Consider the following 978,865-nt stretch of genomic DNA (forward strand, 5'->3'; position numbering starts at 1 on the left):
AACGTCGCGGCGCGGGCCAAATCCGGTTCGCGCCGATCGCACCAAACCTCCGCGTACTATTTATAGAGGAGCGCCTTGTATAGCAACCCACATCACACTCGTATAATATAACATTAGATCAAATTACTTCAAAATGCAAACAATCTTGGAAAACTCTCTTTTTATTTTCTCAATTCTGATTTAAAAATCGAAAAAAAAAACTTTCGGTTTTAACTTCTATTTAAAAAGAGAATATTTATGGATTTTTTTAAAGATTACATCTACACTAACCTAAGTAGATCAATTGAGATTATTACTTAATATTAACGAGAGCAAAATACCGATACTATTTAAAAATTTAACAATATTGAAAGCGCAGTTGGCGTACTTCTTTAATTAATATCACATTTGTTGATTTACGTTTTAAAATTAATTGAATCGGTTGACGATGGAAGCCACCTTGAACCACACCCAAGAATTTCAGATGATTAGAAATCAATTATTATTCTGTTCATAGACGCAAAAGCGACGCTTGCCAAAAGTTTTATTTTTAAATATTTGCGCTGCTGGTAAAATCTTCGATCAATCTTCTCTGGCAGGTGCCAACCAATAGTTTTCTTTATTATCAAACCTAAATTCAAGAATATCCATGAACTTTTGGTATATTGGCTGAATTATTGGTAAAGTTATTAAAAGCAATATAGGCGATTTCATTTATAGCTTTTGAAAGGGACTTTCAAATGGTTTTTGGGAAAAAATGTAACGGTACAGTTTATTCCTGATTTACTTTTAAAATGGACAAAATATAATAATATCATCCCTAATAATTAGTTTAATTGTTTAGGAAACTGATAAAAACGATTGATTTAAGAAAGATCATAGTATTGTCAGTACTTTTGAGATTTTCAGTTATTTTTATATCTTGTGTGAGTTCAAATATCTCTGTGAACCCGTCAAATTTGAACGGAACATTTAGTACCCAACAACTACATACTGCATTTCTAATATTAGATATCTTAAAATAGACTTTAGATTAACGTAACACGATAACAACGACGTGATTTCAACGGTGAATTGGAAATCACGTATTTCGGTAGTCACAAAGTAAATAAATATTAAGAATTACTTATAGGTAGAACTACAATTATTATTAATTCTAATCATTCAAATTGTCACTTCAACACTAAAGCGTAGAAAGTTAAACGTACATACTTGCGAAATTGACACGCATAAATAAATAAATTTACTAAAACTTAGGACTCTCGGTGTTAGTCTAAATCAGTGCTTTTAATAATAAAATTTCAGTTACCTCTGCAGAATACAGCAAGCATTTAAATTTAAATTATAATTAGTTTTTTTTTCTTTTTCAGATATAACCAGCCGCCACCATGTCTGACGATGAAGAGTATTCGTAAGTACCAAACTATGTGCCTAATTAATATGAAATGATAAAAAATAAGGTAACGTAAAGTGATTAAGCACTAAGTACCACCAGTACCTCCCGTTACATGTTATCTGTGGATCATTGTAGTAATATTACTATTATTCTTATTACCTTCATTCATAAATATTTAATTAATTATATGTCAATGTAAAATCCGACTCTGTATGTAACTAACTGCTCTAAGAATGTTGATTTTTTATGTAATTCCTAGCATGTTGTATCCCCCTTAGTTGTGTCAGATAATTCATCTTCTGTTTTTGTTCCTTAGTGGCTCCGAGGAAGAAGTCGAAGAAGTCGTTGAAACGTAAGTATTTTATAACATTTAAAAAAATATCGTGGGAAACTCATAGTAACCCACTAAAGCTATGAATTATTTACCCAAAATAAGAAAAAGATAAACACATATATGTTACGTAAGTGATGATTTTTTTAAAACATCATATTATTTTATAAGTTTTAAATGCTCTGGATCTTAGCAATAATAATATTAACTCGTTGACTAGAAGATGGTTTACATTTTTCCAACATTCTCTTCTCTTGTTCAATTCCACTTCGCTCCTGTTATTTACTTTAGTGAAAAAAGAGAGATTACGTAATATTTGACATCTGTTACTGGATCAACTTATATATTGAAGATGGTTTTACTTTTTGTATGTATTACTAAGTGTGTGATTTCTTTTTTGCAGGAAGTAAGTGTCGCATTTCCTGATACGGTAATCTTTGGAAAAAATCCTAACATGACTGAAGTTGATTAAGAAATTCTAGCGCTATTAAAACCGCAACAAACTCTTGCTTATTAATATAGATTTACTTTATTGCAGCTGGTATATTGGATAATCTGAATACGAAGAATGAAACATTTCACGTTTTTTATTAAAAAAAAACTATTTAATAAGTTATATTATTGGAAATACTTCCAAGAAGATAGTGTTTCATTGATGCTGAAAAGCTAGTGTTTAAGTTTTTTTTTGAGTTTTGAGAAGTTGAAAAAATAACAAATAAAACAATAATTGATGTATTGAATGGATGCGATTATGTGAAAAAAAATGTTTGGAAATATTAAACCACTAAAATATGAGATTTTTCTAGTTTTACTGAATCTATGCATTTTTGTGTGAAAATTTTATCTCATCTTCAGAATGCAGATAGTATAATATGTCTAGCAACCTTTACTTTATGACGGGATTTGCACTGTAAATAAGCATCTTTGCGATATCCACATACATTTACAGAACACCCAACAAAAATAAAATAATTGGACACCCCAAACCCTATGACAACGATCATAATACTCTCTTAGTTACATCCATATTTGTGTCACAAAGATTGGGAAACAATAACAATTTATAAACGGATCATTCTTAGTTTAATGGACATATTACGAATGCATTGAAGATGCGGTAGCCATGATTGAAAAAGCCCTTGCAAATTTAACAGTTTTATGATAATTCGATTCGGAAAATCCTCCGCCAAAATTTAAGATCAAAACTTATTTAAAAGGGTTTTATACTTGTTAAAATATGTAATATTTTAGCAACAATAATTGAATGATAAGGACAAATAATAGCAGAAAGATTGCCCACAAAGCGCAGTCGAAGGATAATGTTATATTTGTTTGTTGTAACCCCTTGTTGTAATACTCAATAGTAAATGAGGAAAGTTGATAATAATGCAATGTTTTTCTGTCCCTTTTGCCAATTTTCCATTGGCCCCCTTCCGTTTGGCGTGCTTCTGATGCAGGCCTGCCCCAAAACAAGAGTAAGTCTCTGTCGTACAAAGTCCTTCTGCTAATCAAATAAATAAAAAGCTGGTCAGTGGAGAAATTCACCTAACGATGTTTTATTAACAGGGCAACACTGTAACATAACAACATTTCAGAGTCACACCTACTGAAGCTTTAACCCTTGGCTGAAATTACTCACACATTTGCACACTATTTGGATTTTTGGAATGTTTGATTTTTTAGAAAACTTTGGCATTGAAATTGCTTTAAAATTGCTCGCAACACTAGCTATAATAGTTTGTACATATTTACAATGAATCTTATCATTAAATTATGTATGATTTAGATATTTGTAAATTTTACAGTGGAATACATTTCTATGTATTTTATCACAGATTAATCAAAAAGAGGCATAAGAATTTCACTAAAGTCAACATATTATATAAAATATGACAGCAGTAAGGTACCCATAACAATTACCTTTCTTCTTTAAAACACACAACTTACAACCATTTTAATTCCTCTATTGAAATTCTTTCCTACAACAAGTTAACACGTTTTGTTTCTCTTTTTTTTAGGAGTAGACCATCTATCGTGTAAGTCTGCTCACCTGATGTTGCGTTCACATTGTTTGTTTTACTTCTTAATCTATTAATTACTGATTTTATTTAATTCACACGTTAATCAGGATGGTGTATATACATGCATTTAATTCATAATAATACTTTAATTTCTTCACATTTCATGGAACAATACATGAAGCATGAAATCATCGATATATCAATAAGTATATATATATTTGATTATTTGGAGTTTGTGTTCTTTACCCTAAATACAATAAAATACATGTGTTGAGTTCGGGGCACTATTGCAGAATATGATTGTGTATAACACAGAACCATGATTTCATTCATGCTGTCACCCGAACAAGTTTAATCAATTATTATATGTTTCCCTACATGTGTTTGCATGAATAATATCACAAATTACCCCTTTGTATTAAATGTTTTACGTGCTATAAATGTTTAAAAAATATTTTTCAGTTAATCTTTTTTCACGAAGTCAATGTGCATATTATATTATATAATTTTTAACATTATGTGAGTCCATGATTGATTTTTTCTAATCGATGACTTCTGAGTAACTAATAACAAAACTACCAATGTGTTATTAAGGACTTCATATTAATATAAGTATTTGTTTTACAGAGGAGATGCGGCAGCAGGAGACCCAGAATTCATCAAGGTAAATTTCTGATTCATTTCATATAATATGTATATCTAAACAAACTTCACAACATATGTTTTTATAGTGTAAAAGTAATATTAATACTTTTTTTATCGCCCCTAAAAAAAACACAGGGCTGTTTTATTTTACCGTAAAATCATTTGTTACCAAAAAGTTAGGTACATGAAAATCATGGTTGCGAGTGTTCTTATTTTTATGTTTTAGAAATGTTTTTTTTTTCAACTCATTTTTTTATTTAAAATTTTATAATATTTTGTTGTCTAGTTCGCTTTTAACTGCTCCACGATGTTTGATATTGTATGTTTTTGTTTAGCGTCAAGACCAGAAGAGGTCTGACTTGGATGAACAGCTGAAGGAGTACATCAATGAATGGCGCAAACAGCGCGCAAAAGAGGAGGATGACCTCAAGCGCTTGAAGGAGAAGCAAGCCAAGCGCAAGGTACTTATTAAATACCTACATATTTGATTTTTTTAGAAATTCTATCAGAATCTAATCAGGAAAACAAAAGCTCTTTGGTTACTTTTGAATGATTAGAATAGTAACATAACTTGTTGCCAATTTTTTAAATCAACAAATGAATATCGCTGGTGTGCCAAGCACAGTGTTTTCAACAGTTTGTCTTGTCATTTTTGTTGGGATGCGGACAACATAACTTGCGTCTAATGCGGCGATTCACGGAATTCGAACTACGCTAAATCAAATCCTCTGGAATTCTCTTTTATTTTTTATTTATTTATTTATTAATCTTAAGTTAGCTCACATCTTCGTGTGTGCTAATAGTTTTATAAACATATAAACATGTACATTGTTTGGCAAACATAATCTTTCTTTAAATATTTCAATAAAGTCACAAAAAAAGAAACATTAATAATTGAGATAGACATATTTTCTTAATTCATTTTTGAACGTATTAATATTTTCTATCACAGCAATTTCCTTCGGGATTTTGTTATAGAGTTGAACGGCCTGGTACATGAAGCATTATTGGCAGTCAAAAAGTAGTGAAGCAGTAGGTTTTGGGTTCGATCCCCCAGCCCTCCAAGCAAAAAATGTATTGAAATCGATGGTTGAACTGGGTGGTTTTCTATCCACAATGTGGATTCAACCTGTCTGTATATTACGAAGCTTTGCAGCCATCTGAAGAACAAGTCAACTGTGGAATTGTAGCAGAAGTTGTAATTGCAAACTTCTTAATTCTAACTCTCGCGAACATAATTGTATAGGTGTCTCGCGCTGAGGAGGAGAAGCGCATGGCCCAGAGGAAGAAGGAGGAAGAGGAGAGGAGACAGCGCGAGGTTGAGGAGAAGAAACAGCGTGAGATTGAGGAGAAGAGAATGCGCCTGGAAGAGGCAGAGAAGAAGCGTCAAGCCATGCTCGCAGCCATGAAGGATGCCAACAAGACTGGACCTAACTTCACTATCACAAAGAAGGACAACAACGTAAGTATACCAAAAATAATTCACTTATAAAATCGGACAATAATTATGGCTTAATTCCCAACCAAAGAAGTGTTGAATCCTGAAATCGCAGGAATAAACTTGAATTATCATTAATATTTTCACTCCGAAATTAAAAATTTTATCTTTTCAACTATATGCTTTATAAAAATCAAAAAACGAAAATTAATACGATCAGTAAGAATCACTTTGAAAATGAAAATTTTCGTAGTCAATAGAAAAGTACCTACCTTTCTTAACATGGTTTGATTTCTTTCAAATCTTAATCATTTTTCAAATCTAAATCTATCTCTTCTGGTCACTGGGAATAGCGTTCGGAATACTACATACAATAAATTGAATTCAGAAGCATAACAGTCAGTAAAAACCCGCAATATTTAAAAAAAAATTTTGGAAAGGCAGTATGTTAATTTAAAAAAGTTGCATTGTTTCCATGTATATTTCTAACAGTTGTGTAATTTTGTTCCAGTTCAACCTCTCCTCCGCCCAGATCGAGAGAAATAAGACCAAGGAACAACTTGAAGAAGAAAAGAAGATCTCCCTCTCTTTCCGCATCAAACCCCTGGACATTGAACACATGGACATCAACAAGCTCCGTTACAAGGCTCAGGAACTGTGGGACTGCATTGTGAAACTCGAGACCGAGAAATACGATCTTGAGGAACGTCAGAAGAGACAGGACTACGACGTAAGTCAATACTTAATACTCCAAAGCACTTCATTCATCCAGCGGGGCTTTTTAGGATATCCAACCCATGATTCACTTGATATACATATTTGCTTCTAGCAGAACATAAACAAACTTTCGAAAATGTTTACAAGAATTTAAAAATAACCACACACTGATAATTCCGTCATTTTTAACACAAATATCAAAGCACTCTGTCCTATATTTTCGCAAGAGTTAATATATTTTGTTCCTTGTGTTCCAGTTGAAAGAGTTGAAGGAAAGACAAAAACAACAGTTGAGGCACAAAGCCCAGAAGAAGGGTTTGGACCCTGAAGCCCTCACTGGCAAGCACCCCGTAAGTTTACCAACCAACCAATGATGCTTAATATCTTTCACATGAAACAGCTAAAGGACCCTATCAAAACAAATAATAGAACAAATATTTAGATCAAAGAGTGCACTATGTTTCCGTAAATCACAGAATGGAACATCATCATTTGAACGAGCTTCTCAGATAATCTATCCATTTCGGAGTCAAAAGCTTTTAGCATAAATTGAGAGATAATGACGCATTTTGAAAACTTTTTCGCCAGTTTATTTACAAAAAAAAAGTTTAACTTGCGTTTTTTTTTCAGCCTAAAATCCAAGTCGCCTCCAAATATGAAAGGCGTGTGGACACCAGATCGTACGATGACAAAAAGAAATTGTTTGAAGGCGTAAGTATAATAAATTGTATAAATGTTACAATGTAGCCAAATCTGTGTTTCGAAGACACACGGAAGGAAATTTTTCCTCTTTATTACTTATTTGCCAAAAATTTACTGGCCACCTTACGTAAGTGACACTTTCTAGATAATATAATGATCACATGTTACAAATCTTTTTTTAATGGCTTATTTAAAAGTTTATTCAGATTTTTTTAAACTTATAAAAATCTTAATTTAGAAATTATTTTTATGAAAAAAAAAATAGAATCTTTCATCTAGCCAGCCTTATGAAATCTTTGATCTATCTGAAACAGGGTTACGACACAACATACGCAGAGTCTAGTGACAAAATTTGGAAAGATCGTATGGAGGCATTCATGAAACGCAACAAAAGTAAGCTGAATTGTGGCGGAGACCGTGAATGCCCCGTGTTAAACGTTTATTTGTTTATCATATTGTGTTAATGGCCCATTATCATATGTATATAAGTAATATCTACACACGCTATTTGAATGCATTTCAAATACCTCAAAACCGCCAGTATTATAAAATATACTCAATCCAATATTGACCGCCCCTACCCCATAAACCATTCACATTCAGTACTATGTATGTATAATATCTTTTACTGTATGCATACGTTTTTGGTTTATCACTGCATCACCCTGTTATAATCCCGCCTGTTGTGACACTTGAGACCGTCCAGCAGTTCATAAGAGACAGATCCTTTTTAAGAAAAATGCCTTCGTCTTGAATGAAGTGTGTGTTAATTTGTTATTTTACTTGTCATTAACATGCTCCATAGGGTCTTGAAACCTTCAACAAGGACATAATGGAACGCCTTTGGCAAGACAAGACTGACCAATTTGGTGGCCGCCAAAAGAGTAAGTACATCAAAGTCGAGGGTTAACAAGGCGTGATATTAACTAACAAATTATGTTTGCTGACAACATTTGCATGAGTTGTATACTACCACAAATTTGTACATATAATGTAAATAAATGATGACGTGGAAGGGTGTTCACTGTTAATCATATACTTCAAGGCTTCTGCAGGAACTAAGGTCATAGACCCATCGCACTTGATATATTAATGAAAGATACACACGAGAGAAATTATAAACTTGCATAAGACATTGCGACATAATAATTATAGTATCAGACTCATTAAAAAACTAATGCCTATTTAACAAAAAGAACAGCAAATTATTACTTCAAAGAAAATATAGAATCAAACTCTCCATTCAGCACATTTGACACCTTTTAGCACTGCTCAAATTATGCTGCTTTTAGTCTGACAAATCTAATAATCGTAATTAATCTGCTTTTATACAGCCAAGCAAAATGGATTTTGATCTACGACAAGGTAACGCTTTTGGACTATTTCAGCCAATTCAATATTCATTGTGATTCAATTCCTTTATGAGTTCGAGAGACAAAATGCGATTCTTAGTTACAGGACAATGGAATGATCGAATAAATACTCCTAAAAATGTATACAGGGATGACAATTCACGTTGTGCAGTCATCCAGATATACTATTAAGAATATAGTATTTTATAATATTTGTGTTTGAATTTGACTCAATTATTCAATGGAAGAAATAACAAATAAATTCAGGATTTGTTTAATCCTTAAATAGTTATGAAGCGCAGTAATTAATTATGGCTCTGTCTTTGAGCCCGTTATAACCTTACATTCTGATGAGAGAGATAGATAACGGAGACGACATGTTTAATTAAAAAAATAGACATTGTAATACACTACTTTTATTGAATTAATCAATGACAGCCAACCAGGTTTCGCTTATCTCATGTTGATTATATTAATCAATTATAATTATATATAGACACAAATATAAAAGAATATAACGAAATGAGAGAAAGAGATACAAAAAGAAAATTAATAGTCACCTTAATGGCGATAGAAAGAGACAACTAGAAAATGAGGAAACAAATTATCAGAGGAAGCGTAGGTAACGGGAGGAGGAAACGGTTTCAGCGGGGGTTAACGGAAAAAAATAAAAATAGCACTTGATTTGTGTCCTTTTTTACCTTCTAATTAAAATGTTGGATTTAATAGTTTTTTTAAATAATTATAACAATTATTAAAGTTCAATCCCACTCAGTTCGGTGTGAAAACAAAAAACCCAAGTTATGTTATGCAAAATTGCAACTATGCAAAATTTCCAAAAAACATGAATTATTTTGAAATAATTTGTAAATCGCAATAGTGACCCGTGTCTGCGCAGCGCAACTTGGCACACAATTGTTCACGTCTAACCCATGAGGTAGCAACTGAAGTGCTTTTAGACCCCACCGACCATTCACAGGACGTTTCAGTGTCTTACGGTGTTAATCGTTTTTAAATGACGATATTAATTGTACGTTTAATTATATATGATAAAACTTACATATTTAGAATCAGCGTTTGTTGATCTATATGATTAAAAAAATTATGCCATAATATCAAAATATAAGCCCTGATGAAGCTTGAGATAAGCGAAACCTGGTTGGCAGTCATATTCAATAAAAATGGTGTTTTACAACGAGCATATTTTAAAAATGAATATATATATATATTATAATGTCACTCCCCAAAGTATTTTATTCCTTCAAAAAACAAATACAAAAAACAGGCTAATATTTTGTTGTGATGTGTGTTCAGCCAAGCTGCCCAAGTGGTTCGGAGAGCGACCGGGCAAGAAGTCGGGTGAGACCGATTCCCCCGAGGGTGAGGAAGATGTCAAGGCCGTCGAGGAAGATGACGAACCCGCCTTCGAACCCGAACCCGTGGAGGAGGAGGAAGAAGAGGTGGAAGAAGAAGTGGAAGAGGAAGAAGAGGAGGAAGAAGAAGAGGAGGAAGAAGAGGAAGAGGAATAAACACAACACAAACCATGGTAATTATTACTCATCTCTCATAGACTTTTTATTTAAAAAATTTAAAAATTATCTTTTTGTTATTTTCTCAACTTAGACTCTTCGCATATGTTTCATCTTAGGACGTAATTTTTACAACTGTTTTATTATTTATTCATGTAATTGATGAATAAATTATAGAATAGGGATAAAAAATTAAATCACAAAAAGATTAATCTGGTAATGGAACATTCATGCACCACAAGACTCCTTCCTAAATTCCAAAGGTGTCCACATTTATCTTCTCGATATGCAAATTCCAATGCGCCAGTGGCCTGAAAATAGCCCTTATATGAACCCTACAGACAATCTATGGTCGATTGTGAAGAAAGAATTAAAGAAAAAAAGATAACCACTTAGCAAAATCTCATAGGAACTCATTCAAGTAGGACATAACCAAGATAAAATACAGCTGCAAAAATTTGGAGCACGCTGACTAGGATTAAATTGCTTCGAACAATGGAATGTTCACCACTTACTAGATATAAACCATTCATCTAATTAAAGTAATTATACTATATTACATTTTGAAAACTAAGTAAAAATTCGTTTGTGTCTAATAATCTTCACACGTCCGTAATATTTCTACTTCTACATAATTCTTAAGAGGAACGGCTGCGCGGCGAAATTTTGTATGAAAAAGGCCGAGGCCAAGTTAGATAAAAAAATCATTCAATTGGTAAAGTTTTATGAGAATATTGGTGGTATAGAGCTGAAATACATGCGTTTAAGTTTATTGTCTATGTAATCTTGAGCTGTTTAGTTAAATAGCTTTCATAGTAATAATTGTGACTTTTATGGTTTACTTTTGGGTGGACCGTCTCTGGGAGTCAAAAAATTATTTTTTATCATTTTTTAACAATTTTATTTGAAATAAGTGTAGCACGAGCCGGCCATGTTGAAACCGTCAATGCATCACTTTTAACGTAAATAGTGTTATTATTTTCTTTATGTTGACTTGCATTCTGTTATAAATGTACTCACAGTGTCCATTTCTTGTTTTTACAGAAATCTACCGCATAATCATCTTTTTACAACGCGTGGAACAGAAACTGTGTTGGGGAATTTCTTCGTCCGATCTGTGTAAACTAGTTCCAATACACAAAAAGCTATTGTTAAAGAAATTCACATAACATGTATTTATTAATAATTTATTTGTAACGTTTAATTTTGAATCATTTGTAATACAATCTATGACTTTTGTTACTAGTTTGGTAACACGAGTTGGCAAGGAACAATAAAACATTTTCACCACAACCTTTGTCTCTTAATTTAATTATTTTTACTAAAATGCTGAAGTTGTTTTGAATGATTACTTAACTATCTTATAAGATTACTTTAAAATTCAAATTGAGAAATATATTTAGCCTTTTCTTGTTAAAATTTTTAATCCTTTTTGGAAATTAAAAATTTATTGTTTTTTTATTATATTAATTAATTTGTATGGCTCATTTCGATAGGTCTTTTCATCAATCAATATCAACTAGTATTGAAAGGAAAATGTTTTCCCAAACCAAAATTCTACTCTATTGGCTATTTTTATACTTTTGTAATATGAAAATTTTCAATATAATTTATAAGCCAACCCAAATCAGCATCTGAATATTTTTCTTTTAATAATCATGTCTATTTTTAAGTATTTTTTTCCGTTTATTTTTTGTTGTAAAATATTTTAAGATGAGTAAATTCTAGTCTGTAAAGAGTTGAATGTCGAATAAATAATATTTCATACTATCAGCAAATTTTGAGTCTAATTATTAATATGATCACAGACACGCCATCATACCTAATTCTGCGGGTATATTTGCGAACCGAGCCTCGAATTTTGGGAAAGGAACAAAGCAGCGGCAAATGGCGCGAAACGGCGCGGTTGCTTCGTTCATTCCCAATAATTCGATCCTCAGATTGCGTTTCAGTTCGCAAATGTATACGCAGCATAAGACACCGCAAAAACCATACCTCGTACTTTGAAAAAAAAATACTATAGAAAGGATGTTAAAGTTATCATTCTTGTATGTCGGTACACTTTAAGAAACGAGAATGATTGCAAGATAGGTCCCCTGAGGTGATATTTCGCAAAAGCGGCGCTATAAAAATCATCCAATAAATAAATAAATAAATAAATAGGTAAGTATTACACCATTTAGTTTGTTCCGTAAAATTATTGATTCCACAAGGTAAGTAGGAAAAATATATAAGACAGTTGATTTGTTTTTTCTTTAATGTAGACTTTCGGCTACATTCTGTGAGGTGTTACAAATCGTGGCTACTTGAATTATACCCGAAATCAATATAATACATGCAACATCAATATATTAAGAAAGCAGATAAATATTACAAAAAACACTTTATTTTGACAGCAATAAGAAATACATTAATAATGAACACTTTATCATTTTTATCATGCAAACTTATAGACAGTTATTACAATATTTTCTTTATATATGGAATATTTACAAAATATTATAAAGAAACTTTCGATTCTATCGTACCATAAATATGTATAAATATAGATAAATATATATGAATATAGATAAATATGTATGAATATACATAAATAATACATTATGTTATTTCTAGTACCACAAAGACGAATATATCCCTCGTTCGAAATTCAGAATACTATTTCGCCTCACTTCTCTTTTCACCCGAATGCAATATAATATTACAGAGGAACTTTACATAATATTCACATTGAAACGATCATAATTTTTATTAATATTCATTTAAAAATACAAGACAAACATTGTGTATAAGAATAGCAAGCAATTAACATTAGTTTATTCATACGTACATACAATATTATGTACATATTAGCGGTGATAATATATGTAAATTAAACCTCTATCGAAGTGAACAAAATACTTAATGAAAATCTAGCTTCGTAGATAAATATATATTATAGTAAACAAATTAAGGGAATGTAATCTTTTCATAGTGTAAAGCTTTCTTTGGATATAATGTGCATTTATGTATTATTGTACTTCTTTATTGGTGCTATTACATCAATATGCCACATACTTCTTCACATAATCTTTTACACTCATTATTTTATAATAATTTCATATGGATAATTGCATTTCAAATTTATTCATTGCGAAAAATATTTGTTCAACGCACATATATAAATGTCAATATATTATATATGATCCACAAGAGAATTATTTTAACAACACATCTACAATATCAACCTCCAAAGCTTTTGACCCAAAATCAAATTAATCGTTATAAAATATTGTTTTTCTCAGTTCAACATAAAATATTGTTTTTTTCAGTTTAATATTGTTTTTCTCAGTTCAACATAAAATATTTTTTTTCCTCAGTTCAACATAAAATATTATTTTTTCTCAGTTTAACATAAAATATTGTGTTTTCTGAGTTCAACATAAAATATTTTAGATGCGCCCTTTCCAATTGAAATATTGTTAACGAACATGAAGATAATATTTAAAATATTAAGTTGTATTTGTTGTCAGGGTTTTTCTTTGGGTTACAGCCTAATACTTAAAAATATAAAATTAACAACAGCAATGCAGTGTTTTATAAAAGATGTTCACACTTTTTCTGCAAAATACTTAAATGAATAGATTAAAGCCAATATTGCAAGCAACATTAAAAAAACCTTATTATCTTCTTATATAAATACAATTATTTTAATTAATAATCACATGAAAACGTTCAATCGATAATTATTTTACTTGCGTTACATATTAATCTGTTTTTCACAAAATCTTATCATTCCTACAATAGAATACAGGATAATGAGGTAAATAAAATTAAAGGATTTGGTATGAAACTATACAAGTACTAGTGAGGGTCTGTAACTTTTTAATGAGCTTTTAGTTGTTGTAGCTGAAAAAGCACAGCGTCCCCAATCTGAAAATCTTCATGCAAAAAATGAAATTTCAGCATGAAAAACATCATTTATGTCGTATTTTTCAATCTTACCACTAGCTCACTGAAAAGACATGGACCGCCACTGACAAGTACTTGTTTTTTAAAGTAAATTTTCAAAGATATTTATGTTTTTATTTTTTTATTATGTGAGTTGCGCTACATCGTTTCGGACAGCATCAAAGCGTCCCAAAAATAAATCACTTTCAAAAATAATACTTCTGGCCGTGAATGCCACAAAAAGAAAAATTTAAACTCAATTTTGAATTATTATCAATTAATTGGTGATTGATAAAAAGATCGAAGGAAATATAAAATACTTCCTCAGTTCAAGATTTAGTGGTAGAAGATAGAAGGTACAGGAATTCAACTCGTATCCTCCCCACACAAAATTTAATGCATAGACTTCTACGTACCACAGCATATGACATGAAAAAAGGATTTAACATAATTTATAGATAGGTTTTATAAAAAATCTCAAAAAGTCCACTTTTATTGTGCTTTCTCTTTTCTTTGTGTCACTTGCAAGGATTTATTTTTTTACAATAAAAGTCAATAATTTTTATTAAATGTGTAGGTACTTTCAGTAGGTTCTATAATTTAAAAACAATTAAATATTTTTTTAAATTAATTTCATGAAAGTTTTACAGTGGATACATATTTGAGTTTTTTCACCCGCCATGCTAGGGATGCTCTGTGATGTATGTACAGCGGGTGAAAGTTAATTTGTCTTTGTCATTGTCAACATTTGTCATAAACAACAACTTTGGTTAAAATGTATTTAATACTATGTACATAATAATATATATGCATATACATTGTTCTTATCTAAAACATTTTTTAACACATTTTTATAAAATCATATTAATTAATTAATTAATATTTTTATAAAATCAAATTAATTAAGATACAAATAATAGATCTTAATTAATTAACTTGTCCAATAAAAGCACTTCGTTCTTTATATACATCCATCAAGCTATCATTTTGATTTTACATAATTTTCATTTATAGATACCCTGCCATGCTCAAGGGAAGAAAACTTGTGTTTATTTATTACGTCTCCTACTTAATTTTCATGAATTATCCTAAGGCCACGGTGAATCCGCAATGCCATGTCATATTTTAAAATTACTTTTGTAGGAATTATTAAGTGTCTAGTATTTTTGGCGTCCAACTGAACAAAATTGACCGCTTTTTCGAAATATCGTTACGTCATGACATGATATTTTATGACCATGAAAAAGGTATTTAAAATTTTTTTCCTCGACAAAAATTAAGAAAACATTGATGGGGTTCCTCCAATGAAAAGCGTCATTGATTAAAAATACATATATTCGGATAGTGGAAGAGACCTTCATATAATACGTAGAATTAATAAATAATTATTTAAATATGAATAAAATGCTATAAAACGCATTGCTTGGTTGGTATCAGTGCATCGGCATTTTTTAGTGTCATGCTACGAATCTTCGCAGGTTTTAAATTTTGGTATATAATGAAGAATTTTAAGTTTTGCTATCAGAAATTTGTGAATAGATGAATATGTAGATTTTGTGTGTTCGAATGTATCCCAAAATTAATAAATGTTTCTTAAAGCAGATGAAAGACTCTATCTGATTTCAATATTGCGAATGAACATAACTAAATAAAAATATGCAAATTCTGATTTCAAAAATGTCGAAATTCTTATTTCAAAATTTTCACTTACCGATTGTTTTTTCTAGTAAAATGTAGAAATACCACGCTATGAGAAACAAAAAATATTTATAATTACATAGACGTATTATAAGACGCATACAGAAAGCGTAGTGTTATCTCTTTTTAACACTGCTCACATCATATCTCATTATACCTCATCGTAATACAAAGGGAAACAGTATTATGAGTTCAACTCAGTTTAGTATTTAGTTGACACTGTTGATACAAAATTAAGCGTCTTGTGACGTCACGGGCATTTTTGCAGGAATTAAAAAAATTTAAAAAACCTTTCAACTATTAAAACTTACTAAAAAATAAAAATAAACGACGTGTTCGTTTTTGTTCTTGAATGTGGCGTTGTTGACGTCACGCCGGCCAACGTCTGTGACAGCCGTTTTACCAGCCAGTAGCGTTTTCTACGTAATGACGTTGTAGGTGGTTGGAACCGTTTCAAAAATCAATAATTATGAATGAAAAAATACACATTTGTAGTACAATTCATAGTTTGTGAAAATACCTCAATGTTGATTTATTTTCCTCTTTGCATTACTCATGCCTACAATATTGATATCGCGTGAATTCGCGTGAATAATTGACGAGAATCTGCGCTTTATAATAGATAATATATTAAGGAAGGTACGTTAAGAGCCTATTATGGGCTATATTACAGGCTGTGTTGTGATATAACCGTCGTTATACGCTAAAAGCCTGCATTAGGTGCAAAACCACCAGTTATTTTGTAATTTTGTTCATACACAGACCACATGGTTCTAAATTTGAATAATTTCCATAAATTTGAAAATAGAATATCACGCAGTTGTTTCCTAGGAATATGTATGGCGTGTTATTTTATAGTTAAAAAGGGTTTTTAGCAACTCTAATCGGAAAAGCCATCGGAAAAAAAAAAAAAACCTAATCCGCGTATTTGAAGGTTCACTTTAAATTGCGATAAATATTTGAGTTTGACATTTTTATCAAAAGATGGTTGACGTAGGTTCACAGTAAACTTTTGTTTGGCACTTAAGCTTGTCACGTCACATTTTTTTTAAATTTGCTTTTAATTAATAATTTTTAAATTATTTTCGGAAAATAATTTTTAATTTAATTAATCACAAAGAAAATTATTTCCATTCATTTTCAATTACAGTCCTCCTCAATAGGTATTCGAAGCGGCCTGTAGGTTGCTGTGTGGGTGTTACATATTTTTTTCCTCATCTTCATGTATTTTGATTTCCTAAAAAAAATAAAATTAAAAATCTTCGTGTTTGTTAAATAAGTTGTGTTAATGTTAACTCATAATTTTATTGATTTCCTCATCTTCATGTTTATTTTTTTTTATCTCCGTGGTGTTTTTAATTTCATTTGGAGGGGTATAATATAGTTTTGAAGCATGGAAATCATGAGTTTTCTGTTAAAAGATGTGTTGTTCGGTAGATTTTCAGTGTGTTGGTCCCTTGACAGTCATGTAATTTGATAACATAATCATTAACTGATTTCGAATTTTGTAGAAGCACTTTGACTTTCGTAAAAGCAATTTGGGAGGCGGGTTTAGGTACCGCCGCCACGGGAACCATTAATTGGATAACCAAAACCTCTGCCACAAGTCACCTCAAGTGGATTGCTACGTTTGGTGATTTAGTTGGGGTTCATCGGGTGAGGTGTGTTCAGGATCCGTCTGCCCCCCAGCTTCGTGCTTAATCGGGAGAGGTTGATTTGGGGAGGGGTAGATAATTATTCCGTCCACACAGCATTCCCAAAGATGAGATAGGCCCTAAGGAAAATAATTTCTTTCCTGTGTAGGATTAATGTAAAAAATCACCTTCAGTAGTTGACGGTGAATCAATAAACTTATGCTTGGGCTGAAATAAAAATATTATTTGCCTCTTTTCCATTACCTACTTCGTAGAGAATTTAGAACTGGAGGAATCACAACTGAGTAGAAAACATCTAGATGTGTTCATTAACGACAAAATTTACTATTATAGTACACTCAGTACCCTCAAATGAAAATGACGCCTCGCGGATGGTATGCATTTTCTCAACTAGGAACTTGAGTGAAAAATATTATGGCACAAACAGTGTGATGTTTTGAATACCCACATAAATAAACGATAAATAATAAACGAACGTGCTCCAAAAATTTTTGTCTAGACTAGCAACATGGGATAGATTACAGGCCTTAAATAAACACATTCCCACAGGAAGGGATAAAATACGGGCAGTCGAGTCTTGAACTTGGGTACGTTGACAGCTCCGAGAAATCGATACAAATCAGAAGTGATGTGTGAGATTACAGTTAATTAGTGAATTCAGATGGTGTTAGAAAGCTTTGTTGGTTTTTGAATTAAAGTGAAATATTATTGAACCGGTGTTTGTGTGAAGTGAAAGTGGTTGGACTCAGTGAGAATACAATTAATAATAATGACAATAATAATAATTGGATAATTTGTAGAGCGCCGTTTTGTGAAAAATCACCCCAGGGGCGCTAAGGGCTGGGCGATCGCGATTATAATATAAAATGTGTTAAATTAAACGTGATTTCGTAAATGTGTAGTTCAAACTAAATTACTTGTCTTAAGAACATGAAAATAATAATAATAATGATTGCGTTTTAAAACAGAGTGAACTTATATAAAGGCAGGAAGTTTTTTAATCGGGCTAGGGAGGAATTGATTTGGCGAGATCTATCCACGGAGACCGAAAACCAGAGAATCAAACAAATCATAAACTCGGGTTCGAATCCTAACAGAGATTAGGGAGGTACAATTGTATTTACAGAATTATTTAATCACCCTTTTATAGGCGTAGGGAGGGGACCAAAATTTGAACAAATTGCAAGAATTTCGCTAAAAAGAGGAAAGAAGCCGATAGGGAGGAGATCGAAAATTAAACTGATTTAGCTATATAGTGTAACCAGGTAAGCTTCACGCTGAGAATGAGAGATGACTAACTGGGTGAGTTTTTTTAATATTATTTATTAAATTCCAGAGGACCCTTTTAAAAGACGGATACAACCGAGGTACAGGAACTAAGTTTACGACACCTGCCGCCCAAAAAATGTTGTCATTGAAAGGAATGATGCTAGTCGAACTGTCAAACAGCTGTGAGCGAGAGACGGGCCAATGACCTTTTTCATATATAGGACGAGACGCAGGTACAGTCAGTCAAAGGGGAAGTTTTGCTAGCGTATGACCGCCCGAATAGAAAGCGATCGGATGCAACCAGACAGAACAAAAATGAATACTTTTCTTCTGTTATTTGACTTTCTAATTTAATACTTTTCATCTATTGTTTGACTTTCTAAGCTACGAATTGGGATGCACAAAACAAATCTAGAGTCAAAAGAGGGAGATGGTAATCTCCGAAATAAAACTTCCAACCGAACAACTTTTCTCAACAGGTACCTTTCGAGAGGTAGGCAGCCTCTATAAATTAAATGCAAAAATCAAACCAATTATCCGTTTATACCTACCTGAGAGGATAAGTATTCAATAGAAGTTACCCATACCTAATACACGAGGGTGCTAGTAACCTCATAAAATAAATACTGGAACCAAATATTAAAATACAGACAGTCCTCATCCTAAATTTGGCATTTCGAGTAGACCTTACATATATCTCACATGATAATTGGCTGAATGGGTAGGCACACAACCTATCGCTAAAAACAGGCTAAATGTCGACAAGATCGTCGTGTGTTATCTATGTTATTGACCTAGAAAGGGATGTAAATCCCCGACGACGAGGGAGTTACAACGTTTTCTAGAGGTGGCACGTAACTTAGGACCTTACGTGTCACATTTTCGCGACTAGATTCGTGACAAGGGATGTCATGGTTTTCCCCTTCTACACTCAGTAAAGTAGATTTTCCTGGAGGTGTATGAGGTTGGGGCAATTCTGAAATTGGTGATGAGACCTGGTTTTCTTTATTCTGGCGTGACGGTTGCCGATTTGGAACAAGGGGAGACCCGGCCGGTTGTGATATCCAGACACGCAGATATCAATCGCCTTGCTCAAATTATCATCCATCGGTTTTGTTTGGTAAAGAGGAGGAGCCAATCTTAGCTTGAAAAATTCATTTTCTTTCCTCTCCTTCCCCTCCCAAAATATATACATGGATGGCGCCGACAACTAACACCATAAATTTATCGTATGTTCATCACACATATAAAATCTAACACTTTATTATACTCACATACCCCTATGACAGGTTGAATCACGTAGCTAGTTTGAAGAGCAGGCGACTCAGAAAAATAAGGTTTATGAGATAGCTTTAAAACACAGCGGTAATGGATTCAACTCACTCTATCTCAAAAGAACCAAGGGATACCACACATACATAGATAACTAGGTTTCTAAACCGAGAAACAAAAAACCAACACAACGTTCGGTGAAGCCTTTTTATACTGAACCGTCACGTGAAATGAGTACGTTCAAGGTCGTACGTCACGTAGACAAACTAGGATGTACACACTTGAAGGGGTGTGTAATAAAGAGAGAGGCAAGGGCTTGAAAGACGGCAGGGAGGACCTTCCTACACCGGATATATACATAACCAAAGCCTTATGGAAAAGTTACCTATGGGACTTAAAGAAAATTTATCGTAGAAAGAAGAGAAGGAAAAAGTTTGAAGTAGAAAGGGCAGATCATTACAACAATGAGTCGTCATTAAAAAAAAAAGAAATTGTGATGCAGTCAAACACCTTGTGATTGGTGGGAGGGTTCTGAAAGCACTTAAGCCGCTACCTCACGGGTCGGCCGTGGGCATGCTTTAGGAAAGCGAACAAAGTTGCGCTGCCGCACACGGGTCACAACGACGCCGACGGTTTACAAATTATTTAAAAGGAATTCAAGTGTTTTGGAAATCTTGTTACATATTGAAATGGGTTTTTTTTGTATAACGTCACGCGTATCCCGCCAGATTTCGATGGTTTGAAAATTTCAAACTTTGATCGGACTTTGAAAAATGCAAACCTTCATAATTATTTTTACCATGATATCATGTTAAACACTCGGCATTTGAAAAAAAAAAATTTGTATTTAAGTTACATGGTGAAATTGAAAAAGAAATTGACTGGATTTTCTTACTCCAAACCAGCGCTTGATGCTTGTGTAAATGTGAGATGTCAGTATCAGTATGATTATTTTTTACGCGGCAGCGTACATATACTAGTATTTCATATAAGTGTTTTACAGTGCACAAATGTGTCGAGTTGGAAAACACATTTTTTTTGTACGACTTTATGTCCGGGTTAAATCTTCCCCAAAGGAAAAACTAAACCCTTCCACACACTTTTCCACAAATGATCATCTAGTCAATCCAGACTATGCAAATGCATCATATAAGTAGAATAAATACAAAATAATACAAGAACAACACGTCAAATTACCAGAGATCAAATGGGAAAATAATTCACCGACTCCAAATATTTTCATATCAGAGGGTTCGGCTCAGTAGAACTTCTAATTGGACCTATAAATCCTACTGATCCCTCAATATAAATATTTTTAAAATCTTTCGTAATCCTACATGTATATAAAATGACTGATTTTTGCATTTTTCAAATATACATTTTTTGACAGATCTAATACGCCTAAATTTTGAATGAGAGAGCTAGGTATAATGCGAGTAGCCAAAATAACAAATGGTAATATTTTTATAGTCTGAGAATGCTAAATTCTTTTAATCTCATTTCCTAAATCTGTGTATTTTCTTATTTTTTCAGAAACAGATTTTTGAATATTATTAAAATATTTACAGTGAATATTTTATTATTTTGATATTTAATATTATTTCTTTGATATGAATATTTACGTGAAAATAAAAACACGATTGTTCCATTTTTTTTTGATAATCAAAATCGTTATAATTTTTCTGGTCAAAATAAAAATATATTTTTACAAGTAAAAAATTTAAAACGCAAAATAAATTATGTTTACATATAGTAAAACTTATTTCACAAAAAATTTGCAAGACTTTAATTGAGTTTTTGCGTGAATTAAAATGTCATTGATTGATATTAATTATAAAGAGATCTTTTTATTTACCCTACCTTTTTTATTACCTACAACCAGTCGTTATTCAATTGTATACAACAGCATTCAATTTCGTCCAGTCTTCTTTTTTAATGAATTGAAGGTTAGGTTGGTATGTACTGTACATAGTGCCTTCATACACAGAACAGATATATAGGTACACGGAGAAAACTATAAAAGGCATTTAAAGAATGATTTGACAAATTTAATAGGAAACTATCAGTAAAGCGTGAATACGTTACGAGGAACTCGGAAGTTCTTCGTACACAGGACTTACATCAAATTTTAAAAATTGTTTGTAGGTCTTCCCGAATTATTGATCATATTTCCTTTTTGTTCATTTCTCTGGAGTTTTTTTCTAGATATATCCACTTCCATAGTATTTAATTTCTCGTACTAGTATATGTTATTTGTAAAAAAATCTAATTATATCGTCCTTTAGAGTTCGAACCATCAAATCCAACAAAATAATGATTCTATGAGATCACATCTTATTTACAACAAATATATAAATATACAATTATAGATAAAACATGAAATGAAATTTTGCTTTAATAATCGTAAAGCAAAATCTAAGTTTTAAAAAGATCCGCTGTCGGGTGTACTCTTGCTAATATTCATCCAGTGGGGCAATTTGTATGCCATTACTCCACTAGCTCCCACCATTCGTAATCGAACAGTTTCAGGCTAAATGGCTTTAGTTGTGTTTAGTGACCAAATAAGATAACAAACCACTTTCATAGAGCCACATAACTCTCTGCAGGTATCACATTAAAAACACAGCAAAAAAGCACAGATGCATATAAATCAGCGGCGATCTCCGGGACAATAAATAATAATACCCTCGAGACACCACGTATTTTTCAGACAGATTTCATGACAGGAAAATAGATCATCGCTTCATCACACAAATGATTATGTGGAGTCATCTCAGGTACATCCGAAATGATCACCGTGCACAATGAATAAAAAACGTACTTGCAATACATTACTTACAAATATAATTTAAAAAAACCCTCCATATCCTAGCAGATTTAAACCTAATAGCTAGCATTGTTCCCTCTCATACTGATGCTCATCCTGCGGTCCGCATTAGGCGGGTAGGAAGGGGCTGAAGGCGGCGGATAGCGCCAGCGCCGAGGGCGGGACAGGAGGTGTCCGTCAGTGGACGCGCGGCCCCTGAAGGGCGTGCCTGCTTCTGCGGACCCGCTGCCACCCCCGCCAAGGCTCTCGCAAGCACTGGTGGCGCTACCTTCCGAGGTCTCTTCTTCGTCTACTTCCACTTCGGTCCAACGACGACCTGAAAATTCATAAGGTGACATGTTATGACAGTACATTTTATAAAATAGGTAACTACCTACATACATAGCAGTTGGTAGAATAATACAAAACAATTTTTTTTGCAGGGTGATAACATTGTTCAGAACTGACACACAGTGGTTGCAAGAGAGTCATGGGGTAATTCTTTACGGCACTTTACTTTCTTCAAGGCAATTTATGCATTTACTATTTATGATGATTAAAATGATTAAACTAGATTTTTATTCCAGAGTGGATGCGCAGATCTAAGGCTGGAAATAATGTCGAGCAACGACGTAGCGCTGATGAGCTGGATCGATCGTAATCGCATGTCTATAAGTCACCTATATATTACCGCAGGTGACCTATGCGACTACATATGCGACCTAAGTACCCAACAGACGTACGATACCGACGCAACGTACGCTTGGCACTATTTTCAGCTTTAAAAAAATAATGAATCGAAATACATTTCCTCAAGGTACATTTGCATTTTTAAAACAAATAAAAATTTGTGCGAAATCAAAAAAACCTAAAGTAACGGCATTATACATCTTCTGGATGTGACTCAATAATTAAAGTATCGAAAATCCTTTTGGTTGGAAGGAGAGAGGCTTCTCCGATTATTATCTGATTATCCAGAAGATGGGTGGAAACTTGAGTCGCAATCGGTTGACGTGGAAAATGCCCATCTCGTACATGACCCCACTGAGAGACTGCCTGGGGTTGCCAGATGGTCCAGATAAAAAAATAGAACATCTTTTCTCAAAGGGATTACAATTTGTCGAAAATCAAAGGGTCCTTTTATAGTCATAAACCTTTTTGATTTTGGCCAAAACAAACACAGAAAATTTCTGAGGGTGAACACAATGAAACACTTATTAAACATAAAAACTTATATTTATTATTACTATTGGTAAGCAAAAGAATCACCTTTTAACATATTTGGAACTAGATGATACTGGTTTAAATAATCGTTTATTTAAATCCAGTGCAACTGACATCTAAATTGAAGAAAACAAATAATTCGCTTTTTTACTGTATTCACGCCTAGTAGTTTTCTTTCGTCAGTCCATACATTACCCTTTACACTAAAAACTCTTTTTACGAAAGCATTCGAGACGAGAACACTGCACACATATTGTACCATTTTCAACAGATTTGAGAAAGTGTTGCTACCACCCGCCAGAATCGCTCACGGCTTTTGCTCTGTAAATTTTCACGTAATTTGAAAAAAACGGACATTCTAATGTCCGGTTTTCCAAAATTTTGAAGACCGTACAGCCGTTCAAAAAACCGTACTGTCCGGTCCAAAACCGGACATCTGGCAACCCTAGTTCTCACTAAGAATGAGAAACTGAAAAGTTGGGGCCGCCCTAGCAAGACGTGGCAAGATCAAGTGAAACAAAAAGTTAGTCCAACTAATAAAAAACATTACTCCAAGCCATTCATAACCCCGAGCAACGCCGGGTCAGCTAGTGAATTATAAAAGATAAATGGTTCCACGACTACTCAGGACAGTGGCAATTCAACACACCTTTGCAAAGTTTTATAAATCCATATAAATCAAATCCAACTTAATCCTTAACCTAGTTTTTAATTTATCGCTTTTCTTGACTTTACACCACTTTTCAAAAGTGTATTGAATTGTCACTGTCCTTGAGTTATCCGGTTACCGAGAGGAAGGTATCAAATATTTATTCTGGGCGCAAGCTTTAACCTCTTAAAAATTACTTATTTTACCATAATTATCTATATATTAACATATTTATTATAATTATTGTACCACACATAAATTACTGTAGCAGCATTCCATTCTTATCCAACGACGGTTTAATGAAACAAATGACAATTCTACAAAATAGAGCAATGAGAACCATATTGAAGAAAAATAGATACACAAAAATTAAGAACATGTTGAAGGAGTTAAATATCTTGTCATTTAAACAAATTATTTACTTTAATACCATATTTTTAATCTACATGATAATCAATGGCCATACGTCTAGTGAATTCCTAAGAAAAATTGATAAACTACAGAACAAACACACACATGAGACAAGGAAAAGAAATGAATTGAGACTCCCCTTCAGGAAAAAAACACAGAGTCAAAAGTCATTGATGTACGGAGCGTTGAAGATATTTGGAGAGCTACCAGAAGAAATAAAATCAGAAGAAAACATTTAAAATCAAATTAAGAAAATATGTGATTGATTCATTTTAAATTTGTTACCATAATTATATGTATATGTATATAAGGATTGTATTAGGACATAGATAACTATGTACCTACTTAAAATACCACAATAAACAATATTATCTGGTAAGACGAAACAATTTACAAAAAAATTATTTTACAAAAAAACAAGTTATGACGAAATGGAACCAGGTGGCTTATGCCGAAAATTTTGCGGCGGCACACCAAAAATTAACTAACCATCACGCGGTTTTCCGCAGGGGTAGGACCAACCGCCAAACAACTCGGTCTTGACACACACTCCTTGACTCATTCACATTCATACATTGTCTCATATATACTTCTATTATTAATCTTCTCTTATTCTGACTCTTGACATGGCCCGACTCAAGTATCGGATTCACTTGATCGTGCCATGTCATCCTTGGGCGTCTCCGACTTCTGCTATCTTTTACAGAGTAGGTACCAGCACTCCATTGGGGACTGCTTGCTTCGCTTCTGAATTAGGGCCTAATAATTAACGGGCGGGAATTCAGATTTCATCAAAATACGATCCTGTCGGCCTTCTAAAAAGAAAACGAAATAGATTCCGTGTTAGTACTACTTTAAGCAACTGTAGTGTGCAACTGGAGATGTCTGCTGTGTAATTCCGTTGAATTTATTAATGAATTCTCGGTTCCAGCATTTTTATTGAATAATTTACTATGTGTCTTGGGCATCGAAGTGCGTAAATATAAAAAGAAAAGAAAATCAATTAATAAACAATTGCTTGTTAGGGTAAATACAGAAGAGACACCACGGTGGAGAGCGTAGATGAAAATGTCACCCGAAAATTATCGCCGAAGTAAAACTCCGTTGTTATTATGGTGCCGATTACATTTTTACGAATATTTGGAGACAATAAAGAAAACGACCGCTTTTGCTTTGAATATAATTTATTTCTAACGAATATATAATTTTTTATTTATTTATTTATATAATAATAAATAAATAACTAATTTTGGCGATTCAAATTTCCGCCAGAAAATGTAAAAAATTGAAGAAAAAACCTGACTTAACATTACTAAGGCTTGGCATTTCACCTACACATTGAAGGAGAGACGCCATCGAAAAGAAAAAACCTGACTTAACATTACTAAGGCCTGGCATTTTACTTACACATTGGAGGAGAGACGCCATCGAGAAGAAAAGACCTGACTTAAAGTTACAAAGGCCTGACATTTTACCTACACATTTCAGGAAAGACGCCATTGAGAAGAAAAATACCTGACATAACATTACTAAGGCTTGGCATTTCACCTACACATTGACGCCATTTTTCTGTCATGTCTTTTAATATGTTTGTTACTTAAACTCTACATAATAGAATTTGTATTTTTGTTTTTTGGGATTAGTGCAGATTTATAAGGAAAAAATAATTCATTTCATTGATTCCAAACCGATTGGTTATTGTCTTTCTTCCAAAATGGGTGGCGCCACTCCTGCTTTTATCCTATACCAGAATGCTCTGCTTTCTCTAAATAATACTTGAACCTTGACATTTGAACAAATAATATAAATATATTACGTATTTTTAGTTACTCTTTAGAACTCTCCCCAAAACATTGGCAATATCGGAATTCTCGTTCCATCTCCTATCCGAGATATAAATTTCTATTACATTGAATGGCATCTCTTCAAAACATTACTCGAGCATCGCACTCTAGGACTCCTAGAAAAAAAATGTTACATTGCTTTGGCCACCCCACTCGAAATAAACATATTTTATATTTACTTCCATCCTTTTCAAATATTACCTTCCCCCTAACTGAATCGATTTTTATTTTACACCAAAACATTCAAAAACGAAACTGCCCAAAACAGAGGTTTATCGAAAGTTTTCATTCTTGAATTTTCTAGAATGTTCTATTTAAAATTTTAATTTGAACTAATTAATGATTGCCAAGAAATTTGAAACCCGATCAGCGCCGGACTAGCGGTTTAGTGGGCCTAATTCACGGGGTCTTAACACGGGTAAGCACTCGTTGAGGCACATATTATCAAAAAAATATCGAAAAGTAAAGTAATGGTATCAATTTTTATATATATATATATATATATATATATATATATATATATATGAATAATTGCAAACACCATAATAAAAGCATACCTATTTCAAATTCCAACTATGAGTATGTACTACCAGTGGCGGACTAAGGGGGGGCGGGGCGGGGCGGCCTTTTGGCCCCTGGTCCCGGGGGGCCAAACGCCACCATGGCAATGCACTTCTTGGGGTTCCTTTGGCCTAGGGGCCCCTACCCGATGGGGGGTTGTTGTCATGGCAGTTGCTAATTAAATGATTGTTGTTTAATGGCAGTTGCCCACACTGCCTTACGCATAATACGGCCCTGGCCATAGTGATTGAATTTTCAAACAGTTCTTAAACCATTCGAAAATCCAGTGTCTACGACACCATATAGGGGAAATTTTGATATATATATATATATATATATAATAAAATATATGATCGAACCACGATTATAGACAATGCTGTAACTTTTTGCACTACAAAATGCAATGATATGGACATTAATATCGAGAGACGAGGAAGAAGGAAGGTAAAACAAATGATGCCGGGTGAATCAGCTCATGATGCTTTATTATCGATTCAAGAAGAAACACGTCAATGTTTGAATGCATTGACCAATTTAAACAAGAATTGTCGCAACGATACACGGCCATGAAGCATATCAACGATATCCATGCTAGAAGCTTTATATGGCGCTAAGGCTATGGCAGTGGACAATCTGATACAAATTTACGATGAACGATAAAAGGAGCAGGTTTTCCAAGAAATAAAAAGGTTCCGCAGGCATGTACGGCTGTACACGCGACCGATTCGAGTGTAGACGTTGCTGCCAAATGGACAGCCCAAGAAATCCTCCAATTTATAATAAAATGGGACTTTTTTGAATCGTTACACTGTACATCTCTCATACTTCAATACTTCTTGACCATTTGCATCACGGTTGTATCATGCGAGAGAAGTTTTCAAATTTATTAAAAATTATCTTCGATCTACAATGAATCAAGAGCGACTCGTTAATTTATCCGTGCTTTCAATTTGAAATAAAAGTTTCAAAATAAATTGATTTCACTGAAGTTATTGACGAGTTCGGTAAAATGAAGGCACGAAAACACTTTTAATAAGCTAAAACAGCTACATACTTACTGAAAATAAAAACTTCCTATTACTTTATTTTTAGCAGTTGTTTTTTTTGCGGATCGATTTGTATTTTATTTTCCTCGTCCATATCCATATTTAAATTTCGCTTGCTAGATTTTAACTAAATAAACAAACACTTATACATACAAACGTGAACTGAATAAAAATCTTGTAAAATTAAATCAACTTCTTCAACTAGGGGGAGGGGGCTCCTTCATATTTGCCGTCCCGGGCCTCTGACGGGCTTAGTCCGCCTCTGAGTACTACGTAAAAAATTCAAAACCTACCTAATTTTCATTTACCATTTTTTTAAATGAAATTCTCTTTAAGCCAGGATCACACCTAATCTATTTTTTGATTTATTTTATAGAATCTGTGAAGTAGATCTGTGAGAAAATGTTTTATCATAAGAGTTTGTGTAATATAATTTAAATCAATTTTACTTTGATGTTATAAAATTTGTTTCAGTTTTATAAAAAAAATATGGAAAATAAAAGAGGTACAGAATAAAACTTTGTTATGCTGAATTTATAAATCATTTTTGGGAGAATTGAACGGGCAACACAGAAAAAAACACGTTAACACAATAAATAAAATAGTATTTTATTTTCAGTATCTTCATGAGAAGTACACATTCGTTGGATATAGGGATATTTTTAACGAAGATTTAAATATGATATCATCATTTACGTGTTTTAGTTACATGGTAGGCTATTTTTTTAGGACCTTACAGTTTATAAATAATATAATATTTTTTTAAAGCTTTAGTAAATTTTGTGAAAATCTTGTTTTATGTTTGCGTAATGAGTATTTTACTGATAGGGATGGACACAACCGTAATAACAATGTTAGACACTAAAGTAGGGACATTCAAATGAACCATTTATCAAACACAATAAGACATGCGTTTTCATAAGTTCATGCATATGTATTATTTTTGGGTATATACGCCGCTCTCAGGATAGAATATTCCTGAAAGATAATTCCAATTCGTTGGGACAAATACATCTGGCATCTCTAGCCACACAATTGTAACGAGACATATTCAATCAATTTGTGAAATCGGCAAATTAATATTCGGCTTCAATTTCAAACTACGTGGAAAACGGTGGGATTGCTACAAACGATGGAATTTAATTTCGTTCGTTAAAAATATTTAAAAGCGAAAGTTCACGGTATAAAAATACCTACAAGTTTCAATGAGGATATTCTACGTGTATATTTACTTCTGTGGCAGAGCGGTAGGTTCCTCGACACCGGACTCAGATCTCACGTGTTCGAAACCAAGTAAGGCAAATTAAATTTTACTTAATATATTGCAAGAATTATTTCTTTTTACTTTCATTGGACCCTAGTCAAAGACCACCTTTCAGAATTGAAACGTTAGTTGCTTGAAATAGCTTCACCTCACAATATTCCCAAAGTTAGGATTGCCATAGTATCACTAGCTCCGGGCAGTTTTGGCTCTTGTGGAGAATTAAAAAAATTAAATATTCCATAATATTGAAACGAGAGGTTGTTAATTTCAAGATACAATACTTTATATTTAAATTCAATTATTTTGTTTGAAATCTTCAAGAACAAAATATATGTACTTATTGAGTGTGCAGTGTTTTATGACATTCATAATACGTGGCTCCTTGCCAAAATGGTAATATGCGGCAGATGGCGTAGGGATAAATCTTCTCTCTCACTTTCCCTTCACTTAAGATTCTAATATATTATCATGTTAGGTAAGGAAAGAGGATATAAAAAAGGGATCGTTTCCTATTTAGAAAAGGAAAATGTGGGGGGGGGAGGCGTAGAGAATTTTAAACATTTATCCATGAGATATTTTAAAAGGCATTAGAAAGTTTGAATGGCTATATGGGCTTTGTTATATTGTTTTAGAAAGATGAATATGACGTAGGTAAACTATAAAAGTAATGGCATTTTAATACGATATTATTTTATTTCCGAGATTAAGATAGAGAGGAGTTAAGTAAACAAGCCGCTTGAAACAAGTGTGCCGTTTATAGGAAGAGAGCCATCGAATTGCTAACATACAGGAGCTGGTATTAAAGATCTCTTTGAGGTTATTCTATATCCGCCATATTCTCCTGATCTTGTTCAATCAGATTTTCATTCATTCCACCTTAATTCGTGAATTCGGGGAATCTCCTTTTAGGTCGCTGCTCTTCAAAAGTGGCTTGACATATCTTAACTAAAGGATTCAGGATTTCTTCAGGTGTGGAATCGAAAACTTCCGGAGCTTTGGGATTAAATCGTGAACAATACAGAAGAATAATGCTTATGTATTTTATTCGTAGAGAAGTACAACGTTTGACAGAATGATTATGGGAATTTTTGTTCGCTGATTGTAAAGAGATGAATTAAATTATTTAAATCAACTATTATGAAATATGCAGTCTCGCAAAATGTGATAATTTAGAAAAAATATTACTTTCATGTTTATATTTTAGTATACGAATATGAAATGATTTAAAAAAAATCCCAATGACTTAAATAATCAGGAAACTCCATTATTGTAGGAAATACAAATTTTTTAAATAGTCACATTTCTCTGAAATAAAAAGAGGAAGCTAGGCATTAATTAAAATTTCTAATTTTGGTTGTGTGTCTGTAACCCGGTTTTAATGAACTCTAGACAGAACTCGGATTTGCTTTGAATTTAAGTGCCATTTTTAAAATTGCAACTGATTTTTAAACCAGTGAGCGATAAAGTACGATATTTACTTCCTGTAACACAATATTTCAACAGACAATTATTATAATTATTATCGTTTGCAAATTTGGAATTATGAAATCCTGTGATTTTCCAAGAGACTACGCTACTATTTATATAAATTCGTTAGGTTAGAAAATTTTGAAATTAGATGATACTATTTAAAGATTATCGTTGTTTATTTTCGTCCTTCACCGTTCCTCCTTTACTGAGTTTTCTTGGGGGATAATTGTTTTGAAATGATCCTTACGAAATAAGGAAGTTGAGTGAAAAATATTTTGACTTATAAAAAATATGTTCATGTAGATCAAAAAATATCGATTCTAAATATATAAATATATTTCTATATTATTATTCTTAGAATTAGCTTAACGTTCTTGAAATAGCATTAAATAGCAATAAACTGAATACGCTCCACGATTGGTCGAAAAAATTCTGACGTCACATGTATTGTATCGTGGCTTGTACGTAGAACGCGTCACCGCAATGTCTATGGTGCATATCTTTCTATTACATGAGAGATGGTCGGTTTAGATGAGAGAGGTGTATAGGCCAAACGTTTATTTGGGTCAAATCACAGCCGGTCGTGGAGTTAAAGCTTCCAAGTAAGTATATCAAATTATTAATTGTGTTCATTTGTACGTTACTATAAATATAATACATTTTTACAGTACAATAATCATTGCGTATTCTACCCATTTGACATTTTGCCATAACCTCACTAGTTTTGTGCAGGTATATTTATTGATTTCGCATGACATGATAATTATTCTCTACTCATTATAATATATATTATAATGTGGTGATGGCTTTTAAATGTTTCATCTTTTGTTTACCATATAATAAGGCACTGCTGAAAACCAGCTGCATTCCCGGAGAAACCCCTTTGTCAATAGGATCTATGTGAAAAAAATAGCTCACTTCTATTGTCAAATATATATAGTATTTGTTGTTATTATTATATGAAATGGATTTCTAAAGATACATATTCGTATAGTGCTTTATAATAATATTTTGTTTATTGCATCGCTTAGAAGTTTGAATTATTTTACATGTCACATTACATGTGATTACACTTCAGGCCGCCGCGCAGAAAAGTCTCACAGTAAACTGGGCTGTAAACCGTTATTTTACTTTTGGCCTTTACTTTTCTGCGCGGTGGTCAACAAATAGCGTCTTCAATACCGTGCCGGGCAGGAGAAGCAAATATTCTAACTTAAAATATTAATTTAACTATGAAATCTTAATCAATTTTCTTTTTTTTTAATAACATCAATTCTAATAGACGGTTAACATTGGTAAAAAAATTACTGGAATTCCTTATTGAAGAATTAAATTTTTTTCCATACAAAATGTTTAAGCGACATGGTTCTCACAGTTTGAATGACGTCACACCCACACCCCGCCTCTTACCGCTTGGATTCCGCTCGTTTTGGCGGGCTTGATAAAATTTAAACTTTGAGAATTAATTTAATTATGAAAACAAACTTTAAAAAAAAAATACCAGTATTTAAGTTTGAATGCGAAAATTGGTAAAAAAAATGGACTCAACTTCCTTATAACGACTAAGTAAATAAAATGGTATAAATATAAATATATACCTATGTTGCATTTAAAACCTTTTTTCTCTTGGTAAAACTAGTGTATACTTAATGCCTTTATAAACTTGTTTGGGGGAAATAATTCAATCATAAGCTATAAAGTGTTGATTGGGATTAAAAAAAATTGTATTGTTTAATACAATATTTTTATTGAGATCATTGGTCGAATTGCGGAGATCTGATTGTGCTCTGTCGACATCGGAATCAGAATAATTATATTATCACAGATTTCTGCCGAGCAGAATTAAATCCAAAGCCAATTGCATTCTCTTGGCCTGTTTCGTCGAATTTTTATGAGCTTTTTGTCTAGCTGCTGTTATCTGGGATTGTCGATTCGCATTGACTACAACTTCTGGTTCTTTGTAAATTGCTGGAATTATTTGAGGCACTCGTACTAGCTACAGCTTCTGAGAATCTTAATTGGCTGCTGCTGTAATTGGAGACTATTCACTTGTAATACTGCAATTTCTGCGTGTACTTGTCTGGCTGAAACAGTAATCTGAGACTCTCCACTGGTACTAACTAGTGATAAATCCATATAATACGTCACGTGGAAGCTAAATGAATCTTGATCTTGATCGAAACAGTTTTAACCGAGTCATTTTGACAAAACGCGTTTTAAAAGCAGCTAGACATTTATTTTTGACCAGAAATAAATTCCAGTTCTAATAAAGGTATTCAGTATAATCTATATTTTTGATATAAGTATTTTTGTTATTTGTTTTTGGGGTATTATGCCATGTTGCGCTAACTCCTTCTTTAGCCAACGTTTTGGACAGCATTGCAGTGTCCATCATCAGGGCAGATGTCTTATTTGAGGTTGTGTTAAAATGTGAGCTTAAGTATGAGGTTGTGATACCGTGTTGCCAGCTCCAACCCTCTGAGCTAACATTAACGAATCATTTTTTTTTTTATTTAAAGTGGTTTTCTTCGTTTAGCTCTGGTGTATCCGTCAATTACCGGATACCAAGAACTATTAAGCTTAGCTCCATCGTCTCTATTAATGTTTACGGGATTTTTATGAATTTCAATGGCCTCCGTAATCAGCCGTGCTCTATAAGTTTTCGGTCTCCCCAGGATTTCAGGAACAAATCCAAAGTAATGCCCGGTGTCAATCAAATGCTCGGCAATTGCCGATTTGTCAGGGTGGCCGAGTTTACAAGCTCTGAAGTGTTCCGAAATTCTTTTGGAGATAGTCCGCTCTGTCTGGCCTACATAGACCTTGTCACATCCGGAACAGCTGAGTTTATACACTCCATCTGTTTCCAGAGGAAACTTAGTCTTTGCAGACCTCAGTAAGTCCTGTATCTTTGTTGTTGTTCCGAAGACAGTCTTGATATTTTCCTTTCTCAAAAGCTTGGCAATTTTGTCTGTCACATTGTGCACATAAGGCAGGAAGGCACAGCCTTTCGACTCTTGTTCAACTCTGTCTTCGTTTGGTGCAGATTTGGCTCTTATGATTTGCCTTGTCTGACTTGCTGGGTAGCCGTTACGCTCCAGTGCATCGGTCAGCTTCGTAAGTTCCGTTCCGATTTTATGTTCTTCGCATATTCTGGTCGCTCGGGTCACCAATGTATGGATAAGTCCTCTCTTCTGCGCTGGGTGGTGGTGCGAATCAGCGTGTAAGTACCGATTTGTATGGGTTGGTTTTCTATATACAGTATGCCCTAGGCTACCATCGTGTTTCCGCATCACCTCCACATCTAGAAAGGGCAGGATTTTATCTTCGTTTTCCAGTTCCATTGTGAATTTAATTTTGCTGTGGAGAGAATTAAGATGGTCCAGGAATTCGTTTAGTTTCTCCGTTCCATGAGGCCAAATGGCGAAGACATCGTCGACGTAGCGCCACCATACTTTAGGGACAGCCGAAGCTGTGTCGAGTGCCACTTCTTCAAACTTCTCCATAAAAAAGTTGGCTAGTACTGGCGATAACGGACTGCCCATCGCAACTCCCTCCAATTGCTCAAATAGTTCACCCTGAAATGCAAAGTATCCCGTTTTGAGGCAGTGTTCAAAAAGTTTGCAAATGTCTTCCTCATATATCTCCCTGAGCATTGTCATGGAGTCTTCTAGAGGCACATTTGTGAAAAGTGACACGACGTCAAAGCTGACCAGAATATCTCCTTCCTCAGTCTTAACTTTCTTGAGCTTACTTATCAGATCTGTTGAATCCTTAATCCACGATTCAGTTTTACCAGTTTGCATCTGCAGTAATCTTGAGAGGTATTGGGAAAGTTTGTATGTAGGAGCGCCAATAGCGCTGACAATCGGTCTCATTGGGATTTCCTTTTTATGTATTTTTGGGAGACCATACAGGGCAGGAGTTCTAGAGGCTTTTACAAAAAGCTTAGACCAATCCTCTTTCCTGATGCTAGAAGCTTTCACTAGTTCCCTTGTCTTTATGTCAATCTTGTTGGTGGGGTTGTTTTTAATCTTCTTATAGGTGCCTGAATCGCACAAGAGGTCTTCCATCTTCTTTGTGTAGTCTGCCGTATTAATCACGACAGTGGCATTTCCTTTATCGGCTGGCAGAACCAAGATTTCCTCATTGGCGCGTAATTCTTTTAAAGGAGAGTTTATGGCCCTAAAAGAATTACGCGCCAATGAGGAAATCTTGGTTCTGCCAGCCGATAAAGGAAATGCCACTGTCGTGATTAATACGGCAGACTACACAAAGAAGATGGAAGACCTCTTGTGCGATTCAGGCACCTATAAGAAGATTAAAAACAATGTGATGACAAGGTGATGCGGAAACACGATGGTAGCCTAGGGCATACTGTATATAGGAAACCAACCCATACAAATCGGTACTTACACGCTGATTCGCACCACCACCCAGCGCAGAAGAGAGGACTTATCCATACATTGGTGACCCGAGCGACCAGAATATGCGAAGAACATAAAATCGGAACGGAACTTACGAAGCTGACCGATGCACTGGAGCGTAACGGCTACCCAGCAAGTCAGACAAGGCAAATCATAAGAGCCAAATCTGCACCAAACGAAGACAGAGTTGAACAAGAGTCGAAAGGCTGTGCCTTCCTGCCTTATGTGCACAATGTGACAGACAAAATTGCCAAGCTTTTGAGAAAGGAAAATATCAAGACTGTCTTCGGAACAACAACAAAGATACAGGACTTACTGAGGTCTGCAAAGACTAAGTTTCCTCTGGAAACAGATGGAGTGTATAAACTCAGCTGTTCCGGATGTGACAAGGTCTATGTAGGCCAGACAGAGCGGACTATCTCCAAAAGAATTTCGGAACACTTCAGAGCTTGTAAACTCGGCCACCCTGACAAATCGGCAATTGCCGAGCATTTGATTGACACCGGGCATTACTTTGGATTTGTTCCTGAAATCCTGGGGAGACCGAAAACTTATAGAGCACGGCTGATTACGGAGGCCATTGAAATTCATAAAAATCCCGTAAACATTAATAGAGACGATGGAGCTAAGCTTAATAGTTCTTGGTATCCGGTAATTGACGGATACACCAGAGCTAAACGAAGAAAACCACTTTAAATAAAAATAAAAAATGATTCGTTAATGTTAGCTCAGAGGGTTGGAGCTGGCAACACGGTATCACAACCTCATACTTAAGCTCACATTTTAACACAACCTCAAATAAGACATCTGCCCTGATGATGGACACTGCAATGCTGTCCGAAACGTTGGCTAAAGAAGGAGTTAGCGCAACATGGCATAATACCCCAAAAACAAATAACAAAAACAGTATAATCTAGTTTAAACTAGTAAGAACGTGTTCTAACTAAATACGGGTTTTCACTGTAACATTAATAATTAATTAACCTTTCCCGCGTTAATTTCGAAGTTGTAACTTTATTAGTTTCGACGATTTTTGTCATTAAAAGACAGATTGGACCACTTTAACGGTGTGTAAATATTTTATTTATTTCAGGGTGAACTATTTGAGCAATTGGAGGGAGTTGCGATGGGCAGTCCGTTATCGCCAGTACTAGCCAACTTTTTTATGGAGAAGTTTGAAGAAGTGGCACTCGACACAGCTTCGGCTGTCCCTAAAGTATGGTGGCGCTACGTCGACGATGTCTTCGCCATTTGGCCTCATGGAACGGAGAAACTAAACGAATTCCTGGACCATCTTAATTCTCTCCACAGCAAAATTAAATTCACAATGGAACTGGAAAACGAAGATAAAATCCTGCCCTTTCTAGATGTGGAGGTGATGCGGAAACACGATGGTAGCCTAGGGCATACTGTATATAGGAAACCAACCCATACAAATCGGTACTTACACGCTGATTCGCACCACCACCCAGCGCAGAAGAGAGGACTTATCCATACATTGGTGACCCGAGCGACCAGAATATGCGAAGAACATAAAATCGGAACGGAACTTACGAAGCTGACCGATGCACTGGAGCGTAACGGCTACCCAGCAAGTCAGACAAGGCAAATCATAAGAGCCAAATCTGCACCAAACGAAGACAGAGTTGAACAAGAGTCGAAAGGCTGTGCCTTCCTGCCTTATGTGCACAATGTGACAGACAAAATTGCCAAGCTTTTGAGAAAGGAAAATATCAAGACTGTCTTCGGAACAACAACAAAGATACAGGACTTACTGAGGTCTGCAAAGACTAAGTTTCCTCTGGAAACAGATGGAGTGTATAAACTCAGCTGTTCCGGATGTGACAAGGTCTATGTAGGCCAGACAGAGCGGACTATCTCCAAAAGAATTTCGGAACACTTCAGAGCTTGTAAACTCGGCCACCCTGACAAATCGGCAATTGCCGAGCATTTGATTGACACCGGGCATTACTTTGGATTTGTTCCTGAAATCCTGGGGAGACCGAAAACTTATAGAGCACGGCTGATTACGGAGGCCATTGAAATTCATAAAAATCCCGTAAACATTAATAGAGACGATGGAGCTAAGCTTAATAGTTCTTGGTATCCGGTAATTGACGGATACACCAGAGCTAAACGAAGAAAACCACTTTAAATAAAAAAAAAAAATGATTCGTTAATGTTAGCTCAGAGGGTTGGAGCTGGCAACACGGTATCACAACCTCATACTTAAGCTCACATTTTAACACAACCTCAAATAAGACATCTGCCCTGATGATGGACACTGCAATGCTGTCCGAAACGTTGGCTAAAGAAGGAGTTAGCGCAACATGGCATAATACCCCAAAAACAAATAACAAAAACAGTATAATCTAGTTTAAACTAGTAAGAACGTGTTCTAACTAAATACGGGTTTTCACTGTAACATTAATAATTAATTAACCTTTCCCGCGTTAATTTCGAAGTTGTAACTTTATTAGTTTCGACGATTTTTGTCATTAAAAGACAGATTGGACCACTTTAACGGTGTGTAAATATTTTATTTTCAGAAATTCTGAAAATTGTAAACACGATCAAATTCTTTTGTATAACACTTCGTCTGAATTTTCAGGTATGTTGACGCTCGAAAGTTCGGAGTTCAGACATTATAGGTAGGTACTACACTGACTTTTCACAAGTTGGCAAACCGAGGGGTTAGTAAACTGTTAGGCTTAAAATATTTATTTTTATCTCCTCATCGTACTCGCATATTTAAAAAACATTCTCACGTTCTTTCGAAGATCTTTCAAATCGTATTAATCGTTTATGTCTTTATATAGAAAAATATGTTTTCTCTAAGTTCTGCTAGTTAACTAAACAGCTGTCATACAAAAGCGTTATGAATACTTACTAGCAAAACCTAATAATATATTCCATTTTTTTCAAAACGCATTAGTATAATAATTATGCTCACATGGATTTCTGTAAAGTGAACACAAATACCATAAATACCTATAACACTACTTCTAAATCTTGTTTTATATGGTTATTAAGTGGGTACCTATTTTGAAAATTAGTCTCAACGATTAAATGTATGACCAGTTTGTCACCTCGTCAGATACGACCTCTTCTACGACCATAATTAAAAAAGAAGATGATGGTTTTGTAATGATGAAGGACTTAAGATGCTTTGGTTTGGAACCCGACGCATTAGTCAACTCAGCCACAAACCGGTTAACTTTAATTAAGTTTGTGTTTTCATTGATTCAAATCATAATCGTAAGTTAAAAAATCCACAGCGTCACGTTATAACAAGAAGAATTAAAAAGGAAGTCCTGAAATCAGATTCAAAAGTTCGAGAAACAAATAATAAAAGTTTCAGCTCTAAGAGAATTTCAGATGCACTGTAGCACTGTATAACTCAGCATATTTACGAGAACTCTCATGTTCTACTTGGATGTTAGCTACAGGTACGGACTATCTGTAGGTATTCAACAACTTTGATTGCTTTTTCCTCCGACGTCTGACTCAATTTACATACTGTTACGTCACACTATAAAATAAAACATCGTTAAGATAGCGTATTTGGGTCGAAATTTTAATTCATGTACGACAAAATTCTGTTCCATCGTAAATTGGTCGTTAGTAACTTAAATTTAAGCCTTAATGGTCTATGTTTTATATTTTAAAACACAGATAAATCAAATAGCTCACATCAGGGTATTTCGGCCTCAAATCTTAAATTATATTTTGGATGGAAAAGGCGGCGTAACCGTTCCCCGATATATAGATATATTTTTTTATCACCAGTGAATGAACAAGGTTTGTACAGCTTGGGTCTACAGTGATTTTTATACACCGTGGATAGCGCAGTAAAATAAATATTATACATTTGATTTTTTTTTTAGAACACCGCATAAGAGTCCGAATTTCCCAGGGCAGTGGGACTTTAGTGCTGTTAGGCTGATTGGAGTGAGGAAGGAAAGGAGAGGAAAGTTGAAAGTACCCGGTTATTCAAATCTTGGTATGGGTACCGCCGCCCCGGGAACCATTTATTGGATAAACAACACCCCTGCCATAGGTCAGTTCAAGTGGTTCGCTACGTTTGGTGACTTAGCAGGGTGCCCGGGTTCATGGGGTGAGGTTTGTCTAGGTCTTGGCGGCGGATGCGTTAACCCACCTACTGCGTGGCGGGTGGAATCGGGAGAGTTGTGGGAGACCCTTTGATCACTCCAGCCAGACTGTCTATAGTGTCTATCGACCCATCGCCTTGCACCGCAGTGGGAGGGATTGATTCATACGTCCGTCACTCCTAGAAACATTGAGATCAAATTCCTACTCACCCCTCATACTTTTTTCCTTACCAAAATTTTCTATATTTCCTTTTCCTAAAAATACCCCTACACAGCATCCCCAAATATGACATGCGCCCTGAGTGTTTTTTTCCTAGGGGCCTCCTGTGTGGAGGTATTCCATTTCAAGCAGCGTTTGGACATGTAATGGTGGTATTTTAGCTGGGAAATATTTACGACTCTGCTATCAGAGTCGTGAATATACCTGGAGTATCTATATACTCCAGGTATATTCACAACACTCTCAGTGTCCATTGAAAATAATAAGTTGAACATCCCTATTCTAAAATTCAATTTACTTCCAAAACTTGTAAGGAACAAATCTTTTGTTCGTCTTTGATAGGGGTATATACATTTTTCGATAGCTCTTACGATGGGGCATAAAAATTGAGAAGCAATTTAATGTTTACCGCTCAAAGTTGCGGAATGAAAACATTTTTTCCAGCCCCATGAAACCTCATAAGCCTTTCTTAGGAATTTTCATATTAGGTCCTAAGTGCCAAAGATAATACTTTAGATCATGCCGAAAAATTCAAATTCTTTCTTCTTAGACTTTTTTAAATCTTATAAAATTATAATAACAAGCAATAAAATTAATTACAAGCATTAGTGGGAATGAAATTCAATGCATCTTCTTACGTTTTTAGTAAGGCAAAAAAAAATATTTTGTCAGTCAAACACTTTTTTGATTTTTTATTTTGTTTTTACACTTTTCAAAATCTAATTTTTACTTTGGAAATAGTTTGCATTGATATGAAACGGACTAAGACAATAATGAAATAAAAATCATAAAAGACATTTTTATGCGTTAAAAATAGTTAAATGAATCTGAATTACAAAAAAATATTGGAAAAATGTATCAGATGTACTAATTTGTTCCTAAAAAATAATAGAAAAATTAAGCAGATGTACTCACTTTTTGATAAAAATAATGACAAATTCATTGCATAAAACGTCACTTATTTTCCACAATTTATTTAGAGGATACACAATTAAAAAATAACGTTTTCTTAAATACATCTACGGGTTTTCCAAAAAGAGGTGTTATTTTGATATTCAATCGTAAAAGATCAATGGTTTCGTTGCTTGTGTGGCACGTAGCGCCGTCTTGTTGAAAGTAAACGTCGTTCAAATCAATAACATCTTATTCCGGCCATAAAAAATCATTAATCATCTCTCGATAGCGCAATCTATTCACCGTAACTGTTGCTCCAGCCTCATTTTCAAAAAAGTAAGGTCCAATGACTCCGCCGGACCATAAACCGCACCAAACAGTCACACGTTGAGAATAGAAAGGCTTTTTAACAATAACTCTTGGGTTTTCCGAGCCCCAGATGTGACAATTTTGCTTGTTGACGAAGCCACCGAGGTGGAAATGGGCCTCATCACTAAAGATGATTTGCATTTGATTCACTCAAGTGAATTTTAATAATTTCAATGCGTTGTTGAAGCGTGTATCGTTCCATTTTATTAATGGCGTTGTTTCTACTTGTCAAATGTCAAAAAATGACTATTCAAAATAACACCTCTTAAAGCGTGTATCTTTGTATTTTTATTAATGGCTTAGTTTTTACTTGTCAAATATCAAAACATGACAGCTTCAAAAGTAACATCTACCGAAATAGCGGGCTATTCAAAATAACACCTCTTATTGGAAAACCCTGTATTGGAATTTCACTTTTGTTTTCGGGAATGAATGAATATAAATCTTGGAAGCGGAAACTAACCTACTTTTGACATCCGCTCGAGCTGAAACACAGCAGATAGACTTGTTGTCGATGAAAATGCATTCTATCAGCTTTTATCTGGCAATTTTGTACACGCAAGCGGACATACTCGCATTACTCTGAAATCTGCGGTTAATTTACGAAATAAATGTCTAGCTACCCTAAATACCAACCCAATCGGCATTTGGCGAGTTTATGACACTAGTTCCTGGTTGGGAAGTTTCATTACTTTTTTTTTAAAACTTCTTTTTTTTTAAATACATTTTAGAAAAGATTAAATAAGGTAGCAAAGCTTTGTTTTTTTTCAATTTTTAATTGAATAATGATATTATTTAATACATTAACGAAAAAATACAAATTAAAATGAAGTTATGCAAGTTAAACTTTGAAACAATAAATGAATTTGAATAACTTTTAATTACGGTTGTTACAATTTTGAATCCAATACACCGACTACGCTCTATTACAATAAAATTCTACAGACGAAAAATGGGTTGTCGAAAATTTAAAGATAAATTTTTGAATTTAAGCACTCTGGTTTAGTGGAGCTCAACAATATTCGTGAGCTTTCAGGGCAAACTATCGAAAATCCACTAAACCAAATTAATTATATTTTCCTGTTACACACTTCACTGACCACGGACTAATGAATTGAAATTGAAAAATGATTTTGGAATTTATTTTTACTTTTTAGTATGGCAAGTAAAAACATTTTAATTTTAGCTTTCAGTAGCATTTGTTAAATATAGAATGTACATTATTTTCATCATAATTTCATGTACTTATACCGTCTTTAGGTTCTTACACGCCGGTTTAGCAATGGTACAGCTAAGCGTGATTTGAGACCCCAAATTTTCTACCAATTTATAAACTTAACGTACTTTCCTTTGACCCTTTAAGTTTTTTAGATTATACAGTGGCTGAGCTGAAAAAGTAACCACATGCTCCAATAATTAAAAAAAAATTTGGTCCGTTTTCATGTTACATGTATGAGAGATTTTTGAATATTTTAAATAAGTCCTGCTTTATTAAATATTTTCGTTGACGACTCTTAGATTATATTTGTTCTTTTTTTACAGAAACGCGCTCCCTCTAAAATTCGTATTTACATACCTGCCTTTCAAACCATCTTCTTCTTCTTTTTAAACGCTTCTACGGAGCCTTATAACTATTTTAACTATACCTAAGCCGTGGTAAAAAGCTAATTTATTTAAAAGTTTATTCACTATTCAAAACTTTCGCGCCGCGAATATTTAAACCGTGATTATAAGGGGTCAGAGTAATAAATAAGGTTTTTCCTTTGTTATGAATGATGAGCACTAAATAACTATTGGAATTCTAGAAAAATTAATCAATAATTTTGGCCCTTGGCGTTTCCTTTTCCCAGTACGGTTTGTCTTGTCTGTATAATATGAGTAGGTTTAATTTCATTGCGTGTATTTCCGTGGAATTATATCAACTGGAACAAGGCAAAGGGAAAAGTACCAGCAGTCGGGTATTTCCTGTTTTTAATTAAAAATATTATTTCTCGTTACGATTTTAATTCAATTTATTGTGAAAACGTTCATTCAATATTGACCATCAAAAATCTTGTATAAGTTAATATTCAATAAGATTCTGAAAGCATTTATTAATTTATTCGTCTGAATTTGAACTTCCCTTTTCTTGTTAAATTAATTAAAAATATGTTATGAATTTTTCTATTTCTCATCTAATTCTTTCCCAATACTTGCAGCCCATGGGCATAGCCAGATTCTTGTTTTAGGGTGTGGGGTTTCAAGAAAATAAAATACAAGAAAGAGGGGTGGGGGGTGGAAGATGGTCGATACTAAGTTCAACACGACTACGGTGATACGAGGCATGAAACAGTGCGTAATTGAATTATCCTGGCATCGAGCAGTTGGTACTCATGCGCGATGTTCACATAAAATAAAATATGATAATCTATCAAACAACATGGCGTCACTTCTACTGTTTTGCAGTTAGCTCATCATCGAAATCTAATTGATAGGGCAAGTTTTATGACGCCTGAGTTCAAGAGTTTTTTCCGACTCTCTAGCCGGATATACGAATCGACATTTACCCCTATACATCTCCAGTTACAAAACTAAACTTCGGAAAAGGGATGAATGATCCCGGAACGGTTGTAATAAATTAAACTTTAGAGCAGTCATACTCAACCTGCGGCCCGCCGAGCTATTTTGTGCGGCCCTCCATACATTTAATATCAGGAACATGATTTACAAAATCTGGCATTCTATATCACGTTAATTTGAGATTAATTGCGACTTTGACGTACAGACGTTGAAACTCGAAGAGGATAGTATAAGTATAATATACTATCTATATAATATAATATTCTATAAGAGTGTTGCTACTGCACACCATAACTGCACACGCTAGATCTATCTCTAAAAAACAAAAATTTGACAGACAAACATGCGCGCAAATAATTTTGCCCGTGGCAACGAATAAAATTTTGACAGTTCTAAAGTTAAATGGTTACCAGTGTTACTACCAACGAAGGCTATAATATAATATGATATAAAATTTTTCGCGGCCGGAAAATGGAATTCCGTAGCTACCCCCCCCCCCATGGATTTCGAAAAATTGTTGTTGGGAATTACATATGATGTTTTTGGCTGTGCGGATTTTTTTTTCAGCGAAGTTCTGTAACAACCCCCCCCCATGGATTTCAAACATTTTGTGGGGAGCACTCATTTTGAATTTTTGTGTGGGGAATTATTATGTTTTACAGAAATTCTTTAACAACCCCCCCCCCCCCATGGATTTCGAATAATAAAAGGGGGAATCAAGCTCACACCGTTGGCAACACTGACCAGTATAGTGTTGCGGCCCGCGTAGCTTTACAAACATATGAATGTGGCCCGCAGAAGAAAAAGGTTGAGTATCACTGCTTTAGAGCCTAGTTAATAATAAGAGAAAAAACATATGATAACGAGCGAGTCGGTGACCGGCATATTCCTAGCTACTCGTGAAGAACCTGGGAATCGATTCTCTAATCCAGGCCGCTCGCAATTGCCGTCAAAAGTACATACATTGCTCGACATTTTTTATTAAGTCTCGTCGAAAGTACATACTTTGTCATGAAAGTAATTCCTATTGTCGAAAATAATTACTTTTGTTGACTTTACCTGGCCAGTGAATACATTCACAAGCTTGAATTTGACTGGAAACATCTTTCCTGAATTTTGTACCGTTTTCGCCAGTAAAGCCACTTCTTGCTTCTTGCTGGCTTGCGACGACGCGACGCGTCGCGACGGTTCGATTATGTCACACAATCAAAGTTATTGACTTGCTTTTTAATATTCGGGAAATCCTGGTTGTTAAGGATGATTGTGCCACGTGCCGTCGTGATATTTTGAGGTTTCAAAATGAGTACTTTCTTTTCGTTTTTAATTTAAAGTGTGCTGACTGACACCGAGGAGTTTTTGCTTATCCCTTGCGAATCGAAAGCCATCTCCGCTGGAGATGATGAAGTACCTATTTAATTGTCACGCAGATGCGCCCCGAAACTGAGTCCTTCACGAAAATGCCTTACTTTTGGGGGCCCCCTCGATGCAAAAGGCCTCGACGTGTCCCATCTACCAGCACTTTGGCAGCTACCCTCGCCTTATGGAGGAAGCTCGCCTTTGAATGAATCAGAACCGCGGGATGCTGTGGATGGATGCTGTGGTTGGATTCAGGGTCGCGACGTACAAGAGATCCTGCTTCTACCTTCTGCCCATCCGAGTAGTTCCACGTACTTTCTACGTAATTTTTCTAGATTAGCCCAGTTTTACGCCACGGGTATGATGATTGTTTGATATTTGTTTTTGCAAATGCTGACTACTAATACTTTTTTTTAGATTTAAATATACATTATATGATTGCTCCTAGCAATTTTTTTTAAATTTCAGAACAAAAGATAGAACCTTTTCCCAATAACAGCATAATCTTTGCCTTACCCCACTTTAATCTCAGAGGGTCTCAACAGTCCGGCAATAATTTATACATGACATTTAATACCCCAACGCTTTCACATGTTATAACTTACAAATGCCAAACGTCAAAAGTCATTCCACTCGAACAACGAGTGGGCCCAACCACGAGTGGAATGACTTCGTCGAGAATCGAGGCCCTGGAACTTAACACCAACAGCTCAGTTTCAAGGTGACAGGCAGTGATAGGAGAGTGCTTTGGACGTGTGACGAAGCGAGTACATCTCACGAGATGGCGAGCAGATTTGTTCCACAATTTAAAAAAAATAATAACCAGGCTATATTTTGGTTTACCTTTTCTTTTAATTTCGTTCCGTACCATTTGTTGTAAGGACTGGCGCCCATTTTATATCTTGAATTGACCAAAACATTTAGTCTTTTCCTAGAGTCAACAACTAACTCAAAATGGTAAATTAAGTCTTTTCTTAAAGTCGAAAACTATAAATGTTAAATTTAGTCTTTTCTTAAAGTCGAAAACTATAAATGTTAAATTTAGTCTTTTCTTAAAGTCGAAAACTATAAATGTTACATTTTCGTAGTTATAAATTACTTCAAACTGATCTTTTCCTTAGTTTGTAATAATGAATTGTTTTACAATGGGGTAAGTTTAAAACAAGCATTACACGGTTTAACAGAAAAATCCTTGGTATTCTGGAAAATATCTATTGTTGTTCACAAACGACTGGAATAGCTGTTGTTCTATCCTTTTTTTCTTTGTTACCTATGAGTTACGAGTGGGTATTGATTGTCATGTAGTTTATGAAGTGTTAAATAAAAATAATGTCGACAGCGACCTGTCAACTTTGGTAAACCATCAAACTGACAGTTGGATTTCATTTGTGTGCCATCAATAAACTATCCTGAATTTCGTTAATTTACAACCTATCTACCATCTGTATTCAGAATCAGATCTAAGGATATGTTTCATTGTTACAAACCTACCACGTAAACCCGTTACCATTATTACTTCTGCTGTAATAGTATTTTGTTTTTTTTTTTAAATATATTTACCGCTCATATTATTTGACGAAAGTGAATTTTTGAACTGTATCTGAAATGTACATCAGTGGCCAACTTTATGTTTTAACCGTTTTACTAACCCGTATTATTGAAAAAAAATCCCAACTGAATATTTTAAATTGTTTGTTTTTCTAAATCACACTACTAAATTTCAAGAGACAAAGACTTAACTGCAGTTTATATGTTATAAGTAACCCTCCAAACTTCAAATTCTCCCTACCCCCGTAATAAAACTGTACGGAGGTGTTTATACTTTTTACGTCAGTAAAATTAATTATCAGAATTTTTAAATTTGGAAGGTTACGTTTAATGCGTGTTTCACAGCCTAAGATCAAATTTTGATCAGGAACACTTGTTACTTATACTTTGAAGTATAAATTGCAAACGACTAAAATCATAACTTGCTAATTGGCCACAAACCACGATGGCACGTGTATTTATTTGTAAGCCTGAAAATGACATCAATATTCAGTATAATTTGAATATACCTAACAGACAATTACCTAGCAGCAGTATCGGGGAGATGGCGGGGCGCGTTATGGGGGGGCAGGGCAGGCTGAGGGGCCCGTTGGGGACCAGCTCCGGGGACACGCCGGCCTCCCCTGGCGTATCGCTGCCGGAGCGCTTGAGGCGGGGGCATTTGGCGTGCACGCGCCAGAACCGACACACGTCTCGAAAGACTGACCATACCTGAAAACAAAACAAACAATTAATACATTTATTTATTTTTATAAATTTATCTATTAACATTCAAACCCGCAACTACAATCATTTGTCAGCAATAGTTTATGTCATTACATGGTATATTTTCAAACGGTATATACGTATAACAATGATGACTATTAAGAATGGATTAAATTCAAACAAAATTATAAATATATAACAAACCAGTAGAAATGAACAGTCACATCAATATTTTCATCGATATACGAGTAATATAAGGTATTCCAAAATGATAAGTCGTAATGTTAATTCCAATTAGTAATACAAGGGCTTCAGTAGGAATCAATATAAATCAACTCTATCTAATAGCAATTTTCTTAGATATTATTTGACTTCAGCAGTTGTACTGCTATCATTTTTAATTGTCATTGGTAGTTTATTAAATATTTTGGGTACAAATAGTTCAGGGTTATTTCACCGAATTTATTTGTACATTTCGGAACAATCAATCCTTTATTTTGAGTAATAATCTTACATTATGTTTATGAGAACTCTTTCTTTATATTAGTCTAACAAAAGGGTGGGGGATCTATCGCCCGCGAGCACTTTTGATGCGGCCTGCTAATCACAAAAAAGAGGATTTTTTTCAGTACTTGAGAACGGTTTTCTTTCGCGATGTTTCAGATTTATTGCTTATTATTAAGATATTATTACAAAACCCAGAAAAAGGTGAAACATATGTGACAGGTGCTTACGTATGCACCAAAGTTACTAAAAAGCAGTTAAGACACAAATAAATAGGCGATAAAATGTGCATTATGAAATCAAGGGTGTAATTAATGCTAATTAAACTGGGGACTCGTTTACAAATAAAATTACAGTTGTGGATTCATCTGCAGACGCATTTAAGAAGGAAACCATTCTCGTGCGCGGTTTTGAAATTGCCAGCCAGTTGCTCAGTTCTTTCAACTGAGGTCACATTTGCGTCTCCCGATTCCACAATGTGGTTTCACAGGTATCTGAGTCTTCTTCTATTTAAGCCAGGACAATAACACCAAATATTCATCTGTGTTTCTTCATCCCTTTCGCAATTTTTCAAAAGTTGCATGTGGCCTATTAGGAGGCCTTGTTAAGGCGGCACAGCGGGAGTTTGCTCGAGGTTCACATTTCAATTAATTCCGACTAATTCGTTTCTATAATACCTTTTTTCAGACCGATAACCACGAATGTAAGATATTTATATTTTAGATTAAAAAAAACAGTATCCCAAACACAAAATATTTTAGGAAATATCTATTCGGACACTGCAAATGTCCTTTTGGACAAAGTAAATGTCTAATGGGACGCTGCAAATGTCCTATTGGACAAAGGAAATGTCCAATCAGACACTTCAAATGTCCTATTTGACAAAGGAAATGTCTAATAGGACACAGCAAATGTCCTATTGGACAAAGGAAATGTCTAATAGGACGCTAGTCGCAAGTCCCAAATTGCAGCCGGAAGGCCCGCTGGGGGGCGAAGTAAGAAGAACGACCATTTTTTAAAAAACTTGCGGACGGTGGAGCCCCGGTGTTGTCCGAACCAAACCATGGTAACGACTGAAAACGGCACGACCCCCTCGACACAAAAAGACTTCTCCCAGATTCATCCTGTATAAAAACAAAATGTTTCTTATACGAAACATTAAATATGTGAACTAAAGATTCAAAATTTGATATGATACCATATTTAATATTGTAATTTCTACATAAATAACGAAACCAAACGGAAGTCAATTAATCACGATCATCTAGAAAAATATGTAGAATCTGTAGGATATAAACAAAATACGCTGAATAATTCAAAATCGCATACAAAATTCTTCCACAATATTGCCTCTGAAATTCTTTACCCTACTCTCATTATTTAACGCCTCTGTAGAATATGTAAGCAAAACAGCATTCTCATATCGTGTTGAATTTTGCCAAGCATTTCGACTTCTGCGACATTTTGCTTTGTATTTACCAGCTGCGTAAGATTCTGCATAGCTAAAGAAAGAAGAGATGTTTGTAACCCAATTGTAATTCCTCAAAGGATATATCACCAAAATAACCACCCACAATCCCTTTCTTCCTTCCCCATTGTGTTTCTACCACCTATCGCTGTTGTTTAAGCTGTATTAGAGTTTAGGAAAATTTAGAGTAAAACAAATTATCGAGTTGGAATAATTAGATAATCAATATGACACTTTTTTTTCAGCTTTCAGCTAAAAGGTAAAACGTAAAATTTTTTTCTATAAATGATTTAATTATTACTACGAACTTTAATTTGTTCAAATTAATCGCAACAATTCAGGAAACATTCAAATAATTTAGACTTTCCCGTGGTTTAAGAATAACATCTAAGAATTTTTGGGTTAAAATAAAATTTATATGGATCGTTAAACATGCCGGCAACTTGGAAAATAAAACATAGACTTGACAAGGCGAATCCAGCCGACTCTTACCAAATTACAGTCGCCTAAAACATTCTGTTCCCACCATAAAATAGTTATGGTAAACTACGATACATTTCTGTTGTACGAATTACCTAATTTATTTTTTACTTTATATAGAATAGACTTTTGTGCGCTGCTCCGTTTCTCCCCACATCGGTTTGAAATACAGGTACATATTTAAATACTTAGGTAATTACCTAGATTGTAATTACGGTATCTAGATTCTAAATCCCAAGACAGAAATCTAGATTAAGATTGATAAGGTGATACTACTCAAATTAATATTTTTAGCATGGTCTTCAAAATTGAGCCTCTCCCTAGTCTTAACTCGATACCAAATTAACATTTCACGTTTAGATAAAATTTTCACTTACACGCCTCTTTGACTCTTTCACTTATATAGGGAGCTAAAAATAAACTAAGAAAAGCACAAAATAAACGTTGTCGTGTCATGCATATGGAAAAGTTTTTTTTATTTTTCTTTTATATATTCTTGAGTATTATTGTAATTATTTATAAAACGGCAACTTACTTTTGTAAAACACACGTACCTACGAAATATTTTTTGAAAATACACTTACATTGTTTCTCATTTTATCAGACATATAAGAAACGAGAGAAAAAATGTAATACCGTGGCTAAAAATATAAAAGCTCCATATTTTTTTATCTACGTTATACAACGTTTTTGGATATTGTAAATTGTTTTACGCGGCAGACTGTGTAAAGGTAAATCTAATTATCTGACTTTCAAAAAAGAGTGGCACGAACTAAAGTGACACAAAGCGAGAAACTTACGAAGGGTGATATTGTAAATTCTCCGCGTATAGGGTTCATAAACAATAATTATGATTTGATGAAATATGACGACTCTTTAGGTGAAGTCCTTGTACCTGGAGCTACGTGCTTTGTCAAAGGTTAGTTCAATAAAAATAATATAAGTTACGAATAAAGCAGTCACTTTATATTAATATATGTAGGTATCTGCTCGAATTAGTTACAAAACCGTGTAAATTCATTATGCGAGAGCTTACCGGTCGAGAGCTTTTCGCTTCTTCAGATAACAGATTTTCTGGTTTGTGACGTGTTATAGTTCACCCACTGTTGAATTTGATAGCCATCTCTTGTATGGAGCCCGAAAATACTTGGAAATCCCTCGACTGCAGAAACGGTCGGTCCATCTTCACGGATTGTGAGCTTTGGACCACAGCCAGGCAGAAATGCTGTCCTTTTTAGCGGTATTTCAATGGAAGATGCTCTAAGGAATATCAGAAGGCGAAATTGATCCCTTCGGCACCGGTGCAGTCGAGAAACAAGCCAAATGCGCGCCAAACATTTTTGTACCGGGCACTTCTCACATGGGGACATGTCGCTTCCACGCCTCGTTCTTATGTACAACAGATTGGCGGTGAAACGATTTTCCTACCTCTGCAATTCCTCCTTCCTAGAACTTGAGTCCCTTCAAGACCTAGGATCAGTCCTTCTTTTTCATAAAGCAACCCCAAAGGTGACACAGGCCCTGGTGAAAAGTATTTCCTTTGGAGGTGCCTGTCTGTAGTTATTGTTTAGAAAAATGTTGGCGTTTTAACTCCCTGTTCTGGCAGAAATAACCTTATCTAACATCTTCTGCCGGAATATATTATAATTAAGGTTTAAAAAAATAAGAATTCCATCTCTACTAACGTGCTAAGATATCTTAGACTGCCTATTGTTGACAGGACTAAAATAAATAATTGTTGAGTTACCTTTTTTTCTTCAGATCATTGTCTTGTATCTAGCAGTATATACGTGTGGATGTATGTGTGTATATGTGCTCTTTGAATTGGAAAGAATCTTGTTTCCAATTTTACCGAAAGCCTTACATCATTAATTTTATTTTTTTCTTCTGTCTACAGTTTTTGGAAGCAAATAACAAAAAGATTTTGAACACTGGTTACCAGATAGAAATTGGGTACTTTGAAGGTTTGTTTTTTAACATTATTCTGTCTATTATTAAGTCTTTGATGGTTTCCCTTCACAGAAAATATTATTGTTAAAAAAAGAATTGAGGTATAAATATTTCAATTAACTGTTAACAGTGTATTCTTTATAATGTTTTGTTTAATTTGCTTTGAATCGCTCGAAGAATTTATATTATTAGGTTATCAATATACGGTATACTAAAACTTTGAAGAAATTAGAGATAAATATGATATATTGTACTAAAAATAAATATGAAAAATACTTTTTGATACCTTTTCCACAACAAATGAACAGATATTTCTACTTCGTGACGCTTAGCGAATTGCTAATTAATGAACAAATTTTTCTTTTATAAAACATAAACAATTTAATTGAATTTCACAAATGATTATTTTTTGACAAAACTATTCGAGGTTTATTGAGGCGTTGTCGTTAAATCAACACGAGCGGGGACCTGTGAAAAATCCGGGATATTATAATTGTAGGATTTATGATGCTGAAAGTACGTACACTAAAAAAATATTTGTGTCTGGATCTCTGAATTTTACTTTCGAATGAACATATCAATAAATTTTGAAAACTTAACACATCTGTCAAAAATTTAAGCAAAAGGAATACACATTCCAAATTCGGCATTATTAATTAATTTACTAAAACAAAATAATTTTGGTACCTACTTTATCGCTTATCTGAACCGTTATAACGACAAATCTAATTTTGAAAATCAATAGAAATTCCATTTCTAGAGTTATTGATCCCGAGTTATACATAGACCTACCACCAAAATAATCATGTTTTAAATTTTCTACTGCTGATATTTTACTTACTTTTTGTTGCTGTATACCACAATATAAATAAGGGACATATATACAAAAATATTCATGTATTTTCCACGAATCATAATTTATTATTTGCATTAAGAGGAACTATGACTATAATCAGGGCCGTACAAGAAAACCAAACGGTGCCTGGGGCTAGTAAAAACCTCAAGGGCGCTGTATTGAGTGTCAGATATTATCAGCGTTTTGGCCAATTGCGCCTGCAGAGGGCTGGCCCTGGCCATAATCAATACTTTCTGCATAGGTTTCCAATATTCACTCCATGAACAAATTAATAATGCATCACTGTTTCACTCTTCGTGGTTAGTAATTTATGCGCCTTCTAAGTGCGTAAGGTCACACTTAATAATACAAATGGGGTAGCCAAACAGGAAAAAAGCGTTAGATGGAAAACAAAAATATGTCCGTATTTTGTTAACATTACTTTTTAAGAATTTTATCAGCAAATATTCCAAGTAGAACTTTTGTTTGTTCCCATGTGTATATAAATATAAATAATCACACAGGTTTGCTCTCGGTGGAAACTTTAGCAAAAATAGTGATGGGGAAGCAATCGTACGATGTTAGCCGATTAAATTATCGATTAAATTCGTGTGCTTTGCGTCTGTGGGCTCCGAACCTGGGCACTTCCTCAGATTATTCACCTTTTCTATGATATTACGTGCATCACAATATTTGCTTTATTTTTTGTGTTTAAGTGTATTCATGATTTATTTGTTTCTCCAAGTCAACAATTATTTGGTGTTTGGCAGCACTTACAAATTTTCTGTAATGAATAAAGTGACTTTTTCGTATTTTAAATTACTTTATTCAATGCCATTAACTTGTCGTATGTAACAATTGTAGTGGGCACTTATTTATATTGTTTACGTTTATTTTTAAATTCCATTAATAAATTATTGTGCTAATTCTTTTCCAAGGGGTCTAATGGAACGGAAAGTATTTTAAAATGATGTGATTACAAATATTGGATAACGATGAAAAGCTGTACACAAAAATCCGGTTTTCTTTCCTTTTTTGAATCTGATAGTATTATTATGCGATCGTCTGGACGATGTAGGCTCTCTGATTGGTCAAATTCAAATTGTGTGTTTCGGATAAATTCTGCGTAGGGGGTCTGCAGGCAAAAAAATACCACTCTGCCCCTCAATTTTAAGCAACCGTAAGGTTCATTTCGGTTTGCAGGCGACCGGATACAAAAAAAACAAGACATTAAAAATTAAGACACGATTTCATACTGAAATAGAATCGCCACATGTAATACGATATGTCTTCAAAAATATCGTTTCTGCTCATACAATTTTTGGATAATATCGAAGAAAATATGTTTTAGAAAGTTCATAATCCATTGGATTAATTACATTACAACGAAAATTATCCACAATTACGTGATTATGTTTGACGTTTATAAAAAAGCACACGTTCCTTCAATATGGCCGATACGCACGGCGGCAATAGATGGCCGACAGAGCGCACCTCTGGAGGTGTAAGAACGAACCAAATGACACATGCAAAATTACTTGACCATGAACAAGCGTTTAATAAGAAGATTTCTTCTGGAAGCTTATTTCAAACTTTGCAATGGCATTTTTCATTATTATTTATAATTTTTTTTTGCTTATTAGTTATATCTGATTTTATATTGACATGTTTTCTAATTTCTAAAATTTCTAAATTATTTATTTGCGATGCTTTATATCCTGTGTGAAGTATTTTAAGACCCGAAAAAAACAAATAGCATATAACCATAAAACAATATATTCATAAGACAAATAGCATTTAATAACGGTTATTCTAATAAATTGATAGTTGAAATACTAAATAAAAAATTAAACATATTCTCTTCCAACGGTATTTTTACCCTATTTCTTAAGATAGAAATAAACAATGGCATATAATTCTGTTTGTGGATAACGAAACTCCTAAAATTATATATAAAAACATTCCTGGTACTATTCAACCGGCGTTTTACACTAATAACAAAATGAAGAAATATATTTTTAGTAATAAAGATGGCTAAAATCAAACAAAAAAATCAGGAGTTTATAAACTCAATTGGGATGATTGTAATTTCTTTTACAAATGTAGAACCAATAGAAACTTTGTTATAACTATCTTTAATTGTTGTGACAAACTATACGATATTGATTCAACTTATAGACATTGACGGTTATAACACATATTTAAGCACTGCAAGTCTCCTATGAGCAAATTATATTAGGTACCATAACAGTTAATATCAGTTGTAGACATGTTGTCAATAATAGTGTTTCATTTGAAATAATCCATCACAAATACGTACAATTTCATTTATTCAAACAACTGTCATTCTTATAATGCCTAAATTGAGCATGTTATTATTAATTAACTCCTTCCTGTTCCGTGTTTTAACAATATATACTCACCCTCTGTCTGTGAATGGCCTAATATCTATCTATTATATGTAACTGTTGTTATTATCACTTAAACTGGGCGCAGCCCAACCAAGTGCCGCCCGAAGGGCCTAGCATCAAAAACCCGCTGAGCGAGTTTTTAACTGCTAGTCTCTATTAATTTGGAACTCCCAATGATTTAGACCACCGCTGTGAGATATCTTATTGACTAACAACTCGGGAAATGTGAGGAATACCTCAGAAGAGTGTGATTACTGATTACATTAAATGTAATACATTTATTTTAAGTCTGAGATAGACGACATTGCAACCACCAATATGGTGTGTAGGTGATATAATTTATTTATAAAAATCTCAATTGCCTTCCTTTTTCGCTAAAACATGTTTGCAACTATTATCCAATTTATTACCGACACTTTGATTTCGAAAAACAATTTCCAATGGTGTAAGGTGCCAATGTTGACAAAACACGAACCAAGTGCGAAAACAGTACGTGCGGCATTCCCGCCTTATCAGCTGACACACACGCGTGGTTTCCACAGGCCAACCACTATTATTATCGGGAGTATTCTTGGAATATTTCTAGAGACATTACAATATTAGTATTATACTGTTTTCCAGGGTGGATCGAACGGATTATAGTGTTCACTATATGGAAACAATAGCTTAAATACTAAACCAACATGGAAACCAAAGTTTCCCCTAAGTCTTCAGCTTACCTACTTAAAATTCCGAAATGATCCGGTATGAAAGGCACGGAATTCCAATAAGTCGACCGAAAAATATATCGCCAAACGTTCAAAATGAGGCCTGTTTATTATTTTTATTCCGATTCATTCGGAAAAAAAACCCAGTCTGGTTAAGTCAAGCTCTGTTTACATAAAATGTTTCTGTATCTCCGACCTCTTTGAAGTTTCTTTTTTATACTAGTTAAATCACAAACCACACACCCTACTATAAAGTTTTGTGAAACTTTGATTGGCAGAACAATCAGATATTAATCTATTTTAACTTGATTTAGATAATTGACGTGCACAAATTTGCCGCAAGGGGATTATGTTGCGTTAGTCGTGTGTGCATGGAGCAATAACAATAATTATTGTTAGATAATCAACAAAGGTTGCGTAATTATTATGTTTATCGCATTAACTAATGAGGTTTAGTACATTGTTATTTGATTACCGGATAGTAGATAGTCAATACTGTATTAAATACATAGAGTGATAGAATATTATGATCGGAGGTAATAATATTATTGTTAACTGTTCCTTTAACAGTATCTCAATGGCGAGAAACCTATCTAGTCTCTAACATTTAAGCTCTTTGTTCCATGCGTAGGGGTTTGAAATTCATATTAATTTTAAGTACAATGTAAACACTCGAAAACTAGTAAAACCATACAAATGTCTTACCTTTCTTATTGTATTTCTTCAAAAAGGGAATATGTTAAGAAAACAACAAACTTTAACTTAGATTGTTGTTTTCTTTACATATTCCTTCAAAAAGGATAATCAATATTAAACTTTAAAGTTTTTCAATCAAAGTTTACATTGTTTATCGAGTCTGAACTTATTTCTTAACATTGAAACGGAAATATATAAAATCAAGGAGAGAGTCTTAAGGCCCTGCAATAAGCGTTTAAAGAAGTTTTTAAAATGAGATATGTAAATACGAATGTTAGAGGGAGAGCAATTATATTAAAAAACGATAATAATTAACCGAAAATGGGGAAAATATTTAATAAAACATGACGCGTTTGAAATAGAGCAAAAATCTCTCCACAAATTGTTGCGTTTAAAGATACACTGTGATTTTTTCATGCATATAACATATTAAATTACAGAACAAAACGTGTTTTAACTCTTAAACCCTACCACTCTGGGAATGTAATTATTCCTACCACGGGGTACTGAAGTACCCCGGGCAGAAAAAAATAATAAAATAAAAGTATTTGATATTTTTTTAAATATTATTTGTATTATGGCAAAGTAATAAGAAAAGACAATAAAATTTATTAATAAAAACTAATAGACATGTTTGTCGTCACATGAAGGACAGATTTTGTATTGATGGTCAACACAAATATGGCGGCGACAAGTGTTACAGACAGATCGAGATTTTCTGTCCTTTGTGCGCGGACAAAAACAGCAGCGATCAGGTTTGAGATTATCAGGGATCGGCCTATGATCTTCACTATGAATATTTAAGACTGCACGTATAGTTTCTCTGATATCCCGGGCTAAACTTGGCCATTGAAATTTTGCTCTCATATGAGACTTTTTGAGTGCCATTGACAAACTCTTAAGAAATTCAAGCCGCTTAGTTATTTTCTCTTTATCAATGTTAGTTGACAGCTTGAATAAGACCCAATAGTTGACACCAACGGCATTTAGCAACCCGTAGAAGAGACACATGGGCCACCTTTTGGTCTTCCTGGACGTTGAGTACTTCTTACAAAGTTGGTCGAACACATCCACCAGGCATTTGGTTTTATTATAGAAATGTATTATTTCTGGAAGGTACACTTCATTATCCTTGTCAGGGCTGTCATGCATGGTGGACAGCATGATAACAGCTTTCTTCTTAGCTGACTTCAGAGGACAATACGACAAAAGTGGGAGAGGTCCGTCGTAGGCAAACATTGATGTGTATCTTTCTCAATTTTTAGTGTCCAAGTAAACAGGAGGAATTTCTCGTTTATTCTTCTTTACAGTTCCAACTAATGTTATCCCTTTTTACAGTAACTTCTTGGCCGTAGGTATAGACGTGAACCAATTGGTACATGTCAGGTTTCTGTTAAGACCTTGTACGGGAGCATTCAGTTCCATAACATTATTATGACATTTTCTGTACAGAACTAATGGAGCATCTAGCATACGAACCAAGCGCTTATCTTCTTCATTTATATCAGCCCCATCATTGTCAGGCACTAATAACTCTTCATCTCCTTCCACTTGATCACCGTCTTCATGAGATGCGACTTCAGAATGGTCCCAGAAATCCTCGATAACACCTTCGCGTCGGGCTCATCTTCTGAATCTTCTCCTAGGTTTAGCTTTTCGTCGTCAGAAACCAACAAAGCAGCTGCAATTTCACCCCCCCCCCAAGATTTTGAGTCTGGGATGCCATACCTGAAAACAATTTAGATACCTCATTACACTGCATACACTGTCATTATATTCATAACACATTATAAGTCCATTAATGTTGGGTTACTGGGCGCAGGCCCTCTCTATCAACACTGTACTCTAGCCATTATCACAAAGTAAAGTAAATCATAAATAATGTGTAAACTTACCAGAGAGATGTCGAAAAACAACTACAGTAATTCAAGTATAACTGGAAGGAAGAACTAACACTATTCCTACCACGGGGTACTGGGGTACCCCGGAACACCTGTGGACGCGACTGCACTTGCCGGGAGGTCACGGCTTACCGACGTATTTACGCGCCAATTATCGAGAGTAGATTAGCTAGAGCGATTTTTGCAACAGTGCAATATTTTCAAAATTGTGGATATTTTAAACACCAGGGGGGTACTCCAGTACCCCAGGTAGGGTTTAAGAGTTAAATATATTTCAGTGCTTACTGTGCGATTTTTTTCTATCGAGGGAATTTCATATAATTAACGTTTCGGCATAAAAAATGTAGTTTAACATGTTTTTGGAACTTAAAATCGCAAAGATTTTCATTCAAAAGTTGGGTATTTTAAATATTATAAAAACCTTTATTTTTATTAAATTAATTCAATTAATAAGTGTTTGATCAAATTCATTCTTCAAATCACAACCATAAAGAGCAGAGAAAGGACACGATTATGAATTTACAACCCGAACAAACGATTTTCATAAATTATAAATTTTAAAATGCGTTTTAAAAACGTATTTGATTATATTTCCGAAAAGTGTGCTTTTAAATTTCATATAATGTACATTTTATTTGATAAAAATAAAACAATTACTTTGTTTATAAAGACGAAATTAAATGTATATAATTTTCTATATCCGAACGGTTTCGCTTAGTACGGGCATCTTCAGGGCATAAAATTGCTCTATACATACTATAATACTAGATTCTAAAATGTTATTTAGGGATCATATTGAAAATATTCTAAAAAAAGCTTATACTCAATTGGGTTTCATTATTCGCATTACAAAGCCTTTTACGGTAGCACACACCCTAATTCTGTTATATTATGTCATATGTACAGTCACAACTAGAATTCACCTCAGTAATTTGGAATCCTCAATATCAAACATATATTGATCGCATTGAAAATATTCAGAACAAATTTATGAAACACCTATCGCATCGTTTTAGTGACCATCGATTTGTCCCTGTCACTTTATATAAACGCAGAAAAATCTCTGATGCATTATTTTTACACAAAATCGTGAACTGTCTTGTTGATTCATCATATCTGTTAGAAAGGATTGCATTTCGTTGCCCCAAGCAAAACACCAGATCGAACGATTTATTTAGAATACCACATTGTAAATCCAAATACGCGCAAAACTCTGTAATAGTACGTATCTGTGAAACTCACAATGCCTCTAGAGATGTAGACATTTTCAACCATAACTTGATATCATATAAAATTCAGCTTAATAAATTAATAAATTAAAATACTTTTATTTTATTCGATTTTTTTGTTGTGAAAATTACATTATTATCACCCGTAGTGAATAGTATAGCTATGCGAAAAGTTGTATTTTTTCTATTTGTTTTTAATTTTATGTATTTCTTTATTATGTTTATTTTTTTGCCATTTAATATGTTGTATGGGTAAAAAATACTAAATCAACATTTAACTCATTGGAACTTAATTGGTCTAGAATATATGAATGTTTATTGTTATATTTTTTTACTGTACGACTGTTTGCTTCCTAAATAAAAAGAAATAAAAAACTTTAATAAAATTTAAAATATATAAAGTGAGACAGAATATAACGTTAGATACCACATGAACATAAAATCTATTAGTGATTTCGTCCGAACCGACTGCGACTGATGAATATTATGAATCAGTGTAAAACGCTTTAATAATGCTTTGAAATTCAACACGCGGAAATGTTGCCGCTTTTGGAGAGTGAAAAAGCTTTACATACAAATCAAACATTACTAAATTGGGATAATTATTTAGTGGCGCGCATAGCTGGTAATTGAAAGTAATCAATGGTCTTCGGAAAATAAACAAGTTTTCGGGTTTGATTTCAGACAATGCCAACATGATGTAACTTAATTTATGTGTGCTTTTTCTCGTATAGATGATGATTTTGGTTAGATTTCATTCCAAAATATTTCAAGGTTTCAAAATGTTAACAGAAGTTTTGAAAGGGTTTTGTGACCTATGGTCCAAGCGTTTAAACAACAATCATTTTTCCAATTAGCTTAAAATTTGGTGAATATAATATAAGATTAACTTCAATAAACTTCACTCAATGGAAAATATATGAGACAAAAAGTACAAACATCGTTGATGAAGATAGTAGATATAAGTCAATATCTGGAGAAATTATTCATCCAAATAAACATTGTATTCGAAGCCCTGAACTAATTTTAAAACATTTACAAAACTGTCATTGAATCATTAATGAGTAATTTCCAGTTTGGTTAATGGAAAATAATATCACAAAACAATTTTCAAGTAGGATTTTTCCGGATAAGTTTTCTATTTAACTTAATTGGAGTTGGTAAAGTCCTTAAGTCTAGTGTTTATCTAGAATCTAGACAAATGACTTAAGACGAATTGCCATTGGTGAATAAAACATTAGGTTGCTGTTTTTTCAAACCAGACTTCACTAAATCAGAATTATTGATATCAACAAAAAAATCTATAGAGTCATAAATCAGTTTTTATTGTGGATGGTTAAAATAAATTGAACCAAGAAAATATGGTTGGTTGGTCTTGAAATGAGAATGTCCTTAGTTCTTTCCGAAATGGCATTTATCCAGTTCCTACCTCTCCGTAACATCGACCTTGCTGTAAAACTATTTGAATTATGGAACATGACAAGTGCAAATAAATAGTACGAGTCTTTTTGAAAATTGAATGATTGGAACCATATTGGAACTGCCTTGGAAGCAAGTTGTTGCAGTTTTTTCGTGTACATAAAAAGTTCATATTATAGTTTGAAAGTTGAAAAGTGCATATTATAGTTTGGTAATTATTCGGAATCGCTGGACAAGGATTATATGAAATATTTTTAAATAAAACCTTCTGATTTACCTTAATTACTATAAAAGGAATCTGACTGCATTAGGGATATTTTTAATTTTAGCATTTTAATTTTTAATTGCGTAAATCGAAAATTCACTTTCGTTGTATGGGATGACAGCTGGAATGGTGTCTGTTGATAACATTTTCTTTTGTTGGTATTCCTGATACGAGTAGCTAGATTTTTTACCATATGCAAATACTAGGTAGGTACTATTTTAGCCAAACACGAAAAATAAAATAAAGATATTTAGGTATGTAGTAGGTATATTAGGTATGTTTTATAAAATAGAAAAATTAAAAAAGGTGAGGTTATTAAAGGTTAGGTTGGATTATTATAGGTTAGGTTGGTTTATTATTAGGAATCAGGTTAGGTTAGGTTAGATTGGATATTATAGGTTAGGTTAGGTTGGATTATTATAGGTTAAGTTCGATTATTATAGGTTAGGTTGGATTATTATTAGAATATAGGTTAGGATAGGTTAGGTTGGATTATCATAGGTTAGGTTAGGTTAGGTTGGATTATTGAAGGTTATGTTCGATTATTATAGGTTAGGTTGGATTATTATTAGAATATAGGTAAGGTTATGTTCGGTTGGATTATTATCGGTTAGCTTAGGTTAGGTTGGATTATTATCGGTTAGGTTAGGTTGTTATGATGCAGGGCTAGACTCCTTTTGTTTTAATATTTTATTTATTAATTTATTCTGCATCATCACATTTATCCTCGCCGATTCTCTAACCTAGTTAGGAACTGGGCGATTGTCGCGGGTATTGGTTTTGGTAAAATTTCGAATCATAATTTAAAATTTAAAATCTGTACCGGGCGGAAACAGAAAAAAAACAAAAACACTTGCTTGCCTGCAGAGAAACCACAGAGTGGGCCTGATCTCTCGGCAGACGACAGTCACAGTTTTCCGGAGTGAAATTGTTTGGGAATGGTTTCCCTTTAATCGGAGTGGCGAAGTCTAGTTTTATAGAGTCGTATAAATGGAGTAAAATACGAGGTTCCATAGTGGAATTGGTTCCGTGGCTCGTTCGAATATTGTAACCACGCGGCATCATGAATCGCAAACGGAGTCAGACGTGTGATCTGCTTGAATCCGACCCATCCTTTATGGGATGAAGAAGCCAGTGGCTTGAAATGTTGTGCCCGGTTACCGGAAGCCTAAGGATGGTATTCTTTCTCGCGGTTTGGCACTACGCCGACCGCATTTTCACCAGGGCCGTAGGGAGGCCTATTTTTCCTTGCATAAAGGGAATCCTCGCCAGGATACACGGATGCGACCGCGGGCACCAGATTCCTCTTCCTCAGTCGCCAGATTGCCAGTTTCCTGCCACGGACAGTCGCCAGGAGGCGGAACTGACTCTTCCTCTTGCTCCGTCTGGAGCCCCCTGGAGCTCAGCCTGATGAGGTGCTGCTCCAGCTCGAGTGGGATGTTACTTAATTAGCTAGATAGATAAAGCGTGGTCGGAACCTTGGGGGTAAGCTTGTATCTGGCTTTTATTATATTGTTTTCGTTATAACTCACACGGTAGAGTGTATAGACTTGTATTGTATTCGAAATAATATACATCAATGTTACTCTAAACCTTCTTTCCTTGACTCTAAATTACACATTGTAACCTGACACATTTCTGGTTTCGAACCCAACCCCCTGAGAACCCTGGGATCACAAACATTCTTGTGGGTATCTGACCCTCAAGAATTGGCGCTTCCAGTACTGGATAAAGTTTGTGATTCCACATTCATTATTATAACCTGAAATGTCTGGTGAGTATTGTAGGTTGCACGTAGCAGGTAACCATAGCAACTACTCTACGTAGCAAGGTATGTTGGGTTAGGTTAGGTTGGATAATTATAGGTTAGGTTAGGATATAGGTTAGGTTAGGATTTAGGTTAGGTTAGTTTAGGTTTGATTATTATAGGTTAGGTTACTATAGTTTAGGTTAAATAAAACAATAATTATAATAATACCTAAATATAAATAATTTAAGTTTTTTAAGTAACTTAAAAATATTTTATTTTTCGAGTTTGGCCAAAACAGTACTTAACTAGAATTTGCATTCAGAAATGATTCAAATTCTAGCCACTCGTATCAAGAATAACAACAAGAGAAAATTTCATCAACAGAAATCATTCCAGCTGTCATCCCATACAACGAAAGTGAATTTTCGATTTACGTAATTAAAAATTAAAATGCTAAAATTAAAAATATCCCAAATGCAGTCAGATTCATTTTATAGTAATTAAGGTAAATCAGAAGGTTTTATTTAAAAATATTTCGTATAATCCGTGTCCAGCGATTCCGAATATTTACCCAAATAAAAGTTAGGGAACGGACACCAAATATAAAAATAAGTCAACCAATCAATCATCTCAATAAATAACTTAGAAAGCAATATATTTTAAAGTTAATGGAAATTCAATATAGAGAAAATAAGTTTATGCAAAAAAAAATCATGAAGGAGAAAAAAACCAAATTCATATTAGATTTTTCCACACCGCAATACTTGGAAATCCACTTGTTGACAGTAGGACATGTCGCAAATAACAATATTTTGTTCGGTACTATTAAATAAAAAAATTCTACAAGGTTAGTAACGCGGGTTAACAACCAAGCAATATAAATAGTTTCTCTATAGGTAAATAGTCACCAATCACCTATTAACACTTCTCAAAACATTTTTAAGGCGATGCCATATGTCGTGTGACATTTTGAATCACGCCGCTAACAATAAAACCCCTTATGTAGATGGCGATAGGGTTTAAATTCCCGTTCAACACCATTCGTTTTTATTGATAAAAACAAGAAAAAAACATCGCCAAAAAGTGGCTTTTATTTTATTTTGCGGACGTTCAGGCACAAATATTTAATTTTTTTACGATCATTTTATAAAAAACTTAATTTGCCACATTATACAATAAAACCGTAACCGAAAATGCATTCGTAAGTACGAGATTTTGAACTTTAAAGCAGTTTTTATAGGCCTGATACATTATTTTTTCTAGGCTTATTAAAAGACTTATCTAAAAACACTAGATCATCTAGTAGGCCAAGATGTGTTCCACTCGCAGTATTTAATTAAAGCAGTTAAAACATTTCTAATTGATCAAATTTTTAAACCAAAAAAAAACATGAATTTGCATTGCTACGCAGTGCATTGCCTTAAGGAGCAATGATTATATCTTGTCATTTTTGTCTTTATTTATGTGTATATGGCATGCTTATATTTTTTACCCCTAAGGCATCTACAAGTTAATGGTAAATCACTAAACTAGTAAATTTTTGCCATTAAAAAAAACGGTAATACATTATTACGGCGCATATACACTTTAAAATCCCTTGTTCAGTCCCTTCTGGATTTTTAAAATATTTATTTTCCCGGAGAGTAAAATATAGAGATTCCGTAGCAACGTTCTATAAATAATGTGTTTTGTCGAGCGATGCTTCGACTCGAAGTTGTACCTACGGTAAACATAATTCGTTGAATATAATATATTTATTAGCACAATTAACTATTTATATCCTAATATGGATTATGGATAGCCCTTAGCAACCATAAAATCTAACGGTACCTAATAAATTCAGTAGTATTAGAGGCAGCGAATTATTGGAGGCCGCCAATATAAAGTAATTTGGCGGAGCAAGCTAATTGAAAATAATGCGAATCGCGTATTGCTTGATTACTTTGTTATAAATAGTAGCATACCCTTAACACATCATCTTTTTTAATAACAAATGGCCAAAATAATAACATAAATTAAAAAATCATATCTACTTTAGAACACTTACCGTTTATGGACCGCTTTCATATAACATAACAATTACATTTTACAACTTCGAGTAAATCCTTCAGAACCAAAATCTACAATGTTACTTCGGGCGTTTCCCATCTCCCGTCACACAAAGTCCTCTTGTATAATAAATAGGCATGGTGGGCGAGAACAAATTCTTAAAACTTTTGGGTTTTATTGAGATTATCGTTAATATCTCGAAGCTCGAAGGGATACGTGGAATCATTGGCTAGTTAACCCTATTATTCAAGTTAAGTGGTCAAGCAATTAGAAAAGCTACTTGAAACTGTTTGGGGGAAAGGAACACAAGACTTAGCCCTATTTTAATGAAAATAAACCAAGTGTTCAAAATAAATTGTTAACCATTTATAAAGATATCTTAATATATAAAAATCACGTGTACCCGAACAGCCAAAATGATTTCATTGAAATTTTGTGAATATATATGGTTGGTTTCGGCTTGGAATATAGGATAGTTTTGGACCCGATAGGTGGCAATCTTGCCGAGATTTTTTTTTCTCATGTAGGAATACATAAAACCACAAAATTTAACTTTCCTGCATGGAAGGCGGTCTGTAGCAGAATAACGTATGCCCGGGTCCACTAGTCTTACTATAAAAAGAACACTCACGGTTTGTGGATTTAGAGCTTCTGGAAAAGGATCTGGTAAAATGGTTTATTTTGTTTCACACCTCACAAGGACTCTCCTCGTGTATAGAATGTTGTATAACTAAAGCTACGATATTATCACCATTCGAATGGGAGACATTGTTGAATGGGTCAAGAAGAATTTCATATAAAAAGCGGAAGAATATACAGAATACTGCTAAATATAATTGCGAGCAGCGGCGGCTAGCGCTAAAAACCGTTGGAGCTAGGCACTTCCTAAATATCTGTCAATTTAAAATAATAACTACCAACCAACAATAATATCACCAAAAATCAAAGCAAATGACAGTAATAAAAGTAATACTATAAAAATATTATATTAAATCCAACTCGTTCGAATTTTCGTCATTTGTATCACGTGTCATAAGTCATGTAGTGCAAGCGGGTTCCATGTCGCTGACCGAGAAATCGCTCCTGGTAACATCACTTATCTTTATGCACAGAGCGTGGATGTTGACCATTGTATTGAAACTTGTCCGAAACATGAGCGACGATCACCAATGCTTCGGAACTCTTCGGCGGGGCGGAAATAACCGAAAACACAATAAATTTATTTGTCGCGCCGAGATGGCACCACTTTAGTTCATAGTACGCGTACGTATAATCCCAGTAGCTTGGTAAAGGCTTCAAAATTGCTAGAATTCTGGTTCTGGCATACTGGATAGACTGACTTGTTTTTAGCGCACCACCGGCACCATCTATTTGTGTACTAGTACTAGACAAGCCTACACTGATAGCGAGTGAATCCAATGAACTCAATTTAATACAAGGTTGCTTATAGTAAGAGGTCGGAAATTATATTAAGGTTATGCTAATGAATGCTATGCTTAATGAATGAAAATAATATTTCCATACCTGGTCGATACTCTCCCGAACAGAGATCTCGTGAAAGCAAACACAGCCTATCTCTTTACTCCTCCTCTGCCCTTCCTCAGCGGTTACCATCCTGTCTCCTCCTTGGTCCGTCTTGTTCCCCACGAGCACTACAGGGACGTCCAAAGCGCTTTCCTAAACAGAAACATATTTGTACTCCAAAAGGCGGGTCTCCAGCGACAATATTACCACAAACATTGTACCAACTTTTTTTGCAATTTTTTTGTGGGGCAGGGATACAATGTTTTTGTTTACCGTGACCGATTGAAAACAGAAATGTTGTGGTCCCCACCCAATGTTTTGAACATATATGGTCGGTGGAGACCCTTTAAGTAAAATGAACACATTTATTATAAATAATTTAGTACTAAGTAAGTTACTAATAATATTAAATTAAATGTAAATAACCCAACTTCGTTTGCACCACTAATTTAATTAAAAAATAACATTTTTAAAAACAAAGTTATCTTTATCACGACACGAATTATACTGAAAATTAAGACACAAAATAAACAAATAAGTACGTATAGACAAAAATATAACAATGAGGGATAAGAGAAGGCAAATGAATAGTTATAATTGTAATAATTTTAAATATGAAATAAATGAAATTATTATAAAATTATTTAGGCAACAAAAACTTTTATAAATTAAAACATTAGAGTCATGTTAAAAATTACGAGTACATATTACTAAGATATCTAAATAATAAATATTATTATGAACGTATGAATTTGCAAAAATAAATTTAGGAGATCGCTATTAAAAATGGTTGCTAACAATATTTAATTGAATATTAACGCTCAATTTCTAAAATTTCAAATTTGTTTGTTTGCAACCCAATTATTTTTTTACGAAATATATTTAAGCTGACATGTAAAACTGATTTGTTTGCAAACGGTTGTTGGGAAATTCAGAATAATTGTTATTACTCCAACATCTAATGATACGTATACATTTGTGAACGTGAACGCGAACCGAGCCAGGAACGAAGCAACTGCAAGCGGCGTTTCGCGTCCTTTGCGGTTGCTTTGTTCCTTTCCCATAAGTTGAGGTTCAGTTCGGCAGTTCGGCTCCCGTATGTATACGTAGGATTAGACGCTCCTTAATTCTAGTATGTATTTAAATTTATAATAATATCGATTTTGGCTCATCGACGAAAAGCTTCAAAAATCACTTATGGAATTTTTTCGAAAGTGTTTCAAGCGAATTTCCTTGACGTTTAAACACTTCAAATACTTGTTAATTTAGGTTTGGTTTGTCAGAAATTTTATGTGATGGTATAGCATTAGGTACGAGGGTGAAATAATAATGTGTTTATGAGAGTATTTTTTTGGAAAGTCGTTGACACAAAAATTCGATTGCAAAATTAATTAGTCACATTTTTTAAATTTACACAGCAAAGGACGCAGATCAAATAAGGAAAGATCAAATATTAAATCACTAGGCCCTATATTGGAGCTTCGAAAAGGTGAACTGTTTTGCGTGGGGAAAAGTTCTCTAGAAATACTATCAAGAGAGCATCATATCATCGAAATAATATTGCAAACAGCACGATCATCAAAAATCATCACCACAGTGGTTACTTCAATTGGAAATATTCCTGTGTTATTGACTACTACTTTTGACGAAAGCAATTCTGGTGGCATTATAAATTATTGTGTTGTAGTTTACGCAATACTCCAGGTTAGCTCATTTCTGAATTAATTTAAATGCGAAGCTACTTTACAGAAATTCACGAGAGACAGCCATTTTCAAAGTCATTTTTTGTTTAATATTCTTCAAAAAAGTGCGGAAGCCTCCAAAGTGATACATTTTTGTCAGTTGATATTTCAGTTGTTGACCCTTGACTCTGTGCAGAAACGGGCGGTCCGTTTGATAGATTCCCCAATCTTAACAAACGGACTGCAATCTTTAGAGCACAGGCGTCAGGTAGGTATGCTGTCCTTGTTCTATCGGTATTACAATGGAAGATGCTCTGAGGAACTAGCGTCATTGATCCCTTCGGCACCGGTGCGTAGTCGGGATACACGCCAAACGCGCGCCCAACATTTGTACACAGTTGACACTTGTCACATGAGAACGGGTCGCTTCTATGATTCGTTCTTAAGTTCAACAGCTCGGCTGTGGAACGAACTGCCGGCCTCTGTGTTTCCTCCCTCCTACAACATGGGACTCTTCAAGACCCATGTTCACTCCTTCCTCTCCACAAAAAGACCCTCCACACAGCATCCCCAAAGATGACATAGGCCCTGAGGGAAATTATTTTCTTCAGGGCCTCCTGTGTGGAGTAAATATAAAAAAAAAAAATTAAAAAAAAGCTGATATTTTTATGAGCACCAGTTTTTATTAGCCAACCTAAATTGATAAGTGCTTTTCATGTTTTTTTTATTATTATTAAAAATCAAATTTAGCTGTATTTATACGTGTATTATAAAATCCCCGAACACAAAAAGCCATGTTTATTTTCCGACCGATTTCCACTCGGAAAACATCTCATACTCGAGCGGCAAATCTAATCTACCCAGTGACCAAATGAACCTTAAGGCCCACCGCGATACATTTACCGTTTAGATATGCAGGGGCGTAAAAGATTGCATAGTAATAAAATAAGATAGCATACAGAAAGTTAAGAAATCTTTGTTATATTTATAAAACGTAACTACCACATTACCAGTCGATGTATCATAATTTTAAATTAATTGAAAAATAGTTCTCTAGAAAACTTTTATGAAATTTCAGATATAATTCATAATTTAGAAACATTATCGCAATAATGTACCGTAAAATGGGGTGAATAAGAACGTTTTAAGATTCAATTTAAACCATGTTTTTATATTTACAAATGTTGTAAGATCTTCGGCAATGGTGGGGATGCTTTTAAATATATTGTTTTTAATATGGTTCTATGTGACTTAAACAAAGTTTTATCAGACATGAAAAACACGCCGAAAACACGTTTGATAAATAGCAGACGATCAAGGTTTCTATCCTGTCATGGTTCCCATTAGATAGACAAATAAATAACATTTATAACAAATTATTATAAGCAGTAATTACTCGCCTGAAATATCCATACAAATTGAAAATATCTCCCGAGTAAAAATAAATGCTGCCGACGGGACCTATGCATAAAAACCTTGTCTTATAAACATTAGTTTATCATTAAAAAATAAATAGCATGTACATTAAAATACCAATGGTAGCATTACGACAAAGGTAACACGTTAAATCTTTTTGCTGGGAACATTGTTCCTATTCATCCGTTTTACGGTAGCTAAATATCTTTTCAAAAGTTCGTATAAAAAACAAAAACATTATATTCACATAATCACATATGAATAATACGTGTAAATGTGCTCTAGTATTCATCCTAATATGCATGAATGACATTGCAATATCAAAGGAGATGCAAGTAAACGGAACATTGTGCACTTTGCAAAATTGCTTTTCAGTAGAAATCCTTTTATTACTTACTTTACCGCTATTTGATCCCAGCCGACGCCTTCTTTTATTGTAGTTAATGAGAAACTTCAGTCTGTTGCACTCGTCAAATGAACACTTGTCTGTGACAGAGTAGACAAGAATGAACGCCTCCGCCCATCTGATGTTTGCTTCCAGCGTTAGGCACTCGCTTTCCTGTGAAAAACAAGTATAAGTGATTTAGTTCCAGAAGTGCTTCACAATTGAAAAGGACACGGCCAGAAAGTGATCACCGACAGATTAAAAAACAAATGGTGTTGTTATTCGATCGTTCTTGTGTGTGGGGAGATTTATAAGGTCAATTTAAAAACAAAATTACTTCGTTTCACCATAGAAAGAAATTCTGCTGCCATTGTCATTACCTACGAACAATATTGATAAAGATCGGTTCACTTTTTTGATATAGAACAGTGTAGCGCTCTTTGATATAGAACAGTGCAGCGCTTTTTCATATAGATCAGTGCAGAGCTTTATGATATAGAACAGTGCAGCGCTTTTTCATATCGAACAGTGCAGAGCTTTATGATATAGAACAGTGCAGCGCTTTTTGATATAGAACAGTGTAGCGCTTTTTCTTCTTTCATGAGCCAACATTTTTTTAACAAAGAAAGACAAACATTTCCGGGTCAAGAATATTTCAATATTTTAACTTTTACTGCCGTGATTATACGCAGAAGATGTTGCTTGTGCGATGAGGGCTGCGATATTTAACTGCGCTCTGCATTCTGCACATCTGCATTGATCTTTTGATCTGGACTCTGGAAGGTCTGTGACTCTTAAATATTGATATTAACTCTTTGTGAACTGTACTTCAAGGTAGTTTTTTCTACTTAGATAGTATCTGGATTACTTGGCCCTACATGTATGATTTTAAAACATATTATGTTATAAAATATATTGTTTATTTAACTTTTATTTAACTGTCCAAAATAATGCAATCGTAAAAAGCAAGGAGTGCATTCCTTAATCTATTTATCTTAGTAAAAATGTCAATGTTCGCTTGTTTAAAATCATAAATTTCCGATAGTTCTTCACCGATTGCTTTGAAATTTTGACACAACATTTCATTTGAAAACGCGTGTGTTTTTATATACCTTTTTAATAAAGATGTCACCTATGACAGGTAAAAGTATGTTTTTTTTTAATAACGGCATCTGTTGGACGATCAACCTTTATTTTTGTAAAAACAGCACCATCTGTTGGACATAAAAGCAACACACGATATTGTTTATCTATCTGCACAGACAGACTGAGACACAGCAATGCGTGGCGGATACATCTAGTAATAATAATAATAATGATAGGATAATTTGTATAGCGCCGTTTTCGTGAGAAAATTACCTCAGAGGCGTGCCGTGTGGCGTTCTATCCTATCTGTATTGATGGTTATTTAGTTGGTTAGTACAAATGAACCTCGTATTTGCAAAAAGACCTGATAATTTTTTTATGATATTCAAAACACATTTAAATAATAAAGGCAATCTAATAAAAACGGTCACTGCGAGGTAATTTTCATATAATAATTTTATAAAATTTTCATAATGTCTCATATTAAACATTTTGATAGATCATCATTCATCGAAATGATATCTCAAACGTGAGAACTATGCAAGGATTTATAAATAAGTACTAACAATGTAGTACTGCTAGCGAACTCCTAATTCGCTAGAACTGCTAGCGAAAGATTTCGTTATATTCATCACTAAACTAAAAATTCAACCAAGTGAATGAAAAGAAATATATTATTTTCACAAGCAGCAACATACAATAAATAATATAATACTTGAAGTGCCTCCATACAAATTTGAATGGATAAAAATCCATTTAACCTAACCGCCTAGTCTCATTTACACTCCCCTGAAATCATAGATCTCCATCCCATGTCGAAAACACGGTTTCGTGTGGAAATATAGGCCCAAATTGGGTAAATACCTGGATCACATATATAAAACGCCCTTAAAGCACTTCTTGTGTTATTCTTTATTAATTTTGACAGTACTCGGTAAAGTGGTTTTCAGTCAAGTATTTTTACACTAAACATATTATCAATATTATTACATGTTTTTTTTAAATAATTTTTTTATCGTTTTCGTTTTTCCTGATCTTTAACCCGCAAATAGCGTCACACGAATGCTTTGCTGGTTATACTAAAGTAACCAGCTAGAGGCTTCTAAATTAGGAATCATCCAAAAGCTGCCTAAAGAAAACCTTTTTTTGAAAAACTTAATAAGCTTCGCAACTGCTCCTAACTAATCATACAAGTTTTATTTGGAAGAATTTATTCTGGTACCTTTTTACAAAATGTTGTCGGAAGATACACAAGCACATATATATAATGTAGATACACGGTGTCTGGAAACTTGTAGTACAAACGGCAAACTGGTAAATTTAAATCACATTTGGAGTCAATTTTGAGTTACAACTATTTTTTTTAGCTTTCGTTTTCGAGTAAATCAACTTGGAAGTTGAAGTTTTCACTAGGTGTTTAATGTGAGCTTTTTAATGTTTTTTTTTTTAAATCCATTGAAGCGTAGACCCAGTTTCAAAAGTTTTTTAACCCTTTAGTTACCGAAAAAAAATAAAAAAATAACGAAATTAAAGAATAAGTTTTTTTATAACCACGAAATTTATTTATTTTATTACGACCGACATGTTTTGCTTAACTCCAGCAATATCAGTGTACAAATTAAACTTGTAAAAAACATTGTGTTTGTTTTATATATTTTTTTTATTAGTTTATACTTATGTATGCTTGTGTTAAGCGAAACCGATTGGTCGCTATAAATTAAATTAATAGGGAAAGTTGAAAACAAAATAATGCTCAGAAGAAAAATAAAGTTTTTTGTGTTCTCTACGTGATATAGATTAACCAGTTTCCCGATTGTACTGAGAATTTTCGGACCCCCAACTCAGTTGACCTTTGCTTTTAAAATATGTACACCAAAATAGGTGTGAGACGTGACTAGAAACATTTTAGCCCGAAGCCTACTTGGTTTAGTTTTTTCTTTCTTGTGTTTAATGTATTAGGGTTGCCGGAACAATTTTACGACATAATATTCTCCCAACGTGTTGGAATTACATTAGATAATAACATCAAGGAATTTTAATAAAATGAAAACCTTTATAGTACATATAGCGTACAATATAATGAAAAGTAAGTTTCCAAGTAAAATAACAAATATATAAAGAGACAAATGAAGAAAAAGATTCACATTTAGATGGTATTCAGACCATTGAGAATGAATCCAAAAGTAATCATACATGTGCCATTTATATTTCTGGGTAGTATTATTTGAATGTGTGCTATTCTAATAATGATTTATCTGCCATTCTAATACATTGATTATCTTATTTTATTTTCAATTTATTATTTCATTGTATATAATCCATTTAATAATTATTTTACATTCGTGAAACATTTTTGATTCATTGAATAATTTACCAATTATTTCTTCTATAATTGCAAAATCTTCAGAGTGGAAGATACTTTCAGTATTGCCCTGGCGTAAGACCAGAATTGAAACATTGCTTTAAATGGCTTTAGCCGTGTTTGATGACTAGAATTGAATAGCCAGGCACTTCTTAGCCTTCGTCTTCCCCGTTATTTTCATATCAAAATTACCTTCGTGGCATCATTTCAATTAAATGAAAAAGACAAATTTTGTTTGGGCCACTTTTTAATAAAAATTATCAACATGTTACAAAACCAAAATGTTTCAATACATCTAACGCCTTGTTTAATAAAAATTTTAAAAAAAATAATTCCAACCAATGGTTCTTCATCGGAATATATAAGTGTGCGTTGTATCCCGATGAAGAAACCCATTGACTATATTTTTTTAAAAATTTCGTTATTTTTCTTTGTCATAATAATTGTTCCACGTTAACTAAGAGTTCAGTCAATATCTCAAAAACTCATTTCTTCAAACCATTCATATTTTGCTAATTTCTTTATTCCCGTAAAATCTCTCGCTTTTAAACTGCGTTCTCCTTCCAATCATCCAACTGTCAAAACCACATCGTTTGGTTTTGTTTGGTTTACTTTGAAAGTGAACCACGTTATTGGAGAAAATGTACCAATAAATTACCTACCCACGTAAGCGACGTTAGAATATTATATACAAAGAATGCGAAATTAGTGACAGCAGATATTATCGAAAAATTAATACATTTTCGCTGGGGATTATGGCATTCTGAGATTACTATTTATAACACATCTTGTCTTATCAGGATATTTATTCGTGCTAACCGATTAATCGCCATAAACATTTTTGTCTTAAAAGATTTCCACTTTATTTTATTTCTTACGACTTTCAGAACTTTCTTGAATTTTATGTGTTTATTTTTTAGGTTATTATTACGTGTTGCGCTTCGTTCTTTTTTAGCCAACATTTCGGACAGCGTTACAGTGTCTATCATAAGGGTATATTTGAACACTGAATATGGCATGATAACCTAAAAATAAAATAAAAAAGTGAAAACCTTTAACAGTTACACATTCAGAATTTCATTAGTCAAATCCACCATCCATATGAATACATCGTAAATCTCTTCTTGTTTGTAATAAAGCTAAAGAAATAGGAACACAATTATTCTACATCAACGAATGTAATATATTTCAACCGAATGAACCCAATTTACTTTGATCAAAGTAATCGAGTTATTATTAAGGTACCCATTAGTAATAAATCCAAGGCTTTTATCAAAGGGCGATGTTCGTATAAGTACCAGTAGTATCTACCTTTAAATAAGATGAAAGAAATCACTCGTGTTTTCTCACTATCATTAAAAATCTAATCATTCAAAATAACACAAGCTATACAAACAACGCTAACTTCGGGGGGTCATTCTATATGATTTTAGAAGTAAAAAAGACTTATAACTTTTTCAAAATTTTAACATTTTAAGGTAGTTTCTAGGTTAAAACTTTTGTATGAGATAATAAATTTTCAACTATAGAAAAATATTTGTGTTTTGGACAAAAAATGGAATTTCTAAAAAAGTTATTCATCTTTTTTACTTCTCACATCATGTAGAAGCATCTCCCAGACACCCTGTAATTGCGACAAGTTCTAGAGTGGAAGATACTCTCAGTCTTAGAGTAATAATATACCTCAGTTTACCCCTGGTGCAAGACCACATTTCACAATTGATACGTTCATTGAAATGGCTTTCGCTGTGCTTGGTAACCAGATCTAAATAGCCAGGTTTATCCCTACATTCCTTTTACCCATCTCCTTCTCCTCCTCACTACCTTTGAATTGGGGATGTCAGTCTCTCTGGGTCCTAGCGGTTAAGAGCAGTTAAGACTATTGTGCTTCTAAAATAAAATTACCGTATAATAATATGTTTATGAGACAAATAAAGTGATTTTGTTGACAACTAAATACTCCGGTGTAAAGAAGCTTCGTCACTAATGTTAAATTCCATGTATTATCACTGTTTTTATCGAGCACCGTGCGCAAAGAGTATCTTCTTTAGTCAAAAATAATTTAGGCCAACTGACACTATTTGCAGAATGTCCAACAATGATAGACACACGCTTTCTACCTTCAGCATCGCGACAAATCCTGATTGTCGTCTATTCAACGTCTTGCGGAGTGCTGCCGTGTTCACAGAAAGAAGACCGATAAACACTTAAGCAATTACAAACAACTGTATGTCAAATCAGTCATCAAGTGAGGTCGAGGTTGTGGATTTTTGTGACATTAATATTCTCAAAATAAATTCGTAACAATATTTTAAAATAGAACTTTGTTATGTGATATATTGGCGGTGACGCGAAAAATATCGAGCGTACACCGAAACCACTTATCACTACCTGTATATGGGAAGTACGTAGCTTCGACCCCCTTTAACGGCTCTCGGTATACCTTTTTCCTTACAGCACTCGGTTTTTGCCGATTCCTTACCGACCCGTGCGACGACGGCCTTACTCAGTGATATTTTTATTTTAATTGGAAACAATCTTTCAAATATATAAACACATATTCTTTAGAAAGGCGCCGCAGGCGGTTAATCCTTGGAAGATGAAAGCAAAATACACACACTATTTTTATATCACAAGAAAAATTTCCATCAAAGCTCGTGTTTTGTGAAAAAGTTAATCATATTTTGTACCAACATTATAAAATAATATTATGTTTCAATAGTTGAACTGCGATACAATAAAATATTTTTTATAACACACGGGTGGGGAACCTGCAGCGCGCGGGCCGCATGAGGCCCGCGAAGCTTTTTGGTGCGGCTTGCTGACAACAAAAAAGAGTATAAAAAATAACTTTCATTACGCAAGTTTTCTTCCACGGTGTTTCAGGTAGGTACATTTTTGAGGCATTATTACAAAACACAGAGAAAATTATTACACAGCTGACCGGTAATTACGAATGCACCTACGTTACTGGAAAACAGTTTTTACACAAATAAATTGGCTATTAAACACCACTTTTTAATTTTTAATTTAAAAAAGACTGTTGAAATAAAAATTCAACTTATAAAAATAAATTATGAGCGCAACGCAAATAAAACTGGGGCTGGCTTACAGATAAAATTACAGTTATGGATTCATCTGTAAGCGCATTTAAGAAGAAACCATGCTCGTGTTTAAAGTGCAGTTTTAAAATTCTAGTTACAGGAGGATATGTGATGCAAAAATCGGAAAAAACCATGTTCGTGTTTTGAGTGTAGTTTTAATTAAAGTTTGGTACTCGGACAGTAATTAACTGGTAAGTTAAAACCAGTTTTGTGTTTGGAATGTAACGATAAAACTCCAGTTGTGGATTCATCTGCTGACGAATTGTGAATGAAAACATTCTCTATTTGTTAAAACTTATAAAAAAACAAAAGATTTTCATTCAGTAAAAAAATTACAATCAGCAGATTTTCATCTGCTAAGTGAAGTTTTAATCAAAGCTGGAGACTTGAACAAAGATTAAATCTTAATTTGAAAGCAGTTTTGTCTTCCAAATGCTGTATTGAAATTGGGGAAAAAGTTCGCGTTTTTTATTTGATACCGCACAAGAGTCCCAACTGCTTCCAACCGTCTGGAGCCAGTGAGAGTGTGGAATTTCCAATATGGGTATGTTGTGAGGCTGAAGGTAGTGGGGGGAAGGATATGGGGAAGAAAAATGTGGTGGAGTACCTGGCTATGACTGACGTGATCTGGTCACTAAACACGTCCAAAGCCATTTAAAGCAACGTTTCAATCCTAATGCTGGTCTTCCAGCAGGGTGATACTGCGAGTATCATCTACTCTGGAACGCGCCACAAATATTCTATATATTATTTTATTGACCTCTAGCTAGTCGAGAGCCTTACCCCTTGAGTGGGAGTTTATATTCTAGTCTCAAATAAAATTTGATTCACGGGCTCATCTGTAACCGCAGCTCAAGGGAAACCATTCTCGCGTGTCGTGTCAGTTATATATTTCTTGTAGTAGAAATGAGTCTACGTGACACTTTACAATATTTTGTTCAGGTTTTAGGTTTTTTTCAGGTGTGATATTAAAATGAAATCGGAACTTAATAAAGGATTTAATAAAATATAGAAGATTCCGACACCCCCCCCCCAACCCCCCAAAATTTAAATTCGGTCCTCGAGTGACACTACCCATTTCAAAATGGCCCCGACGGCGTAAAGGATTCCCACCCCCGATCTAATACAAATAAACAACAGATTCTAGTAATAATCTTTGTAGTCTATACTCGACTTTTGTAATAGCCTTTTTGTCAGTCTTACAAATGTTAATTTGAACAAGCTGCGAGGAGTGTTCAACACAACAGCAATTTACTCCAGAAGACGTCACGGAAAAAGTATTGCGTCGCAAAAGACGGTGAAAGGTTCGGTATAATAAAGTATAATGCTTGACTGATCTCTACGTGAGGGACTGTCTTTTCTTGAGGGTTATTAATGCTCAAGTTGGTCGAGGCCATTGATGTATTGTTTTTAGATGAGACATGAAGCGACAAAAGAGGTTCCGCTTTTTTACCTCCATCCGACCTACAACTCTCCCAACGCTTTAACTTAAAAACTCCCGAATCTGATCAACATGCACCGCGTATCGCGTTCGGATAGTGGAACAAGTTTGGACGACATATTAGTAAGCAGTAGCGCCTCTAATTGTACTTCCATGGTCAAGGCTGATACTTATTAAAACAAGTTGAACCTTATCGAATTGTTTCAAAATTGGGATTAGAACAATCAACGTATATGAAACACATTTTTGGGATAGCTAATGCGATAATATAACGTTTTTTTGTAAAAAAATTAATAAAGTTCCCATTTTGTCATTTTCATAATAAGTAGCACCAACGAACTTTCTCCAATAATATATTTTTTTACTGATACTCCTTAGACTAAACTCTAAAATTGCCAGGAACTAATATGTTTTAATACTGTTTGAGAATAATAATTTTACTATTTGAAATACCTACACCAATATTGTTATTTCAGCTATGACTATTATAAATTGCACAGTCGTCTCTTCACCATTCACCGCTTAGCGTACCTGCTTTATTCACGTAATGTTAAGTGTAAATATTTTATTAAATTGTTGTATACTCGTATGTTGCTCTTAAATAAAACATTAGTTCTTACAACAAAAAACCTGGTCTATTTTATTCATGTACCTAAAAAGCCCTGGACAGAGTAATAGTGCGATTTTGTATGAATGGCATTGAAGCCAAATCTAGGATGAGGGGAAATTGCCTGGCAGCCATCTTTTATGACTACTTTTGAACTGATTTGTATACAAAGTGGTACATATTCAACTATCATTATTTTATTTTTTGTTGTTAATGCAGTCTTCTTTCGTATGGTGGGGGGTCAGAGGGGGACATCTAGATCTGCGAGCCATTTTAGGGCCTCAGGCGTCGCCATGTGGACCTCATCAATCCCGCCGGGGAATGAATGGAGCGGGCATTCGTTGACCACATGTTCGGTAGTCTGCACCGCACCACATTCACACATCGCCGACTCTTTAAGGCCCCATCTGTGCATCATGTGGGCACAGCGGCTATGGGAGCACCTTAACCTATTGATGGCGGACCAGGTTTTGCGAGGCAGTGAGAACCCAGGCTGTCTCTCGGTGGGGTCCTGTATGAGATGGGCATTTCCCACGTTGGCCGTTTGCCACTCAAGTTTCCACCTATCTTCTGGGGTGAGAGGTAGTCGGAGGAGCCTCTCTCCTTCCGCCCAGAAGGGCTTTCGGGACTTCAAGCGGCATGCCGGGTGGGAGACGACATCTTCGTGTAGAGGTATTGCGCTTTTTTGCAGCGCCTTCTTGTATTCCCTCAGTGTTGCAATTTCTCGCCTGATGTTTGGCGGGGTTATGTTTGCAAGTACGGGGAGCCAAGGGAGAGGAGTAGATTTTAAAGTCCCGCTGATGGTTCGCATTGTGGCATTAAGCTGAACGTCTACCATGGAAGTGTGGGCGCTTCTAGCCCATACTGGAGCACAGTATTCAGCCGTTGAGAAAACCAGGGCAATGGATGCTGTTCTGAGCGTGTTGGCGTCGCATCCCCAGCTAGTTAGTGAGTGAAGCGGATACCAAATTAAGTGGGCCTCCAACTACAAACTATGCCGCTATTTAAGGGGCCGAAGACCGATAGGTCTCCCGGCCAAGGGGAGTCAAAAAATATCGGGGAACAATTAAAAAATATTGTCCCTGAATATTGAGGGAACCTCTCGATCAAAGGTTAATGCAGTTATGTCGGCTTATGATTTTTTTGAGTATTTGATGACACAAGGAATGGGATACGCCCATAGACATATGAATATTAGTAGACCTGCCCTAAGTGATTAAAAGCGTATTATCCCCACTCCCCATACCGGTTCCATTGGAACCGGCTGTGCGGGCGTATGGCCTCAAGTGAAATTTGAAAACGTGACGTCATCATTCTTGTGCGAACTATGGTCGAGGCATCATCGGTTCATTTTACGAAATAACACGGCAAAATGTTGACTTGTACTATGAAAACTTGTAAAAATAGACGTGAAAAAGAGAATAAACCCAATTGTCGTATTACATTCCATATATAAGCATTATTTTACTTTATTTTAAGCATATTCACATCGTATAATATAGATCAGTTTTAGAAACATATTATACTATCACATCGAGAAACGTCTGGACGCGAAACACAAAGCTGGTTGGTTGCTGGGAAGTAAATTATGAACATTTATAAAAGTGTCTTAACTAAATACTTAAACGAAATATTCGACTCTGAAAATACAACCGAATTTTTTTGCCGAATTTGGACTTCGCAAATTTGTTCATAACGTGGCGAGTAATTTGCGCTCCCATGTAAAAATGTCTATTCATTCAAAAGCACGTTTTACTTTTAAGAAGTAAATGGTGATATTATAATGCGAGATGCCTATTTACTGTCAGATTGATTTATTGACGAATCACAGTCAGCCTTACGCCCTTCGTTCTTCAACAGTTGATTTTACCCCTCGCCATTATCTTCTCGTCTATTAATTCCTATGTCTGTGGATACGCCGTTAAAAAAATAGTAGATTTTGGCATTCTCATACATCTTCCTTTTACCCCGCGGGTTCAAATTGTTGCCGAATTGCTTCGTCCAGGACTTTTTAGGTCCATGATTTTATTAGACGACTGCCGCAGACCCGTGGGATATCTCGAGGTATTTTTTTATTTATTTTCATATTGCATTTAATTACAGTAATGACGTATTGCCCATATCACTAGGTGTGAAACGCATGTGTTGAGATGGCAGTTTACAGAGTGGTTGTTAGCTAGGGTTTTGTTTACAAAATATTATGAAAATCAGTATTTGTTTTCTTTTTTAATTATACAATTCAAGTATGAATGTAGGAGATTAAGGACGGGTTGTAATTTCAAAGTTAATTTCCATGTCTTGTGAGAGATTTTTTCAAGTCCTGTTATTATTTCAGTTCTGTCAAGTTACTATCCCATAATTATGTAACAACAAAACTTTCACAGAACCGAAAATTAACATTTAAATTTGATGAACTGTTCATATTCTCCGAAACAACCATCCTAAGACAAAACGATAATAATTTAGAAATAAGTAATCGAATTTCAGTTTGACTAAACGGCGTAGTGATAACTGATAAGAAAAAAGCTAATTAAATAAATATTTTATAATTCATTTTTCGAAAAACACAATTAAAATAATTTTCTTTTAAAATATTACATTATATGAATCTACCTATATTATCGCTTGTCTGAATTATTATTAACATAAGCAGTTCCAATTTTGAAAATGACGCTTAAATTCAAAAGCAAATACGAATTCATTGAACGTGAATAATTTCACACAGGAATAATGCATATCATAGACCTAAGTTAGTATGTTTTATTGACAAAACTTTTTACTATCGAAACGAGAGAGGACAGCCTGGGAGACCTTGAATATAGCTGGTATGCTATTTTCTCACCCAGTTTATACCTTACCAACAACTGTCGATAACTCCGTCACTAGAACTATGCTCAGTGACTGAAACTCACACCTTATATGACAAAAATCACGTTTAGCCGAAATGGTCACACGATTTTGTGCTTTAACAAAATGTTAAAGGTTACTCAATGTCATTGGTAAAAAGTCAATTGTAAAACAATAATCATTGGTGTAAAAACTTACGTGAGGTTGACCCGCTGTGTCCAGTATGTCAAAGTAGACCATTTCGTTATCCATGACTGTGTGGAATGCATACACCTTCTCCAGACTGGGGTCATACTCCCCTATGAAACGGCGTGTGATAAATCTCACAACCATTGCTGAAAAAATAAACAGACATTTTAATTAACAAATAGATTTATTTATTGTTTCACCAATCAATTAATTAAACCATTTACATTACACATTATAACATATTCAGTACCCAACAGACAGATTTCTGGCTTATTTGGAGTAAAAATGAAAAATTTTTTTTGTTCACCTAAAACATTTTTTAAATCATTAGGTATTGGAAAATTAGGGTCAGGGCGGTGGATTGGGCGTTTATTGGGCTAAATGACTAGTGCTCCATATTAAAGCATTATTTTGTTTGAAAAATAAATTTAATGTGACCAAAATTTCATTCACATCTTTTACTCGGGAATCACCCAGTGAAGTTTGTCGGGTACGTCTTGTACATACACATCCATATATTAAAATATTGTGTAGGTGGAGTAATTAAACAAAAATGCGAGAAAAATCGATGATCCAAGTCATTCTTCTATATTAAAACCTTGTCAATGATGTATTAACATAATTTTAAAAAAAATCACTTATTTTTTTTTTTAAATTATGATAATTCATCATTTACAAATCATCAAAATTATCAAAAATAATTAATTATAATAATTAATTTAATTATAAAAATCACTTTTTTTACCAGATTATTATAGCTTTCAGACTGCTATATAATACGCTAAAACCTGTAAAGGCCAAAATATAAAATAAACGGAAAAAAGTTTTAAACCTTCTTGTTAGTGCTCTATCAGAAACTGAAAATATGTGAGAAAAACCCTACATTTTTTATTTACTTATTTTAGTTATTTACTTTTTCCTACATCATCAAATGTCTCAATGAAAAAACCGAATGAACGAAAAGATAGTCCAGAATGTTTCTGCCAACCTTATGAATTCCACAGGGAACATTGCTTTGACTCTTTGTAGATTTACCATATTCAAAGAAACGTAGAATACAAATAATCATGTTAAAAAAAAAATGAGCATCTTAACTCTTACGTAAGATTTTTTTACAAAGTTATATTTATTTTATATTAGATATAGATTTTAATGTGTCTTACATTTTTCAACACGATAGTATCAAGATAAAATGAAAAATAAAATAAAACAAATAATATTCACTGAAAGCGAACATAAAATTAATAGAATGAAATTAATGAATTTTGAATAATTTTTTGTTCAAAGCGTTTCTTTTCAACTTTTCACAAGTATGCCATGTATCATTGTTACATAAACTAGTTAAGTTAAGTACGTACTGCTTGTTTCCATCGTGGATAAATTGTTTGGTGTCCATTCTATAAAATCCACATAAACAAAATCGAAGCAATTCAAAACAAATTCCTAAAATATCTCTGTTACAGGTCATTTGTAAGATTTAATAATTATGCAGAGGCAGCTTCGTACTTTAAAATTGATTCATTAAGTGTACGAAGGCATCATGCAGATGCTCTATTCCTATATAAATTAATTAATAATAATATTCAATGCCCAGAGTTGCTAAATAATATTAAATTTAATGTGCCTGCACGTTTAACACGGTCTTCTATCCTGTTTAAAATCGATCAAAGCAAAACGAACTGTAGACAAAATTCTTGCCTGAACAGAATATGTAATAATTACAATAACATATTATTCAATATCGACATCTTCAATTGCGAATTTACTAAATATAAAATGACCTTAAAAGAGCATTTCACTGATATTTCTTGAATTGATGTTTCTGATGTTTATATTTCTAGTATTTATATATTTATAATCCTGTTATGGTATGATTTATATGCACAACATTGTCTTCTTATGGTTATGATATGATTTATATGCACAATATTGTTTGTATTCTTATGATTACCAATGTATCGATAATCTTTTATTTTATATAAATTTTAGTTTTTTTTTTCCCTTTATTTTTGTTATTTTTGTTGTATTATTTTGTTCTATTATTTTATACAATTCTTTTATTTTATATAATTATAACTTCACATTTCTCATAAATTTAATTATTTCTTCTAATGCTGTCTTACGTAAAGTCACAAGGAGGAAATCCGTAATTGGTTTTATTTTGGCTATTTTACTTATGTACAATCTGTAAAAATGTAAACTGTTGATTTCCCAAAAATGAATAAATAAATAAATAAATAAAAGTCTTTAAAATATAAAGCCTACCCTAAATCCTGAAAAACACAAGGCGTTGGACAAAAATAATTATTTATAAAACCTGCATACGAGCTTTACCTGACACTTTGTCAGTACTATAAACTAGGAACACCAAATTTAAATCATTTGGATTACGATTATTATTTTTTCTCGTTTATTGTTTACATTCGTTCCACACCTGATGAAACTATTTGTTTTATATTGAAACACTTTTATGGTTACTCCAATCCGGTTCCTACCTAAATTATCCTTTCCATTGTTTTATTCCATTTCCAAATGGTCTTTCCTTCGAAAAAAGAAGCATGAAAATTTGAAAAATAGAAGGCAGAATTGACGTTATTTTCGTCGTTGTGTATCGTTGCATATTTGCCTCCCCCTCTTAATAATTGCTGGAAACCAGTATAATTTATCAGCCCTAATCATCACATAGAATAAGTATTGTATGTTATCGATAGTGATCAAGGAACCGTTCATGTTGTGAAACAATAACTATTTGTGAGACAAAAACCGTTCATGTGGTGAAACAATAATAGATGTAAATCTATAGACTATAGTGCCCACATCAAGACCAACATTCAAGACCAACATCAGAACTTCCAATTGAAGACACAAAATTCACAAGGTAAAGACCTCCTTCCAACTCCTATGTGTTCCTTGTGATAAACACGATCGTTCATTCTAATTTTCTCGCTAAGAATTACAGTCCATTCGTCGAGTACCAATCGATTTGTTACGCAACTCTATTTATGTTGTATATTAATACGAAGAAATGCTCCTATATAACTTTGACGATGGTTCAGTATTTGTCTTCATTTTGCTAAACAATTTGATCGAATGAAAAACGTAGATATTTTCCTAGCAGCCGGGAATAGAGTGACATGCTGTGATGTCATAAATTATCTTTGAGTTTTTTCGCTATAACAAAAATGTATCACCGAGAACCTTTGACATGTAGGTACCCTTTTAACATTTAATATTTGAACAAACCTCTCAAAAGTATAAAAGCAGTGAGAAGTAGCTGTGAATAAAATATTGTAAGGTTTTCTGCAATTTTAGATACAATGGATTATTTTGTTTTGTTGGGCGGCTGGGTATAAATGTGTGTTAGAAGTCAGGGGAATATAACACGTGAAGCGCAAATGGAAGTAGAAGAATAAAATGTTGTAGGAAAACATAGCACCAACCAAATCATATATTCGAGGTGGGTTAGCCAAAAAGACGGAACGATAGAAGATTTTTTTAAGTTTAATAAAATAATTTTAAACAGATTTAGTGCTTATCCGTAAACCTGCAAATGAGGAAAGTACGTATTGATTAGTTTTTCTTTGAATTACTTAAAACCACGCCGGTCTTCTCACACATGACGTACTACCTATTGGTATTCGTCACGATGTCACGCGCACGACCTCTACCTGGGAGTGCAAAAATGTTTATTCTATTCCTAAACGAAGCTTAACTCAGTATCACCCAGGTGAAAGACCACCAATCGGAATCGAAAAGGTACTTGAAAAGGATTTAGCTTGGTGACCAAATCTGAATAGCCAAGTAGGGACTTCTTCTTCCCGTTTTCTTCAGTTTCTTAGAATACACCCAAACGTTTAATACATGTTTAAGAATGTAAATTTTAATTTTGATATACACGGCTACTCGACGAAAAACTGTAGAGATTTTAGACTTCCGAAAACAAATTTGTCGGGAAACCAAAATAATCTCTACTTTAAAGGATTTAAGATTTTCAACGAACTACTGACAGATTTTAAAGAAGCTAAAAGCCTGGCTGCTTTTGATATGGGTTAAGTGTAAATGCTATAAAGAAAAAGTTTTAGATGTAGTGTAAAGTATGCCTAAATGTCATAGAAATAAGTTGTTAGTTGTTAGTAAAGGTTTATACTTAATGAAAACATACAAAAAAACGTTAGGATGTGGTCTGTATACATCCTGTAATCAGTCTGATTTCAATCCATGAATTTTAAGGGCAAAAAAAAATCTTAAATATAATTTTTTATACATTTCACACTTTGAATCATATTTTGAGCAGAATTTAAAAGCATTTAATTAAATATTATTGAAAATGTGGATTTAAATCCATACTCGTTGAATCTGGGACATGGGAATTGATTGCTTCGTGATATTTTATTTTAGAAAATATAAATGAGAAAGAGACAAAAGTTTTATTTTATTTATTTTTTCGATATTAAATTTCGTATTGCACTTCTTTTTTCAACTCCCCACTCTAAGGAGACTTATTTATAGCCAATATATTGTTGGAGAACTTGTTGCCCAAGTCACGATTCGTGAACTTCGTGGTATTTTATTTAAAGAATATAAATGAGAAAGAGACAAAAGTTTTATTTTATTTATTTTTTCGATATTAAATTTCGTATTGCACTTCTTTTTTCAACTCCCCACTCTAAGGAGACTTATTTATAGCCAATATATTGTTGGAGAACTTGTTGCCCAAGTCACGATTTCCAACTTTAACGTCACGAAAGAGAGTTTGTAAAGAAATATCATAAGCGCAAAGAATAGAAAACCTAAAAATAACCGCTGGAAGGCAGAATTGGTTGAATTTTGTTCATCGATTCAGTGACAATACAGAAAAAATATATAAATAAACAAAAAAACGTTCCGTGCACTTTTTTATACAAAAGTGATTTCTACTGTAAAAGTTTCTTGATTAATATATATACATCGTAGAATTCTCGTCATAAAACGTCGAATTTAAAAAAATACATTTTCAACATACCTACACATTATATCTCTGACACATCTTATGGAATGTTGTGAAGATTGTTATTATTATCAATACTTCTTCAAAATAACTGACAACTGTGGTAGTGGTAGAATGATACAAATTACGATAATATAATAACAATAAAACGATGACAGCAAAATTAGTAATAATATAAACTATCTCTGGAATCTATCTGAATACTTGCTAAGTTCAGGCATGACTATTTTTTTATACTCAAGCTATAGGTACACAGTAGGCCCTGAGAAAAATAATTTTCATTAGGGTCTATGTCATCTTAGGGGATGCTGTGAGGAGAGTCTTTTTAAAAAAGGAAGTAGGAGAAGTTCCGAGAAGGAAAAGATATGAGTGGTGAGAAGGAATCTGTCGTCAGTGTGTCCAGGATTCACGGACGTATGAATCCATCCCTCCAACTGCGGTGTAAGGCATTGGGTCGAAGTTCTGCTGGAGAGGTCAAAAGGCCTCCCTCAACCATTTTTTTGTCGATGGCCGCCATGACCTGGACAAATCTCACCCCATGAACCCGGTACCCCTTCTAAGTCACCAAACGTAGATAGTTATCAGTTGTAAAGATGTTCTTACAAAATTATACTGTTATGAACAGGCCATTTGTATAATTTGCCAAATCACTGGACCTCGAAAAACATGAACGAGTACCCCAATGGAAATGAGCCACAGACAGAGGAATAGGTATCACCCTGGTGAAAGACCACCATTTAGAATTCGAAATTTGATTTAAATAGTTTTAGCCATGGTTGGTGACCAGATCTGAATAGCCAGGTATTTCCCCACCTTCTGATTTTCTATCTCCTTATATAGTAAATTCATAAAATCTTTTATTTCTTTAGGATTCCAGTAATCTGAAAATTCGTTAAACTGAACTGGTTCTGTTTTTATAGAGACTAAACTGGTCCTGCACATCGGAACACAAATAAATACAAGATAGTACAAAATATCCAAGGCTTATCAGATTCGTTAGATATACAAAAAAATAGTGCAAGAGAAAATGAGTATTCTTACCCTGAGTTCTGTTTGACCAAACCAAACAGAAAGGTTATAATATTTTTTGGAATAACTTTATTAGTAAAGCTTAAAATTTATAATCATCGAAGAAAATGTTAGCGATTCTCAAACGAAAGTTTGAAACAGAAAAGATACGTATCTAGAAATTGATCTCAGAACGTTAGCTTTGCCGGGGCGCTGCTATACCACTGAGCTAATCAGACCTTATATTATCTCCGGTCATATTTAACTGTATTACACTTCTACAAAGAACTTCCAACATTATTTTCACTTTCTTAACACAGAATGGTTATTAGTCCAGGGTCAGCTGTTGACCGTGTTGAGTGAAGTGTGTTGACTGACTGATGATGTTATTAAGTGATAATAATTACCCGTCTTGCCCACACCGCCCTGACCCAACACCATGACCTTGATGGTCTTGGGCCGCGCGCCCAAGCCGAGTTTCGCCAGTGATGACTTCGGCGACGTTGTGTTCATAGCACGTGCTTGCGCTGCCAACTCAGCCTATGTGACCTGCCAACAAAATAGAACACATTTTAATTGTAATATATAGATCAAAGGTTCCGAACTAATGGGTCGCGATCCCAAAATGGTTCGCGAGGGGTTTTAATGAAAAAAAAAATTAATTTCACATTTTATTCCTTAGTTTTTACTTTTGATGAAAATAAATAAATATAATCAATAATAATTCATGTGTTCAAACAAGTAGGTCGAAATATTTAATTTTAATTATTATGTTTCTAATTTTTATTTAAATATGTACCCCAAATGAAAAGCTATGGTTGTGTGTATGGGTGAGTGTTATTTCTTTAGGTAAAAGAATTTGTTTGCTCTTGTTGTTAATTTTCTGTATTAGGTACAATACTTGTATTTTGAAACATTATTTGATCATGTGGGCTTCAATGGGTGCTTTACCCGTGCTGAGGACCCCGTTTAACAATTTAATAAAAGGATAATGTGAAATTAAATAAACAAATTTAAAGTAAATTAAAACACTGAACTGAAATAAAATAAAATACAAGAAATAAAATAATCCATGCAGTAATGAAGAAAAAAAAACTGTAGAAAATTATGGTACCTTCTATGAGGTAAGGTTATAAATAATGATGGGTTTATTGTATTAGTGTGGTGTGTATTACGTATATATGTTTAATTATTTTACGTTATTAAATTTTTTGTAATATTACCTTTTTTTCTTATACCATTTTTTTGGTTTGTCTCTGCAATGTTTCCCTCGCTTTTTTATTGAGTATAATATGGTTTAATGCTTTTATTGCCTGGTATTTTAGTCCTAGTATTCCTAGTCCAAAGCTTGTGTATACCGTCGGTATTTTTTATGTTTATTTTGTAAGTTTGTCTAATCGGTCTATTTGCGATATTTTAAATTTGTATTTTTTTTCAAAATGATATTTTTTCGTTTTAATTTTTAATATTTTTTCCAGTTTTCACAAAAAAAAATTGTTGTGTTTTGCATTCTCTAAAGTTATAATTAAGGGATATAATATACGCGTATTGTTCACCCGCTAATCTCCGGTCACGTACAACTAACGACTTGCGCTAGCATAGACAAGCATAATAATGTGTGTGCTACAGTTAAGTGCAGATGTCCCCAGACGAAGAATGAAATTCTCCAGTAGTCTCATGCCCGTGGAACAACAAGATTCCCTTCTATCTGCTATTTATTTAAATGAGATATCGAGGTTCCTAGTTCGAATTCATATTCAAAAAAACTTATTTCGGTTGTCTGTGATGCGTTATTTCTGCGTGAAATTTTTCACGTTCAATGAACTCAAATTTGAATTGAAGTATCGTTCGTCATAATAATGCGGGTAGGTACCTACAATTTAATTTGTCTTTTTTTAAATTTGGAGAAAAGGATTTGGGCTAGAAAAATTAACATTGATGATAAAGTAAATATGAAGATTTCTACATATTCAAGAAAATGGCATATGAACCCTCTATCCCAAAAGTATGACATCCTATATCATCAATCATTATGAAATTCGGCTACATGTGTAAGTTACCGTTTTTAGGTTGTTAGGTATATGTTCTATTAAAATTGTTAATGTTGATTCCACCCCTATGAACACTGTATGAATGCCGTTTTTGCCATTGCCTCATTTTTTGTTCACCTTTTTACGGAGAAAATAGCAGAGTAGAACCAGAAATAGATTGCAAAGCCTTATTTATAGGGAAGTGAAAAGTTCGGCTCTTTGGTAAGTATTCGGCTATTTACGCCGATCGCTGGGCGTCATTTTACTACTTACACTTTGAGAACAGATGAAACTAAAGCGTACGCTTTTATCTTGGTCTTCGGAAATAAAGAGTGTGAATTCTGAGTTGATAAAATTTCATATCGGTTTCTTTTCAAAACGAATGTAATTTTATTGCGTCACCACTTATTAAATATTAAAACTGTAAGGGCGGAAGTATGTATTCAATTATCTATGATTATACATGTATATTAGTTGAAACCTTGAAAGATTCAAAGTAATACCTGTGTTACAATGAGGATTTTTTTGTAAAAAAGATCATTTTCATGCATTGAAACAAATTATTTATATTGCAGATTTCTCGAATACGATTAACATGTTGAAACTAAATCATATCTATTTATGTAGTTTTTAAAATCATATTTAATGCTTATAAACTCATCTTATGTAGATTTAAATACCACGTACAAAATAAACGGTAGTAAGAACCGAAAGAACGAATCGCGTGCACTATCCTCCCAGCTTTCAGGTTTTATTAAAAATAAGGAGGTCATAAATTACATCACGCTGTACTTAATGGTTTTTAAAAATTATAATGTTGATTCCACCCCTATGTACACTGCATTAATGCCGTTTTTTGAAAAAATTAAATCACAAAAGAAAGTCTTAATTAAAGGGTAGAATTTAAAAGATTTTTTTGGGGTTTCATTTTGGAAAAACAGTTTATATCATTAAATTCTAAGGCAAAATTACTATTTTTGTGAAATTTTTGGGAATATTGAAAAAGTTTTACGCTTTTTATTTTATTCCCGAGAAGTTTTCCAATGTCAAGTTTTGTGAAATGGCAATAAACGTATTACGACAATGAAATATGAAATGACAGGACACTAGAATTAATATCTTACTTCATAGCCGTCTGTTTGACGTGTCTATTATACTCGAGTAAATAAATACAACTTCCTGGAGTTTCTCGTCATCTGTAACTCATTTCTATGCGGATTCGCATTACTCCAACATGTTATTCTGTTTCTATATAAACACCGTTCATTTGAACTTCCTGAATATTCCAGTACATAGGTACTATAATATACAGTGTCCGGAAACTTGTAGTACAAGCGGGAACTGGGGTATCTACAACACACAGAAACCAAATAAACCTTTTTTATACATTGTTACTTTTTTTGGGCAACTAAAAGGTTAAAAAAAACTTTTGGAGCCGGTCTACCCTTCTGTGTCTTTGAAAAAACATTAAACAGCTGATTTGTTTTACAAATTTGACCTAAGAAATTCCAACGTCGAACCCGATTTATTTGATAACGAAAACTCAAATCAAAAACGTAATACCACAAAATCGACTCCAAATGTGATTGAAATTCACCGGTTTCCTGAATGTGCTACTAGTCTCCGGGCACCATGTATACTAGACGTTACAAAGAAAAATTAAATAAAGTGATGAAATATATCGTAAACAAAGCGTCTTACTGACCGAGGAAATATTATCGACTTTGATATTTCGGTTTTTTTTCTACACGTGTTCGCTAATTCACCGTCCATAAAATAATACGAATCCATAAAACATCAAAAGTTATTTTAAAAATACCTCTAATACGTACATACTTGATTGTAAATGAGTGTCAATATGCAAAGTGAAGAAACAATAAGCTTAAACCGTTGTGGTAATGCCCTTTATATATTTCGATGATTTCTGCTTCAAAATTCTGATCAATGTTTCAATATTTGTATGACTTCGTTTAGGCATTTGTATGTAAAATTAATTTATGCGTTTGGCTGAAAAGCTAATAAAACTCCATGAGATATCCGTCCCAACCTAATTCAAAATAAACGACTTTAATACCGGAATAATAAGTAACAAAATGTAGAATATACGAGATTTATTGTTCAAAAAGTTTAAGCCCTGGTATACACTTTTTGTACACACGGAAACAGCTGTTCTCGGTTAAACTTTTTTGTAGTTCAATCAAAATCAGTCAGCTGAAATTAACTCGTGCCAAAAAACAAACAAAAAAGTACAAATAATTTCTTAGATTTATAAAACTGTTTCAGATGTAATGTTCAGAGAGTTTGATGTTTTTTTTGTAGTTACATGGTACCGCACATACCTATTTTATCTTAAGTTTATTATGTTTAGGAATTAAACAGTTAAATATAAGATAATTTTTATTATAAAATCAATATATTATAAACCAGTCAGGTTCTATTAATGTTCCGTGATATTTCATCAAAATGACAGTTAAACACACCTTTAAATGTGATATAGAGTCATTAAAAGTGATAAAACAAAAACTAGGTTCAACAGTTACCTATGTAACCTATTTTCTAGGTAGGAAGAAATGTAATGCATGGTAGGATGATGAGATTAAAGTGCTGGTCTGAGAGAAGAAGGAAGCATGGTTATGTCTGATAGCGGCTGGCAGTGATTACAGCGAACAGAGGGATCGAGCGAAAGAAGTGAATAAGTGATGCAAGAAAAGAGTAAAAGTTGGTGTGAAAGAACGAAAGAAATGCCTGGCAGAGGAAAGGAAAATCAAAATGACCGACCACTTCCAAGAAAACATGAAAACTGTTTTGGAAAGAACTCAAAAGGTCCCGGAGTAGTCCAGAAAACGGAAGCATGAAATTGATAAAATCGGAAGACGGAAATATGTTAAGTCTTCGAAAGCGACCTGAGTGACATTGATTCCAGCGGTGAATCTGATATGAATGATAATGGGGTGAGTGTTACAGAAGTTAGCATGGATGAGATAAAAAGATTGATTAAATGTTTGAAGAATGGTAAGGCTGTCGGTTTCGGCATTATGGTTGCTAAATATTTTAAAGGAAATAAATAAAGTATTATAAATCCGAATAATTCTCACATAGTTGTGCAATCTTTTTAACCGATTTTCAAAAGAGGAGTACACACCTTTAGATTGGAGAAGGGCTGTGATCATGCGGTTATACAAAGGTAAAGGGTCACTTATGGAATGTTGGAATCACAGATATATTAGCTTTTTAAGCTCAGTTGGTAGACTGTATGGTAGAATTTTGATTGGAATGGTATTAAAGAAAAAACAAACGAAAAATATGAGATGTACAAGATGTTTTTACGAGTGAAAGGGGTTTATGGACTAGATCTTCTCATTGCGTATATTTACTGAGAAGTTTATGGCAAAAAAACAGAAAGTTTTTTGTTCCTTTGTAGATCTAAAAAAAGCATACGACCTAGTTGACAGCAAAAAGCTATGGAAGGTGTTGTACAAGTATGGAGTGAAAACGAATCTCGCACACGCAATTTCGTTAACGCTGGTTTTACGGGGTGGTTTGATATCACAAAAGGTGTTGAACAAGGCTGCTTGGCTGATGAAAGCGTAATGAGTAAGATCAAGAACGATACGCTAAGATGGTTAGGACATTTGGAGCAATTGAACGAAGAAAGGAGTCAAGTGTCAGAATAATAAAAAAGTATGTTTGAGACGATGTATGAATGTGAATGAGGCAAGGAGTGTTTGCCAAGACCGAGATGTTATGGGAGTCCATTCTGTCTGCCTACCCCTGCGGAGAAATGGCGTGAAGGTTAGTTAGTTAGTTTCCAATAAAACCATAACAGAAAAGGGGTTCGTGAATAGGTGTTTTGAAACTTAAAAGCAATTATTTTTGTTATTTGTTTTTGAGGTGTTATGCCGTGTTGCGCTAACTCCTTCTTTAGCCATTTGCATGATCATGTGCATCATCACACATCTGCCTTAATGTTGGACACTGTAACGTTGTCCGAAACGTTCGCTAAAGAAGGAGTTAGCGCAACACGGCATAACACCCCAAAAACAAATAACAAAAATACTTTTAGCCGTGAAAGTCTTAAATCATATTTAAAGCAGTTATTTTTGTTATGGGCCTGTTTTCATATCTTATATTTTTCTGGTATTATTTCAAATGCCAGGGTGTTTTTAATTAAATCATTTAAAAAATATTCCTTAGTGATCTAATATTCAAATATAAAAAAATGTGATTTTGTATTTCTTCGTGGGGCTTCGCCTTAGTAAAATAATAAATATTGGACAATTTTTATAGCGCCGCTTTTGTGAGTTATCACCTCAGGGGCGCTTTACAGTTGACGCAGGTATTAAAATATATATATAAATATTACCAAAATAAAGTGAAGTTAAGTAAAATTAAATGAAGAACAGGAACAGGTGACATGAAGATAGAAGATGGAGACTCTGCAGTAAGAATCCTAGGTGGTGAAGAAACTGGACCAGCTGCTGCAGCGAAAGAGTCCACCAACAGTGCCAAGCGGGAATTTCAAACTTAGCGCCATCTGCGTAAGTAGTGCATAATTCACTGATTACGAATGGTAAAGTTGAGGTGAATTGCCTTAATGTATATCACTAAAAAAAACTGTTTTTTTTTAATACTATTAAAACAATAATTTTTTTTTAAATGTTCACCTGCTCGCACACAGTTCAGACATCTTGTGTAATGATGATAACCCACTTCAATTTTTTGAAATCTTTACATAAAATTGTTTTAAATACATTTTAAGTGTTGCTTTTATTTATTTACTTTTTTAATCGTTGATTTAATTTAATGACGTTTTTAATTCTTGCTTTTATTTAATGACGTTATAAATTGTTGTTTTATTTAGATTGAAACAATAAAAATAATACCTTTCGTCATAAATTTTAAACAGGAATAAGTTATTTAAAAAATGAGACGTAAACGAAAGTAGACAAATATTTGTATCACAAAACATGACATTATAAATATTAAAAAAATGATTCAGGTAACCGGAATAGTTCCGAAGCAACCAAAGAATTTAATTTCAGGAATTTAACATCAAAACATATAAAAGTAAAAATACGTTTCACATGTGTTGAAAAATAAAAGAAACTATTATACATAATGACACATACTTGTTTGGATTATTATTTTTTTAATTTTCCGTGCAGTTTACTTTATGGGACGTAGTAATGTTCCCGACGAGTGAAATGATAAATAAATCAATGTTTTTTTTCTGAACAGTAGCCGTATTTTTTCCACAGAAATTAGCGCTACTAAATAATCTCTTTCGCGTTGGTGTTTCTTAATAGGCCTAGGTTGGGGGAATATTTTTTTATCATTTTGCGTAACGCGTACTAATATCATTGGGCTTTGTATAACGGAGAAAAGATGAGTTGAAAATAGCAGGGGTATAAATAAAATATAAATTTTTGAGGTAAGCGTGAAGAAATTTTCCAGTCCACCTATGGCCTCCGTGGTTGGTGGGTAAAGCTCTCGACTAGCAAGCTGGAGGTCACGGTTTATTCAATTTATAAATTTATAGATTAAAATAATCATCATCTAAAATAATATACAGTAGTTATATTTGCGACGCGTTCCAGAGTGGAAAATACTCTTAGTACCCTGAATAAATTAATAGCATTGAAAAATTGCAAGAAATGGCTTTGGCTATAATTGGTGACAAGATCTTAATAGCCAGGTACTCCCCCAGCTTCCTCTTCGCCATCTCCTTCCCCTCCCCACTACCCTTCAGCCTCATGAAATACCTCATTTCCGGATGCCATAGTTTAACTGGCTCCAGACGGCTTGGAGCAGTTGGGATTCTTGTGCGGTTTGACCATAAAAAAAATAAAATTACAAAAAACATTTTATCAGCAGCTAAAACAATTTTTTTTAAATGGCATTCCAATTACACCTATTTTTACCGTTGACGCGCAATGTATTTTATACGTAAGGTATATTTATAAAACATATATTTTTCCAAAAAACTTATACGCAATGTGTTAGTTTTTCGGAGAAATTCGATGGTTTGAGAAAGAAATTCGGTTGTAGGCGAAAAAGTCGTTAAGTAAAAAAGTGGAACGACGCCATTAAAAGATATTCCACAAAGATTATTGGGAAGAAAACAGAAATGTGGAAATCTGATGGAGAGTATGGCGGATGTTCAATAACCTTTCAAACTCAAACTTTCAAACTCAAACATGAAGAGATGGTTTTTTTCTCTTGACACCCTTTCTTCAGTCAACATTTTAAATACATTGACATCAAAAACAAAAGAAAAACTTTTAAATAATAATATTATAAACTTTTGAATAAGTACGGTAATTTAATAAAATATCATGCGGAAACCGCTCTCCAGAATTTCTTGTTAATTTTCTGACTTGTGTCCCTGTCATTCCGAGTGTGACATAAAAGTTTGCGAACCTTTCTTAATTGATATTTAATTGGCATTATTTTACGATTAAAACAGCGTAAGCGATTAAATAATGGGAGTTAATTTTTACGGCGTATTGATTATCTTTAAAACCTGAATCCAGAGTAAGCACATTTGCTCAGTCATTGCCTAACGAACTACCGAAAGTTTTATTTTTATTTTTTTTATTTCGGTATTTCGTATTGACGGTTGTACAAAAGATATTTAATTCGATTAATATGAACAAATGATTGATTTCGGAAAAATCCTCTTTTAATCAGTTTATCGTTTATCAGTAATTAAAATAAAACTATTTGTAAAGAAAAGTATTATTTGCTTTGAACCAACACGCGATATCAAACAAATTTCCTACAGTGCCAGAAATATCATTCGCTGTCTTAAAATTTCCCATATTTTTTAAAATCCTCCAAGTATCTCAAAATTCCCCACGTTTCTTATAATTTCTCACATGTCTTAAAATTCATCACATGTCTTAAAATTCCCCACATGTCTTTAAATTCCCCACATGTCTTAAAATATGACAAGAAAACAGTAAACATAAAATCTTGATGATTTCGTATTTATTCAAGTATCTTGGGGCAGGAAGCTATTATATTATGTAAAGATAAGAAAAGAGTGATAAAATTACTCTTCTCTTTTTTGTGCGACTCAAATATTTTATACGGTTTTATTTCCAAATTAAATTTGGTAGAAATTGCCACCTAGCAATAAGCACGCATTCATTTACACTTCTATTAAAAGTTATTTGCTTTTAACGTTTAACCCTTCCCAAGCGCAATTAAATGACTTACTCATTCTCGGTTCCCAGACTTTAATTGACCGAGTCATCCCCTATAATTCCTTATTCATCTCATCAGAAATCACTGAAGCTTTCGAGAATTTGAATGTGTATTAAACTTCTGTTTTTAAGAACCAATTTGTTTCCTTGTTGCGGGAAAGCCAAATAAAAGTTATTTCTCATTGAACCCGGGGCTGCAGATAACATTTGGACTTTATGAGGGCAATCGAGCAAGCAAGAAATTATCATTTTCAGCGACATTAGATAAGCTATATAAAAATAATTCTTCCGGAAAAGTACCCATCTCGGCAAAACTTTGTTCCTCCTCATTTTGTCAAGTAATTGTGAGGGATGGAGACACTTAATTTCACACTGATGGCGTAATAAAACTGCCAACGGAACCGTTTAATCATCATTATTCAATTATTGCAATGATGAAGCAGGATTCCGATGGCAATTTCATCTTAATCAACAATAAAAAATATATTTTCAACGATTCACTTGTTATTAAAAAACATAATAGTGATTACAAAAAAGTTTTTGAACTGTTTGGTATATTAGGCACGATGTTCACATCTGTAACCATCAGAACACAAAGACTAATAGCCCTATAAAATAATGCATTTATTCAAAAATGCGATGTGTTTTAATTTATGTTGGTTCTGCAACTTCTTACGGGGGTAATTTCAGTGGATCCATTTTAAACTTACGCAAAGATACAAATTTTATAACAGAAAATTCTTGGGTAAAATCATTGACTGTTTAATAATTTTGAATAGCTTTTACTTAATTTCCACAATGTCTACCTTTAAGTGTCATAAAACGCCTATTCTCTACAACAAAGCATTCGCATAATTTTAGCCAATATTGCCCGAACCTTTAAAGCTGTGGTCATCAGTAAAATTTTAATTGTGTTTTGTTACTTTCATTATTATTAACGACCATTTTGGGGGCCAGAAGTGATATTGGTTAAACGCTTGTGGAAAATATAAAAAAAAATGTTGTTCTTAAAATTCAAATTGTTTCCTCGTTATGTGATTTTTAACAATTACTATCGGTCAGTGAGCAATAAATGTTTAAATTGAAAGATAATAAATTAGAAATATCTGACATATCACTGTGCTCTTGGTATTTTGTTCTTGACAAATCAGTTCCAATTTTGAAAATGGTAATTAAAATAATTTTCCGTTAAAACGTTATATTATACAAATATTAATTACTTTATATATATTTTACAAAGCCTCCAAACAAACACTCTCAATTTTGAAGTTAAGTTAAGTTCGAGAATTCATTGAAGCGGAGTCACGGACGGGCAGATGGAATCACAACCGAAATTATTTTTTTTTATTATAGTTAGATCACCGCAGTAGGAATGCAAATCTAATTTTTGTGAATGAACTCACTTTCTTCTCGCGAGACTAATAGTTATTTACATTCTATAACTGTGTATTGTTATTGTTTTTCTGTCTTCTTTTTTATTACACCTCTTTTTACCTTAGGCTCTCCAAAATATATTTCAACACGCTATAGTAGTGGACTTAAGTGTGGACAATTTTTAAATTCCTCGAACTTGTTGCTTGACTTATAAAAAAACCCTTCCAAGTTTTTTCATGTTCCTTGTGGTATATTTTATTAATAAACATGCGATGCAACATGCCATATGATGATTCAAAAACATTTGCCTTGCCTTGAAAACAACAAATTTCGTCGATAATGTTTTTTGAGTTCAAAATTTCCGTCATCAGTCTAAACCAATCACAGAGAGCTTAGAATCGTCACATGTTATAATCAGGAAATTTTAACACAAGTGCCAAACTTATCACGACGGAGACCAAAAATACAAAAACTCCATCAAATTCTGGCCGAAAGCTGAAGGTAACGCGATAAGATGTAAGAGAATTTGTAGACTTGCCCTTCAGGACCGCCGTCAAACATTCAAATATATTAACAAGATCCTTAAAGCTACTGGACTTGATGTTACTAATAGAACAGCTAGAAAAAAAAATGCAACATTGGATTACAAGCAGAATACCTCGAAAACAATTATCTGAACGTGGAGTAGAGGTAAAAATGGCAGAAATGGACTGCAACACATAAGTTTTAGACGTCAGAAGACTAGGAAAACGAGATATGGAGTGATGAGATCAAATTTTCCATTTATAAGAGTGATGGAATCAGATTTGTTCGCTATCGTCAAGGCTATCATGCTACCAGAATGCATCATTGCGACAATGAATTGTCTTGTGAGTGTAATGGTGAGTTTGCATGAGAAGAGATGGTGTTGCATGACTAGGAGTGGTAAAATACTTAATTGCAGCTAAAGAGTAACATGATGTGATTCTGGAACCAGTATTATTGACCAGCATCAATGGTTTGCTCGAAGGTAAATGTGGTAGTGCATCTTTCAGCAGGATGGAGCACCATACTACACAGCCAAACGAGCATAAAATGGTTACAGAACCACCATATTGATTTTTTTCCTTGGCCAGGCAACAGTCTGGACTTGAATCACATCGAAAATCTCTTTTCCATGCTGAAAATACAGGTTTCTAGTCGAAACCACAGTAATAGAGAGAATAAATTGAATCAAGCGCGGTTCTATGACATCACACCTGAAAATTTGCGACGTTTGGTGGACTCCGCGCTTCGAAAGATTGAGCAAGTTATTGAACTAAAAGTATTTCCAACGAAATACTAAAGTTAAACGACAATTTCAAATATTTTGCAAAATCTTTTAATAAACAAGTTTGGGTTTTGCCGTGTCGCTGTTTTATTCGGCATTTTGGTTATAAGTTTCATTAAAAATATATTTATAATTACTTAATTCAACAGTTTAATGGGTTGTTGATTTAATTAGCATAATATACAGTTAAACACAAACATGGTTTAAAAAAGGTTGAGTGAATATCGAGTGCAAACAATTTTAAAAATATTTCCACACTTAAGTCCACTCTAGCCAGAACAATATCCCATAACATTAATTTATCTCACGAAATTATCTTTGATATTTTGCCGATATACCAAATTTCAGAAAGTAAGACGAAATTAACACAAACTTTTATTGTTCGCGATTGAATTTTACCTGATTTCCCAGTAAGAATTCCCGGCGGAATATAAATGCGCAAATTTATGTAAGATAATTTCAAGACGAAATATATTAATAGAATTTTGAGTGAACTTGCGAACGGATATGTGAGCGAAATAATAATAATACATGAAGGTAGATTATCCAAGTGAATAAATATCGTTGCCTGTTTACGAACTTGGAATAAATGTTTCAGTCAATATTGTATGGATATTGGATGGATTTTATATGATTTAAAAGTCCAATACTTATCGTAAGGAGGAAAACATATTTTTTATAGCAAAGTAGATAAAATGTATTTTAAAATCCTGTAACGTGTTCTATTACACGTAAATGAACCGTAAATCAAATCCACAATACTAAACTGAAGAGCTCATTAATTGGTTTTAAATAAATCACGGGAAAAAGTGGAATGAAGGAACAGCCTACCCAGAATTCCGACAATAGGGCTGTCGACGCTCTTGCACAATTCACGGGGTGAAATTTCCTCCGAAACGAGATAAACGAGATGTGATTTTGATATTTAGCACAAAGCATGTGAATAATACAACGAGGACACTACGATTGCATCTTTTTGCTATACCAGACGAATTCGACTGCTGACTTGCGACAATTTACAATTCAAACAAAAATCTTCTTATTTTCAAGTTTGGGTAAGGCTGTTCTTAAGGAAGGAAATGGATAGTAGGTATGACAGTTGGTATATGATGGGAAAAATGGTAGATATTATCCAAAACTGTTTCAATACTAAACGATACCTAAGATGGTTACAATACTCCACAATATCCCTTCCAGACCATGTACTCTGATGAGATTTTTTTGTAATTATTTGAAAATACCTTATCAGTTTCACGTAGTAAAGAAATTAGCTTACGATTATAGGATTAAGAAAGATGACAACAGATTTTAGCCAATATATACGATGCATAAAATCAATTCAAATGCACCAAGGACAAACATGTCTGCAAAAAATCCGTACACTGACTTACGAGTAGAAACGATAAGTACCTAACTAAGGGTACGATATTGGTAAATAAAAAAACTTTTAATTTTTAATGTCGACAAATTTTAACGGTACGATAAAAAAATCTCCTATCTCTCTCTAGAAAACTCTAGTGTCAAGAAATAGGTTATGGTCGTCATGAGTCTGCCTGATTTTTTCTTTCTTCAGTGTAGTGGCGAAAGATAATACGTAATTTTCGACAGCCAGTTAAGTTTTTTTTAAACTATTATTATTTATGGATCTAGGAAAATTTTGTGTTGAGAGCATACGCAATCAAAATAAAAAAGTCATTCAACATTGCAGTTTACAACACAACAATATGCAATATGCGGACCGGTCGGTGGCCGAGTTGACATCGCGTTCGGGTCCCACCCAGGCGTAGGGTGTTCAATTCCTCGGCTGGCTAAGTCCTCCATCACAACACAAGCAACATTTTCAGCTTACTGTGGTGGTAGTAGAATATTTTCAAATTTTGTCAGGTTATTTGTAACCCGGAAATGTTTGTCTTTCTTTAAAAAAAATATATATATATATATATGAAAATGCCGGAGACTGAAACGGATATAGAAAAAACCGTGGACCTCTTCGACACGCACGCCAAAATGAAATGTAAAAAACAGTGAACCGACAGTAAATCTTTTTAATACATAGATTGAGAAGGTGGAATGCTCCAGACGAATTATGTTAAAACTCAACGGATTACCAACACCGAAAATTAGAAACACTTCAAAAATATTGTCAAAATTGTCAAACCGGAAAATGTATGTGACTCGCGTGCTGTATAGATATTGATAATTTACATAAGGTTTTAAGGAAAGTACTTGACTTACTTTGATCGGTGATTCCAGACATTGTTTTGAGAAAAAAATATTATGAAATTTTGGTCTTCAGTGACCTTTTTAATGTTTTTTTCAGAAAAAATTTCTTCAAAACCATATACAATTTTTTTCCACATTTCATCACTAGTTACTCAGTCGATTAACCGCTCAACCACCGCACACAACCCTAACTCTCCAATTCTAACTGATTTTTTAGGTTTTAAGTTGAAAAAAAACATCAACAATGTAACCAAGGACTAATTCATTTTTTTCCTCCAAATAATATCAGGAATCGATGGTTAAATTAAGTCAAGTACGTCCTTTAACACTATGTATAAAGGTATGTTATATCTGTGGAAGTATTAGGTAGGTGACACATTACGCTATTCGCATCATTGCTTATATAGCGTGCTTATAGCGTGGTCTGTCACAAGCTTAAATTTACTGAAGAAATTTTTGCCCCGTCTAACCACTTCCGTTCCCCTCTCTCACCCATCTCTCAGATGCTCTGTCCGCATCTATCATTCATTCTCTCCCTTTTTTAAACTTATATTTATATACTGTAAATGTCTGTACTATTAGTTGTTAGTCTATAAAAACACTGTCCTCAAGAAGAAGGTTAGGATATATCCGAAACTAGTAATGTATACATTCTAATAAAGTGGTTAGACAAAGCAATTTTTTTATGAAAGAAGTCAATGTTACCTGGAAATATATTTAAGGAACGTAGTTAAAGTTTCCAACCTTAATTAAATCGCTGTCTGCTCTTTTGAAGGCACGTCCTTCAACTTTAGGACAAAGTGAGCATGTTCATGAGACGTAAATAGGAACTATAAGTGGGAATAAATTCCTATTATATTTGAGTTGGAGAAACTCTGAAATTGAGTGTTTCATATGTCATAAATAATATTAACTGCTAACCATTTAAGAAGGATTCAATGTAAATATTGAAATCATTGCATGGCCAGAAATTCATACACACTATGATCCGAATTTATCTATATCTATATGATCCGAAATAAATAAATTAAAAGTCTTAAAGACAACAACTAAAAAGTCATGAGGACACATTGCCATTTTACTAAGATACACATACTACATAGATACTACTTATAATTGTGAAACCTTTATTGAAATTCACTGTGAATTTCCAATAGAATAAGACTTTTTTATGGATTAAAAAACTTTCATAACTTTCTCACGTTTTTTTAAATTTATCACTTATTATTCACATGTAATAATTCCCTGAAATATTATTAATTATTGGCCCGCCTACAAATGGTATACATGCATAGAATGTACGTACCTATTACACACACCAATATTTTGAAATCTTTATAAAGAGTACTCACTATTTCATAAGAAAGCCCCCAACCCCATTTCTTCCAACGGACTAGGACCAACTGAAGATCTCGCCTCGAAAACTCGTTCTTCAAAAGCGATACGGTTAGATCATTTCGTTAAATAGTCGAATCTGAAGTTTTAATAAACGTATTTTTCTTTTTCACTTTTTAGCTCCTGCTTCGTAGCTAGTACCACGGTTAGTACCACGAATTTCTGCAGATTCTTATGGCGAGAGAAGATTTCAAAGTAACAATTAAGTTCAGGCTTGACAATTTGTTTTGCATTTAAACTTTTAATCCAAGAATGCTGTCGGTCATGGACACGTGTAGTCAACATTATAATAATATACATGTACGCCACTTGCATTTATTAACTATTACTAAAGTGGGATAAGATGTTTCAAATTCGTGAAAAATTCCTTTGACACAATAAATATATCCTAAATGCGAAAAAGGGATAAGGGTATAGGTTTAAGAAGGTAATGAAAAATATATACAAATAAATCCGTGTCTTTTATTTTAAATTCTGATTTATTCAGGAACCCAGTGCGTATAATACTCCTGAAAATTCGTACTATGATTTGATGCGATGTCATCTACGAAATAGAAATGGGGTGAATATAAAATGGCAAATAATGTTGGCTTAATAAAATCTTTCGAAATAGTTGAATGTTTCTAGAGGTAGGTACTAACAGAGTCGACATTTTAAAGATTTGTGTTAATTTGCATGTTTTACGATACGATTAAACGACATGAACTAGGAGAACTCTCAGAGGGGATGGTTACGTGATCAAATTACAATGAAGGGATAACGCCAAGAGGGTGTTTATGAACGGCTGTTCTGTGTGATGTCTATGAGTTTTGACAAAATTTTTCATTTTCCTCTTCTTAAATTAGTACACGGAGAAAAATGAGTTTTGTTAATTTACTAAGAATCTCTTCAAATTATTGGTAATCCGATTAAATATGGTATTGCAGGCCGTTTCCTGATAAACTTTTAGTAAATTCCTAATATATCGGAATACGTGTTCATGCACCTGCTTGATAATATATAATGACGAAATGCGAAAATATTAAGATTTTTATACACACATGTTCCGAAATCGTGATAACATATTCGTAAGTATTTTACTTTAAGTTTATTAGGAAACCTATCAATTCATTCTGCACGCAATTGGATTGGCAAAAATTTTAAAAGATTCTTAATTAGTAATTCTTATTTTTCTCCATGTTCAGAATTGTGATGTTTTTTTAGGATATTTTCACATTATTGGTGAAATTTATCAATATACTAATAACTGAATTTCTATAATGCCGAACTCGATTTCTCGTTTCTTAAAAGATTGGTTGTGTTTTCATTGGAAAGCTCCCGAAAATCAATTTGTCGTATTATCTGCGCTAGCTTGAATATTTTCCTGTCTGAAACAATTTATTTTTCTAATTAATTTAATAACATTTTACGAACAGATAAATTTACTCTGTCGAATATATTCGTTAAAGGGAATATTTAAAAAAAAATACACTTTACCTATCATAATAAGATACTATTTAGATACAATATGTAAGTTTCTTCATATAAAAAATATTAAGAGCAACAACAGCTCGAGTAAAAACAAACAGTATATTTAAGATGTCAAATATTTAAAGAACATAATATAAATGAGGATTAGAAGAGAAATAGAATGCTTTGAATGGTTGGCAGAAGAAACATGCGTAGTCATAATTTAAAAAAAATGTTTTGTAGGTATTAGCGATTTATTTATACAAATTCGTATTATTTATACAAATGTAAGTAACCAGGTATTATTTATAAAAAATCGATAAAACACACGCAATCTGAAGAGAAATTAACATAAAATTTTTTTTCAAGTGGAATAAAAGTGAAATGTCAATTTGGTAATAGAAAGAAACATTCAGAGTTCGTGAGTTGCAGAAAGAAACATGTGTAGAGCGGATCTCAGTATTACAAAATTTTCAATGAAAATTTCAAAATTTCTTTTGGATATCCGCTTACGGACATGTGCGGGATATGAGAAGAATTTTGAAATTAAAAGATCTCCACAGAATGAACAAACAAGCAGTCAATTAAATTAGGATAATTTTGTTCATTGAAAACAAGCGGAAGTTTTTAATGATCGAAAGAGAAAATTGTCTTGGAAATCTGACACATTTGAAGCGATTTGTATGAATTACCAAAATAACATACATTTACCAAAGACATGTACTAATGAAGCATACATACTATATTCGGAAACTTTGATATATTATATTAATATGCATGTTTTGTTTATCAAGATTCCATATACTAAACTTATTCATAAACCAATGGTAAAAAGAGTCCTAATGAAGTTGCCACATTATTTCTGTTGGACTATTTAACTAAATTACAAGCTATCTACTATTCGTGAATTACATCCACTCTGTGACTCAGTCGGAGGAGTTGCTATTATACGTTCATTTTGTCCAGTCACTCGACAAGACAACAACAAAATGTCCAGTTAGAGAGCATTCTTATTTAGAGAACGTTACAAATTTTGTAGGCCACATGGAACGACCTGGTTATAACTGTTATGTTCTAAAAAAAAGTGTAGAAGTAACGTGTGGCCGCACGCCAAATCAATGAGATCACACTTAAAAGGCAAATGATCAAACGATGGTCCAATTCCCTACATCCATACTTCATTAAAATATTTAATTTTGCTGTACAACCCATAAAATAAATACTAGTAAATATATCGGAACCTCGTCAGATCATTCACAGATTATTTTATAATGAAGTATGGAAAAAATCCACAGTAACTAATCAAATCATGGGAATACGAACTACCATTACCAATTTACAAAAGTCTCATCAATTTGCAAAACCTTATAAAAATAATCATGCTTTTTCTTTTCCAGAACCATTAAAAAAAACAAGCATAAATACATTTTTATGTCGTTTTACAAGTCCTTGGGAAATTTTGTAAAGAAAAGGCCAGAAAACATGCCGAACTACCCCACGATTAAACATTCAATTTTTAACTTACAATACCTTATGGTATCACTGGGAATACAAACAACTAAGATTACAAAAAAAATCATTTCATTGGTATCTTTTTTACTCAATAAATGTAAAAATCTGATCAAAATAAATATTAATTATTTATCATGCTTTTTTCCAGAACCATTCGAAATAACCAAGGATAAAACTATAAGTCTTAGGTAATTTTGAAAAGAGGCCACAAAATATTTTGCCAAACTACTTCATGATTACATCTTTTTTGAATTCTTACATTCCTGTTCTAATATTTTTGTTAATTTTTCACGCATATCACATTATTTCTTAACTATTGTATTTTTAAATAGTTATGTTATGTCCCTTTTAAACATAAAAAAAATGTTACGCAACTGATAGACAACCATTTACCATACACTTATTGCATTTTGTTTATCAGTCGCGTAATTTTTTAAACGCGTTTATTAGTAAGGACATTAGTGTTTACTTTACTAAAATGAATTAACCTTCATTGGAATAATATTATATAATTAATATAATTTGTACATCTTTGTTTTAAATAACACTGACTTGGCAGGTTTCTTTCGTAAATAAATTAAATATAAAATTTGTTCCTCCAACAATCTGGCAAATATTTATTTATTCAAAATTCAAAAAAAAAAACTTTTTTTAAATATTTAAAGAGGTTTTGAAATTAAAAAAATCGTTTTTGTCCAAACTCCAAACAATCACTGATCACGAATATTTCTTCCGTCAACCCTTTTTATCATTAATCTATATTGAGAAATATTATCGATTATACTTTTGATTTTGAATAATTGTTTTGTAATTTGTTAAACCTATATGTACCTACATCCTACATATTGGTCACATGCTACTGAAATAGTTTGGAAAGTATTGGTATTGATTAGAAATGGTAACATAAAAAATGTGAATTTTTCTAAACGCGCCTATATTTGTTTTGATTTCAAACAGAATGGTTTTACTACTGCTGTGGATGAGTAGATAAAATATTAAAGAAGGTCAAAAAAATAAACCATGATTAGTTCTAATCCGAAAATGTTCATCGTTCCGACACCTTTCTGTTATCGTTTTTTCCCAGTTCATCAAATGTTATCTTTTTTATCAATACAACTATGTGATGTCCATTATATTGAACAGAGGCTATCCACAATGTGTCAAATAAAATAGAATTTATTTGGAATTTTCTTTAAAAGAAAGACAAGTAATATTCCAGGGTTAAGAATAAACTGACAATATTTGAAAATATACTACAACCGCAGTAAGAGTAAAATATTTCTTTTGTCATAATGGAGGACTTAGCCAGTCGAGGAATTGAACTCACGACGCCTGGGTGGGATCCAGTCGCAATGGAAATTCAGCCACTGACCGATCAAAAAAATGATTTTACCTGGAACTTCGAAAACATTATAGAAATAAGAATATGTAGTCATTATCATAGAAAAAAATCCCAATAAACTACTTTTATTAGTAATGGGTGCTTTTAACGTAGAAAATTATATTTAGTTAATTTAAGGGAGACATGTACTTATATAGATGTATATATAACTTATATGTGGTTTTACCTACGTGCAAATATGGTGCAGATCATTCATATACATAAAGACATTTAATTATTTTATTAAACTTTTTATCTCGTTCATAATTTTTTTTTAATTTTAGAAATTGCTTGTATTTTCCTGGAACCAATTTGCACACCTTAAAACGTTTATTTTTTCAATACATGGTTACCAACACGTGCATTAGGAATTTTTGTATTGAAAATATATGTTTTGTTTGAAATATAGACCATAAAATTCAATTTGAACAATATCATATTTAATAACATCAATATTTTTCTTTAATCTATCAAGCTCATCCATTTTTAACACAATTAGTGAGTTTATATTATGTAATCCCATTCTTACAGAAAAACTATATCTAACCAATATAAAACATATTTTCATCCAGCTTACTTATGTTGTAATTAGTATATATAACATCACTAGTGCTCTACTTATCACCAACAAAATTTTTTTTTTTTTTTTTGTAACTTTTAACAAAACGAAATTGAAGTATATTTACTTTAAATATTTCCATCAATATACTAACTATTCTAATTATTGCTCTCCTAGCTCTATCATAAAAACAACTAAAATATGTATTAAATATCTTATCTAACAGCTAAACCATTCTGAAACACACACAATTACTACCATCCTTATTCCAATCTCAAGTCTTTTAATATCTTTTGAGAATCAAGTATATAATCTAATTATCACTACTTTCCTGGCAACTTTTTATATGAGTCATAGCAATAATAATTATATGTGTACTCAATATAAATTCTTACACTCCGAACTAGATTCCTCTGCTTCTATCATAATAACCTTAAAAAATGTCTTATTTCATATTGTATTGCTCAATATTATCACCATACAAAAAAATAAGAAAACAATTTTTGTCATAAAAAATGAGTGATATAGTGAATAAACAACTATGTACAAGTAGGCATGTGTATATGTGTGTATGTATGTATGCATACATATATATATATATGTGTATGTATGTATATATACATATATATTTGTATATCTTTGTATGAATATGTATGCATCTATAAATATGAATAAGTGTGTGTGTGGATGTATGCGTGTACACGCGTATTTACGCGCTCATACATGCATGTACACTTACACAACCAGAAAAGAGAGTTATGTATTTGATCTTTTCCTGCATAATAGCATGTCTTAGACTTCTAAATTTTTTATTTTTTTGTTTTTCTTTTATTTTTATTTCTTCTTTATTCTTTTTATTTTCCTTTTTTTGTCTTCTGCTTTCTACTTTAACATTTTTATGTTTTCTATTTCCATTATAATTCATTCTAATATAATCTTTCATACTTTAAACATGTATAAATATTTAATTCATATGTTAACACTAGACCTCACATACTAACTATATACCATTGGTCGCCACGAGACAGGCAGTCGCCTAGTGTGGTGATTTAATGTATCACATGTAAGAAAATGTATTATTGTATTATCATGTATTCTATAAATAAATAAATAAATAAATCATAACCGTTTTAACCTAACTTTACGACATAACATAAAAGTAGATTTACCAAATGCTATTACAACTGACAATGTCTAAAACTTGTCTAAAAATAACACAAATAAGTTGTAAATGTGTTTAATACCACATAACAATATAATAGTAAATTGATAATTTTACGAACAAAATACGACCTGTGGAAATATTTTAATAGACATAAAAACAGCTGTCAACCGAGGCTTTCGCGCCTGAAGAATATTTTATGCATGAAACAGAGTTAAATATATATTTTTTTATTGGTACCAACTCGAATCTTAACTTTCATATTCTTTATACACTGTGTAACAAAAACACAGTTTAACTAGTGCGAAGTGATTTATTTAGTAAACCTTTAAGAAAAAACGTGTAAGTTACTACAAAAATAGAAACAGCTGGCGTACGGCGAGCCGCGCGAAAATTTAGCGTTGGCACAGATGGAGATTTTAGGTCGCTGGAGCTCGGCGAACCAAAGGTTAAAAAAACAATGCTTTATGAATTTTTTTGCTAAAAATAATAATCTTGAGTATGATCTCTTTTTATCTCCCCTAGGAGAAACGAAATCTCATCAATTTGATATTCTTTTAATTAGAATTTTTATGGAATCAGCTTTTCAATTGAATATTTTTTTCTAAAACACAAAAAGAGCATAATAGTAAGAACAGTTTTTGTTTTCACGTCAACTGACGAGTGTCATGACGTTCATATTTGATAAAACTGACTAATATGAATATTAGTTTCGCCCACATGACAGGTGATCAAAAATAACCACAAAGAAATAGCAGCATAAGAAAGTCTTGTGTCCTTGCCTCGAAATAAGCTCATCCACCGTTGATTCCTAGTTGTAGAGTGTAGAGTGAGGATAAGAAATGTATTTATTCCGAGTAATGAAGAATACTTACTATTTCACGAGTATTTGCGAGGTGAGTGGTATAACCTCGCTCCGTTTGACATACCTAGATCTGTGTACCTACATACTTCAGTACTACGCAACTAGTAAAACGTACTAGTGCCTCAATATTTTTTTTCTTTTTTAGTAAGCACATAAACCATATGTTCTACCTGAAGTTTTATGCGGCATTAAAAGATCTAACAATGAAAATTTTCCAAAATGTACCTTTGTTAAAATATGTACATTTCAGTTAGGACGTTGTACGCGATATAGTAAAATAACATTATCCATTTTACGAGTACTGAGCACGAGCGAGGGTTGGTATATTTTTTCCAAAGTTAGTGCGCTATGAGTAAGCGAAGGGGCAAAATATAGTTCTTCCAAGATAATTTCTCATACAACTTGTTAACTTTTATATATATTTTTTTTAATATAGTACCTACTGGGGATACTGACCGATTTGTGAACTGAACGTTATTTATATGTGCATCACTTATGCTCGTGTTAAGCGACTCTTAGTTTGTTTTAAGGCGAAGCTTAATGCTGAATCACTATTTTGATTAATCTTTATAACGAATTGGTGTACATTATGAATACCAAAAAATATGCTTTAGATAAATGGAAGGTTTTCCGTTTCGCTTGAGTGGAATATAAATAAAAAAATATAAATGTGAACTATTAAAAAAATTATTTTTCAACAGAAATGTATGAACGCGTAAAGGAAACAACTTAAAAAAATACATTATTATAGCTAAGAATATCTGTTACAGTTTCACTTAAATAACTTTTTTGCTTTCTTATAAAACTATTTACAAAATAAATAAAAACCATTTTTTACTTGAAATCGAACGTTTCTAGACTCCGTTTGTCCATATTTTAATGCCTATTACCTACAATATAAGGTATACCAAGAATGTACACATTTTTGACTTGTAGTTTCCTATAAATTAAAATAATAGCCTAATTAGAAAAGTTTTACAATTGCATGAACCACGTAGTCTTCATATTTTTTAAAGCTTTTTGAAATGATTAAAATGTGTGTCCGTAGTTTAAGCAAATATATTTATTTCCAATTTGCTGGTTAGTAAAATTAACTAGGCAATTAAAAATTGCCTCCGTATAAGCGCTTTCAATGGTTTAATTTAATAAGCACTTAATATACGCTTATTTCCACTATACTTCACAGGTTGGTGATTTTACTAAATACGGAAATCGCGTTTTCCTTTCTTATCTGGCTAGCGCGAATTCGCTACAATACGCCTGAAACGAATGGTTGAAAACAACTGTTTCTTTGTTTCAATTTCGGTCCGCGAACAATTATTGTACTAGCTTCAGATTATACAATAGCAAGAAAATAAAAATAAATAATTGCAAAGTTCCGTCGTACCAAAATTATAAGGTGAATATAAACGATTCGCTTTAATTTTTTTGAAAGAAGATTTTTAATTTCGTCGAAATATGTCCCCTAATTTTGAGGGTGAAATTCTGATAAACGCCATTGTTTCTACAGAAGGCGGGTTTTATTGATCACTCAACATAGTCACTGTGACTTTTTTTCTCTATCGGAAGACTTTAATATAAAATAAATTACCTAATCGACACTAACGTTCTCTTTAAGTATGTACTTATATCCAAAATCTATAATATCTTATGTCTAAGAAAGTTCGAAAAAACAGCGAAAAATAATACAATCAAAAACAAGAAATTTTCGAAAATGTCGCTTTTATGGTATTATAAAAGTCAACTTGTGTGTTTTTCTATGGAGTACAGAAATTTATGGATAATAAAAAAAATAAGCAACAAATAAAGTATTATGTAGGAACATGAATGCATAAATTGTAATCCTAATATTTTTTGTTCAAGAGAGATGAGACGCATTTTTTTATTAATGTTATTATTTATTAACGCAGACCCGTGAAAAATCGCGGGATAGTCTCAATTCTTGACAAATCAGTTCCAATTTTTAAAATGAAAATAATTTTCTGCAAAAATATTATATCCAGGTATGCCGAATACCTATCTATCAACTTTATTGCTTTTCTGATATTTTCTCACAATCAGTTCCAATTTCAAGACTAACGCACAGTACAGACAAGCAAAATTATTATTGATAATAAAATCATTTTGAAATTAAGGGGTTTAAGACGTACTATGTGTATATTGACGTACGTATATTGAAAAAAAATGTTTAGCTATTTTTAAAATTTAAAAAAAACTTTATTTAATCTAAACAATCCACAATATGTAAGACAGGAAAAAAACAATGAACTAAAAAAAATATACATACTTTACTTAATATAATTATAACAAGCTACAATATATAACACACAAACATAACAATAACATAAAATTAAAAATATACTTCACTTAATCTAATTTAACAAGCCACAATACATAATACACGAACATAACAATGGTTATAACACGGTCGGTGGCTGAGTTGACATCACGTTTGGGTCCCACCCAGGCATAGTGTACTCAATTCCTCGGCTGGCTAAGTCTTCCATCACAACACAAGCAACATTTTCCACTAACTGTGGTGGTAGTAGGAGATTTTCAAATATTGTCAGGTCATTCATTAGTATCACAGACATTCCAAAGCTGGCAATTTTATGTATTAGTTCTATTTTTGTAGAATAAAACCGCAAATATTTTATCACTGCGCAATGGAAAATAATTACCAATTACCAACACAAAAGATATTTTTTTCTACGCGTTTTTCATAAACCACATCAAAAACGATTTATACACTCAAACCAAATACAACAACATTCAACTTTTCATGTTTTCATGCGGGGCCTCGATTCTCGACGAAGATTCTCGATTGAAGTCGTGGAATGACTTTTAACGTTTGGTATACGTAAGTATGTACCTTTGACGGACTAAAAAATAAGAACCTCGACCAACGTATGTACTTTCGACGGTGATTGCGAGCGGCCTGAATTGAAAAACCAATACCTTGTTATTCGTATTTCTAAATTAGTGCGGTCAACATATTTTCAGAAATTTCAGCTGATGATACGTAATGAGGAACTCCAATCAACTTTATTTAATTTTTATTTTACAATATTCACTGTCAAACGACAAAAAACGTTTCCATAACATAAAAAGTGTAACAAGTAAGTGCAAGTTTTAACACAAGTTTTAAAAGTGGATAACTTAAAAAGTGTAGGTGTGTAAAAGTGTAAAAGTGTAAGTGAAGTGCACTTCTTTTGTTGTCTCCTGAAACGGTCTGATTTGGAGTGTTAAAAAATTCATAAGGTTTTGAATTATATGACTTCATAATATTTGTAAAACTCATAACATTACTTCGTAATAGTGCTGCGCACAGGACAGATTTAAGTTAGGTGTGTTTTGATCTATTTTAAGGTCATTTTTCAAAATCGCATTTTAAGTATTATCAGTATTAATCTTACGCTCGTAACGGCAGCCCGCACGGTACTGTCTTCGCGCTCCCGTTACACCGCAACGTAACACTTTCATGACGGTAGAAGAGTTGTTAAATACGCTAAAAAATGAAGTTAAAAAAATACAAACCGTTAAAGACTCGAAAACTAAAACAAATATCGAAAAAATTATTATTGATCTTGACAATGAAGTGAAATCTGAAATATTAAAAATGCAACAACAAATAATTCAACTACAAGACAAACTTATCGAAAAAAACGACCAACTGGTGGGAAACTTTGAAAAAATAATGAAAAGCGCATCAACACCATCCTATGCACAGGTATTATCAACAACCAAAGTCACTCCTCGAGAAGAAGAGAGATTCTCAATCATCATTTCGTCGACCAAAAATAATGCTAAAGCAGAAGAAATTGAAAAGATAATAAAAAAGAAATAAATTTAAGCAACATAAAGATAGGAATAAATGGTTTGAGAAAAACAAAAGAAGAAAAAATAATAATATCATGCCCAAAAAAGGAATATGCAAATACCTTAACCGCCGAAATAAAAAAACTGAATACCGATTTGGTGGTAAATGAAATTCAAAAGAAAAGACCAAAAATAATAATAAAAGGATTAAAATCCAATCTTACTGAAGACGAAATAGTTTGCGGAATAATTACCCAGAACGAAGGAATTGAAGATGTTTACAAGGAAAGTGAAGACAACAAAATCACACTTATAACGGAGATAAAAAACACAAACATAAACGAAAAGCAGCGCCAGTTCACTAGCTACATCATGGAAACTAGTGGCAAAATGCGAAAAAGTCTCCTTGCACTCGGTAAACTAAATATACAGTTTCAACGAGTAAAAATTGAAGATTGCGATCCACTGACTCAATGTTTTCATTGCTGTATGTTCATGCATACGGCTAAAAGATGCCTACACCGAACCAGCCCTCCAATTTGCCCACACTGCATGGGCGATCACATCCTTTCAAAATGTCCGGGAAGAGAAAAAACAGTACCAGCATGTGTAAACTGCACCAGACAAAATTCTAAATATGGAGAAAAAAACACCACGGACCACGCAGCCAACAGTATTAGGTGCAACTATAGAAACAAAATGCTGAAAATTGCGAGGGATCGCATCGATTACGACTAATGATGCATATTATTAATTACAAGTGTAACGAAAACCTAAATAATATGCACAATATTTCAAAAAAATATTACGAAAAGCCCGCCCGCAAAGTGTTAACACGCAGTGATAATGTACAAGCAAACACATATAATATTATAATTGCAAATGTGAAGTGTATTCCCAGCGCCAACATTATTGTTAATTTTATTACTACCTCAAAATGAACGACTTTATAATAAACGCAATAGATAATTCATATAAAATAGACGAAAGGATTTTTGACACGGTAAATAATACAAACGATTTTATAGATATAAAACCTACAGCCAGCCTAATAATAATACACATGAACGTTAGATCTTTGGAAAAAAATTTCGAAGAATTTCTAATAACTATTAAACAATTAAATAGACTTGACTGTATAATACTATCAGAAACGCATTCATCGAGTGAAATTAATTATAATATACCGGGTTACTCGTACTATGCAACAAAATATAAAATTAACAGAAATAGCGGCGTCGCCATATTTGTATCAAATATTTACGCTGTCACAAGTGTAAATGAAATAATGGTGAATAATGTCAATTTATTAAACTTGGAGATAAATTTTATGAATTATTCATTTAATATCATTGCTATTTATCGGACACACTCTTCTGCTATAACCACATACATAGAAGAATTAAAAAAAATATTACAACATCATAGAAACAAAAAAACAATACTCATCGGAGATATTAACTTAAATATCGCTAATGACTACTCCTCTAACGATAAAGATAACTATTTAAATATGTTAGCAGAATTAAATTACATTTCATGTATAAATTCATACACCAGAAACATTATCGGACAACGACCATCTTGTATCGATCACATATTCACAAACACCAAAGATATACAAAATATATCATCTGCGGTAATTAAAACATCTGTAACGGATCATTTTGCATGTATATTTAAATATGACTACAAACATCAAAACCTCTCATTACCAACCACAACGGCCGTTAATAATACTGATAAATACAACTATAGTATTAATATAAATTCTCTCACTAAAATATTAAGTAACGAAAAAGAATGGCAAGAAATATATCAATGTAACGATGTAGAAGAATGCTGCAAAATATTTGATAAAAAACTGAGTTTTCACATAAATGCTTGTAGAAATATTAAATCTAACAAAACATCTTCAAAACTAAAGCCAATCAAACCATGGATAACTCACGGATTAATCATCTCAATTAGACACAAAGAAACACTCTACAAACAATATACAAAACAACCGGAAAATATAACATTACAAAAACATTTCAAAGCTTATAAAAAAAAACTTACATATCTAATAAAAAACACAAAGGATGACTACTACAAACAAAAACTTGAATTATCTGGAAATGACAGTAAAAGGATTTGGTCCATCATAAATGAAATTGTCGATAAAAAACATTTAAAAAATAAAACAATCAACAATGTAAATCATAATGATTCAAAAATCTGCTGTAAAGATAAACCTCTAGAAGCCGCAAATGTATTTAACAATTTTTTTGTTAATGTAGGAAAAAACCTCGCTAAAAAAATCCAACAAGGCCTTACCCCAAATGACCTAAATACTACAGTAAATAATGAGCATAAATTTGAATTAATTCAACCAACAACACCAGAAGAAATTGAACAAATTATTACAGGTATGAAAGGAGGTTCTGCCCCTGGTTTTGATGGGGTCACAATACAAACACTGAAATGTATAAAATCACAAGTATCAAAACCATTAACTCATATAATCAATACAAGTTTTCAAAGCGGAGTTTTTCCATCCATGTACAAACAATCTGTAATTATACCAATATTTAAAACCGGCAATCCGGAAGAACCAACCAATTACCGCCCTATTTCTTTACTATCAAACATTGCAAAAATATTTGAAAAAATTGCCAAAAAAAGAATAACTCAGTTCATAAAGATTAATAATATAATTCACGAAAATCAGTTTGGATTCATGGAAAACAAAAGCACAAAAGACGCCATTGCTAAATTATCTAGTACCATACAAGACGCTTTAGACAAATCATTAAAATGTGTTGGTATTTTTGTTGATCTCCAAAAAGCCTTCGACAGCATATCTCATGTCAAACTAATACAAAAATTAAAGATCGTAGGTTTTAATGACACAGCATTAAGTTGGCTAAAAAGTTATCTTCACCAAAGAACACAAGTTGTAAAAATTAATCACGCATCTAGTCTACCACTCACAAGTGATTTTGGGATACCACAAGGTACTGTTTTGGGTCCTTTACTTTTTATCATGTACGTAAACGATATTTTCAAACAAAACCTCAGTGGAACAGTTATATCTTACGCAGATGATACAATTATCATAATTAAGGGTAATGACTGGAAAATTGTAAATGAAAATGCAAATAATGACATCCAAATCCTAAAAAACTGGTTCGATACAAATCTACTTACAATTAACGCAAAAAAAACAGTTTATATACCATTCACAATAAATAAATTCAAAACTAACCCCAACATTCATATAATAATACACAACAAAAAATGTAACAAAGATGTTTGTAATGAATCATGTACCATACTAAACCAAACAACTGAAATAAAATACCTCGGTGTAATTGTAGACCAACATATGAAATGGAACAGACACATATGTGAACTTGTTAAACGCATTAGAAAATGTATCTATATATTCATTAGATTAAGAAATGTTCTCAAGATAAACAACCTGAAAAAAGTCTATTACGCACTAGTCCAATCATTACTTCAGTATGGAATCATTGGGTGGGGAGGTGCATATGAAAAATTTTTAAGCTCTGTTAAAGTGGTACAAAAACTAATTATCAAAGTAATTTTGAAAAAAAAACCAACTTTCTCTTCAGCATCATTGTTCAAAATTTTCGAAGTACCAAAAATTGAAGACCTCTATAAAAAAGATGCAATATTACAAATATATAAAGAAACTGTAGTAAAAAAACTTAAATTTAACTCATCCTTAAGGCATAATTTTAACATCCAAATTCCTCTATTTTCAACACAACAAATGCACAATAACTACATTTACAAAGGCATAATATATTTTAATAGTCTTCCCGAAGAAGTGAAAAAAATACCAGATTTTATTTTATTCAAAAAGAAGGTCAAATTTATCTTTAAAAAAAATTAATATCACCTATCAAATGTTATAACTTCAATTCATGTTTCAACCAAAATTAACGTCACAATCCTCTTTTAAGTTTATATTTATTGTACTGTAATAATGTTAATTACTGATATAAACATGAAATAATTGTCAAATAACTCCTACGCCAAGCTCAAGAGCTAGCACTCTTCATTGGAGTAGAAATTCAACAACATATGTTTTACACTATTACTTATTTTTAACTTATTTTATGTACAATGTAACAATGTTATAAGTTAAACAATAAAAAAAAAAAAAAAAAAAAAAAGTATATTTATATGAAACAACCTCATCGGGGTACGTGTGAGGCTGAATATAGTTAGGAGGGTAAGGAGAGGGGGAGATAAGAAGTTGAGGGAGTACCTGGCTATTCAGAAATGGTCACCAAACACAGCCTAAACTATTCCAAGCATTCGACGGCCTTCGTGGTTGAGGGGTACAGCTCTAGACTTGCCATCCGAAGGTCGCGGTTTTGCAATTTGATAAAATTATGTTATTTCACAATTTATTCATTTAAAATAATAGATAGTATACCTGCGGCACGTTTGAGAGTAGAATATACTCTCAGTATCGCCTGGTATAAGACCACCACTCAGAATTGAAACATTGCTTGAAATGGCTTTGGCCTTATTTGGTGACAATATCTGAATAGCTTTCTCTTCTCGGTCGCCCTCCCCTCCCCACTATCTTCAGCATCACAAAATACCCCAATCGGGGATGCCATAGTCTCACGGGCTCCAGATGGTTAGGAGCAGTTGGGACTCTTGTGCGGTTATCACATAAAAAATTAAAAAGCAATTTTTTTCATTCAGAATGGAGGACTTTCACTGAAAGTGACGGAAATATACTACAATATTATGTTTTACAGAGAAAAGTGCTTATTGTTTTTAGTCAGTAGTTTTATGATTTTTTTGTTTGTTTATATAGTTTGATAGCATTTACAATGACCCACTTGCTCATACATAATATGTAGTTTTGTCATTAGTTTGAGGTCAATAGTTATGTCTTAAATGTTAATCACTTATGTAGGCTCAGTAATTAGTTGCTAGCCATATATTTTAGTAGTTTTAATTCACTAGTTATAATTCTTAGCTGTAAGCCATTACTAATCAATATTTGTCATGAATTATCAGTCTTAATAATAATTCATAGGTTAGATCAATTAAGTTGTATTGCGCAATTCAGGTGATTTTTTTGAAATTATTTATTATGAGTTAACTTTAGTAATTTTCAGTATAATATATTAATAAATGTAATGAATGCTAAAACATTATTCGTTACTTAAATTGTCTAAAGTTTCTCTCCTTTACATAGAAATATTTTCATAAAATAAACAAAAAAAATCAGTTTTCTAACCTCATAATGCGGTTTAAAAGCAATTTATGCACAATATAAAATAAGTACTTCACTTTAATTAAAACTTAAGTACACGTTTACGTAATCCCTGACATTATTAAAGTGTTTCCAAAAAATTATGATTTATATTTTAATTTATTCAAGCTCTTGTTCTTTCTCATTTTACATTTATTAAATCATAATCTTAGAAGTAAGCAGGTAATAAAATCAATCAGAGCAGAAATTATCTTTAAATTGTTAAATGAAACACAATAATTTTGTGAACTATTGTGAATTATTTTTTTACCAACCGGTTTTTACATCACCATTCTTCCGTCCTTCTTCCACCTTAAATTAATGGGAATACCGCCCAATAGTCCTAACTGCTCTCAACCATCTGGGGCCAGTGAGACTATTACATCCCAAAGTGGGGTATGTTCTGTGGATGAAGGTAGTGGGGAGGTAAAGGAGATGGGGAATAGGAAGTACCTAGCTATTCAGATTTAGTCACCGCTTGGTTATATTTTTTATGATGTAACGCTTTTCTTTTTTAAAATAATCAGGTTCTGCAGAAATCCTCAATATTTGTGAAAAACTAAAACCAAATACAAAGTTCTGGATGCATTTGGAATGTAAACTTTTTCCTTCATTTTTCCCATTCACTTATTACGTAAACGTTCCTACAGTTTTACGTTCGAAATTTGTGGTGTATTCCAATCAACTTTGAAAAAGCTTTTTGAATGCTTGTGTGATTAAAAAATATTTCCTAGTTTGCAGTGAATTTAGCTTCCAATCAGAAATGGCTTTGCTTCCGGTTATTAAACTAAACTGTTTTAAAACTGTTTTTAATTATTAAACTGTTTACACTACGAAGTGTGTGCATGCCAAAAAATTGCTCCACTAAAATCTTTTAAATTCATAGTTTATAAATCGAAATAATCACAAAGATATCGATTAATATAAAAATGTAAAAGACTAGTGTACTTTCTACTACTTTAATTAATCTAAAACGCCCTCGAATTACTCTTTTTAAGTGATTTTAAAATCTGTGCAGTGATCAATGCTAGTTATTGTCGCAAAATAACTAACAGAATACCATACCTGTCAGTTTAAAAGCTGGTAGCACTTAATATACGAACATTATCACGCTCGCTGATAAGTGGGCCGTGGCCTGGAGAATAACGTCGATAGCGTCGCCCGTTCCGAGCGGTCAGAGTTCTCAAGGAGCTGAGTTCGCTTCTCAGTGAAAGCAATTGTTATTATTTTTTATTAAATTATAATAAGACGACCAACTCGCTAACTTTCAACGTATAACGCCATCTAGTGAGAAATGTGCACAGTACGTCCGATTTAATTCTACAAAACCGTGCAAACAAAAATACTACGATGACGGTAGCAAACTATCTAGATGAACTTAAAAATGAAGTTTCAAAAATTCAAACAGTCAAGGATCAAAAAACAAAAAATACTATAGAACTCATAATAACGAAGTTAGAAGATGCAATTAAATCAGAAAATCTTTCATTACAAGACAAAATCATCAGATTACAAGAAAATATAATCAACAGTGACAGAAAATATATCAGTAATTTAGAAAACATTAAACATGATATTAAAAAAATAATCTTACCTGAAACCTATGCAGAAAAGGTAAAAAAACACGAACCAGTTGTTATCATAAAACCAAAAAAGAAGGATCAGGAAAATAATGAAACAAAGAGTGAAATAAAAGACGATATTGACCCAGCAAATTTTGGAGTTACCGGCATGAGAAATTTTAAGGATGGAGGGGTTATAGTAGAATTTAAAAATGCCACAGATATTAATAAGGTTCATGATGAGGTGATAGCCAAACTGGGAGATAAATTTGAGGTAAAGATTCCTCAAACAAAAAACCCATCCGTCAAAATTATTGGTTTATCTGAAAAATACAGTTTTGAAGAAATAGAGAGAAAAATAAAAACTCAAAATGAGACCATCTGTGAACAAAACTCAAAAATAAAAGTGACATTTATGAAAGAACTAAAAAACCAAAGAAATCAAACAACTTTTACTATATATGCCGACGTCGACGGAAAGACTTACGACAGAATGTTAAATGCAGAAAAAATAAATATTGGATGGGACAGATGCAGGGTCTTTGACAATTTAAATATCATGAGATGTTTTAAATGTAATGGGTTCAACCACAAGGCTATAGATTGCAGAAACCTAAAATCTTGTCCAAAATGCGCAAAAAATCATGGCGTAAAAGATTGCATGGATGAGGATATTCAGTGCATCAATTGTATAATGACGAGTAAAAGATTAGGACTGAAACTAAATTGTAGTCACTCAGCCATGAGTAAGGAATGCCCAATTTATAAAAGAAAACTAGAAGCAAAAATGAGCAGAATTTCTTTTTTATAAACAAAAGTTACGAGAAATATGAAATTATATACTTGAACATACAAAGCATCATAGCACATTACGAAGAGGTCAAAATACTTTTAGAAGAGAAGAAACCTTTTATGCTTATGATGAGTGAAACACATGTGACTGAAGATATCCAAGATAGTGAAATTATATTTGATCATTATAATACCATCCGTTGTGACTCGCATAGCAGACATACAGGAGGAGTGATGATTCTCTTAAGTAATAAAGTTCCATATGAAGTGATATCAAATCACCAATATGAAAAAAATTGTTGGATTTTAGCCATCAGCATTAAATCAGGAATCAAGAAAGGTGTATATACTGTTATTTATAGATCACCAAACACAAGTAAATGCGACTTCTTAACATATTTTCAAAGATGGAGCATGGAAAATTTGCAAGATGAAAATATTAATATCATAGTTGGAGATTTTAATATAAATGTTAAAGCAAATGCAGACATATATACACAAATAAACTGAAATCTATTATTCAAACTGCAGGTATGAAAAAATTAGTTAAAGATTTCACACGAATAACTAATACCTCTAAAACATTGATTGATCTGGTTATCTCAAATAAATTTAACCTATGTGTTAATGTATTAGATAAACCTAAAATTACCGACCATAATATGATTCAAATTCTATTAAATGACAGAGAAAACTACAACTCCATTAAAGAAACACAAGTAATAACATTTAAAAATTACAAAAGATACAATAAAGAACTCTTCATTCAGACCTTAGAGACTATTGATTGGAATTAAATAAATCAAATGGAATATAACAAAAAAGCTGACCAGATGATATTAAACATTAAAAAATCCATTGATGAAGTAGTTCCAGAACAGAAGATACGTAAAGGAAACAATAATAAATGGTTCACAAAAGAACTACGCACAATGCAGCACGATAGAGATACATTTTACAAGAGAGCACTCCTTACTAATAGTACTATGGATTGGAATAACTACAAAAAAATGAGAAATAAATACTCTAAAGAAATAAAAAGAACGCATAATGAGTACATAAAAAATAAAATAAACTCGGAAGAAGGGGATCCCAAAAAAATTTGGAAAAGCATTAAAGAATTAGTACATGGCGATAACAAAAACGACATAAAAATAGTAAACTTCCCAAAAGATATAAACGAAGAAAACATGGCTAATAGCTTTAATAAATATTTTATAGAAAGCATCACTCAAATTAACAAATTAATACCCAACATTGTTTTCAACCCCACAAATGATAATAACAACTCAAACAAAGAATTATTGGTCTTCAGAAAAATAACTGCAGAATATTTATTTAACATTTTAAACAAAATTAAATCAAAAAATAGTTCAGATGGATTAACTATTAGTCTGATAAAAGATGCTTTTCCAGTAATTGGATCTACTCTATTAAATATTATTAATCAGACAATTGAAGAGGGAAAATTTCCACAGTCATGGAAACTATCTACCATTATACCGGTCCCAAAGGTTAAAAATACCAGAAAATGTGAAGAATTTCGACCAATAAACACCTTACCGAAATACGAACAGATACTTGAAGTAATAATAAAAGAACAAATATTGCAATACTTAGATGAACACAATATTTTATACCAAGAACAATCGGGATTCAGATGTAATAATTCTTGTGAAACAGCGTTAAATGTAATCGTTGAAGAATGGAAAGAAGGAATTTTTTTTTTTTTTTTTTTTTTTAAATAGTTAATACCTCACAAGAGTCCCAACTGCTCCCGTCTGGAGCCAGTGAGACTATGGCATCCCCAATTGGGGGATGTTGTGAGGCTGAAGGTAAGTGGGGAAGGGAAAGATGAAGGTGGGGAAGTACCTGGCTATTCAGATCTAGTCACTAAACACGGCTAAAGCCATTTGGAGCAACGTTTCAATTCTGAATGGTGGTCTTACACCAGGGCGATACTGGTAGTATCTTCCACTCTGGAACGTGCCGCAAATATACTATATATTATTTTAATTAATTAATTGTGAAATAACACAAATTAATCAAATAAAATTTAGTTGCGCACGCCGGGTTCGAACCCGCGACCTTCGGAATGGCAGTCCAATGCGTTACCACTGGACTATGCCGGCCGTCAATAGTAATAAATTTATCTTAGCAATATTCTTGGATTTTCAAAGGGCATTCGAAACCATAGATCGAGAAATATTGATAAGAAAGCTTAAAGAAATTGGTTTCTCAACTCTAGCCATTAAATTAATAAAAGAGTATTTGAAAGACCGAATACAGGTAACAAAAATTAACAATCTATTTTCAAAACCAATGGAAAATAAATTAGGAGTACCACAGGGATCAGTCATTGGACCTCTATTGTTCATACTCTATATTAATGACATGGTGAAAATATTTTCAAAATGCAAAGTACGACTATTTGCCGATGATACACTTATATATATAATTGGAGAAAACTATGAAGAACTAATACATATTTTAAATAATGAACTAGATAATGTATCAAGATGGCTAAAAATAAATAAGCTTAAATTAAATACAAAAAAAACAAAATGTATGGTAATTGGTTATAAGAAGACATCCAGTGAAAGCAAAATCAAAATTGATGGTGAAATTATTGAAAATGTTACCAATATAAAATACTTGGGAGTTATAATAGATTCCAAACTGAACTTTAACAAACATGCGGAATATACCCAAAAGAAAATTGGTAAAAAAATATCTTTTTTGGGAAGAATTCGCCAAAAACTGTCCGAAAAAACTGCAATCACCATTTATAACTCCATTATTGCACCACATTTTAATTACTGCTCAACTATCCTTTTCCTGTGTAACGACCGAGAGCAAAATAAATTTCAAATTCTCCAAAATAGGGCAATGAGAATAATACTCAGACGAAATAGGTATTCAAAAGTAAATAAAATGTTAAACGAACTAAATTGGCTAACGGTGAAACAGATGTTGACCTTGAACACGATGATATTTTTACACAAAATTGTAAACAACCTGCTACCCAAATATTTTTCGAATAAAATTGTATACAACAAGGACATACACAAACATAAAACTAGGACGTACAATCAAATTAGACTACCGAAGAAGGACAAAGCGAATACCCAGAATAGTATATTATATAAAGGGATGAAATACTATAACGCGCTGCCGGAAAACCTTAAGTCTGCCCCAATTGAAAAGTTCAAGATGTTGTGTAGGAGCCACATCAAGCAAGAAAAAAAAACATAGTATATTTGTATGTAATAATTAATTAGTCATTCGTAAACTTAAATGTACAAATTACTAAAATAAAAACAATAAATAAAAAATAAAATGATAAATACAAAAAAAAAGTCCGTACTTTATTCTTCGATAGGTTTGCGTTGAAAATCAAACTTTAGGAAAAACTCAAATACCTATCTGTCAGCCCGTTCTAAAATCTTTTCAGTATATCAGGATAAGTTTATTACGGTCAATAATTGACTATTTTTATGACTACTTTTCATTTTTAATTGCGTAGAATTCTGTTACATTATAAAGCTTTAAACTAAACTACACCCTTATCTAAAATCCTAATAATTATTATTATTATCCTTATTTAAACACGTACAATAGAAACACTAGATCTCATGGTCAAAAACTTATCCAATTTATAAATACTAATACAACTTTTGGGAAAAAAAGCTTCTTATATCATAGTATAATATAAGAAGCTCTTCAATAAAATACCACTATCACTCAAAAACCTCAACATTATAACATTTAAATCTCAAATAAAAAGCTGGATACTTAATATAGGGAGATCTGAAATAGAAAATATACTGATATAACACAGACTGAAACCGAATCTACTAAACTGAACTATACAAAAAAAACACTATCTTACTTATTTTAAAAATAAATTATACCACATGATATATGTTTATAATTAAATTCAAATGTTACTTTGTTGTAATATTAATTTCTTATAATTAAATTATAATATGTAAATGAAATCCTCAGCACGGGAGATCCCAGTGAGGATATCATTATTATTATTATCCAAGTCTCAAAGCAACCAGAATGTGTCTATGTTTTAAACCAAATGCTTGTTTTGTAATGTTTGTGAAGAGATTGATATCATCCAAAAACAACAACAAAAAATGCATGAAGATGTATTAGCTTTTTTTAATTTTAAGGTATTCAGTTAGTAACATCTGAGATTTTAGTGATACGTTCATCATAATTAATTAAAATAAACCCAACAAAAAGTTTAATTTTCTAGGTATGCAAGGGCAAACTCGACCTTAGTTCCGTCCGATATGCCAGGATGAGTCTTCTTCACTTACGTATTTGCTTCCGACCGCAAGTCCAGGAAAGCCTTCTTCACTGATTCCGACTTTATTTTAGGTTATTCTTAAGAAAACGATTTGTGCTTACGCTATAATTTCGCGGTATCGAAAATATATTCATCATAAAAAAATTTAATCGCTTATCTTCAACCGCAATAGAAAACAAAAACCTTAAAATGAAACTGACAAAACAACACATTCCTTATGGAAAAAACCCGGAGGTAGGAATGTTTGATGAAAACTTTAAGAATTATTCTAAAATCATAGTTATCTTTAAATTTTAATAATATTATTGTATCTAATGTTAAATATTTTTCTAACGATAGACTTTTTTAAATATTTTCTTTTGTACATTAATAATCGCTAAATAACAAAGTTATATTAATTTGGGCCATTCTTTTAGTGGGACCACGGGCCTGATAAGGTTAAATAGTTTGTAGAATGATTAACGTTTACCGCAGTATTGCGAGTTATTAAATTCTCATAATTGAGTGGGCGGAGGGGTGAAATTAATTTCATACAAGATCTCACACGTCATTTTGAGGTATGTACTTTAACATCCTAATCAGTCGTAAGCTGTTATACTGACCTAGATGATAATATTCCTAGATATTTCTCTTAAGTTTAGTGAATTTACTGCAAAAAGGGAATCATCTTGTTTAGCAAAAAAAAAATTACATTCTGGTAAAGGGAAATAATGCTCGCAGCGAAGTATTTAAAGCTGTTAGAGAACAACTCTTTCATTTAATTGTTCGTAATTAATTTGTCGGTTTAAAAATAAAATCGTCTATTGCTGCTTACGGAAAGCGGGTACAGTAAAATATGTTCAGTTTTTTTTACTTTAAAAAAATATGAATCCACATCAATTCATGGATTCTGCGAAGGAGGCAATTGATGATTTATTGAATTGTGTTCAAGATAAAGTGAATAAATTTAATAAAGAACAAATTAACTTAATTACAACAAAAACAAGTGCTATATTTAACTGGATGGGACATCTAACTCTTCAGTTATCTGAAGCAAAGGGAAAAATAGTCGAACCAACATTTGGATACGGCAAAGTAGCTGAAAACCAAAATAAAACATTGGAAAGTGATTACAAATTAATAGTTTCATCGAACAATGCTGACGAATCTTCAGAAAATATACAAAATAAAATCAGGAAGAAAATTAACTTATGTAAGATTGGTGCAAAAGTGATTGGTGTTAATGCGATATCTAAAAATAGAATACTTATAAAATGTTCGACAAAGTACGATACGGAAAAAATGAGTAAAGCTATTGGAGACGAGTTCAAAGACATCAGCGCTACAGAAATTAAAAAGAAAAGACCAACTATAATACTTAAGGGCATTGCTAATGACTATAATAAGGATGATATAATACAAGATATAATCGAACAGAATGAAGATATCAAGGATGTGATGATAGATAAACCAGAAATCGAGATGACGTTAAAAAAGATCTTGAAAAACAAATATAATAACACATCTAATTACATAATAGAAGTTAGTACTGAAATAAGAAGAAGGCTAGTATATACCGGTAAAATCTATGTGGGATACCAGAGAATACAAGTAGAGGATGCCCATCCTCTAGTGCAATGCTATCACTGCCTGGGCTTTGGACATACTTCTGTCAGGTGTCTTCATAAAGAAAAGGACAAACCATTGTGTACACACTGTGCTGGTGATCATTCCTACAAAGATTGTGCTAACAAAGATAAAGAACCTAAATGTAAAAATTGTGATAAAAAAAATAAAAAAATGAACTGGAATATTGACATCAGGCATTCTGCAAACGATAAAACGAAATGTATTGTGTATAAAAAAATGAGCTTTTTAGCAAAAGAAAAAATAGAATATTGACTAGAAATAAGATTAAACCTGTCTCAAAATAGATTTAGTGTTATTACATTTTATTACATTAATATCGTTATAAAAATTATAAAAAATCACAAATTAACTAACAAAAATAACATTATTATATTACATTATTTTTTTAATAGTAATATCATAACGTCACCTTCAAAAACATTTTTTTGTTTACTTAAACATGCATTTTTTCACTGTGTACTATATTTCACATTCATAATTATAAAAACAGCTTTTAAATTTTTTTTTAAATATGAAAAATATTCTGAAATAACACTAGATGTGAACATACAGTTTATTTTATATTTATTAAGCCTTTATCAAAAATTACTTGTACCAATTAGCTTCAAATACAATCACTTTTATTTTGTTAAATATTTAACATTAAATTCTTCAATTTATACTCAAAATATGTATGTTAAACAAAACAAGAAAACAATTAATTACCATCACGAATTAAATGGCGCAGAATAATTTTTCTTATATAGATAATGATAATGAAATAGAAAGTAGTACAGTAAATAATTTAGAAGATTGGATAAAAAAACAAAACATAAATTCGTCTGATAATCTTGTTTGTATTCAATTAAATATTAGATCTATACAAAAATATTGGGATGTATTGCATATATATTTAATTAATTGTTTGAAGCATATTGACATTCTGATGCTATGTGAAACATCTGTACAAACTGAAAGTATGTGTATTTACAATATTCCTGGATATAATGCATATAACTACTGCAGAACTGATAAGTCAGGAGGAGGAATTATATTGTATATAAGAAACAAATTTGAATTTAGACTAAAAACATTAAAATCAATACATTTTGAAAATATATCAGGAAAGCTCATACTCCAGGACAAAACTAAAGTCAATATAATAGCTATCTATAGACCTCCTAATTTCAGTAAATCTTCATTTCTGACGGAATTATCATCATATCTTGAGACAATTAATAGTAAGGAAAATATTATCTTACTTGGAGATATAAATCTTAATTTGCTTGATGAACAAGATAATATTGTAACTTCGTATGAAAACTTACTTACTAACCATTATTTAACTAAATGCATCAATGTAGTAACCAGAGAAGCTGTATCAAATGGACAAATTACTCGCACGTGTATTGACCATATATTTGCCAAATTTAGAGGCAAGAAAATAACAGCTTGCGTCTGTGAAAATAATATTGCCGATCATTTTATCACTGCTATTAATATAAAATGTCATAAACGTCAGGTAGACTTTGCAAATAAGTATATTCAAATCATCTCACAAAAGGATATTGATAGACATATCAGAGATTATAACTGGAGTAAACTTATAGAGGATAAGGATTGTATTTCATTATATGAAAAAATAAAATCTTTATTTAATAAATTTTACAAGAGTAGTTCTAAAACGATAGTGCAAAACCCGAAAACACGACCTTATGCAATAAATGAATGGGTAAGCAGTGAATTATTATGTCAAATAAATAAAAGGGATAAACAATATAAAAAATGGAAAAGTACACCAACAAACAAAACATATGAAACAGAATACAAAAAATCACGAAACCTTGTCAATAAACTTATAAATAAAGATAAAACTAACTACTATAATAATAAATTTAAAAACTGTTTTAATGATACAAAAAAAACCTGGGATGTGATAAATAATATTTTAGGACGTAAACCCAAAAACGATTGTGATGAAACAATAACACGATATATGTTAAAAGATAGAACTGAGGATTCTGTGTCAAATGATTTTGTGAATTACTTCTCGGATAGCATCAGCAACATGTTACATAAATGCAATCACAAAGCTACTAATATTGTACTGGAAGAACTGCCTCACAGTTTATTTATACCAAGAGCTACTATAACTGATATTGAAAACATTGTTAAAAAAATGAAAAACTCTAAAAGCACAGGTATTGACAATATAAGAATGTTTGATTTAAAAAGAAATATAAAAACTCTTGGGCCAATAATTACTCATTTAATCAATACGATAATAAAGCAAGCAAAAATTCCACAAGAATTTAAATGTAGCATTACTAGACCAATATTTAAAGGCGGAAAACACATTGAACTGGGAAATTATAGGCCTATTAGTATACTACCTGCGTTAGAAAAAATTCTCGAAAAATTTTTATCAAATAAATTAAATAATTACATTGAAAAATTCGCTATCATAGATCCAAATCAATATGGCTTTCAAAGAAAAAAAAATACTGAAAAATTACTGCAAGATTTTTCCAATTACATAAATAATCAATTAAATAATAAATTACATGTTATTGTGTTATTTATCGATAAATCTAAAGCTTTTGACACAATTAACTCTAAAAAACTGCTAGAAACCTTAGAAAAAATTGGAATAAGAGGAAATGTGTTAAATTTATTTAAGGATTATCTTAGAAATAGAAAAATATGTACCAAAATAAATAATACTTTTAGTAAAACAAAGAATGTATCTGCAGGAGTTCCACAAGGTTCCATATTGGGACCTACACTATATATAATTTATGTAACTATAATGAAAAAACTTTTCTCTTTTGTTAAACATTTTGTATTTGCAGATGATACGGCATTGGTCATATCACATAAAGATCTAAAAATTGCAATTGAACTCATGCAAATTGACTTTAATCAACTTTGTAAATGGTCACATGATGCAGGACTATTAATAAATGCTAAAAAAACCAAAGTTATGCATATAAGATCACCTAATGCCAGATTTCAATTTAATCCTAATATTATTTCTCATAGTTTTAATTGCATCCATAAAAATATCCCGACTAATTGTAAATGTGAAAGCTTAGAATTAGTTACAGAATATGTCTATCTTGGTGTTACAGTAGATTGCTTTTTCAAATGGGACAAACATATTAAAAAAACCTGTAAAAGACTCAGATCAATTGCTGGCAGAATGTACACATTAAATTTTTTCCTATCAATTGAAACACTTAAAATAATTTATATGTCAATGGCAGAATCTATTATAAGATATGGATTAACCATATGGGGAAATACTAGTACAACCAATCTGAAACAAGTCCAAGTTGTACAAAACGCAATTGTAAAATTACTAGTCGTCCCTAATATTTTTAAACAGAGACATAATACACCGTTGCTGTTTCAGAGTGCCATTTTTTACCTGTTGAGGCTATACTATGGCAAAAAATCATAATTCAGTATATATTTACCCCGCAGCATAAAGAAAAATTAGAACATAAATACAGTACTAGATTCACGTGCAATGACGTGTTAATAGTTCCGAAATTTAATAATAAATACGGACAGAGAACGTTTCAACATACCGAAGATATTTAATTTATTACCTGACACTATAAAGCAATGTAAATCTATGAATAAGGTTAAATATATGGTGAAAAATTGGCTATCGGAAAAAAAATATTTATTTTAATATGTATGAAATATTGTATGAAAAAATTGTTAATTCTGTAGATATAAGATGTAAATTATAACTTTAAAAAATGTATTTGAAACTAACTTTAAGCACCTGTTGACAAGCCAATTCAATCGGCTTAGCAGGACTTGTTTTTTTGATATTATGTATTAACTATTTATTCAATAAAAAAATAAAAAAATAAAAAAAGTATTTTAAGGTTAGCATGTAAATGAATTACAAAAAATTTGCATACTAATTTTTTGTAATATTTCATGAACACCTCACTGGGATAACATGTTTTCATTGAAAACTTTGGTAATATGAAGACAGTTTATGATAGCAAGCGTGATGGCAAGCCATTTCCTAGTAAAAAAATATTTCATTCAGAATATGTCGGAACACGTGTTCATGCATCGAAATGCTACAGTATTATGCATAACATCCTCATTGTTGTTTTACTGATAGTTTGTTAGGAAATATCTCAATCCATTCGTTAATGGCCTGCAATCCCGTTTTTAACAGGAATACTAATATTTTGACAAGATTATTAATAAATAAGAAATATTTTACATCAGTAATTTTTCTCCAGTCGTGGGTTAGATTCCCCTGAAAAGGGTTCCTGGTTTTTTCGGGCCTTTTGTACTACCGATGCCGGTCTACTTAGGTTTATTACTCATCGTCAAGACCAAGCGCTCTGATAAAGTGGTTGTTCATTAGAGATAATATACAAGGTTTCAGTGACATTCCGCTATTTTGGTACCTACTTCAAGTAATGCATGAAGCAGAGAACTGAAATAGACTGCAAAGTTTTAGATAAATTTGCAGAATACAAATAGCAACAGCAATGTACGGCCACCGAGTTTTCTTTTTCGAGTACTGAAAAGTACTTTTGTTTATAAAATCACGCAACGTGTAAACGTTATTATATTAATAAAAGGCGCTTATGTGGGTTAGGCATTTTGATAGACGTAGAAGAGAATGTCAGGATGGTTAAAGAAGAATTAAATCAAATACTTGAATCGGATCACGTAATGATTCGGTAAAACAGTCGATAAATGAATGTTAATGAAGAAAAGTGCCTACCTTCTTTGCCTACCTCTTACGAAGAAATTACGTGATGTTAGATCATTACAATTTATCTCAGCAAGATCATAAAATAAAATAGATTTTCCCGATTTACAAAAAAAACTTATTTTGTTAAGTTATTACATTTTGAAATGCACGAATGGGAACCAACAATATTCTATTTGATGATATCGAAACCACCGACCTCCGAATTGATGATATCGAAACCACCGACCTCCGAATTGATGATATCAAAACCACCGACCTCCGATTTGATTATATCGAAACTACCGACCTCCGATGTGATGATATCGAAACCACAGACCTCCGATGTGATGATATCGAAACCACCGACCTCCGATGTAATAATATCGAAACCACCGACCTCCGACGTGATGATATCGAAACCACCAACCTCCTGTGTAATGATATCGAAACCACCGACCTCCGATTTGATGATATCGAAATCACCGACCTCCGATGTAATAATATCGAAACAACCGACCTCCGACGTGATGATATCGAAACCACCGACCTCCGATTTGATGATATCGAAACCACCAACCTCCTGTGTAATGATATCGAAACCACCGACCTCCGATTTGATGATATCGAAACCACCAACCTCCTATGTGATGATATCGAAACCACCTGGATCTTCGAGAATGCGACGTTTACATATTGCTCAATAAAATTTAGCCTTCAAGCTACTTCCCATAGTTCGTATTTTCAAAGATAGTGTAGTTTCCCACATTTGCAGATTCGACCCTACAGTAAAACAATTCATTGGCCTGGTATTTTTATAAAGATATTGTCTTGTTTGTGTATAATTTATGATTTAAGAATTAGTGACATTTTACTCCAAGCGGCGGCAGCTTTCAAATAGAGCTGTTCGCTCTCTATTTTATGATGACCCTAGTTAAACCATTATGCCTAAAAATATTTTCCAATACCTTTCCCACCCCTGTCCCATAGTAATAAAAGCCCCAAATAAAGTTTCATCTCCCTTAAAATAATTCCTTTAAAATATTTGTATTATTTAAATCACGTCTGTATCATTAAGAATAGTTAAGTGCATTTTATTTTATGTTAAGAATGTTTTTTGCCAACGAGCGGGTGGAACATCTTTATTTTGGTAAAATGTCCTTCAGAATTTAGTTTAAATACAGATACCTCCCAGAAAAAGGACAGTATTGCAGTATTGCTATAACGGGTAGGTACAGACGTACCTACGCAGGAGGGAGTGTTGCTATAACTGGTAGGTACAGGCGTACCTAGGCAGGAGCTAGTATTGATATAACTGGTAGGTACATGCGTACCTACGCAGTCGGTCGTGAGATAATTACTAGGTTTATGTAAACCTAGGGAAAACTGAAGAATAAAGGAAACTAGACCTTTATTTCTTTCAGTTTAAGTTTGAGCAGAGGAAAATAAGATCCTCTGCAATTATATTGTGAATTAATAAATTTATATTTCAAGAAGAAGAAGTGTTTTCCTGCATTCCATCTGACGGCGTGTTCTCGTACCACGATATCAGAAACACCACCGACCTCCGACGTAATGATATCGAAACCACCGACCTCCGATTTGATGATATCGCAACCACCAACCTCTTGTGTAATGATATCGAAACCACCGACCTCCGATTTGATGATATCGAAACCACCAACCTCCTATGTGATGATATCGAAACCACCGACCTCCGACGTAATGATATCGAAACCACCGACCTCCGATTTGATGATATCGAAACCACCAACCTCCTGTGTAATGATATCGAAACCACCGACCTCCGATTTGATGATATCGAAACCACCAACCTCCTATGTGATGATATCGAAACCACCGACTTCCGATTCGCCTGTAGAAAGAGCATTCTTCTTTGTCGAAGGATATTTTCAAGTACCTCATTCAGTTTAAACAAACATGATAAAACTCTGTAAAGATCTAACCAACAGCTTTTAATTAAAATTTTTACATTTCATTTTATATATAACGCTTTTACATTTACGTGATAAAATAATCTACGTAGTTCGCCGTTTCAGAAATTACGCCGTAGTGGAAAAACTCAATATTTACTCTATGCTCTCTACTGACTATGAAAATACTGAGAGAAATCTGGAACATTTATTGCAAGCAAATATTTGTATGTAGGTCTATACACTGTATACGTATGAAATTAATGTAAACAGAACTAGCGAAGGAACGGGAAATAGGTATTTGATTGAATGAACTATTTAGAAGCAAAGTTGAAAAAATAAATCTTCGTGTAAAAATTCCGATCATTTAGGTTTTATTTTTTGCTGACATTATTTTGAGGTTTTATTATTCTGAACCTGGCCTCCTACGGGTTTAAAACTGAGGAATAAGATTTTACTCCTGACTGGGTTGGTGCAATCGCACTACCGAACACAAACTTACGGATAGCGGTATACAATATCAGGCAAGTGTAAAAGAGATACACCACGTGCTAAATGATCTAGAATCAAGAGGTGCAAAGTCAATGGAACATTTGTATCCATTAAAAAAAACGGAAGAAGGCACTTCTAGTTTTCTTCTTTATTCTTTGACTCTACAAAAAACCTTGTCTCATTGCGAACAATTCTAGATAAACTTAGTTTTCTGAAAACTATTATTTGCTTTGTACATTGTACTGCAATATTATACCTCTATAATATCTAATATCTCATCTTGTAAATAGCGAAGTCAATTGAAACTTAGACAAGAAATTGAATTATTTATGTTTGCTTTACGAACTGTATTCGACAGAACGTTAAACTTTATTGCTGTCCTTTGCTCAAACTTCAAACAATAATCGTAGTACCAACACAGAACTCTGAGAAATACTATTTGGATACCGTAAAAAGCAAACAGACATTCGACAATCCAAGACTCGCGTAAAGTTATTTCAATATCCTGCTAACCGACTTCCTGCAACATAATAACAATCGAAACATGGATTGAGTTGATTTATCCGAAGAGAATAGTTAATAAGATGGTAACTATTGAATTCAATAAATAATAACAATCGAAACATGGAGTGAATAGATTTATCCGGATAGAATAGTTTATGAGATGGTTGCTTCTAAAAGTAACTATTGAATTCAATAAATATTTGTAATATTCCAAATTTCTAATATTCAAATGAAACCACTGTAGAAAATTATTGTATCATGATGAAACGTGTATTACGTACAAGTGACAGATAAATTTTAAATTGGAAACCAAATTTTGAGAAGGATCTAATTAACTAGTACTTGTACCTTAACAATTATTTGTTTATTCTATTAAAAATTCCAGAGTTAATTAATAGTTTTAAGGGCTTAACCATACAATATTTGATATAATATAAAATATTCTCAAAGTGTGTTCAGGAATTGGGTTTGAAATTACAATACATTATGAATATTTCCAGTCGACAAAACTCTAAATAATTTAAAACCCCTATTGAGGTATTTCATAGAAAAGAGTAAGGGTCACCTTCATTATAAACGGAAACTCAATATTAAGGCATTCTGAAATATACGTAATTAGCAAGCATTACTTAAAAATCGACATACATACATATTTTCATTTAACGGTATTGTACAGTACCAATATATTATAGTTCTGTATTGATTTATGGTGAAAATTTTCGTCATCAAAAATACTTTAGTTGTTCAAAATAATATTGGTTATCTGTCAGACTGTAACTCTGGTTCAATGGACTATCAACTTGGAATAAAAAAAATGTAAACGTCTTTTTCAAAATTGGAACCGATTGTTCAGACAAGCGATAGAGCAGTTACCTAACTGTAATCGGAAAATTGTTTTATTTTTATTCATCACTAGCTGTACCACATCACGCGTTGCTATGGCTCAGTCTGTCTGTGCAGATAGAGAAACAATAACGCGTTTTGCCTTTACGTCCAACAGATGGTTCTGTTTATTATGTCACAAGTGACATAATACACCGTTGCTGTTTCAGAGTGCCAAAATTTTACCTGTTAAGGCTATACTATGGCAAAAAATCATAATTCAGTATATATTTACCCCGCAGCATAAAGAAAAATTAGAACATAAATACAGTACTAGATTCACGCGCAATGACGGGTTAATAGTTCCGAAATTTAATAATAAATACGGACAGAGAACGTTTGAATACAACATACCGAAGATATTTAATTTATTACCTGACACTATAAAGCAATGTAAATCTATGAATAAGGTTAAATATATGGTGAAAAATTGGCCATCGGAAAAAAAAAAATTATTTTAATATGTATGAAATATTGTATGAAAAAATTGTTAATTCTGTAGATATAAGATGTAAATTATAACTTTAAAAAATGTATTTGAAACTAACTTTAAGCACCTGTTGACAAGCCAATTCAATCGGCTTAGCAGGAATTGTTTTTTGATATTATGTATTAACTATTTATTCAATAAAAAAAAAAATAAAAAAAAAAATAAAAAAATAAAAAAAAACATAATATTGAACTTTCGGAGATTTGGGGTATTTGTTATATACAGACTTGGTGGTACTATTGGATCTCAATAATAGAACGCGTGTTCGGATATAAGGTTTATTAACAATTTAGTACGGATTGACTACTTCTATCTTCTGAGCTGTCGGTTGGGAAAAGAGAGCGAGCAGATGCATCCGTCATCTTTTATACCTCGATCTGTCATCTCGCTCTTACACATTCAAAAAGCAGGCGTACCACCTAAAACCTTTCTTACAGTATTGAACAAACGAAATATTTTATTAATATAGATTATAATTCTGTTGTACATTCGAAATGTGTATTTTTTGGTTTTTAATAGTCTTAGTAGTTCTAGCATTCTCCGGTAGAGATGTGAAGATAGTGAATTCAATTACCAGTGTCCAAGATTGGTCAATGCCACCAGTGGCGTAGCTAGGTAACCAAGGGCCCTGGGGCAAATTAAAAAATGGGGCCCCACTGCTATGTACACTGATTAGGTTTTATCAAATAAAAATATGAAATATACAAACACTTTAAAAATGCTAAGCTACTTAAGCTCTTTTTTGTTCACTGCAGACTGCAGGGCGGGTAATAAAAATATTAAACAGTAACAAAATAAATTACAATTAATACTTGGTGTAGGTTTGGCTAATAAAACGAAATAGAGAAGATTCAAGGGTTTATTATATAAAGGTCGGGCCTACCAACTGACTAAATAACAATTATATTTACAATTATTTTTATAAGCAATAATTGTTCGCCTGAAACACTCATCCACATTGAAAAAATCTCCTGATAAAAATACATGACGCCAACGGGACTCGAACCCGTGTCCATTCGATTTCCGGTCGAAAGCTCTGACCACTGAGCTATGGGGGCTTATTTCTTACCCGAGAAAATATTCAGTATATGCTAGTGTTTCATTCAACAATTACTGCTTTTTACATTTTTTCACCTGAGAACAACCAACTTTATTTTTATATGAGAAAGGCATTGTAAGTGCTAAATCTAATAAGCCCCCATAATCGGTGATCAGCAGCTAATTCATCAAAATGTTTTTTTTAACTTTTCTTTGCCTTTTTTCTTGAAAATGGGTATCAATACCATATTTTCTTGCAGTTTCACTGGCTTTGCACTTGAATAATTCCAAATCATTTCTATAAATTTGCAACTTTGCTTTGGTCTCTGCTAAAACTTTACTCGCCTCGCCCAAATTGATGTCGCATTTTTGTAAAGTTTTGGATGCATAATTGATGTCGTTCAATACACTGTGCATGAATTCGCAAAGCAACACGAACTCGAAATTTAGCATTTTTGTTTTAATACTCTCTGCTTCACTACGCTCATCTTTATTAGGACTCTTTAGAACTATTTCTGATAATGCTTTGATAATATCAAAATAACGAAGTTTTATTGCAGATATCGTATTGACCCTACTGGACCATCTAGTCGGATTTAGTTTTTAAATGTAGAGGTCTGTGGTTCCTCCAAACCCTCTGCTCTTATGTGTGTCATGCAAACATCATCCACGTTCACATGATCGGCGGCGGAGGAATCTCCAACTGCAATAATTGTCGAATCTTCTTCAGCAGGCTTCTCAACCAACACTGTAGTTACCACATTATTTGAGTCACTATCAATAGAAATATTTTGGCCAGATGTACTTGCAGAAGGCTGACTAAAAACTTGTCAATTTTGGGCATTTTTTTTTTTTACTATATTCTCTTTCTTGGCGTTGTTTGCGTTTAAATGCACCACTGGGTTTCTTCTTTTTATCCATATTTTAATACGCTACAAGTGTCGTTGGGGAAGGACGCACATATCACTATTCGTCAAATTGACAACACTGCCAACCTACAGAAAGAATTTAGGAGAATTCCCTAGGCATTACTTTTGAATTTCTCTCAACTGAGTTGTCATGATTAAAGTGGGGTTGCAAGTTGCAAGATGCAACCTGTCATATTTATTTTAAAAATGGGAGAAATTTCCAAAAGTTCAGTTCGATCGAGATTTCTGGTAAGGTTTCGAGGGCCCTTTGAGAGTGAGGGCCCCGGGGCACTGCCCCGCGTAGCCCCTAGGTAGCTACGCCGCTGAATGCCACACTACTGAGTTGTCTTCTCTGTGAAGAATTTTCTCGTTCAGGATCGAAGGAGATATTCCTTTTGCTCTGAGCTCGCTGCCAAATTTCTATGAGTCTATTGATTCTATTGTTCTATTGGTGCTAGGAAATTCACTCTTTGGCAGTATGCCCATATTTTTCACGTTCCATTTGATTATCGCCAAGAGATTTTATGGGTCCATCCTGTATTGTGCATTCAGGTATACAATATTTTACACTTGCATCTCTAAAATTTCATACCTCAGATACGGCTTTATGAAAAAATATTTAGTAAATACTTTCAGCTTCATAAATCCTACAATTCTAATATCCCGTGGCGTTTCACGGGTCTGCGCTAGTAAATATACAGGGTGTCCGGGGGTGAAGTGCGCTAACTTAGTCTTGCAATTTTTTTTTTCTAAAATAGAAAAAAACAATATAAATAAATAAATATATGTAAAGTTTATTAGCGTTTTTTCGTAATGCCGCTTTTGAAATGGGCTTAATTGTAATACCAGTGCATTTATTCATTTATTTATTGATTTTTAGGAAATCGGCAGTTTACATTTATTTCAATTTGGACATAAGTATTATACAGCCAAAATAAAACCAATTATGGATATCCTCCTTGTGACTTTACCTCTACTGAGACAGCATAATAAGGAATAAATAATTAAATTTGTAAGAAAGGAATATGAATTTACAAATTTATACAAAACCAAAGATTATATAAAACGAAAAATTACGAAACAAAACATTTATAGCCATGGAGAGATGTTGTAGATATAAATCAAATCATAATAGAAATATAAACAATAGAGACATAACGTTATTCACAAACCATCATAGAAATATTATTTTATGGACCTCTTCGCAACTGAGAATATCCACCTTGGATAATAAGCATTAAAATGAATCATAAACATAAAAAAGTTTTATTTTTCAACTTTGAGGATGTAAAAAAAAATCCCAAGTTGCGCCCTCAATACGAAGTATGTCAAAAAAATACAAATAAATAGTAGTATATATGTGTTTAAGGATATAATGGCCAACCTTATGATTCCAGAGATAGCCTCATTTTTAATGTCAGTGCCGTAAAAATTTTTCATAAAAAATTATAACTCCTTCATTTGTACACGCAATTAAAAAATGAAAAAAGTATTGGTACATTTAAAAAAAAATTGTTCAGTTTTATGCTCAATCAACAAAATAATATCAGTGTGTAATATATTTATCTGTAATATATATGTTATTTCTAGTTAAATGAGTGAAAAATGTAATTTTCTTTTATCTAGAATAAAAATATTTAAAAAAAAAAAAAATGCTTCATACGAAATTTTATAGCATAGTAATTAATGATCAGCAGAATCCATTTCTAGCCAAAAAAAAGACCCTTTAAAATTCAAGTCTCTATTCTATGAAAGGCGATTTTCAGCCCACTGTGCGGCGGATCCGGCGAACCATTGGCGCGGTGATTTGCCACATACGACTGGTCACGGCTGAATAGCTAGGCTCGGTAAATTTTGCCGAAAATCAAGCAAGGCCTGCAGTTTTGGCTGGGCGCGAGGTCATTTCGCCTGAGTCGCCACGTGTCCGACTTTAGCGTTCATATGCTGATAAAATCGACTACACGAGCCCATTGTAAGGTTTCATTAAGATGTGTGATTTAATTTACAGACATTCCAATGAAATCAACTATTTAAGACGGCATTTCCATGTTTGTAAATTTTTAACCAACTTCAACAAACTTTTGACAAAAATATATTAAAAACTGACGTCGCCGCTTTTTTTAAATTTTTTTCAACCGCCGTGCTAGGGATGCCCAGTTTCCATTAGCCTTTTTGACTCATATCCCCCAGACAGGCTAGTGAAATTGAAAATCTGTTTAAGAAACAATTCAATTTTTTCATTCCTTTAAAAACATTACAAAATTACATTTTATTTCGTTTTTAAGTACATTTGTGAAATGGTATTACATAATAGTTAGCGGTGTATAAACTATACCAGCATCAATAGAGCTTGCCTTTTAAAGGCAGCTTCACCGATGCTAAATATGTCGATATCCGAATTAATTCTGTTCAACAGCAAGACTGCTCTCCCCACCGGCATGACCATTGGCAAGTTGGTCCTGCAGGCCGGGAGATAAAACAGTCCATGCTGTCGGTGACGGAGATAACCACCAGGAACATAGAGACTAATACTCTCCATGATAGTCGGATTTTCAAACCATCCACGAATCAGTTTAAAGAAGTGTGATACAATATGCACATCTCTTCTGACCCGTAGATGGTTCATACCGAGCATGCCCAAGAGAAATTCAGTAGGATAGAGCCACGGGTAGTAGCCATACTCCCTCAGGTAGAGGAATCTCAGAAATTTCTTCTGCACTCTCTCCAACATAAGGGAATACTTCACCTGATGTGGGCTCCAAACCACCGACCCACTCTCAAGCCTACTCCTAACCAACGCAATGTATAGCACTTGGAGAACTCGGGCGTCTTTAAAATTTATCGCATTGCGTAGGAAGAAGCCCAGCATTTTCAGTGAAGCACTACACGTCATTTCGATATGAGTATGAAATGTCAGCCTACTATCAAACATGATGCCAAGATCTTTCATAGTGGAGACACGTTTTAAACTTCGGGAATTCATGGTATACCGGTAAAACCAAGTATGACGTGCCCGTGTGAAAGAAAGAATGAAACATTTAGAAACATTGAATTCGATCCGATTCCGTTTACTCCAGTCAACAATTCTATTAATGTCCGATTGGAGTCAAATGCAGTCTTCTAAAGTTTTAATTTCCAAGAATAGTTTTAGGTCATCAGCAAAAAGAAGTGACCTGGAATGCAGAATATTTTCTGTAATATCGTTAATAAAAATCAGAAAGAGGAGCGGTCCTAAATTAGAGCCCTGTGGAACGCCTGAGAGCACAAGGAATAATTTTGACAAGAATATTCCATGAGATACAAATTGCTTTCTTCCAGTAAAATAGCTTGCAAAGAATATGAGAAACCGTAAAGAAAAACCTATAGTTGACAATTTATTTAATAATACGTCATGGTTTACGGTATCAAATGCCTTCGAGAAATCATTATATGAGCAATCAACTTGGTAGCCCTTATCTAAAGATTTGGAAATATAATCTGTGAGTACCAGTAGGTTAGTATCTGTTGATCGACCTTTTCTAAACCCATGCTGTTTCGATATTAAGAAAGGCTCTACTTGAAACAGCACATGTTTATGAATTATCGATTAGAATAACTTAGCCGGGGCGGAAAGTATTGCCACTGGCCTGAAATTTTCGACAGATGTCTTTGATCCACTTTTGAAAATAGGACAAATTTCTGAGACTTTCCAGGAATCAGGAAATATACCAGTATCTAAAGATAGGTTGAATATAAAACTTAGTGGCATTTTTAAAAATTGAACACATCCTTTTAAAAAAAATACTGGAAAAAAGTCTGGCCCAAGTGAATGTGTATGTTTCATGTTATTAATTGAAGATTTAACATCTGATTCGTCTATATGACTTATATCAATGTTTTGGGCTCCCTTCACATTCATCTTGGAAGCAGAAATGGGATTTAGTAATGGAGGCTCATTACTGTACACTGATTGGAAATGAGTTGCAAATGCATTGGCTACATCCGCTCCTCTAACTTCCCGATCACCATGCATCATGATGTCTGCTATACCACCATCCTTGCGCAGTGATTTTACGTAGTCCCAAAATGCCTTGGGATCATGCTTGATATCACTCTCTATTGAGTCGACATACGTTCGGAATGCTATATGAACATTTCTTCTAACAACTGCTCTGAGATTACTGAACATTTCATACTCATTTTGGTCACCAGTAGCTTTCCATTTTTTATGGTGAGCATGTTTTTTCTCAATGCTCCTGATGGTATCTCTAGTGAACCACTTCGGATATCTGCGTCCACCTCTGTTGGGAGGTTTCCTAGGGAAGCAAGCGTCAAATACATTATATATACATGAATAAAAATGATGTAGCGCCTCATTAACGGTATCGAATTTAGAAAGTTCATGCCAATTCAATTGGCTCATCATCTGATAAAGTTTGACAAAATCACCCCTACCAAAAATCCATCCCCGCAAAGTGCCGTCTGTAGTTTTAGGTAATTTGGTAGTCTTCGGAGGCTTTTTACAAGAATACCGGAACTCTAATGCGGGGTGATATTTGTCCTCATATACGAGGGGAGAATCGCTATGTATGAATTTTAATTCAATGTTACACAAAACGAGATCCAACATCCTCAACTCAGAATTGGGAATACTATTATTCTGGGTGAGCCCAAACACTTCGCATAAAAAATTGAGGTCATTTTCAACATATTTGCCGCTACGCGCTGATGGATTTTGAAATCTCCCAAAACAATAATATTCCTTCCTCCGAGAAGATCCACGTTTTCGTGAAACTTATCAAAGAATAGTTTATATGTTTCCAGAGTTGATGCCGGTGGAAAATATATTACACATATAAAAGTAACAAACAAATCGATTGTAATTTTTATCCACAAGTCTTCGATGTCAGCTTCCAGATCAGGCATGTGTTCGGCCTTAAACTTAGTTTCGATAGCCAAAAGGCAGCCTCCGCCTTGTCTGTGGCCACTACCACTATCTCTGTCTTTTCTGAACACTTGAAAACTGTCATCGAATAACTCCTGGTTGCACACACTGGAGTTCAGCCAAGTCTCAGTGAGCCCTATTACATCATAATTGTTTACTAAAACGTTAGAATAAAATAGAGAACATTTAATTTTCAGTCCTCTAACGTTTTGGTAAAAGAAATGAAAACTATTGTACTGTCAACTAGGTTTAATATTTGGTAGCCGTGGTGTAATTACCTTATTGACCCATTCTTTTAAGAACGAATGCTTAGGCCAATGCTTAGATTGCAGTAATTCTGCCACCGCTGACCCAGGTACACCGATTTTAAATGATGCATATTCTCCCCTCGTTTTGATTTTTGTTATCTTAAATGAGGAGATACTGACAGATTTACTTATTGTTTTGAGGTGCGATGTTAAGTCATTTACTGTAGTCTGACGGCCGGCATAGTCCAGTGGTAACGCATTGGACTACCATTCCGAAGGTCGCGGGTTCGAACCCGGCGTGCGCAAATAAATTTTATTTGATTAATTTGTGTTATTTCACAATTAATTAATTAAAATTAATTAATTAAAATAATGTATAGTATATTTGCGGCACGTTCCAGAGTGGAAGATACTACCAGTATCGCCCTGGTGTAAGACCACCATTCAGAATTGAAACGTTGCTCCAAATGGCTTTAGCCGTGTTTAGTGACTAGATCTGAATAGCCAGGTACTTCCCCACCTTCCTCTTTCCCTTCTCCACTTACCTTCAGCCTCACAACATCCCCCAATTGGGGATGCCATAGTCTCACTGGCTCCAGACGGGAGCAGTTGGGACTCTTGTGAGGTATTCACTATAAAAAAAAAATAAAAAAAAAAAAAGTCTTTGGATGCAAGGGGTAAAGATGGAAGTATTTCACTTCCTCCTGGTCCTTTTGACTACCTCGTACGGTGATGGGACGCCGTTTACGATTACGATTAATCAAAGTCCAAGGTTGACTTCCTGGAGTTTGACGTAAGGGCGGTGCATCTGCTTTAGCTCCATCGAAATTCGACAAGTAGAGGAGACCGAGCGGATTTGAAACAAAGGTGAGTTGAAACAGTACCGATTTCTCCAAACTTAAAACCATTGGCGAATTGGCAACGTCGCTTTTCAACCGTTTACCTCCGCCTGCTGGCTCGTCAGTTCACTTCGGTGCCGCGAGTCGAGCGGTTGTGTACTTGTGCGTGCTGTGTCTCAAAAATCGTCAAAAGTAAGTTTTCAACGTTTTTTTACGATGCCTATATTTTGATAAGGGTTTTGTATTTTGGTTTAAGTTATATGTGTTTCCCTAACCTAACCTAACCTAACCTAACCTAACCATTTATTACATATGTTTGGTACAATTGATTTTTGTGTATTTGCTTCTTGATTGTGGATTAAATAAAAAAATGGGAGGTTTTTTCGTACTGAGGAGATTTGAAACAGACTGTTTCAACTCTCCTCGTTTTCAATTTTATTTGTTTATTATTTTACTGGCACAAAATAAAAAAAAAAATTTGTTGATTTAATTTGTTTATTTTGTTTCAGAATACCTACTTTGTATAAAAGAAAGACTGACAGAGGTATGACGAGTCTTGAAATATATGATCTCGCAGCAGAAGAAGAAAAGTTTTGCGACAGAAAAGTCTCCGTGACGCGGCTTCGAGTTAGTTCCTGTAAAGGATGAACTAGCTGCAATCGAAGCAGCTAGAACGGCTAAGAAAAAGGTGAAAAAACCTAGCTTTAAAGAAACAAAAACAACAAAAAGATCAAAACCAGGCACTAAAATAAAAAGGTCAAGGTTGTCAAGAAACGAAGAGGAAACGAAGACAGTGCAGAAGAGGAAGAATCCCTTTGCATTTGTTGTTTAGAGCCATATTCAAATAGCAGAGCCAAAGAAAAGTGGGTGCAATGTCTGGAATGCAGCAACTGGGCTCATGAAGCTTGCACTAGTGGGGAACTTTTTAATGTTTGCCACAACTGCTTTTCAGACTGACGTTTTTTATTTTCATAATATTTTTATTACTGTTAGTTTGTTTTGTACTTGAAAAGTTTAATTTTTATTAGTAGGAATGAGGAACTTTCTTATGTTTGCCACAACTGCTTTTCAGATTGACGTTTTTTTATTTTCATAATATTTTTATTTTTGTCAGTTTGTTTTGTACTTTAAAAGTTTATTTTTTATTAGTAGGAATGAGGAACTTTCTTATATTTGCCAAAACTGCTTTTCAGATTGATGTTTTTTTTCATTTTTTATAATATTTTTATTTTTGTCAGTTTGTTTTGTACCTTCTTGAAAAGTTTAATTTTTAATAAATACCTTTAAATTATATCATCATTTTTATTTCACAGCCCGTAATACTTTTTTAAAATCATATGTTTCAACTCTCCTCGACCCCTGTTTCATCTTACCTCGGTATGAGGGGAGTTGAAACAAGTTGACTTGTTACGGTTAAGTCGATTTTTAACCACAATATTTAACACTTTCAATTTCTTTGTTAGTCATTCGCAAGTGTAAAGAATGACCTATCGATTGGTACTAATATCATACGATTTCTGTCTATAATATTTGATGTATGAAAAAAAATGTGAAAATTGTTTCAACTCCCCTCGGTCTCCCCTACTTGAAAATATTTTTATCAATTTCATCAGAAATAAAGAAAAATTGTGCTTACTTTTGGCATGCGAACACAGCCATAACATACTTCTAGAGGTTCATCTCTTCAGTGGGTGTAATAATTATCATTTTATGATAATTTTACCTGCGATATATTGTACCACTTTGTATGAGCAGAGCACCCATTACCAAGAGAACATACTAATACCGCAGTGACGTGACCATAAAAGAGAACATACTATACCAGTGGCGTACCACTCACGTAGGCTGAAAATTTGTGACTATTCTAAGTAAAACGAACCTTAAAGAGATAATAATAATATCTATATAATAATATTCAGTTGCCAAAACACAACGTTCCTAAAACTTGCAACATATAAACAAACAATTTTTTTTTTAAATTTTTTTTTTGTTTGCACCTCAGTATTATTTGCTTTATTCTTTTAATCCATATGACTGATTGAAAATAATTTTGTTAAATAATAATATACGTATAGATCCTAGATATAGTATAAAAATGTAAATTGATAAGAACCTGTTGGCACACTGTTATCTAGCAGTTTAAAGGGATTTTATTGAAATTATGCAATATTTAAATAAGTTAATATAAAAAAAACTATAAAATCAGCGGATTGTGAAAACATGATGGCCATTTTCAAATATGCAATGTATATTTCTTATCCGAACTTGAAAATTACACACAGCATACTTGTGTGCATAGAGCAATGCACGCCACTGACTTGTATACCTAAAGTTACTATAAATAGCATAATATATGCATATATGTGGTATGGTATATATTTTGATAGCATTGGTAAGTTAGTATCTGATGTGTAGAGTATCAATTTCTCGGTAAAGTGCGTACAGCAGTAATTCTAATAAATCTAATGCCAGCGTACCAGGGCCTCGATTCTCGACAAAGTCATTCCACACGAACAACGAGTGGGTCGAACCACTCGTTGTTCGAGTGGAATGACTTTTGACATTTGGCGTATGTCAGTGTGTACCTTCGACGAGACTCAAGAATAAGAATGTCTAACCAATGTATGTACTTTCGACGGCGATTGCGAGCGGTTTGGATTGGAGAATCGATACACTGGAGCTTAAACGCTTATTAGTTAGGAGCTATTAATGTCACTAACGTAATATAATTTGTGATTAGAGAGCTCACTCAGCTTATTTTTGCTGTGCGCACTTACACCCCTTAAATATTACAAAGCTACAACATTCTGCTTTATTCTATGGGTACAACACTTGATTAAGTGAGGTAAGGTAAGTAAAATAATCATTGTGAAAGAATTATTTATTGACTCAATACCTATTTAGATACATTTTTTGAAGAAAAACCATCGTGCAAGTTTCCGACTAGTAAGTGGTTATTAGTCTCACGGCCGCCAGCTGACAGCTGTGGTTATTAAATCATCCTCCATGCTAAGCGTAACGTGGTGATCTCCCCGATATGATACCTAACGACCGCCATTTCATCATTCTCCCTGCTAAGCGTGACGTGGTGTCTCCCTGATACGATACCTCTCGGCCATTTCACCATTCTCCGCGCTAAGCGTAACGTGGTGCTCTCCCCGTAACGATACCTGACGACCGCCAGCTGACAACTGAGGGCATTTCATCATGATCAGTGCTACGCTTAACTGAGTGCCCTCTCCGATACGATACCTCACAGCCACCATTTTATCACTCTTCGGGATACGAATATCGTGGTGCTCTCAGTATACGCGTTCGAGTGAATAGTTTTTAATATATTGATTCTGTATGAAAGCGTCGTGATTGTTAGTAAACCTTATTTGTTTACATTTGTTGAAACTTGTAATTGCAAATAATTATCTAAAATCTTAACAGTGGCAAATATTTTCAGAGTATAAGAGAAACAAACAGTGCATGAAACATTTAGTAATTGCGTATTTATTAATTTAATAATTAAGAGCGGACACAGGGTTGATCCCTGTAGAATGCCAGAGCTAACTGGTTCCCAAATAGAAGTACGTCGTCGTAATGATACAGCTTGCTGTCTTTTATTTAAGTACGATAGAAACCAACGTAATAAGTTTCCCCTAATTCCTTTATTCCTTAATGAGAATTAGGTGGTCAACCTTGTAAAAAGCTTTTTTTTAAATCGCAGTAAATCGCCTCCACCTGGTGGCCTCGATCCGTGCTAGTAAATAAGAATTTTTAATAAATAAGTGAATTGCTTAAGGTAAGGTATGGGCGGGCATCGAGGTAAGCCTATCTTCCGAAACATTATGCATCTTCACCTTGTACATGCCGACTTGCGCAGTAGATCACTTCGAAGAGTACGAAAACTGTCTTGCCACCTTGCAAGCAACTATTAACGAAAAGGATTACACCAACTCCATAATTATCGGAAATTTCAACGCAAATCCAGATTCACTTTTCGGAATAGAACTTAAATCTTTCTGTCAAGAATATGATCTTATATGTGCTGACACCGAAATGTTACCAGCAAATTCATATACATATATTAGTGACGCACATCACACCACCAGGTGGCTGAACCACTGCTTAGTGACGAAAAATATCTGCAAGCAGATTCTAGACATGAAAATATATTACGACGTGGACTGGACAGACCGTAGGCCTGTCGAACTTACCCTACAAACGGAAGGAATACCAACTACCGAAATATATACATGTATGAAAACCGACCGAGCAACTTGGAATCCAAAAAATGAATTACTCAATTCAGAGTTATAATTCACATGTTTTTCTTCAAAACATACAAGATTAATATAATTGCGAACATCGAGGCACTATACACCCACATAGTGGACAATATACCCAACATAGTGGACGCACTGCGACACACTGCGATTGAAATATTTGATTGAAGTATTTTAATATGTGGTTGGAATGACTTCGTCGCGCAAAAATACGCAGAATCGAGACGCGCTGGATTGAAAATGGTAGGCCCCATGAAGGCTCCATCGTGGTTGAAAGAAAGTTAAGGCGTGCAGCGTTCAAACTAGCATTGAAAAAACGACTCCGAACAAATTCAATTGGATAAAATAGCTGGAACTTTACATAGCCGTGACTTCAAAGAGTTTTGGAATAAGACAAATAAACACTGCAACATGCGATGTAAAATTCCGTGCAATGTAAATGGAGAAACGAATACAGTTTTAAATATTCTCCTGACGAAGGAAGGGATCTTCCGAAACCGGTAGAGTGAAAATAAAACTATCGTGGTCAAAAACAAATTTATGTGTTTTTATTATAAATTATGATGTGCCACAAAGTGAATGCTTTTTACAATTACGGAATACTAAAGCAATTGCAAACATTTTTGCAGAACACTTCGCCACCTCTTCTCCAACCTCTCCGATCCCCACAAGCGAACCACCACTGAGTCGATAACAAATGAAGACAGCGGCCTCTTGATCACAGCAGACATAGTCATTACCGCCCTGAGACAAATGAAAACTGTGAAATCAGCGGGTCATGACGGACTGAGTATCGAACACATCAAACATGCTCTAGGATTTTTCTACTGCTGTCGAGTTTGTTTACCAGCATCTTGAAGAACGGATACTTACCGACTAATATGACAAGAACTATAATAACACCCATTCTCAAATCTAAATCGTTGGACTCTACCTCCCAGGACAGCTAAAGACCGATATCAATTGCCACCACCATCGCACGATTATTCGAACGTCTATTACTAAACAGGATCGGACCCAGATTGGAAACTTATGACAACTTATGTAGATATTACTTTGACAAACCCGTGTTGTTTGTCTATAATTTTGAGATATATGTTGTCATGTCCAAGTCTTTCCAAGAGTTTAGGGATCGCCGAGAGAATGAATATCGGTCAATAGTTTTCCACTCTTTGACGCAAATCATCCCAGTGGACCGGTATGATATAGGCTTACTTCCACCAGTCAGAGAAAACTCTTTCACTCAGTCATTTATTAAATATTTTGGTTAGCGGCATACACGGTGACGACGTAGCAGATCTTAAGAAAATCGCCAGTATTCTATCGTGACCCGCATCAAGACTAAGGCTCTAAATTTAGTGACAACTTTTAAATCTCTAAATTTAGTGACTTTATACATGATTGCACTTTTTCCGTTAGTTGAATGGTGTAAATGTACGCAAGTCCTAAGTCATGAACCGATTCAAGTTGGTCGATTTCGACTGTGGCATTGATGGAAGGGGGTTCAAATGATAAATTAAAGAATTCAGAGAACAGGTTACAAATTTCTTGGAGATTGTTAGATTTACGTCCATCGAAGGACATCGAAGCAGCAGCATATCCGTCAGACGTTTTGATGAGGATATATATATATATAACCAAAAACTTTTTACACTTGTGTAGCATTACATAGATGGAAGCAGTGAAATACGGTTTTTTCCCATAAAAATATTAATTTCGTTATAAGTTTCCCCAATTCGCAATTCACAATTATCATTTTTTTTCTTTTCAATTGAAGTTGTATTTTATATCACATAGGAGATTCTCTTCATCATATTATACACACATTGTTTCAATGTAAATAATAGGCCGATTTGTATTCCTTCGTTATTGTGAAAAACATCTCAAGGTTACTTTGAGAGATGAAAGTTTGCAATATGAAGTAGGATAATATTGGAGATTTTTCAAAGTATTATGGTGTTAGGTATTAAGTATTTTAAGTGTTACGCTTCCACCTTCATTAACCAACGTTACAGTGTCTATCATCAGTACAGATCATAATTTTTAAGTAATTTTGCCGTATTGTTTCCAAGTTTTGCGATATTAATGTGAAAGACGGCAGATTTATGGGTACGCAATATACGTATAACACATCACTTTTCTAACAACACAGGTAAAACATTTCATCCTTTTAGTTTAGATCAATGGAGGGCTTAACTGGGAAGGTTTCTTCCTTCGTTACTTTCTGCTTACTTAATTCGTGTAAAGCCTTGAAACGAAAATACTAGAAAAGCTTAGGTAGGATTAACCGATTTCTAATAAACTTTCTATAGCTAAAACCCTGGATAAATAGTGTAAAAAAAAACTGTAAGTTCCGCTTTCAGTATAACGTTATAATATGACGTCATGGAATGATCTCATGTACGATATTTAGTGTATAGTAATACTTACCAGGTAAGTATTATTTAGAGGTTATAAGATTAAATAGAATTTCATTTGATTTTTACTCTTCCTACGCGTTTCCCTTGTTTATAAATTTGTTTGTAAATTACGCACAATTTTGTTTTAACCTTTAGCAAGTGGGTATATTCTGAAAATAAATTATTTCCCCTTTACAGCCGCTAACTCTTGATATGTGCGTTGATAAAATTACATGATTGCGTATATTTTTAATTAACCCATATTTGATTAAATAATGCGGGGAAGAATTACTTTGTAATGTGAGAATACCTACTCTTTGGGATGTTATTATTAATAAATCAATATTTATTAATAACCTAGTCTACCTGGTGCGTAGTTCTATTTGTGTTGTATTACAAACGTATGCAATGGGGATAACTCATTAAATTCAGATTTAAAACTTCTAGTAGTGTTGACAAAGCATTTACAAAGAACAACTCTCACCACTAAAAATAATTAAGCTTATCAGATCTTTGAGGTTTTCTTGTGTTTTGAATAATATCTAATATTTCCTTTTAAAATTATTAAAATTGGATTATTTTGTTTAAATAGTGATGTAAACAACGTATCCTATTTTCATTAAGCCTAATATATATATTTTTTAAATGTATTTTCGAACGTTGCCAATTATTTAAACATCTCTTCCGTTTTTATTGGTTTGATCAATAACGTTGTTTGATATAGCAATTAGAACTATCAAAACAGCAGTTATTTCAATAAAAAAATTGTGTTGGTAATAAATTTTCACAGTTATACCAGAATGTAATTATTTTATCGTAGACCGGAATGAATTTACCTGCTTCAGTCACTATAAGGTCATTTTATTAAAGTACGATATTTTTATATTTGTTTATTTATTGTGTGCTTGGTGTATAAAATTATATGTTACAGTAACTAGGCCAAATAGCGTATGGATGGTTTAAATCCCTTTTCAGATTACCAAAATAAATGGAAGCGATAATATTTCATCCTTTTCCCAATGCAGTGGCATAGCGACCGCTTGGGCGGACTCAAGGGGGTTGAAGCCCATTTACATGCACAAAAAGATTAAGGACCGGTTGTTTCACGGAATTTGAAGAATTTGTCAAATTTCAATGTTAGTATTCAAGTTCTGTTATTATATCAATGTGGGTCAGTTGCTTTACAGAACTGAAATAATAACAGAACTTGAAAATTGATTAATTGTTCAAATTTTGTGAAACAACCCGTCCTAATACTACTATCTTGCAAAATTATTGTGCAAGCAGTTTACAATCTGCATTCCTTTACAGGGCGTAAATTTTGCTTAGATCCTTGAACATAAATATTATTTGTCTGCATAGTAAATATTATGAACAAACCAAACAAACAATAAACTTTAGAAGTTTGTATTGTGTATCTAACATATGTAACCATGTTGATACCAGACCTATAATTAGTCTCAGGTTTTAAATACAACAAGAGATAAATCAAAATGTATGCTGGTTTTTTTCAAATTGATTATTTATACAGAGCCGTTTTCGTGAAAAAATCACCTCAAGGGCGCTTATGATACATACTCACCTCGTTCTATGGTAAAAGATACTCTTACTATCCCCCTGGCACAGCGATAAGGCAACATTCAAATTGTAACGTTGCTTGAAATGTCTAATGTTTTATGCAAGATTCCACTTGCCCTTCTATCACGATCTTCATGAAAGAGTTCAAAAATAGTTTTTTTGCGTTTATCAACTTCGCTGTATCTTTGTTTTCTCCTCAATAAAAAACTTCATATTTCGGGACATCTTTTTCTTCCTCAGATGTTTACCAGTTATAATAAAAAGATCACAAAAATGTATCCGTAACATTATGTAACCTAACATTGTTCACGTCTATTCAAATTCTGCAAAGAGTGGTGAAAAATCATGTCACGGAAATAGCGGAGAGTTGCAAAAATGCGGAATGAAAAATGGTGCACTCGACAGAACCATTTTCTTTGACTACTTGTCACAGTTAACGTCTACCAACTATATATACTAAGTAAACACAATGCAAAAGAATGGAGGATATGTCAGTCTTTTTTGCACTTAAGTTTTCTCACTCGGTCACGAGTAATCGCCAATTGTTCTATGAAACTGCAAAGTTATTATCGAGTAAAATATTTAAAAAATACATCATGTTTAAAAATACATAAAAAAGAGCGAACGAATAAAACGCCGCAAAGTTATAAATTTCTGCGCATCCATATTCATGTATTATACATACTCTGATTTTTTTTCGTAAATTGACCCGGAACATATCTACATAAAGAGTGAGATCGCATTAGGAAAGTATGTAATTGAAAAGGGCTAGGAAACATATTTCTGAGTAATTAATAAATAATTAATTGAATTACATCATAAATATTTTTCGTACTAAAAGGTAACAGAGGAAAACGATTCTTAAGGAATTAGAGAACTTGAATACGATCATTAGTAAACAGTAAAACATGGCGCAGCCTTATATACTTCACAGGCCCTCTCCCTTTACTATGAAAATCCCCTTGGTTATATTATCAATCCCCTCTCCCTATACTTTTATCATTTTTTTGTCTAAGCTACCAGCAAGTTCCAATTAGGTACGTTAATATTATATGAGTATTTCTCAAAAAAAGTGTACATTTTGGAAAAATAAAGTGTGCCTAGAAACAGTTTAAAAATTACACATGTTTTTAATTAATCATACAAAAAAAATATGCACCATTTTGTAGAATAAATATTACACTTTAACATATCGAAGAATAAACATTACAATCGTATTAATTCGCAAATATTTTAATTTTTTAAAAAATATCGATTTTTACCTTCCATACAAAATAAAATTGCCACCCTACCCACCTCATTTGTTTATACTTCATAAAATGCGATAATAACGTTATAATTTGTGATTTTTTGTAAGTTTTAGGGTCTTAATTAAATGTAGTTTCTGTACAAAGTAATTTTCTATGGGGTTTCATAATAAATTAATAATTTATGCACAAAAAACAAAATGAGACATAGTCATTTACTTTTTAGTAACTACTCTTTAGTTACGTTTTATTAGTACTTCCACCGTAATTTTTGAACCCATTTGTAAAATTTAACATGGGCAACACTAGCCTCTTTCTGATTAGTTGTTGGTCTGACTTCTCCGCCATAACATTAATTGTTAAAATCAGTAACAACGTGTTTCTTTAGTGGGACCACTATTTCGTAACAGGAAATATTATAGCCTTTTTTCACAAAACGGTAAGTCTTTTTCTACTCATCTTTTTGTAATATGTGCGGAACGAACATTGCTAAGCTTACATATTAACACTTTTAAATTTTATCAAACCATTGACTTTTTATAACATAAATTCTTATTACAATTTCGTAACGTTTGTTATGAATTTCGTAACGTAACGAAAAAGTTCAATGTAAAGCTGAGTGTACACAGTTACAACGTGATTAAGAAAACGTAAGTATATTGTTAGTGTGTCTAGCATTTTTATGAAAGTCTTATCTAAGTTTGGTAATAATGTAATATATTATGCACAATGCACAAATATACATATGTATTTAGATATAATAGGAAAAAAATAAAATTTATTATACCATAGAGCAGATCTGTTGATGGCGCTGGAAAGTAGGTAGGTTGTAATACATAGGATGCGCTGGAAATTCCTGATGGTCAATGGCAGAGCAGGTTTCGTCGGACTTGTATGTTTTATCATCGCGATTATATGGCATTATACATAATGACAAGTACTTGAAGATCAAGCTGAGCCGTCCAATACTGGTTTTATTTTAAATAAGCTTTAGGCACTCATACACACTATCCGTTCTACAGGCGCTCTATACAATATTTATAAGTGCCTTAAGTTTTTTATAAAAGCTTATTTAAATATAAATTTATTTTTATTTACTCTGATAAAACCATAACTACAGCATAACTTTTTTTTAGGAATGCCCCCAAAAACGAATGCCGAAAGGCAAAAAGCTTACAGAGAAAGACTGAAAAAGGAAAAGCCAAATAAATATGAGGAAATCCGAATTAAGCATTTAACAAAAGTTAAAGAAAATATCAAAAAGAAAAAAGAAATTCTTACAGAAGAAGAAAAAGAAGAGCTACGAGCAAAGTGGAGACAAGCCAATGATAAAAGAGCTGAAAGAAAGAAAATGGCTAATCCTATGACACAAGACAATAATACATTTGAAGATAGAAAAAATGATAAAAAAATCCTAAAGGAAAGACTACAAAAGCTGACTGAAGAAAATACTCGATTAAAAAGTCGAAATAAGAATTTAAGACAGTGCTGTAATCGGATGAAAAGGCAAGTGAACATTCTGAAAATATTATTGCATAAACAAACTAAAACTAATAATGATGCTATTTCCATTGAAACTACCGAAACTCCACGGTGTGACGATACACCATTAACGAAATCAAATAGTTTTTTAGAAGAAACTTTACCAAATGTGTCCACGCCAGAAAAAGATAAGGTGAAAAGAAAGCTAATTTTGCTAAATACAATTACAGATTCTTTAAAGACAGAGTTCAATAAAGCAGATCCCAGAGAAAAGAAAGTACTAAAAAAAGTAGCTACAAACCAAATAGTAAATAAACACAAATTAAAAACAGCTATTTCTAATGTTCTTGGGCTGAAAGGAAGAATTAGAATGACGAAATCAAGTAACCAAATTAAAAAGAAATACCAGAAAGAAATCAAAGATTTCTTTGAAAGAGAAGATGTAAGTAGATCTAGCGCGGGAAAAAACGAGTGCATAACGAGAAACAAAGAAAAAGTACAAAAGCGATATTTAATTGAACCAATATACAAGCTCTACAGAAAATACAGGACAGAAGGTGGTAAAGCATCTATACAAACTTTTTATCGGTTCCGACCGTTCTCCGTTGTGAAACCAAGACTTCAAGATAGGAATACTTGTGCTTGCATAAAGCATTGCAATTTATCTTTCAAAGCAAAATCGTTGAAGAAGCTAGGTTTGCTTCAAACATCTGACATTGATGAACTTATGAAAAATGTCACTTGCAGCAAATGTTTCAAATGCATGTACTCCGAGTGTTCTGAATGCAAAGATAAGAAACCAGATATTGATTTGACCATAAATGAAGATAGTCCCGTGCAGTGGCTTCAATGGAAAATGGGAATACATATCTATACTAAAATTGGAATAAAGAAATCTGAAGAAAAGCAGACAAAGAAGTATTCAAAACAAGTAGTGAAAGGAACTGTGATTACATTAGTTAAAGAATTTCAAGATGATGTACAAAAATTTAAAACTCATTACTTCAATGTTTTGCATCAGTACCTAGCATGGAAAAAGTGTATTGAAAACCTTGATGAAGACGAAGCTGCATTGATTTGTGATTTTTCAGAAAACTTTTCATGCAAGCAGTCGGAAGAAATTCAGGCTGTACACTTCGGAGGATCCAGGAATCAGGTCACATTGCACACTTGCGTACTTTACAGAAAAAATGTGAATCCCAAATCCATATGCTCCATATCCCCAAATAATGAACATGGTCCTGGAGCAATCTGGGCTCATTTGGATCCAATAATGAAACTATGCAAATACTTTAACATTAAAAAGATTCATATCTTTTCTGATAGTCCTGCAACTCAGTACCGCCAAAAACATAATTTCTTTTTGTTCCAAAAAAATATAAAAGATTACGGATTTAAATATGCATCTTGGAATTTCTTTGAAGCCTCTCATGGAAAAGGCCCAGCTGATGGGGTTGGTGGAGCATTGAAACGACAACTTGACAATCATATTTCACACGGCAATGATATAACCAACGCAAAAGAAGCATATGACTATTTAATGGTTAATAGCAAAGTAAAAATGTTTTATATAAATGAAAACGACATTCAAAAGATGACCAAAATGATACCTGAAAACATTGTTCCTATAAAAGGTACAATGAAGCTGCATCAAATTTCAACGGATGGCAACACGTCAATTAAATATAAATTGCTGAGCTGCTTTGATTGCAATAAAAATATCTGTTGCAATTGTTACTACACAAAAGAACACGAACTTCTATCCAACACCCTATCAGAACCAAAAGCACAATGTAGTTACATACGTCAAGCCTTGAAAAAACAATACCCACCAGCTAAAAGATTCAAAAGAACAAATAGTTCTACTACGACCGAAAGTGATATCAGTTTAATTTTACGTAGTGATTCAAATCTAATAGATATGGAATTTGAGAATGAAGGTCATTTAAAGATAACAGATGACGGAGAGAGTTTTAAAAACATAGGAGTGAAAGTTGATTTGAGATTAGATATTAAAGAGAAAACGCATTTTAGGATCAAAGACAAGGAAACGCAGGTAAAAATCTAATAATACCCCTTAGAATTCTGAAATTTCGAATAGTATCAATGGGATTATTAATAAAATACACTTCAATGATTATTTTTTTAATTTTTAGGACTCATCAAATAAGGAAAAAGGCAAGAAACGAAAACCCACAGAAAAAGAAAAAGCAACAATGTCATCTTCATCAAAACTTATATCTGCAAACCGTACTTTCTATGATACTGAAATAAAATGCCTCAAAGAAGAAGGATTAATAACTGAAGACGAAACATATTCTACACAACACGATGAAGAAAAAATAAAAAATAAAGGAAAAGGAAAAGGAAAAACAACAGTAAAACACCAACAAGTTATAGAAGAACAAAAATATCCCATTGATATAATACAAACAGATGACACAGAAAAACAAAGTAAAGAAATAAAAAGTCATATGATAGAAGGGTTAACCACTGATTTAAATTCAATGCCAATAATTTTTTTCGACGATTTAGTAACTGACGAAGTTATAATTACAGTTGATAAATATTTGTCGGATGCAATAACATTTAATGAAGCAGAATTTAATTTCAATAATTTTGATGACAACATCGGAGATGTTATAATAGGAAATAATAATGCCATAGAAAATAACACTGATATTGAAAATATGAATAATGAAAATGAAATTGAAGATTCTCACAAAATCAAAGATAAACCATGTGGAGTGACTATTCTTAAAAACGAAAAACTGGAAAATATCCATACAAAAAAGAAAGTGGTTCGTAAGGGCCTTATCTCTAAATCTCTATCACTAAATGACTATATTCATGCGCCAAAGCGGAGTGATAAACCAAAGACTGAAAAACTGACTGTGAAACCAAATGTGTCTTGGAAAGATTTCAATTATTATAAAGATGAGGAAGAAATTTATAAAACGCTAATGGATAGTGATTCAAACTAAATAATTGTATGTTATTAAATTTTTAATAGTTTAAACAGTGCCTGTTCTTTAACTTCTTAAGATTTGTTGAATATCGTGTTAGGTACTTAAATTTGGGAGCTGATAATTTGATTAAAAAAAAAATATTTGTACTCCCTTGTTTTTTTTAAGCCCCTTACAACGGGTATAACAAAATACAAGTATTTGGGTCGTGAGTTTATGTATGTTTGTAGTATGTACAATAAATAAAAAAGTAAAGGATAATTACTTACATTTAAAAAAGACGACAACAAATTAAATTTAATAAATAATAAAAAAAGTAAAATAAAATTTGCCATTGTGTAAACAAGCCTTATGTTTACTATTTAGTTACGTCTTATGACTATTTCGTAACACTATTTCGTAACTACATTTTCGTTACGTACATTTATTTTGAGAAATACTCATATAATGAAATACTTATTTATCATTAAATTTAAAACACTTTATTTATCAAATTTAAATGTTTTAAATTTTACTTATTTTAACTGATAAGCAACCGTTTACTATACATAAATAATTGTTTATCAGTTGTGTAAAATTTAAAACACATTTATTAGTAATGGGGTTCGTTTAATATTCTTTACTGATATGACGAAGGGCAGGTTGTGCAAAATCGGTTGGCTTGTTGTTAAAAGTCAAAATTTTGCCCAGAAGGCAACAACATTTCATATAATAATGTTCCATCACAACGTAACTAATTATATTACAAACATTCTGCTTACATATATTCATTGCAAGGCTACATGTCCTACATGTAGCCTTGCAATGAATATATGTAAGCAGAATGGCTACATCCCCATAGCATCTACATTTATGAAATCTAGAATAAGCGACCATGCTTGTTGTTACTATTGCTCTGTAGGTAGGTAGATACCTTTCAAGTGTAATTTGTAAATTGTATGGCGACCTTGCGCGTGTCGCTCGTGGTTCACATTAATTACAATAATTACACTACTTCTTGTGACAGCGACTGTGACATTTCACACTTAAGAGTGTCACTCTTTAGACCGGGTAAAGGCCACTCCCGTCGCGGCATAGGGTAATATTTTTTTAATAGGTGACTTGACAAAACCATAAACATACAACATTATTATGATGTCATGTTGGTCACAAAAGCTTGCGAACGATAAGTGTTCATTGATTTTACGTAAACTTCGCTGGTGACCCTTTGATTTGAATACACAGGCAATTTAATATACCTTTATTTTTGTCATTATATATATAGTAAATTGTATTTCTTAGTCATCCTCACTAGGATGACCTGTGCTGAGGCGAGCTAAAGTTATTCATTTCTGTTTTATTAGTTTACTATGTCGTTTTTAATGTTTTTATTTATATTATAAATTGAATAATACTATTATATAAGCACTGATGCTTATGCTTATGTACTGCAGTGAGAAGTAGTTAGATGTCAATACTCATTTGCAAACTGACGAGTAGGGTTGCGATACATACATTCTTAAATACCCACATACCATAGGTGCTCATAATCACCAAATTGGGGAGAACAACATAACGATTCCCCACAATTTCCCAATGAAGTTCCATTATACCTCCAAAATGAAACAAAACAAGCATTTATTATGAAATTTGAATTTTATTATCGTTCAGGCTTTAAAATAGAAATATTGTTCAAAAATTTGCTGCTAAAAAATGAAATTATATTACATTCTTAAAATTACTGTATTTTCAATATGGTAAGATAATCAAGAACTGTCCAGAATTCCGCATTTTCTACACAAAAAGGTTCTCCCTGCAAAATACCCAATCCTTGAAAAATCTTAGAAATTCCCAGCAATTTGAATGATTCATCACGTATTGGCAACCCTGCTGACGAGTCGGAAATAAATATATTGTGTAAATGTGTATGTCAGTTCTATACAAAATTAGCTACCACTCGCCTTCAGACAATCGGATCGGTAACAAAATAGGCCACGCCCTTCCGATTCGGCAATCCGATCCGATAGTCGGATCAGATCTCCGATATATGGACTGTTTCAGTAGATGTATGGCGTGAAATCTGTTCTGATAGTCTGATCAGACTATCGGATGGAAAAATCGAACCGGATGCATTCCTGACCTAAGTGTATACTTAAAAGAATTCATTATCTGCTCTTATATGGCGCTAATTTTATTACTTTAAGAACAAACACTTTTGCAAGTTATATTTTAAAATATTAAGATGAATTATTTACGTAGATACGCGATATGAATACATACTTTCTTAATTCTTTAAGAAAGGTGTACAATTTACAATGTAGGATTGAATCACCAGCGGAGGGTGTTACAGAGAGCTTTCGGAGATCGTTACAGTGTTCATCATCAGACCGGATGTGTAGATTATGTTGAAGTGTGGGTTTTACACATGTAGAAATGATAAAGCGTTAATAGGCCACAAAGCGAATCAATAATAAATATTGACGAAGGACATCAAATATTTTTTGGAAAACAGCTTAATGCCAAAAATGTTGTAGGTATGGCGTATTATCTTTTGATCTACTAGTTTGTTGGCTATTCTGTGCACCGAACACATGGAGATACATTTCTAAGTACCTGCGGTTTCGGACTCGGGGTGTGAACATTGTATTTCCAAAATAGTGCGACAATGTGTTCCCAAACTATGACAAGATTTTCAACATGAAGTGGTAAAGCAGCAGTAAGGTAGCATTAAGGTAGCTGACATAACAGAGCTATGCTGACATTCATTTTCTTTTGATTGGTGATTTTCATCGTGATGGTCATAAAATAAGTTTGTGATGAAAGGCTTTAAATCACAGTGAAAAAACAGATAAACCTTAGCTGCATTAAAATATACAAATTACTTATAAAAACGGACATGCTAACGACATCTGGCGGAGAAAGAATTGATTCAGTTTGCTTGCAGTAGACGCCTGTAATAGTTGGAATTAAATCAAGATTCCGGGACGAAAGCAGAGAGGTCGTAAAATCGTCTAGGACGACTGGTACTTCCCCTTTCTAGGCCTAAAAATAAATATTGAAGGTTGTCGACCAATTAGATCTGAACAAAGAGCTATAAAATTTTGAGTAACCAATCAGTGAACGGGGGGGCGTATGTCTACGAAAGACAAAGGAATGAACTATGGACCCGACATTAAAATAGATAATTAACGACATTTCGATTCTCACAGAAATTAGAGGTGAACGCACTTTAGGGTCAACATCGACTTTCAAGGTGACAAACTCCTGGGAATGTTTACAATAACTGAGACATTTATGGGGTATCGAACCATTGAAATCGAGGGCTTTGGAAGTTTTACAAGTTGTAAAGCGCACACACAAAAATGCAATGAAAAAATTATAAACGTGATAGTATAAAAAAGGACGGGAAAAGCGAAGGAAAGTTACTGGCGGAATTTTCAACTGTAGTGCAATTATTTATGATAGAAGTAGGGTGTCGAGTTCGAAAAAATCGTACTAAAGAGAGGAGTGAGTTTTGGAAACAATGGAAATAAATCGTTATCAATTTAAGATGAAGCGGACATATTGGTAAATCAATTTTGAATGAAAATCTCGCAAAAAAAAAATAGACATTTTAGAAAAGTGCGGCGACCGAATGGAAGGATAATACAGAGATTTTAGCTGCTACAAAGGTCCTAGGGACATGAAAATTGAGTATCAGAAGAAGACAGTAAAACTAAACATATAGCGATAGATTAAATTCAGGAAACGTAGGCATTTTACATGATTATCAGGGTAGATAGACATTAAAGTTACACAAGATTACAGAGGGATCGAAACAAGATAAAAGGTTGACAGTCTCATGTGTATTTTGGAATATAAACAATCGAAATCCGAACATGATTTTTATTTACGTTAAGGTAATAAACGATTGGAGAGACGATTAACTTTAACGTGGAGCTTATGAAGTATTTAGATTAGGCAAAAGAGATTAAAATTAATAGGTTTGAAATTAAATAAAATTTACGACCATAGTACATAAAATCTGAGACGTAAACATATGTCCAGACGTATAATTTATGTGAAATCTTGTAAGTGAGGGATGGAAAATGGGCAGAGATTGGATCAGGCAATAAAAGAGACAGATATCCCAGAGTCAAATTAGGTATATCTTCCATAGAAGTGTGGAAAACTATATATTAATTAATAATAAATGAAGTATGAAATTTTCCTGGAGACCACACACATCGGGAAAAGTGAGAGAAAGATAAAAGGAAGGGTAAAGAACGGAGATAAAGAATAATCCAAGTGGAGAAAAGTGATACAATTCAAATTTATCCGTGAAATAAATAAATACGACTTGGAAAATAATTAGTTATAGAGTTATGAGAAATAACAAAAAAATAAAGAAGAAAATTGTGCAAGAAAACGTCGCGGATAAAAGAAAATCCAAAAGATAAGGAAAAACTCAAATCTGCGACATAAAGATAGAAAGTACGGGTGGAAATGGAAAAGCTCATATAAGTGACAATAAAATTAAGTAGAATTTAAACAAATCGAAATTCAAAAATGCGTAGTAAAGATTTCGACATGGATTTAAACAATTTTCGCACGAGATGCATAAAATTGAGATCTGTATATATGTTATTGAGGATGGACCTATCGCGAATTGAGAAAAAAAAGGAACGCAAAATCATGAGATTTTAACTACATTTTGTATGAACAGAGGACAAAGGGAGCTTGGGCGATTAACACAGACTTACCCGATTCGGACCCTATCGATTTAGAGTTGTGAGATGGAAATTGACCACCGCCCAGAGCCGGAAAGCAGAACATCTTATGGAAGCACAATCGATATTGATGGCAGGGATGTTCGGATTTGCGAGTTGGTAAAAGATGGAATCGATCATCAGAGGAAATTCAGATACGTCTTTTGGAACCTGAAAAGGGTATAAAATGGCGGTGCAGACCAGTTTTCGGACAGTCGCGCCGAGGATTTGAAAAGTTGTTACGTGGCAGTACTACGTCTATTGGTAAAATTCTAGTGAAATAATCTAAGTGTTAAATTTTGAACAAGTCTAGGTTTGCAATGGAAAGACCAATTAAATTGTGAAACTCGACACCTCGATCAGAACCAAGGGGGTTACCACAAAAATGAAGGTAATTAAAATCCTATATCATAAATCAAAAAATTACACAACGTTTGATGGAATTTAATTACGATATAAATACGGAAATATTTGCGTTCAAGTTCGTAAATAACGTATTAATTAGTTGAGTACATATGTCTATAAAGATATATAGTACAAGAGAGCTTTAAGTAGCTTTCTGTAGATATCAAGGAAAAGGGTCCAATTTTCATGGAGGCTTATGTGTTGTAGGGGAGGAATTTTCCATCCCTGCGAACACATATGCAAAGCCTTAGAAAAAAAAAAATTAAATATCGGTCATAGCCAAGAGAGAAGAAAATTTTATATTGTTTTAAACAAAGTAAAAGAAAATGGTGAAAAGAGGCAAAATATTACAAGTTTGATCAAGTCAATAGATTGTGTTTAGGTTTTCTATAAATTTTAGACGTCTCTTCTTTAGCAGAAATCTGCAGCAAGATGCAACAGCAGAGATCAAGCGGTGAGCTCCGGCGTCATGAAACTTGAAGTGCAATTTTTTCCGTTGCTATTTTTAGGACGAAACATTACTTCCATCGTGGGCCTTGGGATATAAAATTGAGTACTTTCCATAGCTTGTTCCAAAGTTAGCCAAGTATAAAATGATTTCAAGCTCAAATTCCTAACTGGAAATAAATAAAAGTGAGCCCAGATGACACAAGGAGAAAAATTGTGATTGCTGATTTATTAAAAATCTCTTCAATTTATTGGTTATCCGGTTAAAAAGGGGAATGCAGGCCGCTTCCAAATAAACTTTTAGTAAATTCGTAATAATATGGAAATTGCTTCTAGGTTAGGGCTAGAAAGACGCGATTACTCATATGATGAACATGAAGAAAAATTAAACATTTCTTCTTTAGAAAAACGTAGGAAAGGCTTCGATTTATCTTCATTTCTTCAAATTATTAACATTATGATTGACTCACCTACTTTGTTGAAACTCATCCCTTTCAATATCCCTTCCCGTACACTCATAAATAATGATTTGATTTTCCTCAATAAACACTCCATAAATGATGGCAAGACTTGTCAATTCAAGTAAGGACCTTGATTTTTTTCGTAAGCCTTAATGATTTTTGCCAGTCATTACGCAAGAAATATTTTGTATTGACGTGGCAAAAGTCGTGAACTCCATCAAAAATTTGTTCCTGTCTTGACTTAACATTATCCTTGTTGTTTTTGTGTCCTATTGTTGTCATAGTTTTTATTTTTATTTATCCTGTATGGTAACCTTTCTCCTTGTATTAACTTTGTGTAATGTGTAGTGTTTTGTTATTGAACTATGTCCGTTAAAAAATGAATAAATAAAATCTGAACACGTATTCATGCACCTGCGTTTGTCTTAATAATATATAACGACGAAATGAAAAGTCACAATTCATTGGTGTTTTACAAATAGTTTATCAGGTAACCTATTAATTCATTCATTTAGGACCTGCAATCCCGATAACGAATAATTTGAAGAGATTCTTACAAATATTTTTATCAGTGCGTTTTATCCGTCTAAGTGGGTATATAGGTACATATATATCTGGTATTACATTCAAAATATTGAAAAATATATTACTTTTAAAAATTATTACGATTTTTACAGTCAATACTATGATTTTGCCTTTTGAAATGACAAGACTCTTCACTCAAATGACTACTGATAATATAGTCCGAATATTAACGAGAAAAAAAATCAAGATTTTCGTCAGCACTTTGAGCGAGGTACCTAAAAAGCTCTCTGAGGGCTTTGAAAGAAAAGTTTCACTAAGAAAGTGATAAATTCTACTAATCCGATGGCATAGGCTTTGAATCTCCTCTTTGCCAATACAGAAAGGACATTTACAGGTCCAACAACATAATATACGCGTAAATAAGTTCGTTCAGTTACTTGCTACAGAGAGGCATCACTAGTGGCCATTCCGATGAAGCACTGCGAAGGCTTAAGGTAATGCACTACGTAGTAATGCAAAATCATGTGTTTTTCGTTAGAAAATATAATCGTTTAGTAATTTAGTAGATGCTTTAATTAAAAATTAAAAATTCAAAAATTGACACATTGCGAGTAGAACACATATTGGCATTAAGGCGATCGATTTTTTTTTAGATAAGTTTTTTTATAAGATCAGAAAAAAATTATGTATCAGACCTATAAAAACTGCTTTAAAGTTCAAAATCTCCTACTTACGAATCCATTTTCGGTTATATGCATATTGTGGCAAATTAAATTTAACATTTAAATATTTGTTATATTAAAACTCAAATAACTTTGTTTACAACACTTTAATATATAAATAACCTCTACATGTTTCATGAAGAATGTTCACCTCATCAGGAGCAAGTATATACATTAGAATAGCAAGTATAACATTTTTCATGAAACATGTAGGGGTTATATATATATTAAAGTGATGTAAACAAAGTTATTTGTGTTTTAATGTAATAAATAATGACATCACAAAGTGATAAGCTTTCAGAAGAAATTTTCTTTGAAAAAATAATTATATATTTGTGCCTGAACGTCCGCAAAATAAAATGAAATCCTTTTTGGCGATGTGTTTTTCTTTCATAAATCAAAACAGGCGGATGCTATTAAGCAGGAATTTAAATTATTATTTTTTTTATTAGGAATTCAAAGGAATGTTAGCGGCTATATTAAAAATGTTACACGACTTAGTGCATCGCCTTAACACTTGCCAAGCTCGTCTAATTTCAGAGCTTGTTAAATTTTATGAGGACCCAAAAAAATGTGGAAAAAACTTTTTTCAATTTTGTAACCCTTTAATTACTTTTATGTAATTATCTTTATATAAATACACACAATATTGTTCCCCATTTCAAACGCTTTAAATTGCCGTCAGAAATAAGCCCACGCATAATATTTATTTATATAGTCATTTAAATCATTAACGCTTTTTGGCTTTTACAAAATATAAGACAAACTATAATGTGAGAAATTAGAATCGCGTTATGAGAGCGTAAAATAGCTAGAAAAGAGAAAATAGAAATTGAGAGCATGTGTAAATAACAAAGAGAACAATGAGATTTTATGTAGGTAACGCAATATTGGAATTATTAAAAATACACGTCAATAATACATATATTATGTACCTACATTAAGATAAAGATGAGGTACATAACTTACTTACCCTCACGTTGGTTTCTGCAGAGGTAGACAGAGAGAAAAGACCACCCAAACAACTCGGTCTTGGCATACACTCCTTGCCTCATTCTTGACATGGCCCGACTCAAGTATCTGATTCACTTGATCGTGCCATGTCTTCAATTGCCAGAAATTTAACAATACCTTTCCTTCAAACATAAAAATTGGTTGTTTTCAGGTGAGAAAAAAAAATTTAAAAATAATAATTTTTTAATGAAATTCTAGCATTTATCGAATTATTTGGGGGTTAAAAATAATCCGACGTGGCACAGTGATTCCGTGCACCTGACCGGCAATCAGAAAGTGCGGGTTCAATCCCTGTCAGCGGCATTTATTTTTTCTCTGAAATTTTTTAAAATTTATATTAGCGTTTCAGGCTAATAATTATCGCTTATATTGATTTGTAAGCCTAATTTCTGTCCTCTCTGTCCTCCTGCGGGGAAACGACGCGATGTTAGTTTGTTTGTGTAGAACCACTGGCTTATATGAAACGCATTCCGTTCAATTCGTGCTGAATTGAATTTCTATAAGACCTTGAACTACCACAAGTGCTTGGGCAACTCAATATACTGTGTGAAAATGATCAGGTGTTCACGACATATTATGCTAGTGCCCAGGTCTGTCTGTTGTGATGGCAGGTAAGGATTGATTTCCATTTTAATGAGTTATTGCCTATCCTTTGTACAGTATTGAGTGTGCAAATGATGATCGCGCTATCAACCGACATCATAAACGTCCAGGCTTTATCGTAATATAAACCTGACAGGTATGTAGGTAACGATGCGCACTAATTACAATCACGGGACACGATTTGTAATAGACTTGCGCAGACCTGTGCACAGGATATTGTAATTGTAGGCTTTGTGACGCTGAAATTATTCATAAAATTAAATATTTGACCCAGGATTTTGACACGACGATCTTGACTTTTCAAATGATAGTAAACCTCAAAAGTTTACGAGTCAAAGATTTAAACAAAATAAATTTGGTACGGAAATTAGGACTTGTTCTGTTTTTGATACCGATTTGAATGTAGTTTACATAAAAAGCATTATAAAGTAGGCACCATTCTTGGAATAACTTAAAGTAAATACTTCCAATAGAAAATATACTGGTAAATGTATTGTAATGTGATATACCACACTCACAGCGAAATTTCACAAAACTGCTGTACAAACAATGAAATAAGAACGATAATATTTCCAAAATTATATAAAAGGAGGTAACTTATCTAAATACCTTAAAAAATAATTTATTGAAAATACCACTCAAATAAACACTTTGTTATATTTTAGCAAACCATTGTATACATTTTTTTTATTGTGAATTCCGCACAAGAGTCCCAACTGCTCACGTCTGGAGCCACTGAGACTATGTTTTCCCCAATCGGAGTATGTTGCGAGGTTGAAGGTACTGTGGAGGGAAAGGAAAATATGAAGAGAAAGGTGGGGAAGTACACAGATATTCAAATCTGGTCAAACACGGCCAAAACCATTTCAAGCAATGTTTCGATTCTAAATGGTGCTCTTACAGCAGGGTGATACTGAGATTATCTTCCACTGTGGAACGTGCCGCAAACATGCTATATATTATTCTAAATGAATAAATTATGAAATAATACAATTTATTTGAGCCCGCAAACTCCGGAGCGCTAGTCGAGAGCTTTACCGATCGACCACGGAGGCCATCATACAATAGGTAAACCGATTAGAGTAATTACTAAATTACTGGAAATTGAGCGACAAAAAATACCCTAGCAATTAGAGTGAAATTCCGTCAATAACACATAATATATCAGTGTTCTCCGCCTATGAAATTGGATAAATTATTGTCAAATAAATCATAGTCTAGCAACTACGGTCGGAAAGTCAAGTAAATAAATAATAGAAAATAAACAACAGAATAGAAAGGTAAAAGCTATTATCTTGTGGGCCAACGTGGAAAGTAGCGATATGTAGCAGTGTCCGGGGGTAAAGTGTGCTAAATTTGGGAGGCAATTCTATGTCGGTACATGATACATGTTTGAAAAAAAAATCCATCCAAAACTACCTTAAAACATTGTATTTTCAAAAAAAAAAAACTTTTTTTACCTGTATTATCGTGTGGTCACCTCCCAAAGTTAGTGCACTTTAATCCAGGAAACCTTTAGTAATGGTCTACTTTGATTAGCGCCATAAGAAAAAATAGAAAAAAAACTGCGATAAATTTATTACTATTTATGGTCAACCCTGTGTCAACAACAGAAGACCTCGCGTCCAAAAAGTGTGTTATTATTTTTTTCTTCTCTAAATAGTAAAAAACAATGTTGCTATCCGCGTCTGTCTGCTTGTTCGCTTAATTCTTCTAAAGTACGCAATAGATTTTGATAGGGTTTTCATTGTCATTTAGAAAATTTCTTCCGAAAGGTTAGTTATATAATACATTTATATTTTATTTATATAAAGTATAGAAAAGTCGATGTTTTGTAACCAAATCGAAAAAAATATTTTCAGGCGCTTACATTACTAATCCTGGCTAAACCTTATGAGATACATCAAAATAATGTACTATATACGGAATTGTACATCTTAAAAAAGCCTAGAGAATTTTTTTTGATGGGATATGTCTATCTCCTTAGCATAACCCCACGCAAAGCCGGGTACACGTCAGCTCGTATTTAATAAATCAGAACTAAAATTTCATCCTAAGATTCTTAAGATTTACAAGTAGGTACTTAAATACCTGCCCACATATTTAATAAGTAGATACTTAAATAACTGCCTTCATATCCTTTTTCAAATCGTCCATTGTCCTTGTAACGATACACCGATTATATTCGGCAAAAACAGATACTAAACAATTATTTTTATCTTTCACATTAGTTAGTATAAGGTACAATCTATAGTATTATTTTTTTATGGACGGCAGTATGCTTTGTGCTTTCCCGTCGCTAGTTACCTGATTCTTCGTTGAAATCCCATTATCAGATTGAAACAATGTTAACGCGTCTTGAACGGTGAGTTGAGGCATTTATTTTTTCACCAAGCTTTGAAATATGCACGTGACAATAAAAAAAATAAGGCAGGTTCTTTTTTTAAATCGCTGGCAAAGCTGGGTAAGAAAGCTTGAGCACATCAATGTTTTAAACAATGGATTTATTTTAATACTACATCTAAATTGAGTAATTTATTCATGAACGTGTAGCCTAAATAAGTGTTGTATTGAAAATCTTACTAAACATAAATAAGCTCCGTAATAATTCAAATCCCACCTACGAGGTCTTGCCACAGCTTTTACTGAAATTCAGTCGGTGTAAAGTATAAGCTTTTGCTCCTAAGATTTCAGGAGCAAAATATACTTCCACCTCTGCTAGGATCCTACTTTTTAATGATACCGAGAAATCAGCGAACTTTAACTTCGTAGAAACAGCGTTCAAAGGAGTTTGTTTACTCATAATATAGGATTTCCTCATTCGGATGAAATCAGGAGGATTTTCTTTCGATGCAACATTTACTTCTCAAATAAATTACGAGTGTGTTCGGAAATTTTTTTTTAATTTTCTTCGATATTCTTGAAATTAATTTATTGTAACAGAGCATTTCAAGTCATTTTTGAAAATTCGTGTTGCTAAGTTCGCCATTTATAAAGTATAATAAAACTACTGCATAATATTTAAAAATGGGTTAGGGGGTTTCGGGATAAAGTGACGCGCTAATCATTTTCATGAAACTACAATAAAATTCCTCCACAGTAAGCAAAATAAAATGTATTGTTTTAATCAATTCTAAGAAACTGAAAGGTGTTGGGTGTAGCATAACATTATCTGACAGAAATAATCTATTAAAGTATGAAATAGAAAATGGAGTATCGATGACAGGGACTGAAAATTGCGTTACCTGAGTAATACATGGACGAAAAAGTCATATCAGGTTTTGTTTCCATCGTAGATAGAAATGCGTGATGTATATATAACAAGTTTGGGGGTACTATTGATACTCGTATATTTAATGACACCATTTATAGAATCAAGCGTAATCTATACTAGCACTTTGTTGAATCCTACAAATTATAGTAGCGTTGGTAATGTAGTTTTAGTGAATTGTCTTATATGTTGTATTGTTCTAGTTTCTATTTTATTTTATGTTACTGTTACGTTTTACTATTATTGTTTTATATTTATTTGTTTTTGTTTTGTTTTTACTTATTTTTCATAATGCTTGTAATCACGTTTTGTAGTTGTGTATTCATAGATCTATTTTGTACCTGTGTAAATGGATTACATCTACATAAAGTTGTTAATTCGAGTGATTTTCGGCATATTATGCCGAGTTTGCAAAATGTCTTGAGTGATCGCACGCCATAGAATGCCATTTTAGACTCGCGGAACCGCGAATGTACTATTTTTTTATAAATCCCTGGCTTTATAGCACTATAATCAGTATGTTAACTTATATTCCAGTTACTGACGCGAGCAGTCGAGTAGACAATGCAGACATATGTACATTCAACACTGCATCATGTACCACTTTTATGTACGATGCGTATCCAGAAAGTAAGTGTACTGAATTTTTGTAGGTTACAAATTTTTTTATTGAAACAAAAAAATTACGTGGTTACCGTAGTACATATGTAAGCTATTTTTAGACATAGTCGCCATTCCTCTCAATGCAGGTGGTGAAGCGGGGTATCAACTTTTTGATGCCTTCCTCGAAGAAGTTTTCCGCCAACCCCTTCGTCCACTTCTCCACCTCCTCCTTTACCTCCTCGTCGGTTGTAAACCTTTTTCCACCCATGTACAGCTTCAGGGAGGTAAAGAGATAATAATCTGAAGGATCTAGGTCAGGGGAATGCGCGGGGTGGTTCAGGACATCCCATTTAAACGAGGCAATCAGTTCCTCCGTGGCGTTGGCCGTGTGTGGTCTGGCATTGTCGTGCAGCAGGCTGACTCCCTTTGTCAGCATGCCTCTCCTCTTGTTTTGAATCGCCTTCCGCAATTTTTTTAGGGTCTCACAGTATTTTGCAGAGTTGATGGTTTCCCCTTGAGGCAGATATTCATTTAAAATTATGCATTGACTGTCCCAAAACACGGATGCCATGATTTTCTTGGCTGAAATTGTGGTTTTGAACTTTTTGGCGGGAGGTGAAGAGGTGATAACCGATTTTAAACTCGCGATACCACTTGTACACACTCGTACAATTTATAGCTTTATCACCATATGCAGTTTTCACCTCATTATAAACCTCGAACTGAGGTTTTCCCTTCCAAACGTGATAAAGGATGATGCCGCGTATTTCGCACTTGGCGGGAGATTGGATTGACATTTTTCGCAAAACGTGTTGTCGGGTCGACACTTCTGAACGTACTGACCTTTAACCGGTCTCGTTGCGGAGGGGAAGAGTCAGGCTACACGTAAGTGTAGTCAACATATCGAAAATAAAATTCATTTGGTCCTGAGAGCCTCAGTACACTTACTTTCTGGATACGCCTCGTATATATACGTATAATTATTACATTCGCATATTCTTTTTACAAAGCTAATAATATTTTAGAGCATTGTTATCAAAAAAATACAATTTTTTTTAATTTAATTTTTATTTACTAAATAATATTTTACCTCCTTAGTTTTGGACAAAGGCGTTTTAATGAAAAAATTACAACGTTAATTTAAAACTACATATATTCCGTGTACAGGGTAATTTTTTATTGTTTTTTTCCTTCATTTTTTCCCAATTTTTACATTTATTACATAAAATATTATTTAAATCAATATGAATAATGGGAACCCACTAAAACGCAGCCTGTGCGTGGGTAATATATATAAGTTATTTTATTATTTTACCTAGAAATAAACAAACTACGGCCATATAAATAAAAAATAACATTTTGTGTAAGCGGTTTGTATGAAAAGTGTTTACAATAGTTTATAGTTAAGTAATAAGTGTTTAGTGTAATATATGGTGATTATTTTATGAGAAACGTAAATTGATACAAATTTTTAAAAAAAGTTTCAACTGCTGTATCGAAAATCCATAATTTTAACTCTTTTAAATATTGAGGAAGTTTAGTAATCACTTGAATATTTTTTTGGTAAAAGATTGAAAGTACGAGGTCCAATAAAACTGTAGTGTGTTTGCTTTTGTTTTGTGTTCGTTTGGGGAGTATAAAATACATTATTATTTCTAATGTTTAAACCTGGAATAAAAAAATTATTATTATTAATGTTCATTCTGTTTTCAATTATTTCGAATTTATTTTTGTTTGTAAAGATGTAGTGTTATGTAATGGGCGTAATGTTTAAGCAGCTGATAAACAACCATTTACTCCGCATTAAGGGTTGGTTATCAATTGTGTAGGGTTTGGAACACGTTTATTGGTAAGACCCAAAACTTAACTTCATATTGTTTACCCTTTTTTTATAATAACTATAGTGAATTTTACACCATAAAACAGACAGTTGCCTAGTACGGCGATTCAATGTGTCGACGCCTTATAAATGTAAAATAAAAAATCACGTATTTTATAAATTAAAAATTAAAACTTACATTAACTTATACCTTTCTAAATGAATATCCAATTTATGTAAAGATGATATAAAACCATTTCCCATTCTTAAGAAATCAACAGTTCAATTATGGGAAGAAATAATTTCGGAAAAAAAATTATAATCTTGGAAAAGGTAGGAACTAGGTAAATGTATTGATTAATCAATTAATAGCAACGTGAGTTGGCGACAAATGCGGTGGATTAATCATCCATTATCTCGTCCTGTGACCTGATACAGCAGCCTTCTAATCCTTAAGGAAAGTAACAAGTGATCGGGTGACAGATAAAAGGAGGTAAAATATTGTCTTAGGGCTCGTAAGTGGCTTCCACTCCAATTTTCCCTCGGGCCAATGATTTATGACATAGAAAGATACTGAGCATCGTATTTTTATTGTTTTTATAAGTAAATGCTGTGTGGGTATTGGAGCAGAGTTAAACTGTACGGTTTATATGGGGTTATAACCTAACCTTAGGGGAATGCAACAAAAAAGTATTTTAATATATTTTATATTATTATATTTTACACCGTGTTCCAACAAGAGCGCCGGGTTAAAATTTCGATAATTTTTCATTTTTTCACTTTATACATGTGTAGTATATAGTCAAAAAGAAACCAATTATGGATTTTCTCCTTGTGACTGTACCTCTAATACGACAAAACATATTTTTTAAATTAAATTTATGAGAAAATTATAAAAACAAATTTATAAAACAAAAAATCTCTCATAATATGCATATAAGAAAAATGTTTATTTTATGGAGCTTATTCAGGTGGCATTAACCCTAAATTGATCTCGTAGTTCGTGAGGATTCCCTCAAAATTTTTGAATTGTTGTGGAATCTTGTTTTACTCGCATACGGTTTCGGGCGCCTTGGTACCTTCCTCCGGTGACATATTGTTATCTTTGGTTTCGAATAACCTGACAATATAAATCTCCTACCATCACCACAGTAAGCGGAAAATCTTGCTTGTGTCATGAAGTACTTAGCCAGCCGAGAAATTGAACTCAAGACTACTGGGTGAGACTAGTGGTGACTGGTGGTGACCCAGACGCGATACCAACTCAGCCATGATAACGCTCAGCGGTTAAAATGAATGTCGAACAGTAAGGACGTGTGTTTGTGTTTCAGGTATTTAGGCGTGTGCGTGGAGTCCGTGGGACTCCGAGTAGTTGCATGACAGCTTCCGGCCGCCGCGGCCTTACACCTAATAATCTATGTCAATTTTCCTTAGAATTCTATCCGCATGGAATAGTTTTCTTTTATTATGTGTGTGTTTGAAATAGCTACGATATTCATCAAAGCCAAAGAGATAAGAGAATATATTTTAGTAAAATAGAATATACAAGAGCACCAAGTTATTAGACAATTTGAAAGGATTTTAGCAAAATTTGGTAGGTAAGTGGTAACTATGTAATTTCCCTACCCATATAAGCACTAATCAGCACGGCTATGGTATGGAAAAAGCGTAAAAAGTCAACAGTGAAAACTTTATCAATGGATTGAAAACAAACACTGTGAAAACCACCACTTGTTGTGGAAATCTAATTATTTTCCTTGCTAACGTAATCGAAAATATTAATTAATTTTAACACAAAAAAATAAATATTCCACGGATTGGAATCGTTACCTTAAAAGCTTTATTTTTTTTTTTTAAATTACAACACTTTGCTTTTCTATTGTTTATTTTTGCCTTTATCGACGACATTCAAAATTGAAAAAGTACACCCATTTTTTATATACATAATCATTTTGTCATTTATCTATATTATTCTCAATTCCAGTAAGACAATGGCACCCCTGACTTCTGGGGACGTTGTAGGGAGAAATAAACGGGGGGAGGAAAAAATTGGATTTGGGAAAGATCGCAAGAACCTCATTTATCAATGAAACCAATTTTCAATTCATCCAAGTTTTTGCATGCCAATTAAATTATTTTAATTGAATTGATGTAACGCTAGTAAACCTCAGATAAAGGAGCAACAAAAGGATTGTGTCCCATATTGTGAAACTTGGGAAGGATATAGTTTTTATTTGTTCGTGAACTTGACTCAAACCGGATTTTTTCGTAATTTTGTTTGAACAAGAAAAAATATTAATACGAATGCAGTGTAAGACTGAAGGGGTAATTCACTATTCTCTCGATTACTATCCATTATAATAAATAAATACAATAGATAGAAAACTTGGCCACTATCAGCCACTATATTGAATAACTATAATATATAATATGCTTGTGTTATTTGGTCTCCTTTTTATTCTGTCCACATTCGACGCATTGAATCTGTTCAACATCGGTTCTTCAGAGGGATTGCTAGGAGGCTAGGTTTAGAAAAAGACAAATACTCATATGATGAAATTGAACTAACTCTAAACCTCTCTCCTTTGGAAGTCCGTCGGGAAAGAAATGACCTCATTTGCTTCTTCAAAATAATAAATGGTATTATTGATTCACCTACTCTACTGCAACTCATTCCCTTCAATATCCCCTCGCAAAGACTCAGAAATAATGAACTGCTCTTCCTCAAACATCATTCGACAAATTATGGATATTATTCACCACTGTCCAGAATGTGTAGACTGGTCAACTCAAGTCAAAACCTTAACTTTTTTGGGATAAGTCTAAATGATTTTTGCCAGTCGCTAAACAAGTGACGGAATATTATAAGTGTCCTGTGGTCCTGACCCACGGCGTATTCTTGACTTGATTCGACTTGTCACTTTATTTTCTTATATTATATCTACCATATTTCTTTGCTTTCATGTACCTTTGTCTACTCCTATATTTTTCATTTTACTTTATTCGTGTTATTATTTTGTAATTTGGACGATGTCCGTTAATAAATAAATAAATAACTAAATATCTTGCCTGTACAGACCTACTATGGAACAAAATATTGATTCGGCATATATCTGACTCTCAGTCAATCAATCAGTAGGTTTGATATTTTCTACGCGCCGGACCAGATAAAGTATTTAAATGTCAATTTAGTTAGGTAATAAAAAAATGCTAATATCGTACTTCAAAATTACCGCCAATCTCTCTTCAGAATCATCAATAAATAAATCGTTGAATTTGAACAGATTTCATTGAAATACTTTCGCTTTTTTGTAATTTATCTTTCGCTTCGGGAGAGAAGTAAACGGCGGAAGCATCGTTATTGGGTACATCCATAGAATGAAGAACAACACAAGTGCCTTCCATACAAATTTGAATGGAAACAAATGTTCAATTTAGCCCAATAGCTTGGAGTTCTGGTTCACTTATACTCGCCTGACATAGTCGATCGCCATCCCATTTGAATTTCGTAAACACAGTTTTGTATTAGGCAAATATTTGGATCACAAAACAGGTCCACAAGGCACTTCTTGTGTTATTCTTTATTCTACAGGTACATCTAATAACTATTCAAAGATTATTTAAGGAGGATTTACAAGTTATTTGAAGATTTATGTAAGCACCCTGCAGAGTTTTACAGTATTACCGACGAGACTATCAATATCAATTGTCAATAGTATCGTTAATACTATTTATCACTATAAAGAGTTGCACATTAATGAAATCGTCCTAAAATATTATGAATAGTACCAAATGATTTAATACACTTTTCTTTGCCGTTTTGATGGCATAGTGGTTTATTTTGGTGACCAAATTAATCATCACCATGATAATTCATCACATCTTTAAAAAGTTATATAAAGTCATGGAAAGTGATGGAACAAAAACTTTATTAACTGGGTTAATAATAATAATAATAATATTTGCCTCATTTATATAGCGCCGTTTTCGTGAGAAATCACCTCAAGTAGGTTAGGATAGGTTAGATTAGGTTAAATATTAATTTTTTTCATCGTTTTCAATGACTTTATATCACTTTTTAAAAGTGTGTTGAATTGTCACTGTGTTGAGTTATCATGGAACCGTTTATTTTCTTGTGTGTTTTGCGTTTTTGGACTGTCTGGACGACATATTGACAAAAATATTGATCGTCTCGTGGGCACTTACGACGAAGGGCGCTTATGAGCAAAAAGTTCGGCTAATTTGTTGGCATATACATCAATCCACGGCATCGAAGAGAGTTGATGTATTAGAACGATAAAGTAGAGCCTTGCTCTCCTGTCACTGAAGTACGCGTACAGCATAATTAAACCTGAAACACTAACGAGTTTTGGAGCAGCAAAACTAAAACTTTCAGGAATATGAAACGTTATAAAACTAAAAGTTTATGCAGTTTCTATGTAACCCAAGTAATTTCGATCAGATTATTGTAGATAATTTATGCTTAGCTGCCTTACACAAGTAACATGATATGCACCTGTATTTATAATCAATCTTCCCCAGCTCCGCTCGCGATTTGACTTTTATAAAGGATAATATTATTATTCATGGAACCACCAGGACTAGAGTGATCTATTTTGCTCATTACACATGGGTAATTGGATCGAAACCGGCTCGGGCATGTTAAATTGTAATTAATCACGGTGAGATACCACTAGTTAGAAGTTAGACTAGAACTAGAATCGTGAATCGTAACAATATTAGTCTTTAAAAGGCGCCAAATGTGTATCTGAATATCCAGATACTCTCGTAACATTGCTTAAAATGGCGCCAGATATGTATCTGAATGGCCAGATACTCTCGTAACATTACTTAAAATGGCGCCAGATATGTATCTGAATGGCCAGATACTCTCGTAACATTGCTTAAAATGGCGCCAGATATGTATCTGAATGGCCAGATACTCTCCAACCACACATTTATTTTCCCGCTTATTTCAGCCTTACAATACTCTTAACACAAACAGCCTTACTAAAAATAAATCACTTCACAAGGAGAAAACTTACTGCATTTATGTTTTATATTATTTATTAATTTAAAGTTAGGTCACATCGTTGTGTGTGATAATAATTTTACAAACATGTTTATAAAAATTTACTTTATTGGCCAAACATAATATATCTTATATCTTCTTATGGGCAATCTAATTTGCTTTTCATTTCTCGTCCCGTATACATGTTAAAAAAAATATAAAAAATGTCTTCAATTTTTCATAATCCGGTTGAATACAGGATTGCAGGCCATTTTTTTATTTTTTTTTTTATTTATTCACATTTAAACCTAATGTGAATAAATAAAAACTAAACTACTTATGTAGTTTGTCAGCAGGGACATAGAGACAACATTTATACACTCATAAGATACAATTTGAATGGTACATAATTACATAAATTGGTTACATTGCAGAAAAGTTTAAATAGCAGCATAAAAGCCTTACATAATAAGCAAGTAAAAATAAATGTATGAACAAATTAGTATTATCAACTTTTTTTGTTTTTAATGAGTTTTTATTATTCACAATGTACATTTGTTATGTCTAGAAATTGTTACATAGTGAATGCCAAAGAAATACAAAAAATAGTATTATCAACATAAAACATAAAAGCCTTATAAAATAAGCATTAATTAGAATAGTTGTATCCAATTTTTGAATAGCATTATTAAGAGAAGTTAAGTGAGGTAATTGATTTAAGTAAGATAATTTTATTTGATGATATGATAGGATTAGGATTATCATGGAAATATAAGGAGTTAATTTAGTTGAAATTATTTTATAATTTAAAACAATTGAATGTATCATACGACATAAAGTAATTGAGAAATTAAAAATATTTAAGTAAATTAAGTTTGGTATAATAATTCGATAAATTAGCACAGTGGAAATAAATGGATGAATTGGAATAATTGTAGAATAGAATATAGAATAGAACATAGAATATATATAGAAAAGAATATTTGAGTGATTTAAAATGATCAGATAAAGGGGAATTATGGAGCAAGTTACGATAAATATTTGAAGCAAGTTGATAAGTTTAGTAAGATTATTAATAATTATAGATAGATTTGTGATGTGAGCAAAGTTGACTGAGAAAAGAAAATAAATAAAAATTATTGAATTATTACAGATAAGCAGATTAGTTAATGGATTTTTTTTGTTGACTTCCAGTCACATTTTTTTAATGTCCGATTCATACGAGATTCTAAGGATTTTAGAGTCCTCAGACTTACGAACATACACCTGACCATTTTTTGTCCATGTGAATTTATAGTTTTTTATTTTTGCCTGTTGTTTTGTTTGAGCCAGGAGGAATTTTTTTCTTGAAGTTAGGTGGTCGGATATATAGATGGGTGTACTGTGACCCACCTGAGTATGTGGTAGTCCTATGGATGAAGCAGTAATTCGGCCTTTGGTTTTAATGTGTTCTTTTAGTTTAGCCAGGAATAAATCTCGCATTAGTTTAGAGCTGAGGGTGATTATTATATCTCTTGGTTTTGAACGAGAATCATCGGAGCGGTTTCTGCCTCCCACCCGCACCACAGAGGTCGCGTCTTCGGGCTGTACTACCGATTTTATGACGTTTGTGGATAGGTTGTGAAATATAGTAACTAGATTTTCATGTGGATTTTCCGGGAAGTTGCGCAATTCTAGGTTGTTCGACTGAGACTCGTATTCCTGATTATCAATTTTATTCTCCAGGTACTCCACTGTTTTTTTGAGGTCTTCTTGTTCTTTTTTGAATGTTACGAATTCATTTTCAATTTTTTGGTTTTGGATTATGGTTAGATCGATTTTTTTTATTAGGTCATCGTATTTTTTGCTGATGAATTCAATACTTTTTTGCGTTTCTCCCTTGAATAATTCGATTTGTGTTAAGATTTCTTTTTTAATGTTATCCATTTTTTTATCGATGTGTTGGGTTATTTTTTCAATTTTTATTTCATCGAGTTCAAGCGCACTTTTACCTCTAGTTGTCATTGTTATATTAGGTAATGTGAAGTTGATTTAAATTTTAAGTGAGTTATTTATTGGAATAGGTTATTTATAATTTTTATTTGAATAATTTATGCTTTTGTTGATTTATTTATTAACTTGTAGTGACATCTGTGGCCAAGACTTTGCAGTAGTGCTTTTGATTATAAATAAAATAAAAATAAAAATCCTGTTGGTTTGGTTGGGTTTCGAACGTCCGCCCTCCCCGTCGATATTAATTTCAACTGGTGTGACCGATTTATCCACAGGACTACTCCCGAGTTAAGAGTTAGCGACAGTATAGTTCTTTATATATTATAAATCGCCTTTGGAAGATGACAATGTTATTTTAGATTTTTAGTTTTCACTGTTCAACTGTTTTTCATAAACAATTAACTATTGTTTTTTGTTTGTTTTATATGATATTCACTTTCACTGTATTCTTCACATCCACGAATTTCTTTGACTAATCGAGGTTACGACAGTTTATTAGTAAAACTTTAGTGTTGGGAATAAAAACAAAGATTTTAAATTATTAAACTAAACAACTGAGTCTAAAAACATCAATTTCAAACTGAAATAACACTTCCACAGAATAAATCGTGGACGATTAATCCAAAAGTATCACTTTTCACTTGTTAATTTGCGTTTTTTGTTGTTTTTTTTAGATATTTTAAACAGGAGTTTTGACAGATTACGTCGTGATTGTTATTGTTGTAGAATGTATAGATCATTATTATCCAATAACCATTTCCTTAGATTATATTTAACATTAGCAGTATACATGTTATTATTTTTAATTGTCATTGGTAATAAGTTAAACATTTTGGGTACTATATAGTTTAAAGTTCTTTCACCATATTTATTAGTACATTTCGGAACTACCAGTCCTTCATTTTGAGTGAATCTTGTGTTATGTTTATGGCAAACTCTTTCCCTATACAATGAATCAGACAATATAACATGTTGACTTACAATATTATAAAACAATAATCCTCTGACAGGTAAAATATTCAGAGACTTATATATTAATTTAATGTTACTTCTGTGTTGATTGTCATATTTATGGATTAACAATTTTATAATGGAGTTTTGTAATGTTTGTATATAGCTTATATTAGTTTTACAAGAATGTCCCCAAAAAGTAATTCCATAACGTATAGTGGATTCAGCCAGAGATAAGTAGATTAACTTTAAAGTACTTATGGGCACGAAATATTTTATTTTATAAATCCTACCCACAATAGCTCGTAGACGTTTACAAACATTAGCAATTTGTACATCCCATTTCATGTAGCAGTCAATAGTAACACCCAAATATACATAACTTTTGATAAAATCAATGGTTTCACATGAACAGGGCTGTGCAACATTTTTATGTATGCAGTCAAATGTGTGTGTATATAATGAAGGAATTACATTACATCTGGCGTGTGGAGATCTGATGTGCATAATTTTAGTTTTTTTGGCGTTTATAAAGAGGCCTGCATCATGCGACCATTTCAGTAGGGCAATAAAATCATGTTGCATAAGGTTCATTGCAGTAACCAGATCTTCGTGCGATATTACGAGCGCCGTATCGTCTGCATATACAAAATGTTTAACAAATGAAAACAATTTTCTCATAATTGAGACATAAATAATATAAAGGGTTGGCCCTAGAATTGACCCCTGTGCAACACCTGTTGAGATATATTTTCTTTTGCTAAATTTTTTAAGAATTTTTACTCTTATTTGTCGATCAGTTAGTAAATTTTTTAATAAAACTAGCAGCTTTCCTCTAATTCCTATTGCCTCCAGTGTTTCTAATAGTTTATTTGTATCAATGGTATCAAATGCCTTAGAGTTATCTATGAATAAAAACAAAACTTGTTTTTTTTAGATTTAATTCATAATTTATGTGATTTGAAAATTCCTGAAGCAGCATTTCCGTACTTTTTTTCTTTTGAAATCCATATTGGTTGGGATCCAACAAAGAGAAAGATTCTAGATATTTATTAAATTTTATGGAAATGTATTTTTCAAGTATTTTTTCTAGGGCTGGCAATATGCTTATTGGCCTATAATTTTGAATATCTGTATGTTTGCCCCCTTTGTAAATTGGCCTAATGATGCTACTTTTTAGTTCATCTGGTATTACTGCTTGCGATAAAATTAAATTGATAAAGTGTGTTATAACAGGCCCTAAAATATTAATATGTGTCTTAATGTCAAACATTCGAATGTTGTCAATCACTGGTGACTTTGAATTGTTTAATTTGCTAACAATAATATTGATTTCTTGGCAGGTAGCTCTGGGTAGGTACATACTATGTTGCACTTCATTCGGCCTGACGGTCGATGCTAAATAATCACATTTATGTATCATAGAGCTAACACTATTGGTAAAATATTCAACAAACTTATCTGCTACGGTTTCTTCATTATTCGTATTTAACATATATTTCGAGATTATTTCGTCACAACTACTTTTGGACTTGCGTACTAATAATTTATTTATTTCATCCCAAGTTTTTTTGTATTTCCAAAATAATTTTTGAATTTATTGTTAAAAAAGGTAGACTTACATTTAATAATTTCTTTTGTCACCTTATTTCGGAAAGTTTTATATTCCAATTCAAAGAATTGATTGCTAGGAAAATTCTTCCACCTTCTGTACAATGAATCTTTTTTTTTAATGTTTTCTAAGATATTAGAAGTTATCCAAGGTTTTATTGACAGAGGTTTTTTTTGGGTTTATAATTCATAATGATTTTACTCTGTTCATACAAATTCTTAAAGTTGTTTTTAATTTTACTATATAGTATATTGCAATCTTGTTCCTCAAGCAAGGAGTGCCACTTAAAATTATGAATGTTTTTGTCGATTTTGTTTTGCGATAAAAACGAAATTCTTTCCCCGTGTTCTGGGGCTTCTTTCCTTGCACTATATTTAATATTAACTGCAGTTAAAAAGTGATCCGCTATAGTAATATTATTACATACACATGAGGAAAGAGAATCGCTTTGTTTACATCCACTGTTTAAATCGGACAAATATGTGGTCTAAACAAGTACGAGTAACTTTTCCTGCTAAAACTGCTTCTCTAGTTACGTCACAAATACATTTGATTAAATAATTATCCGACATTATATTTTCATATGCCATAATAATAGGGTTTTGACAATTTAACAAGTCTAGATTAATATCTCCTATAAGTAAAACATTTTCTTTGGGGCTTATAGTATGCAGAATGGCAGATATTTCATTAAGAAATTGTGGTTGGCTAGAGTTGGGGGGGCGGTATATTGCTATGATGTTTAAAATACTCTTGTTTGGAAGTGTCATAGAGCCAAGCACACATTCAAAATGATTTGTTTCTATTGTTTTCTGTTGAAATGTGAATTCATTAGAACATATAGCAATATACCTCCTCCAGATTTTTTAGTTCGGCAATAGTTGTAACAATTAAATCCAGGAATATTATACAGACAGACAAGATTCGGTGTTATAGCCGTTTCACATAACATTAACACATGAATATGCTTCCAACAAGTATTTAAGTAGACATTCAAAGTATCCCAGTATTTATAAATCGATCTAACATTCAACTGAACAATATTAATATTTTCCATATTGTAGTTGCTATGAAACTTTAGCCAATCACAGAAATTATGAGTATTTTCGTAATCTACCTCGTCATCTTCTTCAATGTAATTAGACGCCATAATCAATAGTTGCAAAGTCCTTGGCAAGGGCAGCCTTGTAGGCCGGGCAGGAGTCCTTGTCTCCAGTCGGATGTGCAGCGGGCTTCCCAAATCTTGTACAGGTGGCGCAGACAGGCTCGGCGGCGGCTTTTGGGCAGTTTATCCGGGCGTGACCTTCGCCTGCGCAGTGTCCACATCTTTGCTGGTCCTTGCAAAACTTGAAGGAATGTCCGATCATTTGGCACTTGGAGCACACTGTAAGTCCAATGAAGTCACGAACACGGCACACATTCCAGTCCACAAAGACTTTCCCCTGCTCCACCAGCACGTGACGAATGTGGGCAGGAACCTCGAAGACCCGGTGGCAAGTTGCAAGTTAACGGCTGAATTGTTAGGTATCCTGATAAACTTTTTGTAAAATTCAAATGTTTTGTCACGGTGTCATAAAAATACTTGCATTTTCGCAATTCATCATTATATATTATTGATAAAAATGCATGTGCATGAAAACATGTTCCGATATTAATACGAATTTTAATTTAACCGGATTACCAATAATTCAAAAATTTTTGAAATAAATCAGCAATACTCATTTTTCTTTGTGCACCACCGTTAAACGGTATTTTTGTGACACATTGTATAAAGACTGTAAAAATTTAGATTCAAGTTAGTATACCAATAAAAAATATCTTGGACTGGGCTCCGAGAGAATTGGCATCGTCGCATTTCAACAGACTAACACGTGAAATTCCCGCCTTGAAAACGTGAGGTTATTTCATATTATTTTTTAATTGCCGTGCGAATTTAATAAGATTTCTAATATATGAAACTTTCACAGAAACATAACTTTCATATCAATGTTTAATGTCTGTGTAGGTATATGTAAATCAAAGTTTGTATTGCGCTAAAAATGAATTCAAAATCTCATTATTTGTTGTTGCTCTCTGAGAATTATTAGAATAATTATATATTTATATATTTCTTACTGTATAAACGTAATAAAAAGTGAGATGATAGTTGTCTTGCAGATTTCCTAAATCAAATGAATTAAAAATGCCTTGAAGATATTCCGAAATTCAATAATACAACAGATAATCAATTCACTTTAGCTGTGTATACAATGTATATATATTTCCATGAACTATGTCAGTTTCTATATTAGTAATGTTTTTACATACACAGTCGTTTAACTTTTGAATAAAACTATCACTATGTTTTTTAGTGAGGCTTAAATAGTATAATTCCACTGGCTCTGGACAGGTTGAACTCGTGTACGTTATCAGTCATTATTTTTTTAAATTGAAATAATTTTTTATTTCATATGTATTTTAAAATACAAAACAAGAGTAATAAATACGTATAGGAAAATCATTATAAGGAAGAACACGTTTGAATGTATTTGTGCACACCGATAGTATCGAAAGTTTCAAAAAAGGTTTGGAATACCGCCCGCAGTCATCTAAAAAGGCGGTATCAAACGCTTCACTCGGGTGAATGTTCACTCGAGTGAACGTTCATTTTTGTTTCGTTCTGCTTTCACACGACACGTATAGAATGATATAGAAATGAACATTCATCCGTCTTTTCCCACTATGATGTCGTCAAATGGAAGTCGAGCGCCTTGGAATTCGTTTGATTTGTAACCATTTGACCGAAAAAATTTTGTAAAAAGAAGCAAAGAAAACGTCGACGGTGGTGGGTGCGAGGAGAACTGAGTTCGGATCTTCAAATACATGCTTGAGAGAATCAACTGGAAAAGATCCTGAATCATACTTTAATAACCTTCAAATTAATACAAGTAAATTTGAAGAACCGCTACTGCTTGTTGCTCTCTCAATAAAGAAAAAGATACGGTAAAATCGTCGAATTCAGCTTCATGCCAAATATATTTTTAAAAAACCATACTTGATTTCAACTTTAATATATCTAATTTTAATAATTTCTTAACCTTCAAATTTAACTATGATGGAGAAAAATGGAACTTTAATGCCTATTTTTATATCTCCCCCGGCATAAATAGTAATATATTAAGCGTGACAAGTTCTTCGAAGATACTCTCTCATCATTTTAAGATGATGAGAGAGAGTATACCTGCAGGATTAAAACTTCAAATTGTACTGAGAGAATTTAAAAAAAAAAAAATTTCGAATGCTCGTTCATTTCGAGCATTCATTTTTCTTTCATTCCGAGCGCGAGTAAAAGATGCCGAATGTCAAAATCCAACATCGACGGATCGGTTCACTAATAATTCATTCAGCACTTTGTGTTTAGACGTTTCACTTCGAGTGAAAGACGCAAAATAAAAGACAGAAATGTACGAAAAGTGAACCGTCTGATTCCTGCTTTACCCCTCAAATTCCTAAAGATGCTGGGAGCGAAGCGATCAATATAAGCTCATTTATTAATTCTGTTTTAATTTAACAATTCTTCCTGTTTTGTTATTTCTTCAGCTTTTTGATCCATGGAATAGGTACATTCACTAAGCAAGCAAAAGTATCTTTAAAATGATTCACGTATACCTGTGTCAGAGTTGGTACAAACAAAATCACACTAAGGTAAAATCTACGCGTGGGTATTAGCGAATTTATGACTGTATCCCTATGGTTTACGTTGGTGAATTATCTTTGTGCTGCTGAACTTTTATTACTCAGTTACTCGTGGCGAATCGTAAGCTCGACCTCCTTCCCTTCCTTCTACGTGACCTTGACCTCTTCCTGGCCAGCACGGTTGCTTGCTCTTCATTAACTTACTTCGGAGATCTTTTTGGCAATAGAATTTTGAACTGAATCATGCGTTACAACAAGTAGCAGAAATATTCTTCCAGAGTCATTGTGTGCGCGATTGAGATTGTATTCAGAAGACATGATTCAGAAGATGGATGTAGTATATAGTTCTACGCGAAAAAATAAACTTTTAATGTTCAAAAACTTTTTTATGTTCTTTTGGGTGGATACATGACGTGAATTATAAGGGCGTGAATTTCACGATCTAATTCCATATTCCACTGCCAGAATTACACACGGGCAAAAATACCTACAAATGAACGAAATAACTCATGGAGAAAATTAGAGGTACTACTTAAATTGCACTAGAATTACACACGTCAAACACCGAACCTATATTTTGTTTCGTTGTTTTTTTAGTATGAAATAGTTAGCAAACACTTTAAAATCCTCTCAAATTTTAATATAATTTAAGTAGATGTGTAATTTCGTCCACGTGTATTTCCATTCGTGTGGAATTGGGTAATTCCGCGTGTAATATCGGTTAATTCTGACATAGTTTTGGTGAAACATTGTTTCAAATTACCATTTCTTATTTTTACCGGCTTAACTGTTCGCATTATTTATGTTGTGTAATTATTCTCCAAGATTAAGCTTTCCCGAAAACTAAGGAGGTCTCAATGAACCTTCAAAGGCTGCTTGAACGGCTGACTTCGAAATAGAATATTTACTAGTCGAGAACTCTCTAATTAGAAATATAATCAAGATCTTACCCGAACTAAATGTATTGAAACCAAAAAATACGTACAGGAATTGAAGATACTAAACCGACGGACAACTCAAGATGGAATTGATTCATCTGTGTAGTTCATTAAATATCACTTCACAAATTAAACAAATTATCTTGGAAATAAGTAAACAACTTATACAATTACTTCGGGAAAGTAATTGAGACGCAAGCGTTCAACAAAACTGTGTTCATCCAAATAAATTGACAATTCAATACATGCAAAATTTCGTGCTATTTATAATTTTTACATTTCAAGTAAATCAGATGTAAATCTACTTCTAAAAATGGACTACATTCAGAGATCTGAGAAGGAAATTGAAAAGAGATTTAAAATATGATTTATACGGATTTATATTTAAATGTCATATGTGCCCAACTGATGAATACTTGTTCCTTTAAGTATTTCAGAAAATATCATAGTACATTGTAGCATTATGGACACATTTTCAATTTTAGGGGCGGGTATGGGTACCGCTGCCCCGGGAACCATTTATTGGAAAACCAAAACCTTTGCCATAGGTCACCCCAAGTGATTCACTATGTTTGGTGACTTAGCAGGGGTGCCCGGATTCATGAGTGAGGTTTGTCCGGGTCTTATCGGCGAAGGCATCTGCCCATCAACGACTTGGATGGCCGGATTAGGAGAGACTGATTGAGGGAGAGTTCTTGATCGCTCCAGCAGGATTCTCTCCGAAAATCGCCTTGCACCGCAGTATGAGGGATGGATTCATACGTCCGTCACTTTTGGGCACAGTGACCCATGGATTCCGATCCACCTCTCCTTCCTTTCCTGAAAAGACCTTCCATAGAACATACTCAAAGATAACATAAGCCCTCAGGGCCTCCTGCGTAGAGCTAATGAAAATTACCTTAAATGATCTATTGCGATAAAGTACTTTTTCAAAACCCAAATGCTTAGATAGGACCAAACAAAATTAAAACAAAAAAGAGAAGAATTTTCGTTATTTGCTTTAGTAAATATATAAGTCTAATACTTCAGTTCGAGGATATTTGAACCACTTTTGTTAATTTAAATGAAAGAACACAACTGGAAATTGGTTTCTTAAAAAATAATATCAACCATCGCACAGCTGGCATTCATTGAATCTTGAATTTTGACAAACTCTGAAACAAAGCCAGATATATTTACTATGGTTGCTGTTTTTTACAAGTATACCCGACTTTCGAGACAACTACATTTAAAAGAAAAATCAGATGGCGTGAAGTCTGGGCTGAGGGAGGACCATGTTTGTCAGGGAACACGTCTTTCTCCTCTATATTGGTATTACTGGTATAGTGACATCGGATGTATGGAAAGTTGCCCCACTTTGCTGTATCCAAGTCCTGTCGTAAATCCAGTTTAATTTTCAACACAAATTTGATCTGGGTATAGTCAAAGTCGTCAAATATTCTCGAACAGACATTAACTTGCTTAAATTTTTAACATTAAAAAATAAAAATAAATTATTTCAGTTTTTTGTCCATTAAAGTTTACAAATTACTCATTATAACTTTAATACATTGCATCTTGTATTAATGTAGTTCTTAAAATCTATTTTGAATTCGGTGCTGCCAAGGTCTGGTATCTATGTGAGGATATTGTGTCAGCGCTTTATTAGCAGCAGACACATACCTGGACCGATGACGAACCTCGTGCTGGCACTGTTGGTGGACGCGGTGCACTCTCTCGCTGCAGCAGCTGGTCCAGTTTCTTCACCACCTAGGATTCTTTCTGCAGAGTCTCCATCTTCTATATTCGTGTCACTTGTTCTTGTTCTTCATTTTACTTAACTTAACATCACTTAATTTTTGTAATCTTAATATTTTTCTGTAATACCTGCATCAACTAAAGCGCCCCTTAGGTGATATCTCACAAATTGTCCAATTAATTAATAAGTGTTACAATTCTTATGATTTCCGGCAGCTCATTATAATATTTTGACACATTTGTAGAATAAACTCTTTTGCGTATTGGCTATGTATTTTTGTGTTTGTATTGTGTTCTTCTTCAATAAAGGATCTTTTTGTTCGATGTTAGCATCTACTTCACAGTCTGCCAGGTTAGCTCATTTAACATATTAGCTATTTTAAAACATGTTTAGGCAATTACTTCATATTTTGAATTTAATTTATGCTACATAATTATGTAGCATATTATTCGTTATAATGTAAATAAAATTATTAAACTTTTAGTCATATGTAATATCAAGTTATGACATAAATAAATATAATTCATATCACTAAAATACAGCGAAAATTGCAAATTTTAAATCGTGTTTTTCTAAAGTTTTTTTCAAACGTTAACACAAAAAAGAACGCAAGCAATTTACAACATAATTGTAAAGTTTTGTGGCCTTGAAATCTTTCACAGGCTTAAAACGACGCGACGGCATTAATAAATAATATTGCAAAACTTTCTTCATGTTTTCCACTTTCCCTATGGTTTCACTTCTATAATATTTTATTATTAAAAACATGAAAATAATTTATTTCGACTTAACTTTTTGATACATTTTTTTCTCACAAAAAATATTTTCTTTTACATAAAGGTAAATATTTAATATGGTTAGGTATAATAAATATATATTTACAGAATAAAAAAATAGTTTTTATCTGGCACTAAATCGAGGACGCCTGCTCTTTATGTTTAAATTTAATTTTAATTTTAATAAACTGAACTAATTCCTATTCTTTTTGCAATTTCCTTGACGATTGAACCTTAATGTTTTAGATTTCCCTTAGGGGCTATGAACTTTGAACAGGTCATGACATCTTAATGCAGGTGGAAGATATTACCCTAAATTCGATTACTGTACGCATCGCCCTAGCAAAGTTTCGTCCTAATAATATTCTTACTTAAAGTAATTTACGCTTGGAAAGGTTGTTCCGTTTTCATTATATAACTCAGAAAGACAAGGTTTTGAAATATTAATAAATTCACGTTACCGATCATTTCATTTCTTTATTTTATTCTAGCGTTTGAAGATACTAATAATTAATTACATTCGAGGTTTAAATATTATTGTTAATCTGGGGGGTAGGTAATTAATTTAAGTCTGGATTTTCTTTCATATTTGAATGATATAAGCAGTGAGGGTTGAAGAAAAGTTGTACTTTAGAGTAACATGTCGTAGAAAAGATGGAATTTGTGGAAAATATACAGGAAAAGTTATTACAATTAAAATTAAAGTATAGGTTAAACATAGTTTGAACGTACCATAAATACTATTCGGATTTGGTGGGTTTTAAGTGTGTGGGTCACTGGATCGTAACGTGGCCGGACATCCTCGATGTGTAAGTAAAATCTTGCAGAAAATTCTCTGCGAATCAGCAATTTGATTTGACGCGTGTTTAGGATTACTACGTGTGCAAAGTATTTTATGTAAATACATAACAAAAACTATAACGGAGAAGATCTTTGAGTGTGTGTTAAACTAAGGAAAATTCTCAAACGCTTAGCTCTCATTCCGTAACTTTATATCCATTGTTTCGACTTACACATTCGATATTTTTCAGAAGATAGTAGTTTTTCAGCTACTCGGACTAGTATAAACCAAAATATTTGCATAAAGGGATCTAAATTTTGAGTAACTACTTCTAAAAAACATTATAAATCTTTGGTTCCTTCCGGATGACGCATGAATAATTTTTCTTGATCCAAATGTGTCCATTCTATATTGTGGTCCAGTCAAATTAAAATAACCATGGACACCTCGACAGGTCAGACCCCAAATCATTATTTTCTTAATTTATTGAAAATAAATAGCTTTATGTACACACAACACGTTTCGGAACAAATAGATTCTTTATCAGGATAAACGTGTAATCAATATGTAGGTAAAATTAAGTGTACCATGTGCGTCGCGCTAAAACTCAGAAACTTGTCCCGGTACGATCAAGGGAGTAACATGTATACCATTATATGGTATGGTAGCCCTCTATCCCCCATCCATGAAGAAGGTGCCTGTTTTTACCTGAAAGGCGTGGTTTTGAAGATATAAAGACTGAAAGTTTCGCCCTGTTGAAATTCGAGAACATTGCACAACATTCCAAAACATCCCGGAACATTCTGGAATGTTTGGGAATAGTCTGGAACGTTTCAGAATATCTAAATAACTAAATAGTATAAAACAATGTCGCCATCCGCATCCGTCTGTTTGTGCGCTTAGTTCTTCTAAACTATGCAACGGAGAGATTTTTTAGAGTTTTCAATTTTTAAATGTTTATAGAATTTAATGAACATAATCTAAAAAACTTGATTTAAAATCAAAAGCGTGGGTACATTAGACGTCGCGCCGTTTAATGTGCTGATTGTTTCATCACTTTTTTTAACAAATTCAGCCAGAAATTATTCCGAAAAGTAGTAAAAATGGGCATACTTCGCTTTTCAGAGGGGTTTAACCCAATCGAAAACTTTTGTATTGTACGAATAAAATCAATAATTTCTTCTTGGTATAAAGCGTTTATATTATGGCTTGCCATAATTACAATAAACACATGTACATTTATTCCTCAAAGAAGGAGGAAGCGCGACACAGCATCGATAATAACCGAAAAAATAATCTCATATAATGTTTTGTTTTGGACCACCTTATTTTTACATACTGGTTGACCGGTTTCTGAAATACCTCTACATCATCAGGAAAATAATAAAACTAATATAAAAAAACCCTAATATAATAATCCCTTCCCCTTTATTCACTCACACTCGAAAACCGAAGTATGTATTTTGTATCTTATGTTCGTTTTAATATTGTCATGATGATGTAAGGGTGCTTCCGAAACCGGTCGATAAATATGTTACAATAAAGTGGTTCGAAACAAATGCATGTATTTATATTATCAATAAATTCTATTCCAAGAAACACATTTACGAATTTTAGCATGTAGACGTATTATTTTGAACAGAATAAAATATCATTATTGTAAGTCTCATGTTTCATGTTTCGTTCAAATTTACTAGAATATTCTTCTGTAATGATTAAATCTTATAGGATTAGTCAACCTATCTCGAGGGGTTTATTTAACAAAAGATTCGTTTTCCTTTTCAAAAACTGCAAAACGTATTTCTATACTCAAAAGATAAAAGTTTACTCCGGTGATGAAATTTCTAAGACTAATACCATTATTGTATAATTTTCTCCTACAAAAGCTTACGGAACCATCACGCTTTAGATGGAATTTCCAGACATTTCTATTGCTAACTGAAATTTTCTTCAACAAAGGTCAGATTATTAGTCCTCATTTTTGGTACTATAGACATTTTTAAGATTGTTCGACCTAAGAAACTCTAAAGGGAATTCTCAAGTTTCTGAAAAGGACATTTCCAAACACAGTAGGGGTTGTTTAATGTAATCACCACTGTTCCGGCAGTTATTGAACAAATTAACCGGCGACATTAAATCCGAAAATTTCATGCAAAGTTAAAGAAATTATTATTTTTTATATAAATTCTTCATATCGATATCACCGAGGCACAAAATTTCTCAACCACCACAATCATTTCAGGTGTAAACTGGTTTCGGAAACACCCTGTTTTTATCAAGTTATTGTTCAAATTTATTAATTCTATTGATGAGTTCGCGTCTTCATTTTTTTTAATTTCAAGAAGATATTTGTCACTTCCACACGTTTAATAAATACTCTACTTAGCCAATAAAAAAAATAAAAAAAGTATATCGGTCTTGGGTAAATATGAGAATTAGAATAAAAATATTTTATTCTGTACAAATCAATACGTCTACATGCTAAAATTCGTTAATGTGTTTCTTGGAATAGAATTTATTGACAATATAAACACATGCATTTGTTTCAAACCACTTTATTTTAACATATTTATCGACCGATTTCGGAACCACCCTTGCATCATCAGGACAATATTAAAACTAACATAAGATACAAAATACATACTAAGGTTTTGGGGTGTGAGTGAACAAAGAGGAAGGGGTTATTATATTAGGGGGGTTTCTTATATTAGTTTTAATATTGTACTGATGATGTAGGGGTACTTTAGAAACCGATCGACCAGTATGTAAAAATAAGGTGGTTCAAAACAAAAAATGATTTGAGATTAGCGTGTCGCGCTTCCTCCTGCTTTAAAACGAAATATGTACGTGTGCGTATTTTAATTATGGTAAGCCACAAAATAAACGCTTTTTACCAATAAAAAATTATTGATTTTAGTAATAACATACAAAACTTTCCAATTGGGTTAAACCCCTCTGAAAAGCAAAGTGTGCCCATTTTTATTACTTTTCTGAATAATTTCTGGCGGAATTCGTTAAAAAAAATGTCATAAACCAATCAACACTTTAAACGGCGCGACGTCTAATGTACCCACGCTTTTGATTTTAAATCTAATTTTCTAGATTATTTTCATTAAATTCTATTCACATTTTTAAAACTCGTTATTTTTGACAGTAAAATGTAATCAAAAGCTTTAATTAAACCATTTTGTACAAAATCGTAAAATCTGAAATGATTCAATGCGATAAGCGTTTCGTCAATTTCTTACTATCGAGTTCATGAATATGAAAAAAGAAATGAATATTATTTAATAAGAAAATATTCTACAAAAGCAATAATAATGAAGAATTCACAACTTTCATTTGAATTTTGCGTAGGTACGTACACAAAATCCCCCTCAGGGTCGAATGAATTTTTAAAAGAATTTAAAAAAAATTCATTGCTTTCGTATAAATTTTTAACATTTCGATTAGATACTCGTACCAATATTTAAAAAATTTCCTTTTTGCCAGTTTATATTTTGTCCGATTCTGGCAAATTGAAACATAACATATAAACTATCTGTTTTATCCAGTTTTGAAAGCCGACAGTGATGAGGTCATAGAAAACCAAAAAAAAAGGAAAATGTGCCATGGAAGTGTACCAATTGTCGCCGATCTACGTCCAAAATGCACGGACTGTCCTTTGACATGTATTTACGGAGCCAATATAACCGCTGTTCGTAAATGAGATTTGCGTTAGTATGGGTAAACGATGTCGGCGACTATTTTGTGCGCGAGGTTTCATACTAAAAATGGTTCATGACCACTGCAGTCAGAAGAGATAGACTTGCTCTAACATTCCAGGTAACATTTCGAGGAGCTGGAAAAAAATCACGTGATCATATTTTTGCTACCGTAAGGGTTCGAGAATATTTTGAATAATCTATGATATCAGTCGTACGTTGAACGCCAAAGAGCAAACATTAAAATGATCATACCCTTGGAAAAAATTCGCTGAAGGCAACGGTATGCACTGATGCAGCGCAGTTCTTTGGGGGACTTTTCTACACAGGATCTGAATGTATGTTCTTGAACGCCTGGCATAGCAACGCTAAAATTTAGTGCGATGGGTAAAATACATAACACATTTATAAAAGTGTATCTAAATAGTGTAACAAAATATTAAATTTTCTAAACAAGCCCTAAGTTTTTTTTACCCTGTTTGGAATGTTTTCTTAATTTTTTTACACAGCAAGCAATTTGCGCGTCATTTAAAAAAAAACTAGTAATTCGTAAGCACATTTTATTTTCTCTCAATAAATGGTGATATAACAAATCCCACGCCACTCTCCCCTGCTCCGAGCAACTTGGTTTGTTCCCCCTTGCCACTATGGGCAGCTCCGTCTAATCCTTACTCTGTGTTCATGAACTGTCTCCACCACCATTCGACCATTTGCAGTTTCCGATTTAGCAATGTACTTTATAGATTTATTCTTTGTTGCTCTATTCTACGTCGATTCATTATCACTTCGTCGTACGTGCCTGAACCAGCGGAATCGTACTTTACTTTCAGTTATGTACGATGCTTTAATTGATCCTGCAATGTTTCATCTTGATTGTATCTATATTAGAGACGTCTGGTGACCACCAAATCATCTGTATCTTTAATATGGGAATACCAAGATTCTACAATAGATTTTATTTACCAGAATATTCCGCAGAATCGTGGTATTTCTAACATCTCCTTTGCACGTCTTTCTATTAAGTTTTGTATTGCCTCCTTTCACAAATTTCGTTTAATTTTAGGTCTTTCCTTCAAGAAAGGTACGGGATAATTTAACGAGGAAAGACGCCAGCAGATCATTCTACATACATTCGGTTTACAAAATAGTTCAAAAACCGACTCATGTTGCCGAATTCAACTGTGAACGGTGTTTCGCCTTTTTTGACGAAATAATGCTTTCTTTACTGGTACAAAGGAGATCAATACAGTACTATGCACATTACTTCACTTTTTCAACTCCAGCTTTTTGGCAAAAAAAAAATTAATAGCGAACCGTAAATGTAAATCTACAAGTGGCATGAAATGGGAGACAAAAACCAGAAAGTCTCGGGCAGAATTTCTCTGGAAAGTAAAAATATATTTTCCGAACTGAGTGTTTATGTGACGCTGTAAGGACGTAGGATTATTTATTATTATTATGCTTATTATAAAGCCACGAATAATTCATCATAATTTGTTTTTGCCCCAGAGCTTAGATGAAAAATAATATTTACCTAGTTTTAATAATATTTATTTAGTTTTATGAAAGTACTTATTTTGTTATTCTTTAGGTAGGTAATTAGATTTGAAGAAATATAGCATTTTTTTAATAATGTCTCACAAATCTTCAGGTCATAAAATACATTTATGATTTTTCTACGCAGCATTATATTATTATTTAGGAGCACCGCATGTACATCTGGAATATTATTTTTATGCAATCTACAATTTAAAAACTGGGTTTTGATTTTTTTTCTCTTTCTTTTCTCTCTCTTCTTGTACATCATATACATTTAAATATCTACCATGCACTACGTTCACTTTTAAAGTTTTGTTTTGTTAGCTAAACATCAAAAAACTCTTGTTGTCTCTGCATCTTGCAGTAAATCATATAATATATGAAACCATGTAAAAACCATAAGATGTATTAATAAATCAATAAATTATCTCACAGGGGTAGGCAGTCAGAATAGGATGCCTGCCATGTCTTGGCATTAACTCTATACGTTATTTCCATTTACGCACGGCGGCGCATTGTTTCTAACATGCTCGTCTGAAATTCAAAGTAAAGTATTTGTTTCACTTAACGATGTAATCATTTTCTGGGGTATCCCCGACTTCTTCGTCTATTCACTTCCTAACCACACATTCTCTAAAACTCCTTTCTCAGCCCATCCACTATTTGCTTAGGCCGTATTAAATCCCTCACATATAATATCACGTTTTTACAGGCATTGTTTTCGAATCTCCTCTAAAGAAACGTACCTTTATTAACGTTAATATCATGTGTCTCGTAGTAATACAAAGTCTTTCCGGATCGATCGATATTACAACGGTTTTATTATATATTATGTCCAAACCACCATATAGATCAACCGGAAATCCCAAATAAATTGCTTTTATACTCTAGGCACTCGTAGATATTTGGACAGCGTAAGTAGTTAAATTATACGGTTTACCAAGGACCACATACAAAAGACAGGCAGTGCTGAGACAGAAAATTAATTGGATCTACAGATCTTGGATCTATTGGGACAACAAACAGGAAAGACACGTTACAGGCAGAAATATCGGCGTTTGATATTACATTTTGTAATATTGTATAATTGGATAGTTTAAACCCAAGGCCTTGATACACTGGGAATAAATTGATTCCGTAATACACACTATTGACCCAACTGTAACTGTTGGAATTGAGTGTCGTGTACTGAACGCGTTCGCTGGGTACAAGTACTACGATATCATTATTTATTGTGGCCAAACACATGGTCGCGAATGAATTAATTGTCCGCTCTAATAAGTGACTGGCTGCCAAGACAAAGAGGGCAGATATTATAAGAACTGCATACGATATAAAACTGAAATTAATCTCCTTGCGAAATTCACAAAGCTAATGATTCAATTTGAAAACTCTAAAAATTTGTAATTTACAACAAAATTCAAATATTGAATTGGAATTTTTTGGTGTTCGTACCTCAAATCGGAAGATATTGGGAAGGATCTGTTATAGAAGCAAATTAAAACATTGATGCATATGTAAGTAAATAAATGCTTTTAAATATTCATGATTTAAACTCTCAATTGCATAGAATAAATTCTGTTCGCGTGAAGCGATAAATTCACAAATTTAGCTCATGTGCCCAAAAGTTTTCCTGCTATTATGTTTTATTTTACTTAATATAAATACATAAAATAGGCAGATGCCCAGTAATTTACATACATAGGTAATAGGATAAATGTGAATGATAACAAAAATATTAACAAACGTAATTAGCTAAATATGTGAAACTAAATTTCAAACAAAAATGGATAGAAGGTAGAATACAAATATGTCTTTAAATAATTTATTATTGTCGCCTGATGAGACACTGATTTGGTAGGTACAATATTAAAGTTATTTTAAAAATTATTATTACATTATTTTGGAAATGGTGTAAAATTCGTCAAAACATTTTGTTAATAAAGACAAGTTAGTGTGTTGTTAAGGATAATAAAGATTTGTGGGATAGGTCACTTATGTATTCTTCTGCCCAGGCGGATTATGTAATATACCGAGCAGGGGCAAATATGGATTAAACCCAAATGGTGATTTATTTCTATAAGTTTTTTTCTTATTCGACTTAAAATTCGATAAAAAAATTCTACACCATATGGCACAACTTTGTGGTTCAAATAATTTTAAATAAAAGTTAGTAGTTAGGTTCCTTAATTCACTCCTTAGTTACATAATATGAAGATATACGAGGAATTACTCGTACTTTTATTGATCGAAACCACAAATACGTATGACACGTACCATCAATTTCAATTGGGAGGCGGGTTTAGGAACCGACGCTCCGGGAACGATTTATTGGATAACCAACACCTCTGCCATGGGTCACCTAAAGTATTTCCATACGTTTGGTGACTTAGCAGGGGTGCCCGGGTTCATCAGGTGAGGTGTGTTCAGGATGCGCATGCCCACCATCTGCGTGGGGTGCCAGATCGGTAGAAGCTGGTTTATGGAGACCAATCGACCTCTCCAACTGTTCTATTGACACATCGCCTTGCGCCGCAGTGGGAGGGATTTATTCAAATGTCCGTCACTCCCGGATACACTGATCCCTAAATTCCTACCCAACCATCATAAATTTCACCTTCTCAGAACTTCCTCTCCTTTCTTTCCTTAAAATGACCATCCACACAGCATCCCAAAAGATGACACCGGCAATGAGTGAAATCATTTTTTTAGTGCCTCCTGTGTGCGGTTAAATATAATTATTTTTTTTTTTAATTGATAAACATAGCAAGGACGAAAGGTCGAGTGTACTCATTTCGTTAGAGTATTTTGACTCATCATCTTCATCCCTTTGTACGCATAATGAATTAACTTTTCCCTGTTTCCTTCACAAAAAAAAAAAACTCAAAATCGTTATCCAGACGGTGTTTCGAACATCAACTATTACACATACGAACGTTAAATTACTTTGCTTTGTAAAAAAAAAATTTTGAGAAAGGTCCGGGCTGTTGAAGTTATTCCGGTGTTACTTTATTGCGAAAGTTTTGTTTTTTAGTGTAAATTCAGTTGATTCTATTTAAAAGCACACTTTTCCTATGTATGTATGAATGTATTCAAGCTTAGAATTAGTAAAACTTAACTTGTGATACGGCGGCAAAATGTTCTTCCTTGTTTATTTTTTAAGCTAGGAAGATCGCTCATTAAAATGTTTTCAACCGTAGACTAAACGTAAATTTTCGGACAAAATATCAAAATTTCCTCAAGATTATAGCCGAAAATAGTCTGTGACAGACAGCGTATCAGAATATTTTGCGATGTGCGACGTCGAAATATTTTTTAAGCGCGTATTTATATTTTAATTAGGCTTAGATATTTCTTTAATAGAAACAAAAAAAATTCAGACAAACTAAATACAATGTAATTTACTGAGAAAATTCGTTCGCAGAAAGGAGACAGCTGGAACTGATGATCACCCTTAATTATTTATCAATACAATTTACATTAAGATATACTTCGACATACTAAAATAGATACACTAAGGACGGGTTGTTTCGGAGAATTTGAACAATTCATCAAATTCCAACGTTCATTTTCGGGTTCTGTGAAAGTTCTATTCAAGTTCTGTTATTATATCATTGTAGGCTAGTTGCTTGACACAACTGAAATAAAAACTTGAAAAAATCTTTCACAGAACTTGAAAATGAACGTTGAAATTTGATGAATTGTTCAAATTCTCCGAAACAACCCGTCCTTAAACAATTATTTGTGGGAAGTTCTCGCTCTGTCTCTGACAGTTAAATTGAATTACGTGGTAATATTTAAGGTTTTATTAAATTAAAAACCTATTGAAATAACCTAAACACGCAAACAAAATAAAAATATTTTCCTGCATAATCAACATAATCAACGAAGAAAAATTAAAAAATAAACAATATAGTTAGTGGCTGAGTTAGCGAATGCGTCGGGTTCCCATCCATGATTATTGAGTTCAGTTCCTCAGCTACCAAGTCCTCCATACGTTACAAGGGAACATATTGCTTAGTGTGATGGTAGTAGGAGTTTTTCAAATATGAATATTAATCGTAACTAATTATTTATATAAAATAAAATCAGTATTGGAGCAAGACCTGGAGAAAATAGTGGATATGAAATCCATATAATACATCTTCTTAAAAGCCGTTTTGGTAGTCAGATGGCGTTCCCTCCGTAAACGCACACATGATTGGAGCGGTCAAACTTAAAAACGATATGAAATTTTTGTTGTTTTTTTGTCACTAAATACCATTTAACAGTACATTTTGTGGCTTGAGATTTTGAAACATGACAAATGACCAAAAGAGGAATTATTGAAAGACCTGACTATGTTTGTATAGGCATTACAAATTTCTACAACACTAACGACCCCTACAGCACAGTTAATAATAACGCATAATAGGCCAAAACTATAGCAAATTATCTTAAATCAAATTTTCCGATTCTAGCAAATTGCCTATTTCAATTTTACATTAAAATATTATGACATTTGCTTCAACGCTTCAACCAAATGCTTTGTTTTGAAACAACTTACTGATTCCAGATAGAACTATTCAGAGGTCTGAAAGCATTTAAAGACAGACGCACTAAAATTATCACGTTAGCAAACAAAACAAGAAGTAAATTTTAATATAACCAAAACCAGTCTCATGTATTTAAAATCGCAAGTAGCCAATAAATTAATAACTTTCAAGGTACGAGTAAAAGCAGGAAAACGGAAATAATTTTTGATGACAAAGCACTATTAATATTCAAATTTACACATTGGAGAACAATATTCGTTGTGTATTCAACCCCATTTAAGCTGTGGCAACGTTTGTTTATGAAGGTAATGCGTGATGGACAAATTCGTGTTGACACAATTTATTTTCAACACTACATCATACTTGATACTGCATTAGTACACGTAAAAATGATTCTGTTAAAAGAGTGATAGCGTGCCAATTTACTGATAAAATATTACTCGTTCAAAATATATCGAGAACACGTGTTCTTTTCCTGACGGAATGCGACAATATCAGTATCTCAATATGAATATGAATATTTGTATGAACACATGTTCATACAAATACGCCATCCCCATAAAACATTCGCTTTGATACTGTGTTAGGAACTTTGTCAATTCTTTTGTTAAAGGTCTGCAGTCCCGTTTTTAATAAAAAAAAATGTTTTGACCAGATTTTTAATCAAATAACAGTATTTTAAGCCAGTAAGTTTTCTTCGTCCAGAAGGTCATGTGCGAAACACTTCCTACGAATATTTTTTCGATTTACTCTTGGATGAAAAAGGCAATCATTTTTTATAGGTACATAACTTTTAAAATATTTTATTTGCCAGTTGAAGAGCGGCATCCCCAATTGGGATTTGTTGGGGGCAAAAGAGTATGGACAAGGAAAGAAGATGGGCACAGGAAGGTTGAGAAGTTCGTACCATTAGAAAGTTATTTAGATCCCATTAATGCTATTGCAAGGTTCACCAGGGGGATGCTAAGAGTATGTGCCAATTTTTAAAATTAATTAAACTAGAACTAACACAAATTAATTTGCTCACGTGGGGATTCAAACCCCTGACTTCCAGATTCGTAGTGGAGGATCTTAATCGCTTAACCACCGAGGTGGTCATTTTGCAATCAAACGCCCAAATATGGGAAAACCATAGTCCAACTGGCTCCTTGCATTTATGAATCCTGCGCGATATCACATTAAAGAATACTAACAGAATGAAAACATAAATTGAATTGAAAATGTTTTATCTCCTCTGAACAATTTGATTTATGTCCCCTAAGCGGTGCTGCATGCCAAAAAACGATTGCGGTTTGGTCCATTACAACGTGTTGAGCTCTGCTAGAGAATTCATATCAGGTACCGTATACCTATAATAATATAACCGTAATGTGTCTCATGTGCGTATGTCCAAAGCACTTATAAATCAATGACCGCCTGTGGCCTCTACATGTTCGTAAATAATACGGGATGTTAAAGACCGATCCACACACTTGATTCAGATATTAATTACATCTTATCCAAATTACTAATTTCTGATCCTTGTTCGTCCTACGTAACTCTGGTCCAATTAACTTTGAGTTGAATTTAAGTGTCATTTTCAAAGTTTGAAATTATTGTGTGAAGAATTCAGAGAAGCAATAATGTACCAACCCATTGACATAACTATTTAAAAGAAAATTATTTGTGTTATGTTCAAAATTGCAACTGATTTGTTAAAAATATACACAATGTGTACGAACACTATGGATGCGGGTTTCGGCTTTCTGATTAGTCGGTGCGTAGGTGACCGACTTGCGTATGCGCGCCAGCGAGAAATTTTATATGCAAACGTATGAGACCGCACATAGTGAAAAGGCCGGTTCAGATTTGTGTACCTGCGTAGCGGCGCGGATAAGCTGTACTGGAATGTATTCTTAATTCTTAATTCGCCGGTGACGCCGGTTAGTGACGCTTATTTTGTTGAGCAGGAAGATAGTGTCGTGATAGTGTAGTAATGAGCGACATGTTAATTGCCACTGTTTCAAACAAACAAATCCGCCAGTCTGAGATAAAAGAAACACTCTACACACTGTCCACATTTTCCATTTCTTAATTTCAAGAAAGAATTCTCCAAGAGTAAAAAAATCTTACCGCGCATGTGGCGCAGATTTTACCCGCGTTGTACGTGTTCACAACTCGGTGCCAACTGCCGCCGATGAACTCAGGCACTGAGCATCGATAATCTGAAAGCCGAAACCCGCATCCTTTGTGTTCGTACATTATCCCGAGATTTTCACAGGTCTGCGCTAGTAATAACTAAAAATAGTTACCTTCTACACGGATTGACCAAATATTTTATGTTCTCATAATATGTAGCAAGTGATTGTACTTAACCTGTGTTTTCATTTAATAATTAAAATAACAGATGATTTGTATAGCGCCGTTTTTGTGTAAAATCGCCTCAAGGGTACTGTACAAACATGTAATACAATTATACAATGATATATGTTATTACTAACTATAGACTAGTCAAACTATTATCAATGTGGGTCTAACTACCACTAATCCAAAGCTTTATGTACAATCCATTTGATTGATGGACGTGGATGCTAGAATGTACGTATGTTATTATTCTTATTAATTTATATATACTACAGGCAGATAGTATACAGTACCATACTTACCTGGTAGGTCAATTGAGATTAACACTGTTTATTGTTTATTAGAGAAATTTAGATACGGTTCGCACGCACAGGACATAATTGAAAAATTGAACATAATTGGACTTTCCGGTATTTATTTTAATAATATACATTTATATTCTTTAATGAGCGTGCTTAGGAAAGGAAAGGCAAATTTTATGTTGGGCGGTACTACAGTACGAGGTTTTTTATCAGAATTCTACTAATCTTCACTGAAACTGAAAACTGAAAGCATTTGAAAACTGTGAATCAAACAATATGGTTGCTATTTTTATACAGTTAAGATATTTAATTTTGGAATATACTATCTTTACAATCTTATCGGAAAAATCTATCGCCAGTAAAAGTTCTGGCGTCGTGAGCCAAAATTCAAAGTGAACCTTGCGAGAGCTTTTGTAGGTCAGCAAACAAAATTTTCGCTTTAAAGTTCTGTCATACTTGCAAATTCCAATGCATGTGACAGTTTACAAGTATTATATTTAATGCTGAACAGTTGGTCAGATTGTCGCTTTATTGACCAGTAGAAATTCAAATGCACGCCGCTTCGCAAATCTCTTGAGTGTGAATTGAATCAAAAAAATAACCGGTTGAGTTGAGCATCGATGAGGTATTAAATACAATTAAAGTACTTTTTACTTATTTATTTATAATATCATACGCCCATATGGGCTTTTACAAAGATGTACATAATAATTCAATGGAACAGTAATCAAAAGTAAAATTTTGTTTTTTAATTATATAGAACGAATACAAAAGAAAAGTATTATGCTAACCTTAATTGTAATCATAACTGAGATATGTCATTATAGCCTTCATTTAACTATATTACGTGCATTTGAATACATCCACAATTTCTGCGATAGTATAATAAGCTAAAAAGAAAAAAGATTTTTTTTTTAAATGAGTCGTGAAAATGCAAGTCCGCAACACGGTATTACCAAAACCAAAGGACTACCACCAAATTTCCTGGAAATCTATACCCAAACCAATCCAAATTTTACAAACTCTATTTGACTGCATTGCTAATAATACCAGATATGAATTCATTCTATTCGTTGTTGTGTGTGATGGGAGTTACTCGAGTTGTAGCTGATGTTTCTGATTTGATAAGCAGATTGCCTCTAGAAATCGCATCTATTATCTTCAGAAAACTTGATGACAATTCTTTGCTATCAGCATCCAAGGTTGATCCTGTGTGGTCTTCAGTCATCAAGGGAGATAAAGTTCTGAGGACCCGACATCGCAGATATGTGCGTTCGTCAAGGATCTGTGATCCTCTTAATCTTCGGCGTTTCAATACCGATGAGCATTTGGCTAAGAAAACTTCCAAGTCGATGTTTGTCGCTGGCGCTTCCCTTGGTTTCAACGCTGTAAAATATTTTGGGCCCGGGGCCAGTAGGCTTCCGAAACGTAAGATGGCTGATGATTGTTCCATGATTATACAAAAGAAGAAAATTATGAGATTTTAAATTCTCTGTTGTTGCTTGTATACTATGTTTAACTGGTTTATTAAAAAAATACTTGTAAATAACAAAACAATTTTTTCTTTGACACTATTATAAATTATTATATATATTTAAACTTCATTTTTAAACAGAACATAATCGTACACTACCAAACTTCCAAATTGAAAATCAGCATAAAAAGAAAATGTTGTTTTTGTAAACGTTTAAAAAATACAAATTGTAGTATTTTTATACGGTGGATTTTTTATTGCACGCATTATACAACCATGCAAACGTAAAACGTATTACCACTTAATAAATATTACTTTCTAGGGATTACCGTGTATTATGAGTATATCACCCCAGGGATTTAACCTCACGGTAGATACTTCATTTACAAAACATGCACTCTTATCCTTCTGTTGCGCAGCTTATACAATTATTTAGAAAGGTCTATAAACCCTGCCAATGTGGTATTAAAAAAAATTCGGTAGTAACACACCCAACGATTCCGAAGTGAATAATTAAACCCGGTTATTTGAATTACCAGTACTCGGATAAGGCTGTAATAATCCTCGCATGAGGCTGTGGATGTTGACGGCCTCCGTGACTGAGGGGTAAGCCTCTCGAATAGCAGGCTGAAGGCAGAAATTTCATTAATTAATTTGTGTGATTTCACAAATTACTGATTTAAAATAACATGTTGTACAGGGTGGGGCAAAAGTAATCACCCTATTAGAAAACGCTATAACTTTTGCAATTGGCGCCAAAATTTGGCCAAATTTGGAACAAAAACGAACTAAAGCAATGAAATGTCAATTCAGTTTTAACATTTTGTGAAGTAAACAAACGCAGAATACAAATCGACAAGACATGAATTGATTGTGGATTAAATAAACAAATTTCATAAGCACTACCAAAGTTTAACATTAAAAAAAATTTTAGCAAAAGAACATCGGGTGATTACTTTTGCCCCACCCTGTATATTTGCGGAACACTCCAGATTGGAAGATACTCTAAGTATCGCCCTGGCTTAAGACCACCATTTAGAATTGAAACGTTGCTTGAAATAGCTTTGATCATGTTTTGTGACCAGATCTGAACTTCTGGTACTTCTTCACCTTCCTCCTCCCATTTCGTTTCTCTCCCCTTTACTTTCAGACTCACAACATACTTCAACTGGGAATGCCATAGTCTCATTGGCTCCAAATTGTTGGGAGCAGCTGAAACTCTTATGCGTTTTCACAATTAAGAAATTACAAAAAAAGATGAGAAAATTTCCTTCAGTCTTCTAAAATAGGTTTTTCATGAAGTATATAACTAAGTACTCAAAGTTATAACCGTATTTAATTTTTTCTGCCCTATAATCTAAGCTGAAGAACTTCTCCACATGAGGGAGCTAGTTGTAACATAATGTCTCCCGAATAGTGATATCTGGATTTTTCTAGAAAAACAATAGGAACAAATAAAGTATTGCAGGGTCCACTAATATAAAAATAATAAAATTACCTTACCTACAAGGTAAATATGCACAGTGAAAAATTATTTTTAATTAACTTTTTGGTTGACTTCAATTTATATTAAAAGCGATAAATAAATTTTAAAATATTTTTTTAAACACCCGCTAAACTGCCAAAGCAGTTCGTCAGTGTCGTATTACATATTGAGGTTTTACTCATTAAGTTATTCGAAAAATAAAAATATTAAATTATACTTGTGGGCGTGGTCTAGAATCTAGGCCCCAGATGATGTACCGTGAAGTGCAAGCCTAAAGATATTTTAAAATGATGCTACCCCCTATGTATGTGATACTACAATGTATATGTATATAGGCCACGCCAAAAAAAAGTTTTGAGCGTATAGCGTCGTCTGACACAAGCATTATTCCCCGGCGGGACTGGTGAGGTCCAAGGGGCGATTACTGTAGCCCTAGACTGGTCGCGGATCTAGACGTCTTTCTCTCATACAAAAGTAGAAGAAGAACATTCTTGTATCGTAACCTTTTTTCTATGAAACATATGAAAAAAATCGGACATATAGTATTTCAAAAAAATCCAGAGTGCAATAAGCGAAATTGCTGTTTCATACAATCAGCTTTATACAAATATTTAAATTATAATTTATTACTCATATTTTTTTCACTTTTCGTATTCTGGTCGGAGACCCGTCGATTTGTAAAAGCGTTTCCAGGCGTCCCTGTCCCGGGCTACTTCAGCGGCCTCCCTCCATTGCAGCCCCAGTCTCTACTCACAAAGCCTATGTAGTTGCTTTCCCAACCTTTGCCCGTGAAGAACCACGGAAGTCTATCTTCAGAACTTCTGAATATATATTCCATTAACAGTATCTTCGACCTCTCCAACTCTGAAATTAAGAATAGTAAGGGTTCGACTTTGAGCGTATCTCGGAACGTTGATCTGCTCAATCATTCCAATTTTGTGAAGCCTTTGAACAATCTCTTTTCGGTAATTTGGCAGGGTCCTTACTCTCTAGTTTATCTCCCAAATTTGGTTACAATATATAAGGGTGGAACGTGGAACGATACACTAATAGCTTCGGCTTATATTATGAAATAATATATTTTCACGAGGACAGGTTGTTTGTTAATAAAGGTTCAAGGACAATAGAACAAAAACTATCGTTAACCTGGAAAATCTAATAACTGTTTTGAGTACTTACTTCAATCGAAATTGCCGTTCTTATTAATTATGTTATTGTAGCATTTGCACCCATGACGAAATATTGAGCACGACTAAAGCATTAATCTCTCAAATCCGACAATGAGTGACTGTCCTTGTTCTATTGTCAGAAAATCAGTATTTCAATTTATTTAGTAATAAAAATAAGTTTGGAAAGGAAATGAATTTGCATAATTGAGACTACTTAAATAAGAACTTTTTTTCACCACAGTGTTTCAAATTTTTTTACCTTCCTTAGGTAACTTAACTTTTTGCAAAATTATTTTTTTTTATCAATAAATATTGACTAATTTATTTTCACAAAGTGATCAAATTTAAGTGATTTATTAAAATTAATGAAATATCGTTTCAGATTCTTCATTAACTTCTTTGTAAGCGAACTTTACTAAAAAGAACTAAATAGTTTTAGGAAATCAATGTTCCGAACAATACTAAAATCTCCATGCTTAACTCTACATAATAGTTAAGGGTTATTAATTGTCTATTCACGTCACATTCGTGCAATTTCAATGTTTGCTATCGTCTACTTAAGGTACCTGTAATAGTGTAATGTTTTTAAAATACATGAGGAACTGCAGTCCATTTTTAAATCAATAATTATATTTTAAGTTAACTACCCATATATTTTATAGTGTTTAAATAATTATTAAAAGTTTTAGTTTTCCAATATCCGCTAAAACTCCGGTGACGACACAAGGAGCCATGTGACGTCGCAAGCAAGCTTATTTTTGTATCAACAGGGTCAACTCAGTACTAAACTGAGAGGGAATCATAATATATCCTTCTATATTACGGTGAGATATGATTTAAGTCAGAAAGAAATTACGCCATGCTTTGTATTTGCATCTAAAATCATACCACACACACATATTCCAATAAAGTCATCGACTGTAAAACTTTACATTTTTGCGAAAGATTTGTCAAGGTTTATGTGTTTTGTATTGATTAATTTTATACGAAACGAAAAAAAGTGATTTGACAATGTGTAAAAAGATTGTTTTTCTCTTTCAGACAAATTGGAATTTCTATATTCTACAAGAAAAAACAGTAGGTAAGTGAAAAACAGTCGAAAAACATCCTCTATATTTTAAAACAGAATTTTTAAATAAATTGAAAAATTGTATTTGTCCGTTTGTAATATTAAATCTGATTCTTTCAAAACCAGTAATTCATTTTGGTATACATTAAAAACAGCGAATCAATTAGATTCACTAATTTCTGATAACACACTTAAATTTTCGTAGACTAAAAACTCGCGTAGATCTGCAGCGTGACTCTAGAAACAGCCGATGGAGGGATGCCAACCAAGCAGGGCGTTTTGAAGAGATAGTGTTTTTTCATTATATAATTATTTATTAATTTCAAACTTATATATTCAGGATCGGCGTTTGTTGACCTATATGAATAAATATTTTTTAAGCCGTAATATTTTTCACCGGTGTTCTCCATTGTACCCCATGAAATGTAGGTCATCGGCCGCCACTGATCGTGGTTCTACTGCAGGGTAAGATTATGGGAGGATGTGCAAAACTATTTAGAACCATTTTGACCACTATGGTGGGCGCAATTCTTTCAAATACATTCGAAAGTCAGCTCTCTGAAATTATTTGCCTTTACCAACTTGCTTAATTCAATTAAAACTTCGGAAAATTATAAATCGGAATGGAAATGGCGTTTTACCGAAAACGGTTAAATTAACCCAGAAATCCATAATAAAACTATCTGAAACATCGTAATAGAAGTCAATAAGAAAAAAAAACATTTTGCCAGCAGAAAAGTCACAAGGATTCAAATCGAGAAATTCTATTCTAGTCTACTCTAGTCAGGGAAATATATTTGGCGAAAAGTTTGGCGATGAATCTTCACTCACTTTCATGTACGTCTGTGTCAACAGTTGAACATTTACAAAATAATTTGTGCTTGCAGACAAAAATAATTCAACGTAAAACGTTGTATAAGGTCATGAAAGGACGCAATCATTGAACAGAAAATGCAAAATACTAGATGTTCTTTCCAGTTCGAAAGAAACCCACCACGGTCACTGACTTAGTACTTTTTGGCATTAGCCCATTTAACACGCACTTTGTCTCTCTTACACTGCCTGACGTCATATATCGCCTATTTGATCGAAATGAAAATTTCATAATGATGATAAAACGAATTTCGGTGCGGTTCTTTCGCGGTTCGATCGGTTAAACTTTTTATCACGAAACACTGTTACAAAGAATGTTATTGTGATATTCTTCCTTCTACGCATACAATCACAACTGGTGTTCGAGAAATTTTCAACGACTTTCAATGACTGAATAAAGAAATAAAAAAATAGAGAAATTTATTTTACAATAAAGCACTCGCGGAGGTTAGAGGGTAAATACAATTTAAAAGTTATACAGTGCGTACACAATCTTTCCTTTGAAAATATTGTCCGTTTCTCTTGAGCTAGACAAGTGCGCAACCAAATATAACACTGAAACAAATCGGTTTGTTTGAAGGGAAAGCTTTTAAGTAAATATTTTTTTTATTTTATTTATAAACATACGCAACATATGTTAACATAAAAAATACAACGAAATAAAAATGTTTGTTTTAACTTTGATAACGTTAACGATCGGCATATTGTAAAAGATTTTCAATTTAAAACAATTTAAATCTAGAAAAGAGTAACCAAATACGTTGCACACCTTTGATTCTTGAACGCCGCAGAGAAAATAATCTTCCTTGAAGAACAAATAAGTGTGAATAATAAAGGTTAGGGAGGTGGGATAATAGGGGAGCATTGATGGGGTGGAAAACCAGGCGGTCAATGGTGGAAAATAACATTCAATAGTCCAGACTCTAGAGACGCATTTGTACAGTAAAAAGTACTTACTTTTTGTAAATGAAATCTCCTTGTAAACATGACGGACTCTCATTGTGCACGGATTATTTGTTGTTGTTTTTTTTCCTTTTGTCTAAAAATGTCAAATCCGAAAAATTTAAAAAAACTTCAACCTTACGATAATGTCTGACTTTTTAACAAAAACGTGAATATGTTGAGTATTTATTTAATTTCCCCTGTATGCAATTGTTTCATACAAATTTTCTGCAATACATTAAATTGGCAATTAATAAATTCCTTTTCATCGTAATTTACTGAATTGTCATGAATGTTCGAATCTTTTAAATGCGGAATAACTTTATACATCTGTTGCGTTGAAAAACGGATATATATTCAGCATTACGGAGTTAAAAACGTCCCAAAATACATATCATAAAGGATAATCGCACTGAGTAAACATCGAATAAATGTTGTATAAATAAACTACATTATGTAAATAAGACTGGTTATAAACAAAAATCATAGGTAGTTATATTTATAATTCAAATCAACGTATTTTTATGGTTTCTCAATGTGTGAATGAAAAATATTTACGATTCGTACGTATTTTAAAGATTTGTTTATATAAAGCAACAATATTTAATTACCTCGGTTCTTCTCATTATGTTCAACAATTCTTTCTTACAACATTTAATAAAATAAGAATACATTACTTACAGAATAGCAGATCTTCACCGATCCCTCCCATCAACCACAATAATTTGTATTTTGCACATAAATATTAATAATAGCACATTTACATGAAACTTGTTTTTTTGCCGACCACATAAGTGTGAAATATTTCTGAAAAACACCGTAATTATATATTTGAATCTTAACCGATTAAGCGCAATACTTTCCCCTAAAACGTCAACTCATATGAACAAGAAAACAACGTAACTGCAATATAATAACAACAAATACGTACAAAGCCTTCCAGAGTAACACTAAATATTTAATGTTTTGTTTGCATTAGCTATCTAAAATATTTTATAAAGGGCTTCAGCATAAGTCCTTAAGAACTTTATACGAATTTCATATGAGTAAGTTAGGTTTAGCGTGTTTGGACGAGTTTCTTGTTTGCGCGGCGTACACCGCGTCGCTCGACGTTTATTTCTGCACTGACGCTCCGAGAGCGCCACGACGGCCGACAATTCGCGGCGTGGATTTTACATCAGAGTTTATGCCTATTTCGCACGAGGAGACTATATTGTTTTGTCCCAGCTCCGGACCTATTGTCGTAATATGAACGAAAATTTGGAAGACAGGGCAATTGGTCAAGACTATCCTAGAGAGAGACGGGCAGGCTATCTGCACAGAATATCAGAACCCGGAAGAAATTACTACATTGATAACCATACATAGATAACATGATTACGAATAATATTTAATAGACTTGTAACGCGCATCGTTGTGTATCCAACTTTGCAGCGTTGCGCGTTGGAACTATAGTCGAATTTTACACGGAGAAAAATGAGTACGGATTTTTTATTAAGATACTTTTAAAATGTGATAATTTCTTAATAAATAACAATATACGTGAATACGTGATCACGCAGGCGTCCTTGTCCGAATAAATAAAATGGATTAGATCAATATTATATTTTTTTTTAAATACGTGTTCCGACTTCCTCATAACATTTTCGTGCTTTACTAATAGTTTATTATGAAATTTTTCAAATCATGCGTTATAGGCCTCCAGTTCTGCTTTTAACAGAAAAACGAATAATTAGATAACATTTTTTTTTTAATTTGTAGTATTTTAGATCAGTAAGCTTACTCTACATAATGTTGTCCTATTATCTTGTCCTGTGCAGTCGATGCTGTTCACCGAGTTGGGAGAGGACAATATTGTATGGTCTTTTGTAATGTCCTTGTTTGAACTCTGATAACAATGGTTATTCGGTAAAAATAATGTAATACGTGGTTAACTTCACATGGCGCCGTTTAGTGGTTCAATTACCTCAACATAGAAGTAAAGTTATTTTATCCGAGATTACAAAAGCTGGAGTTCGATCAGTATAAAACTGAAAAAATTTACTTGTGGCTACAGTTCTTTATAATTTCAAAGAAAACAGATAGGTGAGAAATGATTTTTTTTCATTAATAATGTATAATAAAATCAATAAACATTATAGTTTTCCTCAAAAAATGCTTGTTTTTGCCAGAATCTACACCAGTAGATCAATCTATATGCTAGGACAACTGTTTTGTATGTGTGATAATGAACTCAATAGATTAAAAAAAAATTATTTGAAAGGAAACTTAGTTTGGAAAACCCGACCCTCGAGAATCGGGGCGCATGTTCCGGCGCTTAAGGCTGCAGGATATTAAGTGACTTTTCCATGAACGAGAAAATGTTTAAATAAATGGGGCAGAAATTAATTCCAGGTGACGCGTTTTCATTTATTTTATTTTTTATTTCAAACCGCACAAAAGTCCTAACTGCTTCCAACCGTCTTGAGCCAGTGAGATTATGGCACCCGATTGGGGTATGTTGTGAGACTGAATGTGAGGAGAGGAAGGAGATCGGTAATTGAACGTATGGAAGAACCTAGCCATTCTGATCTGGTCACCAAACACATCCAAAGTCATTTCAAGCAACGTTTCAATTCTGAATGGTGGTCTTACACCAAGGCTATACTGAGAGTATCTTCCACTCTGGGGCGTGCCGAAAATATACTACATATTATTTGTAGTAAGTAAATTGTGAAAAAACCCAAATTACTCGATTACAATTTACTTGCGCGCGCCGGGATTTGAACCCGTGAACCACTCGAGAGCCTTGCCCTTCGACCTCGGAGACAGTCAATCGGGGCGCTATCGACATTTTCATTTTCAAGCGAGTATTTCAAAGCGAAGAAATCAAAATAATTAATAACACCCGGCTTTGCACGGTTCAATCATGGACTCCATCGGGATAATCAAGCGCCCTGGCCCCAGCCACCGTCCCTGGCCAGCGCTACACCGGATCACGGCGCCCTGGTTCCAGCACATCTGACCAGCGCTACATCCACGCACCTAGACCACGCGGCATCCTCGCTAGTCTATGCATCTCCCGTACAACCGCCGACCGGTCCACAGCACCTTCGGCTTCCCTGTCAGTACTTGAGCACCCGGAAAACCCACGCTCTTCACCAGTACCTGATACGTCCAGGAGTCCGGTCACCAGCAGCGGCGTCGACTCACTGACCCGCACATTGACCAGCACTTCACCGCCTGCATCCGGAGTCTTCATCATCGGTCCTCAAGTCATCTCATATACGGCAACCTGACATTGTGATAAACATTGTGACCTACACAACATCCTTCATTTCGTGCCTTCTCACCAGATCCCCAAAAATATTTAAAAAATATCAAAGATAGTTTTAAAACTCGGGTGATGACGGGTACCATTTAACTATGTTCTAGTATTATTATGAAAATCCCTTTCAAATAGCTACTTTGCCATTTGTTTTTTGGCCCGATGCCGTAAATATTGTTCCACGATGCTCACCACTGGGAGTTAACACACATGCTCGATCGAAAATTAATATTTGCCTATTAAATTGCCAATGTGTATCGTACGTGCTTAAGACCCTGAATTCCCATTTTTAATTATCACATAATTCCCTTGGACCCTTTGAATTTTTAAGCTCCTAAAAAGATGTATGTTATTTTTTAAGATAATCTCTGTACATTTGTCAAGTTGAAAATGGCAAGGTATGCTCCGAAAGTTGTTTAAAAAACACATTTGGTTCTGTTATTTAACATAATTAGAACACTTGGCAATAAGCGGCAACTTTCTCGAATGGCTTAGAAGTTACTTATCATACAGAAAATTATCTGTAAAAATTACCTCCACAACTTCTTACACTTTTTTTGCCTTAAGTGGGGTCCCCCAAGGTTCCCACCTAGGACCAATTCTTTCTTCTATTCGCCGACGATCTAAAGATGTTTAAATCTATCGGTAATTCTTCTGATTGTTTAACTCTACAAATGAACTTAAATAAACTTTATGAATGGTGCATCGTAAACAAATTACATCTTAATATCAACAAATGCCAAACGATCAGTTTCCATAGATCTAAAACCCCTTTATTATTCGACTACTCAATTAACAATGTCAATCTCAAAAGAGTTTTTGAATTCAATGACCTTGGAGTTATCTTTGACTCCAAATTACGCTTCTTGAATCACATTAATAGCATTACCAGTAAGTGATTACAAATGCTTGGATTTATTCTCAGAATCGCTAAAAACTTTAATAACATAAAAACTATAAAATTACTATACACGTCTCTGGTTAGAAGTCAGGTTGAATACAATGCAACCATTTGGTGTCCTCATTTCAACTCTCATTGTTTACAAATTGAAAAAATTCAAAATAAATTTTTACGTTTTATTAATTTCAAAATTGGTATTCCTATTATTGAAATCAATTATGTCAATTTACGCAGTAAACTTAACTTATCGAAATTATCTGAAAGGCGAAAAATATTTGATCTTCTTTTATTATATAAAATTGTTCATTCAAGGTTAGACTGCCCTGATACTATAAACTTGCTATCTTTACATATACCTCCAAAATATACTAGACGGAATATTTTATTCTACAACAATAACTTCGCTACGAATTCTGTGTTAGAAAGAATACATAGGTTGGGCAATGAACTAAGTGATGTCGCTGACATATTTAATTTAAACTTCAATACATTTAAAGCCAAATTAGTCCACCACTTTTTAAATGTAAATAATGTATGAGAAATCATTATATTTTATTTCGATGTTGTATTGTTTGTTTTATACTGTTGCTAAAAATGAAATTTGTAATTTTTATGTACTCAAAAGCCCAATAGGGCGTCAATAAATAAATAAATAAACATGAACAAAATTCCCAGTGTTTCTTTAAATACTACCTAAGACATTTGTCAAGTGATCTTTTTATTCGTATTTACGTATCACCCTTTCAAACCATATTCTTCTCATCAAATTATAACAATTAACAACACCAGGACACTGTCTTATTAAAATTCCCCGATTCCAAGACTTCACAGTCTCGGAAATAAATACTCTGATCTGGGAGATATATTTCATCTTAAAAATAATCAATATAAATATTGTTTATTTCAATTCTTTTAAATATCGAGACACAAGTAGACATCTATAATTTCCGCAATATATATATTTTTATTTTTATTTTGAATATCTATTTATGTGAGACTTCTTATCATTTTTACTAATGTATCTTATTTTATTATATGCTTTTGTTGTAACATTTAATATTTTTTTCATTTTTCGTTGTATTATGTTTCCTTTATTGTTTAAATTTTGTAGAATTTTTATAGAAAACTGTGATACTCTACTATTAAACTTTGAAGTGTGTAAAAGCCCATTAGGGCGTGTAATAATAAATAATAAATAATAAATAATAAATAATAAATAATAAATAATAAATAATAAATAATAAATAATAAATAATAAATAATAAATAATAAATAATAAATAATAAATAATAAATAATAAATAATAAATAATAAATAATAAATAATAAATAATAAATAATAAATAATAAATAATAAATAATAAATAATAAATAATAAATAATAAATAATAAATAATAAATAATAAATAATAAATAATAAATAATAAATAATAAATGATAAATGATAAATGATAAATAATAAATGATAAATGATAAATAATAAATAATAAATAATAAATAATAAATAATAAATAATAAATAATAAATAATAAATAATAAATAATAAATAATAAATAAAAAATAAAAAATAATAAATAATAAATAATAAATAATAAATAATAAATAATAAATAATAAATAATAAATAATAAATAATAAATAATAAATAATAAATAATAAATAATAAATAATAAATAATAAATAATAAATAATAAATAATAAATAATAAATAATAAATAATAAATAATAAATAATAAATAATAAATAATAAATAATAAATAATAAATAATAAATAATAAATAATAAATAATAAATAATAAATAATTTTAAAACGACCCGCTAAAATAAACAATAATAATAATCGAGTATCTCGATTTCATATTGGTTTTCAGTGTTCCTAATCATCGCAACTTGCAGACTGCTAGAAGTGACACCGGCTTTTGATTGTAAATATTTAATGAGCAGTTTAATTATTATCATACACTTATTTATTAATTTTTAAATACTTTATTTTGAAAATATTTTACTATGAAATCTTGATAAGTGAAGTTTAATATCCAATTAAGTTTAATAAGGATTCGAAGATAGAATGAGTGGCAGAAAATTAATGAAGATCTTTGACGATCCAGAAATGAATGTAAGTGTTTATAGTGTTGAACTATTAAAATGATTTTATTACCTCTTAAATGTACAAACTGACAACTAAATTTACATTTGAACACCTGTTTTCACCGCGAGAATATTGAACGCTGTAAATCTGTTTGTTATTGCATAATTCTCAATTGCTGTGGGTAGTCACATAAAACATTGCGCCGATCACGTTCGCATAAAATATCGTGATCAATCGTATTCATGCTTTTATATGAGGTTTTTTAATTCGAACAGTTTTTTTGGGTATTTTTTTTATTTAATATCATTTTTTTAAATAACACTACTGTGTTTAATACGCATTAAAAAAACAATCATTTTTTTCAGCTCGGTGACAATAAACAACAACTTTTTGCATTTAAGATTACGGAAAATAGTACTATTTAATATTAATTTCGTAATAGATTTGCGTAAATCTGCCAACTGCCGCACCAAAGTAAAATAAGTAAAATTTTACCATTTTTTATCTGTATCTTTTTGATCTATATTTTTATTTACTGTTTATAAAATAGCTTGTTTTTCTAAAATATATCGATAATCAAAGGTATTTGACAAAAAATATATTAGTTATCAAAAAACGAGAATATTTATATACTTTTTTTAGGATTAAGATATTCGTGAAATTACATAAATCCTATTTTATGGTGACCGGATAACTCATCAAAATGATAATTCAACACACTTTTATAAAGTTTATATCACTTTTTAAATGTGTGTTGAATTGTGATCGTGTTATACAATTTTACAGGTAAGTGGTTTAAATGTAACGGAACTCATTGTTACCGTTCATTTCAAAGATAGATGTAGGTTCTAGCAAACAATACTATTTGACAAAAACAGTTTAGGTAGTCAATAGAGTAAGTACCTACTCTTTGTCAATTTCCTCAAACCCTAATCTGGGGCTAGACTCGCAAACGTAGACAATGAAATAAGATTATCGAGCCACGCCACGTAAACGTAACAGTCCACCTCGATTTGAAATTATCATTGTTCCGCACAGGGTCGAGCTGTCCCTGAGCCAAACGGCGCCAGGCGCGACTAAAATTTTGACCTCCTTGTCAAAACCAGCAGACGCCTAGATAAGTGATCACTGTAAGCAATAATATTCGGATGATTTGTATTTTTGTGTAGCGCTGTTTTTGCAAATAATAATCTCAAAGGTGTTAGGTATTATCAGCGCCTTGGCGCGTTGACAATTCGACGCCGGGAACTGACTGCTCCAATCGCGCCCGCATAGGGCAGGCCCTGCCTTTTAAGTCTTATTCTTGGCCAAAATTATATGTTTTGGGATTAAGACGGTTTGCGTCCAGAAATTCGGGTTCTCAACATTTACGGGACTTTATTCTGCTATTGTTTTACTAATACATTATCTAGAAACTACTTATTTTACATTCTTTATATTTATCTAGGAAATCTGTTTATTTAATATTCGATTTGTATTATTTACAAATTGCAATTCTTCAAAATATCTGAATAAAATTCTTTGAAATATACTTTTTCATTTGCAATCCACATTATTGCAAGTATGAAAACATTATATATACATGTTTACATATTAATGTCACATTTAGTAAAAACTTAATAATAAGTATACTTAATTAAAAAAAAAAAAAAAATTAAATTACATTTGGCATTTCACAAACATTTGGTTCCTTAGAACAGGCAATCTGCCTAGCTATACTCGGTCCAACTTTAGAACAACCCGTGGACGCGCATGTCTCCGCCCCTTCGCCCCACTCCTAAAAGGACGAGCGTTAACACATTTAGACCCACTTTTTTAACAAATTAATTATTTAATTTATTTTCCTACCGATAAATAAAATAAAAAATTAAAACATTTTAATACATTCAAATAATGATGATGATAGTATTACAATACATATTGTACTTTATTAGGCATCAGATTTATCAAATCGGCTAAGAAATCAATCCAAAGTTGAAAATATCATCATTGCCATTAAAAAAAAAATTAATTTTCCTCAGATGATTCATTTGAAATTTCAAAAGCTAACGAATTATCATTATTGTCCTCTAGTTCATCAACAATGTGATCGATATTCCGAAATTTTTTTTCGATACATATTTATTATCATTGTCCGTTGAGGTTTGTGCACCACCTATAAACATAAAAAAAAAACCGATCAACACCAACATTCACAAATTTTATACATATATTACCTATCTATATCCTTGAATTATAAAAATGCATTGTTGTAAATCGAATAGTCATACAAATAACACATAAATAATGTTTACCTGTCCTTTTTTGTTTTTCGTAATTGGTGATAATGAATTCGGACATATCGGCTGAACATCCATTTTATAGCAGGGTCTGAATGGGTTAATTTCTCTAAGCGCAGGCACTAACGACTAACGAATTGTCAGCGAAGATTGCCGGAGATAGCCGAGCGATGGTGAAGGAAAGGAGCGGGGGGTGGTATGCGCAGAACGAACCTAATTTGGTACTCCAACAGGTCGTTCTTATCGTGGACAGAGAATAGGAACTAAATTCGACCCAACAAAACTTAATAACACTTGTACCTACTCATTTTAAATATATGCTCTCATTATGGTATATTATTACTGTTATGTCTCCTTTAAATGTATCTAATGTAAAAAAAAAAAATTATAGAATATTTTCGAAAAAAATGCTTAGACTATTATCTTTCAAATGTGGACTACATGACCATCTTAGATTATACGACGCACGTCGTGAATACTTTAAGATTAATACACTCAAAATAAGAAGGCAATTTACCGACCTAATATGTTTGCATAAAATTATCTACGGCCATCTTGATGCCTCATTATGTCTTAGCAATATTGAAATAAATGTCCCCAATTCCCATTGTTTAAGACACCATAGCATTTTTCACCTGAATATTTTCAAAAATAATATCGCCTATTTTAGCCCTCTGACGTAATGTGTTGACTGTATAATAAGATTGAGTGTGCTGAAGTAGATATCTTTGTTGATAATTTGTATGGATTCAGAAAAAAAATCTGCTTTTGTTAAATAATAAGTTGCACTGATTATATTATGTATTACTTGCGTCTCCTATTTTTCTGTAATATTTGTACATATTTCATATATATATTTTTAATTTTTAATTTTAATTTTTATTTGTTTTATATTTTAATCTTTATTTAGGTATATGAAAATTAATGTGTCCTATGGCTGAGTAGATTTTGGTAATTGTTATAACTATTTGTATGGTAACTGAGTTTGTATAACTGGATTGTTCTCACGTAAGTGAGATCGTCTGTAAAAACCCAGTATAAATAAATAAATAAATTAACAAATTGAAAAGTGGTAAATTATCGTAGAAAGATCTCGTATGGGAGATTTCGTAATCCCAATGGCTCCAGATTGTTGGGAGCAGTTGGGACTCTTAAGCGGTTTCACATAAAAAAGAGAAGAAAGTAGTCTCTCTGTGACTTGACATTATACTATTTTAGAATTTATCTAGTCTTTTTCTAGAATTATACTGTCCTGTCTTTAAGATAGATTAAACTAGTTAACAAAATGTGTAAATTCTAATAAAGTAGTAAAGAAAAATAATACATTTGTGACGACATCCAACTCCATGGTAGTCTACGCATTATACTTGTAATTAGAAGTTGCGGATTAAAAATAATTAGCTGTTTTTTTTTCCTCACCAAAATTGCATTTTAGCTGTCGTTGCAGAACATGAAAATAAAATACATCCAAATATTCGTAATAGTATTACGAGACAGCCCCGGAAAAAATCACTTATCGGCCTCCAGTTTGAAACCACTGCTCAAGAATATGGTTTATTCCCTAAAAGCCGAGACACTATTCAAGAAATCTCCATTGTTCACTCTCAGAATCACTTTCGTTAAGGATTTGCCCAAAGCCTCGAGCAATCGTAATTATTTATGCCACTCTCAAATTTATTAAGTGTAATAAATTAAGCCCGCCAATTATAAATATTTAGACAGGAAATAAATGCTACCTTTTTAGGTAGGTACCGAGACTCATTTGGTAATTTGTTTCAAACTCATTGACTTTTCTAGCTCGGGGCTTAATGAAATTAACGTGATTATTTATTTTGTTGAAGCCAACAACCTTATTACTACATTTTAAATGAAAATTTTCAGATATCTGACAAGACGCTTGAAGTATCTGAAATATTTAATCAAAAATTATTACTTTAGTATTTGCGAGTTCAGAAATAAAGGAAAACCCAATTTAAGCACAAAAAATAAGTAGTGTTATATTTGGTACCTAATCAATCGTGTATCGTTTTTTATGTGAATACTGGACAAGAGTCCCAACTGCCCTTAGCCAGTAGAAGAATGGTTTCCCATTTGGGGGTATTATCAGCAGTAAACTTAGTAAGGTTCTTTATCCATTGTTTTATTTCTTCTTCTTTCGTATGGTGGGGGGTCAGAGGGGGACATCTAGATCTGCGAGCCATATTAGGGCCTCAGGCGTCGCCATGTGAACCTCATTAATCCCGCCGGGGAATGAATGGAGCGGGCATTCGTTGACCACATGTTCGGTAGTCTGCACCGCACCACATTCACACATCGCCGACTCTTTAAGGCCCCATCTGTGCATCATGTGGGCACAGCGGCTATGGGAGCACCTTAACCTATTGATGGCAGACCAGGTTTTGCGAGGCAGTGAGAACCCAGGCTGTCTCTCGGTGGGGTCCTGTATGAGATGGGCATTTCCCACTAATACCATTGTTTTATAAAAAATAATGACAAGATTGATAGCTTCGTTTTATGTAGGTAATGTAGAGTAATAAATTAATATTGTGGTATTAAAATTAGTATGTCAAAAATACTAATTATCTATTATTGTATTTCTAATACCGGCTATCTGTGCACGATTGCGTGATTTAAAATTGTATTCCTGCGTAGTGTGTAAAATTATTCAATTTCAATTAATTAAATTTTCAAAATTGTAACTGATTAGTATAAATCTTATCAAACAAGCGATATAGTGATTCCAAAAACATTTTATTAAATATTGATTCTTTATTTAAAAATTTATATTTCTTTATTTAATTGTTTGACTGATGCTTAGATGAAATAAATGATAATTAGATGCGTAAATTTTCAAGTCTGCTGACATTCTTCTTTTAAAAAGCAGCAATCCTGATGCAATTCACAAATCCTACAAATATAATCCCGTGATTTTTCACGGTTCTTTTTATTAGTACTAATTATTACTTTAATATTTGTTAACAATTTTAAATATAGTTGTGATTATATTTTGTTAACGTATGGAAGTAAAAAGCATTTTAAATTTAATCATAGAATAATCTTTTTTTTGTTCGGTGGGTTTTCAGTTAATTTACACTAATTTAAAACCTGTCGTTGTTTTGGAACGCAGAAGTCATAGTGGCGTAACGTCGTTATTAGTTAAAATAGCTAAAAGTCAACACAATACAGATTAGATTTCGGTTGATGTGCAAACGCCAAACATACGTATTATCCCTATTTACGACCCGAATACTTAATGAAATATTGTTGCAAAGTGTTCAAGTATTGTTTTTTTTAATATATTTTAAAATTAATATTATTACAATTTTGTAAATCTCTTCCGTGTTATTAAAATGAGTTAGAAAAAATTGTGATTGTTTGATGTAAATTAACCTTTTTCTTCTCGTGAAAAAAAAAACAAAATTGTAAGGCGTGATTTTGCGGTTTTTCATTTAATATTATACAAACAAAGTAGGTAGGTCCCAGTATTTTTAATATTATAATATGGTGTTTGGCCTAAAATGATTAAGGGTAAATATAACGTAAGTTATAATCTACGCGTTCATTATAGATTGTGTTAATTTGATAATTTTATTAAAATATACTTTTTGCAAGCAATGCTTTAAAATATGAAGACGAATTATTTGTTTGCGCCGGTATATGCGCAAAATGAATACGTGTAAAAACCCAATTCTTTCAAGAAAAGTACACAAATATAATGGTTCTATGATAAATCAACACATCGAAAAATCAACACAAAAACTTAATATCACTTTAAAAAGTGGTATAAAGTCATTAGAAAACATAATATATTTTTTAAACCTAACCTAACCTAACTTACTTAACCCAGTTAATAAAGTTTTTGTTTCATCACTTTTCATGACTTTATAGAACTTTTTATAGATGTATTATCATTTTAATGATGACCCAATATTCGAATTCATCAACTCAAAATTCGAAGAAATGAAAACAATTATGTTTAAAAAAATAGAAACTGAGCTTCAAGAAATAAAAACGTTTAACAACTTTATTAACGATAAATATGATGACATCATTCTCAAACTGTCACAAATCATGGACTCACCAAAACAAATAAACAAACTTAAGGAAGAAATGGCAGAAAAGGAGAAAAGATTGGCTGCGATGGAGATTCACCTGGCAGATATTGAACAATCAGGCCTATTAAACAGTATCGAAATAAGTGGCCTTAAATTACAAGAAAACATACCCCCAGCCCATACTGTAACCCAGATTGCTGAGCTCGCAGGAGTCACCATATCACCTGAGGATTCATTTAAAATTACAACTACCAAACCAAATAACCAAAAAAAAATTACAATTAATTTTGCAGACAGCAAAAAAGTTCACATCATGTTAGCAGCGAAACATACTGACCCGATAAAAAAATTCAACGGGAAAGAAGACCAATACGTCTATCTAAATCCGGCATTAACCCAGTATTACAAAAATTTACTTTGGAACACCAAACAAAGAGCCCTAATAAAAGAATATAAATATGTTTGGGTGAAATCGGGAAAAATACTTATAAGAAAAACTAAAGATTCAAAGGTTGTCGAAATAAAACATCTTAACGATATACCTACTAAGATGATTTAAACAAATCAAAAAAAAAACCTATAGACACTTCATCTACTCTATATCTTTATAATGGCCTCTTTCACAACGGAAACACTTGAAAAACTGATACCTAACCCAATAATCACCACAAATACCTGCATGTTAAACCGTATAATCCAGGACGAGTTACCGATCCTGAACATAATTCATCAAAACATTCGAAGTATTAACAAAAACTTCGAAGATTTCACTGTGCTGATAAATGAATTATATTTAGAACCTGACTTATTAATCCTTACAGAATGTTGGATAAATTCCTCAACATATGTGCATAAAAACATCAACAACTACAAAGTCTTCAATACTAAACTTCACAAACATCAAAACGATGGAGTAATTGTATATTGTAAAAATAAGATGGAATGCAAAATAGAAGAAATCGAACTACAAGACGCAAACTGTTTGAAAGTAAAACTTGATCAAGACACATGCATCTTCGCTATCTACAGATCCCCTTCATCTACAAATTTGTCACCATTTCTTGAATCACTAGACTCCATTCTACTTCAAGAACGAAACATCAGGAACTTGTTCATCATAGGGGACATCAACATTAACATATTGGATACCGGAAGGCAACATCCACAAACACAGGAATACCAATTACTACTCCTCTCCCACGGGATGACTGCCGCTGTAAGGGAACCAACAAGAGTGGATCAGAAAATTAATAAATCAATCCCCTCGCAAACCTGCATTGACCACATAATGACAAAAACAAATAAAAAATATTCCACAATCATACATCAATCCACTATCACTGATCACTACACTTTAATTTTTAACATCCATGCAAAGGAAAATCGACCATCGACTCAAAATTTAACGGGGAATAGACATGTTATAGACTACAACGAACTAAAAAATTCACTAAAAACTGAAACCTGGGAATTAATATATAAAACTGAAGACCTTGAAGATGCTTGGAAATTATTTATTAAACTATTGCAATTAAAAATACATAACCACACCTCAATAAAAACTTACACATATTCACACAATAAGATTATCAAAAAAGCATGGATCACACCTGGCCTACTAAAATGTATAAGAAAAAGAGACAAGCTCCATCAGCAAGTAAAAAACTATCCATACGACCTTTCCTTAAAACTATTTTACAAAAATTATAGAAACATCTGCTCCAATCTTACTAAATCGGCCAAACAAAATTACTACAGATCTAAAATTCATCAATCCAATAATAATCCAAAACTTCTCTGGCAAATAATTAAAGAAATCACCTACACAAATCAAAACAAAGCAAACCCATTGGAAGAAATCAACGCAGAGAACGGCACACTCTCGCTCAACAAAAACGTACATCAACTAATTAACTACACAAACAACTTTTTTGCAAACATAGGCTCGAACTTAGCGAATAAAATAACCAAACCCCAACACTATAACCCAAAAATAAACAAACACCCAAATCCACAAAGGTTTAAATTTGCTCTAAAACAAATCACTAAACAAGAACTAATACTAATATTTTCTAAATTCAAACCAACATCTTCATCTGGTAGTGATGAAATCACAATGAAAACATTAAAATTTATACAAGATGAAATTACCGAACCGATACTCTTTCTAATAAACAAATCTATTACGGAAAGCAGATTTCCATCACAACTCAAAATAGGGACTATTACACCAATCTTTAAATCAGGAAATCGTACAGATATCAATAACTACAGACCAATCACAATCCTGAACACATTATCTAAAATCTTAGAAATAACAGTTAAAACTCAACTCATCGATTACCTAGAATCAAATAAACTATTATCACCAAAACAATTTGGTTTCAGAAAAAATCTAGGAACATCCAACGCCATAGCTTTAGTAATTGAATATATTAAAAATTCTCTAGATTCACATAAAAAATGCATTGGAGTATTTCTCGACCTTTCTAAAGCCTTCGACACAATAAATCACCAACATCTTTTTGAAAAACTAGTTAACATAGGGATCACTGATAATGAACTGATATTCTTTAAAAGCTACATGGGAAATAGAAAGCAAACTGTGAAACTTAACAACATAACCAGTGAGTGTATTGATGTCAAATGCGGGGTGCCTCAAGGAAGTATTCTGGGTCCGATTCTGTTCCTAATATACATTAATGATCTATGCCACATAGAATGTGACGGAGAAATCATAAGTTTTGCGGATGATACTGTTCTCCTTATAAATGGGAATAATTGGACAGAAACATTTAAGAAAGCAGAAGACACACTAAACAGGATTAAAAAATGGCTAGACTACTATTCACTTACACTAAATGCTAATAAAACCAAATTCATCACTTTCAAAATAAAAAATACAAAAAACCCTGAAGAAAACCATAACTTGAAAATTCATAGCCCGCATCACTTAAATGAGCATTGTAATTGTCCCTCATTAGAAAATGTTGACCATATAACGTATCTAGGTCTAAAAATAGATGGGAATTTAAAATGGACCAATCACATTAGCTATTTAGATAATAAAATTAAAAAACTTAGTTATTTTTTCAAAACTATCAGGAATGTGCTCATTAAAAAAGACTTAATCAAAATCTACATGGCTCTCTGCCAATCACTGTTAGAATACGGTATTATCGGATGGGGCAGTGCAAATAAAAACATACTAAATCCACTTATCAAATCTCAAAAAGCCATAATGAAAATTATACTGAAAGTTCCTGTAAGAACTAGCACTAACGAAATCTTCACCAATCTTAACATCATGTCTATTAAACAACTATATTCTAAAACTATACTCATTTACATTCATAAACACAAAACACAAGAAATAACAACAAACACGTACAATAGAAACACTAGATCTCATGATCAAAAACTTATCCAACAAATAATTACAAATACAACTTTTGGGCAAAAAAGCTTCTTATATCACAGTATTAAACTCTACAACAAAATACCACTCACACTCAAAAACCTCAACACTTTAACATTTAAATCTGAAATAAAAAGCTGGATACTTAACATAGGAAGATCTGAAATAGAAAATTTACTGAAATCAAACACAGACTAAAACAGAATCAACTGAACTATACCAAAAAACAGTACCTTACTTATTTTAAAATTACTTAAAAAATATATATATACTACATTATACTTTGTTGTAATATTAATTTCTTATAATTAAATTATAATATGTAAATGACATCCTCAGCACGGGAGATCCCAGTGAGGATATCATTATATCTATGTGTTAATAAGAAAAGAAGACAATAAATCATTATTATTATTATTATTATTATAATGATTTATCCAGTCACCAAATATAATATTGGATTGAATATTGTATTTGTTTGCCTTTTTTAAAAGTATTGTGTTTCTATGCGGATAAAACTATTTATTCATATTCATTGCGTATGTACGGGCGCAAAACAAATAATTCGTCTTAATTTTATTTCCAGCATAACTTGCGAAAAGTGTATGTTCATGAAATAATTAAATTTATGCCATCTATGAACGCGTAGATTATAACTCACGTTACATTTACCGTAGATCGTAAATTTGGAGGTCGAAGCATACAGCTGTTTTTTTAAACATATTTAGCTTTTGCTTAAATAGGGTTGCAGGTAAACTGCAGCCGATCCAACAATATTTATATTTTGTTAAAATAGCAGACAGCTTTTAGCGAAACACGTTCACACCAAGACTTAAAATTTCCATAGTTTAAAAGGAGGTGTGTTAGGTAGAAAAGTGTTGGAAGGGAATGAAGTACCTAATTACATAAAAGTTATGTATTAAATAAAATACGAAAAATATTTTTTTAGATAGTGAACCCCGAAAGTTGTAAGAAATTGTATGTCGTCTTGCCATTGAATAGTTTATAATATATTTCAAAGGAAACTAACGTATCTTGACTTAGGTAAAATCTCAGGAAAAATTACTTACTGCATGCAATCGATTTTACTTACGCAGTGACGTAGAAATAAAGTTCCGGGGACGCTTAGAAGCCGGCGCTGTCTCATGCCCAACAAATATGAATGCCAACAAATGTTTTTGTTGTTTAATTTATTTGAGTCATCTTGGAAGGTATGTTGACCCACACTTTGACTAAATACTTGTATTAAATAATAAATATATAATAATAACATGGCATTTAAATATTGCAGTTTAGTGTAATTTGACTTCAACTGCGCTTAAGGCGATGCAATACGTTGTGTAATACTTTGAATAGAGCCGCCATCAATAACACTCCTTATGTAGATGGCGATAAGGCTTAAATTCCAGCTTAACACCATCCAGCTGTTTTGATTTAGGCAAGAAAAAAACATGGCCAAAAAGTGCCTTTTATTTTATTTTGTGGATGTTCAGGCATAAATATTTAAATGTTTTCCGATCATTTTATAAATAACTTATTTTGCACACTATACAATAAAACTTTAACCGAAATTGGGTTCGTAAGTAGAATATTTTGAACTTTAAAGCAGTTTTCATAGGCTTTATAATTTTTTTTTTCTGAGCATAAGCCCATTATTATTTTTTTATAAAAAAAGACTTGTGTAATAAATACTCGATTATTTCAAAGGCCATTTATTATTTTAAGCATCTGAAACATTTCTAGGCGACCAAATTTTCAAACCAAAAACACATGATTTTGCATTACTATGTATTTATTTATTTATTTATTTATTATAAGAACTTTTTGAACATTTATACATATTTTTGATAATTCATCCGCCATGCTAGGGATGTCCCTGTGTTATGGCGGGTGATATTTACAGATTGGATTTATAAAATAAGTTAACTATAAGTTATAAAGTTATGCAATTTAGATTAAAATATAAGTTAATTAGATTATACAATTAGATTATACAATTAAATAATAAGTAAGTAATAAAACTATACAAATTAAATTAAATTAAAAGTTATTAAATTATACAAATTTAATTGCATTACAAATATTAAAATCATGGTTTCTAAATGTATTTATAGTAATAAAAATAGAATTAAATATTAATAATAATTGATAATTAGTTGATAAAATTATAATATAATTTAATTTATGTACCAATTATATAATTAATTTATGTAGTGCATCGCCAGCTTGCATAGCAAATTTAAAAACGGTAATTTAGTATTAGTGGTCATGTTCTTAAAATTATTCCTACAGTGTGCCTTACCCAATACAGATTTAATATTATAACACTAAATATACTGTTTACACAAAATGATGACAAAATTTAGAATAACAATAACAGCAGGACAGGACAAAACAGGAATATTAAAACTAAAAACATAAAATAAAACAGGAAGCAGTTTGTGCTCAGAAATGAAAATCTTCTGAACAGACATTTTAAAAGGAACAAGGAGGCAACGGAAACCAAACAATTACCGGAAGTTTTAGAATATGGCTTATTATAAAATATCGAAAAGAAGTTAAGATTTATGAATGGTAAGATTTTTTAAATATTTTTGTTTTAAAAGCCCGTTTAAATTCAGCCAAATTCTGGAGATTAGTAAGAGCTGAGGGATGTCTATTCCAGATGAGCGGGCCTGTTACACTAAAAGAGCGATCATATTATACGGCTCGATTTGACCTGGAAAGTTCGATTAGACGATTACTAACATCTCGGTCAATTTGGTAGGGGGATGGGAACCATTCATTGGATAACCAACACCTCTGCCATAGGTCACCCCAAGTGGTTCGCTTCGTTTAGTGACTTAGCAGGGGTACCCTGGTTCATGGGTGAGGATTGCCTAGGTCTTGGCGGCAGATGCGTCTGCCCAAATACTGTTAGTCGGGATGGATTTAGAGACAGGTCGAGGGAGATCTTTTTACCTCTCCAACAGAACTCATTTGACCCATCGCCTTACACCACAGTGGGAGGGGTGAATTCAAACATCCGTCACTTCTGGACATGCTTACCACCCAATTTAAAACAATGGTAACAATTAATAAAATAAAAAAATTAATTTAATTTAAAAAAAAAATAAAGGTAAAATGGTGGACAAATTGTGCGCTACAAATGTCGTTGTTATAATAAATAAATTTATTTTTAGGAAGCTTTTAGCAACATTTGCTTTTTACAATAATATTACATATTATTTAAAAACATTATTCTAAATTGTGGGTAAATAAAAATATAAAATGACATACATCTACAAGAGATATACACCCTTAATAATATAATCTCGTCAAACTTAACATCCACAAATATGATTATATCTTTTTTATTTCATATTTCTTTAAAAAAACACATTTTACATAAATAAACAAAAATATAAAAATTAAATTAAATTAATTAAGATGAAATTGTTCTGCAATATTGACTTTTTTTCTTTAATTGACGATTGTGTACGTACTACGGTAAGATTAATTAAGGAACACGTACAACATGAATTTTCCGGAACTACTTAAGTCCATTATTAGAATGAAATAACTTTGTTTGTTTACTACTCTATTGATTGTATAGTTGTAATTATGTAAGGTTATAGAATTCTATGTTTTTCCATTTCTTTTAACACAATGTACATATTGACAAGGTACGGGCAGTTCACACTGATTGAAAGGAGAAGGTCGGATGAAAGTTACACTCGAATGAAAATTAGAAAAACATGTGTGTTTACATTGTTATTTGAGGTAAGTACAAAAAGCCTGTTTTTTTTTTACGTCACAATTTTAGTAGGTCGTGTCGGTAGAAATAATACCTCGTGAATCCGGGTACATTATTACATTACAAACAGTTCTTGCTTACAACACGTGTCAAACGTTTGAAGTTGAAACCCTGTGTTACATTTCTTTAACAAAACCGGAAAATACTTGAAAGTGTAGCACGTTATACTAAGTCTGAGCAACAACCCCTATATATTTTCTTGGGCGTGAAAAATACCCGCTACGTTTTAACGATTTTGACGTTTTAACAATGAATGCATAACATATTTCAGTAGCAGGAAGTTTCCAAAACGAAATGACACAATAATTGGTATGTTTCCTTTGGTAATTCGTAGTACGGTTGTTGGCTAATTACACTGAACATTTTTCAGAGTGAGAATGGAAAAGTATTCTTTAAGGTTTTTTTTGTATATCCTTAAACATCTTATAAAAATCTACGGATATGGTACGTAGGTACATATTTGTTTAGTTAAAAACATGTTTATTTAAACGAAAACATCTCTTTCCTTTTGAAAAAGTGTACTACGTTGGCCACGCGGTAAAACATAATAATTCAAAATCAAAAGATATCAATACAATACCAAAATGTAATACCAAACAAATGCAAAATAACTATACCTATTTAGGATTAAAGTATTTCAACAACCTTCCGACTGAAATAAAGAAATTAAAGGATATCAAAAAACTTAAACTAAAACTAAAGTTACACTTTCAGAAAAAAATAACTAAATAATTGCCTGTTTTTTCCCTTTATTTATGTTTATTATCAGCCTATACTCATCTCCACTGTATTTAGATGTTCCCAATTACTCAATAATTAGTATGTAACACAATCCTATATATGTACAACTACACATATAGATAATCCTATATATGTACAACTACACATATAGTTTCAATTGTTCCAATTACATATATACTTACCTATTGCATTATGTTTTTCTTTTTTCCTTATAATTAGTGTAACTCGCTCACGAAGCACAAGAACCAGTTTCTTCATTGGTGAGATTGCGAATATAAATATATTTTGTAACCATATGTACTTATATAACATCACTGTACCCACTTATATATATAATTTTTTTTAAATACGTCTTTGTATATACTGCTTTATACACGGACAAAAATAAAACTACAATACGATAAAGTAAAAACAAAATTAATAATGAATACCGTTGTTAAGACACTATTAATATTTTTATTTTTGACACTGACAATTGTTGTTGGAATTCCATAACAATGATACATTAAAAGAATTTTTAACTTTTTTCGATTTTTTTTTTCCGTTACCGGTTTTAGCTTATTGTAGCCATCTTCGGACCGGACTTCAGACATTCTATAGATGGCTATATATATCACCCATTTTCTGTATAAAGAATATTACTTATGTACTTTTCTATGGAAGAGAAGTATTCAAATCTCTTAATATGTAAAAACTCAATGTAAATACGATTTTATATAAAATTATTTTTACTTTATTTCTTCAACAAAAAAAATTAAGAACAACTTTATTTTTTACAGCAGATTTAGCTATCCTGTCAGAGCTGTAGCGAGTTCGGAGTAGTAGACTCCTAAGGCTATTCCATGAATATACTATATATAAGGAATAAGTCCATTATAATGATAATCACTACTACCATTGAACCGTTGCATTCGGTACCATGAAAAATCAGAACGCTTTTTAAAACTGATTATTTTTCATTAAAAATACAAATTCTGGTTGTGTGTATGTCTGTAATTCTGGTTCAACGAACTATAGAATTCAATTTTTTCTTGAATGTAAGTATAATTTTCTAAATTGGAACTGATTGTAATAAAGTTATAAATCTATAAAGTTCCTTTAATACAATTTTTATGTTTCTTTTTCATAAATTCTTTAGTAATTTTTTACTGATGATTTTGATGGTGAACTCTGTCTAATTTTGAAACCTTGAATTCATTGCGGAATTCCATTTAATATTACTTTTTTAAGGGTAAGTTTTTAGATTCTCACGGCCAAAAGAAATTTTGATGATGGACACTGCAACGCTGTCCGAAACGTCGGCTAAAGAAGGAGTTAGCGCAACACGGCATAACACCCCAAAAAACAAACAACAAAAAATACTTTTTTAAGGATTTAAACGCCTTTGTAGTTTTGTTCCACTTATTTTAATAATAACCTGACAGGTTTCACTTTATGGCATAAACAAATGAAAGAAAATTGAGATGTTTTAATCTATAAAAAAAATATTTTTAAATGAAACCTTTAATCATATTTTATTAAATAATTTTACATTACGTAAGGAAATATTCAATACTAAACTCAGCCTTGATGAAAATTTCCTAAAATGAATAATCCTCTTCTTGTATATGTAATTCCTGCTTTTATCATTTTCTAGTATTTTCTGAATCCTTTGTTGTTTCTAGCTCGATTTATCTCACAGGTAAGTACTTAATAGTTCTTTACACGCAGCAACCATTTTAAACTGAAGGATTGATAAATGGCTAATTGCTATTTCTTAGACCCATTATTTACGGGTATTATTATATAATACAAGGTAATTCAATTAACTAAAGTTTCCTTTGTGGAAATATGTTTTCAGTGATTTTACCTGATTAATTCACATTTCTCGTTTCTGAGCAGTTACTAGAAGATTTGCAGAGAATAATATTCTCTTCTAAAAACATGACATTAATTATAAATATTATTGACTGGTTTTTCCACTAACCATTTTGTTTGTAGGTACACACGTCACCATGTCAAGAATCAGAATTATAGAAGAGTATGTATGAGACTATGTATGAATATGAATGAGGCAAGGAGTGTGTGCCAATACCGAGTTGTTTGGTTGTCCGTCCTCTCTGCCTACCTCTGCGGGGAAACGGCGTGATGGTTAGTTAGTTTTTTTTTACACACGATAAGTACAAAAAAATTGTTTACTTCCTAATGCATTTATATATGTACTCGTATATTATTATCGGTATGAATTACTACGTCGTTACAAAAGTTTTCGAATACACCCACAATTTAAGGTAAAATGTTCATAAGTTCGAACCTAAATGATATCAACTCTTTTCTCTCCAAGAGTTGTTTCAGCTTCCCAAATGTATTTTTACTCTTGACAATTAATAAATATAGTTGCTTATCTATACTCAGACGGTAATAAAAATGGCACTCGTAAATGAACACGAAAATTACTAACTGCCGTTGTTCCCAACATTTTGAACGATCAATCTCAGGGTCCGATCAGCCATTTGTAGATGATTATCTTAATTGGCCCCGCCCTCTTTCATAGACAATAAAATGACATCAAAGTAAAAACTTTCAATGATAAATTAATATTGACGATTTAATTATTGTATTTTTTTATTAATGCATATATTTTCTTAAATAATATAATACATAAACCTAGGTTTTATATTTTTTTAAACAAACGTATGAACTACCTTGGCTTGTCTTTAATGCCACCGTGTCATGGCGTCGCTAATATTTTTCACTCTGTCGACACTTTTTATAACTAGTCATTTACTGAGGCAAGCTTAATCTTGTAGTTTGGCTTCCATAAATTGGTTTATCGCTCATTTGATACCTTTCCGTTCGAAATAGCATAGTTGTGCGTTTGAGCAATGTTGAGCAAAAATTTTAGCTCAACAGTTGATCAATAGGACTGGGAACAACGGCTGTAACTAACTAAAGCAATCCCACGAATGATTTTTTTTGTTAATTCTTTAAGGCAATAGGTTTCTAATTATAAAAATCGAAGTGCAATTATTTGGATTCTATAATACAAACCAAAATGTCTGTTAAAGTGCAGTTTAAAAATAAATTAAAGTCATTTTCGAACTAAAGTAACCTAAAATTCAAGTAGGGTTTTCAGAACATAAAAGCTTACAGACTAAAAACTTTTTTCATTGGAATCACTATACATTGTCTTAACTACCGTATATAGTTTGCAGATAAATCATTCGTAGTATTTCTGTATATAACAGACTACAATGGGTGTACTTTTAGTGCTGACCGTCAAAATTAACATAACTAATGACGTGAACAACAAGAAATTCTTGATAGAAAAATCTATATATTTATATATTTTACAGTTAATTTTACCCTTGAGTTTTTTTCACAAAAACGGCGCTATACAAATCATCAAAATGTTATTATTATTAGGAGATTTTGAGTTTCTAAATATTTTTTACAGGATTGATACTTTATTTTTTTCTAGGCTTATAAAAAAAACATTTATTATTTCCAAGACCAAGATACGTTCGACTTGCAGTATTTAATTAAAGCGTCTGTAATATTTCCAAGCGATCAAATTTTCAAATCAAAAACACATAATTTTGTTTATTTTTTGGAATAACTTAGTGAGTAAAACCTCAATTTGTAATATTTAATAACTGAGCTAATGGTACCCTATCTCCTTCGGTCATATTTACTATTCGGAATATTAAATAGTAAATATGACCGATTAGCTCAGTTGGTAGAGCGGTGCCCCGGCAAGGCAAGGGTCCTGGGTTCGAGATGTGACCGTAACTTTTTCTGATTTTTCTGTTTCAGATTTTCGTTTAGGAATCGTTAATATTGTCTTCAACATAATTTTGTGTGATTTCGCACATTCGCATTGCATCACCTTAACACCATCTGCGTGTATAGTTTTGTGAAAGAAAAAGAGTGTTATAATATTTTGCAAGTTCTTGAGAACAAATGTAAAAATGTTTTACGTTCAAATCTTAACTTGGCACATTATACAATAAAACCATAACCAAAAATTGGTTCGTAAGTATGAGATTTTGAACTTTATAGCTGTTTTTATAGGCTGTGTTATACTCATATTATTTTATGTAAGTTTAAAAAATATATCAAAGCGATCAAATTTTCAAATCGAAAACACTTGATTTTGCATTACTACGTAGTATTAATACTGAAGACGCACAAGTCTAGGGAAATTATCGCCATTTTCGAGTAGGGTATGAGTACCGCCGCCTAGGCAACCATTCATTGGATAATCAACACCTCTGCCATAGATCGCCCCAAGTGTTTCACTACGTTTGGTGACATAGCAGGGGTGCCCACACTTCTCCCACTGACCCCTAGATTCCTACCCACCCTTCGTGACTTTTTCCTTCCCTGAACTTCCTTTCACACAGCATCCCCAAAGACCCCAAAGATAATACAGGTCCTGAGAGAAATTATTTTCCTCGGGTCCTCCTGTCCTCCTACTGTATAAAAAAATATATATATTTCAATAGTATTCATTCTTGCATTCCTTACAAGTATGTTTATAATTGTCCTGTTTGTGTCATAAATACCAGAAATATTTACGATCGCAGGACCAAACCACTTGTACACTTTTAATTAAATTGCTTCTGTTCCCACGACGTCTGTTTTATTTGTCCAGTCTCGCGATTCATTGCAATCGACGCAGATAACGGGGCTCATAGGAACTAGGAACTCCGTTGTAGACTGAATTACAAACAGTTCGCCAAAAGCAATTTCCTTCTAAGCCGGAAACATTGTGTAGGTACTTTACTAGACAGGGCTCAAAATAACTTTTGCGTTATTCCCAGTCGCAACTTATAGAAAGATCCCGTATTGTTTTCAATATTATTTACTAAACTTTTACGCCCACACACCGTTTTCTGTATTTCTGATATAATTTAAGAAATAGATTATTTTTCCAGCCGTTAAATGCGGTGCTGATTGAAGGATTTATTTCAATATTTTTTCGAACGATATACAGGGTGTCCGGGGGTAAAGTGCGCTAATTTTGTGTGGTGATTCTAAATGATAGTACAAGTAAAAAAATAAATAACTTTTTTCGAAATTCTAATGTCTTAAGGTAATTTTACGTAAAAAAAAGTTGAATTGTTTTTATGAAAAAATGTCTTCAATGGAAAAATATTTTTGTATGGGAAAATAATCATGGGAATTACTACAAAAGTTATTTTATACTTTTTACTTCTACCATCGTGTAGAATAGGAAGTTGGCGCACTTGACACCAGGACAGCCTGTTTACGCATAAATTTGATGAATAAGCTAAGAGGGCAGAGCGGTATTAGGATCTGGACCAAAGATTGCTGCTTAAAAGTGTGAAAAGAAATAAAATTTTCAAATTCTATTGATTTTTTTTCAAGCAAACCCTTTGGGGTCGTAATTTATTCAACATGTGTTTTAAGTTTGGTCATACTATTTTTTCCGCTACCTAAGACTTTGAAATTGTGGCGATTATCACTCTTTTCCTTTTACTTTTACGCACGACTTCTTTTTGTTCACCGTGTAGTTCGAAATACTTTTAAGGTGACCACATTATTATTATTCATAAAAGAAACGCGAAACTTTTACTAACTAACTAACTAACCATCACCCCGTTTCAACAACTCGATTTTACTCATCACGCTTAAATCAGCCTTGCACTCTTCGCGGATCTCCACATTTCTCAAACGATCATACATGATTTTACCACACATACGCCTCAGGGATCTCATTTCTACAGCATTCAGTCTACTTTCATCCTATCTCTACCAGTTCCATGTTTTACTTCCGTACATCAGGGTAGGTACGAGCACTCCATTGTGGACTGCTAGTTTCGCTTTTTTGGACAATTTTTTGTTGGCGCCAACTGCGTTCAGTCCTCCATCAATGGAGTTACCTGCATTTACAATTCGTTCAATATCTCTGTCAGCTTTCCCATATCTCGTAAACATACTCCCTAAATACACAAACTCATCCACCTGCTCCAAGTATTTCTCATTCACAACTATATTGCACACTGTTTTCGTACTCTTTTTTTCAAGCACCATGACTTTAGTCTTACTTAAATTCATCATTAACTCATTATTCATACATACTTCGTTCATCCTAGACACAAGAAACTGTAGATCTACCATTTTGTTAGCAATCAGCACCGCATCATCAGCATACAACAGGCAACATACTCTCAGATTACTGAAATTCGCGCCCAATCCTACCTCTTTCAATTGTTGCATACAATTATCCATCTATAGATTGAATAACCATGGTGACATTCCGCAGCCTTGTTTAACACCTTTTGTGATATCAAACCAACCCGTAAAACCACCGTTCACCCCAACACATGCAACACTTCCTTCATACAGAGACGAAAGAAACTTTTAAATTATTATTATTACTGTATGAAACGTAATCAATACAAAAAATATTGTTTTGTAAATTGTAATTTATACCTTAATAAATTATCAACCATCCAAATTATGAACCAATACGGATCCCTGGGGTACTCCTGAAGAAAGTGTTGGGAAGTTAGTCAATTTATTTCCAACCCTCACGTCTTTTAAGCGATTGTATAGATAGGATACTATCCAATTATTGATGTGGGAATTCAAACCAAAAGTTTTCTCTTATCTCCTAATAAAGAATTCGTGATCTATTGTGTCAAACGGTGCACTCATGTCTAGGAGTGAGATAATTAAACCTAATTAATATCGTAATAAATAATCAATCAAAATAAAACAATTTTAAACATTGTACATGAACATAAATAGAAAATAAGTTAATTGGTACCTACTAAAATATTTGCGTATTAATAAAAGCGTTTATAATATTATTTAATTCTTTCATATAAATAAAACCAACAAATTATCTAGTAATTCTGTGAACAAGACCTCGCATCCGAAACACTATGTTTCTAATTTTGTCTTATTTAATAAATATTTCCAAGGTTTCCTCTGAAATACATCTTAGTTCAAACAATGAATTATGCTACTCATCTGAACATTGTCAAGAACACGCGATTCAAATAGTGGAATCTCCTACGTTTTGCAAAATAATTTTATCTCTCTCAAAAGAGGAATTTAGGTTCGTTTTAAGGTAAACATTTTAAAAATAATCAAATTTATTTGTCTGAATTATTCATAACACACATACGCCAGCACGCGTCGACCCCACTCAAGTGATGCAAAGTGCCTTAGAGTCAAGTGTCACAGAAAAAAGGTCGTATTCAGGGCACGATACAGTATTAATTTTGCATCGAGTGCATTTCGGGGTGAGATTGAAAAAAAAAATTAAGGTTCAAAGTGTCACCGAGATAACTGGATTTAAAACACAGCTGCCCAGATCGCCCCACTTCAACGCTTGTGATTTATAGTTTACTGAATTTCGGGCGCCTAAAGGACAACGATAACGTGAGATAAGATCTTCAAATATTACATTACATTTGTTTACATTTTAGTCGGGAATTACCGTATCACAAATAGGACAGCTCTACAGAACCCTTGTTCTTATTTAACCCTTGGTTTATGATTGTTTGTTTTGTTTTCCAGTCGGTAGTTATTTTATACATTTCATAGGATAATAAATAATTACTAGCAGTTAAAAACCCGCTCCGCGGGTTTTTTTCTGCTAGGCCCTGCGGGCGGCTCTTGCTTGGGCTTTGCCCATTTTAAGTGATATTAACAACAGTTATATTTAATAGATAGATATTAGAACATTCACAGAGAGAGGGTGAGTATATATATTGTTAAAACACGGAACAGGAAGGAGTTAATTAATAATAACATTCTAAATTTACGCAAAATAAGAATGACAGTTGTTTGAATAAATGAAATTTTACGTATTTGTGATGGATTATTTCAAATGAAACACTATTATTGACTACATGTCTACAACTGATATTAACTGTTATCGTACCTAATATAATTAGCTCATAGGAGACTTGCAGTGCTTAAATATGTGTTACAACCGTCAATGTCTATAAGTTGAATCAATATCGTTTAGTTTGTCACAATTAAAGATAGTTTTAACAAAGTTGACTTAAATAATAGATTATTACATATTTATTAATTGTAACCGTGTTTATGAATAAAAGGAGGGTAATTGTGCGATGAAATTAGCAGTCGGTTTAATTAAAAGGTGTTAATTTTACTCCAACTGGTGGTAATTCTTTACCTACAACTGTTACTGTATCTAATAAAGTTTAAAGCTAGATTATATATACACCTTCATCAGGAGAGTAAAAATCTATATATAAAGGTAGATTATTACAATATAGCGCCCCTGAGGTGATATCTCACAAAAGCGGCGCTATGCGAATTGTCCAATAAATAAATAAATATAATGTTTACATTTTATTGTGTATACACCGAAGTCAAAAATTAAATATAGATTGCAATTGGGAAAGAAGAAGTGGAAGGAGGGGGGAGGGGTAAGAGTAGGCTGGGTTTATAATAATTAGGAATTACAATATCGTTAGACGGGAAAGACCAGTTGAGTGGGAAAATATTTAAAAGAGAGTTTATAAAAAAATTCTTGTTAATTATATCTGCTTTTATATTAATATGTTTCCTCATTTCTAAAATTTCAAAATTATTTATAGTGAAGTATTTTAAGACCTGAAAAAAACAAATAGCATATAACCATAAAACAATATATTCATAAGACAAATAGCATTTAATAACGGTTATTCTAATAAATTGATAGTTGAAATACTAAATAAAAAAATTTAACACATTCTCTTCAAACGGTCTTTCTAAAGATAGAAATAAACAATGGCGTAGAATTCTGTTTGTGGATAACGATACTTCTAAAATTATATATATAAACAATCCTGGTACCATTCAACTGGCGTTTTACACTAATAACAATGAAAAAATATATTCTTAATAATAATGATAGCAAAATTCAAACAAAAAAAACAGGAGTTTAAAAACTCAATTGAGATGATTGTTATTTCTTTTACAAAGGTAGAACCAATAGAAACTTTGAAGTCAGAACTAAAGAATATCGCAGGGCTATGAATGGAAATAGTGAATCTGAGTTTGCAAATAATCTTTTAAATAATGATCACACTTTCGATAAAAATTCAGGTCTTAAAATACTTCACTCAGGATATAAAGCATCGCAATTAAATAATTTTTAAATTAGAAAACATGCCAATATAAAATCAGATATAATTAATAAGAAAAAAAAAATATAAAAAAATAATGATAAATGCCATTACAAAGTGATAAGCTTCCAGAAGAAATCTTCTTATAAAACGCTTGTTAATGGTAAGTAGTCAAGTATTGTTAGCTGCATATTTAAATATTCGCGCCAGGCATTTGGTTCGTTTTTAAACCGCCAGAGGTGCGCTCTGTCGGCCATCTTGAAGAAACGCGTGAATTTTTATAAACGTCAAACATAATCACGTAACTGTGGAGAATTTTCATTGTAATGTAATTAATCCAATGGATTATGAACTTTCTAAAACATATTTTCCTCGATATTATCCAAAAATTATATGAGCAGAAACGATGCTTATGAAGAAATCTCGTATTATTATGAGGCGATCCTATTTTAGTATGGAATCGTGTCCTAATATTCAAGTTACCCGAAACAGACAATTTAAATTTGACCAATCAGAGAGCCTACACCGTCCAGACGCTGGGACAATAATACTATCAGATATTTTGGTGATTTGTATAGCGCCGTTTTTGTGCAAAATCACCTCAAGAGCGATGTACAAATATATAATACATTTCTACAATGATCTATGTTATTACTATATAATATACAGTACAATACTTAGATAGTAGGTCACTTGAGATTAACACTTAATTAACATTAATTAATTGTTTATTAGCGAAATTTAGATACAGGATTTAGGAGATAATTGGAAAATTGGATATAATTGGACTTTCTCTCAGGAATGGTATATTTAATAGGGTATTACAGCTTAAATAGGTAAGTTTTTAGTTTAGACCTGCATTCTGTTGGACTTGTTATGGATCTTAGTTTCTGAGAAAGTTTATTCCAAGCCTTCGGCCCAGATGCTCCGAAAGCTGTATCAACAAACTTAGTATTTGGTTTGCGCTTAGGTTGCATAAGTTTGGCTACAGCTGAAGATGTTGCTGATCTAAGAGTTGACTGCCTCAGACCAGTGTTTTCCTGAACGCATCGTTCAGAGATGTAGGTTGGGGCCATTTCATTGATGGATTTAAACACCATCCAGCACAATTTGTACTGGATTTTTTCAGGACACTTGAGCCAGTGAAGGTAATGAAGATGTTCTGAAATGTGCTTAAATTTTGAAACCCCGGTTATGAGCCGTTCTGCTGCATTAAACACTGATTGAAGTTTGTCAATTTGATATTTTTGAAAGCTGGCATAAATGCCGTTGCAGTAATCGAGACGTGAGACTACGTAAGAGTTGATAAGTAATTTTGTTGCTTCTGTAGGAAGGTTTCTTCCGACAGACTTGAGTTATTGAGACTGTTGTTTTTGGGATGATATCGCTGCTGGAAATAGAAATAGGTGAATCAATTTCGACCGGTCAGTGGTTGAGTGGGCATAGCGCTTGGGTCTCACCCGAGCGTCGCGTGTTCGATTCCTCGGCTGGCTAAGTCCTCCATCACAACACAAGCAACATTTTCGGCTTTCTGTGGTGGTAGTAGGAGATTTTCAAACATTGTTGGGTTATTCGTAACCTGGGAATGTTTGTCTTTCTTTAAAAAAAAAAAAAAAAAAAAAAAAAAAAAAAAAAAAAAAAAAAAAAAAAAAAAAATCTATGAAATGTTGACGTTTGTTTGTGGCTGCCCAGAGAAACTCAGTCTTAGATGGATTGAGCTTCAGCTTGTTTGAAGACATCCAACGAGTTATTGTTTCTAGACATTCAGTTATACGGATCTTGAGACTATTGATTTCATTTGGAGCGCAGTAAAAATAAACTTTCTGATCGTCAGCGTAGAGTGACAAGAGATCGAATGACTCGATTATTTGGCGACATCATTTGTAAAAAGGATGAAGAAAAGTGGATCCAAAACGGATCCCTGGGGTACTTATGAAGAAAGTGTTGGGAAGTTAGACAATTTATTTCCAACCCTCACGGCTTGTAAGCGATTGGATAGAGAGGATACCATCCATTTTTTTGATGTCGAAATTCAAACCAAAAGTTTCCTCTAATCTTCTAATGAGGAATTCGTGATCAATCGTGTTAAACGCTACACCCATGTCTAGGAGTGAGAACTTACTTGACTCTACGGCAAAAGTCATGTTTGATAGCATACGAAGTAGTCCGGTTTCGGTTGAATGGAACTTTCTGTACGCAGATTGATGATTTGCGAATAATTTATTTGAATTCAAGTGGCTGGTTATTTGTGCAGCAGCAATTTTCTCCGGGATTTTTGAAATTAATGGTATGTTTGAAACGGGTCAATAATTACCTTAGTTATCGACATCTAGTTGTGACTTTTTTAGTATTGGTGTAACTACAGCTGACTTGAGTGGTGCAGGAAAGTCACCCGTGCTGAGTGATTTACTAAAAACGTGAACTAGGAATGGAGCTAAAACAATAAAACATTTATTAATAATGTCGGTATAGAATCAAGACTGCACTGCTTACTAGGCGAGCTTGAAATTATTATTTTTATTTCTTCTAGCGTTGTGGGTTTGAAGGAAGACAAAATTCCTATAGAATTTACAGTGAATATTGGTGGAGGGGTGTAAGATGAAAGCATGAATGGATTCAATTTTTTCCCGAAAAAAATTGAGAAGGCTTCTGGGGTAATATATATTTTCGTTGAAACAGTTACTTCGGAAATTACAGTCTTTATTGAGTTTCAGAGACTTCGCGGGTTGGTTCGCTCAGAGTTAATCTTTTTTTCCAGTAATCTGATCTTTTGGAATTTATTTTACTCGTATACTGATTTTTAGCAAGGGTTCACTCATGTCTTGAGGTCACCGAAGAGTTTTTTCTATAGGACCTCTCTAATTTCCGCATAAGTCCCTTCTGATTTCGACATTTATCGTCAAACCAGACGTCAGACTGTCGAACTTTTCGTGTCTTTTTATGTTATCGGGGCATATTTATTTAACAGACGTGAAAGTGTTTTATTATATGTCTTGACAAGTTCGGTAGGGGTCTTTGTTTCCCAAACATGGGGTGTACATAATAGAAATCTTCTAACTCTTCCAGAAAATCACTAAAGCTAAATTTACGCCATTCTCTCGATACAATTGTTTTATATGGTGAGTGTCCTTTGTTTGTACACGTTAAACGTGAAAAGATGAAATATTTTTATTTTTATTTCTTGGTTATGTTTTATTTTTATTTTATAAAGGCATTTCACGGATACTCAAAGAGCCATGGAAGAAGCAAAAAGAAGAAGTCGGCTAGAAGAGACAAAAATGGACCAAAAGGGTCAGTAAGAGTTAAGAAGATACAGAAAGATCCAATAAAAGATGAGATGAGCCAATAAGATGGCAAGAAGATGCAAGAAGAGGCAAGAAGATCTATGAAGAGACTAGAAGGGCCAAAAAGAGACCACGAAATTCAAGGAGAGTCAATACTTGCCAAGAATGGATGAGAAGTTGCAAGAAGAGGCAATAAAATACTAGAAGAAACAAGAAGAGACAAGAAAGGACAAAAATAGACAAGAAAATACAAGACGTGCCTAGAAACTACGGCCGGCATAGTCCAGTGGTAACGCATTGGACTGCCATTCCGAAGGTCGCGGGTTCGAACCCGGCGTGCGCAAATAAATTTTATTTGATTAATTTGTGTTATTTCACAATTAATTAATTAAAATAATATATAGTATATTTGCGGCACGTTCCAGAGTGGAAGATACTACCAGTATCGCCCTGGTGTAAGACCACCATTCAGAATTGAAACGTTGCTCCAAATGGCTTTAGCCGTGTTTAGTGACTAGATCTGAATAGCCAGGTACTTCCCCACCTTCCCCTTTCCCTTCCCCACTTACCTTCAGCCTCAAAACATCCCCCAATTGGGGATGCCATAGTCTCACTGGCTCCAGATGGGAGCAGTTGGGACTCTTGTGAGGTATTCACTATAAAAAAAAATAAAAAAAAGAAGTATCAAGAAGATAAGAGGTATGAATAGACTACAAGAGATGAAAAGCAGCGGTGAAAAGATTCAAGACTAACCAATAAAAGGCGAGAGGTTGCAAAGAAGAGGAAAAAAGCGGGCAAGAAATGTCAAGGAGAGACAAGAAGGGGCGGTAAGATTTAAAAATATGCCAGAAGAAACAATACGAGTCAAGCAGGGGTGAGATGCAAAAATATCCAAGAAGATATTTAGCTACCCAAGGCAATACAATAAAAGGCGAGAAGAACCAGAGAAACTATAAGAAACAAGAAGAGACAAAAATAGATAATAAGAGCCAAGAAGAGATAAGAAGAGACAAGTAGAGACAAGATGAACCAGTAAGAACCAAAAAGAGTCAGCAAATCAGTTTCCCCGGTGTACCGTTCGCACCGGGACAAGAGTAATCCTTGCTGGGGTGGTACAATCGTATCTTGTCGTATTATTCAAACAATTAACTATGCAATTTTTCCAATCTAAGTCCGAGAAATGTCACTATCTCAATATTGATTATTCCGATTGGACAGCTCGTAATACGATCCACGCTCACGCAAACTCTGGCGGTATAAAAGTACCATTGTCAAATGAAATGCCAAACGGTTTATTTAAAACAGGACTTCGCTGCGCTCAATCAATAACCTATAAAACTCATCTTATCGTAGCTACTTATTTCTTGATTTTTCTTACATTTCCACAGATGTTGAAGGAAAGCATTGGTGTATTCCAGAAAATAATAATTGGCTCTTGTACGTTGACAAAAAACTAACAATAAATAATACTATTAAGAGGGTACTAAAAATAAGTAATGAAATACCAGTAATAACAAATAGCAATGGTTTCGAATCTCTAAATAGTTTAATTTATCTATTCGTGCGCTTAGTTCTTCTAAGTTTTATAACGCCTGAAATTCGACAAAAATTGATGAAATGTGTGGGAAAGAGAAAGAATGTGCGAAGCCGACAATAGCCAGCGTTTGCAAGGCGTAAAATTCCCAATTTATTTAATTTAACTACTTTAAAAAAGTGATATGGCATTCAAACCATAAAGGTCATTTTGAGTTAACCTAAGTTAAAAATGAGTAACAACTGTAGTTACATGGTATTATAAACTTTTCAAAAATAATATGAAAAGAAATTATTGCATTGTTAATGCCAAAGAAATATTTTAAAAAAACAAGTTCTTATTTGAGAAAATAATTTGAACTTATTTAATTTATTTCTCGGCACGGGTTACTTCCAGATGGCTAATATTTGAATTTCCACAAAGCACAAAGTTATGTTGATAATAGCGTTAATCTTTTCAACTAGAACTTTAACTTTTTGGATGAACAATCTGGATCTATGTAGACAATAAAATAATAAAAAAAATGAAACCAAATATTTTGTAATGTTGTCATAATTGTCTTTTGTGTAATTATTGTAAATAAATACATTGCGTTATCCCTGGCCTTAATATTTACACTTTTGCTCTGCGGTTGCTGGAATGATACCATGAAAATGATACTGTTGACTGGAAATGTATTTATAGCCGGAGTTGATCTAGTTGCAAAACTATAAACATGAAAAAAAACTAATCTCATATGTCTCTATGTACTCGTACCTACCAAATAAAATACAAAAATTCCTTCTAATTTTGCCAATAAGAAAGTTTCCATCATTATTATAATGATTTATTCCGGAAAAGAATTAGTGTTCTCACAGAATTTATTGGAGTAGGTAGGTATGCATTCGCAAACTTAATGACAGGAAGCCTCAGAATTAAATCCTGCACCTATTCTACCTACCCAATGTACCCATCCTAAAATGTCACCGTGACCGGAATAATTGTTACAATAAGAAGAAGATGTCATAAACTACCTTTTAATTAATCAGTGCAGAGGCGTATAACTCCGATCGAAATATCGTGACGTCATATGGTTGCCTAACTATATCCACCAATGAAAAACTCTGAAAGTCTATGGAATAAATTTTCAGAGTTTTACATTGGTGTATACTGTCTATATACTGGCATATGTATTGTTTATTAGGACCAATTTGTTTCATACAAAAAGCCCGAAAATATCGATCTAGTGAGTGGTTTATTTATGAATCAGAGTAAACGGTGTAAATTTATACCTCGGACGGGACGGATTGATGTGTGAAAGAAAGGAGACCGCGAAATATAATTTAGTTAATTCAGTATTTTTTTACATTCTTCATCTTAACGGTAAAGCAACTTGAAGTTGACACACTCGGTGGTCTCAACTGAAACGGATGAGTTCGCTTTCACCTGTATTCTGATCTGCGATTATCTTATGTTCCAGAAGCCCAAATTCAAGATATTGAGGAATATTGTCCATCGAGTTTAGCGGATGCGTAGTAATTATGTGTCCCACATATTATAATAGCATTTTCCGTAGTTTTGGTCCTTAACACCAAGTTATACATACAGTGGGAGCGGACAATTTCGCGACAACTTCGAAAAAGGAACATTTTACACATGTATAACCTTTTTGGGATTGAGAATTTGAAATTTGAAAATTCTTATTTATATTTTAGAAGAAAACAGTCACTTTGTGATTTGAAATAAAGCAGTGCAATCTACGAATCGTGAAGTTATTGCAACTAAACTAAACCGAAGGGTGAACAACATATTTGTTAATTAACAAAAATTAAAATATCAAACAATAAAGTGATTAATAGTGTGCTACCAAGATAAAATGACGTATCGCTTATAATTAATGCTGGTTGTAGACGACGAATATAATATAAATATTACTTATATATAAGTAGGCGTGAACAAAATATTACAATGTACGCGCTAAACACGAAAGCTATACGATTTAAGTGCAAGGAAAGGAGGGTAGAAGAGGGGTGCGGTGCGGCGGCTCCTAGCCCGGCATGGTTTGGCAGGAGAAGGGGAAAGGTAAATTACAACAATCGTTCGGCTAGCTGGCTAGCAGATCAAGGAATATAATCTAGGCCACGCCCACACACATTATATATATGTTAATCGTCTGTGACGACTGTTATATAGAGAGCGACACCGTGATATAGGCTATGCTCACTTATGTTTTCATATTATATTCGTCGTGCGTTACTAGCTTTAAGTTAAGTTTTGTAAGAATGTAAACACATGCCTGCAAAAATTTCTCTATTTTTAAGTGAAATATTTGTGTTGATGTTTTTGAATGGGTGAAATCTATGAATTATTTATAGATAGAGATGCTCGTTCATTGGAAACATTTCGGAGCTAATTCAACCGCGTAATTGCTAGAGAAATTTACCCCTTATAAAGTATAATGTGAAGTCACTTCAAATCTATTTCACAAAACTTAACTTTGCTTGACGTCAAACTTTATTTTGCGCTTGGAAAATATAGATTTATTATAGTGATTAAATATTAGCAATACAGAGGCGAACTCAAAAGTAAGCTGTCTTTTGTCTTTGAATTCGTTGTTAAGTAGTAAATAAAGCTGTTATAAATCCGTTGAAATCATTACAAAAGAAACTGTTAAAATTTATTAACTAAGTAGCGTATAGGATCTATTCAAATAATCTTTTGTATCCTATGAATAAAGCTATAGAAATCCGTAAGCCTTCAATATAGTTTAGCATATTTATGTGTTTGCTAGTGGATAAATGATACCGGTGTACAAACCTGTAAATGTGAAGGGTTTAAAAGAATCATATATTAAATTTATAAGGATATGCTTATTCGTTTTCGTGACATTGGGAAAAGTTACAGTTTTCCCTCATTATTAGATTAGACAAATATTTTCTTTACTTTTTACAATACGATACAAATATGTTTACACAATATATAATACCAGTATTTTCGAATATGAATCTGATTTCTATATTCTTTTAACAACACAAAAAAACACTACATGTACATGTTATGCAGCGTGTAGCATATTCACGTGTAGCACAAGCATCTGTTTTATCGTCTGGAGATCTGGAGGTCTGGAGATCTGGCATCTGTCTTTATCGTCTGTTTTTAATATAATATAACTCAATGTTGTTATTTTGTTATAAAATTCATGGAGAAATTAAATAAAAAATATCAATAATATTCCTTTTGATAGCTAAAGAACCCTTAAAGGTCCATGAAACTTAATAATCAACATTACAACACCTGACAGTGCCCTTATTTATATTTATATCAAATGCGTGGGATGTTGCGCTAACCTTTTCCAAATATTTAGAGCTAACGAAATGTTTAGCTGACGGAACGGATTGAATGTCTTTTATATATATATAATGTCTGTATACTATGTATGATATACACATATCCATTTTTAAAAGAAAATCAAATATTACCAGATTTCGGATAACCTGATAATAATTTCTACCAACACAGTAAGCGGAAAATGTTGCTTGCGTCATGGATGAAGGACTTAGCCAGCCGATGAATTGAACGACGCCTGGGTGACACCCAGAAGCGATGCCAACTTAGACACTGAGCAGTCAATTTCAGATACATAGGGGCGAATAACTCCGGTCTGACCTTCAAACCCTGATAAGACGTGACGTCACCAAACCGTTTTCTTATAGACAAAACTGTTGTGGCTGAAAGCTCAGAGCAAAAACTGTAGTTTGACCTCTCGCTCTCTACCATAGCGACTCGTGTAACAGAAAGTGTGGTTATGCATTGGCTATACTCCGATAAAATCAACGGAAATATCCAAGACGCCATTTGGGAGAGTGGTTTATTTATGCCATTGCAATTTTTGAAGTTTTCGGATGTTTACGTTGTAAGCGCAAATATATTTTTCTTTCACCCATGTAAAAATAATGTTGCTAGCTAGAATTCTCCGAGGTGATAAATTAATTCCGTGTTCTGTTAAAGATGTTCAGATTCGACATAAATACCGTACGTACGTACGTAAAAAATCAATCAGAATTTTTTTCTATGAATATATCGAGCACGCGTAAAAAATATCTCAAAATTACTGAAATTATGAAAAATGAAGGATTTCATTAGCTTAAAAATCACAGTTTTAGATGAACTAGATGACATGTATATACAAACCTTCCGGGAAAAAAATCTAAAATATAATGAAAACCCTATCAAAATCCGTTGGGTAGTTTAGAAGAACTAAGGGCACAAACAGACAGACGCGGATAGTGACATGATTTTAGTATAAAAGAGTGTTATGATACAGTTGCGTAAAGTGCTTAATTGATACACTGGTAATCAAGTACTTATTTATTTTTCTATTCCGCGTGATTGTCTATGGTTTTTTGGAACGAACAACACTCCCGCCAAGGGAGGAAATTCCGGTCACTCTCCCTAGAAAGCAGCAAGAAGAGATTCTTGCGTAAATAACAAACAAACGCTCGCCTTCCAAACAGTTTTTAAATTTTTCAAGCTCTTCGACAACGTACTACAAGCACCTAAAATCAGTGATAAAAACGTCATTAAATACTATGTAGTTACTTATGGGCTTTCGCAGATTATCAATGCCTAGCTGACTAGACAAATGAAATACCTCCTTCCTTCGTCGTCATTAAAACGTAATGGCGTGATAAAATGATTGGACGCGACGGGCAAGTTACATGGACAGATTTCCACCCCATCGATTATGAATGCTGACACCTAGTCCATGCCGGTAAACAACCCCGGGGATATTACACATACAGCCAGAGCCTGATATTTATTTTTTTTTATTTCGCTAAACTCTCTAGTAGGTTAGATACAATATGTATGTAAGTAACAGGGGTGCGTAATTTCTTCTCGGTCTTCGACAGGATTGACATTCGACAAGTTGAGAGTTAAACAGGACGTCACTATGTTTATCATTATAATCCGCGGGCTTATAGCCAGGTGGAAATTTCATCCATTCAACCTACACGGAGAAAAAATATACCTACTGTTAAAAAGTGATGGCATGACAATTTTCTGATAAAATATTAGTCATTCAGAATATATGGAAAACACATGTTCTTATATCATTATATCAATTATCATTGTAAAATTCTGAAGGAACTTGAAGCTCTAATGAATAAAGATCTCGCAAAGCTGGCTAAATGGCTGCGATTAAACAAATTGAGCCTCAATGTTCAAAAAACCCATTACCTTACTTTCGGAAAAAAGATCACATGGGTATGAATATTATTCTTGGAAATGAAAAGCTACAACATGTTCAAGTAACGAAATATTTGGGGTTACTCATAGACTCTAACCTCTCGTGGAACTCCCATGTTGAGAATGTAAAATCCAAAATTTCCCCGATAACCGGTGTACTTTATCGACTCCAAGGTGTGCTCCCCCCATCTCTGCTGCGTGCCACATATTATGCTATGATCCACTCCCACTTGAGTTATCTAGTTAGTATCTGGGGCACCATTACCAAAAAAAACGTTCCGAAATACAAGTAATTCAAAATAGAGCCGTACGTAATATATATAATCTGTCATGGGATACACATGTCAAAGATATATACTCACAGACACAAATACTTCCTTTTACGGTCCTGCCAAAGTATAACATCACAACTGCCATTCTACAAATAATTCAACACTCCTCACACACCAACACTAAACCAGTCTTTAATTCTGACATTCACCAGCACAAAACACGATCACAAAATCAAATACATTTATCGTCATCTACTTACACGACCAAATTTGGAATTAACTCCTTACAATGCATTGCACATAAACAATATAACGCATTACCTAGTAATTTAAAACTTCCGTCTACGAACAAATAAACATTGGCAAAAGCTCTTAAAAGCTTTTTCCTTAGCAGTTTCATTAATGACTAACACAATCTTTCTCTGGAACTCCATAATAACATCTGCGTTTATTTATTTTAATGTATTTATTTTAATGTATTTTATGTATTTGTCATGTCCTTTCTAATGTTCTCTTTCCCGAAATGAGTTTTATAAACTCACTGGGAATAATACATTATAACTTTGTTATCATTTTGTAATGGATTATCTTGTAATAAAATAAATAAATAAATAAAATATCCTAATAAATTTCAAGATGGATTTGAAAATATCAGTATGTCAATATAAATATCAATATTTGTATGAACACGTGATCCGCCGTCCTCATAAAACATTGGATTTTAACCGATACTTTGTTAAGAACTCTTTCAATTAATTCGTCAAAGACCTGCATTCCCGTTTTAACTAGAAAACAAGTAATTTGACCAGATTTTTAATAAATTTACATTTTTTTATGTCCGTATGTTTTCTCTAAATATAATATAAATATACAATAAAATAGAGTAATTTTTGGTAAAGGATATGTTCTAGGTACTATTATTTTACGTGTCATCTTCGTGCCAATTTAGCAAACAAATAACACAACAAAATAATAGTAAATAGTAATAAAATTCTAATAGCGCTATCAAATACACAAATGATTCCCGCTGTCATGAATTTATAGACAGTGAAACATTTAACCTCTAACTTAAATTTTATAAAACTAGATTATAAAAATTATATTATACTTAGTTGAATTGAATTAATACAAGGATTATTATTTATTGATAAGTTTGTTACAATAATAATATCTTAATAAAAATACGTTATGAAAATATCTTTCTGAGGAACTAACTTAATGCTACCCGTCTAATTGAAATTAATGCCATGTACGTTGAAATATAGGTTTCACAATAAGCAATAGAGAAAGCTAACGAATTCATCACTGTCTCCTCCTGTTAGTGTCTTGATAATAATTCTAGTAGAGTGCTACAAATAATGCCAAGTGAAGGGGTTGGTCACAAGTTAACTGCTTTTTCCGCCTCCGGAAAACAAACGTTGAAAACAGATAATTCTACCCTAACATATATCATATAGAGGCAATTTTACGAAACCCCTCGTATTATTTTATTTCTAACACGATAGACTACGGAACGGGATTTTTTTAGATTAACTTAAAGGAGGCTTTGAGGAAAATGTTTTCCCTCAGGGCCTGTGCCATCTTTGGGGAAGTGTGGAGGGTCTTTTTGAGAAGAAGGGGGAGTGTACATGAGTCTTAAAGACACCCATATTGTAGGAGTGAGTTGTTTAACTCGAGAACAAGTCGTAGAAACAACCCGTTCTCATGTGACACTGTCAACCGTGTACAATGTTGGGCGCTTGGCGTTTTTTTTTCAGCTATGCACCGGTGCCAAAGGGATCAATAACGCTAGTTCCTCGAAGCATCTTCCGTTATGATACCTCTATAACAAGGACAACGTTCCCACCAAATGCCTGTCCTATAAAAAATGCAATCCGTTTGTCCGATTTTCAAGTACTTTGTGGCTCCATACCAGAGGCGGTTGCTAAATTCTACAGTGGGACTAACTTAGGATATGTGCACATGTACAAAGTCAGCAGTAGTATACTGTTGAAGTGTCTGCGGGCGCTGTATAGCACACGCCAAGCTTCTAAGAGGCTAGCTCTGGCTTCGCACAGGGGCTTGTGCCTGAGCTGGTCACTTCACGCATATCAACAGAAGGCATGTTGGGAAGATCGCTTCCGTTGATGGAGACTAGATTGTCATGTCGTTCTCTTTGAGATGTAATCAGACATTATTTGAAACATTAAATTCGACGAGGTTATTCTTACCCGGAGAGGAAACCCTCTCAAGGTAACCATGTTTTATACTTACAATAGGTATGTGTGAAAAACACTTCCGTTTTCAGTTAATATCTTTATAATCTCTAAATAGAATAAAACATGTCGCTATTCGCGTATTTCTGTTTATGCGCTTAGTTATTCTAAACTATGCCACGGCTTAGTAGGGTTATGATTATCGATTAGATAATGTCTTTCGACAGGTTTGTATATATAATACATGTATTTTTTATTTATAGAAAGTAGAGAAAAGTCGAGCAACGCCGGGAAGTCGTCAGATAATACTAAAATTAAATCGCTACCGCGTATTTCTGTTTATGCGCTTAGTTATTCTAAACTACGCAACGGATTGGTAGGGTTATCATTATTAATTAGATAATGTCTTCAGAAAGAATAATACATGCATATTTTATTTATAGAATTTACAGCAAGGGTGCGCAACGCCGGATAGTTTCGCATACAACATAAACACAAAATTAATGACATTCGTAAAGACAAACATGAAAGAATAACTCTTACAACCAACCTCTTTTACAATTAGTTTTATCTTTACAAAGTCACAGCGTACCAACGTGATCGCTAAAAAAAATTACGATCTTTTGTAGGAAAAAAAATATTTCAGTGTTATTGTTAAAGGAAATTTATTTTCATAAATTGTAGTTTTTCACACCCTGATAAATTCGAGATAAATTCTAAAATGCGATGCTATAGATAATTGAGAACTGGAAAAAACAATTTGAGAATTGTTAAAGAAAATATCTAACTAGATATTTTTTTGATAAAATTTTATTTACAGCAATTTTAATCATCCTTTCGATTCGGACAGGCAACGTTAGGCCGGGCCAATTTTCATAATTTTGTATTTCGACGTTTATTGCACAGATGGCAATAGTATATTCGGAATTTTCGAATATATGCAAATGATATATGTGTTTATTTCATGTTATTCTTATTATTATAAAATTAATTATTACATGAAAAAAAATATTATTAACACTAAAATTTATTGATTATAATATATCTTCAAACCAAATATGTCATTATGTGTGTTTTTTTCTTGAGGAGGGTTCAGACGAACAACGAACTGTTATCGATAAAATATTGTAAAAATATATATTTTTGAGTAAAAAGTGCAATAAATTATTTCCTCATATTTTACATATGCGTGAAATACTTTAAAAATTCTTACAAAATTTAAAAAAAAAAAAAAAAATTGTTCTGATATGTAGAAAAAGGTGAAGTCAATATCAGCGCCCTTGAGGTGATTTTGCACAAAAATGGCGCTATACAAATCATCCAAATATTAATAATATCAAAGTATGGCTCGGTTTAATAAAGTCGATACATATTAGTAAAATAAGAACATAAATATGTCGGAAACTACTTTTTTTTGTCCTATAATATTTCTTCAGCAATATTTACTGGTCGTCGAACCGCCTCTTTACAAAGCAATATATTATAGATTTATTTACTTGCTGACACTAATTGACATTTTAAAATTACATATTAAAACGCATCTGACAGATATTAAGTCAATATTTTACTGCGTGTTTTTCGAATACATATTTTGTAATATCCGTTACAGAACAGCTTTTGAAATGACCTATCCGCTTCACCCAGTATCTACTGAATAACATAATAATTGGTAACGTGGTAAGATTCCGAAGAGTCACTAATAAATTCGAGTAGAAATTGATTTTTGGGGGTTGATTGGATTTAGTTTCTCGAAAGTGTGGGTTATCAATTTATTTATTTTTTTGCATGCAAATTCGAGTAAATTTACATCAATTCACCAACCGTTGAAGAGTATAAAATTAAACTTTTAAGAAATAGTTTCAAAAAGAAGAGTAATTAGAGAGAAAAACACAAATTTACTTCAATAATCATGTTATATGTAATCCTCGTCGACATCTGGCGAATTTCCATAATCTAAGTCTTCGTCAATGTCTCCAGGTAGCCTAAAAGTTTAAATACCAATGTAGCCGTGATTTCCGTACAGCTGTTCAAGCAGTTTCTCCTTCACAGGACCTTCGAGAACTATAATTTCCTAGGCAGGAACAATATATCAACATCAGGATGGCCTCAGGGGCAAGGCCAAGAGTTATTCTGATTGGGTGCAAGCCACTGTCTTGACGAACCGAACCCCATGTTATGGATCCATTTTATTTCATTATAATAGTTTTTTCACAACTTTTACAGCACTACGTGAGCGCCTTAGATTTAAATTGGAACAAAATGCAACATATTACACACATTTAAATTCGTCACTTGCAGGAATTGTACATGTTGAGCAAAATTCAATTAATATTTAATAAGGATCAGCAACACACAAATATTGTGTCATTGAAGAAACCATTAGAGATTCGTAAACGAAATATTGAAACCGAAAAAGATGCGGTCTCATGTTTGAATAAGGATTGATCCAGGAATCCTAGATGTGACCAAATCTTTTTCTAATTTTTCTGTTTCAAATTTTCGTTGGAGAGTCTCTTATATTGGCTTCAGTGATGAAATATTACCCATTAAGAGACGTTAATATAATTTACAAGTTTATAAACTCTTCATTTATTTAAAGTAAAGAATAAAATATACCCGTACAACACATACGTATGTGTTGCAGGGGTTTGTTATAAACGCGATAATTATACAACTATTAGCAAAAAAAAATTATGCATAGATACTTACTTTCTTAAACATATCCGAAATATGTTTACGAAAGCAAAACATCATCTTTTTCAAGAGTTTGTGGGGATTTTCTTATTGGAGTATGGTCTACGGCAAGGCTGCCCAACCTTTTTAACAGTTGGGCGAAATTGACGATTTTGAATCACTGGCGGGCCACTGAATACCTGAGGCTCCTATTGGGGGGGGGGGTTGTTAGAGAATTTCTATAAAACATAATTCCCCACAAAAAAAATTCAAAATGAGTGCTCCCCACAAAATCTTTGAAATCCATGGGGAGGGGGGGTTGTTAGAGAATTTCTAGAAAACATAATTCCCCACAAAAAAAAATCAAAATGAGTGCTCCCCACAAAATCTTTGAAATCCATTGGGTGGGGGGGTTGTTAGAGAATTTCTAGAAAACATAATTCCCCACAAAAAAAAATTCAAAATGAGTGCTCCCCACAAAATCTTTGAAATCAATGGGGGGGGGGTTGCTTCGCTGAGAAAAAATTCCACAATTCAGCAATTCAGCAAATTCGCACCCAAAAACATCATATGTGATTCCCCACAACAATTTTTCGAATTCCACGGGGGGGGGGTGGCTACAAGATTCCATTTCGGAGGCAAAAAATATTATATCACAAAACCGGTGTATTTTTGTTTAAAAAGTAAGTTCAACAGGTTAGATTTTTTCGTCGCTGATTCTCGTTCTGAGTAGCCTAAATAGCGATAAATCGCCTTCGTTGGCAACACTGGTGACCGCGCGCAGGCTGCATTGTTTGTTTTACCGCGAGCCCGCGACACTTTTTCAAATTGGCGGATTGGCGGGTTTTTTGAAAATGGTTCACGCGGGCCACTTATAATTCGTTCGCGGGCCGCATTGTGACCCGCGGGCCTGGGGTTGGGCAGCCTTGGTCTACGGTATCTACTGCTTGGTTATAGTAAAAAAATGAAAATTTCGTTATTTAATAGTTAATACCCCTTGTTCGTATGTGTACTTAATAGTGGTTGTGTTATTTAATGTTAACAAATTTGTAAGCCACCATAAATCTATTATTACTAGAATGGCCTATGAGATCTTTATGTTTATAAGTCTGTTTTTCTTGTTCTGATTACAAATAAATGCGATGATTAATTTAAACCCGCAGCGTACATAAAAAAGTTCATATTAAAACCACATAATTTTGCCTAATTAAGTTGTGTTTTTGTGGGGCCAGCCAGAGTAACATGTAACTAATGAATATAATTAAAATTCACAAATCATCCGAAAATTTAACCTGTTAAGTAAAAAAAAGGGCAGTACGTTTAAAAATTACTGCCGTTTTACTATGTAAAAAATAACGGTTTGTAAAAAATTACCCGCAGTATCTAAATATGTATCGACGTGTAAAAAATCACGCGCGTGTGGATTGTGCAACGTATGTAAGTACATCTAGAGAGAAAAAATACATTCGAGAAAAATCACACTCGTACTTAATATTCTCACACTTGAAGGAAAAAAATACATCGTACCCCAAGAACTCACACGATAAGAGGGAATCTCCTCCCGTCCGGTCTAAACAAACATGATCTCTGAACTCCTAACCCTCCGATATTAAGATCCGCCAAAGAAGGTGCTTATCAGTCGAGTTGTTGTTGACTCCAAGTCACAAGTCACATTTTGACAGAAGCTGTCAGATGTCAGACGGTGGAAGTGGCGCTCCGTCCAACGCGAGGAAAACAATGTGTCAAACTGGAGACTGCGTAATGATTGTAATGCCAACATTTGCCCCCGTTTCCTCACTCGGCCTGGCCTGGCCCAGATTAGATAATGCAAGTACAATCGTTACATTACAAATAATAATTCATAGAATATCCGATGACTAAAAATAGATGGTGCACTTTGTGGCATTGAAGAAACATGTTTAACCCTTAAATGCATATTCTGAATGAAATTTAACAAAACTAATTAACTGACCATCACGCCGTTTCTTCGCAGGAGTAGGCAGAGAGGACGGATTCCTTGCCTCATTCACATTCATACATCGTCTCATACAAACTCTGCTATTATTTTGACTCCCGGCATGGCCCGACTGAGGTATCTCATTCACGTGATCGTGTTATGTCTTCCTCGGGGGTCCCCGACCTCTTCTACCATCCACTCATTTGCATCATATAATCTCCTTCCACTTGTGTCTTCGTTCATTCGCTCTACGTGCCTAAACCATCTGAGTATCCCTTTCTAATCTTACTCATTACGCTTACATCAGCCTTGCATTCTTTGCGGATCTCCACATTCATCATACTCAGGGATCTCATTTCTTCAGCATTCAGCCTAAAACATAATAATATACAGGGTGTATCGGCACGTACCCGACAAACTTTAACCAGCTATTCCTTAGCACATTTGGAGTAAAAAATGTTATGTGCACTTTGCTGTCCGGTAACATTTTTTTTTAATAAAAAATTTAACATTCATATTTTCACCACATGTCACCAATGTTTTATCCTTTGTCAAAGTTTGAAAACCCGTCTGGCAATATTTTGTTCGAGTTTCGTTAAATAATGTACGTACATACCTACGTTGGCGCGCTTTTACAATCACAACGAAATGGCACCGCACCATTCGTCTCATTTTTAACTATTATTATTTAGTGTGTACGAAAGAGCGAGGACACTTTTTGACACACTTGCTAATAACAGCTGTTGAACACGAGAAACAATTCCAATAACATTGACGGAGTGTGGATTTTTTATATATTTTTTGTTTTTAATTGAAAAATAATGTTACCGGACAGCAAAGTGCCCATAACATTTTTTACTCCAAATGTGCTAAGGAATAGCTGGTTAAAGTTTGTCGGGTACGTACCGATACACCCTGTATATGTAAGCGGAATGTGTAGAAAATATTTTTAATTATTTTTTTGTAACGCGTTTCCACGTAATTTTAAAATAATTTACCGAATGTCACGTCACATATTAAACAATTTTCTAAATTTTTTTCCAACCGATCTTCAAATCATACCATTTATGAAAACAAATTAATTATATATATATAATTTAACTCTTCATTAAAAATATATTGTTTTTGCTAATTTAAAACATGATTTGTATGAAAAACGTGATGAAAATTTTCTTATTATTGTTCGTGTCACACGCATACATAAAATATATTTTTTCTCAAATCTCAAAAGTCGTGTATTTAAAGCAATTGTAAATATAATAGATGGTTGTTTCAGGGTTTAAGATTATTATTTTATCTCAATAAAAGGCATAAAGAACTTTTTTACCAGACTTATAGATATTTGTATTTTAGACACTTTTTATTTTGGCAGGTCAAAACCCAATTTTTCAGGCAATCTACAATTTTTTTTAAATTATCATCACTTTTTTTCATAATTTCAGGGTAAATCTTAAAAAGGCACAGTACGTCACTGCTCACAAATATTTAGAGACATTACCTAGTAAATTTTGAAAAATTAACTTTATCTGCGAAAATACTATTTTTTTTTCGTTTATAAAAGTTAAATCGTTTATAAGTAATTAATCCCATGGCTCTGAGAAATATGTGTTACTTAACTTAGCTAAAATCGTAATTCACGGAAAAAAATATTTACGAAAATTTTATTTTCAAGCATTCTAGGAAAAATATATTAACTAACGATATTTCAGGCATTCTAGGAAAAATGCGTGCATTGGGTATTTTTTTAATTTCTTAAAAACTAACAAAAGCTTGACCACAGTTGGACTCTATAAACATTAGGTTTTATATAAATATATAAATTAATTAATTTGTAAGTTGATTTTGTCCTGAAAAACTCAACTTTGAAATATCTTCATCAAACATACTAATTTCGGTTGTGAGTGATAGTAACTCTGGTTCAATGAACTCGGATTTGTTTTGAATTTAATTGTGATTATCAAAATTGGAACTAATGTGTCAAGAATTCAGACAAGATAAAATAATATTTTAACAGATAAAATTTTTGAAGTCCTTTTCAAAAAATAATTCAGGTTTAATTTAATAACTTCCATAACTGATCAAGAAAATATATGTTCACCAAAAATGTTTTTAAAGAACTGTTTGCGTAAATATTTTTCGTGATCATTCTGTAGAAATCTACATTCACTTTTAGCATTTGTTTCGCTAGTCTGCGTTAGTAATAGTACTAAATCTATCTTGTATATACTTAATAGGCCTCATAATGGCGGCTTCAGCACGGGCAAAGTACCCAATGAGGCCTACATTATCATATAATGTTAAAAACACACAATATTATTGTATCAATAAAAAATATAGTATGAATAGTGTCTGTGGCGGGCGGGCGGCGTTGGTTTCATTTTTATACAAATTTACATCTTTATTCAGAGACAGATGACATTTTAAACACATGACCATCAAAACGAGAGGAAGGTCACTGTCTGGGTCTGATTTCGAAAAAATGCCGGGGACTTCAGCAAGTTGTAAAATAAAATAATATGTATGTAGGTAGTTTTATTGCATAATTTATTTTTTTATTGTCAACTTACCTTGTATTGTACTATCATTATTCTGAAACAGGGCCGGCCCTATTATTATTCTGAAACAGTATTCTCAATTGAAGCAGTCCGAGCAGGCGCTGAAAATACTCAACACCCGAACAAATCGCTATTGAGATTATTTTTTTATTGTCAACTTACCTTGTATTGTACTATCATTATTCTGAAACAGGGCCAGCCCTATTATTATTCTGAAACAGTATTCTCAATTGAAGCAGTCCGAGCAGGCGCTGATAATACTCAACACCCGAACACATCGCTATTGAGATTATTTTTTTATTGTCAACTTACCTTGTATTGTACTATCATTATTCTGAAACAGGGCCGGCCCTATTATTATTCTGAAACAGTATTCTCAATTGGAGCAGTCCGAGCAGGCGCTGAAAATACTCAACACCCGAACACATCGCTATTGAGATTATTTTTATAAAAAACTGCGGGCACATAAAAGTACAAATCGTCCAAATATTATCGATTACAGTGATTAACTACTTTGGCGTCTACTGGTTTTGACAAGGGGCCTCAAGATTCTAGTCGCGCCAGGCGCGATTTGGCTCAGCGCCGGCCCTGTTCTCTCAGTACTACCGATGTAAAAACGAACGAATTATTGGGTATTTTCAAATAATTTTTGGGTATTTTCAAATAAAATTCATTCATGCGACACGATTCTTGATCCATATCAATACAATAACAAAAGGGGCATTTCAACTGACTTTTTTCGGTTGTGCGATGATAATGTACTATTTATAAACCTAATTAATATTATTGTGATTAATGTTATTGACTTATAATTTATTCAGAAAGACTTTATTAAATATTATTATTAATCTTATCGATATCGATTAGAACACAAACCTTTCAAATTACCAAGATTCAACAACAACAAAAAATTTGGGTGAAAATATTAAAACTTTCCATGTATAAATTGAACTTTCAAATTTTCACAAGACAAAAATATATTTTTATATATTATAAAACCTTTCATTACTTATTTGGATTCTACGCAAAAAATACCCTCGGGGTCATAATAATATATTTTTTCACCATAAAAACAAAAAGTTAATTGGTATTGCCAGGGTACTCGTGGGTCGCGTTGCTGTTGGTGAAGGATATTAAGAATAAGGAAGTTGAGTCCATTTTTTTTATTTTTTTTTATCAATGTTCGCATTCAAACTTAAATACTGGTATTTTTTTTTTTTTTTTTAAAGTTTGTTTTCATAGTTAAATTAATTCTCAAAGTTTAAATTTTATTAAGCCCGCCAAAACGAGCGGAATCCGAGCGGTAACAGGCGGGGTGTAGTGTGACGTCATTAGAACTGTGAAAACCACGTCGCTTAAGCATTATGTATGGAAAAAAAATTAATTCTTCAACAAGGAATTCCAGTAATTTTTTTACCAATGTTAACCGTCTATTATAATTGATGTTATTAAAAAAAAAAGAAAATTGATTAAGATTTCATAGTTAAATTAATATTTTAAGTTAGAATATTTGCTTTTCACGCCCGATACGGTACTTATACGGTATCGCCGTCGTTACTTGTTGACGTTCCCCGCGCGAATTCAGGACCACCGCGCAGAAAAGTAAAGACCAAAAGTAAAATAACGGTTTACAGCCCAGTTCACTGTGAGACTTTTCTGAGCGGCCGGCGGCCTGAAGTGTATCACATGCCATGTGACATGTATAATAATAAAAACATCTAAGTTATGCAATAAACAACATATTATTATAAAGCACTATACGAATATGTATCTTTAGAAATCCATTTCATATAATAATAATAACAAATACGTACATATATTTGACAAACCCAAATAAACCTTTGGCCTATACACCTCTCTCATCTAAATCGATCATCTCTCATGTAATAGAAAGAGATGCACCATAGGTGTTCCGTTGTACGTACAAGTCACGACACATGTGACGACAGAATTCTTTCGACCAATCGTGGAGCGTATACAGTATATTGCTATTGAATGCTTTTTCAAGAACGTTTAACTAATTCTAAGAATAATAATATAGAAATATATTTATATATTTAGAATCGATATTTTTTGATCTACATGAACATATTTTTTATAAGTCAAAATATTTTTCACTCAACTTCCTTATTGATATGGGAAGGGTCCTTTTTTCCACAGTTTCAAGTCCACAGTTTTTGTTTATTCCTTATTTTGAAGTGGCTTTGCTTCATCAGTTCCCCTGGTAATGATTTTATTTTAGTAAGTTTCTTTTAGAAACATTTCCAATTTTGATAAAACCTCTCAATTACTCTGTAGTTAGTTGTAAAATAGCGATTTTTTCAATGATTGCTTATTTTTTTCATAATAACTCTTCAGTTAATATATATTATTATTGTCTGTCAATCGTTTTGATGTGATATTTAACTGTTCTCAATGACTGGATGCATTGTTTAAATATAATTTCGAAAATTACGTATTTTTAATTAAGTACATATTTAGTACATATTAGACGCTTCCCTAGATAAATCAATACAAAATCACGATGTTTATTAATGCTTCTCGATGGTAAACAGAAATATGTGGAAATACATACAGTGTTCATGGACATCTGAGGTAAGAAACCATTGAAATTAATTAGATTGTTAGGAAGTAAGAACTAGCATTTTTTATAAAATCAGAATGAAAAGTGTATCAATGGTAGAAATTACTCAAAACTATATCCTGTATCCTGATTTCAGTGATCCTTAAAGTTACACTTCAATACAACGGTTCCAGAGAAAAATAATTCTATTGGGAAGAAAATTTCATCTTAAAGACTAAAAAATAAAATAAACGGCCTATAACGAAAAACTAACTCATGACAACATTGCTAGGGTTGATTTTTTTTTGGACAGAGTAAAATTAGTATTGATAATTTATTGAGAATCTCTTCAAATTATTAGTAATTGGTAAAAAAACGGGATTCCAGGCCGTTTCCTAATAAACTTTTAGTAAATTTTTAATATCTCGGAACACAAGTTCATGCATCTGCCATGATAATATATTATGACGAAATGCGATTATTTTAGGATTTTCATGAACTCGTGCTCCAATATCGTGATAAGACATTCGATTTTTACTAAAAGTTTTGTCAGGAAACTTATGAATTCATTCACTAAGGGCTTGCAATCCCGTTTTTAACCGTATTACCAATAATTTGAAAACAAATTAGCAATACTTATTTTTCTACATGTGCCAGCAAAAAAAATTCTGCTTACTTACACAGCAATAATAGTTTTGTAAATAGTCGATATAAGTTTATGTGTTTAATATATTATATACAGACTGAAAGCTGTGTAAATGAGATCCCTGAGGCGCATATGTGGTAAAACCATGTATGAGATCCGCGAATAATTCAAGGCTGATGTAAGCGTAATAAGTAAGATTAAGAAACGGACGCTTAGATGGTTTGGGCATGTAGAGCAAATGAACGAAAAAAGAGTGTGAGGAGAATATATGACGTAAATGTGAATGGTAGCAAAAGTCAGGGACGCCCGAGGAGGACATGACACGATCAAGTTTTGAAGTTTAAACGAAAACTTTAAGATTTTTGGATTATCAGTGAATCAGATAATTGAGTCAGGCCATGTCAAGGGTCAGAATAATAGAATAGTATTATGAATGTGAATAAGGCAAGGAGTGTTTGCCAAGACCGAGTAGTTTAGCGGTTCGTCCTCTCTGCCTATACCCCTGCGGGTAACGTCGTGATGGTTATATAATATTTATGTTATGTATAATATATTACATATAATACAACATATATATTATCTGTAGTCGTACATGTTATTTAACTCTTCATAGTTTCCGACCACTAGTGTTAGTAAAAACACGACCCGACCATAAAAATAAAATATTATGCTAATCAATCTTCATTACACGTGGCTGTTTACATAAACAACATAAATTATTTACGAAATTATTAACAGAAAAATATAATGTTAAATATAATAGTTTCTGGGACGTACCTAAGTGTGGCATTCATCCGTAAATGTATGATGTATAACAGCCGAATATTTGGCCATAGTTTTGTCTTTTGCAGAAACTAGTCAAAAACATAAAATATTGGTTCATAAAAGAAATTAAATAGCATGTTAGCCTCAGCCAGTCCGATCAACCCACCCAATAAACATATCAAACATTAAAATGAGACAGTTTAAAAAAATCTTATTTTCACATTAGTAACTATCATAAATAGTGTCCCTCTAACGATATAAACAAGTTATAAAAATATTTTTCTCTCCCTTGAGGAAACTAAATCTTCACCATCTCTGAAAATTTATATCACTTTTATCACTTATACATTCCAGACATCAATATAAGATCTAATTTCTAAAACTATTTGACTAATACGTTATATAATACAATACACTAAACTCGTTTTTATTACAGGTTGTTCGTGTTGGACTTTCACTAGTTAATGGCCTTGAAAATCAGAATGAAGTCGAAGAAAAGGTAAGACATTATTTTCTATATATATAATTATTATATAAAACACTATATCACGGTTTGGCACGCCACGCAGCTGTAGGGCAGGAACATTCTGAACACACCTCACCCGATGAACCCGGGTACCCCTGCTAAATCACCAAACTTCGCGAACCACTCGAGGCGACCAATGGCAGAGGTGGTAGTTATCCAATAAATGGTTTCCGGGGCAGCTGTACACAAACCCAAATCCAAAAATAAATTAATTATGTATTTTCGAGCTACATTTAATTCTAAACACCAATGTAAACTCAACACAATTCAGAAAATATCGTCCACTCAAGATCGAGTTTTTTTATGAACCAAATTTCACTTCAACTATCTTCAGCATCGCCATTTGAAAAGATATATTATTATTTATTTTAGTTACTAAGTGAGCAATTTCCTAATAATTTTAATCAGTAATTATTATACCTAACATGCTTTTGCTGATAATATGAAATCGTAAACGCTCTACTTTTTGAAATCCAATCAATTAATATAAAAACAAATTAGTTATACGAAGTTAGTTTAAACAGTAATATTTATGTATTTAGTGTCGATAAACATATTTTTCAACCTTTGTGTTAATTTGTGCCTTACCCTCCGGGAATATCCGATAGCCTAATCGAAGCGTTTTATTTTGGTACCTGCTTATCTAATATCTAAATATAGCTTTGGGCAAGTAGGTACTTTTGAAATCTCTCACGGTCCACTGTCTGGACCTCCCAGACCTTAGCATTTTTCGTTCACGTGATCAGAAAAATCAAAAACGATACCTACATAATGTCGTATCTTAGCCTGGCAGCGATATGTCATCGCATTTGTATTATTCAATCAAATTGGGACTTTAAAACTTTGAGATCAAATGTCGCTGAATGAAAATAGTAAACAATGTTGTTTAGGTTGTTTACAATATTACTATATCTGACTAATACTGGTATGTGAGAATGTATGTGTGAAATTATGCATTTGAAGTGTTGTTACGTGGTGTCCGGAGACTCAAGTAAAAAAACAAATATACATATTATATTTTTAGAGCAGAACTGTAAATTTCTGTTTAGCTTAATTCAGAAGTAGTATTTTCTACTCGATGGTTAAAATACAGACTTTTTGCGATTAAAAATACATACTTAACCTCAGCAACCAAATCTCGTCAATATTGTTTACAAACATTTGATCAAGAATACAGGAACCTTGGAAATAAACATTTTACCTTAAAGATAATCAATTTTTTTTAATGCTTTATAGAAATCTCTCAAAACCACTGATTATGTGCGTATGTTCTGTTCTAACGTTTTATTTATATGTGTGTTATTTCACTTTTATTTAAATATATAGTTGGTTTGCTTGCGGCACGTTCCAGGGTAGAAAATATTCTCTGTATCGCACCGGTGAAAGACCACCATTAAGAGCTGAAATATTGTTTGAAATAACCGTCTTTGGTGACCAGATCAGAACATCCAGGAACTTCCCCGTCTTTTTTTTCCCACATCTCCTTCCGTCCCACTACCATAAGCCTCACAACATACCCCATTTGGGGATTCCATAGTCCCAATAGACGGTTGGTAGCAGTGGAACAGCTGTGCCTATTTACATAAAATCATTCCGTAAAACGTAAAGAAAAAAGTTATAATATTCCATTAATCAAAAAATGTTTATGTTTTTAACTATTATTATATAATAATGAATGCAATCCTTTCTGAATAATGTGTACTGTGATTAATCATGTCTCTCTATGTTGAATTTATCTGATGTGTAAATATCATTATTTTTAAAATGTTCAGCTTTTATGAGAAGCGAATATTAATTAATAGCTGTAAACTTGGTCGTTTATTTCTGACCTTTTGTTTGGAAAAGGGTAGCTATACACATTTACATCTAAATTAATTAGATTTGGAGATTAAAGCAAGCTTAAAGGGTCATCGATATCATTTGGATAAGGTTAGCTCATTTAATATAAATAGAATCACAATTTATTTACACTAATATTTTGTCAACATTTCATTTTCAATATGTTTTGTTTGGGTAGGTACTTACTTCGCTATTTACAAAAATAATGTTGAATTCTATTTCCATAATTACATAGTTAATTCCCTCATGTCTAGCCATTGCATAGTGATAACTTCAACAGATCAATTATTAACGAACCAAATTATTATAGAAAATATTCACAAATATTTACTTGGATTGTATAAATATTTTTGTCAATTTCGGCCCAAAAATAATTACATAACGATACGACTTATTTACATTAATTAATAGTAAATTATTATTATACATCGAGTATTGCTAATAGAATTGATTACTTATTTACGTTAATTAATTAATAAAATAAATACATTTTTGTTTGTTAATTATTATCTATCTATTTTATTGACTGCATATTTTAAAGACAAATTATATCATCTTTAACTTAGGCTTGGCACAAATTGCTACACAATGTCCAATGTCTGCTTCATAACGCATAGTGACTACTAAATCTATCTCACTCAAAGAAATGGTTTTGTTTTTAATAGGTAATAATTAACTCATCTCATAATGTCACTCGACCGGGTAGAATATCCCGAGGAAGGGGTTTTAGGTTACAGGGCTGCATTGGGGATTTATGTTAAATAAATTTTAGTTACAGTGTAATTTTTTTATTAAGAAATGTATCATTCATATAATATGTTTACAGGCACAGAAGTGCATCCATTGTCAAATAAAAAAAATATTATTCTTTAAAATATTTATACGCCTACCTAGTATATTAATTAAAAAACATGTTTAAAGTGATAAACTTGTTTTGAAAACATATATCATACATATTATTACATCAGCCGAGAGGTCCTTCGTTAGTAACCACAAAAAAAACATTATCTATTTATTTATTTTATTAAAATCTAGAAACATGTAATACAATAATATTCCTGTTTATCAATGTGTATGTTTCTTAGTTTTTTTTATATTCTTTTTACTCGCCATTTATGCGTTAATAGTTCTCGATTATTTCATGACTTATAAACTATAATATGATGTTATACAATTTATAAAAAATAGTAATATAAATAAAATATACATAGTAAGTACATTATTAAAAGATTATTAATGTACTTGTGAAATTATACTAATAAATAGATTATTCTTATTAATAAGATGGAGTTCCACAAATCTCGACATCTTACCATAGTATTTAGTATACAGTAGTATTTGCAGTTAATAATACTTACTTATGAGTACCTATCCACGAAATTGATTAAATATTAGAAGTTATAATTTATAACATAACATTATCTAAATTCAAAAAGACTAATAAACCTGACTAACAAATTGTTCATATTTTGTATGTACTGTCAGTCTGAGTTTTTTGTTGGATAATAATTATTGTATTTATTTTGCAAAATGTTGACCAAAATTGGCGAAATCGATCTAATTTACTGGCATAAAATAATCTAGGTATTGTCTAGTAATGTATTAATAATGATTAAATACAGTTTTTTATTGATCCAATAATTTTATGTAATGTGGGCCTCACCGGTGAAAGAAAAAACTCAAACTGACAGTACATACAAAATATAAACAATTTGTTAGTTAGATTTAGTCTTTTTGAATTTGTATAATGTTATATTATAAACTACAACTTCTAATATTTAATTAATTTCGTGGGTAGGTACTCATAAGTAAGTGTTATTAACTGTAAATACGACTGTATACTAAATACTATGGTAAGATGTCGAGATTTGTGGAAATTGCATACTAATGTTTCACTTTGAGAACGCGATAATCTGTCTGCGTAGACCGGATTTGCTAGTTTCCGGTCGTTCTGCGTTAGAGCGTGGGGGACAGTTGGAGGTCAATCATAGATATACAAATGGAAACTACTTTTTCTTTACGTGTCTAATGTAAACATAATAAATCGATGGGTGTAGGTAGGTACACGGTACAAACACGTGAACTCTTGACACGAAAAATAAAAGTAAAATAATTTTACGTTGAAACTATTAATCCTAACTAGTCAGCATATTTAGGTCTTGGAAACCTGTGTCAAAATTTAATGTGCTGCCTAAAATCAAAGAGTTTGTTTTAACTGCCAAATCTAAATATTCTCGCTATCGACCGTGCTATTTCGGGTCATTAAATATTTAATTACCATCCTAACTTTATTCCAATATTGAACAACAACCTTATCGTCCTTTTAGAACGTCAAAAATATTTGTTTTGGGTTGAGTTTGTCAACTTCCTACTCGTTCTTAGGCTTCTCCAGATATTAAAACCACTGAACTCTACAGGTCAAAGTTTGCCCTTTCAGGTTTGTATCAAAATAATAAATATATTTACTTATTGACTATCTTTAACCATTAATTATACCAACTGATATTTTCTAGATGATTCACAATCATTCAAAGACAGCAGAGAGCAGAAATCACTAGTAAGGCGTTTGCATGAGAGACGGAAAAATTATTTTTAAATTTCCAATTTTTATTATATTACCTATTTTGAAACGCATATTATTTTTTATTAAAAATTCTACTCTCGATTATCTGTCGGTTACTTTAGTTCAACGAACTCTAAAACTTTTTACTTCGAAGTTAAGTTCCGTTTTCAAGATTAGAAGTGCTTTTTTTTGAGAATTCAGACAAGCGATGTAAAGTACCTACCTTTTATGAAACATTTACAGAAAATTATTTTATTTGTCATTTTCAAAATTGAAACTGATTTGTCTAGAATTCTCACCATCTTTATTGATGTATTGTATTTAGATGCATAGAATAAAGAAGAAAACTAGAAGCACTAGGAACAAATACGAGACTTTCGTTTTTTTAAGTTTACCATTTTTTAGCACATTAAGGACGGGTTGTTACAGAGAATTTGAACAATTCATCGAATTTCAAAGTTAATTTTCAAGGACTGTGATTTTTTTAGTATTATTTCAGTTCTGTGAAGCAACTGGCCCATGTTGTATAGTAACAGAACTTCAATAGAACTTCCACAGAACTTGAGAAGTAACTTTGAAATTTTCTGAAACAATTCGTCCTAAATCTACGTATTTGGAACAACCGACATGATGTTCTACCTTTTTTTAGATAAGTACCATGTATAAGTTTCAAAGCTCTATAGCATGTGACGAAAATTACTTTGTGTGCTGGTAATTAATAACACAGGTCTGCAACGTTTTTTTTTCTTTGAAATAAGAGGTAATTCCCATGTATTTTTGGTTGCTGAATTCGGGAAAATTATCAAAAAATTCCATCACGTAAGGTTTTTCCGCGAAACGCAAAATACTGTGGGATTGCCTATCTTAAGGCGCAAAACGAGGTTTATTGACGAAATACATATATTTTATTATTTACAACTTATTATAAGATAATATTTAGTTTTATAGACTGAAAAAAAACATTTAGTAACTCATGACGATAAAATTAGTCAGCTTTGAATAATATATATATTTATTTTTTTTTATTATTTTAATATAGATCATAGTTACATTAATACATACATTTTTTTGCAAAATATAATATTTAGGTACATAATTGGTCATGTATACCTTATCAGAAAAGAGGATATTGGGATTTTCCATAGTAAGTATTATGAGAGAATGCCGGGATTCCCAAGGTGCCCACTCCCTTCTACGCCCTTTCATTAATTTATTTCTGTTCCAACTTTCGTAACGTGCGTTTCAAAAATGACTTCGAGAGGTTGTGTAAATTCTTCTGAGAGTTTTTGCTATATTTGTGGTGAATTTGTAGTGAAAAAACAACAAAGAAATATTATTGATTTTATTAAAAAAGTATATTTTGCGTATTTTGGTGAGAAGATAGGGGACCAGGACAAATCTTGGGCCCCGCATGGAGTTTGTTCAGGGTGTGTTGAAGGACTTAGAATGTAGGCATGGAATTCTTTTAAAGTTAAAAGTTTCTTGGGAATCAGAAGGACCCGGACTTTGAAAATATCGTAGAAAATATGTTGTTCAATTTTAAAAATCTGGGATGCTCAATGAGTTTAAAACTCAATTTTTTGAACTCCTATTTGGATTACTTCCCGGAAAATCTTGGTGCAGTTAGTGAAGAGCAAGGTGAGAGGTTTCACCAAGATATCAAGGAAATGGAGAGAAGGTATCAAGGTCGATGGGATACAAATATGATGGGCGACTACTGCTGGATGCTGCATAGGGAAAATATAACGTCCCACAAACGAAAAAGCACAAAACGAAGCTTCCAAACTAAAAAAAGCAGATTTTATAAAGCTTTATAATTGTATATAATGTAAATTAAATATATTATGACTTAAAATTAATTAAATTTGTAAAATTTTATGATTTTTTTCTTTTGAACATTCCCTACAGAAGTAGTTTAAGGCGGGTTTTGCCTATATTTTAATTTCCACTTTGCGGAAAATCCTTACGTGATGGGTCGAAATGGGTGGCATTCTCGAATTCAGCATACCAAAATACATATAATTCAACCATTACCATTTTAAAAAAATTTAAAAATGTCAATTTGCAGACCTGTGTAATAGTTGTGCTAACCTAGGTATTTCAGATAGAAAAAACTGTTCGATTATCATGACACCGTTCCCTAGATAAGTGGTCTCCAACCTTTTTGTCGCCGCGGACCGGTCAACGTCTGAAAATTTTACCGCCGCCCGCTGAGGGTGGTTAAATTAAATGTTAATACTCTCGAACGTCATGCGTCAGCACGGGTCGTGGGGAGTTTTTTATTTCAACGGTATTGTGTCGGCGCACAGTGGGCTGAAAATCGCCTTTCATAGACATAGAGACTTGAATTTTCAAGGGTATTTTTTTTTACTAGAAATAAATTCTGCTGATCATTACTATGCTATAAAATGTCGTACGAAGAAATTGCGTGTACAAATGAAGGAGTTATAATTTTTTTAAGAAAAATTTGTATGGCGCTGACATTAAAAATGAGGCTATCTCTGGAATCATAAGGTTGGCCGTTCTATCTTTACACACAGATAATACTACTATTTATTTGTATTTTTTGACATACTTCATATTGTGGTGCAAGGTGCGATTATTTTTTTTTAATTCCTCAAAGTTGAAAAAAACCCTTTTTAATGTTGATGATTCATTTTAATGCTTAAATGCTTTTAGGCTTGCAGTGTAAATAAAATATTGTAAACTAGACAAAGCATACTCATATGTAAAGCATGTAAGCATTAAAATGAATCTTCAACATAAAAAAGTTTTTTTTTCAACTTTGAGGATTAAAAAAAAAAAATCACAAGTTTCGCCACAATACAAAGTATGTCAAAAAAATACAAATAAATAGTAGTATATTTGTATGTAAGGATATAATGGTCAACCTTATGATTCCAGAGATAGCCTCATTTTTAATGTCAGTTCCATAGAAATTTTTCTTAAAAAAATGATGACTCCTTCATTTGTACACGCAATTCCTTCATACAAAATTTTATAGCATATTAATGATCAGCAGAATCCATTTCTAGCCAAAAAAAATACACTTGAAAATTCAAGTCTCTATGTCTATGAAAGGCGATTTTCAGCCCACTGTGCACAGTGTTTTGGCTTGCAGTGTAAATAAAATATTGTAAACTAGACAAAGCATACTCATATGTAAAGCATTTAAGCATTAAAATGATTCATCAACAAAAAAAAGATTTTTTTTCAACTTTAGGATTTTTAAAAAAATAATCGCACCTTGCGCCACAATATGAAGTATGTCAAAAAATACAAATAAATAGTAGTATTATCTGTGTGTAAGGATAGAACGGCCAACCTTATGATTCCAGAGATAGCCTTTCTTTTAATGTCAGCGCCATACAAATTTTTCTTAAAAAAATTATAACTCCTTCATTTGTACACGCAATTGCTTCGTACGACATTTTATAGCATAGTAATGTTCAGCAGAATCCATTTCTAGCCAAAAAAAATACCCTTGAAAATTCAAGTCTCTATGTCTATGAAAGGCGATTTTCAGCCCACTGTGCGGCGGTTACTTAGCGTAAAGATTTTTTCAACAGAATAATGTTTTTTTTCGCGGCCCGGTACCATTAGCTCGACGGACTGGTACCGGTTCGCGGACCGGGGGTTGCGGACCACTGTCCTAGATGATTAGTGAGACAAACAACGGGCCGACTACTTTATAGTGGAGATTATATCATTTAATTATTTAAGACAATATTAACGATTTCTAAACGAAAATCTGAATCTTCGGACATATTTATTTATTAATTAACGCCCTTTTTCGGGGTTTTTACACATATTTAATTGTTTCATACTTCGAATAAGTACTATCAAGATGGCGATAGGGTCATATTAGCGCAGTTGGTAAAGCGGTGCCCCGGCAAGGCAAGGGTCCTGGGTTCAAATCCTAGATGTGACCGTATCTGTTTCTGATTTTTCTGTTTCATATTTTTGTTTAGGAATTGCTAATATTGTCTTCAAAAATTAAATATTACAATTTTAGTTATTACTCATTAAATTATTCCAAAAAATAAATTAAATCATTTTATTTTTAGTGAAACAAACAACGGGCTTGCTACTTTATAGTGGAGATTATATCATTTTATTTTTAGTGAGACAAACAACGGGCTTGCTACTTTATATAGGAGATTTTATCATTTTATTTTTAGTGAGACAAACAACGGGCTTGCTATTTTATGAAGGAGATTAGATCATTTTATTTTAATTCAAATACATCTCAATATTTTTAAATATATCTATTTGAATTTCGATTTTGTTTTCTAGAATGAATTAATGAAAAATGAATCAACGAACGAATTAAATTATTAACAATTATCCGATCTTGCTGAAATCCGGCAGACAGACTCGTTATCGACTACAATGCAATTCTTACTTTTGGTTGCATCATGCAGGCATTTTTCCGAAATTGGGAGATATTTTATTTTATTAAATTTACAGCGGTTAATATACGAAAAAAATGTCGGTACTGTCCATTTCGGATTTGGAAATCTCAATCTAAAAAAAAAAAGTAAATAAAAATTGAATACAATTTTTTTTGTTTTAATTACGGGTTTTTTTAATTAATTTATATTAACAATTTGAGCGGCTTAAATCAAAATTATTTAAATAAAAATATAGGATGTTGGATTTACCACAGTCCAAACAATTTAAATCAATGTGTCTGTTTGTGTAATGTTAAGTGATGAAGATGTTCATTAAATTTATCATTAAGTTGTGCTAGGTTGTTTTTAATTAAGGTCTAATGTTTCTTGTTGGTAATTACGAAACTGTAAATAAATAACTATTTTCATAATAAATGCTGTCGAAGGCCGAAATAGGTCACACGCAAAATTGTTAACAAAGCAGAAACAAGAACAAAAATAATTAATGAGATTATTTTTCAATTGTTAAAAGATGGTATAAAGAAAAATATTAAATGGTTTGGTTTTTTATTCTTACCCTGGGTACGTATTATTTTTATACTTACTCTGGGTAGGTATTATTTTTATAGTTACCCTGGGTATTGTCACGTAACGAATCGGACACGTTCAAAACTCCCGCGAATTCAAATTAGTCAGCGGTGAGTTGTTACCATTGTCGCTGTGCGCGCGCGCCTGCCTTGTGCACGGCCAAGTTGGTAAAACTGCTCTACGCTCGACACGCCGGCCATTCAAATCACCAACGGCCGCCCACACTCACAATCTAGCCTTGGCCCTGTCAACATGTCTGTTTTGCTATCAACCAGGACGCCATGATTGCGCGCCTAAATTAACGGCCGCTTTGTACAAGTATTTTCGAAGCCTGTACCTAATTGCTGTGCCTACTCACCATGGAGAAATGATCGCGTAATAGCGCGTACAGTACGGAAGATAACCCTCCTTTTGTGGTTCAACATGTACGCGAAACCTACTACAAATTCATGTAAGCGGATTAACTATCTTTACCTTTTATGTGCCTTTTGTGACTTGTATTATGCCTACACACACGCTTGCCAGCCAGAACCTAAATTATCAAGAGAGATTGTTCCTAACGAAACGCTAGGAATATTTAGGATGTAAATGACCCATCTCATTTGTGTGTCTGTTTGTAATTGTGCTTTGTGAATATACTATCATACCCCATTAATGCGTTTCCTTTGACGAATTCGAAGTGGTTTGTTTGGCAATCAGTTCCCCGTGTAAAATCCGTAGCTGACCTGACGCCTGATGATCATGATCTCAACCTCTACCACCTGAGCTAACGCCGATATGTACTAAGGCACCCTTTTTGCAATGGACCTCTCACAGGGAAATTGCGCCCTTTATACTGTCGCCTAACATGGGGCAAAATTTTTTTTGTCATCCCTTCATAAGCCAACAATAGACTACCTCGTGTTCGTCAATTGAAATTCTATTCATGTACATTATTCTTGTAACAACATGTGATTTCCTTAGCAAATGTCCACAAACCGTTTTTTTTGGCGCGCTCGCAAAAAACTGGGTTCACAAAATGGTGGCCACGCGTGCTCACACCTTGCCGCGTATCGTGAACACTCACGACAACTACAAACAAACACAACAGAGTTGTTTTTGTTTCTCAACAAGCAATAAACATCACGAATTCGTGTGTGTTTATTTTTTTTTCAACGCCCATTTCAAAACCGTAATGTCTCCTTTCACATAGCGAACATTACCAACAAATCACCTTCCTTCAACTAGTGTAAATAAAAACACGGGTTTGTCTCAACACTAATTATACATTTATTCCTAATAAATTATAGGTACAACTGTTTTTTCCTCTAGTGTGCAAATACGAGTGTTAACCTTCCAAGTGCCTTCGACGAGTGTTAACCTTCCAAGTGCCTTCGACAAGTTTTAACCTTACAACAAGTGACGTGAAAAGTGAAATTAAATTCATTCCTTTTCTTCAACATCCTCAATTTCAAATCAGTAAATCTGTGGTCAATTTTTTCTCAACAAGTGAAAGTGACTAGTGAAACTAAAAAACACAGTTTTACAAAGCAAAGTCCTGGCCAAATTTTCAAAATTTCAAAACACTTCAAAAATTCCGGAACACAATCATCTTCCTTTTTCAAACATCAAGCAAACCTTCAAAATGGACTCACCCACTGTACCTACAGAAATTACATTTGGTGTAATCACCAACATTTTCCAATCAAAAAGAGAAATATTACTACAAGCTCTTCGTAAAAGGGACCTGTCGCCAACTGACAAATCAAGGAAGTCGCTTATAAATTACGCCTTGTACTTCAACAAGAAATACATCAGGAATTTACGTTTTAATTACCCCAAACCAGTGGAAGCAAAAATAATTACACCAGTACCACCTGAGTCAAAAAACATACCAGCACCGGTCATTCCACAAAATAAAAGTTACGACCTATCATCCTGGAAAATTAAATTCAACGGTCGCACCGATGTGGAAAATTTTATTGACAGAATAGAAGAAACTGCCCAAGTCAGAGGAATTCCCATAGAGATCCTACATCGCACTTTATCGATCTCATTGCACCCGAATTGCTCTCGTGGCATAAATCACAGAAAAAAAGGGCAGATTCTTGGCCCAAACTAAAATCAGCCCTCATCAGCAGTTTTGGAAAAAAGGAAGCCCAACACAAAATAAAACTATCGCTGTTTGCAATCAAGCAACTTTCAAATGAATCAGCTGCCAACTACATACAAAGAACTGAATTCATAAACGCCAGGCTCTCTTCACCTGTTTCGGACAACGAACTGCTGCCGATTATAATTGATGGTCTCCTCCATAAATATGAGAACATCATTACTTCACAAAAAATCCTCAGCATAAACCAACTTAACGACGTTTGCCTTCTATTGGAAACATACCAAAACAGAAGAAAAGACTCTAACGATGCACACGAAATCACCAAACCAAGCAGATCCTCTGGTATCAAACCAGAATATAATGAAAGAAAAACCTGCTCATTCTGCAAGAAAACCGGTCATTCTCAAACTACTTGTTTTAAGCAAGTTAACCTCCAAGAACCCCGAGACACAAGAGCACCTAAGAGGCATTCTTCCCAAAACCGCTCTCCACCTCGTGACAATCTACGAGAAATTTTCAAAAAATCAAGACACAATTACGAGAGATTACACGCTCCCAATAAAGTTGTCAAACCTCCACCGGACTTTTCGAAACCCCCTCCAAATTGGGTAAACAAGAAGCAAAAAAACTAATACCCAACCTCTCGGGAATCCATTTCACTCCAAGGCCTAAGGAATGGATAGAGTGGTTGAGACACGTAAAATACTTCAACCAGGCCTTACATCTTTCAACTGTTAGTTGCAAAGAAGCTCAAGACGGAAGACCCTATGCTCAATTCTCCGTCAATAATGTCACCTTTTCGGGACTTATGGATAGTGGCGCATCTATTAGTTGCCTCGGCAATAATGCACACATACCTTTCGTCAATTGCGGATTTAGAATCAAGATGCATTCTACACACGTCACAACCGCAGACAACACAGCACAAACTGTCACAGGTTCTCTAGCACTACCTGTCAGTTGCGGAAACAAAACAATCACGATCAACTTCTTAGTGATTCCTTCAATAACCCAGAACTTTATCCTCGGTGTAGACTTCTGGAAGGCCTTTAATGTCGCCCCCCAGGTATTTAACACTTGCAACAACACCTCTCACTCCACACAAGTCAGTGAAATTCGTACAGTAATACCTTACGAAAATCTAAGTTCTGCTCAGTCACAACAATTAAAAAGGATGATCAACAAATTCGAATCAATATCCTTCGAAAAATGCGGTTTAGGACTAACTAACCTAGTCGAACACCACATCAAAACCAACGGACCACCCATCAAACAAAGGTACTATAACCTAGCTCCCCAGAAACTTAAACAATTGGAAAAAGAGTTAGACGAAATGTTGAGTTTAGGCGTTGTAGTTCCTAGTAGAAGCGCCTGGACCAACCCAACTCTACTTGTATCAAAAAAGGACGGCTCTGCACGATTCTGCATCGACAGTAGAAGGCTTAATGCTTGCACTGAGGCTGACGCCTATCCACTTCCATTTGTTCACGCCATCCTCGACAAACTACGAAACGCCAAGTTTATATCCTCAATTGATCTAAGCAAAGCTTTTTGGCAAATACCATTAGATGCTGCATCTTGTGAAAAAACTGCGTTTGTCATACCAGGTAGAGGTATGTTCCACTTCAAAAGGTTACCATTCGGCCTCAAAAACAGCCCTGCCGAACTACAAAGGTTAATGGACAAGTTATTCGGCCCAGAATCGGATAATAACTTATTCTGTTACCTAGACGATCTCATCATCATAACTGACACTTTCGAAAAACACATTGAAATGCTGGAAAAAGTCTTCCAACAACTCAAGCTCGCCGGTCTTACCATCAACTTGAAGAAATCAGAATTCTGCAAGTCCCGCTTGCGTTATTTAGGCTTTATTATCGACGAAAAAGGTCTGAGAACGGACCCAGCTAAAGTCGAAGCCATGGCAAATTTCCCCAGACCCAAAAACGCAAAAGAAGTCAAAGGTTTTCTAGGACTGGCCGGTTATTATAGAAGGTTCATCAAAGACTTCTCCAACATTGCAGCACCCCTCAACAAAATCACTGGTACACGCAAAGGCATCAGTAATTTCTTATGGTCTCCTGAAACCGAAAAAGCCTTCATCACTTTGAAATCTGCTCTACAAACAGCACCTGTGCTGAACTGCCCTGATTTCACACTTCCTTTCACGCTTCATACTGACACTTCTAATGTTGGAATCGGCGGAGTACTAACTCAGGAATTTCCCGATGGTGAACACCCTGTAGCTTACTTTTCCCGAAGTTTAAACAAACACGAAAAGAACTACGGAATAACGGAAAAAGAGTTACTGGCAGTAATGGATTCTATTCACCACTTTCGAGGATACATAGACGGTAGCAAATTCACTGTAATTACTGACCACAGCAGCCTAAAATGGCTAATCTCCTTGAACAATCCATCCGGTAGACTCGCTCGTTGGTCATCACGCTTGTCTCAATACACTTTCGATGTCATACACCGCAAAGGCGCCGACAACATTGTACTTGATGCACTCTCAAGAATCGAGCTTGCTCTCCTCATCTCTTCCACTAAGGACACCTGGTATCTAAAGATATTCAACGGTTGCATTAACTCTCCTCAACAGTTTCCCAATTTTATCATAAAAGAAGGACAATTGTACCGTAATTGCAAACCTCCTTTGTCTATTCTCGAAGACCATGCCTGGAAACTGGTTGTTCCTCCTGAAGAAAGAGAACAAATAATATTCAACAACCACAGTGCCCCGGAATCCATACACCCCGGAACCTTCAAGACATATAAGAAAATATCCTTGAAATATTATTGGCCCGGTCTTTTCAAACAAGTGCGAAATTATATTTCTAAATGCGACACTTGCAAAGCTTATAAACACAGCACTGCACCCCCTGCTGGTCTTATGGGTAAACCCAAACGCGCCGATAGACCACTGCAATCACTGTCAATGGATCTTATTGGACCTTTCCCCAGAAGTTATGCTGGACACATGCATATACTCAGTGTAGTGGACATTTTCACCAAATATTTTTAGATTTTCCCTTTAAAAAGAGCCACCGCATCTGCAGTCGTAAGCCTTTTGGAAAAACACATATTTATACCTTACGGAACCCCCCGTACAATTATTGTGGATAACGGAAAACAGTTCATCGCAACTGAATTTAAGGAGTTCCTGTCCAAATACGGCATAAAGGACATTTTTTATAATACTCTCTACACACCACAGAACAACACTGTAGAGCGTTATAACCAAAACATCAATACTGCCCTGGCTATCCTAGTTGATAAAGACCAACGCACTTGGTGTAAAAACTTGGAAAAAATTCAAGCAGCTATAAACAACACGGTAAATCTTACAACCGGTTACACCCCATTCTTCCTCAAACACGGCATGGAACAAATTGTTCACGGCTCTCTACATCGGAATATTGATTTCCCATCATCGGTCCCCTCATCTGAAGACCCTGTAGAAACATATGCCCACCGTTTAGAAGAACTCTCTGCTATCTACAGCGAAGTAACAGACGCTTTATTACTGGCCCACCAAAAAAGTGCGGACAGATACAACTTACGCAGGAAACATGTCACTTTTAATAAAGAGGATATTGTCTGGAGAAGAAATAACACATTGTCACAAGGTGCCATGTACTTCTCTGCCAAATTGGCACCCCGCTTTATCAAGGCTAAAGTACTGAGAAAAATCTCAGATTTGGTGTACACCCTGTCCGACATTTCTGGTAAACACATAGGCAACTACCACATAAAGGACATTGTCAAGGCTGGAAATATGGAAACAATAGAAACCATCACTCCCGTCCCTACGTTTGTACCTCATTGGCAGAAACAACCACTGCCATACACTACAAACTTTGCTTAAACAACTATCTATGACTTCTACTATTGATCTCACAAGCCGTCTACCATAGTGTTATTCGTTTTTTGTTGAAATCATTAGCCTTTTTAACCATAATGTTCTTGATTTTCATAAGTTAATCATCCATTATGGTTTGTTGTAAGTAAATCTTACACGACAAGGTACAATAAGTGTCAATTGTAACCTTGACCTCGGTACACTATTTCTTTGTATATAAACTTTTGTTACTATTCTTTTTCTCACGTTTCACTTTTTCTCATGTACACACCTTTTTTGAAACTGATCATTTCAGAAAAGAGACACCTCCTCAATGTCGGTTTGTATTTTTGGGTACGCGCGATACTCGAAAATGTTCTCCATTCCCTGTTCCCAACACACCAAGTTTTCTTGACATATCATTTTATTTTTTTGCTCTTGTTCTTCCTATTGTCCTTCATATTTGTTCTAATGGGTTCCATCGTATAAAAACAATGACCCTTTTTGCAACATACACCCAATTGAGGTGAATGTTCTACCCCTGTAATTTGTAATCAAAATGCGTGTGTAATTCCAGTTCGGTATCGTCATTTGATTCAAGTTACACAGGTGTATTTTTTTTTTTTTTTTTTTAAGTCGGAGGCGGTTTACTTAAGTTCCCTGCGAGCACTTAGGCCATAGGCCCATTGTACTATCTCCCATTTTACCTCATTCCCTTGCCAGTAACCCGGTCCCTTTAATGAAGTTCACCAGGGCTGTCATTGGATATGTGGCGATGTCTTCTGGTTCCACACTGTGTCTTCCCAGGTATCTGAGCCTTATTCCCAGCAGACCGGGACATTGGCACCATAGGTGAATTGGAGTCTCTTCCTCCTCTTCACATTTCCTACAGATGTTGGTGTTTTCCACTCCCAACAGTTGCATGTGTCTCCTGAGATGGCAGTGTCCCGTTAATAGTCCTACCAGTTCCCTCAGTGAGTTTCTGTCCATATCGAGTAGTTGCCTGGTTCGGTTAGGGTCCGGTCCGTTTATGAGTACTTTAGATTGCCTCATTCCGGGTGCCTTCTTCCATTCCTTCCAGTGTTGGGATTTGACCCACCTCTTGATATGTAGTTTGGTGTGGCAAGCTGCTACTCCTACGGCCGGCTCGGATCCCGCAAGTGGTGCTTTCGCCCCTTTCCTTGCTAGTTCGTCAGCCCGCTCGTTGCCCTCAATACCTTTATGTCCTGGTACCCAGAGCAGGGTTACTTTATTGATGGTCGCCAGTTCTATAAGGATAGTCCTGCATTCCATCACCAGTCTGGAGTCGCATCGGTTACTTTCCAGTGCCATTAAGGCCGCCTGGCTATCTGAACATATATTTATGTTCTTATTTCTGTACCCGATACTCATATTCTCCTGTGCGCAGGCTAAGATGGCTTTCATCTCAGCTTGAAACACAGTGCAGTGCATTCCTAGAGGTATACTGAGTTCCCTCTTAGATCCCTGTAGACAGACCCCGGCCCCTGTTCCTTCCTCCATCTTGGACCCATCTGTGAACCAGATTAGTTCCTGTTTGGAGTTTGGACCTGGGACCGAGTCCCATTCCTCCCTTGTGGGGTACGTCACTTTAAACAGCTGTCCGAAGAAGTATTCGGCTTGCTTGCCATCCTGCTTCATCCCAGCCGTCGGACTAATTGCCCTCAGTCTTATTCCTATCTCCGTGTGACTGTTTCTGGGCAACTCTCCTCTCCATTGGCCATTGCAATGTAACCTGTAGGCTGCCGCCATCGCCGCCCCCTCTATTTCTATGTTTAGTGGGGGTAGGTTCAGCAGCACTCCCATGGCTAGTATTGGAGTGGTTCTCATGGCTCCTGTGATGCTTCTGCATGCAAGTCCCTGTATGTGATTGAGTGTGACCATCACTGTTTTCAGTGTTGTTCTCCTCCACCAGACCAGGGCTGCGTGCATGATCCTTGGTTTTACAACGGCTGTGTAAAGCCATTGCATCATTTTAGGTTTGAGACCCCACGTTCTGCCGCAGATTCGCCTAGTTGCCCACATCAGAGCACAGGCCTTTCTGCCTACAGTTTCCACCTGGTTTTTCCAGCTCAGTTTGGCATCTATGATGACTCCGAGGTACTTAACCGTGTCAGAGGGTTCTAATTCCTTTCCATAGAAGGTTGGATTGCTCCATCCTTCTAGTTTCCTTTTACGCGTAAAGATTACTAGTTCTGTCTTGTCTGGGTTGACTGACAGTCCTGTTTCTTCACACCATTCTTCCACTGTTGCCAGTGTTGACTGTATAAGGCCTCGGGTTGTGTCTGCATCCCAACACCTTATTATGGTTGCAATGTCATCCGCATACCCTTGCGTATATAGGCCCCTGTTGTTGAGTTTCCGGATGAGGTTGTCCACCACCAGGCTCCACAGCAAGGGTGATAAGACCCCTCCCTGTGGACACCCTCGTGTCACCAGCACTTTGATGCTTACCTCACCCCTTGTCACCGTAAGTATCCGGCCTGAGAGCATGTTCCTCAGCCACCTTCTGGTGGTTTTGTCGAGTCCATGTCTTTCTGCCGCTTCATCAATGGATTTAATAGTGGTGCAGTTAAATGCTCCCTCTATATCCAGGAATAGCCCTACCGCCAGTTCCCCAGTCGCTTGTGCCTGCTCCAGTTTGTACACCAACCTGTGCAGTGCCGCGTCGACTGACTTACCTGCTTGGTAAGCAAATTGTAACTCGTGGAGGGGCTTCTCTTTCAGTGCCCCGTCCCTTATGTGCCTGTCCATTAGCCTCTCCATTGTCTTCAAAAGAAATGAGGTGAGGCTAATTGGGCGGAATGCACCTGGTTGGTCGTAGTCAGCTCTCCCCGGTTTGGGTATGAACACTACCCTTGTCTTCCGCCATGGTATGGGGATGTATCCGAGGGCACAGCATGCCCTCAGGATCTTCGTCACCGGAAGTAGGATTGTATCTAGGCCCCTCTGTAGAAGTGCCGGAAAGATTCCATCCTCTCCTGCGCTTTTAAAAGGGTCAAACCCTCTGATTGCCCATTTAACTCTGGAGGGAGTAACTATTTTAGCCGCAGTGTCCCAGTCCTTACCTTCCCGTGTAACTCGGGCTGGTGGTGGACCGGTGTCATCTGCTTCTAACTTTTTGTAGCCGGGAAAATGTTTCCCCAGCAGTACCTCCAACTCCTCCTCCCAACTGTTGGTAAATCCTCCATCTGATTTTTTGAATGGGCCTTTTGCTGCCCCTGGGTCTTTTGCAAGAATTTTTTGGATTCTTGCAGTCTGTGGGATGGTTTCCACCTCCCCACAGTATTTCTCCCAGGAGCATGTTTTGGCTTTCTGGATTGCCACCTTGTACTCTTTCTGGTATTGCTTGTGGGCATCCCAGTTTCCTGACTTTTTGGCCTTGTTGAAAGCTTGCCTTACTATTTTCCGTAGCTCCTGCAGTCTTCTGCTCCACCACGGTGTTTTGTCCCTGGTACTTGTCTTCAGAGGGCAGCTATTTTCGTATGCCCTTATCATTGAGTCCCTCAGTACTTCTACTGCGTCCTCAATTTCTTCGGGGCAGCCGTATTTAGCTGGGAATCTTGTCATTCCTATATTTAGTTCCTCCGAGTATCTAGTCCAGTCAGTTGCTGACACAGGTGTAACAAATATAAGTTACAATTACCATGTTAAAGTTTTTTCAGTTTTCCCAAAATTGAATGGCGCTCAACTATCCCATTTGCTCTTGTCTTTTTTCAGAATTTGATATTGACACGTCATTTCTGAAAATAGTTGTTGTAAAGAAAAACAAATTGCAATTTGTCTTCCTCATCAATAACACTGTACCATGCATAACACCTTTCGGTCACATTGAGTATGTAAAATCATAGGATCTCAACTTCCTGACCCAAATCTGTTATTTTGTCGCACTTTATTTTGTCTTGAATGACATTAATTTGCCTTGTTAAAATACACCAAGCCAGGTCACTCATATTAAGTTATACTGTGTCTCAAGGTGCCCTCCTTTTTGTATATAAAAATGTATAACATGTAAAGTTCACAACATTCGTGTTTGTGGCAATTGGTAACACCAAGCGTGTTTCCTTGCTCTTTTTGTTTGGTCATTTTAAGTAGGTAAAACCCAATCAGGTCTTAAATAAACCACTACAAACCTTTATATTATAAGCAAAGAATATGTAAAGCCAAATAGGCCTCCTTTGCTATATATATATATATTTTTTTTGTCTTGTATAAAAAATTCTTGTTGACATATGTCTTGTATTATGTCATCACTTACCGTGTAAACTCAACTTTTGGTTGTGTCATCACAGTATATTGTAAGCAAAGAGTAAGTAAAACCAATAGGTCTCTTTCGCTATATTTGTGCGCTGTGTAAGTAATTACTACCATCACATCACATGTCTTGTACAATTGTATCTGCTTGTCATGTTACTTTTGTATTATGCTGGTACCAATAACTATCGACATCACCGAGTATGTTTATTGTGTACCTTGTTCATATGCCGTCTGTATTGAAATGGAAACTTCTTTATCAACTTAAACGTAAATTTGTCTTCCACCATGATACGAGAGATCGTTATAAAATCCACCATGATACGTGCAAACGTTATAAAATCCAACGCTATACGAGAAGCTCGTCATAATCACTTAATTTTTTCGCCAATGCAGCGAATAGGTAATTTGTCTCAATGTTTTGATATAAATACCTACTGTCTTACACCCTTGCAATACTAGGCTCGACCTTTTTTTTCAAAATCTTTCAAATTCTTACATGATACGTGAAGACGTCATAATACTTACCGTGATTCGTGTGAACGATATAATATCAATTGGCCTTTCTTAATTAAGATTGCCACCTGTTTATACTTGAACTACCTGACGTAGATCATTTTACCCGGATATGTCTTGTCATTTTAAAAACATTTGACACTTTTGTTTAACTTGCCAAACAGCAGGAAATTTCCCTCTTGGAAGAATTTTTAAAAAAAAAATAACATTGAAGCTGTGCATTCAGCAAATTTTGGTTGAACTGATGCCTGTAGACTTCTTGTAACTAAACCCAAGAACTATCTACTATCCATTGACCATGGACTAATCATCGGCTTCACTTTTGATTATGAGGTATCGTGTCGTAGGAGGTCAATCGGGACATGACACAAAAACACCTAACTCGTCGGCTGGGAAACGAATAAGAAAACTCCCAGGTTTGTGAAATTTGAACAAGGGTCTGTCATTTTCTCACAAATTTGTAGAAGATTAAATCGACCCCTAGTCTTTCATCCAATACACATGAAAGACTAGAATTGTATTATGTTGTATGTTATGTTTCATCACACCTTCTTGTAAATGTAATGAGTCGGGAAACCTGCTGTCAAATATATTTCGCTCTCTCCTGAAGATCGAATCCGGACTCTAGCCAGTTTTCAGCAGATTTCTGTACTCAAACCCAAGAACTATCTACTATCCATTGACCATGGACTAATCATCGGCTTCACTTTTGATTATGAGGTATCGTGTCGTAGGAGGTCAATCGGGACATGACACAAAAACACCTAACTCGTCGGCTGGGAAACGAATAAGAAAACTCCCAGGTTTGTGAAATTTGAACAAGGGTCTGTCATTTTCTCACAAATTTGTAGAAGATTAAATCGACCCCTAGTCTTTCATCCAATACACATGAAAGACTAGAATTGTATTATGTTGTATGTTATGTTTCATCACACCTTCTTGTAAATGTAATGAGTCGGGAAACCTGCTGTCAAATATATTTCGCTCTCTCCTGAAGATCGAATCCGGACTCTAGCCAGTTTTCAGCAGATTTCTGTACTCAAACATCTTCTTTCGTCATCACTTTCACCATGTACATATTGTTAAAAATTATTCACGGATTTGGAAATAGTACGATAAGCATTGGCTTATCGTCTGTCAAATAGGACAAACCTCATCCACGAATCCTTTTTTTTCTCACCCTTTCTTCCATCATCCCTTCACCCTCCAATGAAATATATTCACTATGTTTTCTTCCTTGAAAGCCTTACGTTGTTACCGCTTTAGCGATGACATTGACCATGAAAGGTCAATTGCTTTCAAAGAAGTTATTTTTTTTGTCTCACTGCACAAACATGTTCTTGTATCAGTGGATTTGTATTCAGTACCTACTATTGCACTGAATGGACTATACAGAGTCACCTCTTGATACGAAAACATTTTTTTTTTCACATTTGTAAAATATCAACTAGTTAGGAACATCTCTATCTTTCTCTTTCTCTGGTTTCTGGCAAGCAAATCTCTTTCTTCTACCCAAGGCACATTTGTTTCTCTCCAACCATTTTTGCATCATTGGTCTACCAGGCAGGTAAACTTCAAGAATTTTGTTCTAATAATAATTCACCCCTGGACTAAAAAGAAGCCCAGCAGCTTCTCTCATCACCAGCTGAGCCCTCTTCATAGCCGCCTTCACTACCGTCACGGAGGTCCCCTCTCTTCAGCCTCGTTATATAAAAAGCACCCGACCACACTCAACTCAATCAAGTGTGAGCCGTTTGTGCAGTTGCAAACAAGTTGTCTCACAATATAATGACACTTTCCAAACAACAACCTCCGAGCATGTCAGCTCCAGGTTAGTTGTCCGTTCCTGCCAAATCAACAGTTGTCTTTTGCTCCATCAAGCACTGACACAAGCACTGTCTTGCAAATACTAAAACACGCAGACCAACCAGTCGCCGTTCATGCAGACTCACCAAATGCCGTTTGTGCATACTCACCACCAACCTCCATTTGGCACCAACCCATGTTACTCGCAGCCCTGCACGCTTTAATAACCAGTACAACCTTGCTTACTACCAGCATGGATCCACTCTGGCATCTCTACAAACCTGAAGCACCTATTTTGACCTCTGTGATAGTAGAACCCCTCCGCAACAACAAAGTTCCACACCGTGTTCTTTTCCAAGACCCTAGTGTTCATTTGAGTGTAATCTCAAAGGGTCATGTGTTAGTGAAAATAACAAGTGCTACGCAAACTCCGACCCACTACGCAAACAAACTACGCTTCGCAAATCTTAGCTTCCCGGACCAATGATAAACTTAGAGTCATTTTTTTTCTCTCTTTCAAAATGTCACTGTGTTTTGTCTTGTCTTGTCATGTCATGTCATATGTCACTGTGTTTTGTCTTGTCTTGTCATGTCATACGTTACTATGTTCTGTCTTGTCTTGTCATGTCATATGTTACTATGTTTTGTCTTGTCTTGTCATGTCATATGTTACTGTGTTCTGTCTTGTCTTGTCATGTCACTGTATTTTGTCTTGTCTTGTCATGTCACTATGTGTTTTATGTTTGTCATCAATTAGCTAGCACACCCAACAATCTCTCTCTCTCTCTCTCTCTCGCAAGCCAGTGGCATGTTTTAAGTAAAAGAGGATTCTTAAGCCTATTGCTTCATTGCCACGTCGCTTTTTCTCGGGCGGGCGGGGATGTGTCACGTAACGAATCGGACACGTTCAAAACTCCCGCGAATTCAAATTAGTCAGCGGTGAGTTGTTACCATTGTCGCTGTGCGCGCGCGCCTGCCTTGTGCACGGCCAAGTTGGTAAAACTGCTCTACGCTCGACACGCCGGCCATTCAAATCACCAACGGCCGCCCACACTCACAATCTAGCCTTGGCCCTGTCAACATGTCTGTTTTGCTATCAACTAGGACGCCATGATTGCGCGCCTAAATTAACGGCCGCTTTGTACAAGTATTTTCGAAGCCTGTACCTAATTGCTGTGCCTACTCACCATGGAGAAATGAACGCGTAATAGCGCGTACAGTACGGAAGATAACCCTCCTTTTGTGGTTCAACATGTACGCGAAACCTACTACAAATTCATGTAAGCGGATTAACTATCTTTACCTTTTATGTGCCTTTTGTGACTTGTATTATGCCTACACACACGCTTGCCAGCCAGAACCTAAATTATCAAGAGAGATTGTTCCTAACGAAACGCTAGGAATATTTAGGATGTAAATGACCCATCTCATTTGTGTGTCTGTTTGTAATTGTGCTTTGTGAATATACTATCATACCGACGAATTCGAAGTGGTTTGTTTGGCAATCAGTTCCCCGTGTAAAAGCTGTAGCTGACCTGACGCCTGATGATCATGATCTCAACCTCTACCACCTGAGCTAACGCCGATATGTACTAAGGCACCCTTTTTGCAATGGACCTCTCACAGGGAAATTGCGCCCTTTACAGTTGTGATGAAAGGCTTTAAATCACAGTGAAAAAAAACAGATAAACCATAGCTGCAAAAAAATATGAAAATTATTTATGAAAACGGACATGCTAACGACATCTGGCGGAGAAAGAATTGATCCAGCTTGCTTGCAGTAGACACCTGTAATAGTTGAAATTAAATCAAGGTTCCGGGACGAAAGCAGAGAGGTCGTAAAATCGTCTAGCACGAGAAAGAAACCCCCTTTTCTAGGCTTAAAAATAAACATTGAATTTTGTCAACCAATAGATCTGAACAAAGAGCTATAAAAATTTTGAATAACCAATCAGTGAAGGGAGAGGCGTGCATCTACTACAGACAAAGGAATAAACTTTGGATCGGGCAATAAAATAGATAATTAACGACATTTCGATTCTCACAGAAATTAGAGGTGAACGCACTTTAGGATCAACATCGACTTTCAAGGTGACAAACTCCTGGGAATGTTTACAATGACTGAGACATTCATGAGATAGCGAACCATAGAAAATCGAGTGCTTTGAAGATTTTACAAATTGAAAAACACACGCACGAAAATGCAATGGAAAATTTATAAACGTGATAGTATAAAAAAGGACGGGAAAAGCGAAGGAAAGTTACTGGCAGAATTTTCAACTGTAGTACAATTATTTATGATAGAAGTAGGGTGTCGAGTTCGAAAAAATCGTACTAAAGAGAGGAGTGAGTGTTGGAAACAATGGAAATTAATCGTTATCAATTTAAGATGAAACGGACATATTGGTAAATCAATCTTGAATGAAAATCTCGCAAAAAAAATAGACATTTTAGAAAAGTGCGGCGACCGAATGGAAGGATAATACAGAGATTTTAGCTGCTACAAAGGTCCTAGGGACATGAAAATTAATAATAATAATCAGAAGAAGACAGTAAAACTAAACATATAGCGATAGATTAGATTCAGGAAAAGTAGACATTTTACATAATTATTAGGTTAGATATATATTAGAGTTACCCAATATTACGGAGGGATCGAAACAAGATAAAAGGTTGGCGGTCTCATGTATATTTTGAAGGATAAACAATCGAAATTTGAACATGATTTTTATTTACGTTAAGGTAATAAACGATTGGAGAGACGATTAACTTTAACGTGGACCTTATGGAATATTTAGATTAGGCAAAAGAGATTAAAATGAATAGGTTTGAAATAAAATAAAATTTACGACCATAGTACATAAAATCTGAGGCGTAAACATATGTCCAGACGTATAATTTATGTGAAATCTTGTAAGTGAGGGATGGAGAATGGGCGGAGATTGGGTCAGGCAATAAAAATGACAGATATCCCAGAGTCTAATTAGGTATATCTCCCATAGAAGTGTGGAAAACTATATATTAATTAATAATAAATGAAGTATGAAATTTCCCAGGAGACCACACACATCGGGAAAAGTGAAGAAAAGATAAAAGGAAGGGTAAAGAACGGAGATAGGAAATGATCCATGTGGAGAAAAGCGATACAATTCGAATTTATCCGTGAAATTAATAAATACGACTTGGAAAATGAGTAATTATAAGAGTTATGAGAAATGACATAAGAATCAAGAAGAAATTGTGCAAGAAAACGTCGCGGATAAAAATAAAATTCAAAGATAAAGGAAAAACTCAAATCTGCGACATGGAGATAGAAAGTACGGGTGGAAATGGAAAAGCTCATATAAGTAACAATAAAATTAAGTAGAATTTAAACAAATCGAAATTCAAAAATGCGTAGTAAAGATTTCGACATGGATTTAAACAATTTTCGCACGAGATGCATAAAATTGAGATCTGTATATATGTTATTGAGGACGGATCTATCGCGAATTGAGAAAAAAAAAGGAACGCAAAATCATGAGATTTTAACTACATTTTGTATGAACAGAGGACAAAGGGAGCTTGGGCGATTAACACAGACTTACCCGATTCGGACCCTATCGATTTAGATTTGTGAGATGGAAACTGACCACCGCCTAGAGCCGGAAAGCAGAACATCTTATGGAAGCACAATCGATATTGATGGGAGGGATGTTCGGATTTGCGAGTTGGTAAAAGATAGAATTGATTACCAAAGGAAATTCAGATACGTCTTTTGGAATCTGAGAAGGGTATAAAATAAAAGAACACACCAGTTTTGGGGCGGTCGCGCCGAGGATTTGAAAAGTTGTTACGTGGCAGTACTACGTTTTTGGTAGGATTAACAGTGAAAAATCTTTAAGTGTTAAATTTTGAATAAGTCCCTGGACTTTCGGAAAGAGTACAAGTGCTAAAATCAGTGAAATTTTAATAAGTCTGTTTAATTTAATTAAACAGTGTTAATAAATAAATATAATTTAAACTCAGTGCTTAAAAAGTAAAGTGAGAAGTGCAAAAAAGTGAATTGTGAATTAATTAAATTCTAAAAATAATTATTCCAGTCAAGTGAAATTAAAAATTCGATTGAGAGTTTTGTCGTTCATCTAGAGTGGATGTGCTCGTGAATTGATATTTAAAAATAGATTATAATTTAACATCAATTTGGTTAAAAAAATTATTAATAGTAAATACTTCATCTTAGGTTAAAAGAAACACAAAAACAAAAAAAGGATTCGATAATAATAAACGTTTAAACCTTTGTTCTAAAATTAATAGTAAGAGAAAAAATTTAATTTATTAAGAGTCGAGTTAATTAAAAGTTTGCACAATTCGGAATAAATTTTCTTATCAATTTATATAAAAAGAAATTTAGAATTAATAAATTGTTCAATTAAAATCCATCGTGCGTATAGCGACAGTGTTAAAAGTGTTTGTCGTTTTAACCGGAATTTTAATCATCAGTCTATCATTTCGAAAAAGAATTTGAAACAGCTATCATTCAAAAGCCTAAACTAGAAAGGTGTTATTAAATCAACGGGTTTTCTGGATTAGGATTTCGTTCGGAAGAAAAATTAAATATCAGCTAATTTATATGATTCAAGCGAGAATAAAATATTATATAGGAATAAATAGTCGAAAAGATTTATTTTGAAATTAGTTGAAAAATACAATTAATTAGGTAGTTTTTCTTCATCAAGGTTGTTGTGTACACCCAACCGGAAATACCTTGATTGGGGTGAGTTTTCCTTTTATAAATAATTTTCAGGTCCCAGGAGACACAGAAGGGCTGTGAAGTGGAAGTATGCCAATTGAATATTAAAGTAAAAACAACAAAAAGGAATTACACATTGATATATATATATATATATTGTGTATTTATCTATATAAAAGTAAAGTAAAATATTGTATATAAAGAATATATATATGAGTAATGTAATTATATATATGTATTTTATTTATTAATCGAAGCATCGAAATGGTAGCGATTTTTAATACCTACCCGAGGACATATCTATATTATTGAAAAAGAAAATATGTATTTATTAATATTCCAGACTATGTAGAATCATATATATTATATTTATTTATAAATATATGTACTCTTATTTAACATATTTTGACAATAGAGATATGTGTACTTAAATATATATTTATATTTATTCTTCATTTAACCTAGTAAATTTACTAAATTCGGAAAATGAAAAATAGTTTAACTTCAATAAAGGAATTAAAAATATTTAAATTAACTATGCACAATAAACGGTATCATAACTGAATCACAAGGAGAGCGCGAGATGTTTTAAAATAAACAATCTCACATCTGGGTTAGTGGGTCAGATGAGATGTTTACCCTGTTCAATTTGTTGATAAAACAAGGGATCACTGGAGAATTGGGTCAACCGCATAGTTTGAAAACGACCTTGGCCATAATTAGTTAGTCACAAAGGATTTTATTAATTATCCGAAATAGCTGGAAGATGCGTGTTCTCAAATACTTATCAATCACAAACGACAATTGAAAAATCACGGGTTAGCCAGATTTATATCAAAAAATTACATGAAACATTTAAATATCATTGATTAGATAGTCGCATAGATTTTTATTAATTACCCGAAACAGCTGGAAGATGCGTGCTCTCAAATACCTATCATTCACAATCGACAATTGAAAAATCACGGGTTAGTAGGATTATATCGAATAATTGTACGAAACATTTGAATATTATTGATTGGGTGCTCATACAGAACCCCATCAGTTGCCTGAGACATTTGAGAGTCGAGTACTCTCTAATGTGGCAATCAACTACTTGAAACAATTGGAAAATCACGGGATAGGATGAACAAAAATTAATGTTGAACCCTGGAGGAAAAATTTAAAACAAATACAGTTCATCAAACAGGAGGCAGTGGTCGCTCCTACAACAAGACCATTAACCAAATCAAATAGAGATGGCGATTCTCTTAAATAAAAACGTCAAAACCAAACAAACAAAAGCCTGGAGTTCGATAGCTCTCCAAAACAAACTATCAAATAAGACCTTATTCTACTAGTATTTATTAGTATAACCTTATTCTTACGTATATATTCGGTTACCAATCCTAGAGTTTCGCAGAACTCTTCGTGCGAGATCCGAGCTCGGAATGCGAGGTAGATAGCCTCGTATTGCGAGTTATAAACCTTTCCCAAACTGTATGTATACATATATTTATTCGTATGTACTGTTTACTGGAGAATGCGGACCTGCATACAGCTTGCATTTTAGGTCTTATAGACCACTCTCGCATTTTCTTTTAAACGTGGAATGAGGATTCACGACCCGTAAGTCCACACCAACCGTGAGTATATGATTGTATATAGGACGAAACCGGTTCGCTCTAAGTAAATTGTAGTCCAAGGAGGAGTCGGAATTTGGGGGTTTCGAGACCCGAGGGGAAACTTGAAGGCAGTACATGATGACGTGGAAGGCTTTTTGGGACGCGATAACTTAGGTATCAATCAAAGAGCCGTGTCAAAGGATTGTGCAAATTTCTTGTTGACTCACGATCATCTCGTTTACTTGCAGGAGGATTTGGAGCCAAATTATGCCAGCAAATGGGCTATTCCGAGTTCGTCAAATATGCAATTAACTAATTACATTAACCTACTAAATCAATCTTTACATGTACCTTATAGCAGCAGAATCATAAAGGAGTGGCGCCACACAGACACAAGAGTTTACCAAAATCAAATTTACTAACAATTAACCATTTGAGTTATATCAAATTACCTGTCCAAATAAACATGTATAATATCTTTTATCAGCGTTTAACTACGACTTTGTTAGGGTGCAGGGAATCAGAATAATTACAATAGGAAAGTTAGCTCATCCAGAGAATTCATTTAAGTCTAGGTTTGCAATGGAAAGACCAATTAAATTGTGAAACTCAACACCTCGATCAGAACCAAGGGGGTTACCACAAAAATGAAGGTAATTAAAATCCTATATCATAAATCAAAAAATTACACAACGTTTGATGGAATTTAATTACAATATAAATACGGAAATATTTGCGTTCAAGTTCGTAAATAACGTATTAATTAGTTGAGTACATATGTCTATGAAGATATATAGTACAAGAGAGCTTTAAGTAGCTTTCTGTAGATATCAAAGAAAAGGGTCCAATTTTCATGGAGGCTTATGTGTTGTAGGGGAGGAATTTTCCATCCCTGCGAACACATATGCAAAGCCTTAGAGAAAAAATTAAATATCGGTCATAGCCAAGAGAGAAGAAAATTTTATATTGTTTTAAACAAATAAAAATAAAAGAAAATGGTGAAAAGGCGAAAATATTACACAGTATGTATTAATTTTATACTTGCCCTGGGTACGTATTATTTGTATACTTACCCTGGGTACGTATTATTTTTTATGGTATTTCGAATTTGAAGTTTCCACTTATTTACTTATTATGATTATTTATTTAAAAACATCGTAGTTTTAATTAACCGCCTAAATGATTTGATTAATTTGAAATAAATTAGATAAAGCTGGCTTGAGATTTACCTTTTATTAATTGTTATCAAGCTTAATTTTTAAAACTTCATTTTGTTTCTTTTATATATTTAATAATATTTATAAAAACAGTTTATTTATAAACACACTGGGAATATTAGTTTTACTAATTTATCAAGCTCCCGCATTCCCAACTACCGATTTTCTACAAGATTCTCTTTAATTCTTTAAGTTTCAAGTCCCAAAAAACTTTTATTTTTTACGATAATATCTATACATTTGTTGTGCCGAAACGAAAAATTATATGAAATTCACATACAAAGATTATTAAAAACTCGTTTTGTTATGTTATTTAATGTGGTATAGGCATGAAAAAATTCACCGTGTATCTTTAAATGCAACTAAAGCGTTTGTCGAGAGATTCTTGCTCTATTTCGAACGAGTCGTATTTTATTAAATATTTTCGCATAATTGTTAAATATTTTTTATATTAGCGCGCTCTCTCTAATATTCGTATTAAAATATATTTCTTTCAATCCATCTTTGAACACTTACTGCGGGGCCTTAAGAATCTCTTCAATTTTTTGTTAATCCTGTAAAAAACGGAATTGCAGGTCTTACAAACCTTTATTAAATTGCGGATATATTTTCGCGATGTCGGAACACGTTTTCATGAAAATCCGAATATTTCGCGTTTCGTCAGGATACATTATCAAGGCAGGTGCATATGCATGTTTCATCCATGCAAGTTTTGTGCGTAAACGTAATTATTAAACAGCTTTTTCGCCTTCCATTATCATTATCAAACTGCTAAAACTGTAACAGTTTGATAATGTCTTCATTGAATATAATTTTTAAAAAATATTAAAATTTAAATTTCAGATGATTCCTTTTAGATGAATTACTTGTAATGAAAAATAAATTACTGCTAGTATTATTATTTCATCCTTAAAATATGTTGTATTGACAGGTGGACAAAATCCAGCCCCACCTCTTCTGAATTAATCCGCTCTCTGAACCTCACTCAATTCTAGCACTGAACGGCTTATGGGATTATCTGATTATTTGGTGCTTTCAAAGCTGCCAGTAAATAGTTAAATAAAGTGCTTATCTACATGTTGTTTTTTTTTATCTCTATTCGCCCATGAGAGCTACGAGTATATGGTATCCTATACTAACACCAACCTGATTTAATTCTCTAAAATATGTTTGCTTGTAACTTATCGAATAATTTACCAACCAACTGTTCAAGATGAAATATTTCTGACTAGTATCTTCACAGGATATGCCTAGTGAGGACAGGCATAATAAAAATATACATCTAGAACTTACTTGTACCTAATAAATGGACACAATGTGAAATATGGTGGAATTTAAGTATTAAAGAAAAAAAACATTGGCATCTTTTTTTATCTAAAATACCTTAGCGTTTTATTGTTCAGTTCATTAACGGGTGGTCCGTTTGATAGATTCCCCTCTCTTAACAAGCGGATTGCAATCCTTAGAGCACTGGCGTCAGGTAGGTATACTGTCCTTGTTCTACCGGTATTACAATGGAAGATGCTCCAAGGAACTAGCGTCATTGATGCATATTTGGGAAACACGCCAAAGCGCGCCCAACATACGCAGTACACTGTATACATTTATCACGTGAGAACAGGTCACTTCTATGACTCATTCTTAATCCCCCCCCCCCCCCCCCCATACCAAAGTGCCCTCTAGTAAATTTATAGATGTATGTATTTAAAAATGCAAACAAAAATCTAATAACGTGATAATAAACCGTGATAGATTTTCTGTGCGTACCTACCTAGATTTCTTTATTCTTTATATCGGTAAAAAAACTGTATAAACATAAAAACTGCACAGCTTTTTTTGAAATTTTATGTTCTACATAATTGGTATCAATAAAATTTTCATGAAATTCCACTCAGATTTTACATCAGGGGATCAGTTTATATAACATATAAAAAAATTGGGACTACCGGAATTACTTCGATCGCGACCCCCTTTTTGAGGCTAATTGCACTGGCCTATAGGCCCTGAGGTAAAATATTTTCCTCAAGGCCTCTTGTGAGTGGAGTTAAAGTAATCACTGTCATACTATCCCCAAAGTATTCCTAGTTTAATTAATCACTGTTATAGTATCCCCAAAGTATTCCTAATTAAAGTAATCACTGTTATAGTATCCCCAAAGTATTCATAGTCAAAGTAATCACTGTTATAGTATCCCCAAGGTATTCCTAGCCCTTAAAATTAAGTTCATAATGTAGGTTATTTTCAACTCATAAATAGTTAAATCAAGCTGTAAGAGAAGCATTTAAAAGATTCCCATTCAGATTTATGTATTTGGTGACTAGAAATGAATAGCTAGGTATTTCTCAACCCTATTCTTTACTTCACTTTCACTGCTCTACTTTCTTTTGTCTCATTACTGGCAGACAATCACATAAAGATTAGTCCTCGCCAACCCACTTCTATATTTATATATATTTTTATATATATATATATATATATATATATATATATATATATATATATATAAAGTTAGTGAAAGAAACAGGATCTATCGCACCGAACATACTGAAGTTTTAGAATCTTGATAAGAATCACGGTCTTAAGCAAAATCAGAGAGGTTGTAGATATATACAAGTGTAAGTGGAAGTGTAAATTACGTGGTATAGTAATTTTAGTTTTTCATCAACGAAAAACGTTGCAAAACGATTTTGATAAATTTATGAGGTAACGCTTTGTTTATATATTAAACCAGGAAGTAATTTAGTAAAGAAATTTGTACACAAAGAAAATAAATTTAAATAAAAGTAAATAATGAAAAAAAAAATTGTGTTTTCCTGAAATATTCAATATGAGTACCTAGTTATTTAGTTAAATATAATTGTAACCTATCTAAAAATACCATAATAGCACAGTAGTAAGTAGCTCTTTAATGGTAAGTTTTCCCTGTAATTATTACTTTATTTTATTAGAAAACATTGTATTATGTAAATACAATTCAAAAGTGACATTACATCTCAATCTGTCCGTGATTGATCGGCATATTAGATTTTGTTTATTTTTACTAACAAGTGCTTTGATTTAATTAATTAAATCAAAGCACTTGTTAGTAAAAATAAACACAAACACATTGTTTATGTCATTGACACTGCTAGAAGGAGTGCAATGGATATAATAAGGAGTTCAGATGACATAGAAAATGTCTTATTCTATTAATACGATGTGAAGAGAAGCCCTGTCTGAGTGACTTGAACCAGAGGTGATAAGAAATAATATTGGATATTCCATAATACATATATATTCTAATTATAATTTGTTGTAGAGCGGTGGACATTTAATTACTAGCTTGTTGCTTGTTGCTGGTTATCCGTGAGTTGCCTTCAACGCGACTGAAAGATTAAATTAAATAGTAATAGATACTATTTAATCCAAGGCGTACCCACATTGCGTGTGTGCATTGGCCCGCCGACGCAGCACTGTCACTCATTGAATGCTGTAGGTAAGTAATATGTAAATTTCGTTTACATTTAATTAAAATATTTTTACATTTATGCCAGCTGAAATTCCCGGCCGGCGTTGCCCGGGCTTAACACAGAGTTTTAGAAATCTATACAGTGACCTTCCTATTTTTTTGAAGGTGATGTGAGCAAAATTTCATCAATCTCGGAATAAAACTGTAGATTTGTATGGGCCGACTGCCTGCCCGACACAGGGCACATACACTTTCCTTTATATAAATATAGTAGAAATGTGTTATTTAATATAAATGCTGCAGACGCATCGGTCGAGGAACATTTAGACTCACGTTTCGTAAATGTTCTATTTGTATCTTTTAGAAAAAAATAAATTCATGTTGTTGTTTGGTAAGTTCGTAGAAATTTTGGTTTTCAAAGGTCACACTGAAATAATATGAAAATCTAAATATATTATTTCAACTTTTCCATCCCTTCACCAATACTTTCCGAGAAATCTCCAAATATCCAAAATTGGCTTATTCACTTTCAAATTCGCAATTGCTCAGACAAGTCTAAAAACTGCGCTCAGGCTGAATGAACTGGGGAACAGTGTCGAACGCAGTATTTCTCGTCGGGCCTTCAAGGAACCAAGGAGGAGTGAAGAGGAGAGATGAGGCCACCTCCTAGAACTCTTCCCTTGTTAGGCCTTCAGGGAACCAAAGGGGAGTGGAGAGATGAGATGAGGGTCTCTTCCCTTGTCTTCAGGGAACCAAGGGGGATTGGAGAGGAGAGATGAGGCCACCTCCTAGAACTCTTCCCTTGTTAGGCCTTCAGGGAACCAAAGGGGAGTGGAGAGATGAGATGAGGGTCTCTTCCCTTGTCTTCAGGGAACCAAGGGGGATTGGAGAGGAGAGATGAGGCCACCTCCTAGAACTCTTCCCTTGTTAGGCCTTCAGGGAACCAAAAGGGAGTGGAGAGATGAGATGAGGGTCTCTTCCCTTGTCTTCAGGGAACCAAGGGGGATTGGAGAGGAGAGATGAGACCTGGGAAAACACATTGTGGAACCAGAAGAAGTTTATAAAAGGGACCGGTTGACTGACTGTTAAAGGAATGAGGTAAAACGGGAAGTAGCATAATCTGCCTATGTCCTAAGTACTCACGGGAATTATATTTAAACCGTCTCCGCTCTATAAATAAATAAAAAATAATAAACATTTGGTAGCCTTTTAATTTTTTTGAGAAATTTCCTTCAAATATTTTTTTTTTATATTTCAAGGTAAATTCCATAAGGTTTGACCTAAGTTTTTATAAAATATACATGGAGCATTCCATATATATTTACATACATATATAGTTACATAAAAACAGGAATTTCGTGGGAACTTGAAAATAACAAAATGGTAGCGTCTAAATCTCATAATAATAAATAATGATATATCAAAAAATAGTTTAAACAACAGTATTAGGTATTGATAAATTAGGCATGCGTAAAAATAAGCAGTTTTAATAAGAAAGAGTAAATCACTATAAATGTAAATAACACATGTTTGTAAATAAGGAATGAGAATTAGACTAAGAAGGGATTGCTAGAAATTTGCTGATGCATGCCCTTTTTTTATGTAGTAACCATGTGTTGAAATGTTTAAGTAAACTGTTTGGGTGTTTATGAGTGTTGAACAGAGATGTGCAAAATGGATACACAAAACCATTTGAAATTCAAAATGGAAATGGGTCAAAACTTTTCCATTTTAAAATGCAAAATGCAAAATGGTTTTTAGAAAAGCATTTCAAATGCAAAATGCAAAATACCTGTTTTCAAAATGCATTGAAAATGCAAAATGGTTTGTCAGGTCAAACAACTAAAATAATTATAGAATTTTTAATAAATTTTGTCATTTAATAATGGACATCAATGTAGAACAAACATATTAAATGATGGTAAATCCAAAAACACCAAGACTATAGATTATGAAACCACAAAAAAATTGCGCGGGACTAAAGTTGCCAACGTAAAAACATAGAAACTGCCATCTAACATTTAATATTACAGCGTCATGGCCCCATGTTCAGTATTTGAATAAGTATTTTTTTGTAATGGTATCACTCAATTACCAGGGCTCCTACCAGGGAGCAACTTGACAATTGTAAATTATCTCTCATAGCGAGGTTGAGGACCGACTGATATTTGGGGCTTATGAAAAAAAGATGAGTGGAGAGAGTAGGAAGAATGTTGCAAAAAAGCATTTAAAATGGAAAATGCACTGAGAAAAGCATTTAAAATGCAAAATGGTTTTTAGAAAAGCATTTAAAATGCAAAATGGAAAATACCCATTTTGCATTTTGCATTTCCATTTGAAATGGATTTATTTGAAATAAAGCACATCTCTGGTGTTGAAGTACCTAAGTGGTTTCTTTTAGGAAGGTGTTGAAGATGTAAGGTGCTAGGAAGGATTCGTGCTTTTTGGCAAAGGTTGAATTAATTTTTGGCACTTGAAGTTGATTCTGTGATTTTGCCCTTGTGTTATGTGGGTGAGTTACGTGGCATTGTGAGGATTTTATGCAGTTTATTTGAATGATCTTTTTAATGAATAGTTTCCTAATATCTAGTATATTATTTGTAATTAGGAGATTTTCCGTTGTATGCATATATGTTTTTTTTTTAACATAGTTGGTTAGTTAGTTTAGTTCATTATGTTTGCAGCCGACTGTCAGCCAAAACCTGATATCGCGTTTCAAAAATAAGTGCCACGCGTACGTCGATCCCCCGGCTGCTGTTCAGATTCCTTGGTAATGGGTATTCCAGTTGGGTCACAGGTCTATGAATACTTTATATTCGTCTGGTGCAAAATATGTCATTCCTTTGATGCGTTGAACACATGCCCCAGGAGCTCGATTCTACAATGACACGTGGACGAATTCGTATACGTACTAAGATTCGTGATTAGTGATTACCATAACAATTCGATCCACGAGTTTCATTATCTTGATGAAAACGGCAATTTTCGTCAAGATCTATTCGACACTATAACTAGTGGGTCTATCCAATTTGATATGTAATGTACTGTTGGTATTGTTGGCACGTCAAACAATAAATAGGAGTAGGTACATTAGTTTGTTAAACATTACAAAAACAATAAGATGATACTATCTACAAACCTATTACAAATATTGTTTACATTATTATATGGTCATTTAAACCTGTAATGTAAAAATAAACACACGGTAGATATTTGTGTGTTGCTTCTGTTACTTGTGTTGTGTTTATGGTTCGTGTATATATGTTATTATTTATTTTTCATCTTATTTTTTTACGAAATCTCTTCCTGTTGACTTGAATCATTTTGGATTCATGATATAATGGGACATTGTAAAGAACACTTGATTATTAAACTGATTCTTCAATAGTAACCATCTGCTATACACAACCCTATACAAGTCGCAAGTACTCACGAGAATGGGTCGCTTATTCGACTCGTTTACGTGTATATTAAAAAGATCTGTTAGCATTTGCCTTCCCTTTCTTTATACTTTACAGACAGAGACACTCTTCAGGGGTATCAATGAAAAAAAATTATTCAAGGCTTGATTTGGCAAAAATATTAGTAACCTACTTTATCGCTTTTAACCAACGGTATCTTGAATTTTAACTAGTTAAACAACAAAGGGGAAAAATCCAAAGAATTGGAAAAATTGAGATATTGTCAAAAAGAATTAGGTTAGTGTCGCAGACATTAACAAATTTTAAATTCAGCGAAGTATGCCAAGAATAATTTTTTTAAATGTGTGAAAACGATAAGTTTTCACACATTTAAAGCGACAGTGATTTCATAATTAAATTTCGGCTACAAGATACTGAAACTTGTGGTAGAGATTTGAGAATAGCTGTCCTGGTTCATTGCTGCAAGTAGACCGAGAATTCATCAGACAGGGCCAGATGTTGGGAACCTGCGACTTCCTCTATTTTTTCATTGGCTATCTACGGACAAACTTCGGTGCCCACTTTCTAGTTACTCATTTTTTAGTTCGCTTTAGTACTTACATTCGTCGTGTCATACAATTCTTGAAAATTCTTCAAGGGATAGGCCTCCATTCCTGATGGTGTATTTGAAGTTTATTTTTACTATAGAATGTATACTTTTGACCTCGATATCATCCAGCCTTCTTGTATATGTAACACAGTAAAAAACATTAAATCTTTTAGTAACTAGTCTGCAGTCTAAAGGTTGCTAAATTCAGCACCAGACACTTCAAGGATGCGGTTTTCCTTAAATGTTTTAAAAATAAACAAAAACCGCAGAAACATTACACTGTTTGATTAAAATCTTTCGTATCAATCTAATACAAAAGATACTAAAGTATAACAATAGATTATCTTAATATTAATGCCTAGTGGTATTTATTGATTCTTTATCGGTATATAGTTATATAAATAGTTTTTCAGTGAAAGTAAAAATGATATAAGTATATATCTAAAGAATTATTATATAAAAAAATTCAACGTACTCGATTTTTTTTCCTTGTTCATCTTAGAAAAACCACATTTGCATTTATGCATTTTTCTTCTGAGAACCCGATTCATGTTTATTCTGGAATGATCGTAAAACAAATACAAAATAAAATAACTTATTTTTGACAATTTTTATTTAAGACACCATAATAACACAAAAATTATTCTATATTTGTGTTTTGCAACTTTGATCTATATCTTGTCTATTAGTCCAGTCAAGTTAAACATGAAAAGGGGGTTGTGCTTGCAAAAGGTCCAGTCATTCTGAATTTTTTATATGTTGTTAGGACCTAAACCAGTGTAAAAAAAAAAATTTTGCAACTTCGAAAGTGCTGTGCGAGCGGCGGTGGACCTAAAAAACCAGGAAATTTTCGGATTTTTTTCAGTTTTTGCTCAATATCTCAGTAAAGGAAGGGTCTGACCGGTAAAGTCTGTATACATACTTTTAAAGAAGACTAAATTTTCTATAATTTGAGACCAAAGCAAGCTATATAAAGCCATTGGTTTTCAAGATACAGTTCTTCAAAAATAGGCAATTTTTTCCAAAAAGTGAAATTTTTTCGAAATGGTCACTTATTTTGTAAAATAATTTCTAAAATACGCATCTCACGTCAAATATTGTATGAAACAAAGTTGTTGTAAATTTAATAAGCTTTTATTTAAGTTTAGATTGATATCTGTAGACTAAACGGTTCTCTAAAAAATGGCAGATAACCAAAAACAGTCAAAAGTGGATTTTGGGTGAAATGCAAATAAACTGTTCTCACGTTTTTTAATGTTTTTATTTATCAAACAGTTAACAGATATTTGATGAAAAAAAGAAAAGATATTATATCTATCGGGAATTACGTCATCTTCAAACATTGTTTTATATACCTACATACCAAAATGCTTGTACAAACATCATGGTACCTACTATAAGGACAAATTACATGTACACAAAAAAATAAAACTAATATAAATCATGTAGGTATTGTGTCTTGGTTGCCAAATCATGTCTTTCTTTTTATCTTAGCTGGGAGAGACGCCCAGTCTGTAGTCGGGTCATCTTCATCGTCCGAGCATTTCAGCTCAACATCCGGGACGTTAATGCAAAATTTGCCACCGCATGACTGACAGAGGACTGAGCAGTGGAGCCCAGCCTTTCTACACGAGCAGCTCCCAGAGCATCCTTTATTGCATTTACACGAAATTTTTCGCAAAAGGGCAGGAGGTGCGGGATCTATCGTGGTGGGGATGGGGCTGAGTCCTTGATAAGACAGCTTCCACCCCCATTCAGTGGGATTCAAGTTGACTCCCGGCCGCTTCTGCACTTGGAGGTAGCACCTTGCTGCATGGTGGCCTGCAGCATCTTCCGTCGGTGGCAAACGGGCGAGGTTTATGTTTGTTGAAGTGACAAACGTCTTATACCTCAGGAAATCCAAAATATCCCTCGCGATGTCACCCCCATATAGAGCCATGAAGCACTTGATGCCTGCTTCACTCACGGCTTGTGAGGTAGAGTCTGGCCGAAGGAAGACCTCCACTTGCTCAGCAAGTGGTTCACTCTTGCTCAGAAGTGTGCTGATTTTGGTCTTTCCTTGGCCAAACGGTGCTGAGGTGGTATCGCACCCGGCAAACGCGTGGGTAAATAGTACCGTTCCTGGTAATTGTCGGGAGTCCTGGTTGTTGTAGGAGGTCGTAGAGTAGTGACAGCAACCAGCTTCTCCCTTCGTGCTCTTCTAAAGATAGACGTTTGTCTCTTCAGCGCCTAAACCATTGAGAAGAACGAGCAGGTCGACATCTTCTCCCACTATGACGACCCGATCGGCATCTGCTTTTTTTGATAACGCCATCATGACGATCTCTCGATCAGCATCTTCTTCGGCAACAGCCACTTCTACTCCCTCCTTCTGAAAGGCGTCACAGAGAAGAGTTATAAGGCGTCTCTTATTGTTTTCATTGCCCAAAACATGCTGTTGAGCAATTTGAATTACTGTGGATTCATCGAAAGTCAATTCGTAGCTGGAATGAGCTGCGTAGCGCCGGAGTCGTTCCGCTGTTTTGGTGTTGTTTTTGGTAGCATCTTCGGGTAGCCGTCAAAAACGATGGAGACGTTCTTCCCAAAGTGGTTTCGGACGTAGGTGGTATAACGCGCCAAAAGTGCTCGAACCGTGCTTTTCCGCCACACGACCTTGTGCAAGAGGTAGCCAACATCCAAAGTGACGTGAGTGCTGGCATCTATCGGCGTGTGGCTGGAAAGAGGAGTGAAGGCAGAGTACAGAGTAGATTTTGTGCCCTTGCGCATCCCTTGTGCATTGAACAGAGACATCGGGAACGGGGCCAACTCATATTTGAAGTCATCCTGTAAATCCTGTTCAGATTTCTTTGCAATACACACTCGCTGAAAAATTGTGAGCGGATCCACAGCCACTCTTCTGTTTTTGTCCGGCAGTTTAACGGTTGAGGTGATCGATGCCAGCGTGGTAACTTTATTTTTCCGTTATATTACTACCTTGTCGTACATTTTCCCCACAATTTTCATTACTCCTTCCGATCCAACTCTCTGGGCTGTGTGGCAATTAATTTCAGGACCTGCCAGTAAACCACTACTGATAGAAATTAAACTGTCAGTTTTGGGAAATGGAGGGTGGAGAGCAAACCAGTTTTTTAGTTTTTCCACATCTCTATTATCTCGGATGATTCGAAAAGGTCTCATGTCTACATGCTGCTCTTCAGTAGGACATGATAAGCTGCAAAAACTTTCCAGTTATTCACAAATGTTCAACATAAACACCATTCCTGTTGTCCACCTTGCCAGAACACTTTGGGAGATTCCTCTTCCTTGGGTCAACCCACCGTAGGTTTTCATGGATCGCATCAGCTTCTGCTCAATTGTTAGGTCTGACCACAACCCAGACCAAAACTTGTCAGACCGGCAAATGGTGAAGGATCCTTTTGTGAACATGTCGTATTCACTTTTATCCATCCGATCTTGTAGAGCTATCATATCCTGAAGGTAGAGGTGCGCGCTCTTAGCATACAAAAAATGTCCAGCTGCGTGGAAAAAAGGGAGCATCTTGTGGACAGTGTACAAATGAAGGTTCCAATCACAAGCACGCTCTTCCTGGATGAATAGTTTTATCAAAGTGGTCATACGAAAGTATTGGACCCACAACTGTGATGTTGGACCATTCGCTTTAATTTTCTCCAAGGCACTTTTAAATTTTGCCTTTAGTATTTGGTAGGTATCAATTTCTTCTGCTGATATAGTGAGAGACCTTTCAGTGTCTCGCAGCAATTTTTCAGTCTCGTCTCGCTCCTCAGGAGTTATGTCAATCTCATAAAAAACAATGCTGGCCAGTGTGAGGTTTGCCAAAATGTGGGCTCGAACAGCTCGTGAATATGCGTGCCCATTCATATGGGTACCCATGGGTATAGGTACTAATGGGTACTTGAAATTTGAAATAGTCGTAATTGTATTATAACCCTAGGATAAACCCACGATGATTAATGGATTTACTTCACAGCACAATATAACCATAAAAAGACGCGAGAACAGTTTATTTGCATTTCACCCAAAACCCACATGTGACTGTTTTTGGTTATCTACCATTTTTGAGATAACCGTTTAGTCTACAGATATCAATTTAGTCTCAAATAGAAGCTTATTAAATTTACAACAACTTTATTTTATACAATATTTGACGTGAGATGCGTATTTTAGAAATTATTTTACAAAATAAGTGACCATTTCGAAAAAATTTCACTTTTTGGAAAAAATTGCCTATTTTTGAAGAACTGTATCTTGAAAACCAATGGCTTTATATAGCTTGCTTTGGTCTCAAATTATAGAAAATTTAGTCTTCTTTAAAAGTATGTATACAGACTTTACCGGTCAGACCCTTCCTTTACTGAGATATTGAGCAAAAACTGAAAAAAATCCGAAAATTTCCTGGTTTTTTAGGTCCACCGCCGCTCGCACAGCACTTTCGAAGTTGCAAAATTTTTTTTTTTACACTGGTTTAGGTCCTAACAACATATAAAAAATTCAGAATGACTGGACCTTTTGCAAGCACGGATGTACATCTTGACTGGACTATATGGAGTTGAGTAAGACACGTGCATGACTATTATTAGAGTCATTTGAATCCTACCAACCAGTGCCAGTGCGATGGTAAATTATTCAATAAAAAAGTGGAGAGGTCGTGTACTCTTCATCGCCATTTATGAATTCGGACGCTTATTGATATGAATCGATAAACCACATGCAGTTTGTGCCGATTCAAAAGGTATCAGTTTTTATCGCAGTAACCTGAGAGAAAAAAAACCTTATCAAATGGACATTGACCGTTGTCACGGAATATACTAGATTCTTATTTCTTTAATTAATATTTGAAATTCAGATACTATTTTAGAATATCTTAAAGAGATAGTTGTGTTAAGGCGCGATAGTCTTTTCTTATGTAGTAATTATCAAATTGCTTTGAAGCTATTGAATATAGGTAGGTACCTACCTAATATATTTTTTAAATCTTTTTTGCCTTCCCATTTAGAAAATAAATGGCTACCTCGTAGATGAAGTAGTTTATGTACCTAATAATTTCGTACTTACGTTCTTTTCCGATGCCGGTTAATGCTTTACTGTTTTTAGTAGCCCTGCAAAGTTTCCCAATTGAGGAGCATTTTCATTAAGAGAAATATCTACCAAGAGCAAGCGGTATTTATTTATTCGCATTCTCTCTGTACTCGCAGGTCGCAAGTGTCGACGAAATTGCTAATTGACCGAAAATCTATACAAATTTTTCTGCCAAATGTGTTATAAAAAATAATAAATTGTCATTAATAAAGTGAAATATCTATGATAATATATAATGTAAAAGATCCATTATTATCTTATTTCAATGAGTCAGAGAAGTCCCCAGTTACATTATGTTATATTTCTTATTCCCTTCCAAATTTTTGCCGAGGTATTATTTATACATTTTTGTATGGCTGTACCAACGGTAGGTATCAAAAATTAATTTAAATTGAGTTTAATTAAATTATAAAAATTATTTAAGAAAATGCATAATTATTTTTCTGGACTGATAGTCTTGTACCCGGCGATGCTCGACTTTCTATAAATATTATATGCATTTGTTATATATCTATATATATATACATAAACCTTCCGAAAATAATAGTGAAAACCCTATCAAAATCCGAAGCGTATTTTAGAAGAACTAAGCGCCCAAACAGACAGACGCGGATAGCGACTTTATTTTAGTATAATAGAGATTCTAAAAACGATGAAGTTAACATTTATCTATTTTAAAAAACTATTATTTTATTTTACAAATAAAATTCAAGCGATTTTTGGCATCCTGAAAACTATTTATTTTTTTCAATTATGTAGATATTTCTCTTTTGTCATATTTCGTGGTTTTCGACTTCTTTTTAAAAAAAATGGCTTTTCAAAAATGAATTGAGTTTTCCTATACATCATGTCTAACAGTTAATTGAATGTGCATTTCAAGATTATCATAAAATATCAGCCTTGAGTGATGACTATTCACTTAAAACTGACCCCGGAATAAAACTTTTTATGGAAATATTACTCTTTGTGAAAACACTCCTCAATATATGTTTTTACTGAAAATTTACTTGAGTGTATACTATTGATTACAACGTCGTTATTTCAAAGGTATACACTCAAATCTAGTGTATACTAGATTGTAATCAATAGAATACACTCAAATCTAGTTGAGTGTATACTATTGATTACAACGTCGTTATTTCCAAACGGGAAGTCGTAGTTATTAGATAATATCAATTTTTGTTATTGTATGGATTTTGAAAACTAGTCTCTCACCAGTGATTTAGTGTAGTTTTTATCAGTGAAAATTTTGCCCAGTTATGAAAAATGATTTCTTATTTTTTATTTCTATTTTTATGGGTTTTGAATCCGAAATATTTTGAAAAAAAGCCAATTTCTTACCACTATGCTTCAGAGATCATCGATTCTGTCTGAAACAGAATATTGTAACAGGTTTTTTCTATTTTTAATACCATGTTAACAGTATCCTGTTATCAGTGTTTATGGCAAATTAGACCTTTCTAAAATTGTAAAGACAATTGAACAAGAAACAGGAAATAAAAAAAAAGATGACAAAAAAGACAAGTAAAAACAATTTAAAGTGGTAATTTATGCCATTGAAGGTTAACTAGTAAATCATTTACTCGTGTATTCATTAAAAAATACAACAACAAGATTCAAACACATGTTGCTAGATTACAAAAAAATTGCTTCCTTTTGTCCTTGATAAAATAATTGATGTAAGTACTATAGACAGTTTTCTGGGAATCACAGTATACAAATTAGTCAAGCGTTATAGGAATTATGTCATTCTACGTCAAAGATATTAGAAGAACGAGATATGCTATGTTGGCCGCCGGACCGTAGCCGGAGTACTACCTAATTAGGGTACTTTGAACGGTATCGGGACGTGTAGGCACAGAAATCTGTTCTATGTATTAGTGCGGATACCTTAGCGCAAGCGAAGGTGTGCAGTAGTATTGGTGAACAAAACCGGCGACACTCGGCAAAACAATTCCACTCAGTACGAACTGCGCACAGCACATCTCGTTCTTCTAATATCTTTGTTCTACGTATTCAATTGAAATAAAACATTCCTTACTGTTTTTATAAGCAACTCTTACAACTGAACTTTTCATGATTGATAATTAAAACTTTCGGTAATATGCATGCAAAATATGAAATCATCGCATACCTGCAGGTAATTATATCTGGGTCCGGTTAGATTCATGAAAACCCGTTAACTATTTCTTCAACAAACCATGCGTCTGATAGATGTTACGGTTTGCAATCTTTAGACCCCAGATGACAGATGCAAAGCTTGCGTTTGAGTATTTCGATGGTGCTTCGAAGATCCGGCGACATTGATCCCTTTAACACCGGTATCTCTACACACCTGTCATGTATTTTCTACTGTTACTGTTTCCTCTATTTATAAAAACCATTCGCACAGCTTACCCAAAAATAATAATGTAAAACCTAATGACCGTATGGAGTTAAGAAAGACAATAATTCAAATAACAATCACAAACTCCCCACAATGATATTAATATTAAAGCATTGAGGTGATGTATTGAACAGAGATTATTTTCAACTAATCTTTTTTAACATCTTGGAGAAATCAGAAAGAATGAAATAAAATATTCAATTTAGTCAAAAAAAAATTCTAACCCATAATAAAAACAAAAATAACCGTTACTGCTGATACGTTCATTAAACCAAATAACTAAGTTAATTAGGTACTAGTTCTTATTCAACACTTTTTTTATATTTTCAAACGTAAAACAAGACACTACATTTAAACAACTTAATTTTTTTAACTTTTTAACCTTTTGAGCAGGCAGTTCAAATCAAACTCGGAGGAATTAAAAATGTTACTTATTATTTACATTATAGGATAATCAGTAAGTTTTGATAATATTTTCAAAGAAACACACACAGTTTTTTTGTTTTTAATTATTAACCTTGAATAATCAGTTGATAGGTGTGTCCGAAAAATTGACAATATTTTCAATACAATAACAATGAAATAATATTTTATTTTGTCAAAATAGTTGGTAATCTTTGTTAGATATTTGTGTTATGTGTGATGTGCTTTGTTGTGTATAGTTCCGTCAACTACGACATATTGTTGTTGACTGTTGGGTTGTATTACGCTACATCTCGTATATCCCATTCTGGTTCACGTGTCCAATGCATGGGTGCATGCATCAATGTGTGCAACTCACGGAGGTTGGTCATATCAAAGTGCATGCGGGGGGGAAGATCAACAATCGTAATAAGTAGGTTCGATAGTTCAACTTTTACTAACAGCTGCAGGGCACCCAGGAGGCGATCCACCAATTCTGTGTGATTTTAAGATGTATCTGATGTTTTTTCTTTGTGTTTGCCTTCAATCAAAGAATATGTTTGTAGATCGCTAAATATAATATCTTTAATTGTGAGGACATCAGGATGTAAAAGAACTTTCAAAGATATAATATTAAACAATCACCGAAATTTGGTATGAAACAAAGAGCTAATTATTGGATTATTTTTGGATTGGTTCATGACCTTTTTACCATTATTATAATAATATATTATGAAACCGGCCGAATTGATAAAATATAAATAATTTACTTCACCGTATACCTACCCACCTATGGAAATGTATTTTCGCTTTCACCGGTTTCTGTACTATCGACGAGTTCAAACGTTTCGAGCGTCGCGTCGTAGACGAGGGTTTTGCTCTCATAACAAACATGGACATATCTAAGAACGCTGCAAGTTAACTGGTATTTGGCGAAAAAATCATATTTACATCTAGTATCAATAAAATTGTGGTTTTTCTAAGTAGGGCCTTATTACTCGTGCGCTCACAAACTCACGGGGCGCTTGGTAGAACTAGCGTGGCGATTCCAAAGTTTCGAACGAGCATTGTCAACCGTCTGAAGCATTTCAATTGCCCTCCGTTCCAGCTACCGCCACAGCTGACAACGTCTGACGGCAGAACAACTCGGCACCAGAACATCACTTATCAGGATAGAAAAGCGCGCCAAATTCTTTTTCCCGCTCTCTCATCATTTCGGAGTGAATTTAAACTTCGAGCGAGTGATTTCAAATTCAAACCCGGCTCGTAGGCTACAGTGAGTGCATCGTTTGTGGTCAAAATCGCTGCTGTGGTTTTCATACTAATATCATTTGTGCTCAGTACTTGCCCGTGTTTCATTACTCGTGTAGTTTAAATTGATAATTTTACAAACAAAACGTCGAGTTGTTTTACATAATAATTATCCCATTTTAAATCAATTATCGATCGTTGCTAAGTAATAATTAAACAAGTACATAAATTTGTTATTAAACGATTTTACTAATAATTATTATTAATTATTTGTGTTAGTTAAAGTTTAATAGTTCAATTTGTTCACGTTCAGGATTTAAAAACGTTTGTGAATTTCTTCCCAGGTAAGCACTTCAAAATAATTTTACTAACATAACCTTTTTTTATGTTCGGTTACTGAAATAACTATCGGAAAAATTTTATTTAACTGTGAAGAGGTTTAAAAGCATAAGTAAATATGTTTGTATTATTGTTATCGTTTCAAAACCTACGTAAATTCTAATTTTCATTACAGAAAGCAATACATTCGTTATTTAATGTTAAAGGAATATGGCTTAACCTTTCACAAAAAAATATTAACAGTCAATTACAATTATTCTTCTTCCTTTTTTGTTATTATTTCTCAAATATTAATTATTTAAGATTAAGAACCGTTCTCATCCCAGGAGAAATTACTAAGTTGTATGAATATTCGTAATAAGTATATTAACCATGTATCACTTGTACCATATTATGTATTATGTAGTTTATATTTCATATTATAAAATGAAGGCCTCAGCGCGGGCAAGCCACCCAGTGAGGCCTAAATTACTGGAAAACTTGAATTGTAAAAAATATTGTACCTAATAAAATAAATAGTATATTGTGTATGTCTAAATAAATACATATTTTTTTATGCGGTAGTTGTGTAACTATCCCGTAGAATTATGGGACATCCATGGTGTTCTAAAACTCATTAATTATTAATTATTATTTATAAAAGAAAACATTGCCTTTATTACAATAATCGTTGAGCAAAATTATACCAAATTGATAAAGTTATATTTTTATTGTTATGAATATGCACAATTATTTTCACTCTCAAATCAAATAATTATATTTATGCTCGTTATTTTCTGTGTCTATAACGGCTCATGACTACAACGATAGATTTATCTAAGACTTAAGCCCTAATTAGAATAACTAGTTGGGTTGCCCTAGAAAGACAATATATAAAATGATCAATCAAATTTTTATGCCAAGAAACATAATAATTGAAAAAGTACATATGTGAATTAGAATGGATAAAAGTGTATATCGATCAACGTCATATCATAACTCTCCATTTTTATTTGAGTACCGCACAAGAATCCCAAACTCCTGAAGCTAGTGAGATTATGGCATCCCCAATCGGGGTATATTGTGATGCTGAAGGTAGTGGAGAGGGGAAGGAAATGGGAGAAAAGAAAGGTCTAGAAGTACCTGGCTTTTCAGACTGGTCACAAACATGGCTGAAGAGTTTTGAATGGTGGTCTTTCACCGGGGTGGTATTGAAAATATACGCCCAACTAGAACGTATCCTAAATATAATATACATAATTTTAAATAACTGAAGTGTAAAATAACACAAAGTAATTAAATAAAACCCGCGACTTCCGGTTTCGTAACCTGGGTGGCCAACCAATAGCCATGTAAAATGAAATGAAATTATTTATATTCATATAAATTTCGTATAAAACCGTGTATAAAATTTATTGTCAGTAAAAAATTTCAAACAACTGAAACTTTAAAAATTGAACTCTATTTTTTTGGTTTCTTGTTCGTATTCCTTTCAGTGTGTTTAAATCTACGATTTTATTTACGTTATAGAAAATTAAAGACATAAAGATCGACTGAAAAAAACGAAATCTATCGCATATTTATTAAACACATTATATTAGGTATTGTACGTGTGTACTGTGTACTCCTAAATAAATGGATATTTTCTAATTCATTCTTGTGCTTGGATTTCTAACCTTTGAGCATCACACCAAAATGTCTTCCTACTTTTAAATTCCATTAATTCTAATATCATTCATCATCAACATAAATAGATATGGCATTGTCAAATTACGTAGACATTACCATATTTATTATGCGGTATAAAAGAATAACTAATCATTTTTCCTCTTCCTTTCGTGTCAGATTCAGGAAGCTAATGTACGCATTCTGGTATGTCAAAATAAAAATACAACAAAAAATCAGCGCCATTTCAATGACGAAATCTTGTGTTCATAGTGGTCACACGTGGTCGAAAAGGATATTATTCAAAATCTGTACTTTTGGAGTTGATTTTTTGTTAAAAATCGGTCACTAGGGGGTTAATATCAGTTGTTTTATGTGTTTTCAATTCTGTCGAAGCGTAGACCCGGCCCCAAGGGTATCTTTAACCCCTTTTCTGCCGGAAAAAAGGAAAACGTTAAAAAAATAAATCGAAATGCTCACATGAAGAAAACTTCCTGATAAAAAAATATATTTTTTTAAGAATCTCTTCAAATTAGTCGTACTCCTGTTAAAAACTAGATTGTAGGCTGTTAACGAATGAATTGATAGGTATCCTGATAAACTTCAAGTAAAACACCACGATTTCCGAACACGTGTTCATAAATATCCAAACTTTTTTGCAATTCGTCATAATATATTATTAATACGAACACAGGATCATTAACACGTGTTCCCATATTATTATAAATTTACTAACACTTTATCAGGAAGCGGCTTGCATTCCCGTTTTTAAGGTTAAACGCAACGCTCGTTGTATTCTACGTGTTCACAGATGGCGTTAATTAATTAATTTTGTTTAAATACGCTTTTGCAAGGTATTGCTTTACAATATTAAGACAAATCATTTGTTTGCGCCCGTATATACGCAATATGAATATGAATCAATAGTTTTGTTCGTTTAAAGACTTAATTCTTTCGAGAAAGGCACACAAATACAATATTTTACCGATGATTCAATCCAATATTGTATTTGTATGCCTTTCTCGATAGAATTGAGTTTTTATATGAATATAGAATATAGAATACAACGAGCGTTGCGTTTAACCTTAACAGGATTACCAATAATTTTAATAATTCAGCATTTCTCATTTTTCTCCATGCAGATCGAAATAAACGTTTTACTTTTTCCTCTGTGTGATGAAAATTCACCAGTTTCCAGCTTGTACTACAAGTTTCCGGTTACCGTGTATAGATAATAATAATATTGTAAGTAGATGTATTTATAAAGTAGAAACAAAATAGGTAGGCGTGTGAATATACAAATATAGCTGAAGTGATACAACTGAAATTACAAGTACGATGAGAATAAAGTGAGAAGTAATAAAACAAAACTCCTATAGAAATGTAATAAATGTAATGTAATGAAATAGTAAAATAACAGGTTAGGTTTATAGTTTATTAATTGCATCCTAATTTTAAAATAGCCACACGCATTATTTATTACCAAGGCTAAAAAGTCGCCTAAGAATTTTAACAATTTATCAAATTTCTATGTTGATTTTCAAGTTCTGTGAAGAGTCTATTTAAGTTCTATTATTATATCATCATTGGCCAGGGGGCTTTACAAAACTGAAATAATAACAGAACTTGTATAGAACCATCACATAACTTTTAAATCAACTTTGAAATTTGATGAATTATTCAAATTCTGTGTATTAATTTGTCATAATATTATATATAATTCTTACTTCATGTCTAATTAATTTAGTGCGAGTGGATCTTTATCTAGACTTTATTTACTTCAGAGCTGAATTTAGGTAGAAATAGTGATCCAAAAAGTTTAGGTATTTTAGATTGAATACACGTGAAAAAGGCGGATAAACGAGGGAAAATAAAGTTATATATAATTTTTCATAATTTAAGTTTTCAGAAAGAGCAAGTCAAAAGAAATTTATAAAAAAAATAATTCTAATATAATTATTGAAGATATTGTATTATTATACATTGAATATTATATTATTTTACAAGGTACAATATGTTTATAAATATCTTTTTTTTTGCTATCAAGTTTAATTTGTAGAACTCCATTTTAATTTTATTTTTTTATATTCAGTTTGATAATGCCTTCAGAGGGCGAAACAGCTGTCACGCGTAATAATAATTACACAGCAGAACTTGTTTAAAAATAAACTGTTTTTATAAACCCAATAACAATATGAATATATTAAAAAAAATGAGAAATATCATTGGAAAAGGTGAAACATATTGAAAAATTTCACCGAAAAGGGTACAATATATTGAGAAATATCATTAAAAAAGTTTTTAATTATTATCAATTTTATGATTTATTTCGTGAAAATAATTTTTTTACGGTAGTTTCAATATTTCACCCATAATTTTTTAATTTTTTTTTATTGTTGATACATTATTTTACAATATTTCATATTTTAATTCAGTAATGTTGGCCTCACTGGGTAATGCTAGGGATGTTCCTGTTTTATGGCGGGTGAAGTTCACATATTGAAAGCATACTAGACAGTAATACATAATACTCTTGAATTTTAAATAATTATTAATAATGTTTGTTATTATAATTGGCTTTATTAAAATGAAACTTGACGCCATTTCCTGGATTTTTTTCTCCTTTTACAAACAACAATAAATAGCGGTGGGTGAAATTTATCAATAGAGATACTAAATTATCACTGACAGATTCAACTTTAATGTTATTAACATTGGTCACTTCAAAATGACCTCATTCTCCTGATGAGACGTGATAAAATGGATAAGATATTTGGTTTTTGATATTATGTCAAATATGGTTCGAGGATCTCCTACATTTTTAGATTTGTCTTCGATTTCTTGTGTTGGTGAGACATGAATGGTCAGGGGACTTGTCGTTAATATTACGCCCAGCACGGCTCGAAAACCTTTTCCTTTTAAATAATAAATAATTAATGGAGAAGGAATTTTTATCTCTGATATTATGGCAAACAGAATTCCAAAAATGACCAATTTCTCTGGGTTTCTGCTGTTCTTGGCCAAAACTACCGGTATATCATTTAAGGAGAGGGAGAGGAAGGGGTATATTATATTATGAACCGAATGGTGATTTTGCTTAGGAGATACAGAATATTCAAAATAGAACAAGCCATTGAAGATAATTATTAACTTATTTATGCTAAATTACTTTTTGTAGGCATAATTTATTGTTTCAATTTTTTAACCTTGACATTTTATAAGGGCCTACCAGATCTCAATTATTATATCTTACGTAATATATATATAAAAAAATATTTCCAACAAAATAATGTTACATCATTTATAAAAAAATGGTAAAATATTCATTGAAATAATTAATAATATATATACACGCGTATATAATAAAGCTAGCTTAATTTTAAAAATAAATTTGGATTTCTGATACTTTCTGGTAATGTATTAAAAAATTACTTCCACATATTTGTAGTTGAATTGCCACATTGATTATTTTTACATTTTGGAGTTGTGAGAGTTGTCTGAGTTTTATATTATTTTTAAATTGTGCAGTTTTATTGGAATATTATTTTTGTAAATTTTTAATGTTGCATGGTAGAAGTTCAGATATACCATATGGTTTAGGTATAATTGTTATTAATATTAATGTTTGTGCTTTTAATATTAAGTTCCACTCAATCATATGATGCCATACATAGCAGAAGGTAAAGTACGTCATTCTGAGTAAATCTTTATTTAGGATATGTCTTGACATTTAAAGATATGAGTATGTTACTTTCCTCACTCTGTCTTTGAGTAGGATTATTTGTGTGGACCATTTTAGGAATTGGTCTACTGTAATGCCTTGGTATTTTAATTTGGTTTTGCTTTCTATCACTAAATATAATACATATTATGTATATATTACCATAATACAACATTTCAATTATTGGAATACATCATAAAGTTGAAAGATTTGAAGTGAAAATTTTGTTCATAAAACGATGTACTCGTACCTACTAAGTTCATGAAAATATTCATTAATTTTAGTTATTTTGTTCGAAATACATACCTTTTGCTTTAGGTAATTGTGTATGATTACAGGAATAGTATTATCATTTGATTGTGTTACAATAAAAGTGTATATTATATAATGTTATGTTATCTTAGCTCTACATGTTAAAGTGATAAAGATTAATTACATTTTGCTTATTCTGTCTGAAAGCCTAATGCGCTTACGTCAATAAAAAACTGCACGCTGTCATAAAAGTGTAAAGCTATTGGCCGTGTCGGCTAAAACGTTGTGGGGCTCTAATGTTATTCTATATTTATTATTTTCAATGGGCTCTAAGAATGAGGGTAATATAGGTACGGATATCGTAAACCACTCCAGAAGCAGGACTGTATATTCGTTTGTATGCCTTCCAAGAACCTAAATCGTTAAACCATGTCATATTATTTTATTCGTTCATTAAACTGTCTGTTGACCAGGGGCGCCGCACCCGCATGCGCATTGTGTGCATTAGGTGCGGCGCACTCGGGCGGCCGGTCTTAGGGACGGCCGTAGGCAGTTCATCAACTAAAAATAAACATTAAGTTTTTCGGAATAACTTTATTGAGTAAAACCTCAAATTGTAATATTTAAATATTGAAGACAATATTAGTGATTCTTAAACGAAAATCTGAAACAGAAAAATCAGAAAAGGAAACGGTCACATCTGGGACTCGAACCCAGGACCCTTGTCTTTCCGGGACAATGCTCTACCATAGGGTCCCATTAGCGCAGTTGGTAGAGCATTGTCCCGGAAAGACAAGGGTCCTGGGTTCGAGTCCCAGATGTGACCGTTTCCTTTTCTGATTTTTCTGTTTCAGATTTTCGTTTAAGAATCACTAATATTGTCTTCAATATTTAAAAATAAACAAACATATCCATAAAACCCAATAATATGACCTGAGTGCGATCGAATATTTATAGGAAATGATTAAATTTTGATGTACCCTTTACTGATATTGTGGTTTTTTCATTGAAAAAAACTACAATATCTGGAATGACTATTAATTTTGATCTGCCAGCTTTCATTAATTATTATGAACTAAGTTCTCCGGATCTGATTCTCAAATGCGATATTCAATACGAGATACTTTTAAAATCAACGATAGTGTAGTAATGAAGTAATGCACCGTGGAAAGAAAAAGTCCTTCAAAAAATGAGAGTGAAAATACGCTATAACCATAGGTGGAATATTGTTGTTCAGTGTTCACTCCTTTTCCAATCCATCTGTGTAATAACATTAACTACAAGTACAAGTACAGATTTCAACACAAACCGAAGCATGAGTTCCTACGAAAAAGTGATATGGGTGGAGCATTGGTTTTCGCGCACAGACGTCGCCCTTTTGCAACAGCCCTGTCGCGAGATTATGTATTTATATAAATAGCCAGGCTCTGGCACTGGCACGCTAAAACCAGCCGTATTCAGGCAATTGTGTATGGACCTCTCGTTATTTTGCGATCTTCGGGATTGAAATGATGGATGTAAAGGAATGTCCATGAAGGTTCTATAACTCCACAGGATTATTTGAGATCATAAGAATTTACAAGTTTAGTTCTGCAAATTTTTATGAGTGATTTATGAATTAAGTGGAACTAAGGGTAATGCAATATGCAGCCAAAACTTCACACATCTAAATATTACCAGTCTAAGATTGAAGAATAATAATTCGTCTGGGTTGATGAGTCTTTTGTTCAAATTTAAGTTCAGAGTTCCAGTATTAACTTGAGTAACCTTATCCCAATTTGCTCAAAGAATTTTCAAAAGATTCAACATTTTACGAATTTCTTTGGGATTTTCGTTAAGAGTATTTCATGAGTAACTAGTTGCCTGTATGCCCAAGTTGATTCTTCAGGGATATTAAGATTATTTTCCAGTGATAAGTTATCTTCAGATACCATCGCATGCTAATAAGTAAAACAACAACATAATAAGATTTTATTATCAATATCCGATGGCCCCCTGCGGATTTGAAGTCAAAAGTCGTTATCGATATCCCCTATCATTAATTAATCAATTGGTATTTTGAAAATTTTGTAAGCCTCACATTATTTATTTCCAAATTACCACCATTTTTTTGATCATGTGAAATATGCTTCAATGATCGACGATATTTTTTATTGCATTCTCTGTGTAAAGATAATAATACTAATAAGCTAATCGGTTTAGGTTTATAAAAATAATATGCGCATTCGATTGTTAGTCGTTACTAACGCCGTGTAAGGCTAGAAATAGTGTAACGCGTACATCGGTCGCTTGCGGTAATATATAGGTTGAATGAATGAAGAGCTGTAGTGCCACTCGATTCGCTACGCGCTGCTTACAAAGGCACTCGGTCCAGCTCGTCAGGCTACGTCGTCGGTCGACCGACGGTACGCATTTTCCAGCCTTAGGTAAAATACTTAACAGGTTCATAAAAGTTAAAATCTGTTTATTTAAAGCAAGGAACTCGTGCTGTAACTGCGTTTTTTCTGTTTCGAATTTTCGAATGTCAAAGCATCTACACTGTACATTTTTTTTTTTTTTTGCTGGGTCGATTTTTTTAATGATCGGAAAAAATATTTACTCTCGAATGCAAATCGAATAATACTAACCAGTATAAAAGTTAAACCTTCTATCAAATTCGTAGTAGTTAGTTACCTACAGATTTTGTTCACTAAGCGGAACTGATTCTGAAAAGGAGTGTACCGTTATCCGCTGTAAGATTTTAACCCTCTCTGTTTTTCTGATAGTCGAACTACGTACACGTATATGTGTAAGTGTCAGCTCAATGTGCACCAATCTAGATTGACCACCACCACTTAGTAAGTTATTGTGGTCACTCTTCAATTTTGATAGCCCTATAAAGACTATAACTGTTGCCATATACCTAAGGGAAGTAGGTGGAAAAATAAACATTGCAGAAACACAATCAAACCTGCAGATCAAATTTTAACATATCCGCGGCGCCAAAGGAGGCCATCAAAATAAATAAACCAATGCCAATATGGCGCCGAGTAAAGTGATAAAAACATAATTACCATCCTTTATTACTACAAGCTGCGTCCGAAAGCTTTTCGCTTGACAACTGAGATTATGGACTTCTCGAGATGAAACGTTAAAACCAAAGCGTACTGCTCGAAATACTCACAAGACATGACAAAAAATAGACATGTACACTTCAAAGCAAAATAAATATTACTGATTTTTTATAGAACTATGTGTTGTTACAAAATATCGACTGTTCGCTCTAAGATACGAGTTTAATTATCATTTTAGAATTTACAAAGGTAAACTATACAAGTATTATAGAATCTCGTACCATCTTCGTAGTATTTGGGTGGCAATTGGCAATAGATTATAAGTTAGGTACCTTCTTTCAAATGGGTTCAACAATTAAAACTATTATGTAACAATTAGCAATAACCGGTAATGTTCAAAACAATAATTTTTCTATGCATTAATAATCTAGTTTGTAAATAAGTAACAAAATTACATTCTGTCAGCTTAACTCGTACTTCCAAGGAAATCGACATTCCCCAATTGAAATGTATCAATTCAATTTGTCTGCAAAAGAAAGCGTTTACGACAAGGGTCCACGATGACAGCCGAAACTTTGGCTTAAGTAGGAAGTGCAATGCGGCTTTATCCAAAAATTAATCACGAAAATATATAGATATCTACTTTTGGACAAAATGTTAATAATATGATATTCGAGTACGATCTATACTGTACACCTGTTGGTATTAGAATATACCTACCTACTATGTAGTTTAGTAACACACTAAACAAATACTTACATTGTTCGTACATAAATATTAACATTTTCAAGCTAACTGCTTCAAAATTTTCAAATAATGTAGTTAAGTAGATAGTGAGATAAAGACAGCGCCGAGCACAAAAGTTCAAATTTGCGGATATTCGTTAGATTTTGCTCAATTGTCTCCGCTTGTGACAGGCCAAGAGAGATCTGTGTGACCTCTTTTTAATTATTTTTAAATTTATTAACAAAGATTACAAAATATCATACGCTTTACACGAATTTCGGATATTATTGGTTAGGCTTTCTGGTGAAATGCTTCACGTACCGAGGTCAAAAAACATCATAAAACTTATATTCTGAAAAAAAAATAGCAACGATAGCGGTTTATCTTAGACAATTTATCAACTTGTGTATTCTAAATGGTTAAAAATAAGACATTATATTTAACATTTTATCTGCCACCATTTTGCTATTTCAAATACTTTTAGTTCTGTAAATTATATATGTGCTTGATGAAAGCATTAAATAAATATGTTTATGCTTTTCAACGAGCAATTTTCTCTCGTGGAATTCATGTTATTTATTACCAAAAGTATCTATAAACGTGTCAGTTTTCCTTATGGTGGTTGTAAAGCTATTTATTTAACATCAACCAAACTTTATCTCAAACCTTTATTAGTTCATAATACATCAATGATACCAATGGCAACCATATTTACAAACATACAAATTATCGATGCAGAACGGGAATCGAAAATAAAAAAGACATCGAATGCTGAAACAGAAACATTATAACTTACGTTGTACTTTTTAACCTAAGTAGCTACCATATTATGTGCTATTAATCACCAAATTTTTGGAACGCGTAGTAGTGAATCAATTACACAAAACCTGCTCTATTTGCCTTGCTAAACAAGTTTGCTGCCTTTACAGGCAGTAGGTAATTAGTCCTAGAAAACACTAATAAAAATAATACCAACCGATACACCAAGAAACATACTTTGTTATAAGCTGAATAACCTCTTATGCGGCTGAAATGTCTGAGATGGAAGCCGTTGATGGTAAGAAATCTTTTGAATTTCCAACAAGTTGTGGCTTGCTGCAGGGATCTGTGTTTGGTCAACTTCTCTTTACTTTTGCGTAAACCCATGATCTTGAACCATTTAATTAACTTATACTAAACTTTCACCACATTGATCGGGATATTTTATTTTGATGCACTTTTAAGTGAATGCTTTTAGGACATCATTTGTGCATCTTTTGTGAACTGATTAGGTCTCGCTGTGGGTGTACTAAAATAGTCCCCAATTGAATTATGTGGGTTGGACAAGATTTGAAATTTTCACGGCCAATGTATTACTGTGATTTTTTTTGTTATTAGGCCTTGATTATGGACACTATAAAGCATTCCAAAACGCTGGATAAAGAATGAGGAACCGTTAGGTACATGGCATGATAACCCCTCACTATAATTCTGGCATTTTGGTTACACAATGTCACATAATCTATGTGTTTATTATTAATCACATTAGTATCGGAAAATGTGGTTGATATTTAAATCATACATGCACGGGTGCGCTCACGCAAATTTCAACCTTTGTAAGAAGTCTAGACGTATGACATAAATCCGACAGAGCTTACTATAAGCATACCCAGGTATACGTAAAACATAATCGCCGTAATAATTTCATAGAAAAAGTGTGTGTGAGTCACATATCCGTCTTAGAATATGGCGCGATGAAAAATGTCCCAAGAGATGAAAGAAATACAAAAATTTCTTTGTCTTTCGAATCAAAAATTTACATGATCGCTTCAAATAAAGAGAGCGGTAAGGGATTTCCCATCGGAAGTTCCTCTTTGTTTGGGTTTCCCGAAGTCCCCACGAGGGAAGAGAAATGTCTAGGGTCTTATAAGGTCTACCCCAACAGAGCCTCGAGTGCTGTGGTAAGGTCTAAATCAAGGCTACCCAACCCCAGGCCCGCGGGCCACATCGTGGCCCGTGAACGAATTATAAGTGGCCCGCGTGAACCATTTTCAAAAAACCCGCCAATTTGAAAAAGTGTCGCGGGCCCGCGGTAAAACAAACAATTCAGCATGCGCGGTCACCAGTGTTGCCAATGAAGGCGATTTATCGCTATTTAGGCTACTCAGAACGAGAATCAGTGACGAAAAAATCTAACCCCTTGAACTTACTTTTTAAACAAAAATACACCGGTTTTTGATATAAGGAATTTTTCTCAGCGAAGTTCCGTTACAACCCCCCCCCCCCCGGAAATAGGAACGGTCAGTATTCAGTGGCCCGCCAGTGATTTTTAAATCGTCGATTTCGCCCAACTGTTAAAAAGGTTGGGCAGCCTTGGTCTAAATAATCCGAGATTTGACCAAATATGGCACCGTTCTTGAGACTGTTTCCCATTGGTGTCATAGAGCCTGACTATGGTAGCTAACACCTTGGCTTTTGATGGTTAATTCAGGTGGTGTTTCCACTCCCTGAGCGATAGGTCCACCACACTCCTTACGCTTATTATAATGTGTATAGTAATTAACAGAGTTAATCAGTCCTCGGCTTTAAGTCTATTCGCTTAAAAATAATCTTTGGGTTAATATTTTTTTATCTTTTAGTAGGTAGCAAGGGCCTCGCCACAATATAAACCACAACATATTTGGCTTCCAATTTTATTTAGTAATGAACTTGAATGTTTCTATGTCAACTTCCGTGGAAATACCTATGTGAATGAATCATTCACATTGAAATCATAACACTTACAAATTTGACAAAATTAGGTAAATGTGGTAGATAGGAGTAGATACTTTTAGCGCAAACCATCAAAGTAAATCAACTTATTTTTAGTGAAATATTTTAAAAATATATATTAATATTGACGCATTCGAAATAAATCAAAATCCGGAACAATAATTCAGAACCTCGCGAGGTTAAACTCGCTTCACTCAACATTCCAGGGAAATTTATGGCGTACTAACTAGTGGTAAGTATCCGACTTCCTCTTGAGAGTCAACACTATTTTTTTTAGAACTAATTTTAAAATAAAACATACAATTTAGGGTCTTGTCGTATATTTTCTCATTTAAATAAAGTAAGCACTGAATTCTAAGATAATGCAACTATATGTAATTGCGTTATCCTAGAATTTCCGGACATCAAGAACATATAAAATTTATGACGCAAGTTGTAAGTGTTCGAGTGCTTTTGCTGCTTTAGAAAAAAAATATCAATTTTTCAGTCTAGATGATTTTTTATTTATTTACCCTCTCAAAAATTCTTTCCGATATTCTTCGTCTCACCTTTTCCACTTAGCTTTTCATCAAATTACCTGCGCATCAACAATACCAGGACTTCATTTAGATACCCGCTTGTACCCAGATTGAATGCACTTTGCAATACTTTCTCAGAAACAGTAAATGTATTCAACTGCACGGAATTTAGTCACAAGAAGGCTATAATAACATACCTCATAAACAAATATTAATTATAGCTTTTATTATTCTCTTGCATTTGCTCCATTTTTTAATTTCTTTAACAAACGTTACTTCATGTTTGCAAAAAGCCCATATAGTCGTGTAATATAAATAAATAAATGTAATTTGTCCTATAATTAACCTAATTGTAATTGTTTTTATACAATAATTATATAGATGGCATAAAAATATGGAGTAAATATCAGTACCAACTTATTACTAGGCATGGCAACCACAATAACTAACCCACGTGTATAGTGCAAAATATGTCCTGGCTATTTGGCCAATGCGACTTTGATTTCACCTGCAATTTTGCTGAATGCTCAGTACTTACTTACCATGAATGCCACAAATATATTAGCATAAAAATATCTTCAAGGTATCAAATATTTAATAATCTTATGTGGTTTGTTTTTGTTAATACGGTGATTATTTTGTCATCGCCCAGTGTCATTACAAAATACTTACGGACCTGTACGGACCTCACTTTGAAGGTTCAACGCTTAGCAGAGGTGATTTGGTGAAGTCGATATTTGTAATTTAAGCTAAATATTATCTTATCAGACAGAACGAAAATCTCCAAAAGGATATCAGAACACTTTCGAGCATGCAAACTCGGCCATCCTGACAAATCGGTAATTGAAGAGCATTTAATTAAAACCGGCCATTAACTTTGGATTTGTTCCCTAAGTCCTGGAAAAACCCAAAACGCATCGAGCGCGCCTAATTACGCAAGCAATTTAAAAACACAAAAATCCCAATAATATATTGATAAAGACGACGGGGCATCGAGTAGACTTAATAGTTCCTGATATTCGGTAATTACCTCCTGTTCAAGTTTAAATGATTAGATCGCTCAACTCGGTATCACGTCTACGTACATAAGCACACACTTCACCACAATCTTCTATTACACATCTGCCCGGATGATGAACACTGTTACGCTGTCCGAAACGTTGGCTAGAGAAGGTGGTAACGCAGTACAGCACATCACCCTTAAAATAAATCATGTTAAAAATAAAAAAATATCGTAAAAGAGGTATAATATCTTAAGTTATAATATCTTGAAAAAATATGAACTGAAGACCGGCCTCTAAGACCTTTGTTACGGCATAATCTTATTACCTTAGTTTACGCTTGTGACACATTGGTAAATATGGTCATGATACAGTTGAGCCGAATTTAACACCTCAACAATAAATTGGCCAAAATCAGAGCAGGCATTGTGTGTTCAATTTAAAAGTATATCAATTCAATTCAACGAGTGCACAATAAACTGCAACGATCCTTGCATACTAAATACTAAGTGACCTGAGATCCGAGATGAATCTCCTTGGTGACCTCGTTAGCGTTTAATTATGTTTATGTATTTAAGAAATCTCTGTAATATTTCACGTCAAACTTCTTAAAAATTCTAAAGTTTAGACTTGTCCAACCCACCCAAATTATCTGATGTTGAAGCAAACTGACGTACTATATACAGGATGTTCAAAAAAATGTATACAAACTTAGCGCGATTACAAAAACAGTAAGGATACGTTGATTTTTTTTTACCTATAATCATGTATTTACTTTTCGTAACATTTAGTTTTAATTTGTTTATCTATAACCACCTAGATATTTGATCCAGGTCTTACTGTATTTTGAGCATAACTTCTTCAAAATTATTTCATGTTAAATATAAAAGCGTGTCATCTGCAAAACAGTCTTTTAAGCACTGCACTATATCGTTGATAGGCTGAAGAAAAATAAACTTAAATTGAATGTAAACAAAACAAAATTCACGAACATTGGAAAACGAGTAACGCAAACAAAAAAAGACATATTGATAGACGGTGAAGTATTGAAAGAAGTATTTGAAATGAAATATTTGGGGGTAATAATTGACTCCAAATTAACTTTTGCTCAAAATACAAAACAAATTATTAAAAAGATTGCCAAAAAAATCTCACTGTTGGGAAGAATAAGAAGATTCCTTAACACAGTTTCCAGTAAAAATGTGTACAACGCAATTATTGTACCACACATAAATTACTGTAGCAGCATTCTATTCTTATCCAACGACGGTTTAATGAAACAAATGACAATTCTACAAAATAGAGCAATGAGAACCATATTGAAGAAAAATAGATACACAAAAATTAAGAACATGTTGAAGGAGTTAAATATCTTGTCATTTAAACAAATTATTTACTTTAATACCATATTTTTAATCTACAAGATAATCAATGGCCATACGTCTAGTGAATTCCTAAGAAAAATTGATAAACTGCAGAACAAACACACACATGAGACAAGGAAAAGAAATGAATTGAGACTCCCCTTCAGGAAAAAAACGAGTCAAAAGTCATCGATGTACGGAGCGTTGAAGATATTTGGAGAGCTACCAGAAGAAATAAAATCAGAAGAAAACATAAAAACATTTAAAATTAAATTAGTAAATATGTGATTGATTCATTTTAAATGTGTTACCATAATTATATGTATATAAGGATTGTATTAGGACATAGATAACTATGTACCTACTTAAAATACCACAATAAACAATAAACAATAATATAAATAGTAATGGTCCCAATACAGATCCTTGTGGGACTCCTAGGTTCACTGGCTATTTCATTCGATTGCACCTCTTTACCCAATTCATCTGTTCGGTTGATTTTCATAGAAATATCCTCTCATATCACGATGATAGTGAGGGGTATTCTTGCTGAAAATAATAGTCCTCTTCATCCTCAAACTGCTCACGAATACTAACTATGACATTTTCCTGTAACAAATTTAAATAAACCGCACCACTCACAGTGTTATCAAAGTCTAATATCAGCAATCAATAGTCTAATAAGCCATTATTTTAAACGCGTTATACCTGGAAAAAAATATTATGAAGAATGAGGTATTAAAGTTCGTATACACTTTTTAGGACACCTGTACATCGAACAAGTATTATCTAGGTGACAACTTCCCCTTACATAACATTTTTACAAAAATTAGGAGTACAACTTATTACTTTATAACATTCCCTGCCCTGAAAAAAATATTATTGATAGCTGTCAGTTTTATTTTTTCAGAAATATTGCATCTTAATTTGCAGAACGCGTAACTTATCTTACGATTAATTTATTCTATTTTATAGAAAGTTTCTTGAACCTATTAGACTAGACACGACAAGTAGTGACACATTCCTTCAAATAGACACTGCGGTTTATGTAGATGTATTAATAACAGGGCAAAAGCGCTTAATCAATATTAATTATATAGTTTTCACAGCTCAGAATAAGATAAGCCGCACCCACTTAGCATCAATATAATAACACGTCTGCAAATTAATATTACAAAAGGGATTCATTTCAATACTTTTATTATTATAATATAAGAAAATATTTCTAAAAAAACATTGGTATCAATTATTATGATATAATGGACTAAATGCATATCACCAGAATCATGCAACCTCAACAGCTAGAAATTAGAGCAAAAAATATTATGCTTTGGTAGAGCCTCTGCAAAATGATATAGATTCAAGTCCTGTCTCCGCCGCTATTTTAACTCTCAGCAAATAAAAAATAACAAATAAATATCGACTGTAGCAAGGTAAGAAAGCGTTGCTTTTTTGGAAGAGGGACACTGAAATAAACATATTGATTTCGGTTTTTCACTCCCAGCTGGGCTAGGGTTGCCATCTCTAAAATTTGGCAACCAGGACAAGAGGCGTGAAAACCCCGGATTTTAGAGCCCATAACCCGGACATGTCAGCAGGTTTTTTTAAACACAATCAGTGTAATAAAAACAGTTTAAAATGTCATAAATCACCTTTTTATTTATTTTCAGACCTTAAAATTGAATTTTGTCATCTTTTATCATCATTTTAAATGTACCTAACAAAACAGAATCTTATTACAGTTGGTTACAAATTGTTTTAATAATCAGTTAGAATTTTTTCATTCTTAAAATAAAACAAAAATTATTAATATACTGTTATGAAAACTAAGCCTTATTAAAATATTAAACTTAACAAAATTCAATTAAATTTTTAAACAAAAATTATAAAAATACTGAGACCATTTTAGTATTCAGTCTTACAATTTTTGAGGTAACTCTTTTAACTGAATAATAATTATCTTCTTTAAATTTGTATCAGCAGCCATTTACACAACAAAATACCTCTTAACATAATATGAACTAAATTCAATCTTCTTAAATCTTAAGCAACAAAACTGACCCTTTTTAAAGTTTAGACTTACTGGAATGTAAGTTACATTATTAATTTTTTAAAACATATAATATCCAAAACTATTCTCATTTATATCACCTTAAATTTTAATCAACAGCCATATTACCTTAACACGGGCATTACCCTAGTATGGATGTAAAAAAAACATAACAATTGTAATTTCAAGAAATCTATGAAATGATAAAAAATTTCAATTAAAATTCTACATTTCTTTTACGTAATAAAAACAATCATTACTTTAACTACAAAAATGAATAGAAATTATCTAGCTATTAAAGATTTTTCCTCAGCCTCTTGCCTTTTTACTTTTCAGTTTTTTTGTATTTATTACTCTTTCCGATAGCTTTTAGAATATCTTCCCTTTTTAAAAGGAATTTGTAAAAATCAATGCAGCTGTATTCTTGGAAATTGAATTTAATTTTAATTACTGGCGAGATTGTTTCTACGTTTAGTAAATTTCTTTCTTTTGTCCATTGTTGTGAAATCAATGAGAATATTCTCTCCACGTTGGCAAACCATTGGCAAACCCGGACTACAAATGAAACCCCGCCCGGACGCTCCCCGGACGCCTTCTAAACTAGGACAAATCCGGGGAAACCCGGACGGATGGCAACCCTAAGCTGGGCTATTACATGTTTCTTTAAAACAAAAAATAAAATAATAATCAATCTTTTCCCAAATCCAAAGGTCGTAGTTTCTATCAAACGCAAATTAGGAACGATAGACATAACATTTTTTTATATTATGGGGTCAACCAATAAATCATAATTGCTGTTTTTAGTTTATTCAGAATCACAGTGTTTCGCGAATCAACAATAGGTTATTACGAATATAATAAGTAATTTTAGTTCATTTTTTTTAATCAATATCCACATTCAAACTTAAACACCAGCATTTTTTTAAGTTCGTTTTTATAGATGAATTACGGGGGTTTAGGATCACAGGGGACTATCTACAAAAACATAGTTTTGAGATAAATGAAAATAAAGATTGGCATGCTCATATGCCCAACTGTATGCACAACTGATATGCCCAAGTGTATTTCTTAAGCGGCTGTATGTAAGAGATAGAGCTTAGTGTCACTTACAAATGTGATTATGGCACTCCCGAAACCCAAATTCCTTATTGGTTGACGAAACCGTCAGACTCCCTTGGTCAAGATACTTAAGTGTTTTAATACTAGCCTTACTGTTATTCTATGTGCAGGTAACGCTGCTTTTAGCTCATTCACACAAAAACATTTAAAAAATAAAAAAGATATGTTTCAGTATGTCAATTTAGATTTGCTCGTGTACCAATTGTAAATTTAATCTGTGGCTAAAATTGTAAAGTTACCGACTTACTTATTTTAAACATCACGTTCCATTTTACGAGTTGTCTTTGATTACAGACATGACGATGGGGTCACTGGTCAAACATGAAACGATTATTGCGCCCCCTATTAATTTGAGAATGCATCAATCACAACACAACGATCAAAAAATTTATGCCGCGCCCGGAACAAGCCGTTGTTATACACTGTGTCTGGAATTTCGTCGTAAGAAACGATATGAGATTTCACTTATAACCAATACTGTTGATAGTAGCTGATAAAAAATCAAGAAAATGCAGTCAGAACATGTAAATATTATATGGCATGTACGACAAGCAAAATATAATACGGAACATAAGCTTTGAAATTTTATTTATTTTATTTTATTTTATTTATTTATTTAACGCCCAGAGGGCTTTTACATGGTTGGTAGTATAATTTTAATTTGACAGATACTTTGAAACATAAAAATATGAATAAAATTACATTTGATAAAAGCTATGCAACAAGTCATACAAACACAAGAAACAAAAACAGAAAATTACAGCTATTTGTAGGTTTACATGATGTGTTTAGGAGTATTGTTGAAATAAATGTTTTAAATGATCCACAAAACTTGCCAAGTTGGTATTGAATATGTCAACATCACCCAAGTAATGATTTCCCATGGTGTGAAGTCGTTGTATCGGAGAGTGGGCAATGTAGTTACGCTTATGTGTGCTGCTGTAGAATATTGTATTTTGTCGTGTTGTTACTGTGGGTGTATGTATGTTTATAAGTTGCAAGAGTTCACAACAGTCGAATTTAGAGTTAAGTATTTAAAAAAATTGTAGCTATCTCCCATCGAACTGCTTTTGAAAGTATTTCATTCTTTTTTTTCATTCCGTATAGTTTTATTTGAAGATTATAAGTAATCGTAGAGATTAAATACAACCGTTTTTCTACTTGAATCTACCAAACATATTGGTATAGATTTTATCTAATAAAATATCTATGTACATCCAATAAAAGCAAATCATGAAAGTCAAAGGCTTTTTAAAAGTGTGTGTACTCGTATATAGGCGCAACGTTAAGTACCCTGGGAAGATATAAAAAATGTATATAAAAATCTTGTTCAATCCCTCATATTGTAGAGTGACGATTACCCCTAAGATAACTAACCACCGATATAAGAGTGTAACTACTAGGTGAAGAACACTATGAAAAAAATATTCAACAGTTTTATATTGGTTTTTTCATCTATCTATCTCGTAATGGTGTAATTTAATTTATCTATCAATATAAATGTTCGTTTGTTCAAAATCTTAAATGTCCGAAAGGCGTGTGTTTGTATTTACCTATATTATATACATGTCACTTGTGGCAAGTGAAAACCTATTGTTTCTCAATCTGCACAGTCAGGGGTACAGCTAGTATTTTTATAATTCCCACTAGGAGCACAGTGCTCTTCATTCCTGCCTGATAACAAGGTCTCTTTAAAATACTTACCTACCACAATTGATTTGATTAGTTGGCAGATCTCCACAGAAACCCCATGCGGTGTTTGGCACTTAGTAGTAGTAGTAGTTATAGCTAGTAGCAGCTTCTCGCGTACTGATTGTTTGCTCCAAGATGATAACCCACGCCACTTTGATACCCCTAATAGCGGGATTCACGATTTATTTCAATTGTAATCACCCACATTAATGAGTAAATCAACTTACACGGACACCCGGCCGCCACGTGACACGGTGAATTCGATAAGTGGAAACACATTATAATAATACTTACTGTAATAATGGGTTAAGCGTTCGTATTTCGGTCCAAGCGCGTCGTGACAGAGATACCATTATACCAATTTCATTAAAAAAATTACAGTATGTCAGAAAATGTTCCTCCTTTCTCTTCAGTCTTCTGACGAAGCAGGTACACTTCAAATGACCTAGACCTTGCAGCTTTGTCGATTCTTGGCGGTTATCTCCCATCCGAAGCCGGAAGTTAGTTTATCTCATCTGAATGTCTCACAGGGAGAAACATAGAATGGCTCTTTTTGTAATTGCCAATATTTTTAAAGTCCACGTTTGCCCTATAATTGTGAGCATCACAGTTTATATATTATTAATCAACTCATCTGGGCTGCTTCGCGTGTTAAACCCAAATCCGTCAAGACAAGGAACTGAAAAAGCATTCATCCAACAGTCAACAGCGGCACGTGTGTGAATGAGAGTATTATTTTAGCTTTTCATTGATAGCTTTTTCACAACATCAGTAAAACATCTTTTGCCACACTCACAGAAGCTTTGAAGTCAGTGTGATTCAATTAGGGTTTCAAAAGCAATGCACATCTTTTAAAATGATAATTAGATCGGTTCCTACTTCTATTTCTAAAGGTAAAATATGTTCCTACATGCTTACAATGTTAAATCAGGTTGTAAAGTGGCAATATATTCACTGTAGTTCTGTGTTTTTTTCACATAGGTGTAGCTTTAGCGCGGTTTGCGTCTCGTGCATTTTTAAATATGTATTGATAACTTTAGGTTGTTAACCACTTTAGGTTTACCCCTGTGGGGGTTTTCAAAATAAAATTTTATTTATTTAATTCCAGCAAGGAATTATCAAAAAAACTGATTATTATTTTAAAAACCATCGTCATAGAAATTACTGAAAATACCCTATACCTTGAAGTAGAACCAATGAATTCGCTAAAAAGCCTGCTCTATCCAAAACCTATTTCGCCGTAGCACATGAGATCTCATAGTGAAGAGAACAAAGAATTAATATTTTACGTATTCTTAAAATGTCAAAATAATATAGTAATTAATAAAATAATTGTAATAGGTTAAAACATACTTCAGCTTAAATATTCCTAAAATGAGCTAAGTACATAAATCGAATCTTATTTTAAATTAGATAACTAACATTAAGGAGGAGTTATTTATTTCTGAGAATTTGAGTAATTCTTAATTTTTCAAAGTTAATTTTCAAGTTCAATGAAAGATTTTTTCGTTCTGTTATTATTTCAGTTCTGTCAAGCTACCAGCCTATAATGATATAATAACAGAACTGAAATAGGACTTTTACAGAATCTGAAAAAAAACGTTGAAATTTGATGAATTGTTCAAATTCTCCGAAAAAATCTGTCTGAATACTGTCTTTCAGCAGGATGTAATACCCCGTTAACTCAAAAATTCTCATACCCCAAACAGCTTCGTATTTTTATCTACAGGTGAAAAGTGCCAATTCACGGCGGCCACTCAAAAATAATTCGACGATGAAAACGGAACATGGAAATGGGAACCCTATCGCGGCTCCTTGCTTTCATCCGAATTGAAAAACCTTATTATTTGATTGATTAAATGATTGAAATCTAGGTGTATCGGGTTACCCTGGCGGGGCCTATAAAACGAGGTAATTCGAAGACGAAGTGTCAGTAACAATTCGGGAGTATCGCTCAAGTTTTGTTTGTCAAGCTTCCTCACACGTCAACAATATATCTTATTATTAAAAAGTTGGTGGTAAGTTTTCATAGATATACATATTTTTTTAATTTACGTATTTTGGAATACGTATAGTATGTCTCTCAACTGTTAAAATAGAAGTTGAACATTTATTTAACTAGGAATCCAGTAAATAAATATTTAAGCTGTACAAGGCAACACTGTCCTTCCAAACTTAGATATTATAACCAAATAGTTTTAAAAATTATTAATAATTTAAAAACAGAAAACCTTTACTATTTTCACCAATAGTGTGCCTAATAATAATTGATAACTTATTTATTTTAAACTGATACCCCACTGTGTAGAAATGTTATTACGTTCTCGTGCACGTTTGTCCCTAATAAAAAATTGTAATTATGATATTTTTTTAATGATAAACTAATGTTTATAAGACAAGGTTTTTTATGCATATCACAAAGGATAACAAATTATTATAAGCCATAATTAGTCACCACTCACCACTAATTATTTCACCAACAAATGTAGATATAATATGTCTCGACGCCATCCAGTGGGAAATTTTGCACTATCAAAGCCTTTCCCACAAAATAAAGTTGGTTGTTTAAAGGTGAAAAAATATAATAAGCAGTAATTATTGATTGAACTACTAGTACATATTGAATTATTTGGCGTGTTTCAAATAACCCGACATAGGTCAGTGGTCTCAGAGCACCTGACCGGAAATCAAAAGGCTCGGATTCAATTCCCGTCGCCGGCAATTATTTTTACTCGGGAGATATTTTCAATTTGTATGGATATTTCAACCGACTAATTATTGCTTTTAATAATTTATTATAATTATCACTGAATGTTGTTAAAACTTTGCAAAAATTATAATTATATTACGCTCACGAATGATGTATTTTTAACCTTATCTAATTTAATTTTGACCTGAAAAACAATTTTTCAATGAATAAAATGAATTTATATTCTATATCCGGAAACAAGACATAAAATGTCATATCAAACAAACTTTTAATCCAATTGACGTTTTTAGTCAAAGTAAATGAACTTAAAAGACAAGGTAACATGAAAAATGGCTTTCTTTCGATTTTTACACTTTGGTGATATGTTCTATCGAAACATTTTAAAATGAAGTAAAATACGATAGAAACTTATTTATAACACTAAATGACTTCATGATAACAAAATAATCCTGTTTAACATATTTATGTAATAAATAAATGACGCGAAAACTCGATCACTGTAAAGTCTGAAACACATTTATAAATTGAAAAATCTTCAGAAAAAAAATACATGCCGCCGACATGGATTGAACCCGCAGCTTTCCGATTTCCAACAATAAAAATTAATTTTTCGAAGAAAACTTCTTCTAACTGTTTTCACTTTGTGACGGCATTATTTATTTTTTAATAACATTGTTTACATCACTTTATTTCGATACAAAATCTCAACATGTTTCATGAACCAAGTTCACTTCATCAGGTATACTTGTGCTCCTGATGAAGTGAACTTGGTTCATGAAACATGTTGAGATTTTGTATCGAAATAAAGTGATGTAAACAATGTTATTTGTGTTTTAATAAAAAATAAAAATTAGTTTATCATTAAGAATAATAATATAAAAGTCTATAGGTACTAAAAATTCCTCCCCTAAAACGCAACACATGAAATTCATAGTTAACAAACATTTCTGAAGGCCAGTTGAAGCATTTATCAAATTTCAAAGTAAATTTTCAAGTTTTGTTGTTATTTCAGTTCTGTGAAACAACTGAGACATTATGGTATAAAAACAAAACTTTCACAGAACTGAAAATCAACTTGAATTGTTCAAATTCTGTGAAACAACTGGCCTAAAAGTTCTACGATTCGAAATATTTTTATGTATTAGTATGACCAAGGGTTGAATTTTTGATAGGTATCAATTGGATATTAACGGTATTAATGTTTACATTTCTTTTGTTTCAGATTCAGTTCAATATTCCTTTCAGTTCATCCCTTTTTGGTGTTTTTGCTGTTTGCTGTCTTTTGTTTGAATTTCCAATCGGATTTGAAGATGGTTTATAACATGAGTGACGCCGTGAGGATTCTGATGGTAACGACGACCCTGCTCGCCGCATGCCACGCTCAGCCCAGCGGACGGTCCAGGTACTGCGGCACCCACTTAGCCGACGCGCTGAGGTTGGCGTGCGGTATAGGAGGCTACAACCCACCTGCTTGGGTCGGTAAGTTGTATTTGTCATATTCATCATCATCGCGGTATATTCCAGGGTAGGATTTGGCTTCCTCCGTTAATTTCCAGTCTCTATCCATTCGAGTCCAGTCGTCAATTCAGCCTTCCCATTCTGTTCAAATCTTATTAAATTTCTTCCTCGATATACTCTGTGTCGCTTCCACTGGGGAACATATTTGTTGTACGCAAATGTTTCGTCAGTGGTATCCATCGCAACATTTGGAACCTCACCTCATCGGGGTTTACTTAAAATTTAATTACTACAGGTGAGCATTGCTCACGATTCACGAATCATTTCGGTTGTATCTAAATGATAAAGATGGTTAAAACGAAGTGTTAACAAAACGATTATTGTGTAATGGACTGTGAAATTCTCGAACGCTTGGATCGTATAATTTCTGTATGATCCATTTCCAAAGTTTTTAAAAATTTAGACGTATTTTACGTTCAAGTACTACTAATACTATTTTGCTTCTTAATTTGCTTTAGGCAAATAAAAAAAATAAAAAATTGCAACACTCATTTTTCACAACTAGTTTATTTATGTTTCGGTAATCATTATACACTGCAGACTATATTTAAATCAGAATCTTATTTTGACTGTATTCTTCAGGGGATACCGCCAGCAGCAACCACGGCAAAGCGAATCGCCAGCAATACTACAAGAGTATTAGCGTTGGCGTCGCCACAGAATGTTGCTACTCGGGTTGTTCGTGGAGCACGATCAGGAGCTATTGTGCCGAACCACATCAACAGAAACCCAGAAAAAGGTACTGACATTAATATAAAACCACATAATATTTATTTAGTCTCCTTGGAGTGACTATTCCCGAGGCGCCTTAATTTCTGACCACGCACGGAGCACCTTTACAGTGTCAAGGGAGCGTCGCTGATATTCAAGTCACTTCCGAGGGCCGCGACACAACGCGACTCCAGACATTACGTCATCGCTGACCTAAGCGTCTTGTCTTTCTCCTATAAATTTTATTCAGTAAAACTAAAATACAACGAATCGATTCCTTTTGAAACATTTTCAATTTTACTCTTTTTTGGTGTCGATGTGTTTTGTACTTTTTTACACTTAAATCAATCAGGAAAAGATGTTCTGACACCAAATTAATAAGAAGCTTATGATTTTCCTCGGTAAAAACTTAAAAACCCTGAATTTCTTTAAAATAATAATAATAATATATTTATAATTCAATTTTCCCGACTCCAAAACGTAAAAAAAACAGAAAGGCAATTCATTGAAAAATATCGCGGAATAAAGTTTTTTGAAGTGAAACTTCTTTAGGCGCGTAATGGATTTTCGGGGACGGAGTAAAACCGAGTCAGGATCGACACGAAAATGCGGGTACCCCCACCACCGCTCACCGTTCACTGTCCCTCTCTCACCATATGCGCTTGTTGAGGTGGGGGAGCCGCTCACGAACGTTCTCTCTCTTCTCTTCTTTCCTCTCTCTCAGACACCAGCGAACTGCGCCACGCCAAGCATCAGCTGCTTGGTTAGTATACTGCGTCGTGAGTGTAATACGAGTGAAATACGTAATTGATTGTGGTTCATACGGTTTGGTACAGAATTTCAGTGTTAAAAATGAGTAGTGACGAGATAGAGGTGATGAACACATCATTGTCATTGTAATTTCTTTGTAATTTTTAATTGTAATATTGTTATTTATGTAATATTGTATACTTGTGAATAAATTGAAAATTTTTGGAACTATACATTAATCGAACGTCATTCATCTATAAGAAAATATTAGAAAAAGCAAATCCATGCTTCGTCGTTGAATTATTTAACCTCTAATTTTCAAACTAACCTAAGAGAGAAAATAGAGATGATGAAATGAAAATAGAGAGAGAGGAATACTAGAAGTTTCACTTCTGTCTTGCGTAGGCTTGACACACCCACTTTTTTTTTATCCATCACCAAAAAGTATCAAATATATAAATCACAATAAACATTTTAAATTTTATACTGAATACTTTAACTTATAAATAAAGTAACAACAAACATAATAACACATCCCCCATACACACAAGCTTAGATTTATTATGGTGGTACATCTTATTTATAACATAAAGTGAACTAATTACTATGTAGGTTGATTGTAACATATATTCTGTACACTATGTATGTTTTTTTTTAATAATTCTTTAATAAAAATAAAATAATAAAACCTATAAATCAACCACCGCAGCATTCGCAAACGCGAGTCTGTCTCCACCGCTGAGCATCAGTGACGCTGCGTCATCGACGTTTTGATGACTTTCGACGTTTGGCGTATGTAATTATGTACCTTCGACTAGTTTCAAGAATAAGAATGTAGACCATTGTATGTACTTTCGACGGCGATTGCGAGCGTCCTGGATTGGAGAATCATTACCCTGATCCAGTGAAATGGTTGATGTAAATAGTCAATTAACTTTAGAACGAGGAAATTAGAGATAATGTTATCACGATGGTCACCTCATTAAACAGATACTTAATTTAATTATTTGTGATTATTAATTAAGGCGACATAAGATTCTAATAACGGGGGTTTGCTTGACGCTCACATTTGAATTATTTAATTTATATTTTATAATTAACTAAAACCTCATTTTTTTCATGAGGGATCCGTACGGATGCAAGTTGCTTATATTTAAGATTAACAAAAACAGGGGCCTGCCATTAAAATATTTTATGCAAAATGGTAAACTTTATACAACGTTTTTCAACTACAAAATTAGCGGTAATTACCAGATTTTACTTTTCTAGAATATGAATTAGTAACTTCCCACGGGATCCCTCTAGAAATATTTGAGAATTTAGTAATACGTTCATCAAAAATAATTTAAATAAACCCCACGGAAAAATCGATTATCTAGGCCTGCCAGGATAACATCGACCTTAGGTCCGTCCATTACGCCGGGCGTGCTCCGAATATTGTTTTTACACGACTTCATCACTTGTGTCGTTGATTCCTAATTTATTTTAGAGATTTGATAGTGCAAATTCAACCGCAGGTCTGTCCAATACTAGAGTAACAATGTCCAATACACCAGAGCCGCGCGTCGCATATTTTTGTGCACGGCTGCTTCACTTACGTCGTTAAGATTCTGGCTTTATTATAGGGTATTGTCTCGTCTTAATAATATCGTAAGTTGATTTTAAACTGCTTTTCGGCTTAGGCGAAAATTTTCCAAGTAAGATTTCCACGGAAATTTTAACATTAGGCATGTAATCAGTGACACATATTTTTTTGTCTGATTTTTCAATCAAAGGTTTAAAAAGTTAGCACAATAGCTGTGAAATCACTTCACAATCAGGAATTTTAAATTCTTGGTAGGTTCTTAGCACAAGCTGCGGTTTATGAACATTGTTGTAGGTAGGTAGTAATTTTTGAAATTTCTAGAAATCAAATCATTTCCTTGCAAACTTTCTTCCTACTGCCCACTCAACTGACCACTTAATTGATCGCGCCGATTCGTTTTTTTCAATCATCATGATATGATAAGCGTATTGTGTGACGATGGCGGCTATTAGTGACAAGGAAACCATCCTGCGTATACACGTACGAACCTAAAAATTGTTCATTTCCCATAATTCACCGCACGGCTCGCGCTTCTGTTCGTAGGTGCATAAGCAAAATTACAGTAAAGGTGTTCGCAACAATAATCATGACCCTCTATGATTGGCGTCAACCCTTACTGATATATTATATTTTTTCAGTTCTGGCGATCTGAACTTCGGCTCCGTTGGCAGCGGCCTCTCCAAGGCGGCGGAGGAGTCCGGCAGGGCGGGCCTGATGTCCGCAGCACCCGAGGTGGGCGCCGAGTCCCGCAAGGGACGCATGGGGCGGGCGGGGCGGGAAGGGCGGGAGGGCGACAGGGGGCGCGGCGGGGGGCGGGGTCGGGCACGCCAGGGCCGCCAGGGCCGGACCCGACGCAAGCCCCGCTGCCGCTGCTCCGCACGCAGGCGCCCCAAGAAGGTGGCTGGTGTGGGTGGCTTGGAATCTGACACGGAAATTTGCCGTAGATGTTTTAAAAAAAGAACAAACGTAATTTAGAAATCTTTCAAAATTGATTTTCACTAAACAAATTATAACAACCCACATATTCCTCACGGGGGAAGAAAGTTGTATACTATGCTGTGGCTTAATACTAAAAGTACCAAATTCGTAATAAAAAAACGACAAACCATTTACTGAAGATTTTTTTAGTTTAATTCTTAAGTCGCGTCTAGGCAGGATTGGTAGCTCCAAAAATAATCTATGGGATGATTTACGAATCTGAACGAAACGAGGAATGTGTGCCCAGACAGAATTGTGTGGCAATGCATCCTCTCTGTCTTCCCCTGAGGGGAAGTACTGTACATTTTACCATAGTTAATATTTACCGTAATAAGATCGTGAACACACAAAGATTTTCGGGTTGTATTTCGGGTATTGTTTGGAATTCCCTTAAGAATGATACTTGAATTGACTAATTATTGAAGTAAAAAATCGAATTCTTTGACGGTACTTTTAGTACTAGGCCACATAATTGTACACTCATAGAAAAAACAAATTTACTTATCCATAATTTCTAATTATTGATTAAATATTTTATGAATTTAGACGAATTTATCTTTCCATTTACCACCAAGGGATTAAATCCGTATCACATTAGTATTCGCCGCTGTAGTAACACGTACAAAAATGTACTAGAAAAATTCTGTAATTCATTCATTCTGTAAAATTATTCTAAAATTTTACATGGAACAATCATTCTTGCTCTCTACATAATAGGTCACTCGAACAAAATAAAATTATATTTGTTTCGTTTTAGAGATAACTTTTTTATCATTCATTAAAAGAGTGATGAAACTCGAAACTGGATTGCAGTAGAATTTTTCAGAAAAATGTTTAAAGTTAAAAATTTCCAATTCGGAAAATTAAATCAATTCACCGGGAGTTAAGATTAAAAGTTCAGCATTCAGTATACAGTTATTATTCATTGCATTCGATCATACTAAGAAACGTTATTATATTGGTAATAATGACCGTCTCAGATTCCAAGTTCTACTAACCTTTAGCTTTTTGTGTATGTATTGTGAATGTCTTCTGATATTAATTATTCATGTTTATTAAGTGATCTGTGTTGTTATGTCTTAGATATAAGTGTACGTTTTGCATAGAATTAAATGTCTATTTATTTAACGTCAATTTTCCCTCTTATGAATTGAAATTTAATTTGTCAAACTAAATAGTCTTATTACTTATTCTGGGTATATCCACTGGTTTAGATGTTTTATCATGTATGTTTTGAATGATATTAGCTACATACGCTTCTAAAATGAGCTGTTTAGTTTATTATCACAGCGCAGCATATAAATTTAATGACATATTTTTGTTTCATATTTCTAATCATTTATACAAAAAAAAATTATGTAATGTGTTTTGCGGGGGTTAAAATTATATCAATTGCATGATAAATTTAATTACACTCACGTCCATGTTTTAGTATGTATTTCACTTTTATCATAAAATTGTGACTCTTGATTGTGATCATGTTTCCATCCAGTTATTAATATAGCCTGAAAAATAATTGTCTGGTAATTTATTACGAGTACCTACCCACTTTCATAAAGTATTAACCAATATATTTATTTAAAATCTAACCTATTCATAAAAAATAACACAAGCACCATAATAATCGTTTTTATACTACTCAATTTCAAACAATCATTATTTATTACGGCTTATTATTATTATCATTAATTTATTTTGAGTAGATGGTGGGTACTGGAGTAGAAAAACACTTCTTAGGCACCTTACCTATCTTCATACTCAGGGCCGGTCCTGTGCGGGATCAATTGGAGAAGTCCGCACCGGGCGACGACTTGCATAGGAGCCAAAGAGTCAAGGAGCCAGGGCGCTGATAATACCTAATACCTAACACAGCACCCTTGAGATTTTTAGTTGCGCACCGTTTGGCTTAGGGCCGGCTCTGTTCATACCACATAGATTATGTTTCAATATTTTCATCCATAACCTATTATTATTTTAGTTTTAACCGATAATTGTCTATCATGTTCTTTTTCTAACCATGTTTCACCAAGAATTTAATTCGATAGATAGAAATAAAATAAGCCAATATTAACGATCTACAAAACCTTATATTAAATTTCTGGACGTCCCAACCTTTTTAGTGTGATTTTATACAGTAGGTAATTTCTACACCTTCGAAATGTTAACACCTATAGTACCGAATCATTTTATTTTGTTCCTACGATTGCCTAAAGCCAAATGGCATGATTTACGTTGAATTGTTTTTTCAGATCGAAATCGAGAGCATCCGGAGGAGTGCTCCACTGTTTGGCACCGTGTCTCCTGAATACCTTCGGTTGCCAAGAACCCTTGACGAAGTGCCTCCCTTATACCAGGGCATGCAGGGCTACTAAACCCCTGGCCGGAGAAGGCCGCCAACTAAAACAGTGGTGACAGCCCCGACGGGGCTCGGCGCCTTTTAACCTGGCGGGCGCCGGCGCCTTACGATCTGCCGGGGCCTTCTGGACTGTCCGGTGCCTTGAGCCAGCCCTGCTGAGATCTCTATATTGACTGTGATACAAATTGCTTATTAAACGTAAGAGGAGCAATCGTGAAGAAAGTGTGTTTGTATAAGGTGAAAGTGAAGGACTTCAAGAATTGAATTGTTGACACTCCAGCTACGCAGTTTAGCCGCCAATAATATTTGTACTAAACCATTCAGCATTTGTATGCATCTCTGTATTAGTATTTATATGTGTCAGCGGTTTTCATTAACGCGATTATTTTGATAGTGGGGTGATAGATTCTGCACTCCACTGCCTCAAGGAAAAAATAAAGAAAACATAAATACCAACCACAACCACCCATTTATATTTTATTTCACGTTCTCATTCATTGTGTAGTCAAGAATTAATAGACTTTGATTTTTCATTATTTGCGCACACTGTCTCGGTGTAGTCACTATTTGGACACCCGTTTGTCTCTGGGTAGCTGGAAGCTGAGATTACCTGCGAATGTATTAGTACGGATGAAAATTGACTTGATATCTTGACTGCTAGACTAAAAAATAAGTCCACTTCCAAAATAAGAAACGACTGATGATTTCAAGTTTCAGTTATTTTTTAAGTGTGTGTTATATGTTGTAAATCTTGACGTAAATATTGAACTATTAATTTTAACTAACAATCGTGTCATTATAATAATTTGATGTAGCATATTTGTGGTCATTGATGGAATTTAATCAATGTCCGATGAAGAAACTTTGTATTATATACGAAGATAATTAACACCTATGTGTTCGAATCCCAGTAGAGGACTTTCCTATTTATAATTATAAGCATCGACAGTTAGTAGTAAAACGCCATCCTATTTTAATTACATTATGCATAAGTTACTACATCATGCTGGGGTGTGGACCACCCCAACCCATTTTATTATAATAGAGCTATTTATTAAAATAAAGAATTGTTTAAACATTAAAATAAAGGTTTTTATTTTATACCAACCTACTTATTTTGTAATATCAATAATTGCAAACACAACACCACAATGTTGTATTTTCCCAGTGAAGAAAACTTCACTTCGAGCTTTCAAATCAATGTTTAATTATTCTTTCAATTATAAGTGATCTCGTTTTATATAAACTTATAAACAGATTCTTTATAATACCTAGCTGTTTAGAGCTTAATAATAATGTTTCCGTAAAAATATGTAATTGCTTCCACAATATATAAGAAAAAGTAATCCTGCGAATCATATTTAGAAAGCCCTTCAGGCATCCAACAAAGTCGCTTTTCCAGTCTTTAAGGGAACATATAAACGGGACAAGATTTCCGCGAGCAGAACCACGAAATACGGGAAAGGAACAAAGTTGAACTGTTTGCGGTTGCTTCGTTCTTTTTTCATAATTCGTGGCTTGGCTCGCGGAAACTTTGTCCTGTTTACACGCAGCATTAGAGTTCTTAATGTCAGGCAATTATATCTTAAGGTAAGCCTAAAACTAATACATGTATCAAAACTATCAAACATGTAATACATGTATCAAAACATGTATCAAACATGTAATTACATGTTTTAACACCGCCACCGGTGGTGAATAAATAAATTAATGAATTGAACACACTTACACCCAGGCGTAATGTGTTCAATTCCTCGTCTGGCTAAGTCCTCCATCACAACCCAAGCAACATTTTTCGCTTACTGTAGTGGTAGTAGAAGATTTTCAAATATTGTCAGGTTATTCGTAACCCGGGAATGTTTGTCTTTCTTTTAAAAAAAATTATATCGCCCATAGCAAAAACACGAGAGCGAAAACACAAGGGAGACAAATAACCTTTGCTCAAACACACCATTTTGTATGTATACATCGCCTCAGGCATACAACAACCTGCCACTACAGATCACGGCAATAACTAAAATGTATTCCTTTAACAAAAACTTCACTAAATGGCTAATGAGAAAAGATCACACGGAAATTGACGACCTTATGAAATATAACTTGTTATTGTAATGTATTGCTTATTATTATATTCTTGCATTTTCACTTTATATTATTTTATTTTTTTATTTTTTTTAAAGAAAGACAAACATTCCCGGGTTACGAATAACCTGAAAATATTTGAAAATCTCCTACTACCACCACAGTAAGCTGAAAATGTTGCTTGTGTTGTGATGGAGGACTTAGCCAGCCGAGGAATTGAACACACTACGCCCGAGTGGGACCCAAGCGCGATGTCAACTCGGCCACCGACCGGTCTATTTATTTTCATAACACCTAATCGTCGTCCTTTTAAAACCACATTTAATAAAATGCACTGTTTTTCTTCTTCTTTTACACACTACATACTTTATTAATTCTTCTCCACCAATATTTATCTAAATCTAACATTTACAAAATCAGCAAAAGAAATTTTTTTTCGAAGGAAGGAAATACCTAAGGGATGTGTTTATATACCACATGAAAAAAACACACTTTGTAATACACCACTTATATTGAATTAATAAATTACAGCCAACCAAGGGTCACTTATCTCAAGCTTCATCAGGGCTTATCACATTAGTAAATTATAATTCCATGCAGACTGAATTTCTATTTGGTAGGCGGGAATGGGTACCGCCGCCCTGGGAACCATTTATTGGATGACCAACACCTCTGCCACAGGTCACCCCAAGTGGTTCGCTACGTTTGGTGACTTAGCAGGGGTGCCCGGGTTCATGGGTTAAGGTTTGCCCAGGCCTTGGTAGCGGGTGCGTCGGCCCACCTTCTGCGTGGCGGGCCGGTTGGGAGATGCTGGTTGAGGGAGACCCTTTACAACCGGTTACCGCTGTCCGGGCCGCTCGATAGTACAGGGGCCCGACCCTCAGGCTCACGACTAAGGGTGGGCTGCCCCATCAGCGAGTGAAAAAACCCCGCCACTGCTGTTGTGCCGGTTCGTGACCGGAGGGGACCCAGCAGCAGCGTTTGGAGCGCATTGGATGCCCTCTCCAGCCGGACTCTCCCAGCCTATCGCCTAGCACCGCAGTGGATGGGCTGGAACCAAACGCCCATCACTCCTGGACAGCCTGAACCCCAGATTCCTACCCACCCCTCATACCTTTCCTTTCCAGACCTTCCTTTCACCTCATACCCTTACAAAAAAAAAAAAACTTAAAATCATGAATATACATCAAAATAAATTTAACATCATTACAGCGGCGAGTAGCAGGCGTCCCCGGTGCGGGCCAAAACTGTTGGTACATTTTGCCAACATTCGCGGCCTGCACACAAATTTAAATTCTGTTCATCACCATCTTTTGTCCCAACGTCCCAACCTTCTTTTCCTATCCGAAACTCAGATAGCCGAGCCGCCAGACTTCTCCTATCTGGACTGCCCGGGCTTTACCCTTGCAAGCAAGTTCCGACTCAAAGGAGGAGTCTGCCTCTATAGTCGAGCTGACGTCAACTGTGTACGACTATTGAGTCTGGAAAACTCCAGATTCGACGTAATGTGGGTGCGCGTCAATCTTGCCAGTACGGCAAGATTCTACGCATGTCTATACCGCTCACCAAACCATAGCGAATCAGACACTTCCGAACTCTTCAAACATTTGAGCGATACTATTGATGATCTCTTTCCCCGCTACCCTTCGGCCGAGTTTATTGTTCTGGGGTACTTCAATGTTCATAACGAACCATGGTTGAAGTTCTCAGGCCCAACGGACTCGGCTGGCCGACAGGCGGAATCATTTGCCATTTGCTACGGATTAAAGCAACTGGTTCAGGAGCCTACAAGGGTTCCTGATGTCCAGACTCACCGCTCCAATCTGTTAGACCTATTCTTAACTACTGTGCCACACGGTTATAAGATTGACGTCACAGCGCCTCTGGGATCATCCAACCACTGCCTGGTGACGATATCAATCCCCGTTAACCTCAGACCAACCAATGAGAGGCTGAGGAGAAAAGTGTGGCACTATAGGTCAGCAGATTGGTTCGGTATGCGGGCCCATTTCAACGCTTTTCCGTGGTCAGCTGTTTGTTTTCGGACTTCGGACCCTTCAAGATGTGCCCAGGAGATTGGTGAAGTCATCAAATCGGCGATGGATGGCTTCATACAATCGACTACTAAAGAAACTGGTGGGGCTCAAAGCCGTGGTTCAGTCGACAATGCACCGAAGCAGTTCGACGAAAAAACGCGGCTTACCGAGCCTTCAACACATCTCGAACGCCCGAAATCAGATCAGCATACAACAAATCGGCAAAGGAATGCAAGAGAATCATTAGGTCAAAATTCGAACACGACCTGCATATCGTATGTTGCCTGTTATATGCTGATTATGCGGTGCTGATTGTTAAAAGTATGGAAGATCTAGTCTCTAGTGTCTAGGATGAATGAAGTATGTATTAATAATGAGTTAATGGGAATGTAAGTAAATCTAAAGTCATGGGGTTTGAAAGAGAGACTACGAAAACAATATGGAATATAGTTATGAATGAGGAATACTTGGAGCTGGTGGATGAGTTTGATTAATTAGTTCGTATGTTTACGAGGGATGGGAAGCCTGACAGTAATATTGAAAGAAGAGTAAATGCAGGTAACTCCATTAACAAAGGACTGAACGCAGTTGGCGCTAATAAAAAAATACCACAGCGGGGTAACGGTGTGATGGTTAGTTGGTAGATATATAAATTCGCTTTCTCTCTCCAAAATTTGAAATGATGAGTTCAAATCTCAGATCTGAATGGTTAAGCCAGTAAACACAAAGCTTCAAAGCTTAGAGCTCAAAGCTGAAGTCCAAAGTCCAAAGCTAAAAGATCAGAGCCAAAATGGAAAGCTCGAAGCTAAAATGGTTGCAGCTAGAATACAGGACACATGCTTTATTTCAGTCTTCGGAGGTGGTTTTGGCTCCACTATGTTACACGCCAGGGACTGGGTTCGACAGTTTCCGGTTTCCGTTGTTTGCCGGTCTTTCACCGTTAGAGCGTTGGAGAAAATTACCCCTTTCAGACATGGTGATTTTAGTAGATCCACTCTCTGTTGAATGACACTTGAAAGCTAATCGACAAGTTTGAACACCCTTTCAACAGAGTTTATCAAGTTTTTAGTTGAGCGACTTGAAAGCCCGTCTACTTTTACTCTTCGAGTGTGAGTCATCTAGCTTTACACCGAATCGCCACATCTGAACACACGTTTCTTTAGCGAAAGAAGACGTTTATTTAGAAAAAATGTTAACGTCTTCGTTAATATTTTGTGGTCGGATGACATAATGTTTAAGTTTTTTTTTTCATCTCTACTAAAGCGATGCCTGTCTTTGGGATCAAAAACAAGATATATTTAAAAAATTAAAACGCTTATAATATAATATCATTTCCGAAATGACATGAGAAAATAAAATTAAAACAATCAGAACCATGTATAAGAAGGATTTAGGATTAGTATGAGTATTTTCAGAGTGGAAGATACTCTTTCAGAATTTTTCTTCTTTCAGAAGACTACCATTCGGAATTCAAACCCGATCGATCGCATTCGTATGAATCATCTCTCACACCAGGTAAAAGTCGAACTTCAAAAATTTAGAGACGAACAGTGGCACGACTTCATCTCCACTCTCGACGACGACAGAACAGCCTTTTGGAAACTCTCTAAAACCCTTAGAAAACCCCCGATCAGAATAAGTCCCCTTACAATTTTCCCCGACCACGACCTACGATGACCCCCAATTCGTTTCAACCGTAGATTCAAAAGTCTCATCCGTTCTGACAGAAACCCCTTCAGACAATCCAATCCCGTTCACAACCCCTCAGGAAATTTCCAAAAATATAAAAACTCTTAAAAAAAAAATCTCCTAGTCCCGACTTAATCTCAAATAAAAAATTTAAAATGCCTCAAATCCAGTTGCGCCTTCACAGCCATCAGCGATGCATTCTTTAGACTTCGTTTATTCCCACAAGACTACAAAATTGCAGACGTTATTCTCATCCCAAAAGCTGGTAAAGACCCCCTTCAGGCCATAAACCACCGACCGATTAGCCTGCTTCCCAGTGCAGGTAAAATACTTGAAAAACTAATCCTCGCTGACTCAAAAAAATATTCGACGAATTAAAACTCATCCCTGACTTTCAACACGTCTTTCGATCGGGCCACACAACTCTCCACCAACTTCTGCGGGTGATCGAACAAATAACAAACGGTTTCAACTCTCGCCAACACACTGTAGTCCTCTCCCTAGACGTCTGCAAAGCATTCGATAAAATCTGGCACAGAGGTCTCATTTATAAAATGCACCTCCTCGGTATCCCCCTTTCAATGCTTCAACTCATAGCGAATTTTATTAAAGATCGTAAATTTAGAATCAAGTTATATGGAATTTTTTCCACAGTGAGACTGCTAAGAGCAGGTGTCCAAAGCTTCATTCTCTCGCCAGTTCACTTCAATATCTACCTAAGCGATATCCCCCGCCCCAGTATCTATAACCATCGCACCAAAAAAACTAAAATAGGCAAATTTACAGACGACACTGAAGTCATGTCGACTTCAGTAAGCGAAATGACCGCTACACGACGCGTCCATGACCACACCTCAGAACTAGAATCCTTTTTAAAACAATGGCGAATTAGCATCAATCCATCAAAAAACGCCGCTTGTGTTTTCTCCCGTAGACGCCCTAAAAGACCCCTAACATCCACTTGTTCGGCTTGGAAAAAAAACATTAAATATCTCGGAATAACTCTTGACAACAGATTAACTTGGAAAAAGCATATCACCAAAACTCTTAATTCAGCCAATAGAACTCGTGTAGCCCTTTATCCCATGATATGCAAAAAGAATAAAAAATTATCTTCAAGAAACAAACTCCCAATTTATAAATCCACTATAAGGTCTAAACTAACCTACGCTAGCCCTATCTGGACCCACGCTTCAGAGTCTCAGTTAAAAATAAAGCCATTCGCATTGCTCTGGGAGCTTCTAGTTGGGTGAGGGTTTCTCAACTACACCGGGACTCTGAAGTTCCCTTCCTTAAAAATCACATCTTAAGTCTCGCGGAATCATTTTATGTGGGCCTTCCCACCCATGAAAACGCGTCCTTTAACTACCTCCCACAGTACGATGAAAATATATTTATTTATTTATTTATTGGATGATTTGTATAGCGCCGCTTTTGTGAGATATCACCTCAGGGGCACTTTATAGTTAATGCAGATATTACAAAAAAATATAAATATTACAAATTGAAATTGAAATTAAGTTAAATAAAATGAAGTACAGAAACAGGTGACACGAAGATGGAGAATCTGCTGCAAGAATCCTAGGTGGTGAGGAAACTGGACCAGCTGCTGCAGCGAGAGAGTGCACCGCGTCCAACAACAGTGCCAGCACGAGGTTCGTCATCCGTCCAGGTATGTGTCTGCTGCTAATAGAGCGCTGACACAATGTCCTCTCATGGATTCCAGACCTTGGCAGCACCGCTGTGACATTCGATGAAGATAGAGGATGGAGACTCTGCAGCAAGAATCCTAGGTGGTGAGGAAACTGGACCAGCTGCTGCAGCGAAAGAGTGCACCGCGCCCACCAACAGTGCCAGCACGAGGTTCGTCATCCGTCCAGGTATGTGTCTGCTGCTAATTAAGCGCTGCCACAGTATCCTCACATAGATAACAAACCTTGGCAGCACCGCTGTGACGTTCGGCAAGTCCATCTCCTTGTACACTTGTTCCTGGTGATTATGTTAGTGGTGCATTGTCCCGCAATAAAAGGCGACGGACGGGATAATAAATTACCCTAGGCACTTGTTAGGGCTTTCAGAGTTTCCAAGAATTCCATTGAAAACATCTGGCGTACCTACAGTTACCGATTCTCGTCCCAAGTTCAACTTCAGCGAATTTCGAATATTTTTAGCACAATTTTCGATTATTCATTTTTAAAACACTGCACTCTAATCACATTACTATAAAGTTCTGATTACTAATTGGTAAGTTAATTTAAAATGTTGATTCACTGATTTTTAAAATAATTTTAAAGGGATTTCCCTTGAAAATACTAAAAAAAAACACAAAGCGGTTGGAAGACGGCATGACGCGTCCAGCTGCCACAAAGGGCGATAACTAACTGATAATATATGATATAATAATGACTTATAAAAAACCCAAACAAATCCTTCGTAAACTTTAAATCCCCCCATATTGCAGCCATGTTACCTAGCAAAAAAAAATTCTAAATCAACTAAAATTAAAATCCATTTATTCTACAACCAATATTTAAAATTATGATGAAAGAGATAGGGGCCTATTTGGCCAGGATCTCTGTATGGCAATATTTCAAAAGTCAAAAGACCATTCAGAATTGAAACGTCGCGGTCGCTTGAAATGGCTTTGGCCGCATTTGGTGACCAGATCTGAATAGCCAGGTACTTCTCCACGTTCTTCTTCCTCGTCTCCTTCCTCTACACACTACTTTCAGCCTCACAACATACCCCAATTGGGATTCAATAGTCTCACTGGCTCCAGACGGTTGGGAGCAATTGGGGATCTTGTGCGGTTTCTCATAAAAAGTAATGAAATCAAAAAAGAGTGGACTTTCAAGTGTTAATTATCATAACACACTATTTAAAAAAATCTTAAGAGGAAGCTACGAGCCAAAAATGTGTATGTTCTTGGTATACCTTATATTGTAGGTAATAGGCATTAAAATCGCTCGACAAACGAAGTCTAGAAACGTTCGATTTCAAGCACAAAACTGGTTTTTATTTATTTTGTAAATAATTTTATTAGAAAGCAAAAAATTTAATCACGGGAAACTGTCACAGATATTTTTAACTATAATACTGTATTTTTTAAAGTTGTTTCCTTTACGCGTTCATACATTTCTATTGAAAAATATATTTTAAGTAGTTAACAATTATATTTTTACTGAGTAATTTATTATTTTATTTGTACTCTACTCAGGCGAAACGAAAGAAAAACCTTCAATTTATCTAAGTCACCTTTTTTGGTATTCATAATGTTGACCAATTCGTTGTTGAAACGACTTGAAAATAAAACTTCCAACTTTTTTAATAAATTTTTTGATGAGGGTAAAGTTGTCTAGTTCCGCTGCACGCTTAAAGGGATGCACTACGTAGTAATGCAAAATCATGTGTTTTTGGTTTAAAAATTGTGTTTCAGATGCTTTAATTCAATACTGCCGGTAGAATACACCTTTAAAACAATCGGGTATTTTTTAGATAAGTCTTTTTATAAGCCCAGAAAAAATGTATGAGGCCTATGAAAACTGCTTTAAAGTTCAAAATCTCCTACTTACGAACCCATTTTCGATTATGATTTTAATGTATAATGTTGCAAATTAAGTTATATATAAAATGATCGGAAAAAAAAAATATTTATGCCTGAAATATACAAAATAAAATAAAAGGTACTTTTTGCCATGTTTTTTTCTTGCATAAATCAAAACAGGCAGACGGTGTTAAACGGGAATTAAAGGGGTGTTATTGATAGCGTCTCGATTTAAAATATTACACGACGTAGTGCATCGACTTAATATGCAAAAATTTAAAAAATAACACTTAAATTCTTGTTTCCAGTGTGCAACATTCCTTAATTGTTTATCCAAATTTCGTAAATGATTTCGATTCCCTTCACTATCTTTTAATATTGTAATGCTATCTCCAGAGGCGGATTTGCCCTTAGGCCTATGTAGGCCCGGGCCTAGGGCGGCCAGATATTAGGGGCGGCCAATCGTGACAAAAAGTCACAGATGATAACAAGAAATTACTTCCTAAGTACCTAAATATTCTACGTACGAAATAGCGATATGCAAGAGCGTGTTCACACACAGCACGCCCCCACGCCCCGCAGCCGCCCTCGCCACACCTATCATGCTCCGTCGCTCGCCCGCTCGCGTATTTCCAATCCCTACCGTGATTCAGTTGCGCTAGTGACTGAACCGCGTTAGGTATTGTTATGCATAATAGCTAAAAGTTGTCAATAAAGTAAATTCATTATGTAGTCTATGGTCTATATCAGGGGTCTCCAAACAACGGCCCGCCAATGTCATCAATCCGGCCTTTTTTTATATTAACTCCACACAGGAGGCCCTGAAGAAAATAATTTCCCTCAGGGCCTATGTCATCTTTGGGGATGCTGTGTGGAGGGTCTTTTTGTGGAGAGGAAGGAGTGAACATGGGTCTTGAAGAGTCCCATGTTGTAGGAGGGAGGAAACACAGAGGCCGGCAGTTCGTTCCACAGCCGAGCTGTTGAACTTAAGAACGAATCGTAGAAGCGACCCGTTCTCATGTGACAAATGTCAACTGTGTACAAATGTTGGGCGCGCGTTTGGCGTGTATCCCGACTACGCACCGGTGCCGAAGGGATCAATGACGCTAGTTCCTCAGAGCATCTTCCATTGTAATACCGATAGAACAGGGACAGCATACCTACCTGACGCCTGTGCTCTAAAGATTACAGTCCGTTTGTTAAGATTGGGGAATCTATCAAACGGACCGCCCGTTTCTGCACAGAGTCAAGGGTTTTTTTCAGGTATTTAGGGGCTCCGGACCAGAGATGGCTGCCAAATTCGACAGTAGGGCGCACTTGCGATTTGTACAGGGTCAGCAGTTGTGTACAGTTGTGTTACAGTTACAGTTGTGGCCTGCGACAATCGACAATAAGGAAGTTGAGTCCATTTTATTTTTTATTTTTTTATCAATGTTCGCATTCAAACTTAAATACTGGTATTTTTTTTAAAGTTTGTTTTCATAATTAAATTCATTCTCAAAGTTTAAATTTTATTAAGCCCGCCAAAACGAGCGGAATCCGAGCGGTAAGAGGCGGGGTGTGGTGTGACGTCATTCGAACTGTGAAAACCACGTCGCTTAAGCATTTTGTATGGAAAAATTTTTAATTCTTCAACAAGGAATTCCAGTAATTTTTTTACCAATGTTAACTGTCTATTAGAATTGATGTTATTAAAAAAAAAGAAAATTGATAAAGATTTCATAGTTAAATTAATATTTTAAGTTAGAATATTTGCTTTTCCCGCCCGGTACGGTACTTGTACGGTATTGCCGTCGCTACTTGTTGACGTTCCCCGCGCGAATTCAGGACCACCGCGCAGAAAAGTAAAGACCAACAGTAAAATAACGGTTTACAGCCCAGTTCACTGTGAGACTTTTCTGGGCGGCCGGCGGCCTGAAGTGTATCACATGCTATGTGACATGTATAATAATAAAAACTTCTAAGTTATGCAATCAACAACATATTATTATAAAGCACTATACGAATATGTATCTTTATCCATTTCATATAATAATAACAACAAATACGTACATATATTTGACAAACCCAAATAAACCTTTGGCCTATACACCTCTCTCATCTAAACCGACCATCTCTCATGTAATAGAAAGAGATGCACCATAGGTGATCCGTTGTACGTACAAGTCACGACACATGTGACGTCAGAATTCTTTCGACCAATCGTGGAGCGTATACAGTCTATTGCTATTGAATGCTTTTTTTATTTTTATTTTTATTTTTATTGTTGATACATTTTTTTTACAATATTTCATATTTCAATTAAGTAATGTTGGCCTCACTGGGTTGTTTACCCGTGCTGAGGCCCCCATTTTATAATTTAAGAATTTATACAATTAAAAGAAAATAAAAGAAAAACAACATTAAAATAAAGATAAATTTAAAATAAAAAATTAAGATTCAAAATTAAAATATAATTGTAACACTAAACGAAAAATATCAAAGGAGAATGTAAATCGGCATTTATAATGATATATGTGTTTGTGCGTGTTGCGTGTTTTATATATTTTTTTGTGTTGCGTGTATATGTTTTATTCTTTTATGTTATAGTATTTTGGTAATATTGTCTTTTTGTTCTTTAATCCATTTTTTTATTTTGTGTTTGAATTTATTTTTATTTTTCTCAATTTTTGTTTCAAGTGGAAGACTGTTGAATGCTTTAATAGCGTGGTATTTATGGTGTCTTTGTCCAAAGGTAGTGTTTACCGTCGGAGTTTTTATGTTTTCTTTGTACGCTTGTCTGACCGGTCTATTAGTGATATTTTGTGTTTGTTGGAGTTTGTTTTTTTGGTCGAAAATGTAGTTTAGTAGTGTTTTAACATATAATTGGCCTTTTTCAAGAACGTTTAACTAATTCTAAGAATAATAATATAGAAATATATTTATATATTTAGAATCGATATTTTTTGATCTACATGAACATATTTTTTATAAGTCAAAATATTTTTCACTCAACTTCCTTATTATACAGTAATTGAACTAGCGAATTTAGCAAGCGTATTTTTTACATTAATTCCACACAGGAGGCTTTGAGGAAAATATTTTCCCTCACGACCTATGTCATCTTAGGTGATGCTGTGTGGAGGGTCTTTTTAAGGAAGGGAAGGATATGAAGTTCTGAAAAGGAAAATGTATGAGGGGTGGGTAGGAATCTGGGGATTAGTGTGTCCAGGAGTGACATACGTATGAATACATCCCTCCAACTGCGATGCAAGGCGATGGGTCAAGATAGTCCGGCTGGAAAGGTCAAAAGGCCTCCCTCACCCAGTCTCTCTCGATCCGGCCCGCCACGCAGCAGGTGGGCAGACGTATCCGCCGCCAAGACCTGGACAAATCTCACCCCATGAACCATGAATGATAATGGCAGGAAAATTAAAACGGTTTTGACCCTAGGAACTTACTGAAAAGTTTGGATACTCCTGGTCAATATGATGGGTACTGAGAAAGGGGCGGCTACATGGTCTGGGGCCTAGGGCGGCCAAGACTGCAAATCCGCCTCTGGCTATCTCACTCAAAATAGTATTACATGCACCTAATTCAATTCTTCTTAGAATCCATTTTCTAACCCAAATATCACGTTTTTGTGCATTTTCAATAACATGTTCTCAAGTTTGTTTTGCAAAATGTCAGAAATTATAGAAACGCGCCACAAATAATATCAAACGACATTTTAATTATCAATATCGGTTTGAGTTAAACTGAAAAGTCTGAACAAAATCTTGTTCAATAAAAGTCATTCAACTAAAATTGCACAGTCTGATCCGCCATAAGCGTCTAATCTAAATATAATACAACGATTCTAAATTCTAACTAACTAATTGCAATCTATTAATTCAATATGGATTCAAAAATTTAGGAAAACAACAAACACTTAGAATACAAAATTAAAAGATATTACAAAAAATGTATAACATAAAATAATAAAACGTATTACACAATACCATTACAATACACACAACTCTACCTCATAATATTGCCTTTTTTCATTACCGCCTTTATTATTTTAGTCAAAAAAATTATTTTAAGTTTTCTGTTAACTGCTTCTCACTGCAACCAATGAACTTTTTTGTTTCTAAAAAAATAATTAATAAAATACAAACAAAAAAAGCCGATGGCACATTATTTGACCTAAGACTGGAGTATTTCAAAAATACTTTTGTTATCTAGATTTTAGGTAGTATTATGTTGAAATCTTAAACAATAAAAACTTAGAAATTCATATAACTTGAAATAAAGTAGGTACTTAATACTTTTATCAATTTTTACAACTATCCTCCGGATGCAGTGTTTGGTACCACTGACACTAAAGCGATATTTAAAAAATTAAGAAAAAGGTTCAGTTTTACGTATTTTCAATGTGCTTTATCTATGATGAACGAAAATATTCCCATCATAGAGATGTACTGCTCTCTTTATACACGGGATATTATATTACCCAACTAATATTGAATGTGTTGAATAGTACAGCTAAAATTCAAATTTCGCTGTTGGTAGCTCCGTATTTTGACAACCCGACACGTCCACGTAGTTCGTTTATTATCGAACTAAATTAAGTCAATTTTGCAAATATTGCACCATTTTCTACTATTTTTAATGTAAGTTTGACGCCAAATTATATTCTACCTCGAATAAAACCTCGGGTTATTCCGGCTGTTTAGGTTATATTAGTTATAAAGGCAAAGCCGGAAAGTAAAATTAAATTATATTCCGAGAAATAACACAATCGCTATCAAACTATTTGTCGACTATTGAAACATAACCACAGTGTAAAATACAATTGAGAGAAGACCGGTATAATGTTGGTTCTTGTAATCAAAACATAACACATCTTTCCATGTCAATCAACATTTCAGATTTGTCACGATTTAAATTTGACAAGTATGGTGTAAACAGGCCGATTGGCTTTTTTATGTACTGTGTTCAACCAAATATATTGTAGCTTTAAGTTACTTTGAAAGAATACAGTATTTATTAAAATAACAATTAGGTATAATGAATATGCATAAAATAATACCAAAATGTCAAAATATACAATCATAAAACAATAGGAAGGTGTAATGTCATGATGGGAGTGGCCTTGACGTATTGAATTTAGGGGCTGAAAACGTGAAAACTAATGCAATTAATAAGTGGGCTTACTTTTAAAACATTGTACTTTATTTGTCTTCCTAGTTTATTGCCAAAGTTAATAAAGAAATGAGCCAGAACTATACAGTACTAAACCGATAGTGATATTTACAAAATATTTAATGAAAATCCTATAATCAAATGATTTGTAATCATGTTCCGCCCATCGTAACAAATCGTAGTATGCTAAATAAAAAAGTGATTCATTGGATTCCAAGCTTTTTGCTTTATTGCTTAATTGGCAGTCTCCGTAGCGTAGTGGTCTTGGCTGTTGCGGGTTCAATTCCCACAGTGCAAAAATATATAAAACTGTTTTATAGTTATATTAGATATTTTGTTGCCAGGTCTGGTTGTTGTGATGTTTATTATTTAGTTTGATGATCCTTAGCAAAATAGCACTACAGCTACATTGTTTTCTTCATAATTATTTATATATTTTTAATGACATCTTTCACATGACCCCAAGCGATCTGTTATCAGCTGAATTTGGGTCATCGCAGATGTTTACGTAGCTGAAAATGTTAGGAACATTAATTAATAGCTAATATAATCTCTGAGCATAAAAATATTTAGGTATTTCTAATATATTCTGAACAGGAAGTAATTCGGTACCCTCCTGTGTATCCTACCCACCAGAATATCGCCATAGCCCACTTAGATTTGTTAATAATATGAAGGATTATTTCAATGATTTTAAACAAGTATTTTGTTTGCAGTTAAAATGGGTACAGTGGAGCAACCATGTTACACTATCATCAATGTTCCGACAGACTCGGAACCATTCAACGAGATGCAATTGAAGATAGACTTAGGTTTGCACTTCTAAACATTTACTATATACTTCTAAATATGTTTCTCATAAAGCTTCCTAAACCAATCATGCTTTGTCCTTGTGCTTTCAGAAAAGGGTGATCTGAAAACTAAAATTGAGGCACTGAAGAAAACTATCAACATGATACTTGCGGGAGATAAGTTGCCCAACATATTGATGATCATCATTCGGTTTGTGCTTCCCCACCAAGATCACACCATTAAGAAATTGCTGCTGATTTTCTGGGAAATTGTTCCCAAAACCACTGCTGATGGCAAGCTTCTGCAGGAGATGATCCTGGTGTGTGATGCCTACAGGAAGGACCTCCAACACCCGAATGAGTTCCTCCGAGGGTCCACCCTGAGGTTCCTGTGCAAGCTGAAGGAGCCTGAACTCCTGGAGCCTCTAATGCCGGCTATTCGTGCCTGCCTGGAGCACAGACATTCTTACGTACGGAGGAATGCTGTTCTGGCCATATTTACTATTTTCAAGTAAGATTCATCATTTTAGGATATTCAAGATCACCAAACTAGGCAATGGTCATCTTACTTATGTGACTTGGGCTTGTGGAGAGCACTGTGTACTGTACTACTTGTAGGGCAAGCGTTTATTAGGAGATTGAGCCTCGAAGGTATTCATGGACATTTTGTATTACTGCTAACTTTATTAGAATCCAAACAGTTAGAGATAGAGGGACCCAGTGTTGCGAAAGAGGCTTGTTAACCGTTAAATAAGAATATAAATTGAAAGATGTATTAGACCGGAGTCCTTTAAGTTAACTGTAAATGGAGGGTGCTGGGTTTCTAGTCAGTGAGCTGCTATATGTCCAGAGCCTGGTCTGGTTGCTGTGAAGTCGTATATTCAAGGAGAGTATATACTGTTTCTTCCAGCGGGAAGAAGCAGTTCGTAGTGAAGCGTTCAGAGTAGATGTCGGAAGAGAGAACCATGAGATTGCTTTTCCCGCAGTATATATACCGTGCACAGTACGGTGCGCGTGCATCAGGACCGCCCCTTGTTAATGAAGTGCATTTCTGTGCAGCTTCGTGTGTTTTTCACGTGACTTTAATATGTAGTCAATATTAAATTTATTTATTCATTATTACTTTTTACGCCGCTTCATCTCATGACTACTGTTTTTCCCTAGCATTTTTTATGTTTTTATAGTAAATTGTATAATTTGAATTAGTGGGTCCTCCGCCCGAAATTGGTGTGAGGAAATCCTTACAACTACTTAATATCAATGTTTACATATTTAAATCTTACTTTACAACATAGACGCGAGTCCAGCCTTTCAATCTGTATATTTTTATTTGGTGTAACTGCGGCTAGACTAACGCAAATCTAACATTAATTTGTGCAATTAAATGTGAGTAGAGAGATATTTCACTTGTTAGTTCGTGCTTTGCGGTGATTGGCTGGCAGTCGCCGTTCAGTGTTTTGCCTGGCCCGATGCATTGGCAAAAGAGAGGGGATGCGACATAAATACTGGGTCCACAGCACACGCTCTATTCAGTCTTCCCCGGTCGGGGCGAGGATACGATGTAAACACTAGCTTTCTTATCCTGCTGTGCTCAGAAAGCTGCTTTGTGGCTTTTGGGTTGCATTGCGTTCAATACAGAAGACTTATAATGTGTTCGTTTTCCAGAAACTTTGAATTCCTCATTCCGGATGCCCCCGAGCTGATTGCCACATTCCTGGAGAACGAGCAGGACATGTCCTGCAAACGCAACGCCTTCCTTATGCTCCTCCACACCAACCAAGAGCGTGCCCTCTCCTACCTGGCCTCTTGCCTGGACCAGGTGCACACCTTCGGAGATATCCTGCAGCTTGTCATTGTAGAGCTCATATACAAGGTAATCATTATGTCATTGTATAGTGAAATACACTAAACTCGCATATAAGGTTCACATATAGCAATAAAACACACACTCTGTATACATATAAGTGTAGAATTAAAGTTTAAGGCGGCAGCGTGACCGTCTTACTTTCGGAGATGTGTAGATAAATAAATCTGAAAATACCACTTTAACCGTTATTTAGCGCTATCGCGCTGCAAGAGTTACTCATGAAAATTGCGATGCAGCACTGCGTGCTTTAGTGTGCTTTTGTCGGTCCTCAGGAGAACTCGTGTTACATTTGAGTGCGGCGTATTGTGATTGGCGCATGTCTTGATAACTGTATTTATTGTTTATCCTGCAAAAAAAATACACACTAAAGTGAATTGATATTTTTCACCATGTCGTATGTTAGTTCTATTGCGGACGATACTTTCTAAAAAAGTTTTTACAAAATCGCAAAACCAACAGCCTATTTCAATTTAATTTTCTCAACGTTACGTCTTGAAAATATTGTCAAAGAAACCAATCGTTATGCTGCACAACCAATCGTTATGCGGTCAAAAAGTGGACACCAACTACTGTGAATGAAATAAAAACATTCATTGCCGTCTTACTGAAAATGGGGGTAACAAGACGAGCCACCATTTTTCTTATCGGAAAAGGGATTCCAATGAGATAAGCTGATCCATCGTCATATGCGCTCGCTGTAAAAAGGGACTACATAGACTTTGCACGCGAAAATATGATGAAGCGACATATTATTTAATGTGTAGTTTTTTTATTAGAAGCATAAAATATCGTTCTTTACTTGATTAATTGAAAAAAAAAAATTAAAATTTGGTTATATTTATCCAAGTTATTGCATTTTTACTAAATTGCATACTTTTTTCCTAAACACTGTAGCAATTAACATACATACTAGCAAAATAAGCATAGCATTAAAATCGTTAATTCAGTTAATTTTGAATACATTGTTGTTTTATTTTTGCATGTTCAAATGACTACTCACCAGACAAATTCCACACAGCAGACATTCAGAACTTAATACATAGTACATAACATAATATATGTACATGCATACTTCCTTTGCATTCCTGATGTTTACAGGTTAATGCAATACTTTTCATGATTTTCGTACATTTTCTATTTTTCGATGCACACATATATAGGCGTTGCGCCGAGGGCACGGTTTATTCGCACTCTTATATATATCCATAGCGGTGGAGAGGTTAATTAAAAGGTGGTTTTGTTATTATAAAGGTGTGCCACACAAATCCTCTGGAGCGATCGAGGTTCATCCGCTGCATCTACAACCTCGTGAACTCTCAGAGCGCAGCTGTCAGGTACGAGGCAGCCGGGACGCTCGTCACTCTGTCCACTGCTCCCACGGCTATCAAGGTAATTCTATTTAGTCATTCGTAAAGTTGTTATCAATTAGTGTATAAAACTGGAACCGCTTTGCTGGGCAGGATATGCAGCAAGAATGGAAATTAGCTAAACTTAGGTGATTGGATAGTGCAGATATGAATACCACTTCTTTAGGCATTAGACACTTAATGGATACAGCAGGAAACCAGCTTGAGTGAAGGCGGCCAGGATTCTTTTCTTTGAGATGAGTAAACAGTTTCCAATGATAAAGTTAATTTGTATTCAAATAATCTTTGTATACAAATTGTAAAAACTTAATGCTTTTTATTCTCAGGCTGCCGCCTCATGCTACATAGAGCTCATAGTCAAGGAAAGCGACAACAATGTGAAGCTGATAGTGCTAGACCGTCTGCAGGCGCTCAGGGGCGGCGCGATAGCCGGTGCGGGATCGGACCCCAACGCAAGCGGGGCCTCCCGGGTACTGCAGGACCTGGTCATGGATGTGCTGAGAGTCCTCGCCAGTCCCGATCTGGAAGTGCGCAAGAAGACACTGGCTCTTGGTAACTAGATTGTTATTGATAGCACCAAAGTTAATTTAAATATCTCAATGTCACCTAATTATTGATTTCCCGTAGTGTTTTACCGTTGAATCGGGGAATGAGCAACGAGTAGGCAGAGAGGATGGACCTCTAAACTGAGTCTTGAGGTCCTGCACTCCTTGCTTCAATCACATTCATACATACCTTTCTGTTATTCTGACTCTTGACATAGTCTGACTCGAGTATTTGGTTCACTTGATCGTGCCATATCTTCCTGGGGCGTCCCCGACTTATACCATTCACTTTCACAACCTAATATTTTCCTTACACCCTTTCTTCGTTCATCCGCTCTACATACCCAAACCTGTAGTCGCAAATATTGCATGCAAATCTATTTGTGGTTCTTTTCATAAAGTGAACTGTAATAAATAATTTTTCAAGTTATTCTAATCAATAACTTTTCAAATTGACACAACTATTAGGGATAGCTGGTTAACGGATAGAATTGGGAAGGGATTCCGACTTATTCTTCTGGTACACGTCTTGTTGCGAATCGATATTATGGCCCTGAGGGACACTGCGGGTGGTAATCACTGCATAAGTTTATGTAATAGATTCGATATTATACTCACTGAGGGAGCACTTAACATATTCATGACACAAGCTTTCTTAACATATGGTATGTATGGTTTGTACAATACATTGTTGCAATGTCACTGACGCACGTATATACTCCACACTGTTGGACAGGGACAGGTAATTGGATGGAGGACTACAGGAACATATGTTAAAGGAAGATGCATATATTTGCATCAACAGTCCCTTTCCTAATCTTACTCATTACGCTTACATTAGCCTTGCATTCTTTGCGAATCTCCACATTTTTCACATGGTCATACACAGGTTTACCGCACATCCATATTATGCAATGTGGTTTTTATAGTTATGTACTTACTATATACAATTGGAGAAGTAGCTATTTTTATGGTCGTTTCTCAGTCACCATGTCTCTTGAACCCTCTTGATCTCTTCTGGGTTAAAGGAGAGAAACTTCTTTATCACTCAACTTTTAACAACTGCCTCGGCGGGAAAAGAACTCTTAGAACGCGACGTTCCGTTTTGACCGCCGCGGTCTGACTGCCCGCTGTGTGCGTTGTTGTTATAGTATCAGTACATTCTAATGAACGCCGAACGCGGAACTCGGAACTCCTGTCCGCTCTCTGTGTGCTCCCGCTCTTAACTCTCACTCCAGAAGACAAGTGGAAACTGGAGTGGCAATTATCCAACTTGCTCATCTCGTACCTGTCTCTACCATAAAATTCTTTCAATCAATTAATTCCTCCATTCCTCAAATGAATAGACGAGCGATCATGGAAACAAGAACAAACCAAGTGTGCGGAGGGCGGGAGGCGGCAAAAATGCAGTGAATCAGATAGGTTACTAGAGAGACAACTAAAAGTTCAAGAATAGGGTCAGGGCAGTTATGTTATTTATGTTAGGGAAAGTCTATTAATTGGGATGTCTTTCTACTGAGTTCTGACAGCCTCACTACCTGTTGTAAATTCTGGTCTCTCATCAAAAGTTAGAATATATTTATATCATTATTTCAAACTGTTCATTAATTTATCTCCTAACCGTTTCAGCCATGGATCTTGTATCATCGCGTAACATTGAAGAGATGGTGCTTCTGCTAAAGAAGGAAGTATCCAAGACACATAACGTAGAGCACGAGGACACAGGGAAATACAGACAATTACTTGTGAGAACTTTGCACACAGCTTGCATTAAGGTTTGTTACCCATCTTTGTCTTGTCATTCCATTAAAAACGAAGTACAAATCAATGCATTTTATTTCATCCTATGTAATGTTTCATTACTTGTTTAGTTAGTTAGCTAGTGTAAAAATAATTGCACAGTGGATAAATTTATTATTTGCAGTTCCCTGATGTCGCTGGAACAGTTATTCCCGTCTTGATGGAGTTCCTCTCAGATTCCAATGAATTGGCTGCTTCTGATGTTCTGGTGTTTGTGCGGGAAGCCATTCACAAATTTGGGAACCTTAAATCACTAATTCTAGAGGTAAGCCCAGTATCCGTATTGAATGTTCCATCTAAATAATAATTGTAGTAGTTTTTAAGTCGCATTTTGTAATATGGAGTTAGAAATCTGATATCTATAATGATAATGCCACGTCTGAAGGTGCCCGTACAAGGGACAGGGTCGGTTGAAAATAATATAACAGAATTACAGTAAAACCCACACCTAAGGTACACACAAGGTGAAGTTGCTCTGATAAGGGACACAGAGAGGGTACCAGATGAAAACTGAAATTAAAAAAATGTATTTGGAAAATCGTAGTCTTGTGTAAAAAGTTGTCTCATTTAATAAAAAAATTTACCTCTATTTTTACTTAGAAACTCCTGGATTGGTTCCCCATGATGAGATCACTTCGCGTGCTCCGCTCGGCTCTCTGGCTACTCGCCGAGTTTTGTGAAGGTCTCGAGGGCGCCCAGGCTGTGCTGGAGGTCATCAAGACCTGTCTGGGGGACCTGCCCCTTGTGGCCGAGGAGACCAAGACTAAGGATAAGGAGGGGAAGGGGAATGAAGTGAAGGTCAATACGCAGGTCACCAGGCAGTTGGTGACCTCCGATGGGACATACGCAACACAGTCTGCTTTCAGTGTTGCCCAGTAAGTATTATTGACGTAAAAAAAATATTATATTCTTTGAATACAAGACTTACTTTCTCAAATGCTTGCAGAAATTAGTCATGGAAAAAGATTTTAACAAATTATTTTTATTTTCTTATACATGTATTATTTTGTATTTATTTTATTTCCGGTTTCAGGTCGGAAAGTACCATTGTGTCATCATCATCTTCCAAGCTGCTCCGTTCCGGAATCCTGGGAGGAGATATGTTTTTGGGAGCCTGCTTGGCCTCAGCCTTGGTGAAGTTGGCTTTGCGTTACCAGAATGTTGCCCTCACCAATGAGGCCATGCTCATCATGGCTGCCATTCTGAACTATGGAAAAGCTGGTTAGTTTTAAAACATGTTCCTCTTCTTCATGCATCTTCTGGTGTTCAGCTTTATGGTAATGTTGACATCCTTTGACTTGTTCCTAATCCACTCATTTTCTTTGTATCTCGTAAGGATATACATACATAGCTTGACTCTTTTCACAGCTCTGTGTAGTGGATATTTATGTCGCAACTTTCTGATAGTTCGTATTTACGTTCCAAACATGAGTATTGGTAATATGCATTTATTAAATATGTAAACATGTTGGAGGTATTATCATTATCTTCTTGTTTTTGAGGATGTGCCTAGGTTAGCTAAAGGCAGTCCATCACACATATCTGTTCATATTTTCATAGGCAGAGTCTTAGTCTTCCCTTCGTTCTTTCCCTACATGCAATTTAATTGAATATTTTTGTTCAGGAATCTCGACGAAGCCAATCACCAATGACGACACGGAGCACATCCTCCTCTGTCTGCGAGTGCTGAGCGAGAGGCCCCCTCTGCTGGTGCAAATTTACACCACTGAGTGCAGAATGGCACTATCCAACATGCTGCAAGCAAGCCAGAACGCTCTCGAATTGGCTAACAAGGTTGGCAATCAACAGCAAATTGTTGAAACCATTGTATTACGCATTTCATTTGTACAATTTTTATTTAGAAATAACCTTTTAGTAATAATATTATTTATATCTTTCAATATCTATTTTAGGAGAAGGAAAAAGCTCTGGCCGGAGTTGCTGGCATTGCAGGAGTAGAGCAGACTATCAACTTCTCGCTCTTGGCCGGATCACGAGAGGCCGGAGGTCATGATGTATTCGAAGTGTCGCTCAACAAAGCTGTAAGTCTGAAACATAACCCCTCCAGCGTTTTAGGGTCATATATGACCGGGTGTCCATATTTTATATAATTTTTTTTTTTTTTTTTGTATCATGCTGAAATACATAATTTTTTGACGTTAAAAAGAGAAATAATAATTATTATTTTTCGGAATAACTTATTGAGTAAAACCTCAAATTATAATATTTAAATATTGAAGACAATATTAGTGATTTTTAAACGCAAATCTGAAACAGAAAAATCAGAAAAGGAAACGGTCACATCTGGGACTCCTGGGTTCGAGTCCCAGATGTGACCGTTTCCTTTTCTGATTTTTCTGTTTCAGATTTGCGTTTAAAAATCACTAATATTGAAATAATAATTCTTTTCAGATTGTCTAAAATATTTATACATGGCGCCATTTAAAGCAGTTTTCATAGGCCTTTACATTATTTTTTCTGGGCTTATAAACAGACTTATCTAAAAAATACTCAATTATTTCAAAGGCCAAGATGTATTCTACTCGCAGTATTTAATTAAAGCATCTGAAACATTTCTAGGCGACTAAATTTTCAAACCAAAAACACATGATTTTGCATTACTACGTATGGCATCGCCTTTAACAAAAATTTTTTTATAATTTCAATATACTATGTAGTGCTGTGTTGACACTACCTATCTATAATTTTTTATTTATTTGTTTTCCAGGTGGTTGGCCGCCCCGGACAAGGAGACGAAGAGGACGCCCCATCCCGCCTGGCTAAGGTCACGCAGCTCACCGGCTTCTCAGATCCCGTCTATTCCGAGGCCATTGTCACAGTCAATCAGTATGACATTGTGCTCGATGTACTGATTGTCAACCAGACAGGTAACCACAAATTTCACACAGCTTTTTACGTCTGGAATATCTAGGTCAACACAGTTGCTTTTAGCAGCTTTTAAAGTCATATCCATTGAGGATTTGGAAAATATACATTTAACTGCCATATTATTTTTGATCCAAATTTTTTCAATGTGAAACTCAGATGTTACGGATAGTAACTTACATGGCTGTTTTAAGCAACTTTTAAAGTCGTATCCAACAATCCAAGACTAGTACTAGTCTTCAATCAAATAGTCTGGATTTTGTGTTCATCATATTGTATTTTACAATTGATTTGAACATTTCTACCTCTTTTGTGTCAACTATGGGTAGAGGTTGACTCGTTGACAAACTAGAACTTTAATATAAATTCGATGAATTGTTCAAATTCTGTGAAATAACCTGTCCTAAGCATCTGTCTATCATATACATAAAACAAATACCAAACACCCTATAATATTAATCCAACTCCAGTGAAATAGTGGCAATATCAACAACTCTGGCCGCTAGAGGCGTTAGTGTAGCATATTGACTTTGACCATGGAGCTAACAAGCCCTGGACGGAACTATAAATAAATTTATTGGATAAATTTGAAGCCGCTGGGTGAGGGGGAAGATGTATAAAAAATATCTATAAATAAAAATACCTACTTAATTTTTGTATTAACGTACCATTCCCTGTTTCATCAAATACCAAAAAAAAAAATTATAGGCCGTTATAATTCCATTAAAAATATGAAAATGAAATTAAAATAGTTACAATAATACAACTTTGCATACAATCATTTCAAAAGTTTGTCAAACAAGATGGCTGCCAGGCAATTTCTCCTCGCCCTTTGGCTTCAATGCCATTCATACAAAATTGTACTAATGCTCTATCCAGGGCTTTTCAAGTCCAAGACTTGACATTGCTTTCAATGGTGGCAAATTGAATTTATTTAGTAGATACTTGGTGTGGTTTTGCGCTTTCTAAATTGTATTTTGATCAATATTTATAAAATATAGTGGGCACGGGCAGACGTTGTTCTGCCACAATCCACCTTCTATGTAGGGATGTTAAAATTTGTGGTTGTCTGTATTTTTGCATGAGAAATCTGAAATAAAAAAAATATTTTTTTTAGATTTTGTCATTAACGCCATCTATCGGTCTGAAACTATCCTACATTTCAAGCTGGAACCAACCATACACTTTCACAAATGTTTATTGAAATCTGTCGGGCGGTTTCGGAGATTGTGTGAGCGTGTACAAACACAGTGGCACGTGATTTTTATATATTAAGATATGTATACCCAAAAAGTAGGTTCCATGTGTGCACTTTACGGATGTAATAATAACAATCAACAAAAACACTCGCATGTTTTCAGGATGCCAAAAAACCTTAAAACAAAGAGTGAAATCTACAAAAATTCTTATAATTGTATTCTATATTTTAAAGTATTTCATCACATTTCTAAGCCATCAAAGACAGATTTACAAAACCCGTTTAACATTTGTTATGTATGAGTAAAAAAAGCGGTAAAATTGTATGTAGGCAGTGGCGGCTCGTGACTTTTGGGTGTACTAGAGTGCTCCTGAAAATCTTCATAAAAAAATCGATTTTTCAAAAAAAAAAATTCGTTTTGAGCTACAACAATAATTGCCATTTTTGTAATATTAGCACTCTAGTACACCCAAAAGTCACGAGCCGCCACTGTATATAGGTTACCTTTTTTTTTTTCGATTCATTTAATTTTATAAATGTAAAACAAAGAATTTCTTACATACACATAAAATCCATTCAAATGTATGAAAGAAAACCAATGCGCACAACTCACGCCGCTAGGAGGCGCTAGTGTAACATGTTGCCATCAGAATGTATGGGAAATATCAAAAGTTGGAGGTATTGTTAATACTATAGGGTATTTGCAAATACACATAATGCATTTCGTATAAAGAATTACAAAATCATTTGGTACCTAATTTATCGCTTGTCTGATACGATAAGTATTTCCAATAAGTAGTTTTGAAAATGAAAAATTATTTCAAATTACTTAGTTACCTATGCACCAACAACCGTAATTAGTGTGTTTAACTAGATTCAGTAGGTTTTGTGAAATTCTTAGTGATGCATATCTCTTCTATTCCTGCATCATCTCTGAAAAAGTGATTTTATACTACCTTTCTCCAATTTGTAGGTGACACTCTTCAAAACTGCACCCTGGAGATGGCCACCCTGGGAGACCTGAGTCTGGTGGAGAGACCCCTCCCGGTGGTGCTTGCCCCTCACGACTTCTGCACCATCAAGGCCCACGTCAAGGTCGCCTCCACAGAAAACGGAATCATTTTTGGAAATATAGGTGTGTGTGCATCGATATATAATAACAGTAGATTTAGTCCTCTCATACCTAAATTCAATCTAAAAATTACACCACGTGAGATTAATTTCTTAATACAACTCCCCATCGAATTCCGATGCCTCTGTTCAAAAGCCAACATATAAATGTAATTTCCAATATAAAACATAGCACAAAGTTATCCTTAAAATTCACCTTAAAGGTCACAAGATATAGAGATGAACTTAACAACCCAACTTGATGTAAACTTGTTGTACAAGCTTCTGAAACCATTAGCGAAACCAGAGATGATCATTCATTTTGTTGCTTGATGCAGTTGTTTTGCTAGAAAGAAATTTAAGATTTTTTATCAATTCTTACTTTAATCCATACGCCGCCTCGAAGCTATCTATTAGTTTTTTTTTTCAATATTCGTATAACTGATTAAATTGTTAATGATAAAGTCCGAGAGAGCCCCTACTTAAAGTATTGCCGAAGTTCGTGTTTGAAAAATGATCTTCACAAAGCTATGTAGTCTATTGAGCGTTTGGACGAATTTGCTGCAAAACAAATTTGCTCTGTGCAGACCAACAAAAGTTATAAAACCAGTATTTTTAATTTCGGTGTTAATGTTAAAGTTCATTCGCCCTGTCTCTAGATATTACTTAGTCGATGTATGTGTGCAAATACATAAAACCATTTCCAGGCATTGCCGTCTTCTTTCACAATGTAGTATAATTGGAGAATATTTTAAAGTGGAAAATACTCTCTCAGTATCGCCCTGGTGCAAGAACACCATTCGAAATCGAAATGTTGCTTGAAATGGCTTTAGTCATGTTTGGTGACCAGATCTGAATAACCAAGTACCAAGCACAATATAACCCAATTGGGTGTGGCCGTTGAATAAAGAACAACACAAGAAGTGCCTTGTGGGCGTGTTTCGTGATCCAAATATTTGCCTAATTGGGGCTCAAATTTCCAAAACAAATGAACGAAATTCAAATGGGATAGAGATCTACGATGAAAGGTGGGTGTAGCGAGAAGGAGAGCTGGGCTGTTGGGCTAAACGGAACATTTATTTCCATTCAAATTTGTATGTAAGGCACTTCAAATGTTATTCTATGGGGGTGGCTTGGTCCCTCTTGTAACAGTTTTTGATCTATGTTGTTTATTTAAATGAAGGTGAAGTTATTAATTGTAACTCTCCCCATGACAGTTTACGATGTGACTGGTGCCGCGTCCGATCGGAACGTGGTGGTGCTGAATGACATCCATGTGGACATCATGGACTACATCGAGCCAGCCTCGTGCAGCGACACGGACTTCAGGCAGATGTGGGCCAACTTCGAGTGGGAGAACAAGGTGTCGGTCAACACCAACCTGACGGACCTGCACCAGTACCTGCAGCACCTGCTCAGCTCCACCAACATGAAATGTCTCACTCCAGACATGGTAAATAATGTCCGTCTTTTGTATGTTTTCTATGCTTTTTTTTGATTGTTTGTTGCTCTCTGATGTCTTATGTGAGGTATTCAAATTTTCTTCTTCATTCTCCACTGTAAAGCTTGTATTTTTTTTCCAGTGCTGTTTGTTTTTTAATTTGTTATTTTTAGTATATTATTATTTGTTTATTTTATGTGTGTATCACAAATTTTATTGTTCTTTAAAAGTATGTATATTTTAACCTTACAGAAGGCTCTGAGGAAAATAATTTCCCTCAGGGCCTATGTCATCTTTAGGGATGCTGTGAGGGGGGTGTGATTTACACATTATTTATATTAGATATTTATCTAGTAAAATTTTGCTTGTGTGATTTGTTTAACATTTTTTTATGATATAAATATATTTTGCTTCTATTTGGCTTTCATTAACTTTTTGGAATATTTTTTATGTTTTTGTTGATTATCAAACTTTGTCAGATAACCAACTTTGGTGCAATTTTTTTAATATTTTGTAGTTTATTCATCAGTGCAAATTCACATAAATTAGTATTAATAAATATTGGGAAAATCTTAGTAGAGGGGATTAATACGATTACTGTACAGTGGACATAATGTTTCTTTTTTAACACCTCAGGCCTCTGGCGTATTCTATCAGAATTTGCGTGTATTTCCAATTTGCAATAAAATCAGAATAAATGGAATATTTCTGAAGGTATCCGAAAATTATTTTTTTTTTATAAGGTTATGAAATATGCTTTCAAATTTTATTATTAGAAACAAACATATAAATTTTTAAATGTTTAAATTTTGGATGCAAACACAGTCCAGTCAGTAGAGGTTTTTGTCTTGCAAAATGTGGTCTAAAAAATATTTTGATTTTGAAGGTCGCAATTTTGTATGAAAGGTGCCAAAAATTGGTTTTTTCAAAATAATTCCTCAACGGTCGATTTTACATCAAAGTTGTCAAAGATAAAATTTCTATCTTATGTATCTTTTTTCTAAGTATAGTATAACGAGTTACAGCGGCGTAAAGATTTTTTTTAAATTTATAATACCCATTTTTCGAATTTTATTTTGCCTACAATAATGTACAATCTCTACAATATAAAATGAAAATATCTTTTAGACCACCTTTTGCAAGGCAAAGGCCTTTTTAATCTCTACTGACTGGACTATATTATGCCACTGCATCAATATCTTTTAAGCTATTTGGTATTGTCATTGATGACGGATACATTTCACTATTATCCGCCCCAACTTGAAGTTGTCAATAAAAACCTTGAATTATCCAGAAATTATTATACACTTTCTTGTTAACAAATTATTATAAGTAATAATTATTCGACTGAAATATCCATACAAATTGAAAATATCTCCTGACTAAAAATAAATGCCGCCGACGGGAATTGAATCTGCACCTTCTGATTGCCGGTCAGGTGCTCTGAACCACTAAGCTACGTCAGCTTATTCCCAACCCGCCAAATAATTCAATAAGTATTTTCAATTTGTATGGATATTTCAGTCGAATAATTATTGCTTATAATAATTTGTTATCCGTTGTGCCATGCATAAAAAAACCTCGTCTTATAAACGCAAGTTTATCATTAAAAAATTACACTTTATTGTTATTCTTATGTGAATTGTTTATTTCGCAGGCTTTATCTGGCCAGTGCGGCTTCATGGCAGCAAACATGTACGCCCGCTCTATATTTGGAGAAGATGCGTTAGCCAATCTCAGCATAGAAAAGCCATTCAACAAGCCCGACGCTCCCGTTGTAGGTCATATCAGAATCAGAGCCAAAAGCCAGGTTTGTCTATAATCCTCCATAATAATATTATGATCAAACAAATGTTGTTTCGTCTTTCATTTGTGGAGCTATTTATACCCGCTCTGGAAATGTCATCTAATACAAGCGCGTAATCTTCTTGTGGTTTGCTTGATTTCTAATAAACACCCATTGTTTTCCTAAGCTAATCGCGGCGCCCGTCGCTATGGATAAAAATATCATTTTAAAATAATTTTACACTAAACGTGTTTATAAATAGGATAGATATTAACAGCCACCTATTATAGCTTTTTTATTATTGCAGGTTATGTGCATAAAATCAATCTGTTTAGTAAATAAATAACTGGTGAAAATGGAAAGTTGAAGAAAAAAAACTAATATTTTACGGAAATTGTTAAAGTTGACTTATTTCAGTTTCTAAAACCGTGGTTGCAAGAGTTTGAACTTCAAAGGCCAATAAGATTGCTTCATTTCTAAGTCCTATTCCAACAATTCTATGAAAATTATTGTTCTTACATATGACTCGAATTGAATGGCACACACACAACCGGTGATTTTTGGTAATGGTTAATTTTTGAGGAATATTCCTGAAGTTGGGATAAATTATTTTACTATGCGAAAATGGTGAAATCCACAAGAGGTGGTCTCCTACAACAAAATTTCATGTTATATACAAATGTATCATATATTAATTTATTAGAGCATGCTAAGGAGAGAACTAGAATTTTCGGAAAATATGTGAAACCGCACAAGAGTCCCAACTGCTCCCAACGTCTGGAGGGAGGGGAAGGACATGGGAAAGAGGAAGGTTGGGAAGTGCCTTGCTATTCAGATCCGGTCACCAATATGGCCAAAGACATTTCAAGAAACATTTCAATTCTGAATGGTCGTCTTACCCAAGGCGATACTGAAAGTATCTTCCACTCTGGAACGTGCCGCAAATATATTATACACGGTGTCCGGAAACTCGTAGTACAAGCGGGAAACTGGAGAATCTACACCACATGGGGAACCCAAAAAAACATAAAGTTTTTTGATTTGAGCATTTTCAAAAAAAAAAAAAAAAAAAACAAAAAAAAATATTTTTCGGTAATTTTAGGGTTAAAGTTTTTTCTGGTGTTTAGGGTTGAATAACAGATGTTTTAACCCTGCAGAGCAGAAATATTTTATGATTACACCGGGTTAAATGAAGGGTGATTTCAAAATAATGCTTCAAATCCGAGTTTCTTCATTTGTTTTACTTTCAAATAGTTTTAATTAGTTGGGTACTTTGATCTTCAGTAATAATTTATAAGAATTTAATAAAAAAAAAATCAACTTCAAACTCGATTTACTCGATAACGAAAGCTCAAATAAAAAAAAAAAATACTACAAAATCGACTCCAAATAGATTCACCAGTTTCCCGCTTGTACTACGAGTTTCCGGACACCCTGTATATTATTTTAATTGAGTAATTTGTGAAATAACACAAATTAATCAAATAAATTTTACTTGCGCACGCCGGCGATTGAACCCGCGACCTCCATCTTGCTAGTCGAAAGCCTTACCCCTTGACCACAGAGGCAGTACTGAAGATATAAGCCGTCAAAATGTTGATATTCGCCAGGTCGATAAGTGTGTGATATAATAAGTAGAACAGCAGTATTGCTGCACTGCCATTCGAATTATGAATTTTGTCTCATTTGACCTCTATTGTATACGTTTTACCAACTATATTTTTGGAGATATCGTAAATCTATTGACTTTTTAAATATAATACATTTTGATCAAAAAGCCTTAAAATTTCTTAAAAAAAAAAAAAAGTTTCCGACTTTGGGGAATTTATATTAGGTCGAGGAATATTACCGGGTGCACTTCACTACACACAACGGAACAAATTTTTACGACTGATTCGATTTGCGCGCAAACCACGAGTTATCAAAAGCGCACTGCTAGTTTAACATTTATATTTTGAGTACATACATACATACAATGGTTTTTATAATGGAATTTCATGTAGATCAAGTGTTTGAGTGCCAAAATGTTAAAATTCCATATTAATTTGTCTTCTTTCATATCAATATTTGTACAATATCAAGATTTGGCCAAATTGAAATCTGGATAATGACAAATGATTGAATTTAAACTTATCAAAAGTACGCACCACCCACATGAAATTACATTCAAAATCGGGATGGCAAAAATTGCATCGCACTAATAATCCCATAATGTGAATAAGTCTTAACAATGTATTAAGTGTTAGTGCCTGTAACTTATTTTAGAATGTCTTAAATATTTTATAAAAATTCTAATTTATGTTGTTTTTATTTGTCCACAGGGAATGGCTTTGAGTTTGGGTGATAAGATAAATATTTCGCAAAAGGCCAGCAGTAAACTTGTTTGCACATCTTAAGTATTATCGCATTTGTAGTTTGTTACTATTTAATCTATCTACTACATACTGTTTTACTGTAAGTACAATAATTATTATAAATAAATAAATATTTTAGCCAATCCTTGTGTTTATTTACAACCTATTTACTAACATGAAACCGTTACTGACTTGCTGTGGTTTGATGTAACAAAATGTACGAGACAGCGTACTTATCAATTTGAAGAATGAATTAGAATCATCAGAATTTATCATTGTAGGTAACGACGGAAACCAGGAGTAGCATACTGACTGCCTTGACTAGCAGCATTTCAAAAGACCAGTTAATCGTAGATGTAAACTTTGAAGCTGCTATATGTATGTACATACTATCAATCCTAAGGCAGAGCAAAGTTTGCAAATTTTTTATAAAAATAATTATCACAAAATTTAGTACATACATTACTGCGATTCATTCTTTCCTTGAAGAGTGGACTTGCACCAAATAATGCTTCAACTTCAGTAGAATACTGACAGGATCAACAATGCTGGCTAAAGGCGCTAGTGCATAATGAAATTGACATTCCTTTCAATTATTCATCAATAGATTTTTATCTAATAAAATAATTATATTACCGCCATCTATGAACGATCAGTTGATGAACAATTTTAAGTTTACCCAAATGTATGAAAGAAAATCTACCCATATAACTCCTGCTGCTAGCCTGATGTAGCCCACTCGAGCGATTGGTTGTATATTTAAATACATTCACCATGTTATTTAATTAACATCATTCCTCAAAATATTAATATTAACGGCTTACTGCATTTTAAAGCCAACAAATCCACCTAAATTTCGACGTTTAACCCATATTTTTAGATTCTATAAATATGGCACATTATGGCAAGCGATTGCTTAAAACATTTTTGCAAACTTGCCATAATATGCCAAAAATCACTTGAGTGGATAAAGTGATGCCAACTCAGCTTCTTTAGAGCTAGATCTAGCTCAAAATTGAAAAATTCTTAGCTCGTTTTTCAGATTATCTAGCTCCTTTTTTAATACAAAACTCATAATGCAAATGATAAAATGACAATTTCTGAGTTATTTCTGTAGTTATTCCTATAATTATTATTATTAGGTTGGCATTATTTATCTCCCTAGAACGGGTCGTTTCTACGGCTTGTTCTTGAGTTCAACAGTTCGGCTGTGGGAAGATTTTCGTGTTTCCTCCCTCCTACAACATGGGTCTCTTCATGACCCATTTTCACAACCTCATCTTCTCAAGAAGACCCTTCGCAAAGTATCTCCAAAGATGACACTGGCCCTGAGTAATTTATTTTCCTCGAGGCTTCCTGTGTGGAGTTGATGTTAAAAAAATATTTGTTGAAATCCATTTTGAAATTTGGCTTTTCACTATAAATATGTTGTATTATTGCATTTAGCTGTGAAGAAGGAATTTGGGTTATTCCGGTGTGGGGAGGGGAATCAAGGCAGTGCCGAGAGTATCTACCACCATATGCGGCTCTTTGTTAAATATAATTATTCTTAACACTTTCCCTGTAATATAGTTTGCTAAATGACACTTTCAAAGTGAAAAATTTACCTCTTCAAAGGCAATATGTATGTACAAGGCGCTAATCAATAACTTCGATTCTACATTATAAATGCATAAGTAACACCAGGGGCGTCGGCAACTTCCAAGCTAGTGGGGGGGCAGTTCAAATTTTCATAGAGCTTACAGAGAAGGAACAAGGAAGTAGTTAGAATAAACTAGAAATATTTACATACAAGCTGACATGTACCCGGGGTTATGAATAGGGCTGTCATAAGCCGTGAAGGGGCCCATGGGCATGCTAGTATAACTATAAGTTTGGGGGCCGCTTTTGAAAGCCGTAAACCAACAAAAAACGGCCAACCACATTTTTTCTATAATTTTATTGGAGGGGTTCGTGAAAGACAGTGCTATGCCACCTAATCGTGAACTGAAGATATATGAGCTCATTTAAAAGTTTAAAATGATTCTAAATATCTCTATTACCATTTTGAATCGTGCATTATACAATTATTTACGTATGAAAATATTCTTTTGTGTTTGGTAAGGACAAAATAAAATGAAATGTACTTTTTTTAAATTTTCAGATTACCTACATAGATTTAAAAATACTAATAACACGAAATGAGTAGAAAATTTGTTACAACAATTAATTTTAATTTTTCAAAAGAAGCAAACACCAGTGTCAGTGAGTACAACCCAAAAGCAAAATTATATAAAATATATTCTACGAAGTACAGATGTATGTATGTATCAATATTCATTTTTACTAACATAAAGTTTAAAGTGTACGCTAATTATTTGAATGACACATTTAATTGAATATCTAATAATAACAATAAAAACGGTGTGTTTACAAATCCTATACATCAAGCTAAAATGGTGTGGTTAAAAGCAGTCTTGAAAACTGCTTACAAACAACTAAATATTAAATATCCGACAAACCGAACTAGTCTATGAACTCCACCCAGTAGAATGGGATATTTTTTATGACAAAATTAGAAGTTTTGCATCAGTGAAAGCTTATAAAAAAGGATAACCCTGGAAAATAAACTCAGAAAATTGTGCAACTTAAATATAAACATCAATAAACAGACAACAACATCATCTCATAAATTTTATGAACGAGTACAGAATCTCTCCTCTGTACAGTTTTCCCAACAAGAGATGGAGCTGCTCTTCAAAGGTTTAAAATATAACCTAAAATATACTAGTAAAACTTATAGTAGTGCTGTGGAAAATTTTGCAGTAGACATGGAAACAGCGTTATTTAAAGCTCCGAAACCTTACCTCTACAAAAGTGCCGAGGTCTAACAAGACCTTATTCCAAGAAACCAACCGAAGCAGAATCAAGAAAACATACATGCCAAGAATATCCGTGATAAACTAAAAAAAGAAAATATTAACTAAAGCTGATAAGGGTAATACAATTATCATTATAGACAAAATAGAATATAATCATAAAATCAATGACTTCCTAAAAATTGATAACTTTGAAATATTAAAAGTAGACCCAATTAATAAATATCAGAGAACCCTTAAAATACATTAAACGCCTGTAAAACCCCAATATTGAAAGATGATACTTATCACCAGGTAAAAATTTTAACAAAGAACTGAAAAATCCCCAGGCTATATATGGATTTGTCAAATTCATAAAGCAAATAGACCCATTAAACCGGTGGTGGCATGTTGTAATGCCCCTAATTATAAAATTGCTTCTTTGCTTACAAAGGTAATCAAAAATACCAATATATTATTCTCTCTAAACATGCAATTAAAAATTCCAATGAACTAATCAACTACTTAAAAGACTTAACGCTCCCTAGCAACTGTAAACTTGTTTCATTTGATGTGGTAAATTTGTTTCCCAGTACTCCGATAGTTGAATGTAAAAATATTATAAGCAATTTAGTCAATAGTTCTAATGTACACAAAGATTTTGCTGTAGACATTATCCAACTTGTTGATGTTTGCTTGAACCAAAACACTTTTAAATATAATTTTATGATAATATACGGTCAACGAGATGGACTTCCGATGGGGGCACACCCATAAGCCCGCTTATTTCAGACATTTTTATGAATAAATTAAAAAACAATATTTTTGAACTTAAATCACCATTGTTAAAAATATATTACTATGGAAAAGCTATGTAGATGATATTATTTGTATATGGACTGGCACAGAGCGCCACCTAAATTCCTCCTATTACTCTTCAACTAAATTGATAAATCAAGTACCCCGTTAATTTTATTATCTGGTGTGGTTCGGGTAGCGGCGCTTGCAGTTAGACGTACGGGGAAGAGGAACTCCGCGGGATGGAGTACGACACTGAATCGTGAAGTTTTATCAACATGTATTTATTCCTTTAGTTTCTCTTTTTATTTTAAATGGTTTACCATAATTTTAATTGTAAATTTCGTTTCATCTTCATTATATGGAACTGGCGCCCAAATTAATAATCTTGTGCAATGTGCAATTTTAAGAATTCATTGTTTTACTACCTACCATTTATAACTTTTCATGAAACCACCATGACAATTATTTAAGTAAAATAAGACTGACCTACTAATTCTTCACCGAGGTTAGTCACACCATGAGATTATTTCTATTTATTAATCTCTTGAGTCTCATGCTAACGATTGTAATTGTACAATACATTATAAAAATTAAAAAAATAAGAAAATTAACAGATTTAGGAAATGAGATAAAAAGAATTTGGCATTCTCAGAGTATAAAAATATTACCATTCGTTATTTCGGGTACTGGCATTATACCTAGCTTTCTCATTAAAAATTTAGACATATTAGATCTATCAAAAATTTTGTATTTAAAAATGCAAAAATCAGTCATTTTAAATACATGTAGGATAACGAAAGATTTTTAAATATTTATGTTGAGGCATCAGTAGGATTTATATGCCCTGTTAGGAGTTCTACCGAGCCGAACCCTCTAATATGAAAATATCTGGAGTAGGTGAATTATTTTCCCATTTGATCTCTGATAAGTTAACGTGTTTTTCTTGTATTGTTTTGTATTTATTTTGCTTATATAATGCACTTGCATAATGTTGATTGACTAGATGATCTTTTGTGGAAAAGTGTGTGGAAGGGTTTAGTTTTTCCTATGGGGAAGATTTAACCCGGACATAAAATCGGAAAATATAGGATCTTTATTTAAGAATACTTCATTATTCTTTATACCTTAGATTCCTTTTAATTATGTTACATTGGCGCCCTACACATCATGTTCATAATAACATTAAATTCTTTTATGCTACATTTGGCCATTTTTCCAATCTCCCCTAAACATTCAGCGTTCCACTTTATGATCCACCGCTTAGTCACTACTCCTTTATCAAATATTAATTATGCAAATGAATTAAGTACAATTAAACTAATGGCTCATAATAATGGATATGAAACGTGCCTTATTGATAGAATCCTAGCAAAAAAATTAAGATTGATTTCCATAAAAAATACATTTACTATCGTCCACCAAATATCAACAATAATAACCTTAACCACTAATGGTGGAGGATTTTTTTATTTATTAATAATCTTTCCTCTTCATGTACATTCGCATCAGAATTCCCATTTTTAAAACTAAATATATAAAAATTAAACCAGCCTTTTATACTAATAACAACTTAGGAAATTTTTTAATAAACCCTAAAGACTAAGATGATATTTTAAGCCACTCGGGAATTTATAAAATTAGTTTTATTGATTGTCCAGCCTTATACCGGTGTCCGGAAACTCGTAGTACAAGCGGGAAACTGGAGAATCTACACCACATGGGGAACCCAAAAAAACATAAAGTTTTTTGATTTGAGCATTTTCAAAAAAAAAAAAAAAAAAACCAAAAAAATATATTTTTCGGCTATTTTAGGGTTAAAGTTTTTTCTGGTGTTTAGGGTTGAATAACAGATGTTTTAACCCTGCAGAGCAGAAATATTTTATGATTACACCGGGTTAAATGAAGGGTGATTTCAAAATAATGCTTCAAATCCGAGTTTCTTCATTTGTTTTACTTTCAAATAGTTTTAATTAGTTGGGTACTTTGATCTTCAGTAAAAATTTATAAGAATTTGATTAAAAAAAAAAAAAAAAAAAAATCAACTTCAAACTCGATTTACTCGATAACGAAAGCTCAAATAAAAAAAATATATACTACAAAATCGACTCCAAATGTGATGTAGATTCACCAGTTTCCCGCTTGTACTACGAGTTTCCGGACACTGTATATTGGACAAACATCGCATAATGTAGAAACTAGAACAAAAGAACGCTTAAGATGAGGGAAGACTGGAGGTTTTTTTAGTAGGTATTATTTTTATTAGAACTTTTTGAACAATTTACATGGGGGTCAGGCTAGTTAAATTCATTTATTTATTCAAAACACATTTAACATAAACATGTTTCGAACATTAACATTGGTGAGTAGTTTATTTACGTTGGTGATGATTTATTTTGTATAATTATTTATTTATTTTTTATTACAAGAACATAGAATGCTACAAAGAAACAAGTATAATCCACTTTTTGTGTAATCAAGAACAGATTATTTGCTAGGTTTTAATAACTCATATTACATTTCACCAATAAAAATTTCAGGCATCCTGAAAACGATTTTGGGAGTGTTTTTGTTGCTTGACACCCGTGAACTTACTTTTTGGGGACATTTTTATCAATATTTATCAAAATACAAATCAGAATACGAAAAACACCCCCACGAAGTACTAAATAAATTTAATTTGCCGCCATTGAAAGGAATGTCAAAGTCATAAATAAACCAATCACGTCAAAGACAATATGATACACTTAAGGCGATGCACTACGTCGTGTAATATTTTTAATCGAGCCACTATCAATAACACCCCTTATGTTAATGGCGATAAGGTTTAAATTTTCATATGCAAGTAAAAAAGATGGCCAAAAAGTGCCTTTTATTTTATTTTGTGGATGTTCTGGCATAAATATTTATTTTTAGTAATTATTCGGAATCGCTGGACAAGGATTAGATGAAATATTTTTAAATAAAACCTTCTGATTTACCTTAATTACTATAAAAGGAATCTGACTGCATTTGGGATATTTTTAATTTTAACATTTTAATTTTTAATTAAGTAAATCGAAAATTCGCTTTCGTTGTATGGGATGACAGCTGGAATGATTTCTGTTGATAAAATTTTCTTTTGTTGATATTCCTGATGCCGGCGCCAGACATGTGTTCAAAGAAGTGTTCACATAAGTGTTCACATGTGCTGCACGGGCATTTGATACTGTGTTCACTTATTTGCGCACTAAAGTGCGCTTTGCCGTTCCGTGTCGGTTTCGTTCCGCACATCAAAGGGATCAAAGCATGATCAAAGTCAAAATGTTTGCAAACCTGCCACACAGGCGCGAAGGCCAGTAGCGTGAGCAGGGGGGTATAACTCCGAGAAAAAAGTGGGTCAGAAAAAAAGACACGGTAAATCTCTATGGCTGTGTATCTGTGACGTATATTTTCCACAAACCAGTGCGAACTTCATGCATGTTTATAGGCCGCTGTCAAAACATGAAAATGTCAAAACATGTTAAGTGCGATGTGAAAGGATGTACGGACAATACATCGATTCGACATCGGTTTCCGAGTTTTAAGGAGTACCCTAGTCTTTTTCGCAAATGGTCAATACGGATTGATAGATTAGAATTTATTACGAAATACAAAAATCTTCTGTGTTTTTCATTTTTCTGTTAAAAGCAGAGAAATATCAAAATTCGTTACTGTCGTAAAAAAACATTTCATATTTGATAATCTTATAAATGTTCTTCCGTTATTTAAAGGATTTTAAGTCATTTTAGTTTATTTTTACGACAGGTTGATTGTTCATCTCAGAACAAAATTTTAGGCTAGTGAATGGGATTGGCTCCGAATGAGAAATATATTGTCTATGGTTACGCCTTTTTAGAGACGGCAGTGGTATTAGTGACGTATATTTTTCAGTTACAGACTTTTATCTATGGCAAACATTAGGACCCATGGGCTCAGTCACTGCCATCAGAGACGGCAGTGGCTCAGTACTAAAAACCCGAAGATATTGATCTAGTGAGTGGTTCATTTATGAGCGTGAGCGTCACCGTGGAGAGTTGTCGTGCCGCGTGCGTACACAAACAACCCATAACCAAGCGAACTAGCGATGGAGTAGAACAATGAGGGCGTGTTTGAATTCATTGAATTATTACAAGGAGAGCCTGACATATCGAGCCTAACAATTACTAGCACATAAAGAATATAAGCAAACTGTGTCGACCAAATCGTCGTCCATGTTATGTGAGGTCTATTTGAAAACTGTGAGCTCAAAGAAGTGATCAAATCTTTGAACACATATCTGGCAGAGACACACATAAGTGACCAAATGTGTGAGCAAAGTCTTCAAATAAGTGTTCACTTATTTGAACACATGTCTGGCGCCGGCATGATACGAGTGGCTATATTTTTTACCATGTGCAAATACTAGGTAGGTACTATTTTAGCCAAACTCGAAAAATAAAATAAAGATATTTAGGTATGTTTTATAAAATAGAAAAAATAAAAAAGGTGAGGTTATTATAGGTTAGGTTGGATTATTATAGGTTAGGTTGGATTATTGTAGGTTAGGTTCGATTATTATAGGTAAGGTTGGATTATTATTAGGATATAGGTTAGGTTAGGTTAGGTTGGATTATTATAGGTTAGGTTAGGTTGGATTATTGTAGGTTAGGTTCGATTATTATAGGTTAGGTTGGATTATTATAGGTTAGGTTGGATTGTTATTAGGATATAGGTTAGGTTAGGTTGGATTATTATAAGGATATAGGTTAGGTTGGATTATTATAGGTTAGGTAGGATTATTATTAGGATATAGGTTAGGTTAGGTAAGGTTGGATTATTATAGGTTAGGTTAGGTTGGATTATTATCGGTTAAGTTAGGTGTGTTGGGTAAGGTTAGGATATAGGTTAGGTTAGGATTTAGGTTAGGTTAGTTAAGGTTTGATTATTATAGGTTAGGTTACTATAGTTTAGGTTAAATAAAACAATAATTATAATAATACCTAAATATAAGTTTTTTTAAGTAACATAAAAATATTTTATTTTTCGAGTTTGGCCAAAACAGTACCTAACTAGAATTTGCATTCTAGCTACTCGTATGTATTCTAGCTACTACCAGGGGATGCATGGCTACTACTACCAGAGAAAATGTGATCAACAGAAATCATTCCAGCTGTCATCCCATACAACGAAAGTGAATTTTCGATTTACGTATTTAAAAATTAAAATGCTAAAATTAAAAATATCCCAAATGCAGTCAGATTCCTTTTATAGTAATTAAGGTAAATCAGAAGGTTTTATTTAAAAATATTTCATATAATCCTTGTCCAGCGATTCCGAATATTTACCTTATTTTTTTTACGATCATTTTATAAATAACTTAATTTGCCACATTATACAATAAACTTATAACCAAAAATGGGTTCATAAGTAGGAGATTTTGAACTTTAAAGTAGTTTTCATAGGCCTTCTACATTATTTTTTTTTGGGCTTATAAAAAGACTTATCTAAAAAATACCCGATTGTTTCAAAGGCCAAGATGTATTCTACTCGCAGTATTTAATTAAATCATCTGAAACATTTCTAGGCAACCAAATTTTCAAACCAAAAACACATGATTTTGCATTACTACGTAGTGCATCGCCTTAATAACACTAGCGCATAAATCAACCATTCACCTCTAGCGCCATTTGCAGCTTGGGTTCATGGGTTGTTAATATTGTCACTATTTCACTAGACTTGGACGTATTACTAATATTTAGGGTATTTGCTAACTGTTCTTTGACTGAACGAACTGAGAAAAAATTGTGCTGAGGGGGAAGATGTATGGAAAATGCCAAAACTTTTTTAATGACCTATTACATTCCCTGTCTTATCAAATACCCAGAAAATCATAAGCCGTTTTAATTGTTTTAACAATACAAAAATAGAAATAAAATAATTCATAATATACCACTTAGCATACAAATCATTTCAAAGTTTGCCATAAAGATGCCAGGCAATTTCCCTTCACCCTAAATTTGACTGAATGGTTTATTTATGATTTGGCTTCAATACCGCTCATACAAAATTGGCCAGTCTTTTACTCATAAATAAACCACCAACGACGATTCCATAGACAAATTATACGGATTTAAGAAAATAGCCAATACGCCAAAAACCCTTTTTTGACGTTTCTCCACGTATAAAGCGTGTACGCTAAAAAATATGAACATGCTCATGTATCTCATTTCTATTTTATATTGTGAAGATTCACCTTTTTTACAAAGTGTTTGGTGATCCTCCAACTTTGTCCATGGGAAATTGGGAATACAGCCGTCCACGAGTGAGTGAAAGGCGAGCGCTGACATATAGCGGGTTATTTGACTGATGTCACGATTTTTCTAAAGATTGTTCGTTTGTTGGTAGGTCAGCACATCTGTAATATTTGTGCAATTATTTGCGGGGCGTACTGTAGCATATCGGTAGTCGTTTTCCTCCTAAGTTTTATACAAGAATGGCTGTCGAAGTGGATGAAACGGTCAAGTTACTCCAAAGTTTAGGGTTAAGTGAGCAGAAAGCGAAAGAAACATTGAAAAATGTCAGTGTCACGAAGTATTTGACACTAGCCGCCCAGGAGGTGAGAAGTCATTGAGATTTTTTGTGTACCGACCATATGTTAAAATTTTATGTTTAGTGTAAGCGTATTTTTATTATTTATTTTAAGGTTAAGAATGTCGTTCTTCCGAACGGTGGAGGTGTTTTAATTTATCATTTGGCTACTAAATTAAAAACACAAATTGTTCATCGTTTGTCATTTGTGTTACAATACATACTCGCTGGAAAGTTGGACACAACTAGCAGAATCGATGCCGGTCTTGACTACTTGCTGCATCATGTAAATGAAGCAGACATCAACCCTTCAGAATTTGAAAAGGCCTGTGGTGTGGGAATTAATGTAACACCAGAACAAATTGAACAAGCCGTCGAAGGACAAGTAAATATTATTTTCATTGTTTATTATTTTAACTGTTTGTTAAATTTTATATTTGGAAATATATATAGTTTTTAAATGCCACCCATTTCACGTTTGTAAATATAGATAAAATATTGGGTGCAAGCTACTATTTAGAAGTATCAATTGAGAAAAGAATCTGATGCTTTCTAAAGTTATTATTTTTTTCATTCAAACGCAAACCTACTCTCTATATTTATTGTATCATCTTGTGGTTTTGTTTGATTGCTTTCACATTTCTGATGTTACTCGGTGCAATCAACATCAATTTACACCCATTAACTTGTAATGATTTTTCCTCCTTACAACAGATAGCAACAGTTAAAAATGAGTTATTGGAAAAGAGATACAGATTCAACACAGGTTTGATAATGCAAGCCGTGAGAGTCTCTCTTCCTTGGGCCGATGGAAAAGCTATTAAGACGGAAGTTGACCTACAGGTAAACTAAACAATATACATGTATACATCGACGAAAACAACTCGGTCCACTTTTAATTATACAGGGTGTCCGGGGGTAAAGAGCACTAATTTCGGGAGGTGATACATGATGATAGGAGTAAAAAGGAGTATAAATAACTTTTTACAAAATTTCAACCTTTTTTTCCCATACAAAAAGAGACACCTACTAAAAATCCTTAGTGTGAGGACAAACTTACCTGATAAATTCGCTGTGAGCTTGCCGAGAACGAGGTGACAACATTTTGTTATGCCTGTATCCATTGAAACCGCAAGTAAACAATAACATTAGGCTGAGTGTTTGAAGTTTACAATTATGCTATGTTTTAAACTAAATTCAAAAGAGAATTGAAATTAACAAAATGTAGTAACTGTACTATCATGTAGAATCATCTCCCACTTTATACCTGGACACCCTGTATGTACTTTGTTCTACTGCTCTCAATGACTTTTTTCCATTAATACTGGGTTATCCATCAATCTCGTTTATTTGACCCTTCACATTCTTGTTTAGATTGGATAATCAGAACTACTGTATATGGATATGAGCAGAACTCTGTTGAATTTTGGGTATTTATGATTGGACAGTTTTGTTTACTCGACGATACATTTGCGCTTAGAACCTCTTATCGGCAGTACAATTTTTAATTTGTGTTTATTAGATTTTGGCTAGTAGTATTGATTTACCTCGCATTCAATTGCACATCCAAAACAATGGAATTGATATTGCAGTCTCGTACGAGTCCTTGATACCTTTCACTTGCCTCTACAATAGCATGATGCAATTTTATGAATCTAAAGTACTTTGTATGTAGGTGGTACATTATGGTTTTCCATTTATACTTAACATTGTGTACATAATTCCCAATATAATGAGAGTTTTACTAATAAATATGATATTTTAAAGTTCTTAAAGATAGTTTCACACATTATACATAACAGGTCATCTTCTCAAGACATTGTCAAACATGCTCTATTATACAGAAATTTTGGTATATTGCTTTTTAGGTCCTCTGTCTCCTTGGGCCCAAAACGGAAGCTGATTTAGCTCCTGTCCCCAAAACCGATAAGAAAACAAAGGCTGCCCCCGCTGCTGCTAGTAAAAAAGAAAAACCGGAAGTTAAGAATGGTGAGTCGTTAGTTTAATTGGTTAATGTTGTACCCATTTTCCAAAAATTCAAATTGTGTAACAATGAAATATTCACTGAGAAAATATAGTCAGTTATCCGTTTAAAATAATCGAAAAAAACTGCTCTATTGCTATATTTGGTGCATGTTCAAAGAGTCTTCTTCAATCAACAACTCGGCTCTGAAACTATTCTTTGTTTTGTGTTTCTGCTTTCTATGACATTGGTCTCTTCTCTCCTTCTTACCCCTTATAAGATTGTCTGTATTCCCATTGAGTAAACCTTAGAGCTTTCTCTATGGAGTTAACACATTGTAGTCGGGAGCTTCAAACAATAGACTCTAGCCTATAGCGGGTGTTTTTCGCGATTAGCGCAAAAATATATCGCTTCAGCTAAATCTTCACCAGAATGGGCAGACAAATTATAAGACATTTTTGAAGGGTAAAAGAAAATATCAATTAAATAAATTCCACTAAAAAAACACGTCTGTTTTGTAACTCTGTATATCATAACTAAAGCACGTGTATATTAGCGCCACTCTATCTTCACAAGTAACGAGTGCCGGGAATACATCCAATTGCTAAACAATTTTTGTATTATCTCTCATTCAGGAAATGATTATTGTAATAACATCCTCGGGATTATCTCATAAAAGTAAAGGTCCAATGAATTTATAACACGTCATAAAAATATAATAGGTACTCATATTCCCAGTACAACTAACAAACAATCTTTGAAATTTAACACAATAAAATTGCCTAGTTATTGCAAGAGTATGTGTGTACATAAAAGAAACAACGGTTTATCTTTTTTTGTTATATGTGTGTGTAGTTTGTAATGTCTTCAAGCTTTTAGATTAAATAGTCACGGGAAATAATAATAATAATTTTCCTTCCTCGCCTTTGAAGTGGAGCCGGCGTAAAGGGTATTTTTACCCGTCCCGCCGATAAGCACCAGTCGGGCGCGCGGGTTAAAATACCATTCCCGCTCATAGTGTGTTAACATAAATAATAATGATTGTACCTTTAAATATTCTTATACTATAATTTCAGATATCAAAAATGAGAAAAAAGATGGGAATGAAGCATCCGAGGATGGTGCATCTACAATCAGCGACCTGATGAAATCTGTCAAGTTCCACCTTCCTGGAGAGAACTTCAAAACTGACGGCTATATCGTGACACCAAATACAAAGAAACTTCTAGCAGAACATGTGAAGATCATCGGTGGAAAGGTTCGCACTCGCTTCCCTCCTGAGCCCAATGGTATTCTGCACATTGGACACGCTAAGGCCATCAACATCAATTTTGGATATGCGGCGGCCAATGAGGGAACTTGTAATCTGAGATACGATGATACCAACCCTGAGAAGGAAGAAGAAAAGTTCTTTGTTGGAATACGAGATGTGGTGGAGTGGTTAGGTAAATTTGGTTTCCCAATATCACTAACATAAGATGACTTCCTAATAGATGTTACCTGTTTTTTCTTTGTATTTTTCTTCTTTCTCTTTTTAAAATGTCAGCAAAAGTGGCACTGCCTGTAGACGGTGGAACGCTGACTCCTTCAATTGGGAATGTTTTAAGGTGGAAAGAAATTTGTGAGAGGGAAGAGGAGGCTTTCTCTATACAAGCGATTCAACTTCTGTTTAAATAATTTCATTACAATTGTATATTTTTAGGTTACAAGCCGTCCCGAGTAACCTACTCTTCGGATAACTTTCAGCAGATGTACGAATGGGCTGTGAAGCTGATTAAGAAGGACCTTGCGTACATTTGCCACCAGACCGTGGAGCAGATGAGAGGGTTTAATCCTGAACCATCGGCTTGGAGGGATAGGCCCATTGAAGAGAGCCTGCAGCTGTTTGAGGTTCATTCAAAATATATGCATTTTTATTCCATCTTTGATATAGCATGTATAAATAATTGTTAACACCAATCTATTAATGTTTTCCAAAATCGTATAAAAAAATATTAAGGTTCCTGCATCTTGTGTCAAGAGAAACTCATTTGACAGTTTTTTCAAGTTGAAATCGATTCATCGCCCACGCCACTAACAGGCATATCTCATATTTGGAAATTTTTAAGATAGCCAAAAAAATGTTTTTTTGCTGGATTCTTATAAATTTTTTTTACTAAGGGGTTATAAAAAAATGAACAATTAAAACCCTATTAGCGAAACATGTGATAAAATGTAAGAATCTGGCAAAAAAAAAACAGTTTTTTGGCTCCTAAAAAATTTACAAATATGAAATACACCTGTTTGTATGAAAGGCGACGGATTAATTGATTAACTATGTGGAAGAGGATTGGAGAAGAAGTTGACTGAGAATATTTGTGGAGCAAGCTAAATTGAGTCCCGTGATGATGATGATAACAATAAAAATTTTGTAATTGTTTTAATATTTATAGGACATGAAAAATGGAAAAATCGATGAAGGAAAAGCCGTGTTGCGAATGAAGCACACTTTGGAGGAGGGCAAGGTGGACCCTGTTTGCTATCGCATTAAGTTCACTCCGCACCACCGCACCGGCAATACCTGGTGCATTTACCCCACGTATGACTACTGCCACTGCCTGTGTGACAGCATTGAGAACATCAGCCACTCCCTGTGCACCAAGGAGTTCCAGTCGCGGAGGTCCTCCTACTACTGGTTGTGCAATGCCCTAGACATCTACTGCCCCGTGCAGTGGGAGTACGGCCGCCTAAATGTCAACTATACGGTCGTCAGTAAGAGAAAGATTGCCAAACTCATCACCGAGGGCATTGTGAATGGTATGATTTAATTTAATTTAGTACCAATTTAATTTGTCAATATAATGGGGAACGATTATGTTTGTATGTACATATATCCAAAGTAATTTTGGAATTATATTTCTGACAAGTAATGTGATAGAGGTTTCTTTAGTCACATTACTTTCAATGATTGCACACATAAAGGAACTGACTTGCTTTCGAAAAGTATGTTCAAACTGTCTATAATCAGGAAAAAGTTGATTTTGCATCTCATGTGCCAAGGCAATTTAATCAACAAATGCTCAAAATATCACAATTGAAAATGTCAAAACTGGTGGATTTCAGTTGAGCAGTAAAAAAAATTGAAACCAAAAACATTGTTTGGCTCTGATTTAATTCCACCCTTTGTCATAAAGGGATGTTCTGAACCTTTATCCAAGCCACTTCTACGCATATTTAATCTTATGATTAAAAACAGAATTTTTTCCAAACTATGGAAAAATGTTGAAAGTCACTCCTTTACACAAAGATAGTGCAAATATCAAGCAACCAACTACCGTCCTATAGCGATTCTTTCCTCTTCTACTAAGTTATTGGAAATAATTATCCATAAATATATATATGCCAAAGTTGAACCATTCTTGATTGAACAACAACATGGATTTAGACGTGGCCGATCAACCACAACAAATTTAGTGGTATTTACAGTTTACTTGGCGAGAGCACTCCATAACAATGAGCAAGTTGACACATCATACCATTACTTTGCAAAGGCTTTCAATAAGGTCGATCACTTAGTGCTCCTATGTAAGTAGGCCTGAAGAAATTGGTTTTTCTGAAAACTTATTGAAACTCTTTGGTAACTATTTGAATGAAAAGGAACAATTCATGTCCTATGGTGAGTTTAACTCTAGCATTACCCTGCAAACTCTGGTGTGCCACAGGGATCCATATTTGGATCCTTATAGTTTTTAGTTTTTGCAAACATTCGGAAAAAAATTGAACTCGTCCGTTTTTTATTTTTGCTGATCAAATTAAACTCTATTTGAGAATATTGTCATTAGAAGACTGCAGAAAGCTCCAAGAAGATATTATTGCAATTATTGACTAGAGTATTGATAATAAACTCATTTTTAACTTCCAAAAGTCAGTTATGTGATTTACAGAGGTCACACAAGACCGTATATTTTAATTACAACATGAAAGATAAGTGTCTGAAGTACATGGCGACTTGCAAAGACATAGGAATTGTATGCTTAAAATTTCATGTTCACATTGAAAAGATCTGTAAATCAGAGGTGTTAACCAACCTTGCTAAGGCTGCTAACAATAAGGTTTATAAGGCTGCTTTACTTTAGCTTAGTGCGTAGCATTCTCGAGAGTGGATCTCAGGTATGGGGGCCAGAGGACCCCGTCTATGTAATAATGGTTGAGAAAATACAAAATAAATTTTTGCAATACTTCTACATGAGAGAGTTCGGTTTTTACCGATGGCGGTTTCCATCTGCATTTATAGAGGCAATACGTCCGTCACTCCTGGACACACCGATCCCTATATTCCTACCCACCCCTCGTACCTTTTTCTTTCCCATAACTTCTTTTCCTTCCTTTATTTAAAAAAAAACCTACACAGGATCCCCAAAGATGACAGGCCCTGAGGGAAATTATTTTCCTCGAGTCTCCTGTGTGGGGTTTAATATAAAACAAAAAAAAATCAACCTTCTGGTATAATTTGATTGAAGAACAAACTGTTACATTTCAGACTGGGATGATCCGAGGCTGTACACCTTGAGTGCCCTGCGCCGCAGAGGATACCCGGCGGACGCCATCAACTCCTTCTGCGCCAAGCTCGGAGTCACCGGAGCCCAGGGCACTGTGGACCCTTCATACCTCGAAGCTTCTGTCAGAGATTACCTAAATAAAACCGCTCCTAGGTTCCTAAAATAACTACTTTTCAATTTGTTACCCACTGTACATTTTGTTCAACTTTTGATTTTATAAAATTAATTTTCCAGAGTGCTAGTGGTACTTGAACCTCTGAAGGTGACCATCACCAACTTCCCAAGCGATAAGCCCATTAACGTTTCCGCCCCCAACTACCCCAGCGAGCCAGAGAGGGGCTCGCGAACAATCGTATTCCAACAAATAGTCTACATTGAACAAAGTGACTTCAAAGAAAAGCCAGAAAAGGGCTACAAGAGGTTGTCCCTTGAACAAGGCGTAGGACTGAGACATTCAGGATATGTTATTAAGGTAATAAACCCAAACATGAAATATACATATTATTGAATACCTCTACTTGTGTGAAAACATTGGTTTATTAATTATTTTTTGTATTACACAGGTAACTGATGTCATTTATGATGGTGATAAAGTGATTGAATTAAAGTGCACTTGCGAAAATGCAAATGATGTCAAAACCAAACCGAAAACCTTTATTCAGTGGGTTTCTAATCCGCAAATAGTTGAAGTCAGGCTGTATGAACCATTGTGAGTATCAATAATAATTGCTATACATATTTACTAACCTGTTTTAGCTTTTATCATTTCATTAATTGAAGTATCCCCAAGTGCATTGTGTTTGCCACTTGGACCTTGCCGTGTCCTTAATGTTTTTAGACCATCTTGTTTGGGTTCCTCTTTTGATCGCTAGCTGTTTATTTTCTTGACTCTGTGAGTCATCATTCTTTCTAGACTCTATGAGTCATCATTCTTTCTAGACAGTTCATTATTAAATATTTGTTATTTGTTTGCAGGTTCCTCCACAAGAACCCTGAGGACCCTTCAGAAGTGCCTGGAGGTTTCCTATCAGATTGCAACCCCAACTCCCTGAAGATAATCAGTGGAGTGGCAGAAGCCTCCCTGAAAGGTGCAAAGGTGTATGATAAATTCCAATTCGAAAGGATCGGATTTTTTTCAGTGGATGCTGACAGCACTCCTGAAAAGGTTGGTTGTATTTTTGTAAATTAAAATGATGTTTTGACTGGTCCTTTCAATATAGGAGAAATATTACCTCCTAAGCTAATTTGAACTGCTTATCAGCAACTTCAAGTAGCTCTTTAACCCAATCTTTTCTGTCTTCATGATGCTTTTACTTGGGTATTTATTGATAGTTTTTGAATTGATAACATTTTTATTTTCAGCTGGTTTTCAACCGCACAGTCACTCTGAAAGAAGACACTGGAAAAGTATAAAGTGAGATATAATAATAACCTTTTTTATATTTCTATACTTAGCCGTGAAGATATTGTTATGTACATGTTTATCTATGTTTTTATTATCAAGCTTTCTAACCAAGTCAGGGCCGGCCCTGAGCCAAACGACGCCTGGCGCCGTACGTTAGGTATTATCAGGACCTTGGCGCCTTCAAATTAACTACCTAAGAAAAAAATGTAAACTCTAAAATTTTTATGATCTTTCACGATTTTGGATTTTATTAATCCTAATCTATTTTATTTCATATTTAGATTTTCCAGTAAAATTTATAATTTATTTATTCTATTTAATGCACTTACAACATAATTTTTACCAGCTTGCATAAAATGTGTTAATCTATGTTTATAAAATGTATAACTTGATTGGGGAGTGAAATAAAAGATTAATTTAGATATGATTTAAATAACAGGGTTTTATTACATTTTTAACTCTTAAATTAGAAATAAAGGAGAGAAGTTATTTTTAATTCATTGTTGCAGGTTTAAAAACAGAAAAATTCTCAAGATATAAAATAATTTCATCACCATGATTATATTATAAATAGTATACATAATGCAAAATATAACTATCAGAAGTATTTTCCCATAAGAGAAAGAATAGTTGGTAAAATTAGCATAATGTTAATGCAGGTAGTATTGAATAAAATTGCTTAAATAATAATAGTGAGTTTGGCGCACCTACACCTACACAGATGAACCTTCATGTGAGGATGCAGTATGTAAGTATGCAGTGGGTTCTTATCTTATTGGATCAAAGCAAAAATATTCAGACATGTGTTTTGAAACAACATTATGTGTCATCAGAGGCTCGAACATATCATCAAATTCACACCCATCTTCTTTTAATACCCGGTTGGAATCATCATACACTGATGATTAGTTTTCTGTCTTATGAAGGGTTGAGTGGTTTCTGATTTCCCGTACTTTAATGTACTTTTATTCTAAATCATCCAAAACTTAAATACACACCAAAATATAACAAACGAATACAACTATTAAGAGATTCGATTCATAATAACAATCAAAATGATTGAAAGCTTGACGTTTTCACACACTAATAATATAAGCAAATGTATTTAAATTGTACCAATTGAAACAGACTACGAACACGAAAATCCAATGAATAATTAAGGAACTGAAAGATTGGAGCCATCTAATTGACTGGCATATCTACGGTGCTATTTTTTCGTGACAAAGGAAAAATGTGATACAATGATCGGAGAAGTAGTGCACGGTTTGGACCCTTAATTCAAGACAAAAATTGGTGCTATAAGGTAATAAAATTTAGTGATTATAATTTTACAAAGTATCAGGTTCAAATATTATCGAAAATATTTTCTTTATTCATTTAAGATTAGACTAAAGAAGTAGTTGAGAATATTTCTCAAGTCCTCTAACATAAGATATTTGGTCTCGGAACTTCCCCAAGCTAAGCCACGGTTGAGGAGGCGTGATCTCCATGGCTTAGGGACGGGAGGTTCCTCGTGTCCACTTGTTTAGGTACATTTACTTATCATAAGGCATCTGTCTTTCATTCTATAGAACATTGTACATACTCTAATTGTCGATATCTCAACTTTAAGACAGTTCCTTGCTGCTCATTTTAATTACTAATTTACAGCGCCCTCTTGGCCATCAGCGAGAACTTTACAATTTTACACCTAAATCAATTTATAACAATTGGAATGTCAAGATTGTGAGCAGAATAAGCACACTTTGAAAACATTTGCAATAATCAAGGATAGAATTTAACACTACTAATTTACATAGTTTGCTTCATTAGCTTTTTAATATTTTATAAGGCTTTGATACACAGTAAGTATACGAGACAAAGCTACTGAGAAATGACTATCTAGGTGCAAGGGGCCAGTGTCAACATTTCGAAACCAACAATTCTCAGGCCTGTAGCAACAGTAGCCAACTAGCCATTACCAGTCACTAACTCAACTGAGTCAATTACACATTCCGGACACTGCCAACTCATTTTCACAATCTACATACAAATACATGATCTATGGTGATTACTGATTACTCATTTATTAAAGTCGGAATTTTAAATATTTACAGCTACATATTTGAACAACTACAGAACTTGTTTGACTAAATCTTATATAATTGTCACCTCTGGCTAGATTACTATAATGGGAATATTACTCGCAGTAACTGAATAACTGGATTTATTTTGACAAACATACTTTATTTGTATCCCAATATTCTAAAGATGTACCAAATAATTTTTCCATTAATTTTGCAACGCCTTTTCCTATAAACACTACTTGATTGATATTTTCACACAGTTAATTCACCTGGTTTTCACATTACTATTTAAATAATCTTTTAAACGCTGAATTGAGTCTTCACTCACTAAATTAGAAACATAAAAACATTATTTATCTCTAAGATTAATTATTGCAAATTCAGAGAGAATACCCGCAAATAATCACATACGTACAATATATTATAAATAAAATTTGCAAGAATTTGCAATACAGTAAAGCTGGTGACAAATTAGATTTTAAAGATATAATTTTAAAACCGAATCACAAATGCAACACAGCCTTTCTCGTAAATCCAAGAACCAAAATTATGTAAGTACCTATTCAAAAGACTACATTTAAATATTGACTTTACTCCACAATTTTTTTTTTCTGTATTGAGAATTAATAATGATATTTAAAATCTGATAACCAGTGCTGGAGCTATATTGCAATATCAATTACAAGAAATCACTATGTACATACACGAATAAAAACTTGCATAGACTTTTAGGGACTAAGTGCATAAAGTATAGCTTTAGTTATGTTACTAACTTTTATGTAATTTACAAAGCAAAAGAAGTGCTCTCAATTCATGATTTTTAGGGATTTTTGTGGCAATTTGCTCACAAAACATAAAATATGTAATTTTAAAGTCATTCAGACTGTTAATAGAACATAGACAGGAATTTATTTTGAGTTTGTAATAACAGTAACTAATCGGAGATAGTTGCTTGGCTTACTTAGTCAATGTATTGACTCCCTTAGAATAAACACATTTATGTTGTAATAATTACATATTTCATTCCGAATAGCTTACTTTACATAGATTCAGTGAAAAGTTTTTTTTTTGTATACAAATTGATTTATTCACATTTAGTTAAAACTGTATTGCAGTTTTATTTACAAATGTATTATTCTTCTGTTCTGATTGTCAAATGCTTATTTGATTATGTATTATATTTATGTAGTTGAAATTAGTATTAGGTATATATTATTTACAATCAAAATCGATGTGTAATGTAATCTAATCCTAGAAAAATTCATTTTATTTCACAAGAATTATTAAGTTTTATAATTGCAGAAAGCTATCACAAGAAACTATTAAATTTACACTAACATGCACCCTATTAAATTTATTCAAAATAAATTGTTTTATTTGGTTTTTTAGTAATTATTCTCAATTTTTTTGTAATTGAAATACTTAATAAGTTGGAAACTATCCCAATATTGGTTCGTATATGCATATAAATCTTTCTAGCCAGCAACAAAATTCTCCAACAGTTTAATCTGATAATATTACGTATTAAATCATTCATGTTTATGTAATACAGACAATAAAATATATTTTATTTTGCAAAAATGATTCTCAACACAATTAGATGCATAATATTTACAATAACAGCATACTACAAAAAATTAAATGCCTGAATATGTGATAACCTTTGAAATAAAATATGTTTTAGTAAAAATGGTAGTGTTTAAACACTAAATCACTACTTGAAATGCAACAGAAAAAACATCACATCGACACAACATCCACAATATAATACAGCGTGGACGTTAAAAGCTAAAGCGTGCTTTATTGTTTATAATACAAGCGTGCTACCAAAACAGAAGTTGCCATGCACAAATTTTTGACATAAACACTATTAAATTGAAAGATGGACACTTTGGTCGCATCAAAACTAATGACAATAGTCTCACAGCATTGTCTTTCTTTACACCGCACATTGAATGTGGGCGTTACCTAAAATTATTTTCTTATTCTAGATTATTATTGAATACAATTGTTCGCCTTAATTAAATTTTAGATCCATTTGGAGAAAGTTCAATAAATAAATTAATCTTACAATATAATGATTTAAAGTATCTAATTTTTATACAATATTTAAATGATGACGAATAGTGGAATTTGCACTAACAATAATTATTAAAGATTTTGAAATATTAGGAGTAATTTCGTTGCTGATGCTTTCAGCTTATCAGACAGTCAAGATTTTGTTAAAGTTATATGTATACATTTGCTAAGATACCTACCTAAGTACATAGTATGTAATGGGTGTCATGCATTGATTTCTAAGTGGTTTATTTAAATTCAAGTAAATAGATATTTTTCCATGATTATGGATTAAATAGGTAAAAAAAACTTAAAAGGATTTAAAAGTAATGATCAATATACAAAATATTATATGCTATTTAATCCCTTCATTAAGCCCTATTTATGGCAATAATTTCACATCATTCTATTTATTCTTATCATTATTTTTTCAAATGCTGTTCTCAATTGTAATGGTTGTATATAACATCAGGTAACAATATCCTTCAAGCAGATATGAAGGTAGTTAATTATTGTAAAATGAACTTACTTCGAGTTAAATATTTTGTATCACAAACAATAATAGCATAAAAATATAACAATTTAAGATAATATGAAAATCATTAATTTCATACTTCGACGATTGGCGCCAAAATTGAAAACAGAAAGAAATGGGAGAATGGAAATATGTTAATAAAAAAGTTAATGCTTTATACAGTTACAAATGATCAGACGTTACATTATGTATTATGTTTTAATCTTCAATTCAAACCTATACAAAATGGTCCATTTTCGCAGCAATTTACAATTACAAGATTTTTTAAATCACCATAATCATCTTAAAAATGATAGTAAAAAGATGGAAAAAAGAAATTGCAGGTCTTAGAAATGTTTCCTCTAATAAATATTTAATTAATTGTTTTATCTTCCCATTATAATCTCCCCCAATCTAATTATATTAGTGAACTATCATACATAATTATGAATCATATTTTCATGAGTACAATTTACATATTAACATATATTATATATAATTTTGATATTGGGGTAACCTTACAAATATCACTTGAGTGAGTACTTCTTAGTTCATAGTATGTAAATATTAACGGTGATGAGATCTCAATTTGGCTGCAGTATGGGATTGGTTCAAACAACAGTCTCTAAATCTTCAGAGGCCACATGAAAATTTTCTTGACCTGCAATACAAATATGAACAATATAACAACATGCAACCAATAATTGGAAACACCTCCTATAATAAACAAAGCAACCAATAATTGGAAACACTTCCTATAATAAAGAATGCAACCAAATCGTAGGATATGATTTTTCATAAAAGTTTTTTTTTTTCATAGATATCAGATTTTTATTTGTGCATTTGTGGGGGCTATTCTTTGTGTTTCTATCTAATAGTATTTTCAGTGACCAATTATCATTTATTAGAGACTTTTTTTACATTAACCCCACACAGGAGGCCTTGAGGAAAGTAATTTCCCTTTTGTTATCTTTGGGGATACTCTGGGGGTTGTGGAGGGTTTTTTTGATTAGAGGAAGTAGTGTACATGGGTCTTGAATAGGTCTTGTGGGAGGGAGGAAAAATAAAGGCCATCAATGCATTGTTCTTTTAAAATATTTTTTTTCTACTGGTCAACGGCCACATTTACAATGAAATTCTGACCAACATATTTTTTGTGCCAATATTTCACTTTGAGTTTTAACTTCCTTTGTTGTCAAGCAAGACACACTAATCTATACTATATGAGTCCTGGCATTGCAAAACCTGCTCTGGATTTTTGTGGAAATCTGGAGCTAGTCCAAAAACAGTTTGGAATACCTTGAATATGCATATTCTTTTGATATTTAGCGAAATATAATTATTTTATATTTAATTTATGAATTTCAAATACTTTTTTGTGAACAGAACCAGCAGAAACTTCCAGAGCGGGTTTTGTAACCCACATATCTAGAATTCACAGATGGAGGGAGGGACTTAGTCTACAGTCTGACCACTGTAGATGGTAAATTCGATAACCGGATAAAACAGAACAGCAACAAAAAAGATCATGTTTAGGTTTGTTGTTTGTTATTTTTCTTTACTTTTCTGTTTTGCCAAGGAACTGGAAAATTCAATAAATTTTCATTGGATAGGTTTAGGACTCACTTTCAAGGTACGCAGCGAGGTGCTGATCATTGGCCAGCAGTGCTAGGTGGCGGGGAGTGTGGCCGCGCAGGTCCTGACGCAACGGGGAGGCCCCGCCAGCCACCAGCAGGCAGCACACGGCGCGCCGCTTGTGAGCCGCCGCCTTGTGGAGTGCCGTCTGACCCCTGCAATTTACACAATAACTTTCTTAGTCAAACATGGGAACAGGCGTGGCTGGTTCTAACGTTCACTCGTGCGCTGAACTGCCAACAAAATTGAACGATATTTTACAGCTCATCGTATTTCAACATAATATTTTTGATTATAAAATTGCACACATCTTTTAAAAAAGTTAAATATAAAAATGTTAAATATCTAAATATATTAATTTGATTAAGAATAATTTATTGCGGACACAAGCTTTGTCACAAGTTTTGCCATTCTGGGCGATATGGCTATGGGCGGCGTGGCTGTGCACAATCTACCATCGAACCTCTTCTAAAAGCTCAAAAAATGGTAATACGTGTCATTAACAAGCGACCGACAAGATATCCCTCCACTCGACTCCTCATAGAGTATAAGGTCTTAAACATACGACAACTCCACCTAAAATTTTCGCTAATACATTTTCTGTTCAAATACAAAAACAAAACTCTTTTACAACACAACTACACCACCAGAACAAAATAAAAGCAATATTATCTTGTAATACAGCTCTTGGCTTAGGGAACATATTTGACATTGACATTATTAGTTTTTGTTTGTTTTACAGTTAAAAAGTAACTTTTTGTTTATGTGCTTTTTTGTCACTTAGTGCAAACTTCGCACTAACGCTCGTTAGATCAGTAAATACCCGCGCTGCAAAGTGAAACGTTTGTTTATTAATGTGTTATTATTTGATCTGTTATAAAGAATTATTCTGGTATCTCTATTCTTATATAATTATAATAATCTTTTAGAATTATTGACATAATAATAAATGTGGAGTAAATAATTAACGGGTCGGAAGAATTGATATTCTCTATAAATAGGTAATATACCCACACTTATAAATCATACATAGAAGATTATACATATATCTATTATGTTTTTGAGGAATTGCTCGGTGAACCACCAAACATTTAAGGTATTGGCAGCACCTGCTTGGAAATGTAATATTACTAATCATGATGAAAACTTGGGAACATAATATGTATTACTGATCATAAACTTGGGAATGTAATAACTTTCTTGATCATGCTGTAAACTTGGGAACACAACAGCTCTCTTGGTTATGCTTGTAATAGGTCTCTTGGTCATGCTGTAAACTTGGAGAGCTAGGATATTAGTGATCAGTGTTTTATAGCTTTAAATTACATGGTAAGGTGTATTTGTCAAATATGTATTCAAGCATTATATTTTTGTAGTCTCGGTCTGACATGGAGCTATTGCAATACTATTTGTAGTCCTAGTCTAGGAAACTGTTCACTCTATGATTTTTGTGTACATATATATCTTTATGTTAACACAGATGCTAAGTTAATATCTTAAAATTACAAACACTTACTTATCATTATCCTGCATGTTGAGTATTGCCGATGGTGCAAATGCAATGAGATACTTGACAACATCCTTATGCCCGTATCTGGCCCCGATATGTAGCGCTGTCTGGCCGGTGGAATCAATGGATAGCAAGGAATACCCCGCTGCGTGTAGCTCTTTCAACTGGAAATAACAATGGCAGCTTAGTGTGGAATCATAAATACAAGTTAACAATAGTAAAGATACAGATAATTATCATGAAATGTTTAGAAATTATAAAATAAAATATAAGATAATAAGCAATAAAAAAATATTTATGGTTTCATGCTTCGAGGGTTTTATTAGCCATCTGTTCCGAATACTACAATACAAATGTGAAGGAAATTGAATTTAAGTTAAGTTTTGAAGTGAACATGTTTGCAATGTCAAAAAGAAGAAAGCAATTTTAGATAAATAAGAAGTTATTTGATAATATGAGAACATATAAACACATTTTTACTGATGGCTAGGTTATTAGATAGAGATTGAGGTAGGAAGATTAAAGCTCGAGACATTGACACTGTTTACTAAGGGTGAATGAAAGGTTTGCAGGAATTAATTTTTCACATCGAAAAATCTGAAAGCTTTTTGAAAGATGTCAGATTTTGGTCAAATAAAATACAATAAATCATATAGAGTATGCAGTGTTTAACTATTATTGAAGTAGTGTATGATAAAAAAATAGTTTAGTTGAAAGAAAAGAGTGGTTTAGGTTGACAGAAATTTAGAAAAGTGATAGATCGAGAAAGATTAGGAATTTTTTATTATACCATTTTCAAATCTCCTATCTTGGCTGCTTTTAAAACAGCGTCTGTCGTCTTTTCCAAAAGAGATCTGAAAATAAGTATTTTGGTAAAACACAACAATATTTATTGAAACCCAGTTATTTTATTTTCATCGAGGTTACCAAATCGTATTAAAATATATTTTTAAAGATGCCTAGATGAAATTATTGAACAGCAGAGCAAAATTTTATTTTGAGTAAAATTGCAACGAATGCAGTTAAATTATGATACTCACCTGTTAAGAAATTATTATGGTACAAGATTCTTACTTATTACACGGAGGGCTTGCTGTACAAAGTATGTACAAATATAATCAAATTTTACCCATAAAATATGATAATCTCAATTGTGTATGCAAAATATAAAATAAAAGTAAAGTTTACAAATGTGAATATCGTAACATGAAATTATACACAAACAGTGATACATATAATAGATATTACGTGCTTCATTTCTCACCTGAATCCGAAAACGTCTTGCTCTATTCCAAACAATCTTTCATGAATGCTGCATGCAACCAAGTTATATAAACGTGCAATCAATTCTAAAAAGGTGAATGCTAAAACAGCAATTGCTAAATCAGTGATTTCTTAAGCCAAAACATAAAAAGTGCAGAAAGTCTAATAATAAATTTATTGTAAAATACATCCCTTCTAAAGTCAGAGAACAAAGCTGTTATTTTTATTATACCTGTGTAATAAAACAAAAACAAAAAGTATTGGAATTTTGTACATCAAAGTTCATTTGTGAATCAAAATATACCTACATAATAATATTTATGTACAATAGATTTTGCTTAGAGCAATTATTTTCAGTAATTTCAGACATTTTATGTTTGCTAAAATTCTCGAGTCAAAATTATTGAGAAATATTATTTTACACGGTATTGATTACTCATCATGAAATAATGTATTATTGTTGATTGAGTAATAAATTCGATTGATTGGTGCAATTTTGTGCAATATTATTTACAATTTGTATAATCAAAGCATTATGTTACATTTGTTTTAGTTAAGAAGAAAAGAAGTAAAGGTTTTTAACCGGTTGTTAGTCAATCACTCCCATGGGTGGACCATCATACGTAATTTTAATGCTAACAAAATCTCCTGGCAGCGAATGCCATCAAAAAAATCACATTAAGAGGAAAATGATTCTAATCAAAATAAATAATGATAAAAAAGGTAAATGGTAATAACTCACCAATTTTAAGCTTAAGGAACGATGAAAAAAACCAATGTAATCAAAATTAAGCAGCAACATGCAATTCATTTAAATAAAATGGATTGCAGATTGCAAGTAGCAACCCCTAATTCCCTTTAAATAAAATGGATTGCAGATTGCAAGCAGCAACCCCTAATTCCATTCAAACAAAATTAGGTGACGTCATTCAGTAATTACATTTGAATAAAATTAAGAAGTGTCATGCAGTAATTCCATTTAAATAAAATTAAGCAGTGTCATGTAGTACTTTCATTTAAATAAAATTAAGCAGCGTCGTGCAGTAACTCCATTTAGATAAAAAAAATAATTAAAGTTAGTAGTGCAAAGAAAATAGTAAACATGCATATATTAGATATTAATTGTAACACTGCAAACCAGATATTGCATGGACAATGATTAATACTATAATATCATAAGCTCTGCAATTATGCAAATGGACATTAGACTAATCGTAACACTAAATCGATAGGTGAAACTGTACAGAATGATTGATGAATCCTCAAACTCCATAAGCATTCTCAGGTTTGAGTGTTATCAAAAAATATAAAAGTTTATAAATTCTATGTGTTATTCTAACACCAAAGACAGATTGATGGTTCTAGGACTGCTTACGATTTGAAGTTAGTGATGGTATCTCTCAGCAAGAAGTCATCCTTGGCATTCCTGATAGGGACATTAGGGGCGGCGGGGTTGGTGGGAGAGGTGGGGGAGAGGGCATCCACCTCGGGCAGGACCGGGAGTGGTGGGAGGCTGAGGGAGTGGAGGGAGGGGGATTGGGGAGTGCTTGGTGACAGGAGCTCAGAACTCTTGGCCGGACTTCCAAAACCAGATTCACTATAAGCATAAATAAATTACAGTTAGTCAGCATGGAAGGAGAAGTCTTAAAAGCTGGTAATTCTCTCCATTGAGAAATATATTGTAAGGGAATTCATAAACAGATATCTTCAATTCAAATTAGTAAAAAGTGCTGGTAATGAAAAAAAGGGTTCAAATCACTTTAAAATGAAAAGAAGGTGCCAGAACTCGAAATCATGAATTGCATACTTTTATGATGAACATTCCAACAAAGAAGTGTGTCCTCAACCGGTTCCAGTCTTCCAATCTTGTTCAAATCTTTTAATGCATTTTATCACTTCCGCAGAACCAGTTGCTTAGAAGGACACCCATAAGAGCCAGTATTTTACCTATTATGTGACTGATCTGGCACATCAAGAGAGACCCCCGCGCTGGGAGTGTCCATACTGTGCGAGATGTCCAGCGAGATGGAGTGTCCGGTGGTGGTGTCGAAGGACATGGGCCCTGCCGAGGACTCAGAGGGGCCGGTGGTGGTGGTCTCCGTATCAGGAGTCAGCGGCGCGATGCCCGTGTCCAGGATGAAGAGGCACTCGTGGCCGATGTCAGACACATAGTGCAGGTTCTCCTGGGCGCGGTCCACGCGGAAGAATCGCTCAGCTGTGCATGCTGAAATATATTTTCATATCTTACGATGTAGGAATATTATTAATAATGCTATTTATTTGCTTCAGACCGGGTCTTGCACGGGTGCGGAAATTTCGAATATGGCGTAAGACTGGCGCCCGCAAGGGTTTGGGATTTCGTTAGTGGGCTTCCAACTATTGGGAAGGTATAATAATATACCACACTGCACCTCAATATTCACCTCACCTCAGCATACTAAATAGTTTAGTATTGTGAAGACAGCTAGTAGGAACTTGAAGCCCCTCACACTAGGTGATGGTTGCAAGTATAAATCAACATAATTGAGATTGCAATCACGCAAAATAATTACTTTTCATAAAAAATAAACAGATGAAGATGAAAAGGTCAAATGATTTGTACTATTACATTTTAATTGTAGAACATTTTGTCATCAGAACTTGCCTAGAGTCCGGAGCATGTATATGACAACAAAAACAATATATTACAACCACATAAAACAGAATTAATTTTAAGGTAAATTGACTCTTAAACACAAAGGAAAACTAATGCATTACTCACAGTCGACGAAGCACCAATCTGCGGTTAATGATGGTAAATTAGGGTTGTCCTTCACCAGATTATTGATGATTCCTCTAACTTGCTCTAGGTCTGCCACAGGGTTCACTTCGATGTTACCAATACACTCCGCTGAAAATTTAACGCCATTCCATTAGTACATACTCGATAAATGAATTGACTCACAAACCAGATTGAATAATAGGAAGCCCTACGTCAGGTTTTAAATCTAATTAACCATTTGATTCGTATCATCAATACAAACTTGTGTGCATGAATGTGAAAACTGACGGTGAATTAAACACACATACATCCAAATAAATGAATAAATAGTACATTTTAACCCTTACGTATTCCCGCGTTCATATTTTTATTCATTAAATTGGGTTCTAACATTCTTCAATCACACTTTTTTCTATAAACACTGTTATTATTATTATTTTTTTTATATTCATAATTTGATTTCATAATGTCGAACACGAGTGAAAGTTCAGATGTTGAAATGACAGAACAATTTGAAACAGCGTTAGTGATTATGAGAGTGATAGCGGAAGTAATATTGTGGTTCCTGTCAATCGGAGGTTGCGTGTTATTAGTGACAGCAACGATAGTGAGGATGACCTTGAAAATGTGACACAATCAAATACGCAATTCTTGGAACTACCGCCAAATGTTTGCAAAACAAACTCAGTATGCGTTCTCGAAGCATGTGGACCCAAGCATGCTCCTGGAGGCGACGCAGCCCCCCAGGAATATTTCCATTTATTTTTTACAGATTCTTTGTATACCAAAATATGCTTTGCAATTCTTTGAATCGCATCCAAATTTGAAACCTCAATCGCACGCAAACTTTTGGAAGCCTTGCATAATACCAGAGATGGAAGAATTTGTGGCAGTAATCCTGGAAATGGGTATCACAAGAAGGCCTACTAGTTCTTCTTACTGGAAATTATGAGACAGAGAATATCAAGCCAGTTATGAAGGACTGCACAGTGATTGTGTAGGAAAAACTCTTGTAAATAAATCTTGTACATTTTCCATATAATTTCTGTAATTTCTTGTCAATAAATATGTAGTATTCAATTTCTGAGCTTTTATTATCATAGTTTGAATTCTTCTGAAGAGGATGTTGAAAAAACTTTGGCAAGTGTTTTTCTTTTTTATATAAATTATCTATGAAAATGCACTTTTTACAGGCATTTAAGAAATAACCTCATTAAACTATTGATACTAAGGTTTTTAGTCCAACTTGTAGGGTGTGAAATATATAACACGGCCTATTAAAGTTTACGAAATTGTTTTTTAAATACAAATTTCAAAATTATTCTAAATCATATTTGTAAAAGAATAATAAGTGCAGTATGTATATGTGATTCTGAGATAGATGACACAAAGGTTGTGTGTGTTTCTTATACATATCAAGTTTGTAACACTGTAAATTGTATTCATTTCATAAATAAATCCTTCTTTATTTACATCACCCTGGCAAAATAAGGACATTATATTAAAATAAAAGATTTAAAGGCCACACGATCCGACTTGTAGAACCCGACGTGTTAAACCGCCGCGGTGTCAACCGAATTATTATTTTTTCAAAAGAAAGACAAACATTTCCGGGTTACGAATAACCTGACAATATTTGAAAATCTTCTACTACCACCACAGTAAGCGGAAAATGTTGCTTGTGTTGTGATGGAGGACTTAGCCAGACGAGGAATTGAACACACTACGCCTGGGTGGGACCCAAACGCGATGTCAACTCGGCCACCGACCGGTCAAACAGCTCAACAACGGAATAATAATAATTCTGTTGGCGGTTTTGCCTATGCATGACATATTGTGTTCTGCAAGTTGGATTTTGTGCAGGGCTTATTAATAGTAAAATGATATACCTGTTTGCTTCAAAAGGTCTTTGTCATAGTGATGCTGCTCATAGTCTAGCATAGTGATCAGATGAATGGAGAATTTGAGATGATCCAATGGTGTTTGCCTTTAAAAATATATATAACATTAGACATGCAACAACAATCTACTTATAGTATCTTCCAGCTTTTAAGGTTAAGTGGAACATGGGTTATAATGTATGCCTTCATAGATGGCGCTAATTTAATTATTTAAGGAAAAACACTTTTTTTTTTTTTTTTTAAAAGAAAGACAAACATTCCCGGGTTACGAATAACCCAACAATGTTTGAAAATCTCCTACTACCACCACAGAAAGCCGAAAATGTTGCTTGTGTTGTGATGGAGGACTTAGCCAGCCGAGGAATCGAACAAGTTATGCTATTTTTTTTTGCAAGTTATGCTTTAAAATATTAAGATGAATTGTTTGTTGACACATATACTTCTTCTGTTATATACTTAAAAGGCTAATTGGTACTGCATGATATCCTGAAACTGGACTTAATAATGACTTGGATTTTTTTAATAGTCACTGAGTCCATAGATAAAAAATAAAGTGGTAAGGTAATGAAAGTAGATGGTCCAGTACAACAACAATAATCTATATTCTATCAAAATGTTAATGTTTGGTTGTGTAAAATCTTAAATCTCTAAAAGTTCTTCACCGATTGCTTTGAAATTATGACATAATATTGCATTGTAATACATGTGTGTTTTTATATATCTATATTATATAGATGTCACCTGTGACAAGTAAAAACATGCTTTTTTTTAAAAACAGCGCCATCTGTTGGACGTAAAAGCGTTAATGTTTCTCTATCTGCAGACAGACTGAGCCACAGCAACTTGTGGCGGGGTATGGCTAGTTGATAATAAAATATGTATGAACCTAATTAATAAGTAAGTCATAATTATAACACTGGTGACAAATTGAGTGTTCCATCACCCAAAAAACAGGTCACAACTACTAACAGAGATATATTCCTAGTTTTTAATATTGGGAGTTATGTGAACTTAAGGCAAAACAATATGTGACTTACTGGACATTAATTCTTCCAGGTTTTCTCTTGGCTAACATGGTAGCCTGATTGAGTCTGGACAGAGTGATGATAGATGGCGCCAGCTTGCATGCCTCGCCATCAACTTGCATGGGAATTGTCTTAGACGTAATTATTCTGGCAGTTTTGCATTGAGTTATGCATGTTCCGTGGCCACCTGCTTGAAGTAATGGCTGAACATAATAAACACATTATTAGATTAAATGATAAATATTTGAATATTGAGTGTTTTTCTTATTTAATTATTAGGATTGTTGTAAGATTTATCTACTATTACAAGCTTTCAACTTTTATGGTGTACAAATACGTTATTGACTCTAAATTGCTACAAGATGGTGCTGGTAATGAATACAATACAGAGTATTCTTTGATACTTACCAACTGATATGTTGTTAATCCTACAACCTCTATCAAACCATCTTCGGTGGATGGTTCAGATGTTCCTCCTGACTTGTTCCACGGATGAGTACCTCCTCCATAACTGCAAGACACAAAAATATGAATTCACCAAGTATTTCAGAATCTACAGTTTAGACCTGGCAGGCACAAGGTTATTTGAATCATATAATTTAAAAGGCAGCAATCTGATTTTTCCTCATTTTTTCAGCGGATCAAAAACCTTTGACTTGGAACACTTGAATAAATGTCATTTCGTGAAGTATATTTCTTTCTGCTTCATTTAAAGGATTTTTTTCTTTTAATTGATTGTTAATTTGTGTAAAAAAAATTGAAAAGAATTTTCCAGAATGCCATATTTGGAAGTGATATTTACTCACTGCTGCCTTTGATTCCAAAATAGTGTTGCGTCATGTTGCGTAGTGGAGCTTTGTGGTTGATCAATTTTATTTTGTTTATATTATTTTACTTTATTACGTTTCTCACTCTAAGAGGTTTCGGTGTTTGAAATTAATTCAGATTTTAAAATTGAAATTGTAGGCCGAATTGCAGTTTTTGGTTCAGAATTCTGATACAGATATTTAGAGTTTGAAATCCTCAATGTTGCCACATTCATAACTCATTTCTCTCAAAAATATCAACATATTTCAAGCTTCCCCTTCTATCTCACCGTTTCCTTCTGTTTCTGAACATTTCTCATTGAAAAATTGGGCTGCCAGATAGTTGTGTTTTAAGTGAGGATATCACTATCTGTTCAAAAGTGCAATGTTGAAAGAGTAATTTTCGCAACCGTCTTTACCAGGGAAATATAAGTCAGAAGAGTGAATGATGAATGAAATGTTTAAAGAGTAATTTATGCAACCGTCTTTACCAGGGGAACATAAGTCAGAAGAGGGAATGATGAATGAAATGTTTAAATAGTAATTTATGCAACCGTCTTTACCAGGGGAACATAAGTCAGAAGAGGGAATGATGAATGAAATGTTTAAAGAGTAATTTATGCAACCGTTTTTACCAGGGGAACATAAGTCAGAAGAGTGAATGATGAATGAAATGTTTAAAGAGTAATTTATGCAACCGTCTTTACCAGGGGAACATAAGTCAGAAGAGGGAATGATGAATGAAATGTTTAAAGAGTAATTTATGCAACCGTTTTTACCAGGGGAACATAAGTCAGAAGAGTGAATGATGAATGAAATGTTTAAAGAGTAATTTATGCAACCGTCTTTACCAAGGGGACATATGTCAGAAGAGTGAATGATGAATGAAATGTTTACCTGGGAATGTTCAAGAAGACAATAGCATGTACTCTGTGCTCCTTCAGTTTGGGGGTGAGGTCTCTCCCGTCGCACTCCAGGGTGACCAGCTCTGCCAGTCCCTTCCACTTTCTCTGCATTAAGTCTTTACCTCCAGCCGTGCCATAGAATAGTTTGTTACGTATTCTAGAGTTGAACTTTTCAGGATGCGCCTCTGAAAACATTCGAAAAACATTTTTATTCCTAGGTTTTACAAAAATGCAACAAAACCCAAACAAAACAAAACAGTATGCCCTTATTGTGCTGAGATATTCCTAATATTTAGGTGTTTTGGTAAATCAGTACCTGGGTGCAAAAATGTGAATATTTTTTATTTATCAGAAAAAACAATTTTTTTTTTCTTTCGAAGCTTTACTCAAAACTTTCGGAACTTCCTATTTAAGCAGACTTCCGATCCTAACTTTAATTCAAATTATATTCAATACATGTGTATAAAAAAACACCAAATATTAATGTAATGTTTTATTTCCCTTCTTAGCGTAGGTAATTTTTACCAACGTGTTATGTATTGTTCATATTTCTTAATTGTATAACTGCCGGAAAGAAACTCTAAGGCCATACGAGAAGTAGTTATTAACCATGTTAAGCGGCAGGTTGGGCTTGCCGGGATGCTCGGTGTCCGTGGCGCCCGTATAAGGCACCACCTTAAGCTCCCAGCGATCCAGCAGCACCGTGTAAGTATATAATGTTCTTACCGCGAGCTTCATGAAACTCCAAGGCGATATGCGCGTCGACTCCAAAGGAGAAGTAGTTATTAACCACGTTGAGCGGCAGGTTGGGCTTGCCGGGTTGTTCCGTGTCCGTGGCGCCCGTATTGGGCTCCACCTTCAGCTCCCAGCGATCCAGAAGCACGGTGTCGCTGTCAGAGATGTTGGCCAGGATCTTCGATATCGGTTCGTCTTCGTAGCCCTAAAAGTGGATGAGTTGTTCATTCACGTTATGAATTTAAGATGTACTTGTATGAAGAGTTTATGATTTGATAGACTTTAACCACTTAATGCTTTTGAACGAGCGGTGTTCGCGGACGGCGTGTGTATCGTACCGCGACAACCCGAACACTCCTCGCGTCTTTTGACTTGTATAAACAAACGAACTACGCTCGCCAGATTTTTTTATTGTTTTTTTTTTATTATAGTTAGTCTTGTTTTATTTTTTGAATATGGTTAAGTTTTTTTACATTTTTTATTGCTTCTGTTTTGTTTTTTTTTTGAAGTGGTCAATTTTAAATTATGTTAACTCTTTATAAAAAATAAAATAACCTGATGTTTTTAGTTTCATTTTTGTTAAAAAAACGAGTATTAAGTGGTTAAACGGAACAGTATTTTTTCATGACGCACTACCAAAATCGGATAAGCACCTTTAGAAATTTATAATATTAACCACGGCAATGATTCATTTCTGCACTTGAAATGAATAAACTACCCAAACCAACAAAATTTCACTCGTTTTTCTTTTACTTTATATTTCTTTGTACATTATTTGTGAGACGAAATCAAATAAAAGTGTGATGAATTTCCATTCATATCTATGTATGAATCTGCACATAAATATAAATCGTGGAACAACAAAAATCAATATTTTTTTTGCTCAAAAAAAAATTTGTAAATTAAGTGTCACCCGATTTGATGACATTTTTTAACAAGACTTAAATTTTCGACTACAACTTAAAATGCATCTGATAAAGAACGCTGTTTTAGCTTAGTGAATCAGGAGCGGGTTTACTGTGTGAAGGGTTTGTCTAAAACCACGTCAACCCAGGCCAGGACACAATCAAATCGGCTTCTTATTTATATGAGATCCTCAAGCCATTCTACTAAATACACCGTGTTCCACTAAAATCACCTAGACAAAGGGTATCGGTTACACGCTCATATTGCGCGTGGGCAATGATAATAATCTAAGAAAAAATCCTAATAAAGTTTTACAACTTAAAATTGGGTACCAAAAAAAAATTGTCCAGTGTAATCGTAGCTTTACTTTTGCGAGTAGCACGTATTCGGATAACAGAATAGCTACCCTCTCATTTCAAATCTTAAATAGAACAGCTGACCGAATGAGAAGACATAATAACTATACAGATGTGTTTAGACGAACGCTTTGTAAACCACACAAAAATAAGAAATTTATCATAACTTTTTTTTATTGGGGTGCTAAAAGTTTCGTGGTATGAGCTTGGAACACGGTGTATATCTATGTAACTACTACATTAAAATATTTTACAATACTGATTCGGTTTTGGTCCTATTTTGGTGACATTTTATTTTGACATTAGAAGCCCCACGGGAGGACAGTTATCGGTATAAGGAAGTGTAAGGGTTGTTGGCACTCACCCCTCCCCAGCCCAGAGCACGCGCAAGGTCGTTGCCCGTGCCGAGCGGCAGCACGCCCACTGCAGGCGGTAGCTGCAGCCCGATGCGGTCCAGCACGCTCAGCACCCAGCCCACCGTGCCGTCCCCGCCGCACGCGAGCACGCGCATGTTGGGCACTTTGCGGAACAACTCCAGTCTGGAATTAAAATGCACTAATTAAAACAATATCAAAACAGCGAAATGTTAAAAAAAACGTTAAAATATGTTTAAAAATAATCCCCCAAAGCACATGTGAATTCTTGGTATGAAATATATTACACCTTCTATGTACACATACATTTATATTTATTTATTTTACTAATAAATTTCTGAATCGAAGAAAATTCGTAAAAAAAACATTGGCTAAATTATTTGTATATTTGGTAATTTCATACATTATATTATTTAACAAATAATACGGATCTTGTCAAATTTTTAGACAGTTAAATATTTACCTAAAAATCCTTAGTTATTATTATTAATGAAAATTGCACTGGGAGCTGAAAATAGTTGCGTTGAAAAAAGCTGTGTAAATTTCATAATCCATTTAAAAACTTGTTGATGATTTATTTTTAATAATTAAAATATAATTCAAATTAATTATTACTCTCATAAAATCAACCAACCAAGTAAAACCTTCGAACTGTGTTGTTGTGACTTTATATTGTAACATTCTCCGTTTGTTTGCGTGCACCGAAGTTTCACAAAAATAATTCTTAATTATTCTACAATAATTCTTAGCAAAATAAAATTTAAAATTTATTTGAGATATTTACAGGCAGACTGTTGTTTAGAATATATATTTTTTGACGTTTTATGTAAATAATTTATCTTTCTGAATAATTAAAAAAAATAATAATGTCATCAAAGTTTTCTTGCTTCAGAACAAACACGAAACAGATTTTTTGCTTCATAATTATTCGCCTGAAATATCCTTCCGAATAGAAAATATCTCCCGAGTAAAAATAAAAATAAATGCCGCCGACGGGAATTGAACCCGCACCTTCTGATTGCCGGTCAGGTGCTCTGAACTACTAAGCAACGTCGGCTTATTCCCAACCCGTCAAACAATTGAATATGTAGGTACTAGTATTCCATTCAACAATTATTGCTTATTATATTTTTTTCACATGTAAACAACAGGATATTTCAGGCGAAAAATTATTCCTTATAATAATTTGTTATCCGTTGTGCCATGCATAAAAAACTTGTCTTATAAACATTAGTTTAACATTAAAATATTGTTTGCTCACAAACAATATCACTTAAAATTAGCTTCATTTTCTTTAGAAACATCTATTTATATCTTATTTCTTCTTCGGAGTTTTCTAAGCGAGCATTTTTACTGTACGAAATTTATTTATTCTCCTTACATTTAAGTGGTTTTACGTGTATGTATCACACCTGCGCTCTTTGGGAGGGGCCTAGTAGTAATGGGTAGTTCTTTACTTAACTGCACCCGCGCTGGAACATCCGATGGAATTTAGTGAAACCCTGGTATTGCAAAGTGTACACAAACATAAGAAGATCAACTTGCGAATAAATATTGTCCGAAACAACGTATGATGTTTTATACATCAAAGAAGCCAACATCCTCGTACACGTCCATAAATATGATGATGTTTATGACTCAATTTATGATTTGTTGGTTTTTCAATTAAATATACAAAAGTATTTTTATTAAATTTAAAAAAAAACTTTTTTTTGGCGTGTTAATTTTTTTCAATTTTTTGTACGTTTTTCGTAAATTGAAAGCTTGAAAGTTATTCTTTCTTCTTCCGACTTGTGAAAAGGATTATCATATTTTCTCCGTAGCTCATCAAATGAAATATCACAATTAAAAACCGTTTCAAAAGGTAAGTGTGGAAATGACGCAACCCACCCGCATCTGTACGATTGTTCTGGAAAGAAGTTAAAAAAACGGGGGAAACTCACAGCCGGACGCCGGAGCCCTCGAGAAAGCAAGAAATGACCCACACAAATTATGTATTTGTTTTACTTTACATATCTTACTGAACTTGTTTGTGTAATGTAATTTATTTAACGCTTCCCTCTCTAATATAGTGTAAATGCGTATTATTGAAGCGTTTTAAAATCAAATGACTCCCAAACGTAAAAGCAATAAACTGAAAAAGGCCACAAAAGGAAAAGCTTATCCTGTAACTGTGACCCATTTCGATTCATTGCCGATTGGCTTATTCACCCGAGAGTATATGTGAGGTTGTCTCTTTCAGTGGAAAAATCCAATCCGGGCAAGCTGCATTCTTATTGATATGTAACAAGTACCAAAAAATCCAAATACTGACGAAAAAAAAAGTTTGTAAAATTTGTATAAAAAAATTATAAAATTCGAGGAATGAAAGAAGAAACAATGTTTGATGTTAGATTCGAGTAATTACAAAGGTTTTTTTTTCATTTTCTCAAATACCATACTTAGGCTCATGCCCGTATTATTAAACCGGAACAAACAGGAATATCCTTACAGATTGCTTGACGTTCTTATTAGATAAATTTAGAAAAAAGTCTGCTTTGGTAGGGTAGGTTAAAAATACCCTAGCTCCTACAACGATGTTCTAATTAATCTAACTGTAAGCCAGAATAAGTTACACTGGTATGTTTTAAAATATCGATGGTTGACATAGGTACTTGCTAGTTATATAAATATTTTGGTAGAAATAAATAACAAGCGTTTTCCATTTGCTAATAATATAATATACCAATTTTCTTACCAACAAAAGATATCCATGGCATATTTTCAAACGATGCACCACAGTAATTTTATCAAACTCCAGTGGCATAATTGCTCGAGATATTCATTCTTCCTAGCTTTTTTATTGTCTTTTCTCTTCCAACGATTTATTATTGCGACTTTGTAATTAGATTGATTGTTCCCGACGGATGAATTTTCTCTTTCCCGGTAGCGTAACCAATTTCCTGCTAAGTAAACGAAAACGTTTTTTCAATAGTACGGGATGAATTGAAGAAGTTACTCTTAAGGCGATGCCATACGTAGTAATGCAAAATCATGTGTTTTTGGTTTGAAAACTTGGTCGCCTAGAAATGTTTCAGATGCTTTAATTAAATACTGCGAGTAGAATACATCTTGGCCTTTGAAATAATCGAGTATTTTTTAGATAAGTCTTTTTATAAGCCCAGAAAAAAAAGAATGTATAAGGCCTATGAAAATTGCTTTAAAGTTCAAAATCTCCTACTTACGAACCCATTTTCGGTTATGATTTTATTGTATAATGTGGCAAATTAAGTTTTTTTATAAAATGATCGAAAAAAATTTAAATATTTATGCCTGAACATCCACAAAATAAAATAAAATGCACTTTTTGGCCATGTTTTTTTCTTCCATAAATCAAAACAGGCGGATGGTGTTAAGCGGGAATTTAAACCTTATCGCCATCTACGTAAGGGTTGTTATTGATAGCGACTCAATTTAAAATATTACACGACGTAGTGCATCGCCTTAAAGGTCGTTCAGACGCATTCATTGCAGATATTGTAAATGTTTAATCAATCATACAGTAGTTCTGCATAGAAAAAAAAATATAAAAAATCAATGAATGTGGGAAATTAAAATTTGGAGAAGTTTTATTCTTTCGAAAGTGTAGGTACATATATGTTATACGATAGTCGTAGATGTTGGCAACATAAATTTTCTTTTGAGAGGTAAGTCAAAGAGTACTTAAAATTGAAGTAGACGTTCGGAAATTATAAATTACGGTACATTTTATTAACGCTGAAACGGGTTAGCGTTATATCCGAGAGTTGAGTCTAACAGCCCATGCTTACATTCAGCAGTTTTCCAGTTAAGTATTGAATTCAGTAAGTCCAAACTTAAACTTTTTATTGGATAACCAACACTCCTGCCTTATGTCACCGTCCGGGTTTGTGGGGTGAGTTTTATCTAGGTGTTGGCGGCTAATGTGTTTGCCCACGGTGGTAGGTGGTAGGGATGGATTCATACGTCTGTCACTCCTGGACACACTGACCCTCCCGGATTTCTACCTACCCTTCGTACCTTTTTCTTCCCAAAACTTCCTCTCATTCCTTTCTCTAAAAAGATTATCCACACAGCATCCCCAAATAAGACGTAGGCCCTGTGGATTTTTTTTTCTCAGGGCGTTCTGTGTTGTGTTATGTGGAGTGGAAACAAAAGGTAAGAACTAAATACTTTTGCTTTCTTTTTGTATGATAGCTGTTTGCCTTTCATAAAACATTCCATTATTCGACATGTGTATCATAATTATAAAAAAATAATATGTTGAATATAAATTCCCTTTTTCGCATTTGAATGTGAACAGTAATTTTGTTTAACCTTTTGGTAATTGTTAATATAGTAAACAATTTGGCATCCCATAAAAGTTTGCGTAAACTGTATTAATATTAAATGAACTAACTAAGACCCTAAATATTAAGAAATTAAATATAGATAAAATAAAAAAAGTATGAACTCTCAAACAGGAAAGCGGACGCTTGTTTTAACAAAATGCGGAACTTTGAATTTTGTTTCTTATAGCAACTGGAACTGATGATGATGGCGTAATTTAATTTTGATTTAATTGAATTACTCGTGATCTTAGGTTGGGCTTTTATCCGGAAGAAGGAGGCTAATCTTATTAGAAAACGTCGTTCCTCTGTTGCAATACCTTTTACCTGCCATGATCCAATCTAAAGATTGTTTGCGTGGAGGCTTTTGTCAATATTTTCTGCAAAATTATTTTTACGCAATATTAAATTCTGAAACCTTTCAGGCATGGGCATTTTTAAAATACTTAGTTCCATATTTACCTGCCTTTGTGTTTGGAAGGCTGTATTAATACTCCCTTCAGGTTGCTATACTTACATTCTCCCTTGGTTGTGTGCAATGGAGAAAGAAATATAAAGTTTCGTAAAAATACGTTACGTCCATCACCGTGGGTTATAGCGTAAAGCTATATACATGTATCACGTATTCACAAAGCTTGCTGGGTCGTAAAACAGTTTTGGTTTCTAGGTTTGGATTTTATTACGATTTTTTGTAGCCTAACCTGTAATATTACTAGGTTTTATGAAAATAAGCCACGGAGTATCCATCCGCATATTAATATAATAATATTACAGCTTTCACAAAACTTGGTGAGTTTTAATAATGTCATTTTAAGACATATCACCTCAAAGGCGATATTTTATTAAAGCTAGAAAATAAATTCAAAGTTTAATTAATTTTAAAATAATTAAATTTACTCTTTACATAAGACATGCGAAATGTGTTTGTTTTAATTTAATTGTTTGCAGGTATCGCGTGTTGTGACAAGGTTAAGATTAGGGTACTAAGAATGAAAAAAAATCACTTGTTAAATTAAAATTTCTCAGAAAGTACAGAAGCAAGCCTTGCTGTATTTTTATTACTTCTTCCGATTTTATGTCCGGGTTAAATCTTCCCCATAGGAAAAAGTAAACCCTTCGACACACTTTTCCACAAATGATCATCTAGTCAATCAACATTATGCAAGTGCATTATATAAGCTAAATAAATACAAGAACAACACGTCAACTCACCAGAGATCAAATGGGAAAATAATTCACCGACTCCAGATATTTTCATATCAAAGGGTTCGGCTCGGTAGAACTTCTAACAGGGCCTATAAATCCTACTGATCCCTCAACATAAATATTAAAAAAATCTTTCGTTATCCTACATGTATTTAAAATAACTGATTTTTGCATTTTTATATATAATTTTTTTGATAGATCTAATACGCATAAAATTTTTAATGAGAGAGCTAGGTATAATGCCAGTAGCCGAAATAACGAATGGTAATATTTTTATAGTCCTCAGACTATAAAAATATTACCATTCTCAAATGCTAAATTCTTTTTATCTCATTTCCTAAATCTGTGTATTTTCTTATTTTTTCATTAACAGAGTTTTGAATATTACAGGAATTTGGAATAGCGACATCAATGATATAAGTTATTTTTTTAATTTTGTCATGTAAAACTATATATCGGGTCTATTATGACTAATCGTTCGGTCTCTTAGTTTAGTTTTATAAAAATAAATTACTATTGGGTTGTAAAAATAGATTAATCTGGAATTGTGAGCCTGTCACGAATCCAGTAACTTTCTGCCTCAAAAAAAATTAGGGGTAAATACTGGATTGTTCACCAACTTTCATCCTTTCAAGCAACACCATAAGTCACTCCAACCTCCGCTGATTTCATGGAAAATGCTATATTTCACTGTTCGGCCTGATATGGGGTTTCAGAAATCTGAATTCGACATTTACGCAAAATGTCGATGCAAAAAGAAGAAAAGGAAAAATATGTATAAATATATATACAATAATTTAGTTGTGTTTATAACAATAGTTTTACTGGCTGCAACCACTAATTCTATAACAATCTCAATGTGGAAATGTAAGGACCTTCGTCCACAAGGTACGCGAGTATCCGATAGTTCAGGCATTTGTAAATGCCGCAACTGAAATCACGAATAACGCGTCGCCATCTATCATTGCTTTTTGAATACTCGAAACGTCAAAACTATAATGCAATGACCTCACTCACAACCAAACAGTTGCTGTAGCTGTAATTTTTAAATCCTTTCATTCTTTGTTGACTGTTTTGTTCCTAGTATTGATGTAAAGCACACGCATTGTTACTAAATGTCTGACACAAGACACTAAAGTAACGCCATGTTTAAAGTCTAACGGCGCGACGTGAGTGGCGCGCACTCCGAACTTCCGCGCAGATGTGGCGGTAGTCGTCAAGATACTTGAATCGTTGAGTATCGGATTCTTGCCTACCCCTGTGGAGAAAAGGCCTTACGTAGTGCAGTGATAAGTGGGGAGAGAAGTGATGGACTGAAAGTTGAGAACTGGGATTAGTTTTCAGGAAAACAGTTTAAAGAGAGAAATATTTCTTTCATTTTATTTTATAAAAAACTTTATTAATTTCCAACAGCAATCCCCGATATTTACATATCCTAATGCAATTCTGTAAACGTTTTCAGTTAAAAATGATAAATATTCCACTGTAAAGTTTTTCCGCGTGGAAATATTTATCTTCAGATCTCTTACTTAACACGAGCGAACTTTTAACGAACAGCACAAAAATAAAAACGTACATATTACATTCGTAGTCTGTTAACGCAAGAAATACTACGAAACTCTGTACAAAATTGTTTCTCTGTTTCAAATTATTAATATGTACTTTCATTCGAGCTATTTTATCAGATACTAACAAATTAGCTTCTCCAAATAACAGATTTGCAGCTTACTAAATAGTATATATTTAACGTAGGGCATGCCAAAATAATCGACATAATCCATCTCATCGAAACCAAGTATATAACCTTGTGGTCTTATTAGGGATAACCGATTTAATTCCATAACAAAGTGATTATTCAAATACGTTAACCAATAAACTGGTTCCGAATAATCCGTTAGGCCGATTACAGAGTCTTCGGGTGACCACCCCCCCCGTCATGTATTTGTAGTCAAACTAACCTCCGGCCCGACCAGGAACTATTCGCGGTTAATTCAGTCGCCGCTGTTGATATGAGTATCTAATCGGTATCTACGTAAAGAGGAAGCAAGAAAAAGTAATGGAAATAATAAATGTAGCTTAATTTAACATTTGTTCACAGTTCACAGCAATACATTAATTTGATGTCAGCTGCATAAGCGCAAGTTTTCTCTCACTCGTTCTTATATGCAAAAGGCACGCTTATTGTGTTACAGAGATTTCATTTCTCCACTTACAAGCCCCTTACTTAGCCCGCCTTACGTATACCAATCGCGTAGTTAAATAGCTCTTGTGGTGTCATATTCTAAAAACGCAGTTATTCACAAATAAACGTAACTAAGTAAAATATTGATAAAGAAGCGAACGACAAACAACGTTCTTGCCAGCTCGTATTTCCACGGTTGGTCGATTCAAACAATCTAGCAAGACAATATTCCAATGGATTTTCCATAATAAAACACTCTAGCTAGACAATATTCCAATGGATTTTCCATAATAAAACAATCAGGCTAGACAATATTCCAATGGATTTTCCATAATAAAACAATCTAGCTAGACAATATTCCAATGGATTTTCCATAATAAAATAATTAATATGAAATGACAGTAAATTAAAGTAACACAAATAAATATTATATTCATATACCTTTCGTTATTAGCTTTAAAAACTATCTATAGGTACTATCAATCAATTATGTAAATAAATTTAATAATTAATATTGTGTACCTACTTCACATAATATAATATACTGTGGGACTACTTTATTTCCCCCCACATGTGGCAATACTAACAGCTGCAGACAAGGCACCAGGATTGACCACGCAGGCAAAACTTCCAGTTTCCAGAAACTCCAGTTCCGGACCTCGTAACATCCGCCACAAATCAGTGCCAAGTGATCCAAATCAAGTAATTTGAACCATAATTAAACCTACATACAGTGATTTTACAGCTAAATTTCCGAATACGAACGTTCTAATATATTTTTTTTAAATCTTGCAAGTGTATAAAATTGTCACATGTTTATTAAATTAAGTGACCAGACAGTTTGAACTCGTCACAGTACATTTATATTTGTTTACATTGTGAGCACTCTAGATTAAGGATTAAGGGATTTTTAAATTTTTGGATACCATCAATCTAAATTTTGAATTTTTAAAATTTCATTTTCAAAATCTTAATTTACTGTTGTCACTGCTTTTGTTTCCTCGCTTTTTTTACATATTTTCTCCACTGCCTATTGCTTGCCTTATTATCAAAACAATATGTCATTTGAGGACACCCAGACATCGAACAAAATCGGTGGTAATAATCCCACAATGGATATAACAATAAACTCTGTCAAATATCATTCAACGCCACTCATAGGTACATAGTTACTATGCAGTGTCGGCGTTGAGTCATTATTTTTTTTTTATTTCTTCCGATTTTATGTCCGGGTTAAATCTTCCCCATAGGAAAAACTAAACCCTTCCACAAACTTTTCCACAAATGATCATCTAGTCAATCAACATTATGCAAGTGCATTATATAAGCAAAATAAATACAAAACAATACAAGAACAACACGTCAACTCACCGGAGATCAAACTCAAAATAATTCACCGACTCCAGATATTTTCATATCAGAGGGTTCGGCTCGGTAGAACTCCTAACAGGGCCTATAAATCCTACTGATCCTTCAACATAAGTATTTAAAAATTCTTCCGTTATCCTACATGTATTTAAAATGACTGCTTTTTGCATTTTTATATATAAATTTTTTAATAGATCTAATACGCCTCGATTTTTAATGAGATAGCTAGGTATAGTGTAACATAATCAATAGGTAATATAATATCCTAGTTAAATAAAAACTTTACTTTAATTTTTCGTATATTATAGGGTAAAGGTTTGTTTAATGTACAATATAGTAAATAAAACTGAATTTGTATTTTTTAATTTTTCATGACATTATAAAAAAAAAATATGTGAACATCATACATTGTGACAAATTAAAAGTGTTCATAAATTTGGTAAATATATGAGTTACGTTTCTTTGTATCGCGTGGAGACGCTGGTAGGGAGGTATGTGGGACTTCTTTATTTCCCCTCACATGTGGCAATACTTACGCGAAACAATCCGCTGCTATACGCAAGCGAGCATGACAAGAGGAATCTTAATTCCTGTTTTAGCGTTCGATTCAACCTCCAGTACTACCTTTTTTCTGCTACCGTCACCGCGCTCTGCGTAGATTATAAAATTCGTCCTCACGAATAAACTAAATCAATTGTGCAGACACTCATTTCAATCTCCCATCTCCCGAACACAATTTACGGATTGGGAAGGCGCCGTAAATTACAGCTAATTACAAGCCCTACACAAGCCCTTGCCACAATACATATAATTGTGATAATATATGTGAATATATTATGTGTGATAACGTTCACGGAGAAAAATGTGTATTGCTGATTTGGCAAATGCAGGTGCATGAACACGTGTTCCGATATATTGGGAATGTACTAAAAGTGTAACAGTAAACTGCCTGCAATCCCGTTTGTATCACTCATATAACTATATCATGGCGACCTTGAGGTGATTTTCTCACGAAAACGGCGCTATATAAATAATTCAATCATTATTATTCGCTATTTATTGTACACAGAGAAAACTTACCGATATGAAATATTGCTAATTTACTAAAAATCTCTTCCTAATTATTCGTAATCCTGTTAAAAACGGGTCTGCAGCCTCTTAACTAATAAATTTACAGGTTTAATGTTAAACTTTTAGTAAAAAATAATATATTAATGTGACATTGGAACACTTGTTCATAAAAAACCTCAGATTTTCGCATTTTGTTATTATACACGAGTACTAACAGGACAAACACAGGTGCATGAGAACGTGTTCCGATAAATTCGGAAAATACTAAATATTTTTTTAGGAAACGGCATGCCGTCCCGTTTTAACAGGATGTTAATAAAGCAACAATACTCATTTTCTCCATATACCGTGCTGAACACATATGTTCTTATTAAATTTGACATCATAAATAGTACCAAAGCATCTTTAGGTTTTTTACGAAAATTATTTTATTACAGAATAATTTATTTATTTATTTATTCAAACGCCATATAATGGCTGACGAATGAAGAATGACAGTGATTTGAATAAATGAAAATTTACGTATTTGTGATTGGATTATTTCAAATGAAACACTATTATTACCGTATCTAATACAATCTGCTCATCAGTGCTTAAATATCTGTTAAAACCTTCAATGTCTATAAGGTAAATCAATATTGTATAATATAACTTTAATGGCCAAACACATAAATCGATTAAAGAAAAAAATGGTGCCTTTAGTTTTTTCTACGCTGAAGGTGACGCTAATCCATTAACGCTGAAGGGGTGTCGATGTTCGAAGACCAACTGATTTTGAGAGCGCGTCTTTCAGAATCAAAAATACACGTGGAAGATTTATTATGGTTTAGTGGATGAACTTTTTTTGGCTTTCCCGGCTAAAGGGGTGCCGATATTATGATAAGGAAGACATGTTGATTTAATCTAAGTTCTCCAATAGTCTTAAGACGGGTTTTTTTCACAAATTTGAAAAAATTCATCACATTTCAATGTTAATTTTAAAGTTCTATTCAAGTTCTGTTATTATTTCAGTGTTGGGAGAAAAGACCCCTCCGTAATATGGATTGGTTTATTTTTATATTTGAGCTGTTCGCTTTCCCATTCTTCTTCCGGTACTCTGTTTTATCGGCTGGGAGATATATTTTTTAACTTAATCATGACATGAATTTTATAATAAGCGAAGAAAACTCTTTTTATAAAAAGCCATTATTTGTGTGGGTAAACGATATAATATAATATGATATAATATACCTAATGATTTATTAGTGTGATGTTTGGTAATAAGTTGGGTTTTCAAGAGATAGATGGCACCAGTCATAAAGCTTACTCCAGAGTCTGACAGATGTCGCTAGAGTGTAGAAATTGCCTGTGGGATATTATTGCCAGACAACAAGCTTCTAGAAACAGAGAATTACCAACCCTCGGGTAATGAACAGTGTAGCTAAATCTAGACTTATTTATTGTAACGAAAATAAACGCAATTATTGTAAAGAACCTTTTACCTTTCTAAAGAGTTCCCAACACAGAAATCTGCAAGTAAGCAGAGATATAACAATTAGTGAAATCGAAAAAAATCCAATTCTAATTATTTTTAAAACTGTGAAAACCGCACAAGAGTCTCAACGACTCATAGTCAGTGGAAGTTTGGACGACCCAATTATTGTTGTTGTACCCTTATTGGATATGTTGTGAGGGTGAAGATAGTGGGTTGTGAAAGTAGATGTGAAAGCGGAAAGTTGTAAAGTAACTCGCTATTCAGATCTTGTCACTAAACACGACTAAACCGATTCAAAGTTTCAAGCAACGTTTCGTATCTGAATGTTGGTATTTTACCAGGGCGGTATTAAAATTAATGAGAGATATTTTTTTCTGAATTTCAATGTTCATATTGTTATAGCAGACGCCATTGCATATTATGTCGACAGTACCTGTAGTGATTTTATCTCCCGCTTCCTAAGCGCAATATAACCATTCTATAACCGTACTAAACCAAGTAATACAAATTTACGTAGGGATTTCCATTAGCATGCCGTCTCAGGCAGACACCGCTTTGATTTGTCTGCAGTCTGGGTGTATATTGTATATCCCTCCGGCTGTCTTGCCTTATCCGTTATCTATGCCCGCACTGGAAATGGAAATGGATCCTCATTGCACCAATTCCTTTATTTATCAGCTGAGTGGATAGGCATCCATTGATTAAAGTCAATTGCTACGAATAGAAACTGTGTCAAATCAGTTTCAAGTTTAAAAAGTTATTATTGCATTGCAGTAAAATGTCTTATTCATTAAATAAAGTTTTGGTTGTGTTGATTTTTTTTTATTAGCCAAGACAAAACTCGCCCAGAATCGGACTTAATTTAGCCCGAATAATTGAGTCAGGCCTCGATTCAAATATGTTTTTCCATCGAGACATTATTTCCGCCAACAATAAAATAAAATAAATTTCAAATTCGACTTATTCGGCTCTTATGAAAATTAAATGTTGTTCCATTTCTTCTCACCTTTTTAAATTTCATGATTTCGTTCCGCGGATTGTAATTATTGTTGAAGTTACAGCTCTAGATCGCATTATTCTTTATTTCCCTGATCTTATCAAATAAATATCTACATTATTTTCAAAAATATCATGCTCCACTTTAAATAACTTTCAAGCGTCTACCCTAAGGAAGGGTTGTTTCGTAGGATTTGACCATTCATTTCAACGTTCATTTTCGGGTTCTGTGTTTCAAATTCTCCGAAACAACCCGGTCTTAGCCTGTATTCCATAATATATATTTTTAAATAATATATTGAAAAATTTCCTCCAAGGTTATAATTTCCATAATTCTTATTGCTCGCATTTAAAAATTCACATAGATATTATCTGCATATTTAATAAGATTATTTTATTTTGTACGTATTTTTTATTGGATGATGTTATTCAAGATATAATAGTTTCACAAATATACTAAAATTAATGCTATTTAATATTTCTGAAGAATTATTATCAACATATTCATCTATTCATATCAATTAAAACTCTTTTAAAAATCTTTAATTGGCTTTCCCGAATATTTGAAAATTAGTCAGCATGGTTTAATTGGTCTAAATTCACAGCGTTGCACATCGCGCCATCAAAATTGACATATCGATCAGTCTCAGTCTGTATGACTCTGCAATCTAGTCTAGCCATGTTTCCATAAAACCAAAACTACTGCCTAAGATGTATTGGTAATTTGCCATGTTTGAGAATCTTGGTTTAAGTAAATCAAAGGCAACATCCTCGGAAGGTAAATTAATCTAAATATTTCATACTAATGGACACTAAATATTAATGAAGTCCTTAGACTCCGGTTCCAATTCCAAGAAGTCTCCGTGCAGATAAAGCTAAAAAAATTCCGCTATTATAAATACGAGAGAAAATGTCCAAACACTTTTTTCCTTCTTTTTATGTTATACCGCTCAAAACTTACAATTACTTTTGGAAGCTTGTGAGTATTTGACTTCCTCTATGTGGCGAATTTTGTGAGATGGAAATGGGAAGGGGAAAGAGATGGATACAATAAAGGCTAGCTTACAGAGAACTGGTCAATAAAAACAGCTTTCGAAAGATATTCTCTCACCAGGACGAAATTTAAATTACTTCAACTCTGGAGTGATCTGAAAATATTTTATTTATTTTTTATTTTTTTTAAAAGAAAGACAAACATTCCCGGGTTACGAATAACCCAACAATGTTTGAAAATCTCCTACTACCACCACAGAAAGCCGAAAATGTTGCTTGTGTTGTGATGGAGGACTTAGCCAGTCGAGGAATCGAACACGCGACGCTCGGGTGAGACCCAAGCGCTATGCCCACTCAACCACTGACCGGTCAAATATGTAGTTGTATTTTATTTATTTATTTTCTACCGGAAAACTGAATCTAGACTACTAGTACTTCATAGTAGTAAAAATAAAACAAACAACATTGCGTTTAGAGCTTTGATGACAGCTTACGTAATAGAATACTTCGTTTTTAGAAACACAAAATAGGTATTTTATAATATACTGGTCTTATATGCGGGTATGTACGTATATAATATCAGCTATATAATAATGTTGGCTTGGCCAGTCTCAGCGTCAAATGCATTGTTTCCGCTTTTTTTAATTTTGGTTTCAGCAATGATAATGACATTCGTGTGATGACCTGATTCTGCATGTGCCCACATTAAACTTACATGTTCATTGTGCAGGTGCAGTCAAGTCCAATAATAGGTGCATGGAAGTGCAATTAACAGTCAGCTTTCACCGCTCTTCATAAATACCTTACTTGTAAAAATTCTCTCTTTCGTTTGAACTATATAGTTTTCATAGACATTAAATAACAGTTTTCATAGACATTAAATAACAGTTTTCATGCCCAGCTTCACCCGTCTTTTATTTTTTAAGTTATATATTATCCTACAACCGTAGAAGGTAGGTATTCCATGATAGAATGTGCTGAAGTAGACATTTTAGATTCAGAAAAAATGTTCTGCCATTGCTAAAAATAATGTAACAATAATTGTTGAGTTAATTATATCATTATCACTTATGACTTTATTGGTTTCTCTCCTGACTCTTGCCTCAATTTTTATTATTTATAATTTGATTTCTGAGGAATTTACTATTTTAATCTGATATATTATTGTTTCTGGAACTTATTTAAGGAAATACTATATTATTTATTTGATTGTGAACGAGTCAATCATTTTTCTAATTAAAACAGTTTCCAATAACATTTGCACAGCGAGCTTTGTTGGGGTTCAATATTTTTTCAGTCTCTGGCTGAGGCAAATATTAGCACACACCGCCCTTGCCCGCCCTCACCCCGCCCTCACCCTGCTGCAGCCAATAGCCAGACACTGGGGATTTTACGGTAAATAATTGTATGATTAAATCAAAAATAACACAAAGGTTAATTAAAATCCCAAACCAAATAACTTTATAAAAAAAACCTTAACAATTTACCCCTGTCTAGAGGAGACATTAACAGCGTTTATTTTTGGGCTATTGTGCCATGTTGCACTTCTTCCATCTTTAGCCAACGTTTCGGACAGCCAGCGTTACAGTACCCAAGCTTTTTCAAATTATTATGCTTTTCTCTATACAGTCTCTCGTGTCTAGGGTGAACGAAGTATGTGTGAAGAATGAGTTAATAATGAATGTAAGTAAGTCTAAAGTCATAGTGTTTAAAAGAGAGAGTACGAAAACAGTGCGCAATAAAGTTATGAATGATGATGAGTTTGTGTATTTAGGAAGTATGTTTACGAGAGATAGGAAGGCTGATAGAGATATTGAAATGAGGTAAATTCAGGTAACTCCATTAATGGAGAATTGAACGCGGTTGGCTCTAACGAAAAATTGTCCAAAGAAGCGAACCTAGCAGTCCACAATGGAGTGCTGATATCTACCCTGATGTACGGCAGTGAGATATTGAACTGGCAGAGGAAGGATGAAAGTAGACTGAATGCTATGAATGGTAAAGAGTATGTATTAATTTGAATGAGGCAAGGAGTGTGTGCCAAGACCGAGTTGTTTGGTGGTCCGTCCTCTCTGTCTACCCCTGCGAGAAAACGGCGTGATGATTAGTTAGTTAGGACTTTTTCATAAAACAATACTTAAGATGCGATCTCACCTAATTTAGTCTACGATCTATTTCATAAAATCTATGAAATAGATCAGTGAGAATAGGATTTTCAGAGAAGTTGAATCGACTTCTACTATACGACGTTCTATAAATCGAATATTAATTCTCATATAATGGAACGCAACATTACGTCAAGCTCTTGTACAATAAATTGTAAGTAAGTAGGTACATTTAATAATAATAATTGGATCATTTGTATAGTGCCGTTTTTTGTGAAAAATCACCTCAAGGGCGCTGTAATCGTCATAATAATAATCAAACATACTTATTTCGGTTGTCTGTGTATGAAATGTTCCCGCATAGCGAAATCAAATTTCCTTAGAAATTTTCAAAATTGGAACTGATGTGTGTGTTAATTCAGACAATCGATTAAGTAGATACCTACCTGTAATCGCATTTTTTTATTTAATTAATAGTTCTATATTTCAAATGTGTATTAATTTTGTTTAAATTTTTGACATATCTTTTTTAAAATTTAATTACGGTGTTCATTCGAACGGTAAATTTCTGTCTTTTTTTACTATTTGCCAAAAAAAATCCTAATATAAAAACTTTGAAAATATTTTTTTTTTGAAAGACTAATATTTTGTAAATATTCAGCTTTACAAATCGTAATTGATTTGTAAACATCATCGATTGAGCACATTCCATGTTACAGTGTAGTGAATAAAAGATTTGGGTTCACAAATATGCATTGGATTTTTAGTCCGACCATATATTTATTAGTAATGAGAGATACGCAGAATGATTGAAAAAAGTTCAAAGACAATAGAATTACTATACATATAATTTCGAATGTAGTCAAACTTACCAAAAACCTAGAAATTTCTTTAAAAACGGTTAATGGGGATTGTTTTTGGCTCCCATAAAAATACAATGCAAACAAAAAGAGATAAGTAAATATAGGTAATTTTTTTTAAAATTTTTTTTTTGTGTACTACAGACTATGTGTCCATTTACAATACACATGTAACATTAACTACATATAGATGATACGAAACAATGAAAGAAAAAATAATAGAAATAACAAGTTATAAATAGTGATTTTTGGCATTGACAAGCCTCTTGAATTCTTCAATGCTACTATTAAAAATATCGATAGTCTTGGAGGTGTTGTTTAACAGCGCCATACCTCGTGTCATGCTATGCCGAGCCAGTACGTCCGTTTTGCCACGTGGGATACATAGCAGATCATGGTGCCGTCCCTGGCTGTAGTTGTTCGGTACGAACAACTTATAGCATTCCAGAAGGTATGGGCCATTTAATCGTTTTCCAAAATTTTCCGGGTCTGCTGGGGTTGTCTACTCCCCGTTCACTCCACCGGTTTTATCCGTTCCATTTGGGGTCAACGGATTTGCACTACCTCCAGAGCACACCCACTATTTTATTTAAATGTGAAATATATATATTCATTTTTATTCTGTACTTTTTCCTATTATTTATATGATTTGATGGTTTTACAATGCATAGCTCACAATAACGCTTTGTAACAATATAAACAATGTAGTATTAAAATTCCCAGCGTGGCTTGAAATGACTTTGACCATGGTGAGTGATCAGAATCGGAATCGGAATATCAAACAAACCATCTTCTTCCTCCTGAACCCCACATAATTCGAGTACTTACTTACAATTTCCCCAAATGGGGTTGTAGTTCAGTCCCCAGAAAGGGGAGGGACTTTTCGTCAGATCCACTGTTATTTATGATGTTGACCCAATAAATAATCCAAGTTTTCGACCTCGAGCGCCGAACGCCATATTCTCAATAATCTTAAAAACCACCAAATTTTCTACTTTACTTCAGTTTTTGGAGATCTTAACCCTGAAAGACAATTTTTTGATTATAACTACATTACACTCGTATGTTTTGAAAGTAGACTAAATATTCTACAATTTAAATCTAGAACCGTATCTGTAGACCCAATAGTTTAAAAAACACAGCTTGTCAACTTTTATTAATTTTTGTGACTGTCAATCATTTAACACTGTTTCATAGATTATGTGTTTTAAAATATTCGAGTGAAGAATTGCGTAATTCTTCACATACGAGCTGTCACAAATCCCAATGTCATAATTCACTGAAGAGGGAATGAGAAAGGGCACGAAATCCTCATTATATATATTCAGTCTTCCAACTTGTGAACTTAGATGAGAAGCAAGGAACAACGAAATCTGTAATAGTTGGTGGAGGTCATCTACTTCACAAAGTTGTGTGGCCTCAAAGCTCGTCATTTGGTTCAATTGTTAAATATTTAAAGTTACGTTAATTATGCCATGTGTATTGTATTAGGATTATATAACTCTGTAATTCACATAAAAACAAACAAAAAAACAGCTGACAACTCTCGCCTGTGGGTGGATATCCACCTCACAAGGCCTCATCTCCAAGATGATGGCCAGAGATGCAGCTCCACAACACCTCTTGCGGATGATTTTATGTGGCTGCACAAAGGGTGGTGGGGGACGTGCGCAACTGCAGATGACAGTGCTTAAGTGTTTATTCTGCAGCCACTGCAGCGGGGCCTCATGCGACAGTGTGCCACGAGGTAGATTCCCACTCCTTAGAAAGCGACGACACTGTCCAATATCGAAGTGCTGGAGGATTTATTATGGACAGATCTCACAGAAGATATCGACAATCCTGTTCAATCCTGTTTTCAGTGGAGAAACTGACGATGCTCAACCAGGCCCCTCCAAGAGAGGAAAATATACATAAATAATGTAATAAAAGTTTTCTTCTGTTTGGCCCTTCTAAGAAGCAAAATTTTCTTAAATAATATAAGTTTTCTTCTGTTTTTCATTATTATTATCATTAACTTATCTTCATATTAAATTACATATCCGATAAATTTGAATATTTTTTTGAAATTGAAGTAATCATTCATAATTATTATTTTCTTTCATAAGATCCCCGCATAGTGATTAAAAGGAGCAAAACAATATTACTTGATAAATATCGTTCTTTTAAAAATTTTTGACATGGATGGAGAGGAAGGAAGGGGGTTTATGGTCATAAAACGTTCAGACACGACTTCGATAATTTAACACAAAGAAAAGGACTAGAACTGATAAATATGAAAATGTAGGGGGATGGTTCATCTGTGGGTCCCCTCAAACCTGTTCAGCGTCCATTGGAATATGGTAGGGGGGCCATTTCCCGAAGAAAAGAGGCCTACAGGGTCGAAATTCCCACATAGCAACAAAATATCGATAATAATTGAGAAATTTTGAAAAATGATGAATTTTAAAATTATTGGGATTTTTGACAATGTTGCGTTCTGCGCTCGATCTGAAAACTTGAATTATTTATTCATTGGGCCAATATCATAAATAACTCTGCGAAAAATCAGAATTCCCGGATCTGACGCAAGGTCTGATTTATAAGGTCACTGGACTATTGTCAAAGTTGCATTTAACCATTTGAAACTGTATCTTTAATTTTTTTACTAGTGTCATCTTTATTAATTCCATTACATGGATGTTTTATTGTGCTTGTCTCACTAGGAACTCCTGTGTTGAGAGCAGGCTCATTTTATAAAATAAGCAGATAAAAATTAAAAATTAGCAGATTAAATTTATAACATATCTACATAGACATATGAATATTAGTAGACCTGCCCTAAGTGATTAAAAGCGTATTATCCCCACTCCCCATACCGGTTCCATTGGAGCCGGCTGTGCTCGCGTATGGCCTAAAGTGAAATTTGAAAACGTGACGTCATCATTCTTGTGCGAACTATGGTCGAGGCATCATCGGTTCATTTTACGAAATAACACGTCAAAATGTTGACTTGTACTATGAAAACTTGTAGAAATAGATGTGAAAAAGAGGATAAACCCAATTGTCGTATTACATTCCATATATAAGCATTATTTTACTGTATTTTAAGCATATTCACATCGTATAATATGAATCAGTTGTTACTATCACATCGAGAAACGTCTGGACGCGAAACACAAAGCTGGTTGGTTGCTGGGAAGTAAATTATGAACATTTATAAAAGTGTCTTAACTTAATACTTAAACGAAATATTCGACTCTGAAAATAGAACCGAATTTTTTTGCCGAATTCGGACTTCGCAAATTTGTTCATAACGTGGCGAGTAATTTGCGCTCCCATGTAAAAATGTCTATTCATTCAAAAGCAGATTTTACTTTTAAGAAGTAAATGGTGATATTATAATGCGAGATGCCTATTTACTGTCAGATTGATTTATTGACGAATCACAGTCAGCTTCACTCCCTTCGTTCTTCAACAGTTGATTTTACCCCTCGCCATTATCTTCTCGTCTATTAATTCCTATGTCTGTGCATATCTACAAATAACAATACAATATTATATTTAAGTTTTAAAAACAAAATTGGATTGATGGCGGTTGTAATTTGTATTGGTTAGGTACCTAGATTAGATATTTGAAAGGGGAAGAAACTTTCTTAAAGAGTATATGGCTCGTCAAAACTGAACTGTTCTAATTTCTTTTTTTCTTTCGTATTTTATATTTTTATGTTAGATTTTTTTCATAGACGACTTTTCTTTATCTACTTACTTATGTAACAATCCTCGTACACCATAATACGGATTGTGCCTAGTTTAGTGACCGAGAATGCACATATTTATTGTAAAGGTAAATTATCAATGAATTAAGGAAAAACTTACATATTTCAGTGATTGAAAACTTCACACCGTTACCACCATTCAAAGGTAAAGCATTAAAGCTCCACTCTCCCCAATGAAGTTAATTTATTTCTGAGTAAAAGGAATCAGTTTCTTTTTGAGTTTGATCTAGAAGGTATATTTTGTATCAATGATGCTTACTTTTTTGGTCAACACACAATCAAATCAGGTGTTTTATATTTACTCGTCGAAGTAATAATTTAGTACGATAAGTTTCCACGATGGGCGGCGCCCTTACTGATCAAGATCTCCCGCGAGAATAGCGGCCTTAGGGCGAGCGATGGCCCCGGAGATGACACAAAAACTTTCCCGAAGGCCCCTTCTTTAAATAACCCCCTAAACTTTAATAATGAAAAGCGACAAGTGATATTTTTGTATGTCTCGCCCGTTTGATGAAAATTATCGAATTGAATTTCTCAAAATTTTCGAACAATAATTAAGTTACTCTTTCTGCCCTAAGTAGGCACCTTATTTTTCGATCGATTTAAGCATCGAAATTTTTTTATTTATTTTACCAGTAAAGAATCCGAATTTGTAGTAAAATGTAAATATCGACGCTCGACACAAATTATGAAAGAACGGGCACAGCCGTATCTTAAGTTGTGGAAGCATCGACTTTCCACAGATAATTTATGGGGGCAGATTCATCGTTTTCAGCCGCATCGGTGAAACATGATAATCGTTTTTCAAATGTCATCACAAAACCTTCAAACTATAAAGCGTTTTATTTTACGCCGTGTCATTGTGTTAGGCCGACGGGTGTGTCTAGTTTGTATGGCGACTAAGCGCGCGTATCGTTGGTTCGCCATCGCTGAAAAGCCTAAACCACGCAACTTTCGCCATTAACGCCATCTGTTCATCATTCAAAGTTCGCTTAACCCACAATGTGGGAGACGTCATAGATACCCACATCGATAGATCCTTTAGGAGCTTTTTGTTTCACCAAACTGTCGCGCAATATCGCTTGGTCTAGTGTGGGGGGGCGCAGACTTAGAGGTTTAGCGGCAAAAAGTGACTAAAGCCACCTCCACAGTAAGAGTTTTTTGACGCGATGCAATTTTCTTTCATTCATCAATTCATTCTGACATCAGTTGCGTGCTGCAGTCTTTTAGATTGTAATTTCGTGAATATTTTGGTGGCATTGAAGACAACGAGTTTATTATTATATTATGTAAAATATAGTAAAAGTTGTTTCGACTTTCTATTTTTTACGTTTGACTCCATTTATGACATGAAACCTGTCCCCAAACGAGCGACAGTTTCTGTAGAAGTAATTTCAAACTTCAAAAACTCGACAAAATATATATAGTGCCGCCATCTTAGACTCGTTTTAAAGAGGAAGGATGAAGGTTTGTCAGACTATAAGTACTACACCGACATTTGTGGCGGCCGGATGTCATGATCTGCGAAGCGCGAAGTGAACCCAAGATTTTCGACTACTGATATTCGATACGAATCCATGAACGGGATCAAATCTCAGAGATTGATTATCCGATTCGGATAAACTTGAAGTGAAGAGGAGTATATATTATGTATAAATATGTTATCACTCAAATTGGGCTCCAAGTGTGTATCTCTAAAACTCAAAAATCCTGTGAATTTCAAGTTTGAAAATTTCCGATGTTCGATTTTCGACGTGTCGCGATATATGAGGGTCAAGTACAATCAAAATTATAAAAATCGGAAAGGAAAGCTGTAAGATAATTAAATTGCTAGTAGACCACAACATTTCAAAGAAAACGACAGAGAAAACGCCGGGTCCGGACACAAAACCATCGCGCACTAGGTACTGCCGCGAATAAAGGCAACAAGCGCTCATGATGAGCTTGGGTCGAGAATGGATGTGGATTTCGATTCTGGTGATATGGAAAATGCAATCAATATTTTAAGAGGTATTGAAATAATTCCAAAGCCTTTGTCTATCCTATTTATCATACCACTATACATAGTGAATATATACACACCACTATCCTATTTATCACACCACTATACAGGGTACACCTGTTCAGAAAATGTATGTTGCAAATGAACTAAACATTTCTAAACAACAAAATAAAATAATTTCAAAATGCTGTACACATCGACGGGCCTGCCCTTAGGCAAACAGCGCTAATAAAAACCTCAATGGCGCTGAATTAGGTGTTGCCAAGGAATAAAGAAGTTTCTTTCTTATTCTATAGGTTTTGGGTAGGTATTGTCAGCGTCTTAGCAAGTCGGTACTGCTCCAATTATACCAGCGCGGGGCCGGCCCTGATTATTCGACCTAGACTACATTTTTTAGGTAGGTAGGCACAGCATTTCAGCATCTTCGAACTACACAAAAATCGTACAGTTTTTGCCTAGGCGACTATTAGATTCTTCGACGACTGAATTTTTTTTAGATTTAATCTTCTATCATCTTTTGATATTACGAAAAGAGGATTTTTACCATATTGGCCTTCGAATAATTCGTCTGCTTAAAAATGTACGATAAAAACCATAGAACAAAGAATTCTTTATTCTATGATATGTGAGTAAAAAGTAGCCATAAGCTTTTACAAAACACGTGCTAGTGTTCATGTGGTTGTTAAAGCGACGACTTCTAATCTAAAGTATTTGTGCCGAATATTAGCTTTTTGTGAAAATGGTTTAAAGCCACATCACACTATAAAGTGTTTTACATACATATTATAATATTTTTTTGACGCCACTCAGTGAAAAACATTAGCGGGTGTCTTCAGTTGTTTTAGTTATCAATTTGTTGCTATCCATTAAAAAGCAGCTATAAATTTATGGTTTTCCATTTAAAAGCAGTTATAACTTTGTGGTTATCCATTTAAAAGCAGTTATAACTTTGTGGTTATCCATTTGAAAGCAGCTATAACTTTATAGTTGTCCATTTGAAAGCAGCTATAACTTTGTGGTTATCCATTTAAAAGAAACTTTAACTTTGTGGCTATCCATTTGAAAGCAGTTATGTTTGTGGTTATCCATTTGAAAGCAGTTATGTTTGTGGTTATCCATTTGAAAGCAGTTATGTTTGTGGTTATCCATTTGAAAGCAGTTATGTTTGTGGTTATCCATTTGAAAGCAGTTATGTTTGTGGTTATCCATTTGAAAGTAGCTCTCACTTTGAGGTTATCTATTTGATAGCAGCTATAACTTTGTATTAAAAATATATATGTATATTTTTAATTAGTATGAGAATTTAATAATAGCACTCTTTTTAGGGTGAATTGCCTAATACAAAAAAAAAATTAAATACATAATTTTCGATGATTTTTTTTTCATTTTGGGGGAGCAGAGAAAATTGGAACAATGGATTTATTGAATTATTTTAAGAAATGCATCATTTGTAGGGAACCTGAAAATCTGTGCATAGACGGTAACTTTTTACAAAAAAGTCAGTATTTGGTACATAGGAAGGTACCTACTTATTAAGTAGGTCAGCATTTAATATGTTTTTTTGAATTTGGTAATTAAATGAACATCCAAGACCAAATGATCATTGATGTCTTCTCTTTTAAATTACTCGCTCAGAATTGGAAATAATAAATTACCTTTCTACGCATAAAATGAAATACTCCGCTTAAAATTAGCTAGCCGCGGGCAAACTGTGCTTTGTACGGGCTTCATTAAATTGGTCCCATTTCATTATATAGCTGCCATCAGGCGAAGGAGTAACGTGTTCATTACTACGGGGTTTTCCAATAAGAGGTGTTATTTTGAATAGCACGCTATTTTAGCAGATGTTACTTTTAAATCTGTCATTTTTTAACATTTGACAAGTAGAAGCTACGTCAATAATAAAAATGGAACGATACACTCTTCAACAACGCATTAAAATTATTAAAATTCACTTGAGTGAATCAAATGCAAATCATCTTGAGTGATGAGGCCCATTTCCACCTCGGTGGCTTCGTCAACAAGCAAAATTGTCGCATCTGGGGATCGGAAAACCCAAGAGTTATTGTTGAAAAGCCTCTTTGTCCTCAACGTGTGACTGTTTGGTGCGGTTTATGGCCCGGCGGAGTCATTGAACCTTACTTTTTCTAAAATGAGGCTGGAGAAACAGTTACGGTGAATGGATTGCGCTATCGAGAGATGATTAATGATTTTTTATGGCCGGAATTGGATGGAATTGATCTAGACAACGTTTACTTTTAACAAAACGGCGCTACATGCCACACAAGCAACGAAACCATTGATCTTTTACGATTGAATATCAAAATAACACCTGTTATTGGAAAACCCTGTATTTACTGGAAAGTGTATAGCCCCGCGATTATATAACTGAACTGCTGGGATGCAGGTAAACGTGGGAGTACATTCAACTACTATGATTTTATACGTCTTATATGAATGTGTATGAATCATGGAGTGTGTACCGGTACAGATATGTGTGGTTAATTAGTTTATCTGCCGAAAGAGATTTTTACATCAGCTCCGCACAGGAGACCCTGAGGAAAATAATTTACCTCAGGGCCTATGTCATCTTTGGGGATGCTGTATGGAGAAAATTTACAAAGAAATGAAAGAGAGGAAGTTCCGAGAACGTAAATGGAATGAGGGTTGGGTGGGATTCTGGGGTCAGTGTGTCCAGGAGTGACAGACGTATAAATCCATCCCTCTCACTGCAGTGCAAAGCAATGGGTCGAGAGAGTTCGGCTGGACAGGTAAAGAGGTTTCCCTCAACCAGTCTCTTCCAATCTGGCCCGCCACGCGGTAGGTGGGCATATATTAAATCACCAAGCGCAGTGAACCACTCGGTTTCCGGGGCGGCGGTACTCATACCCGCCTTCCAAATTTTAGAAAGAGTAAAATAGGAAGAAATTAAAGGGAGAGGAAAAATAAAAAGCGAGAGAGGAAGTTCAGCATCAGACTGATAACTTGTGCTAAATATTGAAAAAAAAAGGTTTATTAATCTTGATTAAGGTTAAAATAAATTGTAATCATAATAAATAAATTAGAGTGTAAATCGCTATGCGCTCCAATGTAGGGAGATGCAATCTTTAGTTAGGTAATTCTGTAAATCCGATTTCTATTTTATTCTTCTAATTTTAATAAATCGGAACAAAAAAGTTACAGCCCACCGTCACGTATGGGTATGTCGGCAGTCAATTAAAAGGCATTGATTGAGGCGGAAGTTGCTACATAAATGAATGCGGAATTGCCTGCATTAAAAAGACAATGTAGCGTTTCGTAATTAATAAATGTCGTCATCATTGTGAAACAGTTGAGCAAATTTCAGCCCCTGTTATCATTTTTGTTTGTGAAAACAATCCCACCAAATGACTGCGGTTGACTGCAGGCGCCTTTGAAATTGGATAAACAGTCGAACCGGAATAATAGTATTCTCTGCATTCATTTTTTTATTGTATTCTATTGTGTACTACTCTTATCCAAGGATATGTTTAACAATTATTGTTCATACATTAATTAGAAGCTGTCAAACAGTTATTTTATAACATACGAAATGTGAAATAACGGAAAGCTTTAAGAGAATAGGTATGTTAATGTTTCAACGCGTTTTCTATTGTAATTTTCTGGAACATTTTTTCGTTGAGCTTTTTATCTAAGCATCACAAAATCAATAACCACAATAATGTTGTGGTGTTAGTTATTATTATTTGCAGATTTACCTACGTTCTATGATACATATTTAACTAGGCTCATATCACAGGTTTGGTTATGTATATTTATGGAGGTAAATAATAAATAACCGAAAATTCATGGGTATTCACGTTTAAAAATGTTAAATGAGAAATCTGGAAGAGTGAAAGATTTGTGTTATTGTTTACTGAATGCATTGTGTTAAATAACATGGAAAAATAAAAACATTTGTTTGTGATAAATAAACTTAAGAGGCACTGACGGTAAAATAAATAATTTTAAGGCGTGCTGTAGACTTGACGCTACATTTTTTTTTTTAAATATAAATTGAGACCTATTTACCCAAGAAGGCAAGAAGTTAAAACAATATTCCAGCCTCGATTTTAAAGATTTCAATAGAAAATTTAGGTGAAATTAACTGTGAAGGCAATAAATATGCATGAATTATTTTTTATACTTTATTTTTTACTTTGACGGCAAAAAAATATTTCACCAACAAATGAAGATATAATATGTCTTTCCTACAAAAATTAAGTTGGTTGTTTACAGGTGAAAAAATATAATAAGCAGTAATTGTTGATTGAAATACGCCGACGTAGCTCAGTAGTCCAGAGCACCTGACCGGACATCAGAAAGTGTGGGTTGAACTCCCGTCGGCGGCATTTATTTTTACTCGGGAGATATTTTCAATATGTATGGATATTTCGGGCGACTAATTATTGCTTATAATAATTTGTTATCTTTTGTGCTATGCATAAAAAACCTTGTGTAAACATAAGTTTATCTTAAAAAAATAATGATTAATTTGTGTTATTTATAGTATATTTGTGGCAGCATCATCATCTCCCTAAGATCATCTGACCATTTAAACAGCGAATTGACCTCTTAAAGGTAGATAGATATATCATAATAATGCAAGTTCATCATAAAACAAAAATCAATTTCGGGTTATCTAATTCTTTTTTCGCACTTAAGTTTTATATCTACGCTTTGTATATACCCATTTAAACAAATTAGTATTTCTATTTTGTAAAGGTATGTCTTCACTAAATCAACGTTCGTTTAGCGACTCAAAGGGGGCGGGGTTTATGCTGGACAAATGCGTATGTATACGCATAAAAGTAGGTAATTATTATATAAACACAAACATAATTATTATATAACCACAAACAAAAAACTTCTTCGTCGCCGAATTCATAAAGGTTGTGCCTAAATTGACATTGATAAAATAACTAAATTAAACAATGTGAACTAATTTATTTGTCATCAAAAAGTTTTGCAGGCTAGAAAACAAATACTTACATACTTGTTCCCGCAGGGACGTCGCGTCCACAGAAACCATGAAGCGAAATAAAATTAGGCACGACCATAGACAAATAACATACGAGAATGTTACATAGAAATTTATGAAAATGGGAAAATGCATGGAGTATTTATGTAATTGTAAATATACATATTTTAAAATTTAATATAGATATAAGTGGGTACAGTGGTGTTACATAAATTTCATATGGTAACTAAATAATAAAAAATCAGAAAAATGCTGCATGTAGCATACAGCCTTTGAGTTGAATTTTCACAAAAATTATCCAATTATTATTTGTATTGATAATTTTACGGATATCAGACTCATTCTTAATTCGAATAATTAGAAAAATAATACTTCGTCACAACTTAATTACTATAAGAAACAACTATTAACGTCGGGAGATACAAAATATTGCATTTACATTACTATTTAGGAAAAATTTTAATTTGCGTAATTTTCCGTTTTCAATAATCTATGCATATTAGATAGGTACTAATTCCGTAAAAATAATTAAATGTGATTTTGTGAAATGGCAATGATCCATTTTATTGGGTTGGTATTTCCGCCAAACATCACATCGAGAGTGCTTTAAACTAACAACTTTCAACATGGCGTCAAGTGAAAACAAGAAATTATTATGCTTATATAAATGAAATCTCAGAGACCCGGTAAGACTAGAGGACCTGGGTTTGAGCCCTAGTTGCGACTTCTAACCGTTACCTTTTAATTTTTTGTGTCTTTCGGTTTCATGTTTTCATTGAGAGTTGTTGATATTATCTTCACCAATGATTAAATAAGATTTTATTCTTTGGATTTTATCGGACTTCGCAATACGGTTGCAAATCCTAAAGATCTTCTAGAACAATGACGGCAATGCTCATTTATTCCCATTTTTCCTATTTTTCCAACACTTCTATAATATTGTTGTATCCGAATTGACCTATACCGGATGCTTTTAATCGAATTTCCTTCCCATCTTCAGAGCGCAAGTTACACAGTTACTAAAATACAGTTCAACAACCAGCGCACCGTAAGAAGTTCAGAAATCAAGACACTGTTTCTACACAACAAGTTGCACAGAGTAGTAAACCAATGCACATAAGTTATTGGACATAGTGAACAAATAAGATAAAATACGCATTTTAAATATTTAAAAAGAAGTTGGAGAAAAACTCACATTATTCAGATGTCACCAGCGACAGGAAAAGAAATGTTTTTTTTTTTTTTTAAATAGCGAAATTTGTTGGGACGTTAAAGCAACACGCGCTTTGGTTTATGTATCTGCATACACAGAATGAGTACATGGTACAGCTAGTACTAGGTACAGTTAGTTTGGTTATAAACAGATTGCACACCGTTGGTGACTCTTATGCTATGTTAGCTGATGTTTTTTATATCTCTTAGAGCTAGCATTTTCAAGAGTCCAAAATGGTTGTATTTAAGTTGTTTTGTTACAATGAAGGTGCTTCGACAGAAAAAGAATGCCCTATAAGCTCCTTAGTATAAAAATAATGATGGTTCGAATGATATATATTTATTTTTAAAGGTTCTTATGTGATCGGCATTGCTTGTCAAGTAGAAATTAAATCTTTATAATAACACGTATACTAGTATATTATTATAATTCACTTTCATGTTCCTACCTTTAGATCGAGGTTCCATGGTGTGTATTATTGTAACAATTATACTACGGTTTCAGGCAACAATCTTTTATACAATAAATAAATATAAATCTAAATGTTCGTTTGTTAAAAATCTTAAATCTACAAATTTTCTTCACCGATTGCTTTGAAATTTTGACACAACGTTTCATTCGAATACGAGTGTGTTTTTATATACCTATATTATATAGATGTCACCTGTGACAGGTAAAAACATGATTTTTTTAAAAACAGTACTATCTATTGGATGTGAAAAAACACGCGCTATTGTTTCTCTATCTGCACAGACAGATTGATCCACAGCAGCACGTGGTGGGGTACAGCTAGTTCTGTTATAAATATATTACACGTCATTGGTATGCTACGTTAGCTGATGTTTTTTTTGCCTCAAAAGAAATATGAATACACCGATTAACAGGTTTTGTGTTTTTGTTTCTTCTTCATTTATATATATTTATGCTTCCGATTTTGTTGTCCGGGTTAAATCTTCCCCATAGGAAAAACTAAACCCTTCCACTCACTTTTCCACAAATGATCAGCTAGTCAATCATCACTATACAACTGCATTATATAAGTAAAATTAATACAAAACAATACAAGAACAACAACACGTCAACTCACCAGAGATCAAATGGGAAAAAAAAATTCACCGACTCCAGATATTTTCATATCAGAGGGTTCGGCTCGGTAGAACTTCTATCAGGGCCTATAAATCCCACTGATCCCTCAATATAAATTAAAAAATCTTTCGTTATCCTACATGTATTCAAAATGACCGACTTTTGCATCTTTATATATAAATTTTTTGATAGATTTTTACTAACTTTGTAATAATGTGTATTATTTTTATTGTTAATTTATCATGTAATCATGACTGTAAATGGCACTTGTGTTAACCGTTGCAAGTAGAACTGACTACAGACGTTAAAATTTGCCAATGGTCTTCAATTTTAAGTCAGTATCAGTAACACGTACTTGTATTTCCCTTTTGGGCAATCACGCTAATAAATCGTTAATAATTCACTTCATTCAATTAGCCCAGGGATCACCCAGTGGATTCTACCAAGGTACATCGTATCAACAGGCTCTACTATAATCTCATAATCTGTCATATACGTCTCGCCTTTTATTCAGGGTCTTATTATCTCTTCGGTGTAATAACATAATAGATCGTTCCCATAGGATTTGGACAATAGCCCGACCACGGTCCGGACATACTATTCTGTTTGTATATTTCCCACCCTTTGTTCACGACGATTGCAGGAACGCGACAAGAATACATTATTGCTTGAATCAATAATTCTTTGTGGACATAATATCATTGTAAATATTATATCCAGGAGAGGTTGGAAGGAACAATTCGCATATGAGATTCTCCACACCCTACATCACAACAAAAATAAAATTTTAAACATACTAAAACAAAATGCGAGCATCAGAATTTCTTTTAAAGAAACGATGTATGCTTTAAAATTAAAACCAATAGGTAGGTCACCAGTTATCCTTCGCAGTAAATTTAGTTTAGTTTAATAATCGAGAACACAATCATGACTTTAATCAAAAGCATTAATATTTTTCTCTTTGTACGAAATTTCATTACTTACATTATTGGGGTAAAGTATCGATTTCCTTTTAAAATTTTTTTTTATATATTGTTTGATAATCTATTAGTTCTGACAACGCCAAAGAACGAGCTTCTTTTTGAGATTTGACAACTTTCAAATTTAACCCATTTTTCAGAGCATTGTTTGCAATATCTTCTCTTTATATAATTTTATATCCGTAATCAGTTTATCTCAATAAAGTGATATAAATTTATTTTTTCACACAAAGTTCCATTCAAATAAATAATGTTTCCTGTGAAGTCTATGTAACATTTCATCCACATAACAATTTCACATACGGAAGGTTAGTGATTTACTACGGCGTTATTATTTGCTTCTGATTCTTCCGCAATATTTCATATTGGTTTTAGGATTACCCGGCTGTGCAGATGATTGATGTTGGGACGGCGCTCTGAAATCCGTACAACGTAGCAGAGAGTAGTTTGCAGCGCCTACGCGTTCAAACTAAATGTATACTAGTCCCAGGGAGAGATAGCATGTGACATTATCTTTCTTGTATCTTCTGTCTTTTTCATTTTCAAACTGTTCAATTTTGCAGGCTACCGACATCTGTAGTCTAGAAATTTGAAGTTACTACGTTTAACCAAAATGGTGTGAGTCCTTGCTTAGAAAATAGTGTCAATTTGGTCGGTATAGCAGGTTTCATTTTTACTGCTAGAAATCACAATGACAAGTGTTTTATTTACATGTAGTGGGTTTTGAAGTCTTTAAAAAGGCTCGCATTATGTATTTTTTCGTTCTTTTCTCAACAATAACTCGATAATAAGCAAGCTCATAAGTCAGAGCGATCGTAGCAGTGTTATTCGCACAGTTTCCTTATAAATATTGTACCTGTTTCAATAGTTTGAAATAAATGTAAAGTGGTATCAAGAAAACCAGTTTTTATTCAAAAAGGATCATCCCCAATTTTTAACATTTGGTCCTTCGAGCCGGATTACGATCAGGAGATTGTATGTAAAAAAAAACAAAGAACCAGCAGCCAAAAGGATACAAAATTGATTGAAACTGGAAATCATTAAGGAAAGTGGACCACATCGCAAATCTGAGATAAGTATTCAGTGCTTTCCTTCCTATCATCCATTTTATGTTTATTCAGGTCTCATGTAATTTAAACGAGATTAATCTTAAATAGAGTCAATATTATAAATAAAATCACTACCCACTTGAAAATAATATTATTGAATAGTGTTCTCAAATAGTATTGTCAAGATTGTCGTGGTATTCTTTCAAACGGGTGTTTGCTAAAATAAAATAATTGTCAACCGATATTAACAAAATATAATTAAAAATGGAAAATATGAAGTCATTAATAAACAAACGCGGCGTAATCAAAGGAAAACTAACCCGATTCGCGGATTCCTTAAATGCATTGTCGGTAAATGAAATTAAATTAAGATATGAGCGGGTGAAATCATTGTTAGATGAATTCGAAGCAGTTCAACAGAAAATTGAAATGTTACCGGATTCAGACGAAATTGAAAATTATAGTCAACGAGAAGCTTTCGAAAACCAATATTTCTCAGTTTTGGCAACGGCCAAAGGCGCGATCGAATCCGTCGATCAAAGTAAGGTGGAAATTAAACTACCCAACCTCCAATTACGGGAATTTCATGGCGATCAGAAAAATTGGGTTAATTTCGTCGAAACCTTCAAGACTTTAGTCCATAACAATAGAAATTTAAGCAACGTACAAAAATTCTTTTATTTGCAATCAACTTTAAAGGGAAACGCATTAAAGATAATTGCTAATCTAGAAATTTCTGAATTAAATTACATTTCCGCTTGGGAATTATTAAATGAACGTTATGCAAATTTAAGAACTACCGTTCATAAACACATCCAAGCTCTATTTTCATTAAAAGACATGAAACAAGAAGAGCCTGTAGCATTGAGGTATCTAATTGATGAAACAAACGTTAGTTTAAAGGCATTACAAAATATCGGGGTCAAGGTAGATCAATGGGATCCATTGGTTATTTATATAATATCAAATAAATTAGACACAGCTACCCGAAAAAATTGGGAACAATATATATTACAAGACGAATTACCGACGTTAAAGGAATTCTTAAAATGTTTATCTGCTAGAGCCCAAGTATTGGAACTGATGAACGCTTCTGAGAAAAAAATTTCTAGCTTACATAAAACACAACTAGGCAACAATAATTGCAAAAAAGATTCATCAGTATTTTTAGCGGTAAAGGCTAACAACTGCATTTATTGTAACGAGAAAGGTCACCATATTTATTATTGTAAAAAATTTCTGAAATTAAAATTACATGAGAGGATTGATGCTACGAAATCAATCCAAGCTTGTTTTAAATGTTTAAAGGTGGGTCACCAGGCACAGAGTTGCAAGGCAACCTTTTCTTGCAGGCGTTGTGGCAAAGATAATCACAACACCTTACTACACAATGAGGTACCTCTGCGGGAGGCCTCCAATATGGATGCTGATAACGAGGTTTCAGTATCGAATTTTTCTGCATTGGATAAAGCAAAAAAAATAATATTATTGTCAACTGCCAACATAGGAGTTGTGGGTAGTAACAATAAAATTTTTAAAGCCCGCATTCTGATTGATTCAGGGGCCCAGTCAAATTTTATGAGAGCAGAATTTGCTAATAAATTAAATTTACCATGTGAATTGATAAACAAACCCGTTTCTGGGATCCATAATAACATCACTCACATAAAAAAGAGAATTTCAGTGGAGATGAATTCGCTTCATACTGATTATAAAAGTGAAATATCATGTCTGATTTTACAGGAGATTACAACAAATTTACCACAAGTGACAATGGCGAAAAAAGACTTCAAGTTACCACGAGGATTGGAGCTAGCTGACCCGAACTTCAATATAGCTGCACCCATCGACATCCTGTTGGGCGCGGAGAGCTTTTGGGAAATCCTAACCAACGATAGATTGAAACTCGAATCGGGACCAACACTTCAACGTACGCAACTGGGATGGATCATATCAGGACCAATCCACATGTACCCAAAGCAAAGGCCTGTATCAGATTGTTGTAATTTATCTATAAATAAAATAAGTCATCAAATAGAAAAATTTTGGAAATTGGAGGAGATTAATCCCACTAAGATTCTAAATCATGAAGAAAAGGCTTGTGAAGCCAGTTTTGCTAGTACTCATACTAGACAAGACGACGGTAGATACGTAGTAAGTTTACCGCGTCGAGCATGCATTGATCAGCTGGGAAGTTCATTGCTCACTGCTGAAAAAAGATTTAAAAATTTAGAAAGAAAATTTGTGTCAAATCCCGAATTGAAGACACAATATATACAATTCATGCGTGAATATGAGGAATTAGGTCATATGGAGGTGTGTGACCAGTCAAAGGGGGATCGTGAATCCTATTTTTTACCTCATCACGCTGTAATAAAAGAATCAAGCACTACTACTAAAGTGAGGGTCGTTTTTGACGGCTCCGCCAAAACTTCAAATGGAATTTCTCTCAATGACGCCTTGATGACAGGACCTGTTATACAAAAGGACTTATGCACCCAACTATTGCATTTCAGGAAACATCAAGTAGTACTGACGGCTGACATCGAGAAGATGTACCGCCAGATTAATGTGTGTGAAGCGGACCGTGACCTGCAGAAGATAGTGTGGCGCGAGTCGCCGCAGGAGGTGCTCAAGCATTACCGTCTGAAGACAGTCACATATGGTCTGGGGCCTTCCTCTTTCTTAGCCACTAGAAGTCTACGGCAAATTGGTATGGATAACAATATAAATTTTCCTAGAGCTAGTCAGGCCATAGAAAATGACTTCTATATGGATGACTTGTTAACCGGAGGAGATGACATGGAATCCTGTAGAGAGTTAAAAGAGCAATTAATCAACATCTTTTTGTCTGCGGGGATGACCTTGAGGAAATGGAGGTCCAATGTCTTGGAGTTGTCAGCCGAGTCGGGCCAAGCTAAGATTGCCGAATCAGGCAATTCTGAAAAAATTATTACTGACAATCCAAAGACTGAGAAAATATTAGGATTAATATGGAATAATATGTGGGATGATCCATTGCCTAATGAAATATTAGCACCCTGGAGGTCCTACCTTCAAGAATTAATTCAACTAAATGTGTTGAAAATACCAAGAAAAATTATTTGCAGGCAATCTACATATCTACAACTACACGGTTTTTGCGACTCATCTGAGAAAGCTTACGGAGCCTGCGTTTACATGGTGTCAGTGGACCATGTCGGTAAGCGGCATTCACATTTAATAACGTCCAAATCAAGAGTGGCGCCATTGAAGTGTATTTCCCTGCCCAAGTTGGAGCTTTGTAGTGCTGTGCTACTGGCTAAATTAATTAAAAACGTAAAACAAGCGTTAAATATAGTGGAGATCGACACACATTATTGGTGTGACTCCATGATAACGTTGTGCTGGCTGAAAGGTCAACCTACGAGATGGGCTACTTTCGTTGCAAACCGAGTAGCCGAAATACAAGAACTTAGTGATCCAGATCTATGGAGACATGTATCATCAGCCGACAATGCAGCAGATATACTTTCAAGAGGAACCACTACAGATAAATTGATAAATTCTGCAATATGGTGGAATGGACCAAGTTGGTTGACCGAGGGAGTCAACGCTTGGCCTATATCAAATATTTCGTGTTCAAACCCTCCTGAACTCAAAGGCAAAAATATTCTATTATCCACAGATATTCAAGAATGGGAGATATTTGAAAAATTCTCATCATTTATTAAATTGAAAAGAGTTACTGCGTATGTATTGCGATTTGTCAATAACTGCAGAAGTGTTAAGGGTAAAATTTCAGACAATTTAAGTGTGGCTGAATTGGAATCAGGCTTGAAATGTCTATTGAGATCAGCTCAAATACACGCCTTTCAAAAGGAATTGAAAGAATTAAAAAACCATGGCATCGTCAACAAGAAAAGTAATTTAAAATCTCTTAATCCCTTCTTACATGATGGTCTAATATATGTAGGCGGTAGGTTGAATTTGGCTACACATTTATCTTACCAACAAAAACACCCAGTTATCTTGCCGGCTAAACATAAGCTAACTGAATTGATAATACGTCACTACCATTATGTAAACCTACACGCAGGACCTCAAGCTTTGTTAGCTAAAATACGATTAAAATTTTGGCCCATCTTTGGTAAAAATACTATTAAAAAGATATTACATAAATGTGTTGTATGTTTTAGATGTCGTCCCCGAACCGGTCATCAAATCATGGGAAATTTGCCACCCGAAAGAATTACGCCGAGTCGTCCTTTCGCTATCACCGGAATAGATTACGCCGGACCAATTCTAATTAAAAGTGGGACGCTGAGGAAGGCTTCCCTCGCAAAATCGTATTTATGTATCTTTATTTGCTTCTCAACCAAGGCCGTTCACTTGGAATTAGTTTCGGATTTATCTAGCAATGCTTTTTTGAACAGTTTAAAAAGGTTTATATCCCGTAGGGGACAACCTGAAAAGATCTTTTCCGACAATGCTAGTAATTTTAAAGGAGCTAGCAGCAGACTCAAAGAGCTGTACACCAGCTTGAGGGAAAACAACGACAATATTCAAAATTATTTAGTGAACAGAGGTATTGAGTGGAAGTTCATAACCCCTCGAGCCCCTAATCAGGGAGGTTTGTGGGAAGCAGCAGTAAAATCAGCAAAATTCCATTTATATAGAATCACTAACAATTCTTCATTAACATTTGAACTCTTATATACCTTAATTTGTCAGATTGAGGCCTGTTTGAACTCCCGTTCCATTAACTTCCTTATCCGACGACATCCATGATTACCAACCTCTTACCCCAAACCATTTCCTTATAGGCACTGAATCCTGTATCATTCCTGAGAGAGACGTCCGGGCGATACCGGACAACAGACTAACTCAATATCAGAGGATCAGTTCGCTAATTCAATCTTTTTGGTCTAGATGGAAGCAAGATTACCTGATGGAACTACAAAAGAGAACTAAATGGCAGACCAGCACTCAACGGGCACTGCAAAAAGACGATCTGGTGATTTTAAAGGAAGATCATTTACCTCCACCTTTATGGAAAATGGCCCGAATTCTGCATACACACCCTGGAGCGGATGGAGTAGTACGAGTTGTTACACTAAAAACACCTCAAGGAGTCTTTGTGAGACCCATCACAAAGATATGTCTGATGCCCCTGGATTCAGACACTAAACCTGTAATTGACGTCCCGGACCTTACCAAGGATTGATTATGTACATTACACTATGATGCTTATCTTCTCGACTCCACCTTGGATGGATCAAGCAGAAGACCTGAGAAAAAAAAAAAAAAAAAAAAAAGGAACAATAATTGTGTTGTGTTCAGTGTGAACTATATTATTTGTGTTATTGAACTATTTAAATATGTAAAAATTAGTATGCAGACGTGTGTAATTTAGTCAGTTTTGAATTTTTTTTGGTTATTTAATAGGATTAATAATTTTCTAGTTATCTTTAGTTTATTAATAGAGTAATTCAACAGCATTTATACAGTTAAATTTATAAGTTTACCAGCAGGGCATAAAAAAAAGGGGGTTTTATTTTGTTAATTTCTGCTATTTTGAATTATTTTGTTAGTATTTTTGTGGTATATTTAGATTAAGAATTTTTAGTTTATTCTGTTTGGTTTATAGTTTATTTTAAATAGATTATCATTCAAAAATTTAGTGCAATTTTTGAATCCCGCCCCCTGGCAATATGTTCAATTTTGCAGGCTACCGACATCTGTAGTCTAGAAATTTGAAGTTACTACGTTTAACCAAAATGGTGTGAGTCCTTGCTTAGAAAATAGTGTCAATTTGGTCGGTATAGCAGGTTTCATTTTTACTGCTAGAAATCACAATGACAAGTGTTTTATTTACATGTAGTGGGTTTTGAAGTCTTTAAAAAGGCTCGCATTATGTATTTTTTCGTTCTTTTCTCAACAATAACTCGATAATAAGCAAGCTCATAAGTCAGAGCGATCGTAGCAGTGTTATTCGCACAGTTTCCTTATAAATATTGTACCTGTTTCAATAGTTTGAAATAAATGTAAAGTGGTATCAAGAAAACCAGTTTTTATTCAAAAAGGATCATCCCCAATTTTTAACACAAACAAGACGCGTGAGAAGAAAGAGGACGAACGTTGAAGACGTCCGTACGAGCTCTAACTGGGTCTAGTTTATTCTGAATTAGAGCGGTGAAATTGAACACCAGGTCCAAGCAATAATAATTATTACCCACATTTGCATGGTAATATATGCGTGACGATATTCTTAGGGCATAAACGAAGGTCGCGAATGTCGACAAACAAAGCCAATTAGGGAAATAATAGGGATCAGAAATTGGATCAGTGTTTGTACGTACATAGTTTCGTTGTGTTCTTACTCGTGAATTCGGAAGGGTATGTTCAGCGGGAATGATACAAAAATATCACTCACTTAGTGTAAATCCTTTAAAAATGTTATTTTAGGACCCGCATTAATAAATCACTTACTACACCCCTACCTTAACCCGCCTCACAACGCTGCCCAACCGGATGGCTAGATTGTTCCCCTGTCTTTGCACTGTTCAGACAGGGGCGCTTTATTAATTTTTCAAATAGATTAAACAAGACGTTATAAAGTAAACGAAAACTGGGATTTATATATTTACAGATGTTGCGGTCATGGTGGAAAACTGTTATTTACGTATTTACATATTTACAGATGTTGATGTCACGTTGAGAAACTGGTATTTACATATTTACAGATGTTGCGGTCACGGTGGAAAACTGGTATTTAAATATTTAAAGATGTTGCGGTCACGGTGGAAAACTGTTATTTACAGATGTTGCAGTCACGGTGGAAAACTGGTATTTACATATTTACAGATGTTGATGTCACGTTGAGAAACTGGTATTTACATATTTAAAGATGTTGCGGTCACGGTGGAAAACTAAACTATTCAAAGGATCACTACTAAAGAGAAAATATTTTAACCGTGACATCTGGCCAATGGGAGTTAATTTGGCTTAGGACAATTGGGAAAAAAGCACATGCAAAAAGATGCAAACAGAAGAATGCGAAGAAAATAAAATGTAACAAAGGTGGTAGCCACAACAGGAGGTTGTCAAGACAATTGAAAAATTGCTTCAATATTGACCATGAAGGTGAGAGCTCCCGTTTTTTTTCTCTGATAAAAAGGAGAGCGGATGGCGATGATATTGCGTAGGGTCTTATATTTTTGTATTCTTATCATCAGCAATGCTTTGAGCCCTCCAGTGACAAAATGAAGAGATGCCTACTACAGTATAATTAACTAGACCAGCCACAAGATTGAAAACACATTGTCACAAATTGTTGAAATTTTTTGAAATAGCATGGGATATGACACGAAAACGGCTAAAAATCTTTAAAATGATCTGCCTACTCGTTTTGAGGGAAATCTCCAAAATAGTCAGTGGAGACAGGAACTTTTTTACATTTTGCTCACAGTTCATATTTTTATACCTGAAAGATTAATTGAATTTTTCTACTGTTTGTACAGAAGATTAATCAAGCCTCTTGAGATTAGAAAAGAAAAGTATTTACAAACAATCTTTCAGTTTGAAAAATACATCGCTATTTTGAACAGTTCATTCTAACACATTATGAAATCTGAAAACAAATAATACAAGAATAATTTAACAGTTCACCTACTCTTTACAAATCCGTCACATCTACACTAGTACTTCCGTGAACAGTAAACAATAACTCACTGATAATTTTTTTCTTAAACTTTATTCATCCAGGTAGGTACCATAATATTGAAAACATCCAAATAAGATTCAAAATAAACCCGACGATTTCACATTTGAAAAAATTATCTTTTCTGAACCATTCAAACGGCCGCCATATTGAATCGGACACGGAACGTACATATTTAAAGGCAGACGAAATAAACTTAATGTGTATCTATTTACGGAAGAGTTCAATAGATTTTCCCAATTCCACTTTTCAGGCTTATCGGATTTAGAATACCCGGTTTTGAAGTTTGGAGTGAATTCGAGCATTCATATCCAGCAATATTTGCTGCCGATATTGAGATGCCGTAAAAAATTATAATGTTTTCACAATTTTACTACGATACTTTCTTTATTCAAATATAAACAACAACAACTTTTTAATAATACGATAAATAAAAGGTTAAATAGTTGTTACGGATTTTGTACGAGTCATTTTTTTTTCAAGAATGATCACTGGTTTTTGTATAACTTACGTCTTTATTATCTAAATGCAATATCATATTTTATTAATTTACTCCGAGGAAACTTCCATTATAGATTATGGGGGATTAAGGTGACCATTAAAGTAATAAAAGGCTTGAGGGGAAACCTTGCGTTCATTTGTATATAAAGTTATATACTTGATCTTTCTAAGGACATACGAACGAAAATAAATTACAAAATACTCAAGAAAAACCTTAAGATATTTTTAAAACACCTTATTGAATTCTTACTAGTAAAAGTGTCTTTGACTGTGCTGCGAAAGAGTGGCAATATCGCAATTTGACAGACTGAAGCAGGCGCGTGAGATTCTCGTATTGAAAAAGTAAGATTATATCTGACATGTTATATTTTAATTGACTTTTACAGCCTGAATTTAATAAGAATTCAATGAGAGCGATATTTTTTAATAACATAAATGTCTTATGCTTGTATAGGTTAATATAAATCTACGAAATCAATCTTTATATTGTACAAACAGTGACTTCAAAATGTCTCTAATATTCTTTGTTATTCTCTTGAGAATTCTAAACAAATTTATTATAATTTTGTTCGCATAATAATATAAAAATGGAGTGACAGTGTTCTTGCAGATTCCATAAATAAAGGGAATGTGTAGTAGTTTCGTATTTTGTAAAATTTTTCGACGTTAAAAACGGAACGTAGTAAAAAATGTTTTTTTTTAACTTTTTCACGTTTAAACTAATATTGTTAAAAAAATGAATGTATATTTCAAATACAAAAACCTTAATAATGAATTAAAACTTAAGATGTATCTTTATCTAGTTTCTAAAATAGCATACGTTTTTTTGATATCTTCAAAAATAATAAATATATAGCACATTTAAAATATTCCGATATTCAAAAGTTTATACAAATAAACCACTCTTTTCCGCTGTATAAACATGTGCAAAACTTTTAATGGCTGTTAAATAACAGTTTATTAGTAAGGTCTTTACGTACACAATTGTTTATCAATTGCGTAAAATTTAATCCACATTTATACGTAAGGCTGTAATTATTTACATGCTTTATAATTTTTTTATATTGATATTTATGTTTTTGTAAACTTATCATCCTATTTTAAAATCTTTTTGTTTTTCCTTTTACATTTGTTTTAACTGTAGGCAAAGTTCATTCCTAAGTTGTTCATTAAAATATGGGAAAAATAGTACCTAATAAAGATAGAAAAAATAATGTACATTTTGGGGATGCTTTGCGTAGGGCTTTTTAAAGATAGGATGTAGAAGAAACCGTCCCTTGCGGTAAATGTCAACCCTACACTGGCGCTGGACACACGTTTATCGGCGCTCCCAACTCGCACCGGTGCCAAAAGTATCAACGCGTTAGTATCTTAAACCTTCCATTTAACAGCGTAATATAAAGACAGCAATTCCACTTGATATTGTTGTTTATCCTCTTGTGAACCATTTCCCGACACGTAAAACGTAAAATTGATGAAGTCGAATAGATTATGTTCAAAACCCGAAGCGGGTACAGAATTTCTTCATCTATCTATCTATGTAAATGTTCATTTGTTCAAATTCTTAAATCTCTGAAAGTTCTTCACCCATTGCTTTGAAATTTTGACACAACGTTTCATTCGAATACGCGTGTTTTTATTTATTTAGTGTTATATCTGTCTTAACTTTGCAGATATAGGTGTTGGGAACTCTTTGTTAAAAATTAAAAGGTTCTACTTATAATGGTGTTTATTTACGTTACAAATAATAGGTCTGAATTTAGCTACACTGTTCATTACCCGAGGGTTGGTAATTCTCTGGTTCGAGAAGCTTGTTGCCTGTCAATAAGATCCCAGAGGTAATTGCTACACTCTAGCGACATCTGTCGCACTCTGGAGTAAGCTTTATGACTAGCGCCATCTAACGCTTAAATATTCAACTTATTACCATATATATATAGATATCACCTGCGACAGGAAATATATTTTTTTTTAAACAACGCCATCTGTTGGGACCTAAAAGTAAGACGCGCTATTGTTTCTCTATCTGCACAGACAGACTGAGCCACAGCAAAGCGTGACAGGATAGAGTTAATATTAAATATGCATTATGCGACTGAAAATGTCAATTCCATAAAACCATTATCACTTGATCAGTATCAAACACTCGTTTAGTTTCAAACACTTGTTCAGTATGAAACACTTGATCAGTATCAAACACTCGTTTAGTTTCAAACACTTGTTCAGTATCAAACACTTGAACAGTATCAAACTATTGTTCAGTATCAAACACTTTTTCAGTACCAAACACTCGTTCAGTATCAAACACTTGTTCAGTATCCAACACTTGATCAGTATCAAACACTTGTTCAGTATCAATCCTTGATCAGTATAAAACACTTGATCAGTATCAAACACTTGATCAGTATCAAACACTTGATCAGTATCAAACAATTGATCAGCATCAAACACTTGATCAGTATCAAACACTTGATCAGAATCAAACACTTGATTAGTATCAAAAACTTGATCAGTATCAAACACTTGATCAGTACCCTGACCGGTAACACTTATATTTATTATGGAATGATACAAATATGCAAAAAATTGATCCCACGACCTCACATGCTAATTTAAAAAAGACAGAAAATTACATTAAACTGTAATAATTATGTCGTTGCATGTCTTAGTACTAGCATATTCAAAAGTCCAGAATGGTAGTATTTAAAAGTTTCAATGAAGGTGCTTCGACAGAAAAATAATGCCTTCGTATAAAATAATGATGTTTCTAATTCGAGTGATATATATTATAGGTATAATAATAATATGTACACATATTATTTTTAAAGTTTCTTTTGTGATCATTGTGATTACTTGCAAGTAGAAAATAAATCATTGTAATAAACAATATTTACTACGCACGATAAACCACAACCACGCATTATAAGAAAGCGTGGTAAGCGAAAAAAAGTTAATTGTTAGTTTGAAAAAAAGTTAATTGTGAGCGAATTCCAGCACAGTTAATGTCAAGGAAAACTTATACCGATAAGAAATCTATCAAAGCATGAATACTTAATACACTCTGCCGCTGTAATGATTGGGATGGCTCTGTCGCGCGTCGTGTCGCGTCGTTACGTCTGCATCGTTAGATGCATTTCACACCGTCTACTCCTGTTTCATCTCAACAAAGCGACTGATTTATATTGCGAGCAATATTCTAACTTCTTATAAATACCACATTTCCCACACAATGTGGAATACATTTTGTAGAGGCGAAGATTCGACAGTTCAGATCATAAAAAAATATTAATAAAACTGACAATGTGCAAAGGAAATTCAAAAGATCACAGATAAACTCATGAAATAGTGTGATTTAATATTTATGACGAAAAGTTATCGCTCGTAAAAGTGCATTGGATTTTCTTTGAACTAATTTTTCACAGAAAGCTGAAAGAACTCAAAAAGGTTTAAAAATATCACATTCCACGACTGTGAAGAAAAATATGCTTCTAGAGCAGGGGTCTCCAAACTTTTCAGCCGGAGGGCCACATTGACTACTCCAGTGAGTTCAGAGGGCCAAAACCGTTTTAATTTCTAGACACCCATATTTTCTGTCCTAGGGAGAGGGGGAGGGGTAGACAATAAAATTTTCAGGGATGAAAATATAGTTTTTTGTATTTCTTTGGCATTCACTATGTAACAATTTCTAGACATTTTTTGTTTTTAATGAGTTTTTATTATTCACAATGTACATTTGTTACGTAAAATTTTTTATAAAATTAGCGACCGGTTTCGACACGTCCGTGTCATTAACTAGCTATTTTAAAACTAAATTTTTAAGTGCAGAAATATGGGGTCGAAACTATGTCGAAAATATGTCAAAAAATGAAAATATAGCTTTAGATAACGTAGCTTTGAAGATAATTTTTGATACTCGTTTCTCAGACCTTGATATCATTGCGAATCAAATAAAGATTTTTCAAAAAGATCCTCTCGATATATTCGCGCGATACTTATGGACGCAATGTATTGGTGCCAAGTACCTCGCCAACGAGCATATTTATTTATTCGAACGAAAAAATTCGCGGAGTTTTCGCCCCTTCTGAGCAAGGTCTTAGCCATTAGCTGTCGCGGGTCCTTGATGACACTGGTCATAAGATGTCGCGGGCCGGATGGAAGACACTGGCGGGCCGGACACGGCACGCGGGCCGTAGTTTGGAGACCCCTGTTCTAGAGTACTTACATGTATTCGTTATTCTCTGAATTCATTTTTTTACCGAAATACTTTTCAAGTAAAACCTTACAAATTTACGGTACTTAGTCAAAACGTAAAAAAATATAGAGGGTGTCTGGGAGTGAACTTCAACTTCGGGAGGTGATTCTACTTGATGGTATAAGTAAAAAAAATAATAATTTTTTTCATATTTCCAACTTTTATTTTTCCATGGAAGAATATTTATTTTCCCAAACTAACAATTAACTTTTTTACCTAAAAATTACCTTAAAACGTTGGAATTTCGAAAAGAGTTAATTTTACTTTCTACTTCTAAAATCATGTAGAATCACCCCCTGAAGTTTGCGCACTTTACCCTCGGATACCCTGAATCTAAAAGAAACTGAATTATAATGAATGGCAGGAAGAATATCCAGAAATTATTCCCAGAACTTTTACATAAAATGTCAAAATACGACTGCTTATTTTAACGCATGTCATGCGGTCCCACAACTAATTACATCTAAATTTGATATCTTACAGTTTATATGAAAAAGGTGGTGATTTTTCAAAATTTGGCGTAAAATACTATTGTACTACTTAAATATAATTGTGAGAGTTTTGCGGGTTGAGTAATTTTATACCAATTATTATTATAACTTGTTTAAAAATTAATACCAAAATTGGTATATAAAATGTTACTCTACACTCCAAAATGATTGCAATAATTTCTTAAAATATAGCCCCAAATAGCCTAAAATGATATTACGTGGCCAGAAGAAATAATTCAGTAAGCAGAAACAATAAACATAAATATATATTCATAGTGTATGTACCTATTTAACATTGGTTTTTTGCGCATGAGTAAGGATGGGTTGTTAAGGAGCATTTAAACAATTCTTCAAATTTAAAAGTTAATTTTAATGTTCTGTGAAAGATTTTTTCAAGTTCTGGTTTTATTTCAGTTCTGTCAAGCAAATAGCCTATGATAATATAATGATAGAACTTGAATAGGACTTTCACAGAACCCGAAAGTGAACGTTTAATTCTGATGAATTGTTAAAATTCTGCGAAACAACCCCAAGTCTTTTTAACAATAACTCCATAAATGAGGCACGGAGGAAAATAATTTCCCTCAAGGCCTAGGTCATCTTCCAAGACAAACAAACCTCACTACATGAACCCGAGCACCCCTGCTAAGTCACTAAACGTGAAAAGCGAACCACTTGCAGTGACTTGAGGTGTTGGTTATCCAATGAATGGTTCCCGGGGCGGTGATACCTATACCCGCCTCCCAAATTAATCGAAAATCCTGTTTTAACGATTATAACGGATTTTGTAAAACAAAAACGTAATCGAAGCAGTTTAAGATGCCTCTACCCCCAGAGACAAGGTGAATAAACGATTTAGCATTGCAAATTGAGGTGTATTTAGGTTGGTTTAATAATGTTTCGTCTCTCCAGATTGACATAACTCCGAACAAACAATAGGCGTACTATAGAACCTCGGAGGAAATGTTGGTACAGAGTATTCGAAATGGAGTGTTTGAAAAAACAATGCTAACAGAGCAGAGGTCAAATAAAAAGTGGTGAATCGTGCCTCGTGGGTTGTCAACTACAAATAACTCAACTGAAACGTGCCAGTATCGTTCGGAAATACCCTATTCCTATTAGAAAATCGATACCAGCACGATACGAGGGGAAACCTAGCCGAACTCATTAAGTATGTATATTATAATACGTAACAAAGAAATGATATTTGTATATCAAATGAAAATAAACATCCGATTTATATATTCATTCCAGAAAACATCCTATATAATGATTTATTCCTTTCAGCCACGAAACTACGAAGAAAAGTAGACAATAGCGTAAGCATGGTTTAATATATTCCGTTGCACGTTTGTTTTGTTTAAATGAAAAAGTTATATTTACCCTGGTCCCGGTCCGCCCTGGGTCAGATCAAACACTTGTCTCGGGTTTAGCAGCCACTGGAATTTCTGTAACAACTTGGCACCCTGGTTGCCTCCACTCTTGGGGTTGATGAAGACTAGCACGGGCGTGACATTGCTAGTGGGGATGGGCTTGATGACGAACGTCTTCTGCTCGCTCTTGGAGTCTCGCGGTTTCTTCTTAGATGAAGACTTCTTCTTGGGAGATTTCCTGAGCGAAGATTTGAAACTACCGCGTCGGGGGAGTTTGACGATCCACGATGGAGGGACGATTATTTTCGACTGGGTACCTGTAAAACAGAAGTATTCAATAAGACAATCTATATCGACAATAGGGGCTTTTTTACAAATTCGCAGGTAGATTTGGTAACCATTAATTTAAACCAACATTACACTAGTAGTTCTGTGAACAATAGACCTTCGTAAAAATGTATGTTTCACAAAACCAAAATTTTCTTCGAAATCATTAGATTTGTAAATAGGTACCTACTTAGGTTTGTAAATACCTACTTAGATTTGTAAATAGTTACCTAGGTTTGTAATAGGTTTGTAGGTACCTACTTAGATTTGTAAATAGGTACCTACTTGTAAATACCTACCTACTTAACTATAAACCAAAATATATTTAACGTTAAAATAATATTTCAATTAAGTAATTATACAATATGTCCCAAGAAAAATCACTATCTTGACAATTCTTTTTTAAAACTTTCTTCCGATAGTAGGTACCATAATATTGAAAAACTGTGATAAGGAAAGTTCAAATAAACACGATGATTTCACATTTGGAAAAATAATCTTTACTGAACCATTGTCAAAGTTAACCACCTTGTTTAAGTTAGTCATGTCAAAGTAAAGATGCAGATGCATCACATTTTTAAAAACGGAAACGGAATGCACAAACAAATTTATACAAAGACGAAATGCAAAACGGTAAAGTTAAAAAGCTACGCTCAATCAATTACATGAAGCTGAAAGTATGTACATAATTGAATACCTCCCCGGAATAAGAATCTGTATAGAAAATTTGGTCAAAAAGCGGGTTTTTGTTGGAATATTGATCAATTTAGTATTAGGGAGGTACCTACTGGACAATTTATCTTTGGAAACACTATTATGGTTCAACTATCACAAGGTCGATCTATCATCTCTGGCTATTATTGCCCTAAATAAAGGAAAAAATGGAAGCATAATGTACGTAAGGTTAAGAGGAACCATTGGGAAGTAGCTGTAGGTCTAGTACGGACGATCGATAAGGCCCTATTTCAATACGAAATTGACTGAATTCGTGATCTATGGTCAGTTAGCAACATTTACGAGCACGGTCAACGAAAGTAGACAAAAAGCCCGCAAACTCAAGCGCGGCTCATGGGCGGTCAATTAAATTTCGGTTGACTGTTGATTTATGCTTCAATTACTGTTTTAATAATGTGGTAAATATTGAATTTTACAAAAATTACACAAATAAAATTAATGGCTTGAACGAACGGAGTTCTTGAGAGTTGAAAGAATTCGCATATGCGGCAAGTTTTATCCATTCCGGCCAATGACCCTACATTTGTATGGGTTCGAGGAAACGAAATTTGTTCAATTTGTTTGAAAACTGTATGACGTTTGACGTTTCGGAATGTCAAATAGCTCCAGTGTTGCCAGTGTATATCAATATCGGATCATTAGGCGGAACTACCGACGATTTTGTAGCGATTTAGATAGCACGGTCGCACTATTTATATGTAAACCGATACCGGTAATTAAAATCCTCATACGCCGGTAATACTGCAGCTGGAAAATTTGAATTAACGTCAGACGGCCACGTAAAAGTGATAAAAATAATAATAAATTGACAATATCGAATTGAAATAATAACTTTAATGTACATTGGCAGTCCGCATGCACTTTATGAGAGTAAAAATGGAGTTAATTAGTTCATGCGGTCTTTAGTAAAGACTAACAACTTTTGTTCCTCCAAGTTGGAACGGCATCAATTGATCGCGTCTCGATTGTCCATGGATCGTGTATACGATTTATTTCAATTTTGAGAGCTTAGTTAGTTCACCTCCATTCATAAAGTAGCCAGTTTTTTGTTTAACGAATGACATTATCCAAACAGTCGTACATATTGACAGCTTATCCGTCACCTTGGAGACCTCGCTAAAAGCAGCGGATTTTGTCTACCGACTATCGTAATCGTATTTTTACCGTGTTTGCACAGACATAGGAATTAATAGACGAGAAGATAATGGCGAGGGGTAAAATCAACTGTTGAAGAACGAAGGGCGTAAGGCTGTCTGTGATTCGTCAATAAATCAATCTGACAGTAAATAGGCATCTCGCATTATAATATCACCATTTACTTCTTAAAAGTAAAACGTGCTTTTGAATGAATAGACATTTTTACATGGGAGCGCAAATTACTCGTCACGTTATGAACAAATTTGCGAAGTCCAAATTCGGCAAAAAAATTCGGTTGTATTTTCAGAGTCGAATATTTCGTTTAAGTATTTAGTTAAGACACTTTTATAAATGTTCATAATTTACTTCGCAGCAACCAACCAGCTTTGTGTTTCGCGTCCAGACGTTTCTCGATGTGATAATATAATATGTTTCTAAAACTGATCTATATTATACGATGTGAATATGCTTAAAATAAAGTAAAATAATGCTTATTTATGGAATGTAATACGACAATTGGGTTTATTCTCTTTTTCACGTATATTTTTTATAGGTATAAGTTTTCATAGTACAAGTCAACATTTTGCCGTGTTATTTCGTAAAATGAACCGATGATGCCTCGACCATAGTTCGCACAAGAATGATGACGTCACGTTTTCAAATTTCACTTGAGGCCATACGCCAGCACAGCCGGTTCCAATGGAACCGGTATGGGGAGTGGGGATAATACGCTTTTAATCACTTAGGGCAGGTCTACTAATATTCATATGTCTATGCGTGTTTGCGAACATCTCTCAACTGATCATAGATGACGAATATCGTCAATATCGTACTGAATAGGCCTTTATGGATTGGTGCAAAATCATCGATAGATACGACTGTTGAAACGAAATTGTAAAGTTATCGATTTTTAAAAGTAAAATCGCTCATAAAATGGTTAGTGAAATAATACATACCAAATATGTACATTTTATCTGACATTTAAACAGGAATTATTTTACAATAAAATGTCATTTCTTGTTTATTTGCGGTATGATGTAAAATACAATTTTGAGGGAAAGTATTGCTATCACATTTCGGGAAATGTTACATGTACACCGAAAATAAACCATGCAGTCTGCAATGGATGTACATATATACAGCATCATGCTGGAAATTCCTTTTCCACAAACTCTAATGTTTTTTTCAGATTTTTTTATAATAGTTCGAGCTCACAATTCCCACTTTTTTTTATTATTTTAAATACATGTTTATTTATCGTCGCTTATTAATAAATTATATCTGCTTTGTTTTTTATAATATTTTGAAAATGAAGGTGCGGCAACTGATTTTGCCTCTTCTGAGCAAAACTGATTCTTCATATAGATCGTTCTTCCATGTAGGTTTGTTTGAAATAATGAATATTGAAATTTGCATCATCTGTAAAAAGGTAAATGAATTAAATCTCACGTTTTGCGTGGTTAACTTGTCTACGGCTAGAAACACGGCAGTATAGGAGGTTGCTCTTTGCCCATTCGGTATGATTAAAAAATGGTTTTAGGATATGGTATCGGGTCAGCAAACACAGTAATATTGGTACCTACTTTGAGCCTTTCGTGTAGTGTACCGAAAACTAGTTGCGCAAATAAGCTGAATAAAATCCCCGCTATTAATCTATGTACATACCTCCTCTATGGACGTATTTTTTCTGATTTTTATTTTCTGTCGCTCCTCAGTGTATGAATCCACTTGCTAGCGCTCTCTGGTGCATATAGGATGCATTGCCAGATGCAAATTAGGGAGGTTTTGACCAAAACCAAATGGGCGAAAAGCAGGGCCACTGTCCAACTAGGTGTTCAGTTTACACAAAGCGGAGCGGTGCCTCTTGATTTACTGAAGATAAAACAGAAGTTAGCTGAATGAATGGCAGAATCGTTGGAATAGGTCGAATACAGGAAGATGGACCTTTTCCATCAGTTAAAAACAGAATGGAAGGGGCATGTATCAAACTAGATCACCAAGTGTCACAAATTTTGTCCGGCCATGGCGAGTTCAGGGGACGGCTGCACAGCCTGACTCTATCTTCTCATTCGAATGTGTTCACGTGGTAATACAATCCAATTTGGGAGGGGAGAATGGGTATCGTCGCCACGGGAACAATTTATTGGATAACCAACACCTCTGTCATAGGTCACCCCAAGTGGTTCGCTATGTTTGGTGACTTAGCAGGGGTGTCCGTGGTATACGAGGTTTGTTTAGGTCTTAGCGGCGGATGTGTCTGCCTACCAGCTGCAGACGGGGCAAATCGAAAGAGATTTGGATAGACCCTTTGACCTCTCTAGTTGGTTTTTTCCAACCCATCGTCGTCTCCATCATACGTCCGTCACTCCTGAACACACTGATCCCTAGATTCCTCCCCACCGCTCGTACCATTTTCCTTCCCAGAACTTCCTCTCCTTCCTTTCTTTAAAACGACTTTCCACACAGCATCCTCAAAGTTGATGGCCCTGAGAGAAAATATTTTACTCACGGTCACAAAGTATTAATATTTTACTGCCGAGCACAAAGAGAATTTCGAATGTTGGAAAAAGTTTATCCGAATTTGGGTTAAGAGGTGGCCTGTGCTTAGAGTTGCTGATTAGAGTATATTCATCTTACGTTTGAGGTGCCAAATTATCGATTCTGATGCTTCTCGTTTTCTTCTGGTTTGCTGCGTGGCAACTATATTTAAATATACGTATTACGATTTTTTTTTGATAATCAGCAATGTCTGATGCCCCCCCCCCTTTCTAGTAAACCGAGAATAACTATATTTTTCTTTGAGCCTTCTTCAAATCAGATTTATTCTTAAAAACTCTAGGTGAACTGCTTTTAGGGGGTAAGCGTTTGATATTATTTTAAAAATGCGCATAATATAATATACTGTTTGTTTCACTTTAGAACCGGCAATAACGAGGAGAAATTATTTCAAAATTGTTTTTTTTTAAAAATATTTATGTACTTTATATTTGTTATTGAGTGTAAATATAGATACCAACAAACGCCGTGTGGAGGGTTTAGAGTTTAATTGTCTGTAGCTTCGTTTTATTGAAAAAAAAATAGAGTGTTGACGTGTACGACGAAGGAAGTAAACAACCAGTTTCCTTTTACCGTCGTTGGGAAAGTGGTGGCGCCCCTCTAATGTCCCCCAGTTTACATTATGATGTAATGTATAACCGAGATCACTAGAAGGCGATAAAAAAACATTGATAAAGTAGTGGTTAGTACAAAGTGAGGGCTCTTTAAAAAATAAAACAAAGTAATTGCTTTCTTCAAGGAAAAGGGAATAATTGAATGATGCGACAATAAACAAAAAACATATTTTATATGGGAATAGAAGACGGCAATTCAAGGTATAAGGTGTATTGTTTATAAAACAAAGCTTGTTTGGAAGAAGTAGGGGGGACCAAAACTATAGTTTTTATAAGTAAGATTTAAGCTCACCAAGGTTTTGGAACAATCAACTAATCTCTACCGTTTCAAGGCACCAATCTCGGAGTCGCTGTAAACCGAGCTATGAGACGAATAGTCTCGCAGTGAAATTGGATCCTTTCACTGGATTCGTTCTTCCGATATTGGAGTGATGGAGTCAAATATAACGGAGATTTTATTCGGAGAATTCAGGGAAAATCTGTGTTTTTTTTAGAAACAATTACACGAAAAAGTCAGATCTTCAGGCTGATCTGAGATCTCAAAGTGTTATTGAATCAATATATTCCCTGATAAATATGATCCGATTCAGTGAAATAATTTCAAAAAACGCTTTCTAAGAGAACAGGTAAAAACCTTCTTTAGAACCTTTAAAAAGCTATCAAAGGTAACTGCGTACCTATCTGTAATGACAATGACTTACTGAGTGCTTTTTGATGACTCCATAATATATTAATGAAATAATCAAATTTACTTAACTCATTACTTAAAAAAGTATACATAATATTTTGTCCACAAAAGTGGCCTAATAACCACAGAGGGTTAGAAAGTGTCGTATGTTTCGGTTCGTACAAATGAAAAAAAAATATTACAACTTACATTGAGTGAAGGATAATTTTTTAAAGAAAAGTCAGGGGTAATTTTGACCTCTAGCGTAAAAATAATAAAATTTTAATGAAATGAAAATAACCATTGCAAATTTCAACCGAATATTTCAGTTGCTTTAATTAAAATTTCATAAATATTCAACTTGTGCAAATGGCAAATCCGTGGTACTTCGCTGAGAGGCCGACAATTTGAATTAAAATATTTGACTGATTTGATGGTTTTCATTCATATTCATCAGAGAAATTTAATTTTTACTTGTGAATTTCATATTTGTGGATGATAATAACACTTTATTAATAATAATTTATTATTCCACTTTGTTATAATTGAAAACGTGCGATAACTAGAAGAATAAAGAATATTGTTATTCGACCAGCAAGTGGGCAGACCACTGATTTGAATACACAAAATTGATATAAATTACAAATCTTTCGATATTTGTAATAGCATAAAAAAGTAGACACAAAAAGTAATTGACTTTGAACTCAATAGATTTTTTGTGTACGAAAATAATTTAATGTCTATTCATAATACATACAGTTTCAAAACTACATACAGGGTGTTGGGAAATGCTTGACTTACTTTAACCAGTGATTTCTGACATTTTTTGGAGTGAAATTTTGGTCTTCGGTGACTTTTTTTCGTGTTATTTTTTACCAAAATATATATATTTTCAAAAACTATTGAAAATAGTTCTTTCACATGTCACTGGACACTCAGCCGAGTATCTCACATTAACTCTAGATGTCCAATTCCTACTGATTTACTATTTTTCAGTTGAAAAAAAAAATCGTTAAAATTTTCACCGGAGAACAAAATTTCATTCACATTTTTTACTGGAAATAATGCCAGAAATCACTGGTGAAAATAAGTCAAGTACGTCCCTTAAAATCCTCTATAAAGTAAAAAAAAGTGTTATTGACGAAGCAAACTCTCAAACGATGAATTCCGGCGTAGTAAAAATTTCAGATCTTCCAGGAAATTTCAAGGAAACGCTTAACTGCAGCACCAATTACATTAAAAACTATAGACATTTCGTAGAGATCTCAAAAGTGGCAAGAGAAAGACACGGTAGTTGTCGTACTTTCGATTTAGTGGTTTTATTTGTGCTATCTATACAGCGCCCTTGAGGTGATTTTGCACAAAAACGACGCTATACAAGTCATCCAATTATCATAATTATTTTATTATTATTTTTTATCTCTGACCATATTACGTAAATGATTGCTAAAACGCCCTTGTGTGTGAATAACATTTTATTCACAAATACACGCAAATTAGTTATTACAACAAATAATAAAATAATTTCGATTGATCACAGAAGATCTTAAGCGCCTTTAGAGAACGCAACACAGCAAACAAACATAAGTATAAGAAAGACAACATATTGCCAGTAGGTCTCATACAGCGTTCTGTAATGGTCGCAATGTAAACGAGTAGGGGTATCTTTTCATCACAATCACACCCGTGATGTAGAATGAAGTATTCGCCACAACTTCTAAATATGAAAACGCTGCCCGATTCGACATCCATTTCCTTCATACACATAGTATTCCCTGAATGACTATCGCTGTCATATATAAACTTTTGAGTTAATAATTTACTGAAAACATAAGAAAAAACATACTTGCTACATTTTCTTTAAATTTTGTGAGACCATAACAATAAATATTGTAAATTCATTGGGTAGCACTATAATTTCCATCACGAGCTGTGGAGAAATAGTAATTAAAATTATTTATAAGACAAGATCACGTATATTATTATTTCGCGCTCCAAATTTTTAACCAACAAAATAAATGTCTGAAATTGATACTTGGGTAAATTAGTGATGAAAAAATAGTGGTATTAGGAATGGTAAAATGGGTTTTGACAAATGAATGTATAAATAACTTGTTTTTAGATATTCAGAAGCAGAATTACGAAAGAATTTCTGTTCCGTGTCATTCGACCAATCACAATTGTTTTTGCAATAATACATCAACAGTCGGAAAATCAAACACAACCCGCTGACATTGTTTACCAAGTAAATAATTCGAGACAAAACAGCTAATATCTATTGCTGTACGAACATACAAATTTATAAGGAATTGGCTTAATATATTTATTGTGAAAGACTGTAAGCAAGATTTTCTCTTACTCATACTAAAACATACCCCTGTAAACTTACGGATACTCAAACATCAGAAAACTATTAACTATAACCCTGGTCAACCTTTAGAAACCATAAAATGCAACCAATTGATAAATTATTAAAACTCAGATCAGACAAAAGACTTCTGTCCGACTTGAATTTTATTTAAAAATTGTAAATGGTATTATAGACAGCCCTGATTTACTTAGCCTAATTATCTTCCACATACCAACTATAAATACTCGATAAAAAATATTTTTTATTATAACAACAATATCAGTTGTTTAGATTCTCGCTTATACCTAGATTTCATGCAGTTGGCAATACTTTCTTAGAAATAGTAGATGTGTTTAAGTGCACTAATAAAATAAAAAAATACCTCATTTATAAATATTAATTTTACCTTTTTATTATTCTTGTGCATGTGTTATATTTTATAATTTAACTTTACTTTTTATAATGTTCCACTAAATTACTATATGAACCACATGTTTGTAAAAGCCCGTATGGGATTATAATGTAAATAAATAGATAAAATTGTCTAAAGAAAAAGACTAAGGGTGCACGTATACGTAATTCATGTAGGTAGGTATGTGACATTAAGCACAAACAAGTATTTATAGATGTATCTACATAGCATTTTAACATAATGTGATTTTGATTTTGTTTCCAAGAACCAACGTGTACTTGCCCGGAAATTATTTAATCATTAAAAAGGTTTTGTTGAAAATTATTGAATTCTACGCAATATTCATGGAAACTAATGAGGGTTGCCAAATATTCGACTCGATCAAGAATGCTCTTTTTTTCAGGAAAATTGATAAATGAAAAGTCAGAAGAAAGTAACCTAGCACTGTTATTTTTTTAACAGCAAATATTTTTTATGAGTAGTATTAAATAGAAAAACAAAATTTCTCGGGCTACAAATAATCTGACAGTAATTTAAAAACTCCTACTACTATCATTAACAGCGGAAGATGTTGTTTGTGCAATAATGGAGGACTTAGTTAAGGAAACGGTATAAAACTTTTTAAAATCTACCTGCCAATAAAAATTAAATCTGAATAGCTTTTCATTTGTGAAAATACCAACTTTAAAACAATTGATCTAGTTAAAAGCGAAAATCTAAATATGAGAAATCTTGATCTCATATTATTGAGTATATTCTAAACTGTTAAGAGATTCGCTGTAGAGAGGCTTTGTAAAGGAAGTTTTACTCGCAAGCCGAAACTTTAAAACTATCTACTTTAAATGTACATATTCCAAACATAATATTTTTAACATGAGACTTTGCGCATTGGCAGTATGCAGAGTAAAGGAGAAAGTTTAAAATATTCTGACAAACCATTCTAACACAGAAAGTGAGTAAATAAAAAATATTCATGTTGCCCTTACGGGTCTCGCGTTCTTTTCGGAAGTTCCTAATTGGAGGTCCCATACAATTTCCCATAAATGCGCTTCAGGCACATTTCTAATGCATTCAGTCAACATTTGTGCTGCAATTCAATGCCTTGATTATACTACAGCATAAACCATCTGAAAATAGGTTATTCATGGTCAGTTTATAATGAACGTTTCCTCTAAGCCTTCGGGATTCCAACGTTGCTTACATATTATTGGCACTGTTAAAAAAAGCAGGTAAAACACTGTGTCTCGTGGATTTGCATATTTCAGAAAAGAACGCTTGGCTGTATTATGACACTTAATTGCAGAACAGGTAATAATAGTTACGATTACCTCTGCCAACATTTTCTTGCTAAACAAGGTCTAGACGAACGGCTGCACGGATTTTTTAAATACAAAACTTTAAATTTAGATGCTACATATTCAAAGAAGATTTCTAAAAAAAAATATTACTAGCAGCAATACCAACAAAAAGTTATGGAAAACATTCAATCAAATTTTTATTAAAAAAATTCAAATTTACTCAAAATCACAGATGCCGGTAACATAATTAACAATTTAAAAACGGATCCGAAAGAAATGATAAAAAATCACTTTGCATACCACTGGCACATATCATAAACACAAGTTTATAAAATGGCAACTTTCCCTTAAATAATAGAAAACTATTATTACTCCAACATTATTTGAATCAGGTGACTCCAATCTAAGCACTACGCAAAATTCTCGTACCTCACACATTGCCAACATATTTGAAAAAATTGTAAAACAATAAGTTAGTCAAATTAATAAAACAAAATAATGTAATATGTGTACATCAATATGGGATTAGAAAAAACTTGAACACTCAAGATGCTATTGTATATTTAACATCTGAAATACATAAATTTAATTTGATTTAAAAAAAAATGTGTTGGAATATTTGTTGACTTAACTAAAGTATTTGATAGACATCGCATTCTAATCTTATCTCAAAACTAGCAAAAAATGGTATAACTTGTCGTGCTTTAACGTGAATCAAAAACTATCCATTTATAGAGAGCAATTTGTTAAGTAAAATGTATTTCTGAGCGATTCACTACCACGGATTTTGGCACCCCACAGGGAACTGAACTGGGACCTATTATATTTATTATTTACGTCGACGATATATTTTTAAAATCCGTATTATGTCAAAACTTATCACATTCTCTGATGATATAGCAATATTCATTGAGGGTTTAAACTCAGAGATTATAATTTTAACAAAAATTGGTTCGACCTAAATTTACTATAGATAAATACATTCAAATCCTTTGTAATATTCACTTAAAAAAAATATATCCCTGAGAATTTAAACACATGTATACATTCTTATAATTGTAACTAAAATTCAAATCTATGTAAACTTGACTCCGTTACTTACCGTTAAAACAAATATAAAATATATTGGTTTAATATATTTTTTTGACTGTCCTAAAACGGGAATCCTCCTAGTTGGGCAGTCAAAACATTTCTTAAATAATGTATAAAAATGTATAATCTTTTACTAAATAAAAAAAAAATATATATATATATATATATATATATATATATATATATATATATATATACATAGATAATTTTTGTAAATAAAATGGAAATCATAAATCAATAGAAAGGTTAAGAAAATAATCACATTTTTTTATTAAAACAGATTAAATTTCAAGAATTCAAAATCCCTTCACAAAAAAATATTATAAAAATTGCTCTTTTCAAATCAAAAAAGAATGTTTCCATAATGAAAAATTAACTCTTGTTTCGAACAGTAATAGACCAAATGTTCTTGACTTTATAACTAGCCCGTGTTGTAACACCACCACGGCCCAACAATTTTACAAATAAATTGTACTGAAATGGTTTAACCACTTACCGGTTATTATAAGATTGGAAACTGTTATATCTCTGCTTACTTGCAGATTACTGTGTTGGGAACTCTTTGATTAAGTAAAAGGTTCTTTACAATAATTACGTTTATTTACGTTACAATAATTTAAGTCTGGATTTAGCTACACTGTTCATTACCCGAGGCTTGGTAATTCTCTGTTTCTAGAAGCTTGAAGTCTCACAATGATACCCCACGGGCAATTGCTACACTCTAGCGACATCTGTCGGACTGTGTAGTCTGCTTTCTGACTAGTGCCATATATCGCTTGAATACCCAACTTTTTACCATACATTAGACAAACTTCAAAAGTACAATAAAAAACTCCTGAAATAGTATTTCTCAATTATTATACTGTGTAAAATTAATATAATTTTCTCAATAATAATATTAGACATCTTTTTGTCTCTTCTTCTTATTCCTTTTCGTAACTATTATTTTAATATATAATATTTGTTATATTTTTTTTTTCTCAAGAGAAAAAAAATACAGCTTTTTCTGAAAAGTTAACGTTAGAACGTTATTTACCTATTTACCGGCGTTTAGCTTTAAAAGACGTGCAAAAAAAATGCTTAAAAACTTTGTATAAAAAAAACTTTAAGCATTTTATATCTTATTTGTACAGCGCCCTTGAGGTGATTTTTCACAAAAACGGCGCTCTACAAATTATCCAATTATTATTATTATTATTCAGATTAACAAAGAAATAAATAAGTCAAAATGATTTTTTTAAAAAAGGATTTCAATGAATGTTAAATTAAATTACAAACCACAGACTTACATTGGAACATAAATTTGTCTTATGTAAATAGAAATTTCTATCCAAAAAAACCCTTTGTTACGATGTTTTTATTTTTACTTGATATTTCATTATATTATTCAGGAGGCAGGGCAAGATTATTTTTTAATAATTATAATAATCGCCTATATATCATAATTTAAAACAATTTAATAATATACTATATATCATAATTTAAAACATAAACAAATAAAGTAGCACATATCCGTACCAGATATTTGCTATGGATTTTTAATAAAAAAATATTATTTAATTTGGTTGGGTATTATGGCCGAAAATCAAATTTATGTTTTAAGGGCTGGCCAGCCGTTCAGTGTTCAAGTGATCATGTTAAGAATGAAGAAAGATGTGCGAGATACAGCTTGCGTTCAATGTTTCAATGAACAGAAATGCACTTAGTAGCCAGAGTGAAAAAAATAATAGCTTCACACTGTCAAAAGTATCATCATAAGATTTTGAAAAAATAATTCAAAGTTGAATGAAAATAAACCCGGAAGAACGAAAAGAAAAAATCTCTTGAAAAACATCTGTGTGTATGACAAAAAAAAAATCAAAACCAAACACAACACGAAACTTACAAACCTTTTCCTTGACGGATTTTAAGTTAAAGTAACTTTACTAGCTAGCGTTTTTCATTTTCCACTAGTCATGGAACGCTGTCATCAAAGTAGACAAACAAGCCAATTTCAACTTCAATTTTAATTTAAAAAGAAATAGAGGGCTGAATTATCCGGCGAAGTTGAGTATTAACTAAGTGGAATCTAAGTACGAGTAGTAGGTACAATATCCTGCATTTCTAACATTTTCGCAGCGCTTGGTTAGAAGAAAACTCCATTGCAATAGTTTTTTTAGTAAAAACTGTTTGATTCATCATCTGACTTTATTATCTCCTGGTTGAGATTTCCAGACCAACAGTTAATACCATCTTGTGGAAATGGGTACCTACCTCTGTAATTATAATGATGTTGGTTTCTGCCCCGCGGCTGACATAACATTGCGATAAACTGAGTACCAAATTACCGAAGGATGTTTCGGATATAATTCTAGCAGAGCACATAAAACAGATTTAAAACTACGCTGCTTATTAATTTAATATTTGAATAAACCCCGAAGCAGTGCGACTAAGATAACAAAAATTAAATGAGGTATATTTTCGTAGAAAATAAAAAAATAGCCCTAGGAAACCACATAATTATTTTCCATTATGTCTGTTTGGGGAGCAATCATGTTTTTTAGAGAAATCGGAGAAATGAGACATTACTTCAATGATTACTTTCAGAATAAAAGACGTTTTGGTTGTCCGAGGGAAAATTGAATGGCGCAAAAACACTCAAAGCTATATATTATAATGACCCGACTTTTCCAAACTATGGAAAATGGATGCCGTACAGGTATTTTAATAAATTTATTAAAGCTTTGTTCTAACATGACTGTGTGGATGGTGTCTTATATCATAAAAATATTACGATAGTGGCAGTAAAAATATCAAAAATGTAGTTCAAATTTACAAATAAAATAAAATTTTGTAAGCACGCAAAACTAATAATGTAGGTAGCGAGCGTTGTCTGATTGATATAAAACTAACAGGGAGAGAATGTGAAATAATCACATTCCGACACATTAAACCACGTTGACCGGTCGGTGGCTGAGTTGACATCGCGTTTGGGTTCCGCCCAAGCGTAGTGTGTTCAATTCCTCGGCTCACTAAGTCCTCCATCACAACACAAGCAACATTTTCCGCTTAGTGAGGTGGTAGTAGGAGATTTTGAAATATTGTTATTGGCTATCCGTAACCGGGAATGTTTGTCTCTCTTTAAAAAAAAAAAATTGAAAAATTTATCAAATTTCGAAGACAATTATCAAGTTCAGTGAAAGTTCTATTCAAGTTCTGTTACTATATCATTATGGGCTAGTTGCTTCACAGAACTGAAATAATAACATAACTTGAAAATTAACTTCGAAATATGATTAGTATAAACACTATTACCACCACAGTGCGAGATCCTTAGGTAAAATAATTAAAAAATTTAAGAATACATAATATTTTTTTATTGTTTTTTTCTTCTTTCGCTTTTCTTAATTGCGCTGGTTCATTTCAGATCACTTTTTACAGCCACAAACTCGCGAGCTAATGGCTTTTCAATGTCGACGCGGTAGACAAGGGGCTCCGTAATCAAGCACAGATTTGGTGTTGATAGGATGACTTTTGAATTTCAACTGAACTACACACTCGTTGTGGTCGGCCAAGAGAGGTAGGAATTAGGTAGGTGGACAATAATAATTTTGTAGGTAGGAATCAAAAGGAAAGGGGTAAGGTGTAACAATGCTAGATACCAATAGATATATATTAATAAGTTACTGTAAATTTAATCATGCAGGAATTAACAATGGCTGTGTTAAGAATGTCGCATTCCCATAAATTGGCAGTGAGGCATTCCAAAGGGAGATAATAAACTTTGGCAAAGAGGGAATGTGAGAAATATAGTATTAGGGCTTACCTAGATTGCACTCTTCGCCTATCCTCTGCATGTTGAAACAAGCATCTTTGTTGTGGTAAGCCGCTTTGCACCACGAACAGCTCAGGGCGACGATCTCCTTCGAACTGAATGATAACTTGGCCTGGAGCGACTGAAACAATAAGCAATTGTTAGTTTAAATAAATTAAAATTTATAATTAGAGCAGATTAATATGCAATGAAAACGTCAAAAACACGCTCTGACGAGATGGAATTATTGATAACCATGGATACAAAATGAGTTATTTTTTTCCTATTCCTTAACAGGGAGATGGCTCAGATACACGGGGAGCCATATTGTGGAACCAGGAGATAAAGCCAAATGAAAATCCTGGTAATTTCCTCTCATAATACCCTCCTTTACAAAGACAACAATTAAAATCAACAATTTTCAGCATGTGCGAGTCGGTGTAATTCGCAACACTGGTTAGTGTACGGCATTTGGTTTGTTGACTTTAAATTTGCCATCGTAAATTCAATGATTGCTCCTAGTTTGGAGGAGGCAATTATAACAAAACATTTCCCTTCCATATTTTCTTGTCATCTACTAGGCGAATTATTCGCTACACATTACACAAAATATTAGTAATATCTCAGCTGAACCATTTTAAACTTAACACCAGCAGTATTACACGTGGTGTTTTCAGCACGTGGTGAAACACAAAATGTTAGATTAAAAAAATATGTAATATTGGTGAACTGAAATAAACGAAACGGCTAATTATTGTGTAACATTAATTCTTCATTGTTTAATTATCTAGAAGAAAATAATTCACTTAACGAGTAGAATTTTAAATTCAAATCTAAAATTAGTCATTATTTCGAAATGCCTAATTTCGTTCAATTGCAACATTATTATTGTTAGATATTAGACGAAAATAAGTAACCGTACCACATAGCACTCTCTTTAGGGTGAATTGCCTAATACAAAAAAAAAAGTAACCGTATTCCATTTCAGAGCAAGTAAAGTTCAAGTCCTATGACATAGTGTAAAATTCTGAACTTCCTGGCATATTGTTCATATCATAGAAGTTAATTGAAGCAAAATAAACTCAAAGCTACAATTTTTTTTCAATATGAAGACATGGCACGACCAAGTGAATCAGATACTAGAGTCGGGCCATGTCGAGAGTCAGAATAATAGAAGAGTATATATGAGACGATGTATGAATGTGGCAAGGGGTGTGTGCAAAGACCGAGTTGTTTGGCAGTTCGTCCTATCTGCCTGCCCCTGCGGAGAAACGGCTTGATGGTTAGTTAGTTAGTTTACATAATCGTTGGTTCAGAACAAAGATATTAGAAGAACGAGATGTGCTATGCGCAGTTCGTACTGAGTGGAATTGTTTTGCCGAGTGTCGCCGGTTTTGTTCACCAATACTACTGCACGCCTTCGCTTGCGCTAAGGTATCCGCACTAATACATAGAACAGATTTCTGTGCGTACACGTCCCGATACCGTTCAAAGTACCCTAATTAGGTAGTACTCCGGCTACGGTCCGGCGGCCAACATAGCATATCTCGTTCTTCTAATATCTTTGGTTCAGAATTACCCATAGTACTGATTCAACCAGTGTAACCCAGGTACTAGGGACGTTTAGAGCTAACGTTTAATTAAACCGTTCACATTTTAAATCTCATGGAATTGTGTAGGGTGTTAAAGGACATACTTGACTTACTTTAACCAGTGATTTCTGACATTATTTGGAGTAAAAATGTGAATGAAATTTTGGTCTACGGCGACTTTTTTAATGTTTTTTTTTTCAAAAACAATTTAAAAAATATATTTTACACATGTCGACTACTCACTCAGTCGAGTAACGGCCTCACATCGACCCTAGCTGTCCAATTCCTATTGATTTAAAAAAAATATTTTAGATGAAAAAAATACGGAAAAAAAGAAGTCACCGGAGACCAAAAGTTCATTTACATTTTTTACTCCAAGTAAGTCAAGTGCGCTCCTTAATACCCTGTATACAATCATAGAGTTAGAATTAGAGGCGCTAATATCTCGTAGAAACGTGTTCCATTATTAGTATGGTGCGCTTAAACGGATTCGGTAGTTTTGGTTAGAGCGTTGGAAGTCAATTGGAAGTAAAAAGTGGAACCTATTTGTCACTCATATCTCTTCTAAATATCGATGGCCTAGCGCACACACGAGTGTGCAATTTGAGAATTCGGTTTATAAGAATAAGAGGTAAAGCAACAAAATAAAAATAAATATTTACTTTTAATCCATTTTAACGAATAAGTAACGCAAATTTCCCAAGAAACATCTATTTACAAAGTAAGTAATCTTGATAAATGTTTTTCAAAACAAATAATTGGCTAATTCCTCAACAGTTATGGAAATAAGTGGTAAAAAATGATGTGGAACAGATTTGTAACAGCATTCTTCATTTATTTTTGGGGTAATATGCCGTGTTGATATTCATCCTTTTTCAGCCAACGTTTTGGACAGCGTCACGGTGTCCGTCATTAGGGCAGATGAATCAAGATAATACTTTTGGTAGTGAAAATCTCAAATCTTATCAGACAAGTTTATATTACACCTTTTTTTTAAGAATAGAGATAATCCATTTACTCTTTTAACACTCGATTTTAATTTGCATGGTTTCCGAAAACGCCTTTGAAATGTCAACAAGGTACAGCATGATGGATGAAAAGAGCATGTTTTTCCCTAAAAAAAGCTGTCCCTCGTAGCGACATGGAAATTAAAACGTCTTCTTTCGAGAGGATTACCCGAGGGTAGCAAATAAGTGGAGTGTAACAGAATGCTAGAGGTTTACGTGTAAGAATAAATGATATTATATATATTTTATGAGTACTACATATTATATAATATTGATCATAAGCAGAAATTAAAAATTCAGAAAAAACTTTTTTTTTCTGTCTGTAGTTTCACATTTTTTATGTGTTCATGAAGAGCAAAAGTGATAAAAAAATAGTAGTATGACTATTATAATATATACAGGGTGTCCGGGGGTAAAGTTCGATAACTTCGGGGGGTAATTCTACATGAATTTAAAATTAAAAAAGATAAATAACTTTTTTAAATATGTTTATTTTTCCATACAAAAATATTTTTCCATAGAAGACTATTACCAAGCCATAAAAAACTACAATAATCTCGCCTCTGAACTGCGCTATATTGTCAACCAATCAGAACAAATAAATGAAATAAAAAAATAAAAAATGAACATTACATTGAAAAATCTATATTCTATACAAAAATGTTATTACAACATAAAACCTATAATATAAGAATCGTGGCTCCCTTATCAGGCACAAGAACTCTTTATTTCTGATAAGCTAAACATGACCAATGATGATCTAAAATGCAATATTGTTAAATATTTATGTATCTACTATATAACAATAAAAAATAAATATTTTCCCGTACAAACAATTCAACTTTTTAACCTAAAGCTACCTTAATAATAATAATAATTCCAGGATGTGGTGAGGTTAGTGCAATCCCACACGTTCCATATATATATACATATTTTTTGTTCAGTGGGTTTGTGAAATTGAAAAAATATATGACGAAGAATAAATTAACAACAAAGTAATTGACAACTATGCAGGGCGTGGTCTTGAGTAAGCTTGGGCACAGCGCTCACTCAGTAGTGGCGCTTGGTGCTGGTAGGCTGCAGTCACCAACGTGTTGGCGGAGGCCTTTAGCCGCATCCTGGCTCCAGTGACCCGATATCTCATCAGGCCGGCAAATCCATTCAGTCCTAGTTCCGTGAACATTGTCGATGCGCTGCTGTATCTTCGGTATCCAAATATGATTCTACAGGCGTCATTATATTGAATTCGGAGTCGTTCCATCGAGCAAGTTCGGTAGTGACACCATGTCTCTAGGGTTGCCATCCGTCCCGATATATCGGGACTGTCACCTTTATTGAGCTATCTGTCCCGACGTCCCGACAAAACCTTAAATGTCCCGATTTAAATTACGCAATGCAAATTTTAATTTTCCGTACGTCCCATAGCCCAGAGACTGTGGAGTCGATTTTACAGTGTCAAGTCAATTATAACATGACTTGTACAGAGTTCTACAATTATGTACCCAGAATCGTTGGGAAAAGCGAAATCTTCTGAAAAGTATGGCCAGCCAAGTACTTCTGCTAGTACCAATTAAAGTAACCTATAAAACAAACATATTTACCTACTTATTATAAAATAAAGAAATTGTTTAAGTATTACAAAATTTTTATTTGCTCCATCCTGAAATGTCCCGACGAGACCTTGACCGAATATGGCAACCCTACATGTCTCACACGTATACAGGCCAGTATAGAATGCGTTGAACAGTATTTTTTAAACGGTATTGCTGCATTTGCAGAATCTGCGGGCAATCATATTAGACACTATGCTTATACTTCTCCTGTGTCGTTCGTTTAAATCATCGAAATTTCGAAATAAGTTTTATTTTTATTTTTTTAAGTTCTAAAATCATGTAAAATCACCCATCGAAGTGAGCACACTTTACCCTACATAGATATTTGTTTTTGTGTCCCATTTAATGAAAAGATTAATTTAATTGCTTGATGACAAACTTCCTTCAAAAGACTTTAAAATAATAATAATGAAATACAGCGATAGAAGTCAAGAGTACTGATTAGTGCTCGTTCCAAAATATGTTTACCTACTTCAGAGGAGTGTTCCCTTGAGGAATAAATATTCCATAACCACCTTTTCAAAAGAACATAATGTTATCAAGTATTTTAGCGAAACCATCTAAAGTTTATCTCCGCATATTATTTTCATAATGAGGCTGCCTGAGTGTAGATTTAGCAGTATGTTTAAAGTGGATGAAAGTTCACAGCAAAACAAACAGTATTGTTATAATTAAAGATTTAGAAACTATACCGTTGAACGAAGATACCTTCAAGAATGGGAAATGTGCAAAATTTCACCTTAACATACCTTTATTTAATGATGTTATGTATACGGAACCTTACATTGCATGGTAGCAGAAGTCTGGGACGCCCGAGGAAGACATGGCACGATCAAGTGAATTAGATACTCGAGTCGGGCCATGTCAAAAGTCAGAATAATAGAAGAGTGTGTATTAGACGATGTATGAAAATGAATGAGGCAAGAAGTGTGTGCCAAGACCGAGTTGTTTGGCGGTCCGGTAACGGCGTGATGGTTAGTTGGTAAATTAAATTGCATAATAGAAACAAAACCTTAACTTGGCAGTATTCAAACCCAAAAAGCCATAATGAAGATTATTCCGGAAGTCTCCGTAAGAATGACGAAATCTTCAACAATCTTATCATCGTGTCAATTAAAAAAATACTTCTTTTTTATTTATAAACGCAAAACACAGGATATCACTAAGATGTAAATTAGAAACTCATCTCAGAGCCAAAAACATATCCAACAATCAACTAGAAATAGAACATTTGGGCAAAAAAGCTTCCTATAAACCCATTATCATTCAAAACTAATGACAATATTATAACATTAAATCTCAAATAAAAAGTTAGATACTTAACATAGGGCGATCAGAAATAGAAAATAATCTGATACCAAATGCAGACCGAAAACGAGATCACTAAAATGCAGTTAAAAACACCATAATTATTTCTGAAAAAAAAAACACATTATAATATATTTATAATAACTTCACATTATCCATAGTATAAAATTTTAATAAAATGTAAATGGAATGCTCAGCACGGGAGATCCCAGTAACGATATTATTATCTCTATATAAGTATTTTTATTTAGTTCATAGTATATATAATAGTCTAGGTTAGCTGCAAGAAATAGTAAAATCCCAAAAGCATCCCTTTGTGCACGTATACATACTTTATTCAATGAAGGTACAACAAACGTAATTTTATGAATTAATTGTATGTATTTGACAGAATTCACTTTCAGCATATTATACTAGTATACGCCAAAATCGATTGAGTATAAATATATTACTAACCTTCTGTAAACGCTTTTTCATGTAGCGAAAATTCTAGAAAATTACACATTCCACGCGTTTCCCGCAATGCATTAATATTCCCCGCTAGATTTGACGTCGGAGACAATGTGTAGCGTGGATCAACGTGGATTATTCAGGAAAGTTGAGGGTAATGGATTTGGGTTGGTTATCTGGGTTTGTTGTCCGGAATAGCATGGCGCTCGCGTGGGGCGGGGACCGTGGAAAGGAACGCGAATATGAAATGAAACATTGAAAATTCCAACAAAAATTGATGAAATATATTTTTAGAAAATTCGTCCAAACTTCTGAGAAAGTAGGTCAGTATTTTACCCAATCATCTCTCAATATGAATACTTTATTGGAACGGGGAAGGAATCTATCATAGAAGTACTCGTATCAGTCGAGGATCGGGATATTTTAAGATAAGCTTTTAGTAATCATCGCTTCTCTCTCGGTTTTAAGTTGTAAAGCTTCTTTAACAATATTTTTAAGCACTGGATCACGAACTGGAGCGGTAAAGACTAAGGATTTCACAAACCGCAGCAGGATTCCGGCTTATTAGCTCTGGACTTACTTTTGGGTTATAATACCGAATTGTGCGTCCTTTTCAGCCAACGTTTCGAATACCCTTATAGTGTTCATCATCGCAACACGGCATAATAACCCAAAATAAATAACGATAATACTTTTGGCCTTGAAAATCTCTAATCATATTTTTCCTACCTATTATTTTTTATAAATGTTTTCTTCTGTAAAAAATATACTAATTCTTGTTACTATTATTCCTAGTAAAATTATTTTATGTCGTCTTATTCTGCATTAAAAATGTAAATGAAACACATTGAAAAGTTTTTTCAGGCTTTTAAACTAAAGAGGACAATAAAGGGAAAAACTTTTTTATGAACTTAGCAAATTAGCTTAATACCTATGAGTAAAATGTATTTCGGGAATAAAGCACGAATTTTCAAAAGAAGTCTATTTCAGTAAAGTTAGATTTAATTTGATTTAGTGAGCTGATTTGGCTCAATTGTTTACGTTTTCCGCGGATTTTCCAGTTCCGTGCACAGTGGCAGAACTCTTCGGAGTTTGGACAGTTGGGGAAAAATTTGATGAGGTTTCGAGGTACAGCCCCTAATAGGGTTTCCGAGAGCTCGCTGTAATTATACGGACATTCATACCCTTCCGAGGCGAAGCGTAAACACCTCCGGGCGAAAGATGTGACCGTTCCAAGGAACAGTTGGAAAGAAAATCCGCCCTTAAGATTACTTTGCATTTTATCGAGAACAAAAGTAAAACGGTGGGTGAGCGCATTGGAAGAGGTGTTCAGAACATTGATAGGTACCTTTTCTACGTTAGCTCCTCACAGGAGGCACTTCAAAAATCCCTCATGGCCTAAGTCATCTTTGGGGATGCTGTGTGGAAGGTATTTTTATGGAAAGGAAGGAGAGGAAGTTCTTGGAAGAAAAAAGGTATGAGTGATGAGTAGAAAATTGGGGGTCAAAGTATCCAGGAGTGACAGACGTATGAATCCATTCCTGCCACTGCGGTGCAAGGCGATGGGTCGAGAGACCGGATGGAGAGGTCAAAAGATCTCCCTCAATCAGTCTCTCCCGGTTCAGGCCGCCACTCAGTAGGTGGGCAAATGCATCCATGGCTAAGAACTAGACAAACCTCACCCCTTGTACCCGCCCTCCCCTGCTTAGTCAGCAAACGTGGTGAACCACTTGGGGTGACCTATTGCTAGCGGAGGTACCCATGCCCGCCTCCCAATACACAAAATACCTACAAAGTACCTATTAAAAATTATCGGCACTTGGTTTTAGCCACTATTATTGTTTAAATACAACAGAAATGTTTCGTAAGCAATTCTCACTTCTTCATTTTTAATTTAAACTAAATTACAAATATAGACTTGAATATGTAGTGAGAGAAGACTGAAGGCGTATGGAGGGTAAATTTAAAATGAAATTTTTTCTTTACCCTCTTTCTAATCTTTACATTCAAGTTTATCAAAATGGATACCTATCAATTATATCTAATGGTAACAATAAGTTTTCAGCGTTTGGAGCAGAGAAGATTTATTTACTTATAGTGTGGCTGTTAATTTTGGGTGAACCTGATAAAGTTAATTAATGATTTTAAAATCTATGAAAAAATAAATAGCTTATTTAACTGTGGTAAAGCTACTTACCCCCAACTATTGAATTGTTTAAATTAATTTTTTTATGTTCTATAATAATTGAACTCGGCTTGAACATATCTAGAAGTGGCGAGCGAATCATATTTTTCATGTTCTATAATAATTGAACTCGGTTTGAACATATCTATAAGTGGCGAGCGAATTATATTTTTTATGTTCAATAATAATTGAACTCGGCTTAAAATATCTAGAGGTGGCGAGTGAATTACATTTTTTTGTTCATTTATCAAACTAGCTTTAGGATTATTAGAATTAATATTAATTTCCAGCTTCTCTAAAAGATTGAGCTTACGGGCTTTATTTTCTATATGTAACGAAGTTGGTTTATTATTATCACTGAATGAGTGATTTTTTTTATCTGGGAGATGTTTAGCAAATCGTCAGTGTATTTTATTATTATTTTAATGGATTGCATGTTTTCTGTGAATCTAGTATTGTCGAACATATTCAGTGTATCTCCAGCAATCCGATGCCACGGTGGAATCTAAGAAAGGCAGAGTGGCAAGACTTCTCGGAATATTTTGACAGAGTTGTGGATAACATACCACCAAAGCCGAATTCCTACGATCGTTTTTCAAACCTTTTATTTATCCTAGAGGCTACAGAAAATTGTATATTCCAACATGGTTCTCAGAAAGTGAACACCTTCTAGCTGAATTCGAGAGGACGAATGACGCAGACACTGCTTCTGAGCTTCTCCAGTCTCTGGACGATGGGCGTATGGAACGAGAGGTGGAACGAACTAATGGAAGAAATGAATTTCGAGCAATCGAGCAGAAAAGCATGGCAAACACTCAGGCGACTTGGAGCTGCAGATCAGCCAACTAAAACAAAAGTGTCACCAAATGTTGTCGCTCAACAACTACTCCGTAGTTCAAAAACGACAACAAGATCTAACATAAACCACCAGGTCCAAAAATATCTGAAGGCGGCGCGGCTAAAATGGCGGGTGAACCCTAACACTGTGGTCGCCGTTACAGCTGATTATGTAGACATCGCCCTCACTCCAACAAAAGCTGGGAAAACAGATGGATGTGACGGAGTTCTCCCAGACTTTCTGAAACATGCCGGGCCACGGTCAAAACTATGGATCGTAAAACTATTCACTGAAATTTTCAAAACTGGAGAAATACCAAATACCTGGAGAAAGACTAAGGTTATTGCGATCATCAAACCCAATAAGCCACCAGAGGATCCGAACAGCTACCGGCCAATCTTGCTTTTAAGTACCATGCACAAACTTCTAGAGCGAGTTGTGCTCTGCAGACTTACTCCAATTCTGGAGAAAGTGGTCCCACAAAAGCAAGCTGGTTTCAGACCAGGCCGTAACTGCTGCGATCAGGTGTTAGCACTGACAACACACATTGAATCTGGTTTCTAGAAACGGCTTAAGACGGCGGCAGCATTCATTGATCTCTCTGCGGCCTACAACACGGTGTGGCACAAAGGTCTCCTTGTCAAACGCTACGACACCATAGAGGATAGCAACACAGTACGACTGCTAACTGACCGTACCTTCAGGGTTTTTCAAGGTGGGCGAAAAAACAAAAAAATACCCCTCAATAATGGCCTTGCCCAGGGCTCTGTGCTGGCCCCATCGCTTTTTAATATCTACACTCGAGACCTCCCTCACACTGAAGGCAGAAAATTAGCTTATGCAGATGACATCGCCGTCATAGCTCAAGCCAAAACCCTTAAAGCAGCAGAAGATATCCTCAATTCTGATCTAAAGGCAATGGAAAAATATTTTCTCAATAGGCGACTAAATCCAAATGGGTCGAAAACAGTTGCGACAGTTTTCACAAGCGCATGCCAAAATCTGTGTTCAGTTTGATGGCAAAAATATTAACCATGACCCCCGCCCCCGCTATCTTGGAGATACTTTGGACAGGAGCTTGAACTACCGGCAACAGTCGGTAAAAAAAACTAGGACCAGGCTTGACTTAGTTAATAAGCTAGCTGGAACTAGCTGGGGATGCGACGCCAACACGCTCAGAACAGCATCCATTGCCCTGGTTTTCTCAACGGCTGAATACTGTGCTCCAGTATGGGCTAGAAGCGCCCACACTTCCATGGTAGACGTTCAGCATAATGCCAAAATGCGAACCATCAGCGGGAATTTAAAATCTACTCCTCTCCCTTGGCTCCCTGTACTTGCAAACATCACCCCGCCAAACATCAGCCGAAAAATGGCAACACCGAGGGAATACAAGAAGGCGCTGCAAAAAAGCGCAATACATTCTCCTGTAAATGAGAGGCTCCTTTGATTACCTCTCACCCAAGAGATAGGTAGAAACTTGAGTGGCAAACGGTCAACGTGGGAAATGCTCACCTCATACAGGACCCCACCGAGAGACAGCCTGGGTTCTCATTGCCTAGCAAAACCTGTTCCGCCATCAATAGGTTAAGGTGCTCTCATAGCCGCTGTGCCCACATGTTGCACAAATGGGGCCTTAAAGAGTCGGCGATGGGTGAATGTGGTGCGGTGCAGACCACCGAACATATGGTCAACGAATTACCGCTCCATTCATTCCCCGGCGGGATTAATGAGGTTCACATGGCAACGTCTGAGGCCCTAAACTGGCTCGCAGACCTAGGTGTCCCCCTCTGACCCCCCACGATACGAAAGAAGAAGTGTTGCATTAGTCACACTGGAGTTTATAAATGCCGCCAGTTTTTGAGTTTTTCCTTGTCGAGTTGATCCTAAATGATTGTTTGTTCAGGAGGCAATTTCTAAGTCACAATTTTTGAGGACTTTTCAAACAACCTTGTTAGTTTGTTAGTTTTATTATTAACCGCTGGGTAAATTAAGTTATGGTTATTTTTGTGGTTTTTATGATTAATTAATTTTCTACGTTAAAATGGAATTTCATTCCTTCTCGTATGCTTTATTGTCGAGCGGTATATTAGTAAGCCCACGTACCATTGAATGGGAAGAAGACAATTTATGTGACCATGGGTGTAAATATTTATAATTAATATTTTTGTAAACGTCGGTTTTATTTTGAAAGTATGTTTGTTGTTTGTTATTTTATATATTTATAATTATTTTCTAATTACACTCTCTTTGAACCGTAAAGCAGATCTTACGATTGATGGAGTTCGCTAGATTAACAGAAAAATCTCATTATTGCCTGTTGGAACCTTTACAATAGATCAGAATTTCGTCAACATAACGAACACAGTAAATATTCATTTATATGTTATGTCTAAAATTTGTTTTTCAATGATATCTGAATATTTCTACAAGAAGTGGGCTAAGCGGAAAACCCATGAGTAAACCGATTTTTGTTGATAAAATTTATTAGTAAATAGAAAGTACTTGGTATGTTTCCACACATATTTTGATTAGATCGAATAAGTTGTATTTTATAACGGGGTTTATGTTAAATTTATCTAATATATTTTCAATGATTTAAGGCACTCTTGGTTCTTCACTTCTTTGCTAAAAAGGCTTACTACTTCTAAAGATAAGAATTGGCAGTTATGCGGGATTTCCCTCCATTAGTATTCTGGACAAAGAGGAATACATATGGTAGTTAGTCCCAAAATTTCTGCACTGAAATAAATCCTAGCTTCTAGTATTACGTCGTGGAATCCGGAAGCTAATCAATTCTAGCAATACCGGACTATCAACTAAATCATTTAGAATTTTATATAGAAATACCAAGTCAGTGAAAATTCTTCTGTCTGACAATTTTTGCATATTCATATAATTTGACAGAGTGTTGTAGTTCAACATAATTGCAGGAATACCTGTTTACCTGTTAGGAATTATAGTCTTGGGAATGCTTCTACTGTATTTAAGCAATCAACTTTGTTTAATATCTTTGTAAAATAATATATTAACACGGATTACTAATTAACATGGGACAAATGATGTCACAATGGGGTTAAAAAGTTACACATACTAATACTCTCCCAAAAAGACGAGTTCACAAATTGTTTTACTTTATTTTTACTCTGAAAACTTGTCTTTATGAACTTTTCTCGTAAGCCTTCCCATCGCAGGAACAATGTGAGTAGAAACTGCAATGAAAAGTTTATTGTGGTTTTATGACCCAGTTTTACTAATTTCAGTACGGACAACGTTCATCCCCACAAGTCCCACTGCCAGCCCTACTAATATTACTGTATGTTGCTCACAGGCAAATAATTTACAGACGCCATGTAATATTGATAAGCTGAAGATAGTAAGGATGTATAAGAAAAAGTTAGGATACTTCTTAGTTAGGTTCTTCAAATTATTAGAAATTAACAGATTAAAAAACAAAACCCGTAAAAATATATATTTTTTTATTATGAGTGCCACCAAAGTAATTAAAATACATTGTCATTTACAAGGAATCTATACGCCCAGTTCTGCTCGATCGCATGTCGGGAAGTGGGATAATTCATTCAATACATTTAGAAAACAAAATCGAAATAAAAAATACACGTATTAAAAAAAACGGCCTTTTCAGAGAGGAATTTGCATACGTCCTTTCAATAAAATACCTGCTTAAGATAATTGTTTTGCAAAAAACTTGCAGTGGCGACATGTGACTTTATAAATATTTAGGGTGTTTTTTCTCACATATATTTTAGATGGGTGTTTTTTTTTATTATTTACGATTTTATGTCCGGGTTAAATCTTCCCCATAGGAAAAACTAAACCCTTCCACACACTTTTCCACAAATGATCATCTAGTCAATCAACATTATGCAAGTGCATTATATAAGCAAAATAAATACAAAACAATACAAGAACAACACGTCAACTCACAAATGTGAAAATAATTCACCGACTCCAGATATTTTCATATCAGAGGGTTTAGCTCGGTAGAGCTCCTAACAGGGCCTATAAATCCTACTGATCCCTCAACATAAATATTTAAAAAATCTTTCGTTATCGTTATTGTATTTAAAATGACTGATTTTGCATTTTTATATATAAATTTTTTGATAGATCTAATACGCCTAAATTTTTAATGAGAGAACTAGGTATAATGCCAGTAGCCGAAATAACGAATGGTAATATTTTTATAGTCTGAGAATGCCAAATTATTTTTATCTCATTTCCTATATCTGTGTATTTTCTTATTTTTTCATTAACAGATTTTTGAATATTACAGGAATTTGGAATAGATACATCAATGATAAAAGTTATTTTTTTAAATTTTGTCATGTAAAACTATATCGGGTCTATTATGACTAATCGTCTGTTAGTATAATTTTATCATAATATGTCTTATAAAATTCGTTTATTATTATTATTATGTATTTGCCTTGAAGAAGATTTGACGTCAAAACTAGTGGGCATTTAAAATAATTGAAGGGAATACGAAGTTATTATGTTTCAGTCCAAATAGTTTATATTATTACTTATATTATTGCAGTACTTAATAATATGATACAGGTTTTGATTTCAAACTAGATCATATCATTGGTAACTATTGAATTGAATTATAACTACTACGAATTAAGTAACAGGCATTTCAAGTACTAATAAATTACTTTGCTTTCCAATAATGCTGTTCCCAAGCGGGTAAATCTGAATAGAAAGTATATCGGATAAAATATTATGAACATGTAACTACTAAAATTCCAGAATTTCAACACAGAACTTTCAGCAAGATAATAATAATATAAGGCCAATGGGGGGAAGGAGATTTCCAGAACTTTCGATAAGTTTATACAAACTAGTATATAGCATTCGCATCCGTGGGTTACCACATGGGTACCACAGTAAGTACCTATCGGTTAACGCAGAATTCAGAACGACGGAGATTAGATAAGTTTGCCGACGGATCTAGGAACCTTATTGATTTCGTCGGCGAATGACCTCAAATAACAGATGATGTAGGAGTTAAACTCTATTTTTCACTTTTTTCCTATAAATAGGTTTCTAGGGTATCAATCAATATCCGACAAACGAATGTTTTAAATATATGACAATAAGTTTATCTACATTTTGAATACCTAAGACTTTTAATCTCTTGATATGAGATTTATTCGGTACGTCAGATTTTTTCCGGAAATTAAAAAAAACAACGTGTAGGGGAGTGAAATAACAAAATAAGTCTAAATATTAATTTGAATAGGTTGACAAATATTAAATATACAATTTAAAATACTTAGTATGTACCTACCCATGACTTATAAAGTACTAAGTATGTACCAGCCCATGAATAATTATTGGTTAACCACGACAGTCAAATTTTACCTAATTTGAAATAATTTTAAACTTAATAAATGTATAATTTATAATCTATATAACCAAAAATTTTCTCGATAGTTTTCCACCACGTTGTGGAAGTAAAATTTTCTATAATATCTATTTAGAGCAATAATTTTAAACTAAATTCTACGATCTCCGTGGTCGAGGGGTAGAGTCTCTTTACTAGAAAGAAGGTCGCGAGTTCAAATAGCGGCGTGAGCAAGTAAATTTTATGTGATTAATTTGTGTCATTTCACAATTCATTAAAAATAATACATATTATACTTTCGGCAGGTTCCAGAGTGGAATATACTCTCAGTATCGCCCTTGTATACGACCGCTATTCAGAATTGAAACGTTGCTTGAAATGGCTTTAGCCGTATTTGGTGACCAGATCTGATTAGCCAGGTACTCCCCAGCCTCCCTCTTCTTCCCTCCTTCCTTTCCCTTTCCCTCCCTACAACTTTCAGCCTCACAAAATACACCAATTGGGGATGCCATGGTCTCACTGGCTTCAGACGGTTAGGAGCAATTGGGACTCATGTATGAATGAATATTAAAAATTATATTTATATAACATTTTGCGAATGAGATTAATAAAACTCATTCAGGAAAGACAACATTATACAATTAAAGGGGAATTATTTATAATGTATGTGTAGATTATTCGAACCAAATGAAACATGTCATTTTTAATCCCGTTAAAAGAAAACATATGTTATAAAATAAATGAAACACAATTTAATTTTACCGATAAAATAATATATTTGGGGTAGCTTTCCTCTTATTAAGTGTAATATCACGAGCACAGGGGCATGTCGTCCCAAAGGTATAAAATGTTTAATAATCTTCTCCGTACTCACAAATTCTATAGCGGGACATCTCACATTTCTCGTGAGGCCACAAATTGCATTTTGTCCACAAGCTATTCGTTTGATGGCAAACCGGCGAATACAGACTTCAACGCGCGTGGCACAAAAGATTTCCCTGTCTTCAATGTTATTATGATCAATAAGTTATACCATTTTTTCTCCTTTCTATAGAGTATAGACCGATACATTTTTTTAGTGGTTCCCAGTAGAAAACTAAATTAAAAGACAAATGAGACTAGCTCCTCAAAGTACAAATACCTCTAAAAATAATGACCGACAAAAAAGATGTATGCAAGTGTGCCAGTGAATTTATCATTACTAATAGAAATCGCACAGAAAACGATATTAAAGGTAATACTCAAAAAACATAAACTAACCGACACAGACCAAATATTTAAAAGCTGTGACGTACTCGATATACGCCAATTATATGTTAAAAAACCACTAAACTACATTTTCGACCAAAAAAACAAACCCCAACAAACACAAAATATCACTAATAGACCGATCAGACAAGCGTACAAAGAAAACATAAAAACTCCGACGGTAAACACTACCTTTGGACAAAAACACCATAAATACCACGCTATTAAAGCATTCAACAGTCTTCCACTTGAAATAAAAATTGAGGAAAGTAAAAATAAATTCAAACACAAAATAAAAAAATGGATTAAAGAACAAAAAGACAATATTACCAAAATTCTATAACATAAAAGAATAAAACACATACACGCAACACAAAAAAATATATAAAACACGCAACACGCACAAACACATAAATCATTATAAATGCCGATTTACATTCTCTTTTAATATTTTTCTTTTAGTGTGATAATTATATTTTAATTTTTAATCTTTATTTTTAGTTTAAATTTATTTTAATGTTGTTTTTCTTTTTTTTTAAATGTATAAATTCTTATGTTATAAAATGGGGGCCTCAGCACGGGTAAACAACCCAGTGAGGCCAACATTACTGAATTAAAATATGAAATATTGTAAAATAATGTATCAACAATAATGATATTTGTTTTTTAAATATATCTATTTGAATTTCACTTTTGTTTTCTTGAATGATTATAAGACTGAAGTGGAATCTTGTAAGTGGACATTAACCAACTTTCTGACATCTGATCGATCCGAAACTTGGCAGGTAGACTTGTCGTCGATGACAATGTATTTCATCAACTTTTGGTGGCACTCATGTACTAACACGCATGTTTTTGAAATTTTATGACAATATTTAATAAATAAAAATTTACAGCAGTTAATATACGAAATTTACTTTTGGTGGCAACCACGCATTATACGCATTCCTCTGAATTTGGATGACATTACAGCAGTTAATATACGACATAAATATCGGTCCTACCCTTTTGGGTTTTGGCTCACTTGTTAGCGCGGTTGACTACAGTCCCTAGGGAGGAAGGTTTAATCCTCAGTCAAACCAAAAATGTTAATTTTAATATACATTAATTAATAAAAATATATGTATTATCGTAAAAGAATGTTGTTTTTTACTTGCTGATTTTTTATCCGAGTAATCTTTTTCCTACTAAAAAGAATTCTGACTGGTCACCCAGGTGGAAAGAGAAAAGTGGGAAGACCCAGACTGAGGTGGGAAGATGAGGTAAGAGGGGATGCAGCACAGTTTCTCCAGGTGACAAACTGGAAGTCAGCCGCTGAGGACAGAAGGAGTTGGAGGCGACTGTTGCAGGAGGCCAAAGCTCGATATGGGCTGTAGCGCCATCGAAGAAGAAGAAGAATCTTTTTCCTACTAAGGATGGGTTGTTTCATAGATTTTGAACAATTCAACAAATTTTAACGTTCATTTTCGGATTCTGTGAAAGTTCTATTAAAGTTTTGTTGTTATATCATTATAGGCCAGTTATTCGACAGAACTCAAATAATAACAGAAATTGAAAAGAACTTGAAAATTAAGTTTGAAATTTAAAGAATTGTTCAAATTCTCTGAAACAACCCGTCTTTTGCATTAGAGTACGAATGTTGATATAAATTTATGCCATTAATGAAAACAGCAAAATGTTACATGTATTAAATTCTGAAATAATGTTTTAACGCCTGATGGCTAACTGGTACCTACTTACTTAACTATGAAACCAATCACAAATTCAATAATACAGTAAACTTTCGCATTATGACATTCATCGAAGACGAGCCGTGGAAAGTCGAGAAGCAATCTCGATAACACGTACACAGTAATATCCGAAAAACTCGTATACTCACAAAAGCAAAGACAGGATATGAGGAGGGCACCGGGGGTGTGTTTAGAGAAAATCTGAATAGGGTTTCTTATTAACAAAGCCCTTAGGGATGGAAGGAAACCTTTTTTATCGCTGTACCTGGTTCCTTTCATTTTCCAAAGGATTCTTTTCACGTTTTAGAAGTCTAAGTTGCTTTCTTGCTAAGGGTGGCCAGGTTCATGAGATACTTATCAAATATACCTACCTCGATTTAATTCTATACTAGTGACATAATTAAGATTTAATTATATTCTTGTGACATAATCAATATTTATTTCTATACGAGTGACATAATCAAGATTTAATTATATACGAGTGACATAATCAAGTTATAATTCTATACGAGTGATATAATCAATATTTAATTCTGTACGAGTGACAATATGAAGATTTATTTCTATACGAGTGACATAATCAAGATGTAATTCTATACGAGTGAAATAATCAATATATATTTCTATACAAGTGGCATAATCAAGATTTAATTATATACAAGTGACATAATCAAGTTTTAATTCTATACGAGTGACATAATCAGTATTTATTTATATGCGAGTGACATAATCAAGATTTAATTCTATACGAGTTACATATTCAATATGTATTTCTATACGAGTGACATAATCAAGATTTAATTCTATACGCGTGACATAATCAAGATTTAATTCTATTCGATTCACATAACCTTAAATGCATAAACAATACGCTAAGGACCCATTTATTAAACGTTTAAATACTGTAATTGAAATGATTTATCCTATCAAGGATGATAATTTAACTATTTAAACTATACTGTTTTCGCCACACGGATATAATTATTTTCTATTTTTTCCTCGGCAAAGACGCATATTTAAAATATTCAGAGCTGTCCACAGTCACGGTTGTCAGAATTTAGATGGAATGGTGATAATGCCAATTTAATTTTCTTTCTCACATCATTATTTAAAATCCTTGGCTTCATTTTCCGTAATGGCGGACTTTAAAAACTTATCAACATTAAAAATCTTATATTCTTCTTTAGTTCGAAGTCAAATCGAATATAATTCTTCTACCTGGTCCCCCCACTCCGATTACATTGGAAATAAACAGCATATATTTTCTAAGATATATTAACTTTAAACTCGGTCTACCAATAGAAACTATAAATTACAACCATTCAATGAAAGAATTAAAATTATTAAAACTCTCAGATAGAATAAACCGACAAATATATTTTTTTAATTGTTCATGGAATTATAGACAGCCCTGATTTATTGAGCCTAATCATCTTCAACATACCAACTAGAACTACTTCGACCGAAAATTCCTTTTAACTACAATAACAATATCAGGACTGAATCATTTAGATACTCACTTGTACCTAGATTATACGCAGATGTGTTCAACTTCAAGGAATATAGGTACATATGATTAGAATTCTGTAGTAACATAACTCAATATTATTAAAAACTAAGCTAAGCGTAGTACTATATTTCTGCATTGAATTTCTATACAACTAATATCAAACTTTAATTTCTTGATTACTGTTGCACTAAACTATTATGTTCACCAAATGTTTGTAAAAGCCAGTATGTGCGTAGAATATGTAAATAAATAAATATGTTATCCTTACACTGTTGTCAAACATTAATTTCTTCATTACTGTTACACTAAACTATTATGTACATCAAATGTTTCTAAAAACCCCTATATGTGTAGAATATGTACATAAATAAATAATGCAAAGATGGTTTACTGTAAGACGCGTAAATTTTAGTGGGTCCTTGGAATACGTCATTTAAATTTAAACATAGTCAGTACATATTTTAACTGGGTCCTTGGCATACGTCATTTAAATTTAAACATGATCAATACATATTTTTATTAGGTTCTTGGCAAACGTCATTTAAATTTAAACATGGCCAATAAGTATTTTTACGTGGTCCTTGGCATACGTCATTTAAATTTTAACATTGTCAATGCATATTTTTTAATTTAATTGTACTTTTAAGAACTTATTCGATGAGTAAAATGAATGTTATTGTAAATTTTTCAGACTTTGACCGACTAATTATTATTAATATTGAAAAATGCTAAAACTCATACTAATTGATCAAAATCAAGACCATCCAAAGGGTATCAATAACTAATTCAGAGTCTGCCAAACAGTTTTCATTTTGCCTTTTAAATGAATAATATAATAATGAAGTTCAATAGTATCTGTTAAAAATCAGCCGAATTTCAGTAAAAAAAACATTATCATTACCGAGTGGATAATAATAAATAATATTAACTGCTTTGAGCGCCAAATAGTGAAATCGTATTTCACTATAGTTATTAGAGTGCCGAATAGTGCTATATAATAAACTCTAAAATGTACTGAAATAGTGATTTGTTTAATTTAAAATGCGAAAACAGAACAATAATTTATAAATTTGGCATATTAAGTAAAAAATAATCAATAGGTATGTTTATTGTCACTGCTGAAACGTTATTTAATTTATTTAAAACAAATAACTTTGTATACACCACTATTTCGTATAGTAAACGTATAATGAAAATTAACAAACTTAAGAACCCATGTTATTTGTTTTTTTGTTCTTGCTTTTCCCAGATCTCGGGAGCATAAATGTTTTTTTTTTAAAATAATTATAACTAATTGATCACCGCTCATTGCAATATTTCTTCAATAGGTCTACATGTAAAACAAATTGTTATTTTTCGCTAGACGTTTATCCTGACGAGGAAACCATTGTTTTTTTTATTAAATAGTGGTGTAAACAATGTTATTTATATTATTTACAATATTAACAAATATACAATGTCATGTTCCAGATAAAAAAAAAACCGTCCATTATTGAACAATTTCCTGAAAGTATTATGTTCGACCTAAATATTATCTGTCAAATTAAAATTATACTACCAACCATGTAAAAGCTCCATGGGCGTTAAATAAATAAATAAATATTTCTACGTTTCTATTGTTTTTCTCGATAAAACCTTTTTCCAGAAAAAAACAAACCTTGTTTTTTGTTATTTTTATTATCAATATAAAGTTTTTTTACAGGTTTTTTTTTTCGATGTCTGTCTCACTAGGATAAACCTGTGTCGAGATAGACGTATTTGATACATGAATTAATGTTTATATATTTTTTGATACATAAAATATTTCATTACATTAAATGACATTGTGAAAAAGATACAAAATAATAAATAATAATAATAAATGATAAATTTGTTAATCAGCATCTAGTTTCCTTGTAGCACGCTAGCGTTTTTGACAAGCCGTGTAGGTACAATTACAGACGTTCGTTCAAAGAATTCTAACGTATCACATATGTAAAGTCCGTCCATAAAAACTCACTTCAGAAAGAACAAGGGAACAGGAATTAATCTGTGTAACTGTACTAAATAAGTGAATATACTGGATATGTACCTAGTAGGACAATTACAAAGAAAAATATTTTATTGTATTATATTTTTGATATGGGAAATTAAATGTTCGGTGCAAAGCGCAAGAAAAGGTTACCCGCAAATACTAAAAACCTTCACAATACAAAAAGGTACGAAACAAAAAAAAGAGTTTATTGTAAATTAGAGTTTACCGTATGTATTGTGATTGCGTATTATATACAAAGTATCTATCGCCTCACCCAGAAGTATAATAATAACATGTACTTAATTAAGAACTGTGTTAAATAATGTGTATATACTACCATTCTAGAATTTCTCACCATAAACAGAACGTGATGAATAAAAAGCCACATATAAGCATTAACAAGAGGTTATAGTAACACAATAGCAATAAATAATAAGGTTAATAATGAGATCAATTCAGAGCTGCTTTCCAATACTAAGGGACTACAAAGCAATCTTTCGAAGCACAAATACGTTCAGACCTCGGAAAAAGACCATTACTACGTCCAGATAATAAAAATGTTGTAACGCGGGTGGAATAATATAATAGGTTCACGATAAAATTGAAAAAATCGACGGAATTCTCTCACCAGTCATATTATGGAAAAAACTCACACGGAGAAAACTACAATCCATCTTTTCAATTTTATTTCTTTATCGATTTATGAGTTTTGAATCTCAATGTTTGAGAGATTTACTCAGTGATAATGTCTTTTGATCGATTTAAGAAGTTTATCAATTTAACTTTTATAGGACCAGTGAAAAATTAATGAAATTTATCACAATATCTAGCTTCGACTTCGCTGAGAACATGACAAAACTATCAAACGACCATTCGGGGGCTTAGGATCACAGGGGTCTATCTACGAAAACGTAGTTTTGAGATAAACGCAAATTAAAATTAGAATGCTCATATATCCAACTGTATGCCCAACTGATATTCCCAAACGTATCTCTGAAACGGCTTTATGTACAAGATAGAGCTTGGTGTTACTAATATATTATGGCTTTACAAAAACCAAGCTTAAGTGAAAACACAGGTTTTACGTAGTTAGGCCCCTATGATCCTAACCCCCCGCATTGGAATTCGAGTTTCATCGGATTGCGTCCTGAAGTGAGAAGTAAAAAATAGAGGATATATACTTTGGAAGTATACTTGATATCCTGATAAACCTTAGTTTTTGAAAAATGTTGATTTTTTTTTTAAATAGTGGTTTAAACAAAGTTTATTTATTTTCATTTAATTAAAGTGATGACACAAAGTCAATTTTAAATTGTTAAAGAATAGGATTATCTATTATAGATTGTACAACATTAAGCAAAAAAGAAGAAAATAAAATATAAACGGCTACTAATTAATGTAAATAATCCGTTTATCATTACCTCGACGGCAGAGTTCCTAGCTATTCGGCTCTTAACTAAAGTAGCCGGTGAAAATACACTGCTATTAATAATTTGAATGTAACATATTTGAACCTCCTCCCAGAGTGGAAAATAATCTCACCATCACCCTGGACAGGAACCAACATTCAGAAACGAAAAGTTGCTTCACTTAGCTTTTTTGGTTGATCAGGTCTGAATAACCAGATACTTTAAAACTCCCCCCCCCCTCCCCACCTCCCCACCACAGCCTCCCAAACATTTCCCCATAACTGGATGTTAAAGTTTCAGTCTTGTGCAGAATCACGTAAAAATGAAAGAGGAATAAATTTTTGATAGATTCCAATTTCCACATCTACACAAAGCTGTACCTTCACTTGTATAAATTTGAGGGTCATGCGGGAGAAAGCGATTTTTCTGTTTATATTTCATACAGCAGAAAACTGGACTGAAAACAAGGCCCTGGCAGATTGGTAATCAGAAAAAACAGATAGTGCTTTACAAGCCACTGGCCTTCAACGGGATTCAATGTTGAGACTAAACTGGATAATGCACGCAATATGCAATGGTAACATGTTTGATTGGTTCAAATATAAATATAATTGGTAGTAATTTCAGATATTTCCTTGTTTTCACAGTAAAGTAAAGAGAAATGCGCAATTTGTCAGACCCAGGGTGATAGCCATCGGATATATGTTTTTAATATAATATGTCTAAATCACTTCGAAATGCAAAACATGAATTGTTTTAATTAACAATATTACACGGATAAAATTTCCTGATAAAAAATATTGCTAATTTGTTAAGAATCTCTTCCATTTTTTAGTATTCCTGTGAAAAACGGGATTGTGGGCCATTAACGAATGAATTGATAGGTATCCTGATAAACTTTAAGTAAAATACCAATGTTTTGTGACGATGTCTTGCAAGCGCTTGCAGTAACGTTTTCAACAGGATTACCAATAATTTGAAGAAATTTTTAATACTTCTTCAATAGTTGTAAAATTAATTTGTGGCGTCATTTTGATAATATATAAATAGATTTGTAATAAATCGTCACAACTTCTCCGCGTACAATTAATAGGAATAGAATCATACATTACTACATAAAAACATATTTTACAGTTAAAATTTTTCCTAAAAAACTTGATTATATCGTACATTTTACTGCCTAAAGAACCTTATGATTTATTTAATTAATTTCCTTTAAGAAGTCTAAGTAAATGAAGGTTTAAATGTTTACTCTAGTATTCATCATCTGGGTAAATAATCAATTATTTTCATAGAATTTAGAAGTTAATTGACTACCTTCCTGCCTCCGTAATGAACTAATCAACCGCACCCGGAGATGATGAGTAGGATAATTAAATTATTAATTAACAAAGTGGGTAAGTTACTTTACATATTATGCGAACATACAAAGTGCTTCAGGCTAGTTGATAACAAACCAAGTGAGTTCTAGAAATAGCAAACAGAGCATGCGGGTCTGTAATATCTGACAGATGGTCCATCATCAATCTCAAGTGAGTAAGCTTATCCAACATCTTTGTGAGGAATCTTGATCCTAATGTATAAATATGGTATCGCACAAGAGATTAATTAAGGGAAATCAATGAACTATCTACGAGATTTTTTCACATAGAGACGCATGCGAATTGTTAGAATCAAACACAAATTCGCACATTTATCATCGAGTATGTTTTTTTTACACCTTTGATTTAAATCAAGACCATCCAAAGGGTATCAATAACTAGCCCAGGGTGTGGAAACACAGTTTTCATTTCGTCAATTAACACAACACAAATTCGCACGTTTTTCATCATACTATGTATTAGTTTATAGACTTTGAATTTTTTTTAATGTAAAACCGCAAGTAAAGAATGAAATTCGAATATGTAAATGCAAACATACCGAAATTTCCTAGATAAAAATAGAGAAAATCGGAAGAAGACGTTCACAAACTCCACTGTAGATTCGGCTATGAAAAATATAAAGATGTATAAAGTTGTTATTTCTAAGTGAAACCGCACAAGAATCCCAACTGCTCCCAACCGCCTGGAGCCACTGAGACTATGGCATCTCTAATTAGAATATGTTGTGAGGCTGAAGGTAGTGAGGAGGGGAAAGAGATGGAGAAAAGGAAGGTGGGGAAGTACCGAGCTATTCGGAACTGGTGACGTCAAATGACGTCACAGAGACGATTCCAGGTGCTGGTCACAGAGACAATTCCAGATGCACGTTACAGAAACGATTCCAGGTGCACGTCACAGAGACGACTCCAGGTGCTCGTCATAGAGACGATTCCAGGTACTCGGCACAGAGAAGATTTCTCAATTTATTATTGATAAGGTTGATGCTTGAAAAAGATTGTTCTCATGAATGTATGGGCCTTTGATTTGATTTGGATTTACTGATAAACAATGATTATTATTCTCCTAATTTTAATATCGCCTTTTACTTTACTCCATGCTACGGTCCAGAATGTTATTATGTTTGTAAATAGGGTAGTAGTAACTCAACCATTCAGATTTATGGCTTACTCTATTGAAAATATATTTCAGTCGTTGAACAAATGTATAAGAATAAATCATCTCTGGTTCTTTTACCCTTGCAAAATGGAGTAATCGCTTTTCAGATCGGAGAACCTATATTTATATATATGTATTGTGATCGAGAATATTTATATTATAATATCGAGAATATTTATATTATAGGGCGTCCGGGATTAAGAATACTAACTTCGGGAGGTGATTCTAGATAACATTACAAGTAAAAAAGACAAAAAAACCTTTTTCGAAATTCAAATTTTATAAGTATTTTTCTGGTTTCTTTGTGCTACCGGCGATATTATTTTCATTTTGCTCCCAAATATATAAAACTTGTAAATGCAAGTACCTTATCAAGTCCATATTTATTAAGTCTTACTTAAAAAAACATCTTTATTCCGTGATCATTTTCTCCAAAGACTTAATTTTAAGATTGTATTTTTTTAGTTGTAGACATACTTTACTGTTAAAATTGTGCGTAATTTTGTTACTTATTTACTGTTACAATGCCGGGCTTTACCCCCGAATAACGGGCAGATATACATTATGTTTACGGGTTACATGATGGAAATGCACTTGTAGCCCATAAGTTATTGTTTACATGTGGTTTCCATGGACGCGGGTAAATCACAAATATGCAACGTTTCCACACTTGCACTCGGCAAGCTCACAGCGAATTCATTGGGTAAGTTTGTACCTCACGCTAAGGATTTTTAGTAGGCATGTCATTTTATATAAAGATAATTATCTTTTTTACTCTTCTATCATATAAAATCACCTCCCGAAGTAAGTGCACTTTACCCATAAAAACTCTGCATATGGGTAATATACGAGAAGAATGTTTACAAAATGGCGAATTAAATATTTGTATGCCAATAATCTCCCAAGGCCTTACATTGTCATCCCCTAAAATATATAATGCATTAAACCTCATATGGGAATGTGTGTTGAATATATTATTGTGTTTCCCAAGAAGGATATTCTCCGATCGCCGGGACCTCATTTCAAATATTCACGGAATCCGGTCAGAGAATTTCAAGCGATGTGATTAAGGTTCCACACTCAAAAAGGCCCCGAATATCTCTATGAAGTCTGCTAACTCAAACAATACTAAAAATTAGTTATCTACAAAATACATATGGGTGTAAAGAAAATGTATAAAAATTGTAGCTGAAAAAATTCTCAAATCGTAATATTTAAATTCTATGAAATACAAATGCTACAAGAGTTGCGGTTTGAAAAACCTAATTCCTAACTACCCGTATAGAATTTACAAATAAATTATTCTTCGTATTTCTTGCTTTAGCTCTGTTAGCAAACTACAAAGCATGTATTTTTGAGTGCTGACCGTTGAAGGAAAACATGATGAAAAACAATACATGAAAAATGTTCAGAATGGGATCAAAGACGACATAAAGTTTTTCTGGAACTATATTAGGTCACAAAAAGTTAACCCAACCTCACCAACATGCTTGATTGAGGAAGGCGTAACTTTTACTGACCCTAACACAATTGTAAATAAGTTTGCTGACTATTTTCATTCCGTCTATAGTCAAGTAACCCCTAAACTTGAAACCAATTTCCCAACAGCATCACCCTGGAACGTTGGAGATATCTCACTCGGATTGACCAACATCCAGGAAATAGAAACTTGTATCCGGAATCTCCGACCTGATAAGGCTACTGGTCCGGACGGTATTCCTCCTTCAATAATTATGAAAATCTCTCCGAATATCTGTGTTCCCCTTGCGTACATATTTAATCTCTGCATCATGTCTTCCACATTTCCACAGTGTTGGAAACTAACGAGGGTCAGCCCCATTCACAAAGCTGATGAAAAGACTGACGTCAGAAATTATAGACCAGTTGCAGTACTGTCAACAATTCCAAAAATTTTTGAAATGATTATCTGTGATAAAATCAGTCCACAAATCGCGCCTTTCTTAAGAGGTAATCAACATGGCTTCTTACCGAAGAAATCAACGGTAACCAACTTACTCTCTTTCTCTCGACGGGTAGCACAAGGCCTAGACTGTAGGCATCAGACGGACGTAATTTACACGGACTTCGCGAAGGCATTTGACCGAGTAGATCACGATATTCTAATAAAAAAGATGCATAAAATAGGTTTTAATCAACCCTTACTGACATTTTTTGCGTCATATTTAAAAGATAGAAGTCAGTATGTAAATATAAATGGATACGACTCCCATAAGTTCGCAGCTCTGTCAGGAATTCCTCAAGGATCGAATCTCGGTCCCATGTTATTCCTTATTCTGATAGATGACATTCAGGATTGCATACGTCACAGCTCATGTCTACTATTCGCAGATGACATGAAACTGATGAAGGAAATCGAATCGGATTATGATTATTCGAAACTGCAGGCCGACCTCGATTCAATCATGATATGGTCGGTAGAAAATAAACTTAACTTCAATATTAAAAAATGCGTTGTTATGACTTATAATCGTTCACAAAATCCGCTATTCTGCCAGTATAGAATGAATGGTGAAGTACTTACACGCGTAAACATCATCAAGGACCTTGGGGTGATCTTTGATCCCAAGCTGACATTTTCAAACCACATAGTCCAGCTTACCTCGGCTTGCTCCAAAACTCTTGGTTTTGTAATTAGAAATTGCAAACAATTCAATAACATAGAAGCAATGACCTCCATGTTCAACGGAGTGGTCAGAAGCAAGCTGGAGTACGCCAGTACTGTCTGGATACCTTATCAACTTAAATACATAAATATGATTGAACAAATTCAAAAAAAATTCCTAAGGTATGTTTACATGCGATCATACGGAATATATCCGAAATTCATGCATCACGTGGAACTGCTAAAGGAGACAAATTACCAAAGCCTGGAGACTAGGCGTAATGCCGGACTCATGGTATTTGAATTAAAGCTACTAAAAAACTTTATCGATTGCCCATATCTCCTGTCATGCTGTGGCTTATTCGTTCCTGATAAATACTGTCGAAATCGTAGCCACGACCTATTCTGTATACCACAGGGTCGGACAGATGTCATTGCCCAACATAGCATGACAAGAGGTATGACCTTGCTAAATGCACTACCAGCGGATATAGATGTGTTTAATATCACTATACCATGTTTTAAAAAATATATGTACATGTATTGTTAGTTTTAATAAAATTGTACCATAATTGGACTTACCTGTCTGTCGTACAATAATAAAAAAAATAAAAAAATAAATAAAAAAATGATATATAATATAATGACAAGAACTTCTTCTTTGTTGAATCGGCCATAAGACGTACAATAGCCCGAAGTTCAGAATCCGTTTATACTATTTCCATACGCCTAAGGTTTAACTCAAAATAAGGAAGTATCCAAATACGAAGGATATATTATTATCTTCTTTGGAAGCTGTTGAATTATGAATAATTAATTTCAGATTCTACGGGAATGTGTGGATTGGAGAGGATATCCTGGTTCCGTGCACTGTGGGTGTTGTGGAGAATATATAAGCCTTTTGAACTGTGTGTATTAACTCTTCTTCATGGATATTTATTACTACGGCTGATTTAGGTACTCCCTAAAAAATTCTTTCGTAAATTTATTCACTACATCCACGAATATATTATACATATCTCTACCGATTGTCCTATGTATTTTAGTTATTAAATTTAATATTCTAAATAAATAATTTATTTTTCTAAATTATATAAATATATATCATTTAAAAAAATAACAACCCCTACAACCTGTAATATCATCTTTTTTTACCTTTTTCATGAGTTGAAAATTTTATACACGTTACGCATTTATTAAAATTTATTATGTTCTTACCTTCTATGTAAGTTGATAATACAAGCTGATAGGAAATGTTTATTATTTACACAATTCTCATTTAGTTCATATCATAATTTCATATTGCATTGTTTAATTATAGAAATTATTATTTTAAAGCAGGAAAAAAGTGTTTATATTGAATTCCTGTTAGAAAATTTAGTTAAATATACAATTTTGAACTTACTACATAATATTTGTTTTGTTATTTACTCATGTTTCTTATACTATAAGTATGGTATGTAAAAGCCGAAAGGCGTTAATTATGTATAAATAAATAATCTTACTTCTTACACGTGGCAACCCTCTGTACGTAGGTAATGTTATTTATTGTAAAGTGCCTTCGACTTGTGTTTTTTAAATTTTATATTGTTGCTAACATACTTAAGGAACTTTAAAAACGAAATAATTTTTCAACTTTGTAAAACATTCAGGTATGTTTTAAAACATGTTACAAAATATTTTTCATGTATTGTATGTAGGAACCCTTTAATCTCTCAGTTATTCATGACTCGTAGAAATATTTTTATAACCCTGTTTTCCGAAGTTTCGCAGAAAATTCACATAATGCGAGAAAAAAAAACAAATCGAAAACAAAAAGTTGAACATAATAACACGTAGATACGATTGTTTTGAACCATAATGGACTTTTTATGACTTAAACAATATATTTAAAGAAGGTTACTTTTCGATTACATAAAAGGGTAAAACGTATTTAAACGGAACGAGTCAGATCCCTGGGGGACAATTACCCGCTGCCCGCATGCTTAAACCAACTGCCATGAACGAAATCCGCTGACAATACTAAACAATAAGTACTTAATAAAGGAAATAGAATCGAACAATCCACATTTTTTTGTATAGATATGTGTTGCCGATTAATTTTATTTTATTGAGGTCTATTATCGATTCCCATACAGCGAAGATTTCTACCAAGAAAACAACATTTGATATATAATTGGTTGTAAGCTCAGTTAAAATTCCTATTAGAAATAAACGTGTTGATTATTATAATTTTACATGTTTCTAAACATCAATTATGCAAAGTCCATACAACAAACAACATAACGCCAAAAACGGGCAATGTCTAAATAAATATATTGTTAGTATAAAAAAACTCCAGTGAAGTTTTTTGATAAATAAATAATTGTAAATTAACTTTTGGCTGATTCGATGTCACCATTGTGGGAGTAGGTATAGTAAATAATCGAACCGATGATACCAAATAAAATGAATACAGACATAAAATAACAATTTTATTTGCAGGTAACCATGATAATTATTTCATCTCAAACTGAGCACCGTGGGATGAATTTATTATTTGTTGTAGTGTTTTATTATTTGATTTATGTGTTATAGCGTTAGGAAATGGTATTTTTTTAAATTGGGTCGATTAGTTATTGTTTTTAAATTTCGGACTTGCCTCCAAACGGAGTCACGTCCGGGCTGTACGGGGGATTGGAGATGATTTTCGTATGTTTTCCCATACGAAGAAGTGGTGAACGAACGACAATGGAAATCTTTAAAATGCTGCGACAGGTGGGCTACATTCCCAGGCGACGGAGTCTTATGCATTAGGAAAGGTGAGTTTTTCAATAAAAGTTCAACCAAAATCATCCATGCGAATGCTTCCAACATTCCTGGAATGAGCCCAAATTTGAAGGAACGCCTGAAACTTGGCTGCAACATAGAAGACGAAGTCTGTGAATATTAAACGTATCGGTAAGTAAGTTAATGTATGCTCCACTGAGTAAGTGTGGATACCTTCCAAGTTTATTGGACATATATTGGGTTCAAATAATGTGTAACATAAGTTACATAATGTATATCAAGTGCTGGACTGGGAAACTGGAGAAACGACGCGAAACGAAAATTGGTCTCAGGCAGAGATGCCACGTCTCACAAAAGCTGAAGATTATCATTACCGAAAAAAAGATGGAACAAAGTTTATGATAGAGGGGTCGACTCGTGAATATAATCAGCAATAGATGGAACAGTGTTTATGATAGAGACGTCGACTCGTGAAAATTATCAGCAATAGATGGAACAGAGTTTTTGATAGAGACGTCGACTCGTTAATATTATCAGCAATAGATGGAACGAGACGTCGACTCTTTGCTGACGTGAATATTTGCTGGCGAAATTTAACTAAATATTAACTTGTACTCGGCGTTTAATTTAAAGTGCACGGATGAGTTAGTAGTTCTTAACGCCTTATGTTCTACTTATCGGAAGATATCAAATTAAATATAGTAGAGCGTCTGCAAACGGGGCACATTCAAAACAGGTCGATCGGCTTAAGTAGATTGGCCTTCATTTCTTAGTACATGGCTAGCAAAGCAGTGAAAACGACCGTGGTACAAGTGTAGTATATTACCTTTATCTCTATTTTTGAGACGACCACAGGTAGAGTCTTTGAAGCCAGACATTTTTCACTCTCAACTGTTACGAAAAAAGAAAGACAACAAAAAATTATTATTATTATTATGTTCGTATCGTATGAATCCAAAGATTTTACTTTTGTAATGGGTAAAATGTTTTTGAAGCGACCTCTTCTGCAGAAAGAATCATAAACTGGTACGACTCTCGTGGTTCGAACCAGAAGATGACCAAAGAGAGGCATGTTGGGAGACATACACAGCATGTAGGCAAAGTGTAACAATGTAACCGGATACATTTCTAGATAAGTACATACCACGATTAACTTGTATTAATGTGACCGTAAATAGGTACATTTCTAGATAAGTACGTACCACAATTACCCTGTATTAATGTGACCGTAAATAGGTACATTTCTAGATTACAATTCAATTCATGCATTTTAAAAACATCACAAAATTGTTCATTTTGTCATAAAAATTCTTACATTAATGTAAACAGTGGGTATATCAACTATACTAGTAACAATAGAGCTTGCCTTCTAAAGGCAGCTTTATTGATGGTAAAATGTCGATTTCTTAATTGATTCTATTCGACAGCAAGATTTCTCTCCCCATAGGCATAACCATTGGCAAGTTAGTTCTGCAGGCCGGGAGATAGAATAGTCTGTGTTGTCGATTACGAAGATAACCATCGGGAACAAAGAAATGAATGCTCTCCAATCAGTCTGAAGAAATGTGCAGCAATGCGCACATCCCTCCCGACCCGTAGATAGTTCATTACGAGTATACCCAAAAGAAAGTCAGTACAATAGAGCCATGGGTAGTAGCCATACACCCTCATGTAGAAAATTCTCAAGAATTTCTTCTGAACTTTTTCCAATGTGAGAGAATACTTTAGCTGGTGTGGACTCCAAATTACCGACCCCCTTTCATGTCTACTCCTTACCAAGGAATTAAATAAAACTATAAAAACCCGGGTATTTCCAAAATCCCATGCAGTGCGTAGAACAAAGCCCAGAATTCTAAGTGAAGTGCTACATACTGTCTCAATATGAGCATGAAATGTCAGCCTACCATCAAACATGATTCCAAGATCCTTCATGATCGAGACACGTTTTAAACTTCGGGAGTCCATTGTATACCGGTAATACCAGGTATGGCTCGCCCTACTGAATTTTTTATTTATTTTTTTATAGTGAATACCTCACAAGAGTCCCAACTGCTCCCGTCTGGAGCCAGTGAGACTATGGCATCCCCAATTGGGGGATGTTGTGAGGCTGAAGGTAAGTGGGGAAGAGAAAGAGGAAGGTGGGGAAGTACCTGGCTATTCAGATCTAGTCACTAAACAGGGCTTAAGCCATTTGGAGCAACGTTTCAATTCTGAATGGTGGTCTTACACCAGGGCGATACTGGTAGTATCTTCCACTCTGGAACGTGCCGCAAATATACTATATATTATTTTTAAATTAATCAATTGTGAAATAACACAAATTAATCAAATAAAATTTATTTGCGCACGCCGGGTTCGAACCCGCGACCTTTGGAATGGCAGTCCAATGCGTTACCACTGGACTATGCCGGTCGTCAAATGACAAAATTAAACATTTAGAAACATTAAACTCAATCCGAATTATTTTACACCAGTCAACAATTCTATCGATGTTTGACTGGAGTTGATTGCAGTCTTCTAAAGTTAGCATTTCAACAAGAAAAGTTGTAGGTCATCAGCAAAGAGAAGAAACCTAGAGTGCAGAGTTACTTCTGAAATGTCGATGGTAAATATGGAAAAGGTGAGTGGGCCTAAATGACTGCCTAGGGGTGCCCCCGATCGTAGAAAAAAATGTATAGATTGTAATAGTCTGTGAGACACAAACTGTTTCCTGTCTGCGAGATATCTAGCAAAGATAAGATAAGTACGTACCACGATTAACCTGTATTATTTTTATTTTTTTATTATTATTTATTTATTATTAAGGCCTCAGCACGGGCAAGCCACCCAGTGAGGCTTACATTACTGGAAAACTTAAAATGTAAAAAATATTGTACCAAATAAAAAAAATAAAAAAAATTAATGTGACCGTGAATAGGTACATTTTCAGATAAGTACGTACCATGATTAACCTGTATTCAAGAAAAATTGGTATAATTTGAATGAATTTTAATCTTAATAAATATTGATTTTTATTTCGATTTTCTTAAAATATCCTTTATTAATCAGTTTAATCTTTATTTTTATTTATAATATATAGTAACATGTATTATTATAATTTTCATTTTACCATCACTAGTCTTTTCCCATATGTTTTATTATTTGTTCTACAAAATATTATTTTGTTATAAATCGTGTACGACTACCATAAAACAAGCATGAGCCTAATATGGTAGTTGAGAAAATCACCAAATTTTAATCTTTTAAAATTTTTTACCTTCACACATAATAATAAGTTAAATCCTTGCAGGTAATATTTGTACAGCGACTTGCGACTAGGTGCTTATTCAAAACTAAAACGGCGCTATAAAAATGATCCAATTATGGATGTTATATTACTGGACGGAGTGGATCCTTATATTACTTATCCTAAAGGCCATTTACACGAGTATTTGTCCCGTATTTAGCAGAGTGATTTAGTAACAACTAAACAGTTAGTTACTAATTTGAAATCTCTGTCCGCGGACAGTGCGTTTTAGCGGTAAGTAGTAATTTACCATTTTAGCTATGTAGTAGCCAATAGTCAATCCATCTTTCTACACAAACAAAAAAGGTAAGTGTTCGTTTGTTCAAAATCTTAAATATACGAATTTCTTCACCGATTGCTTTGAAATTTTGACACAACGTTGCATTCGAATACGCGTGTGTTTTTATATACCTATATTATATTATATAGATACCTGTGATAAGTAAAAAATTATTATTTTTTTAAAAGCGCCATCTGTTGTACGTAAAAGCAACACGCGCTATTGTCTCTCTATCTGCAAAGAAAGACTGAACCACAGAAATGCGTGTCGGGGTTACAGTTAGTTAGGAATAATATTCGACACGGCGCGCACGACCGGTAAAAGTAAATAATTTGATGTAAGACGTAAGTGCATGTATTTAGAATCCATATCAAATATACTCACCAGAATCAAAATTAATTTAGACTAAAGTGAATAACTAACTGAAAACTGTAACAAAGGAGCGAAATGTATTCCAAAACTATGGTAACCATACTATTCTACCTTCGCATTTATTATTCCGAAGGCTATCAAGTAAAACGGATTATAGTTTCCAGGGAACAGGGAGAACCGCCCCCAGCTCAAGATCAGCTCAAGGTTCACGGGTGGGTGGAATCCGCGTGCTCGTGTACAGACTACAGAGTACAGCATCTTCCCTCTCCACTTAACCTGATGGAGTTTACCGTGCAGAATGCAAAATTTTAATTAACATGTCAAACCAAGATTGAAGGAGCTGTTTAAATTTAAACCAAAATTGTTTTCTATGGTTCTGGGTTGATTAGTATTACGAAATAATGTTTATTTAGTTAGCGCGGTGAATGATTTTTTTCGGAAAACAAGTAAAACAATCAAGTATTTTGTTTGATTAGCGATTTAACGTTAAAAAAAGTTAGCAGTAAGAAACATGTGTTATCAGGTACATAGCCCAGAAAATATACACACATTCAATTACGAATTAGTTAAAAACTTACTTTATTATTACGAGTTCATTGACATATGTGGTAGGTTGTAAAATAAAATATATTTAAATTTAATTTTAAGTTTTTTGGATTATTCACAAACTGTTGTATTTATTTATAAAGAACGGCAATAAAACTAACATTTTTAATATCAAGATGCTCTCACTGTCACAGCAATTAGATAAAAGCATAAATAAATCAAAAATAAAAACTTAAATACAAAAAAATTATTTAGACAAGAATAAATTTATTACTCTTTAGAGTCCCTGTTCAAATAAAAACTTATAATTCATTTATAGCGGTTTTTCTTCCTAAATCTTTGAATGGTTGTTGATAATCAAAAAATAAAGCTTAAAGCTTTAAATAGTAATTACAAACAAAGTAAATAATAATAACAAACAAAGGAAATAGTAATTACAATGCTTGTGTTTAAGATATATTGTTATCGGTTTTACCGTTTTTTCATTATCACAAAGTACACTCTTAACAGTGTTTATTTTTATTTGTTTTGTGTCAACGTGTAGTTGCTAATTGTTTTTTTCTAGAATATCCCACAGTTACGACATATTGACCTTTCAATACAATAGAAAACCAAATAATAATGTGGTCACCCTAAAAGTTTTGAACACTGTGAAAAAAAGCGTGCTGCAAATTTGCGACGAACTATAATAATTGCAACAATTTAATGTTTCAGGCTGTGAAAAAAATATTACGACCAAAGTAACAAAACAGGTAGAATATTTAATGTTCCCAAAGGGTTAAAAAAACTTCATTTTAACAACAAGGTTTTTAATGTGAATACCGCACAAGAGTCCCAACTGCTCCCAACCGCCAGGACCCAGGAAGACTGTGGGATCCCCAATAATTGAGGCATGTTGTAAGGCTGATGGCAGTGGGGAAGGAAAGAAGGTGGGGAAGAGGAAGGTGATGAAGTACCTGACTATTCAGATTTGGCTTCACTATACACGGCTAAAGCCATTTCAAGCAACGTTTCAAACCGAACTTCTAATGCTTCAACTATTACAGCAAGCACAATAAAACACTCCATTTACAGTAATAAAATAAATTTGAAGTGCAGTGTCATAATACTCGTATACTCGTACATGAACTGAATGAATTTACTGGCTCGTAACAGCGCTAAATAAAACAGATAAAGCGTCGCTCTTAACCACATTTGACCGTAAAACTCCCACCACCAATCTGGCACGAAACAAGGACAGGACTTTAATTTATCTTTGTGGAAAAGGCTTTGCTGCACAACGGGGATGTTTTTCTCGGCGATATGGCGAAAGCGAACCTTCGGTACAAGGATACACGAGAGCGCCGCTGTGCTTGCGGGTGTATTTGTCGTATGGAAGACAGGGCTGCGTAAGGCTAATTATAAACGCCTATTGCAAATATAAACAAAAAAACCCAACGCTTAAAGCATAGAGCTCATATCTCAAGACTTAGAACTGAAAACTAAAAGATTAAACTTAAATAACAAAGCTTGAAGCACAAAGCTTAAATCTCAAATCTTAAAGCTCAAAGCCTTAACTCATCGGGTCACGTTTTCCTTGGATGTCTTCAAGCTTAAAGCTTATAGCTCAAAGCATAAAGCTTAAAGTTCAAATCTTTAAGTTCAAAGCTCAATGCATGGAGCTCAAAGCTCAAATCTTATAGTTCAAAGCTTAAAACTCAAAGCTTAAAGCTCAAAGCTCAAAGTTAAAGCTCAAAGCTTAAAGCTAAAAGCATAAAGCTCAAACCATAAAGCTCAAAGTTTAAAGCTTAGTGTTAAAAGTTTGGAGATCAAAGCATTAAGCTTAAAGCTCAAAGCTTAAAGCTCCAAGCCCAAAGCTTTAAGCTCAAAGCTTAAAGTTCAAAACTTTAGGCCCAAAGCTTAAACTCATAGTGCCATGTATTCCTCGGATGTCTTTGATTTCTTCAACGCTTCAAAGCTTTAAGCTCATAGCTTAAATCTCAAAGCTTTAAGCTTCAAAACTTAAAGTTCAAAGCTTTAAGCTCAAATCATAAAACTCAAAGCTTAAAGCTCAAAGATAAAAGCTCAACGCTTAAAGCTCAAAAGCACAAAGCTTAAAGCTTATAGCCCAAAGCTTAAGGCTCAAAGCTTAAACTCATCTTGCCACGTGTTCCTCTAATGTCTTCGATTTCTTCAACCAATCACTTTCAAGCCATTTATCTGAACAGGAACACACAGACAATTAGACTTTCTTCGTTCATCACGTACGCCTCATTTTGCCACAAATAATTATTTGATACCTGTCTACAATTTCTACCATTTAATTCATGTAATATAGTGACATCCACATTTTTACTGTGAAAACTATATTATATCGACTTAATTCGTCTCCATATCTTATTCCAGTACAGAGATATTTGTTTCACTTGAAAATGCCATGATTCCTCGGGCATCCTTGACTTCTTCTGCCATTCGCTTTCACTTCATACATTGTTCTTACACCCCTTTCTTCGTTCATCGCAAACGCAACATTTTACCGTACATACGTATTTGATTCATTCGATCGCGCCATGTCTTCCGTGCCTTGCCTTCTCCTTACACCTCTTTCGTCGTTCATTACTGAAGTCTCATTTTACCACGAATAATGATATGATTTGTTTCATGTTTCTTCGAGCGTCTCCGACTCTTCCTGTATACCATATTATTAAAATTACATTATATCTACTATAAACCGACTAAGTATCTCATTACAGTGTATAGATTACTCGTTAAGTCTTTCTCGGGCGTTCCCGACTTTTTGTACCATTTGCCACTGTATACCATATTGTTCACATCGTATTTAATTCGACTCCGTATCTAATTCCAGTGTAGAGACAAGGTGTTAAGTCTTCTAAGGGCGTTCGCGACTTCTTCCATCATTCAAACCACTCTTTAAATACTCCCTGCTACTAATAAACACAAACTTTAAAATTTTCAAAGACAAAGAAAGAAACAAACAAACATTAATGTATGAAAGTTACTGGGTCACACTAGATATTTAGCTCCTACGGAAAGCGGCGCGGCCCTGCAACAGAGACAAGTCATAGGGGGTGTAATGGGATAACAAAGTAAAGTGCTTTGAAGAGAAAACCTTTGACTAACGGTGGTTATAAAAATAGCACTGCAGCGTCAGTGAAAATAAATAATAGTATAGTTTTCAATAGAAATAGAAAAAAAAGATAATTTCAATTACTAATATTTTAAAGTACAGGCCAGGCGCATGTACTAATGTACCAATGTGGATTTCCGAAAATAAATTAATTTTATATTATGTACGTAAGGATTAAACTGAAAACGCTTTAATTCTATTTCAGATTCATCCTGTTTGGACAGTAACGTAAGGTATGTATTTCCAGTGCTCGCGTGCTGCTTCAGCTTTCAGCGTGTGATATCCAATATATATTTTGTGTAAACGTTTCACCAATAAGGGAAGTATTATTTCTAACGACCCTCTTTGCAACATCGGCAGATAATTATTGTTTATAGAATTCCCGAATTGGTAAAATGCCTAAAATGAGGCGTGACTGCTTAAATACAAAACAAAATTGACCAAAGTAATGAGAATTTAATATTTTTTTAAATACTCTACTGCATTACGGTCGGCATGATATCGCTGTTGATATCATCAATTTAATCCCATTGATCCATATAAACGTAGAGAAATCACTGATGCGTTATTCTTATAAAAAATGTGAACTGTATTATTGATTCATCATTTCATTAGAAAGGTTTGAACTTCGTTGCCCTGAAAACCACAACAGATCAAATTAGATGGGCAAAATTCATTGATGGGATTTATCTGTAAACCATTAATCGTGCGAGATGTAGACATTTTCAACTGTACTTTAAAAACATATAAAATCAAACTGGTGATAATTAAGATAATTTAGCTCACTGTTCTTATTCTTTATTTTTTTCTTTTATTTTTGTTTACACATATATATTCGTATATTATCATCCACATATCGAAGAGTAACTATTTATAATAATTTGTTTACATATTTAATTAATTAATGTAACTCAATTCGTCGATCATGTAATGATTTTACATTGTAATTTTGTAATTATCTAATAAATAAATGTTGGACTCCGAAACATAAAAAAATTATATTATAAAAAATTAAATTGATATGAAAAGGGTCTAAAATGGGGGGAAAGAGGAAAGGCGGAATAGTCTTTGTTATTTGTAACTCATACTTCCGAACTTCTGATTCTACGAGTGCCAACTCTGCAAAATGGCTTATTTCAGTGCACATATGCGAAATCAAACTAAATTTTAGGCAACTACAAATCCTTCCCACAACTAATTTTAACAAATACCTTAATAACATTTGTATTTCGTATTAATAATAGTTATGAACACGATTAATTTTATTACCCAGTTAATACAATTTTAACTTATTTTGTTTTTATTGGTACTATGTACCTAAACTTACCAATATCTGTGTTCCGTGAATAGTTTAATGTAAATGATGTTATTATAAAAGCTAACCTAACATCAAGTTGGATCACTTTTTATCACTAGGGCAATATTAAAAACAAAATTTCAATAACATATTTATATAACAAGGATCTACCGTCAGATATAAATAACAATACAATATCATTTCTGTTCATCTTATCGCCGCAAAAAGCGGTTATTACCAACATAAAATAAATTTGAAAGAGGCTCGTTAAAATAAATGGCACACCCTTATAATTAGTTACGGAAATGACAAATGACGCACATAAGTTCAAAAACAAGTAAAATAAATTCTTCGGAAAAATTTCAGACGGTTTTTAGGTTTGATTAAACCAGGTGGAGTTGTTTTGAAATTCGTGGATTGATACAAGTAATGAATATGTATGAACGTAGAGGGGAAAAACCTACCTATCTGTATTCTTACTTCTATCTAAATTTGAAATCATATAAATCTGCCTAATTTACTTATCTAAGCAAATTGTTTTTTTTACAGAGATTTAAATTTTATAAACTAATAAACGGATTAAATTATAACGATTCTTACTAAATATATAATAATCTCATTTAAAAAAACCTTGTACAAAAAATAAAACTCTCTCCACCACCCTTAAAGTTTATCAAATAAACTTATTTATAAGCTTTCAATATTTTTCTAAGAATTTCAGGTATTTGAGTAATGCTAATCACTAATATAATTACCGATCGCAATGAGTTCAGATGAGTAAATAAGTAATGCCTTTATCAGAGTAGCCCATAAATCTCTCATGTCAGGAAAAGTGCTCGCTAATGATATTAGCTGCTCATGGATGCTGCGAGAAATCACTTCATGTCATCGACTGAGACGTCACCGATATACTCCAATGGGGATCTTTCAATCACGACGTGATTCTATTAGCCTCACACAGCGTCGACACGAAAACCCGTTCGTTAAATTTAGCAATTTTATTCATATTTGCGAGCAACAAAATTCAGGAGTTGATTTTAGACGCTTCAATTTAAAAACAAATAATGACTAAACGAGATCTGACCTGGAAATGTTATCACGTCACATGTGTACCATTAAGGCAATCGATTTTGTCGATAATAATTTGGAATAGTATGTAAGCACCATGGTTTTATAATCTTTTTAAATAATATATTATTTATTTTATTTTATTTATTTATTTTTATATATATAAATTACAAACAATACAAAACAAAATGAACTTTTGTCTCTCCAACTGGGAAGGATTCCCGTTGCAGGACAGCCAAATTGTGTATTTAGTTATTACATAATATTCTTACAATGGAATGGCGATGCTGTCAAAACAAATTTTGAGAACATTGTTGATTGCATTCGAAGTGACAGGATGGTTTCTTTATCCTTGAAAGAATCGCAAAGATGTAATTTATTACCAGGGTAAATTTGGATAACATTAGTAATTGCATTCAGAATAGATGATTGTTTTCTTTCGGGACATCACAAGTCTGAGATTCTTTCCAGGGCATTTTGGAGAACATTTACAATTGTATAGTTAGAATTTCCACATGTATAAATCAGTATAAGACATATGAATCCTGTAGTACTTTTTTTAGAATTTCTTAGGTGATAGAAATTACACATTACTAGGCCAGAATATATGCCGTATGACATATGAATTTCCAATTTTAAAATTTCAAATCTTTATTTATTAAATGGCTAGTCATTATTATACAGTAATCGAAATAAAACCGAGTAAAAGATTCATAAATTTAAATTTAAATTTACGAATTAAAAAATAATTAAAAACGTACAGTTTTTCTAGTTTGTTATAATAACAGCCTTACTAAAGAAAAACCACACCACATTCGTTAAACGGTGTTTTTTTACACATTTTATAAGGTCTGTGAAAGTTTAGATTCGAGTTGGTACTAATAAAAAATATCTTTAACTGGGCTCCGAAAGAGCTGGCAACATTGAATTTGAATGGTGAAATTGTATTTTATATCACTTCTAACTAAGGCAGTGAAGATAATCTCAAAATAATAGAGCGACGTAAAATCTTTTACAATTCTTCAAATAAATCCCAACAATTTCATAGCCTTATTTGTTACTTCATTGATGTGTGCGAAAAATATTAATTTTTCATCTAATAAGATACGTAGATCTTTGATATGTAACATATTATTTTAAAGAGGAATACGATATTGAGACACAATAGGAATAATAAAAACGTTACCACATTTGTATGGCGACACTCGAGATAACTAATGATTGCTTATTATAGTGGTTTCAAAATAACTTTAAGACAATTAGCGAATTAAAACACAAACAATACCTTGGACTTCTCTTTGTGTCTAATTTTTGTACCGCAACTTATACTTGGTTTGTATTTGTCAGCGCTCTGTGTCTAATTTACTTTTCAGTTTCAATTATGGAACTACATCAAAATACAGGGATTGTTTCAGTTAAAATTAACTATTAAAATTCATTTGCTTACTTATTCATCTAAATTGGAATCCGCTACAGAGCGAAATATACACATTATGAAACAGATGTTCAAATACCTACATCAAAATTCATGAGACGAAACGTTTTCATTAGACTCTTCGGTCGGCTGTAGATTGAACGTTTACTAGTTAATTTTATCCATCAATTTTAAATTACCCTCCTTAAACAATCAATTCATTTATCCAAGATGCGCATGCCGAAGTTTTTTTCTATTTGTGCTGTTATATGAACAAAGTTTTTATTTCATTTTTTATGCGAAACCGCTTAAGAGTACCAATTGCTTCCAACCGTCTGGAGCCAGTGAGACTATGGCATCCCCAATTGGGGTATGTTGTGAGGTTGAAGGTAGTGGAGGGAAAGAAGATAGGAGAAGGTGGGGAAGTACTTGGCTATTCAGATCTGGTCAACAAACACGGCCAAAGTAAAAGCAATGTTTCAATTCTGAATGATGGTCTTACACCAGGGCTAAGAGTACTAAGAGTATCATTCACCCTGGAACGTAATGGAAATATACTATATATATTATTTTATATGAGTAATGTTGTGAATTAACACAACATTACAAATAACATAAATTAATCAAATTAGTTCACGCCGCGATTTGAACCCGCGACCTCCCGCTTCCTAGTCGAGAGCCTTACCCTTCGACGAAGTAAGGATTAACAAAGTAACAAAATAAAACAAAGATCAAAATACGTTTTCTTAGGTGGATATAAATGTTAACAACTAATAATTACGTTAATGGCAGTTTCTCGCAAGTAAACAAGTTATTTCATTAATCTTTGTTGAAACTTTTGGTAGACGGTTAAACGACTTACCGCATGTTTTTAGTGTAGCTTACCGCATTTTCAATGAATTAAAACTGTGCTTAACACAAAACACGACAAAACTTTATCACATCAGCGTGTAGTATGTATTAATAAAATTCTACTTTATCTGAATATCAAAAACCGATAAGTAGATTTAAAGTTTCTGAGAAGTCCATATAATGGATTCAATGATGGAAATAGACTTGGGAAAGGCGTTTGGACTCTAAAAAAGTCCAATTCGTTTCAAGATTAACTTTAAGCTCGAACAATAAAACTGTTAAGAAACTACTTACTATTAAATATTACATCGTCAATAGCCTCAGAGATAAGCCGTTGGAATAGCTGGGAATAGTTCTAAGATGAAACTATCCCGTTTCAGAGTTCATCGCCGAACTTAGTCCAATAATGAATTTGCGCGCGATGTAGTGGTTAATAGTGTTGAATAGTAAAAATAATTTTAATTTGCTAAAATACAATAAGAAAATTTATGTAACAAAAAATGATAAATTTATATAAATATATTACCTACGCCACGTGTCACGATATCCCTCTCATATAATGCATAACGTTATTAAAAATTCCCTCGACCTCATAAAAGACCGTGGAAGTTTTTACAGAGATTTGATAACACCTCTACGTTAGAAAATAACCGTAGGTATTTGATTTGAAAACTGTTTGTTCTAGTAATTCAAGGCGACTGTAAAGTGGAAACAACAAGGATGTTACTCGTCACACAAAAAAATGAAATACCTGCAAATTATTTTATAGACATCTTTCTTTGTATAGTGGTTATAGTTGTATAGTGGTATACTGGATGGATAAAAAATAATTTAATTTAACGTGTTAGAAAAACGAAAAGTAGGCACTGGGAAAAAACAGAACACCATTTTTATTCCGCTTCAGTCACAATACATTCAAATTTCGAGCTACATGCATGTCGCGAATGTTCGAACATTGAACCTAACGTTCTTTTGGTTTTTCTAACACGCACAACCCAAATCTCAACGCATATAATATTATTTTGATGTATTTAGAGAATTTCTTCCGGAAAGTTTATAAATATATATATATATATATATAAATACATGCATATTAAATTTTAGAAAATGAAAGTCGATGTTTTGTAATCAAGCCGTAAAAAATATTTTCGGGCCCTTTCATTGCTAACACTGTTTAAACCTTATGAGATACATCAAAATTGTATTTCTTAAAAAGTCCTCACAACCTCAAAACTTTCCCCAAGCCATAAGTCCCAGTTTATAAGGTACACAGCAGCTAGTGTTGCATACATTCTATATATCTCCACCGATTTATTTCAATTCGGTATATTATTATTGAGCTATATAATTAGAAGTGCTATTGGGTAAACTTTTTCGAAATGTGTTCCACAAATAGAATGCGATAATCCGTATGCGTAAACCGGATTTTGTAGTTGACGGTCGTTCGGCGTTAGAGCGATGGGGGGCCAGATTGGACTAATTGGACGTACAAAAGTGGAATCTATTTTTTCACCTCGTGTCTCTTCTAAATAAAATACATCAATGTAAATTATCGGCATATTAGTTAGGAGAGATTTTAACTCGAATTCTTTAGAGTTCTCCACCGATAGGATTCCAAAGCGGTCATCCTAAATTTATAGAGATGTGCACCGATTGTATAGAGGATGTGCACCGATTTTATAAAGAGTTGCACCGATTTGATAGAGATGTGCGCCGATTTAAAAAAAGTGGTTTTCTAACAAAGTATTTTTTTTCCAAAATCATAACTGTCTCAGCTTCATGAATAAATATCAAAATCATAATTATGTCTAACCATAAAGTGATTGCTACATGTGAAATTTTAATTATAATAATATATAGATACCATTATAGAAATACAACGTTATCACCCTTCCACTCGCGTACGTTCGGCGCCATCTTGGAACAGGGGAGATCAAAATGAGGTTTTTTGTGAATAACTCATTAAATGTTGATTTTCCTACAAAAGGAGTTATGTTCTATATAATTCAGGGTAAAATTCTCTGAAGAACAGGTGTTTTTAATATTTTTTTCTACATTTTTAAGCTTACTCCAGACGGGTAGTCCTTTAAATACGTTATAAAATGATACTTTTGCTGTTGAATTTCAATAATTTGTGTCTATTTGTAGCACCAAAACTAAACATCAAGCCCGTGTTTAAAAATTTACACAACTGATAAACAACCATTTATCCTAAATTAATAGTGGTTTATCAGTTTTCTAAAATTTAAAACACGTTTTTTAATAACGCTATAAGTACACGAAACGTTGAAGAACAACTACTAATAATCCTTTTTTTCTAAATAATCAAGCTTAAATTCAGCAGATTTTTTTTCTTTATAAGGGAAGAACAACTACTATAATAGTTTGTTTCTAAATAATCGAGCTTAAATTAAGGAGATTATTTTTCTTTATTAGGTAGTACTATTTTTTTACATAATATTACATGATTTTTCAGTATTCAATTTTATTTATCAATATTATTAACTAATGTATATACAAGAAACAAGAAATTAAAATGTTTGAACAAAGGACGGATAGTTAATTATTAAATAATTAATAATTAATTAAAAAAATTACAAAATACGTAAGTAATAAAAATTATTAACACTATATATATGCAGATACTTCAACTCTGCAGGGCTATGGAATATTACCAACCCACTGCGCATCTAAATAGAATCTTCATTACCATTATTAATCAGTGTAAATATTAAACACATGTTTGAACTTCAATCTAAAACAACAATTTAGGTTGGATCCTATAATAACTGCGCTAATTACATATATTCCGTGAGACGCAGATGGTAAAATTAATTTCAATGTTGATACAGCAATTACGAAAGAAAACGTTCATCAGTTAATTGTCTTGTTCTATTCAAATGCAAGATCGTATTATTAATATCAAGTATGATATTTAGTTAGCAAGTACAAATTAATTATTTGATCTGTTGGATCGACCCATAAGCAAGCTAGGTAGAAACACTTGGCGGCGCAAAGCATGAAACGGAGGCGAGTGGAAAAAGCTTGCGAAGGCTATCATCCAAATGTGGATAGACACTAGCTAATTATGTAGACAATGGAATAGTAATGAATTATACACATAATGCGTATACTTGAAAAATTGAGTTTTTTATTTCTCTAAAAAAAGACAAACATTCCCGGGTTACGAATAACCTGAAAATATTTTTAAATCTACTAATACCATTAGAGTAAGCTGGAAAAGTTGCCTGTATCGACACAACGAAGGACATAGCGATCCGAGGAATTGAACTCACGACGCCTGGTAGGATCCAGACGCGATGCCAACTCAGCTACTGACTGATTTCTTATTCGTGAATGAAGTGAAAATCTTTAATAGATTCCTTAATATGAAAACAAAGACGACAAAAAGAACGAAAGTTATCGAATGAAGAATAAGTGAGATTCTTGTGGCGTGCGTGTTGTAAAACCATATATGAATTACATGAATTACAATAAGGAGTGAACGAAATTTAAGTTAAAGAAATATTTTAATGAATAGAATATTAATCGAATATCAAAGAAAATTCAATGAAAAAAAAACACGATAAAGATATATACGTATGTGCGAAAATTTGATAGGGTCGGTTAAAATTAGTGTGTCGGATTCCATATTTTGCGTGAAACCACGTAAAAACTAGTTAGTTATAAATATATATTATTTTTTAATATTTATAAATAACGGATAAGCCAGTGGGATTACGAAGATACCCCGAGAAGGGGATTTAAGTTACTTTCAAGGATCGACCTTATCTCCTTAACCCCTCGGGTATTTAGAGATTTTGTCGTCAAGTCATTTTAAATGACCTGTCAGTTTCATGATTTATTAAGAAATATTATCGGTTGACATTAATTTTCAAATAGATTCACTGTTTTTGAACGTATTCCAAAATGAAATATTGTTTTTGAAAGCAGAGGGAAAACTCTTTCAGATTTTAATATTAAAAACGGACATTATGGAATTACAAGTATTAAAATTTCGATTAAAAAAGGAAGGTTTTTTTTATGGCTTATTTTTATTTGTTAATTGTGAAAATACCACATCGCATGAAACTAAAACTATTATAAAGGTTATTCGATTTTTTCGATGAATATAAAAATAATTAATAAAAAAATTTAAAAATTTGATAAATCTTTCGCAAACATACAAAAAATGGCAGTCGATGACTTTTTGGAATTTGAAAATATTTGGAAGTGTCTATAGAAAACTTTTAAATACAAATACAAGACGTGGTGTTGTATCTTTCTAACAATACTTTAATCATATATCTCATAGTATTTTAAAAGGAGATAGAATGACTTTAAAGAGTCCGTATTAGTTTGTGCCGTAATGTACACAAGATTACTCTACTGTTGTAGATGTGCTGTGTTTCAGTACAAAACGGTACAAAATTACCCGAGGAGTTAAAGCATTTCTACCCAAACGTTTATAAAATTCTTTCAGTCAATTTGACACGTACGAGACGGGCTTTTTACCGGTGCTTTAGATATTTGGTAAAAATTAGGCGGCTTTCAAGTTTCCAACACAGGTTTTCTTGAAGTAAAACTTTATTGAGCGATTGAAAATATCTGGAAAACTTCTATGAATCGGGTAGTTTGTTTGATTATCTGTCATGATTTCTTCAATTATGCAATAATTTTTAAGCAGGGTATGGGTACCGCCACCCCGTGAACCACTCATTAGATAACCAACACCTCTGCCATAAGCCACCTCAAGTGGTTCGCTAAGTTTGTGAACTTGGCAGGGGTGTCCGGGTTCATTGGTGAGGTTCGTCTTGGTCCCACCAAGTGCGTGGCGGGCCGACTCGGGAGAAAGCTGTTGAGGGAGACCTTTATACCTCTCCAACTTCCTCTCCTTCCTTTCATTAAAAATGTTTTCTTGGGGATGCTGTATCCCCAAAAATGACTTAGGCTCTGTGGGAAATTATTTTCCACGAGGCCTCCTGTATGGAGTTAACATAAAAAAGCATAAATCGACTAATAAGATTTATTTTATTACGCCGATAGTTCTCCGGAGAACATGTGAGCATTCTAATATTATCCTTAGAATTGTTTGCGATGCGTTTTGACCTTCATGGTTTGAAAAATGTAAGAAAAACAAAATCAGAATCGCTTGCTCCAATAAAGCTTAAGATTACACTTACGATTTGATGAATAGAGCCACTCTGACGGCTTGAAAAAATGTTTTGTTTTCTGCTCTGGCTTTCCATAGGTTAAAAATATATCAATTTATCATTGTGCGATTAAATGCATAGAGTTTTTTTAATGCAAAGTTTAGAAAAAGAGTGTTTAAAACAATTGCATCTTGGTTGTGTTTACTTATTTTTTTTTGTAAGATCTTAAAAATTTTCCCACTACGAGATTTACTACAGAAATTATTTTTCAGTAAACAGAAGATGCATTAAGGTTGTAGGTATTAATTGAATATTTCTCTAAAACTTTTATAGCTGGAGTCAAATAACGTGGACATGTAAAACACTATCATATATCTTACAATATGCATTAAATAATAATTATTATTAGCGAACCCTAGAATTTAACGTGCCAAAAATGCTTGACATGTTACCCATTAATATAAAAAATTGCGATTCTACAAATAGATTGAGATATATGCTGAAACAATGGTTACTAAATAGAGATAGTTTATATTAATTTAGGTGTGTTAATTGTATAGTTATAGTAATAATATTATGTGTTTGTGTATGTAATTGATCATTAACATCCTGTTGACAAACTGCTTTATTGCAGTTTAACGGGATTGTAGCTTGAAAACCAATAAAAAAAAAAAATAATAATTAAAAAAAAAGAACGTACCTATGTAGGTACTTTATGTAGTCAAATCACAGAATTCTTCGAAACTCTGTGAAACCTCCGGAAAAAGTATCAAACTTTTGCCCAACAACAATAAGGGTTAGCATAACAAACAGCCCTGCCATGTTTTGTTTCGAGTTACAAAAAAGAACAAGGGAATCAATGGGAGATTTTTTACCCTTCACAGTGACCCTTATGACTGACAGGTGGCCGGTTAAGGGCTAAGGGTAAGTTGATATATGTGCACGACAATATTTCAAATACTCAGGCAAAATCAAAGAGGTATTTTTATTTACGGTGATAATACAAAAACTGTTTTTCAATATACCCCTACTTTCTGATACGGGGAGGTCTAGGAAGTTTAGAAAAATAAGGGTTAAATGTTTAAATTCCACACATTTTACATACAAAATTTATACTTATATATAGTCAAAAGGGAGCGTGTCAATTGTGTTTTAAAACAAGAGCTAAGCTTTAACTGGCAAATTAAAAACAGAGAAGAAAGCACAAAGAAATAATTATATTTGAGTTCTGGAAACAACAAAAAATTGTGTAACTTTGTTCTTTTTTAATCAAATATTCAAATCTAAAAATCTACATGAGTATATGAAAGGCTTGTATTAAAAAAAATGAGAATTAAAATTAGTATAAAAGCGAGAATTTTATTTTAAATGAAGCGAATTGAAAATAATGCCGAGAATTAAATCGGTTTTCAGATCCGTGAAGGAAAGGTTGGGTGTAAAAAATGGAAACAGTCGTGGGAAAGAGTATTAACGCTTAACCCACGCACTCCACTCGCCTGGCAATTGTTCCAGTTCACTCATGCACCTACCCCTGGACAATGGCTGGGTTGTATGTATTCATATAAAATACAGTGTATATCTAGGACAGGTGTCGGCAACATCCATTGTAAATCGCTAAATTGTTCATACTTTAGACTTTGGGCAAAGAGACGAACTTGAAGATAAGTACGCCTACCGCAAGGAGATGAAAGGGCAAGCATAAATAAACCACTCACGGGGCAAGATTAATCAAAAGTACGCAAAAAACAGTCGTTTTTAAAACATAATTTAGTAGTTGTGTTTAAAAAAGGAAGATTAAAAAAAAAAAAACACAAAATCGAGAGCCAAAGTGAGTACCTACTTCCCATCATCATAATTGACACGTGTTTTACCATAGGTATCGCAACTCGCAACTATTTGACCCTACACCCATTATAGGTACGTACTTTGAAATGTTTAAGAAATTAAATGTCGAGCCCTTGATCCAGGGTCAGGGGATTACTCTAAATATTTTATCTTAGTCTGGTCTGTCGACTTTTCGACTTGCAACGGATATAACTATAAATATTTTATTTTAAAACCGGACTGTGACAGAGTTGTATAAGTAATATTTTTTAATATTTCGAATACCATGATATAAATACAAGACGGAAATTTTTGAAGCACACAGCAGGTTCCGAATATTTTTTCCCTTTTCAAGCTTAGTAAAAGTTCTGAAATCTATAATTTTAGGGCTAACATCTTCAGATAAAATGAAAAAAAAAACATAACAAAAATGAAAACAAGTTATTTATTTTCTTATTTTCGTAAATACGAGGGTAACGAATGGTTTTCAAATTTGACAGACGTCAGTGTTTAGAATTCACCCCATTTTCACTTTTCAAAACCCTTCTCCATTTAATACTTTATACTTATACTATATTCTCCATTTAACATTTAATACATTTCTGAAGAGAAAAAAAAACAAATATATTGGTATATAAAAAAAAAGATTTTATTTTAAATTTTAATATTTATTCGGTTGTAACCGATAACTCAAAATAATATGAAATTTAATAACACATCGAAATATTATTCTACATGTGGAAACATTACACTTACAATACGTACAAATTATTTAAACTTACAATACGTACCAAATATTTAAATGAAGTAAACATTATAATTACCAATTAACATTTTGTACAAAGAAAATAATGGTTACTAATGACCAATTACGACGGCCTCCGTGATCGAGGGATGAGGCTCTCGACTAGCAATTCGGAAGTCGCGGGTTCAAATCCGGCATGAGCAAGTAAATTTTATATGATCGAGTTGTGTTATTTCCCTATTTATCCATTCAAAATCATAAAAAATATATTTGCTGCTCGTTTCGGAGCGGAAGATACTTTCAGTATCGCTCTGGTTTGGTGACGAGATTTGATTAGCCACTTACTTCCTCACCTTCATTTTCACCATCTCCTTCCCCTCCCTACTACCTTCAGCCTCACAACATACCCCAATTGGGAATTCCATAGTCTCATTGACTCAGGATGGTTGGTAGCAGTTGGTTAGCAGTTGGGACTCTTGTGCGTTATTCATATGAAAAATAAATAAATATATATATATATGAAAGCAAATCTTGGGCTTCTGATATTAATCTATGTATATACACTCAGTGCAGCACTAGTAATAGCACTATAACACAGAACTTAATATACTTGAATGATAAAAAATAGAATCCAATTCAACAGATCGTTGTTGTCTGTGTTTTGCGATTACATTAAGTCTAATTTTATACGAAAGTCGATATATGAACGAGAGATCAACCAAAAACAATTTTTCGAATAAGAAAAAAATAAACTCATTTTCAAACATTTCATTATCTAGCTGTTTTCTCAGATAAACCCAGTAACGTGTTTTTCCATCCCTGTGAAACGATAAAGTTCAAACATAAGAAGCCACCTGTTAGTTGAATCTACTGGAGTATAACCTTCTTGATTTAAAACGACGCAGACGGCCGAATTAATCCTAAAAGCCTGTAGAAGTGGAGAGGACCGTTTCCCCAGAAGGCTTCACGTAATGATAGACGCAAACGAAAACAGCTGAACGCTCATTAAACACACGTTTTTCCCGGCACCCTTATTGGCAAAAATGTCAACCATTTCATTTTCAGGATGAGACAAAAAAGCATTCCTTAAATCCTGAAAACACAAATATTTAATAACACATCATGTTTTACTATAACATAGATTTGGTACTGCTTATAATTGATTAGCTTCGCCCGAGTTATAGCAAAACATCTTTGTGATCTAGAAGGTTTTGGTTTTAGCCCTTTTTAAATACATTGAATTAATATAACTTACACTTTGAAGTGAAAAACCTCCAACTTTCCGAGATCCTCTCAAGCTAAAACTCGACAGAGACACTCGTTGTGGATAATGATGAATTCTAATTTTTTGTAACTGGTGGCAATCACGGATACACACGCGTACATAAACATATTTCCCTGAAATCGGTTTTCATTACAGAAGTTAATATACTCGGTTAGAAATAAATCTCGGTCCTACCCAATTGGTATTTGGCTCAGCTGTTAGCGCGGTTGACTCCAGTCCCTGAGGAGGAAGGTTCAAACATCAGTTAAACCATTTTTTTCCACTAACTACATAGGTAGAAAATTGAAAAAACATACATTGTAATATATTTTTAGGAGTTTTTTTTTAAATTTTAAATGGTTTTACTTTTACAAAACATGTTATTTCGTATTGTATCGATTGTAATTTTTTCCATCGAGTTTTTTTCCACAATATGACTGGCGAAAGAATTCCGTCGATTCTTTCAATTTTATCGAAACCTATAATATTATTCCACCCGCGTTACAAAATTTTTATTATCTGGACGTAGTAATGGTCTTTCTCCGAGGTCTTAACGTATTTGTGCTCAGAAAGATTGCTTTGTAGTCCCTTAGTATTGGAAAGCAGCTCTGAATTGATATCATTATTAACCTTATTATTTATTGCTATTGTGGTACTTATAGCCTATTGTTAAATCTTACATGTGGCCTTTTATTCTTCATATGTTGTTTACGGTGTGAAATTCTAGAATGGCAGTATATACACATTATTGAAGTCAGTTCTTATTTAAGTACATACTATAAATTATGTATACTTGTCTAGTGTGCTCATTATTCTTTGTATACGCTACGCAATTACAATGCATACTGAAGCTTCTTCACCTTTTCTGGAGCGTTGCACCGAGCATTTAATTTCCCATATCAAAAATAAAATACAAGAAATTTATTCTCTTTATAAACTTTCTACTAGGTACATATCCAGTATATACACTTATTTAGTACAGTTACACACGTTAATTCCTGTTTCACTGTTCCTTCTGAAGTGAGTTTTTATGGAGGGACTTACATATTTGACACGTTAGAATTCTTTGAACGAACGGCTGTAATTGTATTACCTACACGGCTTGTCAAAAACGCTAGCGTGCTACAAGGAAACGACGTTTGTTTTTTTTTCTGGAAAAAGGTTTTATCAAGAAAAACAATTTAAACGTAGAAATATTTAGGTCGAACATAATACGTTCAAGAAATTGTTCAATAATGGCAGTTTTTTATCGGGAACATGACGTTGTACATTTTTAATCGACAATAAACATTTTAAATAATATAAATAACTTTGTATACAACAATATTTAATCAAAAATGATCGACATGTTTCAAAACCAATAAACGTATAGTGAAAAATAACAAATTTGAGAATAGACAAATAAGTACCTGTAGACAAAATATTGCAATATCCCCGTTAAAAGATGTTCTGCTATACAGTTATATTATATATATCCTGTGCCAAGAAGATTCAATTTAGATTGGAAAATATATATGAAAACAACATGTTCCACCGCCCGGAGCTAGAGAGACTACGCAAACCGCTATTGAGGAATGTAGTGAAGTTGGAAAACAATGTGAGGAGGGGAAGGCTAAAGGCACTTCAAACGAAATGTTTCGATCCACAGGAATTTCCTGAAGGGTAATTTATTCTGGAAAAAACATCAACGTATAGAAAAAAACTTTAAATTATAATAAAACTTGACATGTTTTAATTAGTACACAGAAGCAAAAAAAATACCGCTGTGCCACGAAGGTCGACATGATCTGAGTGTTTGATGATGGGAACATTTGTTCTGTTATGATTTAAAACTGCATAATATCTTCTTGTAGCGTGTTGAATATCAAACATTTCTAAATCTAACACGTGGGAAACCAGATGATTGTTTTGTGGACGTGATATTGAGTATGGAAGAGTTATTTTGAATACAAAATTTTTCATTCTCTGGAACACGTTGTATTTGCATAATATTTCGATATCCCATGCCAATCGATTTTTAAGTGAATTCTGATCGTGATTCTAAACACGTTCCATCACCTTGAATACTTTTCATATTTCAATCTCACCAAGGGAACGATTTTTAAAAAACTAATCCTACTGTAAAAAAAAACGAAAAATCGGTTATGCATTAACCTCGTTAAAATATGTACTCCTGAAGTGTTTCACAAGTTTGGCTTTATACACCAATAAAGGCATTATTAAAAGTATCAGCTATCTATGCAAAACAAGTAACCAATGGTGAATCTGTTTACAACAGAACTGTAGCCTGAAACCGAAGTATAATTGTTTTTGCAATTGTATTTTTTATAATTTTTTTTATCAAAACCATCACAAAAGCGTGGTAATGTTGTGTGCAACCAAAGATATTAGAAGAACGAGATGTGCTACGCGCAGTTCGTACTGAGTGGAATTGTTTTGCCGAGTGTCGCCGGTTTTGTTCACCAATACTACTGCACACCTTCGCTTGCGCTAAGGTATCCGCACTAATACATAGAACAGATTTCTGTGCGTACACTAGGGTGGATCGATTTTTTGTTTTTATGTTTTTCTTAGCAGCGGGGTGTGGAATGGATGCTCTATGGGGATACCTTTAAAAGTCATTATGACAGCATTAAGATATTTCGTGTGCAAGTACTGCCCCAAGTCGATTCAAATTTTTAAAAAATAGCGTGAAACTAGAAAAAGAAGGGTTTAATCTTTGCTCAATAAAAGTAGTTAAAATATAAAAAAAATTAACTTTTCATTTACTAATAATATTATCTACTAATCAAGAATCAATAAAAGTACCATTGCTACACAAAAAAATCACAAACACTGTTTAAAAATATAGTCAAAAATCATAAAAGTTATTGTATTTTATAGTCCTTCTTTGAATTCAATACTGGCATTATACGAAAAGATTCTATACTTATTTTGTATACACCCTTCACGTCTTTCAGGGCCGCAAACAGCAGAACATGATGCCGTTACCACTTTGATGCATCTTTCCGTGGCTTGCGTGTGACAGGGCATCAATCGGAACTTACACAAAATGTTGGATTCGATAATTTCGTGGTCTGCAATGGCATCAATTATTGTCTCGCTAGATATCATTTTTGTAAGAGGTGCTTCTGATGTTTTTTCCCAGTAGATCAAGTCAATATAGTCTTCTGCGTTGAAATTAAAAGTGGGTAGCTTAAATACTCTTATTGGAGAGAACCCCAACGTTCTTGGATACTTAGAATCCATCTGAGAGCCAACTTTCTAATGTCTGTCTTCGTTCGTCGTTTAACATACTAATAAATATATTTTCGATTGGCCAAAATACCCTTTGCGTTGAATTATGGGATCTACCACCTTTTTCAAATGCTCTGGAAGGTAACGAGACAATTTTATGGTTTCGTGGAGGTGTCTCGCCGGTTGAAGTCTGCTCTTGGTTGTCTTAAAGGCTGTGTTTTTATTTTAAACCACATCGGAGCATACACTCTTAGCACAAATTCAGTCAATATCACCTGATTTCTGTTGGATTCTTGGTTGATGTGTAAAGTCGGAGAATAGTATTGGCTGTTGTTAACCAACGCGAATGACAGATTTTACCCGGATTTCTTTTCGTTAAGTTTTCATTACATTGTCCTTCGGCGATTGCTCGGCACATTTCCAATAAATAAAGCTGGTCTGTGCTAAGGTCGTCACGGGATTTTGTAATTTCATAAGTAAGGTTCATAGGTAAGTTGCATTCTATTGCTTGAAATTCTATCACAGGAAGATGTTCACAGTTCTTGAGTAACTTTCCTAGTTGGCCGCTAAAGCTTCTAGGACCTGTTGTCGTTCCATCAAGGTATTCGAAAAGGTGCCTCAAACTTAACTCATTAGTATGTAACTGACAGACCAACCACTAAAGTGGACGATGGAGTTTTCCTTCAACAAGTCGAATAATGCCAGACTTAGTTCCATTATTAACTGCTGTTCCGTCACATCCGATAGCCACGATGCACGCTAAATCAATGGATTTTGCCACAAAATATGCAAACAATTTGTGAGCTATTGTTTTAGCATCACCGAACTTAACGCCCATGTGGCCAATGTATTGTGAGCTAGGTTCTTTCAAAGACTGATATGTTCTTCTATCACAACTTTTCTGCGTCCATCCTCCATGATTAATGTTTTATCTTTTGGCCGTCAAACGATATGCAAATGCACAAATCAAAATGGGGCTGGTTGATGGCAGTCAGTGTGGTCCTAGTTTTGGCACGAGCACTTCGAATCTTATTACGATCGATCACGTTTGTTAGATTATCTGTTCACTAATCACTAATCCAATATTTTGCAATGTAGCGCAGACGATGGCAGCACCTGCCTGATCAGAAATACTGTATCGATCCAATGTTCTGGATACAACAGATAGTCCACTGTCTGTGGGATTTATAACATAAGAAGAAGGAGTAGATGAAGCAAAGTAATGTTGGTCAGTTGGAAGATCAACGTTAGTAAAATTTGAAACTGTACTGCGAGATATGGAAGGTTGATCTAAAGATGCGCGGTGCGCGAGCGAGGCGCGAGAAAGTGGACTCGGCAATTTGTCAAATTTTCGCGGAAAACTAAATATTATCACATTTTTTTAATATTATTAAATAAGGCGCGGCAATTTTTATTCATTATGAAATGTAAAAGTAAAAATTAAAGTATTAATGTTGACACAAAACTGTTTTATAAAGGGACAATTTTTTACCAGATTTTAAATAATTCAACTGCTTTGGGGCAGTACTTGCTATCAAAATTTTAAATTGATATTTTGTATGCTTAATTGTATGTACCTAGAGCATCTATTCCGCACCCCGCGAAAACTAATTTATAAAAAATAAAAAATTCCATACAATGGCGATCCACCCTAGCGTACACGTCCCGATACCGTTCAAAGTACCCTAATTAGGTAGTACTCCGGCTACGGTCCGGCGGCCAACATAGCATATCTCGTTCTTCTAATATCTTTGTGTGCAACACATAATCCGGTATACAAAAAATCATAGAAGATTTAAGAAAGGTGAAAAATAAAATACATATACAGAAAATTATTGATAATAATTGCTCATTTCATACAAAGTGATGGTTAAAGGAGTGGTTAAACTTATGTAGCCTTTAATTCCAATGACCCGGTGCCTCGGGAGAGGAAATCTTTGGACATCTTATATGATCAAATCCCTGCAATAATGCGGCAGCACAAATATATGGAGCCTTTAAGTCCAGTGACCCGGTGCCTTAGGAGAGAGGAAAGCTATGGACGTCTTGGGCAAACTTGCGGAAACACAAATAATATCCCTTGTGCGTTATTGGAAGCTACTCATAATTTGAGTATCATGTTTTGTCTATAGCCCAAAAATACATTTTAGAGACATATTGAATAAAGATACATATCTCATAAGAAAACATAGTTTTAAATTACTTTCAAAACATGAAATACTCGTGTATTTGGATATCGGAATACTAAAAAAATTATTGTAACTTGGAAATACGAATTTATTTTTCTACCCTTCGGCATGATTTTTCTTTTATATTTTCTGTCATGGATAGAATAACCAATCATCTCGGTGATCGATCTTCAAACAAACTAACTAAAACGATAAATATATTTATCACGATATCTCATCAAACTTCGTGGAAATCAATTGGAACCAAGGGAAATAGCAGCCGGATGTTTTATGAGTACAAATTATTAACGAGTTAATAAACAGGTAGAATACTATTTATGTGTACAGAGCTGCCGCTGAATTCCGAATGAATCAGCGATCAGTAGATACCATTCCGTATCTCGAGAAATGATGCACGTTTCATCTTGCCGAGGCTTACTATTTCACCATACCTGACAATAATCAGAAAACGTAGTTATTTTGAGAAAAGATATTCAAATGCAATCTTAAAGTTGTATTCTAAAAAGTTTCGATTAAAATGCATTGTATTTATAATGCATTTCGATTAAAAGTCAGTGATGGTATATGTTAACCTCCTAACTATAACCCCTAGCAACGCCAGGTACACGTCAGTTAGTTATATATATTTATAAAAATACTTGGATATTAAGATTCTTCATTTTATTTCCTGTATGATTATTTCCACCGCAGTTTCCTTTTTGGTAATTTAGTTAGCACCTGGGAAAAATCAGAAGGCTGTGTTGGCGGCCTCACTATTTCAGGCAGGTATTGATAAGAAATCTTATAAACCAGAGAAGCCCAAAACCCCTCCTAGAACTAAGACTGCAGATATTCAACATTCCCGAGATAAATGCTGTTAGAAATGGCCGAGCAATCCGAGAAATATATCTTCTCGAAAAATCAAAAATACCGCTTAAGTAAAACTGACAAATATCCAGGATTTCTTTTATTTCTACAGCAAAACAAAAATTATACACCATTTACTTCAATCAATAATTTATCACTTGTTCACGCAATGAAAAAAGCATATTTTATAGGTACTAAATAATACCCAACTCCATAAAACGTCGGCCCAGTTGTTGGGCAGAAACACTGTTACATGTGGCATTTGCCACTCCAAACAACGGTCCCCGATAACTGCTGTTTCTCGGCCCGTCAGCTTTGGTCAAATTATAAGTTGGAACATTTGATCACTCGTCAAGCTGGTCAAGCATAACGGTCATGAAAATTTTACGAAATAATGCAGACGAGCCGAGAATTGAAAGTGGGGAATGTCGACAAACCAAAAATTGAGTTCGAACAACCGGATTTATTTAAATTCCTCGATGGAATCACACGTCAGGAATGAATGCTCTTACGTAGAGAAACCAATACAATAAATGAGTACGAAGTAAATGGTAGTTTTGTCACTTCTGAAAAAAAACGCATAATCGTCAGATTCTACTGAAATTTAATTTATCCAACCCCTTTTTAACCACTTACACATATTTTCCTCTGAAATTATTATAATACATAGCTGTAGTTATGTGAAATTCACAAAGTTAGTTCATCATATTAAGGTTGAATAATTTAATTAATTTTCAAGTACTTTAGATGTTATGATCCTCAGGGACAAAGCTGATAAAATCCTCACTGCAGTTGACTTGATTGCTTTAGAGGTTGAAGGCTTTGTGCTATGAGCTGGCAAATTCGAATTAGCTGCATAAACTAGAGGTCCAATAATAATAGAATAATAAGGCTATGTATTATTCTAAAACTGCTTCCAGTTTTTGACAAAGGGGCTTGGCATTATTATTAAATTTTTAATCACATAAAAGGTTATCTTAACTTCAATTAATAAAATTTTATTTCTAATACAAAGAATGATTTACAATCAAAATGTTCAAGGTATTCAGAATCAAATTAAATGTCAGACTGCTCAGAACCTACGAAACTGGTGCGTGATCATTTTGGGAAATAAAGGAAAGTAACAGTTGGGGAGTAAAATCTGGTTACGAAAAATATATCCTTTCCTTAAACGATTCAGTTCTGATTTATGTCATATAACTCAGGTTACACTGAGAGTATCTTCCACTCTGGAGCTAGGTGTATTCTATTCGTGAATAAATCCTTTTATCGATGTTTATTTTAATTTTTTTATTTGGGGGAATAATAGTTATACAAAGTATATATCACTAAATAGCACAAATTGACTGAGCGTAGCGAAGTCCTGTTTTAACTCGAGCGCCTTGTTCGCCTGCGTGTACATTTATTTGTGTGTTCCATATCCGGTCAATCCCGTTAAAATGATAGCCGTGTTGGATAGTACCTTTTTACTCCGCCAGAGTTTGCATGAGCGTTACAAGCTGTCAAATATCGGAATAATTAACATTACGCAAAAACGAAAAAAAAACGAATACGAAAAAAATAAAAATAAAAATACTAAAAATCTATCTGCAAAAAATTTAGTAAAAGCAATAAATACTTGGGCAATACCTCTATTAACGTACTCATTTGGCATAATTAAATGGTCTAATACAGATTTAGATAACTTAGAAAGATTAATTAGAACTACGCTAACAAAGTTTAATTGCCATCATCCAAATTCAGCTATAGAACGAGTTAATTTACCTAGAAATTTAGGAGGTAGAGGTATAGTCAAAATAACTTCTTTAAAACATAATCAGGTAAAAATGCTAAGAAATTTTTTCCATAGGAAAGCTCATAGCTCAGAAATGCACAAAATAATTTGCAAGGCAGATAGAAATATTACACCTTTAAATTTATACGATGAGAATGCCAACATTTTTATAAATCCCAACCAGGAATTATTAGATTCCTGGTCAAATAAAATTTTACACGCAAAACACTTCAATTATCTCAACCAAACATATGTTGACAAATTTTCGTCAAACAAATGGTTGAGTATTGGAGAGTTAAGCGCAGAAATAGAAGGATTTATGCTTGCCATTCAGGATAGAGTCATTAATACTAAAAATTATAGAAAGCATATAATCAAAGATACAAATCAAATTGATGATTTGTGTAGAAAATGTTTGGCTTTTCCGGAAACTATAGAACATATTATATCTGGATGTTCTATATTAGCACCGTCCGAGTATACATTTAGGCACAATCAAGTTTTAAAAATAATTCACCAGAATTTGGTAATTAAACATAACTTGATTGACTGCCGTAATATAGTACCATACTATGAATACGAACCAAATTCATTTTTAGAAAACGAATTTTATAAAATATATAATGATAAAACTATACTAACAGACCGAACGATTAGTCATAATAGACCCGATATAGTTTTACATGACAAAATTAAAAAAATAACTTATATCATTGATGTCGCTATTCCAAATTCCTGTAACATTCAAAAATCTGTTAATGAAAAAATTAGAAAATACACAGATTTAGGAAACGAAATAAAAAGAATTTGGCATTCTCAGACTATAAAAATATTACCACTCGTTATTTCGGCTACTGGCATTATACCTAGCTCTCTCATTAAAAATTTAGGCGTATTAGATCTATCGAAAAATTTATATATAAAGATGCAAAAGTCGGTCATTTTGAATACATGTAGGATAACGAAAGATTTTTTAAATATTTATGTTGAGGGATCAGTAGGATTTATAGGCCCTGTTAGAAGTACTACCGAGCCGAACCCTCTGATATGAAAATATCTGGAGTCGGTGAATTTTTTTTTTCCCATTTGATCTCTGGTGAGTTGACGTGTTGTTGTTCTTGTATTGTTTTGTATTTATTTTACTTATATAATGCACTTGCATAGTGTTGATTGACTAGCTGATCATTTGTGGAAAAGTGAGTGGAAGGGTTTAGTTTTTCCTATGGGGAAGATTTAACCCGGACAACAAAATCGGAAGCATAAAAAAAATAAAAATAAAAATAATAATTAAAAATAAATAAATAAAAATCATAACAACTAACAATTTTTAGGCTTTTTAAGACAGTTAAAATACAGTTAAATTAAAATAAAAACTATAGCAGACTTAAGGTCATGCGATGACCAGTGTTTTTTGATATAGTGTCCTCTGCGTGCAGTTTTATCTTTTATAAGCATAAACTTTTTAATATAAGTGTGTTTGTCGGAAGTGACTTGCCAGGTAAGTATGTTTTGGTATCTTTTCTAAATAACAAATGTAGATCCTAGGAAATAAATTGTACAGCGCCCTTGAGGTGATTTTTCACAAAAACGGTGCTCTACAAATTATCCAATTATTATTATTATTTTTACGAAAAGTCTAGTACTTTTCACAAAACTACTAGGTTTCGTCTTAAGAAATTGATATATCAAATAAAACAAGCAACATAACATATATCTATACCTATCAACTTAATTACCTACATTAACAAAAACATGCAGATAATAAAGATAGAATATGTAGATATTAAATTGCCTATGTGCTAGAATAGTTTTTCTGACGCCAATGGTTATGCCGCTGTAAAATAAATAGAACAAAGCATAAAAAATTCTCGAAACGGGTCTTTTTTGAGACAGCTGTCGATAATATCGTCGTTTCAAAAAGCTTTTACGTAGCGACACAGGTGTCCTTTAAATACTCGGCAATATAATGTCGAACGCTGCGGGGATTGGAACATTGGAAGTACGAGGACACACTTTTCTTTTTATACACTATGTCGACTTGAAAAACGTGTGGAGGGAACGGACGCACAATCCAGGACACGTAAGACGATAAAGAATCCTTTTTTTGAAACTATATTTGAAAATATTATTGTACTCTTGCTACTACATCATTCACTTTTTAGCAAACTTGTATATCCCACCCTCCTTCATCTGAGTTTCAGTTTTGAGAATTTTATAAAAACAATTTAACATTTCACTGTAAACCGCTGAAAAATTTATGCTTTCAAATAAAATAAAAGGCCGAGCATGGGAAGTCAAATATGATTTCAATGCTTTAAAACTTTTTAAATAACTTGAATACGTACTAGTCTAAGGCCCAGTTGTTTCGCAGAAATTCAAGTGTGACAAATTCATCAAATGGCCATTCAGTGCCATTTTGTTTTTTTTTTTAACATTTGAAAGGTGTAGGATCAAATATCTAGGTATCTTACCCTATTACTTCAAGATTTTCTTCCTGACAATAATTTAAAAATCTTTACTACCATCACTGTAAGCGGGAAAGATTGCCAGAGTCGTGATGGAGGACTTAGCCAGCCGGAGAATTGAACTGATTAAACAAATAAATTGCATTGCTCCACGGCTCATGATGTAACAAATTTAACATAAAGAAAAATAAAATTAATAAAGAAAAAAAAGCTGTGTCAATTACATGACACCAGATCGCACCGTACTAGAGTTGTTGCAGTTTCAAAAAGCTAAGTTTATATTGTAATTATGCTACATTTAATGACATTATATTAATTTTTGATTCAATTGCAATTTCAAATTTAATTATAAAACGTAAGCTGCAGAATAGTTCCCCTTTTAGACGCCGAGGCGCTAGCAGTAACAACTGTCAAATATGACGTTTACTCGCGTAATTAGTAATTACGTACGAGTACTTCCATCTCGCCGAAATTCACATTAATTGCCTAATTTCATCAGTTTGGACTATTCATATTCATCAAGCCATAAGGGATGTTGATGTTATTAATTGATATTCAATAAAAAAATAGACAAATAGGATTGTAAGGTATTATGAGAGGGATTTTTCAACGTCAGGACAGTGTTTAGCGGCTTGTTCGTCATTCTTTCATGAATTGTACATTGACTCCAGCAAAACAAATACTATTTAAAATTAGTAACCTTTTTTTTAATTTTTTTTATTTTTTTTTTATTTAAGTACATAAAACAGGCATTGTTTCGATAGCTCTTAAAAAAAACTTAAGCGTCTGTGTCGGGTGCAAATTGATCGATATGGGAAAAATAACGGGAATGGGAATTTGAGGATGCCACCAGAATTAAAGGAAAGTCCTACCTTGTACTGGTATCTCCTTACAGCTTCCGTGATGGCACCAATCTCACACAGTATTAATCTATTTCCGTCACTAGGTATCGACCACGAAAGAAATGTCCAATGAAATGTGACCCGAGACGCGTATCGGTAGGTGGTAGAAATTGTACTAGCGTGCGCCGGTCAGACAAATCCCTATATCCCGATGGCAAGGTGGGAACAATAGGATGTAGGTAATAACATAATTATAATTTCTTTGCGTTATGCCCGAACATATACCGCCCGCCAAAATTAACAATTTTTCAATACCCATCGAAACTGGTCGAACCCGAAAAAAAAATAAAAACAAATAAGCTACATGAAAACAGTAGGTATATGAAAAGAAACTTAATCCTAACAGTTAGTCTATTACTTACAAACTAGATGCACGCGAAACTAAAAATACACGTACAAAATACAAAAAAAAGTATATACGAACGTTACTATTTAGTCTATGGGTAAAAGGCAAGGCTTTGTCACAGGCCGTAGATATACCCCGTCGTTGGTTTGAACTGAGGCTACTCTAACGACCCCGTCCGAACCTGGTTTCACCTCCTTTATCCTGCCGAGCGGCCATTTTAAAGGAGGACTCCTGGTATCCCTAATGACTACCAGGTCATTTACCTGGAGGTTACGTGTAGCCTTGTACCATTTAACGTGATTTTGTAACTCTTGTAAGTACTCGGTATTCCAGCGCTGCCAAAAATGTTGCGTGATTTTCTGCAAGTGTTCCCAGCGATTGAGTCGGTTGGTCTTAACCTCGGAATAATTATATTCGGGAATTGAAATTAGCGGTTCACCTATTAAGAAATGACCTGGAGTGAGAGCTTGAATGTCTTCAGGGTCTGATGATAAGGAACACAGCGGTCGCGAGTTTAGTATGGCCTCAATCTTGGTTAAAATAGTAGTAAACTCCTCGTACGTTAACGAACTATCTCCTAATACCCTCTTTAAATGATTCTTTACCACTCTTATGTTACCTTCCCATAGTCCCCCGAAGTGGGGACTGGAAGGAGGATTAAAATTCCATACTATTCCCCTTTCCGAACATGTGCGCATTATAAGTTCATCATCACGACATTTATTTAAGAATTTTTGTGCTCCAATCAAATGGCGTTTAGCCCCAACGAAATTTGTACCACAATCAGAATAAATGGCTTGACAGATACCCCGTCTTGAAACGAATCTATTAAGTGTAGCGATAAAGGCCTCAGACGAAAGATCCGAGAGTACCTCGAGATGTATCGCCTTTGTTGACATGCAAACAAAAATCGCAAAGTAAGCCTTGTATGTTTTAGCACCTCTGCGTTTTCCTTCCTTTATGCTATATGGGCCCGCTAAATCCACCCCTACACAACTGAATACGCGACTCGGTGTGACACGAGCTTCTGGCAGACTGGCCATGAGAGGAGTTGCTGGTAAGGCTCGCAATCGTGCGCATCTCACACATTTTGAGACTAAATTCTTTATTTTATTGCGGGCAAATATAATCCAGTAATTTTGCTGAATCAGGAACTGCAAGGTTCGTGATCCGGCATGCAAATATATATTATGGTAATATAATATAAGAAGCTCAGCTATTTTACTATTCTTCGCAAGGATTATTGGAAACTTAGTATTGTACTTTAAACGAGAATTGCAGAGCCGCCCGCCAACGCGAAGTAAATTCTCGTTTTCAATGAAAACATTTAATTTTTGAAAAGCCACTGTGGTCACCCCATCTCCTTTGAGCTTTCGGAATTCAGCAGGAAAATGAAACTGCTGATCGCATTTTAACAAGACCATAGTCGCGTGGTTTATTTCTGAGCAGGTTGGAATTCCACGCTTACAACCGCTCTTGCTCTGTTGCCTAGCATTGTTTATGAATCTGAGGGACCACGCAACCACGTTCACGAGACGTGTCCACGATGAAAACCGGAAAAATCCTAGGCCCTTAAAATAGTCATGCGGCTCATAAACCGTTGAGACGTGAGACTTTACCTCTGGCAATTGTTCAACCCTTAATGTTTCCGGTAAAGCTAACGGCCACTTCTGTAACGACTGAACTAGCCACGGAGGGCCTTGAAACCATAATTCATTATCTATTATTTGAGGCGGATATAAACCGCGAGAAGCTAAATCTGCTGGATTCTCCTTTGAAACAACGTGATACCACCTTGCGTCCTCGACTTGATCGAGTATTTTAATTACGCGGTTCGCGACAAATGTTTTTAAGGTATGAGGAGGTGCCTTAATCCATGATAAAACAATTGTAGAATCCGAAAATAATATTATATCTGTAATTGGTATAAGAGTTTCAATCGACGATTTCGTCATTTTTATCAGTTTCGAAAGCAGATGAGCTCCCAGGAGCTCAAGGCGCGGTATTGACAATGTCTTCAGTGGCGCAACTTTAGATTTACTAGTAAGTAATGTCACTTTAGGGTGTGCTTCCTTCGTAACCAAATATACACAAGCAGCATAACCCAACTCACTAGCATCTGAAAATCCTACTAAAATACAGTTTGACTGTTTAATTGTATTGCAATGTCTAGGTATTTGTAAAAAACGTAACGATGGTAATCCATTTAAGAAATTTTGCCACAAAATGACAATATTTTCAGGGAGCGAGTCATCCCAACCTATCTTGATTTTCCATATTTCTTGCAAAAGGCATTTTACTTTGAAAACCACAGGGGTTATTAATCCAATAGGATCGAATATGCGAGCAACACAGCTTAGTATTGCACGCTTTGAAAATACCGTTAACTTTTCTTCCACGGAGTATGAAAAGGTATCCTTTTCTGGATCCCAAATTAAGCCTAAAATTTTTAACGAACCAGATGTTTCATCATTAAATACAACCTGACCACTTGAGTGGATCCGATGTTCACTCGGGATGTCCTTTAATACCGGCAGCGAATTACTCATCCATTTTCTTAATTGAAAGCCACCTTTCGCAAGTAGTTCTTTCAGCTCCCTCTGAAGCTGAAAGGCGCTGTCTGGCTCCCAATCACCAGTAACAATATCGTCCACGTATGTATCCGACAACAGTGCCTTGGAAGCTTTTGGGAATTGTGCACCCTCATCCTGCACTAGCTGATGTAAAGTTCCGATTGCCAAATAGGGCGAAGAAGTCACACCAAACGTGACTGTGCTAAGTGTGTATTGCCCTACCGGCTGCAAAGGAGAAAAACGCCAAAGAATCCTTTGATAGCTAGTGTCTTCTTCTCTTATTCGAATTTGCAAAAACATTTTTTGAATATCCGTAGTAAATACTACCGGGTATATACGAAACTTTAATAAAATTTGTCCTATCTCATTTTGTAATTTGGGACCTGAATATAAACAATCGTTTAAAGAAATTTGTCGGTCTGATTTACAGGAAGCGTCAAAAACCACTCGAATTTTAATATCATTACTAATTTTTTGCACGACCGGATGATGGGGAATGTAATTGGTATTCCGTATCTCAGTCAATTGGGTAACTCTTGACATGAAGCCTTGATCTATAAAATCCTTCATATATTTACGATAATGTTCCGCTAAGGTTGGATTTAACGACAAACGTTTTTCCAAATTATATAATCTCTTAAGAGCGATATCATATGTACTTCCTAAATTTACTTCCGATTTATTTTTAAAAGGTAGCGCTACTACATATCTGCCACAAATATCCCGTTTAACCGTTGCCTTAAATATCTTTTCGCATTCACTATCATCTTTATTATGAATAATTTCGTTAGAAATCTCTTCGACTTCCCAGAAACGTCTTACCGCGTAATTTAAGTCGTTGTTTTCGACTGCAGTTAAAGCTGACGTCACAAAAGCCTGTGTGTCATCTTTCATTTGTGCTACACATGAACCCATGACTACGTATCCGAATATTGTATTCACGGCCAGCAAATTACATTTACGGCTTGAAATACATCCTGGTCTCCATATTTTTGATATCAAGTCAGTTCCCACTAAGAAGTCGATATCGCCTGGAAATTGAAAATCTGGATCCGCCAGCTTCAACTGTTTGAATTCTTCAAACGGTTCATGCATATTAACGGGCGGAAGCTTGGACGTAATATTTGAAATAACTATCGCTTGTCCTGACACAAAAGAATGATTCTGAATGGGATATATTTTACAAGTAACTAAACCTTGCACATTGTTGACTATTGCATTATTGACCCCAGTGACAGTACCTAACCATTTCTTCGATTTTAATCCCAAAGCATTATATAATTTTTCAGACATGAACGAAATTTCACTGCCCGAGTCAATTAATATCCTGGCGCGTTTTCTGCGTCCTGAAATGTCAAGGAATTCTGCCAGCGCGGTAGGTAAAATAGAGCGTTTTGTCACTGTGTACGCAGCATTACAGTTTGCTAAATTATTGTTTTCAGAATCGCGGTTCGGTGAAGGTGACCTTTCGTCACTATGTAAAAGGGTATTGTGTGACTTGTTACAACTTCTACATCGAAATTTAGATCGGCAATTTTTAATTAGATGTGGATTTAAACAATTGAAACATAATCTTTCTCTTTTGACGAAGTCCCTCCTACTGTCTACTTGTAATCCAAGAAATATTTTACATTTTGTAATGTGGTGATCGGCTTTGCAATGATTGCAAATAATTTTCTTCGTGTAATCATTTTTAACAAATAGAACCCGTTTAGACTTACGATTTTCTTTTAAATCTGAAAGCATATTTACGCGGTTTTGCGTTGCCAAGAAATCAATTAATTTTTCGACATTCGGAATTTCATCCTTATCAATCCTAGATTCAAAGGACCGCCGCGTATTCAAATCTATTTTTTGTAAAACAAAATGGCAAATAAATTCCTCGAATAATTTGTGTCGTTTTAGTTCGTATAGACCGGAAAGATTTTCACGTAAACCATTTAATATCTCCACATTGCTAGTGAAATCGCAATTTAAAATAGAGTTTGCATAGTGTATAAATAATGCTCTCGACTCCGAAAATTGATTTAATAATGTTTCCCAGGCTAATTCATAGTTTTCTCGTATTATTGGAATTGTTTTAACCAGGGATAATGCTGTGCCCTTCAAAGAACTTAGTAGGTAGTGAAATTTTTCAATATTAGTGAGAACTGTATTTTCGTGAACGAGACTCCTAAATAAATTAAAAAACGGAGGCCAATCTCTAATGTGGCCACTGAACGATGGTATTTTTATTTCTGGGGCCAGAAAACTTCGTCCCGGGCGCTGCAATTCCTCGCCTGATGAGTCATTATGACCATTCTTATTCGCCTCGAGAGTGTCACGCGCCGACGTGACCTCGAAGTACAATTCATCAAAAACACGGGAAACTTCCAAAATATCATTTTTTGACTCAAATTCGGGAAGTGAAACCAGGTCCGACAGTTCGCATTGTATGCTTTGAAATTCCTCATATGTCGACTCGATTTTATCCATTCTCGCCTTGAATTGACATAACTTTGAACTTATACTTAAATCTTTAATAAGATCATATGCGGCTTGTATACGCCCAAATAATCTTTGCCTTTTTAACTTTAAAGAAGCAATCTTAGATTCATTCTTGTCCATTTTGAAATATGTACTGAAATTACTACCCACCTATGAAATGCAACCGCGGCGCGCGGTAAGAAATAATTACTACTTGAAATAATCTTTTAATCGTACGATTATTGAACCATTTACTATTTGAATACAATTACTACGCAATTAAACTAATCTTATCCGGCTGAAGACCAATGTTTCGATAGCTCTTAAAAAAAACTTAAGCGTCTGTGTCGGGTGCAAATTGATCGATATGGGAAAAATAACGGGAATGGGAATTTGAGGATGCCACCAGAATTAAAGGAAAGTCCTACCTTGTACTGGTATCTCCTTACAGCTTCCGTGATGGCACCAATCTCACACAGTATTAATCTATTTCCGTCACTAGGTATCGACCACGAAAGAAATGTCCAATGAAATGTGACCCGAGACGCGTATCGGTAGGTGGTAGAAATTGTACTAGCGTGCGCCGGTCAGACAAATCCCTATATCCCGATGGCAAGGTGGGAACAATAGGATGTAGGTAATAACATAATTATAATTTCTTTGCGTTATGCCCGAACAGGCATTGTGCCCAAGAATTTACATACATGGATGTTTAAATACATAATAACAACAAAAATAGTAACAAAATGAATAAGCTAAATATGCAGAAGTAAATAACAATTAAGAATGGGTAAAAGGTAAATACAAATATGTTCATAAACGATTTGTTATTGTCACACCTGTACTGGTGAGACACTGATTAGGTAGGTACAATGTTGCTTCTCATTAAATAAAGGGTTTCATCACAATATCAGCTTAATATGATTAAAGGTAATACATTTTTTTGAAGTGTTTAAATTGGTCATTAAAAATGTCTATTACATTATTAGAGCCATGTATAATGTTATAATTTCTTAATGTTTGCGGTACAGGGGAAAAATATCCTGTATTTGTGTGGTAGGCTTTAATATAGAAAATGTCGTTCATTCTCCTTGTTGATTTTCTTGATGGAATATTGATGTTAATTTGAGATAAAATGTTTATCAACTGATGCATGTATAATTTTGTGTAGGAGCAGTACGTCAGAAATTTTACGTCTGACCGTCAGTGAGTGTAGTTTGTATTGCAAAATTCAGTCATTATATGTTCCAATTGACCACATAAAACTTCACGATAAGCAATTACACGGGTTAGTTTCCTTTGTATGGATTCAATCCTATAATTATGAATCTCATAATTGGGAGACCAAATTGTTGATGCATATTCGAGAATACTTCGCCCAATTGATTTATATAATGTCAAAGTTAATTCTGTACTTTTAAAACAATTTGTGATTCTTAGCGTTAATCCTAATACTTGTGATGCACTTTTTGAAATTGTATCTACATGTTTATTGAAGCTAAGTGACGAGTCAAATGTCACGCCTAAGTCTTTGATTGAAGTTGTGTTTAGTAAAGGGATATTGTTAATGTGATATGTGTTTGGGAATTTATTAATGTTCTTTGTGAATGAAATTACGGCACATTTGTTTTCATTAAAATATAAATCATTTAGTGTACACCATTCATGAAGTGATGATAAGTCTTTTTGCAAATCGGTGCAATCTTCTAATGAAGTAATTTTTTTGTACAACTTAAGGTCATCGGCAAACAGGAGATATTTTGATGTTTTTATTCTAAAAAATTATGTCGTTTATAAAGATTAAAAAAAACAAAGGTCCAAGATGCGAGCCCTGTGGAATTCCCGACGTTGCGGTAAAAAAAAAAGCGGAGTACCCTCCTACAACCACTTGCAGTTTTCTTTCTGTAACCTTGCACATACCATGCTGATTGTAATGGGGAACCCGCCTAAAACATTGGACATTTTGAAAGTTCACGATTTCCCGATGATAGTAGAAAGCATAGATATATCATTCATGTAGACAGTAATTTGGTTTTACATAGAACAAAGGAAGCATATTCCTCTATTAAAATCATTGACATTACGTTTAATATTGCTGATATCTAGGCTTACGACCTAAATACGGATTATGTACCAAGTCGCGCTTAGCTCGACATTATAACGAAGCCGAGCTTAAAATCAACTAGTACCTATACCGGGCCTATGTCAATTTTTGATAATTTTATTTAGTTACCAGATAGTAATCCCTTATTTGAATGCTATAAATACCTGCTCTAGATTGATGAAATTGTGACCTAATGTAAAACGCGGTATATTGTTTCAGCGTTTTTAGGCCAAGAAATGCATAGACGATATTCATTCCTGAACGATTTACAAATTAACATGCCCAGGCACTTCTAGCATTAAGCCTCAGAGTTATAAGTAATGTTAAATATGAGGTCTTGAAAAATCACGACAAACTACTGACGACCCAAAATGTTTATTGATTACCGTGTTCGAATTACAGTTTTCACAATGTGCTTAGCCTATTATCATATTATGTCGGATGAAATATTACGTCGTACACGATGAACCGTTACCTGTATTAGAGGATGAAGTCTTTTATACGACGTAGTATATTATGCATAGCCTATTAAAGCACTAACTGTATAATTTTATGAGTATTGGCATCGTGGTTGCCAGAGCGAAATTAATTTCAATGTTGTTTGTAGCCACATCATGCCGGGGTTGATTGTCATTATTTTCAAGCCCACCTGACAATCGTGTGAATTAACGAAACATGTGGAAATTAAGGTTTCAGGATACATTTTAAAAAATGAACAGAAGTATATTTGAGAACAAAGAGGTATTTTTTTATGAAGGAAATAACCTGATATGAGTTAAATTTCTGATAGAATAAATTTTAGTACTAGAGGCCATAAAGGTAGATTGCCATCGCAAGAATTAAACATACTAATTTCGGTTGTCGGTGCGTGGGTGCGTGATTTGAAAATGTATTCCTGCGTAATGTAAAATTATTTTAATTCAAAGAAATTTTCATTTTCGAAATTGGAACCGATAGGTATAAATTGTATCAGACAAGCGATAAAGTAGGAACCAAAAATATTTTATTAATTAATAAATATATATATAAATATATATATATAGAGAGAGAACTGCTGCATTCCGGGTCGGGAATGTAAAGCTTAATAGTTTTTTTTTAATTTTTTTTTTTATAGTGAATATCTCACAAGAGTCCCAACTGCTCCCGTCTGGAGCCAGTGAGACTATGGCATCCCCAATTGGGGGATGTTGTGAGGCTGAAGGTAAGTGGGGAAGGGAAAGAGGAAGGTGGGGAAGTATCTGGCTATTCAGATCTAGTCACTAAACACGGCTAAAGCCATTTGGAGCAACGTTTCAATTCTGAATGGTGGTCTTACACCAGGGCGATACTGGTAGTATCTTCCACTCTGGAACGTGCCGCAAATATACTATATATTATTTTAATTAATTAATTGTGAAATAACACAAATTAATCAAATAAAATTTATTTGCGCACGCCGGGTTCGAACCCGCGACCTTCGGAATGGCAGTCCAATGCGTTACCACTGGACTATGCCGGCCGTCAAAATAGTGTCCTTTTCTCAATGTTGTAAAGCCAAGTATAATGTAGGAACATGTAAAGAGTATTTCTTTTGTTTAAATGTTAGACAAGTGATTTGATGCCGTAATTTTTAAAAATTTACTAGAATTTTAAAGGAAAAGTTCTTCTTTTGAAAGGCAATGATAGTGAGGTAATTTTAAAAAATATATTTTTTCACCCGCCATAGCACAGGGTCGTTCCTAGCATGGCGGGTTAAATAATACCAAAAACTGTATTAACTGTACAAAATTTACTGAAAGAAAAAAAATTAAAACTTTCCGCTTCACAAATCTGACAATTATATTATACAGTGATTTTTCGTAGGTCTGCGCTAGTATCGTACTGTAATAGGAAGCAGTTTAGAATCTGAATTCTAGCGAAGTTAGGTAGGTATGTACAAATATCCAAATGTAAAAATTGCAAACAGTACCCAACGAGACTATATGTTTTCTTTATTTTTATTGTCTAGTCTAGACTATATTTTTTCAAGAGAATAGGTCACCGTCTACAGAGCAAATATATATATGTAAACTCCAAAACGACAGAATAATTTACAACATTTTCTAAGATAGTAGTAGAAATGGATAATATTTTAAAAAAAACCTTTCTTTTTTTGACTTGGGATATATTTTCCTACAACCAATTTAAATTCACGACGAAAGAGAAAGGGGCCTTTTTGGCCAGGAGCTCTGTGTGCCAGTATTTCAAAAAGTCAAAAATACTTGGTATATAACCTTGCTACCCAGGGACTGGCTCTTGATTTGGCGACTGCAGTGAATTTTTAAAATGACTTTTAGCTATAAAAATATTGGTTTGACAGAGAATTGAACCTTCCTTCCCAGGAACTGGAGTCAGCCACGCTAACAACTGAGCCAAATCCCGAATGGGTAGAACCGACATTTATTCCATACATTAACAGCTGAATTGTCATCCAATACGTATCCTATATCCGCGTGTATCTGTGATTTCCACCAAAAGTTGATCCAATACATTGTCATTTACAACGAGCCTATCTGCCGAGTTTCAGCTCGATCGGATATCGGAGAGTGGGTTAATTTCCACTTCCACGATTTGCATTAATTCCATTCACAAAAAAATATCGAAATTCAAATAGGTGCATTTAAAATTTGAAAACTAGGGAGAAATACTGAGAGAAAGCAATAACGTACGATACGCTATTTGTCATTCCACCAAATATTTAATCGATCATTACATTGTGATTTCACTCGGTAGCTAATTGTAAATTATCGGTTTCACTAACCAGGTCATCGGTCTTTGCTTCACGGATAAATAATTTTTTTTTTTTTTTTTTTTTTTTTTTTTTTTTCGAAGAAAACTTCTTCTAACTGCTTTTCACTTTGTGATGGCATTATTTATTTTTTATTAAAACACAAATAACATTGTTTACATCACTTTATTTCGATATAAAATCTCAACATGTTTCATGAACCAAGTTCACTTCATCAGGAGCACAAGTATACTAAAGTTATAATTAAAATTAGGTCTAGAAAGAAGAGGTAGAAGGAGCGGGGAGGGGTAAGAGTGGGGGAGGGTTATTCAAAGTAGGAATTAAAATGTCATTAGACGGGAAAGACCGGGTAATTGGGAAAATATTTAAAATGGGGTTTATAAAAAATTTTTGTTTATTAATAATATCTGCTTTCATATTCACGTGTTTTCTTATTTCTAGGATTTCAAAATTATTGATTTGAGATACCTTGTAACCAGAATGTAGTATTTTAAAACCTGAATTAATATCGAAAGTATGGTCGTTATTTAATAAATGATCCGCAAATTCTGATTCACAGTTTCCCTTTAAAGCCCTAAGATGTTCTTTAATTCTGATCTCAAAGTTTCTATTAGTTTTTCCTATATAAAAGGAATTACAATCATTACAGTTGAGTTTATAAACACCTGATTTCTTAGTTTGACTATCAATATCTTTATTATTAAGAATATATTTTTTTAATTTGTTATTCGTATAAAACGCCGGTTGAATAGTGAAGGGAATGTTTTTATTTATAATTTTGGAAGTATCATTATCTACAAATAGAATTCTACGCCATTGTTTGTTTGTATCTTTATAAATAGGATAAATATAAAGTTTAAAGAATTTATGTTTAATTTTTTTATTTAGTATTTCATCTATCAATTTATTAGGATAGCCGTTATTAGATGCTATTTGTTTTATGATATTTAATTCTGAGATATAATTAGGATCCGACAAAGGAATAGAAATTAATCTATTAAGCATAGAATGGAAAGCTGCGACTTTTTGAGAAAAGGGATGATTTGATGAATTATGAATGACAATATCAGTGTACGTATCTTTACGGAAAATATTAAAATCTATTTTATTACCTATTATTGTTAAATTTAAATCTAAGAAATTTAAACTCTTATCTATACCTATTTCTAATGTAAATTGAATATTTTTGTGTATTTTATTTAAAAAGTTTAAAAACATGTTCAATTGTCTTTCTGTTCCTAACCAAATGCAAAAAATGTCGTCCACATATCTCTTCCAACAATATAAATTTTTAAGTAACAAGGCACCGCTATTAAAAATCTTATTTTCTAAATTATTAATAAAAATGTCTGCAATCAAAGGACTCGTACTGTTCCCCATGGCTAAGCCATCCTTTTGTTTAAAAATTGTATTGTTAAATTGAAAATAATTTTGTTTAAAAATAACTTCGAAAAATAAAATGAGGTCATGGATAAGGTTTTTCTGTAAGTTAGATGAATTTAACAAATTATTGATGATGGTTTTACTTTCTTCTATTGGAATACTAGGGAATAAATTTACTACGTCAAAAGAAACCAACATAGCATGATTAGGAATTTCCAAATCCTTTAGATAATTAACTAATTCTAACGAATTTTTAACTGTGTATGTTGGTTGAAATATATTAGCATTATTAATTACAGTATTGATAGCTGACGCTAATTTAAAAGTTGGGGCATTACAATTAGAGACTACTGGCCTAATAGGTTTGTTCAGTTTATGTATTTTTAATAGGCTATAAAGTTTAGGAATTTTTGGGTTAATTAAAATCAAATTTTTGTTATTTTTCATGTTTACAAAGATATCACTTTTACAACGTTTAACCGCTTCTTTCACCATTTCTTGACACTTATTAATAGGGTTATTTAGAATTATTTCAAAATTGTCCCCTTGTAGAAAATCCATTGTCTTGTTAATATAGTCAACTTTATCCATGATGATAACACTGTTACCTTTATCTGCCTTCGTAACAACCAGATTTTTTTCCCTCACCATTTTAGAAATATTCTTAGCAATTTTTATGTCAGTATTAGAAATTATATTCTTTTCCCGATTAGGAACTGTTTTTTTGTTGTTAATGTTTTTTATCCCTTCAGCACATTTATAATGGAACGATTTGGGTTGATTTATTAATGCATTGTCCATATCCACTGCCAACAACTCTAATTCTTCTCTATTTTTAATATTAGAATTATAATGCAAGTTATGATTTAGTCCTTTATTTATTAATTTTAACTCTTCCTCCGCAAACTCATGACTAGACATGTTAATCACTCGATCATGGAATTTAAACTGTTTATTTTCAGTTGTCTCCAAATCGTTCCATTATAAATGTGCTGAAGGGATAAAAAACATTAACAACAAAAAAACAGTTCCTAATCGGGAAAAGAATATAATTTCTAATACTGACATAAAAATTGCTAAGAATATTTCTAAAATGGTGAGGGAAAAAAATCTGGTTGTTACGAAGGCAGATAAAGGTAACAGTGTTATCATCATGGATAAAGTTGACTATATTAACAAGACAATGGATTTTCTACAAGGGGACAATTTTGAAATAATTCTAAATAACCCTATTAATAAGTGTCAAGAAATGGTGAAAGAAGCGGTTAAACGTTGTAAAAGTGATATCTTTGTAAACATGAAAAATAACAAAAATTTGATTTTAATTAACCCAAAAATTCCTAAACTTTATAGCCTATTAAAAATACATAAACTGAACAAACCTATTAGGCCAGTAGTCTCTAATTGTAATGCCCCAACTTTTAAATTAGCGTCAGCTATCAATACTGTAATTAATAATGCTAATATATTTCAACCAACATACACAGTTAAAAATTCGTTAGAATTAGTTAATTATCTAAAGGATTTGGAAATTCCTAATCATGCTATGTTGGTTTCTTTTGACGTAGTAAATTTATTCCCTAGTATTCCAATAGAAGAAAGTAAAACCATTATCAATAATTTGTTAAATTCATCTAACTTACAGAAAAACCTTATCCATGACCTCATTTTATTTTTCGAAGTTATTTTTAAACAAAATTATTTTCAATTTAACAATACAATTTTTAAACAAAAGGATGGCTTAGCCATGGGGAACAGTACGAGTCCTTTGATTGCAGACATTTTTATTAATAATTTAGAAAATAAGATTTTTAATAGCGGTGCCTTGTTACTTAAAAATTTATATTGTTGGAAGAGATATGTGGACGACATTTTTTGCATTTGGTTAGGAACAGAAAGACAATTGAACATGTTTTTAAACTTTTTAAATAAAATACACAAAAATATTCAATTTACATTAGAAATAGGTATAGATAAGAGTTTAAATTTCTTAGATTTAAATTTAACAATAATAGGTAATAAAATAGATTTTAATATTTTCCGTAAAGATACGTACACTGATATTGTCATTCATAATTCATCAAATCATCCCTTTTCTCAAAAAGTCGCAGCTTTCCATTCTATGCTTAATAGATTAATTTCTATTCCTTTGTCGGATCCTAATTATATCTCAGAATTAAATATCATAAAACAAATAGCATCTAATAACGGCTATCCTAATAAATTGATAGATGAAATACTAAATAAAAAAATTAAACATAAATTCTTTAAACTTTATATTTATCCTATTTATAAAGATACAAACAAACAATGGCGTAGAATTCTATTTGTAGATAATGATACTTCCAAAATTATAAATAAAAACATTCCCTTCACTATTCAACCGGCGTTTTATACGAATAACAAATTAAAAAAATATATTCTTAATAATAAAGATATTGATAGTCAAACTAAGAAATCAGGTGTTTATAAACTCAACTGTAATGATTGTAATTCCTTTTATATAGGAAAAACTAATAGAAACTTTGAGATCAGAATTAAAGAACATCTTAGGGCTTTAAAGGGAAACTGTGAATCAGAATTTGCGGATCATTTATTAAATAACGACCATACTTTCGATATTAATTCAGGTTTTAAAATACTACATTCTGGTTACAAGGTATCTCAAATCAATAATTTTGAAATCCTAGAAATAAGAAAACACGTGAATATGAAAGCAGATATTATTAATAAACAAAAATTTTTTATAAACCCCATTTTAAATATTTTCCCAATTACCCGGTCTTTCCCGTCTAATGACATTTTAATTCCTACTTTGAATAACCCTCCCCCACTCTTACCCCTCCCCGCTCCTTCTACCTCTTCTTTCTAGACCTAATTTTAATTATAACTTTAGTATACTTGTGCTCCTGATGAAGTGAACTTGGTTCATGAAACATGTTGAGATTTTATATCGAAATAAAGTGATGTAAACAATGTTATTTGTGTTTTAATAAAAAATAAATAATTTTTCATTATTTTAGGACAGAATTAATTATATTGTTCCATCATCACAATAATAATTATTGGTTTCATTTGAATTAAATTTGAATGCAATACTACGTGGAGTTATTTAATTAATTAATCGGTTAATGAATAAATACTTGGTGGTTCAAAGAAAGATTTTCATTTAATAAATAACTGTTTACTTATTAACCAAGCGGAAATTAATTGTGGGTTACATTATGCACAAAAATGCATCTATATCGACATTTTCATCAGATTTAGCCATCAATAGATCAGTAAGCTAGGGTGTCTTCATACAACAAAATTGAAATTTTGAAAAACAAAAAATACGTAATTTCATCTAAAACAACATCATTTATGTCGTATTTTTCAATCTAGCTGTCTGAAAAGTCACGGACCACCACTGAAATGTGGGTATTTATATACACTTCTAGATGGGGAGAATAAATTAAAAAGAAAAGACTTGGACATAAAATACATATCAAACCCATAAAAATTCAGAATGTCTCAAAAAATAATAAAAAAAATCAAATATTTGATGATGATGAAACAGCTTACCATGAAAATACGGCTGCGGTAAAGTTTATGAAAAAGAACAAGCAGACATAACCTTCAGATTTCTACCAAGGAACGATATATTTTTTAAAAATTTATTAATTTTTTTTTTTTTAAATTTAATTATTTATTTTTTATTAATATTTTTTTGGTACACATATTGGTATAATTTTACAATAATGGAAAACACTTTTTTTGTATAAACAGTTAAAAAGTAAAGAATAATACATTTAGCAGATTAACCAAAAAAATATATATGGATAAGTAGTTCCAGCAAACGAAATGTTGAACGTATTTTCAAATCTTTAATAAAACGTGATTAGCGCCCTGAGTTAAATAAATTGAATTGCGTGAACAAAGGTTTGTTTTTTGCTAGGCAGTTGCTTGTAGACTGGCAAGTTATTTAGTGAAGTATTAACACACCGACCAAACCCCGCTCCCCAAACAACAATAAAGATCAAATTCCGCGAAGGAGTGTTTGTTGTAATAATACATAGATAAACAGGTATTACGCCATAAAGTTAAGCACTGACGGAACTATTAATTACACTGCTCAACGTTTTCTGAACTTAAACTCCTAGGAAGCTGGAGGAATAGAGAAAGAAGAGACCGAAAAGCCGTAGACATTTCCAAGATAAACAACCCTCCGCAATCGTCGTCGTGTTGGCTTCCTGGCGACGAAGATAAGATGTTTTCCGAAGATAAATGCTTAAAATGGAAGAACACTTATGGTCTATAAAACGACCCTAAGCCACAGCTTAACGCGAGAACATAAGTTTTAAAATAAACTCCGTAACGGGCGCCACGGCTCACATGCTACTCGTACCTAACTACGGGGCAATGTTTACATAAAACAGTAATGGCGACGAAGATAAATATTTTACTGTGTAATATAATTTGATTGTTCGATAAAACTCAGCGCTTTTGGATGGCTTGTAAAACATCTCGAAAACGTTGATTAATTTCAAAGGGTGTATTTTTATATTCTCTTTTAGAGTTGATAAAAATCAAAGCTAATAATAATGGCCATTAACAACTTGTAGGTTCAGGTTTTCAGGGCCCAATTTACAGCCTTCTTTTATCTATTTTTATTAAGTAAGTAAGGAAACGAAAGCTATTATTTTTTAAGTTTTACTTTATATTCAATACAAGGTTAACATCCGTTGCTCTGTTCAATTTTTGCACGGTTAATAATAGTTTCATGTAATTAATAAATAATTTGTAATAAACAATTTGTTATACACCCTGAGGAGTAGGCGCATTTCCCGCCCTACAGGAAATAATAATATTACTTTCTACGTAGTATTTAAAACTACAGAACTAGTTTTTACGTGTCCTTGAAAATCTTTGTCTTAAAGAAACGGCTAGATGAAATAACTAAAGAACCTCTGATAGATAACGACTTTCATAAAATCTTAGAAAGCAAATAAAATTCCCTTGTATTTTCATGTACTTCAAGTAAAACGACGCGATTCTGAAATAAATCCATCAATTTCAATTTTATTACTCGGATAAAAGACTTAAGCCGAGCGAAATAATACAAAGTAGGCCATTTGTAAACTCGTTAATTCCAACTCAACTGAATTTCCGAAACCCCAATTATTATTACAAATCCGAACCTGAGACATTTACGAAATGTATATTTTAGTAAATTTGTCAACGTGATGCTTTTCTTGAAAGGCTTACAAAACGCAGACATCAATTTAAATTAAATTTCGTAGTTCACTACAACAAGAAATTAAATAAGAATGTCTTACGTTCATAGTGAAACATTGGTAGTTTTTTCACTAGTTTCTAGTTAATATAAATATATAAAGCTTAGTAATTTCATGACCATAATCTTCGCGGAATCAAAAACCGGCAGATTTTTTCCAAATCACTCAACTCTCATGAACAAAACCGTTAACGGTTTCAAAGGAGAACAAATAGACAACATAATGATGTCACAAAATACTAATGATATAGTATGGTTAAAATTGATAAAAATATTTATGAGTAGGTACTTTCTAGGTAGAAACTTTTATGTTTCATTTATATTCAGTAGCCAAATCAAAAATTATATTCCATTCATTGAAAAAAATGTGTTTAAAGTTAAAAAAAACTTCGTACAACAAAAAAGGATTAAACTCAATTAAAAATATAAGTACTATATATATATATATATACATGGTATTTGAATTTGCAACAAGCGAGTACCAAAAAACCTTTACCTGCGTTATAAAGCACCAGAGCCAAAATAGCTCCATAGTCCATCTACAATTCGTGTTGGAAAAACCACCATGGTACATGGGTTACATTGAAAATATAGCGACAACATCAACAAATCCTCTTACCTTGCTGCAATGTTTGCATTTTCCCTTCTCCGTCCTTCGGTGCACCCAGTGGTGGTGGGTGGTGGTCTGCTCCCGGTACTGGCGAACCCCAACGTCCCTGAAGGTGGGCTTGCATAGGAACTGGACCCGCTCCATGAGGATGTCGATGCAGCTGGAATGCGCGATGATCTTGCACGCCGAACATTTCATGCGCGGGCCATGCTTCTGCAGAACAAAACATACAGAAACCATTTATATGACCTATTTTTAAAACAACTTTACCCATCCACAAACATTTGAGATCAATAAAACTATGCATAAAAACATATACAGACGTATCTGAATTACTTAAACCCACGATTCCTGATATTATTTGCTGTTTTTTTTTATACTTTTAGTTGACAACAAAATACATAGTCCTGACTTTGAATCAATAGTTTTTATCATTGAAATAAAATGATGCCGCAAAGTGAACTTCTTCTACTTACATTATAATTACATCAATTTAAATGCAAAACAAATAGAAATAGGTACTTATAAAATTGTACGTATGTATCTATTAGACGAGATTACGGTCACCGCGTCTTGATGGTTAAGAGTTAAGTCGTAATATTGAGGGTTTTTAAACATTGAAACATTGAATTTTATGACACAAAATAAGTTTTAAATTCTATGGTATAGTATCAGTATCTGTAACAGAATTTCGTTCAGCGTAAAGATAAATATTATTGACAGGGATACCAATATCTGCGCTCATAAAAACATTGCGTGAAGGACGTACAATATATTTATAATATGTTTATATGTTTGGGACTGTAAGTTTAAAATGCAATATTAGACCCCAAAAACACAGGCTATCTTTGGTACATCTCTGTACTTCAACAATAATTGGAGATACAGTATTTTAACTTAAGCCATCGATATATCAAACAATGACAATAACAGCAATGAAGTTCTGTAGTTAGTATTTGATTTTAATCGTGTTGAAGAGCTTTTAATAGATTTTTTCACTGGTTGCCGTTAGGAATCTTATTTTCCCAGCATTTTATTTTTATTTTTGAGGGACTCTCAAAGAATAAAAATAATAAATTAACCCCACCGGCTTAGGGTGGGATATGTGACTATTTCAGATAGCAGGAATAGCTATCAGAAATCTACGATCTAAGACTTAAATGGGTTTCCGTTCAAAGAAGCCGCTCGGTAAACGTTAAGTAGGGAACTAAACACTTTACAAGTTGCTAAGCTGTCGAGATCTCACCAAGTTCTCCAGTGTTTCCAAACTCAACGGTTATACGTGGTAGCGTGCGTAGCATGTTAGAATTTAAGAAGTTTGTCACGATGGGAATTTTCAGGAGGGGTGGAATATTGTTTGATTTTATTCTAAATTTTAGAAGCATGATACTGTAACAAGGGTTTTACAAGTTAGAACTCTTGTTTTCGTCAAATTATAATATACAAAACCAGATTATACAAAAAAATGCATTGAGATTGTAGTCTTGAGTTTTTTCTACTTCACCTATCGTTATTTGAAACAATGCTGTCTCTCGCTGGCGGAGATGGTAACAATGTACATTTCGGGACCGCTGAAATGAAATGTGGCGGCTCATATGGTAATTTCAGACCTTATTGTAAACAATACATGCACTGGCGATGTGTCACTGTACTGTGAACTGTTAGTTGTTACTGACTGTACAGAGTGTAGCGTGCGCAGACTATTACGAACGCACTAATTAATCCACTTCAGGAAATTTAGGAAAAAAATCCTGATTGTGTCATCAAACTCTCCACATTACTATAAGAACAATATGTCAATAAATATTAATGTTTTGATTGTATTCTTGGAAAAAAATATTAAATTTTCTCTTGCGTTGATCTGCGTCTATTTTATGACTATTACAATTCCACAATACATTTCTCTTACCTCGAACTGATCGCAAACCTTTATTTAACCCCTGGTTGTTCTACTATCTCTATCTCCCTCCGATTCCCGATCTGTCAATACCATTACCACTATTTTTCAGTACTTTTTAAAACTGAACATATTAAAATAAAAAAAAGGATAACAAGGAAAACTTTCCCTAGTTAGGTAACAATGAAATAAAATATACAACGAAAAAATATGTAAGTTAGTTAGAAATGCTGTCTTCGTATTTTGGCCAATTTCTAATATTCTTGCAGCGCTCAGTGCGGAGTTTTAATAACTGAAAAGGATTATTAGTTATTCAAAAACGCTAATGGAAGTTGAATAACTCATTTTATGGAGCACTTTAATCATTTGCTTTTGCCAAACTTGCAAGTATATGTCTGGATGAAATTATTTTCTAACTAGCTAAGTACAATTTGCTCACTTAGACAATAGTTTATTATGTTAGTCGAGAAAAATGGTGCACTCTGTATTTGATGATATTAGAAGCGATTATTAACGACATCTTCTAGTTTATTCCGGGATTTAGGGAGGGTAGGGCGATCTTTAATACAAAATATATACATACATAGACCGAGGGAAACCAGATAATGGTAATAATCACACAAGTATTAATTATACAATTAAATATTTTTTAAATCCACAATGCTTCGATGTTTTAATTTGGACTGAAATAGAATTTCCCGGCAAGAACTTTGTACGATTCCATCTACATATATTATAAACAATAAAAAAATTTAGTAACCTCTTCTATGAAAAGAGAAAAAAAGCATTTTTCGAACATAACATTAATAATAATATACATGCATAAAAAAAACTCTGGAAATCCTTAGAAAACTGCCTTCATATTAAAGATAAAGGCGGAGATATACCAATGGAGGTGAATAACCCAGATGCAATAAATAATCATTTTATAAACCACAGTCAAAATCTAGAACACAGTCCAATTCTACTCAATCATTATAATTAACAAAATCACTCTGTGTCAAACTCATCCTCACTTGAAACGGTTGACGAAACTACAATAACAAAACACATTTATAATATTAAATCAAACGCCATCGGTTGCGATAACATAAGTATCACAATGATTAAACTAATCCTTCCTTTTGCACTCAGCACCATAACAGCAATTATTAACCAATCATTATGGACAGGTACAGTCCCAGCAGTGTGGAAAAGTGGTTTAATAACACCAATTCCTAAAAAGAAACCAATTTATAATCTTAGCGATCTCAGACCGATCAGTATATTACCGGCATTATGCAAGGTACTCGAAAAAGTTGTGTTTGACCAAACAGTAGTCTACACTGAAACATGCGGGATTATACCACGTCATCGATCGGGGTTTCGTAAAGGCCACAGCACTACGACAGCTCTGCAATGCATTTCAGACGATATTCTTGCCTCCACTGATGCAGGCAAAGGCATTATATTAGTTCTTCTGGATTTCTCTAAAGCATTTGACTTACTGAGCATTCCATTGCTTTTATCAAAGTTACGATACTTCGGTTTCAATGATGAAGCAATAACATGGTTTTAGAGTTATTTCAGAGATAAAACTCAGCGTACAGTCTGCAGGGATATCAATGGGGCTCTACAATATTCATCTGATGTTAAAATAACGCGAGGGGTACCACAGGGATAGATACTAGGGCCATTGCCTTTTTCCACATATACCGCTGACATGATGCAATCTATTAGACACTATGTTGCACATGTATGCAGATGATACACAACTATATTTATCGTTTGAAGTATGTAACGCTCATCCAGCGGTGGAAATGATAAATAGTGATCTACGTAGAGTTTGCGCTTGGGCACAAGAGCATGCACTACTTCTCAATTCCCAAAAACTGTTGCTTTGTTAATGGGAACTAAACAAAAAATATCATGTGTAAGGAATAGAGGACATGATGTAAAAACAGGTGAAACCACTATTCCCTTTGTTTCCCTTTGAATCTGCGCGCAACCTTGGTGGACGGTAAATTGAGGTATGAAGAACATATTAAAAACAAGTCACAGTGGTGCTATTCGAGACTTCGTCTGCTGTATAATATAAAAGATCATATATCAATGAAATAACAAAAGATTATTACTGACAGTCTTGTTCTCTCAATATTGGACTATGGAGACATAGTATATGGTCCCTCTTTACTGAAAAAAACCCAAAAACAAATACAACGAGTCCAAAATGCATGTGTCCGATATTGTTATAATGTACCGAGACGGGATCATATCTCGCCTTACCTCTATCGGCATCAGATTCAAAATATGTCGAACAGAAGGAAATTACACCAATTGTGTCAAATGTTCAATTTGATGAATTCAAAGGTTCCTGCCTATTTGTTTGACAGATTCCAGTGGTCCCGTGTCTCTCATACACATAGTAAGCGTCAAAGAAACCACTTACTCGTTCTCCCCAAACATAAAACTACTGTGTTTGAAGATAGTTTTAGCTATTCTTCGTCAAAGCTTTGGAACGAAGTACCACTGTCAATTCGAATATCGACATCGTTGCATTGCTTCAAAAAGCTTTGCTGCGAATGGTTGCTATCGTTACAATGAAGGGGATACTTAGCTACATGTGGTTGCGATTATTGTTTATTTTGAATTTTTGTTGACTATATTATAAATTTGCACTGATTTGTATTTCTACTATTTCTATTTTTATTTGTTTGTGTTGATTTGATTTTTTATTATTAATATTATTTCATTGGTCATTATTATACCTAAATATGCATATATTATTATTATCATATTGGAGGCACTGCTGAAAACCAGCTGCATTTCCGGAGAGATCCGGAATGCATAGCTGAGCAGTGACCTTTTTGTCAATAGAATTTATGTTAAAAAATATGTAAAATTTATTTATTGGCAAATAAATGTTTTATTATTATTATATTATTAATATTATGTCCCCTGTTCTCCTTAACCCTCTTCTAATAGGTGCAGCAAATTCGGATAAACCTCCGTGAAGTGAATATGGAACCTTGAAATAATTGCTAACGTATTCCAGTTTACCCGCAGTTGGCGTAAAACGTAGGGGTGGTTGTATTGCATTCGAAGACATTTCAAGTTGTTTTTTTCAAGTTTTTCCCGAAATAGACCCGGAGCTTGCACTTCCATGTGGTGGTACCAAAAGCAACAAACAAATCAACTAATTTTACTACAGTACGTCTATTTCAAAATGTCTTTTTAAAATTGGTTTGATGTCACAATGCCAAAGTTTACTTTATTATTGAATTTGTGATTGGTTTCATAGTTAAGTAAGTAGGTACTAGTTAGCCATCAGGCGTTCAAACATGATTTCAGAATTTAATACATGTAACATTTTGCTGTTTTTATCAATGGCATAAATTTATATCAACATTCGTACTTTTATGCCAAGGACGGGTTGTTTCAGAAAATTTTAAAAGTTCTTTTCAATTTCTGTTATCATCTGAGTTCTGTCGAGTAACTGGCCTATAATGATATAACAACAAAACTTTAATACAACTTTCGCAAAATCCGAAAATGAACGTTGAAATTTGTTGAATTATTCAAATTCTATGAAACAACCCATCCTTAGTAGGAAAAAGATTACTAGGATAAAAAAAATCAACCAGTAAAAAACAACATTCTTTTATTATAATACATATATTTTTATAATTTGAAGTATATCAAAATTATAATTTTTTTGGTTTGACCTTGTTTGAGTTTTGAACCTTCCTACCCAGGAACTGGAGTCGACAACCTTACTAACCTCGCCAAATGGCGAACGGGTAAATTAACTGCTGTTATGTCATCCAATTTCAGAGAAATGCGTATAAATATGTCAGCGTGTGCGTACGCCACAAAAATTGGTTTGACGAGGATTGAACCTTCCCAGGAACTGGAGTCAACCGCGCTAACAACTGAGTCAAATCCCGATTGGGTAGAACAGACATTTTTTTCCTACATTAACAGCTGAAATGTCATACTATGGGTGTATGTCCGAGTGTGTTTCCGTAATTTCTATGTGATACAATGCATTTTCATCTACAACGAGTCTATTTGCCGAGTTTCAGCTCGATCAGATATCGGGAAGTGGGTTTAATTGTACTGTGATCTGCACATTTGTTTTTGGGAAGACTGTTCGTCTTTATTAATTTATGTTATCGCCATCCCTTAATTGACACGAACCCGCGGTGGTTGAGAGGATTTAATATTACACACCTCTATCCTGTACAATAATATTAATGGGTAATACCTCCAACTTCTGACATTTACCATGCATACTGATGGCAACATGATACTGTACCACCTTCTAGCAGCATGACTTATAATTTAATACAGTTATAATATGATATATACAACAAAAACACATACCAAAATGTGTTTTGAACATCGACATTAACGATGATGTATGACTCCAAAATGAACATAGAAATGCTACATGGAACTAAGACGGCTTTTCTGAATTAACCGTAAATTTTGAATAATTATATATGTTAATGGTACAGTCCACTTTTACGGAATCAAAAAAAATTATATGCTAGGATTTAACGAACTCATATTGTTTAGTATTGAAACAGTTTGGGATAATACCTACCATAATTTTCCATCACATACTATCATACCTACTATCCATTTCCTTCCTTATTTTGTAAATTGTCACAAGTCAGTATATTCGCATTACTGTCGTCGTGGAGAGCAGTTGTAATTGTTGTGTCGTCGTGAATTGGAGTCGTATATTCACATGCTTTGTGCTCTGTTTGCAAAATTTCATCTCGTTTTGGAGGAAATTTCACCCTGTGTAGAGTGCCAGTTCGTCGAGAGCCATACTGCAGGGATTCATGGGAATTCAAGGTAGGCTGTTTCCATCATTCCACATTTCCCATGATTTTCAAACCCAATTGAATGTGCTTTACATTTTCGCATCCTTGTTGATTTGGTTTATAGTCCATTCCGTGTAATAGAACATGGTACACAATATTTCACCATCTAACCTGCCAACGTTTATTGGTATCTTGAACGACTTATGAGTCTTGATGTTTGTAATTATTACATCCGTAAACTGCACACATGTTTAGCTATTTTCGGAACACTTTTAGATACATTTTGATCAAAATACAAAGTAGAAAGCGCAAAACACCGCCACAAAAAACTAAATAAAATCAATACGCCGCCATTGAAAGAAATTTCAACGTAGATATGCTACCGCGGTGGATATGCGGCCAGAGTTGTTGATATTGCCAATATTTTACTGGAGTGGGAAGAATTATTAATATTTTAGGGTATTTGCCTATAGCCATCCATTCGACTGATTGAGTTTGATATTAAATCTAGACGACTATCATTGTTTGGACTCCATGGATTTATTTTTCAATTAACTTTATATGACAAAATGAAGACCATTTTTTAAATTTAAACCCTAACGTATTTCAACTTATAAGTCAAATATGAGATACAGAAAACCGTCATTATTAACACAAATAGTAAGGGTTTAGCACCAAAAAACTGTTTTTCCCGAGAGGAGAAATGCGGTGGTTTAAACGTAAATTATTATGACACTGTCAACTTGAATAATCGTTGTAATTAATCCCAGAAAAAAAATCTTTAATTAAAATCAGGGCTATGTCCCGTGCTATAATCACGTTCTCGTAAATCCCGAGCAAAAAGTGGTCTCGTGTTGTTTAATGAAAACATGAAAACATTTTTTTTGCACAATCTCATGACCATTCCATTTCGTAAATAATGAAGAAATAAATATATATAATTTAAATTTAAGGCGACATAAGACTCTCACAGCTGGGGTTTGCTCGACGCTCACATTTGAATTATTTCTGACGAACGTATTATTAAAATAGCAAATGTTTCTAGAGGGATCCTTACGGATGTAAAATAATTATATTTAAGATTAATAAAAACATGACCCACCATTAAAATATTTTACGTGAAACGGTTTTAAAATTTTATAAAATGATTTTCAACTACAAAATTAGCGGTAAGCATTAGATTTTATTTTTCTAGACGATAAATTAGTAACTTCTCGAAGGATTCCTCTAGCGAAATCTGTAATTCATGCAAATAAATAATTAAATTAAGCCCCATGGAAAGATTTTCTAGGCCTGCTAGGGCAAATTCGACCGTATTCGTCCATTACGCCGGGCCGCGCGCCGAATATTGTTTTTAAACGACTTCATAACTTATGTCGTTAAGATTCCCACTTTATTTTAGAGATTTGATAGGACGAATTTAACCCCGGTCTGTCCAATACACCAGGGCCGCGCGCCGCATATTTTTGTGTATTTATTTTTTATGCAGAAAATGTCTGAAATGAAATAAATCTCTCAGCACGTTTTTGTTATGTATTCTGCTCAGTAATGATATAAAATATATACAAGGTGGGGCTTAAGTCAGGAAAAAATGATTAAAAATGAAAACTTTAATATATTTTTCTTTCATCTGCTCCTTTTTATCATCGGGAGAGAATTTTTTAAACGCATATTCCAAATTTCACGACGATGAGACTTTAAGAAAGTTGAATTTCATTTGAAATAAGAACATTATTGCTTTAACATAGTAACATGTTCGTGCATATTTTATTACGCACGTAATCATGCTGAGATTAATAAATTCACTATTTTAATCGACATCATGTGCAGTCGTAGACATTCCAGGAGCTGGAGAATGTAGGTAATTAAATATGTTCATAAGAAATAACTAAAATATACCCCTTGGAAAGATCAATTCAACCGTAGAACCGTCCATTACGCCGGGCCGCGTCGAATATTCTACAATTTCTACCGATTTATAACAAGTTTCTCGTCAACTCTATAAGTTTTTAAGTTCCAAAAAAACATATGTTATTTTTTAAGATAATATCTAAACATTTGTTACGCCGAAATGTTAATTACATATATGAAATTCCTTCTTGAGAAAAAAATCGCAAATTAAGCTCCGACAATTATTAAAAACACGTTTTGTTCTGTTATTTAATATTTTATAGGCATGAAAAAATTCACAGTGTATCTTTAAATGCAAATAAAGCATCTGAAGAGAGATTTTTGACCTATTTCAAACGAGTCGTGTTTTATTAAATATTTCCACCATTTTCGCTTATATTATATTTATATAATAATATTCGTATTTCCATTTCAAACCATGTTTGAACGCTTACTAGGCCTTAAGATTCCCTCTTTATTTTAGAGATTTGCTACGGAAAATTCAACCGCAAGTCTATCCAATACATCAGAACCGCGCATCGAATATTTTCGTGCATAGTTTCTTCACTTACGTCGTTAAGATTCCGACTTTATTTTAGGGAATTGTTTCGTCTTAACGTGTCCAATAGTGTTCAAGGAGAAGCCGGAACATAGATTAACACATGTTCTTATACAAGAAGTAACTAGTTAAAGAAATAAAGCCACACGATTTTGAACAAGCACTTGCTTTTGCAGTAGCATTTGAAAAACAGATTTTACTTGTTACTGGGCGAAAGGGCGCATTGCCGTCTCAATAATGTTCGAAAGTGCAGTTCTTACGCAAAACGTCAAAAGTCATTTCACTCGAACAACGAGTGGGTCGAACTATTCGTTATTCGAATTATGTATGTTGCTGTAAGATAACCAATAGAATGCCATCCGGGTTCCGTGCTCCGAAATGTTGTCAAACAATCTTAACCAAAATATAAACAAAAGTGGAAATTTGACATCATATCGTATGAGTAGCTCTTTGATATCATTACTTGTAAAATCCCGTGTTTCAATCGAATTTACTTGCAGACTTTGTCATTTTTACCACTATTGCAATAATGCAAAACCAAAAGTCGTAATCAAATTATAGCTTCATAACTACGAGTAAAATCAGTCTTTTGAAACATTTTCAATAGGATTGAACCAAAGGGCCCTCCGATACAAAAAAAATAGAAGACAGAATCACGCCACGTCAAATCTAAACGCGACAAGTATAAAATATTATTGTTTTAAGATAGTCACACAATAAAAAGAGAACAACAGTATAGTTATCATAATTAAGTTTCTTTATAATTTAATTGCATGCTTTACATTGCCTACCTCACTAGATGTGACCTGTTCTGAGGTATGTGACAGGAATGTACAGTACAAAATATTGTATTGCTAGTTATTGACAGATTTAGGAAATGTTACATTTATATAACTATTGACGGAGAAGAATGATTAATTATGTGGTGTTCAAAAGAATAAGAAAAATAATACATTTTTAGACATATGCTAATAAGACAAAGATTAGGTAATAGAAATAACTAAATAAATTATAAAGTGAAAATGCAAGACAGTACTACAAGCAATGCATAACAATAACAAGTTCCATTTCAAAAGGTCTTTAATTTACTTGTGATAATTTCTCATCAGCCATTCAGTGATGTTTATGTTAAAGGAATACATATTAGTTATTGCTATGGACTGTAGTGGCAGTGTGTTGTATGCGTGAGGCGCTGTATAATGTGTACATGTGGTGTCTTTGAGCAAAGGTTGTCGTATATTTCAGTACCAAAAGACTCCCTTTAATCTTGTGTCTTTACTATGGGTGACGTACATTGATGGTTTTTGTACAAGTATTATGTTTAGGCTTACCTTAAGGTATAATTGCCTGACATGAAGAACTCCCAAAGGCTGGAAAAGTGACTTTGATGGATGCCTGAAGGGCTTTCTAAATATGATTCGCAGGATTACTTTCTGTATTTTTATCAGAGGACTTAACTAAGTAAGGGCAGCTCCCCCTACCCCTCAAGCCTGCTATACCATATCCTTTGGTATATGGCAAAGTAGACGCTACGCAATTGCTCTAAATTGAGGATATTTTTAATATATTTGTTTTTTTTTTAATACGCCCCGTAAAAAATATATTTATGCTTCCCAGCGAAGCTTGTGGTTAATTATTATGCCTAAGTACAATGGAATGTGCGTATTGAACTGACTAACAGTTGTACTGATTTACTCTATTAGCTTCGCATGCGTGCATTACAATATCAGGGTAGGAACGCGGCTGGCCACTCATTTTGATGCTGATGTTTAAATATTTGGTTTTACTTGCATTTAAGGTGAACAAATTACGATTCAGCCATGGGTTGAATCTTATATTCGGACTTTACATATACTTCTCCCCAAGTTTTTTCTTTGACAATATCAGAGTATCAAATGCAAAGCTTATAATGGTACTTTCATTATCCATCCTTAAGGTTAGAAAGATCTTCGAGACAGATTCAAAATTGAATTGGATCCAGTGTACTGCCCTGTGGTACTCCAAAATGTATTTATAATGATTCAACATTGTCTTTATTGAGTTTAATAATTTGGGTTCTATTTTCAATGTAGCTTTTCAACCACTGAAGAGGTTTACCAATACTTCCTATGTCTTTTTTTCCTATACTCTTTGGGTCATGATAATGATTTGGATTCGAATACTTTGGCGAGGTCGAGAAAAATACAACATAATAAGTTCAAAGTCGAATGCACACAACAGAAGCCTACCTACCTTGTAATAAAATCTGAAATGTATTGTCGGCAATATTATTTTAAGAGTTTTCGGTTGTCCACCTAGAATTCAAGGAAATTCGGAAAAACAAATCAAAACTCACATAAACACTAGCATATTATCATAAAACACGTGTTACCAGGTCGTTGAGAAAACAAAGAATGTATCAAAACACGAAAGATCATATATTTTCATGGAATTTCACATTGTTTCCCATAAAAATGTAAGGTAAACGCGCTCGTACAAAAGGTGTGGTGCTAAACCCTTTTCAAGATGGTAGATAAAGGCGATACTACTAGGAAATTCAGTGCATTATTATGTATGAAGGACCAAGTCCGTAAAGAAATAATATAGCAAGACTAAACGAATGTGTTTGTGGGTCGGTAAAAAAGTTGATGAAAGAAGACGCGGGAACCGAAATTCTCTTATAGGAGCTAAGAGAACGTACTCATATATTTATCACAAAGAAGTTCATGAAGTAAAAACTTAAACGTGTTTAAAGGTTTTAAAGGTTTTTAGGCATTTTATATAATTGACTAGCCATACGGCGTTACTCGAGCTACACTATTAATATTCGTCGAAAATTTTTCAGTTTTTTTTAGTATATCAAATTTAACAATAATTGAATTTTAATTTTGAATTTTTATTTTGATTTACGACTTTGTACACGTAAGCAGAAGAAATTAATTTTCCAGGATAGCGTTCCGCTGGCGAAATAATATTCATAAGCATTGTTGAAGGTTCACATTCCGCAAGCATTGACGAGGGTTTTAGTGTGTGACTTGCTACCTGAAAAAGCACTTAAAAAATAAATGATAGGTACATAATATCACCGGATTTATTTCTTACGACAGTTAAACAATGAACGGGATCATTTTCTAATGATAACTTTAATAAGGCTTACGAGAAGCTTTCGTCATGTACACTCTGCTATCTTATTCGTGACGTGAATTCAGTGCGAATGAAAATTTATTTTTTTTAGTTGTCAATTAGACGTTTACAAAGTATTATAACAGCAAAGGAATTTTCGTATTGAAAATCAATAGTTTAATAAATAAGCAAACAATCAGGAAATTTCAAGCACTCTGGTATATCCGCGAAGGAATTTAATATTTTCAAAAATTTGAAGTGGCTTAAATAAATAAATAACTATTTTGACAAAAATCGAAGCGAGCTGATAAGAAATAAGTCATATAAAATCTCATAGCTTTTACCGTGATGGAAAACTAGCTTTCTCCTTACTTTGGCATCCCGTGTATGCAAATTGTCCCAAAGATAAATTATTTCTAAATTTTGTAAGAAATCCAACAAAATCAAATTTAAATTCTCCATTCCACTATCGAAAAAATTATGACATGTTGCACTAATCGGGGGGTGTAAGTTTATATTTATGTTTAAAGACTGCTAAGTGCTGATTAGGTTGATAAATCGTAATCATAAATGATAACTTAATTGCTAGCAATTACCGGAGATAATGACAAGCACAGAAATCTATATCAGTACATTATATAGTCATTTAGTAGGGCAGAATAATCTAATGGGAATTCCAAACAATTTTTGAAAATTGGCCACAACTATTTGGAAAAATAGCCCCTAATACCAACATACATTAATTACGCCACCAAGAATTTCTAGGGCAATGGAGCGTAGGACCATAAATATAGACTAAAAAGGTATTTAGTTTAACGGTTGGGAGAAAGAGGTTTTTATTAGTGGGAAGCAGAAAGTGCTAAAATCTTATTCTCTCGGCTTCATTTATCTCAAGAGCTACCCGTTCATAGCGTTTGGCTTTTGGCTTAAAAAATATTTTCTTTTTGCAGTTATATTCACAGACATCCAAATTGGTAGACTTGCCCTAAAATAAAATCTAGGTATCATTTCGGCGAGTTGGAGGCAAACCACGTGACCATATTTTTGGCACTGGGAGGGTTCCAGAATGCTTTGAATAAACTCTTGACATCAGTCGTGCATTGACCAACGAAGAGCACACATTGAAATAACCAGACTTTGAGAACTTCTCAATCTAAATCAACAATAATAACTTATTTTGTGTTCATTTTCCCGGAAGAACCACCATCAAGCTTTCTTTTTAAATTTTACAGGCACTACATTCGAGTATTTCAGGCAGGAATTGTTCATGACATAGTCATGTTGGAGTTTTCCGAAGAAGGAAAGGCTTTAGAAATTGTAAAATAATATTTGAACTTGTAAAGTGGTAAAAAACAGATAAAATTCAAAAAATATTTACAGCACAAAAAGAGTACAAAGGGTATAGCTTATAGGTTACATCCTATTTCTTCCAGCTAACCCAACAAATACACATTATATTACATAACCCAACAATTACATGTTAACAAATAAATAACAGTAAATAATAAAAAAACAGAGGTATTTAATTCATGTGAGGTATTCATTTAAGGTGTAGTGACATTTGTTTAAAAGAAATGTTTTGAAAAAAGCAGAGTTCGGCTTAATTTGATCATTTTTTTATTTTATTATTTTTTTATTATTTTAATATAGATCATATGGGTTACATAAATACATACATATTTTGCAAAATCCTTATCAGAAAAGAGAAGCTCTTGTGCCTGATAAGGGAGCCACGATTCTTACTTAGATTCTTAAATGTAAACTATAAATAATAATATATATTTTTTTTACTATATATTTTTTACTATAAATTTTTAACTTTAATAATTTTTTTAATATAAATATATAATTTGTTATAATAACTCAAATAACATAAGTACTGTACGTGTACATGACCTAAAATGCGCAGAAATGAATGATTTTTAAAATATTTGTACAAAAGGTCTCCACAAAAAGACCCTCCACACAGCATCCCCAAAGATGACATAGGCCCTGAGGGAAATTATTTTCTTCAGGGCCTCCTGTGTGGAGTAAATATAAAAAAAAAAAAAAAAAAAAAAAAAAAAAAAAAAAAAAAAAAAAAAAATTTGCATTTATGCGTGTTACAATTTAGTTTTTTTTTAAAAAACAAAACAATTGTATGTTATCAATAAATTTATTCATAGTAGAGTTAAATACACCCCAAAGATGGGCTACAAAATGTATCAGAGTTTTTACCGTCTCGTTTGTATGAAAATAAACACTGTGCGTCTTGGGTTCAATTCCACCGCTAGATGTAAGCCCTCCATCATTGGACAAGCAGCATTTTACGCTTATAACGATGGTGGTAAGAGTTTTTAAAATATTGTCAGGTTATTCATAACCAGGGAATGTTTGATTTTCTTTTTAGACCAAAAAAACAAAATATATTTCTTCATGAATGAATTATTATTTGCACCACGGAGAAAACTTTTAAAAGATTGGTTTGTATAAATATGTTGCAGTCAAAACCGGTTTTTAGTAAGAATGCGTTTTCTCTAGTTAAAACTTGTTTATAATCTATTTTTAACTAGTATACATACCCGATTTTAGGTCTTTGTCCTTGTTATTTAAAATATAATTTTGCAATTTATTATTAGTATAAAAAGCTGGCTGTATTGTTAAAAATGACGAGTTTACCAATTGAATTGTAATGATTTTAACCATTTTTAAATAGGTAAAACTTGCAGAAATTTAGAAACGAGGCTTACGAAACATTTGAGATGTCTAAATAGCAATAATTATTCGGAATTTGCTAACCATCTAATTGAATTTAACCATTCATTTGATATAAATACTGGTTTAAAAATTTTGCACAATAACGTTAGTGGTTTTCACTTAGATCTTTTAGAAATATTAGAAATTAGAAAAATGTGAAGAGAAATTTAAATATTATTAATAATCAAATTAATTTTGCGAATAACCCTATCTTAAACATATTTCCATTGTAATTTGTTGTCTTTGATCTTCTAAGCACCTCCCCTTTCCACCTCTCTCCCCCTCCCCCGTACTACTTACTACCATATCTACCCATGCCTTTCTTTCTATACTTGATAATTTATTTTTAAGTACATTTAATGTCCTGATGAAGAGAACATCGCTCTGGAAACATGTTGATTATTTTAAAAATAAAGATTATCGTGGTAAAAACAAAGTTTAAATCTTGAAGACAATATTAGTGATTTCTAAACGAAAATCTGAAACAGAGAAATCAGAAAAGGAAACGGTCACATCTGGGACTCGACCCCAGGACCCTTGTCTTTCCGGGACAGTGTTCTACCGACTGAGCTAATGGGACCCTATTCCCCTCGGTCACTTTTAACTTCTTCTTTTAACTACTCGAGTCCCAGATGTGACCGTTTCCTTTTCTGATTTCTCTGTTTCAGATTTTCGTTTAGAAATCACTAATATTGTCTTCAAGATTTAAATATTACTATTTGAGGTTTTACTCAATAAAGTTATTCCGAAAAATAAATAAAAACAAAGTGTTTTTAATTATTTCATAAATAAATATCTATTAAAATATTATATTCCAGGTAGGTACCTACTTTAACGCTTGTGTTAATCCTTCACGCAATCACTTAAATATTGTATAAATGTTTTTATATTATTACTATACACAAACTCTTATAAGAATCTGTTTGAGGTTTTCACGTAAAACACAAGCGATAATTTTTTAGAGGAAGTATTTCAGAGTAAATGTTCAATTAATATCAGTACTTTCCTAGACTCCACGACTTTCATCACTTATCATTTCCTTCGCCGAATATGTCAAGGCGCATAAGGATTCATCGAACCATTAATATTGACCTTAAACCTAAGAAAGAGTCAATCGCAAGCGACAAGGTGAATGAATCTATTCGGCTTGTGACAAGACGGGCTTTCCATGGTCATGAATTATTCAAACACGAAACACAACCTCACGTGCGGCATCTCACATCGCTGTGCGTTGTGTCGTTGTGTGTGTGCATTTGCAACATAGTGTTAGTGTATATATGACCGCCCGATAAAGGCCGCCCAATCATGCCATCACAACGCGTTGTCGTTTATAAGGCATAATCATGCTCAAATGTTTCGAAACCCCGCTGGTAATTCAATATATGTATAAAATGAAATGCTAAATTCTATTACATGTATTGAAAAGGCTTCGCGATTCCAAAACTGCAGTGCATATGCCTTTCCTTTTTATAATTGTCAATATTTTGAAAATGATGTGTTATAAATTTTGGCTAAAAAAATGTGCAAATGCGAAAAATGTTAAAGTTGTTATTTTTTCGGAATACTAAATAATTAATTGAACCGTTTTCTTACAAGAATAACTTGGAATTCGTACCTAAAACATGTATTTAGGTACAACAACTAGTAGTTCTGTGAACAGTTGGTAGTCTTCGGGTCCAAAAAATATGTTTCTAATTTATTCTCATATTTAATAAACCGAAACAAAATTTTCCCCTGAAATCATAAGATTTGTAAGTATGTACTTAAATACGTACCATTGAATAACTGTATTTAGTCAGGTAGTTATCACATTATTGAAGAAATGCGAATAAGAAAGTCCAAATAAACACGAAAATTTCACATTTCAAATGACAAACAAAGAATCTGAATGAAGCATTAAAACGACCACCATATTGAAATAGAAACAAAACTATAAAAAAATTACAAACATAAGAAATGCCAAACAGTCGAGTTGAACTACGATCATTCAGGGAGTTTATATACTTATATTTATCTTAAAATGTGTAAAGCAAGAATACTAAACATATATTTTCTTTTCTTTCCTTTATTCGTAAAATATATTTGTATACAGTTTTTTACATGCTTTTCGACTACCACAGTAGACACATGTCCGTATTATGGTAGTCGAATAAAAATATTATACAGGGTGTATCGGCAAGTACCCGACAAACTTTAACCAGCTATTCTTCTGCACATTTGGAGTAAAAAATGTTATGGGCGCTTTGCTGTCCGGTAACATTTTTTTCCATTAAAAACAAAAAATAAATAAAAAATCCACACTCCGTCACTGTCATTTGCCTTGTTTCTCGCGTTCAACAGCTGTTATTAGCAAATGCGTCAAAAAGTGACCTCGCTGTTTCGTACACACTAAATAATAATAGTTAAAAATGAGACGAATGGTGCTGTGCCATTTCGTTGTGATTGTAAAAGCGCGCCAACGTAGGTACGTACGTACATTATTCAACGAAACTCGAACGAAATATTGCCAGATGGGGTTTTCAAATTTTGACAAAGGATAAAGCATTGGTGACATGTGGTGAAAATATGAATAATAAATTTTTATTAAAAAAAAATGTTACCGGACAGCAAAGTGTCCATAACATTTTTTGCTCCAAATGTGCTAAGGAATAGCTGGTTAAAGTTTGTCGGGTACGTGCCGATACACCCTGTATATATTAATATATATTAAAATATTAATAATATATGTATATTAAAATTTTATTTCATATTAAAAACAGTATTTCCTAAACAGTGGTACAGGCTAACAGAAATAATATCCAATTGAAAATTTATGAACGTTGTGCGTGTGATTTCCAAACTTACGAATATCATTGTGTATGTATAGTGTAATTCCATAGTACATGTCATATATGGCTATAATTGACAAGCACTAACATGATTATGCTATTAATGTTTTAATTCAGATGTTAGCGTTGTCTATTATTTTCCCTGTTGATTTATTCGTGAAAAACAGAATATCTTATACGATTATAGGCATTAGTTTAATTTACCAAAAATTGGATGATAATAATTATCGACCTAATACAAAAGTTTATACAAATACAATGAAGGCAATAACACCAAAAAGGAAAACACATAAAAAGGTTTTATCGTAAAAGTCTCTTTGTTATATTGTGTTATTAGTGCGATAGGTTTGGCATGTTTTGTCTTGACTAATTTATCTCATTATGGCGAAGCATAATGCCAAATTACTATTTTGAATAATCTTTATAACTTTATAATAATCTTTATTTATTGGTGTTCATTATGAAAACCAAAAAATATGCTTTAGTTAAATTGAAGGTTTTCCTATCGCTTCGCTTGAGTAGAATATAAATAAAAAATAAATTACTCAATAAAAAATATAAATGCAAACTACAGGGTTTTCTAATAAGAGGTGTTATTTTGAATAGCCCGCTATTTCGGTAGATGTTACTTTTGAAGCTGTCATTTTTTGACATTTGACAAATAGAAACTACGCCGTTAATCAAAATGGAACGATACACGCTTCAACAAAGCATTGAAATTATTAAAATTCATTTGAGTGAATCAAATGCAAATCATCTTGAGTGATGAGGCCCATTTCCACCTCGGTGGCTTCGTCAACAAGCGAAATTGTCGCATCTGGGGCTCGGAAAACTCAAGAGTTATTGTTGAAAAGCCTCTATATCCTCAACCAACGTGTGACTGCTTGGTGCGGCTTATGGTCCAGCGGAGTCATTAGACCTTACTTTTTTGAAAATGAGGCTGGAGCAACAGTTACGGTGAATGGATTGCGCTATCGAGAGATGATTAATGATTTTTTATGGCCGGAATTGGATGGTATTGATCTGGACAAGGTTTACTTTCAACAAGACGGCGCTACGTGCCACACAAGCAACGAAACCATTGATCTTTTACGATTGAATATCAAAATAACACCTCTTATTGGAAAACCCTGTACTACAAAAAATATTTTTTCAAAGAAATGTATGAACGCATAACGGAAACAACTTTAAAAAAATACAGTTTTATAGATAAGATTATCTGTGACAGTTTCACTTGATTAACTTTTTTGCTTTCTTATAAAATTATTTACAAAATAAGTAAAAACCTGTTTTTTGCTTGAAATCGAACGTTTCTAGACTCCGTTGTCGAGTGATTTAAATAATTATTACCTATGATATAAGGTATACCAAGAATATACACATTTTCGGCTTGTAGCTTCCTCTTAAGCATGGGATGCAGGTGAACTGGATCTCCATACGGATCCGGTTCGCAAAGACCGATCTTTACGGTTAGTGGATCTTTGCCAACGAGTGAGCTGGTAAGCTAGTGATCCTGGCGAGACCCGATAAGCCAAGTGACCCGAGTGATTCCAGAAATATTTCGTTCCACAGCATAATTTAAAAAATATATTGAAAAATATCTGTCTTATATGATTTAAGATTTTCACGGCCAAAAGTATTTTTGTTATTTGTTTTTGGGGTATTATGCCGTGTTGCGCTAACTCCTTCCCTGATGATGGACACTGCAATGCTGTCCGAAACGTTGGCTAAAGAAGGAGTTAGCGCAACACGGCATAATACCCCAAAAACAAATAACAAAAATACTTTTGGCCGTGAAAATCTTAAATCATATTTGACGAACCTCTATGGGGAGGAAGTTCACACACTGGTACGACGATTGGAGAATCTGAGAAAGAAAAGAAACCATTTATTGGGCAGCCTTGTTTTTCTCAAGAGGTGTAAAGAAGAATCGATTGTACCAGTACACATCCAAATAAAAAGACACATCACATCCCGGAAAGCAGATAGAGTATTCCAAAGAGCGGAGGCTGCACTATTAAGGGAGAGGATCCACAATGTGCGAGGCGAGCTGGATGGAGTATCTCGGGACCTTTTCGCTCTACATCTGCACTTAAGTGCAACCCTTACCGAAGAAGACTGGAGAAAAGTTGACAACATGACTTACCAACAAGCAGTAAGATCTAAACAGTCAACAGATGCGAGACAGAAACAAAAGTTTGAAAGACTCAACCGAGACAAAAAAGGTGATCGAAAACAACTCGATCAAAATAAAGTTGTCATCAACATTTCGACCCTTGCGTTGAGCCCAGACGCAACTTCGGTACTGGCAAAGGGGATGAATTTTGCAGTGGCTCCCAAAAAGATACCTGTGGAATCCATCGTATGTGGTGTAGAGACTGCACTACATACAATGATGAAAGTACACAAAATGTCAGAGGTGCAAGCAGAGGACATCCGGCAAGAGACTTGCCATATTTTGAAAAGGGCTGAAATACCCCGCCCCAATATCACGAAAGGAGAGTTTGCGGCCCTAAAAGAATTACGCGCCAATGAGGAAATCTTGGTTCTGCCAGCCGATAAAGGAAATGCCACTGTCGTGATTAATACGGCAGACTACACAAAGAAGATGGAAGACCTCTTGTGCGATTCAGGTACCTATAAGAAGATTAAAAACAACCCCACCAACAAGATTGACATAAAGACAAGGGAACTAGTGAAAGCTTCTAGCATCAGGAAAGAGGATTGGTCTAAGCTTTTTGTAAAAGCCTCTAGAACTCCTGCCCTGTACGGTCTCCCAAAAATACATAAAAAGGAAATCCCAATGAGACCGATTGTCAGCGCTATTGGTGCTCCTACATACAAACTTTCCCAATACCTCTCGAGATTACTGCAGATGCAAACTGGAAAAACCGAATCGTGGATTAAGGATTCAACAGATCTGATTAGTAAGCTCAAGAAAGTTAAGACTGAGGAAGGAGATATTCTGGTCAGCTTTGACGTCGTGTCACTTTTCACAAATGTACCTCTAGAAGACTCCATGACAATGCTAAGGGAGATATATGAGGAAGACATTTGCAAACTTTTTGAACACTGCCTCAAAACGGGATACTTTGCATTTCAGGGTGAACTATTTGAGCAATTGGAGGGAGTTGCGATGGGCAGTCCGTTATCGCCAGTACTAGCCAACTTTTTTATGTAGAAGTTTGAAGAAGTGGCACTCGACACAGCTTCGGCTGTCCCTAAAGTATGGTGGCGCTACGTCGACGATGTCTTCGCCATTTGGCCTCATGGAACAGAGAAACTAAACGAATTCCTTGACCATCTTAATTCTCTCCACAGCAAAATTAAATTCACAATGGAACTGGAAAACGAAGATAAAATCCTGCCCTTTCTAGATGTGGAGGTGATGCGGAAACACGATGGTAGCCTAGGGCATACTGTATATAGGAAACCAACCCATACGAATCGGTACTTACACGCTGATTCGCACCACCACCCAGCGCAGAAGAGAGGACTTATCCATACATTGGTGACCCGAGCGACCAGAATATGTGAAGAACATAAAATCGGAGCGGAACTTACAAAGCTGACCGATGCACTGGAGCGTAACGGCTACCCAGCAAGTCAGACAAGGCAAATCATAAGAGCCAAATCTGCACCAAACGAAGACAGAATTGAACAAGAGTCGAAAGGCTGTGCCTTCCTGCCTTATGTGCACAATGTGACAGACAAAATTGCCAGGCTATTGAGAAAGGAAAATATCAAGACTGTCTTCGGAACAACAACAAAGATACAGGACTTACTGAGGTCTGCAAAGACTAAGTTTCCCCTGGAAACAGATGGAGTGTATAAACTCAGCTGTTCCGGATGTGACAAGGTCTATGTAGGCCAGACAGAGCGGACTATCTCCAAAAGGATTTCAGAACACTTCAGAGCTTGTAAATTCGGCCACTCTGACAAATCGGCAATTGCCGAGCATTTGATTGACACCGGGCATTACTTTGGATTTGTTCCTGAAATCCTGGGGAGACCGAAAACTTATAGAGCACGGCTGATTACGGAGGCCATTGAAATTCATAAAAATCCCGTAAATATTAATAGAGACGATGGAGCTAAGCTTAATAGTTCTTGGTATCCGGTAATTGACGGATACACCAGAGCTAAACGAAGAAAACCACTTTAAATAAAAATAAAAAATAAAAATTAAATGATACGTTAATGTTAGCTCAGAGGGTTGGAGCTGGCAACACGGTATCACAACCTCATACATAAGCTCACATTTTAACACAACCTCAAATAACACATCTGCCCTGATGATGGACACTGCAATGCTGTCCGAAACGTTGGCTAAAGAAGGAGTTAGCGCAACACGGCATAATACCCCAAAAACAAATAACAAAAATATCTGTCTTTTTTATAGCACAATAAATTTTAAAATGATTTTAGTTTTTTTTTTTTTTTTTTTATATTTACTCCACACAGGAGGCCCTGAAGAAAATAATTTCCCTCAGGGCCTATGTCATCTTTGGGGATGCTGTGTGGAGGGTCTTTTTGTGGAGAGGAAGGAGTGAACATGGGTCTTGAAGAGTCCCATGTTGTAGGAGGGAGGAAACACAGAGGCCGGCAGTTCGTTCCACAGCCGAGCTGTTGAACTTAAGAACGAATCGTAGAAGCGACCCGTTCTCATGTGACAAGTGTCAACTGTGTACAAATGTTGGGCGCGCGTTTGGCGTGTATCCCGACTACGCACCGGTGCCGAAGGGATCAATGACGCTAGTTCTTCAGAGCATCTTCCATTGTAATACCGATAGAACAAGGACAGCATACCTACCTGACGCCTGTGCTCTAAAGATTGCAGTCCATTTGTTAAGATTGGGGAATCTATCAAACGGACCGCCCGTTTCTGCACAGAGTCAAGGGTTTTTTTCAGGTATTTTGGGGCTCCAGACCAGAGATGGCTGCCAAATTCGACAGTAGGGCGCACTTGCGATTTGTACAGGGTGAGCAGTTGTGTACTATTAAAGTATCTGCGGGCCCTGTACAGTACGCCCAGCTTCTGAGAGGCCAACTTTACTCTAGCTTCGATGGAGCCCCCGTACCTGAGCTGGTCACTTATAGTTACACCAAGCATATCAATGGAAGGCCTGTTCGGAAGATTGCTTCCGTTGAAGGAGACTAGATTATCATTTGGATCCCTTTTAGACGTAATCAGACAGGATTGGGTTTTTGAAACATTAAATTCGACGAGATTATTTTTACCCCAGGAGGAAATACTCTCGAGATAACCGTCCATTCTCTGCTTCAAAGCCCTCCGAGCCGTTGGAGTTTGTGTGCCCTTTGGGGGCTTGTCAAACAAAAAGCTATCATGAACTGTACTGTCATCCGCGTAACAATGAATCGGTGCACATGTCAAAAGGTCATTGATGTGCAACAAAAACAAAGTTGGAGACAGAACCGATCCCTGTGGGACGCCAGTATTTATGGAGTGCGAGGAAGAGGTGAAACCGTCAGCAACCGCCTGAATCGACCTATCCCTTAAAAAGTCAGCAATCCACGTACACAGGGATGCGGGAAGTCCGTAAGAATGCAATTTGTTGACAAGTCCTCGGTGCCAGACCCGGTCAAAGGCCTTGGATATGTCTAGTGCGACCGTTTGGGTCTCACCGTGACGTTCCAGGCACCGCCCCCAAACATGCGTCACATACGCGAGAAGATCACCGCACGAGCGGTTCCGCCGGAATCCGTATTGACGGTCGTTGATAATTTTGTTCTTCTCGAGGTATGTGAGCAGTTTGTCGTTGATCACACGTTCCATCACTTTGGACAGAACTGATGTGATCGCTATGGGGCGGTAGTTGGCCGGGTTGGAGCGGTCACCTTTCTTGGGAATAGGGTGAATTACCGCTTTTTTCCAACCAGAGGGCACAGTGCCACACTTCAGGGACATTTTGAAGAGCTTTGTCAAAACTGGAACTATTTCCGCAGCACACCTCTGCAATACCAGGGCAGGTATTCCATCAGGTCCACTAGCTGTGTTAACATCGAGCCCCCGTATGACGTGGAGTACATCCCAATGCCGGATCCTCAGCTTTTTCATATAGAAGCCGCAGTGAGGAACCGACGGCGGAACAGCACCCCCGTCGTCGAGGGTCGAGTTTTCCGCAAACATTTTCCCTAAAAGGTTTGCCTTTTCGGTGGCGGTGTTTGCTAGTGAGCCGTCAGGTCTGGTAAGAGGTGGCAAACTGGGTTTGCAAAAATTTCGACCTATTGAGCCCGCAAGCGACCAGAATGCTCTGCTGCCATGCGGGCAGGCAGCCAGCTTTTTGCTGATCTGCAGGTCGTGTTCGAATTTTGACCTATTGATGATTCTCTTCCATTCCTGATAGATTTTTTTTCCATTTTGATAGATTATAAGATTATAAGACTTGTTTCCGGCATGACTTATTTTTATTTATTATTTAATGGAATTATATACAGCCCTGATTAACTCAGCCTAATTAAATTTCATATACCAACTAGCCATTTTGATATTCGCTTGTACCTAGATTGCATGCAGTTGGCAATACTTTCGCAGAAATTGTATATGTGTTCAACTGCAGGGAATATAGTTACAAGAAGACTATAATAACATAAAATTTATTCTGTGGACTTAGGGAGATAATTCTACATGATTGTAGAAGTAAAAAATAAATATCTTTTTTCGAAATTCCAATATTTAATTTCCAATACAAAATATTGTATTATTGAAGAAAATATTAGCGATTCCTAAACGAAAATCTGAAACAGAAAAATCAGAAAAAGATTCGGTCAACCCAGGACCCTTGCCTTGCCGGGGCACTATTTTTAATGTGAATACTGTAAATAAATGTAATTAATTTACTGTAATTAAATTACAATTAGAGGTTTTACTCAAGTTATCCCCAAAAAAATAAACAAAATATTTTTACCTAAAAACTCACAAAAAAGTTAGAATTCCATCACGTAGAATCACCCACGAAGTGAGCACACTTTACCCCCGGACACCCTATATATTTTAAATAGAAAATTTTACCTCATAGGTATGGGTCTATAATATAAATACAATTCTGATACGATTTGCTATTTAATTTGACTTTAACATATTATGCTTTAAAACTGAATTAGTTGAAAACGATAATTAGTACGAATACATTTTCTATTTCCAAATTAGTTAAAATTGGATTGAAAACCTGACATGGCATAGAAAGGGGTTGACGTTTTAGCATATTGTAGGTCACATTTAAATTATTCAGGCAAAAAGCCCAATTAACTAGAAGGGACGGGTTTCATTCAAAAACAGTCGACAAACATAATTATATTGTAGAATATGTATTAATATTATGTATCTTGTTATGTAAATGCTTTAACTTTATAAATCTCCATCGCAAAAACACACTTCGGAGATAGAAGGTATTTTGCTTCTTTGAGACCAATGTTTATGTTTTTAGATCATAAATTCAGACCGGACATGCATATTTGAAATAGCTATTTCGTGTTCACCCATTGGGGAAATTAAATGAAAATATTTTCCAATAGAAAATCAGGTGAGAACCCGAAATTGCTTTAGAGAAAGATACAAAAATTGGTAGGTTCATAGTCACATATAATCAGTTCATATATAATATCAGACCGTAAAAATACTGTAGGAAAAGTTCATAAGTTTTGTGAATATTATTTTTTTACGTTATTGCGATCAACTATCTTCGAGGGAAAAGAGCTTCAACGATATTAAAGTATGAATAAAATTATTTGAATTCACTGTAATACGGATTGATTGTAGTATCTAGCAAGAAGGCGTTACCGCGAACCGGTAATCAGCGCTACCGGAAATCCGAAAAAACTCTCGTCCAGGCCGTCGTCCGGTAGCAGTAATACATAATAGATTGAGATGTTCCTTCCAGCCACTGTAATACAAGTGCTAACCAGTGGACTGCTTTCGGATCTCCGGAGAAAATTCGAGCATTCTAATATTATCCTTGTTAGAATGATTGGTGATGCGATGTTGACCCTTTCAAAAAATGTATGCATAACAAATCAGCATCTTTTGGACTAATAAAAAATTGAGTTCCACTTTTGATTTTTATGAATGGCGCCTTTCTGATGGCTGAAAATATTTTTTTCTGTTTTATGCTCTGGCGTTCAACACGATAAATATTGTACAATTTATATGCATTTTTTACTATATTCAATTTTATGCCTTGAATTTCATTTAAACTGTGTATGCTCTTATATGGCAGATAGAATATTGCTTTCACCGCTCTGTTCAGCTAAAATTAACAATATTATTAATATTAATAAAGGTACAAGCGGATTCTTGATCCCTCGGAAGTTGGTCCCCCTATGTTTGAACCCCCGACATTTGATTTCGGGACTTAAAAAAAAAAAACACTTCAATATATAGAACAGGGATTAATAAGAAAAATCTCGATCAACCTTTCCTAATGTGGTCTGGGAACCATTGCTAGGACAAAGTTGACTTACGTGATGGTCACACCTAATATCTCCTTGCAAAGCATTTTCACATTCATGCTTCGTAGCTTTGTCTTGGGCGAAGAAGTGAATTCTCTTTAGAATTTCAGAACGAATTTACTCGTAGTTCGGTAGTTTTGCTAGCCTCCTAGACAGCTTAAGCTGCCTCATCTGGGATCTTTCTAAAAAGGTTCGACTCATACCGCTTTTCGAATAGTAGAGCTTATAACTCGTGGTAGTAGAGCTTATAACTAAATGGTCTCGTGGTGTGAATCCTGCCACCCCTCTCAAGAATCTCATTTCAACAGGAACTAAATTTAGTACCAAGATAACTGTCTGGACGGCATACATAATACGTAGATTGGATAGCTAAGTGGGGAGTTAATTTATGCAATATGATTATTATTTAATATAGCCGAATTCGTAACTAATTCCATTTAAGATATTTGATTTACGTTAATACCGCACAAGAGCCCGAATCGTCTGGATCCATTGAGACTATATCCTCCACGAAAGTAGCGAGGAGGGTCAGGAGATGATGTAGATGAAGGTGGGGAAATACCTGGATATTCAGATCTAGTCACCAAACACGTCTAAAGCTATTTCAAGTAACGTTTCATTTCTGAACGGTGGTATTTATTCACGGCGATACTGATTGTATGTCGACTCTCGAACATGCTGTAAATATAATATTTTATTTTTATTTTAGTGATTGTGAAATGTCAAAAAATAATTTATTAAGATTTACTTGCGCACGCCGGGATTCGATCCCGCAACCTCCTGTGATTCGTAGTCTAGAGCCTTACCCCTCGACCACGGAGGAAGGTATAAAATAAAGATTTATTATTTCTACTTTTCAGAAGCAATAGGGTAAAAGCCACGGTGGTCGAGGGTTAAGGTCCCGACTAGCAATTCGAAGGTCGGGGGTTCAAATCCAGGCGTGCGCAAGTAAATTTTAATGGATGAATTTGTGTTATTTATTAATTTAAATATTATATAGTATACTTATGGAACGTAATCCATATTTCTCACACGATCATTCACTCTCATCCTTTCTCTGTCCGTTCCATGCCTCACTTCCGTATCAGGGTGGGTACCAGTACTCCAATGTGGACTGCTAGCTTCGCTTCTTTGGACAATTTTTTGCTAGCGCCAACTGCGTTCAGTCCTCCATGAATGGAGTTACCGGCATTTACCCATCTTTCAATATCTCTATCAGCCTTCCCATCTCTCGTAAACATACTCCCTAAATACACAAATCATCCACCTGTTCCAAGTATTCCTCATGCACAACTATATTGCAGGCTGTTTTCGTACTCTCTCTTTCAAACACCATTACTTTAGACCTTTTTATATTCATCATTAACTCATTCTTCATACATACTTCGTTCATCCTAGACACGAGAGACTGTAGATCTTCTATTATTTTAGCAATCAGTACCAGCATACAACAGGCAACATACTTTCAGATTACTCATTGTAAAATATGAATATAAAAAATATATATTTACATAGGTGCTCATGGCGCCTGGTTTCACCATCTGAGAGCTTAAGCTGCTAAGGATATTACGTATACTATAATAAATTTCCTGAATTTATTTAAAATGCCGAGTAGGTATACCTAGTGGTCAAGTTGTTACCTAAATGAACAATGAAACCAATAAAAGGACGATAGTTTGAGAGCGTCCAAATTATCTCACTCTCCGATCAAAGAACTCCATTTAATTTTACTTCTAGTAAATGATTCATCAACAATCGCAACGCATGTTCATTTTCACGCATAATAAAGCTCAAATTTCCGAGCGCACCGAATATTCCCCGCACCATAATACGAAATTGTTCGCTTCAAAGAGAAATTCCAGGACTGAGACATTATTTCATGTTGCGAACAAAATATGGAGCAAGACAGCGAAAATTATTCGAAATGCTCAAAATACATAAAGACCCGATACCTCTTCAAGTCTGTAGACGGGGACCCGCGGGCTATAGGCGCTTTTATAAGAAACAAAACCATTACGAAATTCCCAAAATTAAAACAGAACAAACGAAAAATCTGCGAGATGAAACAGAATCTCTTTTGATTGACAATGTAAAGAATAAGCTAATTCAAATTAGTTTCTAATCATAAAATATTTCATCTTAATTTCTATATCCATAACAAATAAAACATAAAATGAATTACTGGTAACTTTTCAATTAATTTCTTTTGTTTCTTAACGATCAACATCATATTTTATTATAATTCAAAAACTGTGTGTTGTGCTCCATTTTTGTAATACTATTTAAAAATTGTAATTTTCACGTGCTTGGAATTTCAAAAATAAATTACATTACCTCGAAAGGTGAAATAAATTTGCAACAAGCATGGAAAAAATGCACTGAATAATAAAAACAAAGATCACTGTTTACAAATGAATTCTATTTCTTATTTTGTAAGGCCCCTTGGTCAAAGATATTAAGCTTTGGAAATAAGGCAATAATTAATTAACATATTTGTGTAGCAAAATAATTTACATTACGATAAACATGAAGTTGAAATCAAAAGAAGACGTATAGTTATAGAATGTATTGTACAGGAAAATGTGCAAAATTTTATTAAGTTTAATTTTATACGTTTGTTTTTATGCAACGTTTAACCAGAAGTCTCGATGGAAATCGAGCATTCTTCTTGTAGAATTTATTCAATTTTGGGAATTCTGTGGCATGTTAGGTTTCGTGTGTTAGTTTGAATGAATTAGTAACTATGTAATTATATCATCAATCAAATTACACAAATCATCTACTTTCTAGTTCTAAATAAAGTCAAGTGTGATAAGATTTGAGATTTCACGGTTAAAAGAATTATAGTGATTTATTTTGGGGTATTACGCCGTATTGCGATTCCTCCTTCTTCAGCCAACGTGTCGGACAGCAGTACAGTGTCCATCATCAGGGCAGATGTGTCTGACAGCAGATATACCCAAAAAATAAATCACTATGAGAGTCGGGTTTAATTATAAACTTCTACGAAGGAGAAATCTAAGGATTCAATCATAGTACTGTCTGATGTAGGTTATGATTTGTAGGTTTCCAAACTCTGAATGCGCATTAAACGTCCCCTTTCGCAACCTTACGTTTACTTTCATGGAATCTCTATTGCAACCCTACTCAACTCTGAGTAAATTACCTACTAAAGCCAGTTAAAATGCCTTCCTATTTCTTACAAGCAAAACTTTCAACAAAAACGAATTATCTAATAATTATTTCTCCAATAAGTAACTCACCCGAGAAACCGCGGCGGACAACTCATTGAGCTGCCGATGCAACCAACAAACCACTTTGAATGATCACCAATCATCACATGTATTTAAAATATTTATTTATTTTATTTTAGGGAAATCAACAGTCATAATATGATAGGTTTATACATGTGTAATTTAACCGAGAAACCAATTACCTATAGATTTCCTCATTAAACTTATACATTATGTAGTAAGCAATCAAACAGCATATTTATAAAGTTAACATTTCACATTTATTTTCACTGCAATTGAAGATATGTATATCAGGGAGAATTTTATTATATTATATTGATCAAGTACACTCTCACGTACACGTCTACGTATACACTCAATGAATCAATTTTGAAAAATACACTTGCATCCAGATAGTTATCAAATTGATGGTGCTATTTGTAAGAAAAATATTTTATGATTTTTTCTGAATCGTTTCAATTTTGTTAATAGGTAACTTTATCCTTAGAAGATAGAAATATACCGTCGTGGACTTTTCTGTACGACTTTTTAAGATATAATTTAGATTTAGATTTTCAAGATGTCCGTAGTACATTATTTTGATGTATCTCATAAGGTTTAGCCAGCGTTAGCAAAATAAGAAAGTACATTTTTACGACTTACTTATAAAACAACGATTTTTATCTACTTTCTATAAATATAATACGGATGAATAATATATACAAACCTTCAGAAGACACTCTCTAAATGATAGTGAAAATCCTATCAAAATCTGTTGCGTAGATTAGAAGAACTAAGCTCACAAACAGACAGAAGCGGAAAGAGACTATATTTTACAATATTTAGATATGCATAAAATGGAGACCAGTTGACTCGATGGCTTCGTATGTAATCAAAGTATATGTACTTGTTTGATAATGACAATGTTTGTGAATTTTTTTGTATTTCTTATAATAATAATAAACAGTTTATTCCAGAATGTGGGGAGGTTTATGCAATCCCAAACATCCCATAAAAAATATACAATAATATTTAAATAATATTACGATAGTATAAAATGATAATTCAATAAAAAAAATCAAACCAAGCATTTAGGCTGCTTTTTTGTGATTTTATTTTCATTTAAAATTAAATTGATTTAAATATTTTTTTGTCATATCTTGTAAATGGTGTGGTGACATTGAGTATTGAAATTGGTGACATTTTGAATCATTTAAAAATAATTGATTATTCAGACAATAGACAGCTACACTATTTAAGTCATCCTGCAATTTGATACAATCATTTAGGTTATTTACGGGTTTGTACAGTTTAACATCATCGGCGAATAATTATATTTGGGAGTATTTTCACTAACATTCACTAAATCTTTAATATATAAAATAAAATAAATAACGGACTTCGTCGAGATTTCGTTGAAATCAGATTTAAATAATTTTATTGCTACCGCTTATGATCTCATAAGTATGTATGAAATTACTCAACGAATCAAGTTAGCACGTACATCAGGGTCCGTTCTGGGCCCACTACTCTTCATCCTCTTCACAAATGATGTCGCTAAAATAATAGAATCATTCGGCCTTCTATCTCACTGCTACGCTGCTGATGACCAGCAAGTTTATTTTTACTGCTTACCAGAAGAAATAAACAGTCTAAAAATTCGTATAACTGAGTGTATAGAAGCAGTTACTCGCTGGATGACCTCAAATAGATTGAAACTGAATCCCACAAAGACTGAGTTTCTGTGGACTGCTACAAGCAGACGTCAGCATAACATTGAAAACTCCCCAATAACCATTTCCGGAAGTGATATCACTCCAAAAACGTGCATCAAATTACTGGGTGTCAATCTGGACGCTAATTTTTCCCTTAAAACTCAGGTGAACAGAACTGTAAGCACGGGGTTCTTTCAATTAAGGCAAATTAAAGCAGTGCGGAGAAACCTGCCAACAGAGGCGACTAAATTGCTAGTCAATTCCTATGTTGTTTCACGTCTAGATTATTGCAACGGAATATATGCAAGTCTCCCTAAATGTCAAATCAACAAATTACAATCCGTTTTCAATGCCGCGGCAAGGCTTATCACCGGAGTATCTAAATACTCCCACATTTCAGAGCATCTCAAAAATCTGCACTGGCTCAAATGTCCTGAAAGAATCCAGTTCAAGGTATGCTGGATGGTATTTAAGTCACTTAACGGAATGGCTCCGGCTTATTTATCAGAATTGTGTATTCCAGAAGATTCCAATTCCCGACAGTCAACCCTTAGGTCAGCAACGTCATCAGCTATCGGAAGGTTGAAGGAACCAAAGCGCACACCAGATACTAAGTTCGGTGAGCGTGCTTTTGCCGTGTCAGGACCTAAAGCCTGGAATGGACTGCCACATGATTTGAGAATGATCGCAGACTCGACAGAATTTAGGTCTAAACTTAAAACGCACCTTTTCAGATAGTCGTATCTATAATTTCAGAAACCTCCACTTTCACAGTTGACGGCAATTTAAATTAACAAAATGTAAAAAATACTAAAAATAAAATAAAATAAATAAAAATAATAATTAAAAATAAATAAATAAAAATGATAACAACTAACAATTTGTAGGCTTTTAGACAGTTAAAATACATTTAAATTAAAATAAAAACTATAGCAGACTTAAGATCATGCGACGACCAGTGTTTTTTGATATAGTGTCCTCTGCGTGCAGTTCTATCTTTTATAAGCATTAACTTTTTAATATAAGTGTGTTTGTCGGAAGTGACTTGCCAGGTAAGTATGTTTTGGTATCTTTTCTAAATAACAAATATAGATCCTAGGAAATAAATTGTACAGCGCCCTTGAGGTGATTTTTCACAAAAACGGCGGTCTACAAATTATCCAATTTTTATTTATTTAACTTCCGATTTAGTTGTCCGGGTTAAATCTTCCCCATAGGAAAAACTTAACCCTTCCACTCACTTTTCCACAAATGATGATCTAGTCAATCAACATTATGTAAGTGCATTATATAAGCAAAATAAATACAAAACAATACAAGAACAACACGTCAACTCACCAGAGATCAAATGGGAAAATAATTCACCGACTCCAGATATTTTCATATCAGAGGGTTCGGCTCGGTAGAACTTCTAACAGGGCCTATAAATCCTACTGATCCCTCAACATAAATATTTAAAAAATCTTTTGTTATCCTACATGTATTCAAAATGACCGACTTTTGCATCTTTATATATAATTTTTTTGATAGATCTAATACGCCTAAATTTTTAATTAGAGAGCTAGGTATAATGCCAGTAGCCGAAATAACGAATGGTAATATTTTTATAGTCTGAGAATGCCAAATTCTTTTTATTTCATTTCCTAAATCTGTGTATTTTCCATAGACATATGAATATTAGTAGACCTGCCCTAAGTGATTAAAAGCGTATTATCCCCACTCCCCATACCGGTTCCATTGAGCCGGCTGGGCTCGCGTACGGCCTCAAGTGATATTTGAAAACGTGACGTCATCATTCTTGTGCGAACTATGGTCGAGGCATCATCGGTTCATTTTACGAAATAACACGGCAAAATGTTTACTTGTACTATGAAAACTGGTAAAAATAGATGCGAAAAAAGAGAATAAACCCAATTGTCGTATTACATTCCATATATAAGCATTATTTTATTTTATTTTAAGCATATTCACATCGTATAATATGAATCAGTTGTTACTATACATCGAGAAACGTCTGGACGCGAAACACAAAGCTGGTTGGTTGCTGGGAAGTAATTTATGAACATTTATAAAAGTATCTTATTATTATTATTATCATTTTTTAATTTTTTTTTTATGTGACACCTCACAAGAGCGTTCCTGCCTGTGCAGTGTACAGACAGGGGAACTATGTCACCACCCGGTTGGGCGGCGTTGTGAGGCGGAACAAGGTAGGGCTGTAGGAAGGGATTTGTTAATGCGGTCCTTGAAGAGGCTCGGATTATAGGAGGGAGGAAAAACAGATGCCGGTAGCTCGTTCCACATACGAGCCGACTTACACAAAAACGAGTCGTAAAAACGGCCCGTTCTCATGAAGCCAACGTCAACCGTGAACGGGTGTTCAGCTCGTGTCCGTCGAGTTTCGCGCACGTGCACCGGTGCAACATGAATCAATGCTGCTAGCTCCTTGGAGCAGGCTCCATTGAAATACCTGTATAACAGACACAGCATGCCTAGCGCCCTTGAGGTGTTTTTGCACAAAAACGGCGCTATAAAAGTCATTCAGGTATTATTATTTATTATTATTACATTGCGTCTATGCATTAGAGAAGGCAATCGGTCTGTTAACAACGGATTGTCAATCAGACGGATCGCTCTCCTTTGCACAGATTCAAGCAGGTTTATCAAGTATTTTGGGGCACCAGCCCAAAGGCGGCTTCCAAATTCAATAGTTGGGCGGACTTGAGACTTGTACAGGGTCAGCAGCTGGTCACTGTTGAAGAATCTCCTAGCCCTGCACAAGACGCCCAACTTCTTGGAGGCCTGATTTACTCGGGCTTCTATGGATCCCCGATACTTGAGCCGGTCTGATATAGTAACTCCAAGCATTTCAATGGAGTCTTTATTGGGGAGAGTGCTCCCATCAAATTGCACCAGACAGTCATTGATCTCACTCTTTGCCGAAATCAAACACGCTTGGGTTTTTGTGACGTTGAAACTGACCAAGTTGGCCTTACCCCAGGCACGAACCATCTCGAGGTGGTGGTCAATTTTTTGTTTCAAAACTTCCCGAGCTGTTCGGACATCATAGATGGAAGGGGGGCTGTTAAAAAGATAACCCTCGTGAACAGTGCTGTCATCAGCGTAGCAGTGAATTGGTGCACATTCAACGAGATCGTTGATGTGCAACAAAAACAGCGTCGGAGACAGCACAGATCCTTGTGGCACCCCCGCATTGATTTGGTGCGGTGAGGAAGAAGAGTCGTCAACCACGGCTTGAATTGTTCTTCCCCTCAGAAAGTCCGCAATCCAACTATGCAGGGTTGGGTGGATCCCATGCGATGGTAACTTCCAGATAAGCGCCCGGTGCCAGACTTTGTCAAAGGCTTTGGAGATATCCAACCCAACGGTTTGAGTTTCACCAAAACGCTCCATGTACCGCCCCCAAATATGCGTCACATATCCGAGTAGATCGCCACACGATCGGTTTCGACGAAATCCATATTGCCGATCGCTTAGGATATTGTTATTCTCGAGATATATGAGCAATTTGTTGTTAACCACCCTTTCCAATACCTTCGAGAGTATGGAAGTGATGGCTATGGGGCGGTAGTTAGAAGGGTCGGAGCGGTCCCCCTTTTTTGGAATTGGGTAGACGATTGCCTTTTTCCAAAGATCAGGCACCTTTCCACCTTTGAGAGAGAGCCTAAATAATTTCGCGAGCACTGGAGTTATTTCTGCAGAACACCTCTTAAGGACCAAGGCAGGTATTCCGTCCAGCCCACTGGCTTTGTCAACTTTCAGCTCGTTCAAGACTCGGAGAACCTCTCTGTTCCGGATCTTCGGTATAACAAAGTATAAAAACCAAACGTTAAATAACAGTGTACAACAATATGTAAACATACATTGCTTATTCCGTCAAAGAGGGTTGTAGAAAAAATAACGAGAAATAACAATTTCTATGTATTTTTCATTAAACAAAATTAAACTTTAAAACGTACCAAGTTTTTGCTCTCCTACCTTAAATTGTATTTATTGCGAGCAAACATGTCAAAAGGGGGAGACTGAAGTCGAAATTAAAAGTCCATTCCACGCTATCACGACTTTATAAAAACGTTAGCTTATTTTACAGGCTACTCAACTACATTTTCATAGAAATATAAAATATTCATCCAGAGAAAATTATATTCAGCCACACCCTTAGTAACAAACGAGGATGCTAAATTCAAATATAAGCATTAACGACATCACCGCACAAAATAGACTTAAGCAAGGTGACCCGGCTTTGTTTTAAAATTAGTTTCATGAATGATGCTCGAAAATGCTTCTTACTTAGTACTAAACTCGTTCGGCGATTTGACGTTACTTTGCGAATTGTGCTTTTAACCCTGGTTTAAACCATAAGTTTAAAATAATAATATTTATTCGAATAATCCTGAAAGAATCTTGTGTTTGTATTGGTAAGATTAATATTTTTGCATTAAAAACCTAAAAAACAACTGAAGCTCTGTATTTGTTGAAATATTACTAACAATATACACGCTACGCTTAGGTACAAATAATGTACAACACATACTTGTACGAACATATACAACATCAAAATAAATACCATTTTTTTTTAATTTTAAGAAAGAATGCAGAGGTAGATAATAAGCTGTTCAGAAAAATTATAGAGAAATGGATGATATTCTAGATGACATGCCAATATCATCTAGTTAAGTTTTCAGCTTTTTAGTTTTTACGAAATAGATAATACTTACAAATATTCCACAGGTTATTTTTTGTACGGACCTCAAAGAGTAAAAATGGTTGCTAAATGAAGAAACGAGGAGTGATAGTGAGGGTTTTGAAAAAGTTGGGTTTTCATTTGCTATTTCCCCAGGTTCCTAGAGTGCATGGAATTAAACATAATAAACTTTTACACAACGGAAGAATAGGAGAATGCAATTGTTTCGCTCGAAGATCTATGGAGAAACTATGCAATATTCGGTCCAAAGGGAATAGGATTGTACAGAAAACAGATAGTGATATTTTCAATTCTAAATAGATTGTATCCTTTTACGTACACAGAGGTACCACTTAAAAGGAGTGGGTAAAATAAAACCAACAAAATAAATAAAAATTCCAGTTAAAACAAAATATGCAACATTTCCGAGCGATCAAATGCTTCGTCGACTGGGAGTTGTAAAAATGTTATCGGCGAGACTTTAAGTGTGATCCTTGAAAACATATTTATTATCCTGTTATTTTGCCCAGTTCTCTACTTTACGCGTCCTGAGTGGATGTTGACTCGCATTAAAGTCTGATCAAAGTAAAATTAGGACCCTTTTCTGTCAGCTTTTGGTACAGCGCTGAATTTTAAATATGAATTGAGTCTAAAAAAATATTAAGGTTCTCATTGCATACGAAGGTTAATGAAATGAGAACATATTTCGTATTAAATGAAGGTCAAGTCGAAAAACGAACATTTACAGTTAAGAAAAACATTACTTCATAAAAATATTAAAAAAATATATACTAGCCGTAAAATATTTTTTTTTTCACTATTTTAGGTTTCTTTTCCAATTTACTAGTGCTCTTGTGATTCTGATGGATACACATACATCATCGGCAGCATTTGCTGTTTTATCTTTTCTTAGCAATTGTCTTGCACTGGCGCAGAGAGAGCAAGCCAATAGATTAATCAAATATCTGAAAATCGGCATATTTCAAAATGATAAAAGTCTGTGCTAATTAAATAACGGCGAATTTGGGTGAACATAAATCGTAAAATTCCAACTTTGAAAATGGTGACACTTTAATTCAAAGTAAATTCCAATTCCAGAGTTCACTGAAACAAAGTTACAGACACACCGCAAAACTATAAAACGATGGCTTAGCGCGCACATGTGTTAAGTGCAAATGAATATTTAATTTATAAGAATACTCCAGGTTATTCCTAAGATGTAAAGCAACAAAATTAATGTATCCATTTTATATTAATTAAGTAATGTAAATTTCCGATGACAGGATAACTTATCAAAATAAAAATTCAAAACTACTCTAAAAAGTGATATAAAGTCATGAAAAGTGATGAAACCTACAACTAGGTTAAATAGCTAACGTAGGCTAGGTTAATATTTTAATTTGTTTTTCGTAGCTTGTAGTGACTTTCACAAAACATTTCTTAGAATTGACAATAATTTTCATTCTCCACTTACTGTTGGAATTTAAAATTCTTTAATAAACAAACGTTCAAAGAATTGTGAAATGGCACAACTCTTGTCACAATTGATTGCCGAATTCTTCTAAGAAATAAAAATTAAAAACAAATATCTACGAGGTAGTGAGAATAAAACAAGTTTATATATTATTTATCAGTTAAACCGAATAATAATGTTGAATCATTGATATTTTGGGAAAATAAATGTTTTAATTATTTTAACGTTTTATTAATGCCCCTTTAGGCCTTCATAGTAAATATGTAAGTAAAAAAAATATAATAAGATAAGTATCATACATAAATACATGTATTATATAATCAAGGTGAGGTCCTTGAGGTGATTTTCTCACGAAAACGGCGCTATATAAATAATCCAATCATTATTATTATTATTATTATTAATACTTATACACAAAAATACTATTAGGTAAATTTCAACATTAAATTCTTCAATTAAAATTTGTGTTTTAACAAGAAGGTATAGGTAATATATATATATTTGCACCATATTGTGCCTCTTGTCTCCATTATTTAAGTAGTGTAAAAGGGAGAAGAAACGAAATTCAAAATAATAATAAAAAAGATATAATCACAGCAAATATAATGATCCATGTTATATTTGATACAATATGTTTAAAATACCTAATTTACATTTTAATATGAAAAAAAATTATGATAATTTTATTTGAAAATGTTATTATATCCGCTATTCCAATTCATGAAAAAAATTGCTAATAATTTTATATAAAAACCTCAGATCGAAGAAATATATCCGACTTATTATTTATCTTCAAATTTTTAAATGGTAGTATAGACAGTCAGGATTTACTTAACCTCATTAAATTTCATATACCTACGAGAGCTACTCGTTCCAAAATCACGTTAAATGTAACAATACCGGGACTGAGCATTTCAAACACTACACAAACAATGAGTAATTTCGGATTTATTACTTCACGGAATGTAGGTACAAGAAGGCTATACTACCATATACTTACAATCAATATTAATTTAACCTAAGTCACTTATAAGTTATGCATGCACTTTTATCTTTTACTTTTATATCCTTCTAGAATTTCTTTTCATTTCATACTTTCTGATGTCATTGTATACGATTTATAATATATTTATACCGTTGATATTAAATAAATATTAGATAATATATATTATACGAGTCACGTTTGTCTTGTAACCACATTAATTGGTTAAGTGTTTAAAAAAGCTGAAAGGCATTTTAATGGTTGACGTTACTTTGACGATTACGGCGAAATACTCACTGAAAAGCTTCAAAAAGGTAATTTTATCCTACATTGAAAATTTTAATTAAAGCCATAGTAAAAGAACAACAATTCATCGTTGTAAAGTTGCTGGATGTAAATCTGTTTATTACAATAGATTTACTTATAAAGGAATATACAAGGGAACCCATTTTCTTCTGATCAAAAATGTTTTCGTGGTAATACATCATACACCATAACGTTCTTTTGTACATTTATATCCTCGACACGCCCTCAGAAGACTGTAATTTGGAAGTGAAATCTTAATCTGTTCCGTGTTTTTTATAAATAATTAAGAAAAGATGTGTTTTATTTTTTTAAAGCACTACATACATTGGCATTTGCAAATTGGAAAAAAATACATTCAGAATGAAAAAATTGCTTGATATGGAAAAAATCAACATAATAAAGCAGATGGTAGGTACACATTCTTGTCAAGTTTTGAAAAAAAACACCTTTGGTGATATGGGTTTTCATATAAATTAAACACACTGATATTGGTTGTTGGCTTGTTGGGTAATGCGTAACAATATTCAAGTTCATTGAACTTTAATTTTTCAAAATTGTAACTATGTACTTATAATATATCAGAAAGCGACGAAGTGATACTTAAATTATTTTATGAAGTAATCATTTTTTTTGTGGGAATACGTATTTATTTTGTTAAAATTTTTGATAGAGTAAAGATGATGCGTTTTTACTGAACTAGGTCCAGTGGACATACTTTAGCGGTCCGTTCATAAACATATTCTTTGAATGGATATCCTTTTCATGAGCGGTGCTACATTTTCGTTCGATTAGTATGAATATAATGCGTATTGTCATTGTATCACAGAATAAATAATTCAATGGATAAATGTCGTAGTTTGTCAAGTTTACTAACTTTCGATTTTTTATTTTTTTTTTTATTTATTCTTTAATATATTTGTTAAACAATGGTAACGTAATGGTAATTTTTTTCCTAACGATAGGAAAAAAATTCTGCTTTTGAAATACTGGGGAATTTTTGAAAAAGTAAATAGCCAGGTACTTTACACCCCCCCCCCCCCCCTACTTCCTTCAGCTAACTTACCACAAACAGGAAATCAATAGTTCCCATGGAATTTGTCATAACACAATGTTTGCAGATAGTATCTACTTACAATTCTTATGATGAATAACGGAAAAATGCATTTTAAACGCGAGGTCTATTGTTCACAGAAGTACAAGTTAGAAATATTTGATGGTCCAGGGTCTAACGGAACTTGCCGAAATTCTGATAATATGCATGCATAATGGTATGGTAATAGTTAGTGAATGTATTTACCGTGCAGTCTTGGTCTCCCACATAGCAGCAATCTCCTGAGACCGAAGTGGGAGACCAGAGATGGTCCCCACTGACGGCCCCCTCGCTCCAGTCGGGCGTGCAGCGCAGCTCTCGCGGACCCGTCTTCCTGCAACCGAACAAGGATAACCAATATTAACATCGTGGAATACGTGCATAGGGTATGTAGGCAACGTGGAATACACAAATGAGGTATGTTAGCTACGTGAAATAAGTGTTTGAGTTACGTTAGTACCGTGGAATAATTCGCTCACAGAGAGGATGCAATATATTTTAGATTACCTCGAAAAAGAGACTTAGAAAGAAAGGTCAACAAGGTATAAAAGCATAGATACTGTATAATATCTACAAGCTCAATAACATTGTCAATATTAATTTTTAGAATTGAGTTTGGGTTTGCGTGACAGAAGATGAATTTCCATTTCTTTTATTCATAAATAAATTTCAATATTTTATTGTCAGTATTATTCATGGGGCGCTTTAAGAACTTTATTAATATTTAAAAAAAAATAAAATTCGGCTTAGGTTTTTAATCCCTTCTGCAATAATAGCTAATCCTTTCTTTCCACAAAAAGACCCTCAAAGAGACACAGCAACCCCAAAGATGGCGTAGACAATGAGGTTAGCGTAAATTTTTTTTCAAATTAAAACAATAAACAAAAAACATAATGGATTATTTACATACATTTACGGAAGTCATTGTCCGTTTTATTTTGTTATGGTGTGCACAGTTTAGCAATGTCTATAGACAGAGACTGAATGCCACGGAAATATGCCAATAATGCCACAAAATGAGATTGATTTATTGATTTATTGTGAAAAACAGTATAATCCATTTACATTTCACAAATAACAGTTTATAGATACATAATATTCGAAGAGTACATGCATGAGATGTCTAATTAGGAAGAAATGTGTGCACTTGAGTGAATATAAAGAATTTTTCTATTCACTTAAGTGTACCAATAATGCCACATGATGAGATACATAATATTGAAAGAATACATGCATGAGGTGTCTGTCTAATTAGGAAAAAATGTGTGCGCTTGAGTGAATATAAAGCATTTTTAGAATATAATTTTAAACAGAATTATTATATAAACTTTATACCCCGGGTGAAAAAACACCGCCAAGAGACCACAAATTTGCCCTGCTTTAAAATTTAAATATTTTACACTTTATTTCATAACAAACTTGCGTTCAGAAATGATAATTTTTAATGTTTTCTCAACATAAATTATCCAAATTACTTCTAAAAACTAATATTTTACTAAAATTTTCACGATTTACCAAAAAAATTTTGTGGAAAACATTTGAAACTAATTAATTTTAGAATACATACATTTTCACAAAGGTTTGAATTCGGCTAAATACGTTTTACTTCGAATAAATGTAAATATCGATGCAGTGTTGTGATATTATATACTATTATAATTTTTTTAACGGAATTCCAATAGATGTATTTAATAAAATATGGGCTAACTTTTCCTGAACTAAAAGTTTACGTACCTTGTATCAATTTGTGAAAATGTGGTTTACAAATTGGTACAAGGTACATACACTTTTAGTTCAGGAAAACCTCCGAATCACAAAAGAAGTCACGGCAAGCAATAACACGTACACAATATGTAGATATAAACTATCTTGTATTGTCATAAACAATATTGACAACAAAAGGCGCAATATATTAAATATTAGGGATAGCGTGCCTAAAATTACGTGCGAGGAGAACATAAACTAAAATGATATTTTCCTCAAGCGAATCGAGAACGTGCAATAAATATACCCACTCCCAACATCACGAGTTTTCCTCACAAAAATGTATTGACACCTCCGGGAACATCGATCATGTAGTTAAGACATGGTCTTTTCGTGTTTGGAATATCATAAATAAAGATTACTACAAGACGAACAAGATGGATGCATAAATAGGGCACGTATTATAATTTGCGCAGTTAATAATAATATTAAAATTATTTACGGCCTATTTTGTATCTATGCAACCTGTTCCATTATGGAACCAAACAGAGAGATGGGCACAAAATGCCTAGCTTAGTACAAGTATCATTCCAGAGATATTTGTTGGTTGAAACAATAGAATTCTCTTGTTTAAAGTAATTTGATAACCTAACCCCGCCATAATATAAATAGTACTACCTCAATTAAAGGTCAAGGTTTAATCGTCTTACTAATAAAATTCTTACAAGCTTAGTACAATTATTAGCTGGCCTTCTGAACTCCTTTAGTTTTGTTCTGATGCACATGATGTTCTGGTAGTAGATGAGGCGTTTATATGGCTGGAGTTTTTTGGTTGAACATTGACAATTTTAGGTGAGTTGTTAATATATTTTACGGTTAAATTATTTTCTCCCTTATTTTTCCGGTTTTCTAACTCCTTCCATACATTGATGTTAGTAACTTAAACGAAAGTATCAGACCATTGATTAAATTCCATTCATCATAATTGTGAAACCGTTCGAAAAGGTATCACTACTATTTACGACCCGGGTTTAAGTCTGGGTTACAGGTGCATAAGCTACTAATTAGGCGAGAGTATTAAAACGGCACTTAAAAACAAACGTTCATCACTCCCAAGTGCAACAAAATTATTTAATTAGTATCTACAACATATGCGGAAAATTCTATCAATGTTTGCATCATTATCGGAGAATGGTGAGTGAAAATTGTTTCATAATGAATGTAGCCTTATAAAATAGGAAGTGTGTTGGTGTGATTGAATTTTGGTACTCGGTGGCGCAGTGAAAAACGCATTCAGATATAAAACAAAAAGATTATGGAAAAAATAACTTATAAATAATGAAAATAATTGGGACTCGAGCCCCACGAAAGGGTCAAAGAGACCACGAGGAAAAAAATTCGCTGTAAAAAAGGTAATTTTGTAATTTTTGAATTAAGTATACGTTGCATTATTCAGGAACCCAACGAAAACGTGCATAGATGAATGAAAAGGTGACTTCAAACTGAAGATTTTATTTTGAATTATTATAAAACATTTCAAAACAAAATCTTAAGGTTGACATATTACCATATTTTTTTATGCAGAAAAATACTATATTTTGGCTATTTCTTTTGACCTAAATAACGCCTTTCAGTATTCTTTAATGTTTGCATATTTATTTATCTTATATGCGGACACCCAAGTAAAAACAAATGCTATTACGTTAATTATACCATATTATCATAATATATACAGTTACGTATACAAACAAATTTAACATTGAAAAGAACGACGACTACAAAACAAATAATGTTGATCATCGTTAAATAATAAATGTGAATATTAATAAATATAAATAATAAATAAATAACCCTTTCCTTTAATTTTCTAGTTAATTCTCAACTTGTAATATTTATTTGATGAAGACAATATTAGTGATTCGTAAACGAACATTTGAAACAGATAAAGCAGAAAATTTTTACAATACTAAATGCAATCTAGATAGTGTCTTGGATAAATATATCCTATATATACCTATTTTATCCGATTTTTGAGAATCGCTAATATTGACTTCTATAATGAAATAAATACATGTAAATATCGAAATAAACGATGATAAAAACCGTGACATGAAACGTGTTTTGTCTTGAAATATATAATATGTGAACTGGTAATCTTCATTAACCACCTTATTACGAATTCAATAAAAAAATATCTTCGGATTTTCACGGCCAATCGTGATTAATTTTTGAGTTATTATCCCGTGTTGTGCTTCCTCCTTCTTTAGCCAACGTTTCGGACAACGTTAAAGTGCCCGTCGTCAGGGCAGATGTCCACGTCCATAAAACGATGTTTTGTCGGACTTGCCATGAGCGATTTATTTTACATAATTTTGAAACCAATTTAATTAATGTTTATATCTTGTCTGATTACAAACAAAGTCCCTAGGAAAAATCCACAACTGTTTTTATTTTTGGTACCCATATTAAATATGTACAAACCAATAAAATGTAAAATGTGTTCCGGAAAATGAATAAATAAATATTTGAATCTGTTTTTGTTTGTGGGCGTGAAAAATATTTCACATTTCGTCGCATTTCCAAGAGAACCCGAGACGATTCGATTCGAAACCTTTTTATAAACAATAGGTTATCTGAGGGTGAAAGAATGATATATCATTTAGTTTTCAGTTATTGATAATTGACTTTTTTTTAAATTACGAAAACGAACCAAGAATAAAAGTAATTAAATTTCGTTATTATTTTTGTCTTGTAAAAAAAGGAAACCTCTAAAAATCTCGAGCAAACTTTCAATATTTAGAACATGATACGAAAAATAAACAATTGCTCGACTTTCATACAAGACTTGTATTAAATATTTATTTCATTTATGTTAAAAGGGTGAAAATATTATACTTACACCTACATATAATCTGTGTGCAGTATACAACCCCACGGAAATATTAGATTACGTTGAAATGAAAAAAAAAACATTTATAAAACTTTTCTCTTTGAATTTTGGGCACTCGTGTTGACTGGGAAGTCCGCAGGCTACAGAATTTACATTCGAGAGGTAATACAACTGGGTGAGAACCCTTCAACGTGAAATCGTATGAATTTGTTGTTAAAACCTTAATTTAAAAAAATTTCATTCCAGTATATCCAGAAAATTTTACAGGGATCCAACAAAAACAGGGCAGAGGTTAATCAAATACTATAGGTAAGTATGTAATTTATTGATACGCACAGCTTCGTCAAAATACTGGCAAAATGCAACAACGCGGGCTGCCATAGGCGATAGCGTAGCAATCTGGACTATATGGCGGCAAATACTGGCAAAATGAAACAACGCGGGCTGCCATAGGCGATAGCGTAGCAATCTGGACTATATGGCGGCAAATACTGGCAAAATGAAACAACGCGGGCTGCCATAGGCGATAGCGTAGCAATCTGGACTATATGGCGGCAAATACTGGCAAAATGAAACAACGCGGGCTGCCATAGGCGATAGCGTAGCAATCTGGACTATATGGCGGCAAATACTGGCAAAATGCACAACGCGGGCTGCCATAGGCGATAGCGTAGCAATCTGGACTATATGGCGGCAAATACTGGCAAAATGAAACAACGCGGGCTGCCATAGGCGATAGCGTAGCAATCTGGACTATATGGCGGCAAATACTGGCAAAATGAAACAACGCGGGCTGCCATAGGCGATAGCGTAGCAATCTGGACTATATGGCGGCAAATACTGGCAAAATGCACAACGCGGGCTGCCATAGGCGATAGCGTAGCAATCTGGACTATATGGCGGCAAATACTGGCAAAATGAAACAACGCGGGCTGCCATAGGCGATAGCGTAGCAATCTGGACTATATGGCGGCAAATACTGGCAAAATGAAACAACGCGGGCTGCCATAGGCGATAGCGTAGCAATCTGGACTATATGGCGGCAAATACTGGCAAAATGAAACAACGCGGGCTGCCATAGGCGATAGCGTAGCAATCTGGACTATATGGCGGCAAATACTGGCAAAATGCACAACGCGGGCTGCCATAGGCGATAGCGTAGCAATCTGGACTATATGGCGGCAAATACTGGCAAAATGAAACAACGCGGGCTGCCATAGGCGATAGCGTAGCAATCTGGACTATATGGCGGCAAATACTGGCAAAATGCACAACGCGGGCTGCCATAGGCGATAGCGTAGCAATCTGGACTATATGGCGGCAAATACTGGCAAAATGAAACAACGCGGGCTGCCATAGGCGATAGCGTAGCAATCTGGACTATATGGCGGCAAATACTGGCAAAATGAAATAACGCGGGCTGCCATAGGCGATAGCGTAGCAATCTGGACTATATGGCGCAAATACGGGCAAAATGCACAACGCGGGCTGCCATAGGCGATAGCGTAGCAATCTGGACTATATGGCGGCAAATACTGGCGAAATGAAACAACGCGGGCTGCCATAGGCGATAGCGTAGCAATCTGGACTATATGGCGCAAATACGGGCAAAATGCACAACGCGGGCTGCCATAGGCGATAGCGTAGCAATCTGGACTATATGGCGGCAAATACTGGCAAAATGAAACAACGCGGGCTGCCATAGGCGATAGCGTAGCAATCTGGACTATATGGCGGTAAATACTGGCAAAATGAAACAACGCGGGCTGCCATAGGCGATAGCGTAGCAATCTGGACTATATGGCGGCAAATACTGGCAAAATGAAACAACGCGGGCTGCCATAGGCGATAGCGTAGCAATCTGGACTATATGGCGGCAAATACTGGCAAAATGAAACAACGCGGGCTGCCATAGGCGATAGCGTAGCAATCTGGACTATATGGCGGCAAATACTGGCAAAATGAAACAACGCGGGCTGCCATAGGCGATAGCGTAGCAATCTGGACTATATGGCGGCAAATACTGGCAAAATGCACAACGCGGGCTGCCATAAGCAATAGCGTAGCAATCTGGACTATATGGCGGCAAATACTGGCAAAATGAAACAACGCGGGCTGCCATAGGCGATAGCGTAGCAATCTGGACTATATGGCGGCAAATACTGGCAAAATGCACAACGCGGGCTGCCATAAGCAATAGCGTAGCAATCTGGACTATATGGCGGCAAATACTGGCAAAATGAAACAACGCGGGCTGCCATAGGCGATAGCGTAGCAATCTGGACTATATGGCGGCAAATACTGGCAAAATGAAACAACGCGGGCTGCCATAGGCGATAGCGTAGCAATCTGGACTATATGGCGGCAAATACTGGCAAAATGAAACAACGCGGGCTGCCATAGGCGATAGCGTAGCAATCTGGACTATATGGCGGCAAATACTGGCAAAATGCACAACGCGGGCTGCCATAAGCGATAGCGTAGCAATCTGGACTATATGGCGGCAAATACTGGCAAAATGAAACAACGCGGGCTGCCATAGGCGATAGCGTAGCAATCTGGACTATATGGCGGCAAATACTGGCAAAATGCACAACGCGGGCTGCCATAAGCAATAGCGTAGCAATCTGGACTATATGGCGGCAAATACTGGCAAAATGAAACAACGCGGGCTGCCATAGGCGATAGCGTAGCAATCTGGACTATATGGCGGCAAATACTGGCAAAATGAAACAACGCGGGCTGCCATAGGCGATAGCGTAGCAATCTGGACTATATGGCGGCAAATACTGGCAAAATGCACAACGCGGGCTGCCATAAGCGATAGCGTAGCAATCTGGACTATATGGCGGCAAATACTGGCAAAATGAAACAACGCGGGCTGCCATAGGCGATAGCGTAGCAATCTGGACTATATGGCGGCAAATACTGGCAAAATGCACAACGCGGGCTGCCATAAGCAATAGCGTAGCAATCTGGACTATATGGCGGCAAATACTGGCAAAATGAAACAACGCGGGCTGCCATAGGCGATAGCGTAGCAATCTGGACTATATGGCGGCAAATACTGGCAAAATGAAACAACGCGGGCCACCAGAAGCGTATGGCCGATAGCGTAATATTCCGGACTATATGGCGGCAAATAATAAAATTTTATATAGCACCAGCTGATATGTACCCGGCGTTGCTCGGGGGTATGATTGGTTTGGAGTAAAGTTTTGTGAAATGTGATTTTTATATATTAAGAAACATATTTTTTTGTTTGACTGAGAATTGAACCTTTTTCCCTAGGGAATGACTAAAATTAGTGAATCGCACTCTCACTTAAGCCAAATCCTATTTGGAAGGTAACGAGATTTATTTCGTATTATTTTTATAATGTCATCCTATTTCAGAGAAACGTGTGAAAAAAGTTGTTAGAATGCATTGTTTTTTACAATAAAGCTATCTGCTGAGTATCAGCTAGATTGGATGTCAGTAAGTGTGTCCACTTCCAAGATTCCATTTTATATATTTATTTTCATTAATTCTAGAAAAAAGAAAACGAAATCGAAATTCAAATACCGACGCTAGAAAGAATAAATGGATAAAGACAATCATAATTTAGGCGGTATGTAATGGATTCAAAGAACTCTAGAACTAGCAACAAATCAGTAAAGCAGTACGCAGGTCACCTAATATTTGTATTTTTTACTTTTAAATTTGTATAATTTACCATCGTAAAATAAAGAACATATTTGACACAATACTAAAACTGACATCTCCATGTAAATAGTTTTTTTTTACTAATTTATATAGCGCAGTTTTTGCGATAAATCACCTCAAATGGAAAATATCAGAGTTTGCACGGAGAAAACTTACTGATATGAAATACTGTTAATTTATAAAAATTATAAAAATGGATACTGACACACTTATACGGTAGCATTCCGTCGTGATGTCTATAAGGAAAAGAAAACATATTCTTGATATATTCTTAATGATTAATATTTTATAAGGAAGTTCGTATGCTGTCACTTTTTTAACAGGATCATTTTTCTCCGTGTGGACATTTTATTATGCTAGAGTTTTATAGTTGTTCCACTAGCATAAAGAAACAGAATACTAACACTTTGTTATCCAAACTAAAGTTTGGGTCTTTATGAATGTTACACGAGTGGTTTATGATGGATAGGCGAAAGAAAAAAAGATTGCAATCATCAAATTTTATTCAGCATATTAAAGGCGGTTTGATATAATCAACACCAAGTGGTTAAATATGATTTTAAATTTCCCCGACCAAAAGTATTATAGTGATTTTTTTTTTTTTTTTTTTTATTGTTGATACATTTTTTTTACAATATTTCATATTTCAATTTAGTAATGTTGGCCTCACTGGGTTGTTTACCCGTGCTGAGGCCCCCATTTTATAATTTAAGAATTTATACGTATAAAAAAAATAAAAGAAAAACAACATTAAAATAAAGATAAATTTAAAATAAAAAATAAAGATTAAAAATTAAAAATTAAAATATAATTATAACACTAAAAGAAAAATATTAAAAGAGAATCTAAATCGGCATTTATAATGATATATGTGTTTGTGCGTGTTGCGTGTTTTATATATTTTTTTTTGTGTTGCGTGTATATGTTTTATTCTTTTATGTTATAGTATTTTGGTAATATTGTCTTTTTGTTTTTAAACTTCCGATTTAGTTGTCCGGGTTAAGTCTTCCCCAAAGGAAAAACTTAACCCTTCCACTCACTTTTCCACAAATGATCAGCTAGTCAATCAACACTATGTAAGTGCATTATATAAGTAAAATAAATACAAAACAATACAAGAACAACAACACGTCAAATCACCAGATATCAAATGGGAAAAAAAAATCACCGTCTCCAGATATTTTCATATCAGAGGGTTCGGCTCGGTAGAACTTCTAACAGGGCCTATAAATCCTACTGATCCCTCAACATAAATATTTAAAAAAATCTTTTGTTATCCTACATGTATTCAAAATGACCGACTTTTGCATCTTTATATATAAATTTTTTGATAGATCTAATACGCCTAAATTATTAATTATTATTATATTATTATTATTATTATTATTTATTTTTTTCTTTTTGATTTATTTTGGGGTTCTAAGCCGTGTTGCGCAACCTCCTTCTTTAGCCAATGTTTCGGTCAGCATCGGACAGTGTCCATCATCAGACACTAATACTGTCCAAAAAGTTGGCTAAAAAATAATTTAACACCCACCGCAGCCCTCTCTTACCCCTCAGTAGCTTTACAATACAGTACGCAACTACATAACAGAGAATCCCATTAAAATAATTCTACTGTACTTTTGAGCAAAGAAATAATGAGCTTAGGAAATAATTCTGATTGAATTTATTTCAAATTCGAACGCCTTAAATGAACCTTTAATATTCTAAGCTAGATTACACAAGATACACGAGTGGGTGTATTCTACATTATAATTTATCACTGCACGTTGGGACGAAGGAGATTGGTTGCACCTGAACAACGCCTTGTCTAGGAATATGCAAGGAGAATAATTAAAGCTTGGTCCTGGAGACAATAATAGCAAAGTTATTGTTGCATGCCGTGTAATAAATGAAATGAAAAATAGTCCCCTCGCTCCTTTTTAAGGTACTATTTTCAAACAAATAATTAAATAGCTGGAACATTCCATGTCGCTCCCAACACTTTTCATAGCGACCATAAAAAGTGGCTTCTACCGGCGATAAATATTTCATATTTCAAAACTTCAAAAAGCCACAAACACAAAATACGTTGTTGATAATAAAATAACACAACATGTTGATCACATTTTAAATATGTTTGAGTTGAATTTCATACTTTTGTTTTTTCTTTATTACGTAGTTTTTTATGCATGATCAACAGATTTTGCAGTACACAATTTTGTGCAAAGTTATTAAGTCATACTTTTATACTTAAGTATACTTATATTATTAAAGTTATACTTTTATACTTAAGTATACTTATATTATTAAGGTTATACTTCTACGTTATATAAATAATATATAACAAATGTGTATATACACTGCTCGACTTATTACCACACGGTATTTTATTTTAGTCTCTTTTAATTTTTTTTAAATATGCATCACATTGTGATAAATGATGAAATTTTAACAACGTTAATAATTAAACTTTTGGTAGGAATTATTAAATATTCAATGTTTATTTAATCATACTTGAAATATTCAACAGACGAAGAAATCTAAAATTTAAACAAGGAGTATTCAATTTATGCCTTCCTCAAAAAACTTTTATTTCTAGAAAAAGCAGAACTAAATTTAATCGGTCAAATGTCGGCAGTTGGGGTTTTTCACTCCTGCCATTATTCGGTTACTAATTTGTGGTGAGAATGAAATTATTGAAAAAATGCACATCTTTAAGGATTTAATTTATATAATATAATATCGTGAATACTAGGACTTCAGGCTAATTTGTGGGCTTTTGGAAACAACTCCAATGGTCTCATAGTGAACGTATCTTCCTTACTGTCATGGTGAGAAATATTATCTAAACGGTGTTAGAAAGAAAAAATACCACGCTTTATATTAAAATTTATAAATTTATTACAGAACAAAAATTATGTGAAATGTTGTGAAACCAAAATTTCCAAAGGATTAAACTTCGCGATTTTTTGTTGATACCTTTTGTATGAACCGACAAAAAAGTGAGGTCACAATAACATTTGTAAAACATTTGTCTAATAATAGTAAGCATACGTTTTTATATAATTTTTCGTTATCAGTAAATTTAGTTACAAAACATTGTAAGGCGAGCAATTTTTTAAATTTTTTTATAGTTGCATTCAAAAGTGTTATATTTAAAAAAACTATACGTTTATTTCTGATAATAAAATTTGAAAGCGTATTTTATCACCTTTCATTTTTTTTTCATTTTTGGGATACGTACAGTAATTCAGTTCAGTTTAGAAACAAACCATTCGTTTTACCTGTGTCTATGTGTCAATCTCACACGGAATCCACGTGACTGTTGAATTAAAATCGCTGTCGTATAAATGCGTCCTGAAATTGGGGCACGATTATAAATACGTCATTTCAAGACCTTTTAGAAAAACAGAGGAATCAAACAAAATAAACATTTATGACTGGGCGGTACCCGCGCCGAATTGATTGCACAAAGCGACGTTACATTTGTATTCGGCTTTTCGTCTTTTCACTTAACAATTTCACAGCGTAATGACGCCGCATCCTAAAAGCCACTAAGGAAAACGTAATTAAGTAAAAGGAAAATTCTTAACCTTTAGCACTTAAGAAAAGCTGAAATGCAAAGTGGAGAAAAAAACCTCACACGATGATTGATTTTCAATCGCAGGAAGAAAAAAAAAAGCTAATAATTTGAGCTTCATAAGGTTAGAGATTTAAGAACTTTTAAACGACTAATAATAAATTAAAATCTTGGACATTTTTAGATTTTTACTGTTACATTATCAATGATATCATTTATCTTTATTTAAAAACATTTCGAGGAAATGTTCATATCTGTTTATAACTGTACACACACATCTAACGGATTGACAGACGAACGTTTTAATTGAGAGCATGGTAGGTATGTACATACGTACAGTGGATATTTTTCAACCAAATAAATAACCTTATCTGTCAGAAAAAAAAAAAATAATGAACCCAGCACGAAAGAGTTAGCTTTAATCTGATTGTACACATAAAAGCTCGCGTATTTTACTCACTGACCTGGAAATTGTTTGTAACATCAACTACCGAAGCACGCTTCCACTCCCACATCCTGAAAACCTGCTACAATTTCCTGGTTATCCGGTTGGACTAACGTGCCATCAAAGCCGAATATTAAAAAAATAAAGGAATGCATTTGGCTCGAATGATGCGCCAACTGGTTGTGGTTAGTAAATATTGCCGAAAAACAAACAAAACCAAAATTCTGGCAACAATTGAAACAAAACAATAAAAGCGTATGTTTCAAAATGTGTGCGACTAAAAAACAAGGTTTTCCGACAAAATGTACGCGAATGAGACTGAATTATTACGGTTCATTTGATTTATTCTAGTAATCATTGATATTTACGAATGTCGACAAAATTGTGGAATATCAAAATCAAAATTGATCAATGCCGATAGGGGAGTGGAATAACACCAACCAATTGTAATCTTATGTTACCAAAATAAAAATGTGAATTTATATATATTTGCAAGAATTTTAATTTTTTAAATAAATCTTAATCGAAATATTCCCATCAATTCAATAGTCGAGGCTTAATATTCCCATCAATTCAAGTCATAGTCGGGGTTTAATACTGCACACATGTATGTAAATGGAACTCATATATCGATAGCCTAGCGAGTAGCGCACACGTGTTCTAAGCGCAATTTGCAAATTCAATTTACAACAGTATTCCAAATTTATTATAAGATGTAAAACAAGAAATTTAATGTGAATGTCGCTTTTTTATGCATGCTAGATTAAGTAAGTAATGTAAATTGCCTATAAAACATTTATTTATAAAGTAAGTAATCTAGATAAATGCTTTTCAAAACACGTAGTTATTTAACACTGCACTTAACTCATGTGTGCGCTAGGCTATCGATATACATGAAACCACTAAACATACGTATATTCCAGCTCAAGCAGTTTCAAAGTTTTTAGTCCTTAGGTGGGTTAGAAAGAATTGAAAGTTTAAATAACGATTAGAAAATCTTTATTGTAGGCATTTTATAAAAGATTTCCAAGAATTATTATTATGCGGGAGTATTTTATGTTTCACGAGTAAATTATTAACTTTGAAGGAAAGATACTTAAACATTAAACATGCCGTTAGGGTAGTAGGTAGGTAACATCAAATCTAAATAAAGTTTTTATAAAAGCGATTGTAGTAAAATAAATTGGAAGCGTTACGGTAATAAATGAGTTTTATAACACAGACAGCGAGAAAATAATAAATCACTGTTTAGCCGTAAGGCGCAATCAGATATTTGAGGGTTTTCGAGGTTAAAAATTACTCACAATTTTATGCCATTTGCTTTGGTCGAGATTTTGCAAAAAAAAAACTGTTATAAAATTAGAGCCAGAACAATTTAAAGAAAATTTTGATATTCTTAATCCAAAAAGTTTCTCAGTTTGAGGAGTATTATTAATTATTACAATATGCCCAAAATACCATATCTTTAGGTACTTATAAAAAACTTAACTTGTCTATGATATTTAATAAACTCTTCCGTTTTGTCAGCCTGGCCAAGCACGTTGTTTTATTAAGAACCTAATTAATTAATGTCATATTTTAACAAGTATTGTGAACCAAATGCATAGTAAAATATTTTTTTAATAAAACCTTTCATTTTATCTGTGCTAGTTCAGAGCATATATTATATTCTAAAAGGCACCAAAATACGACACGGTAACTATTGTCCACAGCACTATCCGAATCGTTTGCGTCGAGCCCCTGCCGCGAAATTTGCCTGAAATTCTAGTCGTATGAAAATGCACACAGTAGTACCAAACATTTTTAGAGGACTATCTTTCACCGGATTAATTAGGATTAAAACTAACAAGGGAATAAAAATTCCTGTTCGGGGATCAAATAGATACTTTTTAAACTAACAATCTCATAAAAAGGTAAATTCAGTTCTGCTGTTGATAGTTAAATGTTGACAACATGAAAGAATTATAGGGTGTAAACAAAATTATTCTTTTCACGAAAAGGTCATTCAAAATACGCACACACAGACATGAAAATACGCACACACAAACATGAAAATTATTGGGTTTTCTACCAATATCAATAATAATTATGGCAACAAATACACATCTTATATATTTAAAGGTTTTTGTGGTTAGTTTTTATGACTTCATAATTTTAATAAAATTAATAAATATAATATCTTGCTGTTAATTTGCTAAAAACAAGTGTTTATTGCATTCATTGTGAACTGTGCAATTATGAAAAACCAAGCATCACTGATAAAAAAATATAATAATTCAAAACCGTTGAAATGTGAGTAAGGATTGGAGTTTTCTTCCAATACTTTCAGTGTAAAATTAATGTTACTAGCGGAAATTCCATTTCCGCAACGGTAAATGCCGCCCACCATCCCCCGTCAAATTATCATTTATCATTCTGATATTGTCCGCGACTGATAATCGTTCCAACAGGGTGATAAAATGAATTATTGAATTATTGCGAGCGATATTTATTTGAATATTATTCTACTTTCAGACAAGCCATTATGCGCCAATTTAACACGTGACCTTATCAAATGATGATTTGTTATTCTCACAGGAACGGATACACCCCAAAAATTGCACGTTTATTGGTGGACCCGAACCCCGCTTGTCGTTTGTTTGTTAAGAAGGAGAAGGTATTGATAATGACGTTTAATTATCTGGTAGGTTGAATGCTAAACATCTTCAACGTTCCACTAGGGATAAAATATATACGCAGCACCTTAACCGCAAGCAAAATATAATATATATATATATATATAAATATCTGGGATTCCAAAAAATAATTTTTTTTTTTTTTTTTTTTTTTTTCTTTATTCATGAAATATTAATGTGTACAGTTTTTACATGCTTTTCGACTACCACACTAGACACACGCCCGTATTATGGTAGTCGAAATTTATATACATAGGTTTATATAATTATATAAATGTAATATTTGATAACTTGTTAATCTAAGTATTTTTTTTTTACATGCAATGTATGTGTATAATAGGTGACACTTTTACTGGTTCCCAGTTCAGTAGATTGCTCAAGAGTACATCAACCGTATTTTAAACTGTTGATATTAATGAGATAAAATGAACACAATCAGCAAATAAATAGGTTACTTTACTTGTTAAAATAATGAAAATAAAGTAGAAATTATGAAAATGAACTTGTTGAAATAATGAAAATAAAGATTAATTAATTAATTATTAAACTTTTTTCTTTACAGAATTGAATGAAAAAACAAAAATGACTAATAAAGAAAATGAGCTTAATTTAATGATGGCAGGCATTCCTTGAAAAAGTTCCTTCCCTTTATAAATAACCAATTTTGAACACTTATGACATACAAATTGTGAGTTTTTGATTTTCTGATATCAATACTCAGCGAGTTGAATATTTTGGGAGCAATATAAGAAAACTGCCGCTGGGCGAAAGCTGTTTTCGTTTGGGGAATTTTACAATTTAGGTGTGACGAGTAACGGGTGTTAATTTTTTGTTGTGTTTTATTCACCAAGTCATTTTTCCGTATGTATATGAGAATGGTCTTAACATATAATTGTCGAATATCTAATATTCTGAGTTTAAATAAAAACTTTCAGCTCGGATTTGCTTCATATTTAATTTAAAGCCAGTACAGGCAAATAATTTTGAAGATGACACATGTTTTGTGCAGACCGAGTATAAAAATATAAAATTTCAAAAAAGTTTGTCGAACTGCTTTGGAACACTCACCAAGGCTAAATTACACTTGCCGAGTGCTCGGCCGAGTCACTGGCTTTTTTACTCGGCCGAGAAAATTATCGGAGAGCAGAGGTGATAACACGTTGAAAAGACAGTGAGAGAGTCAGTTCATTGAGATTGGTTATAAATTCAGATTGGAGGATAACGAGAAAATTTAGGAGAGTTTTACAACAACAAACGTCACACTGAAGAATTCAAAATTTTGTATTTTTTTATGTCACTGACTCACTGACTTCACTGGCTGATCGCACTAATCTAGTTAAGCTACGAGTATGCAGTTGTAGGGGGTACTTACTCAACCGAGTCAATAGGTCTTGTTTCTATCCACTGTCTAGTTGACTGATCACATCAGCCGAGCACTCGGCCGAAAGCACCATCTCGGCCGAGCATCAGGCACTACCCCGCAAATGCCGTTTATCAATTATTTAAAATAGCTTTCCAAGCTTATATCAGCACTCAAGTAGGTAATTTTAGAAGTAAACCATTTAAATTTTGACTCGCAATGTAGGTATAGGTATTTCACTTTACAATGCCTACATAAACGTCATGTACTTTATTTTATTTATGTTTTTTTTATTTGGTTAAATAAAACAAGATGTACCTATAAGCTACAGTTTTTGTGTTTAATATTTTATTTGTGCAATTAGATTTAATTTGAATTTGCATACAAACTCCATACATCAAGTTTTCCATCCAGTACACCTCTAGACAAACAAGGGTCTCTTTAAAATGATTGACCTCTGTGGGTTTTACGATAAGAACAATTGAAACGGTGAAGATGCGTGAAAAAAATAGATTGAACAAATAACTTTCATAGAGAATAAACAGAGGTCGTGCCCTAACAATACACAGAGAGAAACAATTAAATTACTTATTAGCATCGCATAGTTGCACTCTTCTTTTGCCATCACGCATCCATTGTTAGACAGAGACTAAAATAGTTTCAATGCCTACGTTATTTTTTTAAAAGCAACGCAACAAACTACATTAAAGTAGTCAAATTTCAATCGTCTGCCCAGTATTATGTATGACACCATTTTTGATAGTTTTTCGAACTGTGAGTAGGCTAATTATAAAATATTATCTTAAAAACAATACAACGTTTATTAATTAAACTTAAATAAAAGTGTTCAGCCAACGAGTATACAGCGTTTCAGACAAAACAGACAATACCGACGAACCCGATAGACAATACCCCACACGAATCCGGGAGCCCCTGCTAAGACATCAAAGGTAGTGAACCACTTTGGTCACCAGATCAGGTCACCAAAAACGGCTAAAGCCATTTCAAGCAAAGTTTCGATTCTTAATTATAGTTTTTCGCCAAGGGGACACTGAAAGCACCCAATCTGGAGGTGCTCAGAAAATGAAGTAGATTTTTCACATAATATTGAACGGAGAAAAACATTATTTAAAAAAAGTTTACCCGTCTTTTAATTTTACGAGTAACTCGATACTGGTCGATGCTCGAACTTCATACCGAAGATTGAACCAAATTATAGCGATATTATTTAGGTTGAAGGAAAAACATTATTAACAGGAAAGTTCCAGGTAATTCGATGATTGTAAGAGCTTCCTATTTTTTGTTCATGCCGTACTACCCGCTGAGGGAGTATAAGCCTTTATAGTGCTGTCTAGGATTTTGTTACCTGCATCACAGGGGAAGGTAGTGTAAAAAGTTAGGTGGCTTCTGGCTACCTTGCGAGACTCGAGAATAGGGGGCTGGCTCATTACTGTAGCGCATTATAAATAACCAGCTTACCATCACGCCACTTCCTTGAAGGGGTGGCCATAATGGGTGGAGTACTAAGGTAGGCTGTAAGCAACCAACAATTTTACTCAGTGTTGCCAACTCAACTATTTCAAAATATGCTAGAGTGATGGGAAAAATATGCCAGAAATATGCTAAATTACTTTAAAAAATGCCAAAATAAAATCACAACATAACATAAATTTAGCTTAGAAATAAAATATCAATATCTTCTTCACCTTCATTAATAGCAGCTGATGTGGAAGGCTGAGAGACGGAGTCGTAACTTTCTTTGGTCCCAATGCAGCGTAGTACTTTGTCAGGAACAGTGTAAGAATAACAGCACTTTCCTGCTCTCTTTAGGCCAAATCTCACGTACAAAATGGAATTTAGGGTTCTCACCGCCAAACGATTTCGGAGTTTTGTTTTGACCAGACTCATTTGGCTAAATACACGTTCAATGTCCGCATTTGAATGCGGCAATGTTAAAATAGACATTGCAAACTGACATAAATCACCGAAGGGGTTATTATTAGCTGCATCTTTATATTGCATGACTTCACTCCAAAACTCTACAGTGGAAGTCAAGGATTCCCATTTAATGTGAACTATGTTTCTCCGATGAGACACCAGTTTTTCAATCGATATCATTTTTGTTAATTAAAAAATTGCTTTTTATTATTTTCATGTTTCTGTAAAAATAAGCCAAATAAATATGCCATATGCTAAAAGCATAATAGTTATGCTAAATATGGAGTATTTATGCCAAATGTAGCATATAATATGCTAAATTGGCAACACTGATTTTACTTACTCATAGCTATTTCATTGAAATGTATCAAACCAGGTTGCATTGTTTTGAAATGTAATTATAGACATGTATCAAATTAAGAGGGAAAATAAAATAAATGCATGTGAAGGAAAAAATCTTTAAACCAGTCTCAAAATCTAATAAGCGGTAGTACTATATTTTAAATATTTGAAGAATAGTTGCTTTCAAAATAAATACAAAGTTTCAGCTTAAAGGGCATTGGGTCACCATGTTGATTTCAATAAATTACAGTAGGTACCTACCATTAATTAATTTGTTACACTTTTATTACACACTTACCCACTCGAGTGATTTTTGGTATATTATGCCGAGTTTGCAAAACGTTTGAGTGATCGCAGGCTATAATATCCCATTTTTGACTCGCAGAATTGGCACATTTACTATTTTTTTATAAATTTTAAAAATATAGGTTAAACGGTAAAATATACGTGAATTCATTGGCTATGTAGCAATATAATAAGTTTATATGACTCCGTATTAAAATTCAGAGGTATGATATTTTTAAATAAGGGCGAGAAAATTCCAAATCGAACGCCCATTACTCAACTGATATTCCAGTTATTGAAGCGAAAACTCGAGAGGATACTAGTCACATTTTAAAATTGAAATGGCCTTCTGGCGATTTCAGAAACGGGCCACCTCTGGTTGATATTAAGGTCTAGACTCTAGACTCTAGAGTCTAGATGAATAATGACAGGATTTTTTTCAGTATCATTTCATTACTCAGTCCTATGGATCTTTCTTCTTGACTCACTTTAAGCCTATGACAGGCCACGCTATAAGCGCGCTACATTATCGTGGTTTGGCCTATTTCAGCATATCGCTAGCCATACATTCCCATTGGGATTGTATGGCGAACGATATACTAAAACAGGCCAAGCTATGATGCGTATAGCGTAATCTGTCAACCCCATTAATGTAATAACTTTTTTTAAAGTATTTTTTATATCTTATCATTGACAAAACGTGCAGTAATTATAACAATATGTATTCATAAATGTAAATAAGAATGTTCGTCGTAAATCTCTTGTTTCAGTAGCGTTAATACATATTTTTTTTCCTAAAAGTTTAAAATAAAACCTATCAATCCATTCGTTAAGGGTCCAGAGACCCGTTTTTAACCAATAATTTTGAGAGATTTTCAATGTATTTGTTATATTTTGTATCAGTTAGTTTTCGTAGTTAGAATAGGTTAAATTTATAAATTAGTTGTTAAGCGATTTTAAGATCATTTTCTCACGAAAACAGAAATAATCTAATCATTTTATTATGATTATATCTTGGTCTATTAACCTTTAGTCTTCTGCTACCGCTTGCTGTGATTTTCTATCTACATCAATCGCACATTATCACGTTCGTGTTGTGTAGGCAGAATGCTGATGCAAAAACATATTTAATTTTTAATTTTCGCACAGTATATTTGAGGCGTAAGCTTTTTTTCAGGATCTCGGATAATTCTTTTAAACTAAAAAATAAGCTAGCCATTCCTGGCAAGGATATAACTGACAAGTCATTGAAGACAATACTAGCGATTCCTAAACGAAAATTTGAAACAGAAAAATATACGGTCATCTCGGGCTCAAACCCAGGACCCTTGCCTTCAACTTGAACTAAATGCAATCTAGACAGTGTCTTAGATATATTTTATTTTTATTTTAATGTGCGACATCTATTGACTTTTTCTGGAATAACTTAATAAGTGAAACTTCAAATTTTTATACTATGTTATTACTATCCTGTACTTCTCCATTTATATAATATAAAAATGTCATTCAATCATAATCGGGATATACGGTGTCTACAAAATCATGACAAGTTAGTTTGATTAATCTGCAGCGAAATAAACCAAACATATATACAGCTCGGCTAGGAGAAGCCTTTGAGAAACGACGGATTTAAGTTGACTTGACGAATATACGTGAAAAGCTCAAGTGACAGATGGAAAATTATTATATCTGCAGATGAAATAGATATAGTATACATAGATATACAGGGTGTATCGGCACGTACCCGACAAACTTTAACCAGCTATTCCTTAGCATATTTGGAGTAAAAAATCTTATATGCACTTTGCTGTCCGGTAACGTTTTTTTTTAATAAAAAAATTATTATTCATATTTTCACCACATGTCACCACTGTTTTATCCTTTGATAAAGTTTGGAAACCCATCTGGCAAATATTTTATTCGAATTCCGTTGAATAATGCACGTGTGTACCTATATTGGCGCACGTTTACAGTCACAACGAAATAGCACGGCACCATTCGTCTCATTTTTAACTATTATTATTTAGTGTGTGCGAAAGAGCGAAGACGCTTTTTGACACACTTGCTTATAACAGCTGTTTAACACGAAACGCAATGCCAATGACAGTGATGTAGTGCGGAAATTTTAAATTTTTTTGTTTTTAATTGAAAAAAAAATGCTACCGGACAGCAAAGTGCCCATAACATTTTTTACTCCAAATGTGCTAAGGAATAGCTGGTTAAAGTTTGTCGGGTTAGTGCCGATACACCCTGTATATATATATATATATATTCAAATACCAGCACCCACGATGCTATTGCAAAAATAACTAATTTTATATATACCGCCCTAGACTCAAATGAAAAATGCATTGGAATATTTATTGACCTTAAAAAAGCATTTGATAGTATTTCACACACTAACTTAATAAAAAAAATAAAATTAATTGGAATAAATGGAACGGTACTATCCTGGATTATAAGCTTTTTGGAAAATAGACCACAGCAAGTAAAATTGTTAAATGAATTAAGTGATTCCGAAAGTAATAACTTCTCGATACCACAAGGCACAGTTTTAGGACCACTTTTGTTCATATTATATGTAAATGATATATTTGAAGTTGCTAAATACGGGGAAATTGTCTCATATGCAGATGACACAGTGCTTCTTCTAAAAGCAAACACTTGGTTAGAACTGAACAAAAAGGCTAATTCAGACATCAATGAATTGAAAACATGGTTTGACAATAACCTACTAACGTTAAACTCTAAAAAAACACACTACGTACCATTTTTCATAAACAAACCAAATACGCCGCATGAAATAAACATTCGAATTCACTCTGCACCAAGCACTCAACAACACCACTGTAACTTACTATGTACTAATATTGAAATTAAAACTTCAACCAAATATCTAGGGATCACTATTGACCAATGCCTAAAATGGATACCACATATAACCATTCTCAAAAACAGAGTACGAAAATTAACCTTAATTTTTAGCTGCTTGAGACATATTCTAAATAAAGAACTACTGAGAATGACGTACTTCGCATTCTGTCAATCCATAATCCAATATGGTATAATAGGATGGGGGGGCGCCTATAAAACTCACACACAACCTCTTTACATTGCGCAAAAACTAATAATTAAAATAATATTAAAGAAATCATTTTTATATTCATCTGAACTCATTTTCAAAGAATTTAAAGTCAGAAAATTAAATACTCTTTTCCTGTATCACGCAACCTTACAAGTTTACAAAGATGATATCCTAAACAAAACCGTACCATTCAAAAACATAGCAAATCTCAGGCAAAAATACATGTTACCAATTCCGATTTGTAAAAAAACTTTGGGTCAGCAAAACTACAAATACTTAGGAACAAATTTCTTCAATAAATTGCCAGAAAATATAAGATCAGTAAATGATAGTTTCAAAGAATTCAAAACACAATTAAAAAAATATACTGAAAACCTAAACTAAATTTAAAAAAAAAAAAAAAATAAAAGAAAAACAAAAAAATAAAAAAATCTAAGAAACTAAACAAATAATACCTCATCCCATAAACACAAGCAATTGCTTTTTATGGGAGAACATTGAAAAATAATAAATATTAATCATATCATAATATCTTATCTTATTACTAGTGAAATATATATATGTATATCACACATTGTAAATTTATTTATTGAATAAATTGAAAATATCTTATCTTATTACTAGTGAAATATATATATGTATATCACACATTGTAAATTTATTTATTGAATAAATTGGATTTGTTTAAAAATATATATATATATATATATATATATATATACACCATCAGAATTATAGAAAACACGGAATGTAAAGAAACTTAGTTGAGAAGTGGTTAACGACGTAGATCATATTTTGTATTATTAAACCACTAGTTAACTAACGAATTCGACCCAGATTTTGCTATCGAACAATTGAAAAATATGTAGCAATGAATACAATATGTCACCGATTGTATTGAATCACCCATATAACAAATTATTATTAATACTCACTATGGCAAGCAATCCATTGGTTACGAGGGGTCAACATACATAATTGTCTTCCAGACAACATTAGAATTGAAAAAAATTGTAGGTACATTTAAAAAAGAATTGTTCAACTTTGTGCTCAGTCAGCAAAACACTGATAGTGAATAATATTGTTATGTTATGTATTCGTGTGTTATGTAATTTTTTTTAAATGTATTTTGTTATTTCTAGTTAAATATGTAAAAATACATTTTTTTATCTGGAATAAAAAACATTAAAACAAACAATTAATCTCAATGTTTTAAAGTATAACTTGCAAAAAGTATTTATCCTAAAATAATTAAATTAGCGCCATCCACGAACGTGCAGATTATGAATAATTTTAAGTTTACCCTTGAATGAGAAATTTTTTTTTTGATAATCATACCTGGCTAAAAACTATTGTACAATAAACTTTCAGCTTTTTTCAGGAAAATCAAAGATACTATAAATGAAAACACAAAATTAAATACGCACTATGTACCAAAAAAACTGAGCTGAGATATAGGGTATTTATTTATTGGATAAAATGATAATACTTCATGAAAACTTTTTTTATTATAATCATTAAATTTCACCGTTACCGCGATTTTTTTATCATGGGAACAAGACGCCACACCTCCGTTGTCTGTTATTTAGATACTAATGAAAACGACAGTTGCAATTAAAGGTATTTGGTGCCTATTAAAAAAACATGCTGGCTCTTGCGTACAGAGCTATCTTTCGGCATGCGTAGAAGTTGTAATAATTTATTTTTAAGATATTGGCGATGGCACAAAGAAAATTTCAGCATATTTAGCTATTTTTTAATATTTTTTGACACTCACCTGGATACCTACTTTATTTCGTGAATTCATATTAAGCATAACTTTTAGACCCAAAAAATATACGAAACTAGTAATGAAAATCAGTTGTTAAAGAATTTTAATGCATCTTTGGATTAATTAAACAATCAGGGCCTTACTAATCAAAATATCTGAAATTTTACACAACTGAACAACACAAAAAAGTTTACAAATCATAAATGATTGATCAGTTGTGTAAAATTGAAAAGAAGTTCAACAAGCGTAAAAGTATCATTGGTATAAACTGTATTTTCTCTGTAAAATAAAATGAAACAGTTCGTTCGGAATAAATCCGTTAAATAATGTATGCTCTAGTACTGAAATTGATAGTGGTTCAAGCACAGAGTGCTTTATTTGTAATTACAATAGAAGTGTTAATATGGCGATCAGCTTTCGGATAACCGTATTTATAACCTGGTCTTATTTAAATGTGTCTATTTATTACGCCGTATAAATAAATCCCTCCAAACTCTCGCGTGTCGAAACGTCAGGATCTATATTGGCGCTAGTTTGCTAATCAGCGATCTATTTGGGACCGAAAGCGTGGGCTAAGCAGCTAACAGCTAGTACTGAAGTAGCATACGACGAGATAAAACTACCGGTCAGGCCAGGGATTCAGAAAAACTTAAAAAAAATTGATTTAGTCTCTGATCCTTGTAATGGCCATCAAACGTAATCAAACCGTAATTCAATTGAACCCATAATGGTCGCAACCTATCGACTCAGAAGCGTGGATCAATTATCTACGAAGTTTATACCTATATACCTACATATTATGATGAAAACTATTATCGTCAACGAAGTGTTATTAGATTCTCAAAATCAGAATGCAGAATTTTTACATAAAAACTAACTTTTAACAACTTTGAGAAGCTACGTTGAACGTAAGTAAGAATCTTATAGACGATTTTTCAATATTTTACAGATATCTTTGGCTGCGTGGATTTGATTTTTATACAAATCTTAATTTTGCACACTTTACTTATGAAACAAGAGGATGGTACCTAAGTCTTATTTCTAAAAATTCTGCTTACAGCCCGGGCAACGCCAGGCACTCTGGAAGGTCAAAAATATACAGGTCATAAATTATTATTATATTGAATAATATTTTTTCAAATAATTATTTTTATTGCGGAATAACCTCAAATAATAATTATGTAATATTTAATATTAGCCACTCTTAAAATACAACAATAAATATCACTGACAGCTGTCGAGTTTTTTCTGTGTCTTACTAGAAACTTATAAATAGAACAAAAAAAAACAGTGTTTTTAAACAAGTTTCAGTATACTGCAACATAATTTAGTGCACTACGTTTATTTATTAATAATCATTTCGAAATCATCGTAAATATTCACCATTATTATAAAATTTATAAATCAATTTGTTTAATAATCAATTGTGCACAGTGTTCCCTACGTCTCGCTCTAACAAGTAACAGGATAAGGTATTCTCTCCCTCGCACTTACTGGATAACACTTGTGGACGCTCCCGCTACCTACTTGAGTTAATTACCTGTACATTGCGAGCAGGGTTGTCACTCATATTATTTTCTTATAAAAAAAAAATTTAAATTTAACTTTCGAAATGAATAATAATGAAGCAATTGCTTTCCTAAACAAAGCTAAGGAGGAGATTAATAGCATCCACAATGCCATTACCGATCCTGTCTTAAAAATAACAAAAGACCAAATGGCAAAAATACTCAGTAAACTTTCTAATCTATCTGGAACTATGCAAGACCTAGGAGTAACTGTTGGAGTTCTTGAAGGAAAAGTTATGACATTCGAAAAAATCATTGAAAAGAAAGTATTACCACAGGAAACAACGCCAATTTGTGAGGTGCTCGCTGAGATAGAGGAACGCAAGACCCGCTCGAAGAACATAATTTTACTCAACGTCCCCGAGTGTAATTCGAACTCAACTACAGTGAGCGTCTTGGAGGATGGAAAAAAGGTATTAGCAGCTATTAGTGAAATTAATAGCGAGTTCAATCTAGAAGATGTGAAAATTTACAGGCTCGGAAGTAAAATTCCAAACAAAACCAGGCCAATTAAATTAGAATTTGATGAAGTCAAACAGGCGAAACTAATACTCTTTAACAAAACTACTCTGTCCAATGGAATTATAATCAAACCTGACAGGACACTACAACAAAGAAATCACTTAACTGACCTCTGGAAGGAATTAGAAGAGAGGAAAGAAAAGGGCGAAGTCGATTTACGAATCAAACATTTCAACGGAATTCCCAAAATCATCAAAACCCAAGCAAAAAACTAAAAAACAAACAGAACAGATTTTCTAGACTTACAGGATATTATCAAAATGTACGGGGAATGCGTACAAAATTGCACCAACTTAAAACTAACTCCCCAATCTTCTCACACGATATTCTGTTTTTAACTGAAACATGGTTAAATGCTGATATCAGCTCGTCAGAATTAGGCCTACATCAATATACCACATATCGTTCTGATCGAAATTCTATTACGAGCAAAAAGTCTAACGGAGGAGGTGTGATGCTGTGCGTATCCAAGAATATATCATCTACTAAATTACCGGTAAAACACAAAAGTGTTGAACAAATTTTTGTATTGCTCAATATACCTAATGGAAAAATTATTATTGGCTGTGTCTATATCCCACCTGCATCGGATTTGCAAACGTATAAAAATCACAATGAGGACATAGAAGTACTCAAATTCAAATATCCTAAAGCAAAATTCATTATTGCTGGTGATTATAACCTTCCTAACTGGACCAGCCAAGATGACAACGGACCTGCTACAAACCAAGCCGATTTACAGTGTGCTAAATGTAGTGAAATTCGTGATATGTCTTTATTTTTGGGACTAACTCAATCAAACAAGATTTTCAACTTTAACAATCGAATGTTGGATTTAGTGTTTTCAAGTGATTCGAAAATAGTGGTTGAGCTATCCGACGAATTATTATTACCATTAGATCAACACCACCCACCGTTGGACATTATCATAACAAATAGGCCTTTAACATCTTCAAAAAAAACAAGTGTCCCATCGTATAACTTTTCCAAAGCTGAATACCATCATATTACGGAGTACCTTGCCCAAACAGATTGGTCCTTTTTAGATGAGGAAAATAATATAAATGATCAATTAGAATACTTTTACTCGATTTTAAATACCTCTATAGAACAATTTGTTCCCAAGGTTAGCTTTACATCATCTAATTATCCGAAATGGTTTACAAGGGAACTAACTAATTTAATTAATAAAAAAAAATGTATCCACAGAAAATATAAACATACCAGAAATTCTAACGATTATATAGCATTTACTGAACTACGAAAACAATGTAAAGAATTATCAATAAAGTGCTATAGTGACTATGTTAACGTAATTGAAAATGAGGTACATCATCACAATGTGAAAAAATTCTGGAATTTTACTAAATCTCAACGAAAAGACAACTGTGGATATCCTAATAGCATGTTCTTTAAAGAAAAATGTGCCGACAGTATTGAGGGTATAGTTAATCTTTTTGCTGACTCATTTAAAAGTGTCTACGACAAAGATATTCCCATCAAAGCAGTCTCCAGTACGTCAGTGGAAGAGTCATTAAACCTAAGTCAATGTTTCATAAAATTAGATTCCATAGAAAGAAGCATAAAAGCACTAGATAGTAATAAATCTGCTGGACCGGATGGTATTCCTCCCATATTTTTAATAACTTGCATTGATAGTTTGATATATCCCTTACATAAACTTTTTAACAAATCCTTAGCGTCTGGCTGTTTTCCGGCTCTGTGGAAAAAGAGTTATTTAACGCCCATTCATAAAAAAGGCGACAAAAGCGATATATCTAACTACAGACCTATTTGTATTATGTCTGCTTTACCCAAACTTTTCGAGTCATTAGTATTAGATACCATTGTAAAACCTATCAACAATATTATTGTTCCTAACCAACATGGCTTTATCAGAGGTCGATCTACCTTAAGTAATTTAACTATCTACAATAATTACATATCTGAATCGCTCAGTCTGAAACAACAAGTGGATTCTATATACACCGATTTCAGTAAAGCATTTGATAAGGTTCGACATCATATTCTTATATCCAAACTCCGACTGTTAGGCATCAAAGGTAGTTTATTGACATGGATTATTAGTTACCTCAGTAATAGAGTTCTTTGTGTCAGGATTAATTTTATAGAATCCTATGTATTCGAGGCCACAAGTGGTGTCCCGCAAGGGTCCCACCTTGGCCCAATATTATTCTTAATATTCATTAATGACATTGTAAACATATTTAAAGATGTACAAGTCCTACTTTTTGCAGATGATCTAAAATTGTTTAAAAGAATACGAAATATATATGATTGCCTAATTTTACAAGCTAATTTAGATAAATTTTTTAAATGGTGCGAACAAAATATGTTATTTTTGAACATTGAGAAATGTCAAGTAATACGATTTTCCAGAACTCATTCTCATATCTTACATGAATATAATTTAAATAATGTTAAATTAACACCAGTATCACAAATTCGTGACTTGGGAGTTATATTCGAATCAAACTTAACATTCACAGCGCATATAGATGATATAACTAATAAGGCTTTAAAGATTCTTGGCTTCCTTTGTAGAACCCTAACTGATTTTAAGTCATTGGATTGCATGAAAACACTCTACATTTCACTAGTTAGAAGCCAAGTGGAATATAATTCACCTATTTGGTCTCCTTTCTATAAAGTACACTCTAACAAATTAGAACGGGTTCAACACAAATTTCTTAGGTACTTAAATTTCAAGCTTAAAATTCCAATAGAAAACATTAATTATGTAAATTTGATGAATGGACTTAATTTAATTACGCTGTCTGACAGAAGAACCATTTCAGACCTAATTTTATTATACAGAGTCATGAACAACCTTATTGACAGCCCTGCCATCGTTGCTGCTATTAAACTCTATGTACCGACAAGAAATACTAGACAAAATACAACATTCTTTTGCGACACATATAAAACCAACTATCAGTCAAACTCACTTACCAATAGGATGCATGATTTGGGCAACAAGTTTGGTGGTATTATAGATATATTCCATGATTCCCTTTATAATCTTAAATTCAAATTAAACCAACACTTTGTGGAATCATACAAATTATTGTAATAGATTTAACGATTAGATATGTTATTGTAATGTTTTATATTATATTTTGTTCTTTGTTATTGTTAAATATTATGTTGTTTAAAATGTTTCTTTACGCCATATTCTTCAAAAACTACTTGTATATTTTTTTAAAATTCTTCACTTTTATAACTCTTAGTATAAATTCTAACTCGATAACTTATGTAAAACTTATTTATAATCTATGTAAAAGCCCCTATGGGCGTATAACAACAACAATAAACAATAAACAATAAATAAAAATATGAAACAGAAAATATGCGTTACGAAAAAAGACAAAAATGTTGGTAGCTCTCAGTCGGAGTAAAAATTACGGAAGTTGATATGGTCGAAATAGCTCAGTGGTTAGAGAAATTCCCCGGCAAGGCATAGGTCATGGGTTTAATTCAATTCCCTGATGCGACCGAATCTTTTTTCTGTCTTTTATGTTTCAAAAGTTAATGATTAAATAATTATTCCACTTCTCTAAGTTATTTTTTTCTGTATATTTTGGGTCGATATTTATATAAAATGTAAGGCTTTCATATATAATTCAATAATTTTAGATAGGGACGAAGCGCCTGATGTGATTAAGTACGAAGTTGTTCATTACGAGTATCTGTCTGTCTGTAACGAGCCCGTGCAAAGCGTCTAACACGGAACTACAAAGAGCGTCTGAAGCTTAAATTCGACTCTGAACGAAACGTTTACTACGGGACAGAATAAATCGTCTACGGACCGATAGAACAGCGACCCCGGCCACCAAGCTGCGAAACTCGAGGTAACGAGACCTTTTTAATTAGACGAAACATTTTTTAAAGCTCGCGCTTCTTACATTATAAATCACTAGTCAACGAGTTGGACACTTTCATACTAGCTATAATATCACCGTCACGCTCAGTGATTGAAAATTCTCAAGTCATTACTACAACAATTTTGAATATCTAATTAATAACTAAAAACGTTTTTTCTAAGATTTCAACAGCTTTTAAAAGTTAGCAGCCGTAGTTGGAATAAAAGGACCGTTATTTATGAAGATAAAAATAAATTATAAATATATAAAATTTTCTTTCGTATCTCAAAACAAAATACCATGTTTACCAAAAATACGTGTTACAGTTATGTTAAAAGAGAAAACGACTTTAAGGAGTTGTGAAATGTGTCGCTCTTTACTGCTTTGCAGACACGTGATCTGGTTTTTAATAAAAAAAAGTTCCTTCTTACAGTAAGTAATTGTTCCAATGTCCATCAAACATAAGCAATATCCACGTAAAATATATCGGAGGAGTCGTGGAAAGGATGCAGTTGGAAAATGGTCAGTTCAACAGAATGGTTAGATGTCAAACAAGCTGAGTTAGTATAATACCTGAGCAAAACCGAGACTCGATCCGACAACCTCTTGAACATGACACAATACTAAAATACTAATTCACGAATTGAGCCGCGGCGGAGACTTGATACTTGATTACAGAAGATGTGTGTTGTCGGTAATCAAATACTTGTTTTCACAACCGCCGGAAAATATGCGAGAAAATAAGGATAATAATATATTGTAACCAAGCGGACATTTTGCGCGTCCATCCCAAGGATGAAAGAACTCGATAAATCATTCTGAATACGTAACGGGCTTATTCTTCTCGCGGAATATGTTCGCTTACCAAGTTGTCAACGTAACACATTGGTAACAAACACTTGTTCACATAGACATAGAGCTGATAATCCACTTAGAATCAATACTAAGAGTTCATTGCTGACACTTGGACAAATGCATATTTGAAATGTGTTAACTATAACCAAAAATATACAACCTACATACTAGTCAAATTATAGGATGTTTTGGTTTCTATTTTGTACTAAAAATAAAATAGGAATGTAGATACCTACCTAACAAGGAAAAACAACGTGGAATTCAACAAATGAGGATAAAATTTATATTATGTATTGTTATCTCTGAGTATTGTATGGAAATATTTAAATAGGCACGGTAAGGATAAATGTATTGATTCTGATTGCGTATTGACTTTTACTAAGACATTATAATTAGGTGCTAATGAAGACAGTTGGGTACAGAAAATATTGAAATGCTTTTTTAAGCACATGTTCCGAATTAATCTGTTACTCGTCATAGACAACGCATTTAAAACATAAAAAAACACCTGTATCCTAGATGTTACCGTATCCTTTTCTGATTTTTCTGTTTCAGATTTTGTTTAGAAATCGCTAATATTGTCTTCAATAATTAAATATAAAAAAAACACGTATCACACTCATTGGATACTTACTTTCAGTGAAATTAACACATTCAACAACATAGTAAATAAACGGCTACCACGTCAATAAATAAAGTTGAAGTTTATCTGTATTTAACGTCTTGAGAGCAAGTGCCGCTTCGTTGATTTTCGGATAAATGATTCAATAAATATTGATTTTTGCGTTTGGAACATGTAAACACTGGGCACAAGGTATGACGTCAGAGAACTGGGCGTACGCCAGGGGACACGGGCTTGGCAGGGTCTCGGATTTATCTAAATATAAATACATTAATAAGATTAACTAGCGAAAAAAAAATTACATTAATCTTACAACAGACTTACTACCATCGGAATCAACGTGTAAGGTGTACCTGTAACAAATATACTCGTATGTGTATTTATGCCAAAGTTGTAATGTGCGAAAACGCACGTCAAAAATTCAACAAGTTGGAAATTCACACCTCCCGTGTTCTTGTTGTTGCTGGCCCGAATTTGAATGGCACACAAGATTTATCCTAGCCTTAAACCAATGGGGAAAAACAAATCATTTTTATGAACATAGCAGAACCGGAAGCGCATGCGTATATGAACAACATTCCGGGCTCATTTGTCATGTTAATGATGATTTTTTTCAAGATATTTATATTTTTATATTGTGAATACCGCATTAGAGTGGCATCGAGGCATCTTCTATTGGGGTATGTTCTGAGGCTGAAAAGTGTGGGGAGGTGAAGGAGATGGGGAAGAGAAAGGTGGGGAATTATCTGGCTATTCAGGTCTTGTAACAAAACACGCTACAAGCTATTTCTTGAAACATTTCAATTCTGAATGGTGTTCTTTCACCAATCCGATGCTGAAAGTATCTTCCACTCTGAACCAAATTCGTCTCGTCCAAAATGTTGGTAAATCAAATGCTAGAATTCCGTTATTGAACAAGTACCGTTTCTGTCGGAAGTATTTGGCTAATTGGTTTCGCTGTATTCACCGAGTGCAGCGAAGTCCTGTTTTAACTCGACCGTTTTGCAGTCAACCTAACTTTGGGTGGCTAATTTTAAGTTTTCAGTATTATGGTACCTAACTGCCCGAAGAAAGTTTGAAAAATTAATTTTCATTGAGATAGCGGCTTTGGGCGAATTGTATAATTTCTTATTGAGATCTACTCATACAGCTGACGTTGTCTGAGGAATTTTTGGTTTGGATTTATTAAATAATGAGTGAAAATTAAAAAAAAGTGCATTTTTGGACGGGAAGTCTACCAACTGTAACACTAGTTTTACACTTAGTAATTCTGCTAATCGGAATGATAAGAGTTTTGAAATCAATCGTATTCAAATGTACGTAGGCAGCAAAGCAAAGTACCCAAACAAGTTATATTTATGTATTTCACTTTTCATTAACAGGAATATGAACCAGGATTTAATATGTTTTCAGTACTTTTCCTCAACATTAAGGGGCTTTCAAATTGAACTAAAAGGCCTTAAATAAAATTATTTGCCAACTTATTTTAACGTTGATACAATTTTTAAGTGAATTAATAGTCCAGCTAAATAGTTTCATAACTAGAGTGGATAATTTAATTAACGACCATAAACAAAAAACGCTTTCAAAATAGGTGAAATTAGGTTTAGGCATTTGAGGAAATTTGAGAAATTAAGATATTATTTGAGATTTTCACGGTCGAAAGAATTATGGTGATTTATTTTCGGGGTATTATGCCATGTTGCGTTATCTCCTTCTTTAGCCAACGTTTCGGACAGCATTACAGTTTCCATCATCAGGGCAGTTGTGTAATCAAAGATTGTGGTGAAGTGTGTGCTTTTGTACGTAGACAAGTTTCACATTCTTCGATTACACATTTACCCTGATGATGGATACTGTAATGCTGTCCGAAACGTTGGATAAAGAAGGATGTAGCGCAAACGGTATAATATCTCAAAGATAAATAATTATAATTGAGAAAGTAAGTGTAACGTGCGACAAAGTTGAAGTACCAACAGAAGAAATTAGCAAAACAAAATTAAACAGCAAAAATATAAGTAAAATAAGCTTTAATTTTATAAATACAATTTAGAAAAAAAAAAAAATCGTTTTATTTATTTAAAAACAATATCAAAAAAGTTTTATAACTAGAAGCCGTTTTGGCAAAAGAGCTAAGCTAGAGAACTACAACAAATATGATATATTATGGTTTTAAATTGAAAATTTACACGTGTTATTAGGGTTCTTAGCTTAAACAAAATTTTTAAAAAGAATGCACTGTTACAAATTCATAAAGACCATTTTAATTCAACAATTTCTACAAAAATAAGTAACCGATCTAGATCACGTGGTAACTTAGAAATTCCTAAATGTAATACTAGTGCTGGTCAACACCATTATAATTATCAAGGTATAAAATTGTTTAATGCCCATCCGGATAAAATTAAAACTGAAAAAAATTACAAAACTTTCAAATCACAAATCAAACAACTTTTAGATAAACCCAACGGTAATCACAAGTTTTAATTTCATTGGATACATTTTTCAAATAATTGTTTATATGAACTCATTTGTAATTTTTATTAATTTAATTTTCCTAAATTTATGTTATGAATTTAGGAAAATTGATTAATGATTAATAAAAAAATATATATATAAAAAAAATTTAATATTTAAAAAAAAATATATATAAAAAAAATTTAATATTTAAAAAAAAATTACATATCCTCTAAAGTTATATTATCCGCTTCCTAATATGTGCTAATATGCGTTTATTGTTGTTGCATTTTATTAAGTACCCATTTCATACAAGATTGCCAGCTCGGTCTTTGAACAATTTACTACCAGTACTGTACCTACCTACTATTATTTCGTACCTAATAAGTACATTTTTATTTTTATATCTTATTTTTTCTAAGTTTAATAACTATTATATTATTTAGTTATATTTTTTATTTTTTAGTTTTTAATTAAATTTCTTATTTTCTTAATTATATAGTGTTATCAAATTTATCATCTAGTTTTATAGCTATTTGTTAATTTTTAGCTACATCAACAAGTGAAATTTTACAACCTATAAACCATAATGACTCACAACACTCCCCAACTCAAACACGAGAAATAATTTCTCAATTGAGTTGGGCAATTTTTTGTTAAAAATTTCTAATTTTTTCGCAATCAGCCTCGAAATATCTACATTTGTAAATTATTGTAATGTGTTTATATATTCAATAAAAAATAAAAAAAATTTAAACGCAAGACAAAGAGAAACGACCCACATTCCTCAAGCAGCGTCCCATTATCTAGGAATGAGAATATTCCTTTGATAATCTCGACAGTCAATACGCAATGTCTAATTTCTAATGCCCTTTGAACCATCTTCATGCTTTGACTTATTATTATCTCCCATTCTTACTTTTATATTATTATTGTCATTGTTATTGTCTTCGCTCCTCATTTATATATGCTCTCCTTTCACTGTCATCTCTGTTTATAAAACTTATTCGTGTAATTAATATGTTGTTAATGGACTATTTGTCCGTAAATAAATAAATAAATAAATAAATCTCCTCACATACCACCCGTTTTTTGTAAATCCTATGGCTTCACGTAATGGTAATTACTGTTGTAAATTATCGTTAAAAAATCTATGACAATTTTTTTTTTTTTTTTAAAGAAAGACAAACATTCCCTGGTTACGAATAACCTGACAATGTTTGAAAATCTCCTACTACCACCACAGTAAGCTGAAAATGTTGCTTGTGTTGTGATGGAGGACTTAGCCAGCCGAGGAATTGAACACACTAGCCTGGGTGGGACCCGAACGTGATGTCAACTCGGCCACCGACTGGACGTTTTACCGGATGTTTTAAACAAGTATGTACTAGTTACCTACGTGTAGATAGCTATGAATCCGCCTCAATTTTTTTCTTAACAATCTTGCGTATCAATAATTAAGTTATTGTTTATAACATCAGGAATCTTCTTGATGATCACATTGCTCCTGGTGCTGCAGCGTAATTTTATTACAAGAAAACACAACAACATCTCGTGTAAATGTAGAAGGTGTTGACATTAAAATATATAAAATGTAACCTTTGAAACAGGATGCTATTTATTAATTATCGGCGGACCAAGACACATATTTATATAATTCTAGATACACAGTGGTGTATGTAATTTCACGAGTATTTCTACACAACTAATATTTGAGTTCCTTACATACTTTACTAAGGCCATTGTGCGTAATGCAAACAACTTGACGTAAGTACGAGTAGGTACTTACGAATAAATTCTGTAAAGAATTTTGTTATTTTGGATGAAATATAATATTTAAGTGATGAAAATTTTTTTATATAATGCTGGGTTTTGGATGTCTTTTATAAGGGAGTTCGCAGACGAGGTACTTTAGTTTCTGAGACAGTTGCGTTGCAACAATTTCGGGTATAAAAATCCTATTCGGAATAAGGACGTGCGGATACAAGATCATTTTTAGGAGACTTTTTTGAATTTGTATGAATTTTGGAACAATTATCCAACGCCTGCGGGGGCCCTTACTCCATAATAAATTTTACCATTTAGATAGCAAACAAATTATTTGACAGAAATAGTTGTTTTACCTGACAGCTGTTACACATTTTGAAACTGTGTCGTAATTGTAAAAGTAGAATTTCCTTTACTCAGGTACTCACTGACACAATATACAATTAAACATGCATATTTAAATAAGGTTCTGACAAATTAACACCTAAACATTTTTTTAAATCAAAGATTGTCACTGAAAAAACATATACCTCAGTTAAAATTATGTCATGTAATTATTACTGAACAGGAACCATTTAAAAAAAAATCGATCAGGGCCTGTCATCTTTTGGGGTGCTGTGCGGAGGGTCTTTTTTAAGGAAACGAAGGAGAGAAAGTTCTGGGAAGGTAAAAAATATGAGGATTAGGTAGGAATCTAGGGATCAGTGTTTTCAAGATTGACGGGACCAATTAGATAGGTCAAAGGGTGACCCCAAACCAGCCTCTCCCGATCTGGCACGCCACGCGGCTGGTGGGTAGGCGCATCCTGAACACACCTCACCCGATGAACAAGGACACTCCTGCTAAATCAACAAACGTAGCGAACCACTTGGGATGGCCTATGGCAAAGGTGATGGTTATCCAATAAATGGTTCCCGGGGCGGCGGTACACAAACCCGCCTCCCAAATTGAATAAAACCGGAATTAAAAAGTATTATTATTTTTATCTTACATAAGTACCTATGTAAAGTAAACTACTCAAGGATTTAGAAATTAAATCAGTTAATTATTTTTTTTATTTTAATATTATTAATGCCGTTTTCACAAAATTCATATCTGCAAGTCGGAAAGTATCTTTCTCTCAGGAAACAAGTCTCCTGGGCAGAGCCAGAAACACTTTTTAAACGACATTACAAACAAAGTTTACCGCCGAAGTCAAAAAAAAAAAAAAAAAAAAAACTTACCAACCGTCACATAGAGCGCACGCAAAAATATTGCTCCACAAAAATTATCCGAATTTTAGCGTATAATTCAAAAAAAGCAAACAAGATATCAGTAAACGTTTACATGAAGATAAATTACAGTTAAATTCTACGGACTGTGAACTCTCAGTGATTTCATTAAGTGATTTGAAGTGATTCCAAGTGAACAATCTCTACAAAGTGACAGTGACTATTGTCGAAAAAATCCATCAGCTTATTTCATAAAATTTCTCTACCAAGAAATTTCATATTGCACCTATTTCACGATACGTCATAAGCGGCCAATAGTGCAGTGGCGTGAACAGTCACGAAAGCGGCAGTCTAGACAGGGGAGATATCTGAACCAAGTGAGTTCGAATCCTACTTACTGTTTCAAAAAGTTTTTTTTTTCTGTTACTTTAATAATAAATTAGCTAAATAACCTAAACTACTTGAAAATAGATTACAGTGACTACTTAAATAATTGGAACTGAAGGCAATAGAACTAAATTTAACTTAATTAAAGTGACATCTATCGACCAAATCATAAGCACAAATTTAAAAATGTCGAAATCACGTAAAAACACCAGTGTATCTCCTACTCCTCATTCAGCCGAATTACTCGAAGACCTAACACATCGACTAATGTCGCACATAGACACAAAAATAGATGAACTAAAAAACGAACTTTTCAAAAAAATGAACCTTGAAGCAGCAGAAAGACAAAAAACCATAGACTTTCTTTGTAATAAATATGATGAATTAATAGAAAAAATAAACCAATCCATTCTCTCGGAAAAAACAATGATGACAGATATCGAAACATTAAAAAAAACATTAAACGAAAAATGTATTCTACTAAAGAATCTGGAAATACGGGCTGCCGAAAGCGACCATAGAATGCTGGCAGACTCGTTAGAAATATCCGGAGTACCTCTTAAAGCGGATGAATCTATATTGGAAATAGTAAGGTCAATAGCCGAAACAGCGGACATTCAGATCCTTCCGGAAGACATTCTACAGGCCGTCAGACTACATCCAACTACTGCCAAGGCTCAACCAGGGGGACCGTCTGCAGCATCAACGTCAACAAAACAAAGGGACCATCCGAAAATCAAAATTAGATTCAATAATCCTAAATTACGTGAGCTTTTGCTCTCTAAGAAAAGAGAAGTCAAATACAAAACATCCCCAGGGCTACACTAAAAAATCTACATCAGTGAAATCCTGTCACCATATCTAAAGGAACTACTATGGAAAACAAAACAACAAGCCATCACAAAGGGATATGCATTTATATGGACCAAAGATGGAAAGGTTATGGCGCGGAAAGCCGAGAAAGATAAAATAATTTATATTAAACACTCCGATGATATAATAAAGATGATCTAAATTTACTATCCCAAAATCGTACACATCCATCCGATAATTTTAATCTTACCATGGCTAAACAATTAAAAAATATTACACCAAAACATACGCAGTATCTCAAAAAATTTTGACAATTTCACTGTCGTACTTCAACAATTGGAGACAGAATTTGACGTGATAATTCTCACAGAATGTTGGCTAGATAAAATCTTCACACCAATACAATTACCTAATTATACGGTCACTCACTCCAAAAATATTAAAAATCAAAATGACGGTATTGTAATTTACTGCAAAAAACATCTACATTCAACTTTAACGGAGGTAGATATCACAGACGCAAACGGCTTTGAAATAATCATAAATAATGACATATGTATTTTAGCTATGTATCGATCACCTTCTATAAAAAACATATTTCCCTTTCTGAGGTCCCTAGACAGTCAACTTATCAAAATGAAAAAACAAAAAAATATCTGCTTAATAGGAGATATGAATATAAACATTTTAGAAAATAAAAAACATCCACAAAGTGACGATTACTTAAACCTTTTGTTATTCCATGGACTCTTTAGCACCATAAATGAACCCACAAGAGTCAACTTTAAACAAAATAACCTATTACCCACGCAAACTTGTATTGACCACATTATGTTAAAAACAAAAAGATCATACAAATCCACAATCCATCACTCGACAATTACAGACCACTATACACTTATCCTGGAAATAAACACTACAAACAATTCACAAGAAATACACTCCAAAACCACAAAAACCCACAATACAACTGATATTTTAAAATTAAACGACATACTACTTAATACAAAATGGGAAGAACTCGTAGAAAATAATAAAATTAATGAAGCATGGTCACTTTTTATAGAATGTATTCAAGACGAATTTAAAAAAAATACCATCACGTCCGAAAAAAGTTCTCCAACTAAACATAAACTTCTAAAACCGTGGATATCAAAAGGACTCATAACAAGTTTCAGTAAAAGAGACAAACTCCACAAACAATGCAAATCTAACCCATATGACATCTATCTCATAAATTTCTATAAACGATATCGAAACTTATGCACACGACTTGCACGTATATCGAAAGAAATATATTATAAAAATAAATTAGATAAATGCAACAAGGACCCCAAAAAAAATTTGGCAAATCCTAAAAGAAATATCCCACACATCTTCAAAGAAAAGCGATTCCATAACCGAGATTAAAATAGATAACGAGATTATTAAGACATCAGAACAACCACTAAAAGTATGTAATTTTGTGAATAACTATTTCGCTAACGTCGGCAAGGTATTAGCAAACAGAATCACTACAAATGACGATATCCCAGAATTCTCAAACCACTATACACACACTAATGTTTCTTCCTTTAAAATTCCATACATTACCCAAATACAAACACTAAAACTTATAAACGAACTAAAAAACACAAACTCTCAGGGTAGCGACAAAATATCACCGATGACACTAAAAATAATAAAGTCAGCACTTCTTATCCCACTTACTATACTTATAAATCGGTCCATTAAAGAAGGAGTGTTCCCAACTATTTTGAAAACGGGCAAAGTAATTCCAATCCACAAAAAAGGAAACAAGGAAGAAATTAATAATTACAGACCAATTACAATTCTAAACACGCTCTCAAAAATTCTCGAGAAACATATCAAAAACCACCTTTTAATTTTTCTTAACAAAAACAATATACCATCACCAAATCAATTTGGATTCAGGGAAAATATGAGTACCTCACATGCCATAGCCTCAGTAACAGACTTCCTCAAAACAAATATAGATCAGGGTAAAAAATGCCTTGAAATATTCCTAGACCTGGCAAAAGCGTTTGACACAATTCACCACCAAAACCTGTTCAATAAACTTAAATATTTCGGAATCACGGGAACAGAACTCAAATTAATTGAAAGCTACATGGAAAATCGCACCCAATATACCTCAATAGAAAACACATGTAGTGACAAGGAACAAGTATCCTACGGAGTACCACAAGGCAGCGTACTTGGCCCAATCCTATTTCTTATTTATATTAACGATCTTTGTCACCTCGAAATAGACGGGGAAATTATAAGCTTTGCTGATGACACTGTGTTACTTTTTAAGGCCACTGACTGGAACACACTAATCACAAAAGCTGAAGTTGGCCTAAATATTACAAAAAAATGGCTTGACTCTAACTTATTAACTTTAAATATAGATAAGACTAAATTCATAACCTTTAGCATAAACTCGAGAGGCCAACCCGCCAAAAACATCTACCTTAAAATACATTCCTGTCACTCAGCGAGCATCCCATGCAATTGTCCTCCAATCACACAAACCGAAAATATAAAATATCTTGGTATATACTTCGACCGATATTTAAAATGGGACAGACATATTGAATCGGTTAAAGGAAAAATAAATAAGTTGATTTACTTTTTCAAAAACGTGAGAAATATACTGAACATATTTGATATTAAGAATATATACCTCGCAATAGCACAATCTATAATGGAATACGGCATTATTGCCTGGGGCTATGCCAGTAAAAAATACATAGACACACTATTTAAAGCTCAGAAAACCTTAATAAAAGTAATACTTAAAGTACCAATACTAACACCCACTTCAACCATATTTAAACAATTCCCAGTGTTGAAGATTCAAAAACTATATTCAAAACAAATACTTACTTTCCTTTACAAGAACCTAAACACATTTAAAACTTCACAAACTTCTCGCAATACCAGAACAAGACATGCACACCAACTACTAATACCAAAAACCAACACATCCTTTGGACAAAAACACTACAGATTCCAGGCTATAAAACTATTCAATTCACTTCCAACACAATATAAAACATCTAATCTTACAGAATACAAAAAACACATATGGAACTGGCTACAATCCTGTTAATATTTAATTTTTTATATTTCACTTTTTTGGAATTACTATGGAAAAACTACTGTTATAACTATGGAAAAATCGATTTTATATTTTAATTTTTAATGTTTCTCTGTGTAACCAACTCCACTGTATTGTTTTAGAATTATATAACTTTACAATTGAAAAAGTCCTCCACAACACAGGTGAACTCCTAGCGTGGAGGACAATATACTATACCATTGTTTAACAAATATATTAAAGCATAAATAAAAATAAAAAAAAAGTACCTATAATTCTTCTTCAACGTAGGTGATATCTTAAATAAAAAATAAATCAATTTAAAGTTTACTTGCTCGGAGATATTTTTCGCTGTTCCCTTTAGATTGATAGAGCAATATGCGTAACACGTGATGAATTTTCCCAAAATTCCTGAAAAGCTTCACTCTTAAGCTATTTGAAGATATAAATTGTTTTTGTTCGGAGGCAAAAGAAGTTTTTTTTAATTCACTTTAATTTGGAGAGATGAAAATGGTGGAAAAAAAAACTGTTTTAAAAATTGATTTTACACACTGTTCACAACTTGCTCACGAAGAGGCGTTATTATTTATTCCTTTAAGTTTATGAAACAATATAAATTTTAAGTGTGAGAATGAGATTATTTTATGTTAAGTCACGAGAAAGTCATACTGCTTGTAGGCGCCTGTGAAAGATTTTTTGTTGCGAAAATTTGTCCCGAGTGTTCATGATTATGATTGAAGAAGACGCATTCGTGCAGAAGAACCTAATTGAAAAGTTATAATAATCAAAATTGACGAATTACGACAGCGTAGGAAGGGACGACATTTAGGCTTTAAGGAATAATGTAAGGGACGGTAACATAAAATACGTTCAAAAATTGCTCAGCTTGAAAATAGCTGAAATTATAATAGGTACAGTCAGTGTAACAATTTCGCATATTTTGTATTTAAGGCGATGCACTACGTCGTGTAATATTTTAAATTGAGCCGCTATCAATAACAACCCTTACGTAGATGGCGATAAGGTTTAAATTTCCGCTTAACACCATCCGCCTGTTTTGATTTATGCAAGAAAAAAACATGGCCAAAAAGTGCCTTTTATTTTATTTTGTGGATGATAAAATAAAATCATAACCGGAAATGGGTTCGTAAGTAGGAGATTTTGAATTTTAAAGCAGTTTTCATAGGCCTTTACATTATTTTTTCTGGGCTTATAAAAGGACTAAAAAATACTCGATTGATACTCAAATAATACTCAAAGAGCAAGATGTATTCTACTCGCAGTATTTAATTAAAGCATCTGAAACATTTCTAGGCGACCAAATTTTCAAACCAAAAACACATGATTTTGCATTACTACGTACCTATGGCATCGCCTTAATTACCGTTTTTCAGTCATATTCTGTTAGTAGAAAGGAAACATATACCTACCTTCACAGTATCATAAGAATTTTTTTAAAGAAGTTTCACGAGGAGTATGGATATTTTTTATTGAGATGTTACAATATATATTTTTAAAAGGTTTCATACAAAGCTGCCAATTATCTAAAATCTTTGTAGAATTGCATATTTTTCGAAGCCATTGAGGAACGTATATAAAATACATTTTAAAACTTTAGGAACTATATTAAGCTTCAGCGTAATGGGGCTGACAAATTACTAGGCTTGGCCCATTTCAGCATATCGCTCACCAAAAAATATTAATGGAAATGTATGGCGAGCAATATGCTGAAATAGGCCAAGCCACGAGGATATTGCGCGCTAATAGCGTGGTCTGTCAATGGCTCAGACATTCTTGTAGCCTTATTAAAGATATAAGAATAAGCTATTTTACACAGATTTTAGTAATATTATCAATAACAGTAAATCGTACTCTCATATTTTTACTGACTATGTACGAGTAGTATGATATTCGTAAGTTGCTTTTATATGTTTCTAAAAACTGGTTTGTCATAAGCTCAAATACATTTAATTTCTATAAGTTAGTACTACGTCATTTTTTACCTGAAAACTACCTAAAAACTACTTTTTTCGAAATTACAACGTTTTAAGGTAGTTTTTAGGTAAAAAGTTAAACTGTTTGTATGAGAAAATAAATATTCTTCTACGGAAAAATACTTCCCGAAGTTTGTGCACTTTACCCCCGGACACCCTGTATAGATTGCTTCACTGTCATTACCCAATTTATTTCAGAAAGAAGGATATCAAATATAATATAATTTAACTATAGAAGGTTTTGTAATTTTCATAGAATTATATTTTTCTTTCTTGCATGGTGGAGTGTCTAGTTTCCACTTTAATTCGTTTTGACATTGTTTTTGTTTAAGTGGTTGTGTTTTATTATGTCTTCATTATCTTTTTGTTTTTTTTTTGATTTTACTTTGATTTAAAATATTATGCTTATCAAATACCGTAAAATTTGTAGTCCTTTGTCTTGCGTATTTGTTATTTTGTTCTGTTTAGTCTACATAAATTATAAATTGAGCAGGGCAGCTAATAGTTCATATACTATAAAATCTTAAATAAGAATGTTATTAACGAGATATCCTTATTAATTGGCACAGATATTTAACGAAAATAAACACGAGATTTCATTAAGAACTGGGGACAAAAGCCGAGACTTGAGCACACAAGGGAACATAGTCTTTGCTCGAACTCTCGAATAAGCCCACGTGATTTGGTTAATGATCATAATAACTTGCTGTCAAATATTATATGCACAGGTATCTATACTATGTGACCAAATTTCTATAGCCAGGTACTTCCAAGTTTTCCACTTCCCAATCTTCTTGCTCTCCCTACTCTGTTCATTTTAGTATTCAGCGGTAGTTAGATTAGTTTTAGAAATTATATTTAACTTTTGATTAATTTCCATTATTATTGAAAACCTTTATTAATGACTAGCTGACGTGTACCCGGCGTAGTTTTCAATAAATATAATATCCATTCATATATGTTACATATGTAAATCTTCCGGAAGAAATTCTCTAAATGATAGTATAACACATAGATAGATAAAACCCTATCCAACTCCGTTGCATAGTTAAGAAGAACTAAGCGCACAAACAGACAGACGCGGTTAGTGACTTTGATTTATGCTCTTTTAAGATACCAATGTATTGTCATGATTACGAAATTACTAAAAGTATATCAGGACACGGCCTGTAATCCCGTTTTTAGTTCAATATGATCTGGGATGTTCCCGAACGTTCCAGACTATTTCTGAACATTCCACAACATTCCAGAATGTTCCGGGATGTTCTGGAATGTTGTAGAATGCTCTCGAATGTTCTAAACTATTCTAGAAATTTCTAGAGGGCGAAACTTCCAGCCCTTATATCTTCAAAAGCACGCCCTTCAGGTAAAAACGGGAACCTTATTCATGGATGGGGATAGAGGGCTACCGCACCATATACTTGATCGTACTGGGACTGTTTCTAGTTTTAGCGGCGCGCACTTTGTACACGATGGAGCTAGGCTCTTAGGGTGTGTTTTTACTTTCTCCTCATTTCCTTCCTTATATTGTCTTTTTTCAAATGCCAATGATGCTTTAGTAAAATCTTGAATGATTCGTAATGCATTTTTAAATGCTAATGATGCTTTAGTAAAAATTTTAATGGTTCATAGTGCATTTTAAAGTGCCAATAATGCTCTAGTAAAATTTTTAATTGTTCATAATGCATTTTCAAGTACCAATGATGTTTTAGTAAAATCTTTCATCTCACGTTATCCAGCGTTCTATTAAATAATACTTTTTACATATCGACACCTATTCAGGCAATTCACACATGGAAATGTCAAAGTATTCAGATACTTAAACCAACAAAGGTAAGCAGAAAAGACTGTTTGCTTAATTTAATAATCTCCCCCGTTCTTCTTATGGGGCGGGGATGAAAGTATTTTCGTTTTGCGAGTGGAGGCACCGTATAAAATGAAACACGATTCAACATTCTATAATTCTATAAACATTGCTATCCTTCAAAGCATCTCTCTTAGCAATTACCGGATTGTTATTTCAGTAAGATAGATATTCTGGGAACTCGGGTAAGAGCAAATAAACACAAAATTTTAGAAATATTCCTATAATACTATGGGATGTTTTCTTTTATACCTCGCATTCATTTTCTGTCACATTTTATCGGAGATTCACCCATCGCTTCACGAGTTCACGAGACGTAATGGAGAAAAATATTTCTCAATTACGGCAGCAAAACATTGCCTGGAATGACAAATTTTATAGATACCCATGTATTGTTAGAGAATTCCTATCATGACACGGGTATTATTTCAAATTATACAATGTGTCTGGGGGTAAAGTGCACTAACTTTGGAGGTGATTCTAAATGATTTAAGAAGTAGAAAAGTTCAATAACTTTTTTCGAAATTCCAGTTTTTAGGTACAAAATATAAATTTTTTGTGTGGGAAATAAATATTCTTCTATGGAAAAATATTTTAGTATGCGTTTTCTACTTCTACCATCGTGTAGAATCACCTCCCTAAGTTAGTAAACTGTACCTCCGGACAACCTGAAGAATCCTATATAATTAGAAAACTACTGCCGTAGCTAAGCGGATATAATTTTGGTTCTGTGCAATTGGGTCAGGTTCGATTCCTGACAAAATAAACAAAATAAAGTTTTTCAGAGATGTCCGAATTGTGTATTTTTAAACAAATTCAAATTTTAAACGGCAAGTAAGGCGCATAGTACTAAATCATGAGCACATAGCACACAGATTACGTATTCAACTTGGTATAAGAATCTTGCGGATGTAATAATTAAGAAAGTGTATATTTTAACGAGATTGAAATTTACATGTTAACTTGGTGTAACTCAATATTTGTACTTAATGTAAAGGTATACTATTAAAAGTGTAATACACGGGTAAAACGATAAGTTAAAATTACAACAAAATATTCACGCTCGGGAACACGGAGCCAACTAAAACAAATCACACTGGGAAAACACAATCTAATATTAACCAACTTTCAGACATGTTTTGATTTTCGAAACGTACTTGAAACTTGCCGTTCCATTGTTAATCTAATTTAATTGATGTATTTTTATCGCAGGTAACATCTAATTCCAGATGTTGAATTTTAACGCGGCGAAACTCTTTGAATAGATGGATTACGCCAAAACACCCTTTTAAAGGTTAATTTATCCCCGCTAAATTAGCCCAGAAGTCGCAAGTTCAATTCGCAACGTGGGTAACTTTAACTTAATGATTTTACAAATTCAAAATTACATTTTAAGTTTTGGATATCGTTCGGAGCGAACGTTAATCTCTAAATGGCTCTGATGATGAGAGATTCATGTTAAAAAATACTTTATCACATGTCGCAAACACTTTATGGATAAACATAATTGGATTAAAATAACTGAGTTTGAATACCACTTTATTTTACATATATTTATACAAAACCAACCAGTTTCGGTTCAACTTGAGCCTTCCTCGGGGTTATTTAAAAATATACTAAATTAATTAGCTGTACCCCTCCAGGAATTGCTGTGCCTATATCTGTACAGATAGATAAACAATAGCGCATGTTGCTATTACGTCCAACACACGCGTATTCGAATGTAACGTTGTGTCAAAATTTCAAAGCACTGAGCTTTCAAGCACTAATTTCAAAACGGTGAAGACTTTAAGAGATTTAAGATTTTAAACTAACGATAATTTTTATATAGGTACATATATATATATATATAGATTACAGAGTTATTTATAGGTAACCTAGAAGAGGCAGAGAGAACACCAATTTGGTGGTAGGGTGGCGAAGGGAAGGTAGGTAATAGAGAAGGGTAAAAGTAGGAATAGGGTTTAAAATGGGGCTTTCGATAAGATGTTCAAATATAAATCTATATTTAATTTAATTTAATTTTATATTACCCTGAGGAAGGCTCAGATTGAAGCGAAACCGGATGATTTTATATAATAAAATACATACAATAAATGGTATTCAAATTAATTTATTTTAGTATTAATATTATTAAATTACTTTCCCTTCGTACGGTGACCAGATTTGAATAGTCAAATATTTCTCAAGAATCCTCTACCTTTGTTCTCTTCCGGCCCCGAAGCCTTTGATTCCATTTCATTAAAATGGAAGGAATGGTTCCCTTTACTCCGGTCGAGTGAGAATAATATTTATACTACGTTATACTCGATATATAAAACAAATACATTTTATATTCTTCGTAAATATATGAAATGTGAAAATATTGTTACAAATATTGTATTAAGCTTCATTTATTCAATCATTTATTTTTCAAACGATAAGAAACGTCATGTCACAAAAACAATTAAAAAATATTTACTTCGCGCTATGTCAAAGCCTTTTAACGTACGGTTTATCAGCCTGGGGGGGAGCCGCTGATAAGTTTTTTAAGCCCCTCAACACAACGCATAAAACATTAATTAAGATTATGTTCAAAAAACCATATATGCATCCAACAGAAAATCTCCTAATTACAAATAATATACTAGATATTATAAAACTATTCATTAAAAAGATCATTCAAATAAACTGCATAAAATCCTCACCATGCCACGTAACTCACCCACATAACACTAGGGCAAAATCACAGAATCAACATCTAGTGCCAAAAATTAATTCAACCTTTGCCAAAAAGCACGAATCCTTAAAGAAACCACTTATTGCAACACTCATAAATACCCAAACAGTTTACTTAAACATTTCAACACATGGTTACTACACAAAAAAGAGCATGCATCAGCAAGTTTCTAGCAATCGCTTCTTAGTCTAATTCTCATTCCTTATTTACATACATTTGTTATTTACATTTATAGGGATTTACTCTTTCTTATTAAAACTGCTTATGTTTTACGCATGCCTAGTTTATCAATACCTAATACTGTTGTTTAAACTATTTTTTGATAACTTATTTTTAAGAGTTTTAAAAGCTACCATCATCAGGGCAGATCCGGTAGATCCGAAGAACACATCTTCGGATCTACCGGATCTGCCCTGATGATGGACACTGCAACGCTGTCCGAAACGTCGGCTAAAGAAGGAGTTAGCGCAACACTGCATAACACCCCAAAAACAAACAACAAAAATGCTTTTGGCCGTGAGAATCTAAAAACTTACCTAGAAGCTACCATTTTGTAAATTTAAAGTTCCTACGAAATTCCTGTTTTTATGTAAATATGTACGATAACTAATATTTGTACTAATGTACTAATATTTATAAATGTATGTGTATGTGTATGTGTAAGCAAATATATGTACCCGCCTCAGAACAGAAATCTTCTAGTGAGGCGGGTTACTTTCATGTTTGTAATATTGATCATGTTATTACAATAAACGCCCGGGTTGCCGGCAATTAAAAAAAGGTTATAACTCTGTTTTAAATTTTGCAAAGCTGTTAAAACACGTTTATTATTAAGGCCCTTCATTGACTTCAATCTAGAATTAAATGTCATTCGTGAGAATTTTATTTGTAAGGGACTTTAATGGGTGAAATGAAAACAGTCAGTGTATATTCAAAGGCAATATTGTTCCTACAGATTTACCTTTGCAATATGTACGACGTACGAGATGTAAGTCTAAATTCTGCGCCCTTCCCCATTTCACCATTTACGTTCGAGCATATCCTCGAAAATAACCTATATTCAGCAATCCCGGCTTCCTCTAGTGCTTTGGTTCAATTTACATTCCGTTTGTCTAAGGTTCCAGCTTTTACATTCATCTTTAATATTATGTCTTGGCAAATATCTCAGTTTACCCAAGGATTCCATTCTTAGCCCTGGCTCCCTGGATTACTATATGGAAATAATTAACTTTGAATATAAAAAGTCAGGAAAGGGAGTTCGTTTGGATGGTTTATATTGCCGAACAAGTTCTGTGAACGTTTTATTAAAGTTCTGTTATTATTTCAGATTTGTGAAGCAACTGGCCAATAATGATACAATAACAAAAACTTGAATAGAACCTTCACAGAACTTGAAAAACAACTTTGAAATATGATGAATTGTTCAAATTCTGTGAAACAACCCGTCCTAATAATTCCATAATCTAAGTAGAGAACATATTTATATATTTTCAAGTTTTTCTTTTAAATATTCAATAATATTATTATTCAATTTATAAAAGAACACTTTATTTATAAACTAGTTCTGCTCTGTAATTATTATAACGAGTAACAAACAGCTGACAGTCGATTTCTAAAAGCATTATCAAACTGCTTAACTTGATAATGCCTTTAGAAGGCGAAACAGCTGTCATGCGTTGTAATAATTACACAGCAGATCGTTTTTGTATAAATTTAAAAATAATATGATTGGGTATATATATATATAAGAGAAAAACTTTAAATTAAAATGGAGTTCAAATAAAACTTGATAACAATAAATAAATATTTTTGACGGCCTCCGTTGTCGAGAGCCTTACCTCTCGACAACGGCTTTCAACAACTTTCGACGTTCCAGGGTGGAAGATACTCTCAGTATCACCCTGGTGTAAGATCACCATTCAAAATTGAAACGTTGCTTTTTATACATTAACTCTGAGAAAAATGATTTCTATTAGGGCCTTTGTCATCTCTGGGGATGCTGTATTAAGGGTTTTTTGAGGCGAGGAAGGAGTGAACATGGGTCAAGAAAAGATTCATGTTGTAAGAGGGTGGAAAAATTAAGTCCGGCAAACTGTTTCAGAGCCGAGCTGTTGAACTCAAGAACCAGTCGTAGAAGCGACCCGTTCTCATGTGACAAATTTCAACCATGTACAAATGTTGGGCGCGCTTTTGGCGTGTATCCGATTATGCATCGGTGCAAAGGCTTGTTAGGAAGATTGAAATGGCTTTAGCCGTGTTTGGTGACCAGATCTGAATAGCGCTCCACCTTCCTCTTCGCCATCTCTTCCCTCTCCCCAACACCTTCAACCTCAAAATATAAAAGTAAAGTCTCACTGGCACTTGTGAAGTATTCACATTTAAAATAAATAAATTATAAAACCCTCTACAATAACTTTACCGTTCTGACATAAATACGATGTGTGTATTGTAAATTTTTAATTTTAATTATCAAATGATTTAAAATTGTCAAACCGTTTTGTTTAAATCATAAACGGTATAACCTCTTTTAGTCGGTACATAGTTTCGGCTAAAATTAGAATGAATAAACAATATGGCGTTGTTATCTCCTAAATGGTTATCTCCATAGCTCACTAGCCAAACTCTGTCGAAAAATAGTACGTTTTCTTAAATTCCAGGCAGATACAACTATTTCAAAGATTTAGATACACACTAGAGCTCAGTTTATTTTTTTCTGTTTCAGAAAACAGATTCCTATTTAGAAGTCAACATTGTGATAAAGGTTCTAATTTGGTGCCTAATTGATGCATTGCTTTTTCATTTTACAGGTTTGATGTCATCACATTCAAAATTGAGAATTATATGTAGATGAATTAATTCAAAGCTTAAGGTAAGAAAGTTGTTACAAAACCATTAGGAATCTCTTCTATCTCTATCGAAGATAAAAATAATTCAATTCCAACTATGCCGCGCTTAGGTACATCAATCAATGTCACACATAACCAGAAACGAAAACATGTCGCAAATATGCCGTCTAAATGCAGGAACTTTTTAAATGAACGTATTCAATTTGAAGCTCTATTACAAACGCAAAATTAAAACGCCGTTTTATGGAATACGTATTTATTATTCTGACGTCATTTAAAAAAGGCCCAATTGGGTTTGGGACGGATGATGAATTATTCATGTCATGGGCTTTGTGACGAGTCGATTCAATAATTCATTGAAAGTTTTGGCTCAAATTAGTATTGACGTAAGGTCGACCATCAAATCTGGCTATCTGAACAGTCTCAAATTGGAACAATGAATGCCAATTTGCAATGTGTTTGGTGTTTAGCTATCGGTCTAGGGAAAGAAGAAAAAAGTAAAAGTAATTAGAAGGTGAGTTAACATTTCAAAATTTCTGTCCACTGAACATCGCTGTTTTGTAAGAAAAATCACCAACCATGTTATTTTCAACGACATACAAAGAAAATAAACAGCAAAGTTCTACACAATGAAAAAGCTTTTACAAAGAAATGAAAAAATATAAATAATTGGAAGTCCTTTACCTCATTTGCACCTACCGGGGACTATGCTAACTCTCTCCTGGATAATGAACTGAGATACGCAAAATCCGAACCATTTAAAACATCTTTAAGAAGTTTTCCATTATGAGAAAACTTTTGTTGTACCCATGTATTATTTTTATCGTTAACAACGTCAAAAAATTATAAGTTAAAACGTAGCAAGAATAAAGATTTGCCATTGAAATTATCCAGATGTTTTAAATCGGAAAATTCTTGTCAGCTTGCCAGACGCGAAAGTGTGTAACAAACTATCAATTCAATAAAGTGATATATCACGATTTGGTTAAAGTAAAAATAACTTAACAAATTCACGTGACTTATTTGAAGCGAAAACGCGTGATGTTGAAGAATTTAAAAAAAATGGGTAGCAAGCCTTTTCTGGGATATTCCACTTATAAAACATTTATTTTATCGTGATTTCGTGACTGATATTTACTTATAAACGGTCAGAAGCATAATAAAAGATTCGGCTTTACATCACTAAAGGCCTTGTTACCTTATAGCAAAGCACGGTGAATAGGGTAGAAATACAAAAGAAAAAATAATGATAGAACAGCAAATAAAGACATGTTTCACTAGAAAAATAACTAATGAGAGGACCATCTCTACTACAACCATTATTGTATCGTAATGTTATATGGGTACTTATTTACTTACCTGCACAATAAATATAGTGTAGGAACTATCAAACCTTCTGGACATAAAACGGGTTGTGGTGAAATTTTTTGGAAACCAAAAAGACATGATTGAGGTAGTCCAAACTTATTTCAAATTTGTTTCAATCAGCAGCGGTGAGGAATATAATAGATTTTAAGAGGAAGGTACCTATTTCAAATATATATTCTTGTCAAACATACGATTAAAATAACTATATCATTGAAGAAGAAGATAATATTAATAAATCTAAACTAAACATCAAACAGAACAAGATACAGAAAATAAAAAGGTAACGGACATTCAAAATATGATTAAAAAAATGCTTCAAGAAAATAAAGATTATGTCGATAGCTATCAATCGAAGTATGATGCAGTTAAAAATTACATTAATTAATTGAGTTGATATGGTCGAATTAGCTCAGTGGTCAGAGCACTTCCCCGACGGCGAAGATGTCCTGGGATCAATTCCTAGATGCCACTGAATCTTTTTCTGTTTTATCTGTTTCACATCTTTCGTTTGAGAGTCGTTAGTATTATTGTCTTCAATTATAATTTTTTTGCATCATTTAAATTTTATATCGTTTTTAAATATAATATAGCTTTATAAAACAATAATTTTCAGTAGTAAAGAAAACAAATACACATAAAAAGCCACCTTTATTCGAGCCACAACAAAGCCTGCCGTTTAAAATTGTTGATGTCAACCAAGTTTCGCTCAGACTAAAACTTCATGAAAGCTTAGTATTATTAAAAATTGTGTATTGATTTTTGCTTTATATCTAGTTGAGGGTGACCGGATAAATCATCACATCTATAAAAAGTTATATAAAGTCATGGAAAGTGATCAATCAAAAACCTTATTAACTGGGTTACGTAGGTTAGGTTAGGTTAGGTATAGGTTAGGTTAAACTTTTTTTTCATCGTTTCTAATGACTATATATCACTTTTAAAAAGTGTGTTGAATTGTCACTGTATTGAGTTATCATGGAACCCTAGTCGAGATAGTTCACTGCAAATATCCTGAATAAATACTGCTCCCAGTATTCAAATTAGAAAGAAATGGACGAATCAACTTCAATCATCTACTGACCCATTATTTTCAATTTGATCATTTTAAGCAGCCTGTTAGCATATGTCCAATAATGTCTTGACACATATTCTGCCAGTCGGCATTTGATTGGTCTCACAATCACAACGCAGGTCCGCGTGGGCGGTCCGGGCCGGCGCGCGGCACGGCGTGCGTGCGGTGTGGTACGTCGGCGTCCGTCGCATCCGACGCCCGACGTTCTGTGCCCGGTGACCGTGAACTTTCCTATAACTCATGATTCATGATAATTCAATTATTAGAACGTTGGTCCAACGAATTCTCAGGCGGAAATAGCGCGGCTTCAGGCCTCTTGGTCTGCAGTAAGTTTTTGGAATGGCGATGATGAACACTTTGCTGTAGATCAATAAGGACATACACCCAAGGATACAACTGAGTTTGATAAATATTTATTTACTACTAGTAGTTATCATCCGGCTTCGCATAAGTTTCAACGTCTTTTAAAAAAAATTGTTTATTTATTGAACGTTCGTTGGATTTTTACAAACATAACGCATGCCAAAAATGTTCAATTCTTATACAGAAATAACGTATCAGTACATAGTATAATACATATCAGTTCAATAAATACAAACGTAATTCAGAAACATATCAGTTATATTCACAGCTAATTATTTTTTATTTGATTTAGGATGGAGGGGTTTTAAATATATCGAAAAGGTATGTATTGGCAGTTTGACGAAATTGCGCTAGTGATAAGTGACATGAATAGTTAGTGCTATGATTGTCACAATGGAAAAGATGGTGGAGTCGAGTAGATTTAACAGGGACACGGACATTTATAGCACTTAACTATTGAGGACAGTCTATGAAATTATTCAGTTATTTAAAAAGGATTAGAATAAGAATCTCGAGTAGAAAGTAGCGGTAGATTTAGATTAGAAATTAATTTTTTGTCGCATATATCATTTACAGATTGTCTCAACGGCGCGAAACGCCGCTTGCGGTTGCTTCCTTCCTTTACCATATTTCGTGGTTCGACTCGCGGATGTTTTCTCCTATCTAAACTTCCTTTGTCTTTCTCCAAGCGGCTAAGTTACATAAATACGAGATATTCAATAAAAGATTACTTTAAAAGTTAGAAAAATCAATTTGTTGGATTGAGAAAACAAACCTTCGTAAATGGACTTATTTCTGTCTAATCCTCGTATACAGGTAGGTACCTATTTTATTTACAATAAACAAAGCACTTAACCAAAAGTTCTTATACGTATGTATTTCTTTCTTAAACAACTTGTCAGGAGTATCGAGAAGCTGATTTCCACACAGTACTCACAATAATCACCGGAACCTGTTAAGACACATTTCCGTAAGTTTTAAATCATTTATGTAAAAATATCATTTTCTCTTGAGATCATTGAAAGGTTGAACGGTGAAAATTTTCAGTGAAAAAAAACTTTCCCAAACATTGAATTGCCCCAAGTTTCTTTTGGAACTTTTTAAATAGTGAAATTTGAGAATAAATACAGGACGTTAATGAACCTCCTCGAGAACCGAGTTCCCAGGTGTTCCTAAACTCTCCAACTTGATTATTACAATTAGGAATACACGCTCTCAGAAACTGAAATTCGCAGAATATGAAGAAAACATACAAGATTTAATCAAAAGTGCGTGGAGATCTCTAAAACATTTCTTTTAAAATAGGAAGTTGCAATGAAAAAGTTTTGTAATGAACTTCCTAAAAATAAGTAAATTCATATCTTAAAAAGAAGAAAAAATACACATTGAAAAAAATACACCAGAGTGTGTATGTACATTTAAAACGAATACTCTGTCTTATCATCTACAATATGTACTATTTCAAATTTTGCTTTAATTTTTTTAAGAAACTGTTTAAGCTACTTAATATAATTTATTTTTGTTTCGGTTATTTTATAATTTCCTAGTATTTTAAATAAGTACCTACCTTAAAGATTGTTTTTCATGCCTCTAAGTATTTATAATATATACTGATCTGGTAAGTACATATCCGAATGCATAATAAATGGTTTTAGTATATGCTTCAAAAATATAACTTTTTTTTTTTTTTTATATTTACTCCACACAGGAGGCCCTGAAGAAAATAATTTCCCTCAGGGCCTATGTCATCTTTGGGGATGCTGTGTGGAGGGTCTTTTTGTGGAGAGGAAGGAGTGAACATGGGTCTTGAAGAGTCCCATCTTGTAGGAGGGAGGAAACACAGAGGCCGGCAGTTCGTTCCACAGCCGAGCTGTTGAACTTAAGAACGAATCATAGAAGCGACCCGTTCTCATGTGACAAGTGTCAACTGTGTACAAATGTTGGGCGCGCGTTTGGCGTGTATCCCGACTACGCACCGGTGCCGAAGGGATCAATGACGCTAGTTCCTCAGAGCATCTTCCATTGTAATACCGATAGAACAAGGACAGCATACCTACCTGACGCCTGTGCTCTAAAGATTGCAGTCCGTTTGTTAAGATTGGGGAATCTATCAAACGGACCGCCCGTTTCTGCACAGAGTCAAGGGTTTTTTTCAGGTATTTTGGGGCTCCAGACCAGAGATGGCTGCCAAATTCGACAGTAGGGCGCACTTGCGATTTGTACAGGGTGAGCAGTTGTGTACTATTAAAGTATCTGCGGGCCCTGTACAGTACGCCCAGCTTCTGAGAGGCCAACTTTACTCTAGCTTCGATGGAGCCCCCGTACCTGAGCTGGTCACTTATAGTTACACCAAGCATATCAATGGAAGGCCTGTTCGGAAGATTGCTTCCGTTGAAGGAGACTAGATTATCATTTGGATCCCTTTTAGACGTAATCAGACAGGATTGGGTCTTTGAAACATTAAATTCGACGAGATTATTTTTACCCCAGGAGGAAATACTCTCGAGATAACCGTCCATTCTCTGCTTCAAAGCCCTCCGAGCCGTTGGAGTTTGTGTGCCCTTTGGGGGCTTGTCAAACAAAAAGCTATCATGAACTGTACTGTCATCCGCGTAACAATGAATCGGTGCACATGTCAAAAGGTCATTGATGTGCAACAAAAACAAAGTCGGAGACAGAACCGATCCCTGTGGGACGCCAGCATTTATGGAGTGCGAGGAAGAGGTGAAACCGTCAGCAACCGCCTGAATCGACCTATCCCTTAAAAAGTCAGCAAGTCTACTTGTAATTAATAAAACTGCTGAGGAAATAGCTTTTAAGAGCTTTTTCCAATGTTTTTTGTTCGTTGCCGGAAGTTTTAGATTACTAGGTAATTAATGCGTTGTATTGCTTCTTTGCAATGTATTGCAAGGAGTTAATTCCAAATTTAGTCGTGTTAGTAGATGTTGATAAGTGTATTTGATTTTGTGTTTTGTGCTGGTATATGAATTAAAGACTGGTTTAGAGTTAGTGTGTGAGGAGTGTTGATTTATTTGTAGAATGGCAGTTGTGATGTTATACTTTGGCAGAATCGTAAAAGGAATTATGAAAAGGTAATTATTTTTATTGAGTTGAATACTTTGACCAGTCGTCTTAATTAATACCAGGATATATATCAAACGAAATAAGAACAGTTTGACATAATTAATAATTAATATTAATATTATAATTAATTCCCGCGTACAGTTTTTTGCCACTCGGAACATTTTATGGTACGTACTCTGTGGCATTTGATAACTTGACGGAGACAAATTAATTGTCACCCCTGCAAGACCTACCTCAAAACTTACAAAACCTAGCTTAAGCTAACCAAAAAAAAGATCTTCATGAAAAAACTTTCTTTTGTTATAATAAATTTTGTTATTTTATTGAATTCACATTGTTTTAGTAAATACAATCTAAAGGGTCAAAATATTATGTATTCTTAGTTACAACTATTTTACTTTTCACAGCTTACAATGAAATATTTATAATGCCATTAAAGTCGTTATGAACAGTAAATACAATCAGTGTTTGCAATCAATAACTCTAGACAAAAAATATCTATTATATTTGTTAAATTACAATAATCATAAGTAGTAAATGGATATTTAAAAATGTACATGCTAAGTGAAGTAGCTCTTTAGTAAATTATTGTTTTGTTCAAGCCACAAGGTTAGAACATACTTACGTATCGTAATAAGCAATACCCATCTCTTTCCCGTGCACAAAAAGCAATTAAAGATCAGTGGCGTCCGATCACTCACATTATTGATCATGTTTAAAAAAATTCAAGTGATACACAATAATAATACTAAGCATACATGGTGTATCGGCACGTACCAGACAAACTTTAACCAGCTATTCCTCAGCACATTTGGAGTAAAAAATGTTATGGGCCCTTTGCTGTCCGGTAACTTTTTTTTTAATAAAAAATTTACAATTCATATTTTCACCACATGTCACCAATGTTTTATCCTTTTTCAAAGTTTGAAAACCCGTCTGGCAATATTTTGTTCGAGTTTCGTTGAATAATGTACGTACGTACCTACGTTGGCGCGCTTTTACAATCACAACGAAATGGCACGGCACCATTCGTCTCATTTTTAAGTATTATTATTTAGTGTGTACGAAAAAGCGAGGACTCTTTTTGACACAATGCGAATGACAGTGACGGAGTGTGGATTTTTTATTTATTTTTTTGTTTTTAATGTAAAAAAATGTTACCGGACAGCAAAGCGCCCATAACATTTTTTACTACAAATGTGCTGAGGAATAGCTGGTTAAAGTTTGTCGGGTACTTGTCGATACACCCTGTATAATGCAAAAAAGTATACGTAATGAAAAGGTCAAAAATACAATTTATCTGACAATTATCTTTTTTACGTGAATGCCGCACAAGAGTCCCAACAGCTTCCAACTGTCCGGAACAAGTGGGACTATGGAATTCCTATTCGGGGTATGTTAAGAGACTAAAAACGGGTGGGGAAGGAAAGGAGATGGAAAAGAGGGAAATTGGGAAGTAACTGGCTATTCAGATCTGTTTACTAAAAATGACCACAGTCGATTCTGAGTGGTAGTCTTTCACCAAGGTGATAATGAGAGCATCTGCCACTCTGTAAATCCTGTACTTAGTGTACGTATATATGCGGCGATACACTACGTCGTATAACATTTGGAATAGGGCCGCTAACAATAACACTGCTTATGTAGATGGCAATTGGGTTTAAATTTCCGCTTAACACATGCCAGTTTTGTTTTATACAAGAATAAAACAGAGCCAAAAATGTGTTTTATTTTATTAGTTAGTTCGGGCATATAAATTGTTTCAAAGGCCAAGATGTGTTCTACTCGCAGATAATAATTAAAGCATCGAAAATATTTCTAAGCGTTCAATTTTCAAACCAAAAATACATGCATTTGCATTACTTCGCAGTGCTTCGCCTTTCATTTTATTACTTAAAAATGTGTATATTCTTTGTATACCTTATATTGTAGGTAATAGGCATTAAAATCGCTTGACAAACGGAGTCAAGAAACGTTTGATTTCAAGCACTAAACTTTTTTTTAATTTATTTTGTAAATAATTTTATAAAAAAGCAAAAAAAGTTATTCATGTGAAACTGTCACCGATAATCTTAGCTATAATACTGTATTTTTAAAAAGTTGTTTCCTTTACGCGTTCATACATTTCTATTGAAAAATACATTTTTTAGAAGTTTACATTTATATTTTTTATTGAGTAATTTATTTATTTATTTGTATTCTACTCAAGCGAAACGATAGGAAAACCTTCAATTTATGTAAAGCATATTTTTGGTACTCTTAATGTAAACCAATTCGTTATAAAGTTTAATGAAAATAGTGATTTAGCATTAAGTTTCGCCTTAAGCTGTAAATATTGTTTGAGCATACTGTACTACTCTATAAATTATATTTTAAGACGGCACTTCAATAAAGGAATTAAAAAATATTTAAATTAACTATGCACAATAAACGGTAGCAAAACTGAATCACAAGGAGAGCGCGAGATAATTTTTAAAATAAACAATCTCACATCTGGGTTAGTGGGTCAGATGAGATGTTTACATTGTTCAATTTGTTGATAAAACAAAGGATCACTGGAGAATTGGGTCAACCGCATAGTTTGGAAACGACCTTGGCCATAATTAGTTAGTCTCAAAGGATTTTATTAATTACCCGAAACAGCTGGAAGATGCGTGCTCTCAAATACCTATCAATCACAAACGACAATTGAAAAATCACGGGTTAGCAAGATTTATATCGAAAAATTACATGAAACATTTAAATATCATTGATTAGATAATCGCATAGATTTTTATTAGTTACCTGAAACAGCTGGAAGCTGCGTGCTTACAAATACTTATCATTCACAATCAACAATTGGAAAATCACGGGTTAGTAGGATTATATCGAATAATTATACGAAACATTTGAATATTATTGATTGGGTGCTCATACAGAACCCCATCAGTTGCCTGAGACATTTGAGAGTCGAGTACTCTCTAATGTGGCAATCAACTACTTGAAACAATTGGAAAATCACGGGATAGGATGAACAAAAATTAATGTTGAACCCTGGAGGAAAAATTTAAAACAAATACAGTTCATCAAACAGGAGGCAGTGGTCGCTCCTACAACAAGACCATTAACCAAATCAAATAGAGATGGCGATTCTCTTAAATAAAAACGTCAAAACCAAACAAAAAGCCTGGAGTTCGATAGCTCTCCAAAACAAACTATCAAATAATATCTTATTCTACTAGTATTTATTAGTATAACCTTATTCTTACGTATATATTCGGTTACCAATCCTAGAGTTTCGCAGAACTCTTCGTGCGAGATCCGAGCTTGGAATGCGAGGTAGATAGCCTCGTATTGCGAGTTATAAACCTTTCCCAAACTGTATGTATACATATATTTATTCGTATGTACTGTTTACTGGAGGATGCGGACCTGCATACAGCTTGCATTTTAGGTCTTCTGGACCACTCTCGCATCTTCTTTTAAACGTGGAATGAGGATTCACGACCCGTAAGTCCACACCAACCGTGAGTATATGATTGTATATAGGACGAAACCGGTTCGCCCTAAGTAAATTGTAGTCCAAGGAGGGGTCGGAATTTGGGGGTATCGGGACTCGAGGGGAAACTTGAAGGCAGTGCATGATGACGTGGAAGGCTTTTTGGGACGCGATAACTTAGGTATCAATCAAAGAGCCGTGTCAAAGGATTGTGCGAATTTCTCGTTGACTCAAGATCATCTCGTTTACTTGCAGGAGGATTTGGAGCCAAATTATGCCAGCAAATGGGCTATTCCGAGTTCGTCAAATATGCAATTAACTAATTACATTAACCTACTAAATCAATCTTTACATGTATCTTATAGCAGCAGAATCATAAAGGAGTGGCGCCAAACAGACACAAGAGTTTACCAAAATCAAATTTACTAACAATTAACCATTTGAGTTATATTTAATTACCTGTCCAAATAAACATGTATAATATCTTTTATCAGCGTTTAACTACGACTTTGTTAGGGTGCAGGGAATCAGAATAATTACAATAGGAAAGTTAGCGCATTCAGGGAATTCATTTAAGTCTAGGTTTGCAATGGAAAGGCCAATTAAATTGTGAAACTCAACACCTCGATCAGAACCAAGGGGGTTACCACAAAAAAATGAAGGTAATTAAAATCCTATATCATAAATCAAAAAATTACACAACGTTTGATGGAATTTAATTACAATATAAATACGGAAATATTTGCGTTCAAGTTCGTAAATAACGTATTAATTAGTTAAGTACATATGTCTATAAAGATATATAGTACAAGAGAGCTCTAAGTAGCTTTCTGTAGATATCAAAGAAAAGGGTCCAATTTTCATGGAGGCTTATGTGTTGTAGGGGAGGAATTTTCCATCCCTGCGAACACATATGCAAAGCCTTAGAAAAAAATTTTAATATCGGTCATAGCCAAGAGAGAAGAAAATCTTATATTGTTTTAAACAAATAAAAGAATAACGAAAAGAGGCGAAAAGAGGTGAAATATTACAATCTACGTCAGCTTATTTCCAACACGCCAAATAATTCAATGTGTACTAGTACTTCCATCAACAATTACTGCTTATTATATATATATTTTTTACATTTTCAATTTGTATGGATATATCAGGCGACTAATTATTGCTTAAATAATTTTTTATCCTTTGTTCTATGGATAAAAAAACCTTGTCGTATAAACATTAGTTTATCATTCAAAAGATAAAAGGATTTCAATATAACTTAAATTTAACGTAGATAATCTAGAGAGATTTATGATTTATACTTTATTTAAATTGTGTAATATTGTGTATTTATTTATAACTCTACCTTATCCCTTTGCACTGAACATAGTAGTTAAAAATATTGTTGTGTTGTCAATTATTGTTTGTAATTAAATAAAACGTGAAGATATAAATATGATATGATATTATTTTGTGCCACTTATACTCGTAAAAAAGAGTGGTGCAGCATTTTGGCTAAAACTTCGAATTGTGTCATCACAAGTAATTCAGCTAACCCGTATGACGCTTTATTATTTACTTAAGTACCTCGGGAAGTAATCTGTACCTATTATATTTTATAAGGATTAATCGGGACAATGGTAATTAATTATCCGGTAAGCTGAGGCCTATGGCGATTGGCTACTGGCTACATGCGGGTGCTTGGGGATTGTGGCAGTCAGCAATAATAATACGATTTTGATTGAAATGGGTCACAAAGATAATGATTCTTATTCGAATTATAGTCGTGTTTTAGGAAGATATTATACAATGTAATAGATATGTCAAAAAGATATTCATAATGATATAACGTTGCCAGTTACATAATGGAACTTACGAAGCAATCCAATAAATATATAAACAATATTTGTAATGCTTTTGAAGAAGTTATAAGTATAAGGTATAACCGCTTATGAAATAATTCCATACGTTATTTATTATACATGAATATGGCCTGAGTTTGTAGTATTTTGCTCTATGTTGCTTAACCCAGTACATATACATTAGGGTGTCCCAAAAAAATTAAAGTTGTTATTTTTGAACGCATACCCTCTAATTTTGTTTTAATAATGACAAAACACTTTTAAAAAAATTCGTTTACTTTGGACAACTGCAACCCGTGCCGACTTGCATCGAAAGATGTCAGTACTTGTACATTAAGACGCCAGCGAGCAAACGTGTTGATGAGCTTGTAGTAACTTGCTATTTTGTTAGTAAACGAAAATCACTCGTTCAGGCAAGATGTTGTTAGATTAACGCACTTCTAAAAAGAGTATATTTTTAATAGGAGTCGTAAAACACCAAATATCGGGTTCTAAACTGCCATCTAATGGACAAGTTCTTGAAGTTTTGTTCTACAATATCTGGAAAGTGAATTTAACTGTCAATATATACCAAATATAGCCATAGTTGGCATTAAAAGCTGTGTTTGGAGTAAAAATCAGTCAAGTGACTACAAGCCCTGACATACCACTCTTCAAAAAGTTTCGAGATAACTGTAAAAATGTTGATCCCGATAAAATTCAGTGCTACAGAGAAAATCTCATATTGCACCTAACCGCTTCTGAAATCGATGATTTGCTTGACTTTTACGGTACTGCACTGACAACAAAAATACTTGGAGATTACTATTGAGAGTTTTTAGAGCTCTGTGTGCTAGTTTTAGGAGGAGATACAACGAGAAAATTTAAGATTCGGCTTCCAGGTTCTCGATGGATGGCAAAGGCGCTTTATTCCTTGAAAATATCATTCATTTGTGCGCAATTTAAAATTACCGGTAAGGATAAGGCGGCACTTTTAGACGTTTGCCTGTTCATAGTAACATCCTATGTCAAGCCATGGTTACAATGTATTATAGCAGTTAAAGCACCTTACCAGGACTTTTCGACATCGATGAAGGCTTAAGAAAAAATTGATGAAAACATCTCAATGGCAGCTTTATTTCTGTTCAGTAAGCAGTTATGGTATTTAATCGATGAAGGATCTATTTTATCGCTGTTTGACGATGCTGTGGATCAAACAACTAAAATAAAAATGCTCGAAATATCAAAAAAAAATAATTTATCAACCCATGACAAACGTTACATCCCATCGAAGGAAGATCTTGGTGGTAAATTGTATGGTAAGTTTATTAAGTAGTTTAAATTATGTTTTGTATTGAGGTTTTTGTTCATATCATAATTTAATGACTTTTGTTTCAGAGAAAAATATTTACGACTTCATTACAGTCAAGAGCAAGTATTTGTTTGATCGTCTGAAAACAGATTCCAGTTTTCTTAACGAATTCCCTACGATATGGTCAAATAATGCTTCGTATCAAGAAGTCAGAAAGAAGGTGTCGCCGCTGAGGGTAGTGAATGATACAGCTGAAAGAACTGTTAAGTTAATGCAAGATTTTCATGGCTTAATCTCACGGTCGAAGAGGAACACAAATAATTTTTTTTACGATGCGTTCAGGAACACCGGAAGATTTATCCTGACTGTAAAAAACAAACTATGAAGAAAAAATTTAATCAATAAACCATTTTTTTAATATAAAATACTACAAAATTGAACATTTGTGCATTTTTAAATTTTATTTTCCGACAAAAATGAAAGTTGAAAATCCTTCCATATTCTCTGTACCATATGTTTGGCATCAAGTCGGCACGGGTTGCCGGTGTTTAATCAAAATAATATTTATTATATGAGTTATTGGGATCAAATGGAATAAAATAAGAGGGTATGCATATTTAAATTCATGAAAAAAAATTCTTCCTTATGTCCTGGGACACCCTAATATACATATTTCCTCAGATAACTATCCCGCAGCCAAGTGGGGGAGTAGGTAGTATCCAAAATTACTATCCTCCTTATATTAGCTTAAATACTTTTCATATCATTTTAGTATTTTACGTATTCCTGCGCAAATTCATAAGATTCCATTAATAATTGACTGAATAATTGGAATTTCTATAGTTTAAAAGCCCATAAGACTAATGAAAAATGCATGGGATCGTCGGAAGACCCACTTTGTTACAGACGTTTTGTTTGTCATCTTGGCCTGTCAAAAGTTATACGAGGGGAACTCATGTATAGCTTAATTAACAACGATAGTTTTGAATCTTTTGTGTAAGTTCATTAAACAAAACAATTCATCGAATTCTAAGTCATAACAACTATTCCAGGGAGATCTGTTTTAAGTAGGTACATAAGTTTAATAATTCATACATAATTTAACTAAATTTTGAATGCCGTGGTTAATACTTCCCTTCACTATGAACAGACACGGAATAATAATTTTGTTTTATCTCGCAAGTCCATGTTCAAACAGATTTATCCGCGCAGATTTCTATCAAAAGGAAACGCACAGCGTCAAATTATACCGACCTTCATACATAATTTGTTATAATTACATCCGTTCACATAATATTATGATTGCGCGAAGAATTCTTATGTGTTGTTTCCGCTACCAATACCAAAAACGTTTGAATTGAGTTTCATTCAATGCCTTATCAGTCTTATCACACATAATGGTAAGATAAATGAAATAAGTTGGCACATAGATTGAAACAAGTATTTTGATTTGAACTATCAATTGAAAATTTATGTCTCACTATATCGCACTATGCGTATGCGGATTATGTTTTCAAGCATTGGTGAAAACGTGGATTTTTTCAACTTGAATAAATATTGACAACATGGCCTTGTGTTTATTGGATACACCCAATATAGCATTGTCCTTTAGTTTGAAAATCGTTTGTAGAAACAAAATAGTAAATTAATATTATTTACAGAATAACAGAACTTGGTTGGGTTTCGCAGAACGCTTTAGTAAAACTAGGCAGAATTCCGCGAACTGCCGATATACACCCTAACCGTAGACATTCAAATTAACAAGGAAAGGGAAACAAACAAACTTGCGGCGTGACCGTCCCACTTTCGGTTTGTAAATAAATGAATCTGACAGTGTACAGGCAACTCGCATTGTAATATCACCATTAGGTACTCAAAAATAAAATCTTACTAGTTCTTTTTATAAAAAACTTAACTACATATCCGAAATCGGGTAAAAAAATTTAATACTACTTTTGGTTACGTCAGGCGATTCGTTTAGGAACAAACATTCAGATTCTGCGCAGAAAGTCCCACAATGAACAGCGCTGCAAAATTCTTCCTTAGCTAACTTTACTTTTCTGCGCATGGTCCGGTTATTTCAATGTGCGCTCGTCGGTGATCAACGTACTACTGATTTCATAGTTTATTCAAAGTATTCTCGAACCCGCCTGGTGCCAAATATATGGTCACATGGTTTGCCTCCAGCTTGTCGAAATGATCTCCAGATTTAATGCTAAGGAAATTCTAACAATAAGGATGTCTATGGCTCTAACAAATTCGCCTAGTATGAACACTGTCAAAAAACACTGGATAGGGGAGAATGTTCGCTTCTCAGATCAAAGATTAAACATACATATTAAAAAAGTAATTTGCTACTTTGTCACGTAGAATAAAAAAGTAGAAAACACATTTTAAGTTATTTACGGTTCTCAAGTATCACATCCTAAAAAGAAGAAATATTGATGATCTTCACGTTATTTTATTAACTAAAACTAAAGTAAAAACGAATTAAAGCGATGATTTGTATTTGAATTCCTTATCTTTTAACTGTTACACATAGTCGACAAATAGATAATTTAGCAGCCAACAGCCGGATTGCAAATGTCACTGTTCCATTTTAGTGACGACAGCTGGATTAATATTTTGGCTCGATTATACTCGTACCAACAATGGTCGGTAGGACATAATATTTCCATCGTTGAATAAATGATTTTAAAGGGGAAAATTTTAAAGGTGTAGTTGATTTGTGACAAATCAATAAATTTGTTCTTCCTGGTTTGTTTCAATTTCGTAGGCGGGTATGGGTAATGACTCTTCCATAGGTCACCCCAAGTGGTTCGTTACGTTTGGTGACTTAGAAAGGGGGCCCAGGTTTATCGGGAGATGTGTTCAATTCTTGGCGACGTGTGCACCTACTCATCAGCTGCGTGGCGGGCCGATAAAGTGAGATCCTATGACGTCTCCAGCTGCACCTATCGCCTTCCACCGCAGCGGGAGCAGAGATGTGCAAAATGGGTACCCAAAACCATTTGAAATGCAAAATGGAAATGGGTCAAAACTTTTCCATTTGAAAATGCAAAATGCAAAATGGTTTTTAGAAAAGCATTTCAAATGCAAAATGCAAAATACCTATTTTCAAAATGCATTGAAAATGCAAAATGGTTTCTCAGGTCGAACAATTAAAATAATTATAAAATTTTTAAACAATTTTGTCTTTTAACAGTGGACATCAATGTAGAACATATTACATGATGGTAAATCCAAAAACACCACGACTACAGATTATGAAACCACAAAAAATTTCCGCGGGACTAATGTTGCTAACGTAAAAACATAGAAACTGCTATCTAACATTTAATATTACAGCGTCATGGCCCCATGTTCAGTATTTGAATCAGTATTTTTTGTAATGGTATCACTCAATTGCCAGGGCTCCTACCAGGGAGCAACTTGACAAATGTAAATTATCTCTCATAGCGAGGTTGAGGACCGACTGATATTTGGGGCTTATGAAAAAAAGATGAGTGGAGAAAGTAGGAAGAATGTTGCAAAAAGCATTTAAAATGGAAAATGCATTAAGAAAAGTATTTAAAATGCAAAATACAAAATGGTTTTTAAAAAACCATTTAAAATGTAAAATGGAAAATACCCATTTTGCATTTTGCATTTCCATTTGAAATGGATTTATTTGAAATAAAGCACATCTCTGAGCGGGAGGGATGGATTTCATGGATTCATACGTCCGTCACCTTTACCGTTTTCCTTCCCATAATTTCCTCTCATTCCTTTCTTAAAAATAACCCTCCACACAGCATCACCGAATAGGACATAGGCCCCGAGGGAAATGATTTTCCTTATGGCCTCTTGTGTGGTGTTAATGTAAAAAAATGTGTAGTTTTTTTTAGAAAAAATATAACTATTCAGAAATGATGCATTTAGCGAAGCGAAATGGGTCAAAAATTACTGCCACTAATTTCAAAGCACCTGTAGCAGATTAAAAAATAAAGAATGCTACCCTTCTACCGCAAACTTACCTTACAAAAAACATATCTCTATTATTTTGGGTTTTGAAATACACCTTCATCAATTAACCGGTTACAGAAGGTAAGAGAATCTCAATAATGCATTTTACATAGGTACCTATTTTGTAAGGGACATGTTAAATGTGTAAAAGATAAACCGCGTTTTATCACCAGATATCGTGTTGAAATAATATATTATTATGTATTGCAAAACATGAACGAGTGAGAGAAATTTCTACATGAACCTTTTTATTTCATGTAACTGGCTTGTAAACCTTCGTTATGTAATGTTCAGTAAACTCTCAATACGAGATAAAAGGTCCCCTTTAAAAATACACTTTTCTAGATTGGAAACTGAAGATCATCCAGCCATTTATGTCAGGGCAGTAAAAACAACAATACACGATTACACTTAAGTTAACGACATCGGTTCATTGGATCTTTTTGTTAATACTTTAGATAAAAAAAAACATTTACGCGTTAAGTTGAACCTTTATCCCAAGTTATTAATGCCTATTGTACTTATTAATGCTTTAGACGTAATATTAAAATGCCAATAAAGTAGGAATTTCCCCAACAGTTTGATTGAAAGCAGTGCCGGACTGAAGATTTCAGTTCTATCTACAGTTTTTGTCCGATATTGATAAAATTATGCAAAACCTTCGAGAGTAAGATCACTGTCTTCATAATATTTTGAAAAAACTACTCCAAAAACTTTTGCCATACTTTTAAGCAGATTTTTGATATTTCTTGGTGAAATTTAGCACACTCGACGTTAAAATTTAGAGCGACATTACTGTTGAATCCAAAAAACTCTGCATAAAGCCCTGGCAACACCGTGGATTTCTCCTTATTTATTATTATAAATGAAACTGAAAAAATACAATTTTTCGTGTCAACAACATCGTAATAAGAGTTATTGATATATTTACGAAAAAAAACTGTAGTTCCGGCGATTTCTGAGGTTCTAAAAGATCAACCGATATTAAATCAAAAATAAGTTTTTGAAGATTCGTTCGTTAACAACAAATCGATTCCAAGGAATAACACTCAAGGGACATATGGCCAACTTTATCAGTTAAGTTAGTTGAGTTACATGAAGCCTTTATTATTCGGGATTCTTTGTTTCAGGAATTGTAATATAACTTATTATGAATCTGGAGCAATGTCTTGCGTCTGAGGAAATTAATTTTTACATAAATATTTGTTTCGATTTTTTTCACGGTAGATCTACCTTCCCCTATTTGATTAAATTAACTTTTTATACAGGGGTTTCTTTAAATAACGAACAAGTATATACTATTTTAAAAGATGATCAAAATATATAGATGCCTACCATTCAATCATAATGGTAATCACGTTTTAAATTTCAGAAATAGCAATTTGATTAATTTTACAAATAATGGATTGCCGGTTTTGTCGTACTTCCGAATTTCATAAACTAATTTAATATTACAGGCTAAAAATATTGAAAGCGATTATTAATTGAAATGGTCCAATCAATCAAGGGCAAAACTAACGTACTCCAATAACAGCAATAATTTGAGTGGAGGCAAAGGCTAAGCTACGCTAAAAGGCTACGAAAACATTGACATTCTTCTTGATTGTTAATCGTGATTTCTAAAATTTCATTCGTTCTTACACGAACAATAATACTGATGGTTTCGGTGTCTCGAGATTTATATTATTTAATTGTTTCCAATACTAACTTCTTAGGAGAATTTGAACAATTCTTCAAATCTCAAAGTTACCAAGCTCTCTGAAAGATTTTTTTCAAGTTCTTTTATTATTTCAGTTCTGTCTAGCAACTAGCTTATAATTATATAATAATATAACTTGTATAAGGCTTTCACAGAACCAGAAAATGAATTTTGAAATTCAATGAATTGTTCAAATTCCGCGAAACAACCCATCTTGCTTTATTTGTTTTATCTGTACAAACATAAGTACACGAATATTATGTAGTGTTTACAAAAAATAGTACAAAGCTTAGAAGCTAACATGCCAGCATTTATGTAGATTCTACAAAACAGTTTTTCTTAATATTTAAAACATACACTTCCACGTAATTACATATTTACAAAATTATTTAATAGTTAAAATGTGTTAAAAATCGAATGAAAGCGTGTATGGACTTTTACTTTCACGGTTAGATTTTCTTTTTCTTTTGCAGATATTCAATTTTTTAAACACTCTCAGCCACACTAATAGAGGTTTTTTTTATTAATTTTACACAACAACTATTTACTATTCATACATTGTTCTTTATCAGTTGTGTAAAACTTAAAACACATTTATTAGTAAGGTCTTTAATATCAGTAATATATTGATATGTACTTGCCCAAGGTTAAACGTTGAATTTTTCAGAAGAAACAGCAACTTCTTTTTATTCTAACGAATTTGTAAATATTTGTAAATATTGGATAACTTTACACTTGTTGCGTATTTGAATTGTAAACATAATAGTATTAAAACAGATTATTGCTAAAAGCTGACTTTTCACCATGTGTTCGTGTTTTGAATGAATTATTCATAGAATTATATGCAGTACAATTGTCAATTGCTGCACCTGTGACGATGTGACGTTGCGACAGTTTCTACCGTAGAAATACAATTGAGAACTACGCTAGAAATACATAGCTAGGTAGGTATTTACAATACAACTTCAAATAGATATTTTAGAAGTCATGAACGAATATTTACTAATGCACGAGGTAATACTGGTAACATGAATATTATATCACGAGAATGTGGTTCATTCTCGCGCTTAGGACTACTCCGAAATATAATATTTTACACTGTGTGATTGTTTAAGTTTGGAAAAAAAATTATCAGTAGTGTATTTTTAAATAAACCTATTTTATTAAAACTGATTTGATTTGAGGAAACATGAAACAGAACAAGACACAGAAAAATAAAAAATATAACGGTGTCGACTGGGAATCGAACTCAGAATTAGACCGTTACTTTCTTATATTTTTCTGTTTCATGTTTCAAATTGAACATCTATTTGAATCTCAATTTTGTTTTCGTAATTGAATGAATAAAGTGGAATCTTAAAAGTGAAAATTAACCCACTTCACGACATCCGATCAAGCTGAAACTCGGAAAATGCATTATATAAACTTGGTGGTGACTTTTTAAAAATTTATAGCAATTAATATACGAAATAAATGTCGGTACTATCCAATTAGAATGTGGCTGATGTGTTAACGCTGTTGACTCCATTCCCTCAGGAGGATGGTTCAATGCTATATCAAACCTTAAAAAATATATAGGTATATTATATTTTTATACACACATTTTTTTAATTTAAAAAGACCGAGTGAATTTCTCCAGTGGTTGTTATAAACAACGTAGGTACGAAATTGATTGAAGGTTAAATGTATTAAGGGATCAATTGTGTTTCATTAAAGATCCTGGCGGCGAACTGGTTAAATTGAATCATTAATCAATGGATTCACGTAAAAGGGTTTTCAGTTCATTTTGCGCTTAGTAAAACTTTTATTTTCTACACTAGACACCTACCAGTAGCGTACTGTTGCTTATTTTCCGATTATATTGAAAGTTAGAATTTGATTTAAAAATACCGAATATCGGAAGAAAATCCAATATCCGGGAGATTTTACTTTTAACACATTCGAGGCCAGGAGCTTTTGTTAACATAAAAATTACGTACTATTGGTCCGCCCATGGGAGTGATTGGCACTGAACCAATCAAGCCGTCAATGGAATGAAAACATCACCACAGCCACCAAAATTTAGAGGTAGAATTTTCGCAAAAATAACGATTTCCAAATCTATTTTAACAGCAGCCTTTTTGTGTGATTTTTAACTCTCCCAAATAAAAATAACAAGCAATCGATATAAAAAATATATTTATATATTTTATAAAATCCACTTGCAAAACACCAACCTTACTCATTTAATAATGTGACATAAAAAAGCCTAAGTTATAATAATTTCCAATCTAAATATATAAAAATTGTGTGCCCATGTTTTTTTACATAATATATTTTTTCTGCGTCGTGTACAATGTATATGTCTGAGGGCGAAAAGTGAAAAGCTTCTGATAGTCACCAACAATTTACAAAATATCAACATTGGAATATATAAAAAGAGATTCGTGACACGAACCTCATTATTTTTTCTGTTACCATTTGAAGCCCTGGCTTTACACAAAGTTTTCCAAGATCTTATATAGAGAGAGATCTTCCTCTGGTTTTGAAGGTCAAGGGTGCAAAATTTCAGCAATATCAGAACAAAACAGGAAATTTCTATAAAAATCAAATCCACACCGCCCGCATGGTGTCTGCCACACGCCCGCCCGCTACAAACACACAAACACTGTTCTTTATGTAAATAGATAGTAAGAATATTTTAACTTACCTCGATTTTCTTCACCTTCGGATTCAAACCAAATATTCTAATGAACATCGGTGTCGCGAAATTGTGACTCCACTGTATGAATCGGTGTTAGAAGATGCTGCTGGGAAAAGCCCTTTGCTACACACTTAAAGGACTAGTCCCAAAACTTTGTCAACTGTAATTATACTATATGGGACAATTAATTTCCACGCATCCGCTAAACTCGATGGACAGTATTCCTCAATATTTTAAATCTGGGCTTCTGGAACATAAGATAAGCCGAGATTGGAATAAAGGAATACAGAACCCGTCTCAGTTAGGGCCACAAAGTGTGCTAGCTTCAAGATACTAAATTCACCCACTTATGTTCCGTGGTCCCTTTTATATCGCACATCAATCCTTCATGTACGAGGTATTGATGTACATTGAACATTCTGTGAGTTCGAAAGGTAGGTTTTGACAAACTTCTTCGTCTTGCCACAATTATTTCGGTCATGGTGACATTTAAGGATGGGTGGTACGTTGGGTAGGTAAGACAATTGCTGGATTTAATACTGAGGTTTCCTATCCATCAAGTCTTTGCGAATACATACCTACCTACCCCCATATATAATGCACAAACGCCCACATTCCACACATCGGTATATTCTGCACAAAGGCAAATAATAAAACGATTGTAGTAAAATCTTTCCTAACCCTGAACCAAGACAATATTTTCTCCCTTAATCTCGATCAGCTTCCCGAAGCGGTTCAAAGTGAGTGATTTTATCATCGGCGATATTAATTAAAGCAGTTAGATTAATCTCTACGGCGGCATAAAGCACAAATTTATTAAATTGAATAAGATAAAAACTGGCTTTGCAGAAAAATACTAAATCAGATTTATTAAATGGCCAGGAGGTTTGGGCGATTAAGAGGGCAGATTAATTTTTTTTCCGAACAATTCATAGAAATAGGAAACTGGGACGAGTTTTTAACGACTTGTGGTCGTTACGAGGGTTTTTCTATATTTTTTCCGATGACGATTAAACAATTTTTTGTGAATATGTTACCGTGGATTCCTTTAACTTATTATTAACTAAGTTATTGAAAATTTTAAGGAACGAAATGTGAATCAACATGGTATTCAAATTAATTTACTAGTCATAACGTGGAAGAAATTAACTAAATAATAACGATTTTATGACAGAACTACAAACTCAATGAATGATTATTTAATAAAAAGACAAAGACAGAAAACAAATTAATTTCGTTAAAATCAATAAATTACAAACCCAAGTGTGTTCCTTGAAAAACGACTTTCATTATGTAGTCCAATGGAAGTATCCGACGCGTCCAATCCATTATTTAGGTAAGCAAGCCTAGCTACTATTAGGAGTAGGACTGGCAAATAACCTCTGTTCTCGGCTAGTGCCTCCCCTCGTAGGGATCACTCGTATTGTAATTAATTAACATTTTTTTGGGTAACTATTCATAATTATTTTTCACTTTTGCATATTAATTACTTTATCGAAAATTAAAGAACAATTAATAATACGAAGGATATTATAAGTAGGAGTAGCACTTAACTTATAAATCCTGAAAAATAATATTTAGTATTCGAAGAATAAGACACTTTTATTAGACATTCTGACGATACAAATGTACACGACAACAAAAAGGACGAAAGCCCACAACGTTCATAGGAAAACAGCTGTGCAAACCTGTATTTGTATGGTATTTTTGATTTCCGCCGGATACGGATGGCGTGCCTCCTCCTGGCGACGGTACACATGTTGTTGTTGACTTCCGGTCCGCTCGGTTCGTCGCCGGAAACGTCCGAAGGCATGAGACGTTACCGCCGGAATCACCACGTACTTTACTATTAATCGACAGAGGAACATTTGAACTACAAGGACGATTCATGTACTAGAATGGATGAACGTCGATTTCGATTCATTCACTAGAACTCCAAGGATGGACAACTGAAAACAAACGGGAATCCTCGTGCACAACGCTTGAACGACGGCCAATTATAGATTGTATTGCACATAACTTCACTGTCAAGGGTCGATTAAGGCTATTAAAAGTTTTGTCACATTATGAATCATAATCACTGATTACGTGCTTTCGGAACCATTTACGGAACAATTAACACATCACGAATCGTTTATCATTGCCAGATGGCGCCACAAACAAAAGCACTAAAAGATCATAATAATATATATGTAATCATTTTTCAAACATACATAAAACTTAGAAGTATGCCCATTATTTAGTCGTGGATCAGTAAAGTTATGATTTATGTGGTGTCAAAATGATTAAATATTTACATCGATTTGTCAGTACAAATATTAATTTGAGTTTAAATTTGCCTCAGCATGCCTTGAACAGCATCTCTTCTAACTGAATATAGGCAGAGTTTCGTGACAATAAAGAAACCTAGCCTACACTTTCCACCGCGTGAGAATATTATGACTTCAACTTTTAAGTGAAAAGGCTGAAGAGATAATAGGTCCGCGAATAACTTTTATTTCAGTACACAAGAGGCATTTTTAAGGTTCAAAATACCGTAAATTCATGACAAGTGCGGCGAGTTACTAGCAAATCTAGCAAATACTAGATTTCGTGGCACGTTGGAGGTTAATTATTTTAGTAATTTTACTATTGAATATTTAATGGCTACTATTAAGATAGTAAGTTTAGTTTTAACTTAAGCTGCGGGGGCAAAAATCTTCTTTTTAATGCTGTATTACACAAAGCAAAAGAAAAAAAACGTAGAAAGTTGTGCAGGTATTTGAATAGCAGTAAGTACCTAAATATTTACTGAAAATTTGGATACAAAAAAAATTCGGATTCTACAACCAATATATAAATATCATTAATGTCCTCTGTAGCACCACAGTAAAAAAACTGTTTATTAATATTTATTATATAATAAAATATTTTTTTTTTTAAATAAAAAAATGTTTAAGTTTGTTTTAGCAATCTTACAAGAAAATGTATAGGCCGCCTTTGCTACTGGGTCATGGCTTTCATGAAAGTTTTTTTTTTTAATTAGCCAAGATGTAGATTTTCATTAGAAGTCGTAAAACATTTTAATGATTTCGCGTTGATTCACCCTTTAAGAAAATTTTAATTTTCATTAAATGTTCCAGATACAAAATCGGATAATGGTATCCTCAAAAGTGTTATTCCTTACGTGAAGCTTTGATAAAATGAAAGCAAATTAACGATAACTTTATCGGCTTTAAAAAGTAGATTTTAAATTAAATACATGGCGGTGAAATGTTAATGATTTTACGGAAATTCTGCGGATTTCGAAAATCATCGAATCGGAGATCCTTTAATCTTTACCAGAGAAAAATATAAACGGGTAGGAAACATTACACAAACTTTTACTACTCGAATTGTTTGCGTTGACTTTTAATGAACCTTACTAAAAATAAAATATCTCCAAAATGTGAATATTTTGTAAAAATGTTCATAAAAAATCTATAAACATATTTATAAAGGGTGTCCGGGGATAAAGTGCGCTAACTTCGGAAGGTGAATCTACATGATGGTAGATGGTGTTTATTTTCCCAGACAAATAATATTACTTAATAAAGTATTATTACTTAATGAGAAGTAATTAAATGGTTTAAGATTTGGTTGTTGAAAATAGAAAAAATAACTGTCATCACCTTAAGAACGCACACCAAGTAAAAAAAATTACCGAATCTAATAATTTTCATAACAGAAGTTTTTATGTTTCACTGCAAATATAACTCACGTGTTTTTTATGCGTCTTTAGCTTAAGGGAAGAGATAATTTTTAATATTAATGAATTTTTATTTAATTTAATTTTAATTTTTAAAACGAAAGACAAACATTTCCGGGTTACGAATAACCTGCCAATATTTGAAAATCTCCTACTACCATTACAGTAAGCGGAAAATGTTGCTTGTGTTGTGATGGAGGACTTACCCAACCGAGGAATCGAACACCCAAACGCAATGTCAATCCAGCCACCAACCGGTTAAATTAATTATTCCAAGCAAAAGACCAGTAACTCGGATAGCGCGGTTTTCGAATAAATTACTTATTGGGTAAAATTTCTATGTATGTATGTAATAGATGAGGATATAATCTTTGAGAATGGAAACATTGGTATTTAAAAAAAAAAATCGGCTCTATAATTGGGTTTTTATACAAACCAAAAACTGTCTGGTATAGGAAAATCAAAATAAACCAACCAAGCCCCTACGAGTAGTTAAACAAAAAAAACTATTTTCAAATCCACCTGACCACATTATAATAAATTTATTGTTTGCTTTGCTTTAATAAAACAACAGTTATCATTGAATTCTGGAAATCAAATATTTGCTCTCTAAACAGCACGTAATGTATGAAAATAGCCCAGTTGGTTCAATTCCATACATACGCTTACACAAGCAGAAGACTAATCTATGAGGATAAAATATGCAATGGATTTAATCAATAACTCGGCCAATTGAATACAGTATGCAGAGCACTAGTAAAGCGTAATTTACGCAGGAAACGAAGCTAGTTGTGAGTTAAAATAAAACGTCGGAAAAGTTGCTACATTTAAACGCCTACAACTACAGGATTAAACGAAGTTGCTTGTACCGGTACTTACAAATAAATCATTGTAAATATACTTGCGTGTGAACGAGTAAAAAAAAAATATATTATAATTTTTTTGTTTGTTAGAAATCTGCGGAATGAAATTTTTTTTTAAAACCTTGTATAATTGAATCCCGAGTCTAAGTTCAAACGGAATTGATAAATATCATGCTAATTCCATGATGCTGCACCACATTCCCGCCTATCACCTATTTCGCACATTGTGAGAATAAAAGCTAAAAAACACATATTGGTTATTGATAAACCCATTCCCCACAAATATAGCCACTACGGGCAATGGCAGCTCGAGACTTTTGGGTGTAGGTACTAGAGTGCTAATATTAAAATATTAATATTAAAAATCGCATTTCTCTTGTTATATATGTTTATTTTTTTTCTAAAAATCATATTTTTGTATGAAGATTTTCAGGAAATTTCAGTTTAGCTGTGCGCCGCGAGGATTTCCTGAAAATCATCACATGAAAATCAATTTTTCGCTACAAACAAAATCAATAACGCAACTTTTTGTAATATTAGCACTCTAGTAACCCAAAAGTCACGAGTCGCCACTGCTACGAGGCCGGCGAAAGAACAATTTCTTCATGAAAAAAGAAGGACTGAATAACGTTAGGTATACTTTTTAGAACTTTGCAGTTTGATTTCGCAATTCTTTTAAGCTTTCTGTGAAGATCACTTCTCTAAAATCTACCAAAACTTGCTTTCAAACTAAAACCACTGCAATTAACAGTACTTAAGCATCCTTTAAAAGTTTGTGCAATTACACTTCATATCTATTCATCGGCACTAAAATGTTTTAGAGCCCAGATTAAAAGAATATTTTAGAAGGTTTAAAGAAAGTACCTACATAATTTTGAGGGCGTAAGTTGGTTCGTTGGTTTCCCGCTTTCAAGAAAATTTAATTTGTTCAAAATTTAATCAAATAAAGTTAAGTAATACCATTACTTCTGGAGAGCACTAATGAAAAACATACGTCAATTATTGTTACATTGTTATCTACGTGCCCTAATATTTCATGTAGGTAGCTTAACTTTAGTATTAAATTGTGTTATTATATTATGCACTTAAATTAAAACTGCAGTGGCACACAAATACAAGAATATATATAAGTAAATAAGATGCTGAAAATTATTTATTAAATTACATGTTTCGACACTAATACGCTTCGTTTCATTTGTCTTTAAATTACAAAATATATACGGTCAAATTCTATGTAAGAAATTCAACATTTTCAGCAGTTTCTCTTTCAAAAATCTTAGATTTTTCAAACTAAAACTACTTACCACCCATTTGGAAATTTGTCAAAGCAGTTTTAAAATATAATGCATACATAAAATTATAATATAATATAATATGAAAATTACAAATAGCTGCAGTCGTTGGTATGCTAGTTTCCTGCATTTACATGACAAATTTATATTTAAATAACCTGCACGAAGCTAGACAGTAATTTGAATGTCATCAGAGGTGCAATGGGTTTGGCAATATTTGGATAACAAAGGTGGGAACGAGCATCTGGGAGGCTTGAACTCGGGCTTAAGCAGCCATATATACAAACAAGTACGTCCTATTCAGCAAGTCATATTAAGCCAAAAATATTAATGTTGAACATTGAAATAAGGAACTCAGACAAGTACATCTAGGTCAAGTAGATTTTTATCCTAAACAAATAATGTATGGAACGAGTAAATGCTTACGTTTAGTACATGTTTTTTTACTTCGCCAGTTTACCGGTACCTGTATGTATATGCCATATGCATACTTATTTAAAATCTATTACGAAACGAATACATAATTATTGTACAAAATTAGTATGTTGGGTTGAGGGATAGATAATATTCACGAAATTATAACTAATTAAAAGTTTCTGCTAATTTTTTTACCATAATTTAAAACATTAGAACGTGAAAAGATTAGTTATTTCTGAGATGTACATGCTTACAAACAAAATTTAAGATTGTAATTTGAGTCATCAACTTGAAAAACCAGCTCTGGAAATATCTGCTGGTTCTGATACATCCACAAAAAGTGCTTGAAGTTAAAAATAAATAAATAATTAATATTTTTAGCTATTTATCAAAAAAATAATATATATAAATTACGTAAGTTTTTAGATTTTCACGGCCAAAAGCATTTTTGTTGTTTGTTTTTGGGGTGTTATGCCATGATGGACACTGCAACGCTGTCCGAAACGTCGGCTAAAGAAGGAGTTAACGCAACACGGCATAACACCCCAAAAATAAACAACAAAAATATGTAAATTACGTTGATATTTAGATCAAAAGGTATATTATTTTTAAATTCAAAGTGTTCCAAACAATTTTTCCTGACATCTACATATTTCCGAAGAATTCCGGAGCGGGTTATGCAAGTCGACGACTCATTTGTTATTTTGCTGCTTGTACTATAATTGTTCGGAACGCGTTTTTTTAAATAGATAACGCTGGTTTTATTCCTGCTTCAATTTGAGTAAAGTTTGTGTTGGAAAAGGGACGACCGACATTATCAAGTTTATTCTTATTTCAAACTATAGCTGGCGTGGACCCGGCGTTGCTTGGGATTATGAAAGGTTTGCAGTAAAGTTTTAGTTTTCCTCGGGCGCCCCAAACTTCTTGGTACTAGTAAGAAAAAAACTTTGAAATTTTCAGCGAAATCGGTCGAGTAGTTTAGTCTATAGGGCACATATATACGAACATTGCCTTTTATTTGTATAGAAGGTACAAGAACAAGAAGAAGAAGAAGAACATGTCTCCATTAGTGATGTCTAAAGTATACGTGAGAATTATGCCACCAGGTGAGAATGCTTGGGATTATTATTATGATCGTAAAATTTGATTCAAATTTTGGCACTTTTCACCAGATTGGGCATGGCCGAGCCCTGAGTTTCCCTAATATCATGTATTTAAGTGCCACATTTGTAATGACCGAGGACTAAGTTTCCCTAATATCATGCATTTAAGCACCGTACTTGTAATGGCCGAGCCCTAAGTTTCCCTAATATAATGTATTTAAGCGTCACATTTATAATGGCCGAGCCCACAGTTTCCTAATATCATGTATTTAAGTGCAACATTTGTAATAACCGAGCCCTAAGTTTCCCTAATATAATGTATTTAAGCGTCACATTTATAATGGCCGAGCCCACAGTTTCCTAATATAATGTATTTAAGTGCAACATTTGTAATAACCGGGCCCTAAGTTTCCCTAATATAATGTATTTAATCGTCACATTTATAATGGCCGAGCCCACAGTTTCCTAATATCATGTCATTTGTAATAACCGAGCCCTAAGTTTCCCTAAAATCATGTATTTAAGTGCCACATTTGTAATGGCCGAGCTCTGAGTTTCCCAAACATCATGTATTTAAGTGCCACTTTTAGTACTTTGTACGATTATGAAGGATCTAAAAGAAGATAGCTAAAAGCTAATAGCAGATGTTCTATTAATTGCACGATCTAGGATCCCAAGCAATTATCACAACATTAATGTAACACGTACCATAATGGATTGGCTAAATCATAATTGTCAAAGATAAAATTGTGAATGTAACAAGTGCTTATTAGATACGACACATTGTACTATTATGACGATGATCGTTTCAACACGCGCCCAAAGCATTTTCTGGAATTATAAATTTCTTGGTTGAGAAGCAAGTGCTTGAATCCGTAATATCAATACTATGAACTGAAATCTCTACATGAAGCAGCAAAAAGTCTCGAAAGCATGAAACGGCATCATGAAATTTTCTAACTGGGAGGTAAACACAACTTCTTTATAAATTTTCAATAGCTACTTATGTTTCATACTTTTCAAAGTGCTCAAAATATTAACGACTCTTAAACGAAAAACATGACACAGAAAATACAGAAAAAGTTCTGTCACATCTATGAATTGAACACGAGATCTCTTCCTTCAGAAAATGAAGACAATGTTCGTAAATCTCAGTCGAAGTATGATACAGTTAAAAAATGTCGTAAGTTGATACGTTCGAATTAGCTCCGTGGTTAGAGCACTTCACGGGCAAGGAAAATATCCTCGGTTCAATTCCTAGATGCAACTGGATCCTTTCTGTTTCACATTTTGTGTTTGAGAGTCATTCATATTGCCTCGAATGATTAAATATTACAATTTGAGGTTTTACTCATTAAGTTATTTCAATATAAAAAAATGAATTGAAAGTGATTAAAGCATATTCGAAACATAGATGAATTGGTATATGGTTTCACTGAACTATCACTAGCGGACATATTTTACAACCCCGTTCATGTAAATATTGAATATCGTTGGTTTGTAAAACCGTTTGAACTAAATCCGAACAAAACTGCTGTCTTGTATTGTTTTAATTTCTTACGTCGAATGATTGGTACCAGGAGAGTAAAAAAAGATCGTCCTGAAACAAAACAAAAAGCTTGCAAATAATCTGAAATAATATCATGTGGGTATTGCCGAACACGTATCGACCCGTTCCAATGTTATTTGGACCACTGATTATTAAGTTTCTGATTGCGTACTCTGCAAAAAAATATTTACCTACGTCATTGCCAAACGAACTATTTCTATAGTTTTATATCAATTGATGTTTGATGTATCAAAATGACCCCGTGTAGAATGGAATTCCAGTGAGCGATCGAACTAGACTTGCATTCTACTGCGAAATAATATGTTATTATAAATCCAAGTTTATGTACCCTATTTGTAAACCAATACTTAAAAAGGCCTTGTCGAAATGCTATTATCAGTATTCAAGCAATAGAGTTTTGTTAATGGATATTATAATAAACCCCTTTTTGGTTTTTTATAAACTTCACTTTGGAAGTAAAAAATGCATTCTTTTAGCAATTGAGGAAGTGCATTGTCAAATGATTTTAATGGTAAGTTTAGTTTTCCTCTAATTTATTATTCAATGGAAAGTTTCGTCATTAAACTGAGGCGACAAACTTCACGGAAGTTAAACTGCAATGGGGGACTGCGATGGTAGGGGACTGCGGTAGCTACGAATGAAAATGAAAAATTGCAGTCCCAGTTCTCCTCGGACGGGCGACGTATAATTTCTCTGTTGTTTGACAATAATTACACGGATGATAGAATTAAAAAGTTACTGAAAGGATACCGTTGGCTTGCTTTGGCTAGAATCCTTTAAAATTTGCAACAAGAAACTGTATTCAAATACGACAGGATATTTTCCAGCTTCGGGAAGGAGTGAGCACTCAGTACAGGCTGAAATGAAACAGATTTTTTATTATTTAATGAGAGTATGTGTAACTCTTTGTAATATAATAACTCCAGTGAAAAATATTATTCCTTAAGATTATATATTCATGTAATTCAACAGACGCCAATTCTGAATATATGAGTTTTTTTTAAACATATTGAAAACTAATAAAGAAATGTTTCTAGCGTCACGCCGCGAGTCTTCGAGGGTTTTAAATTCTTGTATTGTATGAAAAAAAATTATGTTTTGTTATCAGAAATTTGCGAATCTAAAAGATTCGCTTTTTTATGTAAACAAACCTTTGTTTGTGGAAGCAGATAGAAGATTCTTTCAAATTTTATTATTACAAATGCAATAAAGAACATAAAAATTTGATTTCAAAATTAGAGAAATTTATACACGATTGTCTTGTCGCTTTTCGATTTTTTTTTTCTTCTAAATTGAAGAAATACTACTTTATATGAAATTTTAAAACATATTTAATTGTTCAATGTTAGGTTACTTCGATAGTTAGTTGATGCAATTCTTGTGCATCCACGAGTATTTAAAACTTATTACGTTGCAATTTCTGAACAAAAAAGTTTTGAAGCATTTGCTAAAACCATTGTAATCATTATATAACTATTTTTTTTATATTAACTCCACACAGGAGGCCCTGAAGAAAATAAGTTCCCTCAGGGTCTATGTCATCTTTGGGGATGCTGTGTGGAGGGGAACTATGAAATGTAAAAAATATTGTACCAAAATAAATATAAAAATTATATGTAGATAACTAAAAGCTGCAATTTTAAAACAGATAAACGTTTTTTAGTCATTTAAGAAGAATATAGTATTTGTAACATGAAACAGAAAAATTCACAGAAAATTTAAAAAAATACGACTTAATTTAGAAATCGAACACAGGATTTCTGTCTTACCGGGAAACGCTTTTAACCACTCGGCCATTGATTATTTTACACAATTTTTGTCATTTTATATAATTTTAGAATTACCAATATTATTTTCTAAAGATATTCCTGTAAAATAAAGATTATTGTTTTTACTGTGTTAACAATTCCTAAAACATAAGTCCATACTACGACGCACAATAAGATGGCGTGGGTAATCTGCAGCCGACAGGATCTACTCAATGAGAGTACGTAAAATATGGTTATTATAAGCTATTACTGGGTTAATCGGGCCCTTGAGTAAAATTAATACTCCTGAAAGTTAAATGAACCTGACAACGCCTTTGTAGCACTGTTCCATTTCCGCGGGGTTTCCAAAATTCTACAATTTCGCTACCTGCATCACGCGCGTAGCGCGTAGGCAAAATAAATTGTTCAAAATGAGATAAAAAACGTATGGTGTTTGTTAAAATTCGGCAGACTAAACATCGTTGAATCCATAGACATATGAATATTAGTAGACCTGCCCTAAGTGATTAAAAGCGTATTATCCCCACTCCCCATACCGGTTCCATTGGAGCCGGCTGGGCTCGCGTATGGCCTCAAGTGAAATTTGAAAACGTGACGTCATCATTCTTGTGCGAACTATGGTCGAGGCATCATCGGTTCATTTTACGAAATAACACGGCAAAATGTTGACTTGTACTATGAAAACTTATACCTATAAAAAATATACGTGAAAAAGAGAATAAACCCAATTGTCGTATTACATTCCATATATAAGCATTATTTTACTTTATTTTAAGCATATTCACATCGTATAATATAGATCAGTTTTAGAAACATATACTATCACATCGAGAAACGTCTGGACGCGAAACACAAAGCTGGTTGGTTGCTGGGAAGTAAATTATGAACAATTATAAAAGTGTCTTAACTAAATACTTAAACCAAATATTCGACTCTGAAAATAGAACCGAATTTTTTTGCCGAATTTGGACTTCGTAAATTTGTTCATAACGTGGCGATTAATTTGCGCTCCCATGTAAAAATGTCTATTCATTCAAAAGCAGATTTTACTTTTAAGAAGTAAATGGTGATATTATAATGCGAGATGCCTATTTACTGTCAGATTGATTTATTGACGAATCACAGTCAGCCTTACGCCCTTCGTTCTTCAACAGTTGATTTTACCCCTCGCCATTATCTTCTCGTCTATTAATTCCTATGTCTGTGGTTGAATCAATCTAAATAATGTAAAATAAATCGCTATCAGCGTCTGTCTGTTTGTGCGCTTAGTTCTCCTAAACTACGCAATGGATATTGATAAAATTTTCACTATAATTTAGAGAAATTCTTCTGGGAGGTTTACATATATAATACATGCATATTGTATTTATAAAAAGTAGAGAAAAGTCGATGTTTTATAATCAAGTCGTAAAAATATTTTTTCGAGCACTACATTGCTAACGCTGGCTAAACCTTATTAGATATACAAAAATAATGTATTATAAAATTGTCTACAGAAAAGTTCGCGGTGGTGTATGTCTATATCCTAAATATAACCCCCAGCAACGCGCGCCGGGTACACGTCAGCCAGTAACACTATATTTCTATGTGTGGCCGCGTTGGGGTGTTATTTTGAATAAATACCATCAAATAGGTGCCCAAATCGATAGATGTCTCAAATTTTGAGAGACCTACAGCTAAAGATAATAAAGCCCTTTTATTATTATTTTTTTCTTTTGATAGATGTCTCGAGTTTTGAGAGACCTACAGCTAGAGGTAGTATAGCTCTTTTATTATTTATTTTCTTTTGATAGATGTCTCGAGTTTTGAGAGACCTACAGCTAGAGGTAGTATAGCTCTTTTATTATTTATTTTCTTTTGATAGATGTCTCGAGTTTTGAGAGACCTACAGCTAGAGGTAGTATAGCTCTTTTATTATTTATTTTCTTTTGATAGATGTCTCGAGTTTTGAGAGACCTACAGCTAGAGGTAGTATAGCTCTTTTATTATTTATTTTCTTTTGATAGATGTCTCGAGTTTTGAGAGACCTACAGCTAGAGGTAGTATAGCTCTTTTATTATTTATTATAGTTAAAGAAATAAATAAATCTCAAGCTTTTCAACTTACTAAAAAAATATTAATATTTTATATTTAAGTTATTCCACATTTAAGTACATTATAATTTTTTTTAATTATTTAATCTATTCTCTGTTTTCAAGAAATTTGTGCATGTCAATTCTTTTACCACTTTAAGGCGATGCACTACGTCGTGTAATATTTTAAATTGAGCCGCTATCAATAAAAACCCTTACGTAGATGGCGATAAGGTTTAAATTCCCGCTTGACACCATCCGCCTGTTTTGATTTATGCAAGAAAAAAACTTGGCCAAAAAGTGCCTTTTATTTTATTTTGTGGATGTTCAGGCATAAATATTTTTAAAAAATTCGATCATTTTATAAATAACTTAATTTCCACATTATACAATAAAACCATAACCGAAAATGGGTTCGTAAGTAGGAGATTTTGAACTTCAAAGCAGTTTTCATAGGCCTTATACATTATTTTTTTCTGGGCTTATAAAAAGACTTATCTAAATAATACTCGATTATTTCAAACGCCAACAATTTAAATTAAATTTCAACTTTATTTTCAACTTTAATTAAATACTCACAGTATTTAATTAAAGCATCTGAAACATTTCTAGGTTACCAAATTTTCAAACCAAAAACACATGATTTTGCATTACTACGTATGGCATCGCCTTAAGTCCTTACAGTATAAGTCCACTATTTATTATGTTGTCTTGTATAGTGTTCGTGAACTTGTGAAGTTTTTATAAATGTTGTGTTCGTGTGTATAATTCAATTTTATATTTTATAGATTAAGGACGGGTTGTTACATAGAATTTGAACAATTCATCATAAGTCCGTAATGACATAATAACAGAACTGGAATAAAACCTTGACAGATAGAAACTTGAAAATCATGATTAAAATTTGAGGAATTGTTAAAATTTTTTTTAGAGATTATTGGATTTTGCTAGGAAAAAGACTATAAATATGACGCTTGAAACGCCAATGAAAAGTCATGTTCAGTTATGACGTAAAATAACGTGGGTAATATTTTACATAAAAAAACATACAACCAGATTACGGTTTTTTGACAACAAAGCAGAAAAACTCTATTTGTTGGTACATAAATATTTTTTCCTTGAAAAAATAGCATTGTTTGGAAATCCATTACAGTATTAACCCGTTAAGCAATATCATGTTTTAAAAAAAATATTCGTCGGCCTGCTTATCAAAGAAAATAAAAGCTTTATCATCCATAAACATTGATCACCAAGAAAATCTGAAACAAAAAATGATTCGGCGAGAATGGGTACCTGCATACAATACATGACAGGTCAAAAGTTCAACCTCAATTAAATCTATTTTCTATGAGATCCAAATATATTCTCAACTCTACACTACAAGCTTCGTTTAGTTCCGGGTATTGGAACCCAGTGGTCCCACGAAACATAAATAAATTAACATTATTGGAAGCTAGTTTGCACTACATTTCGATCGATCTGTCAAATCTAATGTTTACGTATGTAAACAAAATGTCAAATCCGGGAACACAAAAATATATGCTTGTTTACGTTATTATTAAAACACGGTAATAATGCTAATGATTGTTATGATCGCCGAAAATAGTGCTCGTTACCAAGGCCAGTTCTTATTACATACCCGGCGGGGCCAACCAATGTTAATTATTTATAAAAGGTTTATTTGGCAAAACAATGTTGGTAATGACAGTGTACATAGTGACTATACTCACTAATAGAGATAAATTACGGTACTAGAGGAGACCTGTATAGGCAAAAATAATTAATTTCAACAATGAAGAATTGTAGGTACCTACTTATTATGTACATAATCGTATTAATTAACGCGTTCAATATATATGTATCACAGCATTATCGACAACTGATGAGCGACTAGAATCTACATAGTACGTCATGTATAAGGCCCGCGATAGAGAATGTATTTTTTATTATGAAGTAATGCGTAAGATCGATTATAATTAATATGAGAGTATGGAATGTATCGGCAGCATCTCCTATCCTCTTCCTCTCCCCTTCCTTTGACACCAAATTAATTTTAAGATACTAAAACTTCATTTCTAATGAACTTTAACATAAGAAACTTCTGTGGCTTGACTTCAGTTAACCTGTATATTTATATCTATCATTGTATATTATATAAAAGCTGTTTGTTTCTTACAAAATAAATAAATAAATTATTATTTATAGAGTTAGATATGATATTTAGTGAGTATATTAGGTACAAACGTACATTAACTAATATGCACAAGGTTAGATTTCATTGTTAATAAAATAATGTTTTTATAGTAGGCATAATTTTTATTAAAAACATACACTCATTCTTCAGACTTTCGTGTATTTCATCTTATATTTTTGTTCCTTTTAGCAGTTCTGTGAGTTTGTTTTTTCTTATATTGCAATCTAATTTTATTCAAATCATTTTAATTATTATTTTTTTAAACGATTTCATCCTTAAAGTATTTTGGCACTTGGTTTTTCATAATTTTATGTATAACACATTATATAGCATTTTTTAGGAACCCAATTAAGGTCTTATTTCATTTGATTAATTTTTGCATAATTGTCTTTCCTTAGTATACGTGTAGTAGCTCTGTTTTATATAATTTCATATATAAATATAATATCGTAGAGCAGTAATCTAAATGTGGAATCACTATAGTCTTAAAAATGAGCTCTGTAGTATTTTCTATTTAATTTATTTCTGAGTCTATTAAGAGTATTCACTTTTGTATATCTTCTTTAACACATATTTAACATGTTGCGTGAATTTTTTGTGATGTATTATTCCAATATAATATTGAATGACACAAAATTCGACTATTTTTAAAATACTTTTCATTGTTACCATCTCGGTAGGTATTGATGAAATTTGGCAGTGAGGCCACATTACGTAACATGTATGCTTGTATACTATTATATGCGACCTTCATCAGTCACCAGTCACCATGCATATATATATTTATTAAAAATATTTTGGATAAGCTTTACTCTTCATACTAAGTTGCGAGCTACAACTGACGATATAAAAATTACTAATGACTTTTTTACGGTTGAGTAAATGCTTATTTCCTACGAGGTACAAAGGAAAGAGTACGAAATACCTAAATATAATGTTAAATCATCTATTAAACAACGCTTTTTGTAAAAAAAGCTCTTTTTAAGTCTTTTCTACAAAACACGACGGATAAGGCCTGTAATTATGAAAATTCAAAATAACTTTTATCAGTTTCTTGGACACCATACAATTAAATCCAAATTATTCTGGAAATGACAAAAAGTAGGGCAAATTATCGACCCCACAACATTTGAACTCTAATAAAAATTAATGCGTGTTAAACTATTAAGTGACTGAGGCTATTGTTTCACACCTATCTTTTGTGTTCTGAAAATCTGTACGAAATAACTAATATGGTAAAGGTTTTCGTCCGTCCAAATACTAAGGACGGGTTGTTTAACAGAATTTTAACAATTAAAAATAAATAAAGTTAAAATTACTCGAGAAAAAAAAACACTCGAGACCTCCCTCACACTGAAAGCAGAAAATTTGCTTACGCAGATGACATCGCCGTCACAGCTCAAGCCAAAACTCTTAAAGCATCAGAAGATATCCTCAATTCTGACCTAAAGGCAATGGAAGAATATTTCCTCAATTGGCGACTAAAGCCAAATGGGCCGAAAACAGTTGCGACAGCTTTCCATCTTAACAATTCACAAGCGAATGCCAAACGCTGTGTTCAGTTTGATGAAAAAAATATTTACCATGACCCCCGCCCCCGCTATCTTGGGGTTATTTTAGACAGGAGCTTGAACTACAGGCAACACATGGAAACAGTGGGTAAAAAAACTAGGACAAGGCTTAACTTAGTTACTAAGCTAGCTGGAACTAGCTGGGGATGCAACTTCAACACGCTCAGAACAGCATCCATTGCCGTGGTTTTCTCAACGGCTGAATACTGTTCTCCAGTATGGACTAGAAGCGCCCATACTTCCATGGTAGACGTTCAGCTTAATGCCACAATGCGAACCATCAGCGGGACTTTAAAATCTACTCCTCTCCCTTGGCTCCCTGTACTTGCAAACATAACCCCGCCAAACATCAGGCGAGAAATTGCAACAGCGATGGAATACAAGAAGGCGCAGCAAAAAAGCGTAATACCTTTGCACGAAGATTTCGTCTCACACCCGGCATGCCGCTTGAAGTTCCGAAAGCCCTTCTGGGCGGAAGAGAGAGGCTCCTCCAATTACCTCTCACCCCAGAAGATAGGTGGAAACTTGAGTGGCAAACGCCCAACGTGGATATTCCCATCTCATACAGGACCCCACCGAGAGACAGCTTGGGTTCTCATTGCCTCGCAAAACCTGGTCCGCAATCAATAGGTTAAGGTGCTCCTATAGCCGCTGTGCCCACATGATCCACAGATGGGGCCTTAAAGAGTCGGCGATGTGTGAATGTGGTGCGATGCAGACCACCGAACGTGTGGTCAACGAATGCGCGCTCCATTCATTCCCCGGTGGAATTGATGAGGTTCACATGGCGACGCCTGAGGGCCTAGACTGGCTCGCAGATCTAGATGTCCCCCTCTGACCCCCCCATCATACGAAAGAAGAAGAAGTTAAAATTAAAATTACAATTATGTGAAAGTTCAATACAAGTTATGTTATTATTTCAACATGGACCGGTTATTTCACGTTACTTTGATGATAATAGAACTTGAATATTAACTTTGAAATTTATGAATTATTCAAATTCTGTGAAACAATGCGTCATAAGAAGCTCTAGGTAGCGGTAATAACATTAATTTGCTTTAAATATAGAGCGGCGTACTTAATCTGAGTGACCTTTGATTTTTATACAGAATTCAATGGAATTTTCTCACGTGAACGAAGTTTTCATTACCGAGAAGTTCTTGAAGGAATTGTTTCAAAGAAGTACGTTTACTTATGTAAAACCGTCTTAGTTGTAGTATTAAAACTCATATAATGACTCAAAGGTTAATATTATTATGGGTTTACATGGCAATTACATGTTTGAATAAAATTTATTGGGCTTCTACTGAATACGTAGGTAAATACTAAACTTGAGAGAAAACAGCAGAGACGCTCAAACGGCGTCATGAAACATTCACGTGAGATTTCCAAGTTTAATTAAATATGACCAGAAAGCAGCGTCATGTTGATCATAAGCTTACATCATGAGATTCCAAATATTGATTTGACTGTCAAAATAAAGCAAGGGGCCAATGTAATTTTTTTTCTTAATATTATTAAATTATTGTTAAAAAAAAAGAACTGTTGAAATTAGAATTGAGAAGGACGCAAGCGATGAAAAACGATTTAAAACTATCAGGCGCTTTTCTAATAGATACAGGATGTCCGGGGGTAAAGAACGCTAACTTCGATAAGTGATTCTACATGATGGCAGAAGTAAATAGAAAAATATTTTTTTGTTTTGCCGTGTCGTTGACGTGTCGTTGCCGTGTCGTTGAAGTTTCGTTTAAGTATTTATTATAAAAAGCGCCCGTATCGAATATATTTTAAGAAAATATTGCAAGATAAAGTAATATATTCCATTAATCTCCAACAATTCAATTGCCTTTAATGACTTCTTCTCGGTGAACAGAGACTAGGTACCTACTTGGAATAATGTACTTAAGTAGATGTTAGCAGGCTTACGGTTTTGTACCAAGTTAATATCTGCCATTAAAGACCAGTAGTTTAGCAGGTTAACCGTTTAAGTATTTAATAAAACGAGTTAATTAGCTGAACTTTGACTGAACCTTTGTTTAAGCATCTTAAATTGTTATTAGTACAGTCTGTTATGGCGTCCATTTAACGTCCCCTCGTTAAACACCCCTTCTTCCTGTTATATCATGTTCACTAAATGTCACTAAGCAGTATACGGTATATAAACCTTAAAAAACCAAACTAAATGTTATAAAATCAGTAAAAATGAAACATTTTTCATTTTACAGTATTATTCACTCCTAAACATTATTAAATTTATTCTTACTATCTTTTTTGCTTCAATTTTAACGCTTGATTTTTAAACGTCCACATCTAACTTAATTTTACACCGGTTGTGGAAAGCCTCATGCCCTTGTTTTTTTTTTGATTGAACGAATAACACAATAATTATATACTTCTATAAAAGTTAATTTTAAACCATTACTAGGTGCCCTATTTTTGTTTGGTTTAAAATTTCCACTGAAAACGTCATATTTTATGTTATTTCTGGTTTTATTTCACTCGGTGTTTTTTTAAAAATTATTCTATATAATAATTTATCGTCTAAAACGAAAACAAATACCTTAAATCATATAAATAATTACCATAATACACACTCATAGACTTTGCCTTTGTGAGATTTTTTTGTTACATGTATATTGCTTAGTATTTTTATTTTATTTTATAACCGTACCAATAACATGTTGTATCAAAAAAATTAAATAAAAAGAACTACGAAAGCGTTACAACATAACCTAACCGCTCTTGACTATTTTTTTGTCATGATGACGCATCCAACATACGGCGTAATACAAAACTTCACTCAACAAGTTTCATCAAAATTATAAGAATTCGTCTTATTTTCAACTTAAAATAAATCTTTAATTTCGTCCACTCTAATGTTGAGATGGCGGATGAAAAAGCCGTAATACAATTCAATACAGATTTTCAAAACAAACATACTGGTTATTTTTATCCAACATTTTATTAATTCTAACTGTTTTATTTCTCTATTACAAGTACTGAGATCATTTTAAATTACAATGAAAACTTGGACTGTTCAACTAGGAAATTCCCGTTTTATGATAGTGAAATTGATGATCTTAGTTCATATTATGCTACGTATCCAGAGCTGAACCTTGACTTATGGGAAAGGAACGAATCAACCGCAAATGCGCGAAACGCCGCTTGCAGTTGCTTCGTTCCTTTCCCATAATTCAAGGTTTTGCTCAAATGTATACGTACCAATACATAATATGAGAAAGACGAATCAGCCACATTATATAAATAAAACCGTAATAAATAAACTATTGTGTAAAGTGCAATTAGGGTAAATTTACGAGCTATTCCGAAATAAAAAAAATATTATCACTAACTTTCACACGTATACTGCCTTTTTACGTGAATAATAATATATATACAAATAAACAGAACAAAACCATATTGTATAAAATTTACTTAATAAATACGTACATGAAATTAGTTTCAAGATTATTATGTATTGCAGATTATTATTATAGCACTTTTTTTATATCCTGAAAAGAAACTCTCTTTAAAACAAACTCGGAATTTTAGAATATTTTTATTTTTGATAGAATTGTTGAAACACTTTATACAGTCGCCAGTTTGACTTGGATTAAAACCAATATAAAGCGTCGATACACAATGAATAGCAAAAATACCAGTGTTGGTAATATTGGTACTGGAAAGAGAGAAGTAACTTATGGTAGGTACCCAATCCATGTGGCTACGCAGAAGGAAAAGCAAAACCATTTAATTTGTCACGGATTAGCAGAGTAGAGGGATTAAGAAGTTGAGGTTTTAGATAAATATAACATTTGAGTAAGGTTAAAACGTGATAACTTGTCATGAAGTGACAGCGTTCTTTCGCAGGCAAAGAATAAAGAATTTTTAAAAGAATGCCCAAAGTTTCTACGTTGATTTAGGTACTCAAATATCTGGCGTAAGACTCAGGTGGGCGTGCGACGTATTTTTCAATAAATTATGTTTGGCACGTGGCAAATGCCTTTCTTATAATAAAGGAAAGAATTTACACTTCTTAACTTGTTTATTTTTTGCGTAAACAAGAAATATTCTAAATTATTTCAATTGAGTTTTTGTTCGCCCCGCTTTAAGGATCCTTTTAAATTAGCAATATTATTTATCGATGGGTTTATTCTTAACTATTTATCTATTGGATTGTTATTACCTATTTATCGATTGGTTTATTACTGACTATTTATCTATTGGTTAAATATAAACTATGTGTCTATTGGCTTATTATAAACTATTTATTTATATGTTTATTATTAACTATTTAAACTACTTGCATAGCAAGTACACACAACACATCGGTGGATTAGAGTTAAAACATTGTATCTCCAATTTTGGTCCAATGGATCGCCTAAACTTACTGTCCCAAATAAATAAACAAATCAAAATATACTTTAAATCCTCCAGTCAATGTTTTATATTATCCACTGGAGTGACCACGCGAAATAAATAACTTTGCCTCGACTGCTCGAGATATCCAGACGATCATTTTTTTAATTTTTCGCCAACATTAAAAAAACATAACATAGAATTTTTACATGGAGTCATACAAACTTGTTATGATGCTATATAGCCAATGAGTTAACCTGTATTTTACCGTTTGTTTCATTTTTGCAGACTTTGAGATCACGAGATAATTTGCAATTTTTTTCAATAAAGCAATCGGAGGCATTTAAATTGGCGCATTTATATTACCAAAAGCAATCCAGTGGTTATATATCCTTAATAATATGTATGTTTATGCTAAATGAAAATCCATGCCAAAATATAAGTAAGATATAGATATTATAACATGGAACTACAAAATATTTTTAGTTTAAAAAACCTTCCACACAGCACCCCCAAAGATGACATAGGCACTGAGGGAAATGTGTGAATATGTGTGAACCATGGACAACTCATGACAGTGTCAATTCAACACACTCTTGGGACCGTGAACCACATGTTACATACATACCTACTAAAAAATTCATTTTATTTTTACAATAATAGTTTCAGGAGTAGGCAAAGTAGACACAACTCTTGCTTCATCCACATTCATAACATATTATTATTATTTGAAATTTTTTTAAACTCTTGATTTGACAAACTCATGATAACTAAATAAGGCATTTGCACAGTAATTAGAATTATAATTGAGTTATAGAAGTTTCATACTACGAAGGAACACAAGCTGCTAGTATATTTTGTTTGGGTAGAACAACAAACCGCCAAAATAATAATCATGACGTCAAAACTGATGAAAATCTTCCGCTGCTGTGTTTTTTTACCTGAAATATGTTTATTGATTGTTGTGCTGGACAGATCGAATAGGGTAAATAAATAATTTATTTATAACGCATAAATAAATTATTTATTTCAAGGTTTCGATTTCGTGATTCGTAAATTAAAATTACAAAAATTCAATTAAAACTATTCAGTTACTTTATAAAATTTGAACGACGCCCACGTATCAATGATTTCGTATCGGTGATCCAATTAAATATTGCAATTGTATGCTTATTTTGAAAGAATTGAGTTTTTATATGGACAAAACTATTTATTCAAATTCATATTGCATATGTACGGACGCAAACAAATAATTTGTCTTTATATTTCAAACCACATCTTGCAAAAAGTGCATTTTTATAAAATTATTAAATTTACGCAATCTATGAACGCGTAAATTGTAATGTACGTTACGTTTACGACCAAACGGTATTATTGATACTTGCAATAAGGAACTAACATGGACAAGATTATGGCTTAAAAATATATTCATATAGATTATAGATCAACAAACGCTCATTCTGTTTTATAAGTTTTATTATATATTGTTACACGTAGGATTTATAAAACTTCATTTAAAAAAGAATAAAATATCGTGCCATTAAAACATACCGTTTGGTTGGTACGACTGAACCTGCAGTTTCATCACAACCAGTCTACGTGAGCTATATATCTATGGCCTACATTGTCTATAATCAGAGATGTGCAAAATGGGTACCCAAAACCATTTGAAATGCAAAATGGAAAAAGGTCAAAACTTTTCCATTTGAAAATGCAAAATGCAAAAAAGGTTTTTAGAAAAGCATTTAAAATGCAAAATGCAAAATACCTATTTTCAAAATGCATTGAAAATGCAAAATGGTTTCTCAAGTCAAACAATTAACATAAATATAGAATTTTTAAACAATTTTGTCATTTATTAATGGACATCAATGTAGAACAAACATATTACATGATGGTAAATCCAAAAACACCACGACTACAGATTATGAAACCACAAAAAATATGCGCGGGACTAATTTTGCCAACGTAAAAACATAGAAACTGCTATCTAACATTTAATATTACAGAGTCATGGCCCCATGTTCAGTATTTTTTGTATCACTCAATTGCGCTCCTACCGGGGAGCAACTTGACAAATGTAAATTATCTCTCATATCGAGGTTGAGGACCGACTGATATTTGGGGCTTATGAAAAAAAAAATTGAGTTGAGATAGTAGAAGAATGTTGCTAAAAAGCATTTAAAATGGAAAATACCCGTTTTCATTTTGCATTTCCATTTGAAATGGATTTATTTGAAATAAAGCACATCTCTGTCTATAATATCCAAATCAGGGTATCCACATTCGTGGAGAATTCCCCGCAATTCGAGGAATTTCTAATATTTTTAAGAATTGCATTTTTTTGTGGGGTCAAACTTTTTGTGGCTAAAATGCGGGGATTCTGGTCATTTCTTGATTCATTTTAGAGGGAGAGTAACTTGTGGGGAATTTGCTAATCTTTTCATCTCTTGTGGGTATAAGTAAAAAGGTCATTATTGATTTTAAAAAAAACTGCAGTTCCTCATTCTATAAACTAACTGGATAGTTTTAATAAACTTTTTAATTTTTGTTTCGGGAGTACATTTTTGAAACAATGAAAAAAATCACTTGCTTAGCTAAAAATAAAAATGGAAGACAATACACTGAATAGAAAAGTTGTCATTGAAATTCAACAGGTTGCTATGGCATTCGAAAAAATATATTCTTGGGTTATTTTTGAAAGCCACATATATATATTTGAAAAAGAAGCGAAGCTAGCAGTCCACAATGGAGTGCTGGTACCTACCCCGATGTACGGAAGTGAGGCATGGAATTGGCAGAAAAATGATGAACGTAGATTGAAGGCTGTAGAAATGAGATCCCTGAGGCGTATGTGTGGTAAAACCATGTATGATCGTGTGTTTTATCGAGGCTTCTGATGTACACATTTCTTAACCAATCTATAACCAAAGTTGCTTTTATCTTTTATTTAAAAATAAATACCTATCATTTGCGAAAACAGTAAACAAAATCTCGGAACGGCACTAGCAATTGGACCAGTGAGCTTTTAAAATGATTAATTGACTTAATTTTCTATCGAAACTATTCTCTACATATCCATTCTTTGCTGAAGTTTTTAAAATTTATTTATTTATTCACGCCACGAAGGCTTTTACATAATAATATTCGGCTAATTTATGAGCGCCGTTTTTGTGAAAAATAACCTTAAGGGCGCTGTACAAATATATTTATTAAATAATGAATACAACTTACGACTAGGATTCATAATAACTAGTGATTTACATGTAAGACTTATTTCCAGTAACATGTATACAATATTTAAGGTAAACTGATCAGGAGTAAAAAATTAGTGTTTATTACATATCATAATAGGCCTAAATCATACAATATTAGTTGGTCTAAAACTAGTTTTCGGTGAGAATTGTTGTACATTCAAGTAATAGTTGTTCAATAAATAATAACGAGTACAAGATTATTGAAAAGTTATGTGCTACCGCTGTTATAAATGGTTGAATATTAGCGCTTTTAGGGAATGCATCAAATATATATCAACTAACTAACCATCACGCCGTTTCCCCACAGGGGTAGGCAGACAGGACGGACCGCCAAACAACTCGGTCTTGGCGCACAATCTTGCCTCATTCACATTCATACATACTCTTCTATTATTCTGACTCTTGACATGGCCCGACTCAAGTATCTGATTCACTTGATCGTGACATGTCTTCCTCGGGCGTCCCCAACTTCTGCTACTATTCGCATTTGCATCATATATTCTCCTTACACTCCTTTCTTCGTTCGTTAGCTCTACATGCCCAAACCATCTAAGCGTTCCTTTCTTGATCTTACTCATTAAACTTACATCAGCCTTGCACTCTTTGCGAAGGAAACAAATTACCGTTGGAAGCCCGATGCTCCCTGCTCACCGGAACCAGCGAGACTATGACATTCCCAATTAGGGTATTGTGAGGCTGAAGGGTATGAGAAATGTGGTGAAGTTTCTGGCCGTTCAAATGATCCTATTAAAAGGAGTGACAGCATGCGTACTTCCTGATAAAATATTAGAGATTCATAATATATCGAGAACACATGTTCTTTACCTAATAGATATACTGACCGAATCCAACAGTACAAATGTCAGTATTTGAATGAACACGTGTTCCGCCGTACTCAATAGACGACATGACACCTGTGTGGGGTTAACTTAAAAACATATATATTTAAATCCTCTTTAAGAAGTCAAGGTGGTCTAAAACTTAAAAATGTAAGCATTACAAAACGTTTTTGATCTAGTCATCAAGCCATATTGCGCAGAGGTAAGCAGAAAGGGTGGAAAATTTAGTGAAAATACTAGAATTTAAAATACATAATATATTATCTGTCTGACTGATATGGAACGCCATACAACCTCTATCTTGTCACACATCCCTTGCTTGATTCACGTTCAAACTCCACTGTTATTCCAATTGTTGACAAAAGGATTTGAATCACATGTTTGAGCCATATTACGGTGTTACCGATGTCTTCTTCCATATTGTGATATTTAACCAGCCAGTCTGACAAACTACTTTGGCAGTTTAGCGGGTGTTTATATTGAAGAATAAAATAAATTAAAAATAACCTATAAAACATATATATATATATATTATAAACGTTCATAAGGTAACCGCACGCCACTGCCTAAATTAGAATAATAATTAAATGCGGATTTGGTCGGCTCTCAACGGGAATATGGTTGGCTTCAATTAAACTTTGGCTAACTGATGGCTCCCTCTTTGAAAATCAAAACATTTTCAAAGGGTTTCCCCTGCTGAGAAATACTCGGTACGTGTACCAAATATAATATGCAAATTCTTCGCTATATTTGCGAGACTCGTAAATTAAACTGTTCTTTTTAATTGCATCAAAGTTACACCAGGTAAAAAAATAATATATACTACGCCTTACACAGAAAACTTATTTTGTGTTACCATTTTAATTAAAAATATTCTAGCTTAGTTTTAACGACTTTTATTGTTTAAGTGTAAACGGAACATATATTATAATCTATGCCTTCATAAATGGCGCTAATTTAATTATTTTATTTATTTATTTATTACAAAATAATACATTACAAAATAATAAGTTATAGTGTATTATTCCCAGTGAGTTTACAAAACTCATTTCGGGAAAGACAACATTATATTAAAGACAAAAATACATAGATGATACATTAAAATAAATAAACGCAGAAGTTATTTTGGACTTCTAAAGAAAGAATGTGTGAGTCATTAATAAAACTGCTGAGGAAATAGCATTTAAGAGCTTTTGCCAATGTTTTTTTTGTTCGTTGCCGGAAGTTTTAGATTACTATAGGTATATAGATATTTATAAGTAATGCGTTATATTGCTTTAAAATATTAAGATTAATTATTTGTTTCCGCATTTACTCACGGAATATTAATATTATTAATTAATATTATTCAATTCTTTCAAGAAAGGCAAACAAATATTGCGTAAAAAACTATTATTTAATATCGGTCGGTGGCTGAGTTGACAACGCGTTTGGGTCCCCACCCAGACGTTGTGTGTTCAATTTCTCGGCTGGCTCCTCTATCACAACACAAGCAACATTTTCCGCTTGCTGTGGTGGTAGTAGGAGATTATCAAATTTTGAAAAACAATATATTTCTTTTTTAAATATATATATATTCCACATTTGCATGCGCAAACAAATAATTCTTCTAACATTTTAAAGCGCAACTTTTCTCTCCCCTCATCCTTCTCCTAATAAATCGTTAAGTCTATATTTGTAATATTAAAATAAATAAAATAAAAAATAGTTTAGAAGAACTAAACGCACAAACAGACAGACGCGGACCATGACTTTGTTTTATAGTACATATTTAGAGAAGTGCGACTCCTAATGTTTTTTTTCTTATTATTTTATATTGTGTTCTACCTTTGTACGGCGCCCTTGAGGAGATAATTCACAAACATGGTACGATAAAATATTGTGAAGAAATACTACTATTAAGTACCTTTCTGGTTATTTAAACACGATCGTTAAAAAAGCTAAAGTTAAGCAGGCTTCAAGGAGGGCTTAGATTTTAGTAGGATGTATCTCTAATTTAGAAGACGGGTATAGGTACCGCCGTCCTAAGCAGAGGCGGATTTGCAGTCTTGGCCGCCCTAGGCCCCAGAGCATGTAGCCGCCCCTTTCTCAGTACCCATCATATTGACCAGGAGTATCCAAACTTTTCAGTAAGTTCCTAGGGTCAAAACCGTTTTAATTTTCCTGCCATTATCATTCATGGTTCATGGGGTGAGATTTGTCCAGGTCTTGGCGGCGGATACGTCTGCCCACCTGCTGCGTGGCGGGCCGGATCGAGAGAGAATTGGTGAGGGAGGCCTTTCGACCTTTCCAGCCGGACTATCTTGACCCATCGCCTTGCACCGCAGTTGGAGGGATGTATTCATACGTATGTCACTCCTGGACACACTAATCCCCAGATTCCTACCCACCCCTCATACATTTTCCTTTTCAGAACTTCCTATCCTTCCCTTCCTTAAAAAGACCCTCCACACAGCATCACCTACATTCATATCGCATCATATCGCTCGCCGTACATTCCAAATTGGAAAGTATGGCGAGCGATATGCTGAAATACGCCATCCCACGCATATTATAGCTCTGTGTGTGAACACGCTATTATGCATAACAATACCTAACGCGGTACAGTCACTAGCGCAACTGAATCACGGTAGGGATTGGAAATACGCGAGCGGGCGAGCGACGGAGCATGATAGGTTAGGCGAGGGCGGCTGCGGGGCGTGGGGGCGCGCTGTGTGCTGTGTGTGAACACGCTCTTGCATATCGCTATTTCGTACGTAGAATATTTAGGTACTTAGGAAGTAATTTCTTGTTATCATCTGTGACTTTTTTGTCACGATTGGCCGCCCCTAATATCTGGCCGCCCTAGGCCCGGGCCTACATAGGCCTAAGGGCAAATCCGCCTCTGGTCCTAAGAACCATTTATTGGATAACCAACACCTCTGCCATATGTCACCCTAAGTGGTTGGATACGTTTTGTGACTTAACAGGATTGCCCGGGTTCATCGGGTGAGGTGTGTCCAGGTGTTCGCGACGGATGCGCCTGCCCATATGTTGTGTGGTGAGCCGGTTTTGGGAGACCCTTTGACCGCTCCACCCCACAGTGGGCTGAAAATCGCCTTTCATAGACATAGAGACTTGAATTTTCAAGGGTAATTTTTTTTGGCTAGAAATGGATTCTGCTGATCATTACTATGCTATTTTTTATAATTTCGTACGAAGCAATTGCGTGTAAAAATGAAGGAGTTATCATTTTACTAAGAAAAAATTGTATGCCACTGACATTAAAAATGAGGCTATCTCTGGAATCATAAGGTTGGCCATTCTATCCTTACACACAGATATACAACTATTTATTTGTATTTTTTGACATACTTCGTATTGTGGCGCAACTTGCGATTTTTGTTTTTAAAATCCTCAAGTTGAAAAAAAAACTTTTTTATGTTGATGATTCATTTTAATGCTTAAATGCTTTACATATGAGTATGCTTTGTCTAGTTTACAATATTTTATTTACACTGCAAGCCTGCTCATATGTAAAGCATTTAAGCATTAAAATGAATCATCAACATTAAAAAGTGTTTTTTTCAACTTTGAACTTTGGGGATTTAAAAAAAAAATACCCTTGAAAATTCAAGTCTCTATGTCTATGAAAGGCGATTTTCAGCCCACTGTGCACCCCTAGATTCCTACCCACCCTAATACCTTCTTCCTTCCCAGAACTTCCTCTCTCGCCTTTCCTTAAAAATACCCTCCACCTCACCCAGCATTTTCAAAGATGAAATTATTTTTCCTCAGGGCCTCATGTGTGGGATTATTGTTGAAAAATTCTCACTGCTCGACTTAACCGTTATGCTACGGAGGTGGTAGTACCCACATATATATATTATTCTTGTTTTAGAAAAAAATATGGAAGGTATCTTATATAATTCGACATATTTTTCAAAAAAGTAAAATCAAATGTCAGGGACTGTCCACTCCTGTCACATCCAATAGCTCATATGAAATACCTGTATGTTGTACGCGTACTTGAATATTTATATTGCAGGTACACTGACATTACATGTGAGCGCAGCTAATCAAAAATTGGGTAAGTTTATCTGGAGTAATAAAGATAAAACCGCTTGCCGGATACCGTCTACGTTCAACGAGTCAGGAAGGTATGTATAATATTATAATATAATGAGTTTGCGTCATATTATAACATATCTCACTGCTAAAATACCAACACCCCGAAAATATTACAAAACTTTACATACACGGTGCAGCAAAACAGACAGTGCAGTTTGGAAGGGTCGGTACATCCGGTGTGGTAGAGGTGGGAACCTGGACGGGGTTTCATTGGGTCGGAGGGTCGTGCCATTTTCAGTCAATATCATGGTTTGCTCCGGATAACACCGGGGTTTAGCCGTTCACACTTTTATTGAAAATGGAAGTTCTTCCATCGCTACCCAGCGAGCAATCTTGCGCGTCGTGGTACCATCCTTCACGAGAGACTTCACCGGCAACTTCACGAGAGACCTCGTCACTCCCCAAAAGTGACCGTGTGGTATGCGATTTCCAAATTTGAGCTGATTGTGCATTATTTGTTTTAAAAGAAAATGCTCAATATTATGTTTCAATGTTGGAAAAAATTTTTGAACCACAATTTGAAGAAACAACGGAGGAAACAGATCTAGGAGACATCAGGTATCAACAGGCCCTTACTGCAACAGGTGAGCCCTGCGCGCCTCGTCTCTCTGAGGGGCGCTTACCTGATTTGATTTGCTACTTCTTCCTGTGGGGCCACCTTAAGGAAAATGTTTTTAAACATCGGCCTCACACCTTGGGCTAGCTTTGGACTTGTAAGTTTTTTCGTAAATTTACGACTTCTAGCCAATGGGCATATTGGATTTTCAAAATGCAATATGCCCATTGGCTAGAAGTCGTAAATTTACGAAAAAACTTACAAGTCTAAAGCTAGCCTTGGAAGAAGTCAAGGATCAAATTCGGGTATATCAAATCTATCCAACGAGATGACGTGCTAGATTGAGGCCGTAAACTTCAGAAATCGCCTTCATCAATGTAAGGGGACTCTGCTGGGGGCCATCACCTTTCTCATGTCATCTTCAGGACTTGATGCATAAAACAACACGAAATACCAAACAAAATAACATAAACGCCACTTTTAAGTTGCGTCGTTTTTTTAATAGCTTTTCAAACTGCAATAATAATAATAATAACTTGGCATTTATATAGCGCAGTTTAGTGTCATTTCACTTCAAGTGCGCTTAACTATAACAAACTTAAAAACGGTAATTTAGTATTAGTGGTCAGGTTCTTAAAATTACTCCTACAGTATGCCTTACCCAATGCGTATCTAATATTATAACACTAAATATAGTGTTTATACAAAGGGATGACAAAACTTAGAATAACAATAACAGCAGGACAGAACAAAACAAGAATATTAAAACTAAAAACATAATTTAAAACAGGAAGAAGTTTGTGCTCAGAAATGAGAATCTTCTGAGCAGACATTCTAAACGTTACAAGGAGGCAACCGAAATCAAACAATTACCGAAAGTCTTATAATATGGCTTATTATATAATATCGAAAAGAAGTTAAGATTTATGAATGGTAAGGTGTGATTTGCTGCACCCTGTATTATTGGTTTATCAAACCAGAAAAATTGACTTTATGGCAATTATTTGCGGATCGCTAGGTAATAATATTATAATTTATGGCGATTAGAAGATAACATTGCATGCATTAGGTATTTATGAGCAATCGATTATATTTATAATTATTTTGGTATTATATAAGTATGTATGTATATAAAAGTAAGAGGATTCAATCTCCCTCCCCGGCACTCTTAACAGCTTTGAACTTTGGAGTGAGTGTCGGAAAAGTATTAAAACAAAAAACAAATTCCAATATCATCCAATTTCAAGGACCTGCGTGTTGCGCGTGAATGCATATGACAGAATGCATTTCCATTGACAAGTGTATCCACCGAGAATCAGCTCGATCGGATGTCGGGAAGTGGGTAAATTTCGACTTCCAAGATTCCATTTAATTCATTCATTCATTAATTCATTTTTGCTTCATTCATTGATGTGTTATATTTAAAGACAACATATTTTTGTTGTTGGGTGAATAAAGTCGTGTCCCATTGTATAGTGGTCCCGGGCAGACGTTATCCTGCCACAGACCGCCTTTTAGACCACATTTTATGTAGACTGCCTATTATCTGTTGTCGCTGATGTCGGATATTTTATGCATTTGACATAATATATATAGTATACATGCGCAAGTCACATCCATCATATGTATTGTTTTAACGTTTCATTTGATATCGATAATTTCAGCAGATTGCGATTATTGTTCAGTACGATAGAAAATAAATAAAAATGCGACCGGTACCGTTCTATACCTACTTGTCTTTCACAGTTTGACAGATTGCCGTACGAATACGAACCATAGAAAACACTTTCGATATCACAGACATAGGAATTAATAGACGAGAAGATAATGGCGAGGGGTAAAATCAACTGTTGAAGAACGAAGGGAGTGAAGCTGACTGTGATTCGTCAATAAATCAATCTGACAGTAAATAGGCATCTTGCATTATAATATCACCATTTACTTCTTAAAAGTAAAATCTGCTTTTGAATGAATAGACATCTTTACATGGGAGCGCAAATTACTCGCCACGTTATGAACAAATTTGCGAAGTCCAAATTCGGCAAAAAAATTCGGTTCTATTTTCAGAGTCGAATATTTCGTTTAAGTATTTAGTTAAGACACTTTTATAAATGTTCATAATTTACTTCCCAGCAACCAACCAGCTTTGTGTTTCGCGTCCAGACGTTTCTCGATGTGATAGTAACAACTGATTCATATTATACGATGTGAATATGCTTAAAATAAAGTAAAATAATGCTTATATATGGAATGTAATACGACAATTGGGTTTATTCTCTTTTTCACATCTATTTTTACAAGTTTTCATAGTACAAGTCAACATTTTGCCGTGTTATTTCGTAAAATGAACCGATGATGCCTCGACCATAGTTCGCACAAGAATGATGACGTCACGTTTTCAAATTTCACTTGAGGCCATACGCGAGCCCAGCCGGCTCCAATGGAACCGGTATGGGGAGTGGGGATAATACGCTTTTAATCACTTAGGGCAGGTCTACTAATATTCATATGTCTATGTTCGATATACATTTTTATTTCATTTTTTATCCATCTCATATTTAAGTGTAATAAATAACATGAAAATTCTTGATTGATAATGAATACAAATTCTAAATGTATAGTTTTAAATTAATTATAATTTAATGTAGTGATTTTCAATGTGGGGGGGGGGGGGGGTGAAGAGAAATTAAAATTGTGGTTGTATGTGTTTTTGGATGGTCCAAAACTATGCTGTTTTTCGAGGAGAAACCATACGTACAAATTCACAAAATTTCATTGAAATCGGTTGGGCGGTTTCGTAGATTAGTGTTTATGAACACGGTTGCACGTGATTTTTATATATGAAGATTTGCCGATAGCAGCTATTAATGTTGCAGATATGACTAGATTTTCATGGCCAAAGGTACTATTGTAATTGTATTTTGGGTTATTATGCCATGTTGTATAATAACCGCCCATCAATTTAAAAATGTATTTGAATACAAATTGTGATTAGATATAATATATTTGTGAAAATTGTATGTGGGCGTTTACCTTAAAATATTAAGGGCACAACCTTGTAGTAATAATATTATTATGACAAGGGGCCAACACGGGAACTAATGTTTCTTTAGCTAACACGGGAACAGCTGACCATTACAACGTCAAAATGTTGTGTGAAATGTCAGCCTGAGCTAAGCATGTTATTGTTTATTTAGCATGCTTAGCATGACTCCATGACAGCATGCACATAAACAGAAAAAATCAAATGAAGAACAGGAGATTCAAGAAACCAAAACCATCCTTCAATACCGTTAGTACTCATGCAACATCCTTCAACAGAGTTTTTTAGTAAAATGAACGGTAAGTATTTCAAAATGATCTCTCCACACATACTCAATTCCAGGATTCAACAGCCGCATGAGAATACCAGGTCAAAACGATCCCATTGCGAAAATACTAAATAACAACTGCAAAACAGACACTTTGTCACTTTGTTTATCTACGCCTTCACAGAACAGCCCACTTCAAAGAAAGCAATATTATTCACAACACAACAGGGCGCCTATTTCTTTTTGTAATCTAATTTCACGATAATACTACGGAGTTATTCTGTTGATATTTCCATCTGTCACACGGCACAGCGCGTCATAGTAACTGCAAAAGCATTGCATTGATGTATTAAAACTGGCAAAACTCCGAAACAACTGTCAAAAGCGTGCACGCCGCGATGATAAAACCGGATCCCCGACTGTTTTTTTCTGTCAACAAATAAAGCTCCATCCGTTATCACAGCACATGGCAACCATCACTCGACAAGTTTACTATCGATCACTAGATCCACCGCAGCACGTGGTTATTTGATAACAAACCCGCTCGCTTTTTGTGTTTTTCCTTAAAACGAGACAAACAACAAACGCGCGAAAGAACAACGACCGCAGACAAATTATGACTGGCGAGGCAGGCGCGGCTATATTCAGACCGATTAGTATGGTTGCTGTTTGCCTGTGCATGTGTTGAATAACGTTTTTGTGTGGTGATCAGTGTTGGGTGACGGAATCGTATGTTTTTGTGATGTGCCTCAGTCCTCAGTGCAACGGGCGAGGGGAGGAAAGAGGGCGGCAGACTGAGCCAGAGGGGGGACGGAATGTCACGGCTGTCGGCTCGGGGTATCCTACTACGGCAGTCGATCTAAATTATCTATTGTTTTTTTTTGTTCCGTATCCCAAAATCAGCTGTTGAACAACAATGTTCTGTTTGAATGAACGGGACAAATATCATCGATACCGATTTCAGGGATGATATGTAGAAAAGAGAATTTTGTGGTAAAATTACCGATTTTCGCTGCATACAACAATGTTCTGTTAGAATGAACGGGACAAATATCATCGATACCGATTTCAGGGATGATATGTAGAAAAGAGAATTTTGTGGTAAAATTACCGATTTTCGCTGCATACAACAATGTTCTGTTAGAATGAACGGGACAAATATCATCGATACCGATTTCAGGGATGATATGTAGAAAAGAGAATTTTGTGGTAAAATTACCGATTTTCGCTGCATACAACAATGTTCTGTTAGAATGAACGGGACAAATATCATCGATACCGATTTCAGGGATGATATGTAGAAAAGAGAATTTTGTGGTAAAATTACCGATTTTCGCTGCATACAACAATGTTCTGTTAGAATGAACGGGACAAATATCATCGATACCGATTTCAGGGATGATATTATGTAGAAAAGAGAATTTCGTTGTAAAATTACCGATTTTCGCTGCATACAACATTGTTCTGTTAGAATGAACGGGACAAATATCATCGATAGCGATTTCAGGCATGATATGTATAAAAGAGAATTTTGTGGTAAAATTACCGATTTTCGCTGCATAGAATCAATTTCTTTTTTTGATAACAGTTGATTTTTACTTTCTAGGTTCTGGAAACAACTACTATTTTAAGTATGAGCAGATGTAAAAAATGCACAAAATAGGTTATCAGGACAATAGTTTTGGTTATTTAAACAAGGCTGCCCATGAGCTAAACGGCGCCTGGCGCTAATAAAATCCTTTTAGGTTTTGGTATCAGCGCCTTGCCTCCTTAAGTCTTTGGATCCTAGGCGCCTTGGCAAGTCGGCACCCTCAACAGACTGCCATTGAATTGGACTTTTCAGTGAGCTGGAGTTGTAATATTGAAAAATACCACATTATTGATATTGTGGCTGGAAATGTTTTTGTTTTCTCGAATGAATGAAAAAATAAATGAATCAATGAAATGGAATTTTGGCAGCGGAAATTACCTCCCCGACATCCGATCGAGCTGAAACTTTGCAGATAGACTCGTTGTCGATGACAATGCACAATATAATATTTTTGTGGCAATCACTCACACGCAAGCGGATATTTACGCATTTCTCTGAAATTGAATGACAAATCTCGGTACCATCTGAAGAAACTGACTGATATGAAATACTGTTAATTTATTAATAATCTGGTCAAATTATTCGTTTTCCTGTTCAAAATGGGACTGCAGGCCTATAACGAATAAATTGTAAAAGTTCCTAACCAAACAAAGTATCAGTCAAAAGCGAATGTCTTATGACGACGGCGGAGCACTTCATACAAATACCGATATTATCGCATTCCGTCATGATATCTACTAGGAAAAGAACACGTATTCTCGATATATTCTGAACGACTAATATTTTATGAGGAGTTGGCATGCCATCACTTTTTTAACAGGGTCATTTTTCTACGTGCGGTTCATTCATTTAGTCAGTCCGTGGGGAGGAATGTTTAATCCTCAGTAAAACTAAAAAAAAATACAAAAAAATTATACATTTTAAATAAGTAAAATTCTCCGACCCTACGAAATATTTTTACTAGCTAATCAAACATTATTTTTTCCAAAGACAACTCCACTAATCTTAAAAAAATTGATTTACAGAAAAAAAAGACTGAATTAATAAAAATAAATCCAAATCAGTGGCGGTAACTGCCTCTCTGGATAAACAAATCAAAGCCTTATCTTGGTTTAGCATAAAATGTGTAGTCTGCGCTGATAACGATCATACCAGTTATTCTGTTATTCATTCCACCAGCCTTCTGGCTTCTGCCTTCTGCCCACCTATTTAGAAGGTTCATAATATCCGTGAATCACAGAAAGTACTATTTATTACCTACCAAGGACCATTGTATTGATTTAGCGCAATACGAAAAACGTAACTGTATAATTTTGTTCTGAAGTTCTGATTGAAGGTCGAGTTACTTCGTCGATGCAATTATCCAAATTAATTTCTAATGCATTATTTTTATTGCAGTTATTTTTATTGCAGTCATCAAACGGGTCAGGGAAATATTTCCGGAAACCTTTAAAGTTTACTTAAACTTAAATATATTTACGAAATTACTTCATAATATCTGCAATAAAAAAAATCTTTAATACTTAGATATTATTATTTAAATAAGAGTGGTTTTGGGATCTAGATTTTTTAATCTCACATGTTCGTAGAGTGAGCGTAGTGAAGTCCCGTTTTGACTCGACCATTTTGCATTTCATCTGCCTGTAAATTTGTTTGTGCGTTCTGTGTCCGGTCATTCCTATCAAGATGGTAAGCATGGTTTGATAGTAACTTTTTATTCCGCCAAAGCGCATGTCAAGCAAAGTCGGAGTAATCAAAATTACGCGAAGTCTACCGTTCACAGTATACCGAAGAAAAATTAGTAATGCTTATTTACTAAGAATATCTTCAAATTATTAATAATCCGGTTAAAAACGGAATTGCAGGCCTTAAACTCGAATTATCAATAGTCATTTTTTTTTCACTTTACTAGTTCTGCCAAAACAACTCTTTATAAATAAAATTATGATAAATTGGACTCTATTAGAACCTCATCGAAACAATATACAAAAAAATCACGTTTACAGGTATATTTAAATACAAATTTAACATTTTGTAAATCAGTTCTCTTCTTCAGAATAATGTCTGTATCTACCTACGGTCTTCATTTTGAATCGGTAAACTTTTTGTCAGAAATCCATTTTTACGAAAATTGTGCGATACCCCTGGCTAACCCTGGAAAGGTTGATTATTACTGAAAGCTGATGGCACGGCAATTTATCAATTGACATAATGATTTTCAAATAAATCAAAATGAATCGTGTTCTCGGTGCCTGGCGTTGGGCAAGAAGAAATCTGTTGACCGATATAATTGAACCAATACAGTCGCACCGAATTGTTGAATTGAGTGTCGCTTTGCGAAATAAAGCCAACCAACTAAATGAAATACAACAACTTGTCTTCACTCTTAAGACTTTTCTGGACGGAGATGTGATTTATTTGTAAGATGTTTATCTACATGGTTTACATGTTCCATTTAGCATAATCAAAAATGTTGAAACACTGTTTAAAATTTTCAAAATTAGTAAAAAATACTTGTGATATACAATGTGTACTGTATTTTCTAACCTTGCTATGAAAGCACATTTAAAAAACACTAACGCGATATAATCAATTTCGTAATTATTTCAAAATTTTGTTTACGAAAAATGTTTGACAGAATAGTTTTGTTTAACAAATTTTTTGTTGTCTTTGAAATTAGAATAAAAAGAAAATAAAAATTATTAGTTCAAATTCCATTCTGAAAATGTGTATTTTCAGAACTTTATTTAGAAAAGTAACGAAATTTAAAAATAATTAAAATAATCATTCTTTACCTTTTTTCATAGCTAGAAACAAATACACGGTGTACGAAAAGTAGTGGTACAAGCTGGAAACTGGCGAACCTACATCACCCAAAAATTGGGGGTATTTTTTTCGATCTGAGCATTCCATTTTTTTATGTATTTCCTTAACTAAGGAATTTAAAAACTTTTGATGCGAGCTCTACATTTAAATGTATTTAAAAAAAAAACAACACGATTTACTCTAAACCGAAACCTTATATCAAAAAACGTTACAAAATTAACTCGTTCTCCTGTTTTCCGCCTGTACAACTAGTTTCCGGGCACCATGCACAATGTACATGTATAATATAATATTGGAGCGTGTTTGCAATACGCGGCTCTTTTGATAAATACATATTATAATAACTAAACGTATTATATTCGGCTCTTGTTATCTTCAAATTACGCTTAGATATTATAACATTCAAATAACACAACGCATTACTGGAGCTTCTAGCCTTTTTCTGCGCCCCCCTAAACGTCTGTTATCTTTTCAATAATCCATGTGTCAAAACAATGGCTTTTCATTTCTTTAGTACACTTTAAAAATGGAACACATTTAAATAATACGAAGAAAAACCTCTCAAGAAGGTACCTACATCAGTTTCGTTACAATGTGAGAAAGTAATATTTATCTTGTTTTATCGGGTTTTGGGCTGGCAATACAAAAATTCAATTCAAATTAGCATTTCAGTGTTTTGACAGCAAAAGAGTATAAACACAACGCTACACGTAAATACACTTAAATAAGAGGCATGAAACTGTGCAGCATTGTAAATTGTGTTAGTGAAAATATAGCACTAAAAAACAGCCTGTAGACATCAGTAGGTTATGGTGATTTTTTTTTAAATAAAGGCATACATTCCCGGGTTATGAATAACCTGACAATATTTGAAAATCTTCTACTACCACCACAGCAAGCACAGGAAAATGTTGCCAGCCGACAAATTGAACACGCTACGCCTTGGTGGGACTCAAACGTGCTGTCAACTCAGCCACCGACCGGTCATTAGTTAATCATCCTGTTAAATGACGAGCTGTAGGCCGCTTCCCCATAAAGTGTTGGTAAATTCGTAAAAATATCGGAACACGTATTCATCCACATATCGGACATCGTGATAAAACATTGGTATTTCATCTTGAGTTTATCAAGATACCTATCAATTTATTCGTTAATGGTCCACAATCCCGTTTTTAACAGAAATACGAATAATTTGAAGAGATTTATAATAAATAAATAAATATTTTTAATCAGGATTTTCTCCGCGTTCGTTAGTTTCTCTTTTGACCGCCTGCAAAAATGTTTTTTCACCGCTACGTTCATTAAAGAAAAAAAAAGTTCAACTAATTATACCCTGATGACCCCTGGCAACCACGGGCAACTTTAGTTGCCGGCAACAATTTTGCTTTTTAACAGTTGCATGCATCAAAATCCATTCTGGAATATGGAGATGCGCTCACGCGGCGACGTGATGCCACACTGGAGAGATTTTTTTTAATCTTGAAATAATTGCCAAATGTCGCCGCGTAGGTCCAGACGTACAATAGCAACTTTAGTTGTAGGCAACAGTTGCGTGGATCGAAATTAATTTCAGTGTGTGTAAGGTACGCACAAAAGGCGACGCGACGCTAAAGAGATTTTTTTTTAAAATTAGTATAGATTTTGAAATAGTGGCCAACTGTCGTCGCAACTTAAGTTGGTCGTGTGCAGGGACTTGTAAGTTGTGGGCAAAGATGAATAATACGTATTATTTCCTCCAAGATTGTTGTTGTAAGTTGGCCAAGTAGAGTGAGTAGTGTTCGAAGTTTGTGTGAATACGTTCCAAATAACGTAATATTCAAATTTGCAAATGTCGCCTGGTATTACAGGAATAATAATAATTAACAGTAATTCCTTCCGATCTTAGACGACTACAATAATTTGTACAGACGAGTAGATATATTTAGAAACTCCAGGGATTCCTAACACGTGGTTCTCGATACTTATCTGTTACATAGTATTTTTTTGAATCGTCAGAATGTTTGTGTGGGTATTTGAAGATTTTAGAGCAGTGTATATTTAACACAACTTGTTGATTGGATCTTTAGGTCACGGTAAGGTTTGTTGAGCATCTTCCCGGGTCCTGTCCATCTAGTATTATACAACACTATAATTTTATAAAGAATCGATTCCATAGAAAATTTCATTTGGATACTTTCACAAAATACTTACTTAACCAAATTAAAAATTACAATAACATACTATGTTATACCATGTATTTTGTTGGTACATACATGGTGCATAATTATCCATTTTATGTGGAAGTATAAAAAGCGCAATACATAATCTCAGTATTACAAACTTTTTTTTTCAATTATATTTCAAATCATTTGTATTAATTCTTTCATAAACAACACAAAGTTGTTTAATTTATGACGACTACAGTAATTTTATTTATCAATTCGTTATGGTTTGAAAATAGGAATCTACTGTGGGATCGATGATAGTAATAATAATAAATGTTACACTTTCGAAATCAACTATTATCCTTTATAGAGCACAATTTTGGATTTTCTTACAAAAGTGGCAAGTAAGTATTAAGCTAGCAACCTACAAGGGCTTTTAGTGGGTTGGAGGTTCAAAAAACCGTGAGTACAAAATCTGTTGTAGGTATCTCCAACTGCAAAGTACGTGTGTGCTTTGCACGTATGGAATAAATTATCGATGCTATGCCATTGTCATTTCAGGGAAGTCGTTCAGTTAGTCGCTCAAGACGAGGCTGAGTTTAATTGTTATAAAGGCCGTACAAGGAGAAATTAATCGGGTCTGCAGTGAACTCAAGCCACTGAAATATCGCAAAATAGCACAAGAAAAGTTTGAGAAAATTGAATGAACACTGTAATGATATGGGTGCGTGGTCGTGCAATATCGATAAATTCAAAGAAGCATTGAAATGTCTTTTAATAATCTCGATGATGACAATATTATGTCATATTTTTGAGCTGTCATCGATTTTTTGAGCTAGCTTTCGAGCTGTCATCGATCTATCCGTTACTCAAATCTCATCCAAAAGCGTATAATTGCATTTTGTCAAGAATTGGCCGAACCATTTGACTTGAAATGTAAATTTTATCTTGAAAATCACCGATATTCGTCCGATAGACCGCGCAGAACCGTGAAAAATTACGGAATGTTTTAATTGTTGTATTTGTGAAGCTGAAATTTTATGTAAAGACCACATCAGAACGAGGACAATTGCTGCAAAATGATGAAACATATTTTGAAATATCTACTAATTTATAGGCAGGTGCTTTATCACTTATCTGAATTCGTCACACAATCAGTTCAAATTTTTAAAATGACGTATTAACCCATAATTTTTTTAGATAAATATCGCAATATATAATTTGAATGTGCGTCTTTAAAATTTATTTATTGCATCTCACTATACATAAATAGAGTTTTACTCATAAAAATTAACCTCACTAGGACTAATCCTATATCGAGGTTAACAATTAACATTTTGGTAAAGCAAACATAGAGCTACATACAAACACAAAATATTTAAAAATAAAGAAAAAATGTATTTGATCAGTTACTAGATGGGTAATTTAACAGTATATTGTAACAATATTTAAACCATAACTACTTATTAATCATTATTCGGAAGAAGAAACAAGTAGATAATAAAGACAGCTAGGGTGACATTTAGTTTTTAGCAAATGGTTTGTTTTTTTTAAATATTTATATTAAGAATGAGGAAGTGATTAATACTCGTACAGCCTCATTAATCACGCTTTGAAAGAAAACTGTTTTAGAACGCGGAGTGTACACTTTCCAAAGAATTTATTTCTTTATTCCTGAAACCATACAGCGTTAGTACACTACGGGTGCGTTTTAGCCTTATATTCTTTTAAAATACGCGCCGTAGATGTTACAGGATATTAAGGGTCGACAAATGCGCTTCTGAGATGGTTTTTGAAATCAATATTTTTCCATAAGTAGCGGATAAATACACCCGTTATTAATTAATATCAAAACAACGAATGTTGTTGATATATGTTATAAATAAGCACAAGTGTAATTAAATTCCACATCGGTGTATTTTTTGGAATAATCCGCAAAACAATTTTACTCTCACGTCTATGGTTAGGTATAGTTATAACTTATAACAGACATACTACGAATATCGCAACTCTACCGCAATAACGTCAGCAACCGCGGCGTGCTTATTCCTGTTGATTTCTATTTGTCTCATAGAGGTGATTATTCAGTTGAGCGAAGATAAGCCGATAATTTTGATTTATTGTCGGCAATAATTGACCGCCAGCTACGCTTAAAATAGTTCGTGCACCGATGTTTTTGGCAGCCTAAATCGCATTTTAAAATCAACGTCTATACAATAATTGAAATAGCCACGGCTCTACAAAAAAACAAGGGACACTTGAAATCACTATAATTTCTTCTTCAATGCTTTTGAAAGTTGTCACTATTGTAATTATATTAAATTATTATTATTCATGCGATGAGAAACCCGTCTTACAAAATATAGTTAACCATTCACCACCGCACTTTTGTTTCCACACAGATCATATTTTTTGTTTGATAATTATTTGAAAAATTTTGTTGTAGATTTTGGATCTCGAAGGGTTATTTTTTGTTGTTTGAAATGAAGCTATGGCACGAACAATTGTTTAAATTAAAAATATATAAATTTTCAATGTTACATGCATAAATACAAAGATAAAATAAAAATATAAAACATAGTAAAGAATCCCAGTCCGAGCAAAATTGCCGAAAGGGGACTTGTCTTTATATCTACGATATTTGTTGCTGGAATAGAGCAAAAAATAGACATTATGAGGAATAACATAAACAAGCGATACGCAAAATTCGAGGCAATTTGTTTCACAAGATAAAGAGATATAATTTTTTCCCTCATCTTCCTGAGAAAGAACACTGGTATTATTATTACTAGGTTAATAAACAGTGGAGAGTTTTTTGGCTAAATTATTTAGTATGTAGGTACAATGTAAAACCATTGAACGATCTGTAAATTTTGATGCAGGGAGAACATAATATAAAACATTTCCTATGATTAGAAATCAGTGACCAGTGACATTTTTTGGTGAGTTCTTGTCACTTCTAGGGCACAGATTTTCTGTTTTTTTCTAAAGAGATATGACCGGAGACATATTTTTTCCAACTGTAGGTATATTATAAATGTTCATTTAAAATGAAGCTATAGGTGCAGGTGCTAAGGTTTGCAGGGTTAGTACGACCCTGCAAACTGTCTAAATTATACATGAACAGGATTTCGTAACAAAATAAAATAAAAATTTTTACTCATTTCTTCAGCTAGAAGAAGATAACTTTCAGACAAGAAATGTTACTTTGATCATTTGGCAGGAGGGGGTGATGGAATCCTTTGAGATAAAAATGAATGCGCTGAAAATCGCGTAACAAAAAGCGTTCAAAAATCAAGCCAAAAATATTACCTACATTATTTTGGAAGGCAGAAGTTATATAGAACATAAAATTATTTTCCTAATTACTAAAATTCTTCTGTTTTAACATCTCGCCATTTTCAATTCGATAAATTTATGTTACTTTCACTCGTTTCATAATTTATCACTTTTCTTTTCATAAAAAATGTAATGTCTGTAAAAATAATTATTCCTCTTTTGTGTACTAACAACATCAATGAAAAAAACCTGGCATTTTTATTTATTTAGTTTATCTAAAAAATCTCGCCTTTATCGAAAAGATTTTCATCGATGCTCGGCGGAGTTTTTTTTAAACTCTGAGTGGATGAACCTAACCTTAAATTGCCCTCTGCCTTATAACATCCATCAAAAAAATTCTGCAAATTACTAATCCTTCCGAGAATTTTTTTTCTCAGACAATCTACATAATTTTCTTTTTACGGATAAAATTGCTCTAATGGCAAACTTACACAATAATATTTGTGAGAAGCACAAGTAACAAAAAAATTACATTAACTCGAAGAAGAAAGCCCCGAGGAAAATAATGATAACATGATACCTGACCGGAGATTATCCTTGGAAGTATATTTAATGAACACTTTTTATTTTTTTAATCTTATTACAGACTCCGTTTCATGCCGTTAATTCAATTTGTTACGCGTCTAACGAAATAACAATGCAAGCGTGGATTATAATTAGGTTACCTTTCGTCCCTTATCGGCCAATAGGAAGCTGCTAAAATATGGATGGAGATACAAGACTAGGTGGGACAAGGGATCTTAAAGGCAAGAATACAGATTTACGTCTTCGAATATTTGATATTTTATAACGGAATGCTTTTGTGAATATTACGAATACCCCATTTGGTTTCCTAACTTAACGTATTTGTATTTTTAAATGTGGTTTTCGATTCAATTCACATTCCGTTTATCTTTCTAACAACATCATCTCTTCGGACCATCCACAGAGACATAGAAAACTGCTCCACGCAATAAATAGGCAGAAACCCTTATTTTTTTCTTCTTTTTAATCGTTATGATTGACCGGTGAATAATCACGGGACATTATAATTCAAATTTTGAAGAAGACAATTAAAACAATTTTCTGTTAAAATTTTATATTATCTATCTATTAAATTATTCAATATTTAAAAAATTTTATGTTTCATTTTTTGTGATTTTATATACCTATTTTGTATAGATATCACCTATGAAAGATAAAAAAAGGTAAAATGACAAAACATTTTTTGAAAACACATACCGAGTGAAAGTCAGTCAAAAACGAAAATTCAAAATTTAGAATTTTAGGAGTATTTGTCGTTTGTTTGCTGAACTGACTTGCCCACTTTTTCTTGTATATGTGATAACCTCTACTCTCCAATAAGTGTTTCGACCGAGTAATAAAGCGTGTCACTCGGCTCGGCAGGTGTAATTCGGAGATAACTGCACACTGACATACTGAGACACAACACTGAGGTAAAGATATTAAATAAAAACAATCAAAACTTAGTACTGATTGTTTCGTAGAATTTGAACTATTCATCATCAATTTCGATGTTAATTTATGTTAATTTAAGTTCTGCGAAAGTCCTATTGACGTACTGTTATTATATAATTAAGGGCCAGTTACTTCACAGAACTAAAATAATAACAGAACTTGAATAGAACTTTCACAGTACCTGAGTACTTAGTTTAAACCACTTTTATTGTTTCAAATCAACCAACATGTTTTGTAAGCAATGCTCAGTTTTAAGTAAACCCTAAAGAAGTGAGCATTGTTTAAGAAACATGTTGGTTATTTTTAAACAATGAGAGTGGTTAAAACTAAGTGGTGATATGTACAATAAGTTTGCTGTATTTGATGAAGTGTATTACATTATATAGTGGTACCTACTTTAGCGTTTGCCTGAATTATTTTTCACACAATTTTGAAAATTACACTTTTAAAGTTAATTTTAGTTCATTGAACGTGATTAACTTCACGCAAGAATAATGAGAATTACAGACAACCGAAATTAGTACGTTTTGTGACTGAATTAAAATGTAAATTCGAAGTATTCGAAGCATTTTATAAGACGGACCGTGTAAAACATGATTTTTGCCCGATTTAATTTGCATTTTAAGAGATTAAATCATTGATGGGACGCTGCCGGAGATATTTTTCCTTAATATCATATATCATTTAATCATTTGGACATTAAAGAGTTTATTTTTCACGTTATTTGCAAATGGAAAAGTTCCTACTACACACAAAGAGGGGAATTTAAGCGTGAAATATCTCCCTCTGGGGAAATTATTTAGAACGAAGGGATTCTCTTTAGATTTCAAGTGATGATTATTTCAAATATGAAAATTGATAACGACTGTTGAATTTATGATAATTGTATGTCGAAGAAACATAAATAATTGTATATAAGGTGGAATTTAACGTCCTAGAAAAAAAATTGTGGCTGAAAAAATGGCATTATCGTTTTCAATGTGTATTACACATCATCTGTTGTGCAATAAATAAAAAAAAAAAAATAAAAAAAATTAAGTTTTTTGAATTAGTGTACCAGAATACACGTCGTGTTATAAGAGAAAATGAAAGGGGGGGAGAATGATACAGGTGCAATCATCCGGTGAAGCAACCATTCTAGATTACTGCATGAGCTTTTACACTAGCGAACAATGGACAAGGCACAAACGAGGTGTCATGAATGCACTCTGAGTACAGTATAACCACGCATACATGACGCTGTTCGGCCTCCCTTGGCGATGCAGCGCCTAGCAGATTTTTGCAAAGGGAAGAGTGCATGGGTACACTGTTTGATGCGCCATGGGACGAGTCAGCGCTACAGAAAATCGGAAACACTCGCGTCCAGGCCGCCACCCAGTGGCAGGGCGCGCCCCTATAAAATAGATGGAAAATTTTATTTTAGAACGAAGAAATATTACTAACTCACCATCACGCCATTTTACTGTAGGAGAAAGTAGAGAAGATGAAAAGCTACCCAATTCTGTCTTAAGACATATCTTGCTCTTCTCTCACCCTCCTTGTTCATTCCCTACTTCTTATTCCACACACTTGCATCATTATATATATATATATATATATATATATATATATATATATATATATATATATATATTGCATTCTCCAAACAATAATTTTTGTTCTCCCACTTTCAGAGTCATTTATAAGCACGCCTTTCTCAATCACGTCCATTGCGATTACATTAGTTGTTACATTAGTTTTAGATATCTCAATTTGCAATTCAATTCAGTTTATTAATTTTAAAATATTGCAAAATTTTTAATTTAAATGCGTTTTTCAATATATACATAAATACACACAAAAGGTATCAATTAAATTGGTAGCAAAATTTTAAAGGCAGCTTAGCAACATACTTAAAATATGTCTATATCCGAATTGATTCTGTTCAACAGCAAGATTGCTCTCCCCATCGGGCGTGACCATTGGCATGTTAGTTAGTTTTGCAGGCTGGGCGATAGAAGAGTCTATACTATCGGTGACGGATATAACCATCAGGAACATAGAAATGAATCAAATCAAATCAAAAATTATTTATTGTAAAATAAAAATTACAAAAGGTGTAGCTTATGGGTAGACCCCATTTCTTCCAGCTAACCACATTTATTTAATTACAATGTTTATATAATATTATTTATTTTATTATAATAATTACAATGTTTATACAGATAAAATAACAATATACCAATGAAAAAAAAACAAATACATATATATACCAATAAAAATAGGCGTTTCATTTACGTGAGGTATTCACTCAACGTGTAGTGACATTTATTAACAAGGAAAGTGTTTAGTAACGATTTGAATTTGTGTTTATCTTGTATTTGTTTAATGTTATGTGGAAGGTTGTTATATACTTTAATGGCCATGTAGTATGGTCCTTTTTGGAATATTGTTTTGTTTGCTTTTGGTATTAGTAAGTTTTCTGTGAGCCTTGTAGCGTATTTATGTGTTGAGTTTTTTAGTGGGAACTTGTCTGTAGATGATCGCACTAACATGCATAACTCCATTATATATATGTCTGTGACTGTCAGAATTTTCAGATTTTTAAACATAGGTCTACATGAATCTAAGCGATCAGAGTTTGTAATTTTTCTTATGCATCTCTTTTGTATGATGAAAACATCTTTAGCGTTTACCGAGTTTCCCCAAAAAATAATACCGTATTTTATTATTGAATATACATAACCATAGTATGCGGCTATTACTGATTCGGTGTTTAATATTTTTCTCAAGGTACCCAGAACATAAGAAAAACTACAGATTTTTGCTACAATTTTTGAGACATGTTCTTTCCAGTTTATGTTTATATCTAATTCTATTCCCAGTAGTGAACAGGTTTGGGAAGGTTCGATAATATTATTATTAATGTTTACATTTATATTTATAGGTATAGCTTGCACTGGACAAAATTTTAAGATTTGGGTTTTGTTTGTGTTGAGTGATAGATGTTGCGATAACAGCCAGTTTGCTATTAATTGGCAAGTCTCGTTAACTTGTTTGTTAAATTCGTCAACGTCTCCATTACATTCAAACAACAAAGCGGTGTCATCAGCAAACATTGAACATTCTGTGCCAGCAGTTATTGGAAGTTCGTTTATATAGATAAGGAAGAGGAGAGGCCCAAGAATGCTTCCTTGTGGCACACCCTTGTTTATTGTTCTCCATTTGGATTCTACCATGTACTGGAACATTTTTTCATTGATATTTGAAATTTGAACTCTCTGCTGACGATTTTTTAAGTACGATTCAAACCATTTTAATGCTAAACCTCTAATACCCACATGTTCAAGTTTAATTAGAAGAAGCTCATGATCAACATTGTCGAATGCTTTTGAGAGGTCGAGAAAGATACCTACAGTTTTTTTACTAATATTAATATTTTCTAGAATTTTGTTCAAAAAATTGAATACTGCCTGTGTTGTTGAACGGCCTTTACGGAATCCAAATTGTTGTGGACATATTATCTCAAAGTTTTCGAGAAAGTTATAAATGCAATTGTACATGGCTCTTTCAAATATTTTTGAAAATTTTGGTAGTAAGGATATCGGTCTGTAGTTTGAGATTTCATGTTTAGGACCCTTCTTATACAAAGGTACAATAATAGATTGTTTTAATTGTTCTGGGAAGGTTCCTGATTCAAAAGATTTGTTAATTAATATTTCCAACGGGTAACTTAACGCTTCTGCACATGCTTTTATAATTTTTATAGGGATTTTGTCAGTGCCGACACTGCTTTAATTTTTCAGTTTTACGATGATTTTAATAATTTCCTCCCTGTTTACAGGCTTTATAAAGAATGATCGCGACTGTTTGTTTTTGACTGTTTTGGCAGATTGTGGATGTAGAGATGTATTTTGTGGTGGTGGCGGTGGTGCAAAGAAAATGTTAAATTCATTTGCAATGTTTTTTGGTTCTGATACCAGGTTATCATTTATTTTAAGACAGATTTTTGGTTTACTTTTAGAATTAGAATTATTTGAGTTCTCTTTTATTATGTTCCACGATGTTTTGGTTTTATTTTGCGCGTTTTGAATTCGTTTACTATTGTAATTCCGTTTAGCTACCTGTTTTACTTTACTGAGAATTTTTTTGTATTGTTTGTAACTGTTTATGATTGTGAGGTCATTTGTGTTTTTTTGTTTCATGTACAGATGTCTTTTATGTCTAATAGATATCTTAATACCAGTCGTTACCCAATTTATTTTGCGTTTTTGGGGATATTTATACTGTTTAAAGGGGAAACAAAGCTTCATACCATTATTTATTTTATTAATGAAGTATTCGTAGCTGTCATTAATGGATTCAAAGATTTCAGTGGTTCCCAACATATATACGATAAGTAATTGTTAAAAATGTTTGTGTTTTCTGTGTTAAATAATTGTTTTTTTGTATACCACGTTTGGTTTATATTATATTCTGTTTTTACGTGCATTAACTGTGCCATATGATCTGATACAGCTAATTCTGTGACTTCCCATGTGTAAGAGTTTTTTGATATATTTGTACCTATGTGATCAATTATACTTTTTTTTATTTCCTTGTATACGAGTAGGTTTATCAATAATCAAGCGTATGTTGTGAGATTTTATTGTGTTTTTGAGTGAATCTGCGTTTTTGTTCTTGTAGCTTGTATCAATATTTAAGTCACCGCAGAGTATTATTATTTGTTTTTTGTTGTTTTTGCAAATTTTGTGTTGTAAAAGTTCAAGTTGTTCAAAAAAAATATTAATATCAGAGTCATTATAGTAGATTGTACAAATTATCATTTTAAGTTTTGGAATTTCTATACCAACACATTCAAATACAAATTCTTTTGTTATTTGTTTAACAAATTCTAGTTCTTTAAATACAATGTTTTCGTTTAAGTAAATGGAGACACCTCCATGAATATGACTCTCTCGACAAAAAATTGAACCTAATTTATAACCATTAAAATTAATAGATGTCGTTTCATCCTTTTGTAGCCAGTGTTCGCTAACACAAAGTACATCGATTTTTTTTTCATATAGAATATTTTCTAATTCTAATATTTTATTTCGAATGCATTGTATGTTTTGATGCATTATATTGAAGGTGGATTTGATGTCGTCAAGTTTAGGAGTACGAGTATTATTCATAAAAAAATTGTTTGTTGTTCCGGGTAAGGTGAGTTCCTGTCATCTCGTGTTTGTGTAGGAATGGATGAATGAATATATTTTGGGTTTTTTTCTGATGGATGTGGGTGCTCAAAATTGTAGACTGATATTTTATTGATCTCATTTTTTATATGCGACCTTGTTAAGTTCATCATTTTGATAATTGTATGGTTATTCCTTTTTTCATAAAAAATGAGCCCAGTAAATTTACAATAATTTTTGAATTCGAAGATGTGAGATGTAATCTCGGAATTCAGTTTATAGATGTTTAAATAGTTGTTTTTAGTAACTGGATATATTAGGACATTAGTATGGGCTAGTTGTCGTAGGGTGTAGTACAAGTTGCTTAGAAAGTTTTTAGGGGATGTCTCATTTTCTCCGGCTATTAAAATTACAAAATCATTTTCTCTTATGATGTTTGCCGTGTACCAGTCTAGTGTTGCCCCAGGGTATATATAGCTGGAAAAATCTACATCTTTAAAGTTTTTTTCCAGATTTCTTCTTATTTGGTGGCCTGCTTCTTCTCCAAAGATCCGTATTTTTATTTCTTTCCATTGAAGTTGTGCTGTTTTAATTCTGCGATGTGTGATGTCCTGTGCCGGAAGTGGTGTTTTAATTTTTTATTTTGGTTATTAATATTGGTGAGATGCAATTTGTTTTTAAATTCTTCATTTTTTTCTGCCATGTTTACGAGAAGCGACTTGTTTTCATTCATTACATTTTTTACTTCAATAATATTTTGGGTAAAGTTTTTTATTAGTGGTCGTAATATTTTTAATTCGCCCTTCATTTAATTATTTTCAGCCACTAAGTGGGCAATAATTTCGAATAGTTTATCCATGCCTTCGTTTATTTTTTTCTTTTAGAATGATTTTTCCTTTCCCTTCCGTTATTATTTTTTAAATATTATTTATGGTAAGTCTTGAGTTTTTCAGGGCATTATTTACCTCGTTTGCTTCTATCATCGTGGACGTTTCTTCTTCATTTTCTCTTTTATCCGCCGAATCTGAATAAGGATCCTCCTCGTATTGATTTGGAGATCTTAGGGTCAGACAGGATTTTGTAAACGGGTCCTCATTTTTTGATTTAGGTGTTTTATTACCTTTTTCCATTTTCAAAGATTATTCAACAGAATTTGATATTGTATGCACTTATTGCCCTCTATTGAACAATAGCGGTAAATAATATATTTTTAATTTGATTTATGTATTAACAGCCATCTGTTGTTTATAAGCGCAAATTATTAGTTTATGTTGCGATTATGGTTAAATTCTATTGCCATCTATTGATAGGTAGCGATAAGTGGAACGTATGTAGGTAGAGTATTCGATATCAAATCATTAAATGTCAAAAAATCACAGTGATTTGAATTTTTTAAATCAATTTTTTCTTAGATATATGCTCTCCATGATGACCGAGTTTTTAAACCATCCACAAATCAGTCTGAAGAAAATTTGTAGCCATTTGAACATCAATTCAGACCCGTAGAGCAGCCTTAATTCGTCCCCCCTTTGCCAGTTTAATGCCTTACTGCGTTCATGCCTCACTCAACTACTAGTTTCCTTTGACCTCTTTTTGGTACCGACCACTGCATTCAGTTGTTAATTGAATTCTCACCATTCACCTTTTTGTCAATGTTCTTATCAGCTTCCCTTGCAGACACATTTCCAGAGTACTCAAACACACCCGATCGCTCAAAAGGATCTACCGTTTCTAACTATTTATATAACAGAACCTTCTCGTGTCCTCTTTTTAAAACCAATAATGATCATTTTGCTAGCAGCACTAAATGCTAATAGATTATCATCAGTAAGACTAACACAATTCTTACAAAAGTCTTCCATATAACAATGTCTGTCTAAATGTAGCATTAACTTGTAATTAATTTTGATATAAAGGGCCCGCCTTAAAAATTGTTTGATCAAAAATCCGAATAAACTTTTAAGCTTTTAATACAGGCGCAGAGATAAAATACACTTTTGTATAAAATAATCATTTTACACCAAACGAACATATTATAATATGAAGTTCATTTATCACTCAATGTTGACGATCTTTTCATTAATAACGAATAAAAATAAAATAATGTACCATACGTACCGTCATACTTAAAAAGCATTTTATAAACCCCAATAATTTACGCTCTGTTGCTTATCTCTCCCTGCCCCTAAAATATTCTACACCCTTATAATATCTACCTAATGTTACATAATGTAAATCATCACATATATTATATTCAAATCCTCTCTATGAAGATAAAGTTCTCTCTATAAATGGCTTTATTTTAAATTCCACGACCAAACCAGGCCACAGTTATGCAGTATAAATGTTTCGCCATAAAATCACAAATTTTAGAAAGATAATGGAATAATTATTGTCGATAAAATTTAAATATTATTATTTTCGTGGTGAAATATTTATAAAGACGATATATCTTTCATTGGTACATGTGTAGTATTTAACTACCCATTACTGAAATTTAATTTACTATTGATCAGTACACTTTTAATGCAAATGGAAGCTGGAAAACATGAATCATTCCTTTATGTCGTAATTATGAACGAACATCAGCCATTTAATCCAGCAGCAATAACGACGTTTATAAATAATGCAAAACCGGGATTTCTGAAATTTGCTCTAAAATCCGGTATGAATAATACATGCGTTATGGAAGCTTTGTAAACCTCAGCTGATAGAACAAGTAGGAAAGCTGAAGTAAGTACAAAGAACAGAGGTGAATGTTGATTTTAAGTAGGTACCCTGGAATAGTACAGTGGGTAGGAAGTTTCCTTTAAGTATTATGGAAACGACTAAAACCAATAAACAACATTTTGTCTGTCAGAAAATGACGACAATCACTTTTTTCTGAATTAATACTGAGTCTTATCATCAGAAAATGATAAGACTCAGCATCTACTTACTAATTATTTATATGAAAAAAGCGACGGTCCCTATTAATAATAATAATTAAAAAATGCGTTTAGCGCCATTTTTTATGAAAAATCACCTCAGGGACGCTGATTAGGAAATCTTATAAACATAAGACTTCTGTTTTTGGATTTTCTGAGGATGACTTTATCTTTCTTTAGACACATATTTTATTCAGGTAAACTTGCATGGCGTGAGGCTAGATAGCATATTAAGGAACAAGATATAAATTGAAATCATTAATGTTCTGAGATAACGATTGTAAATCGCCGACCGTGTGGTACAAAAAGCCAACTACGGGGGGGACTTTGGGCGCAGAAATAAATAAGGGCGGGTTTTTCAAATAGTGATCTACGGCAGCTTAGCAACATACTTAATATGTGCTGATTATACTTTCTTTCAAGTCAATAAGTAGTTTGTACACTACCCCCTTCTTAACAAACAGGATAGATCATCTGCGAAATGAAATCTGTGGATATTATTTGTTAGTAACAAAATCATTGATTTACTGTGCGTTTTTTTCAAGGATGTTGATTCCAATAGGTATTTAAGTAATTTTTGTATTACCAATAAATAACCCGAAAACAGTTGTATTTAACAATAGCTGAGAATATTTTTTTCCATAAAAGTTTTGTTCATGGTGTAATTGAAATTCAATCGAAAAATTGCGTTACCCTAGAATCTAGATACTCCAAACAGAATGCGCAAAATTTCATAACAAAAGAGTTCACACGTCCATTTCTTGCTAAATAATATATTTTTTTAATAACTGACATAAACAGTAAGCTAGAGGAACGACAGTTAAGATGGTATGGGCACATAAGACGGAGACCACCAGACCACACAGTGAAGCAGGCAATGTCTATAGAGCTTCAAAGACAGTCATCCAGAGGTAGACCAAAGAACTCCTGGATGACCCAATGCTCCAAAATCCTACAAAGAAACGGCCTAGATGAAAGCGACACTCAGAACCGAAGAAGCTATAACCTGAGAACGAGAAGAGCCGACCCCAACAGCCTACCTAGGCAATGAGTTGGGATAGTGCTAGGAAGAAGAAGAAGAACGTTTTTGTTATTATGTATTGTTAATGTAGAAAATTTGCTTTTTCATTCCCGTAACACTTTCTGTTTGAATAATTAATACTCATAATTAAGTTTTACTATGTTATCAAATTTTGACCACCATCTATAAAACTTCATGCACACATTTCAACAAGAAATATTCCACTGCGAACTTGCATACAATAGAAACACAACCCCCGAGGACGTTGGGACCGCAGCGTATGTTAAGCTTTAAGAAAAATAAGGTTGCAGACAACATCTGCCCGACAGCCTTTGAAGCCAGAAACGAGATTAAACAAATGCTTCTCGATTTATTGATACATCGTCGATCTCATTCCAACCAGACCTTAACCAGAGCTTTAAGCTTTGACAAGTATGATAATGTATTGGCGTGGAAAAATAAATAAATAAACAAAATATGCCAAATTCCAGATGAGATAAAATCATGTGCGGGCGTATTACAAAAATGTTGAGATTAGAAAGTAATGTAAGCGCTTTGAGCAGGATTAAGGAAGGAATTTTTAGTTCGTTTATATACGTAGGGCGGATGAACAGAGAAATTAGTTCTATATAATATTATAATATTTCAAAATATTACGATAATAATTATTGAATGAGCGTGGCGAAGTCCTGTTTTGACCAACTTTGCATTTCGTCTGTTAGTAAAATTGTTTGTTTGTCCCGTACCCTGCCAATCATGTCACGATATAAGCCGTGTTTTTAGCTCTTTTTTATTACACCAACAACATTAAGCGAAATAAAAAAAAAAATTAAGCGAAGTCTACTGTTCACTGAACTACTAGTATGTGGAATATTTGACGCCCAATTGAATGGAAGATGAAATCGAGGTCAGGCAATATCCCATGAAGAAAATTTCATTATGTAAGGGTGTTCAGGGTTCTCGGTACTGTAATTTTCTCTCAATAATACAATCTAATAAGTTAGAACATACATGATTAATCTCTTTATCAAAGGAAAAGGTTGGTACCGGGAATCTGGTAGAACTTTGTTTTATCATTATGTACTTATAAGGGTGCGAATAAACAGGGAAAAAAATCCGCGAGCTAAGCCACGAATTACGGGAAAGGAACAAAGCAAAAAAGGCGTTTCGCGCCGTTTGCGATTGATTCTTTCCCAAGCATGATAATTATAGGTAGCTCTATACATCTTTTTTTTTTTTTTTTTTTTTTTTTTTTATTGAATAAATAGTTAATACATAATATCAAAAAACAAGTCCTGCTAAGCCGATTGAATTGGCTTGTCAACAGGTGCTTAAAGTTAGTTTCAAATACATTTTTAAAGTTATAATTTACATCTTATATCTACAGAATTAACAATTTTTTCATACAATATTTCATACATATTAAAATAAATATTTTTTTTCCGATAGCCAATTTTTCACCATATATTTAACCTTATTCATAGATTTACATTGCTTTATAGTGTCAGGTAATAAATTAAATATCTTCGGTATGTTGTATTCAAACGTTCTCTGTCCGTATTTATTATTAAATTTCGGAACTATTAACCCGTCATTGCGCGTGAATCTAGTACTGTATTTATGTTCTAATTTTTCTTTATGCTGCGGGGTAAATATATACTGAATTATGATTTTTTGCCATAGTATAGCCTTAACAGGTAAAATTTTGGCACTCTGAAACAGCAACGGTGTATTATGTCTCTGTTTAAAAATATTAGGGACGACTAGTAATTTTACAATTGCGTTTTGTACAACTTGGACTTGTTTCAGATTGGTTGTACTAGTATTTCCCCATATGGTTAATCCATATCTTATAATAGATTCTGCCATTGACATATAAATTATTTTAAGTGTTTCAATTGATAGGAAAAAATTTAATGTGTACATTCTGCCAGCAATTGATCTGAGTCTTTTACAGGTTTTTTTAATATGTTTGTCCCATTTGAAAAAGCAATCTACTGTAACACCAAGATAGACATATTCTGTAACTAATTCTAAGCTTTCACATTTACAATTAGTCGGGATATTTTTATGGATGCAATTAAAACTATGAGAAATAATATTAGGATTGAATTGAAATCTGGCATTAGGTGATCTTATATGCATAACTTTGGTTTTTTTAGCATTTATTAATAGTCCTGCATCATGTGACCATTTACAAAGTTGATTAAAGTCAATTTGCATGAGTTCAATTGCAATTTTTAGATCTTTATGTGATATGACCAATGCCGTATCATCTGCAAATACAAAATGTTTAACAAAAGAGAAAAGTTTTTTCATTATAGTTACATAAATTATATATAGTGTAGGTCCCAATATGGAACCTTGTGGAACTCCTGCAGATACATTCTTTGTTTTACTAAAAGTATTATTTATTTTGGTACATATTTTTCTATTTCTAAGATAATCTTTAAATAAATTTAACACATTTCCTCTTATTCCAATTTTTTCTAAGGTTTCTAGCAGTTTTTTAGAGTTAATTGTGTCAAAAGCTTTAGAGTTATCGATAAATAACACAATAACATGTAATTTATTATTTAATTGATTATTTATGTAATTGGAAAAATCTTGCAGTAATTTTTCAGTATTTTTTTTTCTTTGAAAGCCATATTGATTGGGATCTATGATAGCGAATTTTTCAATGTAATTATTTAATTTATTTGATAAAAATTTTTCGAGAATTTTTTCTAACGCAGGTAGTATACTAATAGGCCTATAATTTCCCAGTTCAATGTGTTTTCCACCTTTAAATATTGGTCTAGTAATGCTACATTTAAATTCTTGTGGAATTTTTGCTTGCTTTATTATCGTATTGATTAAATGAGTAATTATTGGCCCAAGAGTTTTTATATTTCTTTTTAAATCAAACATTCTTATATTGTCAATACCTGTGCTTTTAGAGTTCTTCATTTTTTTAACAATGTTTTCAATATCAGTTATAGTAGCTCTTGGTATAAATAAACTGTGAGGCAGTTCTTCCAGTACAATATTAGTAGCTTTGTGATTGCATTTATGTAACATGTTGCTGATGCTATCCGAGAAGTAATTCACAAAATCATTTGACACAGATTAAGATTGTTGCAGGATTTTGTTAAAAACAACTAAAACTTAGTAGTTAGTGATTGAAAACTCTCGAAATACATAACTTCAGTCAAATTATGTATTTCTATACAAAAATAAGTTGCCTCAGAAATCATAAGATTTATAAGTAGGTATCTAAATACCTAACTACTACAAAAACCTTTAAATTTTTTATGTAATATTTTTATAGTAAATTTGTCCAAAGAAACTTCACAAATAACAATTCTTTTTTTAAACTTTCATCATGCTGGTAGGTATCACAATATTTTAAATCGCATTCAAAGTTACCATCTAGTCAAAGTTACCATCTATTCAAAGTAAGGCTTGTTTGAATAATAAGGTGAGTGCAGCAGATTTTAAAAAACGCAAATCAAACTATCCAGCGAAAGTTGTCCACTTGGTCAAAGTTGGCCACCTACTCAAAGTTAGCTATATTATCAAAGCAAGGCTTGCTTGAATAATAAATTAGATGCAGCAGATTTTCAAAACATAAAGGCATAATACTCTAATAACGGGGATTTGCTCGACGCTCACATTTTAATTGTTTCTGATGAACGTTTTACTAAAGTCTCAAATATTTCTAGACGGATCCCTACAGATGTAAATTATGTGTATTTAATATTAATAAAAACAGGATATTAACATTAAAATATTTCATTTAAAACAGTTTGAAAATTTTATAAAACGTTTTTCAACCATAGAATTATCGGTAAGCACCATATTTTATTATTTTAGACTATGAATTAGTAACTTCCCGAAGGGTCCCTCTAGAAACATTTGAGATTTTATTAATACGTTCATCATAAATAATTAAAATAAACCCCACGGAAACATTGATTTTCTAGGCCTGCTAGGGCAAAGTCGACCGTAGGTGTCCATCCATGACGCTGGGCCGCGCGCTTAGTATATTTTTACACGAGTTCGTCACTTATGTCGTTAAGACTCCCACTTTATTTTAGAGATTTGATGGGGTAAATTTAACCGCAAGTCTGTCCAATACACAGGGTCACACATATCGCATTTTTTTGCACCTCTGCTTCACTTACGTCTTTGAGATTCTGGGTTTGTTTAAGGGTATTGTCTCGTCTTAAACGGAATATAAATACAAAGATACAGATAGACGAAATGCCAAACGGTCAAGTTATATCAGGACTTTGTTAAACTCAGTCAATTTATTACTTTTTCAAGCTTTTGTCTTTTGAAATAAAACATGAATTTATTGGGCACTATTTGAAGGTTAGTAACGTAAATGTATTTATGAGAAGGTTTTTAGCTCTCCAATTCCTTTAGATATCCTTTCAGAGGGCAAAGGAATATAAATCTCATATTTTGGATAAGCAAAGCTTTACCGGAGATGTGGGTGTTTGTGGAGGTAGTCACCTGAAATATGCTCATAAATCTCCATATATTATTCTATATTAGATCCCACGTGTCCTGCTCGTGTGCAGCACAACTGTTTTTTTATTGCGCCAGCTGTGGGCTGTTTTCAGAGAAATGTGACATAAAACACCGTTGTCGCATAATCCAATGTTTTGTATGGAAAAAAAGCATTTTTCCCTTGAAATATGTAGAGCATATCGTGCATGTAAAAGTTGCACTGGAATTATGGTTTTAATAAATCTGACAAAGAAAAAGTACTGGGAAATTTAACAATGACGTAGTGCTCTCGGACCGTTTTCAGAACAAGACAAACAAGATATAACAAAATACTTTTCCTGGTAGCAAAAGTATTTTATAATGGAAGTAAAACATATTAAAGTAAAGTAATCATTGGAAGTTTTTTGTGGAACTCTTACTTTGTTGAAGGTTCTACTCAGCAAACAAAACACACAGAAATACACCGCTTTATAACCAGAACCAAGCCTTGAGTTAAATAAAAAAATATTAAAGCCAACTGTACCTCAGTGCAGCACTAGTTGGGAAATGTGCTAGTAAGGAGAATCAGTAGAACGAAGCACTGCGAAGTAATGCAAAATCATGTGTTTTTTGGATTGGAAATTTGAACGCTTATAAATTTTATAGATGCTGTAATTAAATATATTGGGGTTAAATGGTTTAACCAATTAACTATTGACACCAGATTACAAAAAAAAATTAAAAGTACTATTGAAAAACTTTTTCAAAACTATTTCTCAAAACATTTTATGATTTATTATTTTTTTACTTACGTAGTGCCTTCTCTTTTCCCTTCTCATTCATATAATATTTTTTGTTCATTTTTTAATAAATTTATTTAAGAAAGTTTTCACAAAGGTTAGGTTAGGTTAAATTAGATAAGGTTAGGTTATGTTTTTTTATATAGAAAATTATTTTGGTTTAAAAAAGTAAAGGGCATAAAAAGTAAAAGGTATGTATTTTTAAATCTTATACATATCCAATTTTTCTTCACTTAGTACAAAAAATTTGCCTACCCACATTAAACCCGCGTTCTATACTGATAACAACTTGGGAAAATTACTTAAAAATACTAAAGATAAAGATCACAAATTTAGCCACTCAGGCATTTACCAACTATGTTGCAATGATTGTCAATCGTTCTACATAGGTAAGACAACTAGAAATATAAATATTAGAATCACCGAACATTTAAGATGTTTAAATAACAATAATTTTTCGGAGTTTGCCAATCATCTCATTTCCACCGATCATACTTTTAGTAAAGATACGGGGGTTAAAATTCTTCACCGTAGTAATAAAGGCAAAAAATTAGATAATTTAGAAGCACTTGAAATCAGAAAAGCCATCAATAATAACTCCAGTATAATAAATAACCAAATTAATCTGTCTTATAGTCCTATTCTTGACATATTTCCAGTTAACCGCTCTGTTCTTCCTGGAATTCCCGTAATTACCCCTTCCACTTTGTCGACATCTCTCTCAAACACTTAACATTTTTGTATTTATGTGTCAATATTTTGTGTAGTAGATTAGTTTTAAATATTCTCCTGACGAAGGAAGGGATCTTCCGAAACCGGTAGAGTGAAAATAAAACTATCGTGGTCAAAAACAAATTTATGTGTTTTTATTAGAAATTATTGTAAATTACTGTAAATTATATCATACAACGAAAGCGAATTTTCATTTTACATATTTGAAAATTAGATTGCACTGTCTTTTTCTATTATTTTTATTTTTCCATTTTACTAAATGAAAATAGTTGTCTTTAATAGTTATTAAGGTAAATCAAAAAATATCGTATTATGCGTGGCCAGCGGGAGATGTGATGTGATGTAATAATTTGTAAATTTCCCGGAGAGCGTGAATTTTTTCATAATTATTTAAAAAATGCTCTTTTCGTTAAGCCTTAATAGTGTTATGGTAGAATAAATTAGAATTTTTCTCTCTGTGAGATTATGGCATCACCAATGTTATGTTATGAGGTTGACGGTTTAGTTGTGAGGGTTACTTCTGCACTCACCGCCTTCTTATATTATGATGTATTACGTATTTTTAGTTACAATAAATTCCTGCATTAAGTTACTTTTAAACCACCGACAAGATCGATTAAATACTGTTTCCAGTGTGATTAATTCTCAAATATTACTCAAAGGGGTATTTTCTATGGATACATCAAAGAACCTTAATTATCTTCTTTGAAACTGTTTTCTTAGTGTTATTTTTAGAAAGGTGAGATTGGAGAAGAAAATGGAGAATTTACTCTGTGAGAAACAAGGTAAGCACCAAATTCATTTCGAACAACCTCCGTGTTCTAAAAAGAAATCGCTTTCAACGACCTTTATTCCATTGGTTAGAATACCGCGAATCCAGAGCAAACATGTGGTAATTTGTTTTACTTCGTAGATAAATCTAGAGTGTAATCATTTTGCTTATCAAATCGAATCTTCGGTTCTTTGTTTCGGTGGGGAGAGATTCGTGTCATTTCACTCCTCACCATTCCACTTCTCCTGTCTGCCTTCTGTTTTGTAAGAAGTTATGATAATGGAATGGTTTATATCCACATTTAATACATAGAGCTTATAGGATTGTATCATGATCACCGATGGCATGGAGAAATTCATATAAATTGATTTCGATATTCTTTTTATTTTTATTATTTTATAAATATTAAAAAATAACATTTTTTTTTACTTTCTCAACTACCATACTAGGATTTATAAAAAAAGTTTATTTTTAAACAAGTTCTGCTGTGTAATTATTACTACGCGTGACAGCTGTTTCGCCCTCTGAAGGCATTATCAAACTGTTTGATAATGCCTTCAGAGGGCGAAACAGCTGTCACGCGTAATAATAATTACATAGCAGAACTTGTTTAAAAATAAACTGTTTTTATAAACCCAATAACAATATTATTGAATATATAAAAAATAAAAAAATAAAATGGAGTTCTACAAATTAAACTTAATAACAATAAATACCATACTAGGATCTGATGATTTACCTAAGAATAACAATAATAAAACATAACTGAAAGGGAAATTGTTATGGTAAAACAAAATTTAAAAAATGCATTTAACAGTTAATTCATTTAACAGTTTCGATTGATTCTCATTTATTTCCACCTACTGCACACGGAAAATCATGTTAGTTTTTTCCTAACACTTTGCTTACTTTTAAGAGAAGAAATAAACTGATTTCCTCCAGGGATCGGATTTTCCACAAAAGAGGAAAGCAAGCTGTCAATAAAATATTTTTCCGACAATACATTCTTATTATATCTCAATGTTTTACAAAAGAAACTTTATTTATTGCCAGAGCTTAACCCTAAGCCACCAAATATAAAGTAAAGGGGTGATGGCTAGGAAAAGTTGAAATGACAAAGTAAGAAGCACTTTAAGGAATACCTTCAAATTCTTGTGTGGGTATCATGGCATAGATAAAAATAATTGATCCATCGCTATCAATGCTTTCCATCAACCTTGCACTCTTTGCGGATCTCCACATTTCTCACAAGATTTTACATACTTTTACCACACAGATATATCATTTCTACAGCATTATGTCCATAAACCCGAAAAAAAACATGTCTTAATTTTATTTCGTCATAATATTAAAAATTGGTTCACCGGTGAAAATAACTTTTCATTGGTTATTCATGCAAAATTACATGTTCTAAATCAACAACCCCAAATGTACCTAAACCAGTAGGTGGGAGGGAAATGGTAGTGATATTAAATTATGATAACGATGTACGTCGTTCGGTACCCGTTTATGACTATAATGGATACTCTAATACAATAGTCACACTGACAAGGGTGTAGTCTCCTAAATGGAGTTTTTTCAGGTTCCTTATTATATGTTACCACCGAGAAAGTTTGTAATTACGCCTTTGCTATTTTCTATGCTGCTGTTCTTGGGTAGCTTGCTAAAAACTTCTTAATTAATTTCATCACTATTTTCATGAGGTTAGGAGAAGAGAGAAAACCTGTCTTGAAAATTAATTTGCTAACAATTATGTGAAACATTTTAATATTACATAAATAAGAAATTTAAAAAACTACGTTTATTCGGGATCCAAACAGAACGACCGCGAATATGGTATGAAATTCTATCTGCTGACTGTCAAGCTTTAAGGATTAAAGAAAAAAAAACACTCAATGAAAAGATGGTATGTTCCAACTTTGACGTATGTATCATTTATTTAAATTATCAATAAAAGCTTTTAGAAAAGTTCCAACAACTCGTTCATTTTTATCAATGTTCCTAAATGATTGGAATAGATACAGTGTGATGTGTGATTCGTCTTGTAAAAAGATAGGTCCTCCGTTACTTTATAGTTCTGAACTTTTTCTTTGAGTTATCTGCTCGGGGGGAAATTGGAACATTCGTGTTTAGGTTATTCTATTTCCGGATGCAGACAAAGAAACAAAGACGAATGTAAAAGTAACCAAATTCGAATTCCAACTTTCAAAAATCATTTCGTGGTTAGCTTTTTTATAAGGGAATTTTATTCATTTATAAAATAGTTAGATAAATTCGCAAAGCTTGTTAAAGGCACAAATATGGCACGAGAATGTTTAATAAACTAGCCAACAAAATTAGACGACTCGTGGGCCTTAAGGAATCGACATAAACCGAGTGCTGTTAGAAGAGCGCTCCGCTCCATTTATTTCTACTGACGCCCGTACACGGCCGGGGCGGGCAGGCAGAGATAGTGGTCTTAGTAACTTCACCTTGTTAATGAACTTGTTCATTAATAACATTTTTTTAAACACTGTTCTTACGAATTTATTAATTAGGTACGTTAACAATAATATCACGAAAGCATTGTGAATAAATGTAAAATTCTACCATCTCGTCGCCACCTGACTCAAGATACGTTAAATGCGGGACAGTACAACACAAAATTGTAATACCTACAGTTTAATTGTACGAATACATACTGTCATCTGTAGACCCGTGTGCCCGTGTGCAAGTTTACCCGTATTTTTGCCGCACCCGGTTTATGTCGATTCCTTACCGGCCTATAAGGGAACCGCCTTAGTCTGCATAATGTAACTCTTCGACCTAAAGAATACAATGAAAATTGTTCCTAACCGACCAATCATCTAATGGTTCTTATTCCCATTTCCAGAACCATATCTTTAAAAAATTAAGTGTACTCCGCAGTGCATGAGAAAATGGTTAATTATTTTCCTTCCTCTTAAATACGAACAAAGAGATCCTAGTGCGCTAGAAAAGGCATTCGCAAATAGCAAATTATAGACAAGTTGAAGTGTCTTCCGTTCAAGCCAAGACTAATGGGGGTTTTAGACGATTCTTTTTTCATCCAGTTAGTCTATTTCTAAGGATTCAGGATGAAAAGACGGTTCTATTTTGGTATCGATTTTACCGATTTTTGGTATATCTATGATTTAACACGTCGGAAATTATTATTTGACCACTGTCATCATTATGTCGAAATTTTTCAATAATATATTTTTTTAAACTATTATATGTGTTTATTACTGATTTTGAACGTGTTTAATGTTAGGTTTTATGAATTTCTTATGTCCGTATGACGACTTGATATTATATTTTCAAGAAATAATGCCCGAGAATTTTACATACGTGCTGTTATATAATAAAGAATACAAAATAATAGATATGTTAAAGATTGTGACAGCTATTGTTTTGGCTGCATTGGCATCTGCGGTTAGTAGTTTGTGCTGCCGTGATTTTATATATTTATATATGATCAGGGACGCCATTGCCAGGACATGTGTACTTATACAAATCATTATGGTGAAGGTTTAAACGACGAACGGTTAAACAAAAACATCGGTTAGACAACGACCGATCATCTTAATCTGAAGTATCTCGCAAATGACAGTGACAGACACTTTCATGATTGTTATATTAAACGTGTTATCATTTTTTTCCGATTTAACTAAACGGAACTCCGTCCCAAAATATTATTTCTTCTGTAATGTCAAATATCTGCATGAAATCGTAAGTATAAAAATAGCAATCGTGTAAAGCGAAGTTTTTTTCATTTGGGTCCCGATGTGCGGATTGGTGTGAAAACAAAGTATCGTGTTAACCGCCCTCCCCCAAAGCAGGGGGCCTATTGTCTAAATCAATAATGTTTCCAGACGTTCTCTTCCCATTCAAGTGCAGGAGGCAGGGTAACCGACTGCACATAGGTCGTTATATCGAGCTAACAGGTTCCCAGCTCATACAGTGCTGTAAACGGGGATGAAATTGGTATTTTCGTACCTGTACTCTGTATTCTAAATGAGGTAAGTTTGATGCTAGAGCATTTTCATACAAAACTAAATACACGGAGAAAAATGAGTATTAAAAACGGTAATTTATTAAGAATATCTTCAAATTATTTGGAAATCCGGTTAAAAACAGGACTTTAGGCCGTTTCCTGATAAACTTTTAGTAAATTCCTAGTATATCGGAACACGTGTAACCTGCGTTTGTCTTGATAATATATAATGAGGAAATGTGAAAATGTTATATTTATAGAAAATCGGTAAGAAATAATTATACGATTAGTATGGAAAGAAATATATATCAGTCCTACAATAGACGAGCTAATCATACCAGTCACGTAATTTTACGTGCTGCGCCTTTTTCTGCCACGTTTGCATTGAACTTTCTTGATTCATAAGATGGAAAATCTGATATTTTAAGGATGCGTATATAAATATACATGGTGTTGACGGTTGTAAATGATTTACACTAACCAGTGATTCCTGACAATATTTGGAGTAAAAATACAAATGATATTTTAGTCTGGTGACAGAAAAGTGACTTTTTAGTTTTTTTGTTCTTCCACAAGTCATCGCTATCCATTCAGTTGAGTAACCGGTCAACCCCTTTCCCCCTACCTCAAATGCCATATACTATTTGATTTTTTTTAAATATTTTTAGATTAAAAAAGCACAACAAAAATGTCACCGGAAACTAATATTTCTTTTACATGTCTGACTCCAAATAATACCAAGAATTACTGGCTCAAGTAACTCATTACATCCCTTAACAAATCATCCCTGATAAATTTAAAAAAAACTCCCAAATGTTACGTTGCTTCGTAACATATGATGGATTTTGATGCAACGACGCCACTGTTGCTCGCAATGTGCGCCTGGACTAAAATGTGTTTTTTTTCCTTTTTACAATGTTTTTTTTCCTACTTAATCCTCAAAATTTAAAGTAATAAAGTACGGTAATGCCCTAAATCTTATTCCAGAATATATGTCGTAGTGACAACAGTTAGTTATAAAGTAGCTGAATTAACTGAAAATGTCTGCCTGGTCTCTGTTAAAACCATTATTTAGCCGATCATTTTTTTTTCTTATTAAAAATGCAAAATCCAATTTCGCTGACAAAGGTTTAGCCTAATGAAGATATACACAAACTCATGACTGTACCTCACCTTTTTTAACGTCGGCGATGAAAAATTGCATGAATTATTATGCAATAACGTAACATGTATGACACAAAAGGGGAAGCTTTTGTGAATAAAGGATGTGGTTACTGTTCAAGTATTCCAGATTACAAAAAAACCTTATTTAAAAATGTTTTACACTTTGGTATGAGAAATGTTCAACACAGTGGTTGACACTTCTACTTGTCGCAGATTTTAACTAATAAGATTTCGCTGATAACATGATGAAAGCTACAGTATCGTGTAAGTTAGTATTACATAGGAATGTTAACCTAGAATGAAAAAAGATTTTTTATTTAATACTAAAGAAAGAACTGGTGCTCTAATCATATATATGGATACGAATAGCCTGTATGACTGACCGAGAGCCAATATCTGATCAACTGGTTTATTTTATTAAATGTTTCTTTGTCCCAAATATTAAAATTAATTTATTGTATATGAAAATATCTACTAACTACAATGAAAACCAGCAATAACTGCTAAATTCAGTTTGACATGTTGATTTTGTGCCTGATAGGAAATATTGGTTACAAAGGGTGGCATAGAGAAAGAATAATAAAAATAAATAGTACTTACTTATTGGTGATTATTCGACCTATACAAAATATTATCTCGTGTACATATTTATTTAAGGTTTTATAAATGTTGTATTCTAGAGTGTATTTTATGTGTAGTAATAATGAAAATAATGTTTTTCTAACTTAAAAAGTTTTCTCAAAATAATAATAATACTCTTATGTGGGGTTGTTATCTTTCCTCGAACATCAAAATAATATTATTTTCAAAATCAGAAAATATTAAACCGATTTCTTTGGGCTGGGAAAATGTTATCTTGTTTAGACCAGGGCTGGCCCTGAGCTAAATGGCGCCAGGAGCGAGTAAAAAGCGTGTAAATTACCTTGTCAAAACCAGCTGACACCTAGGTAGGTGATAACTATAATTTTAATAATTTTTGGATAATTTGCATTATTGTGTAGCGTCGTTTTTATGAAAACTAATCTCAAAGGCGCTGTGTTTGGACTGTTATGTGTTAGGTATTATCATCACCTTGGCGATTCGGCGCCCCAAGTGGAATGCTCCACTTGGGGCGCAGGGCATATAGCCCAGTCAATGAAGGTTTTGTGTCGGAACTAATTCCCCGGAAGCTGAATTTTTCACAGATGTTAGAATACCTTTAGACATGTATTTTTACAAAAGTCTCCGACTTTCCCCCTTGTGCTTCCTTCCCCACCCCCCCTTGAATATATTTTTCAACGCCTTTCGGAATACCCTAATATCTCCTTAATGGTTTTATTAAATCAGATTATTTATTTTTTATTTAGTTTTTTATTAGTTATTCTAAAAAATTGTATTCTTTCATTTTTGCGAGAAAAGCTATACGATCTCTACAATTTATTAGTAAAGAAAAAATATCAGTTTTTAAAATAGTATTTAAGAATATATTTGCACATAACTTTTTTCTGAGCCTGTTAACGAAAAAAAATAAATCAACAAAACTTGTAGACAATATTTTTAACTATAAAATAATGTATTTAATGATGGGTTTTAATTTATAATAATGCACGTAGGCTGTTAATAAGGAGCACGGCGCGCGGCGGCTCGAACGCGCAGCGGTTCGCGGCGCAGCGAGAAATTACAAAAACCTAAGGAAAGTAATGATTAATTCATGTGTTTGCTTTATTTTTATAACAAATTCATCTAACGTTGAAGAGTTTTATTGTTATTTACCAGTTTCAGTTCGGAGGGGAGGGGGGGAATATAAATATTTTCCCCTGCCCAATGAAGCGCTTTCATTATCCACCAACCCCGGTGCCCCGGTCTGGCTAAACAGTCATATTATGTTGTATGATTCTTTGTAACTTATTATTTAAATGAAGTTATGTGAAATAAGCCAAAAATACCTACGACAGCGTGGGGCTACTCTTTCACCACATTAAAATATTGCAGACCTTATGTTATGGCGAAGTTCTAAAAAATCTTTTGTGGTAATTTTCACTTTTTTATTATGTGCACCTATCAACAATAAAATACGGAAACAACAAATCACTTAAAATAGAGCATAGATCTAAAATGGTTTACTTTCAAACAAGCTTCTTAAAATATACCTTAAAAATATTATAATGACAAAACGGTTTGTAAATTATATTATATACTTATCAATATTATCTATGACAAAATTAGGCAAATATTCAAATAATTTTCTAGTCAAGAGAGTCTTCCATTTCTTCGTCATACTGGGGTGTGTTCAGACATGATAATCCGTTACGGTTGTAGCACATGGCAGAGCAGGTAAATCCAGATTTTCTGCAGCCACAGTAATTTCCAAATCCAGACTTGCAGTAACAGGACACCAGAGAAAGAAGGTCATCAGGAGCAAATGGTTTCAAAAATTTCTTCTTTCCACCATTTTCATTTGCATTTCATACCTCCATCCCCAGTTTATAGGGTTTAGTTTGTTTCTTAACCAAAACTGTACTTGCAAATAAACTCTCAACAAATGTTGATGACACGGTTCTGAATTCGGTGGTAGTTTTGCCAAGTCAAATTTAGATTTAAAAGCTGATTTTGTCGTTTGTCTGGTAAACTTATAGTATTGAGCTTCGTTTCAATTAGAGTAGCTACGAAGACCATACAAGGCGAGAGCGAATTTTTCTCCATTTTGCAACAAGTTCTCTTCAGTTGCATCTTTTGAAAAATTGAGCTTCCGGGGAATTAGTTCCGACATTGGGTCTTTTTTTCCCTTCATTGACTGGGCTAATAGGGCCGGCCCTGCGTTGGGACTGTTCGGAGTTCCAGAGAAATAAATAACATAACTTGCGGTAGGTGCTTTTCTCTTTCCGAGGCAATCAAAAGCTTTACTTATTGCCTTTGGCAGAAGTTTTTCACTTCATTTTTGACACACGTAAGCTCTCTGCCAAAATGTAGCATTAAGTAATCAACCACGTTGATTCGCCTTATTTACGATAAAATGTACTTTAATTATACTGAGTAGGTATATTTACAGCAGTGTTTATATGTCCATTATAAAAAAGAAAATAATATATTTTAAGAAAATAATACCTACTGAGTTCATGTTTCATATTATTTTTTCCTGGCAACCACAGTTCTTCTAGAAGGACACTGAGCTTAATTAAAACATGAACGACGCCAAACTCCAAAAAAGTTTTCTTTATAGTGGGATAAGTAAGTAAGTAAAACCTCAAATCGTAATATTTTGAAATTGAAGACAATATTAATGACTCTCAAATGAAAGATATGAAACAGAAAAGACAGAAAAAAGATTCAGTCGCATCTTTCGTTTGACCCTAAATAAGTTTTTTAAATTGACAAAATTTCAGAATGTGTGAATGGTAGATATTTGGAAATATTTGCTTTATCTGATACAAGCTACAATCAATTGATAATGACTTGTTCCTTCCACTAAATTAGAAAATTGTTTCTCAGTGAAATAAATTAAATATTTGTATTACAATTGAGTAAAATTTAATACACGTTTATTATTAAAGGGGTAACTATTTACTTTTCGAAGATATTCTAGTTAAGACATTATACTGTCAATAATGTTTACGCGTAATAGGATATGTGTCAAAAGCCCCTTATCTGGTCTACTGTATGGTGGTGTGAGCGTTTATTTTGCAGGTGTTTAATTCTAGCAAGAATTTAGCTGACTGTTAAATTAAGTAAAATACTAATTTGGAGAACTTTACAGCACATTTCTAGTGCTACTATGTTATGTAATTTATATGGTTCATTCCGTCACTCCAGATAGTGTTCAAAAAATATATGGCTGAGTTTGGTGACTTTATCTGTACGGTCCTAAATCAGCCTTTTCTTTTCATTTTCTTTTTTCGCCTCACACGTTTCACCATAAATTCAATGCAATCCGTAAAAAAACCACAATCGTAAAAATATTGAGGAATGAAATTGTGTGTTTGATTTATATTCAATATAAAAGACGTGCTTAATGTTCTGCTCCGTTATTGTTATTTGCAATGTGTTAGGAAAAAAAACCCATACAAACGTACAAATATATAAACCCATAATTAATTCCGCAAACAAAAACGAATGGCAAAAGAGGCAGGAGATATCACTGGAATATTGTTAGGTGGAATAATATCGACATTAGTCGAGCTTAAAATGAAGCCCTAAAAAAAAACACGAGATCAACCAAATATTGGAATGGCTTTAGCGGTGTTTGGTGACCAGAGCTGAAAATCCGGGTTCTTTCACATCTTCTTCTTCCCCATCTGACATCTCCTCCTCCAGTTGGGAGCAGTTGATAACTGTGTTATTTGAACACGCCACTTTCACCTTGTATCTCGTTTCATATTTAATATAAATGTTTAAAACTCGAACAATTAAACATGAATATATTTTTTAAAGTAGAACAAAGGAAGTTACAATTTACGCTAGGAAATAAGACGTAGGTATTTACAAAATAACTTTTATTCTCAACCTCAGATCATAAATTCTTTCCGTTTGTTCGCGCAATATTTAGGGGATTGTTAGGTATGCATCCACATGCTTAATGGACAAGTGTAATGTCAATACAAAATCCTGCAAATTTCCTACCTACCCTTTTACCCATCCCAAAATGTCACCATAATAAAATGATTGTTGCGACACACGTAAAATCGGACAAGTGGTGTCAGTTGCTCATCAGAATTCGTAGTGATAACTAATATCAGACAGGGCGATTATATATTTGTGAAGTGAAATCATCCAAACTCCTGGAGACGTGTGGTAATCTTCAACGGGTGAGTCCATCTTTCCTGCATTCTAATCTGGGCTTATCTTGTGCTCCAGAAGCCCAGATTTATACCTTTTTGACTATTGCACTGTCCATCGGGTTTGTCGGATGCATAAATTGTCCCATAACCTAGCATTCGGTGTAGTTTGGGACTGGTCCTTTGGGCGTGTGACATAGGGCTTTGCTCTGCACCACCTCTAAAATATAGTGGAGTCGCAGCTTCGCGACACCACCGTTATTTTTCGCGAGTATAATAGGTAAAATGTTATTTAAGCAATGTTTAACTAGCGGAAAAAACCGGTTTCCCCTTTTTTTATTTTTTTATTTATACTTGAGTTAAATTATTACAATTATAATATGAAGAATTCGTTACTTGTGTATAATGTTTTAAAGTTATACTGATAATGCTAGAAATATTATAGTGTTGGTTTCATCCCGATCCGAGTAGGATTGACCTTACTGTGGTAAATATGACGTCATACGTACCCCGTCAGATTTCAAACGTTTTGGTTGGCTTTGAAAAATTCAATCGTTGAAAATAATTTTAACAATGAAATCTACATTTAAAAAAAAATTCTGGTTTTTAAGTTAGAAAGTGGAGCTTTCACATATATATTATTTAAATTTGACTGGAATTCCTTATTACTGTTAACTGTTTCAAAAACACCTCAGCATTCCCGGTGAAGTGTTCGTGAAACACTATAATATACATATAATAAATCATTTACAGTTCCTACACATCATCAAACTTACCTACACAACATTAATCTGTATTTTTTTGTTTTATATTATATTATACATAATAATACTACATATATGAAAAATAAACCTCAGCGAAAGTTCTTTTAGGGTGGGTTGTCTCACAGAATTTAACAATTTATCAAAATTTCAATTTTAATTTAAGTTCTGTGAAGGTTCTATTTAAGTTCTATTATTATTTGATTATTAACCAGTTGTTTCACAAAACTTAAAACTGAACTTGAATAGAGCATTCATAGAACTTGAAAATTCACTTTGAAATTTGATGAATTGTTCAAATTCTGAGAAACAAATGATCCTTAGTAAGGTGTTTACAAACATCACTTCTGACCCATACGGTAATTGATCATTAACATTTTTTGTGTAACTTGTAATTATTATATTTATTGTGTGTACGAGAATAGAAATAGAAAAAAAAATTAATGCAATTTTTTTTACGTAAAATAATAATTTTTTCACGTCTTTCTTATTTTTTTATCAGATGAAAAATATTAACTGTTATAATTAGTTAGTATATTTGTCGGAATTGTAACAAAAAATAATATTAATTCAAAATTCCAATCTTGAAGCAGAAAATTTTATTAGATTTTCTTTATCATGTTGTTCACGGTTGAGTTTACAATTATATCCCGTTGTTCACCTTATTTCATTAAGGACGGGTTGTTTCGAAGAATTTGAACAATTCATCAAATTTCAAAGTTAATTTTCAAGTTCTGTGAAAGATATTTTTAAGTTCTGTTATTATTTCAGTTCTGTCAAGCAACTAGCCTATAATGATATAGTAACAGAATTTGAATAGGACTTTCACAGAACCCGTAAATGAACGTTGAAATTTGGCAAATTGTTCAAATTCTCCGAAACAACCCGTCCTTAGTCTCTCAATGTATTCGTTATCTTGAATAGACTATTGGTTAAAATGAAGTCGCCCATTAGTTTAACTCTAGAAAGAAAGCTGCTTGATAGATCAATGCTAATCCAAGAACGAGATTATAGATAAATCTATTTGAATTTGTCTTAATCTAGGATTTAGGCGGTATCAAGTTTATTTAATCAATTACAACGGGGAAAGGGGTGCTACGATAATTTAGAACAATCGAAGCAAGTACGTACTATCGAAGAAACAACGATCCATATCACAATAAGGATCGTTGTTTCTTCGGTAGTAGTTGCTCACAAGATGTTCTTGAAATTCGGTAGACACAGCGGTAGTCGTTTAAGGGTTAAGAGAATCTTAAATAACGCTAAGAAAAAATTCCTTAACAAACTTTTTTAATAATTCCTTAATAGTTTTTTTTACTAAAGTGATTTTGTACATATTAAAGAATAAAAGAAAAAAGATTTTTTTTTTTGCAAAATCGGACAAGTAGTTGAAATCATTATCATAGTGCTGATTTTTTTGGGCATGTAAAAAAGTTCGATCGTAGTAGAAAATTTTTTTATTTTTTTATTTCAGATAAATTGGAAATTTGATTTGAAATTCTCGAAAAATTCGCCGTCGAACATTCTTTAGATATAATCTATCAAAATATTTGCTCGAGTCTTGTCGTGATGAATCAAAATAAAATATGAGCGGTATAAATAAAATAAAATTATGTCAATATTTTTTTCTGACAGCTTAAATTTATCATCCTGTCAGCAACACAGCAAATAAGCTACCTGTAAACTTGCTGACGATATATTTCTTAGAAGAAAAATCAATTACTGTTCACACACAAGATTTTAAAGATTGAAAATTGAATTTAATTTCATAATATTATGTATTATGTAAGTTAAATAACAGTCTATTTTTAAAAAAAGTAGGTATGATTATACAGGTAAATTATATTGTGAAGGGTTTTTTGTAACATGAGAGTTAGTAAACCTACATTAAAAGGATATTATTTCCCTGGATTTGTGTATATTTATTCAGGCGCAATGTTCAAAATAAACCGTGTTCTTTACGTACCAAAACATATTAATGTTGTGTTAAGGCTGTTTAAATGTAAAACGAATTTATACAAAAAACATTTGAAGAATGTTTTATTTTATTTTAAAAAGCTACACAAAAAGTTGAAATCATGTTAATATTAGGGATTTTAAAATAAGCAGTCATGAGCTTTACAACAAGAATATGTCTAATAAATGCCGGTCGGTGGCCGAGTTGACATCGCGCTTGGGTCCCACTCAGGCGTAGTGTGTTCAATTTCTCGGCTGGCTAAGTTCTCCATCACAACTCAAGCAACATTTTCAGCTTACTGTGGCGGTAGTAGGATATTTTCAAATATTGTCAGGTTATTCGTAACCCGGGAATGTTTGTCTTTTTAAAAAAAATAAAAATAAATATCAATTGAAGAACTTAAATATTTAAAAAAATACTAGAAATATTTTTCTTGGTTGAATTAACTGAAAGCACTGTGTGAGAGAGCATCCGAGTGCTGATAGAATTTTACTCATCTGCCCAGTGTTAGAGACCAATATTCTCCCGTCTAATGGCTTACTAATGTTACGTTCACGGGAATAAAGAGATCCAATACAACTGGTTATAGTTAGGAGCTAAAAATAGACTAAGAAATACGGGACACTTCAGAGGGTAAAAATATGTAGCCTTTTTTATGAAAGAGCGAAGCTTTTTCAAAAGCGGGGTTTTAATTTCCTTTAGAGGTGCATCATTTTTTTTTAAATTCAGCTCGATTCAACTGATACCGTTAAATTTGTTGTTACATGATAAAAACTACAAAAAGGCTAATGATTGAAAAGTGGTAAATATTACAACTTTTAATGGCCCCTTTTCATGCGTTCGTGTTTGAACACAACATTTAACAATAAATGTATTTGTAAACGTGTGACATCGGCTAATACAGCAAGCTATCGTGTCCAAAAAGACAATTTTAGAACCTTAGAACATACATTGAGTGGGCAAATTATTATAATGATTAAATAAGTGCGTCGTTCCATTGTAATATGCTTTAGAAAATACAATAATGACTCATCGACACGAATTAAACATATTTGTTTGTTATTTCTGAAAACCTTTTTTTCTGTGCCTTCTGTTTGATTGATTACCTATTGTTGTAAGAACTACAACAAAAAGTATAATTTTAATGTTTGCGAGGGTAGTAGGTATGTTGGCAACAATATTATAATAGACGTACTAAAGAGGATACTATAGTATCAAAATATTATTGTCGCAATTCTTGGATTTTCATATAAAATATCTTGTGAAGCCTCGCTCTTGGAAAAATTACAAAATAAATTTTCATATTTTCTCATCATAACAATAATAACATATGTGTTTTCGTAAGTATTTAAAAAAATAATAACAGTGTTGTAAGAAAAAACATTTGCTAGTCATGCGAGACAATTTAATCATTTATGAAGATAAGAAAAAAAACTAAGAACACATTTAACAACTAGAGCATTTTTGGCATCAGCAGCCCACGTGTAGCTACAAATTGGTTACAATTTTTATTCACCAAAATGAGGGCTTGCTGCAATCATTCACAAATAAAAACACATTTCAGTTTATCTACAAATAAGGTATTTTTATTAATATCTAACTTTGAATAGAATCTCATTACTCATTTCTCTTACTTTTTTTAACAAGAAAGAAATTTATTCTAGAGAAAGAACAAGTTTTAATTTGTGGCACATTACTAAAAAAGAATGGCTTTTTTCAATGTCTTCGCAATCCTCGTTTTAACAGAAACTATTACGTCGCATGCTCGGAAATATCACAGTTCACATTTGCTAAAGTTTGTTTCCCATTCTTCTTTTTGAACATTACTTTCAACTCCCTTGTCCGTGAAAGTGGGGAATATATTCTGAAAATTAAACATTCACTCATGGATGAAGTACCTTAATACTGGGAAAAATTAAACTGTAATGGATTCTTTCGCCTGAGAAGCCCGACACGCTAGAATTGGGTCGCTCGAACCAACGGGGCGCTTATACCATTTTGGGTCACCACTTCCATTGTGGAACAATACTGCCATTGTACATGTACATTGCACGAAATACGTATACTTCTCGTTTAACCTTTTTAAAGAATCATAAACAGTACTTTCAAGGGCAGGGTGACTGTTGAATATCAAATAAAATAACTGAATTAGGTAGAGCGATATTATAGAGATGATTTTTAAAAATTCAATCCCAGATGATGGCTAAAAAAAAAACTGCCACAATACACAATGAACCAGTGAATAGAGTTTCAAAAACTAACAGACGTTGCTCGAGAAAACAAAAAAGGTTTCCATCATATACCTCGTTAGCAGTCTATAACATAATCTTTCTAACACTTTGCTTTGGATTGCATCACGTATTGGACATTCGCCGTTTGAGCTGATGTTAGTTGCAGAGTTTGCCCTTTATAACAAAACCTCATTTTTACTGCTTAGTGCGGTTGCGGCGTGAACCATGTCGTTTAACATTTGGGACGCTAACGATAACTTATGTAGATGGCGATACGATTTAAATTCCCGCTTAACACCAGCTGCCGTTATAATTTACGCAAAACAAAACATCGCCAAAAAGTGTGTTTTATTTTATTTAGCGAAGTGCAGGCACAAATATTTAACTATTTTACTATCATTTTCTAAACATTATACAATAAAACCAAAAAAAGGTTTTTTAAGTAGGAAATTTTTAATTTTAAAGCATTTTTTTACGGCCTAAAACTTTAGTTATTTCGGTCATATAAAAAGGCTGCACTGTTGCAAATTAATGAATGCGTGTAAAAGGGTAATTTACTATCCCGACCGTCGCCTTTTATTGCGGACACAATGCACCACTAACACAATCACCAGGAACAAGATCACATGGAGATGAATGATGGACTTGCCGAACGTCTGTTACCTATGTGAGGATACTGTCTCACCGCTTTATTAGCAGCAGACACGTACCTGGACGGATAACGAACCTCGTGCTGGCACTGTTGGTGGACGCGGTGGACTCTCTCGCTGCAGCAGCTGGTCCAGTTTCATCACCACCTAGGATTTTTTCTGCAGAGTCTCCATCTTCTATCTTCGTGTCACCTGTTCCCGTACTTCATTTTATTTAACTTAATTTTACGTTATTTTTTGTAATATTTCTATTTTTTGTAATACTTGCATCAACTGCAAAGCGCCCCTGAGGTGAAACGAAAGCGGCGCTATACAAATTGTCCAATAAATAAATAAATAAAATATTTCTTAGCCATCAAATTAAAAAAAACACATGATTTTGCACTACGTGTAGTGCTTAGCCTTAATATACACTTGATTAAAAAAAACATCGTGGGTGCGTAAGAATTCATCTCAAGCAAATCATAAAAAGATTTTAGATTGAATATGGTTTGAAGCTTTTACGATTCCATGAAAACGTTTTGCAAGTTGCAAATGTATGTAAACCGATCCCCACAAGCCACAAGCCACAAACGATATTATATTATGACCACGATATATGTGCTTTCGTTTTGTCGAAAGGCGGTAGAATATTAATCTTTAGAAACGTTTCCTGAATAAAACATAAAGCAATACGTTGTTTCAAAAAAAAAACATTGAGTTTAAGATGCGTAATAATTGCACTTAGGTACCGTGCTAATAAGGCACACTCAGATTTAATTGGAAAGTCTGTGCCTTCGATTAAAATTAGCATGTGTAAAAAAATATTTTTATCAATTTTCAACAAGGACATCTACAATATTTATATATTCCTAGCTGTACCCCGCCACGCATTGTTGTGGCTTAGTCGAACTGTGTGGATGGAGAAACAAGAGCGCGTGTTGCATTTACGTCCAAAAAAGCATGTTTGTCCAACAGATATTCAAAAAAACATATTTTTATCCGTCGCAGGTGACATCTATATAAAATAGTTATATAAAACATCACGCGTATTCGAATGCAACATTGTGTCAAAATTTCAAAGCAATCGGTGAAGAAGTTTCGTAGACTTAAGATTTTGAACAAACTAACATTTAAATTTGTATTTATTTAGATTTGTAAAATATAATAATACATAATAATATACTTGAGTTATTCATATCTTTATTGTGGTTACACTTTAAAATTAAATCTATTAGTGCCCAATATATTCATTCACGTTTTATTATTAACTCCTCAGGACTATGGCATGTTTTGTCAGAAGATCGGAGAATTTCCACTTTGCAATAAATACCAAATAAACAGAGATATTTAAACCGAAAACTTAAAACTATTTTTCACAGGTGATGAATAACGCTTTTAAAATTTTTTATTAACAAAGTTAATAATAAATATTGATAGAAGTAAGGATATCAGTAAGTGTACAGAAAATAAAGGGTTAATATTGAGAAAATTATTAAGTACATATACCAACCGTCCAATGACGGTGTATTTCAAATGTTCCACATAAGGGTAAGTATATAATATATGGTATGAGATTTGATACCTCCCTAATTGAGAATAACTTATTAGAAATAAAGATATACTTTTTGGAGTCTAAAACTTTTCTATGCCAGCATAAAAAATATTAAAAACGGCTCACATTAAGCACTGATAACAAAAAAAACGCTCTGAATAAAAAATCACGAAGTTTCATGAATTTTTCTCAAATTGCGGTCGGAACCTTTCGTTTCTTAGAGGTGTAAATTTTAATTCTTCTGTGGTTAACTTTTAGATTTGAATATAAATCGTTGTGTTTTCTCTTTCTAACTTTTACTCCATCATTCAATAGCAGGAATAACCTGAAACTGGGAATTTGTTTTGTTTAATATAGTCAAACGAAGGGGGGTCTTAAGGAAAGAAAGGAGAGGAAGTTCTGGGAAGGAAAACAGTTATGAGGGGTGGGTACGAATCTAGGGGTCATTGGAGGAGGGGACCCACCCTTTCCAGGAAAACAGGAATGAGGGGTGGGTACGAATCTAGAGGTCAGTGTGTCCAGGATTGACGAAGGAATGATGGAGTTGGAGAGTCAAAGGTGAGCAGGTGCATCGTGAACACACCTCCCCGAACCCGGGCGCCCCTGTTAAATCACCAAACGTAGCGAACCACTTGGGGTGAACTATGGCAGAGGTGTTGGTTACATATTAAATGATTGGCGGGGCGGCTATATCCAAACCCGCCTCCCTAATTGTAGATTGTGAAATGTGTTAATTTGAACTTCTGTTTATGTTTAACTTAATTTACTTATACTGAAACTTTAACCACCCTTAGGTACAAAAGGGTTGAAGTACCTGTTTGCTAATCTAAATGATCATGGTAAATTATGATACCAGTTATTAATTTACTCTTTAAACTAATGAGACACTTTTCATTTAGGTTCTGTAGCTTGGTGTCAGTTTTCTGTCTTATACATTGGCATTGGTATCATTTAGCGCATATTTAAGGTACAGTTGTAACCTAATTTAATCAAGTTTTTTTAATACTGTCCTTAAATTGTACGACAGGAAATTGTACGACCAAAACAAAAAATCGCGAGATATCAAAGTTTGTAAACCACGCACCTGGCTTCGTTGGATAGGTCATGTGGCAAGGATTGAACACTGATGAGTTTTCACTGCAGTAAGCTTGCAGGACAATGGAACTATGATAAATCTGACATTAGGAGGGTTGGCGGTGTAAAGTTTGTTTGTTTCTGGTTTCACTGGATACAACGTATGGCAAGGATTGAAGATAGCCGAACACCAAAGAGGCTTCACTGCAGTAAGCTTGCAGGACAATGGAACCATGATAAACCTGACTTCAGGTGGATTGATGGTGTGGAAATGATCATTTCGGCATAGGAAAGGGAAGGAAGATAGTATTCATGTTTCATTCTCAGGAAGATAATATCAACTCCACGTACTATAATATCGCGTTTCTTCTTGTATGCACAAGATGGTCTCATAGTACAATACTCTTCTATTCTAATATGGTATTCCTGCTGGCTTCAAATATTGCGAACGAACATCTCGCTGCGGCAAGATTACCCTTTTGTTGTCCAAACGATAAGCAAACAAATATATCGCTTTCATCACAAATTCAAATTCATGCCACAAACACTAAGCGACTCCAGTAACCCGGGGGAAATACCGATAATGTTTCTTGACAAAAGACCAGCCCGCGCATCCTTCATTAAAAGCTTAAGCAAACAAACGAGATCCATTCAACCTAGGACAGACAAATATTTGCCTGGTCAAACCGGACCCGAAATATATACATCTGAAATATTATGAAGTCGCCCATATTTAAACCTTATATTAGAGCTGCTTTTGTATTTTCCTTATGGAACAATGAACAGAACACGCAGACTGGTAGTATTCAATAATATTATTATTCAATTTACAAAAAATAAATATCTCTAAACAATTTGTGGTGTGTAATCCATATTACGCGTGACAGCTGTTTCGCCTTCTGAAGTCATTATAAAATTCTCTAAAAGAAATAGCCGAAACATTGATAATACATAGTATTGAATATATAACAAAACAAAAATTAAACATTAAAATGGAGTTCTACAAATTAAACTTGATGATGATAAATTTAAATAAAACAGGCTGGCACCATACTTCAATTGGCACAATTCACCGTGTCTGTATTATATTGTATCTTTTCTATTTGAATAACTTTTTAAAGAATATTTTTTCACTTTCCATTTATCGTATCTTATAACAGACATTCACATTCCAAAGTTCATGACCAAAATATCATTTTGGTGATCTCTGAACCAGCGGTGAAAAGATTCCTCTTTATTATGTAACAACCTAATACATTGAAACGATCTTTGCGAGAATTTTAAAACGAGTATGGTTGAATCTTTAATCAAACTTTAACTGAGGTTATCTAAGCTCCTTCGTACATTCATCTAAAAACATCATTTTGAAAGGTTATTAAATTTCATTTTTATATATCAACACGTACCATCAACCCGCATGTCAGATAGTTAAATTGCACATGCAAACATAAAAATATACACCTGAAAATCTTCAATAATAAATATTTACTACGGACAAGGTGAATGAATACCAGTACACCACATATTACCATTATAAATTGAGCAACGATATTAAATCGACGAATAAGATATCCCTTTTTACAGTAGGTGTTCTATGCTGGATATTTGAAAGGGGGCGAGAATTCTTTAAGGCGATGCCATACGTAGTAATAATCATGTGTTTTGGTTTGAAAATTTGGTCGCCTAGAAATGTTTCAGATGCCCTAATGAAATACTGCGAGTAGAATACGTCTTGGCCTTTGAAAAAATCGAGTATTTTTTAGATAATTCTTTTAATAAGCCCAGAAAAAATAATGTATAAGGCCTATGAAAACTGTTTAAAGTTCAAAATCTCCTACTTACGAACCTATTTTCGGTTGTGATTTTATTGTACAATGTGACAAATAAAGTTATTTATAAAATTATTGAAAAAAATTAATCATTTATGCCTGACATCCACAAAATAAAATAAAAGGCACTTTTTGGGCATGTTTTTTTCTTGCATATATCAAAACAGGCGGATTTTGTTAAGCGGGAATTTAAACCTTATCGCCATCTACGTAAGGGTTGTTATTGAAAGCAGCTCGTGCATCGCCTTAAAGAAACTATTTCAAATATATATTGTATCTTTACCCTTAAATTATTTTAACACTTAATATTTTATTATTATTTATTTATTTTTCACATTTTATAATTTATATGGCTACCACAACACGGGCATTAGCCTAGTATGGTAGTTGAAAATTGTAATATTTAAAAATCTATAAAATAAAAGCAAAGAAAACAAATTCACCTGAGAAAGGACACACATTTCATACATTTAAACCAAAAGTATATACCACCGTTCCTCATAATTGTCCTGATTTTAGGACAACATTGATTTTGAATTCGTTAGCTTAGTATTATTTTCAGTAATGTTTATTTAATTTAGCAATCTCTCTTTTAATTTAGAATCTGTTTTAGAATTATTTCCTATAAATTACTTTTTCAATCTCTTTTGATGATAACCCTTCTTATGAACAAATAAAATATTCTTGGAATGGGTCTATTGTGTATGTGTGGGTTTATTTATTTATTTGGACATTCACAGAAGATTTTACCACAAACTTTATGGTTCTAAATTAAATTATACATAATTTACATATCTATTACATATGTCCTTAAAATGTCTTGTTAATTTCGTAGGGTTGAGTGAAGATAACAAAGAATACTAAATAGGAAAAAGGTGCGTGGGGAATGGAATAGTTTTTTTTTTAAATCAATAACTACACGAAGCCTACGAATAGTAAGTGACTATTAACACATAATTTTTAAATTAAGTTCAAATAGTTTTTAAATGATTTGTCGCGCCAAATTTTTTAATAAATCAGATTTATATATTTGAAAATAATCATGAAAAATGTGCAGACATTAAATATTTATTTTTTATAAATAAAATTTTTAATCAATTTCCAACAGTACACTTAACAATTTTGGTTATAATAAGTCTATTGTGGGGAAACAAAATATTCTTCTCTGAGATTTAAATAATAGGAAACAATATTGAAGCTCAAGATTTGTAAATACGAGTATTATTATTATCAAATTTAGATAGGAATGCATAGTTCTTGATGTTTTCCTAGAATACATAATTGGATGCTTTCAAATCGCCTTGTAAATATAACCAATTATACGTACTAAACTAAATAATATTTATAACGTCTTCTATAGAACTCGAGAGAAAATTATTATTGCTTAAAAAAAATATATATATATATATAAAACTTATATATTCAGAATCAGCGTTTGTTAATCTATATATATATATAGATTAACAAACGCTGATTCTGAATATATAAGTTTTATTATATGTAATTACACGTAGTAAAATCTTTATTTAAAAATGATTAAAACCACAAAACACCCTGTGATTGGACAGCACTTAAACCGCCCCTCACGAGTTGGCCAACCGCGTGCATTAAGAATACAGATAGTCGGGAGCAAAGTTGCGCTGCGTATACTCGCACAGGAGTTCTTACTACGGTTTACAAATTATTTCAAAAGAATTCGTGTGTTTTAGAAATCTTGCTAAATATTTAAATCTGGTTTTATTGTCTTCATACCGACCCGGATCGGATTGACCTTATTGTTAACCGAAACAAAACCGAGTTGCTTATGACGTCACGCGTACCCCGTCAGATTTGAAAAATATAAACTGGAAAAAAATGCCATGAAAAAAAAAACACTGGTATTTAATTTAGAAGGTGTATTCATAATATTAAAGAAAACTGGCCAATCCTGACCTGCCAGTAAAAAGTAATTGTACGATAAATAAAAAAACGTTTTATCTAATTATATTAGCTATTTTAATTTACGTCACTAAGTTAAGGTTCAAGGTGATTTTTGTGTAAAGTATAGCTACTTTGTGTAAACCATTCCGAAAGTCCTATTGGCCGTAATGAAAAGAGGCACGAAAGACTTGCGTCAATTAAAGCTGCATAATATCCTAGTTTTTAATTTAAATACCCGAGCGTCTTACCAGTGGCAGTGTCGCGTTAAGGGACTTAGCCATGAACACGCATAAATATTTCATGCGACAAAGCGGGTCGTACGTGACTCGAGACTGTCAAAAGTCCGAATACTTTGTGGGTTTTATTCTGAGCAGGCTATGTAAAAAAACAACCCTTATAGTAATACACCGTTTTTCACGCTCATACTGATAAAATTAAGGCTGAGATATAAGTTTAAAATAAATCATTATATTCATATATCCACTATACAATCGATATCTACGACTATAAGGGACTTATGGGATTACACTATTGCACCTCCCCACATGCTGGAATAAAAAATATTATCTTATTAGAAAAAAATGATAAATGGTTAAATATAATTATAATTATTATAAACCCCACACAGGTGGCTCTGAGGAAAGTAATTTCCCTGGAGGCCTATGTCATATTTGGCGGTGCTGTGTGGAGGCGATTTTTAAGAAAAGGAAGGAGTTGATGTTATAGTAGGTGTGGGTAGGGGGTAGAATCTAGGAATCAAATCAGTGTGTCCAGAAGTGATGTAACTATGAATCTAAATATAGTTTTTAGAATTTATTTGTTTGATATTTTTTGTTATGTTTTTTTTCTTAATGTGTCACGGTATGAACGTTAAAAAATAGTGTTTTATTTATTTATTTATTTATACTGGGTTTTTACAGATGATCTCACTTACGTGACAACAATCCAGTAATAAGAACTCATTTAACATACAAATACACGTACAAAGACAAATTAATTTTCATGTACCCAAATAAAGATTAAAATATAAAACAAATAAAAATTAAAATTATAAATATATATGAAATACAAATATTACAGAAAAGTAAGAGACGCAAGTAATACATAATATAATCAGTGCAACTTATTATTTAACAATAACAATTTTTTTCTGAATCCATATAAATTATCAACAAAAATATTTACTTCAGCACACTCAATCTTATTATACAGTCGACACATTTGGGTCAGAGGGCTAAAATAGGCGGTATTATTTTTGAAAATATTCAGGTGAAAAATGCTATGATGTCTTAAACAATGGGAATTGGGGACATTTATTTCAATATTACTAAGACATAATGAGGTATCAAGATGGCCGTGGATAATTTTATTCAAACATATTAGGTCAGTCAATTGCCTTCTTATTTTAAGTGTATCAATCTTAAAGTATTTACGACGTGCGTCGTATAATCTAAGATGGTCATGTAGTCCACATTTGAAAGATAATAGTCTAAGAATTTTTTTTTTAACCGATTCTATAATGTTTTTATACTTGCAATAATGTGGATTCCAAATAGTGCTTCCATATTCAAGTTTACTTCTAATTAAAGCATAGTAAAGGGTTAGAATTGATTGAGGATTTTGAAAGGTTTAGTTATTCTGTGAATAAATCCCATCATTTTAAGTGATCTGGACTTAATGTCATTAATGTGTAAATCAAATATAAATTTGGAATCAAGATTAATTCCTAGATCTCTTATAGAAGACACTTTCTTAAGAATATTCTTATTAATGAAATAGGAAAAATTCTTTGTAACTTTTTTTCAAGTAAAGTTTAGAATGTAACATTTAAGTGCATATCATTGACAGTACACCAGTTATTTAGTGTATCGAAATCCTTTTGAAGCACTAGATGATCGGTAACAGACTTAATTTTAAGAAAAATCATCGGCGAAAAAAGCATAATCACAGTTTAATTTCTAGCCAAGGTCATTTATGAATATAAGAAAAAGCAGGGGGCCAAGATTTGACCCCTGTGGTACTCCAGAAGTTACAACTATAGGGGATGATTATATTCGTTAATAAGCACTAGTTGTGTTCTATTATATAAATATGATTTCATCCAGCGCAATAAGTCTCCATGTATTACTATTTGTTCTAGTTTCATGGAATGGTTAACTTTATCAAAAGCTTTTTTGGAAATCAGTATAAATTGCATCTACTTGTAATCTTTCATTAAAAGAATTACACACATAATTACAAAAGATAAGATAAGATAAGATAAGTTGATAGATCTATGATGAACAAACCCATGTTGCCTAGTGCAGAGAATAGGCTTAAAATGTGAAAAAATATTTTTGTATATCAACGATTCAAAAACTTTGGCAAAAAATGACAGTATACTAATTGGTCTGTAGTTTTTTATTAAAGATTGGTCACCTGATTTCGGAATTATCTTTTAAAACTGAGCTTCTCTTGCGACCGATACAATTTTCCCACAGCGTCAAGTGTATCCAGCGATGAATCAAAATCAGTTATCATCATTATTAATCCTCATTACATCGATTTTTTTAATGTGAAACCGTACAAGACTCCCAACTGCTCCCAACCGTCCGAAGCCAGTGATACTATGACATCCATAATTGGGGTGTGCTGTGAGGCTAAAGGTAGTGAGGAGGGAAATGAGATATGAAAGAGAAAGGTCTGAAAGTATCTGACTATTCGGGTCTAGTCAATAAACACGGCCAAAGCCATTTGAAGCAACGTTTATATCTTTCTCTTTGGAACGTGTCGAAAATATACTGTAAATGAATAATTTGTAGTTTATCAAATAAAATTTTCTTGCACACGCCGGGATTTGAGCCCGCTACCTCAACCTTTTTAGTCGAGAGCCTTACCCTCGACCACGGAGACCATCTAATACTGTAAATAGTGCACGGAGAAAATTGAGAATAGCTTATTTATTAATACATTCGTTAAAGGCCTGCGATCCCGTTTTTAACCGGATGACCAATAATTTCAAGAGCTTCTCCGTGTGGTGGTCCGTTAGGCCGAGATTTCACCTGATATATTATTTATATTCAATGAAATGGATCCGTGAGAAGATGCTTTTCTACTGAATAGAAACCCAAAGTTGAACTTGACTTCAACTTTCATTTCATAAATTCACCATAAAAACTTATAGAACAGATCAGATACGAACCTTTCATTAAGTATGTACAGATATTTTGAAGTTCTAAAACACATTTTTCTACGTTTTCTACGTTGTACAACGTACCTCGCATGAAAAGAATCGGTAAGTAAAAGTGTCTACTTTGCTCGTAATTCCGCTCACTCTTTTACTGTTTCATTATTCAAATGCAGCCTGGAAGGTGTACTGGTAGTTGCTTTAACGCACGTTAACAGGTAAAGCGAACTTGGGAATTGGGCCGCCGGCATATTTACACAGCCCGCTCAGAGCGGGGTGATCAAATATTAAACGGGTCGAAAGTTCTAGAAAATCTTCAGGCCGATTCGTCAAATTATATAATTCGGGCTGCGGCAGGCAACGGCCATCTATTCTACAATTCTACCGTTCAGGCGAGGTCCTCACTCAATGCGGGATCGGGGATCATGGGCCTTTGTTGCCTACCTTCGTTTCTGCGCTCCGGGACCATGAAACCATACAATACAACCTCGCATTTGTAAGAAAAAGGTTTTCATTATTTATATTCCTCGTTACTTGCTGGAATATTCAATATGAAATGAGTTTTCTCGCATATCTAATCGAAAATAAAAATGAAGAAATTGTGTGAAAACGCCTACTCGATCGTTGTCGGGCAAACTTGTTAGCATGAGCAAATGCTAACAAGTAAAAACGCTTCTCATTACCGCAAACTGTACAGATCTTTCATTTATCATTCATGAAGTTTAAACTTATTTATTCTGTTAGAAAAAATATTTAATTAGTATATATATATATACTAAACTACATCTTTGAAACAATCTTTTCATTTATTTTTCTTTACCATGCGATTCAGTGTTGCCAGATGCATGGTTTTTACCATGTTTTCATTGTTCATTGGTCATTTAAACCTCCATTGCTTTTCACAGGTCTCCAAAACTATTATACAAAGAAATAATAAAGCTTCTTTTAAAAACGATTAAAACCGCGAGACACTCAAACGCTCTGTGATTGGTCGGCGGTTTCTGACATTAAAAGACACTTAAACAGCTACCTCGCGAGTTGGCCAGCCGAATGCAGAGAATGCAATTAATAATGTGGGCAGTTTTTTGCCAAGTTACACTGCGTATACTCGTACAAGGGTCGCTACTACGGTTTACAAAATATTTCAAAAGAATTCATGTTTTTGGAAATCTTGTGACCGAGTGGGATTGTCGTTGCTGTCAATCGACAAAACCGAGATACACGAGTACCTAGTTTTCGGTCGTTTTGGCAGGCTTTGAAAAATGCAAGCGTTAAAATTATTTTAACAATGAAATCAATATTTGTAAAATAAAAATACTGGTATCAAATTAGAAGGTGAACATTCACAATTAAAATAACACTGGTGGTGTTAATCTTACCTGTTTAAAGCTAATTGTGTTTCACCTTTTACACTAATCTAACTATTGTTTGAAGGCCGCACTGTGTCGTGTTTAAATTTTAAGCCTATTGAAAAAAGACAGGCAGGCGTAAGTAAATAAATAAATTGGTATTTTTTCCTAATATACACAAGAACGGTTTTATGGGAAAAATCGTTTAGTCGAAATTGGCCCTTGATTTCGAAAATGTTGTTTGTTATATAAATATATAATAATAAGTGTATGTATCTGTGTATACATGTTATAGGAATCACACAACTGACGTCAAAAAATCATCGGTACAACATGGAATTGTTGAAGGCATACAATATCCGAGGAAACCCGCCGCCTACTCCCACGGTGTCATTCAGAGTTTGATATCGGTCCCTATCGTGTCCGATTGCCATATGGACAAGTCACGCACCACGTCAAGCGATCTTTACAATTCAGCGGAGATCAAATGAAAGAGTTTTCAGACGAGTGGGAAAACGAATTAAAAGAAGTAAATAAAAGGAAAACAGTTATTGAGATATAAAGGCAGTAATTGGGAGAAATAAATGATTGAGGGAAACGAGAATCAATCGCCGCCCTTCATCTCGGTTGAGTAATTCAACATTGGAATTTCTGAACTGAAATTAAAAATGTTCGTTTATGCCTATTAAGCTTTCATTCAACTAAATGTTCTAGAAAAACCATAACCCTTCAGGCCTCTGGCATGTTCTGTCAAAAGGTTGGAGTATTTTTAATTAAATCTAAATAATGAACTAATTCTGAATGTATCTGAAAACTGCTTTTGAAAGGTTATTAAATACGCTAAAATTAAAATTTAATTAGTACAATTTAACATAAGGTTACTGATTTTTATAATAACACCTCGTGTTTTAATAAAAATATATTAAAAAACATTATCGTCACCTCTTTTTTTCGTTTCATGAGACACCAATTAATAAAAAAAATCAAACTTTGATTTGAATATAAAGCATAGTGTTTTCTCTTTCTAGCACCGTTTAAATTTATAACCCTGTATAACCATTTATAACGATGACAGTAAGGGATTTCTATGAGACCATGTGAATAAACAGTTCCCAAAAGCGAACAAATTTGCCTAAAGGGTTAAACAGATTAATTATTATTAAACACAAAAATCCATCGTAAATATGCATCACATGATCTGCTTGCTCGATCGGTCGGTATGTAGTTACATAAAAGCATTGCTCAAAATAAATTCGCTTGGTAAAAAAAGTCGTAAGGCTTAATTTGAATTGTAAAGGCTTTTCCCCACTAATTGTTCTATAGTAGATTCATTTCAGTAAAATTATTCCCCGCCAGGGGAAAAGGCAACTACATATTTTTCACAATTTTCAATAATATTCTTTTTAGTAATATTTTCAATTTTTTTCAAATTATTTTTCAAATTACTTATATTAATAATAATGTGGAATGTTCCTATTTTTATAATTTTAAATTTTATTACCTATTATTACCAGCTTTGTATTGTTTTTGTTAAGTTATGTTTAGGTCATACCCTATGTTATGTTTATGTTATGTTATGTTTTTGTTTATGATATGTTATGTTCATGTTATGTTATGTGTATGTTATGTTATGATACATATGTTTATGTTATGTTCATGGTATGTTTGTGTTTTGTTAATCTTTATGTTTTATAAATACATTTGCTTACTCCCATATGCTGTGTTTGTTTATAAGATTGCCAATTTCATAGTTCTGTTTAAAAAAAACGCTACTAATTTTAGAAAAATCTTTGGTTAAATAACGAAAAGCGCCCACTTATATTGTACACAGGTTCCTATTTTTATAATTTTGTAATAACCTACTGTTACCAGCTCTGTACCGTTTTTGTTAAGTATGTTATGTTTATGTTATGTTTGGTTTATTTATGTTACATTATGTTATGTTTATGATGATATTGTTAATAAGAAAAATGTTAATTGTATTTGGCCAAGATCACCCCTAATGGGTGAAAGCCAAAATAAAGAATAATAAATAAATAAAATAAATAATGTGGAATAATTTAATTTTTAAATCTTTAGAACTGCGAGTAACTTACGCAATGATTTACTGAAGTGGTGCGCAGATTGCAGATGGTTGAACACCATAAAGGAGACACAAGACTCTAGTAAAGGTGGTTTGCAAGACGCACACATTTTAATTATTGCTGATGAACTTATTAGTAAAATCTCAAGTGTTTTTAGAGAGATTCCAAAGGATGTAGTAAGTTATTTTACTGGACGATGAATAAGTTATTTCCCGAAGGATCTCTCTAGAAACATTTGAAATAGTTAAAATATAATTAAGAAAAAATTTAAATAATCCCCACGGAAAGATCGATTTTCCAGACCTGCTAGGGCAAAGTCGAATACAGCGAGTTGGATACAAATTATTAATCTAGGACCGAAAAGATAGCTCTACTTAAAAAAAAGAGAAACATTTATAAAACCTCCGGACGTAATGTTATACTATTACGTAGTTTTGGAAATTATTTCACCAAGAGAAAACTCCATTATTTAAGTGTAGGCTAGGAATTTAAAGTGCACGTGTTTCGTAGCCGAATACCTAACACCACCAATAGGCCCTAATAGCTAAATTACACCTGCCGAATGCTCGGCAGAGACAGTGCATTCGGCTGAGTGCTCGTCTGATATGATCAGTACCTTCAGTCCTTGACGTAGTGGTGGGCCAGTAATTCAGGCGAGACAGTGCATGGAAGCAACGCACAATGACTCGGTCTAGTAAGTACCCCCTCCACTTGCATACATTACATTACGAGTGACTCGGCCGATCTCTCGGCAGGTGCATTTTGGCCCCAAGTTTAGAATTGCAAGTGGGAAGGAATTTTCAATAGCGTGCAATAAGAAACTAGAAATCCTTATCAAGTAACAGGAGGGCATTGTTGGCACTGAGCCTATTTGTGTTTACAACGACTTTTAGTCAGGAGATGTAGTTATTATTATTTTTCGCAATTTCTCCCAATGCAATATAATATAGAAAAAATTGGCAGACATGTCTGAAAGCGGGTTCAAATCTTAGGGAGAGAAAATGAAAAATAGTTCACATATTTAAATAATTTTCATGTGGAATTTAAAATACAGTAGAAGATACTCTAAGCATCGCTTGAGAAGACACCATTAAGATTTGAAACTTGAGTAACTTGATCTGCATTAGCCATGTTTAGAGGCCAGATCTGAATGGCCAGGAACTTATCTCTTTTCTTCTCACCTTCCCCGCAGTCTCATTACATCTCCCAAAATATTATTCTTTCATTCTTTCACTAACTTTGGGCAGTTGTAACTCTTACGCATATTCATATGAATATATATAAGATCAAATTGATATTAGTTAATAGACCGGTCATTAGATATTACTATTAATAAAGTAATTTTGTCGGTTAAATATTTTTCCGGGTCAAATAGTTGACGAGGTCAGTATTTTTTTGCTAGATGGTCTTTATTTCGTCGGCTTGGCTTTTTCTTTCTCTATTTCTCTAATCCCCATTTTAGACTTGAATTCACTGAATTCGTGGAATATTTTCATGGGTTTTATACCTTTCCAACCATTGTTGTGAACCATTATTTTCTTGAAAGAAAAACTTTTTCAACTAATTAAGAGGTGAGTTTGGAGGAAGATTATTTCAGAAAAACATTAAAAGAATATAATTGAAATTCCACCACCAAATTATTTTTTTTTTTCAATATTGGCAGGAACGATATTTTTTAATATGCTTTGAAGTAGGTGCGTACTAATTTATTAAAGTCTTTAAGCATTAAAATAAGTTATTTCTTAAATCTCTTTTACTTTTACAACATTTAGAAGCACGCACAGGCAATTTACTCTTCGTCGAGTATTCTTAGTTTTCACTAACAAGCGAAAACGACATTTTAGAATAATGATTCTGAAATGTTGATTCTATTGAACTGGTTAAAATTCTATAAAAAAAGACAAATTGAATAGGAATCAGCTAGTATCGATTCCCTTTCTTTGCTTTCAACGCTATAAAAGTACAATAATTTGTGTTGAAGCGAGGCAAGCTGTATTTTAATACCTCCAAGGACACTTAACTGGAAGGACCCATCTCATGCAACCATAAAGTGCATCATTTATCTTAATATTGAACGGGGCTATTTCCTTCAATTTGCAGTGAAAATTTTACACCCTCATAACTGAGAATAAATGTCATAAACGGATTCCGTCGATGCGAGATACTGCATTTATGTAGAGTAAGATACGATATAATATATGTTGGATGCGGAATCAAGGAAGCCGATTCTTGTGACAGCTTAAAAATAAATAGGTGTATCAGTAGGAAAAAATTACCCCGTATAAAACATAGGGTGTTCTGCAAAATATCTTTTTAAATGATCTTTTAAAATTTAAACAAAATTAAAAACCTTTTTTTGGTTTGATTGAGGATTAAACTTTTTTACCCAGGAACTGGAGCGACAACTCCACCAACCATGGTTGGTGCCGACAATTATTTCGTATGTTAACTGCTGCAATGTCTTCCGAATTCAGTGAAATGTGTATATGCCCGCGTGTAGGCACCTTATTGACGCCAATAGCATGCATTGTCACCGAGAGCGAGTTTATTTGCCAAATTTCGGCCCGATAAGATGTCATGGAGTGGGTTTGTTTACATTTCCAAGATTTGCATTCATTCATTCCCGAAAAAAAAGTGAATAATGTTTATTTGCGATACAATTTGTGCTATGCAAATATCGACTATTTCATCAATCTTAAATTTAAGTTCTAGCCTTAATAGAAAATTAAAATAACGTTTGTTTAACATTGAAACACTTTTATCATTATTCCATCAATTCAGTTCCTATTGGTCTATCCCTTATTTTTGTTCCATTTTCTAAAGGTCTTACATTCGAAGAAAGCACGCAAGAAAATTTGAAAAATAGAAGTACATATTAAGTGTCATCTGTTTTCATGTCAGAATTTCGTCGTTGTTGCATATAGTTCCATATTTTCACCCCTTGTAATAATTAATACAATTATCTCATTAAGAGTTTGAAAACTATTACATATTGTCAACCCCAAGAATAGATATATCAACTCTAGATATGGCGTGTCTTACAAATTCGGTCGAATAATTCGGCCCACCAATGAGTAATTTTATAGGCAAACTCTCTCATCTGATGCCGTCGCCTCGCTTCGAAAGCATAATATCTTTGGAGACAAAGTTGGTCCTTGCATACCAACAAAAGATAAAAACCAATGTTTCTTGCAATCTTTTGACAGCGAAATAATTCACTTTCTTTTTTATAAATATTTTCGTAACCCAATTTTTGGAAACAATAATGTTGGTTTCGGTCTCATTTTAACAGCCACACGTCTAGACTTTGTAGTCGATGGCCCCAAGTGACTTAAAAAAAAAAATAAAGACAAACATTCCCAAGTTACGAATAACCTGACAATATTTTAAATTATCCTACTACCACTACTACAGTAAGCGGAAAATGTTGCTTGTGTTGTGATGGAGGACTTAGTCAGCCGAAGAATTGAACACAATACTCCTGGGTGGGACCCAAATTTACATCTATAAACTATTTATATTGCCCACGGAACATTCAAGACCAAAACCAGAACATCCAAATGAAGCAAGATCTCTCACAAGGCAAAAGGCATCTGTTTCCCAATTCTAATTTTCCTTGATAAATATTTTCTCGTTAAAATTATAGTCCATTTGTTCAGTAACAATCGATTAATACGCAACAATGTTGGTTGGTGGATGTAGGTATATATTATAGGTGGATGCATATAATATATGATATGTGGCTCCAATCCTAGGTCAGATAACTACATTAACCAAGACTCAAAAGATTTCGTAACGAAACTCAAAACACACATCTCCAGAGAATTGAGTTCATATGCGTACAAAACCGTTACACAAGTCAAATTCTCGTATGATAAACCACAGCCCTTAAAATCTGAATACCTACCTTAAATAAGGTATATAAAACAAACTCAAGCTATGATATACGTAATGTACACAGAGGGAACCTTAGTAATAATAAAATTATTTTACAAACATTATACAATATTTATGTATTAGCATTATTGTACGGATCGTATGCTTTTTTTTCTTCGTTAATGACAGTTTAAACCACTTGTCTGAACCCGCGAAATCTGCAAATATAATCTAATTCATCAGGCTTATTAGATCGGGCAAGGCCGAATTGTTTTATTCGGACTATAAATATTTTGAACAAAGGTTTAGCAAAATTAATATTTTGCCAAATCTTCGTATTTTCAATTCCGCCCTATCATTTGAAACTACTTAATTTCTTGCTTTGGAATGTTTGTACTTTAATACAATAAGTTTGACTCATGTTGTCCTGTCCTGAAATGTCCAGTCCTAAATGAAATAACAAACTTTAACTTTAGTTTTTAGTGATTTTTTAGATGATTTTATTGTGCCCCTCACAAAAATGACACTTTAAAAGTAAATATTTTATTGAAAATCTAAGGATGGGTTATTTCAGAGTTGATTTTTAAGTTTCGTGAAGGTTCTATTAAAGTTCTGTTATTATTTCAGTTTTGTGAAACAACTGTTAAATAATGATATAAAAAAAGAACTTGAATAAAACCGTCATAGAATTTGAAAATCAACTTTTTGAAATTTGAGGAATTGTTAAATACTCTGAAACAACCCATCCTAAAATTGTTGTTTGTGTGGAAAATGTAATAATCTATGCTTATATCGCTATACAAACTTGTATTTTTACAAAAGGCATCAAAGTATAAATTCAGGAAAAGTTATTTAATATGTCAAAAAGTTTTCTACATGATTCAAAACTTATTCAGTTGTTCACGAGCCAATTGATAATGGTCCGATATGTTCCCCGCCTGAAATTTTCCAAAACTCAAAGGCTTATATTGCATAATTTTCCACTAAAGTTGCCGTAATACTGAGCTTGCATTGTTCCTTGTACACCGTACGTACACGTACAATGTACGTGGCGCACAGTGTACATTATCTGCGCTCCATGTCGCGCGGGAAGAGATCCGAACGTAATAGGTTTTCTGCTTTTATTTTTAGATGATTAGCATGGACCAGCGTGCTCTAAAAAATAATGAAAAAATTTCCAACCCTACATATGAGTACGTACTACCTACATCATAATTGCTGTAGAGTTGTATGTTGCTTGTATCTGAACCCAGAGATCGTATTGTACTTTTTGTGGTTTACTGAGAAGAAGGTAGGTACTCTTGTAGTTAGCAAGCTTCCCCATCACCATAAACTCTCTATTTTATTCAGCCTCATAAGACAATGAGTAATAACCATACAATAAACCGGTACATTTTTGACAGAATCATCATATTTATGACCTTTGTGGGGACAGACATTACGAATCATGCCCAAGAAAGCCCATAAAGAGAACGTAAAAAGGGAACACAAATGTGTACATATTTTGACATTCCATTTTAATTTTTTTTTCGCAATTGAACGAGGCCGTTTGACCAATCCCCTTTGAGATTAAGCGTCCAAATAAAAAGTGATGTCACCGTATTTAATCTCCTTCAAACACTTATAATCAAGACAGAGAGTTGATAATTTTATGTCCATTGAGTATCCGATACAGGTGTCACCATATTTAAACTCCTGCAAATACTAATGATCAAGATAGAGAGGAGATAATTTTATGTCCACCGAGTTTCTGATACAGGTGTCACCATATTTAAACTCCTGCAAACACTAATGATCAAGACAGAGAGGAGATAATTTTATGTCCACCGAGTTTCTGATACAGGTGTCACCATATATAATCTCCTGCAAACACTAATGATCAAGACAGAGAGGAGATAATTTCATGTACACCGAGTTTCTGATACAGGTGTCACCGTATTTAAGCTCTTGAGTTTACGATGGGGGATCGCTTATCGCTTCCACAGAGACCGAGAAAAATTTTCTTAGCTCAAATCTCAGTAAGGTAAAGGTTTTAACGGGTGAAAATCAACTCAAATCTTTCTTAACGTTACTGCCAAAATTGGTAATATATTTCGTTCATACCTGGCTATTTTTTTAGTCTAGGTTAATACCTTTTTACCTAGTGGTACAGCCTTGACTTCGTAGGCATCCCATTTACAAATAGCTATATTATTTGTCACGTACTATTTTAGACTCAACACACCCTTAGGGCAGAGGTTCTCGAACTAAGAAGACACTAAAGAATACGCAACAGTGAAAAATCTTCTCCACGGTTGCCATTGTTCTCCCTGAACCACTGTGACTATGCGCCACAGGCAAAATTTTTGCATTTCCATGAGCCTACGGGCCTATGACATCACCAATCAGGATATGTTGTGATACAGAAGTAAGGGGTACATAAATCATAATATTTATGAAGAAGCTGAAGTATGCGCCGCAGGAATTATGAAATTTCTGCATTTCTTCTCCACGGTCAAACCAATAAATTGTGCCAATTTTTATCATTCGGAAAGTCAATTTTCAAAAGAAACAAAAAATCCAGTTTTTTAAGACCCTTTAACCTTTAACACATCACACATAGAATTAATGAAAAAGGCTGCAGACTTAAAACTTTCCACGCTTATGGTAAAGCCTCAAAAGACAAGGCATCATCCTGAAATATTAAAAAATATGTTGAAAATTTTGGTAGACCGCTCAGTTCTTTCCGTTTTTTAAATTATTTATGAAATATTTTCAACATAATCAACAGCGGTTCAAACACAAAATAACAATACAAAGAAAAATGATTGAAAATTTAATTCTGGGCGGCTAATAAAAAACAGGGAAGACTAAGGTTACATCAGTAGAACGTTGACCACCGAAGAGCGCACATTGAAATAACCAGACCATGCGCAGAAAAATAAATTTCTTTAAAGTAAGACGACGGTTTGCAGCGTTGTCCTTTGTGGAACTTTTCTGCGCAGGATCTAAATTTCTTTCGTAAACCAATGACCTGGCGTAGTGACGCTAAAATTAAATGGGGTAGGTAAATTATAATACTTGTAAAAGTGTCAAACTAATTAGTGTAGCAAAAAAACATTAAATTTCCGAAATTCGATCGATACAACAGGGTTTCCAATAAGAGGTGTTATTTTGAATAGCCCGCTATTTCAGAAGATGTTACTTTTAAAGCTGTCATTTTTTGACGTTTGACATATAGAAACTACGCCATTTATAAAAATGGAACAATGCACGCTTCAACAGCGCATTTAAATTATTAAAATTCACTATAAAAATGGTGAAAATTTGGCAGAGACTGTTCGTAAAACTCGAATATTTTTGGGTCGTCGTGAAGCACCTTGTCGGACCGCAATACAGAAATTGGTGGAAAAATTCGAGCTGTTGGGATAATTTAGTGACGTGAAGAATAAAACCCGTGCACTTCTCTCAAGAACAGCTGAGAATATTGCTGCTGTAGCCGAAAGTGTTGAAGAAAACCCAGGTTTGTCCATTCCTCATCGTTCTTTGAATTAAGGCATTCCACAAACGTCATTACACCCTATTCTGCATAAAGATTTGTGTCTTAAAGCTTATAAAGTTCAGTTAACACAAGAACTCAAAGCGGCCGATCATCAACAACGTCGTGTCTTTGCTGATTGGGTCCTTGAAATGCGTGAAAATGATCCGGAATTCCATCGAAAAATCATCTTGAGTGATGAGGCCCATTTCCACCTCGGTGGCTTCGTCAACAATCAAAATTGTCGCATCTGGGGCTCGGAAAACCCAAGAGTTATTGTTGAAAAGCCTCTCTTTCCTCAACGTGTGACTGTTTGGTGCGGTTTATGGTCCGGCAGAGTCATTGGACCTTACTTTTTCGAAAATGAGGCTGGAGCAACAGTTACGGTGAACGGTTGCGCTATCGAGAGATGATTAATGATTTTTTATGGCCGGAATTGGATGGTATTGATCTGGACAACGTTTACTTTCAACAAGACGGCCCTACGTGCCACATAAGCAACGAAACCATTGATCTTTTACGGGAAAAGTTTCTTTGAATATCAAAATAACACCTCTTATTGGAAAACCCTGTATTAACTGGGATATTATAAAACTCACTTCAGTTACTTAATCGGACGACTACCTAAAATAATTACTAAGTTTTTGATTATATTACATTAGTCTTATAATATATATGACTTCTAAATTTGTACATTGGTGACCCTTCCGCGAAACCCACCGCTGCCTAAGCGGCAGTTTCCAGGTGAATTACGGCGAATTTACCTCTACATGGAACTTGAGGTGATTTGCACAAAAACGGTGCTATACAAATTATTTAACTATTATTATTATTAAATCTTCTGTGTACTATAGTAACAACATTATTCTAGTCAAATGATGGCAAATAAAGTCACTCTTGGAAGAGGAACGATTCAAATAATATCTTCTATGCATTCATTGAAAAAACAATGAAACAAGATTAAAATCTATTTTAGGACAATTGCCACACTAGCCAAAAAATACCTAGAACAAAAATAAAGCTTACTATCTTACTATCCATCAAATAGAAATAAGAATTGTTTTCATTTGTAAAAAAAAAAATGAATTACAAAAGTTTTGCTATATTTCCTCTCATTCTGTTATATTTCTGAAAAGACCAACGAAAAGTTTAGTCATTGCTCAGCTTGATTAAAAGCACTCATTTATCTTTCCCGACTTCCAAACTAGAACTTTCGATTGTACAGTTTTCACTTTGTTTGAGAAGAAAGACTGTACTTCTAGGTGAATGTCCTAATTCCATAATAAACTCAGGAAAATTAATTAACCAACTTGACTGTAATAAAATCGTTCCAGACACCTGCTTCCTCCGCTGTTTAAATAACGAATTGATTGCGGAGTTTTATTGGACGTTTCCAAAGCTTAACAACTTATTTAACGGTTTTCATCTTAGACAACTATTTCTCGGTGCAGATCATCAGAAAAATAATTCCTGATAGATAGGAAATGATCAAGCCGAGAAGTACGTTGATTAATTGCTCTAGGAAATAAAGTTGATATAAATTCTGGCAAAGCTTTTTTGCACCAATGTATTAAAGATTGTCATATTTGCATTATTATGTTTGGGTTACTAAATAATTTTCTTTAGTGAAGTGGAATTGAAATCTATTGTAAAATTTGGCAGCAAATTACTGCGCCGTTATAATAAGTTTTAATTATTTTCAGCTTGTTATCGAGATATCTAGATTGTTATTTAAACTTGTACTTTGTAGAAAGGTGAATGATGAATTTCCGATTATTTCCAAACAATTTTGCCTTATTAACATTGCTTTCTGTGGAATGTTATTTCATTCTCTAAGAATTTTCATATATTTCCATGACAGCATAACGTTTGCGAAATATACACTTACAAAGTCTGTATAAATAGTGGGATAAAAGTGAAGCAACTAAAATCTTTGTAATTAACTACTGTTGATTATTTATGTTACAAGGGGAGTCCAAAATTGTACCTGCACTTGTATGCTGAAACTTTAATTAATAAATATTATGCTTAACTGAACGTAGGGTATATATATATATATACATTGAAAGTTTATTGACCCTTGAAGCGCCATAAAGGAAATGCAAGGCTGAATAGAGTAGAGATCTGGGCGCACAGCAGTCAAATTACGAAGTCAGTGCCGAGTCACTGTTTAAAATAATTTAATCACTCCGTTTTCACATATGCTTGCGGTAAATCAACATACAGCAGTAACAACGAGTGTCAACAAGAATCGCCGCCGTTTACTAACTGTCGTTGCTCAATTATAGCACGACACTGACTTAATCGCTTGACACCGCAACTCTAATCGGCTTGAGGTAGTTTTCAATGCAAATTTTGAATACCAAAAGGCCGCCCGGTCCTATTGTTTATTCCGTTCAAACACATATGTATATTTTTTTTATCTTTGAAACATTTTATATAAGAAACGTTTAAATTAAGATTTTAGTGGAAACATAAAGAGTGTTAGTGAGAGTGTTCTGTTGTTGGAAGTATTTTATTTATCTCTGTACGAATTTATAATTAATTTATTTTTCCATGAGAATCATTAACTTTCCCGGTAAAGTGTTTAATATAAACTGTATTCACTCGGACAACTTTTGATCGGAAGGAGGCAAAAATGCTGAAGTGCTGTAATATCAAATACGAAAATTGGAAACTTTTAGGCATGGACTTCTTCTTATTTATGTGAGGGCCATAAACTTTGCAAGCGGATTTTATTAAATTGATGACGAACCAGTGAAACGTCTATAAAATTATACGGATCGTCTGATACGAAGTAAAGAAATTCTTTCTTTGAAGACATTGTCTTGAGTCAACCTCAATCTTTAGAAGGTGTATAAAAAAAACGCAGCGCAAATTCAATAGTGAAGATAGATTTCCCCAATTTATTATGGCTTTATACGCTATACATATCCCATTCTGTAAAATTCTGTCTAAGAAAAAGGTGTGGGAATAATTCTTTCATTTTGTCTAAAGACGTATTTGACTGGAGTCTGTCACGTGTTCTGTGTTCCTTTGAATATTGCGTTGTACGATTGTACGTATGTTCCACCCTTTGTAAAAACTCCCTACGCGTCGAGAAACAAATGTGACTGGTTTAGGAATTGACAAAATTACTCTCGGTGGATATCTCCAAACTCCCTTTATTTTGGAAAATTTCGACTTATAGAGGTGAGTTTCGATATGGCTTTGGGTTTGTTTTGGGTCAGGAAAGTAATGTTTATCGATGTTTTAAGAACAGCCGTCTAAGTTTACTGACCTATAAAATAAGAAAAACAACCGTTGTTTTCTGGCAAACCAAAAGTTAATAGTTAATTCATTATACAATAGTCCTTAGAACTAACGACAGTGTTTTTTTTAAATATATTCGTGTGCCAAGTATCTGTGATATTTGCCTATACTCATGATAACTAACATGCCCAATTAAAATAATAATACGACTAAAATCGAATTATCAGCGCTATTGAAATTAGTATCAACTTTGTAATAATCCTCTTGAATGGTTCATAATCCTAAAGTTTTGGTAATTGTGAATGATCAACCCTTGAGATTGTACCATCCTTGTATATTCATTCTTAAACAATATTGTTCACTGAAATCACGGCAAACATTTATTTATTTACGCCCTAGTGGGCTTTTACATGAAATTAATATAAATCATTTATATAACTATTTTTTGTAGTAACAATGGTATAGCAAGTACATTGATTTATAAAATAAGTTACAAAGCAAAATGCAACACATGTGTAATTACACAGAAACCACACTTCTCAAATTCAAAAAGCATGTTTAACAAATCAAATTTGCAACCAGGGTAAAATAAAAAAAATAATCAAATAAAAATAATTAAAAAAAACTTTATGTGAAATCAAACAAGAGCACCAACTGCTCCCAACCTTCTAGAGCCAATGATACTATGACATCTCCATTTAGGGTATGTTGTTAGGCTGAAGGTAACGGGGAAGGGAACGAGGTGGGGAAGAGGAAGGTGGGGAAGTACCTTCTATTCATATCTGGTCACCAAACACAGCTAAAGCCATTTTAAGCAACGTTTCAATTCTGAATGGTGTTATTACACCGGGGCTATACTGGGAGTATCTTCCACTCTGATAAAACAAATTATAAAATAAATCGTGAAATTTTATATAAAAATAATGTAAATACAGACAAAATCGCTATAGAGTAAAACAGCCTTGACATAAATATTAAAAAATATATTTGGATTATTTCGAAAGGCTCTATCTACCGTAAACAAATTAAAAATGCTAAGTCGCATTTTTGTCAAATGAAACAAAGTGTTAAAATATAAACATTAAAAGAAAAAACACGCATTGTAATACACCTCTTTTTTTGTATTAGCGAATGACAGTCAACCAGGTTTCCCTTATCTCAAGCTTCGTCGGGACTTACATATTAGTTGTCAGTTAACATAAAAGCCCTGATGAAGCTTGAGATATGCGAAACCTGGTTGGCTCTCATTTATAAATTCAATAAAAGTGGTGTATTACAATGTGTGTTTTTTCATCTAATATATAATATCACATTTATAAAAAAATACTTATTAAGTTATGCAAGTATTTTCGTTTTTTTTTATTATCGTGACTACTGTTTCGGCGTTCAAGACCATTTTTAAACTGGTGTCGGATCAAAATGTAATTTACATTACAATGTAAAAAATGAATAACGACTAACGAATTAAAAACAAAAACAATCAATTAATTAAAATACAAAATTCATAACGTTTTACGTATTTCAAACAAACGCGGTCGACCAGGAAAGGAATAAGATCAACAGGTTGAAAAAATATAAAATACATCGATTCTACCCTTAAATTCTAACAGATCCACGGTTTCATTTCATTCATGTTCAACTTATCATTTTTTATTCTAATCTCGTAACATGTTCATATAATCTACTACCGCTACACTCTTGAACCATCTTGAACCCACATTAGTTTCACTTCTATATTCGTAGTAGTTAAGTTCTCAGATTTATATTCAAACTTGGAGAACATTATACGACAGCCAAGGATTAACGATACCACACCTCAATATCCTGCCAAGACTTATCTTGGCTCGTAAACCTCGTCTCGCCAAGTAACAAGTATAGGAGCCATGACCGCTCAGCTAAATATAGGACCAATGGCGATAAAGTAGATACCTACATAAAGGAACCTTATTTGCATTCTCAATTTGTAGCTCAAAGTGCTAGCCTATTCACAAACATTATTGAGAACAAAACCCTAACCCTTATCAAAACGACTTTAAAGGGCGTGTTTTGCTGGTAATTATGCCAGAAAAATAAATATTTACAATATTATTACTATTTTCAAAAAAGAAGAGAAGAGAAAGAAGAGGTTATCAAAAAATATTTTCTATGTTTCTCTATTAAAACTAAAAAAGAAAAAATATTGGGTTATGGCATTCTAAAAAATATTTAGTGTTAAATATCTAATACTATTTAAAGCCTCTTTGTCGATAAAGGCGTTAATAAGAAGCTTTTATCTCATTTAACCCCTCCAGCGTTTGAGGGTCATATATGACCGGGCGTCCATATTTTATAAAAGCATTTTCATCTTTTTTCATAAAAAAAAAGAATTTTCATCATGCGATCATCTAATTTTTTTTGACGTTAGAAAGAGAAATAATAATTCTTTCCAGTTAGCCTCAAATATTTATACTGGATGCCATTAATAAACTCCTAAAATAGCCAAAATTAATAATTCATATTTCGGGTCGCTATCGTAACAATCGTTTTATCTTATATAATAAATACTTGTTAAAAGTGAAGTAAAAGTTTTGTTATAAATTCCCCGAACAAAACGAATGTGTTTTTAAAAATATCGAGTTCTCAATTTTTTTACGATTGAAGTAAAAAATTAAGTAAAAATTTGACAACATTTTTCACGTTTGATATTATAATTTTATTATTTTGACATAGAAATGTTTATTTTGAATGTATACACCGGAAAGATAATTTTATTTAATTTCTAAAACAGTATTTGTTTTTACTTAAAATTAAAAACGGATGTACATAACGCGTTTGAAATACACAGAAAACATTGAAGGTTGAACAAAAGTGATGAAAGTACTAAAGGGTTAATAAGGTTGAATTGTATATAAACAAGCACTTATTTATAATGTGTACCTAATTACACTCCCCATTTGACCATAAAATTACAAGGATCGTTTCGAGCAGTATTTTCAATTCAATCGGGTGCCATTAATTTGAAATATACGTTTAAAAAAATTCAAACATTCGAAGGGAAATTGACAAGTAAGGAACCACGGTTTATAATTTAATTATTTGGCGGCTAATACTAATGGTCATCTTCTTGATATTGGACGGAGAAAAGTGATAATTTCTAAAATAATCAAATTATTCGTAATTTTATTTAAAAATGGGATTTCAAAAAACAAATTAAATAAAACAAAACGAACATTATTATCGTGACATCGGATCACGTGTTCATGAAAATCCTGAAATTTACTATAGGGTTTTCCAATACTGGGTGTTATTTTGAATAGCCCGTTATTTCGGTAGATGTTACTTTTGTAGCTGCCATTTTTGGACATTTGTTTTTGGACAAGTATTAACTACACTATTAATAAAAATGGAACGATACACGCTTCAACAACGCATTGAAATTATTAAAATTCACTTGAGTGAATCAAATGCAAATCATTTTGAGTGATGAGGCCCATTTCCACCTCGGTGGCTTCGTCAACAAGCAAAATTGTCGCATCGGAAAACCCAAGAGTTATTGTTGAAAAGCCTTTCTATTCTCAACGTGTGACTGTTTAGTGCGGTTTATGGTCTGGCGGAGTCATTGGACCTTACTTTTTCGAAAATGAGGCTAGAGCAACAGTTACGGTGAATGGATCGCTATTGAGAGATGATAAATGATTTGTTATTGCCGAAATTGGATAGTATTGATCTGGACAACGTATACTTTCAACAAAACGGCGCTACGTGCCACACAAGCAATGAAATCATTGATCTTTTACGATTTAATACCAAATAACACCTTTTATTGGAAAATGAAAGTTCTGTGTTTCGTTATGATGTACATATTATCAAGGCAAATCGATAAGACATTCTTATGTTGAAGTTTTATTAAAAAGGCCTATTAATTAAGCGTGAGGGCGAAAATCGATTTCTCTCCGTGTATATATATCACTATCAGCCGTCATACAAATGTCAAAAATAATATGTGTGGCAAAAAACGACAAATTTTCAATTAATTTGAAATAAATATCATTATGAGCTCATCTCGGTTAGTTTTCACTTGTTTATTTTTAATCAAATAACGTATCAATAGCTGCTAGTTCACATATGGATATGTGAAATAGTTTAATTGAGTTATGGTCGCATTAGAAGCGGAATAAAGGGAGTGTGTTTTCAATCAACTGATGTGTCATGAATTCAATTATTAAGGCGCGATTCAGTTGTACGTTAATTGGGCTCATTTCAATTTACCGTGGTGGATTTACGAGAACCTAATAGAAACGTTTTGGGGTTGGTAAGATAGTAGCATTGACGACTTCCGTGGTCGAGGATAAGTCTCTCAACTAGCAAGCTGGAGGTCACGGGTTCAAATCCCGGCGTGTGCAAGAAAATTTTATTTGATTAATTTGTGTTATCTTACAAATTATTTATTAAAAATAATTTATAGTATATTTGCGGCACGTTCCAAAGTGGAAGATACTTTTAGTATCGCACTGGCGTAAGACCATTATTAAGAATTTAAAGTTGCTTGAAATGGCTTTAGCCGTGTTTTGTGCCCTGATCTGAATACCCAGATACTTCCCGATCTTTCTCTGTAACATCTCCATTCCCTCCCACTACCTTCAGCGTGACAACGTACCCCAACTGGGGTGCCATAGTCTCATTGACTTTAAACGGTTGGGAGCAGTTGTGACTCTTGTGTGGATTGCATAAAAACAAAAATAAATTTAAAAAAAACCGTATTAAAACTCAAATTAGGGCAAATTTATCGAGTGGTAACTAAACAATAAAACATCACATATCTGTGTATGAGGGGGAGGGCGTAACTTCAAGGCGTATAAATGTGCCTGGCTAATACGACTGAGTGCATCGCTCTTATTATTTTAAACCTAGGATTAGAGAGAGCGTTATCCATCAAACTCTTCTCGAGACTTTCCAAAAGGATCCTTTCGATCATTCAAACATGGCCATCCTCGCAAATCAGCAATACTTTGATTTTCCTGTCCTGCACCAAAACCCATCGAATACCTCTAATTACGGAGGCAATTGAAATAAAAAAATTCCATTCATATTAACAGAGATGACGCAACGGGGCTAAGCTTAATATTTCCTGGTTTTCGGTACTTATTTACGTACGATCTTTAGCAAAAACGGCGCTTTACAGATTATCCTATTATTAGGCTGGCCGCATACATACGTTTTCCGTATTCGATTTCCGAATTCGTTTTCCGTATTCGGAATTCCGTGAGACTAGCGCAAACGTTCGTTTTTCTTCATTCGGAATGTATAAACGTCAGTACCAGTGTTGCCAACAAGGGCGATATATCGCCATGCGAGAATCGGAGCCGAAAAAATCTAAAAGGCGACTGGTCGCCAATGAAGCTACTTCAAAAACATCAATTTTAAACATGTCCCACCTAACAGCAAATTCGACTACTTTACGCTACCTTATGTATGAGAAACGGCGATATTAGGTCAAGATCCGTTGGCAACACTGAATTACTGAACAGAAATTTCCGAACGTTTGCGTCGGCACAAACAAACTGTATGCAATAGCTGCGTTCCGCATGACGTCATTAGGTTTTTTCCATTCGGTTTCTCCGAACGCGCCGGCTCGCATTCGGAACGTGCGTAAGGAATTTGTTCCGCTCGGAACTAAAACGAACGTATGCGGCAGTTAATGTATTTTCTACTGATTCCGTGCATTCGGATGTCCGAATACGGAAAACGAATTCGGAAATCGAATACGGAAAACGTGTGTATGCGGCCAGCCTGTCAGTGTCGTGCTATAATTGAGCAACGACAGTAAATGGCGGCGATTCTTGTTGACACTCGTTGTTACTGCTGTATGTTGATTTACCGCAAGCATAAAAATAAACGGAGTGATTAAATTATTTTAAACAGTGACTCGGCATTGACTTCGTAATTTGACTGCTGTGCGCCCAGATCTCTACTCTATTCAGCCTTGCATTTCCTTTATGGCGCTTCAAGGGTTTTAACAAAACACTTTCAATTTGAGTTAAGCATAATATTTATTAATTAAAGTTTCAGCACACAAGTGCAGGTACAATTTTGGACTCCCCTTGCAACATAAATAATCAACAGTGATTAATTACAAAGATTTTAGTTGCTTCACTTTTATCCCACTATTTATACAGACTTTGTAAGTGTATATTTCGCAAACGTTAGAACTTAACTTGATCCGTCCAACTGCTAACAGAACGTCTTATCCACTTATCCATAAATACAAATTAATGAAAAGTATGATGATCGTAAAAGGGATGTAATAATTACGAACATGACGTGCTCTGAAATAGACACTAAAAATAGTGTTTTTTTTTATTTCCAAAACTTTGAAGGCATGTAGGTAAGGTATATAAATGTATATTACATTCATTATCAAAATTTAAAAAAACCAACGTGTCTCTTGTATTTATCTTTTTTGGAAAGAGCTTTATTCCAACATTAACGGGGTGAAACTTGGCGAGCGGTTTAATCATTATTATTCAAATGGCGCTTTCATACTAAAAATACAGCTCGATAAAATAACATAAAACCTGTGCCGTACTTAAGAGCCAAACACTCGCAGACTCCTTAATAATATTTAATAATATTTCGTCGAAAATAAAAATCCGCATTAAAAATAACATATTACGCGCAAATGAAAATTCGAAATTTGGTATTCCATACTGTCGCCATCTAAAAAAATATTCTAAAAACAATATACCTATCTCACTGTACATTCCAACATATGAAACTAAAGCGTAGGTAGCCGACATTTCATTCCTGTATAAAATCTTAAATAATGAAATAGACTGCCCAGATCTCCTCTCTCAAATAAACTTTTTTATAGTCGTTCCATTCTAACGTACCCATTTTACACATTAGAAGACAAAAAAATGCTCCAGTCAATTTTCCGTATTCTCTAAACATTCAATAATCTTTGTCGCAACTCAACTCTTGACACGTTTGACTCTCTACCGTAGTCTAAAAACATTACACGTAACAATCAAGCGCACTCACAACTCTTCACTACGTAACAATATTAGTAGGTACAAAAACATATGCACTTATACACCACATAATTTTTTTGTTATTTGTTTTTGGGGTATTATGCCGTGTTGCGCTAACTCCTTCTTTAGCCAACGTTTAACACATCTGCCCTGATGATGGACACTGCAATGCTGTCCGAAACGTTGGCTAAAGAAGGAGTTAGCGCAACACGGCATAATACCCCAAAAACAAATAACAAAAATACTTTTGGCCGTGAAAATCTTAAATCATACCACATAATTTGTTTATATATCGTTTATCTTTATCTTTAAATCAAATCATTTCCCAGCATTTATTACCCCGCCTTTCAAAATACATATAATCACTCACCAGATCATGGAGACAATATGTCACTAGATCCGATCTTTAAAATAATACAGGGTTTTCCAATAAGAGGTGTTATTTTGAATATCCCGCTATTTTGGTAGATGTTACTTTTAAAGCTGTCATTTTTTGACATTTGACAAGTAGAAACTACGTTATTAATAAAAATGGAACGATGCACGCTTCAACAACGCATTGAAATTATTAAAATTCACTTGAGTGAATCAAATGCAAATCATCTTGAGTGATGAGGCCCATTTCCACCTTGGTAGCTTCGTCAACAAGCAAAATTGTCGCATCTGGGGCTCGGAAAACCCAAGAGTTATTGTTGAAAAGCTTTTTTTTCTCAACGTGTGACTTTTTGGTGTGGTTTATGGTCCAGCGGAGTCATTGGACCTTACTTTTTTTAAAATAAGGCTGGAGCAACAGTTACGGTGAATGGATTGCGTTATCGAGAGATAATTTATGATTTTTTATCACCGAAATTAGATGGTATTGATTTGAACAACGTTTACTTTCAACAAAACGGCTCTACGTGCCACACAAGCAACGAAACCATTGATCTTTTACGATTGAATATCAAAATAACACCTCTTATTGGAAAACCCTTTATATAAAACCGTGTAAATAGATTATCACTGACTAATTTATCGATGTTCTTTTTGTTTCTTAAATAATAAAAAAATTTTAAAAAGTTTTAAAAATCCGAAAATATTATTAACCGCAACAACGGCCGCGAAAAGTCTACTAATTTAATTTAATTTTAAATTATTCACGAAGAGAGAATTTTTCCCATCCCCACGGACTTTTGTTCACAAAAAATTATAGGTGACTTTCGTTAGTAACAGTAAATTAGTATTATTCTCCCTAAGTGAAATTGACAATTTTATTTTGTGTTAGGTAACACAAAAGAATGCCTTATTACATTGCTTTATTATTAACAGACTGGTATATTTATTGTCAGGGCGTGGATTTAAATACTTTTATTATCCTGCGAATTCAACAAAATTTAGGTAATAATATATAATAATAGCGTTATTTCTCTCTTTATGAGCAGTGGTTGGTAGTAACAATTACGTGCTATGAGTAGGCAATGTAGAAAGCGTGCGTTCCAAATATGTGGAAAACCTTATATTATAAAACAATGTATAAAATTAATTAATAATCAATTACCAAAAGCACTTCTTTACTACTGGACTGGAAAGGTGCTTTGCTGAAAGTAAATTTATTAACTAATATTAATGTTCCTGAGAATTTATTTAAACACTTCCTTTATAGCAATTTGCAACAAGTCAAAGAATCAAGCTAGAGAGCATTCGTACGAAGATAATTTCTAAGACTTTATTATGAATGGCCTGTTTTGCTGTAACTAAATGCGAGGAGGGGTGAATATGAGTACAAATACGAATGCGTTGAAAATAAATGCAATTAGAGAGATGATTATACTATGACAGTCTTCGTGGATAGGGTGTATCAAACAGTTCCGGATCCGGGCTTGGCGTCAACGATTACCGCCTGACTGAAAGCTCCCGCAGCTGAAGGCTTGCGATACTTCCGGCGGAAACGACGTCAATGCCTAATGTCACCGGAATGATGATTATTCTTTTTTTTAAGTTTATCAACCCTAACTTGATAAACGAATATAACGTAAAATCATCGTTAGTGTCAATGTTTTTGTCAGACTCATTAATCATCATGTCATTATTACGAAATTAAAAGTCTGGCTTAACACCAGAGATGTGAAAAAGGGGTACCCAAAACCATTTGAAATGCAAAATGGAAATGGGTCAAAACTTTTCCATTTGAAAATGCAAAATGCAAAATGGTTTTTAGAAAAGCATTTCAAATGCAAAATGCAAAATACCTATTTTCAAAATGCATTGAAAATTCAAAATGGTTTCTCAGGTCAAACAATCAAAATAATTATATAATTTTTAATAAATCCAAAAAGACCACGACTACAGATTATGAAACCACAAAAAAATGCGCGGACTAATGTTGCAAACGTAAAAACATAGAAACTGCTATCTAACATTTAATATTACAGCGTCATGGCCCCATGTTCAGTATTTGAATCAGTATTTTTTGTAATGGTATTACTCAATTGCCAGGGCTCCTACCAGGGAGCAACTTGACAAATGTAAAATATCTCTCATTGCGAGGTTGAGGACCGACTGATATTTGGGGCTTATGAAAAAAAGATGAGTGGGGAAAGTAGGAAGAATGTTGCAAAAAAGCATTTAAAATGGAAAATGCATTCAGAAAAGCATTTAAAATGCAAAATGGAAAATACCCATTTTGCATTTTGCATTTCCATTTGAAATGGATTTATTTGAAATAAAGCACATCTCTGCTTAACACTAGTAAACTTATGCTTTTTGGCAAAAAAATCCTAAAAATATCACAATTAATAATTCACACTTCGCGCCGCTATCATAATAATCGGTTTAACTTTAAAAAATATATCTTATTTTTTATTATATGAACGATATAAAAGTGAAGGTACAGTTCTCTTACAAATTATAATGAAAAAAATTAATAATCACTCGTAAAACACGGTTTATCTAACGTTGATTGGATTTACCTTGGTTTCCTCCAACAGGTTTATGTGGGTGAAAGCATGTTGTACGTTTCCCGATTCGTTAAACCTCAGATATTTTTCATTATTATACTTCAGAAATCTTTACAAATCACTTACAATTCCCACACTTTTAACCCATTTCCGAAAGGAAATTGGAAATCCACCATCACTCAACTTGTGATAAAAGTAAAAATATTATTGCCGACTTTCTTAGCGTAGTATCGTGGATTGAAATTTTTTTTTCGGCTCATTCGAGAGGACTAAAATAACGGTGATATAATACACCCTAGCAAGGTTAGCAAATTTTTTGGTGAATGATGAAGGTTGACAAATTCTTGATGACAGCGACAAACTTTACGGCAAAATTGCCAAATTGACATTTTATAATATTTTTGCTACACGTAGTACACCAATTTAAATTATTACGATTACGTTACATTGTGAGATTACGGCTCGGTATCTTATTCTCGTGTCGTTTGTTAATCAGAAATAATTTATTTATCAACAAAATATTGTCGTATGACGTCGCAAGTAGGATAATTATTTCGAAGTACTCGTAAGAAGTTGTACCTATTAAACTGCATAATGTAAATTTTAACATAATTAGCAAACTTGTGGAGTCCATAAGATACAGAAGTGCACATTATTATAAACCTTGCTGTAAATATTTACACAAATAACTACTAAGTTAAGTTATAAATTAATTAAGTAATTAACGAACATAAATCAAAGGTCACATTTATATTTGAAAACATGCGAAAATAGACATGTAAAAATAAAGCATGCGGATTTTAGCATACCCTCTGATGACGTGAGCTCCGATCGCACTGGGCGGCAATGGAGTGGTGGGCGTGGGGGCGGGGGCGGCCAGCGCCAGTGCCTTGTAGCGCGCCTGCTCGCTGGTGGGGAGCACTATGTCCACGGAGCGCGAGCGCAGCCCCGAGCTGGGCACAGCCAGCAGTCCGCCCTCCGCGGCCTGCAACTCTTCAGTTTTGCCACCCGAGGGCACTTTGCTGAAGCACGAGTCCACCGAGGCGGCGCGGTCTCTCTTCAGATCCGGCACCATGAGGTAGATGTCCCGCACCAGCAGACCGGGCACCCCCGGGACCTCCACCTCAACCGGGAGCTCGCCCGAACCGACCCCCTCCGCGCCAGACACGTTCTCCAGGGAGCTACCGGTGGGCTCCACGAAGAAAGCTTCCTGCCGCGAGATGGAGCGGCGGCGAGCCGTGGGCGGGTGCTCATCCGGAGGCAACTCGATGGTGGGTGAGGGGGGGAACACGGGAAGGCCGGGCGACGTAGGGCTGCATAGCGGGGGACGGCCTTCGAACAACGGCGACGGGAAGTCCCGGAATGTCGGGGAGAAGGTAACGGTGATGTTAGGCGACGGAGAGGGGGGAGGCGGGGAGAGCCCGTCGTCCTCTACGTCATCCTCGTCTTCTCCCGAGGAGGTGGTGTCGGTGCCTGAGACGGGGTCGGGCGGCACCAGCGGCCCCCCCTGCGCCCGCTGCCGCCGCCAGAGGTCCAGGTAGTAGCAGTGCACGCATGGCGGAGGCGTCTTGCCGCCCGAGGAACGACGGCGCGGGAAGCGGCGCGGCACCTCGAGGTGCGTGGCGGACTCGTCGCTGCCGGCCGAGTCGAAGCTGCGCGAGCGGCGCCCATCCAGCTGCGGCACCTTGAGCAGGCTGGACGCGGGGGCCCCGGGCGCGCGCGGCGGCTGACGGCCCCCCTGGCGTTGTGCCGCCGCCTCGAGCTGGATCTCGTCGAACGAGGCGGAGCGCACCTGCGGGATACCAAACGGTCTCGCTTCATCATCCACACTTTCGTTGGAGTCCATTTCAAATTTTGAAAGAAATATCGCGTTGGCACGCGCACTCATGCTTGATTAGTATCAGAAGTGTTAATATGTCTATAGGCATGCGAGAGAGAGAAGTCCTTTGGTCACGGGAGCGGATACCTGTTTGGGAACATCGAGGCTGCTCTGGGTCTTCATGTCTGCCCCGGTGGGAGTCCTGGACCTCCGGAAGGTGGTTTTGAGGCGCCGCATTGCCCCTCACCCCCTAGCCTCCCGCCCCGCCCCTCTGCATTCTTCCACCTCTCTTCATTCAATTACACCCGCCACTGGAATAATACCCACGCTAATATATTAACATGCTTACACGGACATTGTTAAACTTTTAATCGGTAAAATAGCTCCATTATGAACGAGTTACGAGTATATCTACTTATTTATTAAGCACTTACCCGTACAAACGTTATTCAAATCCAATCATTCAATAAATCGAACCCTGAAATATCCTGATGGTTTTAGTACAAACGAAATATTATTTATATTAAATACCTACAAGGTTTAATCGGAAAGGAAATGTTTTACCAGTAATTGATACATTCGAAATTGACCCTCACCATAAAGCTATTATAATGCTAAGTAGGGGTTCCAATTAATGTTATAGCTTATCGCTTGAATGTATCTCAACATATTTATTTTATTTCATACTTACTCACAAAACAGATTCGGAAATATTGTTCAAAAATATCATCTATCATTTATTGAGAGTACCTTGTTGTATCTTCGCTCTTAATGCTTTTCTTTCAATTTTTTCCTGTTTTTCCTTCTAATCGCCTACGGTACATTACTTAATGTGTATAAATCAATACATGTAATATAATTAATACATATATTTTTATTTATAATTTGATATTATGTATAAAACAACAGAAATTAATACAATGATTCATTTCTTAGAACAGGCACTGCCTAGTTAGAAACTAATGTTGACCAGGGCCTCGATTCTCGACGAAGTTATTCCACTCGAACAACAAGTGGTTCGACCCACTAGTTGTTCGAGTGGAATGACTTTTGACGTTTTGTGTATGTAAGTATGTAACTTCGACGAGACTAAAAGAATGTCAACCAATGTATGTACTTTCGACGGCGATTGGAGAATCGACACCCTGGCCATAAAGTATTCACCCCTGTATTGTAGCTTATTCTAGACTTACATTGCACTTTTAGTTTATTTATTTATTTCATCTCTTGTCACATATCCAATATCCCATTACATTATTTGGACTAATGTGTTACTTATAGTTTTTCAAATAAGCAAAATTGCACACCGGATGGATCACCCTATAGAAAAAAAGTTTGATGCAGAAATATAAATCTTTTGAGAGAAATAATGAAAATTTCTTTCAGCGTGTTATTAAAACGTGTCTTTTATTATTTTTCGCACACTTTATTTTGCCCTTTTGACTTTAATGTAGATTGAGAAAAATACGTTTTTATCGCCCTGCAGTTTTCGGTTTGTTTTCTTAAATTATGATTTTATATCTCATCAAATATTCAAGAATTCTAGAGTATCTGTCTTTATGGAATCTCGCTATTTGACTTGCTTATATATTCTGTTCTTTTGATATTGAAATGGAAATATGTTCCTGCGTTTATTTTTTTTATTGTAATGTTTAATGGATAGGCCCATTTACCCTCCAATGTAGTTCGGTGAAAATGGAAAAAGCAGGAAGCTTCTAATTTATTATTTAGATTTGATGATTTAGAAAGCGAAAAAAAGTAAATTTTCTTCCGTCAGGCGAATACAAAAATGAAACATCAAAATTGTAAAACGTTAATCTAATTTATTTAACATGTTTGTTTTATTTGGAAGGGATTTTCAAATTATATTATTAATTTGTGTGCCATTGTACTATAAATTGACTTTTCTTCCTATATTTCTTCTTAGAAATACTTGTTGGTCTTTTGTTGTAGGGGAATAGAGTGACTAATTAAAAACAAATAATTATAAGCAATAATTAGTCGCCCGAAATATTAATACAAATTGAAAATGCATAAAACCTTGTCTTATAAACATTAGTTTACCATTAAAAAAAATGACTAATTAATGTTGATGGAGGAAAAAATGAAGGAGAAAAATTCTCGCTTTTGTGCCTTCACTCGAAAAGCAATTCCAATACTTAGTTCTGAATATTTTGTTACCAAATTTAGCTTTTACGAAAAAAATTTGCGATATTTTTCGCCGAACTGGAAATAATGCATATCCCCTTTTTTAAATGATGTTTTTTTTTAGATTAGCTCTACCCAGGAGGCCAAGGGGAAAACATTTCCCTCAGGGCTTATGTCACTTTTGAGGATACTGTGTAGATGATCTTTTTAGGGAAATGAAGTTCTGAGAAGGAAAAACGTATGAGAGGTTGGTAGTAATCTGGGGGTAATGAGTCCAGTGGTGACTGACTTATGAATCCATCCCTCCCACTGCGGTCCAAGGCGATGGGCTTAGAGAGTCCTGCTGGAGACGTAAAAAGGTCTCCCCCACCCAGTTGATCCAAATGCGGCCCTTGACATAGTATACCTAGACAATATTCACCCCATGAACCCGGGCACCCCTGCTAAATCACCTGCGAACCACTTGGGGTGACCTATGGCAGGGTAGTTGGTTATCCAATAAATGGTTCCCGGGACCTATACCCGCCTCCAAAGAGGTTTCTTTAAATATTGTTAATAACATCAATTGTAAGACAAAGGGTTATTCGTTAAGCTTTCTAGTAAATCATAAATGGATTGGAATATGTCCTTTCCTCATACTTTTTCTCTCAATTCGAATCCTTAAACTAAAATTCATCCCTGCCAAAACGTTGAAGATCATACTTCCCAATAATATTCCACGAAGAGGGAATTCAATAGCTAATTTATACCGTAAGCGTGTGAAATAAGATTAAATAACCGTGAAGAGGTCTCAAACAAACTTATGCACGATTAGCACGTATTTAACCTAAGCAGATAATAACAATAAGACGAGATGCTTTTTTGAACCTTTTCGGTTAATATTCCCCCAAGGAACGAACTCAAATAGAACATCTAAGATACTTATTACGCCCATATTTGGTGTAAAAGGTAATTGTCAATAAGGGATGTCAAAGCATATTACATATAATTCGATATCACCCTAGCAATGAGGCTTGCATAATAAACTGGACTGTAGAAAAAAAGGATTAAATCACACTTCGATTTTCATAAAAACAGTAACCTTTTTAATAGTGTTCTGTTCTTTATATTTCACTTGATAACTGTATTGACCGTAGCCGATTTATTTAAAAAGCTCAGTAGACGCCTTTGTTCTTAGAATATTTTAGGATGTTTTTAACATTTCTATAACAACCGTGGCGTACAAAGTTTCACCTAAAATAATTGAAATAAGGAACGGAAAACAATAAAATCAGCATCCAAATAAGTCGATATTATGGACAGAGATTTTCAGCAATATTGAGTCTTCCTTAGGACGGGTTGTTTCGGAGGATTTGAACAATTCATCAAATTTCAATGTTGATTTCCGGGTTCTGTGAAAGTCATATTCAAGTTCTGTTATTATATCAGCATAGGGCAGTTGCTTGACAGAACTGAAATAAAAACAGAACTTGAAAAAATCTTTCACAGAACCTGAAAATTAACTTTGAAATTTGAAGAATTGTTCAAATTCTCCGAAACAACCCGTCCTTATTAGAGACTACTTTATATTACGGACAGAGTTTTTAAAAATTAGGAGTCTTTCTTAGAGACTACTCTATATTACGGAGATATATTAGAGGTTTACAGAAATAAGGAGTCTTCCCTAGAGACTAGTCTATATTACGGACAGAGGTTTTCAGAAATAAGGAGTCTTCCTTAGAGACTACTCTATATTACGGACAGGAGTTTTCAGAAATAAGGAGTCTTCCTTAGAGACTACTCTATATTACGGACAAAAGTTTTCATAAATATCGAGTCTTCCTTAGAGACTAGTCTATATTACGGACAGAGGTTTTCTGAAATAAGGAGTCTTCCTTGGAGACAACTCTATATTACAGACAGAGGTTTTCCGAAATAAGAACTCCTCCTTAGAGACTACTCTATATTACGGACAGAGGATTTCAGAAATATTGAGTCCTCCTTAGAGACTACTCTAATGTTACGAGAGGATTATCGTATTCTTCACCGAGCCGTTGATTAAAACCATAAATAGCCACTAATGATAATAAAATAAGAGCATATCCTTTAATGCTTTAAAATCGTTAAAATCTTTTTTTTTTCACTGTAGATGCCATTGACATTGACTCACCCAATTATCTGTATTTAAGTTCGAGGTACAAAAATTTACAAATCTTACTCGGAGGAATTAAAAAATTCATAAAAATTACCCGCCGAAATGTGCTTGAATTTGAGATACCAGTTTACAAAATTTACCCAAATTACAATTTGGGGGAAGAATATGTGTTGAAAACATGATCGCAGGAGGCAGCTACAATCAGAAGAAGAGATTGGTGCATTATGGATAGACATTGTCGTCAAATTAAATTTGACTAAATTTACCAACAAAATGATTTTATTGTTTACTTCTTTTAATGTATTTATGAAACATTTTCCATTTAATTGTGTTAAGTCTATCTAGTCTGTTTTAAAATTTATGTACACTGTTTATTGTACTCACTTTTAAATTAGTTTTTTTATGTAAAAATAAGTTTCTTTTATTTTATTAATGTCGTCTTTCCCGAAATTAGTTTTTTTAAACTGAGAATAATTTATTTTAAATAGTATTGTTAATATTTTGTAATATATTATCACTACATAAATATTTTCACCATCGGGTATAGCGTGCGAAATAAGGCTTGGTATGCCTTGTAAACACTCGGTTTAAAATATCACCCTGGCGGTGTCAAGGGACGCCGATTTACGATGATTGCATGGTTTGCAAGTTCCATGGATTAGTAAATGGACTCTGTGATCACTCGAGGGGATCGGCAATGCTTCGTGTTGCGTTACTGACTTATTTATCGTTGAGCTGAGTGTTTCCGACATCGACTATCTTATCTTCGCTCGTCTATTTCGGCAGGTTAGGGCAGCTTTCATATCATTTATATGCTGAACGATTTGAACGTTAAATGAAGATTGAACTTCAATAAACTTAATAAATGCATGATTTTTGTGCCTATTTTTGTGTAGAAATATTTTATACCAATGAAAAAATCAATAACATTGAAAATTTACCATAAATATCCAAATTGTAATAAGAAAGTATTTATATTAAACTTAAGAATTGAAAATTAATCCTCAATTTCTATTTATAGGCCCATGACGGGAGGAGAAAGAATTTTTCCGATTTTCGGGAATATTTGGATATTTTAATAAATTCAAAAATGTCAAAATCTTCGAATTATACATTACACCCTTGTTTCTAAAATATTAACCCCCCTTAATATAGATTTAATAAACTAATGCACACCCTTGTTTATATTATTATATAATGAATTTTTCCCACACATAGTGATACTTCAATCGAACTATTTTTGGTGTTAATTATACTTGATTGTTTTACCCTTTTACACACAGAGAACTAAACAATTTTCTAGGCTTATACTATTTTATTTTCATTTTAGATAGGTTTGTTAAGAGCACGGCTCCTTGTCTCTATATCCTACAGTAAAACTTTTATTTTTAACACTTTTAAAGTTCAAAAAACATAAAAATTACTAAGCACGATCAAGTACCCGATAACTTATTTTGTATTACGTAGGTAATTAAAGATTTAACGTGATTAGATTGTTGAAATGAAGCTCATATAAACTTTTATCATGCTCTCAACATAGGAGTTCCCAATAAGACTGGCACAACATATCACCTATGTAATGGAATTAACATGAAAAAAACTGTTATATTACAAGTTGTAAAACCCATTACGAAATTCATAATGCCCAATGAGTTTCTCTGAAGCAAAATATCAATAAGACTTCTCAGAACTTTTGAAATATTTAGCACTTCAGAATTATTTATTCTGTGTAGTTGAAAGCATTTCAAAACTAAAATTATAGTTTTGGTTTTGTTAGTACACTTGCGTTTTTTTATCAAAATCTGTAGGTAGATTTATATATAGAACGGACCTTGGTTAAAATGATATTGGAAGAATAATATTCAGAGTACCTATTTCTTATTCGTTTTTAATATTTTGGAGGGAAAACTTTTTCGTTATAACGTACTGCCTACATTGTTAGTACCTACGTTATCTCCTTACACAGAATACTTCTCCATTAAAAATATATTCTCCAACTAACCTATTAAATTGGAACAAATCTTAACTTTCAGGGGTCTCAGGCCTAGTATATCAAGAACATCGGAGTATTTATTTTCGTAATTTGAATCCGTCCATAGTAGTATACTATTACGACGTTGAAGTAGAAATATCATAATAATATGATAGGTACTGTCGTGTTACTGTCCTGCCAGAAACATTAACATAAATAAAGTATAGCGAATCTAGAAAACACAACATTGAAATGATAATGTTAACCCCTCAGGCCTATTTCTATTTGGTAATAAAATCCAAATAAATGAAATATTTCAGAACGTATAGAAAAACTAAAAACTTAAAAAGGTGAAAAAATACGTTATAATTTTTTATTAATAGAATTTTTTTTTTAAATTTTAATCTTATATGCTAGGATAAAAAAGTTTAAAAATGGCCCATCTTATGGTTTTACTGATGAATATTTTATTAGACAAATGTATTATAAACATTATTGCCGCCTCCATTTTATGTAATTTCAAATGAAAATATATATTTTTTTAAATAATTTTTTTTTATATTTTTTCTCAGATACGGTCGGAATCTTCGGTTTTATAGAGATGTTCGTTTTAATTCTTATGTGGTTAACTTCTGGATTTTGAATATAAAGCGTGGTGTTTTTTTTTCTAACACCGTTTAATTCATATTTCTCACCATGACAGTAAGGAAGACACAACAATTTACATGAGATCATATGAGCTTTTCCCAAAATCATTTATTTTTGTATGCAGTACCCACTCAGCGGCATGATAGAAAATATTTTGTTAATGGATTGATGATCTTACTGTTATTTTGCTTCTGTTAATATGTATTATTTTTCATCGTTTTGTTAAATGCTAATAAATAATCGATGAAATTAAAAAATATTCCTATTATTTTTCTCAACCCTGGTAACATTGGTCAAAGGATGCACCCTTGAGGTACCCCTTTTTCACTTTAAACATGTCCTATTTCTGGGTTTCAATCATGATACACGGATGTCCTCGATGTCTATGTATACATAAACCTTATATAATATATACTAAGTGCTTAGGAACTCCCATTACCTTAGTTCCTATTTGAAAATATTTCTCATTGAACATAAAGCCTGCACCATGCCTTCGCTACAATGACGAAAGGCGTCTATCGAATTTTCAATTTGTTAAATATGATTTAAAATTTTCACGGCCAAAAGTATTTTTGTTATTTGTTTTTGGGGTTTTATGCCGTGTTGCGCTAACTCCTTCTTTAGCCAACGTTTCGGAAAATATTGCAGTGTCCATCATCATACACATATGCCCTGATGATGGACACTGCAATGTTGTCCGAAACGTTGGCTAAAGAAGGAGTTAGCGCAACACGGCATAACACCCCAAAAACAAATAACAAAAATTTCAATTTGTTATTTATATTTTGGCTAGCCTAACCGCGGTTAAGAATATGTGTTTCGTTGCGCCGTGTACGAAGGGGGTTACAGCGCTATTGCAAACTTGTTATTACAAACCGTTGGTTGTGAAGATAAGAAAGTTTTTTTAAGAAGGTGATTTTAAGGCGATGCACTACGTCGTGTAATATTTTAAATTAAGCGGCTATCAATAACAACCCTTACGTAGATGGCGATAAGGTTTAAATTCCCGCTTAACACCATCCGCCTGTTTTGATTTATGCAAGAAAAACACATGGCCAAAAAGTGCCTTTTGTTTTATTTTGTGAATGTTCACGCATAAATATTGAATTATTTTTCCATAATTTTGTAAATAACTTAATTTGCCACATTATACAATAAAATCATAACCGAAAATGGGTTCGTAAGAAGAAGATTTTGAACTTTAAAGCAGTTTTCATAGGCCTTTACACTATTTTTTTCTGGACTTATAAAAAGACTTATCTAAAAAACACTCGATTGTTTCAAAGCCCAAGATGTATTCTACTCGCAGTATTTAATCAAAGCATCTGAAACATTTCTAGGCAACCAAATTTTCAAACCAAAAACACATGATTTTGCATTACTACGTATGCATCGCCTTAAACGATTTCATTTTAAAATTGATTTTTTATAATAATACATTGAAACACGGTTGAGGCCATGTGGTAACTACTAGTTCTAGTTATGTAAATATCATAAATGTTTATCTTTAAAGGAAAACTTTAATTTTACACTAATATTCTTAAAATAAAAACGAGAGTCGCAAATAACAATGTTCAAACTTTCGAGTAATTTCCGTTTAAATCCTTAACGGGGGTTTGTTCATTGACTTCCTCAAAGAGTATTTTTTAAAACAATTTCAACAAGACTTCGTTCTATAGATTTAATACTGTAACGATGTTTTCATTCGGCGTGAACAGACTCTCAACTCGGAATAAGCTATAAATCATTTATTATTAAATATTTTCCAGCATTTTTCCTCACTACAACTTTTTTCATCACGGGTGTTTCATCTTTCTTCCATAAATTTACAGAGTGAAATTAGAACTTAAATATTGTTTTCGATTCTCTACACTTTTTCTACTAAATCTGACTTTGCATCGAGTTAATAGGCCAATATATTATTCCTTGACGTTTTTTTATTTTGCTGAGAGTGTATAAGACTCTTTTATTGTCTGCTTTTCTTCACACAAACCCGGAATCAAAAGAGCATTTAATTAGCACAAAACTTTTATAATATCGTTAGAAAGAATCATAATATTTTTAATCAATACCACCACGAAAGATACAATTGCCCGGAACCAGTAAAACTACGACATTCATAATTGGTATCTATATATTTTTTTACGCAAGATGGAAGTGGAGAGGGAGAGAATAAGGATGAAGATTAGATATTAAATGTATCTTTGAATCTTGTCACTTAACACAGCTAAAGACATTTCCAGAAACACAATTTTTAATTATGAAAGAATCTTCCAAATAATACGTCTTTATTAAAACTTGTTAGCAATCACCATTCTTTCTCAGAAGTCAAATCATTGATTTCGTGTTTTCCTTCTGCGGAATAAGCTGGCAGTGGGCGGACATTTGATCGATCAATATAGTTTGAATTGTAAGCGTTGTATAAAAGTTTCTCAGGCTTATTTGCATTTAAATGCAAGGAAGTAAACCACGAATATTAATTCCTATCCATTATTCATCAGGGTTTCCTTAGTACAAGGCGATTACATTTCTGGGCGGAATTAACTTGTGCCACCGTCATCATTCATGAAATATAATGAAATAAGAATAAAACAATAGAACATGGAACTATTAAAAAGAATCATTCTGTTTTAATAAACTCACATTTGCTTTGAATTTAAGTGTCGTTATCGAAATTGGAACTGATTGTGTGAATAATTCAGACAAATATTTTTATAGAATATTATTTTAATTGTCATTTTCAAAATTCTGACCATCCCGTGATTTTTCACGGGTCTGTGCTAGTCATATAAAATACTAATTTTGGTGGTCTTTGCGTCTTAAGTAACTCTGGTTCAATGATCTCAATTTTTATTTGAATTTAAATGTCATTTTAAAAATTTTAACTGATTAATAAATAAAAAATTACAAGAATTTTACCGTTCAAAGAAATAGAAAGAAATGAATGATGGTACAGTAAATAAATTTTACATTCACATTTATATTGTGGAGGTATCCTATGTTATACGATATTTCACGCTTTAAGTAAATTATTCATTCACGCTCAACAAATTGTTGAGATATCTTATATATTATGATATTTCACGCTTTCAAATTATAAACAAATTGCTAATTTAAATTATTGGTAAAGACAGTAAAATATAATCAAGGTTTTGTCACGTTTTCTACTGAATTTTTATTCACGTAGCTTAAGAAAAGAATGGTCCCCATGGGAAATTAAATTGAGGGAAATATAACTTAAATAGTTTGTATGTTGTGGTTTTTTTGTGGTTAAATTTAACAAAGAAAACTTTACAATATTCATTTCAAAAGTTAAAATATTATACATATTTTATATCCAAGAAAAAAACTTTACACATCTCTAACCGTCTGACTTTTCCTGATTGCTTTCAAGTGACGGGGCATTTCCAAAGAAACGTGATCACTTTGCGCCGATTTGATTCTATCGATTTTCCATATATCATGTTACGCTTTCCCTGTTATTGCAAATGTCGAACTAAACACTCCCGAATCATTTACCTCCATTTTATGTAGCAATCTAAGCAAGATTGATTTGATTCTCCCAAAGATCAAAATAAAGTCAACACTTTTTATATTTCATGCTCCTAAACTTTAAGAAAATTAATGTAAGGCGTCTAAAGTTTTTTTAGTTTGGGTTGTGAAGATCACTTGCGGAAAAATAAATATTTAATAAATTGCTAATAACACTTTCAGTACCGCACTTTCTACGAACCTACAAAGCTGAAAATCTGTATGCTGAAAGATTAAAACCTCTAATTTCTTGAAGAATATTTACACCTACCCTATCTGAAACCATAGATTTTTATTAAGACCTGTATTTTAGTAGACTTTTAAGAAATTTAGTAGGTACAAAGAAAATGTGTCAATCTTTTTATTTAAAAGTGTGTTTTTACACCTGAACATAAACCTAATTGAACTGGAAGTAATAACAGAAACATGAGCTGAACGTGAACACTGATTTCGTTTCTGAAGTGAATACTGATTTCTTTCTTATCAATCAATCGGTCTGTTCAATTATAATTTATGCATTTAATTTAAACGAGCTTTTGCTGTCCGTCAATAATTACGAGGGTCAATATTGATAAGTACAATAACTGATTACTCCTATCAATTTTCACCCCGGTGTATTCCGATTATCTCAGTTATACAGGAACATAATAATATTTGACTAATTTATATAGCGCCGTTTTCATGAGAAATCACCTCAAGGGCGCTGTAACTATAACTATAACTAACGTGTTTTCCTTGGATTTACGTACCCGATGTGATGGTTCATATTAGTATTTATGGTACGATGTACAGCAAACTCTTCGGCGGTTTTATGAAAAAATTAAAATAATTGCGGTGATTAATTTGTAAGAAAATGAAATACCAAAATCTTAACTTACTCTGAAAACATCAGAACGGAATAGTAAAAAAACGACTTATAATGGTTCTTTTCATTAATACGTAGGAGTTCAAATTTAATTATCTGGCACTTGAATAAACGACAGTTACGTCTAATTTTTATTTATATGTAAAGAGGAAACATAATTATTGCCCCAAATTTTTTTCGTTTTCAAAAAGATGTGTAATAAAATAAACCAAGAATTCTTATATTAGTATAACTAATTCTTTTATTAGCATAACTAACGAATAAATCCAATCAATTCCAGTAATTCAGTGTTTAAACCAACAGGTATGACTTGAGATTTTCACGGCCAAAAGTATTACAGTATTTTATTTTTGGGGTATTAGGCCATGTTGCGCAACCTCCTTATTTAGCTAACGTTTCGGACATCATTACAGTGGCCATCGTCAGGGCAGATGTGTCTGCCCTTACATTACATTACATGGCACATCTGCACGATGCTCGTAGAAACGTTGACTAAAGACCGTAAACCAATACATTAAAATACACGGAAAAAACTGTGTATTAATATTGTTACAGTTATAAAATTATTATTATAACTAAATCCTTATTACCCGTATTGAAGTCGAGCGCATGCCCTACAAAAGTATTACCCGTCAGCCTAAACGGCACAAAAATAACCAAACAAAAGGGAAAATACTTGTACACACATTGGACACATTGTAACAGCGGAGCTCAATGATGATATGGATATTGAGCGACAGAGAAGATCACTGTGCATCAGAGCAAATATGATTCTCGACGATTTAATAAGTATAGCCTAAAAGCAAAAAGACATCGTTTTAACACATACTGCACGAGCATATATACATCGGAGCTGTGGATCAAATTCAACAAAGCATCACTAAAAAGAATGGAAGTACAGTACAACAATTCATATCGAATACTTTTCGGGCTGTCCTGGTATTGCAGTGCCACTGAGATGTTTGTAGAAGGGCGTGCTCCCGGATTCCGAGCACTAATGAAAAAACCGATCACCAGCTTTCGAACACGACTAACCACGAGCGAAAACGGTCTTGTGATGGCAGCACTGCACTTCTGGTAGGGACCTATTTACAAGCGATGGAGCCAATTCCTGATGTCATAGATTAAAAAAATATATAGATATAGATATTTATATTTTTATTTTTTTTATTTTTTACATATTAAATAATACTGCTGTGTAGTTATTATTACGCGTGACAGCTGTTTCGCCCTCTAAAGGCATTATCAAACTGTGGGTAGCCCACTTACAGACGATACATTTATATTATTTGTAGATAGGTATTTCAGCGCTCAACTTTCCAATACTCAACCATTTGTATAGTCTCATTATTCTGTTTGTATTATTATTATTTTATTTTATTTTCGTTTACTGTGTACGTATTATCTTACAATATTTTTTTATATTTACTTTATAAATTCCATGTATAATATGGAGCTCGTGGGATTGCACCACCCTCCCCAAGATCTGGAATAAACAATTTAAAAAAAAAAAACAAACCTATTGTAAACATCATCATGTTAAACTTAACGGTTTCCACCAAATGCTTTAAACATTTTTATTTAGTGGTACGGTAAAAAATAACCCCTTTAATGCAAAATGGAATTGAGTTTCGGATTTCGCAATAAATTTCATTGTAAGCGGCATCCGACACGCTCATAAATATGCACATAAAATTTCATTATGCGAATGCAAGTGAGTTATCACCTGCATACAATAATTATCTGGCATCATCCCTAATTATTGCATGTTAATAGTTAATTTATTCAATCGGGATTAAATTATCAAAATTGGGCAACACTTTAAGACTTTTTAATTGTTTTGCATAATGAAGGAGACTAGAATATAGAAAATTAATGGTTTTAAAGAAAACTGGCATTTGAATAAGAGCGATTTCATTTTCAATTAAAAATGCTCCAGTTGATTCATTAAAGGAAACGGTTTGCCGGCCTTTTTCGTACAAAATTAAATTATGACTAGATGCCAAAAACCTTGATCAATTTCAATTTTTAATGATGATTTCAGATGCAGTTTTGAAATTTTTTTGAGTTAACGGCAACTATTTAAATAAAAACGATAAAAAATAAAACTTAGTGAAAAAAGCGTTTTTTGGGTCAAAATAATAATTTATAATAATAAGTGTTTTATTTTCTTTTTTTTTGTAACTAAAAGATTTAATTTTTTTTTAGTTTTCTTTTTTTAATTATTTCTTAAATTTTCTCATTATATTTGTAATCACAATTTTAAAATTGTATATTTTGTACCTACTTTACAATGCATTACATTTATTTAATGTTAGTATCTCCTGTATAATACAGATATTCTCTTATATACACTGCATCATGTATCACTTTTATGTAAAAGCCTTTTTAGGCGTATATATATAAATAAATAATGGTTTACCCACTGGGATCTCCCGTGCTGAGGATTTCATTTACATGTGATTTAAATTTAGTAGTATGGGTAATATAAATTAATTATAAATATGTTAAATAGTGTTTTGTCTGAAATAATTAAGGTATTTTTTTGTTCAGTTGAGTGGTTTCGGTTTCAGTCTGTGTTTGGTGTCAGTGTATTATCTATTTCTGATCTCCCTATGTTTTGTATCAAGCTATTTTTATATTGATTTAAATGTTAAAATATTGTTGTTAGTTTTGAATGAGAGTGGGATTTTGTTGTAGAGTACGGTAGTAAAGGAAGCTTTTTTTTCCAAATGTTGTATTTGTAGTTGATTATACATGGCTAATTGTATTCCAACGTAAATCAGTCGTTTGTAATTTTAATTTAAGCAGATCAAAATCCCATTTTTTTATAAAAAATATTTTTATTTTATATTTAATTTTATATAAAATCGTTTTTTTTAAACAGTTATCATTAATTCACAAATAATGGCAAACAATTTCCTCTAAATTCGAAAAAATCGATGAATTTTGAAAACCATTTATTGTATAATTTGAAATACATATAAATAAAATAGCACATAACTAGACTAGATATTTGCTGCACCTTTCGAGTTTAAATATAATTATTCCCTTTGATCAAGTATTTTGGCCTGATGCAAATTTATGTTTTGTATGAAAAAGTCACGTAGCCGTCCCTTCTCTACAATAACAAGACTTTAATTTTTCTAAAAGCATCGTGTTTTCGGATATTATGATGTTTTTAAGTAAAGGCGTCAAATGTGTTAACTAGACAAAGTTTATTTGTTGTCCGTTGCGTCTCTAAGTTTAATATCACTACTTTAATAATAATCGTTCGTGGACAATGAACATGCACATTGCATTATCAATAATTAAGTTCCATTCGCGTGATAAAAAAAGCAAAGTAATCACGAAACCACTTACTTTACTTAATTGGAAAATTCTCGAGCAGCAAGACCAGTAGGAAAGTTAGTAATTATTATAATTTTATGTATAAACATGAACCTTATAGGTGTCACAAACGGATTTAGGGACGCAATATAAAAAAAAAATATATGCACGTATTGCTTATTCGTGCACAAATGTGGGATTTCACTCAAATCACATATGTGTCGGAGCGCAGCCCTAATGGGTTGAGGAATAAATAGTATTCCACTCGGTGAATACAAAATTAATAGAAATCCTTTTTTCCAACCTTTATTTCCCCCTATTTTCTGCCCTGACCCATAGACTAATGAAGTTACTAGAGCGGAAGCAAAACATCGGTTAATCGGAATACTTTGAAGTAAAAAAACTTACAGAATATCCAACCATCACACCGCGTTGTACAGGGGTAGGCAGAGAGGACGGACCGCCAAACAACTCGGTCTTGGCACACAATAATTACTTATCACATACATCAAGCCATAAATAGTATTTTTTCATTCTTTGACAAGACTCTTGACAAGATTCTCTTGACAAGACCCGGTTCATATATTTGGTTGACTTGATCGCGCCAAGTCTTCCTTGGTGTCCCCGAATTCTTCTACCAAACAAAATTCCATCATATATTCTCCTTACACCCTTTCTTCGTTCATCCGCTCTACATGCCCAAACAATTGCCCAAGCCTTTTAAATAGATTAAAAAATCTTATTATTTATCATGCAAAACATTCGAGTATCTTTTTTACTGTACGACAGATACTAATCAATTTACAGTACAATCTTCTCATTTCTTGACACCTGGGAAGATAATTATGCAAAAAGTCTTAATGTTACTTAAAGAGGAATTAATTAAATCCACTGTTTCATCACATTCAACAGCACCATCCCTCGAGGCATCCCTGCTTTGGGCTATCAATAGAATATACTAAAACTTAATATGTTTCAAGATTTGCATAACGTCTGGTTACTAGACTATTTCTATTTGTTGCCTCAACTAAGTCTACATAGTGCATGAACCTCGGATAAATCCATGCGTCCGCATATAGACGTACCTTTAGGATTTTTTACTGGATTTGTTCGAGCATATTTATATATTTAGTTTGGTGCGAGGTCCACACTCCACTAGCCACACTACATCTTCTGACGCTCTCAACAAACATGGCTATCATTACATCAGGGTCATTGATGATAAACCCCGAGAAGATTGAGTTCCGAGAACTTTCGTTTGAAATCAAAGACGATACGGAGATCTTTAACGCTATTGACTCTTTATGGATATTCATATTTAAGGTTGGGTGGAATGATAGGTGTTTGCCTTTATTGGACGTCTGATGTGAAGAAATGAAGCGGACAGTACTACATTAATTTTGGATAAACCAGGTTGTTTGTGTGTTCTTTAGTCATGTATCTAATTTTAATAAAATCTCTCCAACTCTGACGTGGTCTCCCTACTAACATTTTCTTCTGTCAGCAGTTAAACGGAGTATTTCAGTAACAATCCTTTCCTGTTGCTGAGTTATAACGTCATCTTAAACTCTCAAATTGGGTATTCTAGACCAGAAACGTCGGCGGCATTTTGCACACCCTTCTATGCTTCCCACCCCACGGCTACCCTGCCGGCTACTGTTGGCTGTCGAGAACCGGTGGGGGTGATTCTCGGGGGGTAATCACTTTGCTGTTGTTGTTGTTATTTGCCGCTAACCTACTCGGCTTGCAATTTTATTGCAAGCATTAGCCGCGCCGGCGCGGCAGTACAACTGACACGCCAGTCTGGAATAAGGACACGCGATTTTAAAATGGTTGCGGAAGCGAACAAGATTACCTTTTTTTTGCAATGCAATCATTTTTCTTCATTCACGACCTCACTTTTATTTATGAACCGTTGTTAAATGTATTGAAATCTCTGCATTATTAAGCACTTTAAAGCGATTTTTATGCGCTAAAGTGAAGTTTTTAATAATGCATGAATTTTATTTTTTTTAAATATCTCCGAAAAATAAACAAAAAAATGTGGCAGTTATTTTTTATTGTACTTTTTTATTAAATTTGGGTTAAAAATGTCAGGGTTTGAGAAGGCAAGGCAGCTGTTATACGTAATTATAATTACAGCGGAGAACTATTTTTATAAAATGAATTATATTATAGAATCTATAGCAAAAAAAAATTACATTAAATTGGAGTTCTACAAATAAAACTTCATACCAATAAATAATTACTTTAATATTTCAACACTTTGTTTTTATCAACAACATTATTAACTGAGCGTTGCGAAGTCCTGTATCAACTCGACTATTTGGCATTTCTATTTACGTTCTGTTTCCGATTCAAGATGGTGGCCGTGTTGGATACTGCTTTAATCCCGCAGAAGTTTGCACGAGTGTCTTCTAAGAGATCTCAAATTGGAATAATCAATATTGTAATGGGTCTACCTGCCTGAAGAAAGTTTTAAAAAAGAATTGCCACTATGATATGATGTATTTAGTCAATGGATATGACGCTTCTTTAGACCAATTGTATAATTCCTATTCATATATGGTTTATAATTCAGTGGGTAGGTATTTAAGTACCAATCTACAAATCTTATGATTTCGGAGGAAATTTTGGTTTTGATATTGGACGCGAGGTCTACAGTTCACAGATCTACTAGTAAATTACTTAGCATCAATACATCCCTATTAAAGTGGTTTCCCCTTAAGCACGACTTGCCCAATACTTGTAATGCCTCCACTCAAAATGTGACATTATGGGGCTACGCGTTTCGCGTCCCGAAATACATTCCACCGTCTTGTTAAACGCTTATTATAGTTTCGCAAAACAAGATATTTTCTGTCGGTAAATAAATCTCTGCTTGAATTGTGGATTATGTACGTACACTCCAATGCAATGGCGTGCGAAAAACTTACAAGAGATGTAACATAAAAACATAAAAACGACCCAACGGTTTTATTTAGCATAATGCGTAATCGTCCAATTGATTAAGTTATTTTATTCATGTGATAACCCACAAGAGTCTCAAATGGTCAGAACCAATGGTATTGTTGCGTCAGCAATTGGGAAGTGGAATCGACATATTAGAAAAACAGGCAAATGACATATTATAATATATATTAGAATGACAATATTTCTGGAAACAAAAACTACATACAGACGTTATTTATGCTTTACAATAAACTGTTAATTTTTATTAATATCAACAAAGTTACTATACATTGTTCTGTAACCACTTTTTTTTACTCTTATTAAATATAAAATTATTGAACTCCTTTGTACAACTTGTATTGTACCAACTTATATAGTTCATACTCAGTTTATTATTTTATATACTATATACTTATTATTTTACTCCTGAACAACTTACCTGTAACAATTTATACATGTAAAAGCCTTCAAGTAGTGTATAAATAAGTAATGTCAACTGAATATTTTGACTGCATTATAAGTATACAAACAAATGTAATGTTTAAATTCTTATTACATACAGAAAAAACATATTTTTAATTTAGTTCTAGTGGGTATCTATTTAAGGCACTGTTGATTTTCATGTCTATACATTAAAAGCAGATTTTTTTAAACTTTAATAAAAATTAAGATTTCACGTAAATACTACAGGGTTTTCCAATAATAGGTGTTATTTTGATATTCAATCGTAAAAGATCTATTGTTTTGTTGCTTGTGTGGCACGTAGCTCCGTCTTGTTGAAAGTAAACGTTGTCCAGACCATCCAATTCCGGCCATAAATCATTAATCATCTCTCGATAGCGCAATCCATTCACCGTATCTGTTGCTCCAGCCTCATTTTCGAAAAAGTAAGGTCCAATGACTCCGCCGGACCATAAACCGCACCAAAGAGTCACACGTTGAGAATAGAAAGGCTTTTCAACAATTACTCTTGGGTTTTCCGAGCCCCAAATGCGACAATTTTGCTTGTTGATGAAGCCACCGAGGTGGAAATGGGCCTCATCACTCAAGATGATTTGCATTTGATTCACTCAAGTGAATTTTAATAATTTCAATGCGTTATTGAAGCGTGTATCGTTCAATTTTTATTAATGGCGTAGTTTCTACTTGTCAAATTTCAAAAAATGACAGCTTCAAAAGTATCATCTACCGAAATAGCGGGCTATTCAAAATAACACCTCTTATTAGAAAATCCTGTACTTAACCTAGCTGTACCCAATATATACGATGATCCCGGATAATACGTAGACACCTAAGTAACTATTTAAATGCAAAAATGTATATTTTATAATGCATTATTAAAGGTCATACCTTTTTTAATGATATTTGTTCAGTAAATGATAGGAATCATTACTACGAACTGCACGCCACTGGTATATTGTGGTGCGTATACCTATTCCATTTGTGGTGTTCTATTTTATTCTCAAAGTATCGGCGGATTCCGATGGGTATTATCGGCATACAATATATCTTAAAAAGTTATAAAGATGGGGTCAAGAGCGCCGCAAATACGTCATGTAGGCAAAAATATATTTACGAGCAAGTCCAGACCTTCTCCGCCATACTACATTAATTCCTATCCTTGCTTTAAGAGAAATATACTGTTCATATGAAATAATAATAATAAGCGATAAAACGAATATAGGCATAAAAAGTAAAAGATTTCAAGAGCCATGGGCGTATTTATACTTCCATAAAGACTGCTTAGGGTGGATTTATTTCTTTCACATTGGTAAAAGAATCGGAAAGAGATTGGTTTATAAAGGAAAAGGAAAAATAAATAAGACAATACCTGTCCGTGTTATCTATAAATAGAAAATGTATGTTTTCAGGTAAGTATCTGTATCTAAAGCAGGAAAATCGTAATTTTTGTTTCATATTCTGGAACCTTTCACACTGCACAGTATTTTATATTAAAATATAAAATGTTCATTGAAAATCTGTAAATCTCTGATAAATCTTTGGGTTTAATACTTCTGTGCAACTCTTTGTTTTATTTATTTTTAAGACCATATTCAATGTATTTATCATTACCAAACTATTTCTTGAACTCTATTTAATTTTAAGTTTTTCACATATTTATTCAATAATATTACTTTGGATTTGGTCTTGAAGTCTGGGAAGACCCAATTACGGAGGCTATTGAAATTCATGAACAATCCAATTAATATTTATAAAGACAATAGGGCTATGCTCATCTATGATCCGGTAAATGACGGGTATACCAAAACTAAACGCAGAAAACCGTCCTAAATTACACTGTAATACCAGCTCTTAAAGGATTGGAGCTGGAAAAACGGTATCACATCTACATACATAAGCACACACTTAACCACAATCTTCAACATCTACCCTGATGATAGACAGTGTAATGCTGTCCGAAAGGTTGAATAAAGAAGGGCATAATACCCGAAAAATATATCACTATATTAATTAAATTTAAAAAAAAAACAGTTAATTTATAAATAAATTCTGCTGCGTAGTTATTATTATACGTGACAAGGGTTTTGCCTTCCAAAGACATGAAGGCGAAACAGCTGTCACGCGTAATAATAATTACACAGCAGAACTTTTTTGTACATAAAATGCTTTTTATAAATGGAATATGTTTTTAAAATTTTCTAAATTAATTAATGAATTAAGTCAATTAATTAATTAATTAAGTTCAAATAATATCATTTAAAATTATGAAAAAAAAATTCATATTGCATCCTGAAAATGAAAAGTATTATTGTATTTCTGCAAAATTTATAATTATATATTTTTTCTGTAAAATTGTATATATATTTTTTTTTCTTAAGCATGTGAGTTCCACATCCCGTTGCCACTATTATAATAGGGAAGGTCAAATGCCTTTATTAAATTATAGGCGTATAGTGTATAGGCTTAGTGGTGTATAGGCTTCCTATGGGTGCGAACAAAAAGTTTAAACCTTTTACGGAAGACAATACCGCGGAGAACAAAGGTGTCCTAACGAAGCGAATTCGAGAAGGTTTTTCAGAAGGCGCCTAAATTTGTTCACCTGAAATAATTATTCGCGGATTTGTTTGCGGTCTAAAAATAAATCTGACTTTTCTAAGGCTGGATAAAAATGCCTATTATTTCTAGTTTATTTCCCTCTTAATTAAATTTTCAATGATATTTGTTTTTATGATTTTTTGTCTCCGGTTAATGACATTAAATAATCAGCTATTCTGAATGATGCCACCACCTAAGGGACCGAACAATGAATATGTCCCAGCTTGCGAGCGCTGCAATATTATCTCTAGTTTTATGATACGATGCAGATGTAGTGGCAAATAGCATAATTGAAAAATATTTCGTATTCGACTTGTGTATTGTATAAATATAAAATATATTACTAAAAGCGACGAAGTGTGAGTACGCCTCGATAGAAAAAAAAAAAATAATTTATGGTTTTTTCTCAATCAGTATTGCAAAAAAAAGATTTGTTAATTTTAAAGACGTCACATTTGAATGTATTTTTGCACACCGATAGTATCGAAAGTTTCAAAAACGTCTTTCGAACTAGTTTAGAACGTCCGTCCCCAGACCCCTCTTAAGCGCAACATCCACCGCGAACAAAGCTAGGCTGGTCCTAACTGACACAAGTCTTTTTCATACTTTTGTTTCCACCGTGTATGAAAGTATGAAAAAGGTTCTTTCGATGTGAGACAAGCTAAGCTATGTTAGTACTAGCTTAGCTTCGCTCGCGGTGGATACTGCGCTTAACTCTGCAAATGCCCTAAGATGCGCGGCGACGTGACGTTTATCCAAAGACGTTACAATATATCTAGACTTGTTATTTGTCTAACAAAATTAAGATAAAATGTGGCAACACTTATGTTTCCAGTAAATTCTTAATTCAAACGTTGCTCGTGCATGACCCAGATACATATAAAAAATATATGTGTGTATGAACGAAATACTTTATTAAGCCGGCTGGCGTTTTCTAATTAAAAAGTTACGTCGAATACTACCTCAAGGCGCCTGGCGAATTTTGAGGGGTCAAGTGGTAAGTCGCGCCATAATAAGCCATGCCATAATAGAGCAACTAATTTGTATGAGAGTATACGGAGAAAAATGAGTATTGCTTATTTATTAAGAATCTAAAGAAAATCTAATACAAATTGTTCGTAATCCGGTTTAGAACGGGATTGCAGATCCTTAACGAATGATTTGATAGATTTCCTGATAAACTTTTAGTAAAATACGAATGTTTTATCACGATGAAGGAACACTTATTCATAAAAATCCTATATTTTCGGATTTCGTCAATATATATTATCAAGGCAAATGCAGGTGCGTGTTCCGATTTATTATAAATTTATGAAAAATTTATCAGAAAATAGCCTGCGATCCCGTTTTTGACCGGATTACAATAATTTGAAGAGATTCTTAGTAAATTAGCAATATACATTTTTCTTCGCACACTGACTTCGTAATTTGGGTTACTCTAGTCGGCCCTGCATTTTCTTTATGATGCATAAAATCTTCGGACAGAAACAACTGTATTATTTTCTAATAATCGAAAAAAAATCGTTTTCGTATATTTATATATGAAATGTTATTCCTTGGCTTTTGAAGACAATTTAATTAGAGGTAGCATGACCTTATGCGACGAGAGACAGTTTAATATTAAAACTTCGAAATCGATAGCACTACAATTGACGTACTTTTTGCTTGCTACTTTGAGATGTCGACAGCGTGTCTTTTGATATTATTGTAACGTCATTGCGTTTATCAATTTCGTTTAAATTTAGAGTCTCGATTTAATTCTACAATGCTCTTTTATGTTTTTTTTGTTTGATTTTTCAGCTTCTTAAGAAATGATTATAAAGTGTAATTTTTTTTATTCATCCAGTATACCACTACACATCTTCACAAGCAAAGGAAATTTTTGGGAAAAAGGTACTTTACTGCATTCATTTTTATTTATTTATTTATTTGTTTAGACATATACAGAACAATAAGATACAGTTAGATATTTTTAGTTATTACATAGTCCATAAAATATCATTGTGTAATTTCGCCTTTGATTGTTATGAAAGGAAGGAAGTGTGTGGATAGATAATAATAAATGAATTGAAAACAATAATTATAATAAGCTCACGAATTGCATGAGCTAATAATTAATGAAATGCATTATAAGACTTGATCATTTTAACTAAATCTGGACATTAATCGAATTTCCGCATACCTACATACTAAGTTATTAGGTATACTGCATATCAAAGAAAGCGATAAATTTATAATGCAGAGCAAAACTGTGCCTAAAATATTCTTTATCTTTTTCCAGTTGATTGCAGTACTTGTTTTATGTAGGTATTCATTTAAAAGCTTACTCAGTTATCAAAGGAGAATTAATTTTAAAATTTCGGAAAAGAGAAAGTCAGAAGAAAGAGGAATTTATATTTCAGTAATGAGAATTCAGCATTTGATGAGTACGAACTGGGAAACTTGTATTCTGTGTTAAACCCGTTTTCCTATTATAAGCATAGAGCTGGAATTAGGGGCGTTACTGTATACTAATATCTCGTCGAAACTTGTTCCACTATTAGAACACGATAAGCACGTAGACGGGATTCGGTAGTTTAGTAAGAGCGTACGGAGAATTGGAGGTCGGTTTGGGGTAAAAACGCGGAACCTATTTTTTCTATTATACCTATTTTAAGGGAATCATTTACTTCGATTGATTTAATTCTGTGAATGACTAACAGGCATACATTTTTCTGAAAATGTTCTAATATGTGTAAGTGTTTCCTGACCTGACGACGGAATCCTCGAGATGTAAAGGTTTTGTTTATATAAATTAATATTAAACAATATATTGAGTTAAGTACCCATACAGAATGAGACTCAATACACAATTTTTTTAATGTTTTTATTTATTTTATTTTTGTATTTTTTACATTAAATATACAAATTATTTTTACATGTTCACAGATATAAAGTAAAGGTAATAATAGGTTTTCATCAACATTTATATATTTTATAATAATCTTTTACATTAGCTCCACACAGAAGGCTCTGAGGGAAAAAACATCCCTTTAGGGCCTATGTCACCTTTGGGAATGCTTTGTAGAGAGTCTTTTCAGGGAAAGGAAGGAGAGAAAGTTCTAGGAAGAAATAAAAGGTGTGATTCTATTGGTTAATGTGTCCAGGAGTGACGGATGTATGAATCCATCCATCCCACTCCAGTGCATGGCGATGGGTCGAGAGAGAGTCCGGTTGGAGAGGTCAAAAGTTACCCCTCAGCCAGTCTCTCTCGATCCGACCCGCCACGCAGTAGGTGAGCAAACGCATCCGCCGCCAAGACCTAGACTAAGCCTGCTAAGTCACCAATTGACGCTCCACACGCTCGACTGCCAGCCGATGTCGTAAAAAAACTATACATGTATCTGACTTCATACATCATTATAAGTTCTTCGGATAAAATCTACTTTTGGGCGTGTTGAAAAAACCGGTAATGAGGAGATTTTTCAGTTCTGCATGGGTGTAGCTGGCTGGCAGAAAAATGAGCACTTGGTTGGAAGGAGGTTTGAGTTCTTCCGTGAAGTGGGGCTTATTTTATCCGATTCTGAAAAAACTGCTTATTATAGCTCAAGCCTTATGGTATTCAGAAAGAATACGGTTCTCTGGTTACAAGTGCTGAATGTGCTAATCGATAATCCGTCAATTTGAGGATAATAATAATTTAATCCGATAATCCGACAAGATCGCACAAGTGCGCATATAGTAAACATTTAGATCTATAAATAACAAACTAAACCAAAGACGGCAATTTCATTAGTTAAAAAAAGTTTTTCTCTGTGGTAAAAATTTTAAGAAGAAAAGGGCTATCGGCTTTGGGATACGATAGTTCTATCGAACATGAAAAATGATTTTATTGCACGTATTAGAAAAATGCATCAATAATAATCTGTTACTAGGGGATTCAAGTCGCAAAACGCAACCTGCATTTTGAAAACGTAAACATGTTTTTACAAGCTGACGTCACACAAACCCTTAGAGGAGATATTATAAATAGCCCATTAAAACAAAATATTGGTGGATTCAAGTTTTAAAACTACGCCGTTAACAACGCGATCTGTTCTTACAATTTCTGAGTGTCAACTGAAAGCTGTATTTGCTTCTGTTCCTCCAACGCGGCACAATTATTTTAAAGATTACAACTATATGTAACGAGCTGTTTACTGCGGGCACTCTATCAGCTGAGCCAGACGCATCTGTCATCATTACAATAATGGGGCGTCTCCGTGTGCCGGACCCTATAGTCAAATGACCATGCCGCCGCTGAATTCCTGCTGGCTACCGACTGAATTAGCCACTGATGCTGACAACCTAGAGGCTGGCCAATTCCTCCTGGCTACCGACTGAATTAGCCACTGATGCTGACAACCTAGAGGCTGGCCAATTCCTCCTGGCTACCGACTGAATTAGCCACTGATTCTGACAACCTAGAGGCTGGCCAATTCCTCCTGGCTACCGACTGAATTATCCACTGATGCTGACAACCTAGAGGCTGGCCAATTCCTCCTGGCTACCGACTGAATTAGCCACTGATGCTGACAACCTAGAGGCTGGCCAATTCCTCCTGGCTACCGACTGAATTAGCCACTGATGCTGACAACCTAGAGGCTGGCCAATTCCTCCTGGCTACCGACTGAATTAGCCACTGATGCTGACAACCTAGAGGCTGGCCAATTCCTCCTGGCTACCGACTGAATTAGCCACTAAAAAATAACATTTCTAACCTTCGAAAATATTGAGTTCGCAATAATTTCATTTCGCTATAATTCTATAATTTAAAAAAAATCAGATATCAAATAATCTAAAGAAAACAGCCGCAAAGTGAAATATCTACAGAGCTTTTTTTTCTAGATAGTTTTAAGTGAATATTCATCACTCAGGGTTAATATTTTATAAAAATCTTTAAATGAAAATTCAATTAACTGTAAAACGTGATCACTAATAAGAAAACTACAATAAAATTATTGTTTTTTAATAAAAACGTGTTTTATGTCTGCTTTATCTAAACTGCTGCCTGATTAAACGACAAACATACTATAAAAAATTAAAGCCAAACAACTACCACTAACTTTCATACAAAAAATGCTTATACCTTGGCAAATTTTTGAAAGGAAATCAGGAATATATATTTATTGATATATAACTACGGGCCTACTCATATACATTGAAATAACATAATAATGGCTCGTTTACATAGGCACCTAGTTATTTAACTTTAATATAGATGTATGTAGATGTTTGTGAAAAATTATAGATATACCATACACCTACATAGAAAATAAGAATAAAAAATGAAAAAACCGTTTTGGGTAGATATTTCTCCATGTAAAAAACTACTCAATTAATGAACGAATAAATGACACAAACGATGTGTTTGAATTTAAAACCTCACAGCATGATCATTAACTCTAACTGGAAATAGCTGAGCGCACAAATAAATAACTAAATAATATTAATGACACAATTTCCTAGAATAATGATTCCTTAACCATGCTCCATTCAACGGGGCAATTCTTCACGTCTCCACAACAAAGCTCCGTTTGAAAATTAAGGGCGAGTTGTGGTCTGAATCGTTGCACGTAAGAGTCTGTGGGAGCCAGGGGGTGGGGGTGAGTTGCGGGGGTAGGGTGTAGTGGAGGGTGTTTGGGGTCGCGGAGGTGGTGACGGTTAGTAGCGGTGGGAGGGAGATGTAGAGATACTAAAAGTCTTGCCCTCTATCCCTTAACACTAACACCGCTTCCTAAATACGAATGCATTATATGCGTTGAATGGCGGGCTAATTTTGTACAGCACTGCTCACAAAAGGAATCATTAAAACCTTTAATTATGATACTCACATGGTGGTAAGACAGCAAGTAACGTTATGTTGCTAAATCACGAAGCAACTTAGATAACTAAATAATGTGGCTTTTTCATTTCTGAACGGTAGTCTCTCTCCAAATCAACACTAATGACGGGTTGTTTCAGAGAATTTGAACAATCTTTCAAATTTTTATAGTTAATTTTCAAGATCTGTGAAAGTTCTTTTCAAGTTCTGTTATTATTCCAGTTCTATCAAGTAACTGGCCTATATGTAGAATTATTTATTCGCTTTCAGAGATAAAACGCAGTGCACTGCAAAAAAACACTTATCTGAACGAAAAAACGATTTTCGGCATGACAATAATAACTATCCAAAAGCTATCCTTTCATACCTACCTACCCACCCCTTTGAAGCACAAAGGGTAAACTTAACTTTGCAAATCAACCGTCAAACGGATGTTCCATATTCATAATAGATAAGCCTGGATTAAGCCAAGTAATGCGATCTTCATACTACAGCAGGTTGAAGTCTCGTAATATTCCACGGAGCATAATTATACATACGAATATTCATGAAACTGTGCACATAATGATGTTGCGGATGCTGCATTTAGATATTAGGAGAAATTCAACGAACAATCATGACAATATAATTGGTTAATTTGAAACTACTATTAAATTAATTTTGACGACTACTCCCGGAGCAAATGAGCTGTTTCGCTGTTGACCAACTCAATACTTCAAACTCCGGTAAGATTTAAACATAACATTTTAAAATAGATTATAATACAAAGATTGTATATAATAAGGTATTTTTCTCATCATCAAATGGGTATGCAATTTATATCTGTGATTGGTGGATTGGTGATTGCGTGATTGTGTCCTATCCTTCTTTGTCGTGATCTTTGACAGTAAGTTAGCGAGCGACTCGCGGCGTACATAGAAACTTGTTACCGTGTCGCAGGTTTTATGTGGAAGTTCAATGAACTCAGATTTACAACATTTACAGTAACATTTACAAAATTGCAACTGAGTGTTCGTCGATATTAATTATTTTACAGACCATAAAGTGGGTACAAAAATAATTTAATTAATTAATTAAATTCTTTACATACTTAAAATGTATATTTCTTTTGTGCAAATGTTTAACAATGTCGTAATTTTTCATGTTTACTAACATTCAAATTGTAAATTTCTTCTTCTGAAAGACAATTGCAAATTGAACTGCGCTAGTATGACTCGTATTAATAAAATATTATGTATAGGGACTATCGATTTCATAATGCAATAAAAGGGAAAAAATGCAGATAATAATGAAAGCAACTAAATAGTTCAAACATTTTTTTAAAATATAATAGCTTTTATGTGTCGCATAGATATTATGTTAATACAACTATTACCTTGTATGTACATATAAACTTAACATTTTTATAAACATTTTTCGTCCTTATACCTTAGAAGTAGGCAAATTCTTATTTTCTTACAACACGCTTATACCTACAAACTATCATGTTTAGATTTGCTTTTTGCTTGGTTTTATATGTCAAATGGTGAATGTTATATTATTGCTTAACTATTCTATATTTATAATCTTCCCAATATTTTTTTTATATAAACTATGTAAAATGGCTGACCGATCGCCCTCGATTTAGCAGGCCACGAAAACAAGTCAAACGCAGTATATTTGTTAGCAATACTACCAATAATTATTTCGTTAACTTTCTAACTCAAAGGCCTCATACACTATGTGTCGTATTGTATCATGTTACTGCTGCCACTACCTAGCATTTACATATAAACTTTACATTTCTTATTAACTAATTTAAGTCTAATATGATTTAAGATTTTCACGGCCAAAAGTATTTTTGTTATTTGTTTTTGGGGTGTTATGCCGTGTTGCGCTAACTTCTTCTTTAGCCAACGTTTCGGACGGCATTGCAGTGTCCATCATCAGGGCAGATGTGTTATTTATTTATAAATTTATTTATAAAACTGCAATGCTGTCCGAAACGTTGGCTAAAGAAGGAGTTAGCGCAACACGGCATAACACCCAAAAAACAAATAACAAAAATAATTTAAGTCTAGTTTTAACTTTAGTCTTATTAACTAACTTAAGAGTGTAGGTATATTCTTATTCTTATTGAAGTGAAACTTCTTTAGGCGCGTAATGAATTTTCGGGGACGGAGTAAAACCGAGTCACGATCGAAACGAAAATGCGGGTACCCCCACCACCGATTAAAGTTCATTTGATCTAGTCAAAGTTTTGAAGTAACATATAAATGCTTCTTAGCTCATCTCGACAACTGGCGTTGGTGGTGTAATGGTCAGCATAGTTGCCTTCCAAGCAGTTGATCCGAGTTCGATTCTCGGCCATCGCACATTATTTTTTTGTTTTTAACGCCTTTTTCATTCAATATCTTATTTTTTAGTAGGTCAGAACATTTTTTAAAAGAAAATAATATTGCAAAATAATAAAAACACTTATCTCACTGTGATAAAACATTACTCCGCTAGAGCGCGCTTTGCGTTATTGTGTTGGATTAAAATTATTATCTAATCCGTATATTATGATAATTGTATTACATTTATTTAATTAATTTATTTATTTTGATAATATGTAATAATTTTCAAAGTTTTGAAGTAACATATAAATGCTTCTTAGCTCATCCCGACAACTGGCGTTGGTGGTGTAATGGTCAGCATAGTTGCCTTCCAAGCAGTTGATCCGAGTTCGATTCTCGGCCATCGCACATTATTTTTTTGTTTTTAACGCCTTTTTCATTCAATATCTTATTTTTTAGTAGGTCAGAACATTTTTTAAAAGAAAATAATATTGCAAAATAATAAAAACACTTATCTCACTGTGATAAAACATTACTCCGCTAGAGCGCGCTTTGCGTTATTGTGTTGGATTAAAATTATTATCTAATCCGTATATTATGATAATTGTATTACATTTATTTAATTAATTTATTTATTTTGATAATATGTAATAATTTACAGAAAAAAAAATTAAAACTATCTCCCTCTGATAAAATATCCGTTCGCTAGAGCGCACTACGCGATCTTGTGTGGGATTCTATTTCTGTACATTGTACATTATTTTTAAAAATATATTATATTGAAGTGAAACTTCTTTAGGCGCGTAATTCGGGGACGGAGTAAAACCGAGTCAGGATCGACACGAAAATGCGGGTACCCCCACCACCGCTCACCGTTCACTGTCCCTCTCTCACCATATGCGCTTGTTGAGGTGGGGGAGCCGCTCACGAACGTTCTCTCTCTTCTCTTCTTTCCTCTCTCTCAGACACCAGCGAACTGCGCCACGCCAAGCATCAGCTGCTTGGTTAGTATACTGCGTCGTGAGTGTAATACGAGTGAAATACGTAATTGATTGTGGTTCATACGGTTTAACAAAAGAAGTTTCACTTCTGTCTTGCGTAGGCTTGACACACCCACTTTTTTTTTTGTATAGCAGGTTTATACCTACAAATAATTATTTTATGCATTTACTATTTACTTGCTGTTATAATATATCAAATGGATATGGTTATATGTATTTTTACTATTGCTTTTGTGAACTTACAACCTTCAGAATATTATTTTGTTATGAACTATGTATGTTAAAGCCCAATGGGCGTATAAATAAATAAATAAAAAAATAAAAATAAATAAATTAGCCCCACACAGGAGTCCCTGAGGAAAATAATTTCCCTTAGGGCCTATTTCATCCTTCGGGATGCTGTGTGGAGTAACTTTTTAATGAAAGAATGGAGAAGAAGTTCTGGTAAGGAAAAAGGAAGGAGGGGTGGGTAAGAATCTAGGGATCGACGGACGTATGAATCTATCACTCCCGCTGCGGCGTAAGGCAATGTGTCAAGAGAGAACAATTGGGTTGGAGAAGTCGAAGGATCTCCCCAAACCCATGGCAGAAGAGTTGGTTATACAATACATCAAACCCACCTCCAAAATTGGAAAAACTGCCCAAACGATAAAATAATTATGAGAGCACGTTCCTTGTTCCTGCTAACTATTGCGTATTGCAACGATTTCACTAATGGTTATTAGAAAATGATAGTTATTAGAAATAATACCATCCCCCACCGATCCGATTGGATTGCGGTAAGTTTTGATTCCATCGCTACAGAACGCTACCCGAAATATTATCAGATAATTGAAACGATTCCGCTGACATCGATGTAATACTGTGGTTTCGATATTTCGTTTTCTGTTGAATCGTACGAGATCGACAGTGTATCATGTATTTACTGATCGATTCCTGCTCAGGCAAGCCTGATCAAGGGCTAAGCTAAGATTACGTAAGATTTTGTAATGGAATTTATTAAACCATCAGTCGCAGTGGGAGAGTTGAGTCAACCATCAGTCGCAGTGGGCGAGTTGAATCAATGTATTCTATTGTGTTCCAAAGTTGAGGGGAAACTATGTTTAACTACACAAGTTAACTTATTTTTTGTGTACCTACTCAAAAATATATATATATATTTGAATAGGTAAAATGTCGCGGTGAATCTACACTGCGAAAATCACACATGGACCGAGATGACGCAATTATTCAGACTGCCAAATGTAATGAATTAATCCAAAAAACGTGCATATTTTTGCAACAGCTATCGATTTCTCGACCTCTTGACTCAAAAGTCATATTTTTAGACCATCCCTTTCTTTTCCCATCCGGTTTTTCTACAGCCTTAAATTTTTTTTTACTTAGGGTTCCTTGGTTCCACTGGTTCTGGGCAAGTGGCTCTTTTGTGGTATTAACTACGTGACTCGCCATAAACGAATACAATATTGGATTAAATCACCGATACAATATTGACTTTACATGCCTATCTTGAAAAATTATTTTTTTGCATCGATAAAAATATTTATTTATACTCAAAAACGTCTGTGCGAGCGCAAACAAATAATTCTTGCAAAAAATGTAGTTTCATAAAATAATTAAATTAACGCCATCTATGAACGCGTACCTTATAACCTATCTTACATTTACGCCTTTAAAAAAAGCAATCGGTTACATTTCAAAATAAGGCTACTTTACAAAGTACGTGATCGTTTAAATAGGTTCAAATGATTAATCCGATTTATACTGAAGTATTTTATTTCCCTGCCGTGATATTATTCTCCATTCAACGTCTCTCACTGTAATGTTTATAAAACGTGTTTGTAATTTTAAAGAGTGTGGCAATTTATATCTATTCTTCTCAGATTGTTGAGGTCAAATTCCTAGCAGTTAATTAATTACGGCAATTAATTCAAAGCAGCGTATAATTTGCGTATTTGAGATCGTAACGACATCGTGAAACCACATTAAAATTATTACAACAACTACATATAGGATCAATGACAATGGAAACTCTACATGATCCCTGTGTTCAGCAATTGAAAAATTTTGCACATACTCAAATATATTTTCTTAAACTGCATTAATGATTCATTATTTGTGTTATTTTGTTTAGTTTTATGTCTCTCATTAAATACATCTTAATAAGTGATACTTTTTTTTAAGTTGTAAGCTGTTAATTTAATTAATACCTCCTTAATTGAGAATAACTCGTGGTTAGGGAAGGAGTTTCGTTTTAAGTTTTTTACATTAATTCATTTTAGGAATACTACCATACATATAAACTTTGAAATTATGAACATATGCGTACAGAATAACACAAAACAAATCCAAAAAAAAAAATTTTCAATCTTTTTAACACTGATTTTTTATACAATAATAAACCGAACAACAAAATTAGTCTCAGGTAAAGTGTATTTTAAGTTTATTAAAATTTCCTAATTTTTTTCTGATTATATTATGTTATTTGTTTTTAAAAATATAGATCATATTATGGGAGGCAAGGAAAAGTACAATCTTGTGAATTGTATTCCAGTGATTAGTATGCAGAGGTTTCATGTAGTAGCATTATAATAATGAAAACATTTTTATCTAAATTGTACGTCGTTAAATGAGAATGCATAATATCATGACCATGTCGGTTGTTAAGGGTTTACAAACTTTAAATGGGTAAAGTTTGTACTGAAGCTAGTAATAAATTCACTAGATTTATAGCAGTCTTTTTTAGCAAACATTTCGCGTGTTTTATTGAGAATACGTCGATACCTTAGTCGTAACCACAGTGGGAATCGAACTTTACCCTTTCACAGCGACGGGCTGTCACTAGTTCGATTTGTTTATGTTACCTACATTGTTCCTTCTATGACGTCCTTGATTTAGGAATGTCGGAAGGCTTAAAAAGCAGATTATCTTTAGAGATTCAATGTGGAAAGTCTTTTCGTGGAAAGGGTTGTGGAAAAAATATTTTTTTAATGAATTCATTTAATTTTTTTTTAAATCAAGAGTTAGAAAATTCAGATCCAACAAGAATAATGGATCTGCATTGTCGATACTCTTGATAGACAATTAAATCAAAATCAATAGTATAGACAGCACAGATTCAACAAGAAAATTGGATCTGTATTGTCTATACTCTTGATAGACAATTAAATCAAAATCAATAGTATAGACATAGATTGTACAGATCCAACAAGAATAGTGGATCTGTATTGTCCATACTCTTGATAGACAATTAAATCAAAATCAATAGTATAGACAGTACAGATCCAACAAGAATAGTGGATCTGTATTGTCTTTACTCTTGATAGATAATTAAATCAAAAACAATAGTATAGACAGTACAGATCCAACAAGAATAGTGGATCTGGATTGTCTTTACTCTTGATAGACAATTAAATCAAAAACAATAGTATAGACAGTACAGATCCAACAAGAATAGTGGATCTGTATTGTCTTTACTCTTGATAGACAATTAAATCAAAAACAATAGTATAGACAGTACAGATCCATCAAGAATATTGATCGTCTTCTATTTTTATTGAATCAACATTTATAAATCTTAAATCTAACTGTGTTATAATGTTCGACAGCCTCTATGATCGAAGGGTAAGGCTCTTTACTAGCAATCCGAAGGTTCGGGGCTCAAATCTCGGCGTACGCGAGTATTTTTTAAATGAATTTGTGTCATTTCACAATTTTTTTTATATTAAACAATATATACTTACGGCATATTCCAGGTTGGAAGATGCTGTCAGTATTTCCCTGGTGTAAGACCATCATTCGAAATTGAAACTTTGCTTGAAATGTCTTTGGACGTGTTCGATGACCAGATTTAAATAGCCAGGTACTCCCCCACCTGCCTCTTTCCCATCTCCTTCCCTTCGCACTTCCTTCAGCCTCACAATATACCTCAATTAGGGAATAGTCGCCATAGTCTCACTGGCTTCAGACGGTTGGGAGCAGTTGGGACTCTTGTGCGGTATTCACATAAAAAATAAACTGTAAATTTAAAACAAAGTAAACTTAATGTTAAAATGTTTTCAACTTGAAGTCAATTATTCAATGGTGAATTAGTTCTATATAAGCTTTAAAACGATTTGAAATTTTATTAAACGTGTTTTATCAATAAAAATTGGGGTAAGAACTAGCGGATATTTTTTTAGACGATGAATTAGTTACTTCCCAACGGATTCCTCTAAAAAAACTCTGAGATTTTAGTAATACTTTCATCACAAATAAATAAAATAAACTCCACGGAAAGTTCAATTTTCTTGGCCTGCTAGGGCAATTTCACGTTACAATCGTCCATTAAGCCGGGCCGCGCAGTGAATGTTGTTTTTACACGACTTCATCACTTATGTCGTTAAGATTATTACTTTATTTAGATTTACTAAACAAAAACAGCAGCTCTGTCCAATACCCCAGGACCGCGCGTCGCATATTTTTGTGCGTGGCATTTTTACTTATTTACTTATTTTAGGGTAATACCCTAAAATAAGTAAATAATAACATAATAATAATAAGTAAATAATAACATAACGGATAATATCCGTTGATGTATTAATTAGTCAGTATCTCATCTTAATGTAGCTTGACGAAATACTGCAAATGTCGTATTAATCTAAAAACAACATGGCGATTCAAAGATATACTTTTGTTTCTATTAATTGTATATCATTGTAATATTTTTGATGTCTTCATTTATAATATTTTTTATGAATATGATGACGGCTTATTTCTGAACGGCTTGAAAATAACGCGAAATAATTCGGGTAGCAAATTGAACCAAGGATTCACCTGTCGTTTTATAAATGAGTAATAGCTTTCTTGAGAAGCTCTACGCAGCAATAGTTATTTCACAGATGTGAGAATAAAAGAGAATTCGATAAAACATCATAGCTCATAAAACTGTCTAACTCAATTACAAGGGAAGATCATCTACAAGTTACAAAATGACTGATGTTTATTGACGCATCCATTACTTTGTTTTAGTATCGCTACTAACATTATTTGCCACGAGTAAAGTATTTACAACATTAGGTGAGTTGGTTAGAAACTTTTGTTGACGTTGTTTTATAAGCTTTCATAAATATTTACAATATTAACGCGGCGCTTTAAGGTGATTCCTTCCGAAAAAATTTGGATAAACAAATTATTCAATTTTTATTATTATGGTACTCATGTGCGTTACCGGTTCCGAAACGGAAAAGCGTATTTTAACCATTTTTAATATCATTGAGATTTTAAGGCCCAGTATTTTCGCAGTAATTCAAATTTAACGTTGTCGTCAAATGGTTATTCAGCGCCTTTAAATTTCGATTCTAAGGATACTTATTTCGGAGAATTTGAACAATTCTTCAAATTTCAACGTTAATTTTCAAGTTCTGTGAAAGATTTTTTTAAGTTCTGTTATTATTTCAGTGTCAAGGAACTAGCCTATAGATTTAGTTGCACCATCATTATGCAATCATTGTGTCATATGAAAAAATATCGAAAAATGACAGAAAGTTTCATAATGATATTCAAGAATACTGTACTCACATGATGAAATAGAATTATTTTTTTTTACAAAAAACTTTAAACTGATTTTCATATTATTCAAAATTATTAAAATATTGAAGAAAATATTAGTGATTTCTAAACGAAAATCTGAAACAGAAAAATCAGAAAAGGAAACGGTCACATCTGGGACTCGAACCCAGGACCCTTGTCTTTCCGTGACAGTGATCTACCAACTGAGCTAATGGGACCCTATTCCCCTCGGTAATTTTTAACTGTATCATACTTCGAATAAGAACTACTAACATTGTCTTCATTTTTTCACCGCACATTTTTATTGGCAACTATCTTTATGTATGATCGCAAGATTCAACCCGAACTAAATGCAATCCAGACAGCGTCTTTTTAGATAAACCTATCTTATTTTTTATTTTTAATGTGCGACATCTGTTGACTTTTCTGCAAGTCTAGAATGAATATTTATTTTTCGGAAAAATAAATATTCAAAATTATTATTGATGCACCATCTTTGTTACATCCAGTTCAAATCCCCTCCCGTAGGTTCTGAAATAATTAATTGTTTTTCGATAATCAACCCTTTACGAATAATTATTATCATCCTATTGTCCAGAATATCAAGATGTGTCAACTCAAGTTAAAGCATTGAATTTTTGGTATACGGATAACTAAGGACAGTGCATAAATAGCGTAAAGCTCTAAGCTAAAAGCTCCAAGCTTCAAACTCCAAGTTTAAGCCGAAGTTCGAAGCTCGAAGCTTTAAGCTGAAAGATTTGAGCTCCAGGTTTTAAGCTTTGAACTTAAAGCTTCCAGTTTGAAGCTCCAAGGTTTATGCTCGGAGGTTTGAGTTCGTAATCTGCTCTTTTAGCAAACAACTCCCTACAGATCGAAATGAACGACGATTAAGTCAAAATGGCTGGAAAGGAATGGCTCATTGGTTTTTGTGAGGGAACCAAAGAGAATAATAGAGGATGTGAAAACAGTTACAAAGTAAAGGAACATTCTGAGAGATGAAGATTCTGTTGAAATATTTTTGATGTTTTAGCAAAAAGGTTAAGGTGAATTTTGAGATATTTATCAAATCAAATTTTACCATTATTTAGGCATCTATAATGATTTCAAAATATTTTTTATGTATTTATTATAATTATAATGTTATTTATCGTAGTGAAATTACTTTGCATGATATTCTAAATGTGAGTTTTAGTACTAATATTCGTAGGCACAAATATCTCTACACGCACAGGTACAATAATTACTGTCCATAGGTACATGGAACGTTTTCAAAATTACTTGTTTTTCTAAAATTCCCTGAAAAACTAAAATTCAGTTTATTGAGTTGTCTTACGCCAATTAGATATGATTATTTATTGTTTTTAATTTCCCTTAGTAAAAATATTTATTTCCCTTAGTTTAAATATTTTAATTTAAAATAAAACAATAACTTTAAACACAATTATTTTTGAAGTGAAACTTCTTTAGGCGCGTAATGAATTTTCGGGGACGGAGTAAAACCGAGTCACGATCGAAACGAAAATGCGGGTACCCCCACCACCGATTAAAGTTCATTTGATCTAGTCAAAGTTTTGAAGTAACATATAAATGCTTCTTAGCTCATCCCGACAACTGGCGTTGGTGGTGTAATGGTCAGCATAGTTGCCTTCCAAGCAGTTGATCCGAGTTCGATTCTCGGCCATCGCACATTATTTTTTTGTTTTTAACGCCTTTTTCATTCAATATCTTATTTTTTAGTAGGTCAGAACATTTTTTAAAAGAAAATAATATTGCAAAATAATAAAAACACTTATCTCACTGTGATAAAACATTACTCCGCTAGAGCGCGCTTTGCGTTATTGTGTTGGATTAAAATTATTATCTAATCCGTATATTATGATAATTGTATTACATTTATTTAATTAATTTATTTATTTTGATAATATGTAATAATTTTCAAAGTTTTGAAGTAACATATAAATGCTTCTTAGCTCATCCCGACAACTGGCGTTGGTGGTGTAATGGTCAGCATAGTTGCCTTCCAAGCAGTTGATCCGAGTTCGATTCTCGGCCATCGCACATTATTTTTTTGTTTTTAACGCCTTTTTCATTCAATATCTTATTTTTTAGTAGGTCAGAACATTTTTTAAAAGAAAATAATATTGCAAAATAATAAAAACACTTATCTCACTGTGATAAAACATTACTCCGCTAGAGCGCGCTTTGCGTTATTGTGTTGGATTAAAATTATTATCTAATCCGTATATTATGATAATTGTATTACATTTATTTAATTAATTTATTTATTTTGATAATATGTAATAATTTACAGAAAAAAAAATTAAAACTATCTCCCTCTGATAAAATATCCGTTCGCTAGAGCGCACTACGCGATCTTGTGTGGGATTCTATTTCTGTACATTGTACATTATTTTTAAAAATATATTATATTGAAGTGAAACTTCTTTAGGCGCGTAATTCGGGGACGGAGTAAAACCGAGTCAGGATCGACACGAAAATGCGGGTACCCCCACCACCGCTCACCGTTCACTGTCCCTCTCTCACCATATGCGCTTGTTGAGGTGGGGGAGCCGCTCACGAACGTTCTCTCTCTTCTCTTCTTTCCTCTCTCTCAGACACCAGCGAACTGCGCCACGCCAAGCATCAGCTGCTTGGTTAGTATACTGCGTCGTGAGTGTAATACGAGTGAAATACGTAATTGATTGTGGTTCATACGGTTTAACAAAAGAAGTTTCACTTCTGTCTTGCGTAGGCTTGACACACCCACTTTTTTTTTATACATAACGCCGATTGGTTTTCGCTACAACCGTAGTTTCTTCAAGGCTGTGTACTTGCAAATAATACTGCATTATACAACCCTGATGAAGCTACAGTTGTAGTTATTGATTTATTTTAAATAATAATGTCACATCACAAAGTATCTGCTTCATATAAACAAACAAATACATTATTATGTCCAATTCTGGGTAATCAGGTAGGTACACGACTCGACCCTATTTATCGTAAAGCCTGTGACAGACAACGCTATATTTTCGTGACTTGGCCTATTTCAGCGTATCGCTCGCCATATATATTTTTTTATATATATTCACATTGGCAGTGTATTGCGAGCAATATGCAGCAATAGACCAATCCATGATATAGCGTTATGTGTCGCCTACCTAAATCTGGAAAAAAATAAAATCTGCAGTGTATCGTATTACACTTTCCGAATATGAAAAAGGATTTAAATTATTCATGAAACCATCTCCAGGGGATGGATAAACGTTCGGTGCGTATTTTCCACTGAATTTGTTTTTGGCTTTGTTTGTTCGCTTTCGCAATGGAATTGGTTTTAAAGGTTTTTTGGTTATTCAAATTAATATTTGCTTAAAAAAACACGAACTCTGAACACCTGTTATGATTTCGATTCGAATCTAAAAATTTAATAAGTGGAATCTGTTTAGTACTCAGCTCTCGCAAATAATGTGCACATACGTAAATCTTCGGTTCTTAAATATGTTTATTGTAATTCTAAAAAGCGTTAATATTCCATACTGTTTTGCATAAGAATTTCTGTGATAAAATACTACATATTTTGGCGAAGAACAAACTATCCACACACAGATCATTGGAAACGATGAAATATTATTTTACATTATTATTTTTTTGGTAAACTAATGTTTAAGACAAGATTTTTTTTATGCATAGCACAAAGGGTAACAATTATTTTACAAGCAATAATTATTCGCTTGAAACACTCATCCACATTGAAAAATCTCCTGATAAAAGATACATGACGCCAACGGGACTCGAACCCGTGTCCCTTCGATTGTTTTCAGGTGAAAAAATGTAACAAGCAGTAATTGTTGAATGAAACACTAGTATATATTGAATTATTTCGCGGATAAGAGATAAGCCGCCATAGCTCAGTGGTCAGAGCTGTCGACCGGAAATCGAAGGGACACGGGTTCGAGTCCCGTTGGCGTCATGTATCTTTTATCAGGAGATTTTTCAATGTGGATGAGTGTTTCAGGCGAATAATTATTGCTTGTAAAATAATCATTATTTTACACATAAAAATAGTAGATAAACGTCAAAATATTGGAAAATTCTTAAATGACGGTTTTAAAATTATATTGAAATGTCGATTTCCAAATAGATTATACATAAAAATATTTTTTTCATCCAATCAGCTGATAAAAATTGGCCATCGGCAGTGGTTTGGTTGAAGCTCTGTGGTTAGTAGTGGGTGGCTCAAGTGGCGCTAGTTTACGCTTAGTGGTGCTGGGTGACGCAAGTGGGAGCGCGTCAAATGCCACGGTTATTATTATAGCCGTGCGGTCAGCTTACATAGGCAGACATGATTTTATTAACAAACGTTATTAATTGTTCAGATAAGTATAACCGATTTTACATACAGTATCTATATCAAAAAGCTTGATTGTTAGTTTGACCGTTTTCGGGTTCAATTTTAAGACGGAATTTTATAGGTAATAGTAATTTTGCGACTGTAAATTAAAGGTTGTATTGACGGAATTTTATGTTTAGAAGTTCCATGAAAAACGAAAACTTAGCAAGCCAGCGCAGATAAATCTGTCGTACCTCCCGCTGACTTGGTATTTTACCAAAAAAATAGCTATTTAAAAACGTACTGTAGGTTAAATTATAGGGAGTTTGCATCTCCCGAAAATAACATCCTCCAAAGTGCATATGTATTGATGGTAGCAGAGACGGTTCTCTATTTAGGTAAATTGGTGTTTGACCCCCAAAATTATAAGACAACAATAATAATAAATTATGTGCACCAAAACAACTGGTCTTATTCTTAATTTATTTTAAATGTACCGTGAAATAGCAAGGCTGCGAGCGGCGGCGGCGAGTGACAATCAGTGACATCTATGGTCTCTAATAGAAGCTTTCATTCACAAGTCTACAAGATTTGCTGGGTTAATTTAAAGAATGTCTCCGGCTATGGCATCTTCTGTCACTATGCGCGCCATAGAATAAACGAGATGGCACTATGTCTTTCGTCTAAGTAAAAATTAAGTACCTAAGAAAGCTTAGGGACGCTTAGGTCATGGCCTTGAGGGAGACCACACGATAAATATATTTTTTTATAGAGATGGCGACATAAACATATGTCGGTTTTTCATTTCACACGTCTGTCTTATGTGAAAAAATGCTTGTTTTTCAATTGGATAGTACGGGAAAGGTTTAGAATAATTCTTTATGTTGTTATCTATGTATAATGAAGCAGAAGAATAAGAAAAAAAACGGAAATAAAAAAATAAAAAAATCTCTGTGATATATGATCGCAAGTCTATATCTAAATGGAATTGATAAACGTCGCGTCGCTTCGCACCACGGAACCACCATCCTCTTAACTTCGCACTGAGTATCTTTGGATAGTACGGACGGGCGTTTTAATTTCTTATTTTATTTACTTTACTGCTGTGCAGTATTAGAACGTAATTAGAACGTAATCTCTTAAAAATAATTTTCCGTAAGTAAATGGATTGTGTAGTTATTTCCAATTTACTATATTAACATAATATGTATTTTGTGTCGCGGACTCATGACGATTGATTAGATAATAATATAGGGCCTTTTTCACAATTTTAAATAAAGATTAGTTACATATTTTTCAAATGACCTACCACGCCTGGATCCCTAGAGCCGCCTCTGGATGGTAGTTATATTTTAGAAAGGATTCGTCTCTACAGAAATTATTTTCACGAGAGATCTCATGGATTAATTGAGATCTTTCCCAGAAGTTTAAAAATCTGCTTTAATTGAGTTGACAAAAAAGAACTTTTACCTAAAACAGAATTTTTTTTAATAGCCTAAAAATTCAGGAATACCTATAATTAGAAGTTAATATAAAACGTTTTACAAAAGTTTGTATTTCTTTTAATGAAAAAAAAAAACAATCTTCGTAAAGATACAGCAAATTGAGACATAACCATGACCATAACCATTTTCCACGCTTCCTTGATCGCTGCGGTAGACCAGTTTAGTAACTACACTACCCACTGGTCCGTACTCTAAATGGAAGACGGAGATTCAACTGTTGCATCTCCGAATACTCTAGGCAAGTCTATTAGCGCTTGCGGTTGTATACGTACCCTTTAAACATTACATTCTCTTCTGTACCAAGATTGGAATATGAAGTCGGAAACAAGAAGTCCATAAAGTAACAAAGGCCAAAGTTCGAGTAATGAGATAAAAGTTAACGAACTTTAAACTTAAAGGAACTATTTACAAATTACACTCAAGAAATTTATGTTAACTAACAAAGGTAACTCAAAAAAGTATTTTCAAACTATCAAATGAAAGAAACCATCTCAATGCTGATGTTGAAACTGTTTAACAGCAGTTACCTTTGTATCAACTACACTACCTATTCGTAAACCACCGTGAGTTTGACCTTCCAACACAACCCTCTAGACTTTAGAGGTTTTGAGTAAAGTTTCTAGGTTGTGAATCCTAGTGTACCTAGGATCCTTCCCCTTTGTTAAATCAGGTAGTCTTGGCGATCCTGCTTTAAGGAAACGAAGACTAAGTGAAAATAACTACATATATAATGTTCAAAAATGAATGTATTTTTTCAACCAATATATATATTATTATTTTTTTTATTTCACATGTATTTTAATGTAACCTAACCTAACCTAACCCTACTTTGGTATTTTTCTGAAATATTTTCTTATGTTCTCTCCTCACAAATTATTTCTGATCAGAAATCTGATCTGTACATTACAAACGCACGTCATTACAGAAGATGTTCATGGAGGACTAATGAATAAATTATGTCCACTTTTTGGCATTTTAATACAAATACTGACATATTAAAAAACTGAGCCTTTCTCGTAACCTGCACTAAATCTGTTTTAACAATGAAAACATTTGCAAATTTATGGAAGCCTTTATCTATAATGTTATAATTAATAAAAACACCAACAAAACAAAAACAGCAAAATAAATTAATATTGTTGTTCAATAGTTTTTACTGCTGAAAGTAAGGGCTGAAGGAAGTGGGGTAGGAGATTAAAAAGGGGAAAATTATTATAAAAGACAGTCTTTTTTTTACAACAGCAGTAGAAAAGTTATTATTAAGTCCGTCAACTCGTAGTCAAATACACAGACCACTATGATGTTACGGAGCATTAAATTTTTATCAGCAATTGAAACTTATTCTACTGATGACTTAAAACGTAAGATAAAAATTCGTTGTCTTATCTCTCCCGAGAGGTTTTTTAAAACAATATTTCACAAATCTTCCCATTATGCAAACGACGTTTGAAGAATAATAAGTCAAGCTCAATAAAAAAATTTACCTACTAGCTACGTAACCTTTCGTAACCAGTGAAATTTATATTGGCCGAGACTTTTCGGTCACGATCTTTTATAAACCTAACAAGGACACCTTAACACTTCCGTACAAAGACATTACCTACGCAATTATACATCTTTTAAACCGAATAACTAATAATAATCGTAATAGGCTTAGATATACATATAACTACGACAAATTAACATGGTTTAAAAGTACAAATTTAATAGCATGGGTTATTAACAATTATCAGAGTATATGTTTTCGACGCCATTTGAATGTGATGGAATTCTTTTCCGAGTAAATGTATTATATACAGTTAAGCTTGAATTATGTGGTAAACAAGTGATTTAACCTTTAGATAACCATTATTTGTGACAGAGTTTAGGGTAAGGTCAAACATTCAGGATTTTATTTGCACGACCATCATAGAAAACTAACGCCCCTTACTGCTGAAACCAAATAAAGACAGAATACAAAGCAGGCTATTAACGTCACATTTGCCGTTTGGACGAGGAGAAAATGTCTCCGGACTGTCAGAGCATTTTGGGGCAATAAACAAATATTTATAGAAAGCCTCAACCTAAAAATAAAACGTTAATAGCTGGAATTTTTTCTCTAGCTTCTGGGGTTTTACTAAATATTCGAGGTTCAGCCCTCAAACCAAGCTTCTACGAAAGCTTCTCCTCAGATAAATTCATTGTACAAATTGAAGAAAAGTTTATTTTTGTAACATAGATTGGAGACATCCGATTAAAAGAATTGGAATCATTATCTATAATTCTTGTTTTAATCCTTCAATTTATCCTCTTAAGTGATATCAAACAGTAATAATAAATTATTATTTGACAATAGCATAATATATTATTTAGCTTTTTTGTAGTTTCCTCGGATAAGTTACTAATTAATTTTCGTAGTTAAAATAAAATATTTTGTTCGTAAAACCTACAAAACACGTTATATATCTATTACTTAATATAAAAATAAACTGTTTCATCTCATGTATTTCAGAGGAAAATGATTTCAACTTGCGCAACACGGTGTCTTCTCAGAGTGTCAACCTCTACGAGTATTAATCCATGGAGTAGCGGTCTTCAACCTTTGCTAAGTTTTTAAACGATATTCCTTCTATAAAAAACACTGTGTATATATTATGGTACACTATATAAGCGCATGTTTTCTGTATATTTTACAAAAATTTGCAAATTGTCAGAACTAAGCCCAAACAGTAGCTTCTTTATATTTGTAGCGAACGGCATGAAGGTTACTTATTTCTTGCAAGGTAGTTTTACTGTATGTGAACTGTAAAATTATTGAATATAAATTTTAATAGCCGGTTGCTTTTTCGAACAGTATATTTTATTATTTTTTATTGACCAATTGAAAAATATGGAACGAACAACTCGACGTCTTGTCTTTTTTACATTCAAGCTGAAGCTTTCGAAAATGAAAATTTCTTGCGTGAACATGGCCGTTCTTAAACAGATTTTCATTAAATGATTGTACTAACTGTGAAAGATTGAATTAATATTTTTTTTTCTTTAAAACACTCGTCCCTTATTATAATAGCTCAGCTTAGTGGGACCAAAGTACCTAAACTTTATTTAAAGAAAATAATACTCTAAAAAGTAGGTTCGTCAACAAAAGACTGAAAGGAGCATTATACAATCTGAAGCGGGTGGGACGCCTCTTGTATCGACGAGTTTCAGGGCTTACGGTCATCAGTGTTTGAGAACAACAATCCTTTTGTCTTCCCGCAGTGAGCGAACCCTTCCAAGTATACGGCGCTCCATTCACGTCGGCATCTTGAGCAATCCTACCCCTCTGTTTACTCCCAGCGACGAGAGAGGTTGCTGGCTTTTCTAAGACCATTATTTATCAGCTTATTTTTTGCGACTTTTTCAGCGCTGTTGACACAACAAAAGTTAAAATAAGATTTTAGGTTGATATTATTACGTGAACTTTCTAAAAAAAAAACTGAAACGTCTTAAAAGTTTTTCGCATTAATAAAATCTTTTTTGAAATAAATTATCTTACTAACTAAGTAAGCATCACGCCATTTTCCAATAGGGTTGGGTAGAGGGGATGGAGATCACATTACTCTGTCTTGATTCACATTACTTAGTTTCTATTGTTCCAATGATTTTCCAAACATCTTCTTCCACTCACTTGTATGTCACATTATTTTCCTGTGGGTAGAGGGGATGGAGGCCACATAACTCTACCTTCACTACTAAACTATATCTACAAATAATTTTTATAAAAAACAGAAAATAGTATAATAACATTAATGTTTAATAAAGTACTGGAGTCCTTGCTCGAAGGACGGCGTTAGAACGGTGCGTTGGACTTGGGCAATTACCCACCCTCTGGAAATTATGGCGTGGTTCAGGTAGAATATATAATAAATATATTATTTATAAACAGCTTAAACAACAATGTCATCGAGATTGTAAGCTTAAGTGCCCCTGAAAAGTTTGCTTTGTTCCTACAGTACACTTTCATAAAAGTTTTTTAATTAATTACCCAAAGCGCCCTCGAATCAATACTTATATTTAGATCGTGGTGAATTTAATGCTTTTTTTTATTGTTGATACATTATTTTACGATATTTCATATTTTAATTCAGTAATGTTGGCCTCACTGGGTTTTTTACCCGTGCTGAGGCCCCCATTTTATACTTTAATAGCATACATTTGGTAACCTATTGATAAAATTACAATTCATTCCTTAATTGCTTCATTTATTAAAAATCGTTAGGAAATATTGTCATTTAGAGACATTTATAATGTTTTAGTGGTTTATCGATGGTTTTACATAATACGGCTTCACTAAAACGTTTTTAATATTATTACAATAGAATTCGAATAATGCTTTTGAACCAAATATTCCATTGAAAAAATAATACATTTATATCCTGATATAATTGCTAAAAGCACAATGGATTTAAGTTACATCGGATATGGAAGAAAAATTAAAAAATGTATGTATTTTAAAGCAAATTAAATATCCTAAATATTTAGGAGATCGTTGTTCACAAAAATAAAACTGTTGTTATTATTACGGTGTGGTTTTTAGTAAAATTGCGTTAATATACTTTTCACTAATCAAATTACAAGCATGTCTAGAAATGGTTCTATGATAGTTCATCCCCCGGACAGTTGATCCCCGTGAGAGTTGACCCCCCTCTCCCCCCCGGACAGCTGATCCATTTGCAAGTTGATACCTCTTACAGTTTATCCCTCGGACAGTTGATCTCTCGGAGAGTTGGTCCCCTAAAGCAGTATTTCTTCTGTGCGTCTTCATTCATCGGTTAAGTAAGTTTACAGAGAGGATATATAGGCGTTATTGTTTTCAAAAATATGTGTATTGCGAATTTCCCCTCAATATAAGTATATCGACATTTGTTATAGGTACGACCGTCTATTCTCTCTGCAAACTTACTTTACCGATGTGTACGTACGGAAGAAATAATCCATTAAGGGATCAACTGTCGGCGTGCCAACTGTCGGGGATCAACTGTCGGGTCACCCTGGAAAATTTGCTATCTTTTACAAACTTCTTGTTTTGTGTTTGCATAATTTATGACTCCTCAATTTATCATCCCAGACTCACTGGGAGTACTTACTGCAGCGAATAGCATATTACTGCATCTTGTAGTCAACTTGGCTTGTATCTGTGAAAAGATCGTAGCTAAGTACTTTGATATTTAAAGCGCAGGGGTATACACTTGACTGAAGTTCTGGAAGAAGAATCCCGTGAACTTTTTAAACATGCAACAGAGTGCAAGAACTTCCAGTTTTTTTAAATCTCCCATTTACGCCTCGAGTGTTGTTGTGAATCTTTTTTTTGTTCTAAACCACAAAATAAATATATATTTCGTCTTGGGAAATTCGTTTCACGTCAAGATATTTTACAGAAAAAAAGTGGATTTTATTCGACGCCATGCATAACTAGTACTGTTAATTGCTTCATTATATAACTCCCCAGACATTCGAGGTGCCAAAAATTTCAGCTTATTTTTTAATTATGAAATGTACCACTACTTCTTTTGGTGACTAAAATCTGCCTGTTCTCCATGAAATTGACTAGATTCACGGCCTAAAAAGGATCAAAAGACCGACACCACTGCAAGAAGGTTACGCTAAGATAAAACGTCATTTGCGCACCTTTTTTCTCAAGGTAGACCGCCCAATTTTGTTATGGATTTACACGCCCCAAAATATGAGATGTTATAGTTCTATGGGAAAATTGTTTGACCGAAATCGTATTTTCGTAAGTAAATTATTAATTTACCTTCACATATCCGTCTAAATGTCAAATTAATAGGTACACAATAACAAATGGTACGTATATAAAACACAAAAATCGAATATTATTATTAATCTGTAAAGCTTAAAAGTAAGTAAACGTGTCTACATACACATGTATTTTGATCCTTAAATTTCATTGATTCAAATGTTTCTGGTCAACTTTACACAAATGCAACCACGTGAAATATACATTCTACTATGTGTTAGAATTATACATATAAATTTAGAAATATTTGATAAACCCTACCCCTGTAGTAGCTTTAAATACGAAAAATTGAAGTTATGTTCCAAAAAACTTGTTAGGGAAGCAGTAATACTGTCAAAGGGAGGAGAGAGATCTATTCTCTCATCCAACTACTTTTACACATGCAAGTCTTTCCCGATATCAGATTAACGATTTGCAATCCGTTTTCAACGCTACAAGTCTTATCATCGGCGTATCCAAATATTCCCACATTTCAGAGTCTCTCAAAAATCAGCACTGGCTCAATTGTCCTGAAAGAATCCAGTTCAAACTCTGTTTGATGGTATTTAAATCATTTGACGGAAACGGCTTACTTATCTATTAATGTGTGTTCCGGAAAATACCAAGTAACGACAGTCAACCCAGTCAGCAGCGTCATCAGGTATTGGAAAGTCGAAGGAACCAAATCGTACATCAGATACTAAGTTCGGTGAGCGTGCCATCAAAATGTCAGGTTGTAAAGCCTGGAATGGACTACCACATGATTTAAGGATAATCACAGACTCGACAAAATTCAGAGCTAAACTAAGAACCTTTTTAGACAGCCATATCCATAAAGCTAGAAATCTTTACCTTCACAGTCGGCGACATTGTAAATAACTAAATGTGTAAAAAATGTAAAAACAAATAAAAAAAATTAAAATTATTTCATAAAAATTCTCAAGTCCTAACGAGTCGTAAATTCTCCAGTATTTAAAAAAATATCAACTATACTTTTGCCACGAATCTTCGTACCGATTGTAAAATAGCAAATCTTAAATCAATGTCCAGTGTTTTTACTATAGGTAGCATGCCAAGACATAAACTTTAAAAGAAGTATGTTTATCTGAAGTAACCTGCCAGGTAAGTATGTTTTTTCTGTATCCGTTTGGAAATAATAATTAAGTTTTTCTGAATCTGCTTGAAAATAAAATATAAGTAGAGATAGCCTAAGAACTCGTAATAAATTGTACAGGGCCCTTGAGTTAATTTTTCACAAAAACGGCGCTATATTAATAATCAAAATACCTCTGTATATTTCTCAACCCGGTTAATAAATACTTTCTCTATAATAATAGGTACCCTCCTTAGACATATAATAATCGATGTGACATTTTGCTTCAATCATCTAGTTCACACGGTTCAAAACCAGATGGTTGTGAATAAATTTTATCCCCTTAGCGATGCAATAACTTTACCTTATATTATAGTCCCTGAACCAAAACGCAGAGCAGAGCATGTCGGCATGCAGGACAGCTCCAACTAAAATTTAACTGATTTGAAGAAACATGTAGCAACTCAACATCAAATAATGAAACGCCAGATAACGTAACAGATGCCAAGGAAGACCAATATTGCAATCCCTGAACCAAAACCTACGACAGGGCATGTTGGCATGCAGGGCAGCTCTAACTAAAGTTTAACTATCACAAAGAAACATGTAGCTACTCATCATCAAGCAATGAAACGCCAGATAACGTAACAGATGCCAAGGAAGACCAATATTGCAATCCCTGAACCAAAACCTACGACAGGGCAAGTTGGCATGCAAGGCATCTCTAAATAAAGTTTTTACTGTTTTGAAGAAACATGTAGCAACTCAACATCAAGCAATTAACCGGCAGATAATCTAACAAATGAAGTTAATATTTAAATGATTTATTATACGATTTAAATAAATATATATTTATATGTAGATATATGCATTAAAATATAAATATGTATGTACATTTAAAAACATGTTTTTGACGGGTTGATTTTTTAACATGGCCTAAACCATCTCAAACACGACCTTTACTAAGCCACATATTCTCTAGTACCTATTATTTATGTTTATTATCGTTGTCAAAATCCGTTTATTTTCTTTTATTTCGTTTTAACCCAAACAAACGTCACGATGGAGAATAAAGGTAGGCCTTTTAAAAGAAAATATTGATCTCAATACGATGATTTTCCCACATTATTTTAAGATTAGCAAAAAAAAAACAAATTTCGGCCAAAACAACAATAAATACTACGATTTAATAGTTTTAGCTGTTATTATAATCTATTGAAATTAACTGGAAATGTTTTATTCTAACAAATATAAAGAGCAGTAACTATTATTTACTATGAAAATATTTTTATTCGAATGATTTCATGATTTTTAATAAACTAAATCCAACATAAACATATAGAAATAAAAAAAAAAAACAAAAAAAAATTCTATTTTTTAAAGCATTAAGGGCGGCTTGCACCAACTATCGCAAATTTTATCTTAAATTTTATTTAACTAAACGAATTTAAGACCCTAAATACATTTAACTTAAATGCGTTTAATTGCGTCCTGCACCACGCAGTTCGGTGGCGATTTTAGTTAAACGTCATTAACGCGTCGGTAAAACAGTTACCGCGTGGTTACCGCCATTAACGCGTAAATAAAACAGCTACGATGTTTCATTTTACTTGAAGTGTCAAAATATTTAGTGATTGTGTGTGTGGTTTAATAGTGTTTTCATTTATTTTATGAAGAAAAAGTCAAAGCAAATAGACATAATGATGAAATAAGACAAAAAGGGGTGAAATGCAGATTACGCCAAACTCTGGGAATTGAAATAAAATGCACTTTCTAGATGAGAAAAGTGTGTAGAAACTCATTAAAAAATTAAAATATTAATTATTCAGAATTAAGGCGTGGAAGAATAAATTGAGGGAGATACAGCCGATCAAAGTTTAATAAAATTGCACTTCGCGATCTGAGGGTAAAATTCGGAGTCACTCGAATAACCGAAATTGAACTTGATTTAGACTAATTTAGGGATGGGGAATCCGAATCTGAAAGAATTAGGTGGGGGTCGGCATTATTAACTGAGTTATAGGGTTTTGAAACTTCGTACGCGATACATAGAAACCATGTTTTATTTATCAATTATGACAAGAAAATCAAATTAACAACTATTTACTTTTGAAATTTCAGTAGTGCCAACCAAAAAAAGAAAAGTGTTGCCATATAATAATAATATTTTTTTACAAAATAGTTTAGGTTTTTAGTTTGGGTTAGAGTAGGCAGAAAAACATGGGAAAAAGGTATTAGAATTAAATCACAAACCAGTCTATACAAACCTAGAGTAGCCCACAAACTACTTGAAAACTGGGATATAACTCTAAAGGGGACGCGAGCAGGCGTTATTAAAGGGGCAATTTTGTGTAACAGGAAATAACATGGAAAAAAGGTATTAGTATTAAATCACAAACCGTCTATACAAACCTAGCGTAGCCCACAAACTACTTGAAAACTAAGATAAAACTCTAAAGGGGACGCGAGTGGGCGTTATTAAAGGGTCATTTTTTTGTTATAGAAAATCACAGTTAGGTTAGGTTATATATATACATAAATTAAGTATTTACAAGATTTTAAATAATAAACTACCAATCTGGCAAATGATATTTAATTTTTTTTTCCATGCATTGATATTATTATATGGCAACACTTTTTATTTTTTGGATGGCACTACTGAAATTTCAAAAGTATTAACATAGTTTTTAATTTGATTTTCGTGACAAAATATGGCGGCGGACTGTCCGAATATGGTGATAATATCAGATCGCGAAGTGCAATTTTATTAAACTTTGATCGGCTGTATCTCCCTCAATTTATTCTTCCGCGCCTTAATTCTTTTTTTAATGAGTTTCTACACACTTTTCTCATCTAGAAAGTGCATTTTAATTCAATTCCCAGAGTTTGGCGTAATCTGCATTCCTCCCTTAAAAAGAGCTTCTGTTGTTGGAATTGAAAATAAAACAATTATCCGAGTAATTTTGTTTTGTTTTTTTTTTTTATTTCTTTTACATATTATATTGTTTTAAAGTATTATAAGAATGCTGTAGGTATGATTAGAAGTTTACAACCTTGCAAAGTACTCCTCGATAAGAAGTGTTAGCTCCAAGTGACGAGCACCTCGCTGATGTTTTTATTGGTGGGTTTAATTTCTTGCACTAATAATGATGTCATTTCTTTACTGAGACGAAATCTTCTTTGAAACTTCTCGGCACTGAGTGTTTCAAATAAATTTGTTCTTGTGTTTACTTCTCTGACTATATTATAATTTATTTAAGTCATTTATAATTTCTATAATATAATTTCTTCATGATCGTCTGAATACAAATCCCAAATGTTCATTGTGAATACAAATTAAAATGCGATAGATTTTAACCACAATCAGAAATCGAAGAGATAACCTAAATAAAATGACAGTACTGCTTTATGAGTAGGGCTAAACACGTTTAACTCGGTTAAACAGACGCTTTTGGGTATTTAACTTTGACAGTTCTTTAAACGCATTTAAACCAAATTTAACTTATGGTGCAAGCCGCCCAAGTCAACTTCAAATAATTCGATGTGAGAGAGTTGAGGTCTATTTAAGATTTTATCTCGAAGAGATGTATTTAGATAAAAGTTTGTAAGTTTATCTGACATAATTATGTTATTTTATGAAACTGAAAATAATTTAAAATATTTAAATACTAAAGATCTTACTAATAAACGAATTAAAAAAATTACACATCTGCTAAATAACCTCTAATGTAGAGTAATTAGTTGTTAATCATTTGTGTAAAATTTAAAGCAGTAAGGGAGTAAATGTTCATAAAAAAACACTTACGGGATATAATAGCACCTAAGGAAACGAGTGGTACATTGTATGCCCGCATGACATTGTTTCAAATAGAATTTACCTCAACTTTCAGTGATTAAAAGTTTTCATATGTTTCAACGATACAAAGTAGTACTAGACAGGTATGCATATAATGCTATGACAGTGTTTCAATGAGTACTGTACACGGTAACAGCTCGTTGCGCTAGTACTATGTGAATGTCGTGTCGTACGAAGGAGTATGTGTCCCAAATATTTGAACAAAACTATTTTATAGGTTGTACATAGTTATGATTTATTAACAAACAATTTAGGGTTATTTTTTTATCATAAAACGTTCCTCATATTTTTGGCGGCTGTCCATTTAACAGAACAATGTCTTAAAGCTCGCCTTAACGTGACGTGCACAGTTTCTGGGCATTTCGTGACTTTCACAAGTTTTTTTTCGATAAATAAAACTTCCTGCCTATGTTCTTAAATGATTTTATAGTTATCTCCTTCTTCATCTGAAAATTATGAATAAAAAATACTTGACGCCATTCATGTTAAAGTGACGGCAAACAATATAGCGGAGATTTTTCTTTGAAAAACCCTTTAAAGAATGGTAATTTTTTACGTTTAAGAACAATTATTGTACGAAACACGTACATAAACACCTCTATTTGAAATTTATAGCCAAAAAATCATCAATCTATCGATGTTTGTATACAGAACATGTCAAAACCTAAGTATTTTTACAAGTTTAAAATATATATGTTCTGCATTGAAGTACATACCTCTATGTTTCTCATTTTTAAAAACACTTGCTGAAAAATCAAAATTGAAAATTATGAGGTAAACGATGGCGGGAAAAAACGAACATGCGGTTCGGACGACTGACTGCGTGGCGAGGGGTGAGGCGGGAAGTTCCAAAATGGGCTTTATCGTATGTTTTCGCTATCAAGCGTTTATGAATTTCGTTCAATTTCTTCCTTAGATTGCTCGTCTGTGCGTCTCTTAATATAACTTCGATAATGAATACAAATAGGACTCGCTTACAGGAGTACATAGCAATACGGAGGATAATTATATCTAATATTATATATTGTATAACATTAGAGAGACGGTGAGACTGGTCTGCTCAAGTTACCAGGTGACCCGGCTTGTGCTATGACCGGTTAATGAACGAGGATTCATTAATCATCCCGATTTTATAACGATGTTCTTCTTCCTACGGTTATAAATATACAATATGGGTTGCTTCCGCAATTTGCTAATGTGACTCTATTGAATGAAGTTACGTTGAGTTTTTCATTCATTACTTTGCAGAGTCTATAAAAAGCAAGTTTGAGCACGGAGCTCCAGTCTATCTATCAACATTTAAGTTAATACTCTATTATTATTATTTAAAAACACCCCCCCCCCCCTATTACTCATAAACTCAGTATAAATACAAGGTATAGAGCTATAGAATCAGAGGCACAATTGATACTAATATTTCGTCATAGTGTGTTCCTCTACTAGAACGAGTTAAGTGGTGTACGTATACCGGATTCGTTAGATTTAGTTATTCAGTCCTTATTATATTATTTGGTTCTTCATAACAGTGTTGGAGGTCAATTGGAGGTAAAAAAGTGGAACCTTTTTTTTCGCTTCATGTCTAATCTGAATATAGTACATCAATAATTCAAGTCCGAGATATTTTTAACTTGACTTAAAGCCGCGGTGTTCGTATAATTAAAACAGCATTTACGCCAAGGCCGGCTTTACAATTAACAATTGATACACTACTGAATATAATTATCTGAATGTAAATAAATAAAACTTTATTTCACCTATTTATTTGTGATCAATACGGTTCCACCCTGCTGTGTTCATTTTAAGGCTGGTACATTTTAAACTTAAGCTAAGCTATTTCGAACCGCCCGGGGCTTAAACGTTCATAAAGCACCCAAAATGTATTTTTTTTATTGCAAGCATTATAGAAATGAATTTAAGTTGTAGTATATTGACAAACGGCATACTGATTACTTGCTCCGAAAATTTGTTTTTCGCAATCCCAAAAGAGTAACTACGCAGTCATGCAAAATTTGGTCCAAATATGGAAGGGGGGAATGTCCAGGAAGCCAGTGGTAGGGTGGGGTAACTTAATTTTCATTCGTTTGAGACCTTGGGTAATCCATCCAATCTAAGATGAGGGGTATTCTCGGGCAGCGAGAAGGTCCTTGCGCATGATCCTCCTTAACTAAAAAGATCCTGTACATAACATAATACTATCCACAAAATGTTGGTTTCTTCAGACAAAAGAAGGATTGTTGAACGAGGAGATTTTAAAGCATAATAATTGCATTAAAATATCTATGAAGATTGAAGCAAAAAATGAAATCCTTTCCAATCCCTTTCACAAGATTCATTTTCTATGATAATATAGGTGACATCCATGTTCTACTGTCATGCGACTACTACCAGCGTTATAAAACCGCACTGGTTCTAAAAGAATTTTTTTTTAAATAATTTTTCTAAATAAAACAGAATACATAACACACAATATTACTCAGAAGAATCAGCGTCTCTCAACCTTCAAACTAAAATAATACCACTATTCATAATTCAATTCAACATATCAATGTGATATGTTGAATAATCAATATTACTCAATGAGTAAAACCTCAAATTGTAACATTTAATCATTTAAGATAATATCAGTGATTATCAAACGAAAATTTGAAAATTTCTTAAATGATTAAATAAATAGAATATCTAGAAATCGTAATTCAGACTCAGACCCACGCAGAACTGAAGTTATATAAACCGTATACAAATCACTTTAAAAAATATATCCTCTTACAAAGTATTAAGAACATCTTCCCACGCACAATACTGAGGACTATATATTTTGCTCTTTACAATTCAAAATCACATAATATGGATAAATTTTGAGGAATTGAAACTAATATTTGTATCTTCCCACTAGTAAAAGCATAAAATATAAAAAAAATATAAAACTGTTCATAAAATACCATACTTTAGAGAATGCTTAGACATTATGACAATAAGCCAACTTTCAGCAAGATCCGCAAACCTTCATCTCTTCAAATCCAATCTTTATATTCCCTTATAATCAACAATAATAACCAGAACTTAAACAAACTTCACCCATTAAAATTTACCACCAATAGATACTACGCAATTAAACATTATAATCGCATGCCCACTTCATTGAAACAACCCACAGTGAATACACCAACATAATCGTATGTAATGAAATAAGAAATTTCAGTCTGGATTTAAGAAAGGTACCTACATTATTTTATTCATAAAAACTTATTAACATCAAATCAAATGTAATATATTGATATTTACAATCAATGTAATTATTAGCTTTTTTTCAATTTATAATATTTTTGTACGTAAAAATATGATCAATTTACAATAGTAGGTACTATATCAAGAAAACGTGAACACCTCAGCACAGGTTCTCTTAGTGAGGTGTTCACGAAACACTATAATAATATTTAATTCATTTATATTACACACCATTCTTACCGTACACTAAAAACCATTTTATTAAAAAAATCTAATGTAATATTATATGTTATGAAATGTGAATTAATAATTTAACTATAAAATAAATATAAATAGTAAAAAAGAAGCATGTCAGCAGATTTTATGTGCCCAAATAGTTGATGAAATATAGTGATAACGAAGATTTTGTTATCATGAATACAAAATCTCCTCTAGTCTGATTTCTGATAGTTTATAACGGGAACAAATGTCGATTCAAATGTTTTGAGAAAAGAATTCAGGTCCTTCTAATTAATAAATTTTGTGTAATTAATGTATTTTGTTCAAAATGACAAAAAACCAAAATCTAAATAAAGTGCGTTAGTCAGATTTCCCTCCGGTGCGCGGTGCTACGTAAGTTTATTCGACTAGAAAAACGCACTCTGCATTGCATCCAATTTCCAAATTTAAGGTGACACAATACCCTGATAACGGGGATTTGCCCCGACGCTCACATTTTAATTATTTCTGATGAGCTTATTACTAAAATCTTAAATGCTTCTAGAGGGATTCCTATGGAGGCAAGTTATTCATATTTCAGATAAATAAAAACACGATCTTACCATTAAATATATTATTTAAAAAGGTATGTACATTTTATTAAATGTAAAATGTTGTAAGATAAGCGGCAAGCACCAGATTTTATTTTTCTAGACGATGAATTAGTAACTTCCCGACGAATCCCTCTAAAAACATTAGAGATTTTATTAATGTATTCATAAGAATTAATTAAAATATACCACTCGGAAATATCCAATTTCTGTACCGCTAAAGGAAACTCCGCCGTAAGTTACCTTAATACTGCAACGCACGCAACTGTATTCGTGTGCAGATGCTGAAGTACTTACACCGTTATTCTTCAGTATCGGCCATAGCTTTAGCAGGAAAGGTCGTGTCTCATCCGGCCCGACTGTACATTGATTTCTTTTACGTATTTATTTATTTAATCAAACGATTACTTTTAAATTTATTAGTGAAATTTTCTGTTTTTTATAATTTGACTTCTTCCACAATTCAGTAGGTTTTTTGTATGTTTCACCAATATAAAAGAAAACATAACTTTTTCGAAATGATTTGTACTTTAAATGTGCACAATGGTCAAGTTTCAGAGAAAATTAGACATTGATAAAAAATATGAAAACAGTTTATTTTGTAGAAAGTTTCGTTATTTCAATAGATATTACCTTGAATATTTATTCAAGATAATATCTATTACCTTGAATAAATATTCAAGTTAATAGATATTACCGTTCCGCTGTTATGTGTGATTATTTTTTTAATTGTCACGCATAAAAATGATTATAAAGTAGAACTTTTTTTCATATAAAAAGTATTTCGAATATAATAATTATAAATAATGTACATATTTGAACCATGTTTGATTTCACACGGACAAGTTTTATAAATACAAATTTCAAATGATAATAATAATTATCATTATTGTTGGCATTAGTTAATGAATTGCATAATTTGCATGGTGTTTTGAAATTCGTGGTATCTACGTACAGTATATAATCATCTGCAGCATGTATGGGAGCCAAATAATCATAAATGACAATTTTTTTTTTGGTTATTATTTTTTTTTCTTGCTAGATCAATTCCGATGAGTTAAAAAAACTCATTTACGGATTGAGAATCTGCAACCCTGAAGAATTGATTATCCCTAGTCCGTTTCCGACGGAAATAAAGTATCAAAAACAAAGTTTATGTGTCGGCAAACCTGCGTGACTTTATATCCGATACGCAGAGAACTTACGGCGCCTAGGGGAGGCGAAAAAACCGCGAGACACTTCCGTAAAAAATGTTGCAGGCGGAAGAAACACAAGAGGCTTACTATTTTCGCGGATTCTATCGCCGGAAAAACAACAATTCTCATTGGACTACTGTAGTATATTGAAAAACCTTTTGTAAGATTGAAAAAACGTCGATACACGTTCTCGAGTGTATAATAAATGGTTATGTAGGTACTTAATGCGTTTACTTATGTATTTAAATTTAAATTCACAGATGTACAGTTGTTACATACGTGCTAATTTAAAAATCACAGTATTATATAGCAATAAAAAATCATTTTGTACAATTCAATTATGTAACGATGTTTCGTGTTTTATGTATCTAATGTGCTTTACTTCTTGACAAAATTGAATTTGAGACTATATACATATCTAATTAAATAACAAAAAATGGTTTTTAGAGTATATTTTAAAACATAATGAATATTAAGAAGAATTGCATTTCATTGCCCTAAACGCAATAACAAATCTTATTCTATATAACATTTCAAATCGAAATTCGTACACAGCAAAATCTTAAACTGCCCTAAGAGACACTAATGTATTTTCAACTGAACCCATTTTTAATATAAAATTAATATTACAGTGTACTTAAAACAATACTATTATTTCTTTACAGTTTATTAATCCTTTTTATTCATTTTTCGTTTATCCTATTTAATATTATAACTTTTAATATCTACTTACTTCCTAATCTATTAAAAATTTTATCGTAAATGGCACTTAACTGTATTACTTTATTTTCACTATTAAATGTGAAAATAATTTTTTGTTTCTTGAATAAACTTATATTAAAAAAATCTATTTGCTTCGGCACAAATAGTGTAAATATTTCATGATTAAAATGCTTTTAAGTGAGTGGATTAAGATTGCATTATTTACCTGTAATCTTGTCATATTTTTAGTACGTGTGTATGATTTATTTTCCCGGCCTTTTTATTCTTTATTTTACAAATCTTTCTTTTTATATTTGTTAACAAACTAACAAACTTTTTCCAAGGTATCGATAGATTGTTAGGAAGACGCATTCTCACGCATTTCACATTGAATGAGAAGGTCACCAAATCTGTAATGAATGCCGAACACGAATACTGGTGACCAACGCCTTAGACCGCGATTGAGACCTATCGAGTTTTCCAGACTTCAAATTATTAATCAGAGTGGTTTTGGCGGAACAATGGGGTGCCTTATTTATTTCTCTTTACGCGCTCATTAATGTCCTTTAAAAATTATACTTTCGCATGAAAGCTTTTCATCAACATTTTAAGAGCTTTTCATGTTTGAAACACCTTACCGAAATTGATTCGTTTGGTTTCCGACTAGTTAGTTTTATGACCACGGATAAAATTACATTTTATTTACCCAAGCAAATCTTTTAGCAAGAATATTTTCATTTTAATAAATACCTTCCAGAACTTTAAACGTAACTAAAAAAGAGAACAGTTTATCCCAAGCAACGGAAACTTTTAATCTGTGATTTATGAAGAAATTTGCACAATTTTTTATGTCTGGGATTTCTAAGGTAGCTTTGGAATATTGATTAAATTATCGGGTGAAACCGGATAGTAAAGTGATTACTCCATAAAAATTAAAAATTAAAATAACTACGTTTTTATGTTCAGTTTATTGTATCTCAACTACGACGTTTTTTCTATGGATGTGTTACCTAACAAACATACTGCAACAAATATAAAACATAATGCATTGTGAACAATGTATGGAGGTAAAAACCGCACCAAAATTTTCCGTCAGTTAAGCAAAGGTTTTCTCGTTTCTGAAACTGACGTATTGGTAAACGAAAATTTTTCTTGAAACTCCAGGTGAACAATCCGCGCTTGTACCTACCAATTCCCGTACTTTGCAATAAAGCTTTAAGTACGGAGTTGTAAACGCCGCTACTTGCTATTACAAGTACACTGGCTAGATAATATAATAACTGAAGATATTCATAGTGAAAAATATTCATAGTTTCGCCTGTACGTGACAACAATTCAGAAACTTGGCTAGGTTTAAAAAGCGAAATACATTCCTACCTACCTACCCTTCCTTTTTTCCACCCTCTACTTTTCAATTGTCTAATTGTCTTAACTTTTCAAAAATTAAAATGAAGTAACTTGTACATATATTTTTTAATTGATCGTTGAAAAATTAAAATCCTATTATTACTTAATGACAATATTTATTATCGATTATGTTAACTATAAATGTACATTTAATATTAAATTATATTAAAAATGTCAGTGTCCTTCCTGTGAAACACGAAGAAAAAAATTAATATCTCTCCGTTTTGTGAAACAAATAGCCCCGTATTTTGCGTATCGCTTGTGAAGGATATTCCTCATTGCGTCTATTTTTTTTTGTTGAAATCTTTTATCCAGCTACAAATAACGTAAATATAATGACAGATCCCTTTACGTCTCATACCAAACATGGCTAAAGCCATTTCAAGCAACGTTTCAATTCTGAATGATAGTCTTACAACCAGGGAGATACTGAGATTATATTCCACTCTGGAACGTAAATATACTATAAATATCATTTTAATTAATAAACTGTGAAATAAAACAAATAAAACTGATGCGTTTTTATAAAGTTGCGCAAGCCTAAATTTAAACCTGGTTGCGTTTGCTACTTGAGAAACCCATCCACTACGGAGGCCGCCAAATCTTATTGCGCTTTTACTTGGGTACCCTATTTTCCGCGAAAAATTTAATCTGTTTACCAAAATTATTTCACTGTTTAAAAGATCTATAGCACTATGAAAAACTATGCTCATTTGAAAAAGTTAGGCAGTGAATCTGGTACAAATTTTTGTTTTGATGTTGACTGGAACTTCTTACTGTAATTGTTTGTCATGAATATTGTAACTACTGATCCTCGTAGCATTTTTGTTGGTATAGCGGCAATATCCGTGTTATTTTGTAGAACTTTATTTTGGTACGAAACTTTTGAAGTGGGTGGTTTTAGTTGAAGCTGCTTTAAAGTTTTGATTGCCAATTTCATCTATGTACTTAAAATAGGTTGAGTGCAACTTTTTTAATTTACCAGTTACCAATGAACGTGCGCCATAGTTTTATACGCCCATTTCCGTGTAAAAGTATAGAATAACATATTTTTTTTTGTTTTTTTTCTGTTCACGTTCAGTTTTCAAACACAAATAGTGTAAAATAAAACACTTGTGAATATTGATATTTTCTTATTCTGAAATTCAATGTTGCATCAAGTTATTTCTGTACTCATGTGTTAAGACCATGTATCTCTGACCCTTTCTAAAAGGTGCTGACGTAAGCTTGATACCTTCCTGTAATTTGCAATTATTTCCAACTACCCACAACAATCCCATGAAAGTAGCAGGAATGGAGTTAGTCGCAAGCCATGAGCGCACATGATTTCATTAGTTCAAATCCAATTCGCACGATAAGGCCCAACATTATATTATTAGCCGTAATTGATAAATGGTGTGCTGGGTAATGTGCGGAATGCCCTGTCTAAGACTTCACTTTTGTTCACCTAAAACCAAAAAATCTATCTTCTATGTCACCTCATTTCGTACACTTTATAACCCGACCTAACATTTTGTACACTTTATAACCTAACCTAACATTTCATAGACTTTATAACATAACCTAACGTTTCGTGCACTTTATAGCCTAACCTAACACATCTTTCACTTTTTAACCTAACCTAACGTTTCATATACTTTATAACCTAACCTAACTTTTCGAATACTTTATAACCTAACCTAACACACCGTACACTTTATAACCTCACCCAAAATATTTTACACCTTATAATCTCACCTAGCATATCGTACACTTTTTAACGTAACCTAACATATCGTACACTTTATAACATAACCTAACCTTCCACGCTTTAATTCAGTTTTTTGTATTGTTTCAGAAACACAATTTAAGTTTTTATTGTTTTGTTACATATAAGATTTTTAACTAGTTGTGTGCATCACTTTACTTACATAGAATCTATGGTCTTGGTGTGTGGGACCTTTAAGTACCTACACATTGTCATTTTGCTATTGGTCAAATTGACAGCCCTGGAATTCTGACTTGGAGAGTTGCCAAACCTGAGGGAGCAAGGATCTGTGATTTGCATTGGAAGCAGTCACAATTCTTTGATCACGAGCCCAGAGCAGCGGGCATTTCCTCTTGGCTGAGGTTCGACGAACACATTCGCCAATTATTGTGAGCATCAGCTTTGCATATGCAGCATTGATCATTGGATTGATGGAATCAGATGGCATCTGCCGATCCTCATTGGTTAAGAGGGACCCTTTTGGAGACCAGCAGCGTGAGGCTGTTTTGCATTGTACTACAAGACTATTTTTTGGATAAATTATAAACTGGGAGTTGCTGTGAAGAACCGGAATCTACTACTTCGCATCAAGAACGAACTGGTATCACCCCTTCATTTTACCGATGCAAGCCCTTTGCCAGACAATTATATAGTAGGATGCTAATTAATTTATTATGTCTTTTTTGTGGTAATACATTTTTAGTATTCTTAAATATTTTTTATTTCTAGATAATAAACCCATCCTTACTTTTATTTGTTGCCACTTAATCCCACGGTAACAGTTTATTTATATTGGTATTTAATATTATTATATATTGGTAGGCGAGAGGCTTTCTCTGTCCGGAGTTTAATTTAATTTATTAATACTTTTAAAACGTTAAAACGAAAAGTTTTGCTGTAGCAAGGATAAGTGGTTCTGTTAGTTATATTTGTTACCGTTCCTATTCGCATTTATGGTCCACTCTCCAACGACCCATGTCTTTTCATGTTGTGCATGCAGCACATTCTCAATTCGTTTGCATATCACCAACTGACAAGTTAATTTAAACATAGTTGAGCTGGAAAATTTACTTTCTGAAAGAGAATTTTCATCAATCACCTTTTGTGTATTGTAAACTGAGCATTGTTCATGAAAAGTTCAACAGTTCATAATATGCAAAAAAGTGTCGTTAAAAAACTGATTTAGTAACCAAAATCATTTACTTAGTACTAGTACATTTACCTAGTCGAGGGGTAAGACTCTCGACTACGAATCTGGAGGTCGCGGGTTCAAATACCGGCGTGCGCAAGTAAATATTATTTAACTGATTTGTGTCGTTTCATAATTGATTTCTTTCAAATTTATCTCAGTATCGCCCTGGTGATAGACCACCATTTCCATTTGAAATGTTGCATGCAATGGATTTATCCGTGATTTAAAATTTTATCCTGATTGTATTTTTGGGTATATGGCACCCCAAAAATAAATCACGATGAGGCTTCAGCCATGTTTGATAACCAAATCTGAAGAGCCAGGTACTTCCCCACCTTCCTCTCCCCCACATCGTCCCCCACTCCACTACCTTCTTTTTTATTTCTATGAAAATTTATACAGGATACATTTTTAAATTATATTTCAACCGCCATGCCCAGGGATGTAGGAATGTGGGGTGTAGGGATGTAGATATGTGGGGATGTAGGGATGTAGGAATGAGGGGTGAAGGGATGTAGGATGTTATGTTATACTTATGTTTTTTGAGGAAATTTTGGTTATGATTTAAAAAGAGAAAATGTTCACAGAACTATTATTTGTGTAAATATAATTAAGGATTTAATAGAAGGCTGATAGTGCAGTACAAGAAAGATGCAGCATACATCCCCGGTTGACAGTACTGTTTGGCGTCAGAGGGAGCTGCAGATAATTATTTGTTAATTAGGTTCATGGAGAGGTTCCAAGCGTCTCGGATGGAGAATGTTGGCAATTATGTCCGGAGCCCGTGCACTCACGGAGCGGTAGTTAAGAGCAGACACTCTCTACGGGAATCTTTATAGTTCACAAGACTCCTTTAAACTCTCCTTGTGTTGGAGATTTAAAATTTATTAAAATTAGAGAATTTATCCGAACTCGTATTTTCCGAAAATTTATGTAGTCATTTTTTCTAGCGTGTGAAATTGACGAACGCCTTTTTATTTTCCAGAAAAAGCTTATAAGTAGGAGGGTTTTTTCAAAATTGAAAAATTCCTTCGCACAACTGATTCATATCACCTAATAATTATTTTGTATTGCAGAATTCCAAATAAACAATTATGAATGAAATGAAACTCAATTTCAATCTCAAATCACACCAAACTAATTTACTTTTATTTAAATCTTATGGAGACGTTACATATAATATTTAAATAGTTTTATTGTATTAATTTATAAACCTACGTATTTGTGTCGTTCTAAGTTCCAAAAGCTCTATTCTGGTATTTTTATCTCAAAAGTACTTCCAGACCAATCCGCGAACTGTACTAAAAATACCAATGAAATTAACAAAATGGTTCTTCTCGGTAGTGATCTAGTAAAGCGGAATTATATTGATGTACGGAAAAATCTAAATATTTTTGTGACTTTTAATACAATCTTATTGATTTCAATAGAATATTTTGTGCCTTTTACGGCACAAACGGTGACCGAATCATTAAAGTCGTTATATCTCATTTTGTATTATGGTGATATAACATGATTCAAGCTGTGTTAGAAACACCACGCTTTGTATTTACACTCAAAAAGTTATAACAGACACATTCAAATAATTGTAATATATTCAAAAGTCATCGACAGCCATTGCTTGCATGTTTGCATGAAAAGAAAAAAAAAATGTGACAGTTACCTCTATGATACGTTTTTTTATTAAGTAATTATTCGAGATCGCTGGCCACGGATAATACGAAATATTTTTAAATAAAACCTTTTGATTTACCAAAATTACTATAAAAAGAAACTGACTGCATTTGGGAATTTTTTTATTTAACATTTTAATTTTTACACAAATGAAAGAATATCTTTGTTTTAAACCACTTTATTAAATTTATATACGTCGACCGGTTTCGGTTGAACCCAACCTTCATCAGGACAGTACAAATATAAACTAAAATATAATACAGAGGAAGATTATTAAGTAAACAATAAAGAAAGAGAAAGTATATAAATGTGAGGGAGAGAGCAGTAGGGCAGCGGAGTAGGTAGTGGGGTCGGGGAGGGGTGGGAATTACCCAGGGAGAAAGGAAACATCTTTAAAATAGGGCTTTTAGTTAGTTCTATCTGTTTGTTTAAAATTGGGCAATTATTTTTATTTTTATTTGCTTTTGATATTTCCAATGATTCTAAATTATTGAGACGTATTCCTATTTTATTTTTATGTAGTATTTGAACTCCTGTCGTTCTATTAAATGTATGATTAGTATTAATTAGGTGTTCGGCAAATTCTGAATAACCGGTATTTGTTAAACACCTGACATGTTCTTTTACTCGAATATTTACATTAAGCGCGGTTTTACCAATATATATTGCCGGGCAATCGTTGCAATTAAGTTTGTAGATCCCAGAGTGGCTAAACGTATCTTCTTTATCTTTACAATTATTTAAAAATTTGGCTAAGTTATTATTAGTATAGAAGGCCGGCCTAATTTCTGATGAAATTTTAGATGTGCAAAGGGAAGAGAATTTACTTATGAACAAAATACTACGCCAATGGGTAGTTAAATTATTATTATTATTAATAGTTGGTAGAGCATTATATAGAAATTTATTTGTTGCGATTCGGCGAAGTTTTTTTGAGAGGATTTTATCAATAAGATCAGAGTGATAACCGTTGTTATTAGCTATTTGTTGTATTGTAAGGAGTTCGTTAGATAAATTATTATTAGATAATGGGACGGTAACTAGCCGGTGAATCATGCTGTGAAAGGAGGAATGTTTATGTGAGATAGGGTGATTGGAGGTATTATGGATTACGGTGTCAGTAAATGCAGGTTTTCTAAAAATGTTGAAGTTAATTCTATTTTCAACGATAGACAAAGAAAGATCTAGAAAGTTTAAGTTGGAATTTATGCCCATCTCTAGTGTGAACTGGATTTGTGAGTGGAAGGAATTAAGGAGTGTCAGGAAAGTGTTTGACTGGCGCTCTGTGCCCGTCCAAATACAAAAAATGTCATCCACATAACGTTTCCACAAGAGAATATTTTTTAATAATGGGGATTTACATGCAAATATTTTATTTTCTATATTGTCCATAAATATATCAGCTAGTACGGGGCTAGTGGGTGCGCCCATTGGTAGACCAGATCGTTGCTGGAAAACAACATCATTAAATTAAAAATAATTTTGGTTTAAACACAGGTTAAAAAAGCGAGTAAGATCGTTAGAGAAGTCATTAGGTAAATTGGAACTATTTAGTAAGTTAGCTATTAAAGATTTACATTCTATTATAGGTATATTAGGGAACAAATTGACAACATCAAAAGAAATAAGTTTAGAATTAGCTGGGAGTACTAGATCCTTCAAATCGTTCACTAATTCCATAGAGTTCTTAATTGTGTATATCGGGAAAAACACATTGGCATTATTGAATACATTAATTACAATTGAGGCTAATTTAAAAGTAGGGGAATTACAGCAGGAAACAACGGGTCTAATGGGGTTATTGTTTTTATAAATTTTTAGGAATCCATATAGTCTGGGTGTTTTAGGATTTTTATTCTGTAATTTAACTTGGTCATTGGCTATTTTAAAGATGTTTCCTTTCTCCCTGGGCAATTCCCACCCCTCCCCGACCCCACTACCTACAGCGCTGCCCTGATGCTCTCTCCCTCACATTTATATACTTTCTCTTTCTTTATTGTTTACTTAATAATCTTCCTCTGTATTATATTTTAGTTTATATTTGTACTGTCCTGATGAAGGTTGAGTTCAACCGAAACCGGTCGACGTATATAAATTTAATAAAGTGGTTTAAAACAAAGATATTCTTTCATTTGTGTAATAATGTCAAGCCACAAAGTGTTTGCTTCCTTCGATAATTTTAATTTTTGATTACGTCAAATCAAAATTTGCTTTCGTTGTGTGGGATGACTACCAGAATTATTTCTGTTGATGACTTTTCCTAAGGTTGGTATTCCTGTTACCATATGAGTGGCTAGAATTTTGGCCGAACTCAAAAGACAAAATAAAGGGATTTAGGGAAATATGATTTAAGATTTTTACGGCCAAAAGTATTTTCGTTATTTGTTTTTGGGGTGTTATGCCGTGTTACGCTAACTCCTTCTTTAGCCAACGTTTCAGACAACGTTCCAGTGTCCATCATCAGAGCAGATGTGTCCCTGATTATGGACACTGTAACGTTGTCCGAAACGTTGGCTAAAGAAGGAGTTAGCGAATCACGGCATAACACCCCAAAAACAAATAACAAAAAAGCGTTTAGGCAAGTTTTATAAATAAAAATATATTTTTAAAAAAAGGTTAGGTACACATAGGTTAGTTTATTATAGGTTGGGTTAGTTAGGTTAGGTTAAGTTCGGTTAGGTTAGATTAGGTTGATTTTGGTTTAAAGTTTTATTGTTACAGTTTAAAGTGCGAATCACGGCATAACACCCCAAAAACAAATAACAAAAAAGCGTTTAGGCAAGTTTTATAAATAAAAATATATTTTTAAAAAAAGGTTAGGTACACATAGGTTAGTTTATTATAGGTTGGGTTAGTTAGGTTAGGTTAAGTTCGGTTAGGTTAGATTAGGTTGATTTTGGTTTAAAGTTTTATTGTTACAGTTTAAAGTGACACAATACTCGAGGGTTAATATAAAAACTGTAAGATCTTACCGATTATACCCTCTTGCCATCAAATTAAAGACGCGAATGCAATAAAATATTTAAATTAAAATTTGCTGGGGAACACTCGGAAACGGAGAAACGACTCGTACACACTTCCCGCCTTTTGGGAGAATTATTTTTACTATGCAATTAGGAGTTTATTTTTGCGGTCTGTGGTACTGTAGTTAATAAACCTATTCTTATTTTATTGCATAGTTAAAGACAACATGTTATTATTATCACGAAATACGATAACACTCACAGTGAGAATTTGTTTTGAATGGTAATAAAATATTTAACGACCTCAATGGCTTATTTAACCAATTATAACATAAATCTCATCAACTCTAAATTTAATGGATTAAACACACTCTTTATTTTTTAATGTGTACGCTATGAAGTATCTACTGGAAAATCTTCACTTTTTTGATTTTATAAAGCATTTCAACGTTTATCGAAAATATCAAGGAAAAATAGTATTGGCCGATATAAGTATAGAGTAAGCATTTTTTTAATCGTATGAGTTAATCTGTCCTCTTTTTCTTTAATTGGCACCCGAAGCAAGCGAATTTTTTATACCAACAATAACAAAAATTTGTACAAAAACATGAATTAATACATTAATAGTGACGTTTAATGCCTGGCTTTTCAAAACATGAATAGTGGACATGTTGGGGATTTGTATTTTACCATGACACAAACTCAGTATGTTAGAATTGTTATTCCCTTTCAAAAAATATGGACACTGCCAATTCTCTTTGAAATGATCTATATTGCGCTGATTTACACAAACATGGCTTTACAGTTTTTTCACCGTAAGGAATATTCAATCAATATACAGATTGTATGTTTGGATGTACACACAGTACAGCAAAACAGACAGTAAAAGCTACATTAATCATACTTTATAAATGTTTTAAGATATATATGAAAGTGCTTTCCTAACCAAGAAACTCCATTCAAAGTACAGATCTCACGAGAATTGGTTTATTTTACGAAGAGATTAGAGATTGAGGGGAAATTGATATTTCACGAGACTTTGAAATTTCAACCCCAGAGCTTCAAAATCCCTCGAGCCATTATTCATATTATCTAGCTAATTATAACAATCAATCGGAAGATTCTGCATTGGAAGTGTATTTGACAGCATTCAAACCGATGTGTACGTTGATCTGTGTGTAATTTTACAGGGATTCAAATAAATAAATAATGACATATTTTCAACGACTCAAAGACGTCCATAAATAAATCAATAAGATAAATTATGCACCTTAAAGAACTACAACAAATATGAAAAAATCCCAACTGCGTTGAACCTGACCAGCTTTGACGATATTCTTTAAATGAAAAAGTGGCTATGAAAGTTTTTCAGACGTTCCTTATAAAAATCTGTATAAGAATTTTATAAAGTTGCCCTATTGAAAGCTCAAAATCCTTGCACTTTTTACAAATCCATTTATTTCCGAAATTGTTATCACTAAGGCAGTTTTTTTGCTATGTACATGGTTAAGAAAAAAAAACTAGAATCAATAAAGTTTTTAACTGTTAAAGAATTCCTCGGATAATCCGGGCTTTAGTGTAATTTTACTATGAAGTGCCCTTATAATTAACTAATTTAGTTCAAATGTCTCCTGATATTTGATCGATCATTGATGATGCCCATAACCCCTTAACTAAGATCATACGGCATCATCTGACATTATCCATAGGTTGAGAACATGTGACCTGTCACAAACAGCTCTATGGATAACATCAATAATTGGCATATTCAATTACTGGTGGAACTATCTGTTAAATCAATTATCAAGTGCCGTCAGGCTGATTGATTCCGATATTTAATTGGAATGGCAGCCGACCAACTGAATAGATGATGTCCAACTCGATTTTACAGTGAGAGCCCGTGGGAATTGATAGTGAAATAAAAAAAGTCAAGTTGACACTAAAATGTGGCGTGTCACTTTTATCTAACGAGATTTCCAATTTTAAATGCGGCTATTTGATTTTAGGTTTGAGAGTTTGAGAGAAAATATTATTTTGGACAGTAATTGAACTAATTTTTGTTTTTATATTGGTTTTTGTTTTTATTTTCTAGGAGTGGTAAACAATTTAGAAGGTAAACATAAAAGACAATTATTTTTAAAACTTCACATAAATTAAGGCAATGGGTCCTGATTTTCCTTTTCAATAAAATAACTTTTGACGAAATAAATTTCTCCCTTTGGTCGGATGGTAATGTTTTAGGTAGAAAAAAAAAGTTTTATGAACATTACGTATCGCAGCAGCATATCAAAGGAATAAAGAACCAATAATTATTAGGGAGCTGAACGAATTATTCAAATTATTCGTGATTTAAGGTGTTTGCTTAAAATGATTTATTCAATATTGTATACTTACTATATATAATTTCTTTCCTTGTTCCTGTCAGGATTGTTACAAGATAGTGCCCACCGTATTATTGTGACACTTATACTTCAACGCAATATTATAAATTCTCCTATGAGACAGAATCAAAACTTGGGTTAAAATAATACTTCAATGTTATTGATACATAAGTTCATCAATATAACATTGACATAAATACAAAGACGCCTTATGTTCATACTAATCGAAAAAAAAATATAGCACGTTCCTGTTTCTAGATTGAACGCCACAACGAATATTTGCGAATGAATAAATTGGCTACAAATAACATCATTCATAATTATATGGAATGGAACGCATAGCCATCCAAAGAATATGTGTACGGCTGAAACAACACTTATGTGTTTCTGCGATCGCTGTCTCACTTTATTTTATTTGACGTTTGACGTTTTTGGGTAGCAAAAAGCATTGTGAATAATTGCATTTGTTGAAATAGCAATTGATTTTTGAGTATATGCGAATGGAAAGAAATTACATTAGATTTGGATTTGCTCGAGAATGATTTGTGCACATCTCAAAAGCACAGGAAGGTATTTTTTTCACAAAAAAAAACCTAGTGATCTTTCACAAAAACACAAATATTATTATTATTAGAGTGACGTGTTTGTGGTAGCCAGTGACAGCTTGTCTGACCGACAGTTTCCTAGTCGATAAACTAAATACTCTACTCAATAATAGTGGCTCACACACAGAGTACTTAATAACTAAGGTGTTCTCCTTTAACAGGACAGTTATTTATGCATCTTTTACTCGTGAACTTGCTTGGAGGTCTTTAGAGAATTTAATGTTGTGATATTAATATTCTTAAGTGCTTGCCGGAATTATTTAACGTTCAGAGAAAATATTTCTTTACGGGGAAAGGAATATTTTAATTAATTATTAAATTAATTTTATAAGAAGAAAATGGAAGAGTACAGCAGCTTTATGTGTCTATAATTTAAAGTAAATAAGCGGATTTAGATATTTCTCTTTTGCAACACAAAACATTCCCACAGTACTACTGCTGTATAAGTATAGGAACGTAGATATATTAAAAAAATATATTGCAAACAATTTCTGATAAAGAGAAAACGGGACTATCAAATTGAAAATGACGTGTAATTATTCAGAAACTTTTTTAAACTTGGAGGTTTTTGTCCTTTGATTTGTGATTTCTTCTTAAGGCGAAATAGGTGGATTTGACCGGAAATTTGGCATTTTTGAGGCCAGTTTTAGACGTATGGACACTTTTCTAGAAAAAAACAAAAATTGATTTTGAAAGATCGTTATTTTATCAAGTAAAAAGTGTTAAATTTTGAAAAATAATATTAAAAATCATATCATAATAAAGTGTTACCGTTGGACGTTGCGCAGATTAGTTGCATTTTCAAAGGAGAATTTGTATTATACAACAAATATTTCAAATCATATAATAATACAGTATAACAATCAATAAATTATCTATCATAAGTATGTATAAGAATATTGTTTTTATTTCAAATAAAATTACTAATAAATAAATTTTGTGACGTAAATCCCTCAATTCGACTATTTATATATTTTCTTTCAAATTTGTATAGTTCAGATTTTTTTACAAAAATAATTTATCAAGACATTATTGAAACATTAGAAATAATTTATGACCAAAAAATATATATTCTTAAATTATATAATAGTAATTAATTTCGAATCGCCTTACCTTCTTACATCTGTTCTGACATAGGCAAGGTTGTAACGAAACCGGTTACGTGTTATTTCAAATGAAAAAGTTCTACCTCTATGAAGTTACAGGCGTAATTTAATCATGTTTTATTTCAAAGTCGTTAATTTCAAAAAACTTACTTGGCATAAAAATCTTTAAATGAATGGAACTAGTCTAATTGTTGTTATGGAAAATAACGCGGATGGAAACAACATTGTGAACTGAAAACTAACGTTGGCATGAGAGAACATAATGTCATGATTGTCATGAAGTTGGTTACGTCCAGTATTTTATTCTACAAATACGTGTCACATGCACGTTACTCGCTAGGGACTGCTACATGACATGTCTTTTATGTGTTCCTAGAGCCGTCTAAAAATTTTATGAAAAAGTGTTTTTTGGACCTTCACGTAGGTATTTAATAATTCCAACAGATTTTATTTTATGGACATCAGTTTTGATTTACATTATGACGTTCAAAAAGATATATTCTATTCAAATCCTTGTACTAAGTTAAATCAGTTTAGATTTAAATTATGACAATAGAGAATATACATTCTATTCAAATCTATCTGCTCAGTTAAATCAGTTTAGATTTACATTGTGACATTTAAGAAGATATACTCCATTCCAATCCTTCTATTCAGTTAAATGAATTTAGATTTACATTATGACATTCAAAAAGATATATTCTATTCAAATTCTTCTACCGCTCAACGTTAAATTTGCTTTTCCTCTCCTAAACTTGCTCATTAAATTACCTGTATATATACTTCATGTATATAAATAAAGATGAAAGCGACACTCAGAACCGAAGAAGCTATAACCTGAGAACGAGAAGAGCCGACCCCAACAGCCTACCTAGGCAATGAGTTGAGATAGTGCTAGGAAGAAGAAGATACTTCATGTATATAAATAAAGATGAAAGCGACACTCAGAACCGAAGAAGCTATAACCTGAGAACGAGAAGAGCCGACCCCAACAGCCTACCTAGGCAATGAGTTGAGATAGTGCTAGGAAGAAGAAGATACTTCATGTATATAAATAAAGATGAAAGCGACACTCAGAACCGAAGAAGCTATAACCTGAGAACGAGAAGAGCCGACCCCAACAGCCTACCTAGGCAATGAGTTGAGATAGTGCTAGGAAGAAGAAGATACTTCATGTATATAAATAAAGATGAAAGCGACACTCAGAACCGAAGAAGCTATAACCTGAGAACGAGAAGAGCCGACCCCAACAGCCTACCTAGGCAATGAGTTGAGATAGTGCTAGGAAGAAGAAGATACTTCATGTATATAAATAAATACCAGAATTCATAATAGCATTTCCAATCACATTTTTGTATCTATATTTCTCTAATAAACAATAAACCGTGTTTATCTTAAGGGATATCCCAGGTAAGTATGGTTTTGTATTGATATATGTTACGCTACCGCGGGTTTTTTGCTGCTAGGCCCTGCAGGCGGCTTTTTGTACGGCTTCGTCCAATGTACTAGGTTTCTGATAGTATAGTTTTTCTAACTTGTATGATACAACAAATATTAGAATGTGTGCGATGTTTTACTTATCGCATAGGTACCTGTTTATTTTCTATCCAACTTAAAACCTACGTAATATGTGTACGTACATCCTATAACTTCATTTGAAATTCACTGGACGAATGAAAACTAATTTCTACTAAGTAACAAACTCCCATTAACTAAGAAATTTACTGCCAGTTAGAACTCAAAGAATTAAGAACGCCGCAGAAATTGTGATTTATGAAATAAAATTAGAAATTCTCTCCTATAAACTCCACTGAAGCAATTTTGAATCAAATCGGTTTGAGAGTTCTAAGATTTCAAGATTACCATTTCCATATAATAATACATCATTTTAGATACAATTTTTGTTCGTGGGCAAAAATCTAACTATCGAATTTTATAAAAACGGATCAAAAAAATAGCAGGTTACTTAATAATATCGGGCGATCCAATGGCAGTAAAGTCACCGGGACAAAAAGCCGTCACAGGAATATCGTTGTACATGCAGTTGAGTTCGTAAGTTAGATTTTTTTTCAACTTTTATTTTTGACTCTGAAAACGTTACATTTGGTTAGACATTTACCTTTTTGATTTTTTTATTCATGTGGAAAGGGAATTTTTTTAGGTTGTGAAATTTTTGGTCCTGGAAAACTTTTTGATGATATTACGTGAAGTTTTTGAAATTTTCCATGTTGGCAAATTACTATTTTTCAAAAACAAAAATCTTCTTATTATAAAATTAAAATTATCCAGCATTTTTCTGAAAATTCATCAGGAAAAATTGGAAAATTTAAAATATTTGGCTTGGAAAATTGGTCGGGAAACTTTAATAAAAACATTTATCTTTTTGTTATTATGTGAAGTTCGTAAATTTTTATTTGCTGGAAAAAAAATCTTGCGAAATTGGAATATTTTGCTGAGAAAATAGTTAGGATATTTTTATAAATCATTTATCTTTTTGATATTATTTGAGGATTTGGAATTTTCCACGTTAGGAAATATTTATTATCCTGTAAAATTTTCCGGGAAAAAATTTGCTCTAAAATTGATCGGACAATGGTTCGGGAAATCTTTGGAAAATTTCAAGTTTTGTACACAATTTTTTTTTCATTTTGACAGATTATGCCGTTCTTTTGACAATAACAGAGAGAGCTACTACGGTCTACAATAATCAAAACTGTACAGGCATTAATATACTAATACTGATATCAGATTGCTGATCGTCTACATGAAAACAACAAATTACCTGTACCCGTCGGACGTAGGTGTTAAAAAAACATAGGCCATATCATATATTCACTACGATGTGAGGTACACACATTTTGATCGCTTTCGTATTTTTCACTGTAAAGATTTTTTTGTTGAAAAAATGAATCGTGTTAGTATACTAAAACTCACAAGTAATTAATTACAAAGCTTCTAAATTCTAAAAAAACATCATTCTTCTTCGAAATTTTCGGCCTTTTTGCCCAAATCTTCTTCTGGAAGGGAGTTCTCGGAATGGAAGTTTAATTAGTGCTTCCAAAAGCTGCCTGTCGCCCAACTTCCGCTCGTGACACATTATGTCTATTTTGTCGTAAAAATACACAAAAGCTTTGTTGAGCTTTCTCACTTTTACCTTCGTTCAATTAAAGACGGAGCTTAAAACCAAGTTCAGTCTTTGTAAAGGTAAAACCGTCATCTCCGTTCGCAAATTAAAGTTCTTTAACGCACTATAAATTCTTTTTATGTCGAATCGCTTTGAAATTCTGACAAATATTAAATATTATTTTATGTTCAACCCCTTTTCAGTAAAACAGGCTACCAATAATTATAAAACATCGATTCATATGCACAATATCAAATATTCAAAACTCCCTGGTTTTATATTATTTAACCGGCGCAGACCCTTGAAAATCAAAAAGTCTGTTTAATTTGTCGAAATAAACCCAAAGACAACAACAAAAATATAAGAAAAACAATCTTTAAAAGCAAAAAACTAATTTTCCTGTACATATATATTATATTATAGGTAGGTACTTTATCGCTTCTCTGAATTCTTGAGACATAATAAAATAAATTTATAACAAATTATTATAATCAATAATTAGTCGCCTGAAATCTCCATATAAATTGAAAATATCTCCCAAATAAAATAAGTGCCGCTGACGGGAAAATGCTCTGGACCACTGAGCTACGTCGTCTTATTACCAACAAGCCAAATAATTCAATATGTTCTAGTACTTCAATCAAATATTACTGCTAATTATATTTTTTCACCCGTACAACCAACTTTATTTTTGTAGGAAATGGTTTGTTAGTGCTAAATTTCCCGCTATATGGCGTCGAGACATATTATATATACATTTGTTGGGGAAATATTTTGACTTGTCAAATATTATTATTTTGTTAAAATGATAACCTAATATTTATAATACAAGGTTTTTTATGCATAACACAAAGGATAACAAATTATTATAAGTAATAATAAGTCGCCTGAAATATCCATACAAATTGAAATTATTCCCGTCGTATTTTTACTCGGGAGATATTTTCAATATTGCAATCAGTATCAAATTTGAAAAGGACACTTAAATTCAACACAAATACGTCTTTATTGAATCAGAGTTAGAATCACTCACAGACAAACCCACAACGGAAATTAGTATGTTTGATGTAAGTTCAATGTAAGAAATTGATAATGTGATTTCATTTTACGTGAACAATAGTGTGGTTGGTTAACCGTAATAACAGATATACACAGATTACAATGCAATTGCAGTTATTCATGACGTGCGTGGGCACAATTCTTCAAGTGCTCCGTTTCCAAGGGGTTTTAATTACACTCAGTTATATGATACCCACGCTCTGGCCTTGCCTATGTGGGATTTTTCGTAATGTTATGATAAAATAGTGAATTTAAGCCAACCAATTATCTACTTATAAACCGACAATTGCAGTTATTCATGACGTGCGTGGGCACAATTCTTCAAGTGCTCCGTTTCCAAGGGGTTTTAATTACACTCAGTTATATGATACCCACGCTCTGGCCTTGCCTATGTGGGATTTATCGTAATGTTATGATAAAATAGTGAATTTAAGCCAACCAATTATCTACTTATAAACCGACAATTGCAGTTATTCATGACGTGCGTGGGCACAATTCTTCAAGTGCTCCGTTTCCAAGGGGTTTTAATTACACTCAGTTATATGATACCCACGCTCTGGCCTTGCCTATGTGGGATTTATCGTAATGTTATGATAAAATAGTGAATTTAAGCCAACCAATTATCTACTTATAAACCGACAATTGCAGTTATTCATGACGTGCGTGGGCACAATTCTTCAAGTGCTCCGTTTCCAAGGGGTTTTAATTACACTCAGTTATATGATACCCACGCTCTGGCCTTGCCTATGTGGGATTTATCGTAATGTTATGATAAAATAGTGAATTTAAGCCAACCAATTATCTACTTATAAACCGACAATTGCAGTTATTCATGACGTGCGTTGGCACAATTCTTCAAGTGCTCCGTTTCCAAGGGGTTTTAATTACACTCAGTTATATGATACCCACGCTCTGGCCTTGCCTATGTGGGATTTTTTGTCATGTTATGATAAAATAGTGAATTTAAGCCAACCAATTATCTACTTATAAACCGACAATTGCAGTTATTCATGACGTGCGTGGGCAAAATTCTTCAATTGCTCCGTTTCCAAGGGGTTTTAATTACACTCAGTTATATGATACCCACGCTCTGGCCTTGCCTATGTGGGATTTATCGTAATGTTATGATAAAATAGTGAATTTAAGCCAACCAATTATCTACTTATAAACCGACAATTGCAGTTATTCATGACGTGCGTGGGCACAATTCTTCAAGTGCTCCGTTTCCAAGGGGTTTTAATTACACTCAGTTATATGATACCCACGCTCTGGCCTTGCCTATGTGGGATTTTTCGTAATGTTATGATAAAATAGTGAATTTAAGCCAACCAATTATCTACTTATAAACCGACAATTGCAGTTATTCATGACGTGCGTGGGCACAATTCTTCAAGTGCTCCGTTTCCAAGGGGTTTTAATTACACTCAGTTATATGATACCCACGCTCTGGCCTTGCCTATGTGGGATTTATCGTAATGTTATGATAAAATAGTGAATTTAAGCCAACCAATTATCTACTTATAAACCGACAATTGCAGTTATTCATGACGTGCGTGGGCACAATTCTTCAAGTGCTCCGTTTCCAAGGGGTTTTAATTACACTCAGTTATATGATACCCACGCTCTGGCCTTGCCTATGTGGGATTTATCGTAATGTTATGATAAAATAGTGAATTTAAGCCAACCAATTATCTACTTATAAACCGACAATTGCAGTTATTCATGACGTGCGTGGGCACAATTCTTCAAGTGCTCCGTTTCCAAGGGGTTTTAATTACACTCAGTTATATGATACCCACGCTCTGGCCTTGCCTATGTGGGATTTATCGTAATGTTATGATAAAATAGTGAATTTAAGCCAACCAATTATCTACTTATAAACCGACAATTGCAGTTATTCATGACGTGCGTGGGCACAATTCTTCAAGTGCTCCGTTTCCAAGGGGTTTTAATTACACTCAGTTATATGATACCCACGCTCTGGCCTTGCCTATGTGGGATTTATCGTAATGTTATGATAAAATAGTGAATTTAAGCCAACCAATTATCTACTTATAAACCGACAATTGCAGTTATTCATGACGTGCGTTGGCACAATTCTTCAAGTGCTCCGTTTCCAAGGGGTTTTAATTACACTCAGTTATATGATACCCACGCTCTGGCCTTGCCTATGTGGGATTTTTTGTCATGTTATGATAAAATAGTGAATTTAAGCCAACCAATTATCTACTTATAAACCGACAATTGCAGTTATTCATGACGTGCGTGGGCAAAATTCTTCAATTGCTCCGTTTCCAAGGGGTTTTAATTACACTCAGTTATATGATACCCACGCTCTGGCCTTGCCTATGTGGGATTTATCGTAATGTTATGATAAAATAGTGAATTTAAGCCAACCAATTATCTACTTATAAACCGACAATTGCAGTTATTCATGACGTGCGTGGGCACAATTCTTCAAGTGCTCCGTTTCCAAGGGGTTTTAATTACACTCAGTTATATGATACCCACGCTCTGGCCTTGCCTATGTGGGATTTATCGTAATGTTATGATAAAATAGTGAATTTAAGCCAACCAATTATCTACTTATAAACCGACAATTGCAGTTATTCATGACGTGCGTGGGCACAATTCTTCAAGTGCTCCGTTTCCAAGGGGTTTTAATTACACTCAGTTATATGATACCCACGCTCTGGCCTTGCCTATGTGGGATTTATCGTAATGTTATGATAAAATAGTGAATTTAAGCCAACCAATTATCTACTTATAAACCGACAATTGCAGTTATTCATGACGTGCGTGGGCACAATTCTTCAAGTGCTCCGTTTCCAAGGGGTTTTAATTACACTCAGTTATATGATACCCACGCTCTGGCCTTGCCTATGTGGGATTTATCGTAATGTTATGATAAAATAGTGAATTTAAGCCAACCAATTATCTACTTATAAACCGACAATTGCAGTTATTCATGACGTGCGTGGGCACAATTCTTCAAGTGCTCCGTTTCCAAGGGGTTTTAATTACACTCAGTTATATGATACCCACGCTCTGGCCTTGCCTATGTGGGATTTATCGTAATGTTATGATAAAATAGTGAATTTAAGCCAACCAATTATCTACTTATAAACCGACAATTGCAGTTATTCATGACGTGCGTTGGCACAATTCTTCAAGTGCTCCGTTTCCAAGGGGTTTTAATTACACTCAGTTATATGATACCCACGCTCTGGCCTTGCCTATGTGGGATTTTTTGTCATGTTATGATAAAATAGTGAATTTAAGCCAACCAATTATCTACTTATAAACCGACAATTGCAGTTATTCATGACGTGCGTGGGCAAAATTCTTCAATTGCTCCGTTTCCAAGGGGTTTTAATTACACTCAGTTATATGATACCCACGCTCTGGCCTTGCCTATGTGGGATTTATCGTAATGTTATGATAAAATAGTGAATTTAAGCCAACCAATTATCTACTTATAAACCGACAATTGCAGTTATTCATGACGTGCGTGGGCACAATTCTTCAAGTGCTCCGTTTCCAAGGGGTTTTAATTACACTCAGTTATATGATACCCACGCTATGGCCTTGCCTATGTGGGATTTATCGTAATGTTATGATAAAATAGTGAATTTAAGCCAACCAATTATCTACTTATAAACCGACAATTGCAGTTATTCATGACGTGCGTGGGCACAATTCTTCAAGTGCTCCGTTTCCAAGGGGTTTTAATTACACTCAGTTATATGATACCCACGCTATGGCCTTGCCTATGTGGGATTTATCGTAATGTTATGATAAAATAGTGAATTTAAGCCAACCAATTATCTACTTATAAACCGACAATTGCAGTTATTCATGACGTGCGTGGGCACAATTCTTCAAGTGCTCCGTTTCCAAGGGGTTTTAATTACACTCAGTTATATGATACCCACGCTATGGCCTTGCCTATGTGGGATTTATCGTAATGTTATGATAAAATAGTGAATTTAAGCCAACCAATTATCTACTTATAAACCGACAATTGCAGTTATTCATGACGTGCGTGGGCACAATTCTTCAAGTGCTCCGTTTCCAAGGGGTTTTAATTACACTCAGTTATATGATACCCACGCTATGGCCTTGCCTATGTGGGATTTATCGTAATGTTATGATAAAATAGTGAATTTAAGCCAACCAATTATCTACTTATAAACCGACAATTGCAGTTATTCATGACGTGCGTGGGCACAATTCTTCAAGTGCTCCGTTTCCAAGGGGTTTTAATTACACTCAGTTATATGATACCCACGCTCTGGCCTTGCCTATGTGGGATTTATCGTAATGTTATGATAAAATAGTGAATTTAAGCCAACCAATTATCTACTTATAAACCGACAATTGCAGTTATTCATGACGTGCGTGGGCACAATTCTTCAAGTGCTCCGTTTCCAAGGGGTTTTAATTACACTCAGTTATATGATACCCACGCTATGGCCTTGCCTATGTGGGATTTATCGTAATGTTATGATAAAATAGTGAATTTAAGCCAACCAATTATCTACTTATAAACCGACAATTGCAGTTATTCATGACGTGCGTGGGCACAATTCTTCAAGTGCTCCATTTCCAAGGGGTTTTAATTACACTCAGTTATATGATACCCACGCTATGGCCTTGCCTATGTGGGATTTATCGTAATGTTATGATAAAATAGTGAATTTAAGCCAACCAATTATCTACTTATAAACCGACAATTGCAGTTATTCATGACGTGCGTGGGCACAATTCTTCAAGTGCTCCGTTTCCAAGGGGTTTTAATTACACTCAGTTATATGATACCCACGCTATGGCCTTGCCTATGTGGGATTTATCGTAATGTTATGATAAAATAGTGAATTTAAGCCAACCAATTATCTACTTATAAACCGACTTTGACCATACGTACTTCTTTAAATTCATGGTTTATAATAATAATAACAATTTCGTTAATAAACAAATCTGAAGATTCATCGACATTCAAACGATTTTTCGGTCGATCTAAAGTTTTGCTAGCAAAAGGTATTCGAGGTTGTAACAACAGGAAGCCAGACCCGATTGCCGCGCACTGTGCCGGAAGTTCCAGGATTTTTTGCTATCGGAATTGGCCATCTTGTTTCCCGTTCCACGCGAATGCTTTTCAATAGTCCTACTCTCAACATGGCCGCCCCATCTTTAAATAAATAGATGCGGGGAGCTTCCTTAAATGGTTTTTTGTGTTCTTTCATTGCGTACAATAAACACCGAACGTTCTTTCACATGTAGGAATATTTTCGTTAAGGATTTAGTTAACAGCACGTTACATAAAATTGATTTGCTGTCCAGCTTTTTTTAATGAAATAAATTTAGAAATATTCCATTTAAGGCAAGTGAATGTAAGTTAAAAAAAACTTAATAGCAAATTTTGTTCGAAAGTCTGAAATAAAAAACTTTGAAGGGTGGGACAGGATTTCACATTTAAAACATAGATTATTTAATAACCTTTACCAACGCAGACCCGGAATAATCTGCTTTCTTGACAAATCGGTTCCAATTTTGGTTCGGTTCCAAATTGGTTCCAATTTCAAAATGGCAATGAAAATAATTTTCTGTTGAAATGATATTTTGGTAGGTATTTCATCGCTTATCCGAATTTTTCTCACAATCCTTCCAATTTTGAAAATGTTTCTTTGCGCAGGACTATGGCACAGATAGCCTAAATTAGTATTTTTTTATTAAAGTTTATTGTACGGAAGAATATTTTTTTGTGTAGCGGAACACGAAAAACTCTATATTTTATTCAATCCTGTTAATTTTTCAAGAAATAAAGTAAAATGATCTTTCTTCCGTTATTGTTTTAAAACTATTTTCAACAGATTATAAATTACTATATTTCATATTTTTTTATTTTTTTTTATTTATTTATTTATCTATCAATATAATTTTTTTTACGTGTATTTATCGACGTCTGTCTCACTAGGGTACACCTGTGTCGAGACAGACGTATTCAGATATTTAAAGAATATTTACATGCATAACTAAATCAAAATACATATTACAAGGTTGTATATACTTTAAACTATGGAGTAGGTTCAGGTACGACAATATTATAAATATATGTGAAAAATAAATGCATTTAGTTGGAGGACGTAGTTAAAAAGGGGTTTTTTATAAAATTATTGATTCTAATATTTTATTTTGTATATGAATTGTTGTTATTGATTACGTGTAATTTGGTTTACAGATGTTTGCGATAGTGGGCGCCCAATGCTTGTTATCCATTTCTTTATTTCATGTTTGAATTTGGTTATTGATTCTGTTTATCTAATCGTGGCTGGTAGTGTATTGTATAGATTACAAGCTGTGTATTTAAAATGTCTTTGCCCAAAGGTGGTTCTAGCAAAAGGAGTTTGGAGAAGTTCTTTATTTTTGGCTCGGGTATTGTGTATCGTTTGAGTTGGTTTGTATAGTGTTTTGCTGTTTTGGTGTAAATTAATCAAGATGGATCTTGCAAAGAGCTGTTTTATGTCCATAACGTTGATAGTATTGAAGATAGTATCAGTTTTGGTAGAAAGATATTTGATATTGATTGCTTGTTCTAGGCATGGGTAGTCACAATTCCGGTCAAGGGGAGAATTTTTGCAAACGTGTATTTTTAGAGTTAGGTTTGACATTGGGATATTGGTGAGACTAAACAGTAAGTATTTTGTCTTAGGTACATTCAGAGTTAGTGAATTAGAGTCGAGCCACTGTTTTACCTTTTGAATTCCTTCCTCCGCTTTGGCGTATACGGTAGTCCATTCTTTTGCTTGGAATAGAAGAATGTGTCATCGGCAAAACTGACAATAGTGGCATCGATATCAAGGTTACATAACTCATTGATATATATCAGGAAGAGGGTTGGACCTAAAACACTGCCTTGTGGGACACCGTAACTAATTGGCAGATTATGACTCTTTGTTGTTCTGATTTTAACCCATTGTGATCTGCCAGATAAGTAGCTAAAGAGAAGGTCTAATTCCTTATTTCTAATACCTATATTGAACATTTTGCGTTCTAATTTGATATGTGAGATTGTATCAAATGCTTTGCAAAGGTCGAAGAATACCGACAGACATTTCGAGCCCTTATCAAGATGGCCAGAGATATAGTCAGTAACCGTGGCTATGGCATATTTAGTGCTTTTGTGTCTTCTGAAGCCAAATTGACGTGGCGATAGTAGTTTGTTGGTTTCCAAGTATTCCATCAGACTAGTGTTAACGATCTTTTCAAACACTTTCGAAAGGGAATTAAGCAAAGTAATAGGGCGATAATTACTTTAGTATGAAATATGGCATTACGTTTACAATCGCCGCACGCCGTGTGCGCTTTATTTCCACATCGTCTATCCATATAATTAGCTTTCACCACGTGCATCTTATGTTATCGCATTCATGTACAGTTAATAACTCAAATATCATTATTACTCTATCCATCCAATTTTATATTATTGTACTTAAGTTTTTAAATGTTCGATAATAAACGTAATAATATTGAAAAAGCCTATCTACGTAAATAATGTGTCCTTTTGTGCAAACTTTGATGTTGTCTTTATTCAAAATACCTGTTGTTACAATTCGATTACAAAACTATGGATCATCATCATATAGATGCGCTAAGATGGCGAAGTTTTAGTATTCATTTTATTTTTAATTTATTTTATTTTTCATTTAATATTATAGAAACATACAGTGCATGATTTAGAGAGATGAAACAATATATAGGGATAAGATATTTCATGTTGGGTACCAATGATATGTTTCCTTGTAATGTCTGCTATTTGGTATGTTTATTCCTTAATTACCAGGTGAAGTGTGTAGTTTACAGGTCTGTGTGTGTGTGTGTGTGACGAGTGTAATGTATGTGTGAGTGTTTGTTTGTGTGTGTCTGTATGTATGCGCATTGAATAGTTTAAATTATTGACATGATGCCACGTTTGAATTTGGGCAGTGATTCCGAAAAAATATCAATGTTAGAATTAAGACAAATATTATTTAGAGTATGAAAAGCTCGGTCAATTGTCGAATTATATACTGCATTTGTTTTATAATTAATCGTGTGGATTTATTTTATACTACAAATCCAATATAAAAATATTTTGCTCTTGTCTCTAAAGACATTCAGAGTTGATATAATTCTCTAACAATTAAATAAATAAAGAACTTTATGCTTCAGAATTCCTTGCATCTAACATTATCTCGCTTGAGCTCGCTTTGAAAACTGATAAATATTCTGGATTTAAAAGTAATGCAACTTATTGCTTGTAGTTTCTACATCAATGGCAATTTTCCGAACATCGAAATATCAACGTATTGTTCTCTCGGGACAAAAGTTCTGCAATTTTCCGCTCCAGGAAATTCAGACAAAAACGATCGCGACAAAAATAACATGTGCTTGCCTGTAGCAGGTATATTCAAATTTAAAATATAGAATGTATTTTTGAAAATCTATTTAAACAGCAACCTGCTTATACTGCATAATACCTGTACATGGATGAAATATTAATATCTTCAGCATTTCATAATATTCCTTCACAGATTCCTAAAACTTTGGCTTGAAATTAGCATTTTATTATTTCAAATAAATTAATATTCTTGTTACTTTTTTATGAATGCGAACCGCCTGAAGCACGGCAGCTTCAAACACATCATTTTACTTTAACCAAATTCTTGTAAGAAATTTCTAGAAACATGGGATTTCAAAAGTTAAAAACACATTTCTCAGTTAGTAGGTACTTAATCAATCTTTCTATCGTAAGCTTTACATAAAAAAGTTTATTTATGTTTAGAATTTGGGCAAGTTTAACAAATTTGGGTTTCCAGAACAAAACTCCTTTTGTTTTGAGCCTTTGGCTCTAGGTTAGATAAGAAATGGATTAAAGTAAACAATTTTAAGACGAGGATTGCAATTATCAAAGATTAAAACTGTTCAAGAAATTGCTGAAGATTCCGGTGAGGGAGATAAACAAGAGAGGGAGCTCCTGAAACAAAAAAAATGAACACACTTTGGACACATGTTACAGAGCAACAGGTCTGCTTACCGCTATTGCTCATAAAACTAAGAGATGAAGGGACAAAGAATGTATAAGATGTTGGCTTGATAAAATGAAGAGCTTTTGTCAGTGGGAAGGTTAGGGGAGTTCTTTCGAAAGTAGGAATTGGCATTTTTTAGGGGAAGTTGTGCGAAATAGCCAAGATCATTTGAACAAATGACACCACAAGATTAGAAGAGCATCTTAACTCCCCGCTCCAATAAAATCTAAAATTGAAGTTTTTAGTTGCGTTTATATTTTTATTGCACTTTCTTGACCAAAGTGGTATTGCAAAAATCTCTTGGGTCATTATTTATTAAACGCACTAATATCTGATGGATTGTAATATTGTTCTGATTTTACTCGACTGTTTTGCATTTCATATTTTAAGTAAATTTATTTGTTCTTTCCGTTTTCGGTTCAAGATAGTGGCCGTTTTAATTTTTCTGTAAAAATAATTTTTTGTGAAATCATCGTGTAACTTTAATATTTTTTTTTTCAATAATATGATACCTACCTGCCTAAAGAAAGTTTGAATAAAAGAATCATCAATAACTGTAGGTATATTTAGTTGTGTATATGTATCGATTACTCTCACACAGTAATATAATTATTATTCGCACGCCTCGCTGGAGAAGCGCAGGAGGAATGTTGGTCCAGGCCCGAATACCAACCCCAAGCGCGACCTTCAAGAATGCGAAAATCGAGGAATGCAACAACATGCTTATAGAGGTTACAGTATAGTGTGCTACCATACTTTAGCCTATAACATAAGAGAAGGCATAAGAGAATGCCATACCTCACACCACATACAAAACACATTTAACCAATCAGGGAAAGGAGAACACAATTGATTTCTCAATAAATCACCGCATACAAAACACAAACAACTTAGAGAAGTTTTCGTAAACGTCTCTCTTTCTGTGATTTGTCAATAAATGAATATGACAGTCTACAGGCAACTCTAATAACATCACTATTTCCTTCGATAGACTAAGCTTTACTAAGCTTATGAATTACTTGTCGATTTTACAATGGCGTGTAAATTGCTAGCTGCGTAAAAAACTCAACTACAAATCCCAAATCGATTACACAAAAGTTCGGGCTTGTTGAATAAAATTGAATATTTTGTTACACTATTTAGTTAGACACTTTTAAAATGTGCTTTAATTTACCCAGACGCTAGGCGATTCGGTTAAAAATGAACATTCAGATCATGCGCGCTTTAATTGACTTTTCTGTGCAGGGTCTGGTTAATTCGATGTGCGCTCTTCAGCGATCAACGAAAGATTGATGTCGTTTGAATGTTTAAATAATTTAAATAAAACATTCATCTACATTATTGAACTTTAACTTTAAACACCACTTCAATTTTTCTTCCCAACAACCGATCACGCTTAATAAGCACCGAATAAATTCTACAGTGTTCTATAAATGTGTTCAATCGGATGAGCGTCAAATTAACTTCCAGAGTAAAGTGAGATTCTAGCTGAAATATTTTCTGTAGGCGAAACAGATTACTACGTCGGAAGAACTTTTATCCTTTATATACATTGACATAATTAAAACTAGATTGGCTTAATGGATATAACAATATATATATATATATTACAATCAGGATAATGACTGCAGAGTGCACTACTACATTTAGCATAGTTCATAAAAAGTTTTGAAAAAATCACTTTCCGTTGAATTACATATTGTATGCTAAATTTATCAGATTTTGCATTTGATTCTAGAGTCTACAGTGAAGAAAGATACTATTCTATATGGAATATTTTTAATAAAATTTAATATATTATAAATTAATTTTTAATAAAGGTACGTATAACAGGGTAAGTGCATTGCCTTCTTTTTGCTCGCGGAAGGACGAGTTCCTAGACTTGTTTCCTTATTTACATTCATATATTGTTTTTCTTAGTATACTAATTTCTCATGATTTTTTTTTAAATTGTTATTATTACTTCTGTTTAATTTATTAATTTTGTCGTGTATGTATATGTTTTCAATGTTAATTAATACCTTCGAAATTGAGAATTTCTGGTGTTTTGAAAAGGAGTTCTATCATAAGTTCAATGCATTAAATAATTTCTGAATGCTACCATGAAAATATAAATACAAAATAAATTAGATAGCCTAATTGCGAAAAAATTTAACAGAAAATTAAAACAAAATTAAGTGCAATTAAATTAAAACAATTAAAACAAAATTAAGTGCTCAAAGTAAAATGCACGTAATACACCTATTAATACTACACACCTACATAAGGTTGCAAAGTGTATTACGTCTGTCTCGACACAGGTTTATCCTAGTGAGACAGACATCGAAAAAAAAAACCTGTAAAAAAACTTTATATTGATAATAAAAAATAAAAAAATTTAAAAAAACCTACTATATATTATTTTTAAAAACCCTTAGGTAAATATTTGTTTAGGGAGTTCATTAAAACATTTAATGGCTTAGTGGGTATAGTAAACAGATTATTCGAGCTCTTTTCTCTCTTAATCTTTCTTTTTTTCACTATTCAGAATCGACACGTTGCGTTGCTTAGCATATCTTAAGTACTGTTAATGACCACATCTGAATAGCCAGGTACTGTTCGTACACCTTATTTTTCTCTTTTTAATGTTTTCCCCTTAAGTCTTTCTTGGTTTTTGTACATTTATAATAGTAATAAGACAATAATATTATAAATGTATAAAATTTGAACGCGGCCAGTGCTCCTATTTTCGTGGAGGGCTATCTTATGCATTTCGAACCAATGGTGGCAGGTATATCACTCCGAATTACGACTGGCTTGATATTCGGTACACATAAAACAATTTCGCTCACCGGGAAGGTCGATATTGCCAGCTCTCGATGAAAAGTAATATCGGGTGGCCCGGGCCCGGCTGAAGTGGATAACAGATGGAACCACCCTCTTCGAATGATTCCATAGACACTTCGGATATCGGATGCTGGCTATGGGGGATCAGTTTCTATGCGTTTTCGTGTGAATATCTATGTAATTGTACACATTTTCGACAAACATCAAATTAATCGCGTGTTTTTTGTGTGATCATAAAATTATAATATACGAGTACACGAGTGCCCGGAGCCAGTGGTATTATATTATCCGCAACCTTCAGATATGGTGTGGGGCTGACAGAAGCTAGTGAGGAGAAGGAGAGGAGGGGGAGGAAGCTTTGCTAAAACTGCTATTTTTTTAATGTTTCCATAATGAATGAAGGTCTCTCATCAGGATGATACTTGGAGTATCCTTAACTCTTCCAGATGAAATATCTTTTTCTTTCAATTGAGATGATTTATATTCAATTCGTTACTACAGGCGGTGTACCTCAAGGATCACGTAGAGTAACAATACTTTTTTTTTTTATTAATTATATAGTTGCATTGATAATAGTGTAAATGTGTTGCTTTTGACGGTTAGCCCATTGAAAACATTAGTTACAATTACTTGAAAAAAGGCTAAAAAGGTAATAAAAATAATACTTCACATACACTAAACAGGATTATTTTCCATCGAAGACCAAGTGTATAAAATAAATATAAATATTAAAACTCTCAGATAGAGTACTTGTTTTTGACTTGATTTTTAATTTTAAAATTGTTAATGTGTTATATAGCCCAGCTTTGAGGCAGTCAATCTTACTCCATGGTTTATTTCGTTATTATTGGTAAGTTACCTGTTTTTTAAACTTAGATTGAATCTGTCGATACACGGGCCGCCGTTTCGCTAGTTGAAACTTGTTTAACTTCAATTGAATTTCGCTTTGCTCCCCTGCAACAAACAACTCTAAGTAGGACTGAAAGTGATTGGCGAGGACTTAATAAAGGAAAATCTGTGCAGGAATCTAAGAACGAGAATGGATGCAATTTCAATGAACTCCACCGTCATGTGCTGTTGACTGTTCAGCAAACTAAGTTGTGGTTATTTTTTATGATGTTGACCTTTTATATATGACAACCCAGCTGTCATTACTTGAAAAAATATTTTTTAACACGTAATAATAAATATATATATAGTTTCTAAAAAAAATTCTATTGCAGCTGCCAATACAATAAAGTTTTTGTTTGTGGAGGCATGTAGATTGCGCTGAAAAAAGCCTACGCGAAGCTTGTAAGAAGTGCGTTCTTTCCGAAGACTTCAGATTAGAAAAGGAAAAATGAAAACCTTTAACCCTTTCATAAAAGAAAATCCAAAATGTATATTTTACACGATTTTGAAAGGACTTCAGGGCGCAGGTGCTACCGCAAAGGGAAAACTCTTTAACGCGTAGTTTTGAATATCAAATTCGAGGAAACCTTTGGATTTCAATATCAAGCTTCACATCATAAAGTTATGCGATTCAACGAAAATTGAGTGAGTGAAAATGGTAAAAATAAACAAATCACGAGAAATTTTTTCAAATAATCATAAAAAATTTATCTTTTTTCATGTAAAGCAGACTCTACTAAACTCTAAAATCCACAAATAACATCTTTTATAAATATATTATGCTTTTATAATGGGTTTTAAAACGTGGACTGAGACCCAGTGGAGAAGGTGGGGGGTGGAGTAAGTGGTGGATGGGGAAGAGAGTGCTCTTTGTCAATAAGCAAAAATCTTTTTATTTATGTTTATTTGGTGTGGTAATGACTTTGCTAGTAATTTATTTTGGTTTTTCGTAACTTTAACGCTTCTAAATTATTAATTCTGATTCCGATTCCATTTTGATGTAGTAACCTGGTGCCTTTATTTTTATTAAACATGTGGTCTGTATTTATTAGGTGGTTATCGAATTCCGAGAAACCATTTTTACTTAAACATCGTGCTTTTGACAAGCGCGACGTTTTGCCGATATAAAACGTAGGGCAATCGTTGCATTGAAGTGAGTAAATACTTGAGTGTCCTTAACTGTTGTCTTTATCCTTCCCTTTAATTAAGTTCATTCTTAAATTATTTACGATCAAACAAACTACAATAAATAACGGTTATCATAACATTATAAAAAACTTAAAAAGTTATCGACAAGATATTTTTTTAACCTCCCACACCGTTATAATAATATTACAACTAATAACCAACTTTACTAACAGCGCAGAATTTTGAATATCAATATTTTTTTTGAAAAGCATAAAAAACCTCCCATCAGACCAGAATTTTTTAAAGTTTTCAGATAATTATTGAATTATTATGCAGTTCTATAAATTCAATGTTCTTCGTTTTGCTGTTATAAATTTGCATTTTTACTATTACGTTTTTTAAACACGGCTTGCAAATTTTCTTTAGTTCCTGTATTTGAATTGCAAATTGTTTGCTTATTTGCATCATCGAAATAAATAAATTATGCAACATATAAGTTACTTTTGTCAAGTATATTTTTTATATTTAAGAAGTTTGTCTTTGCATTGCGTATTCCCGCGTTTTGCGTAAAATTATTCAAGTACTTTAACTTTAAATTTTCAAATTTGGAACTGATAAGTAAAGCATAGGAAAGCATGCCAGACAATAGATAAAGTAGGTACCAAAATTATTTTAATAATAATAATTCTTTGACAAATGTTTGTCAGATTTCGCAATTTTTTAAGCATACTTACATTCTATTGGTATTTTTTTCTTTTAGAAGGCAATGATCCTGAGACAAATATATTTTTGATACAGAACTGCAGTGAAAAATGTTATGTCTTATTATATTATTATGTACTGATTCTGAAAATATAAGTTTTATTACAGATACGTAGAATTTATAAATCGTCATTAAAAAACGAAAAAAAATATATGACAATAAAACACACCATCTGGATGGTGGGACTAATCTGCTGATTAATAAACACCAGTCTACGTCAGTTAAAATCTATGGTGTAAATTTCCTGCATCGGGGTTGCCAATTTGTGGAGTATTCCCCAAAATGTGAGGAATTTCTAAGATTTTTCAAGAATTGTGTTTTTTGTGAGAAGAACATTTTGTGGGGAAAATGCAGGGATTTTGGGCATTTCTTGATTATGGGAACATATTAAAAATAATATTTACAATTGTTCCGCCACGCCGATTTGCTTTTGACAGGCCGTGTGCTGACGTATAGTATGGTCAGAATTTGAACTGTACAGTTTGAATTGACACACGTCAACTATAATCACGGAGTGCCGTGAGTCGTAACAATCGCATCGAAACGTTTGTCTTGTCAAAACCAATGTGTGTACTCTCGCAGGTTATTTATCCGAATAATCCCTTAAACGTATTTTTATCGCAACTATCGCAATCCAATTCAAAATATCGAGTGCTACCGTACAACGATCACCGTTCCAGTGCTGACAGATGATTCTCGAGATGCAGATTTTGTTCGCCACCCGGTAAGCTGACTGTGAATTAACCTTACAAATTGTGTTATCGCGTTCGCCTGTCATAAGCCATAGGCTTTATCCATGCTTTATCTGTGTGGAATAGCCCTTCAAAATACGGTTATCCCAACCCTTGTTCGTTCCTCGAACAACAATAATTGTGAGAACACACTATATTTCGTTTTCGATCGAGCAAATTTAAAAAAATAGTTATTCTTAAAGCCTGAACTACAGAGAAAATCCGAAAATTACTGAATAATAAAAAATAGATTCTCATTTCAATGGAATTTCGTTTCATTTTGGAGGTAAAGGAACCTTTTGGGATTTTGTAGAGAATTTGAAAATCTATTTATCTCTTGGGGTATTTTAGAATATATGCACTTGTAACTCTATTCCACATTCATATTTGAATCAATGAAAATGTTTTGATGCAGGTTTTTAAACACCAGTAAATTGTTCATCAGGTGTTTTCATGAATGTATTTTTGCACTTTGATTCAATACGTCAGCTTTAGCAACTAGATGCTAACATTTTACATAGTGTTATTTGATGTTAAAAGCGGGTAGTGACAAAATCCAATGATTTTCAAAATCTATTCCAATATCTTCGATAAGGGTGAAAAAAACGATTAACGAAAATTAATGTATTTTGTGATAACTAGATTAAACAATTTATCTTAATTAAGAGTCAAATGACTTTATTTAAATAAGTTTTAGATTATTTAATTAAAAAAATATATGTACTTATTTTTTGTTGGAGTTATTTTATTTTTTTCGTTTTTTAAGAAAAATCAAGTTTCAAGTACGACAATATTGTCGTTCATAAATAATTGACTGAGCGCAGCGATATCATTTTTCAACTCAACCATTTGGCATTCCATCTGTCTATAAATTTCCCATTCTGGTTCTGGTTCCCTTCAGTTTTCGCTTGATCGTGGTTCCTACTACAAGCTGTCAAATCAAAATAATCAATATTATGTTAGGTGCTATCGGCGTGAAAAAAGTTTTAAAAAATTATTGTCATTGAAATGATGACATTTTTGGGAACAAATTTTATAATTTTTTATTTCAAATAATATATATTTTTTAATATTTATGGTTTAAAATTAAGTAGGTAGGTATGCAAATGTGAATGGTAGCAGAAATCGGGGACGCCCGAGGAAGACATGGTATGACCAAGTGAATCACATACTTGAGTCGGGCCATGTCAAGAGTCAGAATAATAGAAGATTATGTATGAGACGATGTATGAATGTGAATGAGGCAAGGAGTGTGTGCCAAGACCGAGTTGTTTGGCGGTCCGTCCTCTCTGCCTACCCCTGCGAGCAAACGGCGTGATTGTTAGTTAGTTAGTTTAGATAGGTATTTAAATACCTACTTACAAATCTTATGATTTCAGAAGAGTTTTTATTGATTTATTATCTTCTGAAGCGCCAAAAGTACCAATTGGTTACGAAAAATTTGTATCCGTTGAGCGTCGACGTATTCAATTGGTAGTCTAAAAACAATACCTTCTGCATGTGGGATTTTTACCTCTGGCACAATACAGAGATGAGCTCAGCATTTTAGAGGTTAAATAAGAGAAAATTTTAGAAACACGCCGTTTACGCGAGGTCTACTGTTACAGAACTACTAGTTTACTATGGTCCTGCTAACACAAATATGTGAGGTATAAAACATATCTATTCTAAACTTAGCTTTAGTAGAAGTTATTTCCTTAAAATACTGTTCTCTATTGTCAGAGGCGGATTTGCAGTCTTGCCCTAAGGCCCCAGACCATGTAGATCCCTTTCTCAGTACCCATCATATTGACTAGGAGTATCCAAACTTTTCAGTAAGTTCCTAGGGTCAAAACCGTTTTAATTTTCCTGCCATTATCATTCATGGTTCATGGGGTGAGATTTGTCCAGGTCTTGGCGGCGGATACGTCTGCCCACCTGCTGCGTGGCGGGCCGGATCGAGAGAGACTGGGTGAGGGAGGCCTTTTGACCTTTCCAGCCGAACTATCTTGACCCATCGCCTTGCACCGCAGTTGGAGGGATGTATTCATACGTATGTCACTCCTGGACACACTAATCCCCAGATTCCTACCCACCCCTGATACATTTTCCTTTTCAGAACTTCCTATCCTTCCCTTCCTTAAAAAGACCCTCCACACAGCATCACTTAAGATGACATATACTGTGGTACACTGTGGTATTTCAGAAGGTGGTGAGCGCCGCGAGTAAAGAATTCTTATTCGACGTAACGCTAATTTCAGATTGAAAAATATCATTCTTACTAAATAATGGATATCAAATTCGTGGATTATACACAACTAAGTGTGTAGACAGGCTATTATTATTAGAGTATCATGCATTGGAGGATTTAAGACAACAAAGTTGAAACAAACACCTCAAATGGCACAGATTAAATTTCTTTTGAATGCGAGCCAGGACTTAACTTACTTCTGTAGATAAAGTATTTTTTATGTAACTGTTATCCATTTAAGTCTCTACAGTTTTCCAATACGATGTTTTCAATGGATAAGCTCGTAATATGTGTATAGTGCCTAGTGCCTGTACTGAAAAGAGACCTTTTCAATATACCTGGACCTATTTGATTGCCCTTTACAGATCGCATCTATTTAGGTTAAGAAAACGAATGGAAATAAAACTCCAAGCTTTCTGGGCACTACGTGCTTGAAATAGAAAATATCTAATTCATATTCAATTAGTTCTTCCCGTCATGGAAACTGCACAAAGTTATAAATGGAACATTTGAGCTTAGAAGCAAAATAAATTATTTATTTCAATCAAGTTTATCATTTTTAAATCACAGTTAAGTTTTTTCGGCTAATTCTGCGGAATAAATTTACTCGTATGTATCTTACAATTTTCGTGATTCGCAGTGTATGCAAATAAAACAGAAAATCTCTGTGAATGAACAAGCAAAGTTTCAAATTGTTAGCGTCATTTTTTCTGTTTTGTTTTTCGCTCAGAATTATCTAGTTCAACATACATAACATAACTATTTCAGCCATCAATGTTTTTTTTAATCGTACTCTATGCACAGATAATGAGTATGGCTGAATTATTGAAATCTTGATTATATTAACGTGATTGCAATCGATTTTCTAATAGAATATTAGTCTATTCAGAATATAACGAAACACGTGTTCATGCAGTTGTCCTTTTCCTAATAAATTTAAGGATGAATTATTACAATATTTATGAACAATTGTTCCGACATTCTCATAACATATTCGTGTTTTACGGATAGTTTTTTGGGAAACCTGTCAATTTATTCGTTGAAGGAGTGCGGTCCCGTTTATAACAGGAATACGAATTAGACCAGATTTTTAATAAATTAGCAATATTTTAAATCATCGAGTTTTCTCAGTGTGGATCTGGAAAATACACATTTAAATCGACAAATAAAACAAGTCGCCAGATTGCTAGTTTTATTTTGATAAAATTGAATGCATAATACGAATAAAATGGCTTTCTAAAAGAGATGTATAATATCGAATGAAGTCGGATATTAATGAAAATTCGTTAATCATCTATCAAACTAATGTATTTTATTGAAAACACTGTTTGTTATTTCCTCGAAGTAATAATTCTTCGTTTTAAACGTGCTACAGCCCATAAAGATGTCGAATAGCACTATTTTACTTAATTAATATCACAAGGCGTGCGTGTTTAAGAAAACAATAAAGGCAATAAATAAATACAACTTAGTTTAACTTAGCGCCATTATTAAACTTGATAACGCGAGAGTGTAACACATTTAAACACATAAATAATGCCGGAGTGTCATGATTCGATAATTAATTCTAAGTGTTACAAGACTGCAAAATGAATTAAGAAGGGAATTTAAATAATGTACACCGCTTAAACTTCATGAATATTACTTGCGCTTAAATTCGAAAATAATATAGTCGGAAATTTCGAATAGGTACATACGCATAACGTTCAAACCACAAACTTCCAAGGAAATTACTTTGTCGCGATGTTCCATTTCTTGAAATACAGTGAACATTATGAGAAAGTGACAACCCATAAATATGTTTCCATAGACATAAACATGTCAATATGGTAAAAAGTTCATAATGCAGATTTCATATTATCAATGATATAAATCCAATATTGTATTCAGTCAAAACGGATCATAAACTATATTCAAATTTTCACGGGTGAAAGGGTTAAACGATTCTGTGTCATTGATTAAATGAATAAATTGCATTAAACCTGTATCAGCAGCTAATTTTTTTACGATATTTATGGAAACGTTCTTTTTTACACCTCCATGTTTGAAAAAAAACTACCAATCCAATTATAAATTAATGGTATGAATGTTACTTGCCATCACATATATTTCAGGTTTCTAAGTTGCTTTTTGGCTATAAGTAACGCATTATTTATAGACAATACATATGTATATGAATATTATGTACATATTCAATACATTGGTATTGACCGGTCGGTGGCCGAGTTGACATCGCGATTGGGTCCCACCCAGGCGTAGTGTGTTCAATTCCTCGACTGGCTAAGTCCTCCATCACAACACAAGCAACATTTTCCGCTTACTGTGGTGGTAGTAGGAGATTTTCAAATATTGTCAGGTTATTCGTAATCCGGGAATGTTTGTCCTTTTTTTTAAAAAAAAAAAAAAAATTGGTAGTTTTTTGTATTGAATATGTACATTATATTCCTATACATATGTAAATAATAGACAATACATATGTATAGGAATATTATGTCCATATTCAATACATTGGTAGTTTTTTATATTGAATATTATGTACATATTCAATACATTGGTAGTTTTTTGTATTGAATATGTATATAATATTCAATACATTATTTTTTGTATTGAATATGTATATAATATTCAATACATTATTTTTTGTATTGAATATGTATATAATATTTGTTATTGTATTTCTTCTAGTCCTCTCCATTTTCTAGTTAGTTATTTGTTTTTATCACCCGTAATGAAAGTGGTACCTGGTAACGCCACCTATTTACTCGAATGGTTTTATTAAAATTAGCCTACATTATGTTATCTTGAGTAAAAATAAACATTTTCGATGGTTAATTTAAACACCATAACACTGTATCTACACGTCACTGCTGTTCATGGTGGTTGAAAGTTTTTGAGACAGGTGTCAAAAGGCAAATAATGAAACACGCAAACACTCGTCTCTATTCCCTCAACATAATTACATATTTATAGTACATTTTATTACAGAACTTATACGGATATGTAAATTAAATTAAATAGTATAACCAGACTATTTGGCTTCTCAAATCCTAAACAAATCTGTACATAATGTTGAGATATCCATACTCGAGAAAGGTTTATCTTATGTTTTGAAAAATGTTATAATTTTTTTTATTTTATTACTGTGTAAATAATAAACGTGAAATATAAAATTTTATAGTACTATTAAGAAACTTGAGTTAAATATAGTTTTCTTTGAATTGATTTGAAAGATATACACAAAATATACATATAAATTGAGTTCTACTCTGCAAAATAAGCATTGTTTCGAAATACAGTAATTCTGTAATCAACTTACATCCGCCAAAGCTTCACGGAACTTACGAGAAGTACATAAGAAGTCACCTAGGTGACGCGTGACAGGTTACACAGATGAATTACTCGGATCCATTACAGACTCAAGGAACCCATCTTGTCGGAATTTTGCTTGTAAAAATTCTATGACTGTGGAACAACTTATTTTGTTGAGAGTGATTTATTATATACAGAAAATGATATAATATAATATTTATATAGCGCCGTTTTCGTGAAAGTTTGTGGTGATACATTCTTTTAACGAAAAACAAACTGTAGCACTATAATCATAAACTATTTTTACATGAAACAAACTGGCAAAAAGCAACGGGCGTTCTTCGGTAAAAACTAATATTTAGCGGATCCTTGATAGCCCACTTTCGATAAGAGAGGGCACCAACATAAGAATAGTTGGAAGATTCGTAGTAATATGATAATTGATTCAACTAAAGAAACCACGACTTCAATCAAAAATATACCAGAGAATGAACAATTGCATTGTTTAATAAATAACATTATTTTTTGCAAATTGGTTCAGGCATATTTACCGACGAAATCGGGTTTAAATTTTACTATAATATGAAGAGGTACCTTCATAATTTATTTTGAAAAAAAAATCACGAATTTAATGTTCCTTTCAAGTAGATGAATTTATTCTTTTCCACTTGAAACATTAAACATATTACGCAAATCTCAACCATTTCTGGGTCATTAATTTACCGGAGTGGCTTCCTTTCAGAGAATTTGTGAAGAGATAAAACTTCAGTGGACTATTTCACATTTGAAAAGGATGACTCCAACCGAGATAGTATTCTGAGAATAGAAATATTAAATGCCAGGTTTAAACAAATACAACATTTTTGAAGTCTGGAGCGGAGTTATATGTAATGACTTAATGTCACTTTATTTCTAAAACCCCATGAAAGCTTTCTGAAACCATACCAGGTCAACATTCAACAAAATATCGCTTAGGTTGTTAATGGAAATTGATAGAATTTCTCATGAAGACTATAGTTTAGCTTTATTTTGATTTAGTAAACTTTGTATGTGGGAGAAATTTTAAATACCTGACCTGTGAAAGTTTACAAAATGATTATTTTAAAGTTTACTGTAGGAATAAACGCGCCAAATATTACTTGCAATTTTATTATTATTTTTTGTATAAAGACGATATCGATCAATGGAAATAAACACCTAGCGTCGCAGTATTTCGTTTCATACAATATCGAAGCTAAAAAGTCACATAGAAAACACACTAGCGATAGTACCAGCTCAATATTTTCGTACGGCTCAAAGAATTGGACTCCATTGAACGACGGCTCAATTAAACGGGAGCTCAGAGCGTATGAGCGGGGGAAGTAAAAATATAGTGAATTCCTTGAGACTCTCAAGGAAAACACTGTGTTTTTACTTACCACGGAATTGCCATTTTCTTCTTTCGCCGTTGATTTATAACGTTTAGCGTCTGGCTTGTATGAAATGAAACTGTGTGCGTCGACCTTATAACGACTTTGCCTATCGGTAAGATCATTGAGTGTGGGTTCAAGGGCCGCAGGTTTTAAACCGGGTGAGCTACAAATAAAAAATAAATTGAAATTAGAACTGATTCAAAAAAGTTCTTTCGATACCTGTGTATGAGAATGCACGGAGAGTACCCGCGATTCACGCATCACGAATATTTGCTACCATAGTTTTCAGTCGAGGAGGAGTGGGGCCCTTGCAGAAACGGCGTATAAAGTTAGTAATAATTTAATAAATAGCCCATACTTCCTGGAATGCTATAAGTTGTTTGTACAAAAAAACTACAGCCTGGGACGGCATCGTGATCTGCTATACAGGGTGTATCGGCACGTACCCGACAAACTTTAACCAGCTATTTCTTGGCATATTTGGAGTAAAAAATCTTATATGCACTTTGCTGTCCGGTAACGTTTTTTTTAATAAAAAAATTATTATTCATATTTTCACCACATGTCACCACTGTTTTATCCTTTGTCAAAGTTTGAAAACCCATCTGGCAATATTTTATTCGAATTCCGTTGAATAATGCACGTGTGTACCTATATTGGCGCGCTTTTACAATCACAACGAAATGGCACGGCACCATTCGTCTCATTTTTAACTATTATTATTTAGTGTGTGCGAAAGAGCGAAGACGCTTTTCGACATACTTGCTTATAACAGCTGTTGAACACGAAAAGCAATGCCAATGACAGTGATGGAGTGTGAAAATTTTTAATTTTTTTGTTTTTAATTGAAAAAAAAATGCTACCGGACAGCAAAGTGCCCATAACATTTTTTACTCCAAATGTGCTAAGGAATAGCTGGTTAAAGTTTGTCGGGTTAGTGCCGATATACCCTGTATATCCCACATAGCAGAACGGACGTACTGGCTCGGCAAGGCAATGTTATGTTTTTTTTTTCTTTTCAAATATAATATATAGTTTCTGTAACATATGTTTTTACTATTTTATGTGAAACCGCACAAGAGTCTCAACTTCTCCCAACCTTCTGAAGCCAGTGAGACTATGGCCTCCCCAATTGGGATATGTTGTGAGGGTGAAGGTAGTGGGGAGGGGAAAGCTTTACCACTCGACCACAGAGGCCGTCAAAAGACCGCGTGTATTGTAAATCACTCTCAAGGAAGTCCCACATAGTCTGTAATGGAAAATTTATAAGATATTCAAATTCTGTTAGAATTATGACAACATTTGAATAGGTAGAATTTAATTATTCAATTTTTTTATTCGAAACTTCCCTCTTCTTAATCTCCAACCCCTATCCGCTTGTGCGGTATTCAGGGTCTAATTAGTGATACCGTTGAGTTCTAATAAAAATCACATATTTGATATGCCTCCTGAAGCCATTTATAAAACTGTGGCGTAGCCGTAGGTACGCGATATTTTTATAGAAAAAAACATAGGATGTAAAATTAGCATTCTTGGAAATTATTTTAGCAACGTTTAAACGGCCTAGCTTTAATAAATAACGGTAGTAACATAAAATTATTAGTTTCCGTCTTCCATGATTTATAAGTATTTCTTGTAGATCATATTTTCTTAACTCACTAAACAATCTGATAGTTGGTCTATAAATCTGAATAATCTTGAAGTAACTGAAAAAAGTCAATTTTACGGATACCATTAAATTTATTTTACAAACGAACGCAATCATTTCACAAAAAAATGTTTCTTAATGAGAAACATGTTGAAAATATTATCAAATGATAACCTGCAATCATTCATTCTGGTGACAACATATTTACGTGGTAATTAAGTGTATGTTTGGGTTAGAGTATCAGTTAATTTGTAATACAAATCATATTCGGTATTGTTTTTATTTTAATAATTTTTTGTTATTTTTAATATTTAATGATAATTTGTTTTTTTTTTGTTAATAAAAAAAGGACAGTTTATTAGTAATTTAACACTTTTTTACTTGCATTTACACTGTTATTTCACAGTATATAAGTAATCTATTGTTATTCAAAAGGCCCATGGGCGTATATATACAAGTAAACATATTTCATTGAATTAAATATACCTTAGATTTAGACCACTGAACTTTTCTTTCTTTAGTTCTTGTTGAAACCGGAGTATGTCAATTGTGGAATTTGAGCTTAGTATATACAAACATCTGGTTTTCTAGATTGTATGTACAATGTGTGTATTGAATTGACTGTTTCGTCACTTCATTGGTCGCGCTAACTTCGTTCTTCTTCCCAGCCAATGACAGAGCCAGAGCTCATACCTTTACTTGAGTTTGCATAATTATTGTACGTACGCCGCCAATGCGACAATGAGTCAGCCGAGGACTTCCGCTCGAAGCTTGAATCCTCACCACGTGAGGATTTGACGAACATGTATCGCCATTAAAGTGTTCCATTTTACCTACTGAACGTTTCATATCAGTAGTCGACTTCAGTCTAATCACAACGTGATTATTAGATGAGTTGAAACCGCCTTTCAATATTTTGTATTTAAAAGTTTCCTATCAGTAACTACTGATAATCCGCTAAAACAACTGTGGAAACCTAATCGTTGCTAATTTTACCAGTTCTATCAGTAATTACTAACTGTAATTATTGCAAGTGATGATCGCCGTGCTTATGCAGTGATAGTGTTAACGTGATCAGTGATTAACGACTTGTCATTTATGTATCTGAACGTTTTAGAATTGCGGGCCCCAATTACATCCACATACATTAAGATACCCAATTCTGGTAAGCGCAATCTCGTGTGTTACTCTGTTTTTTTGGTTTGGGGGCAGCGCGATCACAAGTTTCATTAGGAAGAGAAAGGATAGATCCCCTTTATCTGACCCTGTACGTGGCGCGTTCTGTCGCGCACCGTACATGGATATTATATCAGAAATGCATTAGCAGTATTCATAATGCGTAGATGGCAGCGCGGCGCTTTTTCTGGTTAAAGTTAATGTTTTTAAAGTAAAAGACACACAATCATTAAATTGTTGACTATAGTGGCAATGACGACCTTTTCATACAATTGAAAAGACCATATACTGATACATATTTCACGCCCTTCTAGAAACGGCTGTGTACAATAAAAAGGATTTCATAATAAAAATTCCATTCGTATATGTTTTTTTTAATCAATGAAGGATATTTACATAATGTACGTACATATTATGAGGAGTCATATTGGAACTTAATTAAAACGGGTAACATAAGTGTAAATTATGAAAACAAGTCACTAGAATATAAAATAAGACAATCTTTGTGGCATAGACACATGTATTTTGATCGGTGCTGCTTGGTCGAATGGTGATGATTGGTGTATAGTGAAGGTCTAATGATGAAAATGAATGGTATGACGTCGAAGAAACTCAAATGTAACTTAAATTGAGAAGAAGTGTTGGAAATTGTATTTAAAATATATTGAAAGACTTGTTATAAATTCAAACAGCTTCTATTGCCAACGCTACAGTACTTACGTCGTTTTGTTCTGCTTTTTTTCCAGGTATTTTTTCTAACTAGCTATTTAAAGAAAATTCCTCACCCTTATCTCAGTTAAGTGTGTAATCGGTTACTCAGTAAAATGGTGATTAATTTATTGAGTTAACCCATGTTATCAATACAGTCTCTGGAAAGTTCCATGTCGTTTGCGCTTGCGTATTAAAATAACTAACCGTGACGCCGTTTTCGGCACGAGTGGGCAGAGAGCATAGACCAAAACAATTCTATTGGATACAAAATAACAAAATTTAATAATCTTAAGACTTATCCTTATTTCGTACAAAATTAAACTATTTCTGATTATCATTATTGAAATCTTTGTGAAACGTGAGCGGGACAAGGGAATCACATTATTTGGAAGAACTTAAGAAATAATAACATTTTTGAACATGTTTCCCAATTCTGAAATCAAGGACAGTGCTCTTACAAAACAACGACGAATTTTCTCACGATTATTGTTGGAAATTATAGGTTATGTGACTCTAATAAATGTAATGTATCGATATTCTCATTAAATAAATAAAACGTTGGTATTATTCCTAGTAACGGGAAAACGTTAGCATTAGCCTGACAAAAATCCCTCGTAAACCTTTGCACTATGACAAGTTTACTCGACTAATTGAAATTCCAAGGAAGGAACAACAATTATTTTCGCAGAAAAACAGAATTCATTTAGCACCTCCAGAAATCAATTAAGGACTATTTACCGACAAAACGTTATTTTTCCATTAGACTTCTATTGATTTTATATTAACAGCATTAGCAAGGTAATGCTTTTTCAGTTGGCGTTAAACATTCTTTAATCAAGCGGCCATGTTTGAATTAGTAGACATCTGAACCGTTTTCACTAATTTACTTTTTCTGCGGAGTGTTTCCTTGCGAATTAATTACACAATGGTAGCAGTATCCTGGCATGGAAATGTATTTAAATTTTCTACTTATCATTAAAAGTTGATATTTAAACATTTGATCTCGATAAAACTTCATTTGAAAAGCAATTTTTTATCGTTGTTATTTTTATAATAGCAAAAAAAGTTGCAGGAAATAAAAATGAAATTTGAAATGACTATTAAAATAAATTGTAGAGTTGTTATTTAAAAATTCCACATTTTTTCATTAAAAAATGTCCTTGTACCGTAACAAATATTGCGACAAAATTAAATAAGAAATTTAGAAGAAAAGCAGTTCGAGAAGTGTCGTTTTGATATAAGCTATGGATATTTCAAAATCGTTTTTCAGTGGATAACTTGTTTTTTTGTCGACTGAAATGTGTATTAATAATTATTGTAATATTTTTAACTGAGTGGAAACATTATATAAGGCAACTTGGCATGTAAAATGATCTACTTCTATAGAAATTCGAACATCCTTTCAACTTCTCTCCGATTCGTTTTACCTTACGAAATTCCCCAATATTGGGAAGGACATAGTTTCACTTACTCGGGGCACCTGAAACTCATCGCACAATACAGAAAATCATTTCAACGCTTAAATATTATTATTTAATCTAAAAAATCAGTTTGTGATTATTCAAATTATAAAGCTATTCGTCTATGTACATAGCTTGTTATTTTCATATTTTTACTATTTTTTAAAGTCTGTAAATAAAATGGGAGTCAACAGTTTACAAGTTTTTAGAGATAATTACTATGGTCAAAATGACGTGTATCTGAGAAATATCTGGAATGATTATGTACATTTTGCCGTATTAGAAATGGATTACGGTTAGTTAAAAAACCCGTCATTTAAGAACAACACAGTGAAAATTAAATCTAGTATAATTAAAAAATTTTAATTACATCAATTTGTATTCGTTGTCAGAAAACCTCTCAAAATTCCATCAAGGTATAAAATTGTGTTTAAAAATAAATTTGAATTTTTTAAATTAAATTCGTCTGAAATTTGTTTTTATTATTTCCAAAGGAATCGATTGATTAAAATTTTAATAATTTTCCAACTCTCTATAAAAAGTTTAAAATGTCTTCAATTATTTCATACAGCCCATTGGCTTTCATACCACGTCAATTAATTTAGTGGGTAAATCACAGGGATGTAAAAGCAGCGTGGAGCCACAGAGGGCATTGAAAATACATACTGCAATCGTGAGCCGGTGGCAATCAGCCGCGGGATCAAACGATGGTTAACTCGCAATCGAGTTACGTGAAGGGTCCTGGGAACTCTGTGTTTTGTCTGGATATTTGAGAAGCAGCCCGAATACATCACCCCAACAGGACAAGGACCAAACACAAGTTTTTCAGAATAGTATGTAGGTGCAATATAGAACAATACTTTTGAGAATCGACACGTGGTTAAAATAGCATAAGCTGTAGATAAGTTTAGTGAAGTTCGGGGCCAAACTCGTTTTCCTACGGTGTGATTTATTAAAAAATTTTCCGACGTCGTGTTTATAAATTTAAGATTCATGCTCGGAAACTATCCATTATAACTTTTTAAACAGTATCATGGTTATTTTGTATTTATGTATATTTATGTGAGTATGTTAAGACGCGGAAGTAGATGGAAGAAAACGACACAAAATATAATCGTTTTTTTACATTAACTCCACACAAGAGGCCTTGAGGAAAATAATTTTCCAGAGGATCTATATCATCTTTGGGGATGCTGTGTAAAGAGTCTATTCAATGAGAGGAAGGAGAGAAAAGGGTCTAGAGTGAAGGGTCTTGAAGAGACCCATGTCGAAGGACAGAGAAAAGGCTGAGACCGGCAAATCGTTCCACAGCAGCTGATGAAGTTGTAAAAACTGAATGAAGAAAACTCATTCTCTTGTGACATATCAAATATTTTTTAAGTGAAACTACACAAGAGTCCCAACTACTTTCAACTGCCTGGAGCCAGTGAGACTACGGCAATTGGGGTGATGTTGTAAGGCTAAAGGTAGAGGGGAGAGGAATGAAATGGGGGATCACCAAATACGGCTAAAGCCATTTCAAGCAACGTTTCAATTCTAAATGGTGGTCTTTCACAAGGGCGATACTGATAGTTTCTTTCAATCTGGGAGACCGTGTACATATATTGAGCGCGCGTTTGGTGTGTTCCCGACGGTTCCATGATAACTCAACACAGTGACAATTCAACACACTTTTAAACCTAACCTAACCTAACCTACTTAACCCAGTTAATAAAGCTTATGTTTCATCACTTTCCATGACTTTATATATTTTTTTAAAGATGTGATGAATTATCATTTTGATGATTTATCCGGTCACCGTTCCCGACTACGCACCGGTGCTGAAGGGATTAATGACTCTAGTTCCTCCGAGCATCTTCTATTATGATTCCGGTAGAACAAGGACGGCATACTTACCTGACGTTATACAAAAATTAAATAGTGACATAACGTTTGTATACCGCAGTTTTATGTTATTTCAATTCAAGCGCGCTATAAATTCGTAATAGGTCTGAAACCGAAACGCTATTAAAAATTCAAATATTATTGAGGACAGCGACCTCCACAAAAGTAAATTTAAATGTTTAACCCTTCAACACTTTTGTTCAGCTTGCAATGTTTTCTGTGTATTTCAAATGCGCTATATACGAGTACATCGATGCCCGGTCATATATGACCCTAAAACGATGGAGGGGTTAATAATTTTTAATCTATTCCTGTTGAACGTCGTCGTCTTCACTCCTTTTTGGGGTTAAATTGTCATTATTAAGAAACCATTGGTTTAGTAGCATGTCGTTTTTTTGTGATTGAATAGTGGTTTTAATATATTTTTTTGTAAATTTACACTATTTTGGGTTTTTTGATGATGATTCGATCTCCCATTAATTTGATAACATCAAAAATCAAATAAAGCTATGATTCTTTTCACCAACGAAGATTATCAACTAAATGGTTTTTTCCATTAACCCGGAAAAGGGGTAACCTAACTTGATTCATTTGGAAGGGCTATTCCCTTATGACATTTCCCTGCGCACGTATATAATATCCTCAGAAAAGTGGATCAGTAGTAGGTATTAGAATTACCGTCAAATCCCTCTGAAAGGAAATTGAATCAACTTCGACAAAATCATAAAATGTGACCTGCTCTTGATCGTCCGGAGGTGTTTTATAGAAGAATAAGCCCGACAGAATGTTTTCAATTAAACAATTGATTTTTCAAGCATGGGAATTGATATAAATAATTCTAAAATTATTTTTCCGCGTGGAAGAAATATATAAATATAAACATTCACAAATCGTTTTCAAATTGTACAATGAGCGTCTGTACCCATGGATTTACGTAATTAAGGTAAATACAAATAGGTTCGATATTATGTTTTGTCTATGTTTATATAGTAAAAAGTTGAGTTATGTTTATATAGTACATATATACTACATTTGTGTAGTAAAAAGTTACATAAAACCGCAATCTCACAAATTAGTTTATTCTTCTTCATGGAAGATGGGATTTTTTCCTTTTTCCGTTATATACTAAAAAGTTACATAAAATCCGCAATCTCATACATTAGTTAAGTTTATTTTTCTTCTAGGATTACTGGAGGGATGGATTCACACTACTGTCAATCCCGGACACACCGATTCACTTTTCCTATAAAAAACTTCCTTTTCTTAAAAAGAACCTCTACAAAGCATCCCCAAAGATAATATAGGCCCTGAGGGAAATTATTTTCCTCGGGGCCTGCTGTATACAGATAATTTAAAAAAAAAAGTATTATTATAACGGACAGTTCAATATACAGTTTACAGCGACGGACTCTGATTACAAATAATTGGCAATAAGGGAGTCTATTAGAAGAAAAATTAAGGTTGCAGCACTTCACTTCCGCGCAAAGCACTGACTTACAAAATACTCGCTGACTTTCAATGATCCTGAAATACCAGAACATGAAGTTAACAGTTATAGCCAAATAATATTACAAAATAAATAATTAATATACTATGATTTGTAATTCATATCGTACGAACGCTGTTCAGCTTACGATTAAATTTAATTTTAAAATTTTACGTACTTTTAAAGTAGATAATAAATAATAAATGAATGAACGATTATTAATTAATTACGATAAAATTATATTGCTTTATCGAACGAAGATTAATATCAAAATCTCTGTATCAAACTTACATAGGCACGGTTTCCAAATATATTATATGTTGAACCCCACCTATGTTAGTTATGATAATTTATTAGGTTTTTACGATTTTACTGGTCGTACTTTTATCTCACATTTCTGTAAAACTTTAACTTAGGGATATTGTGTATTCGACTTTCCTACATTAAAATTTATCAAATACTAATATTAGTTAGGTTTAAAAGTGCACTCATTTGGCGGAAATAATGAAAGAATGATAGACGATACGTTGCGGCGTAATAATTAATCGTCTTTCATGTAATAATTGAAAGCAACAAAAACCTTTTGTGCGTCACATCAGACATTCTGTCTTAAACAAACGTAACTATATTACTTTATTATTATAGGCTTATTTTAGTTAAAATTTAAGTTAATTTTTGGTAGTTTCAAAACTTTCTGTAAATCGTGTTTTGAATATCAACACATTTCAAAGAATGTCAATTACAAATTTCTGAATGATTTTAAGTGAAAAAAATAACATTTAATTTAAAAAAAAACACTTACAAGCCTTAGAAATGAAGAAATCCCTTAATCTTATCTTAGATATGATCCCATTCACCATCCATTTTCTTTCTTCCCCCCACTCTTCACTAATCCCTAGTCACGACTCCACCCCTACTTCAACACTCAATAATATATATTCACCCATTATTTTAGTATATATTTAGCCCTGAGGAAGGAATAGTTGTTCCGAAACCGGTTGGTTTTGATGTAAAAAATATAGTCGTCAAACAAAGTAATATTATTTCATTCATTTGAGTTCAGTTATTTTAAACTGCATTTTAAATTGGAAATTAAAATTTTACAAATAGATCTCTCACATACACCAACATCTTTGTATTCAATGTGTTAATGTGTTATCTATCAATTATATAATTGAGTTTCTCGTAAAGTTCGACTTAGAATTGATATTATGTTAACTATAAATCATATACATAGATTTTTTTCAACGCATCTCTTCAAAACATGTATGGCACATATTTGTAAAACCAAAGAGGGAATAAGGTTGCAATAGAACACTTTCTCACATTCACGGTAAATAGGGCTGAGCTAAGTTTGTCATTTCTTCTATCTCTCCACTGCATCCAGCAGTTAATAAATAAGTTGGGTTGTCGGAAGCATTGTACTTGAATAATACTCAATGACGCATTACGCATTGGTTCGTCTGACGGGCACGAGCAGTGCGCCGACACAAACCATTTGCCCCTCCATCGCCGCACTTTCCTATATTTAAGTGGATACGTTCAAACGTTCTCCACACATAGGAAGCTCACAAATAAGACGCATTCTGCAAAAGTCTATTTCGAAAGTTTGGTCATAACCTTATGCAGAAGGTTTTTCGCCAAAATATTATTCTAATTAGGACAAGGTGTTCCGTGATCTGCAAAATTGTTATTCATAATATTTAATGAACACTATTCAATATTTATCATATTTTTTTACATATTGCAATATTTTTTAATACAAACATAATATGCACGTTTGTCTTTAACAAATATATTACTGGGCAATAATAATTCCGGGATTATGCTGCAATCAAAGATATTACCGCAGAAACGATTTACATTGCGGAAGAACTGAGCTACTATATACATTAAAAACGAAATAAAAACTGAAGTTGAGGAAATTATTTTTACAAATGCCAATTGTCTAAAAAATTAAAATCGGTAAAGAAAAAGCTATATTAGCAATCTATCGATCGCCTTCAACAAGATATATATCCCATTCCTTAAATGCGTAGACGAGGAACCCTGCCTACTAAAGGACACTAAAACTGTATTTCTTATTGGAAATGTAAACATAAATATTATAGAAAATGGACATCCCAAAAGAATACAATATCTGAAAATGCTAGCTTCCGATGGACTGGATAGCCTAATTTTACACTTCGCTTTAAATTTTTTGCTATCAAGTTTTTAAATATTTTACTTTACTTTAAATTTTTCAGTTTTTTTATGGTTGTACTCATCATTGTGATTATGATGATGAACTGATGATTGTCTAATATAATGTACAACATTATATTAAGTGTAAAAAAAACCCTAAATGAATACTTTTTTTCTACTATGTCGAGAGCTGCTTTCTAAGTTCTCCTACAACATAACAGAGACGTTATAACAGAGCTCCTAGCTGGGAACTTAGAAATTTTTCAAATAAGCGTAATTTTCTATATTTCAAATTTACGGTTAGACCATAGACATATAGGTATATGTCTTTGGGTTAGACCAGAGGTTCCCAAACTTTTTTGTGTCGTAGACCCCTTGCCATGTTTTTCTGTTTTTGGTAGACCCCCTACTTACCTAATATTGATTTTTTGTAAATTTCTAACTGTAGTGAAGTTTAGTATCAAAAACTTAAAGTAAAAACACATGTTCAGTTTTATACATTTATTAATTGAATTTAAATTAAAACTACTCAAAATAAAATTTTGTATATGTTATATAAAATAAACTAAGCAATAAGTAAATGTTTTTAGTGGGAAGGATGAACCTGATGCTTTAATAATAAATTATCAACATTTGGCGTCAATTTTGTAAGGTTTAATCTTAAGTCTCTTCAGCTAATAATGTCCAGTCTGTTTCTTTTTTTCGTTAGGAGATTGGTAACAGCGCTGAACCCCCTTTCCACTAGGTATGACGATAGAAAGGAAATTAAAAATTTCCTCGCTATTTTCCATAATACGGGATAAGTAACGGGTATGTTTTTTTGCAGCCAGAAGTGCTGATATCCGTGCTTAAACTGAACCTTAAGTTCTTCGTTTGTACTTATTTCAGTCAGTTCCTCTTGTTTTATGACATCCGTTTCTTCTATGTCACCATATGGGTTAATTATCCACGGTGGTATTACCATAGTCAAAACATCCTCAAACCTAGTTTCAAAATCTGAATAGAGGGCATTTAAATGTTCAACGTAGGTTGAAACGTCGTGTTCCTGGCAGTTGGTCTGTGACAAATTGGGGAACTGGGAAAATTCGCCCCGTCCAATATTTTGCTTCATTAGTTTAACTCTGGCAAGAAACGCTGATAAGATGGACTTTGTTTTAATCAAATTTAGACTGTCGCCTTGTAACTGCAAATTAACCATATTAAATTTTGTAAACAAATCTGTTAAATAGGCGATGTCTGTTTTCCACTTCATTAAATTGTCTTTTAAAATTTTATCTTTAGTATCCAGAAATTCTAAAATAGTCTCAAAAAGTGCAAAAAATCTTGTCAAACATAAGCCTTTCGACAGCCAGCGTACTTCAGTGGGAGTAATTGATGAAAGTGTTCGTCATTTTCTTCACACAACTGCGCAAATATCCGCGTATTCAACGCGTTGCTTTGGATTCGGTTTACTGCATCAATGACTAATTGAAGAGATTCATGTAATCTAACACTCAAATTTTTAGCAACTAAATGTTGTCGATGGATGACACAATGTATTGCTAACACCCCCGGCACATTTTGTTTTAAATAGCTTATAAATCCACGATAACGTCCAACCATGGCAGGTGCTCCATCTGTAGCTACTGACATTATATTTGATAAAGGGATTCCTTTTTTAATGAAGTAATCCTTCAAAACATGAAATATTGATTCACCTTTAGTGTCGGTTAAGTGTAAGTAAATAGGTACTATCAGTGTATGTTGAGATCCACTATCGTGGACCCCCATTTTCATTTCATGGACCCCCAATTTATTTTTTCGCTGTCGTAGACCCCTTGCAGGTTGTCATAGACCCCTGGGGGTCGATATAGACCACTTTGGGAATCACTGGGTTAGACGGTTATTATTATATATGTCAAATTAATATAATACAAAACTTTTTCTGGAAAACGTGACTGTTTCATAATATTTTAGAAAGCCATTAAATATTTTACAAAGTTTTCTCGAAGTTTCATAATATATCGATCTCATCATTCGAAAACATTGGCAATTAAATTTGTTTTTATTACCGAGACTATCCGTCTTTTTAATGATTCAAAATGAATCTATTTTTAATTAATTAGTTATTTTAACCTTCTTTTTATTTCATGTATCTTAAAAGTATAATGGTTTGCAACAGTTGGAATTCCTAACATTTGAATATGGTTGACGTTTGTCACATGAGAACTAGTCTTTTCTACAACTCATGTCTTGAGTTCAACAGCTAGGCTGTGGAACGATTTTCCGGGATCTGTTTTCCCTCTCTCCTAAAATATGGGTCTCTTCAAGACCCATGTTCACTCCTTCCTCTCCTCAAAAAGATCCTCCACACAACATCCCCAACGATGCCATAGGCCCTGAGGGAAATTCTTTTCAGGAGTTCAAGGAGTTAATGTAAAAAATAAAAGCCGGTTGATTCCTAAGTTATAATTAATTGCTTCCAATTTGTTCTGAAAAGAAGCGAGCCCTTCTTGAGAAGTCTTCCTTTCCATTGAGAAAACAAAGAGTCCTGAAGTGAGATAAATTATTATTGGCTTGATGGGTTTCTGAGCAAAAACACTTTTCTCCTGACAACCGATGGACATAAATTTATGAATTCACTTCAGTGAACTAAACCAGCCTTCACCGTTCTCACCTTAAATTAATTTATTTATTCACGCCATTTTTGATCTTCTACATTTTAATACATCAGCGAGTCTGTGGCGTCCCCAATTAGGGTATGTTGTGTGGCTGAAGGTAGTGGTATGGGAAAGGAGATGGTGAAGAGGAAGGTGGGGGAGTACCTGGCTATTCATATCTGGTCATCAAACACGGCTAAATCGTAATGTGAAATAATCGGAACGTGCTGCAAGTATACAATATCTTATTTTAAATTAATAAATTGTGTAAAAACACATATTAATCAAATAAAATACTTACGCACGCCAGGATTTGAACACGCGACCTTCGGTTTTATAGTCGAGAGTCTTACCCGTCGACCAAGGAGGTATATACAACCGAAGTTAGAATCGTGGCTTTCTTATCAGGTACAAGAATTCGTCTTTTCTGATAAGCTACACATGAGCAATAATGGCCTTAAATATAATTTTATGTCAAATATTTTTGTATAAATGTAACCCACAATCATCATTTTACAACAAAACTTTGTTTTTAATGTTTTCTGGTGTATACTTCCTACCTACCCAAAGAAGGTTTGAGTTTGACAAAAAACATCAACAAAACCTGTTACAAGTGTGTTGTGTTCGTTAGGGTTAGGTTTTCCATTATTTGGTACTTGCTTTAGGGTTATTTTACTATTAGTATCATCAAAATTATAAAAACCTCTCCTTTTTTAATGTTACATAATATAATTGTGTTTTCTATAAATTCATTGAGAAGAATTATAGTGCTGTATAAACGTGGGCAAAATTGAATGAATGAATGAAATGAATAAATTGAATCGTCTGACACAATCGATTTGATTCTCAAAATCAAACGGAATTGATTCTTCATTCCAAAGAATCCTAGGTTTTTTAACGGCACCATAAATTTTTCATTCATATTTATTTTACTGTTGAATTATTTCAATGAAAAATGTTATAAAAAGGTAAGAATGATGTGAAGGTACTGAAATTTTTTTTGAGATTATAATGTTTTGAAGTTTAAATATTATTATATCGCGCAACGGTGCAAAGTTATCGGAGGTATCGTGCAGGACTCAATCATGTAAAGTATCCCGCGTCGTAATCCATAAAAACTAGTAGTTTAGTAATCATTGTTAGTCTCTAGCATAAGCGCCGAAAGGCCGCCAGTCGGCCAAATAGTTCGTAGCGACTCTTAATAAAAGGATTAATAATTTATTGAGTATTCAGCTGTGACATCGTAGTCATACTCAATCCCAATCTCTTTTTTAACTAACTTGAAAATTATTTTAGAATAAAGACCCGGCCGGATATATGAAAATTGCGATAAAGGAATAAAAAAAAACTAATCAATTCACCAGGCTAGGGGAATCCGAGTGAATAAATCTGTCCATGTCTAGTGCTGTGGCTTAACTTTGTCCTACTAAAAATACTACCAATGCCACGCACTAGCGTATAGAAATAATAATACAATCAAGTAGTGAGCATGCACCTATTTGTCATGTGCAGTAATTAATTGTCTCGAACGGCATTTTTTTGTAATATCTACGTCATACGTCATATATTTCTACGCAACTATTGTGTGCTTGCAACCTTATTTACAGTACATTTTTAAAATGCTGCTTAAAAATATTATATGAATTTATAAAAAAAGAAGATTAATCGCCATTGTGTTACCTTTATTATTTTCTTTCAAAAGCAAAGTAATTTGGAAAAACACTATGTAAAAAGTCTGACGATAACGTGCACGATAGCAAGTAGGTCTGATTCTATGAGAATAAATGAAAAGCTGTTCTTCACTTTAGACTGCTACATTATTTGTACAAATACATACATACTCGCACAAACGTGGAACAAAGGCAATACGTGACTCTGGCGTGTAAGAAACCACACCTTTTTCGTGAATTATGACATTATGAGGCGTGGTGCTGAAATGACACCTGTGGCCTGATTTCGCGAACCTGTAGAATGTTTCATTTGAAGGCGATTATGATTTGCATAATCCCCTACTCCCATTTTCTTATTATCGCTAAATTACTTAGTGGTTATAAATCTCGAACCTAAATTCAAAGGCTATGGTTTTTAGCGTCGAAATCAGAAAGTGACTCGTGAAAATACTTTTTTTTTCCTTTTTGTTCACAAATATTCATAGCGATCACAGCTTCTTTCGGAACACTGTAAAATAATCAAACCTTACGGCTAGTAAATAAATGAGATTTTGTTTTATTATGTCATACTAAAGTGAGATGTTGTTGGTTTTTTCTCACTGAATCATCGATGAAACATTAATATAACTGATATTTTCAAAATATGATCCTGAACATTCGTTGAAAATAGCAGAAATATGAACTCCATTGATACAGCGATGGAAATAATGAATATTGTATCAAATTTCACAGACTATCATTGTTTGCAACTAAACAAAAGCAATACAACTTGTATTGTACTGGATTTGTAGTAGAGGAACTTGGAAATATCGACGCAGATTTCAGATAATACGTGCTTGATCTTTAGAAATTTGAATATTTTAGTTGGTCTGTTTAGTTTAGTTTAGTCTGCAAGAATGATATTCAATTAGTGTTAAATGTAGCAACTTAATCCAAACGTTACTTTAATAAAAGAATACAAATGCACCGTTAAAAAATGGTGTGGTGTGCGAATATAACACGCATTACGTAAAGACGATAACCTTACAATATCTTCGTTTAGTATTGAGTTGACTTTTCAGTTTTTCGACATTGTTTTTTAATTTCGGAGAATAAAATAGCTTATTTATACTAAAATTAGGGCTACTATAAAAGTTATGAGATATAATAAAGTAATAAATAGTTCTGCTCGATGCTTTTTCTTGTCGAGATTTTCAAGTTGATTGTTACAAAGTGATGCTTTTTAACGCTTTTTAGACAAACAAGAGCGCCGCTGGCATTCAGTAATTCTATTTCCTCCGATGTTGTAGAATGTTCACAGAAGAGTACAAGAGGTTGGGAAAATGAGTTAATAAAGCTTCTTCTACAAAGGAAACAGACTTAATATTTCTGCAAAATTAACCAAATGAAGTTTAAAAGTCTAATTTTGTATATCCTTTTCCGATGACTAGAATTCATCTGTTGTTGGTTCGTGTGTGCATTTGGCTTTAACTGTAGGTCACACACGTGTCGATGAAGCTCTTCAAACGAAAGCTTAATAACAATCTTACTGCGAAGCACAAAACTCTTGTCGATGAAACTTTTAATCTCTCCTCGATTAAGAGCTTTTTCACTCCCTCGTATTACACAGTTAGCATTTGATTACCAAACAGTGATTATGTTTCAAAGGTTCTGATACCAAACCACATATCACGATAAGTGGGTAGGTACATACAAAAACGGCTCAATTTTCATTTATAATCAGCAAATACGTTACACAAAAGTATTATGTTACATTTGGTGTGAACTCCTGGAAATCTTCACCTAATATTTAAATACGAGTATGTATAAAAAAGCATAGTGATGTAAGCAAGTTCCAGAAGCACTTGCTTTATTATATCAAAACAAATACAGAATATTAATTACTCTTGAGGAGCTATTCCGAGGTCCTCGGCAGACTGCAAACTGAAACGGCAGACCGCAGACTTAATACGAAATGTTATAATGATAATTATTATTATTGCCATGTCTTGTATAAAGTCTGTGGTCTGCCGCTGTGGTTTGCAGTTTGCCGTTGACCTTGGAGTTGTACCTGAAAATTGCAACTATAACAACAATAATTGAAGTTTACTTGAACAATTTGTTTGGTTTGTAGAGTAATAAAGAAGGTAGGCGTAATTCCTAAACAATGAAAAAATATAAACAATTCCAATGAAACGAAATTGATGTGATTTCTTATTCTTGAAAATAATGAAATAACGAAACAACGAAAAGAATTCAGGGATGAGTATATTAACTATTTATGGTGCTATAAAAATTGTCGTGATTTTCCATAAAAATAATCGTTTTTTTATAGTTGTTGATCTGGGTGGAATAAATAATATATATTTGTGCAAAAAATCTTTCTAAAAATAAATGTTTACGTCCAAATCATAAACCTCGACTTCCACAACAAAGCACTTCGGGGAAAGTGGTTTTCCTTGTTCAGCTAGTATTACGTTTTGAAGCGCAGGAATTTACCTTTTTTACAAGAGCACGAAACAATATGTGACCGTTATGAAAATTTACATAAGCAATTTTGAAAAACATTCATGACCCATTTTTTGTAAAAAATATGCAGTGTCCTAAAAGCCATTATTTTCAATTAGGGGTCCAAATAGGGTTTGATGGTATTTTTTTTAAATTCGTATTTGTGGTGTGAATTTAATTTACATATTTTAAGAGAAAATGGATAGAGTCCTTTTTTTTAAACGGGAAAGGTTTTATAATGACTGTAGATAAGGAATTACAATTTTCTTAATTAATGATAATTCTCCTTCTAATTTAAATACCAATAATGTTTTATAATTGTCGTTTCCATATATAAATTAATTACCATGGTTTAAATTTTTCAAACCCGCCAAAGCGCTCGAAATCTGGCATGGTACGCGTGACGACATAGATACATACTTAATTTTGTCGTATAACAATGGCCATTCCATAGACATGGATCTATATGAAATCGAAAAATCCAAAAGTACATAATTATCCCAATAGAAAGAATGAAGGTATGCTTGTTCCATAGTAGATATAACGATAAATACGGACAGTGAACCCCGTGCCCACAATGTTCAACATGTTGCCAAGTAACATAAAAAATTGTAATTGTACTAATCATTACTATCAATCAATAGTTGTTATTTATTAGCATGTAGACTAAGGACGGGTTGTTTCGGAGAATTTGAACAATTCATCAAATTTTAACGTTCATTTTCGGGTTCTGTGAAAGACTTATTCAAGTTCTGTTTTTATATCATTGTAGGCTAGTTGCTTGGCAAAACTGAAATAAAAACAGAACTTGAAAAAATCTTTCACAGAACTTGAAAATGAACGTTGAAATTTGATGAATTGTTCAGATTCTCCGAAACAACCCGTCCTTAGTCTTATTTTAGACTATTTGCCAATAATAATAATCCGAATATCCAATAATTATTATGATTATGTATTTTTATTATTAGTATTAATATTATGTGTACATATTTACACTATAATTGAACATGTACATACTGTTGACAAACTGCTCACTTGTAGTTTAACGAGAAGAAACTTTAAAGAACAATAATAAATTAGTGTAGTCTATTAATAGGGTTATTTAAGGAAAATAATTTTACTTTGTACTTTTTTGTTAGTAAAAATATGGGCGGTAATAATATTTTTTGAACAAAAATATGGGCTGGGTAATAGATTTTATATGGGACTTTATTGTTTTTTGCTCTAACTCTGGTATACAATTGTTGGACTTTAATAAAGTAATTTATAACATTGAACGATGAATAACCTATTTATAATATTTTAGAGCCATTTGTGGGTACAGCAGTTCAGATTTGCTCCGAAATAAACAATAATTCATTCAGACAGAGTATACGTTAATCTTGCATGAAAAATATTTTTTTCTGGAATTCCATCATATTTTCAAATCATTTTTGAGTTGAGAGTCTGTATGGACACGAATGAACATCTTAATTTAGCTCGTATTACTCTACTTTTTGTACTATTCTATTATTTTAGAAACGGTTTATCGGAGGACTGCAGTGTTTTTAGCGTTATGTGAATACATGATGACATTGACATTATTTAATCAATTTTGTAAGAAAAATACCTCCACACTTTCAGCTTTAAGGAACAGGTTTGTACATCGTAGTGGTCGACATCGAGCAAAATTGTCCGAATTCCATAATTAATGCTAAATCGATCTATCGATCTAATCGATCGGTGATATAAAGAAACATATCTTTTAAAACAATTATTATTTATGTTTCATATTATTTGAATTCAGTAAAAAATACCTTTGTAACCGAGTGCTTAGAGTGTGATTTTGTATGTTCAAAATTTAAAATTACCTGTATTAAAATCAATTCGAACTACAGTAATCGAATTGGCACCCTTACCATCGGGCCAAAAATATTGCTGGGTATTTGTTCGAATATGAATAAGATTTTTGATAGATGTTGATCAAATTTTAACCTCATTTACGTAGCATGATTCTATTTCTGCTTATGTCGTTTTATTCTGAATTCACATTCAATTAATCAGAAAAGGCTGAAAAAATAATATAGTTTTTTTTTTGTAAAATAAATAAATTTTTACTTTAAATTACTATTATTAATTACACCATTATTATTTTAATTTTTTTAACGTAACTATTATTTTGATTAAATAGTGGTATAAACATTATTAAATTGACGCCACAAAGTGAATTTGCGGTTATTGGAGAACTTTTCGTTTTTTTAAATCAAATTATTTTATAAAATCGTGAAAATTTACTAAATTTCTATAAATCCAGTTGGCTATTGAAACCTTTTCCGCTTCAAATTTCCGGATATTACCGCCCACACGTAAAATTCTTGTTTTCGATGAATAATAAGCCCTTGGAATAATTTAATTCCCATGCGAATTGAACAATCCTAAATTTTCTGGACCGAACCGATATCGTTTATCACCCGTGAGTTCTGACAATTAATTCCCGGGATCCATTGTAAATTTACAATAATTATGGAAATCTTGATGTTTAATTTATTATATATTTTTTTAATATATTTATCATTTCCCAAATAAATTTTCATTCTATTACAAGGTATTTTGATGTTCATTTTAACATTTGGTGTCCATGATAGAAGGTTGGCTAAAGTTTGCCAATCAAGTTTAAAATTTGAAACCTATCTCGTTGTACGCAAATTCTCTGTTGTAATACATTATTTGTTTTGTACCAATTTTAATTTTCTGACCCCTTAATTTATTTACTTTAAGAAAAATATGAACCCTTATGTAACCCGTGACGTTTCCAAAGAAGTTAATTTCTGTTTTAATTTTTTTTAAATCTTGCAATTTAAAATACCTACAACATATTATTATTGCATAGTACCTAATCCAAAGAGTTACATAAACTCACTGCAGGATTTTTACGTAAAAAAACTTACCATTTTCAAAGAAAGTTAACTGTAATTAGCTTTTCTCGCTGTAAAAATAAGTCAAGTAAAATTATAATAATAATAAATAAGTCAAATTTATCGACGACAATATGCAACAATACACGCAACTATTGCCTGCAAGTAAAGTTTTTCGTGTGCGCCTGGACTAAGAAAAAAACACTGACTTTTTAGTGATATCAAATTTAATTTGTGAGACTTAATTTTAATTTTTCTTTTATATATTCAATTCTGTTTTATTCAATTTATATTAAATCTTTTATTTATAAATACTTACACATCAAAAATAAACTTGTTCATAGATAAAATGTTTTTGATAAATTTAAATAAAATATTATTGAATTTATAATCGAAATTATAAAAACTAAAAATTTATTAAAAAAAAAAACAAGATCTTTTATTTGAAATTTTTAGGGTGAATATCCAATATTAAAACGCTATTCTTGCGTTTATATTCTAGTCGCTATTTGATCATAATTTTATAAGAGAAATTTCAATATTGCACATATTCTCACCATATGCATACCAAAATTTAATGAACCATTAATACCATGTTTATTGAAATTGATTTGAGGCGTGATGCATTTCTGTAATGCACATTTATTTTGAGTTCGTGGCCGTTGGGCAATAAATTAAGCACTCACCAAAAATACAACAAACAAATCAGCTGTGAGCCCAACATTGATAAACAGAGCTAAGTTACTTAAATATACAATTATTATAGATGTTCACAGACTGTGCCTAAAATACAGAGGCAATGACGCACACAAACTCACTTTGTGTATTAACGATGGGTCATGGCCCATTTTATTAAGAGCGGGAGCTACGGTGTCGTCTCAAAGAGTCGACTTAATTGAACGACGGCTCAATTGAACGGGAGCCGTGAGCTTAGAGCGCATGAGCAATGAGAAAACTGTGTTTCCCCGATATGGTTCCTCCGATACGGCTCCCCCGATACGGCTCCCGGCTCTCAGCGTAAGCGCATAAATGATCGTACTACTCGTGGTACCGATAGGCTGCCTCTTTCCACGAGAAACATTATAGTTAGTGTAGGTACCTATATATGTATGTCGAACTGTCAAACACCGTTGATCTCTCTGAGTATGTAATAACAATTAATACTTGTATATTTTTAATGACGCTATTTTTCCAAAATATCTCCTGATTAAAAAGAGTAATCTTTCAATTGGGCCATGTAATACATCTTTATTTACGGCTCATTGAATAAAGCTACCTCAATTGTGCGGCTCGTTCGTGAACGACTCATCGCTACTCGTATTGCTGTCAAATTTTACTACCTGGTTTTTCGTTTTGTTATCCGGTTCAAATAATCATTAGTTTTGTTTATTGAGTTTTGTATTCACGCAAATTCATTTTACGGTAAAGTGAATACTTTTGTAAACAAATTTTCACTCAGAGGTAATTTGAAACAGTTTCGCGTAATGTCGTTGAGCTTTTACGTGTGGAGTGCAAACGTAGGTATCTACCTATATTCGCTTTACGTTTCACGCTTCGTAGACACCAAGTCGGCTTGTCGAGTTATAAGAAATTTATTGTAAGCGCTTTCGTAATACGCTTTATTATTTGGTATAATTAAACAACATGCAACTTTCATATACGCTCTGAATAAAATTATTTTGATGAAGATGAAGATAATACCAACAAATCTAAACAAAACATGGAACAGAACAAGACAGAGAAAATAAAAAGATAACTGTCTCAAATCAATGTGTAACCCATATAAATAAAAATCGAAGATTTTTATCTGAGACAGACTTTATCTAGGTTATAAACCATTTTTATAGAAATTTTTGATAATAGTCTTAATTCTGAATTTGAAATATGAATACGACGTTGTCCCGGTGAAACATAGATCCTGGATTCGATTCCACGTTGAGACCTATCTCTGTTCTATTTAATGCTTCCTTTAGATATGTTAATAGTATCTTCTTCAATGATATATTATATTGATGAGTATAACCTTCAAGTTAAAAAAAGTTGTTTCAATAAATAAAATAAAATAAATGTATTTTGTATCTTATTTTAAAAACAAATTAAATTTAGACATTTTTATTTTATAGAACAAAAATAATACAAATTTAATAACCTAAGATCTGAGAACTCACACACTGCTAATCATTTTTATATTTAAGCTCAGAATTGTTAGCGCCCTTTCCACGGAAATGCTTTTTTCATGATTCCGAAAATAATTTCGCGTAATAATAAATTTTCATCGCCTAACTTTGTGCATAATAAATCAAAATTATCAAGAATTCTACAAGAGATTCTAAGAATTTTTTTTCAAACTGTTTTTGACGTTTCTAGAATGCTTTGTGTTTCTTTTTAAACATAACACAATACAACAGAGATGAGAAGCATTTATCCATTAAAATGTGTTACATTACACAGGCCGTTTTTATACAAATATATTTTAAGTTAAATATTTTAACCACCTTTACAAGAACTAAGGCTAGGACTAAAATATGAAGTATTTTCTAAATATAAGCATAGCTAAACCTCGACATTAGTTATGAAATAATGTACTAATGACACGGCTTTAATTTTATCATTATTTTCTAGTTACGTATCATTACGACTGTAGACATCCGTTGCGGAAATTGAGGAAACTCGCTTGTCTCTTTCTTGCATGAGAAGGCCTGTTCGGCCTGTACACTTACAGGTGATGCGACGCTAAGATATAAGATACGAGCACAGTAGAGCGGGTGACATGTCGGCGTGCCTGCCACCCGTTCCGGAAGAGACGCGATACCCCGCCGGCGACTTATGCGCGTCAGACAGCCACGAAGTAAAGCCATTGCAAATGAGTAGGGAAACGATCCCTTTTAGCCTCGCACCGTTAGATGCCGCAGCCTCTGCTAGGTTATTATACTTCACCTTTATTTTTGTTCACCTACCTCCTTAGTACACCATTATTTATTTAACATACCGTAAGTAATTTTGAGGAGCTTTTTGTATGTGATTCACGATAATTTGATTGTGGAACGACAGTCGTGCGTACAACAGTCGCAATGGATACTTAAGTAAACCATTATTAATTTAACATGCCGTAAGTTATTGTGAGGAGCTTTTTGTATGTGATTCACGATAATTTGAATATGGAACGACAGTCGTGCGAACAACAGTCGCAGTGGGTACTTAAGTACACCATTATTAATTTACCATACCGTAAGTTATTGTAAGGAGCTTTTTGTATCTGATTAACAATAATTTGAATGTGGAACGACAGTCGTGCGAACAACCGTCGCAATGGATACTTAAGTACACCATTATTAATTTAACATGCCGTAAGTTATTGTGAGGAGCTTTTTGTATGTGATTCACGATCATTTGAATGTGGAACGACAGTCGTGCGAACAACAGTCGCAGTGGGTACTTAAGTACACCATTATTAATTTACCATACCGTAAGTTATTGTAAGGAGCTTTTTGTATCTGATTAACGATAATTTGAATGTGGAACGACAGTCGTGCGAACAACAGTCGCAATGGGTACTAAAGTACACCATTATTAATTTACCATATCGTAAGTTATCGTTAGGAGTTTTTTTTAAAGTAAAATCCAAACTCAATTTAAATATGGAACAACAGTCGCAATGGGTACCTAAGTACACCATTATTAATTTATCATATCGTAAGTTATCGTGAGGAGTTTTTTTTAAAGTAAAATCCAGACGTAATTTATATACGGAATCACAGTCATGCGAACAACAGTCGCAGTGAGCAGAGTCAGTGATACCTGAAGCATTATCTTTAATTTTACATTGTTTGCAGTCGTGATGAATCCTTCACTTTAATCTTTAACATCTCCTTCCCCACTACTTTCAGCCTCACAACATACCCCAATTGGGGATGCCATTGTCGCACTAGCTCTAGACGGTTGGGAGCAGTTGGGACTCTTGCGCGGTTTAGCATTAAAAAAAATTTAAGAGTCATGTGAAAAGGACTTGATAATATATTATTACGTAAAACATTTATACGGAAGTTAAACAGTAACGCGCTAAGATCTCAAGTAGGCGTCTTCCGTATGCATTTCGGTACAAAAAACAAAGTGCGTGGTGCTTATGGTTTAACACGCTCAACTTTCTAGCAAGATTTCTTATAATTTTATTTTTACTGTTACAAATTTACACGTTAGGAAAAATGCATGCGTGTAAAATTCCGCAATGTTTCGCAGTTTCTGACTTACCAGGAGTAGTTTTTATATTTAAATCTATCCTTGTGTTTCACTCCACAAAAGCACACCGGCGTTTCACGTAGTTAAAACCTTAATGCATGTTGGAATGTTAAAAAGAAAATTCCTTTTTCCCTAGCGCGTTCTGATGCAAGTGTTAACTACTTCCGTGTCCGTAGCTGCACATTATGAAACGCAATTTATTTCTCTGAAAGGTCATAAAACCGCCACCAACTAAACAGTTTTATAAAAATTCACATTAATTTATATTACACATCCTCTCTCTCTTTACTCCTAACATTTCTATATTGTAGTAATACTTTGTATAAACGAGATTTATTCCTACGTAATGAAAACTGCATTGCAATCGGACGTTAGTAAAATTTTCCAATAACTACCTACTCTGTGCAAAATATCACATTAAAGTTATCAAATTATCAATTCAAACACCAACATGAAGCAGCTCGTTAAAACACAAAAAATAAAAAATAAATAAATCAAAAGATATTTTGAAAAACTTGAATGTTTACAGTATTATAAAAATCTAGTCAAAAAATGTTTAACTCAAATTTAAATGAAAAAATAATTACCTTACTGACTAACACTAAAAGGACAAAAACCTCAAATATAATGAACATCTCAAAATTAATTACATCTTTTTGTCAGAAAAAACCATAAAATCTATGCTACAAAATTATATAATGCCTTTCCAAACGAAATTGAAAACACCGTGGAGACAAACAATTTTAAAAACAACATCAAAACATAAAAACAAAAAAGAGTAAATCATATAGAAATTGAAGTGACACTAACACAACCTACATTCCACAAACATGAAGATGTGGAAATCAAACAACATACTCAAAATGTGAAGTTGGGGAAATTAACAAACATTGTCAACAAATTTGCAGGTGAGGAAATCAAGATGTAACGACAATACAACTCCCCACAGTCCACCTCGAAATAGGAATCGAGGAGGACCTGAATCTGTGAATACACGGCATTACTTTGTATTTCTTTAAATAGACATTAAAATAAAATAAAAAAGCTCGGTAATCGACGATACGTAATCAACTAGTATTCCCGGTAGTATTTGATACCTGGTATACGGTAGTATTCCCGAAATTATTTTATACTTGCAACTCATGGTAGTACTCCCTTCCTCTAATTAAACAATCAAGAAAACATTACTATTTAATGTGTGAAAAACAGATTTCAAAGAACCCCACAGAGTAGAGAATCTATTTTCTTAAGGCGATGCACTACGTAGTGTAATATTTTAAATCGAGCCGCTATCAATAACACCCCTTACGTAGATGGCGATAAGGTTTAAATTCCCGTTTAACACCATCCGCCTGCTTTGATTTATGCAAGAAAAAAAGATGGCCAAAAAGTGTCTTTTATTTTATTTTGTAGATGTTAAGGCATGAATATTTAAATTTTTTCCGATCATTTTATAAATAACTTAATTTCCCACATTATACAATAAAATCATAACCGAAAATGGGTTCGTAAGTGGGAGATTTTGAACTTTAAAGCAGTTTTCATAGACCTTATACATTATTTTTTTCTGGGCTTATAAAAAGACTTATCTAAAAAATACTCGATTATTTCAAAGGCCAAGATGTATTTTACTCGCAGTATTTAATTAAAGCATCTGAAACATTTTTAGGCGACCAAATTTTCAAACCAAAAACACATGATTTTGAATTACTACGTAGTGCATCGCCTTAATTACTTTGTCAGTAAAACGGTTTAACCAGTAATAAATCATTTCAGATACTGTAAAAATTGAAATTGGGCGATGGTAAATAGAATCATGTAAATAAGTGATACCAACGTGGCCTAACCACAGTTTGAAAATGGACTTCGAAACAGCTGGCACAATAATAAAAAAACTGAATTATTTGCATAACTTAATAATAACAATATTAAATTTGATTAAAATTATTTTTGTAATTAAACGGAGTTCAAAGAATTAACCACAAAAACGATTAAAAATTACTTACGCTACATAATAAATTTTACTACGCCATATAAAAGCCCAATAGGTCGTTAATAAATAATTATATATATATTTGTAAAACAAACTTAACTTGAGAATAAGATTCATAATAGATCCTATTATAAATTCCACATTCAATTACGCCGTATCTATAGCAGCAGCTAATGGAAGTGTGTTTTAAGATACAATAAAATGACTACATGTGTGCATATTATATTATGCGAATCCTGCAATAAAGTTCTCCAAAGTTCGATTGTTTTGAAATAGCTCTTGGGTTGGTTACGTGGCAATTGTTTGCCTGCCACTCAGGGTTCGGGTAAATATTCCTACGTTATATGGGCTTAAAGCAACGGCTCCCAACATGGTGATGCCAGAGTCGATAGTCGAAATACCCTTCAATTTTATGACTCAATAAGAATAAAGAAAATTTAAATATTAGACATTTTTATGAGTTATATATATATACCACCCCAACAACTGAGGAACAACTGCGTTCATAATGAACATATTCAAAAATCAACTTTTCATTTTATCAAAACCGTTTTTATCGACGAAAAAACGCAACCCCAATCACTTAATCGTTATCAAACATTGAGAATAATAATTTTTTTAAATACATGTAAGGAAGTTAACAGAGAAACAGATCACAAGGCTGTGCATTATGTTTACGTGAAAAGTAGTATTACTCAATCATGTCGACACATCAAACTCGCTAATGTAATCAAAATGTATTAATTAAATTATTTCTATAATAATCAATACAATTGCTTCATTTATGTCACAGTCCTAACAGTTAAAAGTAATCAAATAGCAATTTTAATAGACGACAACACGACGCCATTAATATGATAAGCTCTATATCATTACAGATCTCATTCATTATATCTTCGCCGCCAACGTATAGTTCAATGAATCCACGAAGCTTAATTACAAGTCTTAAGGCCACGTAGTAAGTGTTCAAAGATCTTTTGAAAGGGAGATTTGTAAATACGAATGTTACAGTGAGCAAACTAATATTAAAAAATAAATCAACGGCTACCGTTTCCACATATAAAATGTTCTGTTTATTGTTCTCGCCTTTGCGTAATAATTTTTGAAGGAATGGTTAATTAATTGCTTCCTCTGATATCAGGTAGCTCGTGAATGAAATTGAGCAAGCCGTAATTAAAAAAGGGTTTGAAAATAATATTTGTTTATTATTATAACAATACGAAAGTGTCTACATAGCCGTGCTAGATAGATTATTATTGATTACTTGAAATATTAGATATTATTATTAGATCTGTATTGGGTAAGGCGCACTGTAAGAATAATTTTAAGAACATGACCACTAACACTAAATTACCGTTTAAAGTTTGTTATAGTAAAGCCTACTTTAAGTGAAATGACACTAAAGTGAGCTAAATAAATGTTATTATTAGTATATTATAGATTGGTAGAAGACGTGATGCAGGAAGACCCCAAAAATCTTATAAACTTAAGTAGCCAATACGAGTAATAATACCCCTCAGAACTGCAGTTTGAAGATTTTCTTATAATTCCCAACCTCCGATAGCAGAAGATACCAGAAAATTAAGAACACGTGCTGTCAGAATTTTCTAAATATACTTTTATTACTACATTTGGGGATTTTATCAGCGTGGAGAATTGAGTTTTCAATACTCAGTGGTTCAAATATTTTATCATTTACTATTCAAGTTCTGTTATTATATCACTATAGGCCAGTTACTTGACAATACTGAAATAATAATAGAACTTGAAAAGAATTTTCACAGAACTTGTAAATTAATATTGAAATTTTAAGAATTTTTAAAATTCTCTGAGTAAAACCCGTCCTGCGGCTTGTACACCCATCGCATATGAACAATTCTCTTTTTTATAAACTTTGAAAGGTGACCCTATTTTTTCCTTGAATCCGAGAAAACACTGAGCTCTAATGGATATTTTTTACATCCCCCGTAACTATGTACGGATGTGGTTTGGTTATACTGGATGTTATTATTTGTTTCTTGTGCCTGACACAGACTACAAAAACATCATATGGGCTATTCAAATTTATTTTGAGAACAACAAAAGAAATTGAAGGTTATGTACTTTTTTCGGTTTCACCTATCACCTCAATATTCATTGCATATGTACGTACATATATGTTGTCACAGATATATTATATTCAACACTCCTACGTACATCTGAAATAATATTTTTTTTAAGTAACTTCGACAAGATGCCTTTAGAATTCTAGAAGACCCTAACTATATTTGGTTACTTCATTACAATTAAGGCCTAGTCTCTAGGCGTAGCTGCTGCATTCATTTTCTCCAGATTTGTCAACTTTCACTAACTCTGAAAATTAATGATAATTATTTCTTCTAGTATCTTTAACACATGTCCAAGCAACTTTACCTAGGATTTTTCTGTACGGGATAGCAGGAGTTTTATATCATATACTTCTAAAATAGTGGAACAGTGAATCCCACCTCCCCTCATAAGAAATTAATTCCAATACCTGAATCCTAAAGCCATCCAACTAGTTAATTATCTAGTTTTGGTGTTCACAGCTCTAGTAAGATATACTCGTAATCTTAAACGAATCTATTTATCACCGAACTTTAAAAAAAGGTTGTACCTACCTCCACTTGCCGTACCTCTTCAAGAAAACCTCAACTTGTTCCTCTACCTCTCTTATCTCTTCTTGGTTTCCTTTCTTTCTCCAAATATTGCGATAGCAAATCGTTGATGACATGATGGATGTTTATGATATTATGATACGATTATGATAAATGAATATTTTTTATTCACTTGTTGATAGATTCCAGACTTTTCTTTGGGATCATGTACGAGTATATGAAAAACACTTTAACATTAGAGTTTTAAGATTTTTTCATAGTGATTAACGTGGAAGTTGATAAAACGTCATACTTCAGTCATTATCTAAATTTTCAAATATTATTCTCTAAAAGGATAATTGCTTCTCTGACACCAGAGACTATTGTTACATTAAATTATGGTGTATTTTAGTCCGTAATACTGGGATTGCTCCTATTCTGATTATCTATTTCGTAGAACGAACAGTTTGAAAATAGATAGGAATTTTTGAGCGTTTACATTTACTCTATTATATCGTATATTCAATATAGAATAGAATTAATGTTGAAGATGATTCAATATTGGGTTTCCATTCATATCTGGCGTTCCACGACGTAGAAAGTCTATTCTCACGGATCTCCTTTAGAGATTTTATGAAATAGATCATGATGTAGGAACGCGCCATAACAAATGAGACGATTTGATTGCACACATTGAAACAACTAATGGAAAAAACAAATAGGACAAGCTCGACAACTATAGTACGGAAATGTGCCAGGTTTAATGATCTGTTTGTCTGTTTGTAAAGCTGAAAGTAGTGCAAAGCGTACCGTCAGTCGATCGATGACGTAACGCTGTCGAGCTGGAACGATAGTATTCGTACGCAGCGCGTTTTGCGAATCACATGGTACTACAAATAATTCTTAATGAATTCACCAACATATTAACGCAAGCGACCGACGTATGCGTGCTACTATTAAGAAGAAAATTAATTTAATTAAAAACATGGTAATGCTGATTCCACTTCCGTAACGTATAACGTTTCGTTGGGAAAACAATTTGGTGTTTGATCTAACACAAAGGATCCCAACGGGAGTGGTAGTGGGTCTAGGGGCAATGGGGAACGTTTATGCAGTCAGGGGGCGGCCATAGCGTACCTCTTTACGAAATTAACAATAAAATACTGTTTTCATGCATTTACTTTATCTTTCCGGGTTCAGTGTAGTAGGAAATTTACTTTCTAAGAAAAGGAACGGACTGCACAATGCACATCTCCGAGCGTTGCGATTTGCGACTGATGTAGAAAAAAATGGAACACGACATTCAAATTATAATATTAAAACTCTATCAGCATCAACAATCTCAATATTTTTTTTATGACTTCTTGGTTTTTGTGTCAATTTTTAATAGACATTTTTCTATTGTATTTGACTCTCTTTTTAATTTCGACATTGTGACTCTTGACTGAAAGATAAAATAAAGATAATGTTCAACAATATTTTAATTTTTGTTTAAACTATTATGGGAGAGGAGGCGTCGGATTTTTTTAACATTAACCCCACACAGGAGTCACTGAGGAAGATAATTTCCTTCAGGGCATATGTCATCTTCTGCGATGCTGTGTGGTGGGTATTTTTTTAAGAAAATGAAAGGAAGTTCTGGGAAGGTAAAAGGTGTGAGAGTTGGGATCTAGGTATCAGTGTGTCCAGGAGTGACAGACATATGAATATATCCCTCTCACTGTGGCGCAAGGCGATGGGTCGAGAGACCAGTTGGAGAGGTGAAAGGGTCTCCTGCCAAATCGAATGAATATATCCCTCCCGCTGTGGCGCCAGGCGATGGGTCGAGATAGTTGGAGAGGTCAAATGGTCTTCCCAACATATCATCTCCGGATCTGGCACGCCAGGGAACTGGCGGGCAAGCGCATCCTGAACACACCTCGCCCGATGAAGTCGGACACCCCTGCGAAATCACAAAAAGTAGCGAACCACTTGGGATGACCTATGGTATAGGTGTTGGCTATCCAATAAATGGTTCCCGGGGCGGCGGTATCCAAACCCGCCTTTCAAATTTTATTTTTTTGTTAAGGGAGCGGTGGTCCAGAAAAGGTTGGGAACCTTTGATCTGACATATAAATTCATCCTATGGCCGACGATGGATAAAGGTTTGACCACGGACCAAAGAAAGACAAACTAACGCAAATCTTTCTTCACATTTCGCACGGCTGGTTCCAAACGATCTCTGCTGTCAAGTAGGGCCCCCCAAGGGCTTAAAATTATGGACCGTACCTACTGGTTGCCACTACTATCATTATAATAATAATAAGTATAAGTCGACTTCAAAATATATACGATGTATAATATTAGGTATTTTCTTCTTTAGGGACTATTTATCTTTGGATGTTACCGATTAATTATTATTTTCATTTTTATTATGAACCAATCAATCAACTTCGAAAATGGCAAATAAATAATTTTCTGTTCAAAATTATATTTGGTACGTAGGAAACTTTATCGCTTGTCTGACATCTTAAAAACATAATTCAATTTTGAAAATGACACTTAAATTCAGAGCAAATTTGAGTTCATCGAACCAGATTTCACGCAGGAATAAGTAACGCACATCACGGATAACTGAAATCAGAACGTTTGATTATAATACTTTATATTATTTCACTTGCTTTGGATCTTCTCCGAACTATAAAAACTTTTCTTCGTGAAACCTCGTAAATTCCTTTTCGCACCAACACGTTTTACTGAAACGCCATGAAAAACTACTATTTTCCCATTAAATCAATGTGAAAACATGTATTTCTCATCAAATGGTCATGAAAAACCTATATTTCTCATCAAATAGTCATGAAAAACAAAGTATTTTCCCAGTAAAAGCATTTCTCCCAGTTCAGTTCACTACTGACGCTCTTGTACGTAAAGTATCGATACCCCAAGAGCTTCGCAGCTGACAATACATTCCTAGTCATTCTGCTTTATGTTCCTCTGAAGTACGGTCGTTGATTGATCGAACCAACGGATTGTGCAACTGCTGAAGATGTACAAAGAAGGATGAAATAAAAATCTTAAAGATGTAGACATAATTTTTTTGTTGTATCGCTCTACGGAGGAGTAATTATTAAAAGGGGCATTCTGTACATCTGTATCCAGAGGGTTAAAGGTCATCGCACACATATCAGCTCGGCATTGCCTCGCCTTACCCGCTAATTAGTGTGCGTTACAGTATAGAGTTTCATTCAAACAATTTTGAACGGCTGGAGCTGAGGTAATGCTGATCTGGTGCCGGGGTCATAAGTATGCGTAAACTTAAGACAGAATTTCGAACGGCTCGAGCTGAGACAATTCTGATCTGGTGCCAGGGTGATATCTGTGCGTAAACTTAAGACTGATTTTCGAACGGCTCGTGCTGAGGCAATGCTGATCTGGTGCCGGGGTCACATGTGTGCGTAAACTTAAGACTGAATTTCGAACGGCTCGAGCTGAGGCAATGCTGATCTGGTGCCGGGGTCACATGTGTGCGTAAACTTAAGACTGAATTTCGAACGGCTCGAGCTGAGGCAATGCTGATCTGGTGCCGGGGTCATATGTGTGCGTAAACTTAAGACTGAATTTGGAACGGCTCGAGCTGAAGCAATGCTGATATGGTGCAGGAGTCACATGTGTGCGTAAACTTAAGACTGAATTTCGCAAGTACGTTACATGGTTGTAAAAATTTTTGAAAAAAATGCATTAACTCGCGAGAACCTCAGGGAATAAATATGTACCATGCAACACGACAGCTGCACAACATCATTACTAATACCTAGGCCGAACTACCTGTTGTAATAAAAGTGAGAAAAGCTATTTTAATTTTTCTTTTAAAGTAATCTTACTTTTTGTTCCAAAACCAACAAATTTATTTATTTACAGATGATTTTTCAAATACATTCTTTTGCTATTTTCTATGTATTTTCACTGATTTTATTATTTAATATTTATAACATTTTAGATAATCATAATAATTATTATTTAAAAAGACTTGCTCCCCAGTTACACCCGATAATACTTTTCTACTAACTGGGTAATTAAATTAGTCAATTAAGATTGCTATGTAACATGTTATTAATTTGTACCTTCTCTTTATAATTTAGCCAATTAAATTTACACTGAATATACTGAAAACTAAATATATGAAAGAGTACAGACCACAAGTTGATGTATTAATAGCTTCGTCCAGACACTCCACACAGCGCACTTTCCTGATAAAGCATTTGTAAGACCTGCAATCCCGTTTTTAACCGGAATAAAGAATAAAACGCCAAGAATTACTAATTATTACTCAATAAGTTTTTCTTCGTGTTGTTTCTTTACTGCAGCAATAATTCAAATGGATTAAATGTCAGCAATCTTTCAAACAAGATTTCTAAAAACAGTTTCAGTCCTCGCGACCAATGTGAAACATCTCTTAAAGTTATTTCATCATTACGAACACCGAGGGGTGTTTTGAGTATCTCTCGAAAGGCGATATCCTTCTCTACGATTTGATTCTGCTTGTTACGGGGACTACTATATGGCGCAATATCCATGCGTATTGTCGTGTTTTATATATATAGGTACACTGGATGTGTTGAATACTGCACGGAATAAACTTACTGATTTACAAATACTGTTAAAAACGAGACTGCAGGCCATTAACAAATGAATTGTCAGAGTTCCTAACGAAGTATCATTTAAAAGCGAAAGTTCATACAAATATTGATATTGATATTGAAATGCTGATTTGGTCGCATTCCGTCATGATATGTATTCGGGAAACAACACGTATTTTCAATATATTCTGAATGACTAATATTTTGTCACGAAATTGACAGGCATCTACATTTTTAACAGGATCATTTTTCTCCGTGTGTGCACACAATTGCATTTTCCTTGTTAAGATTCAAAAACTGTAAGGGAGTATTTTAAAGTTATTTTTAAAGTACCATCAAATTAATTAAGCCAGCAAAACTCTAACAGAAGGGGGTTATTTAAAAGGACACGGGTTCAAGTCCCGTTGGCGTCATGTATCTTTTATCAGGAGATTTTTCAATGTGGATGAGTGTTTCAGGCTAATAATTATTGCTTGTAAAATAATTGTTTAAAAGGTTTTGGTACTATCCAAATATAATTAAGTACCTTTCACCTACCTGTTGATCTCTATATACCTACATATGATACCATTTATTAGATGACCAATATGGTCCCCCCTTGTGGTTCGCAACGTTTGCTGATTTTTCAGGGGTGCCCGGGTTCATCCGGTGAAGTATGTTCAGGATGCGCCTGCCCGCCAGCTGCCTGGCATGCCAGATCGGTAGATGCTGGTTTGGGAAGACCCTTTGACCTCTCCAACAGGTATCTCGACCCGTCGCCTGGCGCCGCAGTGGGAGATATTCATTCGTCCATCACTTCTGAACACACTGATCCCTAGATTCCTACCCACCCTTCCTTTTGCCTTCCCAGATCTTCCACCCCTCTTTCTTCTTTCCTTAAAAAGCATACCCAAAGATGACATAGGCCCTGAGGGAAATTATTTATCTCAGGGCCTCCGATATGTGGTTATAGAAAAAAATTATTTATTGAAATCCTAAATAATAATTTTTAAACGCGTCTTATAACTTTGTATGTGATTTTTTTTTCACATTCACCCTTTTTCATTTACAGAATTCGGAGTCTTAACTCTTGACAGGCCAAGATGCCAAACAAAACGTCTTTAATCAAGTGGGTCTTCCGACGACCCCATGATTTTTCTCTCTTGCGGGCTTTTAAACTATATAAATCCCAATTATTTAGTCAATTATTAATGGTAACTTATGTATTTGCACAGGAATACGTAAAATAATTTGTCAAGTATTTAAGCTAATATAAAGAGGATAGTAATTTTGTGAACTACCTACTCCCCCACTTGGCTGCGGGAGAGTTAATGCTATTCCGTTCTGATAAATTCTACCCCTAAAATATAATGAATGTATAATGATTAGTGCTCCTTCTCACGCTTATCCCTTGATAAATAATGGGCTTAGTGTCAAAGGCTCCTCGCGTGTCCACACGCTCATTTATAGACCGTTTATTCAATTCTTACCTTTCATCTGACTTATACGTTGCTCTCCAATAAGCCAGAGAATTTAAATACAAATTCTGAAGGAAATATAGGCACTGTTTGAGGGGTGTATTAAATAATTCATATATTCCCAAAACTAGCGTTTTATTCGTGTTAATGGGGTTGGAGGTTAAAGGAAATATCGCAATCATAATGATACATATTTTATGGGGGTCCACCCATACAAATGCCAAAAGGAATACACAAGTAGCAGATCGATATCCAGGTAAATTGAATATAAATGAAAAATATGTACACTCGTACTGTTGGTATTACCAGTGGCATGCAGTCCATAAAAAATAATAGCTGCCAGCACAGACACATAGTTGAACATCAAGTTACCAATTTTACAGACGATTTTAAAGAAAAAATTACCTACAACTTATTTAAGAAACTATCATCGTCAAGGTATCTACTTCAAATAAAGTTAAAAAAAAGTAATTAAAAATCCACAGCTTTCCCCTGGTTAAATAACAATGAACGCCACTGTACTATGTCTGTTATGAAAAATACTGCCTATGTTACCAGAAATTTAATAATAATAGCCTTTTTTCAAACATTCAATCATTATTTTTCGCCGACGATCATTACTTTAAAAATGTGAAAAGAAAATTCACATTTTCTACAAAACAAAATCCATTTTTGGTTTCGTTGTTTTAAGGTTATAACAAAAGATTTTCCAGGAATGACTTTGATTCTATGACATACACCTCCATAAATTGTCGATTTTAGCTATGCCTATTCTTTAACAACTTGTTTGATCGATAAATAATTATAACTCGCATCAAAAGATTTATTAGATTACCAATACAACCATGCTTACATAAAAATATTGAACTTGTTTCAAAATACGTATATCTAGGCTTAACAATTGATTGTAATTTTAAATGGGATATACATATACAAAAAGTTTGCACACGGCTTAGAGCTATAGTGAGCAAACTTTATAGATTGAAGTTTTTTGTTCCACCAAATACCCTTAGAATAGTATACCTGTCATTGGCGGAATCCCTAATAAGATACGGAATAACTTCATGGGGACATTCAACTAAAACAAATCAGTCCAAAATGTACAATATTCTTTGGTAAAATTATTATTAAACAAAACTAAATACGAACAAAGAAATGACGTACCAAAGTCATTACTATACAATTCTGTAAATTTATTATCTGTTCGTGCTATATTGTGGCTTAAAATTGCGAGTCAGCATACATCTCAATCTGAACATAATAAAATAGTGACACATGTTCATAATACAAGACTAATTGCAAACGATGGACTTGTAGTTCCCAGATACCTGAAAAAATACGGTCAAAGAACTCTAGAATACCTCGTTCCAATAATTTACAACATGTTACCAAACTCATTAAAAAGTTGTGAATTGACTCACAGAAGGAAATGTATGTTAAAAAAATGGTTATGTGAAAGAACTTTTTTGTACTAATGTAATTATTTGTATATTTTATGTACTTGTTAAAATTGTATATGTATTTAAAAAGTAATTGTTAAAAGAACCCGTTGACAAACTGATATCAATCAGTTTAACGGGACTTAATAGTAAAAAAAATGTATTTTTGAAAGTTAATAAATGATAAAAAAATAGACGTTTATATAATTCATGCTTAAAAAATCTGTTATAGATATTAAAACATTTTATATCGCACAATCTTTTCTCCCCAGCTTCAACATTATCGCTTTTGACTTACATAATTCTGTTATATTAAATTGCTACTTCATACAATAAGATGTCTGCAATTTTTTAAGATTCTCTGCGGTAAGTACTCGGAAGTTTTACTATATATTTTGGCTGCATAATATACAAAGCTTGTTACGCACGAAGAATATAATATATATTAACATTTTATTTGGCCATTCAATCCCATACTACCATCACAAATGTATTTTATTACCCGTCTGGGGCAACCAGTACGGGCTAGCGCTAAGGAGCGTTGGAGATACGCACTCCTGAAATGTTATTCAATCCAAGAATCATAATTATTAACCTATTATAATAACACCAGAAACAAAAGCATATAATAGTAATAAAAGTAATGTGAAAATATTAAGTAAAATTCAACCGGCTTCAATTTTATTTATTTGTATCATGTGTTAGAGAGGATTCCATATCATTCACCAAGAAATATCGCCTGCAAACATAAATTATCTATATGCGCAGAGCATGGATGTTGACAATTTTACCGAAATTTCTCCGAAGTAAGAGATGCCTCAGAATTCTTCGCGAGACGGAAATTCCCGAAGACTCAATACATTTATTTATCGTGCCGAGATGGCACCACTTTGATTCATAGATCGCATGCGGATAATTTCAACAGGTTGTAGTGGATAGACTGACATGTTTTTTTTATCGTCCACCCATTTTTGTGAGTACAAGCCGCCTATACTGGTGACGACTATATGGCATTGTATTACGAGCGATATCGTGAGATAGGCCACGCCCACGTATTATACTCCTCGTATGTAAAAGCTTTAATCACAGGGCATATTGCTGGTCATAAGGTAAGCGGAAGTAAATGATGAGCTAAAATATCTAACAGCTACAGCTCGCTGCTCTCCAAGCCGCGTCTTCACCTCGTTGCAGCAAGCGAGTGAACTGTGCAAAGTTACTATAAACAACAATCTCTGTTAATAGTCTGACTCGGGGCATGTAAGTATTTCCGATCTCATAAATAATTTTATCTGTAGCATAACGTGAACTTTCACCGTTTATTTCTGGTCGGCTCTTAAGATATTTTCGTCCTCCCGGGGTATTTATTCAGGTACTGACAACGGACGAATAATACTGAGAATTTGTAAAAATAGCTTTTCCGAGAAAGGACATTATTCTTGCTAATGTTACGTGATTATTTATATAAGCCGTAGCTACCGCAGCCTCGCCGGAAGGCTTTTTGCATAATGCCTTTAAATTTATCGGTAAATACGGAACGATTGGGGCAGTTTTCGATTAGGAAACCAAATATTTGTTCAGGAGTCAAGCTTTTGAAATCTTGAAGAGGGAGCACGGTACTATATTTTCCGCGACCCTTTTTGTGTAATACAGTAGTTGAGTGTCATCTGGAAAACGTACCTGACTATTCAGTTCTACTAGCTAAATAAAGCCAAAGCCATTTAATGCAATCGGGGCAATACTTTGATCTCTAACTCATCAAGAGTAAAATGCTTTAGGGTGAATTGCCTAAAACAAAAAAAGAGTAAAATGTGACGAAAAATCATGCCTATTTCATTCCCAATGTTTGCTAAGTTTGTTGAATACTTCGCATTTAATGAAATTGAAAACATTAAAACAATTTCCTTTGATTTCTCGCTTTCTTCCAACATTTTGTCTTTTTCTACTTGACCCTGAGGGAGAAGAAATTTGATGTAAAGCCATAAAGCGTTTATAATGAGGGAAAATAATAAGTTCGTATTATTCGAATTAATTTTAATTAATTTCGCAATAAAAAATCTGCCAGCAAAATCTTGTAATCAAAATGTATCAAATTGAAGGATACAACGCTTGAAGATTTTTTTTTCAATTCATCGTATTTTATACGAATTCTAATTCTTACTGGTATAAATTATTATCAAACAATTGTAATAAATTTTTTAATTTAATGAAAATTTTCTTTTATTAAAATCGATGTGTTGATTGTAAATGAATAATGTTTAATTATAGTGTTCTGTAAAAAAAAATCTGTTAGAATTTAGGTTTTACTTATTTCTTATCAATAAAATTCGTCAAGCCGCAAGTTGAAAGCCGTTGTGTAGCGCTGGCCAAAAATTCACAAGGCATCAACTTCATAAGAAGGAGCATCTCACTGCTTCAAAACCTACGTGACTGGTACGAGTGCAGTTCTGGATGTAGCCTGCATAATGAAGATTGTCAAGAAGAGAACAAAGAATATTTACTATCGAATAAAGCAAATACTTTGTAGCACATTGTACAAATAAAAAAAGTTGTTTGTATAAAACCACTTTATTTGATTTGACCGGTTTCGATTGATCTCAACCTTCATCAGGACATTACAGTAAAGATGAAGATTTTAATTTAGTTTATAGTTTACTGTCCTGAAAAAGGTTGAGATTAACCGAAACCTGCCGAAGTGTATAAATCATATAAAGTTATTTTAACAAAGAACTTATTTCATTTGAACATATTTTTTACATACCTAATTACTTCAAAATTCGTTATTTACTGTGTATTTAAACATTGTAAAACATGCCACTTCAAATAAAACTCACACATTAATTTGAAAAGATTATTTTTAGAACCCGCTGGCGAAATAAAGTTGTTCAAATCCATTACACGATGATTTGGGGCGATAAAGTGACGATAACCATGAAAAATGTATCCTACCTCAAATCTAATGATGTATTTTACACTTCCAGGCTTCTGTAGTGATCCCGAGATTCAGACACATCCCGGGGCTCTACAAGATTGAGATTTCGCCGTTTATCTTCCCACAGTGTGAATAACGGCGGAAAAAGATTGTTTTTTTTTTTAATATCGCAAAAAATCATTTTCCATAAATCTGTTTATTTATGACCCTTATTTAATGTGTATAAGTTCTAAGGTTGTGGTTATTTTTACACCTGATCTCGTACCTCCTAACAAAGGGTTATCCCTATTACAGGGAAGGGTCTCACCGCATGCTTTTATTTAATAAATTGGTTTTGTATTCCTTGTCTACACCATTTCATCCATTTAAAGGTAAAACAATAAACTTTTAAACAAAATAATAACTTGTTTACGTAGATACTTGAATGCTTTTTCTACTCACCGAACTCAAGCTTCACCTGACTAATTATAACCCATTTTTTTCCGCAGGAAGGATTGAACCCTACACACATATCTAAATATGAGAAAATAAACGAACCATCAATTCCTACGTCCATCCTTGTCCTCAACAGGAATGCTCCATTTTTACACTTTAGAACAGAGGTTCCCAAAGTGGTCTATATGGACCTCCAGGGGTCGATATTGGCTTGGTGGGGGTCTATGTTAGCAAGAAAAAAATTTGGGGGTCCACGAGATTCAAATGGGGGTATATACGAGCGGACCCCCATATAGGAGTTCCGTAAATGACACAATCGACCTAATAACAAACATAATAGACTGAGAAATTACTTATTCGATATTTGCATTTTTATATTTCGTAAAGTTGTTAATTGAGGTATATAAATAGAGTCTACTTTCCTTTTTTCGTCAGAATTAATATATTCAAGCAAAACATTGCACATTGGAAGCCGCAAAATTTCCTAGTTCCCCAACTTGTTTTTGAAAAACGTCCAGGATAATAATGACGTTCAACATTTAAATGCACTTCACACAGACTTCAAAACTAAGTTTGAGGACATTTTGACTATCGAAATGGAACGTTGAAGAATCGGATATCATGTGACAAGAAGAACTGACCGGAATAAGCACTGACAAATAACTTAAGGGGCAGTTTTGTAGGACCAGCTACAGAAAGAAATTCCCGTTGCTTATCCTGCTTCATTCATGTGATAAGAAGAACTGACCGGAATAAGCACTGAAAAAGAACTTAAGGGGCAGTTCTGTAGGGCTAGCTACAGAAATAAATTCCCGATGCTTATCCTGCTTCATTTTCATTTGGTGTAATACCTCACAAGGGTGCCCCTGTCACACAGTGTAAAGACATAGGCACTGTACCGCCACCTGGTTGTTGGACAGGCAAGGGAAGGGAATCTTTTTACTAAAAAAATAAATGATTATCACATGGGACGTTAATAGTTTTAGGAAAATTCAATATTTGGCAGGCAGGGGGTCTACGGAAAAAAAAATGTTTGGCAAGTGGTCTACGGGGCAAAAAAGTTTGGGAACCTCTGCTTTAGAAGCACGCCGAAAAACATTTTTTACCTAATCTCGGGATCTATACTTAATGCACTTATATTGAAAGCGGTTGAGTTATATGGGCATAACATGTATACTCATTGAGGATCCAATGTACTTTTTCATTCACAAAAAAAAAATTACTAAGATAAAAACGGGACTAGAGGCCTATAACGAATGATTTGACAAATTTCACAAACAAACCATCAGTATAGAAAAGGTATGTTATGAGGAAGTCGGAACACGTGTTCTTCAAAATAATAATATTTTCGCATCTCGTCCATTATATTTATTTGGACAAAGGCACCTGCGTGAACACGTATTCAGATATATTCTGAATTAATAATATTTTATTATGAAATGGTCATGCATTCACATTTTTAACAGTATCTTGATTAAAAAAAGTCGTACTCAATTTTCTCCGTGTATTCCGAAAGCAATGACTTCTGCTTATCAGAACGTGCCAATCAAAACGACTCAACTGCTTCCCGATTCTGCGTTGACCATCGTCATTTTCATCGTCACTTACAGACAGTTCAGCAACTATCTTTTCAATGTCACTAAATAGTAAAACTACACCCCTTTGACCTTTTATACTTACATTTACCTCAATTTGTGATCGTCTCTTTAATATACTGGTGCATAACCGTTGTATAGAAAACATGCCACGTATTCCTTAGGCGTATTGTACTCACAAGAAAATATTTTAAACACCACTTTCCTTGTTCATCTGTGATAGATACTACACGGAGAAAAATAAGTATTGCTAATTTTCATTATCAACTTATTGGTAATCAGGTTAGAAACGGTATCGCAGGCCGTTTCTTGATAAACTTTTAGTAAATTCCTAATATACATATTTTTATTTCCCTTGATAATGTGTAATGATGAAATAAGAAAATTTTCGGATTTTAATGAACACGTATTTCGACATCGTGAAAATATATTCGTATTTTACTAAAAGTTTAATAGCAGACATATTGATTCATTCGTTAAGTACCTGCAATCTCGTTTTTAACCGGATTACCAATAATTTTATGAGATACATAATAATACTCACTTGTCTCCGTGTACCTTCCTGTCCAAACCATATAATAATTTATATTAAGGCGAAGCTTAGTGCTGAATCACTATTTTGATTAATTTTTCTAACGAATTGGTGTACATTATGAAAACCAAGAAATATGCTTTAGATAAATTGAAGGTTTTCTTCGAATCGAATACAAATGAAAAAATAAATTACTCAATAAAAAATATACATGTAAACCACTAAAAAAATATCTTTTCAATGGAAATGTATGAACGCGTAAAGAAAACAACTTAAAAAAAAAACAGGATTATAGCTAAGATTATATGTCACACTTTCACTTGATTAAATTTTTTCTTTCTTATAAAATTATTTACAAAATAAATAAAAACTACTTTTGTGCTTGAAATCGAACGTTTCTAGACTCCGTTTGTCAAGCGATTTTAATTCCTATTACCTACATTGTGACAATAAAAATATAATAGCTTCCTCTCAAATGAATAAACACAAGTTTTCATATACCACTTTTATACACCGTTAAGCCGTCGTACCGTCAATCAGGTTTCCCTTATCTCAAGCTTCATCAGGACATATATATTAACCATCATAATTACATACAGACACAGAAAATAATACAAATAAAGAATGAGATAAAAGTAGAAAGGAGGTTAAGGGAACAAATTTAATATGGGACTATCAGTTAATTTTTTTTATTAAAAATTATGTTGGAGTTTTGACGCCTTTCTTAATTTCGAGGGCTTCTAAATTATTTAACTTTATTCCAATTTCATTTTTATGTAAATATTTAGTTCCAGAAGCTGTATCGAAATAGAGTTAAGTCACTTTATTTGGCTAACCTGTTTGTCACAATATGGTGTGATGTGTCTTGATTACAGTCAGTAGCCATTATAATTGGCGTATAGGAATCCACCAGACAATAAATGATGCATGTAGCGATGCGCTTCTGTCTGTCAGCCATCACAGTCTGCATAGAGGTCGATTGTTGCTATTCCTATAATTAGCGGATTAGCGTGGTGTTCGACTACACGAAAAACCCGCAGCCTTGACGTCCACTCAGTAACATGGTAATATGAATCAGAAAATGTATATTTATTAGACTTAGGAATATTCTGTCATTTATTAATTTAATAAAAGTGGTGTATTACAAAGTGTGTGTGTTTTTTTATTTTATTTTTAACTTATAATAACTGTCTCTTTCTTCGTATATTTCAGTAAGCTTTTATACCGAGTAAAATATTTTGTGTATTCACTTTCAGGAAGCTTATAATTAAATTTATATATATATCCCTTAAAATGAACCTGCTATTCAAGACATGAAGTGCTTTACAAAGTTTGCTATTTATTTTATAATTTAATTAGTGAGAAACAATTTCTGTTAATTTATTAGGCACCGCTATGTGCTACTTTTATAAGTAAGAATGGGGTGTGCTTGCGAACATTAAATCTATTTATGATATTACCGAGTACAAGTGCTTCTGCTTTCGGGAATATATACATATTTTCAACATAGCGAGGAGAAACTGTCCGTACCATCAGTAGGTACATCACTGCTACGTTAGGTGACTTTGTGAAGGAGGTTGTGGGATGTGACAGGTTGTGTTAATGTGGGACTTGAAGAGTCCCGGATTAAAGGAGGAGGACTAATGACCTACATACGAGCTATATTACAAAGAACGAACTTCTGACGTCTTTAGGCATCTCGCCCTTATCTGCCGATTCCAGCCCGTTGCACTGGAACTTTCGCATAGACTCAAAGCTGCTAGCTCCTGCGAACAGGCGCATTGTTATCCCTCAAAACCATGCTTTTAAATTTCGTTCGTACTTAAGAGATGCCATTGATAGGTTGAGAATATATGATTAATCATAGAGCCTAACCTAAAAAAACTGGTAATATTATCTGTAAAGCTGAAAATCTGTTTGTAGTCTCACGCTAAAATCGATTAGCTTTTTCTGTATGAAATTAGATCATCAAACGATTTGAAGCGCTTTCCTAAATATATCCTCCGATAGAAGACGCCATCAGAAGAAGAAGAAACTGAAAATAATTATATTTTACAGCCATATTAATTGCTCCACAATTATCAATCATTTTTCAATATTCAGTGGCGTGTGTTGTTCAATAACCAAGGGTATGTTGCGTGGTTAGATTTTCAAGTACGGATATGAATATTGTGCATTCAATATATACAAATTCCCATTCAATTATCTTCGTCCGATGATCGTTGTGGCCAAGTGATTAAATAATTCTTACCAAATTCAATTTTATCAGAAATTTGTCGAATTTTTTAATTGTCATTTTTTTAGGATGGGTTGTTTCACAGAACTTGAAAATCATCTTTGAAATTTTATGAATTATTCAAATTCTGTGAAACAACTCGTCCTTAGTGTAGGCACAGATTTTCGACATTTACAGACTACACGCCACATAGATATAATATTACACATACGTATAGAATTTTGTGGACGGTGTACGTGCTCCGAATATTGGCGGATGTTTTTCAGGAAATAAAAATAAAAGGGGGTCTTCAACTGTTATAATAATGTACTAAACTTGTTATTTGAAATAAGACGAAACATTATCGTGATTACACTCAACTTACCAGCCATCTAACTACCATCGGTCGGAGTAAATTCAATATTATCAACAAGAAACAGTATCACTCAATCGATCGTTTTATTTTCCTACATTTTATAGACAATTGAAGAAAATAATATTCTTGTTTAGGTGAAAAAACAGTGTTTCTTGGTCCATCGACCCATCCTACCATCCAACCATCCAACCATCCAACCATCCAACCATCCAACCATCCAACCGTCCAACCGTCCAACCATCCAACCATCCAACCATCCAACCATCCAACCATCCAACCATCCAACCATCCAACCATCCAACCATCCAACCATCCAACCATCAAACCAGCCAACCATCCAACCAACCAACCATCCAACCAACCAACCATCCAACCAAAAAACCAACCAACCAACCAACCATCCAACCAACCAACCAACCATCCAACTATCCATCCGTAATACGCGAGATCAAATAAAACTTTTCAAAATAAACCTTGATAAATATACAGATGGAAATATCGACATACTCCGTTGAAGAATTATGTGTCATATTTGTTAAATGTAAATTTCGCTACACTTTTTAACACAGATTTTTTTAGCACCCACAATAATTAATTGCACATTATTTCCCGTTACATGCACGAAATCAACTATTCAAAATACATGAATTGATACTGCTCGAAAACACCAAAATATTTCAGTAATATAAAGACTTTTTATTTATTTACAATGGGTTTTAACAAATGATTTCAACAACGAGAACAATCCAGTTATAAAAAACTCATTTAATACACAAATAGATCCAACAATTACGAAAATCTACTCAGACTTAGGATGCTTTAATTCTCATACATCTAAATAAAGAATAAAATATATAACAAATAAAAATAAATACAAAATTATCCGAAAGCTCACTCAAATGACAAATAGTACAACAAAGATAAGAGACAAAAATAGAGATAGATAATGTTATGTTCAATAACAAAACATTTCTATAATAGAGGAAAGTCTACGAAAATGTCTACTATCCTCTATTATATATTCCCTTTGACAAAACAAACAAAGATTGTTAACTATTTATTATATTTATTAATCGTGAACTATAGCCAATCCCTTAATAGTATAAGCGTAATAATACACTGGTTTACTTATTTTAAATTATAATCAAACCGAAGCCTCTAAGGTTGTATTGGAATCTTTGGAGCGGTTGGTAACGATAATAACCTGCCCCCGATGATACGTTTAATTATAGTTCTTATTGTTATAAGTATTTCGTGATATAGTAAAAACATGTTTTGGCAATTACGTGCTCATAGTTTAAGGAACACTCGGAGGGCAATGTTTACTTAGGCCTCCTAATGAAGCATCTCTCTAATTGAAGTATCGTTGTTAATGTTCCCGGGGTATACCGAATTTTGAAATGTGACCGGGTTAACTGGATTCGCGTGTGTTGTTCGTAGTTGTTCCGACGAACTTGGCAAGCCATTTCAATTATGGCAGCCGATCGAAGCTTGTTGACATGTTGGCAAAGTATTTGCTGTGGGGAAGAAATAAAATGTTTCATTATAACAGCGGTTGGATATGAGAAAAACAATTCAACATGTTCATTTCCCTTTTGAAGATCCTGAACTGGATTTCGAGTAGAACAATATCATTTGATAAAAAAAAAAATATTTGTAAATCATGCTTTTAGTACAAAAAGATTCCAGCTTCCACGGATATTTTACTTTTAAAGTCAAAAGATAATTATTTATTATTTTTATTATTCTTTGTTTTGGCTTTCACCCATCAGGGGTGATCTTGGCCATACACAATTAACATAACGTAACATAAATAAACCAAACGTAACATAAACATAACATGTAATAAACATAAAATAACATACTTAACATAAACGGTACAGAGCTGGTAACAGTAGGTTATCACAAAATTATAATAATAGGTACCTGTGGCGCTTTTCGTTATTTAACCAAAGATTTATCTAAAATTAGTAGCGTTTTTTTAAACAGAACTATGAAATTGGCAATCTTATAAACAAACACAGCATATGAGAGTAAACAAATGTGATTATAAAACATAAAGATAAACATAACACAAACATACCATGAACATAACATAAACATATCATAACATAACACACACATAACATATCATAAACATAAACCTACCATAAACATAACATAAACATAACATTTTTTTTTATATTATCTCCACACAGGAGGCCCTGAAGAAAATAATTTCCCTCAGGGCCTATGTCATCTTTGGGGATGCTGTGTGGAGGGTCTTTTTGTGGAGAGGAAGGAGTGAACATGGGTCTTGAAGAGTCCCATGTTGTAGGAGGGAGGAAACACAGAGGCCGGCAGTTCGTTCCACAGCCGAGCTGTTGAACTTAAGAACGAATCGTAGAAGCGACCCGTTCTCATGTGACAAATGTCAACCGTGTACAAATGTTGGGCGCGCGTTTGGCGTGTATCCCGACTACGCACCGGTGCCGAAGGGATCAATGACGCTAGTTCCTCAGAGCATCTTCCATTGTAATACCGATAGAACAAGGACAGCATACCTACCTGACGCCTGTGCTCTAAAGATTGCAGTCCGTTTGTTAAGATTGGGGAATCTATCAAACGGACCGCCCGTTTCTGCACAGTCAAGGGTTTTTTTCAGGTATTTAGGGGCTCCGGACCAGAGATGGCTGCCAAATTCGACAGTAGGGCGCACTAACATAAGTATAACATAAACATAACTTAACAAAAACAATACAGAGCTGGTAATAATAGGTAATTATAAAAATAGGAACCTGTGCACAATACAGAGAATCAAAAAATATTATCAATAAATATAAAAATGATGTATGCTTGTTTGTTTCCTATAGACACAAAAACCACTTAACCAATTTCGATGAAAATATCAAGAGTTTGTTCTTATTAGTGTCAGGAGTGTTTAGAGAGTGATTTTAATGGTAAAAAAAGCCGGGGATATCCGAGGAAAACTAAACGCACTATTTCTTCAATGGAATGAGATACAGAGTCACATACAGATATTTAATAGTCGATATATTGTAGTTTTTAATAGTAACAATTAGGTAGTAAACGATAGAAAAAGTTGGGGACGCCTGAGGAAGACTTAACGCATTATCTCTACACTGGAAAGAGATACGGAGTCGAACTAAAATCGATATTATGTAGTTTTTTTTTCAGTAACAATGTGGTATACATTACTGAACGGTGGAAGCCGGGGACGCCCGAGGAAGACATGGCACGATCAAGTTAAACAAAAACTTATTTAAAATAAAAAAAAATATTTCTTTAGAACAATATTATTCCCACCTTTAAAATATACCCAGTTTTCAGGTACATTTGAATTTACAACCTCAAAACTTTACTCCGAACTAGTTTCAAATATTTTTAAAGAAATCTAAGCGCACACAAATAGAACAATAATATTCCACCGAAATAAATTTATAGACGGTCAGAAAAAAATAAAAGAAGTGAAATAATACTATCGAACATCAAATCAAGTCTGGACAAGATACGATAAATATTCAAATTTCAGAAGATATATTATATGTAATAGGAGAACAGTTTCATAGTTTAATAAACGAAACATTAAATTAAGGAAAATTCCTTGAATCGTGGAAAACATTTAAAGTGATACCGATTCCAAAGAATACGAATACAAAAAAGTAAAGACTTTCGACATGTGAACAGTGTGAACATTGAACATTTTGATGGAATTCGTAATTAAATCTCACTTGAAGAATTCTTGGAAAATAATAGCATCCTTTGGTGAACAGCATGCGAAACAACGTTAAATTTGACAGAAAGAAGACATTGATAAATACTTGTGTATTGTTACGTTGTTTTTAGATTTTGTTTTTGAAACATTAGATAGAATAAAGAGATTTATTTAGAAATTTTATTAATAAAAAAATAAGGTTAAATTCACAAACTTTGTTGTTGCCAGTTGAAAAACACGACAAATTTAGATTAAAAAATAATATTGGGGAGGTTTCTATTATTTACATGTTCATTTTGTCCATGTCTATTTTGGTTCATGAATAGGTTGCTTTTGTTTGCATTTGTAAAAACTCGTCACATTTTTTGACCTCCATTAGACTATTCGGTTATTTTTTACCATCCAGGTTGTTATTCCGGTCACTGTTTACTAAGCTGTATATTTTGACCCCAGTTTGGAAAGGTGTGACAGGTTTAAAACCAGATAAATTTGGCAATCTCCACCGATATCCAATTTTGTGGCGTTCTAAATTGACTCTTTCTAAAATTTCGATACGGAAAATAATATATTTAGTGCGGACACAAATAATTGTTTGTGTTAGCATGTTGAGAATTAAAGAGGGATTAAAACACTCTGACAGTAATCATATCATATTGATACATTTGCGATTTATTGGTCGACTAACTGACTAAATTTGTGCCATTTTCTATTGACATGACCCAACTCACGTTTTTGATTCACTGATAATCAAGAACTTTTCAAAAACGTATAAAAAAAATATTTTCATTTTCTCCTTTTTTCGCTTTTTTATGAATTTTGATTTAACAGTTTTACCTTGAATTTCAATTGATGAAACCTGTACCCGCGTTAATGACACTTTGATCGCGGATCTCTGATGGATTGTGACTTTCCGGGTTTCAAATGGCTTGACGGGTCAACTATCGATATGTCAATCGGTACTTACGAGTACCAACATTGCATTTGCACTCATCTTCAATGATTGTGTTTAGTAGCAACGCCCTATTGACGTTTGCAGACCATCGAGATCCGTGATGATGATTAAACGATTTAGCTTTATTACAATTCTACTAGTTGACTTATACCCGGCCTTTCTAAACTTTTCGACTTTTCTTTAATTTCAATAAATATAATATCCATGTATTATATATGTAAACCTTCCAGAATAAATACTCTAAATTATATTGAAAACCCTATCAAACTCCGTTGCATAGTTTAGAAAAACTAAACGCACACAGACAAACGCAGATATTGACTTTGTTTCAAACTATTTAGAGATGATGTTTTGTTTAGTGACTAAATTATTATATGTAATGGTACAGAAAAGCCCCCTTTATTTAAAGGACATCTAGTCTATTGTCACCTATATTTTATGGTACAAAATAGCCCCCTTTATCAATAGGACATCTAGTCTATATTTTATGGCATAGAAGAGCCTCCTTTATATATAGGACATCTAGTCTATTTGTACAGAAGAGCCCCCTTTATCTATAGGACAACTAGTATATTGTCACCTATATTTTATGGCACAGAAGAGCCTCCTTTATTTATAGGACATCTAGTCTATTTGTACAGAAGAGCCCCTTTTATCTATAGGACATCTAGTCTATTGTCACCTATATTTTTTATTCCCATTTGTTCTAATTACTAATCTGCTTTTCGCGCAGGCTACTGTCTATTTCATATATCGAAGATTTGTTTTATTTGGAAATCATCTAGTTATTTTGAAAATTAATTTATTCACTTCTATGAGTTAGTTCAGCTTCTCTGTTCTTTGTTCTAGTAAATACTAATAGACACAGATAAAATTACATATTTCCATGTTGCATGAATACCTAAAGAGGTTATTAACATCAATTTTGCGAAAACAACCACCAAATCTATCCAATCGTTATTTTATTCATGGTTTTCTTAAGAATCTGGAGGATAATGATTGGATTCTCACCTGTTATAGATAATAACTAAGAACCATTTCCAAAGGCATTTGCAAAGCACCCCTGAAATGCGACTGTAAATAACTATTTTTTCTCCCCAATGGCAGACTTACACCCACCTTACTGCACCTTGAGTTAGTCTAATAGTTCTTGATGTCTTTCTCGTGGGTGAACTAACTATGAAATAACGAACAATAACAAAATACCAATGAAAATTAATTGCAAGATAGAGATATTTGGAGGCGCCTTGTCGAAGTGATGCTGAATGCACCAGGAAAATAGATGATTAAGATGTAAATATTAATGATCATTAATAAGTAATATTTTTAATATTATAGAAACATGAATCGAAACAGCAAGGAAAAAAATGAAACCTAAAGGTAATAAAAGGAAATTTATAAAATTAAAATTAATAATTAGCGTATGTAGCCGGTTAACATATCTGTGATCAAATAAAAAATTTAAAAAGGTCAATATTATAGCCTCTAATCATATCTGAATTATGAACTTATTTAATTTAACTTTGACTTCTTATACATTTGCAGTAGTCGCAATGCACTAGCTATAAAATAATTATAAAACAAATAAAAAAAATTGTCTTACTTTTGAAATGTCTATCTCAAGCTCTTAAAATAGACAGTAACAATATAATATTCAATGGTTTGATTAAATTCTTCTTCAATAATTGCAATTAATATTAATTCTACTAATTAATAATATAAACCCCACTCTGAGAAAATTTGTAGGTTTAGAGTAAACGGCACTTGCAAATTTAATTTAATTGCGCTACATAATTCATTTTTTTAAGTACCTAATTGAAAACTAACTCATTTTTGTATGTAAACATACGACATAATCTAACCTTAAATTATTATTTGAACATAAAAACTTTATTATTCCATATACCTAGCGGATAAAGTGTAAACACCACTTAAACATTTCAAAACGATTTCTAATAAAAATACATTGTTTTTTTTATTATACGAAGTCGTAGAAACCTCAAATTTTGTCTACCGGACAATGTTTACCTACAGTCGGGTGTAGAGGCATGATTAATTAAATGTCCATAAGTACATTCTGCAATCGTCAATCACATGAACGAAGGTTTCCCGCGCAGGTATTGTACCCGAGCCACCCTTAAAGCCTTAAAATCATTGAAGCTTTAATTAGGGTATAGCAAAACAAATAACGATCGCCTCCAGCGGAGAAAGGTTTACGCTAACTTAATGAAGGGTTCTATGCACGAAAACGATACTTATATAATAGTAGTCACATAAAACGAATTTGTATGTTTTGATCTGATTACATTTACTAAAATTGATTTTCATCTGCAAAGTAAAAAAATGTTTATTTATTTCTGAAAGAGCAATAACCACTAATCTTTCATGAAAATTGCATAGTTCTAAAACATTTATCACAACTTTCCTAGATGCAATCCCTATGCACTGTGTCCAGAAACTGGTAGTACAAGCGAGAAACTGGTGAATCTAAATGACCTTTGGAGTCTATTTTGTACATTATTTTTTTCATTTAAGTCCGAAGTTGGATTGTTTTAATTAGAATTTGAAAAAAATCGGTCTCTGGGGGGTTAATATCAGCTTTTTAGTGACTTTTAAAATGCACCGAAGCGAAGACTTCCCCAAAAGTGTTTATCCCTTTAGATGCCAAAAAATGAAAAAAGTTAATAATAAAAAAATGTTCATATTGAAAAAAAATTTTTTTTTTGGGTTTTCCGCGTGATGTAGAATCACCAGTTTTCTGCTTGCACTAAGAGTTTCCAGACACCGTGTATTTGTACCTATCTATCACTCTCGTAATTTTTTTTCTTTAAGTAGTGAGGCACAATAAGTATCTGCAATTCCCGTAACAAGAGAAACTATGTGATCCCCACTGGAATGCTGTGAAGCTGAAAAAGGTGGGAGTGCAAATATGGAGGGAAAATGATGTCTGAAGTACCTGGTTATTCAGATCTGGTCATTACACAAAGCAAACCTTAATCAAAGATTCGATTCTGAATGGTGGTATCTCATCGTAGCGATACTGAACATCTTCCACGCTGTTAGCTTTACAAGTAGTTTGTCTAAAGTAAAAACATACGTACGCAGATTATGTACCAAGTAGTAACCCGAGTGTCAGCTTCAGCTACGATATTATGTAGAGTAGAGTAAGATGTTTATGTAAAGTGCGGCTGAGCAAGCAGGCCAGGCAGGTGCAATTGGATCAGTCAAATGGCCAAGGCGCCTAATACCTAACACATTGCGGTGCTACATAAAAACCAAATATTATTGATTACAAAGTCCTAAGTAATACCTACCTAGGCGTCTTTACAAGGGGCGCGAAAATATTTCTCGGGCCAGGCGCCGTTTGGCTCAGGGCCGGCCCTGTACCTCTCCAAAGTTGTCGATTTTTTAAATCTCACCAGTCTAACTCACTGAAAAGTCACGAGCCGCCCCTGCTTGTTCTTATTATTTCATAAGTAACAGTTTTTACAGATATCAGAAATTTTTCAGAAATCGAAATATCATTTAATTCCTACTTACCTGCAAAAAACTTTATCTTCTTCAAATATATAGCTTCCTTCCAGTCCTTCAATAACTGTCCAACTGCTACAAAATCTTGACAGCCTGCGACACCTGTCTCACTAATGAATGAATACGACACGAAGACAAGAACAAAAATGGGTTATTTCGTTAAAGTTTTATAGAATACTAGCTTTAATATCGCGCATCGTCCGAGAAATAAACTGTTTTTTTTTTCAAAATTAGATGCGATATGTAGCCAAAAAATAGTTTCCATTTTTTTACCCTGAGTTGACCTCCTTAGGCTCTCACTAAAACTACTGAATCCGCTCCACTTATCGCTTTCTAATAGTTGAACAAGTTTCGGTGAGACATTAGTAAGCAATAACGCCTCTAATTGTATAGCTCAATGGGTGTAGAGTCTTATTTTTGCGCCCAAGTAGATGAATATATAAGTAGATAATCTGAAAATAGATGCGATTACATTAACATTCTATAAATTAAAAGCCATGCACATTTCAAGACGTCAGAAGTTAAGAGTTTGCACTGCTTCAAAACGATGAAGATTTTTCTGTACCAGGTACCCAGTCTCTAAGGTTATAAAGAATCACCGTCATAGACTGGAAAGAAATCTTTAGGCCGAGATAAAACAGTTTTGCCCAATTACAGTGTCATCAGAATACGATCCGCGTAGGTGGATTTCTTCTGGCCCGACCTTAAGGGCGCCCACACTTATTCAACCCTCGTTACGAGATATGATGACGTCATGAAGTAGGCACATTCGACATCTGGAGTTTAACGAGACGAGATAACATCATGCCGCTTGATTTGAGTCAACAAGTACCGACCTTGTACCGACGAGCAAAAATTAAGAAGAAAATCAAACTTCATCTCTGCTCTCTTAGCTCTGGTGTTATACCTACATTTACACAAGAGATTCTTTTCATTATTCGTATTTATTTATTTTATTATTTTTTTTTATTTTAGTTTATTTAGGAAACATACAGTTTGACAAAAAAAAATTGAACATAAAATATAGAACATGATTTAAACCAGTTAAGTTCCGTTTATAGTATTTATAAAAGCTAGAAATTAATTAAAAGTAATAAAGTACATAGTGTGTGTGAACAATGATTAAAAAGAGAATACTAATCAATACAGAAGTAATATTTTTAACTTAGGTACATAGTAAGGTTAATTTGGTTTTAAACGATTTAAGGGTACAGTGGAAAATGTCAATATCGCTTAAGACATTATAAGATTTGCAGATACGCCCGAGCAAGGAGTTTTGTGCGTATTTCGATTTGAAATGTTGTATATAAAATAAGGTATTTGATCTGGTATTGCGTTCAGGACAATGAAATGCAACCCTTTCTAACAGGGCTGGGGAGTCAATAAGGCAGTTCACAATTGTGTACAGAAACAGTACGTCAAAAAATTTTCTTCGTTTGTAAAGAGTAATAGGAAAACATTGATGATTTTCAAAACGATACGACAGGTGTTTCAGGAATTTTGTTTGAATATTTTCAATTCGGTTAATATAAGTTTGGTATTGTGGATTCCAAATGATAGATGCAAATTCGAGATGAGATCTTTATGATTTCTTTGTTTGACGCCTACCAGGTGTAGGCGTCAAACAAATAAATCTGTGAGAAATTTGTATACATTTTAACTGTATAACTTCTGTGCATCAGTTTAATTTGTCATTGTCATTATATTGATCTGATTCACACCATAATTTTATGTTTCGCTAACTCGTAGGACAAGCGGAAAACTGGTATATCTGAATCACATAGAGAACCAAAAAAATGAGCATTTCGATCTTTTTTGTTTTTCTTTTCCTTTTTTTCGACAAACTATTTGGTTAAAAGAACTTTTAGAGCCGGGTCTACGCTTCGACGAATTTTAAAAGAAATTAAACAGTTGATATTAACACCATAGCGACCATAATTAAAAAAAATTAACAATAATATCTAATTTCTGTCTAGTTTTACTCGAAAATTAAAGCTCAAATCAAAAAAGTTTTATAACAATTTCGACTCCAAATGTGATTCAGATTCACACTTGCCGTTTGTACTACGATTTTCCGGAATCCGTGTATACGTAAATGTGGTAGCAACAGCTTAGCTAAAAATTTGAGACATTTAATTCAAGTAAAAATCAATATTTTTTTGCAAAATGTTTGTTTTTTGAGGAAATATGTAAAGTTTGCATGCGAGATGAATCCGCAGGCAGGAATTTTAGCGCTCTGTATCTATTAATTTGTAAAGGGGATGAACAAAATTAGTGCCTGAGGCAAAAACGTGTTTACTTCGGATAACGTTTTTATCTTTTGTTATTTTGAATATCTCGAGGCAATAACAGCTGCAGGTCGCTTCCGATCTGATACAGGTACATTAATTTATGAGCGATGGAAGGCATAATCTTTTTTAAGAGATAAATATAGGCCTCTGTGTTCTAGGGGTAAGGCTCTCGACTAATAAACCGAAGGTCATGGGTTCAAATCCCGAGGCGTGAAAGTTAATTTTATTTGTTATTTCACAATTTATTCATTGAAAATAATAATGGCTTTAGCCGTGTTTGATGACCAGATCTGAATAACCAAGTACTCCCAACTAGTTCCCCTCCCCACTACCTTCAGCCTCACAATATAACCCAATTGGGTGTAGCCGTCGAATAAAGAAGCCAGGACCTCCCCACCTTCCTCTTCCCCTTCTCCTTAACAACCTTCAGCCTTACAACATACAGTTGAGACTCTTGTGCGGTATTCAAATAAAAAATATATCTTAATGTGTAAAAATCACGTGTCACTGTGTTTGTACCCGGTAATCTCCGAAACCGCCTAACCTATTTGAGGACTACTTTACAGAAGTCTTGTTATTGATTACCCTTCAGACCACAATTCATGGTACCTATTCAAAATATCAGTACGTTCGGTAACATATAACCTGAAAAAACGCCTCTGAAAGATTGAACCCAAGTCTTGCATTTGCGCCCTGAATACTGAGTATTTTTCAAAAATGCTACTTTACTGAGATCTCAATGTAATTTCAATGAAATTTTGTGAATGTGTATGGTTTGTTCCAGCTTGAAACATAAGATAGTTTTGGATCCGATAGGTGGCGCTGTTGTCGAGATTATTATTATTTTTTTTTTAATTTATGTGATTTTTTTGTTGTTCAGCTCTATCATCCAAAAATACATACAACCACAAAAAAAAAGGCAAAAGGCGGCAAATTCATTATCATAATTAAAACAAAGATATTGTTTACTCTGAAGATTCCATCATTATTTAACTCGTTTATAACATTTAATTTGTATACATCATAAATTAAGAAATTTCATTTCATTTATACTTGAATATGATATGAATAAAAAATGTACCTATTTCGAAATTGTTTTCTTTTGTTCGTATTCATACGGCACTCGGTCATACTATGAAAGACATATACTTAAGGCGAAGCTTAGTGCCTTAGTTAAATCTCTATTTTGATTAATCTTTATAACGAATTGATGTACATTATGAATACCAAAAAATATGCTTTAGATAAATTGAAGGTTTTCCTATCGTTTCGCTTGATTAGAATACAAATAAATAAAAAAATTACTCAATATAAAATATAAATGTAAACAACTAAAAAATATATGGTATGAACCACAGACATAGGAATTAATATACGAGAAGATAATGGCGAGGGGTAAAATCAACTGTTGAAGAACGAAGGGGGTTAAGCTGACTGTGATTCGTCAATAAATCAATCTGACAGTAAATAGGCATCTCGCATTATAATATCACCATTTACTTCTTAAAAGTAAAATCTGCTTTGGAATGAATAGACATTTTTACATGGGAGCGCAAATTACTCGCCACGTTATGAACAAATTTGCGAAGTCCAAATTCGGCAAAAAATTCGGTTGTATTTTCAGAGTCGAATATTTCGTTCGAGTATTTAGTTAAGACACTTTTATAAATGTTCAAAATTTACTTCCCAGCAACCAACCAGCTTTGTGTTTCGCGTCCAGACGTTTCTCGATATGATAGTATAATATGTTTCTAAAACTGATCTATATTATACGATGTGAATATGCTTAAAATAAAGTAAAATAATGCTTATATATGGAATGTAATACGACAATTGGGTTTATTCTCTTTTTCACATCTATTTTTACAAGTTTTCATAGTACAAGTCAACATTTTGCCGTGTTATTTCGTAAAATGAACCGATGATGCCTCGACCATAGTTCGCACAAGAATGATGACGTCACGTTTTCAAATTTCACTTGAGGCCATACGCCAGCCCAGCCGGTTCCAATGGAACCGGTATGGGGAGTGGGGATAATACGCTTTTAATCACTTAGGGCAGGTCTACTAATATTCATATGTCTATGGGTATGAACGCATAAAGGAAACAGCTTTAAAAAATACAGTATTATAGCTAAGATTATCTGTGACAGTTTCACTTGATTAACGTTTTTGCTTTAGTATAAAATTATTTAAAAAATAAATAAAAACAGTTTTGTGCTTGAAATCGACCGTTTCTAAACTCCGGTTGTCAAGCGATTTTAATGCCTATTACCTACAATATAAGGTATACCAAGAATATACACATTTTTGGTTTGTAGCTTCCTCTTAAAGGTGGTTTTAAGAGCGTAGAAAGGTATAGGTCGCATTCTTAATTATTTTTTATCGTACTGAACAATAATTATAATCTGCTGAAATGATCCATATCAAATGAAACGTCAAAACAATATATACGATGCATGTGACTTGCGAATGTATTCTATGTATGCATAAAATATCCTGACACGACAAGTCGCATATACTCAACTTATATGTTTACACGAGTACATATATATTTTTACGTTGAACATTGTAAAATAGTATTACAAGTCGTAGGTGACTTGTAAAATATCTCTCAATTGAACTCCAGATTATAGAATTGAGGTAATGTATTGATTTAATATTGGTATGCTTTAAAAATCGAGCCACATTTAATTTGGTAAGTTTTTAGATTCTCACGGCCAAAAGCATTTTTGTTGTTTGTTTTTGGGGTGTTATGCCGTGTTGCGCTAACTCCTTCTTTAGCCGACGTTTCGGACAGCGTTGCAGTGTCCATCATCAGGGCAGATCCGGTAGATCCATCTTCTAGACACATCTTCGGATCTACCGGATCTGCCCTGATGATGGACACTGCAACGCTGTCCGAAACGTCGGCTAAAGAAGGAGTTAGCGCAACACGGCATAACACCCCAAAAACAAACAACAAAAAAAACACATTTAATTTGTTCCAAATAATGTTCACAGACCGATTGGTGGATTTTATAATAATAATAATAATTGTTTATTCCAGAATAATCTTAAATATTTTTTCCTGAAGAGATTAGTAGAATATAACGTAGGGGCTATATTAGATTTTTAACTTAACGTGAGTTGCGTGTCGTTTGTATGGTTATGATATCGCAAACTTTTGTAATATCGAAAAGCATTTGACCCGAAAGCTTTTCTTTTGGTTTATGGATGTTGTAGTAGAAATAAATAAAACTTTTATTATTTTTCTTTTACATCCCATCGAATACATAAGGCTGAAACGTCAATTGACGATCAGAAAATTAATTTTATTATAATACGGTTATTTCATAAACCGTAAATGTTCAATTATTAAATACCATCTCATTTAGAATAATTTATGTGTCCAATTCGGCAAATTTGTTATGCCTTGTAAAATTCTCATCTTAAAGGAAAATCATGTACACATTATAATAATAATATTTGCTGAAATAACAATGTTCAATCTCCCATTTAAAATTCATTCTGCGTACTTATATACCGGAATAATTAATCTTTTGTTCCCGGAAATAAATCAAGATGGAGAATAATAATAATATAACATTAAATTATATATACTAAATAGGCTAATTACGTACACACGTGTTTGTTTTATTATCAGATAGACAATATACCGTCGATGGAGCTGTTTTACCGATTAAAAGTACACTAATTAATACAATAGTTATCATAGAAATTAAAATTTTGTAACATTTGACAAGCATATTGAAAATAGACATTTTTAAAAGCACCTTTTTTTAGAAAAATTTCACTGTGAATCATTTGAAATAAAAAAAAGAAATATGCTTATTTTGAATTGTTAAATACAGGGTGTCCGGGGGTAAAGTGCAAAAACTACGGGAGTGATTCTTCTTGATAGTACGAGTTAAAAAGGTGAATAACTTTTTTTGAAATTCCACCATTTTAAGGTAGATTTTAGGGAAAAGCGTTGAAAGGTTTGTATGGGAAAATAATAATCCTTATACTTAAAAAAAAATTTAATGGGAAAATAAAATTTTGAAAAAGATAATTAATCTTTTTCACTTATACCTTCATGTAGAATAATCTCTCGAAGTTAGCGTATTTGACCCCCGGACACCTTGTATTTTTCTAAAAATATTAAAATTACTAAGAACGCGTTGTTTCAGAGAATTTTAAACGATTCATCAAATTTCACATTTAATTTTCAAGGACTGTGAAAATTCTATTATTATTTAAAATTTTCGCAGAAATTGGCCCATGTTCATATAGTAATAGAACTTCAGTAGGACTTTCACAGAACTTTTAAATTAACTTGTTAATTGATGAATTGTTCAAATTTCCTGAAACAATCCGTCCTCACTTTTATTGAAATTCTTATTAAATCAGTATTAAAAGGTATCTTAGCCTAATAAAAAAAGAACAATATAAATACCGATATGTGAGTATGCACCATTTTGCTTTTTCCTTAGTGAATGTGAAGTTGAGGGGCGCAGGTACCCCGGGGTCTGCGCAGGGCTCCCAGGGGGGACATATCCTCCACCGTACACCAGTTACCACCCGTAACCACTTCACTTCCTGGCAAATGCACTACCTTCTAATAATAATAATTCGACAGCGCGAACCTTTTTAATTTATTTTTTTCTTTCACAATCTTCTGATGTTTTTTTTGTAGTAACTTATATTATCAGATGTTTTATTTAAGTTGGCGCTTAAAACTTTTATTACATTGATTCGGAAGTTGTTCGAAAGTCACGCTGCTAGCGCCAACCACATGTTACGCTCAGCAACGTGGCCGTTAGTCAGGTGTTTTAACCCTTCTTGTATATGTGTAATTTTTTTTAATTCGTTTCGGGTGATTATTTACGTTTGGGAATGTAAGGGGTGCTTCCCCACAAGAGTGGGGCCCACTGTTTTTGAGTTTCGATGCGTCCTACAGGCGACTGTGCCGGTGGCGAGCGAACGTCTCGACGCTGCGACGTCCCGCGCCTGACTGGCGGTGGCATAGCCGCCCTACCCCTGGCCGACCCCCTCTTCCCTTCCCCACCCACTCGGCTCCCAACACCGCCCTATTTCACCTGGCCACAGCCTCCTACCCTCGCGCTGTCTGCGCCCCGTGCACCCCCGCACCCCACCGCACCCCACCGCACCTCACCGCACCTCGGGTGGAGGCTCGAATCATGAATGACGTATGCACGCTAGTTTGGGAATAGTACAAGTTTACTCGTGTTTTTAAATTGGAAAAATAACGACGCTTGTTTGTAATGATGTAAGCAATCTTCAAAAGTTATGACTCTCTAAAAAACTTATTAAAGTTGATTTAAGTGTAGTTTACGTCGCTTTAAGAAAAAATTAACATGAACAGCTTTTTTAACTTATCTCTTAATTTATCAAAAGAATTGGTGCCTACCAAGAAACAACCATTACGTGCTTAGTAGGAATTTTCCATAAACACTAATCGCACCGTTATTGCCCACCTACACGACAGGTACTGAAAATAAAGTTATTTATTAATTAATTAACACCCTGATGGCCTTTTAATGATTCATATTTTACTGCATAAGACAATGCAAACAAAAGGTTTTTCTTTTTAAAAAAACAACAAAATCAATAACCAGAAATAAAATAAATATAAACATATTACATTATAAAGAATGATTTTCCATTTAGATGTGCATAATATAAGAAAAGAGAAAAAATAAATAATTAACAGTGCAGATTGCATAAAAATTAATAGAAAATTTAGGTAATACGTAATTTACAATAAAGAAAAATGATAAAAATAATAATTTAATTGAAAAATAATTATTGTAATGTTGCTTGTTATTTTTAAGCAGTGATTACATTTGTTTTTTTTTCAAATTACTACTGAAAACTCCAGTCGATTTCTATCATCCATCCCACACAAATATGTTATGTTACTTTTTGGATGGCAATTTTTGTGTTATTTTACGGTGGTGCTATGACTTTAAGGCGATGCCATACGTAGTAATGCAAAATCATGTGTTTTTGGTTTGAAAATTTGGTCGCCTAGAAATGTTTCAGATGCTTTAACTAAATACTGCGAGTAGAATACATCTTGGCCTTTGAAATAATCGAGTATTTTTTAGATAAGTCTTTTCATAAGCCCAGAAAGAAATAATGTAAAGGCCTATGGAAACTGCTTCAAAGTTCAAAATCTCCTACTTACGAACCCATTTTCGGTTATGACAAATCATTATATCACTTTATGGCCATGTTTTTTTCTTGCTTAAATCAAAACAGGCGGATGGTGTTAAGCGAGAATTTAAACCTTATCGCCATCTAAGTTACGGTTGTTATTGATAGCGGCTCAATTTAAAATATTACACGACGTAGTGCATCGCCTTAATGTTAAAAAGGACTACAACTCGTTAAAGATTTTACATTCCAAGAACATAAATAAGTGAAGAACTGCATTACATATAGACATTGCCGTGAAATAAAAATAAACTAAATTTACTAACAGATGATGTGTTATGTTTATTAAATTAAAGAAAAATGGTGGAACCTGTAATTACGTGATTTCTTATTTGTTGTTATTGAAATTATTGAAATGTCAATGTTTTATAAGAAAATAATACATAACTAAACATAGTGAATGTAAACTAACAATACCACCTCAATGCTCAATGATCCGGATGCTCTGAAATTGAATTTCTAAAAACACCGCATGCGCGTCTGTTGGGTTATACTGTAGACACCCATTAGCCAGTCACCGCCATTCAGAATCGAAACTTAATGGGAAACCACATCCGAATAGCCAGGCACTTTCCCACTTCCCTCTTTCAAATCTCCTTCACTCCCCCCCTACCTTCAACCTCACAACATATCCAGGGCCTGCCCTGAGCTAAACGGCGCCTGGCACTAGTAAAAACCTCAAGGGCACTATGTTAGGTATCATTTACTATCAGCGCTTTTGCTCCCTGGCTCTTTGTGCCTTGACAAATCGGCGCCAGACTGCTCCAATTGCACCCGAATAGGGTCGGCCCTTGGAAAACCCCAATTGGGGATTCCATTCTATATCTAACTCCAGACGGTTGGGAGTTGAGTTGGGACTCTTGTGCGGTACTCGCACTGAAAAAAAGCTATTAGGAAGCAATTATTGTAAGCACAATTAACTAATGTAATACGCAAAGGAAATTAATATTCCAGAAATAAACTCACAATCGATTGTTCATTAAACCGCGTGAATCATATAAATGGTGTTTTATTTTATGTGGTTGTTTTGATACTGAAAACACGGAAATTAATGTTTTCCATTTGGAGTTCATTTGACACTTTGGCTATCAACCGCGAGCCGAAATGATTTCTCGATATGTGTTCGACCAAGTCAGTACCCCTTTTTCATTTTATGGCTTCCATTACGCCGTGTGAAATGATTGGTTTTTCAAATATCTATATTCGTCTTTTCATCACTAAGCTGAAATAATATTTTACAGTATCGTAAAGCAAGCTCTCAGATGAAAATAATGTATTTGTATGTGTACTATAGACCAGTGTTTCGCAAAGCGTGTGCCGCGGCACACTTATGTACCGTGGTCATCAGTTGGTGTGCCGCAGAAAAAATTCAAGGTTTTCCGAAGATAATTAGAAAGCGAATGGGAGCAGATGAGAGATTATATCAATCACTCCTGTTTCATACAGAAGTACGATGGCCTTCTTACGTAAAAGTGCTATTTCGGATTTGCGAGCTAAATAATGAGTCCCAGACGATTTTAGAGGCCCAGGGTTCAGATTTTGCTTCTGTGTTTCAAAAAGAAGAATGGGTAATAAAACTTGCACATCTGGCTGACATACTCGCTCATTTAAATGATCTCAACAGAAAAACGCAAGGCAGGAATTCATATATTTTAACGTCTTCGGACAAAATTGAGAGCTTTCGCGCTAAGTTGGTACTAAGCGCGCTCTACACTCGCGGCGCGAACGGCCGCGAGGGGCCGCGAAACGCGAGTGTGGATCTTGTTCACGCCTTCGCAATCTTCGCATTCGCGCTTCGCGCCATTCCCCATTTTTGTCGGTTTTTTGGCCCGCGACAAAGGGTTTGCGGTTTAAAGTCGCGAACAAGACTGAAGCTCTGCGAGTGTGGATGGACACAGTTCACGCGCGGATCGCGGCGTATATTCACGGCGTGAATTCACGGCGCGACTCCGAGCGCAAGTGTAGAGCCAGCTTATGGATCAGCCACGCTGTCAATGGTAGTAATGAATGGTTTCCAAATGTCATGGCTGCCGATTCTGAAACAAAGTGCAGGCTTTGATAGTGAAACACTTGGAGCTATTAGCAGAAAAAATGAACCGTTATTTTCCTAAGTGTGACCTACAACCTATGGGCTGGGTACGAAATTGACTCTCAGATAACATTTCCCTTGGACACTTGCCGATAAACGAGCAGGAAGAATTCATAGAGTTAAAAACTGATCGGACATTAAAACTAAAATTTTCCAAAGTAGAGCTAGCACATTTTTGGCTACATATAAAAAATGAGTATCCACTGCTTTCAAAGCATGCTGTTAAAGTATATATCCATTTGCCAAAACCTAATTATGTGAATTGGGATTTTCAACTATCACTACTATTAAATCAAAAAAAGAGAACGCCCGAGGACGATCAATGAAGAGATGAGAGAAGCCTTATCAACGATTGCTCCAAATGTTGAACGCCTATGCTCAGTTACAGGCTCACATTTCTCACTAAACATCTTTTCATATTAGGTATATTGATTTTATTAATAAATAAATATTACATAAACATTCCTATTATCTTTGGCGTACCTCTAAAATTTCTTGATTTGATAGGTGTACCTTGAACACAAAAAGTTTGCGGAACACTGCTATAGACTATAGGTACATCTCTTACAACCAGCGGCGCGCGTTGGTTTTTAACGATGCTGAATTTTAATGGAACTGCTTTGGAGTAGATATAAATTGAACGAAAATAATTAACTGTATATTAAAATAAAATACTTTGTACACACTACTGTTTATTTAAAAACGATTGACATGTTTCGGAGCCATGTTTGGTTTTTTCGTAAGGATTTTTTTAAATAAATAGTGGTTAGTACAAATTATTTTAATTTATTATTTTTTTGACGTCACAAAGTAATTTTTCAATTATTAAAGAAATAATGAACTTTTTTAAAGCCACTATTTTCATATAAATTATCTATATGCTTCGAAACCAAAGCTTCCTTCATTAGGATACAGAGTATAATGTATCCCGCTGTAAGAAACTTTTGAATCTGAAACATTTACATTATTTTAATATTTATTCGAAAAAGAAATGTACAAGATTAACAAAAAAATATGTTGCACTGTATATAAGTAAAAAAAAATTATAATTATATATATATAAACGATGTACCCCTATAATCAAGCGAAGCTCTTGTGTTTGTTTATTTGTTAATCATCATCACCTAATTTACAAGACACACAAAATGTTTATTTTAGATTAACACTACGCAGGAAGCCCTCAGGGCTTATGTCATCTTTGGGGATACTGCGTGGGTGTCTTTAAGGACAGGAAAGAGATGATAATATAGTATAGGAGATAATACTTAACAAAGTAACTAACAATCACGCAGTTTTTCCGCAGGGACAGGCAGAGAAGACCGATCAACTTGGTCTTGGCACACACTTCTTTCCTCGTTCAAATTCATACATACTCTTTTAATATTCTGACTATCGACATGGCCCGACTCAAGTACATTATTCTCAGAATCGTGCCATGTCTTCCTTGGGCGTCCCCGACTTCTTCTAGCATTCATACTTGCGTCATATATTCTCTTTGCACTCTTTTCTTCGCTCATTTGCTCTACATGCCCAACCCATCCCATCCCAGAGAGGAAAAATTAGTTTCAATATTGAAGATAAATAGAAGGAATATACATACGTATGCAATAGTTCCAATGCGATACTCCTAAATAATAATATTATGTTAGGTAAAAATATCGTTCTAGTATTTCCTCGGTAGTCTTTTATAAAAAATGTCGATATTTGAAATGATATAAAAAAAAACTAAAATAGATTTAAAACCTAATTCGATATTTATTCCAAAAATTTATGATATACAAAAAAGATCACAAATTTAAAACACATATAATGAGAAGTGGTAAAAAAGAAAAATATCTATAAACAAGTAACTACTAGGTAGTGGCAATAACAAATATTAAAAGAAAATAAATAACACGTGTACATTAAAGATTTTAAAAGGTGACATTATTGTGTAATTTTTTATAACTAGAAAATGTTAATGTTTGAAGTATTACATGGTCATGGGGTCAGTTTTACTTTTGGTTTTATATATCGTAAGTAACGTGTGGGTACAATGATGGCAAGAAAATTAAAAATACGTAATTCATTGTTAACAAATTTAATTTCAAAAACTGCATTGTAATATTTTTTTTTACATTGGTTCAAAATTAACTTTTTTATTAAAAATTTAAAATGAAAAATTCGTGAACTGGAAATATTTTTGGAGAACTGAACAGATAATCTCATTTGGAAGACGTGATTTCTTCTAATAGAAAGATTTTAAGATACCAGTACAAATAAGGTATTTTATTATGGCGTCCGCACGTCACTGCTTACAAGAGAAAGAGAGTGTTAAAAGATAGTTAACAGAAAGGCATCAAACACAATGTGAATATAATGTTGCACGAAGCATTCACAACAGCAGAATAGTTTCGATGAATGGTTAAGGGTTGCAGCACTAAATAACATTGTCGACATTAAGTGCTATGGTTCAATCGTTTCACTGTTAACGCTAAGCTATTTAACATGTAAAATTTAACGATTGATTTCCACAGAAAACGATCGGATTCTGACTACAAGTTACTTCAATCTCTGAAAAACTACTCGTATGTAACAGTGGAACATTTAAAAAGCGATATAAAGTCATGAAAAGTGATAAAACAAAAACAAGGATAAATAGGTTACGCCGGTTAGGTTTATACTTTTGTTTTTTTTTTTAATAAATAATTATAAGCAATAGTTAGTCGCCTGAAATATCAATACAAATTTAAAATATCTCCTGAGTAAAATAATTGTTGATTGAGGTACTAGTACAAATTGAATTATTTATGCATAAAACCTTTATGCATAAAACCTTGTCTTATAAACATTCGTTTATCATTAAAAAATAATAGTTTTTTTTTCATTGTTTTTTATGACTTTACATAACTTTTAAAGGTGTGTTGATTTATCACGGAATGGTTTTCAACACTAAAATTTGATCGAATATGTTTTCCATGCATAAAGAGCGATTTGCGTAAAATCACGTTCAATGCATTTTTAACAAATGTAACAAATCCTCATTAAATCTTTTTTTTAAAAAGAAAGACTAACATTCCCGGGTAACGAATAACCTGACAATACATAAAAATCTCCTACTAACACCACAGTAAGCGGAAAATGTTTCTTGTGTTGTGATGGAGGATTTATCCAGCTGAGGAATTGAACTCACGACGCGGAACCTAAACGTGATGTCAATTCAGCCACTGACCGGTTATATATTTTCATGGTTGGCCAAAACGTTGGTATCAATACATAAGCAAACTGTTTTATTTGAACCAGATAGCATCAGCGAAAATACTGCATCGTGAAAAGTTACTATCATAGAACTGGATAATTACGTTCAATCAAATTAGCTAAAGTTAAATGATATCTACGTTTTTGATTTATAGCTTGGTAGTTGGGGTTTGATTGTCATTGATTTTTAGTCTTTTAATTTATTACTGTTTTTACTTTATTTATTTATTTGGAAAAGTTGACAGCAAATCTTTAATTATATAATGATACAATAATAATATTATTAATTATGCCAATTATGAACTTTCCACTGATGAATAGTTAATGGTGTTACAATGGTGTACAATGGCATAGAGATGTTCTCTTAAATTAATTTCTTGTTTAGTTTTAGTAACAATATGATTAAGAACTTCAGGCTTTCTAAAGAATAATGACTAAGAAATAATATAACAATAGATTACTCATATCAACTCATACTTAGTAAATAAGTTAGCTTTACATCAATCTTCCTTTTTGTATCTAGCTGAAGTCCTGGAGTTTTATCAAAATCAGATGTGGACAGTAATTTTCCACTTTTTTGAACGTTCAAAATCTCATCAAGAAGTATCAGAATTCTGCTTAAGTGGAGATAAATGTGTGTTGCTGTGGTTTTGAGAAATCTTATATAAGCAGACCCCTTCCTCGTGTTTTGAAGGTCAAGTGAAAAAAATTTCATCAATCTCGGAATAAAACTGTAGAATAATAAAATAATAAAATTTAATAAATCCACGCCGCCGTCCACGGATGCTTCACTTTATATACATGGTGTTAAGGATCGTACATGTTTTTTTTAATATTTTTGTTCAAAACAAACAACTACAAATTTTTAAAGCGTTTAGCTGAATTTTAAAATAGTGTTACCGGAGGCCACAATTTAATTTACATATTTAACTCCAAAAATGTTAGAAATCTCTGGTTAAAGTAATGGAAGTACCTACGTTCATTAACACCCTGTATAGATTTGCTTAATAACAGTGTCTACATAATTGAATGAAAGTTGGGTGCCACAATATCAATCGATAGATCAGGTCATCTAGCACGATCGATGGAACAGTTCACGTCGAATAAATTAAGAGCACTTTGTGGTTGTGAAATATAATATGTTTTTTGGCGATCTGCAGTCATGCTATCTCATCAATGGCAAGTTACCGACGTTATAGATAAAAACCTTTATCCATCGACAGTACTAGATACCCTGTGGCACTTTCAATAGCAATTGTAAAACACGCATATAACCTATGGATCTACTTTTTACCTACGTGTAACAGGGACGTAATTTAACGTTGCTAACGAACTTTCGCGTGGTCGATGAAAAAACCTGTAAACGATCAAATACGTTACAGTAGAACATTACTAGGGGTAAAACCGGCAGCATTTTGTAGATATTTGACGGTGATTTTACTGAAATAATAATTGCTTATACAGAGTTTTCCAATAAGAGGTGTTATTTTGATATTCAATCGTAAAAGATCAATGTTTTCATTGCTTGTGTGGCACGTAGCGCCGTCTTGTTGAAAGTAAACGCTGTCCAGATCAATACCATCCAATTCCGGCCATAAAAAATCATTAATCATCTCTCGATAGCGCAATCCATTCACCGTAACTGTTGCTCCAGCCTCATTTTCGAAAAAGTAAGGTCCAATGACTCCGCCGGACCATTAAAGGCACCAAACAGTCACACGTTGAGGATAGAGAGGCTTTTCAACAATAACTCTTGGGTTTTCCGAGCCCCAGATGCGACAATTTTGCTTGTTGACGAAGCCACCGAGGTGGAAATGGGCCTCATCACTCAAGATGATTTGCATTTGATTCACTCAAGTGAATGAGAAGTTGAAGCGTGTATCGTTCCGTTTTTATTAATGGCGTAGTTTCTACTTGTCAAATCTCAAAAAATGACAGCTTCAAAAGTAACATCTACCAAAATAGCGGACTATTCAAAATAACATCTCTTATTGGAAAACTATGTATTTACAAATAGGTACGTAGATTAATTTCCTATTACTGATTCGACCGATTCGACCAATAAACGCCGCCATATCAAATTGTTCACTAATGAAAAATAGGCTTACTAACATGCACTGTTTTTGGGTACACATACACGTAGAAAGTTGAGTAATGCTGATTTATTAAAAAAACTCTTAAACTTATTGGTAATCATATTAAATACGGGACTTCAAGCCACTTCCTGATAAAGTGTTTGTAATATAGAAACACGTGTTCATACACCCGCGTTTGTCTTGATAATATATATCATGACGAAAGACAAACATGTTAGGATTTTTATGAACACGTGTTCTGACATCATGTCAAAATATTACTATTTTACTTAAAGTTTATCAGGATACCTATCAATTAATTCGTAAGCAGGATAAATGATTTGCTAATATTAAATATTTATGTTTTTTCGTATAACAATTCAGTCGAAAATTTGTCTATTATATATAATATTAAAAATTAGCTTGAGTTATTTGTGAAAGCTTCTAATGCCGTAAATAATTGAGGATTACACTAGAAAAAATAGATCATTTTCTGTTTTTCAATATTGAGTACGTCCTTAAGTCTATAATAAATTATCTTAATATAGAGATGGTTTTAATTAATTTGTGTCAATAGTAACACCTAAATATTTAATATTTTCAGCTTTGGCGAGTTCGTTGCACAGCGAACATGTTACTTGATCGCAATTTATTTTTTTGATTGTAATTTTAAGGTTATCGTGAGGTTTGTTTTTGTACAAAAGTTAAATAAAAGTGTTGCCGTAGTTTAAAACGAGTGTGTTACATTTTAGCCACGTTGAAACATGCACAATACATCGTTTAATAGTTAATTAACCTAAAATCTAAAAAGTATTTCATGTTATCCACAATTGAAACAGTAATTAAGTATGTATTTTCGTGAAAACATGAAATAATTTTTATAACTGCTCGACGAAAATCAACCTCTTGAGCCGGTTGAAAGAACGCTAACCTATTTATTCACCGATATGCATCTTTCAATCTACCGATAAGAAATTTCAATTTATGAAAAACTTTCCATATCGTATTTTATATGCATTGAGTTATTTAACTGTTTTACGTAGTCATAGTGGTAGTTTAGTTGCAATAAACTCGTAATAGTTGCTTTTAGTTCAAAGCAAAAATTCCAGTGTTATGAGGCATAGCTAGATTTAGACTGTTTGACCTTATTATGTCTTCCGTGACACTATATAAAATACGTTTGTTTGTTTCAGATGGAGAACAATCGCTTGTGCGGTTGCAACAGCGACTTGAAATTTACACAACTCTCAGGTCAGATGTGTAATTAGTATTAGTATACACATCTGCCCTGATGATGTACACACACTGTAACGCTGACCCAAACGTTTGCTAAATAATGAGGTAGCGTAACATGACAAAATACCCCAAAAATAAATCAACGTAATACTTTTGGCGGTTATAATCTGAAATCATAACGAAATTTTAATTGTTCAAATACAAAATATTATAAACTAGTAACTATACACTTTTAAATCTATTTTCTGTATATGTATATATGGCTATTGTAAAAAAAGTAATAGGCAATAAAATATCTTATCGATTTGCATCACACGAAATATCTGTCAAGCCTTTGTTGTTAAAACTCTGTTTTGATCCATATCAAATATCCTCAAAATAAAGTGTGGTGGTATTCATTTGTATCTAGGGTAACTAACTCCATTCGGTTCTTGACTACCCGAAGAGTAAGTTAGTCATCGAGCGAATACGCTCTGCCACACTCTGCTTCGGAGCGGCGGTACCACGCGCCGCTCCTGGCGCCGGGCAGAAAAATCTCACAATGGACTGCACTATAAACCGTCGCCTTACTTTCGGACTTTACTTTTCTGCGCAGCGGCCTGGAGTAGCGCGTGATAGTATTATTACTACTTATATAAGTAATTTAAATTGGGTTGTTGAATAAGTTCGAAAGGTCGTACATAAGTATTATATTATTCTGCAATATTTACGATAAGGTCTCGAATAATCGCTTTTGTTATGTTATAAGGAGATTTTCCAGTAAATGACACAAATTAATCAACTACAATTCAAATACAGGGTTTTCCAATAAGAGGTGTTATTTTGAATAGCCCGTTATTTCGGTAGATGTTACTTTTGAAGCTGTCATTTTTTGACATTTGACAAGTAGAAACTACGCCATTAATAAAAATGGAACGATACACGCTTCACAACGTATTGAAATTATTAAAATTCACTTGAGTGAATCAAATGCAAATCATCTTGAGTGATGAGGCCCATTTCCATCTCGGTGGCTTCGTCAACAAGCAAAATTGTCGCATCTGGGGCTCGGAAAACCCGCTTATTGTTGAAAAAGTTATTGTTGAAAAGCCACTCTATCCTCAACGTGTGACTGTTTGGTGCGGTTTATGGTCCGGCGGAGTCATTGGAACTTACTTTTTCGAAAATGAGGCTGGAGCAACAGTTACGGTGAATGTTTTGCGCTATCGAGAGATGATTAATGATTTTTTATGTCCGGAATTGGATGGTATTGATTTGGACAACGTTTACTTTCAACAAAAAGGCGCTACGTGCCACACAAGCAACGAAACCATTGATATTTTATGATTGAATATCAAAATAACATCTCTTATTGGAAAACCCTGTATAACGGTTATATAATATAAAATCGGAAATTTTTGACTAACAGTACTTGATACACAATTTTTTTTTCTAATAATTTATTAACCATCTCATAAAAAAAAATTTAAAATTTCACGTATTATTAAATAAACAAACTGTATTGAAAAATTTACTTGTGTATAGTAATTATTGTTTAAAACAATCTCTCTATTGTTGCGTGGGAAACCAAAAACGCTTGAAACATCAACCCACTTTTGCGGAAACATCCATAATCTCCGACATAACAGAAACGTTTGAAATATATGTATTCAAAAACGCAAGCTCAGACTTTACGATAAGTAATTTCGGTTCTATAATATGTAAAATATATTATAATGTGTTAGTCTCGCAAGATACCTAATGTTAACAATATTTTTAATGAGATTACGTATTTTTTAAATCTTAAGTAAGTCATTGCGTTATTAATAAGCTGATTTATATAGAATAATAAACTGTTTACTACTGCAACAATAAACTATTTATTGTTACACTATCAATGATTTCATGTGGTGATGTGCATATAAGTTTTAAAACTTTTATGATTTACTATGTCATTATGAGTCATTTGAATACGTATTAACAAGTACTTATTTTCAGTGTTAATGCTAGGTTACCTATATCTAGTGGTGCAAAGCAGGCATTAGAATATAGTATCAATTTCCATTAGATATGGTGGGTCTTTGTGAGTTTGTGTTGAGGGTAAATTAAAATATTTATTCGTGTACATGAATTTCTTTTGAAAACCACATTCACGCTACATTGATATTGTGGTTGGCATTAAAAATTTAGAAAACAAGTTTTTTGTGATAATCACGCCTGCACGTTAAATTATATATTTTTTTATGACTTTCCATGTAAACAAATTACGGTCTACAGATCTGTACCCCCTTTATTTATCCAATACACGTGTCGCATAATATGCTGGGGCAAAACAAATTACGGTCTACAGATCTGTACCTCCTTTAGTTATCCAACAGATTAGTTTATATTTTGTTTTGTTGTAAATTTTTTTTTGTGAATCATATTTCAACAACTCATCACAAATTGACAGCTTTGTGTCGAAGTTTTCTATATTCAACAATTATATTGTGAGGGAAATGAAGTCAGAATAGTCAGCCACCTTTTTGACATTCGGATTAAGTTTTCCGAGCAACTTAATGTTTTGATAAAAAATAAAAAAGGTCAAACCAAACGATTTTTTTTACAGTGTGAAACCTGCTATGTGACCGCTAGAGTATCGTTAATTTTGTTTGTATCCATTATTTGATTTCATGTGTGCCCACGGGGCACCCATTGGTGTATTGTGTCTATATGGGGGCACCCACGGGCCCGGGTGAAGGACACGAGGCGAACTATCGCCACGAAGGGGGTAAGTGTGCGGAGGGCGTACAGGTATTAGGTCAACACAGTCAATACATAAAGAATAATAATATCAACAACAACTACGCGATATATTTAATTCGTTTCTAGTCTGTACACACTTCTTGAAAGCTTTTGATTAAATAATCAGGTAATCAGGACATAAAGAGCTCGATGGACTATTATGGATTAAAGCCTTTTAAAACTAGAAGAGACTCTGCAATTGGGGGGAATTGGCTATTCTTATATATATGTTCTTGTATCTTATTTATCTAATATTTACAATTTTGTAAATATTTTATCCGACGGGTATTGGATCCTTAGTTTTTTGTTATAATTTGATGTTTATGAGAAAATCTGTCATTGGATTTTATTTTGATTGTTTATAAGTTTATTATTTTTAGATTTAAAAAATCTGTTTTCTCAAAAAAATATTTTATTAATAATAAATGGTTATAAATCAGGAGGAATATAATTCACCTAATTGGTCCCCTTTGTATAAAGTTCACTCTAACAATATAGAAAGAGTTCAGCACAAATTTCTTAGGTAAGTAAATTTTAAGCTCAGAATTCCATTTAATACATTAATTGTATCAGTTTGATGAATGAATTGCACCTAATAACGCTGTCTGACTGGGGAATTTTGTCAGACCTGGTTGTACCACACAGAGTCGATAACATAATTGATGGTCCTGCCATCGTTGCCACTATTGAATTCCATGTGCCAACTCGGAACACAAGACAAAATATAATATTCTACTGAAATACAAACACAACCAACTCTCAGACACACTCACTAACCAATAAGATACATCATCTGCGCAACAAGTTTGAGGGTACTAAAGATATATAATTATTGACTCCATTTACAGAATTGAGCGTAATCTAGACCAGCACTTTTTTGAATCCTACAAATTATAGTAATGTTTGTAATTTAGTTTTAATGTAGTATTGTCTTTTATGTTGTATTGTTCTAGTTTCTATTGTATTTTTGTTAGTATTACGTTTTACTATTATTGTTTCATATTTAGTTTTTTTTTATTATTTTTCATTATATTCTAATTATGTATACTTGTAATCACAGTTTAATATTTGTGTATTCATAGATCTATTTTGTACCTATATTTTGTAATAACGTTTTGAGCTATCACTTGTTGAAGTGCTAAATTTGTAAACCCTAAATATATAGGATAGACGGCGAAACCTAGGTGGTTTCATTGGCTTTGAACCGCAGTAATCCGTTGATAATATGTTTCCATACTAATATTTTGAGGGTGATATTATTTTTTTTAAAATATATTGTAAATGTATATGTGTACAAACAATCGCTCGATTACATCTACATACTGTTATTATTTTCTATGTAATACAGATATTCTCCGATGTACACTGCATCATGTATTACTTTAATGTAAAAGTCGTACAAATAAATGTGATAGCAAAGAGTTAACACTCTGTTTCTAGGCCCGGTAAAGTCTCTCTAAAAGATTTGACAAAACGTTTGTGGTTACAAAACACTTAAATATATAAATTACGGAAATGGTAATGACCAATATAAACTATGAATACTATCATTTGATAATATCTGGTACCAGGAATTCATTATCAGTAAAGATATGAAGTAAGATAAGAACCATGCTAGAATGTTGATATTGAAAACATTACATACCGACGAGTGTTGCCTCCTTCATACTGCCCACAATGGAACAAAAACTTATACAAACTAAACTTGTTCTTCATCACGGAATCGTATTTCGAACTGTCGGACCCGTTGTTTTAGTAAATACTGTTTTTATATACGTGCATTTTACTGCTAATGTCAAATAAATAACTATTTTTTAATATTCATATCGTCCAATGCATCACATTCAAATTTATCTTTTACATTTATGCAAGCTTGTGTATGTGTATTTTTATAGTATAAATAAAACTGATCGACTAATTAAAGTGCACACAATCACAATGTGGAGTAGCAAAATTGATAGCAAATTCGTTACGCTAATTGATAGATATCAGATTATATGATAAATACAATCATTTGATAAACATGTACCTCTTAGTGAGAAAGATATAATGATTTGAAAACGATAACTAGTTTCTCAGTCTTAAGTTTTCATTACACTAGGAACAGACGTGGAGTTCTATTCTTTACTAATCACTGAAATGTATAAATTTCTCGTAAAATATTACAGAGACAGAATAGTTATTATTTATTTTATTTTTTTAAAGAAAGATAAAGACTCCCGGGTTATGAATAACCTGACAATATTTGAAAATCTCCTACTACCACCACATTAAGTGGAAAATGTTGCTTGTGTTGTGATGGAGAAGTTAGCCAGCCGATAAATTGAACACACTACGCCTGGGTGGGACACAAACGCGATGCCAACTCGGCCACTGACCGGTCGATTGAATAGATAATGTATTTTTTAGTCATTAGTTTTTGTATACGGATTGATTTTTTTAGGAGTGACAAATTGTTTCTAGTAATAAATTAGATGGTAAATTGATTTAAAATTATTTTTCTTGTAAAAATAGTACGATATAACATTTATACTAAATTAATACTCACTTTGTGGGGAAATATTTGTTATTAAAATATTGTAGGTATCTTTGTAAGTATATTAATTCGAGTTTAAATTAGATGGTAGAATATTTGACATATTGCCCTGAATACATAATATGTTTTCACACGTTTTAGAGCGTTTTGGGAGCAACTCAAACCATTAAGATACGCAGATTGAAATAACCATATCTCAGGTATGTTTTAATCTATCTCAATCCAGAAGTAGTCCAAACAGCTTCACCCCTATAAAAATCCCTTACCTCATAAAACCTCTTCATTTGCCCATTTCACTTTTCAATTTGTGAAACTTACCCCAGCGCGTCTCGGGCCATTTTCCTGCTAACATTTACTTGAGGCATGGAATTTATTTATTAAACTTTTATTTTGCTTTACTGGTAGGTAATATTTTAGTTGACTAGCAAAATTGTAAAACAATGTATATAAGCCATTAATCTTAAGAAAGTTAATTTATTCCGCCATAAATTTCGAGTGTATTTCCTGTGCTGTGCTTTTACTTACTACGTTCGGCTGCTAGCGATGATTTATTTAAAAGAAACTCTTTTTTTGGGTTAATAAACTTGGAATTAATCTATTTGTCATAGTTTGTTTTTAACATGATATTGTCAAGGCATGTTGTACTTTATCGTTCATTATATACTAGCTAACGTATGCCCGGCGTTGCTCTTGGTTGTGAATGGTTTGTAGTAAAGTTTTGAGGTTAGGAATTCTAGTGTACCTGAAAACTGGGTCTATTTTTAAAGTGGAAATAATATTATTCTTAAGAATTGAAAAGTTTATTTTTATAAGTTTTGTTTTACTTGATCGTGCCATGTCTTGCTCGGCCGTCCCCGACTTCCACCATTCACTACTGTATACTACATTATTACTTTTAAAAAAACTACATTATTCGACTCTGTGTCATTCCAGTGCAGATAATGCATTAAATCTTCCTCTGGCGTCCCTGACTCCTTCTACTATTCACTACTGTATCACATTGTTACTATTAAAAAAACACGTTATATCAGCTTTTATTCGACACCATATCTCTTTCCATTCCATAGATAAACTCTCTAAACACTCCTGGCACTAATAAGAACAAACTTTGAAATTTTCAGCGAAATTTTTTCTACAGTAGTTTTTGAGTCTATAGGGGACAAACAACGAAACACAATTTTTATATTCATATGTAGATTATATATATAACAAACACCCTTAGAGATGATGTTCTGCTTCCTAATTATAATTACATTACCTACTTATATAATATCCTTTATTTTCAAAGCTAAAAAATGAATTCCCCAATAGTAATAAACGTATGAACATTTGATTAACCTAACTACTAAAAGGGGTTTCGTAACGAAGCCTCGAGCTCCATAAAGAATGACTAGCTATTTGAAGGCTCACTTTAACCCCGACTATAAAATAAATTAAAAGGCTCTTGGTTTGCTAACACTTCAAAAAACCTTTTCGCTGACCTAACCATGAGGATTTATATTATTTTAATTTAAAGGGCGGTTTAATTGCACATAAAAGATGGAAATTCTCGGTAGGTACCTGAAAAAAATCTTTCAGATTTCACTAAACTTTTCTAAATTTTATTTTTAAATTAGTTAAAATAAAATATTTTTTACCTAGGTTTTCTCGCATGAAAGTTGTATGACTGTAAACGCGAAGAGGAGTTGAATATACAAAACCTACATATGTGGACTTGTACACGACTGCTCATTATCCTAACTAAAGGTTACATTGAAAAGAACGCGGTTGTCTCTATTCATCTGAAAATGAGACCCCCCTTAAGAGCAAAGGTGTTTTTGAGTCGGTTTCAGTCATTGCTGCCAGCAAGATGTATTGTATTCATACAATTTTGCCTACTTGTATAAATATAATACTTATACTTTAAATCTTATTTTTTAAATTTTATCCCAAATTAACATCAATATTCCATCAAGAAAATCAACAAGGAGGATGAACGACATTTTCTATATTAAAGCCTACCACAGAAATACAGGATATTTTTCCCCTGTACCGCGAACATTAAGAAATTATAACATTATACATGGCTCTAATAATGTAATGTAATAGACATTTTTAATGACCAATTTAAACACTTCAAAAAAATGTATTACCTTTAATCATATTAAGCTGATATTGTGATGAAACCCTTTATTTAATGAGAAGCAACATTGTACCTACCTAATCAGTGTCTCACCAGTACAGGTGTGACAATAACAAATCGTTTATGAACATATTTGTATTTACCTTTTACCCATTCTTATTTGTTATTTACTTCTGCATATTTAGCTTATTCATTTTGTTACTATTTTTGTTGTTATTATGTATTTAAACATCCATGTATGTAAATTCTTGGGCACCATGCCTGTTTTATGTACTTTTTTATGTAAATAAACATGGTGCGTAGGTACGACATCGTGTTTTGAACAAAAATCCTATTTGCTACTTTTGCCAAGAGAGCTTTTTTTATTTTAACTGCTGGCCCTGAGAACATAATACGAATGTAAACTTTCTCATTTACAATAAACTAATATTTATTTTAACTGCTGGCCCTGAGAACATAATACGAATGTAAATATTCTCATTTACAATAAACTAATATTTCTTTCATTTTTAAGGTATGGGAAAGTTTTTGTACGTTCCTTTTTATTCGAGTCTTAGGACGGGTTGTTTCGGAGAATTTGAAAAATTCATCAAATTTTAACGTTCATTTTCGGGTTCTGTGAAAGTCCAATTCAAGTTCTGTTATCATATCATTATAGGCTAGTTGCTTGACAAAACTGAAATAAAAACAGAACTTGAAAAAATCTTTCACAGTACTTGAAAATGAACGTTGAAATTTGATGAATTGTTCAAATTCTCCGAAACAACCCGTCCTTGGGTTTTGTTTGAAGACGCTTTTAATTATACCTAAACGTATTTCTATTACCTTATTCTAAATACCGATTACCAGATTTTTTCCCCCTTCCCATAAAAGAGGGCATTTTAATACAGCCTTACCCTCTTACACAAATAATTCACCTGCAATTGAAACGTTTTGTTTTTATTTTGTTCGGGATTCTAAGACGGAAACAACGACCGGAAGCAGAGTGCCACCAACGAAAGGATAAATCATTTGACTTTTAATAGCTTTATATTCAAATTCAAACACATAAATAAACCCCACATTGAAATGAGGCGGTCTGAACGCAGCCCACTGGAAACGGAATATTTACATTTGAATTATTGAAGAAAGGTGGAAAATCTTTCTGAGTGGGTTACCTGTACCTACCTCTCTCGCAGCTCCAATTAGTATCCTTTGGCGGTTGAATTAATGAGAGTTTTGTCCGTTTTTCTGAATGAATGTATTTCATACCTCTGTTTTTTCAATGCAACCTCAATAATTGAAGTTGATTTGTACAGCTGGGGATTAGATGAATATAAAAGAGGGTCTGTTGATTTGTTCAAAAAATATAAATAGGCACATGTATACAATAACCTAACTGACGTGTTTTAAACATTTCGTGGGCAATTGACAATGATGAATGAAAAATATTATAACACTTTCCCTAAAAATTGTATGTGTTCTTTGGTTTGAATCTAAAAGTCTAAAAGATAGATTGGTTGTTACTTTCAACTTTACAAGATTTATATCCATTTTATGTTCGATTTCATTCGTTTCTCATTTACAGAAAAAATTTCCAATCTTTTCTTGGATTTCGTTTGATATACTGTTATAGATGTCACTGTCACTCTTATAGTTCAAAACAACTACATACGTAGGTATTGAAAAGTAGTACATGGTTTACCAAATATTATTTTCTAGAAATGCTAATGAACAGTTTATTTATTACCAATGATTATTGCAAATATGGTTTAAAGAGTTTTTCAAAACGTTCAAATTCACCAAGTGGTATTAACAAACGTTGAAGTAAAATTATATGTATTTTACACTTACATTGTTTTACATAAAACACGTTCACTCGGGTAATCTTAAGTTACATTACTATAGTTACAGAGATATTTATAGTGACAAAAAAAAATACAAAGCTTTTTAAATGTATTTAATCTCAAATGTACCTACAACATCACTTTTAAGTGTTGAATCTGAAATGAAAATTTCGTAACCAAAAATTTATTAAAACGTTAAAAAATAACATAAAAAGACACAGGTGTGTGAAGACTTTTGGAACACTAATTAAAAGTAGAAGATTCTAAGTAGGTATACGAAATTTACTCCAAGCCTATTAGCAAAACCACACACACAGTAACTCACTCGTCAATTCCGGAAAACTGAACACGATAGCCGAGCCTGGTGTCTATGTCCAATCTATAATGAAAGTAAAGATGATAATATGAAAATATGGGAGTGATGTGAAAAGGGTTATAGTTCAGAGTTACTATCGGTATATTGCAAACAAAGTCTCCAAGTCAAAGTATAGTTCAGAGTTACGATCGCTATATTTCAAACAAATCCTCCGAGTCAAAGTATAGTTCACAGTTACGATCGGTATATTGCAAACAAAGTCTCCGAGTCAAAGTATAGTTCAGAGTTACGATCGGTATATTGCAAACAAAGTCTCCGATTCAAAGTATAGTTCAGAGTTACGATAGGTATATTGCAAACAATATACATACCTATCGTAACTCTGAACTATAACCCTTTTCACATCACTCCCACCATCGAACTAGAAATGATTCAACTAATCTCAACTTTTAATACTATTCAAAAACCAGTATGACTTCCGCAAAGGGAGGAGTGGGTACTTCAGATGCAATAGGCTCCTTCACCAAATTTGTTCCTCATCTTAATATTGATCGGAAACAACTTGCTGTTTTCTTGATCTAGCAAGGGCATTTGATTTCTTTTCCCACCCGTTACGTTTTATGGTCCAATAAAACTTCAATTTGTCGGAAAACAGGGGTAAAGAAAACTTATAGCATACAAGTGAATCTTTTTGATTTTATTGTATTCGGTAGGACTTAAAATCCACGGACCAAATTCTAATATGTATGTACCGAACAAACGAGACACATAGTAATTTAGTATCTCTAATATTGAAACCATTAACTGAAGATGCTCGTTATAAGGTGAAACCGGTCTGGTCAGATATAAATTATTTGAATAAAGTTATGAGAAGTGTTTTAATACACAAAAAACATACACATGATATGTGCATAAGAGTCTGATATGTATCCCAGCCTGACACGATATCATAAAGGTTATGCTATCTAATTTTGTATTACCGTGAGAAATATGATTTAATAGTGTTAGACATGTTAACATTCAAAAATTTACTTTTAACGCTTCAGAAGAAATGAATATACAGTAATAATTCCATGAAACAACATTTGGCATATCCAAGGGAGCCTTCTATGCCTCAATACAATGGACTATTCCGGTGGTTTCAACAATTCCCCCATTTCTCCAAAAAATACATTTCCTCACTTGTTCGAATGAGGATTGGATATTGTTCCGTTCCTTCTCATCTTTTTAAAAATTGGCTTGCTTGACACCTCAGATTGTACATTCTGTGGTCTAGAATTGGGAATTTTTGGCTGTCCCTCTCTAAACAAATATCTTCTCTTCTATCAAGCCTTATTTAAAACTTCCCCCCTCCATTCAACATGTCATCACTTCTAAGTCTGAATTCGACTCCAAACTTAATTCTGAAATTTGCCTATTTAAAAAAAAAATCACTATCCATCTCTCCATAATTTGAAATGTTGGCCTAGAATACCCTTGAAGGGTGAAAGCCAGAAACAATTGAAAAAAAATAAAGTATAGTTCTTGAAAAGTAGTAATTACAATTAATACGATAAAAACCACCGGTAAGCGACTTTAAAAACGAGATAAATTACTCTCCGAACGTGTGCAAATAATCACAAGATTTTGGTATTTGTAGTAACCTACATTTAATGACTATCTATAAAACTATCTTTTATTTTTATCAAAACTTCCAATACCTAATCCCGAAACGAATTTTTACCAAAGGCAATTTCAAAGCTGATTGAGCACTAAAAATCTTTTCAAAGTACGAGTATAAGTTCGAGCTTCCACGGTGAATAGAATTTTCCGCACAGTTCGATATTAGAGTTGCAGCGCGGTATTTAATTGAAAAATTACTTAATTAAATAACTTTACTACAAGGCTCACTGAATTATCTTACTAAATGCTTGAATAATATGTTCAAAAAAAACATTATCAGTCAAACGGATATTCAATTAAATATTCGTAAATCGTAATGGAAATGATTTGCGAGTTGAAAATAATTACTTTGACCTAGATATTTCAAGGGGGAGCTGTACAAATTGCACGACACCAGAGCTCTCCGCTTGAAAGCTTTTATACTTTAGATATAGTCGATAATAGTGGCGTAATTCCTATAAAGCCTCTCAAACGGTTCTCGTGTAAACGAATAAACACGAGTACTAGATATTGTGAATTAAGTTAGTGATACTACCGAATGTCTGGTAATCTTTGATTCGGTAGTATGGGAAATTATATCTAGCACAGGTGAAAAAACTATAAAACATTTACCTAGTCAAGGATAACGAGTCAGCTATTTATCCAAGATGCATCCGAGTGTGTCTAACTTCATTGAAATAAAGCTTAGTGTAGTTGAGAAGTTTCGAGGCTAAAGATGGTGAAGAGGAAGGAGGGGAAGTACCTGGCTATTCAGATCTGGTTACCAAACACGGCCAAAGCCATTTCAATGGTAATCTTACACTAGGGTGATACTGAGAGTATCTTCCACTCTGGAACGTGCCGCAAACATACTATACATACTAAAATTTACTTGCGCACGCCGGGATTTGAACCCGCAACCTCCATCTTGCTAGTCGATAGCCTTACTCTTTAACCATGGAGGCCGTCTCGTTAGTATATATTATAAAACACTGTTGCTCGCAGAAATTACAAACTATAGCGTTCCTTGCGATAAACAAATTGAAAACGTTATATATATTTTCCTTGATATTTTTCAGACATTAGTTAAAAGATAAGCTTAATGTTATCTCCTTTATTACCGTTTTAATGGTCCAATTTAACTGAACTCATCAAACTGAGTTTTTCAATCTAAAAAAAGTAATAAAAACTTTTTTCTCAGGAAAACGTTCACCACAGGAAACATTTTGAAATGAAACAAGCCAACAAATTCATATTACACATTAAAGGAAACAATTCTCGGTTGAAAATACAAACCTTTTAAAAATAAATGGTGTTCCCATATTACATATTATTTCATCTTTAATAATTTCCAGCGAGCCAAAGGAAAAAAAATTGCTAATGGATGTATAAACTTATTAGCTGGGTGGAATGCCTTTCTAATGATGTGAGGAGAATACGAGTGGGTGGAGGGGGAGGGGGAGGAGGGAAGATAATAACAGGTGCGAGTAAGTGCATCGTAATTATTGTAACATGATATTGAGTACATGTAAAGTGCAGTTTGTTAAGTAAATTAGGAACCATTATTCCGTAAGGCAGAATCAGAAATCACATTACCATTAAGGCGTGAGAACGTACAAATTATGGAATGGTTAATTTTACAATAAAAATATACTCTGTTGAAAGTAGGTACGAAAACAATAATTGTGACTTTGGTATACCGTAAGAACATAAAACTCGACACTTGCCCCAGATATTAATGTTGAGCGACTTTCAGAGCTGCAGCATAAAATATAACCCCCATAAAACTGCAACGTTAGCGAAATGATTATCTGAAATATTGCTGAATCACTAGCGTGGGTTTTGTGGAGGAAAATCCTGAATCGCAATGTTCATGCGTATTTTCCTGATTTATGATAAGTTGAATGTAGTGTTTTATCGTGGGTACGCGTTAAAAATAATTGACTTACGGCTTGTCTTCATCTTCATCAGGCACAGAGAGATTATCATTTTGAGGCGGTTCATCAGGAACCGTGTCCAGCGCTTCACCGGCCTCATATTCCACCACTATCTCCGGAGCTGCCATTTCACTCATCACAAGTCACAACAATGCGCCGAAACGTAAGAAAAACAGACGAAATATTATTAATGTAGTACTAGATGACACTTAATAGATGAAACGAAAAAAAAACAATTATTGAAACGATAGGAAAAAGCCAAGTAGAAGGGAAACCAGACGAAACGCGTGGAAAATGTCAGAAATCACCGCACAATTTCTTACAATTTCCTGCCGAACTGGGATACACGAATCGACTGGCTTCGGGGCATCGAATGTCCTCCGTTGGGAATTAAAAATGTTATTAAATTAAGTAGTTGACAGTACGATATGGAAAAGGGAGCACGTCAATAGTGTAGTGGTCGGCCGATCAGCTACGGGGGCACTGGGCGGCCGGGGTGGCCAGGGCAGGGCCTCTCTAGGGCTTCCCATCTGTAAGCCGAGGATTTGAATGGAAGACATTTTCTTTAATCCTGTTACCGCTGCCAACTATGTCACGATCGAAGCGGCGTTCAGTACTTTGTGCACACCAGTAATAACCTGAATTTATCTAATTGTTTCATGGCATCACGCCATGTCACCGTATTGGTGCTGGCATTCATATTTACTGGTCCTGAGATGCATCATGAGACCTTCGCTTCTAGCACGAATCTTTATTTCAATTCATATTTACTGGTCCTGAGATGTATCATGAGACCTTCACTTCTACCACGAATCTTTATTTCAATTCATATTTACTGGTCCTGAGATGTATCATGAGACCTTCACTTCTACCACGAATCTTTATTTCAATTCATATTTACTGGTCCTGAGATGTATCATGAGACCTTCACTTCTACCACGAATCTTTATTTCAATTCATATTTACTGGTCCTGAGATGTATCATGAGACCTTCACTTCTACCACGAATCTTTATTTCAATTCATATTTACTGGTCCTGAGATGTATCATGAGACCTTCACTTCTACCACGAATCTTTATTTCAATTCATATTTACTGGTCCTGAGATGTATCATGAGACCTTCGCTTCTACCACGAATCTTTATTTCAATTCATATTTACTGGTCCTGAGATGTATCATGAGACCTTCACTTCTACCACGAATCTTTATTTCAATTCATATTTACTGGTCCTGATATGTATCATGAGACCTTCGCTTCTACCACGAATCTTTATTTCAATTCATATTTACTCGTCCTGAGATGTATCATGAGACCTTCGCTTCTACCACGAATCTTTATTTCAATTCATATTTACTCGTCCTGAGATGTATCATGAGACCTTCGCTTCTACCACGAATCTTTATTTCAATTCATATTTACTGGTCCTGAGATGTATCATGAGACCTTCACTTCTACCACGAATCTTTATTTCAATTCATATTTACTGGTCCTGAGATGTATCTTGAGACCTTCACTTCTACCACGAATCTTTATTTCAATTCATATTTACTGGTCCTGAGATGTATCATGAGACCTTCGCTTCTACCACGAATCTTTATTTCAATTCATATTTACTGGTCCTGAGATGTATCATGAGACCTTCACTTCTACCACGAATCTTTATTTCAATTCATATTTACTGGTCCTGATATGTATCATGAGACCTTCGCTTCTACCACGAATCTTTATTTCAATTCATATTTACTCGTCCTGAGATGTATCATGAGACCTTCGCTTCTACCACGAATCTTTATTTCAATTCATATTTACTCGTCCTGAGATGTATCATGAGACCTTCGCTTCTACCACGAATCTTTATTTCAATTCATATTTACTGGTCCTGAGATGTATCATGAGACCTTCGCTTCTACCACGAATCTTTATTTCAATTCATATTTACTGGTCCTGAGATGTATCATGAGACCTTCACTTCTACCACGAATCTTTATTTCAATTCATATTTACTGGTCCTGATATGTATCATGAGACCTTCGCTTCTACCACGAATCTTTATTTCAATTCATATTTACTCGTCCTGAGATGTATCATGAGACCTTCGCTTCTACCACGAATCTTTATTTCAATTCATATTTACTCGTCCTGAGATGTATCATGAGACCTTCGCTTCTACCACGAATCTTTATTTCAATTCATATTTACTGGTCCTGAGATGTATCATGAGACCTTCACTTCTACCACGAATCTTTATTTCAATTCATATTTACTGGTCCTGAGATGTATCATGAGACCTTCACTTCTACCACGAATCTTTATTTCAATTCATATTTACTGGTCCTGATATGTATCATGAGACCTTCACTTCTACCACGAATCTTTATTTCAATTCATATTTACTGGTCCTGATATGTATCATGAGACCTTCGCTTCTACCACGAATCTTTATTTCAATTCATATTTACTCGTCCTGAGATGTATCATGAGACCTTCGCTTCTACCACGAATCTTTATTTCAATTCATATTTACTCGTCCTGAGATGTATCATGAGACCTTCGCTTCTACCACGAATCTTTATTTCAATTCATATTTACTGGTCCTGAGATGTATCATGAGACCTTCGCTTCTACCACGAATCTTTATTTCAATTCATATTTACTCGTCCTGAGATGTATCATGAGACCTTCGCTTCTACCACGAATCTTTATTTCAATTCATATTTACTCGTCCTGAGATGTATCATGAGACCTTCGCTTCTACCACGAATCTTTATTTCAATTCATATTTACTCGTCCTGAGATGTATCATGAGACCTTTGCTTCTACCACGAATCTTTATTTCAATTCATATTTACTGGTCCTGAGATGTATCATGAGACCTTCACTTCTACCACGAATCTTTATTTCAATTCAGGTATTTTGTGAACCTCTCATTCTAAATCTCCTAGATACGTCATTGACATTTAATAGATCCTTTTTGCAGGTAGTAAGTCTGTTGGTTCGTATGTCCTATAATTTGATTATTTTAGTTAGTTGACTAACAAATAATGTAGGTAACGACTTTTTTTTCAATTCGTAACCTGCTCTGTGAATGTGACGATTTAACCGACTACGAGGCTATTCTACGAGTTTACAAGTGAGGAACTCCAGTGAAAAATATTATAACTTAACAAATGAATGTACAGAAGTTTTATTATTGATAGTTATAGAGGCGCTAGTGTTCCGCTATTGTTACGCGAGTAGCAGTGCGTGGGGACCGGATAGTAGTTTCCGGTCTTTCAGTGTCAGAGCGTTGGAGGTCAAAATGGACTAATTGGAGGCAAAAAATTGGAATCATTTTTTTCGCTTTGTTTCTCATTTAAATATAATACATCAGTCTGAATTCTCGGCAAATCAGGTCCAATTTTGAAAATGGTAAATTATTACATCAGGAAAATAATTTCCCTCAGGGCCCATGTAATCTTTGGGGATGCTGTGTGGGGGATTTTTTAAGGAAATGAGGGAGTTGAAGTTCTGGTATGGAAAAAGTTATGAAGAGTGGGTATGAATCTAGGGATGTGTGTTTAGGAGTGGCGCAAGGCGATGGGTCGAGAGGCCAGTTGGAGAGGTCAAAGGGTCTCCAGACCAGCCTCTCCCGCTCATCCTGAATGCACCTCACCCGATGAACCTAGGCACCCCTGCTAAATCACCAAACTTTGAAAATTATTTTAACTGTGAAAACTAACTTTAAAATAGGTACACAATAAGTAATATAGGTACTGGTATTTAAGTTAGAAGGTCATTATAGACAAAAAAGTGACTGAAGTTCCTTATTTCCACTGCATTTAGTAGGTTTATTTTCATCATCCTGCGAATATATTCGAAACGTGTCTCTCAATGCCAATCAATCGTCGCTACGAGTCACGTGTCCCGGACAGGCAGCGAAAATAATAATTTAAAAAGGTTAGCAGCTTTAGCAATAAAAGGATGCATAAAAATAATGGAAAAGTGTTACATTTTTAAATTAGTCTGTAACACTGTCCTGTGGGACTCCTGGATGTGAATCTTTGGCCGAGAAATCCTCGAACTGTACTATAAACAGCATTTTCTGTGCATGAAATTCATGATGAAGTTATTTTCAGTACAATAAAATCTTAATCTTTTCAACAATGAAATCTTTCGAAAAAGGGTAAAAAAATCATTTTAGTTTCCCAAACCATCCCTGTGTTGGTTGCGAGATTTGATTCCATTTTCTTATGCAAGACAAATCATGTAGTTACGTCCCAAACCATTTTATGTAGTCCACTTAGTTGATTATGATTTCATTTGACATAAAAGCTTTCATGAAACAAGTTAGTTTGACCGTTTATGATGAATTGATTTTTAAAATTTTATGGCGCAACTACTTTCAAATCATTTTAATTTATGTCTAAAATCTATCTGGGTACGTACATAGTAAATAATGTGGTTATACTACAAACCGACATTTCTACTAGCTACTGGGTAGTACACATTATATTATGTTACACATCAAAAAACATCAAGTCATCAACAATTATTTCAAGTAGGTATAACTTCACTACAGCTACAAGTTTTTAAGTGCAAATCTACAAACGAATCTGTGAAGATTGCCAAAATAGGAACTAATGAACTTATTTTGTAGGTATGTAGGTACCCACTATATAGAGTGAGTGTTTTTATTAGATTTTTGGGTACGGGATGTGTATTGATCGTGATAAAACTATCCATGATAAAACTAATGTTAACAAACCTGCCCGACCGGTATTGCTACAGGTAAAAAACTATGGCTTTAAAACCACCTCTGCCAATAACGGAACATTTCTTATCTGGGCTCGACTCTGAGCGGTCATCCGTTTTTTTTGTCTGGGTCTAAGTTAAGAAACTCTAGCAAATTTAGTAGAAATTACCGTAGAAATCAATCTTTGCAAACTTTTTCCTGTAAAAACAGGATAAATTATAAGCTAACTAGTTTTATAGAAATATATATGTATATCTAATAAATCTGCATAGAATTACAACATGTTATACCAAAGATATTTACGTATTCAACGAAACTCTCAAAATGTTAAGAGATTTAGCGTCTTATTTATAGAAATAATCTTGTTATAAACCAAATAAAAACTCTTGCCACCAGGTGTTTTGGGCAGAATGAGATAGAATAATCAAAACTTATATTGTACTTTTTACATATGTTTCTGAGATAAACTCATGTTCATGTAACGACGTAGCGAAGCTTAAAGTTACCAAAAAAATTATTGTTATTAATGGTGATTTAAATAATTTTGTGACGGTTCAAATATACAGTGCTTTATCAAGCTGATGTGTAACTTTGCTCTTTGAACAGGGCGGTTTAAAGTTGTGTATTTTTTATATGCGTAGATTACCTATATTGATTTTAAAAAAAAAACTTAAAAAAGAATTACGAATACCGCAAATTAGTCCCAATTCCTCAATTATCTCGGACCCCTGTAGAACTATGACATCCTCAACTGAAGTAGGTGACGAGAGAGAAGGGAGTGGAAAATTTCTTACAATTCTCACAAAAAACGAAACAACGCCGCAGTCGAAATTTTTTCCATATTATCCCCTTGGGGTAGGTATGTGGTGTGGATGAAGGGTGTGGAATATGATTGGTAACATTTACAATGAGGGGCCGTTCAAGTATTACGTAAGCAGATTTATTACAATTATTTACCCCCTCTTCCCCCTTGTCATCAAAAGTAAGCAAAGCACTTACCCCCCCCCCCCTCCCATGCTTACGTAAAAATTGGTACCTATATGCATTTTTCTGTTAATGTATTCTGTTTTTTAAGCGAGTACCTAAACGTATTAATTATTTGTGGGAATCCCCGAATATGTATTCGGTTTTCAAACATAGACAATGTGTGGGTTGCCAATGTGTAAAAAAAAATAACTACTGCTGAGCAGTGCTGACGTAATCACTATCTCGACCCCCCCACCCCCCCCATGTCATCAAAAATAAGCAAAGCAAAGACCCCCCTGCCCCCCTATAGTGCTTACATAATACTTGAACGGCCCCTGATACGGAAAATGCGCCGCAGGCTAAAATTTTTGTATGTCGAAGCGCAGACCAATACATGCTTTCAATATTTATTTTTCGGAGTCGGTAGGTACTCCAACAATATTTAGACGAAAATTGTTTAGTATTTTCTTAAACTGAAATATTTAATTATTGTTTAAAACGAAACCTTTGTACATATCCGCTTAACCAGTCAGTAGTCGAATTCCCGGGCAGGGTAGGTGTCGTGACTTCAAACCATTGCTAACTAAATCTTCCATAATTCCACAAGCATAATTTTCCAATTTTTCCTCAAAATATTTCGCCTGCGGCGGTTTTCCGTGTCTTTGTGGGAGTTCAATCTAATTTTCCACTCCCTTTGCTCTCCTCACTTAGGTACTCCAATTAAGGATGTCATAGTTCCACAGAGTTCTCTTTCCTTCTGGACTCTCCCACATAAATTGGTGTTGAAAGTAAGGTGTTCTATAATTTTATTACGGAACCTTAATCCAACCAAATTATGCAATGGTACACGTTTGCAAGTAAAATCTTTAAAAACATTCATAATAGTGTGTACAATACTGACCGGATTTGGAATGGGAGAAATTGTTTTAATTACCTGGATTCCTTACAGATGGATTTACCGTTTCAATTTAAATTAGTGTAATTTCCAGTAAAACTGTCAATGACTATTAACAAGTTGATTTGAGCGTTGAGTGTTTTTCACACGGATAACTATATATATATACCTACATGCTGTCTAATGAAAAAACAGCTGTAAATATTGTACATAAAGACATTCTGTAGTTACTGACAGTGTAGTCTGATTCAAGATAAAAATTGATATTTACATCTAATATAAATTAAAAATGCTATGCAAAAAATGTATGGTTCATAAATAATATAGCACATTACGTTAAGTAAAATTATTAGAACTGTAGTGGTACGCCACTACGCCAAGCGCCAAGGTACCACACCGTCATAGAAACATTCTGGAAAGTTCGACCGTTGCCTAGGTTTAATTGGCAATATCTGTCAAAGCAACTAGAATGTTCGAGAAGGTTTTTCAGCTTATATAAGCGACAGCAGGAAGTAACTCGCCAGTCAGTCATGAATTAGCAGTTCGCCACTCATCAATCAGCAATCCATTGCGCTACACAGACCTATCATACCTACGCCCTGGCTCTGCACGGACTACGGATTACCATGGACTCCTCTGAACACATCCACGAGTCCGGTCACCACGATGTCGACTCACTGACACCGCTTCAACGGCAACCACGGCAACGGTCAAACTCATAACTGAATGTTATTTCTGGCCAGCCATTAAAACTGATCCCCAAATAAATAAGAACTGTCAATGTCAAAGCCCTAAAAATGGATTGGATTGTACATGTGTCGCTCGAACTCTTATGACGCCACTTTAGTGCATTGCACCCGTGCGAAGCCGGGGCGGGTCGCTAGTTAAATATATTTTTCTGGTAAGTCTTAATAGTCATCATCCATAATATAATCTCCAAATATACAAAATTTTATACAATTGCTTTCAATCAAAATAACTTCACAACCTTTCTTTACCCATAATGTTATTTGTATTTTATCTGCCCTGAAGAAAGCACGGTAGTATCTGAAACCACTCAGCTTTATCAATAAATTATAATAATAGTTACCTTTGTATTACTATTGCAACACTATTGCATTTATTATTACAATATTAATTCTAATGAAATAATAATATGTGACAAAATTAAACCTTTTTTCAATTTTCAGGCTTTGAATTCGCAACCTACTTAGCAGATCCGGGATGAAAAGATGAGAGCTCGTAAAAATTTGTCCTAAGAAACATAATTAAATAAAAGGTCACTTATTATCAGCAGGCAGTTATAAACTGTAGATAAGTATTTTAGATTGAATAGGCTTATCTGTTGTTACGAAATATGACCATTATTACCTGCCAATATGATAGGTAACTATTTAATCTGTTCCTTTTGTGAATAATAATAGCCTGTATACTTTAGTGCGATTATTGATAACAGCAAATTCCATTGTGATTGTTTTTACAGGAAATTAACCAGTCATAATATTATAGAATACCTACATGCATAACCAGGGCTGGCCTTAAGCTAAACGGCGCCTGGCGCTAGTAAAAACCTCAAGAAAGGAGTGTTAGGTGTTAGGTATTATCAGTGCCTTGACTCTTTTGCGAAATCGACGCCTGGAGCGGAGTACTCCAATTGCGCCTGTATAATAACGGCTCTGTGCATAACTATTTAACTTTAACCCATCACTTGTGACATGAATTTGACGTACATCTTTTGTGACGCAGGTCCCGCCGGTTCTATGCACCAGGTTTTTTAAACTAAGATTTTCCTAATAAGTTAATGATAATATTTCTCCATGCTGCTTTTACTCAACGCAACTTTTACGCAACAATAAAACAAAGATATATTATAAATCACATCTCATTTATTAATCTTTACACTTATGTACTTAGAACATTAGAAATTACTAATGTTTTTTAATGCAATCATAATTTTTTATAGCTAAATCAGCCTTTGTCAGTCTTATGACACCATGAACTACAATAAACAAACAAAAAAGGTTTTCCTTCCAACCAAAAAAATACTCCTCGAAAATTACTCTTCTGTAGTGTATATTGGCACTAAATTCTCTAGACATAAATATTTCTTGCAATGGTAGCAAGTATATCTGGTCTTTCGGGTTGATACTAATCATACTATCAAAATAAAACCAAAAATGAATACGATTATAAATAATTACAAATATGACTATTTGACTTAAGTAGTCTGTGAACCCGGTCTCACGCACCGGGTTGGCGCCAAAACTTCAAGACGTGCGTCAGCGTCGCCAGCACAGGGTGGGCTTGACGGTGGTGGAGGGGAAATGATGAAAGTACACGAAATCACAATTCAATTCGATGGCGGGTAAAAATGTTATTTGACTTTATCGACTCCCCAGTCTTACAGACATTTACGTCACCAATGACGAGTTTAAAAAAAACAGATTTGCTTACCATCTTTTCACACATAACGCGATTAAACTTTATTTTTCAAAAATTCATTTGGCAAAAAGCAGGAAAAAAAAATTATTAGTACCAGTCGCATCTTGAAACCGCATTGCATCATGAATAAACCATGTTGTGATTTACAGAAGGGTCTTTGTAGGAAGGGAAGTAGTAAGGTAGGCCTTGAAGAGACCTGATATTAAGGAAAAAAGATGGACGCTGGCAACCCATTCCAACAAAGAGGTTGCCATCAATTCAAGTGTCATTTCAAATTAATCTTTAGCCCATGTAGAAAGTTCAGCGCTTTAGAACCAAATTTACTCGGACAACAATGGAGCCCCGATACTTGCCTATCTGAGTTAATCACTCCAAATATCCAACGGAGTCTTTTTTGGGGGCAACGCCTCTATCAAAGTATACTAGACAGTGTTGTTGATCTCCTTTTTGATCAGAAATCAGAGGTGAAGGATTTTTTGAGACAAGAGTTAACCAAGCACAAACCTTTCTGAGATTCAGCTTTTTGTTTCAAAAGTTTCCAAGCTCTTTGGGTTTCCTGGAAATATAATACCTGGCATGTTTTCTCTTGTTTATTATTACAAAAGTAAATTAATTCAAATCCAAATCACGGCAATCCAACAATAAATATCAAACCATACACTTTTCCCTTTCCTTGAGCCAAAAACAGACTACAAACTTTAAATTGTGCAAAATAAGGGATCTGATCGTTATATCTGGTCACCCTTCATCTTCATAATGCGTTATTTATCAAAGCAACCTCTTTCCTCTTCGGTTTATTGCACTTAAATCATTAAATTTAACACATCCAAATATTGAAGAAAACTGGTACCGTGCATTATTGAGACTATAAGTGTAAAAATACTTTGTTCATTGATTCCTATTTTGGCGACCTCGTTTAGATCAGTAATAAAATTTATTGAATATTAGAAAAACAAAACAGGTATTTAAAAGCATACAGAAAAACAAGTGTACTTAATTTTATCGGTTTATTTTTTAATATATTGACCAAAAGCTATAAATCCATTCCACTAAGAATGTATTCACACACAGAATATGTACCTTTAATCACCTTGCATCATCGTAAAGTAAAGGTATCGTATATAGATAAAGAATCAAGCAACTTAACCATTATGTAATACATAATTATAATATTATTCATTACACATGCTCCGCACTGAAGAGGAACAATCGGTAAGTATTATATATAAAATGCTTTGGCAAGCTTTAAACTAGCAACACAGTTCTTAAACACCGCAATATTACAAATATTAAATTAAGTGTCATTATATTATACAATATTGGTCTTGAGAAAACAATCCTCAAATATTATTATACTATGATGTCTATTATGTAAATTGATCATTTTATATGTAAAGCACAACATACCTGTAGAGAGGTGTGTTCAAAAATACTTTGTTATGGGGAAACTGTACATCGTTCTAGGGATGGGTTTTACACGTTTCACTGACACCGACACGGACATCCTAATATTCTAGATAAATATTAACTCTCTAAAACATTATACAATAGAGATTGGGAAAGTTCACATACTTCTTAGTTTGTTCATTACATATTCCAGAACAGTTATTAAAATTTAAAAATAATATTAAATTATGCATTAGATTTTATAAAAATCGACTGGCCGGCTGTGTACACCTTTTTCGAGTCGTTTGCCATTGTTACATTCAAATTTTCTACTTATATAAAAAAAATCAAAATAGACTGCAATGAGACAGTTGGAGAAAAGTATTACAAACATTTGCTAGGGAGCATAAATATACAGATAGTACTTAGAGAAAATAGCTTCCACATTTTATTTTTTCCTCAACATTTAATTTGCCTAGTGAAGTAAAGGGGGTATAATTTTACGGAACTCTCACAAATATTAGAAAACACATTTTTGCATGTTTTAAATAATAGAAAATAATTTTCTAACCTACTATCTACTTCTAGTTAATTTTCAACGACTTTAATAATTGGCGATTTTTTTCATTTTTCTGAAAAGCTTTAGAATGGACAACAACCATATCATATAACATTCAATAACGATCATCGAGAAAAGGTTTTTGGTAATTCCAATATAATAAATTTACAATCATAATTAAATTGAGCTAAAAATTCTAAATGTTTCTCAATGAATATGACATTTGTGTGACAATTCAATATTTTTCATAGAAAAATATATTGATTAAGTAATAATTATTAAGAAAATTATTTATATTATAAGCGCAGCCTTCAGTAGATTTTTTTTTAAATTTGTACTCAAATTATTAATTAAACAATAAATTTTTGACATACAGAGTATATTTTTTATACTATGGGAGCTACTGTTTTTTATGTTAACTAAGTTTTCAAAATGCAAAATAAGCTCATAATCTGAGACCTGTCAGAAATATTTGAACACATTTAAACGGTAGAAATATTATCTTATATTAAATTCAAATTCAAAACTTGATTATGTCTTTCCATACATTCTCACATTCAATAATTTATTTACACAAATTTTCTCGTCTTACCACTTATAAGATTGAGATCAAAGCATAACACATAAACAATTTAATATATATAATATGTATCAGTGAGCTGCCTTGTAATTAATTAATTAATTAGCCTGTAGACTGCAGAATCAATTAAAAACTGAGCACCTAAAACATCTGTTCTGGTCTTAGATAAATACAAAAGTACTTTAGTAAAGGAAATAAGCAACAGTGCCCGCGAATACTCCCATATTATTAACCTGCGGCTTTTCAGAAAATCTCACAATTCTGATTAGAGATTCTCAGTACAGATGGTCTGTCTGTACAGAAGCATTCATCACCGCCATTGCGAGATATGTGATTTCAGGGCCACAGGTTCAGTCAAGATTTGATGGTTTGCTTTCAAGATATTGTAACTTTTCAATAGGGTGGTTCAATTTAGGAAGCTCTTATCTTAAAGATCAGTTGAGAAATAGTCAACATAAAGTTATTTTAAATTAACTATTTTCTTCACAAGTCTTAGTCCAATACAATCCTAAAATCTTATAATGGTACTGACTAGCATGTCTTTATTGCATACTAATTTAATATACAATACAGAACGATGAATTATTAAAAGTGTTGGCTGGCACATTTATTAATTAATTAAAAACTTATTAAATCAATCATAATACATTGACATACAATGATCAGAAAAGATGGTCGAAGTAAAGAACGCTTCACTTATGAGTAAAGAATAACAACTACTACCCTGCACTTTCTTCAGAATACCATTCTTTGGAATTATACCACATTGTCACTAACATCTATGCTCTTTTATATTGTTGTTGAGGTGTTTTGTTAGCTAGCTGTGAGAAGGAGTCAATGTGGACAATAATCACAATTAAAACAATACACACAAAATGAAAACACTAATCACAAAGGTTAAGACAAACAGGATTCCATACAAACATTCTAACTAAAACAAGTTTGTAATTCAAACATTTATTTACCTGTACATTACTTTAATTTATTAAATAAATATTATGGGCAGCCAGTATCTGGTAAATCTGATGTTTATATTAAAACTAAAATACTCCATAAATTATAATATATACTATTGTTGACCAAATTAAATAATTCAATAAATACTTATAGACTAAAGCTGAACATTTATTCTAGATACAATGATATAGTAATAATCAAAGGTATAATCTAAAAATAATATTATCAGATTGTGTAAGTAGGAATAACATTTAATGCCCTTTTTAAAACATTAAAATTATTAATTTGGTTTCTCTTTTACATACTGCCAAATTTTGTATTAAAACAAATTATTTTATGTTAAAACAAAATAAAATTATTATTTTGAAAAATTATCTAATTAAAATCAGGCATTTCATTGGGTCTAGTTAAATTGGAGAATTTTTTTCCAGTGGACTAATATGGTTCTGCGTATTATACAAATTCAATATAAACAAACTTCTCGGAGCTTAAGTATAATGAGGAAAATTATCATCAATAGTATGACATATTTATTTTAGTTTTAAAAGAAAAGTTTCATTAAATGCGATTGAAGACTCACTGGTAAAAATGTGGATATAGCATTATGTGGAGATTGCAAACATATCATGCATTAATTAACATGATTAAAATGGTTCATATTTGCAAGAGTTAAATGTAAATTCGTATTATAAGAGTATAATTTTACCTAAAATGCCCGGTATAAACCTATTGACTCGTCCTGGCCAAATGATTGTATCTATATGATTTATGACTCGGAGATAATAAGATAGCAAAAGGAGATATATCTCAGATTAAAAACTACTTCGCCATTGAACTGTTAAAACATGTAACGTGACAACATTGTGTTTTACTGAAGGAACTGTGATGTAATTTTGTCCATAGCTGAATGTGGAATTGTCTAATATGGGGGAAGGTTCATATTACTCAATTGTGTATTTGAATTTGGTGACATATCGGTGATAAGCGATGTGGTTGTTTGACCAAAGTAAAATAATGAGAAGCAGAATTAATGATTTTTGAAAATTGTCACATTTGATGTTTTTGACAGCCCGCTGTTAATTATTTTTTACAAGAGTCCTAACTGCTCCCAACCGTCTGGAGCCAGTGAGACCACGGAAACCCCAATTGGGGTATGTTGTGAGGCTGAAGTAGTGGGGGGCAATGAGATGGGGAAGTACCTAACTATTCAGATATGGTCACCAAACACGGCTAAAGCAACGTTTAAATTCTGAATGGTGGTTTTTTTTATTTATTTTTTTATATATTCAATAATATTGTTATTGGGTTTATAAAAACAGTTTATTTTTAAACAAGTTCTGCTGTGTAATTATTATTACGCGTGACAGCTGTTTCGCCTACCCCTACTAGATATCTTCAAACCTAGTGCAAATATGAGTGCATTATGAAGTACTTAATTATGCTATCAAAATAACCCTATGAGTCATCGTTTGGGAATAACTAACATAAAGACCTTCAGTCAAATTTAAACATTACAGTAATTAGGGAAACTTTAGTGGGGTAATAACCATTAATAATTTCTTACAATTTACTCAGAAATCATTAATTGAAATTAAAATACCTATCTACAAATAATATAAATGTATCGTCTGTAAGTGGGCTACCCACAGTTTGATAATGCCTTCAGAGGGCGAAACAGCTGTCACGCGTAGTAATAATTACACAGCAGAACTTGTTTAAAAATAAACTGTTTTTATAAACCCAATAACAATATTATTGAATATATAAAAAATAAAAATTAAAACGGAGTTCTACAAATTAAACTTAATAACAATAAAAAAAAAATACTGAATGGTGGTTTTACACCAGGGTGATACTGAGAGTATCTTACACTCAGGAACGTGCTGCAAATATACTATTTATTATTTAAATGAATAAATTGTGAAAAAACACAAATTACTCAGATAAAATTTACTTGCACTTGCCGGGATTTGAACCCGCAACCTTCGGCTTGCTGGTCACGGAGGCCATTCAAATATTATAAACGTAAATTAATTTAATGTATAATAAAACAGTTGGTAGAATATTTACAGTACGGTATGTAGAATGTTTGCATGTAAATAAATTATTAGGCAAATGCAATGTGGGTGGAATATCATGGTGGTGAGTTTCAAGGAAATAAACTTGTTGAAACATTTTTGTTGTTTGTTTTTGGGGTGTTATGCCGTGTTGCGCTAACTCCTTCTTTAGCCGACGTTTCGGACAGCGTTTGACACATCTTCGGATCTACCGGATCTGCCCTGATGATGGACGTCGGCTAAAGAAGGAGTTAGCGCAACACGGCATAACACCCCAAAAACAAACAACAAAAAAGCTTTTGGCCGTGAAAATCTAAAAACTTACTTGTTGAAACATATCTATGCATAAGTCATGACTTTTCAACTACTGAACCAAGCAATGATTCATGAATCAGTGCAGTAAATTAAAATGACAATGCATAAAATACAGGCAATTATGCAATAAATATTAAACTTAATTTCGATAATTCAAAATAAAAGCTTTTTATTTACACTCCACTGACATAAATAATAATAAAGAGACAAAATCCCATAGTAACACCTGTAAGGGCCGAAAAGAAAGTTCAATAAACAAAAAGATATTTTTGTTAAAGCGAAACGTAGACAATATCATACTTGATGAAGTAACATTTTTATTTTTTTCTTTAACTAACCCAGCATAGGTAAAATCCAATGGCAAAGTGAATGATTAAGATCAACACTGCATTTCAGTGCTTCGTACCGTGAGTGGGCACTATCCTTCAACACTGCAAATGCAGAGCTCTGGCCCATAGGGGATAAAAAATATTAAAATTGTTACTCACCTTTTTAAAAAATCTGACCCTACACCAAAATAAAAGCCCAAACTGACAAAATAGGAAAATCGCTTCATTCAAACAGAATGAACAAAAATGTATAATATGTTTACAGAAAGCTTCAACGGATTTATAACATAACCATATTTGTAACAAAACCATATTTGTAAGAAAACTTAACTCTTTCTTAACCATTGTGATTGCCGCGTGTTGGGATAGATTGCAAACAGCCAGCATTGCAAAGGTTAAATAATTCCAAACCGTCAACCTTCTCTGGCCACACTATATACAGGGTGTATCGGCACGTACCCGACAAACTTTAACCAGCTATTCCTTAGCACATTTGGAGTAAAAAATATTATGAGCACTTTGCTGTCCGGTAACATTTTTTTTTAATAAAAAAATTATTATTCATATTTTCACCACATGTCACCAATGTTTTATCCTTTGTCAAAGTTTGAAAACCCATCTGGCAATATTTTGTTCGAGTTTCGTTGAATAATGTACGTACGTACCTATGTTGGCGCGCTTTTACAATCACAACGAAATGGCACGGCACCATTCGTCTCATTTTTAACTATTATTATTTAGTGTGTACGAAAGAGCGAGGACACTTTTGACACACTTGCTAATAACCGCTGTTGAACACGAGATTCAATGCAAATGACAGTGACGGAGTGTGGATTTTTTATTTATTTTTTGATTTTAATGGAAAAAAATGTTACCGGACAGCAAAGCGCCCATATGTGTGCTGATGATCCAAATGTGCTGAGGAATAGCTGGTTAAAGTTTGTCGGGTACTTGCCGATACACCCTGTATATATTTATTTAAGATTTTAAAAATGAATTAATGAGAAATGCATAAAACTTCACAGGCATCCAAGAATGTTTATAATACCTCACATACTATAAGTGTTCAAATAATACTAGTGCACGTAATCTATACGGAAAATTTTGTGAATTCATTAAAAATAATTTGGATAAGGGTCAGGTCTTTTGGTGCTGGGCAATACAAGAACATAATATTAGACATAAACAAATTAAAAATAGAGCACATTAAATATTTAACTACAAAATATACTAACTACTAACCGGGATTCACGTCAGACATGCATGATACACAAGGAGCAACGCACATTCAAATAGAAACCACACAAACACCCCGCGATTACCCAAAAGATCGACCACTTGATAATTTATTAAAATTACTGACAGGTGCTTACACTATAACAACCTAGTTTTGATCTATGTAAACAATATCGAGGGTTGATGGATATGAAATGGGGAAACATTAACTAGACTAGTATTGTAGGGCTGACCGATCTGTCATGCTAATACTAACAGAAAGCTGAAAGGTTTCCGACTTCTCTGCTACGGGTTAACTGTGATAGCAGAGTAGAATTACCTCTTCAGTATCAGCTGCATAAACTTATTTAGTCAAAGGTTCCAACATTGAGGAATTACATTCCCGGATATAATTTTGGTATTATAAAAAATGAGTACGCCAATAAGCTGCATGTCTACACCAACTTATCCATCAACCAGTTTACTACCATTCTCATTATAATATCCACATTAATTAAATTATGCTTAATCAATCATAAATCTTTGGTTCTAACATAACTTTTCAGACTTTCATTTAAGTTCTTGAATAACGACACCTACTTTAAATGTGCTATTAAAATATAAGAAAAGATTTTACTCATTAAAATAATACTTTGTTCAAGATAAGAAAATAATAACATTATTTAAAATAGAAGGGTTAAGAAGATGTTTGAAGCGTGTGTATAAAAATACAGACAAATAATTCACTGGAAATGGCAATATCTAACATCACAGAAAATCATTATGTTAAATAATATATTGTGCAAAAAGTACTTACTGGAAGTACCGAATAAAAAATAAGTTATAAAAAGTGTATTGACAATATGAATAAACTAAACTGTTATCGGTGGCCTAGTATGTTTGTTGACAACATAAAACTTATGGTTTTTCCCAACGAACCCCCATATGACAGAGACATTCTTAATAATAACATTTAAGGGTATAGTTGATAGGGCACCACATATACAAAAGATGAACTTCAAGAAGCCAAACCGATACTGGGAGAATTCGTTGACGATATGAATAAACTAAACTGTTATCGGTGGCCTAATATGTTTATTAACAACATAAAACTTATGCTTTTTCCCGACGACCCCCCATATGACAGCAACATTCTCAATAATAACATTTAAGGGGATAGTTGATAGGGCACCACATATACACAAGACGAACTTCAAGAAGCCAAACCGATACAGGGAGAATGACTTGAGTACTCCGAAGACGTACATGTACATATTCACTGCACCGATAAAGGCACAAACTAGATCAAATATCTGCGGACACGGGATGGGGCAGACCACTGCCAGGATCACATTACTTGTGGAGAGCGGCAGGGTGACCCACGAGTAGCACGATATAGCCAGCAGGATCTTGTAGCGCAGGGAGATACTTTTGGAGTGCACCACCAGTAGGATGCCCTGGAGCCATCGCTTCCTCTGCTGGATAAAGTCCCACAGGGTGAACGGAGACTTCTCCCACATTTCTCCTTCCACGAAGTTGAAAGAGTAACCCTCTTCATAAGCTTTCATAGCAAAAAAACAGTCTTCAGCTACTGACCCATCAAGACCATTGTCGAAGGACACTTTCTTTTCAGCTCCAACCTATCAAAAACAAACATCTATTAACATACAGTCATAATGAAAACAAAGCAGAATGGCTTTCTCCAGAATGTACAATAATTACCTGAGTTACAACGTAGGATCCCTTCCAACTGAATAAGGGTTTGTGGAAGAGGTTGAACTGAAGTCTTAATTTACCCATATCATCAGCCACTCTAAAGCTGTCTGCGAGAGTGGTTAACCAATTGACCACATCCTCATTAGCGTATGTTATCAGTCCTTGGCCAAACTGATGTTTCCCGTCCATCACAAAGTTCAAAATCCCCCTCACAGAGTTTTCAGTCAGCAAGGTTTCTTCATCCAGGTGCACTATCCAATCCGAGTCTCCTAAATCATTACTGACGGAATCCTCCAAACAATACTGCAAAGCCCTGGCCTTGAATAAAGCCCCACTTTTAGTAGAGTACGATGTGGGCACCACAACCTCTCTGACCCGAGCGTGTCGAGCCAACCCTATCGGTTTATCAGTGACCACTTCAATCATAAAGTTCTTCAGGTGGGCGTTGATGCAGGTGTTCATATTCCGGGTTACATTCATCTTCACCAGGTCGGCAAAATCCCCTCGGGTCACGATTCGGATGCAAATGAATGGAGCCAAAAGAGGAGACCCTTTGAGCTGGACCTTATCAGGGAAGGCATTGTAGATAAACAGGCCAGAGAAGTTGAACAGGACTTGAGGGAGGGTCAGCAAGGTGAAGGCCCGGAGCAGATACAGTACTATAGTACCTATGGTGCCATATTCCGTCCATGGATCGATCAATGGTTTGTCCTCTGGACTCAATGCTCCAGAAATGTACTCAATGAAAAATATCACAGAGAGCAATACGATGCAGTGAAGACAATGCTTTATGTGACCGCTCCACATTTTCGTATATCTGAAACAAACAAAATTTCATATTACTAAATAAATGAATGTTTGAAAATGTTTTCAGGGTAGAATTAAAAATATAACAATTTTTATGACACAAATAACATTTACTACCAAGTAAACTATGCCAATGGCCATGGAATTAAATATCCACGAGTAACCATACATAAAGTACATGTTTTAACCGATTAAGGCATATAAAACAAGCATAATTGTTAGTTGGATCACACATACTTTGCAACCACACAAGAGGTAATTGGATACCTTTACATAAAATACTCTAGAATACTGAATCTTGGAGGGGAGGCATAATAGTATGATGCTTTCAACACATAGAAACAACAATTCTGTGTAAACAGGCAAAACTGAATATTCATGTTATAAAAACATTTTAACTCAATGACTAAATTCCAATTGATGAACTGCGGGTGAACTTATACTTGTGAATATACAACAACATGTCAATGGCAGCTGTAGAGTTTTTGTTTTGCTCTTGAACAATGAATGGTTTTTTAACAAGTATAGTACCAAAATATATCAAAATTTATAAACCTAAATAAATTGTAATAAATAAAATGAAAATGCTTGGTTTTAAATCACTTTATTGATAAATTTTACTGTCTACTGGTTTCGGTACCTCCGTACCATCATCAGGACTGTTGTGAAAAATTATATTGTTTTATAACTATCCTGATGATGGTACGGGGGTACCGAAACCGGTAGTCAGTAAAATTTATCAATAAAGTGACTTAAAACCAAGTATCGTCATTTAATTTATTTAAATTGTCAAGTCACAATGTGTTTGCTTCTTTTGAAAAATTAAATAAATTGTGTTTTCAAACAAGTTTTAGTGCCAACATTAATATCAACATCTTAAAATTTTTAATTTAAACTTCTGTGTGCAGTGACTCTTAAGTCTCGCCCTAGCCAGTGTTTCTTTTTTAACAAGTATAGTGCCTAATTCCACTTCCAAAATGAATATGAATGAAGCACTTTCTCTTTTAAATAAAGCCAAGGAAGAGATTACTGGCATCCATAGTGTCATTAGCGATCCCTCTTTAAAAATCACTGAAGATCAAATGGAAAAAATACTCAACAAACTATCTAACCTCTCCGGAACCATACCTAGGAGTAAATGTAGGAGTCCTTGAGGAAAAAGTTATGACAATTGAAAAGATCATAGAAAAGAAAGTATTACCGCGAGAAACAACGCCAATTTGTGACTTGCTCGCTGAGATAGAGGAATGCAAAGTTAGTTGAAAGGTATAGTTAATTTCTTTGATTCATTTAAAAGTGTTTACGACACAGATATTCTTGTCAATATTGTTCCCGATATTTCAGTGGAAGAGTCATCAAATATAAGCCAATTATTCATCAAAATATCAAAAAAGCATATTTTTCTTATTATTCATCAATGACATTGTTGACCAATTTAATGATGTAGAAGTTTTGCTATTTGCTGACAACTTAAAAATATATAAAAGAATACGAAATGTACATGATTCCAAATTTTACAGATTAACTTAGAACAACTTCATCAATGGGGTGAACAAAATGCATTATTTTCGAACATTCAGAAATGTCAAGTAATACGATTTTCCAAAACTCGTTATTATATCTTACATGAATAAACATTAAATTAATACCAGTGTCACAAATTCGTGACTTGGGTGTAATATTCGATGAAAACTTGACATTCATCACACACATCACATATAACTAATAGATACTTGGCTTCCTTTGCAGAACTTTAAGTCCTTAGATTGTATGAGAACCCTGTATATTTCATTAGTCAGAAGTCAAGTGGAATATAATTCACCTATTTGGTCCCCTTTGTATAAAGTTTACTCTAACAATATAGAAAGAATTCAGCACAAATTTCTTAGGTATTTAAATTTTAAGCTCAAATTCCAATTGAATACATTAATTATGTCAGTTTGATGAATCAATGCATCTAATAACCTGTCTGACAGGAGAATTATGTCCGACCTGGTTGTGTTACACAGAGTCATTAACAACGTAATTGACAGTCCTGCCATCATTGCCACTATTAAATTCCGTGTGCCGACTAGGGAACAAGACAAAATATAACATTATTCTGCAATACAAACACAAGCAACTATCAGACACACTCGCTAACCAATAGGATGCATGATCTGGGCAACAAGTTTGGGGGTACTATTGATATATTTATTGACTCCATCTATAGAATTAAGCATAATCTATACAAGCGCGCTTTGTTGAATCCTACAAATTAGAGTAGCATTGGTAATGTAGTTTTAGTGTTTTGTTTTATATGTAGTATTGTTCTAGTTTCTATATTATTTTATGTTACTGTTACATGTTTTACTAATATTGTTTTATATTCAGTTTATCAGTTTACTGATATGTCATGCTTTAAATTTTTTTGCATAATTTTCGATAGTTCACAAGGTGTACATATTCTGTTTTTAAAATCCATGTAAAAGCCCGGCTGGGGGTAAAACAAAATAAAATAAAATAAAACTTATAATGTCGAATATTTTCGATTTTTTATTATCTCAATAGAAGTAGAAAATGTCAGATACCTGGAAAAATACTTATTACTTATTATTGCAATGGTATGACTATTCTTAATCATTATTCATTCAATGATAAAGACACATTTTTAATGCGTTAATCATAACCTGATAAAAAAAGTGAACACACATTTTTTGTTGTCCTTGTGGTTTAATGCAATTCTATCATTAATACCTAACATATTACTAGTTATGCTACAGTGAGTAATGAATAATAGTCCGTATACTGTTACAACACTACACGCAGAAGTATCTGTACTGCATCTGCATGTATTGAACAATACTAATAGTTAAACATCACAAAGCACTCTTTTCAGGGTGAAATGCCTAAAACCAAAAAAAAAATAGTTAAACATCACTAAATTGTGGTTTATAGATTAAAATAGATAGTTGGCTCTTTATCAAATTGCAGTACAACAAATGTTTGGTTTATTTGCCTTGTTTGGAATATTTAAGGAACTGGGCACAGCGTTTGTCAGTTTGTTATTTGTTAAAAATTATTCAAATTAACCCTGTCAAACAAGAATATGAGAGAAGAAAGTCATTTAATTTTTTTTATTGATTTGCTAGCATTCTTTCAAGGAATGTATAAAAGAACTTCGTAAGAATGTTGTATTTGTGAATAAAAATGTAAATATGTAACATAACACAAAATATTAGTAGGTATAGAAAGAAAACAAAAAAAACATTTCCTCACCAACAAGGAAGAAAAATTCTGGTTAGAGAAACGAAATAAATGTTGGTTACCAAGTTATCAGGATCAGGATGATTTATCCAAATTGTTAAATAAAATGAATAATTATATTTTTAGGTTTTTAGAAGAAATATAGGAAAAATATTAAATAAGATAAAATTTTATTACTGTATGTACCTTAAAACGAAATATGTTGTATTCACAAAAAAAGACATTATTTTTATTCACTGTTCACTAAGGTTACTTATTTAAATAGCATCAATGTTGTATAGGGAACACAAAATACCCATAATGCTATAATAACTTTACTCACATATTGACACATTCACACTAATAAGTAGCTTAGAATGTTGTTTAATCTAACTCACACTCTGGCTTATCAGATATCAACATTATTTTAAGAGGCTTATCTTTTGCAGAGGAAGTAGGTACAAACTACAAAACGTCATAGTACAATTAGGTACTTTAAATCATATGAATCATCACTCAAAATACGCACTTCCACAGATAATATAGCTGTTGTAATAATAAGTGTGCTTTTCAAAATATTATCAAGCCATTTTCAACACAATTGATTAGAAGAATCAACAGTTTTCAATAGTATCACTAAAATAATATATCAAGGAAAGGGGGCGTGTGCTTGAATCCTTTATCGATTGTCGCAGTGATTGCTATATTAACTTTTGTATATTTTAAATGCGTATATTATGACTATAAATTTGTAGAGACTTTATTTTATGACATAATTGACACTCGCCTACCTTAAAATTCCGAGGACGTCAAAAAAGCGGGAGATCATCAAAGGTATATAATATTAATTGGCCGATGGACAATTTGTCACTTTATATATGGAATGATGAGCATGGGCGAGTTCGTTGCATTTCACAATTGAAATGGAACTTTTAGGGATACGGAACATTGGTTTTCTAGAAGAAAATCGTACATAAAGTACATGAATTCGATAAAAAATGAAAATGTACCTGGAAAAACCGTCCACACGCCGAAACATGAATCCATAGATGATAAATATTTCTTCTTTATCAACTGTCAAAAGGACTATATCGATCATAGACAATTATACCTGTCGAAAAAGAATGCTCGATGGTATTTTATATTTTATATTTCATTTTTGTCCGCCACACACGTAGATGCAATACTATTTACAAAAACCGTGTGTATCACAAATATGCATTCATGGAGGAGAATATGAAGAGAGGTTTCCGATAATTCAGACTCACTGCCAATATATTTGATGGTGAAAACTCGATTTCATACAACTGCTTCAAGTCACCCTGACCCATCCCTGACCTAATTTTGGAATGAAGCAGCCTTCCAAAACTCAAAAACCTCCTCCACCAAAGCCACTGGATTCATGTGATAATTTTGCATTTCCCCTAAATCGGGACACTGCTGTTCCATACCATTCAAAGTTACCCAAAAAGTTAATAACAATCTAAAAAATATTATAAGTAAAATATGATAATTAATTATATTTTCGTGAGAATAATTTATTTTTATTTATTTATTTAACGTCCAGAGGGCTTTTACAGGTAGGTGGTACAATTTTGATGACAGACAATTTTGAAACACGAGAAAGAAATAATAAAAATAAAATGATATTAAAAAATAATATATGCAAGAAACTAAAATAAAAAGAACAAGAACATAAATTAAAAAATACAGCGATTTGACTGGTTTACAAAAATACAACTTCCATTTAAGAATAGTGTTAAAATAAATCTTTTACGTGATCCACAAAATTCGCAAAGTTAATATTAAATATATCGACATCACCTAGTATTGGTTTCCCAAAGTGTGAAACCATTGTATTGGGGAGTTCGCAATGTAATTGCGCTTATGTGTGTTGCAGTGGAATAGTGTGATTTGTCGTGTTGTTATTGTAGGTATTCGTAAGTTTATAAATTCGCAACAGTCGAATTTAGAGTTTAGAATTTTGAATAAAAAAGTTAAGTCTTTTATTTTACGCCCGTCTTCCATTGTGTTTATTTTTAGAGTATTTAATAAGAAATTATAGTCTTCTAGTGGGATATTTAATTAAAAATTTACAAAACGTAGAATTTTTTTTTGTATTTGCTCAATGTTATTAATGTGAATTTTGTAAGAGGGAGACCAAACTACTGAGTTGTATTCAATTATGCTTCTGACTAGAGATATGTATAACAATGGTATAACTGTTTAATGGCTTGTATGGAGTTAAAGTTTTTAGTTGTTTTTAATACGAAGCCTAGTGCCATAATGCTGAAGTACCCTTTTAGGTGAGTGGTTTATTTATGCCTTTTAGCATTCCTGATGCGTATATAATAAAAAACGGTCTGTACAAAATATTTAACATTCATTTTATTAATTGTTTTACTCTGCACGGGAGATAAAATTATATTTGGGTATCCTGTTTAAAGTTTTGAACATAGCGCACATTAATATGTATATATATTTTTTTGTGTGCTGTGAAGGTACTTATTATTATGTATATATAATAGGGACTTGTGGGATTCACTAACCTCCCCACATCCTAGAATAAAAATTATTGTCTTTCCTATAGTGGCCTCGCATGATTTCCAAGGTAATGGAACATCATTAACGAATTATGAAATTGTAGCAGCAGTTCATGTATTCATAATCCATAATGTAGTCGATATCCTCAGGGCATCCGGTTATCGGATTTACAATAATAATAATAATAATGGTTCTTTATTCCAGAATTTGGTATGGTCAGTGCAATCCCACACATCTCACATATAGTATAAATACATTCATACATACAAGAATTCAAATAACATATTTATAAGAATAAAAAAAAAATAAAAAAGAGTAGTACCATAAGAGAAGAAATACACAATGTAAATATAAATAAATACAAATAAAAAATTAAATCATTTATTGATTACTTGTATGCGTTATTATCAGATAAAAGATCCTTTCCCTCATTCCTACCACCCTGGTTCTCATTAGCGCCTCAAATCCAGAAATTTTCTGCAGTACTTGAGGAATCCGAACATCATAAGTATGTATAGTTGTATTGTAACCGAAGCCTTTCCATCATTCTCTTTTTGAAATAGAATTGAATTTTTTTATTTAGAATAA

General features: G+C 33.5%; 9 protein-coding genes across 13 annotated transcripts; 6 read left to right on the forward strand and 3 right to left on the reverse strand.

The window, feature by feature from the left end:
- The first annotated feature begins 1,352 nt into the window (after positions 1 to 1,352).
- On the forward strand, positions 1,353 to 11,403 carry up (Troponin T, skeletal muscle). Of its 2 annotated transcripts, XM_089631655.1 has the most exons (14): positions 1,353 to 1,390; positions 1,692 to 1,727; positions 2,110 to 2,112; positions 3,164 to 3,181; positions 3,725 to 3,742; positions 4,355 to 4,391; positions 4,708 to 4,833; positions 5,619 to 5,834; positions 6,322 to 6,540; positions 6,785 to 6,877; positions 7,158 to 7,238; positions 7,544 to 7,622; positions 9,896 to 10,127; positions 11,155 to 11,403. In XM_089631655.1, the coding sequence occupies exons 1-13, from the start codon at positions 1,368 to 1,370 to the stop codon at positions 10,108 to 10,110; spliced, it is 1,164 nt and encodes a 387-aa protein (XP_089487781.1). In that variant the 5' UTR covers positions 1,353 to 1,367; the 3' UTR covers positions 10,111 to 10,127; positions 11,155 to 11,403. The 2 variants fall into 2 exon arrangements, with proteins under 2 accessions (XP_089487781.1, XP_089487780.1); XM_089631654.1 differs by lacking the exons at positions 1,353 to 1,390; positions 1,692 to 1,727; positions 2,110 to 2,112; positions 3,725 to 3,742; positions 7,544 to 7,622 and adding an exon at positions 8,035 to 8,113 and having other exon boundaries at positions 3,082 to 3,181.
- Positions 11,404 to 22,817: 11,414 nt separating this feature from the next.
- Positions 22,818 to 211,044, reverse strand: LOC149423579 (ras-like protein 1). Its single transcript, XM_089632261.1, has 7 exons — positions 210,689 to 211,044; positions 88,106 to 88,247; positions 81,713 to 81,849; positions 70,080 to 70,241; positions 66,585 to 66,737; positions 47,216 to 47,402; positions 22,818 to 23,077 (listed from the first exon to the last, which is right to left on the reverse strand). Exons 2-7 carry the CDS (start codon positions 88,209 to 88,211, stop codon positions 22,818 to 22,820), a joined length of 1,005 nt encoding a protein of 334 aa, XP_089488387.1. The 5' UTR covers positions 88,212 to 88,247; positions 210,689 to 211,044.
- LOC149423580 (uncharacterized) lies at positions 156,808 to 158,861 on the forward strand. The gene is made up of 2 exons (XM_089632262.1): positions 156,808 to 157,590; positions 157,691 to 158,861. The coding sequence occupies exons 1-2, from the start codon at positions 156,808 to 156,810 to the stop codon at positions 158,516 to 158,518; spliced, it is 1,611 nt and encodes a 536-aa protein (XP_089488388.1). The 3' UTR covers positions 158,519 to 158,861.
- A 98,823-nt stretch (positions 211,045 to 309,867) lies between the features above and the next one.
- On the forward strand, positions 309,868 to 341,830 carry LOC149423581 (insulin-like growth factor). Its single transcript, XM_089632020.1, has 5 exons — positions 309,868 to 310,294; positions 334,113 to 334,369; positions 334,991 to 335,147; positions 338,093 to 338,186; positions 340,682 to 341,830. The coding sequence occupies exons 2-5, from the start codon at positions 334,201 to 334,203 to the stop codon at positions 340,802 to 340,804; spliced, it is 543 nt and encodes a 180-aa protein (XP_089488146.1). The 5' UTR covers positions 309,868 to 310,294; positions 334,113 to 334,200; the 3' UTR covers positions 340,805 to 341,830.
- A 12,840-nt stretch (positions 341,831 to 354,670) lies between these two features.
- On the forward strand, positions 354,671 to 372,580 carry betaCOP (coatomer subunit beta). 2 transcript variants are annotated; one of them, XM_089632021.1, is made up of 17 exons: positions 354,671 to 354,773; positions 356,022 to 356,117; positions 356,208 to 356,607; positions 357,762 to 357,969; positions 359,215 to 359,352; positions 359,657 to 359,882; positions 361,505 to 361,650; positions 361,800 to 361,940; positions 362,276 to 362,550; positions 362,709 to 362,896; positions 363,300 to 363,469; positions 363,589 to 363,717; positions 364,404 to 364,563; positions 366,733 to 366,894; positions 368,087 to 368,331; positions 369,968 to 370,120; positions 372,418 to 372,580. In XM_089632021.1, the coding sequence occupies exons 2-17, from the start codon at positions 356,027 to 356,029 to the stop codon at positions 372,490 to 372,492; spliced, it is 2,907 nt and encodes a 968-aa protein (XP_089488147.1). In that variant the 5' UTR covers positions 354,671 to 354,773; positions 356,022 to 356,026; the 3' UTR covers positions 372,493 to 372,580. The 2 variants fall into 2 exon arrangements, with proteins under 2 accessions (XP_089488147.1, XP_089488149.1); XM_089632023.1 differs by having other exon boundaries at positions 368,087 to 368,322.
- Positions 372,581 to 382,259: 9,679 nt separating this feature from the next.
- GlnRS (Glutaminyl-tRNA synthetase) lies at positions 382,260 to 391,015 on the forward strand. 2 transcript variants are annotated; one of them, XR_016302201.1, is made up of 13 exons: positions 382,260 to 382,701; positions 382,789 to 383,058; positions 383,388 to 383,516; positions 384,542 to 384,662; positions 385,713 to 386,081; positions 386,339 to 386,526; positions 387,069 to 387,432; positions 389,156 to 389,327; positions 389,409 to 389,646; positions 389,738 to 389,883; positions 390,150 to 390,339; positions 390,537 to 390,690; positions 390,861 to 391,015. XR_016302201.1 is itself a non-coding variant. In XM_089631657.1 (12 exons), exons 1-12 carry the CDS (start codon positions 382,579 to 382,581, stop codon positions 390,585 to 390,587), a joined length of 2,361 nt encoding a protein of 786 aa, XP_089487783.1. In that variant the 5' UTR covers positions 382,260 to 382,578; the 3' UTR covers positions 390,588 to 391,015. The 2 variants fall into 2 exon arrangements, 1 of the variants encoding a protein (XP_089487783.1); XM_089631657.1 differs by having other exon boundaries at positions 390,537 to 391,015.
- A 149-nt stretch (positions 391,016 to 391,164) lies between these two features.
- Positions 391,165 to 930,497, reverse strand: rdgA (retinal degeneration A). Its single transcript, XM_089632263.1, has 23 exons — positions 929,989 to 930,497; positions 773,092 to 773,255; positions 772,009 to 772,917; positions 729,718 to 729,741; positions 660,958 to 660,973; positions 595,238 to 595,269; positions 590,759 to 590,866; positions 550,761 to 550,964; positions 470,395 to 470,524; positions 455,412 to 455,718; positions 409,385 to 409,559; positions 407,750 to 407,963; positions 407,016 to 407,208; positions 405,721 to 405,823; positions 405,325 to 405,515; positions 404,276 to 404,373; positions 402,387 to 402,515; positions 401,573 to 401,849; positions 401,001 to 401,222; positions 399,153 to 399,216; positions 398,369 to 398,526; positions 396,844 to 397,007; positions 391,165 to 395,878 (listed from the first exon to the last, which is right to left on the reverse strand). The coding sequence occupies exons 2-23, from the start codon at positions 773,179 to 773,181 to the stop codon at positions 395,829 to 395,831; spliced, it is 3,858 nt and encodes a 1,285-aa protein (XP_089488389.1). The 5' UTR covers positions 773,182 to 773,255; positions 929,989 to 930,497; the 3' UTR covers positions 391,165 to 395,828.
- Positions 440,997 to 447,009, forward strand: LOC149423585 (uncharacterized). The gene is made up of 3 exons (XM_089632024.1): positions 440,997 to 443,067; positions 443,599 to 443,795; positions 445,994 to 447,009. The coding sequence occupies exons 1-3, from the start codon at positions 441,347 to 441,349 to the stop codon at positions 446,011 to 446,013; spliced, it is 1,938 nt and encodes a 645-aa protein (XP_089488150.1). The 5' UTR covers positions 440,997 to 441,346; the 3' UTR covers positions 446,014 to 447,009.
- A 39,155-nt stretch (positions 930,498 to 969,652) lies between the features above and the next one.
- Positions 969,653 to 976,779, reverse strand: egh (beta-1,4-mannosyltransferase egh). 2 transcript variants are annotated; one of them, XM_089632026.1, is made up of 3 exons: positions 976,744 to 976,779; positions 971,708 to 972,518; positions 969,653 to 971,625 (listed from the first exon to the last, which is right to left on the reverse strand). In XM_089632026.1, the coding sequence occupies exons 1-3, from the start codon at positions 976,770 to 976,772 to the stop codon at positions 971,053 to 971,055; spliced, it is 1,413 nt and encodes a 470-aa protein (XP_089488152.1). In that variant the 5' UTR covers positions 976,773 to 976,779; the 3' UTR covers positions 969,653 to 971,052. The 2 variants fall into 2 exon arrangements, with proteins under 2 accessions (XP_089488152.1, XP_089488151.1); XM_089632025.1 differs by lacking the exon at positions 976,744 to 976,779 and adding an exon at positions 975,941 to 976,043.
- Between the last annotated feature and the right edge of the window lie 2,086 nt (positions 976,780 to 978,865).

Source organism: Hesperophylax consimilis, chromosome 5, assembly GCF_061612785.1.
Source record: "Hesperophylax consimilis isolate HC1 chromosome 5, BYU_Hcon_1.0, whole genome shotgun sequence".
NCBI lineage: Eukaryota > Metazoa > Arthropoda > Insecta > Trichoptera > Limnephilidae > Hesperophylax > Hesperophylax consimilis.

Bases quoted from the DNA above. Each gene is read 5' to 3' on its own strand.
- up (XM_089631655.1), top strand. From the start codon at position 1,368: ATGTCTGACGATGAAGAGTATTC. The intron at 4,392-4,707 runs GTAAATTTCTGA...GTTTTTGTTTAG, and splicing joins GAGACCCAGAATTCATCAAG to CGTCAAGACCAGAAGAGGTC. The intron at 6,878-7,157 runs GTAAGTTTACCA...TTTTTTTTTCAG, and splicing joins CCCTCACTGGCAAGCACCCC to CCTAAAATCCAAGTCGCCTC.
- LOC149423579 (XM_089632261.1), bottom strand. From the start codon at position 88,211: ATGAACACAACGTCGCCGAAGTCATCACTGGCGAAACTCGGCTTGGGC. The intron at 70,242-81,712 runs GTAAGTTTTTAC...TGTTTTTCACAG, and splicing joins ACACAGCGGGTCAACCTCAC to GAAAGCGAGTGCCTAACGCT. The intron at 47,403-66,584 runs GTATGGAAATAT...TTTTGTTTTCAG, and splicing joins TTCGGGAGAGTATCGACCAG to GTATGGTCAGTCTTTCGAGA.
- LOC149423580 (XM_089632262.1), top strand. From the start codon at position 156,808: ATGAAACTATGCAAATACTTTAACATTAAAAAGATTCATATCTTTTCT. The intron at 157,591-157,690 runs GTAAAAATCTAA...TTTAATTTTTAG, and splicing joins TCAAAGACAAGGAAACGCAG to GACTCATCAAATAAGGAAAA.
- LOC149423581 (XM_089632020.1), top strand. From the start codon at position 334,201: ATGGTTTATAACATGAGTGACGCCGTGAGGATTCTGATGGTAACGACG. The intron at 334,370-334,990 runs GTAAGTTGTATT...TGTATTCTTCAG, and splicing joins CAACCCACCTGCTTGGGTCG to GGGATACCGCCAGCAGCAAC. The intron at 338,187-340,681 runs GTGGGCGCCGAG...TTGTTTTTTCAG, and splicing joins TGATGTCCGCAGCACCCGAG to ATCGAAATCGAGAGCATCCG.
- betaCOP (XM_089632021.1), top strand. From the start codon at position 356,027: ATGGGTACAGTGGAGCAACCATGTTACACTATCATCAATGTTCCGACA. The intron at 357,970-359,214 runs GTAATCATTATG...GTTATTATAAAG, and splicing joins TTGTAGAGCTCATATACAAG to GTGTGCCACACAAATCCTCT. The intron at 368,332-369,967 runs GTCCGTCTTTTG...TTTATTTCGCAG, and splicing joins CTCCAGACATGGTAAATAAT to GCTTTATCTGGCCAGTGCGG.
- GlnRS (XM_089631657.1), top strand. From the start codon at position 382,579: ATGGCTGTCGAAGTGGATGAAACGGTCAAGTTACTCCAAAGTTTAGGG. The intron at 383,517-384,541 runs GTAAACTAAACA...ATTGCTTTTTAG, and splicing joins AGACGGAAGTTGACCTACAG to GTCCTCTGTCTCCTTGGGCC. The intron at 389,884-390,149 runs GTGAGTATCAAT...ATTTGTTTGCAG, and splicing joins GTCAGGCTGTATGAACCATT to GTTCCTCCACAAGAACCCTG.
- LOC149423585 (XM_089632024.1), top strand. From the start codon at position 441,347: ATGGAAAATATGAAGTCATTAATAAACAAACGCGGCGTAATCAAAGGA. The intron at 443,068-443,598 runs GCCTGTATCAGA...ATTGCATTTCAG, and splicing joins CACATGTACCCAAAGCAAAG to GAAACATCAAGTAGTACTGA. The intron at 443,796-445,993 runs GTATGGATAACA...TTTTTGGTCTAG, and splicing joins TAGAAGTCTACGGCAAATTG to ATGGAAGCAAGATTACCTGA.
- rdgA (XM_089632263.1), bottom strand. From the start codon at position 773,181: ATGCGGCGCCTCAAAACCACCTTCCGGAGGTCCAGGACTCCCACCGGG. The intron at 729,742-772,008 runs GCGCTGGCCGCC...ACATTTGTTGAG, and splicing joins AGGCGCGCTACAAGGCACTG to AGTTTATTTGCAAGTACAGT. The intron at 470,525-550,760 runs GTAAGAGGATTT...TTATTGTTTCAG, and splicing joins AATGCAAACATTGCAGCAAG to TCGCTCCAGGCCAAGTTATC.
- egh (XM_089632025.1), bottom strand. From the start codon at position 975,978: ATGTCTTTTTTTGTGAATACAACATATTTCGTTTTAAG. The intron at 972,519-975,940 runs GTACATACAGTA...TGTTTGTTTCAG, and splicing joins ACAACATATTTCGTTTTAAG to ATATACGAAAATGTGGAGCG. The intron at 971,626-971,707 runs GTAATTATTGTA...TGTTTTTGATAG, and splicing joins GATCCTACGTTGTAACTCAG to GTTGGAGCTGAAAAGAAAGT.